The 991555-nt window shown below is 40.6% G+C and overlaps 3 protein-coding genes, 5 long non-coding RNA genes, 2 other non-coding genes and 1 pseudogene across 32 annotated transcripts; 5 read left to right on the forward strand and 6 right to left on the reverse strand.

Moving 5' to 3' along the window:
• The first annotated feature begins 8459 nt into the window (after window positions 1-8459).
• Window positions 8460-9980, forward strand: LOC108584549. Its single transcript, XR_001899750.1, has 2 exons — window positions 8460-8511; window positions 9872-9980. It is a non-coding gene; the product is annotated as an uncharacterized LOC108584549 (long non-coding RNA).
• On the reverse strand, window positions 8485-332078 carry LOC108584546. 13 transcript variants are annotated; one of them, XR_004181938.1, is made up of 9 exons: window positions 331587-332078; window positions 217100-217363; window positions 207051-207107; window positions 56797-57108; window positions 54748-54955; window positions 39644-40824; window positions 23758-26244; window positions 13838-13941; window positions 8485-9917 (listed from the first exon to the last, which is right to left on the reverse strand). XR_004181938.1 is itself a non-coding variant. In XM_031662787.1 (5 exons), the coding sequence occupies exons 2-5, from the start codon at window positions 217127-217129 to the stop codon at window positions 57028-57030; spliced, it is 414 nt and encodes a 137-aa protein (XP_031518647.1). In that variant the 5' UTR covers window positions 217130-217363; window positions 331587-332078; the 3' UTR covers window positions 55495-57027. The 13 variants fall into 13 exon arrangements, 4 of the variants coding, with proteins under 4 accessions (XP_031518647.1, XP_017810812.1, XP_017810811.1 ...); XR_002519895.2 differs by having other exon boundaries at window positions 23758-23797; window positions 39837-40824; window positions 207051-212393; XR_002519890.2 differs by having other exon boundaries at window positions 23758-23797; window positions 207051-212393.
• ADAMTS9 (ADAM metallopeptidase with thrombospondin type 1 motif 9) lies at window positions 328887-503487 on the forward strand. 3 transcript variants are annotated; one of them, XM_003894219.5, is made up of 40 exons: window positions 328888-329383; window positions 329959-330359; window positions 335501-335663; window positions 358554-358843; window positions 361428-361511; window positions 361613-361728; window positions 362846-362886; window positions 362995-363100; window positions 366313-366459; window positions 367703-367844; window positions 369451-369555; window positions 375432-375577; window positions 383278-383459; window positions 383549-383685; window positions 385526-385643; window positions 385900-385995; window positions 394910-395076; window positions 395169-395298; window positions 396243-396369; window positions 401304-401514; window positions 401994-402158; window positions 403973-404137; window positions 410506-410625; window positions 413598-413702; window positions 413840-414007; window positions 415982-416251; window positions 421224-421385; window positions 423749-423925; window positions 449626-449793; window positions 456426-456599; window positions 466994-467164; window positions 471123-471317; window positions 476065-476197; window positions 476415-476509; window positions 476621-476715; window positions 476807-476940; window positions 478702-478793; window positions 485964-486068; window positions 496881-496975; window positions 502023-503487. In XM_003894219.5, the coding sequence occupies exons 1-39, from the start codon at window positions 329269-329271 to the stop codon at window positions 496968-496970; spliced, it is 5808 nt and encodes a 1935-aa protein (XP_003894268.1). In that variant the 5' UTR covers window positions 328888-329268; the 3' UTR covers window positions 496971-496975; window positions 502023-503487. The 3 variants fall into 3 exon arrangements, with proteins under 3 accessions (XP_009198652.1, XP_003894268.1, XP_003894269.1); XM_003894220.5 differs by lacking the exon at window positions 361428-361511; XM_009200388.3 differs by lacking the exons at window positions 485964-486068; window positions 496881-496975; window positions 502023-503487 and adding an exon at window positions 479926-480832 and having other exon boundaries at window positions 328887-329383.
• LOC103882006 lies at window positions 418774-422105 on the reverse strand. Its single transcript, XR_643670.4, has 3 exons — window positions 421639-422105; window positions 421235-421300; window positions 418774-419289 (listed from the first exon to the last, which is right to left on the reverse strand). It is a non-coding gene; the product is annotated as an uncharacterized LOC103882006 (long non-coding RNA).
• Window positions 427673-456541, reverse strand: LOC103882005. Of its 4 annotated transcripts, XR_001899746.3 has the most exons (6): window positions 456409-456445; window positions 452588-452744; window positions 449091-449502; window positions 440723-440830; window positions 434689-434927; window positions 427673-431339 (listed from the first exon to the last, which is right to left on the reverse strand). It is a non-coding gene; the product is annotated as an uncharacterized LOC103882005 (long non-coding RNA). The 4 variants fall into 4 exon arrangements; XR_643667.3 differs by lacking the exon at window positions 452588-452744 and having other exon boundaries at window positions 456409-456541; XR_002519959.2 differs by lacking the exon at window positions 452588-452744 and having other exon boundaries at window positions 449103-449502; window positions 456409-456495.
• A 3786-nt stretch (window positions 503488-507273) lies between the features above and the next one.
• Window positions 507274-507380, reverse strand: LOC116273940. Its single transcript, XR_004182440.1, has one exon. It is a non-coding gene; the product is annotated as a U6 spliceosomal RNA (small nuclear RNA).
• Window positions 507381-520611: 13231 nt separating this feature from the next.
• On the forward strand, window positions 520612-559502 carry LOC110742554. Of its 2 annotated transcripts, none has more exons than XR_004182144.1 (6): window positions 520612-529082; window positions 531186-531315; window positions 542294-542411; window positions 550397-550587; window positions 553278-555750; window positions 557831-559502. It is a non-coding gene; the product is annotated as an uncharacterized LOC110742554 (long non-coding RNA). The 2 variants fall into 2 exon arrangements; XR_002520354.2 differs by having other exon boundaries at window positions 553278-553392.
• Window positions 559503-567438: 7936 nt separating this feature from the next.
• PRICKLE2 (prickle planar cell polarity protein 2) lies at window positions 567439-921739 on the forward strand. Of its 5 annotated transcripts, none has more exons than XM_031663211.1 (9): window positions 567439-567687; window positions 568337-568422; window positions 816667-816850; window positions 852840-852953; window positions 855870-856007; window positions 858586-858789; window positions 862559-862745; window positions 868224-869096; window positions 915671-921739. In XM_031663211.1, exons 1-9 carry the CDS (start codon window positions 567538-567540, stop codon window positions 916543-916545), a joined length of 2811 nt encoding a protein of 936 aa, XP_031519071.1. In that variant the 5' UTR covers window positions 567439-567537; the 3' UTR covers window positions 916546-921739. The 5 variants fall into 5 exon arrangements, with proteins under 5 accessions (XP_031519071.1, XP_031519072.1, XP_017810817.1 ...); XM_031663212.1 differs by having other exon boundaries at window positions 567478-567579; XM_017955328.3 differs by lacking the exons at window positions 567439-567687; window positions 568337-568422 and adding an exon at window positions 745003-747017.
• On the reverse strand, window positions 591326-606665 carry LOC103882007. The gene is made up of 4 exons (XR_001899751.3): window positions 606615-606665; window positions 604954-605063; window positions 593152-593270; window positions 591326-591413 (listed from the first exon to the last, which is right to left on the reverse strand). It is a non-coding gene; the product is annotated as an uncharacterized LOC103882007 (long non-coding RNA).
• Window positions 840540-841291, reverse strand: LOC108583933 (annotated as a pseudogene).
• Window positions 921740-943030: 21291 nt separating the features above from the next.
• Window positions 943031-943243, forward strand: LOC116274080. The gene has a single exon (XR_004182551.1). It is a non-coding gene; the product is annotated as a small nucleolar RNA U3 (small nucleolar RNA).
• Window positions 943244-991555: the final 48312 nt, after the last annotated feature.

Genomic DNA, 991555 nt, shown 5'->3' on the forward strand with positions numbered 1-991555 from the left:
ATCTGTTAAAAAAAAAAAAAAAAAAAAAAAAAGGAGACATAATTCCTAACCTTATCTACCATGTCATGCCACATGTAAATTACTGAGCTCTCTTCCTGCTAAGCAAACATCCACTCTGCCCCTACTCCAGAATAATAGACCAGAAAATCTATCTTCTTTAGCAAGCCACAGTCTTACATTGTTCGTGATTTTTAAAAGTTGCTTTTTGGTGGAGAACAGTAAGCAATAAGTGATACTGCCAGAAAACAATTCTGAAATTTCCTTCTTTTCTGTCAAACAGTACACTGCCCTACATTTGGCTTTTGTTCCTTCTTTAACAGAAATTCATGTAGACTAACCATAGAAAAGATCTTTTCAGTTCTATAGTTGGACATTGAAAAATACTGACCCTACCTATCAGTTGCTTAGGTTTTTGCTGTTTCAATCTGAAATTTTTTGGCAGAAGGGCATTCTCTGGGTGGGACTTCATGGACCCACTCCTATCGTATTCCCTTTGCATCTATGGGGTATCACTTTATGCAAAACTCAAAGCCCTGCTTCATTACTTCCTAAACTCTGTGATCTTGGACAAGTTATTCTTTGTGCTTTGGTTTCTTCAATTGCAAAATAGAAATAACCAATGAGTAAGATTATTCAGAAAATTCAGTGGGTTACACGTAAAGGACTTAGAATAGTGATTTGAACAGAGACAACAGTAGATTTTCTTCCTTTTTTTTTCACATTTTGGATGCAGAGGGTACATGTGCTTCTTTGTTACATGAGTATATTGCATATTGTTGGGGATTGGGCTTCTGGTGTATCCATTACCCAAATAGTGAATATTGTACCTGGTAGGTAATTTTTCAACCCTCACCCCTAACTCTTCTCACTTTTGGAGTCTCCAGTGTTTATTATTTCCATCTTTATGTCCATATATACCCATTGTTTAGCTCCTATTTATAAGTGAGAACGTGGTATTTGGTTTTCTGTTTCTGAGTTAGTTCAGTTAGGATAATGGCCTCCAGCACCATCTATGATGCTGCAAAGAGCATGATTTCATTCTTTTTTATGGTTGAATAGTATTCTCTCTCTCTCTCTCTCCCTCCCCTCCTTTCTCTCTCTCTCTATATATATATGTATATATATAAAATATAAAATAGGATGTGTGTGTGTATATATATATACACACACATATATACACACATACATACACATACACCCTATTTTCTTTAGTCAACCATTGATGAGCACATAGGTTGTTTGCTATTATGAATAATGCTGTGATGAACATACCAGTACAGGTGTCTTTTTGATATAATTTATTTACCTTTGGGTAGATACTCAGCAGTGGGATTGCTGCATCAAATGGTAGTTCTATTTTTAGTTCTTTGAGAAATCTCCATACTGTTTTCCATAGAGGTTGAACTAATTTACATTCCCACCAGCAATGTATATGTGTGACTTTTTCTCCATATCCATGTCAACATTGACAACAACAAATAAATGTTAGTTGTAGTTGTGGTTGCTATTATTATTGAGACAAATGTAGGCAGTTAACAAGAGTTGGTGTCATGGAAAGAGCTAGCGTGCACAGCACAGTATTCAAACTCCTAGTCTTCCCAAGTCAAAAAAGTCACTGCTAAAAATGTCATCCTCTTTCATAAAAGTCATTTTTAGTTTCATTTAGTTTTAATACAATGTTCTATTTGCAGTTTCTGAATATGACAGTGAAAAGTGAGAAAGACTTCTGTGAAATACTACTGTTACTTTTACAGGCAGGTCCAATTGCATTTAGACCAAAATTAATCACTGACTTCAAGTTGATACACTCTTGAGGGAATAACAGCAGAAAGTTATAAAAAGTTAGATTTATTTACTATCACTTTTTAAATGAATATTTTGAACAGCAGTATGCAAGGTTTGAGGATATAAACCTGTCTCCTGCTGACTTGAGCATCTAAGTTGCCCACAATTACCTGATTGTTTTGTCACTTTGATGGTACCTTCTATTTTTGGTGAGCCCTTTGCTTGTTTTTAGATAGGTTTTACTAGTGTAAAACATAAACATCCTAAACACCCCCAAATTTTCTGAAGCCAAAAGATATACATTAAATTGTGACAGGAGAGCTAATACAGATTTGTAGGAGGCTGTGAAAGGAGTTTTAAATGCAAAATGTTAAGAAGGATCACTCTTCTTGGAGTGCAGCCTTTCACCTCCTAATCTTTTAAGCAAACTGATCAGTACTAAATGAAAAGATGTGGTGGGATGAATTGCTTCGGAATAGAAAAAGCACTTTAAATGATTAGGCTTCCTACACATCTTAAAATACAATTACTCTGAAATTCCCATTAGATCCCATTGAATTCACAGGGCAATATGGTCTCCTTGTTTTGTTTAACAGCTATACATTCCCAAGGGTGTTAACGACTCATTGTGCTGGAGTTGAGCTCTAATATTCTTCTTCTCTGAGGCCTTATCACTTACCTAGTCTGTTGATTAACTATATATAACAATATACCATTGTCCAATTGAGTAGGCTGTATTATAAGCATCTCAATAATACCATAAAATCTAAGCAGAGAAAGAGAGGGTGCACTGATAAGTGTAAGTGCGTGCACTGAATTTCTGAAAAGTATCTTCTCATTCTGCACTTTCAGTGCCACAGTTTAAACACCCAAATGTTCTTTCTGTGCATTTATGAATGTATAATTCTTTACATTCGGGATGCTTTTCATAAACTTTGGTCCATTTTTGTAGAAAATTGAAGAAATCATTCTAATTCCACATTTTGGACACTTTATAATTAACCTGAAATTTTTTCATCTGGTTTAAATATTCTGCCAACTCCTCTTGCACCTTACTTCCTGGTCAGTTCCCACATAAATTTCTGCAGCTGTAAAATGTCAGGCTGCTATTGATTCTCTGTCTCCTTGCTAAAGGTTACTAACTTCATCAACAGTAATGCTATAAATTACATCTGTTAAGATTCTCTTATTCCTTGCTGCTAGTTCACAACATACCTTCAGTTTCTGGCTGCTTAATGTTGCTGACATTCATTTTGCCCATCATTCTACAAAGACTATAGAACTGAATTATTCTTGGATACTATTACCAAGTTGACACACTTTCAGCTTCTGGATCATGAGCTGAAACCAAAAATCTGACGTTTTTGGCAACAAAACCCACAGTGTATTATCTTTGGTCCAAAAAGGCTTTCAAATAATGAAAGCATGACTACAGCTGTTGAATCTTATTCCAAGTTTCTTTCTGCCTTCCTTCACCCATGCACCCATAACATTCGGATGCATAGACCTGGAATAACATTCTCAGTTTTTATTCAGAAGAAAAAAATAGAGTTGTTAGAGATCTGTGTAAGCAAAAATTAATGGAGCATCATGGCATTAATGCGAGCTAGAAGATTATAGATTCATAGATCTCAATTCATATGCTACAAACTTTTCACAGGTTTGCCACCTAATTGGGAACAGTCTGTGCAGTTTTCGTTTTGTACCACTGAAGTTATTCACTATCATGACAACTGTAACTAATTATGTTTGTCTGAGCTGGTCATGAAGCATGGTGGTGGTGGTGGGGCTGAAACTAGGAGTAGGAAAGGAAAGACAGCACAACACAAATCTGAAAAGAAAAATTGAAAAGATGCGTGACATGAAAGATGTGTGGGTGGGAAGCCTGTAGTGTCTTTTCCCTAGGAGAGTATAAATATGCACACATTATTGACCTTATTGAAGTATAATTTACATGGGAAAAAATCAGTGTACCTATTTTAAGTGTCCAGTTTAAGTTTTGATATGTGCATACATATGTGTAATGATCACAAAAATCAAGACACATAAAATTCCCAATTCACTAAAATAATATCTTCTGTTTCTGCCCAGGCAACCTCCCACTCTAACCCCAACTGCCATTATACTTTCTATCAATAAAGACTAGACTTACCTGTTTTAGATCTTCAAGCAAATTGAGTCATGTGATGTGTACTTTTTGGGGATTAGGCACTTCCCAGCAAAATATTTTTGAGATTCATTCATATTGTGTTCAACAAGTGTTCATACATAAGTAGACAAGCAGTCTGTGTAGCAGACATATGTTTTTATTTTTCTTGGACTAATACCTAGAAAGGGGGTTGATTAGTTATATGATAAGCATATCTGTAACTTTATAAGAAACTACCAAATTGTGTTCTAAGATGTTTATACCATTTTACACTCTCCCTACCCATGTATGACATTTCCAGTACTCCTAAATCCTCTCCAAATCTTGTTAATATCTGTCTTTTTCATTTTAGCTATTTTAGTGGGTGTGTAGTGGTATCTCATTGTGGTTTAAAATTGTGTTTCTATGGTGACTATGATGTTGAGTATCTTTCAGTGTTTACTGACCCTTATATTCTTCTGTGAAGTATATGTTCAAATCTCAAATCTTTTGCTCCTCTTAAAAATTTGGTTGTCTTTTTATTGAGTTATAAAAATTATTCTTATAGTCCAGATACAACTCTATGATGTGTATTGTGAATATTTTCTTTCAATCTTTGACTTGACATCTTATTTTTTAATGATGGTTTGTCAGTAGCAAAAGTTTTTGCTTTTGAGGAAGCCTTATCAATTTGGTCTTTTTTGGTTAGTACTTTTATGGTCTAAGAAATCCATTATGGCTAGGTCATAAAATTTTATTATTTTAGGTTTTACATTTAGTTCCACGATCTGTGTCTAGTTTACTTTTTGCCTGTGGTAAGGGGTAGGAACAAAAGTTAGTCTTTTTCAATACAGTCTGATTGTTACAGCACTAATGGTTGAAAAGACTACACTTTCCTCTCTGTTCTATTCAAGCTTACTGACCTTTATCTTCTACAATATCAAACGGTTACTGCAACTATCTCGTGAATTTTTTCACTTCAGATATTATATTTTTCTGCTTTAGAAGTTTCACTAGGTTCTTTTTTACAGTACCCATTTCTCTCATTGCATTTATGTTTTTATACACATACTTGGAACTGCTGATAGCTGTTTTAAGGTCCTTGTCCACTAATTTCATCATCTCTCTCACTTCTGGGTCTCTTTCTGTTGATGCATTTTTCTCCCGGTTATGGAAAGGAGATTTTCTCTTAATTTCTTGTGTGTCTAGTAATTTTTTTATTGGATGTTGCTGAACATTGTGTTACAGTATTGTATGGATTTAGTTTTGCTCCTTTAAAGAGCACTGTGCTTTGTTCTAGTAAGCATTTAAATTTCATGTAGATTAGCTTAATCTTTTTGAGATTTCTAAAAAGTTTTATTAGAACGAGTATGGAGTACAGTAGCCCCCCCGCCCCCTTATCTGTGGGGAATACTTTCCAAGACCCCCTATGGATGCCTGAAACTGAGGACAGTACTTCCCCACACCTGATTACTATTGATTGGAATGCCTCTCTGTTCATGTCTTGCACCCACAAATGTAACTCTTTTCCATCTTAACTAAGCACTTTGCATGAACCGTGGTGGTAACTTTTGCAGTTTGAGGTGGGACAGCAAAACTAGCAAATATCTTTTTCCTTCTTCAAAATTCCACGGATAGAATATGTGTTCTTACTGTAGATCTCAGCCACCTCAGCATATGACTTTTTTTTTCCTTAAGAACTTTCACATTTTTTATTTAAAGGAAGTACTTTGTGGCTTCTCTTTGGCTTATCCAAATTTCTAGCATTGCTATTCTTGCATGTGGGGGTTGTTATTAAACAAAAAAAGGGTTACTTGTGTATAAGCACTGCAATACTGCCTCAGTCATTCTGATAAGCTAAGTGACCAATGGGAGGGTAGCATATACTGGACAGAGGGATGATTCATGTTCTGGGTGGGACAGAGTGGGATGGCTTGAAATTTCATTATGCTACTCAGAACAGTGTACAATTTAAAATTTATGAATTGCTTATTTCTGAGATTTTCCATTGAAAATTTTTGGACTGAAGTTGACTGTGGGTGACTGAAGCTGCAGGAAGTTAGACTGTGGATAAGGGGGAGCTACTCTAGGTTTTATTGTAGGGACAATTTTGCATTACTACTGAGGCATGAATATTTTGGGGTCTCTACTAAATGACACATAAATTCAATGGTGTGTCTCGACTTTGGCTGGAACTTGAATACATTTCAGTTCAGGAGGAGCTCTGGTAGTTTTTCAGTTTATAGTTCGTCAATAATTGTCTTTCCAAGTAGCTGTTCTTTCACTTGTGGTGTCTTACACTATATAGTTTCATAATCAGCCAAAAACTCAAGAACATCCTTGTGCATATTTTGTTTTTATTTTTATTTTTGAGACAGAGTCTCACTTTGTCGCTCAGGCTGGAAATGCAGTGGTACGATCTTTGCTCACTGTGACTTCTGCCTCCTGGGTTCAAGCGATTCTTGTGCCTCAGCCTCCGAGTAGCTGGGATTATAGGCGCCTGCCACCATGCCTGGCTAATTTATTTATTTATTTATTTTTGAGATGGAGTTTCACTCTCTCAGGTTGGAGTGTAGTGGAACAGTCTTGGCTCACTGCAACCTCCGCCTCCTGGGTTCAAGCGATTCTCCTGCCTCAGCCTCCTGAGTAGCTAGGATTATAGGCATGCACCACCATGCCCAGCTAATTTTTGTATTGTTAATGGAAAAAGGGTTTCACCATGTTGGTCAGGCTGGTCTCGAGCTCCTGATTTGTGATCTGCCCACTTCGGCCTCCCAAAGTGCTGGGATTACAGATGTGAGCCACTGCACCCGCCCTTTGTGCGTATTTCTTGAGCTCTTTCACTACATAGCTCCTTCCTTCCCCATACTCTGCCCTACAAATTCCAGTCATTTCAGCTTTCTCAATGTTGATCCCTGTCTCCTCTACTCGGTGAGGCCCCATGTTTCACCTGGGTTTTCCTTTCCAGAGTAGCAGTTCGGACAGTATCTCTAGGCAAAAAATCAGGGCAATTGTAGGCATCACCTCATTTCCTTCCTTTTTCTCAGGGATCATAGTTTTGTGCTGCCTATTGTCCAAAAACAGTGACTTCGTATATTCCATCCAGTTTTCTAATTGTTCCTGATAGATGGTCTCTTTAATGGCAGTTAGCCCATTATGGTCAGAAGCAGAAAAAGTATATTTTTTAAAAGTTCAAGTAAGGCAATTATTTTACCATAAACAGGAATAAAGGGCCCTCAGCTAAATGGTATGGTCACTTGAATTGTGACTTAGTCCCTTTGAGAGTACTAGTGAAAGTCGGGCTTTAAGATACATGCCATGAGTACTGATGAAAAGGCCTATTTCTCAAATAGCAATTGTTTGTGTCCTACCATTGTGGTTTGTGCTACATCTGTGTAGAACTTGCATTGTAATTTACTTAAAATATTTTCTTTAAGTTGACTTCCTTGTACCTTAAATTTATGTGAATAATAAACTATAATATGACTATAAATGGAATTGAGAAACTAATTCTGTTTTTATAATATACATTAAACTAAGCAAATGACTCTTTACGGGGTGGGGGGAGGGAGAGTCCCTGGACTACTGAAGTCATCTCATATCAGTTAGTACTTTCCTACACCTGGTTGGTTGTACTCAGACCACATAGGCACTGAAAGAAGATGTGAGATGGGTGATGGAGATGAAAAAGGAATGGACATTTTCATTTATCATTTCTGATAGAAACAGACAATTTTTAAAACTAGAATAAGCTTAGAAAACATCTAATCTAACCGACTCATCTCACAGATGAGAAAACAGTCTTACAGATGGACTAGCTGCTTTCCAAAGTCTCACCACTGGTTGATTAATTCAACAGTCACTTACCAACAGATACTAAGTGCTGGACACTCTTCTAGGAGCTGGGAATACAGTAGTAAATGAAGAGACAAAATCCTTATCTTCTTAGAGTTTACATTCTAGCAATGAGTAGAACCCCTTTTCTTGGGTCTGTGTTCAGTTGTGTATTAATAGGCTACAGGCTACAAAGGACAGCACCTGGACACCTTAATAACTGTCCCCATCTTGTCCTTCAACACCCTTAGGAATCAGGTTCTTCTCCATGTAAAATCAGCCCAATTTTGTAATGATCTCAGTCTAACCTACCTGGAATATACCAGCTCACTTCATATTTCCTAATGGAGCTACATCCCATGCTTTCAAGCTTTATCCCTGTAAGAAAAAAATATCGATCGTTTTTACGAGAAAGTGCCCATGACCAATTACATCATTTAGAATTTTCTTGAGTGTAGTTGGCCTCTGGTTGCAACAAAGATCAGCCTGTAGACAGGGTCTCTTGGCTTCTTATCTCATGTAGCTTTACGATTGTGTTCCTGCCCCGTTTTGGTCTCTCTTGGTGTATCACTTACACAAGGTGTTTGTGCTGTTTATGTGTACAACCTCCTATATCCCAGTCCTGTCTTTGTTTAGATCTGGAAACTCTTCTGGTCTGAGGAAAAGAAGACTCTACTTTGACCTTCCAGTCTTGAAAGCCGACTGTGTTCCTGACAGCTTCAATGTTTTTCACAGGCATAACCACCCCCAGAGAGACAGAAAAGGTAGGATGGAAGAAATCATCAGAAATGAGTTTGGGCATGCAGTTGACCCTCCTTTTTGTCTTTAGATCAGTGGAATTAGTGAATACTGCTATGAACTCATGGAATTTTCAGCCTTCAGAATTCCCAGACGTCCTCAAGTTGTCTTTGAAGGATTCTTATTTTACAATGTGTGTTTTTCCTGAGAAAAGGAGAAAAACAGAGTGTGTCTTGTTAGTGGGATAGCTAAGATTTGAGGATAACTCCCTTTTATTACGGGATTGCTATGTCTCAGGCATGATGCTGTGTACTTTATCATTTTCACCTTCACAACAATCCAGTGATACATGAATTATATGCGACCTCATGCTACAAATAAGGAAGTAGAATCTTGGAGAGGCCACTTAGTTTCACTAACATCAAATAACCAGTATGTGATTGGGGCAAGATCCAGTTCCATTTGTTACCAATGAAAGCCTTCTACAATATAGCTCGTTAATATCAGTGTTGGGGTAAAAGTTATAAATACACAAATATGTGTAAAACATTAAATGTAGGTTTTTTCCTCATACAATCATCTATAACTGAACAAACTGAGTCAGAATCTGAAATTGTCTCAAAATCACTAAGTAAAGTGGTGATCTGAATGAGAATGCTAGTCTTTCGAATTTTGTCCAAGCTTCTTTGTAACACAGCATTTTAATTCCAGGAAAAAAACAATTCAAATTGAATTGGCTGGAATTGTTCGGTTAAAACTCAGTGTTTTTACAGTTGAAACCTAGAAGTTTTTTTTAAGTGCCAGTATTATAACTCTGCTCTTAAATCCTCTAAACTCAACAGATATTTACTCAATTATTGAGTGACGTTCAAATATTTGAATGTCTCTTATTGATCATACTATGTTTTTTATTGCTACCTGTATATCCCAAATAAACTATTCTATTGCCAGACCAAAATAAAAGATAAAATATATATTTTTTCAAATTCAAAGAAGTTGTCTTTGGTCTATCTAGACTATCCATTATCCTGAAAGATTTGTAGATGCTTAATAGGTGAGAATAAAATAGAAAATGCCTTTTTCCTCAAAGTATTCTGTTGGGATGTGCCATTTGAAAGAAAAAAAATCAGTTTAAGGAGACACATAATCATTAAACAATCTTGTTTCAGTCACTATCACTGCAAATGCAATTAGGGCCAATTCTCCTGAGTCTATGCTAATGGAAGGAGGGTGTAACATGCATGGTTGACAGGCTCAGATAATCTGAATAACTGATTTTCAACATTTCCCCCTACTAAACCTATTTACCAGAGTTGCTAGCAAGTAATGGAAACTGCCGATTCTCGTTTCCTTCCTCTCCTCCCCACACCCGGCGCCCCAACACAGTCACCCTTTGATGGAGATGTTAGTGAGCAGTGAATTGGCCAAAAAGCTGTGGGAAGAAGAAGAAAGAAGGAAAGTCGATCAATCTTTGAATAAATAAAAGCTATTTTTATGTGATGCTTCTGCAATGGAAGGTCCTGCCACATGTAGAATATTGTCTGGGTTAATATTCTTATACATACTGGTACAATAAACCCACCTCAAATAATAGTCTTATTAAATTCATATAGGTAAGCAAAATAGCAATTCATTTTATTTGTTCAATAATATTAAAAGTTACAGATACAGTTGAAGTTTCTTTTGACATTTACCCTCAATCTCTCAGACCTGCCTCCTTACTCAAAAGGAGCCACATCTCTCTGATATGTACTTATTATTATACAAAATGTCCAGCTTTTCATCCAAGTTTTTTCTATGAATTTAGTCAGAGAAAATAAGCATGTTTTTTGTTTTTACAGTAATAATAGCCTACCTATATAGTTTAGCTATGTGGGGTGACACTGTTATGCATTGCCCAAATCCCCCTTCAATGAAGGACTCATTGCCTCATCAGGGAGCACTTTCAGCAGACTGTCTGCATCTCTCAGCCCCTTCTTGAACCACCTCTGCTGCAACAGCCCCCTCACCCTCAGGCTCACCCCTGCCGAGACAGGCAATGGTCAGTGTCTGATCCAGTTCCATTTGGTACCAAGGTACTAGTTCCCATGCAAGCTCATTGTAAGACTACAAATGTCTTGCCATATTGGCACAGACTGGGGCAACTCAGAAAGATCTTCCTAGCCTCAGAGCTGCCTGTGGGGTGGCTGAGGCTGCTGTGGAGTCCACATCATAGCTCAACTTCTGTCTTCGCCCAATCCTGCTTCCTTAGATGCTGATGCGAAGAAGTTTCCTAATAAACTTCCAGAACAGTAACTTCCATCTCATAGTCTGCTTCCCAGGAAACCACCCGATGACATGCCGCTTGCTTAGTTTTTCACAGAATATGTCCTGGAAGCCCCATTTGCTAGTAAACATAGACCTATCTCATTATTTTAATCTTGTATTTGTGTCAGAACTGAGATGTTGTTCATCAAAGCCCTGGTTCCCTACATTTCTGAACCTGCATCTAGACTACATCATGATTAACTATGACTAAATTAGTGTGTTCTAGCCAATGGACTGTGGAGAGAAGTGATATATGGCACTCCCAGGTCCAATCTGTTGACACTTCATGAAATTTTCCACATCCTTTCTCATCCTCCATGTGCTAACTAGATGCAAAGGATCTAGCAGAAGTTTCCAAGGTCCTAGGGACAGCAGAGTCACAGAAAGCTGGGTCACTGAATCACCACAATGAAGGCTACCCGTAAACCTCCACCTCAAATTGTTAACCTGTTCAAATATGTAGGGGCATTTCTTACAGGAATTAGTCTCTCCTCCTTAAAAGTAAAGAACTCTTTGGCTGTTTCCAGTCTCTCACTATTACAAAACACATTGCTCTGAGTATTTTGTACATGTCTCCTTGGGTGCAAGTGTTTCTCTGGTATAAATAGTAAAAACAGAAGCGGACTTGCTAGGTCTTGAAATACACAAGCTTTAAAATTCAGTATTTTTGTACCATTTCCCAAAGTGGTTATACCAATTTGTATTCCTACTAGGAGTGCATGGAAAGACCTCTTTCTCATAGCTTTCAAATGTGGGACTGTGCCAGGCACTCTACTAAGTATTTTACCTGCCTTAAAATATTTGAGCCTCAAAGTAACTCTGAAGTGTACTTTTCTATTCCTTAGCTCTGCTTTTCAGATGAGAAAACTGAGGTCAATAATTTACAGCTGAAAGAGCTAAGATCTAAACTTAAGGTTGTCTGACTCCAGATTTAGAGATAGATTTCTTTTCTCTTACATTATATTGCTTGTATACAATTCTCATTCAAAGTTAGAAGTTGTCAGGTAAATTATTTAATTAAAGGTTATACTTTATTGGGGAGAATTAAGGACTGTAGTGGTCTTTGTGTATGGGGATTAATTGGTCATGAGGAGGTATCATTCATAAAGGTCAAGGGTTTATTTTCATGGGTCAAACAGTATGCAGGAGGGTTAAGCCTTCCTTCTCAGCTTTGAAAAAAAAAAAAGCATAAATGTATATAGATCTGTCAGTCATTTAAAAGGCTTTTCTAAAAATAAGTAAAACAAAAGCTAATAAAATCTGCATTCCGGGTGGCTGCTTGCAAAGTGGCTGTAATTACTTGGCCAAATCACATCTTGCTCAGTGTTCCTCCCTGAACTTCCTTTGTCCTTGAATTGAACATAATGCAGAGGAGGTCTGTGTGGGTCTGGGACAAGATGGAATTTGGACCAGCTGTTTTCAAAGGTTACATTAGAAACTCAAAGGCTAAAGGCAGTTACTGTGAAAACTGCCTTCTAAAGTGGGAATCTCCCCATTGTATCACGTGCCTGTACCAAGAACTGTGGCAGGGGTGAAACTGGAAACACAAATCTTCACAAGATGAACAAAATGTTAGACCCTATAGACAAGGCACAGGGACACATTTGAATTCCCAAATTCCTTCCATTTTTGTGGTTTTTGAGGTTACAATAGAATTTAAGTCTCTCTGGGTTCATGTTCATCTAGTTTTGACAAAATATGACTTCCTGTGTCAGTGAAAGAAGGTTTTGATTTACAAAAAAAAAAAAAAAATGACGCAATTAGATGAAATAGTTTCACTAACTGTAAATTAATCAAAGTTAGATTTTTCTTAAAATATGCAGGGGTCAAAAATCTGGGCATGAAACAAGCACTGGACTGATTTGGGGTTTCCCTGGGTCTTACCATGTTGAAAATCCCTGAGTTCCTATAAATACCAAATTTGTTAAGGGGGCAAGAGGGCAGAGCAGAAAAAGATAAAGAGGGCTAATTGGGTATATATAATTGCTGGGCAGAAAGCTTAAATTTGGACTCTTCTGAGGCAAATGTGTCCCTTTAATGCTGTTACCTCTTTCTATGATGATATACATTCATTCATTTAGCCAACATCTATTGTGCTTACTACATGTCAGGCACAGTTACACACTTGTTCTACAGTGGGGGATGAAATAAACACAGACTTACAGTCTTCGAGTGGAGAGAAGATGAAATATATAAGTCAATACAACTATTCCTAAGTAAGTATTTAGGAAAACTGAGACAGTTGCTATGAAAAAAGTAATTGGGGTACATCAATGAAGAATGAAAGCAGAGACCTATGTAGATAAAGTCCTCAAGGAAGACGTGTCCACAGAGGCACAGTTTGAATGCAGACAGATGCAGAATGAGTCAGGGGTGAAATTTCTTAGGCTGGGAGGCTGCTCACATGAAGACTCTAGGACAGGGAAGAGCTTGGGATAACTGGAGGCTAGAACATACTGGGACAGTGGCTCAAGCAGGAGGTGGAGAGGGAAGCAGGGGCCAGGGAGTTCCAGAGAGTGGAATGATCCTGGAGAGTCTTAAGCAGAGAGATGACACAGTCAAATTCACATTTTAAAAATATCACTCCAACTGCAGTGCTCACACTCTATTCGAAGGAAAAGATGGTTGAGAAAGTAAGATGGAGGTAGGGAACTGACATAATGGGTGACTGCAATAGTTGAAGTACTGCAAGGCAGAGGAGCAAAAGTGAGATGTATTTATGTATCTGTTCCTTTGTCATTGGATGTACTCATTTGGACCTCTATCAAAGATGCCATGAAAGTGAAAATACTGTATGAATCTGACTGTATAGCATGAATCCCATTAAGCTTTCTCAGGAAAGTATACTCAGGCAAGCTGGAAGGCCATTACTTTGGTTTCAAGCTCTGACAATTGTCAGAAACAGAGTATCCAAAGTGCCCAGATCTCTGATTATAGCAACATGCAGAACTTCTGAGATTTTGCAAGTGTTCCCATGTGACATGTGGTGCATGAGGTTGCCATGGCAGTGAACTCCTCTAACAAGATATTAGGAGGTATACTTACCTGAGTCTCTTTTCCATTTCCTTGACATGAGATTGAATGGAGAAGGCAGAGAGTAACAAGTGTAATGAGATTCAGTTTTGTCTATGTTTATGCTCATGGAATATCTGAAAAGAAAAGAAGGTATGACATCTATTTTTTCAAATGGCAGTGTGTGGGGGCATAGGAGCTGTTCATTTTGAAACTTCAGTGGAGATTTTTGACTGGCTTTTACATATCCCACTGTTTGTGGATATGCTCCATCACAAGCAGACGTTTTAAATGCTGTAGTGGGCCAAATTTTGTTTTATTTTAGTATTTGTCCACCAAAGATTTCTGTGAAATTTCTAATGTTCATTTTTGAACTGTTTTGGAGAAACTAGGGAATTGGAAGTCCTGAGCAGTGGAATTGCCAGGCACTGGGTGAACATGTATTTGAGATCTCTAGCCATGAATTTAAAGTGATGCCAATCAGCACTTTTGCTTTTAAATAGCTACAATGTCTTCTAAGGCAAATAATATCTCCAATAGGAAATTGATTTATTGTCCGTGGTATCTGTGGTTTGGGGTTTTCTTTCATTGAGTGATAAATATTTTTTGAGCATCTATTTTGAGCCAAACACTGTATGGACAAAATAAGCTAAGGGGAGCAGAATGAGGAAATAAAAAGGACAGAAGATAGAACTTAGGGATAAAAATAACTCAGGAAAAGGAACTTTAAAATCCCCTTGGTGTTCACTTCCCAGTCTTTCATTTTCCATCTACATCACCTTAGATGAGTCACTTAATCTATGCTTTTGTTGATCACTTTAAATTTGAAGGCTTAACTAAACTACAGTCTTCAGTGGCCTTTAAGGGAAAGATGTAATCAAAATGCTAGGCATGACACATATATTTTACATATCTCTGAAACAGATAATCTCCAAAGATCTTGGTATCATTTAATAGGTAGACACAGCAAATAACTTGGATAAAGTTCTCCCTAGAGGTTGAGAAGTTGGTGAGGTTTTTTGTTTCCAAAAGAAAAAAAAAAAGAAATTGCTGTCTGGTGGGCTTATTTGCTCTGAATTTTTGCTGTCTCACCTAGAAAATGAGCATAGAAACTTGGGAACTTGAGAGAGAGAGAGGGCGAGAGAGAGAAAGAGAGAGAGAGAGAGAGAGAGTGTGTGTGTGTGTGTGTGTGTGTATGTGTGTGTGATGTTGAGTTAAATGTGGGCAATGTTAGCCATCTGTCTTTTTTTACATCAAAATTAACAAGCACTTAGAACACAGAACTCAAAGCCCTACTTCACTGGCTTTTACTTTCTGAGTTCCCATGCTGACATAATCCCAAATGCTAATTTAGTCAAGTATGGCTAATCCTCTAGAAGCCTCAGCAGTAAACCACGTAATTTAGTGCCACTTTACAGAACTCTCAATTTAATTTTTCAGATTTGTCAAGGAGAAGGATAAAAGTGTGTTCACCCTATAAAGTAGAAACCACACTGAAGGAACTGCAATAATGCAGAACTTCCTATCATCCATGATGATGCACCAGCCTTTCCAACTCTATTATCTAGAGCTGTGGTTCTCCATCAGAGGCAACTTTGTCTCTCAGGGGACATACACAATGTCTAGACACATTTTGATTTCCATGATTGGGAGGCAGAGGTAGGTAGAGGCCAGGGATGCTGCTAAACCTCCAAAAATGCACAGGAGAGTTTCTCACAACAAAATTCTCTGAACCAAAATGTCAATAGTGTTAGTGCTGAAGTTGAGAAACTCATGTCTGAATTTCTCCTTAACCCCATAATTAAATATGTCTGATTTTTGGGATTGTAAGCATGCTAAAAGAAAAAGCTGGCTGCGTGTGGTGGCTCATGCCTGTAATCCCAGCCCTTTGGGAGGCTGAAGTGGGCAGATCGCTTGATCCCAGGAGTTCAAGACCAGTCTGGGAAACATGGCAAAACCCTGTCTCTATTAAAAATACAAAATATTAGCTAGGCCTGGTGGCATGCACCTGTGGTCCCAGCTACTTGGGAGGCTGAGGCGGGAGGATTTCCTGAGCCTGGGAGGCAGAGGTTGTGGTGAGCCCAGATCACACTACTACACTCTAGCATGGGCAATAGAGAGAGACTCTGTCTCAAAGGAAAAAAAAAAAAAAAAAAAACCTAAAACCTTAATTTAGATTTTAACAGGGTATACCAATAGTTTTCTAAAGCAAAGTGCTTTTTAGTTTGTAAAATCAAATGTAAAACATGGTCCATTTACAATACAAATGATATCTTTTATACATAGAAGGTATTTTATAGTATGCAAAAACAGAGTCACATATCAGTCAGGTCAACCTGTAAATTTGTTGTGGCTCCATCACATTGAAATTTCTACTGCTTTTTTTCTTTTTTAATCTTTTATTTTGAGATAGAGTCTCGCTTTGTCACCCAGGTTGGAGTGCAATGGTGAGATCTTGGCTCACTGCAACCTCCACCTCTTGAGTCTAAGCAGCTCTCCTGCCTCAGCCTCCTGAGTAGCTGGGATTACAGGCGTGCATCACCATGCCTGACGAATTTTGTGTTTTTAGTAGAGATGGGGTTTCACCATGTTGGCCAGGCTGGTCTCAAATTCCTGACCTCAAGCAATTCGCCCACCTCAGCCTCCCAAAATGCTGGGATTACAGGTGTGAGCCACCACCCCTGCTTCTACTTCATTTTTGATTTACATTATCAGTAATAATTGGAAAGGTTTTAGGATATTTTAAGGTAACCACATATATTTTTGTACACCTTGAAAAATTACATCTATTTTCTCAACAAAAATCTTTCCTTGTGAAGTGACTTCTTTTGCTACTAGCAATTTTTAAACATTGCCGTTGTCATGGTAATGTCTAATTATTATTACAAGTAAATTCTCCAGATCTAAATTTGGGAACATGCAAGATATTCTCCAAGAAAGAAAAATCAGTGGTAAAAAGTCTTAGCCATTCTTTCTTTTGTTGCATAGTTGCATTCAGGTCATTTAATTCTGCCCATGGCATCAAGAATGCCTATTTTTATGAAAAGCTGGTTTTACAGCAGGAAAATTGGTCCACCTCTCGGTTATGATGCCTAATGATTCATGGTTGTTAGATAACTTTCAGAACACAACAGATTTGATTCACTGATGGAGTTTGCATTCCACAGCATCTCTTAGGATCTTTATGGGGGTCACGGATTTAGATCTTTTGTTGTGTTTAAACTCCAAGGTGTTCAGTCCTACTTTCTGCAGTCGTTGAGGGCAGCTGTAGAACTGGCAAATAAGCAACAGTGTGAGTTGAGGCAAGGTGGTGCTACCCATGAAAAGAACCAGGGGCCACAGGGGGTCTCAGCTCTTAATAATAGAGGCAGAGATTGCCCCTGAGAAGGGAAAGAAGCACATGCCATAGAGAAAGGTGGCTATAATAGGGACAACCAAAATGTAAATAGAATGACTTAAACTTTCTTTTTTAAATTATACTTTAAGCTCTAGGGTACATGTGCACAACGTGCAGGTTTGTTACATATGTATACATGTGCCATGTTGGTGTGCTGCACTCGTTAACTCATCATTTACACTAGGTATATCTCCTAATGCTATCCCTCCTCCCTTCCCCCACCCCATGACAGGCCCCAGTGTGTGATGTTCCCCACCCTGTGTTTAAGTGTTCTCATTGTTCAATTCCCACCTATGAGTGAGAACACGTGGTGTTTGGTTTTCTGTCCTTGCGATAGCGTGCTCAGAATGATGGTTTCCAGCTGCATCCATGTCCCTACAAAGGACACAAACTCATCCTTTTTTATGGCTGCATAGTATTCCATGGTGTATATGTGCCACATTTTCTTAATCTAGTCTATCATTGATGGACATTTGGGTTGGTTCTAAGTCTTTGCTATTGTGAATAGTGCCGCAATAAACATACATGTGCATATATCTTTATAGTAGCAATGATTTATAATCCTTTGGGTATATACCGAGTAATGGGATGGCTGAGTCAAATGATATTTCTAGTTCTAGATCCTTGAGGAATCGCCACATTGTCTTCCACAATGGTTGAACTAGTTTACGGTCCCACCAACAGTGTAAAAAGTGTTCCTATTTCTCCACATCCTCTCCAGCACCTGTTGTTCCTTGACTTTTTAATGATTGCCAGAATGGCTTAAACTTTCTAAAATCATATACGCATATTCTCCAAGTCTGTTCTTGGATAGCCAAGGTTTCCTGACCTTAGGGGCGTCTCAGTGAGGGCTGCTAGAAAATTCTTTCCCACACACAACTCACCGAGTTCCTGATTCTTTCATTTAGATCTGTGCCTAAGGGCTAGTTTTTGGTCATTGTAAGGCAGATCACATTTTAACAAACTGATCCTGTGCATCTGCTACATTCCTTATTTCCCGAGTTCTACAGACACCATTCATCAAACTAAAGTGCAGAGAAAACACTGAACTAGGAATACGTTGTAAGATGGATCCCCAGTTCAGAAACTTAAAAATGTTGGGGAAAAATGTTTATCTTATGATAAGGTACTTGTGGACTACTGGAGACAGTTACATTAAGGATATGGCTTTAAATTCGACTGCCTTGGGTTTACATGCTGGCTCTGCCATGGATGGATGAACTTGAATAAGTTATTTAACCTCCCTATGCTTCAGATTTCTCGTCTTTAAATCAGGATGATAGGAATTCCTTCCCAATTTTTTTAAGAGACTCAAAATAATGTTCATCAAGCATTAATATTATCGTCATTGTTCTAGATCTGGGCTAGAGATTCAAAATACGGCAGTTGTCAATACACAGGAACTAGGTACAGAAGTAAGCATGGTGATTAAGAATTTGGAACTTGATACCTGGGTTTCAATTTCAGCTCTGCTACTTCCTGGCTGTGTGACCTTGGGCTTACTTAACCTCTAAGGGCCTCAGTTTCCTTATTGGTAATGACAATACCACAGACATCAAAGAGTTTTAAAAATCTTTAAATTAATTTAAGCATTAAATTAACTTAAATGAGTTTAATATTTGGTTTATGATAAATAATACAATTAAGTTTAAGCATAATTTTAAAATTTTTTTCTTAGAAAATAAAAAAGTTATTGTGGAACCATATACATAAAACTTACTATTTAACCATTTTTAAGTATACAGTTCAGTGGCATAGTACATTTGCATAGTTATACAACTATCCCCACTATCTATCTCCAGAATTCTTACATTCATTATCCCAAACTGAACTCTGTACCCATTAGTAATAACTCTCCCTTTCCCCTTCCCCACATCTCAGCTCCTGGTAACCACTTTCTATGTCTATGAATTTGCCTATTCTAAGTACCACCTTTAAGTGGAATCCTGCAATATTAGTTTTTTTGTGGCTGGCTTATTTCCCTTGGCATAATATTTCCAAGTTTCTTCCATTCTGTAGCATGTGTACAATTTCATTCAAGGCTGAACAATACTCCATTGGATGAATATACCACATTTTGTATATCCGTTCACTTGTTGATGGACATCTGGGTTGTCTCCACCTTTTGGCTATTGTGAATGGGCTGCTATGAACATTGATGTATATTATCTTTAATAAAGTACACACACAGAGTGTGAGAGAGAGGGAGCCCCAACATTGAATGGGCAGGCGAAGGAAGATGCTCTTTTAGAAAAGTGAGAGACTTTGAAGGCTTGTAAGTAGAGGTAGGGTTTGATTACATTCACAGGAGGTTTGTAAAACTTGTTAGGGGTCTGATTGAGGACAGTGGCATTGGGCTCAGGGAAGAGTGAATATATATGTACACTGAAGAAGTATCACAAAAAGAGATCATACCAGCAAGAAGGGCCATAAATCAGAACTTCACAGCCCCTTTGAGAAGGATTTCAGATTCCATGCTAAGCCTGTTACATCACACCTTTAATCTTCATTGCTGCCCCAAGAAGTATCATCTCTACTTAGCAGGTGAGGGAGCAGCAGCATTCTGTAACTTCAACAATTTCCAATAACTAGCAAGCGGTCAAACTGACATTTTATCCCAAGCCTGCCTCCTCCTAAAGCCAGGGTTCAAAAAGTAATGTGTTCAATGCCAGTCCTGAATGAGACAAGAACTCATTTCACATTCAGCAAAGACTCTTCTGAAGTCATGTCTCTGGACTGATTCTCTCTCAGTGATTTCTGCCCTTACGACATTTCAAGAATCAAAGGGAGCCCTTTGAGTGTCTAATGAACTTGACACGTTTATATTCATATATGTTTAGTTTGCCAAGGGGACCTGAACAACAGCTCAGCATCTGATTTCCCTGATCTTTTCTTACTAAATTTTCAAGTTATGCTCTATGGATCATAGCACAGTAAGAGCCATACAAAGAATAGATCAGAGGCTGGGAATTTTCATGACCATCACCCCTTCAGTACCAGTTTCTATAAAACAAGGTAATTCAGGAAAGAAAATCACTTCTAATTCATTCTTTGCCCTTCAAAAATATGGATGTTTATAAATCAGGCATGTGGCACAATTGTGACACATACCATATAATTTACCACTTGCAAGTCAGTCCCTGAAATTTCATTTCCTCCTGGGAAAGTTCACTAATTCACTCATGACCAGTGAGAGACACACGTGTAGCCTACACCCTGCCTTTATTTCCTTCTAGAATACTTGACACATGACAGATTTGTTAGTGACTCCTCAATAATTAAGGTGTTACAACAGTTGAAAAGCCATTTCAAGGGGTGCAATACATAAAAATAATTTTCTTTCTATAAAATGGTTATGATGCCAAGTATAGTTCTTTAATGTGATTGAAGTGATGTTTAAATGTGATATGTGACTGTTTTTGCATACTATAAAATACCTTCTATGTATAAAAGATATCATTTGTATTATAAATGGACCATATTTTACATTTGATATTACAAACTAAAAAGCACTTTGCTTTAGAAAGCTATTTTTTTCTTTTTTTTTTTGAGACAGAGTCTCTCTCTATTGCCCACGCTGGAATGTAGTGGCGTGATCTTGACTCATCACAACCTCTGCCTCCCAGACTCAGGAAATCCTCCCGCCTCAGCCTCCCAAGTAGCTGGGACCACAGGTGCATGCCACCAGGCCTAGCTAATGTTTTGTATTTTTAATAGAGACAGGGTCTTGCCACGTTTCCCAGACTGGTCTTGAACTCCTGGGATCAAGTGATCTGCCCACTTCAGCCTCCCAAAGTGCTGGGATTACAGGCATGAGCCACCACACGCAGCCAGCTTTTTCTTTTAGCATGCTTACAATCCCAAAAATCAGACATATTTAATTATGGGGTTAAGGAGCAATTCAGACATGAGTTTCTCAACTTCAGCACTAACACTATTGACATTTTGGTTCAGAGAATTTTGTTGTGAGAAACTCTCCTGTGCATTTTTGGAGGTTTAGCAGCATCCCTGGCCTCTACCTACCTCTGCCTCCCAATCATGGAAATCAGAATGTGTCTAGACATTGTGTATGTCCCCTGAGAGACAAAGTTGCCTCTGATGGAGAACCACAGCTCTAGATAATGGAGTTGGAAAGGCTGGTGCATCATCATGGATGATAGGAAGTTCTGCATTATTGCAGTTCCTTCAGTGTGGTTTCTACTTGGAAAGAAGAGGTATGAGCTTCTGTTTACAGAGGGCCTTGAATTACTCTAATCATCAAATATTTATGTTACAAAAACTCCACAAAATGCAAGTTTCTAAATAAATATCAAGAGTTTAGATGGCATTCAGTGAATGATTCCAAGAGGAGTACAGTGTTTCTTTAATTAAAAGCAAGCAAGAATGATAACTAATTAAATGTCATGATGCAACAGGGAAATGTGGGAAAGAAAGAGCTCTGTAGGAAACCATACCAGAGAATTGGAATCTGAATTTGAGGATAGAAGCCTACATGGAAAGTTAAGGGCAACTTCCACTGCTGCAGAGCCAGGTTCAAACAATACCAAATAGTAAAACACTAGTAAAAATGCATCCATAGAAGGGGAGCTTTAGTGTCCTTTTAAAGGGAAGGAAACCATAGTAAATGTAGTTGCCAACATATGTTGCTATTATTAAAAATAATAATAGCTAGCAATGCATGAGTGCCTCCTCTGTGCCAGGGAGTTTGCTAAGCACTTTACTGAATACTATCTCACTGAATTAAGCTTGTGTGGAGGGCACTAGCAAAGCACACAAAATCCTTTTTCTTTTTTTTTTTTTCCCCCAAGAAATTGGTAGTTTGCATTTCTAAAAAAACATTCAATGAGTCTCAGAGGAAAACTTGGAATGTTGCTGAATCGGTATTGTTTTTATCTTATATTATGTAACGGGAAAGAGTAGGCAGCACCACAATTTTTTCGTTACTCAAAAGCTCTGAGGCTTTGGCCCTAGCCACTAGGTCTCCACTGCCATTCCTTTTTTAAATAGCGGCCATGAGATAATTCCATGAGGAGGTGCAAATGAAGGCATATAAGTTTAAGCGAGATTGGACACAGGTCTCCCTCCTATCCTGAACTTGCTCTGAACTACTTGACTGGAACATCTCCTGTCCATCCTGGGTGCACTGCCCATTGCAAATCTCCCTTGTTGTTTTGATCTGAACTTTGTGTCTGATTCCATATCATCACTCCCTGGGATATTTCTACCCAGGTTGAAAACACACATCCCACTTCCAGGCATCTGCTTCATGTTTCCTGGATGGTCCAGTAATGTGTTTGTTTAGCTCACTTCTAGTTAGGCTATAGATTTTGCTGGTGGCCTTTTAAACACCGCCTCAGAATGTTTGTTTTTTTAAGTTTTTGTCTTATCTCACTTCCTCTGAAAAGGCCTCACTTTTCACAGCTTGGCTGAAGCCTGAATAAGCAGCTTTTCTGTGAACCCTGCCTAGACGTCTTGCCAAAATGTGAGGCTAAACTATTTGCAGTTTGAAAATCACAATCATTCTACATTGTAGTATTTCATCAAATGGCCAAGAGAGCAATCCAAGAATGTGGACAAGAGTACAGTAAACTGCCTTAGCAGTGGTCTGTCTCCCCTACATCCCTGTCTTACAAGTGCATAGCTGTGTGGAGTGCACTGATTCTCAAATGCATGGGAAGCACCTGGGGAACTTGTTGAACTGCAAATTCCCAGTCCACATCCTCAGAGATTCAGACTCAAAACAGCTGCGGAGGGCGGCCTGGAACTCTTTTTAACAAACACTTCCCCATATCATTTTGATGAAGTAGTTTGTAGATGTGAACATGAAGAAAACCCCAGTAAAGTGGTTAAAATCAGACACTTGAATGTCTTAGATCTGGCTTTGATTCCTTGCTAGGCCACTGCCTAGTTGAGTAAAACTTCTGAACTCCAGTTTCTCTCAAAAGTTGATAAAATGAAAACATTTGTGAGAATTCAATGGGCTTGACACAATGTGAACGTTTAATAAAAGGTAGCTTTTATTTTAAAATCATTGTTTCCTAAAGAAACACAAAAGAAAGGACCATAGCTACAAACTTATTAATAGTCTTCTAGGAGGGGAAATTGGTCTTTAATTTGTAAATCTAAAGGCAAAACTTGAACGAAAGCATGAAGGATAGAAAGCAAACGTCTAGCTCTGTTATTCCGATGATATGCAGCACATACCTGGAGAGTGTGGTACCCTCTCCAGCCCCATCTCCACTCAGTATCCTTCTGGAGGTATCTTGATTTCCTTTCCTCAGGGAAGTGGCCCTCCTGACCCCTATGTTAAATACACAGCGCCAGTTCCTTCTTCCTGATGCCTTCATTATGTGTTATCGTTAATTACTAGTTGATGGCTATCTTCCTGCTAGTCTGAGCTCCACCAAAGGATGGGGTCTTGTTGCCTATACATAGCCTTATATCCAAGGTTCATAGTATGAGACTGATATATATATTTTGTGAGAACAAATAATCGTAAGAAATTTAAAAAAAAATTCAGTTATGGAATGGAAAGTCTTGGGGGATACTGTCTTACCTGTCACAGCAGATCCATTCAAAGGGACCACTTGGATATCCTGCCAAGGAAATCAGTGAACTTAGTGACTCTTAAGTTTTTTTTTCCCCCAAACTGGCAAAATAGTTTTCTGCAGCACCTGAAGGAAATCTTGGGTAGTTTCTTGAAGGACAAAGTCCTAATGAAGAGAGCTCTGTTTTGCAATTTGCATGGAGCTAGACAAATTGCACAAGGAAACACCAGATGACATCAATTTTAATTAGGTCTCAGTGAAACACCTGAAGGTACTATTTAAATGATGTACTGCTTCAGCCCACAGGACCTCCAAATGGTGAAAGGGAGAATTAATGGGGTACGGACAGAATGGTTTTATTTATCAGTCTAGTCCCAACTCTGCTGTATTCACATGTTTTTTTCCTTATTCATATGGAGAAATTTTAACTTGACATTAATATCCCCACAAAGGAAAGGTGATTCGCCAGCTGAAAGAATTAAGCATTCTACCAGACCTAGTCTCAAAAGTTGGAGAAACTACAAAAATCACACATTATTTCAAGTCTGGAAAAGCTGAGCTAATATTTTTTTTCTCCATTGTCTTTCCTTTTCTGGTTCTGGCCCCAAACAGAAAGCCCCTTTTATAACCTTTTAAATGTGTTTCTTGCGGGGAAAGGATACTTTCCAAGTGGAAGTAGAAACAGAAAATAAATGCAAAATTCTGTTTCTTTTGGCATGCAGACTTCATATGCGTTCTGTTCAGATGGCTGGAGTTCCCATTTCTGCAAAATAAAGGGCTACCTGGAAGCTTAGAAAAAGTGAGGTTAAGAGGCTACATGATTCTTAGCCCTATGTTCTTAATCAATTTAGTTCTTATTACAACTTAACTGGACTTCATCAACAGAACAGTCCCTCTGATTGAATATTTATATTCCATTTTCAAAGAAAATCAGCAAAGTAACAAGAAATCACAGTTATATGTAAAGCGAGTATACGTGTCTAAAATTTATCTTCATTTATTTGGCAGAGTCATGGCGATGCCATTTTAAAGAGAGTTCTGCACGTTCCTCTATTCATTTACTTGAGACTATTAGTTTTCTTTCTTCTGAGAAACGAAAAATACACTGAAAACGAAGACAAACTATTTCCTGGCAAAGTGCTAACTGCTCCAGCAACAGACTGCCTCTGAGCTCCGGGAAGTCATTTTGCAAAGGCTTTGGACTCAGGTGGATGAAAGCCCCTGAGTAGCCCATTAGTAGTTTCAGCTTTATCAGGCCAATGACTTGCCATAAGTAAAAGAAAAAAGCCAGTGTGGGGACAATCGTCATCAGGTGGGAGAGGATCAAAATCCGTTCTATATCACACATTCAGTGAAGCGTGGGTGCAGCAGTGAGAGATTACTGTAGCAATTTGCAAAGCATATTCCTCAGGTGATATTCTATGGTCGAAAAGCTTTGGCCCAATAATTCTATGCTATTTCTACTTCTGGAAAGTCACAATATATTTTTGTCAGTTACAGGCCCTAGGAATTCCTGAAATGACATATACCTTTTAAAAACCTTGGTTTTCCCCAAATTCATCTGACTCCTCTTTATTTTATAGCACACCTATTAACAGTAACTGGCCTTTTATTGAAAAATAGTACGTTGACCTATAAGCCACTCTCCAACTCCCACCCCCTGGCCCTTCTTTTTTTCTTTTTTTTTCTTTTTCTTTTTTTGTACTTTATTTAATGAGGGGATGACCTATGGTAGTTCTAATGCTTCCCAGGTCTTTATATGTCATGACACACATGGAAAAGGATAATAAAAATCATAGTAGTTGCATGCTAATGGCTATTAACATCCGTTTTCCACTTAATGTTTTCTTACTTTCTTTACCTGCTATAGAAGTATTCTGTGAATTCCTCTATTTCACTAATTTATGAAGTGCCTGCTGTCAGAACTGCTGGCCCGGAGGTGAGGCCATTACCTCTAGGGCTGATGGGATCAGTAGCATAGGGAAAACCAGCGTGCCATGGCTCAGCAGCTGGGAAATTCCACCCTAAGGAGCTAACAGGTATGCAGTGGTTAAACCCACCTGGCTGTTGGGAATGTGAGTGCGCTGACTCTGGAGTCCTCCCCACTCTCCATCGTTTGGGGTCTTTAGATACCTACTTTTTCCCAGTGTGAGATCAGATCTGAGCACTATGATTGGTGCCTTTTGTTTCACTGCCCACCTTGCCCAAAACACTTTCCAGGGTTCTGATACTGTATCATTCAAATGACTACCCTCATTTCCTGTGTTAGGTACATTTCATTTTTCCTGTCTTGGTTTCTATAAGAGGCAGCAGAACAGATGGAGGAGAACTGGGGGATCATCTACCAGTTCTCCCTGCAACATGTGGAGGATTTTCACTTCCTTTCAATTAGGAGCAGGCTGTTCTCAGAGGATCCCTTCACCTTCCCCCACCCCACTGCCCTACTTACTTCCAAAGCAGACAGCCAGAATTTGATTTCACTATCAGAGCTACACCTGCTGGGAAAGGAGAACCAAGTGGGTGGCCACTCGTAGGGAAAAGTTATATTCAAATGGGCTCATCGCAGCTGGTAGGATTCCAGGTGTTTTCCAAATACACATATTAACGAATACCACATTTCTTATTTCCATTTTGAGATCTCTAGGCTCTTTTTTCATTATTGTTTCCCAATAGAATATATTGTCTCCTTTTATTTCCTTCAAAAGTAATCCATATTCATTGCTCAAAATTAAAACTATACAAATGAGCAAAACAAAGAAAACAAAAATTGCTCATAAAGTCACCACCCAAATAGAATCATAGTTAACATTATAATGTGTTTCTCCCAATTGTTTTTCATGTATTAGCATTCAAAGTTTGTTTTAAAACATTGAAATATCTGTGCATAATGTATGATAAACATCATCTCCCACCTAAATATATATCTCAATTATCTTTAGAAGCCATGAAATATTCTATAATTTCTAGAGGCTGTGTAAACTCTCTTCTGTGTGCAGTGATGTATTTGATTCATTCTTTTATATAATCCAAAGCAGTGATTCAAAGTTTGGAGTTTCCCCCTATAGTAGACATAGTTATAGTTAATACTTTATAACTAAATATTTGTGTACACACCCTTGATTTTGTACTATTTTTGTTTCATTTATTATAAAATACAACAAACACACAGGAAAAGTACATATACATACATTTTTTAGTTAGTGGAAATAATTATAAAAATAAATACCAATATAATGGCCAGCAGTCCATGAGCTTCTCTCCATCAAAACTCCCTCCTGTTCTTCTGGAGGGACTATCATTGTGATTTCCTTGTTTCCTTTTTAACTTTACCGCTTATAAATGAATCCCCCACAATGCTCATTTTTTAACTTTTATGGATATGGATTCATATTTTTGTGTCTGGCTTATTTGGTTCAATATATGTTTGTTAAACTTATCTATGTAGCTTGTTCATTTTCATTATTGCATAGCATACCATTGTATGAATATGCCATAGTTTTTCCATTCTATGCAGGATGGGTATCCCAGATTTGCACAATTACAGGCTACAATAATCCTGGGGCATGTGTGTACCCATTTTTTTAAAGTATATCCCCGAGATTGCAATCATGGAGGATAAGTTGTCTTCAGCTTGAGTAGATAACAAAAAAAGTAACATTTACACCAGCTGTGTATGAGGGTTCCCAATATTTTGCGTTCTCTCCACATTTGGTATTTTCAATTGAAAGTGATTTGTCAACTATTAGATAAGCAAGAGTATTTCATATTTGTTTTCATATACATATTCCAGATTCATAATGAGGTTGAGCACCTTTTCACATACAGCATGTATTGGTCATTTGAGTTTCCTCTTTTATAGAGGAAGATACTGGAGTCTGTTGCAGACATTTTTCTATTGTGTTGTCCCTCTTGTGAGTTAGAAGAGTTCTTCATATCTTCTCAAAAGGAGCCCTTTGTTGGTTTTACAGGTTTCAGATATCTTCTCCCAATCGATGGCTCATCTTTTCAATCTTTTAATAGTATCTTTCTGGTGAGCAGTTTTTTAAAAATGTAGTAAAATCTGTAAACTTTTCCTTAGAGTCAACATTTTTGGGTTTTAGGACATTCTTCACTACTTTTCACTCATGAAAATGTTTCTCTATATTACTTTCTAAGTTCTATATCCTCTCCTATTATCCTCTCCTATTCTAAACAAGTTGGATTATTTTGTATATTGTGTGAAACAGGTGTAATTTTTTTCTCATCTTTTGAAAAATAAAATTGGTGAAAATCTTTTTTTATATTGTGTAAAATAGATGTGTGATTCTTTCTCTTTTAAAAAGTACATGAATACTGAATTTTCCTGGCAATATTTATTAAAGTCTGTCCTTTCCCTACCAAACTGCCATGTAACTGCTGCCATACAGCAAATGGCTATAACACAGGTCTGTTTCTGAACTGGCAATGTTCCACTGACATTTTGGACTATCTCTGACCGCAGTTAATTCTAACTTAATAGTCACTCTTGATACCTGGTAGGAGATGTCCCCTCATGGTATTCTCGCCTCTTATTTATCCTTTGAAACTCCATATACGTTTTAGAATCAGCTTATTGGGTGCAAAAAAATTGGGGAATTTCATTGTGATTTCTTCAGACGACAATTTATATATTTATGATATTGAGGCTCCCAATCTATGATCATTTATCTAGGTATTCTTTAATACCTATTAATAACATTTTATAATTTTACTCAAGTCTTGCAACTCTTTTGTTAGACTTATTCTTACATATTTTTGATACTATTATGAATGCTGTCTTTTTAATTGTTTATTTTCTGGTTTCTAGTATATAGTACTATAACTGATTTTTGTGTATTGATTTTCTATCCAGATTTTATATCTTAATCAAAATAATGTATCTGAGGTTTCTTTGGGATTTCATACATATAAAATAATATTTTAATATGACAATTCTGGTTTTTCCTTTCTAATCTTTATGCTTTTTATTTTCTTTGCCTCACTGTACTGACTGGAAACTGCAGTATAATTCTGATAAAAAAGTGGTAATAGTGGGCATTTTTGTCTTTATCTGAAAATGGGGATTTGCTATCAAGTATAATGGGTATTGTGAATTTTTTGTAGATTCCTTTTATCAGATTAAGGAAATTAACTCTCTGATCCCAAGTTTTGCTTCAGAATTTTTTAAAATCATGAATAAACGTAGATTTTTTTCCAAATGGGTTATCTGTTCTCTGTAAGCTTAAAGATAACCTATTACATTTTTTTCTTTTAATATGTTATCATTGTCCATTGTTTTACAACAAACTATGCAAGTAGCGAGTGGATTGAAATAACTGCTGGTGTAATGAAATGAGTGAGGCTGTCCTTTCCTTGTAGTCTCAGGCCTCATTCTCTCTATGTGGTCTCTACGGGGTCTTCCCAGTTGGATAGGTGAACTTCTTACATGGTGGCTAAGGGATCCCAAAGTGCAAAAGTAAGACTGCCAAGCCTTCTTGAGGCATGTTTCTGGAATAGGCACAGCTTCTCTTCTGCCATGTTCAATTGGTTACAGAAGTCACAGGCCAGCCCATATTCCGTGAGGGAGGAACTTCTAGGGATGTGATGCCAAAGGTCACCTTTAGAGACTATTACAGTATATTAATGTGGTGAATTATAACAATTAGATTTTCTAATGTCTATTAACCTGACATACTTGGGACAAACCCAACTTGGTCATCACAAAGAATTATCTTTAAGTCTAATATATTACTTGCTTAGCTTGGCTCATTTTGCTTTTTTTCTCATAATACATTTCAAGAAAAATAGTGGATCATCTTTGCCCTAAAAAGAATCCAGTATAATACTTGATATGGTCTGGCTCTGTGTCCCCACCCAACTCTCATCTTGAATTGCGATCTGAGTTGCAATCCCCATGTCTTGGGGGAGGGACTTTGTGGGAGTTGATTAGATCTTGGGGGTGGTTCCCACCTGCTGTTCTCATGATAATGAATTCTCAGGAGATCTGATAATTTTACAAAGGATTTTCCCCCACTTCACTCTGCACTACTATCTCCTGCTGCCATGGGAAGAGGGACATGTTTGCTTCCCCTTCTGCCATGATTGTAAATTTCCTGAGGCCTCCCTAGCCATGCAGAACTGTTAGTCAATTAAGCCTCATTCCATCATAAATTGCCCAGTTTCAGGCAGTTCTTCACAGCAGCGTGAAAAGGGACTAATACAATACTCTTATATGATGAAAGTAGTAGAAACAGCAAGTTCTCTCCTCTCCGAATATATGTCCTGAGACTAAACTTCCTTGATTTCTCCATAGAGGGGATAGGACCCTGGGCCAATCTCATTGCTCCCAGCCCAGCAGGCATCAGAACCTTAGAAGCTATGATTTCACTCAGTGACTCACTGTCACATTGGCACATCCTGTTTCCTGTTGGTGCCACCTTTTACACAAAAGCACTCAGCACATCCTGCATTGGCAATGAGATGGGTCTCCCTGCCTGCCCCTTCTTCTATGTGACCTCACGATGATTGCATTGGAAGGATTATGACAGCAACTTCCTACAGTCCCATGGTGCCCAACAAATTGAGAGTGACTCAGTGCCTCAGGCAAGGAGGTAAATGTTTCTTTTCAATGATTACAATCGTCACTCTTTCCTGTCCCCTCCTCCCCACAGTTGCTGATACTATATTCCATTATGTTTATAAAAATATTAAGGGACATTAGTATAAGGTAATTAGGATAATATTTAGTTACTATTGTAATAGATTCTGTTTGAAATACTGTAACTTAAGATGTGCCAGACATTGCACCGTAGGCTTTATACATTGTGGCGGACAAAACATGGCCAGAAATTTATCAACATTTGTGCCATTGAGAGATGAGTCTCTGACCTTTCCCCTTGCAGCCAGTTGAGCACTGTAACAGCAGTGAGCAGGAGGATATGGAGGAAGTGATGCTGTGACTGTTTCCAGGGCTTAACAGACTAGCAGCTTCTACTTCGTGTCTCTTGGAACACTCATTCAGAGAAAAGCCAGCTGCCATGTGAGAAGTCAGCAACCTTGAACCCACCATTCTGTGAGGAAGCCCAAGGTAGCCACAAGAGAATAGAGAAAACTAACTAGACACCATCAACTATTCTAGCTATCCCAGCCCAGGCAGCAGACATAAGTGAAGTGAAGAAGCAAACAGATGATCTAGTCTTAAATGCCAACTGCCTGCAACCACGTAAAGGGACTCTAAGGGAGAACTATCTAGCTGAGCCTATCAACTCCCAGAACCATACAAGATAGTATCAATTGTTTTAAGCCACTAAATGTTGGGGTAATTTTTATGCCTCAATAGAAAACAGGAATATTTGTTATTTCATTTTCATTAAATCTCTGTGAGACAGGGGCTATCACTATGCTTATTTTACAGATGAGGAAACAGAGACTAAGCGATTCCCTCCAGTCCAATTAAATCATAATAGAGCTGAGATTTGAACTCCAGCCTATGTGATTCCAAGGCCTGCAGGTGCTTAGCAGGCATGGCGCAGTAATTTTGATCCTTCTTTTTAACAGATACAAAAGCAGTATTGGTTTGTGCTCATAGGATATTTGCAGCCTGCTAAGATAAAAATGACAATAATGACAGCAAAGGAGGGAATATTTGGTGAATTCGATTGATTTTACAAAGATAAACTATGTTCCTATTCTAAGACTGAATGTAGTGAGGGAGACTTTTGTGAAAATTTAGAAAGTGTGAGGAAGGCGATAAGGGAGAGTTCATATACCATGCTAGTTTGTCTCCTAAGCCCCATGTGCCTTTTCTTATCAATCAAAGTGCTCCCATCAGTCAATGGGGATTTTAATACTTAAGGTAATATCAACAATCTGGATCTTTCTTTAGACCAAGAATTTTAGGGCTATCTTTAGTGACTAGCATTGTTTGGTAGCTCTAGATTTAGAGTGTCACTGAATTCAATTAAGAAAGAAGATGCAAGAGGCCCAGGAAAAAGATTACTTCAGGTTTAGTAACAACTAATAAGTGGGTCTTAACTGGGATGCACATGATAATCAACTGGGGAGCTCTGAAAAATCATGATGCCTTGACCACACCCCAACAAATTGCATGGGAATATCTGGGAGTGGGACCCAGGCATCAATATTTATTTCAAGGTCCCTAGGTGATTCCAATGTGCTGCTGAGGTTGAAGGCCAATGCCCAGTGGACTAGATCTGGGAGCACTGAAAATGCAGTCCTGTAAGACACATGTTTGCCAGCCCTCCTCCTTCCTATCTTAGTCTCCTCTCTCTTGGGTCCAGAAGTTGATTCATTTGTTCATGTGACAGTTATGTAGTGAACATCCACTACTTGCTAATTTGGAGTCATATTGATACCAACATAGAAGATTATAGGAGGAGAAACTAGCCATTTTATGGATAAAGATAAGTTGAGTTTTGGTCTTGTTGTGTTTGAGGTGCTGTGGGACCTCCTGGTAGAGAGATTCAGACAGTACAGATGTCTAAAGCTTAGAGTGAATGAAGTGGACTGCAGTTTAGGGTGAATGAAAATCCTAAGCATGAATATGGTTGGTTTTGGATGCCAGTGAATATCTCCCACTCCTGTGAGGAATAGCTCAATATGGGTAGCGGTCCCACCACTAGGGCAGTGTGAAAAAAAAATCACGTCTATGGGGAAGATGGGTGATGTGGGTGCCATACAACCTGAAAAAACTCCTCTTCCAGGCAATTCTCATATGTGTCCCCAAGAACAGTACCAACTGCTCCTCCCCCTCCAAAAACTCAAGTGAAATGTAACTGAAAACCATTGCATTAGAATATAGGCCATGATTCATGTGACTGGTACGGTCTTTCAGTAGATATTTTCCCACTGTTAAAGTTATTTGAGACATTATCACTTCCACTGTCTTTTTGATGGTCTGTAAAGACCTATGCAATCTGGTTCTCAGCTACCACAGGATGTCATTTCCTTCTGTGCTTTACTCCTCACTCATTCCCTTTGCTCCAGCCACCCTGACCTTTCTATCTGTCCTTTGACTATACAAGGCTCATTTCTATTTGGGGACATTTGCACTTATTACTCTTACTGTTTAAGATTTTGCTCCCCCAGATCTTCCCGTAGCTCCTCCTGTCTTAGAATTTGGGTGTCAACTCCAAACCCAGATACCACCTTCTTAGAGAGGCTATGTCTGCATACTATACTGACAGCCCTGTTGTGCCTTCCTTATAGCTACAATTTTTTTTTTTTTTTTTTTTTTTTTGAGATGGAGTCTTGCTCTGTCGCCCAGGCTGGAGTGCAGTGGTGTGATCTTGGCTCACTGCAAGCTCCACCTCCTGGGTTCACGCCATTCTCCTGCCTCAGTCTCCCAAGTAGCTGGGACTGCAGGTGCCCGCCACCATGCCTAGCTAATTTTTTTTTTTTTTTTTTTAGTAGAGACGGGGTTTCATCACATTAACCAGGATGGTCTCGATCTCCTGACCTTGTGATCCGCACGCTTCAGCCTCCCTAAGTGCTGGGATTACAGGCGTGAACCACCGCACCCAGCCTATATACTTTTTTTTTTTTTTGAGATGGAGTCTCGCTCTGTCCCCCAGGCTGGAGTACAGTGATGCGATCTCGGCTCACTGCAAGCTCCGCCTCCCGGGTTCACGGGTTCACGCCATTCTTCTGCCTCAGCCTCCTGAGTAGCTGGGACTACAGGTGCCTGCCACTGCGCCTGGCTAACTTTTTGTAGTTTTAGTAGAGACGGGGTTTCACCGTGGTCTCGATCTCCTGACCATGTGATCCGCCCACTTCGGCCTCCCAAAGTGCTGGGATTACAAGCGTGAGCCACCGCGCCCGGCCTAGCTATACTTTTTTATACCTAAAACCTTTTTAAAAATTATCATTTTGTTTGTAGTATTTTTAGTTCCACAAGGACAAGACTTCTGAATTTCTAATTCCTAGTCCCAAATTGGGACGTAGCAGATGACTATTAAGTAACTGTTGAGTGAATGAATGTATGAGTGAGTGAATAAATAAATGGTCCCCTGATGCAGGAGAGAGGGGACCAAGACAGGAAGGAGGAGGACTGGTGAGCATGTGTCTTGCAGGACTCAATTTCCAGTGCTTCCAAATCTAGTCTACTGGGCAATGGCTCTCAATCTCATTTACACATTGGAATCATCTAGAGACCTTGAAATAAAGTGCTGATACCTGGATCCTACTCCCAAGATTCCAGTGGGTCTCTTGCACTTTCTCACTTAGGTTAATGCCGAGCCTCTAAATCTAGATGCACCAAGCAATACTAATCCCTGAAGATATCCCCAAAACACTTGGTTTAAAAAGAAAGATCCAGACTACTGCTTTTTACCTTAAATATCAAAGTTCCAATGACTGGTGGGAACTTTTTGGTTTATAAGAAAAGATATATGGAACTTTTGTTAGGGGACAAACTAGGAATGGTAAATGAGGCAAATTCAGAATTTTCCACATTAGCGTCTGCCTTGGTCATTGAACATTAAAATAGAATAGGGAGAGTAACTTAACAGTCCTCCTGGGAACAGGAGTGGGTTTTGACATTTTGAAGGTCACATCTCTGTCCCCAAGGGAAGCACAGAGGAAAAGGGAATCAGGTTCATTCCCTAAGCCCATCTCTTGGCTTATATGGGAAAGGTACCAATGGCATTGATGGAGCCTGTGGAGCACCATGCTGATTGAGAAAAATGTTAAAGCAGCAAAACTCTCTTTTCAAAGGGAATCAAACTGTAATCCCAATTTCTAAAACTGATCAAAGTGGAGCAGTTCTGTTTGAAGTAGAGTTTGTAGCCTGGAGGCCAGCTCAGTCCAGGCTGCCTCACACAATCCCTATCCCCAGGTGGCCCTGCAAGACTGAAGCCTAAGGCTCTGCCAAATGTAATTTGAAAAACACTGTTCCAGACCATGCTTTCAAGAGGAGCAGTTGCACATTTCTCCTGGTTCAAAAAGCCTCCCATCAGAAAAGCTAAACTAACGACTAAAAGATAAGGAGTAGTATAGTTTCTTTGGTATCAGTGTTGATCATGGTATTGAAATTGACCAGGTTGGGACCTTTCTAAGGACATTTCAGTGCACATGAGCATCGTTCCCATAGAGTGTCCTCAGCAGCCCTGGGCACATACACTACCAGCTTAGCATCCATACAGAAAGTAAAATGCAGATTCTGATTCAGTGGATCTGGGACAGGACCTCAGCTCTGCATTTCTGATAAGGTCCCTTGTGCTGTCATTGCTTTGAATACTAGGGTTTCAAACCAGAATTGGTGCATCGGAATCTCTTGCAAGACTTACTAAAAATGCAGGTTTTTGGCCCCATCCCACAGTTTCTGGATCCAGCTCTCTGGTTATGGGTCTGGAGGTTTTTGTTTTTAACAGGCTCCCAGGTTTTTCTGATATTTACTATGTTTGACAACTATACTCTAGTATGTATTGACCTACATAACTTACTCTTGAAGAACCCAGGAAGAGAATCTGAGACTCAACAAATTGCATTGCTGGAGGGGGGTTTGGAGATCATCTAGCTTACCCTGGTTGATTAGAAAATGGAGGTCCCAAAGGGCAAACAATTCTGCCAAGTGTCTGTCACCAAGTGGCTTTACAGCAAGCAGATACCAGAATGAAAGCATCTGACTTTCTAATCCTCGGTTTCCCCTAGAATACAATTGGCCTGTGTTTGTCATTGCTTCTCTATCTGTGCTGCTTATGAGGTCAGACACCTTGTTTTCTGCTGTATTCCCAAAGCCCAGCACAGTGCCAGGCACAGGGAAGGCACTAAGTAAGTATTATGTTATGTACTCCTGCTATGCTTGGGCCTAATCAGTTACTTCCAAAATTTCTTATTAAAAGTTCTCGTTATAAAAATAAAAATTCTACAGCTCAGGAAAAGCAGGGAAATTTTTTTTTGATGTGAAAAATATATGTTCCAAAGTAAAAATAGCAAATTTCTTTTAAGAGTCTGAACATACAGTAGGAAACATTAAGAACGTGATCTATGGGAGGAAAAGGGGATGACTCTAGAATATAGCTCTGGCTCCAATATTTGTTAGTGTGTAAATTTTGCTCAGCTACTCTGAGTCTTGGTTTCCTCAGGTGTAAATTGGAGACGTCAGTAGATTCTATGTCATGGGGTGTTATGAATATTTAACTGGTAAATGTAAAATGTTTAGCATGGTGCCTGGTACATAGTAAGTGCTTAATCCAGCAATTGTCCTGTTGATTACAAAAGCAAGATAATGGCCAGGCATGGTGGCTCATGCCTGTAATCTCAGCACTTTGGGAGGCTGAGGCGAATTGATCGCCTGAGGTCAGGAGTTCAAGAACAACCTGGCCAACATGGTGAAACCCTGTCTCTACTAAAAATACAAAAATTAGCCAGGTGTGGTGGTGGGCACCTGTAATCCCAGCTTCTTGGGAGGCTCAGGCTGGAGAATCACTTGAACCCAGGAGGCAGAGGTTGCAGTGAGCCGAGATCATGCCACTTTATTCCAGCCTGGGCAACTGAGCAAGGCTCTATCTCCAAAATAATAATAATAATAATAATGATTCCATCAGTTATACCAGAAGCTAAAGTATTATGCTCCCCTTGCCAACTGCCTACCCATAAGAAGTGAAGATGGATCATCTCTGAAGTGGTCATGTACAATATATAGACCACAGGATGGCAGTGAACAAATGTGGCTTTGCGCTGCTTACGAGTACCTTTCTAAGGCATAGCAAGGCACAGAGTGTCACCTCTACAGGGTCAAGTGATTATTGAGATTCTGAGGAACCAAGTTACTGAGCTGAGTCACTCCTAAATAGCCAAGATGGCAAGAGGGCTGAATTGTACACCTGCGACTCTTTGCAGGGTCCAAACATTGGCTAGCTAGCTTAGAGGTGGGGCAAGGGCTCCTTGAGCAATGTGTTTCACTCTGTAGCCAGAGAGTATCAGCAAGATATTTTTAGCCCAATTACTAAATGGAGAAATGTGAGTTTGAAATGCATGCCTCAGGAGTTCACTCGGGTAATGAGACTGTGTGATTATGACTCTCAGGATGTGTGTTTCCTTCACATGTCCCGGATTTTCAGAATAGTTATGATTTTCAAACATTCTGTTCCATCATTCTATTAGTAAAATTCTGTTCGAGCAGATATTCTGATTCTATAGGGAAATGGTTGGGAAAATATGGTCGCTGTAGACCAAGACAGAGATCCCATTAAAGACTTGGTTGAGGAAAAATTGTCACATCCTATAAATAGCTATGTCTTCCCCTTTACCTCAGTGATGAGTCAGATTATGTTTCACTTGCAAGTGACAGAAACTAACTTCAACTGGGTTTGCCAAAAAGGGAATTTACCAGCCTTGTGACTGAAAAGTCCAGGGGATGCATGGCTGGCTGGATGCAGACTCCTGAACACTGATCCAACCAACCTGCCTCTTTTCATCTCTTCACTCCTTCCTCTGCATTGGTTTCATTCTCAAGCAGATTCCTTTTGGGATGTCCCCAGCAGCCCTGGGGTCATATCCTGCCAGCTTAGCTTCCACAGAGAATGAAAGTGACTTTCTAAATTATTTCAGCAAAAGCTCCAAAAATTCCCTCTGGCTGGACCCGGGTCATTTGTCCCTCCCACCCCCACCAGTCGAGGGAACGGTTTCTGCAACACCTTAAACATATAACCTAGAAGATTCCCCAAAGGACACCGAAGTTTCGCTATCAAAACAGGGACAGCATGAACACTGGGTAGGCAAATGTAATAAATGGTCTTACATCCTTTTCCCCTGAGTTGGGATTCTGCTTCCCACTATTTCTTTATGCTTAGTTGTTCTAGAATAAAGTTCCTCCACACACCATTGTCATCTACCTGCAAGAGATCTACCTCTTGCCCACAAATGATGTTCATTTGGCTTCCCTTAAATTTTTCTGTCTGTGCCACCGGAACCTCAGTGAGGGCTTGGTTCTGCCTGTTGACTGTCTCTCCCCTCGTGTAAGATGTTCTTTTGCACTGGCTTCCTTTCACCTCCCCAGTCTCCATAAAAGTTTGTTACTAAACCCCCACAATCCTCTTCTAACTGTGGAAGGAAGGAAGATGCCCGTAGCTGCAGCCATCTGGGAAGAGATGCTTTTAGGATTTCACAGGGGAAGAAACAGATACAATTTTGCTACCGTATGCAGTATCTCTGGCAAACTGCAGAATGGGCCTACTGTTCCTCTTAGCTCACCAGAGCAAGTGCTCCCCAAATGATTTGCCCGGATCCAACTTGCAAATTGTATTGAGAGAGCTAATTAGGTCTGAGCTGGCAAATGAGAACTCTGCTACCTTTGTGTGGAACCATTTGCTTTATTACATGAGAGGTGATGTGTATATGTTATATACTTAGCACGTTAAGATTCACAGTTACACAGATGGTGGAAAAACTCCAAGACTGCCCCAGTGCTTAACATGTAGCTGAATGTCAAAAGGTTTCAACAGGGTTTCAGAGAGCAAAACAGGGACATTTTTATAAAATATACTTTTCTACCCAGCATAGCACATCAGAGCTTCCTGTGGGATGGATTAAAAAGAGCCAACCTTTATGGACTACTTGTTGTGTCAGATATTAGGCAGAACCCACTCACTTCTCTAAAGCCACCATAGGGAAGGTACTATTATTATTCTTGTTTTTCAATTAAGGAAACTGAGGTGCTGTGAGGTTAACTGAAAGTTGGACTGTGAGGAAGATTTAGGCCATCAGACTCTGGACCCCAAGCTCTAACATACTATGTAGGTCTGATACAATGATCATCTCTATTTAGACATGATCCATGGTTATCTACTGTTTTTTTAATTTGATTTTTATTAAATATTTATTGTATGCCTTCTCTAAGATAGATATTAGATGTGTTCAATGTTCTGAAAATTTTTGAGAGGTAAGTCCCAGGTAGCACTTGAGATGAAAAGCAATAACTAAAATCTATTGAATACTTACTAAGTATCATGCTTGTGGTAAGCACTTTACAGGTTTTCATTCTCTCATGTATTCAATCCTCCTACAACCTTTCTTACACACTCCCCCCATTTTAGATTAAGGAAACCAAGGCTCAGAGAGGAGAGAAAACTTGCTGAAGGCACCCAGTGAGTAAATGGCAGAGCTGGGAATTGAACCCAAGTATTTTGGCACCATAGCCTTTGCTTTTGACTTCTGTTCCACTCCACACCAACCACATCCTACTGGCCATTGACAAGACCAATGATGCCTTGTAGAAACCAATCAGTTTTCTGCTCACTATTCCTCAATCATCACACAAGAGTATTTTTCCTTTTTTTCTATTTTATTTATTTATTTATTTTTTTGGTAAGCCATCACCTAGCAAAACTTTAAGTGGTAGGTGGTAGGTATTTCATTTTTAAATTCAGTTGCAAAAGGAAAATTTTTCAAAGAATGAGACTTTTGTCGCTGAGGAAAGTGACAGAATGCTACACTATCAGTTCATTTAACAAATTTCCCAAGAGGTTGCCAGTGCCAGGCTCTGTGCCAGGCGTTGGGATACATGTTAAGACACAGGCAGTACTACAAGAATAAATACAGTTTGGTGTTGAGTTTTAAAGCATAGAAGAGGGCCAAGGTGCCTTAGAGGGCTGTTCTGAGCTACCCACGACAGCTAGAAAACTGGGTCACCTGTAGCAGGTAATGGAAGGCTTGTTATTTTGTCAAAGGGATCACATTTTTCAAAGTTGTATGCTTAGACTACGAATAACTGTGGTTGCGAAATTTTAAAAATATAGCCTATCAGAGATTTAAACAAGTAATGGGTTAACTAGGCAGTCGACAGCATTGGTTCAGTCGCTCCACAATATCACCAGGTCCCTTCCATCCTGTCTACTCTAAATTCAGCTGTTGGTTTTTCATAGTGATGTGTTTTACCTCATTATCTCAAGATGGGCACTGTAGCTCCAAATAACATCAAGGCAGGAAGTGGGCAACAGAGTGGTATTGAAAAAGATCTTTTCCTGTAGAGGCATTCTCCTTTTTATTAACAAAGATAAAAGCTTTTTCCATCCCAGAAGACTTCCTTCCCATCTCATTGGGCAGAACTGAGTCACGCAGTGATGCTTACCTGCAAAGGAGGATGGGAAAGAAGCAAGTGTCCAGCTTTGTCCAGCTTTTTTCCAGTCTCTTTTGTGCAGAGTGGACAAGGAAGATACATATGGCTAAGTTATTTAACCAGTAGTTTCTGCCACAATGTGAAAGAATGTGATATATCTGAAGCATCTTTAACCATGTAGTTACAAGTTCTGTGATCACAAAAACATTTAATTGGTCAGTTTATTGGAGTTAATAAGGTAGAAGTAGGTCACATGTTGGAGGCTGGGAAATTCTTGCATTATTGCTCAGGAGTTTTGAAGACTCTCACCAGGGACATCATAGGCTGAATATTGGGGGCTTAGCTCTTCCTGCTAGAGTTGTAAAAGGGCAAAACATTTTTTCATAACTTAGGGCTGAACAACATCTTCCAAAATTAGCTTCTAGGACTTTCCTTCAGACTGGGCAGCAATTTCAGCTAAACTCTATGCATTTTAAAGCTTTGTATTAATTATAGCTTAGGTACTATGGATAGCACTGACTGTATTTGTGAAGCCCAGTGCAAAATAAAAACATGGGACCTCTTGTTTAAAAATTATTAAGTATTTAAAGATAGCAAAAACAAAGTACTAAACCAAACGTGGGATGCTGTGCAACTGTAGAGATTGCACATCCATGGAGCTGGGGTGGCAGAGGGCGGCTAGTTCATAGGTGAAGCCTTGACTTGCAGGAGTGACAAATTCCAGTGCTTGGTTACAAGTGTGGGGTCTGCTCCTGAAATGTATGGCATGGTGGTTAATAGTTGATGCTTTCAAACAGGCCCACTCTGTATTCTAATTCTAATTCTGCTACTTAATTGTGCAATGATTTTAGAGACTTGTTTAGTCTTTCAACAATTTTATTTCCTGGCTGGGTACAATGGCTCATACCTGTAATTCCAGCACTGTGGAGGCCAGGGCAGGGGGAATCACTTGAGGCCAGGAGTTTCAGACCAGCCTAGGCAACATAGTGAGATCGCAGGTCTACAAAAAATAATTAAAAATTAGCTGGGTGTGGTGGCACACACCTGTAGTTCTTAGCTACTCAGGAGGCTGAGGTGGGAGGATCACTTGAACCCAGGAGTTTGAGGCTGCAGTGAGCTATGATTATGCCACTTCTCTCCAGCCTGGGTGACAGACCAAGACCCTGTCTCTTAAAAAATATTCCATTTCCTCTGTTTTAAAATGATGACACTAATATCTCCATCGTATATTATTAAGAAGAGTAAATTAAATGGTAGACACTTTGTTTTTTATCATAGCACACCCCTAGTAGATACTATACTGCACCCTCAAGGAGGGGTTGCTGTGACCTTGAATTTTGCTGATTCAAAAACTCGTTTTACCATGTTAGACAGGGACAGATTCTCATACACTAAATTCACAAGAGAGTAATTTATGAATTGAAATATTCATTTATTCGTATGTAAGGAGTTGTCTTGACTTTGGAAATATTGTTTAGATTAGTAGGTTGCTGTCTGAATACAGAATCATTATTTTCCTCAGATGCATGTGTCCTGAGGTTTCCAAGGCCAAATAAGATGAAAGCCTTTGGATTTAGTCGAGGTGCTTTTTCTTTTTGCAGGACTTGTCAGAGCCTTAGGCATGTTTATGGTTATTGGAATTCCCAAGAGGATTTCCAGACTTACCTAAGACTGTGTTATAGGATCAATGTGGTGATTAAATTTAATTAGCATTTAATATAAACAGGATAGCGTTTTGCATATGGACACATGCATGTGTAAAGTACCATTAGCCTACCCAGTAGGTAAATGTAGACAACATTTGCAGCATCCTTAGCAAGAATCTAACTGCAAAGGTAGTTATTCAGACATTTTGAATATCACCATTATAATCGAGACCATAGATTTTGTTAATTTGCACAAGGAAAATTAGAAATGCTTTTTTATTGTTCAAATGGATGATGGCTAATTATCTTGTAGGCTAGAATAATTGCAGAGCACCCCCTGCCCCCCATTTTTACAAACAAAGTGTGTAAATCAGAAAAGCCTAATCTCTTTATTCAAAGTCCTGCATTCCCACTTCATGGAAGGCTTTATCACTTGACATAGTCCAGCCACCAGAGTCATGGTCTCTGTCTTAGGCAAGTGAACATTTTCTGCAGGGGTTTATGCAAGATCCCAAAGACAATGTGGGACTTCCCTGAGCTTACAAGAATGTATATGCATTACTGTTTTATTGTGCTTAATGGCTGTTAAATATATGTGCATGAGCTAGAATTTTGATCCGAGACATGCTTGCATTATGACTTCTTATCTGGCAGGAGGATTGAGATGTGGAGGGTACATCTGAAGGCTGAAAATGTTTATGAAAACAACCCAACCGTTTTTACACAAGCAAATGGGCTTACGGAATTCACCATGGAATGCTTTCTTTGTGTTACAACCCATGGAGCTAGTGTTCTCAGGAACACACTTTGGGAAAGTGTGGCGGTAACACACAAGCAGGGAGTTAATGTCTTAGGAGCTATTTTCTTCAGTCTAGAGTAGACTGGAACAGTTGATCTAGTTCTTTGCTGTTTGGGTTTTCTTTTTCTTTCTAATCTGTGATGTAATGTATAAGGAAAGTCTTAGGCATCAAAGTGAAATCTCATCTGATTTTTGCACGTAAGAAGCTACTTTTATTGAAAGGAGTAAACTTGAGGAAGTTTGGAGAAACAAAGACGCAGTCGCTCTACCTGTGCACTGATAATATATCTGTATGAAAAATGAAGCACTTAAACACTTAGACATCAGCTAGGTGTTGCTATGTGTTTAAATGCTTCTTATAGAGTGACGTTTAGATAACTGCCTAAAAATTTCACTTTCAAAGGTATGATGCTATAAGACTCATCCTAAGATAGAAAGTCCTTTGTGGTTAAAAAAAAAAAAAAAAAAAAAATCACTGCTTTTCTGTGGCTAGCACACATTGAGTAATCAAATGGAGAACTGCATGGAATAAATACAGTAGTTGACTTCTGCTAAAAACATTTTGAAAAGAGGAAGTGGGGGCCTTTCTGCTCTTTGACATACAAAGCACATTGCTTTCTAATGGATTCCACAGCAAAAGCAAAATCCAAACAAAGCAGCATCTTTTTTCTCTAACCTACATGCAATGTAAGTGAGATTCCAAGTATGCAAATGGTGGGAGGAAAGAAATGCATTTTCACCACCCCAATTATTGCATATGGTTGAGAATATGAATAGTAATTGCCCCTGAATTGGAGGATTAACATGCACTACTTTTTTTCTTCTTTTTAAATATTCAAGTCAGTCTGATTTTTATTTACTATTTCTTTGATTCTTTTTCTGTAAAAAGTTATGTGGCCTTTGGAGTAAAATATAAGCTCCCTCTATCCAGGCCAGTTGTCTCTTTCTATATGTCAGTAAGACTGTCTCATGTCTGTCATAAGCTCAGTTTTTAAAGTAAGCTATGTTTCATTTATTCTTTTAGTCCAAGTATGAGTAAAATTGGTGCCATTTTACAGCAATTTCTGCAAAGTGGGCATTCCAGACCCCCAGTTTTGAATTCTGAGGCTACAGACCTGGACACCCAGCCCTCCCCCAACACCATCCTTTTGACTGAGCCCTTACGATGAGTTAGTGTGTAAGTCTAACTCCCCCACTTCACCGTTAGACAGATACCTTGTCTTATTTGTCTTTGTGTCTCCCTCCACTCCTCCCCAGGACCTGAGCCAGTGTTCCATCCCAAGTAGACACTAGATGTTTGTTGACTACTTCAGTACTTCTGGAGGGACTGTTTAGGGCACTGTTGAAAGAGTAGGGAAAATCACTTTGGAGCCACATGTGAGAAAGGAGGCTTGATTCTACAGGCTGGAATGAAGTAAAGTGGGAGGATAACGGATGTTTGAAGAACAGTGGGGAGAGGACACTAGGGAAAAAAATGCAGAGGACAATTCTGTGGTCAGTCTTTGGAGTTCAATTTATCAAGACTGTCTGTCAACCTTAAGGCATCAACAGTGATACCATCTCAAAAATCTTAGATTGCACTGTCTACTACAGTTGTCAGTAGCCACAATGTGGCAATTTAAATTAATTAAAATTAAACAAAATAAAAAATTCATTTTCTGAGTCATACTAGCTGCATCCCAAGTGCTCATAGCCATGTGTGTCTAGTGACTGCTGTATAGGATAGCACAGATGTAGAACATTTCCATCATCTCAGAAAGCTCTGCTGAACAACACTGCTCTCAGGGATGATAACATCTCCATTTTGTTTCACCCCTTGTTTATTTATTCTACAAATAGTAACTGAGTACCTACCTTGTTCCTGTTACTGTACTGAGAAGCGGCTGAAATGCTTAAAACCATAGACCCTAGAGCAACCTGGGTTAACAGCTCACTCACTGTGTGACGTTGGGATGGGTCACCCATCCTCCCAGTGCTCTAGTTTAATCAGCTGTTAAATGAAGATAATAAAATTATCTACCTCATAGGGCTGTTGTGAAGATTAAATTAGTGTGGTTTTTTGCATGCATATGCACATGTGTGTATATATAAATGTATATACATGTGTATATGTGTATATATTTGTGTAAATAAGTGTATGCATATACATATATATTCATATGTATTTTAGAACATCTCTGGCACGTACTTAGTGCTTGGTAAGTGGGAGCTCTTATTATTTGTGTTTATTTCAGGGTTCTTAACAAAACAACTATGAGGTTCTTGCTGTCCTGGAGTTTGCCATCTAGTAGGAGCAGCAGAGAATAAATCTTTAAACAAATTAATAATTACAAACCATGTCAAGAATTACAAAGGAAATGAATGGGCTGAAACAACAGAGAATAACAGAGGAGGCCACCTAGAAAGCATCTTAGAGGAGGTGACATTTAAGCTAAAACAAGAAGAGAAGAGGAGGAATACCAGCCATGCAAAGGGAGGAGGACAGTGTTCCAGGCAAAGAAAAGCAGGCCAGCAAAGAGGACCATGTGACTATAATACAGAGGTCAAGGGAGGGGCTTCAGATGAGATTGGAAGGAGAGGTAAAGAGCAGCCATTTGCTACAGGGCTGAAGCCAGGGTTAAAGCATACGTGCAGGGGAAATACACATACAGTGATCACTCGGGGTTGTGTGAGGCACAGATTGGAGGGGCAGTGAGAGTGAAAGCAGAGAGCCCATTAGAAGTCTATTTTAATAGATCAAGTGAAGGGGAATGATTCAGAGTCAGTAGTCATGGAACTGGAGAGAAATGAGCAGTTTCTAGACCTGTTTGAGAGACCCAATGACACTTTCTAATGGATTACATGTGGTTGACAAGAGGGAGGCATTGAGGCTGATGCTCAGGTTTCTGAGTTGGTTAACCGGGTAGATGGTGGTTTCAGTTACTGAGATAAAGAGGGCCTGAAGAGAACATTTTTGAGGAAGAAAAACCAAAACTACTTGATGACAAGTAGTCTTCTAGATATGGAAGTCTGGTGTCCAGGTGAAAGGCTAGGCTAGAGACAGGCACATGGGCATCATGAGCTCATAGATGACGTTTAAAAGATAGGACAGAAGACCAACTTCTGGCATGATGGAAGGGGGAGACCTGCAGACTTTCTCCCCAGTTAAGTAACCATTTAATTAAAGAAAATTATAGTTTTAAAAAATCATTTAAAGCTTCTGGAAATTGTCCTAGGGTCATACAATAATTGGAGATATATTCACTCAAGTATATTTACTAAATCTCAATAAGAATAGTGATTGTCTGTGACATTTGAGACATGACACTTCTCTGCCAGGTCCATCTTATGGAATCATCTGGGAAGGAGTGGACTGCTAACGTTTTCCATCCTCCCCCACAAGTTCCACATTGCAGAAGCTCTATTCAGAGAGGACTGGTGCTCCTTCCACCTAGCCCCTACTTTCAGGACAGAAGTTATAGACCAGACGTTGCAGGCCAAGAATTTTGCACTCTAATCATTCTTGATCAACTTGCTGGTAGCACAAGAGTCCCATATTAGGAGGATCAAGCTAGAAAAACCACAGACCGCTGCCATTTCCTAATGTCTGCTCATAGAGTAGGTTTGTCACTCTAGCAGTAGGCTTCTCTTCCCACCCTGAGCTCTTGAGCAGTGGCATAGAGTTTTAGCCCAGGGGGAAAAGCAGGTTACTGTAGTTCTGCCTGAGGGCACTGACTTCATTTGGAGCACAGCATGGAGAATTTCATGTCTAGAGTGTTGTCAAAAACAGGGAAATCTTGGTAGAGAGCAATTAAGAGGGTGCTCATAGCTCCATAATACAAGCACAACAACAGAGCAATTAGAAGTTTAATAGACTAATTCATGGGAAGAAACAACCAGGAAGAGTCCTCCTGGGAGCAGTCAGCCTTGGGGGTTGGAAAGGCTGTACATAAGTGATTGGTTGTACCTACTTGGCAGCGTCAGAATAGGAAATGAGGCAAATCTGAAAAATTTCCCATGCTGCACACAGATCCATCACCAAAAAAAAAAAAAAAACCCAAGCAAAACAAAAACGCAAGCCGGCACTGGCACTATGGCTTAAAGATAACCTCCGACTCAACACTGGCTGAATAGTAACCTACTCTAACCCAGAAGCAACTCCTAAGAGCTATGTTTAAAAATAAAACCATATGTATCCCTAACAATCTGGAAGATTGTGTGTATGCCCAAAGTTGCACCCTCCTAGGAGTGAATGGAGGGGGGAAAACAAAGCAACTAGTTCCTGGGTAGACAGGAAGCAAAAGTGTAAACTTCTTCACCTGTCAGAGCAACCTCCAAGTTACTTATACATCCAGGGGTAAAGGGCAAAAATTTAATTGCCAAGGGGGTAACTTTTGATCAATAAGTGGCTTACATGACAATTCATGAATGATCCTAAATCACTCAGCAAAAAGTTTTTTAAAAAGTAAATAATATGAGGAAGGACATCAGAGGCTGCACATTAGAGGGAAAAATACTTCATAGGATTAGTTAACTAAGTCGTTAAACAAATAAATCAATGACATGGAAAATAGCAGCAATATAAACCCCTTAGGTGCAGAGGGGTGGGGGATGGACAGGAGCTGGAAGCAATATCCAGAGTTGCTACAATGTATTATCTAATATGTCCAGTTTTCAACAAAAAATGTATAAGACATTTAATGAAGGAGAAAAGTGTGACTCATGTTAAAAGAAAAAAAGCAGTCAAAAGTAACTGTTTTAAAGAAACTTAGATGTTGGAATTAGCAGACAAAAACTTCAAAGCAGCCACTATAAATATGTTCACAGAACTATAGGAGAACATGTTTAAAGAATTAAAGGAAGGTATGAGGACAATGTCTTACCCAATAAAGAATATCAATAAAGAGACAGAACTTATTTTTTTTTTTAAAAAGACCAAAATAAAATTCTGGAGTTAAGTATAACAAAATTTTAAAAAACACTACATGGGCTCAGAAGTAGATTTTAGCTGGCAGAAGAAAGAATCAGCAAATTGAACATAATACAGATTACCCAATATAAAAAATAATACTAATAATAAAATGAGCATGATATCAGAGAAATGTGGGACACAATTAAACACATCAACATACAAGTAATAGAAGTACCAGAAGAAAAGCAGAGAGGATAGAAAAACCCAAAAAAATAATGACTGAAAACTTCCCACATTTGATGAAAAAAAAAAACTTATCCAAGAAACTCAACAAATTCCAATTTTAATAAATACAAATGGACCACACTCAGACATATAATACTAAAATATGTGAAACTCAAAGAGAAAGAGAATGTCTTGAAAGTAATAAAAGGCAAATCACTCATCACAAACAAAAAAAAAACTCCAATGGGATAGATGGCTGACTTATAGGCCAGACGTTGCAGATCAAGAATTTTGCACTCCAATCATTCTTGATCAGTTTGCTGGTAGGACAAGAGTCCCATATTAGGAGGGTCAAGCTAGAAAAACCGCAGAGCACTACCATTTCCTAATGTCTGCTCATAGAGTAGGTTTGTCACTCTAGCAGTAGGCTTCTCTTCCCACCCTGAGCTCTTGGGCAGTGGCATAGAGTTTTAGCCCGGGGGAGAAAGCAGGTTACTGTAGCTCTGCCTGAGGGCACTGACTTCATTTGGAGCACAGCACGGAGAATTTCATGTCTAGAGTGTTGTCAAAAACAGGGAAATCTTGGTAGAGAGCAATTAAGAGGCCAGAAGGCAATAAAATGATATATTTAAAATGCTGAAGGGAAAAAAACCTGTCAACCAAGAATCAGCCAAATTATATTTTAAAATGAAAGACAAAATACACACTTTCCTACACAAACAAAATCTGAGGGAATTTGTTGTTAGAAGACCTGCCTTACAAGAAATGCTACAAGAATTTTCGTAGGCTGAAAACCAAGTGACATCAGTCAATAATTTGAATCCACACAAAAAACCAAGGAACCAGCAGTAAAGGTGTAAAAGACAATGTAGAGGGGTGTCATTGTGTAGGTGGCAAAGTAGGAAGCTCCAAAAATCAGTCCCTCCACTGAGGGGAAAAAAAAAAAAACCACCTATTGAGAAAGAGTTAATTGTCAGAATTAACTATTTTTAAAATCTAGAGCCAGGTTAAACACTTGCACTGTCCAGGGGAGTGCTTGAAGAAGTAATATATTTTGGTAAAGTTTAGCATTTGATGGAGCAGCTACCATCTCTTGTTCCCTGGGGCAACTGGTATCCGTGTGGATGACAGTTCGTGTTCCTGGTGCGGCTTCTATTTCCAGGTTGGAGATAAGAACTATGTGCAATTTTCCAGGTTGGAGATAAGAACTATGTTGCAATTTTTTTAAGGGTCATATGTTTTGATCTGCCTGGTGGATCACTGAGGGACTAATGCAGGATTTAGCCATTGTTTCAGCTCCCTTGGACTGAAATGGCCTTCCAGGCAACATCTGTCAGGGGGAATTTAAAAGAACAAAACACCTTATTTACTCTTTCTTTATTGAGTTAAAATATCCAAGAAAGTGTCTGCCAGGCCATTGGTTGACTGCTGAGATAACAGAATAGAGACATCAGTGCCACACCTGACAAGGGATATAGTCTTTGCAACACAGTTTAGGAAAGTCACTAAACAAACATGACTACACTTCTCAACAAACAGCATCAGCAATTTCTGGAAAAGGAAGATAATCTGACTCCAAGAGTTACCCCATCACGATGTTCAAAATGTCCAGTTTTCAACCAAAAAGAACAAAGCATACAAGGAATCAGAAATGCATGGCTCACAGAGAAGAAAAAATGAGAGGAAACATCCATGAGGAAACCCAAACATTGAACATACCAGAAAAAGACTGTAAATTAGCTGCATTAATATTTTCAAAGAGCTGAAAGAATCCGGGGATAAAGAACTAACAGATATCAGGAGAATAAAATCTGAGCAAGTAGTGGTATACATACTTAATACAGAAAAATCACTTGTGTTTCTATATGCTGGAAATGAACAATTTAAAAAGGAAACAAAATCCTTTTGACAATAGTGTGCAAAACTATAAAATACTCAGGAATACATTTATCCAAGGAGATGAAAGACTTATATACATAAAACTACAAAACATTGCTGAAAAAAAATTAAAGAAGACCTGATTAAATGGAAAGATGTTCCATGTTAATGGATTGGAAGATTCAATGTTGTTAAGATACCAATATTTTCCAAAGTCACCTACAGATTCAATGCATCCCTATCAGAATTCCAGTGGTCTTCTTGGAGGAATGGAAATGCCAATCCTCAATTTCATATGGAAATGTGAGGAGCCCCAAGTAGAAAAAACAGTATTTTAAAAGTTGAAGAACTCACATGTACTGATTTCAAAACTTACTACAGAGCTACAGTAATCAAAACACTATCGTATCAGCAGGACAACAAACGTATGGGCCAATGGAAAAAAACTAAGTGTTCAGAAATAAACCCAAACATCTATGGTCAATTGATTTTCAACAAAGGTACCAAGACCATCCAACGGGGTAAGAATAGTCTCTTCAACAAATGGTGCTAGGACAACTGAATACATGTAAAAGAATGAAATTGGGCCCCATCTCACTATATATGAAAATTAACAATGGATCAACAAACTAATTATAAGAACTAAGAATATAAAGCTACTAGAGTTGTAAAGCTTAGGGACACATCTTCATGAACTCATTTGGCAGCAGCGGATTCTCAGATTTGACATCAATAGCATGATGGACAAAGAAAATATAGAAAAATGTGACTTCAGAAAAATTAGAAACTTTGGGGCACCAAAGGACATTACCAACAAAGTGAAAAGACAATCTACAAAGTGGAAGAATATGTTTGCAAATCATACACCTGATAAGGGTCTATTTAGTAATTAGAATACATAAAGAACCCTTACAACTCAAAAACAAAAAGACAATCCAATTCAAAAATGAGCCAAGGGCTGGGTGCAGTGGCTCACACTGTAGTCTTAGCAATTTGGGAGGCCGAGGTGGGAGGATCACTTGAGCCTGGGAGTTAGAGACCAGTCTGGGCAACATAATGAGACCCCATCTCTACAAAATAAAAAATAGAAACATTAGCCAAGCATGGTGGCTTGTGCTTGTAGTCCCAGCAACTCTGGAGGCTGAGGTGGGAGGTTTGCTTAAGCCCAGAATATTGAGCCTGCACAGCAGTAATCCATGGTCATGTCACAGAACTCCAGCCTGGGTGACACAGTGAGACCCGATCTCAGAAGAAAAAATAATGGGCAAAGGACTTGAATAAATATTTCTCTAAAGAAGATATACCAATAAACAAACACACATGAGAAGATATTAAACCTCATTGGTCATTAAACAAATGTAAATAAAAACCACAATGAGAATACCACTTTATATCCACTAGGTTGGCTATAAAAGAGAAACAGAAAATAATGTTGGTAGGATGTGGAGAATTAGGAACCCTTGTATATTGCTGGTCAAAATGTAAAATGGTCCAGCTACTAGGGAAAAGAGTTTGGTGGTTTCTTAAAAAGCCAAACATAGAATTACCATATGACCCACAAATCTATTGCTAGGTATACATCCAAAAAATGAAAATACTGATCTGCACAGAAACTTGTACACAAATGTTTACAACAGCAGTATTCATTATGGCCAAAAGATATTATAGAAATGTAAACAATGCAAATGTCCAATAGGTAAATGCATAAACAAATTATGGTACATGCATACAATGAGTATACATTCAGCCATAAAAAGGAAAGAAGTACTGCCATGTGCTAAAGCACAAATGAACCATGCCAATATTATGCTAATGAAATAAACCAGACAAAGGTCATATATTATATATTCCTTTTATATGAAAAATCCAGAATAGATAAATCTATAGAGACAGCAGTTTAGTGATCACTAGGGGATGGGAGAAGATGAGTATGGGAAGTGATTACTTAATGAGTACAAACCATAATGATGAAAATTTTTAAAAATATATTTTAATTTTTTTGTACAGATGGGGTCTCACTAAGTTTCTCAGGCTGCTCTCGAACTCGTGAGCTCAGGCAATCCTCCCACCTTGGCTTCCAAAGTGCTGGAATTACAGGGGTATGCCACTGCACCCAGCCCCAGCCAAAATAGTGTTTTTGTTTTTGTTTGTTTTTGAGACAGAGTCTTGCTTTGTCACCCAGGCTGGAGTGCAGTGGCACTCTCTTGGCTCACTGCAACCTCCGTCTCCCAGGTTCAAGCGGTTTTCCTGCCTCAGCCTCCCAAGTAGCTGGGATTACAGGTGCATGCCACCACGTCTGGCTAACATTTCTATTTCGTGGTTTTGTAGAGACGGGCTTTCCCCATGTGGGCCCAAAAAAGTTTTAAAACTAAAGAAGACGGTGGATGCATAATATTGTGAATGCACTAAATGATATTGAATTCTACACTTTGATATGTTTAACTTTATGTTATATGAACTTCACCTCACGCATACAAAAAAAAAATAATTAAAAAGTCAATGTAGGCTGGGTGTGGTGTCTCACACTTGTAATCCTAGCACTTTGGGAGGCCTAGGCAGGCAGATCACTTGAGGTCAGGAGTTCAAGAGCAGCCTGGCCCACATGGTGAAACCCCATCTCTACTAAAAATGAAAAAATAAAAAATTAGCCGAGTATGGTGGCTGATGACTGTAATCCCAGTTACTCAGGAGGCTGAAGAAGGAGAATCACTTGAACCCAGCAGGTTGAGGTTGCAATGAGCTGAGATCATGCCACTGTACTCCAGCCTGGGTGACAGAGACCCTGTCTCAAAAAAAAAAAAAAAAAGAATAGTAAATAACTGCACATTCCTTCTCCCTTTTTCTCTTAACTGATTTCAGAAGAAATGTGTTTATAGAAAACAATGTGCATATAACTGTACTGTTGAACTTACAGTATATAAAAATGCAATACATCTGAAAACAACAACACAAAGGACGTAGGTGTAAGCAAAGCAGCTTTGGGAAATAACACCAGCTGATGACTTGAGTCCATAGGAAGAAATGAAGTGAATTACAAATGGTTAAGATCTACATAATAAACTCGATAAATATGTACTTGATCTCCTCCTTCTACGTTCTGTAAAATACATAAGATTATATAAAGTAATAATTATTATAATGCTCCATTGGGTTTATAGCATATAGATTGAATATATTGAACAATAATATTATAAAATGGAGAGAAAATAGAGCTATATAATAGGAGTAAAGTTTCTATGTTTCACTGGAATTAAGTCAGTATAAATATGAAGTAGATTTCGATAAGATGTATATTATAAGCCCAAGAGCAAACACTAAGAAAATAATTCTTTATGAAAAATTATTAAATAAATTAAAATGTTGTACTAGAAAATATTGATCAATCATAAAGGAAAGCATTAAAGGAGAAACGGAAACAAAAAAGAATTGAGGCATAGAAAGCCAAAAGCAAAGTGGCAGAGGTAAATCTAGCCTTAACAATAATGCCATTAAACATAAATAATTACAAAATCCATTTGAAAGTTGGAGATAATTGGATTGAATTAAAAAAACAAAACAAGGTCCAACTCTATGCTGTCTACAGAAAACACACTTGAGATTCAAAGATACAAATAGGATGCAAGCAAAAGGATGGAAAAAGATATCATGCAAACAGCAACCATAAGCAAGATGGAGTAGCTATATTAATATCAGACAAGAAACGTTAAAACAAGAACCAAGAAAGAGTGAGATCACCCACAGAGAAAGCAGTGCTAGAGAAGAGCAGAAGGTTTGGGGTGGAACTCTGGGAATTCTCAAATTTAAAGGTAGGATGGAGAGGTAGGATCTTGAAAAGGAGACCCCCAAACTACATTTTCCCAGGCTATGATGTAAGCACATAGGTTAGAATCCTTCAGTGTTAGCCCTAAGAATGTAGCAGTTGAACCACTCTGCTCACACATTTACCCACCTTTTTTTTTTTTTTTGAGACGGAGTTTCGCTCTGTCGCCCAGGCTGGAGTGCAGTGGCGCGATCTCAGCTCACTGAAAACTCTACCTCTGCGGTTCACGCCATTCTCCTGCCTCCGCCTCCTGAGTAGTTGGGACTACCGGCCCCCCCACCAAGCCTGGCTAATTTTTTGTATTTTTAGTAGAGACGAGGTTTCACTGTGTTAGCCAGGATGGTGCCGATCTCCTGACCTCGTGATCCTCCCACCTCAGCCTCCCAAAGTGCTGGGATTACAGGCATGAGCCACCGCGCATGGATTACCCACTCTTATTTGACTAAAGAGTCAATGAAAGATGTGAACAACGACTTCTCAAAGCCAGAGAAATGTAGTAACAGAGCTGAAACTAGAAACTACGATTTCTTCTCCTACATCACACACGCTCATACATGGCAATGATACAGATGCACTGTCTTACGTTTCCTTCTCTCATAGTCACCAAATCTGCATCACTGTTTTGGGAGACTCCCAAACGTTAGACATGTAGAGGTACAGCCTGCCTAGGACCCTGGTAGAAAGGTTCAAATCAATTGAATTAGCTAGGTTGACCATACATTAGGTGTGTCATTGTGGATGACTGGTTAAATTTCCTGAATCTTAGTTTCCGTTTCTGTGACGTGGAAAGACCCACACTGTGAGGGAGGTATGACTATGAAGAATGAATGAAGAGCACAGGATCCCTTAGAGTTCAGCCTACATTTCAGGAGCCAAAAAGATTTGAAAACCAGTCACTCTCTCCAACCCTTTAAGGCTCCACAGTGACAACTTATTTCCATAAATACAAAGAAATAATTTGGAAGATTCCAGTGAAAATACTGTGCTGTGTTTCAGATGCCAAAGACGAGCGGCCACGAAATTCCCGCTGTTTCTGACAGCTAACCATAATGCAGGATTTATTAATACCTACTATAGAATGAATGCACAACTAATCTTGCCATGAAAATGCCAGAAAAAGTGATTTTTGGCATTTAAGTGTGTTATAACCTAAATGGCTAAAGACATTTAATAAATGCCCTTGTGTGTTTTATGTTTGGGTAAACCATCTATACAGTCAGGGTGTCTCATCCTCAGAAGCAATGAGAGTTCCAATAGAGATAAGCCCAGCTTTTATCCTTCATAACTCATTTGCCCCTTGCTGTTCGCTATGATAAGAATTCTACCCCAGTGCAATTGTAGATTCTACTGCAGCAGAATCAGATTGGTTTGTTAACAACAACAAAAACCAAAACAATAATTGTTTTTAGAATAACAAATCAATAGCGTCATAAACACAAATTAAGCCAGCTCTCCTGAGAACATGAGCAATGATATGGGAAGAGATTAGACAGTTTGGGAATCATAGGACCCCCATAGAGTATACCATAGAGTCTGATGCAACCTGGAAATGCAGAATGACTGCAACTTGGGCCAATTTTCAGCTTAAGGAGTTTTCATTGGTAACATCCTATTGCCAGATACCATAGAAGATTGAGCTAAACATTGTGTTACTTGCAACCTACCATATGTTGTGCCGTTGGCCTGGGTTCCAGAGTTAAACCATATATTTTAGTCTGTTCCAATTCTAGGCAAATTGGGAGCAATCACAGTCAGAAGGATTCTGCTGCTCACTGGAAGACAGATTTGGGTGATGCCAAGTACTTTTTAAATAGTATCACTGCCAGTAGAAGGAAGAAAATTGCAGATAGAGTAGAAGTTTCTGCTTTCCTGCTGAAAAAAACAGAACATTAAGATACGAACAAGTCTAGAATAGTTGGATGCTAAATAGAGTGATCTTGACTCATTATTTGATACTACTGTCTATAGGACTTTACAAGTGAAGTAAATTGGAGTTCTGAATGAACTTTCTTGGAAGAAATTGTCTCCTCTTGGTTTTAGATGCCTGATGGGGGAGTAAGGAGCATCATTTATTTAGAAGAAACTGGGAGGGAGGAGAAAGAATAGAAAGCAAAGGTAATCATAATGCATTTCACTGCTATTATTCATAAAATTGCTCTTTTAGGTGGTGGGTTTTTTGTTTTTGTTTATTTATTTATTTTTTGAGATGGAGTCTCACTCTGTCACCCAGGCTGTAGTGCAGTGGTACGATCTTGGCTCACTGAAACCTCCGCCCCCCAGGGTTCAAGCAATTCTCTGCCTCAGCCTCCTGAGAAGCTGGGATCACAGGCACCCACCATCATGCCTGACTAATTTTTGTATTTTTAGTAAAGACAGGGTTTCACCATCTTGGCCAGACTGGTCTTGAACTCCTGACCTCGTGATCCACCAGCCTTGGCCTCCCAAAGTACTGGGATTATAGGCGTGAGCCACCATGCCTGGCCTTTAGGTAGGTTTTTTAATGGCATTAATCAACGCTTCAATTAAATAACAGGTACTATTTAAAAAGGGAAAATGAATTTGACATAGGAAAATTTTTTTCTCTTCCTAGCAAGAATAGATGCTCTATTCTTGCCTGTATATGAGTTTTTTCTTTCTTGTAAGTTGATATTTGCAATTTATGGCTATTTTATTAAAATACGTTAAAAATATAATGTCCATTCTTTTTTCTGAACAGTAGGAATCAGCTTAGCACAATGCATTCCTTTTTGGTATAAATAAGGGGAAAAGTTGAATTTATGAAAATCAATCTAAAAACACAATTTGTTTTGATTACAGCTGAATCTTTTCATGAGTTTTCCTTATTACAATGTAAGTCCTTTATCCTTTAAATCTCTATTTGTTAATGCATGAAGCCAAAAATCATTAAGAGTACTGCTTCATTGTAAATTACTGGGACTAGCTTTCTATGCTGGAGTTTTATACTGACAATAGCTTCTAGGATTATAACATTTTCTTTAACTGTTCATGTTAACTGGCCAGCATTACATCATTGTTGACAAGTCTCCAAATCAGAGTGACTGCTGACTGTGTCCATTCAACAAAAATATCATTGCATATTGTTTTGAAGAATAGCCTTAAGAGCAGAAGTGTATCTCTCATCTTTCCAAATGCTTTCCCCATCATTAAGTAGTTATTCTTTCTAATAACCTCATAACAGAGTCCACTGTTAAGATGCCCACTTAAAGAAAGGAAGAAGAAAGAGGAAACATTCTACAGAAAGAACTGTGTCAGAGGTTGCATGTTGCCAGTGTCGTGTTCTGATGGGAACAGCTGCCTTTCAATGCTTTGCCTCGTCAATTAAGTTCCAGAATGGCTGATCAGATCAATAATAGTTCTTAAATTGCTGAGGAATCTGAGGCTGGGTTGACAGTTAAGAACAACATCCTCTCCTCCTCATTTCAGTCAAATCAATCAGCCACAGGCCTCCTACAAGGTAACAAAATTGGCAGGGCTGTGGGGTCTGATATTCCAATTGTCCTTCCAGGGAGGAAAATCATCCCTGGAGTCTCAGAGTCACAGACTCTTATAGTTTAAAAGAAATATCCAGTGGTTCTTAACTGTATCTTGGATCATGGACTGCTGTGAATCCAACACAAGCCATGTATGGCATCTCTTTCCCCAAAAATACACATAACATCTTCCTGTAATTAAAGCTCATTCATGAAACTCACCTTTGCTTTTTCAGGTGATGAAATACAGACTCAAAAAGGTGAAGTTACATGCCCAAGTTCACATAACTTCCAACCAGGGCCCCTATCAAATTCTCTATTGATACCTCTTGAGAGGTCTGAGGTAATCAGATCATCTTCCTCTGTCCTAGGAAACAGTACTGTGGTTTTATATAGTTCAGCTTCATTCATGCATTTAGCAATATGTGTTGAGTCCTAGAGTCAGGCACTGTGCTAGTTCATTCTTATCTTCCATAGCGCTGGTCCCACAAACCAAAGAAGAAGCAAAATGGCAGTCTTACATGTCGATTTTACCTGTTGAAAAAGTTACAGAGAATGCTGTTTTGCTGATTCTTTTTGTCAGATGAGGAAAATAGACCTCTAAAACAGATCTAACTTGCCTTAGAATCCTTAATGTTCCTCTGGTACTTTTAGAATCAAACCAAATTATTTGCCTGCTGTCGAAGACCTATTCATACATGTAAAATTTTATGTTTTGTCTCATCTTTCCAGATTCCTGTACTGAAAACCACTTTGCTTAAGGCACACATTCTACTCTGTACCAAATCATTAAAAAAAAAAAAAAAAAAAAATCAGTACTATTCTTCATTCAAGTGATTCCCACCCAGAAATTACTATAACTCTATCCCTCCTTCAAGGCCTGAGTCCGATCACCATTTCTCTCTGAATCCTATCCTGATCACCTGACTTACAATCTCCACCTCCCCTTTTCCTCATAATTCCTATAGCTCATATGACTATGTCCACTTGGAGGCTAATGGTTGAGAGTCCTGTTTTATTTCTTCATGCATATATGACTTAGCACCACTAAGAATGTCTATTGTTCATTATATACCCAACTTCCCTTGATAGACTGGTTCAAATGAAGTCTAGTAAAAAATGGCCTCCCTTCAAAGGAGTCCCAAATTATTTCTATTTTTAGTAATTGATGATTAACGGAAAACCCAGTCTATCCACATGTTGAAATCCTGGAGTCTGCCTTGAATGTGGATCCCTTGGCCAAGAATACGCTTTTCATTTTTATTTTCTTTCAGAGCCCAGAAAACCTTGGAAAGCTGCCTTAAGGGGTGATGGAATGAAAAACCAGACCAAACCAAGCAGACATGGGTTCTCCTCTAAATGAACATTCCATGAGCCCAACACAGAGCATCTTCCATTTCACTGCTCAGTCCCCAAATGCCTCCTAGTTATATTTAAGTACTTCAAAGTTTTCCAAACACCCTTTTGGAAATCACGGTCCCAAATACAAAATAATGTTCAATCAGATGTAAATCATTTCACAGCAGGGCAGGAGAGGCATGGAAAGTGGTCATCTGCACTTGGACTAATCAGCAAGTCTAGTCCCTTGATGAGGATTTTCATTTTCTCATTTGTCATTCTAGCCACTGAATTCTCAAGTGGCCAATTTGTTCCCTATTGGTAATCAGCTAGTTATTTTTCTTCTCATTTCTCTCTCTGGGACTGTCGCTCTGTTTGGAGCAATTCATCACCCATTTGGGACTAATCCTTCTGTGGAGGGAAGTAGGGGAGGGAAGTAGGGGAGGGAAGCTATTATCCTGGAGAAGATAAAGTAGAAGACTATTTCCCCATTTATATTTGGTTGTTAAACAATGATTTCCCCAATGAGGTAAGTAAAATAATGACATAACTGCCTAAGAGTGAAACAATGAAAGCTTTAGGGGTAGATGCCTTATGCAATGGAAATTATCCCCGGCTGTGAAGTTTGTTACTCCAAAATGACTTGTTCTTAGATTGTCTTTACAACCCCCAAGGGAGCATCATCTTACATTCATTGCTTAAGTTTGGAGGAAGCTGCATCTATGAAAATTATAAATGCAGAAAGGAGAGTTTTAAATATGTATAATGCATTGGTGGAAGCAATTTCACCCCATCAAATAGGAAAAAAGGTAGCCTTTGAAGGTTGTTTTGTCTGCAACAAGGAAGTTTGAATGTTCTTCATTTGTTCTCGCCAAGTCTTCTCGATTACAGCATCTCACTTTGGTTTGCTTTTTGTTCTCTCTTCCTCACTCCAGCAGTTGCTGTCTCTCTCTGTCTCCGATAAAATCATTTCCAAACGTGTTTTCAGCGATTCCATTTTTCTGAGTTCACGTCAGGTGCCATGGAAAGGTTGACCCCACCACTCATTGCAAACGAGTCTCTGGTGTCGGCGCATTTTCTAATTAGTGGGTGTCTAAGTTGATCTCTCAGATTTCCTTCGGTCCTTCTGAAGAACCTAATTTCAAACCCTCAAGGCTGACTGTGTTCACCGGAGCCAAAGGTTCACATTTCCGAAGTCCACGTTCAGCCTTAAGAAAGATGTTAGTGTGACACAAATTGGCATTTTCTTGGCATGTTTTTTTTGCTCACAGCAAACTCTTTATTCCTTGGAAGGAAGCTGAGAGTTGAAAACCCCTTCTAGCTATTTCCTTAGAGACACACTGAATTCGGGCAGCAACATGATCTGAATCTTGAAATGTTTATCTTCCTCCACCGTTTTTCATTTCTTGAATCCTTTCTTGTGTCCTTTATTCTTCATATAAACATCCACATATGTAACTTCACTTTTAGGTGTGTCTAGCTATGAGGAAAATCAAAGGAGACAGAGAAAGCACGTTTACACGCCCCATATCGAGTGTTCTTGCTTTTCATCTGCCAATTCCCTCCACGCATGACTGTTTTCACAATGGGTGATATCACCCAACAGCTGTCTTGGACTGGAAACTAAAATGCTTGTAGAATTTCAGTTTTTTGTCTTACCTACTTACATTTGTCCCTTTTCCAAAAATACTAAAAAAATAAAAATAAAAGAATAGTTGCCTTCAGTGGGAGATTATTCCTATAACTTAAAATAAATTGTTTCATAACTTACTCTCCTAAGGTTTTGTTGTAATTGCCCCTAATTCTAAATTTGCTTTCCAGAATCATTAACTGTGATTATATGGACATGAGCTTTTATATTTGGTATTTGATAAAACAAGAAAATTGATTTTGTAAAAATCTGTTTTCCATCTGCAATTTGTGGGCAGGAAATGGGTGGAAAGAAGTAATGCGTTACCTGCCTGATGTTCTCAGCCTGACCTAAACCAGAACTTCAATATCTCATGTACTGCCTATTGGTTGTTTAGCCTATGGATTTGCCGAACACAATGAGCAGAGATCTCTGTCCCTCATTCTAGGTAATTAATCTGGTTATTTACTGATGTCCCTCAACCTCACTCCTCTGAAAACAGGAAGTTCCTTCATTATCACCAAAAATTGCTTCCTCACTAAAGTCTTGATTTCTGAGATTCTTATTAGGTTGGTGCAAAAGTAACCGTGGTTTTTGCCATTACTTTTAATACTTTTCTACCTGTTCTTCCATTGTCTTATCTTGGGTCCCATCCTCATTACAGTATCTGTCCCCTGATCCTCTCCCCTACTTTGAACACTGTGTTATTCCCAAACAAGTGTACTCATGAGAGAGTATGAAGATCTCCAATGAGTACTGCTCCTGAAATCCACAGACTACCACCCTTTCACGATGGGTACCTACAGACATTGCTTACCGCTCCACAGATTTTTGCAAGCTAAACAAATCTATTTAATCAGCACCTAGATCAAGGAGAATTTCTGGATTTTTATAGCCGCTGGACAGAATAATGTCTGTTGAAACTAATTTAAAAAATGCGGTTTATATTTTGTCTCTTTATTCCATTTGTAATCATTCAATTTTCTTGAAATAAAAAAAAAAAATGTATTGGCCTGTGAATGGTTACAAATAAATAACCAAACTAAATGAAACAAAACTGGTCCTTCGCCTCTGATCATTTGAGAAGAACTGATCTAAATGACCTGAGAACCCCTATCAGATTTTGTGTCTGGTTATTTTCAACTGCTAATTTGAGCTTTCCTCTGAGAACCAACCCTTCACATAAGGACCAGTTCTCTAAACAGTCAGGATAACACCCCTACTCATCGGAGGCTGCTTCACTCACCCAAGAGTCCATGTCTGTGGGCTTAAATTGAGTTAACACAGTGGGTCTGTTCAGGGCCTTGAGTTGATTTATTTGGGGTCCCTGCCTTGCAAATATCAGTGGGGCTTGGATACAACTAGGAAAAGAGTCCCTGGCTGACGGCCCACCTCGAGCGTAATGATTATATCATAGTATACACTATAGAAATTATCTTCCTGGTTCTTATATAGAAGTTGACAGGCAGTACTGGACTTTTCCTCCTTGCATGCCAAGATTATCTGCGGATGTCAAACTTTCCTGTTGTGAATGGGTACAAGTTGTGATATTGCCATTCAAGGACTTCCAGTAGCAGTAAGAGGAAAATTACAAACCAGCTCCCCTCAGAGAGGAAGTGCTTTTGCAAACAGGTCGTCAGTCATGAGCATAGTGGCTGCCTCCTTCCTACCAGGAACAGCTCTGCCTCCTAAATTGCTGACTCTCCCCTCACAGTCTGTTTGTATTGGCATGACCATAGGATGTGTGATAGAAGCAGCATTTGGCGTATTCCCACTTATCCCACAAGCACTTTGGGGAAGAATTAACTATGTGTATTTTCCTGGAAAGACATAATTTCCGTTGCTCATTGATTGTGTCTTTGTAACAAAATGCTTTGAAAATGGGCACATGTGACCTGATAAGCCTTCTACAAGCCTCATTCTCTAGGTTTTTTAATTCCTTTAGGAATGAATTATTGGAATGGAAGAGGTGAGACTCAGAGCCACACATTTGGAAGAGCCCTTCCTGATCAGCTAACAAATTTCTCTCCCATTTTTTGGATGGTAAAACTAAAGCCCAGAGAAGGCATGTGACTTGACAAAGATGAGTTTCCAAAACACAAAGTGGATTTCAGGGCTTTTTTTTTTTTTGTAAACTTGTGATGCAAGTAGAATATACCTACAAAAAAGTTACAAGTAGCAACTGTAAAACTCAACACAACTCATAAACACATCCAGGCAACCAGCACCCAGATCAGGAAGCAGAACAATCTTGGTCCTGACAAAGCCTTCATAATGCACCCAAGCTACTGCTTCTTCCTAAGGGTAACAACTATTCCACCTTCAAGTATCATGTGTTATTTTTGCCTTTTTTTGAACTCTCAATAAATGGAATTAGAGTGCGTTATGTTTGAGTCAGTCTTCCTTCATTCACCACTGTCAATGAGATTCATCTATTGTTATATTTCATTTTAATGCATTGCTTTTCATTGCTATATGTCATTCTTTTGTGTGAATATAGTAGACAATTCATCTTTTCAACCACCGATGGACATTTAGGTAGTTTTCAGTTTAGGCCTCTTAATAGTGCCGCTAAGATTATTCCTGTACATATCGTTTGTGAATATATGTATAATTGGATTGGGTTTTACTCCTACTTTGTGTCTAATGTTGCTCCCCAAAAATGTTAATAGAAGCAACTATCAAAATTGTGTGCAGGTGTTTGAGGTGTGTGAGATTGTTCCTGCATGCATTCTTGTCTGTGCCAACTGTCCAAAGGGGACCATTTGAGGAATTACAGTAGCCTCATGACAGCCACCAATACAACATTTGTGGTTGGGACTATTTGCAAGTACTCTCAAAATCCAAAATAATCAGCTGACTTTTTTTTTTAATCTCAAATTGTGAGTGATTTCATTATTAGCTTTTATTTTTATTTATTTTTAATTACAAGTAATATATAAATTCCTTCTTGTTCCATACACATGCTTAACAGTAATACTAATGCTAGAATATTGGTGTCGTGATTCCAAGGATTTTGGTCTGTTCATCACAGGGTAGCATCAGTGCCTGGCAGAGAAGGTGCTAAATAATATTTGTTGAATGATGGGTGGTTCTCTTGACTGTTGCTCTCCATCCCTAGAACTTCCCCAGAAGTAGTCTCCTCTTTGAGTCTTTTGTGTACCTCTGCACTCTTTTTTCTATACACTGGTGCGTGTGTGTGTGTGTGTGCATAATTGGATGATGCCGTGCTGTATGGGTTTTCTAAATTAACAGTATGTCTTATGCATTTTATTTGTTGTCAGTCATAGAAATTTACCTTTTCATGAGCTGTGTAATACTCCATGGTATGGACATATTACATTTCTATGATTTTCAGCTTTTGGCCCCATAAATTATGCTGCAGTGAACACTTTTTTGAATATAAGTGTTTCCTGGTGGTAGATGGCAAGAACTAGAATTGCTGGCTCACAGTTGGTATACATTTTTAATGGTTTCAAATCACCTTCCAAAATAGCCATTCCAATTCATCCTTTCATTGGCAATCTATGGAAGTACCTGCTTCTCCTCACATTCGCTATGATCGATATTATCAAAACTCAGAAGTTTTTGCCAAAATGATATGGAAAACACATCATTTAATTTTAATTCCCTTCCATAATACTGATGTTGGCCATCTTTTTGTATATTTGTGAATGAAGGGCAAGTTTGACTTAAGCTTGCTGCAAAGATCAAATGCGTAGGGAGTAGGTGAAGCCTGCCATTCCCTATCAGGGTACCTCTTTATGGCCATGTTCTTTATCCTGATTGTCACGGCTGTTAAGAATCCTAGATAATCCCTAGATTTTTCTCCACCCAAATGCTACGAGTATACAAAAGTAATTTAAACATTTCTTCAGAATCCCAGGGGACAGACAGAAGGGCATCTTGACCTATCCAATTTAGCCTTGGTACAATGCAAAACATTTGGAGAATGAATTTTCCAGTTAATTATTCTAGCGCTTTCTCTTCGTACCAGGAAATAGAAGAAGAAAAAATGTTGTACTATGAGGTTTAAGTATCTGCCACCATAAGGAGTCTCAAACTGCAACAAGACCTGCAATGAGCACTTTGATTATATTCCTGAATGTTGGATTCATTACCTAACCAACATTAAGGGCAGAGGTTCCAGAGGCTAACTGCCCAGCCTTTAATCCTGGTCTTTGCTGGTTTGCAAGCTCGGGCATGTTGAATGAAGTTTGGGAGCTTCTGTTTCTTTCATTTTCGATCAGATAGAGCAAATAATAAAACCCACTTGATGAAATCATTGAGAAGACTAATTGGTCAATATAAATGAAAGGTGCTTAGCACTAAGCCTGGTACATATTCAGTATTCAATACAGGTTGTTATTGGTAAGGTTCGTTTTGATTGGATCTTTGATCAAGGTTTGAATTGGAACTTAGAAAATGTTCAGTTCTTTTCTGCTCTTACGCTGGGAAAGAAGATCACTCTGGTGTGCCCTCCACAGTTCATCTATCAGTTTATCCTTACTTGGGATAGAACAGGCCACGCTGGCCTTTGTTGTTGATTTTATACACAGCTCCTTGCAGGTTTTTAGTTTAGGACATGGAAATTAATATATAACAAATGAACCTGCCAGGATGCTGAATCTCATAGGAATTTTTACCCGGAGCATAAATTGACACAAGTTTCTCAGGACTTGACTTCATAAGCCCTTGGCTGATATTTTCGGTGGCAATCTAACACCTTGCCAGAAAGTGTCTTCAGTTTGAATAAAATGAAAAAAGATGGGCTTAATTCCAATAACAGACCCAGCAAGGCCAGAAGTTGGTTCCAATTTTTAGTGTCTCATAAGAACCCCACCTTCTAGGCCCTGACCCAGAACTTCTCCATATCTGCCTTGCGTTCAGGATAGAATAACCAGAGGCTCACAGGGAGGGAATCCTGAGAGTATGAAGTCAGGCCCCAGCTGCCTTCTCAGCTTCCCCAAAGTTCCTGTTCCTTGAGGTCCAACCACTGTTGGTTTTGGTGATGGGGCTGAGTTAATACCCAAGGGGCTGCACGGTGCCATTTGAGAAACACTGAGAAAATACTCTCATCCCATCTCATAACCACTCATTCCAGAACAGGCTGTTCATGTGGAATTCCTTCCCTGTGAAAATCCTAAAGAGGTTAAGACGCATCTTCACTGAGAACCTTGGAAAATATGAGTGTTTCTGAGAAGAGTGACGTGTGAAATTATTGTTACTCCATCAATACTTCACGTATTCATTCATACAGTTATTCCCCCTCTCTTTGGAGGGCTTACCCAGTGACTGACATGACCAAGGGGACAGCAGTTAACAAGGCACACATAGTTCTTTCCCTATGTAGCTCCATCTAATGGGGAGACTGACATTGGATAAGCAAATATATCAAAGTGTGATGAGTGTAAAGGAGGAACCAGGAAAGGCCCCAAAAGTCTGGGGGTTTGGCCTTGACTCTAAGCAACCTGGATCATCTCTCCCACTGTGTGAGTCTACACCATCATGGATGCTATCATACATGCTGCCCCAAGTGAGGACTTGATCTGCTGTAGGGCACCGGAGCATGCAGCCAGCTCTGGACTCCAGAGCAATTTATTAAGGTCTCAATACAAGGTCACTCTTGGGGTCCCTATCACAGGATCACCTTGTAGGTGAAATAATCATATAATGAGGCTTTTCTGCACATTCATCTTGGAGTAAACTTAAATCCAAGGTGAGACAGAGAAAAAGAAGGTGAGAGAGAGGAAAGAGGACAATAGAGACATAGGTACGAGAGAGAGACAGAGGTAGGGTAGGGTGTGATCATCCTATACCTATAAATGAATCTGGTATCAAGCACCCTTTCCTTGTCAGGGAAAACACATTAGAGCTTGACTCTGGACACTTGGACATGAATCATACTCTCATCATTCACTGGCTTTGACCTTGGACAAGTTACTGAGCTGCTGTGGTCTCTGATTCCTCGTTTGAAAAATAGGGATTTAAATCACCACATCCCATTAACTAGGTTGTTTTGATGCTTGACTGAGATTAAATAAATTAATGGCCATGAACAGTGCCTTCAAAACATGAAAATATTTTAATAAATACAAGCTGTCCTCATACTATATAAGTATTTAATATATGTATGTACAGTGGGTGCAAGGAACAGAATCTATGCCTTTGGGGTTGCCTTGGGGTCATAGGGTGGACTGAGGCTGTGAAACTCCAGGCTACCCAGAGAGGATTCTACCATCTTTCTCCCAGCTGCTGCTGCTTCATTATTTCCAAAGTATATTTCTGTGGTGCTCCTAACTTTCAAAGCACTCATGTCATTTCACATTCATGCCTAAATGTCTTGGTAGAATTTTATATTGAACGACCAAATTCACTCAAGCAACCCACTTCTTTTCCTTGCAGACTTCTAAGTGGATGTCATTTACTTACAATATTTATATTGTATTATATTTATATTTTCATGAGTTTACCACTCATGAAGCTGGAGGGAGACAGAATACAAGTATAGGCTGGGTAGAATTGCCTTCAGCAAGTCCCCTTAGATGACGTGCTCCTAATGTCCACAAGAAGGAGGGACTGCAGCATGAGGGAATGAGGTCAGACTCGGGGAAGACCATTGATGAGAGCCACATTTGCCAAGTCAAGAATGAGACTCCAACAAGTTTATGAACAGTTCCTTCAAAAGCATGCTAGGAAGATGATTAGCCTCTAGCACCCGAGGTTCCACCATTCCTTGGTGAAAGAGCAATGCTCTTAAGGAGCTGAGGGCAATGAACTTCCAGAAACCTTGCATTTTTCTGACATTTGCAAATGGTATAGCTCTTAGGAACTGCGTCTCCACATCTGTCTGCTATCACCACTAAAGAAAGAAATGTCAAAACCATGTAAAAGAAAATTGAGGATGTGTAAGAGAGAATGCAACACAGGGAGCACTGAGCAGGTCAACCAGGCCGCCTACAGGTGTGAGCACCCAGACTCAGCATCCTTGTCTCACGGAGCGGTGCAGGACGACTTCTTCAAGTCAGGGCTGGCTGGCTTTGTGCAAAGGTGAAAGGAATATAATCTATGCCTTTGAGGTTGGCTTGGGGGCTGTGCATCTCCACTCAGCAGCCCTCAGCCTCCCCATGCTCTTTGTCAGTCCAAGAAAGAATGGAAGCATTGTGGTAGTCAAAAGAGCAGGGGCTGTGGAGCTGGAGGAATGGAGTTTAAATCCCGGTCCCATCACTTACTAGCTGATCTTGAACAATCTCAGTTTTTTAAAAAATTATTTTTATAGACACACAGTCTCCCTCTGTCACCCAGGCTTGGGTGCAGTGGCAGAGTCATAGCCCACCATAACCTCAAACTGCTGGGCTCAAGCAATTGCCCTGCCTCAGCCTCCAGGGTAGCTGGGACTATAGGTGCGTGCCATCATGCTTGGCTAATATTTTAATTTTTTGTAGAGATGGGGGTCTTGCTATGTTACCCAGGCTTGTCTCAAACTCCTGGCTTCAAATTATACCCCTGCCTTAACCTTCCAAAGTGTCTGGATTACAGGCATGAGCCACTGTGCCCAACTTGGATAATCTTTTTTATTCTTGCTGAGTCTCGATTTCCTTATCTGAAAAAATGAAGATTACATTATTCTTATAGGGTTCAATTAGAAATTATGGATAAAGTGTTTAGCACAGCCTGAGACATAGTAGATGCTTAATCAATAGTAGTTTTATTCACTCACTCATCCATCCAATCATTTTAAGGAGGCAGCCCAAACGTGGCATAACATAGCATAAAGACCTCTTACAAGTCTTCCCTTCTTTCTGCAAATGTGACTTGATAATCAAGGCCTGTTCAGACCACTTTGTTTAAATTGGAAACTTGCATCACAGATGCCATGTGCACAGCCTCCCACCCACTCCCCATCCTTTTTGCACTGCCCGTTTTTTTCCCCATAGCACTACCTTTTTTTTTTTTTTTTTTTTTTTTTTTTTTGAGACTAAGTTTTGCTCTTGTTGCCCAGGCTGGAGTGCAATGGTGCCACCTTGGCTCACTGCAACCTCCACCTCTTGGGGTCAAGCGATTCCCCTGCCTCAGCCTCCCAAGTAGCTGGGATTACAAGCATGCGCCACCACGCCCAGCTAATTTTGTATTTTTAGTAGAGACGGGGTTTCTCCATGTTGGTCAGGCTGGTCTCGAACTCCCGACCTCAGATGATCCGCCCGGCTTGGCCTCCCAAAGTGCTGGGATTACAGGCATGAGCCACCATACCTGGCCTAGCACTATCACTTTCTAACAGATCACAGAACTTAGATTTGGCCTGTCTCCTCCTGAGAGAATCTAAGTTCCACAAGAACATGTGTCTTTGTCTGTAATACAGTCCTTGCAATAAGAACAAAACAAAACAAAACATGGTACATACAAGGTGCCCATTAAATATTGGTTGACTGTGCTAAGGAAGGCTCTGAAATCATTGATTAAACCTGGTTCCAATGCTGGTCTTGCCTCATACAGATGTTTGTAACATTTGGCGTATTACTCTTAGCTTCACTTTTCTCCCCTGATGATACTGATGATGATGATTTCAATCCCTTGGAGTCCAAAGAACTAAATGAGATAATGTCTGTAAAGTACTAGAAACAGCATCTGGGGCCTAATAACCGCTAACTAAATGAAAGCTATTAAAATGAAAACTTTCATATTTCTTGATTTTCATGCTAGTGTAGACACACAAGCACTCATCCAGTCATTCCCAAAAACATTCACCCGTAGTCTTATTCTGAACTCCTTTCCCCAATGTGTGTTAAGCAACCAATAATGTGAATTCCACCTCCCTCTGTGCCCCTCCAGTCACCCATTTCCTGAGAATCACAGACAGCATGATGGCCAATGAGGAAATCCAGAGATTATCACAGTTATTTGGCCCCATCATGTTTGACTAGTGCTGGGATCCAGACCGTGTTACTGCTCACAAGTTTATCATCAGTAAATCACAGGACTCCCGTGGATCTGTCTTGCAGTGGATAGATCATGCAAAACCATGGTGACTGCTTTCAAGGAGTTTATCAACCAAAATTTTCTCAAGAGTAGAACAAGGCCAACAGAGCCATCTTAGTCTGCAAGTGTGTGTGTGTGTGTGTGTGTGTGTGTGCATGCGTGTGTGTGGATTACATCCGTGGAGACTGAGGGCATATAAGAGACAGACAGGTCTCCAGCTCATTCTAGCTGACAGAGACAGCCTGCCATTTCTTCCTAGATCCTGTCCCCCTAATATGAAAACTTTAAGGCAGAAAAATACAATGAATTATAAACAAGTCCTGTAGACTAAGTTCAAATCTCAGCTCTGTTGTGCGTCTTTGGTTAAAACACCTGGCCTCTCTGAAGATGAATTAATAAGAGACGGGGTCTCACTCTGTTACCCAGGCTAGAGTGCACTGGCATGATCATAGTTCACTGCATCCTCAAACTCCTGGGCTTAAGCAATCCTCTCACCTCAGCCTCTTGAGTAGTTGGGGCTACAGGCATGGACCACCAAAGCCTGGATAATTTTATTTTTATTATTTTTTATTTTCTAGAGATGGAGCCTTACTCTGTTGGCAAGGCTGGTATTGAACTTCTGGCCTTAAGTGATCCTCCCACCTTAGCCTCCAGAGTGGCTGGGATTACAGGCATCAGTCACAGCACCTGGCCTGAAAATAATTATAACAGGCAACATGTGTTACATACTTACTGTATGCCAGATGCTTTACATATATTGGTCATTTGTTCAGCCATTTGTTTAACCAATGTTTATGGAGTGCCAGCTTCACACCAGGTGCTGTGGATACTGCAGTGAACAGGACAGCCCAACTTCCTATCTTATTGAGCTTTGGTAGTGGAGACAGAAAGCAAGTAATCCATTGCACATCTCTTTAATCGTAATTAGATATTTATTCATTAAAGAACGTGTATTAAGCCTCAAACTACTTGATCAATGAATTGTGATCATTGTCACAAAGCAGGAGTGTATGAAGTGTTCTCTGAAAATGTGTCCTCGGAGGATGGGTGGCTGGACTGGTCTGAAAGCTCAGTCAAACCTTTTTAGGAAAAATGACATTTTAATTATAAAACTGAAGGATGAAGAGGGTTAGCTGTGTAGTCTCATTTTGCAGATGAAGAAACTGAAGGTTAGAGAAGTTATATTACTTGTTCAAAAAACCACAGTTAGCATTTGATGGATTTCAAATTTGGAGCCTGGTTTTTCTGATTCAAATCTGTGGTTCTTTCTATCGGGCGAGTGTTCTTAGACTAAAGTATATGTCAAAATTAACACGAAGGACTTTTGCAAAATCTGCGTGCTAGGGTTCCTTCAAGAGATTCTGATTCAGGTTGAGGGTAATGGCTCTTGCCTATAATTCCAGTACTTTGAGAGACTGAAGTGGGAGGATCATTTGAGGCTAGGAGTTTGAGATCAGCCTGGGCAACATAGCAAGACCCTATCTCTACAACTTTTTTTTTTTTTTTTTAAATAGCAGGGCATGGTGGCACACACCTGTAATCCCAGCTACTCAGGAAGTGGGGACAGGAAGATTACTTGAGCTCAGGAGTTGGAGGCTGCAGTGAACTATGTGCATGCCACTGCACTCCAGCCTGGGCAACACAGTGAGATCTTGTCTCTATTTAAAAAGAGAGAGATTCTGACTCAGTAGGTCCAGGGAAACAAGGAAAGTGAAGGCAGATTTAAAAGAGCTTCCCAAGTGATTGGGATGCAAAACTCTAATAACACTACTGTCTAGGTCTTTCTGCCTCTCTACCCCAGGACTTACTGACAGCATAACATTTTGCAAGAAAACACCACTGGCAATGAAGGCTCCACCCTATCACTAATGGTCTGTGTGATCTAAAGGAAGTTTCACATTCTCTGGTCCTCAGTCTCTCCATGAGAATATGAGTCCATTCAGTACTTCCCAGTCCTGACTATACATTAGAATCAACTGGAAAGCTTAAAAAAAAAAAAAAAAATTCCTGTGCCCTACTTCCAAACAACTGCTCCAGAATCTCTGGGGAAAGGACCCAGGCAGAGATATTTACTAGAAGTTTCCATTTGATTTAGCACTAAATGATCTCAGAGGTCCCCTCTGACTTGGAAATCCTCTGCGTCTACAAAATCCTTCATCCCCTCCTGCCTGGAGAATCGAGAATGAGGGAGACCTGACGGAAGCTCAGCTTAGGGGGCGGGGAATCGGGGAGCAATGCATTGCCAAGACCTGCTGCTCCACGCTGGCAGTGTCTTTGTGAAAGTAGTAACCTTTTTTTTCTGACTGATTTATGTGACAGTTGGAAAGCAGTCCCCAGAACAGCCTGTTCCTCCCCTCAGCGCTATTAACATAAATATGTGCATGGGGCCTTCAGCTCTTGCTTCTCTCTGTGTACAGGAGGCTTAAGGGGCCTTGAAAGCCGGAGGCCGAAGAGAAATCAGAGGAGAGGAAGTGTTGTTAGAGGCACAAGAATGAAAAGGGGAAAAGGACAGGACGTTGCTAAGAGACAATGTCAAGCTGGGCCATGGGATTAACAGTCAGTATCAAAGCAAGTACTTAATGGTATGTTCTTCTAGTAGGGCCTTTTCCAAGCACGAGCGAAGGGTGAGATTATCAAAGTAATTCCATTCCAAATCGGGCGTAAAAGGCCCCTTTCCTTCTTGGGTAGGACCAAAATGTTAAGTGAAAATTAAGAGATTTGTTTAAAAAATTATATCTTCCAGCTTGGGGTAAACTGGATTCTTCACTGTGGAATTTCTCTGGGTCTTTAATATGCTAATAAGCATTGAGAGTCACTGAGAGTAAGTCGGAATTTGTACACATGCTGAAATAATTTGCAACCTTTTTATTTAGAGGGCTCAAGTATTTTCCAAGACATATTTGGACAACCCAGGTATAAAAAACAACTAATATGATATTTAATATTACTGTGCTAATTGACATGAATTATTTCATTTAATCTAAATGACAACCCTATGAGTGAGGTTCTTTTGTTTCCTTCTTTGCACAGATGGAGAAATTAAGGCATTGAAAGGTTAAGTAACTTGCCCCGGATGACACAGCAAATGGACAATCGAGGAAATGTGGGCCCTGGAGTTGAATCAGGATCTACATTCAAATCTTGGTCCTGCCATTTGCAGGAGGGACATGTTTAGGCAAGTTAACTAACCGCTCTGAGCCTCGGTTTCCTAACTGCAAAGTGGAGAGAATAAAATGTACCTCGGAGAGGTGCTGCAATTAGCAATAGTGTATATAAAGCATATAGTAAATATCCCATAAACAGTTATAGATATCATCGTCATCTTTTATTTAATGTTCAAAAGGGGAGTTTATAGTGGTATCCAGAAAAGAATGCATATTTTGGTTAAATAATGAAAAAAAAAATCAGCAGTAGAATTAGATATGTATCACTCTTGCTATTTCGGGCGCCAAACCTGCTTCTTCTCAATCACCCGCAGGCATTGAAACATCCTCTTTGGGGCATATAAAGGGAGATGTGGCAGGCTTGGGGGTCTCGTGGGGTGGAGTTGTGATTGGGACCAGGGGTTTGGGGAGAAATTGTTAGCTCCTATCTGGCTGACCATCAGAGTCCTTGAGGAGCTTGTTAAAACATATTCCTAAGCCCTGGCCCTGGTGCTTCTGAGTCCACGGGTCTGTGTCAGCTCCTGGGAATACGTAGCTTGTGAGAACCTCCAGCTGATTCTGAATATTGGCCTGCTTTTAAAATCACTGGACCTGATGAAGACTTGGAAAACCTTCCTGCTCAGTTACCCAGAGAGGACTCAGAGGAGCCTGCTATGGTTATTTTCAGAGTCCAGTGAGTCTGCGGCCTTTCTTTAAGCAAGAATCCAATATCATGGCAATTGAGGAACAAATTTTCTCTATGCTTTGTGGTCAGTACAGTGGCCTGGGTAGGTGAGACAAAGGACTGTGTGAGAGGTGGTTCATTAATGATAATAGCATAGTCTTGGGCACCAGACAGGCCTGGGTTCAAATCCCAGCTCTGAGTAAGGGAGGGAGATATGCCACTATTCAGTTGGGACAGTGGCAATAGCGTAAGGAACATGGTGGGTGTGTGCCCACCCTGGAAAGCCATGATATTATGAATTGTTACTGTCTGTGCTGTCACCTTCATGATACAAGTGAGAAGCCCAACAATATCTTGAATTGCATTTTAGTAATTGTTTTCAAGACAACAGGAAATAAAAACATTTCTGTATTCTTATATATTGACGTATTTTCTTTTCTTGAATAAAATGCAAGTGAGTAGTATATTAGTGGCTGGCTTTAAATTTTTTTTTCTCCTTTTATACCAGAGAGTTATTTTCTTTTTTTTAATTATTATTATACTTTAAGTTCTAGAGTACATGTGCACAACGTGCAGGTTTGTTACATATATACATGTGCCATGTTGGTGTGCTGCACCCATTAACTCATTTACATTAGGTATATCTCCTAATACTATCCCTCCCCGCTAACCCCTCCCCACAATAGGACCTGGTGTGTGATGCTCCCCTTCCTGTGTCTAAGTGATCTCATTGTTCAATTCCCACCTATGAGTGAGAACATGTGGTATTTGGTTTTCTGTTCTTGCTATAATTTGTGGGGAATAATGGTTTCCAGCTGCATCTATGTCCCTACAAAGGACACGAACTCATCCTTTTTTATGGCTGCATAGTATTCCATGGTGTATATGTGCCACATTCTCTTAGTCCAGTCTGTCACTGATGGACATTTGGGTTGATTCCAAGTCTTTGCTATTGTGAATAGTATTGCAATAAACATACATGTGCATGTGTCTTTATAGCAGCATGATTTATAATCCTTTGGGTACATCCCCAGTAATGGGATGGCTAGGTCAAATGGTATTTCTAGTTCTAGATCTTTGAGGAATCGCCATACTGTTTTCCACAATGGTTGAACTAGTTTACAGTCCCACCAACAGTGTAAAAGTGTTCCTATTTCTCCAAATCCTCTCCAGCATCTGTTGTTTCCTGATTTTTTAATGATTGCCATTCTAACTGGTGTGAGATGGTATCTCATTGTGGTTTTGATTTGCATTTCTCTGATGGCCAGTGATGACGAGCATTTTTTCATGTGTCTGTTGGCTGTATGAATGTCTTCTTTTGAGAAGTGTCTATTCATATCCTTTGCCCACTTTTTGATGGGGTTGTTTGTTTTTTTCTTGTAAATTTGATTGAATTCTTTATAGGTTCTGGATATTAGCCTTTTGTCAGATGAGTAGATTGCAAAAATTTTCTCCCATTCTGTAGGTTGCCTGTTCACTCTGATAGTAGTTTCTTTTGCTGTGCAGAAGCTCTTTAGTTTAATTAGACCCCATTTGTCAAGTTTGGCTTTTGTTGCCGTTGCTTTTGGTGTTTTAGACATGAAGTCCTTGCCCATGCCTATGTCCTGAATGGTATTCCCTAGGTTTTCTTCTAGGGTTTTTATGGTTTTAGGTCTAACATTTAAGTCTCTAATCCATCTTGAATTAATTTTCGTATAAGGAGTAAGGAAAGGATCCAGTTTCAGCTTTCTACTTATGGCTAGCCAAGTTTCCCAGCACCATTTATTAAATAGGGAATCCTTTCCCCATTTCTTGTTTTTGTCAGGTTTATCAAAGATCAGATGGCTGTAGATGTGTGGTGTTATTTCTGAGGGCTCTGTTCTGTTCCATTGGTCTATATCTCTGTTTTAGTACCAGCACCATGCTGTTTTGGTTACTGTAGCCTTGTAGTATAGTTTAAAGTCAGGTAGCTTGATGCCTCCAGCTTTGTTCTTTTGGCTTAGGATTGTCTTGGCAATGCAGGGTCTTTTTTGGTTCCATATGAACTTTAAAGCAGTTTTTTCCAATTCTGTGAAGAAACTCATTGGTAGCTTAATGAGGATGGCATTGAATCTATAAATAACCTTGGGCAGTATGGCCATTTTCACAATATTGATTCTTCCTATCCATGAGCATGGTATGTTCTTGCATTTGTTTGGGTCCTCTTTTATTTCATTGAGCAGTGGTTTGTAGTTCTCCTTGAAGAGGTCCTTTATATCCCTTGTAAGTTGGATTCCTAGGTATTTTATTCTCTTTGAAGCTATTGTGAATGGGAGTTCATTCATGGTTTGGCTCTCTGTCTGTTACTGGTGTATAAGAATGCTTATGATTTTTGCACATTAATTTTGTATCCTGAGACTTTGCTGAAGTTGCTTATCAACTTAACGAGATTTTGGGCTGAGACAATGGGTTTTTCTAAGTATACAATCATGTCATCTGCAAAGAGGGACAATTTGACTTCTTCTTTTCCTAACTGAATACCCTTGATTTCTTTCTCTTGCCTGAATGCCCTAGCCAGAACTTCCAACACTGTGTTGAATAGGAGTAGTGAGAGAGGGCATCCCTGTCTTGGTCTGGTTTTCAAAGGGAATGCTTCCAGTTTTTGTCCATTCAGTATGATATTGACTGTGGGTTTGTCATAAATAGCTCTTATTATTTTGAGATATGTTCCATCAATACCGAATTTATTGAGCGTTTTTTAAGCATGAAGGGCTGTTGAATTTTGTCAAAGGCCTTTTCTGCATCTATTGAGATAATCATGTGGTTTTTGTCTTTGGTTCTGTTTATATGCTGGATTACATTTATTGATTTGCGTATGTTGAACCAGCCTTGCATCCCACGGATGAAGCCCATTTGATCATGGTGAATAAACTTTTTGATGTGCTGCTGGATTCGGTTTGCCAGTATTTTGTTGAGGATTTTTGCAACGATGTTCATCAGGGATATTGGTCTAGAATTCTCTTTTTTGGTTGTATCTCTGTCAGGCTTTAGTATCAGGATGATGTTGGCCTTGTGCAATGAGTTAGGGAGGATTCCCTCTTTTTCTATTGATTGGAATACTTTCAGAAGGAATGGTATCAAGTCCTCCTTGTACCTCTGGTAGAATTCGGCTGTGAATCTGTCTGGCCCTGGACTTTTTTTGGTTGGTAGGCTATTAATTATTGCCTCAATTTCAGAGCCTGCTATTGGTCTATTCAGGTATTCAACTTCTTCCTGGTTTAGTCGGGAGAGTGTAAGTGTCCAGGAAATTATCCATTTCTTCTAGGTTTTCTAGTTTATTTGCGTAGAGGTGTTTATAGTATTCTCTGATGGTAGTTTGTATTTCTGTGGGGTCGGTGGTGATACCCCCTTTATCATTTTTTATTGCGTCTATTTGATTCTTCTCCCTTTTCTTCTTTATTAGTCTTGCTAGCAGTCTATCAATTTTGTTGATCTTTTCAAAAAACCAGCTCCTGAATTCGTTGATTTTTTGGAGGGTTTTTTATGTCTCTATCTCCTTCAGTTCTGCTCTGATCTTAGTTATTTCTTGCCTTCTGCTAGCTTTTGAATGTGTTTGCTCTTGCTTCTCTAGTTCTTTTAATTGTGATGTTAGGGTGTCAGTTTTAGATCTTTCCAGCTTTTGCTTGTGGGCATTTGCTGCTATAAATTTCCCTCTACATACTGCTTTAAATGTGTACCAGAGATTCTGGTATGTTGTGTCTTCATTCTCACTGGTTTCAAAGAACATCTTTATTTCTGCCTTCATTTTGTTATGTACCCAGTAGTCATTCAGGAGCAGGTTGTTCAGTTTCCATGTAGTTGAGTGGTTTGATTGAGTTTCTTAGTACTGAGTTCTAGTTTGATTGCACTGTGGTCTGAGAGACAGTTTGTTATGATTTCTGTTCTTTTACATTTGCTGAGGAGTGCTTTACTTCCAACTATGTGGTCAATTTTGGAATAAGTGCGATGTGGTGCTGAGAAAGATGTAAATTTATCTTGATTTCACTATCGAACAGACCGAAAATTCACTAAGATATTTCATTTTTTTCTTAAAGTGATGATTTCAAGCCTCCTAAATATTTATACAGCCTTTTCTTCTTAGGGAGAAAGAGAGAGGGCTAACTTTGGTCACTGTTGTCAGCTTATAGTTTTAACATACTCCTTAAAATATTTCATACTTGAAAATTAAATTCTTCTTTAAAATATCGCTATAATAAAGTATGTTCAGGGAAAAAAATTAGTCTCAGCACTTCCTCTTGCTAGCTGTGCTGTCAGAGACAATATTCTTAAACGCTCTGAACCTTAGTTTCTTCATCTTTAACTCAAGAATAGCTCTGTTCCCAATTTTAATAGGTTTCTAGAAGGATTAAGTAAGAGAACTCAAATCAAGTACTGGTAAAAGCCCTGGCACATAATAAAGGCTTAGTAAACCATTGCAGTCATTATCATTTTGTCCAAATTCAGTTTACTTATAATCTGTATGTCTGTGGACAAATCACTGTGTCCTCATGTGTGTCAGTTTCCTCATTTGGGACATAGGAATAATGATACCTAACCACAGTGTTGTTGTAAACATTAAATGAGGTTACTACATGTAAAACACCTAGCACCACACTTGATGTGCCAAAAGTATTTAACAAATGCTGGCTGATGTTATTTTTAAGACTGACAGGTGTTCTTTTTAGTTCGGTCTCTTAAGTTATTCATTCATTTGAAAACACATGTCAGGAACCTCCAATATGAAAGAAAGCACTTGATATAAATTCTTCTTCATGCATTTGGCCACCCTAAAATCACAGTGCTTAAACGTATGATGTTACCGCTTTCTGCTGGTAGGACAGCATCCCAGGAGAAAGCAGAGTCCAGGAAGCAGACGTCTGGAAGCAAATCCTGAACTCATCAAGTCCCATAGTCCCTTTATCTATGGACCTTCTGCCAACATCTTCTGTAAGGTACGTTCTTTTACCCATGGTCGAGTACCACTGTGCACCATCCTAGCTACTAAGGACAGAGTGATAAACTAACAGGCATGATCTCTGCCCTCATGGAGGTTCTAGGTAAGAGAAAGGACTCCCCTTTTCTTGGAGTGCAGAGGCTGAAAGTTAAGGGGTATACTCAGCAGAGGTCCGACAGGTGAGTGAAAATGACATGTTTAAAGAACTGACAGAAAGTAAGTATGGTGAAACTTGACAGGAGAGACAGGTGAAGAGATTGGAGAGGTAAATGTAGGTTCCGTATGCAGGGTCTTCAAAGCAAAGGACATTGAGAACCCATTGCAAGGTTTGGAGCAGAAGGTGGCATAATCAGATTTGGGTTTTAGAAAGACTACTCTGGCTGCCTTGTGGGGAAGAAAAAAAAAGTATGTATGGAGTGGGATAGAGGAGGCATACTTAAGTTTTCTTATGTCTGGTGGCACAATAATTGCTCCATCATCTGGGGTTGAACTCAAGGGAAGTTGGGGAGGTTCCTACCTAAGAAGGAGAATGTAATGTCAAATATGGCCATCACTTACTTGCATTGAGAAATATGAGGTATGGTACTCAGTAGATATTACATGTGTTTTCTGTGGAGGGCCAACAGTCCCCACCTCCCGCTAGTCACACTCATATAATCCACTCTTCTTGAGGGTGGACTGGATCTAGTGACTTCCTTCTAGTGAGCAGAATACAGCAAACATAATGAGATGTCGCTTCCATATTTATGTTAAAAAAAGACTGTGGCTTCCACCTTGTGGCATTCTCTCTGTTGCTGTCACTTACTTGGTCTGATGAAGCTCTCTATAGAGAGGCCCACATAGCAAGGAATTGAGGGCATCCTCCAGTGATCAGCCAGTGACTACTGAAGGTTTCAGTCCAACAACCTATGAGGAACTGAATCCTTCCAGCAATCAATGACTGGGTCAGGAAATGGATCCAGCCCCAGTTGAGAGGACTACGGCTCTAGCTGGCACCTTCCCTGTAGCCTGGGCAAGACCCTGAAACTGGATCCAGGTAAGCTGTGCCTGGCTTCCTGACCCACAGAAACTGAGAGATACGAAATATGTGTTGTTTTAGGATGCTAAGTTTTAGGGTAATTTGTTGCACAGCAACATAGAACTAAGACACATTATATTCTGATATCACAGAAAGCAAGAGAAGTACAGTATTGAGAAAAGGAAGTGACTAGCATTGTCAAATGTGGCAGGGAGATCGAAGATTACCCAGGATCATAAGGAATGAGAAAGCATTGAGTCTGACAAGTAGGCAGGTAGCACGATTTGCAAGGAAACAGTGAGAGTACACTGGGTGGGCTGGCGTAGAAAAGGTAGGAGGCAAGTCATCCATGGGTTTATGTTTAGATCTTACGTGATGCAACCCAATTTAAAGCACCATTACTGCTGCAGGTGGAAGTATGATCTTGTGAGGATGAATAATGTGATCTGTTTTGCTTTCTATTTCTTGTTCAAATTCTTGCTTCAATCTTATGATCCTGAGCTTCTAAAAACTCTCCAAAAGGCATCTATTAATGAATTTAGCATCTGGCTTTGCAGTGCTGATCCAACTTCTTCATTCTGTTTCTCTGGATTCTGTTCCCAGTGATACACTTCCTGTGCCCCCGAAGTGCGTCTTTTCTACACATGATCTGGTGTCTTTGCAGCCAACTTGGGAACAATGTGGAAAATCTATCCATGGTGACCTGGGAGTGTGAAGTCTTGGTAGAGAATCAAGTTCAAGTTGCTTGAATTTTTACCTAGGAAAAACTTAATGGACTGTCACATGACACCCCAGGTATCTCCCCTCTCTCTAGCCTTAACTGTTCCCATTTAGCTCAGAGCAGGGGATTTGGAGACAACACTTAATTGATGTGTGGCTTTGAGGAAATGACTTTACCTTTCTGAGCATCAGTTTCCTCTACTGCAAAATGTTGGTAGTAATATATCTTTCTCTTGGGGTTGTTTTGAGGAGAATGAAAGGAGCTGACATGTATAAGTAGCTGAGCAAGAGCTTAACACAAACCCTTTTCTGAACCCCTTGCTGCCATGATACAGCAGCTAACCTCGAGTTTGCTTACCTGTATGGCCAACTCAGAAGCATTCTAGAGGCTGCCAGGCCAGCTGCCTGAAACATGTCATAAACAGCCAGGGGAGGCAATTTGCTTTCAAAGAGAAACAGACAGAAGGAGTCAAAACAAGACTGTGAGCAGTGGGTCCACCCCCGAGCCAGGACAAATTTGGCACTTGGCAGTAGCAACAGCAAGATGTGCACCGCCCAGAGAGTATGCCTCTGCAGGACCTCACAAGTTCAGGACCGTCCTGAAACCTGTATTCTTCACATGCTTGTGGAAAAGATCTGTCAGGGTTACCCACAGTACCTGGACTGACCTATTTTTAAAACTAGAGTAGCTTGGAATTACCTTGCTGTAATTTGTTTTTTTTTTTTTTAATGCCATAAAGGCCTACACCTCCTTCTGTCAACAGAGTTTGTTTTCTCTCTTTCATTCTCTCTTTAGAGGTGTGGAACAGATGCAAGGGCTGCCTGAGAAAAGTATGTGGGACACTAAACAGCTGTCACCAGCACTTCACGGCACTAAAACTCAAAAAATGACTTGATGCTGGCTGCTGGCATATGAGTTGCCACGCAGGAGTCTTCCCTAGGATACTTATTTTTGTGTTTTCTTTCTTAGAGATAGTTATTTAGTTCCTGGAACATAGATCCTGGCCTCCTACCCTGGATTATAATGTGGCTGGCTCCATTTCATTGCTGAGTTTGCGGGTACCTAACTGATTGCCTCTTCAGAGAGGCTCTCCCTGTTAGTCCTATCTAAGCTCTTATTCCAATCCCCTTCATGGTTACTCGCTCTCTCAATAACCTGTTATATTGTTGTCTTAGTACTATCTGACATCATTTGTTTATACTTATAGCAGTAAGTTGTCCATTGCTCCCCCTAGAATATAGCTCAGTGTAGGCAGCAATTTCATCCAACCCACTTGTCTCTATATCCTCACCTACCCTATGGTAAAGGAATGATTATTATTATCTCCATTTTACAGATGAGGAAACTCAGGCTCAAATAAATCAGATAGGTTTCCCAAGTTCATAGAACTAGTGAGTGGTAGAACCAGGATTAAGATCAGGAAATATGGCTGCACTGTCCAGTATAGTAGCCACTAGCCACATATGACTACTGAGCACTTGAACTGTAGCTAGTCCAAATTGAGATGTGATATATACTGGATTCAGTATGGAATACATACTGGATTTTGAAGACTCAGTATAAGAAATTTTTAAAAATATCTCATTAATTTTTATATTAAATGATGAAATGATAATTTTTTATATACTGAATTAAACAGAATATTAAGATTAATCTCAATTATTTCTTTTTACTTTCTAAAATGTGGTTACTAGAAGTCTTAAAATTACATATGTGGCTCAAGTTGTATTTCCACTGGACAGCATTGGTCTGTACCTTTAATCACTTCACAGAGTATGACCTGAAATGTCAGTAGACCTGAAATAGTGTCTCTATTAGTGCTAATGGTAACAGTAAAATTCAGACAGTCATCCAATTTTGAATTCCCTTTTCTGCCTTCTAAAGTTCACCTGTTAAAAAATAAAAGCAGTTGTTCTTTAACCCACATACATTAGGTATCTACTCTAGGCAGACCACTGTGCAAGGTGCTTCTTAATGCAGTTAGAACCCGAATTAATCAGGAAGGGACAGAAACCTAACCTGAACTACCTTTAGTAAAAGAATAAAATGGGATGCTTAATTGAAAGAGTCTTGGGGTAGCTCATATATTTCAAGGATGAGCTGAATGTACAATACCAGAGATGGGACTCATAATCCACTCTCTCCCTCTCTCAGTTCTACCTCTTTCTGAGTGTTGGCTCCATTTCCTTATGTCACCTTTTTCCCATGGCCAGAGTCAGGATTGATGGCAGCTTCCAGGCTCACGTCTTCCCGGTTTCATCACCAGAGTCAAAGGGGTACCTCTGGTGTCAACTTCAGCCAGGACTCACATTGGCCTATGTTGATCACGTGTGGTCTCTTGGGCCAATCCTCCATGGGGCATGATGACTGGCCCAGTTGGGTCACATCCTCACCCATGTAAACAGGGGTGTGTTAAACTGATAGGCAACTCCCATTAAAACCAAAGGATTGAAGTCAGGGAAAGAATATTTCCCAACTCAAAGGGGATTCTTTCTTGATGAGAGGAGATAGGCTGAATATACAGAATGATGGATTCTCAAAGTCTTTCTTGATGTCATTGTCTTCTTTGTGGGAATGAATTTGAGAAATTATGAAAGTCTTGGTTAAAAGTAAAAATAAAGACATCAGTGCTCAGGCTCCTAAGATATTAGAGAAATTCATTAGAAAAAATACAAAGAGCATAGAAGTCCTTTTGTTGAGGGCATACAGAAATAAATAAGCATCTCAAGCATGAAGATCCCTGTAAAGGTGCCTGCCTTGGCTGGCAGCGGTAGGTCAAACCTGTAATCCCAGCACTTTGAGAGGCCAAGGCGGAAGGACTGCTTGAGGCCAGGAGTTAAAGACTGGCCTAGGCAACATAGTGAGACTTCCTCTCTACAAAAAAAATAAAAACATTAGCCAGGCATGGTGGCAGGCACCTGTAGTTCCAGCTAATTGGGCTGAGGTGGAAAGGTGGCTTGAACTCAGAAGGTTGAGGCTGAAGCAGCCACGATCACCTCATTTCACTATGGGAAGGAAAGGGAAGAAAACACACACTAGCCTAAGCGACAGAGCGAGACCCTGTCTCTAAAAAAGAAAGCGCCTGGATGCCTTTGTCCGTTATGACTATGTTCAAGACGGCAACTACTAAATGCAAATAATGGAACAATGAATGTACTTGACTTCTTATCATTGTTGGAATATTGCTGCTAACAATTTATTGAGTATTAACAGTGCAGAACATAGTATTAAGAACAGTTCTGGTCTAGTAGATGAACAATCTTATATAGGTAATATTTTCTGTTGAACAACGTGCCCCTGAAAAATCCCTTTAGAGGAACTAAAAACTCCCACTCACAGTCAAAATGTCTTCCTTTTTCTCAGAAAGGAGACTTGTTGGTTTTTGTCCTCCTTCTGGATTCAAATCCCCCATTTTCAGCCTCGTGATGTAAAGCTGTCAGCCTTATTGTCATCTAATCACCAACTCCAAAGTCCAGGAGCTTATCTTTCCTTTTTTACTTAGTCGTGGGAGTGACATTTGGACACATTTCATTAAAACTGAGAAAAAGCGGGCTTCAGAACTTGAAACATAATTCAGGTTGAATATGCAGCCACTAAAGAGATCTTGGAATAATTTATAAGACAATCCATCCATGCCTGGGGAACCCAATGGGTATCTTGAAATACATTTATATCTACATCTATGTGAGCTTCATAGAGATATTTTTAAAAGTGTGTGCTCATATTCATTATCTTTTTCTTTATTTCTGGAAGATATAGTATGAGTTTACCCTCTTATTTTCTTTCTGGTTGGCTACTCAGTCGCACAAAGACCAAGATGTGAAACTCTAACTTTTCAGTCCAGATGATAAGGTCTTGCCTAAACTGGAGAGGCGGAAAGAGCTGCTCTTTTGCTGTGCATGCCTGAAGCATTATAAAAATAAGAGTCAGGTTTCTTGTCTGGAAAGATCTCATTTGGGGGGGAAAAGGGCAGGGAGGGGAGTTGTCTTAGGAGGTAACTTGGGGCTGCTGTGCATTGTACCTAATCATCATCTTTGCAGGAGTCTCTGAGTCCATATTTCCACTACCTCACCTTCTCTGTGCTTCCTGGAAGCCAAGGACAGGTGGGCACAAGAGATAGCCTTTATAGAAATAGGGTGAAATGAGTTTCCTTTAGAAGTGTGCTGTGGTCAGAGAAAACTTGGGAGTTTTGTTTGTATCAGTACTCATTACAGTTTTTCTGGGTGATTTGTGACAAATGAATGCTTTATACAAATCATTAAAAATTAGTTATCTGATGTATGTAACATCTTTGGAATGAAGATCAATAGATACATTTTTTAAAGTGGAGGATGGTGGTTGGGAGATGTGTTTTCCTCCCTGCAAACTTTCATGTTTAATTGAATCTGTAAATTAAACTTTTTTACCCTTCTCATTTTAAATCCTGGCTAACTGGTACCTGGGCTTTCTGGCACAAGATGCGAATCTACATGTCTAGCTTTGCAGGTAGTGGTGACTCATTGTTATAACTGAATGGGAGGGAAGAAAAAACACACAAAAAAGTTCTCCATCTTACTGAAGAACACAGAATGTCATTTTTGGAACAGTCAGCAATTTCTAGTTAAACACTGCCAAGTTTATCTTAAAGGGACCACTACATAATCTTGTTTGTGTTCATTTATAATTTTTGTATCTGAGGTTATTTCAGATGATAAGAAAGGAATGGAATTGATTGTTCATACAAATAGCTGACTGTCCCTTGTAATTATTTGTTTGCCTGCATAAGATGACATCTATGATGCCAATGGTCGTAAGAGAGGAATACCCACTTCACAATATTCCTTGAACCATTCACTTTAATTTTGGACACTGAAAGAAACCAGAGCTGTTAGCAATAACATTATCTGTTAAACTTTCTCTGTTCTATTTCAGATGTTTTTCCTATGCTATCAGATATAAGAGAAGGTTTTTCTAAGATGTGCCCCATAACTATGCCTTGATGTTCTGGAAATCTGGAAAATGAATAATGTACTTGTCTTTATCCAGAACTGAAAGAAGAAATAATTTGGTATTAAATGACTAAGACTTTTCTTCTAATAATAAGCACTGAGCCATGTGGATCTCAGTTATCAGTAACTCCCAAATTATAGGGCAGGCAGTTCAGGATTCAGAGTACCCCATATTCCCACCTCATGGTCTTTGCACATGCTGTTCCCTCTTACCTACAACTCCCTCCCCACTCTCATTTCTTCGAACATCTCCTACTCATCACTTCTCAATTTAATATCACTTCCCTGACATTGACTAGTCCTCACAGCATACTATAATTTTTCTTATGAAAATTTATAATTCATTAATAAGCTAAGTATTTATAGGAGAAAACTGCTTTCTCTTCATTCTGGATTCACATCCCCCATTTTCAGCCTCATGATATAAAGCTGTCAGCCTTTTTGTCATCTTATCACCACCTCCAATATCCAAGAACTTATCTTTCCTTTGTCACTTCATTGGGATTACTACTAGGACAGTCACTATTCATTGGGACAGTTGAATATTGGGATAGTCACTATTAAGCAGAGGTAGCTACAGTGCCAAGTACTGTGCCTCACACATAGTAGGTACTCTATAAACATTTTATTGATGGAATGAATCAATTCACTGATGTTCCATTTAGTTCTGGGGCAAAGGATCTCAAGCTTAGGAATAACTTGGGAGTAGATCCAAGCTAGATCCCAGACACCCCTTAGAGGTCAAATTGTCCGTCCTTTTCCTCCAGACAAGGTTGTAGCTCATCTTGTGATTATTCAAAACTTCCAACTCACAATCCAGGCTTTGATAGCTTCTACCAAGAGTACCATCTCTGCCCAACACTGCTCCCAATGCAAGCTCTGAAAACTGTCAGCATACATTGGTGCCTAAGGGAACCAACCTTCAAGATGGCCTCCAATAACCCTCACCTCCTCTCAGTTACTCCTTTGTACATTTCCCTCCCAATGATTTAAGGCTGGCCTATGCTGACTTCTGAAGCTATTACATGACTTCACGGCTAGGTAATAAAAGAAGGAATTGCAGCTCCTGCCTCAGTCTCTTAGATAAGCAGCTTTGCCAACATCTAGTCACTATGCTGAAAGACACATGAGCAGCCCTGTGGAAAGTCCCGTGTGGAAAGAAACTGAGGCTTCCACCAGCACCATCTTGCAGCCATGTGAGCAAGCCACCTAGGAAGTGGATCCTCCAGCCCCAGAGTTACCTAAGAACACTAAGCTCATAGTTTCATTGACCCAGGTAGAAATAGAAATACAATGGAGATGGTTTCAGATGCTTCGTATCTTGTCAATATCCTCTTCAGAAGATAGAAAGGCAAGAAAGTTATTTTTGCTCATCATATGTTGGTAGAGAAATCATACGATGAATATTCATTACAACCAGAATGACGCAATAAATTTCCTATTCCCTCTCTATTCATTTAAAACCAGCTTCTTGGGTTAATTATAGGTTCAAAAGCTTTAATCCATTCAGCAAGCTTTTCTTTATATGTTTCACAATTATTTTCTAATACTCAGAACACTTCAGTCAAAAATGGCCCTATAAATTCTTCTTCACTTGGCAAATAGACTCTATATTGTCTTTCAAGAGAAATTTATGTTTTCTCAAACTTCAGTCACCTAAACTACAGGCCAGACACAGCCGCGGACAGAGGAATAAACGTGATCTTTGTGAACGCCAACACAAAGTACCTTATTCCATTAAAAATGGTGGAAGGTGGGTCTTATCTACTTTTGGCATGAAAAATATTGGGTGTTGTGTGGATGCCTCATGCACTGTGCATTTGGTCCCATTTTGTATTACTAAACACTTCTGCCTTCTTTTTATTTTCATTTTTCATTCTTTCTCGCAAGAAGTCTTATTTTCCTTTCTATCCTTTAGGCTTGCCTTGGCAGGGAACACCTGTTTATTTGTCAAGGATGTCCTGGCCAGCCTGTCCTCCTAGAGACCCCACATTATGCCCCATGCTTCAGGGTCAGTAGTCATTTGATTTGTTCCTTTTATAGTTGTATCTTTATTTTCTTATTATAATAATACCTGCTTATTATAAAGATAAATACCAAACAATACAGAAAGATATAAGGCAGAAAAAAATCACTTCTATTCCTTATGGTTAATAGTTTGAGTTTAGGTTTTTATGGTGTTAGAAATAAATTTTCGATGCTGCAAAGAAATAGCACTCGAACATAAATTTAATTTCTCAGCAAGGCAATTTTACTTCTATAAAAGGGTGGGTCTCACAGATTGAGCAATGGTGAGAACACACCTGAACAAGGGAGGGGAAGGGGTTCTTATCCTAATGCAGCTAATCTCTACTGCTGTGTCTTTCACCTATTGGCTAGGGTTGGACCACACAATCTAAGCTAATTCCGACTGGCTGTTTTAAAGACAGCATGGGTACGAGCCAGAGAGGTGGGGTGAGTAGTTTGGCAGGAAGGACAGTTACAGAACAGGTGACTAAAGGTGACTCAGGTCAGAGCAGGTGACTAGGGCTGACTCAGGACAGAGCAGGTGACTGGGGGGACTCAGAATGGAGGTAGGTGATAGAGGCTAGGAGGGGGTTGTTTACTGAAGCTAGGGGCAAAGAGATGTAAAGAATGAGGAAGTTAAACTTTAAAATGAAGAACAAAGAACAGGGGAGCTGAACATACTGATACATTGGTTCTTTGGAGAGGGTCTCAGAACTCATCGTACTTAACAATCTATGGGCTAAAACCTTTGAAGAGGAATTTATTATATCCTACAATGTTTTTTTCTTTTGTGAGTATTTATTTATGTATAAAGAAACTGTTTCCATAAATGGAATCATTTAATCATATTCTGTAACTTACACATCTTTTAGCAATATATTGGGGACATATTCACATAATAGCAACGTCATACTTTATTGCCTTATTTAGGTGCTAGACAAGTTCTCAAAAGAGCACCATGAGACAGTTACTATTAATGATCCCATTTTATAAATGAAGCAATTGAGTCTTAGAGAACTTAAGTGACTTGCCTGATGCCACAAAACTCACAGGAGGGAGCTGGAATTCAGCCTCCAGATGTAAGGGTCTAAATTCTTAGCTGCTACACATGTCAGTGTTTAGAAATGCAGCTCTTGCTCTTGAGAGTAGTACATACCACTAATGCCTTTCACATGTGCCATGTACCTTCACTGGCCCTCTGCTCTAGACCCTTGACTTGTTTCCCTTTCCTCTCCTGTGTACCCCTCCAATTTACTGTTCCTTTTGTCTACTTTCCCAAGCTTGTTACATTTTTGCTTTATTTGTTCACTCTGAATAGCATTTCCCTTCTCTCGGGGTGTGTTTTGATCTTAATGATCTGGTGTTAGGCTGGTTTTGACAATGACGGGGAGAAGTTAAGGACTTTATACAATTTGGGAGTCCTATTCAAGACTCCTACAAACCCTATTATCTTAGGAATCAGTAGATTTAATGAATAATGTTTCCTTTTTTCCCTCCTACTCTAATTTTGATTCTGCTCATTCCTAACCCAGGTCACTGTCTCCTCCTGAACTTTTACTAACAATGCCTTGGGTGTGTCCATGAAGCTCTTAAATCCTCTTCCCAAGAAAGAGAAGGAAGAAAAGCATCATTATGTGTGGGCTAGAGTGTGTCAGGGGGGATGGTAGGGGAACCGGGGGCACAAAGAGGTGAACCCACTGGGCTTGGTTTAAGGACTAGGAAGCCAGGGCAACGGCCCTCCTAAATCTGTACTGTGTCATGATCCAAGGGCACTCCCAGCCTCAACCCAGTCGTTTGGCCTATGAGAACACTGTCTGAGAATGAAACCTAAACCCTCAAAGAAAAGGCAGGACTTAAGGCCTCATTGCTGGCACACAGCAGTGTGCAGTTTTCCTCCTGTGGGAAGCAACAGACCATCACAGCAACCACAAGATGTTGGAAATGGTGGCTTCACAACTGGCTTGGTGGCAGAGAGTTTCAGGCTCCTCACAGTGCACCCTCTTTTTTTATAAGTGGCAGTTAGGCTGCAGCAGGCTGCAGCCTCTGAACCATCACATCTCAGATGGATTCCATTTCTGGGAGTTACCAAATGGTCCTTATAGAGTAGCATTAATCACACAGCAGTCAGACTTGACTATTTTTTCAGTGTAGCTGTAAAGATAAAGGTATTGAGCAGGAGGAGATGATCATAAGTAGCTACTAGGTATGGCATTGAATGTTAGCGACAGTTGACCAATAGTGGCTGCCCAAAGTAATGTGTATATATAAGGATTCTGCAGTCACTTCCAGACTCAAAGGGAAACAGCTCCATAATCAACTAGTAATGTCTGCAATAGCCATGGGTAAAGAGCATGGCAGCATGTGTGTGTTATGTGTTTGTCATAAGAATAGGTTATGGAATGGTAAAGATCTTTCCAGGGTGTCTGGAACATTAAAACTTTGCAGTAAATGGGAATTATGCAGACATATCACCAAGGGTTATAGCACCATAAAATATTACCGGGGCCAAGGGAAAAACAAGTATGTTGATAATCCTATTGCTAAATGTAATAGTGATTTTGAAGATGCCTTTTTCTTTTCTTGATACTGACTGGTTTTATTATTCTAGGTGACTGTGCCTTAAGTTTTAGAATGTGTCCTGCCATTAACAGAAGTTGAGGCTAGGCTCCAAACTCCTACCTTGACAAACATGTTCTGTGTTATAAAACCTGGTATGCAATAACATGGCTCACATACTCACTACAGGTGAAGATGTGAAGATCCACTTTATTTTAGTTGTTCGCCCTTTGGGCAAATTGTGTAAGGGCCCTGAGGCTCAGTTTTCTCATTAATTAAATGAGCATATTTAATTTACAGGATTGTCATGAGATGACATTTAAATAATCTAATCTTCATGAAAAAGCTGCAGAGATACTATTCTACGGTATTAACATTTTCATAATTGTTATTCTATTTATGCATATAACTTCTGAATTTTCTTGGGCTAGAGGAACAACTGAAAACAAATGTCCAGACCTGAAAATAACAATAGTGGTAGGAGTTACCACTTACTCATTTACTAAGGCCCACTCAGGACTGGGAACTAGATTAGTTCCTACCTTATCATTTAAGGGCAGGGTTGCCAGGAAAAATACAAGATGTCCAGTTAGTTTTAATTTTAATTTCAGATAAATAATCATTGGGACATATTTATATTTTTAAAACTATTTGTCATTTATTTGAAAATCAAACTCAACTAGGCATCCTTTTAAAAATAAAAACAACAATGACGAAGCAGTAGCTATAATCTAGTATAATCTAGGGCTTATGAGAGTAATTTTTTTTTTTTTTGAGATGGAGTCTTGCTCTGTTGCCCAGGATGGAGTGCAGTGGCACGATCTCGGCTCACTGCAAGCTCCAGTTCCTGGGTTCACACCATTCTCTTGCCTCAGCCTCCCAAGTAGCTGGGACTACAGGTGCTGGTTCACTGCAAGCTCCGGTTCCCACTTCACACCATTCTCCTGCCTCAGCCTCCCAAGTAGTTGGGACTACCGGTGCTTGCCACTACCTCTGGCTAATTTTTTCTTTTTGTTTTTTGTTTTTTGTTTTTTTTTTTAGTAGAGACGGGGTTTCACCATGTTAGCCAGGATGGTCTCAAAATCCTGACCTCATGATCCGCCCTCCTTGGCCTCCCAAAGTACTGAGATTACAGGTGTGAGCCACCGTGCCTGGCCGCCTTGTGAGAGTATTAAGAGTTTGTGAACATAAATTACTTAGAAGAGTGACACTCGCGTAGTAAGCATGTTATCAATGTTAGCAATTAGAGAGATGACCCCATATCAAGGTTACAAGCAGAGGCTCTGGAGCCAGATAGCCTGCACCAAATCCCAGCTGGGCCACTTATTAGCCGGGTGACCTAGGGCAGATACTTTACCCCTCCATGCTTGAGTTTCCTCATCTAGAAGATGGGGAGAATGACAGTCCCTTCCTCATAGGGCTGTTGTGAGTGCCACTGAGTTAATATGTGTGAAGGTTTTAGAAAAGCACCCAAGACAGTGAAAGGCTCCAAAAATGATAGCTCTTACGATACTACTGTCATTGCTGTTCTTATCTGTTTAACTGGCCCTAAGATTTGAGTATTTGTGCTTACTGTAATAAAAGAATCCATACCTGCTGTCTGCCAGAAAGGTTTGGGACAACTAGGAAAGTGTTACCTCATCCCCAATTCACACAGGACATAAATAAGACCATAGAGGCTACTAACTTGCCTAAGGTCACATGGCCAAAGCTGGGGTTCAGATCCCTGACTGTCTGACTCTAAAACTGAATCTCTTTCCACTCCTCTGAGGAGCTGAGATCTATGATCTATGAGCTGGCAATAACACCATCTATTAGATGTGTGAGCATTTCGTAAATTCTGGAGAATGCTATCTGAATATTAGCATAATATTATAGTTCATTATGTTTATTTATAAAAAAGTCAAAATGCTCTAAAGCATTTTATCACCGTTGTTCTTGTTGTTGCCTGAGGTGAACAGAGCAGGGATTATTGTCACCCCTAGGCGGCAGGTGGGGAGTCAGAATCCAGGCAGGTGAAGTGACTTGTTCCGAGTCACCCAGCAGAATAAGGAGGAGCGGGAATGACCAGCATCCTTGGTTTCAAAGTCCATGTTTGTTTTCCGACCTGTGTCATTTCCTTCATTTTAAACACATTCCTCTGTTAGAGCTTCCAGCATGGTCTACTTTGGTTGTTATTAAGTATGTCATCCACATCCAAAGACAGCTCGAGTGTTCTGTCTTAGAAAAGTTCCCCCATGTTGGATTCTTTTCCCAGTTTATCTTCAAAATAATAAAAACAAAGAATTCACAAATCCAGGGGAAGGATTAGCAAAACAAACTTTGCTGTTATTTTTGAGCTATAAGGAGAGCAAGTAAGCACCATAATTATTAGCAAATGTTCTATAGCCTGCATTATCTGATCGTGCTAATTATAAAGCAAAAGCCACTTCACCTCCGATTTTCTTTAGAAATTACAGGTATAGGCCGGGCGCAGTGGCTCACGCCTGTAATCCCAGTACTTTGGGAGGTAGAGGTGGGCGGATCACCTGAGGTCAGGAGTTTGAGACCAGCCTGACCAACATGGAGAAATCCCATCTCTACTAAAAATACAAAACTAGCCGGTCATAGTGGTGCATGCCTGTAATCCCAGCTACTTGGGAGGCTGAAGCAGGAGAATCACTTGAACCCAGGAGGCAGAGGCTGTGGTGAGCCAAGATCGTGCCATTGCACTCCAGCCTGGGCAACAAGAGGGAAACTCCATCTCAAAAAATAAAGAAAAGAAAAGAAATCACAGGTATAATTCCTACCATGTTCTTACAGCATCTTAAATGTTCAATCATGCTCCAAATGGTCATTTCGCAGCTGAACATATTCTGTGAATCTGTTTTTGGATTCCTGAAACTATTGTCCATGCAGTGTGTCTCTAGATCACTATTAATATATTATATGCCCATCCTTAAATTTCTTTTCACTTAAGAAAAAGGTAGTAAGATGTTTATGGAAAAAGCTGATTTTAGAGACTTTAAGAGGAAAGGGCTATGAAAGACCAGGCAGGAGTCCAAGCTGACCTAAGACCAAAGTCTATCAAAGCTGAGCGTCTCCAGCCCGGCAGCATGGCGCTGAGCAGGAAAGGAGTTGGCAATTGGTAAATGTCACAGGATAGTTTCTTGCCCTGTGAAATTCTTCCTGCGGGGCAGAGGACGGTAGGGGGCAGGGGCGGGGCGCGGTGGTGGGAGGCAGCAGAAATTCTCTATCCTCTCTCAGAAACACTTGGAAGGTAATCATAGGCAGTAAATTTTATAACAGAATCAGGAAGGAAAAAAGTGTTAAAATTTGTAGATCAGGGCCCCTTTTTATTGTTTAAAAAAAAAAAACTATGTATGCAAGAAAATAAGAGGAAAGAAAGACTGAAAGGATGTATACACAAATGGAAGGGGCGTTCCTTCTGGAAGGCTTGCTAAAATTGCTTTACTTGCAAATAATAGAATGTCAACTGGAACTAGCTTGAGCAGAAATAAAATAAGAGAAAGTACATTCACTTATATAATTTTTTGGCTCATATACAGAGGCTACTAATTTCACATATGACTAGATCCAGGTCTTCTGTCTTTGGGGATCTCTCACTCCTCACCCTTCTTTGTCTCCATCCAGAAAGCTGTTCTCTATTCTTCACCATCGGAAGCTTCAAACTTGTTAATGATATGTCTTCCTGGTTCCAAAAGAAAAGATCATCTTTCAGTAGCTCCAACAAAAGTCCCAGAGGAGAGTCTGGTCCATTGGTCCACGCCTGCATCTGGGTCATCTTCACGAAAACCATATGGATCAAGCAGGATTGCTACGTAATCAGAATTGGTTCCCAAAAGGGAGGAATGCAGGCACATAAAAATCATACATCCTCTACTCTGTGATTTTCATCTGCTTTTTGCTAGACTATTTTAATATAATTTTAATGAATCTATATTATTTTATAAGGTTTAAACATTTTAAAATTTATTTTGAAAGATACTGTGATGTAGAATAAAGGATCTAGGAGATTCTAAGTGCCCAGGAGATACTATACTTCTAATGTCTACAAATGCCTTTCAAGAAAATGGACACTAGTTTACCTACAGCATAAACCATCAGAGTTTGCCCAAGACAGCCTGCTACCCTGGCTACAGTTAGTGGGAGGGGAGATAATCACCATAATCTAATGAAAATAGCACTGTCCTGTCTACTTGTGTTAACTCATTTAAATTTCTCATAAAATCCATCACTGGTAGGTACCACTGATATACACCTTTTACAGATTAGGAAACTGAGGCCCACAGAGATGAAGCAATCTGCCCAAGGTAAGTATAAGTAAGAGATGATGCTCACACTCAAATAGAGCTTCTGTCTAGGGGGTTGTTGAAAACAAGATACCAAGGAAAGGACCCAGAATTAAAGGGAACAGTCAAAGGCAAAGGTAGTAAAGACAGGAGAATGAAACTTCTTTGGAGGGGATGTCAAAACACCCAGCCCTCAGAACTGTTATTGTAGCCTGAGGGACAAGGGCCCATTGTTTTAGCGCCTCATGAGCTGTTTTCCTGTCCTGTTCACTTCCCTGTTCCTCTTCATAATACTCCATCATCTGACATAGTGTGGTCTCTTCCTCGCAGCCTGAAAAAGCCCATTTCATGAGTGTGACAAGGGACACATGTAGTCCTACATGCCTTTAGTTGGCCTAACTAACTGCCATCAAGTGAGAGAAAGCCAATGAGCCTTTTCATTTCTCTTCCCTTGCTCTCCTGAAGTTTCTTGTTTGAACATCTCTTTTGACACAGATTTCATTCCGCCTGGTATTACCAGGTGGTCAGATGTTTCCTTCTGCCAGATATCATCTTTAGAATAGGACCTGTGCTTAACTCATTCCTGTATGAGTTCAGTTCTCAACACCTACCAGGGGCCTAATAACCTCTTGTGACATAAAACTGAGGTTTCTCTAGGTCCCCAATGGTGATCCCATGGATGACAGATCTCTGCAAGAATGTCTGTCTCTCCAGAGACCAAGAGTTGCCCTCTTCTTCCTTCTTTTCTCCTGGCCTTGACCTTGCCAGATAGTAAAGAATCAGCCTTCTTTTCCATATAGAACTAATTGCACTCCCAACACAGATCCTTTAATATTGTCCTCAGGGGCCAGGCCCCGGTGAAGCTTTGTGGCTGCACCACTGGGAATCCGGCCTCCAGAACCACTGACTAGTGGTCCACAAGAGAACTGCCTGGAGGATGCCTTCAGGGCTGGATAGAGGCCACCCACTGGCAAGCTCAGATTTTGTACACTCCTTCCAATAAGAAGTAGCCCCCAGCAAGACTGTTCCCTGTTTCTTTAAACTACTGCCTTTTGGCACTGGGACACAGGGCCTTTGAAGGGCAGGTTGACATTCAGCTTTTAGAGACTGGTTGTAATTTGTGAGGCCACTGGAGATCTTGGTGGAAGATGCCAAAGAACAAGATGAGACCATTGGCATGGCCATATGGAGGAAGACCTTGATGAATTTCCTTCTGAGGGTTCCTCTGACATCTAGGAATGCAGGAGCATCATTGGGTGTTCACCAAATGTTCTTAGATACTTCTTAAAGCTGTTTATTAAGATCAAGGAAATGGAAGACAAAACACGTCAAATTTCCACCCAATAATTTCTGGCTGCAGCCTTCCTTGCTAATCTTTTCTAACCTTACCCTGCCCTTCACTTATAATACTGCAGGTTCTTCTTTTCATTCCTCAAATATTCTAGTCTTGTTCTCATCACAGGGCCTTTGCACTTGCTGTTTCCTCCTCCTGAGATGCCTTTCATTCTGACCCATTGCATCAAGGAAGTGCCAGCTCATATTTCACCTTCTCAGAGATGCCATTCTGGATCACTCAACCTAAAGTAATTCTCTCCCAGCTGCATTCTCCCTCATTATCCTGTTCATAATCCCACCAGCTACAATGATTTTCTCTGTTGGTTTGTTGACATTATCTGACTTCACTAACATGTAAGTTCCTTAAGAGCAGGATCCTAGTAGCTCGATGTCAATGTCACCATCCATAAGGCTCAGTTACTATGCCATTCTCTCTGCCTCTGGCTGTGGGAAAGATGACTTTCCTCTTTCACAGACAGATCAAGTTAGAGCCTGGATCTTACTTTGGAGCCTTAGAAGCCTTTTTGATGTAGCATCCCACAAGCTATGATTTTCCAGGGCTATTTCTACTGAGCCTTGAGATTTATTTGTTTGTCATTTGGTGGCATTTACAGGAATTCCTTTTGGAGTTTGACCAGCTATAGCGTAATGTTGGCTGTGTGTGTCTAACTAAATGATAGCTTCTTGAAATTCATAGAACTGCTCAGATGTCTTGGGCATTCTGTTTTCCAAATTATGTTCCTCAAGTACTAGTTCCTCAGGTATTACTGGGTGTCCCCCATGAAAAACAAAAAGGCAGAGGGGGACATCTGTGCAACAGACATTGTCCCATTAGTCTCTCCTCAACACTCACAGTTCCTGTGCATGATGACTCAAGTGCTCTGTTGGAAGCAACTGCTAGTCTCAGCTTAAAGTTGTTCTTGGGGTGCCAGGCAGGGCAGACTGAAAGTGCCAGTGAGTTAGCACCCCTGGAAGCAGCCCTCAGTTTATGACTGATGAAGGCTGTTAGATACTTGGCATCCTCACTCCTCCCGTAAACACCTCTGAGGCGTGTTCTTCCTAGCCATCCCTAGCAAAATTGAGTACCAGCTGTCCACAGAGGTAAAACTTTTTCTTAATATACCCTAGGTCAGTGTCCTGCCCTTTCCAATTTCACTTTCTGTCTCCCCTTATAATACTTCCTACAAATTGACCTCCCAAATAAAACTCCTTCCACTTAAATCTTTATTTCAGGATCTGCTTCTGGCACATTCTAGCGTAAGACAGCATTCTACAGCCAAACATGGCCAAATACACTTAGAAAGAATCGAGCAAAGTCACATTTTTTTCTTCTTTTTTTTTTTTTTCTTTTTTCCCCTGCAGGACCTCTCTGCTTCTCTAATGTGCTAATATGCATTGTGAAATTCCATTTCCTTTATTTGGCTGTGGAGTTCCAGGGGATAGTGTCCTTTTTCACAAGGAAGTGTGCAGAATCAGTGAGCCTTAGAGAAACACACTTTAGGAAGCATTTATTCTGCTCCTCCACCAAAATATATATTTGGGGACAGTTCTGTGGACTTGAAGCTTCATGTTGTCAAAGAAGTAGTTCGAGTGCAATAGCACACTACCTCCAGAGCCCTTCACAGCTTCTCTTGGCAAAAATGGCATGTGCAGATCCAAGCTTCTGTTCTGAAAGGAACACAGAACGGACGAGGCTTTCAAAGACCTTTCCTTCCTAAAGTTACAGTTTAACTGAGAAATTTCACTCATCTCTTCTTCTTCCCCGTTGGTCATGCTGAAGGCCACAGAATTAGAACTGAGCTGATGGGAATGGACCATATTAATGGTTAAAGAATTGAGAAGGATATTTACTAATAAGTCAGTCATCCACACTGTGGAGGGGGGATATGGATGTGAGGGAATCATGTTGTCTCCCTCCAGCAAGGAGAGGTGGGTGTTGAACTCATAGTTACAAAATGAACTAATCCCCGTCTAAAAACTGCTCTAAATGAAAGTGCAGGTTGCCAAGAGAATATATGTCAAGAGCACTAAGAAGGCTTCCTGAAGCAAGTGGCATTTAGAAGAAGGAGTGAGTGTTGTGAGGCAGCGCTAAGGCTGGGGATGCTAAGGACTCAGACTTTCAGGGAAGTGATCAACGGGACCTGACTTCCAAAGGCTAGTTGAAAAGTGTGGAACCTCAGTCTGGTGATGTGGGCATGGCCAGATCAAGTGCATGTACTTACTCTGTGAGCTGAGGTATTAAACATTCCTTAGTCTCTGTTCATACCCTCATCCGCAAAGTAGGAATAACAATGGTACCAGCCTCATAGGGTTATAAGGATTAAGTGAAGTTAATACACGAAAGGCCCTTAGCAAATTTCCTGCTACGTAGCAGATGCTCAATGAATGTTACTGTATTATTAATTTATATATTGTTCATGCTTATTCAGTGGGAGAACCAGGATTTAAACTCAGGTCTTTCTAACTTGCGTCTCCACTATTAACTGCCATGATACGTATCCTGGGTTGATTTTATGAAATTTCACAAAGAAGATTTTGTGGATTATTACGTGACCCTTGAACAGCCTAAGTTTTTAAAAATATTTAGGCATTAAGTATATACAAAAATGGTCACAAGAGTTTTAGTAACAAAATGCATTCTGCAAAAGTTTATGCACCATGAATCACAATTTTATTTTAAAAAATATTTAAGACTAGATTTAAAAAAAATTATTGTTAGATCATGGAATTGTGGGTGATTTTCAAAAAATAATCTTTAATAAAGCTCTTATGAGCACCCAAAAGGTGAAAAGCCTACTGAAGTTCCAGGTTTTCTTCTTGGCCCATTACTTAGGAATTACTCATTTCCCCATTTTTGGAGAAAAAAAAAAAATGTATGTATGTAGGACCCACTTCCTACCAGGAATTGATTTTAAAAAACTATGAATCAAGCTTGAAAAAGAATTAAAGCTAGTTGACTGTGCTTCCGGGTCTATTTTAAAAGGAAAGGGATGCTTTTCCACTTTTAAGGGAATTCAGTGAAAAAGTACAGGAGTGGTCCATTTCCAGTCCTGGCAAGCAGATCAATGCTCAGAGCATCTGTGGATCAACTGGCTGGCACAAAAACAGAGCGGCTAGATTAGCTTCATCACCTGACTCAGTGGCTTAGCTCAAATGCTTCGGGCATTTTTCAGAGCACATTGGACCCCGGACTGGGCTTGGATAACATCTTAGAATTATTAAAGAAATCATATATGCACCTTGGTTTTTGTCCCAGAGAGAAAACATGAGCACCAAGGCCCTGTGTCCCCTTTGCAAGGTGTTAGCCACAAACATGCCACCAGCAGACTGTGGGTTAGACCAAACATAAAGCATTCCTCAGGCTTTTTAAGGAACACAATAGCACATGATCCCTTTGGGATTTGAAGTCCATCTTCAAGCATCCATCCATTCTTCTTCTACCCACATACATCATCAGATCAAAATGTGCCCCAGACTGAGAGCTGAAAAATGTTTGGTAAGGAAACTGCAGAGGTATTGAGTCAGAATGTCGAGGCAGCACATGCAGCTTTAATTTGGATTAGGATGACCCAGATAAAAAAAAAAAAAAATTGTGTAGTCTTGCCAGATCCGCCCTCCTCCCCATCCACAGAAAGGTGTAGCTGCAATTTCCCAACTCTTGTTCCCCAACAGGTAACTTTTTTAGCATCCTAAAGAGCATCCCAACAGACAGTCTTTTATTACATGTCTACTATGTGTCATTTATTGCAAAGGTGTGCCACAAAGGGGGAGAAACTAGTAATTTTTCTAGCAAGCAGACTCTTGGCAAATGTTTCTGAGGTAAATCAGGATTTATTTGAAGCTTAAGACAGAGGATGTGGGCTCCAGATGGTACTTGTATGAGTGCAAACTTTCAAGTAAAACAGCGCTGACCTCAGAGTGTAAGGAGCACGTTTTTGCAGATTATTAGACCATCCGTCACTTGAGGACATTTGAATAATGTCTTTCATAGGAAATGTGGGGATATTATGTGCCTCTTTTTGAAGGTTTCAGTTCTGAAAGAATATGCTCATGAGGCATTCATTGATTTCAAAAGGTGGACCCTCAGGGTATGTAAAAGGTGTGCTGAAATCCTTAAAAATGCATGATCCCCCTCAACAACCATGATCAATCACTGCATTAAAATAATAAATAAATGAAATACTATTTCCATGTGTTGGTGTAGAAAGCATATGTACAATGGCAGGCTCCAGAGATTCAGGGCAGATCTACTGAAGTTCTGCTTGGAAGATCCCAAAGCATTTTGAGAGACAGATAAAAGGTATATCTTGGGACTTTGAAATCAACAGTCACATCCCTGGAATGCCTGGATTTAGACTCAAAAGCACAATGTTTTTAGTGGTTTAAACATCCTTCTTTCCCTTCCCTCCTGGATGAATCTTTTTCACTCTTTAAGATTCTCTTGGACAAAGCCTCATTCACCCGAGATGTCACCTGCTTTTCTCCATGACAACCCCACTGTCATTATATGACTGCCTCCCCACATGCCTGTGAGTACCCTGATGTCAGGGAATAAATCTTATTCCTCTCTGTACCACATAGCACCTCTCACAGAGGCCACACAGAACGCAGCCTAAGGTGGTTGTGGCCAAAATAAACTAGAAAGGGAGAGAGACTTCTCCAGGACATTAATCATAAATTCAACTCTCTCTCTTTTTTTTGTAGACCCAAAGACACACAATGAGAGACACTTGATGATTACCTGGGAAAGTTTTGGAATAAAGCTCAGGGGTCAGTCACCTGGCAAAGTTCTTGAAAGCTAGTATTAGGCAGTAGTGCAGTCATATGGATGTATGGCATTTGGTAGTCAAACAGGTTTAAACTGAAAGTACTTACATTTGATCCAACAAAACTTTTACTAGGTGCCCATTGTGTTACATAGTAGACTGTGTACAGGGTGCTGGATTGAGGAAAATGAATGGGCCTGCCACTGGAGTCTCACAGTCTCACAGCCAAAACTAAAAGGGAGGTAAATAACTAAAATATGTCCTATGTGCTGTTAATAGAGTCATAAACAAGGTACTATAGCAGAGATGTCAATTAGATGTTGGCTGTTAACTATAGTCAATTTGTTGAGACTGACTGCTTTGGAATGCTGTGTTGAAGATTCTCCTGTCCCTGAGTTTCATTGAAAAGGGGAGCTGTGATCAATTAGTAATGTCTGCCAGAAATGGAAAGTGAGGGGATTTGTGGCTCAACTGCCATGTGTTAATCATCAGAACTTTACCTGCAGAAGAAAGGATAACAGAGAAGACATCCAAGAGGAGTAGGCATTTGCATTCTATAGCATACCATATTCTTAAATTGAGCTAAAGAGTATTAAGAGGGTAAACTCAGGCACAATATAATTTTTAAAGAGTTTATATGAATAAATAGTGATTCATCAACCCAGGAACTCCAAACCAAAAGTAGTTCAGAAACTCCACCAAGGGATCACAAGGGGGAAGAAGCTTTTATAGGATGAACATGGAAGTAGCGCAGAGAAAATATTTCACTGGTTACAGTTACACAGTTGCCTTATTTGATCAATCCCCTGGAAAGTCTGTAGTTATATAATCATAAGTTTGTTTGCTGCTTCTTACTGGTTGAGCTTAAGTTCTATTTTTCTCTAATACAGGCGTTTTTAAGAAATAGTTCAAATTAAGTTTCACTTATGTTTGCAAATCAAGCAAGGCTGAGCCCTAACTGGCTTTGTCCACTCAGGGATTCTTCAGACCTGGTCCCCATTTTAAATTTGCTTTAACAAAGGTCATATCAAAAAAGCAGACAGTCTTAAGTTTAAATCCAGACTTTGCTTTCCGCAAGTTACTAAGCATTTCTAAACCTCATTGGCCACCAAAGTGAAGTGGAGGCAATAATACATCCTTATTGTGTGGCTTAAATGGGAAAACACCTAGCAAAAAGCCCAGCCCTCAGAAGATGCTTAACAAATGATAGTAATTATTGCTATAATGATTATGGACTTCCTAAACTTCCTTGGTATGTTGACATCTCAGCTTTGCTTTCTGCTCACTCAAATGAAAGACTCATCTGCATTTGAAAGTGCAAGAAAATGTTTAAATTTTTATCTCATTAAAACCACAAGCTCAATGGACAAGACAGGAAGAGATAAGAGAACGAACTGCTTTCTTTCTGGCACAGTTTAGTAACACAAAAATAATCTCATTCCCAAAGACTACCTTTTAAAGTACATCTTGTCTTTTTAGCAGGTAAACTCTGTGAAAGCAGGAATTATGTCTTACATGGGTTTTGTAGATCCTTAGCCGCACATTGCAGGTGCTTAGTAAGTGATAAAGATCAAAATAGCCCAAGAAAATAGGATGAGTATTAAAATTGTTTCATTTAGGGAATAGGAGTTGTGAAAACACAAAAGTTCAAATATTTAATGTTGGCATATTACCCAACAATTTTTTCCACTATATAATTATTCTTCTTAAATATCATAGATAATAGGACAAACTCATATATTTGGCACTAATATCAACCACTGAGAAATAATTCATTTTATATGCCATGCAAATAAACCCTATATTACATAGTGGTTAGATACTGGGAGATATAGATATTGAAGGCTTACCATGTGTTTGATTTCACCGAAAACTAGAACTGCATTAGGTCATGCAATACTTGGTCATGAGCCTTTGTCATAGGTACTGTTATCTTCTAAAGGTTACAGATAACAAAACTGAGGTTTAAATTAACTTCAAGGATTTGACGCTAGGTGCTTCTGATTCCAAAGCCCATGCCCCTTATACTTGGGATTCACAGTCCTCCAAATATATGTGTATAATTTGAATGTTTGCATTTAATGTTCCATTAAATGGAAAATATCTTAAGGTTTATTATTTTAATAATTCAACAGTGTATCTTTGTGTAAGTCTCACTATATCCATTCTCTTAATTCAGACTTTTACTTAGAAGGTTTGGATAAAGTACACCTAGGATGACTACCAAATTATGAATACGAGGGCATCTAGTTAAATGATGACACATTATCTACACTTAATAAATGACTTTCAGAATGAATAGTCAATTGAATAAAAACATTTTGTTCAGTACATATTACTATGCAAATATCTACATTATCATTTCCAATAACTCTGATGTTTTCTGATGTTCTTAACCACCAAATTATTTCACAACTGTTTCTGGAATTTAGCTTATCTTTATCAGCACATTGTCAGCTCTGTGAATTTGAGCACATACTGTGTCTAAAGTCATCACTGGCCCTCTAATGATATTTTTAGAGGTGTGGGTCACTTCCTTTTTGGTTAAATGGACACTACTTTGGGAAATTAGTTGATTCATATAAATGGACATACTTTTCGGCAATATAGCATTAATTACTTAATTTCAAAATCTACTGTCTACCAGAGAAAGTAAACTTGAGACTGTTCTTGTGAATATCAGTGATTCCACAAAAATACAACCCACAGCTACTTTATCAAGTTGGATGCTTAGAACATTACAGTCTGAAAACATGGAGGCAATATACATTGCCCAATTCAACACTTATGTGACTGAGTCTATAATGTGAGTTAATAGATGTTTACACTTTTCATGAAGAAAAAATTCAGTCATTATTCCCAATTCATTCCTGATTCGAGGACAGGCATTGAAATCCCTTTGTGTATGTTCTCAATGTGAAAAGTAGCTCTGTTCCATTGTATCTAAGTAAGTGAATGTGACTATAATGGATATTTGGCATGCTCAGGAAATATGGTATTCTAGTTAATCCAATCTAAAGTTTCTGTACATACTATTTGTGGATGATCACGTGCCATAGAGGTTGAATGCAATACGACACCCTGAAAAACTGTTTCCTGAGGCCTCTGATTCTAGTTAAGATGGAATAAACATATTTCACGCAGTTTCTCCCATTGATTGCAACCAAAAACTCTGGACAAGATGCATAGAACTTTGGAGAACTCTGAAAAGTAAGTAGTAGCAAATAGATTGCAGAAGGAAACCAGAATTCTCACAATTGAGATCATAAATCTCCTGGGTATTTTCCTCCCATGTCTCCCAGCCTGTGCTCAAAGGCAACGTGAATCCTGAAATAGAGTTCTCAGAAGTGCTAATAGGTGATCCCTGGCTAAGTAATGTCTGCTCATTAGCATAACAGGAGCTGTCAGGGCCTAACTTCCTCACATATTCTCACTAGGAAACGATGTCCTTTTGGCTTTATGGAGGAAACGCTGTTTTGGGGAGATTGCCCTCCTCACCCCCTCAGTTATGCTGTGTTGAATGTCAGAAACAAAACAACTCTGGTCCATATTCAATTTATTAAGGGCTTATGATGTTCTTGCGACTGTAGTGGGAGTTTTATCTAATTTAATGCCCCTGGCAAACCTCTTCTATCAGTGTTATTAGCCAGAAAAAGAGAAGCTCAGAGAAGTAAAGAAACATATTCGCAATCAACAGCTAGTAAATAGTAGAAGAAAATTGAAATCTGGTGCTGTGTGCCTCCTAACAAGTCCGTGGTTGTAGTTCTCTACATTATCATGGCTGGAAGGAATTCACCTATGGGCTAGTTTCTCAGCTGCTTCAGTCCTGAATGTCCATTCTAAGCTTAAACAGCCAAACAGAAACAAGATCAATTCCCTGTCCAGCCGGCTGGAATGAAGCACCAGCATAGAATCGCTACCTGATTCTCTGTGCACTTCACACTGGAGAGTGAACTTTGAGTTCACTCATTATTTATTTCATAAAGTGATTAAGGACAGCTGTGTTATTCCTGTCCTTAGGCAGATGGAGTCTTGTTCTATTACTAAAGATGCTTCTTCGTCACAGGGCAGAGGTCTGACGGTGCCACGCCCCTGTCCAGGAGCCCTTAGAGGCTTCATGCTGAAGGCCATGTGCTCCACTCCCACACTCTGAGATTCTGCACAGCCTCCAAGGCTTTGGGAGTCTGGAAAGGTCCCATCCTCCTCCTAAGCCTTGGTCAGTGCATGGCACAGAGCAACCACTCAACCAATGCAGGTTAGTTTGAAGAGATGTTAGTTTTCTTCCCTGCCTGCCCCTACCTCCCCCAGGACAAATATAAAACTATCCCACCTTCTCAAAGCAAGTATTTTTCATGTAAAGTAATGAAGTAGTTGGGGAAGGATACACCAACAGTGAATGCATTTGGGGAGGCAAGAGAAGAGTTATGAATACGTGGTGAGGCACAGCCTGAATTCATAAGAGCCAGGGAAATGGAAGTGTGGTAACAACCTCCAGCCGGTAAGGGTGTTCCAGGAAGGCTTCCTGGAAGGACTTGCATGTGAACTCCCTAACCTGGTGTTCTTCAGACTGTGGGTTGTGACCCTAGGGTGAGGAAATCATTTTGGTGAGTCATAACCAGAGTTTTCTTCTGAATGAAACTGAATAAATAGAATGGAGGCTGAGTATATTACTAGCTCACAGCATAAAATGTATTTCTTTCTGAGGGTTGTGGTCCACAAAAGTAAGAAACATATTGCCCTATCTTTTGTCTTCCGAGAAGTTGCTCTACTCCTATGATTTTAAATTCACTAGCCCCTGCTGACCATGATCTTTCATTCGGCTCAAAAGTGGAGATATGGTACCACTGTCTCGTCTTCAAAAAATCACCACTCTTCATGTTTCTGTTGTGTCCAATCCTACTGGAGGGTGTTTTATTGATGAAGATAAGGGATAACACATATGTAGACCAGTACTAGGCAATTTATACGCATGACCCACCTGTAATCCTCATGTCATCTTTTTCTAACCCTGTTAATAACCTTGCAAAGCATGGTTCATCCTTTCCATTGCACTCATGAGAACACTGAGGGACAGGATGAAGGTTATTGCTGATCACTTGCTAGGGGGTGAGTGAGCTGAGATTTGAACTCCATTCTGTCTGACTCTGATGCTAGTGTAAAGCCCCAATAATTATTAAGCTAAATTTATGATGCAGCAGTATGGATTTATAAAATCCATTACTATTGCCCAGTAAGACTGAATAACCTTCTGTTTTCTGTCTTTGGAGGCCTGTAAATTCCAAGTTATTTCTGAGAAGAATGAAACTATGCGTTTTCTAAAATGTTGGTATCTCATCTCAGTTCAATATCTCAGATCCAACATCTACTTCTCTTTACCTTCAGTGCCCATAACCCCGGTCCATGCCACCACCAATCTCCTGATAGCCTTACAGCCTCCCAACTGGTCTTTTCAGTCTAGTCTCTTCTGAACTTTTTGAGGTACAAACTCTGTCAATCTACTGCTTATGGTATTTCAGTGGCTTCTCTTTGCTCTTGCCATAAAGACCATATTTGCTAGGTGGCTGTGTGTCTCCTTGGTCTGACCTCCCTTTCCTTACCAGCCTCCTTTTGTATCAGGCTCTTTGCTTTTATAATCAAGCAGGACTTCTTTCAGTTGCTCTGTCATGCTTGTTCCCTTCTGCCACAGGACCTTCATATATGCTATTCCTTCTGTTGACATCATTCTTCAAACCAGTCCCTTGCTCCCTTCATCTGCATAACTCCTGCCCATTCACCAGATCCCATTATTTTACCATGTCCTGATAGAAGAGTTCCCTGTCTTGCCTGTAGACAAATAACGTATGACATGATCTCAAGGCACTCCTGAGTCTTTGCTTCATTGCACTGTTCATTGTAATTTTACATTCATTCATGTGATTCTTTAGTTGACGTCTATCTCCCCTACTGAACTGTGAGCTCCATAAGGGCAAAAATTGTGCGTGTCTACCTTTTACTCCCAGGGCCTAGAATTGTTCAGCTCATAGAGCAAAGAGTAAGGCATTCAACATTGAACTTATCTGACCTCTGTAGAAGCTCCAGGTGCTCAGGTTTGGCCATAAGCAAATCAGAGCAAGGAGATCAGTGGCAAATCTCTGAGGCATTAAACAGCCAGATTTTGTAGTAGGAAGAGCCTTCTGAGTATAAATGTTGATGTCTTGGAGCCCTCTTATTTATGGTTTGTCCTCTATTTGGTTTGGACACAAGATATTCCTCTATCTCCTTCGAGTACTCTCATTTCCTTATTTAGGAGTTTAACGAAGTCTACACCTAAAATGCTACAAATAGCTGGGGGTAGAAGGGTATCTGGTTTATGGCACTAAGAGAAATGTTCACTGTGTACAGATTGATGTGGCCACAAAATTTTCTGTGTGTATGACTCCAAGGTGAATTTGCATGGGGCTCCGTTAGCCTAGTCTCAAATTTTAAGCTGCTCCCTTGGTTATGTATCTCCTAAGGGAATCTAAGGAGAGGAAGCAGAAAAATACAGAGATAAGCCTTGTCTCCCCTCCATGAGCAAAGAAAGACATCTTTTCCAGGCAAGACTCTTACCCCAGCCACCAGTAGACCCTGTTGAGAAAATACTATTAATAATAATTAGTAGTCTTCATAATCATTATTATAACAATAGCCTTCATTGGAGTTTGTTTGTTTATTTGTTTTTTTAATGTGCTAAGTGTTTTGCCTGAATTTTCTTATTTAATATTCACAACCATCCTAGGAAGGGCTGGGGCTACATGTACTCAGGAGTAGACTAAATCTTAGAGAAGCCAAGCTCTTTCCTCAAGACCACACAGGAAGCAACAGGTGGTAAGGGATTTGAAATTAGGCGAATCATCTTTCTGTCCCCTTGCTCTTGACCACTGTTTTTACTGCCCTCTTTCAGTCTTTAATGATTCCTTTAATAAATCTTTTCTTTGTTGGCATTTATTGTGTGACAGGTACTGGGGATTTGACGGAAAGTAATTTATAGATGGGTCCTTCCCTGGGGAAGTTTACCACCCCTTGGGGACAGATCACCAAAATCCTCTTCCTTGCTGACACCCATTGAGCACTTCCTGTGAACCAGGCTCTGTGCTAAGCCCTGTGCCTGGGATATCTTATTTAAGCCTCAGAATTCTTATCTCCAGGTAGATGCTAATATCACACCCTTTTTCAAGATAAGAAAATGGAGGCCTCAGGTAAAATAACTTACCCAAGGGCCAAGAACGAGGAAGCAGTTGGCTAGGATGGAGCCCCAAGTTTATCTGGCTTTGTCAGATGCCTGTACTTTCTACCACCACACTAACTTGCAGAAATGTGGAGAATGCACAAACAGAGCAACCTCCAATGCACTTTGAAAGTACAGGGCAGGACAAGCTCAACTCTGTCTGAAAGAGCCAGAAAAGCCTTCCTATGTAGATGTTTGGGGTAAGTTTGGCCTCTACCTTCCTGTTTAAATACACGTCACAGCTGGCAAGAGGTGGAAGTGTAAGAAAATAAAAGCCAATGTGCAGATATTCCTAGAAGACATATTTGTGTTCAACATTAGAACTTTCTGATAATTACTGTAGAGTAAAAATAGAAGGGGCTGTTTGGGAAGTAGTGAGTTCTCCACCATTAGAGGTATGAAGAGGGAAACTGAGCTGTCATGCTGAGGATACTTGAGAGACTGAGGTACAGGGTTGGCAGTTGGATTAGATCAGAGGTAACCAGTTTAGCTGTGCATATGAATGGGTGGGTGATTTGGTTAAATACCAGTTCCTAGGCATTCCCACTAGACATTCTGGGTCAGTAGGTCAGGACAGGATCCCAGGAATCTGCATTTGTAACAAGCTCTCCAGGTGATTCTTAAGGACACTGTATTAGTCCTTTTTCATACTGCTGATAAAGACATACCTGAGACTGGGTAATTTATAAAGAAAAAGAGGTATACGGACTCACAGTTCCACATGGCTGGGGAAGGCCCCACAATCATGGCAGAAGGCTAAAGGCACATCTTACATGGTGGCAGACAAGAGAGAATGAGAACCAAATGAAAGGGTTTTGTATAAAACCATCAGATCTTGTGAGATTTATTTACTACCATGAGAACAGTATGGGGAAAACTGCCCCATGATTCAATTATCTCCCACTTGGTTCTTCTCCACAATACATGGGGATTATGGGAGCTACAATTCAAGATGAGATTTGGGTGGGGACAAAACCAAACCATATCATAACATGGTCGTTGTGAAGTCACACAGCTACAGAGGGCTAGATGACCTTTAAAATCCTTTTCAATATTGCGGTTCTCTAAACACATGTTTCCTAGTGTGTATTCCATGGAATACTCTGCCTCTAACAAGAGAGATAATTTTTTTTTTTTTTTTTTTTTTTTTTTGAGATGGAGTCTTGTTGTGTCACCCAGGCTGGAGTGCAATGGTGTGATCCCGACTCACTGCAACCTCTGCCTTCTGGGTTCAAGTGATTCTCCTGCCTCAGCCTACCAAGTAGCTGCGACTACAGGTGCCTGCCACCATGCCTGGCTAATTTTTGTATTTTTAGTAAAGACAGGGTTTCACCATGTTGACCAGTCTCCTGACCTCAGGTGATCCGCCCGCCTCGGCCTCCCAAAGTGCTGGGATTACAGGCATAAGCCGCTGCGCCCGGCCAAATTTCTTCTTTTAAAAGCCAAATAGTGAAGACTTTAGGCTTTGTGGGGTTTCTGTAAAAACCACTCAACTTACCATTGTATTAATAGCATGAAAACAACCATAGACAATACGTAAATGAGTGGACATGGTTGTGTTCCAGTAAAATTTTGTTTATAAAAATAGACAGTAGACCAGATTTGGGCCATAGATCATAGTTTGCTGGCCCTTGGCCTGTGAAAATAAGTTTGTAAAAAGCTAAAAATCATATTCCTTCATGAATATTCACAGTATATGTGAGCATCTTCAAGGTTCTGAGAAGACCTGAGAAGTAGAGAGACTTGTTTAATTTTAATTAACCCAGAATTTCTCAAATGTATTTAATCACAAAACTCTCTTAGTACATAACACATCCTAACACACTTTGGGAATGACTCATTTATGTCTTATAAGTGGGCAGTATACAAACCATTTGCATGGACTGTTTTCTGAGAGGTTAGGAAGGAAATGTCTCTAAAATACATGCCTCACCCAGGACAGTGGTGCCTAAACTTAACTCAGATGGTGTCTGTGGCTTAAGGTGATGTGCCCATATTAAAATGAAAACACTCACAATGTAAATGCACTTGGCAGGTTTGTTCTGCAGAGGTGGTTTTGAATGCAACTGATGAAACAGAGGGCATAAGAGTCATTTGGAAATGGATGACACCATGTGGGTAAGGAAGAGCAAAAAGGAAAGTGAAAAATAAAAAGACTTACTAAGCATTTGATGCATGCCTACCACTGGACTAAGGCCTTTATCTAGATCCATCGTTTTGAACTGGGGGGCAATTTTTCTTCCCAGGAGACACTTGGCAATGTCTGGAGACATTTCTGATTGTCATAATTGAGAGTGTAGTGTACATACAGTGCTAGGATGTAGCAAGTAGAATCCAGGGCTGTCGTTCAACATCCTACCATGCACAAGTTGCCAGCCTCCTCCAATAAATTACCCAGTCCCCAATATCAATAGTGCCACTGTTGGAAACCTTTGATCTAGATATTCTGATTATCTAGAAATGCTGAGAATAGGGCAAAGAGAAATTTAATCTTTTCTCCAGCCTTCCCATAGTTAGTGATGGTTTGAGCCACACTCTTAAAAATTCACATTCAATTAAGCTTGGCAAAGATAAATTTCACTTCCTTAGTCATTGATAGCCCATGGCTCTAAGCGGTCCTATCCACAGCTCCTTCATATCACCATCTCCTCTTGCCACTCTATCCCTTACCTTCTGAGGCTCCTGATACATTAGGTACCTACCATCCAATCTTATCCATGTCTTCAAAATTTATCTCCAATGACCACTAAAATACTACTTACTTAAGCCTTGAACTCCATCTACTGCCAACCTGACCAGTTACGTTCAATTACATTTGTGACACCAGGCAAATGACTTTAACCTAAGGGTCTTGATTTCACCATCTGTAAATGGAAATGATGACAACATGTGCCCTTTCTACCTCAATTCAATTCCACCCAAATGTAAACCATAGGCTCAGTACTAAGCTTGGGGAGTTGGGGGATGCAAAGAATGTGAAACCTCCCAGGGAGAGTATGCTGAGGGGAGGGGATGGGATCTTTAAGGAGGCGGCAAATTCCTAGTTTTTATAAGCCAGCCCAGCTCCAGTTTTCCAGCAGCCTCCAAGAATGCTGCAGAGTGTGTGAGTGGACTGAAGAGGGTCTGGACAACATCACCAAAGGGCAGTCATTAGCCCTGGTATTTGGCCTGGGGTTAGATGGAGCTAAGAAGTCCATGTGTGGCAGCACATTACGAAGTTAAAAATTTCTACTAGAACTGGCTCTCCAAGGGGCAATCAGTAATAAACGTGATTTGGGCTTGTTAGGAGATATCATCAGGACCTGCCTTGGCCCCCAGAACTCCAAGCTATTCTCCTTTCTGGTAATTATGGAACATGAAGCACTTGTACTTTATTTTTATCACAGCTAAATTGAGCAATCAATTTCAGACAGTCCATGAATAAGGAGGTTGCTTCTGGGAAGATGATCCCCATAGATTAGCATTAAGCACTGAAACTGATGCTTAGAAAATAAAGCAACACAATGGCAGGAATGTTTAAAATGATCCCACATGGAAGACTCATCTTTCCCCTCCCCTTCTAATCTTCTGCCTGCTTTTGAGCCTGTCAGCTCTTTTTTCTGTCTTTCCATCCACACTGACTCTGGCTGTTCAACTATTTCACAGTGAGAGGAGCAACTCCTGGAACTGGAAATGACAAAAGAGAACCCACGACGATGATGGGACTTTCTTTTCAGAACCTCAGATCCTCATGGAAATGGGTGATTGCTGAGCTTTGCACTCTTGGTGCTCACAAATACTAGGAATTAAATCATTGAAAATGCATGGCCCACTAATGGCTGTTTCCCCTCTTCCCAACAATTAACAAGATAATAAATATAAATATGGTGCTAGTGTGGGTGGAGGGCGTCTGACTGGGGAACACATAGGGGACACTGAGGCGCATGCCCAAGGAGACTCATGGAGACTGATTGGCACGTGTGAATTCGGACATGAGTTTGGTCAGTTATCTCATAGCAAAAGATGTGTCATATGTTATGGATCTGTGTGATAAGTTGTGTTTCCCTTGACTGCTGTGCTGAGTCCCACTGCTTCTTGCTTTTCCTAAGTCTTTTCTATAGTTTCTAGAAACACAATAAGGGGAATGGAAAGACATATAGTTTGAAACAGGTAAAACTTGGGGTTCATATCTTGGCTGGGCCACTTATTAACTAGGTCTTAGTTTTCTTAACTGTTCAGCAAGGAAGCGTTAGCTCATTGGATTCTTGTGAGAAATAAAAGAAATTATGTATGTTAAGTGCCTAGATTATACTAGGCACTCAAAAATGGTCATTGTTATTTTTTGGTCGATAAAAGTGAAATGATATTGATGCTCTAGAGAAATCTCTCTATTAAAGATACCTAACCATATACCCCATAAAGGAGAGCTGGTCCTTATTATACCTGGTAATAAGTAACAAACAGAATTGATTATAATTTCAACTTGTCACTTTTTCTAGGTGGAGCCTCTGACCATTCAAACTTGTCGAGATGCAGTACAAAAAAGAAGGCAGGAATACCTTAGTACATGGAGTTACAGGAATTCAGATTTAATTGTAGATAAATAATTTTTGAAAGAATGCTTGTAAACACAGGGTTAACAGCCCTCAGGAGTGCAGTTGATGATCTGTTCCATGTTATCATTTCTTGGTTTCTTAAAACCAGTGACTCAAACTGGGCTGCCCTTTTAGCCTGGGAAATCCCTAAAGCGGAAACAGAGGGGAAAAAAGGCCCTTTGTGATTTTTCAAAATGAATCACCAGTGATTAGGGCTAATTTCAATGCTGGATTCATTCAAGTATGTTACCTTGAGAAGTGGAAGCACCCTTGCCTTTCCCTTTTCCTTTCTTTGTTCGCCTCCCAGGCAGGACTCACTCACTTCCACCCACCCCTCACCTCTCACACAAAGACATTCAGAGTTGGGAAGTTTCAGCAACCTCCCTAGGGAAGAGCCCAGCGGAACCTGCTCACTCCAGCCCCACCCTCTAGTCTTTTCTGGCAGGTGTTAGTTGGCTAAGTTTTCCCTCTGTGCAATTTTGATGTTTTGCTTTTCCTCTCTTTCCGTAACCCCCACTCCTCCACCATTAGCTAGGTAATCATCATTGTTCTGTGACATTAGCAAATGCTTGGGTGGGTGAAACCTGCCTTTGTGGTGAAGAGGCTCTGAGAATCCTTGGCTAATTGTGTTAAAGTCAAAGAAAGCTCTTTACACATCCATAAGTAGGCTTTAGAGCTGGATAGAAAAATGAGGAAGAAGACATAATCAAACAATGGCATCCAGTGGGGTTCAATTAGGATAGGCTTCTGTAGTGGTCTGTCTGGACCACTCGGAGATGTGTTGAGAAGCAGAGCTGTGATTTTCCTTCCCATCTTCCTGCTTTCCCTCTGTTCCAGGGATTAGCCACAATAGTGCTTTGAGGAGGGAAAGCTAATGTTGAGACAGAATTTTTAAATTCAATACAGTATGACTCAATTCAGCCAACCATCCCTGAGCACCAGTTCTAGGAATTACAGGGCTGGTTCAGACCCTGTCCCTGCAATCCTAGGGCTGCCTCCTAGGAAGGGAGAAGGACATGAAGACATTTATGTTAACAACACATCTGCCTGTTAATGGCCAGCCTGGTGCTCAGAAAATATGAACATTCACCGCACCTGCACAAATTCTGCTATAAAACCATAGCAAGCGAACTATTATTTACTTACTATTTTTCTTTAACCTATGATCTCAATTTCAAATGTAGACTCATCCTAATCAATATTCTCTGGGAAATAATGCGCAGGATATATGGTTACAATGTTACAAATGCACATTAAAATAAATGAATAATCTAGTAAACCTGTTCTTCTGTACTCAATGTACCTTATGTATTCTTAGCAATGTCACAGGGAATCATTGTCATGTGATGTGCTACACATAGGTACCTGGTACCTGACAGAGGTCTTCCAGAATCTCATGGGATGGAACCAGGGAGCAGAGAGGAGGCAGAGAGAGGAAGAAAGTAGAAGATGGAGGAATTCCCTGAGAGCTCTGAACTTTCATCCCCAGGACACCCATGGGAGTTTCCAACGGATTTCTGGTAGAGAAAGGTGCTCCAGACAAAAGCGATAGAGAACACTAAGCTTAAAGTGCCAGGGGAAGGAGTAAGGAAAGGAGTAGAAGATTCATCTATTCAATCCATAATATCTTATGGGAACCTACTTTATAACCACATGTCTGCCCGTCTGTTAGTTCTCTACATGATACTGGGGGGATATACCAGGAAGTATGATAAATGGTCTTGCTCTCAAGTTAGACAGGTGGTAACATTGCTTGCAGTCAAGTTAGACAGGTGGTAACATTCTCTCTCTCTCTCTCTCTCTCTCTCTCTCTCTCTCTCAGACATCCAGAGATAAGCATTCAAAGAGAATGTATGCTTAAGGACCAAAATAGCAACACTGAGAGTTACTGTGAGTTCAGAGGAAAAACTTCTGTAGACAGCACAGGCTGAGAAAGGCCTCCCTAAAGCAGGGGTCTTTAAAGAATGGAGCAGAATTTGGAGAGTAGAAGTAGTTCAGGCTGGAGAAACACATCAGAAGCAACAGCTGCATGTGTAACCTGTATCCCCCTCACTGCAATCTTGGCTTCTGGATTGGACCAATCACAGCTTCTAATTCCAGTTTTCAACCCAGTGTCCTGAATGGATACTAAGGGGTCTGTGAATTCATAGACAGGCAAACGTTTTGTGAATTTACATATGTATTTTTTCTTGGGAGAGTATTTCTAGTTTTCATCAGATCCTCCATAGAGCAACTCAAAATCACTTAAGAGTTTTTGCGAGTCTATTCCAATTTATGTCTTTATTATCACAAGCATCCATTTTGTTGTTTCTTTACATCGTACTTTTTTTCCATTACAAGGTGAATCCAGTTTTCACAAACCTGAAGGGAAACAAAATTTCTCACAATGATTAGATTAGTGCCCAAGGCCACTTAGTGAACCCAGGCCTCCCTGGTGAGGTCAAGCTCTAACGCTCACCCATGCTCATAACCACGGATTCTCTGCTTAGTCAAGTTTCCTACGGAGAGAATCAACATACGTCCTGACTCAGTCTCATCTCCTCTGTTAGGGCTTCTTATATTCTCAGCTTGGTGAAACTCCACTCCAAGTATTTGTCTTGTCACTGACCATGACTTGAATGTTAATTTTTTCCCTTTGACAACAGCCTTTGCTAAACATCACGCTCTACTCAGCATAGTCCATCCTTTGGAACCTGAAGAAAGTAAGCATGTTTTAAATACTTTCAGCCCAGCCCATGTTTTTAGCATGATATTTCATTACAGTGGCAACACACAAACCCTACATTCAAAAATGGCATCTCTATTTTAAAATCAGTATTTATATGAACCTGTTTGCAAATCCACTGCTTGTACATGATTTTTAAATGGACTACTCTTCTTTTTCCATTTATTATTCAAAAGTAGGGAGAAGATGATAACCAAGCCTCATGTTTTCATTTCCTAATTTCATTCAACTCATGGCCAATCTTGTTTCCTATTAGCACCTCCCACATACTGTCCAAATCCAGATTATTTTGAAGCAAATGTTACATATATAATTTGCCCTTAACTATTTCAGCATTATATAAGATTTTAAGTAGACTTTGTTATTAATAGTATGGGCCACTTGCCAGGTCATGGAAAAGTCTTGTGACAGTGGCATGTGAAAGAGTTTGTATAAACAGGGCCCTACTTATTTCCCTAAAATATTTCAGTTTGGTAATTTCTATGGGTTAAAACTCTCTTTGCTAATAATGTCTGCCATACTTTTAGGAATCACTGGTGCTATAAATTACAATTTTAGCCAAGTCCATTCAGTGCAATTAAGTATGTAAAGTCAGTTCTGCTATAAGGCTTGTTTTGAAATCATGAATTTGTTCCAATGGCATTAATATATTAGGGAACAATTTGAACATAACTGGATTTCACGTTTGCTTATACACAATTTCATCCCCCAGAAACACTAGATGAATGCAGAAAACTGCACCCAGCTGAACTGCACCTAATAGGAATACACAAAATGCATACACCTCCACCATCTGTCATCTATCTCAGTCCACCATGTTGTCATGAGCCACACCATGCACATCCAGTGCTGCAACTTTCTCTCTGATTCTAGATAACCCCCTCCCACCACTTCACAATAGCTCAAAAGCAGCAACCCTTCCCACCTTCACTTTCATAGGCAGACGCCAGGTCTTTGACAAGGAAAAGTGCAATATTTATTGTATCTATGCATTTCTTAACCATTTAACATGGGTTAAACAGTGTCACCATTTGTTGTTGTTGTTGTTAATTCCTGTTTGGTTTGTTTTTTAATGTGTCATTGACAAGTTTTTGAGTTTTGCGCCCTCAAACCTAGGGTTTCTCAACTTCAGCAATGCTGATACTTTGGGCTGGATAATTCTTTGCTGGGGGAGTGGGGTGGGGCTGTCCTGTGCATTGTAGGATATTTAGCAACCACCCTGGCCAGCATCTACCTACTAGATGCCAGTAGCCCTGATTCCCCTACTCCCCAGTGTAGTGACCTAAAATGATTATAGACATTGCCAAATATAGCCTGGGGAGAGGGAGAAAATCATGGAGGATTGTGAGTGGTTGAGAACCACTGCCGTACCCCATCTCCCATGATATATGTGGTGTTTATTGCACTGCTTTGCCTAGCATGATGATTTTTACAAATGCATATATCTTGTTATAGCAGAGCTAGTTATACGTATTATATGAGTGCCTCTGCATGAGTCTTCATATTAATATTATTTACAGTGTACTGTCAGATTCCATGCACTTTGCCTTGAGCTCAAAATGTAAATCCCTGAATTAAGGGACTCATTGACCTCCAACAACATCTTTACTTTCAAAGTACATAAACCTTGAACCATGTAAGAACTTATAACAAAAATAATATTAGTAACAATGGCTATTATTTATTGGGTCCTTCCTAAGAGCCAAGCACTATGCTGCAAGCATCTGTATTCAGTGTTGCACTTCACCTTTACAAGAGTCCGTTCTGGAAGCCACTATCTGTCACCCCCACCCCTTAACAGGAGAGAATTCCCAAAAGGAAAACTGTGTCCCTGAAGAGTGGAGTGACTTGCCTGAGGTCAGCCATCTAGCATGAGAACAAGAGGCATCAGGGCAGAGTGTCTCTACTTGTGAAGTCTACATTCTCATGCCTCTGGAGCCTCCTTACTTAAGGATATCAACAACTATTTACTGAACGCCTACTTCTTTTATCAAAGTAGTAACTATAATACTAATAATACAGCTCGTAGCCAAAAAGCCAAAATGCTCAACCAAAGGGGCTGAGCTCAGTAAAAATTATCTCACATTACTACACTGAAATCGTATGCTAACATTAAAAATATTGTTGTAGAAAAAAAGAGCTAATTATATGGAAATATGTTCATGCTTTATTTATCCAACAGCCTGTGTATCTATTTTTACAAAGAAAAATGCTAGAAGGTTTTATCTCAAATCAGGAAGCACTATTATCTCAGCATGCTAGGATTACTGATGATTTTCTACCTCTTCATTTTGCTTAACCATATTTTTGAAATTTTTAGCCATGAATATGTACTACTTATATATATATATATATATTTTAAAGAAACATGTTTTTAAAGAGAGAATTAAAGCTCAAGATAGCACAAGAGATAATAAAAGAGGAACTAGACATTTAATGAATTCAAGTTGGATTGGATTCTAGAATACAGAAAGAACTTGCAGATGTGATTACAAAACCACTGTCAGCAATCTTAGAGAAATCAGAGACTGGGAGCAAGGCCAGGGAATTGGAGACAGGAATATGTTATTCCAGTTTTCAAAAATGAGAAAAATGTGGATTCTAAAAACTATAAGGCAATGTATCTAGCAATCAGAATCTTATTATTATATACATTTTATGAACATTTAGGAAAATGAGTTCAGCCAGAGACGGCTGGGAGCATGCAGAGGTTCAAGTCATCCTGGGATAACTTTATTTCCTCTTTTAATGGTTTATTTTTGATAGATCAATAAAATATTCCAGACAGCATGCACTTTAATTTCAGCAAGGGCATTTGATAAACAGATGTGTGCTTTTTGTGTTGGAAAGCATGGGCTAGATGATAATTTGATGAGTTGGATTCACAGCTAACTGAATTATTAATAATTACCTCCAATGACTGCAAACTGCCTGAGTCAGGTACTGCACTAAGCCTTTTGCATACAATACACCACCTTGCCAGATAGGTGCCATTGTTATTCCCACCTTTGTAGATGGATAAATGGAGGCTTGAAGAGGCTAAGTCATATTCTTGAAGACCCAAAGCTTGTAAATAAAAGAGTTAGGATTCTTGCGTTTAACTATACTACCCTCTTTGCCTTTCTAATAAATAAATAGGGATTGAACTGAGGGCTCTAATTGCAGGCCACAGGTCTTCATCCCATGCAATATATTGATCAATGCCTTGGAAGAGAATGTAGAACTGATGTTTGTCAGATTGGCAGATGACATACAGCTAGGAGTTGGGCTGTCCCTCTCTTGAATTCCACTCCGTTTCCTTTGATTGAAGGAATAAACTTCCGAACTGGAGGAGCTGGGTCAGAGTGCTGGAAAGAGGCCTGGTCGGGGCAGGGGTAGAAAACAAACTCCAATCTTTTTCTTCCAAAAATATAATCTCTAAGGTCACCACGAGGTTTGGCCTTTTCAGTACTTTCCATGGACATTTTGCCTGAATAAGAAAGAGGCCTTTGGTCCATTTATTTCACTAGTTCTTTCAGCTGCAAACAAATCTTTGGCCAAAGGAAAAAAAAAAATCTTTCTGGCTCTAAAAATAAAGGATTTCTCTCTTTTTAGAACTTTCCCCCAAAATTATTTGTTATGGAAGGTGGAAGAGGAATAAGAGAGGAAAAGAGAGAGAAAAGAAGAGGAAGGGGTTAAAAAAAAAAACAAAAGCAAGGGAGTCAGGGAGAGAATGAGGAAAAGAAAAAAAAGTCAAAGGGAAGAAAGAAGGAGAGGGAAAGAATGAGAAAAAGAAACTTCTTCCTTATGTGGTATAATCAAATTCCTCTTTAAGGCAGCAGAGCAAAATTAAAGAGGTTACAGTTTCCCCAGCTGTTTGGTCTGGGATGCAGTGTAAACAAGTCCGCCCCTCATCTGGCCCCCAGGAGGCTGGAACCTCAGCAGAGCCTGAACCCCAGGCTGCCAAACCACCATGAATTCTCTGGGGCAGTCTCCTGCTTGCTGAATCAGCAGAAACAAGGAGGGCAACTTGACTGCTTCCCATTTTAATTCTTCTGAGGACCAATAGCATAGTATGTAGGTGAAGGGTGATGTCCTAGAACAATCAAGGTCAGCTCCAATCTGGAAATTGGAACACAGCTCTCAGATCCTTCCTGACTCTGCAGAGCTTGAGTTTGCAGCAAGATTATTCTTAGCTGGTGTTATGAAATATGCACAATGAGGATTTGGCCAAGCTCATAACCCAGGACGTGTGCTCTATTGGACTTAACTTTATTTTCTTCTTTGTCAATAATGTATCCTGGCATATTTGCATCAATGGAATGCTCTACAGTTATTTTTAAACAATGATAGAGACTACAGAGCATTATTACTGGGGATGAAAAGATGCCTGCAATATACTGGTTTCAGGAGCACACGTGTAATATGACACAGGTAACATCAGTCATCTCTGGTTGGGAAAATTATAGGTGGTTTTTAAATTTTATGTTTTTCTGTATTGTTTGTACTATTTTTTAAAAAACTAATCATAGCTAACGTGTACAGAGGGCTTTCTGTGTGCTGGGTGTCATGCCAAGTATTTCATATGAATCATGCCATCGGATCCTTGCAAGAGACATATCAAGTAGGTATTACTATCATCCTCCTTTTACTGATGAGGCAACATACTGAAGTCCCTTGCTCAAAGTTATGCAGCCTGAAAATGCCAGGAGGTAAGACTCAAACCCAAAACCCACACCAAAGCCACCACATGAGGCTTTTCCCCCCAAAAACAATAAATGGTTTAAAGGTAAGTGTATCCTGATAATTGTTTAAACTAGTTTTCAAACAAAATGCAGCTATTTAAAATGAGCTTGTTGACTCATAGTTAATGATATGCAAAATGTTCCTGGTACTTGATTATGTAGAAAAGTAGGCTACGGGGATCATTCTGTTGTATGTGTCTGTGTGCCTGTGTGTGCCTCTAAGCATAAAAGTATGAATTCTAATATGTTAAGAACTACTCTTTCAATGTTGGAATAAAGATAATTTTAGACTCTTCTTCTGATTTATAGTGTTTGCGAAATCTCTATAATAGTGAGTGCTACATTTAGAGTAAGGAAGCAAAAAGGACAGAAGGCAGTCCACCTGTCTTTCTGACACCCCAGTGTAGCTACTAAGACCCCCCTTTCAAGAGAGCTTCTTGAATAATAGCTTGCCCTTTCCTTTTCTCTCCCTTGGGACCTGCCACTCCATGGGCTTTAGCCTTCTTTGGCAAGAACTTGAGCAGGTGCCTTAGAGACAAGGAACAGAATCGATGACATGCAGGGAGTTGGCAGAGCCCTAAAAGATAAGCCTGCCTCCAAAGTTTCACATCTCCCTTTTGTTTGTCCGCACTTTGTGGTGGTTCACAGAGGCCAAGGCCTGGCTTCTCGAATAGGGCTTGTTAGAGATAAAGACTCTTGAATCCCAGGGCTTCAGATAGAGGGTGTGGCCACTGGATTCTTTCCAGTTTCAACTGGAAATTAAAAAATCATGTCGTAATTTCTGCAAAGGCCTCCATGAATAGCAGCTGAATAATTTCTCTAACATCTGAAGAAGAGGCCATGTACCAGGGAAGGGGACTTAATGTGAACCAAGTGACCTGTACTTACATAGGCTGTGCCCTTTGGTGGAAATGCATTCATTCATTTGAGAAATATTTACTGAATGCCTACTATATGTAGAATACTGTTCCAGGTGCTTGGGAGGCAGCAGACAACAAAACTCACTCACTGGGATACTTACATTATAGCCCTTCTACCATCCTGCCTCCTTAAAGGACACCTACTCATGCTTTGAGACCCAGAATTTAGATCTAACCTGGAGACTTCCATGATCACCTGAAGGAAAAGGGTTAGGCACACTTTTCTTAGATTCCATGGTTTTGTTTGGAGATATATATATATATTTGACTTTTGTTCATAGTAATATAACCATTTGCTTATGTGTCTTTTTCCCCAAGACCATGGGCTTGACACATGGTTTGAAATCCAGTTTTCAACACTCAACTAGCTCTGTAACACTGGGTCAGTTATTTAACTTCCATGGGACCCAATATTTTCATCTGTATTATAGAGATATGAATATCTACCTCACAAGAATGTTGTGAGATTTACAAGACAAATGAATACCTGCTCATACCAAAACAGCAATGTGAATATTTAAAGCACCTTATTCCTAAGAATACCAAATCAAAGCCAAATGTCTTTCATCGCATGAATGAACTATCAAACTGTGCTATATCCATTCTACAGATACTACTCAACAATAAAAAAAAATTGACACATTCAACAACGTGGATGAACATCAATATATTATGTTAAGTGAAAAAGCTAGAAGAATCAAAAGTCTACATATAGTGGGATTCCATTTTATGTGATATTCCTACACAGGTACAACATAGGTACAGAAGAGAGACCAATGGTCATTTATGTGGCTAATAATGAGCAAAAAGGAATTTTTTGAGATGATGGAGCTTTTCCTTATCTTAATTATGATGGTGGTTACATAATTGTATGCATTTTTCCTTACTCATAGAATTGTACATTAAAGAACTGTGTTGGATATGTTGGGTGGATGAATAGAAGGAAGAAAGCAAGGAAGAAAAGATGTGCAGCTTGAAACTTCAGGGGATTTAATGTCTCTGAACCTTTTACCAATAGGAAATGAAAACCAATGAATAGATTCTCCAACCATATACATGGCCTCTCAGAAGACATGGTCCCGCAAGAACAATTGATCTCACTTGATACCAAGAGTTGGTTAACTCAGTAATGCACCCTCCTGTTTGATCTAGTTCCTTCCTTGCACATTGAATTTTTTACTCACTTCTGCTTCTTGGCATGGTATTCCCTAACAGCACAAAAGCATTTGCCCCATGCTTTGCTTTGCAAGGAACTTAGAAAAAGGCCCTCTGCATGGCTATGTAACTGGGTTCTTGCCAGTAGAAATGGGAGCAGAAATTATATGTGTGGCTTTGGATTCTGGGCCTTCAACCTGTGGGCATGCTGTCCTTCATACTTCCTCTCTCCCTTCATGTGAGCTGTAACCGAATCTATGATCCAGACTTAAACATGCAGACAGACCGAGCCACTTAAGAGATGGTGGGATAACAGTATGGAGGGAACTTTGGCTCCTGGAGGATCCTGTGGAAAAGAAACCCTGCCAACTTGGATGACAGTTCATCTCAGGACTCTACATAAGAAATAAATATCCGTATTATTTAAACCACTGTTTTTAGGGGTCTCTTTATTCTGGCAACGTAACTTTACCTAAACTGAAACATTGTGATCTTATACTTTATCGTTGATATTGCAACAATTTTAGGGATGAAAGAGGTTCTATTAATAATAATGCTGGTAAAGAAAAGGTAAATATGGTAGACATCCTAATTACCCTAATGCAATCTTTACACATTACATGAATATACAAAACATCACATGTATCCCCCAAATATATACACCTATTAGGTATAAAAAAATGCAAATGCTAAAAAGAAATAATGCTGAAGCAATAGGAATAAATTAGTCTCCCTACCTAAAAGCAATCTCAAACTTCTTCTAAGAAGATATTTTACCTGGTTTTGTACTCTTATTACCAGAATTGGGAGGAAGGATGGAGAGTAACACTAACATTAATAGCAGCTAATGAAGTGGGGTTGTTGGCCAGAAAGTTATTAGTGTTTGTATACAGAGTGTTTATAGGAATTTCCATTCCCAGGAGATATGCATGTGGCAATTGGTAGCCCTGAAGATCCATGTACACTGGAATCCTAGATAAGCCTAAGAGGATTTCTAACATGTCTGGGAAAATGTAAGAGTAAGAGGAGCCAAGGATACCTTCATTTGGATTTGGGTGGAGAGGAACCTGTAAAGTAGATCTTGAGACAACATTCACAGGTAGACAGATATGAGGCAGCCATGGTCCAGTATCACACCTTGGAGTTGAAGTCTAGAGCCCATTTCAGACCATCTCTGAGATATGGTGACCCCAGAGTGCTGTGTTAGGGCCCAGTTGACAAAGTGCTACATTGAACTTGAAAGATAGGTATGTTCCTACAGCTAGAAATTGACTAAATGAAAATGGCAGAACATCTAGAAAACCCTAGTGCCCCATTGGTAACTGCAGAGATGGCAGTTTGGTGAACCTCAGAGTTCAGTTCTACATCAGTTTCTCCTCTTTCCTTCCCTTCTCCCTAGATGATCACACACATGCCCATCATAAATGCACATTACTAAGTTAATGAAACAAGTTTTCTCTTTAAAGATGCTAAACATGCCACCAGAAAATCAAGCCATTAGATAAACATTGAAAAATAGTAATAATTAAGAATATATTTTTTAAAAATTTTCACAGCTCTGTGCCTGTGAAATTATTTCCATTAGTTAAAAATAGTGGAATGGCTTTTCAGTCTTCTTTACGAGGACTAAACCCTTATCCACACAAGTTTCCTTCCATTGCAAACCCTGCTGGTGAGAAAATTAGGACTATCATCAAACCCACATGCTCAATTTGACCTCAAATCTATTAATAGTATTTTTGTTCTGTTTTCCACTATCTTCCCAACTTCTATCCCATCTCATCACTACATGATACAATGTAGTCTGAGATAGGCCCATATCAAGCAAGTTAAATTTTAGATAGACTAGTAGCTACAGAAAAGTCTATCTATAGGGCCACATGATTAAAGTTACTAAGCAGTTAGTTGGAGAAAGGAAATGTTAGCATTCAGATGCAAGAAATTTTAAAATCATACTTTGCCAAATAAAACTGTTTCCTTGGAGCTAAATAAATATTCTCCCAAGGACAGACCTGAGGACTCAGACAGCTGCATCTATTTATGGTTTCCCCTGTGTTTCCCTCTCTCCTCCAAATCCAATCAGCTGTACAGAAAGCAATGAGGGTTCCTTTATTAAGCCTCCCTATTCCCAGCAAGGGACAGAAGTAGTGAAACAGAGAGCCAGCTGCCATTGAAATGTTCCAGCCATCTGCTTCTTCCTTATTTTTCCCCTTCTCTGTACACATTTAAATGTTCTTCCTTGTTTATCTATTTGTAGGGAGCAGATGGAATCATCATTATCACTATATTACATTTACTGAACACCTACCATGTCCTAAGTACCATGTTAGTAACTTCCTATAAATTATCTCATGTAATCCTCACAAAATTAATAATGTATTATTGCCCCATTTTACTGATGGTAAAACTGAGGCTTAGGAATGTTAAGAGACTTGACAAAGGCTACACAACTGTAAGTGGGATCTTCTAACCTTAAGCCTCTCTCTTTTGAAAGAAATTAAGGCTACAGTGATAAATCTTCACAAAAATTATAAAGTAGGTAAAAGTATTTTTAGCAGTCTTTCAATACCCTCTTTTCAAGCCATGTTATCACTCTACTGCCCTCTACCACCTTTCCCCAAACTGCCAAGGATCCAACAGTTCCAAAAGTGTGCTTTCTTAGTGCTGTTTGCATTTGAATATGAGTTTCTTAAAAAACAAAGTTGAAAGATCCAAATAAACTATCTCTAAAGACTGAGTTTCAGCCCATGCCGACAGGTGACAGGGAGGGTCTTTGTAGGTTGTTGGACCTCCCCAAGGCTTCTTTGGCAACTCCAGGTAGATAGCTGCTATTCTCAAAATTTTAACAACCCTGCACCCTTAGCAATGTCAAGTTTACATACAAGATTTCTGAAAATAGGCTACACATCAAACTTTCCAGTTCATCAAAACCAGAACAACAATGCACATTCTTTAAGACCACTGCCATGATTCCATAGTATTTTGAGGGGAGTGGCAAGGGCAGTTGTTTGTTTGTTTGTTTTTTTCAGTAGAGTAGAAAGATTCAGATCCCTGACTTTGTTATGATTAAATGAACAAGGTGGTTGTTTTCTAGCAAATAAAAATGTATTCTTTGGAAACTCTTCTTCCTCGGGTCCCTAGGACATGCCCTCAATCTGCTGTTGAAAATCTAAAGCATTCCAGTTGGCAGAACAATAGACTTTTCTCTTGGTGGACTACTGTGAGTTGAGTTTGGACAACGATTGTTCTGTTTCCAGAAAGTCACTGGGGAGTGGGGAAGGGGGGACTTGGAAACTCAGCCAGGTGTTAGACACCTCCTCAGGGGGTCCTTTTCTGCCAGGACCCGAAATCCCAGTCCTGAAACAGACCCTGCTGACTTTTCCCAAAGTTTTGACTTTATTAAAGAGCCAGAGGCAAGGGATTATTTTCCATGCACAGTCCTTCAGCTCTAGAATTCTGGATCTGACCTCCAGGTTTGAGAGAACTTGAATACGTCAACCTCTAAGACATGGTGTAGCAATAAAGTGCTCGATTGTTTTTCTTTCCATAGCCTTTTCTCATTTCCAGAGAGAGAGGTTGAATAAGAGGGGTATTTGGGATGTTATTGGGCTTACAAGCAGGTTTGTGGAAAACAATGTCACCCTAGGGGTTTTTCTATGATAGGTAAATTTTTCTACTTCACTAAATGAATAATTAATGTTGTTTTAATATGGAACTGGCCCTTAATGCAGACAATTTATATGCATGAGTGCCCCCTTTTTATCTCAAACTAGCTGGATTTTAAATTATTTTTTTGAAACCCACTAGGAGGATGGTATAAAATATGTAAACATTTGGGTGGTCTGTTGATATTCACAGAGCACATTTGAAATTAACTAATTTGCCTTCTATGAGAAACAGACTTTAATGCTATTCAAAAAGCTGGAACTTTGAAATTAAGTAGCTCAAGTTGCCTTAGCCTATCCTCCAACTTGCTTAGGTTGTTGTTTTAATGGCAGCATTTACTAACGAAGGGAAGAAGGTTGCCAGAACTCAGAACCATGACGGGCCTCCTATATAAAGAGAATTTCAACCACCAGGAGTGAATAGGCAATTAACCATATATTTGATTCCAGGTTTTAAAAACATAGTTATTCTCTCTCTCTCTCTCTCTTCCCCTAGAGTAATGGTTCACCTATCTCTTGTCCTAGGAGGCTGACACCTATAGACTGCATCCCAGGCTCTCCTTGACCAGCTAGCTTCAAGTTGAGTTCAGCTAGAAAACGACCCTGACAAGGAAGTGAGAGGGTGAGAGAGACAAGTCGGAGGATTTCTGCCTTCCTCCCTCAAATTCTGAAACAATACTTCCTCCTCTATCTTCAGCCAAGGGATGGTCATGACTGCTTCGGTTTGTCAGTCTCTGGGTGCCTTGCTACCTCCTGTGTGTTTCCTAAGCCATACCCTTACCTCCATTCATTAACAAATTACCACTTCAACCAACTTAGGGAGTAGTGATGCATCCTGTTGACTGCCGGGATCCAATAAAACACTCAACTGGCTTTTCTCCAGGAATCCTAGGCAATACTAGGAATTGGCCTCTTTATGATGACCCCAGAGTTGGATCAGTAATAATAGCACTGGGAATTAACAGTTACTGAGTGCCTTCCATGTTCCCACGCAGTATGCTAAGCAATGTATGGGAAGAATCTCAGGAAGTAGAGGCTGAACAAGTTTCTTAAAATAATGGGCTATAGGGAGCAGAAACCATTTAAAGGGCACTGACAGCCAAAGCCTGTCTATGCCCAAAGGAAGGACTCTTTAGTAATATGGTAATACTCTTTTGAGTAATGTAGTATAGAGACTAATAAAATAAAAGTAATACTAAAGGATCCCTTAAGGGCACTGGGTAAAGGTGAAGAAGAGGACTATTTTAGCAAAAATTATTTCACTTAATACTTGCTACGAATTTACCATCAGCTCTCATTCCATCTAGTGGTAATGCCAGCACTATTCAGCCTCACCACTTCACTTGGTGAAGACGTTAGTGTTGGAGCAATGGTATTTTTATTTTATTGAGACGAAATATAATTTACATGCCATAAAATTTACCCTTTTAAATACAGGTTCAGTGGTTTTTAGAATATTCAGCGAATTGTGCAACTGTCACCACTACTGAATTGCAGAACGTTTTCATCATCCCAAAAAGCAACTCCGTACCCATTAACCATTACTCTTCTTTCCCTCTCCTCGCAGCCCCTCGCAATCACTATTTCCTGTTTCTATGGATTAGCCTCGTCTAACATTTCATATAAATAGACAAAGAATATGTAGCCTTTTGTGACTGGCTTCTTTCACATAGCATAATGTTTTCAAGGTTCACCCATATTATAGATTTAGTACTTCATTCCTTTTAGTGGTTGAACAATATTCCATTGTATAAATATGCCGTAATTTGTTTATTCATCAATTCATGGACATTTGCATTGTTTTACCTTTCGGCTATTGTGACTAATGCTGTTAGGTACATTAATACATAATAGTTTTTTCTATTCTCTTGAGAACCAAGACTGCCCAGCATCTTTTAGGAGCACAGTTCCTCCTTCATACTGTGGAAATCATGGTCAGTCCCTTTGGTTCAGACGTGCTTGATTTCAACTATTGGCCCCAGGGGTGGTCATGTGACCCAGACTAGCCAATGAAAGTATTTGATTCCCATGATTGTGGTGATTGGCTCATTGTTAGGGATGTGTTTCAAGGTGAGTCAATCGGTGTCCTTTGCTGGACGGATGTGGCTGCATAGACATAGGTAGAGGGTGAGCTCTTTCTGTGTAGTAGCTAACTATGTCCAGTGCAAGCATTCCCTGCCAGGAAGAGGGCCTGCGCAAAAGATGGAGAGCACTTATGTCATCGTGTGAATGCCAGAGTCCAGAGAGAACAAGGTACAGCACTTACGACATTTGAATGCCAGAGTCCAGCTGGGACTCGTCAGACCTGTTGAGCTTGGATTTCTTTCTGAGTAATGGGAGTCGGTGACAAGTATATGGGACTAAAAGATATACTATTTGTCTGTTTCTCCTCCTCTAACTTCTTGAGAAATCGACAGGCACACATAATGGTGCCTCTACACTACCATCGGCAAAGCAGCAGAACCTTGGTTATGTGTCCCTTGGGAGCTGGGCCTGGGAGAGGGATTCTCCTAGAGAGTCTGTCAGGGCTACTTTGGGTTCTTTGGAGAGGCATTTGCTTATGAACCTCCCTTCTCTGGGATCTTCTATATACTAACAGGCAAATTGCTTTAAATTATGTATTCTAGAAGGCAGAGGAAACAAATCCTCTGCCCCCATCCTAGCCTCTTTCACTTTCTCTTGAAATCCTTTTTCTTTCTTTCTTTGCCTTTACCAGCAATAATTTTTCAAAATGGCAAATTCTGGTGAGTTTTGGGTAGTGTTTGGTCATTGGGTGGTGGTGGTGGTGGTGGTACTGGTACTGGTATGTATATGTTTCTGTGTATCTTATTTGATGTTCTTGATTCTTCACAGTCAACTAAAATAAGTTTCATTTCAGAAAAACTGAACCCATAACCTAACATCTATCACGGATGCCATGCTTTCCTGTCTAGGGTATGTGTACTTCTGATGATACCCTGAGCTTACCAAGAAGAGGCAAAGTCAATATAAATATGGCACATCTTTACTGGATATATTTGGGAGGAAATTATGTACAAATTAAAATGAAATAAAGCATGGAGGAGAATGCATAATTCTTAAGAATTTTCAAGATCAGATGGGAGACATTAGATGTTGCCTTTTCGATAAATTACTTTATGGAATTCTAGGTTCCCTGAAGTGATGACAAGAAGAACTAGTATTGATCCAGTCCATACTATGTGCCAGACATTATCTAATTTCATCATCACAACTGCTGTATAATCTAGTTGATATGATTTTTATTTTATAGATGAGGAAACTGAGGTTCAAAGAAATCAGACAACTTATCCAAGATTCCACAGCTAGTAAGTGGTAGAGTGTTGACTTTAATCGTGTTATGTGTGGTGTCAAAATCTTCTTAGTCACAATACTAAGTTGCCTCCCTGTATATGCAACTTTTATTTTTACTTTATGTATTTCTGTGGGCTCATTACTTTAAAAAATGAAGCTATATAGTATTATACAAAATAGAGAAAGGTGCTGGGTGTGCTGGCTCACGCCTATAATCCCAGCACTTTGGGAGGCCGAGGCGGGCAGATCACCTGAGGTCAGGAGTTCGAGACCAGCCTGACCAACATGGAGAAACCCCGTCTCTACTAAAAATACAAAATTAGCTGGGCATGGTGGTGCATGCCTGTAATCCTAGCTACTTGGGAGGCTGAGGCAGGAGAATCACTTGAACCCGGGAGGCAGAGGTTGCAGTGAGCTGAGATCGCACCTTTGCACTCCAGCTCCAGCCTGGGCAATAAGAGTGAAACTCTCTCAAAAAAAACAAAAAAGAAAAGAAAAGAAAAAAGTTTCTACCCTCCCCTACTCTTTCTCTTTTAGTTTGTTTCTACTACTTTCTTGTGTATCATCTTGACAGTAGCCTCTGTGGACCTTGACCCAGCTCTTCAAAGTCTGGACTCAGTCTCTGTGCCATACTACTGAGTTGTTGAAAAAGCCAAGAAACACTTACATAAATTTTGTCAAGAGAACAATCTGCCCAATATTGAATTTAGAACCTATTTAAATCAAATTCCTACAGGGTGCATCTGTTCAATCCCTTTGTCAGAGTATAGTTTTTAAAAAGTTAGAAACATGATACTCTCACATATATGGTGAGCACATGTCAAGGATTTCTTTAACTCAGTAGCAAGGAACAGAGGACACAGCAGGATGACAAAGCTGGTTTAAAGGAGGATATAAGAAACTGGTATATATTTAGTCAGTTAAAAATGCCAGAACAAGATTGCAAAGTTAGATACAAAACTGGTTAATTTCCTTTAAGGCAAAAAAAGAAAAAGAGTAACCTGTAGGGCTATCTTTCCTTCTGGATAAAAGTGATTTGCATCTCTAGAGAACAAAAGTCATTTGCAATTAACAGTCTTCTACCAGTTAAAGTCTAACTTTACAGAGTCTGAGCTGTAATTAATAGTCAATTTTAAGGGAACCTTCCCTTCCCTTAGAGCAGCTGTCCAACAGAACTTTCTGCAATGATGGAAATGTTCTCTAGCTGTGCTTCCTAATATGATAGCCACTAGCTTCATGTAGCCATTGAGTCCTTGATGTGTGGCTAGAGTGACTGCAGAACTCAATTAATTTTATTTAATTTTAATTACTTCATGTTTAAAGAGCCACAAATGACTAGTGGCTACCATAATGAACAGTGCAGCCTGAGAGCATCATATGACCCTTACGTGGCTTGTTAGAATAGTTAGTATGACTTTGAAAGGCTCACAGTAATCTTTCTGCCTGATTTCCTAGTTTAGGGGCCTTTTCCTGACATCTTTTGCTCTCCTACAGTTTCTTTCATCAACTCTTATTTTTCTTTGCTGTGAGGACAAGGAAGGAACCAGTCTATTTACAAACTGTTGCCCGCTGGTGGCTCCTTGCCAGCTCTTAGATAACACTGATGGTCCCTCTGAGGGCTGAGGATGCATTCCCCGGGCACTGCAATCAGAGCGGACGCATGTGCAGCTGTGGATGGAGGGAACTGACGTGTCCTCTCTGGGAGCAGAGGAGCAAATGTCACGAGAAAAGCCCTTGAAAATGGTTCTCATCCCCTTTCTCCATCGCAGACAACCCAGAATAAACTGTTCTGAAATGTTGATGTTTAATAATATTAATATTAGTAATGGCTGGGAAGGGCTTCTGGTAAGGAGATTCCAGGATAAATAGGTCACTAGGTTTTCACTGCTTATCAATGAAGTTCCCAAAAAGATCTTTTTAAAGGAAATAGGCTCATGTAGACTTTTTTTTTCTTTTTTTTTAAGGAAGGAAATACATTATCTTTATAATAAGGCAATGCAAGAGGGATTTTTGCTGATTTTTTTTTAAGAACTATTTATAAAATAATGAAGATTTAAAAAAACAAAAAAGGCTGGGCATGGTGGTTTACGAATGTAATCCCAGTACTTTGAGAGGCCAAGGCAGGAGAATCGCTTGAGCCCAGAAGTTCAAGATCAGACTAGGCAACATAGTGAGACCTTGTCTCTAGGAAAAATAAAAAAAATTAGCCAGGCATGGTGGCACATGCCTGTGGTCCCACCTACTTGGGAGACTGAGGTGGGAGAATCGCTTGAACCCAGAAGTTGGGGCTGCAGTGAGCCTATGATTGCACAACTACACTCCAGCCTGGGTGACAGAGCAAGACCCAGTCTCAAAAAAATAAAAATAAAAATAATTTTAAAAGAAAACAAAATTGAGAATCCTCTGCTGGTCTCTGTTATGTCTTACTCAGAAAGTGACATAAGTGAATTTTATCTTAGGAAAATGTACTGCTATTGTGTTTCCAGCTGTATCAGTGCATTCTTACCTTCCCTAAATTAAAAGCCCATCACTGCTAGCTCCTAAGGACTCCTTTCAATGCCCCCTTTTCAATGCCACTTGAGCATCACTATTCTAGCAGTTAAGTTTGGCTTGCTTTGCACTGAAACTTGCTGCAAATAGCTCGGTGGTCTGCCCTGGATTTGCCAGTAGCCTGTCTCTTGAAAGGGGCTTAAGGTGCAAGGTTGCTGAGTTTGGAATCACTTTGCCAACCCTGGCAGCCTCTGTGACTCTATGATTTCTTTAATGTTCCCGTCTTTCTCATTCCCCTAAATAAACTGAAGCCTTTACTGGAAGGTCAAGTAAATGTTACTGTGAATCACTACTAGTAGAGGCTCCAGAAAAGGGAATCCTGGTTGCTCTCAAATAATCTTGAAATTTCACTCTTTTAATTATTTTTAAGCCCCTGTACTTAAAAAAAATAAAAAAATAAAAAACTATAGAAACATGTAATATATAAACCAGAATGTCCACTGATTTTCAGGCTAACTGAAGACTAACTAGAAGCAAGTTTATTACCCCAATGCTGTTGTTCAGAAGCTTTCTGATATGTTCATTCACTTTCCTGCCTTATTAATCAGAGTAAACGTGATTAACTATATGTTTCTATGTAACATCATATACCATACTAATTTTCACTTGAGTTCTCAATATAATTTATCTTTTTGGGAATTGGACATTGAACTACATTAAGTAGTTTCAGTATCTCCCCTTGAATGTGTTGAGGGAATCTTTTGAAATCAACTTTGTACTGTCATTTCATTTTCTTTTCCTATACAGCTAAGATTTATTGAGTGCTTACTGTGAGCCAGACAATGTGTTAAGTGTTTTAAATGAATGATCTATTTTAATGCTTTTCAAAAATCAACATTGACTTAGTAACAGTGTTTTCCCTTTATTAAAGATGAGGAAACTGAGTTCAGAAAAGTGAAGTGACTTACCACGCTTACTCAACCAGTAAGTGTTGAAATCATAACTAAACTCTAGCTGTGTTTGAACATACAGCATTGCTCACAACTCACAAAAGACTTGCGTTCCATTCCCAGCTTTGAACTTTATAGACCAAGTAATTCTTGACCTCCCCAGGCATCTACATCCTTATTTATAAAATGAGGGTAATAGTACCTCCCTTCCAAAGTTGGGGCACTAAGACTTGTGAGAAATTATTTCCAAACGCTAAAGTGCTAAATACATGTAATGTGTTATTGCTTTTACATCTTTATTAGCTAGCAATGTCTTTAGTTAATTACATTCTAATTAATATGTTATGCTTAGATTATAGGTGGGAAGCCTCACTATTAGCTAGCGATGTCTTTAGTTAATTGTATTCTAACTAATTGATACATTATGCTTAGATTATAGGTGGGAAGCCTCATTGTCTACCATAGGACAGAAATTGGTACAAGACCTCCTGGCTTTGGACTTGATCCAATGTGGCCTAGTTATTGAATTACCAGAAGAAACTCAATTAAAGGTGGTCTGGCTAATGAAACAGGCAACTCACAGCTTCTAGTACTGGTCCCAGTTTTGACTGTTTCTCTATTAATATTTACAAAGTATGTGAATATTCAGTAACCCAAATAATTTTTTCATTAGCCTTTGAGATTTTTCTCTCTTACTTGTATTACAAAGTATGTAGATATTCAGTAATCCAAATAATTTTTTCATTAGCCTTTCAGATTGTCTATTATAGTGTTTGTTTTGTATCTGTTTGGGTGGGATAATTAGAATAGTTAGTAGTATCACTTTGAAGGGGCTCACAGTAATCTTTTTGCTTTATATCCAAGTTTGGGATAATTTTTCTTAATATCTTTGCCCCTCCTACGTTGTTATTTTTATCCCAATTATTGGAATGGTCTTCCTAATTTTGAATGGGATTCTTTTATGACCTACTATTCTCTTTTCCAACAAAGAAAAAAGAAGAGCAAAATGGACTTAATGCAAATCAATCCTGCATGGGCCCTGCATTCTTTGGAAACTCTAATGCAATGTTCCTGAAAGCAGAGAGATGCCACTAACAAATAATCTTGTTTTCTAAAGGTGGCCTTGGTAGGGTGAAAATTTTTAAAGAACATTACAATTCAACGTGTCAAGGGATTGTTTCACAGAGTATTGATATTTAACTTTTAATTTTTTTTATATTTAGAAAAACAAATGCCTTCCTAGTTCAAACAATGGTTTCTTTAAGGAAAACTGCAGAGAAAGTGATTAAGTCACTTGGAGCTGAACTTCCAGGCAGCACTGCTGAATATTCATGATGTTTAATTTTTAAATCTCTCTCAAATGTAATTCCACAGAGACATCAGACTTCATCATCTAACATCATCATCATTAATCAGTCAAACATATCCACAGACATTATCAGAGAATACGATTCATACCATGTGCATTCCCTAGTCAGCCACTTTTGAAGATATGGTGATAGAGTCTGCACCATCAAATAACTTACAATGAGCAAGAGGATACTGATAGTTGCTACCTATATAAAAATTTGTAGAAACAAAAATGAGAGATGCCTGTGACTGTTTGGGTTGAGGGGAACCATTACAAGCCAAGTCATATTCTCTACTTTCTCAACAGACTTGGCTCCTTTTGCTTTCTTTGTATAAAGTACTTTCAAGTAGGTGAAACAAGAGGTTTAACAAAGCCTCAACACTGGCTGTACTCTAAGGGCAAGAATAAAAACTCTATTTGGTTCTTATATTCAATCACCTGACCTCCATGTCTGAGACATACTAGCAGTAAACTAACAGAAAACAATGGTTAAACAAAAACCAGAAACCAGCAACATTTAGCTTGGACTGTACATCAGAGAGAGGTTAAACAAAATATATGGTAAAAGAAGTATTTATCCAGTAAATCCTACTCGCCACCATTACAAACTTGATATTAAAAATCCCACCCACAACTGTAAACTAGTTCAACCACTGTGGAGGACAGTGTGGTGATTCCTCAAGGATCTAGAAGTAGAAATCCCATTTGACCCAGCAATCCCACTACTGGGTGTATACCCAAAGGATTATAAATCATGCTGCTATAAAGACACATGCAAGCGTATGTTTATTGAGGCATTATTCACAATAGCAAAGACTTGGAACCAACCCAAATAGCCATCAATGATATACCGGATTAAGAAAATGTGGCGCTTATACACTGTGGAATACTATGCAGCCATAAAAAAGGATGAGTTCCTGTCCTTTGCAGGGACATGGATGAATCTGGAAGCCATCATTCTGAGCAAACTATCGCAAGGACAGAAAACCAAACACCACATGTTCTCACTGATAGGTGGGAATTGAACAATGAGAACACTTGGACACAGGGTGGGGAACATCACACACTGGGGCCTGTTGTGGGGTGGGGAAGCGGAGAGGAATAGCATACCTAATGTAAATGATGAGTTAACGGGTGCAGCAAACCAACATGGTACATGTATACATATGTAACAAACCTGCACATTGTACACATGTACCCTAGAACTTAAAGTATAATAAAAAATAATAAGAGTAAGAGAAATGGTGGTATGTACATGTGTGCATTTTTTAAATACATATTTTTAATTCTTTTAATAAATTATTGAAAGGTTAAAAAAAAATCCCACCCACGTGTTTAGGAAACAATGATAGAGCCAAGTGAAGATAAACAAAACTGCCCATCTGTTTTTATTTAAAAAGATATTCAACTTTCCTTATTAAATACTGTAGGTCTCTTTAGAATGTAACTAACACATGCCTCTTTGGAAAAAGAAATCCAGAAGAGAAAATGTAAGCCCTTTAAAATGACAACATACCGTGTAAAGAAGATAAACCATTAGAAATTTGATTACACTGACTTTTTTTTTTTCTTTTCTGAAAGGGGAAGAATGTCTTGATTGTTTTTGCTGACTATAGAAGCAAGACCTACTTCTAATCATGTTTCTTACTGATGAAGCCTCAGAGGACAGTGGAGGAGATCGATCTTATCATGATATAACTTCCTTTTTTATTTGATTGATACAGAAAAGCTGCAGCCTGTTGGAGGCTTAAAACAGCCTTCAGAATATACATCAAACATCTCTTTGGCCCATATGGTGCCTCTGAGTTGCAGGCTTTGAGGATTTCTTTAAACGCTTCTCCTCCTTTTCTGTGTCCACATCAGAATACTCTGCATCCCCATCAGAACGTTGTGTACCATGGAGAAACAATATAAATAAATCATGTAATAAAATGACCTTTCCCAAATCACGTTTTGGCGAGAAGATGCTTTTCACAGCTGTCTCTTTGCTCTCACTGCAGATGCCAACAACAGTGGGACTTTTACAAGTCCTACTAGAAGTTTGACATCCAGTTGAATTCAATTCTGGGGGAAGCTAAATTCAGCATGCTTCCTTTTCACATTTTTGGCAGATTGAAAATATATACTGCCAATGAACCAGAATGTGTACAAATAACATCTTCAGCCTTAGAGTTTGCTTGTGAAGAGAAGACAGTTCTGGGAGAAAGACCTTGAGGAGGGAATATAGAGAGAGATTTTTTATTTACTGGACTTGTTTATTGGCTTGGTCAAGATAGCTGATGATGTCCTGGGAATTGTTGACCACAGTGACATGTAAATAAGGAAACGACTTGAAAAGTGATATGTAAGACCTCTGATACATATGAGAAATGATGGAAAGTGATATGAGACAGTCCCATGTATGCCAGGAGCTGAGACGCAGTCACTGAGGGGTTTATTTTCTACAGGTGGCGGTGTTTTGTGGAACATCTGACAGACCACGCTATTTGTCAACACAGCCTAATCCACATGTCAAACAACATTTCAAATATGTTTTCAGAATACGGCCTATTCATGTTGATTACCAGAAAGGTCAAAATTCACAGAAACCCAGCAATACCCAAAGGGTAGGCTGTAAAGGATGAGAAAGGGATTCCAGAGAATGCCTGTCGCTTTTTTTTTTTTTTTTTAACTCTAAATTTGCTAATTCAGGTTGTCTGGGCCACTGTATGGCACTGGAAGAAGAACAAGAAAAAGAAGTTAAAGCCATAAACTCTCTCTCAAAGCAGTTCTAGAATGTTCCTGCTCCTTTGCTGTCCTAGTCACTGTAAGTTCTTTTGGAAGGAGGTGAAGAATAAAGTCATGATTAAAGAGACAACATTTACTTCCTTTCTTTTTTGTTATAGTGGCCAAGCTAGTGATCATGGATTAGAAACCATGAGTGCTCTCTTCCTTCTCATCCTCCTCCTCCTCTTCCATTTGTTTTCCCTCTACAATTCTCTTCACTTCTTTCCCTCTTTCTCCCCCAGTTCTTCTTCTGTTTCCAATTCCTCTTCTCAAAGTTCTCTGAATGTTCTCACTTCTTCTAATTCTCCTCCATTTCCTTCTAATTCTCCTAATTCTTCTCCTCCTCCTCCTCCTTCCTTCTCTCCCTCCCTTTAACCCTCAGCCTCCATGTCTAGTTTACTCGTTTGCTAGGTTAAAAATGGAATCTGCTATAGATTTCCACAGTATCTCAGAGTAGACCTAGCAAAACTAGACCTAAACAGAAGAGTCCATGCCCCATCGCTCTTTCTACTCCTGCCTCCATGACTTTCTCCGTGATCACTAAGCTAGAGTTTCTTATTTTGGAGGCCATTTCCACTAGAAATTGTTACTAACTCTACAAGGAAAAAGTGGAAAGAGAAAGCAGAGTCTTAAAACTGCAAGTGGGCTGACTGTATTTATTAATGAACAACCTTTCTTTCAAACAGAAAAATAATAACTTTCTGTTTTTCAGACTAATTCATTATAGACACCTATTCTTGTGTTGTCACTTTCAAATTCAGTTATACCTAGAATTTAGAAGATGGTAAAGAATAATCAGTGGCAACTATTTAATAAATGTCCTAAAACAGATAAAAATGTGATTTATATGCAGTTCACATAAAGGTGATAATTATAGGTTAACAGCTAAACTTTTGAATTGCAAGAGGAGAATCAAAGCCCTAACCCAAAGACATACGATTCTAACAGCTATATGTGAAGATGGAGATGGTATTTTATGGGATTATATACTGTTGAAGCTAGATTCAACCCTAAATACCATTTTATACAAACCCTTCATTTTAAAAATGATCAAATGCAAAACTAGATACACCACGAGTGTTAGGACCAGACTCTCATAGAGTGGATGATGGTGCAAGTTTCATTGCTACTTCACTTTCATTAACTCTATTCCACACACCCTGTGCCTATTTTCTAGTCCTTTTTTCTTCCTCACCACAAATTGCAGATTCTACCTCTATTCAGAAGGAGTGGGAGGAAGGAGGAATAGGAGAAAATGGAGCCATTTTCCCTGGCTCTGTAATAAACACTTTTCATTCCAGGACAGCAAACTAAACACAAGCTACAACCTCTTCCACCAACCTCAAATCTTCCAGAAATGCTAGCAAACATATTTTAAATGAGTTTGTACACAGGTGTGCTACAAAACTAGAAAGAAACTCTCTGTGGGCCATAAACAGTGAGGAATCCCTAAAAGGTAGAAATTAGGTAACATCAGATTGAGAAGTAAAACTACAGCCCAACACATGTCTGGGACAGTCCATTTATACTCTACCAAATTCCATCTCTCCTTCTTCATCCAGAGCTAAATCTGACTCCCAGTCCTTCCCTCCTCAAAGCCTTCCCTGCCTTAGAACTCCTTTACTGGCTTGTTCTGTACCAGTTTTTATCCATCTTCTTTTCATCATCACATCCAAGAGTAAGGACTTTTTGCCCCCCTGAGCCAATTGTTGCCCCTTAGGGATGGTATTTCTTCTCTTGAGAATGTCTTATACCCCAAGGATCATCACAGAGCTTCTTTTAGAAGATGCTCTGAAAGGAGAGGTTCTCTGACTCTTCTCAAATTATACCATGGAACTGACCAATATTTCTGCCCCTCTGGATGGCCAACTCTGGGTGAATAGTTGTTATATATGTGAATAAAGTATTTTTCCTTAAATGGCTTAGGGGGAAAATTCACAGGGGAAAAAATCCAAGCACCAAAACATGGTTTAGAAACGTTTACTCTTTGTTTTAATTTTCCTCTGGTGTCCCCAGGACATGCTTTGCAGAGATGACTACTTCTGGATAATCTATAGCATGTAGCTATCGGCATATAAAAAAAACTCATTGGTGGTAGGCAGCCTCTAAGATATCCTCAGTGATTTTTTTTCCTTTCGGCATTCGTGACCTTGTTTAATCCTTTCCTTCTCCTTGCGTGTGGGCCAGACTTACTGCCTGGCTTCTAACACACAATTTTGCAGAACTGATGGTGGTATGTTTGGGCTCTGTGTCCCCACCCAAATCTCATATCCAGTGCTGGAGTTGGGGCCTGGTGGGAGATAACTAGATCACTGGGGTGGTTTCTCATGGTTAGCACCATCCCCCTTGGTGCTGCCATGGTGACAGTGAATTCTTACGAGATCTGGTTTTTATGAGTGTGTAAGTATCTCTGACCTCTCTTTCTTCCTCCTGCTCTGGCTGTGTGAAGATGCCTGCTCCCACATTGCCTTCTGCCCTGAGTAAAATCTCCTTGAGCCATGCTTCCTGTACAACTGTGCTTCCTGCAGAACCATGAGCCAATTAAGCCTCTAAATCTCCTTGAGCCATGCTTCCTGTATAACTGCGCTTCCTGCAGTACCACAAGCTAATTAAAGAGTTTTTCTTTAAAACTTACCCAGTCTCAGGCATTTCTTTATAGCAGTGTTAGAACAGACTTATACAGATGGGATGTAACTTCCCAAATTAGGTTATAAAAAGACTGTGGCATCCATCTTGGATTCTCCTTGTCCCTCTTCCTCTCCCTCTGTTTCTTAAATCACACACTCTTGGGGAAGCCAGCTGCTGTGTTATGAATAGTGCCCTGGATGCCCACATGGTGTCTAACTGAAGCCTCAGACCAACAGTCCTGTGAATGAGCTTTGAAGCAGCTTCTTCTGCCTGTGTCATGCCTTGTATGACTGTTCTCTGGCTGATACCTTGATTGCAGCCTCATGAGGAGACCCTGAGCCAGAAACACCAAACTAAGTCCTTTCAGATCCCTGACCCACATAAAGTGTGAGATAGTTTGTGTGTGTTCTTTTAAGCCCCTAAGATTTATCAACAGTGGATATCTAACACATTCAAATTAATTTCCATGTTTTTTTTTCTTTCCTCCAAGATTATTTACTATTCATTAGCTAGTGATATGGTTTCGCTGTGTCCCCACCCAAATCTCATCTTGAATTCCAGTTCCCATAATCCCCATTTATTGTAGGAGGGACCAGTTGGAGATCATTGAATCATGGGGGCTGTTTCCCCCATCCTGTTCTCATGATAGTGAGTTCTCTTTAGATCTGATGGTTTCATAAGGGGCTTCCCCCTTTGCTGGGCACTCATTCTTCCCCTTCCTGCCACTGTGTGAAAAAGGACATGTTTGCTTCCCTTTCTGCCTTGACTGCAAGTTTCCTGAGGCCTCCCCAGCCATGCTGAACTGAGTCAATTAAACCTCTTTATAAATTACCCAGTCTCAGGCATGTCTTTATTAGCAGTGTGAGAACGGACTAATAAAGCTAGTATGCCTGTTTTGTATTAGTTAGATGTCTATTTCTTTTAGACAGACATTGGAGATAGGACTAAATGCTTTACCAAGGCAAAAATAAATACCAGCACATCAAATTAGAATTTAGTTTCCCATGTTATTAGTAAGAGAAAAGTGATCAATCTGGTGGAACAAAATGTGACTAGTTCAAATAGAAGTAACCATACTTGGTTGTCCTTTATAAAGTTATATTTTATTATTATTTCAATAGTTTTTGGGGAACAGGTAGTGTTTGGTTACATGGCTGAGTTCTTTAGTGATGATTTCTGAGATTTTGGTGTACCTATCACCCAAACAGTGACTATGCACCCAATGTATAGTCTTTTATCCCCCACACCACTCCCACCCTTCCCCCAAGTCCCCAGAGTCCATTATGTCATTCTTACATGTACGCATCCTCACAGCTTAGCTCTCACTTACAAAAATGAGCATATGATGTTTGGGATTCCATTCCTGAGTTACTTCACTTAGAATAATGGTCTCCAAATTGCTTGAACCCATAAGGTGAAGACTGCAGTGAGCTGAGATTGCACCACTGCACTCCAACCTGGGTGACAGAGTAAGACCCGTCTCAAAATAATAATAATAATAATAATGGTCTCCAGTTCCATCCAGGTTGCTGCAAATGCCATTATTTCATTCCTCTTTGTGGCTGAGTAGTATTCCATAGTATATACGTACATATGACATGTATGTCTATATATGTCCGCATATGTCCACATTTTCTTTATCCACTCATAGATTGATGGGCATTTAGACTAGTTTCATATTTTTGCAATTGTGAATTGTGCTGCTATAAACATTTGACTTTATAAGAGGACTTTATGAATTCCAGTCCCAACAATTCAACATTTCTTATTATTTGGTAGAGTCTGGGGAGTTCATTACCTTTGCATCTTAAAGAGTTAGTTAAGAAAAGTACAGCTTAAAAAGATTGCAAGGGGAATGTCCATCACCTTATAGGAACAGCTTTTTCCCCAAAAACTATAGTAGCCCCTTGGCCTGTAAGTAAATTAAAAACTATATTCAAAAAGCCCTCATCTGTTCATCAAACTAGGCCCAATGTGTTCTCCACATGGTTCTATTTTTGCTCAGTTGATATCATTTTATACTTTCCACACTTGTTTGATTGATTCATTCATTCATCAAGTATCAAAAAGATAATGACTTTCTATTTTTAACTCATATTTTAATTAAAATATTTTATTAATTCAGAATTATCTCTCCCTTCAGTCACTCTAAATTAGTGAATTCTTTCTTTGAGACCATTTTGAATATTTTTCTTTTCTTGTGGCTGGTGGTGTTGGACTGGTTTGATTTACTTGCATAGAACCTGTTTCCTTTTTTAAAATGGCTACTCAGAATTTTTCTCTGATAAACAAGTAACCTAGAAAATATTTATCCAGAGATACTGACTGACTCGTCATACTAAAAATATATATTTTGTGTAGCAAGGCTGTGAAGAATGACTCATTCATAATCTGGCTTAATGAATGAACAAGGCCAAAGTACACAGATAACATTTACTATGTCCCTTGCTCAAATGCAGCAAGCAGAGATACTGGAGTGGAGGAGAGCTAGGCGTGGATTTACATGTCAGAAGAAATATCTTCTTCACCACTGATCTGTAGCTTACCTGCATCTGGGCAGGTGATCAAAAGCTTTGACATTTTGCAGACCTGAGTCTGAAACTTGGCTGTACCCCTTTAGCAGGTTATCCAAACTCTCAGCCTGTTTTTGCATCTTCAAAATGAAAGGAAATAATTCCCCTTCATACTGTTATGAAGTTTAGATGAGATGAATGACATAATACTTAATTCTTTACCTGGGGCCTGATACATTGTAAATGCATGGTGAATGACCAGGTTATTACGTAAATGGTGAACTTGAACTCTGTTTCTAATAGACAGGTGACTTCTCAGGTATCAATCATTGAAACATAAATTGAAGAAATAAACTACTTTACTTCTCTGCTCAATGCATTAGTTTTAAATCTTATGGAATTTCCTTTATAATCGGTAAAAAACATGGTCAAAGGTTAGTTCACGTAGTCAAATCTACTGATAATTTTGTACTCAGAAAGTTCCATTCAACTCAATCCTACAAACCGTGGAAAATATCAAGGATAAGAATAAGTTGATTATGGTTTCCCTTGTAAGCCCAACAAGCCACTATATTTGCTTTTTTTAGAGCAAGGATGGGTACCAACTTTAAAACTACTAATTTACTTATCTTTCTAGCTTACTAACATGGTAATCTGAATGTATTAGGGCCAAATGCCTATTTAGACAGTTGAGATAGAAATGTCCAATAGTTTACTGACAAATTAATGTGTTTGAATTATTTTCATTATAATTGATCTAAGTTTTTGATCCTATTTTTATAGAGACATTTAAAATCCTCCCTTATTAATTGCTTGCCTCATCATTGCATACATTCTCAAGGCCACTCCGACAAAACCTGGGCAATGAAGCAGAATGATGATTTTCTGTATTAACTTAGAATCTTGTTTGTTTCTAAAGAGTTTCTAAGTCCCCAGGGTTTGTTGTCTTAAAAGTCAAAGTTGTCGTGGTCTCCAGAGTCTGAGCTATCTAAACATGGAAAACCAAGTTCATAGATATAGTAATAGAAGAGCAAGCAGAAATCTTGATTTCCAGGCTTCCAGTTGACACATCAGCTAATCTAGACATCGGTTAAGGGCAGACTAAGGACATTTGAGTCCAAAAATTACTTTAATCCACTTTTATTATCTACTGAATTCCTAACCTACAGTATTTAACCCTCACAAAATTTCATGAAAATATATTCTATTTTTTTTAAGCTTCTTTTACCAATGGGAAAAGTTGAAGTATTTAAAGCACCTTCCTGGAGTTCCCACTCAGCTCATAACCCCTAGGCTGAGTCTACAACATTGGTTCTCAGGCCAGGGATGATTTTGCTCCCTCTTTCTAGGGGACACTTGGCACTGTCTGGAGACATGTTTGGTTGCCACAGGTGGAGGAAGTTTGCTGCTGGTGACCATGAGTAGTAGCTGCTAAATACCCTACAAGGAATGCACAGGATAAGTCCCTGTAGCAAACAGCCAGCCCAAAATGTCTAGTGCCAGAGCTGAGAAACTAGAGTTCTGGTAGACGGAGCACTGTCTACCAGAACTTTCTGTGATGGTGGAAATGTCCTACTAGACACTTGAAATGTAGCTAGTGTGACTGAAGAACTATAATTTTATTTAATTTTAAATAAGTTAAATTTAAATAGCCCCATGTATCCAGTGGGTATTCTGGTGGACAATAAAAGTCTTACTTGATATATTATTACTTCCTCACCTATACAATGTTATAATCATAACAATTTTATTAGGTTGTTCTAAGAACTGAGATTACTAGATATGCAATAAGTTATTAGCTGCTATTTTAAAATTTGAATCAGTCCATGTATGCATACTAATTATGCTGTTACATATTTATATTCTGTGTACATACACACATGAATGAAACAATTTCCAGAGAATGGTCTCAAATAATAACTGCATGCTTTGGTATTCCACAGACTATTAAAATGCACCAACCCAAGGTCTCCAGTCCTGCTGAGTCCCCCTGTGTCACCTCCTGCAACTGCCACAGTTGTCAGGAGCTCAAATACTAGAGACCTTCTTCACTAGGTCAATGACTAAACTTTAACAAATAAATTAAAGGGTAATTATTAGCTTGCCCCCCATCCCACCAAGGCCAGGTTTCCTTAAAAGTCAATACCTTGGTAAATATAAATATGGTTTGATTTTAAAAAGTGACATTTGTGTGAGCTTTTTGGAAGTCCACCTTTTTTTTTTTTTTTTTTTTTTTTTTTTTTTTTTTGAGATGGAGTCTTGCTCTGTTGCCAGGCTGGAGTACAGTGGCACAATCTCATCTTCCTGTAACCTCTGCCCCCCGGGTTCAAGCAACTCCCCCTGCCTCAGCCTCCCGAGTAACTGTGACTACAGGTGTGCACCACCACTCCTGGCTAATTTTTTGTATTTTAGTAGAGACGGGGTTTCACTATGATGGCCAGGATGGTCTCGAACTCCTGACCTCGTGATCTGCCTGCCTCAGTCTCCCAAAGTGCTGGGATTACAGGCGTAAGCCACCGTGCCAGGCCTGTAAGCACACCTTTCAATGGCTTCTAGCCTGAAGGCCTAGCCCACTTCTGCAGTTTGAAGATGTCTCTGGAAGACAGATAGAATGGCCCACCAACACTGTTTGCACAAGGGCGAAAGGATCTTGGTGAGCATACCAATGACTGAGCACTTTGAGGCTGGCAGTTCGGGCTGGACTCAGATCTCTGCTGCTGGGGAATAAGGTCAATCCTTGCATCTCAAGACTTACATTTGTCAGGGAAGGGGCTCAGCCTATAATGAGTGTGGGCGTACAAACTTGATATGGGAATAAGGACCAGTTAGATTCTTCTGGCATCAATGTTCTAATGCTCTTTGAGCATAATTTCCTTTGGAACACAGGGTTTGAACTCAAAAGAAGGTTGGGGCCAAAGAAGAAATCAGAATAAAAATAAATAGGATCATGGTCTTTCTTTTCTTCTCTTCGAGTTTCAGCTTAACTATCACCCCTCTAGAGACTTCAACCTTACCCTCTGCCCTTTTGTTATTTTATCTCATTATTAGTTTCCTTCACAGCACTTTTGAGAATTAGTAATTATATATTTGTAGAGTTATGTACTTGGTTTCTCTCTGTCTCTCTTACTGGAGTATAAGCTCTGTGAGGGATAAGACTATGTTTTATTCACCATGGTGTCTTCATAATTCAGCACAGTGCCTGGAACACACTAAGATGAGTGGACAAATAAATGTTGGATGAGTGGATAAATGAAAACAAAATTAATTTGGGTATAAATGCCACTGATGACTCTTCTGATTGGAATAAGCCATAAAAAGCCGTCCAAATATTAATACATCTTTCCATATTCCTGGAAAATAATGCTCCCAACTTGTGTTCATTTTTCCTAAATCTCAGAGAACTTTGATTCAGAAGTATTTACCAAATTGTATTTGTCCCTAATTCCAGGATCCTGGCACAAGGTCTCTGGGGATGAGGCCACCATAGAAAGAATTATTTGAGCAATTATATGAGACATGTAAAGATCAAGCCCAAAGTCCACACAGCCCTTGGTTCCTAAGGATTTCATGTCTGCCAAGAGCAAAAGAGAATGTGGGCGTTGCCAATCATTATGTTGCCTCCCACCAAAGTCCCTATTTGGGTTCCCTTAGATATATAGTTGCTGAGACTTTCTTTCTTTACACGAACACTCACAATGAGCCTAGCATGCACATTGTGTCAGGAGTCGGGGCTGAGTTACAAAAAATACCCAGTAATACAGGTTAAGCTTAAGCTTTTAAATCCTACAGATCTGGGTTGAATTCCAAACCTGGGCACTCACTGGGGACCTTGGATAAGTTACACATACCCCCATCCCTGTGATCCCTTGTCTGTAAACTGGGATGATCATAGCACATATTTCCTACTGTTGCGATGAGCTTTCAGTGAGTATCTTTGGTTAAGCATCTAGCACAGTGCCCAGCACATAGGAAGCACTCCATACATGCTAATCATATGTGATAATTTTAAAACTTGGCTCCAGACTCTTTGGTGTTCTTCCCATTGAAAAGTGGAGCTATGTCTCCTCCTTTTGAATCTGGAAGTTCTTATGAGTGCTTTAACAACAGCCTGTGGTGGAGATGACACTGTGTCTTCCAAAGCTAGGTCAAAAAGACATCAGCCTCCACCCTGCGTTAGAAGCACTGATCAACCTTGGAAGAAGTTCCACTTCCCCAGTGCCACCACGCTGAGGAGGGCACATGGAGGACCTCTGGCCAAGACTCCCATCTTAGTCCAGTCTTCCAATCATTGCCACCAGGATGCTAGGCCATGCTGCTTGTAAGTGGGCACTCCAATGCCAATTCTTCATTGCCCCATCTAGTCAAGTTAATACCAGCTGAGGCCCCAGACACTGAGAAGCAGACTCAATCCACCCAAACTTTGTAGTCAGAATTTCTTATCCATAAATTCCAAGAGTATAATAAAAAATTGTTTTATGCCACTAGGTTTTGGAATAATTTATTACCCAGCAATAGGCTGTGGAACACTACAATCACTATTCACTCAATATTATAAACAGTTGTGATAATTATTAAGAATAGTCCCAATTATACCATAATCACTAATAATTATTGTCAATAATTGAGTAGATTGTTATTCTTGCCACCTTGTATCCTTTCACCCTTCTCCTGAGAGAAGTCTAGAGATGCCTGGAACTATTTTATCTTTGCTCCTCCTGCAACGCCCTTCCCACCTGCCAATCTTTTTCCGACTTACCCTTAGTCATCCTTTAAGATCTCAGATCTGGCATCACCACCTCCAGAGAGCCCACTCCCCATTCTGGGTCAGTCCTCCTCTGTGATCCTGCAGTGACCTGCGAGTTTCTCTTTGCACATTGCACACTGCACTGGCTCTATTATATTAAGAATTTCTGTGAGTTTCCTGAGGCAAGGAAGCTTGCCTTGTTAATAATATTATTTTCCAAGGGCCTTCCATTTGCACAGGGAAGACAGGATGAGGTAGAGGCAGAGGTTGAGAGCACAGGCTGTGGATCCAGACTGCCTGGGTTCGAAGTTTGGCTCTGCTACCTACCAGCTGTGTGATCTTCCATCTGCTTTAAACTGTGTATGTGTCCCATGTGAAGGAAGCTTCACTCATAAAGTTTCTTATACTTCAAAGATTAAAAGCTTGAAGGAATAGAGAGCATTTGGATCAGTACTGGATACATAAGAAGTCTTCAATTAATTACCCTTTATTGATTACAAAATTGTACCTATTGGTTTGGCTCTAGACAAAGGGGCAGGCCTTCCATCTCATTTTTCTTGTTCTGTCTGCAGTTTTCTCCTCTAGGTATTTGATCTGCTGTATTTTTGTTTGTTTAGCCTGGGATCTACCAGTAATTCCCAAATCTAGCTGTATACTCTAATCTCATCTGGGGAATTGGTTGGAAAAGCTCAGGCACTGCTTCCAGTGTTTCTGCACAAAGTGATACCAGGGAACCCACAGCGTTAACAAGTTCACTTAGCAGTACTGGGGATGTGGCCCAGGGATAGGGCCAGCATTTGGGAACATTGACCTAGAATTTCTATCCTATTTAAATGTTATTGCTTTATCTTGCTCACACTTTCAAGCGGGCATCCCATACACACAATTTCCCCTTCATACGGCAAACGGAAGTCTGTTTAAAACAAACATCCAATTGCCATTTCAATCTATTTTCACAAGATATCCCTTTTCTTATCTCATTTTGTCCCCTTCACTGGTAGTTAGTAGCTGACCCTGTTCTTGTTCACTAAAAGAACTGACCATTTGTGGTCGGTGGACAAACAGCTGGTGGCCTCTTTTTTTTCTGGGCGGGGGAGGGGTTGGTGGGAGGGAAGTAAAATTGCAAATAAGGGTGTTAAGACTGTTTTCTAAAAGAGCCACTCTCTTGACACATTTTGTGCTTCTCTCTACCAGAGGAGGAGAAAACTGGGGCTTATTCATAAGGGAATGAATAAGTGGTCAGACTCATTGCAGAGTCAGATGCTAATCCTCTTTTCAAGTGGGAAATGCTTTTTTCTATTTCCTGTTCGTTTATGAATTTCACAGCATATATTCCTAAAACACCATTCCTTGAGGGAGATGACCTGTAATTTTGTCAGAATTATATTACCCTATCACCTTAAGTCAGTATACATTTTAGATAGAAGAGAGATAGCAGAAAACCAATCCTTAGAGCACACCTGTGAGACCCTTTGAATAGCACTTTGTGAATGAATTGGCCTTTATCTCTCTCCCCAGTGATGCTATCACAGCTTAACTGGCATGAACACAGCTGTTCACAGCTGCACACAAGATGTTAGCAAGAGCACAATGTCAACCATTTGTCCTCGTGTGGGGCAGCTTAATTTATTTCCTTTGAGGATGAAGTCTGATATTGTGTTCTAGCAAGAATCCAATCAGCAAATCTAAAAGACATTCAGAGGTCAGATTTAAGGGATGAGATGAGATTCTGTGTCTGATTCTTCTCGTGGCTATCTCCCCCTGCTCCTCAAAACCTACGAAGTTGAGAACTAATCTTGATGATGAGTTTGTTTTTAATAGACCCTGAGCAGGAAGTGAACTGAGGTGGAAAAAAATGTTATTATTTGACGGAGAACTATAGCCACTCTTCACCTCTCAGCTGGGTCAGCTGATGCCAGAATGCTCTTCACATACCAATTCAGTGCAATGTGAGATAGACAGATAGATAGATAGATAGATAGATAGACAGACAGACAGACAGACAGACAGACAGACAGACAGATGATAGGTAGGTAGATATAGAGCACCTACTGCATGCCAAGCAAATGTGCAGGACCAAAAAGGGCAATAAAAAGATTTGATTTTCATTGGAATTTAAGTTTCATGTCTTGCTCCTGAGTGCCTTTAACATGCCTGGCACAGTTTAGATGTTCAATAAATGTTGAATAAATGAATAAATAATGCACTCTGTAAATCAATCTCGTAAGCCAACCCACATAGATTGGTAGCAGCTGCCCAGAGGGCTGTATCAAGAAAAATCCTGAGGCTATATTTAAGCTCAGTGGGAAATGTGACCTGATTGATTAGCAGTGTCTGTCAAGGGCAGAAGAGGGGTGAAAACAAGTGTGTGATATATTTGCCTTTTGGGGGCTAAACATAAGTAATATAGCTACTTTTACCCTCCCTCTCACCATCTTTAAAACAAACAAAAAAAAAATTTCTTTTCCTTCAATTTCTGAAACAAGCTAGGTAGCTGTCAGGGTCTAATCAGAAATAAATATCTTCTGCATTTATGGCCCCTATCTATTCTGAATCCATCATTCTTTCTCCACTCAAGAGGGAAGAGCAAATACATCGGGGTTTGAGTCATTCAAAGAGACTGCTGAGGGAAATTCTATTTCACTACTATCGCAGTGTTCACTGCATCTTGTTAAACAGAAAAACATTAAAACGTAAAAATTTAAATCTCATCCTCAATTAACTCAGCTTCCCTATTACAATTCACTTCATCAAAGGCAGAGGAGCAAGTTTTGGCACTACTTACTGGGAGAAGATGTTGAAAAACAACATATATTTTAGATGTTGTCTCGAAATTCATAAAATCGTCTATCCAACTGACCCAGAGCTCTAGGGGAGTGCCACTGTGCCAGTAATTTGGCAAAAAAGGTTCACTAACAGCTAACCTCTAGTTACGGAAGCCATGCCAATTTGCCTGATCTTTAGGCAATTAGATCCAAAGATGTGGCAACAAAACACAGCCAACTTTTTTCTTTATACACTTTGGTTTGAATTTGTGATAACAAGTATGTGTTACTTTATAAATGGTAAAAAAAAGAATTCGTATGGATATAAATAAAATACATATGGATATATTTAAAAAGGCAGTGTTTCTAAAAGATATCTTTCTCTGAGGTTAGTACAAAATGAACCAAAATATTCAAAAGTGGATGTTTTTAAATAGAATTGCAAGTACTTCTATTCTTCTTTAAAATTAAGCAAGAAAAATGATAGAAAATGTGTATTAGAATATGAAAGCAAGAGGAAGTAAAGAATGAGGTTAATATCCACATTGTATAACAAGTTATGACTATAAATTAATGTGGCATAATATTTGATTTGATAAGATTCTACCTTTTCCTGTTTTTGTTTCTAAAAGTATTTGCTAAGAAAGTAAATAAGGGTGAAGAAAGATCAGCTTCAAGTATATCTAAATCCAGAAGCTGATATATTCTAGGGATTTTTGACTCTGAAGAGTCAAAAAGGTAGAGATTCATATCATGGGACAGATACAACACTGGAGACTATAAACAGGAGTAAGCCAAATTTGGTATTCTGAATATTTCCTTTTGAAGATTTGACAACCAAATGAATGTACAACAAATATATAATTGGCTATCAAGCACATTAAGAAAAATGCTACATAATTCATTAGATACAGTAGTAGATATTGGAAATGTGTCAAAATTTATTCTGAAGTGCCAACATTTTCACTTACATAAAAGAAATCACTGCATAAGAACTGTTGCCCATAGCCCAGACCAATAGAAATATAAAATCCCTTAGCTACAAACTAGAGATGATGAAAAAAGGAACCTACACAATGTGGCAGACTAGAAAAAGACTAAACTTTGCACAAAGCATCAATCTCAAGACCTAATTAGTGCCCCTTGGAAACTAGTTTTCCAATTAGAGATTTGAATCAATGCCAGAGACATGAGAATGAATTTGCAAAATGTGCTTCCACCCACCTTTTTTAGCTTGAGGATTTCAGTTACAAGAAATTGTACCAAGAAAATAAAAATATATGACAGAAGAGAGAATCCTTGACAGATCGATGAAGATAAGAAGGAAATCTTTTGTGTTCCAAAACTTATGAAGGAAATCTTAAAGACTTAAGTAGACAATGGTTAAAGGAGAAAATAAACCTATCTATGTGTAAACTCCAAGCTATTCAGAGCGGGCCTCTTCAAACCTTCTAGGTATTGATTTGGCCGCAGGATTATCATAGGGGATGATTAAATATCATTGTTGATGGGGCAGGATGGTACTTTGGAAACTTGCTTTGGGTCCTCCTTGAGTTTTCCTACTATTAACAAAGGTAGGCAGGCCTCTGTGTTCTCTTCCTTCATGGGGTTTGAGTTGTATGGCAGAAAACAGAATTAGCCTCAAGAGAACCCTTGCTGCCTGTTTTCCTTTTTTTTTTTTTTTTTCTCTTTTTTTCAAAAGTCTGTTTATTGATTAGGCCACTATTCTTTTGGGTCTCTATTACTTGTAATTGAACCTAATTCCATTAATAAATGAGATTGAAATTACTATCAACCTGAATAGGTGGTAGTTCAAAGTAAATTTAGTTTGGTTTTAGATAAATGGTGTTAAATTATTTTTGCACAGCAGAGCTTGGGATATTAATACCTGTTCTTGTTGTAATAAATTTGGAAAAAGGTACACTTATCCTGGAGATGGTCCCAGTATAACCAAAACTTTAGTATGCATAAGAATCACCTGAAAAGCTTGTTAAAATACAGATTGCTGGGTCCTAGCTCAGAATTTCTAATGCAGAAGGTCTTGGTAGGGATGAGAATTGCATTTCTAACCAGTTCCCAGGTGATTCTGATACTGCTGGCCCAGGACATAGTTTCGAGAACCGTTTTTCTAGATCAATTATCAAACTCTTTGAAATAAAGAACAAGTTTTATTTTGTTTTTCAATATGACCTGAACTGATGCTTTCGTAAAATATAAGAAAAATAAATGACTAGAAAAGTGAAATAATGTGTAAAGGTAATACAAATACAAGCCCCAGTTTTAAAATTATCATTTGGATCTAACAGACATAAAATTACTCTGCAAATTACTATGAAGGTTTCCAAAAGCTGACTCTCAATGTCTATGTTAACCTGATCTTGGACTGGTTTCAGAAAGTAGACAGATGGGCCCCAGATCCCTGGCCCACTATAGCACACCCAGCCTGATTGAGAAGTACTGGTTTAGAGGCTCTTCTGATTCTTCCTGTCTTGGAATTTCTGGAGTAGAATCCAAAGACCTCAAGCCTGGGCCAAAATCTTCTACTCTGACAAGTAATCATTAGCAGTCTTTTTTTCTTGATGACACTGATATAAAGGAGGAGATGGTGATTCCTTTGAGGGCTGGTTCAATAATACAGAGAGCTTCCTTTTCTCTAAGAGCATTCTAGGGCACCCTCCACTGACAAACCTTCAAAGGAAGTTCTCAGCGAACAAGCAATTGTCATCCGATCTCTGTCCCTACCATGGGATTTTCACTTTTAAAGTACTACTGACCAATAATTGGCAACATATTTTGAGCAATCGCTATGTGCCAGGAACAATAATAAATTGCTTATAATTAATGTGTGTGCTTTACAGGCATTTTCTCTTATAAGTTCTCAACACCTTCACAAGGCAAGTGTAATCATCGTATTCATTTGCAGAGGGGAAAAAAAGGAGACCCCAGAAAATGAAATAACTGGCATGAGATCATACAGTGGGAAGTGGGCACTTACACCCAAGTCCCATGTGTCTTCGGGGATCATGTTTTTAACCTGCAGGCTTTACTTCTCATTTCACCCAAGATTCTTTCCTGCAGAAATCCAGGACAGAGCAAACTGTGTAATTTGTACAAAGCATCCTGGATAGGAAGCAGGAGATGCAAGCTTATGTCAGGACTCTGCCCACTACTAGCTAAGAGCCTAGAAGTCATTCTTCTCTTTGGGCATCATTGAGTCCTCATCCATAATTTTCTTCAAGAACTAATGTTCCTTGAAGGGTTACAAGATATTCTAGAACAAATGCGCTCTGTGGTCAAATAAATTTAGGAAAGACTGAATAGAGTATCACTCTCTGTGAGATTCATATTGTCTGCATGTTAAAGGATCTTGACAAGGCTCAGCGCACAATACCCGAAAAGATGGTACCTTGGCATACAAGAAGTTTAAGCTGAAGGAAACTGGAAAAAAAACTGCAGAAGCAGGAAGGTCTCTCTGACCTTCTCTCCAAGTTCCTCCCCTCCCTTCCAAGCAGGCCATAAACTTGAATTCCTGATGCTCTTATTACCTGAAGCAGGCCATAAAACCAAGGAAGGTTACTCTCTGGCCCTCTTTCTCCCTTCTCCCCTAAAGGCTCTGTGACAGTGTCCTGTCATATACCCAGGGGAAAGGGAAGTCACATGGATGCCAAAAAGAAATCTGAACAAACAGGCCTTGCCGAGATCCTCCTACCCCATTTATTACCATCAGAACACACCTTTTTGTCCTCCAATCATACTTTGGCATGACTGTCCGTAAATATACATTGGTTTTCCCCTGTTTCTTTGCATCTTCATTTCTGAAGGCTCCTGGGTCACATAAAATTTATATTGAATAAATCTGTATTTATAGTAATACAAATATGAATGTGTTTATGTTAAATACATGACATTAAATACATTTGCTTTTCTTTTGTTAATCTGTCTTTTGTCATATGGGTCTTGGCCAAGAGCCTAGTGATGTACAAGGAAAAAATAATTCTTTTCCTGAACCCTTGCCCTCTAAAAGACCCTATGGTAAAAACGGTTTTGATTTTATTAAACCTACCATTTCCCAAAAGTTATTGATCAGAGAAACCCTTTTTCATACAACAAATATCTTAAATAACAGTGGATGTTCATGGACCACATTTCTGGAAGCAATACCCAAAAGTTCTGAAATTCTGTGAGTCTATTCCTGGTGTTCCTGCTCACATAGAATGCGGTGTGGCAGGACGGGGGGAGCCAAAAATAATAACAAAAACAATAATAACAGCTAGACCTTATGGTATGTGCTATCATTAACTATGTGCTGGACTAGAAACCCAGACACTATTCTAAATGTTTTACATTTACTAACTTAATCCTTATAACCATCCTATTATAATAATTATAGACATTATTATCCCCCTTTTGCAACTAAGGAAATTAAAGAGAGGCCCCAAAAAGAGCAATTATATGTTCCTTAAACTGAATCCTTTCATTGAGACTTAGGTTTTCCCACATGCGGTAAGAGTGTCAAGAACTGAAATAGAAGCAAGCCGTTTATATGTTATTTTGTTGCCCAGTGTGCTTTATTTGCATACCAAAAGCATGCTGATGTGACTGTAATCTGCACTGTTGAATGTTTCTGACTTCCTTTTACTCTCCCTCCCTTTAGCATGGTTCATAGTCATTACTCTCTTGATCAAGTTACAGACAAAAGCAGACTCCAAATTAGGCCTATTAAGATTTGTTTTTAATGAGGAGATAATTTTTCTAACAACACAGGCCAGATTCGTGTGGGTATGATTACAATATCAGGCCATATTGCAGAAAGGAAAAGCAGATTTTTGCCTGGTCTTCAAATAATTTCAGCCAGCCTTGATTAACTTGATGACACTTAAAAGCACAAAGCAAATATAGGATCTGGGACTTCGGAGTGATGAAGCAATCACATGGCCTCTGCTCTGCTATGACAGTGGGAAAGTTTCTGTATCCGGGATTAGAACTTCTTAGAAGGCAAATGCTCAGATTTAAAATATTAGAAATCACAGAGGAAAAGATAAATGCATTCTTTCTACCACTGTGAGCTTTAGAAAGAAAGTTGTCTCACTTCCCTTAAGTTCATTTGCCAGTCCTTTTTGTCTTTCAGGAAGAAATGCCCTGCCCTGTGTGACTGAGAAAAAGTATTTGATAATTAACCCCAAGATTTTGGGGTCTCTCTGCATGTGTTTTATTTTCATTTTAGTTATAATAATAATGTAAAAATACTCTTCTTCATACTTACTTTCTAAAATATTCTTTGCCCAAATCATTTCTACATACATTTGTAGCCCCTGCATACTCATTTTGTAAGTATTGGCTTAAGAAGTCTTTATCTGGTTGGGTGCAATGGCTCATACGCCTGTAATCCCAGCATTTTGGGAGGCCAAGGTGGGAGAATCACATGAGCCCAGCAGTTTGAGACCAACCTGGGCAATGTAGTAAAACTCTGTCTCTACAAAAAATACAAAAAAATTAGCTGGGTGCGGTGGTGTGCACCTGTAGTCCCAGCTACTCAGGAGGCTGAGGTGGAAGAATTACCTAAGCCTGGGGAGGTTGAAACTGCGATGAGCTGTGATTGTGCCACTGTACTCCAGCCTCAGTGACAAAGTGAGACCCTGTCTCAAAAAATAAAAAATAAAAAATCTTTACCTGTACCATAATAAATATATAAATTATCCCTTTATATTTAAAATCTACCTAAAGTATTCATTCATCTGACATTCTTTTACAATAATATATACAAGGAGAATTGATTTGGGCCATCATGCCCCAATTTTGGTCCAAAGTCTCTTTCATCTCTCATTGTAGCACCACAATGAAGAGAGTGACAAGCCTTATTAAATATTTAAAGTTGTTGCGCAATTTCAACTTGTTAGAGTTGTTTGTGCAAAACCGAATTTAGCCTGAATGTCAAGGAATAGCTCTTAACCACAGGCGGGAGATGGAAAAGAAACCGTTAGGAAGAACATGGTTAGAACACAATACACGACTCTACATGTAGAACCGGACACAGCCAAATGGCTTATTTGTTCTGTATTAACATGGCAGAAACCATCATGTAGCATTTGGGGGCTGAGTGAATGAATCACAGGAGGAAAAAAAGGCCGAAAACAGAAGGCCAAGTCTAACTGGTCCTTGAACAGCATCTCACCCCCTACACTCCATCCTGGCACACTCACAACCACACACTCTCACACTCACAGATGACTCAGCATGATCACTTGTACAAGGCAAATGTTCAATACATGTAGTCTCATTTCACTTCCGTAAATATCCCCATTTCTTTCCGGATGTAGTCCTTTCACACAGTATTTTGGATTTCTAGAACTCTCTTTACCCAAACATTATATGGTTCACTTTTTCTCTGTCTTTATTTTTCAGCTCAACTCAATCAGAGCAGCTTTTCCTGAGCATGCTTCCTAAAAAGCATCTACCCAAACCCTGTTATTCTCCATCTCCTCTCCTTGTTTATCTTCAAACATAACACTTACTTGATTTATTCTTTTATTATTTTTGAACCTGTACCCCTTATTCCAGTGTATGATCTTTGAGGGTAGAGAAAATATCCATCTTACCCACTGCTGTATCTCCTCCCCATAATGTGATAAAAGAGACACTTTGTTTTCTTTACTTGGAAGACTGTATTTTCTTGCTCGTCTCTCATTGGCCATTTTGATTTTCATTTCCTATTGTAAATTGGCCTCACTGGAGACAAAAGTTGAGTTTTATGTGGATCCCAACCATCCTTTAATAAATGCCTGTAACCTCCTTCCCCATATATTTTGAGTGTGATTTTACCCACTCTCAATGAGTGTAGTAGGTAAAGATGTTGGAGAACTCTGTCCTTAGAGACGTCACTTAATATTTCTCTCAGATGAACTTACTGCCTCACAAAAGGACTCTTTGTCTTTTGAATTTAACCGGCTCTTTGTCTAGGCTGGCATCCAGCACCACAGGAGTAAAATGTCAATGCTCTCTATTTAATCAATGTTTTATTCTTGGCTTGTATTTCAATAGGGGGGGATGAAACAGCAATTCAAATGTCATTGCAGATATATTTTTTGTCCCTTTTTCATTCCGGGTCTATGTTGTGTGAATCTCAATAATTTAGAATTTATTTTCAATCTGTACAAATCCCTTGGAGAAATGTGCTATTCATTTGCTAAAAGACACAACAGCTGTGTTGACCTGACACCAAAACCAGGACTGTCTTTCCCCCAACCAAAGACGTCATTTTATTACATTCAGCTTTTTTTTTTTTTTCAGTCAAAATTGCCAGACTATATTGCTTGCAGACCAGTGGTCCCCTAGGTTCATTTTGTGGAAGACTAATCTATAGTGATAGTTTGGTAAAAATTGTTTCAATGAGCCAAAGAGTTTGAGAAACCGAGAATTTGTATATTAAAGTTCTGAGAAGACCTGATAGAAAATCATGTAGCTTAATTTTGCTTAACTTTTAGGAGTTTCTTCATTTATTTGACTAGCAATGGTTCACAAACTGTGATCTCCATACCACCTGGGAACTTGTTAGCATTGCAACAAGATTCTCCAGACTTACAGAATCCAAAACCCTACAAGGAAAGGGAGACTTTGCGATCTGTTTTCAGAACTCTTTCAAGTGATTTTGATATATGCTTAAGTTTGAGAATTATTGGAATGTGTGCTCCTTGTATTGGGACCAGCTTTTCAGATGTCAGAACCATTGTATTCAAATCATCTCGGGAACTATTCAGTCGGTCTAGGGTATGGCCTGAGATTCTGCACTTCTCCCAAGTTCCCAGGTGATGTTGATGCTGCAGGATGGTGGAGCACACTGTGAGTAACATGGCCTGAAGACACTTCCAAGCCAGCACAGACATGGCTGACATACATGGGGATGAATACTCAAGACAGGTTCTTACCATAGAAACTATGGGCCAACTGTCTCCTATGGCCCATCGGACCAGCCCTTCTTCACCTCTCTGTGTATGTTTGATGAAAGATGAGTGGAAATGGCAACTGGATGCTCCTCACCTGGCCACACCAGGTATTCAAACACAGACACATGGGAAAAGAAGTGGTAAGGCCAGACATTCTTGAGTATGGGAATTTTTCTTACACTTACAAGTAAAAATTAGTAGCTATGTGGTCTTGGGCAGCTTATATAACTCTTGAGAAACTCCAGCTCCTCATCTGTCAATTGCAACTATTAATGGCACCTGTGTTAGTAGTTGTATTGAAAGTTACCTATGTCATTCTTGTAAAATGCCTATACTGTGGTACATAGTAAATACTTAAATGATAATGATGATGATTCCATTAAACTGAAATATCTCAAGTCAGCCTCATAATTCAATGGAAAAAAGGTTGTTGGCCAGGCGCAGTGGCTCATGCCTGTAATTCCAGCACTTCGTGAGGCCAAAGCAGGAGGATCACTTGAACCCAGGAGTTTGAGACCAGCCTGGCCAACATGGCAAGACCTTGTCTCTACAAAAGTTAAAAAATTAGCCAGGTGTGATGGTGTGTGCTTGTAGTCCCAGCTACTCTGGAGGCTGAGTGGAGAGGCTTGCTTGAGCTCAAGAGGTCGAGGCTGCAGAGAGCCATGTATATGTACTCCAGCCTGGGCAACACAGCGAGTCCTTGTCTCAAAAAAAAAAAAGGAATTTGGAAGTAAAGGTCAAATTATCGTATTTTTCCTTCATTCCTGGGGAATGCAAACTACCTACTTTCACCTTGATACCCTTCTTACAGCTCCATGTGCTGAAACGACCTACCTAGGTATCTACTAAATTGTTAATCATGTGGTTTGTTAGTAGAATTGCCACTGATTCTTATTTTCTTCTTTAAAGTATGACTGTGATAAAAATTAGTCTTATGTAAAGGTTGACAACTTGCCTCATCTCAGAACATTCCAAGGGAGATTCCAGGCCTTTTCTTGTGTGGATCTAAGTAATGGGTAAGTCAGCCACATAGAAGAGGTTACAAGGATCTAGCTGGAAAGGCCAGAAGAAACGAGTTGACAGGTACTAAAGCATAGACATGGAGAGGAGACAGGACAGCTAGGAGGGGTCGGAATGTGGGGTCAAGTTTGGGGGAGAAGAGAGATTGTGAAAGAGTAACTGTTGTCTGCTGTGATGAAAGCAATTAATAGATAGCGAAGAGGGAATTTAGGGCGTTTCGGTGGTCATGAACAACATTTCCTGTCTCCATATCTCTTAGGGAGATTTTGGTGGAAAGTTAAGTTTATTTTCATTGATTTTTGGATGTCAGACTTGTGCTTTTGTTGAGTGTGACAACATGTGGAGACTGACCTTTCAGTCATTTTCAATAATACCAAATTGCAAAGTAATACCTTGGCATTTTGGTATTATTTCAGTAATATGTTTCCATATTTTAAAAATATAAGTATTTATTACATTTATGATCAGAAAAAACCCATACTTTTAATAAAAGAGTTATCCCATTACATTTTAAACATCTAAACTTGTCTAAATGAGTGAATCTCAACTCATACTATTTCACCTTACCAAGGGACACCTGGCAAGGTCTAGAGACAGTTTTGGTTGTTTCAACGAGGGGTGTGTTAGTGGCTTCTGGCAGATAGACACTAGGAATGCTGTTAAACATCCTATAATCACAGGACAGCCCCCATAACAAAGAATTGTCTGGTCCCAAAGGTCAATAATGCTGAGTTTGAGAACCCTGGTCTAAATTATTAGAAATGTTCTCTCCTTGATTCCAACTCCAGTGTGTGATCTGAATAATTCCTCTGGATATAATTTATGCACTTTCAATAATCATAATTAAAAGGGGAAAATATTCTATATATCAGATAAGAAACATTAAGCATTCTTAGGCAACTTTTTCTTCCACTTTTTCTACTATAGTAAGTACTGTGAGTAAACTACCAATTTTATCTGGAGACTCCTACTATGATAATAAAATAACCAATGAATAAAATGTCCAATTCTACAATATCAATTAGTTTGGAAATTTTCTTGCCAGTAACAAAATTCAGTTCAGAAATTTTCTTGTCAGTTACAAAATTCATGCTGACCTTCATCTGATTTGCATGGCCAGTGTTTTCCATGAAATTGCCATCTGAAGGAGATGCGGCCAAACATTTGAAGAGGCAGTGAGGTCAACTGAGTAGAGCCTTGTCTAGACCTGAGCTTGTTTCTAGGCCCAGCTCTACCACCAGTGAGCTTGTGTCCTTGGGCAAGTCACATTACCTCTCTGAAGCTCAACTGCCTCATCTGCTAAATTAACAGGAATTGGATTATGTTCACCCTAAGGTTCCTTCTGGTTCACTCTAAACTTTAGTTGAGTGCCTTTTCCATGAGGAATAATGCCTCTCAGTTGGCCTTTGAAAGGGCATCAAATAAAGTTCAGGTCAGCCTCAAGTTCAAGGAAGTGTTTGTGCTTTTTCTGAAAAAATAAGAAATGGACAACAGTATGGCAACTTGCCACTGGGAAAGCAAACATATCTAAATGGAAATTTAGCATTTTCCTCTGCTAAGACAAATCTGCATCCAAGTAGAATTTGAAAAATAGTAAAATGTAGATTCCTGCTGAAAACAGTGAATCAGCACCAACATCTGTTGGACTTCTTTTTTTTTTTTTTTTTAAGGTCAGGCCACACCATATTACAAACCATAGTCAGTACTTGTTCACTCCCCTTATTATCCCCCTTCCAAAAACAAGTAAAATAACAAATTTTTTAAAAACAACATAAAAACAATTTGCATTGACTTCATTGTAACAGAATGTAAACCAAAACACATCTTTGAAGTTTCCTGCACAGATGGCTTGTCCCTGCTCTCCCATGGTAAATGCTAAGCAAAAAAGTGACTGAACCACAGGAAGTTGAGGAGACCACAAATATCTAACACCACATAGATGGCCCAGAACTGCCATTGACAAATATGAAATACATTAAACCAATGCATCTTTTCATAGCAGTCCATTTCTGGGTCGTTTGAGGCAAATCTTTTTAATTTGAACTTGTTGGTAGGTTCTTCAGTATCAGCAATAGGGCCTGCTCTCTTGAGCCCATTTTTCTAGTGAGAGAGATGGATTTGTGCTGCTTTGTTGATGGCTGGCACCTGGTTCCCATGGTGACTTGTAGCAGGCATTTGTAAGGCTTCCTGAGGTCTGGAGTCATGCTGAGCAAACTTCTTTGACCTCCACATATAGAAATACATTTGAAGTCATTACCCAGGAAAACTGCATACACAACCACACAAGCTCACACAGTAATCTACATACTCACAGTAATCTACATAAGACTTTCATGAACCAATACCCTTACATGTGCAATGTGCTCTAATATTTATGTTCTTTTATTTTTTTCTTCTTCCTTTTTTTAAGTACTGGCCATGCTCCAGTACATTAATTTCATGAAGAAAATGTTTGAAGAAAATGCTGTCGATTTTTTAATACAATTTTTAGTAATACTAATGATGATTAGTCCAAGGTCTTATCTCACCTCTCTGTCCCCAAACCAAACCATACTCTGTCTAGTCTTCAGAGTGATGTTTTCAAAGTGTAAAATGTATCATGTATTTCTTCTACTTATAACTCTTTACTGGTTCTTCCTTGTCCTTAGGATACATGCCTTAAGGCTCATTGGTACATAGTTACCAGTCAGTCTTTCCAGTTTTAACTCTTCTACCCCATCTCTGCCCTTGCCTTTATCATAACACATACCCACATACAGAGTTCCCCAAAGCATCACATCCTCTTGAATCTCTCTTGGATTTCTTTTGGATTTATTCTTTATGCCAGTTCCTTCTGTCCAGATAATTGTCTCTACCCTACTCTCCTATTGCCCTCTCATCCCTCAGGCTGAAATACCTGCCCTTCTTAATTGGGTCTCATGTCTTTGATCCTTCATAACAATAACACGGGCTGCATAAACACATACAGAAAAGGCGAATCAACCATGCAAGAACTGACTCTTGAACAGTCTGACTTACAACATCATAGAATTTTAAAGCCAAAAGTGACCATAAAAATTACTAAGAGAAGTGGTTGCCAACTTATGCTGTTTATATTTCAGGGGCCAATGATGGCCCCAATGAGAGTCTGAGTACTGTGGTTCAATATTTTAGAAAGTCCAGAGGAAAAGTGTTCACTAAGATATTATAAGACTGAGCAGGGAACCCAACCTAAGATGGTGAAGAATATTCCTTCCCATGAAGGAATGATTCTAACGTGAGTCATACACGTTTCCCTCATTGTACTTGGTACTCCCCAAAATTATTGTTATTTGTCTGCTATATATTATCCACCTCCCCTAATTGCAATGTATGTTAAATGGGACTTGGACTATTTCATTGGTCTCTATAGTCCCCTGGCCTTGTGGCAGAGTTTGGCAAACTATGGCCAACCAGCCAAATCTGACCCACTACCTGTTTTTTTTGTAAATAAAGTTTTATTGGAACACTTCCAGACCCATTGGTTTACATATTGTTCGTGGCTGCCTATGTGATAAAACAGTGAAGCTAAGTAGTTGTGTCAGACACTGTGTGGCCCTCACAGCCTACACCTTTTATTGTCTGGCTCATTATGGAAAATATTTGCCCGTCCCTGGCCTAAACCATTGACTGACAAATATAAAGTGTTTAATAAACACTGATAGAATGAAGGAGTGGAAGAAGAAATGAATACACATGGATACAGAGTGTAAGAAAATGTAGATAAATCAAAACTGTGAAGGGGATAGGACTGTGCTTAGATTTTTCTTTCTTTTTAATCCTGTTATATTTTGTTAACAATATAGGTAGAGCATCCCTAATCTGAAAATCCAAAATCTGAAATGCTGTAAAATCTGAAACGTTGTGAGCACCAGCATGATGCTCAAAGGCAATGCTCATTGGAGCATTTTGGATTTCAGATTTTCAGATTAGGGATGCTCAACCCATAAGTATAATGCAAATATTCCAAAATCCAAAACTCTTTGAAATCCAAAACATTCCTGGCTCTGAGGTGGAGATTTGCATGGGGAGGGCATGGGGGTGAGGGGAGGAATTCTCTTGAGATGAAATTCAATGGGAGGTTGCAGGAAGGAGAACTGGGCAGAAGGAGATACTGAATTATAATGCAGTCACAACACAGACTTCAGTTGCTCCCAAGGGACGCTCTGAAACTAGAATGGTCCCTCAGGTCATCTGACATCAGGGGACTGGGTCTTTATACACCTCTCCTCGCCCTTCCACTCCATGACATTTTGACAAGTTACTGGATTGTGAGCTCTAGAGAGTGCACATCGTCTGGGACAAGCCACCATTTGGCTGAGGACAACTCCTAGAGAGAGAGACTCCAGTAACCAAGACTCTGAGCTTCCAGCAGTTGGAGGTCAGAGGAACCCCAGTCCTTTAGGAGGAATCCAAGCAGCATACAGTGGCATCTATTACTCTTACCATCTCTTCATCCTTAAACATTTATGAGGTTGATATTTTTACCCCATATCACATGCAGCTGATAATTGTGTTTGTGTGTAGTTTTGTTGGTTATTAGAAAAGGGTGGCATATTTGCATACAGAAAGGGCATGTGTTGACAAGAAATAGATCTATTGCTTTAAATTCATCTTGCAAGTGGTTTTCATTGAAATAGCAGGAAACTAATGTCCTTTTAAAACTTTATTAAAATCATCTGGATATACTCAACCTAATAAAAGCACAGTGCACGGCTGCTGGACTTCCTGTAGCTTTAGATATGGAGCAAAAAGAGGCTTAAGTGATATTGTACATGTGAAATTATATAGAAAGATGTTATTAGCTTAAAAAATATGTCTTTTACGAAGTAGATTCACAAATAGCATTTCTGCTCCATTTCTGGTGGCATGACTTTTGCGTCTGTTGGCATTTTGTTGCAGTTCGCCTCTTTCTTTTCTATGTGTTCATATACGTCAGTGCCATTTTGTCAGGGCTGCTGCCTCATCTTGTTCAGTCCAAGACATTTAATCTCTTCGCTCAAGAAAGATCAATTATGAAGTGAACCTTACAAAGAGCTGTATCATTCTGAGCTTCAGAATAATTTTATTTCCTCTCCCAAATAAAAGAGCAAGTTGCACCTTCATCATAAGTGGATGCTACTTAACCTAGCCATGTTAAGCTAACTGCAGAAAATGGGAGTTCTGGGAGGGACAGGGTAACCATATTTAATGAGGTCACTCAAGTGGCCATGTCTCTTTCTAGGGTATTTCATCTAGTTTACCAACTTCTGGTTAAAACAAAGAAAAGTCAGATTTTCCACCCTGTTTTGAGTCGCTTTAGAAAAATACCACCACTTTAATATTCATTAAAGATATAAATGCATGTAAATTCATACACGTGCCCCCAAAATCCAGCATGCAACCTCAATTGCATTTGATTCCAGGGCTTTGAAATGCAAAGAAAAACACCAAACACAGTGGGGTAAAAGTCTTTTGCAACAGGGAACTAGGAGGAAGTCTTGAATAGCACTACTGTGGCCAACATACACAAGCTTAACATTACTTTTTGAACCTATGGCCGTATGCATTAAGGTGAATATTTTGCCTGTGAAAAGTTAATGTCCCAGAGCTCTTACAACCATTGTTTCTTTGTGAAATGGAGTAGGCAAAATGACTTTTTTAAATGCACCCTCTTTGGCGAATAGATTGATTCTCCTCTTCTGGCTTATGCTACTAGTTGGAGAGGCCCCAAAGGACCATTAAGCAAATGAACAAATAGGTACAAAAGAGCCAACCAGATTCACAGGAGCATAAAGATGGATGAAGCCAGTGAGTGAGACCAATTTTTGTCCTTGTGTGAAACAAATAAAATGTCTCTTCTGTTTTCTTTCTTTCTTTTTTTTTTTTTTTTGATCTTTTAAAAATGTAAAGGCTCATTAATCTTTTCTTGGCTAATAGATGGAGTTTTATATAAAGAAGGCTTATTAAGAAGGCTAAAGTAAGAAAAGCTAAGCTAAGGAGGATGGAGCTGGTCTGGAAGCTCTGTGAGTTATCAGATAGATGTTATGTCTAGAGGCGAGACTAAGATAACCAAGCCTCATGGGGCCGCATATCAATTTAATTTTGATGAATGACCAGGTCAGTGAATATTATTTACATTACTATACAAGTTGGGTCTGTTCCATTCATGCATGGACAACCCACATAGTCTGCTGTAAAATAGCTTTGCAAGTAATCCCCATGGGCTTGCTTTCCCCACTGTTAACTCACAATTAGAAGGGTAATTAGTGATGAGGGCACTTTGCTTTTGAACTAAAAACAAAAACATGAGCAAACCACTCAGTAATCTAGAGTTGCAGCAATTCTTGAACCACAAGACCTCCAAATTATATTCTCAGTAATTTACATAGGTGGTAGTATTACTTTTCAAATTTTGTTTCTGCTTTTTAAAATAAAAATATATATAGTTTGAGTATCCCTTATCCAAAATGCTTGGGACCAGAAGTGTTTCGGATTTTGAATATTTTTGGACATTGGCATTATACTTACGGGTTAAGCATCCCTAATCTGAAAATCTGAAATCCAAAATGCTCCAATGAGTGGTGCTCACAACGTTTCAGATTTTGCAACATTTCAGACTTTGAAATTTTAGATTAGGGATACTCAACCTATATTGTTAAACAAAATATAACAGGATTTAAAAAGAAAAAAATTTCTAAGCACAGTCCTATCCCTTTCACAGTTTTGATTTATCTGCATTTTCTAACACTCTGTATCCATGTGTATTCATTTCTTCTTCTACTCATTCATTCTATGACTGTTTACTAAGCACTTAATATTTGTCATTCAGTGGTTTAGGCCAGGGATGAGCAAATATTTTCCTTAATGGACCTGATAGTAAAAGGTATAGGCCTTTTTTTTTTACCTGTGAGGGCCACACAGTGTCTGATACAACTACTTAGCTTCACTGTTTTATCACATAGGCAGCCACAAACAATACATAAACCAATGGGTCTGGAAGTGTTCCAATAAAACTTTATTTACAAAAAACAGGTAGTGGGTCAGATTTGGCTGCTTGGCCATAGTTTGCTAAACTCTGCCACAAGGCCAGGGGGCTATAGAGACCAACAAAATAGCCCAAGTCCGATAGAGACCAACAAAATAGCCCAAGTCCCATTTAACACACATTGTAATTGGGGATGTGGATAATATATAGCAGACAAATAACAATAATTTTGAGGAGCAACATGTGTAATGAGGTAAACGTGTATGACTTATGTTAGGATCATACTGTTACTATAGTTCAGTGCTAGGCTTTACTCAATATGATTTTGTGAATGCTGTCTGTGCAGCTACTCAATCTTCTATTTCTGATGTCCATGACCTCCTAATATCCTGCCCAGTTGCTATCCCATATTTAACTAAATCCTTCCACTATATTGCACATTTAATTAAACCTAACTTATGAGCATACATGTACAGGAACAAATAAATCAATGTATAATGTGTTCATCTGATAATAAGTTTTTTCTCAATTACTTGTTTCTACTTCTGCCAGAAGAAGCCCAACATTCTAGATCAGGAAAAAGGCACAAGTGAGGAACGCCAATGTAGAAAGTGTTTGCCCTGCACTAAGAAAGTTTTAGTTAGCTTCCGGTTTCCTACAATTTCAGGGTGTAAATCAGGATGCAGATGGCTAGGGGGCCCAGAGAAAGGGGGCAGACCAAGGGGACCTCATTCACACTTCCCATTCAGGGCCAGTATATTGCTACCGGGCAGCAGCCCCTCACTATTAATCCAATAAGAATGCAATATCTCAGAAAAAGATGCTCATCTTCAAACCCATCAAGCACTGCTTGAGTGCCAACTGGAGGCAGAGCCCAGTGTGTGGCCCTACAGGATGGAAGGATATATTGATGAATATGACAAAGCTCTTTCCAGGTAGAGACAGGGACCTGCAGAGGTCAGGTTGTTGGAGGCCAACTATGTCAAATAATAGAATATGGGGAAAGTAAACCTTTCCTTCCCTCTGCTCAATGTTCAGCAGAGAGGGAGGGCTTCATACCCCACTCCTCAGGAAGGAGAAGTATGGGAGCAATGCTTCTCTTCCAGCCGTCTCATTGGCTCTTCCCCTGGGGAGAGGAATAACCTCTCTGTTAGGGGTTTTGAAGAAGCATGTGTGGAGCAGTGCTTTCTGAATTCTCCTCATAAATATTGATAATGACAAACATATATTGGAGATTCTATGTGCCAGAGATCAATATTTGCACTCATTCAATCCTCACACTTGTCCTAGCAGGTAGTACGACTATCATTCCCATTTTACAGATGAGGAAACTGAGTCACAGAAACACTGAGACTTGCATTACTGCTTGGCTGATGAATGGCACAGCCAGGATGACTCACAAAGTCTAGCTTCAGGATTCAGGCTTTCAACTTCTCTGTTCTGTGATTCACCTGAGGAAGGAGCGTGTTCTCCTCAGTTTTTCCATGATGTAAGTAAACCTGGGTGAGGACCAGCGTTCATGTCTTGCTCATACCCTTTCTGAGGGAGGCAAGGGAGAAATTATGATGTACAGATATACAGGTTTCATTGAGTTATCTGTACCAATCACTAGATTTGGCAGAAAAGCCAATCCACATTCCTGAAGTTAGCAATATCAGCAATAAAGCTAATTATTTCATCTCTCTTGGTTTGACACCTGTATCTGTTTACTCAAATTTTGGTACCCAACTTAGAGGGAAAAGGATGTAATTAAATCTCATCCTAAACCCCAACATAATATAGGTATGAGTAATAGCAGTAGTAAAAAGTAATTAATAATAAGTATGATCTTACAGGCATTGTGCAAAATACTTTAGATGCATTCTCTCTTTGCATCTTCACCACAGTCCCATAGAGGTGAGTACTACATGTTATGGACAACAACAGAGGGCTTAAATTTGAGGTTGACAAAAGGGCTTTTGATACATAAAAGGGCAATGACTGTTTTATTGGCTATGTAATATATTAATAGCCAAATGCAATACTTGCTTTCAGTGGTCTTTGATGTTTACTCACACAATTCTGCCTTTCACAGAGTCACTCACAATAGTTGATAATTAATATTGCCTGAGAGCACTCAAAGGTCAAAATAACTCAGATCTACTGGCCAATAAATAACAAAGAGTGAGATTAGGGCACGACATTCCATTTGAAAATCTCTCTGATCTGTCTACTTATCATATTCTTTGGCATTGCCTCAGAGCAAGCCACCACTACCTCTCACTTGTGTTGCTGCAACTGCCCCCATCTTGTCAACTATATATGTTCTTGTCCATATCAAATGCCTTCTCCATAACGCGGATAGTGCAATATAGCAAAGGTCACTCTCTTGCATAGGACATCCAATGTCTTGCAATTTTTCTTAGGATGAAGACCAAAATTGTCAACACATTCTCCAAAACCCTGAAAGGTCTAGCACCTAACTGTCTTTCTAGCCCCATCTCCTCCCTCTCCCATTTCTGCACCCCAGCAGAATTCCTTGGCTATCCTGTGCTCTGGCCTGAACTGCTTGCTGTTCTCTCTTTCTGAAACATTCTCCCCAGTGCCAGTATTCACATAATATAAATATACTTACTCTTCAGGCTTCAACTTAAATACTGCTTCCTTAGAATTTCTTCCCCGCCAGTCCAGAACCGTAGGTCTCACTGTCAGAGGTCCATAGACTATCCTGTCCCTATACTTCATAGCACTTATTTAAATTCATATTTATGTGATTTTTGTAATTATTCATTTTTTTGTAGGCCCTTATCTAAAATAAATCTCCTTGAGGGCAAGATCAAGTCTGTCTTGCTCACTGCTCTATTCTCAATGCCTAGCCTGGAACAGCACCTGGAACACACTCATCCAGTAAATATTGTTTAGTTAAGGCCACTGAATGTAGTTGTGCAGGCTGTGTACTGCTAAGCTCCAGGGGCTCCATCCACATAGACAATGATATGAACAGTGCTGCCTGGAGATGCACAACACAGCAGTCCTGTATTGAGTGAAGGAATGAATACATGAATATTTCAATGGATAAGTGAATGAAACCATTGGTCATTGGTACAGAATTGTCTCATTGGGGAAAACCAAATTTGATGTCCAGTATTTCCTAAAAACTACAAAATCCTATGCAGTTGTATATACCATCATGTATGTCTCACAGAAGCAATTATTTTGGTATTTTATGTGTTCTGAATGAGATCTCTTTTACCGCCATTTGAATTCCACGTATACTTTTTCATAAACTAGAACTTGGGTTCACAATCCTCCAGGCACCAGTAAAAAGTCCCACTTTGGCTTTTTAATTGTACAAGTACCTCATTTTAGACTTGCAGGTGAAAAAGCTGAAGCTGCGCTCCATTTGTGAGCCAAAATACATTTGTAATGTGGTATTTTTATTCAATAGGACCCACGAGTAATATCTGCATTGTATTATAATGCGCTGGTAAATTACATACAATCACCAGAGGGGGAAAATGTGACATCCAGAAGAAAGTAATGGATCATGGTACAAGACCTGGATTAGCTAAGGCAGGGGATTTCAGATGACTCTGTGGCTATTGGTAACAACAAATTTTGGCCATGACACCGGTCTCCAAGTTTTGCCACAGAGCTACATTCTGTTTCTGACTCCAGGCTTCCATCCAGCAGAAATTGAGCCATGATTGTTACTAATACCATTTATTAGTAAGCTTATAAGGGGCAATGGCTTAAAAAATAAAATGAGAATTCTGTATGCATTTGAGTTCGCTGAACCATGGTTTCTTAGGACCAGGAATCACTGTATCATCCCAATACTGTCACTTTTCATTTTACCTTATAACTCATATTCCTGAATTCTCCCAAAATGCTATAAGCTCTCTGAGGACAAGACTCATGCCTTGAATTTTTGTATCTAACTCACACAGACAACAGTATCTTACATATAGAGGGTTTGCAGGTCTTGATATTCATAAGATGATTGAATGAAGCTATTAAAACAAATGACTTAATTAAACCGACTGAAACTTTCACACTGCTTCAAAACATTACTACATTAATTTTTTGAAACTGGGAACAGAGCATTGACTTGAGCAAGTTTCTCTTCTAGACTTTACCTATGAGATGGTAGACATGCCATACCACCAAGAAACCCCTGCAGGAATGAAGGGCTTCCTCTCCCAGTTACTGGGAGTGTTGTCAGAAGCCAACACTTGGTTGTTGACCCTCTTTGCAAAAAGATTCTGCTGAAGAGAGCGCCTTGCCCTTCTTGGGGTAGCCTCAGCCAAAAACTAGTTAATACCAGTGTATAAAGGCCAGACTCCCTCTCTCCAACTCTGGACAATTCTGAAGGGCCACCCCAGCTCTAGAGCTTCCAATGGGATCAACTGAGGCCTTTGTTGAGACTGTAACACAACCCAGCTTCTCCCTCTGCCATCCCACCTCTCTCCCACTCCAATCCACAAGTATTGATCCCTAGAGCACTCCCTAAGAAGTTTCCTGAATGCTAATATTTGTCCTAAAGTTCGCTTCCCCATAAACACAACCTACAACCCATGCCTCTGTGCTTCAAGAGAATCAAACAAAAAAGAATCAATTAAAGGAATATTTTTCCCCATTAGAACAATCTAGAAACAACCAACATTATAATTGGAGAAAGCAAGTGATCTTGGTAGCAGCTGCAGTTGAGGGCTGGAGTCACACTCTTCGTGTAACACAATGCAACAGCTCTTTCAGAGCCAGGAGTACCAGGCAGCGTTTTCCTACCATGCATGAGAACACTGCTCTCAAGACCACATTAGGAATTTAGGAAATTATGGTGGTAGACAAAAGCACACCCTTAATTATGGGCAGTGTCAGGGTTCTTGTGTTTCTTAACCTCTGGAAAACCATTCTTTAATGCTTGGTTGTTGTCTTTTTGTATCGAATTCCCCAAGATTGGCACGAACAAGATAACTCTTCAACAAGTCTCCACAACACAAAGGATTAAAAAGTAATTATAACTATTATAATGAAATATAACCACTGATAACACTAGTATAATTATGTTTAATAAACTATTAATATTATAACAACTGATGATGCTCTTGTATAGAAGTCAGCAAACTACAGGCCAAGGGAGAAATTCAGGCCACTGTGGGCAGAATCCAGCCACACCCAATCATTTACAGATTGTCTATGGCTGCTTTCATGCTAAAATGGCAGAATCCTGTAGTTGTGACAGAGACTATATGGCCCACAAAGCCTAAAATCCTTACAGTTTGGCCCTTCACAGAAAAAATGTGCTGACTTTACTCTAATACAATAACATTTAGTGATCCTGATAAGAGTATTAAATGAAATAAGAAAATTTTGTTGAAGGAAAAGTAACACATTATGTATACATGCAAAAAAAAAAAAAAAAAAAGGAAGCAAAACAGAAGAATTATCATCTCTGGGCATTGAGATTAGAGGCAAATCTTTGCATTTTTTTCTTTTTGCGTTTTTGTATTTTCAATGAGAAATATACATTGCTTTTATAATAAGAAAACCAATAAATACTACTTGTATTTAAAAAAAAAAAAAAAAAAGAGGCTGAGCATGGTGACTTGTGCCTGTAATCCCAGCACTTTGGGAGGTGGACCACCTAAGCCTAGGATTGCTTGAGCCTAGGAGATCAAGACCAGCCTGGACAACATGGTAAGACCCTGTCTATAAAAAACAAAAACATACAAAATTTAGTTGGATGCTGTGGCATGTGCCTATGGTCCCACGTACTCAGGAGGCTGAGATGGGGGGATGGCTTATTGAGCCCAGGAGGTAGAGGTTGCGGAGGGCCAAGATCTCACCATTGCATTCCAGCTTGGGTGACAGAGGGGGTCCTTGTCCCGCCACCCCCGAAAAAAAAATGTGTGTGAGAGTGTGTGTGTGTGTGTGTGTGTGTGTGTGTATATATATAAAAATAACTCATGTTGAGTGTTTTTTCTTCTCCACCATTTAGGATTTTGCTATTGGCTAGCTGGGTGTAGAGAAACTCTGAATTTGAGAATGCTAAAGGATTTGTTTCCCAACACTGCCTCGTGTCTAAGGAAAATATGTAAACAATGCAATGTAGAGAAGTTGGCCAGCTACTGGATTAAGCAGCCAGTTGGTCATCAGAAGTTTAGAAAAAACAATAGCAACCCTAGGTTGTTTTTGCGACAGCTGGCTGCATTTGGTAAGCTTATACACACTATGATAGGAAATATGAGTTATTCAGCCTCTGGTTTGTAATGCTTTTTAAATTTCCCAGTAGAAAAACAGCCTCCATTTTCCAAAGCCAGGACATTTCTTGACTATAAAAATAACACAATGGTCATACTAATACAGTTAACTATTTTTGAGGAATTTTCTCTTTTTTTTAATTTTTAAAATGTTATTTTCATTATTATTTGTTGAGACAGGGTCTTGCCACATTGCCCAAGCTAATCTTGAACTCCTGGCCTCAAGCTGTCCTCCTACTTCAGCCACCTGAGGTGCTAGGATCACAAGCATGAACCACTGTGCCCACCCTTGAGCAATTTTTTTAATAAACAGCAAGCCCCAAGCTAGGTACTTTCTACCAACATCCTCTCAACAAAATGATAAGAAAGATTCCATCAGCCTATTTTTTACAGCTTAGGATATCAAGCTTCAGGCAAGTTGAGAAGGTGGCCAAAGGGCCACCAGCTAAGATGTGGCTCAGCCAGAAGTCAAGCCATCTCTCTCTGAGTCCTCACTCATTAGCTGCCCTGCCTCCTGACCATTTGCATGTTCCACAGCATAGTTATAACCCTAACACACATCTTGGTGGAAAGAGATAGTCAGCACTCAAAAAATATTTGCATAATAACCAAAAGACTGTGCTTCTTTAACCCATTAAATAACGACTAGCACAAGGAAGTGGGAGCTGCGGCCGTAAGAAGTGTTGGGAGATAATGATTTTCACGTATCAAATTACTTTGGGACAGTATTTTTTTAAGTTATGTAAAAACACTAGCAGACTCATTCTATATGATACCAAAACACTTATTTTAAATAACAGTTTCAAGAAACTTCTTGATATAAACATGATTTCTTTACTCAATTAAATATTAAATTTTATGTAGTATTACATAGAAGTCATATTTGCTGATTCCCATGCTTAATTTGACATTACATATTATCGTCATATAGAAAAATATCAGAATATGACTTATATTTCCATTTTCTTCCATTCTCTCAGGCATTTTAGAGTGATGTGTTTTTGCCTACTGGGAACAGGGTTTTTGTTTTTGTTTTACTATTTGAATTAAAGTAAATATCATCGTATTTCCAATTTAGAAACCATGGATGTGTGTACATGCCATTAAATGTATATGTTAAGTATTGATCTTTCCCTAGTAACAGAATGGGTTTTTCACATTTTGAATTTAATATTACTTAGTCATGCTAAATGAAAAGTTTTCAAATCCTTCGATCTTATAGATAGAATTATTTATTTTATAATCTCCTATTATGCATTAATTTAAAGAGAAAATAAAATTTTGGTTTGGAATGGAAATGGAGATGTTTATAGTTTCCCCTCAAAACATGACAATAGGCATTTCCATTTAAAGTACACTAATATTAATAGATTAATAAAAATAGAAAATATGTTTAAAACTTCACAACTACCAGGCTTGCCAAAATGCCAACAAGGAAGATGCTTTATCACTATTTTCATTTTCTAGAAGAGATGCCTGAGGCTCAGAGAGATCAAGAAACTCTGCCGAGATCACACAGCCACTAAGGAGCAAACCTAGAAGTAAATTCAAGTATATCAGATTCTAGGGCAGGGTTTTTCTCAGCCTCAGCACTACTGACATTTGGACTGGATAATCTTGTGGTTTTCTGAGGGGGTGCTATGCATTCATTGTAGGATATTTAGCAACATCCCTCACCCCTACTCATTCGATGCCAATAACACCTTCTCCTCTTACCCCAAGCTGTAACAACCAAAAATGTCTCTAGACATTACCAAATTCCCCTGGAGGACAAAATCACCCCTGGCTTAGAACCACTGCCTTAGAGATCCTGTCTTAAGCACTGTTTTTCTGCTTGCCTTTCAATACAGGTCAAGGTCACCCTTGCAGAATGGACCCCTGGCAAGCTTGTCATAGTCTATGCACATCTGAGCCTCAGCCAATTTAGTTTCTACCTCATTTTACCTAGAAAGGAAATGCCAGGTGCCCACAGTCTCGGGTGGTTTGGGATATGAACTCAAAGCTAGGGTTAATTAAAAAAAATGAATTGCCTTGCTCTTATTACCAGAAATCTGAACTAGAACAGAATCCATGTGCTTGGGGATGAGATTGTTAAGGAGTGAGGGGAGTGGGAAGACTCATTTGAGTTCAGAGTACTTACTATTTCACATAGCATTAATCTGATGAAGAAATAGAATAAGAATTGCAAAGTCATCAAAGATGATGGCTTTTCTTTATGACCCTTGGCACCAGAACAAAGAGCCTATTTTTTGTGGGTTTTTTGGATTTCCAGAATAAAGGGAATAAAAATGTTTAGGTAATGTTTGGATGGTTTAAAGACTGTGCGTACATTAGTGATAGGTCAATTAATATCCGAAGAGTTCAAAGAAGCAATTATTTTAATTTATAAATCACTTCAGAGGTAGAGCGCTGCCATCCATTAATGTGGTTTTTACAAATAAGAGAGCTCATGGTTGTGTGTGTTTGTGTGTGTACTTCTCCCCATGTCATTCTATCTGGCCTGAATTTTCCAACCAGATTGCATACCTCCATGATTAATGTATTTGTCTCTAGAGCGCTGCCAAACACATAAAGCATCGAATCTGCAATTTGACCCTTGGCTGAGACCACCCTATTTTTTGAGTTTTTGCTGGGCTGAAAGGTACCACCACAGACAATGTTGCTTCCAGAAATGACCTTCTTATGTTACACTCTAAATGGCAAAAGGTCTGTGAGCTAAGACTCCCCAGAGGGTTACAATGCCTCCTGGTAATCATGCAACAAGGAAAGGGGGCCAAAGTGACTTCTGGGCATGGTGGGCCTAGCAGACACTCGACAGCTGGTGAAAAGTCTCCAAGTTGAAACTTAGAGATTTCCTAAACAAAGCATCTCTTTATTTTATTCTATTTTTTAATTACTGAGGCTGTGCGTGGTAGCTCACACCTGTAATTCCAGCACTTTGGGAGGCCAAGTGGGGAGGATCACTTGAGCCCAGAAGTTTGAGACCAGACTGGGCAACATAGCAAGACTCTATCTCTACAAAAAAAAATTAAAATAAAAAAGGTATCCAGATGTGGTGGCGCATAACTGTAGTCCTAGCTATTCAGGATGCTGAGGCGGGAGAATCGCTTGAGCCCAGGAGTTTGAAGTTGCAATGAGCCATGATCATGCCACTGCACCCCAGCCTGGGTGACACAGGGAGACCCTCTCTCTTAAAAAACAAACACTGAGTGACAACTAAGTGCCAAGATCCATGCTCAACACTAGAGGTATACAAGACAAATGCAACCTAATGAGAGAGGCAAGCTAGGGAGCTGGAAATGACTGTGTAGTCTGAGTGCTATAGTGGGTAAAGGTGCAGGAGGAGCCCAGACTGGAGACAGGGTGATGGCTGGGGAAGTTTCCAGAAGGAAGTGACCTCTGCTTCAAAGCCGAAACATGAATTGGTGTCTGTGTGTTGAATTGAGGGTATGGGTGGGAATGGCGGTGTTCCAGGCAGAAGGAAGAGCATGTGCAAAGGCCCAGAAGCAAGAAAGAACATGGTGACTTCAGGAAGTGGAAGGAAAAGTGGCTGGAGCCTGGGGAGGAAGAGAATAGTGAAGCTAGAGCTGTGAGCACAGGCAGGATTGCAAACGATTCTCCAAGTCGTGGTAAAGTTTGACTTTATCTTAAAGGCACTGGCATGTGATGAAACTGGGGAATGACATGGTCAGGTTGGTGAAAACCAATAGGAAGAAGGCAAAGCAGCTGTGGGGGAAGAGGTGACGGGATTGGAGCAGGGAGGGTGGTACATGGCTTCCATCAGTGAGTTCAAGAACTAGAAAGAAGGCGCTTGTAGATGATGTGTAATGGAAATAAGAGAATTTAGTTGAGACTAAAAGAGATTGAGCTAAAAATAAATTCACTAATAACCTTTCCCATTATAAAAGTTCCTTTCCCTTTTATCTTGGGTACTTCTATTGTAAAAACACCCCCGTGTCCCCCCACCCCCAAAAGACAGTGATATAATCTGCATTTCTGTCCTTGGTTTCATTGCTTTAAACTTCCAAGTATTTATTGAGCATCTACTACATGTCTGGTGCTGTTCTAGGTGCTGATCAGAGACCATTCTTGCTTTCTAGGAGGTTTCCTTTTAGTCATGGAGACAGTGCTATATGTCACAGGGAAACAAAGCACAGGTATTCAGACAGCAATCAGTTCTGTAAAGATGAGAAATCATAAGGTCAACTGGGAGCGGTGGCTCACACCTGTAATCCTAGCATTTTGGGAGGCCAAAGCAAGTGGATCACTTGAGCCCAGGAGCTTAAAACCAGCCTGGACAACATGATGAAACTTCATCTCTACAAAAAATACAAAAAAAAAAAAATTTTAGCTGGTATGATGGCACATGCCTGTAGTCCCAGCTACTCAGGAGTCTGAGGTGGGAGGATCACTTGAGCCTGGGAGGTTGAGGCTGCAGTGAGCTGCGAGCATGCCACTGCACTCCAGGTGGGGTAAGAGAGCAAGACACTGTCAAAAAAAAAAAAAAAAAAGGAAGAATAGGAAGAAGAGAAGAAGAAGAAAGAAGAAGAAGAAGAAGGAAGAGGAAGAGGAGGAAGAAGAAGAGGAAGAGGAGGAAGAAGAAGGAGAAGGAGAAGAAGAAGAAGGAGAAGGAAGAAGAAGAAAGAAGAAGAAAAAGAAGAGAAAAGAAGAAAAGAAATTATAAGGTCATGTGAAAGGTCATGCCCAGCACAGAGGAAAGACTCTGAAAAAGTGACATTTTAGCTGAAATAGAATCAAAGATGACCAACCCTGAGGAGATCGTGGGGAGAGTATTATTCTAGTGGAGGGGACAACAAAGGCCTTGAGATGGGAATGATCATGACCTTTCGGAGGAGAAGAGAACTGATGGGCACACCATGGAAGGCCTTTTGGGCCATGGTAAGGCATTCAGATACTATTCTGAGGGTAGTTTTAAATCTTGGAGTCAGTGCCTTTTTATGATTAGACATTATCAAACCCATTCCAATGGCTGGAAAAAATAAAGCTCTTTGAGCTGTGACACATCCTGGTATTCAATAACAAAAATGTTTTATTATGGGATTTCTGCTTTCTACCTCCAGAAGATAAAAGTTTTGGTGCAACGCATTTCATGGGGAAAGAAGGCTAGACGGTCTGATTTACAGCTCTTAATTGGGGTAATGATCATTTGTAACCAAAGCTCAGGCTGCTGGGCACTGGCCAATTGTCCCGGCCATTTCTCTTAGGAAAAGTAAAACCATGCTCCACAGTCCATCCAACTCTCCGCTTAGAGGGAACATACCCAATCCGAGTGGGACTTTTCTATGTGCTGGCCAGCTGCCTCGTCAGTAATTAATTCAGTTCTGTAATCATACCCAAAATGTTTAGGCAACTGAAGTAATGAGGAAGAGATCACCCACAGGAATGTGTATGTTTCAAGGACCCCCTTGTGTTTTGCCAACTCTCCTGCCCCAGCATGGAATGACGGCAAGAGCGTGTATTTACAGGCAGACCGATGTGGGTGTCATCTGGGTTCCACTCCCCACTGGTTGTGTGGCCTCAGGAACAAAACTTAACATCTCTCAGCTCAGCTTCCTCAGTCTATACAATGGAGATAATAACACTAATACAACTATGATGAGAGAAAACCCAGGAAACTATGATCACACCCTCCATAGAGTGTATTTTCTCATACTCACATAGTAGCTTTGCTTCATTGGGTTCCATTTTTTCAGCAGAATATTGGGCTCGACAATCTCCAAATAAAACACTGATATTTCTTGTACAGCCACTGTCCTCAAGGGGAAATGAGAGTGGAATGCTATTAACTCTGCTTCATTTGATCATCACCAAAGGGTGGTGGTTCATCAAAGCACTGTTTATAAAGGGAACCTTGAGATTCTCTTTCTGATGAAAGACTTACCTAAAGGCTATTGTTTGTTGCTGAAGTCCTATCAGTGTCTAGAAAAATTTAAAAATATAAAACCAGGAGGAGGTTGAGAGGAAGAATTCTCAGAGAAGTTCAATTATATCTGACTCATCTCTAACAAGTTACATCGTACTGTTATGAAAACATCATGGTATTACAAAATGTTTGTGAATGTACTATTAAAATTGTTTTTTGTATTCCAATGGCATTATTTCATCACATGAAAATCAAGAACTTTGGCTACAGTGGCAAATAAGTTAATAGCTTTCTGCTTGGAAATTCAAATAGTTGGTTTTTCAGGGGTAGGGTAAACTTCAGTATTAATACCTTCTACCTTTTCCTTCTAAAGTTACATTTCGACAAGACAGGGTGGCTCACGCCTATAATCCCAGCACTCTGGGAGGCAGATCACAGTGGGTGGATCATGAGCTCAGGAGTTTGAGACCAGCCTGGCCGACATGGTGAAACTTCGTCTCTACTAAAAATACAAAAATTAGCCAGGCGTGGTGGCGGGCGCCTGTAATCCCAGCTACTCAGGAAGCTGAGGTAGCAGAATTGCTTGAACCCAGGAGGCAGAGGTTGCAGTGAGCTGAGATCGTGCCGTTGCACTCCAGCCTGGGCAACAGAGTGAGACTCCATCTCAAAAAAATAAATAAAAAATAAAGTTACATTTCTTGGTAGCTAATCTCAGTAAACAGGGCAGTGGGATGGTGTATGACATTGGAAGAAATATAGATGGGAACCTGTTTTGCAATTAACTGCTAATGCTTCACACGATTTGGAAGTAGAGCTGCATAGTTTGACATCTTGGGCTCTGGAATTAGAAAGACTACAGTCCAAACCCCAAATCCACCCCTTCCCAGCCCTTTGACCTTAGGACAAATTACTTACTATTGCTAAGCCTCAGTTTTCTTATCTGTACAATGAGTAGAATAACAATAATAGGGTAATCGTATTTACCTTAAACATTATGATTAAATTTAAAAATTATAAGGCTCAACAATACTTAGAATAGAACCTGAGGCTGTGGCACAGTGCCTTTTGCCTATAACCCCAGGACTTTGGGAGGTTGAAGCAGGCGGATCCCTTGGGGTCAGAAGTTCGAGACCAGTGTGACCAACATGGTGAAACCCTGTCTCTACTAAAAACACAAAAAATTAACCAGGCTTGGTGACACATGCCTGTAATCCCAGCTGCTCCAGAGGTTGAGGTAGGAGAATCGCTTGAACCTGGGAAGCGGAGGTTACACTGAACCGAGATTGTGCCACGGCATTCCAGCCTGGGGGACAGAGCGAGAAAAAAACCAAAAACACCAAAACACAAACAAACAAAAACCAAAGAAAAGTTAGACTAGCACCTGGTACATAATAAGTGTTCAAAAAAGCATTAACTTTTGTTCACATCAATTCACTGTGTTACTTTTAGCAGATTACTTTATCCACCTGGACTTTAAATTCCTCATTTGTAAAGTAGAAGATTGGGACTAGAATTGGTTTCCCAAATGTAATCTTTCTTACACAGCCTTCAGAATTTTTGCCATTTTGGGGGGAAAATATTCCCTCAATATAGCATTGAAAGGAATAAAGTCATACACACAGATATTCAGTATACCTGTGTAAATCTGTAAATTTAAAATCAATCTAATTTAACATAGGTGGATTGGCTTTACTTTAGTAGGATAAAACATTATACTCCCCATTCTGAAGATCTTGTTACTGGAGGATTGACCAATTCGTGGGCCTACCTGGGCACCATGCCTGTATCAAAGAGATTATCAGTACCCTGCATACCTTAGGCTTATCTGAAGCAATCATAGCTAGTTATCTTTTTGCTTCAGATAGACATTAATATAAACACATGTGAAACCAATAGTAAGCGTAGGAGCTGAGAGCACAGGTTGTGGAGTCAATCAGCCTGCCTCCAAATCCCAGTTCTGGCACTTGCTAGCTTTGTGATGATGGGCAAGGCATTTAACACCTCTGTGCCTCAGTTTCCTCATCTGCAACATCCAGACAATGTGACTATCTACTCAGAGTGTTATTGTGAGATTTTACAGGAGTTAACAGATGTAAAGTGCTTAGAACAGTGCCTGGTCCCAGCACCTAGTAAGCAAGATATGCCTATCCACATAGGGAAATATATCACAATTTCATACCATCTTGGATCATATCCATATTCCGTTTTGGATATGGAGTCTTTAAGGAGTTAAGGCAGAGATCTAGGTCCTAATTCTGTATACATGGAGTAGACATTTGATATGCCTGGCTTAGATTTTTCCTCCTATAAAATTACTATAATACTGTCTCCCTCTAGGTACTTCCTAAGTGTGATAATGCCCCTTATGGGTCTGTATTTGAACAGCTTTCACCCCCACAACACATGACAGTAGATGATCTTATTGTTAACTTATGGCCTCGTGACTGTTTATCCTGAGCAGAGGATCAACGTGAGAACCAAATGCTGGGTTGGTGACTCTCCACTACTTAAGCAAAACCATAGGGAAAAGAAAGCCATTTCTCTTGCTATGGCTTTTCCGCCAAGAACACTGAAGAAAATCAGACATAATGTGAATTCCATATGTCCAAATATGTTACTACCCCATTCAGTCATAAAAAATCTAGTCTCTCTGACCTACCATATTTGAAACCAAATCACATATATCCGAGACTTAGATCCTTTCTCTAAATCTTCACAGACCTGCATCATGTTGACATCCAAAATAAGCATGATTCATTGAAACAGGTGAGATTTCTGACCAAAAGTAAGCTCCACGAGGATAAGGGAACCAATGTGCCTGGAGATTGGAAGTAAAACATGCAGACAAGGTGGTATGGCAAATAGATTCCAGCTTAGTATGTATTGGGAGAAATTCAAGGGACAAATCAAGTATTTAAATTATTCAAGGACAATTACTACATGCTTAATTATTATGTCTCACATGAGAAAGTTTTTGTAAAACACAGTGAACTAGTAATTACACTCTCAGACACCCTGCAGCAAGTTTTAATAGACCACTGAGCCCCTATACCTCTCAGCCTGATTGTGGTCATGTTTCGTTCTGGGGAATACATGAGTTCCTGTGTCAGAACTGTAAGCGAGTGGACAAATCCAATCTAAGGCGGCAAAAAGGGATGATGCAGAATGGAGCCAAGTGCTGGGCATACTGTCTTAATCCAACGTTGCTTTTTTCAGCTTGAAAAGAGATGCTCCAAAGTTGAGAGAATGTGTGTCATTGAGTTTCACTTCATCTGTTACCCAGCTGACTATGTTTGAGACAATGATTCCCTCATCAGAGATTACCTGATTCTTCAGAATCCACTTACTTGTTTTCCACAACCACAGTTGGGGTTGTAGACTGCCCGTTTCTCACGAAATGTGGTAATTTTTTAGATAGGGAAATTATAGTATATAGATAATATATAGTATATATATAGACATTATAATTTATATATAATATATAATATACATATAATTTATATGTAATATATAATTTATGATTTAGTATATAATACATATTATATACTAAATTAAAACCTATCCAACTGAAATTGCCATCATCTTTGGTCATGGCTGGTAGAATTTGGAGTGTATAGCACCCTCTTCCAATAACTTCATTTTGAAACTAAATCTACCTTACTCACCGTATTCCATAACTAGTGAATAATATTCATCATTAACCTGAAGATAATAGTGAATTAACTAGAATGAGTTCATCTCTCAGTTCCACTGCAGCATCTTTTCAGCATTTTCCTCTCTGAGACGATCTCCTTTGCTCTTTGTACCTGCCTTGGCCCAGGCAGGTGAGACCGTGAGGTGTTCTTGGCAGGCATAAGATTCTTGAATGTTCCTCAGAGAACTTAGTTCTATTGTTCTAGACCAGAGCTGCCTGCCCCACCCTTCTAATGAAATCACATTTTGCTTAAATCAGTCAAAATCAATATCTGTCTCTTGCACTCAACCCCATCTCATATTAAAAAATTAAGCAAAATGTCGTATATACATTGCATATATAATATATAACCACATATTATGCGTACATATATTATTTAATGAGAATATATCATGCTAAGCACTATTCTAAGCTCTTAGCATGTAGTTATTCTTTTATGCTTACAAGTTTATGGTGATACCCTTCTCTGCACACATTTCAGCACTTCCATTTTGATTCCCTGTTTTTCAATGCATTGATCTCTTTCCAACATACTTTATCATTTTCTTACTAGGTGTATTACTTGTCTGTTTCCTTCCACTGGAATGGGAGCTCACTGATACATCTTAAATGCCTAGGATAGTCTCTGACACATGGCAGGGGCTCAGTAAATAAGTCTAATTAATTGCCTAATTATTGAGCTACATACTATTATTTAATTCATTACAAATATTTCTTTAAATCCACAAGGTTCTCTGACTCACCTTGCAGGACATGCTTACATAAAATGTTTGTTCCTCTCTTTAAAGCTTTTAAAGTATGAGCTAGATTTTCACATCTGTGCCCTTTCCCGGCAACAGGGGGCTAGATCAAATGACCTCCTGAGAGCTGTCTGGCCCTTGGCATTCTATTTCAATTCTACACAAATGTCCTAAAAGTAATTTGTGGAGAAATACTTTTCTTCCTCCTCTCCCTGATTGCAGTGTACATTTATCTAATTATTTCCTTGGTAGATTGACCTAGCTTTTAAGAAGCACCATGTTGGCTCTTATGCATTTTCTCTGAGCACTCACTTTATAAAACTAAGAGACTAAAGACTCAGCTCTCTAGGGAATTAAATTGCGTTCAAATAAGATTAAGGATTTTTGACTCACAAAAGCAAGGACAGAGGCTGAGAACTGTTCATTTGTTCAGTTGTTCAGCAAACTAATCCAGACATGTTATTCACAAAAGGGACTCAGAATTGGTCAGGGAAGAAAAATGGCTGTGGAGGGATGAGCGGGCTGGATTGAGTTAGGGGAGGCTTCTTCCTTGCAGGGCTGAAACCCTGTCCCTTACTTCTAGATGGTGGATGCTTCGTTTCTAAATAGAGTTGGTTGGGCCCCATGTCTTTTCACTGAACTCAGTGCAAGCTTTAGATCAGATTTTCCAAGCCAGGCAAGTGGTTAGTTCCTCTGAAGAAGCATTAGATTGGCGAAGTGGCATCAGGTGGAGAAACAGTGTTAATGTGTATCTAAGGAGGTTAGTCTGTTGCCCCTTGGTTTGGAGCAAGATTTCTTAACCTCTTATGGGCCATGGATGCCTCAGAATAATACTTTAAATTGCATAAAATAGGTAGCATAAGATTGCCAAGAAACTAATTAGACTGAAATATATTTGTAAAAATATATTTAAAAAACAGGTCAGTATACATGTATTTATCAATACATTAAATATCAAGGGCTAGTAGTAGAACTGATAAACACTATAATTTTAAAGTGTGGATGAGTTTAAATGATAGTTTGAAGTATCTCAACAATTGGAATGTGATATGAAAATATCTACAAATTACAGAAGTGCTAAAGTCACAGGTACAGCTAATACTACTGTGGTTTGTTGCCTGCATTCATCATTGAAAGAAATGCTAAATCTCAGACATGAATAAAAATAATGATGTAATTTTTCTTCCCATTCAAGTTCATGGACATCCTCCAACTTCTTCCCCAGATTAAGAACTCCTGCTGTAGAGGTTGGAGTGACAGAGTCCATGAAGCCTCTGCTCTAAGCAGCACACCCAGCTTCACTGTGAGATGCCTGTGCTTGCCAACATTTGTTCTAACTATTCCTAGTCCAGTAAGAAAATCTTCTTGCTGGCTTAGGTCAACCATGAGAAAGCCTGAAAAGTTGGAAAACTATCAGTACCTGCCATGTCTGTTTTATGCTTAATGAAAAGGCCTCTTTAGACTGGCAGGCAAAGGACCCCAAATTGTCGTAATTGAATAAGGAAGAGTTTTGGCACTGGAGTGACCAACTTGTCCTGATTTGCCCAGGACCATCCCTGTTTTAAACAGGAAGCCACATGCTCCAGGAACCCCTCAGTTGCCAGTAAACCTGGATGACTGGTGGGTGCTTTGGAGTCAGAAATAACCGTGCGATCTTGGTCAATTTACCTATCTCTCTGAACCTCAGCATCTTAATCTCAAAATGGGAACAAGAAGACCTAACCCACAAGACTCTAATAAGGGTTAAATGAGGTTAAATTTACAAAATGCTCAGCACAGAGTTCGTCACATTATAAGCATTCAAGAGACAGTGGCTATTGGTATCATTGCTGCTGCTGTTACCCTATTAACTTCCTTCTCTCTGCTGGAGTCCATCCCCTGGGAACAGCCTTACCTTCCTTTATGCCCATGTAAATTGCATGCAGTCTTGAAGATCCCCTGAAAGTCCACTTTTTCATAAGAACTTGCTAATGTCGTGTGCATTGATGAAACAATGTATTAGGTTGAATCATAAGAAACCGACAGTATCGTAGGACAAAAAGAGTCAAATACTGATAATATCACACATTTCAACCAATTCTTTCCAATTAAGATAATTTGTTAAATGCTTAAGTAGAATTATTTTTAATGTGTCATAAATTGCATTTAAAAATTCACAAATCAGAGAAACTATAATTTTGCAACTGTATTTGCTCAAGAGACAGTAGCCATTGTGTATCCCTTGCTTTCTGGCAATGAATACCATACCACTTTGTATTATTCTTATGCGCATATATCTTGGGCATCATCTCAGCCATGTAATATTCTCCTATAACTTTTATAATATCCAGTGTTACAAAGAAACATATTGTGGATTATTGAAAAGGGGACTTTAAATGTCACAGAGACTAAATGGAGAATGTATATAGCTGATGTTTGGGGCTGAAAGGAACATTATTAAGAAGCCCAACTCACCCCACCCCCCAGGCAGGTGTGGTGGCTCCCACCTCTAATCCTAGCACTTTGGGAGGCTGAGGCAGGAGGGTTGCCTAAGACCAGGAGTTAGAGACCAGCCTGGGCAACAAAGTAAGAGAAGTCCTACTACAGAAAATCAGAAAACTAGCTGGGCATGTGGAGGCATGCCTGTAGTCCCAGCTACTCAGGAGGATGAATTGGGAGGATTGCTTGAGCTCAGGAGGTTGAAGTTGCAGTGAGCCATGAGCCATGAGCATGCCACTGCACTCCAGCCTGAGCAACAAAGCAAGACCCTGTCTCAAACAAACAAACAAACAAAGAAGGCCCCCCAACTAAATTTCTGGAGTGGCACTGCCCAGAATAAGAGTCCTAGCTTCGGGTGGTTTTTTAGCACCTGAAAAGCAGTTAGTCTGAATGAAGATGTGCTATAGTGTAAAATACACACTTAGTAGTAAATAAAGGATATAAAATGCATCATTAATAATTTTTATAGCGATAACTTCTTGAAATAATTTTGACACATTGCACTAAATATATCCAATATCATTATAAATCTAGAATGTATCCAAAATATAGAAAAATATTGATTAAACTTCACCTTTTTCTTTTGGCTTTGTTTAATGTGGCTACTACAATATTTAAAAATTCATTTGTGAGATAACACAAATATCCATCAACAGATGAACAAATAGACAATGTAGAACATACATGCAAGGGAATGTTAGCCTAAAAAGGAATGACATTCTGATATACTTTACAATATGGATCACCTCTCAAAAAGATTAAGCTAAGTAAAGTAAGTCAGATGCAAAAGCACAAATATTGTATGATTCCATGATGTGCAGTGCCTAGAACAGGCAAATCCATAGAGAAAGAACAGATGTGCCCAGTGTGCTGGGGAAGAAGGGAATCGAGAATTATTGTTTAATGTGTACAGAGTTTCTGTTTGGGGTAATGAACAAGTTCTGGAAATGAATAGTGGAGATGTTAGTACTACATTGTAAAGTGTACTTAATGCCATTGAATCATATGCTTAGAAATAGTTAAAAAGGTAAATTTCATGTCATGCATATTTTATCACAATTTTTAAAAATTCATATGTGGCTCACGTGTGTGGCTTACATTATATTTCTATTGGATAAATAGCTGCTCCAGAGTTTAACAAAGGGCCAGGCAAATGTGCCCTTCCATCTGAGATACTGGTGGTGGTTAGGAGGTCAGCCTCTGGAGTCAGAAGAGCTTAGGGTTTGAGTTCTGATGGCTAAAAAACCTTAGTCAATCCAAGAGCCTCTGACAACCTCAGTTTCCTCATCTGCAAAATGGGGATTATAAAAACATACCTCATCATTTTAAGTGTAGAGTTATTGTAAGGGTTGTTCTTTTCAGCGTAAGTTTAGAGTTGTGATAAAAGAATGTATATAGAGTGAGGAGAAGAAACACAGAAGGTGCTACTGAACAGATGCACTCATTGCCACTGTAGATGAAAGTGGGGCCTTCCATTTTGATCGAGACCTAGCTATTCTGCAAATGCCTGGGAAACAACCCAAAAGGCTCAATAGCATTCCACTTACCTGAAACCTTCATCAGTAAATGTGTCCCCCTTTCTGGAGACTGTGGAGAATGAGTTCAGGTCTTCCCCATATCAATAGTGCTCATTTCAGAACTTCCCTTTCCTGTTGTCCACAGGCATATCACCTCATAATGTGATATATGCTTTCCTAAAAATCCTCTGTTGGACAAAAGTAAGCCCTAACAATAACCAAGATCATGTTTTATAAAGTTAGGGACAGACCACTAAAAACTTACCCACCTTTGTAACCAGAACATTAACAGAAACAGTTGGTCTGTGGGGACCAACCCAGGCAGGAAACTTAGCAAGGCTGCAGTCTGCTGCGATGGATCTTAAAAATGTACTCACATACATGCACACACTCACAAATAAAGTGGGAATTCTGGCAGTGCCTTGGCTACAGCAGCGCTGGCAGGTGCAAATGGAAGTGGAGCTCTAAGTAGTGGGGCTGCCATTGAGGTGGGCATGGGAGGAAGTACAACCTGTCATGAGTTGAGAGCTGAGCAAGGCTTGGGGTGCCCATCTTTGGAGAAGGAGCCCCAGGTGTGGGGACGTGTGTTAAAATATTCTTTAAAAACAACTGAAAGGTCTCCTGCTGTCAATACAGAAGGCCAAGGTGAGGACATTTTCCTGTTTTGCTGAAGCTTTCAACTGGACTCCTGCTAGTCCAATTCCCCTTGCCTAGGAGAAAAACATCACATATGAACCAATGTCTTCTGCATTACGTGAAGGACATTCCCCTGTTATAGTAACAGATGGCCTAATTCATATTACAGAACCACACATGTCTGTATTTTCTTCATGCCAAGGGCAGCGCTATATATATTATTCTACTTAATAGTCACAATATCTCTAATAACTTGTGCTACTATATGCCCATTTTAAAGTTGATTACTATGTTCAAGGATCCCACAGTAGCTTTGGGATTCACATTCATTCAACTTATCTTAAAAACCATCCTCTTAACTACCACACTATATTTTCTGTCATTTTAGCCATTTGGGTTATGACCAATGTGACCAGATTCCTTGGCAGATTTTAGAGTAAACCTTGCCTAAGCTCACCCCTCAACAGATTTCCCTTCCCGTTTCTGAATTCACTGTTAATCATATAGTGTTAGTGGAGGTAGATGAAATGATCCAAGCATATATATACATTTTTTTTTTCTCTAAAGTACTTGGGGGAGGTGGAAGCTGTGTGTTGTTATCTAAGATCTCTAACTCTGAGGCTATGATTGAATTTATCTCTTGTCATGTATGAACATGAAAATCATCAGGTTATAAGTTATCTGTGTGCTACTGAGATTTCAAATGATGAGCTAAAGAGAAATATGTCCAAGTAGAACTGGGTGTATGCCCCGACTACCCAATCAGTTACTATTATTATTCATAATATGCAAGTATGGTGAATACAGCCATACTTAACCAGTATGGCCATACATATGGTTAAGTATGGCTGTATTCTTAAATTTAAATATTTCTTTAGTAGTGGGTAAACAGCCACTGCCCAAGCCCTCCAAACTATCCCCTCTACGACCTTAGCTTCCCTGGCCCCTTCTCTGTGTCCCCCAGACCTTCACATATTTCAGAAACAAAGTGCCTTGCTTCCTAAGGGGGGTCCAGTTCTTCAGCTAGCGTCTATTCTCAGTGGCCAATTTCTCTACCATACTGCCTATTAAATATTTTAAATATTTCCCCTCCCTGATTCTCATTCTATAGCTATAGAACATGCCTGAGATCTCAGTGGCCCATTTTTATATTGACAGATTAGGGAAAATAGAGGGAAGTGAAGAATTGGAAAATAACCTGACCCTGCCCAACAATTAATCTATTATTGGAGTATAGGGGTATATGTTTAAAATGGTTTAAATTCATTTATATAAAAGTCTTTTAATCCAGGGTTAAAGAGTCACATGAACTAGGCAAATTTAGCCTGAAGATGAGTTTCTTGAGTGGCCAGGAGAGTGCACAAATATCGAATTCACTCATGAAGCCAAAAGAAATGCATTTATCACTACTTCTCTCTACTCTTTTATCTTGTCCTAATCCTCACCTGGACATTTGGAATCCCAGCTTGTCTATGGTTTGAAACCCTTGTTATAAATACACATAATGCTATATCCGTTCTGGTAGTGTTCACTCATCCATGCAGGCTGACACCCAGCATACCGTCCATGACTTGCACTGTGATACTTCTATTTAGTGTTAAGAAATGGATGTGCAAGGCTACGTGCAGAGGTAGCCAATTAAGATTAATTAACCATTTCACCAGACTTATACAGGTCTAATTAGATTTGATTCATCTCTAATTTTATTACCAATGAGCATATTTTGATGATTACTTTAAGTCTTGTTAACTTCAGGGCAGACAAATTCTTATCTCTTCCCTTGGACTGCTTTTCACTTCCCTCATTTCAGGGATGAGATGATGGCTCATCTCAAAGACTCTATGTACCCCCTAAGTCTTCATGCCATGAAATGAAGCCCATTTGAGAGTGGGGGATGGGATCTTGGTCACTGGGGTAGCTTCTGGCTTCGGGCCACCTCCCTGGATTATTCAAGTGGAGCCAGAGTTGGTGAACGTCCAGCCACAGACATCCAGAACCAAGGCCAAGGGGGAGACGCTGGTTTGAAATAATTGCAGAAACCACCACTGGCGCCACTGACTTGGAAGCCCCAAGTGGAACCACATGACTTCGGTTCAGGCCCAGGTGCCCCTTGACCCACTAGACAGCACTCTTGTGTTAACTATCAAAGGAGCTCCGAGGAGCCAGAACTAGTGTAAACCTGGTCCTTTGAGTCACTCCTCTCAGCCACCCTGCAAGAGTTTTTAGAAAGCTTTGGGATTTTCAGAATAAACAGCAATCCCCAACCTCTAATTTTCCCTTTGCTGCACTCTTGTAATTATCCTATTAGCGTTAAGCTGATTGTATGTTTTTGGTATATTTACTGAGTACCTATTATGCGCAAAGCACTATGACAATCCTGGTAGGGGGATACAAAGGTGAACAGGACACAGATCCTGATCTTTGAGCATGGTAAGTTTCATTTGGAGCCGACCTGATAGTGAAGGCTGGAAGGAAATCTTCAGAAGAGTTGTAAGGCATCAATGAGAATCAGTGGGAGAGAATGCTGAGATCATGTCATGACGTGTACTCTGGCACAGCAAGGGCGGGTGGCAGAGTATCCTCCCTGACCAACAGTCTAATAAGGGAGACCGTACTCTTAAAATCCCCCACACACCTATAATCACATACAAAATGGAGAAAATAATCACTACAATTTACTTTATACCAAATACATGCAAGATGTTAGGTTGGTGCTTAATAAGCGTTTACTCTCATCTCAAGAATACTCGGCATTGTCTCATCTTGGTCACTAATAACTATTTTTATACCCTGAATTTGACGTGCGTGATCTTCATGGTTATCCCAGCTCTGGATGCAAAGATACAGACTCATGTTTTTATAGTGTGGCATAGAAAGAGTCCACTAGCAGTTAGAAGACTCAGATGCTCATAAGCCATTTGACATTTATAGCCCCCGACTTCCAAAATGTAAAATGTTAGGGGCAACCTGATGATTTCTCAAGTCCCTTTCAGCTCTGCAAGTCCTATCTCATTTCATTAATGTGTGGATGGACTAACAAAAGTGGCTGATATAAAATGACCAAAACCATATGCATTTCTCCTCTCCAAAAATATCCAAGAACGCTAATTGTTTGCTGTCATCCTGAGAAAGAAAAGGGATGTTGCTGAAGTGACCCCACACAATTCATCTGGGTAGGTTTTGGAGTCTCCTAGGTCTGGAGAAGATACAGTCAGGAAAGTTGCCTAGGGTACAATGACCTTAATACACAGAGTAAAATGAGAGAGTTATTTGTCTCTAGTAGTTGTGACCAGGTCACTGAAGGCATGTGGGGAGAATATGTTCTGATAAAGGCTACAAAATTCTTAACACTTTTAATTATGTTTGAGGCACACAGCATTATAGAACCAGCTGAGTCGCATTATTGAAAACCTTGTCAGCTGCCAGTCAGTGACCCAGCCAGCCAAGGAAACTCTTGGGAAAGTTTGCTCATTTCTTTATTCAGGCTGTTTGTCCATCCATGTAATTTTAGGAGTGTCTTTCGAGCAATCCAACAGCCGTTAATCCTAACAAACAATAGCTTTTTAATTCCAGATTTTCCTTCATCACATAAGAGTTAGGCTAGAAGATAGCAAGGGACTCTTCTAGTTCCATTTTTCTATCCTTTCCAGAATACTGTTTTAAACAAATACAAGGGCATTTGGTATGTGGCAGCAGGAGGGTATATTCCTTTTCTTAGACGAACATCTTAGATATTATTCCTTAGTTAAACTGTGTTGGAAAACACATTGAAACTTAAAGATCTAGAGGATGTCATTTTATTTTATTGATTTGATATGATTTTGATGCATAATTACATTTGAGCTGAAACAGTAGTTCTTAGGTTAAAGAAAAAAGGTTTTAAAAGCTGTAACTTTCTAAGCTTAGTATTAAATTTTGTAGGTTAGAGGGAAGGAATTTGCATTACTTCGTGGGTAACTACTTACCTTCTAGTTGAAGTGAGAAAAACCCCAAAACTTGCACTGGTAAAGCCACACATTGATACTTGTGCCAAGGACAGCAGTTCATGTTTCAGAATGTCAAGTGTATGAAACAGGCCAGCCTATGAGGATATTAATGTCATGCCTCAGAACACAATAGCATTCCATTAAAAGATAGTCCCTTGGTGTTTAAGTGTGTCGATCAGACATAAGGTTTTGTTCCCTCAAGAAACATTTTGGCTAGGTGTAGTGGCTCATATCTGTAATGGGAGACTGACATGGAAGGATCATTTAAGGCCAGCAGTTCAAGACCAACCTGGTCAACACAGCAAGACCTTGTCTCAAAAAAAAAAAAAAAAAAAAAAAAAAATTAGCAAGGCATGGTGGCACATGCCTGTAGTCCCAGCTACTTGGAAGGCTGAAGTGGGAGGATCCCTGGAGCCCATGATTTTGAGGCTACAGTGAGCTATAATTGTGCCACTGCACGGGCAACAAAGCAAGACCCTGTCTATAAAAACAAAGAAAGAAAGACAGAAATAGGAAGGAAGGAAGGAAGGAAGGAAGGAAGGAAGGAAGGAAGGAAGGAAGGAAGGAAGGAAGGAAGGAAGGAAGGAGGGAGGGAGGGAGGACTTTTGAAAAAAAATGTTTGAGACAGAGCAGCAAGTTTTATTTCCTTAATCTTAACATTCTGTTCTGCTACTCAGTCAAGGAGAGCCCAGCATAGCCATCCAAAAAAAAAAACCCAAAAAACAAAAAACAGAAAAGCTGAACAGAGAATAGAATGATCTGAGAAAGGGAAAACCATCTCTTTCTTTTGTGCTCTCTTACCTTTTTCTTCCTTCATCCATGTGCCCTGTCTTTTCATCTCTTAGCCCCTCATGGTGTATAGGGAGAAGTCAGCCGCATGAATATATTAGGTGAACAGCCAGCACTCATGGAATTTGTCAATCTCTACCAAGTCAAGATAGGTGTCTCAGTTATCTATTGCTGCATCCAAAGCTTCTGAGCTTAAAGCAGGCATTTTATTTGCTCATGATTTTGGGTCAATACTTTGGGCTGGGGTCAGTTGGGTGGTTCTTCCAGCCTCAAACATAAAACTACAGTTATCTAGCTTAGGCTAGATGGCCCATGGTGACCTCACTCATGTGTGTGGTGTTTGATGCTGGCTGTAACTTGGTTCACATACCTCCAGAGAGATACTTTTGCTTCTTCATATGGTGACAGCATTTTGAAAGACAAGCTCCAATGCATAAGCCTCTGCTTGCATTACATGTTTTGATGTCCCAGTGGCCAAAGCTCAGTGTGAGAGATGACTGCACAAGGGCATGGAGACAGAAAGGCATGTATCACTGGGGGCCATAACTGAATAACCTGCCACAATAGGCAAGAGTAGATGGCAGAAACAAACTTTTTATAATTGAACTATGTAGCATGGGTAATGGAATAGAGGAAGCAGACTCCAAGACTTGGGATACTGCTTTTGCTTTTGGCTTCTGAAAATACAAAGGAGAATGATGCTAGCATTTTTTCTGAGTCCAGGCTCTATTTTCCTTAAATGTTCATTTTTGATGGGTCTGAATTAGTTTCCAGATATTTCCAAAAGCACCTGTTATGCATAGTGAAACAAAACAGAACTTCCTTTTTTCTTGAGTGAGGTCATGAAGTGCTATTGCTGTGAGTAGAAAAACATAAGTCTAATGTTTTAGGAGTCAATTATTTAAAAAGCTAACAGTGGCATCAGTGACCCACTCCTGGGAGATCAAAATGGGGAAATTTCCTTGGTATGCCCACTAACCTGAGCATTCCAGCTATGTAATGGACATTCTAAAACATACTTGCTTTAGAGAGATTTGTCAAAGGGACCATGTGTAAGATCAGAGAATTGCAAAGTTGAGAAGAATTTCAGCAGTTTCCTCTTTGGTAGTCAACTTGTGGTCTAAGTTATTCAAGACAGATGGACCCTCATCCCATTTTAAGGTCTTAAACTGATGTTTGCCTATTGCCAAATTCCTCTCCCCCACCACACATCCTTTTGTTATGATATAAAAGAAATAGTAATCTCTGGCTGCTTGATCTGTTTATAAGCCTACACAACATAAATGGAACCTGGAAATGTTTTAGAATTTGGCCAAATCCATACAGGACTTGTCATAAAAGACAGAGAGACAGAGAGAAAGAGAGAGAGAGAGAGTGATCCATTCATATGTAACGTATCTTCCATAATCAAACTAGCATTTAATTTAAGATGCATGTGCCTCTACTAAAAATTTCCTCATGTATATAATAACAGGAGCAACAAGTAACATTTATTGTGTGCTTATTGTGTATCAGGAAGTGGAAAGAGTGCCTTGGAATTTGGGATTTCAGCATAGAAATTGTGTGTCAGGCTAGGTTCATACTGAACAGTAAGCTCACCAACAGATAAGGGAGATATTAACAGAGAAATACAAGTCAATAAAGCAGCCATTAGGGACTGGGGAAATATCAGTCCCATCATTTTACAGCAAAATAGAAAGCCACGGGCCAGGAAGGAGATTTGTAGTAATTCTTATATTGTGAAAGTTTCTTTCCCAAAAAATATCTGAACATACTCACAAAACTTTGCACACAATTTCCAGTGTTCTTGCAGAGAATGAAACCTAATCATGGGCACCTTGGACTCCTAGATTAAGAAAAAGAGAGAAGGAAAGAGAGGGAGCCTGATTCTTACAAGGAGCCTTCTGTGTGGCAGGCACATGACATACCTATCAACACACCTTCACAGCGGCTTTAAAAGACAGAGCTGTGGTCCCCATTTGGCAGATAAGGAAACTGAAATTCCCTGAGAAGTTAAACATCTACAGAGATCATACAGCTGACAGGTAATAGGTAGGGATTCAAAACCGCTTCTTCCTGTTTTCAGTCTTAGCATTTCAATCTACCATGAAAGATCAAAGAGAGATTGAAAGACTAAAATACAACGGGGACAGGCATTTTTATAAGAGACAATTTATATTAGAAGCTACCTAATTATCCAACAATAGTTACCATTAAATATATCATGACTCATCCATACAAAGGAATATTGTACAGCATTAAAAGTCATATGTTCACACAGCATTTAATGATATGGAGAAATGTTCCCAATAGTTAGATCACAGGGTAATATTTACATATTAATATTAAGCATAATCTGAACAGTCATGTATTACTTAACAATGGGGATACATTCTGAGAAATGTGAGAAATGCAACATTGTGGGAACATCATAGAATGTCCTTCCATAAACCCAGATGGAATAGCCTACTACTACACACTTAGGCTATATGGAATAGCCTGTTGCTCCCAGGCTGCAAACTTGTACAGCATGTTTGTACTGTAGGGAATACTGCAGGCAACTGTAATACAATGGTAAGTATCTATGTGTCTAAACATATCTAAACGTGGAAAAGGTAATGTGTTGTGCTACAATGTTATGATGGCTACTGTATCACTAGGTAATAGGAATTTTTCAGCTCCATTATAACCTTATGAAATCATCATCATATATGCAGTCCCTCTTTAACCAAAGTGTCATGTGGTGCATAACTGTATATGTAATGTGTGTTTATACCCACACACACACTTACGGAGAAAACTTTAACAATGGAAAAGAAGTTACTTTTGTTTTCTTATTCATTCATCCTTGTATTACAATGACCACTTATTATTTTTATAATCAGAGAATAGTCCACCTTTTTTAAGTTGAAGTATAATACTTAGATGTTCAAACTATTTTCTGAAGGAAGCTGGAAAGGACTATAGCGCTATCCCTTTTCAGTGACGGGAAAACTAAGGCCCAAGCAAGTGACCTAAATTTCAACAAGGGCTTGCATAAAATTGCTTGCAATGTTGTAATGTATAGCATAGTTTTCCATTTTTCCTTTTTATGGCTCTTATGGAAGAATACAACCTTATCTGGAAAACAAAATATTCTTGAACTGAAGCGCTGTTCTGAATCTTTGTGGTTACCATGTGTATATGAAAACTAATGTAGGAATGTAATTAGAAAGACAGATTGCCCAGGCCCCTGCAAACTCTGTCTATTGTCCTTCCCTTCTGTAGTCCTTCAGTGCATCTCACCAAGGGGTTGGGGGCAAGGGGCATCCAGTTTCACCCCATCCAAGATTTGAAACCATGAGAGCAAGGAATCCAGCTTCCATTTTGGAAGGCAATTTATTGAAAGGGGCTCCTTTGTAAGAATCTCCTTCCTATACACCCCTTCTACAGCCTGAGGCAGCTTAACAGCAAAACACCCAAGGGGCACAACTTCCTGAGAAGAACCCACCAAAGAGACTCTTTCTGACAAATGTTACAATGGATAGATTTCATCTTCTGGAGAATATACAAATATGTGTACATTTGTTTCCCTAATTGTCACAAATATTTACATTGTCCTTATCAGTAGATTATATTACATATGTATTTAGAACTATCATGTACAGTGCTCTCCCCTAATTGGGAAATGAACCAGCTGTTTGGCACTTAAAAGAATATGTCATGTCCTCTTTGAGTGATCACTTAAAGAGGACAGGGATTATAAGTATTTACTTGAGGATTTCTAAAATAGAGCTGACCAGTTCTAGGCAGAAAGAAAATGATTTCTTAGGAATCTTCTGCTACAGTAGATTATAGAGACACATGGGAACCGTGATGAATGAAAGAGCAGTTATTTGGGATTAAATGGCATTTGTCACCAATTTAAATGGGACTGAGCAATTGTATAGCTGGTGTTTGAGTTTGAATTGCGCTATTTACTTGGTCACAATCCTTCCTGTTGGGTGTGTAATAGTGTTTATGCAACTCCATGGGGTCACTTCTTGATTTACTAACTAGTTTGCCTCTTAGCAGCTCAAGGGACTTTCTTCAAAATTGATTGTTTATTTCAAAGGGAAAAAAAAGCTCTTTTAAGTTATTTTTGTCATTAATTCAAATTATAAAAACATAAAAAATAAAATGTCTGAAGTTTTTTAAATGGCTAATTTCCATTATTTAACGATATTGTATATAAGTGGGGAAAATACTTAAAACCAAGTTTGCTTTTTAATTAAACTAGATGGAAAGCCAACACTTCTGCTAATACTTATCTACAGGAACTGTAAAATACATGGTGAATATTGGCTTTGTCTGCCCCTGCCCACATAAAAATGTATTGCTCATATAAGAAAAACTGACTATAGTTTGGGGAAAAAGAACTAAAAGTGAGTTCACGCTCAGTGTAGCTGTGTTAATATAAGAGGAAATAGTTGGTTTACTAATGTCATATCTAGTTAATAGAGTGTGAAATTTAATTGAAAAATCTTATATGAATAGTTTATTGTATACAAAATGTGTTTCCTTAAAAAAATTTAAGCATAGCAAATTTAAACAATTTGTATCACCACTGCCTTCCAATCCACCATCATTATCAAATTGTTTCAGATTATCTTTAAGGGGAAATGGTTTTGCACCCAGTGGTAAACATAGTTTAGTACTCCACTTTCAAGGGTTGTGGGGGTTGTGTGTGAAGTGCGGAAATAACTCACCACTTTAGTTCATGGTATTAGACATTTTTGAATAATAGCCAAAGAGTTCTTGTCAGTTTCAGGAATTTACTGAGTACATACTTTCACTTTTCAGAAGTGGGCTTGGAATCAATCTCTTAATAGAATGAGATCTAAAGTCTGTGTCATAGACTCCAGAAATGGCTTGAGGGCTCTTTTAAAAATTTCCACACACTGGGAATGTTCAAAAGAGTCAATAAAACTAAACTTTGGAGCCAAGCAGTCATGGTGGGAAAATGACCACTTAAAGATTGCCAACAGAAAGGACGGGCATGTTAAACTTCAAACAGTGACGGAGAAAACAGACATGAGGTATGGCATAGTAGTTACCAATGGGACTTCCAAATCAGCAGTCCTGGATCAAAAGTCAGACTCTTCTTAATTTAGGTTGTGACCTGGGACAAATTACAAAATTTCTCTCAAAATGATTTATCTCTCCTCTGCAACCAGTTTAATAGCACCACGTAGCTCCTGCTGGTAGGCAGTATTTAATGCAGTTGTAAATGTTACATTTGCTTCTGTGGCTCTTTGCTTAATATTTGCCTCCTCTTTTAGACATTATGTTACTTTGAGTCAAGGCCCCTGTTCATCTTTATATTCCGCAGCACCATTACATGCGTGGCGCTCAGTAGGTATTTGGTGATGATTTGTTGAATAACACCTGGTTTCGCTGGAAAATTGTGGACAGCAAATGAAACAATTAATGTAGAGTGTTTATCTTTATGGCTACACAGAGTAAGTCTTCAATGCATGTGAAATACCATTATTATTATTATATAAGTGTCTATTAAATAAATTAATAAATGTCAGGACCTTTCAGAATAAGGCTCACCATGCAATTCAAATTTGGAGGACTAAGGAACTACACTTTATTAATTCAATTTGTAGTGGTCAGGTCTAAAGAAATCACTAAAGTCTGGTTTCTGAGCCAGAAGGGCAATTCGTCAATTTACGACAAAAGATATTTTTTTTCTAGGGGTCAGGACTTCCTGAAATCAAGGTACTTGAAGCACGGAATTAACACTCAGAAGGTTGCTTGCGATCTCTGAAGGTTCTTGCAGGATGTATGACACAGGCCAGAGACTTACCCTGATTCCACTATCATTTTTACTTTTCTGGTGGTTGAAAAGTTTGTAGCCACCAAATCCAGAACTTTCTGTCTGTCTCTCCTTAGAGAATGAAAGATAAATATTTCAGATCTGTCTTATTTATGCCTAATATAATTTTGAAACAAAAAACTTAGGGATATCATCTGTCTCCTTATACCTAATATTCATTTTATAGATAATGAAAATGGGTCTCAAATAATTGACTTTCCCAAGGAAACCTAGACAAATTCCAGGACTTGAGCCTGGTTTCCTAACTTCTAGTCCTTCCAGCTCACTATTCTGCTTTATCTAACATTCCCCATTGTAGTAGTCTTAAAAATGCACCACCCCACAACATTAATCATGTACAAATCCCTGGAATTTACAAATGGTGCCCTACATGGGAAAAGTCTCTTTGCAGATGTGATTAAAACTACATTGCCTGAGATGGGAAGATTATCCTGTATTATCAAAGTGGACCTTAAATGCAGTCATATGTATCTTTATAAAAGGTAGGCAAAGGGAGATCAGAAACACATAGAGGAAAGGGTGACATGAAGATGAAGTAGAGAGAGATTTGACAATGCTGGCACTGAAGACTTACATGACATGGCCACCTTCAAAGAATGCAATGCAGGAGCCACCAGAAGTTAAAAGAGGCAAGGAATAGATTCTTCCCTAGAGTGTCTAGGGGAAGGAGGGCCTGCCAACACAGCAATTTCAACTCTGGTTTCAGACTTTTGTCCTCAAGAACTATGAGAGGATACATTTCTTGCTGTTTTAAGCCACCAAATTTGTGGCAATCTGTTATATCAGCCACAGGAAACTAATACACCTATAAAAACGGAAGTTATATTTTCCTATTTAAAAAATCATAGATGCCAGGTGCAATGACTCACACCTGTAATCCCAGTACTTTGGGAGGCTAAGGTGGGAGGATCACTTGAGGCCAGCAGTTCAAGACAAGCCTAGGCAACATAGTGAGACCCCGTTTCTACAATTTTTGTTTAATTAGTCGAGCATGGTGGCATGTACTTGTAGTCCCAATTACTCAGGAAGCTGAGACAAGAGGATGGCTTGAGCCCAGGAGTTCAGAGCTGCAGGAGCTGTGATAGTGCCACTGCACTCCAGAATGGGTTAAAAAATGAAACTGTCTCTAAGTAGATCAATAGAAATCGATAGAAATAAAATAAAATGAAAAGGAAAAATCTTAGGCACATGATATAACTACAGGGCAAAAAAAAATTCATATACAGACAGTCCTGGAAATTTCACACAATTCTCTGTATAAAAATCACCTTTTGTGGCATAATATTTCAGTTAAGTGGGCTATATTTTGTATTGCACAAATATTTAGAAGGGATTCTTGCTGATGAGTTTTTTTTTTTTAGATGCCTTTAGGGGACACACTTGTCTTACAAGCAATGCATACATAGATTATTATTTAGTATGTTCCTTTTGCAAAGAACTAATCTCATGACATGTTGACATTAGTAGTTTTAGTTTCAGAGAATAATTTTTTAAAACCTTTCTCTAAAACCTGGGCTTACTCCCTTTGGAGGAACCACACCCCAAATAATCCCCATAGCAAGAGTCTCTCATCATTCTTCCCATGCACAGATTCAAATGCATTGCATAATCTTGGCTTGTATGTAATTGGATGATTTTTTTTTTTACCTTAAGAAAAATACCTCTTTTGAAGCTTAAATCTTAAACATATGCAACCCAGCATTGTGAAGAATGTGGTAGTATTGGTTGAATATTAGTAAGCTACCTCTTGTTTTATAAAAAAGCACAGTTATTTCAAGTAAATGTCAGAATAAAAGGGTATTTATTGCTAAAACTAGATGTGTTTTAAAATAACTTTAAACTGAGAATAGTATTTTTAAATAGCCAACAGGGTATTGGAGCAAAGGCTTTGTGATTATTAATAGTTCACATACTTCTAGGCATTAGCTTTCAGTGGCAATCAGATTTTATCGTCTGGAGTTATATTGATTTGTTTGTGTTCGTCGAAAGTACCATATGGAAAATATAGGAAACAAAGTTAATACAACTTATACAGTTAATTCACAAATAAAAAACTAAATATTGTGACAAAGTTTGTCTACTCATCTGTCAGATATTTCATCAGAGGAACCATCAGAGAAAATTCTAGCATCCACCCACTAACGTAAGGAGAAAATACTCACAAGAAACGGGCAGGAAATGAAAGTTATGTTCTCTTAAAGCACATCAAGAATCATCTGTTATTTGAACCTAGGAAATTGTCATTTTGTAGGTCAAAAAATGGTAGAATATTAGCAATTCCCTGTGATTCAGTTTAGTAGTCTGCTTGAAATACAATGGCTTTGGATGGTATAAAAGTGATCTTATTCAAAGTTATGCCATGGACACTTGAATCATTACGATTTGTTTCTCCACTTTGACCCTTTGAACCAATGTACCTTTTATTTACAAGTAACAGAGTTTTTCTTATAGGATTTGGTGTCAATATTTAAAGAGAAGAGTGGAGGGTTATTTGTTGGATATTATTTATCCAAAAAGATGGGTTTTTTGGCTTTTGAAGTGGATAACCTACATGGAACAATTTTGAGACTCAAAAATGATCAAAAGCCCATTCCCCCCGCCCCCAACCCAACCCAGGGGGAAAAAATCCTCAACTGTTTCTTATACTGGGCTCATTATCAGGTCATTTATAATCTGTGAAACCCAAATGAAGGACACACCACCATGCTCCAGAAGAAAGTAGAGGTCTTCTTAAGAAGGTAATTATTTTAAACATTAGCTACATTTAAACAAAATGTCTCCATTCAATCTGGGGAATTTCCCCCTTTATCTATAGAATGATGAGTTCATTTATCTCAGCTGATTTTTTGAGGGGCCCTCATCAAATGAATGATGACATCATGTTTATCCTTGGTGTCAGAGCTAGTCGGGGCCCCAATAGGGAAACAATGGTAAAGTCAAATTGGGTAATTTGAGGAGAAATTACTAAAGGAGTAATTAGCAAAGGTGAGGGCAGGGGGTAGGGACAGCACAAGGGTTAGTGCCGTGCTGTGATGCTAGTAATGATCAGGGTGCTGTGTGTGTCTCTAAGCCTGAAGGAACAATGGAAGGAAGTGGTTATCAGGAGAGAGAAGGGGAGAGAAGAAAAGAACGGGAGGTAGGTGGAGAAGGCTGTCTGACAATAACTCTCATAACTTTACAGGAAGGGAATTTTTGGAATATGAACTCCAAATTGACTCTATTTCCTCCCTGCATCTCTTGTTGGCTTCCTATTTCTTTGAACCTACTGTTAGGTAGAGGGCATGGGAATTAGTTACTGCAATCCTAAAAGGCCAGCCTCCCAGGGTGCTGGGCAAAGAAGAGAATAGTTACACAGAGCCCAATCAGAGCTTCGAATGCTGTGGTCAACAAGTGGTCACTATGTGTGTAATTAAACAAATCAATTTCATGCTCTTATTAGAAACAGTGTGGGTGTATACAAAGGAACAGCAGGGAGAGAGAAAGTAACTAGTATTTAGTGAGTATCTGTTATATCCCAGACACCATTTTGGGTAACTCAGTTAATTCTCACAAAGACAACATGCAGTAGATAGGTCACCCTCCTACAGATAAAAACATGAAGGCTAAAATACTTAAATTACTTCTCTATGGTCATACAGCCAGTAGGTGGCTGAGCTGGGATTCATACCAGGTTGGACTGAATTCAAAGTCCCTGCTGATTTCACCATTGCATGTAATGTGTCCATGCTTGTATATAATTTCAGAGCTGAAGGCTTATGTATGTGAATATTCAGTAAATGCATATATATCATCAATGACAGGGAAACATTTCAGGCCTCAAAGGTCAGAAATGTCTTATTTGTATCAAACTACAAGTCCTCATATTTGTACATTGCTCCCTCTGCCTAGAACACCCTGTCCCAGCCTCCCCACTTATCCTTCAAGGCCCAACACAGATGTTGTCTTTTCTAAAAACCCTCATTGATGTCTAGATTTTCATAATTAATGGCTTTTCATCTGTGTTTTCCAAATACCTCACTTGAAACACCTAGCACCATTAGGTTTTTATGAGAGTAGGTAGTGTATGTTTCTCCTTCCTTAGCCTGGGTAGTAGACATTTATGGATTCTGCCTTCACAGCTTCTATTCCCCCTTCTTTGGGTGTCAGTATCCTGGGTTTCCTTTGGAGAATACCCCTCCCCCCACACCCCATCCCTGTGGTTAGGTTAGAGCTGCCTCTACTCCAACTCCAGGACTGGGCACAGATCCAAGCTTAGCCAGTCAGAGCAACACCTCATCCTGGACTCAGGGATTGGCTCAGGACCGGGACCATGACACAATCAGTCAGTCAAGGAGAACCCTGGACTTCTACTGGAATGACCTAGAGAAAGGAGCTGGGGGAGGGGGCAGGGGAGTCTTTTCCTTTTCTTTTTAAAAAATGTCAACTAGAAGATATAAAATCTGGAGCCACCACATAGAGAAAGCCTGTGTAGAAGTGAAGCAGACACAGAGGATAGAGGAGTAAAAAGACTGGAAGAGGCCAAATACTGATGACATTTGCTTGAACCATTTGGTTTGGCTAGCACTACCCCAAATTTTCTGAGTACATGAGCTGATACATTTCAATCTTCAGATACTTAAAACCAAAACATCCTAACTATAACTACCTAACAGAGCATCTGTTGTACTGGACATGCTCAGAAAATGTTCCTTAAAGTGATTACACAGAATCCTTGCAGACTGACATCTGTCCATGCGTCAAGGTCCAAAAACTAAAATCAAGTGGATTATCAGGTTTACCCTCTTCCATTTGGTTTTCAGACAGACAGTACTTGAAACATGTTTGCTAAAGACAGACAGAACTTCACATTCTCCTCCAGCACATGACACAGTCAGAGGGAGATGCCTTGTGCTTAAATAATGCATGAGGTAGCAAGGGCCAAGCCTGGTGTATCAAGGTGTTGAAAACTGATGATGAGCCTGCTGCTTTTTTCAACCCATCTGCTAAGTTGCTCCCATGGATTATTTGTCAGTTTCTGTGGAGGAAAATGTTTGGGATACTTACTCTGTAGGAAAAATACAATTGGGATTTTCCTTTCTAGTGTCCTGTTACTGTCCCTTACCCAAATTCATCTGTCCCTGGGCATTCTCCCCCAACAATAGTAGATAACTTTTTGGTGAATCTGAACAGCTCACAATTATTCCCTTTGTTTTCACCTAATCCAAAGCAAGGAACTAACAGAAGCTACGCTTGGAAATTTCGCAGCCCACTGGACCAAGGGTGGAAGCCTGAAGTGAGCTGGGTTATTTTTCCCCAGGAATTTGAAATAAGAGCAGAGATAGAGAACAGAATGGATTCCATCATTCCATGTGGTTGAAGCTCTAACAGATGGCCTGGGGAGCTGTGGGTAGGCATCCTTCCCCACCATGCGGGATGAGGAGCAGAGATTGTGAGTCTGCTGAGACAAAGAAATAAAGCAGATGTGCAGACAGAAGCAGAGATGAAGAGCCTGTACTCCCTGTTCCTGCCATCCCTCGAGTTGCCTATTCTAGCATTTCCTGAGCCCTCGCTGTATTTCTGCTTACACTTCCATTGCAACGTCTCTGCATCTTTACACTAGATCTTCATTTTGTGAGTAAGCTAGATCCTCATTTTGTGAGTAATACAAGTTGATGTCTGTTCTAGGCAATCAAGAAAAAAAAAAAAAAAAAAACATTAGCCAAAAAATTCTTAAGATGGGAAATCACCCAGGTGAGAAGAAATATCCCAGTTAAGAGAAACAAAACAAAAATTTTCAAGAAGAGTTGGCAACAGTCATTCCAAAACCATTAAAGAGACGTCACTCAGCTCTAAGGAGAGAAAAATAAAGCTTCACAGTCGGCCAGCTGTGCAGAACTGAAATAGCATGGACCTACTCCATGAATTCACAGAGTTGCTGAAAGTGAATTCCTTCCTGCAGTCTTCAGCCTTGCAGCTGAGCCATGAAATATATTCCCAGTTTAAAATTCCTTTCCAAGTACTATCCCATGACTTCACAAAGTTGTCTGCACACAAGAGCAACTCTCAAGCTGAGAGATATCATGTTTGCATCATCGCTGACATGTAGGCAAGTATTCAGATGGCCCATTAAGTAAATGCCCCTTACAATTATGGGGCACATCTGGTGGTTTGACAGCCTTTCTCTGCCTCTGTAAGTTGGAAATCCCCAGCCTGGCTCATTAAGGAGAAACAGGCACGATTATTGTGTCAAAACACATTAGCGTATTTTATTCTGCCATTGCAGTTGCTTATTGGCATTTGATGAAGCTAAAGAGATTTCAGGTTATGAAACCTGTGTTTCCTGCTTGTCTTTGTTTCGAAATTATATGTGGGATGATGTGGAAGAGGAACGTCAGTTAAGCTTCTGGACAATCTCCCCAACCCACAAATGAATTGACATTCTTATCAAAAAATCTGTCCTTGCTCCCTTTTTCTTGTGTTTGCTGAGCAAATGAGGTATTGGAAACAACAGAAAACATGTCCCCTTTTCTCCTCCAAAAAAAAGATGACCTCTCCCTTACTTTAATTGTAAGATGATTATCTGTATTATTTGACATCCTTTTGAAATATCTGGATAAAAGTGCAAACAACACATTAATGAATTCTACAGATGATACAAAATTAGGAAATGCTGTTTTTCTTATTAATGACAACAATATATCAGGCAGCCATACCCAACAATAGCATCTGTGAGAGGGAAGGATGGAGTAGAGAAAGTCACATTTGTGACAAAGGCAAAAAGAGCCATGCAAAATTAAAATTAAAATATAAAACCCAGATGTGATGTGAGTAGTGGACAGGTGAGCCTTGAAATCTTGTCAAACTAATGTGGCCATGTAGTGGATAGACACTTAGAGAGCTGCGTGCCCTGGGGACTGAGAGCTGAACTATTTTTAGTTCCACAAGTAGAGGCATTGTGTCTCAGAACAGATAGTCTTTTCTTCCAGAACTTTAATAAGACCGCACCTGGCATAGGGTGTTCAGTTCTGGAATAGCACCACATGATGTACAAAAAAAAAAAAAAAAAAAAAAAAAAGTCTCATATGTAAGATTTCAGGCTTTCTTTTTCTAGAAAGTAATGTAGCCACCTTTTTTTTGTTTTTTAGTAATTCCTAGCAGTATATTGGCTGTTTTTATTAATTTGGTTCATCCTTGAGAGTATGAATAAAATGGAAAAACTGGATGCCTAATAAGCACCCCAAAATGAACACATTTAAATCTAAGCTCTGGTCACCTCTCTGATACCTCCACTGAAACCTGCCCTTTCCTCAGTCTTCCTGGCCTTGGTTCTTGGATTCCATCCCTCCAGTTACCCAGGCTTTAGAATAATCCTAGACTTCATTGTTTTTCTCAAACCCCAAATCCCATATATCAGCAAATCTTGGTGGTTCTAGTTTCAAAACAGATCCAGAATCTAACCATGTCTCACAATCTCCACTGCTACCACACTGATCACCAGGATCCCTCTGATCACGTCACTTCTCAAAAGTCTCCAGTGGCTTCCAAATCAGGGTGTCCAGGCCAATACGATGCAGTGTGGCACTTCATACCTCTTAGATCACATCTTCTACACTTGCCTTGCCCACTCAACTCAACCATACTAACACGCCAGGCAGAATCTGGTTATGTCTTTATAGATGTGATTCCCTGTTCTTAGAATTCTCTCACCCAGATATCCACATTGTTCACTCCCTCAGGTCTTTACTCCAAAATCATCTCTGTAGTGAGGCATTTCCTGACTGGGAAGGGAAACTGCAGCCCACATTCACGCCCCGGGCCTTCTCCCCTCTTCCCTGCTTTATCTTTCTTCATTGTCCTTCTTATCAGCCAACACACTATATATTTTGCTTATTTATTCATTGTTTGTCTCTCCCATGATATACACAACCAGAATATGCATTCCTGTTGTTTGCCTTTGTCTGTTTCATTCCCACACCTAGAACCGTGCCAATTGCACAGAAGGGGCTCTGTAAATATTTGCTTGGAAAGCTGAATGCAACTGGATGCCTGTTGTTAACGTTCATAATCAAAATACTTGATCAGAGTGAGCAAATTCTAAAAAGTAAGTTCAAATCCAAAGGGCAAATCTATGGCAGAACTAGGAATAATTTCAAAGTAACTTCCTTTGTCCATACAATGCAAGTACACTCCTTTCAGAGGCTAAATAGAGTTTTCTATACTGGCATCACCTCTAGCTAGAATATTGATGTGAAATTTGTTTAATCAGAGGGAATATATTTACAGAAGCATGTAATAGCTAAGGTAAATAGGCTTTTAAAAATCTCAGAAATGGGTCAGACACAGTGGCTCACACCTGTAATCCCAGCAGTTTGGGAGGCTGAGGCAGGTGGATCACCTGAGGTCAGGAAGTTGAGACCAGCCTGGCCAATGTGGTGAAACCCCATCACTACTAAAAATACAAAAATCAACTGGGCGTGATGGTGCATGCCTGTAACCCCAGCTATTTGGGACGCTGAGGCAGGAGAATCACTTGAACCCGGGAGTCGGAGGTTGCGGTAAGCCAAGATTGTGTCACTGCACTCCAGCCTGGGCTGGAATCTCAAAAAAACAAAACAAAACAAAAAAACCTCAGAAATATGGACAGCAAAGCTTGGAAAAGTGAATCTAGTGGAAAGAACACTCACTCACAAATTAGACAAGAGCTGACTGATCTGTGCCCACTTGTTCATCATTCGTAATACCCCTAGAATGTAGGAACTATTGTTTCTATATTCCTTATACAACCAGTGCAGACAAAGTGGGAATAATGTGCCCAAGGTCCAACATCTCTTCCTATATGCCCATCAATGACAGAGTGGATAAAGAAAATATGGTACACATACACCATGGACTACTATGCAGAGATAAAGAAAAATGAGATCATGTCTTTTGCAGGAACATGGGATGGATGGAGCTGGAGGTCATTATCCTTATCAAACTAACCCAGGAACAGAAAACCAAATACGCATGTTCTCACTTATAAGTGGGAGCTAAATGATGAGAACTCGTGAATAGAAAGAAGGAAACAACAGACACTGGGCCTACTTGCGGGTGGAGGGTGGGCGGAGGTAGAGGAGCAAAAAAAATAACCACTGGGTAATAGGCTTAGTACCTGGGTAACAAAATAGTCTGTACAACAAATCCCCATCACATGAGTTTATTATCTACATAACAAACCTGCACATGTTCCACTAAATGTGAAATAAAAGTAAAAAAAACCCAAACCCACAGATAATAGGATATACCCCGGCAGGCCTGGCTCCAAAGCCCATGTTCTCATGCACTAGGTAGGATCCTCAAACTTTGTGCTCTCAGAAACCCCTTACACTCCTAAAAAGTATTGAGGACCCCAAAGAGCTTTATATGTAATATACCTCTTTTTTTATTATTATTATTATACTTTAAGTTCTAGGGTACATGTGCATAACGTGCAGGTTTGTTACATATGTATACTTGTGCCATGTTGCTGTGCTGCACCCATCAACTCGTCAGCACCTATCAACTCGTCATTTACATCAGGTATAACTCCCAATGCATATTTACTGTATTCAAACTTAAAACTAAGAAGTTTAAAAATATTTATTCACTCAAAAATAACAATAAACTCCTATGTTAACATAAATAGCACATTTTTAAGAGAAATAATTATATTCTCCAAAATAAGGCATTTGGTATACAGAGTAGTGCTGTTTTACATTTAACATCTGTATTACTAGAAGACAGCTTGATGATCGTATCTGCTCTGCCTTCAATCTGTTGTGATACATGGTTTTGATTGAAGTAGATGAAGAAGATCCAACTTCACATAGAGACATAATTGGAACAGAGGGGAACTGTTTAGTAGCTTTTTTAGATCAATGTAGCTGTTCTTCTTTAATAGTACACAAAACTTGAAAAGTGGTATTTCATAAAGATTAGTTGTAATGTGGAATCTAAAACCATGTCAATGAACTTTCCATACCCAAAATCCATGGGTCCATTTTGTATTTTCAGCAGTTCTTTTACCCATGCATGATTTTTAAACATTATACAATGGACATTTGGAGGCTCTTGGTTCACTGAGCTTTACGAATCTTCAACCCTCCCAACCAATTTTTTTTTAAACCAGTCTGTTAACGTCAACACTACTCTCATTTCAAAAGGGCATCAAGAACTAGGAAGCTGACAAGCTCATAGCAGCAGATCCAAGTTTTCCAAAATTCTAATTTTGGAAAAGCTTGAAAAGCTCTCATGATATTATTGGCAACAATTACTTCTGGGGTATCATCCTAGAGGCCTTTATGATAATTGATCTATCATATATTTCCAGGCATTAGTTTCCAGTTGCAGTTATCTTTTTATTTTCTGAAACTTTATCTGTGTGAGTGTTTTTATGAGAAATCCTTGGCTGGGCCTTGCGGCTCATACCTGTAATCTCAGCACTCTGGGAGACCGAGGCTAAAGGATCACTGGAGCCCAGGAGTTAGAGATCAACCTAGGCAACATGGAGAAACCCTGTCTCTACAAAAAAAAATGCAAAAGCAAATTAGCCAGATGTAGTGGTGCACACCTATAGTCCCAGCTACTTGGTAATCTGAGAGGTGGGAGGATCACCTGAGCCTGGGAGGTGGCGGTTGCAGTGAGCCAGGATTGCACCACTGTACTCTAACCTGGGTGACACAGTGAGACCCTGCCTCAAAAAAAAAAAATCATATATCTAGGGAAAAAGCTAGTTCGACTTACACAGTTAACATCACTAATAAAACATTATTTTGCTAAAGCACTGACAGCTTTACTCACCATTGCTTTTGAGTCATCATTACAAATGTCAACACAATTTTAAAAAAGTAAATAACATCTTAGTGTTAGTATGAGAATAGTTTTGACGACCTGTCCCCTGAAAAGGCCTGCAGACTACACTTCAAGAACTGTTGCACTACGCTAAACGACCTCTCAAATCCATGCCCTATCTCTTACAAATTTTGCCGCTTTACCTTCTCCAAGTTTCATTGCCCCACCAGTAAAATGCAGATATTAATATATAACTCTGATCTTGCAAAATAATCATTTGTTAAGCCTTAGCAAAGTATGTAGCAGACAGAAAGTGCTTGAAAAGTGGTCACTGTCATGACCACTGTCCAAACCCCTGACAAGTTACTGGCAAAGCTAGGGCCCAAAGTCATGTTTCCTTATTCCTGCCCAGAGCCTTTGCTGCTACATCACACCAGCAGGAGCAGAACAGTTCCCAATATGGCTGCTGTTAAAACAAGGAGCTAAGAAGCTGATACAGTTGATTCAACAGTCTTTCTGGTTAAAGTCCTGGATGATAACTTGAAACAGTTAAGTGGTTCTGTGTTTGGGTCATGAATTTGCCATGTGCTAGCTGTGTGACCTTGTGCAAGCTCTCTGAGCCTCAGGTCTCTCCACTATAACACTGGATATTAGGAGGTTGCTGTGAGAATTAAATGAGATAATGGACAGACATATACCTAGTACTGGCCCAGAGGAAATGTTCAAATCATGGCTAGCTGCTCACTATGATGATAATAATGACTACTGTTATTATCTTCATAGCCAATACCTTTCCTCAGGGAAACCTTTTCCAGCCATCTAATGAAGGCACCTATTTTAAGATCGCATAGCACCTGTACCCCTTCTTCATTAGATTTACTACAGCTGAAAAATTGTAATATATGATTATTTGATTAAAGTTTGTCATACATACTAGGCTCCAAGCTCAATAAAGACAGGCACAAGGTCTGTCTGCTCACCATTTTATCCCCGACATCTGGCATATTGCCCAGCACAAAGCAGGTTTCAATAAATACCTATTAAAGGAAAAAATAAAATAATTAATTTACTAGATTGGCAAAGCATAGCTTTACTCCACTATATAATTTATCTGAACTTCCTCCAGCACTTGTCACTCAAAGTGATCTGTGGACCAGTAACAGTACCCTAACCCGGAAGCTTGTTGGAAATGCAGAATATACAGACCAACAGAGTCAAAGTGTGCATTTTAACAAAATCCCAGGTAATTCATATGCTCATTAGAGTTTCCGAAGTACTAACCCTTGACTGCTCTTCACTAATGTTAAGAGAATGAAAGAGAGGGAGAAAGGAAAAGAAAGAAAGAGAAAGAAAGAAAGAAAACCATCAAATTTTCTGAGTAAAACAGCACTCACTTCCAAAATTCCAGGTCTCATTCTATTCCTAATACAAATACTAGTACAAACATTACCATTTCTAAAAACCAGCTGCATTTTTTTCTCAGCCCCGGCCAGGCTGCTCTTATTTTCTATTCACATATGATTATTTTCCAGAGACTATTTTGGCCTCAGTTGAATATTTATTTCAGAAACTTTACATCCAAAAATATTCTCTGGAGGAGACAGAAACACCATCTGTGCCTCATCCTAGAAAAACAGCCCCAAACCATGAAGTAGGGGTGTCATTTTAGAGTTGCAAAATTTGAATTCCTGTTTGTCCACCACAACCTCAGAAAGAAGACAGAAAAATACAGCAAAACCCCTTCTCCTATTATAACACCAAACCAGTGCTCCAACAGCCCAAAGAGATTTATAAAAATATGCATGTTATCCATTTGACCCTTGGAAAAATTATAGTCTAGCTTTCTAATGAAAAAGTTATTATTTTTAGGATTTATTCCCATGTGTGAATGGTAAAGCACATCTATCATTGGATAATAATATACAAGAACTTCAAGGGTTCTGAAGAATGGTTCATTTTCCTGTGTTCTATCTTACATAATCTGTGGGGCCTGACTTCAAAATTCCCTTTGCTGCAGTGTCCTCTCCTCCAAAGGGTAGAAAGGTGCCTGGCCAGAAGCAAAACACTTCACTGGATCCGGTACTCCCTCCCATCACTGCATTGGCCTGGTAAGACCTGAGTCGGAGAGTTGATGATGAGCAAATGGCACTTGAATTTATTGCTGCACATTCTCCCACAGCTTCTTGCTTGCCTGGGACTCTTGTTTCTCCGACTCTCTTCCTTCTATCTCCTACAGATGTGGGAAATACCTGCTTTGAGAAATAAAGAAGCTGCTGAATCTATAGAATTAGTTTCCATAGAGTCAACTCCTATGTGGGTGTCCCCTGTGGTCATGGAGCTCCCACCCATAACTTTTTACGTGTGTTCTCATTCTCCCAGGGTCACAGGCATAGACATTTGTTGAGAAGATCATGATGGAAGTTAGGATACAAGATAGAGACCCAAACTGAAATCAGAGCTGTCCTGATGGTCTAGTCTAAGCAGGTGAGCCAAGGGGCCCAAGGGGCCTTTTCTCCATCTGTAGACACATCAAACAGAGTATCACTGATTGGTTGGAAGAGGGCAGTTACCAGCCACCTCATTGTAATGTAAAGAAATTGGACTTTGGAATCACATACCTCAGAATTTGAATCCTGGCTCTCATGCTTGCTAGCTATGCTTCCTTAGCAAAATTGTATTTTATAATCTGAGCCAGGTTTTCCTCATTAAAAAAAAAAAAAATAGGTATATAATATCCCTTCATGGGGTTTTGTATGGATTAAAGGAGATTCTGTGACATAATGCATGCGGCATGCAGGCAACTCTCAAGAAGGGTTGGTTGTCCTTCCTCTCCCCTTTTCCCTTCTCTGCTGAGGGTACCATGATATATTTTCCTGGCCCCTGAAAATGCTGATTGGAAAAGAAAAGAAGAAATGGGGGAGGAGCACAGGAAAAGCAGAAAAGGAAAAGAAGAAACTTCGAGCTAGTGCTTATCTGCAAGCACGACTTAAAAAAACTTGACTGTCAAAGTAGCTATTGTCCTTGAAGTAGTGTTTAAAGAGAATGTTCTTTTCAACATAAAATCTACCATAGGCTTGTTTATTATTTAATGTTTTCCTCATTATCTCCCCAATAATTTGAGCATTATTCACATTTTAAAAGCCAGGGTTGCCTCTCCTACATAATTCGATTGAAATAAACTCTCTTTTCTGGTAGCCAGACGTGTCATTATTGGTCCTAACCAGAGTTCAAGAAGAGGATGACCGTAGCTCACAGTCAAAGCTTTGAGTCTTGCTTCAGTGGCACTGGGGCCCGTCCCAGTAAGCCACCTTCTTGCCATCACACTCAGGCTGCTTTATCAGAGAAACAAGGTCAAGAAGAGGGAAACACTTGGAAAGATTGATGGGGAGCCAGAAAAGGAGGCTTAATCCATGGAGTTCTTGGCGCCAGTCATCACAGACAATCTCTAAATTGTAGCCAAGAGAGAATACCAGTCTCAAGATGTCTGTCGGCCTTGCTTCTACAGAGAGTGGTGTTTCAGAAACTAAAAGTCTAAGCTGACAGGAAGGGAATCCTCCTACAGTCCTTTGGTGCACTGTTGATGAATGAAGTTGGTTTGCCTGGTGAGGGCAAGAGGGGTGAGCTATGTAGACTGAAAAACAAAATGGAAAGTTAAGTGTAGTTTAGCAGCTACAAGAATCATCCACAGGCTATTATAGATGCTTGCTGACTTTGGCATCATTCTATTCCAGAAGTCCTAACCATCTGGAATGTTACGCTAGTTAAAACATTTCTGTGAACACTTCAGTTGTTTTAGTATGATCACACCACCGCCAGCAGGCTCATCATACTTTAATTTTATTGAAAATAGCAAGACCTGTTGATTTACATAACTTTTCATCCTGAGCCACAGTTTAGTCTCCTTCTAGGTTTTCTAACCCGGTGGCTTAAACCTATGGCTGGACATTGGAATCACCTGGGGATCCCATGCCCAAGCCATTACTCATGTTAATTATTAATGTATCTGACTCTTTTGGGGCAAGACACGGGCATCAGGATTTGTTTTTAAAGCTTCCCAGGTGATTCTCATGTGAAACCAAGTTTGCAAACCAGAGTCATAGTTTAAAGATGTTGAGAGTGGATGGGGGAGTGAACAGACCTAATACAACCAAGAAATAGGCAGCGTTCTCAATATTGATCACCCTCTTACTGGGCAAATTAGGGAGGCAATACAAAAGTTCTCTGCACCTTTTTGCATGTTTTATGAAACATTTTATGTAAAGTCACATTTGCTTAGGGTGAGTGACAAGTTCTACAAGAAGTACAGTATATCTGTCCAGAACTCTGATCTTTTTAAAAAAACTTTTATACTTATGCCCACGTTCTCTGTATCAGGCACAATACAAGTTGCTAAGGATGCGATGATGATGATGATGATGAAACATGGAGCTAAATATTATTAGCATTTCCCTGCAATGTGTGAGATTTGAAGAGGTTCAATAATTTGCCCAAGGTTACACAGCTAGTATATGTCAGTGGGGGAGGCTTTAAGCCAGGGATTTGAAATCTCACTTAGCATGTAATGATGACTTAGGCAAATATGGCACTGTCCCACTTTTTAATCAGAGTTTATTATTCTATTTTGGCATCACCAGAATTAATCCAATGGTAGGCCTGTGATATTTTGTATAAAATATTTGCTGAATTAGATATTTTCTCACCCTCTCAGCCTAGTGTGGAAAACAGATACATACATGATGATTATAACATAATGTATCAATGGATGCCCAAAGTATTATCAGAGGAGAAATAAAGGGGCAGTTAATTCTGCTTAAGCAGAGAGGATGGTGTCAGAGGAGGCTTACAAATAGGAGCGTGGTTTTTGAAAGGCTTTAAAGACTGAATAGGAGTCGGCCAGATACAGAAGGAGGAAGGATGCTGAATGGAAAGAACAGAAAGACCAAATACACAAGAAAGTGAGAGGCACACTGGAGAAATGATCAGCCTGTATCAGTCGTAAACTAAGTGTACATTGGAATCGCTTGGAGGCTTGTTATAAACACAGGTTGCTAGGCCAAATCTCTGAGGCTTCAGATTTAGTAGGGCTGTGTGAGACTGAGAATTTGCATTTCTAATGAATTTTCAGGTGCAGCTGATGCTTCTTGTCCAGGGACCCACTTTGTTGGGAGCCTCTGGTGTATATGAGCATCATCTGGAAAGCCCCACAGCTTTTGTGTGTATGAGAGGCATGCCAACGTCAGCAAGACTTGCACCAAAAGCAAATTCCCCGAAGAGATGAGGATCTCCTTTTCCTGCAAGGAGTGGAGGTTAAATTTTACTGTTGGTTTTGGGAGCAATTCATACTGAAGCTGTCCAGTGGGAGGAAACGGAAAAACCACAACTTGGGACTGAAACAAGGGAAACTGGGATTTTATCGCATCTCTGCCCCATCAGTGCCCCTATTCACAGGCTAGTGGGGCCTGAGGCTAAGGAGCTGAAACACACTAGCTCTTTGTTGAACCACTGAGTGTTTGTGGCACTTTTTGCAGGGAAGATGGCATTTTTCACAGCTCTTCCTCCATTTTTGGCCCGGTGGGTGCTGACCACAGGTGAGTTCCTGTGTTAATCACCAAAGTGATCTGTTGACCATCAGTGTCCAGCCATGAGGGAGGAGGGGATGTGTCGAGAATGTTTTCATGCAGAGAATGAAGAGGGTAGAGGAATGTCAGGCTAAGTTGGGTGGGACTGGGACAGATGACACCCTTGTGAAATTCTTTTTTCCCCCGCTTCTAACTCAATTACCATGCTTTGCTTCTCTCATTTTCCAGGATAGAAAAACCTAGGATGCATCTGCCATTGTTTTCCAAACCCTTTAAATGGGATGAGCAACTTGGAAAGGTCAGCCTCCAAGAATGCTATCTATTTCTCTCTCTCCACCCCACCCACCTAGGACAGACGAAACCAGATCTGGAGGTCATATTTGTCCAATAATTGAGAAGCAAGTGGCATCTAGCTTCAATACTCTCTGTCTTCACTGGGTTGCTTTGCCAGCTGATAGCCATCAGCTGTGTGTGTTACATTCCAGACAGGGACCCCTCTAAGCCCCACTATAACTGCCAGGGAGTAACATAGGAGAGTGGGAATCGCCTACCAGAGGCAGGGAAAGGAAACAAAATCATGAAGTTTGGATTCTGTGTTCCAGCTTTGTTTTCTTCATAATGCAGTTCCCTATGACTCCATTGCAATCTTCTGGAATACTTCTAGAAACCCACTTAGTAGTCTGCGGAGTTACTTGGCCAATATGGTCCTGAAGATAGTCACATTTCAAGGTTTTACTTTTCCTCCTGTTGAGCAGGAAGCAGGGAGACAGAATCATCACCCAAAAGGCAAATATTCCCTAACACAGGGTGAGCATGGTACTGGGGTTTGCACTGGAGGCCTGTGCTCCATTTCTCTGGAGGATGGGATCTTTACTATCAGGATTATTGATGAGACTCTGGCTTCCTTTCCAGAGATGAAGTATTTTTGTCATCATGTCTATTATTCCTCACAAGAACCCAATTAGAAGAGATTGCCTCAACAGAGGAGGGTGATTAAATTCACAGATTTATTGCAATACCACTTTGGGAGTTGTGGAAAATCAGTTTCACTGCTAAGCTGCCTTCCTCTAAAAAAAAATCAAGCTGTGAGCCTGCACCTTTAATTATCCATCTATAACAGAACACAAAATACCCATAACCTTGCAAGCAGCTTACTCTTCCCCCAGAGAGGCTCAGAATGCTTCTTCCAGGCTCATAGTACCTCCCCAAGGGGCAGGTGATGGATTCTATGTTCATGGGACACAAGGGGAAATTTTGACCCAGCAGTAGGGTAGAGAAGACAGAGGCCTGCTGCCTGTTGACTAAAGAAAAAAGTCAAGCTTTTAAAGAATTAGAGTTAGTTACATTCAGAAGTCTTATAAGGACTATAGACTGACCCTGGGTATTAATTCATTTCATAATAGGGCAATATTTCAATTCATAGTTTACATATAGGTGGTGAATATTCAGTATGTGCAAAATCGCAGCAAGGTTTGGGTGTGAGAGGACATCTGGGTAGAGATTACAGAAGCATAATTACTGACTTGGCTGGATGTTATCTTGAGTGTAAAAAAAGGCAAGGACTAGGGCCCTTTACCTCTTAAAGAGTATAGTGACTCAGGCAAAAGACATTGCGGGTGTGTGGGTTTTGTCTTCAGAGCATCCCTCCGGAGAGCTGCATGTTGTCAGAGTTAAGGCTTTATGAAATTATGCTGGAAAGCAGAAATGACCAAACATAGATTCTTACATTTGCTATTTTGTCTCACACCTGGAGACGGGTCAAAAAAGAAGACTTTCCTTTGCAAAGTTTGCAACCAACTTGGGCAAGGAGTCTTTGTTTTAGTTGGGTCCCAGAAAAGCTGCTGTCAAGTAGCAATGATATAAATGTAATCTGATTCTCCATAGAAATGAGGACGGTACTGATGCTGCAATCAATCCTGTCCCCAAACCTCATGCTCCAAAGTTACAGGAGCAGCCACAAGCACCACTTTCAAACTTCTAATTTTCTATTCAAGATAGTTCCTTTTCCCCCAAAGTCTTCTGTTTCTTTAAAGCAGCATTTCCCACACTGTTTTTAGCAGAATCTTAACCTCCCAGGGTGTTCTGGAGGAAAAAACAAGGTTTCATGGAGATAAATTTTGCATAGTACTGTATGCTCTATACCCCTTTGTTCAAGATCCTTACTAACACACTAAAGATAAGAGCTAACTCTCAATGAAAATCTACCTGAAGCCAAACACTAAGTACTTTTTATATGTTTTATGTCATTATATCTTCAAAAAATAATACTCTGAGAAACGTATTAATTTATCCCATTTTACACATGTGGAAATTGAGGTTTGGCGTGGTTAACTGAGTTGTCCAGTTAAAAGTACAAAGGCAAAAGGTGGAGCCAGGTTTGAAATCTACTCTCATTCCCAAGTCTGTGCTCTTAATCTCTAAGCTTTATCTTCTTCCCACTAACTATACAGACACTTTCTTATATTGCTGTTAATGTCTTTTTCATTACTGCTTCTTTACACACAAATGAGTCCATTCCTAACTGTAGCAGTTAGTCATCTTTTGTTTATCTTTTATTTATTTATTTTTCATGTCATTACATGGGCCAGCTCAGTATCATTTTAGGTAGTATCTTCTCTTAACATCAGGTGTATCCATTCCTATCTTATTTGGCCTTCGTGTAACCGCTTCAAGCATGCTTTAGTGGATTTTTGTCTGTATCTTTGACAGTTTATGGATAAACAGAGATGTAAGGAAGACAGGATATGACTGAGTTTATTTACCCTGCCTTTGGCAAAGGAGGCTTTGTTCAGTAAATGAAAGTCAGTAAAAAGTAAAAGTAGGATAAAAAGTGATGCCAAGGGTATATAGCTAGTTCTCCATGTTATGTAGCATATGGATTTCTTCCACTACTGAGGTCTTTGTAATTAGTAGATAAGTCATTTTATTGGAAGTGAGAGGTAGGATAAAGAGAGAGAGAGAGAGAAAGTGATTTTGTAACCTTCAGTTTTATCTGAAAGTAATTGTTCACTAAACTTGGAAACCGTGTTGACCACTAATGACCTTACCAAAGCATATACTTGCTCAGGAAATGGGCTGTTTGAGAGGGGATAAGAGAAGAACGTGAGTTATTAGCAGTAGCCCTGTCTCAGCAGGGGCAGGGCCAAAAGGAAAAGGTACTAGAAGTGCTATCTTTGGTTCCATTAGATTGCACACGGTTCCTAATCTCCCCCATCATGCTTGACCCTAACTAAGTCAGCTTCCTTCTACAGCTCTGTGTTCTTTGTGTTCTTTGAGAGCCCACATATGATAAGATTGACCCTCTCCTTCCCCCCTTGATCAGTCGGGACTAATTTAATGAGCATCTACACTGTCCTTCATATGCAGGCCAAATGTCTTGTGTGGCTTGCATCATGTTTGAGGAAGTGTTTTGTGGCTGAGACTATGCTTAATGCTCTCTAGGGATGACTGATCTCCTTCCATCTTCCCGACGGTCTTATCACATAGAGCCTGTTAATAGCTGTGCTTTAGGAAAGAGTCCACTGAGTCTGAGAGAGGAGAAATGACCTGAAGGACACTCAGCTAGTAGGTAGGGCGTAAGCAGGGACACCAACCTCACTCCTTTGATTCTGAAGCCTGCACCCTTTATGACTATCGCATATCCCTGCCTCCCACATTACACGATACGTGAGTGGAAGCTCCTCCACTGCCATCCCATTCTTCCTGCAGGGTATTCTGTTTTGGAAATGTTAAAAAAAAAAAAAAAAAAAAAAAGGAAAAAAAAATGTTTGACTCATGTATTAAGAGCAAATGTTATTACTAACTAGGTAAGTGGGACCTCCAGTGCTGCTAGGAAAAAACTAAATCAATCAGGAAATCATTAATTTTGGAGGAAACACTAATTATAGGAATATAAATTCTGGGTAAAATTGCCAAGAACACCAATGTTGCCTGCAGCCCGAGTAGACTTTCTCGAGTTTTAGGCTGTGATTGAGATACTAGAATTCACTTTTATTTCTCTAGCTTTGCAAAAGGTACTTGGAACTGGTCTGAAATGTCATTTAATTCTCTCAGTGCATACAGTAAGCCACCTTTTAAAACACAGGTAACCTCTCATAATCAGGAAAATACCCATAAAGGAGGGGATGAGGGGTGGGGACAACTATACTGCCGGTTTTTTTGTTTGTTTGTTTGTTCGTTTGTTTTGTTTTGTTTTGTTTTTCTAAGGCAGGATCTCACTCTCACTGATCTCACTCAGTCACCCAGGCTGGAGTGCAGTGGCACAATCATGGCTCACTACAGGCTCTAGCTCCTAGGCTCAAGCAATCCTCCCACCGCAGCCTCCTGAGTAGCTGGGACTACAGGCACACACTACCATTTCCAGCTAATTTTTGTATTTTTTAAGGAGACAGGGTTTTGCCATGTTACCCAGGCTGGTCTCAAACTCCTGGGCTCAAGTGATCCACCTGCCTCGGCCTCCCAAAATGCTGGGACTACAGGCATTGAGCCACTGCACCTGGACTATACCACTTTCTTACATTAAACACTTTGAAAATTAAGCAGGAGCTAAGCAGCAACAGAAAGAAATGAACTATTGAGACACACAAAGTCATGGAGGAAAGTTCAATGTATATTGCTATGTGAAAGACATCCATCTAAAAAGGCTATGTGCTGTATGACCCATCTACCTCACATGCTGAAAAAGGCAACACTAGAGAGAGTAAAAAGATCAGTGGTTCCCCGGGGGGTAGGAGGGAGGGATGAACAGGAGGAACACAGGAGATTTTTAGGGTGGTGAGATTCTTCTGTATTGTACTATAATGGAGGATACAGGTTATCATATATTTGACAAAACCCATAGAATGTACAAGCAAAGAGTGAACCCTAATATAAACTGTGCACTTTAGTTAATATCATATAGCTGTTGGCTCATCAGTTGTAGCAAATGTATGGAAACAGAGTTGAAAGGGTTGAGAGCGAAGATGGGAACTCTCTGTACTTTCCCTTCAATTTTTCTCTGAACCTGTAACTGCTCAAAAAATAAAAGTCTTAGTTTAAAAAAAAAAAAAGGCCGAAGAGAAGCACATTATTTCTCAGCATCATAGCATCTCTCTAGATGATAGTCTCCTTGTTGTGGGGGAAAGATCCTCTCAACACATTATAACAACTCATTGCTCTGATTGTGACAACCAAGGAATATACGAAAGGCCAATTTAAACATGTCAGCGGGTTCGAAGGACAAAGCGACTTTGTGTCACAATAGAATTCATCCCTTGGAACGTGGAGATGGCAGGAGATAAAACAATACTCTTTATCACCGGCAGATTAACCGGCAAGGACATGTTCTTTCTGTTTATCCTATAGGCTCCAAAGGACAATGAGCCTTTTGTCTTTACACCTGTTGCAGGGAAGGAGCCTAGGACAGAGGTGTGGTGGGGTTTATGTGAGGCCATGCAGTTCAGGTTTCTTACCTGCATCTCTGATGGTACACCCTGTTTCATAAAGGAACTTGGAGACTGAGGGAAAGGAGCAGGTCCAGGTGTTGCTTGAGGAGAAAGTGAAAATATACAAATCCTTGTTGGAGAGAAATATAGCAAAGCTGCGTCATGCTTCGGCTTTCAGCCAGACATCAGAGTTTTTTGGGGGTCTTGCTCTTCCTTATCCTCAGCTTCTCACTCAGCACATGGTAAAGGCTGGACAGAGGCTTGCTGAATGAATGAACCTCGAGGACTTTGCTGTAAGAAAAAGAGTGCAGAAAAGTGATTTGTCAAAAGTGACACTAGGTTTATCCGGCTGTTTCACTAAAGTTTCCAAATACCCATTTTTTGGGACTGTGTGCATTGATGGCTTCCTTCATTCTAAACCCTTGCTTGTAATGGAATCTGTTGGTTTTAACTGGCTTCTTCAGGAACAAACCCTCCAATTTCCTTTGGGGTAGCCAGCCTTTCCCCTATTCTTAGTATGGGAAGTTGGAACTTAATAATTCCTTTTAACACTTCCTTTTTTCCCTGGAGAGCTGCTTGATTTGCATCTGTTCAGCTGTATCATCCCAAGGGGATACGGTCTGTGGCCTCAGCTCAGCCAGTCAGAGCACTGTTTCCCTTTGCTGTCAGTAGGATCAGAGAAGGACACATATCTCAAGTTAGACCCATGAGAATTCCACCTGAGATTTTGCTGGACTGATGTGAAATGTTATTTTTTGGCTGGAATTAATAAATTGGTAAAACACAAGCCTAGAGTTCTGAAACCAGCCAAGCCTAAAGTCAACACATTTCCTGGACCCTTGAACAATATCAGCCACTAAATTCCTAGGACTTCAATTGCCTTACAACAAATTATAATTTACCAATGTGTCCATTTATTCTCCCTTTTATTGAAATTCTAAGTCTCCACTGTTCTTTTACATGCTGATGTCCTTCAGATTAGAATTTAGGAAGAAAATTCTGACTGGGAGGTGGTCTGTCTAGAGCCCCAACCACTCTCTGGTCTAATTGCACCTCCAAATGGATAAAGAGAACATCTGAAATGGAGAGCCCTAGAAATACCACTTCCAAATTCCAATAAAAGGCAGAAGTATTTGCTGAACATCTCACTACACCATGAATTCAAAAAAAAATTGTGGCTTAGACAAAGTTGGCATGGGGTAGAGTCCTGCTGAATAGATTGAGACATCAGAGAATGGGCCCTTGGGCCACGCCTGGCACACGCTCCGAGGACATGGCCTGATGCCATGGCTCCCCCTCTGTCTCAATGCTCCATTAACACCTGGAGTGGAACTCAGGAGCTAGGGCAGCTTGCACTTGAAAAATAACCTCAGCATCATGGATGGGCTTGAAAAAGGAAGAGCAATGTTCTGCATCTCTTGATCCCACTCTAGCCATTAAATCTAGTAAGAACTAACACCTATTGTGTGTTGCTGGACCAAGCAAGGTACTGAGTACTCTTCTGGCATCAGCCCCTCTAACCCCCCTCACAACCCTGTGTGGTATAAGTCAAATGGGGCCTAGAAAACTTACAGAGCTTGCCCTGGATCACTCAGCAGGGCTCAGACCAAGTAGAATGACTCAGGTGCTCAATCACAATATTGACTGTTCTTTGTAGCAAAGAATAAGAACGGTGCCTGGATCATGGCTTTAAAATTGTGAAAATTAATGTTACAACCGGGAAGAAGCCTCAACATCACTTAGCATGATGGAAAAGCTGAGGTACAGGGAATGACATGACTTCCCCAAAGTCAGCAAGTGAAAGCACGGGGTGATGAAATTTGGTCCTGGTCCACCAATTCTTTCTCAGAAAACACCCTGTTGTTTTAGGATATATGCACACTGTACCACATACAGGCATCACCAGTATAGATGCACAGATATCAAAGTTCTAAAATATTTCCAGACCAGTTAGCAACCTGCACTGTCCAGAGACTATCTCCCTCTCCCTTCAGGATTCCTGACCTCCCCACAATTAATCAATTAAAGGGTTAAGGTTTAGCATCACAGGGGGCCCCCAGGACCCTGCTCCATCCCAATGACCAGCATCCATTCTGAGTAGTCAACACCTCTGCTGTTTCAATTAAGTGTTTTTAATATGAGTCCTTTACTAATACAAAAGCCAGCACAGATTATGGGAACGTCATGGGTGAATTGCAGGACACATCTCAGTCATTAACATTGTTATCTCAAATATAACAGGTAGACAAAAGCTGATCATGCTAACCATGCCCAAGACAACAGGGAGAGGCCAGAATGGGGAAAGTTCATCTCTGGCATTCAGGGACTCTGGAAGCCTTTCCCTCCTCTTCCAGGCAGCATTCAAGGGTTCTAGGTTAAGAGATGCCCTCCCTGCAGAGAGGAAAAGTTCAGGGTGTCTGAATTGTCTATGGGAGGCAAGATAGGTCTTGCCTCTCTCACCTTCCCTGTTTCTTTCTGGATGGCAGCCTCAAGCCATGGGAGCTAAACTGACAACTGGGAAATACAAGGACAGGAAAGCTTGCCAGACACAGGGACAGGCAGGCCAAGGCTCCTTTCAAAGTCAGCGGGAAGTAGAAACACATCAGCTCTGCCAGTGACTAGAGACCAAAAAAGACCAGTGGAGCCACACTTTCTGACTCTTCTCAGCGTCAGAGATGGATAAATGAATTGCTTATGGAAGAGAGGCCCTAATGCATATCTTGCCCACCATGAGTCAAGTGTGCCCTGCTAGTCAGTCTGAAACCACCTAGATCCTAATGGTCTGCCTTCATAAGATGATGGTATATTGGTCAGTTTTCACAGTGCTATAAAGAACTACCTGAGACTGAGTAACTTATGAAGAAAAGAGATTTAATTGACTCATAGTACTACAGGCTTAACAGGAAGCATGACTAGAAGGTCTCAGGAAACTTACAATCATGGCAGAGGGCAAAGGGGAAGGAAATGCATCTTAACATCCTACCATAGCAGCAGAAGAGAGAGTGAAGGGGGAAGTGCCACACACTTTTAAAGCATCAGATCTTGTGAGAACTCACTATCATGAGAACAGCAAAGGGGAAATCCACCCCCGTGGTCCAATCATCTCCCACCAGGCCTCTCCTCCAACATTGAGAATTACAATTCAACATGAGATTTGGGTGGAGACACAGAGTCAAAACATATGAGACAGTTTGCAGAGGCCTGACTGAGATTATTGCTGTCTTAAGACCCTGAGTATTGTGGTGTTACAATGGATAATATTACAAAGCAATGGATAAGGTGACACCTTTATTTGCATTTAGCTTTATGATTGCATTGGAACTACACTGTATTTATTACAGGATAATGAGAATAGAATCAAGGCAGACTTAATAAATGTACATCATACAAGGGATAAAGTTTTCTAGTGGTTTAAATAGAGAAACGTGATAGGAAAATGGCTCATCACACCCAACTCAGTGTTTCAGATGGGCTGATCTCAAATGAATCTATTTTTTCTAAGTGAGCATCTATATTTTTTAAATTGACACATGGTATTTGTACATGTTTATGGGCTACATGTGATATTTTGTTACAGGTATATAGTGTGTAGTGATCAAATCAGGGTATTTAGCACTATCCATCACCTCAAGTAGTTACCATTTCTTTGCACTGGGAATATTTCAAGTCCTCTCTTCTAGGTATTTATTTTGAAATATACAATAGATTGTTATTAACTATAGTTACCCTATTCTGCTATTGAACATTAGGCCATATTCCCTCTATCAAACTGTATATTTGTACCCATTAACCAGTCTCTCTTCATCCCTCCCTCGACCCCCACACCCTTCCCAGCCTCTGGTATTTGTCACGGTAGTCTCTTCCTTTAAAGGAACTTTTGTTCAGTCAAAACCATGCTCATAGCCTGGCACAGTGGCTCACGCCTGTAATCCCAGCACTTTGGGAGGCCGAGACAGCTGGATCACTTGAGGTCACGAGTTTGATACCAGCCTGGCCAACACGTAAAACTCTGTCTCTACTAAAAATACAAAAATTAGCCAGGCATGGTGATATGTACCTGTAATCCCAGCTACTGGGGAGGCTGAGGCAGGAGAATCACTTGAACCTGGGATGTGGAGGTTCCAGTGAGCCAAGATCATGCCAGTGCACTCCAGTCTGGGCAACAAAGCAAGGCTTCGTCTCAAAAACAACAACAACAACAACAACAAAACCACCATGCTCATGCAGCAAACAGCTACTATGTTTCAGCAAAACAACTTTGCAACTACATTTAACAAATACAGTCATTTTTTATTTTATTGGTTTTGTGTTGCTTTAATTTTTCCTCTGATTCAATTTGACCTTTATAATTGTTTACATCTAGTTTTATATGTATACATTTAAGTAACATAAAATGATTCAAGTCAACACCAGAGACCTACAATTATTTTTTCTTTAAATGAAATCTTAACTTTAAGAATCAGTAAGGGAAGCTCTTAAGAAAGGCATAGGCATCTGTAACATACTGGCATCTCATTAACCACTGTTAAATGAAGCACTATTCATCCTAGAACATTCTTCATAATTGCCTAAATATGAAGCAGTTCAATTGTACATCTTGGGGTTAGTGTATGCGCATTTAAGTCTCCCAGTTTAAGCCTTGTTTGAAATCCCTGTTAATGACAATGGTTTTCTAAGAATGTTAGTACATAGAGCTCTACTTTTTTGATTGACAGTAATTTATTCCTCCTGTTTACCAGTTGCTGGTTTATTACCATAATAACAATACAGGTTAAGCATCCCTAATCTAAAAACCCAAAATCTGAAATGCTCCCAAATCCAAAGTTTTTTGAGCATCATGATGACACCACAAATGGAAAATTCCATACCTGACCTCATGTGATGGGTCCCAGTCAAAACAAGGTGAAAGCATTCTTTCATGCACAAAAATATTTAAAGTATTACATAAAATTACCTGCTACACGTATAGGACATACATGAAATATAAATTCAAATATGAACTTATATATGCCAATATTCCAAAATCAAAACCCACAACACTTCTGTTCCCAAGCATTTGGATAAGGGATACTCAGCCTGTAATACCAATCATTTATTGTAGTATTGAAATACTTCACAAATATGGTGTTAAACATTTTATTTATGTTATTTCGTTTAACCCATACAATTTACTCAATGACTTAAGTAAAACTGTCATTTTACAGAGACTTAGAAGGATTGTCATTTGTCCAAAGTTAACATAAGGAGCTGAGATTGAACCCAGATATGTCTTCCTTTATCAACTCAGTTTTTTAACTTCTTTAAATTCTCTTGATTGTCCTTACTTTCTGGGCTTACCATATTTCCATAAAGCTAAGTTGTCATCAGTTGTAAGACAGTCCATTGTGTATGTGCCAATACAATGAGCACAGGCTGACAAACTATAACACTGAGCTTTATCACTAGAATTTTTATTTCATATTGATCAAAAGTGCTCTATTTAATAAATAGTCCTAGTGATATATATACATATATATATGTGTGTGTATATATATTTATCTAACATTACTTCTGTGCACATGAAAAAAATAAAAACAGAGGAGTCCAGCTTTTCTTAATCATTTTTTAGATCAAGTTCACCAGTGTCTGTCTTTTCATAGTGTCATTCTCCATGTCAGCAAGGGCATTGATGGTGTAGTGTTTCTTAAAAGAATGTTCCATTATTGGATCTAAAGTTTTCTTCCAATCTGCTGCCATTCTTTGCACAGGTTTTGATATGTATGTGCAGGCAAAGTCAACACTTCTCATTTGAATATACAAAATACACATCTTGGAGTCAATGAAATATGATATTATTATGCTTACTGTAGACTATGTTAAAAAATCAACCATCCACAAATGTAAGGAGTATTTTACAATGTTTTGGTTACACTGGGCACCTAGATCTAATATCATATTTTAGCCTGCTAAGAATCATTAGAATGTATTTATGTTCCTTTACTTACATTATCTCCATTTATTGAATGCTTATGATATATTGGTCTAGAGTCTTTGCACGTATTTACTCATTAAACTGAAGGAAGAGCTACATTGTCCCATTGAAGAAAATAAGGTCAGAGAGTTTAGATAACATGTTTAAAATCACATTGCTTCTTAAGCGGCAAAGCTACAATTTGACTTCAATCTCTCTAACACCAAACTCCATTCTACTAACTACCACGTGACACTACAATCCACATAAACACACACATTATTAGTGTCAGAATTGGCAGCTGATATTAATGGTCCTTATTATGTGCTATGTAATAAGCTACTTCTATTTCCCTTAGCCTTCCTTCTGCCTGCATGTGAGTATATAAAGTATTATGAACATGAATTCTTATTGACTCCTGTCCCCAAGGCCAAATATGAACAGTAACCCTCAGGGACTGATCTGGAGGTAATGGGCCAGTATTTCCTGCATCCTGGCAATGTATCACTCCCTTGACCATCTTGCTTTAAAGGTTTCTCGGAATTATCTGTAAAAATGGCCATAGTCCTGGCTGTTTTATAGTACTCTTACAGAAGATAGATCCATGCATTCCCTTTTTAAAACAAACGATCAGAAAATTTCATTTTGGCAATCATTTTATAGGAAATTCACATTGGTTTATTTACATGTTTATGACCCATAATATGAAAAGAAAATGTGCGGTTGTTTTATGTTGAACCCAAAGCAAAAGATTTCATTACTTAGCTGCCGTGCAATATAGCCATACTTAGGTCATTATTTTGCCTTTAAAATAAGAAAAATAATTTCAGAGGAACCCTGACCTCATTTTATAGTCTGGAAGTCAATGGCACAAATAGTTAGCAATACTCCTAAACTTTTTTCTATGGAAATAATGAATCTAGGAACTACTTTGAAAGTCAAGTGAAACAGCTTTTATAATGTGAGCTCATGGATTTGGGAGACCTTTATTTAAAGGCTCCTCACATGGTAGCTGTGAGGAGTGTCTCTTAATAATTCAGTCCAGGTGTTTAGAAACAAGAACAGGATATCTGTCATTTCTAGAGCCTGTAAATCAGACGTGGTTGGAGAGATGTCAGCTTCATCTGTGAAGGCTTTGAGATACTATGAACAAATGTCTAGCCAAATGGGATGCGTCATTTAGGAAGATTTGCATGTTCTTTCTTCCAAGTGCCCAAGTCTCAGTGTCTGTCACTACTATCTCCTTAGCTGCCCATATAGAAAATTATTCTCGATATTCCCCTCTTATTTGATCCCTATATCCAATTGATCTTTGAGTCTTACCAATTCCACCTCCTCGATAACTCCCTAATCTGCCTACATCTCTCCATCCTGACTGTCAATACTCACAGTCACCACCATGGCTCACCTGGACAACTGACCCAGCTTCTACCTCATCTAACTGATGCTTTCTGCCTCTGGTCCTGCTTTTTGTGAAGGGAAAAATCTAATTATATCACTCCCTGGCTTAAACTCTTCAATGACTTCCTGCAGCTCTCAAAATAAGGCCCAAAGAGTATCATATATTGTCCAAGGCTCCTAATGATGAGGCCCCTGTCAAATTCCCAAGCCGCATTTCTCTCCTTTTTCACTCCCATGTTTCCCTGCTCCAGTGAAATGGAACAACTTTTAGCAACTCAAATATTCTACCTTCAAGTTCTTATGCATGGGGTTTCCCTGCCTAAAATATCTGTCTGTTTGAAGCGCAGGGTTAGCTTTTACATCCTCTTAGGATGACTTCGGCCATTCCCAGGCTGGTTTCATGCCCCCTGCCATGTGCTCTTACTTCTTTATGATTATCCTATCACTTCGTGGATTCTACTATAATTACCCACATTTGTGCCTCCCCTACCAGCCATAAATTTCTTGAGAGAAGAAGCAGTCTTCTACTCACTGTCATATGACAGGGCAGTGATTTCCATACCGTGTATAGCACTGATGGTACAGAGAATGATTTCACAGATGCTCTCTTTAAAGCTTTTTAAAATTGTTCTACTTTTTGAAATACATACTTTCTCTTTATAACAAGCTTGTTTTCTTCAAGAACCTCAGATGCACAGATTTGGATTAACTACAACACTTATTCCATGACACAGCCGTTATTGGTCCTTGCATCACCCACTTGTATTTATTTTGCTAGTTATTTTATACCATAATCAGTAGCCCTAAACTCACCATGCAAGAGAAAAGCTAAGATCTTCACAGTCGTGGACATTATTCATCTATCAATACCACACCTGTTCTGTCCTTTTGCATCCCTCTATCTGACCCTGTGTGCCATGCTCACCATTCTCCTGCCTTCTTTTTAAATTTTTTAATTTCCTCTATATTGATCTCTAAGCTTTTTTTCCTTATGTTTGGTTGTTTTAAACTTTATAAAAAGGGTATCATGCTTACACAATATTTAGGAACTTTTTTCACTTAATATATTGCTGATAGTATCCATATTGTTGATGTTGCTGCAGGTCATTTGGTTTGATTGCCATATTTCATTCCATTTATGAATATACCACAGTTTACGCACCCACTCACCAATCGATGAGCACCTGGGTTATCTACAGGCTTTTGCCGCTGTGAGCAGCAGTGCTCTGAACACTCGTGTGCATCTCTCCTGAGTGTGTGCAAGCTTTTCAATGGGGTAGAACTGCTGGGTCAGAGAGTATGGGAATAATGGATAATGGATATGGAGATGGGATAATGGGTATGGATAATGCCAAACTCGAATCCAATGGGATGGCACCAACTTATACTCCTACCAGTAACAAATATGAAATCCTGTGGTTCTACATCCTTTTCCATACGTGGCACTGTCAGCATTTTACATTTGGGCCTCTCAAGTATCTATAAAATGGTATCTCATCTAATCTAGATTTGTATTTTCCTCATCACTAACAATACTAAAAATTTATTCATGCATCTATTGCATACATGTGTTTATCTCTTCTGTGAAAGGCCTATTTCTGTTTTGTGCCCATTTTTCTTTTGACTTGTTTGTGCTACTCTTACTGATATTTAGTCACTTTAACATATTTTGATTCTAATTATTTGTAGATTGTGTGTACCTATTGCAGATTATCTTGTTGCAGTCTGAAATTTACCTCTCAGTATCTTTAAGTTTTCATAATGAATAAAAGTTCTTACTATACACATTTATCAATGTTTTCTCTTATAGTTAACTGTTCTTTGTGTCTCCCTAAAGAAATATTTCCCAATTAGTATTGGTTTTCTTTTTATAAGAGTAATATAGCATTTGCTTTAAAACTACATTTGAGTAAAAATGAGGCATTTTAAAGAAAAACTAAAATGCTCCAAATTATACACAGTATATAGCACAATTCATAATAGTGATGTGTAAATAATTGAAGTTTGGGAGACATTAACCATGTTCTCAAAATAGCATAAATTTATACTGAATAAATGAGCTCAGTTATACATGCAGTAATTCAATTAACATATGTTTCAAATGATTCTCTCAGAGTTTCCATGTTTGAGACCTCCAGCTGGATCCTCTAGAAATGTTTGCTAAAACTATTTGAAGACACTCATCTAAGAGGTGTGTGTGTGTGTGTGTGTGTGTGTGTGTGTGTGTGAGTGTGTGTGTGAGTGAACTGTGTGTATGTATAGAAGATACAAAAGTAATAGAAGAGAAGCAAAGAGTATATGAGAGCTAGGTGAAACCTTAAGGATGCTCGCTTTATGGTACATATGTGAAAACCAAACCTAGGCTTGTCCAAGTTCAGGAACAGGTTGCACCAGAATGGGATTAGAGTATTGCTTAGTCATTGGCTCCCAGCACCTCCCCTGGTGAACTTCAGCCATAAGGATATGCTTCTCAGAGTGAGCAGGAAGTCTTTGCATTTATCAGCACTGACGGCTTAGTTTGCATGTTTTTCCCCCTCTCTTTCCAAATCAAAAAATATGCAATTCCTAGTCCTTTGCATTAAACTCCATACCTCACATATGACATTCAACAATACCAAAGTAGACTTTTTCATAATATGGCAGTGAGTGAAATTTCGCAGCTGCTTAACTCATGAAGTAGGTTGTGGTGGAGGTTTCTGTATTTGAGCTGCTTTTGAACTAGAACCTACTGCTGTCCACACATCTTTAAGGTGCTAGGCACATCATAGGCATTCAGCCAGAACTTGCTGGAATAAACTAAAATACTCTGTGGAAACAGGCAAACTAATAAGAACGTTCACCCTCCAAGTTGTTTAAACAGACGGTTTATTTTTGAAAGACAAAAAAAAAATGTGTAAAAGAAACTAAAATTAGGGTTGATCTCAGTTGATCCTCATGGTGCTAGGGAAATGGATTTTTGGGCCAGCTGTCATGTGATTAGAGTGGGCCATTTTTCTCCTTTTTCTAAGATTATATTTTGAGGACATCTTGGTACTGGCATTTCTTTACTGACTCATTTGAAAGAGACTTATACATATATTGTAAACTCTATGTCTGGAGCTAAAGAAAGGAAAGAAATAGAATAAAATGCTTCTCTATCTTAAAAGCTATCCATGACCTCAAGTCCACCCCAAATGGACCTGCCCATCCGTTTCTTTTTCTCTCTTTAGCTCTTATGCAGAACAAGGCAGGACATAGCAACATGGTCATTTTGATGTAAAATTGTAATTTAAAATGATATTTTTAAATCAACTTTTTACCTAAAATATGAGAATAACCAAACTCTCTGAGGCTCATTTTGTGACTCACCAACCCTATACCCATTGCTCCTACCCTCTTCCTATGAGGGCAAATGTAAAGACCCAAGGCAGAGGCAACAGGAAGTTGGGTCTGAGGGATGGAGTGAGGATGTCTGTTTTTTTCCTCACTTTGGTAATATGTTCAATATGGAAGTTCAACAATGTATTTTTTAATTTTAAAATTTATAACATTTTATGGCTGAGTACAGTGGCTCATGCCTGTAATCCTAGCACTTTGGGGGCTGAGATTGGAGGGTTGCTTGAGCTCAGGAGTTTGAGACCAACCTGGGCAACATGGTGAAACCTTGTCTCTGCAAAACATATACAAAAAATTAGCCAGGTGTGGTAGTGCACACCTGTAGATCCAGCTACTCAGGAGGCTGAGGTGGGAGGATCACCTGAGCCCAGGGAGGTCAAGACTGCAGTGAGCCAGAATTGCACCACTGCACTCCAGCCTGGGTGACAGAGAAAGCCCCTGTTTTCAAAAAAAAAAAAAAAAAAAAATTATAACATTTAATAATACAAAAGTCTATATACTCACATCCATGTAGTATACAGAATATTGTTACATACACCCTGCGTACCCATCATCCAGTTCAAGTAATAAAACCTTTCCAGCCCTACTGCAACTGCCCATATCAATCCCCCTTTCCTCTTATTTATTTCTTCAAAAGTGTTTATTTAAGTGACTGTTACATGTCAAGTAATGTTCTAGGCACTGGAAAACAGTACAATTAAAAATAAAACAGACAAGAAGACCCGAACTCATGGAGCTTTTATGAAAGGAAACTATTCTTCTGAATTTTGGGTTCATCATTCTCTTTTTCTTCCTCATACTTTTTCTATGTGTATAAGACTTTCTAAACAATTTGTGTAACTTCACTATCATACTGCATGAATTCTTCTAAGTTTTGTTTCTTTCACTTAATATTTTTGTGCATGAAGTTTGAATTCATTAATGTTCAGTTTTCATGGTCTTACATTAAGTGAATATTTCACAGTTTATCCATTTTCCTGTTTATGGATATTTAAAGTATCTTTAGTTTTGCTATTGCAAACAATGCTCCTATGAAATGGTATCAACCATTTGAATACAGGAAGCCCTTGACCAACACAGGAGTCAGTGGGGCCACCCCCATCGCAGTAAAAAATCCAGGCATAACTTTCGATTTCTGTAAAACTTCACTACTAATAGCCTGAGGTTGGCCAGAAGAAGCCTTACCAATATCATAAACAGTCAATTAACATATAAATACACTAGTATCTACAAATATTTTGTACATTCAGGACATACCTTTTCTTAATTTTTGCAACATTTCTAGGCTACATGGTTTGTCTTGTGAGTTTTTTCAAATTGTTGCAAATCTCCAAAAAATTTTCCAGTATATGTATTGAAGAAATGTGCATAAAAATGGACCCACGCAGTTTAAGCCTATATTGCTAAAGGATCAACTGTATACCAGTTGTGTTTCTCCATTCTGCTATTGATAGACATATGGGTGGTTCTCATTTGTTGCCTGTTATGAATAAAACTGCTGTGAACATTAGTCTTTCAGTAGGTATATGTTTTCACTTCTTGTTAAATGCCTAGGAGTGAAATTGCAGTGTCATATGGGAAATGCATGTTTGACTTCATAAAAAAACTGCCAAAATGTTTTCCAAAAAAAAAAAAAAAAAAGCTATACCATTTTACACACCTAGTTGCAATGTATGGGGGTCCCAGTTGTTCCACATCCATGCCAACACTATTATTAGTCATTTTCACTCTAGCCATTCTAGTACTGTGAAATGGCATCTTGTTGTTGTTCAGTGTGCGTTTTCCAGAAGACTAGTGGCATTAGGTATCTTTTCATGTGTTTATTAACTTTATATCTTCTTTCATAAAGTGCCTTTTCAAGTCTTTGGCCTGTTTTTTGTTGTTGTTCTTGTTGTTCTTGTTGTTCTTGTTCTTGTTCTTGTTTGTCATTTATTATTGAGTTTGGGAGTTCTTTGTATATTCTGAATCATATATTCCAGATACAAGTCCCCTGTCAGAGTCATGTATTAAGAATATTTTACCCCAGTCTGTAGCTTGCCTTTTGACTTTCCTAAAGGTATCCTTTCAAGAGTAGAAAGTTTTTATTTTGATAAAGTCTAATTAATTTTTTCATTTATTTAAGAATCTTTGCCTACTCTAAAGTTAAAAATAAATCTTTTATTCTACAAATATTATAGTTTTGGCTTTTATATTTAGACCTAAAATCCATTTTGAATTAATTTTGGTTTATGGCATGAAGAAAACATCAAAATTAATTTTTTAATATGAATGTCCAGTTGTTCCCACATCACTTATTATGAGAAAAAAACTTTACCTTTTCAGTGTAATTACTTTAAAATCTTTTCAAAAAATCAATTGTGGGCTGGTGGGTCTATTTCTGAACTTTCTTCTGTTCCATTGATCTATATGTCATTTGTATTTCAAGACCACATTGTCATGATGAGCAGAGCTTTATAATAAGCCTGAAAATTAGGTAATGTAAGTCTCCCACCTTTGTTCTTTTTGAAAATTGTTTTGGCTATTCTTGGTCATTTATGTTTCTGTATAAATTATAAAATAAACTTGTTAGTTTCTACATAAACATTTTCTGATATTTTAACTAGGATAGCACTAAATCTGTAAACAAATTTGATACAACTAACATCTAAACAATACTCAGTGTACCAATCCATGAACATAGTATGTCTCATTATTTATCTAAGCCTTTTTCAATTTCACTCAGCATGCTTAATGATTTTCAGTGTGGACATCTTGAACATGTTTCATTCGGTTTCTTCCTAGATACTGGCATTTTTTTATGCTTTTGGTTTACCTTTAAGATAACCTTTTAATTTGGGAATATTTTCAGATTTACAAAAAATTGTGAGGCTAGCACAGAGAACTCCCATATACTCTAGGGGAACCAATATATAACCCCTGTTATTAATGTCTTACCTTTTGTGGTATATTTGTCACAATTAATTAACCAAGATTGATAAATTATTATAAACTAAAGTCTATACTTTATTTAGACTTCCTTAGTTTTTACCTAGCATCCTTTCTCTGTTCCAGGATCTCATCCAAGGTACCATATTACATTTAGTTCTTATGTATTCTTAGGCTCCTCTTGTCTGTGACAATATCAATTTACTTTTTATTATCTTCACAATATTACAATTTTTCTCCAAAATGGTAGGGATACTGAATACCCACATGTAAAAGAGTAAAGTTGGACCCTAACCTCACACAATAACAAAAATTAACATTAAATGTATCAATGACCTAAATATGAAAGCTAAAACCATAACAACTCTTAGAAAAAAGGACTAAATCTTCATGACCTTGGATTTGGCCATGGGTTCTTAGATAAGATACAGCAACAAAATAAAAAATAGATAAACTAGACTTCACCAAAATAAAAACATTTTTGTAATTTCAAAGGCCATTACCAAGAAAGTGAAAAGACAGCCTATAAAATACAATAGAAAATTTTGTAAATCATATATCTGATAAGGATCTAGCATGGAGAGTATATAAAGAGCTCTTACAACACAACAATAAAAAACAAACCAATTTAAAAGTACACGAATGCCTTAAATAGACATTTCTCCAAAGAAGATATATCCAACCAAGAAATGGCCAACAAGTACATGAAAAGACATTTGACATCACTAAGCATAAGGAAAATGTAAACCAAATACACAATGATAGCTACTTCATACCTACTATGATGACTACAATCAAAAAATGAAAATAAAGGTACTGGTGGAGAAACTAAAACTCACATACATTTTTGGTATGAATGTAAAGGCTCAGACACCATGGAAAACAATTTGACAGTTCTTCAAACTGTTAAACACAGAATTGCCATGTGATCCAGCAATTCTATTGCTAGGTATAAACCTACAAGAATTGAAAAAGGTACTCAAAGAAGTACATGTACACGCATGTTCATAACAGCACTATTCATAATAGCCAAAAGGTGGAAGCAACCCACATGTCCATCAACAGAGGTAAAGATAAGCAAACTGTGGTATATCCATACAGTGGAACATTATTCAGCCTTAAAAAGAATGAAGTTTTGATACATGCCACAATATAGATGAACCGTGAAAATATTGTTCTACGTGAAAAAAGCCAGACACAAAAGGTCACAGATTATATTATTCCATTTATAGGAAAATCCTATAGAGATAGAACATAAATTGTGGTTACCAGGGGTCAGATTTGGGGAGTAGAGGGTGACTGCTTCCCAGGCACATGCTTTCATTTTGGAGTATGAAAATGTTTTGGAACTAGATAGAGGTGGTGGTTGCACAACATTGTTAATGTACTAAATGCCACTGAATTATTCACTTTTAAATGACTAATTTTATACTACGTAAATTTTACCTCAATAAAAAAAATACTTAAAAAATGGTAGGGATGTTTGTCTATTTGATCACTGCTGTATCTCTAGCTACTTTAAGAGTACCTGACATGCAGAAGGCCCTCGATAAATATCACTGAATGAATGCAATACAGCACGTGTTTTTTAAGCTTAGGAATTGTATTGCATAGTTGTAGCTAAAAAAAAAAAGAAAAGTCTAAATTTACCGCTATAAAACATTTCTAAACTCAGACGTGAGTTGTAGCGAAAATTCAGCAGCCACAATTTCCCAGAAAGATAGAAGATAGGCCCAGATGCTAGAAAACAACATTTGCATCCACTGTCATTCCTGTTTCCTTTTGCTTTTCTTTTATTAAAACATTTTATTTTATTTGTCCTGCTTTCTTTTTCTAGAAAGCTGAAATTGCAGACCATGGCTAAGACTACTGACATTCCACTATCTTCCTACCAAGTATACCCCAACAAGTATAAACTTTATTTGCTATATTTACTATAAACGAAACACTATGTGCTTGTCTTAGCTCAGGCTATCGTAACAGAATATCATAGAATGAGTGGGTTAAACAACAGGAATTTATTTATTACAGTTCTGGAAGCTGGGAAGTTCAAGATCAAGGTGTTGGCTGACTTGGCTTCCCAGGGAAGGTGCTCTTCCTGACATGCAGATGGCGGCCTTCTCTTTGTATACTCATATACTGGGAAGAGATGAGGAGTGGGGAAGCTCTTTAGGGTATCTTTTTATAAGGGCACTAATCTCATCATGAAGTACCCATCCTTATGACATCATCTAAATCTAATTATCTCCCAAAGGCACTATCTCCAAATACCATCACACTGGGGGTTAGGGCTTCAACATGTGACTTTGGGGGAAACAAGTTTCAGTCCATTGTAGTACAGCGAAGCTGAGCTATTATATAAGCTATTATGAGTACTGTGCATTAGCTTTGCCAAGAACTACATAAATAAAACAAGGCAGAACACAGAGCAAGGCAGTTATTCAAAATATATAGAGATAAATACAGCAGGAGTCTTATTCAGCCTCTATTTTAGTTTTTAGCATTTATGATGTATCAGACACTCAAAGTGGTATTTTTTTTTTTTTAATTATTCTTTAAGTTCTGGGATAAATGTGTAGAACATGTAGGTTTTTTACATAGGTATACATGTGCCATGGTGGTTTGCTGCACCCATCAAACCCGCATCTACATTAGGTGTTTCTCCTAATGCTATCTTTCCCCTTGTCCCCTACACCCCAACAGGCCCTGGTGTGCGATGTTCCCTTCCCTGTGCCCATTTGTTCTCATTGTTCAACTCCCACTTATGAGTCAGAACATGCAGTGTTTGGTTTTCTGTTCCTGTGTTAGTTTGCTGAGAATGATGGTTTCCATCTTCATCCACGTCCCTGCAAAGGGCATGAACTCATCCTTTTTTATTGCTGCATAGTATTCCATGGTGTATATATGCCACATTTTCTTTATCCAGTCTAACATTGATGCACATTTGAGTTGGTTCCAAGTCTTTGCTATTGTGAACAGTGCCACAATAAACATATGTTTGCATGTGTCTTTATAGTAGAATGATTTATAATCCTTTGGGTATATACCCAGTAATGGGATTGCTGGGTCAAATGGTATTCTAGTTCTAGATCCTTGAGGAATCACCACACTGTCTTCCACATTGGTTGAACTAATTTACACCCCCACCAGCAGTGTAAAAGCATTCCTATTTCTCCATATCCTCTCCGGTATCTGTTCTTTCCTGACTTTTTAATGATCGCCATTCTAACTGGTGTGAGATGGTATCTCATTGTGGTTTTGATTTGCATTTCTTCAATGACAGTGATGATGAGGTTTTTTTCATGTTTATTGGCTGCATAAATGTCTTCTTTTGAAAAGTGTCTGTTCATATCCTTCACTCACTTTTTGATGGGGTTGTTATTTTCTTGTAAATTTGTTTAAGTTCCTTGTAGATTCTGGATATTAGCCCTTTGTCAGATGGACAAATCTTTAATCTATCTTGAGTTGACTTTTGTATAAGGTGTAGGGAAGGGATCCAGTTTCAGTTTTCTGCATACAGCTAGCAAGTTTTTCCAACACCATTTACTAAATAGGGAATCCTTTCCCCATTGTTTGTTTTTGTCAGGTTTATCGAAGATCAGATGGTTGTAGATGTGTGACATTATTTCTGAGGCCTCTATTCTGTTGCATTGGCATACATATATATATATAGACACCAGTACCATGCTGTTTTGGTTACTGCAGCCTTGTAGTATAGTCTGAAGTCAGGTAGCATGATGCCTTCAGCTTTGTTCTTTTTGCTTAGGATTGTCTTGGCTATATGGGCTCTTTTTTGGTTCCATATGAAATTTAAAGTAGTTTTTTCCAATTCTGTGAAGAAAGTCAATGGTAGCTTGATGGGAATAGCATAAATCTATAAATTACTTTGGGCAGTATGGCCATTTTCACAACATTAATTCTTCCTATCCATGAGCATTGAATGTTTTTCAATTTGTTTGTGTCCTTTCTTATTTCCTTGAGCAGTGGTTTGTATTTCTCCTTGAAGAGGTCCTTCACATCCCTTGTAAGTGTATTCCTAGGTATTTTATTCTCTTCATAGCAATTGTGAATGGGAGTTAACTCATGATTTGGCTCTCTGTTTGTCTATTATTGGTGTATAGGAATGTTTGTGATTTTTGCACATTGATTTTGTATCCTGAGACTTTGCTGAAGTTGCTTCTCAGCTTAAGGAGTTTGAGGGCTTTTTTTGGATGGGGTTTTCTAAATATACGATCATGTCATATGCTAGCAGAGATAATTTGACTTCCTCTCTTCTATCTGAATACCCTTTCTTTCTTTCTCTAGCTCGATTGCCGTGGCCAAAACTTCGAATATTACGTTGAATAGGAGCGGTGAGAGAGGGCATCCTTGACTTGTGCCAGTTTTCAAAAGGAATGCTTCCAGCTTTTGCCTATTTAGTATAATATTGGTGGTGCATTTGTCATAAATAGCTCTTAATATTTTGAGATATGTTCCATCAAAGTTTATTGAGTGTTTTTAGCATGAAGGGATGTTGAATTTTATTGAAGGCCTTTCTGCATCTATTGAGATATTATGTGGTTTTTGTCACTGGTTCCATTTATGTGATGGATTATGTTTATTCATTTGCATATGTTGAACCAGCCTTGCATGCCAAGGATGAAGCTGATTTGATCGTGGTGGATAAGCTTTTTGATGTGCTACTGGATTCGGTTTGCCAGTGTTTTATTGATAATTTTTGCACTGATGTTAATCAGAGATATTGGCCTGAAATTTTCTTTTTCTGTTGTGTCTCTCCAGGTTTTGGTATCAGGATGATGCTGGCCTCATAAAATTAGTTAGGGAGGAGTCTCTCTTTTTCTATTGTTTGGAATAGTTTCAGAAGGAATGGTACCAGCTCCTTTTTGCACCTTTGGTAGAATTTGACTGTGAATCTGTCTGGTCCTGGGCTTTTTGTGGTTCGTAGGCTATTAATTACTGTCTCAATTTCAGAACTTCTTATTCATCTATTCTTATTCGACTTCTTCCTGGTTTAGTTTTGGAGAGGGTGTGTGTGTCCAGGAATTTATCCATTTCTTCTAGATTTTCTAGAGTATTTGCGTAGAGGTGTTTATAGTATTCTCTGATGGTAGTTTGTGCTTCTGTGGGATTAGTGGTGATATCCCCTTTAAAATTTTTTATTGTGTCTATTTGATCCTTCTCTCTTTTCTTCTTTATTAATCTGGCTTGTGGTCTATCTACTTTGTTAATCTTTTCAAAAACCAGCTCCTGGATTCATTGAATTTTTTGAAGGGCTTTTTGTGTCTCCATATCCTTCAGTTCTGCTCTCATCTTAGTTATTTCTTGTCTTCTGCTAGCTTTTGAATATGTTTGCTCTTGTTTCCCTCGTTGTTTTAATTGTGATGTTAGCATGTTGATTTTAGATCTTTCCCACTTTCTCCTGTGGGCGTTTAGTGCTATAAATTTCCCTCTAAACACTGCTTTAAGCTGTGTCCCAGAGATTCTGGTACATTGTGTCTTTGTTCTCATTGGTTTCAAAAAACTTATTTATTTCTGCCTTAATTTAGTTATTTACCCAGTAATCATTCAGGTGCAGGTTGTTCAGTTTCCATGTAGTTGCGTGGTTTTGAGTGAGTTTCTTAATCCTGAGTTCTAATTTGATTGCACTTTGAAACCAACAAGAACAAACACACAATGTACCAGTATCTCTGGGACACAGCTAAAGAGACTCTTTGTTATGATTTCCATTCTTTTGTATTTGCTGAAAAATGTTTTACTTCCAATTATGTGGTCAATTTTAGAGTAAGTGTAAAGTGGTGTTGAGAAGAATGTATATTCTGTTGATTTGGGGTGGAGAGTTCTGTAGATGTCTATTAGGTCTGCTTGGTCCAGAGCTGAGTTCAAGTCCTGAATATCCTTGTTAATTTTCTGTCTCATTGATCTGTCCAATAATGACAGTGGGGTATTAAAGTCTCCCACTATCATTGTGTGGGAGTCTAAGTCTCTTTGTAGGTCTCTAAGAACTTGCTTTATGAATCTGGGTGCTCCTGTATTGGATATATATAGATATATATTTAGGATAGTTAGCTTTTCTTGTTGCACTGATCTCTTTACCATTATGTAATGCCCTTCTTTGCCCTTCTTTGCCCTTCTTTGTCTATTTTGATCTCTGTTGGTTTAAAGTGTGTTTTATCAGAGACTAGGATTGTGACACCTGCTTTTTGTTGTTTGTTTTGTTTGTTTTATTTCGTTTGTTTGTTTTTTGTTTGTTTTCCACTTTCCATTTGCTTGGTAAATCCTCCTCCATCCCTTTATTTCGAGTCTGTGTTTGTCTTTGCATGTGAGATGGGTCTCCTGAATACAGCACACCACTAGGTCTTGACTCTTTATCCAATTTGCCAGTCTGTGCCTTTTAATTGGGGCATTTAACCCATTTATGTTTAAGGTTAATATTGTTATGTGTGAACTTGATCCTGTCATTATGATGCCAGCTGGTTATTTTGCCCATTAGTTGATGCAATTTCTTCATAGTGTCAATGGTCTTTATATTTTGGTTTATTTTTGCAGTACCAGTTTTTCCCTTCTATATTTAGTGTTTCCTTCAGGAGCTCTTGTAAGGCAGGCCTGGTGGTGACAAAATCTCTCAGCATTTGCTTGTCTGTAAAGGATTTTACTTCTCCTTCACTTATGAAACTTAATTTGGCTAGATATGAAATTCTGGGTTGAAAATTCTTTTCTTTAAGAATGTTGAATATTGTCCCCCCGCCCCTCTTCTGGCTTGTAGGGTTTCTGTTGAGAGATCTGCTGTTAGTCTGATGGGCTTCCCTTTGTGGGTAACCTGACCTTCTCTCTGGCTGCCCTTAACATTTTTTCCTTCATTTCAACCTTGGTGAATCTGATGATTTTATGTCTTAGGGTTGCTCTTCTTGAGGAGTATCTTTGTGGTGTTCTCTGTATTTCCTGAATTTGAATGTTGGCTTGTCTTGCTAGGTTGGGGAAGTTCTCCTGGATAATATCCTGAAGTGTATTTTCCAGCTTGGTTCCATTCTCCCTGTCACTTTCAAGTATACCAATCAAATGTAGGTTTGGTCTTTTAACATAGTCCCATATTTCTTGGAGGCTTTGTTCATTCCTTTTCATTCTTTTTTCTCTAATCTTGTCTTCATGCTTTATTTCATTAAGTTGATCTTCAACCTCTGATATTCTTTTTTCCAATTGATCGGTCCAGCTATTGATACTTGTGTATGCTCCATCAAGTTCTTGTGCTGTTTTTCAGCTCCATCAGGTCATTTATGTTCTTCTCTAAACTGGTTATTCTAGTTAGCAGTTCCTGTAACTTTTTATCAAGGTTCTTAGCTTCCTTGCATTGGGATGGAACATGCTCCTTTAGCTTGGAGGAGTTTGTTATTACCCACTTTCTGAAGCCTACCTCTGTCAATTTGTCAAACTCATTCTCCACCCAGTTTTGTTCCCTTGGTGGTGAGGAGTTGTGATCCTTTGGAGGAGAAGAGACATTCCAGTTTTTGGAATTTTCATCCTTTTTGTGCTGTTTTTTTTCTCATCTTCATGGATTTATCTACCTTTGGTTGTTGCTGTTGCTGACCTTCAGATGGAGTTTTTGTGCGGTTGCCTTTTTTGTTGATGTTGATGCTATTGCTTTCTATTTGTTAGTTTTCTTCTAACAGTCAGGGCCCTTTTCTACAGGTCTGCTGGAGTTTGCTGGGGGTCCACTCCAAACCCTGTTTGCCTAGGTATCACCAGCAGAAACTGCAGAACAGCAAAGATTGCTGCCTGCTCCTACCTCTGGAAGCTTCCTCCCAGAGGGGCACCTGCCAGATGACAGCCGGAGTTCTCCTGTATGAGGTGTCTGTCGGCCCTTGCTGGGAGGTGTCTCCCCATCAGGAGGCATGGTGGTCAGGGACCCACTTGAGGAGGCAGTCTGTCCCTTAGCAGCGCTTGAGCACTGTGCTGGGAGATCTACTGCTCTCTTCAGAGCTGGCAGGCAGGAACATTTAAGTCTGCCAAAGCTGAGCTCAGAGCCGCCCCTTCCCCCAGGTGCTCTGTCCCAGGGAGATGGGAGTTTCATCTATAAACCCCTGACTGGGGCTGCTGCCTGTCTTTCAGAGATGCCCTGCCCAGAGAGGAGGAATCTAGAGTGGCAGTCTGACTACAGCGGCTTTGTGAGGCTGCAGTGGGCTCCACCCAATCTGAATTTCCCAGCAGCTTTGTTTATGCTTTGAGTGGAAAACCGTCTACTCAAGCCTCAGTAATAGTGGACGCCCCTCCCCCAACCAAGCTCAAGCATTCCAGGTTGACTTCAGACTGCTGCACTAGCAGTGAGAATTTCAAGCTAGTGGATCTTCGCTTGCTGGGCTCCGTGGGGGAGGGATCCGCTGAGCAAGACCACTTGGCTCCCTGGTTGCAGCCCCCTTTCCAGGGCAGTGAAGGGTTCTGTCTTGCTGGTGTTCTAGGCACCACCGGGGTATGAAAAAAAAAATTCCTGTGGCTAGCTCAGTGTCTGTCCAAATGGCTGCCCAGTTTTGTGCTTGAAACCCAGAGCCCTGGTAGTGTAGGCACACAAGGGAATCTCCTGGTCTGTGGGTTGTGAAGACCATGGGAAAAGCATAGTGTCTGGGCCAGAATGCACTATTCCTCATGGCATGGTCCCTCACAGCTTCCCTTGTCTAGGGCAGGGAGTTCCCTGACCCCTTGCACTTCCCGGATGAGGCAACGCCCCACCCTGCTTCTGCTCACCCTCCGTAGACCGTACCTGCTGTCTAACCAGTTCGAGAGAGATGCACTGGGTATCTCAGTTGGAAATGCAGAAATCACCCACCTTCTGCATTGGTCTCGCTGGGAGCCACAGTCCAGAGCTGTTACTATTTGGCCATCTTGCCCAGGAATCTCAAAGTGGTATTTTTAATACACAAAATAACTTACCTTTCATCTTGGTATTCCTATTTCTAGATGAAGAAACTAAAATTCATAGAAGTGATGTAAGTACCCTAGGGTCACACAGGAAGAGGCAGTACAAACATTTGAACTTAGGACACTCAAACCCTGAATGTTGGCTTCATTCTATTTTTTGTCACAGTGCTTCTTCACAAAGTGGAGTTTGTAGTAACCAGCAGCCCTAATTCTTATATCAAGGTCCCTTGATCAGAATAAAAAAGACTTCAAGTTCCAACAAATCTTAGGAGAGGTCTCTGATTGGACTTGTGGGGGTCACATACCAACCTCCAGGCCAAAGGTCAGAGCACTATCATGCTATACTCTCTTAAAAGAAAGCGAAGACTGTTTGAGACATCTAAAACAAAAACATTCCCACACCCATGTTTGTGTCAGGCAATGGTTTAAAAGACATCTACCAAGCAACACTGTTCATTAAAAACATAATACAATTGTTGGTCAATGCTAGTGTGATGAGGAGGGCTCCAGTCTATTGGCTGACAACATGACAGAACAGACTGGAGGTCAGGCTGCGCTGGCTCAGCCTCTCTCTCTCTCTCTCTCTCTCTCTCTCTCTGCATCCTCAGGTAAGCCCAGTCTAAGGCTTGGTTTTCTACCTATAAATGCAGCAATCGTCATAAATAGTTCCTAAAGGCTTTCTAGGTCTAATCTTAAATTTTGGAGAAAAACTCCAAATAGCCATGCATGGGAAAAGAGCAGCATTTTACTGCTGTTTTCAGCCCAAATACCCCTTTTCCAATCTTTCTTTGGCCTTGCAGTGCTGATTTTGCTTGTAGGACCATGAATCTTCTAGTTTTAAGGCCTGGTTTTCACAGCCATAGCAGGGAATGTATATATTCCATGCAATGCCCAGCTTAATCTAGCCAGAACTTCACAGAGGGAAATGAAAAACTAAGTCATTGCTGAGTGAATTGAATCCATATAATGGAAACTGGAATAAAAATACAACTTTTAGCTTTTGCTGGGTCAACATAACTTTCAACTAACAGAAACTGGGTTATAATTTAGTTCATTTGATCAGTGTAGATGGAACTTTCTTAGCCTTTTGCAACACATGCTTTTTTGGGGATAAGCCTAAATATCTCATACCAACCTTCAGCATTTCTGAAATATACCCCTTGCAGGGAGGGGCTCACCTCTTCCCTCTTCCTCCATTAAGTCACTGTAACTCTGAATAGAAACTCCTCTTCTATATACCACTACATTGTAAGATTTGATAACCTTTACTTTCCCTCAATTATATTATAAAAACTGTAAGTTGTTTTAAAATTTCCAACTATTAAACTACAATATTGATGATGCTCTTACAACCTCCCTGTTCACTCCATATCCCACCCATGGAGAGGAGGGTCTGACATGCCCCTCTAGGAGAAAGGATCCCTTCACTGAGGGTCACAGGTCGAACCTGCTTGTTAATAATACTTGCTGATTGTAGACTCTACTTTTCCCCTGATACATTACCTTTTTGTAAACTTCCTCAAGGTAATTTCTGAACCTCAGTTCCTTCCATGTAAAAGATACACAGCAAAACTTGAAGAGGTTGTTATGAAAATTCCTGAGATTATCTGTGGAAAGTGCTTGGCACGGGGTCTGCAATATAGTACGTGTTCAATGAACATCAGATAATAGTGATCAGGGCTGCTGGGTACAGTTGTATGAGCTGTACTACACAGCTCCAGGGGTTGCGAATTTAACTACAATGTGAAGGCTGGCCCCTGGAATTGGGATAGGTAGGAAATGACAGTTAGATGGATAGACAGATAAATAAAAATATCTATGTACAGTCATCCCTTGGTGTTGGCAGGGGATTGGTTCCAGGATCCTTGCAGATATACCAGAATCTTCACATACTCCAGTCCTGAATTCAACCCTGCAGAATCCACATATATGAAGTCAGCCCTCTGTATCTGCAGGTTTCACATTCTGCAATTACTGTATTTTTGAGCTGCATTGGACTACAGATATGAAACCCAAGGATACAGAGAGCTGACTGTATTTATTGAAAAAAAAATCCATGTATAAGTGAACCAGGGCAGTACAAATCCGTGTTGTTCAAAAGCCAATTGTATATGGATTACATAATACTATGGTCCCTGCTTATCTGCAGAGACTGAGGTATGGTTTCAGTTACCTGCTATCAACCACAGTCTGAAAATAGGAGAGTACAATACAATAAGATATTCTGAGAGAGAAAGAGCACATTGACATAAGTATCTTGTTATAATTGTTCTATTATTGATGTTAATCTCTTACTGTAACTAATTTATAAATTAAACTTTGTCATAGGTATTGTATGTATAGGAAAATCATCGTATATATAGTCTTTTGAAGTATCTGTGGTTTCAGGTATCCGCTAGTGGTCTGGGAACATGTTCACTGAATAATGGGGAACTGCATATTAAAAATACATCATACATAATTAATATATAATATTAATATATAATTATATAATTGTATATAATTAATATATATCATATATTTTGTACAGTGAACCTTATAAATTGCCAAAGAACAGGGTGACTGATTTATTAAGACTCATTCTCTGTTCCTGCTGTATAGTATCATCATTAGAGCCAGGAAGTTCCAGCCAGCCAAGTATGCAGTATCAGGCCAGCAGGATCAAATCCAAATGATCTCCCAAGCCAGTGCTTGAAAAGCAACAGCATTTGTGACCCAAAATGATAGTGGGTATAGAACTGAAGCATTCAAAAGGGGCCATGTGAGGCTCCCACACTTTCAGTCTCCCAAAAAAAAGGTTTAAGTCATTTTAAATATTGGTTGTTTAGATTGGGATGATACTGAGAGCAACATGCTGCTATTATTGCAAAGACCGCTGCCCAGAGGAGAGCAGCTCTATCTGCCTGGGCTAGAAGCAAGTGCCTGCCCTTCAGCCTGTGGGCTGTGAGTGTTTCGTAACTGGGGGATGCTTTCGTTCACGCTGGAGACGTGTGACATGAAAATAATTTGAAAAGATGGGACAAGTCAAGGAAGGAGAGTCTGGAGAACATTCAATTTGCCGCAGGCTTCCTAGCCATGTGTTTTATGGCATGAGACACTCCAAGCAGAATGTGGCATTTAGGGAAGTAAAGGGAGTCTGTGACCAAATAATATTAGTGTGGAAGATTCTAATTGGGCTTCCTACTTGGAGACGATCAAATACTTCCAACTAGTGGGAAGTGAATTTCCCAGATTAACTACACATGAAATGATACTGCTGCTCACTTCTCCTTCCTGCTCACCTAATTTGCTGTTACTCAAATATTGCCAAGGTTGGCCTTTCTCAGCAGGAAATACCTAAGCCATTCAATTCCATTTCAAAGAACATTTATCGCTTACCTATTATGTGCTAGGTGGAAATAGGACAAAAATAAGAAGAAGTAGATCCTCCTTCAAGGAGCATGCTATCCATTCAGACAATCAACAGAAAAAGAAATGCTTGCAAAATGGCAAGTATGGACTTTAATAGCAATGCTAACATAGTTCTTCCAGAGTGATGGGCAGCAAAAAAATAAAAATAAAACATGGATTCCCAATTTATTGTTGTATTAAAGTTAGAAAGAAACTGATGCACAAAGAAACTGTGGACCAAAGCAGAACCCTATTTGTTCAGGGAAGAGATATTTGAGGCATTTCCATGAAAGATGTTCATCAGTTGTTTTGAAAGAATTGTGTTTTTACTTACAAAACTGCATTTTTATATCTACGTGGTAAAATCACTTTGCCTTAGCCATTGCATCCATGATTAATTAGTTGATGAATAAGAAAATCATGCTTTAGTGGTATCTAATTTCTTTAGTGAGCTCAATTTATTTGGGAGGAAATGTGTCCAGATAGAGTGTTTTAAAAAATCTTTTTCTGCAATCTTATTTTCCAATCATCCAATCCTTTGATCCTTCAAAAGTAATCACCGCTTTCAAATAAGAATGGCAAAAATGGCTGAGTTCAGACCTGGGTAAATGAAAGGTTATCCTCTCAGTTTAATATGCCTGACATTTTAAAGAAATGATCCAGTGGAAAAGACAGGATTGGACATTTTAAAATACATCTACCAATTCCAAGGTTAGACAAGCAACTCAAAACAAAGGTCTGTCGTGTCTATCCCAGGAATTTTATTGATTTGGCCTGTTTTGTGGAAAACGTGTTGCCCTCAGTTATGGCCCCCAAATTAGTATATCTGCATAATCTCAGACCTTGCCTCCTGTTGTCTGGACATATCAGAACCCAGTTCCTTCCCTATGAACAAAATGTTATACTTTGTGATCTGAAGAGATCATAGCAAAACTCAGGAAATCAAACCATCAGCTGAGTATTTTCAATAAGAATGATTACCATTTATCAAGTATCTACTATAAGCCAGGTGTGGTGTTTAGATACTCTATTTAAATAATTTAGGCCAGGTGCCGCGGCTCACGCTTGTAATCCCAGCACTTTGGGAGGCCAAAGTGGGCGGATCACTTGAGGTCAGGAGTTTGAGACCAGCCTGGCCAACACAGTGAAACTTTGTCTCTACTAAAAATGCAAAAATTAACCAGGCTTGTTGATGCACGCCTGTAATCCCAGCTACTCGGGTGACTGAGGTATGACAATTGCTTGAATCTGGGAGGCAAAGGTTGCAGTGAGCTAAGATCACGTCACTGTACTCTAACCTAGGTGACAGAGTGAGACTTCGTTTCAAAAATAAAAAATAAATAAATATAATTTTTACATTTAGAGTGCTCAGAGTAAAGCACATTTTAGAGTTTAAGACACAATTTTATGTTGTGTCTTGTACAAAGTCAGATGGCCAATAAATGGCAGAGTTGAATTAAAAACCATGTCTGCCAACTTCATGGAATCATGGTCAACTAGATGAAAGCAGGGCAGGTGCAGTGGCTCACATCTATAATCTCAGCACTTTGGGAGGCCAAGACAAGAAGATCGCTTGAGCCTGGAGTTTGAGACCAGCCTGGGCAACATGGTGAGACCTCATCTTTACAAAAAATTTGAACATTAGCCAGGTAAAATTACCTGGCTCATGGCTGTATTCTCAGCTAATTGGGAAGCTGAGGTGGGAGGATCACTGCAAGCCCAGGAGTTTGAGGGTGCAATGAGTTATGATCATGCCACTGCACTCCAGCCTAGGTGACAGAGTGTGATCCTTACCCTGTCTCAAAAGTAAATAAAATAAAGCAAAAGTAGGTAAAAGCAACAGGATATATATCTACGTATTTTTACCCAAAGTTTGGCCCTGAAGTAAATAAACATCTCAACTACACTGACTCCCCACTGAGATGCTACTTAATATAAAACATGTGCCTAGAACAAGACTCTTCTGTTATAGGGTAGCAAGACTCTATACTAACATCTAGAGCATCCATTATATACAAGGTAATGGATGGGAAACTATGATGGGAAATACAGGACACAGAGATGGGGGCTCTATGGCTTATCACCTAATTAAAGAATAAATTATCATAGACCAGTGACAGGATATCTACATACACACACACCAGGGGTGGGGTATATTCATTATTTCATTTATTCAACAAATATTCCTTGGGTGCTACTTCTTCAGCATTTGAGCCTGTGTTTACTCACCTGAAAAATAAGGACAGTAGTTTCCTTGCCTGCTTTCACAGGCTGCTGTAAGGATCTAATGAAGTAATATGTGCAAAATCATTTGGATGACTCTAAACTGTCCCACTGCCACACACTTAGTATTACTGTAAGGCCATCTGCACAGGGTAAGAACTTGCAGTTTTGGAACAACCACACCAGAGTTTGAATTCCACTTAGTCCCTAGGTGACTTAGGGAAATGTGTGCCCTTGCTATAAACCCCCATCTCATAAGGTCATCTGTGAAATGTTTGTTCCTTAACAACAAAAGTACCTGATAAACACTACCATTATGAGGTGGATGGGCTCTAGACACAAATATGGCACCAAAAGTATCACTCCAAAGATAGGAGCTGCCCAATGTATCAGGAAAAGAGCATGTATTTGGGATTCACAAAGACTAAATCTTGGCTCTGCCACTTACTGGCATGAGACCTTGGACATGTCATTTAAACTATTTAAACCTTCATTTCTTCACCTATTAAATGGAGGAATTAATATCAGTCTCATAAAGTTTCAGAACACTCACATGACAATATGGATATAGAGCGCTGGTGTAATTAGAACTGCTGGATAAATGGCATAAGTCATACGTTGGATGAGCATGGCTCCTGATATTAATAAATATGATCTATTTCTGGTTTCCTCATCTCTTTCAACTTGAATCAGTGAAAGTAGTCTTGGGAAAGCTGGAGAGAATGGACAGAGCACGGCTGCCTCTCAATATCTCTTACCTTCCCTATTACCTTCTCTGTGTTAACTGCTATCTGGATAGAAAGGTTTGTACATGGCTGGGCAACTACTGGGCTAGCAGGAAAGCAAAGCATCAGTTATTCCAGGTAATCCCTGTGACCCCTTTCTCAACCTCTAGATCTTTAGTGGGAACCTCTTCTTGATGAGGACCCCTCCGGGGAACCAAGAAAAGCCCATACCAACCTTCTCTCACCTGTCATATCTGATCCTTGGAAAACGCTCATGCATCCCTTTCCCAGCATATACTGGAAATGCAGCCTGTGCCAACATTCTCCCCATGATAGCATCAGAGGAGCTGGTCAACCCTTCTTTAGCCTTTAATTTCCTGAAAGGAGGAGGTCCCTGGGCCACAGTTCTTTTAGGCAGACTTTTCAGGCCTGAGTCAGACACCAGTCATGTAAGTCTTCTAAGCACAGAGGGTACAATTCAAAGCTCTCCAGGGGACCCTTAAAGATAGATGATATATTCATAAATGAGTGTAGCTATATGGAATCACATTGTATTTACAGATGCTGAAATTTGAATTAAAGTTAATTTTCACATCATAAAATATTTTTTGATTCCCCACACCTGACTCCAACCATTTGAAAATGTAAAAATCATTCTAAGCTCAGAATACAAAACAAGGCCATGGGCTGGAGTTGACCTGCCTACTGTAGTTTCCTGAGCCTGGGTCACATGATAGTATTTGTACCCCTCTCCCAAAAAGCAAAATGAAGGATAACACAGCACTTACTTGCTTGCACACAAAAAATTGCTTTGTCAATCTGTTTACACAATCCTACTCTCCATAATTTGGTTTCTTTTGATATCTTCAAAGGTGGGTCTTGAATGCTGTTTTTCAAAGGTGGTGCTATTTTTCAGATTAGAATCAGTATTTTTAGATTCAAAGAGACCTTAGGAGGGTAGGGAGTGGAGGTGAAGGGTGGTCTGTCAAGAGTACTGGATCAGTTTATTGTAAATTTTATTTAAAACTCTATCTGGATTTGTCTTACTCGCCTAGTAATTTTGAATTTGTCATACTGACACACCTCAGCTGAAATTCAGGCAGCGTTCCATTCCAAAATCACGTAGCAATAGCCATGGCTACCACTCTCATCACTGCTATCTAGAATCTACGGGTAAGAGGTCAAGAAAGATCAAGTGGGGCAAGTGATGGCACTCTCCATTTTCTTCCATTTCCTTGCTTTAGGTAGATGTCGCTGAAGATGTTGATGAATCAAAGTGACCAGGAAGAAGCAAAATTATTCTATTTACCTATCCTGGTGTATCTTCTCTTCTATCACGGAAGTCTGTCCAGTGTGAGATTTGAGGGCACTTTGTCCCCCTGTTTTTGATACAGTCATCCTTGGGAATGTTGACTTTGGGGAATAATGTGACATCTTCCAAGTTGTGACATCATTCCCCAGAACAGGCTCTGGCACTAGGATCAGTTGTCATCACTCTTTACAGGACCAAGATATTTCTGTTCTATGTGGACTCATTTTTGTGTATTTTCAACAGCAGGTTGGTTTTAAGCATATTTAAGTAGCAAACATATATCTACCCCTGTGGAGGCCATTTTTGCCAAGTGGACTACTCCAACACCAAGCTTCTTTCTGCTCTATGTTTTTAATCTTGGTGGAGACCATGTGATTTACACTAAGGAAAGACAAAGCTCAACTTAAAAGGAAAATGATGGAGTCTGGATTTTTTTAACCCATTTCTTTTTCCTTCTGGAAGCATTACTGTGTTACAATAAAGCTGTAGTACATCAAATGGATATTAATGTGATTCGTATCACAATGATATGAAGCAATTTCTAGGCCACATTTTTATCTGAATACTCATACTTTAGCATCACATAAGATCTGTCTTCTCACAAGTTCAAAGGACTGTAGAAACATGACTTCATTAATTTGCTCCACATCTCAGAGAGTTAGGAGGGGACAGAAATCATTTTTCTTCCATTTTGCAGGTGATGAAGCTGAGGCCCAGAGAGGTTTTGACTGAAATAGGGGCACACAGCCAGTGAGCAAGAAGCTTTCAACATAACTTCATTTACCAGCCTATGCACCCTTTCGTTTTATGTTATGATGAATGCTACTCAAAACACAACCATAGAATAACTTCACATAAACAAATGGACTTAATGAAAAATTTTTTTTTAAAAAAAAGTGTATCAACATTCCAAACCTGTGAAACTGTTGTTTTTCAGATTAAAATCAGAATTTTCAGGTTCAAAGAGACCTTAGAGATTAAAAAAAAAACTTATTGCTCTTTTATTTTATACTGGGGAAAATGAGACCCAGAGGGAATAAAAGATGTTCCCATGTTGTCCAGCTAATTGGAGGCAAAGAGACCAGTTCTCCTGACATGCTGTGACCTTTCTACTAGATTCAGGATGGCAAATACACCTTCCCATTCTGTGCCTTAGCAGACATCAATAATTGATCACCCGATACGTTTCTGTAGAGCCCCGTCAGGCAGTCATAATGAATTACTCAGAGTTGACACTAGAAATGAAACCTATTTGCCATTCATGATATTAAAATGCTGAACACGATTTTTAAAGCTGCTGATTTTTGATGGGCATATAGTATATGCCAGACATGGTACATGTAGTGTTTGATTGCAGTCTCACAACATCTCAATGAGGTTGGCACTATTATAGATTTGGAAACTAAAATTAAGAGAGATTCTATAACTTAAGATCACACAGCTAGTATGTAGTAGATTAAAGATCTGAATCTAGGTCTTAAAAGTTCACATATATATGCACATGCACATACCTACACATACACATGTATATGTACACATACACGTATACACACATACACATGAATTTCACTTAAACATTCTCTATTTATTTTGAATACTCCCTTTTGAATACAATTTTCAGATCATCTTCATCCTATTTTTTCCCCTTCACTTATCTTAACTTTGGATACGTGAGTTTCTTTTTCCTTGCTGAATTTAACAATGAGATGAGATGCTCCAAGTTCACTGAATTTGAAATTCAAAGCAATTCTCTATTTTTCAGTCTCCACTCAGTTGTGATTTGCTATAGGTCAGAAACGGCCTCTTCCTGAAAGGCAGATTTGGTAGCACAAATAAACAATCTTTTGTTGGAGATTTGTTGTATGGCCTTCTCCATACCCTACTCCCTCACCCCATCCATTTCCAAATGCCTTACACAACTTCCTCTACTTCCCTATCCTCAAAGGAACATGCACAAACTCAGCCCTGCTGTGTATGGCATTTTAAATGGAGCTGAGGCCAGGCCAAAATAAAGTATTCCAGCATTTTCTAAAAATTCACCAACAGAAAGACTGAGAAGGATTTACAGCAATGTTCAGTTATATGTAAATATCACCAGAGTAGCTTAAGAGATGAGACATGAATCCTAGACCCTTTTCTTTTTATCTTGCTCTATCAAAAGGGAAAAATAAAAACAAAGACCTAGGAGAAGTGAAAGTTACACTACCTAAAAGGATTTCTAGCTGTCTCTAAATTAGTTAACAGTCCACCCAAGTCTGCAGGGAAAATTTCAGGGAAGATCACAACAAAATGCCCTTTTCTGGACCCAGAAATAAATCCACAGCGATGATCTTTCTTAAGTAAATGTGGCCAGTTTCTGGTGACCCAGCTTGGCTCCTGGACTAGAACTTGGGAATTCCCATTAATGCCTCACAACATTAGCACATGGCATTAGGCCTGCTTACTAACAAAAGGACCCAGCTTTTAACAGAGAGGCTCCCTCTCTGTTGCTTCTATTTGAAGTTAAAGGAAATAAATGGCCCCAAATGATCCTCTTCTAAGAGTAAACTACATTTATCTTCCTGGTAAAGAGGTGAAAACAAACATCCTTAGTGTTTGCATATTGAGAGCCGAGATTCTAGTTTCTCTGGTGGAAACCGAGCACTTGGTTTGTTTCTAGACTGTATTTAAACAGCTTCAGATGCCTGGTTTTACCTGGTTTCTTAGAAAGATAAACTGACTCCAGGCCCCCAAGGGTGTTGACTGTAACAGCCTGCTTTGCCAATGTAAAACATAAGCTACTGCGAAGAGTTCACCCTATCTGAAGGCTAACGCATCATCAGCAAACAGTTTATTCTGCATCTTGTTAATACTGAGAGGTATTTAATGTAAACTCTGAATTATTAAAACCCCATGTGGCTTTTAGAAACACAGCTGCACCTCCCGGTGTCTAGTTGAAGTTCCCTTGTTTGGTCTCTATCAAAATCATGTAGCAGTAATGTGTTGGGAAGAAAAGGTAAATAGTTCTTGATTTCCTAATTTTTTTACAGCTGTGTTTGTAAACATGTGGTTGTTTGGTTTGGTAGGTGAATGCCATTTGAGATGCTTTGGTTCAGTTATACAGCTGCCATCACTCAGGAAGCACTGAGTCCGCGCAGACAGAGTGCAAGGAAAAGCTAATCAATATAGACAGCCAATCTAAGTAATTGAACAGAAATACATATATACAGATATACATATAACCTATACAGATAACATATTAACACTTAGGGAAGAGAAAGAGAGAGACAGAGAAAGAGCGAAAGATTGAGATTCCTCCTGTGACCCTTTGATCATGTGGAAAGACTCCTCAGGGGATGTAGCATTGAGGGTAGATATTGTGTGGTATTTCACCAGACACAGATGAGAGAGAGGACATACATGTACCTACAACATGATTTTTAAAGAAAAGGTTTGGATGTCTGTGTGTAATTTATACGCCTGCTTCTCTATCTGTGCCCTTCCTAGTTTTGTTCTGGCTTCTCTTTTGATACCCTAATATCCTTTCTACACTTTCATATTTTTCCCAGACTCTAGTTACAGGAGTTCTGTCCTTGTGGGCAGGGATCATATTTGTATCCTCTATAACTCTGTACACAAGATCGTTATGCCCTGGAGTATGATACGAGTTTAGTAAACATTTATTGAGTTAAAATTGTCCACAGTCTACTTCTCTTCGCTTCCTTTCCATCAGCACTCTAACTGCTGTCACTTACTCATGGTTTGGATATAAGATGTGATCCACAAACATTCGATAAAAACATGGATGGAGCAACTTGGTGACAGTGATATTAGGAAACAGTGCCCACAGCTCTGTAAACATGACCACCTTGTTATATCAAGTAGTGTGTGAGATGTTTGGATCTTGGAACAGAATTCTAATACCCAGGCATAGGCTGAACCTTTGCTGTTTGGAATCTGATTAAGTAATCTCAACAACACTATGAAGTCAGAGACATCCTCTTGGCATTGTAGGTGACAAAAATAAGTCTGTAAGAGGGGAAATTGCTTGCTCAAGTTCTCTAAGATCATACACAAGGGAGTCACAAAGGTACAACTCCTTCTCCACATCTCACTTCAGGTCCAGAGTTCTTGTCTGTTCAACAATAAAGCCATTATTTCAAGATTCTGTTTTATTCCATAGCAAACAAAGTACTAACTAGACCTCTCCTTAAAGAACCCCTGATCCCTATGTAGTGTATAAGAAGAACAGAAGCAGAAGAAGGAAGATTGTCTTAGTCCATTTGGGCTGCTATAACAAAAATGCTATATATAAACTTGGTTATTTACAGGCAATAGAAACTTATTGCTCACAGTTCTAAAGGCTGTGCGAAGTTCAAGATCAAAATGCCAACAGATTTGGTGTCAGGTGAGGGCCTGTTCCTCACAGGCAGCACCTTCTATGTGTGTCTTCACATGGTGGAAGGGTAAAGGGCTCCCTCAAGTGCCTTTATAAGGGCACTAATGTCTTTCGTGAGGGAACAACCCTCACCATCTAATCAGCTCCCAAAGGCCCCAGCTCTTTTTTTTTTTTTTTTTTTTTTTATACGGAGTATCGCTCTGTCGCCCAGACTGGAGTGCAGTGGCCAGATCTCGGCTCACTGCTAGCTCTGCCTCCCGGGTTTATGCCATTCTCCTGCCTCAGCCTCCTGAGTAGCTGGGACTACAGGCTCCCGTCACCTCGCCCGGCTAGTTTTTTGTATTTTTTAGTAGAGATGGGGTTTCACCGTGTTAGCCAGGATGGTCTCGATCTCCTGACCTCATGATCCACTCGTCTCAGCCTCTCAAAGTGCTGGGATTACACCCAACTCTTAATATCATCATTTGGGGGTTAGGTTTCAACTTATGAATTTTAGGGAAACACAGACATTCAGACCATAGCAAAGGTAGAAGGAGAGAGGGGGGATAGAGTATCAGCCTCAGTCAAGTGCCTGAGCTGGCTCACATATGCATACATTTTCTCTAGTTTTGTTCCCATATGAGTTGCTTCCATACACTTCCAGCTGCTTAGTGAATAAAATAGTGCAGAAAATTAAAGTTTATCAAGCGAAATCTAAGTGGGAAGGCAAAAGGTGCTGGAGGATGTATTACAGAGTCATCTCCATGCAACAACCACATGCAGCACATCGCCATTTGTGGATGTACTGCGTGTGATTTTTCCTGCCACTGTTGTGATTTCTGAGTGCATAACTGAGAGCTGTCTGTAAAACAGTTTGGATATCTGTCCCTGCCCAAATCTCATGCTGAACTGTAATCTCCGTTGCTGGAGGTGGGGCCTGGTGGGAGGGGTTTGAGTGTGGGGGGTGGCTCCCTCATGGTTTGATGTTGTCCTAGAGATAGTGAGTTCTCACAAGATCTGGTTATAAAGTGTGGCTCCCTCCCACTTCCCCTACACTGTCTCTTTCTCCCTCTTGCTCCTGCTTTTGCCATGTGAAGTGCAAGCTCCTGCTTTGCCTTCTGCCATGAGTAAAATTTCCCTCAGGCTTCCCCAGAAGCAGAGCAGATGCTTGTGCCAAGTTTCCTGTACCACCTATAGAACCGTGAGCCAATTAAATCTCTTTTCTTTATAAACTGTCCAGCCTCAGGTATTTCTTTATAACAGTGCAAGAATGGCCTAATATACCTTCCTTCTCTCAGCTTCTGATAGGGCAGTGGTACTCCCAACAGCACTGTGAAAAACAAGGTTTGGCTTCAAGTGTCAGCCAGGTATACAGCTGTCTATGAAACTTTATTGTAGAGAAATCTTTGCTTCCTCCATCCACTCTGAACACCCATTTCTTGCAAGTTGGACCATCTTCTATCCTTCAGACAAGGTTCAAATCCAATCAGCTAATACCTTAGTTATCATTGAACGCTTGACAGGGATTATCAGAACCCTGTCTATTATTCAGCTGAATAGAAGGCCTGGCTTATGACCGAGAAGGACAAAGGAGGCATGGGAAAGTGCTACATACCTGCCTGCACCAGGCTTTGCTGCAACAGCCTGCCTGTTATTAAAAGCTCCAGCTTTTGAGGTTCCTGTCTGAGGAGATAAGAATGTTAAAAGTCTCAAAGAAGTAACTTTCATGAATTTAAGTTGGAAACATTTTAGCAAGTTTTACATTTAGTAACTTTAAGTGAAGGAACCAAAAATATGCCTCTAGCAAGAAAGTTTTGTTCCTTTAAATAAAGAAGCAAAACTAAAGCCCCAAATACATTGAACATAGGGGATAGCTATTAATTATTTCGTAAAGGTATACAATAGTTCACATCCAGAAATACAAAATATATTGTTTCCCTTTTGCCTCTTCCTTAACTTCGCCTACTGCAGGTGTGATCTGTCTCTATCCTTTTCCATGTTCCTTTCATAGTATGACTATTAAACTCTCTTCTTAAAATCTGATCCCTTGCCAGGCAAAATCAATCCATTGTATTTCTCTGCATCCCCATTGGCCCTGCTATATTATGCGTTGAAAGGAAAGTCACTTTGAGAAAAGGGCAATGAGATTCCTTGCACAGGGCCCAGTTCTTCTGTTACTATTAAATTAAACTGTTTATCCCATTACTGCCACTCAAATTTCTGTCTGGAGGCTGAAGGGGCTGCAAGTGTCAAGTGGAGAAATTGGATCCTAAGCCCCCACTCCCCCTGCTCCTACATTATGCATAGGACTAGGCGGCCCTCAGTGGGGAAGGACCAGACCGTGGCAGAGTGGCAGGCCACAAGGTCATGCGGGTATCCCCAGGCCACCAGGGCAAGGTCAGATAGTTTTGGACACTTACACTGGCCTGATTCCAAGAGGCTAAATATTTTGAGAGGTGGAGGAGGGGGAATGGGAGGGAAAGGAAGCAGTCTACTTTCAACCTATCCTTTGCTCACTGTACTCCACTGCAGAGTGAACTTTGAAGAAAGCAAACTTGATCAGCCCTGCCTCTGCTTAAAACTTTCAAGGATCCTCTTGACTTTTGAAGAATCATAACATGGCCACAGCCCACATCTCTGGTCTGGCCATTCCTGCAGTTCCGAGGACTCACTGCGCTCTCTTTTATCTCCCCGTTTTGGTACAGGCAGTCCACTCTGTCTTGGCCTCCCCTGACTTCTCAGCTTTGTTTGGTTAATTCCCGTGCATCCTTCGTGTCTCAGCTTTGGTATTGCCTCCTCTGGGATACCTCCTCAGATTCCACCACCATCTTCCTATTCTGGGATATGCACTATGGTCCGTATCAGGAATTGGAAAACTTTCTCTAAAGATCCAGATAGTAAATATTTTAGGTTTTGCCTTGCGACTACTCACTTCTGCCATTAAAGTACAAGAGCCTGTGCAAATGAGTATATTCATGTTTTATTAGAACTTTATTGACAAAAACAGATGGTAAGTTGAATTTGGTCCATGGGCTGTAGTATGCCAATCCCTACTTTATATGTTCATAGTTTCTTAAGATTTAATCTATTAAGACCTTAATCAGAGAGCAGGAGCATCTTGGGGACAAGGACTAAGTAAGTCATCTCTGCACTCCCAGATGACCCAAGGCACACATGATGTCCGATGGCAATTGGGTGCACACATGTGTGGATGAAGAAACTGGGAAGCTTCGGTCAATCAGTCAATTGATCTTCTGTGACTACTTCCCTCTTTCACAATCAGTCCTCTCTCTTAGTATTTTCTAAAATACTAAAATTGTCTTTGGATTTGGGGTAGAGAAGAGGGAGGTGGAGTAGTTAGCAAGAAGCTTGTCCTTTTGTGTTCTCTGAAGGGGAAACAAGGACACAGGAAATTTCTTCCTTTCAAATATCCAGGCCCTGAATAACTGGCTCTTCAAAAGATTCCAGATTATACTTGGTAGGCCTTCCAGCTCCCAGATTGCTGGCAGCATCTGGTCAGCATCATTCCTTGGGTCTACACATCAGGGCTGTCAATGATCTGACCCCTCCAATATCTTGTTGAGGCACATTTTTGTCCATTGATCCTGTTGAATTTCCAGAAAACCTGGGTAGCTTCTGGGCAAGCATTTCTGGCTGTTTCTTTACAGCAGTGAGAACTAGCTATGGTATCTCCAGGGACCTTACAGGGAGTAGAGGATTTCCATCTGTACTCCAATAGCTCACGACCAAATGAATTTTAAAATGCTCTCATTCTATAGCAACCACCACTACCACTATCATAACAGAAACCACCTCCTAAAGCTCTTTGGAGAGGTAGAGGGAAAGAGAAGAAGGAACGGCAAAAGGATGGTGAATTTTTGCTCTTTTTCCCTGCCCAATTCATGTCCCCTTTTATCTGGTGTAAGTACCTTTGTTTTCATACGGGAAATCATTCCTTTACTCCTTTCTCTCTCTCAGTTCATATGGTCTGTAGAAGATAAGACATAGCACTATGATCCAGGGGTGGGTGCATGATTCAGGCCTCACCAGTCTATATGTTCTATCTCCCTGGCTAGAGAGGCTATTTCAGAGGGATTGGCCTGTGGCCCACGTCAGGCTCATCAGAACCATTTTTGGTACTTTTGGTGGAACTACTGGGAAAACTTAGGTGAACGAATGGGATACTATATAAGTTAAGAGTAACCAGCAGCCAGTTAGTCAAAATAGGTGGATGTAGCATTGAGAGACAAAGAGAGTCAGAGTTCTAATGGAATCTGAGCCCCTGATCCAGCCTTACCTGAACCTTGACATCCCCCCTGAACTTTTCAGGATTGTGAGCCAATAAACTACCATCTTTGCTTCAGTTAGTTAGAGTCAGGTTTCCGGCACTTGTGGCTAAAAGAATCTTTACTACTAGAAGGAGTGTTTATATACTCAAAGTACTTAAGACAGAACGTTCTAAAGTACAAAAGCTTGGGATTCCCCATTCTAAGAATAGAATTTTCTGCCATCAGGTTGGCTAGTACTTCATTTTGACACCTCCTCCTGTGATAAGCAAAGATGTAAGTGGTGACCCACTTTCTTGCATGGGACCTTTGTTAGAGCCAGAGATAGACTGGAGATAATTTGGGTCCATGAAATTAAATGTATTAGGAGCCAGATGCAGTGATGTGCAGTTGTGATCCTAGCTACTTAGGAGGATGAGGTAGGAGGATCACTTGAGCCCAGGAGTTTGAGACCAGCTTGGGGAACATAGTAAGACCGCATGTCAAAACAAAAAATAAAAAATAAATGTGGCAGAAATGGCCTCTACTGATCAATCATGGGTATTTCCCTTTAGGGTCATTGGATAGTAAAGCTGAAAGACCTCAGACTATCTGGTCTGGCCTCCTCATTTGACAGAGAAGGAAACTTACAACCCTAGAAAGAATGTTTACTGAAGCTGCATATATACTTTAGTGGCCAAGCCAGCATTAGAATTTAGGTATCGAGACTCATCCCTTGACAAAGAGGTGCCACAGGAGGTGAAAAGGAAGCTGCATTTGGAGTCAGAAAAGTTATGCATGACCTTTGACAAGTCACTTGATCCTTTGAAGACCCAGTTCCTTATTGGGAAGATAAGGGATGGAATTAGCTCTTTGCATCTCACAGGGATGTTGTGATGAACAAGTGGTAAGTTATAGATAAAAGTGCTTTATAAACTTGAAAGTATGATTTTCGCATTCAGCCAAAAAATGATTGGAGGTCTACTCTTGTGCTTGATACACATATAAGGTTCAACAACGCATGAAGTCATGTTCATATGAAGCTTATATTTTAGCACAGGGAGACAGAATAGACAAAACAGAAAAACGTTAAGTCAGGATGTGTTATGAAGAAAAATAAAGCAAAGAAGAGGTACAAAGGTTACAGACATAACTAGGCTGGGCAGGGAAGCCTCACTGAGAAGATGACAGTGGAGCATCACCTACCTAAGGAAGGAGAGAGAACCAATCCTGCAAATGGAAGAAGCTGCTTTGTAAAACATACCTTCCTTGGCCGGGCGCAGTGGCTCAAGCCTGTAATCCCAGCACTTTGGGAGGCCGAGGCGGGTGGATAACGAGGTCAGGAGATCGAGACCATCCTGGCTAACACGTTGAAACCCCGTCTCTACTAAAAAAAAATACAAAAAACTAGCCGGGTGACGTGGCGGGCGCCTGTAGTCCCAGCTACTCGGGAGGCTGAGGCAGGAGAATGGCGTAAACCCGGGCGGAGGTGGCTGTAGGCTGAGACCATCCGGCTACACCCCACCATGGGGGGTGACAGGGCGAGACTCCGTCAAAAAAAAAAAAAAAAAATACCTTCCTTCTGTGAAGTCATAGTTTCTTAATGAATTCCAAACTCTCATATCTACTTGGTCAAATAGCAGTAAGCTGTGCTCAAATATATGTCTGGTTGTACTTACCAAAGTGGCAATAATAATAATAATAAGTAGAGGAGAATAAAATAATAGGTAGAGGTTTGGAGTACGGGAGAGTATAAATTGGCATATTCTTTCTTGAGGGGAAATTTAGCAATAGATCATTTCTATTCTTCCACCCAGAATTTCTCCTTCTAGGCAGTTGGACTAAGAAAATAACATAATTACATGTTACATGATTTTTTGTAAAAGTAATTACTTTAAAATGGCCCCAGAGAGTCCACGGTTCTTTCAAAAATGTGTGCAATTACTTGGCTATAAAAATATTCATTATCTCAGCATTATTTATAACAGTACAACACTTGAAACATCTTAAACATCCATCTCTTTGGAACTGGCAATCAAATATGGTATTTTCACCAGAAATTCCAGGAATGGCTCAGTTTGGGCTGACTTGGCTTATGGTCCCATCCCTAAACCAGTCTTTATGACCAGGAAAACAGAAATTACTGCTTGGTAAGAAGCAGTTCTATGCAGCCATTAGAAATGATATTGTAGACATTTGTCTGTATTTGTGTAAACATTATTCACTTAAAATGGGTGCATTTTGCCATCTGTGCATTTTATGCTCAGTAGAGCTTATCAAAACAAAAAAAAGTGAAACTATAGGAGTATTTATTGATTTTATTATTTGTTCATTTATTTAATAAATTATTCATTTAATTCATTTAACCACTCTTTCTATGAATGAACAGTTTTAACTCTTGTGCACATCTCAAATGTTGTCATTATCTTTCCTTAATATGACTCTTTTGACACATATGTAAATATTTCTCAATGACAGGATGCCCAAAAATTAAATTGCTAGGTCATAGGATATACACATTATTAGCTTCGTTTCACATTCCTATATTTCATACATGCTACAGTTACATGTTGTATGACACATTTTTCAAAAAGTGACCATTTGGTCAACAAAGTTTATCCAAAATGAACAAAAAAAGATGAAATGATAGGAGTACTTGTTTACATGAGAGATTTTTATTTGGGGAAAGCATAAATCACAAAATGGATGCACTATATTACCTAATATATGTCACGTATAGGTTAAAGCAAAGTCTAGAAGGATATACTCCAAAATATTAAAAAATGTTCTGACTAGTGGGCTTACAGATGATTTTTATTGTCTTTTGTATTAAGTGATTTTTTACTAGAAAAATTAGATCATGCTCCTGGTTTCAAAAAAAATCATAATACAAATGAGTACAAAATAAAACAACTCTAGCTCTTTCAAATAACCATTTTGTTTACAGTTTCTCAGGTATTCCAATTTTTTTCTATGCATATACAAGCAGGTATGTGGGCATCTCGGGCTTTCTTGATATAAGTAAGCCTCCTGCCGTTCACAAATAGAAGCAAACTAAATACAGTATTCTACAACTTGATTCTTTTTCTTAATGCATCTTAACTATCATTAAATATCAGCACTTATAAATAAATCTGAGTCATCTTCAAATGACTGCAAATTAGTTCATTGTAGGGATGTCTTGTAATTCATTTAACCAATCTTTTTTCATTCATAAAAGACAGTTTTAACTCTTTTGCAAATCTCAAACATTGTCATTATCTCTCTTTAATACGCCTCTTTTGGCACATGTATAAATATTTCTCAATGATGGATACCTAAAAATTGTAATTGCTAGGTCATAAGATATATGGATTATTAGCTTTGTTTTACATTCCTATATTTCATATGTGCTACAGTTACATGTTATATGACACTTTTTTAAAAAAAAAGTTACTTTAAAATGACATTGAAGAAAATAACACAGTTCTTTCAAAAATCCTCACTTAGCTAAATGATTGTTCCTTTAACCCTGTGAGAGAAGGGCTCATGTGCTGGACTTGTAGAACCATGCCCAAAGGACACATTCTTATTGGGTTGCCAAATGTGAGAGGATGGCGGCTGGAAGCTGAAACAACAGCCTCAATATATAGTCCATCTTATCATGCCAGAAAATCTCAGGGCTCCTTAGCAGGATGTACACCCATTTAATAAAGCAGCCAGGAAAGACAAGCTCTTGGCTGGGGTAAATGGGAAGGCACTGCTGATATCTTTGGCACCAAATTGCCCTGAGAGAGGCAAAATGGTCAAAAACGCATAACACTTTCACAGCCTATTAAGAGTGGCATGGCAGGCCTGGCAGAGGCTAAGAAAAGAAGAGATAAACTTGCCTGAAAATGAAAAAAATGGTTGGACTGAAATGCCATAGACCTTCATTTGTTCAGGCAGAACAGCTTAAAGTTATCGAATCTGATTGCCAAGCAATGTAAATGAGCCAGGGTTGAGGCAACACACAAGTGACAGACAGACAATTCTCATTGCAGCTGGGATCTTAGCAGAAATCTGTTAATTGTGTGTTCAGGGATAACATCAGAAAAGGGCATTAAAACAACTGTCTAAACAGGATGAAATGAAAGCATATTTGGCATGTTCCCTCAAAAGACAGGAGGGCAAATGTTGGCAACTTTCTTCAAATGGCGAGAGGAGTTTGCTCAGAACAGCCAGACACGGGATTAAAATAACGTGATCCAACTAATTATTTTCCACTCCTTGGTATGCTTCTTAGGCCGATAATCGTTTTCAGCCTGTTTAAAAATATATTGTTTGCTTTGTGATTCCACCTCTAAAAATTGTTTGGTTTGCAGTATGTTTACACCGATACCAGAAACTAATCTGAGAAGATTAAGTTACATGAGGAAATAACTCAGATATTAGATTAAATACACTGAGAAGTCAGAGTGGGAGAGCAGTAGAGGATTTTCAAAATAACTGATAGAATGAAAAGCTTCTGATATGGTAGACATTTTCTGTGCTGCCCATTATAGGAGCCACTAGTTACACATGGCTGTTTATCAAGTAATCAAAATTAAATTAAAAATTCAGTTCCTGCATCACACAACTCACATTACAAGTGCTCAACAGCTATATGTGGCTACTGGCTATTGAACAGTGCAGATCTAGAACATTCTTCTCTTCATAGCAAGTCCTACTGGACAGCATTGGATCAGACTTTGGAAATAATTCTCGAAAACTCTTGTTTGGCCTGCTCAATTTCCACAGATTCCACCCGTATTTTCTGAATACCACCACTAGTTGCCCCCATCTTATTTTCTTGCCTTGCACATCACCTGGAGAAAGAATATGAACAGCAATCACTTGACTAACTGGAAGTTCTTGGAGGGCAGAGATGATGTCCCATCTACCATGCCTAACACAATGCATAGAACATAATCAGCTTTCACTGAACGTTTATTGACTGATTTACCGATCTAATAAGGAAGAAATAAAAAAGAGAGAAAGGATCTCATGTCAGAATTCAATTTATTATTCTAGACAAAGTATCATCTTATTAAAGGATAGATATCAAATGATAAGTCAGAGTTTAAGCAATGGTAATTGGACATTAGAGACAGCATTGCTCTCAGACCCTAGTACAGCCTTTTTAATAATACTTCTATAGTCCAAAATATTTTCCATCTAAAAATTGGATTATTCTTTCCCCAAGGGAAATATCAACACAGAATTCCACTCTGAGCCTCCTTAAAAGAAAATCATTCTCCTATTTAATTTTATGCTTAATCACCAGTCTTCCTCATTTCAGTGCACTTTCAGAAGATAATATAATTTCCCCAAATTCCAGAACCTAGAGGGCCTACTTCATAGTACCATCTATGGAACACTGAATTGTATCAGAAAATGCTGTCTGAATCATCTCATTGAACAGGTTGCATTTACAATGGTGTTCTATCAACAGATAATCCCATGCATGATCTGTGGGCTCTCCTGCCAGAGAAGAAGCTGGTGGCTATGGGAAGAACATAGGCCTTGCACTCTTCAGATATGGGTTTGAATTTTGGCTGTCACTACCATCTGTGCAAGTTATTTAACTTATAGATGTCTCGGTTTCTTCTTTCGTGCAACTTACTTTGGAGTACTTTTGTTAAAATTCAAAAGAATGCCAGCAGGGCACTGACACCTTCAAAAGTGACTGACCCATAGTAGGCCCTTAATAAATTATAGCTGCTCTTAGAATTATGATTGGTAAATAACTTGGATCAAAGAGCATGGTTTTCCTCAAATGAACATCTTTTTTTGAACCTTGTCCCTGCATTTAAAATTCCAACTCCCTTTTGAATTCTTCCGTCAGCTACAAACGAACAACCTACCAACAGTTTATCTTTTACTTGCTGTTTCACCTTAGGTTGCATAACAGGATGTGATGGGCAAAATTCTAAGATGACCTCACGATGCTCACCCCTTGGTGTTACTCCTGTGGTTACATGGTAAAAGGAATTTTGCAGATGTCATTGAGGTTCCTAATCAGTTGACTTTGAAATAGGGAGATTGTCTGGGTGGACCTAATTCAATCACATAAATTCTTTCAAAGCAGAGAGTTTTCTCCAGCTGGTTGCAGAAGTTAGAGAGATTCACAGAGTGAGAAGAATTTGATGCAAGAGAGAGATCCCATTGCCTGCTCTGAAGTTGCAGGAGGTCTTGTGGGGAGGATCTGGAGCAGCCCCCAGGATCTGAGAGGAAATCACCAGCAGGCAACCAGCAAGAAAAAGGTGACCTCCATCCCACAGCTGCAAGGAACTGGATTCTGTAAAATTAGAATGAGCTTGGAAGTGGATTCTTCACACAGCCTCCAGGTAAAACTCCAGTCAGGATGGTGCCTTGATTCCAGCCCTGTGAGACCCTGAGTAGAGAACTTCTCCAGGCAGCCACCAAGACTTCTGACTTACAAGACTGTGTGCTAACAAATGAGTGTTATTTTAAGATGCTAAATTTGTAACATTTTCTTTCAAAACAATAGCACGCTAATACACAGGAGGTGGAGGTGGGATGTAGAGAGAAAGAATTTAGAGTGAAAGAAGACTGGAGCAGCTCAGAAGACAGTGAAGAGAGAATTATGCCAGAGATTGAGACAAGGCAAAATAAATGAAAATGGAGCTGGGCTGGGTGCGGTGGCTCATGCCTGTAATCCCAGCAATTTGGGAGGCTGAGACAGGAGGATCACTTGAGGTCAGGGGTTTCAGACCAGCCTGGGCAACACAGTGAGACCCCTGTCTTTATTTAAAAAAAAAAAAATAACCAGGTGTAGTAGTATGTGCCTGTAGTCCCAATAACTCAGGAAGCTCAAGCTGGAGGATCCCTTGGGCCCAGGAATTCGAGGCTGCAGTGAGCTCTATGATCATACCACTGCACTCCAGTCCAGTAACAGAGTGAGACCATGTCTTTTAAAAAGTTAAAAATAATAAATACATAAAAATAAATTAATGATGCTGTAAAAATATCTCCTTTCATAGTAAGTGTAAGATTGTACGATGTGCAAAAATCACTAGCATTCCTATACACCAAGAGACTGGCCAAGAGCCAAATTAGGAACAAATTCCCATTCACAATTGCCACAAAAAGAATAAAATACCTAGGAATATAGCTAATAGGAAGGAAAAATATCTCTACAAGGAAGCTCTACAAACCACTGCTCAAAGAAATCCTATTAAACTACCATTGATATTCTTCACAGAACTAGAAAAAACTATTTTAAAATTTATATGGAACCAAAAAAGAGCCCAAATAGCCAAGGCAATCCTAACCAAAAAGAACAAAGCTGGAAGCATCACTCTACTTGACTTCAAACTGTACTACAGGTGTACAGTAACCAAAACAGCATGGTACTGGTACAAAAACAGACACATAGACCAATGGAAGAGAATAGAGAATCCAGAAATAAGACCATACACCTATAACTATCTAATCTTTGACAAACCTGACAAAAACAAGCAATGGAGAAATGATTCCCTGTTCAATAAATAGTGCTAACTGGCTAGCCACATGCAGAAGATTGAAACTGGAACCCTTCCTTCCACCATATAAAGAAACTAACTCCAGGCTGGGTGCGGTGGCTTACTCCTGTAATCCCAGCACGTTGGGAGGCCGAGGCAGGTGGATCACAAGGTCAGGAGATTGAGACCATCCTGGCTAACACTGTGAAACCCCGTCTCTACTAAAAATACAAAAAAATTAGCCGAGTGTGGTGGGGGGCGCCTGTAGTCCCAGCTACTTGGGAGGCTGACGCAGGAGAATGGCGTGAACCCGGGAGGCGGAGCTTGCAGTGAGATGAGATCGTGCAACTGCACTCCAGCCTGGGCAACAGAGCGAGTCAAAACAAAACAAAACAAAACAAAACTCCAGATAGATTAAAGACTTACATGTAAAACCCAAAACTATAAAAACCCTGGAAGACAACCTAGGTAATACCATTCAGGACACAGGCACAGGCAAAGATTTCATGATGAAGATGCCAAAAGCAATTGTAACAAAATCGAAAACTGACAAATGGGATCTAATTAAACTAAAGAGCTTCTGCACAGGAAAAGAAACCATCAGCAGAGTAAACAGACAACCTAGAGAATGGGAGAAAACTTCTGCAAACTATGTATCTGACAAAAGTCTAATATCTTGCATCTATAAGGAACATAAACAAATTTACAAGGAACAAAAAACCTCATAAAAAAGTGGGCAAAGGACATGAAAAGACACTTCTCAAAATAAGATATATATGTGGCCAAAAATCATATGAAAAAAACTCAACATTAGTGATCATTAGAGAAATGTAAATCAAAACCACAATGAGATACTATCTCACGCCAGTCAGGATGGCTATTATTAAAAAGGCAAAAAATAACAGATGCTGGTGAGATTGTGGAGAAAAAGGAATGCTTATACACTCTTGGTGGGAGTGTAAATTTGTTCAGTCATTGTGGAAGACAGTGTAGTGATTCCTCAAAGACCTAAAGACAGAAATACCATTTGACCCAGCAATCCTGTTACTGGGTATATAACCAAAAGAATATATATCATTCTATGATGAAGACATATGCATTTGTTATGTTCACTGCAGCACTATTAACAATAGCAAAGACAAAGAGTCAACTTAAATGCCCATCAATGATAGACTGGATAAATAAAAGGTGATACATATACACCATGGAATACTACGCAGCCATAAAGGAGAATGAGATCATGTCCTTCGTAGGAACATGGGTGGAGCTAGAGGCCATTATCCTTATCAAACTAACACAGGAAGAGAAAACCAAACATTGCATGTTCGCACTTTTAAGTGGGAGCTAAATGATGAGAACACATGGACACAGAGGGGAACAACAGACACTGAGGTCTTTTGGAGGGTGGAGGGTGGGAGGAGGGAGAGGATTAGGAAAAATAACTAATGGGTACTAGGCTTAACACGTGGGTGATGAAATAATCTGTACAACAAACCCCTATGGCACAAGTTTACCTATGTAATAAACTTGCACTTGTACCCCTGAACTTAAAATGAAGCTTTAAAAAAAAGTTACTTGGAAAAAGTTAGTCCTCAAATAGTCAAGTTACAGTTATAAAAATAAAAATGAATTACACATTCCCCAAAAATAAAACTAAAATAAATGAGGGATTGTGAAAGTGCAGAGAGGCAAACTTTGGGTTTGCCTAGAGACAGAAGAGTAATTTTCCTTATTTCATAACAGAGGGAAGATGATGTGAAGACAGCAGGGAGAACACCACACGAGCTTGAAGACCCTCTATAAGTCAAGGAAAGAGGTCTGGAACAGAACCTTCTCTTACAGCCCTCAGAAGGAACCAACCCCGCTAATATGTTGATCTCAGACTTTGAGTCTACAGAACTATGAGACAATGAATGCTGTTGTTTAAGCCACCCAGTCTGTGAAGGTTTTCTTTTATGGTATCCCTAGGAAATTAACATGAAAATCTGTTTCAGTTTGCTAGGGCTGCCATAATGAAGTACTTCTGGATGCCAGAAGTCTGGGATCAAGGTGCCAGCAGGGCTGGTTCCTTCTAAGGGCTGTGAGGAAAGGATCTATTCTAGGTCTTTCTCTTGGCTCATAGATGGCCATCTTCTCCCTGTGACTCTTCACACTATCTTCCCTCTCTGCTAGTCTCTTTGCCCAAATTTCCTGTTTTTACAAGGACACCAGTCATACATACTGGATTAGGGTCTACCCCAATGACCTTATTTGAACACAATTACCTTTGTAAAGACCTATCTCCAAATAAGGTCATATTCTGAGATACTAGGGGTTGTATGAGGTAATGTGAATTTTAAGGGTAATATATTTAAAATATATTAAAAATACTTGCGGCGATAAAGGAAGTTTGTGGTAAGCAGAACCTCATGTTGAGCGGGCGTGACCTGAAGCCCATCTCAGTCCTGCTGACTCTGTGACCTTGGGCAAGTCACATCACCTCTCTGTACCTATTTCCTCATCATTAAAATGTTATCCTTTCTAACACTCAACTTTGTTATTGTATTTTATCATATTCTATCATGCTGTGCTTATTAAGGTACTTAGTGTTATGCAGAATCACAGAGTGAAATGAGACCATTTAATTCAGCAATCACTTAATCCATACCTTCTATAAGCCAAGCACCATGCTAAGTGATGACACAGAAATGGGCCTAGAGCAGCACTTGACCTAAACAAGCTCTCAATCTGGGCTGAGTACAGTAGGTCATCCCTATAATCCTAGCACTTTGGGAGGCCAGGGCAGGAGGATCACTTGAGTCCAGGAGTTCAAGACCAGCCTGGGTGATATCATGAGTCCCTGTCTCTACAAAAAATTTAAAAATTAGCCTAGAGAGAGAGCCCTTGTCTCAAAACAACAACAACAAAAACAAAAACAAAATAGGGTGGACTCTAGGTATCAGATTTTTAAATTGACAAATGAAAGAAAGTCAGCACATTAATTGTGAGAACTGGCTATATAATAACTCTCCTTTTCACTCTAAAGTTATTTTGCACAAATTTGAAGGATTCTAAACCTTCTATGATCAGAAGAATGAACACTGTGAAAATGGTGTTACTGAGCAAATTGTGTTCACTGCCCAATGTGCACAGAAGCCAACACTGTGGCACCAGCTTTTGAGAAAAGAAAGGGTGTATTGCAAAGCCAATTGCCAAGGAGACAGGAAGCACAGCTCAAATCTATCCTCCACAATGTTTTAAGGAGTTGGAGGACAAGAGAAAGGGCTTAGAAATGTTGGCATGGCAGGGTCTTCAAATTTGGAGGGCTTCAAATTTGATCATCTACAGTAAGGTATGTTGAGGCAGGTTTTAGCCCTGGGTCTTCTGGGCCAATGGACCCCTCACTTTTGAAAGAGTTCCAGAGTTCAGGTGCCAGTTATGCTGATTCTATGAGGTGTTCTTGGTTCCATGAGGAGAATCGGAGAAGGTCTTCTTGGTTCTAGGAGGAGAGTCCTCAGTTCTGGGTATTGTTAGAGGCCAAAGCTTTTTCTATTGCATATGCCCTGGCTACATGACTTACAGGCTTGGTTCTTATACCTGCAAGGTACCTTATCATTCTGTTATCAATAGAGTAGGGCCAGTATGGGCTGGTCCTGCAGTTACAGGGTCACAGTGGGAAGGGAACTAAAATGTATTGATGACTGATTATATATCAGATAGTTTACATCCATCCTTTTCTAATACCCATAATCATTCCAGGTAGAATTTGTCTAAGAAAAGCAAAATCCGAGAGCTGAAGTCAAGGGAAAAAAATCAATTCCTACAGCAGTAGTATTTTGGGAAATTTCTGTTAATTTTATTTTTACCTTATATCTAAGCATAGTAGAACCACTGGAAAAAAAAATATTTTTAAAGCACCATCCATGAGCATAAAAGCTACATGCAACCTAAATGCATATAAACACGAATTGCAGCTTTACAGTCTATGAGTCAAAGTTTAATGGCCAATCTTAAACAGACAAATAGGAGCAGGGTAACCGTTGGAAAACATCAAGATTGGATTTAGAGCTGGAAGAGCTGAAATCTGCCCTAGACATTTCTAATGACTGCTGCACAGAAGATAAGTGATCTGTGTCTTAGTTACAGACTTGAAGGTAAATTGGACCCATTAAAGGATAATTTGGGAAGCAACAGTGATGATGATAATGCTAATGCAGCAATAATAGCATTCCACTCTGACCTTGGCTGGGTTGTGGTTCCAGCCAGCTTCCTGCAAGCCCAACCAGTTAGCTTGCACTAGCTTTCAACTGCTAATCCTCATGGCATCTACGTTCATCCCCAGAGGAGCTGTGGGGCAACCTCCTACCTCTGAAATGAGTAAATAAACATGACAGTGAGACCCTCAATGAATGCCCACCCATGGTTATTGTGAAGGTTTTGGGTCAGTCTGTTCAGGACAGATTTAAGGGGCCTTTGCCATTTACTGAAAATCCATGTTGAACAGGAAGACTTATTGGAGCCAGTGATTCTAAAACAATAAATACAAAGGACACGGAGTCAAGTCCAAACGCACACAAAACCGCCTGGCAGGTTGCAGAGCAAATCTAAACACACAACCTTCTCCAGGAGCAAACGTAGAGAAAAACCACCATGCTCTTGTCTTTCCATCCCAACTATTTATAAACACTCTTTTAGCCAAACTTCAGTTTTAGCTAACTTTCATGCAGGATTTCTACAGTTATCTGGAATTAAAAACAAAAGATTACCTTTATCAATGCATTCAGACAAACCTAGGGTTGTTTTTTCACTTTTTTGTTTCACCCAGTAACAAACCTGGGGTCAGAAGTTTGGAAATAAATTGAGGAGCAGTCATTTTGTGGACTAGAAATATGGTGAAATAATGGATTTCTCTGATAAGAAGAAAAATACAACACTCACTCCTTATCATCTTCTTTCTCCATTCCTGATCTTCTTCATTTTTCCCCTTGTAAGACTTTTTATTTTTGGTTGCATTTTCAAACAGATAACTGCTTACTGTCATATGCTATTTATCCTCAGTGAAAGGTTGAAAAAGGTACAAAACACACCCACAACTGTACTTGCCAATAATTTCTGGATCTGTTTGTGGCTGATCTCATCCTTATCCTCCCTCCAGCACCCATCAAAATAATGGATGGTATAACTTCTCACTAGCAATGCCGGTATGAATAGTAACGTGCTGTGGTAGAGATTTTTTGCTTTTCTCTGATTAATAGGTATTCAGGAATTAATAGGTATTCACTGTTTTCTTTAGATTAGGAGGAAAGCTGGGTGCATAGGGTTGGAGTCTGAGGAGGAAAGGGGAGTTTTTTGGATCATGATGGAAGGAGTCACTGTAGTTTACTTTCCTCTTGCAATTTCACCTGATAGAGAGTACAACTGGGCTATGGAGAACATGGACTTGAGATCAGACTGACCTGTGTGGAGTTCTTGCTCAGCAAAGAGCCATATAACCTCTTTTCAGCCTCAGTTTTTCCTCTGGGAGGTAGGCAATTAGTCCCTACCTCAAAAAAATGGTGAGAGGTCTAAATGCCATAATGCCAGAAAGCTATTAGTAAAGTGCCTGCTGCCTATACATCTCTGTGCCCTTCAGAATCCCTGGGAGCCTGGTCAGTTCCTAAAGTGAGCTCTTCAGTCCAGCTGTGGTTAACTAGATGCTGAAAGGAGGGCAAAGAAGAGCTGCCAATTGCTGAAGGAAGGAGGGGGAAATTTTAGGTTTTAATACAGTGAACAATTAAGAGAAAACTTGGGTACTGATATGGTTTGGCTGTGTCCCCACCCAAATCTCACCTTGAATTGTAATAATCCCCACGTGTCAAGGGCGGGGCCAGTTGGAGATAATTGAATCATGGGGGTGGTTTTCCCCATACTGTTCCCATGGTAGTGAATAAACCTCATGAGATCTGTTGGTTTTATAAATGGGGGTTCCCCTGCACATGCTCTCTTACCTGCTGCCATGTAAGATATGACTTTGCTCCTCATGTGCCTTCCACCATGATTGTGAGGCCTCCCCAGCCATGTGGAACTGTGAGTCAATTAAACCTCTTTCCTTACAAATTACCCAGCCTTGGGTATGTCTTTATTAGCAGCATGAGAACAGATTAATACAGGTGCATAGGCACTAAAAGTGATAATGGAGTTACTTTCCTGGATTGAACTGAAAATGATGTTGTTGCCCTTATATAATGAGATTCAGAAAATATAATTAGTATAGAGTTTATTTCAACCCCAATGGAAGATGACTATCCCAGAGCATAGACTCAAGTTGCCTTGAATATACTCTGATTAGCAACAGTTATAAGTGGCTTTTTAAGGAAAAAGTGAAGAGGCAGTTCCTAAGATGTTTACCAAGAATTTACATTAAAATAGCATAAGCTATTGATTGGCTATATGCATTGTTCTCTGCATCACAAACTCCAGAAACAAGAAGATAATGGATAAGGCAACTATTAAATAGGAACAAAATGCCTGTAAACAATTGCTCCTGGGGCTGGGCCCGGTGGCTCAAGCCTGTAATCCCAGCACTTTGGGAGGCCGAGGTGGGCGGATCACGAGGTCAGGAGATCGAGACCATCCTGGCTAACACATTGAAACCCCGTCTCTACTAAAAAATACGAAAAACTAGCCAGGTGAGGTGGCAGGTACCTGTAGTCCCAGCTACTTGGGAGGCTGAGGCAGGAGAATGGCGTAAACCCGGGAGGCGGAGCTTGCAGTGAGCTGAGATCCGGCCACTGCACTCCAGCCTGGGCGGCAGAGCAAGACTCTGTCTCAAAAAAAAAAAAAAAAAAAAAAATTGTTCCTGAGCATGTGTGTGGGAGGGGGTCATGAATGAAGTCCCATATTCATGTCTCTCTGAGACTGATAAATTTTGCATAGCTCACGTAACTCAGACTCCTCTGAGTTATTTTTCTTTTCTCAATGTTTACAAATTTGTAGTCAGATTTTCAAAAACAAGCATGATAAACTATGGACAAATTCTATTCTCATCCCCAAATTGTCAAACAGGATCATTATGGCTCAGTGGTTCTCAAAGTTCAGCCCTTGCAGAAGCAGCACCAAGAGGCTTGTCAGAAATACAAATTCCTAAGCCTGACCCCTGACCTAAGAAATCAGAAGTTATGCATGTGGAACCCCAAAATCTTTGTGTTAACAAAACCCTCCAGGTAAATGCAATGAACCTTAGAGAAACACGCACCTTTTCTTTTCCTCTTTCACTAAATTCCTAACTTAAGAAAAAAATCCTCACTTTTCTAATCTGACAGCTGGTAGAAGGAGGTCGAGCCATCCTTGAAAGAAAGTTTTTAGAATAGGTGTAAGCAAGCAGAGTTTTATATGTCTGTGTGCCAGAGTGATTGGTTTTTCTGTGGAGCAATTAAATCTAAATAATCAGACCTCTTGTGAAAGGCTTTCTACATATGGGTGCTAAATGCAGTTCAACCAACTTAATAGTATGTTTATTCATTCTATGTTATACTTTGTTTATTAGAGATTAGCACTAGGAATTAGTAGAGAGTAGGCTTTAAATCCATGAAAGCACTGTCACCAAGAGTAAAAGATGAAGAGGGGGCAAAGTGTTAATCTCCCGATGGGTACCAGCCGTAGAGTCAGATTTGCATCATGCCTAACTCCAAGGATGGGCCCCAATGAACTAAATGTAGGGTAATCCTCTCTCCTTTACCATAGTGATTGGCCAGGAAACCCAGCCTGGCCAATTAAGACAGGTATTCCTGTAGCCAACAGATCAGAGTAGTCCAAGGTGGGGGTGGCAGTAGGGGGCTATTGCTAGAATTAGGATACAGAACCTCCATGTTAACAGTGTGTGGAGGTGGGGAGCTGTCCAGCCCCCAGGCAGGATGGCTACCTGCTGACAAAGTTGGCATGGCATCCTAAATGTTAGTTGCTAACTATTATCAATATCCTTCCTCTCCTCACCTACCCAATTCTTGTAGAGAATAAGATATCTATGAGAGCTTATGAGCAGGGCAACCTAAGAGAAAAAAATAGTAATAACTTGCCACAGAGACGAGAGAAAGAAATACTCAAGAATTTCTAGAAAAAGAATCAAGAAGAAAAATGATTGGAAAAATGTCTATTAACCTGGTTGGTAGTACAAATTCTAACTATAAAAAATCTTGAGATATTAATTAAAACATAACTGTCCCACCTTACCCATGGGAGGGATGGGAGTGGTTAGGCAAACTCTCAGGAGGAGGTGAAGCTCTTGAGGTGAAATCTGAATAATAAGGCAGAATGCAAGGAAAGACCCTCCTAGCAGGCAGAGATCCTGAAGCAAATGAAAACATGCTAAGTTAATGACGGGAACATTACAAAAAAGCCAGAGGGTCTAGAACAGAGCGAGTGAGAAGCATAGTACAGGACACTTGGCACATAGATATGAAAAATGATTATGGAATTGATCTCCCCTATTGAAGTGATAATTGTTCGAGAGATGGTCAAGGGCTAGATCACACAGGCCTAGGTCATGTTTTGGTCTTTATCCTAAGAGCAACAAGAAGCTACAAATTGAAGGGTAGGTGTAGTATTATGATCAGTTTTGGAGGGAGACAAGTCAGATGCCTAGTTCTCATCACTCAATCACAGACTGTTGGAAATGGTGTGAAGACTTTAACACTCTTAGCAAGAGTCCAAAGGGTTTCTGCAATGGCTATGATGATTCTTCAGGTTGACTACACATTTGAGGAAAATAGAGACAAGTTAGTTTTCAGATACAGGAAGCCCCAAACAGACAAACCACCCCAAAATTTGATACTAGTCCTCCTTGGCACCAGACCCTGCCATAGCAATGAGTTGCCCCCCATCTAATGAAAAAGACATTCCCAGCTGAAATTTTCCTGCTGGGGCTCTAGTCCACAGACCTGCAGCTAGCTAACCAAACCAAGGTTGTGTCATCTGACAATACCAAAGTAATTTACTCCCTCCAATAACTCTTTTACTCCATTTTTGTTTTTCTTTACATATTCATGTCTCTGAAACTAACGTGGGACTTAGAATCATTATATACATTTAATTAAAGATTTTCCTTTACCTGATGTTAAGTAAAGAATGTCTTATAATTTATGATATCTTAAGGAAATGCCACAGAGTTAATGACGTTGATTGTTTAACTCTCTCTTCTCATTTTAATAACGTGTTATACTGCACATTTTTCTCACTGATCTGCCTCTTTAATTCTTTTCTTTTCCACTGAGCAGTGAGCTGCTTTAAGGACAGAAACAGTGTTATTCATTTTGGTGTATTTCCTGTCCCCTCCAACAAATAGTACTGACTATGACCTGACACATAGTAGGTGTCAAATATTTTTTGAGTAAACGGGTAAACCAATAAGCGATAAATACAATCATAAATGTGATTCAAGAATATCCTTGAAAATCTCTTGAAAAAATATAGATTTCTTTTTTCTCTGAAATATGGGCTGAATCTGTAATACCCAGCCTTTTTTAGTAGTTCCAATAAAACAAGCACTGTGCTAAGTGCTGTGTATGCAACGTCTCATTTAATTTGCAAATGAATCCTCAACTGACAGTATCATTTTTTTTCACTTACTAGCATATATATGGAGATCAGTGATTATTTGTCCAAAAATAACCAGCTGTAAATAGAAATGCCATTTCTCAACTTGGGCCTAGCTGACTCTGCAGCCTATCCTCTTAGTCACTGTGCTGAAATATTTAAAATGCACCCATTTCAGACATAAGCTTTGAAAGAAAAAAAAAAACAAAAACACAGATTCCTCTGAAAGTCCAGTCTTTGCACCTTTTTCCATTCTTCTGGTAGTACAGTGATGATAGGATCTGGTTGCTGAGTCAGGAACACTCCACGGTGAGGCATAGATTACCTCCAGTTCCTTTGTTGTATAAAGACACAGCTCAGGAAAAGATACACATGGTAATAGAACTGTTTGCATATTTCCCTCTATCCAGGGGATTTTCTTTTATCCTATTCCAAGTGGGTGAGGTTTATCTTCACATTTCAACTTTGAATGCAGAAATGCATTCTTGCCAAATCAGACACCCCTTTTCCTTTGGAAAGAAAAGTGGAAAGAATTACAAGGCACCATAATGAGATGATGGTACAAAATATGCAGCCTAGATTAAATTTAATGGGGAGATACCAATATGTATTTAGATTATATGCCAAATCACATTCCCTGAAATATGCTGCTAGGAACTGCTAGTTGTTCCCTAATACTTCCTCTGTAGTCAGAGACATCTGATTTTTAGCTGGATTCCTGACCACCCAAAACAAAAACTATACTTCTCAGGGTTGGGGGCCACATGGTTGGGGCCAGGTATCTGAAGTCTAGCCAACAATCTGTAAGTGAAAGCATCATGCAGCAGTTCTAACAGCCTTTCTGAAAGGTCTGCGGCAGTGCTTGTTTTGCACCAACTCTTCATCTCTTCTGATGACTGGAATTTTAATGAGACAGCAGGAAGTAAAGCAGCCATCCTGGACCACGAGGTCAGCTTGAGAATGGAGGCTAGACACAGTGAAAAGAAACAGAAAAGGTCTGGGTACCTGAGGTCTTTATGAAACAGAATTTTTATAACAATTCCAGTCTACCCCCCAGATTTTGACATGAGAGAGAAATAAACCTCTTTTTTTTTTTGAGACAGAGTCTCCCTGTGTTGCCCAGGCTGGAGTACAGTGGCCGGATCTCAGCTCACTGCGAGCTCTGCCTCCCGGGTTCACACCATTCTGCCTCAGTCTCCTGAGTAGCTGGGACTACAGGCGCCCGCCACCTTGCCCCGCTAGTTTTTTTGTATATTTTAGTAGAGACGGGGTTTCACAGCGTTAGCCAGGATGGTCTCGATCTCCTGACCTCGTGATCCGCCCGTCTCGGCCTCCCAAAGTGCTGGGATTACAGGCCTGAGCCACTGCGTCCGGCCTATTTTTTGTAAACTATTATTAGCAGTTTAAAAGCTTAAGCCAAACCTAATCCTAAATGACACACATGCCAACAGCATTCAGAAAGCCCTTCGTGGTAAAGCGGTAGTAATACCAAGTTAGTAATAACGGCCTGCCTACAAATATAAGTGTCAAACTTTTACCACCCTTATAATGAAGTCGTGTTATCTTTCTTTTAAGATAAAGATATTTTATATAATTGCTACTTGGAATTATGATGGAAATAGTGGTCATTTATTGAGGGGCTAGGAAGTTATAGAATCAATAGAAAGATAAATAAATGAACACCAAAAGAAAAATCAGTAGTTCAGCTGCTGAGTAAAAGGCAAGAAGGAGAGTCACCTAGGAATTAGGGAAAAAAACAAACACATAAAAAACTATGTTAGTCCAACCAAAAGTGGAATTTGGGGCTGGGTGCAGTGGCTCACACCTGTAATCCCAGCACTTTCTTTGGAAGGTCAAGGTGGGAGGACTGCTTCAGCCCAGGAGTTGTAGACCAGCTTGGACAACATAGCAGGACCCTGTCTCTACAAAAAATTTAAAATTTAGCTGGGCATGGTGGTGCATGCCTGTGGTCCGAGATACTCAGGAGGCTGAGATGGGGCAATCACTTGAGCCCAGGAGTTCGAGGGTACAGCAAGCCAAGCTCGGGTCAGCCCATTGAGATCTGTCTAGAAATCTGTCTAGAACTATCCACTTTCTACACCTGAGAAAAGAGTTAAGGGTGGGGGCTTGTAAAGCTGTTTTTCCTCATCTGACCCCATCCATTCTCTACAAGAGCAGTTCTCAAACTGGGGATTCTATTAAAAATGCAGATGCTGCTTCAGGCAACCTGAGTGCATCCCAAAAGTCTGCCTTTCTGAAAAGCTCAGAGATGATGCTCATGCTGCCAGTCCATCTACACACCAGGCTTTGAGTAGAAAGGCTACACAACTGCCAGTAAGATTTCTTTGAAAACTAAATCAGATCATGTCATGCGCTGCTTAAAAGCCTCTATTGGCTTCCACTGCAATTAGAGTAAAACCCACACTCTTTTCTGTACCCCAGGAGACCCACCAAGACCTGGACCTGGCACTAGCCCAAATCACTGACCACATTTCTACCCACTCCCTGCCTTGTCCACACTCCTTCAGCTATACTGGATTTTCTTCTTGCTCTAAACATGCCATCCTTATCTCAGGGCCTTGTTTCATTTTTTTAAGGGCACTTACCAATATCTGGGATTCTAACTTACTCTAAACCTGTAGAATATAAACTCCTGGAATTTAGCCTATAGTGTGTAGCATTGTATTCTCAATATGTAGCCCAGTGCCAGCTAGAATAGGACATTCAATACAAATGAATGTCAGAAGCTAAAGTTTGGATCACAAAAATAGTGAAAGTAATTGATCCTAGGGCACAAAAATTTAGTGGAAAAAGCTTGAAGACTGAATGATAATGCCCTTATCTGCAACACACACACACACACACACACACACACACACACACACCCACACCCACACACCCCACAGTGTCCTAGAAGAATTGACTCCAATTTAAGTCAATCCCTACAGCAAAGAGCATCAGAACCAAACTCCCAAACTCACAGTAGATGATTCATCCCCAGCAATGTGTGACACAACAAAAGTCCATGACAACAAATGCAGCTGAACACTGCCATACTGTTTGTTGTAAGTGCTGGCCTTTGAGCCCCAGGGAATGCTTTTGTGATACTGACAATTTCTGTGGCAGAGGAGATTGAGCACAGGGTCATCCCAACTGAGATGAATCTCTGAATGTGGCACCATTTCCCAACAAAGCCCTCCTGAAGAGAGTGCACCCAACTCTTTCTTCCTGCCTCCTTACTTGTAATGCTCTAAAATCCAAACAAACATGCACAGTCCAGAAAGGTTAGCCAGCTCGTGCCGTGGAAAATGGCCATCACATGTTTTCTTTAGACTCACCCCCCATTCCCTCCCCAAGGGTGGAAATAAAACATTTTGAAGTTCTGAGAACATTCAAAACAAGCCATCATTTAGAAGTAACGACTGCTCATGCTATGCACATAAATAAAAATCCATACTAAGCTTAAACACATTTATAAGGTCTTTGTAAAGACTTTGCCGTTTCTCTATAAATGTCCAGAAAGATTAATTAGGAGCAGGATGGCTCATCCATCTAGATTGATTAAACATATATTTAAGGGTCAGACTGGAAACAATGCCTAGATACATTAACATACAATTTGCCCACAGTCATTAGTCTATTTATTTTACTGGCTGACAATATTTCTGGAATTAAGTCATTGTTAATCTATGTCTGGAAGGAGCGACAGGACCACCCAACTCCCCATCCAAGAAACCATCTTCTCTCACTTTCCAATACTAGCATTCTTCCCCCAAATTTTCAGGCTCCCTGAAGCTTGAGAAGGAATCAAGATATCACAGTATACGGAGAATGTGCTGCATTCCACTCTCAACCCACTGCCTCTCCTATTAGTCCTCTGCACAAGGTCTCTGCCCTCTCAGAATTTATGTCTCCCGTTTTCACACTGTCTCTTTTCATCAGGGCACATTTTCCAAAAACCAGTTGGGAAGTAATGTACCCTTTCCAAAAACAAAGCATTGGGGACATGCTGATGTCTACACCTAAAGAATAACGGCTAACCATGTGCGGCTTAGCATGTTATATCCCTCATGTCCTTTATCTCAATTAATATTCACAATATGTCTGCAAGGAGTCTGGAATGTAAGTATTCATATCCCCATCTCACGGGTAAGGGAAAAGGGGGTTCAGAGAAATGGAAAATACTGACTCTTTTCACCCAGCTAGAAGGGAGGGAAGCAGGCCTCCCACCTGAGTTGAAGCGTCGAGCCGATGCTCTTGACTCCGGGGCCGTGTTTTCTCACAAATGCCATATTGAGTCTGAGTCAGTTCTGCTTTCCGAGGTAGGCCTCTGGGGCTCCAGGGTGAGCAGTGGAGGACTAGGAATACTCTCTTCCCATCTGTGCCCCTAGTAGGGGCGCATGCACATTCATCATGCATCCAGACGCATTTGTTGATTCTTAGAACACACATTATGTTGGTAATTTTCCTTTGGCTGGTCTTTGGTTATGGTGGCCAACTCTCAAACTTTATCTGAGCCATGTTTATTAACATAACTTTTAGGAGGTTTTTTAAAGAGCCGATCATACTTCCAGACTGACCACACAGTTCTAAAACAAGTCTACCAACACAGCTCTAAAGAAAACAAGACACTCTGAGTAGAAAGTAAAAAGAACCAGGATCTAATCTTCCTCGTGAAGGTAATGCAAGGCTGGATTTGAGGGGAAGGCTTCGATTCAGGTCCCCAACCCACCACTGTCCTGGAGTGAGTTAGTTACCTTCTTTGAGCCTCAATTCCTTTATCTGTAAAAAGAGATGGCTAACTTATAAGGTAGTTGAGAATATTAAATGAGATAATGAAGGCAAGGCAAGAAGTACCATGACTATCACATAGTACATGCTCAATCAATGAGAACTATTATTATTATTGATCCCTGCATTCAGTTCCATGTAACATAAATAATAAATGGTGATCGTGGCTGGCCATCTATTGAAAGTTAACTATGTGCCAGGTGTTGTTCTAAGTACCTTACTACCTTAACATGTATTGCTCAAAATAGCTCTGTGAGGAAGTGCTAGTATTCCGCTTTTACAGACGGATATACTAAACTCCAGAGAAGTTAACTTACTTGCCCAAGGCTACATTGCCAGTCTTTCTCAGTGCCTCCTTTGGAAACAGGCACTTTAGCTTCAGGATGTGCTCTCTTAACCATAATGCTACGTAGAAAGTAGTTACATAGCCATAAATCCAATGGATAAATTACTAAAATAGAAGAGGCAAGATGCCTTAAGATAGGCCCATATGTCTCCGTTCTTGCTCTTCCTCCCCTCCCCTACCCGACTATTTGATTTTTTTAGCCAACATATAGGTAAAGAGAAAATGGAGGGGAGGTTTGCTCCAGAGCTTATTCTCAAAAGTGGAGCCTCTTCAACAGTTTTTAGGATAGTATGATGATATCATGGTTGCCAAGACAACAATGAAAAACCATAGAGAAGCATGATGAAAGTGAAAATCCTACAAACAAGGAACAGTGGCGTAGGCCCTGCATTTCTCCAGTTTAGCTCATCTCCCAGGCTCACTCTCCCCATGAGAGACCTGCTATACCTCTGTCCCTACCTCCTCCTCACCTCCAACCACCAACTTTCCCCAAGCCTCAAGTTTCACACAGCTGATTCCTACTCACTCACCAGATTTCAGCTTAGACTTCGCTTCCTCCAGAAAGCCTTCCTGGACCACCCATGCACACTCCACTCTGTCAAGATTAAGTGGCTTCTCCTGTGCTCCTGCAGCATCCATCATAGTTTTGTCAGTTCCTATTGCCCTTTCTGGGTCTTTTAATGGTCTATAAGCTCCATGACTGCAGGTTCTACATCCAGCAGGCACTCTTCTATATCCCCAGAGTCTAACCCTGTGCCTGACACATAATTAGACACTTCAGGTAATATACGTTGAATGGTACCTTTGCCAACTACAAAGCATGTCTCTTTTTTAAGGTTCAGAACTGTGTAATAAAATTATTAAAGATCAAGTTTTTTCATGATCTGAAAGAGATATAGACAGTTGCAGAAAAGTAGCAGCAGCCAGTCTGTTTTTTTAGGTCACTGACTAATATAATGAGGGTTTAACAGCATTTGTTTCTGGAACATTTTTCTCCAAAAAGACCCCCAAAATTCATTCTTCCATTAGTTAAAATTATTCTACTTCATTTGGTTCCCTGTGAAGATAACGTTCAGGGACTTAATTGTGACACTTGTCGTTAACTTTCTCTCCTCTGGATTTAATAACACCAGTTTCTTAAACTTTCCCTTATAAAAAATTATTGATAATTTTCATCGCTTCCCCACTTCTCCATATTATTCATCTCTTAACACTTACTGTTAAACGTTATTTAAAAAAAAACAAGTTTGAAGTTCATATTCTAAAATTTGTTTTTTGGAGTCTTAAAGACAAAAAATAAAAACAAAAAGTAAAAGTCCTCATCTGTTTATTTACAAGGTGAGGAGTAAGATAAGGGTTCAGTTAATGGTCATTTCTCTCAGTCTACCCAATTTTGTTTTCCTATTTGAGGCTCATATTTTGAAACATGCTCTACTTTCTACAAAGTTCTAGAAGGCAAAGATGACTTTCTATTGAGATATTAGAAATCAATATTAGATATTAGAAATCATTCTATATTCTTCAGAATGGCTGTATTTCAAATATTCTGTTTTTCCATGAGTGGACTCAAAAGCATCATATCTATTTCCTAATGTGAGGCTCAAAAAAATATTCTCAGCCTACACATAGCATACAGTCTCTAGGTAATGACATTAATCTCAATAGGAAACAGTGACTGCAGCCTCTGTCTATGGCTGATGCTATGTTAGCCATTCCATAGGCATTATTTTAATAATCAACATTTTTAGGAGACAGAGATAGATGCTACTTGTGTCCCCCATTTACAGATGAGAAAATCAAGGCTCAGAAAAACTTACACAGAATCACCCATCAGTAAATAGCAGGACAGGGATCCAACAAGTCTGTCTTAGTGTGGACTCTAAGCTCTAGGCACTCTGTTTAAGGCTCCGGAAGCATTCATTTGGGGGTTTTCTTTGTCTGTTTTTTGTAAGTGACCTAATCTGGCATCATGCTAACAGGAGATTCATTATAATTGTTTGATTCTGACATGAGAAAGCAGAACTTTCTCTTTATTTCTTTTTTTTTTTTTAAATAGAGGGAAGTTCTCACCATATTGCCCAGGCTGGTCTCAAACTCCTGACCTCAAGTGATTCTCCCACCTCAGTCTCCCAAAGTGCTAGAATTACAGGTGTGAGCCACCACGGAACTTTCAAACTTCATTGGTAACGCTATAAAATGGGTCAGCCACATTGGCAATCATGTTGGCAATATCTAGGAGTCCTGGGGACATGAATATCATGCAGTTCAGCCATTATTCCCTGGGTAGTATGGCAGATACAACTGGTCAACTGACCCAGCTTTCTTGTACACCATTCTGCCTTCTAGAAAGTTTCCCAGAATTGGCTGAGGGATGAACCATGTGACACTGTGCTGGCCAATGGGGTGTAAGTAAATATCATTCTGCCTCACTGAGTGGGATTTCTAAGAAAACTTGCTTGGGAGGACAATATGACTAATTGCTCTATTGGCCTTTTGTTCCTTTCCCTTATTCCTGACTAGAACATGGACATGATGCCTGGAGGTGCTGGAATTATTTTGTGACCATGAGAAAAACCAAACCTGATGATTAACATGCACCTGATAAAGATGGCACCAGAGAAGGAATAAACCTGGATCCCTCTGGCATCACTCAAGTGCTGTGATAGTCCTGAGATACTTATTGCTATGTTAGGAAGCATATGTGCCATTAATCCACTCATAGTCAGAGTTCTTTTCATGCATGGGCACAAGGTGACATACACAAATGTTTATGATATGAAAACTTGGAGACAAGCTTAAACTTAATTCATCAATAGGGAAATGGATACATAAATTGTGGCGTATTCATACAATGAAACACCACATAACAACTAAACAGAATTTGACTTGGCAGGGCACGGTAGCTCATCCCTATAATCCCAACACTTTGGGAGGCCAGGGAGGGCAAATCACCCAAAGTCAGGAGTTTGAGACCAGCCTGGACAACATAGTGAAACCCCATCTCTACTAAAAATACAAAAATTAGTTGGGCATGGTGGTGCATGCGGGTAATCCCAGCTATTCTGGTGGCCGAGGCAGGAGAATTGCTTCAACCTGGGAGATGGAGGTTGCAGTGATCCAAAATTGCACCAGTGCACTGCAACCTGGGTGACAGAGTGAGAGCCTGTCTCAAAAAAGAAATAAAAAATTTAAAAAGAGTGAATTCGATCTACATAGATAATTCTTGAAACAATAATGTAAAGTGGAAAAGGGAAATTGTGGAATGACATGTGTTTGGTACAATACCACCTAAAAATATATATATATTTAAATTATTATACTTTAAGTTCTAGGGTACATTTGCACAACGTGCAGGTTGGTTCCATATGTATACATCTGCCATGTTGGTGTGCTGCACTCGTTAACTCGCCATTTACATTAGGTATATATCCTAATGCTATCCCTCCCCTTCCCCCAACCCCATGACAGACCCTGGTGTATGATGTTCCCCTTCCTGTGTCCAAGTGTTCTCATTGTTCAATTCCCACCTATGAGTGAGAACATGCAGTGTTTGGTTTTCTGTCCTTGAGATAGTTTGCTCAGAATTACGGTTTCCAGCTTCATTGATGTCCCTACAAAGGACATGAACTCATCCTTTTCTATGGCTGCACAATATTCCATGATATATATGTGCCACATTTTCTTAATCCAGTCTATCATTGATGGACATTTAGGTTGATTCCAAGTCTTTGCTATTGTGAATAGTGGCACAATAAACATACGTGTGCATGTGTCTTTATAGCAGCATGATTTATAATCCTTTGGGTATATACCCAGTAATGGGATGCCTGGGTCAAATGGTACTTCTAGTTCTAGATCCTTAAGGAATCGCCACACTGTCTTCCACCTAAGAATATTTTTAAAACACATAGAACAACATGGATATGTGCACATAGGCTGAAAGTATAAAAACAATGATATGGAGGAAACATACCAACTTTAGAGAATGAGGAAGGGGACGAAATTGGGAAGTGACATAGAAGTCACTTCAATTGAACCTGTAGTATTTTATTTCATAAGAGTAATCTGAGTCTAATATGTCAAAAATCTTAACATTTGTTAAATTTGGGTGGTGGCTATGTTAATATTTGCTAAGTAATTGTCTGCATTTTACTATTTAAAATGCCTTACAATTTTAAAAAATTAAATGAAAAAAGAAACAGACTATTTCAAAAGCCAGTTGGCTATTTATGAAAATGTACTTTGCCAAATGTAAGGTGACCTGGAAAGCAGTATATTTTATTATTGACCGTTATTGGTATTTTGGTATATGACATTACCATTGACCAAGAAGGCTGCATTGAGGAGTAGACTTCCCTTGGACCATGAAGAAAAAGGAGAATGAGAACATGGCTAGGCAATAGTTTCGGGGGATGTTATGAACTAAACTGTGACTTCTCAAAATGCATATGTTGAACTCCTAACCCCCAATGTTACGGTGTTTGGAGATAGGGCATTTAAGGAAGTAATTAGGATTAAACAAGGTCCTAAGGGTGGGCTCCTCATTCAACAGGACTGGTGTCCTTGTAAGAAGAGAAAAAGACGCCAGGAGCACGTGCACACAGAGAAAAGACCATGTGGGGATGGAGCAAGAAGGTGGCCATCTGCAAGCAAAGGGGAGAGGTCACAAAAGAAACCGAATGTCAGGCCAGGCGCAGTGGCTCACACCTGTAATCCCAGCACTTTGGAAGGCCGAGGCGGGCGGATCATGAGCTCAGGAAATCGAGACCATCCTGGATAACATGGTGAAAACCCGTCTCTACTAAAAATACAAAAAATTAGCTGGGCGTGGTGGCGGGCGCCTGTAGTCCCAGCTACTCATGAGGCTGAGGCAGGAGAATGGCGTGAACCTGGGAGGCAGAGCTTGCAGTGAGCCAAGATCGTGCCACTGCATTCCAGCCTGGGCGGCAGAGCAAGGTTCCATCTAAAAAAAAAAAAAAAAAAGAAGAAGAAACCAAAACTCCAACACCTTGATCTTGGACTTCCAGCCTCCAGAGCTGTGAGAATATAAATTTCTGTTGTTTAAGCCACCCAGTCTGTGGTATTCGGTATGGCAGCCCTAGCAGGCTAATCCAGGGGTCATGTCTAGGACTGTGCTTCTCAACAGATGTTACTGCGCAATGAGAGAAGCATTAATAAATTGGGGGTGGAGGTATTTTTTGGTGGCACAGAGACTGGGAGCAGAAGAGCCATTTAATGTGCAGGGACCAAGGAGGCAAAACCTCTGTCAGTGCCCAGTTTAGTCCTTGCAACAAAAAATAATTCTGTATCCCAAATGCCTTGAAAATATCACATAGGACACTCATACAGGTGGAAAACCTGATTATAATTGTCTAAAGCTAATTAAAAATAGGCTAGGTGATATACATCAAATTTTCCAGAAAAGTAACTACTCTGTAGATTGAGAGGATTTCACTTTGCTTTCTTCAGAACTTTGCCAAAAGGTACCACCATTTTGAAAAATCATATCACTGACAGTAATAGCCTTAATGATATTTGAATTGTCCACATAACATATCCTTATCAGTCTTCATCTCTAACTATTGTATACAGTAGGAGTCAGCAAACTATGGTGAGCTGGCCAAATATAGCCTACCATCTGTTTTTGTAAATAAAGTTTTATTGGAACGCAACCATGATCACTTGTTTACATATTACCTATGGCTGATTTCACACTACAACAGCAGAACTGAGTATGGCCCACAAAGCCTAAAATATTTACTATCTGATCCTTTGCAGAAATGTCTGCCTACCTCTGGTATAAACAATGATTCTACATATAGTACTAACATCCAATTACTCCTGTACCTAATCTAGTTGAATCTTAGAAAATTTACCTATTAAAATATGCATGATTCTACTAAAAGTTACTTCTCCTTTAAGTTATCCTTTTTGTTACAGCTAGTACATTATGAGCGGTTTTTTTTGTTTTTGTTTTTTCTTGCAATTGTGTAGATTTCTATGTATCTGTGAAATTCATCTCAGGACAGTGAAGGCGGGGTGGGGAGAGTGTTTCTAAATATTCTCAGTGAGTTAAGAACAACTCTTCTAGACCTAGTAAACAAAGACCATAAAGGACAAAATAAGAGTCATATGATTAATGAAGAAAATTGAAAACAGATGTCATGCTGGAAATGAACTGACTATAATCTCCAGGAGGGAAGCTACTAGGTTAATTTGTACCTCTCCTAAATCAGGGCCTCGTACACAGGAGGTGCTCAATAAATACTTGCTGAATGACTCAATGAATGGAGGGATGGTTGAGACATATGGGTGACTGAAGGGAAAAAGACTGGAATAGTGAGATTCTGTCCAATGCATTCATCAAGCAGATTCTTGATGGTCATTTGCTGGGCAATTGGTAGAGCGATCTCCTTCCTACAAGAGGTAACTGACTAGACTAGAAAATTCTCTAGGTCCTTGAAGCTCCATTTCTTTTCTTTTCTTTTTTTAAATTATACTTTAAGTTCTGGGGTACGTGTGCAGAATGTGCAGTTTTGTTACATAAGTATACACGTGCCATGGTGGTTTGCTGCACCCATCAACCTGTCACCTACATTAGGTATTTCTCCTAATGCTATCCCTCCCAAAGCCTCCTACCCCCCGACAGGCCCTGGTATGTGATGTTCCCATCCCAGTGTCCATGTGTTCTCATTGTTCAACTCCTACTTATGAGTGAAAAGAGCAGTGTCTGGTTTTCTGTTCTTGTGATAGTTTGCTGAGAATGATGGTTTCCAGCTTCATCCATGTCCCTGCAGAGGACATGAACTCATCCTTTTTTATGGATGCATAGTATTCCCTGGTATATATATGCCACATTTTCTTTATCCAGTCTATCATTGATGGACATTTGGGTTGGTTCCAAGTCTTTGCTACTGTGAATAGTGCTGCAATAAACATACGCGTGCATGTGTCTTTATAGTAGAATGATTTATAATCCTTTGGGTATATACCCAGTAATGGGTGTGTGTGTGTGTGTGTGTGTGTGTGTGTGTGTGTGTGTGTGTATAATGCCAGTTAGAAGCTCCATTTCTAAGGTTGAGATTTAACACATCACAGATGCAAGGTTCATTACCGGGAGCAGCAAGAAAGAACCTTGTTTAAATTCTGGACTGAATATGATCGAAAGCAGGCAGGATCTGCTGGGCTTCCTGAACTCATCCCTCAACCAGTTACATGAGGCAAAATAAAGAGGGAGGAGCATGTGGTAGTTAAATATAGAGACTCTGGAATCCAAAACAAACCTGGGTTGCAAGGTAGATTATTGGTAAAGATGGATACAAATATTTCTCATATTCTTGAATGCACATCCCTTTGCAGTGATGTTGCAGAGCTTTCTATCAGGTGGCAAAGTCTACTGCCCCACCTTTGGATCTGGGCTGGTGGGGTGACTTGCTTTGACCAACAGAATGCTGTCTGATTTCTGATTCTAGGCTTTAAGAGGTCTTGTAGCCTCTGCCTTGACTCTCTCTGAATGTGCAGCCTTGTGTGATAAAGTTTGGTCTAGCTCAGGGATCAGCAGAATATGGCCCATGGGCCCAATCTGGCATGCCTCCTGTCTGTAAATAAAGTTTTGTTGGAACCCAGCCATGCTCATTTGTTTCTGCATTTTCTATGATTTATTGTATGCTACAACAGCAGGGTTGAGTAGTCACATCAGAGACTGAATGCCCTGCAAGGCTGAAAATACTATCTGACACTTTACAGGAAAAAGTTTGCTGACCCCTGGTCTAGCTGCTGGAGGATGATACCCCACGAACAGAGAAGCTGTCCTAGCTGAGGTCTCCTAAGAATAAGTAGCTCCCAGTTAAGCTACCAGATGAGTACAGTCCCATGAGTGACCCCAAGTGAGACCAGCAGAAGAACAGTCCAGCTGAACTCAGCCCAAATTGCACACCCATAGACTCGTGAATAAATATAATGTTTGTTTTAAGCCACTAAGTTTTGGGTTGGGTTATTCCGTGATAAGAGGTCACCAAGAGTGTTGTGGCCTTGGCTTTTCCATTATGTGTATGTAGCAGAAAGTGTTGGTTCTTAACAAATTCTTTGATGCTCACTACTTCGGTGTAGGCTGGCTGGCTTCCAACTACCAGTATCTGGATCTCTCAGGCTGGGGGCTGCCCAGGAATCCCTGGTAGGAGCTTTGTCCAAGCTGAAGAATGAACACACCATTTCCACATCACCCACCCTTAACCAAGGACTGGCAGAGGCTGGTGTAAAAATATACTCCAGATTCCTCATCCTTTGGAAGGGGTGACCCTGGGGTATCTGTTCTCACACTGTTTTCCAGAGTTTCCCTGTGAGTTGACACTCTGGTTTCTCACTATATTAGCAAACTTCTCTTCCATGTCTAATTTTCCCATGGCCTTACTGCTACTTCTGAACATCCCAAATAAGCTCTTTTCACTTGATCCTTGTCATGAGTTCTGCTTCAAGGCAGAATATAAACCAAGATACTGTGTAACCTGAGACAAGTTTCTTTATCTCTATGAACCTTAGCTTCCTTATCTATAAAATGGGAATAATGGGAACAATTATATTATGGGAAGTGGCAGTGAGGATTTATTTGAGATAATGCCAGTAAAGCATTATCTCAAGCACTGCTTACAGTAGTGATGATGTACAGAATGAAAACCCCTAATCTGAAATTCAAGATCCAAAATGCTCTAAAATCTGAACATTTTTGAGCACCAATATGATGCCACAAGTGGAAAATTCTACACCTGACCTCATGTGACAGATCTCAGTCAAAATATAGTCAAAATTTTATTTGATGCACAAAACAATGAAAAATATTGTATAAAATTACCTTCAGGCAATGAGTGTAAGGTGCATGTAAAACATAAAAAATCATGTTTAGACTTGGCTACCATCCCCAAGAGATCCCATTATGTATATTCACATATTCCAAAATCTGAAATTAGCAACAGTTCTGGTCCCAAGTATTTTGAATAAGGAACACTCAACCTGTACATCATCGCTACCATGAGCAGTGCTGGCTGCTTTAATATCATTATCTCAAATAATTCCTCACAACCATTTCCCATGATATAATTATTCCCATTATTGCCATTTTGCAGATAAGGAAACTAAGGTTCTGGGAGATAAAGCTCAGCCTCCTCTCTCTGCATGGACTCATGGCCAAGCCCCCTCTAAAGATCCAGAATACTATTTAAAGATAATCAAGTACAGTCATGCATCACATAATGATGTTTCAGCCACAATGGACTACATATATGATGGTGATCTCTCAAGATTATACCATCAAATTTTTACTGTACCTCTTCTATGATTAGATACATTTAGATACAGAGATAACTATCATAGTGTTACAATTGCCTACTGTATCCAGGAGAGTACCATGTTGTACAGGTTTGTAGCCTAGCAACATTAGGCTATACTATTAGGATAGTAGGCTATCCCATCCAGGTTTGTTAAGTACTCTTTGATGTTGGCACAAACTCAAAATCACCTAATGACACATTTCTCAGAATGTGTCCCTGTCATTAAGAGCCATGTGACTGTACCATTGTAGGGCGACAGAGAGGCAGAGGACTCCGTGAATTCAGCCACGGTTTCTGTCTCCCCAGTCACGTCCCAGTTTAGAAGTCTGAGTCCCGCGCAACAGATCAATGTCTGAGGGACACCGTGGCTCCTGACTTCTGAGTTGGCACGCTGGGCTGGAGCCTGCTGCGTGCCTGACCACAGGAACCTGTCTCTTACAGGAAGAAGGAATACAGTCAAGGAAGTGTGGCAGACCTGACTCCAGACAATTAAAAAAACATCACCGTGCCTCACAGTGGAAGGTGAATATGACTTCAACTGTGGTCTTAAAAAGAAATGGGGGGAAGGCAGGGGAAATGTTTTTTTCTTTCCCTTTCAATAGAGAAGTTTATCTACCTAAAACCCTGTACTCCTTCTAACAGCCTATAAATACACACCCAAACCTGGAGAAAAAATTAACACACTTCTGCTTAACATAGCATGTTCCATTTGCTCTGGTTCCTTCTGTTCTTGTTTAAAGGTTGACTCCTTAACTCTCTTTGTTCATGACTTGCCCCAAGACATTCAGAGAAGTCTAGGGGAGAGCTGGTCTGTAGAACCTACTCAGAATGCTCAGCTGGTCCCCACATCTGGATGAAAGGGCTCTATCAGACCCAAGACAAAGAAGCAGCAGGTAATGAGAGCAGAGTCGTGGATCACAGCCAGGCCAAGAATAATGGAAAAGCTATAATTACCCTGTAAGACTTTGGATGGAAGTGACTGTTTTAGAACCTGACAACATTTCAATGACATGTTGGAGTCACATTCGGGAAAGCCCCTTCTTGCCACTGTTGTCTTCTTGTCATGCAATAGGATGTCAGTGTCGGGGACATTTCCTACCAGAAAACCATCAAGGGCTCTGTACGGCACTTGGAGAAGCTTAAAAGGGTGCCATGGTGTATAAGCCTTGGTTCCAGCTGAAAATGTTGTTATTTCTTCCTTTCAGGAGAAAATATTTTCATTCTGTTGTTCATCAAGTCAACACGATTATGACAGTTTGTCATATTCTCCAATCTCCATAATCTCCAAGGGCCATGGGCTCTCCAATCACAGAACGTAAAGTCTTTACCATGTATCTTGGTATGGCCACACAACTATTTCAAGGCCTTATAACTGTTAGTTGCTTGGGGAATATCTGTGGTGGAAAATAGAATGTCTTTGGGTTATGCAGCCAGAGAGCTCCTTGGAAACTTTAGATAATCCAGCCTCTTAGAGCCTCTCAGAGCCTCCGTTCCCTCATCTGTTAACACGATGAATGCCTTTCCTCCCCGCCTAGGACTTTTAGAAATGTAAAAGAGGAATTTTTGTGTCCGTAAATAAAGTTTTATGGGAACATTAAAAAAAAAAAAAAGAAGAAGAAGAAGTGTAAAGGGAGAAAGAGGAGGAAAAAAATTCCCAGCACATACTATGTGCCCAAGGAATGTGAGTTCCTATCATTGGAGCATCCCTTGTGGTTCTTCAACTTGTAGGAAAAAGAATATGGAGCGGGTGGGGAAATGGCAAAGCAAACATAGACTATTGGCTGAGCACAGACTCTGAAGTTAGACTACTTGGGTTCAAATACTAGATTTGCTATATCTTATTCATATTTTCAACGGCAGTTTACTTCATCTTTTCTGACCTCACTTTTCTCAACTATGAGGCAGTACAAGGACTCAACTTAAAGATTGCTATAGAAAATCACATAAGTGCCACACAAAGTCTAGATAGAGTAGCCACCAGTAGAGGATAGCTGCTCCCATTAGTATCATAATGATTATTTTAAAATTATTATTATTGAAGACCAGTCTTTTTTCATGCCTAGGAACTTGAGCTGTCAATCACAAAGCAGGTACTTGGCAGCCATACAAAAGGACACCGGGCAGTCGGTAGCAATCAGGTGACTGTCCCAGACCAGTACACCTGTGTGAACATAGTGTCACTACAACCCTGGCGGCTCCCAATCAGCTGTGTAAAGATCAGCAAAACAAATGTGTTACAAATTTTACTTAAGGCATCAATGTATATAAAGGTTTCTGTTGGAAAGAATAAATTGGGCCAGAAACAAGTTATTCAGACCAACCACACTTTCACTTCTTTGCATTGTGAATCATTGTTTTTTGAGTAGGAGACAATGGAGTGGATTGCAGCTAGCCATGCCTGAAATTTCCCAAGACCTTGTGCTAATGATAATGATACGCAATGATGATATGATTGCAGATAATCTTCACTGACTACTTATGCCATATGCATTATTACTGCATTTAAGTACCTAGTTTTTTTTTTTAATCTGATACTCATCAGCTTTCCCTGCATTATCTCACCTGATACAAGGAGGGAGAATATTCTTATTGTCATTATTTTATAGATAAGATGACTAAAGCTCAATGAGGTGAATAACATGCTCATGGTCACACACTGGTATGTGACATCTGGGGATCTGAACTCAGCCCTGCAAGAAATAGGAGTCTCAAGTTTTATCTGTGCCAAAGCCCATATTTTGGGTATGCCCCGACTGGCAGGGCATGGAGTGAAGAGACAGATTTGTAAAGAGTGGACCTCATTCATGGTTTCCTTCCTTTCCCAGAAAACTTCTAAAGAAGCTGGGAAGTGCTGAGAAGTCAGTAGATTAGAAAGTCAATTTCTTGATCCATCACAACCAAGAAGCAGTTTAATGGGCAGAAGGATACTGTATATCTAGAATGAAATAGCAATTTAAAACTCTCACATTTGCATAGGGATTTGCACTTTGCAAAGAGCTTTATCTGTGTCCTCTCACTGATCCCTTCAAAAATGAACATAAAACCACTGGAGACACGAGAAGAACTGGCAAGGAAGAAAGCAGCTTAGAAACTCTAATATGCAGAAGTTACATATGAGTGATTATTCAACCTAGGGCTTTGCAAATGTGATAAACACATGTTGATTTACCGAATAGCACAGTTACACTTACTGTATTCTATTTTTTAAGAAGAAATGATTTTAAAGGACCTTGATTGCCCATTAATTGTATGCCTGTAACAGATTGTGGAAAGTTAGCCAGAAGAAACACTTCATTTCAAAGAAGTCACTGGGTTTCTTGCACATTGCTGCCACTCTCTTGGTGTGTACCAAGGACATCCAAAAAACATCACTTGTAACTTAGGAAACTCAAGTTGAGAAACCTGCTGGGCCTGAGGAATTATGAGGTATAATACATTCCAAAATCATCTATCTAGCAGCAATGTTTTTAAAATACCCACTTTAAAAAATAACATTGTTACCCAAACAGACATTTGTTCAACACCAATTACTCTGCCTACTAGCACAGATGGTTTTGGAATTTGTAGGATCAATAGGAGGAGGAGGAGAAGTGGAGGCAGAATCAGGGAGCCAGGAAGGAGATCTTGTGTGTTAGGCCAATCCTTCCAATCCTTTTCAAGATACTGACCAAGAGGGCAAAAGCCATACAGCAAAGGAACTGAGCTGTGTAAAGCCTGCTACATTTAGTCACTAGCCAGGGTTGGGTGTGCATGGAGGGGAGGTAAGAGACAGCAAACAGCCCTTTTGGCCATACTAAGGCGAGCTTAGGTATTGTCCTGTAAGCTCTAAAGAGTCAGCGAAGAGATTTCAAAACAGAAGAGGCAGGATCAAGATTTGCTTTCAAAAGATTGCTCTGGCAGTGGCGTAGCAGTCAAAGAGAGAGAAGGCCGTCTTACCGCTGCGTTTGAAGACCATGGTCCCAGCACTTTTGGCAGCCACAAAGAGCTTTTTAGAGCTGGGGACTTCTTCCATTGAATGCAGATCAGGAATAACTAAGCCTGGCATTTGCATAGGCCCTTTTACTTCTAAAACTCTCTCTTTCAGTTCACCAAACAACAATTTGGGGAGGTGGGCCAAGTGGAATTGTCCGCCATTCACAGATGGGGAAGCATCTGTAAGTAGCTACAGAACCACAGAACAATTTCCAGTTAGGTAATTGCGTGCTAGCTCTGCCCCATTTAAGACTGGAATTTGATTTGTGTGGCTAGAAAATAAAGCATGTTTAAAACTCTGGGGGAAAAAATGAACCCTCAGTGTCCATAAGTAGAAATCAATACTAAATAATAACCTTAAAAACATTGGTTTCAAAAAAGAAAGAACAAGTAACTATCTCAAAGACACACACATCATACCTGAAAATCAAAAGGCTGCTAACTAGGGATCTGTTTTGCAAATTTAAAAACATTTGATGGAAAGTATTATAATTTTGTGCGTCTAATATGCATAGCTTTTTAAAATATGTTCAAATATAGACCTTAAGCTTGCCTAATTGTGCACGTTATACCTCTTAATCAAATTCTGCTTAGACTTAGCTTAAAAACCATTCCAAAATGAATTACAAGTGAAAGCCAGTGGTATAATTCAGTTTGTTTGAAAATCTGAGCCCCAGGGGAGCTGATGGTATAAGTCCCAGTCCAGAGATGCGAAAACCAAGAATGCCAACATCCAAAGACAGGAGAAGATGGATGTCCCAGCTCAGACAGAGATCAAATTTTCCCTTCCTGAACCTTTTTGTTCTATTTGGGCCCTCAGTAGATTTGATGATACTCACCTATATTGGTGAGAGTGCTCTTCTGTACTCAGTCTACTGATTCAAATGATAACCTCTTACCAGAAACACCCTCACAGACACATCCAGAAATAGTATTTTACCAACACTCTGGTCATCCCTTAGCCCAGTCAAGTTGACACATTAAAATTAATCATCACAACAGAAGAATGTCCTTCAGCTTTAGCTCACCACCTCTTTCTGCACTTCCCCCAAAGCATATCTATCTATATAGTCACAACTTAGAAAAGAGACAATGAAATATCTTTAACATACAGTATAATTAACATGTTGAACTTTTGGTTTCAGCAGATGAACCAGAAAAAGATTGGGCCAGGTTTGTAACATGGATCTATATAGTCAACAGAAATTCCAGATTGAAGTAAACCAGAAAGGCTCCTAGTGCTCTTAAGCAGCTTCCAGAGTGGAAGAGCAGTGTGTTTAGATTAGGCTTGGTCACTTATTTTCTCTAGGCCTGAGTTCCTACATTATAACATGGCCCTCAAGGCCCTAACTAATCTGGCCCCTTGCTGTATCTCCAACCTTTGCTCTTACCATCCTTTCCCTTACTCACTCATCCTCTGTCACGAGGGAGATCTAAATGTCTCCTGGACATGCCAAACACACTCCAAACTCAGGGCCTTTGCACTTGCTGTCTTCACTGCTTAGAAATAGCTGTTCCCTCAAGTATTTGTAGGCTTACTCTCTCACTTCCGTCAAGTTTCTGCTCAAATGGCCTTTCTGCAAAAAGCCTTCCCTTGGTCCCTAAGAAGCATCTGCTACCCCTTAACTGTCTATCTGACCTTCCATGTCTGTTTTTCTTCACAGCATTTATCTCTACCCGACCTTATTTATTTTCCTGTTTATTGTCCACTCCCACTAGAACGTAAAATCTGTGAGTGCCAGAACTTTGTTCTTGTCCCAATTCCCCAGATCTTCAAAGAGTGCCAGTAAACAAGTGGAAGCTCAATAAATAATTGTAGAAGGGAAGAAGGGAGGGAGGAAGGGAAGGAAATATCATTGCTCCATTTTATTTTTCATCTAAATTTCCAAACTGGAACCATAGTTCTAAATTATTTCCATTGACTGGTCTATACGGGGCAATTAATTGATTAAAATAAGTAATAATAATTACCTTCTTTTAAAATTTTTTAAATTTTTGTTTGTGGTAACATATACATACCATAGAATTTACCATCTTAACAGTTTTAAAGAGTACAGTTTAGTAACATCAAGTATGCTCACATTGTTGTGCAACCATCAGCATCGTCTTTCTCCAGAACTTTTTCATCTTGCAAAACTGAAACTTTAAAGCCCATTAAAGGATAACTCCCCCATTCCCCACTTCTCAGCCCCTGGCAACCACCATCCTACTTTCTGTCTCTATAAATTTGACTACTCTAGATATCTCATATAAGTGGAATCATATAATTTTTGTTTATTTGTGACTGGCTTATTTCACTTAGCATAATCTCTTCCAGGCTCATCCATGTTGCAGCACATGTCAGAATTTTCTTCCTTTTCAAGCCCAAATAATATTCCATTTTATGTCTCTTCCACACATTGTTTATTCATCTGTCGATGGACACTTGGGTTGCTAATCATTATCTCTTTCACTTATAATGTGCTTTTTGAGTTACAGAATTTCCAAAAAGTACGTCATTCTGGTCACATTCAATCACCACAGGAATTCCATAGAGCATCTCAGAAGTCAAAAAGGGCCCGGGTCATTTTCTTTTTTTTGAGGTCTCTAGTATTTTTTAATGAAGAAATGCCCAATATGGATGAGACACATACCTGCAGCCAGGGTGGAAGTCAATAGCTTTAATTCATTTGGCCTCTACCAGTGTGCCCAAAGCCCCTCCAAGTAAATTATGATACAAGTAAAAACAGCAAGCTTCTGCATAAATGCTGCCTGAAGGGGACACCCCAGCCCAGGCTTCCCATTGCACTGCTTCTCAATCAGTTAAAGAGATTCTAGAGCTGCCTCAGTCCAAAAAATTAAGCTACATACTTAAATATTACATTAAGCAGATTAATGCTTTTAACAGAAGAAGGGAAGTGCAATGCACCATACTTGTGCTAAAGCAAGACAATTACAGAATTTATAAAACATACATATATATATTTGTAATATACCATAAATTAATAGTGTGGTCCAGCAATGGAACAAAAATCTAAAGCAATATAATTAACTTCTTTCCATCTTGTTAATTTTTCTAAGGAACATTAAATGAAACTTCATTTGCTGATTATGTCAAACATCTATATTTGAGACTCTTTACAAACATGAGACTTGTTCAATGACCCTTCTGATACCACTGTGCTGGGTCAAGAGATCTATCCCTGATTTACGGATGGGGAAACCAAGCCTCAGGAAGGTTATCACTTGTTCAAGGTCAACACAGGGAGGATCCAAACTGTCACTTACACTTAGGTCTTCCAATAGCAAGTTCTTAGACTCTCCACTATACAAGCCTGCAAAACAACATTCCTGAATGTAACCGGCTAATTTTTCCAACTACTTTTACTGGCTGCTTTGCTATTCAAAGTCATTCTATACTGAAATTTCGTCCTTAAGGCTCATTTAAAAGGGTAATTGTTTTGTTTTTGTTATTGTTTTAACCCAAGCCATGAATATTTTGATGTTAGCTTCTGAGAAATAAACACCTCTCCCCACAAAGTGGCCCTACATACCACCTGGAAGCTCAGACCTCATTTTAGTAAATACAATTTAATTTAATGGGGTCCAAGGAGGCGGGTTTGGGATGCATCCAGCATTTTCGTATAAAGTTTCTGACCAGATGGTATTCACTTGCTCCTGAACTTATCCTTCTATTATTGCAAGACTGTTTTTTTCTATTACTATAGCAATAACCAAAGAAGTGAAGGTGATGGTTTTGATCCATGTAGGGGGCAGTTCCCTTTACTCAAGCTCTAAGATGGTATTGCTATGATTGGCCCCACTCCATGGGCAGCCCCATTTCAAGTAACAGAGTGGAATTGGGTGGATGGATCAGTGCAAATCCATTACCAGGGAGCAAAAAGCAAATAGTCAAATCAGGTCAAATCTTTACTCTTTCAGTCAAAGGCCATTCTAGAAATTTCCAGTGGAAATTTATTTTATTTCCATTGGAATATATGAAATGTATTTGAGTATATGGTGGGCGTCTAATGCACTGCAGGATAGAGTGAATGGTTACAAAGCAAGTTTAGTCCAAACTCAATGTTAATCAACTATTAATAATGAGTCCCTACTATATTCTTGGCACTGTGCTGGGTACTATGTATATAGCAAGAATCAAAGAAGACATTACCTGTGGAGATCATAAACTAGAAACTATAGTAAGTCTGCTGCTATAGTAATAAGTCAATATCATCTGATAAGTAGTTATTATATACAAAGGACTACAGGAGCTATGCGGATGAAATATCATTGCTGCCCTTAGACTCCCCACATATAAAATTAAAAATGATAAACTAAAAATTATATCCTATACATGTGTTCATAAAACATTTAAATCATTGACTGATATTCTCCTAAGAGCATGGATAAATGCTCAATAATGTTAGCTACTGTTATTATGAAGCACACCTTCACAGTGTCCCTGAAATAGAGCCACTGAATCTTCACCTCCCTCCTTACATGCAAAAATAAGGGACATAGTCTTAGAAAAATAATTCCGGCTGGGCGTGGTAGCTCATACCTGTAATCCCAGGACTTTGGGAGGCCAAGGTAGGTAGATCACTTGAGTTCAGAATTCAAGACCAGCCTGGGCAACATGGGGAAACCCCATCTCTACTAAAAACACAAAAAGTAGCCAAGCATGATGGTGCATGGCTGTAGTCCCAGCTACTCGTGAGGCTGAGGTGGAAGGATTGCTTGAGCATGGGAGGCAGAGGTTGCAGTGAATGGAGATTATGCCACTGCACTCCAGCCCGGGCAACGGAGTGAGACCGTGTCTCAAACTAAAAAAAAAAGAAAAGAAAGAAAAAAGAACAGAAAAGAGAAAAGAAAAAAAATCCCTAACGACTTAGGATTTTTGGTTTTTCTTGTAGAAAGGCAGAATTTATCTCTATGGCATTGCTGAGTGTCAGATGTCTAAGAGATGACTTTCACTTCATTTGTACCTGGACATAGACTGAGTACTGTGTACTCTTTAGGGGAATTGAGAAACATGTTTCATAATGTATTTTTTAAGGGTAAGTATCAGTTATAAGCTAACTTGGAGAATCTAGGTCATGAGAAATTGGGTCACTGTAAGTTTCCCCTCGAAAGAGTTTTAAACTTTAAAGTTTAAAACTTTCCCCCAATAAAGATTTTGTTAGAAAAAAGATAACTCAATCTTTGGACACACAGATAGCATAGAACAGAAGCTGGCAGGCCCATCACTCTGAGGTTAGCATATGCATGTAGGTGTTCAGATCACGAACTTGGGCATCAGAGAGACCTGGCTTTGAATCCTCACTCTGAAATTTACTAACTGGGTGTTCTTGCATGAGTTGGACAGTCGATCAGATCAATGGTTTTGTTGACTATAAGATGGGGATAATTAAGCCTACCCGAATAAATAATTAGGAAGATTACATTAAATAATGTCATCTAGTGCCTGGCTCATAATAAGAACATTAGAGCAGTGATGATGTTGATGATATCGATGATGATGGTGATGATAATGATGATGGAAAAGACAACCAAGATGACATATTGATGAGCATATTAATAAGCTGATTCTCCTTCTCTCCCACCCAACCCCTACCTCAAACTATTAAGTTGGTACAAACGTAATTGTAGTTTTATACTTAATGGAAAGAACCGCAATTACTTTTGCACCAACCTAATGTGTGATGCTATTCTGAAGTCTGGTTTCATATATATGCATAGAAAGAAAGACAAAGATATACAGACATATATTGCCTTGAAAAATAATAGAACCCTATCATTACAGGACAAAACTCTTGAATAGTATGTTTTGACTGCTACAGACAACTTGAAATTGTTTCTCTAGAGTCCTTAGGTCAGGCAGGCCTTTGAACAAGAGCTTTTGCTTGTAAGATGGTTATTTGCTTCCACAAAACTGACAGGCCCAAAGAGGGCTACAACTTGGATAATACGGTGCTTTCCTAGTATCATCTCATACCCAACTGAGCTAACTAGTCTGACATGAAGGATGAATGACATCCCAAACTAGTTCCTGGGTCATTTTCTTTGGTTCCACCATAGAAGTGACTGCCAAAAATATTTTTATTATTTGGGTCCTTTTTTTGTCTTCAGTAAACTTTCCTTTTGAACATTTTTCTTCCAATTATAATGGCTCCCTGGGCAAAGGCTTGAGAAGGTGGTAACATACCTTCTTGGGACTTAAGAATAAACACTGCATTTCATTATGATGATCTAATGGCCACAAAAATATAAATGTCACAGAAAAATAAAGAAGTCAGGACAATTTGAATATCCAAAGGGAGAGCAGCAAATGGTAAATAACTATTCCACTTTGTAACTATAACTTCTTTGCAGTGTGAAAAATAATCTCTTACTCCATACATAAGAAATGGTTATCTTCAAGACACCCTTTATTTTTCATATACTACTTCATCTAGGAGGTTTTAATGTCCTTAGATGGTAGAAGTTCAGCATACTGGATGAAGTGAAGGCTGTAAATAGCTTTCAGCTTGAAATATGCTGAAAAGAATCAAAGCAACATGTTAGCTTTTGACACCACTGCTCAAGACTTGGCTTCTATCTTGGCAAAAGGACACACTGAACCTGTAGCTATTCCAAATTAGTGAAATGTGCCATAATATCTTCATAGTAATAGGGCTTTTAAGAAACCCTAATAAATTTAAATGGAGTCGGGACAATTTTCAGATAAGTATCTCATTATAAGACATTTTTATTTAGGAATTAGAACATCAAAGATTAACTTAAAGTCAATCTAATATTTTCATTAAATACTTTATTCTTCCAATCTTAGTTATTGTATTTTGTACGTGATCACATTTTGGTAAGGGTCAGAAGTTATATGTTTCAGTGCAAATAATGAAAACCCTGGGCAATGCAAATGGAGTCATTCAAGGGAAATGTAAGTTAGTAGCACTTCTCAGCTTTAAACTACTTCCTCTAACCATTTGGGTGAGAAGGCTGATGTAAACTGAATTTTTCAATCATAATTTAATAGATTAAGAATTAGCATTTAGTATTCCTAACTGCCTGACACTGTTGTACTAAGCACTTCGCAGGCATATTTCATTTAATTAGCACAACTCTTTGAACTTGGTAGCTACCAGGGAATGAGAAGAACTATTTGCTGAGCTACTAAGTTTAAATGGCATCTTGGGAAAGGAACATCCAAGCCTCCCAAATAATGTTAAAATCTTTTTTTAAAAGTATTATTTATTTCATTTGGCACCCCCTAGTGCAAGAAATGGGGAAAGCAATTACCAACCAAAACTACTTTTATGTTTCATTCATTCGTCACTCATTCATTCTACAAATATGCATTGAGTCTCTGTTATGTGTAAGACACTTGATGGGTACTGGTATTGAATAAGGGATAAAAGAGATTTGCTCCTGCCTTTAAGGAACTTATAGTCTCATGTGGGACAACAAAACTAAGGTTTAAAATGTGCAACTGAAAATTGTGATGAGGGCATTGTTGGAAACAACCAGAGTCTTTTGATAAAAAGTAATTGGAGGTTCCTAGGTGAATGAGTGCTGAGTCAGACTGCAGAGCACTCTGTGCAGCGAGCAGCACATACGAAGGTGCTGAAGTGCACAGATGCTTGGTATAGGTTGGAAGAATTCCACCATGGCTGGAGCACAGTGAGGCAGGTGCACAAAACCAGGCTGGAAAAAGGACCAGGACTCCATGAAGATGAACGCAGTGGAAAGTATTTTTCCTATCTACAAGGGGAGGCAGGTAAAATGTTCAGACTGAGAGATGAACTGATGAAATTCACATGTTATAAAGACCTCGCTGCTACTCTTACTCTGTGGAGAAAGGCTTTAAGGAGTATAAGGACGGGTCTTATTCTTACTGGGGAGAGACCAGTCAGAAAGCTCTGTAGGAGCTGAAGGAGAAGATGATAGTAATTTGTATTGGATCAGAGGTTTCCAACTGGGAGAGATTTTGCCCTCATAGGACATTTGGCAAATATTTTTGGCGGGGAGGAATTCTATTGGCATCCAGTGGGGAGAGAACGAATTCTGGTAACCATCCTACAATGTCCAGGACAGACTCTCACAGCAAAGAACTGTCTGGCTTCAAAATGTCAGTAGTACAGAGGTTGACAGCCCTGGGCTAGAGGTTTGGCAATAGGCATAGAGATCAGTAGATAAATTCTGTATTTTTTGAACTATGAAATGAAGAGGGCTCAACAGAGTGGCTCAAGCCTGTAATCCCAGCACTTTGAGAGGCCGAGGTGGAAGCATCATTTGAGGACAGGAGTTTGAGACCAACCTGGACAACATAGCAAGATCTCATCTCTATTATACTTTTTAAAAAAGAAATGAAGAGGACTTAGTGATAGATGAATATAGTCTTGAGAGAGAGAAAGGTATTAGGAATGACACGCCAGGTTTCTAGCTTGAATAATATGGGATATTATTTACTAAGATGAAGAGGGCTTTGGGAAGAGCCAGATTTGCAACAGAGAATAAATAACTCAACTTTGAATGTGTAAAGTTTGAAATACCTGTGAGAGAGCCAAGTTGAGACATCAAATAAGAAACCAACTTTCTGTTTCTAGAGCTCACTTACAATAGCAATTAAATTTACTGAACAGTTATAATGAGCCAGGCATCATTCTAAGAATTTTTGTACATTATAATATTAACTTTATGGACATTAAAGATCAGCATTCATTCTTTGAATCCTCTCATTGCACACTGAAGTTTCCAAGTTATGGAGCAAAGGCTATCATTTCAGTTTTCAAAAATTTTCCTTCCACACAGGAATACATTGCTGAAAGTTAATAGTAAATATTATGCCTTCCCTAATAAAACAGAATATGTCAGTAAGAAAAAACATCATAACCACCATGCCATCAAAATATTTAAAATCAAATTTACCATTGTGCAAAAAGCTTTCATCGTTTTTATTTTAGACACTATCCTGAAATTATGCATGTTCTTTATTGTTTCTGGTTTGGATAAAAAATAGCAAAATTTTGCCCCAAAGAGGACACTAAGAAATATAAGCATGAACTCCAGAAACAATGAAGTACTCCAAGAGAGGCTTCTGCCATTTAATATTCTTTCAAAGCCATCTGGCCCTCCATTTTCTTGGCCAAATGATACAATATCTTCAAAACACATTTGTAGCATTAACAGATGCCGCTAACTAAATTCAGGAAGCCTGAAGGAATCGAACGACCCAGTTCGAAGTTATATGATATGCAAGTCGGTCTGTGATACTCATGATGGATGTCTGGGAGCAGTTTTGCTTATTTAGTCTGAGAGAAAGAATCTTAAATAGCAGGGCTATGAAAGCTCATATTGTTATAGTGAGTCCTCCTGCGGTTGTAAGGTTCAGCTAGACCTTAGTCAAATGGGACTCCAGTTAGGAATTTGTGAACAAGGCCAAGTCCTAGTAGGGTATATTTGTAACTTGGCCAGGGCCGAAAGTTTCAGGTCAACTCACACTAAAGTGGAAAATAAAGTACTTTGTTCAGTTAAGAATCCAGCTCAGAATTTAGGAACACAAAGATTCGTGATCCTCCAATGTCTCAGGGCAAAACTATCAGAGATTTTTCTTGTTGCTCATTTCTCCACTCCATGGAGAACCTGATAGAATTATGTCAGGTAAGAAACAACACTGACAGTCTGGGCATGGTGGCTCATGCCTGTAATCCCAGCACTTGGGAAGACAAGGTGGGAGGATCGCTTGAGGCCAGGAGTTCGAGACTAGCCTGGCCAACATAGGGAGACCCCCGTCTACAAAATTTAAAAATTAGCTGGGTGTGGTGGTGTGTACCTATTGTTCCAGCTACTGGGGGACTGAACTGGGAGGATGGCTTGAGCTCAGAAAGTTGAGGCTGCAGTGAGCCATGATCACACCTTTGTACTACAGCCTAGGTGACTGAGACCCTATCTAAAAACAAACAAAAACAAAAACAACAACAAAAAAAAGAGAAACAACCCTGACAAGCATGAGTCCTTCCTCATCATCACTGAAGCTACTCATCCATCTGCAGGAATGACAAGACTTCAAATTGCATAGTGCCATATATTTTATGTTTTTCTAAGTTCTAGGCCTGTCAGTATTTCAGAAAAAGAAAAAAAAATCTAGAATTTCTAAATTTTACAGTTGGTTAGATCATATTGAAAACGCCTTCCTTAGAGTTAACAGCCTTTCCTTCCCATCGTTACACAACTTCCTTAGCTGTTCTAAAAGTGACTTAAGGATTTTTCCCCACTAGGGAAGGAGGAGGATCAGGAAACAGGGTTGCAAGATAAAAAACACTGAAACTGGCCCTAGTTTCAATCTCACTACCAAAATTAGCCACATGTGCTGAACAAGTCCATAGCACCTAGATATTCTTCCAGTGTTTTGTGTCAACTTACAAGGGCAGCCTGATCCAAGAAACAACTCTCTTACTTATCTCAGTGGTTCCAAACATATTTTACACCAAGACTCTACAATGCCTTTATATTTTTATTTATTTATTTATTCATTTATTTATTTATTTTTAAGACAAGATCTGACTCTGTCACTCAGGCTGGAGTGCAGTGGCATTATCTTGGCTCACTGCAACCTCTGCCTCCTGGGTTCAAGTGATTCTCCTGCCTCAGCCTCCACAGTAGCTGGGATTACAGGTGCCTGCCACCACATCTGGCTAATTTTTGTATTTTTAGTAGAAACTGGGTTGGGTTTCACCATGTTGGCCATGCTGGTCTTGAACTCCTGACCTCAAGTGATCCACCTGCCTCAGCCTCCCAAAGTGCTGGGATACAGGCATGAGCCACTGCGCCCAGCCTAGAATCCTTTTTGATTGAAACTTCAAGGTTGTATACTATTCTAACTTGCAACATATTATTTACTTTTCTACCCATCTTTCCAGAGGAGAGTATGTTTCTGGGGGAAGGGGTGCATTCATGGCATTTGCAATTCCACAAAAATATACAATTGATAAATTTCTAATAAATATGCCAGTCTACCATTGAGGAATACAAAATATATATTCACTAAAAAGATTGAATTCTACTAATTTTAAAACCTACATACCCTCTCCTTCTACCTCCTAACCCAAATTTTAAAATTGTATTGACTCTCGGTTTTGTGTCTCTGGTAGTACAATCATTAGCTAACCCTGGGACACCTATATCCTGCTGTATGGTTGGAAACCAATCTGAACTACACATAAAGAAGGAATTCGTCTTGAGTGAGTTCATACTCTGGAGTCAGCTTTAGGTCAGGTGTTTATACCTGGTGGTCAGCTCATTTATTTAGTAATGTATAAAGAACTCACAGATATTTTCATACTGGTGGTAGATAATTTTCTTTAATTATAAAAGTAATACATGGTTATTAAAGAAATGAAAGCAAAGATGAAAATGAGCTGGTGGGAAGAGGGCAGTTATAATCCCATTCCCCAAAAGTAATCACTGCTCAGTATATTTGCTTACATTAATTTTTCTATGATTAGGCTTTTTTAAAACCCAACTGTACAATTACATATACTCTACATACAGTTATGCATAATTGCAATAATATACACACAATGATTTTAAATTATTTCTTCAATTAACACTAAAAATGCTTTAAAAATGCATCATTGATTAGAAGGCATAAAAATGCTTTTGATATGATATTGTTACTTTAAAAAACTGAATTTTATTCCATCTATGGCTGTATTAGTCTTAATCACTCTGGGGTTGAGCCTGGAAATTTTAGGCAACTTACACAGTTCAGGGAAAAATAAAACAAACAAACAAACAAACAAACAAAACCCTGTCTTTTTAAGTTAAAAACAAACAAACAAGTTAGGACATAGAACAAAGAAGTCAAAACCTTTTAAAAATATATTAATATTAATTTTTAAATTATCCTATAGGCTCTGCATGATTGAGAATTTTATTAAGCATATTAAAATGCATTCAAATTAATAAATATGACTGACAACATTTTTGCTTCCCTTCCCACCGAAAAATAACTCTACTGAAACCTGAATTCCTCGAGTTCTCTATGCACTTTTAGATGATAGCTAAGAAAGTACAAGAGCTATGGAAGGCAAGCTGCTGTTCTCTCCTCAAAGAGTGACCATGGCCCATTGGCAATATCCTTTGGTGAAAAGAGTGATCTGACTTAGTATATTAGATTGTAAGAGCTTCCATAACAAAGTATTACAGACTGGATGGCTTAAACAACAGGACTGTATTTTGTCACAGATCTGGAGGCTAGAAGTCTAAGATTAAGGTGTCGGCAGGTTTGGTTTCTTCTGTGTCCTCTCTCTTTGGCTTACGGGTGGCTGCCTTCTTGTTGTGTCCTCATATGGTCTTTCCTCTGTGTATGTACATGTCTGTGTCTAAATTTCCTCTTCTTTTAAGAATACTGGTCATATTGGATGAAGGCCCACCCATTTGACCTCATTTTACCTTAATAAGTTCTTCAAAGGTCCTATGTCCAAATACAATTACATTCTGAGGTTCTACGGGTTAGGACAAATTTTGAAGGAACACAGTTCAGCCATACTACTTCTGCAATATTACAATGACAAGATCTCTCCTTTTTTCTTTCCTGCTAGGATGTTTAACAAGGAATCATCCTTTAAAAAAAAAAAAAAAAAAAGAAAGAAAGAAAGAGAGGATAAAAACAGATGTGCCTTCTCTCTAACACTCCCCCAGCCTACACCACCAAGAAAAATGTTTTTTTGAAGTTATTTTCTTCATTTGAAGTATCAGATCACATCTGCATTGGGCACATTTTCAAATCTTGGGCAAGATCTCAGAGTAGCAAGGGGCACAACTTTTGCACTAAATTATTTTAAGAAATAGCCACAGACTTGTTGCAATCTCAAAAAAGAAAGAAAAAAGAAGAAATTGAAAGAAAATTCTAATAAAAATGGTGCTGCTGACATACTCGAGGCCGTTCTTTTAAACCAGCCCCCTGGTATTTGCTGCCACCTTGACAGTCTCCTAATTGCCTGACCCAGTGGGGCCCCAGACCAAAATTAACCACTGTTTCCTTCTTGGGACCTAATCACAGCATTTCCTACCAAATCTAAACATCCAAAAATCCTCCATGAATGTATCCTAAATAGAAAACAGAAAGTAAAATAAAATACCTAACTTTGTAAAGATTTTCTTAAACAAGCAGCCACCTAAACTTCAATGTAAGAAAGCAGTCGCTTTTAAGTAGAAACAGTGCAGCGAAGGCTCTTCTATTTTTGCAGGAAACACGGTGAGAGATTTTGTATCCCTTTCCACATCTTTTTGTGAAATCTAATCCTGTTTTGCTAGAGGTTGCCTTCTCTGTTCAGTTTAATTTGCGATGCCAGTGGGGGTGAAAAGTTGCGTTTAACCCAGCATAGAGCTCTCTCTAAGTTATTATAATAACATGGTGCCACTGAAGAAAGTCAGTCTCCCTGAGACTGCCTTGGTTCCCAGGTGAAATATCCTCTTTCCCTATGATATGTTATCGTAAATATAATACCAAAAGATTATTATATTTTGGACGAGGTGACTGATTCTGAATTTCCTGGCATTGCTGAAATGAAAATAATAGATGATTCGATCCTGTAATGGAAACACATTTGGAAAGCCCATTTTTCCTTTCTTGCAGTTGGTGATAGAAAGGGTTAGAATGTAAGACTTTTGGGTTTTTCCACATTTTGTTACTCTGGGCAGGCAAAGGCAGACCTGGTTCACCTGCATGGGTCATGAATGGCCTCCCCTTGGGTCAAGAGCCTACTATGAATCAGTTGTGAGAAAGGGAATAGGACAACCCTGTATTCCTTCAGTCTTCGGCTCATTGTGTTAAAACATTAAAAAAGAAACCCCAATCACCAGACCAAATGTGGTCATTTCAGGCCAATTGGCTTTCTCCTCTCCTTTGGCCAACAGCTGTACTATAAAGCCCAAGGTGTCCACTTTGGAAGAAAAGATGATCACGATCACAAGTGGAAACATTTGAGAATGAACAGATTTAGGGAAATCCCTAAAAAATTGACTGATGACTGATTGCCTGCCACTACCATCAAATCTATTTAGTATAATGGCAAACTGAATTATTTGTAAGATAACTATTTATTGAATGTGTTCTATTCTGAATTGTAAGCTCTATGAGGGAAGAGATGAGTGAATGAACAAAGAATTGGATGAAAGAATGAATAAGAGCACACGGGAAAAGTACAGGATTTGGATATTTAAGGCTTACCTGTGACTCTTAAAGGCTTAATTCTGCAGCCAGCACAGTGATGTGTGCTGGCTAATCCTAGCTACTTGGAAGGCTAAAGCAGGAGGATGGCTTGAGCCCAGGAGTTTGAGACCAGCCTGGGCAACATAGCGAGACCCCATCTCAAAAAAACAGGTTTAATTCTTTCACCATAAAAGGTGGTTTTTAAAATGTGTTCCTCACATCATGCTAAGTATTTTCATCTTCACTTTTCTCCTCTGAAATAAAAATAGCTAATACTTTCTGAGAGAGTTGTCTGAGTTCATGACTCGTGGCTGACCAACCATCCTAGTTTGCCTGGGATTGAGAGTTCCTAAAATGTGGGATTCAGGGCACTAAAACTGGGAAAGCTCCAGGAAAACTAGGATGAGTTGGTCATGCTGCAACACTGAACTAAATGCTTTTTCATCCTTTTTATTTCATCTAATCCTCACCAAAGCCCTATTAGCTATTTGACACTTTTATTATCCCATTTTACAGATGAGGTTATGGAGGCTCAGACATGTTAGAAAAGAAAAACTCAGGATCATCTTGTTGGAGAAGCCAAGGGCCAGTCATCATGGCCTCTTGCATTGCTGGCAACCATAGCAATGCATTTCATGGCTATTGAGATAATGATGGTAAACTCACAGGTAGCATTTTACTATCTGCAAAACCTTTCCTCATTTAAGCCAACAGTGAAGGGCGGCCACTAAAGCCAAGTTAAAGTCAACCTCAGTTGACCTCCATTGGGAATTTCGTGGCCCATTACTCTGGACTCTGGTCAACCATTTTCTTGCTTTTGAGAGAAGACACACATAAAATAGGAGAGGAAAAGAGGGGAAAATCAATCTTAATCAGCAAGTTATTTCCTCCAAAGGGACTTTTTAATCATTATTATAACGAAACACATTTCTTTTTTCCAAAGTCTGTGCTAAGGTTGAGAGAACAACTTTAACTGAAGAATAAATGAGTGCCTTGAAGTGGTGAGTTGTAAATTGCCCATCAGGTCTAAGGATTCATGGTTGGCTGCATTCTTTTTATTTATCTCTGAGAGTTCCCTGGTCCTCCACCTGGGATTGCCCATACTAATATGTATTTTTCAGTTTAGCCAAACCCTGAAGTTACAGGCAAGAGGAAATTCAATCAACTGATGGAGATAGATGCATTCAACAAATGTAATAAAACTTTTCTCAGTAGTAGGTTACACAAGCTTATATACTTTAATTGAAAATAAATGCCTTCTAAATGAAGAATAACTACATACTAGACCCTGAATAAAATAAATGAATTTATTTTAAATTCTACTTGATGATGTATTGTATTTTCAATGTGTGATGATATTTCTGGACACCCCTTTAACTCCCTATTGTTTTTAAAATTGGGCACAGACACCTTACCATGACTCTTAACACTTTCTACAGCACATTTCCAGCTTGATTTTTCTCTTTTCCCCAGTATTCATGCCCATCTGAACTTCCTGTACCAGCATATCTCCAGGCCTCCACTCAGGCTGTTGCTTTCACTTGGAACTCCTTCCTCATTCTTCAGCGCCACCTGTAAAACTTGTAATGGACATCTGTTGTTCCATTTCTCACCTTTTTCTGTTTTATAGCGCCCTTTTGTTCTTTTGGAAAACCACTCCTCCCCAAGCTCAATCCATGGATTTGATATAGCTGGGCCTGTCTTTGACAAAGTGGGTGTGAGATCCAGACCTGGCCGAATGGGAGCACTGTTTGTATATGTTGCTGGATTTATCAGGAGAAAGGCACTGTTGGTTTGCTTGTTTGTTTGTTTGCTTGTTTTTTGCTGTAGTAATGAAGCTGCTAACAAGGTGAGCCTGGGAGAATTGGTATCCATTCTTTCCTCCACCACGAACAAGGCTGTCTAAAAACAAAACCAACCCAGGGTAATAAAGCCAAGAGATGGGTAGGGACCTCTCTTTAATGGAGTCATTAGCTATCCTGGATCCAACTGTGCCTGAAGCAGGATACCCCTTTTTCAATTAGCTAGGCCAACACATTTTTCTATTTTTGCTTAAACTAATTTGAGTTACGATTCTGTCACTAAAAACTAGAAACTAAAAATCTTGATTATGTAAAACCCTACCCATAATTATGGATTCATCTTAAAGGTCACTGAATTTCTAAAGCTTTCCTGGCCTCAATAAAAAGGGTGGCTTTGATAACCCAAGAATAGCTTTCATATTGTTTAGAAGTCAGAAAAATATTAAGTCAGGAAAGTTAGAAAAGATATAATTTTAGACACTTATTTGTATATCTTCAACAATGTGAATATTGTGATTTATAATGTGTATAAAAATCTTACCATATAGTCAGCAAGGTAGAGGTTTGAAAATTAGGTTCCTACAAAGGTGAGATATAAGAAAAAATATATTTGGACTTTGTCTGTGATTCCTGGTACAGAGCTCCTAAAACGCTTGGAATTTCCTGAGCAACAGGAGTGTCTGTTATTATTCCTAAGGAGCCCCAGGTAATCACACCTGATTTTATGCTAATGAGGTGATTTAAGATAGTCTCAGGATGGGACTGATCACCACAAAGACCAAGTGATTAGAGTATTAGAACTTTCATGTCCACCTACAGACCTCTGGGAAGGGAAGGGAGGGTTTAGATAAAGCTTTATAAAAACTCTCGAACCATCAGACCAGAATGAAGGGTTAAAAAGAAAAAGAAAAAAAAAACTCTTGAACAAGAAAATCTGATAAGCTTCCAGGTTGGTGATGACATCAACCAGGTGCTAGGAGGGTGGTACATCTGAAGAGGGTAGAGAAAGTCTGTGCCCCTTCCCCGATACCTTGTCCTGTGCATCTCTTCCACTTGGCTGTTATAATAAACCTGTAAGGGTAAAAAGACTGTTTTCCTGAGTTCTGTGAGTCATTCTAGCAAATTGCCAAACCCATGGAGGGGGTTGAGGGAACTCCCAATGCATAGCTCGTCTGTCCTTACTAAGGGAGGTTTGGCACTTGTAAGTGTCATCTGAAGTGGGGATGGTCTTATAGGACTGACCCTTTAACTTACTGGATCTAACTAACTCCAAGTCCAGTGTCATAATTAAACTGAATTGTAGCACACCCAGTTGGTAACCATTGAATCAGAGCATTGCTTGTTGGCATTAGAAAACATTCCAGAAAAGGACTATAAATTCTTCTGGAAAAGAACAGTGAGAAAACATTGACTTTGCAATCAGACACCTGGATTTCATCTGGACTTCCCTGTTGTGTGAAGCTCTGGAGTGAATTCCTTAATATATGCAATCCTCCAATTTCTTAATTTCTAAAATAACTAGCACTAAAGGACGGAATAAGAAGACAAATACTGTGTATGAGTTAGGAAACAGGTCCTGCTGCTGTCACAGAGATCCATAATACTGATGGTTTAAATAAGAAATAATTTCTTTTTCTCTCCCATATAATGAATAAGGCACAGTAGTCTGGGGCTGGTGTGGTGGTTCCATACTGTCATGGACCCAGGCTCCTTCTATCTTCTCTTCTGCCATCCACCCTCGGTTGTTCTCATCTTTAATTGTACAAGATGTTTTCCCACCATGCTCTCATTCCAACCAACAGAAACAGGAAAGGCAAAGTGAAAAGCATGCTCCTTTCTTTTAAAGGCATGAAGCATTTTCCATATTGATGGTTCCCATTTTACCAGACAGAATGTAATCACATGTCTAATATGTAACCATATCTAGCTATGGAAGAAGTTAAGAAATACAGTTTTCTTTCTCAGCAGCAATGACTCAAATAATGTTATACATTTTTAAAGTATAATTATTACTAGAGATGAAGAAGAAAGTGCATATTAGTGGACAACATAGGATTTATTTAAATTACCAGGCAGATTTCCTGGCACAATGGCATTACCTCTTTCTGTCTCCTTTTTAGTTACAGATATATTGAAAATTCTGAGTGGCATTTGCTCATTGCTGGTAACTTTGTTAATTGGCAAAATCCTCTAGACAGCAGCATACAAATGCTTAGGAGTTATTATAATGTAACTCTTAGGGATTTATCCAAATGAAATAACACAAAAGGAGAAGCTGTTCATTGCAGTGTTACCTGGGAGAGCACAATTGTAAAGTCTCTGTATTTTACAGTAGACCATAAGCCATCGCTTCCACTTCTAAGAACAGCTTGCTGGACCATGGGAGAATGAGCACCTCAATCTTGAAGTGGGGATCTGGGCTGTGCAGTACTGTGGCCCTACAGGGGTACACACCAATCCATGATGAGCCAGTAAGATACTGTTGTATAAGAGCTTGAAATGAGAGATGAAGAAACCAGAAGTGAGGGGGCAAGTTTACTGCAGTGTTTCAAGCAGCCTACAAACTCGTGCAATCCTTAAAGCCACTTCGTTCCTATTCTTCCTAATGCCTGGTAGTTAAATTATTCCTTAAATTTAATTGATTTTTTACCAAATTAATCTTAAATAATTTGCCAACAATCCAGGAATGACTAGGAATATGACAGAATGGTATGCAGCCATTAAAATAATAATAACATGTAGAAACACAAAGATGTGTCCAAGATACAATTTTAGCTGAAATTAGAACAGAAAATAAGAATATTTCTCTATATAAATATGAGTAACAAGTACATCAAAGGACATTTCCAAGAAACTAAAGACAACCTATAGAACCTTTTTCTCCCTGGAGATGAGAGAAAGTATTTGCAAATCATATAGCTGATAAGGGTCTAATATCCAGAATATAAAAAGAATTCCTACAACTCAACAACAAAAAGACAACCCATTTAAAAAATGAGGAAAAAACTTGAATATCCCTTTCTCTAAAGATATACAAATGGCCAATAAGCCATTAGACTCAATGTCATTGGTCCTTTAGAAAAATGCATATCAAAACCAAAGTGAGGTACCTTTTCATACCCACTAGGATTGCTATTTTTTTGAAAATGGAAAATAAGAAGTGTTGGAGAGAATGTAGAGATACTGGAACCCTTGAACATTTCTGGTGGGAATTTAAAATATATATCAGCCATGTGGAAACCAGTTTGGTAGTTCCTTAAACAGTTAAACTTACAATTACCATGTCACCCAGTAATTCCACTCCTCGACACATACACAAAAGAATTGAAATCAGGGAGTCAAAACAGATATGTGTACACAAATGTTCATTGCAGCACTATTCACAATAGCCAAAAATAATAGCCCAAGTGTCCACCTGGAAAGAATGGATAAACAAATTGTGACATAACACACAATGGAATATTATTCAGCCATCAAAAGGAATAAAATACTGGTACATGCTACAATATAAATCAACCTTGAAAGCATGGTATGTGAAAGAAGCTAGACACAAAAGGCCACATATTGTATGATCCCATGTCTATGGAATGTCCAGAATAGGTAAGTCCATAGAGGCAGAATGCAGATTGGTGTTTGCCAGGGGCTGGGGAAAGAGAGAAATGGGAAGCAACTGCTTAATGTGTGCAGGGTTTCCTTTTGGGAGAATTAAAGTGTTTTGGAACTAGGTAGAGGTGGTGGTTATATAACGTTGTGAATCTGCTAAATGCTAATGATTCACTTAAAAATGGTTCACCTAAAACTGGTTAATTTTATGCTAAGGGAATCTCATCTTGATAAAAAAGTAATAAAAAAGAAAAAATAATATGATTTTCGGGGGTATTTTGTGGGAGTAATTTGATTAGAAGTAGTTTTTAAAAGCATTATATCACCATTTATATATGTGTGTGTTATATATGTATTATGTGTATTGTTTTTGATTTGAGGTAAATATTTACATGCTTCCTTAAAAGAATAAAAATAGTTCAGTCTGAAAGTAACAATTCTCAAAAAGTGTCAACACGTTCCATATGGAGACAGTGCCCATGATAACGCATCCCTTGACAATACCACTTTGGATATAAAGTGATTGACAACTGGCTCTTGTCCATCTCAGAAGTCTCAATTCTGTCGTTTCATCAACCTCAGTTTAATGCAGCGCTGCTTTTTATGCAGCTGAATTTTCAGCACCACACTTATGATGGTGGGATTTACTTGTAGTACCTTTAGAAAACATCCTCATTAATTCTTTTTTTTTTTTTTTTTTTTGAGACAGAGTCTCACTCTGTTGCCCAGGCTGGAGTGCAATGGCACAATGTTGGCTCAATACAACCTCTACCACCTGGGTTCAAGCAATTCTCCTGCCTCAGCCTCCCGAGTATCTGGGACTACAGGCACACACCACCATGCCTGGCTAATTTTTGTATTTTTAATAGAAACAGGGTTTCACCATGTCGGCCAGGCTGGTCTCAAACTCCTGACCTCAGGTGATCCACCTACCTTGGCCTTCCAAAGTGCTGGGATTACAGATGTGAGCCACCACTCCTGGCCTAACTCTTTTATTATAAAATTTCTAGCATAAAACATAAGCCTAGTATAATTCCTTTTGGAAATCCATATAAGAATGAAAATTAAAATACAAAATCCATTATTCTATTACCTAGAATAAAAGTGTAAATTTCGGTTTTATACACGGGTGAGCATACCTACACAAACAGTTATATAGATGCATTTTTGGCAACAAACATTAGGATGTACATGCTGTATACTTTTCACTTAATATTATGAACAATTTCCTCTGTCATTAAAGATACCAAAATTGCTTTTTTAATATATAGCTGTACCATAATTTATGCAGAACCTCTACTTTAGTTTTTTAATTTTTAATTTTTAAATTTAATTTAATTTTCATTTTAAGTTCCAGGATACATGTGCAGGATATGCAGGTTTGTTAGATAGGTAAACATGTGTCATGGTGGTTTGCTGCACCTATCAACCCATCACCTAGGCATTAAGCCCCACACACATTACCTATTTTTCCTGACACTCTCCCTCCCACCACCGACCCCCAACAGGCTCCAGTGTGTGTTGTTCCCCTCCCTGTGTCAATGTGTTCTCATTGTGGAACTTCTATTTTATATGTCTAGTTTTTTGTGTATTTGTTTGTTTGTTTGTTCGTTTGTTTTTGAGACGGAGTCTTACTCTGTCGCCAGGCTGGAGTTCAGTGGCACAATATCGGCTCACTGCAACCTCCACCTCCCAGGTTCAAGCGATTCTCCTGCCTCAGCCTCCTGAGCAGCTGGGACTACAGGCACGCACCACCACAACCAGCAATTTTTGTATTTTTAGTAGAGACGGCGTTTCACCATGCCGGCCAGGATGGTCTCGATCTCTTGACCTCATGATCCGCCCGCTTCGGCCTTATATTTGTAGTTTTTCCCAATATTTCTGCAGTCCAGGCCTTCAGTGTGCTCCATTATAGCCATACATTCACTGTAAGGTTACATTCTTTTTTTTTTTTTTTTTTTTTTTTTGAGACGGAGTCTCGCTCTGTTGCCCAGGCTGGAGTGCAGTGGTGTGACCTCAGCTCACTGCAAGCTCCGCCTCCCAGGTTCAGGCCATTCTCCTGCCTCAGCCTCCCGAATAGCTGGGACTACAGGCACCCGCCACCACGCCCAGCTAATTTTTTGTATTTTTAGTAGAGATGGGGTTTCACCCTGTGAGCCAGGATGGTCTCGATCTCCTGACCTCGTGATCCACCCGCATGGGCCTCCCAACGTGCTGCGATTACAGGCATGAGCCACCGTGCCTGGCCGCAAGGTTACATTCTTAAAAATAAATTCTTAGGACCAGAAATATGTATTCAAAAGGAAACTCTGGAAGCTTTTGACATGCTTTGACAAACTACCTTCTTGTTGTGTTGTCTGAATTTACCCTTCCAATAGTACTTTGTGAGTTTATACCATCATTCCACATCCTTGGCAAAATTGGGGGTTTCTTGCCAAAGTATTATTTTATATACACTTAAAATTTTATTTTTGATGTGACAATACATAATATGGTTCAAATATCAAAGGAACCACTGGGTATACGGGAGAAAGTCTCTCCTGCCCATGTATACCATCCCCCTCTGGGGACAAACAAATACTCAGTTCCTTGTATAATTTATGCATTCATAAGTACAGTAGTCTAAACATACTGCTCTGAACCTGATATTTTCCACTTATCTAAGATATATTCCACTTATCTACATATCTTGAACGCAGACAGCTTCTTCATTGTTTTTTATAGATGCACACTTTTCTATTGGTAAATGTCATATACTTAACCAGTCCCCTTTTCACTGGTTAAGGCATTTAGGTTGCCTTTAACCTATTGCCATTCATACACTGTAGCTGTGAAATACCTTGTAAATATATCACTTTGTACATGGACAAATGTGTGTGTGTGTGTGCACGCACGCACGCCTGTGTACATGCGCACGTGTCTATGTTGAATTTCTGAGTTACTAGGTTCAAGGATTTTTTAAATGTTTTTGTTCATTTTATCAAAAAGGGAATGAAGGAGAGAAAGGAGACAGAAAACATTAGAAAATTTAGTGAGGCTGGTAGTATTAAATGGTGGGAAATGTCACATATTTTTCCTAAATTGCCCAGTTTCTGGTTTTCTCTCACTATTCTCTCTTGTCTGTTTAAGTGTTTGGAAATTTCAAAAGATTAGGGACAAGAAAAAGGATGGGTGCTAAAAACCAAATAGCAGAGCTGCCTCCAATCCTACAAGAGCTGTTTTACCATTAGCTGAATTCTGATAAGAAAGAGCAAAGGCCTCAGAACAGAGAGAGCTAAGCCTTTAAGCCCTGGAGGTGAGTTTACACACTATATCTTCAGAAATGTGAAATGAAAATATGTTTAGAGATGGAAAATAATTTTCCAAAGATAGGATCATCCACAACATAAAGGATCAAAATTTCAAAACCTCAGTTACTTGCCTTTATCTGACAGTGATTTTTTTTCTGGGAAAAGTTGATTTATGCTAAATAAATCTTTAAAACAACATGCAAAGTGCACAAATCACAATTGTATAGCTTAATGATTTTTCACAAAGTGAACACATACATGCAACCAAAACTCCAATTAAGTAACAGAACATGACCAACATCCCATTAGCCTCCATTATTCCCTCCCAAACACCACTCCCTAAAAGTAACCATTTTCTATCACTATCAATTAATTCTGTCTGTTTTATAACATTACATAAAGGGAAAATGTAGGATGTATTTTTCTGTTTGATTTATTTTGCTCAACATTATACAGAATTCATTCATGATTTTATTTTTCTCTTTCTGTTGTATGACTGCATTCATTCCACAAATATTTACTGATATTTACCTATTTGCCAGGTGCTGTGCTAGCCACTGGAGACACAATGCCAATGATGCAGATAAGGTCCTTGCTCATCTACAACTTACACATGGGGAGATTGTCTTCCCACTCTGAAAATGAATATTTGAGAATTTAAAAGGCATTGCTTTCCAGGGAGACAACTGAGGTTTCTCAATACAGATAGCTCAAAGGTATTCATCTTTCTAAAAAGTCAAAAGTATGTTCAGACTAAAACGAGCTTCAGTGAATTTCTTTATCCTTACTTACAGAATCTTCCAGCATCATTTACCTGCTGTTTAAAGGCAGAGGCCTGCAACATATAAATCTTGGTTACATTTTCAGAGCTGTATTCAGTGCAGCCCCCTGACTAAATAACTAATATGTCTGCCAGTCAAGACTCTGGGGAAAGGATGATATCTGTATCATTGAAATGCTATTTTAAACACACTTTTTTTTGCAGACAAATTCACAGAAGAGTAATGGCTAAGCAATGTTTTCATTTTTTTCTTCTTTCTTTAAATTATAGGTTTTGTCCTATTTCAGTTTAGGAAAAGGATTGGGAGATACATTCCATCTGGTCAGTGACGATTTTGAATTGACCCAGAAATCAGAAGAGGATATAAATAGCATTATTTCAGAACCCCACACAAAGTCAAAAATTCTAGTGTCTACATACATTAACTTTAGAGTTGATAGGTATTATTGACATTTGTAAGCAATGTTTAAAAGTTTAAATTAGTAAAACATTGAGGTAGTTCAACATGTGCATGAATCCTAAAGGCTTAACAATTTTAAGAGCATTACCAAAAAATCTAAAGTGCTTGTACCTATCCTCCACAAACTTGTCCCCTCTTCCGTTCACCAGATAAGAATTTGGAGTAAATCCTTCTAGACCTTTTTTATATCTTTATATACAAACGCATGTATGTGTAAGTTGTTTTTCCTATAAACGATACATACATCATAGCGCAACTTGGTTTTTTTCCCTTTGACACTATTTTTTGAGATCTTGGAAGCTGATGTCTACCTGGTTCACTCTTTTGAACTGCCGTATAGTGTTCCACTATATGAACATACCATTTCATAAAATGTAGCCATTCTTTGACTGAGGACAAGTAGTCTCCAGATTTTCACTCTTACAAGCAATGCTGCTATGAACATCCTTCAGCATATGAGAAAGTATCCCTCTAGGACACACATCAAGACTGATTATGCCATCACTTCTTTATAAGAGCATCTCGGCCCTTAACACTAAGGAAGCTCCTGAAGGCTGCGTAGGTCTTATTTGTATCTGTGTCACCAGAACCCAGTGTATATGGGTGGGAGTTAATGACTGCCTTCCATGACACCAGAGTATAGGTCCCGGGTGTTCCAATATCTCTCCACTTCTCAATCTCTTGGTTGTTCCTTTTTGCCTACTAGTCATTTAGAAGGCAGACATCCTAAAGCCTTTGTTCTTGGCCTTCTCTCATTCCTCTAGCATCTTTTCCTAGGTCTGAAGCTCTCAGCTCAAGCTGCATATCAGAATTAATGGGAGAGCTTCTGTATATTACTAGTGCCCAGGTCCGCTCTCCAGAGGTTCTTACTTAGCTGGTCTGCAGTGGAGTAGGTCCCATATAATCACATTTTTTTTTTTCCTTAAGACTCTCCATGTCATATAAATGTGAGGCTAGAATGGAGAATCATTGCCCTAGGCTGTTGGTTCTCCTAGTGGGGCCCCCAGTCAGCATTATCCGTATCCCCTGGGAATTGTTAGAATTGCAGACTCTTGGGCCCTACTCCAGACTAACTGAATCAGATATTCTGGAGGATGGGGCTGTACAACCTATGTTATGACAAGCCCTTCAGATAATTCTGATGCATGCCAAATAAAGTTTGAGAACCACTGCCTAGAGTGATCTGATGCATTCCCCCTGACTTTGTAGCCATGCAGAAAACTCCTTTTTTCTCACCTCCACCCTCACCCCTCTCCTGGACACCAACTGCCTCACTGACATTCTACAGCAGTGTCTCCCCAGTATCTCCACCCTATTCCCACCTTATCAGGGTTTTTTTTTTCCTCAGTCTTCTCCAACCCAGTGAATGGCACCATCCTCCAAGTTGCTGGAAGCAGAAACTTGGAGTTCATTTTTAAGATATTTTAAAATAGGTAATGCATTTAGGAAGCTTAAAATCAAGAAGGTACAAAGAGGTGAACAATGACAGTCTCCCTCCTACCCTTATCCCCTGCTATGGACTGAATTGTGTTTCCCACAGAATTCATATGTTGGAATAAATTCTAACCCCCTAACTCCCAACATGACTGCATGTGGAGATAGGGCCTTTAAAGAGGTAATGAGATTAAATTAGATCATAAGAGTGGGGCCTAAATCCAATATTAGTGTCCTTATAAGAAGATGAAGAGCTAGAGAGGAAAGGCCATGTGAGGGCACCTAAAAAGGTGGCGGTCTGCAAGCCAAAGAGAGAGGCCTCAAAAGAAATCAACTCTGCCAGTACTTTGATAGTAAATTTGGCTTCCAGAACTGTGAGAAAATAAATTTCTGTTGCTTAAGCACTTAGTCAGTGCTATTTTGTTATGGTAGCCTGTGATGGTTAATTTTAATGTGTCAACTTGACTGGGCCATAAGGTGCCCAGATATTTGCTCAAACATTGTCATGGGTGTTTCTGTAAAATTATTTTTGGATGAAATTAACATTTAAATAAGTAGATTGAATAAATCAGATTGCACTCCTTAATGCGGATGGGCCTCACCTAATGAGGCCTGAATAGAACAAAAAGGCTAAGCCTTCTGCAAGTAAGAGAATTATTCCCACCTAACAGCTTTCAAACTGAAATATTGGCTTTTTCTTACTTTGGGACTCAACTGAAACATCATTTCTTCCTGGGTCTCCAGCCTGCCAGCCTTCAGATGGGAACTACATCTTTAGCTCTCCTGGATCTCAGGCCTTTGGATCCAAAATGGTGCTATACAATCAGCTCTCCTGATCTCTAGCTTGCCAATTCACCCAGCAGGTTTAGGGACTTTCCATCCTTCATAATCATGTGAGTCAATTGCTTACAATAAATCATATGTACATATACACACATACACACACATACATATATGCATATATATATGTGTGTGTACACACATATACTCTGTTGGCTCTGTTTCTTTGGAGAAACCTGACTAATCCATAATGTACAACTGTAGCAAATTAATGCATACCCCATCTTCCCAATTCCCCATCATCCTCACACAGTAACCACTGTCCTTAGTTTCTTACACATTCTTTCAGCATTCTTTAGAATATATACACAAATAAAATTATGAAATACTATTTTTCTCCAGTTTATATATATATACACATTCTTTTTGCAGATGCATTATATTTCATTGTCTGCATATATCTAGATTTGTTAAATCAGTCTGCTATAGTTTAGGTTTTCATTGTTTTTGACATTATAAATGATACTGCAGTAAAGAAGCTTGTGAATGCCATTTTCCACACATGCAAATATACCTGATATATAAAATGTAGGCTGCTGGTTCAAAGGGTCTATGATTTTGCAGTTTTGATAAATTTCAAATTGCCTCCTTAGAAGTTATATCAACTTACTCAACAATGCGTAAGAGTTGTAATATATCCCCCAAAGCCTCAGTAATTGACTGTGTGTATCAAACTTAATAGTTTGCATATCTGATTACTGAAAAGCTCACATTGGTATAGTTTTATGAGCACCTTTTCACAAGTTTGTACTGTTTATATTTCCTTTCTTGTAAGCTATCAATTGGTATCTCTTGCAGGTTCTTATTGTATATCGAAGGAAAAATCTCTCTTTGTGCTATGAGCTGAAAATATTTTTTTCTCAGCTTGTCATTTAACTTTCAATTTTGATTATGATGTGCTATGGTTGGAATGTGTACATCAAAAAGCATAGGTTGGAAACTAATTCCTAATGCAAAAGCACTGGGAGGTGGGGCCTAATGAAAGGGGATTAGGTCATGAGGACAGAGAGAATCAATTATTGCTGCTACCAAGGGAGTGGGTTCATTATAAAAGAGAGCAGTTTAATCTCCCTTCTCTTTCTCTTTCTCTCTCTTTCCCTCTCTTGCCCTTCTGCCATGTGATGACACAGCAAGCAGGCCCTCTCAAGATGCTGGTACCTTAATGTTGGACTTACCAGCCTCCAGAACTATAAGCCAATAAATTCCCATTCACAATACATTACCCATTCTGTGGTATTATATTATAGCAACACAAAATGGGCCAAGACATAATGTTTCTTATCATGCAGAATTTGTTTGTTTTATAATGCAGTTAAATATTTCCTTATTTTTTTTCTTTTATGGCTTGTGGATTTTGAGTCATAGTTAGAAGGCCTTCCTTATGTCACAGATATAAGGTAATTATTCCTTCCTATTTCCTTCTAAATCAGTTTCTGGTTAAATTTTTTACATTTATTTATTGATCCATTTGATATGGATCAAGTATGTACTTAAAGTATGAAGTATAGATTCAACTTTATGATTATTTGTGTGAGTGTGTGTTTTACCAGATGACTACCAAATTATTTCTGGCAGTGTATATTGGGTAGCTTAGACTTTCCCAATCAGTTTGAGAAGCCATGTCTATCAGAAACTAAATTCTCACAGTTACATCTCTTTCTGGATTTTCTACTTTCTTCCATTGGGTTTTCTGTCCATTTACAATCCAGTATCACCTTATTTATTTATTGTTGCTCTAAATTCTCTATTAACATCTGGCATTAATACTAGATTTTCCATATTGCTCTTCATTTTCAAAGTTTTTTGAGATGTTTTTGTTTGTTTATCTTCCCAAATAAAATTTTGGATTAATTAGTCTCATTCAAACAAAACGAAATAACAGAAATAAATTATTGGTATTTTTATTTCTAGTCATTTTATAAACTATCTTAGAAAGAACAGGCATCTTTGTGATATCCAGTCATCCTAAGAATACAGTGTCTTTCAATTTAGTCACATCTCCTCTGAGGTCTTCATTAGTGTTGTAAAACATAATTCATATAGGCCATGCAGGTTTCTTGTCATTTCCATTCCCAGTGATTTTGTTGCTGTTGTTTATGGAAATTTTATTATTTTATATTCTTTATGTGGGTGTTATTTGTATATAGGAGAGAGCAATATCTGCAGTATAATTTTGGAACTCATTATTGATACCCTTATTCTCATCCCCATCATAATATCCTTCATCATGTCCTATTAATCCTACCTTTAAAATATACTTTACATGTATCCGATTCTTGCCACCCCTACTAACAAACACCACCCTCACTTTAAGTCACTTCGATTTCTCATCTGGATAGCAGAATAGCCTTCTCGACTCTGTTCTCCACATAGCAGCTAGAGTGATCTTTTAAAAATAACAAAAAGGGCATATTGCCATGCCCCTGCCTAAAATATTTCCATGGCCACTCCTTCTATTCTAAATGAAATCAGATTCCTCACCTTAAAGGCCCTATATCAGCTGGCCGCTGGCTCTCTCTCAATTCCATTCTTTTGTCCATTTCTTTACTTTGTAAATTTAAAAGCATTTTTTAATTTTTAATTTTTATGGATACATAACAGTTGTACGTATTTATGGGGTACGTGTGATGTTTTGAGACAAGCATACACTATAATGATTAAATCATGGTAATTGGAATAGCTATGACCTCAAACATTTATCATTTCTTTGTGTTAGGAACATTCCAATTCCACTCGTTTAGTTATTTCGAAGTATACCCCAACCCCATTCTAAATCATCTTCTCCTCAATCATAGAACCCTAGGTGCAATGGCTTCTTGGGTTATGAAAACCTCCACCTTCTTTCCTAGCTCAGACCTGGCCTTACTGTTCTCTGCCAGGAATATTTTTCCTGCTGTTCTTTTAGGGCCTGGCTCCTTCTTATTCTCCTTCTTATTCTCTAGGATGCAATTTGCTTATCACTTCTCAAAGAGGTTTTCTCTGTTCATCTGATCTACGCTATCTCTCTTTTCATCTCTTTTACAATACTTAGAACAATATTTAATTATATGCTTGTTCATGTATTAGCTTATTTTCTGCTTCTCTTCCCCACTAGCTGTGAACGCTTCTGCTATCTGCAAAGTGCATAGCAGATGGTAGGTGTTTGAATAATGTATTTATTGAATGAATAAACAAATATCTTTCTTGTTTACTAGTCAAGGGCTGGGAAAGCTTATGTTTTTTTCCTGTTATTCAGCTATTATTCTCCATTCATGTCTTAAATCCAGGGTTACCGTATATCCAATACTTGTATTTCTAAGTCACAAGTTTCCCTCAAAAGCCTGACTCAACCATCATAAATCTCTTCCTTGTATTTGTTCTCATATATGCAAAATATGTAAGGTTATTTTCAAATAATAAAACACATTTTGAATATTACAGAAAAAGCTAGGGCTATACATAATTTATGAGAAAAGTTTTCCCTAAGGGTGGTGATACTATCATATATATTTTTTATATATTACCTGTATATTTACAAATAAAAACATCACTTTTCTCATTAAAAATATACTATATTTTTGTTGTGAAAATAATCAAACGGTATAAAAATGGGTATCACTGACATGTACAAAGTGTAAAATATCTCCACAATTCTTACTCCAGAGAGAACCACTGGTGACAGCTGAATGTATATCCACCTTTCTAGACATTTTTTCTTTGCATATCATATTTTAAGCACAGGCTGAGATTTTGTTGTAGCTGTTTTATTTCATTTTTACTACAGTAGAACCCAATTAGACTAACAACACTATGAGATTTGCTTGCTGAATAATGCATTTTGGACATAGTTATATGCTAAACATATGGTTCTTCCCTCCTTTTTTTTTTAACAAGTGCCTAATATTTCATTTATTTACTGTCTCTAGATGGTTCCTTTCCCTTTTCACCTCGTCAGTGTGGAGGAGAGGGTCTTGAATTTTGTCAGGTTTCTTTTTTTTGAGAGCTCTGCCACTCCTCAATGCAGGGACCAAAGTCACCAGTCAGAGAACAAATCATTTCTCTACCTCAGCCACCATTTTGTTCGAAAAGGTAACACAGAACAAATGTTAAGTTTTCCAAAGTCCAGATTTATGATCAGAGTTAATGAGCCGAATAATCAGCTGTAAGAAACACTGATTAAAAACATTTATATGAGTTAATTTGTATTACTGACTATAACCAGAATTTAGGCACCCTCATCAACATGGTGAGGGTGCCTAAAAGAAAACCGTACTGCCAAACTCTTGCTTTAGTAACTGTACTGCTTACAAAGAGCCCAACAGTAGCTGAAGTTTATTACAGTTATGTTGCTGTGAATGCCACCAATGTGTACTGTCAGACCTATTTTGAGTGAAAAAACTGCAAAACCAATTATTTTGCCAACATTGATAGGGACTGACAAAGCACTGATTGCTAGGTTTACATTTCAGGAAACAACTTATTTTATATTATAGGTGCCAACTAATCCAAAGGCAGTACATGGCAAATACACCATTTATAACTAGCATTGATTTGATGCCCCAAAACTCTCATTACCAGGTCGAGTTGTCACATGCGGCACATCTACATTTTTGTACATTTCAAACGTATGCAAATTAGTTTGGATAATGAAGGTATTATTTCCTGCTCCCAGCCCCTTGCCATTGTGTTCCGTAGTCACAGTAGTTGAGATTATTTGAAAAGTTTTCTGAAAATCTTCTTTGTAGTGGACCCCCAAATTAGCTTATCATGGGGAATTTAAATCCTACACCACTTTTGCAACTACAAGACAGGCCTCTTCACCATATGCTATTTTTAGAGCAGGGCCCACAGCACAGTCTGAACAGTACAAAGACTTGGGCTGAGCTGAGGGCAATGAGAGTTTGTGAGACTGGTTGTGGCAATGAGACCAACGAAGAAGAATAGTGCTCCCAAGGGCCAGTCTAATCGTTAGGCGAATGAGTGGTTTGGGATGCTGGGAAGACATTCTCCTCATCTCCAGTTGGCCTGATATCCTGAATCCCACATCTGTGAATGACTCCCTAAACCATACCCTCTTTTGGCCTCCTGGTCCCCAACTGTCCGGATATCTGAATTTCTACTAATGTCTGAATTTCCACTCTTTGACACTGCATTCCTAAGCATGACAATTTATCCTATATTAAGCTTGATAAAACATAAATACATATGAGAATCAGTACCATGTGGCAATTTAAGAGGGCAGGTTCTGAAATCCAACAGCCTAGCACTGAACTCCCACTCAGCTACATACTGGCTGTGCAACCTCAGGCAAGTTACTACTTATCTTCTCTGTACCTTCATTTCCTCCAGAAAGTGGGACTAATGACATTACCTGTTTCATAGGGTTGTCAGGGGGACTGAATATGGTATTATCCACTGTTCCTGAAAGTTAAGCATTAAGATAAATACCATTAGGACAGACTTATTAAGCATCATTTGGCAGAAGTGCTTACTTTTGAAAATTACTTTTTTGCATGTGTAAAAATTATTTGTCATATGAAAATCATTTTTTGTTGTTGTTGTTTTTTTAATATTCAGAGGGAAAATTATGTTTTGGCTATTTGAAAAATTCTGCCAGAAAGAAAAGCCCAGTACTTGAGAACGTGCTAAATTAAATCTATATAAACTACTAATCCAAGCAGACTGTAGGGAGTAAATCTGTTTGAAACATTAAAAATTTCATAGAGGGATGAAGGGCTAAGAGTAAAGATGAGTATGAAAAAATGCATACCCATTTGCACACAAATGGCTGTTTTGTTTTGTTTTGTTTCTTTTCTAGGGGAGAAAGGCCCATAAATTGGTTATGGAGCGGGGTGAGGGGGAGGTTAACTGAGAACGAAAAGCTAGCCTGCTAGTGGCTCTCTGGGTCAGGAATCAGGAACCACTCTTCCTTGACTAGTAGGTGGGTGCAAGTAAGCTCGCTGATTTGGACATGCTTACTTCCTCTATGTCAGGCACTAAGCTAACACTTTCATTGATCAAGTCATTTTCATAACATCCCTATGAGGCAGGAAACCATTATTACCTCCTCTTTAGGACATGCAAAGGATACCGAAACTGCCCACAGCATAGGCGTAACTCTTACTTACTGTGCTGAGCAATTAAGGGAGGCCCTGTGCCTTGTTACTCATGATCCTGAAGTACCCACTGGGGAAAGCCTAGCTCTGGAAATGTCTCGTTCCAGAAAAAACGAATCATGATGATTCTGATTAAAGCAGGACTTGCCTCCCAAGAGTAATAATAATACAGTAAGAAACAGAAATTACTTCAATCATTCCGGGGGGAGGGGGGTGTGTGTGCATGTGTAAAAACAAAAACCTGGCTCTGAAACTAGAACCAAATTAGTGGCAATAGTAAGCTCACTCATTTAAGGCATATTTGTGAAGTGCCTACTATGTAACCATGGAGGAAATAGATTTGTCCTTTGCCCTTGTGTACCTTAAAGACTAACAAAGGACACCAAAACACAACAACATGTGTGAACCAAACTAGGACAGGGAAAATTCTGGACTCAGGGAGCATAAAGTGCTCTGGCACGACTCAAAATACTCCTAGGGTTATCAGATACCCTGCTAGTTAAAGATGCCATATATTTAACAATTGTCGACATCAAATATGCACTTTTAGAGAATAATAAAATTGTGCTTGCACACATTGTGTTGCTAATTTGGCTGCAGGTTAGAAGTAGTTTGGATCAAAGCTAGAAGTCTAGCACTTCTGAATTCCATTTGTAGTTATGATGTTGAACCCCAGGTGTGAAGCTCTCATTTCAAGGATAGTAGAGGGAGGAGAAAAAGGATTTGAAGCCCTAAGAATACAGTCAAAGGAAAGATTAGTGGGATTCATATGGGGCTTTAAAGCCTCAGCAATAATGTGAGTATGGTCTTCCAGGATGACAAGTAAACAAAGAGCTCCTGGTGAGTGAACAGGCTGAAGATGGGATCACCTTCGTAGAACTGCTATAAGCTGGTCATGAGCTATACAGAGCCACCTCCAAAATGGAACTATGACTTTCAGAGTAGGGTCAAGAAAAGCTAGTTAGAACTTTAGATTTAGCATTAGAAGAAAAAATGATATTCTTACAGATGGTATTCATCAGGCCAAATATAAATGCTGAATGATCAAGATCAATTAGGTGAAAATCTTTATGTTACTAGACTGCTCTGATTAATGGCGATCACAAGCTTTGGAGGTAACTGGACCCCAGTGTAAATCCCAACTGCACATTCTGACTCTGTAATGCCAGGCAGAGTCACTTAATTTTGCTGGGTCTTATTTTCATCATAAATGAGGAGGGTAAAACCCAGAAGGCAGGATAGCTATGAGGATTAAAAAGTTAGCACAAAGAACTCAATGAAGGGAATCTACTGTTATTATCAATAATGACACAAACCACTTTCTCTACACTACCTGTTGCTTGAAGTCAGTAGTTAGAAGACTTTTAAAAAATACACTAAGGTCATTCGCTCACAGGGCAAGGAAAGACAACACAGTTTCTACCCACCACGGTCTGCAAATAGGAAATTGGATCAGAGAGGACATAGTACACATGGCCTGGTACATAGTAAGTAGTCAAGAAAAGATTCTCATTATTATTATTCAGACAAAAGATTGGAACCCAAATTATTTAGTTAGCACAATTGTCCTTTTCATTTCTTGTGACGTAAAACACATCTCCCTAAGATTCTTTAGGCCCAAGGTCACAGAGCTGAGCCACCACCAGGTCCCAGGTTGGTGATTCACTCACCAGAATGCAGTGCTACCAAGTACTAGGGGCTTATCTGTTCCCCAAATCACCTGACGCTGCTGACCACTCAGGAAACTATTCACTTGAATTCTGGCTCCTGGGCCCTCCCTACCATTTGGGTGTGGGTTTCCCCTTTCTGTGGAAATTGATGGCTTTGCTTCAAGTCTCCTTCCTGCCGTTTCCAGTGGCATTAGGCAAACAGAGTCATTGGTGATGTCATCACTTTCATTTCCATTGGCCAGATTATCTCTCCCTAGTGACTAGTATCAATCATCACTCCTCTGGGATCTAATTTTCATGAAGAATCAGCCAATGAAGACTTCCACTTAACCTACAATACCATTCAATTCCAGTAAAGTCCCAAAACAAAATGGCCTAAAAACTGTCCCTCCATTAACTCCAGGTGACCTTGAAAAGGTTTGCTTCTTTCAGAGCAAATTTTTATGAGGGACCAATTTATTTTATTTTATTTTATTTTATTATTTCTTTTCTCTTTTTTTGTAGAGACAACGGGTTGCTATGTTGCCAAGGCTGGTCTTGAACCGCTGATCTGACCTCATGCACTCCTCCCACCTCAGCCTTCCAAAGCACTAGGATTATAGGCATGAGCCACTATGCCTAGTCTTAGTAAATATTTCTTGAATACCTACTATGTGCCAGATCTCTTCTAACTGCTGAGGAAAAAGTTGTGAAATATCAGTGAAATAGCTGACACGATTATCATTAAATACTTAGCATTAGAAGAAAAAGAGAGCGCTAAAGAAAAGTTATACATAGAATAAAAGCTTGAAGCAATTCTCTGAATGATTTCAGTCATTTTCCCACAAAGCAACCCTCCAAAAATCTAGCAATGCTTCTGATTAATCAGTTATTCATGACATATGATAATAGTTATGAACTTGGATTGAACGACTGAAGCGGAGTTTTAATCTTGTTTCTCAGTTACTGGATTGAGGGGTTCAAATTATTTCACTTATTCAGAACTCAGTATCCTTATCGGTAAAATGAGATTACTGACACTGCCTTCCTAAAAGAGCTGTTTTGAGAATTAAATTAAATGCTGTATGTTACCTCATGGTAAGTACTGAGTAAGAGTACTTATTTAGACAAAGAGTAATTATTCAGACAAAAGATTTTTGCCTGAATTGTTTAGTTAGCTCAACTGTCCTTTTCATGTCTCACGATTTAAAAGACTTTTCCTAAGATTCTTTAAGACTTTTTTGCAGATGTAAATGCAGAAGCCAGCTAATACATTGAAGAAGAGATGAGCAGCCTCACTAAGGATGAGAAATTCAGAAACCTAGGCTCTTGGTCATCTCAGGAGGTCACCAAGAGATATTTTGTATCTTCCTGGCCTATCAGTTCTTGTGGATCAATTTTTTAAAACTGTAGCCAAAGTTCATTCTTCAAGCAAAGTCCTAAAAAGAAAGCAAAGGAGAGAGAGTACACAAAGGAGGCTTCTGTCCCTACATATCATCATTTCTATACTGTTAGTTAACTTCTGTTTGCCAGGAGGGATTTGAACTGAAAGAGAAAGAAAATATTTAATGGAAAATACTGAAAAGTGCTATACTTTTGAGTAATTTTACAATGGAAGTACTGGAATATTTTCCACAGGAATCAGCCAATAAGATTGATTTCTTGATATTTTTCTGTTCCTTACTAAATTCTCAGCAACTCCCAGACACCGTGATTGTGGGGAATTTTATTACAATAAAAAGAAATACTGTGTATTAGAAGAAATGTATTTTAGTGAATTAATTTGGAAGTTCAAGGTTTAAATGCCATTCTCTAAAAATCTCTAATTGTGCACAATACAGGTGTTATTTTTCCATTCTTACATTTTACATACCCATTATGAAATTCTAGTAATAAGACAGTGGTAACATCATCAATTTGGGTTAACAATTATTTAGCAAATTCGTCTTGCCAAGTCATTTTTACCCTTCACCGGAAGAAATATTTGTATTACTATCTCAAGAACAGTTGACATTGCTAGCATATTGTGATTTGGTTCCTAGTGTTGGCTATCTTTGGTATTTCTAGTCCTGAGTGCTAACCTACCACGCAACAGAACCTCAACCCCGGTTATAGGATACTTGGGCAAATATATATTTATTAGTCATATATTTATATATTTTTACCGATATTGTCATGTCTTTTATCTTGAAATTAACACTTTCTATCTTCCTGAGGGCTGGTTAAAGAAAAAACGCCACTGAACCACCTAGGATTGAACAATTCTCTCTCACACACACACACACACACACACACACACACACACACACACACGAAGGTGTAGCTTGAAGCGTCTGCTTTCAGTCTTTCCAAGCATCTCTCAGGCTGAAAGCAAGCGGAAGTGATTGAGAAATCCCTCCAGGGACTGGTGCTTCCCACAGGGATCTACAACTTTACACTCCATCCCCCCTTCCCCTCCCATCTCTAAACCCCCGGGTAGTAAGCAGCGCCAGAGTCCCCGCCCCTTCTCGTTGCCAAAACGCCTTCTTAACCTTTTTTTGGGCCGGGGACCTAGAGAATGCTATGGACCCTCCACGAATGGTGACAGAGATTGGTGGAAAGCACAGCTTAAACATTTTGCGAAATTTTCAAGAGACCACGTATTCGAAACTCACTCCGAGCTGCAGGATTAATAACCCCATTTCTAAAACTCTTGACTTGGGGCGATTAAATCGAGAGCGGAGCTCAGGTGCCAAATCTCCTCCCGAGTGAAAAACTATAGGAAGGGAAGGAGCTCCTGCGCTGGGCCACTTTCACTTGTAAGAAACCAAAAGAAGGGGACTGGTGGCAAGAGATAGGGACGGGAGAGAAAGGAAAGGAAAAGGAGAAATGTGAGAAACAGAGAGGGACACGGTAGGGCGGGGAGAAGACGGACATCACAGGGAAAAATGAGGAGAGGGGACAGAGTCTGAGAGGCACAGCAACAGGGAGACAAGGGGGAGGAGAAAAAAGAGACTCGGTAGGGAGGAGAGAGAGGAGAGGAGAGGAAAAAGACGAGAGGGGAAGTGGCTGCACGCGCGCCAGGAAAGGGAGAGAACTTTCCCTGCTTTCCCTCCCCGGGGCAGGGAATCTCAGAAAACCCCACTTCAGCGAGGTGGCGAGGACCACGACCAGCTGCCCCGGCGCTGGTGACGCCTCTGGCCTCCGCCTCTTGCAGCCGGCAGGGCCTCCGGCTGAGAGTCCCGCACGGGCCGGCCGAGGAGGGGACATGGTCTGGAAGGAGGCGGTCCCCGTTCGTCTCGCTTTCTCCTCCCCTCTCCTCCTCTTGGAGGCGTGCACCGGGGGCATTTGAGAGGCTGTGGACCCGCGGCCCCCCCGCCTCCGCCCCCCCAGCCCCCCATTCAAGAAGCCGCTCAGCTATCCCGGCCAGCACAGGGCGCCCGGCGCGCCTCGGAGCGCAAGTTCCTCGCCTTCTCCTGCCCGCTCGCTGGGCATTATGCGGCCAAGCAGCCGAGCCCCAGTCCTCCTCCTCCTCCTGCTCCTCCGGCTCCTCCTGCGGCCCGAGCGGCTCAGCTCTCGGCAGGCGGCGGCGTTGCTCAGCCGAGCGCAGACGGGACCCTCGCAGCGAGACCTCAGCGACTCCTAAAGTCAAAAGTTGGCGGCGGGCGCCGGGCTCCGCGCGCTCTCCACGGCCGCTGCCTCGCGTCGCCGCCGCAGCCAAGGAGGGCAGGAGGGAGGGGGGTGGGGGCAGCGGAGGGAGGGGTGGGAAGCACCATGCAGTTTGTATCCTGGGCCACACTGCTAACGCTCCTGGTGCGGGACCTGGCCGAGATGGGGATCCCAGACGCCGCGGCGGCCGTGCGCAAGGACAGGCTGCACCCGAGGCAAGGTAACCAGGCTCCGGCCCCCGGGACCCCGCCGGCCCCGACGCCGCCTCCCGGTCCTCGCTCCCGGGCAGGGGCACCCCACAGCGGAGGCCTCTCTCCTTTTCCTAGAAAGAATTATCTCCCGCTTTGCAGCCTCTCCCTTCTTTGGGTCATCCCCAATCAATTGCTAGGGAGGGACACTGTGGAAACGAATTTAGGCAACCCCCCCCACCTTGCTATTAGCCGGATATATCCCCCATCCCCACTCCCACGCTGCAAACTAAAGTAATTTAGTAATTGGGGGCACCAGATAGCGTCATGTTTTATTTTATTCAGGTTATTTATCAATATCTTAAATCATATATATTTTGACTTGTTAATTGTCTGGCTCGGAATAGTGTATCCTTAGCACCTAGCACAGGTCCTGTTACTGGCACACAGTAGGTGCTTAGCAAATATTTGTCCGCTGATTAAGGGTGAAGGGATTGGCTCGAATGGGCTGGAAAATAAAGTCAGAACAAAGTCCCCACCTTCGTTTTAAATTAAAGCTTGAGGAAAAATGAATTATTGGTTCATATACCTCTGCTTCTCTCCGCAGTGAAATTATTAGAGACCCTGAGTGAATACGAAATCGTGTCTCCCATCCGAGTGAACGCTCTCGGAGAACCCTTTCCCACGAATGTCCACTTCAAAAGAAGGCGACGGAGCATTAACTCTGCCACTGACCCCTGGCCTGCCTTCGCCTCCTCCTCTTCCTCCTCTACCTCCTCCCAGGCGCATTACCGCCTCTCCGCCTTCGGCCAGCAGTTTCTATTTAATCTCACCGCCAATGCCGGATTTATCGCTCCACTGTTCACTGTCACCCTCCTCGGGACGCCCGGGGTGAACCAGACCAAGTTTTATTCCGAAGAGGAAGCGGAACTGAAGCACTGTTTCTACAAAGGCTATGTCAATACCAAGTCCGAGCACACGGCCGTCATCAGCCTCTGCTCGGGAATGGTAAGTGGGCGCGCGCCACCTCCTCTCCCCTTCCGCCTCCTCGCCCGCCTCTGGAAGACTTAATTGCCCTCTAAGCCGAGAGACCCTCACTGTGGCGAGGCTCCCCTCCTCTCCGGCGTTAAATATCAGCTAGAAACTCGTAGGGTTTGGGTAGCTAGCTCTGTGCGTGCGCGTACACTGGCGTGGAGCGCACACACCCGCCCCCAGGGGCTTCTGGATGTTTCAGAGCTTTCTGGAGTTTGGACTCGGTTCAGCGGCGCATTGCCCAACGCTGCGAGGCGGCCTGGAAGTCAGTTTCCAAACTCGGAGAAAGTTGCTGGAGTTGCGGTTCCCTGCAGCAAACTTGGCCACCCGGGAGCCGAGCAGCTGAGCGCAGGGCGGACCAGACTCCTCATTGGTGCGCCTTGCATCGGGGATGTGGGGCTGAGGATCCGCTGCCCAAGGCACTGGGAGTTCCTTGCGTGTGTGTTGTGGAGGGCGGTACGTAATCCAGAGTCCCCGCTTTCTCTCAGGGCCTTTATTCACGCGCCAGGAACCCTGAGGCTGAACTGGATTGACAGGGAGCAGGTCCCGTCCCAAGAACGGAAGGGTGGGCCGAGGGCTCTGGGGGCGGAGGAGAAGGCGGAGCCTACCCCGGACGCTTTGAACTGGGGTGGAACCGAGAGTGGGGGTGCAGCGCAGTCCAACTCTGCACCCTACTGGTGGGGTGGCCGGGAGAAACAGGATAGTGGGAGACAGCCTGGAGAGGCTGTCCGGACGTGATTTCGGTTCCTCTGGGGTTTCTACTACTTAGGGGTTCCAGGGAGTGGAGAGAGGGAGCCTGCGGCGCACGTTTCCCTAGGGACTGAGGCAGGGCGGGGAGACCGCCTTCTTGCGCTTCCAAATACGCATTTAGCAGGGAATCCACGTTGGTTCCCCGACTCTCTGCCGACCCCTGCACGTGCCCTCCAGTGGATCTTACAAGGCATCTGCCCCCGACTTCTCGACATTTGAGGAGTCGCTGCTGTACGGTTCTGGTCCGAGCAAGGGTGGTCCTTGACTTTCCTAAGCGACGTGCGTTTCTGCCACGCGCGTGTGACGCAGAAACTTACCCGGGTCAGTCTCTCCCAGCGCATGGCGCTGTACGCGCAATGGGGTCGTAGGCAGTGTGCCCGGTGATGCCTTTACTCTTCCCGAAGCACCCACAGCCCCTCCCTCCCTTTTCTAAGTGGGGCCTTGGATACTCACCCCCGGACACTGGGCTGCTCCATCAGTGCGCTGTCGTTCGCGGCTCTCAGAGTTCCCAAGCGCATCCTTCCTTCTCTGCCTCGCATTGGAAGGATCGGGTGGGGAGCATGGCAAGCCTGAAGCCTGGGAGGGGGTAGTTCTAGCCTGCTGGGATTCAAGGAAAGGGATAAACCCCTTTAGCCCCCAGCAGAGCGCCCGGAGCCATGGCTCCCGAAATGCGCTGTCGAGATTGTTTGGGGGTGGGCGGAGACGGCAGCTTGGCGAAGTGGGAGGGGGTGCTGCGGTGAGTCATCGCTGCCCCAGGACTTAGGGCAAGAGCTCCGGAATCCTTCCCGTCTTTGAAAGGTTAAGGCTCGGATAGGCAGAAGTCAGCCGTCTGAGCCCAGAGCCTGGAGTGCCCCCAGATTCCAAGATAGTAACCCCCAATTCCAGGACCGTAGGGATAGGACTGCGTGTGTACGTCGTTTGTAAACAGTCTTTACTCCTCCTCTCTCCCCGCCTCCACACCCGCTGAAGCCGAGTGGCCCCAGCAGTTGTATAAATATTTTACTGCGCAGCACCTTCATTTTCATTGGCAGTTTTAGGTGGTAATGGGCACGTGGTTTCTTTGGGAACTGAGGACTGGGGCTTCAGAAACGACTACCTGTACTGTAATAACCTCATTTATATTGCGTTTAATTCGCAGTCTGCCTCTTTTGGGGAAAAGGGCCCTCATACATCTTAAGGATATGCGCTCTGGCTCTTTGTATCTTCAGTCATTAATCTAGCTCCAAAACTCCTGCCCCTCTGTCTTCCTTCTGGAAGTTATCTCCTCCCAAGACTTACCCTTACCACATATGTAGCAGTGGCGTCATGATGTTGCTAGTTCTTCGCCTAGGAGTCTTCCAGGAAACTCTTGGGAGTCTACCAGATTTTGGAGTGGGCCGTGCCATCCTGCCACCCCTAGTCACTTGTCAGTTTTTCTGAATTTCATCTGAGATGGGTCGCTCACCTCTCCTGAACATCTCTACCCTAAATCTATACCCCTTCACTTTTCTCCCCCTCTCTCCTTAGGACTGATGTCTAAGAAATATTACACTGGGCTTCTTCTCCAGTCTTTCTCCTCGATCGCTAACTCCATTTGGCATTTGAGACTATTTACAGTGCAGTCAGACTATTTACACTGCTTTCTCTGCACCCCACTCTCAATCCTAGTCTTCATTGCCTTTGTGCCTTTGAATTTACTTGGTCTTCTCACTCATCTTCACATACTCAAATCCTACCCTTCTTTGGAGGTGTATATGATTTATATCTCTTCTTTCCCAGAAGACCTTTTCATAGTTCCCCAAGTTGATGTCATCTCTCCCCCTCCACCTTCATAGACACTTCTGAGAGTCTCTCTTATGATGCTTAGTATGTTCTCCCTTACATCAAGGTTCTTGGTACACATGTTTTATCCATTTCTCCTTGGCAACAGGGTCAGCATCAACTCATTTTTCTTCTATATTGGAGCTTTGTATGTTGTGCTTAGTATGTACTTAGTATGTACTACGTATGTATACTTAGTATACATGTTTGAATAAATAGTCACCTTAACCAAGAAAAGATAACTCTTAGGCCCACCTTTGTGAATCAACAGCACGATTAATTTTGTCATCATATTGATACGATTTATTGAGCTCTTATTATCGTCTGCCTGGCTATTATAAATAGTTTACATATGTATTATCTCATCCAAATCCTCCAATAACCCAATCCTCAAAACAACGCATTTTACTGACAAGAAAAAAAAAATCTGAGACTTTGAGAGCCAGAGACTTGCCCAAGGTCTCACAGCTCATAAGTGGCAGGGTTGGGATTTCAACCGGGTCTTTCTGATCCTTGGCACTTAACCATAGACCAGAGACTGATCCTGTTCTCCTGAAGAGATTTCAGGGTTCTTTTCTAAAAAGGCACAGGACTAAAGTCAGGTTAGACAGCACTAGCACTGTCCAGCTGCTTCTGTACCATCGAAGGGGAACTTGGGCCCAATCACTTGCTCCTTCTGTGTCTTGGTTTTCCCATTTACCAATCAAAGGTGGCAAATCGTCACCAGCTGAGCTCCCTGGCTCTTTCCCAGGACTCGTGTCTCTGATGGGTTTCACATGTTATGATATGCGCTCTGATTTGTGCTGGGAGAACACCAGAGTTGTGTATTGAAAACAGGCAGAAAGTAAATTTATTAAATCACTTCTCTGGCAACTAGCTACTCTGTCTCTTAGTCTGACCACACCTGAGCTGCCCTTTTCTTAAACCAGGGGCTCATAAATCATGTGGAGAGCTTTTAAAACAAAAAACATTCTAGATCCATCCCTAGAAATTCTGAATCTGTGAGTAGTGGGTAATGCCCCAAATCTAATTGAAAAACAAAAACAAAAAATCTTCCCAGGCAATTTTGAAGCTAGCTGTTTTGGGGAACCAATGGCTTAGCCTAGTGCTGCTCATACTTTAGCATGCATAAGAATACCCTGGGAGCTCATTAACATTTCAATTCTTGGACCCTGCCCCTAGAGATTTTGATGCAATAGATCAGATTTGAGGTGGAGCACAATTATTTGAATTTCTAATAAGCTCCTGGATGACGCTGATGGCAGATGCAGTTGCTGATGTTCAGGGAGTCATTTTTCCTGTGTCAATGGAAGGATGCAAGGCATCAGATTTTTTTTCCAGCATGGGAAATGGGAAAGTGGAAGAGAAGAGAGGAGCTTGATTTCTCCTCTTAAATACCACTCAGCAACGTGGCATAGGGAATTTTTCAGCATTCTTGTAATTTTTAGTTTGGGTGGTTCAATCTTGAGGTATCATTTATCATTTGCAAAAACTGGATATGTGGGGTGAAAAGGAGCAAAAGTGACTGGCAAGGTCCTTAGAATGATTAGGAAGAGCAAATTTTATCCTAATGGTTAGAGGCTAACGCTGGCAACACCAAAAACCGTTCATGAGTCCTAAGTCTTTGCAAGGTGTCAGGCATTTTGCTAAGCACTTAATTATCATTATCTCCTTTAATCTGCACAGTAACTCATTACATTAAGTATCTATCCCCAGGTGACAAACAAGGAAGCTTAAGCTCAGAGTGGTTAAGGAACTTGCCCAAGGTGAATGGGTAGGTGGTGGTGCTGAAACTGGAACCTAGAGCAATCTGGCTTCAAAGCCTTGCAGGACATCACTCCCCTATTTTGCAAAGGAAAGGGCTGGTGAGAGGATCATGTGCCAGCATTACAGGTGGTACCACCTTGAATGCATTGTGGCCAAAATATGCTTCTTGAATTTGAATCAATGGGAAGACTTCAATAGGACAGCTTTTCCTGCTGCAATGCATGCTTGTCCCTAAGTTTCCAGGCTCTTTAAGTTTCCAAGACTCTTTCAACAGCCTGTAGTAATGATTGGAACTTGAGCCCTAAGGAAGTATTTCTTAGAGACAGATTTGGATAGCAGATACAATCAACTGGAGTCAAACCAAGAATCAGTTACTGATATGACACTTTGGAAGGCTGAGCCAGGAGTTGAAGACCAGCCTGGGCAACATATTGAGACCCCCATCTCTACAAAAAGTAAAAAATTTAGCTGGGCATGATGGCATCCTATAATCCCAGCTACTCAGGAGGCTGAGGGGGATCGCTTGAGCCCAGGAGTTCAAGGCTGAGTGAGAGGGCGAGACCGTATATCTAAAATAATAAGAATAGTAAATAATAATTTTTAGAAAATGTACTGATATGACAGAGAGTGAAAATAAACCACTTCTCCACATATGTTGCAGCATTTTCAGTTGAAACAACCCTTCTGAAAAAGAATTTGGGTAAAATGACACCATCTTTACTTGAAAATGTTCTTTTGTTTTTCTTCCTCCCAATGACTGAGTTATGTTAAATCAACCTTCCATCTCTCTTCATTTGCAGCTGGGCACATTCCGGTCTTATGATGGGGATTATTTTATTGAACCACTACAGTCCATGGATGAACAAGAAGATGAAGAGGAACAAAACAAACCCCACATCATTTATAGGCGCAGCACCCCCCAGAGAGAGCCCTCAACGGGAAGGCATGCATGTGACACCTCAGGTATTTGCTTCTTGCTTACGCAGAGAGCCCAGCTCTTTGAGATGGGTAAATTGCTCTACTACAGAAATATAGCTCTCTTTCAGTCTACAAAGTGCTACCATATGCATTATTGTTTATTCAGTCCTCAAATGAGGTAGGGATACATACCCCACTGTACAGATGTGGAGACTAAGGAGAGGTTTAGTACCTTTTCAAAGGTGCACAGCTAAGAAGTTATAAAGTCAGGATTTGAACTCAAAGTAGTGACTCCATGCCCTCTATGGGCAGAGCTGCCTTTTTGGTTGAAGTTGCTGATTTTTAGGGTTCAGCTTGAGTAATATTCAGGTCGTGATAGTAGCACCCTCAGTCACCAAATGCTTGTATTTTTTTGGCATCTTCTGTTCATTTGGGTGTTTTTTGTTTGTTTGTTTCACCATGTACGGTTACAGAAATGTCTTATAAATGGAAGTCACAAAAACGTATATGTGTTTGTTGAATGTTTCCTATAAACTTCAGGTTTGCTCATGTTCTGTGACTTAAGGAACTGTAGGCAGGTACCTGTATGTTACGCCATGAGGTACCAATCAACCAGTCAAATCCTATGTGCCCACTGCTAGTCTCCTTCCATCCTGGCCAGATTCTTTGAGGTTTTGTGCTGATGTGTTTGGCGATTGTCAGGGATACATCATTCTGGGCACCCTGGAAAGCTTCTGTCTGTGTTTCTCCATCTGCAGTCTTGTAGCAACACTCCACTGCCTCAGAAGCCTGGTTACTTTCTGCCTGATGATAAGTTATCCTATGAAATAATTCCTCAATTTGGTCCTGCATCTTAGGTTGTTCATGAAAATACTTTAAAAAAATTCTTGGACTTCCTGTCTCTAAAACTTTTATCTTTCTTTCTATTCTTTATTTTTAAAATTGCTTCTCCAAATTAAATAGCATCTCAGGGTTTTTCTGGTATCTCCAAACAAGGCCAAAATTCAAGACCACCAGGGAGTTTCCTCAAATGCTCCCCAGAGGATCACTTACTTCATCTTATACCTGTACCAGGTTGTTCAGTGGGATAGCATGTGCTATCCTATTCTCTCCTGGAATTATTATTTCTAAAGTGAATCCTTTAATAAAAGATAACATTGACCATTTATAACCTACAAGTAGCCAAATTTAAGGGTGTAGCATTGTAGGTCTTTTGGCTTTATCGCATCCAGTTCTGTGTTCTTACCACCACAACAAGATGGAATATAACTGAAGCATTCTGTCAGACTCGAAAGAACCAAAGGATACGAGGAGTAGAGGGGCAAGTATACTTAGATAGATCAAAAACAATAGTTGCAGCAGCAGGCACAGAGTCAAGACTGCCAGACACCAGCAAGTTTAATGGACAGGACATTTATCACATTTTTGACTGTGCTAATAAGACCATTAGCACATTGTACCATAACTTCTTGACTTCCCAAATCTGTATTAGCAAGTACACATTTTAGACATGTGTATAAATGTAAATATAACATGAAATGTATATGTAACATACAGAAATGAAATTTGCAATTTCCCTCCTTCCATCTTATTTGTATATATTCAGAAGACACTGAAATATTTTTTTCACTAATGAATTTATTGACCAATGACACTTTAGGGGAGTGTCACTGGTCATGACCAATTTATTGACATGACCAGTGACACTCCCCTAAAGTGGCTACAGGTCAACATTTTTAAAAATGACTATTTATTATTGTTTTATTCTGTACATGCATTATGCAAAGCACTGTACCTGCACTACCTTGCTTAATCCTTATCACAAACCTATGAGGTAGGTACCATTCCTAACTCCATTGTATAATACCTGGAAAAGGAGCTGAGATTTATGAAGTAGTTTGCCCAAGATCTCACAGCTAGTCCACAATGATGACCCATGTTTGTCTGTCTTATTCCGTGACCCATTTTCTCTGTGCAGGAGTCTGTGTGGAAAAGAGAGAGGGGGCAGAAAGAGAAAGTCTTAATTAATATTGTGATTCAAAAAAATCTTCAAGGTTCATTTTAAAATATTAATTATGCAAGTTAATGGACATTTGATTTCCTGGGCTGGAGGAAATGTCATTGTCAAACCCTGTTAAAAACACAAAGAAGAGTGAATCTTAAAAATGTCAAGTTCGAGAACAATGAAGATGCCTTAGTTAAAAAAAAAACAACAGTATTTGGGTTCCAGTCATTATTAAGGTTGGTGCCTTTAAGTACCACCTTCCAAATCACCAATGCCAGTATTTTTAGTTTTCCTCCTAGTGTGTGCTTTCTCCTGACCAATATGGCGTGCCATTCCTTCATCCCATGTGATGAACCAGGAGCCCAGCAGTTTTGATCAGCTCTTCCAAAGATTGCTGCTGGGCTGTGCCACTCTGGTCTCTCTCTTCCAGCTACTCTGCACCTCTTCTTTGAATTCAGATGCAATTTCTCAGGACAGTTTAGAATATGGCACGATTCACCAGCAGACATTAGAGGAATGGACCAACACGTCAAGGACACCTCTGAAATCAGGTAGCCTTTGCACAGGGAGTGAAAGTAGGTTGGGGTGGGAGTAGTCCCTCTTGCCAGAGAGAAAAGGGGCTGCCTAGCAATAGCAATCCATTCAGATTCAGTGATACACCTTCCTTCCCAACCACCAATCAAGAGCAGTGGTTGGTAACCAAAAGTAACCTTTAGAAGTACTCTGGGAGCCTCATACAAATTGCAGATTCTTTAAAACAAAACAAAACAAACCCCTCTCCCAGGCAAACGTGATGAAGCAAGAATCAGTGGTTTTAATAGTGCTCCAAGTGATTCAGATGTTTAGCTAAATTTGAGAGTCACTGCTAAAGTTGGGTTTAAGGCAGTAGTCATTATCTGTCACTTGCTGTTGGCATTGCTGTGAACTTGACTTTCTACATCAGGGCTTTCCACGTCTCCTCTTCTCATAGAATGATAGAATATTGGAACTGGAGGAGTCCTTAGCAGTCTGGTCTAGGCCAACACTCTAATTCTGTGCAGATAAGGAAACTGAAGTTGCAGGATGTTAAGATGCTTCCTCCCAGGAGTGATACCCTATATATTCAACACCAACTCATCCAAACTTTCCCTAGCCTTGGGAGAGAGATCCTGCTGAGCTAGGTGTAACCCTTTAGTTACCAAATCATGGGAGCTGGAGCAGGGCAAGACACAATGGCTGTGACACTTTCACATGCAGATGGAATATATCTTGGTCATTTCTGAGTCTTGAAGTATGCCTAATTTTCAAAAAAGGATTCTGAGATAAGTTAGAAAGGGAAGCATAGAAGGAGTCTTCTGCAATGAAAGCTTTATGGGTTTAGAAAGGAGTCTGCAACTCTGTTTCTTCATTCATGTGTCCATTCATTCAGTTAGCCATCAAGTCTTTATTGACCAACTCCTCTGTGCCAGGAGGAGAAAACCAGTAACCGTCCGTATTCCTGGTGAGTTGTATGACTTTAAGCACACTTTATAATATAAAGTAAGAATAACATGTACCTTTCAAGATTGAAGTTAGAGCTAAATGAGTATGAAATAATGAAAGCTGCCAGGACAGTGTTTATTTAGCAGGTGGTAGACAATCACAGAATGGTAAGATTTTTTTTTAAGGGTTCATGAAAATAGGAAACAAAACACCACAATAAGGAAAGGAAAACTCAAAATACGAAAATTCATAGCTAATAGCCTAGTGCTTCTGGGTAATCATGAAGGGTTTAGGGAACTTGCCCAAGGTCACCCTGCCAGCTAGTAGCAAGGCTGAGGGTGCTTTCTGTCCCCTTGTTTCCTCTGTACCCAATGCAGCATTTAAACATTTTCTTTTTTGCAAGTTTCTCTTGGCCCAGTGGCTGCCCTTCCCGATTGTATCTGTTTTGTCGTCACTGGTTATGTCTATGTGTATACATTTGGGTCATTTGAGTGTCTCTGCATTTGTCTGTCTTTTCATCCTATTTGTGAGTTCCTTAGGGTTCAGGATGGGAAGTGGGGTGTCTTCTCTCCTTATGACATGCCCTTGTGACTGCAGTGTCCTCTACACACTGGGTCCTCAGTAAAATTCACTGTGCTTACTGCCTGCCAGCCCCACACACCAGGGGGACAAGCGAAAGGCCTATGGGAACCCTTCGGAGAGTGGCTTGCTTTTATAAGCCACTTCCTGCGGATCCTTCCTATTGCTTGTTTCCGGATGAAATCCCAAGTTCTGTTTCACAGACACTCTCTGTTTGACCCTGAGTTTTGTACAAGAGGATTTAGTGGTTCTTATCAGTGCTTCCTGGTAGGTGGGTGAGAGAAAGGCAGGGAAGAAGGCTGTTTTGTTTGCCTGGGCCTGGAAGACAAGTGTTTTTTCTCTAACTCAAACTTCTCCCTCACCTTCCCATCTCAGCAAGGCCAGGTGATTTTTGTTTCTTAAGGCATTTAAGAACTGTCTACTCTGTGACCCATCAATGCTGTGCCTAAAGAAATAATTGGACAATTGTGTAAAGCTGTTTATGAACGAGATCCAGTACAGTGTTATTTATTATAGCAAAAGACTGGAAACAGCCTAAGTCCTCTTTGGGAGGAAGATAGATCAATACATTATGACGCAGGCATATAATGGATTCCTATGCATCTGTTAAAAATGATGGCCTGAATTTATGTTACCAAACACAGAAATATATATTCAGTGAACAAGCAGGTGATAAACTAGTATGTTTGGTAGGTTTTTTTTTTTTTTTTAATGATAAACTGTATTTGTGTACATGTGTGTAAACAGAAAATCTGAAGTAAAGACATGAAAATATTAACAGTGATTATTTATGGTTACTAGGAACATAGGCAGTCTTTACTTTTGAAATTTTATATTCTTATATTTTGTGACTCCTTTGCTATGTTTCTATAACTGTTTCATAATCAGAAAATACCGATAAAATGAAATGGGGACAGTGGCATGGATTTATTTTGCTAGACCCATTGAACTTGTCACTGGAGACCAATAGCAGCCAAGCCACATTTTGGTCTCTTAGGATCTTAGGACCTTAGAAGTGGAGATTATCAGTCCTTTATTTTCTTGCAATGAGGCAGTCTCAATAACCAGACAGATAAAAATCCTGCCTCATGTCTACTTCTTTGGGACATCTGTGGCTGGTTAAAGTTGAATCTCCCATTCAACCCAGCTAAATTGCCTTGTGCCTGTTGGACTGACCCTAGTATTATTAAGATTTCATCTCCATTAGGCACTGGTGACTCTGTTTGTCACTCCCATGAGACGGTACCATCACTTCCTGATTGGGATTTCCAGGCTGCCGTTACAAAGGCTGGAAAACATAAGATGATAATTAAAGACATCATCTGTTAGGCTCTTATGTGCATATGGGATCACTATGCTACACACTTTGCACACATTATCATATGTAATACATTCATCAACATTGTAGGTTAGGTATTATTACCCCTGTTTTACAGTTGAGAAAATTAGCTCAAAGAGGTTGAGAAACTTGTCCAGAAGGTCACGCAGCCAGGAAGAAGACAGTCTGAGCCGTAACCCAATCTGATTCCAATGTGCTATACTGTGGGTCGAATTGCGTTGAAAACACAAATGGAAACTGCTATCTAGAAACCCCTTTTTTGGTTTGTTTGGCTTTTTGAGGCAGAATCTCACTCTGTTGCCCAGGCTAGAGTTCAGTGGCACGATCATAGCTTATTATAGCCTTCATTTCCAGGGCTCCAGGGATCCTTACACTTCAGCCTTCCAAGCAGCTAAAACTAGAGACATATGCCACCACGCTTGGTTCATTAAAACAAACCAAAAAACATTGCAGAGACAGGATCTCCCTGGGATTACAGAACCGAGCCATCATGCATGGCCTACAAACCGCTTTTTAACTTCAGGTTTTGGAGCATCTTCTTTGACTACCATCTAATTTCCATTCTCTAGATGATACTAATAAGAATTGACATTTGCTGAGCATATATCATGTGGTAGGCTCCGTTCCAAGCACTTTACATGGATTACATATTTCAATGCTTACCGCAAACTCCATTTTGCAGATTGGAAAACTGAGACACAGAGAAGTTCATAATGTTGACTTGCCCAAGGTTATAAAGCTCATAAACATACCATTTTCTTCAGCCCTTATGTCCTGGTCTAGTTAGGGGATATTTTTTGGCCTCGGCATTGATTTGACTGCCTTCATATATAAACTATTTCTGCTGGCAGGAATTTTTAAATGCCTGTCTGGAATTTGATTTGATTTGAGGAAGGCTGCCTGGTGCCTGAAATTCCCACCAAGACTCTAATGACTCACAGAGGCCTTGTGTCTGTCTCCAGCAGGCCCCTGATGGAGTGTATACTTGTTACACATTAACCTCTTGGATCCCATTAATAATTTAGCATAGATTAGCTGATTAGATTAGCTGCCCTTCGAGTGGTGCCCAAATGGAGTGAGAGACAGAGCTGGGGAGCAGACCCCGGAGGGGGCTTTTGGTAAAACATTCTGGGGCAGCCTGTGGGTTCCAGGCAGTGACAAAAGCTTCGGCTGACTTCAGAATCCTGCCTGGGCCCCAAGCAGGTCAGTGGTTGGTGGCTAATTAGTGACTTATGCTAGGAACTGGTCTGCCTGCACTTTCTCCACACACTTTCTGCATTCTTAGACCCTTTCAGCCTTGTAGAGATCAAGAGCAGGCAGCATTTAAGGAACTGTGTACTTGGCAATGTGAAAGCACATTATGATTATTTCATTTACTCCTGCAACAGTTCGTGGGAGGAAGATGCTCTGATTATTCCCATCTTACAAATGAGAAAGCTGAACTCAGAGAGGTGAACAAACTTGTCCATAACGTGCAGAAGAGAGGTGAACAAACTTGTCCACAGTGTGCAGGAAGGGAAAAAGCTGGCACTGCAACTCAAGACTGATTATGAATTTTTAAAGACAGTTATTGTCATTTGGTATTTATAGTTTGAGCCTGATTTCCTTTCATTTTCCCCTTTTTGTTCTTCATCGGAGTTTATACAGTTTTTCTCTTTTTTATAGTCTTCAGTGACTTTCTGTCAAATAAACAGTCAGTATAAGCAATGACCTCTAAAATCCTTGGTAAATTATTAGAAAATCACTGTTTTAAATACATTAATTCTGTATTTCTTCAACTTGATCTACTGAATGGTACTTATAAAAATTCTGCTTTCCTTTTTTTAAAAAAAAAACTTTGGTATTAATAGGGCAGTACTCCAATAAAGTCATTAAGAAATAGTAAAAAAGAAACTTCTAATACAGGAATTGTACCTTCTTTCATCTGTTCCCATTTATTCATTAATTTTTTTAAAAAAATCATTTTGTTTTTAAAAACCATTTTATTATGAACATCTTCAAGCATACATAAAGGTAGAGACAATAATAAAATGAACCACTATAAACACCATGAATCTTAATAATGACTAAGATTTTTCTACATTTGCTTATTTTTCTTTATGCTGAGTATATTAAAGCAAACCCAAGATACCATCTCTAAATATTTCATGATAAATCTTTGAAAAGTGGAGATCTTTTTGTATGTAACTATAATAGTATTAATATTTGATATATAATATGTGTCAAGTAATATTATAAATAATGTTTCAGCAAAATTAACAATGATTCCTTCATATCACCTACACAGTACCTATATTCAAATTTTTCTCATTGTCTCCAAAATGCCTTTTTACAATCATTGGTTAGATTGTGATCTAAACAAGGTCCACACATTGCAACTCATTGTTGTCTCTGAAGCTACTTTTCACTTTGTTGTCCTTATTGCTATTGTTAAAATTGCTATTTTTGTTCTAGTTTTAGTTTTGCTGCATATAGCCCCTTTTTCCCTTCCATTGCTCTTAGTCTTTGCTTCATCTTTATCATCATAAGGTCAGGCTGCAGTTGCAAGGATTTGAAAAGCAAGGCCAGCCTCCAAGGCCAGAGCAGGTACCCAGAGCAAAGCCCCTGGGCCATTAAACCACTTCTCAGAGTGATTTAATTGAAGGGAAAAGGCAGTATCTTTGGGAGGTGTTTTGACTCCTTGTCTGAAGTGCCTTGATAGCTCTCATTGTGATGTTCCTATCAATAGAAAGATCCTCAATTTACAGTGTCATCATGCATAGGGTGTGTGTGACCCATGCATTCTTGTTAGGTAATTTTGTGAACATCACAGAGTGCACTGACACAAACCTAGATAGCATAGCCTACCACACACCTAGGCTAGGTGGTACATAGCCTATTGCTCCTAGGCTACAGACCTGTACAGTATGTGACTGTACTGAATACTGCAGGCAATTATAACATGATGTTAAGTATCTATGTATCTAAACATAGAAAAGGTAGAGTCAAAATTTAGTATTACGATCTTAGGAGACCACTGTCATACCTGCATTCCATCATTGACTGAAATGTTAAACTACCTTTTCTATCCTTAAAGGATCTCCCTCACCTGTGTTTTGAAGCCCAGAAGGGCCAGTTTGCAATTAGGAATGTAAGGTGGCAAGTTAGGTTTGTACCTGAGATTAGGACTCATTTACATACAAAATACGCTTATTCCCCAAAACCTTTTTTGGGTTGTTGTTGGAGAGTCTTGCTCTGTTGCCCAGGCTGGAGTGCAGTGGTGCAATCTTGGCCCACTGCAACCACCACCTTCCAGGTTCAAGCTATTCTTGTGCCTCAGCCTCCCAAGTAGCTGAGATTACAGTGGTGCACCACCACACCCAGCTAATTTGTATATTTTTAGTAGAGACAGGGTTTTGCCATGTTGGCCAGGCTTGTCTCAAACTCCTAGCCTCAAGTGGTTCATCTGCTGTGGCCTCCCAAAATGCTGGGATTACAGGTGTGAGCTACCACGCTTGGCCCCCAAAACTTTTTAATTAAGCTTCTGGATCCAAACACAGCCATAAGAGCTGCCTGCTTTACACCTTCTGTGGCATCTCAGGACCTTTCCCTGTTTCTTGCTAATCATATTTTAGGAATTCCTGACACTTTGCTTCAGAAACCCATTCCCTGCTGAAGAAAAGGGGTGCTACAAGGATGAATACTTGATAATATGTTCACCTTCACAGGAACCACCTGAAACTGGTTAAGATGCACATCGTTCTTTAGAAGGGACTTCAGAATCAGTAGAAGGCTCTGACAGAGGGCCATCTAGCTGACAGAGGCAGGAAGATTTTGGTGTTGACCTGAGAACCCTCCAGATCTTTCACTTGAGTGGGCTTTCTTTTTAAAGTAAGACATGGCAAAATTTCTTGAGTTTCTTCATATGAGGGGATAATCCCACTTTGGTTAATAAAGTGCTATTTTATCATGCATTGAGGTTTAACATTTGCACCTTTGTATCTGCCAAAGATGGTTTCTTTATGATAATTGTATCATTAAAGAGACTTTATTATAGCCATTTATGGCTGTGTTTTCTCATTTGACTTTTTACCTCTGGACCAGATATTTGCATGGATGTTCTGTGCAACTGAAAATCATTAATAAATAATCTGAATATCACAAAAAGAGCATGGGTGAATGCAAGATCTGATATGGTGTGCACATGTGACTGAATAGTGGGCTTTGAGAAGGAGCAAAGTCAAACATGGGGCAAATGTTGGCACAAGTCTTCCTTTTTATTGATTCTCAATTCTTATGTGACGTTAGAATTAGAATGAGTATTAAAAATGCAGTTGCTGTGTGGAAAAAAGTTCAAGTTAATGTGATTGGCTTGAGAATTTTTCTGCTAATTTTTTTTTAATTTTTGATAAATCTTTTTATTTTCCATTAGTGTTTCCTAGTGTTTTCCTTCCATTTCTCTATTAATGTATAATTTACATACCATAACATTTAACCTTTCTAATGTATAGCTCTGCAGGTTTTAGCAAATGTATAGTCATAGAACCATCATGATAATCACGTTACAGAGCAGTTTTTGGTGTCCTTTGTAATCAGCCCCTCTCCCCACTCCTGTTTTCTGTCTCTATAGTTTTGTCTTTTGCAGAATATAGAAATAATCACTAGGCACAGTGTGTTTGAGGTTTATCCACATTGTTGCCTGTATCAGTAATTCATCCTTTTTTATTGGTGAGCAGTATTCCATTGAATGGATATGCCACCATTTCTTTAACCATTACGTACTTGAGCAACAGTTTTTGACCATTACAAATAAAGCCACTATAAATATTTGCATACAGATTTTTGTGTGAATATAAGTTTCCACTTCATTTGGATAAATACCTAGGCATAAGATTACCGGCTCAGGTGGTTAATGTATGTTTCACTCTATTAGAAACTGCCAATATATTTTTCAAAGTGGTTGTGCCATTTTGTAGCCCCACCTGCAGGGTATGAAAGTTCCAGTTCCTCTGCATCCTCTCCAGCACTTGGTATTGTCAACATTTTGTTGTTCTGCTTTTGTTTTTTGAAGTTTAGCTATTCTAATAGGTGTTTAGTGGAATTTCATTGCAGTTTTCATTTGCATTTACCTAAAGACTAATGATATTGGGTATTTCTTCATGTGCATATTTGCTGTCCAAGTATCTTCTTTGGTGAAGTATCTGTTCAAATCTTTCAGCAATTTTTTAAAACTTAGAATATTTGTTTTCTTATTACTGAAGTCTGAAAGTTCTTTATTCTGTATATAAGTCCTTTGTCAGATATAGTTTGCAAATATTGTGTCCCAGATTGTGGCTTGTCTTTCAAAAAGTCTCTTAATTTGTAAATGCTTATTTCATACATAGCTTCTTTATTTTATTGCCAGTACTTCATGCACCATAGATTTCATGCAGTCCCAGAACTACATAGCAAGAAAGTGTAGTGGAGCATGCAGTATAGAGCTTGTCCAAAAAATGGAATAGGAGAGGCTTATTTAGGATTTATTATTCAAAGCCATGGTCTAGGCCAAGAGAAGAGGCAGTTGTTATTTTTATTGCTCATCTGTATCCAGAAACACAACTCTCCATGTCCAACCAGTATACTTTGTGATGGCAATGTGTTGTCTTAGCTCATGGGTGAAAACAGGTCCAGAGGAGCCTCTTCATAGGTAAGAATGCAACTGTGTTGTATTGCATGTATGTTACATGTGTGTATGTGCATGCAGACAGCTCGAGAGAAAGAGAGAGTCAGAGGGACAATGAGACAGAGACAGAGGTAAAAGAGTTTGGTGTTAATAGTATGAGATTCAGCCCTTACGACCACATGCCCTGCTGCTGAAGAGGGATAGAAGATGTAACTCCATAAATCCTGAAAATTTCCATCCTGTGCTTTGTGGACAATTTAAATGCTTTTCCAGAGATATCTTTGATTGTATACTTTTTTGTTTCTTTCAAGCCAGTTTCCTAATTCTCACATTTGATGTTATTTCATTGTAACACGTCAGATTAGAGAAAATAGAAGTGGTTTTTCAGAAACTATTATCTGTTTCAGCAGGTCCGAAATAAAATTTTCCCAATGAGTAATGGAGATGTGTAGACTGTACTCCCCTTAATATAATTTAACATCAGCAAAAGTCCACTTCTTTTGTGTTGGTCTCTCTCTTTTGGAGTTATTCTGTCTTCTTCTTCCCTGCCACCCTGCTGACTGTTTCATCCATACCCTTTCTGAGAGTGACAGTGGCTCAGAGGGAATCTCTGTTGGGTTTTGCCCCTTTGGAAACTGAGGACTTCATTTTTAATCATCATTCACTTTTATCTTATAAAATACAAGAATTCATAAATTTTTAATACTGGGGGAAACTTTAGCGAGAACTTCTATTCCAGGCCTTCTCTTTATGGATAAGAAGATCAAGGCCCAGAACTTCGAAGGGACTCCTAATATTGGAGCTAGAATGAATGGCAAAATTGAACACAGGCTTCTTACTTCCCAGTCCTGTGTTCTTTCCAGGCTGTAACACAGGAAAAAGCTGCAGATGGTGCCTGGAAAGGGGATGTTCAAAAGTATGACTCAAATGAGCTTTGGGAAGTGCCATTGTATTTATTTTAAGTGTGGGAATAATTAAGAATGAACTGTTGAGACTGTTCAAGAAGTTGTCTCAAGCTTATAGAGAAAGATAGAAAGGTTTCAATTCATTTAAGGGATTAAGTTGTCACATCGAGAGCTGAGTATACAGCAACCAAATATGATTTTAAAATAAATAAATCCATCAAGCCTTTTCTGAGCTGGACCAGGGTATTGGGGAAGGTGGCCTGTGGCTGGGGAGGAAGACCAGTGAGGTCCACCAGTCACTGGAGTACAGCATGCCCCTGTGGTCACTCACTTCCATGGTCATGGAACATGGACATTGGGACGAGAAAGGGTTTCAGTTGCAGGCCCTATAAACCAGTCCTCAGTGCCTATAAACTAGGAGACCTGTGTATCAAAAGAATGTGGGAGATACACTCCCTACGAGTGGCTTACATGCCTTTTCAAAGAGCTCCAGCCCAACTGCGCTTTAATCTCTGATATGAGAATGATACCTAGACCCACCACAGGCACCACATTCAGCGTCAGGGCCACCCACAAACTGCAGTGAAATGTCAGATAGCAGGCAGATCCCAGCAGCAGGCCTGGGAGCCACTTCATTCCAGCAGCCTTAACCTCCTGCTCATTCTAAGTAATGAGAGTTAGCACAGCCCGTGCCTCCAGAGTACTTCCTACCCACCAGGCCCCATTCTAACACTTTATGTAGACTAAGTTATTTCACCCTCCCTACTGCCCTATTAGGCACGAACTGTCATTATCCCCTTTTCACAGATGAGGAAACTGAGGCACAGAGGGCTGAAGTGACTCAGCAGAGGTCACAAAGATTGAATGCAGAGCAGCTGGGATTTACACACAGGTCTCTCTGATTCCTGAGCTCACACTCTTATCTCCCACAACACGCTGTCTCCTGTATCCACTCTGCAAACACTTCCTGCCTAGAATGCACCATCCTATACGGTCACCAGGAGGCCCTTGAGATGTGGCTAGTGTCACATGTTGAAATAATATTTTGCATAATTGGGTTCAATAGAATCTATTATTAAAATTAATTTAATCTGTTCCTTTTGACATTAAAAAAATGTGGCTACTAGAAATTCTTAACTTCCACGTGTGGCTTGCATTTTATTTCTACTGGAGAGTGCAAGCCTGGGAGATGCCAAGCCGTGGCACAAAGCAGCCTGAGAAGCGGCCATGGCAAGCGAGCTGCAGCCAGGACAGGGTGGCTGTGGGCAGCTGGCACCCTGCCAGGCAGAAAGATCACTCTCCCACTATTGCTAAGAGATAGAGTGAGTCAAAACCAACATTTCCCAAATAGTACTTCACAGGATATTGATAGCAAAACTAAATGTCTCTTAGTAAAATACAGGCCCTAGAATGTTCAGCGTCTTATACTACTTCAAATAGATACTTTAAGTATTTTCACAAGTTATTTCAAGTGTCCCTCAGTTTCCTCATTTATGAAATGAAGGTAATAGTTCCTACCTTATCGGGTTGCTTTGAGGAATAATCAAGTGCTTAGAAGAGTGCCTGACAATGCGGGGTCTTTTTTTTTCCATATGAACTTTAAAGCAGTTTTTTCCAATTCTGTGAAGAAAGTCATTGGTAGCTTAATGGGGATGGCATTGAATCTATAAATCACCTTGGGCAGTATGGCCGTTGTCACAATATTGATTCTTCCTATCCATGAGCATGGTATGTTCTTCCATTTGTTTGTGTCCTCTTTTGGAAACCATCATTCTCAGCAAACTATCGCAAGAACAGAAAACCAAATACCACATGTTCTCACTCATAGGTGGGAATTGAACGATGAGATCTCCCACTCGGACACAGGAAGGGGAACATCACACACAGGGTCCTATTGTGGGGAGTGGGGGAGAGGGGAGGGATAGCATTAGGAGATATACCTAATGTAAATGACAAGTTAATGGGCGCAGCACACCAACATGGCTCATGTATACATATGTAACAAACCTGCACGTTGTGCACCTGTACCCTAGAACTTTAAGTATAATTAAAAAAAAGAGTCCCTGACACAGAGAAAAGCACTCAACAAACGTTGGCCAGTATGATTATGGCCTGTAGTCATTGTTGTTATCATACTTAGTTGAAGGAGTTATAGAATGGAGAATGAAAAGGACACAGAAGGGCTTTTGTGGCTAGTGTACCCAAATCTCAAGCCCAAGTCAGCAAATTTAACTCCCCAGGTAGCTGAAGACACCCACCCCCTTAAAAGGTAGTGAGGGGACCCTCAGACACCTCCCACTGCCCACCACTGCTCCTTGAAAGCCAAGAAGCTTCTCAGTTGTTGCCTTCCACTCGCACGCCCTTCTCTCCCTGAGAGGGAAGCCCATCCACACATCCCACCTGCGTTTTGTTATAGTGCCAGTGATGGTGCTGTCCCCGTCACTTGCCTCTTAACTTGGCAAAGATCCCGTAAGTTTGGCAATCATGCGATTCAACAAATGTAAACTGGTTTCTTTCCTGCAAGACTTCTCAGGGCTCTTAAAATGCTAATATGCATGGAGAAAGTTCCAGATGTGCAAGCTGTGTTAAGTGTTTTGCAAAGTTAATTGATTTGTTTTTGAAACTATCTTATGGGACTAATGTTCCATAAACCACTCTCATGGAAACATTGTTTATAAAGGTTCAGGCCAGCCCAAAATGAGTCTTAGCCACAATCCCTTCTGCCATCACTCTTTGTATTTATTTACTGTCAGCACTGTGCATGTGGCGCTACTTGACACTGGGCACATCACTTAAAAAATAATAATAAAACAAACAAAAAGAAAAAAACAGCTCACACTGTTGTTTGTTTTGTTGATTTTTGTAGAGATAGGGTCTCCCTATGTTGCCCATGCTGGTCTTGAACTCCTGGCCTCAAGCATTCCTCCTGCCTTCGCCTCCTAAATTTCTGGGATTACACGAGGAGCCACTGTGCCCCATAAAATATTATTTCTAAAACAGAATTGTTTTGTTTGAGAATGTCAATATCCTAATTTATAAAGAGCAGATGTTTTGCATTCTTCAAGTAAAACAATACCACTAATAATTATTATTACGTTAAATGTGTAATGGACCTGTCTTCTGTGCCATGCCCTGCTTTAAGGGCATTTTATGTATTATCTCTTTCAATCTCCACAGTTACTCTTTGCAGTATGCTGTTACCATCATCATTTTACAGATAAGGAAACTGAGGCTTTAAAGCAGGAAATGACACAAGAAAGGGCAACTAGAATAGCTTTAGGGCAGGAATGGGAACCAGGGTTGGCCTGGCTCCAGAATCCAAGTGGAAAACCACAGATGATTCCTGTGCAGATTTGCTTCTCTCTGTCAAGCTTGGGTGGAACAGAAAGGGGTCTCGCCTTGCTCCTGAATCCTCCCTTTGGTCCTGTGCTGTGTGAAGTCACAAGGTAGCCCAGCGCCTGCAGGAAATTCAGTTAAATTTTGATAAACCTTACAAAATAGAGAGCAATAATTAACTTCCCAACTGTTAATGTTAACATTCAGATCTCCTAGGCCCAACCCCATTTGGTGGGAAACACTTCAGTGAGTTAACCACTGAATAACAAGGCCTGGCTGGTATTTGCTGAAATAATCCCAGTTATTTAGTAACATACTGTGCATTTTATTGTACTAAAATGTGAAATGAAGCTCATTTAAAACATTTTTACCAATAAATCAGCAGATGTTAAAAGTTTTTCGCTGTGAGATTTTTTAAAAATAAGTATACTATCTTAAATTTTTATAATCTTTTTTTTAAAAAGATTGGACCCACATTTTATTCTTGTTTTGTCATTGCTGTTGTTTATTTCAACTTATCTAGCCCAGTACTTGGCACAAAATCGATGTTCAAGGAGTGAATTTTTAAAAAATTTAACTCACAATTTATGAGAAATTCTCTATATGATTTCTTATTTAATTCTCAAAATAGCCGTAAGATGGAAGCAAGTATTTATACACCCATTTAAAGGTCAGGAAACTGAGGCCCAGAGAAGTGACTCAGAAAAGATCCTTCAGATGGGATAGTAGGGTGAAGACCAGCCCTCAGCACTTCTGGTCTTGTAGTTCCTCCTCTTTTCACAGTATCATAAAGCTGGATGTCAGAAATGCAATCAGGCACACTCTGTGCTGATTTTCCCCACTAGGAGTATACAGCTCATGTCCTTGAAATTGTTATTGTAAGCCAGAAAATTGTTTTTAAGCACACTTAGTCTCTCTACCTCAAATGGTTCCTTTTACTTCTAACTCACTTTATGACTTTATGACTGGCAAAAAAAAAAAAAAAATAGAAAAATATGGTAACGATATTTATTCATTCCTTCCTATGCACTAGGCACTGTGCTAGCACTTTGCATGCATGATCTCCAATTATTCCTCAAAGCCACTCTATGAAATAAGTACTGTTTTTAACTCCACGTTATAAGCAGGTGTCAGTTGTTTGCCCAAGGTCAAATAGGACTTAAATCAGGCTGCCCTTCCTTCGCTGCACGAGTTCTTCAAACATTGGCTGTTTGTGGCAGTGTAAGCATGACTACTTCCCTTTTGTGAGCATCAACACCAAAGTAGTTGCAAAAGCCGATATTAACTCATGTCCTTGTAATAAAATGTTAGAACTGTAATACCTATGATGTGGTGATAGGAAACATACAATTGCCAGTTAGAGCTTTTTTAAACGTCTAAAATTATTTACATGCATATATGAGGATTCAGATTGCTAAGTATTACACTTTTCTTCTAATGCAAACATGCGCTTACTAATTGGAGGCATCAATATGCTATTTTAGGATTTGAGCTAGGCCAAGTTTTTCATTAAGCTATTTAATTAAGTAAACATGATTAACTTTCGAGGAATCCTCAAAGAAGAAGAAACATGAAAAAATGATGTCCTGTTTCCAGGTGTCTTATTTGAACTTCAAGAGGAAGCAAGAAAATGGTGTAGCCACTTTGGAAAACAATTTGGCAGTTCCTCAAAATGTTATACGTAGAGTTACCGTATGACCTGGCAACTCTACTGCTATGTATATATACAACAAAAACAAAAATATATTCACCCAAAACCTTGTACATGAATGTTCATAGCAGCAATGTTCTTATTCAGTTGGGTTGAATGTCCACCCAAATGTCCACCAACTGATGAATGGATAAACATTATGTGGTATATCCATACAGTGGAATATTTAACAGTAACAAGTAATGGAATACTGATGCATGCTACAACATAGAAGAAACTTGAAAACATTGTGCTAAGTGAAAGAAGCCAGTCACAGAAGGCCACATATTGTATGACTCTACTTAAATGACATGTCAGAATAGGCAAATTCGTAAATACAACAATATAGGTTAGTGATTGCCAGGGGCTGAGGAAAGGGGAGAATGTAATGACTGCTATGAGGTATGGGATTTCTCCTTGGGAGTATGAAATTATTCTAAGGTTAGATGGTGGCCTTGATTGTGGAACTCTGCGAATATCCTGAAAACTATTGATCTTTATACTTTGAAAATTGTACTTTATACAAATAATCTTAAACTATTATTGAAAAGTTATCATAAATGTAAAACTATATATGAGGAAAAAAAGAAGAGCAAGAATACACAGACCATTTTTACAGTGCTTTCCAGGGCAGTGAAATTTTATTATGTAGCCTATTCTGATTAAACTGTAAGCAAAGTGACTTTGCAAATTCCTGAAACACGAGCCTCTATTCCTCCTTTAGCATTATACTAAAAGCTCACAAAAGAGAAATGTGGATGACTTTCTGTTTATCCTAACAGTGTGTACTCTGTGAGTGAAAACTATTCTGTTATTACAATTCTATTCAGAAGCAAGAGAGTTGAGTGGGTATATAAGATATAGTGTCTATTTTTAATGCTATTTTTAATGAGAAATTCAAAGTTGCTTGCTAAAATGGTTAATGTGATAGAAATTAGTTGGACTAATTAGGTCAATAAATATGATTCTAACTCATTAGGAGAAAAGGTCAGATTGATAAAAGACTGAAGAGCATTCTGTTTTAGAAGAAATTGCTTTTGATCCTGAAGAAATAATTTGGGTTTTGCATTTTCATGCCATCTAAAGTATGCTGAATTATTTCTTTGATACACAGATTACTTGTGGGTGAAATATCCTCTAGAAATATTACAATTACATGAGTTGTTTGCTAGTAGAAATTGTAGCCTTTTTCTGATTAATGCCTTCATTTCTTTGATTATATTTATAAGTATACTTTGTTTCCAATTATGGCCTTGATTCATCTGTAGGTTTTCTTGTGCCCAAGTCCCCTCTGATGATTCTGATAGTACATTTGTTTTTCCCCTTAGTGGTCAAAAAAAAAAAAAAAAAAATTCCATACAACATTTCCTGAGTGCTGTTCTCACTCAGTAGTTTTCTCTAAGTAAATCCAATAAATAAAATTGTAATATTTACAGAAAACATTAAATAAGGATTATTTACTTTTCACAAACTTAGTGATATAGTTTCTCTTTTTTAAACAGCTTTATTGAAGTATAAGTCTCATACGTACTATTCACCCATTTAAACTATACGATTTAATGATTTTTTGGTACATCCACAGGTATGTATAATCATCATTTCAGTCAATTTTAGGATATTTTTATCACTTGAGGGAAGAATCTGTACTTTTTAGCTAACCACACTTCCATCTCCCCACTCCATCTCTATCCAAAATACTTCAGACTAGAAGTCTTTCAGATTTTGGATTTTTTGGATTTTAGAATGTTTGCATATACTACACATAGTGAGACATCTTGAGCATAGGACCCCAGTCTAATCACATATCTTTCATATACACTTCATACACATAGGCTGAAGGCAATTTTATTCAACAGTTTTATTAATTGTGTGCATGAAATAAAGTTTGTGTTAAATACTTATGTGTGGAATTTTTCACTTGGTAGTGTCATGTCAGCATTTAAAGTTTTGAATTTTGGAGTATTTTGGATTTGGAGTTTTCAGATTAGGGATGCCCAACTTGTACTACTCTACTTTCTGTCTCTGTAGATTTCCCGGTTTTAGACATTTCCTATGACTGGAGTCCTTTGATGTGTGGTCTTTTGTGACTGGCTTCTTTCACTTTCCTGGTAGAATAAAGTCCATCAAAGTGTTTTATAATGATAACAAAGTCAATATATCAGGAAGATATAATAATTATAAGCATGTATGCACCTGATAATGGAACACCAAAATACATGAAGCAAAAACTGACCAGAAATGGAAGGAGAAATAGACAATTCAGCAACAATAATTGGAAACTTCAGCACCCCACTTTCAATAATGGATAGAGCAGCCAGGCAGAAGATTGACAAGGAAGTAGAAAAGTTGCCCAACACTATAAACCAACTACTAACAGATATCTATAGGACACGTTACCCCACAAACAGCAGAGTATTCTGAAGTGAACATGAAACATTCTCCAGCACACACCAGATACAAGAACATAAAACAAATTTCAATACATTTAAAAGAATAAAAGTAATACAAGACATCTTTGCTGATCACAATGTAACAAAATTAGAAATCAATTACAGACAAAAAATGAGAAGCGCAAATGTGTAAATTAAACAGCACCCTTCTAAATGAACAATGATTCAAAGGAGAAATCAGAAAATTTTTTGAGATGAATGAAAATGAAGACTCAATATACCAAAACATGGGATGCTGCTAAAGCAGGGCTTAGAAGAAAATTTATAGTTGTAAATACTTCTGTGAAGAAAGAAGGTCTCAAATCAATAACCTAACCTTCTACTTTAAGACAACAGAAAGAAAAGAGCAAGCTAAAACTAAAGCAAGCAGAAGAAAAGAAATCGAGATTAGAGCAGAAATCAACAAATGAGAAATAGAAAACCAATAGAGACTTTAAATCTTCTAAAATGTCTAACACTTTACTTACTATAATAAATCAAATTATAATAATTACAGAAGACATTAAGCAAGGATTATTTTTCCCAGTGTAAGTGACATACTTTCTTAATGTATTAAAAAATTTAATTTTCAACATAGCTTCCATACACCTGTTGTAAAAAACAAAAATCTTCGTGAAAATATCCACCAGGCACTGTCTTTTTCTCAACTCATATTTATTTTGGGAGCTGTTCACCATATCATGAGCTCATTTCAAACCGTAGCTGTTGAGAAAGCTCACCTCATAGAGCACGGTTTAGGGAATTGAGCAAATCTACGACTGATTCCTTGTACCTCCACTTCCTGCAATGTGACTTTGAATACGTTGCTAATTTCTTTGAGACTTATTTTCCTCATTAGAAAAATAGAAGTAATTTTCTCACTTTGAAGAGAGTAAGATAGCATACATAGAAGAGCCTAATTCAATGCCTGGTACATAATAGGTGTGTAATTAATATCTCATCTATATTCATTTGATGATTTAACAATTGATTTGGCCTTGGTATGCATATACTGAAAACTCATATATGTATACCAATGTCAGTTGGTAGACATGCAATAGCCATTGGCATTGGTAGACATATATGAGTGTTCTTGAAAGAAAAACTAGAAGAAGAAGAATGTAATGTTACATCTTATGTACCAGGTTTTAGGCTAGTGATGTTATCTATAACTGGACTGCATATAACTTGTTTGACAGTTTGGACAGATTTTACTATAGTAGTCCTCCCTTATCCTTGGGGGATATGTTCCAAGACCACCAGTGGATGCCTAAAACCACAGATAGTACCAAACGTGATTGCCATTGGCCAGAAAGTTTCTGTTTCTGTCTTCCAACCACAAATTTAATGCCTCTCCATCTTAAATAAACTGATTGTGCACTGTATCCGTAACTTTTGCAGTTTGAGGTGCGACGGCAAAACTAGCACTAGTTTCTTTCCATTCTTCATAGTTTTACAGAGGGAAGATCTGTTCTTACCATAGACTTTAACAACCTCGGCATGCAGAGTTTTTTTTTTTTTTTTCCTTTCCTTATTAAGTTGAGAGTTTTCACCTTTTCACTTAAAGTTAGCACTTTACAGCTTCTCTTTGTCTTAACCCAAATTACCAGCATCACTACTCTTGCACTGTGAGGCCATCATTAAGTAAAATAAGGATTCCTTAAACACAGCACTGCAATACCTCGACAGTCAATCTGATCACCGGAATGGCTACTAGGTGACTAGGTGGGGCGTGTATACAGGGTAGATAGCTAGCCTAAAGGATGATTTCCAACCCCAGGCAGGATGGGGCAGGATGGTGCCAGAGTCCATCACACTGCTCAGAATGGTGTGCAATTTAAAGGTTATGAATTGTTTATTTCTGGAATTTTCCATTTAATATTTTAGGACTGAGGTGACTGCAGGTAACTGAAACCAAGGGAACCGAAACCATGAAAAAGGGGGGGACCACTGTATTTTAAGAATGACTAAAACACTCAACTTGGGTAAAATGCACATCCTGGCCTAAACTGATTTTCTTAGCAGTTGGTTATAATGGTCAAATATTTAGTCCTTTCAAATATGAAATCACTTACAATCTAACTGTTTTTAATTTTTATTTTTACCTTTGGTATTGATGTGACAAATTCTATCCCTTATGGTTAGGTAAGCATACTTCTTCATTGTAGAATTCTGTTGCCTATTTTAGACCACAAGCTGGTGGCATTAAAGCATTAAAGCACATTTATGATCTGACTGTCAAGTTAACTGATTAAATTCTGTTTTTACTCAAAGTGTATTTTGGCAGGCATTTTAATGCTTATTCTGTTTATTGCATAGTTGATGATGCAAAAATTCAGTATTTTCATCAGCAATATAAACTTCAAGCCAAGTTGGAAACTAGTGATTCTCAAAATGTCAGTGTTAATATCAGTCACCTGGGGATCTAGTTAAGCGTAGATTCAAGCCTGGGGTGGGGCCAAAGAATCTGCTTTTTAACAAGCTTCTAGTTGTTGTCAATTTTGCTGGTCCACGGACCCTGCTTTGAGTAGCAAGACTGTGGAGAACCCAAGAAGAGGCCTAGGCATGAGTTGGAAATCAGTAGAGCTAATCTGACATTGTAAATCATGGTCCCAGCTGCCTGCCCAGACTCTCAGAGTTTATTTCCTTAACTGAGCCCTGGAGTAAGTTAATTAAAAATTCAAAGACATTGAATTGCTGTGATTCTATTCTTATATTTTAAGTACTGAAATGATATAATAAGGTAATAAAATACCTGGTTGTGCATTTTCTACAGTTCCTTTGTATCGTCTGTTAGCCTGTCCACCTCTCAGACCTCTTTGTATTAGAACTAATTGAATAGCATCAGTGGAACTTTTTTTTTTTTTTTTTTTTGAGACAGAGTCTCCCTTTGTCTCACCCAGGCTGGAGTGCAGTAACGTGATCTAAGCTCACTGCAGGCTCTGCCTCCCAGGTTCAAGCACTTCTCGTGCCTCAGCCTCCTAAGTAGCTGGGATTATAGACGTGCACCACTATGCCTGGCTAATTTTTGTATTTTTGTTAGAGACAGGGTTTTACCACGTTGACCAGTCTAGTCTCAAACTCTTGGCCTCATGAGATTCAACTGCCTTGACTCCCCAAAGTACTGGGATTACAGGCATGAGCCACTGCGCCCAGCCTCCATTTAAGTTTTTTAGAGCTCTGTAGCTACATATTGGCCCTTACTATACCTTTGGCAAGAGTGGGATTCCTGGAATCAGTCTCAGCAAGGCTTTTGTTACCAAATGAAAAGAATAAGAATCACATGCCTTGTTTCCCTCAACCTCAGGCTTGATTTTCTAATACCATAAGTGAGCAAGTGTGAAAGCTTCCCAGGGAAGCAAACCTCAAATCCTTAGTCACTTAGGTGGGAGTACAGATTGAGGTGCATCTATAGAGTCCACGGTATGCAGGACTTGTTTTTGTATGTAATCTGACCACAGAGGCATCAATTTACAATGTGTCAAATTAAATTCTTAATATAAAATAGCTGTGGCTTGAAATGTAATGCGTTCCATCTGATTTGTTACAGAACACAAAAATAGGCACAGTAAAGACAAGAAGAAAACCAGAGCAAGAAAATGGGGAGAAAGGATTAACCTGGCTGATGACGTGGCAGCATTAAACAGCGGCTTAGCAACAGAGGCATTTTCTGCCTATGGTAATAAGACGGACAACACAAGAGAAAAGAGGACCCACAGAAGGACAAAACGTTTTTTATCCTATCCACGGTTTGTAGAAGTCTTGGTGGTGGCAGACAACAGAATGGTTTCATACCACGGAGAAAACCTTCAACACTATATTTTAACTTTAATGTCAATTGTAAGTACAATCAAACAAAGGTGATTTATGAGGTCTCTAAATGTGCCTTTGGGGAATGGGTTTCCACTCAGTGCTTTGGAGAACCATTCAGAACTGACATTTCAGCCATTCAGGCAAGTGACTGAACAGAACATAAGATTATTTGTTGGTTGCCTTTTTAAACTGACAACAGTGGTTATCAATATGGAGTATTTATTCTGCGTTAGACAATGTGCTTCTTACTTAAAAGGTATAATTTTGAATCCTGGCAACCCTGCCGGGTGAGATTATCAATCATGCCCATTTTATAGATAAGAAAACTGAGTCTCAGAGGAGTTAGGTCACTTGCCCATGGTCAGGTAAAGTTAATAAATCACTTGGACACTGCCTGTGACCTTTAGCTTGTCCAGTTCCCAAAACCAGTGCTTTTTGCCTCACTTAGGAACTTTGCACAGCCAGTTGTGGATATTCAGTAATTCTTAGGGAGGCTGGTTGTGAACCATAGTCACCTGTGGAACTTCTAAAAATAGCCTCTTCCCCGGGATTCTAATTAAGTAGCCTGGGGAGTGACACCTAGGAGGCTTTCATTCTATTTTTCTACTCCCATTTTGAATTAAAACCACAATATATTTGCATGGTTTTTAAAAAATCAGACAGAACAAAGACTATTGTTAAAAAATAAGTACCATTCTCTATGCAGACTGCCAGGCCCCTTCCCAGAGGCAGCCACTGTTGAAAGTTTTCTTACATGTTTCTAACAAGCACTGCCCAATAGAAATATAATGCAAACCACATATTTAATTTCAAATGTATTTAAATTTTTTAAAAAGTTTTTTTTCCTAATTTTAAATTTTCAAGTAGCCACATTAAAAAAAAAAGTTTTTAAGAAAATGGCCAGGTACAGTCACTCATGCCTGTAATCCCAACATTTTAGGAGGCTGAGGTGGAACAATCTCTTGGGGCCCGGAGTTTAAGACCAGCCTGGGCATTATAGCAAGACCTGGTCTCTATTAAAAAAAAAAAAGAAAAATTAGCCAGGTGTGATGGCATATACCTGGCTCATATATAGTAGACTGAGGTCCTTGGGAGCTGAGGTGAGAGAATCTCTTGAGCCCAGGAGGCTGCAGTGAGCCTTGATTGTGCCACTGCGCATCAGCCTTGGCAACAGAGTGAGACCCTGTCTCAAAAAAAAAAGTAAAATATAAACAGGTAAAATTAATTTTAGCAATATATTTTATATCAAATATTATTTTAAAAATTATTGAGGTATTTTACTTTTTTTAATACTAAGCCTTCAAAATCCAGTGTTTTACACTCTCAGTATAACCCGATTTGAGCTAGCCACATACCAGTACTCACTAGCCACATGTGATGAGTGGCCACTGTTGGGCAGTGCAACTCTAGGTATTTCTTATGCAAACACGTTTGCATATACAACTTCTTTTCAAACAGGAGGCATTTTCGCATACTGTATTACACATTGCTATTTTATTGAACGATTCGAGATGGTTCCAGAAAAGCCCATATAGACCTCCTCTTACTCCTTTTCAGCTGTAGCATAACTTTTCTTTCAATAGATGAGCCCTAATTTACCTGAACTAAAACTTATTTTTAATAAATCCCCCAGATGGATATGAAAAGCAATCCTGTTTGGGCATAGCTTTAGGGTTTCTTCTTCCCCCCATGTGGGCTGTGGTACTCCTTGCCTTTTTGTTCACTGCTGTGACCCATTCCCCTCTGCCCTCCGTCAACCCCGCCTGGCCTTCATGCTCCTCTCGCCCCCACATGCTGCTCAGTCCCAGATACCCCAGCCCTCTCATGCCCAGGAGGGAAGGGAACATCTAATCTGGCCCTGCACATATGCATAACCTCATTTTCACTTCTTAATTTCAGATCTCTCATAAGAATTTTTATTATGAACATGGACTTTGGGTCAAACTGCCCTAGGTTGAGAGTTCTGGCTCTGCTATTCACCAGTGTGTTGCCTCAGACAAGTGACTTAATTTCTCTGAGTGACTTAGTTTCCTCATTTGTTGAACAGAGATTTTAATAGTACCCAGACCAGAGTTTTGCTGTATAGAGACTAAATGCATGTGTGTATGTAGTTTTCAGCCAGTTCTCAAGCATTTAGTAAATGTTAGCTCCTATAATTAATTATAATACTACAAAAATAAAAACCCCACCAGGTTAACAAAGTTGTCAAGGACACAAATTGGTGGTAAACATTAAAGAACAGCAGTGTTGGCTAACATGCACCCAATGTGAGATTCTATAAGGTGGCAATCTAGGACTTCAGAAGAGAAGAAAGAGCTTAATGGAAAATTAATATCCAGTGTTCTGGTACAGAGAACTGTTAAGTCACGTGGCAATGCAATTTCAGAGGAATTTAAACTTGTTTGAATTCACTGTTACCTAAAACTGTGATCTATGAATTTTACGAAGAGACTTTACAAAAAGGATTGTTGAGTGAATGAAAAATTCACAACCACAAAATGCATATGTTGCAAGAAACGTAAAAAAGAGGTGGAGCCCAACGTAAGACGTGACTTGCTTATTGCTTACACGGAGTTCACAATTAACTTTGAAAAATTTATCTCGGTTGCAGGTAGCCTCTATCTATAAAGACCCAAGTATTGGAAATTTAATTAATATTGTTATTGTGAACTTAATTGTGATTCATAATGAACAGGTAATAAAGTTTTTTTTCTTTTTTCTTCTATCTGTATCCGAAATGGCATATCTAATTGGTACTGGTACAACAGATTAACCATAATTCTTCTCTGTATTTAGGATGGGCCTTCCATATCTTTTAATGCTCAGACAACATTAAAAAACTTTTGCCAGTGGCAGCATTCGAAGAACAGTCCAGGTGGAATCCATCATGATACTGCTGTTCTCTTAACAAGGTATATGGATTTCTTATTCCTCAGATCTTTCAGTCTCAGGTCAAGTTGATGGGATGTAGTCACGCATTCCTGATAGTCAGCTGCTGGTGGAGGGTTTCTCAGCTTAGGCACTGTTGACATTTTGGGCTGGATAATTCTTTCTGTGCATTGCAAGATGTTTAGCAGCATCCCTGGCCTCTGCTCACTACGTATCAGGAGCACTCCCTCCCCTCAGTTGGGACAACCAGCAATGTCTCCAGACATTGCCACAGCCCTCCGTGGGAAGGGCAGAATCACCTTGGTTGAGAACCACTAACTTATAGATGCCAAGTGAGGAATAAATGTGTTAGGCAGACCTGAAAATGAATGCCTTATATAACAGGCAAGGGCAGCTGCTATTCAGATGGACCTGGCATTGCCATGTAGTATATGAGTTCAGTGTTGCCAGCTTTTATGATTTTGCAAAAGCCAGAAAAATGAATTTTTTTAAACTGTGAAACCTCCCAATTTTTCTATGGTAGCTACTATCTCAAAATGTTAAAACACTCTAGCAACACAGAGGCATGCTGGCTTAATTGTGCCTCCCACCTCCTGCCATCTCTATTGTGGTCATGAGCATGTCCTCTTTTTTTTTTTTTTTTTTATTATACTTTAGGTTCTAGGGTACATGTGCACAATGTGCAGGTTTGTTACATATGTATACGTGTGCCATGTTGGTGTGCTGCACCCATCAACTCGTCAGCACCCATCAACTCGTCATTTACATCAGGTATAACTCCGAGCATGTCCTCTTAAATGAAAGTAAAAGGTATCTTGCACCTTCTCAGGAATGTTCTCAAAGAGTCTTTACAAAACTAGAAACCAGGGTATTGGGAAAATCCTGGTTGGAGAGATTTTTTACTGCTCTGTGACCACCCTGACCACAGAAAAAGACTTCTTAATGTAGTAGTTTATAATTCTTAAATCAACAATTCCAAAATTTTTTTCAGTTTTGAAACTCTGGTCTTATGAATTTACTTTTTGTAACCCCCACCCCAAAGTGTGTGCTGTTGTGAATGCCTAGACAACCCTAAAGTGTTTACTTATATTGACACTTACTCTTTGATGTCATCAAGGCCTAAGTCTGCTTTGCTTTCAGACAGGATATCTGCAGAGCTCACGACAAATGTGATACCTTAGGTGAGTTCTCTGTGCGTATCTTCTATGGCTAAAACAGTTTACTGCATGTTTTTATTTCAAGCCACAGTTGCTTTTTAGAGTAAACCTTGTTGTTTTTCCTTCTAATAGGCCTGGCTGAACTGGGAACCATTTGTGATCCTTACAGAAGCTGTTCTATTAGTGAAGATAGTGGATTGAGTACAGCTTTTACGATTGCCCATGAGCTGGGTCATGTGTGAGTTTCCTTTCAGTAATTTCATTTAATTCAGAGTGACCTAAACCTTTTATTCCTTCGCGTCAGTGAGCATTTACTTGACTTTCAAGTGTGTAAGACACTTCCCGAGTCATAGTAGAGTTTGCAGGGTGGAAGAGCTTTGAACCTAATTGGGTGAAATGACTTTGACTTCCGATAGTTGAGTAAACGCAGTGCACTCTCTTCAGCCATAGCTTGTGTGTATCTTTGGTTTAACTGCTCAAGTTCAACACATAAGGTCTAATAGTCTCCTTTCCTACTGGGAACTGGAGAAATGGGGTCTTTCCATTCCTTCTACTAAAGCAGAGGATATATTAGCCTAGAGAACTTTCCTGATTTAACACCTTTGTCCAGGAGGGTCCCCCACCATTACTGTGGCCCCCAAGATTTTTACAAAGCCAGACCATTCCTGATTCTAGTTATACACAGTTCTAATTCTGATATTTAGCATCTGGGAACAGTAATATCCCTTTTTTCAGGAAAGAGAATGAACAAAGATAGAAAGAAGGAATCATTTCCTAATTATGATCACTAAGTGGCTATTATGAAATGGCTTTTCCCTTTTGCTTTTTAGAAATAGAGCATGGTTAGAACATGGGGCAAAACACTGCAAATTTACTAGAAATTATTCTGAGTTTTGATCTGCATTATTTTCTTTCTAGGATGATTAAATTACTTATACTATCTATTTTGAAATAATTTTCTGAAAAGATATTAATATAGCTGCAGATCAATTTGTGTGGCAGATGATAACTTTACTTAGAGCTAACATCATTTATAAAACAAGCTTTTCATTCATACATTTAAGGTCCTCTATGTGCAGTGTAGTGTATGAGGCACAGAACAAGATGCATATATACACAGGTGTCTCCAATTTAGCTCAATCGATAACAGGTATATTTTTAAACTAGTACTTTTCAAATGTATTTTAAGAGCACACCCCTTTTCTTTTCTCCAGAGGAAATATAGTCAAATGCCCCCTATTTAGAACATAAAAGAGGTATGGCTTTCCATTAAGCATTTGTGGCAGGCCCAACCTGCTTAGTCAACATCTTCTCTATCCTTGTGTTTTCTGAAGCACCTTTGTGAAACTCAGGGAAGCCTTGAAGAGAATTCCCATTCCAGCTTCCCGAGCTTAGTGGCTGTGGGATTTGATCAAGTAATTAAAGCTCTCTATGGCTCAGCTTTCTCATCTGCAAAATGCAGATAATAACAGTACAGATGTAGAATTCCTTATCCAAAATGCTTGGGACCAGAAATGTTTTGGATTTTGGATTGTCTCAGATTTTTGCAATATTTTCATATACATAATGAGATATCTTGGGGATGGGACTCAAGTTTAAGCAAGAAATTTATGTTTTGTATATACCTTATGCACATAGCCTAGAGGTAATTGTATATGATATTTTAAATAATTTTATGCATTAAACAAAGTTTGTGTTACACATTTATGTGTGGAATTTTCCACTGGTGTCATGTTGGCACTCAAAAAGTTTTGGATTTTGGAGGATTTTGGATTTGGGGTTTTGAGATTAGGAATGCTCAACCTGTACTATTCATTGGGTAAAATAAGTGATTAAATGAAATAAAGCATCTCAAGCATTTAGCACATTTTCTGGTGTGTTGTGAATACTGAAAAGTCATGGTTATTGTTGTTCGTACGTGTCCAATAAGTATTTATTACTATTTAACTCCTTCAGTGAGCAAATGTGAGTAACATTTGAATGAAAATAAATTTTCAGCTTATTTACATGCTGAAATAAACTTGACTGTATCAAGTAATTGTGAGAGTGGGGAATAAACATCATCTGGGGATGGGAAATAAACACCACTATAGAGAAACTGCTAAGATTTGAATGCCTTGCTTGTTTTAAGTTTGTTGATGCAGGTATTACATTGATTATGCATCAGGGAACTGGAAACCAAGGCATTTATTCTTTTAAGAAAATAGATTCTTAAGCATAAGAGTCTCACGTTTTAAGAACTATTTCTAAATTCAACTAAGATCGAGTTTTTCTGTCTCTATTGGTGAGTATTAAGAGGCATAAACTTTAAAGAAAAAGGGAAAATGTGATAAATTAATGGAATAGACTCCATAGGCTTTTATTCCAACTTTTATATGATGCAAATCTACATGCTTCTGTCTGACTCACTTATTTCTGTAATCAAGATGAACTAGTGAAGGGAATTTCTCCCTCAATGCTACATTAATTACATGCGTCAATTTTGTGATTGGGGATAGTCATCCAGACAGAGGGAAGGTGACCCTTCTGAGGTTGTCACCCAGTGGATAATTGCCTGAGCTGAGAATGGCATGTGGGTCACAGAATTGGTGTTTCTGGATTTAGGAAATACTTCCTACTTTTTTCCACTCCTTCTGGCTAAGCCAAGAATGGCAAGTATGTGTTCATGCTGCTGCATTCCCTTCCAGGCCCATAAGGATGTTGGCAGTCCTTCACAGCCTTCTCACAGGCGGAACCTGGATTAATTTAAGAATCCTTTTGTGCCTGGCTTTTCAGGAAGCCAGTACCAATCAATTGGTGTTGGCATGAAGCATGAAACTATTTGCCATCTCTGAGTTACGCCAGTAGAATTGGCATGCCTCTGGTTTCCATGCATACCACTACCTTTCATGGGTTTTATTGTGCACAAACTTTGCATGCCTTTAGAATGATATACCTACACAGGTATATAATTTGTCACCCTGATCCAAAAAGGGGAAGATGCCAAGACCCATAGTGAGCCTCTTATTAGAAAGCTCTTGGCTTCAGTTTTTGACACTTCCCTGACTCTTTATATTCACATTATCATAAGTTGCCAAATTCTTGACTCTATAAATTGCCCTTTAACAGCTTATTAGGAATTCCAACTACTGTATTCTAGCACCAACTACAGCATATTCAGAGCCTCTGCAATTCCAAAAAGTACACTTAAACCAAATACATGGGCCAACCCACATCTTTTAAAATGCATTTTATGCATTTACACTTCGTATTAAGTTGGGTGAGAATTATATTTTAATCTACAATCTATCTCGAATTGTCTTATATTTTGTTCTACTTACCAGAGTTCAGGTTCTTATCCAAAATGCAGTTAAATTTTTTTCTCTTAGACAGATGCATTCCTGAAGCAATTAGAACAGCATGATCCCTTGGTATTTATTGACATTCTCATCATTGTCTCATTGGCTTTAGGTTTAACATGCCTCATGATGACAACAACAAATGTAAAGAAGAAGGAGTTAAGAGTCCCCAGCATGTCATGGCTCCAACACTGAACTTCTACACCAACCCCTGGATGTGGTCAAAGTGTAGTCGAAAATATATCACTGAGTTTTTAGAGTAAGACTTGAACATTCTTTTAGCACAAACTTCTAGTGCCTGGTCTACATGTAGTGAACGAATTGTGGGAAAGACAATACAAAGTCAAACATTCCTTTTCTGTTATTTTTGTTGACATTCCTTGGAGAAGGCAAAACAAACAAACAAACAAACAAAATACTCTCTGACATCTGTGTAGTTCATATCCTTGCCAGAGTTTAGAAGGTTACAGACTGAGCTAAAGAAAAGGTTGGAATCTTAAAGAGGATGTGGAAATGTTGCTTCATTTTGGGTAAAGTTTTGAGATTTTTTCAGACATGGGGAGAGGGACTATGAATCTGATTTCTTGATGAAGGCCGCAAGTATTTATGCACTTCTAATTTAGTAATTTTGGCCTGAAAAGGGGTGGGGTAGTGAGATGATCCCAAAGCAGAGTCTGTGGATGAGTGGAAATTATAGTAGCTCCCACACTGTTGAATTGAGGACCTTCTCTCTCTGCCTGACTCTTCCTCTCCCCCTCTTCCTCCCCCTTTTCTCTTTTTTCCCATTTTCTTTCTTTTCTTGTTTTGTTTTTTAAGCTTCCTGCTAGGCTGCTCAAAGATCCAATTACATTATACAATGCCCCTGTGTCACAGATTTATTGCTCTTCTCTCTCAGAAGTATGAAAGGTTAAGTGATTGTCCCAGAGTCACTGGGTGTGTATTTCTGCAACCACAGGGAAGAGGAGGCTTTATTAATCAGAACTCAACGGGTGTGAATTTTCCAGGAGAGGTGTTTGCTGAAAACGGAAAGAACCGGAGGGTTGCTGTTTTTCTTTTTAACCAGATGTGTAAAGTGTTTTCTTTCTATGAGTCATTGATTTGCTTATGCATCCCTTCAGCAAACATTTACTAAGCACCTGTTGTCATGGACAGGGCCCTATGCTTCGATGAAAAAGACACTATCTTTGCCCTTAAGAAGCTTACAGTCTATTGGGAAAGATAGTCAAACACAAACAGATAATTGCTGTGAAGTGTGATCAACCATTGTAGCAGATGTATATTTCCTACTGGCTATGTTGTATTCATTGTGTGTGGTTCTACAACGTAAAGAGCAAAAATGTAACTTCAGCATCTGGATTTAATCTTGGCTGTAAAGAATAGAGCACATGTTAAAAAGTAACTGTCCTCTCTACCATTACAATGGTGGGGTGGCCTTTACCATTATCTGGAGCTCTTGACAGCCACCGTTCTCACCATCTGTGTGTTTCTGTGTATTTCCATAGCACTGGTTATGGCGAGTGTTTGCTTAATGAACCTGAATCCAGACCCTACCCTTTGCCTGTCCAACTGCCAGGCATCCTTTACAACGTGAATAAACAATGTGAATTGATTTTTGGACCAGGTTCTCAGGTGTGCCCATATATGGTAAGTGTAGGAGGACCACTTCTGCCCTCATCTACTGATTCTGCTCTTCTTTTTATTCATAGTTTTCTATTGGATTCTAACTCGAATATAAACTACCCAAGGAAAAGCTGAGAGTAAAATTGTATATTAGTGATCATAATAATTATGAAGATGACACAACAGTACTATTGCTCAGTGTTAAATAATGCTTTACCTGCACTTTCTCATGTCATCCTCATGGCAGCCCAAAAGGGAAATGCCATCATCACTTTCATTTTACAAGTGAAAGTGAGGCTCAGAGGCAGCAAGGTTACAGAGTTGGGAATTACAGAGCTCAGCTTTTTTCTCTCCTTGTCGCCTTTAATGCCCTTCGACTTGTCCAGGTGACCTAAATTATAGGGACTCTTCAAGATTCAGAAGAGGTAACTCATGAGACAAACGTGTCTCTGTGTTTTAGCTTGGGAAGGTAACATCCTGTGACCAACTGGGGCTTGAAATCATTTCTGCTGGGGCCTCAGCTGGGATGGCTGTGTGATATAGCCTGATGCATGTGTTGTGGAGGTTTGGGCCAGTGACATCATCTAGCAGTTATCAGGTTGCAGATGAGTAGAACTGTGCTTCTATGGGGTGGCCCATTCTGTCTCTTTGGGGTGGCATGTGTGTGTTTCTTTTGCTGGGAGTGTCTTCAGAGATTGCCTGGTGAATTGAGAAGTACAGTAGTATTCCATGGAAATAATAACAAAATTTTGAGTAAACTTGATTCATGGCAATATTTGTTTTTATGTTATTTATGATAGGAAAAATTAGGAGTCATTGAACTGCCAAGCAAAAGAAAAGTTAAGCAAATTATAGTGTCTCCCTTTTGTAGCAATTGAAAACGATCTGCATCTGGGAACATGCTCCTGATATAATTTTAAGTTAAGATAACAAGATAAACAATTTTATAAAGTATGATCTCAACCCTAAAAGGGGAGAAAAAGCTACAGAAAAGATGGAGTAGTTTGAAACCTTTTCTATTTAAAAAAATAAACTTTTAATACTTGTGCAACTTTTCTACTGTAAGTGTGGTTTATTTTAATAATTAGGAAAAATTAAAAAATCTTTTAAAAGTGTGCCCTGAAATAGAGTTAAATATAGCAAATGGAATAAATCTAAAAAACAGAGCATTTAGAGGAGGAAGAAAGCAAGTTGTAGGATATGTCAGTATGGTGCAGTTGTAAAGCTTACATGCTGTCTATTACTGGAGATTTATTAACATTTGTAGTAAAAATGTTGGGAATGATGAAGTGATGAACACTACTCAGGACTGTGGTCACTTCTGGTAAGAAAGGGAAGGGAAAGGGACCTAGGATGAGTACATAGGGCCTTCAGCTGTGCCTGTGAAGTTTTCTTTCCTTAGCTTGGTGGTGGGTACATGGGTATCCATTACCAGGCATAGAAATGTGTTTTAAGGGCTGCTGTCTATATCTCTTTTAATATTTTAGCATTTATCATGCCAAGAAAAGAATTTCCTTTCCAACTTACCCTATATCATTAGCGAAACATTAGTTGAAAGCAAGCTTTGCCTTGTTTGATACTGTCAAATAAATCATTTGTCACTCAATTGCCATTTCATTGAATTGAGCAGATGCAGTGTAGACGGCTCTGGTGCAATAACGTCAATGGAGTACACAAAGGCTGCCGGACTCAGCACACACCCTGGGCCGATGGGACGGAGTGCGAGCCTGGAAAGGCAAGTAATGCCCTGTTCTGTCCTTCTGTCTTAGGGCAGAAATGTGCACAATTTTGGCTGTATAATCAGACACCAATGTTTAGAATATAAAACAATGCAGTCTGTTTTAGCATGCGTAATATTTTTTAGAGGACAGATGTTTAGCTTACTATTAAAAATTGTGAAACTTAGATTGTATAATGCTGATACCAGAGAATATACCTATCATTATTGCTTCAATATTAAGATATTCTCTCAACTTAAGACTTTCTCTCATTTAAACATGTCTAAAATTCCAGTGTGCCTATGGGAACATTTAATGTGAGATTGTATTTCTTTTTCTTCTCTTTTGGGGTGACACTGGAAAGCTATTGGTAAGTTGATGGAACAGTTTAGAATCAAGGAAATATAGAAATATAGTACATCTATTGCAGGTACTACTATGATACCAGGCTTTTGCCAACCGGCATTATTCCCTTTAAGGAGCTGTAATGTCATCTAGGATATATCCAAATCCAGGTTCTCATGCGCTGGTTATAATTGTTTCTACTGATTTGTTAATAGCTAAACAGAATCTGCTACTTTTGTGGCCCAGTGGTAACAGTGTCTCATGCACCTAGGAGTATGATTAACTTAACCTTCTGTACCTAGTGTGCATTTAAAAAAAATGGTGGCATGTCAGTGATACCACCATCAGCTCAAAAATTTGGTTACAAAAAGTTTTAGATATAAATCCCAATTTAAAAAGAAATACACATGGAAAATGGCATTCTATCTGTAACTTACCAAGGATACAATTCCTGAATGATATTTCTGAGTGGTTTGCTATCCTTCTATATGTTTTTCCCTTTTTTCTCTCCTCTTTGCATTGTCCACTTTACTTACTTTTAATAATTCTCATCTCATTTCGCTTTCCTCCGCTTTACCTTATAGACTCAGTAGCACCCAGAATGTTTCTGTGGAAGAGGTCCTAAGAGATGATGGAACTTCAGTACCTGTTCCCTGATCTTACAGAGAAGAAACTTCTCAGTTTCTTGTCTCACAATGAGTGATTTGTCCAAGGTCACTCAGATCATTTGGCACAGCCCCTCCTCTGAAGGGGCAGCAGGTCCTACTGGAGTGGCCCTAACTCAGGCTCACTGAGCTCCTCCAGTTTGTGATGGTCAAAGAGGAAGACTAGTGGATTTTTCAGTGTTAAATGATCCTGAGGATATGAAAGTTTAAAAATATAAAGACCAATGCAAAAATAAAAAATTATAATGAAGATGCTTTTGTCTTTGACTTAAATTGGAAACAGAGTCAGCTCATGTGCTAATTTCTCTGTGGCTGGGACCTCATCAATTGAGAATATAGCTTTCCTCAATGACAGCCTAACAAAAAGTGTATACGGATACAAGCGTGTAATAGCTTCTAGAGCTTTCATTGGTGTAAAGGGAAATATATCTCTTTGACCAAAGAGTGAATCTTTGCAAGACGTAAAACTTAGTGGATTGGAGGCTACAAAATCATAGTTTTGTCTGAGAGTCCATGGCAGCCATTAAAAATTGAATATGGCACTCATTCTTACAAAATCAAGATGTAGCCTCAGAGTCCTTCTAAACACAAAGATCCAAACAACTGCTACCAGTTGGTAGGAGATAACAATAAACTTAACACCTATTTGACAACTTGGTTAGTTGGCTTGAGTTAGAACCAGCCCGTTATATTACTTAAATTGAATCTGTTTGATCTCAGCAAAATCACTGGTATTTAGTTGTGGTTCTTAACCTGATAGACCCACCCACTGTGTCTATTTCTGACACATGTTATTGCTGCAAAAGAAACACAACAAAGAAAAATTTTCAATTACGTGATGAAATGACTTGTATTTAGTAAAATTGTCATGAACGTGCTATCAAGCTCCATATAGCAGTATGGTTACCCAACCAGTTCTAGAATGCAGAATAACTTGGAGGATGTCAATTGTGTCTTTTCCCAATCTTCTGTTTTTGCAGAAGAGGAGGGATAGTAGGGTAATCTATCTTCTGAGGGATGGGGAGCTTTGGGAGAGCTTTCAGCAGACCCTGCTCCTGCTAAACACAAGCAAGTGGGTGTGCTTGTAGCAAGAGCAGGAGCCTTCAAGGCATTCCCAAGGTAGGCTCAGGATGCTTTTGGAGAAGAACTGTGCAGAGAAAATGATAGGTCCAGTTTTAGTTGTTTTAGAAAAGTGGCCATGTCTAGCAGCTTTTATTAAAGATGTGGATATATATAAATACCCTGAAGAGTATTTACACATTCTAGAAATGCCAAAGAAGGTGAATATGTTGGCATAGAAATTCTTTGAGTTTTTTGCTTTGTTTCTTTTTCATAGAATTGCCAGTATGTGTGTTTTCTCTATATGCTAGCACATTCTGCCTCCCTTGGCCGCTGGGTTAATGTTTTTTCTTTCTTTCCCTTCTTTCTGTTCTGCTCCTGCAGCAGTAATCTGTCTTGGGCTGCTGACACAATGTTATTTTGATGAATGACTCACTAATGTCTCTTTATTTTCTCCACTCTCTTAAGTCCCTTAGCATTTTCATTTTAACCTTATTTGTGAGTGTGAGGTTTGAAACCCCTTTGTTTCAAGTTTCCTTTGGACAAAATCAACCTCTAAGTCCCCATTCCAACCTCTTAAAAAGATACATTTGTATAAAATACTATTTAAATGGTTTTGGACATTTTAAATAAAGGCTGACTCTATTTCAGCTCTTATTTCACCAGCCACTTAATGCTTTGCTATGATGTAATAGTAATTTTGCTCTGTGATTATTATTTGTAGAATTTGCCAGGTAAAATAGATGATCTTGGCGCATGTTTCCCAAACAGCCCCCATTCCCAGCATCTGTCATGTCAGACACTTTTCATATTCCTCTGAAGTTCTTCCTCTCTTTTGGACACCTGTCAATGGTCATATCACTAAGAAATATTTAATTTCCATATCAGTTTTGAATTAGAAGTTTTCTTTTAAAAAGCAACTGTGAGGACATTTGAGTGCAGTGCTAAATGGTAGCGCTCTGATAAACCTACCTCCTTGTTTTGTTCTGAGGTTTATAGTAATGCTTAATGAGAAGAATGGTCATTTGGAATTTGCTCTCTTGTGGAAATAAAATCTGTAAAATAAAGAGATCCAGAAACTGAAGTCTAAAGTGCTAAGAGGGAAAAAATATATTTCCAGAAAACTCCTTAATTTTGTCCTCAAGGTACAAAATGGCTGTGTTAGCTCCAGCCAAGGAGTCTGACTTCCCCGCGGAATGAAGCCAAAGAGTTCAGAGGGCCTCTTGAGTAATCCTACCCAGTGAATTCTGCTAACTTCCCTTTGACCACCGCTATCCATAGGGAAACTTTGGAAAATATAGGTTCTATTGCCAAGATAAAGGGGAGGATGGATATTGAGTGAATAAGCTGGAGACTCAGCCTCACCTAGGCATCTCATTAATCTTACTTTTGGTGAAAACTTCAGTCCTTTATTTAGATGTCAGAAATTGTCCCCTTTGCTCACAGTTAAGAGGCAGTATGTGTCCCAGTTAAGAGTATGCACTGTTAAGTCTTGTCTATGTTTCAGTACCATTCCTGCCTCTTACTTATGTTTGGCATCAACCCCTCTGTCCCTTCATTTTCTTTTCTGTAAAAATGGAAGTTATAATAGTACCTACTTCGCAGTGTGTTGTGAGGACTAAGTTTGTATATATAATGCTTAGAACAGTGCCTGACAAATATTAAGTGCAGTGTACACATTTACCATTATCATTGCCACTGTTATTTAAGTGGGGTCCCGTATGTGCTAAGTTATATACTAAGTATGTTACATACTTTGTCCCATGTTAAACTCCAAATAATTTTGGCCAGTAGGTCCCCATTTTTTGGTTGTGGAAACAGACTTTAAGGACTCACCCAAGGCCACAGAATTATTTTGTAAAAGAGTTACCAGTCCTAGTGAGACCGGTTATATTCTGTTAAGTTTTGTCTGTCTAGACCTGCTGTGTCCAGTATGGTGGCCACTAGCCACATGTGGCTATGTTAAAATGTCAACATGAACTGAGATGTGCTTAGGTATAAAATACACCCCAGGATTTGAAGACTTAGTGTGAAAAAAAAAGAGCATTAAAAAACTCATTAGTAGGCCAGGTGTGGTGGCTCAGTCCTGTAATCGCAGCACTTTGGGAAGCCAAGGAGGGCAGATTTCTTGAGCCTAGGAGTTTGAGATTAGCCTGGGCAACATGCTAAGATCCCCCACCCCCAACTGTCTCTATAAAAAATAAGAAAATTTAGCTGAGCATGGTGGTATACGCCTGTGGTCCCAGCTACTCGGGAGGCTGAGGTGGGAGGATCACTTGAGCCTGGGAGGTTGAGGCTGCAGTGAGCCATGATTGCACTACTGCACTCCAGCCTGGGTGACAGAGGAAGACCCTGTCTCAAAAAAATAAAGAAATAAATAAAATAAAAAATATCTTGAGTAATGTTATATAGATTACATGTAGAAATAACAATGTTTTAAATAGATTGGGCTAAATAAAATAAATTAAGTTTTTTATGTGACTTTAGAAATTCTTAAATTATATATGTGGTTCATGTTCTGTGTCTGCGGGACAGAGGTACTCTAGACAAAGCTGTCTGTCTGTTCATTTATTTTTATATGTATATTTTCTAAGAAATGTTCACAGCCACTGTAAAGACAAATATGAAGTGATTTCCAGAGAGTGACGTAGTCCCCACTGCTTTGGTGCGCATTTCATGTGTCCTGAGTCACCCGGGGTTCAGATGCAGAACGTCTTAAGCCTCAGCCAAACAGCCCAGGGAAAGGGACGTGTCCTCAGATACTGTAAGAGGATAATTACAAGGGAGGAGGCCAGGCAGACTGGAGAAAGCTTAATTGCACTGTTTAAATAATTGTTTACCAAGTATTGTGTGGGGGTGGGGCCTGCTATTCCCACTGAGACCTTCACCTACCTCTTATTTTTCCACTTTCCCTGCATACTGCCCCACCCCCTGGTCTTCAAACTTCTCTGCCTCTCCCCTCTTGGCGGCTGTGTCCTCCCTGGGGATAAATCATGACAGCCACCACCAGCTCTGCTTCAGAGATCTGAGCGAGCCGCGGGGTGTCACCCTCCTGTGGCCACTGCCGCCACTGTTCCTTTGTCCATTGCTCAGTGACCTCGGCTTTGTGTCAGGGCTTCACACCCCAACAATGGCAGAGGGTTGGAATGGCTTCTCTCCTCCCTTGTCCTGCTGAGGAGTTTTATTTTGTTTTATTATTATTTTTTAAACATCATGGCCTTCTTCCTGCTCCAGGCTGGAGAATCTGAAACCATTAGTAACAAACAAGTAATAAAGTTTAGGGCTCTCTGTAGTGTGTCCATTTTGCTTTCGTCTCATCCTGACAGGTTTCCTGGAGTGTGTTTATAGGAATCATGTAACTCGCTTTTTTTTCCCCTCTCCAATATAATTAAAATTGGGAGCAATAAAGCATTATAGTTTACCAGACTTGTAACTTCTCTAGGCCTTATTGATGGAAATTCACTATGCAAATCTTAGAACTCATTTTGGCCCTGTCTATAACCACCCTTCCCATTTCCACTCCTGGTTTTTCCAAGTAAACTAATTGAGCCGTTTGAAGCTTGCCATTGGAGTTACCATGTCAGCCTGGAGCCAGTCACTGGCCAGTTTTATTCAAGCAAGCTATAAAGGAAGACCCAGCCTAAAATCACTAAGTGTGAGATTAAAATCCCTATAGTTTCTAGTATTCATATAGATGATGAATCTGCAGCATTTCAAACCCACACATGGAAAATAATTAAAGTATGGTGTGTTTAAAAGGACAGCCAGTCCTGTAACAACTCATAGCGCCAAGTCTCCCTCACTATTCCCCTTATTAAATACAGCACTGCAAGTATGGATTTTGTGTTCCCAAAGAAATGGATGTCCCTGTGACAGATGGATCCTGGGGAAGTTGGAGTCCCTTTGGAACCTGCTCCAGAACATGTGGAGGGGGCATCAAAACAGCCATTCGAGAGTGCAACAGACCAGAGTAAGTCCTAGAATGTATAACTGTTATTATTGGTATGTCAGGAACAAGAGATTCCTAAAGGGAATAATTTTGGTGGATGAAGAGCACGTTCCAAATTAGAGAGCTAGAAAGAACATAAACTTCAAGGGCTGCTTAGACCCACGGTACCCAAAGTCTATTCCCAGGCACTTCTCCCTGTATTATTGTTTTTCTCTCAAGATCCTTTGTTATTCACAGTTTTATCTACCAAACAGATGATGGTTTTGGGGTTGGTCTGTTTCCCAGTGTTGACAATCAGGCAGGTCTCACTCTCCCCGCTACACTCAGAGCTTAAGATAGCACACTAATGGAGTGACTAGATAGATTTTCACATGGAAACAAAAACATTGGGCATTTTCATCCAGTTTGTAGACTAATATACTCCCTCTAGTTAGACCTCAAGGGACCTGGGACCCCAAATCAAGAATTACTTTTTATTTTATTTTTTTCTTTTCTTTTTCCACCAATAATGTGTTCTGTGATAAGAAATTACTTTTTTAATCAATCTAGTTGTATTACAGGTGAGACAGCTGAACTCCCCATCCTACAACCTGACATTTTACAGATTGAGAGTCTCTTGCCTTTCAGAATAATTCTCATTGTGTGACTATGGCAACTTCTACCAGCCTAACCTTGTCAGGACTGACATATTTAAATAAAGTCCATGGACATTTTCCCCCAGCATTTGTCATAGCAGACATGGGTAGGGTGGGGTGGGTTGGAGGGTTGGGGAAGCCTGTTTATGCATAATAAATTGCTATCTTCATTTTGAAAAATGGCATCCAATTTTACATAGATCTAAGACATATAGTTGAACAGGAATAGAAAATAATAGGTAAGTAAAAGTAAGTAATAGTTTGTATGGCACTTTCTCAGACTTGCCATGGAACCTATTTAGGCTGGGGAACCAAGAAATCTATAGGGATAGTTTTTCAATGTAAAAACCCACAACCACTTTGAAGACCCTAGCTGCTTTGGGATTTTGTAAAATGATTTCCTCTAGCAGTCTCATTTATTTTTAATAGCTTAGATCATGGATAGCAAACTCTATTGTACTGAGAAGCAAATAGGTGAAGTAAAGGAACTAAGTAGGCTAGGGTAATACAATAGTTGTATTGTAGAGATCAAATGCAGGGCACTACTCAGGTCTGGCTGATTGTTCAGAGGTAAGAAAAGAGTCTAATATTGGCACAGCTTCCAAATCTTTTCTATGAAAAATCTGAATTGTGTGAATCAAAAAGAACATAGCTGTAGGCAACTGGTTTGCAAGCCCTGGTCTAAATACTCTGTACTACAAATCTCAGATGATGATTAATTTACTTTAACTCATTTTTGTTCGTAACCCAACCTTATTTCATGTCCATGTAGTGGTCAACAAGGAAGATAACTAAAGGGCTATGAGATATAGACTCTGTTCCATAAAACTAATACTGTAGCTATGAATAAAAATGAATAAGCCTTAGATTTTCGATATAGCCTATATTTTGAATTAGTTTTTAAAATATTAGTATAAATATAGATCATGGTTAAAAAGATTCAGACACAAACATATAGAATATTTTAGAAGTTGTCACACTATTCCTACTTCCTGCTTATTCCCCATGAGAAATAATCACTAAAAAAAATTGGGTGTGTGTCATTTCAGACTTTTAGAAAAGATTGTGGATGTAAATATGTATTATATGAAATAAGTACCATATAATATAAAATAAGTATATATAATATAAAAGAAGCTTCATACTGCTTTTTAAACTCAGCTATACATCCTTGTTGCTGGTGTTGTTGAAGCTTTAAAAGAAAATCTTGTAACAACTAATATGATGAATTTTTACATATTAAAAACTATTTGTTGGCTACGTTGAGCAAAGTTATTAGTTTATAGTAAATGCTATCATGAGGGTATGAACTTGCAAACAGTGACCACTTTATAAGCACTTAAAACATTTTTGACTCAATAATATTCCATTCAAAATAAGTATTTGGCCTTTTTTTAAATACTACTTTTTTAAGTCTTGAGCAATTCTAGAAGTAATGTGAAAAGTGGAGAGAGATAAATCACTCCATAATTGGAATGGGCTAGACAAAGAAAATCACCCAGTGTAAAGATCTCAGCAGAAAAGGATCTTGAGCTTCAAAGTGCAACAAAGATCCTCACATTCAGAAGTTAAGAACCAATCATTAAAGACCTCAATTAGAGGTCCTTGTCCCTGCTGTTTGCTATGGGAGTTTTTTTTTTTTTAAAAAAAAAAACACCTAGTTGAGTGTCAGCACTGACATCATTTCATTAAAACTCCTCCAAGTTATTTGCACTTTAGGATGTCCCTGTTAATTGAGGAAGGAGACTGCCTCTGAATACAGAGGTTACAATGGCTCTGGGGGAGTCAATTTGAAAAGAGAAAGGAACACAGAAAAGGGAAAATCAGATCCAAATCTCAGTTTAAAAGCTTGTTCAGAGAAATTCACAGAGCAGATGGTTCATTATGTAGAACGTAGAAGTGGTTGCTGTCACGCTTCTCAGGGAGTTTGAGGGGAACAGCTGCCCCCCTCACCGGGAATATGCCTTTTGTCAGTTTGACGAGCCCTTACAATATAATGGAGTACTCTGTTTTTAGAACCCAAGGTACAAGGTATGTCTCTATTAAGGACACTGGATTGTTTTGTCTTTTTTCACAGTATTTATCTGATTCAAGAGTGTATTTATTTAGCATCCAGAGACTTTATAGTATATTCTTAGGAGTTTTTTCCCCCCTGAAAGCATAAAAGCCAAAAAAGATGGGATTATGCTCTACTCCACGAACAAGCTGTAGAGACCATATGCTTTCTAATTTTGGTCACAAGATATTTTGGTCTCAAGTGGTATATATGGTGCTACAGGTGGGGCCCTTATATTTTGTCTTTAGGTGCTTTATTTTTTTAATCTCAATTTTGATCCATGCCCTACAGATAAGATGATCATAGTTCTGGTTTGCAACAACAGTCTCTCGTTCTATCTGTTGCCCTGGAGGAGTTATTAATAGCTCCCGTTTTCACTCTCAGAACGTTCTTGATTGGGCAATTAATTATATGGTCTCCTGGCCTATAAGAAGTGTATAATAGAGTAAAATTTAAAATCAGAACCACCAAAATATAACTTACAGTACCAAAACCAGACTGAGCTTTGGAACTAGAAGATGTATTTTCAGACTTTTGGGCCCTATACTTGTTTTGTGCTCACAATTTGGCTCAGAGCTTCCTTGTGGCTGAAACAAAATGGTACGTAGAATTGTTACAGTCTATCAAAAACAAAAATCATACCAGTTCCTCAGGAAAGGCACAGCATTTTATTTTTCCAATGCTTCTATTTTGCTTTTAAATTAGGAGATAGGTTAAAATTTGAAAATAATAAACTCAAAAATTTGAGAAAAAAAGATTGTGAACTAGATATTTCCCCCTTAGGCTCTCTCCATAGCAACTGCTTATGAAATCTTACTTTAAAAACATATTCAAGACATATGTCTATTTCATCCAGAAAATGAATTTCTCATTTGGCTGTAAGGAATTACAGCAAGACTTTTTTTGAGGCACTCAGTTTGGATGAACTTGTTTCGAAATGTTGAGAATTGGTTACTGTGGAAGAGCGATTAACTAATGAACACATAAAAGAATCCAGTTTCATAGACTGCCCCATTTGGAAAGATCATTAAAGATGGGCTGGTACAGCTCCCGCCCCATCCCATCTAATTTTGAATAGCCTTTCAGCATTCTCCATAATTGGCCATCAGGCCCCTTCTTAAAAACCTCCAAGCACAGGAATCACACTACCTTCTGGGGCTGCCTGTTATATCTTTAGAAATGTCTTGTGCCAACCCTAAATCTGCCTACCCTAATTCATTGTACATAAACGTAGAAGTTGAGATTTCTGTTCAAACCCTTTTCAGACCAAAGTTTAGCTTTCCTTGAGAATAGACTGTATCTGTGATGACCTCTGCAAAAATTTCATTATAGTTTTGGTCATGCATCATCTTGAATTTCCTTTCTATGTATCAACAGGCATGGCTGTGTAATATGTGCTTGAAAGAAAGATCCAATTTGGCTGTGCATAATAGGAATTACTCTAGCAATTTCCTTAAACCCTTCCCATCCCTATTTGACATTCAATATTTTAAAAGGATCTTAATAGTTGGGAAATGTGGTTACTATTTTTTAAAGCTATATTTCCTATTATTTTCAATATTTGCCTACCTGGAAAAATACTCCTATTCCGCTAAATAATGAAATTATAAAATGATTTTTTTTTCCTTGCTGAAAGATGAGTTTGGTTGGCTAAAGTTTTCTCTATTATATAGTCCATGTAAATCAGGCAACAGTCACATTGCCTAGGAGAGAGGAAACATATATAGTTTAGAAGGCCAATTTATATTTGTTAAAGTCATGTCCATAATTAAGGAAAAAATTGTAACCTGCCTTTACATAAAAGCAAATCAACTTGCAGACCAAGTTTTGATATGGAAAGAGGCCTGTCTCAAGGGAGACAGCCTGAAAGAGAGGCCAGGTCTTGAGCTTCTGGTCAGGGAGAGTTGGATTGGGCTCCCGTCTCAGTACAGTCAGTGACAGAATTTGGAACGTAGCGCAGTGACACAAGAATAGTCCAGGGATCAGGAAACCTTTTCCATCAGGGCCAAATAGTAAATATTTTAGACTTTGCACTTTATGTGGTCTCCATCACAATTACTCAACCTTACTGATACACGGAGAAACAAACATAGACAATGTGGGTGTGGCTATGTTCCAATAAAACTTTATTTATGGACACTGAAATTTGAATTTCCCATAGTTCACATGTGTCCCAAAATCTTCTACTTTTAAGATTTTTTTTTCAATTACTTTAAAATGTAAAACTTATTCTTAGCTAACAAGCCATGCAAAAATAAGTGGCGGGCTGGATTTGGCCCACAGGATGGTAGTTTGCCAAATCTTGTAATACCTAAACTTTTATTAATCACTTACTGTAAGCCACACTTTGTTCAAGTGCTTTGAATGTATTAATCTAGTTAACCCTCACCACAGCTTTATGAAGTAGATATTAGTACCATCTCCCTTTTACAGACAAGCAAACAGAGGCTTGGCAAGATTAAGCAACTCACCTAAGATTGCATCATTATTAAGAGGTATGGCTGGGATTCAAACCCTTTGTTTCCAGAGTCCATGTTTCTAACCATCAGGAGTATTGCCTCTCACATATAGTATTTTTTGTGTGTTTATAAAAAATGTTTTTTATAAAAATAAATCCCAAAATACTACTTGCCATGTTATAGTGGTCAAAGCAAGCAAAGGTGGAAACTGTTACCATCTGAAGGGAAGCCACCTATAAGTCATAACTATTTGCAGTCCGAAGAACTACTGCATTTGATAAAGTTCAAGAATCAGCTAAGACTTGTTATATGAGAGAACAAAAAAATCAATTTTAAAAACTTTATGTTCAAAGTGAAAGAAATATGAGTTACTTTCAGGCAATAAATAAATGATTGATCCACCATAGTCAGCTGGGACATTTAAAAGATTCCATAATGATAGTTTCAACTGGAGGAAAAATTGAAGGGGGTCTTCCTTGTAGTACATTTAAAACAAGTTTCACCTGAGCAGGTATACAGTCCTGCTCTATTATTCATGCATAATCTGTGATATTTTATGCATGAGACTGGGGTGCCTTGTTACTGAGAAATGGGCTTGGATCTAGGAAACCCATTCTGCATCTCTAAATGGCACCGAAAAAGAAAACAAACAAAAAAAAGACTCTGAACCACAGCACACAGATAATGTAGCAGACTTGCACAGAGAAGATTCTGGGAGACTTAGATTCCAGTCCTGACTCTCCTCGTTTGTTAGCTGTGCGACCTTTGGGCAAAGTACTTCTCTAAACATCCTGTTACTTGGTATGAAAGCACCTCATCTTCCCTAGTCTTGGACAAGATATGAAGGAGCTTCTCCAGGTTGAATGAATAGTGCAGATATACAGTATATGAGCTTAATTGTGCTTAATGCAGAAACAGACAGACATAGACACGACTGTCTTATGTGCCATTTTGCATCCCTAGATGCAGTCTTCCGTATGATAAATAATGGTGAATGTTGATCAGACTTCTTGCTAAGTTTATCAGAGTCACAACAAGCCTTTTAGGTACACAGCATCATCTCTGTTTTACATGTGAAGATAGAGCCCAAGGAGGTGAGACAGCTTATACAAAGTCATCCCTCCAACTTGTAACCACAAAGCCGGTGCTCTTACTTTATGTTGCAAATCTTTGATCGAATGAGTACATTTATAACAATATTAGGACAAGCTTCCCTAGGAGGGCCTTTTTGGGACCTGGGCATGCTGCAGGAGCACTGAGTCCTGCCTCAGTGCTCAGAGTGGGTGCTGAAGCCAACTGCAGAATCAGATCAGATTAGATTGGGCAGTGCTGACATGTACTATCATAGTAGCTAACATTTTCTGGCATCTACTATGTACACTCATTTTAGAGAAGGGGAAAATTGAAGCTCAGGAAGACTGAGAACTTTGTCTAGGGCCACACAGATAGGGCCAGATTGGAACCGAGATCCGGATAGGATAGAGATAGAGGATAGGGCCAGATTGGAACCGAGATCCAACTCCAGAGCTCCTTCTACCTCTCATTCTATATTTCGTGAGCAGGGATATATTTCTCATTCCCCAAAACTCCTGTTTGAAACAAACCAGCCAAAACCCCATTTTTTATAGTCCGATTACTCTGAAAGATTCATTCTAAAGGAAAAAAGGTAAAAAATGTCCTTTCAGTTTCAGGGTGTTCTAGGGCAGTTGTGAAACCCGAGCTGTTTGAGCCCTGGCTGGGTGAGCCCCAGCTTCCTATGATTCTGTGATCTTCCCATTTCCATGATGAATTTGGCATGCTGGTGACTGCTGGTAGATGTGTTGTATAATTTACTCTCTGGATCACATCTGGAATATACATGCACAGGGTTGCATGCCGAGATTAAATTTGCACTGTGATGCTTTGCAAGGCGTACGCCATACACTCGTCACACAAAAACTAATGAAACCAGTCTGCTCTTTCCTGCTTCTCCTCTTAAGTTAGTCAAAATGTGAACACATTCCCATTATTCCATTTTATTTGTGAAACAAAACAAAAACAATGGTTGTCTGGAGAGAGGGTGTAGAGGGACAGAATGAATGGAGGTGTGAGGGAACAAGTTTTTCATGGTCTCCTGTGAATATGTCGAGGTACAAAAGGAAGATAGGGAGCATTCCAAACCACTGTTGGGTACCTTTCACCTTCTACAGTTTTAACACTGAAGCACCGTGAATGTCGGGAAGAAAAGGAACAAAAAGTGGCCTAATAGATTCAGATTCAAGCTTTGTATCTCATACTTTAAGCTATACATTCTAACATTTATCCTCACAACTGCCTACAAGGTAGCTACATTCAATTTTGCAAATATAAGGGAGGCTTGCGGAGGTCAAGTGACTTACCCAAGGTTATACGCATCATGGTATTGACAGCAGGAATGCAAAACCAGGATTCAGGGCTCTTGCCCATTCCTCTGTCATTTGCCACCCTAGATTTACTTCTCTAGAAGACAGGAAGTCACGAATGAGGGAATGATGTTCAGAGGAATACATGATAATACAGTGTGTGTGCTCTTCACTTTTTTTTTTTTTTCAGGCCAAAAAATGGTGGAAAATACTGTGTAGGACGTAGAATGAAATTTAAGTCCTGCAACACGGAGCCATGTCTCAAGCAGAAGCGAGACTTCCGAGATGAACAGTGTGCTCACTTTGACGGGAAGCATTTTAATATCAACGGTCTGCTTCCCAATGTGCGCTGGGTCCCTAAGTATAGTGGAAGTAAGTGTGTCTGGTGTATGTATCCGCCATTGGCCGGCCGGCACCGAGGCCAAGCACGAAAGTCAAGTTGTATCCTTTCTCCTCTCCAGTTCTGATGAAGGACCGGTGCAAGTTGTTCTGCAGAGTAGCAGGGAACACGGCCTACTATCAGCTTCGAGACAGAGTGATAGACGGAACTCCTTGTGGCCAGGACACAAATGATATCTGTGTCCAGGGTCTTTGCCGGGTAAGTCCCAGGTGGTGTTTTCTTCACTGTGTTTTCCCGCTGCCAAGCTGTGGTTTGTGGCTTCCTAGGTAGAATAGCAACTGCTAATATCTGTGCACTATTGCCAGGGCAGTGGTTCTCAAAGTGTGCCCCAGGATCAGCAACATCATCAGTATCACTTTTTTTTTTTTTTTTTTTTTGAGACGGAGTCTCGCTCTGTCGCCCAGGCTGGAGTGCAGTGGCGCGATCTCGGCTCACTGCAAGCTCCGCCTCCTGGGCTCACACCATTCTCCTGCCTCAGCCTCCCGAGTAGCTGGGACTACAGGCGCCTGCCACCGCGCCCGGCTAATTTTTTGTATTTTTAGTGGAGACGGGGTTTCACCATGGTCTCGATCTCCTGACCTTGTGATCTGCCCGCCTCGGCCTCCCAAAGTGATGGGATTACAGGCGTGAGCCACCGCGCCCGGCCTAGTATCATTTTTTCTAATGCACGTTGTGCCAAAGTTTGGAAACCATTGCCCTTGATTTTTCTTGACATTTTCAGTCTCTGTGAGGGTCTTCCACAAAACCTCTCCTTAAAAATTTATTATAACAGTTTGCACACACACTCCTTTGCTATAACCTCAATGCTTAAGCAAATGCTTCCTGACAGCAAATTTTTTAGATTGAATAGCTGAGGTCGAGAAATATGTCAGGAAGAATAGCTGGCCTCACTCTAGTTTCTCTTTGCATTTTTAACCGTCATCATTTCTACCTGAGACATGCCTGTTAATTAATTATTCTTGAAAGGGAAATTGGGAAACTTCTGGGAAACAGCAAAACATCAGAGTAGTGATTTCTCAGGGGCTAGATACCATTTCACTGTTCTCGTTAGTCAAAAATTATTTCTGATCTGGTTGGGCTCTGAGATGATGCCTCTGGGTTTTTTTGTTTGTTTGTTTGTTTGTGTTTTTGTTTTTGTTTTGCCTGTGGTCCAAAAGCACATTGGAGTTCCTGGTTGGAAGGATTTGATTGAAAGAACCCCTAAGGGTATCACCCACTGACTAATAGCTTATACTGCAGATTTCCTTATCTATCCATTTCACAGCAACACATTGAGTTTTTCCTCAAAGATTAGTTCACACAAATGAACAAAATGGACAAGAATGTGGACTGTGTTCTCCTGGTCTTCTGGTCATTGTCAGTGTATGTTTCAGAGTTCAGTGTACGTGGCTGCATTGTGTTAATATGGGGAGAAATTCCGGAGGCCTCTCGATGGAGCCTCAGGCTTGAAACTGGCGGCCCATGGTGATACTTTGGCTGGCATTCATAGCCAATATTTAAACGTATGGGATTTTACATAAAATCAATTTTTCCAGCTTCTTTGGAAAATTGGGAAAAAATGTCAACACAGGGCTCCCATCCCTAATGGCAGCAATAGTCTGGAGTGGACAGCAGCAACTCCCTTATGATGGGGCATGAGCTCTTTAATTAGATACAGTCCTCACCTATGCCCTTTTTTTTCATTCCTAAGCAATTTTTTAAAAAATTACTGTGCTTACTTACAGACTAGTGCTTTTCAAACTTTTATCTGTAGATGAAGCACCTGAGGAATCCTATTAAAATGCCAACTCTGATCCAATAGATCTGGGTGGGTCCTGAAATTCTGCATTCCTGACCACATCAAAGGTGCCCATGGCTGCTGGTCCAAGGACCACATTTTAAATAGCAAGGCAGTATATAATTTCAGTTTTCAACCTTTGCAAGTTTAAAGGGACTTGACTTTCTTGTCATTTTGAGTGCACAAAAAAGAAACACATTATTTGGCATTTTATAATCTCTATAATACTTACATTTATTTCAAATCTTTTCTTTTTAAAAGCAAGCTGGATGCGATCATGTTTTAAACTCAAAAGCCCGGAGAGATAAATGTGGGGTTTGTGGTGGCGATAATTCTTCATGCAAAACAGTGGCAGGAACATTTAATACAGTACATTATGGTAAGAATCTGCTCCTAAGAACCGTGAGAAGGAATATGGTCAAAGTTTGAAAATTGTTAACCACATGTAATACTGAAAAGTATTAATGTTGAGCATAAAAATCAGTCTTGTTATGGTGGATTATCCATCAACGAGGAGGCACCTAATAGAATTATATGAGAATACATTCTATTCTTTTGTTGTCCACTTTTTATTCCATACTTAGAGAAAGTGAACCATTTTGTGGAGTACTGAATTTCTGCTAAATTCTTTTCAGGTTACAACACTGTGGTCCGAATTCCAGCAGGTGCTACCAATATTGATGTGCGGCAGCACAGTTTCTCAGGGGAAACAGACGACGACAACTACTTAGGTGAGACGGGATGCCCTGCCACTTGTGAGTTCTGGTTCTATGGAGCAGTGGCCAGATACTACTTCCTTCCTGCTCTGGCATGCAGAGGGAGAGCTTTCAGATGTCATGGATTTGCATAAAATAAGTGCATCTCAAAATTCATCATTGTTTCTCCCTCATACGTACACCCTCGGAGTATTGATTGAAAAGTTATGTAGCTGCATTATTTGATATCAAGGGATTTACTCTGGATCTTAAAAAATACAAAGGCCCCAAGTCAAATTTTGAAAGTACTTATCTTCTAATTTTAGCATAAAATCCTTGCTCTCATTGGGTCTTTTCAAAAAGCTGTCCTGTGGGGAACTGACTTGCAAATGTTTTATTAGAAGCATTACTTGACTTCATTTTTATATTATCAGCTCTAACCAGTAGCAGACCACTGGTAGACTTATTCAGTATTTCATTATGCCTGTTCATTGCAAAAGGTTCTATGGTGACATGTATTTTTCTTAAGTCATTACTAGAATAACAGTACTATACAGATTTTTTATCCTTTTCTCACTGAACCTAGGTGCATGATTAATTAATATATATTCCTTATATTTAAACCACACGTACCAAAATGACACTGTGTTGATTTTCAACAGTTTGCTCAGCCCAGTCCCATCTTATTTTATTATTTATTTATTTCTTAATTTAAAGTTCTGGGGTACATGAGCAAGACTGTAGGTTTGTTACATAAGTAAACGTGTGCCATGGTGATTTGCTGTACCCGTCAACCCATCATCTAGGTATTAAGCCCAGCATGCATTAGCTATATTTCCTGATGCTCTCCCTTGCCCACACATCCTGCATCCCGCAAGCCCCTATGTGTGTTATTCCCTTCCCTGTATTTTTGAGATAGGATCTCACTCTGTCACCCAGGCTGGAGTGCAGTGGTGTGATCACAGCTCACTGCAGCTTCAACCTCCCAGGCTCAAGTGATCCTACCACCTCAGCCTGAGTAGCTGGGACTATAGGCACTCACCACAATGCACAGCTAGTAGTTTTTTATTTATTTTTATTTCTTATTTATAGAGATGATGTCTCACTATTTTGCCCAGGCTGTGCTTGAACTCCTGGCCTCAAGCAATCTTCCTGCCTTGCCTCCCAAAGTGCTGAGATTACAGGCATGAGCCACCATGCCTAGCCCAGTCTCACTTTAATTTATTTTTATGTAAATTTCTGTAAGTGATTGTGAAATTTGCCTAACTGCCATTTGAAAGAAAGGGGACATGGAGAGTAGAGTCATGACCGAAAGGGATTTAACTGGTCACCTTACACAAAACTCTTCCCAGCCATGAAGAGCAGCATGGCTTACACTCAGATCTAGAATAAATTAGAGCAGTCTTGCTGGGCAGTCAATCTTTAAAAGAAATGAATGTACTTTCTTTCTTATAATATCCAGGCAGGAACTCTATTTATTCATCTGAATTCAACCAGTATAGAGGCCCTTAATATAAGCATTTAGACATATTGAGCCAGAAAGTGAGTATTTGTTGAATTGAATTAAAGCCTATATCTCTATTTTGGAATGTCTACACGAAGCTGCATAGATAGACAGTGAGCCTTTAGCTAAGCATGCTAATCAAGTATGATATTTATACATGACTCCATTATGGCATTTGCTATCACCATTCATTCACTCACTCACTTATTTAATATGTGCCAGGCATGCAATGTTCTAGGCACAATGAACAAAACAGATAAAAAAATTTGTGTCTTCTTGGACATTACTTTTTAGTGGGACAATAAACAATAGGCAATAAACAGTAACCTGACAGATAAGAAAACTCCATACTATTACAGGTGATAAGTGCTGCTAGAAATCAGAGCAGGCTGAGGGAAATTGGGATACCAAGTGTGAGATGTGGACAGTAGAGTTGAAATGTTTGAATCACAGAGCAAGATAGCAAGCTATTTAGAGGAAGAGCATTCCAGGTAGAGGGAATAGCCATTGCAAAGTCCTTGAAATAGGGAAGAACAGAGGGAGGCAGTGTGGCTGTTGCTGAGTGAACACAGAGGACACTCCTAGATAAGGTTAAACAGGACTAGGTCATAGACAACCACATAACCATTATAAGAACTTTGGCTTGGACTCAGAGACATCAGGAGCCACTGGAGATTTTGAGCTGAGGAATGAGATCTTACTGCATTTATGTTTTTAAAGGAGCACTCTGGCTGGCACATTGAGAAGACGTGGTGGGGGAAGTGTACAGGACAGAAGCAGTGACATTGATTAGGAAATCATTGCAGTAATTCAGGAGAGAGATGCTGGTGGCTTGGCCCCAATGGGAGCAGTATGTGGTTAGATTCTGGATATCTTTTGAAGTTGGAACCAATATGATTTGCTGATGGATTGAACATAGTGTGTGAGAGAAATAAAGGAGTTAAAGGTACAAAGGAATCTCAAAACTCCAAGGTCAAAACCTGAGCAATGGGAAGGATGGAGTTGTCATTAACTGAGATGACAAGACGACTAGTTACATATTTATTATACTACCACTAGTGTTTTAAAGTTAGGGCAGGGTCTTTATGTCTTCAGCTACTGACATGAAGCCTACATATGATAGGTACGAAGCAAATGATTGCTGAATTGTTGAACAGCCATTGTCCATGCTGTCTTTAATGAATACCTACTGTGCGCTTAATGGAGAATGAGGTTACCTTGGAAATGTACATTGACCTCTTCTTTCAAGGACCGTAAAGCCTTGCTTGGAATTAATTACTCTATGATGACATCAGCTTTTCACTACCCCAAATATCCAAATGAGTGGCAACTTTATAAGACAATTAACAAAGTTCTCGGGGAACTGTTTTCAAATTATTTTGCGGGGGGAATCCTTCATTTCTCCTTGAACAGCTGCAGAATGGGGCAAGTATTTTTCTTTGTACACTTGGTTATAAATTTGAGCATGTGATTGCTGTGTCCTTACTACTTCCTAATTAAATCAAACAGCATTGCATACAGCCTGCTTTATAAATTAATTTCCTGAGAACTGAAGGCCATGTTGAGTTGCTCCTTTTTTCTCTTCGAAAGAGAGAAGGATTCTCTGCTATTCTTCTCTTTCTTGGAAAAATAATCTCCCGTCAAGTGGTGGCCTCAATTCAGTTCAACTTAATGAGTGCACATCAAGCACCTGAATTCAGGAGGGCCTCCTGATAACCTTTTATTATTCACTGGAGATTTCTTAATCTCCTTGTAAAGAATGAAAACAAAATTAAAGATTTGTCATCTGGGACAGGCAGTCTGAACCACTTATGGCTCTTTAATGGAATAGAATAGGAAAGTCACCTGTTGGCATAAGGAAATCTCTCTAGAAGCAAATGAAAAGTGTGCAAGCCTACATTGCAAGTCACAGTCCACTGAGTGTGAAAGTCGAGACCTCAGAGCCTTTGAACCTCACAGTGGTTACTCAACAAGTTAGGAAGAATTTGATGTTGTCATCAAGTCTGGCGTGTGTAAATATTTACTCTTGGCTTGAGGGAAGATGCAACAAATGCACTGAGAAGGTTTTACAACCTACACTGGGTCTCGCGTTGAGTCCAGTCACAGATGCCCCATTGCTAAGCAAAGCAATCTTCATCCTTATCCCTTATGTGTGTGGTGTTTTTTTTCTTTTTTTTTTTTTTTTTTTTTCCAGTGTGAGCCAAGCCATACTTTTCCGTGTATTCTGGGAGGGAGAGATTTCCAGGAGAGAGGGCCTTTTGTAGCAACCCAGCTCTGATGGGTGCAATGGGAGGGAAACCAACCCAGGAAATTAGCTCCCTTAATCGCATTAGTGGGAGGTTGGGCATTAGGCTCTTGTTTTCAGGAAACTATTTGTTTCACAAAGTACCAAAGCAGAAAGCCTCCCTGTCAAAGGTCATCCTTTCACGTGGACCCCTTCCTCCTGTTCAGCTAAAGCCAAGTTGTACCCAGGGACACCATGTTCATATCCCTTTAGAAGAAAAAGTAACCATTTCTGTGATACTTATTTGTCTCCAGTGCACTTAGCTCTTGATTAATTGTGGCAATGGGAAGATGGGAATCCGTGCGGTGCAAGATAAAATAGGAATTTTTTTTTCATCTGATGATTTTAAGGATGTCTGGGGCCAAACCGTTTATCAGGGCAGATCGTAAGAGGAATCCTTTATCATTTGTGCTCCTCTCTTTCACCCCACTCACATCTACTGGAATAAAGAATATGCAGTGAAGGGTGAAATACCCTGAGTCAGCAAAGCATGAAAGGAAGCCTGGAGACATTGGAAAAGCCCCCCAAATTAACCCAGAACAGACTATCACTCTTTACATATGACCACACTGGATTATCACCTGATTTACAGAACCAGCATGGGACATTTTACTTCCCCCTTTTTAGCAAGACATCAGCTGGGTAACTAGCATGCAACTTCATTTGAAAGAATTGGGTGATTTTGTTGACAGCTCATCGTACTGTCACCATTTGAATGACCCGCATTAGGGAGCAGCCTCAGGATACCCGAGGTGCCACGGAAACAACCTAAACAACCTCAGCTTCAGTGACCCATTGAAACTCCTGCCTCTTTCATGGCTGGTGGATCTCACGCTGCAGGAGCTACAGGCAAGACAAGGTTGTCAGAGGTTTACACTGACTGAAAAAGAGTCATTTGGCTGGAAGCACTCTATCCTCCTTGTCATGAGTGTCAGACTCCATCAATCACTTAATCTTTCAGCATCATCGATTGAGCACCTACTATGGGTTGGGATCTCTCTTGGGCTTATAAAAGTAAATTTTTATTTTTATTTTATCATTTTATTTATTTAAGGGGTAGGACTACAGGTTTCTTACATTCATATATTGGGTAGTGCTGAAGTCTGAGCTTTTAGTGTACCCATTACCCAAATAATGAACACTGTACCCAATAGGTAATTTTTCAACCCCTATCCTCCTTTTACCCTCCCACCTTTGGTAGTTTCCAATGTCTATTAGTCTAAAAAGTGGATTTTTAAATGGCTGCTTTGCTCAAGGGCTCATGCAGTCTAACAAAATGAACAATTTACATTTAAGAAAATCTACAACACAAACATACTTAGTTTCTATTTGTATACAAGAGAACGAATGCATGAACTCATTTACTCATTTAACAAACATTTGTTGACCCCCTTCTTGGAAAATTTTAGTAGTTTATAGACTCTGGAGATGGATTTCCATGATTAGGAGCCACCTGGCCTTGGGAAATTAACTATTTTAAGTTATGCTTTTCTCACCCATAAATTAGGCTTCTATAATAGACCCTACCTTAGAGAGGTGTGATAAGGGGACAGAACATACAAAGGCATTTTGATCTGCCAGGAACTAAAGCTCATATGGGTTCTTATTTAATCCATATAACAATCCTATAAGAAACTCATTATACAGAGGAAGAAGCTGAGGCTTAGAGAGATTAAGTAATTTATCCAAGTTGTTACAAATAGAAAATGGGAAAGATTGGTATCCTTATTGGTCTGACTTCAGATGCTACACACTTAACCACTTCACTTTACTGCCACCATGTAGAATGATATATGGCTGACCTGGAAATATACAGGACTTGAAATTTAGGTTTATTGGTGGGAGTGAACGGTGAGACTAGGAAGATAGGTGAAGATAAGATTTGTAAAGTTACAGGGAGGTTATGCTAAGGAGGTTGAACTATCTTATAGGTAGCGGTGACTACCAAAGGATTTTGAGCCAAGAAGTTGGAGGGTATTTTATCCTTTTAAAAGCTAATCTTGACTTTTCCCTGTGTCACCACATTCTTTCCAGTCATTTCAAATGAAGGCACCTTAGTCTTCTCTAGGGACCAAATACTGTTTACATGGGTGAGAATTCTGGTAAATGAAGTGCTGGATTAGGAACAGAATTCAGTGCAGTTAAGTCCTAATCCTGAAACGAGTAGCCCTGCATCAGTAGTGTCCAATTGCATGAACTCTGTGAGGTTCCCATGTCTACGAAAATAAGGATCCTACTGCTGCTGAACCACAAATATTCAGAGCTTCATCTCAGGCCTCTTTAATATCCACATAAGGGTATAATATTTACTTAACCTAAATCCTTGAAACCTCTTTTATGTACACATTGCTTCTCTCCTGAGTGGTGAAAGATAATGTGTCACCTACATTGGTGAGATAACCTATATCAATGAAAGATGAGTTAGGATCTGGCTAATACCTCAGTCATCTTAGCCACTCCTCATTCCACAACCAAGACAGATATCATCAATATGATGCTAAGACATGATGCTATCGGTGACTCATGTTCAGCATGGTTTCTTGGGCAGCTGGTACCAAATGATTGACATTGGCACTGGGGATGAAAATTATTTGCCATCTGTATGTTAAATGTCCTTGTTCCTTTTATTCACCTAAGTATATGGCCTGTACCTTTCAAGGGCATCCTTACTACTAAAATTTGCTACTCTTGCACAAATTACAGATGGTAAGGGGACCTTTCTCTAGTGTTTGTTCAGAGCCCACATTTTAAGTAGCTCTGATTTTATTAAATACCTGCTTCATGTCAAGCCCAATACTCAGGAGGATGTATTCAAGGAGCAGTGGTACCAGGAGAGAAAAAAGCAGTGCTATCAAAATTTTGTATTAAATACTAAAAGGAAAAGATATTATTGAGATTTTATCTTGAGAAATTAATCCAAAATTGTGAAAATAAATTTATTTGTATTTGACCTTCAACAAAATTACATCTTCTTTTCAATCATGTCAAGGTTTTGAAAAGAATAAAGCAATTGATAAATATTTTTGCATACATTGTTCATATCAAGTCATAATAGCAAAGTAGTATATTCTTGACTGAAAGTCTGAATTTAACAGTAAAATCTGAAAGGGAGTCAATTTTTGAAAAGCTTTCTAGAGATTTATTTACTTTCCCAGTAAGCTCTCTTGACCTTTTAATAAATAAATAATTTCTTCTGAAGCAGCTGTTGTCTCATCCTCCTTGTCAATTTTCTTTCCTGTTTCTTTTTTCAGCTTCATCGAGGGATACTTGACAAATAAAAATTGCATATATTTAAGGTGTTCAACTTAAGTTTTTTTAATACTCCTATACACTACTCTGTGAAATAATCACCAAAACCAATCTAACGTATCTGTCACCCACATAGTTACTATTTCCTTTTGTTTTCTTTTTTCTTTCCTTTCCTCCTTCCTTCCTCTTTCCTTTTCTTTCTTTCTGTCTCTCTTTCCTTTCTTTCTTCTTTCTCTCTCCCACTCTCTTTGTTTCTTTCAACACTTATAATGTTGAAAGAAACATTATACCCTTTAAGCAAATTTCAAGTATGCAATACAGTAAGGTTAACTATAGTCACATTGCTGTATGCTAGATCTCCAGAATGAATTCATCTTGCATAACTGAATCTTTGTATCTTTGACCAGCATCTCCCCATCCCCTCCTCCTTCCTGCCCCTGTCATTTACCACTGTAATCTCTGCTTCTATGGGTTTGACTATTTTAGGTTCTATAACTGGTCTAACTCTGCCAGGTTCTCATTTGGCCAACATTTTGGCACTGGATTCAAGCAGTTCTCCAATATCACTTTTTCAGCATCACTGATTTTTTTCATCTTTTGCAAGATCCAGAGTAGATTTATTCATTCTTCCCCAAAGATACATATTTACTAAGCACCTGCCATGTGCTCTTTCAGAAACTGGGATATAGTAGTGAATAAAACGATCCCAACATTTCTTACTATCATAGGTCTTACATTCTTGTTTGGGAAGAGAGAGTATAAACAAAGTGCCATGGAGAAAAATGCAGGTGAGAAAGGGGATAGAAAGTATGTAATCTGTGCTAACAATGGGAGGCAGTTGCAGGTTTAGAAATAATGGTCTGTGTAGGTGTATTAATCTTTTACGTGTAACAAATCATCTCAGGACATAGTGGCTTAGAACAACAAATATATCCTATCTCTCAGTTTCTCTTGTAAGGAATTTGGGAGCAGCATATATGGGTGTTTCTGGCTTGAAGTCTCTCATGAGGTTGCAGTCAAGATGGCAGTTAGGAATATGGTATTATCTGAAGGCTCAACTAGGGCTGGAGAACCACTTCCCAGATTACTCACTCAGAGGCTGTTGGCAGAAGGAATCAGTACTTCCCTGCTACTTGCAGGCCTCTCTGTGGGTTCTTTAGTATCCTTAAAAGATGGCAGCTGGCTTCTTCCAGAATCAGAGGTTCAAGGAAGAGCAAAGCAGAGCCACAGTGCCTTTGGCCTTGCCTCAGAAGTCAGGTTCTATTGTTCCTGCATCATCCTAGTGATTGCAGTCATTCCTATTGAATGTGGGAGGGGATGACACATAGTGTGAATACCATGCAGCAAGGCTCATTGGGGCCGTATTTGAGGCTGACTACCACAGTGAGCTACACTGAAAAGGAGACCTTTGAGCGTCATATTAACCATGGATTTTCAAATTTCAACATCTGTCCAACAAAGAAGACTTAACAAAGATTCATCAGGCTTGACTAATTCTAATATATATAGATTTGTGTAGGAATCAATTTTATAAGGGTTCAGTTCACTAATACATATTTTCAAATCATATCAACACTTTTGCTTCCATCTATAATTCTGTAACTGTCACTCTCATATAACAAGCTCAAGGTTTATTAGGACACTAGGTTACATTTTATTTTTCACAGATACCACAAGGGAGTAGGTGCTTTTATCTCCACTTTAGAGATAAAGAAATGGAGATGGATGGAAAATGATTCCCAAGGCCACACAGCTGGCAAGTGGCAAACTTAGTACTTGAAGCCATGCCTGTCTGGCTCAAAAGTCCCCACTCTGTGCACAGCGACTCTCTGCCTATCCAGATGTTACTTCATATTTCAAACAGCTAGTCATTGACAGCAGATCAATGTATTATTCTCTTTCCTCACCTACAGCTTTATCAAGCAGTAAAGGTGAATTCTTGCTAAATGGAAACTTTGTTGTCACAATGGCCAAAAGGGAAATCCGCATTGGGAATGCTGTGGTAGAGTACAGTGGATCCGAGACTGCCGTAGAAAGAATTAACTCAACAGATCGCATTGAGCAAGAACTTTTGCTTCAGGTGAAAACTTGTCCATGAGCCCACCACACTTTTCTTCTGCTTGGCATCACCAAGCCCACCCACTTCCTTTCTGTTTTGTCCACACATTCTAGGTTTTGTCGGTGGGAAAGTTATACAACCCCGATGTACGCTATTCTTTCAATATTCCAATTGAAGATAAACCTCAGCAGTTTTACTGGAACAGTCATGGGCCGTGGCAAGCATGCAGTAAACCCTGCCAAGGTATCTGCTTTGAATTTGAGTTCTGGGGATTTGAGAAGTTTTTTTATCTTTTTTTTTTTTTTTTTTTTTTAATAACAGCCAAATACATGCAAACTGAAAACTCTTCTATTTGCATACATTCTCTAATCTCTTTTCTTTGAATGTGTCTGATTATTTTTGACTGGGAAATTGAACTTTTTAAGAGATTCAGGAAATTTTAGTTTCTTAATCCTAAGAAATTTTTGTACACGTGTAAAACCAAGCAAAAATCACCTCTGCCATTGTAATTTTCCAGAGGCATGGTTTTAGTAGTCATAGCATATGTTATTTATTTTGTTTTCTTTTGTCTAAATGAGGAGTCAGCAAACCACAGCCCGTAGGCCAAATCCAGCCCACCGCCTACTTTTTTTTTCTTTTTTTTCTTTTCTTTTTTTTTTTTTTTTTGAGATGGAGTCTTGCTGTGTCACCCAGGCTGGAGTTCAGTGGCATAATCTCAGCTCACTGCAACCTCCGCCTCCCGAGTTCAAGCAATTCTCATGCCTCTGTCTCCCAAGTAGCTGGGATTACAGGTACATGCCACCATGCCTGGCTAATTTTTGTATTTTTAGTAGAGAATGGGTTTCACCATGTTAGCCAGGCTGTTCTTGAACACCTGACCTCAGATGATCCATCCACCTCAGCCTCCCAAAGTGCTGGGATTACAGGCGTGAGCCACTGCGCCCGGGCTACCTACTTTTACAAATAAAGTTTTATTGGAACACAGCCATGCCAATTTTGTTTATGTATTGACTTTGAGTGGCTGCTTTTGCCCTGTAAGGTCAGGGTTGAATAGTGTAACGGAGATCATATGCTCTGAAGATATTTACTATCTAGCTCTTTAGAGAAAATGCTTGCCAATCCAGGGTCTAAATAGTTTATGGAATAGATTGTTTTCCCTGAATAATTTTTTTTCCCTCTCTGCTTAGGGGAACGGAAACGAAAACTTGTTTGCACCAGGGAATCTGATCAGCTTACTGTTTCTGATCAAAGATGCGATCGGCTGCCCCAGCCTGGACCCATTACTGAACCCTGCGGCACAGACTGTGACCTGAGGTGGGTCACTGTTTTCTCAAGACCTTTATTACTGAATTGTGAGAGTCTTGCAGGAGGTCCCAGCAGGAGAAGCAAAAGGAGGGGATGCTGGTCTTTAGTTCCCCTTTCTTGTGTTTCAGTGAAATAAGCCTTAACCAGTTCTCCATCCCTCTGGAACTGATTATCCAAGACATACATGTGCAGATTTCTTATTCATTTAAGAATTAAAAATAGCTAATAGAGTATGGCACTTGCCAAAAAAAACATTCTCAGTTGATCCTCACAACTTGTTGGGTAGGTATTAGCATTATGATTGAGTCACATTGTATGTGAAAACTAGTTTTGAAAGTCAAAAGAAAAGGAGGAGAACCTCGTCCCTCAAAGTACCCATAATGACCTATATCTACCTAGAGTGTATACCTCCTAGTAGAAGAACTCCTACACACATGACAGTTGCAGTGCACTAAGGTAGCATCATGGAAGAAACAAGAAGAAAATGTATATACAGATGTCTGAGATATTCAAACAATTCTGCGTTTAAGAAAAGTGTAAAATCCAAGGCAGGAAATATTGGGTGGGTAGAGCATTCTGAAGCTTTTCTGTTTGCCTGCAAGGTTGACTGCGTCATATTGAAATATTAAGTAGTCGGTGCTTGCATTGTATAGTCTGTATGACAGTTAAATGCAGTTAAGGTGAGTTGCTGTTTTATCCTCCTTTTAAGAAGGGAAATTCAGTGGAGAGTAGTATGGGAATGTGTTAAGGTCTCGCCATTTGTAAGCCGAAAAGTAAATGCTTAAGCATTTTGAAGGTTCCATATTACAATGCCAAATCCAATCAAAGGGTATTGGCTGCCTGTAGTGCTTTAGGGCAGATTATAAGGCCTACTTGAGGCTCTGAGAAAACAGAGGAGTTCTGAGATTGACTACTAATGTCTGCCATGGGAGTGAGAGGAGCTATGGTATGAAAGTCATATTTTTGCCAGTTCTGACTGGAGGCTCTGACTTCAAAGCCCAGGATCTGTCTAGCCTCTACCCAGTGTCACTGACTTTCTAGCTCATTGCCCTACTGAAATTGACTTGCCAAAATATATTGACAAAAGTCATTGTGAAAAAAAAAACCAAGAAGACATTAAAAGGCAGACATTTATACTAGGCAATATTCTTGTTGTAGATAGCGTCCATATAAACCCATTGTTTCAGGCAATTGAGTTAAGTTAAAGTCTATTCAGGAAAAAATAATTAGTTAATTAACTGCTAAACTGAATTAATCACTAAAGTTTGGGGGGAAAATGAATTGTTGGATAGATTCCTTGAGGCATAACCTTAATAAATTGAGAATGGTGACATTTTCTGAGTAGCCTTATATCAAATTATCACTATATTCCCCAGTACTCTGTAATGGTTATGGTAATAGAGTCAACCATTTACTAAGAACTATTTTTTAACAGTTATATATTATCCTATTAATATTCTTTTACTAACAGGATAGTTCTTATATTATCTATTTTCCTGTTAATATAATTAATACGCTACCAATTCTTCAAACATTACGACGTTATATATTATTATTATGACCATTTTACAAATAAGGAAAATAGAGGCTGAGAGTCATTAAGCAAATTGCCCAAGCTCACACAACTAGTTAGTGGAGTGATGGAAATCTAAATGTGGTTAGTCTGCACCTAGATCCTGTGCTTAAACCCTAGGAGAAAGTTGTTTTTATTCTTAATTCAGTTATAATGATGAGTGGTACTCATGGATTCTATTCTGGGTAGCTTCTCTTCCTTTGTGAAAAGAAATAATTCCCATGAGTTTTTTTGCCCCATCCCTGTTCCCTACCTTGCTTGGAACCCCTTACCTGTTTTTTCTCCACTGATTGAATGAGAACGGGACTGGTTGAGTCTCCGATGATAACTATAGATACAGCAGAACTCCTGCCTGCAGTGCTAAGTGTGCTCCTATGATCACAAAGATGGTGAATTTATACATAGCACTGTGAATAATTGAATGCGATCATAAAAATAAATAATTATTTAAGAACCCTCTTTTTAAGTTTACCCATGGAGCACCAATTTGAGGGTGGAGATAATGTTTGAGCTGTTATTTTGAAAAAATATTTTTCACTTTGAGCAGATTCCAAAGTGAGCCACTATTTAATTTGGGATGATGCTGGCTTATGTGATGTTCTCCAAAATTTCTCCTGCATTGGAAGCCTTTAGACATAAAATGTAAACAGTGCTTACAAAGCTAATACATTAAAAGATACCCTTGAAACCATGAGTTTTTGTGTAAAATGATGCAAAAGATCTCAAATAGATTTCTGCTCATTGATTTATGTGGAATTACCTGATACTTAAAACTTGGTTGGAGAATGAAACACCAAGGATAATGATAATAATAATAATAAATTATAACAGGAATAGCTACTTTTCTTGAATGTCTGCCTTATGTGTGAAATGCTACACATGCCTTGCTTCACTCAATCCCCCAAATATCCCAGTGAAATAGATTCTGTTTCCCTCTGTTTCACAGATGAGGAAACTGAGGCTTAGTGAAGTTAAGTGACTCAACTAGGGTCACTTAATTGACACTCACATCCAGGTCTTTCTGATTCCATAGTTCATCCTCTGGATTTTTATTAAAAATAACACTACAATACCTAGGTGTAAGCAGGGCTTCAGTTCTTTTTATTTCATATAGTAGGTATGCTAGCATACTAAGCTATTCTAAATTCTAAATTTCCCATTTGGAGAAAGTCACTATTTTTTTAACACTTACCTTTTATATATACTCTACTCAGACTAAACAAGGACAGTAGGTCAGATTATAGGCTCCAATGGTAATAATAGCACCTCTAATTAAAGAAAAGGCGAAGGGATTATGTCCAGGTCTTTTGGTAGATGTAAAGATCATAGGGTTAGGAATTTTAAAATGCAAAGAAAACCCATGAGTTTAGGATTAGACAGGTGCTTGCTCATTCCTAAAATTACCCAAAAGCTCATGCCTATTTGTCAGCATTGAGATGCGTATCTTACTGGCCTGTATAGATTGTGGGGAAAATAAAATTGTTCACTGAAAAATACACAGACACAAACCAAGCCTATAAATAAGATGTTCTATCTTGCATCTATCAAAGTGACAGTCAATATAACCTTGATTTATAGTAATTATTGTCAAGTAGCTGTGTCCAAAACTGAAAGACTGAAGAGAGGATTGTTACTGATTGGTCAAACTCTGAAATAGCTTTTCAAAAAACATGGTTGTAGATCACTCATTTTGAAAGACAATCCATGACACACCAGTATGTCTGAGAAGCCTTACCAAGAATCTCCTTCCCCATGTGGAGATTAATAATGCTGATCAACATTTTGAAGGCCTTGAGAAGTTATATAATACATAAAACCTTTTGAATTCAGTAGTTCTCAAAATTATTTAATCCCACAACTGCCCCTGCAACAAAAACACACAGGGTTACTCTTTTTGTTCTCAGTTTCTACTTATTAACAACACTTTGGAATATGGTTTTCTGAAATATAGCAATAAAATATAATTGTATTTTATGTCCCTTGAAATGAACTAAATGAACATGAAACATTGAAGACCACCATCCAGGGAGAGACTAAGAAGCAGGGGGTAGCATTTTGAGAACTTTTCTAAGGCAGTGCTATGCCCTTTCCATAGACTCTTCAAGATTCTCTGCTCAGATTCTGGGGATGATGTTACTATCAGGGGCACTTGAGCCATTCTGCCATGCTAAGCTGCTGGCGTGTTGTCTTGTGGAGGCAGGACACCTTCCTTCTTCATCCAGGATGGAAAATAACCTTTCCACAAGGAAATGGTGACAAAGGCAAAGAGAAGGTAGCCAAGAATCAAAGAGCAGATGAAAGTTCCAGATGCTTCTGTTGAATTGGGCCACATTTTTGCCACACTTCCTGAAGGAAGTGAGAGTTTGCCCCACTAGACTGTGACAGGATGAGATAAAGCATTGTTTTACAATTCCTCATTGAACATGTTCCGGGTTGGAACAAAATCCCCCAAATACGGTGTCACTCTATCGGAAAATCTCCATAGCCCACTTTACTTGCCAGATGGTCAACTCTGACCTACTTTTGGACATTCATGAGAAATTCCAAGATAAGCATGAGGCCAGAACTCTTTTTATTTCCCCTGAGTTCTACCCTGGACAGGTACACATGGAAGTAGTCTCAGGACATTGGCAACCAACAAACCACCCAATTTCTGAGCAGTAAAGAGTGAACAGTCAAGAGTGAAATCCAATGAAGAGTACAAAGAAATCACCCTTTTTGGATTTCTAAATCTAATCAACAAAATACATTTTAAGGTATTTTAAATACATTTATTTAGAATATACTATTTAATTTAAGAATATTATTTATTTTCTTTTTAAATTTAAGCACTGCTGATCATGATCCTAGGGTATTAAAGAACCAGATGATTGGCCAGCACATATGGAATACCTGTGTCCCCCCATAATCTCATTATAGGTGGTACAGATACAAAGGTGACAGAGATTTATAGATTCAAATCTAATTTTAAAGTGTAAAATTGAATTGTATAAAATATAGTCCATGTCTTCAAGGAATTTAAGAGCCTTTATTTACAGATAATAATGTACACAGGTTTTAATACACTTGAATTTTTTTTTTTTCCTTTTGGTAGCTTGAATTTCAGATTGACTGTATCGGGGTAAAATCATCACAAAGATAGCACCTCTGGCTGTCATTCTGTGACTTGTATGTACATTGGCAACCATGAAAAATACGCGGATATGTTGGTTTAAAATTAGATTTTAGTAACTGACTGTGGCTTTGGGCTTCATGGTATTTGAGTTAAGAAAGAAAAAAGAACTCAACTCTTCTATGAATACCAGTTGACTATAGATAAGGCATATATTTTTAACAGAAATGTTGGTTTTGCCCCATTATTTTTGCATAGGTGGCATGTGGCCAGCAGGAGTGAATGTAGTGCCCAGTGTGGTTTGGGTTACCGCACATTAGACATCTACTGTGCCAAATATAGCAGGCTGGATGGGAAGACCGAGAAGGTTGATGATGGTTTCTGCAGTAGTCATCCCAAACCAAGCAACCGTGAAAAATGCTCAGGGGAATGTAACACAGGTGGCTGGCGCTATTCTGCCTGGACTGAAGTAAGTTGGCTCTCACTCAAAGAGTCTTCTTGGATGCTGTCTGATTAGTTGATGGTGGCTCCTTGCAGGTGTGTAAGCCCCATTTAGGCTGTGTGGAAGAGATGACCATGATTGATTTGTAATGCCTGACCCCATTCAAGCTTTCCAGAATAGAGTAGCATGATTGATTTGTAATATCTCATGTGGGCATGACGTGTGGAAAATTGAAAGAAGTGGAACAGCTCAACTGATTTATTTTGCATACTCTACAAGCGATTTCCAATTTTACTTTTGTATGTCAATAAGCTAATATTGACTTTAATTATAAACCTGGTAAGCAAACTGATAACATGAAAAGATCTCCACCAAAATAACAACTAGTGTTGGCCAGCTTGTGTGTTTGTTTCTTAAGAGCTGGAAGAGACAACATAGCCAAGATCTTGAGCATACTTTATAAGAAACTTAGCAACAGTTTTATTTATTTATTTTTGTCCCTACAGTGTTCTAAAAGCTGTGATGGTGGGACCCAGAGGAGAAGGGCCATTTGTGTCAATACCCGAAATGATGTGCTGGATGACAGCAAATGCACACATCAAGAGAAGGTTACCATTCAGAGGTGCAGTGAGTTCCCTTGTCCACAGTGGAAATCTGGAGACTGGTCAGAGGTAATATGGGAGGGCTGTTATTTCCCCTAGGTCATCTCTCATATTCTAGTTCTGGTGCTCTCTATCTGTTTAAGGCGAGCCCTTGTGCACCTTTCTCCTACCTCTCCCTTTCTCCCTTGTCTCCCTTGAGAAAACAACTCCAGTTCTCTGCCTGCACCATGACTGTAGTACTGGATGTAACGAGTCTACCAGTGACCTCAGAGGCACTTTGGGCTTGGCTGGATCACTCACTGTGGTAGCTTCTGTTGTGATTTTGAAGTTGCAGTCCATCACCTTCCCTCCTCTTTGAGCCCTAGCTAAGTCACTGAAAGGAAATCATGGATTTATTAATCATAAAGCTATACTAGCTCACATCTGAAGTCAACATGAGGTTTCCTACTTCCTTGACTTTGAAATAAGAGAATTAGACCCCAGGGAGTGACCTCTCTGACTTACCCATCCAACTGCAAGGAAAAAAAAAAAAAAAAAACTCGGAAAAAAAAAAAAAAAGAAATGGACCAGACTGAATATTCCAGATTTATGCCTTTTTCATCCTTTACTTTATGAAGCACAAGGCAAACCCTCCAGTGCTTAGCACAGATGGTCCCAGGACAACAAGAGAAAGAAGATGCAGCCTCTTTCTTGCTTTTATGGTATAGTATTAGCACGCACTACTAACATAGCCCACTGTTAACACAGCCCAAGGAGATTCTTACCAAGCAGGGACTCACTCCGCCTTCCTTAAAGGGAAGAAGGGAAATGAGAAATACAAAACAGAAGTTTCCTTTTTTATGGGCCAAATCAGGAATATGGGGAAAGAAAAAGTTTCCCTGCTACAGCTCTTACATCCATGCTCTTATCCCATCCTTACAAGTGCAGTATTAACTGTTTATTTTCATCATCAAATAAATCTGAAAAGGATACTATTAATGCCCCTGAAATGGTACAATTAACAGTGTATTTGATTAACAGTATCTGATTCCTGGACAAATGAACTGCAAACCTAGTGCTTTAGTTCTAGGTTAACAAATTACTTTTGCTTAAAAATCTCTACTACTTGGTTAAAAAAGAGAAAATAAGTAGTGGGTTTAAATTTTACTTAGATAGCTAACATCATAGTATAATTTCAAACTAAGTAACAAACCTTTGCAACAATATGTGATAAAATGCGGGTTGGGAGATCAAACTGTAAATTCACTATAATCCAAAGTTGCTGAGAAAGACTGGAAAGAAAATAATAAAATACTGATAATGGTTATCCTTGGGTAGTGAGATTTGGGATCATTATAATTTTTTCTTTTATGTTTTTCTATAGTTTTCAAATTTTCTACGATAAGTATGGATAAAATGATGATTATGTTCAACATTTATTAAATGAACATTGTGCCAAGAGCTTTAGTTGGATTTGTTTCATTTAGTCTTCGCAACCCTTTGCAGTAGACACTAATTCTCATTTTACAGATAAGAAAATTGAGGTTCAGAGAGATCTTGTGACCTGGTTATGTAAGTGATAAAACCTAGGTTGATCTGATTTATAATTACCCACTCTTAACTCCTATGCTAGAAAATTATGGATGTTGTTTTTCAAATTTTATAGCATGGTGCTATGTTGAGTTTATTTTGTGCTTGAAACTGGCCCAGAGACTATAATTATAGAATGAATGAATAAATGAACGAAAACGAAAAAAATGAGGCTTAGTATATTTACAAATTGCTATGGGAGAGGGATTGCTGTGGGAAAAGGACACACCTGTTCCTACTCATCAATAAATCACCCCAGAAACCACAACACATTGATCAGAAATGACCCTGACTGGCTCCGCTTTTCATTACAGTGCTTGGTCACCTGTGGAAAAGGGCATAAGCACCGCCAGGTCTGGTGTCAGTTTGGTGAAGATCGATTAAATGATAGAATGTGTGACCCTGAGACCAAGCCAACATCTATGCAGACTTGTCAGCAGCCGGAATGTGCATCCTGGCAGGCGGGTCCCTGGGGACAGGTATTTTGAACGATAAGATTCTTAACTACTACATTCTTTCCTTCTTATCTGAAGAGGGCTTGCAAAGGAGCATTCCAGTGGTGGAGATTTAACCGGTGTGCCGGGTGGCATGCAGGACACCACCATGGCACTGGATCAAGCACATGTAACTCTGCAACCGTTTTGCCCCCCTTCCAAGCATTGCTGCCTGCCCTCCTGGAGCTGATTACCCCTTTTACAGACCCGCATGCCTATCTTTGCCCTTTAGCTTGAGCACACGAGCGTTTGAACAAATTCACAACAGATTTCATGTCTGGCTGATGTTATCTTCTAGGGTGCCTCTGTGGGTCTGTTACAGAAGGTGATCTAGCATCAGAGTCTCTGGCAGGAAGATCTGGAATGAGATTTGGAAAAGATATTTTGGCTCCCAACATCACAATTACAAAGCTCACCTCTCATAAATAAACCAGACTCTTCAAACATAATTAATTAGATCAAAAGTTGCAAAACCCTCACGCTTGGAAATAATCTTCTCCGAGTCCTCTGGTCTGTAGGTTCCGCAGTCTTAACTTGAGCTATTCTTAAAGGAGGGAGTGAAAGTCTCCCTTACGCTTGCATCTGAAAAGCCACTACTCTCGGTATTAAGTCCTTCCTAATATAGAAGCAAAAGCATTCAGGGTACTATTTAAGTAGCACTCTGAGTTCCCATTAGAAGTAGAACAGCTGTCTGCTGTCACTTACGTAATCTCTTGAAGAATGACCCTCCCTTCACCCTGACCAGCCACAGCCACTTCAGTCTTTTAGCCTCTATCTTCATTTCCAAATATGCATGCAACAAGTGGAAGCAGCTTTATTATGGCACCCTTACAATTTCTCTCACTGATATGGACACTCTTCTGAATCTTCCCCATTTCATAGCATCCACAGTCCAAATAGCCAATCATATCTGAATTAATAGGGAGAGTTCACTTATACTTCTAATCTCATCTTTTTCTCTATGTCTGTATAACTTTTAGGGAATAATAAGAGGAGGAGAACACAGCTTAGGGTTACTGTCAAGATCTGAATATAACATCTATTAGAATTGACATGCCTGTTTTTTGTCTGTCTCCACACCAGGCCATTCCTAGCACAGCTTATAATCAGAGACCCCTTTTTCCTTTAACTGAACATGCAGTTCAGGGGAACAGATTTTTGAAGATGTTATTTAAGAGTCATAAATATTCATAAGAGAAATTTTTCAAAATGTAGTTCAGCAAAAAGAAAACCAAACCCAGTTCTACCTCTACACTGAAGAAATTTGTTTTTGCTAACATGTTTATGATTTTCTTCTAATATTTTTTAAATTAATATTATGGCTGTATTCTGACAATTGTTTAATAGAAGTGAAACTCACATAATACAAAATGAACCATTTTAAAGTGAACAAATCAGTGGCATTTAGTATATTCTTAATGTTTTGCAACTACCACCTTTTTTATCTGGTTACAAAACTTCCTCACCCCAAAAGGAAACCCTGTATACGTTAAGCCAGGGGTCCCCAACTCCTGGGTCATGGGCCATGAGCCGTGGCCTGTAAGGAACCAGGCTGCATAGCAACAGGTGAGGGTGGATAAGCATTACTGCCTGAGCTCCACCTCCTGTCAGATCAGCGGCAGCATTGGATTCTCATAGGAGTGCAAACCCTATTGTGAACTGTACATGCGTGGATCTAGGTTGTGCACTCCTTATGGGAATCTAATGTCTGATGATCTGAGGTGGAACAGTTTCATCCTGAAACCACCCCCACCCACCCCATCTGTGGAAAGTGTCTTCCGTGGAACTGGTCCTGGGTGCCAAAAAGGTTGGGGACCACGGAATTAAGCAATCGTTTCCCACCCCACTCTTCCCTCAGTCCCTGGCAACCACCAATCTGCATTGTCTTTATGGATTTACCTTTTCTGGACATTTCATACAAATGGAATCATGGAATTTGTGGCCTTTTGTGTCTAACTTCTTTCACATACCGTAATGTTTTGTAGATTCATCTATATTATAGCATGTATCAGTACTTGGCCGAATAATATTCCATTGTATGGATGTACCAACATGTGTTTATCCATTTATCCCTCAATGGACATTTGGGTTGTTTCTACCTTTGGCTATTGTGACTAGTGCTGCTATGAATATTTATTTCAGGCATTTATTTCAGTACCTGATTTCACTTCTTTTGGATGTGTATCTAGGATTGGAGTTGCTGAATCATATAGTAATTCTGAGTTTAACTTTTTTTTTTTTTTTTTTTTTTTTGAGACAGAATCTCACTCTGTTGCCCAGACTGGAGTGCAGTAGCGCAATCTTGGCTCACGGCAACCTCTGCCTCCTAGGTTCAAGCGATTCTTCTGCCTCAGCCTCCCGAGTAGCTGGGATTACAGGCGTGTGTCACCACGCCCAGCTAATTTTTTGTATTTTTAGTAGAGATGGGGTTTCACCATGTTAGCCAAGGTGGTCTCAATCTCCTGACCTCATGATCTGCCCACTTTAGCCTCCCAAAGTGCTAGGATTACAGGCCTGAGCCACTGCGCCCAGCTCCGGGTTTAACTTTTTAACTACCAAATGATGTTCTATAGCAACTTCATAATTTTTCATTTTTATTATAATATACAAGGGTTCCATTTTCTCCATATCCTTGCCAAAATTGTTATTTTCCCTTTTTAAAATTCCAAGTAAGATAAATTTATCTTACCATGGTTTTGATTTGTATTTCCCTAATAACAAAAGGTATTGAGCATCTTTCCATGTGCTTGTTGGTCATTTGAATATATCTTTCTTGGAGAAGTGTCTATTAAGTTCTTTGCCAATTTTTTAAAAAATATGAATTGTGTTAATAGCAAAATAAACTCATCATATAATTTATCTTAACCATTTTAAATGTATAGTTCAGTAATATTCCTTTTCTCATTTTTTGATCTATTTGTTTTTCTTGTTATTGAGTTGTAGATTCTAGATGTCAATTCCTTATCAGAGATATGATTTGCAAATATTGCTCCTATCCCCTGTGTTGCCTTTTTACTTTGTTGATAGTGTCCTTTAATGCACAAGGTTTTAAATTATGATGTCGTCCAATTTGTCTATTTTCTGTTGCCCTTGTTTGTGATGTCAGACAAAGAAGTCATTGCCGAATCCAATGTCATGAAGCTTTTCTACCATTTTTTAAAAAAGAGTTTTCTAGTTTTAGCTCTTATGTTTAGGCCACTGATCCATTTTGAGTTAATTATTGTATATAGAGTGGGGCAAGATTCCAACATCATGCTTTTGCATGCAGGCATCCAGTTGTCTCAGCACCACTTGCTGAAGAGACTGTTTTCTCTCCATTGAGTGGGCTTGGCACTCTTGTTGAAAGTCACTTGGCCATACATATATGGGTTTATTTCTGGACTTTGAATTTTATGTCAGTAGTCTATACATCTATTCTTATACCAGTAGACTGTTTTGATCACTATAGTACATTTTGAAATTGTGAAATATGATTCCCCCAGCTTTGTTCTTTTTCAATATCGTTTTGGCTGTTTGGGGTCTCTTGTCATTCTATATAAATTTGAGAATCCGCTTTTTCATTTCTGCAAAAACGTTATTAGGATTTTGTTTGGAATTTCACTGAATCTGTGGATTAATTTGGGGAATACTGTCACCTTAGCAATACTAAATCTTTTAATCCATAGACATGTAATATCTTTTTATTTATTTAGGTCTTTAATTTCTCAAGCAAAGTTTTATAGTTTTTAGCATAGAAAGCCTTTTACCTCCTTGTTTAAACTTGTTCCTAGGTATTTCATTCTTTTGGATGTTGCTGTAAGTGGAATTTTTTTTAATTTCCCTTTGGGATTGTTCAGTGCTGATGTATAGAAACACAATGGGCTTTTGTTTATCTTGTATCCTTCAATGTTGCTAAATTTGTTTATTAGCTCTAGTAATAGTTTTAATGGATTCTTGGGATTCCAATGTACAGTATGATGACATCTGCAAATAAAATTAGTTGTACTTCTTCCTTCCCACTTTCTTTGCCTGTCTTTTGTTAATATTTCTTTTTCTTTCCTAATTTATCTGGCTAGAACTTCCAGTACAATGATGAACAGCAGTGGTGAAAGTAGGCATCCTTGTCACGTTTCTGATCTTGTGAGGGAAAGTTTTTACTCTCTACTATTGAGTATGGTGTTAGCTGTGGGGTTTTTTTTTCCTAAGTGCCCTTTATGATGTTGAATAAGTTCTCTTTTATTGCTAGCGTTCTAAATGTTTTCATCATGAAAAGATGTTGAATTTTGTCAAATGCTTTTCTTTAATTGAGATAATCATGGTTTTTTTTCCATTGCTCTATTAATGTAATGTATTGCATTGATTGACTTTCTTATGTTGGGCCAGCCTTATGTTCCTGGACTAAATCCCACTTGGCCATGATGTATTATCCTTTTAGTATGCTTTTGGATTCAATTTGTTAGTACTTTGTTGAGGATTTTTACATCTCTATAAGCAATATTAGTCTGGTGTGTGTGTGTGTGTGTGTGTGTGTGTGTGTGTGTGTGTGTGTGTTGTCTTTGGCTTTGGTGTTAGGGTAATACTGGTCTCATGGAATAAGTTAGGAAGTGTTCTCCTATTTTTTGATTTTTTTTTTTTCTGGAAGCATTTGAAAGGGATTGGTATTAATGTTTATTTAAATGGTTGATAAAATTCATGAGTGAACTGGTGAAAACTATTCTTTTTGAGGAAGGCTTTGATTAATGATTCAGTCATTTTACTTCTTATACATCTGTTAATATTTTTTATTTCTTCTTGAGTCAGTTTTTGTGATTTGTCTGTTTCTAGGCAATTTGTGTAAGTTTGCATGTTTTAGCTAGATTCTCTAATATATTTGCATGCAATTGTTCATAGTACTCTATTATAACCTTTTTTATTGCTGTAAGGTCAGTAGACATGTTCCCTCCTTCATTTCTAATATTTAGTAATTGGAGTCTTTTCTCATTTTTTCTTAGTCATTCTAGCTAAAGGTTTATCAATTTTGTTGATCTTTTCAAAAAATCAATTTCTGGTTCTGTTGATTTTTTTCTGTTGTTCTTCTACTCTCTATTTTATTTATCTCCATTCTAATCTTTATTATTTCTTTCCTTTTCTTGTTTTTGTTTGTTTGTTTGTTTTAGTTTGCTCTTATTTTTCTAGTTCCTTAGGAAGTAAAGTTAGGTTGTGGATTTGAGATCTTTCTTCATTTATTTTTTTTCTTTATTAGCTGTAGGTATTTGCAGCTATAGATTTCCTGTGAACATTGCTTTCATTGCATCTCATAAATTTTCTTATATTCTGCTTTCATTTTAATTTATCTCAAAGTATTTTCTAATATCCCTTATGATTTCTGTTTTGACCTATTGGTTAAGAGTATGTAGTTCAGTTTTCACATATTTGTGAAATTTCTAGTTTTTCTTCTGTTACTGATTTCTTGCCTCACTCCACTGTGGTTGTGCGATCTCATTCTTTTAAAGCATATTGAGACTTGTTTTGTAGTCTAACATATGGTCCCTCTTAAAAAAAAGATCCCTGTACATTTGAGAGGAATATGTAGTGTGGTAGGTGGGTAATCAGAAATGCCATGACACTTTCTCACCAAAATTGAGTGGCTTCTTTTTTTTCTTAAGCATTCACCTAGTTTCTGCAAGGTTTTGTTTAAATTCCAGAGTTCCAAAAAGTTGGTTCCAGTTTTTGCCAGCTTAACAGTTGCTTCAGTGGAGGGACCAATTCTTGAAGCTCCCTAGTCTGCCATTTCTGTGTTATCACTCCCTCTACTTATTGTTTTTAGACTGCTTTTTATAATCTAACAATTGGCCTTTTAGTGGCTACATTATTTTCCTAATTACTTGTATGCTGTGATATTCAACTTTTGGTTGTTGCATACTTTGGTGGTGTCCAGTTTTTTTTTCTCTTATAAATAATATTGCAAAGGCCATTCTGTATAAAAATATTGATGCAAACTCCAGTTATTTCTTCAGGATAATTTCCTAGGAGTCAAATAAAGTCACAGAGCTCTATTAAGTACCTATTTTAGCCACAGCACTCTGCTATGTAGTGTGAAAGATGTAAGAATGATGGAGATACTATGAACTTCTTCTAGGAGTTCACAGTTAATGAGTTGAACCCCTATAAATATAATTTCAATGGGAGGCAGAAATAATTCCAAGGGTCATCATAATAATGAATCAGTATAATTTGTACAGAGCAGGATTGCCTACTTCGACCTAATTTATTTGAGTGCCCGCCCTCTGGCCTACCATGATGGAAATATTTCTCTCTTGCAGAATATTATGGGGAAAGTAAGGGAAAGAGAAGATTTACTGAATTGTATATACCTTTTGTCCTCCTTCTTCCAGTGCAGTGTCACTTGTGGACAGGGATACCAGCTAAGAGCAGTGAAATGCATCATTGGGACTTACATGTCAGTGGTAGATGACAATGACTGTAATGCAGCAACTAGACCAACTGATACCCAGGTAAATTTCCTTTGTCCAACTCAGTTATTGACTTTGGGGACCAAGATACCAAACTGCCCAGCTGTTCAGACAAAATTGAAACCCTTTCATAGATACATATGTCGATAGAGCAACCAGTAGATTAACTTGTCCAGATTTACCTATATGTTACATTTATAATCAAATATCTTGATGTGTCAGTTTTGTTCTTCTCTAGTTATTTGAAGTATATGTAGGTTTGCTTTTAATTCTTATTGGATGATGAATGTTGGGTTTTGGGCTCATTTTCTTAAACTCGTGTTTCTAAAATGATTTCAGTGTAGTATTCAGTAACTAGTGTCATATGTTCAGGCAGTGATTTGCTGGAGCTAACTTGTACCAGCTCACAAGAGCCAATCGATAAATTTTGCAGGAGTTTTGCAAACTGATTTTTAAGTATAACCATTACTAAAAACTGAAAATATAAACCTATAATTAAATATGTGGTATTAAAAACAAAGTTTATAAACACTCAGAACTTACATGACATACGTATGTGTCTGTATGGTGGATGTACTATGTAAGGGTGGGCTACCACATATCTCTCCCCAGCTCTGTGTTCATTGACATCAAGTTCATAGCTTGAAATTGGCCATGATGAGAGTATTTACACCACAAGAATCAGCAAGTGCTGCAATTCAGGGCTTAATTTATTATTTGGTTGATTGGTTAGACTTAAGAAAGTAATGGAGAAAATGTTAATGATGCAGATTAAATGTAAAAGAGTCTTGTGTCTGTAGCAGTTACATTGTGAATAGAACAAAAGGATGTGGAGATATTCTTCTAATATCTGAAAAGTATCTGATTCAGCAAAGACATCTTCCACATCATTGGTCAGTGAGTCAAGTTCTGGCATACATCTTCATCATTCCACTTTCATCCTACCCTTAAACATAAAGAATATATCAACTAACATTCATGCCTGAACTATACTCATTTGGCAGTTACAAATATAGGTGGGCAACAGGTTCAAAAGTTCAGCAAAAATCAACAAATGTATTCTGTGAGAATCAGTTGATTGTATGGAATTTAAAATAAATAATTGTATATTTTATTATTTCAAAATTGCTATACATCCTTTATATCAGTAAAATTTACAATAAATAAGCATATGTATACATATGTATGTGTATGTACATCCATGTAATATGTGTGTGTTTGTGTACACACAATGTCTATAAACACACACACACACATCTTTTTTTCGCAAGAAGCTGGTGGATAACCTCTCACTAGCATACTATTCTATACAGACCTTGATTTTGGCATCATGTATGTAAAGAGAATGTATAAAGAGAACACTTGGGTTTGCATAGCAGCTTTGCTAATTGCTGAAGATGGCATTTGAACCCAGACTATTCCCAGAACTCACATTCTGAGTGAAGCCCCATGTGGCTGATGTACTGTCTCCATCCTGAGCACCCTCAATCTGCTGCCTTTCAGAGTGGGTTGTTGATGGAAAAAGAGTGTTAAAAAAATAAATTAATATGGCAGTGCTGTTCATGTTGTCATCATCGATCAATTAACCACCCAACACATGTGACTTATAATAAAAAATATGTTATTGTATTGAAATGTTCCAAACCACAGTATGATGAATGCCTGGAAAATGTTAGCTATGGCATCTCAAGCAATCAAGAACTGAGCATCAGCAAGCATCAGCAGCTTGCTTTCAGATTCAAAATATATTTCCCTTTAAGTTATTCTATTATATCCATTTGACTATGGGATGGCTCCTACCATTGCAGTATGTGGATAATTTCTTCACTTTGCAAAAAGTTCCCTGTGCCTTTCTTTGGACCAAAAACAGAGGAATAGGCAAAGTCTGGAGCCAAATAACAAAATTTCACATTCCACACGTAGATTTTCTAAGGCAAAGATGTCTCAGTTATATTTGACACCAAGCCCCAGCACTTTTGCACTGTGCCTCAGTACTTTTTCACTGTGCACAGCACACTTAGGCATTTGAGGAATATGTATTAAATCATAGGGTAGTTGCTAACCACTGAGGCTGAGAGTGAATCCGAGCAGGTGTGTACTTTTGTTCCTGTTTGCATATCTTGGAATATTACCTGTACACAGATGACCTTAGTTCATAACAAGGACTTCGTCTGAATGATTGAGGGGTGTTATATAAATTCCAGGCATTGGCCAATTGAATACACCTTTTATATCTACATTTGACATTCTGGGATTCTAATGTTATCTTTAGGCAAACTGGGAAAGCAAGTTCATGATTAGTAAATTCTGATTAAGAAATTAATTGAAATGTGAGAACATCATTTGGACTTCAGAATTGTAAAACGTTAACAACTAATGATTTTAAAATGATAGCCAGGCCGGGTGCAGTGGCTTAAGCCTGTAATCCCAGCACTTTGGGAGACCGAGACGGGCAGATCACGAGGTCGGGAGATCCAGACCATCCTGGCTAACCCGGTGAAACCCCGTCTCTACTAAAAATTACAAAAAACTAGCCGGGCGAGGTGGCGGGCGCCTGTAGTCCCAGCTACACGGGAGGCTGAGGCAGGAGAATGGCGTGAACCCCGGAGGCGGAACTTGCAGTGAGCTGAGATCCGGCCACTGCACTCCAGCCTGGGAGACAGAGCGAGACTCCGTCTCAAAAACAAAAAATGATAGCCTTCTATGTCATGACTTACATGTCCTTTTACAATATTTTTTCTCTTTTTACACAAATGGATGAATAAATGTGGCTTTAAAAATCATCACGCTGACCCCTGCCCTTTATTAAGGCACCCACAAACGGACTAAGATTACATCTCATTTTGCAATTGAAGACATTGGGACTGAGAGATGTCATGTGACTTGCCCAGATTCACACAGAAATCTGAAGCTTTAGAATTCTTAGCCTTTACATTTGTATCCACCGTGACCATTAACTTGAAAGTGCATTGACTTGAAAGTGACTTTGGTTTTTTTTCCCCCATCACATTTAGGACTGTGAATTACCATCTTGTCATCCTCCCCCAGCTGCCCCGGAAACGAGGAGAAGCACATACAGTGCACCAAGAACCCAGTGGCGATTTGGGTCTTGGACCCCAGTAAGAAATAGACTGGGAGAAGTGGGGAGGGCAGGATGGGGGCTAATGTTCTCTGGCATGACTATAGAAAGTGGACTACTGTCCAGTAAACAGCCATTCCAAGTAACATAACTGCATGATTTTACTCCAACACCCAGTGCTCAGCCACTTGTGGGAAAGGTACCCGGATGAGATACGTCAGCTGCCGAGATGAGAATGGCTCTGTGGCTGACGAGAGTGCCTGTGCTACCCTGCCTAGACCAGTGGCAAAGGAAGAATGTTCTGTGACACCCTGTGGGCAATGGAAGGCCTTGGACTGGAGCTCTGTAAGCCAGTGGATTATTTGGAATTGGGGGAATGGGGGGAACACTGAGGGGTATGAGGAGTCAGCGGAGGGGGCCGCCACTTGGAAATGTCAATGGGTAATATGTCAGAGCTGGCTTTGTTTTATGATTTAAATTGTTCTGCTCCACTTATGTGTTGTTGGCCAAGTGTGCAAGGATTCTTAGCTAAGTGTTTAAGGAATGCACATTTTCAAAAAATGAATAAATCAGTTTACAGTCTGCTTGAGTGCCTGTCCTGTTGGGTTGATCAGAAATCCCAGTCTTCACTGAGTCATATTAGTATGCAGTAGGTTTGTAGAGGACCAAAAATGTCAGGAGAGTGAGGGGAGAGGCTCTTACTCTGAGTCTGGATTCCTCCTGCATCCTGTGGTCCCTAAAAGTCAAGAGGCTCTTGGTTTCCCCTGCCAAGAATGGGAAGTGGGAATCCTCATCCAGTGCTGTGAACCTGCCTGCTGTACACCAAGCACCATCTATGGGTTTTTATAAAAGTAGAACTTTTATCTTTAGGCAGCTTCTGTTTTCTGCCCTGCAAAAAGCCCAGGGTTCAGGAAATAGATTAGGATAAGTGAGGAGGCGGGCGGATCACAAGGTCAGGAGATCGAGACCACGGTGAAACACCGTCTCTACTAAAAATACAAAAAATTAGCCGGGCGCGGTAGTGGGCGCCTGTAGTCCCAGCCCCAGCTACTCAGGAGGCTGAGGCAGGAGAATGGCGTGAATCCGGGAGGTGGAGCTTGCAGTGAGCCGAGATCGCGCCACTGCACTCCAGCCTGGGGGACACAGCAAGACTCCGTCTCAAAAAAAAAAAAAAAAAAAAAAAGGATAAGTGAGGAGAGGTCATAGGGAGAATGGAGATTAATATCTCAATAAATATCAATATGGAGAGAGAAATTTGAGAGGTGCAATAAAATAGAGCTGCGTAAAAACCCAGACCTTGGCATTTACTTGTTGCATGGCCTTGAGCAATCTGGTTTAAGTCCATGAGTCTCAGTTTGCTCTGCTCTTAAAGAAGACGGAAAAGAATACTACTTTACAGGGCTGTTGTGAGGATTATTTGAGATTATGTATGTTAAATGCTTAACAGAAAGTACTACTCAATAAATAGTAGATAATCTCACTCTCACATCTTGAGCTTCCAAACACTGATCCATGTGTCCATCCATCCATTTGTCCATCCATCTGTCAGTTCATCTTCTCTAAGATCCATCTGCCTACTCACCAGATATTGGTGAAAGCTTGCTAGAGAAAGAGCAGTGAAGAATGAATAATAAAGCCTCTACCTTCATGGAGATTATTCCAATGGATGATCCAGTCAATGAACAAATAAGGAAGTAATGTAATGTAGCAACAGGTACTGATAAGTCCTAGAAAGAAGTCAAGACGAGAAATGGAATAGAGAATGATGGGATGTGTTTTTAGAGAGGGTGGTCAAAAAAGGCCTGACATTGAGCAGGACCTGAGTGAAGTGAGGGAATGACCCACATGGGTATCTAAGTGGTATGGCAAAAGGTGCAGTAGGTATGAAGTCCCTCAGATGGAAGTGTTACTTGGCTTGTTCGAGAAGCATCAGTAAGGCCAGCATAGCTGGAGTGCGGTGAGTGGCGAATGGTAGATGGGTCAAAGAGGTAGTCAGTGGCCACATCATAAAGGGTCTAGTAGATCAGTGTAAGGATTTTGGATATTATTCAGATGAATTGGAAAATCACTGGAAGGAAGGATAGGATTTGATTTTTGTTGTAAAGGGTTATATTTTGTGATTTTGAATACTGAGCTCACAGATTTCTCACTGAAATGTATATGGGGTGGGAAAACAAGAGAGGAGACAAGGGTGATTCCAAGGTTTTTGGCCTGAGAAATTTGGGAAAGTGGTGGGTCATTTACAGAAATACACATTCAGGAATTGTCAACCCCTCCACCAAATGACTAACCCTTTCTCTTTCTGAACATTCAACCTAGTGCTCTGTAACCTGTGGGCAAGGTAGGGCAACCCGGCAAGTGGTGTGTGTCAACTATAGTGACCATGTGATCGATCGGAGTGAGTGCGACCAGGATTATATCCCAGAAACCGACCAGGACTGTTCCATGTCACCATGCCCTCAAAGGACCCCAGACAGTGGCTTAGCTCAGCACCCCTTCCAAAATGAGGACTATCGTCCCCGGAGCGCCAGCCCTAGCCGCACCCACGTACTCGGTGGAAACCAGTGGAGAACTGGCCCCTGGGGAGCAGTGAGTATTCCCTGAAGTCTTTCTTTAGTTTGCTTGCTTCTCTTTCACTTGAGGTTGGTTTGGGGGAAAAGAGACTAGAAACACCTTTAGAGCATTTTTTTTCTTTACAAGGGATTGACATTGTGCATTTTCATTTGCTTTGAGTAACTTGTAATGGGTTAATTACAGCCCTTGATGATACCGATACTGCCTGCATGCACCTATAAGCTGCCTCGATTGGGTGGAGAAAGGGGATATCGTGACTAGGTGATATGATCACATGACCTCCTGGAAGGTACCAAGAATACCATCATGATTCATCCTGGAGGCCACAGGCAGCTCATACCTGTAGGGGAGTTAAGAAGACAGAGAAACTTTTCTGAAAGGGAATTCTTAATGAAAGTCACTTTCCTTTCTACTATTTTCCAGAAGGATGCCGTCTCAAAGTGGCATGGTTGTTGTGTAATTTGTAGTAGTAGGTCATTGTCTTGGATTAAGGGGAAGTACTAGTCTAGGCAAGATTTGTGCTTAGGAGAAAAGTGCCCCAACCTAAAGGTTACCAGCACAATCGCTGAGGGAAGATGCCTTGGTTTGATCCAAAGACTTACACTTTTAAATTTGGGGACCTTCTGCAGGTCCCTTCTCCTCTTTGAGCCTCAGTTTTCTTATCTGTAAAATGAGGATAACAATAATTCCTGCTTTCTTGGGTTGCTGTAAGAATTAAATGAGATGATGCAAATAAAGTGCTTTGTGCCCTGCCTGCCAGAGTGAGAACTTAATATATGTTGACAAGTTATCTTTATTACTATCATTATCATTGTCCTTCAAATTAGGAAGGCCTTGACAGATATCTGATATCAAAAGAAAAGTATGCTTTGGAATGTTTTAAACTTTTTACTAAATAAAAAAATATATGCTGTGCAATACCAGACATGTTAAATGGAACTGCAGGAGCGGGGTGGGGGTTTAAGGGATCCTGGATAGGGACATAGTTAGGTGTTTACTAATTATTCAGGGGTCTTCTTTTTAATTGTTTACTATTAGTTTCCTTCTAGTACTGCTAATTCTGTTTAATTGTTTCTGGGCTAAAAAGAATTAGAAGGAAGCTGTCTGTTTCCCACCATGGTTATGTTTCAGTAAATTAGATGTACTTTCTGATGAATACTAATTAGCCACTGAGCATTTGCGCACCCACTGTCTGCTGGTTGTGTGCAGAACAGCTGCCAAGTTGCCCAAGACCCTCACTATCCCATCCCCCTCTCTTGCTTTCCACTGTTGGGCTTCCTTTGCCCTAGATTAGAAGAGATTTCAGTTCAGACAAAGTAAAAGGTGATCCAGGGAAGTAATCGCTGAGTGTCTCATGGTTTTTCCTTGTTGACATAATTCAAAACTCACACATGTGTAGTCTAATGATAGCGCTAGGATTTAAAGAAAGCTTTTTAGTGCTATACTTATTTAGGACTACATTTGGGGATGATGCATTCCTTTAAGATTGAATGATTCTGCCCTTGGGCAGAGCTCCCAATTAGGGAGGATTAGGTAAGCTTTTTGTGGCGATGGGTAATACCATTCTTTTCCTCATTGTGCCTGTTTTTTGTTTGGATATTTTTTTCTCCTAAGTTAAGTGAGGCTGAAGCTGGACAATGTGATTTTTCAGCCCTAGCTTGACGTGTCTGACCCACTCCCAGGAAGATGAAGGATGTACGTCATCTTTGCACTGCATTGCATGGTACACAAACTGTACATGGTCTTTCTGCCTTCCATGGCAGAAAAGGCAGCAAAGTGTTATAAACACTGGAGAATGGGAATCAAGTTTTTCAGTGGTTTCTGGAGTAAGAACTTCATTTTATGATAGATTCCTGTATACACTTGAGCAAGGTGTGTTACCAATTAGGAGTTTTGCAAACAAAAGAAAGGAAACTGACTCTTTCAAGTGAAAGAAAAACAAACAATGCTGTTCATTTAGCCCCAGTAGGGACAGGGACCAGAGCATCTTCAGGGCTGTATCTCAGGGGCTGGCAAGTTTTGTCTGCAGAGGGCCAGATAGTAAATCTTTTCAGCTGTGTGAACCATACAGTCTCTGTCACAGCTAATCAGCTGTGTGTTGCAGCACAAAAGCAGGCATAGACAATATGTAAATAAGTGGGCACAGCCCTGTTCCAATAAAACCTTGTTTCTAAAAACAGGTGGCAGCACACATTTGGTCTTTGGGCTGTGGCTTGCCAACCCTTGATCTAGATAGAGGAGTAACTAAGGGATAATTTCTTTAGAGAGTTTCTGTCTGAATGAATCGCTTTTAAGCCTATGCCACCCTTGAGTAATTCTGCTGAGGATTCAAATTCCCAGGAAAGTCCAGTTGTCCACCTCTGACCACGATAGGGCAGAGTGTCTTAATTGATAGACCAAGATGGCATCTGCTGTGGGGAGGAATGTTTTCTTAAAGGAAATTGGGCTGCCAGATGTAAGGAAAAGGATGTTGATTTGAGCAGGTAGAAAAAAACAAATGTCTATCACCCTTTGCTTCTCTAAAGGCCATTCTCCTTTATTTTGTCCATTGTGGATGACAAATTTCAAGTGCGTTTCACTAATAGATACAAAGTTTATTCAAAAAAATGTTTACCTAAGAAAATGTTGTCATTTAAAGAGGACAGGGGACTTTGTTAACAGAAGTCCAGACTGAAAGTCTGCAACACGGAGGGATGGAACTAAGAATCCCTGTTAATCAAATAATGGCAAAATTAGACCTGGAGAAAGGTTATATACAATACTTCATCTGTCTGTGGGAGTATAAAGACCCAAGCAGGCTCAGTGTTCAGACAGCTCAAGAATGTGCAGTGCAACTGCTTGACCCAAGTTGAGAGCTGTCACCAGCACTTTAGTTGGATTCTCAGTAGGAAGCATCCAGTTGCTCCCTGGGTGGCCAGTGAATTGGTTGGCTGTGGATCAGGTGTTCATCCTTATACCCATCAGCTGTATTGGAGAGAGAATACCATGGAGTTTCTAGAGCTGTTCCTTCCAGAATCTTTAACTGGACCAGGTAGTATATCCTGTGACCAGCACTATGGGACATAATAGGGACACAAGTTATAACACTGAGCCTTTCCTCAAGGAGCCTGATATTTTACTCGGGCAATAAAGCTGACAGGTGACATAATAAAGGAATGATACAAGATTATATTATCAAGGAGAAAACCCAAGGACCAAGATATAGATGACAAATCTATTTATACCGTGAAAGGCCCTTCCTAACATTTTAAATTCTGGTCCCCAAACAAAGCTAATTAAAATAATAGTTCTCTGTTTTTTATTATGTACTAAGCTGTTTAAAAGTAGGAAGGTAGGAAGTAAGGCCAAGCATGGTGGCTCACTCCTGTAATCCCAGCGTTTTGGGAGGCTAAGACAGGAGGATTGCTTGAGGCCAGGAGTTCGAGACCAGTTGGGGCAACATAGTGAGACCTTGTTTCTACGAAAAATTTAAAAATTTTAACCAGGTGTGGTAGTGTACACTGACGGTCTCCAGCTATGCAGGAGACTGAGGTGGGAAGATTGCTTGAGCTGAGAGGTGGAGGCCATAGTAAGCTGTGATCATACCACTGTGTTCCAACCTGGATGACAGAGCAAAACCCCACCTAAAAAAAAAAAAAAAAAAAAAAGTAGGAAATGAATATTTTCAGATTTAGAGTAAGTATACCAGAATCCTCAAAGAATAAAGGTAACATTTTTATAACTTGAAAAGTACCTAAATATTTTCTCAAGAGGAACTAATAAATCTATTATCTGGCTGTAAATTTAAAAATTAAACCCAATATAAAATGAAAGTGCAGGTACTGATTTAAAAACACTTATAATTTGACCATCATGGGCAGGGAAATTAACAGTGGTCCAGTTCAATAAGCAACAAAATGTATTCACATCTTGATACGGAAGAAGTTGACCAGCAAGAAGCAATGTTTGATCGAGCCTATTTTGAAATAACACTGATATGAGCTACAATTTGCTGGAAAACAAAAATCAGCCTTCAGAACCTGGAAGTAACAACATGCTTGCAAATGCAGTTTGAGTCTTGATAAATTGTGAGAAATACATTGCTTTGAGGACCAGATGGTTATTTTATAGGCAAACTGATTTTACAAGGGTCAGAGTAAAGGACACTAGCAAACATTTTGGGTTTAAAAAGATAAGGAAATTATGGAAAGAAGAAAACACTTCAGGTGTAAATAAATAAGTGAGCTATGAGAAGCTCATGTGGGAAATGAAATGAAATACACACAACACCATAACAAACCATGAAAGAGAGGGTGTTAGGCTGAAAGTGCGGCCAAAGAGAGGTTTGTCGTGATGAAATTCAATTAAGTTCATTGAGGAAGTAAAATATAAAATATTTTATAAAACAAGTCTTGCTACCATTAGCCACCGAAGTTCAGGCTGTTGTAAACAGAGAGAAAGGAACATTTTATCTGCTAGGAAGTGATGTCTAAATGACATTCCATGATGTTTTCCTGGAGTAATTGAATGAGTTCATACAGAAGCTTAATTTCAACAACTGGCAATTCATTAAGCATGTAATTTGACCTCTGTGTTGAAAGGGAAATCAAATATTGGTTCTAAATAGGCACTTGAAGTTTTGAAAAGAATTTTCAAATAAACTGTGGTGTCCATCGACACCTCTGTGCCTCTTAGAGATGCAGAGGGGAAAAAGACAGTAAGTGCCCTGCTTTGGAAGTCACATTAGGCATTTATGGAACCCCTGTGGAGGGCCTAAGGCATGCCAGAAGAGAAGACACATTTCTGCCCTCCAGGTGTGTCTATAGGATATGTACATGAAACAACCCCACAATGGGGAAGTTGTCAGGTTTTCCTGATTGCTTTTTGTCCTTCGTGGATGACCTGAAAATGCTTTTCAGCACGTTTGTCTTAACCTTTCAACCAGCTGCTTTTGTGTCCCTAAGATGGAGATTGAGGTAAGAATTAACTTGTCAACTGATGTGTTTAGTGTTCCAGTACCTGTTCTGGCGGATCCCAGCGGCGTGTTGTTGTATGTCAGGACGAAAATGGATACACCGCAAACGACTGTGTGGAGAGAATAAAACCTGATGAGCAAAGAGCTTGTGAATCCGGCCCTTGTCCTCAGTGGGCTTATGGCAACTGGGGAGAGGTGAGAGTGAACTATCTATCTATAAACACAGAGGAATTGTGTTAACCAAACTGTATTTATCATTCAGATTTTATTTTAAGGAAGAAGAACTAGCTCTAATAGAAGCTTCTGGAGTGGCGATTAATTAGGAAACCTGTCTTCTTAAATTCTGGACTATTTTTAAGTGTTCCTATTACCACTAAGAGTTTGGGTACATAGGTGAGCAAAATTAGAAGAGAATACAGATAAATACTGGTTTAAGTTGTTTGTTCACCTCTGATGAATAAAAAGTAGATGCTTTTAAAGTGATTGAAAATATGTGTTAAACCGGTCCATGGAAGTCTTGCCCTCTTTCTTCTTCATAGTTTTGGGGTGTTTGTGTTATGCCCTGTTCCCATGGCATAATGTCTCCCAACCTTCCAAGTTCTTAATGAAGCCAGATTGAATAGGTGTTATAATTCTCATGAAAGATGATATGTTTTTATTGCGGAAGTGAGTAGTTAGCTGTGTATTCTTGGAATTCTTTAGCTACTACCTTTTCAGAGTTGCCTGTGATGACTGATAAGGGGAAGCTGAGGAAACCATGTCCTGTTCCCAGCTCTGGCTCTTAAAAGTTTTGTGACCTCAGCAAATAATGTAGTATCTTTGCCAAATATTTATATCCTCATCTGTGAATAAGGATAATAATAGCACCAACCTCTTAGTATTTATGACCATTATATGAGGTAGTATCTATCAAATGCCTAGCACATAGCCTTTAATCAACTGATACTATAATAATAATTAATGTTAAGAATAATTATTAATAATACTGTGATTAAGTGGGGGTTTGAGCCCATATTATACATAGGGCCTAGATGCTTATTGCTTTGTGTTTAATTAACTAAGAATATATCTCTCTATTCTTGAATCCACAGGGAGAGCACATATTTAAAGTTTGTTGAGTTGTTCTGTCTTGACTATACCATTTATCAAATAAAACATGAGAAATAACACTTGGGAGGTGCCAGTGCCACGAGGGGGAAAAAGACAAATGAGATCGATGGGCATGTTAGTCCACACGCTTGGCTAAATGAAATCACGTGTCCACAGTTCATGGTTTCAGCCACATAACCTAGTAGTCATAGGCAGTCATAACGGGATTATTGTTGACTTTCATTGACAGTTATGTCATTCTGGAGAGCTTTGTTGAAGAGAAAGAAAAGGGAAGGAGGCTTTGTGACTCATGTATTATGGATTTCCCAAAACCTCCTCGAAAAGTTATGTCCTGTGGGGCCTGTGATTAAGCTTCTGTAATTGGATTCAAGCCAGGAGAGTACACGAACTTGCTGGGATGCTTTGCTGTCAGCACAGACCAGATCATTCCAAATTCTGTGGGAGATCTGGCCTTGACACAGCAGGGAAACCAAATGTCAGTGTTGCTGGATTTGAGCGCGGCAACACTGTCCAAGAAACACAACGTGTTCCTGCCTCAGAAGTTTAGATTTAGCCAGGAGTCAGAACCTTATCCAGTGTTCCCACCACACTGTTTATTCATCCAAGGGGAAAGTCATAGTTGTCCTCAGATTCAGAGATACAGTAAAATAGGTTAGCGTCATAAAGGGCTATGGAGACTGGAGTCAGAGAAGAGTCAAGGATTGGTGACAGCTTCTTGGAAGTTACCAGAAAATAGAACCGGTTAAGTCACTATCTCCTTTGTTTGGTATTGGGTAGTTTTTGTTTGTTTATTTTTGTTTTGGTTTGGTTTGGTATTTCTCAAAGAATCTTTGTTGGGAGGCCGGGGTGGGAGGAATCACGAGGTCAGGAGACCGAGACCATCCTGGCTGACACGGTGAAACCTTGTCTCTACTAAAAATACAAAAACTTAGCCGAGTGCGATGGCAGACGCCTGTAGTCCCAGCTACTTGTGAGGCTGAGACAGGAGAATCGCTTGAACCTGGGAGACGGAGGTTGCAGTGAGCCGAGATCATGCCACTGCACTCCAGCCTGGGTAACAGCAAGACTACGTCTCAAAAAAAAAAAAAAAAAGAATCTTTGTTACTTGCTAACAGATTGGCCTTGATCGAGTTAATTAACCTCCTTTCACCTTACTTGCTTCATATATAAGATGGGACAAATAATTATATTCCTCTTGATTGGATAATATATGCAAAAGCCCTCAGTGCAAGTGAAGAGAAAGCACTTAATAACTAATACCTGCCATTAGGGGAGGAGAGCCTTGGTCTGTTTAACGTATCTCTATTGTAATTCACCTTGGTTCCATCTGTCAGAGGCTTACCTTGCCCAATGCCATAATTGAGTTTGGCTATGAAATTAGAGAGAAAGAAACTTTGTCATTGGCCTTTCAGACAAAATAACTGCAGCCTTCCTTTTCCTTCTTCCAGTGCACTAAGCTATGTGGTGGAGGCATAAGAACAAGACTGGTGGTCTGTCAGCGGTCCAACGGTGAACGGTTTCCAGATCTGAGCTGTGAAATTCTTGATAAACCTCCCGATCGTGAGCAGTGTAACACACATGCTTGTCCACACGACGCTGCATGGAGTACTGGCCCTTGGAGCTCGGTACGGCCCTAACTATTCATGTTTGTTAACCAAACTATCTAATTTCAAGGTATTCTGGGGCACTCCTCTGCGGCAGATAATTGTCACACTTACAAGGGCATCCCGGAAACTCTGCTATAAATAGTCTATTATTTTCTCCATATTGGCGCATAATAGAATTAACTTTTTATGATACTGCCAAAGTGACTTTACAGAATATGTGTACCTCATATAGGACCTGGTGCCAAGAAGTAGCTGCCTTTTCTTAGCCTAAATACACACACACACACACACACACACACACACAGTGATTTTAACAGACAACTCAATAGCACACATTCTTTCCTTTTCTAAGCTATAGTAGTTTTGACTTTTTGGGAAAGATACCTGCTTATTGAGGCCAAAGCAATTTTTCTTCAGTGACTGTAATTTGCCTGTGTGACTCAGGTACAGCTCTGAACATAATTTTTACAAAGGCTGTGCCCACAAAATAGACTAAAATCGTTTTGAAAATGCAAAAGACCAAAAATGGAACAAGTGACCTGGTGCCTTTCAGGGTGTCAGAAATGTTCTCTCTCTTGCAGAGAGACAGGAAGCCCATTTGGGACCATTTTTTGCTTTGGTCCTAGTCTTCCTTTGCTATCTGCTTAGCCAGCAGCTGACATGGTGAAACAGGTTTGCCACTGTAAATATGATGCAAACTTCAGGGGCAGCTCTTGGCAAACAGAAGGATCAGCTGTGTCAAAACTATACTTTGGCTGAGTTGTGCCCATAAGCTGTGGAGCTAGCTGTTAGGGCTGCTTCATGTAAATAGAGTAAAAATGGTCCTGTAAATACATTAATTGCACTGAAGCTGAATTAAGTATTATATTAAGTCATATCCAGAATGTTTTTTACCCAATATGGTTCTGAGAAGTCTTAACCATCCCTGAAACCAGCTAAAGAGCAGATTAAGTGAAGTGACATGGTTAATACCTGTTGACATTTCTAAGAGTCAAGGGTTCCAATGGCAGGGGTCATGTCTGCAGGTATAACACTAACTATATAATCAACATACTTCCTATTAAGTAGAAATCTAGAAGAATTTGGAGCATTATCTCCACTGGTACTATTTAGCTGGACTGTAAGTATTTTCTTCCAGAACTTAAGAAATGCCCCCTCTGAGTCAGAGAGCTCTGATCTGTTGTTACTCTAGTCAGTTCACTAGGAGCATTTTCCCTACAATAATGGCACCTTCCCCAGATGAACATTTCTGAAGATCAGAAATAACCTTAGAATGTCAGGAACATCTTCTGACATTCCCAACTTCCCTCATCTCCTATTATATATTATTTTTCATGAAATTCCCTCTTGAGCTCATTATATTTTCACCAGTTCACTCAACCAACAGCAATACCAGTGCCAGAGTTATGTTTTAGAAAGTCTACTAGCTCTCCAAAAAGTAGTAGTTCATTAATTTTGACCAAAAAAAAAATCTCTTAACCTTTAGGAAGAAACACACAAGCCTATTTATCGTATGTTCTTGTGGTTTGGTGAAAAAAAGAAATCTGCATTTCCCTTCCCAGACTCAATTCCATTGATCATCTCAGTTCCATTGATTATTCTATATTTACCTCTCCAGGAAGAATTATTTGGGAAAATGGGGAAAAACATAACTCTTAGAGAACTGTAAATTAATTTCCATGGTATTCTCTTCCTTAAACACTTTCTAAATACGCTAATTTGTTTTTTACACAGGATCACTACCCTCTCCTGCAGACATTTTAAGAGCATAAATATTTAAATTTTAAAACAGGAACTGCTAATTATTGTAACTGAAAACATAGGTTTATTTCATGTAGTTGTTCTCCTTGGGCCTGCACACAGTTTTCTGAAACAGAGGAAGAAAGAGAGAGAAAGAAATTATAATACTCTAGTATGCACAGAAGCAAGTGCATGCATTTTTAAATTCATTTTGCCACCTATATGATTTCAATGGTTTCTTTATAAAGTTATCATTATTCAAATATGTGTTTAAAAGCCTCTATAGTCTAAGAGCAAGGCCACTTCTGCAAGGCTTTTAATTGTGATTTTAAAAAATTAAATCAAAATCATTTTCTTTAAATAGATATCTTTGTCATATATTACTTTTCTTAAATATACGAGTGAGAGGGCAGTCTTTCAGATTCTTACTGTAGAATTTTGATTTTGTTGTAAGTTTATTTCTGTGGATGCTTTGGTGTAATATCTTAGTAATTCCAAATGTAAGCATACCTCAGTAATTGTGTTAATAGCCATAAGCCACTTCCATGGTGCTTCATCATTGTAACTGACGGTGAAACTAACAACAACAAAAAGTATGTTGGAGGTGCTAACATGTTGCTTTCAACAGCAAGCAACTTAGATTTATCAGAGACCAAGGGTAGCAATTAGTCCTTCTGCCTGGTTGCTTTCTCTCTCCAAGTACTCCCATGCAGTAGACGATGTCAATAAGCAACTACTGCTGTGTGAATTAGCCTTCTCCAAGGTCAAAATGGAGATAGCCTACTTCAACGCTTGTTACTAAAGAGCAGTATTTAGAAAAGAAACCCCAAATCACTATTAATATAGCTTCCAGCATCCCTAAAATGAAGCTTCTGTGAACCTAGGGTTTAAGTCCCCATCTTAGATCAGCCATTGGTTCTGGCTCAAGTCATTGCGGATTTAAGAATCATGATGGTGAGAAACATCCTCCAGAAATTCAACCTTTTCTATCCTCTTTAAAATGGGCCTTTGGACTCTTTTTTTTTTTTTTTTTTTTTGGTAATGTTTGTTTTTGAAATAAGGTTCTTTTTTTGAGACGGAGTCTTGCTCTGTTGCCCAGGCTGGAGTGCAGTGGTGTGATCTCGGCTCACTGCAACCTCCTCCTCCCAGGTTCAAGCGATTCTCATGCCTCAGCCTCCCAAGTAACCAGGATTATAGGTGCCTACCACCACACCTGGCTAATTTTTGTATTTTTAGTAGAGACGGGGTTTCGCCATGTTGGCCAAGCTGGTTTCAAAGTCCTGACTTCAGGTGGTCTGTCGCCTTGGCCTCACAAAGTTCTAAGATTACAGACACGAGCCACCATGCCCAGCCTGAAATAAGGTTCTTAAACTCACATGCCTTTCAGTCGACTCCTGCAGTCAGTCCCAGGACATTAAGGAGACAATGCATATGTCCTATGACTAGAGGAGTAAATTGTAAAGAGAGCTCTATACCATCAAACCACAGCAGAAAGTAGGCTAAAAATCCAGAGCATTCTAGAGAAAGCTAACTCATATAGATAATCACAGATTAAAAGTCCTCTAGGTGATACCATATATCCAAGATGGGTCTTCAGCATTCCTTTGTGCGTTGTCCTGTCAACCTGCTTGCTGATCACCTTGGAAACTGTGCTTTTCCTTAGGAGAAATTGCTTGTTTGGGGTTTTCATGACAAACCTAAAAATGTTCTCTGAGCCTTGCTTTAGGTGCATTGGAATAATGCTTGTCGACCCAAATAATGAGAATTTATGAGCTCACGAAGGAATTGTGCTTTTGTTTCTGCCTGGCTAACTTATGAATTTGTGTCTACCTCATTTTCGTATTAAAGTTTGCAGCTTCTGTAGGTAGGAAGAGAAAATGTTTGATATCAGTATTTTATAACCTCACTGTTTCTCTCCCTAGAAGAAATAAAGATTGTAAATATCACTACCATATTTTCTAAACACAGTTTTAAGCAGCCACACCTAGAATTTTCTGAATATTTTGAGCAGTACAGATTTCTATGTGTTATATAATAAAGCATATTTATTTTTTCATGTTATTTAATTTTATATACAATGTTTAAAAAATCAGTGTTTATCAGCAGACTGTAAAGGCAAGTAGGCTCTGTGGGTTAGAAATGAATGTATATGTTTCTTTTGGTTTTAAAAAGATACATTTTAATTTTGTAAATTCCCTCCAACCTGTACAACCCCTCCCTCAAATCTGAGTAGCCAAGTATCTAGCTTTGTGTAATTAGACAGATTCAAGTATGTATTTTAAAGGGATACTTTAAAAACGTATTTCTGAGTTGGAAATGATGCTTAGATTTATAAACAAAAATATATGAGGCTTAACATTTTGTTGGGTATTTTTTCTTTTCTAATACTGTTGTCCTGAGTTATTGAGTCTCAACTATGAAATATGCATGCTCCATTTATTGAATTTGTAGATAATGACAAAATATAGCCAGAAGACAAAAAAAGGTGATTGGAAGAAATGGTTCTGAACACATAAGAGACAGCTAGGTACAGGAAAAAGCAAACCTAATGTGCATAAATTTGATTACACTTTATTCTGTGTGTTCAGATAACTGTAAAAAGCTTACAGCATTTGTCAATTTTGTTATTTGTTCACTGCAATACATTTCAGAAAGCATTCCTTATTAAAGGAAAATAAAATATGACAGCAACTACCTTGGAAGTTTCAAGAGAGCCTACCCTTTTCAAAAAAATCTAAATCATAGAAATGACCCGGAGGCCTATTGAACCTCATCCCCCTCCTGAGCCACCTTTTTGCAGTATAGGTTATTATGGCATTCATGGGTGAAAGGACCAAGGTAAGGAGGGTCCCTATATGAGTTAGACTTTATTTTTAATAAGGTGAGAAATAAGGTAACTTCTCCAAAGGAAACGAAGATAACAATGGCTAACGTTTGCTGTAACAAGCCAAATTAAGCAAATACACATCACATTAACCTGGTTTTAATCTATGAGGGAGGTGCTGTTAGAAACCCATTTGACTAGCAGATAATCTACTTCAGTGATAGGATCTCGTTGATAGGGTACTGACTATTAATCTTGTTTTGGCAGAAAGAAACAACCTGTGTTCAGAATGAACTTTTAGGCTCCTGTTTATATTCTATAAAGGATATGCCTAAAACTCAAACTTCATTTAGCCTCAACATTATTTAACTAATTGTGACATTGTCCATTTTATTCTGGCAAAAGAAAATCCAAATTCATTCCTGTTATTGGTAAATTCCCATAACCAGGAATTACAAAAGCTTCAAACAACTGTTGTTTAGGGAATGGCAAAATATTCCTTTCTTTCATTTTACGGATACATTTTTAGCCAGATTAGGAGGATGACATCAAGATTTTGACTATAAGGAATATCACATTAAATGCATATGAATTTTTTATAAAATATGATATTTTTATTACAATGAAGACATGTTTAAACATATTGCTAGCATCTTTAAAACACAAGAGCCACATTATTTGGCTGTATCAGTATGGAGTATAAAAAATAAGATCGATTTTTGTGGAACAAAGTGTTACGACATATGAATTTACAAAGTTTACCTTAGTTCTGTGTAGCACTCATCTCTAATGTGTTCAGAACAATCAAAATACTTGCCTGCATCTATTTCACTGGAGACAAAACTTAGGCTTTTAATAATCTTTTTCCAGTATTTACAGAGATTATATGCCTATGAAAGACTGATCCTGCCTTCTGATGCTATTTCGTGGTAGCTTGACAGATTCTATTTTCATGGATTTAAAAAGTCCATGGGTCGGGGGAGCAGGGTTAGGAGGGTTATTGGACTCTGAGGAGGAGTCCAGGTCCTCTCCCTCACTCCTGTTGTGGAGTTGCCCTTCTGGAATGGAAAGAAATAGAAACTTTGGAATGTGGAGTGGGAGGTAGAGGTTCAGTCCAAGCATAATTGGCTAGGAGGGAATCCTGGTGATTAGTGATGGCAGTTGAGGAAGATTTATTTTAATACCAGGGGTAGGTGGTTGGGGGAGGATAAAAAAAAAAACTCTGGTCATTTCTTTAAAAAATAAAATAAAATAAAACAGGCATTCAATTTTCAACAAATGCTTTCTAAGTGCCTACTGTAGGCCAGGGACTGTTCTAGGTGCTAAGGATACAGCAGTGAACAAGTTAGAGCTCTTTGTTCTAAGGGAGCAAGAGAAATTTTAGTATTAAGTGAATACTAAACACATGTAATTAAAGAACTGATACTTTGGTTTTCCTGGCAGCTTCACCATCACCATTAAAATAAAACTACAACTTGTTATTAGGGTAGGTACCTTCATGGATACTGATGACATTTATTCAGTAAGTATAAATTAGCAATTTTATCTTTGCTTTTAAATGTGCAACTGGCCAGTCATTTTAAGTGACAGATGCTGCCTGGCTGATGGCATGGAACTTTTAAAAACCTCCTATCAGAGAATATGCTTCCAATCACCATTCCATTAGAACCCAAATGTGAGTTCAGTGGTCTAAGAGCCAGGATGAGTGGAGAACCTAACCTTCAGCCTTCTCCCTACTGGGTTCTTGGCCTCCACACAAGGTGGAGAGTTGTGGTCTGAGGGTACTTTTTCCCTTTGTTATTTAATGGGTACCAATTAAAAGATGTGGAATGTGTGGATCTCCACACCATCTTCTTTGCTTGTTGCTGTTGTTTTCTCTAAAGTGGGATCATTGTCATGAATCGTTTTAATGACCATAACCTCTCTTTCCTGAAATTTATAAAATAGAAAATTGGCAGCCAAGGAAAGCATGTCCAGGGGTGGTATGGAAGATGACTCATGTAGGCTGAACCCAGAAATCCATCACTCTTAGCAAGATCTGCATCCCCTTTCTTCTATGAGAAAGAGCTTATGCCTTGGCCAAAAGAATCTAGTAGCTTTCTGCAGCGATGTAAATGTTCTCTATTTTTGCCTTCCTTTAATGGAAGCCACTAGCCACATGTGGTTAAATACTGAGCACTTGAAACATGGTTAAGTGACAAGGAAACTGTATTTTTAATGTAATTTTAATTACTCTAAATAGCTACCTGTTGCTGGTGGCTACCATATTGGACAGGGCAACCTCAGGCAACAGGACATCTCTAACAATTAATAATAAACTAGCAAAGAGATCAATAAATTTATAAAAATAAATTGGGGAGAAAAACCCTATTCCACATGTAAGGGGTCCCCCCATAAGATGCCCATGTATCCAGTGATTAGCATTCTCTTGCCTTTCTTGTGTTTCATGCCTTTGTTTTGGAAAACTTCAGTGGGTGTTCCCTGACAGCTGGGCATTCGAAAATGCAGAGGACAGTGAAAAGACGGCCTATCAGAACCAGGGGTCTTGAGAGTAGTAACTCCAGGGCTTCATTGTAAAAGCAGCTGTTAAAACAAACGCTCCTCTTGTGCATCTCAGAGTTCAAGTTCATCGTGGTCATAAGTTCAGTTAAGGAGAAAGCATGTTTATGTGTTCAGTGGGTTGAAAGGGCAAGGCTTGATTGATGCTTTTTAGGAGAAGGCAAAAGTGGAAAACACCAGGTAGCCACCTTGTAGAAGCTTGAATTCCAAGAGATCATTCCCTCTTTGAAGCAAAAGTTTCAGGAAGGCAGCTTTTCATATTCATTGAACCCAGTAGGTGAAGGTTGAGCAGATTAGCTTTGCAGGGCTCTGTTTCAAAGACATATCAGAAGAAACCAAGTTGAGGCAATGTTTCTCCTCCATGACTGTAAATGTAGTCAATTAGTTTTGCAAAACTTAATGTCCACAGTGTTAAAAAAAAAAAAAAACAAACTCTTGTTCATTCACATTTTTACTCTACACTGAGGGCCCCAAGAAATTTAAATTTATGCAACAACATTGACTGCAAATTGACTGATAATTATCAGTTCTCTTTCTCAGTGGCCAGATAGAATGTTTTCCCCACCTTTAGGGCAACATCCTGAATTAAACTATAATCTGACAGATGGTCTGTTTTCAGAAGCACTGATTAATCTGTTATGTTCATTCTCAGGTTGTCTATGCATTAAAATGAGAAATAGTTCAGATGATTCTCCCTAAGCCATTTTCTTCTGAAATATCTCAGAAAGTGAATGAATTGATATCTTCAGTTATCCACAAAAGAGCAGATTTTTTTCCCACTTAATTTTTTACACAATGTATTTCCTCCCATAATTATAGGGAGGACTTTAATATTATTATTATTATTATTATTATTATTATTATTATTATTATAACAGCCACTTACATTTTGGAACATTTACTTTGAGCTTGGAATTATGCGAAACAATTCACCCACATTTGTCTAACTTAATCCTCTCTACTTGATGAAGTCAGCACCATCAGAGAAGTTGCTTAGTTGATCTCACTGCTCAGTAGTGGTCTCTGGGTCTCACTGCTGGGAAGTGGCTGAACTAGGATTTGAACTTAGGATTTTATGAATTTTAAGCTACTGGTTTAAGCCAAGATATAATCCCCTCATCTCATTGTTTAGTTGATGAAATGGTAAAATGTAACCTGAGTGGAAAGGGTATGTCTACAATGTAAGATTTTATGTTATCCCAGAGTGTAATTACTAATATTTGAAATGTTCCGAAATGAATTTGAGCCATTTACAAGTTTTGCTTTAGGGGATAAGCAAAGAAAATCGGGAATGAATATAAGAAAATTGTCTTAAACCAAGTAAAAGAGCAAGATTTGGGGTTTTCAGAAGATTTTAAGAAAAAAGCAACAACCAGTATTAAGCACATATTGGGTGCTATCTCTGGCATTTTTAATATAAATGGAATAACTTGAGGTAATAAATCTAAGTATTTAGTAGGTATATAGATAGTCAGGATGATACATTTTGTTAGAGCCAGTTAGGAGACTTTATAGATGTTCATGGTGATGAGTTTCCTTGCAGAAAGTAAGATGCTATAGCACTTACAAGTGAATTATGAAAAATGATAAAATTTACTAAAATGTAATCTCACTATAATAACTCTCTGGTTGAAATAAAGCATATTCAATGCATTGGAATGTCTTCCAAACTATTTATTGAGCTAAAACTAAGCTACAGGGACTGAACTCTTCTTTTAGCAATGCTGAGTATTGTTCATTCCCATTGGTAGGACAGTCAACCACCTTGAACCCTGTTCTTGCATCCTCTTCCTCTCATCACTCCTCATTCTCACAACTACCTCTGTATTCCTTAGTCCATGTGGCAGGTGAATAAAACAGTTATGTTTTGGGAACTTGGTAAAATGAACAGAGGGAAATATAACAGGGAAAAAGCAGACTGTGTTTGCTTCTTTTTTCTTTGCTAGGACAGAGGAAGAAATATAGACAGAGCCAACACATTTTAAGTGAAAAACCTGTCTCCCCAGTCATTTATTTAATTGCCCCATACCTTAATTTCCTTCTGCCTAATGAAACCCACAGTTCAAACTGGGTGCCTTTCTCAAACTAGGCATACTATAAACAATGTTGAAATGAATGAATGAGCTCAGCTACTCAGGTGCTGAACTCCTTATCACATTAGCCCAGAAATATGGAAGTAAAGAGCTAACTGGTAGAAGGGAATCATTAAAAAGAAAGACATAGGATTATTTAGTGCTGTTGTATTAATAATGATGATATCCTGACTTAGAGAGTCGTATGGTATTTATGTAAAAGAGTGTCCTCGATTTGAGGAAACAGAGTTTTAGAGATGATGGGATGTTATGTCTCTAAATTACTCTCAAATTGTTCAGGGAAAGACAAAATGATAATAGCATATAGAAAGAGATGGGAGGAGGAAATGTGGTGAAACGTTGGCAATTGGGGACTCAGGATGAGGAGATAAGGGAGATCTTTATGATGTTCTTGCAATCTTTCTGTAAGTTGGAAAATTTTCAACATAAGTTAATTTATAAAATTTCTTAACATAAATATATTCAGAGTGTGTATTTTCCTTCACGAGGAAATAAAGAGTAGATCTGGATTTATTTCACAACTTTAAAAATTCTAACACATTCTAGGAAGCTGTTTTTAATCTCAGATCTGCACTGTAATGTGATAAAAAAAAAAAAAGGGAGCGGGGTGTGGCAGTCAGAGCTCAGCAGAAATAGAATCTTTCCTACTTTTTTATTGGCTTTTTCCCATGATTTCTCTTTCCTAAGCCTTCTCTCCTCCTCCCTCCTCCCTCCTCCCCATCCCACCCATGCAGCTAAACTGAAAGGCTTCTGGGAGTAGTGCATGTTTTTGCTTCCCTTTTCCCAGGGGAATCTAGACTTTCATTGCATCTCTTCCTAGTAAATTCCAGTAAATATCTGGCCATATGCAGACTCCCCCTTGTTTTTAATCGACTGCTACCCAGTCCACATCCAGATTCCTTTGAAAATGAAAGCATTTTCCCAAAAATGTGTGCTGTTTGTTTTCCTTGAGATTAATAAAAGTCCCGCCTAGCCCACTCACCTATTCCTGCCTTGGTATGTGTCCTTTCTTGGTGAAATCATTATTTCCTTCTTTTTGGTTGTCTTTGAATCAGACATAACATATCTGAGACCCCTGCAGGGTGCAGGGTCATGGACATGATGTCAGGGAGGAAGTGCTGTTCAGAAGAACGTGTTTGTTCATTGTAATTGGGATCTTCATTGTTGTGCATGGGAATTGATTTCACGTTGTACACGGCACGTTTTCTATAGATGGGGGCTTCCCAACCCTTTTAGCTGTAGCCCCTGACTTTGTTGAGTGGATGTTCAGCAGGCCCTTTACAACCCCCTTCCACAAAGAATCTCTGTGTGCCCTGACCTCACCAAGTCAATTTGAATCAATTCAGAACTTGCTGAAAGACTTTCTGAGAACTTTAGTATAATTCAATAGTTCTCAACTGGGAGGTGATTTTAGCCTCCAGTGGACATTTGGCAATGTCTGGAGACAGTTTTGGTTGTTACGATGGGTATGCAGGTGCTATGCGCATCTAGTGGGTAGAGGCCAGGAATGCTGCTTAATAGTCTACAATGCACAGCACAACCCCAACAACAAAGAATTGGCTTACCCCAAATCTGGAAATAGTGCCACCATTGAGACATTTGGAGCCTCATTCAAGAGTGAAAGTTGAAAGTCATAGTTGCAAGTCCCATAGCTATCTGAAAGCTCTTCTCTCTGGAAAGTTGAATTTCCCATAAAATGTAGGTGAGATTCCAGGGAGCCAACAAGGTCTGTCAAATCCAAGCAGGATTTTCAAGGATGAGCTGAAAATACGAGGTCTCAAACTTGTCTCACCAGACCATGAATCTGCAAATCAACAAGCAGCATCACTCATTTTGAGGGGTGGGGGTGAGGGTTAAAAGAAGTGGCAGATATTGTAAGTGTTTACAGATGTGCCCAGCTGATCAATAGACATTCTGCATGGTAACTTTGACAAGAGTAATAAACTTCAAAAGAACAGCATAAATGTGGATGGGCATTTCTAAGAAACAAGGGTTATATCCTTATCATGTTCATTATGTTAGTATTATGTGATAGCACTGATAGTTCATATATAGAGATTCCTTTTTAGGTTTATGCTTCGAACAGAGCTTCCCATATCAGTGATATAATTTGAATATATGAATATGCCAGCAGTATCTAGGAATTGGTCCAACTTGAGCGTCAGAGTTGAGTATATAGTTTCTCTTTAAGGAACTCTTCTAGAAGTAGGATTAATTCTAGTGAGCATTCTACCTGAGAATTTCTGATTAGGGACTAAGACAGCAGTACATAAAGTGTTCCATGGAATGTGAATAGGTATGAAGCAGGATTTCCCAACCTTGGCACTATTGTCATTTGGGGCCAGATAATTTTTTGTTGTAGGGACTGTTTGGGACATTGTAGATGCTTATCAGCATCCTTGGCCGCTACCTACTGGATGCCAATAGCATACCCCCTCGGTTGTGACAGTGAAAAATGTCTTCAGACATTGCCAAATGTTCCCTGGGAGGCAATATCACTCTTCCTTTTCTGCCAGGTAGTTCTATGAATTTGTCACAACAGAATTTCTCTTTCCATATTCCTATGGGCATTAGATGGGTAGAATCGTCAGCATTTCCCAGACATATTTGATACCAAGTCCCTATTTGTTAAGTCAGAGAAGTCTGAGGTTATAAAATCATTCCCTTCCTCCTCTCAGGGAAGTGAAATCCTTATGTTGTAGAGATCACCAGGTTTTCACAGTCAGACGTTTCCACTTTATCTGGGTTTTTAAAAATCCCATCAGAGAAAACTATACTAGGGGATCGCCTTTTCCAAATATGTGGCATTAACTTGACTTTCCTATACATGAACTTCTGGGGAAGCAATTTTCTACAGTTCTACCTCCTCGTACCTCCTCTTTTCCACTCTGCAAATCTTTGCTTCTCTAGCAGATGGCAAATGCTATATATTTCCCAACCCCAACCCCCATGCCACACAAACACACTCAAAATGGCAGGCACAACTCTGAGACCAGAGGGTCAGAAAACATTTTAGATGATATGTTTTGGTCCCAGAAGGAAAATCAATCTCAATTCTTTTCCTTTAAAAAGGTCATTAACAATGGCCATAAACACTAGTAGTGACTCCAAAGCTTTGAGACTGGAGATGAAATCTACTGATAGAGGAAAGGCAAAGAAAATAAACCCAAGACACTGTCATCAACCTCAGAAATTTTATGGTGGAACCTACATTCTAATGAAACATTGGATTTTCCCTGCAATGTTCAAACTTTATTTGATGGAAGACTACAGAAATGTTTATTAAAGAACAGACTTATGCACTGGTGCCCAATGTGGAGGAGATCTTGGTTTTCCATAAGGAAAGTGGATGCTGCCTTTCAGAATTAATTGGAACCTTAAATTACCAATTGACTATGTGAAAAGCCCTTTAAAATTAGAAATTGAATTTTGACTTTTACCTAACTATAATCTTACCAGTAATTCTAGGCTATAAATTGAGCACATGCAAATGTTTTGCCTAGGAAAGAATCCCTAAAAAAATGAGAAATCTCGGCCAGGCGTGGTGACTCATGCCTGTAATTCCAGCACTTTGGGAAGCCCAAGGCGGGTGGTTGCTTGAGCCCAGGAGTTCAAGACCAGCCTTGACAACATGGTGAAATCCCATCTCTACCAAAAATACAAAAATTAGCCAGTCTCATAACCTGGTCTCTAAATAAATAAATAGATTAATATTTTAAATAAAATTAAATTTTTTTAAAAAAACAGAAATTGCCCCTAAACAAAGACAGACCACCACCACCAAAAAGCTCACTGCTCTGAATGAATGACTTTCTCCACTTCAGTAGTTATCAACTGATGGACAATTAATTGTCTTACATTTCCTGATGTGACACATAAATGCACCCATTTGCAATTGGCCAAATGGATTTGACTAGAAGTGGAAAAAAATAACAAAGGCCCTCATTTATTAAACATTTGATAGAGCCATGGCCTTGACCAGGCCCTTTGCATACATTATTGCCAATCCTCTTATAATCCTTGCAGAATAGGTCTTATGATGTCCATTGTGCAGATAGGACTTCTCTGAGATTCAGAGAAGTTAAGAAAGGTTCCCAATAATTATGCAATCAGTAATTATTGAATCCAGACCTGATGGACTCCAAAGCCCCATGTTTTTCCACCGCCTGTCTTGGGGAGCTTTCAAAACTTCTAGAAACATGAATTTTGGTTTGTGATGCATAAAAGAAACAAGCCTGAGTAGAAACCAGTTCAGCCTTCTTTTGCTTTGTAAAAGTCCCTGGGACTGAGTCCTTGGGATCTGAATGTTTCCCAAGAGTTTTCAGCCAGATTCCTGATTTTGTTTGTTTTACTTATCACAAGTCAGAGATAGCTGAATATTTGCATTTCTGAATAGGACCTTTTTTACATTTCACTTGGTTTTGAATGGCTTTCAAAGAAACTCAAAAATTGGACTGGGTCACCCAGCAACCTCAGGCCAGAGCTTTGAAATAGATCAGTTTCCCCGGACTTTCACAGCATCCTAAAATGATGAGAATTAGTACATTTGTAAGGAAAGGTCCTACTGAGTTAAAAAAATTTGGTCTTTCTGGACATGGCCTGATCCTAATATTTGGGTAAAAAGTACTCTACATAATAGGTAGACTTGGTGGGAACTGGCTGTAGAGAGTTTGCAGGAGAGTGACTATGATTTCATTCTATCAAATTCACTCTACAAAATCTTGGGCTCAGTGTTGGTTTTAGAGTCCTGAATATCCTATACTTTGAAAGCAAGCCTTTTTCTAAATGGAAGAAAACTTATAAAAAATTGATCAGGATCACTGAGAAGCATTGTTTTAGATCAGAAGAGTGAATCTTCAGTTTTATGCTTTTAGATGTTTCCAGCCAGAAGAAAGAAAATACCTGGCCTGGATAAAACCCATTTTTACGTATTGCATTTCATTGTATTCTGTTTTTCCTCTCTCTATATATATATGTATATATATACATTTTTCCACCCATCTGACAAAAATGTCGCTCTAAGATGACATCTTCAGGGAGGGGAAACAACATTGTATGACGCTCAGGGTATGTGGTGGGATCAGTGGCTAAGAATGCACTGTCAATGTTTCTTGCATTTGCAGGGCAGTGTAGTATTCTGAGTTCCTAGCTTCTGCTTGTTTTACATGATATTCTCAGATAATTTTCCCTTTGGATGTCCCCTGTGCATTTAGTTCTGTAGATATGAGTTGAATATTAAACCACAGGAATATGTGGCTAGTTTTGGACTGAATGGATATAAGAAACAAGAGGCAACAATCGTTATTTATTTGGTTCTACTAATAAACTGAGCATTGCGCAGAATGTTTACTTAATCTTTATTCTTGTGAGATAAGTGGTTCTAGGTTCTATTAGATATTATTTATTCACTTGTTTCATGAATTCATTTGTACATTCCATAAATGTTTGAGTGTTTTTTATAAACCAGGTACCATTCTAGGCATTTCAGATATAGGAGTGAAAAAAAACCAAAAAAAACCTGTGAACTCATTATGCTTACATTCTAGTGGGGGAGGGGAGACAAGCTACAAATCACAAACAAAACAAAAAAGTCAAATATATATTATGAAAAAGGATGGCAATTGCCATAGATAAAAATAAATTAGGGAAGGGGGATAGGAGGTAGTATGGGAGAGTAGGTGGGAATTAGATTAAATTAAATTAGAACTTAATTAAATTAATTTAAAGGCAGTTTAGGGAAGTCTCCATTACGAAAGTGACATTTGAGCAAAGATAGGGGAAAATACAAAAGCAAGCCATGTGAGTATCTGGGAGAGTATTACAGGTTAAGGCCTGAAAGCAAGAATACACCAGGCATCTCTTAGTGATAGCAAAGAAACTAGTGTGGCTAGAAGAGAGGGTGTGAATGATAGGATAGAAAATTACAGATAAAACTGAGGGAGACGAACATGAAGGCAGACTGTTGGGCAAGGAGAGGAAGGAGGGTTAGCCTATTGGAAGAAGTTTTTGTTTTCACTTTGAGTGAGATAGGACGGGACTGGCAGTGAAAGGGTGGGTGGAGGCACTAAGTAGGAACATGAATTTGCTTTTAAAGGTTGACTCTGGCTTCTGAATTTAGCAGAGGGTACAGGAGGAACACAGATGGAAGTGGTAAGACCATTGTAGTAACTCAGATGAGAGAAAGCATTGCTCAGATGACAGTGGTCACAAGGGAAGTGGTAAGAAGTGGTAGGATTCAGAAGAATTTTTGAGATAGTGTCAAAGGATTAGCTGAGAGTTTGACTATGGGGTGCAAGAGTCAGAAAGGGGTCAAAATGACTCCCAAGTTTTATGGACTGGACAGGTGAAAGGATGGAGTTGCCACCAGTTAAAATGGGGAAGAACAGATTTGTGTTCTGTTCTACAGGAAGAACAGATTTGTGGAGGAAGATCAGGACTTCCATTTTGAACATGTTAAGTTTGAGATGTGTAGGCATCATCATTTCATATCTCTGTTAAACAGAATTGAATATAGATGCTTGCAGTGGTTAAGTATCTTGCAAAAAATAATAAAAAAAGATATCTCCAGTCAGACCAGGTCTGACTGTCCTAACACTGTGTTCATAGCTACTACACCCTTCTGCCTCGATCTTTCGATTTCCATCTGAATACATCTCAGAGTAGTGTAGTAGTCATTTGAATTTGCAGAAAACCATCGAACATAATTTTAGCCTTTGAAAATGCCAAGTCTTCCGTGTTGTGAGCCATTTACATTTTCTCTGGTTATTTCTTCTCATCCCATCCTTTCATAGTGGTACTTTTGAGCCTTTTTTTTTTTTTTTTTTTTTTTAACCAAAAGGAAGGCAGGAAAAGGAGACAAGAAAAGCCACAAAGGATTTGAATAATGCATATTGAGAGTGACTGTGTGCTATCCAAACTCCCGATAGAGCAATGCTAAATTGGAGGATGAGCATCTAATTCGATAATGGTTAAAATGACCTTTATCCCTGCTGCTGAGATACATTTCTCTGGATACAGGCTCAGACACATGTGCACATCTTAGTTCTGCAGTTGGCATTAATATCCACCCACAAGTAAATTAATTACATAAGCTGCTCCCCAAAAAAATGTTATAAAATTTTCAGGATAGTCTACCTGACATGCTGGCCTGTAAAGATGTTCCTTTCACATCGAGCTAACATAGGAAGAGCTAGACAGTCAGAGAAAGCAAGACTGGAGGAAGCAATGGAATGAACTGTGTCCCCGGTGTCTTTTAAATGACTTGTTGACACATAAATAGTTCTTTGGGATGAGGACAAGATCCAGGGGGCAGACATTGGTTAGGTACATGGACCGCTTCTCTACAGAAGCATTTCAGAGGGTGGCTGAAGCTTTCCAGCTCTGTCCCCTGACTGCTTTTGACAGTAGCATAAGTCATGTCAAGTGGGTCTGCCCCAGCACTGTCATCTCCTAGCAGACCGACATCTCCAGGTAGCCTTGAACTCTCCAGTCCAGGCCTTCAATCACAGTCCACCTTGAGAGTACCAAGAAACTTTGGTCACTCTTTCTACCAGTCATAGCTTTCCCACCAATTACTTAATCAGACACAACTTCACTCACCTCTGGAACAAATCTCTCACCCACTGCCCTCCCTGTCTTCCAGACGGCTTTCATAAATAATCCCATGGCAGGCACAGAGTGGGTCCTTGTATTATCTTCACCTCTTTCCTGAAAAATGTGAACATCATTATTCTGCTGATGTCAGGTTACAAATAATCATTTGCAGGGCAGTGTAGTAAACCTTAAAAAGGAAAAGAAGTCCTACAAAAACAGGCAATGTGTTTGGGAATGAGGAATCAACTGGGTAATGGAGCCCTGTTACCCCCATGTGGGGTAACACTGCCTGGTGATTATTGTCTTCAGTTCTCCAGGGTATCCCTGGATATAGCCACGATAGAATTCGCCAGGTGCTACATTTGTGGATTTCCTTGGTTTTTGTTCCTTTCTTGATGGGGAAACCAACTGTAAAATATTTCCACTCTTGCACAACAAAAAGAGCCCTAACTTGGGTTTCATAGCTTGCATAACTAATTTCATATACTGCTATATTTAATGTTGAAATTTATTTTCCCTTCTAATATGAAGTTGTTACATTGTGAGATCAAAAGCTGGGGAACTGGAGAGCCCTATCCCCCATATTCCTGGGGGTGATGGGGTGGGAGTAGAAGGTGTGAGCCCCTCGCTGTCTCCCTTTATTTGCCTGGCCCTGCCATCTCCCTTACAAAGCATATGCAGGGCCACCTACTTGGTTCTCATATTGACAGCAGCCTTCGACTGTGCTCCAAGAGTTGACATGTGAATCTTGGTTCCTTTTCTTAGACCTTTGTAGCATTGCAAAGGCTGGAGTGTTGGGGGGCAGTGGGGACGGGAGGATGGCCTAATGCCCCATCTGGCTGGGATGACCGTGACTCCCACATCCGCTTTCTTCCTTGGTGTTCCCTGCCAATCTCAGGCGCTCTCAGCTCCTTTTCATGGTAATAAGTGCCAGGGTGGTCCCAGACATAAACAGCCATCAGGCAGGCCTTGTCAACACTGGCTTTACGCCCTGAAGTCACAGCCCTTGTTTCCTGGTAAAGCTTTCTCTCCCTTCTTCCTCAATATTTTGGTTGTCGCTGCCACTGTTCAGAGCCATTCTCGTTTTGTGAGAAGCCTGTAAAACCTCCCCTAAGTGGGTTCATTGCCAATAAGGAGATACGTTTTTTGACAAAGGACTGTGACAACTCTCACAGCAGAGCAGGGCGTGGCAGGGAAGTGAGTGACTGTGGATTCCGTAATGGTTATCATTGACGCTGCTTCTGTGACTCAGGACATTTAAAGAAATGGCATAACAAAAGACAAGGGAGAAACGCAGGAGTTCTTGAGAAAAAATAAGTGTAAGCAGGGAATGATGGAGGAGAAAAGGGATGTGGCATTCAGATATAGCATCTTTCTTCTCCTTACTCTGGTGAGAAGAGACAATATTGATAAGTAATAGTCTCTAAGAGAGAAAGGGGCACCATGGAAGGAATCTTCAACATGTATGACTGCTCTGTGTATTTATTTCTCTGGGACCTTTGGAGAGAAAAGCACTTTGCCCATTTACGGGGATGAGATCTTGCCAAAGTCCTACCTTTACCTATCCATGCCTCTGTTAGAATGTTAGACTCCATTAGTTAACACATATTTTTTTAAAAACTCACCTTTTAAACTTGGTGTTAAGAGATATTCTAAGAGTCCACTGAATAGAAATAATAGTAGTGATGATGCCAAAAAAAATGTACCATTTTTATGCCGTCTGGCTGAAACACAAAGAGCTTTGCGTGCATTATCTCATTTAATTGTAGCACAATGACATTGGGTACAGATACTACTATTCTTCCATCTTACAGAGAACAAATCTGAGCTGAGAGAGGTGAAGTCACTTGCCCCTAGTGGCACCTTGGTAAAATGACAGGTAGGATTGCGGCCCAGGTCTGTCTGACTCTCAAACCTTTGCAACATTTTAGAGCAAAATGAAGACATGCACCCTCCCCACCACCCCAGCTGCCATTTCCTGTGTTGGCAGCACCCAAGCACAGCCACCACTTGGAATTTGCTCTTCACTGGTTGCTTTGGAGCAAGAGGTTGTTACACTCTTGCTTGGGAATGAGAAAGAATCAGAGTGCGTGGTTAGCTCTGGTTTTTGAACAGTACCAGAACCTAGCCCCAGGCCTCCATTGCAACTGAAACCAAATAGCGTTCTGTACTAGGGACAGAAGCTTCTTCAGCCTGCATTTTCTCCTTCCCTGCTGTGTGACCTTGAGCACAACGTGTCTCCTTTTCTCTAGTCTTGAATTTGTAAAATAAATAGATGGACAGGATAATCTTTGAGATGCCCTGCAGATTGAACATTTGAGAGATTTTTCCTTGGTGAATTGCCAGGGGGCCAAAATTTACAACCTGCAGCCTTTGCTTCTTGACCATGTAAAGAGCATTCACCCGTCAATGGAAACAGTAATTTACTATGTGGCATCTGGCAGGCCTCAAAGAGTTAATAAACCCTGAAAAATGGCCAAGAGAAAAGTAGTGTCACTTCAGCCAAGGGGAAATGTGGCCCTTTATTTATGGGATTGTATGTTTGCTTTTTGTAGTGTCTTTCTTCACAGGCACTAAAGGTGTTGTGAGAAAAGGTATTAAAGTCAGAACTATTAACATTGCATAGCTACTCTCTTCCTGGGAGACTGAGGAATCAGGCAACTCTAAAATAGTCTTAAGATACATTTCTTGAGGTCCTTGCTTTCTGTTGTTGCCATGGGTGTAAGTAGAGGTGAGCAACTGGTTGTCTTAACCAGGCCATTTTTCCAGTGTAGCTTAAGGATTAAAGTGGTTGGGGTGTGTGTGTGTGTGTGTGTGTGTGTGTGTGTGTGTGTGTGTGTGTGTTTCTTGCCCTGTCAACCAGGTTGGAGTGCAGTAGCACAGTCATAGCTCACTAACCCCAAACTCCTAGGCTAAATCAATGTTCCTACCTCAGTCACCCAAGCAGTTGGAACAATAGCCATGCACGATGCCCAGCTAATTTTTCTTTCTCTTTTTTTTTTTTGTTTTTTGTTTTTTGTTTTTTGTTTTCTGTAGAGATGGGGTCTTGTCATATTGCCCAGGCTGGTCTCAAACTCCTGAGTTCAAGTGATCCTCCCACCTCTGCCTCCCAAAATTCTGGGATTAAAGTCATGAACCAGAGTGACCAGCCCATGCTGTATTTAAAGCCTAACTCTCCTCCTTCCTGGTGCTGTGACCCTGGGCAAGTGACATCACCTCTTTGACCCTCAGTCTCCTTATCGATATAAAAAAAATCCTAATAGCGCCTGAGCCACCAGACTGCTGCTGGAATTAAATGAGAGAAGTCAATGTTCTTTAGCCCAGTATCCTGCACTTAATAAGAACACAATGAAAGGTAGCTAGTATGATTTTCAGGAGTTCTGCTCAAACTGAAAGAGAGTGCCCTTGGGGTGGCCTTTTTGAATCTAAATAACTTGTGCCAAATGAGTTCGGCGTTAGCACCGTGAGTCGGATTCCAGGTGGTTCTTTCTTTCCGACCTTTACAAAAACATGACTTTTGCTTTATAGTACACCTCTGTGATGGCTATAGCTTTCATATGTTCGTTCATTTCCATAAATATTTGCTGACTGACTACAGTGTGGAAAGCAGCAAGTAAACATATGTGAGTTGCAGCTACTATCTTTTTTCCATGTGGTAAGCCCCACATGGTTTTCCAGGCCTTCCACTGAGCAACGTTTGAAACTTAGATCACTAAATCTATATCCTTGTGCTCATGGTCTTTCTTCAGTGGAACAATAGGTACAGGCTGGCATCTCCTTTGCTTCCTCCAACAGTGTGACGCCCAGGCAGTATTCACTTCATTTGTCACTATAATTGGCAAAGGCAGTCCTGAACCTTGGGCATACGCGTTGCATCCTTTCTGATGACATACTTTCCAGATGAGCTGTGATTTTATGTTTTGTTAAAGTTAAAATGAGAGTAGAATCAAGAAGAGCTTGTTGTTGTACGAAAAGATACAACTGAACATTTTTTAAATGAAGTGATTTAAATGTTACTCTCATAGTCTGTAGACTCACAAAGGAAAGACCTTGAATAGTAATTCAGTCTCCTGTCTCAAAACACCTATCTGAGTGATGGTTAGCCATCTGTTGTCAAAAATCCGTAGATCAGAAGAGCCTTGACAACTTGGTAATAGGTTCTAGTATATGACATTTCTCTTGGCCTTTCAGTGCTTGTTATTTCTCACCTGCTGTCAGCCAGTCCTGTGGTTGGAAATATGGACTAGTTGGTCAGTACCCCCATTTCATATTTCATGTATACAGATTTTCTCATCGATAAAGAACAATTGGAGATGGGAATCACCTAGATACATAGAACTGTGCCCAGACACTGTGCTAGGGCTGTCCCCCTGGCCCATCCATTAGTCCTTGCATAGCGGGCATCTGCCATAACTCAGGCAGTCCTGGTCCTCATTCAATCGCCTTCTAGTGGTTTTTCTAAGCCCTTGCTTTTTCTTTTTTCTTTTCCTTTTTTTTTTTTTTTTTTAGATGGAGTCTCGCTCACACTGTCACCAGGCTGGAGTGCAGTGGAGGATCTCGGCTCACTGCAACCTCCACCTCCCAGTTTCAAGCGATTCTCCTTCCTCAGCCTCCTGAGTAGATAAAACTACAGGTGCATGCCACCATGCCCAGCTAATTTTTGTATTTTTAGTAGAGAAAGGGTTTCACCATGTTGGCTAGGATGGTCCTGATCTCTTGACCTTGTGATCCACCTGCCTCAGCCTCCCAAAGTGCTGGGATTACAGGCGTGAGCCACTGCACCCGGCTGCCCCTGCTTTTTCTAAGCCCCAGCATCTTCCACCCCCACCCAGAAGCCTCCTTCTGGCCAGATCCTGTGTACATCTCTGACCTCTACCTTCCCCTTCTTATTCCTTCTTGGTTCCTTATGGTATCTTTAGCAGCTCTGTGTAGAAATCCATCTTCTTTTGGATGTCCAGGTTCTTGGCAGCCTTGGCAACCCCAGGGATCCCATTCTCTTTAGTTATCCAGCCCTTCTCATTCAGGTAGACGCACCAGGGCTGTTTTCTGGCTTCTCAATAACTAAGAAACCATGTTCCTCGGTATAGGTGAAAGGACCAATGTGGGGCACCCCTAAAACCAGAGACAGCACACCAAACCCAAATTCGTCTGCACCATATCCAGTGCTACTGCTTGAGAGAGAGCCCTCGATAGAGGTTAAGAACAGATGGCCCATGTCTTAAGTTTCCTTTCCACCAGATAAATTGAAATGCAAGGATTTCAAGCACTTAGACCTTAATTAGTGAAAAGTTTTATCACAACATCTGAACAAAATGCCACATTTCAACATCCCCTTCAAACCACCTCACAGAAACAAAAGCCTGAATACCCAAGCACTTGAGATGCTGACCTTGGTACTGCTAAGTAACAAGCGGAGATTACATTGTCTGGGAGTCTTGCTCAAAGTTGCGAGGAAAATCATTCTGTTACACAAAGTTGGGTTGTTTCCCAAGAAAAAAAAGTGAGAGTCCTATTGGCAAAGTAGGAGGCTTTTTGGCTGTGAATTTGAGGAACTAAATATTCCCTAGAGCAAGAACTTGTCAGATGTGTAACCAATAAACAGCATGTACTAGGTGACGCACTAAATTTGACCATTATGTCTCAGTGACACATGGTGATGTAAAAGTCAGTGCCTGAGAAAGGACTGGAAATGATCAGATGGAAATGTCCCTCAGAATGTAAGAGCTGAAACTTGTGTTTATTTGATGATCAAAATGACAGCCCCTCTATCAAAGCATAGTAGACCCATTAATAAACCTGTTAGATTTGAACATTTCCATGAGCAGCTGCTTTTCTTCATTGGTAAGTTAGAAAGCATTAAAAGAAGAGTGTTTGCTATCAGATTAGATACCTTGAGAATTTCCTAATTGCCTTTAGATCTTAACAATATTAGGCAAATAATATGTGTGGCAAGTGCTTCATTGTTTTTTCCAAGTCAATTCCAGTCAAGTCCCCAAATTTAAAAACAAAAACAAAACACTGGAATGGGTAGGTTGCAGCTAGTCCAGACAGTAAAAAGATAAGGCATTGTATGTAGAAACTACTTCATTCATCTTCATTCCATGAGCAATAGATGTCAGTTATACCTCAGATAAATTTTTATCAGTAAGTTTGGTGATAATTTAACTATTTTTCATTGTGCTGTTATTGTTTCCAACAGAAATGTATTGATTTGTGTTGAAGTCATGTGGGAAGCACTATATAAAGCATTGCAGTTATGCCATTCTGAAAACACCAATGGTCTCCACTAATAGTACCTACCTCTATTACTGAGTTTCACTGGATTATTGGGATGATTAAATTAGATGATGCATATAAAGTCTTAGGGTAATGCCTGGCTCATAAATGTGAGAGAGTTGTACCTTTTCCAATTATTCTTCTACAGATTGTTGCCAACTTTTAGGCTGTACCTTCTGATGACCACAGTAGATTGCTAAATTAATATTTCTAACAACTCTCTTTTCCCTTATATATTAAGAGACAGCTTGTTTGGACTATTTGTATATTGAAATGAGTATCCCTACAGATAGACTTGTGTTAAGGTCACCCATGTTCGTTTCTTTACCCTAGTCAAGCAAATTTTATCACCCATAATTCTATATCCTTTAAGTTTAACTCATTTCCTAGAAATAAATGTATCTTTGATTCCCAATGCTGTATCTCCCAGTTTTCCCCCATCTCTGTAAGTGTTATCACTGTCTACCCAGTGGCCCAAACCAGAAACCTGAAGGTTATCCCTGATACTGCCCTTTCCTCTCCACCCTAGAGTAGATCCATCATTTCTACTTCAAAAAAAAAAAAAAATACATCTTAAATCCACCAACTTCCCCTATCCAAGCATTCCTGAGTCAGTTTCTCATTTCCACTCACACTGTATTCCCATTTGGGCTCTACTCAACAAAGTAAATGTTTTGAAACAAAAATCAGACCATGTCTTACTCTGACTTGAAACTCTTCAGTGATCTTTCATCTTGTGCAGAATAAAATCCAAACTCATAATTGTAGTTCATAGCTTTGCTGCCTGACCCCAGGAAGCCCCTCAGTGAGCCCTCTTCCAACCACTCCAGCCTGTTTGTTTCCTAGTACTTATCTCAATGAATAACCATATATTTATTTTTGTCATCACTTAAGTGATATCAGTTTCCCTCACTGGTCTGTAAGCTCCATGAAGGTAGGGACTTGTCAGTTTTGTTTATCCCTGTATTTCTAGTACTTTGCATAATTTCTGGAACATAGTAGGTGCTCTATAAATGTTTGTCGCATAAATAAATGAATTCATTCCGAATTCAATTGAACCCTTATATTATTTTCTTTTTGGAGAAACATTTTAAAATATTAAAATTGGTCACTATTAATAGGGATTATCTGTGTGCAAGTCATCAGTCCACCTTTAGAGTTTGTGGAGATACTTCTAGGAACTTCATTCTAAAAGCCTTTTAGAATTATATCGCAAAGTCTTTATATAGATCAAACACTATAGGCTGAATGATCAATATTTTTGTTTTGGTATAGATATTTCAAGTTGGGTGCCTTCCTTCCATCCTGTGTACTCTATTAAGATTTTCAGAATGACTACTCCAAATCATAATATTCTTAAAATTAGAGCCCAAATGAAAACAGCAATATTTTTACCTCCTAAAGTTAAAAAAATTAAAGCCAAATGTATTAATATGCATACTTTACATTTCTCTATGAGCAACTATTGAAAATTTTATAGTGGTTTGTGTTTACTAGAAAAACATGTCTGGTACATTTATGAATGGATAACTGTGAGCATGCTTGGTAATAGTGGCTGAATTAATGTGAGGCTACATGTTTCACATGGTGCTATTTATTAGGCATAAAAGGGCATGTTGGTAATTTAACAAAATCACAAAGTTAGTGGGGGAAATAAGAAATATTGAATGGAAGGAAGTGACACTTAAAATCTGTTTTCATTGCATTTTCACATTTTGTTCTTCATTCTTAAACTCATTTCCCTCTAAAAAGCAAGACCATTATATTGGGAAATAATGTGTCTTGAAAACCTGAGCCAGCAGCTTATGATCCGAGTGGTAATGACTTCTGTAATCACTAATGAGGCAATGGACATTGCATATCTCAGCACACTCACTGGGGCCGGCCTCTTGCCTGTTTTACAAAAAGCTGTCATATCAAATTTTTGTCCCGACTCCATGGGCACTTTGATTCCTAAACCTTTCTGAGAAACCTAATCTGAAATCAAAGTCAAGTTTCTCAGATGTGGTCAGACAAGGTCACATTTAAAACAGTCCAGTGAATCTGCAGATCAAAGTTGAAAGGTAATGCCTCCCTCCCAAAATTGGCACAGACTTACCTGCTAGCTTACCTTTCAGTTTCTAACATGCCTTTTTCACCTCTTCCCAATGGACTGGGAAAATGAGAGCTTATCTTCTGGAAAACGGTTGAAGAGTTTTATTCTTAAATCATTTAATGAAGAAATTGAACATAGTTGTGTTTTGGAAATGCACCTTTATCCCAATCAGTGAATCACAAGGCATTTTGTTGAAGAAATATCTCACTATTTCATAGTAGGACTTCTTAAAATCAGAATTTCATGGTAATTTCAGGTTCATGAGCTTTATTTTTGGCTCCAATGATCAGGATTTACCCACACTCTTGAGTGAGCCAAAATGCCACACAGGATTGCTGCTGTAATGCTATGGACATTTTTTTTTCAATGCCACCTTCCTTCCCTATTGAGCCTTGAGATATTATCCAAACTGGCGCTGTAAAAGAGGGGAATGGTAACTCTTGTTAGGCATTCTCTTAACATCTCACAACGCAGGTTTTTTCTCAAACTCCATGTGATTAAAAAACAACAACAACCTTGCCATTGCTTTATATTGCAGTGTTCTGTCTCTTGTGGTCGAGGGCATAAACAACGAAATGTTTACTGCATGGCAAAAGATGGAAGCCATTTAGAAAGTGATTACTGTAAACACCTGGCTAAGCCACATGGGCACAGAAAGTGCCGAGGAGGAAGATGCCCCAAATGGAAAGCTGGCGCTTGGAGTCAGGTGAGCAATGCTTCTCCTCTACTGACTGCTTCCTTACTTTTGGCCACGTGGCTGACACCAGTGTGTTCACTTGTGTTTCTATGCACGGTTTTGGTTTTACTGAGGGGAGCTCGGGGACTGGGAGGGGAGAATCATTACCTAGATAGTCAGGATACTTACTAGCTGTGTGACATTGGGCTTCAGCCTCTGGAGCTTTGGATGATACCTATAATTAGGGGTGGCTGTGAGGGTGAATTCTAAGTGGAAATAGGAGTCAGATGGAGCACAGAGCAGTCCTTTAATACTTCACTGATGGCATTGCATTATCACCACATAGAAAACTACTAATTCAGACTGCACTGAAGCTGACTATGGTCACCTGGCAGAAATTGAGTCTTGGTTTACCTTGGTGGTTCTTGAAGAAAGGGCTATCAACAGAAAGTATTAGAAAATACCTCTGCCCGTTTGCTTATTTACAAAAGGTGAAGGACAGGAGGGAGAGTTCTCTATTATTTTCCAGCTATATGACCTTGGGTAATTTAGTTTTCCTGAGCCTACTACACCTGGCTCTTATGACGACTTAATGCAATCATGAATGCCCCGTGCTTTGCAGGGGTCTTGAATCTAGTAGGCTTTCAAGAGTAATATTTTATTTGGGCAAGTGTGATGTGTGTATGGGATGGAGAAGGGGGTGAGTGCCCAAGACACTGATTACAGTTAGACTCCACTAATTCTAAACATTTCATAAGCTAGTCAGGAACTGGGTGTGAGTTTCCCTGTTGAACTTGAAACAGGAACTTTAGAAGCTTCTGTTTAATCTATAAACACTGGATATGTGAACTAAAGCCATTCATATCAAATCTTTAGAATAGATCTGGTAACTCTACACTTGCACATTTTCTTAGTTTGGTTGAAGGTGCTAACTTAAAAGTAATAAGGCTCAATTTCTTTTAAAATATTCTGTATTTAATGCTGCTCCTTCTCTCCACTAATCTGAATCAATGAGGTTTTACTGTATTTCTGGTGCTTCCATGCAGTGGAGAATCATTCAGATGACTCCAGATAATCGATGGGAATCTAGGTTCAAGGTTGGCAGGCTCTAGAATGGATTCTTCCAGAGCCTAGAATCTTGATTCTTAAGGCCCCAAAATAGCTTTGGTCATAGCTACATTAACATGGGGAGGATTTGAGAATCCTCCATTTCAATATGACTAATGGAAAATTCCTTCAGAAACCTGAATGTATTTTCAGTGCCCTGATCTGGCATCAGTGCCCTCCATATCTTCCATCATCAATCCCCAGGACAGTGGCCTCATCCCTCTCAAGGCCTTGATCGTAATGAAACACGGGAGTTTTGTTTGTTTTAATTTAACAATAAGAAAATAAATCTGTACCCAGCCAGAGCTAGTTCCTCCTCTGCCTTCCTTCAGGGAGCATATTCAAGGCAGTATTTCATACCAATCATCCTTCTTAATGTTTTTCTAAGTGATCCTTGTCATCTGTTAACTTCCATCCCTTTTATTTTTTGGAGCTATTTGATTCACGTAAAAGCTCGCAGCTAGCATTACTTAAGATACCATGCTAATTAGCGTGTCCTCTTGTGGACTTTCATGATCTGTTACTTTTGTATGTTCCTTGGCCTCTACTTATCTATTTGTATTTACCTCTGAATATTAAGTTCAGAGCACGTAAGTGATGCTCATGTTAAAAGCCAATATTCACAAAGGATAATTAAAAGAATATTTTGGTCTTTATTGGTAAACACAGAGTGAGTTTTAATCCAGCATCGTGTGATCTTGATGGGAAGCCTAAAATTGCTTACAAAGCTGAAATGATTAGGTTTAAACCCTGGGGGTTTTTGCCAACATAAGGTAATAGGATTATCAGAATGCCTCCCCAGAAAAAACTGCACCTGTTCAAAATGATTGCTTGGAAAAATCAAGTCACCTTTGTAGAAAATGCAAGTAAACACAGTTATATAATGGTCTGTGGCCAGCCTTATAATGTCCTGATTTGATTTGTAGAAATGAATTATAAAAGCAGGCAAGACAAAGTACTGCATGGGTAAAATTCAATTTGGGTAATTTAGAAGTGTACCTGAAAATAATCAGACCCAGTGGTTAATGGAGAAAGACGGTCTGCATGATTAAGGATTATTGGCTTCCTAATGATCCAGTGGTAAACAAGAATATCCCTAAGGCTGTGATATTAAGCAAGAGTAATGATTGTCCACTTGCAGCAATATTTAGAAGATTTTATATCTGGCCTTTCTGTTTTCTGCCAGTAGTTACAGCCTAGTCATCCTGTCTTCAAGGTAGGAAAAATAACTGGTTTAATTTCTCATCACATCCAAAGGTCTGATGATAATATGATACATAGAATATTGGGATAGAAACTATGATAGCCATGGTAATCCTTACAGTCTCTCCCCCAGTATTGATGTTTTGAGATTTAAAGTGGATATTTCATTTCTGTGTCTTCTGAATCTTGAATTTGTAAAGAAAATCAGCTTTTCTTGAAGGGGGCGGAATTATCCTTACTAGGGCCTCAAAGGGTTTTTCTCTCTCTGAAAAGGTTACATTTAATTTGTTTGGATATTTTTAATCAAGAGCTAAGGAATGCCTATGAATTTTTAAGACAAAAATTAGCATCAAGTTCTTGATTCAGACTGACAAATGTGAAGACTCTATATTCCCATAATGCAAAAGCGTTTCACAGTAAAACTTTTTTAACGTATACTATCTCTATAGAGTTTTTAAAATAAAGATCAAAAATAAAAAGAATAAATTATCAGATTATAATGAAAGTAACACACCAACACATTCATCACTTATGAGTTCATTCAATGAAGTCATTCATCAGTCCTGAGACGCAGGTCGTTTTCACAGTTCAACACATTTGTGGTCAGGATGGGCTTCACAAACTATGGAATGTCATGATTTCCTTAACAGCCCTTGTTATCTTTCTTAGTGCTACAAAATATAATGATGTGTCTTGCAATCAGTGTTGTCTTACATTCAATGAAGCATTAAGTTTTAAAAGATCTTCAGTGCTAATGCTGAAATAGAAACTGGCGAATTACATTAGGAATATACCATACCATCCATTCTTGATTAAGACTTTTCTTATAATTACAGTTAGAGCAGCTGGGTTGTGGTATCATTCTGAAGTGTCCTTCAAGTGTTTAATAGAGAAATGTGGCAAATGTGTGGCTTGTGTTATTTGAGAAATTAAGGAAGCCATATGCATGTGGTCAGTGAGGAGAACCAGAGTTGCTTTAGTATTTTGTGCTTTTCATTTATTTTGTTTTTATTTGACGCATGAGCATTGATATTGAATTGTCTGAAGACAGGCCTCTCACCCACACCCTCACTGACCTAGTATAAAAGACTGCATCATATTAGCACCAATTTAAAAACTGGGATCACAAATGCACATTCACAGTAGCTATGCTACCTTGTCTAAGACAAATTTTACTTTGTGTTTTTGGTTTTGTTTTCACTTGAGTTAGGGTGATTATCTCTGTTTTTTGTTTTATTTGTTTATGGAGTATCTGCCTAAAAGGTTTATTGGGAAGTATCAGAGGTATTTTATGTAAAATGCTTAGCCTAGAGCTAAGCTTTGAACTGGGGGTGATTTTGTACCCCACGGGACATTTGGGACTGTCTAGAGACAGTTTTGTTTGTCACAACTTTGGGGGGAATGAGGAGGAATGCAACTAGCATCTGGTGGGTACAAACCAGGGATGCTGCTAAACTTTCTACAATGCACAGGACAACCCCCACACAAAAAAAGAATTATTTAATTGAGAAACCTCAGTATACTAGCATATACTGTATGCTAGTATAGAAAGCCTAGCATATAGTAAATGCTTAGTAAAAGTTTGTATTATTGTTATTATTATTGCTTATAAAAGTTGGTTTATATAGTTATTTTTCAAACTAATCGCTGCTTTAATGTCATCACCATAATTTCAGCAGTAATCCTGGAAGAAAGTACTTTAAAACTCTTTCTAGGTTTTCAAGTATGTATTATGATTCCCTAAACATCAAAAGTTCCATGGAGATTCTTTCTCTCTATGGAAATAAGCATCAAGTTCCCCTTTTAAGTTGGTGAGTTCTGCATACTAGCATTGCACAGTGGGGAGTAGAGGGAGATGAAACATAGCTCCCAGCTCAGTAGTTCAGAACGAAAAACATCTACTTTCAAACCTGCACGAATAGACTGTGGTGGTGGGATGATGGCTGTGGAGGGAGCACATTAATAGAGGCCCTTCAGAGTTCATTTTCATCTGCAAACAAACTAAAAGGTGTACTGAACAGAACAAGAAAACTTGGATTTACACACACACACACACATACCACCACCATCACTGCCTCCAGGGTCACACAGAGGTCTTTCTGATGCTGTTTTATTCATGGGGGTGCCTGCACAAATCTCTCAGAATTCCAAGCAAGCCTGGCTGGCTCTGTATGCAAACTGTTGCCTCCCTTGAGACAGCACAGGAAGAAAAGTGGAACACAGAAAACTAACTCCGATGGAGTGCACCTCATTTTGAGCAAAGATTACTGTGAATGCGTTATTCAGAAAGGCAGGCTTGTACCTTGCTGTGAGCACTTAAGTCATGTAGAAACTTTTGAATGTGGTATTTCAAAGCTGGCTTTGACATCATGAAAATCAGAAGCCAGAATGACATATTGTATAATTGAACCTTCCTGTGTCTTAATTTGTCTTTTGAAAAATTATCAAACACTGTAGGAAGTGATTTTTTAAATGTTGGATACTTATGGCTCTTAGTACCGTGCCTTCATTGAACCATAAGTAATTTTTTCAATTACAATAGCATCAAAAAGAGGTTTGATTTATCTAGTAGCCTGAATAGTCTTATACATTCTAAAAGTCTTTAAATATGTTTTCATTTTTCTTTAGGTTGTTAAAACATTATGGGATTCTGCATATATTTAAGCCCTATGCCAAACTCAAATTTGTTTACAATATTCTTTCAGTATTTCTATTTGGATATATTGTTCCAGAAATGTGCTCTTTTATATTTAAGACCTCAAATTGAAATAGTCAAAAAAGACTTTTTGCTTGTTGTTTATTGATGATGATAATGTTTGAACATTTCTGTCATTTATGGGGTAACTCTACCATGTTACAGTACATTCTTTTCCAATGTAATCAATAGGAAATATTATTCATGTAGCTCTAATAAGCATTAAATGGCCATTCTCTATAGATAGGGTTATCACTTGTGTTCGGGAACCCTCCCATTACACCCAGGACATAATGACTTTAAAAGTCTGGTTTCTTGTGGGTCACATACTCATTCAATCCAATTAATACAATTGAACCCAAACAATAGTAGCTACGTTGATCCAAAATATTTTCTTCTGTTCAGCTAGCTTTGGTGTGAACATATGGTTCTCCTCTCTGGCATAGATTTATCTGAAACAATATGCTTTCCCAAGTTACCTTCTAAATATAATTACCTGTTTTCTTAAAATCTGAAATGGAGAGAAAATTAACATTCAGCAGAATCCATTTGGGTGTGATTCTTGATAGAAAATTTCCATTAATAGCCTCGGAGAAAGTTGAATGATGCTACAGGTTAATTGGAAAATAAGTTTTTCAAGTTTGAAAGAGCATGATTCTATTCTTTAAGAAGACTTCCTCCTAGAAATATGGCTTTAATGTATGTTAAGCTTGTTTTCTCAACACCAGACCAATAAATGGGGACGGAGCTATCACAGAATTTGGAACTAATTTTTAATAGCTAAGTGTAATAATATGCCATTCTTTCCAAATGTTGCCTTTAGTTTCTGGCTGTCAAAACCTTAATCAAGACAATAATTCTTGGCCTGGCCATAAGTGAGATTATGAAACCCAGCAATGAGGAAACTATTAAAAAATTAATTTAGAGGAAAGTTAATTGCAGATTTAATATGGTGTTTTGCAACTTGGTCAACAAAATGTTTCAACATGATTAACAATATTTTTCAAGGGCTGAAAACATTAAGCCCGAGGAAATGGTTTTTCCTGTCAGCTTTTATTCTTCATATATTCATCTGAGGTTGTAAATAGACACAAATTCTTTAGTGAATTCTGTGGTTAAAAAAATATTCCCTTATCTCCATGAATAGGAGCAAGGAAAGGAAGAGACTGAAGAAAATAATTCTACTTATAAGGTCCTAAAATCTTCAGTGGTTTACTCTCCTTGGGTTATATTTTTAATCTGCCAAGAAATTCTTCTTGTACAACACTGTCTCTCCAGTTTTCATGAATCTCAAATCCTCCAGGATAGAAATCATTTCAAGTTTTCATTTCTCATGGCAGCACTATTTCTAGGTTGTGCTAAATGCTTCATAATGATTTCTATCAACCTCTTCAATCCTTCAAGAATTTCATTAACTTGAGGGATTCCTCCAAACTTGAGCACCTTCCTCACTCTCCAGCATGGATAAGATAAGCAGTCAGTTTCCCAGTTTAAGACATGATCTGGGATTCCTTTCATTGCAAATTAGAAAGCGATGTGATAGCTATGAAAGTCATTGGATTAGGAGTGCATTCCCCTCCTCTGTGACCCTCGACACCCCCCGCCCCCCCAAAAATAAATGAGCCGAAGCTCCCACTTACCTCCTCTGTCTTCTTAGTGCTCTGTGTCCTGTGGCCGAGGCGTGCAGCAGAGGCATGTGGGCTGTCAGATCGGAACACATAAAATAGCCAGAGAGACCGAGTGCAACCCGTACACCAGACCGGAGTCGGAACGTGACTGCCAAGGCCCACGGTGTCCCCTCTACACTTGGAGGGCAGAGGAATGGCAAGAAGTAAGTAGAGCCACGAAGGGGCACCTGCCAGGCATTTCACATGTGTGCCCCTTGCTATCATCATATCTGTTCCCTATAAAGCCAGAGAAGTCATCGAGCACAGTTACAATGCTGGCTCTTTCCCAAAAGGTTCAATGTTAGACTCCCGCGTTCGCTCCAACAAGGGTGGGAGAACTTGTTTTTAAGCAATGTCTGTCTGCGTTCCTGAGTGTTCCAAGTCTGGCCGCCTCAAAAAAAAAAAAAAAAGTAACAGGCCATGGGCCAGATGCATTCAGATATCTTTCACAGAAGGAGGGGGAGATAGAAGGAATATTTTAAATATGTCATTTTTGTCCAGATTTGGTCATTCTGTATTTGTTTAAATAGCCACAGGGCAAACTTTAGGTAGAACCCACTCTGTATTTTTCCTCTTTCTATGACTTCGGCTGTCGGGTAGAAGATGGGCATTCATGTGAAACCTTGATTAATTAGTGAAAGATTTCTAACATTAAAAAAAAAAAAAAAAAAAGGAATAGTATCTGAAGAAACTGCTCCGTTGATGGTCCATGCAGAAGTGGACAAGACTTGCTTTTTCCCTGGCTTCAAGTTAATGTTTGGTTAAAGAAAACATTGTGTCCATGGGGAAGAGTTCAGCCAGGGAAGTTTTGTAGGAGGTAACCTCTGTTTCCAGAACAGAAGATTAAATTGTAGAAAAGGTGGGGAAGAATTAGAAAGCAAAACCACATCCACTGATGTTTACATAAAAAACAAAATGCATGCCATTTGAGGTGCAGAGATAATGAGAGATAAGACAGGAAATCCCCCACCACGAAGAGCTTTTCAGAACACAAAGAAAGGGTATGGTTTGGAGAACAGTTAGACTGTACCCCTGGCACTGTGCTGGATACTTTTTGTTCATTGCTTCACTTAATCTTTTTAACCACCAGACAAGGTGAGTATTATTATTATCATCATCCCATTTTGCAGGTGAAAAAACTGAGGTTCAGAAAGTCTATGTCATTTGCCCAAGTGTCATATACCTAGCACCTAGCAAGTAGAAGAAGCAAGACTTGATGCTAAGTTTGTTCTGTTAAACCAGTATGAAATACTAGAACTGCATTCTTTAGCCCATTGAGATTCAGCCACCCATCCCTGTCTTCCCCTTCCCTCGCTTCCTCATGGATTACTTCCATTATTTGCAGTAATTTCTTTTCTTTGGGAAACTCACCCTCTCCATCTACTCAGTCTTTTTGCTGTTTTCCTTCTTTACTTTTATATTCCCACCAGACAGTGGCAGGGAGGAATTCCTAAAGCAGTTACATTTCAGATTTACAGCTCTTGAACCACATGAGTTATTTGGAACCCTAGAGATCATAAAATTCTACAGACTTGGTTCATATCCCAGCGCTGCCACACATTAGCCAAGGGACTTGGAGCAAGGATTTTTGATTTCTCTGAGCCTTGGATTATCCATCTGTAGAATGGGGATAAAATAACTTTGCAGAGTTGTTCTGAGAAAACTGGAGATAATAGTGTTATCTATTACCAATTACGGTTTGGGGATTGGCAATGTCAGATATAGAAGGAAGAGGAGACTCCCTCATCTGTCTCTCTCTCCCCCTCAGTATGACCTCTTGATTCTCTTTGTTTCAGACCTACCATGGCCTACTCTCTCCATCTCCCTCTTTGTGTCATGCTAAACCCGACCCTGCTCCAAGGAGCAGAAAGTAAGAGAGTGTTCAGAAATGAGTCTAAGCTGACTGTTCGTGCTTTAGCCAGTTTTTGAAAATGCTAGAGACAATCATGAAAATGCAGACTCTGTTTACAATTCCTTTTGCATCCCAAAGAATAGAAAAACCTTGCCACATGTGCACTGAAGAAATTCTTCTCTGATCATGCAAAATATGCCTAAAATTTACTTCTTTGCATGTGTCGTACAGATGGATTTTTTTAAAACCTTACTCAAATATTGCTGTTAAACTCTGTGGAAGAATACAAGGCCTCAGGAGACAGCCTGGCCTGGGCCTCTATATCAGATATAGAGATATAAAGATACTCTATATCATAGGAGTATCTCCTATGATATTCCTATGGTGTCCTATAGGAGGCCTGTCATTGGCAAAGTGATGCCCAGGGCAGCTGGAGGTGGGGAGAAACCTCACCAAAAGTTTTCATGTTTCCCATATATGCAAGGCCTGCTGACAGCCTGCTCAGAAGGTCTCTGCAGCAGCAAGAATGAGAGTGAAGGATGACAGTAACTGGGCAATTACCTTAATTGATCAAATCAGGAAAAGGGTGGCCACGCCTCCTGTTTGCCTGGGGTAGTCCTCGTGTAATTATTAATTGTTCCTACTTTTATGATCAAAAGCGCGCTTGTTCAACAGTAAGTTGGGTGGTCACTTGGTAAGACAGCACCCTTCGGGCTCCCCTAAATCACAGCCCTCACCTCCTTTCTTGCTCCCACCTCGTCTCACATCCATTCATTCAGCTACCGTTTTACCTGATATCCACTGATGCAGGCACAGGTTTCCACTTTTCTCCCACACCTAGTGTCGTCTTGACCTGAGGTCAGAGAGTGTGCCACAGGGGCAGCCTCTCAGCCCACTGAATGGGATGTGTAGGAGCCCCCCATTACAGGATACCCCTTCTTTCTTAGCAGTCCTTGGTCACCACCTCAGAACTCTTGTTTGCTTGAGTGTGCACTTTGCCTTTTGCTTCCCCTTTTAATAGTCCCCTATGTGAACTACTAAAACCCACCAGTTTGTTGGCAAGGTGTATTTCCTGCTAGGTCTGTGGGATATGGCACCATCCTCTTTTTGAGAAATAATCCAGGCATCTGCCTAGAGAAGCACAGTTTCTGCACCCTCACCATGGCGTGGTCATCAGGGATGTTCTGTACAACCACACAGGTTGTACACTGCACAACTTTGAGGGGTGCCTTTTTTATCAGCTACAATGTGAGGAGCATCCCCTAGACTTGTATAGTACAATGGCCCTAATACTGATGATAATAAAAATAATAAAGCTTGTTGTTTACTAAGCTACAAACCAGGCACTATGTTGAGTATTTTCACATGAAGTACTTCTTTTAATCCCTTTCCATAACTCTCTGATGTAGAATTTATATTTTTATCCTCATTTAATAGGGGCAACTTGGGGCTTAGGTAGTATGGCTGGAATTGGAAGCCTAGAAGCTTGTCCTCTGACACCTACACGCTGAATCATTATCTTCACTAATCCCATGCCAACATATACCTAAAGTGAATTATTTTATTTTCCTCTCAGTGACTTGCCACGCCTCTTACTGGAGAGTTGCTATCCAAGTGTATTCCCTTTACTGGGTTATAATACCTACCCCTTCTAAAAAGGAGATTCTTGATCTAGTTGGCTATCAGACTTTAAGCCATGTCACCGGGTGAGTCTTGATGATGTTGGAGCCCCTCAGTGGACTTGCCCTGTTCATTGTGAGGCCCATTGGTTGTTCAGGGGCAAGGGGCATCAGGATGCCTTCTTGATACCATGAGAGTAGAGCCCAGACTTTCAGATATAGGGCAAAATAATTGGACAAGAGAAAAATGCGGTATCCACACATCCACATCTCATTTTGTTTACACCCTAGAAACAACATGTTGTAAGCAAAATTCTATTCAATGTGTGGCTCTGAAAAGTTGACTCTGAATTTCTAGACTTCACTTAGCTCATCTGCAAAATGGGAATTATATGGCAGACTTAGCTCAAGGGTCACAGTGAGGATTTGGTGAGATGACATGATTCGACATGGTGACTAGCACATTTTAAGTCTTCCCAAAGTAGACCTCTTTTTAGTACAGTGGCCTTCCGATGGAGGTTTCTGGTGATGACAGCAGTTTGGCTCAGCCTACACCTTATGATGTTGGGCTTCTAAATATCACCTGCCAGCTTCAGGTGAATAATTTGTCCTCACAGTGGTCAGTTTTAGCCACTTTAGAATTATAATGCTCATGAGGCTGTTTGGGAGAAAAAAGTTTAAAAAGACTTTTTAATTCTTTTGAGAATTATTATCACAAAGGATTAACTTGTTAGTAATATTACACTCTGACATATAAATTCACTTAGAGCAGCAGAGGTCCTTCTGATCAAATTTGAATTGTGATTGTATAGGGCTATACATCTGCAGCATTGAGGAATAGATCTCACAGGTCCTGCACATGTTCTTTCTCCCTTTTATCTGGAATACTCTCTTCCCTTGTGGTACCTCTTCATCATAAGACCACCTTGCTCTGACCTTCACCTCAGTCACCCTTTCTCATCCTTCAGGCCTCAACCTAGGTGTCACTTCCTCTCAGAAGCTTTGCCAACCACACCACCCCACTAAATCTGAGTCAGATACTCCTCCACTCAGCTCTCACAGCATCCTCAAATTACTGTATTCTGGCAGTTAGCACCCAGAATTTTCATTGCCTGTTTTCCTCATCTATGTTATCAGTTATTTAAGGTCAGGAAGCTTGTTCACCAGAATCTTCTGTATGGCACCTACAGCATCAAAGACACCTGTTGAATGAATGAATCTGCGAATGAATGGAGGAACAAAATAATGGATGGCTGGAAGGAAAGAAGAAAGGAAGGGAGGGAGAAAGGAAGGAGGGAAAGATGGAAGCAAAGAAGGAATGTGGAAGGGAGGGAGGGAGGGAGGGAGGAGGGAAAGAAGGAAGGAAGGAAGGAAGGAAGGAAGGAAGGAAGGAAGGGAGGAAGGGATAATAACATAGAACAGTGCCTGCTAATTGATGGACTTTCATCTTTCACTCTATAGAATAAAGGCATTTTAAAATGACTTTTAGAACATGAAGCAGGCTGGACACAGTGGCTCATGCCTGTAATCCCAGCACTTTGGGAGGCCAAGGAGGGAGGATCATTGAGCCCCGGAGTTTGAGACCAGTCTAGGCAACATAGTGAGACTCCATATCTACAAGAAAATAGAAAAAATTAGCCGAGTATGGTGGCATGGACCTGTAGTTCCAGCTACTTGCGAGGCTGAGGTGAGAGGATTGCTTAAGCTCAGAAGGTCAAGGCTGCAGTGAGCTGTGATCGGGCCACTGCACTACAGCCTGGGTGACAGAGCAAGACCTTGTCTCAAAAAAATTAAAAATTAAAAAAAAGCACAAACTCTGTTTTTCCTGTAAGAACAGCTGTTTTATTTTTTGTCACAATGCTACAGACAAGCTGTGGCTCAGATATGTCTGACCGTTGCAGAACTACTCACCTCATTGCTGTTTGGTGCAGTATGGGGACTTGGGCAACTCTGATACATACTTGGATTCTGAGGACTTTTAGTAAGATCAGCTGTAGAATGATTCCCAAGTTCATCTCATTAACACAGAAAAGTTAGAAATGAGCAGCAGGTCCTTGGTCAGTTGATTTCAAAGATTTTCCTGAAGTTAACAGTAGGGAATGGCCAGGTTTTGATGTGCGCACAGAGCCAGATACGAACTCTTTATTGCTGATTTTATTAATTTGTTGAACAAACATTTATCAATCACTTGTGAAGTTCCAGGTGTTAGGCATTAGGGATGCTCTAAAAATCTCAAACCACACATAATCTGCTCTGAAAACCCCAAAATGCTGTGGTCATTCTCCTCCCCACCTTCACCACCCGTGCCATTTCTCACTTCCAGCCACCATGCATGCTGAGCCCCTCCTGAGAATGTCCTCTTCCCCTCCTTGCCTGGTGAACTGATGTCCTCCGTCATTCCTCCTGCTCATCTGCTGCTACCTGGGCCCCACTTTGCAGCCTCATGGGAATTGCCCTGTTGTTTTTCCTCTTCTCTCCTTGGTGGCTTCTTACTCAGTTACACACTCTGTTACGAAACCCATATCTGCTTACACAACTGCACAAGGTAGCCCTAGGTGTTAAACCCCAAGGGTCACCAGGTAGCCAGCTGAGCTAACACCTGAGACCCCAAGCTGGGAATAGCCGCCACCCTGGGTGTTCTAACAGGGAAAGAGGCAGAGTAGGAAGCCATGGGGGCTGCCTCCCGGGCCCCAGCATAGACCTTGGCTCATTATAAAATCGTGATTGAACTACTGAATGACTTTAAAGTTACAAAGTGTCTCCATAGTGTTATTTCTGCCTCCTTCTCCCCACTCCACCCCCTAGCAAATATATACTATTTGGGAGCAAAAATGTCTAAATTCTATATACCTGACTTTAAAATGAGCTTTGAAGTAAGGACTGCTTTTTTTGTTGTTGCCATTTAAAGCAACGCTAGATAAACCGATTTTTCATTGCTGCTTCTCATAACATAAAAACCCAGGAACCCTGTGGTTCTGTGAGTTGCCATCCATACACTGTGCAACAATGGTAACCCGGCACTAGAGAATACAAGGTCTTTCATCCATGGAGAAAATCAACAACCTTAAAAGGTAGAGCCTGTGAATATCTAGTGGTTTTCTTCCCCCCATGGTTAGGGAATTGCACCAAAAGATATATTTGAAAGTGTAAAGCAACTTGATTATAATCTTTAAGCAAAGAAAATTTCTACCCGTTGCATTAAATGATCCTTTATAGACCATCACTCTGTGGCCAACCTACCTGGCTGAATAAAATACCACCTTCAGGGTTTACTTTAGGTCTTCCTCACCTGCAAATTTGGAAAAGTTCTTTTCCCCCTGTTAATTTCAGCACACTGAAAGGCAGATGTAGCTTGCAGAACAATGGGCGAGCTGCCCGATTTAGTCCAGCACTGTGATTATTTTCTTTCCGAATTATAGTGTGTAATGAAATGCAAGGAGGCTGGTGGCGTTGCTCATGCTAGCGATTTTTCTAAAAGTCATACTGAAATTAGAGAAAACCTTTGGAAATTAAAATGAGGCTAATTTAACTTTCCAACTGTTTTTCAGAACTTCTAGATCATATTCCAGGACAGGGAAAAGAGTCATAAATCCTAGAGGGTTGAGAGGGAAGCCATATTATAAAAAGTTGATAAAACCTGATAGCAAGGGCTGGATTTGTTTTCTGATTACCCAGCCCCCATACCCTAGTTAGGATTTAAGATTCCAGGAGAAAACCCTTGCCATGTGATTTTCAGATCTGCTGTTGACTAATTAGGAAACCCTGGGCAGGTCACTTATTAGTTTAATTTTTAATTTTTAATTTCGTAAAAGTTATATTCAAGGTAAATTTTTCCAGCTCCCTTTTTCACCATTGGCAAAATAGTTTTTATGGTAGTTAACCATTCTTTAAGACTGAGAGAGAAATGCTTAACAAGCATAAAGTATTTAGGAATCATTGTATTTCTGCTCTGAACTGTTACTTATTGACGCAGATTAAAGCTTTGTGGATTAGTGAAAACAAAAGAGGATACTGGAAGATTTAGTCCAGGTTTAGCTGTGCAATAATTAGGATCTTCTCAGAGTCACCTAAGTCCTAATTTTCTAAGGAATTACTTTTTCTATGGGTAGTTAAGTATTTGCATATATCTACACATCACGAATTAACTTTTTCTTCTTTTTTAACATTCAGTGGCCCTCTATCTCACTTTTTTAATGAAGAAAAAAATGTTATCACTTTGCAGTAGTTCCCAGTATACTCTAGGGGAATAGAAAAACCCCAAAACCACTGAGCTAGGGATGAGCTAGGGAACTGGGCTCAGCCGGCCTCCTGCACTAATTTGAAGTGATTCTGCTCCTCCATGTTCACCTCACAGTGGTTTCAAGTTATGTTTATGCTCCAGAAAAATGAGGAGTGACTCCATATTCTAGATATTGAGGTTTACTCCCAAGCAGCAGAAATTTTGAGTTAAGTTTGCAAGTGACAAGGGGCTACCAGGAAATGCCAGCATATCCCTTCTCCTTCCTAAAGGATCAGGATAGCTCACGAAAGACACAGGTCATACTATATGACCCAGCAATTGCATTCCCAAGTATATATACCCAAAAGAATGGAAAATAGGTGTTTAAATGTGTACATGAATGTTCATAGCGGCACTATTTACAATAGCCAAATGAGAAACAACCCATATATCATCAACTGAGGAATGGATAAACAAAATGTGGTATATTCATACAATAGAATATTATTCAGCCTTAAAAAGGGATGAAGTATTAATACATGCTGCAGTATGGAAGAACCCTGAAAACATTAAGGGAGAGAAGTCAGGGAGAGAAGAGGCCACATATTGGATGATTCCATATATGTGAAATACCCAGAATAGGCAAATCTACAGAGACAAAAAGCAGATTGGGGGTTGCTAGGGGCTGCAGGAAGGAAAGAATGGGGAGTGACTGCTTAATGGGCACAGGGCTTCCTTTTGCAGTGATGAAATATTCTGGAACTAGATGGGGTGATGGTTGCACCATATTGCAGATGTACTAAATGCCACTGAATTGTACACCTGTGATAGTTAAAATGGTGCATCTTATATTTTGTGTATTTTATCACCAAAAAACAAAAAAAAAAAAGGCATGGGGCATATCATAGAAGACATTTCTGAATGAAGCTGAGTTCCAAACACAAGTGCCTTTGAGGCAAGGCAGGTGCTAAAAGGAAAGGCTGCCCATTAGATGAAAAAGAGAGGTGGGGTCTGTGGTTCTCCGTAAAGATACTAAAATTAGACATTTAAAAAGACAGTGTGCTAGCTGGGCATGATGGCTCACGCCTGTAATCCCAGCACTTTGGGAGGCCAAGGCAGGAGGATCCCTTGAACCCAGGAGTTCAAGACCAACCTGGGCAACGTAGTGAGACTCATCCTACAAAATATTAAAAAATTAGCTGGGCATGGTGGCTCATGCCTGTAGTCTCAGCTACTTGGGACTAAAATGTGGGAGGATGGGTTGAGCCAGGGAAGTTGAGGCTATAGCAAACTGTGATCACACCACTGCACTCCAACCTGGACAACAGAGGGAGACTTTGTCCCAAAGAAAAAAAAAAGAAAAGAAAGAAAAGAAAAGACAACATTCTAACCACACAACAAAAATCACAGTTGTTAGATAAGCCCTTTGCCAACAAGATATTCAATCCCTGGCCTAAAAGAAACTGCAGCAGTCTTTGGTACAGTTTTCAGTTAGCTCACTGGGGCTTCCCAGTGTAGTCAAGAGTCTTGAAATGTTGGGGTGACACAGAAGCTTTAGATACAATAGGCCTTCAGTGACCTTTAGAACACAGGGCACTAAGGATAAACTTCAGGGGTAGGGTTTGCTGTTGGTTAAAGCAAAACAAATAAGAATCTGTGGATGCAATGGAGATTATCCTAGAATGAAACATACCACTTGCTCTGTAATCATCCCTTGACTTATGGGAATAAACATAGCTGTCCCATCTACCTCACAAAGAGATGTGTGACCTGGGGCAAGTAACTTAGGCTCTCAAAGTCCCATTTTCTTCATGTGGAAAATGGAATTACAGTAATTGTTAACTCTCGCTACCTATCTTCTTTGTTGTCTGCCTTTGCTACTAACATATAAGCTCCTCTCTGAAAACAGGGAATGTGCCATTTGTGTGCACTCTTGTTCACCCAGGAGCTGTCACAGGGCCTGACACCTAGTAGGAACTTAGTGAATATTTGCAGAATGATGTGGGATGAGAGCAGTTCCTCTGGAGAAGAAAAGGCACTTGGGGCCACAGGAAAGCCCTCTTCAAATAGCTGGAGGAGATTACTTGTGAGAGCTGAAACTTTCCTTTACGCTTCCCTGGAATAGAAAACCAGGACAAGGGCCTGGAACATACAAAGAGATTTGTTTGATTCCATGTTATGAAATGAGACGGCTACCTGGGCAGGTACTGATGTCCCTGACCCTGGAGGTATTTAGACACCATTTTGGTAAACATTTGGCCATAAGTGTTAAAGCAAGTCACTTGTGAGTAGGGGTTCCAGGTAAATAGAATTTAAGGTCCTTTCTAAACTGAGATTGACTCATTTATACTTTCGTTCCTTCCTTTAGACAGCCCGGTGGTGAATGCCAGGAACAGAGTTGTTAGGTAACTGGAGTAAAATGAAGAGTTCTCGGCCAGGCGCGGTGGCTCACGCTTGTAATCCCAGCACTTTGGGAGGCCGAGGCAGGCAGATCACGAGGTCAGGAGATTGAGACCATCCTGGCTAACACGGTGAAACCCCGTCTCTACTAAAAATACAAAAAAATTAGCCTGGCATGGTGGTGGGCACCTGTAGTCCCAGCTACTTGGGAGGATGAGGCAAGAGAATGGCGTGAACCCGGGAGGCAGAGCTTGCAGTGAGCCGAGATCGCGACACTGCACTCCAGCCTGGGTGACAGAGCGAGACTTCATCTCAAAAAAAAAAAAAAAAAAAAGAGGAGTTCTCTGGCAATCCCTGCCCTCAGGGCTCTTATGATCTTAAAGGCTATACAGACAGGTAAACACATAATTACAGTCATAGGATATAAAGAACTATGGTTTATTCTTCCCTTTTGTTTGTCTTTAACAGTGCACCAAAACCTGCGGCGAAGGCTCCAGGTACCGCAAGGTGGTGTGTGTGGATGACAGCAAAAATGAGGTGCATGGTGCACGCTGTGACGTGAGCAAGCGGCCGGCGGACCACGAAAGCTGTAGTTTGCAACCCTGCGAGTATGTCTGGATCACAGGAGAATGGTCAGAGGTACCGTCCTGGGGACTGTAACTGTGGTCGGCTCAGCCATGGCCTAAGAGCAGCAGAGGGATGAGTGCAGGAATGTGGGAGACTTGAGGCTACCTGCCCGATCTGCCACTGTGAACTGTGTGTTTTCTGACAAGTCCTCAGCCTTCCCAAACTGGAATTCCTTGTATGCAAAGTGGGAGAGATGTATGAGATGGTCTCTGAGTCCCTTCAGGTCACATTCTGTGATTTACCTTGATGTCCTATTGGCATAAAGAAGAAATTATTGCAGGGGCTGCAAACTCATAGGATGCTTTGAGGTGCCTGAAGACAGTTAAGTATAAGAAAATATTGTAGTGCCAGGGATACAAAAGGGAGAGGTGGTGACTGTGACAAACTAGCATATGCTGTGTGAAGGAAGCAGAATCTCTTTCACTCCAGCTGTGGCCATGCAGAAATGTGGTCTAGCGTTACCAGACCTGATTTCTCAAAAGAGGCTAAAAATCTGGACTAGTATGTGAGATTTCCTAACTTGAAAATGGGGGCTCAAATTTTTGGTTTTAAAATGTTGTAAGGGGCAAACAAACCCTTTCATGAACCAGATGTGTTTTGCCTGTTTAACAAACAGCTTCAGAGGAACAAAATAATTTTCTATAATATCCAAAGTATCTCAAGTACCATTTTTTTCATATATCCTCCTGCACACAATGCTTATCTAGATCCTTTTTATTGGTAATAAACTAATAGTAATTATAGCATGATTATATTATTTTCAAACATCATAATATGTTCATGTCTATATGAGAGATCTATAGCGTTCAAACCAGTTGTCATTTGCACAAAAGTATTTAGAGCTTTGAAAGGGAGGCATCTGGACTCACAGTAAAGGTACTGAAAATTGTTAGGTAATATGATTGCTGCCACTGGGTCTCTTCAAAGTTTGACAGGGCAGCAATTTCACATGTTAATGAGATGAATATTTGCATTTAGATGATGTATGTGTTGGGTGTTGAATTGCTTCCTGCACTAAAGCTGATCCCCAAGTCTTTTCTAATTATCTCTTCCTATCCTTTATTCCTGTGAATTTTGTCCTTCGAGGGGGCATTTGGCAGTGTCTGGAGACAGTTTGGTTGTGACAACTGGGGAAAGGGGACCCTACTGGCCAGGGTTGGAAGGTGAAGGCCAGGGATAGGGCTAAACATCCGATAGTGCACAGCGCAGCCCTCACAACACAGAATTATCTGGCCCAAATGTCAGTGGTGCTGAGGCTGGGAAACCCTGCTTGACCCCAACCTTGCATCTTCTTGGTATGCCCTGAATAGTACCGTATGCCCTTAGAGAGTGAAGAGGAGACATGGTTCTGATCTTTAGGAAATTGATTTGCTCTTGGCCAGCCAGGAACATGTGGAATCCAAATGAGTGTTCAGAATAGTTCTTGACATTGGGTTTGAGGCATAGGTTCCAACCCATCCAGATCCCAACGCAGGGGGATCTCACCTTTCACCTGGCCAAGACTGACCTCTTAATCTTATCTCCTGTGTAGTACTTTTGTTACGCTGAAAGAGTTTTGATCTCTTTCTAAGACTTGAGTCAAATTACTCCTATAGCTTTAATATAACCGTAACCCCCAAAAGATGAGACAGGGAGAAGATTGAAAACAAAAAAGGAAGCCTTCCACATTTCTGTAAATTCGCAGGTGTATCATGAATTGAAAAGTCTGAAAATTTATGGGCAACAACTAGAGGGCTGGAAACAGTATTTAGTACAGATACAAGGACCATAGGGAAAGAAGCCTGCAACGAGGGGAGAGGGGCCGAAAGGGACTGGCACCAGCTTTCTCTCTAGAAAAGAAGACATACCTTCTCTCTGGGACCTCTATTACCTGGAGGCCTCTTTGTATGTTTTTCTCTGAGCTCTGCTCCACCTGAATTGGAGGAGGCCCGAGCTAGACTCGCAAAGAAGAGCTCTGTCAGTCCTGATTGACACATGCATTTTCTAGTGGGGACTGAAGTGTACAGCTCATGCAGGGAGCTCACACTCTTACTGTTTTGCTTTGCTGTTATTTTCAATTTAGAAAAGTAATACATGCTCATGTGGAACCAAGCACATACATCAAGGCATGCAGAGTCTACAGTATGAGCTTCTGTCTGAAATGGTTTGAGGAAACCAGCAGCAGTCAACATTTTCACAATGCTGATATCAGCTGGCTGAGAGCATCTCTTCTTGCCAGCTTCTTTACAGAGATGTGGAGGCCTCTACATTTAGCCTGACCATATTTGGGGCTCAATTTCATCAGCAAATGCCTGTCACCCACTGGGCTCCCCCTCCACGTAGATAGCTAGGGGACTGCTTTTGCTCCTGGTTTGTAGGGGTCAAGAGTCTCATTCCTTGCCTCTCTCAAACACACAACTTTGTTTAAGTTAGTATGGACTGATGTCAATGCATGCAAGCACTGGGTTAGACACTAAGATTACCCACAGCTTGGACAGAGTTTGTTAGCCATCTGCATGAAACACCCCGGGCTGGCCTTACACTTTCCTGGCCTGGTGTCAACTTGGCCTTCAAACATTTGAACAGCAGCAGCCAAAGAAGGAAGAAATGTACACAGAGCATTTCTATGTCTCGAGCCAACTGGAAGGGAAGGCCCAGGGATGCTCTGCATGCCTCTAGCCGGACTTGTTCTCTCCTGCCTCTGGGATTTCTTCAAGGAGAGCCTTTTCCCTGGAAAAGTTGCAGGAGAAGAAAGCCATGTGACTAAAAGCAGGAGGAGACATTAGGGCAGAGCAGACACTGTGGCTTCTAACTGCCCTTGAGAATTGATGAAAGCTGTGGTCCCTTACCCCAGAAAAAGCATAATACACCACATGTAGTATACTGTTTTGGGGTGTTTATCCCACCCTCAGCCAAGAACCTTAAGTCTAGAGAATACTGGCATTCTACCCCAAGTTTATGAAGCACGTTTACAAAAGATGACCAGTTATTTGATGCCATTGTCTAAAAATATCATCAAATATCATCAAAACTAAATTAATTGTAACTTAGTTTTATTTTTTAAATACAAAACAATAAAAAAAAATTTAACTAAGGAGGTTGAATGTTGGGACACTATAACAATGTGTATTTCTTCTCCATTTCTGTATTGATTGAGTATGTTTAAATGCCATCGAGTTAGGATAGAAGAGTACAGATGAGGGCATGATATAGAGCAAGAGGTAGAAAAGCAGAAAGGTAACATGCCAGTCAACATCTATAGCCTAGCCGGGTGTGGTGGCGTGCACCTGTAATCCCAACTACTTGGGAGGCTGAGGCATGAGAATCACTTGAACCTGGCAGGCAGAGGTTGCAGTGAGCAGAGATCATATCACTGCACTCCAGCCTGGACAACAGAGTGAGATGCAATCTCAAAAAAAAAAAAAAAAAAAAAAAATCTATAGCCAAGGAGAGAGAGGGGAGAAGGAAATTAAATGGAGAGCAGGTAGGAAAGCAAACAGCACCAAGGAGGGAAGGAAAACAGTCCCAGAGTCCCCTTTGGCTCAGTGCTTGGATTTCACACTCAAAATGCCAACTCACGGGTCAGCTGCTGTCTCCTCTTCCCTCCCAATTTGGTGGTCATCATAGATTTAGAAAAGAGCAGTTTGCCAACCTGTGCAGTTGGGCTGAAGATGCAAACCAAATGAATGACAGCTGGAGCACCTCCCCCTCCTCCTCCCCTCAAAACCTCCAGAAGGGGCTTGAGGGATCCCCACCTGCAGTGGAGGCTGAGAAGATGCCAGTGGAAGCACCAGATCCCCGAGGCACCCTGTAGGGTTGCCTGTCTCCTGTGTGCTCAGGGCCTGCCGCTTGAAATGAATAAATAAGCTAATGAAGTGGGAGCTTTCTGCAGCATAGTCACACGGTCAGCGCTCGGTGTGGAGGTCAGGGGCCTATTGTGGGCTGCCCCAGGAACTGCTCGAACCTCTCCTCTCAACCCCTGTCTTTGCAGTGCTCAGTGACCTGTGGAAAAGGCTACAAACAAAGGCTTGTCTCATGCAGCGAGATTTACACCGGGAAGGAGAATTATGAATACAGCTACCAAACCACTGTCAACTGCCCGGGCACGCAGCCCCCCAGTGTTCACCCCTGTTACCTGAGGGAGTGCCCTGTCTCGGCCACCTGGAGAGTTGGCAACTGGGGAAGTGTAAGTAGAAGACTGAGCGCTCAAATCTGAAAACCCTTGGATCTCAACCCCGTATTAAATATGTCCTGCCTAACCCACTCTCCTTAGTAACTCTACTTCCGGGAGAGACTCTGGAGTTAGCAACTTGAAATGGGCTGACAGGGATCAAAGGGACTTCTTTCTGTTTACCAAGGTGGCTTGGTGCTTAGAACATGGGCTCTGAAGCCAGACAGTCTGGATCTGAACCCTGGTTCTGCCACTTCCCAGGTGAACAACCTTGGGCAAGTTGCAAAACTTTTGTGTCTCAGTTTTCTCATCTGCAAAACTGGTAGTTGTGAAGATGAAATGAGTTTACACAGGTTGAGCATCCCTAGTCCAGAAATCCAAAATGCTGGAAAATCCAAACGTGTTTTAGTGCCAATATGACACTGTAATGAAATGCTCCTTGGAGCATCTTGAGTTTCAGATGTTCAGATTAGGGATATCCAACTAGTAATACTGCAAATATTCCAAAATCTGAAAAAAAAAAAAAAAATCTGAAATGCAAAATACTTCTGGTCCCCAGCACTTCCAATAGACCTGTATATATAAAGCATTTAGGTTATAATGGCAAATATTTTGTGTATATTTTACAGCAAATTTTTTTTAAAAAAAAGCACTTAAAATCTGATACTGATAAGAGTTACGGAAGGAGTAGTTACTGTTGCTTATGTTGTTAAGAAGTCTGTATGTTCTAGTGCTTCTGTGTAAGAAATACTTCATTGCATTGGGGTACAACAAGGCAGAATATTTTAAATTGGGACTGCCCTGGAAGACTGTCACAGCCCCCCTGGCTCTGCACCAGGCAGCTCTTAGTCTGGAAAACTGGTCAGGCAGCCAGGCACGATAGCTCACGCCTGTAATCCCAGCACTTCGAGAGGCCGAGGTGGGCGGACCATGAGATCAGCAGATCGAGACCAGCCTGGCCATCATGGTGAAATCCTGTCTCTACTTAAAATACAAAATTTTTAAAATTATTATTATACTTTAAGTTCTAGGGTACATGTGTACAGCGTGCAGGTTTGTTACATATGTATACATGTGCCATGTTGGTGTGCTACACCCATTAACTCATCATTTACATTAGGTATATCTCCTAATGCTATCCCTCCCACCTCCCCCCAGCCCACGATAGGCCCCAGTGTGTGATGTTCCCCACTCTGTATCCAAGTGTTCTCATTGTTCAGTTCCCACCTATGAGTGAGAACATTTGATGTTTGGTTTTCTGTCCTTGCGATAGTTTGCTCAGAATGATGGTTTCTAGCTTCATCCATGTCCCTACAAAGGACATGAACTCATCCTTTTTTATGGCTACATAGTATTCCATGGTGTAAATGTGCCACATTTTCTTAATCTGGTCTATCATTGATGGACATTTGAGTTGGTTCCAAGTCTTTGCTATTGTGAATGGTGCCGCAATAAACATACGTGTGCATGTGTCTTTATAGCAGCGTGATTTATAATCCTTTGAGTATATACCCAGTAATGGAATGGCTGGGTCAAATGGTATTTCTAGTTCTAGATCCTTGAGGAATCACCACACAGTCTTCCACAATGGTTGAACTAGTTTATAGTCCCACCAACAGTGTAAAACTGTTCCTATTTCTCCACATTCTCTCCAGCACCTGTTGTTTCCTGACTTCTTAGTGATCGCCATTCTAGCTGGTGTGAGATGGTATCTCATTGTGGTTTTGATTTTGCATTTCTCTGATGGCTCGTGATGATGAGCATTTTTTCATGTGTCTGTTGGCTGCATAAATGTCTTCTTTTGAGAAGTGTCTGTTCCTATCCTTCACCAACTTTTGGGGTTGTTTATTTCTTGTGAATTTGTTTGAGTTCTTTGTAGATTCTGGATATTAGCCCTTTGTCAGATGGGTAGATTGAAAAAATTTTCTCCCATTCTGTAGGTTGCCTGTTCACTCTGATGGTAGTTTCTTTTGCTGTGCAGAAGCTCTTTAGTTTAATTAGATCCCATTTGTCAATTTTGACTTTTGTTGCCATTGCTTTTGGTGTTTTAGTCATGAAGTCCTTGCCCATGCCTATGTCCTGAATGGTATTGCCTAGGTTTTCTTCTAGGGTTTTTATGGTTTTAGGTTTGACATTTAAGTCTTTAATCCATCTTGAATTAATTTTTGTATAAGGTGTAAGGAAGGGATCCAGTTTCAGCTTTCTACATATGGCTAGCCAGTTTTCCCAGCACCATTTATTAAATAGGGACTCCTTCCCCATTGCTTGTTTTTGTCAGGTTTGTCAAAGATCAGATGGGTGTAGATGTGTAGTATTATTTCTGAGGGCTCTGTTCTGTTCCATTGCTCTATATCTCTGTTTTGGTACCAGTACCATGCTGTTTTGGTTACTGTAGGCTTGTAGTACAGTTTGAAGTCAGGTAGCGTGATGCCTCCAGCTTTATTCTTTTTGCTTAGGATTGTCTTGGCAATGCGGGCTCTTTTTTGGTTCCATGTGAACTTTAAAGTAGTTTTTTCCAATTCTGTCAAGAAAGTCATTGGTAGCTTGATGGGGATGGCATTGAATCTAAAAATTGCCTTGAGCAGTATGGCCATTTTCACGATATTGATTCTTCCTATTCATGAGCATGGAATGTTCTTCCGTTTGTTTGTGTCCTCTTTTATTTCATTGAGCAGTGGTTTGTAGTTATCCTTGAAGAGGTCCTTTACATCCCTTGTAAGTTGGATTCCTAGGTATTTTATTCTCTTTGAAGCAATTGTGAATGGGAGTTCACTCATGATTTGGCTCTCTGTTTGTCTGTTATTGGTATATAGGAATGCTTGTGATTTTTGCACATTGATTTTGTATCCTGAGATTTCACTGAAGTTGCTTATCAGCTTAAAGAGATTTTAGGGTGAGACATACAATCATGTCATCTGCAAACCGGGACAATTTGACTTCCTCTTTTCCTAATTGAATACCCTTTATTTCTTTCTCCTGCCTGATTGTCCTGGCCAGAACTTCCAACACTATGTTGAATAGGAGTGGTAAGAGAGGGCATCCCAGTCTTATGCCAGTTTTCAAAGGGAATGCCTCCAGTTTTTGCTCATTCAGTATGATATTGGCTGTGGGTTTGTCATAAATAGCTCTTACTGAGATATGTCCCATCAATACCTAGTTTATTGAGAGTTTTTAGCATGAAGGACTGTTGAATTTTGTTGAAGGCCTTTTCTGCATGTATTGAGATAATCATGTGGTTTTTGTCTTTGGCTGTGTTTATCTGATGGATTATGTTTATTGATTTGTGTATGTTGAACCAGCCTTGCATCCCAGGGATGAAGCCAACTTGATCGTGGTGGATACGCTTTTTGATGTGCTGCTGGATTCGGTTTGCCAGTATTTTATTGAGGATTTTCGCATCGAGGTTCATCAGGGATATTGGTCTAAAATTATCTTTTTTTGTTGTGTCTCTGCCAGGCTTTGATATCAGGATGATGCTGGCCTCATAAAATGAGTTAGGGTGGATTCCCTCTTTCTCCATTGATTGGAATAGTTTCAGAAGGAATGGTCCCAGCTCCTCTTTGTACCTATGGTACAATTCAGCCATGAATCCATCTGGTCCTGGACTTTTTTTGTTTGGTAGGCTATTAATTGTCTCAATTTCAGAGCCTGTTATTGGTGTATTAAGTGATTTAGCTTCTTCCTGGTTCTTGGGAGGGTGTATGTGTCCAGGAATTTATCCATTTCTTCTAGATTTTCTAGTTTATTTGCATAGAGGTGTTTACAGTATTCTCTGATGGTAGTTTGTATTTCTTTGGGATCGGTGGTGATATCCCCTATATCATTTTTTTATTGCGCCTATTTGATTCTTCTCTCTTTTTTTTATTAGTCTTGCTAGCAGTCTATCAATTTTGTTGATCTTTTTAAAATATCACCTCCTGGATTCATTGATTTTTTAAAGGGTTTTTTTGTGTCTCTATCTCCTTCGGTTCTGCTCTGATCTTAGTTATTTCTTGCCTTCTGCTAGCTTTTGAATGTGTTTGCTATTACTTCTCTAGTTCTTTTAATTGTGATGTTAGGGTGTCAATTTTAGATCTTTCCTGCTTTCTCTCCTGGGCATTTAGTGCTATAAATTTCCCTCTTCACACTGCTTTAATAAAATACAAAAAGTAGCTGGGCGAGATGGTGCACACCTGTAGTCCCAGCTACTAGGGAGGCTGAGACAGGAGAATCGCTTGAACCTGGGAGGTGGAGGTTGCAGTGAGCCGAGATCATGCCATTGCACTCTGACCTGGACAAGAAGAACAAAACTCCATATCAAAAAACAAAAAAAGAAAAAGAAAGAATTGAAAAGTGATCAGGCAAAAGTGTATGATGAGTTGGAAGCAGTTAGGGTATGACCTTGAACAAATTCCTTAATATTTGAGCCCCAATCTCACCTGTAAAAATAAGATAATGGTAATACTATCTCATAGGGGTACAGTGAAGCTTAAATGAAAAAATTATGTGTGTGTGTGTGTGTAAAATTACACAAATTTTATACATACGTATAAGTGTTTTATACATATATATGTTTTTATAAATACATGAATATGAATCTGTAATGCTTAGCACAGAGACTGGCCCATAGTGCTCAATAAATGTCAGCTTTTTGTATTCAGTGGCACAGAGTCTGAAGTGACACCCTGTACAGGACGACATCAGGGCTCTGAGCTCCACACCACCGGAAGCCTATGCCTCCCACATTCCATAGCCACACCGCTGACTCCCGTTTGTCTTACAGTGCTCAGTGTCTTGTGGTGTTGGAGTGATGCAGAGATCTGTGCAATGTTTAACCAATGAGGACCAACCCAGCCACTTATGCCACACTGATTTGAAGCCAGAAGAACGAAAAACCTGCCGCAATATCTATAACTGTAAGTTGGCCAACTGAAATTATCTTTCTTTAGCATGAAGAACAGGATTATCATTTTTCATTTGATTGCCTGCCCTTTTTAGAAATATGAATTTTTTCTTAAAGAAATCATTCCCTTTGCTAAAAAGTTTTAGTGTGAACAATGTCATTCATTCTATAGGCAGATAATTCACATCTCGGAGCATCACACCCTATTTTTTGTGGTTTGTGTTTTCTAGGTGAGTTACCCCAGAATTGCAAGGAAGTAAAAAGACTCAAAGGTGCCAGTGAAGATGGTGAATATTTCCTGATGATTAGAGGAAAGCTTCTGAAGGTGAATGTCAGATACCAGTCATTATTTCAAGAATATTTTTAGAGTAAGTGAACACTGCTCTCATTACCTCATTTCTGAGCCTCTCTTCCTGGGTTATTTATGGTCTTTCAGATATTCTGTGCGGGGATGCACTCTGACCACCCCAAAGAGTACGTGACACTGGTGCATGGAGACTCAGAGAATTTCTCCGAGGTTTATGGACACAGGTAGGAGAGCCAGGCTCAGAAGATCCCAGAGGCCTGGAGATCCCTAGAAATGCTTTCCCATCCTTACCAGAACATTCTCTGTATAATTTAGGTTACACAACCCAACGGAATGTCCCTATAACGGGAGCCGGCGTGATGATTGCCAATGTCGGAAGGATTACACGGCGGCTGGGTTTTCCAGTTTTCAGAAAATCAGAATAGACCTGACCAGCATGCAGATAATAAGTAAGTTGGTGAGGTGTCCTGTGGGAACGTGTGCGTTCTTCTTTCCATTCAGACAGCAAGCATTTCTTGCATATTGGCTAGCAGGGAGGTGCTGAGGGTATGGAGAGGAAGAACACTGGAGGCTTACAGTGCAGCGAGGACAGTCCTGCAGGCAGAGTTTTGTCTTTTTTGTTCACTGCTGTATCCCCAGTGCCTGGAAAGTGGTTCGCACAAGGCAGGTGCTCTCTCCAATTCGTGATGAATGAATTGAATGAATGAAGTAGATGAAAGCACATGAAAGAAGCACCATTGAAATGTGGGAGGTCAGGGCAGCATTCCAGAAAATATGATATTGAAATGGAGACCCTAAGGTCAAGTTAAGGTTAGCCAGGCACAGAGGTCAGTGTGGGGGAGGCAGAGGTGGTAGCAGAAGTATTCAAGGTAGAATAAACAGCAGATACAAAACCCCAAAGCTAAGAAATTCATGGGCAACATTCACCCCCCACCCCAGCTTTCACCAGCACAGGGTACATGCTTACACGGACATAAAACTAATTTTATTCAGTTGTCAATTTGCAGAAGAAAAGTGGAACACAGAATTACCTTTTCTAAACTAGCCTGTGTGGGGGCTGATTTCATACTCTCGCCAACACTGCATCTCTGTTGGGGACATTAATCATAGAAGTGGTTAAGGACAGCTAAAATACCTCAACATGTTCCCTTGCATAAAGGAAAAACAGAAATAATGAATAATTAATTTTTCCTTATTAACATTATACCCATAACATTGCATTGCTTTTCTCTTGAGATAGATTAAACGTGATTTGGACGAAGATACTTTAAATTTCCTTCAGCTAGACTAATGAGGGCTAAAGGCAGAGGGTCTGCAGTTTCTCCACTTAGGAAGAGACCCCAGCTAAGACCCAAGGGTTCTACATGCTGAAGCAGGCAAGGGCCGCTTTCCTTTCACAATGGAGCACTGGGATTTCCCTCTCACCAAAGTGTGGTGAACTGTAGAAAGATTAAGACCATTCCCGAAAGACAAGGCGGAAAGATGGAAACTGCCTCTGGCCTCCAGTCTCTCTGGCAGATAGCTTTTGCAGGATTCTCAGGTTAACTCCTCCCTTTTCATGTGCAGAGCTCATCTCAGGAGCTATAATAGGGGTTAACAACACGCACTTTGGGTTGGCCTTGTATTTATTGACTCTTTAAAAAATAAAAAATTACAAGCTAGCCCCAAACTGGAGAAACTGCCATTAATAATTTCAGGATGGGGGTTCTAATTGCTCCACATTTTGGCAATAATAGTGCCTAGGCCACAGGAGGACAGAGGAAACCTCAGGGAATCACTCCTAAGTAGCTGGAAATGCTTTCTTTCTGGCATATTTCCCCCTGGCCTGAAGCCCGTGACGCAGGATAACAGGAGGTTCTCAACCAGCCAATTACGCTACATTTAAGTGAGGTGATTCACATATTTATTTATGTAGGAATCAATTCCAAAGTCGTTTGAAACCCCCTTTTTGGCTTCCATACTGTGGGAAGACAGACCTTCGGGGCTGATGAAGCCCGGGGAATGAAGCTCCCAGAACCACAAATATAATGAGGAAAAAGCTAGTGAGCATCTGGATCCATTTGCCCACTAATAGTTCACATTGCTTCTTTCTCTCCCATTGCCTCTTATTCTTCTTCTTCCCTTCTGTCTCCTTGTTAATGTCCCATTCCTTCCTTGCCTTTCTCCCACTCTTAACTTCCCCTGCCTTTAACCCCTTCTCCACCCCACAGCCACTGACTTACAGTTTGCAAGGACAAGCGAAGGACATCCCGTCCCTTTTGCCACAGCCGGGGATTGCTACAGCGCTGCCAAGTGCCCACAGGTATGTCCTTGGTGACTTCCCCCTTGCGAGGGATTTACTTCCCACTTTCCCGGGGACACCCTCAGTTGCATCTGTTCCTGGGAATGTGATTAGAACAGTTGCTCTGGAGGGCAGTTTGGCCACATGTATCAAGACCCTCACAAATGCTCTGGAGTCTAATCTCGTAATTCAGCTCCTGAAAGTGGGCCCTAAGGAAATGATCATAGCTACATGCCTAACTTCTGCATTCAACAAAACATGTCAGCTTAGAAACAAATTAGATGTTGGGTAGCAAGGGCTTGGTTAAACAAATTATTGTGGTTAATAAAATGAATATTGTACAGTCAGCAGAGTGCTAGTAAATGTTTAATGACTGACTCTTCCAAAAAAAAAAAAAAAAAAAGGTCCTGCTTTGTAACATTTGTCAGTTGCCATGGTATAAATATTCTCCCCATAATTGATTTCATCAACATTATGTCATCAACATTATGTCACTAAATGGAGGGCTAGGAAGAAGGCAGACAGTTGACTCTCGAAAGTCAGTTCAAGCGAGTGCCAACACACCACCGTCAGCCTTCATGAATCTGAATATTGCATGATATAGAAAAACACTTTACACGGATTAGACAGAAAACACAAGATGCAAAACAGTACATGCAGTATGATCCTATCTGTATTTTCTTTTAATGTATAAACAGAGAAAAAGTTTGGAAGAACTTTTTCAAAATATTAATTGGGTATATTGGTAAGTTTTTGGGTTTTTTTATGATTAACTTTGCTGGATTTCCTAAATTTTTCAAAATAAGCATGAAACCAATTTTTTTTTTAAATAAATAAAGGTTGGACCTGGAGATCTCAGAATTTTCAAGACTTATCTGGGTTTCCTTTGGTTCCTGAACAGTACTCAGAAGTGGCTCTAGAATAGTCTTAGCAACAAATCAGCTGACCTTTCTTGAGTGCTCACTTTGTGCCAGGCACCATCCTTTTTACTGGAGACCCATAAACATTCATCCCTTGAGAAATTTAAAGCCTATTAGAGAGGATGACAGGTTAACGAAGACCCATGAGATAATAATATATTCTAGAAGTCCTCCAGGACCAAGGTTTGGGGCTCTGCGGATGTCATTGACTCAACCTGTTACCCCTACTTCAGTTCTACAGAGTTTGCAGTGTTCAGACAAGAAGTACAAATTCATCATCTTCTGCTGGATGACTTTTCAGCAGAGCCACTCAGCAGCAATCTTTCTGCCCATTCTGTGGTTCTACACTTTCTTGCCTGAGAAAGGCGTGGCAAGTTTTAGCTTGTCTTTTGAAACATGCTGTCATAATCAGCTCCGGCTTATTTTGCAAAGCAGGCATTGGTCTTTGCAAAGCCGGCATTTGGTCTGCCCTTGGAAGGCGGGACAAACCATGAATTCAGTGATTCTGGACAGGAGAACTTGGCCACAGTTTTCTCTTCGGTTTGAAGGAGGTCTGCACAAATCTGTTGTTAAACTCTGTCAAGAGTTTTTCACTTTGCCTGTGCACCTTCAAAAGTCTGAAGATTGGGACTCCGTGATGCACTCAGAATCCCAAGCCCTGTCTCCATAGGATGGATTTACCCCCAACTACAGAGAATGTCCGAAGACAAACACATCTGAACATTCTTTTAACGAAGTGTTTTTTCAGCCTCATGCTTTAGAAGAATGTTGCTAAACATTTTAGAGAAGGGAGAGGAAGCTCTCAGGGGAGAAAGAAAATAAACAAAGGACATAATGGTGAAAAGACTTTCTTCCATTACCCAGGAATCGAAAACTTTTGAAGTGCGGTGTTTTTTAGGGCAATTGATGGCTTCAAAAACCCCATTGGTATCTGTTGCATTTTAGTGGCTAATATATTGACCCTGTCCTGCTTTCTTCAAATGTCTCAGGATTTTCTCGTTTCTCTATGCACATCCTTTGGGAAGCTTAAGTAAATGAAAAGTAATTTGCATTCATTTATTTTAATAATTCACAGACAAATGAACTGATTGATTTGCTAAATCCTGACAATGAAGCAATTCCTAAATGGGAAAACCCAAAGCTTGTGAGAGGCTAATTTGTTTTTTCCCAGCTCATTCTTCAAACCATATTGGGTACTTTAAGAATTCAATTCCTTAAACATGTATATTTAACACCAGCTATACTGATGCAAGATGTGAGTTTTTCCAATCAGTTTTCCAGGAAAAGGTTTGTAGAAAGCACGATTGTGGAGGCTGCTTCAGAGTGGATGCTTCAGCCTTTGACCTAGTGATTGCCCAGAAATTGAAGCAGAATGATGTTGTGTTTGAGAATTTGTTTCTTCTACCTCATTGACCACTATTGCTTTGTGGATGTATTTATTAATAAGAGTGGGTTCCCCGATAGCCCTCATCTTGAAACATAACCAGAATTTTTTTATCCTGACAGTAGATGTGACACTGTTATTATTGATGGTATTAATAGCTAGCATTTATTATGCATCTATGCTTTAGTCACTGTACTCAGTATTGTCTACTCCATGTAGCATTTAAATCACCAGAGTATTCTATGAAAATGCCTCCTTTCTAAAGAGGAAGAGGGTAAGGAGTAGAAATTGGGAGGATTTGCCCAAACCTACACAGCTGCTGCTCTGTAGAGTCTGGATTTGATCCTAAGTGTGTCTGAATTCCTATCCATGATAGTAGATGTGTCTTTTGATTCTGTTTTCAGGCAACATTTCTGCAACATTTGCTCTTGTACAACAGAAAACAGGATTATCCTTTGGTCTAAGCACATCTTTTGCAAACCTTTAGGGACCATCTAGTAAACGTACAACTCTTAATCACTCTTCTTTAGAATAGGCAACAGAAGGTAGTGTTTACAACTCATGTGCCCTTTAGACCTTGAAGATAAGACTCTTAAGGGCAAAGATGTTCCAGAGCAGAGGCAGAAAGAACATTAGGTCTTCCCTGGTGGAACTCAACTTTCAGAGTGCTAACAATCAGCTAGGACATTTGCTGAAATGCAGATCCCTAAACTGGAAAGGGCAGAAGGAAAATGAGGACGATGATCTCCTGTTGCATCTGGGTTCCTCAACCCCTCTGGGAAGACAAACCTAGTAGACGTATATATTGAGCATGTTCAGACACTGGACACCCAGGTCGGCTGGGGGCATTGTCCAGAAAGAAGCTGGATCAGCAACCTGGACCTCCCGAAAACTTCAGTGCCAAAGCAGATCAAGTCTCCTTTCTCTTGCAGTACAGGTGGGACAGGCAGTCTGAGTGGAAAGCAGAATTGAAGGAGAAAAGAGGGACATTCTTGGCACTAGGATGGCCTAGGTACTTTGAATTATGTGGACCCACTCCTGGGGACAGAAATTGTAGTAAGATAAGAAAATTTGGGGGAAGGGGGTGGCAGGCCTAGTGGCTCAGGCCTGTAATCCCAGCACATTGGGAGGCTGAGGGAGGTGGATCACTTGAGGTCAAGACCAGCCTGGCCAACATGGTGAAACTCCATCTTTACCAAAGAAAAACTTAGCTAGGCCTGGTGGTGCACACCTATAGTCCCAGCTACTGGGAAGGCTGAGGTATGAGAATCACTTGAACCCGGGAGGCAGAGGTTGCAGTGAGCCAAAATCACACCACTGCACTCCAGCCTGGGTGACAGTGAGACCCTGTCTCAAATAAACTAAAAGAAAACAAACAAAATGGCCAATTGAATAATGCAACATACAAAACCCAGTGTCTGAGGAGGCTTCAGTGCAGCTACAAGTAGGAACACCTGAGCACGGCCTCCATGCCACCACACAAGAACCACGAACCTCTGTAGCATATTGTCATAAAAATTTTGACACAGAGCCATACTCTGTTGCCCATGCTGGAGTGCATTTGCATAATCTTGGCTCACTGCAACCTCCACCTCTCAGTCTCCTGAGTAGCTAGGATTACAGGCACGCACCACCATGCCCAGCTAATTTTTGTGTCCAGAATTGGTGGGTTTTTGGTCTCACTGACTTCAGGAATGAAGGTGTGGACCCTCACGGTGAGTGTTACAGCTCTTAAAGATGGCGTGTCCCGAGTTTATTCCTTCTGATGTTCAGACTTGTCCAGAGTTTCTTCCGTCTGGTGGGTTCATGGTCTCTCTGCCTTCAGGAGTCAAGCTGCAGACCTTCAGTGTTACAGCTCTTAAAAGCAGCACAAACCCAAAGAGTGAGCAGCAACAAGATTTACTGTGAAGAACAAAAGAACAAAGCATCCACAGCATGGAAAGAGCAGTTTCCCACTGGCCTCCCGCAGCCTGCTTTTATTCCCTTATCTGACCCCACCCACATCCTGCTGATTGGTCCATTTTACAGAGAGCTGATTGGTCCGTTTTGACAGGGTGCTGATTGGTATGTTTACAAACCTTGAGCTAGACACAGAGCACTGATTAGTGCATTTACAATCCTTTAGCTAGACAGAAAGGTTCTCTAAGTCCCCACCAGATTAGCTAGATATAGAGTGCTGATTGGTGCATCCACAAACCCCGAGCTAGATACAAAGTGCTGATTGGTGCATATATAATTCTCCAGCTAGACATAAAAGTTCTCCAAGTCCCCGTCTGACTCAGGAGCCCAGCTGGCTTCACCTAATGGATCTCCGTGGGGGGCCACAGGCAGAGCTGCCTGCCAGTCCCCACTCCTCAGTCCTTGGACTTTGGATGGAACCGGGTGCCATGGAGCAGGGGGCGGCACCAGTTGGGGAGGCTCAGGCTGCCTGGGAGCCCACTGCTGGGGAGGGGGAGTGGGCGGAGGGGGGGCCGGAGGGTGCGGGGAGGGGGTGTTGGGCATGGCAGGCTGCAGGTCCGGAGACCTGCCCGCGGGGAGGCAGCTGAGGCCCGGCAAGAATTCGAACGCAGCGTGGGCGGGCTGGCAGTGCTGGGGGACCTGGCGCACCCTTCGCAGCTGCTGGCTGGCGTGCTAAGCACCTTGCTGCCCACGGGCAGCGGTCCCGGCCGGCCGCTCTGAGTGCGGGGCCTGCCTAGCCCATGCCCAACCTGAGCTCGCGCTGGCCGGCGAGAGCGCAGCGTGCAGCCCTGGTTCCCGCCAGCGCCTCTCCCTTCACACCTCCCCATAAGCAGAGGGAGCCACCTCCAGCCTTGGCCAGCCCAGAGAGGGGCTCCCATAGTGCAGCAGCAGGCTGAAGGGCTCCTCAAGCACGGCCAGAGTGGACGCTGAGGTCGAGGAGGCACCGAGATCAAGCGAGGGCTGCTAGCACGTTGTCATCTCTCAATTTTAGTAGAGATGGGGTTTCACCACGTTGGGCCAGGCTGGTCTTGAACTCCCAACCTCATATGATCCACACGCCTCAGCCTCCCAAAGTGCTAGGATTACAGGCATGAGCCACCACACTCAGCCCAAAAATATTTTTTAAATATTACCTACTGTCTGCCAGGTAATGAGTGACATGCATTATGCCTTCTAGCTAATCACCTCCTATTCACAGGCTAAGTCTTACTAATCTATTTTACAGATGGGCTCTTTGCCTGAGGTCACATGCAAGTAAAGAAGGGAGCAACATTCTAGGGTAAATCTACCCTTTGTACCAGGTTTTCAATCAGCCTCAGCACTGTTGACATTTCAGGCTGGAGAATTTTCCGTTGTGGGCTGTCCTGTGCATCACAGCAGCATCCTTGGTCTCTACCCACCAGATGCCAGTAGCAGCACCACTCCCTGCCCCCCACAGTGTGACAAACAAAAATGTTTTCAGATACTGCCAAATTTCCCCTGGGGTCAAAATCGTCCCCTGTTGAGAACCACTGATTTAGTCCAAACTAAGTCCTCTGGTCACCTCTATCTTGTGGAATCTAGCACTCCAGAAATGTTTATAAACTTTTGTTAGTCAATATTTATGGAACTGGCATTGAGAGACCTCTAAGCTACACCTAGTCCTGGAAATCTTAATTGAGGAGCTAGGATATAATATTTAAGTGGCTAGTCATATGTTACAAACCATAGCTGATTCAATAAACAAAGCAATAGTAAGGCCCTGCTCTCAATAAGCTTCCTGTTCATATTGAAGAGATCAGACGAACACTTACAAAGCAACTAGAAAATGTAAGACAGATGCCATCTTTTTGCATATCTAAGTGCCAGCCTTAGCTGATTTCATTTAGTCCTCTGTACAGTGCTCAGAAGGAAGAGAGTTTTAGTACCTTCCATTTTACAGATGAATAAACTGAGGTTCCAAGAGGTGAGAAAAGAGCTGTCCAGGATCTAATCACAGGTGAAAGAACTTTATTTACACGTGGGTCTGATCAGCTGTGAGCTCCTCCTTGCCTCTCTTCTTGTTTATAAGAGATTGTTTTGACAAAGGGCTGGCTTGTCAGGTTTAGAAAGAAAACAATCAGGAGTGTTCTTGTGGAATATTTTTAGCTCTGAAACTGCTCATTGTGGAGTAGGAAGCCTCAAGAAGAAAGTATTTCAGATGCCTTTGCGAGTCGTTTTTGAAAGAGAGAGTTAGACAATTGGAGAAAGCAGTGAGAGGGTCTTTCTGCTGCACCGTCTCTTTAGAAATCAATATAGAGGCACCAGAGGCCATATTCTGAAAGGCACCCTCGGTGGGGTTTGGGAGATGTCCCTTACCAGACGGAGCCTGGAAGCCGCATCCTCCAGGCCCAGGTGGTCTTGAGCAGGCCAACCCTGCCCTCTGCTGACCGTCCTGGGGAAAGCGCCTCTTTGAAGTCCCGCCCTGCTGTGCTTAGTACGCGGTGTGCTAATCGCCCCAGGGAGCTGGAAGCCCAGGAAGCTTGGCACCAAGATCTTGTTAGAAAAATTACACTGTGACATTTTGTTCCTGAAGGAATCTGATAATTGTGAGCAACATCAGGACTGCTGTGTTAGGGAGGCCGAATGGAGCAAGGACTTTGAAGTCAGGAGGATGTGAGTTGGACTCTTACCGTATCCTGAAGAAGTTAATCACCTCCGTTACGCCTCAGTTTCCCCATCTGTAAAGAAAACCTCCTTCATAGAGCTCTTTCGAGGATGATTAAGATGATGCATGAAGAATGGCTGGTCCTGGGCAAACAAAACTAAATACCATCAATAATTAGTAGCTATCACAATTAATCAACATCCTTCCCTTTTCCAAAGTACCTTTTATTGTATCACCTTTGCCTTTGCTTTTGTTGGGGACATCACGTGGACTGAAAATCTCTTGTTGGTCGTGTATTCCAGGGTCGTTTTAGCATCAACCTTTATGGAACCGGCCTTTCTTTAACTGAATCTGCCAGATGGATATCACAAGGGAATTACGCTGTCTCTGACATCAAGAAGTCTCCGGTAAGGTTCTACAGATGGGTTGAGAGATGAATTTTGATTTCTTTCTCTCGTTCTTGTCTTCATAACTGTGGTAGTGGTGCTGAGGGAACAAACGAATGTGCTTTCCCACTTAAGCCATTTTGCAGTGTCAGGAAGACCATTTAGGAAATAAACCTAGGGTGCAGTGTTTACATGTGATTAAAGTCTGAGAGCCCTGTTCACTTCTGGTGAATTCTTCCTCGAGAGGTGAACATAGAACCATCCAAGTAATTAGAAAAACCACCTAACCAGGAAGGTAAAAGCAGGAAGAAGCCTCTGTCGAGGGTGTGGCTCAGACATCTTTCAGTTAGGCAGCTTGCAGTTCATTCTGTGAACCAAGGGGAAATGACCTCTTCTTTTATTTAGAATAATTGAAATACAGATGGAGCTAGAAGACAGATAACTTATTAAGTGATATATCTGGAGAGCTAGCGATACACACACAGGGTCTATAATAATAAGTTTTTCACCCTCTAAAATCTGGCTGGTCAAGGTGTGGTCTACGCAGTGCATCAGTGTCACCTGGGGTGTGTTGGAAATGCAGGTTCTATGGCCCAGACCCTAGTGAGTCAGAGTGTACAGCTGAACAAGGTCTTAGGTGGTGATGGGCACATGCAGCTTGAGAAGCACTGTGCTGTGCAGGCGGTTCCCGACTTACGACGGTTCCACTTGATTTTTCAACTTCACCATGGTTCAAAAGCAAATCACACAGTAGAAACCCTACTTCGGGTACCCATACAACCGTTCTGTTTTTCACTCAGTACAGTGTTCAATCAATTACACGAAATATTCAACACTTTGTTATAAAATAGACTTTGTGTTAGATGATTTTGCCCCACTATAAGCTAATGAAAGTGTTTCGAGTACATTTAAGGTAGGCTAGGCTAGGCTGTAATGTTCAGAAGGTTAGAGATATTAAATGCATTTTTGACTTAATGGTATTTTTGACTTGAGATGTGTTTATTGAGACATAACCCCATTGTAAATCGAGGAGCATGTCAACTATGTACTGTTTCTCACCTTGGGTGTATAGTGGAATCACCTGAGGAATTTTAAAATGCACCTGCCCAGGTCCTTCCCACACAGATGAACTGAATCAGAATCTCTGAGGGTGGGGGAGCCCTGGCAGGAGTAGAATGTAAAGCTGCCCAAATGATTCAGATGTACAGCCAGGTCAGAAACCGCTGCCACTTACAGCCTTCCCTCTGAAGTCCTAAGAGTGTGGGGCAGAAACCCGGCTCATGAAAAAATATGTTTAAGTTTACCCAAGCATGGCCCATTTCTCCAATCCCACCTCAGCCAGGAGCCCTGCCTGGGGTTGCCTCAGAAATGTGGGTAGGGGAAGACAAAGAAGAGGGCTGGGAAAGTAGGGTATTATTACAAGGCAGAACTGCCAGATAAAATACAGGACACCCAGTTAAATTAGAATTTCAAACACACATTGAGGATCGCTTGATCCTAAGAGTTCGAGACCAGCCTGGGCAAGGTAGTGAGACCCTGGTTTTGCAAAACCTTTAAAAATCAGCTGGACGTGGTGGTGCATGCCTGCAGTCCCAGCTACTTGGAGGTTGAGGTTGGAGGATCCCTTGAGCCCAGGATGTTGAGGGGGCAGTGAGCCATGATTGCGCCACTGCATTCCAGGCTGGCCTGCAAAGTGAGACACCATCTCTCTTTTTTTTTTTTTCAAGTACACAATGAACATTGTTTACAATAAGTATACTGTTATCATTACATGGGACATAGTTATACTAAACATGTATATGTTGTTTATCTGAAATTCAAATTTAGCCAAGCATCCTGTATTTTTATTTTCTAAATCTGAAAACTCTATTGCAAACACTTCTACCTAATCAAAATAAGAATGTAAAAAAGCAGCTCAACCTGCCTCCCTCACCTAAGAGGAGAAATGTCCAATTGTGACATTCCAGGAAAATCTGTTTCTGATCTCTTTTTCTAGCTGCCATGATTAAGTTTGTGTCTGTGAAAAAAGCTATCTCACTCTCTCTCTTCTCCATCTAAGCCAATCAGTGACCTCAAATCTGATTAAATAGCCATATTGATTACTTGTAAATTAGTCATTAAATATTTTTCCTTGCACTGAAAGGAGTAAAGATAGAGAGAGAGAGCATGAGCTTTAGAATGTGCCCTGAAATTATGTTCTTCCCCCATTTCTTCCCTCCAAAATCTATATATTATGTTTCTTATCTATTGACAAATAAAAATTGTGTATTTTTATTGTGTACAACATGATGTTTTGAAATACACTGTATGTTTCAGTGACCCAGAACCAAAAAATTTGCCTGTCTAGTGCCGCTGCACTGCAGCCTGGGTGATAGAGTGAGACTCTGTTAAAAAAAATAAGTAAATAAATAAATAAAAATGTGATTGTAGGAAACCCATGTAGATAAACTGTAACATAAATTATATTTGTTAGCTGGTTACTACTGTTTCAGTCAGAAACTAAAAATAATTAAAGCCAGGAGCACCACCTTATGGAAAGAATGATCACTACATGGGCTGTTCCCCAAGGCTTTTGGGAGATGCCCAGGCTGGAGGGAGCTGGGTATAACAATTGCCTGTCGGCATTTCTTTTTTTTTTTTTTTTTTTTTTTCTTATTCTTGGTGTTCTTTGGCAGCTCAGAGAGTCTGAACTCAAAATTAATCTCCAGGGCCTGTCGAGTACTCCTTATGAGTATCTGGCAGCTGGGACTGAGCCCTCTCTAGCCGCCGGCTGTCAGGAGAAATGCTGCCTGACTTCCCCTGTGTGGTCCAGAGAAACATCTCCTAGCGATGCTTCCTGAAAATACGCTTCCACCGCCCAACACATTTGGGAGAAAATGCTAGTATATTGTATTTCATTCCTGAAGAGTCACAGTAAGCATTAGCATGTGAGATGGGACCAAATTATACAGGAAATAAACCTGTGTAACTTTAGCCAGCATTCCACTAAAGCAGTGATTCTCAAACTCACGAGTGCATCACCATCACCTGCAGGGCTTGTTAAAACACAAGCAGGTGGCCAGACGTGGTGGCTTGTGCCCATAATCCCAGCACTTCAGAAGGCTGAGGCAGGAGGATTGCTTGATCTCAGGAATTCAAGACCAGCTTGGGCAACACAGGGAGACCCAATCTCTACCAAAAAAAAAAAAAAAAAAATAGCTGGGTGTGGTGGTGTGCACCTGTAGTCTTAGCTACTCAGGAGGCAGAGGTGAGGAGGAGCCTGGGTGGTCAAGGCTGAAATGAGCCATGATTGCACCACTGCACTCTAGCCTGGGCAACAGAGTGAGACCCCATCTCAAAACAAAACAAAACAATACCCACCACATGATCAGTCTGAGGAAAGGCCAGAAATTGACATCTGTAACCATTTCCCAGATGATGCTGATGCCCCTGATCTGGAGTCACATTTTGAGAACCACTAACCTAAATGAAGCCAACCACAAAACCTTCTTTTCAAAGTTACAGCTTTTAATTTCCCCCAAATAACCAGGGTCCCATGAAACACACTTCAGGAATTGTGCCATATCCTGTTCCCACTCGATACCTACTACGGTCTGGCCCCCCAGGGCCTGTGGCCCAATCTTCTCTGGGATGCTCACACCCTGGCCAGTTATAACACTCTCTTTTCCAAATAGCCCTGTTTCAGCTCTGAAATAATCATTCCTCACTTTCTTTTGCTTTTCTGCCGGGAGCTACAGGGTCGGGGGTTGGGTGGAAAAGAAAACTTCAATTTTCCAAATCTCCTTGGCAATAAAATGTTTTCCCCAAGCAAAACTAAAGGAGAGCTGTAGTCCTTCAGGGTAAAACTAGATATCTGGTACCACTTGGAGAACAGCAACGCTGTCTCACTTCCAAGGGCAAAACTGGTCAAAATCAGTCTCAATATCAAGTTCACTGTTGTGAACAATGGAGAGGACTCTTTCTCTGGTTTACCCTAATTATAGTTAAAATAGCTACTATTTATTGGGCAGCTTACATACATTAAATCTGCATCTTCCTCCCAGCTGTGCCGTCACTGGGAGATTGGAACAACAAGGTGAGAATAAGGTCAAATTCTTGGGATGTTAAGTTGAGCTGGTGGTGGGATCAGCCCCTCTAGCCTGTAGCAGCTCAGCCCTCGGTGCCACAATGAAAACCATCAGTGGCTGCAGAGCCCAGAGGTCAAGTATGTGGCCTCTGAAATCTGACCGCCGGAGTCTGTGCCCACTGGCTCTGCCATCTTGGGAAAGTTATTTAACTTCCGGGAAAATGGGGGTGGGGAGAGGGGGAACTCAGTTTGTTCATCTATAAAATAGGGACTGTAGTGGCCTCTTTCTCATTGACTTCTTGTGAAGCATCAATGAAATAAAAATGTAAAGCTGTTGGTATCCTACTGGGTAAATAGCAGGAGCACAAGTATTAGCTATTAATGTTATAACGTTTTCATAGCCCTGAGGCTTGCCACATTGTTTCAGAAGTTGGCCAAGGTGACTAAGGAAGGGAGCTGGCTTGAGACAGCTGGTGGGAAGGACATCCAAATGCAGTGTAAGCCCAGGCTGGGCCTGTCCACATGGCTGCCACCTGACCCCAGGAATAAGTTGTGTGAAACACCCCTTGGTTGGGGGTGAACTTCTGGGCAAATGCTTTAGCTGCACCAGCTCAGCCAGGGGTCTAGTAAGTTTCTCCTCACTCTGCTTAGATCTCTGCATGAGACACACACAGACAGAAAGGAGACCATGGGCCAGAGACAAGGGCTGAAAGAAAATGTCAGAATTTCAAGCTCCTCTGTCAGCGATGCGGTATACCCTCAACTCTCCAATGTGCCAGAATGTGAAAGTGCCCTTCAGCCCCACCCAGAATTCCACCACAGCTCCCCATGCCCATTCTCAGAGCTGCCCATTTTGGTCTCCTTCAGGTAGAAGATTCTGGAACAGGCCTTCAGAGACAGGCAGCATGAAAGGATGATCACGTCTTGGCTGGGTGTGAGAGGCGCTTACAGGGCTTTTTGTCTTCCTTGTGTGCCAGGGGAATTTGCAGGGTCAGGGAAGAACTCGGGTCACTGTTCTAAGGGATATATTCTAACAGACATTCCTGTGCTAGAGCATGGGCTGTAAATCAAAGAACTGCTTTGAAATTAAAAAATAACGAAAGTTATATTACCATAGAGGGGATGGATTCAGTTCCTATCCTTCAGTTCACTTGCAAACAGTGGAGTTCAGGCACCTGAAATAAACACACGTGTGTACACACACACATGCTCAGTGCCGTCCACTCTCATGTATCGACCTGGGCTACCTCTGAACTTGCTGTCAACTTATGAAAGTCCAACTATCCACCAAGTGTAAAAATCATACCACAGACCAGTAGAGTAAAATGCTGTACATGTACATTTTAGGTAGTCTAATTTTTATTCTATATAGTCCTATACAAATTAGACATTTATACATATATTCATATATAGGTAAGTGTCCAGGGCTATATTCAGGGAAAAAAAAAAAAAACCTATATGCTGTATTTCATGGGCAATTTCAGGGACATTCAAGGGTAAATTTCATTGCACGTAACCTTGACCTTAACAGGCAGATTTTAACCCCTATGATCATTATAATCTCTGTTCATTACTATCTGTATGGATTTTCTTAGCAAAATCCCCACCTCCACCCCCAACTCAGCTTGCTTCTACCCCCAGCACCCTCTGACGACTTTAAATAAGTCTTTAAATAAGCACATTCCAGTCAAAGACATGCTGGTCTTCCCAAATCAAAGAAGCCAATCTGCCCTCCTCATACAGATTGAAAAAAATAGAAGAATTAGTGAAAAGTGTGAAATACAAACTATTCTTAATGGAACAGAGATTCATTCACTTAATTATATGTAATAGCTTAAACCAGGCTAGCAAAATAGTCATCGAAAAGAGATTTTTAGAAGGCCTGCTTTAATGAAGAAATAAAAATTAGTGTTTTAAGGAATGAGAGTGGGTGCTTCTAATATATTTGTTTTCTGAAATAGACACTGTCTGCTTGACAATTGGGTTTTTGGTATTTACTTGCTCAGTGTGACTGTTTTTATTCTTTAGGATAAATAAGTTTTAGCTCAGCCTTTATCTCAATTAAATAACAGAATCCCAGTTAAGGAGATAGCAGTAATGGTGTAAACCTAGTATTGGATTTATTTTTTTAATTTTATAATTTTATAATTACCCAGACTTTTACTCATTTCCCTGAAAACAGGCTATAATGGATATTTACACATTAAAAATGCCTTTATGATAATAGCAGTTCATATTTATTGAGCACATATATTAGGCCAAGTACTATGCTAAGCACATTACATGCATTATCTCATTTACAGCAAACCTGTGGGGTGGCACTATTATTATCCCTATTTTACAGATGTACCAGGAACTGAGGCATAAAGAGGTTGTTCAAGATGCGGTACAAGCTCCAGGCAGTCTGATTCAGGTTCGCTCCTCTGCTGGGTCAGGAGAGTTTGAGTAAAGCATAAGTTTTGATGATACAGAAGGCATTCTTTGCCTGCCTGTATCGTGAAGGCCCCTGGCCCTATACTTAAGCCTGGTGAGAAAGTTCCTCATGGAAGACCAGTTAGTCTGGCCTCAAATCCAGTCGCTGGTGGCATGGGCCAGCTCCAGAACTACCACAGGCCCCAAAAACCAAGACCAGGTGGGAGGATAGAAATAACTCTCCCAACTCAGTTCCATTCATCATCAAATGCATGCAAATTTTTAAAAATTAAAAGAAATTATTTTGTGCTATTTTATTATTAAACTGGCACTGTTTTTCTTTTGTCTTTCTTTTGTATTTTTATTGGTATATCGTAGTCATACATATTTTTGGTTATACAAGTAATGATTTGTGTATACAACATGTAATGATCAAATCAGGGTAATTGGGATACCCAACACCTCAAACATTTATCTTTTCCTTGAGGTAGGAACATTACAATTCTTCTAGCTATTTTGACATATGTAATTATTGTTAACTAACTATAGTAAATATATTTATATTAATTAATATATATTATACTATATTATATTGTTTTATTGTAATGTATAGTATATATCACACATAAGATTATCATAATACATTATATTTTTTATATAAATATATAAAGGTATGTATAATTTTATACGTAAATTTTATATAAATATTTATTATATTTACATATTATATTGTTAAATATAATTTTTCTACTGTACTATCAAATGCTATAACTTGGCTGGGCACGGTGGCTTATGCCTGTAATCTCACACTTTGGGAGGCTGAGACAGGCAGATCAGTTGAGGTCAGGAGTTTGAGACCAGCCTGGCCAACATGGTAAAACCCTGTCTCTACTAAAAATACAAAAATTAGCTAGATGTGGTGGCACACACCTGTGATCCCAGCTACTCAGGAGGCTGAGTCAGGAGAATCACTTGAACCCTAGAGGCGGAGGTTGCAAAGAGCCGAGATCGTGCCATTGCACTCCAGCCTGAGTGACAAGAGTAAGACTCCGTCTCAAAAAAAGAAAAAAATAAAATACTATAACTTATTTCTTCTGATTATATTTTTGTATTCATCTTTCTTTTTTTCAAGTGAGATTATCCATTGTTTTCAAGAGGCTTTCTTAGTTTGGCTGTGTGAAGCACATCTTCATGACTTTTGACCTAGTTCTGAGAATGTAACCCTAAAAAATCCTAAAATGTAGGCACAAATACATTCATCATAGTGTTATTTCCAGAAGTGGAAAATATGAAATATTGTGCAGGCGCAGAGGGTGGAGGGGTGGAATTATGTGACATGGTAGTTATACAAAATGGAATATGAGGCCACAATTAAACAAGGACTTTTTCATAGCATGGTAACGCATAAGGGGACCTGATTAGCAGGGCATTCTTAACTGCAGTTCCAAAAGAAGAATTCAGCTTCAGCCTTTCATTCATTCATTCATTTAACAACTGTATATTTCATATCATTATGAGCCACACATTGTGGTAGGTTCTGGATACTCCCAGATTTTAACAAGATATTGGTCTTGTCATAATGGAGCTGACATTCCAGTAGGAAGACAGATGTTAAAGAAAGAATTACCCAATTACAGGGTGCTTTGCAGCAGATAACCAGATCAGGAAGGTTTCTCAGAGGAAATGGGCTTTGAACTGAGTTCTGAAGAATTTACCAGGCCAAAGTTGAGGTGGTACAGTATGCACAGAGAGGGAGAGGAGAGCTCCAATCAGAGAGATTGGCATATGCAAAGGCCTGGTAATGTAAGGGACATATCAGAACAACAACTAAAAGAAATGCATGTGTTGAGTAGAGAATGGTACCAGATGAATCTGCAGAGGCAAAGACAGACTCTAAGGATTGCAGGTCTTTAGGAGTTGGCATACTTTGTCTACAAAGTGCCAGATAGTAAAGATTTTAGTCTTGAAGGGCCAAGAGGCAAAATCAATGATACTATGTATGTATTTGTATGTCAAGAGAGAAAATAAATTTACACAAAATTTTTTTATTGGTTAAATTCAAAATACAATTATAATAACTGAGTATAGTTTTTTCTAATACAGATCACCTGAGGAGATGAATGGGATATTGGGGGAGGAAAATATTTTGCTCAATTAGTGTTCTTTATTATCAAAAGAGATTGTAAATGTTTATCTGTTAATGCTGACCTGAAATGAGATATTATATATTTCAATCTTTCTAAATGCCTTTCAGCATGCATTGATATTGCCAAACACTGATATCTGTCCATAACCATATAATGTTAATTAAACATATTCATGACTTGGCAGGCATGTATAGAATTCTATTAGAGTTTTCTCTTGATATTTGCCTTTTAGCATGTCACTACATTGCATATTAATCACTTGCAATTAAACATGAGATAGAAGCTCCTCAATTGTTAGTTAAATGGATTTTGACATATAAAGATTTACTTTGCATTTATATCAAAGTCTGAAAAACAGTGCTGGAACTGCAGTTTAAGTTCAAAAAATATATAATAGAGAAGTCATTTCCTGTTTTAACTTTTGACAGCATGGAAAGTGTATAAAACAGTCTATGATCCAAACAGTGTTGTCAATGAAATTACTTTATCACAGTGTAAGTTTTGCCTGTAAGAACAGTGCCTTGTAATTTTAGGTACAATCCATTAAGAAACATGATCAACTCTGAAGCAAAAGCTAATATTCAGAGCCATTAAGTGTTGAATTACAGTGATTGAGAACAGTTCTAGTTCAAAAAATTTTAATCTTGACCCTGAGCTCAAAAATCAAAATAAAACTTTACCCCACTGCTAAACCATCAAATTGCTGTGTAGTAGGACAAGTCAAGGTGTTGAGCTTTCAGTTCTGACAAAAAAAATTACAAAATGGATGATGGGTAAGTCCGTGATAGAAAATAAAGTTTACTATTGACACTACTAGTTCTATAGCACTTGATAGATCAAATATTTTCCACAAAATACCAGGTAATGAATAGTACAGTGAATAACCATAGGCTTTAAGCACCTAACAGTTTCATAAGCTTTGTACATTTGTCCAAATAAAACTTTTTATGTCCCACACATATTTTTACTACCATCAGTTGTCAACACATCTTAGCAGATTCCACTTCAGTTGTTTTGCAGTTCTTTCCCAACCTTTTTGAAATATTCTCACCTGTACTTGTTCCACAAACTATTCCACTAGTTCCACTAGACTCTTCTCCTCAAAGAAATGATAACACCTGAATAACATCAGTAATATGTGTGGACCCATCAAGAGCCAGTGAAAACCACTCAAAATAATCTGCTTTGTTTTTTTTAATTGACTGTTGATGTGGTTCCCACTGTTACTAGCTTTTCAAGCAATAGTTGTTGCCAAAAGGGTAGTTAAGTTTATTTTCTCTGGACACGTTTCTTCAAATGTTGCAGTTAAACAGGATTTAATGAACTTACCATTGGTAAATTGTTTTCTTTGCTTGGCTAACAAATGAGCAACTTGGAAACTTACTCATTTTCTTTTTTTTTTTTTTATTTTTTGTGGAGGGATTATGCTATGCTGGGATATTCCATTTTAAATTTTCTAAATTTTTGACCATTGTTTTTCTGTGAATTGGGAATATTGTGATGAGTATTTAGTTTGGTGATGGTATATATTGTATTCTTTTAGCACAGCTATAGTGTCATTTCATAATAATCATAATGCTTTGTCATCTAAATTTGATAACCAAATAATCCACATGCCATTGTACCTTAAAAGGGCAACATTCAAAGTCTACTTCCTCTTCTTTTCTTATTTGTCATAATGGTATACTCTGGTAATAAGCACATAAAGTGTAATGATCTAGCAATACACACATCACTCAAAACACTCTCAAGTTAAAATAATGTCACTGTGATTTGTTGTGCACCAAGAAGTAGTATGAAGCTGAGACTCAATTCTGTTTTTGCATCGTGAAAGCAGCTATAGACATCAGGTAAATTAATGAATGTGGCTGTGTTCCAATAAAACTTTATTAATAGACACTGAAATTTGAATTTCATATGATTTTATGTGTCAAGAAATATTAGTTTGGGTTTACTTTTTCTCAATTATTTAAAAATATAAAAATCATCCTTAGCTTGCAAGCCATATAGAAACAGGTGGTAGGGTGGATTTGGCTCACAGGCTGAAGTTTGCCAGCCCCTGCTTTAGACCATGGTGAGTATGTTGGGCTTCACGTCAGTTCAGAAGGCCTGCTCACTGTGTGTATAAGAACGTTTTTCCAAAAAGCCAGTGCAGGCCCTGAAAACATTAACCAAGCAGGTAGCCTAAGATGATGCATCTCCTTGCAGGATGGTACCCGAGTCATAGGGAAATGCGGTGGTTACTGTGGGAAATGCACTCCATCCTCTGGTACTGGCCTGGAGGTGCGAGTTTTATAGCTAAGGTAAGTAGTCCTATGTCTGTCTGTCTGTCTTTTATTTTTTTCTGTAGCCTATATGAGCAAATGTGGGAGGATCGGGCAGAGTTACAGTTAAGCATCTTGAAGCTGACCTAATACTGTTCTGCCTTTTTATCTCCTGCTTCTCTGTCCTCACGTGACTGAAGCCATCAGTTCTCTACTGTCTAACATGGGTTCCCCTCTACAGAGCTGGCCTATTTATTTATTTGCTTTTAGATTTTAGATTCAGGAGGTACATGTGCAAGTTTATTAGGCTGATACAATGTGTTGAGATGTAGGCTTCGTTTGAACCCATCACCCAAATGGTGAACGTGGTATCCAATAGGTAGTTTTCCCTTTCCTTCCTCCTCCCTTTTGGAGTCACCAGTGTCCATTATTTCAATCTTTATGTCCATGTGTACCCAATGTTCTACTCCCACTTAATAAGCAAGAGCATGTGGTATTTGGTTTTTTGTTTCTATGTTAATTCACTTAGGAAAATGGCCTCCAGCTGCATCCATATTGCTGCAAAGGACATGATTTCATTCTTTTTTATGGCTGCATAGTATTCCATCATGTATACAGACCACAGTTTTTAAATCCAATTCACCATTAATGGGCACCTAGGTTGATTATACGTTTGCTATTGTGAATAGTGCTGCAATAAACATGTGAGTGTAGGTGTCTTTTTGGTCGAATGATTTATTTTCTTTTAGATATATACCCAGTAATGGATTGCTGGGTCTATTTTAGGTTGTTCTATTTTAGTTCTTTAAGAAATCTCCAAACTTCTTTTCACAGAGGTTGAACTAATTTACGATCCCATCCACAGTGTATTCCATTTTTTCCTGCAATCTCACCAATATTTGTTATCTTTTTACTTTTTAAGAATAACCATTCTGATTGGCATGAGATGTTATCTCTCTGTTGTTTTGACTTGCATTTCTCTGATGATTAGTGATGTTCAGCATTTTTTCATGTATTTGTTGACTGCTTGTGTGTCTTCTTTGAGAGGTGTCTGTCCGTGTCCTTTGCCCACTTTTTAATAGGGTCGTTTGTTTTTTTCTTGTTGATTTGCTTAAGTTTCTTATAGATTCTGGATATTATTCCTTTGTCAAATGTTTAGGTTAAAAATGTTTTCTCCTATTCTGTAGGTTTTCTGTTTATTCTGTTGATAGTTTCTTTTGATGTGCAGAAGCTCTTTAGTTTAGTTAGGTCTCCGTTATCAATTTTTGTTTTGTTGCATTTGCTTTTGAGGACTTAGTCATAATTTCTTTGCCTAGGCCAATGTTCAGAAGAGTATTTCCTGGGTTTTCTTCTAGAATTTTTATGGTTTGAAGTCTTACATTTAAGTATTTAATGTATCCTGAGTTATTTTTTGTATATGGTGAGAGGTAGGGGTTCAATTTGATTCTCCTGTGTATGGTTAGCCAGTTTTTCCAGCATCATTTATTATAGGGTGTGCTTTCCCCATTATTTATTTTTGTTGACTGTGTTGAAGTCCAGTTGGTTATAGATGTATAGCTTTATTTCTGGGTTCCTTATTCTGTTCCATTAATTTATGTGTCTATAGTAGTACCAGTACCATGCTGTTTTGGTTACCTTTGGTTTGCTGCCTTAGAGTACCGTTTGAAGTCCGGTAATATGATACCTCTGGCTTCATTCTTTTTGCTTAGGATTGCTTTTGCTTTTAGACTCTGCTTTGGTTCCATATCAATTTTAGAATAGTTCTTCTTCTAACACTATGAAGAATAACATTGGTAATTTGATAGGAATTTTGTTGAATCTGTAGATTTCTTTGAGCAGTATGGACATTTTAATGCTCTTGATTCTTCCAGTAGATAAGCATGGAACGTTTTCTATTTGTGTCATCTATGATTTCCTTAAGCAATGTTTATAGTTCTCCTTGTAGAGCTCTTTTACCTGCTTGGTTAGATGTATTCCTAGGTATTTTATTCCTTTTGTGGTGATTATAAATTGGATTGCATTCTTTATTTGGTTCTCAGCTTGAATGTTATTTATGTATAGAAATGCTCCTGATTTTTGTAGATTTATTTTGCATCCTGAAAATTTACCGAAGTCATTTATCAGGTCTAGGAATCTTTTGGTGAAATCTTCAGGGTTTTCTCTGTATAGAATCATATTGTCAGTGAAGGAAGGTAATTTGACTTCCTCTTTTCCTGTTTTGATGCCTTTTCTTTCTTTCTCTTGCCTGATTGCTGTGGCTAAGATTTCTAATACTATGTTGAATAGGAGTGGTGAGAGTACACATTCTTGTCTTGTTCCGATTCTTAGGAGGAATGCTTCCAACTTTTGCCTATTAAGTATGATATTGGCTGTGGGTTTATTAGAGATGGCTTTTATTATTTTGAGGTATGTTCTTTTGATGTCTTATTCCTTGTAGGTTTTTATCATGAAGGAATGTTGGATTTGATCAAATGCTTTTTCTGCATCTGTTGATATGATCATATGTTTTTGTTTTTAATTGTGTGGTGAATCACATTTATTGATTTGCATATGTTGAATGATCCCTGCCTCCCAAGAATAAAGTCCACTTGATCATGGTAGATTATCTTTTTGGTATGTTGCTGGATACAGTTTGCTAGTATTTTGTTGAGGATTTTCATGTCAGTGTTCATCAGGGATATTAGTCTTTAGTTTTCTTTTTTTGTTGTGTCTTTGCCAGGTATTGGTATCGGGATGATACAGGTTTCATAGAATGAGTTAGGAAGGAATATCTCTTCTTCGATTTTTTAAAAATTGTTTCGATAGGATTGGTACCAGCTCTTTGCAGAGTTTATTTAAAATGCTGTTTATTGGGCTTGATCTCTAGGGGTCCTGCTTCATTAGGTCTCTAGTGGATTCAGGGATCTGTAATTTTGATAAAGGGAATTCTAATGCAAGTGAATCACAGCTCATCCTTTGAGAAATACTTCCCAAGAATGTAATAGTAAAACCACAATGGCATTTGTTGAGCAATATTTCATTGAATCCGCACAACAAAACTGTGTGGAGGAGCTGCTATTTTACATATGAGGAAGCTGAGGCCCACAACAATTAAGTAACTTGCTTAAGATCATGATGAGGCTGGGCATGGTGGCTCATGCCTATAATTCCAGCACTTTGGGAAGCTGTGGCAGGCAGATCACTTGAGGTCAGGAGTTTGAGACCAGCCTGGCCAACATGGTAAAACCCCATCCCTACTATAAATTCAAAATTTAGCTGGGTGTGTTGGCACATGCCTGTAGTCCTAGCTACTTGGGAGCCTGAGGCAGGAGAATCACTTTAACCTGGGAGGCAGAGGTTGCAGTCAGCCTAGATCACGCCACTGCACTCCAGCGTGGGTGACAGAGTAAGACTCTGTCTCAAAATAAAAAATAAAAAAAATAAACAAATAAAAGGTGATGATGAATTCCCTCGGCAGAACTCAGAGTGTCCTACACTAAAGCCAGTGCTCTTAATCACTCCACTGTGCCACACCCCTGTTAACTCATAGTGTGGTCCAAGAACCAGCATGATCAGTTTTACCTAGGAACTTGTTAGAAATGCTCAATGTCAGGCCTCACCCTATACCTGTGAAATCAGAATCTGCATTTTAACAAAGTCCACAGGAGTCATGCATGTTAAAGTCTGGCAATCCCTGACCTAAGTACATTATGCCAGAAAGTGATTCTTCTGCTGAATATAAGACAGAATTGGTCACTCTTTTTATCATCCCAGTGACTTCAGCTACAAGGGATGAACTCAACCAATTCATGTGACCCTCCTGCATCTTCTCTCAAGCTTCCAGTAGCCTATTACCATGTAAGGCTCTTGAAGATCCTGATGCAACAGTGCCTATTTGACATTTAGGATTATTTCTGTTGCAAGGAGCTAACGAAATGAAGGAAATTTATTATCTTAAGTAACTGAGATATCCAAGAAGTATGCTAGCGTCAGGCATGGCTAGATCCAGAAGTTCAGTCATCAGTACTCTTTCTTTCCTCATCAATCAGCAATTATTGCCTCTTAAATGGCTTCATTCTCAGACAGATTATCGCCCCCACACCATGGTCCTGGGCAGCTCTAGGATTACCTCATTCTTACAACTCATGATTCAAGTAAACACTCATCCCCTAGCATACGTTCTGCAAAATAACTCTGTTTAGCCCTGGTTAGGTCACATGGTCACTTTTGAACCAATTACAGCATCCAAGGATCTGAGATCATATACCTACCTAGAGTCAGGTGATCGACAGCTTCAGTTGGAAGAGGGATGGTTCCCAAAGGACAAGAAGGTATTTTGTTATCAGAAAGGGGGAGATGGGATGGAGGCGTGCAAAAGTCAGCAAGTATCCACTAGAGATCACCATTATATATGTACTTTATATATTTTATATATAAGAAGATAAACTTTGTATGTATGTTATATGTAGTAAATTTTATGCATAAGTACAGATATACAATATTTACATATATAAACATATATTTATAGAAAAAAGACTAGAAGGAAATACCAAAATACCAATATATGAAGAGCAGTTATCTCAGGTAAGGGGATTTCAGGCTAGTGGGTTTTCAAATTTTATTGTTTATTACTTCCCTGAAACTTCCATGTTTCTTACAGCAAACAAACATTACTTTTAAAATCTAGGGCCAGCTGTGGTGGTTCATGCCTATAATCTCAGCACTTTGGGAGGCTGAGGCAGGAGGATTACTTGAGTCCAGGATTTTGAGACCAGCCTGGGCAACATAGTGAGACCCCCATTTCTGCAAAAAAATAAAAAATAAAATTAATTAGCTGGGCATGATGGTACACACCTGTAGACCCAGCTACTTGGGAGGCTGACATGGGAAGATTGCCTGCCCAGGAGGTCAGGGCTGCAGTGAGCCATGATCATGCCATTGCACTCCAGCCTCAGTGACAGAGTGAGACTGTGACTCAGAAAAAATAAAAATAAAATCTAGACAAAATAATAGGTGTTAATTTTAAATTATATATATATAAATGTATCAGTTGCCTATTATAGCATTTGAGGCAGAAGGTTTATATTTTCTGGTTTGTTTATTTCAGGTGCTTTGAAGAGGAAGCCATTATGGGATGGATGAAGGATAGTAATGCAATACCTCCACCTTAATTTGGGTGCATGTGTGTATGTGTGTGTGTGTGTGCATGTGACTTGTATGCTTGTGTGTGTGTAAATGTGTGTACATATACATATATACACATACATATATACACATATATGTGTGTATGTATATATGTGGACTATCCTAATGATGTAAAGTTTAATATTTATGTTTGAAATTATTTATTGTGATGTAATATTTTTGTACGTAAAATGATTCTATTATGACTGCCTTTGCATGTAGTAATATGACAAAGTGATCCTTCATTATCACGGTACACTATTGTTTACTTTTCATCTGTAAATGTTTTATTGTTACTTTTTTAAAATGGATTTTTTTTAAAACAACCTAGCCGTCATCAAGGTGCTATAAGAGTTGTATAAAAGGTATTTCTGGCATTTCTAGGCAAGTATCAGCCAACAAGTATGTTAGTGATATCACAGATTGTACCAACTATTAACTATGTTAAATATGTATTCAGTTTCATGTGATCTCTGGGAAAAAAAATATGCTGCCTTGGTGCTAATATTGTATGTATTTAAATGATAATCTGACTCAGAAATATAAACACTTTCAATGAAAGGGAGGAACAGAAGGACAATTTCCAGTGCACAGAATCACTTGGATGAAATAAGACCAGCTCTTACCCTTATTTTTGGACATGCCTTTTTTGGAAGAGACTTGGACTTTATCCTTATTGTTGTTAGTGTTGTTAATATTCTTTGCTTCAGCCCATGGTGCCTTGGTCTCTCTACAATCAAATGGAGGATCCTCCACGCAGCTTCATTACAGAGTGATATTGGGAAAGTGAGATCATCTCACCATTTTGACAAGATACTCTAAAATTACATCCAAGTTTACCAGTAGAAAGACAGAGGATGCACAGAATGGGTGTGACCTTCAGCTTACCAGCACACCTGGAGAAGTTCAGAACCAGGTTCTGAATCATCAGGATTGCCTTTTGCATGAAAACATTGGCTGGTGACATGACTTCTCTTCAGGCCATGAGCCTAACACCCTGCCAGTTTTCATGGCCGCTGCAGTAATGGACGTTTGTGTGAAGAAATGAACTGTGGAATACAAAATGCTTTGAGTCTTTCCAATTGTTCATTAATTCACTTTTTGTTACTTCTTTCCAAAATGGAAGTGCTGAAGCCATGGTCTTTCTGCCCTTCCAAACTGATGAAGAGAAGTCTTTGCCAATGGTCCATGGAAGACAGTTGGTTTGAGAAATCCTGCCCACTTCCAAAGACCAAAGAGATTAGGAAAAGCCTGGCAGTATTCTCCAACTCCAAGCAAGCTCTAGAGTGCTCCAGGAAAAGTTATACTCGGTATATGAATAAGTGTTATTCTCCATTATTAATATGTTCTGAAAATATATTATGAATAAATACATCACCACACCCAAACCATTTGTGTTTCGCATAGTTTCTGGACTCTTGATTCGAGTTGGAGTAAGAACGTCTCTAGTTTCCAGATTGAGAAGAAGTGAAGATTTTACTGATTTCATTTATTATAATTGCAATTCTAAAGACAGATAGGGATGAGGATTGTCCATAAGATCTGTCTTTTCATCATGGAAGTCAATTAAAGTGGTTCTTCTGGAAACTGGGAATTTTCCCCTCTTGGGAAACAAATGAGCAAACAAAACAAAATATTTATGTGCACTTTGGGTGCTCAATTGTTCATTTTGTGTGTAGTTCCTACCCTGTATGGTGTCCAAGGAAAAATGAGAGCTTTCTAAACATGTCTACTAGAAGCAAATGATAATCAAACAGCCACCATATGCCAGGCCTTTTACTTGTATTGTTTCACCTCATCCTCACAACCACAAAATACACCAAGGAGACAGAGCCTTAGAGTTGCAAATAGGCTCAAGTTCACACACAGTGAATAAGTAGTCATCTCCCAAAGAAGAACTCTGTTTGGCTCTGATTGGGTCACATGACCACTTCTGGACCAATCACAATATCAAGGGACCTGGGATCCTGTGCTAGTCTAGAGTCAGGTGATCAACAGCTTCAACTGAAAAAGAGATGGTTTCCAGAAGAGAAAAGGGGAGATGGGATGGAGACATGAAAAAAGAAGCAGGCATCCACTCAAATTCCCATTGTGTGTGTGTGTGTGTGTGTGAACACATGCATGTGCCTGTGTACAAACTCCAAACCCCAGAGCTTACACCAAAGTCCCACCCCTTGCCATCACTCAGCATCATTTGAGGCTTCAGTTCTCGTCCTTTCTCTGGTGTTTACTAACTGTATGATCTTGAGCCTTAGTTTTTTTCATGTGTAAAATGAGGCTATTGATAGTCTTCCCACTTACTTTCCAGGATAAAGTGTTTTCTCATATCCTTTTCAGCCCTGCATCAGTGCTAGCAAAATAGCTGCCCTCAAAATGTGCATCAGCAAGCTTAAGCTGACAGCAGTGAAGGCATGGGCTCCGTAATCAGTTAGGAATTGTGTTCAGCAGCTAATTACAGAGATCTGACTGCAATGGCTCACATATTTAAAAGTGTATTTCAGGCCGGGCGTGGTGGCTCACGCCTGTAATCCCAGCACTTTGGGAGGCCGAGGCGGGTGGATCACGAGGTCAGGAGATCGAGACCATCCTGGCTAACACAGTGAAACCCCGTCTCTACTAAAAATACAAAAAAAAATACAAAAAATTAGCCGGGCATGGTGGCGGGCGCCTGTAGTCTCAGCTACTTGGGAGGGTGAGGCAGGAGAATGGCATAAACCTGGGAGGTGGAGCTTGCAATGAGCTGAGATCGTACCACTGCACTCCAGCCTGGGCGACAGAGCGAGACTCTGTCTCAAAAAAAAAAAAAAGAAAAAAAGTGTATTTCATTGTTATGTAAAAGTATATTTCATTGTTATGTAGGAGGTAGGCAGTCCAGAACTAGCATGGCAGCTCCACGACTTCATCAGGGACAGAGTTCATTTCTCTTTCTCCTTCTCTCTTCATTCTTCCATATTTCAGTATGACTGTTGGAGCTCCAGCAATCACTCCCAAATTTCCAGGCGACAGGAAAAAAAAAAAAAAAACTAGGAGTAGGGGGAAGGGTAGAAAGTGGCATATTTTCAGTTCTCTATTGTTCTTTTAAAGAAGTTTTTCAGAAACCTTACCTAACATATTTTACTTATATCTCCTTAGTCAGAATTTAGTCATGTGGTTGTAGGAGTAGTGGAGAAATGGGGTTGTTTCACACGGTACATTGCCATAGAAAATAAAATGAGGGATCTGTTCCTAGGAAAGAAAGCAAAATGAATTTGAAAGAGGCAATTAAAAGTCTCTGCAATAGATCAAGTACAGAGATTGAAGAGAGAAAGTTTTGGAAGCATTTATAGAGTACGTAAGAGATAAATGAGACCTGGAGTGGTGATCATTGTAATGGTAGGAAAAAGAAACAACTATGGAGAGATATAGGTGGTAAAATTAACAGGAGCTGACAACTGATAGATTTGGGATGGGCTGTGGGAGTGAAGGAACCAGTAAGAGCTTAAAGATGAGACTTTATTTTCGTTGTAAACACAACCAAGGTGACAAAAAGATGAATGGGTGGGTGGATAAATAGACAGATGTACAATTATGAGAGTCCAGTAATCATTTATATTTGTGTAGCACTGCCAAAATTAAATATTGCCTTTGCATTTTATTTATTTAACCAAGTAATGTTTATTGCATATCTACTAATTTTTAGGCACTCATCTAAGGCTTGGGTGCAGCAGTTTCAGTTAAGGTCAAGGCTAAGACAGCATGAGTTTGATACCACAAATAGGGTGGTATCAACAACAGAAATTTATTCTCTCACAATTCTGGAGGCTGGAAGTCCAAGACCAAGGTGTTGTCAGGGTTGGTTTCTGGGGAGGCCTTTCTTTCTGGCTTGTAAACAGGCCTCTTTTCCCTGCGTTCTCACATTGCCTCTTCTCTGTGTGTATGCGCAGAGAAAAAGAGACAGAGATTTCTGGTGTCTCTTCCTCCTCTTAGCAAGATCACCATTTCTATCAGATTAGAGCCCTGCCCTTCTGACCTCACTTAACCTTCATTACCTTCTTATAGGTATCTCCAAATACAGTCACATTAGGGTTAGGGCTTCAATATAGGAATTCGGGGGGTAAGGACTGGGGACAAAATTCAGTCCATAAGAGAGACTGTAACAAAGAGACTCCAAAGTAAGGTAGACTTTAATTTCTCTTACTTGCTGTCCAGAGGTAGCAGGTACCCTGGGACTGGTAGGTGACTCTCCTCCCTAACATCAGAGGACTAAGATCCTTCTTTTTGTATCTTGGCCATTCTCAAAGCTGTTGTCCTCATATGGTTCCTCCTCGCAAGGTCTGCCTCCAGCCTGCAGGAAGGCAGCAATTGTTTGAAGGCAAGACAGGGAAGGTAAAGCATAATTGTTATTTACAACGTATTGGCAATATTTTATTGGCATAGCCACACCTAGCTGCAAGTGAGGCTGGGAAATGTAGTTTCCAGCTGGCAACCACATGCCCAGCTCATACTAAGTGGAGGTGGGCGGTCTGTTACTATAAGGAAGAAGGAGAGAATTGTTTGTTACTGAGGAAATTAGTTGCTTCTGCCACAGACAGTGAACAAAAGCTACAAAAATCTCTCTCCCTTTGGAGCTTACATTTTGGCAGTGACAGAAGAGAGAGAAAACAAGCAAATCAACAACTAAACCACCCTGCAATTATTTTCTAGTCATAAATCTGACCATATTGTCCATCATGGCCACCCATCTACCATCATGGCCTGGGATGGCATTCCCTGAGCACCAAGAACTTTCATACCCCCAGAGTGCGCAAAGATGCCATGGTTCCCTTTGCCTTGGCATGCTGATTTTAATTTATGCCCTGATTGGTACAGAAGTGAAAAATAGCAAGCGAAACCTAGTGTGTCGGAAGGTGAGAAGTATCAGAGAGAGAAATAAAACAGGGAAAAGGAATTGGGAATGCCAGATGCCATGGGGTGAGCATGTTGCTGTTTTAAATAGGATGGTCAGACATTTCTTCTTTACAAACTTCATAGCTGTGAGCAAAGCTGTGGGTCCCCATCAAAGTCTGCCACTAACCTCAGTGAGCATGGGAAACCACCTATCACCAACAGATGGCGGGAGAGGTCTTGCTCTATTATGTCTGGGCCATTGCACTGATTATCTGCTTATTTTATTTTATTTTATTTTATTATTATTTTTTAATATGGAACACTTCACGAATTTGTGTGTCATCCTTGCACGGGGACCACACTAATCTTCCCTGTACAACTCCAGTTTTAGTATATGTGCTGCCCAAGCAAGCGCTCTGCTCATTTTAGAGGTGATTTTGCAAAGCAGCTTATGATCCTTAGAAGTCCTAAGCCCTAAGAAGATGATACTACTTCCCTTGAATGTGTACCTCAAAATGAAAAATAACTCCAAGATGCATCTCAAGATGCAGTGGCTCAGGCGTATAATCCCAGGTAGGAGGATTGCTTGTGGCCAGGAGTTTGAGACCAACCTGGGCAAGACAGAAAGACCCTGTCTCTAAAAATAAGTTAAAAAATTAGCCAGGTGTGGTGGCACATGCCTGTAGTCCTAGCTACTTGGGAGGCTAAACTGGGAGGATTTCTTGAGCTCAGGATTTAGTGGCTATAGTGAGCCATGATTGTGCCACTGTACTCCAGCCTGGATGACATAACGAGGCCCCATCTTTTAAAGAAGAACTCCAGACCAGGAAGTTAGTGTTTTTCCATGAATATTACTTTTCCTTTTAAATATCAAATACTGATTTCTCCAAAAAAAAATTTGAAGGCAATTTTTGCTTTAGCTCTAGGCGCATGTTTTGTCTGCCAGGTAGGCGATCAACTGGTTTTACAACATTATTCACCCCAGTGATTTCCAGTAGGGACAAAAGGAACAAATATTCAAAGTGCTAATAAGAAGGGCATCCAATTACAATGGGAAAGAAAAAGTGACTTTGCACAGAAATGTACATCTTCATATGTGGCTTGCATCCTGCCACTTGGTTTGGACTTAGGATCAAATGCCTTATAGGCCACTGATAATGAGATGTCACAGCTTGGTCAAGGATGGTGCTGGGTGTAAAAAAGAATTGATATTCAGTTTTTTACATTTACAAGTTCAGAAGCCTAGTTGTTCCTTAAGCTTTTGAGTCAACCTTACAAATTCTATCATTTTATTTATTTACTAGCCTAGTTTTATTCAATTACTTTTTAAAAAACCGTTTGACTAATGTGTGTCTCATTTGTGACTTAATTAAAAGGCTTGAAATATTTTATATCACATTTGTACATTTAACAGATTGTATTTATGTCTTAGGTCCTTCAGTTATCTCATTCAGCAAACCTTTCTGAAGACTTAAATGATTTAGGCCAGGCGCAGTGGCTCACACTTGTAATCCCAGCACTTTGGGAGGCTGAGGAGGGCGGATCACCTGAGGTCAGGAGTTGGAGACCAGCCTGGCCAACATGGTGAAACCCTGTCTCTACTAAAAATACAAAATTAGCTGGGTATGGTGGTAGGCACCTATAATCCCAGCTACTTGGGAGGCTGAGGCAGGAGAATTGCTTGAACCATATATATGTGTGTGTACATATATATGTGTACACACATATATATAGAATGTGAATATTATGTAAATCAATGGACTTAAACTTATTTAAAATATTCCAAAATAGAAAATCAGTGTACTATAGTTTTGACTTAATATCACAAATCTAAATCAAGTACTCAATGACATGTTTTAAATTGGCATTATAAACTGCCGCTCTAAAAGTTCAAATTTTTAACACCATGACAATATAAACAACTAAGTAAGTTTTAACATATTCTTCAACACAAAAATCTTAATGTTTCTGATGTATTTGAAGATTTTTATGTCTCAGATCTCATTCTTGGTATAAATAAAAGTTGTGTGCTCATATACCTATTGTAGAGCCAGAGGTTCCTTTGGGCACAGGTCTGGAGTGGAAGACAACCAGGGCAATTATTTTTACTCCAATTAAGGAAACTATGAGATCATCCCACATAAATCTGAGGGAAGCCTTCTATATTGGTTTCCTATGTTGCTGCAGCAGATTACTTCAAACCTATGTGACTTTAAACAACACCCATTTATTATCTTACAGTTTTGGAGGCCAGATATTTAAAATGGGTCAGCAGGGCTGCATTCTCTCTGGAGGCTCTAGGTGGAGAATCCGTTTTCTTGCCCTTCCCAGCTTCTAAAGTCTGCCTGCATTCTTTGACTAATGACCCCTTCCTCTATCTGCAAAGCCAGGAGTATAGTATCTTCAAATCTCCCTCTCTCTCTGACCTCTGTTTCCATCATCATATCACCTTTTTCTGGCTTTAACTCATTTGTCTTTCTCTTGTAAGGACCCTTGTTATTCCACTGGGCCTGCTGGGTACCCTAGGATCATCTTCCCATCTCAAGATCCTTAACTTAATCATATCTGCAAAGTCTCTTTTTCCATGTAAGGTAATATAAAGGCATGTATACAGGTTTTGGAGATTAGGACATGGACATCCTTGGGAGGCTGTTATTCTGTCTACTCCCTCTTCTGCAAACACCAGATGCTGGTCTGTCCAAATCCCCAACAAGCCACACTGGACTTTATGTCAGTGACCCTTAACTTCAAGTGAGGGATGTTCCCATAGCCCACGTTCCTGGATTCATATTCCATGTATTGCCTAATTTTTCTGTCTACGTTCCAAAGTCTGCAGCCATTTTATTGCTTGATTGATTTTGTATGTGGCTGTTATATACAAATCTCATTCTGCTTTGATCCAAAGACTTTTGAACTTGACAAGAATCCTACATTCTTACACATACTTCCTAGGACATAGAATTCTTATAGTGCTAGGTGATGGCACACTGAATTCTGGATGTCTCTCGTGGCTTTGTCAAGGCTCATAAGACCTCTCTTATGACAGACATTTAGTACATGGGCCATTATTAGGTACAGAAACTTCCATTGGCATACTTGGTAGCAATGCTGTCTTCATCTTTCTTGGTGAGCCAGGATACTTCTTCAGTGCTTATTGCTCAGCTTCACAATACCACAGAATGGATGCACCTCTGTGAGCCTTCTGAGCCCCAGCATGACCACGGCAAAAGCAGGAGACTTAGTGGGATCCTGGGTGGATCCTGGACATACCCCAGCCTTACTCAGTCAGTCTCTCTAGGGGTGGGACCTGAGAATCCGCCTTTTTAACAGGCTCTCCAAAAGACCTTTATGCACGCTAGGGAGACCCACCTTTAGAGTGTCCTTGCCATACAGCAGTGGAGTCTCTAGGCAGTGGCAATGTCCCTTATCCCATTACTTTAGCTCTACAATTTTTTGCATGGTGGACATGTGGTCAGGACCTACAGGCTCTAGAACAGGACACAGCGGCTTATGTGGGTCTCCCTGCTCCCCAGTTGTATGACCTTGAACAAGATCCCTACACTCTCTGGCCTCACCTTCCTCATCAATGAGATGGAACATATTATTGGCACCAGCACCCACATCATATGGTTGCTGTGAAGCTCATTGTGTTAATACATTTAAAACACTCAGAACACTGGCTGGTACATAGTAAGTACTCAATATCTCTTAGCTATTTGAAGTTTATGTAATACATAAATGCTACATATAATCTGTGTTTTAGTTTGGGAAAGGTTATCATGGAGAAGGTGTTGGCCCAACTTTCATCTCAACTCCACAACCAAGTGTTGAGAAAACTGGATTTTCCTGTTTATATATCCTTCTAAGATTTCATTTGCTTGCACAATACTGCAGTTTTTTCTGTTTCCTTTCCCTAAATGCAGATGCATGTTGTTCAACAGAAAATATCAAGACTAAAAGAGGCCTGAAAGGGCATATAGATAGATCAACAACAACAGAAATAATAACTATATCATAAGAAAAATATTAACTACATTTGTTGACCATGCCTTAGTCTGTTCAGGCTACTATAACAAGATAGGGTGGCTTATAAACAATAGGAATTGGCCAGCTGTGGTGGTTCATGCCTGTAATCCCAATACTTTGAGAGGCCGAGACGGGTGGATCACAAGGTCAGGAGTTCAAGACCAGCCTGACCAACATGGTGAAACCCTGTCTCTACTAAAAATATAAAAATTATCCAGGCGTGGTGGTGGGTACCTGTAATCCCAGCTACTCAGGAGGCTGAGGCAGCAGAATTGCTTGAACCTGGGAGGCAGGGGTTGCAGCAGGCCAAGATCAGGCCACTGCACTCTAGCCTGGGCGACAGAGCAAGACTCTATCTAAAAACAAAAAAAGAATTTATTTCTCACAGTTCTGGAGGCTGGAAAGTTCACGATCAATGTGTCAGCAAACTCAATGTCAGGTGAGGGCCCGCTTTCTCATAGATAGCTGTCTTCTCATTCTAACCTCACATGACAGAAGGAGTGAGAAGTCTCTTTCAGGCATCATTCATAAGGGCATTAATCCCATTCATGATGGCTCTACCCCTGTGACTTAATCACCTTCCAAAAACCCATTTTCTAACCCCATCACCTCAGGGAGTAAGTATTTCAACATACAAATTTGGGGGAGACATGAACATTTAGACCATAGAAGACCATTTACTATGTGTGATGGTTAATTTTATGTGTCAACTTGATTAGGCCATAGTATACAGTTTTGGGTCAAACACCAGTCTAGAGGTTGCTGTGAAGGCGTTATTTAGATGTGATTAACATTTGAATCAGTACTCTTTGAGGAAAGCATATTACCTTCCATCATATGGGTGGGCCTCGTCCAGTCAATTGAAGGTCTTAAGAGAAAAAGATGGATGTCCCCCAAGAAAGAAGGAATTCTGTCTTCAGACTGCTTTTAGACTCTAGCTGCAATGCCAGTTCTTCCCTGGTGTACCAGCTTGCTCATCTGCCATGCAGATTTCGGACTTGTCAGCCCTCGCATTCACATGAGCCAATTCTTTAAAGTGTCTCTTTTTCTCTGTCTCTCCATAGATATAATAGAGAGACAGATAGAGATTTAGATAGATGATAGATAGATAGATAGATAGATAGATAGATAGATAGATAGATAGATAGAGATAGACAGATCTAGAGATAGATCTATCTCCATTTCTATCTATTCTATCGGTTCTGTTTCTCTGGAGAACCCTGACCTAGACCAAAGCAGTATGTGACAGGCCAGAACTGATACTTCACACAACTCTGGAGGGCACCATTCACCCTAAGCTGAAACATGCCAGGAGTTTTGTAAATGCTTTGCACATGGCCTCTCATGGAACCCTCACGATAGCTCTTTGAGGGACCTGCTATTTTTATTCCCATTTTAAAGATAAGGGAATCAAAGGGTAAGAGAGTCAACTCTCAAACCCAGGGTCTTAACAGCTTAGTGTGGGTGTGACTGAAAGCAGCTGTGTCCAGTACATTAAAGTAGTTAAAGCGCAGTGCCGAGGCTGGAGCCAACACCTCCTCATTCTTACCACACTGCCTTTTCACACCAGCAAGCTTCCTCACAGAAAGAAGAGAAAATTTAGAACCTTGCTTCACAAGAGCAAGCGGAGAAAGAAAGAAAATTAGTCCCGACTGGAACATTTCTGGTGAGTGCTCAACTATATTTCGTATTAGCTGCCACTGGTTAAGAGTCATAGGCCCCTGAGAACTCAAGATAAAGCAATTTTCCAGTTAGTGACTTCAACTTGCCTCCTATTCTCTTGCTCTTTGTATCTCAACTTTCAATATGACTTCGAGGCATGTAGAAATGCCTGCCTGGGTGTCCTTCTGGGCTTTCTGCATGAGCTTTTCAACAAGGAAAGGTCAGGCAAGAAGTGCTGGGCTTATTTGCATCCCCTCAATCTTGAGACTGAAATGAAAATATCTTTGTCCAAGAAAAGAGCCTAGCTCTTCTCTCAATGGTTGTCTGAGGCAGACAGACCTGCAGCTTTTAAGAAGCCCTATGTTGCCTTTCTGAAGTGAGGTTTGTTTTCTATCTCCCCACCAGGTATTAGTCCATTTAGGAAATAGTGTTAAAAGCAATTGCTTGACCAGTTCGGGCTAACCCAGGGGTTGCCAAATCCATGCTTCTTGCGCAATTTACAAAATATTTTCTTTGTAGTTGTCCTTGAAGCCCAAGAGGAACTAATGGCTTTAACTACCAGCCTACATGTTTCAAAGTGATTTCCACATCAGGAAGCCATTGTCGGCTTCCCCAAACACTTAATTGGTATAGGATGTGAGCAATTCTGAAAGGCCACGCTTCTTATTCCAGCCCCAATTCACCGCTCAGATAAGAGCTGGTTTTCAGCAACGATTTCCATTTCTGCCTCCTTGTGTGTGCTAAATCATTTATGGCTCCATTTTTCTATGGACTAAAAGTCTTCTTTGGTCATGAAAAAGCATTATAATTACCCCTGGCACCCAAGAAATGGAGTTGGCTTTGCGGTCACAAAGACCAAAGTGATCTGTGTTGGCATAAAACCAAAGAGGAATGGCATTAAAAACAGCCTTTGCAAGTGCATGGTGGTAAAGAGCACAGCCTCTAAAATCTAGACAAGTTAACTTACTTCTCTCTAGACCTCAGTTTCCTCATTTGACAGTTGGGGTTATAATGATACTTCCCTTATAGGGTAATTCAGGGAGTAAGTGAAATACGCACAAAGTTCATAGAACAGTAACTGGCACATAACATATTATACAAAGCAAGCATTTATCATCCTCCTCTCTTCCTCCCTCTGGCATCACCAACATCATTCTCATTGGCAGCATCTTTGAGTAAGAACATCTTTTTAGAAATTATGCAAAACTCAGAAGTCATAAGGAAGAAAAGTTAAAAGTTTAACCATATAAAAATAAAAAATATATATATGAAAAAATAAAGAAATCCATAAACAAAGTCCAAAGATAAATTCTAAACTAGGAGAAAAATGTTCTCCACACATTTGCCAGATTAAGGCATTATTTCCATTTACAAAGATAAGCAACCTGCTTTTAAAACAAGTGTTTGCTGAAGAAATATAAAAGAACAGTCAAAATAAAGAAGAAAGAAAGAGAAAGAATGAGAATAAAAGGAAAAAGAAAGAAATATGGTGAAAAGACACAGGCAGTTTTTAGAACATTTAAAGGAAATGACAAGCAAATGAATTACACCCAATTTATTTCATAATCAATGGAATATGCATTAAAAGATCAATGAGAATTTTTTTCATCTATCAAATGATGAAAAAATTGGTAGTACTCAGTATTTGCAAAAGTGTTCTCCACCTCTGAGGCCACGTTTGGTGGCTCATACCTGTAATCACTTTGGGAGGCCGAGGCAGGCATATCACTTGAGGCTAGGAGTTCAAGACCAGCCTGGCCAATGCGGCAAAACCCCGTCTCTACTAAAAATACAAAAATTAGCCGGGCATGGTGGTGCGTGCCTGTAATCCCAGCTACTCAGGAGGCTGAGGCAGGAGAATGACTTGAATCTGGGAGGCGAAGTTTGCAGTGAGCCAAGATAGTGCCACTGCACTCCAGCCTGGGTGATAGAGAGGGAGACTCCATCTCAAAAAAGAAAGTGTTCACCTCTGCAATGGGCAATTTGGTAATTCTCAAAATCATACATTTTTAAGTGTAACTTAAAAATAATTTCCTTAAAATATAACAGGACTAATAGAAGTGTATTGTAGCATTCTTTTCTATAGCAAAGTATTAGAAATAACCTAATGCCCCTTAATAGTAGATTAGTTAAATGAACTACCTATATAATGGTATATTAGTTATCTATTGCTGCATAGCAAATCACCCTGAAACTTAGCAGCTTACAACAACACACATTTACTATCTCATAGTATCTGTGGATCAGGAATCCAGGTATGGTTTAGAGACCCTGAAAGGTCACAGACTATGTAGACTACAATCAGTCGTTGGCCAGCATTGTAGTCATTTCTAGGCTGACTGGAGAGGGATCTGCTTCCAAGCTCACCCCATGGTTGTTGGCAGAATTCGGGGCTCCTGGCCAGGAAGCTGCCCTCAGTCCCTTGGATCTCTACATAGGGCAGTTCATGGCATGGCAACTTGCTTCCTCAGAGTGAGCAAGTGGAAAGAGCCTGAAAGAAAATGACAGCAAGATGGAAGTCACAGACTTTTATAACCTAATCTCAGAGGTGACTGTATTAGTCTGTTCTCACACTGCTAATAAAGACACACCTGAGACTGGGTAATTTATAAATGAAAGAAGTTTAATTGATTTATAGTTCCATATGGATGAGGAAGCCTCATAATCATGGCAGAAGGTGAATGAGGAGCAAAGTCACGTCTTACGTGGTAGCAGGCAAGAGGGCTCGTGCAGGGGAACTCCCATTTATAAACCATCAAATCTTGTGAGACTTATTCACTACCACAAGAACAATATGGAAGAAACCACCCCCATGGTTCAATTTTCTCCACCTTGCTTCATCCTTGACATGTAGAGATTATTACAATTCAAGGTGAGATTTGGGTAGGGACACAGCCAAACCATAACAGTGACATTCCTCGCCTTTTGCTATATTCTATTCATTAGAAGCAAATCATTAAGAAATTCAAACATCATGAATTTTCACTCCTAACTTCTTCAGTATTCATCTTTAAAAAATAAGAACATTCTTCTCCTTAACCACAATGCCATTGTGACATCTGACATAATCAAAATAATTCCTAAGGCCTTGTTTCCATCTTAAAATGTTTCCAGTTGTCCCAAAATGTCCCTTACAGATGGTGTATTGGAACCACGTGCCAATTAAGATCCATATGTTGCATACATCTGAATGTTAATATCTCTTACCTCTCTTCTAATCCTAAACACCTCCTTGTTTTCATGCTACGAATTTGGTGAAAAGGAGGCAGTGATCCCATCTTCTGGATTTTTCAGTGTACTTTCTCGTGATGTACTTTAACTTGTTCCACTAACTCCTGTATTTCTTATAAACTAGATGCTAGATCTAAAGCCTTAATTGCATTCAGCAAGACTATTTCATAAGTGACACTGTGTCCTCCAAATTCTAAGAGGCACATAATGGCTGGTTGTGCCACTACTGATGATATATAAATTGATCAGAATGATCTTTTTAACTATTCATATCACTCCCCTGCTTAAAACCCTGTAAACTCCATCACAAAATAGAATAAAACCTTAGTTGCTTACCATAGTCTTGCCCTTGTTTACTTCTTTCCCCATTGGTCACTACACGTCAACCACACTGTTACTATCCCTCAAATTTGCCAAGCTCTCTCTCAGCTTAGGCTCTTTCCACTTACTGCTTGGGACACTCTCCCCCTAGAACTTTTCGTGGCTGGCTACTTCTCAGCCCTTTCCAAAAGCCCTTCTTCCCAAGCCACTCTCTGACTCATAGTCCTGTTTTATTTTCTTTGGCATTTATCGCAACTTGAAGCCATGAAGCAATTTTGTCTTTTTTTTTTTTTTTTTTGCTTGTGTATATCTTTAAGTGTTTATGAGTCTGCCTTCCCACACTGGAATATAAACTCCTCAAGGGCAGGCTGCTCACTACTGTACCCTAAAAATTTGAAACACGCCCTGGCACTTAGTAGATTTTCAATAAATATTTGTTGAGCAAATAAATGAATCTTACCAGCAATTTTTCAAGGTGGTTTATGTAAAGATACAGTTTCTAAGACACCTAACTTGATGAGAATAAAAAAGCACTAGCCACTATCTGTATTTTGGGGAGGGGATTGTTTGTTTGTACTTCTTTCTTCACTGCTTTTTTTGGAGGTACATATAATGCTTTCATACCAGAGAATGTTGCTATTCAAACTGTGGTCCACAGACCAGCAGCATCAACATCACCTGGGAGCTTGTTAGAAATGCAAAATGTTAGACCCTAGCACAGACCTATGAATCAGAAGCTGTGCTTAACAAGATCCCCAGGTGATTTGAATACATTTTAAAACTTAAGAAGTACTGATCTAAAATCCTGGTCTATTCTACTTCTCCTTCCCACCCTACTCTCCAACTGCACTGAACCTCCCCATTGTTAAGCCTTACTGGCCCATCCCAGGAAGCAGCTTCTGGTGCCTCTTGAACTATTTACCTAAAGGCTTATCTTCTCAGGCTTCTTTCCTCCGGATTTTGTTCTGTTTATAAATACTGAGGCTGAAATGTAAACCATATTGAAGCTCTCCTCTAAAAGGCCTGCGTGTCCTGGTAAGCCTTCACATCTGCAGGTATCTATTGACATATCTTAAGCAAACAATTTTAAATTATTCCACTGGTGCCCTGCGTTTAGCTTTTCCCTTTATCTTGCCTGGTAAGCAGATTGAGGTTAATGTTTATTTTTAAAGCATGCAATACTCACAATATTTCTTAAACATGGGTTGAAGTCACATACCACCAGCCTTGGAATTGGGGTTTGAGCTCATTCTGTCTGATTCTAAAGCCTGGGCCGTTAATCTCTATGGAGTAACAGGCACAAAAGTATGCTTTACGAAAGCACCATTTGTTTGTCCATTAGTTCATTCACTCATTCAAAAGGCATGTGAGAGTGTTGGGTGATAAAGAAATGTAGAACTCTTCAGCCTACCGCACAAAAGTAACCTTACAATGTTGAGTCATGTAAATGGTGAACATACTCTGGGTATAGTGGAGGACTTCATGGAGGAGGTAGCAGGCATAGGTGCCTTTGAGGAGCAGAAGGCCCAGTAAATCAGTGTCCTAGGACTGTCCCCAAACCCTTGGATCTAACTTGATTCAGGATCTTGGGTGTCTTCTAGGCAATCACTGGGCTTTAGTCTCTTTAGGATGTGCCCAGCAATCCTGTAGGACTCAGGGCAAAGGGCATTTGCCTTCATGCAACAAAATTTTCCTAAGCACCTACTACATGCTAGGCACAGCCCTAGGAACTGGGAGTCCAATGATAAATTAGGCAAAATACCCATTCTTGTGGGGCTTATTTTCTAATGAGGCATCAAAGAGATAAATAAATAATGTTTGAAATCCTCGATGGTTTTGGTGCACAGAAAAGACCATTTCAAAATGTATCTTGGTTTTAGAAATTGATGATTAATTTATTTAAGGCACATGTTTTTAAAAGGCAAGGGTTTAAGCTCAGCTTATATGTCTACTTGTATCAAAAAATGTGAGCTGCCATTTTTAAAGATCATTTGAGTGTTTGAGTCCATTTGCAAACTCAATTAATTCCAACATTATCAAACATTTTAAGCTACATTTATAAATTCTGTGTATTCAGTTTCACTTTTTAGTAGCTCATTTGTGTTATTGATAAATCTTCCTAGGTGCCTAAGTAATTTACATAAATCTGTTAAATTAAGAGAATAAATGTAATTTTTAAAGTGTCTTAAATATTCTAACAATATATATAAACTTAATAAGATCTCAAATTAAAATTCTAAGCCAAGATCAATTATTACTCAATTACATATCTGAAATGAGTATTAGTAGGCTGATCTGTTCATGCTAATAGACTAAATTCTTGTAAATATAATAAGCACATAAAATATACATTTTAACATGAAATATTTATATACATATTAATATTATGACTTGATTATCTTAAATATTTTAGTAATCATAAATTTCCCCAGGGTTGAAATATGCTTAATCTTAAAGGAAGCAATGATACTGGCACTTTCAGATTTGGGGTTTGCTGAGTTTAATACCTAAGGTGTGGCTAGATCTTGGGGTGTCTAATTGGTCAGCTGAATTCCTTCTTAAGAGAAGCCTGAAGAAGTGGTGGCTTCACCTACATTCTTTATATTCGTGTAACTCATGACTTCTCACCCACACACTGTTGGTTTTTGCATTTCTTTCACTCTGTAGATAAAGGTGTATGATGGTTAATATTGGGTGTCAACTTGATAGGCATGAAGGATACAAAGTACTGTTCCTGGGTGTGTCTGTGAGGGTGTTGCCAAAGGAGATCAACATTGGAGTCAGTGGACTGGGAGAGGCTGACCCACCCTCAGTCTGAGTGGGCACCATCTAATCAGCTGCCAGCATGGCTAAGATTAAAGCAGGCAGAGAGACGTGGAAAAACTGTACTGTCTAAGTCTCCCAGCCTCCCTCTTTCTCCTGTACTGGATGCTTCCTGCTCTCAAACGTCAGACTCCAAGTTCTTCAGCTTTTGGTCTCTTAGACTTTCACGAGTAGTTTGCCAGGAGCTGTCAGGCCTTCGGCCACAGACTGAAGGCTGCACTGTCAGCTTCCCTACTTTTGGGGTTTTGGGACTAGGACTGGCTTCCTTGCTCCTCAGCTTGCAGACGGCCTATTGTGGGACTTCACCTTGTGATCGTGTGAGTCAATAGTCCTTAATAAACTCCCTTTCATATGTACATCTATCCTATTAGTCCTGTCCCTCTAGAGAACCCTGACTAATACAGAACACATGAACTTCACCAGAATCTGACTTTTTCTCCCCCTTCAGAATCTAAAGGCCACACAACTCTTACAGATTTCAGATTAAATTGCGGCTATCCGTCAGGAAACTGTGGAATTTTTAAGCCTAATGTCCAAGGTCATTCTGTGGACAAGCCATGCAATATGAAAAGAAGAAAACTAAAGCAGAGGGATCAGAAAGTGACAGGAAAGGCACTGTTATATAGGGTGCTCAAGGGTGGCCATGGGGTTAGATCCTGAATGATGGAAGTGATGGGCCTATGCTGGTATCTGGGGTAATAGTGTTCCGGGTAGAGGGAACAGGAGATGCAAAGGCCTTGTGGAAGGAGTGTGCTTGGCTTTTTTTTTTTTTTTTTTTTTTTTTGACAGAGTCTTGCTGTGTTGCCCAGGCTGGAGTACAGTGGTGTAATCTTGGCTTATTGCAGTGTCCACCTCCTGGGCTCAAGCGATCCTCCTGCCTCAGCCTCTTGGGAAGCTGGGATCACAGGCGCCAGCCACCATGCCCAGCTAATTTTTGTATTTTTAGTAGAGACAGAGTTTTGCCATGTTGGCCAGGCTGGTCTCAAACTACTGACCTCAAGTGATTCACTTGCCTTGGCCTCCCAAATTGCTGGGATTACAGGCATGAGCCATCTTGCCAGCCCCACACTTGGCATTTTAAAGGAACAGCAAGGAGGCCAGGGGACTTGAGTTATGAGTGAGGGGAGAGTAGTAAAAGATGAAAACAGAGGAGAATGGGGCAGGATATTGGGATGGGGGCAGTTGACACATTTCCTTAGGAACCAGGATCAGGAGCCTGAACTCCTTTCTGAATGAGGTAGGAAGCCATTTGAATTGACTTGGGTTTTAAAAAGCTTTCTCTGGCTGCCTATTGGTGAATAGAATGTCATTGGGCTGGGAGAAAAGCAGAAAAACTAGTTAGGAAAAAGCTCTTAAAATAGACCAGTCCAAGCTGGGTGCAGTGGCTCACACCTGTAATCCCAGCACTTTGGGAGGGAGCACAAGACAGGTGGATCACCTGAGGCCAGGAGTTCGAGACCAGCCTGGCCAACACGGTAAACCTAATCTCTACTAAAAATACAAAAAATAGCCAGGTGTGGTGGCACATGCCTGTAATCTCAGCTACTCAGGAGGCTGAGGCATGAAAATCGCTTGAACCTGGGAGGTGGAGGTTGCAGTAGCTGAGATGACACCACTGCACTTCAGCCTGAGTGACAGAACGAGACTCTGTCTCAAGAAAAAAAAGAAAGGGACGGGGAGATCCAGAAGTCACAGTGATTCACAGATCCACAGTCACCAGTGGAAACTGTGCCAAGTGACTGGATTCTAGATGTCTTCTTAAGGCAGTACCAACATGATTGGCTGAGGGATGTGAGACCAAGGGAGGAATCCAAGAGAACAGTGTAACTGGAAGAATTGTTTCTGAGATGGAAGACACTGGCGAAGTAACAAATAGGGTCGGGGGATCAGGGGTTCAGTCGGACACATGCCAGGTGAGAGACATCCGGGGGGAGAGTCAAGGAGCAGCTGGACACATGCACCTGGATCTCAGGCTGGAGGCGGGAGCCATGCTGTGGGCTGACTCTGATCCACCCTGAGCTCTAGATTGAATGTCCAGCTGCTCTTTGGTGCCCCCATCAGGTGTCTAGGTGGCATCTCTGATGCTCAGCAAGAAGCGGTTACTATCTATTAGCACTATCTGCCATGGGTGGCTAGTCCGGGTCAGGCTAGAGGAAGTACCTGGTGTATTCTTCCAGGAAAATAAGTAGTGTCATCTGAGTGGCTTATTAGAATTTCTGGCTCCTTTTACAATGGAATTTCCAAGGTTAATGTACTATACCCCAAATTTCTAGATCATAGTTAAGCCAGCTTGGATAACATGCTTTGGGTGTACAGTAGAGTTTAAGGATTTGATATCAAAACATGAGTCCAAATCCCTTCACTTGACTACTTCCAGTGTTGAAGCATTAAGTTCCAGTGTTAAGCATGAGTGCCTCCTGTGTGCTGGTGTGTTCATTTACTAGGGCTACTGCAACAAATGATCACAAACTGGGTGGCTTGAAACAACAGAAATGTATTCTCTCACAGTGGTGGAGGCCAGAAGTTGGAGCGGAAGTCAGTCCAAGTGCGCAGGACCATGCTGCCTCTGGAGGCCCTAAAGGAGAATCCCTCCTTTTGCTCTTCCAGATTCTGGTGGCTCCAGCTGTTCCTGTGGCTACATCACTCCAATCTCTGCCTCCATCTTTGCATGGCCTTCTCCTCTGTGTCTGTGTCTTTGCCTCTGTCTCTCATAAGGACCCACTGGATTTGGGTCCCACCCAGATAATCCAGGAGATCCTTACATTAATCACATCTACAAAGACCATTTTTCCAAATAAGGTCACATTCACAGGTTCTAGGGGTTAGGATGTGAATGTATTTGGGGATGGAGTGGGGACTATTCAACCCACTACTGCTGGTTAGTGCCAGTTACAGGAAAGATGTAACCCCTTCCCACACTCCTGTGTTAACTCAATAAACATTTATTGAGTACATACTTTATGTAAGACCTCATATTTGGCATTGCAGACACCAAGATGAAGATAATAGGCAAAGGCCTTACAAAGACCTCACAGTTTTATTGGGGCAATGGGATCAAAAAGGCTCAGCTCACCTAGGTATGCTGAGCCTTTCTGATCCCATTCCACTAATAAAACGTATTAAAAATAATATGGTATTCTCATATTATTTAAATCCCCCAACTCTGGAAGGTAGCTATTAGTGTTCTCATTTATGAATGCATATGCTGTGGTTCAGAGAAGTGAAGTGACTTTCAGAGGGTGATGATTAGTAGTGGTATAGCCAGGATTTAAACCTGGGTCTGCCCAACTGCAGCATACCCTGTTCTGTGCACTTCAACGTCAACTCCCCAATTATACCCACTGGGATATCACACGTGCACATAATTAAATGCTGACTTCTGTGACACAGAGTTCAAAATGGGTGTACATGGATTTTAAAAATTGATTCTCATTTAAATATGCAAGGGAAATATTCTTGGAATCTTCTGCTCAGCCCTTTTAGGGAAGCACTCACTTTTATATTCCGCAAATCTACACGTGCCGGTCTTAGGTTTACTTAAAATATGGTAGTCTCAGAGGCCTCGATCCTATTAAAGAACAAGAGAATGATAAAACTTGTCTTTGCCCGGGCTTTGGCAACCCAGGCTCTGTATTTTGTCCAACAGAGATACTCTCAAATATGTTGTATCAAAAAAACTACTATTAATTATAATCAATACTGTTTTTGTAATTGATTATAATTGGATTGGACACAGACTCACCAACCAGTACCCTGGAAAAGTGCCCCTTGTATAAAGACCAAGTAATCAGAAACATGGGTTTCATGTACAATTCTTACCTGGTAAAGAAGTGAGGTTTCATTTTCTTTTCTTTTTCTAGTGTGGCCCAGCAAACAGGAGACCTGCGTATACTCTTAGCAATGACCTGAGCCCAGTGATGCAGGGCACATTGCTTTCAACCTCTGAGCCTCAAGCTTCTAATCACTAAGGTGAATGTTTGTACTAGGTGGTCCCTTTTGGCTCAGAAGTATATTAACTGTGTGGCTAAATGTTTAGTGCTAATTATATTTGCTGGGATATGTGTTCTTTATGGCTAGGCTTAGTTTACATTTTTTATGAGACAGATGAATGAGGTTAATAAGAATAGTTAATTAAAAAAGATATTGAATTCCCAGAAGGTATTTTATTATGAATTTAATTATGAAAAGTGCTAATTGCTTCACTCCAAGACTTGAAATTTGTCCAATTGCTCGGTGCACAAAGTAAGGGACAGTTTTTTCTCAAGCCTGCCTCATCTCTGTACTAATACCAGTGATGCAAGAACATCTCGCTTTAAAAAACATTTCTTTTAGAGATGGAGACTCACCACATTGCCCAGACTGGACTCGCACTCCTGGGCGCAAGTAATGCTCCTGCCTCAGCCTCCTGACTAGCTGGGATTACAAGTGCCAACCACTGCACCCAGCTTCAATTTCTAACTATAGAAAGAAAGAGTGCAGGAGAGCTAGTCGGTTTGCATAATGGGTATCTTATCTTATCTTCAATGTCTTCACAAGAGACAAAAAATGTACATGTTAAAATGTAGCTCCATTACTATCAGCCTACTGTGTGTTCTGACTATAGGGTTGCCACTAGCCTGTGTGGCACCTTTATTGCAAATTAGCAAAAATAACCCTTTTTCAAAGAGCATAGCTCTGCACAAAAACAGCTTGGGAAGCAGATGGCTCTGCACCAGAGTGTGGTTTGACAAGTGGAGCTTGGGATGTGTTGCAGTTCCTACTTGTTTCCTTAGCTGAGCGTGTCTGTGCAGTGCGTATACTACCCCAGTGGACAAGGTGGTCCTGCCTGGCTCAATCACTTACGTTCTTTCTGCTTTTCCAGGGAAGTGGCTGGTCTTTACTTTGAAAAAGCCCTTGATCACTGCTTTAAAAATAGCCTTGTCTGAGGTTGCAAGCAGAGGGTCTGGAACACTTAAGGGCCTTGAAATTAGGAGGGGGAATGGTATCTTTGAGAAATGGAGAGATAAAACATTGTTGCTGAAATTAGCAAACAAGATGAAGTTAGGAGACAGGCTGTAGAGATGCACCAGGGTCATGTTTGTTTCATCTCTAGCCCATTGGTGAAGGGCATTTTCCTAAGAACAATGGGACTTAGTAGATTGGTTTTAAGCATGGAATGGTTTAAATAGGCCAAACTGGCTTCTCTGTTGAGTGAGAATTGCAGGAAGCCTTATTCAGAGGTAAGAGATGCCAGTGGTTTGGGCAAGGGTGCTGTTGGAGAAAGGTAGGTGGATTTTAGAGTAAAATTATCTCATGAATTTAAATTATCTAGAAATGATGATGGATTTGGTTAAGGAATGAGGGGAAGGTAAGGACTAATTTCAAAAGTAATAAATAGCTAATATGGTGCCAGGCATCATTCTAACTGCCTTACATATATTAGTTTATTTAATCCATGAAGTAGAAACTATGATTTTCCTCACTTTATAAAGGAGTAACTTTAGGCACAAAAAGTTTAAGTACCTTGTCCAGGGTTCCATAGCACACAGTCTGAGTTGAGATGTGAACACACAGCCTGAAGTTCAAGTCTGTTTTCTAAACCAGTGATTCTCAAAGGAAACATTTTTGGTTGTCACAGCTGGGGCTGGAGTGCTACTGATATCTAGGGATAGAGGCCAGAGATGCTGCTATATATCCTACAATGCACAGGACAGTCCCCACGACAAGAAATTACCCAGCCCAAAATGTCAGCAGTGCCCAGGTTGAGAGACCCTGTTGTAAATTGCTACAATACTACCTACTGAGGGTAGCCACTAGGCTTCTTAGACAACTGGTTTACCAGTACTAGGGGAAGACCAGTTTGAGGGAGACTGAGTTGCTTTCTGGACACATCCTGTTGCGGTCCTTTAAGACACCCAGCAAGATAGGGCAAGTAAACTGCTGGATGCTTGCTTGGCTCTGTAATTCAGAGACGCCTGGCACTGCTTGGAGTAGGTTTCTATTCCTAGCAACTGGATATACCCAAATATCTCCTGTATTTTTATCGTGTATTTGTTTGTTTGTTTATACCCCCACCCTCTTCCAGAAAGGATGCAAAGCTGCTTGGGAGGATAAGGAACACACAATAGTCTGATGTAAGTTAAAAGTAGGACAAAGGAACACATTCGCATAAAGGTGGAGACATAGGATGGAGCCAGCAACGAGGCTAAAAGGATCCCTAATCCCATTCCTGGCAGCGCAGGGCTCTTCTTACAATCTTACTGAACTCCTTTATCCCTGTCTCTGCTGAGCTCTCTGCCTCCTCTCCAGGAGATGAACCCCAGTCCTCACCTCTTGGCTGCCCTGCAGCTGAGATGAAAACTGAATGTGCTTACTGTCTTTTAGGTTCCTGGCACCTAGTGGGAGACCAATATGTAGTTGTAGAGAAAAACTCCAGGGATGGGGTTGTGAACGAGACACAAAGCCTCCCCCATAGAATTTCCTTTTGAATGGGGGAGACAAACCAAAAAGGTGAGCAACCATTGATGCGAGCATTCATGCTTCGTTGTGCTTATCAGATATTTTAATAGCTAGTTCCAAGGTGTCTTTCATGCTATAAAGAAACAAAGAAAGGACCCAAGAAAAAATGACGAGAAGTATGGTGGTTGGGGAAGCCTCTGTGAGAAGGTGATACACAAGCTGAGACCTAGAAGAGGAGAAGGGATAGACTCATAGAGTGGGGTGAAGGCGTTCCAACCAGGAAACAGTGTGGACAGATAGCCCCGGATGGGAAACAACTATGGTCTTTGAGAAACCGGGAAGAGGCCAGCAGGCCTGAAGCAGGATGAGGGAAGAGAGAGGGTGGGAAAACAGCCAGGACCTTGCAGGCATAGGAAAGAGTTTCGGTTTTATTTCAAGTGCAGTAGGGAGCTATGGAAGGACTATGTGGCAAAGATCAACAGTTGTCCACAAGTATCTGTTGTCCACAAGTATCTATTCTCCCCTTTGTCCTCATTCATAAAATCCACAAAGTTGAACTGGGCGTGTGGCTGCCTGGAATAAGAACAACTTTTCCCAGCCTCTTTTGCAGATGTGGTCATGTGACTTAAGCTCTGGCTGCTAGAATCTAAGCTGGGGTGGTGTATGCAACTTTTGACTAGTATCTTTGAAAGGGGGATGTGTGTCCCCACCCCTCCTTGCTACTATATTGGGGTATAGATTAAATGACTGGAACCCCAGCACCATCTCAGACTCTGAGGTGATGCTGTAAATGAAAGCCAGGATTGGAGGTGCCACAATGTAGACAGAGCCTGGATTCCTGAACCTGTTGAACCGCCATAGTCTCAGGTAGCCAGCTGCCAGATGCTTCTGGGAGGGAGAGAAAAGCATCTATCTTGCTGAAGCCACTGTTAGTGTGCATTTTCTGTCACAGCTAAACCTAATTCTAACTGACAAAGGCTTTCGGGAGGAACGACATGGTTCTGTTTATCACATCAGAAGCTCCCTTAGGCCCTTGTGAGGAGCAGAAGATTGAAAGGGAGTGAGTACAGAGCAGGGAGATGGGGGCAGAGGCTGCTGCAACCATCCAGGTAAATGAATGAACGAATGAATGAATGGATTGTAACCAGACCCAGGTTCAGCTGCTCTCTGCTTGAAAGCCAAAACTCAAGAAATGAGACTTGGTGGGAGGAAAAGCAGGTTTTTCAGAAAGCCAGCAAACCAAGAAGATGGTAGACTAGTGTCCTAAAATGCCATCTTAAGTCAGTACAAATTTCAGGCTCTTTTTTATGTTAAGGGCGGGGGAATAAAAGGGAGTTGGGATCAAGACGTAACTGATGACTGCAGACATCTGGGTGCCAGCGAGGGCCTGAAGAGGTTGGGAACTTCTTTGTCCTTGGTCAGGTCACAATGCTCCTATAAATCTTTAAATAAAACATAGTTGTTTACATACTTTCCCTTTAACCCCGGAGTTATTTTTTAAAACTACATAATTGCTGTTTTTGTGTATTATCTATATGGATCTTTAACAAAACATAATTGTTTACATACTTTCCCTATAACCCCAGAGTTAGCTTTTAAAACTACATGATTGCTGTTTTTTGTGTATTATCTCAGTGCTCTAAAATTATCCTAGCCTACATGCGGGGATGGGTAAAAGCCCCTTACACAAAAACGGTGAGTGTTACATTCTTTTGCTGTTTCACTGTTGCTGAATGAATGAGTGAATGAAAGCATCTCCCAAGGCTGCCTGCTTGCTTACCTTCTCACGTGATGCTTCTTTGCCTCTCTGTTCCTTAACGAGTTTTCCCTCCCTTCTTTCTTGTCTCACAGTCCCCAAGCTCACCAGTGTGGGCAGAAGGAGAAAAGGAATGTTCTATCCAGCCCCATACCCCAGCACCCAGTGGACAACTTTGTCTTTCCTTCTGCAAAAGAAAAGAAGTCCCCTCAAACACAGGAGGGGATAGGAAAAGGCATCTCTCTAAGCAGTAACCCTGGCAGGGCCCTTCGGGATTCCCAAATTCTCAATTTTTAGGCAGGGAAACTGATGCCCAGAGAAGGGAAGGGACTTGCCCATGTCCACACAGCTGGTGGGACACATCATGAAACATAAAAGCATGAAGAGGGTCTAGAAACCATCTAGCCCTACCCCCTCATTTAGAGAAAGGAAAACCGAGGCCCGGAGAGGGAGAGTTAGTGACAGAGCCACGACAACAACTCAGAACAGGGTCGGCTGGTGCGCAACCAGCTCAGTGACACAAAAGCCTGTGCTAGGGATTTAATGTTCTACTGTCGTGTCTTGAAATTCTTCATAATCTTATCTTTAAATATGTAGTTTGTAAATGAAGTCTGTGGGATAACACAGCAGGCACCCAGGCTAAGAGCCTCAGTTCAAGTGCAGTCTGGCCCCTCCCTCACCAGGTGGGTTCTCAGTTCCAGCTTCCCCAACCCCCTGCTATCCCCTCCTCACATCCCTTCTTCTCTCTCTTCCCCCTAACAGCTGCCACTCTGCTCTCTGCAGGGCACTGGCACGGGAGGCTGAGCATGCACATCCCACAGCATTTGGGTAGGACATGACTGCAGCCATGCCTGCCCCAAAGGTTGATGACATCGTGGTGCCTTCAGGGAGGCAACTGGCAGGGCAAGCCTTTCCCCTGTGCTAGAGCCTCTGACAAGGAGGTTGCAAGATGTGAGGGTACCTGTCCACCATGGATTGGGGTGAAGGGCCCGTGGGAAAGGAAGATGCCTGGCTTCCCTTCCCCGGTTCCTCTTGCCTCAGTGTAGGGGACCTGGCAGCAGATGGGCACTGGTGGGCCACACTGCAGGGGAAGACTCCTGGGTGCCTGTGAGGGCCTACATGCTCCTCTCCAGTAGCTCCGTGCCCAAGGGAGCATAGCATTAAATAGCAAATACACAGCACAAGAGGGGCCACAGAAGTGGGGTGGGGCTTTATGTTTGGGTACCTGTCTCCTGCCTGTGGAACAACAAGCATGTGTTTGCATTGTGCCCTGGGCTGTCACATTAGGTAGCCATCCTGACTCAGGATTTCTGTTACTCTGGCCACCAGCCCCCAGCCCCTCTGGGCAACACTGGTATATTCATGTCCAGTCTAGTGCGTTCCCGTCCCTGAGCTGGGCCCCTTTTCTCTGTTTTCTTGTTTGCAGCCTTGTCACAACTGAGTGAGGTCTGCACTATTATTAGACTAATTTTACAGGTGAGGAAAGACAGGTGCCCACAGGCTGAGTTAACTTGTCCACATCCTCCACCTGGGAAGCAAGAGCCAGGCTCCCCACCCAGGTGGCCTGGTACTCCTGTCCTGGCCCGACATGCGGGCAGTCGGGCTGTCGGGGAAGGAAAGTGCAATGTATAGCAGCTGCTTCTCACTGCCTCTCCTCCCCTCCCTGCCTTCCCTTTGCCCCTTCCCTGCACTCCTGCTCTTTGCCGGCCCTGGGCCACTCCGAAGGGAGAAGACCACGTGACCCAGGCCACCGGTAACCAGGCAACCGTTCCAAGACGCTGCTTTTCATCCACTCTGGCTTCTGCCTTATTCAATATCTGCCAGGCGGGCAAGGCTCCTGGGAGCATCCCTGAAGTAATCGTAAGAAATAAGGCTTGCTGGGGAGGCCTGCGGGGACATCTAATATTCCCTCTCTCTCTGAACTCTGTGCCCCGAAGTCCTGAACCTGCCCGTTGGGGATTCTGAGTGAATGGTGGAAATCCAGATTCGTTGGGAGCCAGTTTGCCCTGCATATGATGGAGTGTGGGGTATGGGCAGAGGTGGCAAGGGAGGCTTTGTGAAACGTTACACTCTGCCTCCTCAACTGCAGGCCATTTCTCTGAGCCAGGAGCCAGCCATTCCCAAAATGGCCACCATACCTCAGGATGGAGGTTGACACCCTGTGCGCTCAGAAGCAGCTCAGAGCTCAGAGCTCAGAGGCAGATCTCTATTCATACAATTCTGCCTTCTGTGCATGCAATGGATTGCTGCCATCTCCAATCAGGTGGAACATTAATGAGGTGACCAAGATTTATTAAGACCCTATTATCTTCCCTGTGCCAGACACTAGGGAGAGAAAAATTAGCAAATCCAACCTAATTCCAATTTCATAGATGGGAAAATGGAGGCTCAGATAGGCAGAAAGAGTTTCCCTGAATCTGGCTTTTAAAAACATCAGTCCTTCCCATTTGCCATGCTGCTTTTACAGAGGAAGAAAGGAACTTCAAGTGCATCTTGGCCAGCTTCCTTACTTTGCAGAAGAGGAAACTGAAGAATAGGGAGACAAAGTGTCTCCTCCTCCAGGGTCACACAGCTTGCTTGGCTTCAAAGTCACTTTTTAAATTACACAGGGCACTCTTAACCCCAGTTACGACCTGTTCTTGGATTCGGTAACTGTTTTTTGTTTTGTTTGAGACAGGGTCTTGCTCTGTTGCCCAGGCTGAACGGCAGTGGCACAATCATAGTTCATTGCAACATTGCACTCCTGGGCTCAAGGAATCCTCCCTCCTCAGCCACCCAAGGAGCTAGGACTACATGCATGTGCCATCATGCCTGGCTAATTTAAAAAAAAAAAAAAATCGTAAAGATACGGTTTCACTATGTTGCCCAGGCTGGTCTTGAACTCCTGGCCTCAATCAGTCCTCCCACCTCGGTTTCTCGAAGTGTTGGGATTATAGGCATGAGACACTGCACCCAGCCCAGTAACTGTTTAGAACTCTAAACCTCCTTCTATTTTCCAAAGCCAATTGAATTATGCCTCTCTCTATGTGCAGATAGCACTGTAATTTCATAATACAGGCAGTGTCATGTTGTTAAAAATCATTCTTTTCTCTTCTTGGGAGCAATTGAGATTTTGGACAGCTATTTCATCTCTTTAGTTTTGTTTCCTCTTCTGTAAAATGGGGGTAATAATAGTATTTACCTCATAGAATTATTGGGAAGATTCAATGAGATAATTTATATCAAGTGTTGAATACAGTCCTGGATATATTATAATTGTGTCAAATTTTTATTACTGGTGTCTTCAAAATCTCAACCAGATAAAGAATAGAGCTGACCTCACCTCATATTCATTCATCCCTTTATTTGATATCCCAAAGAACTATCCCTAGGACTATATCTCCTATCTTTTGGATGCTCAATAAATGTTTGCTTAATTGGTGAAATTCTAAAATATCTAGAATTGAACTCAAGGTAGACTTTGTTAACAACACCAAAATGGTGGACAGAGACATCTTCCTTCCTTAGCCAGGTCTGGACTTGAGCAAATTGTACATTTAACCTCTTCTTTCCCCTGCCCTTCTCTAAACCTTCAGCCTCCTCGGCAGGAACATTGGAGACCTGTCATTACCTCTGTATGATCTGAATTTAAGATCAAGGTGGCCCTTCTCCTGGTTGCATTTGAAGTCTTCTCTATAATTATAATTATGATAATTCTTTTATCAGTGAGAGGAGATGTCTGGCGGGCGGTGGGGGGCGGGGGGTGGGACACAGAAACTCATCAGACTCTTAGGAAATGAGACTAGTTAGCTGTGAGATAACTTTGGCAACTAATGCTCTATTTCCAAGCTTTTTTTTTTTTTTTTTTTTTTTTGCGGTTAAGTATGACCATGTCGCTGAGTTCTGGCCAGTGCATGTGAATGGAAATGACATGCACCACTACCAGGCCTGGCCCATCTCATGCTCCTCCTTCCCCTTCCCTAGCCACAATGGGAGGCCACCTGCTAGACATGGAAGAGCCACCAGATGGAAGAAGCCTGGGTCTCTGAAATACCGCTTGGAGGAGACAACTCTGCCTGCAGACTGGGAGCACTGATTTTGGACTTTTTGGGAGGTGAAAGAGAAATTTTTATTACATGAAGCCATTGGGTTTGGGAAAGAGACTGGTTATCTGCGACAGCATCTAGAATGTTACCTTAACCAGCACAGTAAGGAGGTGGGCCACTACAAAAGAACGTTGAATGAGATACTGTCTGTGCTGTGTGCGAAAGCTTGGGCAGGCTGTGCAGGAAGTTGGGCTGGGTTCAGATCCTGCCTTGCCATTTCCTGCCTGTGCTATTCTTCCAAAGGCTCTGAGCCAGCTATTTTAAAAGTCTTAAAAGTTGAGACACCCATCATTGCCTGATCACTCTCTTCTGAAGAGATTCTGGGAGAATCTGAGACCTGGAAAGTAGGGCAAGGGTTCTTTGATTTCAGCTCTATTTTAATATTTTTACCTTGGATACGAGTTTAGAGCAAAATAAAAACTGCCCTGCGGGAACAGCTTTTCCAGTTCTTTTGCTGCCTCTTTTTTCCTTCCTTCCATATCTTAGGATGAATGTGGATAGGGGCAGCCTGGATTCACGGCCCACTCTGCCACTTTTAGCTGTGTGATCTCAGCCTAGTGTCCCTGCCTTTCTAGGTCTCCATTTCCACATGTGTAAATTGAAGAGAATATGACCTTACCTTGCCCGGTTGTGTGAATTAAAGATGTAATATTAAAAGATGAGCACACAGGAAGCCCTCGGGGGACATAACAGAAGCAGGACAGGGCTCCCGCTTCCGTTAATACTATTCCTTCTAACCTTTATGCTCCCTGATTCGTGCTTCTCTTCAACCCTTCATTCAGTAATCATTTATTGGGCACCTACTATGTGCCAGGTAGTGAACAAGAAGGCAAAGTTTCTGCCCTCTTAAAGCTTGCATTCTGGCAGAGAGGTAAATGTATTTTAAGTGAACAGACATAAAATACTTGCAAATTGTAACAGATGCTATAAAGGAAATAAACAGTTTGCTGAGATAGGGAACAGGGGGTGAGGGGAAGGTGAGGAACATGTTGAATGTGACATTCAGGGAAGCTCTCCCTGAGGCAGTGACATTTCTATGAGCCCTGAAGACTGAGAGACAATCAGACAACAGAAGAGCTAAAGGGGGTGCCATCTGAGCAGAGAGAGAGGCTCTTGCAAAGGTCTTCAGGTGACTACCTGCGGTGTTCAAGAGGCAGATAGGAGGCCAGTGAGTGGTTAGCAGAGAGTGTGAGAGGCCAGGAGCTAGGAACCCAACAGGACTTTTAGATTGATAGGTCTCACCCTGCCTGACAGGCCATGGTACAGAAGGTGAATTTTTAAAATGTACATATATAAGTGTAATAAGTCATTTAAACAGGAGTTTCATGGTCCACCTTATATTTTTACAACAGTAGTTCTCAAAGTGTGATCCTCAGCCCAGGAGCATCACCTGGGAATTTGTGAGGCATGGAAATTCGCAGGTCCACTTCTGGCCTGGTGAATCACAGGCTCTGGGAGTGAAACTCACGGTCTGTATTTTAATAGGCCCTCCAGGAGATGCTGCTACTGGTCTGGACTGGAAGCTCAGTGATTCTCAATCCTGGCCGCACAAAAGAATCATCTAACTTTGGGAGGCCAAAGCAGGTAGATCACTTGAGATCAGGAGTTTGAGACCAGCCTGAGCAACATGGTGAAACCCCATCTCTACTAAATATACAAAAAATTGGCTGGGTGCTGTGGCACACACATAGTCCCAGCCACTCGGGAGGCTGAGGCCGGAGAATCGCTAGAACCTGGGAGGCTGAGGTTGCAGTGCGCCGAGATGGCACCACTACACTCCAACTTGGGTGACAGAGCAAGCTCTGTCTCGAAAAATAAAAATAGAAAGAATCATCCAAGAGCTTTCATGAGCTATGAATGTTGAGAGACCTTCTACCCACTATGCCTAGATTCTGATTTAATTAGTCAGAGTTTGGCCCCTGGGCGTTGGTAGGTCTTGAATGTTCCCCAAGGCATTCCATAGCTACAGCAGGTAGGACCACAGCTCTAGCTGCTGCGTGGAGAATGGACAGCACGGGGAAGGGAGGAGATGCAAGAAGATCGGGAGGCTAATGCAGTGGTCCAGGTGAGAGATGATGGTGGCAGAGAATACAAAGGGGCTTAGACAGATTGTAAATATATATTTCGGAGAGAAAAACCCAACAGGACTTTTAGATTGATAGGATATGGGGTGGGGAGGTGGGACTTATGTTCAGCATCAGATCGAAGGGAATGCCAGCCATAATAGTAAAGACCCTGTGCTTGTAGATAGCCTGCAGCTAGAAGACCCTGGCAACATAGAATAACGTTGAGCACAGAGTCCCAGAGAAGTCCATCTTCTCTATCTACCTGGCAACAAAGAAGATTTCAGCAAACTTAGCAAGATCTAAGCTTACCCTAAATTCTCAGAGGAGCCACAATGTAAAAGGGACTTTACAAAAAAATATCTGAATACTCAGATAGGATGTTCCTGTTTTACAGCCCAGCCTTCTGGGAACACTCTGGGCACTGGCCCTTCTGGGGAGAACAGGGGGCTGGATGATGTATCCAGGAGGGACCAGCAGGTGGCATGCCAGACTCAGAAATGTGTATTGCAGGGAGAAAGGCAACACTTGTTGTTTGCTGCTTAAGCAGAAGAAAAGGATTCACTCCGGAAGTAATACTCATGTGTGCATGTACTAACTGGCTACTGTGTGCCAGATACTGTGCCAAGTGCTTGTGTGTATATTCTCATTTAATCCTCATAGTTCTACAAGTTGAGCTCTACCACTTTACATATATTCAGAGATCTAAGTGACTTAGGCAATATCACTGACAGGGTCATTGGCAGAACCAACCTTGGTCCTCTAGCCTGTCTGACCCCAAGGCCACTTTTCCTGTCAAAAGGGCCAGGATCCCCAGCAGCTCTTTCTTGTCCACAGTGGTGCTTTCACTCACGCTTGGGGGCAATGCCCTTGGAAGGTGGGGCCATCAGAATGAGCAAAGCCTTTAAAGTCAAACCCCCTGGGCTTTGCTGCTCACTTGCTGTGTGATGGTGAGAAACCTACTTGGCTTCTCTATCCTCAGGTTTCCTCATCTCTAAAATGGGGTGAGGCTGGGCTCAGTGGCTTACTCTTATAATCCCAGCACTTTGGCAGGCTGAGGCAGAAGGATTGCTCGAAGCCAGGAGTTCGAGACTAGCCTGGGCAACAAAGTGAGACCACAGCTTTACAATAAATAAATAAATAAATAAATAAATAAATAAATAAAATGGGTTGAGACGTGAGGCAGCAAGCTGTGGTGAGATGATCTTATGTAACTGACCCAGAATCTTGCTTGCTTGGCCCAGAGGAGTGCTCAATGAATAGCAGCTTTTCTGCTTAAAATGACTTCACAGGAGGTAGAGACAACTCTGAAAGGTCTAAAACTGCTATCCAATGGTGCTTTGTGCAGTGATAGAAACGCTCTATATCTGTGCTGTCCAGCAGCATTGTCATAACCACATGTGGCCATTGAGTGCTTGATACATAGCTAGTGTAACTGAGAGATTGAATTTTAAATTTTACTTAATTAAGATAAATTTAAATTTCAATAATCATATGTGGCCAGTGGCTACCGTATTGGACAGTGCAAGTCTAAAATGTGTCTGCGCTCATAGTCTGTGAGTCCTTGACAGCCCCTTGGATGTGAAACAAAATAAGCTATGTTCATCATTGGAGCCTGGCATATAGCAGGCACCCAGTAAATTGGAGTTTGTCAGAAATGGAAGAGAAAGGAAAATCAATAAGCGAAGCCAAAGCAATGTTTTACGTTTAACAAATTGTTTAAAATGGTAGGACTGGACTCTCAGACTTCTCCAACAAAATCTTCCAGAGTTCAATACCCATGGGGGACTGACTGGGGCAGGTTGTTAGATTTTTACCCTTTCAAGCCAGAATTCTCTAAATATTCCTTCAACCTGTATTCAGTGGGGACAGAGAACAAACGTGCTCAAGTTAATGGCTAAATGGCTAACGACGAAACGGCTACCGTGTGCCAAAGTGTGTGTTCAGAACAAATTCCTTTCATCTAGTTGCTGACTAAAGAACTCTTCCTCCTTTTCTGTGCCCCGTCTTCAAAATTTTTTTTTGCAATTTCACAAATCAGACAACTTCTTAGAAAGTTTATTCTCTCTCTCTCTTTTTTTTTTTTTTTTTTGGTTTTTGTTTTGTTTTGTTTTGCTTTGTTTTGTATGTTTGTTTTTGAGACAGGGTCTCACTCTGTTGCCTAGGCTGGAGTGCAATGGTGAGATCTCAGCTCACTGCAGCCTCAACTTCCTGGCGCTCAGATGATCCTCCCACCTCAGCCTCCCAAGTATCTGGGACTACAGGCATGTAGCACCATGCCCAGCCTATTTTTGTGTTTTTTGTAGAGACAAGGTTTCAGATGTTGCCCAGGTAGGTCTCAAGCTTCTGGGCCCAAGTTGTCTGCTTGTCTTGGCCTCCCAAAGTGCTGGGATTACGGATATGAGCCACCATGCCGCGCCAAAAGATTTTAAAGGTTCAAAGTGTAAATAACAAAACAACAGGCCCCCAGGAAGCAGCACTATATCACGCATTTCTCACTCCCAAAATTTTATCTATCCAGATTTTGTTTTTAAGTGATGGTCAGTTGGCAATTCTTGCATTTTCCATAGTTGAATCTTGCAGTTTATAAAAGCTAGTGGCAAAAATTTTCTCCAGGGGTAGGTCTGCATTGGCTGACACTGTCATTTGCTTCTACCTGAAGATAATTTCTATGCTGTCAATATTGGGACCCATTTGCATTCCACCCGTGGTTTAAGAAAAATCTGAGTTAATGGGCATCTTATTTCCAAAGTATCCCAGTGATGTGTAGTGGTCCTTGTGGACTGGCCTCCTGGGCTGCTGGTCCATTTCCTCACCTGGCTCTGACCCAATTAAGACCAAGCCCCCCTCTCATCCGGAGCATCCTGTTCTGGCCACAGGGCAGATGTTCTTACCTACACCAGGCAGAACCTTTCTTACCTGTACCGGGCAGAGCCATTCTTCGCTCCTCACCATCCTGAAGACTTGCACTTTCTCTGGGTGCCCCAGCTACCAACTTGATGTAGCGATGATCACATCTCCTTGAACAAGACTTATGGCTCCGACAACAAACAGCCCCATGAATGGAGCTGCTTTTGCTTTTTGTATTTTTAACTTTTCCCTTCACTATACCTCAAAACCCTCTAGAAACATAGAGAATCCTCTGCCGGAATGACATGTTCTTCTGTCTTTTATGGCTCTTTGTTTCTTAACATAGCTCATTCCCAACTCTGTCATCAAAGGCCCTTGGGAATAGGGTCCAGATATGAATAAAGGGGTTCCCTCCAGGATTCTGCCTTTGAGTGACGAGTAAAGGGACCACTGGATCTGACGCCTTATCCATCGCTCCTCTCACCTCTGTATATCCTCCCAGGTCCCAAAATGGTTGGGCATCCTTTTCCCAAATAGTCATTTGCCAGTATTCTAGCAACCCAGGTAACTGTTAGTACACTCCCATAAGGCACTGTGTGACATGGTATCAACTAGGTAAACATCTGCACGACTCAGAGAAGCTTCACCCAGGTGATAGCTAACCCACTATTAAAACAGCAGTTCCCACCCAGTGACTGAATGTGTTTTCACATTACATTATCACTTGTTAATATTAGAGCCAAAGTGCAACCTCAACTCTCTTCTTCCCCTCCTTCAGTCTTTATCTACTCAATCTACTTCACACCTGTCTCCAGCTGACAGCTCTGCCCTCATCTTCTGGGCTGGGTATCTTGAGATTCCCCTCCAGATCCCCTCCTCTGCCCCTAGTGGCTGACCATCTAGTCTAGGGAACCCTTGCTCTCTGGCACTTAGCTGGGTTCAGCTAATGCAGAACCCCCACGGGAGATTGCAAGACGGGAGAAGAAAGGATGGGTGCCCTTACTTCCAAGGTCTCAGCCAGCCTGTGTGTCCCCAGACTAAGGTCTCTGTTCCTCTCAAGCTCCACAGCTCCCTAAGATTCTGCTAACAGCTTCCTTCCCTCGTCTCTTAGGCTTGAAGATGGTGGGCACTTGCAAGGTTACTTTGCTTGCCTTCGTGTTCTCCTGCACATGCACCACTCTAAATGCCCCCTTTCTAAATAAATCTTCCTGCATTTCTCCTAACTCAAGTGTAACAGCTGTTTCTATTGGATCCCTAATTGACATACTTTCCTTTGGCATATGGATGCATTCTGGTTTTGCTATATTTCTATTCCCGGTTGCTCTGTGAACCTCATGACTAAGATTTACCTCCCCTTCCAAACATCACTTGGATTCAAGGTATTCGCTGTTCTTAAAACTGAATTTCTCAATTTCACTCTCTTTGAACTAAACATCCACCTGTTCTTTTTCTTTCCTTCCCTCTTTTTCTTCTTGCTTCCTTCCCTCCCTACCTCCCTTCTTGCTGGGTAGTGATGCATGAGAGTACTAGCATTAGTCTGCTTGAGTTAAATTCTCAGCTCCTTATGCGATCTCACCCCCTTAAGCTTAAGTTTCCTCATCTGGCAAATAGGGACAATGATTTCATTGTCATGAAGATTAAACAAGATCTTAAGATGGTGTCTGGGCCTGGAATGGTGGCTCACACCAGTAATCTCAGCACTTTGGGAGGCCGAGGAAGGCAGATCGCTTGAGACCAAGAGTTTGAGACCAGCCTGGCCAACATGGCAAAACCCCGTCTCTACTAAAAATACAAAAATTAGACGAGGGTGGTGGTGGGGGCCTGTATTCCCAACTATTCAGGAGGCTGAGGCAGGAGAATCACTTGAACCTGGGAGGCAGAGGTTGCGGTGAGCCGAGGTCACACCACTGCACTCCAGCCTGGGCAATGGAGTGAGACACTGTCTCAAAAAAAAAAAAGAATTGTGTCTGCACAGCCTGAGGTTCCTCAACATTTGTGGAATGATTATTTCTGTGTGTCAAGCTACTCTCAAATCTCCAATATCATAATCTAAATTTCCAAAGATTCTGTTTCTTGCGCCTCTAGCTGGAGGATGGCTTCTTCTCGCAATACTTCTCATGGTCCCGAAGTGACCTTTTGAACCCTGGATTTTAAAGGCATCCTTAATTTCCATGGGCCCAGTACAATCAGAGAGCAAATTCTTAACCTAATTCTTATACTTTAGTTTGCTTCCCTCCTGCCCCCACAGTTACTGGTAAAGAAAAAGAAAAGGAGTTTTAAATTGGCTTATTATTTTTAGCATCTCCTACGAAGTACTAGATATTCAGAATGCCATAGAGAAAGGCAGGAAGAGGAATTTTTTTCTTATGGAAGTGATGGGCATAGCAGGAGGGAGAATTTGACACCATTTCTAACAGGCACAGGGGAAAGAAAAGTACAGAATGCTTTGCACGTGGAGACTATGGAAGTATTTGTGGTTTTACAGTGGATTTGATCAAGATTATAGAGGAAGTAATTGAGACCAAAGGTTAGCTTGAAGATTTAGGAAGATCTGTGCCTATAAATTCTCCATTACATGTCTGTTCCATTAATCATTTTAAAAAGTGTTGATTATATGATTTTTCACTTCTAAACTCCTGAGAATTATAGGAAAGGGACTAGGAAGGAGGGGTGTGTGTGTGTGTGTGTGTGTGTGTGTGTGTGTGTGTGTGCAATTCACAGAGAAAGAGTTGAGGATGCAGTTACATCCACAGCTGAACGAATTTTCTTGATGCTCCATTTATTTCATATTTTTCTCAAGAGTCCCCCAAGACAGCAATTTATACACATTTGTCTTGCCATGTAATTTTGCTTAAACAATAGTTAGGAAAACACAACCAGATTTTTTTTTTTTTAATATATAAACAGGCTTCTACATGTTGACATCAACATCAAAATTAGCCCTCAGTCTCCAGAAAGTCACTTTTTTCAGTTCAATTAATAATTAAGTTGGAAAGCTCACCTCTTAAGTTCTGGGGCAACATAGCAGGGGTTGGAACACTGACCTGGCCTTGGGAAAATCAACCAGCGAAGCAGCTTTTTCTTGTAGTTCCCTGGACAACCATTCCCTGAACAAGGGTCCCTATTTAACAATTAAATTTTAATTACCTAAGCAAGAGATAAATGCATTCTCTTTTTTAAAACTTAATGTAGCACAGATGAAGCTAAAGTGCCCTTGGACCACTATTTCTAATCATGATCTTCTTTACTGAAGGTTACAAGTTTGGGGTGTATCTTTATAGAACTCTTACTTCTCATTTTCCTAAATCTATATACATGTCCACATAGCAAGTGAGTAGCATTACTGCATGCCCATTTTTTTCCTTTGGTTTCTTACAATCTATGGCAGCTTCTCCTGGACCCCTGATCTTGAAGAACACCAAAGACTAAACTGAAAAATCCAATGGGCTTATTGCATCTCATTCTTCCCTTGGGAGTAGGGAGTTGACTTAAACCCATTGTCTATGTATGATAAATAATTGATAATAACTTAATACGTGGTTGGGAATACTTTATTTTCATTTCTATTTTATAATTTGTTGATTGTTAAGAGAAAATAAGGGGAAATCCCTCTAACACCATATTCACAGAATTTGTGTGCTGGAAAGATCTTAGGCAGTATCTATTGAACACATCAAAAAACGGGTTCCAGAGGGGAAATGGAGCATTTGCAAATGCAGCAGGCGTGGGTCCCCTCTATTTAAATAAGCAGCAACAGGAGGAGGAGGTCAGACTCTGCCCTATATTCACCTTCAGATTGTAATGAAACATTATTTTCCATGTGCGTCCTTTCTCTTTACCCCATTCCACTCCTCCTAGCCAGTCTTTCTTAGCGACATTCTCCTTTGCAAATCCATCTCAGCTATTTTGTGACTTTCTGCTTCGGATTGCTTAATAGCAAAAGCTGACTGCTAATGTTGACTGTGCTTATTCTGCAAAGGATTATATTGTCTGCTTTCGATACATTTTCCACTTTATCCTCACAGAGCACTATTTGAGGTTGGCACTCTTATTATCCTCACACGAGAAAACTGAGGCTCAGAGGGGATAGGACACTTGGCCAACATCTCTAAGCAGGAAGTGACAAAAAGAAGGTTGAACTCTACAGGCTTCTTGACTCTGCAGCTTGCACTCTTGAGTCCATGCTATACTGCCACATGTTTAGTTGTCTTTTACAACAAACAAGAGGAAATATTCAGAGTAGAATGGGGAGAAGCAGGTTACAGACTCTCAGTAGGTTTTAGCTAACTGCCCCGTAAGCTGTAGAAACTCAATGAATGTTTGACACCCGAATAAAACACTCTGAAGACTAAATGAGTTCACATGCACAAAGGACCTAGAACAGTGTCTGGCACCTACTAAGGTCTAAGTGAGTATTAGGTATTATTAATTTGTGTGCCTAATTGTGTCATCACTTTATGCTGTGCAAATACCACAGAAGGTAAGACATTACTTGTCCAGACTCACAGGTCATGGGAGTCAATGGTACTGTTGAGAAAATTTTAAAAGACCTTTCTGAAATATCACCTCCAAGCAGTTGGAGGAGTTGGGTTTGCTAACAAAACCTTCTGGGACATTCTAGCAATTAGAACAATCACAGCCAGGACTCATGGGAGAGAAGGTTTCAAACTCTTCCTTATTATTGAAGTTTGGAATTTGGGACCAACTCCTTCACTCCATTGTATTTTCTTTTGCCATCTTTCTTACTGACCAAACCTATCATTATTTCTTCCTTTCCAGGGACTTCTATGCCGTCTGTAGTTTGCCCCTTCCTCTTATTTTTTCATGTATGTGAATGTTTTTTGCCTGTATTTGAAATGCCAGCCATCATTTGCAATGTCTTCTAGGGGCAACCTACGTTTAACCCAGGTAAGTAGGCAGCAAATCACATGATCCATGCCTATACCTTCCCCAGCCATGATAAATCAGTTATGGTGAGCGCTTGATCTTTGAGGTCATCGTGTAGTATTAGGACTGGCTGCCATTTTGGGTCAAGTGCAAGGTAAGAAAGTGGACAGACAAGCCTGAGTGAGACAGTGAAGTGGCCTCTACTTTTGGTTTTCTAGTTCTAGTGCCTATGTTTTCTACTTCTTAAATTCTATATCCTTTTTCTTTGTTTTCCTTACTTGAGTTAAATTGAGTGAGTTTCTGTTACATGGATCCAGAGGGGATTTCACTAGATACTCCCTAACCAGGCAATTAAACTCTTTGAGGACATAGTCCCTGTGTGCCTCTCAGTGTGTAACATACTGCCTGGTACGTGGTAGGTATTCAATAAATATTTCTTGTTGATGCATATTTTATGGAGTGAGAATTATCTTGTTCTGTGAATTTTGATTATAGTTTGTTTTTGTGAGTGAGAGAGGCTGTATACCAACAATAATAATCATTCATTTGTTTATGCAAAGGCATTTATTCTGGATAAAATTGAGAGGTAAAATAAAGCCCAGTTTCTTATGTTAGATTCCCTCTCTAGCAGGGGAGATAGTACAACAGATAAATTATCACTTGATTGGCCCAGTACCTTTGATTGGCAGGTACTGACTGGATCTACTTTATTTTCCACTGTTCCCAGGACCTAGCCTGATGAATACCACATGGTTAATACTCAAAAACTATATTACATTTATGAATCCATCATTCAGTCATTCATAATAATTAAGTGAAAGCATTCATCAGTGATAGAACCTTGGACCTTCCCCACTGAGGATGAGTATTTGAATTGGGGTACAGAAGGGATGGCATCAAGGATGTCACCTGGTTCACCCTATAAGGGAGAACAAAAGGCTGGGGAAGGTATAGGGGTGGATCATATGATTTGCTGCCTACTTACCTGGGCTTAATGCAGATTGTCCCTAGAAGACATGGCAAATGATGGCTGGCATTTCAAATACAGGCAAAAAACATTCACATACATGAAAAAAATAAGGCCTAGTTTCTTACATTATGTTCCCTCTCTAGCAGGGGAGATGTACAACAGATAAATTACCACTTGATTGACAAGTATAACCCAAACAAAATGTTCTCTCCCTAGCTCTGCTGTGCTTGTTCCTTTTCACAAACCACAGTGACTCTGGAAAAACTGGCTGTAAACACCAGCACTGCCACCAGCTAAGGATCTGTGATCAGGAGTGCTATCTCACAGTGACAGAGTAAGTGTCCCTTCCCCCATTTAATTCTAATTGGAATTCCTTCCATTCTGTATTACTGTTGTTCACTTCAAACTAATCAGCAACACGTCTCGTTCATTCTGGGCTGTTGGTCGTGTCTGAAGTTCAGTAGTCGATGTTCGCATATGCAGGATTTTTAATGAAATGCCGGTGTACCTTTCAGTCACCTTTTCCAGACTTCACAATGAGTTGGACTCTGTTCAGAGTCAAAGGATTTTTCCCTCCTTTTGTTCCCCTTTATAGGGTGAACGAGGTGACATCCTTGATGCCATCCCTTCTGTACCTCAATTCAAATACTCATCCCCAGTGGGCAAGGTCCAAGCCTCTATCACTGATGAATGCTTTCACTTAATTATTATGAATGACTGAATGATGGATTCATAAATATAATATATATTTTGAGTATTAACCATGTGGTATTCATCAGGCTAGGTCCTGGGGACAGTGGAAAATAAAGTAGACCCAGTGAGTACCTGCCATCCTGAAGCTTGGAGTCCAGTGGGGGACAATGGATGCTCCATAGGCAGTTCACATAGAACAGTAAGACTTCAAATGCGATACACGCTGTGAAGAAAAATTGCCAAGTGATATGAGTGCATGTAACAGAAGGGTTGATGGATGTGGAGTGTCTGAAAAGTTATCATAAAGTCATATTGGAGCTCAGCACTCTGCAGGGGTGAAGCAGGTGAAGAAAAGAGGGGAGAATGTTTGGGTTCAGGGAAGAACATTTCCAAAGGCCCCAAGCAGAGAAAAATAGCTGAAATAACTCAGGAATAACACCTTGAAGCTTTGGGAAATGAGGAGAATAAACTACTCATCAAATTGCTGCCTTTCAGAAAACACATGCTCTTCTGTTTTAACCAAAATAACTGGCTGGTGGGTGAGAAACCCATGATCAAAACAAGTGCCCCAGTTGTCCCAGGATTCGAAGGGGTTCTCCTATCTCAGCCTCCTGAGTAGCTGGGACTACAGGTGTGCGCCATCACACCCAGCTAATTGTTGTAGTTTCAGTAGAGACGGAGTTTCACCATGTTGGCCAGGATGGTCTCCATCTCTTGATCTTGTGATCCACCCACCTCAGCCTCCCAAAGTGCTGGGATTACAGGCATGAGCCACCGTGCCCGGCTATGCATGGCAATTCTAACATCATACCTTCTTCCTTCCCTCCCCTCTTCCTCCTCCCCAGTCATCAGAACTCTAGACAACCCGGGGATCACAGAGCATCTTTTCAGGAGGAGTGATAGAGCCACTGAGGCGTGGAGTTTCCTGTTTTACCTTTGTGAACTTTTGGCTTCTCTGTCTTGGGGGAGACAATAACAACGAAAAACTTGAAGGGCAAGATTTGAGGGGAAACAAGCAGCTTTGGCAGTCAAGTCCAAAATCTGGCACGAAAGCCGCGGGCTGCTCTTTCTGTTCCCTTTGGTTTGTGCTTTGGCTTCTTAGCAGTCGTGGTCAATGTCATCCTAGTAGTAGCACTAGCAATTAATATTTACTAGTCATTACCTTGTGGCCAGGCATTATGGTCAGAACTGCCTGTGTATCATCTCATTTAATGCCCACAAAATTATATAAGGTGAGCCCTGTTAGGGTGATGTGAAATTGTCAATATTCAACAACTTTTTTGATCTATAAAAATGTCCATTTCATAAGATTGAAGCTAATATTATTTCCCAGGGGCCCAGGGGTTTACAAAAATTGTCCATTTGTCCATGCTTTTATAATTGAGGAGTGGCTGAGCCGAGCTTCATGCCCAGGTGTGTATCGTACCACAGTGGCTGTGTTCTTTTGCATGATGCATGAAAGGAAGAGAAGGAGGAAGAAAATTACACCATAAAGATTTTTCCTTTTCTCTTTCCATGCCCTCGTTTACTGCTTAGTGTGTCTCATGGGTTAGAAGAGGAGAGAAAAGCCAGAAGATGCTGAAGTCTGAAGATATTCGAACAATTGTCACTCTTTTTACTCTGTGCCCTGCCCCGGTCCTGACTCCATTTAAAACTAATCTTCGGCTGGGCAGTGGCTCACGCCTGTAATCCTGGCACTTTGGGAGTCTGAGGCAGGCGGATTACGAGGTCAGGAATTCGAGACCAGCCTGGCCAGCATAGTGAAATCCCATCTCTACTAAAAATAAAAAAATATAAAAATTAGCCAGGAGTGCTGGCGGGTGCCTGTAATCCCAGCTACTTGGGAGGCTGAGGCAAGGAGAATCACTTGAACCTGGGTTCGTGCCACTGCACTCCAGCCCGGGCGACAGTGTGAGAGTCCGTCTCAAAAGAAAAAAAAAAAAAACGAATAGAAAAAAAGAAAAAAAAAACCAAACACCTGATCTTCCTGAAAAGTCCAGGGGAGTGGTGACCATAGGCACAGCCAGGCCCAGGCTTTTACACAATGCTAAGACAAATCTGTCTCTGGACTCATCAGATCTTCCTTCTACTAAGAGGTCCAACCCCATATCCCACAGCACGGCACCCCCACCAGAGAGAAGAAGAGAGAGAACCACTTTCTCAGTAGTCCCAACAAAATCCTAGCAAAGATTCCCATTGAATCTTTGCCATATGCCCAGGTGAAGAGACTGAGGCACAGAAATAAGGTGAGCAGCTGGGGACACAAGGCCCCACCCCACCACACTGTGCCTGTCTGAGGTCATGGACTGCGCTAATCAGCAACTATGGCCCAGATGCCTACCCCTGGCGGGAAAAGCAGGGGAATCAGCTCTACAGGGTCGGTCCCACATCAGTCACCTAGACTGCAGGTCGGGGGAAGTGATTGTTCAAAGGAAACCTGGTTGCTTTTACCAGAAGAAGGGAGATTGGGTGCCAGGCAGGGGAAGTCACAACTGCTCTCTACAATGAGACTGTAGAAAAGTTTTTGACAGAGAGGATATTTTTCTCTCCAGTCTGATGCTGGGCCCAAATTTCAAAGAACAGAAGGCTATTAAAAGGGCAAAGGAAGGAAGTACTAATTAAAAGGTCCCTGCCAAGCTCTAGGGTCAGAGAGAACAAAGAATCATCCATTAGGGAGGCTCCTGGCCTGGTGTTAACTGCAAGGGCTTTGGGCAGGACAGAGGTTCAGCTCAGGGCCCTTAGATGCATGAAACCTCCCGGACTTCATTTTTCTCATTTGTAAAATGGACATAAAATACCTACTTCTGTGGTTTATTGGCAGGATTGGATGCTTTAATATATGACAAATCTTTAGGCTGGTGCTTGGTACACGGCTTGTTCTCAATACATGGTAACGGCTGCAGTGAATGTTGTTGCTAAGGCTACTCAAATGTTTGAGTCCTAGAGATTCTTCCTCTTAGGCCAAAAGTCTCCTCGGCTCGTCTGAAATCTTTGGTTCTTTATTTTTATTTATATATTTAGGGACAAGGTCTCATTCTAGAGTGCAGTGGTATTATCATATCTCACTGCAGACTCCAACTCGTAGACTCAAGCAATTCTCACAACTCAGGCTCCTGAGTAGCTAGGACTACAGGTGCACACAACCATGCCAAGCTTCATTTTTTAAATATGTAATTTTGTAGAGACGGGGTCTCACTATGTTCCCAGGCTGGTCTCGAACTCCTGAGCTCATGATCCTCCTGCCTCGGCCTCCCAAAATGCTGATTTTACAGGCATAAGCCAACCACATCCAACTCTGGTTCTTTTCTTTTCAAGACAGAGTCTTGCTCTGTCACCCAGGCTGGAGTGCAGTGGTGCAGAGCTGGCTCACTGCAACCTCCACCACCCAGGTTCAAGCAGTTCTCCTGCCTCAGCCTCCTGTGTAGCTGGAACTACAGGCATGTGCCTCCTTGCCTGGCTAATTTTTTTTTTTTTTTTTTTTTTTTTTGTATTTTTAGTAGAGACAGTGTTTCTCCACGTTGGCCAGGATGGTCTCGAACTCCTGACCTCTAGTGATCCACCCACCTCGGCCTCTCGAAGTGCTGGGATTACAGGCATGAGCCACTGTGCCCAGCCTCTGGTTCTTTTTTAATAATCCCAAGATCAAGGACTTATTCTAGAACTTACGTTCCTAGAAGTCCTTTGACACTTTTCCAGAACTTTTACTCTGACTTTGGGGTTATGCAATATGGGCCACGTCAGTATGGACTACACTGGTGTTGTTGGGTATCTATTAGATGCCGGAGAAACAAGAGCCCCTATATTTCTTTGATCTGGAGTATTCAAATGACTCAGTATCTTTTCCGTATTTCCTTCATGTCGACTGGCTTTCCAAGGGCACCCTGCACAGCTACATTCCATAACCCATGTCCAGTTGCCTCTGGCCACCTTTCTAGGCTCTTCCTGCAGGACCCACTTCTCTATCTTGCCTTCCCTTCGAATCCTATCTTGCCTTCCCTTTGAGTCACAGGTTTCAGACTTGACACTCTAGACCTTCCTTGTTTCCTGACTGATACAGTCGGGTCAGGTGTCTTTTTGTAGCAAATCACAGACACCAGTTGAAACAGACTTAATTATTTAATCAAAAAGTCAGAACATAGCAGGATTCAAGGACTCGAACAATATTATCAAGTCTCAGTCTCCATCTCTTGCCTCTGTTTTCCTTCCTGCTGGCTTCATTCAGGGAGACTTTTCCCATCTCATAGCAAAATGGCTACCAACAAAGGCAGCTTACACTGTGGGGGTGACTGCATGATTTTTCCCAACTCCTCACCCATCCTGCATGCCTGCCTTTTGCCAGCGACTTTGTAGTCTCTTCTACCAGTAGAGTGCATTTGCCATCTCACTGATGTTGGGTGTAGCCATGTACTCTATTTTGGCCAAAGAAGTGTGGTTGTAAATGACAGTGTGCCAGTTCTGAGCCTAGGTGTTAAGAGGAACTGCCTGTTTCCATATGCTTTCTCTTGTGCTTATAGAATTACCATGAGGATATGCTGCAGGTAGTCTCTTTAAAAAAAAAAAAAAAAAGACATTTAGAGAGAAGCTGCCTCAGTTGAATGCAGGCTTGCAGCTGGAAGCAGAGGCATGCCAGCTAATCTGAGGAATTGTTAGCATGATAATAAACACTTTCTGATATGTGGGGCTGAGCTATATGAGGGCTCTTTATATAGCATTGTTGTGGTCATTGTTGAGTGATGCATGAACTATTTCCATTGCCACCAAAAGAGATTTCTTTCCTTCCTGATGGTTTCAGTAAAAATCCTAAAATCCATTTCAATGCACCAAACTTAGTTATAGGGCCGAAAGTGAAGAAGAGATGGCTCCCCACAGGAATTCGTGGTGCTCTTACCAGAAGATGGTATAAAGAATGTTGAGAAGTCAAAAAGACAGGTTCTCATTGCATCATCCTTAAATGGGCTGCGGGTACCTATGTCCCATATTAAGCCAGGAACCAGCCTTTTCACATCTATACCCAACTGTATAGGGCAGAGCTCAACCAGAGCTAGAACCAGTTACCAGCTGGCCTGCTAGGGATGCCCAATACATAGCCATTGGTGCTCCACCAAAATCAGAAAGACCTAACCTCTAACTTCTCTCCCTTTCCAGGCCAGAATGGGTAAGGTGGGCTTGTGCAGCTGGCAAGCTGCTATTTGGTAACTCACTGCCCTCCTCTGCAAGGCCAGTTCAACTCAGAAAAGTCATGGGCAGAATGGTTGCTGGGTCCTGATTTAGAGCAGTCCTTTCTTTGCCAGCTCTGGTCTTCAGCTGTACTCCAGGGTTTTCATCTCTAGTGGGGTGGGTGCCCCACCAAGTCTGTGTTCTTGAGAAAGAACAGACCTGCACTGAAAGCATGATGTGTCATAAATGGGACCCCTTTGCCCTGCTTTATAGGGTCTATTTAAGTCTAGTAAGCTTCCTGGTAAATACCATTGAAAATTAAGCTGATTTTTAAAACTGCAGTGGCTCTATTTTGCTTTCTTCCCCCAAATCCCACCTTTCTACTTTGAAGTTTTTCCTGCTGTTTGGCAGCTGCTGTCTTTAAGGAATGCCACTTGGCTCCAAGATATTCATGGGGCATTTTTGATGGGCATTGCTTAGGGAAAGGGCATGATTCTGCCTCTTTCTGACAGTATCATCTTCTAAAGCTGCATGACAACTCATCCTTTGGCAGGGCATTCATCGTGTAGAAGCATTTGGAGCTATGAAGAGAAGGTTCTGTTTCCTCTACTCCCCAGGGGTCACCCATCAGTCTTGTGGTACTACACACCCTCCCCCTCCGTTGAATGCCAAACCTCTTCATGGAGCTGGGAGAAAATGGTGGGAGAAGGCTGGAGAGAGGGAAAGCAAACACTGGTCAGTGTGTTCGCTCTGATTACACCGTTGTGGGTGAGACAATAGCTACAGTGAATACAAGCAGGCAGGGTTCAATGCCGCTTTCTTCCCCTCCTCAATGCAATTTTGATCCAGCCAGGGCTACCCTGCAATTTTAATCCAGCTCAGTCTAACTGGGGCAGCCCAACCTGGAAACCAAGCCTCCCTCTGTGGGGGGTGGCTCCTCTCATCATTTGGGAGGTTATTGGGACCATGCTTGGAACGTCCCGTGAACATGGGCCACTCCAAACTCACCAGAGCCTCCATGAACCAGCCTAATTGTTATTGAGATACATCTTTGATATAGACGTGATTGCAAGTACCAATTACTAAGCTACTGTCCCTCACCCTAGGTCCACCAACCACTGTTTTGTGATGCAGTGGTTGGGGCTGCCATTTCTCCCCATCAGCTGGTGCCACATTTGGTTCTGCCACTAGGAGGCACCAGAGGGAGATGGCAAAGTTGGAGGATTTAAGAGGGCCTCTCACCTTCTAGTTCCCATCAGTTTCATCCTGCCAATAGCAGTTTGTTTCAGTCTCTAGCTTTCTCAACACCCTCAGTACCAGCCTCTTAATCATTACTCTACTCCATAATTTACAAAATGTTCCTACTTTAAAAAGCCAGCCAAATGCAATGGCTCAGTGTGTAATCCCAATACTTTGGGAGGCAGAGGCAACAGGATTGCTTGAGGCTAGGAGTTTAAGACCGGCCTGGGCAGTATAGTAAGACCCCATCCCTACAAAAAGTTTGCAAGTTAGCCAGGTGTGGTGGTGCACACTTCTAGTCCCAGCTGTTTAGGAGGCTGAGGTGGGAGGATCACTTGAGCCCAGGAGTTTTAGGCTGCAGTGAGCTATAATTATGCCACTGCACACCAACCTGGGCAACAGAGTGAGACCTGCCTCAAAACAACACAACAAAAACCACCTCTGGTGTTTGTGTGTGTGTTTTCGTTGTTGTTGTTGTTGTTTTTGTTTTTTTTTAAATCTCAGTTCTGTGTGTACAATTTCACTCACAACAAAGAAGAGAAGCATCAATAGCTGGTACAATAGGGAGCAGGGTCGCCTCCTTCCTAAAGATCCAATTTCATCCCGGGTGGTGGATAAGGCTAAGAAGATAAAAAATGACCTTTCACCTCCGGGGACAGTAATGTAAAATTAATTTGAGGCTTTGAAACTAATGAGCTGGCCCGTCCTGGTGCGTACCCCATGAATAACACAGTATGTGCACAGCCAGGAACCCAGCGATCTTTCTTCCTCAGATGGGGCTTGGGATGGGAGGGGGGATGAGAAAGAAACTCATTTTGAAAAATAATCCTCAGAGGAGAGAGGTCTGCTAGGTCTCCATAAACCCAGTATTAGAGGGAGGAAGGGGGGGAGGGGAGGAAGAGAGAGAGAGAGAGGGAAAGAGAGAGAGAATTATGTGCTTTTAATCTGCTTAGCTTTTCACTGCTTAATAGCTAAAGGGCTCAGACAGGCAAGAGTATTGTGAGGTGGTTAAGTCCATGAACTTGGAGTTAGACCCCTTGGGGTCTAGCTTTGATTTGTGACTTTTTAGCTGTGTGATCTCCAGCATGTTTTTAAACTTGTGTTTTTGGGATGTTTGGATTAGACAGTACATGGAAAGTACTTGTGTTTAGGCTAAGAATCTGGTTATTTTTGCATTTTTTGACGGTGATTGAGGAAGGCGGGAACAATTCGAGGGTGATTTATCCACAGAATATGAAGTCTGAGGTTTCTGCTCTGACAAGAGGAAATGTCTAACAGCAGAAGACAAAGGTGAAACCGGGCTGATACCAATCACTGGGAAACTAGCTTTGGCACCTCCAGAGAATGAACCATTTCACAGCCTAGCGGACCAGCCATGGAAATGGCTGCCTGGAGAGGCAGTGATCAGCCCATCCCCGCAGGTATGCAAACAGAAGCTCTCTCCACTGTATGAAAGGATGTGTTCACTTATTTCTTTTCTTTTTTTTTTTTTTTTTTTGGTAGAGACAGGGTTTCACCATGTTGGTCACCATGTTGGTCATGTTTTGATCTCTCAACCTCGTGATCCGCCCGCCTCGGCCTCCCAAAGTGTTGGGAGTACGGGGCGTGAGCCATCACGCCTGGACTGTGTTCACTTATCTCTAAGGATCTTTCTCCCATTCAAATGCTGGCTCTTCCACTTGCTAATTGTGTTGCCTAGGTCACCCAATCTCTTGGAGGCTGGGCTGCTTTATCTGTGGAATCAGGCCAACGGTGCTATTGGCCTCCCTCTTATGATCTCCCTCCCTTTCCCTTTTACTCCCTCCCTGCCACAAACTAATGCTCATGATGTGCTGGGTACTGTGCTAGGCTTGGGAGATACTCAGAGGAAGAAGATGGTATAAGCACTCCCTGGGAAAATACTCAAACATTTAGTTTTAGGTTTAGAAGAAGACAGACAGATGAACAGATAGTTATAAAGCAATTCCACAGATGCACAGATGAGATATGCATTGAGTATTCTGGAAGCACAGGGGAATGCATCTAACTCTTCAGGTGTGAGGCAGAGATGCAGTCAGAGAATGCTTTGGTATTGGGCATCGGTATAATAATTAAATGGCGGGGTATCTCCGGTAGAGGAAGCCATATGAACAAAGACCCAGGGACAAGAAGACAGCGTGGTGTGCAGGGAACTATATAAAAGGCAGCACAGCCAAGATGCAAAATGTGAGGGAAGAGTGACAGGCAATGAGGCTGAAGAGGCAGACAGGGGCTAGATCACAAAGGCCCTTGTCTTCCATGTTACAAATGTGAACCATGAAACATCGATGGCTGATTTTAAGTAGGAGACTGGCATGGTTAGGTTTCCATTTGGAAAGACCTCTCTCGAGACTGTGTAGAGGATGAGTTAGGAGGAGACAAGGCCAGACCACCAGCTAGCAGTGTTGAAGTCAGGAAGTCATCTAAGCTAGAATGATGATGCCATGAACCATGCTTCTTACGGGGTTGTGGTGAGAATCTGATGATGGAATGCCCCGGGAAGCTTGTAATAAAACATGAACTGCTTCCCACAAGCCAAGGGTCATTATAATTATGATCACTCTACAAAATATTGGTTTGGATGCCCATCATATAAACTGAGTCTCCCCAACACTTACCCAAACAGTGGCAACAAAATCCATACATTTAGTCAAAACCAGTATAAATGGTTGTTGTGCTTAACAAGAACCATTTAAAAAGTGATGAAACCACTGGGTTGAGAAATAATTTTGCAGATGCTTCTGGGATACAAAGGACTAAATTTTGGTGCTGCTGGAAAGAATGGGGGAGAGAAGCACAATATTAAATTTTGGGCAAACTTGAAATGCACAATTAAATGCAGGCAAACTGGGAGGGCAGATGATACTCTTTGAATAAAACTTATAATAGATTTGGCACAAGAGGGTACTGGAGATGGGCCCAAATGTCTCAAATTTGCTGAACTGTTTTTGCAGACAGCTGGGAATTTACCAGCATTATCCTTTTTTTTTTTTTTTAACCAGAATATTTTGGATTTTGTAGACATGCCCTGGAATGCCCCATCTCAGGGAAGGCTAGAGGAATGTCTCAGTGCAAGTGTGGTGTCTGCTTCTAGTGATGTTTATGGCAGAGCTGAACATTGTCTTTAAAATTAACAATAGATGTGCATAAATCTTCCTCAGTTACCTAGCAACTGATACAAGACAACACTGAGGTTCACAGGGCTCGGTGGAGGTAAACCTGTTTTAGGAAATACCTGCGAGCATTTTAGTAATGCCTGGAGATTGCTTGGAGGGAAAGGAAGACAAATTAACATGACTAATTAAACGTTTAAATTCCTTTGTTTTTTGTTTTTGTTCCTGGGTTTTGTTGTTGTTGTTGTTGTTGTTTGTAAAAATTGAATCAAATAACAAAAACCTTTCCTAAATCTCTGAGGTTTCTAGCAACAACGAGGGTTTCACAAACACTAGCTAATTTCTGAGGCCCCTTTCAAGGCTAAAACTTTTGGCCACATATTAGCTGTATTGCCTCATGAGTAAAATGAGAGGTTAGACTAGGGGAATTGTAGTTTCATCCACATTTCTAGGGTGTGTGGTGCAATAGGGCTTTTAGACCAGTTTTGTTGAATCAGACACCAAAGGCATGAATCTGGAATCAAAGTGAATTTTTTTAAAAAGAAAAGATGTTGAAATAATGAAGCGAAGAGACATAGGACTTAAGGAATACATACACACACACACACACACATTTACTCTCCATGTGTATGTATGTACGTATTTATATATATATATAATCAGTTTATATATTAGATCTAGGTTACACATTCAATGCTGCATGGCCCAGCAGGTGACACAGCCACATCCCTTGCCAAGGAACCACAGTGAGCCAGAGAATGCGTCCTAGGTCTTCCAGATCTGTTGATTTTTCAAATAGCCAGAAATCCAGAATTTGTGGAGAATCTCCTATTGTTAAAATATTGACAACTGATTTGAAGTGTTTTTAAAAAGCACTCTGTGGGCTAAACAAAGTGAATCTGCCTTAAAGCAAAAGTTCCAAATGTGTAATTATCTTTTTACATATTATATGGTTAATTAAGACTCACTTTATTTGACAGGGTGAAGATAAGCTTGTGTAGGCCACTGGCTAACACAGTTCATCCCATGCCTCCTACATACCAAGCACTGTGCCAGGCGCTTTTCATGTCTGGCATCCTCAGAATCCTCCAAAAGGTGGGTGATATGGTTTGGCTGGGTCCCCACCCAAATCTCATCTTGAATTGTAGCTCCCATAATCCCCACATGTTGTGGGAAGGACTTAGTGGGAGATAATTGAATCATGGGGGCAGTTTCTCACATACTATTCTCATGATAGTGAATAAGTCTCATGAGATCTGATGTTTTCATAAGGGGTTTCTGGTGTGGCTTGGCTCTCATTGTCTCTTGCTGATGCCATGTACAAAGTGCCTTTGGCCTTCCACCATGATTGTGAGGCCTCCCCAGATATGTGGAACTGTGAGTCCATTAAACCTCTTTTTCTTCCTAGCCAGTCTCAGGTATCTCGTTATCAGCAGCTTGAAAATTGACTAATACAGTGGGTGTTATTTATCACAGAAGTTTGATCTCTAGTATAAAGATGAGGATGCTGAAGCTGGGAACCCCAGAGGCATGCTGAAGATCAGGTAGCTCCTGAGTCCTAGACCCTCCATTTCAAGTCCCATCTCTCTGACTCTTAACTCTCCAGCTGCCTGCTCTTAGGACTGTGACTCACCTGCAACATTTCTCTGAAGATGTGTTAGGAAACTGTCTTAGTTTGCTAGGGCTGTCATAACCAAGAACCACAGACTGGGTGGCTTAAACAACGGACATTTATTTTCTCCTAATTCTGCAGGCTAGAAGTCCAAGATCAAGGCTGGTTTCTTCTGAGGCCTCTCCCCTTGGCTTGCAGATGGCTGTCTTCTCCCCGTGTCTTCATATGGTCTTCCCTGTGTGTATGTGTGTGTGTGTGTGTGTGCACGCGCGTGTGTGTCTGTGTCCTGAACTTTTCTTACAAGGACACCAGTTATACTGGGTAAGGAGCCACCTGAATGACCTATTTTTACCTTACTTCCCCCTTTAAAGATTCTATTTCCAGATATAGTCACATTCTGAGATATCAGGGATTAGGACTTTAACATATGAATTTGCGGGGGTTGGGGGGAGGCATAATTCAACCTGAAACAGAAGCCATCAAATTTTTCCCCTCATTTCTTTCCCTTGAATATTACTATTGGAAGGACAGAGAGCGATTTCTTGAGCCCAGGGAATTGGAGCACCTGAGGGGCGGTGCTTATCTCCTGACCCCCACCCCACTAGGCGACCTAGCTGCCGCAGCTCAGTCCCAGAAGAAGGTGATACATTTTTGCACACTGGAGCCACAGTTAACCAGTTCCCAAACCACAGCTTCAATGTTTTAGAATGCATAAAACATGAGATCACATTTAGCAATGGCACTGTTTTATTTGGCATCACTGGGTATATCTGCGTGTCTTCATCTAAAATAATACTGATGCAGATGAGAAGCATTATTTATCATGTCAAAAATTAGAAACAACCTCAATGTCCAACAATGGGGTTTAATAGGATAGAATTTTATGCAGCCTTTGGAAACTGCTGTGGAAAAGTATTTGTGGTGTGAGAAAATAATCATGACAGATGAAGTGGGGGGAAAAAGCAAGTTGCAAAGAAATAGGTATAGTTGGATCCCAATTTTTTGAAACAGGTTTATTACATATACATATTTATATGTATATATGTGTGTGTATATATGTGTTCATCTGGAAGGGTATACTCCAAAATATTTAAAATTGTTTTCTTGCAGTGATGGAATTATGTGTACTTTAAGTTTTTTTCTTCTGTTTTTCTAAGTGTGTGTCACATATTTTCTAAAATAGACATATTACTTTTGCAATTCAGGGGAAAATCTTAAAGATGAAAATCTTGATATCCACTCGGTTTATAGAAAGTTTCCTCTCACTTAGCCTTTTTCGTAAGGAGCTGCCTCACAGCTTTCCACGTAGGGCTGCATTTACAAAAATATAATTTACTCACCATTTTCCAGATACAGCTCTCAGCCACAATTACCTGGATTCTAGAATAATTTTTGTGACTGGCCTGAGAACCTCTTCTCTGTTTTTGTTTTTTCACCTGGCACTATTTTCTCATTAAAGGGTTTTAGGAGTGAATGCAGAGAAAGAGTGGAGCCCCACAGACCTGGAAAAAAAAAAAGCTCTTAAAATAAATAAATCAGTGGACTAGTTTAATGTGTCTAAAATATCATCCAAGGAGACACAAAAAGAAGCAGGATGTAACTTCACAGTGACTTTGTTCCTTCTATTTCTCTTTACTTATTTGAGAGATCCTTTAAGCACACTTCCCTTTTAACAGAATGTACTTTGGCTAAATACTCCTATGATGTTATGCTTTTACAAAGGAGAGGTTTGTGGAGGATAATGCTGTCAGGCTTGGAAGCGGCAGTAGAGATCACATTGCCCAGCTCTTGGCATCATTGGTTCCCAAAGCTCTGAATCCCCTGGAGAGCTTTTGTAAAAGGTCAGTGCTCCACAACATGGCAGAAATAGAAGGGGCCTGGGTCTGTGGGTTGTGAAAGCTGTGATTCTTTTGATTTTTAGCCAGGTTGAGGAACCCACTTCCCTATGGCTCCTGCATTCCCTCCTCAATATCACAATAGGTGGTTACCTGAACACTTGTAGATATGAAAAATTTTCTACCTCAAGAGCTAGCCTTTTCCATTCTTGTACTGCTGTGCCTATTGCAATTCTTTTTTTTTTTTTTCATATAATCTGGATTCCTCCAATTCAGGAAGCAAAAAATGGAGACATTTTGCTGGTGTAACCCAAATAAATTCCAAGGCCCCATGTGGTCCAATCTCTGCATACAGTCACATCTTCCAAAGCAAAAACAATTACAATGGAAACTTTACCTGCAATACCCACAGAATGTTATAAGGGGCCCAGCTGATAACCCATGGTAGCATTTCTCAAAATCCTCTTCTCTTTCTTTCTTGATTTTCTCAGTTATACCAGAGCTTCTCATTCACCACCCCAACCCCAAACATCTCCAAGAGCAGCCCACTTGCCCTTTCAGGCTCTCTGTCTTTGACCTCTGTTCTCTCTCAGCAATACAGTATTTAGATTGATTTTGCCTCTCTGTCTGCCTTCATCCCTCTCTCTGCCTTGCCCATTACCCAGACTTTTCACAACAAAGGAGAGCCCACGAAATATCTAGTAAACAAAAATCTTTCCCCTTTCTTCCGTTCTACCTGGGCCTGTTTCTTTTTGCCCAACATCCTGATTTTGAATTTTTTTTAAAGCCAGAAACTGGGGAAAGGAGAAGCAAACATCAAAGACAAAATTCCCTTTATTGAAAATGACAGGAGACGGTTACAATTGGGCACTGTTGCACATTAATAAGCCTTGTGTTCATCACAATAATGACTTCCCATCTGTTCATTGCAAGACCACAGACTCCTACATGGTTTACACATTTCCTCCTCATTCTTCTTGCCATCTCCCCACCCCTAACAGGTGTCATAGGTGTTCACAAACAAATCCCATTAACTACCAACTCAGGTATGTATTTTTTTTCCCCATGCCCTACTCTAGTTCCCTCCCTCTGATAATGTCTATGGCTGAGTTCTTCCCTGATTACCATGTTGGGGGATATTAAACAATACTGCTTCATGCACCAGTGACTTATAGTGAATTATAGCATCACACTTAGAATCATAGTCTCTTCATGAGCTAAGCCTGATGACTTAATCTCTCTCTGTGTCAGTTTCCTCGTCTGTAAATGGGTTGTGAGAATTAAATTAACTTGCTTAGCACTGCAAAATGTTGGCTCTCTACATATGTCAACATTTCCATTTTTCTTTTTACCATTCTTTTTTGGAGGGGACAGGAAGAAGAGAAAGGTGAGTCTGCTAGGAAGTGAAGAGGACCTGGTAAAGACTTAGAGCAGGAGCCAGCAAACTATGCTGGACCAAACTGGACCTACCGCCTGCTTTTGTCAATAAAGCTTTATTGAAACACTGTCATGCTCCTTCATCTATGGCACTTTTGTACTATAATTGCAGAGTTGAGTTGTTGCGATAAAGACTGTATGACCCACAAAGCCTTAAATATTTCCTGTCTGACCCTGTACAGAAAAAATTGCCAACTCCCGATTTAGAATATAAAAATAGAATCACTTTTTCATACACTTTGCCATTGATGAGATGAATGTCATATGAGGCTTTCTCTTTCAAGTGAAGTGGTTAACTGTTGTCAGAGTTTCTGCATCTGAGTCAACTCTTACAAACAGCAAGAGTTAACATCTCTGAGGCCTAATCCAAAATAAGGTTATGTTCTTTAGAAGCCTGGCCAGTTCTCCTAGGAATACAAGGAATGTAGTGTGAGATAGTATTGCAATTCTGATAAGGACACTGGGACAGGGATGCCCAAGGGCTCATGCATGTCCATGCTTCTCCTCTTCTTAGGCACAAAGCTAGCTGATGCTTCCCAGTTCTCTTGCAGTAAAGGAGGCCATGTCTCAAGCTTGTGCCAATGAAATTTGGGGAAAATATGTCCACCACTCCTCGCTGACTCTTCACCTTCTCTTTTCTTGTCTGCAGGTCAGATTCAGACAATCCAGTGGAGCACTCTGAAATTGAGAGGAAGTGGTCCAATAGAATTTTCCGGAATTATGGAAATCTTCTATTTTGTGCATACTTAGTATAGTAGAATCTAGTCACATGTGGCTATTGAGAACTGGAAATATGGCTAATGCAACTGAGAAAGTGAATTTTTACTTTTGATTCATTTAAGTGTAAATGGTCACATATGATATCACTGCCATATTGGACATTGCAGTTTGGAAGATGGCAGATGCAGCCTTAGAAGAATCATTGGCCTGAATGTCTAGGCGGAGCAGAGCACCACCTTCCCACTCACTCTTTCCCTCCTCTCGCCCCCTCCCCTGCCTCACTTGCATCAGACTGTGATGTGAGCAAAAGCATGAAATAGCTCTTTTGATAGGCCTGTGAGACTTGCTGTTCATTGGACTAGCTAGACTGCTCTGACTCATACAGACCCAAATCCTGGCAACCACTTTTATGAAGAAATGACAATTCAGTCTACTACTTGTCCATTGTTACATGCCCAAGGAATGTGAGGGGCCTCTGCTTGGATCTAGTTTTCAACCTAGTCTATGGCATTGATTATCCTGTTCAAAAGACAAAAGAGGTGACTTGATGGGCACTTAACATCTTGGCCATACTGGCCCCATCTGCATGCTATGTAGGAAGTTTTAGTTCATTTAAACTGAAGTTCTAATGTTTTTGTTTTGTTTTGTTTTGTTTACAACCATTTAAAATTGTACATGTCCCATACATGACAGAGAAAGGGTTGTCTGGTTGGACGATTTTTGGCTTGCAAAAAGAGAACACAAAAGAAAAGCGTACATTTTAATACTGAAGAGACCAAATTCTCTGCTGAAGAGGAAATGAACTACATATTCAGAAGGGTCCTGCCAAGAGGCCAAACAGACTGTGCTCTCTTGGGGGTGTTCTCAGTGGTGATGAGAACACCACTTTTTTTTTTAAAGTCATTTTCAAGGTGAGATATTGACTTGCTGCTAGAGCAGGACAACTGGTCTCTCTTTCATTGCTAGCAGCAGAGTAAGGGTCTTGCAAGTTTGAGGCAGCAGCAGAAAAAGGGTCTTCAAGTTTCAGTCCAAAGCAAGAAGAGCTAGAATTTCACCAGCTATCTCACCTACTCTGTGCCCACCTGTTTCTGGATGAAGCACTGTGACATCTGTTTTATTGTAAAGAGAACCAACTTTGGAATCAAATGGAACCTGTGTTGAAATCCCGAATCTGTCACTAGCTTGGACAAGTCACTTCACTTCTCTCAACCTTGTTTTATTCCAGTTAGGAATAATAGTAAGCCTATCCCACAGAGCTGTAGCAAGGTTAAAATGAATGATGGTCTATAGAAGCATTTAAAATAGGGCTTCATACAGAGCTGGTACCTGGGGAGACTGAGGGTTTGAACCACATAGTTCCACTCTGGCAAATCACAGAGGGGCTGTAGGATGGTCCTTTAAGGAGGATGTGTTATGGGCTAATTGGAACAGTGCTTCTTAAACTCCAGTGTGCATTCATATTGCTTAGGGTTTTTGTTTAAATGCAGATTCTGAGTTACTAGGATTATGCAATTTGAATAAGCTTGCAGATAATTTCATGGCTGCTGGTTTCCGACATCACCTTTGAGAAGCAAAGAATTAAAGGTCTTGTCCTGATCGGTCTCCTTCTCCTGTTATCTATGCAAAAGAGATACACTGTTTACTTTGCATAGTGAGAGGGCAGGTACAAAAGTAGGATGAGGATAATGTAGCATGAGCACAGAGAAGGAAAATCTAGGATGATGAGTAAAGAAATTGTGGGAAAAGAGATGGATTCAAGGCTTTCAATCCTGACTAGACTTTAAATTCACCTGGAGAGCTTTAAAAAAAAACTAGCCATTGCCTAGTCCCAGGAATACTGATTTAATTGATTAGGATGGGGCCAGACATGACATATTAAAGAAAATGACTCCCCAGATTATTCTAGTGTGTAGCCAGGGTTAAGAACTGCTGGGCTAGACAAATGAGACAACTTTCCCAGATGGAAAGAATCAGGAAGGGGTCTTATCAAGATATTATGTCAGGTTTGGTTTTCAGAGGGCTGATAGGAAAGAAAAAGAAATGCTTCATGGAAATTGCAGGTAAGACAGGCCAGCTGGTTGAAACCTTGAAAAATCAGATCATTTGATCAAATTGTTCCCAAAACATGAAATCTCTGCCTCAACCGAAATAATCACTTAGCTCTGGGCTTTTAAAGAAATCTGTTGGTCTGTTGGGAAGCTAGGGTAAATGGGAGAAGTGAAATCCATGCCGTTGTTTGGAACTGGAGACTTTTTAACAATTCATTAACATTGTCGGTTTGGTTGTCCTCTGTGATCAGAAGCTGTTGAATGATGTTCATCTGAGCACAGAAGCCAGCCTTTTCTGCAGCATTAACCAGGCCTCAGTCCAGTGGGTCTCTAACAGGGTGCCATGAGCCCAGCACAAGTGCTCCAACACATTCTGACCAATGAGCATAATTAATTTGTTGTAATTGACTTTACACTCTTGAAGCCCAGGTGTAGACTTCTTGTTACCAGAAGCCAGCTCAGACATGGCCCTTTGCCAGCCTCAACACAAAGCTCAGCCCTCTTCCAGGATTCCCTAAGAGCTAGGCATGTCAAGCATCTGAACATAATATGGTTTTACAGAAGATTTCTTACATCTGCGGTGGGGCCAGCTGAGGCACTGAACGTTTTGTTCGAGCAATCCCCATTGGACACATCTCTCCCCTGAATCCCTGTCTACACAGCCAATAAGGTGATTCTCCTCTGTCAGCCTCCCTAGCCCTCAACCATTCTTTTATTCCTTTACAAGACAGCTGAGTTTAGCCCTGTCCTAAGTGCTCCACACTCGGCTGCCTGCACCCAGGCATAGCAAACACAAAGCCCTTCAGAACCCCAGGCCCACCCTCTTTAGATATGTTATAAACTGTTACTGTTGATGAGGTCATTCCAGTGGGTGTCAAGCTGGACACAGCTTCTGGTAAGAAGAAGAAAGCATAGCAGATTCAAATCTCAGCCAAAGAACCTGGCCGTGAAAAGCCTTTGCCTAAAAGGTCATGCAGTCCACAGTTCTACTGTACAGCTGCAGCCTGGAATCACATGTGGAGTTCTTAAAATGCTGATGGCTGGGCTGTACCCCCTGAGATTCTGCTTTAATTGGTCTGGGGTGTGGCCTGGGCATTAGAATTTTCTTAAAGTTCCCAAGTCATTCCTGATACGCAGCCAAATTTAAGAGACATTGTTCTAAAGAGGCTTAGTGCTAAAGGCCAAGTGAAAAGGGCAACCAGTCCTACATTATAGTTGCAATTGCTTTGTCCTCATTACTGACCTGTTTGGTCTTGTTTTGAGTCTTTTAATCCCTTCAGTTGAACTCTCCAAAATTCTACCATTGGACAGTATAAGCACAGAAAGGTTGGGAACCACTCAGTAATTCGGAATCTCAGTGAGACAGAGGCCATTAAATGTCTCTCTCTCTCTCATTCTCTCTCTCTCTGTGTGTGTGTGTGTATGTGTGTCAGACAGAGGGAGAGAATTTATTTTTGAGTTAGAATTGAGGAGAAAAATGAGCTCTGTGTGGCAAACCAATAACCTTGGTTTCTTGATGACACTCACGCATAGACTAGGGAACTAGGGGAAATAGTGTGTGTGGAAACTGCCTCTCCTCCCCTTTTCATGGTTTCTATTCAATTGATGGAAGCTATGCCAAATTCAGCCAATGCAGAAAAATAATACAAAGGCTGCAGGAGAGCTCAGGGAAAGGAGCAGCTTTGCCAGGTGAGCTGGAGAGAGTGGTCGGGGATTACGGGGAAACAAATGCAGTCAAGGGGAAAACAGCAAGAGAAAGTCCACTCAACTCCCCCAAAATATGCTGTTACCTCAGACCCATGTGGGTCCTTCAAATGCCTTTTTGTGTGAAGGGGCACTGGGTGCGCCCAGAAGGTGCACAGCAGGGCAATCTTGTGTGGGTTTGCTTGTGTGTCTATGTGACAGAGAGAGAGAACATCTTAATAGAAAGCTATCCCCAAAGACGGGAAGGGATCATGAAAACTTGGGACAACAAACCTAGGCTTCGTTCCTTCTGAAACCCCCTTCTCTTACCAGCATACTTGTCGGGGAAGTCACACAGCTACAGCGAGTGTTTGTTTCCTTTTCTGACCTCACTGTGAGTCTTGGAGTCCCAATGTAATAGTTTTGAATGTACTCTGCAAACAGTAGACTGGGACACAAGTGAAAGGGATTATCCAAAAGTCAGCTTTGCATATTTGTGCTTGTTTAGGGCTATTGGGAAAACAGGGAGCACAGTACTCAAAAGTCTTCAAATCCCTGGTTAAAGGGAGTGACAGAAGAGCTGCACCAAAAATACACTTTTTTAAAAATTATTATTACAAAAGACACATATGTTCATGGGGAAAACAACTCTAGAAAATTGCAAAGAAATAAAATTTGAATTTTTTTCCTTCTAAAGAAAAGTAGTATTTTTTGTACATGATAATTATGAATATTTGAAACCCATTTATATTTCCAAAGTGTTTCTTAATTCAAAACAATACTTCCTTCCTATAGAAATTAAGAATATATAGATAAGAAAAAGTAACAAAAGCCCCCTATATTTTATCATCTAAAGATAACTCTTAGTCTTCAAGAACTTTAAAAAGTCAAGTAATTAGCTGGGTGCGGTGGCTCACACCTGTAATCCCAGCACTTTGGGAGTGTGAGGCGGGTAGAGCATGAGGTCAGGAGATCGAGACCATCCTGGCTAACACGGTGAAACCCTGTCTCTACTAAAAAAAAAATACAAAAAAATTAGCCGTGTGTGGTGGCGGGCACCTGTAGTCCCAGCTACTCGGGAGGCTGAGGCAGGAGAATGGCATGAACCTGAGAGGCAGAGCTTGCAGTGAGCCGAGACTGTGCCACTGCACTCCAGCCTGGGCACAGAGCGAGACTCCATCTTAAAAAAAAAAAAAAAGTCAAGTAATTATTTTATATTTTCACTTTTAATTAGTATAAAAGGAAAACACATTCATTTTTTAAAAATTAGATAAGCAAAAGAGAAACTATGAAATCACTTAAAATTCAATCCCTAAAACAATCCTAACTAGTAACATTTTTTGTTGTAGTTGGTGGACTTCTTTATTTCCAAATATGTGTGTATTTTTGAAAGTATAAGAGGTACCCCAAATCTTCTGCAAATGTAAATTCATATTGTTATGTTGTAGCCTGATTTTAGACTGGAACAATATTCACACAAATTTTCTCATATCCTACATCATTTTTAACATCTGGGCAGAGTGCCATTGGAAGGATATACCATTATTTATTTTTACTTAATGGATCCTAATGTTAGATATTCAGATCATGTGTGATTTTTCTTCTCATCTTAGAAACAACACTGTTGTGACTGTCCCTCCAACTACAGTTTTCTTTTTTTTGTAATTTACTTTTCAGGATAAGCTGAGCCCATGGCACCACAAAATTCCAAGGCTTCTCAAAGAAAAAGCTATATGCTGTTTAGTGTAGTACTTTATATCTTTTCAGATATTTTTGCTTTAAATATATTAGGATATACTTATACATTCAAGATTATTTAAATCCTGTGAAATAGCCCACCTGCACTGCTCTCTGTATTCCAGTTATCTCCTGATTTCTTTCTGATGACATATGTCTGATTCATGCCTAGACAAGAAAATGTATAGACTACAGAAGAGTGCTCATTGGGAAGGAGGAGGAAAGCCCCTCTATAATCCCACCACTAAGAAAAAAAATCATCTTTCCAGTCATCCTGAACTCCCCCACCACCCATGGCTTTAAATACTCTTTTTAAAATTACCATTTGCAGACTTCTGACTCAGAAGACGCTTTGATAGAGCTGCTAAGTGTTGGCTACTATTCAGGGAGATTTTACCCCTTTTGCCACATTCAGAATTGTTTCTGGTAGGTTACGGAAATAAGTGTGCACATGTGTGAAGCTGCTCTGAGCTATTGTATTCCTTCCTAGTTTAGAAAGTACTTTTTGGACACATTGCTGAGGTTTCCCGCAGGTATGTGAGAACAGCGGGCCAGAAGCTTTGCCTGGCTTAAAAGTCACAGATTTATACAAAAAAAATAGAAAAGCCAAACTACACAAGACAGGAACCTATATATAGGTCAAGAGAAGGGGAGACACAGAGCTTCTCACTGCAGCTGATCCAGATTTGATGTAAGAAGACCTCAGGCAACAAGGGCACAGTTCTCAATTTAGATAAATACTTTTACATTTCTGGTTATGAAATGAACACGTTCATTATAGGAAATAGATTTAAGAGGCAGAAAGGAAACAAAACTTTATAATTTCACGATCAATACATTTTAATGTGTTGTGTATTTCTTTCCAGTTTCTTGATGCATATTTTAGGAGCAATTACAGGCAAACAGTCTATTCGGGTTTTGTTTTTCCACCTTACATTATAGCAAAGGCGTCTTCCCATGTTGACAATTGTGTATGAGGATCTCTTCAAGTTCCTTTAGTAACTGTATTGCCTTGAGAGATGAAGAAAGAACATACATCAAAGATGTCTATGAACAGCAAATGCAGTGATAAAGCTAAAGGAAATTGTCTACTATTCACCTGCAGCTGACAGCAAGAATGTATTTTCCTTCCTGGGTTACTAAACTTTGTCTTCCTAAGCAAGATAAAGTGGTTGTTGAATAGATAAAGAAGATACTACCTCTCATACATGAATCTCAGGTGTAAATAAGCCCATAGAATACTGGCTCAAACTCAGAGGAGACTCAGAAGAAATAGAGCAGTGGGGACTGGGCTTAGGAAGGGGTTCTTTTTATGGCAAGCATCAGGAGAAACCCTTGGAGCATTGTTTGTGGGTTGGGATTGGGCCACATGCACATGGCTTATTCATACAACATTTAAAGTCCACTCACATCTTCTTGGCATCTCCTCTTTGATCACACAACAAAAGTTAAAGGCCAGAAACACTCCACCCATGCTCCCAATGATGTTATCATTGCACCCTCCACCAGCCACATCTGAGGCAAGACACCTGCTCCTAGCTCTTGTAGCTCCACTGAGGGAATGTGAATAAGGCAACACTTCCTCAAGATATTCACCCTCCATCTGTTGGAAACTTGTAATGCACTAATTTTGTTACTGACTTTTGCTAAAACTTTTCATAATTAAAATACTAATAGGTGATATCCACAATCACAATGTGAGCACTTCCCTAACCTCCTGGCCTTTTCCTCTAGATACAAGGCCGCAGAGCTGGGTGTGTGGTGCTCTGCTGAGAAAGCCAGGTGAGCATCCGGCCCTGTTACTGACTCTAATCTCCGGCTGTGATTGCTAACATCTCTTCCCCCTCCCCCTACCTAATCTACTGCCTTAGATTTAGTTATTTAACAAATGTTTGTTGAACATTTGAAATGAGTCAGATGCTGTGCTAAGCCTGGGCTAATGAATAGATAAAAAAGCCAGGGCATTTACCCTCTGTGGGTATATCATCTAATGGTGATAATGGGTGGTGAGTAACTTAGATAAAGCAATATAAGGAAATCTATCCTTAATGTCCCTGAGTTTTGGAACATTTTTACCAGGGCCACGATTAAGATGAGGTGAGTGAGGCAGGGTTATATAAGTAAAGGGTAGAATCCTGTCTTTATTTAAAATGATATTCTGTTTATCATGGAGGTTTTTTTTGGTGTTAACTTTGATTCTTTAGAATATTGAATAAAAACATGGTTTATTTCGGTTACTGAGTTTCTTAGCACCCCAGCACATGTTGCTCCCAAAGTAAAGGCCTTCTTTGCCTCATCCTAATTGTGGCCTACAAACAAAACCAAACTTGACTGTCTAGGCAGTGAAGACAATCAGCTGACACTGATCCACTGGGTATGTCTGAGTTGTGGCCCCTATTCTTTTGAATTTGGTGTGTAGGTGGTTTGGCCTTGCCACTCATTTGCTGTGCCACTCCAGGCAAACACCTTTTCTTATCAAAGTTCAGTGTCTCATCTGTAAAACACTAAGTTTGGACAGTTTTCTTTTTTGACAATGAGAAGAATGTCTTCTTTCAAGAAATATTTATAGACAACCTACTAGAGGCAGGCATTGTTACAGGTTCTAGGGCGACTGAAGCCAAGAAGACAACATCCTTTCTGTTGTGCAACTTAGGTTTGGGTGAGGACAAATAAATAAGCAAACAAGATCATTTCAATGTATGCTACACGTCGTATTAGTGTGTGCGAGATCATATTAGTGTGAGAGATGTTACAGCGGGGGCCAGGAAAGTTCTCTCAGGGAAGGTGATATTTGAGTAGAAACATCAATGATAAGCCAGCACGTGACCTGAATCTCTCAGACTTACTAAGTTTTTCCCTCTTTGACAGTTAATCTTTGTTTTTATTTATTTTATAAGGACAGGGTCTTGTTCTAACACCTAGGCTGGAGTGCAGTGGGGCCATCATAGCTCATTGTAACTTCAAACTCCTGAGCTCCAGTGATCCTCCTGCCTCAGCTTACCAAGTAGCTAGGACTACAAGTGCACACTACCATGACTGGCTAATTTTTTACTTTTTATAGAGATGGGATCTTGTCAGATTGCCCAAGGTGGTCTGGAGCTCCTGGCCTCAAGAGATTGTCCTGCCTCCCCCTCTGAAAGTGTTGGGATTACAGGCGGGAGTCATGCCTGGCCATGACAGCTAATCTTTAATGAGCCTTAGTCTGTGCCTGTTATAATAACTATATATGTCCCAACTCAGCTCTCTCAACAATGGTGTGAGATAAGGACTCTTGTTACATCATTTAAAAAATTATTATTGATAAGGAGACAGAGGCACAAAGAGGTTAATTTGGGGAGATCACCAGCTAATAAGTGTTGGAAAAGGTAATGGGAGAAAAGGCACTAAAGGCGTGATGGTTTTAAAGCTTGAATACAATGATTCAACAGTTACTTAATGAGCATCTACTATATTCTAGGCACTGTACAATTACATAGGGGCGTGATTCCTCCTCCTCCTCCACTTCCTCTTCCTCTCCCAACACCTAATGAACACTAGATTCCAGGCACAGTACAAACTTTTAAAATAATCAATTTTCGAGGGTGAGAGGGCTGCTCTATAGCTTAATTGTGGTGGTGGTTACAGGTCTGTACGAATTTGTCAAAACTGGCAGAACTGTGCACTAAAAAAGGGTGAATTTACTGTACGTGGATTATACCTTAAAAAAACTCAATCCTCATCCTTCCATCTCCACTCCCCTACCCCAGCTACAGCGGCAGGGGGGCGTGAAACGGTCCCTGCCCCTAGGCTGGGGACAAGGGTGAGGGACGAGCCTTCGGGGGCGGGACCAGGTGAGCGCCGGGAGTTGTGCCCAGTGGGCCTGGAAGCCAGGAAAAGGGAGAAAGTGGCCCCAGCTGGGTGCGGGGGAGGGATGGGAAGAGCCGGTGGACCGCGGGGCGAACCCGGGAGGGCGGGGGGATGCCGGGAGAGAGGGAGGGACCTGCGGGCGGGGAGGGAGAGGCAGAGGAAAGGGAGGAGGGGTAGGCGTGAGCTCCGGAGAGAGCCGGGGGCTGCAAGGCGGAGACAGCCAGGCCAGCGGCCGCCGAGGGTGCCCGCCCAGGCGACCCGCCCTCCCGGCCGCGGTGCGGACGGACCGACGGACGGCGCTGCGAGCAGGAGGCGTCCGGCCATGTTCAGCCGGAGCTCCCGGAAAAGACTCTCCAGCCGCTCGGTGAGTGTCCCCCGCTCGAGCGGGGCCGATCGCCGGGCACCTCCAGCCGGCCGCGAGCGCCCGCGCGCAGCCCCACTGCGCCCCGCGGCTGCGCACCTGTGGCCCCAGGTAAGCCAGCCCCGCGGGCGGGGCGCGTCCAGGGCGCGAGAGAGCGCTCGAAGGCGCGGGAGGGGTTAGGTTCCGACCCCCGACTGGGCGACAGTGAGACCCGAACCGTGGCCCTCAGGGTCACAGTCTGGGGGATCCCTGGAAAGCCCCCTCCCTCCAGGCAAATCGGAATCCCAGCACTAAAGCTCCAGCGTCCAGCCACTTGGAGCTCTAGCGGGGACTTGGACTTTGAGGCTGTCTTTTGGGGTGTCCTCTGCTGCCCCCTTTCCGGGAGCACCAGCCCAGTCCAGCGATGCTCGCTTCTTGCGGACTCCAGGGAACTGAAGGGTCTTGCTTTTGTTTCTTAGAAACCCGTGACCAAGGTGTCTGGGGGAGACAAAGCCCCAGCCGTGGCCATTTCTAGGTGGTGTGGTGCCCACGCCGGAGGCAGCCTGCCTGGGTCCGCGCACCCTTCCCCAGGCAGACGGGAGACCACCCCTGGGGCACTGGCAGCGCCCCGCCCCGTGCCCCCCATACAGAAGAGGAACAGTTGACTCAAATCACAGGAGGTGGGGTGGGAGGGGCAGGCCATCCTGCCTGGGACACGAGTGGGGCTGTGGAGGGAGCCCCCGTGGTGGAGACATGCGTGTGTTTTCTTTTTGTTTTGAAGTTGACCGGACTGGGGCGGATAGAGCGAGGCCAGCCATGTAACGCCTGTGGTGACCAGTGCCCTGGGTTCGCCTTGCATAAATGGAGGTAGGAAGCCTTAAATGCACAACACTACAGCAAGAAAAAATATGCAATATGTAATATATATATATATATTCCCCCCGCGCCTTAAATCTCACTTGTAAGTCACATGGAAAGAATGCAAAGGCTGTTTCTTTAAGAGCGGAGCTACATCTGCTACAAATATTGGAGGTGGAAGTGGTGGCCAGACACTGGGGGATGCAGGAGAGCCGGGCTCAGGCTGCGTTTCCCTGATGTGAAAACTGTGGATCCCTAGCACTGGCACTATGTGTCTAGGTAACTCACTCCAAAACAATTCACCCTGGGCATGACAGTGTTGCCAAGTGCCACAGTGCTGTGTGTGTAGGATTCCCTGGACTAGCTGGTGTTTTCCAATTGTGTTTTTAATTCAGCGCCTGTAACTCTGGGTCCTAACCACAGACCCATTGCTGCCCGCCTGCGCCGTGTCAACCCTCTTCGGTGGCCAGATGTTTCTTATTAAATGTGCCTTGAGTGTTGACTTCCAGGCAGCCCCAGCTTGGATTGGAATGATTATGTTTGGGAGACAAGGGAGCTGGGTGCCCTCCCAATGCATCTGGCTGCTGGGGCTCTGGTTGGAAAAAGTTGGGGTGCAGGCTTACAAGCTGTCAGTTTGCTGATTTCAAGCAAGAGGTGAATCCTCCCTGGCGTCTTCATGAAAAGGAAAAACTGGTGACAGGAGAAAATTGTGCAATATCATAACACATTCTCTCTTGGATTAGTGCATCTTTCCCCCTTTCTCCACCACTCAAGCTGCTTATGAAGAGGGCTTTTTCTGGATGCTAGGCAGAAAAGCCTGCTTTGATTCCACGCCCCCACCCCATTAGTGCATCTCTACTTTTCCCCATTTGTAATGTGTGCTGGGCACCCAGTTATAAGAAAACTCCCAACCAGCTCCTTCAGAAATTAAATGCTTTTGTTCCTGCTTCAGATGGGTCTGGCAGCCTCTTTGCCTTTGTTTCAGGGCACTGAGCGCAACCCTTATGGCTCCCGAGCATTTAATAACTTCTGTGTCAGAGTCAAGGCAGACGACCTTATAAATATGTAATTGGCAGACATAGACATTCATCAGTGGTACCGATGTGGTAGCCCAAATCGGTGTGCTGTAGGCCAGACCCTTGTGTGTCCCAAATATGAATATGGGTGAAAAAATGAGAATAGGTGTAGAAGTCTTATTTTGTTAAACCAAATCCAGCATAACAAAACTACTGAGTGCTTCCTTTTTGATGCATCTTGTGCTCTAATGGGGGTGGGAGAGGCAGGGTAATGAACAGCAGAGTAAGTGATTTCCAACTTTCCTTTCCTCACCTACTCTGCAGCCCTTGGGTCAACTTCTGAACAGGGGCTTTGTGGGGCAGTGGCGCAGGGTGGGTGTGTAGCCTGACTTCTCTCCTTCACTGTGTGATCCCTGATCACCTGTCTGTCACTACTTTCCCTAGTTCCCAGTTTCCCTACTGTTAAGTGGGCATAATAATGGCATTTAATGCAGAGCGTGATTGTAGGGATTAAATAGATCTGAAAAACACATGCTTTGTCCAGTCCCAGGCATATCATAAATACTTGCTAATTTTGTTCATGATTTTTAGCATCCCTTCAACCACTGCTCAGGAGGAGACATAACTAGTGTATCTGGGGATGCTAGGGGTCCAGGGCCACTCTAGACCTTCATGATCACAGCTTTTTGAAGAATTTTAAGCTGTTTTCATCTGGCTGATTTTGCAAAGGGAAAACAAGTGTTTTGTTTTCAGCCCAATTATGGAACTATTCTTTTGGAAAGAGACCCTTTCAACAGGCTTTGACAGATTTTCATGCTGAAGCAATTGCCCTACCCCAGCAGAAAGACCACTTCGGCTTCATGCATAGGGTTTTTATGGCACTTCCACCCATTGCTGGAAAAGAAGCGGCTCCTTGCTCTTATCCCCTCCTTTTCCTATTGGCATACTTTTGGGTGACCTTTTGGAGAAGAGAGATAACTATTTCTGGGTTACACAGCACGGTCTTCTTTTTGGCAGTTTGAAACCCACTTTACATCCGTCTCACTGGGGCAAGCATGAGCCCGTTGGAGAGAGAGTTGGGCCTGGGTAGGAAGAAAAGGTAGGCCTGACACAGAGGCCGAATGCTGCCTTTGATCTGACTCAGGGAGAATGGAACTGTCCTCACCCCAAATGCCAAAGAACCCTAAGATGATCACTTGTTTCCTTTGTTCACTGCATCATCCCCTTCACTGGTCTCTCTGCTTCCACCCTGGTCCCCTTCCAGTACTTTGTCCACACAGCAGGCATCTCTTAAAAACAGGATAGAATTGTGTTACTGCCTCCCGGCATGACAGCACTAAAGTTCTAGGGAGGAAGGGTGTTGTAAACAAACTTTGCTTCCCTCTGATATGGTGGAGCTTTGAAGTCCAGACAGAGCAGGGCTGGCATTTGCAATGGCTTCAGCAAGCTGTGTGACCTTGGGCAAATGACTTAGGTTCCCTGAGTTCCATTTTCCTCACCTGTCAAATTGGCAGCTCTCTAAGGAACAAATATTTGAGGGCTTGCTCTGCACCTGGTACTCTGGTGACACAGCAAAGAACAAAACAATATTCCTGCCCTTATTCCACTAATCACATTTTAGATAAAGTAGTGAGGAAAGGATTCTCTGAGAAGGTGACATCTGAACAGAGACCTAAATGAAGCAAGGGAAGAGGATCGTGCTCATTCGCACCTGACGCAGGTACTAACAACATCATCATCTCGTGGGAGATTGTTAGAAATGCAAAATCTGTGGCCCGCCCCAGACCTCCTCAATCCAAACCTGAGCTTGAACAAGATCCCTGGCTGCTGCTTGTATGCATTAAAGATTGAGAAGCACTGAGTTAAAACACCCAGCATTGTGTATGGCAAATTGCTTTTCCTACGTCGAGGCTTCCTCGGTGCCAGGAAAGATGCCCACGGTCCTGTTGAAGTCATGTATATTTTATGGGGATTTTCCTGAGTGATCATACACTGTTTCCATTTTTGTTGTCACCCACACCTTTAGGTAGCAAATGTGGGTTTTTTTTTTTTTTTTTTTAGAATTTCTAAAAAGAACAAAAACAGAAAAACAAAAACCTCCAAGACAGGTATTTATGGGTCTTAGAGTACAAAGGTCTCACAATTGTCAGCAGGACCTCTCTCCTCCACCTGATGGAAGGCAGCTGGGGAGCAAAGGTGGCTATTGCAGGGTGCTCCCCGCAGATGACCTATCCTGGAAGAAACATCACTCCGGGGTGGCCTAGGGGAGACTCTGCTGGGCTGGGCTGCTGAGGGAATTTTCATTAAGGAAGATTAGGGCATCTTCATGGACTGCAGCCAGAACAAAATCATTAATAACTAAGCACTTAGCTTACCCTGCTACAGGATAGCTTTCTGAGTGGGGGTTAATTGGCCTTGCTTGTTTGCAACCAGTTTGAACAGGGAGAGAAAAATAGCCATTTTTACAGTGAAGATTTGCTTATCTACATGCCAAGAACTGATGAATAATAATAGTAATAATTACGGTAATACCAAAACAGCATCAGCAATAAGAACGAGTGCTTGCTTTGTCCGGGATCGTGCTTCCGTGTTTTACATACATTTTAATTTCATCCTCACTAAATCCTATAAAAATAGATGTGATTATTTTCCTGGTGAGAAAACTGAGGCTGAGGGTTGTTAAGTAACTTAACCCAAGGTCACCTGGCTAGGGAGAATGCTGCTGGGATTTGGCTCCAAAACCAAATTTGGCTTATTTTCTTGTGATTCTTGTTACTTGTTCTAAAGTAGTGCTCCCAAACTGAAAGCCCTTGAGTCAAATCCAGCTTGCAGATAGGTTTTGTTTGATCCATACAACATATTAAATAAGGAGGCTTTTTCTAACATAAGCCCAGGTTTCCGGCTTCTGTTGAAAAATCCAAAGATCAGGTAACATCAGGAATACTTTCCTGCATTTCTGACAGTGTCTGACAGGAGCTGAGGAGTTGCCCTTTAGATGGGCGTGACCGCAGCTCACCATACTCTCCAGCAATCTAGTTGAGTTCAGGGAACTCTTCAAATATTTAGGTTACCTGTCAGGGATTGGAAGTGATTGAAGCTTGCAAATCCTGAATGAGCAATCTCATCTCCCCCAAAGAGAAAGTAAGCTTTCTCTATCAGCTACCATTTTAAAGCTTGACAATGCCAGGAAAGTGTTTTACATCTTTTCTACCTTATCATTCATGACAGCCCTAGAAGGTAAGTGCAGTTATTTACATCCATTTTAATGGGTAAGGAAACTGAGTCTCAGAGGAGTTAAGTAATTTGCCTATGGTTACACAGCCAACTGCTTAATGGGATTGTGTCCCCATCTGACTTCAAAAGTCTGTGTTCTGGGCCAGGACTTCTCAAACTTGCATACAAATTACTGGGGGCTCTTGTTCAAAATTCAGATTCTGATTCTATAGATTTGAGGTGGGGCCTGAGATTTTCCATTTCTACCAAGCTTTAAGATGATGCCGTGAAGCTGGTTGGGGGACCAACACTTCAAATAGCAAAGGTTTAGTTTAGATTGGCATCAGTAAAATACAGCCTGCTGGCCAAATGTGACCCTTTTCCTGTTTTGTATGGCTCATGAGTTACATTTTTAGATGGTTGGGGAAAAAAATCAAAAGAAGAATATTTCACAACATATGAAAATTACATGAAATTCAGATTTTGGCACCCAGAAAAAAGTGTTATCTGAATAAAGTCATACTCATTTACTTACATCTTATCTATGGCTCAAATATGTAGGTTACCTGTCAGGGACTGGAAGTGATTGGAGCTTGCAAATCCTGAATGAACAGGTTTTTGTGCTACAGTGGCAGACTTGAGTAGCTGCAGCTGAGATTGTATGGCCCAGAAAACCTAAAATACTTAGTATCTGGATCTTTATAGAAAATATTTGCTGACCCCTGGTCTATACCACTATCTAGGGCAACATGCAAATAGCTTATTTTAGTTTAGAATAAAGGGATCTGAGAATCTTTTGGAATCAGGGCTAGAGGAAACACCCCCTCCAACCTAGATGAGAATGGTGGTAAAATCAAAGGCAACCAAAGAGCTAGGGAACAGACCAAAGCATTTTCTAAAGGGCATGTGGAGATGAGGCTTGCAAGACAAGATCAATGAACCTCCAGTGGATTCTAAGCCCCTTGTAATCCCTTTAACGTTTCAGCTTTACTGATAAATGTAGATTCAACTTGAGCATTAAAAGACGGACTTTCCTAACAAGCCTCCTGGAGTCCCACTTTCATGGGCAACTGACACGGAATGCCCAGTGCAGGGGGAGTGTTGTGAGATCGTTATAATTATGCAGAGCTGTTTGTCTCCAGACAACGGCTGCCTTTCCAGCCGGGATGCTTTGGCCAGGATGCAGTTGCTCCAGAGGCAGCGCTTGCTGGGCTAGCCAAGACTGTGCCTTGAAAAGTCTCCCTCCTTAGTTGCCTGGGTGATTGTGTTGATTGATGACTGAGGCAGCAATTCGGGGTGATGCCGGCCTGGTTTCCTTTAATGGATTGTAATTTGGCTAAGAAATGGGTTCCCACTGATTATTTTGCTTGGAGAGAAAAAACACTCTGCCTCAGTCACTGACATGCCAAAAAATGGGAAAACAAGGAGAGGCGTTTTGGGGGGGGGGGGTGGGGGAAAGCGTAGATTGAGTTATGCCTAACATCAAGGCAGGGAAAGATACTTAGCTGATAAGAAGGTGGCAGGTTGGCTCACTTAATGTCATTGGCATTTAATAATACACCTGATAGAAGTTGAAATCCCTTACAGGGTTTTTTTCTCTGCAGGAACTATATCAGTTTATGCCAGTATATCTGTATTATTACCTGTTTTTGGAAATAGACATAACTATTTTAAAGATATTAAACTATCTCACACGTTTGCACATATGAAGAATACATATCATAGAGGGGAAACCCCTTCTTTTTCATACCTTCTAGACCAGGGGTTGGCAAGCTGCAGCCTGTGGGACAAAATTAGCCTGCTACCTGTTTGGTATGGCCTACTAGCTAAGAATGGTTTTCACATTTTTAAATCCCTGAAAAAAAAATCAAAAGAAGAGTAACATTTTTGTAGCATGTAAAAATGATACAAAATTTCAATTTCAGAGTCCATAAATAAAGTTTCATTGGAACACTGCCGTGCCTGTTCATCTAGTAACATCTGAGGCTGCTTTTGCAGTAGCAGAGTAGTTGAGACGGCCCTTATGGCCTGCAAAACTGAAAGTATTTACTATCTGGCTCTATACAGAATCAGTTTGCTCACCCCTAAGCTACAGATATATGTTGTTTATAGTCTGGTATTTATTTCCTTAGGTTCATTCAGATTATTTATTAATATTGCTTTAACAGAAAATACACATCCTACATGTTATCTTTTATAGCTTACTTTTTTCATACTTAGAAATACTTTCTGGACATTTTTCCATGTCAGTATATAAAAGCCAAAAGCATCTAATATATTTATTAGTTTTCAGAATCCATTGTATGGATTATGATTAAGTCAAAATTTCTCCCTTCATGACCACTCTGTTTTCCATTGTTCCCAATTATATATCATATAATGATAGCTTTTCTCATGCTACAACATGCCTGTGTAGTTTTACCCAATTTTATGTTTCTGTGGTATAATTGGAATTACTAGGTGAGAGGAGGTAACATTTAAAATTTTAAGTGCTCTTGCCAAATTGTCCTCCGAAAAGATGGTGCCAATTTGCACCCCCATTCTTTTAAAAATTTGAGTACATTTATGTGCTCTTTGGGCTGAAACTTTGAAACATCTCAACTTGTATAGCAACCTGGTAATTAATCCTTGTTTAATCACCCTGAGTGACAATTTGTGCCTGATGACTACTGAGAAAATACAGAGCATTGATGTCAATCGTCTTTTGTTCAAAATAAATTTTATTTGTTTTTAACCATGAAAGCGATACCCACATTCTGTTGAAAGGTTGTCATTCCTCCTGATGCCTCTGTAGTTTAAGGTTGTTGGGATGAGGGAGAGCCTAATAAATTTGTTATTTTGTGGTCTCTTGGTTCAAAAAACTCAAAGGTCACCCTTTAACCATGTGATTAATGAGTACCCCAGAGGGATTTCCCTATGGAGAGAGGAAGCATTCCCTAATGGGAATGACTTCCAGATCTTGAGCTTTTTGAGATCAAAGGGATTGAACCTGCCTGTGTATGGGAGAGTCATAGGGGTATGATCTCTGCGGGAAATGTATATTTCTAGCCAGTGTCACAAAAACTTCTATGAAGCTTGTAAGGGTTTATATGAAAGGATTATAGCTGAGTGGTTAAAGGGACTGGCTTTGAAGACATTGTTGGAATTGTAAATTTGGCTTTGTCTCTTACTAGCTGAATAGCCTTGGGCAAGTGACTTAATATTTTTGAGCCTTGATTTTTCTCATCAGAAAAATGGGGATACTACTACTTGTCTCATGAGGTTGTGGTGGGGGAATGCATGTAATGTGCCTGCCACTTTTCATGACCTGTAACCTGGGGTTGATATATGTTTGTGGTTTCAAGAGGGTTTAATAAAGACAGGGCGCATGTGGAGGAAGAATATCTGGGTTCAAGGTCCTGGAAATTGTAGGTTATGTACTCGATAACAAGTTACTTCCCCACTGTATTAGTCCATTTTTACACTGCTAATAAAGACATACACCAGACTAGGCAATTGACAAAAGAAAGAAGTTTAATGGACTTACAGTTCTGTGTGACTGGGGAAGCCTCACAATCATGGCAGAAGGTGAAAGTCACGTCTCACATGGTGGCAGACAAGAGAAGAGAGCTTGTGCAGGGAAACTTCCCTTTTTAAACCATCCGATCTTGTGAGACTTATTCACTATTATGAGAACAGAGGTGGCTTACGCCTGTAATCCCAGCACTTTGGGAGGCCGCGGCAAGTATATCACGAGGTCAGGAGTTCGAGACCAGCCTCACCAACATGGTGGAACCCCGTTTCTACTAAAAATACAAAAATGAGCCAGGCATGTTGGCCCACACCTGTAATCCCAGCTACTCAGAAGGCTGAGGCAGGAGAACAGCTTGAACCCAGGAGGTGGAGGTTGCAGTGAGCTGAGATCGTGCCATTGCACTCCAGCCTGGGCAACAGAGTGAGACTCCATCTCAAAAAAATAATAATAATGATGATAATAATAAAGAGAACAGCATGGGAAAGACCTGCCACCATGATTCAATTACCTCCCGCTGAGTCCCTTCCACAATACATGGGAATTCAAGATGGGATTTGGGTGGGGACACAGCCAAACCATATCATTCCACCCCAACCCCTCCCAAATCTCATGTCCTCACGTTTCAGAACCAATCATGCCTTCCCAACAGTTCTCCAAAGTCTAAACTCATTTCAGCATTAACTAAAAAGTCCACAGTCCAAAGTCTCATCCAAGACAAGGCAAATCCCTTCCACCTATGAACCTGTAGAATCAAAAGCAAGTTAGTTACTTCCTAGATACAATGGGGGTACAGGCATTGGGTAAATACAGCCATTCCAAATGGGAGAAATTGGCCAAAAACAAAGGGGCTGTAGGCCCCATGCAAGTCCCAAATCCAGTAGGGCAGTAAAATTTTAAAGCTTCCAAATGGTCTCCTTTGACTTTATATCCCGCATCCGGATCATGCTGATGCAAGACGTAGGCTCCCATGGCCTTGGGCAGCTCCACCCTTGTAGCTTTGCAGGGTATAGCCCCGCTCCTGGCTGCTTTCACAGACTAGTGTTCAGTGTCTACACCTTTTCCAGGTGCACAGTGCAAGCTATCAGTGGATCTACCATTCTGGGGTCTGGAGAAAGGTGGGCCTCTTCTCACAATTCCAGTAGGCAGTGCCCCAGTAGAGACTCTATGTGGGGGCTCCAACCCCACATTTTCTTTTTGCATTGCCCCAGCAGGGGTTCTCCATGAGAGCCCTGTCCCTGAAGCAAACTTCTGCCCTGGCATCCAGGTATTTCCATTACATCCTCTGAAATCTAGGCGGAGGTTCCCAAACCTCAGCTCTTGACTTCTGTGCACCCTCAGGCTCAACACCACATGAAAGCTGCCAAGGCTTGGGGCTTCCACCCTTTGAAGCCACAGCCCAGGCTGTACCTTAGCCCCTTTTAGTCATGGCTGGAGCGGCTGGGACGAAGGGCACCAAGTTCCTAGACTGCACACAATATGGAAACTCTGGGCCCAGCCCGCAAACCCATTTTTTCCTCCAAAACCTCCTGACCTGTAATGGGAGGGGCTGCTGCAAAGTTCTCTGGAGACATTTTCCCCTTCGTCTTGGTGATTAACATTCAGCTCCTTCTTACTTATGCAAATTTCTGCAGCCGGCTTGAATTTCCCCTCAGAAAATGGGATTTTCTTTTTTAGTGCATTGTCAGGCTGCAAATTTTCCTTTTATGCTCCATTTCCCTTTTGAAACGGAATGCCTTTAATAGCACCCAAGTCGCCTCTTGAATGTTTTGCTACTTAGAAATTTCTTCTTCCAGATACCCTCAATCATCTCTCTCAAGTTGAAAGTTCCACAGATCTCTAGGGCAGAGGCAAAATGCCTTCAGTCTCTTTGCTAAAACATAACAAGAGTCACCTTTGCTCCAGTTCCCAACAAGTTCCTCATTTCCATCTGAGACCACCTCAGCCTGGACCTTATTGTCCATATCGCTGTCAGCATTTTAGGCAAAGCCATTCAACAAATTGCTGACTTTCCCACATTTTCCTGTCTTCCTCCAAACTGTTCCAACCTCTGCCTGTTACCAAGTTCCAAAGTTGCTTCCACATTTTCAGGTATCTTTTCAGCAGTGTCCCACTGTACTGGTACCAATTTACTGCATTAGTCTGTTTTCATACTGCTGATATAGACATACCCAAGAGTGGGCAATTTTTTGTTGTTTTTTGACTGAGTTGTGCTCTATCACCCAGGCTGGAGTGCAGTGGTGTGATCTTGGCTCACTGCAGCCTCTGCCTCCTGGGTTCAAGTGATTCTCCTGCCTCAGTCTCCCAAGTAGCTGGGATTACAGGTGTGTGCCACCATGCCCAGCTAATTTTTGTATTTTTAGTAGAGATGGGGTTTCACCATCTTGGCCAGGCTGGTGTCAAACTCCTGACCTCAAGTGATCCACCTGCCTTGGCCTCCCAAAGTGCTGGGATTACAGATGTGAGCCACTGCACCAGGACTGAGACTGGGCAAGTTACAAAAGAAAGAGGTTTAATTGACTTATAGTTCCACATGACTGGGGAAGACTCACAATCATGGCAGAAGGTAAAAGTCATGTCTTACATGGCAGCAGACAAGAGAAGAGAGCTTGTGCAGGGAAACTTCCCTTTTTAAACCATCAGATCTCATGAGACTTATTCATTATCATCCGAACAGCATGGGAAGGACCTGCCCCCATGATTTAATGACCTTCCACTAGAGCCCTCCCACAACATGTGGGAATTCACGATGAGATTTGGTTGGGAACAAAGCCAAACCATATCACCCATCATGAGTAAAAGCCTTTCGTTTGGTGAACGGGAGTGATGATTCTTGTCTCATGGACTAAACTTAGAAGAAATAGAATGGAGGGCCTCCTTGTATAGGACTTTAGGTTCCAAAGGAATGAGACTTCTGATGGAATAATAGATTCATATTACATGTTACACACTCACTTCGGGTGAAATGGAGTTTGATAGAATTGGACCCTACAACCTCACAATCGTTTTGCCTAAGTGAATTATGCACATGATATTTATAAAAACAGTTTGCAAACTATAACAGAAAGATAACTTTCAAACTCTGCCCCTGGGGTCAGTACATAAAAACGGGCCTTTCTTAGACCCTGCAACCCACCAACTGGACAATGGAAATTCATGTCCGTGATGAAAACATGTCATCAAGGCAATTCTTAATCAGTTTCCCCCAGCCTGCTTAATAAGTATGAATTGTTTTTGGCTCCTGTTGTGCCACATTAAACATTTCCATTTACATGATCACAAGTCCCTAAGTAGAAGCTCCCTCTTCTGAAGCATGAGAAACATGGATATTTATATAAAATTTGAACCTGGGATCTCTGGAAACTCCTGAGATTAGATCTGGCCTGTAGGTATATTTTGTTAGCATTGCACAGGATTTAAATTTTAAACCAGTTGCTAACATTTAAGATATTGTGTAAAAATTCAGATTTGGGCTTTCTCTGGAAAGATGACAATATCTGGCAAAACTAGTCTAATATTCTTTTCCTTTAAGATGAAACATGTTCAACTTTTTCACAGTTTCCACCATTCCCTATTGTCTTACACCTGGCCTGCCTTGCTGATTTACATTACTGGTTGGCCACTACAGACATCAGATTTTGTGACTACCGATTTGAAAGAAACCAGTGAGTGAGTGTCATGACTGGAAGGATGAAATGAATGGTGGGGTGGCATAAAGTCACTACCTGGCAGGGGCAGCTGCCCTAAGCAAGTCCTCTTAGCAGCTAAGCCCTCCCTTTCTGGGAGATGCAGTAGAGGAGGAGCAGACACTATTGAGGGCCTGCTGTGTGCTTGGTTTCTTTCAGGAATCACTTCATTTCCTACTCAAAACAGTTTCCTGAGGCATGTCTTTTATCTTCCACTTTTTAAATATGGGGCTGCAGGGAGGTTAGGTAGCATGCACTCATTCACATTGGTCAATAAGTAATGGAATCAGGATTTGAAGTCAGATCTTCGAGGCTGCAGATTACAAGCTCTTGAACCCAGAGAGTGTTTAGCTCTGGCATTTGATTCTTCTGGTCTAAATATAAACCTGTACCTTTGGGAAAACAGTTTTATATTCTCTATGGCCTGGGGATGAGATCTGACTAGTGTCTAAAATAGAACAAAATGTCTGAAGAACCCTGGACTAGTTGGTTTATTTGGGGCAAGATTCTTAAAAGGGAAACTCCTTCAAATTAGAGGTTGTGGGGTTGAGCTTACTGGGGTGTCCAAAAGGTGCCACCTTGAGAAAAATGGAATCGAGTGCAACGTGACTTCCCGTTCCTTAGGAGGCCACTTGCAGTTTTCTAATCAGATCTGACTACATTAAATTGGGCTCCATTCAGCTTGTTAAAAACTTTGGTGTAAATTGGGCTGCCTGGGAGAGCTTGTGTGGGGGGAGGGCAGCTTTAAAAATGTCATTTGCATAATGATTCCTGGAGGAAAACTCTACAAAAGGGATCAGTCAAGGGAGGGAATGTACAGTACCTCCTTTCAGCAGCCAACTACACGTCAACAAGCCTAAAAATAAACAAGATGTTTGTTATCCAGCCTTTGAACCTAGGCTTTTGAATATATGTAGCGACCTTTGGTGTCACATTGGCAAAACAGACACAAGCACATTTGACTGGTGGAAGGCATTTAATGAGCGCATTTTTTGATTTTATGTTTGGTACACTACTTGGTGATGCAGAAACTGCTTTCACAATTCTTAAAAACTGGCTCATTATATGTACCTCTAACACCCAGAGTGGGTTCTCCTACTTTGAGTGCTGAGGAATGAGGCCTCCAGGGGACTTATTAAAAGAATGCAGGTGTTTGCTTTCCTCAACAACGCTATGAAATTACCCCGATAATATAATTTCCCAAAGTCTTTTGTTCCACAATCAGGGACCCAGGGATACTCCCTGTTATTTGCATCCTTGGTGACTCGGCCTTTGAAACTCCTCCAGCAACTTACTGAGTTGTTTGGAAATCACAATGACAAGTTCCTCTCATCTTTATGAAGCCAAAAGTTTGGAGACAATAGATAACTGAGGAAAGTGTTCTTCATTTTTGGGTGCATGTTTGTCGCCACAGAGAAGGACACATTACATATGTTTTCCTGGGTTCTGGGAGGTGGAACTTTTTTTTTTCCTGTTTTTGGTAAAATTTTGGTGGTAACAGCATTTTTTTTTTTCCTGCAAGACTTCCATGTATTTTTAAATTGTTTTTGAGCTTTGAGTTGGTAGGAGGTGCTCCTTACAACCTTTGATTTGCAAACATTTATTCCTTGGTTTAACCCATCCTTGGTTTAACTCATTATGACCGCCATCACTCAACTGACTCGCCACAAACTGGGTAAATACTTACCATACTTACCTTTCTTTAATTATCTTTTTTTTTTTTTAAATCTTTTTTATTAACCTTTCTTAAATGTATGCATAGCTTCCGTTTTATTTCAATGTTTAATGTTAGAAGTATTTTGGGTCTTTATTTAAAAGTTTGGGTTTTTTCCCCCAAAAAATTCAACTTTTCTTTTAGATTCAAGGGGTATATGTGCAGATTTGTTACATGGATATATTGCATGATGCTGAAGTTTGGGGTACGCATGATCCCATCATCCCGGTAGTGGGCATGTACCCAATAGGTAGTTTTTCAGCCCTTGCCCTCCTTTTTCTCCTCTACCCTCTAGTAGTCCTCAGGGTCTCCTTGATAAAAACTTTTTTAAGGCAGGTTTGTTTCTTATTCTAAATTAATTTTGATCAAATTGTTGGATGATAAATATGCAGTTTAGACAGGAAAATGCAGCAAAGTCAAGTGATTTATGAAAAAAACAAGCACAACTTTGTAATCCAATCACCAGTACATTTAGCACTAGTCTGTGATTTCCTTCTAGTCTGTTTTTCTGGAGACTAGAAGTCCAAAATCAAGGTGTCATCAGGGTTGGTTCCCTCTGGCTCTGAGGGAGACGGTTCTGTGCCTCTCTCCGAGCCTCCAGTGGCTGCTGGCAATCCTTGGTGTTCTTGGCTTGTGGATGCATCACTTCTGTGTCTGCCTCCATCATCACATGCCATTCTGCCTGTGTATTCCGTTTCCCTTCCCTTCTCTTATAAGGACCTATCATTGGATTTAGGCCTACCCTAGCCCAGGATGATCTCATCTTAAGATTCTTAATTACATCTGCAAAGATCCTTTTTCCAAATAAGGTCACATTTAGAGGTAGACATATCTTTTGAGAGGGCACCATTTAATCCACCATAATAGTTTTCATAATAAAGCATATGCAGTTTTATATTATTTTTTAAAACTTGTTATACTTTAAGTTCTGGAATACAGGTATAGAATGTGCAGGTTTGTTACCTAGGTATACATGTGCCATGATGGTTTGCTGCACCCATCAACCTTTCATTTAGGTTTGAAGCCCCGCATGCATTAGGCATTTGTGTTCTAAATGTGTTATTTGTAAAACCACTGTGGCAAGAAAGGGCTGACCTTGACTTTGGGGCAACTTAATGAGAAATATGCTGTACTTGACTTTTCGAGGCACAGTTGGATGCTTGCAACAGGAAAGGTTTGTACTGGTTGGTGCAAAAGTAATTACAGCTTTTTGCCATTAAAAGTAATGGCAAAAGCCACAGTTACTTTTTTACCAACCAAATACATGCTACTAATAGTGGATGGAATTCTGTGATGGAATTTGCTGTCTGTATTGATGAGTTCAGCTCCCTGAATCAGTTGACCCTTGGGTCACCCTACAAAGTCCATCCATCTTCTTTTAGCTTTTGCTGGGCCTTGCCAGGGGAGTGTAAAGGAAATGAACTAATAGTGTGTGGACAGTTATTTGTGGGAAGAGCTTTTGACCCTGGGGCCTTTTAATTATTGTCTATGTTATATAATTCATTTTCAAAGGAAAAAATAGGCATCCTTAGAAAAGGAAATTCTTAGCAATTTTAGGAATGGGTCCCAACTCCACAAAATCCTGCCAGAGATTGCTGTCTCTACCCCTTTATTCTCTGTCAACAAAACCAGAAAAAATATGTTAATTGTGCTACCCTACTCTCTGATTTCTTTTAGATCCAATGTGAAAGGATCCACATTAGCAGAGTAAATTATCTGAAACAAAAATAACTTCTGAGTTTATTATCATCATATTGACTAAACATTAAACATTTACAATGTGCCAGGAATATTATATTCTAAGTAATTATTAAAACTGTTTATGAGATGGACACCAATATTCACATTGTTCTCATGAGGAAGGGGATGTTGCAAATTTAAGTGACAGGCATACCTCAGAGATGTTGAGGGTTTGGTTTCAAACCACTGCAGTAAAGGCAATGTTGCAATAAAGCGAGTCACACACATATTTTGGTTTTCCAGTATGGATAAAAGTTATGTTTACACTATGCTGTAGTCTATTAAGTGTGCAATAGCATTATGTCTTAAAAAAACAATGTGCATACCTCAATTTAAAAATATGGCTCGATGCAGTGACTCATGCCTGTAATCCCAGCATTTTGGGAGGCTGAGGCAGGAGGATTACTTGAGCTCAGGAGTTTGAGACCAGCCTGGAAACATGGCAAAACCCTATCTCTACAAAAATACACACACACACACGCACACACACACGAAATTAGCCAGGCGTGATGGCATGCACCTGTAGTCCCAGCTAGTGGGGAGGCTGAGATGGGAAAATCACTGGAGCCTGGGCGGAGGTTGCAGTGAGCCAAGATGGCACCACCCCACTCTAGCCTGGGTAACCAAGTGAGACCCTATCTCCAAGAAATAAAATAAAATAAAAATGTTACTGCTAAAAATGTTAATGATCATTTGTACCTTCAGCAGATTGTAACCTTTTTGCTGGTGGAGGGTCTTGCTTGGGTATTGGTGGCTGCTGACTGATCTGTGTGGTAGTTGCTGAAGGTTGGGGTAGCTGTGACAATTTCTAAAAATAAGACAACAATGAAGTTTGCCACATCAGTTGACTTTTCCTTTTGCAACAGTTTTCCCTGTAGCATGCAATGCTGTTTGATAGCATTTAACCTACAGAATTTCTTTCAAAATTAGAGTCAGTCATCTCTAACCATGCTGCTGCTTTATCAACGGCATTTATGTAATATTCTAAATCCTTTGTTGTCAGTGCAACAATGTTCACAACATCTTCTTTTTTTATTTTTTTATTTTTTTTGAGACGGAGTCTCGCTCTGTCGCCCAGGCTGGAGTGCAGTGGCCAGATCTCAGCTCACTGCAAGCTCCGCCTCCCAGGTTCACGCCATTCTCCTGCCTCAGCCTCCCGCGTAGCTGGGACTACAGGCGCCTGCCACCGCGCCCGGCTAATTTTTTGTATTTTTTAGTAGAGACGGGGTTTCACTGGGTTAGCCAGGATGGTCTCGATCTCCTGACCTCATGATCCGCCCGTCTCGGCCTCCCAAAGTGCTGGGATTACAGGCTTGAGCCACCGTGCCCGGCCACAACATCTTCACAAAGAGTACATTCCATCTCAAGAAACCATTTTTGTTTTTCTTATCTATAATAAGCAAATCCTCATCCATCAAGTTTGATCATGAGATTGCAGCAAATCAGTCACATCTTTAGGTTCCCCTTCTAATTCTATTTCTCTTGGTATTTCTACCACATCTGCAGTTCCTTCCTCCACTGAAGTTTTGAACCCCTCAAAGTCATCTGTGGTTGGAATTAGTTCTTCCAAATTCCTGCTGATGTTGATATTTTGACCTTCTCCCATGAATCACAAATGTTCTTAATGGCATCTAGAATGGTGAATCTTTTCCAGAGGATTTTTAATTCACCTTGCCCAGATCCTTCAGAAGAATCACTATAGCAGCTGTAGTCTTATGAGATATAGTTCTTAAGTAATAGACTTGAAAGTCAAAATGACTCCTTGATCCATGGGCTGCAGAATGCATGCTGTGTTAACAGGCATGGAAACACATTCATCTCCTTGTACATCTTCATCAGAGCTCTTGGGTGACCAGGTGCATTGTCAATAAGCAGTAATATTTTGAAAGGAATCTTTTTTCTTAGCAATTGTTCTCAACAGTGGGCTTAAAATATTCAGTCAACCATGCTGTAAACAGATGTGCTGTCATTCAGGCTTTGTTGTTCTATTTATAGAGCACAGGTAGAATAGCATTCTTTAGAGCCCTAAGATTTTTGGAATGGTCAGTGAGAGTTGGACTCAAAGTCATCAGCTGCATTAGCACCTAACAAGAGAGTCAGCTGGTCCTTTGAAGCTTTGAAGTCAGGCATTGATGTCTCCTCTCCAGTTAGGAAAGTCTTAGATGGCATCTTCTTCCAATAGAAGGCTGTTTCATTTACATTGAAAATCTGTTGTTTTGTGTAGCCACCTTCTTCAATGATCATAGCTAGACCTTCTGGATAATTCGCTGCAGCTTCTCCATCAGGATTTGCTGCTTCACCTTACACTTTAATGTTATAGAGATGGCTTCTTTCTGTAAGCCTTGTGAAGCAACCTCTGCTAGCTTCAAACTTTTCTTCTGCAGCTCTTTCACCTCTCTCAGCCTTCACAGATTTGAAGAGAGTTGGGGCCTTGCCCTGGATTAGGCTTTGGCTTAAAGGAATGTTGTGGCTGGTTTGCTCTTCTATCCAGACCACTCAGCGCTTTCTCTATATCAGCCATAAAGCCGTTTGGCTTTCTCGTCATTTGTGTGTTCCCTGGAGTAGCATTTTAAATTTCTTTTAAGGACTTTTCCGTTGCATTCAAAACTTAGCTCTTTGGCATAAGAGGCCTACTTTTGGTCTATCACGACTTTTGACATTCCTTCCTCACTAAGCTTAATCATTTCTAGCTTTTAATTTAAAGTAAGAGAAGTGCAACCTTCCTTTCACTTGAACACATGGAGGCCACTGGAGGGTTTTTAACTGGCTTAATTTTGATCTTGTTGTGTCTCAGGGAATAGGGAGACCTGAGGAGATGGGAGCGAGATGGGGAATGGCTGGTCTGTGGAGCAGTCAAAACACACACATTTACTAATTATATTTGCCATCTTATATGGGCAGAGTTTGTGGCTCCCCAAAACAACTACAATAGTAACATCAAAGATTACTGGTCACAAATCACCATAACAGATATAATATTAATGAAAAGGTCTGAAAGAGTTCAAGAATTAACAAAATGTGACACAGAGACATGAAGTGAACACATCCTGTTGGAAAAACAGCACTGATAGACTTACTTGACAAAGGGTTGCCCCATAACCTTCAATTTGTGAAAAATGCAGTATTTGCAAAGTGCATAAAGGAAAGTGTGATAAGCTGTGGCATGCCTGTACTTCCCTGTGTCATCTTGGTCACACAGCTAGTTGGTGTTGAAACTAACATTAGATCTTAGGACTCTGACCACAGACTTCCAGCTCATGTAATACACCTGGGTCTGGATGGGTAGTATAGACCCGAAATCAGTGGTTTTTTAACACCTTATTATACACTAGAAGCACTTGGAGGGTTTCTCTCCATCTTCAGAGTTTCCCATTTATTAATTCTTAGTTGGGGCTTAGAATTTGCATTTCCATAAGTTCCCAGGTGTTGCTGCTGGTCCAGGACCACAGTTTGAGAACCACTGGTCCAAACCCGAGCCCAGCCCTCCAAGACTTAACAGTCACATCGGAGAGACCAAATAAACAGATAAACATATATGGCTTAAATGATTAAATGACTGTTCAGTTCAGCAGTCCACAAGCTTTCTTATCACAAAGTCATTTAGATTACAGTTAAACAATAGGTACGTGTTGAAGGCTAGGAGTTTGGGGTGGAAGGAGAGTTTGTCTTGAGCTTTAGTATGTTCTTCACCTCCTCTTCTTCACTATTACTTAGAAACTATGGAGTTTAATAAATGATCTTTAGGATCTTTCATCAGATGGAAAATATAATAGAACCAGCAAAAGTATATGAAAATGACTGAAGATTTATGAGAGATTAATTGTAAAATACAGGGTGAGCCTACAGAAATCAAAATAGTATGGTACTGCATCAGGAATAGAGAGATCCCTGTGACAGCCTAGAGCATCTTCAAAACTAGATCCAAGTCATTATGGGACAATGGTAGATGAGATAGATGATGTTTAAAAGCCCTGGGGAGATGGAAATATAATAATAGACACAGGGGAGTCCTAAAAGGGGGAGGGCTGGATGGCGGAGGATTGAAGAAATATCTGTTGGGTATAATGTTCACTATTCAGGTGACGGACACCTTAGAAGCCCAAACCTCACCGTTGTGCAATATATGCATGTAACAGACCTGCATGTGTGCCTCCTAAACCTATTTTTAAAAAAAAGCCCTGGGGAAAAGGTACAATAAATGGTTGAAGTAATTAAGAGATGAATCAAAAACTTTTAAATAAAAAAAATTGAAACTGTATTATGGATGAATGCCTTTACAAATTTAGTAAGTAAAAGGCATGTCTAAATTTAGATATTTTCTCTTACTTTTTCTTCCCCTTACTCCCTATCCTCTGACCACGCGACCACCTTGCTGTGCCCCAGACAGAATATGTGTAGAATGATGAACTCTGTGTTCTGTGAATGACAGCATCTCTTTTCCTAGAAATTATTTATTTGTTTGTAAAATGGGGTCTTGCTATGTTGCCCAGGCTGGTCTTGAACTCCTGGGCTCAAGCAGTCCTCCCACCTCAGCTGCTCAAAGTGCTGGGATTACAGGCGTGAGCCACTTCGCCTGGCCTTTTCCTAGAAATTATTAAAATAGTAAGCATACTCTCATGTTTTGGTTGAGCTTGTTTCACTTCTGTCAAGAAGATGAAAAGACTTCTTAAGTTTCCTTAGGATTTGGAATTGCCCTTGGGTGTAAACAAGATTGACAGCTGTGATAGTGTAACCCCAAAGAACACAGGAAAATAACTATAAAACAACAACATCTACAACATCAAAAAATCACTTCTATATCTAGAGACCTGGGCATTTGGACACTCAGAGGTACATTTCTGTTTTTCATGTTACAATGACATGAGAGTGGTACTACTGGCAGGTGGTGGGCTGGGTAGTGATAGTAAACATTCTATAATCTGAGACAGAGCCACCAAATAAAGGTAGTCCTGCCTAAATGCCAATGGCAACCTCCCATTCATGGAGATGCATCAGACACTCTTGCCAGCAGCAAATCCCTTTGGGAAGTGCACAGTACACTTCTGGTAGTGGAAACCTACTTAACTTCTGTAGACCTCAGTTTTCCTCATCCATAAATTGAGGGAGATAGACTGTAGAATCAGGAAAGGCCCCATCATCATTAGTACATAGTGATAGTATTGCTGGGCTTTATTGTTGAGATAGCCAACCAAGAAGAAATTGAAGAGAACAGAACTTCTTTACTCAACTCCCTCGATTTCCTGGAGAAACCAGAAAATCTCTGTTCCCTTTGTAAAACATGCAGTTAGTAGGTCCTTCTCCAAAGCTCTCCCTCTTTTGATCCCTCTAGTTGTGTTGTAGAGCTGTATATTTACCAAGGGTGAGTTGTGTTTGTTTTTAAATAGGTGTATGCTGTTATACCTGCTGTTGTAATTACGTAAGTTATCTTTGTAAACCCATGAAATATGAATGTGAAAAGAATTGTTGTTTCTCTGGAAACTCAGCTGAATGCTTGGAAATGTCCCAAAAATGTATGCTAAACAAACAAACAGTTGAATTAGATTTTGAGAAAAACAACTATAAAAGATTAGGGATGAGGCAGAAATTATAAAAGGACCTAGATTTAAAGAGAAAAGAAACAAAACAGTGCCTTTAAGTTCTGAACTGCTCTTTTAAGAGCAATCTTTTAGACTTGGAAATTGAAGAGAATGCATTATATGTGTGTCTTATGCATGAAATGTAAGGTACTCTAATCTGTAAACTCATGGGCAAAAGCTCTTCCCCCACTATAAAATGAATGTATGGTGATATATCTCAGGAAATACATTTAAAATTTAGCATATATATGTATTTTGTGAGTCTTTAATGTGACAGATCTGCTAGTTGTCGCGACATTTGTTGTTTATTTCTTCCTTAGAAATATAACCTTCAAATTATTGTCTGGCACATAACCCGAGAATTAAGACAATATTTCCCAGCCCTCATTGCTCCTAGGGGTTGCCGTTTGACTAGGTTCTAGTCAAAGGAATATAAATGTGAGTGGTATGTACAACTTCTGGGAAGTGCTCTTCGACGGAAACCATGCACCTTTCTTTCCCTGCTTCCTGCCCACAAGAACGTGGATGTGATCATTGGAAGCCCTGTGTTGAGGAAAGCAGAAAAAGATAGGCAGTGCCTGGGTCTCTGATGACCACAGAGGTACCATAATAGCCCTAAACTGCATAACTCCAGACTGTATTTACATGGGAGGGAAGTTAATTTCTATCTTGTATAAGCTGCTATTATTTTCAGTTTTCAATTGTTCACAGCTGAATTTCATCCTAAGTGGATTTTTTTTTTAATTACTGAATACAGATGTTGCTTATATTAGATAAGAAGCTCTATCATACCAGGTACTGCCCAAGGGTCGAGAATTAATTTTGACTACTTCAAAAGATTTGCTAGAACAGTCATTTCTAACAATAGGATACACACTATGTTCTCAATGGTTGAAAATCCAAAATCATTCTTTTCATTTTCAGAGCACTTGCTAAGGGCAAGTGTGCTATTGCAGAATATACTGTTTTGAAGCAGGATGACTTCATTTGAAAAACTTTGACTTTTCATAAGCTACTAGATATAACAGATATTAAAAGGAAGAATTTTTTTCCTACTCAACTTCTTCGTAAATTTGTGTCATTATCTATCGAGGAATAACCTGGAACATTTCAAGAATGTCACCATGTGACGCTGATTTCACCATCTGAGAAAGCACATATGCTGTTTTGGAATGCATTTAGAACTGCTTATTTTAGGATTAAAGGGTATAAAATGAAGGAATATGATTAATCCCTTTGATAGCCCCTATCATTTTACCGGCAGACTAAGCAGAGAGATTGAGTTCACATTACATCTGTGAAGAAGTATGCCACAGTGCTACTGTATGTGAGCGTGGGTGAGGGCTGAAACCCTATAGCCTTTGTACAAACACAAAACGGCATGTGCCTTTTTAACCTCTTAATTAAATCATCATCATCCAAAAAATTTTCTTGCTAGAAAGTCGATCTTGTTGGTTGTGTCCCAGGATAGTTTTGTGTGAAAGTCTTTAAGCTGGAATTATCTTTCTGATGGTTATTACTGACAGCTTTCTCTGATTATCTGAAGAGTGTTAAACTGGTAATAAAAAATGTCTGAGAGAAGTTCGGATGACATTTTGGGGTCAAGTTTTCACAAGTAAGAAGAACACACTGGGAAACTGATTTACAAGAAGTTTAGAGGGAATTGATTCATTCAAGAAAATTTGTTTGCCTACTATGGCCTCATATGCCATGAAATACTGTAATATGGATATCATAAATTTATATATCTAAAGTTAGATGGTCTTTCTTGACATGTATATGTAGTATATATATGTACATATATATTATATATACATATAATATACACTTATGCATACATCTAATATACATTTATATATACATATAATATACACTACTACTTATGCCGGTATAAATATATATGTATGTATGTATGCATATATGTATTAACACATATGCTTTGTTTTTTAAACACAAATGGTGGTACAACCAAATAACTACCCCTCTTTTTGATCTTTAACAATAGATCTTGGAGAGATTTCAATATCAGTATATATAATTTTTTTTTTTCTTTTTGAGACAGAGTCTGCCTCTGTTGCCCAGGCTGGAGTACAGTGGCACAACCTTGGCTCACTGCAACCTTTGCCTCCAGGGTTCAAGCAATTCTTGTGTCTCAGCCTCCAGACTAGCTGGGATTACAGGCATGCACCACCATGTCTGGCTAATTTTTGTATTTTTTGTAAAGACGGAGTTTCACCATGTTAGCCAGGCTGGTCTCAAACTCCTGGCCTCCAGTGATCTGCCTGCCTTGGCCTCCCTATGTATTGGGATTACAGATGTGAGCCACCACACCTGGCCAACATAACTGTTCTTAATTAAAAATTTAAAACATCCATATAATATCCCTTTATATAGCTTTATTATAATTTATTTTTACTGGTTCTCCACTGATGAACATTTAAGATGCTTTAAGGTTTCTGGTGATCACAAATGGGGCTTCAGTATACATTCTTGTCGGTACATCATCATTGCCTCTATGTGTGAAAATATCTGTAGGATAAATTCCTAGAAGTAGAATTATGGAATCAAAGGGTATATGCATTTTAATTAGGTGAATATTACTAAATAGAAAAAAATTGGTTTTCAAAAATGTATAGACCTATCAATTTGGATTACAGTACATGACTGGCTAATTTAAAATGACTAAGCACTTAACTTCAACTAACTTTTTGGAATCTCATTTTGAAATGTTTGTTTTTCTTTTCTTTTTTTTTTAATTGTGAAATTTACATAACTGGAACACTATTTTTTTCATTATTTTCATTTGCCAACTTCACGTTCTTGCAAAACCACTAAATTGGATTTCATCCCTTGTACTTAAGATAGAAACTATTAAATAATTTTATCCTGATAGAGTCTCTATGGAAATAAGACCTAGCATCCTTATCATAGATAGGGACCAATATGCTGTCAATATGTAGCTCTTGGTAATGCCATCAGCTATTGAATTTTGGTGTTAGCAGACTGTGAATCTGTGTTCAATGTGAGTTTGTGTTCTGCCACAAGGTCAGGTGGAATGAGGCAGAAGGCTGGGTGTTAAGGATTTAGGTACTGGTCTGTTTTGCCCCCTCATTTTCTCAACCATCATTGGGTCTTGATTTACACATCTGTAAAAGTCAAGGGGTTAAGTGGATTAGGGAATAAGACTCTTCTCCGTCACTTTTCCCATCACAACCTCCAGAAATGTTTCTTTAAATTAAACCTTGAACCCAGTTTGGAAATCACAGGATAACTGTGCCTGGAAGCATCTGGTTCTCTCCACTCCCACCACAACACTGCTGTAGTCCAAACCTCCACTACTACTTACCTAAACAATTGCCCTCCCCTCCTAAATAGTTCTCTCCACTTCTGCCTTTCTCTTCCTCTAATCCATCCCCCACAAAGCAGTCAGATACAAAGAAATGGTTCTTATGAAATATTGAGCAGATACAAAAATGTTGATAAAATATGTATAAGGCATAAACAATAGTGATATAATGGACACCTCTGAGCCTACCACCTGGCTTTAGGAAAAAGAACCTTGTTATTATCTTTTCTGATTCCATTCTCTTCCCACCTCCCCACCCTCTACAGGAGGTGTACCACTCTCTTGAGTTACACATTTATTGTGTCCTTGCTTTGCTTCATAGCTTTGCCAAAAGTATGTCTCCCTAACGGTATTTTGTTTGGTTCTGCATGTGTTCTTTTGGGACATACATGCACGAGCTTCTCTGGAGCACGTACCTAGGAGTGGATTTGCCAGGCTATGGTGTGTGTACATGTAACTTTACTAGATAAGGATGCATTGTTTTCCAGAAGGTTTATGTTAGTTTATAGTCCCATCGGCAGGGAAGATTCTCTTTGCCTCTCATCCTCACCTGCACTTAATTTTGTCAAATCTCCCTTCAATCCTTTTTATGCATGGTTTTTTTTCTGCCTGGAATGTCCTTTCCCTGTTGATTCCCAGCGCTGGCTGTTTCTCTTCTCATCCTCCAGGTTTCAGATTAAATGCCACTTTCTTGGAACATTTCTCTGACCCATGTCCTCCTTGCCCCAAGACTGTAAGCTCCAGGAGGGCACAGCCCATGTCTGTCTGGTCCACCATTGTATTCCCCAGGGCCTAGAGCTGCACCAGGCACCTGATAGATGCTCAAGACGTAATTGGTGAAATGAGTAAGTGACTGTGAGTCAAGTGCTTTCCAGTATGAAGTCCCCCCGTCCAGTGAAAGGAAAGAAGGAGAAGAGAAAGTTAAAGCAAACTTACTCCATGTTTGCTTCTGGCTTCAAGGCAGTTTCATAATGGAGCTGATATCTGAAGGCATCTTTGAAGGAGTGTAGGTGCTAAGCTACTTTGATGGAACAGATCACTTCCAATGCTGGATACTAATAGTAATGTTTGGATGAAATAAATGAATAAATAGAGCATAAATAAACAGGAGTTGTCGACTTGATTGTCTTCAAAGAAAGAAGGTGAGTGACAATGCTTTTAGGGCATAGAATTAACTTATATTTCAGGCGTCATAATGTGGAAAAACATATGTTGAACCTAGATGGGAGGCCTGGGGACATTTTACTCAAGAGCCCATATTCCCATTGTGGACATCCAAATTTGCTTATGGGTGTTTTTATTTTCCAGCCTGTGCTGGTGGGAAGTGGATTCTTTCAGTCCTTGGCAGGAGCACAATGGCATATTTGAAGCTGGGCAGTACAACTGCAGTATTCGACAGACTGCATGGGGATGCCATACCAGTGTTTGAGGTACCCAGATTTGAGGCAAGGAGGTACCCAGACTGCTGTCATAAAGAATGAAATGTGTTACATAGCCTTTCACAGCAGGCAATTGCGGGATTTGCTCATATATAATTTTATCAAATTGGATGTGGGAGAAAATCGACTGGTACCCAATTTTCCTGTGAAATTCCAGCAACAGTGATGCCATACAGAGGGTATGTAACAGGCTCAGGCTGGAATCTGTTTGCTCATTCACTAGCTCTGTAAACTTGAGCAAGTCACTTAGCTTCTCTGTGCCTCAGTTTTCTCATCTGTAAAATGGGAGTATCAAAACTGAACAGGTTTCTTGTTGGGAAATGGTGGTATAATGAAAGTGAAACACTGACCATAGTATCTAGCACATGAGAAGTTCTCAAATCTTTTTTTTTTTTTTTTTTTTTTTTAAAAGAACTGTTATCCTTATTTAATACATGAGTGGGTAAAGGTTGACTTATCCTTATTTTATACATGAGGAGGTTGACTTACCGGAGTTATATATTTGAAACTGGGCCCAGAACCCAGATAATAAGGACTTATTGCCAGTGTTCTTTCAACCCATTACTTCCCACTGTGAGAATAACTCAGATATCTTAAGCCTCTCTTAATTAAACTCTTTGTGAAGGAGCAGCTCTTTAAAAAGTTGTACAAGTGTTTTTTTGTTGTTTTGTTACATTCTTTAATCACTTATGATTTAAAATGGGGGGATTAAAACTGAGCAATTGGTAGCAGCCTGTAGGTACAGATGATTTTGAAGATGTGATGAAAAGGAAGCAAGAGGTAACAAAAGGTCAGTAGAGCTGTCTGAGCATTAGCCACCAGTCTGCAAGCCGGCGGGGAGAGAGGCTTCTGGGGGCTTTCCGTGGCTTTGCTTGCCCTGCTGACCTGGGTAGAGCCTCTCTAAGCCTTGGCCAGGAGGAAGTGCCTTTTTGTGAAAAATCAGCTTAGTGTGAAAGGACGGGCAGGCTGCCTTGTAATTAGTGACCCAATGAAGCAAAAAAAATCCTTTCTCAGGCTTCTTACCCCCACAGCCAATACACCTCCCCCTTCAGCCCTGATCTTTTCTTGGCATTTTTCTAAAACAGGGTTTCTGAATCTGAGAGTCTACAGATAAAACGCAGAGCACCCCTGAACTCAGATGAGAAACAAAAAATTGTATCTTTGTTTCTACTAATCCCTGTTTAAGCTGTAGCATTTCCCTCAGATATTAAAGAAGACAACAAATCACAGTAATTGCATTAGCAATACCTGTGGTTTTGTCACCAACAAAAACCCTGAATGTTTTTCTATCACACAGAAAAGTTATCTTGAAATATTGTTGGCTGGGCGCGGTGGCTCACGCCTGTAATCCCAGCACTTTGGGAGGCTGAGGCGGGCAGATCATGAGGTCAGGAGATCGAGACCATCCTGGTGAACATGATGAAACCCCATCTCTACTAAAAATACAAAACAAAAAAAATTAGCCGGGTGTGGTGGTGGGCGCCTGTAGTCCCAGCTGCTTGGGAGGCTGAGGCAGGAGAATGGCGTGAGCCTGGGAAGCAGAGGTCGCAGTGAGCCGAGATCGCGCCACTGCACTCCAGCCTGGGTGACAGCGCGAGACTCTGTCTCAAAAAAAGAAAAAAAAGAAATATTGTTTATGCCCATTACCACTTGGAAATTATGGTAGTTATTAGACTTGTGGCTAGATCTTTGTATATCATGTGTTCATAAAATATAACCATGTATACTAAGTTGTATGTATTACCTACATATATGCTGAGTTATATGTTATATGATGTTTTATAATACATATAACTGATATACTACATAACATATACTATATACTAAGTTATAGAGTGTATGTGTATATCCATTTACCCTATATACTAATGTATAAGAAGGACATATATTACTACAACCTATGTTAATTTTTAAAAATAACTTCAACTTTTATTTTAGATTCAGAAGGTGCATGTGCAGGTTTCTTACATGGGTATATTGCCTGATGCTAATATTTGAGGTATGAATGATCCTGTCACCCAGATATTAAGCATGGTACCTAATAAGTAGTTTTTTAGCCCCTGCCTTCCTCCCTTTCTCCCCCTTCCAGTAATCCCCAGTGTCTATTTCTGCCATATTTATGTCCATGAGTACCCAGTATTTAGCTCCCTCTTACAAGTGAGAAGATGCAGTATTTGTTCTTGTTACTGTGTTAATTCACTTAGGATAATGGCCTCCAGCTGCATCTACATTACTGAGAAGGATATGATTTCATTCTTTTTTATGGCTGTGCAGTATTCCATGGTGTATATGTACCACATTTTCCTTATTCAATCCACCATTGATGGGCACCTAGGTGGATTCCAGGTCTTTGCTATTGTGAATAATGTTGCACTGAACATGTGGGTGCAGGTGTCTTGTTGGTAGAATGATTTATTTTCTATGGCATTTAATTGCTGGGTCAAATGGTAGTTCTGTTTTAATTTCTTTGAGAATTCTGCAGACTGCTTTCCACATGGCTGAACTAATTTACATCCCACCAACAGTGTATGTGCACTCCCTTTTCTTCACAGCCTCACCAGCATGTGTTGTTTTTGATTTTTTAAGAATAGCCATTCTGACTGGTGTGAGATGATATCTCATTGTGTTTTTGATTTGCATTTCTCTAATGATTAGTGATGTTGAGTATTTTTTCGTGTATTTGTTGGCTACTAGTATGTCTTCTTTTCAGAAGTGTCTGTTCATGTCTTTTGTCCACTTTTTAATGGGGTTATTTGTTTTTTGCTTGTTGAATTAAGTGTTTGTAGATTCTGGGTATTAGTCCTTTGTTGGATGCATAGTTTAGAATATTTTCTCCCATTCTATAGATTGTCTGTTTACCTTTTGATAGTTTGTTTTGCTGTGCAGAAGCTCTTTAGTTTAATTAAGTCCCACTTGTCAAATTTTGTTTCTGTTGCAATTGCTTTTGAGGACATAGTCATAAATTCTTTCCCAAGGCTGACGTCCAGATGGTGTTTCCTTAGTTTTCTTCTAGGATTATTATAGTTTGAGGTCTTACATTTAAGGTTTTAATCCATCTTGAGTTAAGTTTTCTATATGGTGAAAGGTAAGGGTCCAATTTCATTCTTCTGCATATGGCTAGCCAACGATCCTTACACCATTTATTGATAGGGAGTCCTTTCCCCAATTCCTTATTTTTGTCAGCTTTGTTCAAGATCAGATGGCTGTAGGTGTGTGGCTTTATTTCTGGGTTCTCTATTCTATCTCATTGGTCTATGTGTCTATTTTTGTACCAGTACCGTGCTCTTTGGGTTACTGTAGTCTTTATAGTATACTTTGAAGCTGGGTAATGTGATGCCTCCTGCTTTGTCCTTTTTGCTTAGGATTGCTTTGGCTATTTGACCTCTTTTTTTGGTTCCGTGTGAATTTTAGAATAGTTTTTTTCTAATTCTGTGAAAAATGACGTTGATAGCTTGGTAAGAATAGCATTGATTCTGTAGATTACTCTGGGCAGTATGGCCATTTTAAAGATATTGATTCTTTAAAAAATTCGCCGGGCGTGGTGGTGGGTGCCTGTAGTCTCAGCTATTCGGGAGGCTGAGGCAGGAGAATGGCGTGAACCCGCGAGGCGGAGCTTGCAGTAAGCCAAGATTGCGCCACTGCACTCCAGCCTAGGCGACGAGTGAGACTCCGTCTCAAAAAAAAAAAAAGATATTGATTCTTCTAATCCACGAGCATAGAATGTTTTCCCATTTGTTTATGTCATCTGTAATTTCTTTCAGCAGTATTTTATAGTTCTCCTTGTAGAGATCTTTCACCTGCTTGGTTAGATGTATTCCTAGTTTTGTTTGTGTGTGTGTGTGTGTGTGCATGTGTGTGTGTGTCTGTGTCTGTTGTAAATGAGATTACATTATTTTTTTTGAGACAGAATTTCGTTCTTGTTGCCCAAGCTGGAGTGCAATGGTACGGTCTTGGCTCACTGCAACCTCTGTCTCCTGGGTTCAAATGATTCTCCTGCCTCAGCCTCCCAAGTGACTGGGATTACAGGTGCCCACCACCATGCCTGGCTAATTTTTTTTTGTATTTTTAGTATAGATGGGGTTTCACCATGTTGGCCAGGCCGGGAGTTCGGGATTGCATTCTTGATTGGGCTCTCAGCTTGAACGTTACTGGTGTAGAAATGCTACTGATTTTTGTACCTTGATTTTGTATCCTGAAGCTTCACTGAAATCATTTTTCAGTTCCAGGAGCCTTTTGGTGGAGTCTTTAGGATTTTCTAGGTGTAGAATCATCATCAGTGAAGAGAGATAGATTGACTTCTTTTCTCATTTGGATGCCTTTTATTTCTTTCTTTTCCCTGATTGCTCCAGCCAGGACTTCCGCTACATCAAATTTTTTAAAAAATTGAATAACCATATTTTAATGTAATTGGTTTTCCTTATAATCTGATAATATTTTAATCACTCATTTTACTTTGAGAAAATGTTCCCAGGCTTTACCAGGTGCCCAAAGGCATCTAAGGCTCGGAAAAGATGAAAACACTGAGAGGAGTTCAAGGGTGGGAGGGGGAAGTGGAAGGATGTGGCCTCGGATATTTTTCTTGTTGCCTCTCCTTAGAATTCTGTGAACACAGCTGAACTGATGGTTTTGGGATAGTTTTGGCTTTTCTTTTACATATGTTTTTTATTTTTGTTATTTGTTTTTCATACTTGGCTTTCCACGATTTCTTTTTTTAATTATTTTTATTTTTTTGAGATAGGATCTCACTCTATCAGACAGGCTGGAGTGCAATGGTGCTATCTCGGCTCACTGCAGCCTTGACCTTCCGGGCTCAATCCATCCTCCTGCCTCAGCCTTCCATACTAAAATGCCCAGCTAATTTGTGTATTTTTAGTGGAGACGGGGTTTCACCATGTTATCCAAACTGGTCTTGAACTCCTGAGCTGAAGTGATCTGCCTGCCTTGACCTCCCAAAGTGCTGGGATTACAGGCAGGTTTTGGCTTTTCTCAACCACACTACTGAGTCGTCTTTATTTTTAAATCAAACTTTGCTTTTTACAAAGAAAAGCATTTTGCTAGTCAGAGACTTGTCCTCCTTACTCAAGTGTTTTGTGAAGCGTCTGTTTCTTTTATTGTTTTAGTACAGTCAAAATGAGAATGTCCAGAGGTGAGTTGGAGCTTCTCAAAGGACATTCATGTGTTTCCACCTTTTCCAATAACCAACCCATTCCTCTCGTTCCCTAACCACCACGTAATACACACACGCATGCCCTAAGGATTCCCTTCCTCTTCTGTTCACTGCGTAATGAGCATTTTCTTGCCAATCCTCCTCCTAACCAGTGTTTGAAGACGGGGAGAAGGCAAAACCAGGACATCACCGGAACCCTCCACGAACACCTTCCTCATTAAAACTATTATGTGCCATTTGGAAAGGGGCCAGGCCTGGCATCTCCATTTTTTCCTCCCAGACTGTATAGCTTAGAGCATTTCTTCCCAAGCCCAGTCACTCACGGTCCCCTCCATACCTCTGGCCATGTCTAAGGACCTTTCCTATTGCAGAGAGGAGCTTCTGTGTTATGCTTCTGTTAAGAACTCTGGCTCGGAGCTCAGACTGCATAGGTTTCTAGCCCAGATCTGTTCCTGAGCCCCTGTGTGTTTTGGGGCAAGTTGTTTCACCTCACCAGGCCTCAGCATCAGTTTCCTTATCTACAAAGCAGGAATTGGAATAGTACCTCCCTCAGGTGGTTGCTAGAAAGACTGAGTGAGTCAATACACGAACCATGTTGAGAGCAGTGTGTGGCACATAATAAGCACTCAGCAAGCATTGGCTATCAAAATTAGTGATTGTTGACTTAGCATTTTCTTTAAAACTAGCTGTTAAAATTTTATCAAGATGAGCTTAATTTAGAAAGGAAACTAGTGGATAACAGGAGGGAAAAAAAGACGAGTGTAAGATTAGGCAGGACCATGGTTTCAGGCAGAAAGGGTTGAACTCCAAGGGCAGGAAGTGGGAATTCCTGAGTCAGCTAGAAAAGCTGGGCCTGGGCATAGTGCCTGTGGTGAGAGAGGTGATGGGAGCAAGGAGGGCTGGCAGGGCCTGAGGTGTCTGACTCTACATGGAGATCCGGGATTCGAGGCTGGGGAAAGACAAGCTGGATGAAAGATTAGAGGGGGTAGGGGCAGAAGTTGAGAAACACAGGTTCTATAACTGGGGTGAGGTGCCGAGATAAAGGGTCATGGGAAGAAGAAGACGTAAGTTGAAGCCTAAAGGCAAGCTCTAAGAAAGGACCTGAAGGAATGGGAGGCTGGAAGAGGCAGGGGTGGAGGCTGGAAGAGGCAGGGGTTGAGGTTGAGGGCAGGTGGTGCTTTAAGGCATAGTATTAATATTTGATTAGAGTGTGAGACCTAATGGCATATAATGAAGACTCTTCCAAGGAATGTGCAAGCATGGACATCCTTTTAACCAACTTTGTATTGAAATATAACATAAATAGATAAAAGTACACAAATCATAAGAGTACAAGATGAAAATTTTTCCCCAGATTGAACACTCAGGGCCTGGACCAAGAAACAGCCTCACTACATGGTGTTCCCAACATCGATATGTGTGCCACACGTTGGAAGACACTCAGAAAAATAGATTGGGCAGGCATAATTCCCTTAGTAGGGACTTTGTTTTTATGCTGGAGTCATGAAATTTGGGTGCACATTGTAGCAATGAGGAGGGTTGAATAGCTCTTTCCTCAGTAGTGCCTAGCAATGAGTAAGGACAACTGGCCAAGTGTATGCCCAACATTTCCCCATTAGGCAAAGAAAGAAATAAAAAAACCAAACATAAAAGAAAGGGACGAGAATGAACGTTTGCTGGACCCCTACTTTGTGGCCCCTACTATGGTAGGTGCTTATTAATATGCCTTCCCTTCAGTGCTAACAACAGCTTTATGAGGTAGGTTGCCATTTTACAGAGGGTGAAACTGAGTCTCAGAGTCCCAGTATTGGCTTCACTCACACTGCTGATAAATTACAGAACCTGCATTCAAACCCAGGTCTGTCTGGTCCTTAAAATCTGGGACAAGTTGCTTAACTTTGCTGATCCTTATTGCTTCTCCTGTACATGAAGACAAGGATACCTTCCTCAAAAACATTGTTACGGGATCTAATGCAGAAGGAATGCTATGAGGTTCATGAAGTTTTACAAGGAGTAAATGAGATGATACACATTAATAAGCTTAGAAAAGTATCTGGCACATATTAAACTTTCCCAGAAATGCTGATTACAACACCTGACAAATAGAGGTATTTAATAAATGTTAACTTTTGTTGTCAAGCCCGTAGGCTCAGAGCTTTTTGTTCAATCTCATTATTGAGTGTGTGTCTTTAATGCTATTTGTTAATGGCCACTCCTTGGGGCTAAAACATCTAATTGCACAGGGAATGTTTTTTAATGATGATGCTTGATAAGAATGGAACCTCTTTTTACCCATCGACTCTTTCACCGAACAATTAGTTCACTTTCAGTTTTTGGTTTTTGCCACAGTAGGTATGGATTCCATGAAAAGAGCCCTGCATATTTTGTTTTTTAAAAGTTGTGTGTTTTTTTTCTTGTCTTGATGCTCACAGCTGTCCTAGTTACTTAAAATTAAAAGAAAAAAATGGTATTTGAGAAAGCCATTTTAACATCATCTGTGTAGAAAATGAAAAACTCACAGTAAGATATTCAATTTAAAATACTATGAAAGATTAGCCCTGAAAAATGAAATGTATTCGTCTAAAAAAATTTAAAGGCATATTACTTTCACTTAAACTGAAATAGCAGCAGTGATTTTTAATTAGATTTTTTTTAACACCCAAAGTTCCCAAGCTAGAATAGAAAAAGTCAGGACAGTTTTTGGAGAAAAAGTGATCTAAGTTATATTTTTCTATTTTCTAATCATATTCTTGTTTTTTTTTTTCTCTCTCTCTCTTTCTGCAGTAGCCAACATTCTAAAAATAATCCTGTGTTGGTTTGTAAGCTTCCTCAGTCTGGCCTAGGATGAAATTTTTTTTTTAAGATGTTATCATCGCATTTGGTTTCCAGAGATAATTTACATGGACTTAGAAGAATTCCCCAAGCAAAATCTTGTGAGGTCAACCAGGGCAAATGTTTAACATTTCGGCAACTTGTCTCCATGTTTATTTAGCATTTCTTAGCCTTTGAAGTTTCACATAAATAGTCATGAAGTTATCACAGAGGAAATCAGTGGAGATGGATTGATGTTATTCCCAAATGCAAGTCTAGTACCAGACGCTGGTTGGTATTTTTGAAAGATGGCAGCAGGAGCAGTATTATCTGCATGGTGGAAAGTCCCTCTTCATTGCCTGATGAACTGTGCCGTTAGTGGTTCTCTTGATGGCTAACCTTACTGGACCTTTGATAAACCTTTTGAATTTTTATTTCATCCTGGTGGGATAAAGTATGAATTGAGGCTGGGCACAGTGGCTCACACCTGTAATCCTAGCACTTTGGGAGGCTGAGGCAGGTGGATCAATTGAGGTCAGGAGTTCGAGACCAGCCTGGCCAACATGGTGAAACCCTGTCTCTACTAAAAATACAAAAATTATCTGGGCGTGGTGGTGCACACTTGTAATCCCAGCTACTTGGGAGTCTGAGATGGGAGGATAGCTTAAACTCGGGAGGTGGAGGTTGCAGTGAGCCGATATCATGCCATTTCACTCCAACCTGGGAGACAAAGTGAGTGAGATTCCAGCTAAAAAAAAAAAAAGTATGAATTGAGAAACAGAAAAATTGTATTTCAAACTATACCATTAATTTACCAGTTATGAGTTCCAATGGTTGTGGAGGGGAGGATGTAAGTACCTCCAAAATACTCCCTAAAATACATGGCCATGCCTCAAGGCCACCATCAAGTACCCAAGGAATTCAGAATAGAAAAATATATCAGACTCAATGGACTGGGTAATTGTACTAATTACCTACTTTGCTGTGATGGTAGAGGTTGAATGTTGTGAAACATGTTGTGAGGCAGTTGTATTGCTCTTTATTGAAAGTCATGCCTCAGGCACCAATGTCAGCTCCAGAAAATGATGATCCTGGAGCTCTTGGTGGAAAATACAGCATTGTGAAGGCCTTTGTTGGAATCTGCCCTTTCCCCTGACCCCTTGCCCCCTCTTATAGCCCAGTCTGGAGCAGTGTGAGGCTTGAATCTGTGAGCCGCTTCAGGATAAGAATCCTGGAAATTCAGTGACTGATTCAAGTTTGAAAGATTGAAAGAGAGGAAAAGGTTCTACATTGGGAAGCTGAATGATGCTGAATACCTGAAACAGGAAAGCTAGGAAGAGGAGGAGAGCAGATGTGGGGAGGGGAGAAAGAGTCTAATTTGAATAAGATGGGGTTGACTGGCTTGTAGACATTCTGACTGAGATATTCTGGAGGCATGTCTTAGATTCGTTTAAGAATATGACTAGGGCCTGGGATAAAAATATCAGAGTCCTTAGTGTTTAGGTAGTTGCTATGGTTTGAATGTGTGTCCTGAAAAGCCTGTGTTGGAAACTTAATCCCCAATGCAACAGTGTTGGGAGGTGAGGCCTAACGAGAGGTGATTTGGTCATGAGGGCTCTGCCCTCATGTATGGACTAACGTCATCTCTCAGGAAAGCGTTCTTTGTAAAAGGACAGTTTGGGCCCCCTGTTGCTCATGTGTGCTCCCTCTCCCTCTCTTTCTCCCTGTCTCTTCCTCACCAGATGCCAGTACCTTCATCTTAGACTTCCAAACCTCCAGAGCTGTAAAGAATTAAATTTCTGTCCTTTATCATTACCACCTCAGGTATTCCGTTATTGCACCAAAAACCAGACTAAGACAACAGTTGAGGATTGGTTGTTGAAGCCATGAGAAAAACATTTCCAGGAAAGGGTATAGACACTATACTATAAAATAAAAAGAGTAGTTATTGGCTACAGTGACACAGACCCTTATCTCCTCAAAACAAAGGACAGCTTAAATGACAATTAGTTGTGTGTGTGTGTGTGTGTGTATGTGTTTGTTTTTGAAACAGGGTCTCACCCTGTCACTCAGGCTAGAGTGCAGTGGTGTGACTGCAGCCTCAACTTCCTGGACTCAGGTGATCCTCCCACCTCAGCCTTCCAAGTATGGATAGCTGGGACTACAGGCGTGCACCACCACACCAGGCTAATTTTTGTATTTTTTTGTAGAGACAAGATTTGGCGGTATTGCCCAGGCTGGTCTTGAACTCCTGGGCTCAAGTGATCTACCAGCCTCAGCCTCCCAAAGTGCTAGGATTGCAGGTATGAACCACCTCACCCAGCCAGTTGAGCATTCAGGAGTTGTATGCCAGCTTGATGCCTCCGCTGGAACCCATGCTTCTCTCTCTGCTCATCCATCCTCAGTGTGTCCTCTCATTCTCAAGGGGACAAGATGGTTTCTTTCTGCCCAGCCCCCATTCCCCTAGCCTGCACAATCACTATACTGTGTTTGAGGCAGAGAGAAAGGAGAAAGGAAAGGGAAAAGCAGTGTTTCAATTGAGTCATCTTCCTTTCACGGAGATCCACCCATGACTTCTATATATACCTCACTGGCCAGAATGTGGTCACATGACCATCTGTGTGGGATATTAGGAAATGAAGTTGAGCTAGATTTATTGCCATCCTGAGTATAAAATTAGGGTTCTGTTTAAGGCATTTGGGTCAAAGCAATGAATAAATGAATGAGTGAAACATTAAGCACATGCTTATTGAATGCCACCTGTGTGCACAATATATAGGTGTTCTTCCTCGAGCAGCTTTCTTTTCTTTATTTTGAAGTCTTCTTTCAACTGGATCATGGCCAGCCCTGAATAAAATTATAAACTCTTCATTGAATACTATGGGTCAAGAACTGATCTGTATTACTGCATTATTGCATTTGATCTTCACCTACAACCTTCGGAGGCCGGCACTGCTATATCCATTTTATAGGTGGGGAAACTGAGACACAGAGAGGTTAAGTCACTGGCCTTGTGTCACACAGCTAGTGATACCTATTGTCAATACTCTTTACTTCTTTTTTGGCCCCATATACCCAACCCAACCTCCCACCTTCTACAAAGTCCCTCATTTTTGGTGCCCAATTTTCTTATACCAATTCATTTCCTGAGTTAAAAGAAACTCCTCTCTACTTAAAGGTAAGGTGCTACTCACCCTTTTTATAATAAAAATTACTGCAGATTTATATTTCCTAAGAAAATTTGCATTTTAAGAGGCTCATTTTATATGAGAAATGGTGGATCCAAAGGAGTGCATCTCTAATAGTGGAATTTTCACTTACGTGAAAGTGGGAAGCATTTAGGGGATGTGGATAGAGGGAACCCAGTGAAGAGAAAGCTGGCTCTTTTGGCAAGATTGTGACAGGAGAATTCCCATTGAATCAACCCATCCCTGTGGGAAAGACAGTGAGCGAGAATTAGTAATTTAGATATGTGTTGACACTTTTGTCTGGCATTCTACTCAAGGTGCCTAGCCCCAGTGTGAGCAGGACAGAAAGGACATGACTTTCCACGTTCTAGCTGGTTTCAGTTTTTTAATGCCTCTGGTGGTGTGGGCTTCTTGCCATGCTAAGTGAGATGTTAGTGTTTAAAGATACATATTTTTTTTCATGCACTGTGGCCCTTTAGTGCAAGCCAGCAACTTTCTCTAGTTTTCAACTGAAGCAGTAGTATCTGTTTCAACATTGGAGAAAAACCTGCTGGGATAGACCAGGAGAGGTGGTTATCACTCTCCATAAATGGATCACTCTGGCATAAATGGATCATGAGGAGTATTGATAAAATCAGTTCTGAAATGGATCGTTAAGGGGAATGTTCACTCTACACCAGAGTTTCTGAACCTCAGCACTGTTGACACTTTGAGTCAGATAATTCTTATTGTGGAAGCATTCCTGTGCATTGTAGAACATTTAGCAGCTTCCTGGATCTCTACCCACTAGATGCTGGTTGTGACAACCAAAAATATCTTCAGATGTTGCCACATGTCCCTTGGGGGCAAATTGCCCCTGGTTGATCACTCTGTACTTGATCTTACATTGTGTGCTAACTTTAAAACCTAAGCCCTACCTAAGCTATAGCTCTAGTCCGTATTTATGAGACTCCTGTAAAGCTGCCATAGATGTGGTGATTGGGGCTTACAGAAATACCATGCCTTGACACTGGGGAGGAAGAGACAGGTAGAATCTACCTGTGACATTCCCTTAAAGCATTCATTCATTAAATATTTACTGAGTGCATGTGCAAGGCACTGAACGAAGGACTGGGTGCAGCAGGGGAAGGTGGAGATTTAGTCCCTGCCCTCATGAAGCTTCTACTCCACTTCTTTGTGCTCATGAAGCATCTAATTATAGATTAAATAAATTGCAGCAGGTGCTATAGGGAAGGTCAAGATGGCCTGAGCAAGCTGGTGGGGGAGGGGGGGGCAGAGAAAGGGGGAGTGGGGGGGGGGGGTGAAGGGTGAGCGGGTGGGGGGGGGGGGGGGGGGGGGCATGAGTGTCCCTGGCAGAGGCGACAGCAGGTGCAAAGGCCCTGAAGCAGGAAACCTCTTACCACATTTGATGGGCCAAAAACCAGGGTGGCTGCCTCGTAGGAAACAAGGCAGAGAAAGAGATGAGGTGGAGCAGGATGCCCCCGGACCAGACTGTCATGGATATTAAGGATTTTATCCTAAGAACAGTGGGAAGCTGTTGAATGCTTTTACACAGGGGAGTGACATGATTCGATTTGTGCTTTAGAAAGATCCATCTGTCCCCGTCTAGGTCCAGAAAGTGCAGGTTTCTCTCCAGGCCATGAGAGATTGATTTTGTCCCCTGCTGGGCAACTCTGATATGGAGTCTTTTGAGGTTACCACTACCATTAGTGCCTGTACCCATCCTCCAACCATCCCAATTTTGGAACCTTTTAAAACTTTAAATAAAAGAAGCAATTTCAGTCCGTGTTCTACCTTTGTTCTCCTTCTTTAAACCGTGATTGAAGCTGGGCTTGGATATCTTTGAAACCCCAGAGAAGAAAATGATTTCCATAGCAGCTGTAACCATGGGAAACCTTCAAAATAGCTTCCGTTCCTATATTCCACTCTGCTCCTTTCCCTTCTCTATTGGTTGACTAGAAATGAGGGCTGGCATTTTTGGTCTTCTTTTTGTCCAAATATGTGTATATGACAGTCTTCTTTTCACTTCCACATCTATCTTATCATAGCTTGAAAATCAAAGGCTGGCATATTTGGGGAGGAAAAGAAAAGAGAAGCTTCTAGGATACCTTCATTTGTTCATAAAATAGAGGAACTCAAGTGGAATGTTGATTTAGAAGATGAGATCTCAGGTTTATTTTCCTGCTGTTTGTTTCTTCCCAGGTCACATGATAGAACCAAGTACATCATCTTTGAGACATATAAAAATCAAAGGGTTTGTTTTGTTTTGTTTTGTTTCTCCGGAGACACTTATAAGTGGTTTTCATCAGTTTCCCTTCCATTCTGCTCTCACATGCTCTTGGTAATGAGCCATAGTCAGGTCAGAGAGATGCTCAGAATTCTTCCAGAAACACATAATTCCCCTTTGGAGAATTTCTGTTGTAAAAATCATCACAATTTGTGAGCTGAATGTCTGATCCAGTGCAAATACCTCTGATGGGTACAGGGCAAAAGTGGGCTACTCAGTGTTTCTCTTGATGGACAGATTTTAATGAACTGAGGGCATGACAAGGAATCTGAAGTTATTGCTATAGAAGTTAATAAAGAGATGGGAACATATGAGGATACTGTTTGCTTCTGGAATTTAGCCAGGCCACTGGGAGAGGCTCAGGAGGAAAACTGAGAAGGGAAATATGAAGTTCAGGCAAGTCTGTTACATGCATTCTCATTTCCACAATGTTTGAGAACCATGTCAAGAAATGCATTGCGTAAGTTAAACCAGCTGCCAGCAGCTTTTGTATTCAGCACTTTCCTGGGTCACCAGATAGCAGGGTAACTTCTCCAAGATCTCTGTGTGTTATAGAAAACTAGAGGAATTTTCTTCATGCCACATCCTTATCCTAACAGGGCAGCATCCTTTTGTCTCCAACTCACTGTATAAAAAGAAGTAACAACTATTGTTGGGTTGTGCTTATCTTCATTGTTGCATGTTTGGGTTTATGTTTTCAAACAAGGGACAGAGGGCCTGGCAATCAGTCAGAATCATGATGCTGGCATTTAAGAGATTCATTCTGGCTCAAGAGCTTGGCCTGGCCTTCCAGAGCTTTCCCATTGACACCCATGTGCCTGATTAGAGTACACTTGTAAAAATTAAATAAGATGACCTATGCAGTGTGCCTCACATATGCTCTATAAACGTCAGTTCACATCTCTTGTTAAACTTTTATAAGGTTGATCTTAAGAGACGACAATTGAGTCTAAGTGAACCATCTGGGGGGTGAGCATGTTGATATATCTTCCACAGCTTTAGTTTTCCATGAAGCACGTAGGATATAGTCAAATCAAGAGACAGGATGGTACTGATAGTTTCTTTAGTCTCTTGCTTGCTTGCAGTTAAGCTAGTTAGCCTGAATGCAGTCCTTCTCTCATAACGGTCTCCAGAGTGACTCTGTTAGACAGCTCACCTGGCTAGCATGCTGTGGCCTCCTTGAGGCCTCTAAAGTTGGCTGTCACCACCTGACATACTGGTGCCTCAAGCTTAGAAAACTCACTTTACCAAAGTCAGCCTTCGTGAACTTGTTATTCCTGGTAGGAAAGTCACTAGTCTTTAAATAACAATTGCCTCTGTTACTTTTAGATTATATTTTGGCTCATTAAATTTTTTTCAGTATGCATCATCTTTCAAGAGTACATTGAGAAATTTCTAGATTTAAGACCTCCTTTCTTCCCAGACCCAGACTATTGCTCAATTCGTGATAAACAAAATATTTTACTTAAATAATTTCAGAGAAAACTACCTTTATTTCTTTGACTTATATAGAATCTTAGATATCAGAATATTCTTGGGAAGTACCTGGTAGATCCAGTAAAGAAAACTGATTTATAGGGAGAATAAGTGACTCTTCCTAAGGAAACATATTTGGTGGCATAGCTGAGACCAGAATCTGGGTCTAATGTGGCATTTTTCAAACTAAGTGTATAAGTCATCTAAAAATTTAAGACATTATTTTAAAACATTAATATTTTAAAAATTATTTTACTAGTTATAAATATAAAACTTTTATAACGGGCAGTTCAGAACTGATAAATGTTTTAATTGCATAAGATTTTGGTTGCCTACATTTCTCTCAAACTAAGCTCTAACCCATAGAGACTGGCAGGTGGTGGTAAGAGGGTTGAGCAGATGAGGGCACTGTGTGAGACCTTTCTCCTTTAGGAGTTTTATTTTTTTCATAAAAATTGATTTTGTGCTTAAGATACCTGATTCCAGATGAACAGAGTTTGATGTTTCAAATCTCTTTGTGGATATTATTTGGGGGAGGTTTTGGTTTTAGACAGGTCTGTGTTTAATTTCTGGTACTTCTGATACCTGTTTGTGAACAAGATACTGAAACTCGTTAAGGCCCCATTTCCCTCTCAGCATGATGAAGTTCATAATACTTACGAGGTTATTGTGAAGATTAAATTATGTATAGTATATGTAAAGGCTTTAGCATAGTGCCTGGCAATAGCTGAAAGTATTATTAGCTGTTATGATCGGTGCCTGATTTCTGCTCTTGAAATCGAGTCCATGCTAACAAAGAAGGCCCTTGCTACTTCCCTGTAATAGGAAGAAGGTTTTCTAACTGACTGAATTTTTTTTTCCTTTTTCCTTTTTTTTTTTTCCTAATCTCTCTTACCCTGACTGAATCAGACTATTCTTACCATAGGAAAATATGATATTTGTTAGTTACATGTTAACTTTTTTCCCTCTAAAGTCTCCTGTGTCCATATTCAGATGAATCCTCTGATTTTAGGCTATTTATTACCAGGGTCCTGATAGACCTAGTGTATCTACATATTTTGTTTCCTGCCCCTTCGTTTATCCTTGGGAATCTGAGTCCCACAGCAGGGATACAAAAGTGCTATTTAAAACTATGTGACGATGAAAAGAACAAGAAATCTAGCAGGAACAATGCAGAGATGTATAATATCTCACCCTTTCTCACACATGGAACTAATTGTGATATTCATCCTAGAGCCCAGTTTCTGCACACAGACCCCAGAGTCCATGCTGCAAAGATGTTTTGGAATCCCACCTCTGCCAATGCCCAGTTGGAGAGCCTGCGACATCAGCTCACAGCTATGCAAAAATAATAAAGTTGAACATTTTTTTGGAAAGATGACCCATATGTTTAATAAATTTCAGTACATGAACCAGAGACAGGTTTGATTACAAGCCACATAAAGGCTTAACTTAGGTGGTGGTTCTTAGTTTTCAGAGTGGGGATTTACTGAGCTCAATTCTCTGTATGGCAGTTGCTCTCCCTGCCACTGTTCGCCCATTCTGTGTGCCCATAAAATGAGGAAACTTTGAATCCTGTATTCACTCTTTTATGTTCTAGGATATAGATTTGTAGACATCATCTCTTCACACCAAAAGAAATGTTAATCATAATATTGAAATAATAGAGCTATATAGTTTTCCACTCTCTTATAATACTCCTTAAATTGCATTTTCACTTTTGATTGGCCAGTTCTTAATAAATGGATCTCATTTAAGTTCATAGGGGTTTTCATAAATAGACTTCAGTAGTATTTATTAAGTGTCCATTATTAAGCACTATTAGTTAAGTTTCACTTATTAAGCACCATTGGCTGGGCATGGTGGCTCACACCTGTAATTCCAGCACTTTGGGAGGCGGAGGCAGGCTGATCGATTGAGCCTATGAGTTTGAGACCAGTCTGGGCAACATGGCAAAACCTGATCTTTACAAAAAATAAAAAATTAGCCAGGTGTAGTGTTACACACCTGTAGTCCCAGCTACTTGGGAGAATGAGGCAGGAGGATCACTTGAGCCTGGGAGGCAGAGGTTGCAGTGAGCCAAGACCACACCATTGCATTCCAGCCTGAGCAACTGAGTGAGATCCTGGCTCGCTCTCTCTCCATATATATAATTTTTTTAAAGCACCATTAAAACAGAAGTGCCCCCTGAACATGTCCATGTGGCCTATCCAGGAATAAGAATAACCTTGTATTTTCTTGGCTGTTTACAGCTTTTAAAATTTTACATATATTATCTTATGATACCAACACCTCTGAATGTTTTGGTTTTGCTTTTTGTTTTTAAAATTACCACTTTCAAAAGATGAAACCAAAGCTCAGAAGGGTGAGTGGCTTGTTCAAGTTAACTGATACGTGGCAGAGCCAGGGTAAGAATCCAGTTCTGACTCTGAAACCCGAGCTCTTGCCCCTGCCCTGACTGACATCTCCATACTGCAACTCAAGTCCATATTGAGAAGCACAGCAACATGGAATTTTCTGGGCACCTTCCATAACCAAGTAATGTATATATTACTTCACTTCATCTTCTCTATCACTCTCTGAAATAAATAAGAGTCCAATTTTGTGGATGAAAGAATGGGCTCAGAGAGGCTGTCTTGCACAAGGTCAAAAGTTACTCAGTTGTAGAGTTTAGATTTATTTCAACAGCCTGTTCCGCATTGCCTTTTAAAACAAAATTATAACTGTGTGCTATATGCTCTGCTTGCTGAGGTATGCAAGGCTATAAAATATCTGGAACAATTACAAGTAAAAATGATTAAAGGTGGATTTCAAAAAGATAATCTGCAAATATTTGAAAAATGCACACATCTAATGGAGTTCAGTGACCAAAATAACTGCATATAAGGACTCAGCTTATTTGTTTTTCTTTGCTTGAGGAGAGGGGACTTAACTTTCTATTAGAGTCAGTGAATAGGCAAAGATCCAGAGAGCTTATATAGAAGCTGGGTGGGAATGAGATGGGGAAAGAAGCCGCACTGCATCTCCTATCACCATCTTCTACTCTGCCCTAATGGCATCAGTTCACCCTCTTCTACTCTAGGAAACTTCTGGAATTTGTTTCCTATACCAGTTAGCTATTGCCACTATAAGGATGTGTAACAACCAATCTCAGAATCTCAGTGGTGTGCAAAACTAACCACTTATTTCTCACTTGTGAGTTTGTGGATTGGCCAAGTGGCTGTGCTTCTCACATCTTTCATCCTCTTCCTGGGACCAGCCTGGGCATGCTTGCCTTCTGGCAGGGACGGAGGCACAAGAGAGCAAGCCAGGAAACATGAGGCCTCCGAAGGCCTATATTTGGAACGGACACATTGTCATTTCCACCCATTAGCCGTTGACCAAAGCAAGTCATGAGGCCAAGTCAAAGGTGAAGAAGGAGTGGAAATTATACTCCATGAATGATAGCCATGATGAGTAAAGGTGTGGATGCTGGGAGATGTGAAAATTGGGGCCAATATTGCAATCTACTACAGGTGCCAATAACATGTATTTTGGAATTCATCCTTTTATATCAGTGGCTTTCCATTTTTGAGTTCATGGGCCCTTTTGTGAACCTGATGGAAGTTCTGCACATGCTCAAGCAAATGTAGTCTACACCTGATTTAGCTTTCAGTTTTCAGGGAGTCTCTTAAGTTAAACCACAAGGCCCAAGTTAAGATATCCTATGGGGGAGTGCTGCCCTGTGTGGTGCACTGTCTTCTCCAGGAGCAGGAAGGTAAGACAACAGGTGCTTTTTCTGCCCCCTTATCAAAACCTTCTGCTCTGCTGATTCCAGATGCTCAAACATATTCAAATGCAAACACTCAGGTTGGATGGGATCTTTTCTTTTCTCCAACATGAAAATAGCTTTATCAACATTTTTGACTATTGAAGAAAGTTTCTGCAAAGGTGATGGATAAGCAAGTGCTGCTCTGTTATAATATTTTCGCTGGATCACTTTATCAAAATGTGAAGATTAAGTGTTGCGAAGTGCATTCAACTTCATTCATTCAGTGTAAAGAATAATGATGCTTGATGCTTGTCTTTGTTTTTTTCCTGTTTTTGTTTGTTTGTTTGTTTTTTGTAGAGTCTCGCTCTGTCATCCAGGCTGGAGTGCAGTGGTGCAATCTTGGCTCACTGCAACCTCTGCCTCCCAGGTTCAAACTATTCTCCTGCCTCAGCATCCCAGGTAGCTGGGATTATAGTCACCCACCACCATATCTGGCTGATTTTGTTTTTGTATTTTTAGTAGAGATGGGGTTTTGCCATGTTGGCCAGACAGGTCTCGAACTCCTGAGCTCAAGTGATCCCCCCAGCTCAGCCTCCCAAAGTCCTAGGATTAAGGCATGAGACACCATGCCTGGCCATTAAATGTGCTTTAAACACTCTCTTCTTCTAAGAAGTCATAGTCATATTAAATAATCATTTTTATAAATGTCTTTAAACCCTATGTAATTTCCAAAAATTATTTTGTATGTTTTTCGGATCTGTGAAGTCTCAAACTCTGAGAACCACTGACGTAGACCAACTCTCCTTCTGGAGCTGGAATCTTGAGATTTCTCTCCATCCCTAAGGAATCATCCAGATTCTGTTTGATTACCTTGAGAGATGGAAGCTCATCATCATTGGTCAGCTGTGACCACTGGATCATTCTTTCTTTTGTCAGTCTGAAATCCTCTCCCGGGTCACTGGTCACTGTACCATAAGAAACATCAGACCAGCACAGTTATCTTTAAGAATTTTCCAACCACTTTTAAACATGGAAAGAGGAGCAGACTTATTTTCATATGCCTATGGCTGTTTCCTTAAGCCCACCACTTTGGTATTTTGTAACAATTTGCTATCTCTCTGAAACTTAGGGATGCTTCAGGGACTGATTAGCCTTTATTCTACTTGTGAGTCCTTAACTGGTCACAAGGTTGAGACAGCAGGGATGTGTGTGTCAGTTTGTAGCAACATCTTCTCAATCTCAGCTGTACCCCTAGAATTCTTCATTTGGTTGAGAACCCTTAGGGTTGCCCTTTTCCATTTCAGTGGGGACAGCGCTGGAAGAACAAGTCAGTGTCCTCCACTGGCACAAGTCCTTCCAGACTCCTGGACTTAGATCCCCTGCCTGCCTCAGGTCTCCAAACCAACACCTACTGCACTAATGAAAATCCACAGTAGAGGGCAGTATCTCATGCATAACAAGGCTTCCTTTGTGGAGATGTGTATTTAATTGAAGAACCGATAGGAAAGTTTCTTTAATTAGGCTGACTTTCATAAAGGAGAGACAAATCCCTTGCCATCCTAGAAGCCATCTTTTGTCTGTAGGAAAGGCCATTTTGTTTTCGAAGGGGAGATTTCCCTCTTCTTATTTCCCCACTGCTGGGTCTCGTTTGTGAAGTTCAAAGATAGAAGGGGGTTAATTTTAGAGTAGCCTTTCTGATTTTTTTAAACCAACTATGCATAGTGGTAGGGACATTTGAATACACTCCAGCAAGACTTGCTGATTTCTCAGACAATCATTTTTTTTGGTGGGGGGGACGGAGTCTCGCCCTGTCGCCCAGGCTGCAGTGCAGTGGCGCGATCTCGGCTCACTGCAAGCTCCGCCTCCCGGGTTCACTCCATTCTCCTGCCTCAGCCTCCCAATTAGCTGGGACTATAGGCGCCCGCCGCCACACCCGGCTAATTTTTTGCATTTTTAGTAGAGACGGGGTTTCACCGTGTTAGCCAGAATGGTCTCGATCTCCTGACCTCGTGATCCACCCGCCTTGGCCTCCCAAAGTGCTGGGATTACAGGCGTGAGCCACCGCGCCCGGCCCTTTTTTTTTTTTTTTTTTTTTTGAGACAGAGTCTCACTCTGTTGCTCTGTTGCCCAGGCTGGAGTGCAGTAGCCTGATCTCAGCTCACTGCAACCTCCTCCCAGGTTCAAGTGATTCTCCTGCCTCAGCCTCCCAAGTAGCTGGGAGTACAGGCACGCACCACTACGCCTAGCTAATTTTTGTATTTTTAGTAGAGATGGGGTTTCACCATGTTGGCCAGGTCAGTCTTGAACTCCTGACCTCAGGTGATCCACCCACCTTGGCCTTCCAAAGTGCTGGGATTACAGGAGTGAACCACTGTGCCTGGCCTTCTTAGACAATCTTAACAACCTCCCTGAATACAAAGGATAAGCCTGGAGAGGATTATTAATGCCAAACATCTGTTTTGCCTTTTTTGTGTCAGGCTTGTGCTGAGTCTGTCTGATACAATATTTATTAGTCACAGAAACCTTACAAGGGAGATCAGCTTGTGGTTGTCATTTACAGATGAGGAGACTGAGATAGTGATATTGAGAAACTTGCTGTGTGACCATGAGCAAGATACTGGACTTCTCTGGGCCTTACTTTGTTTATCTGTAAAACAAAGACATTGAGATTAAATAGCGTCCACCATCCCATTTTCTCTAGGCTTGGGACAAAATAAAACCAAAAACACTAAAGCCAGACTTACCATGGCAAGTGGGATTATCTGGGGGTGGAGGTGTTGATGTTATTGACAAGGAAGCAGGCCTATGCTTTTGTCATTGGTTTAAAATTCCTTGATCTGAGCCTATGGCATGTTGGAAACCCAGCACTGGCTTGGTTTAACATCCATAAATGTTAAGATGCTGAGCCTCGTCCAATTTTAGCAGTAACCTGCTTCAGTTCCCTAGGAATGTTAAAACGGGAACTGCGCTAGTGGCTCTGAAAGCCTGGCCACTGAGCGTATGCTTCTGCTCTTCCATGAAATGCAGAGGCGAATTGTGAATGTACTGAATTATACCAAGGAGATTAATCTCATTTTGTTCTTCCCAATAAAATTCACCAAAATGACCTGACTTGTCCCTTATTCTTAAAAACATTTCCAAAAAGGAAACAAAGAACTTTTGGTGGTCAGTCTTATTAGATGGAAGTTTTATTCTCCCAGGCATGAACCAACTGTCAGAAGACTTATTCTGAGCAGGTTTCTAATCTTTGTATATTCTCTCATACATCCCCAGCCTGGCCCTGGATGCTGGGTGCCGTTTAGCAGAAGTGGGATAATAGAGGTAGGAGTGAGAAAGCCACGTCAAGTGGTTCTGAAATACCAGTGGGTATACCTAGATTGCATCTGAACTGATCACTGATCCACACAGGTTATAACATGGCGGTGGGTGATTATTTATTGATTTGGGGGGTTTACAAATCATATGACCAGAAGGAATCATTTTAAAGAGAGCAAGAAAAATGATATGAGTGAGAGGTTTTTTTATTGGTTGCTATATTAAGCCATACCATATGAAATTGCTCTTTGGTAGGGAAGGTCTGGGCTAGGGAAAATAAATTCAGGAATCATCAGCATATTGATGGTATTTAAATCTGTGAACGAGATCATTTAAGGAGAGAATGGAGCTAGCACTGAAGGCCGGCTGAAAGCCTGAGGCTCTGCAATGTTTAGAGGATTTACAGAGGAGGAGGAATGGCTAAGGAATTAGAGAAGAGGAAAACGTGTCCTTGGTTAAATATTCTGCTGGCGAGGTTTAATACACACATGCACACACACACAACACACGCACACACACAGCTACACACAGTTACAAGTCCTGGTTCCAGCATTTCTTTTTATCAGTGAATCCTCCCCTCTCAGATAACCTTGCCTGGCAAAGATGCTATTTTGTGAGAGGAAGCAGCAGGAGCTGCTAAGCTGAGATGATGATTCATTATCTGTTAATGGTTTCCCCCTGTGGTTTTTCTCTATTCCTCAACCCCCTACCCCTTTTAGTGGAGTTTTCTTTGTGCTAGACAATTCATCTCTGTAAAATCTCCAGAATTCTTAAGTCTTCTGGACTTTTCTTGACCCATGGAACATGGAAACTTCTACACTATTCCACAACCAATGACAGTTAAGCTATGCCTGATTTGGGGCTGCTTGTGATGGTTAATTTTATGTATCATCTTGGCTGGGCCTTGAGGTGCCCAGATATTTGGTCCTGTATTATTGTGGGTGCTCCTGGATGAGATGAACATGTAAATCAGTGGACTTGAGTGAAGCAGATGGCCCTCCACCGTGTACGTAGGCCTCATCCAATCAGTTGAAGGCCTGATTCGAACAAAAAGACTGACCCTCTCCTCGGTAAGAGAGAATTCTGCAGCTGTGACTGCCGTTGGACTTTAGTTGCAATATTGGCTCTTGCTGGCCTTTGATGGGACCATCAGCTCTCCTTGGGTCTCCTGAACCACCTTGCTGATGTTGGATTTACCAGCTTCCATAACTGTGTGAGCTGATTCATTATATTTCTCTGTATATCTCTACCTCTATTTCTATCTCCATCTCTCCAAGTCTCCATAGCCTATTGGTTCTGTTTCTATAGAGGGCCCTGACGAATAGAATGCTTTCTACTGCTCTTCTATACCATCTGGCTTTCTAGTCCCATGAACTTCAAAGGCCTTGTCCCGGTATGCTCTATCTCTTGCACTCAGGAGATCCCCATTTGTCCTGGGACAGCATCAACAGGAGTGGGGGTCTTGGGACTGTCACATCTAGTGAAAATATTCACATTTACTACACAGACCTTTATCCTGGTAGTGGTGCTCTTATTAGATGATGCACGCAGGCCATGAAGGACTATTTTCACCCCATTCTATTAACTACTTGAACTCTGCCTCACATAGTAGTAGTGCGCTAATAAGCTTAGCTCTTTTGATTTATTTTACAAGCCTCACAGATTCTTAAAGATGGGTTCTTACTATGTTGCTTAGGCTGGCCTTGAACTCCTAGGCTCAAGGGATCCTCCCTCCCCAGCCTCCCTACTAGCTGGGATTATAGCTGCACACCACTGCACCAAGGGAGTAATGAAGGACTAACATTTTGAATTTTCTATGCTTTACCAAATGTACATTTGGTGGTTAAAATCATGTTTAAGGTAGTATTTACTGTTTGTTTTAGAAGACATTTTCTCACACATTAGCTCTTTTAAACAACACAGGAATCTATACGGCATGCAAAAACAAGTATTTCTCAGGGTTGAGATTTAGTCACTGGGCCACAGAATAGCTGTACTATGGTTACGCTGTTGATTGACATTGGTACCAAAGTAATGTGGTGGTGAAGACATCCTGGGAGTAGCACCAACAGAGAGGGTGATAGGTCCCTAGGGGCAGCTGAGTGGACTGAGGTGGGGCCAGTGCAGCACCTGCCCGCTGTTCCAGAGTGGCCAGCACTGGGTGGGGCTTCAGAGAAGGAAACAGGGCAGGGGATGGTGGTGCACGTGTCAATAGAGGCCAAGGTTGGGTCCCTGCAATCCAGGTTATGTGGGAAGAGCTGATATGCAGTCACTGGCCAAGATGCAGCAGTAGCATCTGGTCACAACAAAGTGTGCCAGGATCCAGGGTCCTAATGGCTATTGATGGAATGTCCTTGAAAGAACTTAGTGTGGTTCCCTATGCCAGCTATGGTTCAGAAAGGGGCATCACTGACCAGTGACAACTGTTTCAAACAAAAGAATGTGCCAACACATCTCAAAATCTACAAATGATTTGGAAAATCTTAGAATAATTTGATATGGAATATGTGGTATAGCTTATATCAAATAACAATTTCTGGCAACAGCTCACTTTAATGTATACATATATATTACATACAGAATAAAAGAGAATACATTTTACATTCTGGTATGCATTTATGTATCAATTTATATTAAGTTTAATATTTGGGATATAATCAATGAATAGTCTCATTTTACAGAAAAGGAACCAAGGATGTCTGAGGCCAAATGCTGGGCTCTTTTCTCTTCCATTCTGCTCCTTGGAGCTTTGTTGATTTCCTCTCTGCACCATTTATATTCATAGATTGGCAGTAGCCAATCAGACCTCACGTCTTGAGTCTTGTCCTAACTTCTCCCTAGAAACTGTCTTAGTTAATGTACAAATGGAAGAAACACTAAATTAGACTAGTCAGGCATTGGGTAAAATGTAGGCGTTTTTAGACAGAATAGACTTTCTGTCAGTAACTGAAGAGGATTCAGAAGCTCTGGAATTGTCTATAAATAAAGAAAGCAGCATGATAAGCCCATTGAGGCTCATGTGAATACAGAGAGGGATGGTATAGCAGAGTGGTAAAAAGCATGGAACCAGATAGACCTGGGTTCAAGTCTTCACACCTCCTTTCACTGTTTGTGAGTTGTTGGTGCAGTTGTTTAACCACTGGCTTCAGTCTTCTCACTTGTAAAATTGATATAATCATTACATATGAGAGAGAGAGAGTACGCATAAGTAGTTTTATTGTGAAAATTAAGAGGAATAATGGGTAGAACATGCTTAGCACAATGCCCAAGACATAGTAATTGCTGAATAAATGTTTGTAATTATTGTTGCTATTTCTGTTTTTAAGCAGTTATACACAATAAATAAACTCTAACTTTGTAAGAAATGTACAACCTTTGTTTGGAGGTACTTTAATATTTCCATTTATTGGTGACATCCCTCTTAGTTCTCAGTACAGTCCCAGTTTATAAATATAGTCATTCCTTGGTGTCCATGAGGGATTGCTTCCAGGACCCCTAGGGATACCAAAATCTGAGGATTCTAGAGTCCATGGAGTAAAATGGTATAGTATTTGCATATAACCTATGCTCATCCTCCTACGTACTCTAAATCATCTCTGGGGTATTTATAATACCTAATATGATGTCAATGCTATGTAAATAGTTGTTATACTGCATTTTAAAAATTTGTATTTTTTTATTACTGTATTGTTATTTTTATTGCTTTTTTTTTTTTTTTGAGACAAAGTTCCACTTTTGTCATCAAGGCTGGAGTGCAATAGTGCAGTCTCGGTTCACTGCAACCTCTGCCTCCTGGGTTCAAGCAAGTCTCCTGCCTTAGCCTCCAGAGTAGTTGGGATTATAGGCACCTACCACTGTGCCCAGCTAATTTTTATATTTTGAATAGAGATGGGGTTTCACCATGTTGGCCAGGCTGGTCTCAAACTCCTGACTTCAGATGATCTACAGACCTCGGCCTCCCAAAATGCTGGGATTACAGGCATGAGCCACCATGCTGGCCTTTCTTGGGTTTTTAAAAAGATATTTTTGATCCTCAGTTGGTTGAATCCATAGGTGTGGAACCCATGGATACGAACGGCTGACTGTATTTTTCCAAGTGACTCATGTATCAATTGGAATACACCAGCAACACATCTCAGAAATGTCCACCTTTTTGTCATCTAGACTACTCTTCCCAGGATGTGTTTTTCACTTGAAAGAACACAATCCTAGTCCAGCCTACTGTGGGCTTTAGAACATATGGCTACTGTCTCTCTAATTTTCCAGGACCAGCATGGTCTTTTATTACATCAGTCACCCTGATTCTTCCCTGCTCCTCCTATCCATGCTATTTGTGTTGCCCTCCCACTCTGACTCTGAGCTCACCCATGGCCATGGGACTGCTTTGATCAATAGGATATCTACAAACCTCAGGCAAACAGAGGCTTGAGGAAGTACAGACATATTTCTGCTCTCGCTCTTCCACTGCCCAGTCATCACAAGAAAAACGTGCCTAGTGAGCTGACCATTCCAGGGAAAGAATGAGAGGCACACAAAGGAGAGCAGAGTAGACCAGCCAGACTGAGCCTTAGTCAGCCAACCCCCAGGTGTGTGAGGGCGTGCAGCCTAGATAGGCTGAACTCTGTAGATGCATGGAAAATAATTGCTGCAAAGGTCTTGCATTCGGCATGGTTATGACACAGGTAACTCATAAAACCAAGTTTGGAGGTTTGTTTTCTGGTGGTCAGTTTTTCTACAGCGAATGTATTGAATTTTTAAAAAAAACTTTTAAAATTTTTATTTTCCAAATATGTTTAAGCCTTAAAGGGAATGTAGCTGCAAGCTGGCACATTTTCAGGAGTGCCTACCAGATTTTCAGCTCATGGCAGGATGTTGTTAAAGTCTGTAGGGAAATAAAACCTGTGTACTCATTTGAAGCTGCTTGTAAGTGCCACAAACAATCCTCTATAAAAATAAGGAAGGGGACTTTGTTTCTCTGCAGGATTCTACTTATAACTGCTTAGAATAGTGACAGCTTGGGCCCTCAAATCACTACAAAGCAACCTCTTGGAGGTGACAGTGGCTGGTACAGGAGTGATGTGGACTTCCTGTGTACTCTGCTGCTGAGGACACAGGGTACTACCGAAGGGCAAGTCATTCTTGCCCTGAGTATTTTACAAACTGGGAACATTCACCAGAAGACCCCACTGCCAGGGACTTTAGCAGGGGAAGATGCTCATGACCACTGGAATCTACATCCTTTGGGATGCCTGCTCCCTGAGCTGTTTAGGGACCCGAACCTCCACCATTATTGCACCTTCTACTAAGTACTTGTTTGGGGGAAAGTCAAACTCCCACTTGACTATTATTTCTTCGAGGGCAGTGAGTGGGGCTTATTCTTTTGTTTATGAACTGTCTGGCATGTAATGAATGGATGAACCAACAAATGAGCAAACGGATGAATGAATTAGGTACCACTAAGTATTTACAGGTTGCTAGTTTGCTCTCCGTGGACCGTGAAAAGAAAAAGAGATATGTGTGATACCAAACAAGCTACGTAATGTTTTGAAGCTTTGGTTTTCGCATGTGTAAAAGGCAGTAATAATAGTGATTGCTTCATAAGGTTGAAATGAAGATTATTCAACCAGGCCTAAAGGATGTGGCATAGTGCCTGGCACACTGTCCAAGGCTAATACTAAGTCAGCGGTGGTGGTGATGATGCTGATAGCATTTATACTTTGATACTATACATTATGCTTCTAGACATAATTTCCCCCAAAGAGAATCCATCTGCCAGCATTCAGTGGAAACATCACCATGAGAAAGACAAAGTCCCAGTGGGAGTGAGGGTACTGCAGCTGGGAAAGGCGGAGGGGGCCATAAAATGGCACAGAGTGGGCAGAGAAGAAGAAATCTAAGGAGAGACACTAAGGAGTAGGTGGCATTTGAATGGTGGGTGAGATTTTGACAAAATCTAGTTTATGTGACACAGACTTTGGGCCTTCAAGGAATTCTGAGAAGGTACAGATCTGCCTTGGTTTGTGGACCTAGATCTGGAAGAGCTTGGTGAGGAAAGTGGAGCTGCCATTGGCTTTGGGAAAAAAGAAGATAATTCCCCTGGAAGTGAACATAGAGGAGAAAGCCTTGCTTCATTTCTTGTACTCCTTATAATTTTACTTACTTTCCAAACAGGTAGAGTACATTACAGAATACCTCCTTGGTTTCTTTTCCTGATTTCTCCTCCTGTTTCTTTCTCTATTTCTTTCCTTTCTTTTCACCATGCATAAAAGATCACAGACTATATCTGGACTCTAATGTCAGACGCTGCTGCTTATTTGTATTGTGGCTTCAGGAAAGATATTTTGCTCTCTGGGTCTTGACTTTCTCATCCGTGAAATGTGAAAATAATTCCTACTTCAAAAGGTTTTGGGGAAGGTCACTTAAGGTATGTATATAATATAATAAGGGTTAGGTTTAAGTGTTCTTAATGAATTATGGTGACCTTCATCATTCAATTTTTATTTCTTCTACCACTCAAGTAAAAGGGATCCTGTTCACCCTACCTGAGATGCTTTTGATAAATCAGTATAGACCCAAAAGTTCCAAATGACTCAGCTTTATTTTGTGGCTCAGTGACCTCACTCGTCAGCTGAGGGGTCTTCCCATGGGACAGTGAGTTGGTTACCATAATATGCCATCATATGCCCATGGATGTTTCCTTTGAGCATGTGACTTCCCTGAGCCCTTGCCTACCACTGTCAAGTGGCTCCACGTTCCACATCTTGCCTTTTAACCAAAGGGTGCCACTCCTATAGCTGATACCCAGTGTGCAAGAAGAAAGTCTAGTGCTTTAATTTATATAGACCTCCCTTCTGATTTCTTGGTGCTTGTTACTAAATATTTTAATTATCACTCCTGGCTGCCAACTTCACAGGCATAGATTTACAAGAGGAATGATTCAGAGGTAACTAATCTATACCTATCTATGAGGAATATAATTTAGATACTAGAAACACCTAGCCTGTGACCAGATGTTCAGACACAGGTAAAAGAGAGTGAGGAAATTGGAGAGAATTTTCATTAAGAAATTCGTTTTCTAGAAAGGTTAAGTTCATTAGAGAATCGGTGTTTCTGAGGCATCTGAGTTGGATCCATTCTTTGTGATACAGAACTGAATCACACATAGAACACACTTGTCCTTCACTCACTAAATACACATAGTACCAAAAATGCCCCCAAACATTTCCAGATGTTCTTGGTGGAAGGGTGGTAGTGGAGGGGTACACCGTAATGTCCTTGGTGGAGAAGCCATGTGTGATTAGCTAAACAGAAATAGTGAACATTTTATAAATATAAATTTAAAGTACAAAGGGCTACTTAATAAAAATAATTATTGAACATTTAACTTGCCACCCAGCCTAACCTTTGCCTTTCAAGACTGACAGGTAGCAGCCCTGAACAATTTCATTTAGCACAATAATTGCACTGTTGTAGGGACTGGGCTAGGAACTAGGGACATGGCAGGGAATAGGATGTAGTTCTTGCCCTTCGGGAGCAAACATCTCTAGGCAGACCAGGGTGTATAAACACTTCTGCTTCAGAGCACTGGGCAGCAGAGGCCTGGGCAGGGAACTCCCGCTTACCTTTCCATCCCATCCTAAAATAAATGCATCTTTAATTTATCTGGAATCTTATAAAGCAATATTTACCTCTATAAGATCCTAGTTGATGGGTTTATCCTCTTCTTACCCTTGAAGTAAGACGGGGAATGAAAAGGAGACTTGAAGTTATTTCATAGTCAGGTACATATTCAAAATATTTTAATATTCAGGCTATTTAATAAATACTATGGTACAGATACTTGAAATTGCCAACCAATATTGGCCATAGTGCTAGAAATGGATTTTGGAGACCCCTTAATTAACCCTTTGGAGGCCATGAATTAACCCTTTGGTGATGGTGGGGTTGCCTCAGGGAAGGTGCCAGAGAAATGGCTATGTGTCAATAAGTATTTCAGTATTTTAACAACTGGTATGGTTATTCATGCTCACCATGGAAAGACAACCCTGTATATTGGTCCTTGTAACCTTCGCTTTTCAGGGATAAGAAGATTGCCCATTAAATTCTGAGCACTGTTTAAGTCTGTCTGCCAGGTGGCTTGCCATTTTCGGCCCGTCAGTGAGATGGCCTCATTAGGCACTGTTAGTGACACACAGGCTAGATGGAACTGCATTTGGAAAGAATGTGTCCGTGTACCTCAGGACAAACATTACAAACACGTTTAATGAGGACGTAAGGAGTTTTAAGCCAAAACAAAGTGGTTTCTCTCCCATCAAGCACTAGGGCTAGTTTTTCTTGTCTTTCTCTCTCTTTTTTTTTTTTTTTTTTGAGACCGAGTCTCGCTCTGTCGCCAGGCTAGAGTTCAGTGGTGCGATCCTGGCTCACTGCAACCTCCACCTCCCGGGTTCAAGCGATTCTCCTGCCTCAGCCTCTCGAATAGCTGGGACTACAGGCACCGCCACACCCAGCTAATTTTTGTATTTTTAGTAGAGACGGGATTTCACCATATTGGCCGGGATGATCTCGATCTCTTTACCTAGTGATCCATCCACCTCGGTCTCCCAAAGTGCTGGGATTACAGGTGTGAATCACCACGCCTGGCCATCTTTCTTTTTTTGTACAAGATCACATGGTATGTTTTTAAAAGGTGGCTCCGCCCTCCCTGGGACCAGATCACTTGCACACAGCTGGCTGTCTGGGAATCTACTCCCAGTCCTGCTGTTTAGTGTTTTTGTTTCTGTGGTTTCAAGACAAGCCCCTAACATTTGTCCAATGTAGCATTTTGTGGTCTCATACATGCATGCACAGAGCTTATTGAAGTTGATTGGCATTCTTGTTTTACAAATTGCTAGCTTTGAGATTTTCTTTTGGTTTTCTTTGGCATAATAACTTCAGTGTTGAGAATCTTGGCAACATCAGATGTCTGTTTGGCTTTAGTGTATTTAATATTATAATTGCTTTGATATCTGTTCTTCTTACCTGCAACTTGGTAGGAATGTTTTTGCCAGTGCCTTGGGTGTGCAAAAAGGATGCTGTAAATCCATAAATGTGTTTGATTTATGTTCACTGGTTTGTTTTAAGATGGCTTTTTAGTATATCATGGTAGAAATGGATGCCTTTGAATCTATTTGATAATCATCAACAACTCAAATGAGAACCTGAAAAGGAGTACTGATCTCAGTCATAGTCCCTAAATACATATTAGCATTTGAAAGAAAATTGTGCCTGAGATGACAGGACTACAAAATGGACTGTTTAGCAAACATTTGCCGAGTTGTAAGTCATTAAGACATCTTTGTTCATGACTTTGGGGGAAAGAACTTAATTTGTTATGTGCCTTACAGAAAAGAAATTTGTGCCTCTATAGCTTGGTAATTTTAGTCAAATCAAGTCTTTATTGACATGTATTATTGAAACTGTGCCTAGGAATTTTTTTTTTTTTTTGAGGCAGGGTCTTGCTCTCTTACCCAGGCTGGAATGTAGTGGCATGATCTCAGCTCACTGTCACTTCTGCCTCCCAGGTTCAAGCGATTCTTGTGCCTCGGCCTCCGGAGTAGCTGGGACCACAGGCACACACCACTACACCTGGCTAATTTTTGTATTTTTTGTAGAGATGGAGTTTTGCCATGTTGGCCAGGCTGGTGTCGAACTCCTGGCCTCAAGTGATCCGCCCTCCTTGACCTCTCAAAGTGCTGGGATTACAGGTGTGAGCCACCATGCCTGTCCTTGCCCAGGAATAACTTTAAAATAATTATTTAGTCACACATCAAAGTCTCAGTAAAGGAAACATGTCAACTGAGCGTGATGGAGAGTGCTCCCTTTGATAAGTGATATAGCTCAGTGTGCTCCTCTTCTAAAAGTAGGAGAGACGCATTATGGGTCATTTTTTTCCTAATCTCTTGTGGTTCTGAGCCATTTCTTAATTTCTATTCTCAAAGTCCCGATTGAAGGCCTCTAAGCACTAGATAGAACATGGAAAGTAGGGGTCATTGGAGAATTTGAACACAAGAAGTGGTATTGGATGGGAAAGGAGGCATAATTCAGGATGGAGAAGGGAGGACAGAGTGAGAGCTTGGGGAAGGTAAAAAGAGAATGAGGGAGCAGTTCTATACCTGGCAGAATTTGTGTGGCAGCTCTAAACACAGTGTACAACAAGCCTGGCACAATGAGCTTTTTTTGTTATGTTGAATCATGGTAGAAGTTCATAAAAGTAGTAGTAGTAGTAATAGTAGTAGAAATGGCAGCTAACTTATTATTGGGTGCTATCACCCTTTAACATGCTGTGTTTTAATTGGTTTATCTCGTTTAATCCTCATAAGTTGAAGAGAATGAAATTTATTATCCTCATTTTCCTATTGAGAAAACAGAGGCTTAAAGAAAGAGTTAGAAACTCAAAGTTAAAAGAAGTAATCATTAAGTTGGAAAAGGGGATTGGTAATATATACCCTTTTCTTTTTATGTGAGACATCTTTAAGTGCCCATTTGAGACCATCTCCATGAGAAAATTCATCCAGATGTGACAGAGATGTCATGAATGTGAAAGTGGAAGATATCGTGAGGTGGGCTTCCACTATTTGGGAAATATTACATTACACTGAGTCAAAGAGAGGTCAGAATTTATCAATTTGTTTGCTCGCTTTATTTTTTATTACAGGACTTGGAACTTTAAGTATGTTAATTTGTGTCACACATTTTCTAGAAGGGGATCTAATGTGCATTTTTCCAAACTTACTTGGCCATAGAACCACTTTGTTCTTTCCTTTTTTTTTAGGGACTATCTATTGACTTCTCAAAAATAAAAATAGATGAGGCACATTTTGAGAAGCATGGATGAAAGCAAAGAATGTGGGACTAGAAGGGAAACAGCCTGAGGCTCCACCTAGTTTCACTACTGACTCTCGTCGATTCAGGGAAAATTTTCACTTTTCTGTGCCAAACGTTTTCCTCCACAGCTTGGAATGTGCGCATCTCTTGTGCTATGTTAAAGAAACGTGTTATTGTGAATAGTTTAATGAGAATCAGAACATAGTTTCTGGTGGACACTAACTGGTATGAAAGCATTTTGTAAAGAAAAGTGTCCTAAAAATATGTTGTCATTTTAAAATCATAGCCCCATAGAAAAAGGAATTTGAATTTTCTTTCATCACCTAGGAGTTTAATGATCTAAAATATTGAAATCAATTGTTTTTCTTTATGCTTGGGAAGTTGGAAAGAACATTTTTAAAAAGATGATTGAGATGATCAAATCCTGACATGTACGTGCTGTTATGGAATCAGTTGAAACCATCAGATGGAAGGCGATCTTCTTGGAAAAAGAGCCCTCAATTCTGAGGTGGAGTCCTCCGAAACCGTGGTCTGTTCTTCAGATTTAGTGCTTATGGTGATGCTTGAACCCAAGTGAGAAACAGCTACAGAGCAGGCAACTAGACCAAGGGCATTCAAAGAAGAAAAGGTCACACCTCCCCAAATCCCATGGGCCAAAAGAACCTGGACCAAATTCGGCATCCACAGAGCAAGGGAGCCGTCATGCAGGAACTCATCCTTGAGTGTTGCATGGGGTTTTCTTTCTTTTCTTTTGCTGTATCAGATGTGGAGCCAGCAGAAGTCAGACTCTTCCCTAACACTAAACGGGAAAATGTAGTAGAGTCTTCTGAAATGAACTGTAGGAGAAACAGATGTGTGGAAAGAAGAATGCATTTTATCCTCAGCAAGGTTATGTGTTTAGCAGCTCTTTAACTGTACTTGACCTCTAAAGCATAACTGTAGCACGGTTATGTTGTTGAAACGTAAGACTGCACAGAAGGCTAGGGAAGCAAGGCTGCTGTCTCACCGACGGTCAACACTTCAGCTCTGGTTAGAAAAAATGTGAAATATCTTTCCATCCCAACAGTGCCAGGCTGGTGGTGGGTTTTGGGTTTTGCTTTTTCCGTCCTTCTTTCTTTTACAGTTCATTGACAATTCTGCTCATGCTTTAAAATAATCTGGGCCCAAGATGAGGCTTGCGTCTCGCTGATTTTGATTACTCCCACATACTGTATTTATTTGCCATTTAAATCATCGTTGTCTGGAGGAGATTCAGTTTCTGCAGCATCTGATCTCTGCTGTTGTGTACTAAGGAAAGGCGACGGGGAGGCAGGTCCCTTCAGAGGGGACCATTGTGTGAAGAGGCCTCATGGGAAGGGGGCAGATGAAATTCAAAATGAGGAGGAGGGGTTAGCCATGCACTCCAATCTTTGGTGCCTTTCACTCTTCTGGGGGTTGATGGATGGGTGTGCCTTCAGGACTGTTCTTATCATATGAAATACACAGCGCTCATTGTTTCCCTCCCAGCTAGGCCTTTCATTTGGTTCCACAGACTCCTGTCCTGGGGCTCTGTTCTCCTTTGTCACACCTCAGGGTGACATGAGGGACTGGGTGACAAAGAGCTTCCCAGTTTCCCATGAGTGCAAGAATCTGTCCCCGCCCTCCTGGCAGAGGAACAAAATATCAAAGGTTTATATAAATTAAATCAATTTTAAATAAAGACAGGACATTAACAGTGCAGTTCAGTGCCATATCAGAGCCTGAGCCCAAAGCAAATAAGAGTCATATGCTGATTTATTTAGGATTTTTGATATTTTATTCATTGTTGACTTTTTTGGCATTAATTTCAATCTTTAAAAATAGTTCGTGAAAATATTTTTCTTGATCACCAAGGTTTTTGGTGTTTCTTAAATTTTGCACCCAAGATGAGTGTCTCACTTTCTCCCCTCAGGCCCAGGCCTGGTAATAAATTCTACACGAGCGCTTTTCATAAAATTATTATAATTAATAATGTTGCTAATGCCATTTATCTTATATTGAGCTCCTGTGCCAGGTACCATGGGAAACATTTACAAGCCCTGACTCATGAAATCTGCCTGAAGTAGGTACAGTGATTACTCCTACTGTAGAAATGAAGAAATCAAGGCACTTATAACTTATTTACCTAAATTCACTTCTTTACCGGGCTGGAAGGGTAGACACAGGATTCTAGCCTTGGTATGTTTGGCTCTAAATCTCTTCTAATCTAGACTGTCTCTGAAGGACTGAATGTTTTTCACCCGTGGAGGTTAATGCTCTGTTTCATCTGTTCAGCAACTTGAGGTGTTCCTCAAGGAGGAAATGTCTTGTCTTGATTTTTGCCCAGGAGATAATGCATGAAAGTCAAGTGGAACCTGAAATATAAGGTATGACGAAAGTATGTGGAAGTCCTTGATTCTGTTAATCCATAAAGAAAGGGTAGGTGGGTGTTAGCCCAGTTTCCTTCCACTTGTAATGGAGATGGTTTTTATAAAAATGGTTTTTATAGCTCTTTTAAAAATACGTAATAGAAAATATCTGTGTGAGTACTGGCTGGTTCTTCAGCAATATTGCAACATGGTTTCTTTGCCTTCACTGGCTTTTTCCTCTAATACGTTCATCTCAGAATTCTTGTTAGGATGTTTAGGTCTTGACTTGAAATTTTATCACTGCTTTCTATAGATCTACGTTGTCTAATACAGAGGTCACTCGCTTCATTTGGTTATAGAACACTTGAAATGTGGTTTGTTCTAATTGAGCGGTGCTCTATTTGACAAACACTCTGGAGTTAGAAGGCTTTATGTGATCAAGAGAATATAAACTACTTCATTAATAATTGTTCTTATTGATTACATATTGCAATGATATTTTAGATCGACTAGTTTAAATAAAATGTATTGTTGAAATTAATTCCATTTGTTTTTATTTCCCATAAGGCCAGCAGAAATTTAAAATTACATATGTGGCTCACATTTTATTTCTGTTGGACAGCACTGCTGTAAAAGATTGCCTCTCAGATGTTCCATTTGTGAGGCAAAAGGTTGATGTGTTTTGTTTGTAATTGTCACAGAAACAAGTAGAATTTGTCAAAAAACACACAAAAAAGGCCAGGTATAGTGGCTCACACCTGTAATCCCAGCACTTTGGGAAGCCAAGGCAGCAGATCATGAAGTCAGGAGATCAAGACCATCCTGGCCAACATGGTGAAACCCCATCTCTACTAAAAATACAAAAATTAGCTTAGGGTGGTGGCGCATGCCTGTAGTCCCAGCTACTTGGGAGACTGAGGCAGGAGAATCCCTTAAACCAGGAAGTCGGAGGTTGCAGTGAACCAAGATTGCACCACTGTGCTCCAGCCTGGCAACAGAGCGAGATTCCATTTGAAAAAACAAAAAACCACACATACACAATACAAAAAAGAATCTTTTTGGAGCTTAAGACTCTTAGCCAACAGATAATGGTTTGTGCCACCTCTGCAGATACTGAATTCTTTAGGCAGTAGCATTCGCTTATTTGCCAAGAGGTTTGTAAACAGCCCAGTCTGTTTTTCAGATCAGCTGCTTTTAAATGGCTTCATTGGACTCTACATAGTGTTTAGGTGCCCACTTAGGCATGGTATATTGACAGCGCTGCCTGTGTTTGCCAGGTTCAGGACTTTGTTGCCTCTTCTTCAAAGCCAGGAAGCAGAATGATTGTCTGGGCCCTAGGACCTGGCATCTTGGCTCTCATTTAGTCCTCTTGGGCCACTATAGCAAAACACCTTGGACTAAGTAATTTATAAGCAACAGAAATTTATTTCTTGCAGTTCTGGAGGCTGGGAAGTTCAAGAACAAGGCACCAGCAGATTCAAGGTCTTGTGAGGACTTGCTGTCTGCCTTAAAGATAGTGCCTTCCTACTGCATCTTCACATGGTGAAACTCATGCTCCCTCCAATCTCTTTTATAAAGGCATTAATCCCATTTGTGAGGTTGGAGCCCTCATGACTCAATCACTTCCCTAAAGGTCCCACCTATTAATGCCGTCACACTGGAGATTAAGTTTCAACATATGAGTTGGGGGGCAGGGGACATTATCACTACTATAGCGGCTCTCAAACTGTAGTTGGCAAAAGAATCACCTGGTGACCCTGATGAACATGCAGATTCCTAGGGATTGCTCCCTGGAGTAGAACATGCAGATTCCTAGGGATTGCTCCCTGGTTTAGCTTCTCTGCACCAGGCACATTGGCTGTATTAGTTCTCATAATCTCCCTCTACCACCTCTCCTCTCCATTTTGACATCGGTATTCAGGCCTCCCTTTTACTCTGTCTTGGGCATATCTTTGCTCTTTCCAGAAAGCATTCCTCAGTAATCCAATTAGTTTCCCATTCTTTTTTTCCACAGTCTGTAGGGTCTAATTTACTTCCAAATAGATATTGGCAACTCTTAGCTTATACTTGAAAGCTGTTCCTCTAAGTGCATGGAAGGCCGGAGATGGTGGGGAGGGTGTCTTTGTTCTTTTTTCCTCTTAATTATCTATGGATCAGTGAGGTTTATTTAACTTGAAAGATATCTGAAGTCCCCTTTGACGTAGATGAGATAAAATTTTTCAGCAAATGTTCAGCTTTAGTACTTGGCACATAGAAGGTACTCTATAAATATTTATTGAATGAATGAATGTCTTTCCTGTTTGTCTTCCTTGGAAGCTGCATTAACCCCTCCTGGTCACCAGGGGACTGACTCTAGTGCACTAAGGCAGTAATTAAGTATTAAGCAAATGCTATATGTGGAGAAATTGAGTGGAGGCTTTAATGCCACATTGTAGAATGTGCCTTAATGCAGCAAATAAAAAGGACCTTCAGGAGTAACTGAACATGTCCACTACCCTCATGTTTTTCTCCAGCCTCTCTTGGTTCACCACATGTACCCATTCTCCATCTCCCCCTTACAGTGGAACTGTATTTGCTGACTCTATGTTGCAGGTGACAGAATCTCAAAGGAGCTTAAGTAAAACGATGATAATTTTTTTGATTGAGGTTGTTGAGATACCCAGGCAAGGCTGCATCCAAAGTCTCAAGTAGCATTATTAGAACACAGCTCTCTCCTTCACATTAACTCAACACTCAGGCTGTCTGCATGCACCCTTGTAGATCAGATGGCTAGTCACTGTTAAATCTCTTCTCAGCACCCCGAGGAATCAGAAGACCCTGGCTCTCCAGATAGCTCCAGGAAAAATTTCTGGGATTCTGAACCTCTCCTTGAAGTGTGGCCAAGGAGATTAAATGCTCTTATTTGCCGTATCTGGGTCACAGATCCTCCTGGATCAGTATATGAGAGCAGCCTCATCCAAACTGCTTGCATTGAGAAAAGGGAAGGAGAAGGCATCCCAAAACAAATTCAAGGTTGATTTATCACTGAAAGGAAAAGAGGGTGCTGAGTCAGCAGAATATATCAAAGGGTCATTCTAAAAACCTACAAAGGCATCATTTTTCTGTTTCTATTTGAGATTGAATCTTGCCACAGAAACACAGCCCTCCCCCAGCCTCCAAAGCCATTTTGCCCAGAGTTCTGCAATCATCAGTAGGCCAGGATCTCCTTACAGGCAGAGGGCACACCATATTGATTTTTGAACATAGTCTAGTATATTGCACACAGGAGCTTTTAAATAATTGTCCCAATCAATAAAATTTGATTGTGTACCTACTGTGTGTCAGGACTCTTCAATCAATGAAGCATGTTCTTGCAATAATCAGTCAGATTGGTTTTTGCATCATAGCCTACTAAGAGCATGAGCTTTGAGATGATGGAAACACAGCTCCAAATCTGACTCTGCCATTTACTAGCCCTGCAGATTTAGGTGAGTTTTCAGCCCCTCTAGGCCTCACTTTTCTTCATTTATAAAATGAGGCTAATATAGCACCTCCCACATAGAGCAGGTGAGATTATTAAATGGGATGATGTATGTAGGGTGCTCTGCACAGCAGCTGGCTAATAGGGCCGACATATAGCAATTAATATTTTTATTTATATATTTGAAAGAGCAAATATTCATTAACCATTTATGTTCATTCGTTTAGCAGTTTTTAAATTTTTTCTATATGCTAGGCCCCTTAGTAGACATGGCATAAAGATGAGTAAGATAAACTTCCTGTATTAAAAAAAATTGTGGTTTCTTGGTAGAGACAGTCATAGAAACAGACAATCAAAGATAATGGTTATAATCCCAAGTGGTCCATGGGATTATATGGTCCCCAGAGCTGTGTACAGCCAAAAGTAATTTCAAACTAGTTCACTTTTCTAGGATACCATGAAGGAGAAGCATATGTTCTACCAATACTCACCATCTTCTCTTTTGTTCTCTCATCAGCTATCCTTAGCCCACTCAGACAAGCAAGTCACTTTGTGTCATGGGCCTTGCTGGACTCTTCTGGCCCACCCCAGCCATTCCCTCCTGACAAGACTCCCTGAAGTTGCCATTCTGTTTCTTACCTCAAGTTCTCTATAGCCATTTTTTCTCTGCCCGGAAGGCTCTCTTTATCTCACTGTAACCTGACTAACATCTACTTTTCTTTTAAGGCTGAGCTGAAGTGTCAGCTTCTATGATAGGCCTTGCTGGTCCTGTTGGATACCTCTCATCTCCTCCTCATTCCCCCAGCACCCAGCGCAGGCCACCATGACATTGTTTAACCCTCTGGTGATGTAATTGTCAGCATCCCCCAAAGCCTTCTTGACTATTGTGTGTGGATTACAAGTTGATCCTCCCAAGAGGACATCATGATTTCCTGTATTCCTTGGCACCCTAGCACCATATAGAATGAGGGGAGGAAAGAAGGAAAGTGGCCCAGAAGCCATGCAAGGAGTCCTCTAAATTTGGCAGTCATCTGTGGGGCATTTCTAATGTGGTCGCCACCTGTAACCTGTAAATGGTGATTTCTGGTCTAGGTTATATAGTGACAGTAAAAGCAGAATAGTTTAGTCCAACCACTACACAGCATAGGCGTCACCATCAGTTAGAACTGGAATGGACTTTTAGCTTCTACTGGCAATGAGCAATTTACTTAACCTTTTAAACCTCATCACTAAAATGGACCTGTCATAGGTTGCTGTGAGCATTTTATGAGGTGATGCAGGGAGAGCCCTTGACAGAGTACTTAACACCTAATAAAACCCCCAGTAAGAAAGGATGCTATTATTGTAAATGCAGAAATATATTTTGGAGATCACCAATGCTTTTTCAAGATGAACCACCAATAGTTTTCTTCAAGGAAGCGGCTTGATTTTTTAAAAATGATAATTAGGAAGAAAAAATAAACAGCATATTGGTTGCAGAGAAGGAAAATTATTTTGTTTTGGTTGTTTTTTGCTTTTGTTTTTCACACCTGTTTTCTCAGAGGAATGGGACTTAGTGTCTCGCCAAAACTTGACAACAAGTAAAATATGTGGTTTTAAGTCCTCAACAGTCCTAGCAAATGTGAAATCAAATCTCTCATTTGCTTTGGAGCATCCGGACGGCAAGGACAGCTGGAGTGTTGCTATTTTTTATTTCAAATAAAAGAGTCAGCTCCTCGTTACCATAGAAACCACCAACCTAATTATAAGGAGTTTTGTTCACTGGATAAAAGTCATCATTTCTCTTTCCTCCCCACACTCAGACAGGTCCCCAAAATATTGGCATGGATTTGATCATGGATGAAGGGATTTGCTGTCTTTCTTAAAATGATTGCAGTGCTCTGACCACTAGCATAGGAAAGAAAGCGAATGGCACTGACCAGAGACTGGGAGAAATATTGTCTGCAGCTTGTCCTCTACTTTGAAAAGAAGTCGTGAGCATTTCGTGAGAACAAGTTAATGTTTTAAAAATACAGTGCAAAGGAAGATACTCTTGATCTATCCTACCACTAGGTAGACATACCCCTTTTTGTCTGGGGATAAAAGGATGGACTCTATTCCATCTTAATGTCCATTCTAGCTCTGGGATCCTTCTGTTCTAGGATTTTATACTGGGACTCTAAGGTTAATCATATTATATAACATTGCAGTGTTTGCAGAGGAAATGCTAAACCATGGGTTTCTAAGAGCTCACAGGCAGTCTGATGTATGTTTGGGGCTTGCTAGAATAGTAAATAGTTGTATCTCACCATCAAGGCTCAATCCAAAAAATGTGGAGGTTTCTTGTGCATGCTTCTCTCTTACTTTGGTTGGGGGAGGGATTCATTTTATAGAATGTCCCTGCTGTAGGTTAATGCCGTTGCTGGGCATATTGCTTCAGTTTTGTAGATACTGAAATACTCATTTGAGACTTGAATGTTCTGTACATACATGCCAGGAGTTTGGGAAGATGCATCAGGCTATTTGGGATTGAGGGATGGAGGGACATGTTTTAGAGAGGGGTTGGACTAGGGTGTGGCCAGGTAAAAGTCTGTGAAGACAGGGGTCCCTGAAGAGATTGTAAACATGAAAAGAAGGTTACATGAACATGTGTGGAGAATGAGTTGGAGAAAGAGTGGTGGAAGAAATGAATTAGGCCCTGTAACTTGGGTAACATCCCATGATAGGTCAGCATTTCACTTTATGCATGTCCAGAGCAGATTCCTTGATTTGGATGCAGATTTCCTTTACCTGTACTTGTTTCTTCCTCCTCTCCTTGCCTCACCTTGCCTCACCCCACCCCGCTCCCCTCCCCTCCCCTCCCCTCTCCTCCTCTCCTCTCCCTTCCCCTCTTCTTTCATTGTTTGGTAACAGGGTCTTGCTCTGTCACCCAGGCTGGAGTGCAGTGGTGTAACACAACTCACTGTAACCTCAGCCCCCTGGCCTCAAGCAATCCTCCTGCCCCAGCAGGAGTTTGTGGCTGGGGTCACAAACTCATGTCACAATGCCTGGCTAGTTTTTACATTTTTTGTATAGACAAGGTCTTGCTGTGTTGCCCAGGCTGGTCTTGAACTAGGTTCAAGTAATCATCGCACCTTGGCCTCCCAAAGTGCTGAGATTACAGGCATGAGCCATCACACCCTGCCTTGTACTTATTTCTTCTGTGGTTCTCTCTCCTCTTCCCGCCCCTTCTCCCCTGGTCTGTCTATATATATATATATATATGTATGTGTGTGTATATCAATATAATAAATTGATTGGGTGATTGAGACAGGGTCTCACTATGTTACCCCGACTTCTCTTTTTTTTTTTAAAAAAATTCATTTTGTTTTTAATTGACAAACAATAACTGTATATATTCATGGGGTACAATATGATGTCTTGATCCATGTGTAGATTGTGCAATGATCAAATCAGGCAAATTAACATATCTGTCACCTCAAACATTTATTTTGTTGTTGTTGTAAGAACATTTGAAATTCTCTTAAATATTTTGAAATAATATTATATTGCATTATTATTAACTACAGTCACCATGCTGTGCAATAGACCACTAAAGTTATTCCTGTAAAAGTGAAACTGTATACCCTTTGACCAATACCTCCCCCTTTCTCTGTCTGCTTCCGTCTGCCCCCAGCCTCTGATAACCACCATTCCACTCTCTACTTCTGGAAGTTTGACTTTTTGAATTCCACATGTAAGTGAGACCATACATTATTTGTCTCTTTGTGCCTGGCTTATTTCACTTAGCCTAATGTCCTTTAGGTTCATCTGTGTTGTCATAAATGACAGAATTTCCTGCTTTTTAAAGACTAAATATTATTTCCTTGTGCATGTGTATATATTACATTTTAAAAATCCATTTGTCCATTGGTGGATGCTTTGATTGCTTCCATATCTTGGTTATTGTGAATAGTGCTACAGTGAACATGGGAGTGCAGACATCTCTTTGACATTTCAATTTCAGTTCCTTTGGATGTACACCTAGAAGTGGGATTGCTGGATCATATAGGAATTCTATTTTTAGTATTTTTGAAGAACCTGCATACTGTTTCCAAAATGGCTAATTTACAATACTACCAACAGTGTATAAGAGTTCCCTTTTTTCATATACTCATCAACACTTGATAGCTTTCATCTTTTTGATAAAAGCCAATTTAATAGGTGTGAGGTGATAGATCATTGTGATTTTAATCTATATTTTTCTGATGATATTGAGGATTTTTTTCATATATCTGTTAGTCATTTGTATATCTTCTTTGAGAAATGTCTATTCAGGTCCTTTGCCCATTTTTGGATAGGGTTATTTGTTTTCTTGTTATTGAGTAGTTTGAGCACCTTGTTATGTATTTTGGGTATTAGCCCATTATCCAATGTATGATTTGGCAAATACTTTATCCTAGTCTGTGGGTTGTTTCTTCACTCTGTCGTTTCCTTTACTGTGCAGAAGCTTTTTAGTTTGATGCAATCCCATTTGTCTATTTTGCTTTTGTTGTCTGTGCCTTTGGAGTCATATGTAAGAAATCACTGCCCAGAGCAATGTCATGGAGCTGTTCCCCTATGTTTTCTTCTAATAGTTTTACAGTTTCAGGTTTTACTTTTAAGTCTTTGATCTATTTTGAGTTAATTTTATCTAAGTGGTGAGATAAGGATCCATTTTTATTTTTCTGCATGTGAATATCCAGTTTAATCAACACTTATTCCTTTCCCCATTGTCTGATGTTCTTGGCATCTTTGTTGAAAATTAATTGACTATAAATTCGTTGGTTTATTTCTGAGCTATCCATCCTATCCCATTGGTTGATGTACCTTCTTATATGAGTACCATCCTGTTTTGATTACTATAGCTTTGAAATCTGGTAATATGATGCCTCCAGCTTTGTTTATTCATGATCTTTTGTGGTTCTATATGAATTTTGGGATTGTTTTTTCTATTCTGTGAAGAATGGCATTGACATTTTTGGCATGGATTACATTGAATCTGTAGATTGCTTTGGGTAGTATGTATGTTTTAACAATATTAATTCTTCCAATTTATGAACACAGGATATACTCCTATTTATTTGTGTCGTCTTTAATTTTTTCCATCGAGGTTTAATAGTTTTCAGTATACAGACCTTTCACCTCCTTGGTTAAATGTACTCCTAAGTATTGTTTGATGCTATTATAAATAGAATTGTTTTCTTAATTTATTTTTCAAATAGTCTATTATTAGTGTATAGAAATGTTACTAAGTTTTGTAAGTTGGTTTTGTATCCTGTAACTTTACTGAGTTCTTTTATCAGTTCTAATAGTTTTTTGGTGGTGTCTTTAGACTTTCTATATATAAGATCATGTCATCAGCAGAAAGAGACAATTTCACTTCTTCTTTTCCTGTTTGGAAGTTTTCTATTTCTTTCTCTTGCCTAATTGCTCTGGCTAGGACTTTCCAGTACTATGCTGTCTTTTTGCTTTTGATAGTGGTGGTGATGATAGTGATTGTCATGATGGTGGTAGCTGTAATGAGGGCGGAGGTAGGATGGAGGAAGTTGTAATAATAATGGTAGTTATAATGATGTTGGTAATAGTGATGGTGGCAGAATGGTGGTTAATATTTTTTTAGCACTTTCTCAGTTCCAGACCTTACTCTAAGCAGTTGTATCTGATGTCTAGTCCTTTGCTTTGGGCAGAAACCCAAGATTCTTCCTGGATTGTTCCTTTTTCTCACACATTCCGTAAGACTCTCAGCAAGCTTGGATCAGCTCTGCTTTCAAAACCCAGCTCTATCTTACCTCTGTGGACATGTTCTTTGCTATCACCATAGGTCCAACTACCTCCCTCTTTCACTTTCTTTCTGACAGGGACCTTCTCCCTGGCCTCCCTGCTTCCAGTCTGGCCTCTTATAATCCATTCACACCACAGGCAGTGTGATCTTCTAAAATTATATATCCCCCTCTACTCAGAACCTTCTTAATGACTTCCCTTCAAGCTAACAATAAAATCTAAGACCTTATGACCATGGCCTTTAGTCCCCACATTCTCATTTTACCAGCCTCATGTCCTTCCACTCTCCCCTTTGTGTGTTCTGCTCTTGTCAGACCTGATCCTTGAGTACACCACATCCTCCAGTCTTGGCTCCTGCTATTCACATCTTAGCATGGCATGTTCCCTTGTTTCATTTAGGCTCTCCTCAAATTTGACTTCCTCAAAGAGGACTTCCCTGATCACCCTCTATTAAATAACAGTCTGCCCTCCCTTATCCCTCACCTTCTATCTATCCCATTTACCCCATTAATAATTTCTTCACAGCACTTAACACTCAGTCATCATATTGTAAAGTTTAATAATATATTAGATCTAGCAAAAAACGTTTCCTTTCTAGAATATAAACTTTGTAAGGACAGGGACCTCTCTGAATTATTCATCTTGGTATAATTTTGGTTTAGAACAGTGTCTGGCTCATGTTATGGCCTTCCATCATAAGTATTGGTGGAAGGAATTAACAAATGGGAGCTTATATAATACAAAATAACTCTAAGAGTTACAGTTTCCTTTTACAGATGAGGAAACTGAAGCTTAGAAAGATAAATTATGCCCTAGACTTCTGAGAAAAAAGCTAAGCACTTCAATTTTTCTGAGAAGCTGATTGTATAGAATCTTGGGTTTATAACTCATTTGATCTTCTCATTCAGAGCTCCAACCCTGGCAGGCCTAATATAATGTTTGCCCAACTATTAAATATATAATCCTTGGCATTTGTTGTGTACCAAATATTTTAGATAATTAATTGATGAGACATTTCTTAGTATGTTTTTTGCTTCAATAACAGAATAGCAGAAGCTGGGTAATTTATAATGAACAGAAATTTATTGGCTCCCATTTCTGGAGTTGGGAAGTTCAAGATCAAGTAAGCAGTGCCTGGCAAGGGCCTTCTTTCTTTGTTATTCCATGATGGAAAGTGGAATGGCAGGAGAGTACTAAAGGAGAGAGACAGAGAAAGAAAGAGATAAAGGGGGCCAAACTCCTCCTTTTATAATGAACCCACTACAATATTGGCATTAATTATTCACTTCACCACCATGGCCTAATCACCTCTCATTAGGCCCTATACCCCAACAGTGTCACATTGAGGATTAATTTTCCAGTGCATATTTTTGGGGTGTATATTCAAATTATAGTAATTAGTATTCTTTATTTTTTTATTTGTTGTAGAGATGAAGTCTAGAACTTCTGGCCTCAAGTGATCCTTCTACTTTGGCCTCCCAGAGTGCTGGGATTACATGTGTGAGCCACTGTGTGCAGTACAGCAATTACTATTAAGTCACGGTGAATTTACTGGGATGGTTTTTTTTTTTTGGCAATGGCATGTTTTAAGTTTTCATTATATTTTTAACCACTTTGTTGAGATGTAATTCATGTCATACAGTTTACCAATTTAAATTATATAATTCAGTGTTTTTTTTAGTATATTCACACAGTTGTGCAACTGTCACTACAATTTTAGAACAATTTTATTACCGCCGAAAGAAACCTCCTCATACACAGTAGCAGCTGCTTTCCATTTCACCCTAACTCAAAGCACTGTCCTAGACAACTTCTAATCTACTTTCTGTCTCTTATAGGTTTGCTTTTTCTGATCATTTCTTACAAATGGATATATACAATGTATGTTTTTTGTGTCTGATTACTTTTCCTTTAGCAAAATATTTTCAGGATTCTTCTATGTTGTGGCATGTATCAGTACTCCATTCCTATTTATGGTTGAATAATACTCCATTGTATACATATACCACATTTTGTTTATTCATTCATCATTTGATGGAGGTTTAGATTGTTTTCACTTTTTGGCTGTTATGAGTAATGTTGTTATGAATATTTGTGTACATATTTTTACGTTGACATGTTTTCAATTCTCTTAGGTATAGACCTAGGAGTAGAGTTGCTGGATCTGGCCAGACGCAGTGGCTCACACCTGTAATCCCAGCACTTTGGGAGGCCAAGGCAGGCAGATCACTTGAGGTCAGAAGTTCAAGATCAGCCTGGCAAACGTGGTGAAAACCTGTCTCTACCAAAAATAGAAAAATTAGCCAGGCATGGTGGCATATGCCTCTAGTCCAAGCTACCCAGGAGGCTGAGACACAAGAATGGCTTGGACCTGGGATATGGAGGTTCCTATGAGCCAAGAGTATGCCACTGTACCCTAGCCTGGGCAGCAGAGCAAGACTCTGTCTGGAAAAAAAAAAAAAGAAGAATCGCTGGATCATATGATAATTCTATCCTTAAGACAGAGGAAGCACCAAACTGTTTTCCAAAGTTGCTGCACCATTTTATATTCTCATCAGCAATGTAATGAGGATTGCAGTTTCTCCACATCCTTTTCAACACTTGTTATTATCTTTTTTTTTTTTTTTTCTGTATCCCTTTGAGTGTGTGTGAAAGTGAGTTCATTTTTACATTTCCTTTTTTAACAGAGAAGGTGGGCCCTCAAAGCTGTCAGTGGAGAGATTGTAGGGTTTAAGGAGAATTTTCACTTTTATTGTATCTTTTTTTTTTTTTTTTTTTTTAAATAACAAGTCACTTTCCTGTTACTTTGCCATTTTAAATTAAGGGCATTAACTTTTTTAAAATAGTTTCTTTGAGGTGTAATTTACTTTCTACACAATTCATTCATTTAAAGTGTATAATTCAACGCGTTTAATATATTCAGAGTTATATATCCCTCATGGCAATTCTCAAGTATTTTTGTTACCTCAAGAGGAAACCCTGTAACCTTTAACCATCATCTCCCCAATCCCTGTCCCCCATAGCCCTAGGCAGCCACTAATCTACTTTCTATCTATAGATTTGCCTGTTCTGGACATTTCATGTAGTTTTTGTAAATGGTCATTTTCCATTTATAACAATGTATATTATTTTTTCTATGGGAATATAAAGTTTCCTTTTAAAATAAATGTATTATGCTGGGCACGGTGGCTCACCCCTGTAATCCCAGCACTTTGGGAGGCCGAGATAGGCAGATCACGAGGTCAGGAGTTTGAGACTAGCCTGGTCAACATGATGAAACTTCCTCTCTACTGAAAATACAAGAACTAGCCAGTTGTGGTGGCAGGTGCCTGTAATCCCAGCTACTCTGGAGGCTGAGGCAGGAGAATTGCCTGAACCTGGGAGGCAGAGGTTGCAGTGAGCCGAGATAGTGCCACTGCACTCCAGTCTAAGCAATAGAGCAAGACTCCATCTTGAAAAAAAAAATAAATAGATGTGGTACAATAAAATTTAATAAGCTTAAACAATAATAAATAAAAATAATAAAGGTGATGTGTATAGAAAAGGTTGAAATTGCTACAGTGATTGATGGTGGGCTACAAGCAGAGAAGATTGCCTCATGGTTGAATGCAAATGGCCAGGATTTGAGAAACGGTAGTTGATAGATATCCTTGGTCTAGACTGGTCAAGAAAAAGACTTCATCTTCAGACTAGAATGGAGGGCGCCTTGAGTGCCTACTAGGCCCACACATCCTCATTGCCAAAGAACATCTGCCTCTCAGGAGCTGTGTGACTTTATACATCAATGTTTCAGTTTGCCGATCTAGTCAAATGGGGATGGATAATGGCAAGATCTACTTCATAGAGCTGTCATGAGGAATTGGTGATTGACATGTGAAGAGCATTTAGCATACTGCCTGACACAAACCAAGTGCTCATTGAGTGTTAGCTGCTAGCCAGTTTCAATCACAGCCAAGAGGAAGCTCAGATCCCTCCCCATGTTTCATCCCGTCCCAATTTGATCTCGCAGTCCTGTCTTCTCTCTGCTCATGCTGCTCACCTTTCCAAAACAGAGTTCTGCTAGAAAAGTACCCCCTTCTGAGAGAGAGGAAAAGCTTTCTTCAGTGGAGAGTATTTGAATAGCTGCATTGTCCTGCTGAAACATGCCACGCAGCTTTCAAGCTGGAAACACATTGCCCTTAACCAAGTTTACAAAACCACAGGTTACCTCTTTATGTTTTGGCAAACTGCATCAAATCAAACCCTGAAAGACAAATTCCATGGGGGAAGAGCGCCTTCGTTATCAGTTTGCCAAGGAACTCTTGGACAATTACACGTGTCCGTGTACGCCAGCATTTGGAACACATCAGTAGGCCAGACACATGATAAATGTTTCTTACAAAACCATTCTACAAGCAAATCGGGATTTAAAAAATGCATTTGTAAAGTGTTTTTCTTCAGTTGGATCAACCATATGTTAAAGTAAGCTTCACCTATGGCAACAGTTTTCATCTGAGGCTTATTTTAGCTTAATAAAAGAGTGTGTGGGTGGTAAGCAGAACCTTGTGCAGAGCTGCTAGAAAATTGGGACTAATGGCTTTTGTCTTTCTGTCTTGTTGATCTAAGATGGCTTGCTTTTTGCCTGGGTTGTGGATGGGTGAAGCCAAGTCACCATGTCTGCAGGACTTAAACTAGGCTCTGGAGAAGCACTCCTTCAGGCACATGCAGAATGCCCTTGGATATCGGTCCGTCTAATTGCATGTAATTGCCACATTGGCCTCTTCTCTGTTTCTGGAGCACCAAGCTTGTTCCAGCCTCAGAGCCCTTGCACTTGCTGACTCTGTTGCCCAGCCGACCATTCCTCTGGCCCTTCACTTGGCAGCGGTTTTTAAACCTTCAGGTCTCCTGCTAATACCTCTACCCCACCTCAAGTGTTCTGCCATCTCACTGTTTCCTTTATTGCAGTTGCCACAACGTGAAATTACCTTGCCCATTTATTTGTTTCCATGTGTGTTGTCCATCTCCCCCATTAGAATGGAAGCTCCATGAAGTCAGGGTCTTCATCTGTCTTATGTGAGGTCATATGGGCAGCACTCAGCTCAGTACCTAGTACACAGTAGGCACTCCTTAAATATGTGCTGAATTTCAATGTATAACTTGGAATTCAAATACAAAGTTTCATAAGTAATGAGATAGGACATGAAGCTTTAAAATAAGTCTTGAGCTAGAACGGCTGCTTAAATACTTTAAACACTGTGCTGAACTTTTCAGTGTTACCTCTTCCCCAGCTCTCCCCTTGATACAACTTGACACCATAAAAAGTCAGGCAGGGAGGGTGACAGTGACTATTGATGAAAGCAATTAGAATAGGCTTAAAGGCTATCAAAGGGTCTGGCTTTCATGCTAAAATACAGGAAGGCATATTTCACCTTGGGCAAAATGCAGATGAGGCGACGGAACGTGTTGTCGTCTTTTTGGCTAGTTAGTAGATATTTCAAGGGAGCCATTAGAATGCTTATAATGAAAATTTTATAGTGCCTCAAATGACAGACATTTAAGGGGGAAGAATGTTCTTTGGGGGCGTGATTGTCATAAGATCTGTGGTGTTCCATTTCTAGTTTCCCCAGATCATTAGAGATGGAGATAAGGAAGTAAACTAATAAATATACATATTATTAATTGCTTATTTTAATAAATGCCATGGAGGGAAAGTACAGCAAAACTATGGTTTCTGGAACAGAACTAATTATTTGAGAAGACCCACTTTAGGTTAAGTGATCAAAATAAATGAATGAATTCCTTGGAGAAAGTCAGTATGGTTTCCTGACTGTAATGAGGTGTAAGGGCCTGACAACTAGCCCTTATACCAGATTTCTTCTTCTCCATTGTTGGCACAGGGCAGAGGGAACAGCACCAATTCTTTAAGCACTGAGTTAATTTCTGTCCTTTTCAGGCTCACAGTGGAAGCTCATTTCTCTCCTTGCTCCAGTTTTCCTCTCCCTCCCTGCCACCCTCCCCGGCTGATAGGAATGGCCTTTTATGAGGTCCAAAGCCACACAAGAGACTTGGATCTGCTGGCCAGCCAGCTGCTGGGGTCCATTCATGAGAAACCATATTCTGTTGGGAAGGAGTGAAGACAGTGGTGGCTTCTGGGTCATGTGTTTGGCAGGGCACAAGCTTACATGCGGTGTTTCAGATGCCTCCAGAGCAGATCCTAGTGCAGTTTGGAATCGCACAGATGTTTTGGCAAGTGGCTATCACTTCTTCCATCTCATTCACCCCACCCAGCTGGGGCTGTCTTACTGTTCAGATGTTGGAGAGCAACCTGTGCACATATGTTCTGGCAATGTCGTCCGAAAGAACATTGTGTAAATACTGTTTACTGATATCCTTTTGCTTCCTTAAACCTGCTTCTGTTTAAAAGTTATCGATTTTTTGGAGGGCTGTGAGTCAGCATCTGGGTTAAGCACTTAATGTGTGTTGGCTCACGTCAACCTCACAACAGTGCTATGAGAAAAGCATGATTTTGAGACTTGATTCCTTTTTCAAATGGGGAGATTGATGACTGGAGGAGATTATTTTTCCCAGGGTCACATTGATAGGAAGTAGCTGAGTCTAGAACTGCACAGCACAGCCCTTTCTCTTCATCACAGTGTTCTCTCTTCCCTGACCAGCATCACATTTTCACTGTAAATAACTAGAAACTAGGGACGGGGAAAAGAAATTTAAAAATATACCTGTAGATCACTCATAATTCTACTACCTACCACCTACCCACTCATAATTCTAACCGCTGGTAAATTTTCAGTTTCTAAACTCTGTGTGGGTGTGTATATTTATATGTGTATATACATACATTTCTGCTTATATAAAATATCTGATGCATGTACCTTTATATAAACATGTTATTATAACTTGCCACTTTTTAAATAAATAGCAAATAATAACTCCTAAGATAAATATATATCCACATTGCTGTTTCAATAACAGCCCAATACTCTATGCATGATTTACTGTGATTTATTTCACCACATCCCTCGTACTGGACACTCACTCTTTCTTTCCACTGAGATGACAGGAATAAGCATCCTGTGGTACCCTTGTTTACTATTTGAAACAACTGCAATGGGTTCCTTTTTACATGTGCCTTTTTGAACTTTTCTTGTTACTCCTATAGGCTAATTCCTAGCATAGTCACTTACCACAAAAAAAAAAAAAAAAAAAATCAGAATAATTACGTGGCCACAGACAATCATACTTTGGAAGAATACAGTTGTGATTATCATTTAACCTGTCTCTCTGCTTCCAAGATTAGTAAATGCTGGTTGGCTGGCTGCTTCCAAGGAGCCATCAGGGTACAAAGAGCCTGAAGCATGGTGTTATGTGATATGGTAGGTTCAACAATAGAAATATGCTCAGTATATGGAACAGAGAGAAGTTGCAGAATACTTAATACAGAAGTTGCATACTTAACTCCATGCAAACCTCAGGTGCTCCTATGGAGTTAGCCAGGTGAAGAGGTGATAAGCAGTTTATGCTTATTAAGTGAGGTGTCCTAGGCACAAAGTGGCCAGAGATGGGTCTAGAGAATATCAGAGCGATAGCTGATCAGAGAAGGCCTGCCTGGTGTATATTATTGAGAGTAATAGGACCTACCTCTGGATTTGGTACCACAGGTGATGAGGGGATCTGGACAGGCTCTGAGTGAAGGATGATTTGTATTTTAGAAGATCCCTTCTGACCAGTGGATGGAGGATGGTTGGGTGGAAGAAAATGTTGGAGACAGAGACACATTGGAAGGAGGGTGCAGTTGTCCAGGTGTGAGATGATGGAGGTCTAGACACATGCAGTAGTCAAATAGATAGAATAGAAGGGCTGGATGGAAGGATGTTTAAATTTGGAGCTTCAACCTAGATCTGGAGCCAAGCTTACAGGAGTACACCCCTAAAACTCCATCTAAAATTATGCACATATGCAAGATATTATTCCAAGTTTTTACAATGGTAATACTTGGATGCTGGGCGTAAACAATCTATTTTGTTAAAACCATAGGATTGACCTTTTTGTTAGAGCCAGAATAAGATTTTCAAAAGGATCTGCATACATGAGTGATCTTTCTGGAATGGTAACAGTCTTTTAAAATTGAACTATGGTGATGGCTGTACAACTCCGTCAACTTACTAAAATCATCAATTTATACACTTAAAATGGGTGAATTTTGTCCCTGTAGTCCAAAGATTAAAAGCCACTAAAGTGTATGTGTTTAATTAAGGTATGATGGTTAATTTAACGTGTCAACTCAGCTAAGCTATGATATCCAGTGGTTTCAGTTGTCAAAGACTGGTCTAGGTGTAGCTATGAAGGAATTTTTTAGATATGATTGACATTTGCAGTCAGTTCACTTTAAGTAATGCCTATTACCTTCTATAATGTGGGTGTGCCTCATCCAATCAGTTGGAGGCTTTAAGAGGAAAGACCGAGGTTCCTTGAGAAAGAAGAAATTACCTCCACACTACAACCTGGAATCCCTGCCTGAGTTTCCAGGATGCTGGGCTGCCCTACAGATTTCAGACTTGCCAGCCCTGACATGAGCCAATTCCTTAAAATCAATCTCTCTCTCTCTCTTTCTGTGTGTGTATGTGTATGTTAACATAATATATATATATATTAAATATAATGTATATTTTATATATCATATATATAATACATAGACTTGCCAGCCCTGACATGAGCCAATTCCTTAAAATCAATCTGTATGTGTGTGTATGTTAACGTAATATATATAATATTATATTTTATATATTGTGTATATATATATATATTATACATATATATAATATTTCTATATCATATTGGTTCTGTTACCCTGAAGAACAGTAGCTGATACATAGAGTGAATTGAAATATTTTGGTTGTTTTGTTAAGGTCCTCAAAACTATAGGAAGCATATTCCAACCTACTGTTCCCAGGTGTGTCATATGTAGCCATTTGCACCTTGGGCAGCCCCTTTCTGGGCCTGGTTATTGAGGTGAGTTTGGCAGAAACTTTGAGGTTCTGGATCTGCTCCATGCCATGTAGAGTTTCAGCTCCAATGTACTGTGGGAAGGTGGGCATGCTATGTAGCCTGACGTTCATAGGGACAGGGTCTTGCTATGTTGCCAGGCTTATGGAAAGCAGGCGGAAGGCAGGCCAGCGCACTGACTGCTTCTTTTGTGGCAAAGTACCCAACTGAATCATGGGGGAAGACAGTTCTCATGTGCCTGTGGCTTTCAGAAACCTAGCCACCCTCCTTGGCCTTCTGTCAGTGTGTGTTTTGAAAGAAGACAACCCAGTGGTGGCCAGCTATGCACTGGGTTTTATTAAGGGCTAGCCAGAAACCACATGAAAATGACAGCCAGTCCCAGAGGAGCTCTGCTTCTTGTCCAAGCTGTTGTCCATGACTCACTTTGTGTCCATTTTACAGCTTTGCACTAGAGAAGCTAATGGTTCCTTTCTCCTGGTTCAGTTTTTGCTATGGCCTTGAGGAATGGCCCCCTGCCCTGGCTGAGGGATGGCAGGAAGAAAATCTAAGCAGTCATTTCTGGACAAAACTCTTAGAAGGGTGGAGACTTATTATATAGGACAGACTAGGATCTAAGTCCACATTGGACTTGAAAGATTCGATCTTTATTGAATGCCTACTCTGTGCCAGGAATTGTGCTGGGATTGGGGTCTGCTGGTCCACACTTTTGATGTGCTTGCTGTCTTGCTACCAGAAGGAACAAAGGAAGAAAGCATATCTTTAATATCCAAATTGGCCCCAGATTTTATTTTATTTTATTTATTTTAGAGACAAGGTCTCATGCTGTGCTCAGGCTGGAGTGCAGAGATGAGAACTCACTGTAACCTCTAATGCCTGGGCTCAGATGATCCTCCCGCCTCAGCCTCCTAAGTAGCTAGGACCACAGGTACACCACTACATGCAGCTAATTTTGTAAAAACATTTTTTGTAAAGACAAGGTCTTGCTATGTTGCTCAGGCTTGTCTTGAACTCTTGGCTTCAGGTAATTCTCCCACCTCAGCCACCCAAAGAGCTGGGATAACAGTCATGAGCCACCATGCGAAGCCCCCAAGTTCCATTTTAAAACAAAGAAGGGGAACAGACTTTTAACCACCTATCTGATTAACCTATAAATAATTGCCCAGCTATGGTGTCTGAGAAAGTCTTGGATAGAGACCCTGCTGGGTTCTACATGGTGTTTAGTACTATCCAGGTTCTAGGAATATTTGTAGAGGGTCACAAAATGGTTTACTGGAAAGGTAATGTTGAAGTGTATGTAGTCTCTGGTATTTCCTGGCTCTTTGGCCTTTTCCAAGTCCTTGCTCTTTTTGAATCCTTATTCCCTCATCTATAAAATCCTTTTCCTCACAGTATTTTGGAAAGGAACTGATGCATTTATGGCCATAAAAAGAACTTGCATGGAGGTACTGTGTGCTGAACACTAAGAGCCATGTTTTAATGGTTCAAGAAATGCTCCCTGAACTTAGTAAAATTACATTGCAATGAAGGCAATGCATTTTGGTCTGTGTGTGTATTTGGTGCATGTATGTCAGAAACCAGTGTATTTAAGAGAGGTTTTGTGATCAAAGAAGCACATTTGACAACTGAAGGTAACTGCAAGATAATATCCATCCTTTCTTGCTCTTCTCAAACTTAATGAAGGGATACTCAGAAACAGTTCTTTACAAACCCTATTTTCCCCACCTATCCACTTCCCCTACCCATTGTTGGTTCCTATCTATCTTTCTCTTGCAAGTGCCTCAGAAAATACTCTTCCTTCAGCCCTAGCCCTCACATCTGTCCAGTTTCTCCTGCTTCACTTTCTCTCCATTCAACTTTTCAGAGACCTAAACAAAGTCCTCTGGAAAATGCAGCTCCTGCTCAGTCCTCAGACTTCATCATCAGGGTACAGGGAGGGTATTAGGTGGAGACGAAGACACCAGCTAGGCAAATCCAGGACTTGCACCCATAGGGTGAGGAAGGGTGGGAACATTTGCGCATCAATATTTGTCTCATCACATGGTCACCTGTACCTAATGTTGCAGTATGACCTTACGAGATGCTATGGGATTTCATAGTAATGGCCACGAACTCCATCTGGAGAAGTCCTGGGAAACCTCCCACTGGAGGTCTTGGGCTTGGAACTTGGAGTTGAGAGCCAGTGCATTACTGTGACCGCATGAATCAGTGCACTGTGAATTAGGGAAGAGAAAGGCATCTTGGGTGACTGGAATGTCAGAGACTTGGGAAGAAAAAGATAAATGAGGCGAGACAGGGTTTTGCGGGGGCTGTATACGGTATGAGCTGGCTCAACACAGAAAATCTCTACTCCTTTGTTTCAGATGGCTCCTTAAACCTGCTAGTTGCAAATGATACTTACCTCCCATGACCCTAAGGTGAGGTGTGTGAGATGATGTGCGTCATCCTGGGCAGCCAGGCCTGCCCCCGCAAAAACTACAGATGTATGCTGGTAGCATCTTCCGTGTTCACAGAAGGTAGTGTTTAATGTTTATTTCCCTGGTTTCACAGTCAGATCACTTTAGGTCACAAGGGACAGAAACCTAACTTAAAGTGACTGATGCAAAAAAGAATATTAGCCCATTTAACTGAGCAGTCAGTGGCTGGGGAGGCGGGTGGGGGTAGCACTGGCTTTAGGCCTGCGCAGAGGTGGTATGATGATTTCAGTAAAGCTCTCCTCACCCATGAGGTTTTCTCTCCTCTCTCTCTCCTGCTCTCCCTGGTCTTACCTTCTCTTCGGATAGGCCCCCTTCTTGTGCTTGCAGGAGAGCCCTCAGCAGCCCTAAGCTTATATCCTGTTAACATAGTACCCCAGGAAAAGAGAGATTTCCATTTCCAGACACTCCTGCACGCCTCATGAGATTTCCTTGCTCTGTGGTGAAGCACATACTCATCCCTGAACTTTCTGACTATAGGAGGATGGATGGACTATGCTGATCGACCAGTTCTGGCTTAATTTATATTGCCATGGGAGCTACCCATTCTACACAAATCTCTGTGGACTGAGAGCAAAAGGCAGGCGGACCCCCAGAGGAAAACCTAGGTACTATTACCAGCGGGGGAATGGATCTTGAAGAGACTTAAACAACAGATGGTCCTAACATACAGCTTCCTTTTCATCTCATATTATTGTACGGATGAGCAGTGAGAAAAATGACCCCACTAGAGATCATGAATGTCGCAATCATTAGGGCTTTTTATGGAGGGGAGAGATAGAGTGACTGCAAGGAAGTAAGTACAGCAGGAAAAGATTTGCAAAGCAGTCCAGCCACTTATTGTATTATTATTATTTTTTTAAGTATCTTCTTTGCTGAGGATTCTTAAGCAAGAAGAGAACTTGATTGCATCTAATTGCTTGTAAAAGCGTTCAAAAGACATTTTATCACACAATTTAGATGGGTGAACACCTGGGAGGTGAACACTATGCATCCAAAGTGACAAACAGGGTGGGAAAGCCTTTCTTCATATTACAGTTATTTAGGCTTTAGCCATTGCAGCCTGAGTTCATTGCTTAAACTAGGAGGAGTTGTGTTAACTCAGGACAGATGGTGCTTGGTACTGACCACACATGAAGACTGGTGGCCCCAGGCTCCAAGGTCAGACAGAAGGTAAGACAGATTTGCTTCCATATGGGATGGGTACCATTAGATGCTAGGATGCTGTAGCTTAGAGTGAAACTATAGTATTATTTTGGCTACGTGGATATTATTGTTACTCTTGGTAATTTTAACAACCTTGTCATAGCAGAGCTCTCCCAATTTACCTAATGCTTTCAGACATCTCTGTTCACTTTACCCTCACAATAGTCATGTGCAATAAAGTTTGTTTGTCTCCATTTCCATAGATACTGAGTGACTGACTCAAGATCTCAAAGCTTTATTGTGTTGGGGCCAACACTTGAGGATTTGTATCCATGGCTTTGACTCAAAATCCAGGATTGTTTCTTCCATTTCATAATCACTTGCCCAATAGCCCTCCTCAGTTATTAAAGCAATGCATTTCTTTATGTGCCAAGCTCCATAATTAGACTGTCCACATTCAAGGCTCGGCTCACCTTTCTATCCATAGGAGACTTAGTAATCTTCCCCAGCCATCCTTGACCCCATTCTTTCAACTCTAATGCACATACATCCAATGATTCAATGCAGAGGGAAGAAAATATTAAATCTTTTATTCACATTTATTTTTAGATAACTAAACTTCAGTAACTGTAAATACTTTTATTTTGAAATAATTTTCAGAAAGTTGCAAAGAGCCCCATACACCCTTCTCCCTGCTTCCCCTAGGGTTAATATCTTACAAAATCATGTACAATATCAAAACTAGGAAATTAACATTAATGCAGTGCTTTTAGCAAAGCTATAGACCTTATTCAAAATTCAGCAGCTTTCCCATGCATGTTGTTTTTTCCTGGTCCTGGATCCTAGCCAGGATCTCACATTGCATTTAGTTGTCCTGTCTCCTCTAGTCTCGTCCTCCAGTCTGCCTCAGTTCCTGTCATTGTCTTTCCTAGAGTGTCCTTCCATCTGAGTTTTTCTGATATGTTTGCATGATTAAACTGAGGTTGGCTTTTTTAAAATTTTTGAGACAGGGTCTCCCTCTGTTGCCCAGGCTGGGGTGTAGTGGTGCGATCTTGGCTCACTGCAACCTCCGCCTCCCTGGTTCAAGTGATTCTCCTGCCTCAGCCTCCCAAATAGCCGGGATTACAGACGTGTGCCACCATGCATGGCTAATCATTGTATTTCTAGTGGAGATGGGGTTTCACCATGTTGGCCAGGCTGGTCTCAAACTCCTGACCTCAAATGATCCACCCACCTCAGTCTCTCAAAGTGCTGGGATTACAGGCATGAGCCACCACGCCTGGCCTGAGGTTGGCTTTTTTGACAAGACCACAGAGCGATGCTGTGCCCTTCTCAGTGCAGCATGTCGGGGGTAGGTGACATGGTGACATTACTGGTGATGCTCACTTTGATCACTGGTTTAAGGTACTGTCTACTAGGCTCCTCCACCGCAAAACTCTTTTTCTCTTTGTAATGTGTATCTTATGGGGAGACACTTTTAAGACTTGGCAAATACCGTGTTTCTCATCATACTTCTGACCACCCAATTTAGCCTCCATTAATGATTTTTGCTTGCAATACCTATTACTGTGCTGTTTGATTAATGACCTTGACTATTTTAATACATAAATTCTCTTTAGTGCTTTTACTCAGATGTCATGTTACATGGTCATATGCCAAATATATTTCTTCCATTTTCTTTTCCTGTTTCTCTTCACACATGTGCATATTTCTTACCCATTTACAGTAATAGTTCATAGACAAGTTTATAAATACCTCACTCCTTAAAAAAAAAAAAAAAAAAGAAACACACAAAATTTTCGGGAAGCCTATCACTGACTTATATAATTGACAGGCGGCTGTTTCCTCAGGCCACTGAGTTCCTGAGTGCTGTGTTTGCATTCTGTTTCATGAGCGGCTTCCTGAGGCTTCTTGCTCAGTGGGCAAATCAGCATGGTGGGGGCCAGCGTCTGGCAGCACTAGTCTCCATGTATCTTGGGAAGCAGATTAGGGGAAGTGATGGATGCTGAGATCGGTTTTGACAGATCTCTAATTTTCTCTCTAATTGAAAGCTGTTGTTGGAGGTGGTTCTCCGTGGTGTCTCTTGTGGGTATTGAGTTTCCGTCGCCTTCTGAGCCCTTGCAGCTTTCTTCTCCTGCTGGACTCTGTGGACTCTGGGTACTAAGGGATGAGAAGGATGCCAGGGCAGAGGATGAGCAGTCCAGCAATAATTGTACTCTAACTTGGGAAGGAAGCGCCAAGTCTGTCTTCCATAGGTGGGAGTGGATTATCTGGTATTAAAGTTCACTTGTTAGAGCTAGGTTAGCAGTAAAAAGATGAAGTTAAAAAAAAATTTACAGATTAAAAGGTGGGAGCAGAACCTATTCTCTTTTTCATAAATGGTGGTTGTTTGCTTTCAAAGTGCCTTCCAGATGGGCAAAGGACATAAACAGAAAGACAATGTAGAGAAGCTGAGTCCACATATAAATAGGGATATGAAAAGTCCAGCTCTCGAGCAATAAGTGCAGTGCAAATTCAAGGAAGAGTGAGATGCTGTTTCACCTATTAAGTCAGCAAAGTCTTTTGTAGGGAGGGAGATTTGTTTGTTTTTGATTTGCTAACCATAATGCTCAGTGCCAATGAGGTGCAGGCAGTGGACAATTTCATACATTTGATGCTGGGTGTATATATATTGGTTCAAAATTTCTGGAAAGGCTTCATAAAAAACATGAAAAATATTCATGCCCTTTGACTCCACATTGTCATTTCCAGGAATTCTTGATAAGGAAATAATACCAAAAGAGGAAAAAGAGAAAAAGAAAAAAACTGTATCACTCAGGTATTTATGGCAATGTTATTTTTTCATAGTTATGAATTGGAAACAACAAAAATATTTAGCAGTGAGGTTATGAAATAGTCTAGCAGTAGGGGACTGGAGTATTAATCAAAATAATATAGCAATTAACAATGATGTTTACAAAGAGTTTTATGAAATGGGGAAAGTTTATGATATATTGATAAATGAAAATTGTATATTTGTTCCCGTTATTTTAAAAACATTTAGAAAAACACAGGAAGAAAATATGCCAAAATTCTAATGATGTTTGTGTCTGGGTGGTAGAAATTCTCCCCACCCCCACCTTTTTGTTAAGTTTCTGTGCATACTTAGTTTAATTCTGCCCTGTTCAGCAGTTTTTCAAAAATTAATATTGATTAAATGCCAATGATGTATCGGCATTGATTTATTATAGCTCTATTTGTGTTACGAGTATTTTAGTTTTTTGTATGTTCATAAATTGATTACAGCGCTGAGAGTTGCTTCCTCATGACTGCTCAGTGGAGTGTGTTTCAGCTGATGAGGACTAATGTATCCTTGTTTTGAATGGAACTCTGGGTTTCTGAATCGACTTAGCTGGTAGCGACCAGCAGCCTGGACAAAAGCACACCCGCAGGAGATCCACCTGCATGGGTCCCTGTAGGTGGCCTCACTGTCGGGGTGGGGCGCGGGGGTCTGATTGCTGCACTATCTTCAATGCACTTCAATGACACTATCGCAATGTGAAAGTTTAAGAGGTTTTATCACTTACAGACCCTGGGGGCATACAGCAAGCCTGGAGGCCACACACAGGGAGTTCAGGGAGCCCAGGCTGGGGGAGGGAAGAGAATGTGGCAACCATCTATTCATATTTGGGAATAGATATGGGTTACTTTAAGTTCACAGGCACATGCCTGAATGGTCCATGTAAAGGAAACTGCAGGGAAAGCTGGGAGCCCAGTCTGCTAGGTGGGCTAAGTTCTTATCTCTGCTAAATTCTTACCTCTGGCTACTGGCTTGAGCCATTTGGGTGTGGTATAGAACTGGAAACTGTCAAAAGTGACACTGAGCTCTGTCTCTGGCACGAGAGAGTTAAACTTATATTTAGAATGGATGCCAAGGCAACATAAAATTATAAGCATTCAGTACAGCCCTTCTATGCTTTCCACAGTACGAATATGCTGTCAGTCTGTGACTTCTCCATCCTCCTCCCCTGCCATTACTGCATGGTCTCATGACACTATGGCCCAGTGATATCAGGAAAGGGCCTGCAAAAAATGGTGCTAAAGGTGCCATGAAGATGCCAAGGAAATCTGTAAACAGTAGATGTCAAAAATGCAAAATTCACAGGAAACTGCTCTTTAGGAAGTGGCCAGGGAAACAGCATGAAAATCAACTGGTGATAGGGCTGTGGTGAGAGTCACTTAGCATCCTGCGGGCACCACAAACATCACAGCTGGAAGAATGAACTAACCATTGTGTAGAAAAGTGAGTAGAGGGTATGACAAAATATAGCTAGAGAAATGGCATGGCTTTGAGGGCTTGGAATACACAGAATACACAGGGTTCTGTGTATTCCAACCTTGGAATACACAGGGTTGCCAGTGTGCTGATGCAGAACTTTATCTCCATAAGTCCTGGGCTATAAGGATCCTGTATAAGTGGCTTAGTTAGCCCTTCTATTTCTAGGAATGCATTTTCCAAACATGGTGAGTATACACACACACACACACACACACACACACCCCAAATTGGCTAAAACTGGCTATGCACATGACTTTTATATTGGGGAGTGGGGTCACATATTTTTAAAACAAGGGAAGAACAGAGGAAGGAAGGATGGAAGGGAAGGAGAGAGAGGGCAGGAGACAAGCAGAGACAGAGAGAAAGAAGGGTTGGGAGGAAAGAGAGAGGAAGACAGTGAAGGAAATGGGCAGACAAAAGGAAGAAAGTGCTTTTCCAGTGAACTGTCAATGTCACACCCTGGTTTCAGGTGGTTGCTTTGGACCTGCTGGACAAGTATGGTTTTGAAACTGAAAGTTAGGTGAGTTCACGATTTTTCGAGAGTTAAGTGAGTTCATGATTTTGTAGATTGTAGATGTCAGCTGGCTGGGACCTGGGGAAATCACTGTGTCACATGAAAAGAGCTTGCTTCTGTGAATGTGCATTTGGGGTGTGGGCCTTGTTCTAACCTTGGGTGACCCTCAGCTGTTTTGGCCTCAATTTTCTCATCCATAATGTAAGGGGTTTGGAAAGTGATCTTTGAGCTTCTTCCAGTGATTTTGTGGCCCAATATGAGTTATCTGGAGATCTTCTCAACTTTCCAAGAGAAGGAACTAAGCCTTATTCTGCCAGTAGCCCTTGAGTTAACATGTTTCTCCTGGTATAAGTAAGACTTCCACAAACGGTGGTTGGGTGCCTGAATAAGCAGAGTCACCTCATGAGGACCTTTTTTTAGATGTCGCAAGAGGTTTTAGTAGCTCCACAAATAGTTGGAGGTCAAAATAAGGATATTTACAACATGCACTATGGTAAATTAAATGCCATGCCTTGTTACTATTCATCCTCACAGAGGTCCTGGGAGGTGGGTATATCATTATACCCATCTTATGGAGCTCTAAAGAGGTGAAGAAGTCTTGGAAAGTCACATCACTAGTAAGTGTTAGAGCCAAGAGAAGAGTCCAGCTCTAGTGAACTCTAAGATCTGTGTATTGAATCGTCATCTATATTCTTTCTTTCTACTGTTTTCCTACCAGAATCAATGAAATTCACAAAATACCCAAGCCTCGGTTAACTCAAGCAATGGTATCAAAATGGCAGTCACAGACAACAATACTCCTGCAAGTGTGTTTGTTTGACCCATGGAAATTTTCTTAAAGAATGGAGTCAGTTGCTAATGTTTAGAAATTGGCAGTTTCACATTGGCCATGGCACTGCAAGGCTGGTAGAGCTCAGTAGCTGTTGCCTCCGACTTGCCTCCCTTATTTATGTTAGTTCTCAGTTTGAAAGAAAAATTCAACCTTTTGGATAATGAAAAAAATGGGACAGTCAGTTCCCAAATGATTATAATGCAACCACAGCGACAATAGAATTGAAAGTGCTATACATGTAAATAACTCCTCCTTTCACCCATTCCCCCTTTAAAACTAACTGAATACCGTGTCTGAAAATAAAAAATGTGCAAAACATTTTCAGGTACACACTGTGCAAAAGGATTCTCATATTTTCGAAAGGCTTTACCAGAATATCCCTAAAATGATGAGCTCGTTTAAGTTATTATTCTTTTATGAAGACTTTGAATTTAGTGCAACTTCTTAGAAATGTCTCTAATACACAGACTGTGGTCTTCCTGTATTTAAATAGTTTCTATTGCTCAAGAGACCCATGATTAGTATGGCAATGCTGGGAAGGGTGAAGTAGTAGCAGTGTATGCAGGTGTTAGAATTGCTTAATGTTTTTGGAGCCTGAGAAGCCTGAGTTCAAACCCTGACTCTTACATGTACTACCTGTGCATTTTTGGGATACCTGCACAACCTCTCTGGGCCTCAGTTTTTTGTTTTGTTTTGTTTTGTTTCTGGTAAAATGGAGTTGTGTGAGTAGGAAAGTATATTTGAGCAGAAAAGTATACATACACATATATGTACGCATTAATGTATATGTTTATATAATGATTATCTGTGTTACTTTAACATGGTGCCTGGCATGTTGAAATAACACACCTTATTATAACTATTGTTTTTCTCTTTATGGGATTCCCCAAGAAACCCTTTTTGAAATTTTTCTCAATCCTGACCTGATCACCTCCTAATATTCTTTGAAAAGCTTTTGAACATTTGAGAAAATAGTGCTCTACGGTAGGTGACTTTTCCCTTCTATTGAAAGTAAGAGCAGGAATAACTGCCTGTGCTTAGAAAGAAGGAATCACTTGTGATCTATGTTATAGTGATGGCGTTTGGAAATAAGGCCAGCAACCCAGTGAATTGGCTTGGGGCTGAAATCCTGTGCAGAGCCTGGGATAGCACTAGGCCCAGTTCAGCTCTGGCTGCTCTGAGTGAGAGCCCCTCCCCTCCACCTTCAGAAGGGATTACTTCCTCCTAAGTCATCATCCTGTTAACTCTGCACATCCCACTTCTGTGCAGGAGATTGGTGCCCAGTGTTGTTACTTGGAAGTAGGAGGACAAACAGTGGAACTCCGTTCTGTCCCTTCTCTTGTGACTTGCACACCTTTTACTCTGCAGTCCTTTGAGTATTCCCTGTCACTTTTACTATTTCTTTCCTCTTTGTGCCCTGGGCTGCTGGAAAGGAGAAGGCACTGAGCAAGAGAAAGTAGTAGAACTAATTCTCTTTTTGCCTGTCATGATACGGCCTTGAGGACCTTATTTCTTACCCCACTGTGGCACACACTGGTTATCTTTTTCCCATATCTTTTCTTCCTGTCTTCTTTTATGCTGAAATTTGGGAGGGCACAGGATAAAGACTATATTTCCCAGCCTCCCTTGTAGCTAGGCAGGCTTTGTTCTCAAGGGTGGGTGACTGAAGTTACTAGATCCTGCACTCAGAAGGAGAAGAAAGTCCCCCCGACCCCCGCCTCCTTTCTCTCCCTTTTCCCAGCAGCTGGAATGTGGCTATGGTGCTAGGGAGCTACCATTGACCTGTGGATGATGGTAACTGGTGTGGTGCACTGGGGATGAAGGAGGCTGGGTTCCTGAAACTGCACAATTTCCAAATCAGCCCTGGTCTGCATATACTCAGACTGGTACACAAGAAAGAAATTAACTTTCTCTTCTTTAAGCCACTGTTACTTTTGTCTTTGTGATGACTAAAGATCTAGAAACTTAGACACACACAAAGATAATGCCAATCCTTTGTGATTAAAGGTTTTGTTTGGATCTATAACTCATGTGGCCAGATGTTGCTGCTGATGTATCATGGGAGCTTTTGGCCAGATGTGGCTTGATTCCAAAGGCGCTGTAAAAAGACAGACTTTGCAATTAGAGAAAACTGGATTCGAGTTTTGGCTCTGCTACTTATTAGCTGTGTGACCTTGAGCAAATTAATTAACATTTCCAAGCCTCAGTTTTCCCATCAGTAAAATGGAATAGTAATGCCTAACTCACAGAGTTGTGAGCATTTTTGTAAAGCACTTGGCCAGTTGCCTAGCATATGTGAATGATCAATAAATGGGTAGATACATGTATCTGATGCGACTATCCTTAGTGAAGAATGCAGAGGTGGTCTCTGCACGACTGAACAAAAATTTCGGATGGCTATAGGGTTTTGAGTGTTGGGCGTTCTTTGATTCTTTGATTGTTGTGATAGACAGAGGCATGAAGCACCCAGCCACAGGTCTGGAGGAACTCTACAAACGGCTGTCTGTGTTCTTCCTTCTTTCATCCCATGTTTGCTTCATGTGGACATCTCCCCAAAGTCATTCATTAAATTATGAATTCCTTTACATATTCCTCTGGTCATGCCAAAGCTCTTCTGTTGTGCTGGAAGTTAGGGCAGTACTTTAAAAAACAAACAAACAAACAAAACAGAATAACCCCAAACATATTTGAATTCTATCTCATGGATTTTGTTTTATAAAATTGTGATTTTCCAAGTCTTACTTATTTGGGTCAGTTAAATATTTTTACTTTCAGGAAGGAGCCTATCTCTCTGACACATCCTTCAATGTGTTATAGGCATATGTCTGGGTATAGCTTAGATAATCTTTGATGTTTGACTTATTAGGATTATAGTTCCATTATTTTGGTCAGTATGGAGGTAGTAATAAATACCTATTCATAGGTGACTTTCAGATTATACATCTGTGCAGTGTTTGTAGAAAGCAGGAGAGGCTAGGGATTTGAATATAAATTCTGTAGTTAGGCTATCTGGGGTCACATTTCAGCTCTATACTTATTAACTTTGTAACATCAGCAAGTTTCTTAACCTTCTGAGCCTCAGTTTCTACATCTGTAAAATGAGGAAAATAATTTAAGTCTCAAGGGATTGTTATAAGGATAAAATTAGTGTTTTAGCCTCTTTGCAAATGTATGCCAACCCCAATTGTAACACAATGGTGTTTGTGCATTAAACATAGAAAAAGTACAGTAAAAACATGGTATTATAATCTCATGAACCACCGTTGAACATGTGAACTGTCATCCGAAGTGGTGTTATGCAGCTCACAACTGTAGTTTGCAACAGATATTGTGCAGCTTGCAAAGCCTAAAACATTTTCTTCCTGGCCCTTTACCAGAAAGGGCTGATTCTGGTTGTTGGTAAATTAAAGGTAAGGGTTTGACATGGGAGCATGAGTCTGGTCTTAACTCTGCCACCAAACTCACTTATTTCCTTAGCCAGTTTACTTTACACTTGGTTTCAGTTTTCGAATCTGTATATACCATAGGATTACTTCAAGAACCTAAAGAAACTATGACAAGACACTGAAAAGAATCTGAGTTTATGATACGTTGCCAAGTGTGGAAAACCTAGCCTATACAACAGTAAGTGCCATTTGAAACCATTCTTTGTTTTAACATGTTTCTGGAAAAATTAATAGAAAAATATATGAACTAAAATCTTAAGACAGGTGTGATGCAGGGGTAGTGGGATTATGGATGATTTTTCTGTTATATAATTCTGTGTCTTTGGGATTTTTTCCAGAGTTTTATGCATTGACATATAATTAGAGAAGTTATTTTAGAGTAATAAAAGGATAAGAACATGATATAAAGATAGAGGGAATAGAAAGAACATAATTTAACAATGTCTTAGGCCTCTTTAGCCCCGGTTCTATGTTGTGCTGAAAAGAAAGATTCCATGTCAGAGAGTGTCTCATGCAAACCACATCCCAGTGTTTCATGTGCCACCTGGAAACAGATATACCATTCTTTTCATAATTTTTCAGTCTTGGCACTTGAGCCTGGCATCACCTACGTGGCCTTGGAGATTGTGCTGAGTATTTATGACTTCCTTAGAACCCCACAGAGCTCTCAGATGTTGTAGGACCTCTGTGCTCAGCAGTGAGCAAGAGACACACCCGTTCCCACTTGTAAAACTGCTCCCTGACAGTTCCACTTTTTAAGAATATCCATCTAGGACTTATGAACAGGATTGCCAGGTCCCCAAAACCATTGGCTTTGAATATTAGATGTCCCTCCATAGGGGTGTTGCATAGAGAGCTGAAAGCAGAGGTGGAGTGGGCTGGCGTAACCGAGACTCCCCACTGGTGGGCATGCCTGATCTTGGAGAGAAGGAATTCCAGTTACGGCAGACACCTCACTCAGTCTTGGACTTATCACTCCCATGCAGGCAGCCTGCTCAGTCTGTCAGGAGCCACCCTTTGTATGAGCGTGTTGTTTTGGAGCCTCCAAGATGAATGTGGTTTATACAATTCCTCCTTTGTTCTCCAGGGTCTGGGCAGACCAAATGCTCTCCAGAAGGCATCTCAGCAGGTGTCCTTGGATGTGTGTGCTTTATTTAGGCTTCCTCAAGTTATAGGACTTAGTGGACAGCCTAGCTAGAAAATACAGCAGCCAAGAAAGAAAATTCAAGAACAGTGAGTGTTGTTCAACTCCATTAGAGGGAAGCTCATTCGCCATCATGTATCCTCAGCTCACACTGTGTTTTTGTTCCCAGGATGAAAGATAGTCAGAGGCAATATAACTCAGTGGTTAAGCACTCAGACCAGAGTCAAGTGCACTGGACTTTTAGTCCTGGTCCTGTCATAAACTGGCTGAGTGCCCCTGGGCATGGTCCTTGGCGTTGGTAAGCTTTTATTTCCTCATTGGTAACAGGAAGATATTTAAAAGTACCTACTTCATGACACTGGAACAGTAATGAGGTGTTGTGATGTGATGCTTGGCATAGTGTGTGGCACACAGTAATCAGGAGTTCAGTGTTCATCTGTTAGGACATCTTTGGCACATTTAGCCCTTAGAACAGTTGCAAAGGTTGCATGTATCAGTCATCCGTCTGAACGTTGTATGCTTTCTAAGTTTGAAAAATTGTCGTGCCCAAGGTTGAACTTGGGTATGACTTACAGTTTTTTAATTTCTGTTTACCAGTAAAATCTTTCTCAAACCCAAAAGTTCCTGCCATTCTCCGATTTTTATCAATAGAACAACAATGATAATATCAACAGCAGCAGCAAATACTTAAAATCATGCATTGTGCTAAGTACTGTACTCATTTGATGATCACATTAACCCTATGAAGTTCAAACTTTTATCTCCATTTGGTAGATTAAGGAAATGAGGTAAAAAGAGTTTAGGTAACTTGCCCAAGGTTATACAGCTAATAAAGGACAGAGTCAGAATTGAAACCCAGGCTGTCTGGTTCTGGACCCCTGGCTCTTAACCACAAGGTGAAGAATTTCCCACATAGCTATCTTTGTATCATTTCCACAGTTGAATCTAGCCTGCGCCTTTAAGAAGATGGAGACAGTAATAGTCGAGCATATTCAAAGCAAGGTTTCACTCTGGCGTTGGAAGGAAGTGAATCATGCTTATTCCTTGGATGCTTTTTTTTTTTTTTTTTTTTTTTTTTTTAAAGATAGAGTTTCACTCTTGTTGCCCAGGCTGGAGTGCAAAGGTGCAGTCTCGCCTCACTGCAACCTCCACCTCCTGAATTCAAGCAATTTTCCTGCCTCAGCCTCCCAAGTAGCTGGATTACAGGCATGCGCCACCATGCCCGCCTAATTTTGTATTTTTAGTAGAGATGGGGTTTCTCCATGTTGGTCAGGCTGGTCTTGAACTCCTGATCTCAGGTGATCTGCACACCTCGACCTCCCAAAGTGCTGGAATTATAGGCATGAGCCACCACGCCCGGCTTTTTTTTCTTTTCTTCCCTCCCCGCCGCCTTCCTTTTTTTTTATTTTTTTTTATTTTTTTTAAGTTTCACTAGCTCTGTGAAATGCCAAACAAAATGAATCAGATAGATCCTTTGGTAGGAAGGTAAACTGTCTCTAGGTAACTCAAGAAAATAATTCATTGAGTTATTAAGTTGAGAAGAATAAATATCTTTCTGTACCTAAATCTTTGTGCTTCTATTTCTTGGTCTATCAATAATGAAAGCTTCCAGTGGAGAATTTCCTAAGGCAAGGTTCCTCAGTCTCAGCACTTTTGACCCTTTGGACTGGAGAATTCCTTGTTGTGGCGCCCCCTCCTGTACATTTCAGGATGTTTAGCAGCATCCCTGGCTTCTAACCTGTAGGAGCCAGTAGCACCAGCCACTTCCCTCATGCAACAACCAAAAATAGCTTCAGATATCCCTAAATGTCCCCTGGGGTGCGAAACTGCCCCTGGTTGAGAACCACCATATTAACGTCCCACTAGTTCTCTTTTGGAACTTGGGTCCTGTCACTTCCATAGCAGGCCATTGTGACCTTGGGCATCTCATAACCCCTCTCGGCTTTGGTTTCCTCATCTGTGTTCAGAAGGTCATGCTAGTCCCTCCCTGTAGGATGGCTGAGAGAATGAAATGAGAAAGCCTAATTAAATTACAGTGGATGTTACAGATAAGTGTAGATATTTTACAGTTCACTTCCTTCCAGCTCCAAAATTCAACAATTCTGATCATAATTATAGTTCTTAGTTTCACTCCAGATGCTAACATATGTATGTGATAAATCAGTTTCTGTTTCTATAGAACACAACTCCTGGGAATGAAATTGAGAATAATTTTTCTCCTTTTTCTTTTTTTGCTGAATTTATATATTCCTTTCTTTTTCTTCTAATGACTACAGAAAAGTCTTTCCTATTATTTAGTATGAAGGATTTCTTCAAAGATCAAGGCTAACTCCTTTGAATATCCACTAGCAGTCGAGGAGGAAATGAGTTTAAATAACAGCCCCTGGGATTTAAGTTAGATCTAAGAAGGAACTTTCACACAAAGCTATCAAACAGTGAGAGTGCATTGTCAGGGCAGATGAGAGAATCACCTCTCTTGGAGACTGGTGAAACCTAGAAAGCCGTTCGTCTGGAACGGTCTGGAGTAAGATTTCTAAATTTGGGAAGCATTCTAAACCTTGCCCTTTTACCCTGGAATAATCTGTGAAGCTCCAATCCCTCTCAGCTTCTAAGAAAGATTCTGGAACAATTTGATGAGTGTGTTTTGTTCTTCCTCGGTGGTTTTACCCCTCCTCCCCCTCCCCTCATCACATGCTAAAAGCAGAATCTGAGAAACAGTTGGCTGAATTTTAGCACCTAAGACCTCGACAAAGGCAAAAACTAAAGCAAGAAATAAGGATTCCTTAGTTGTCACCAATTAAGTGTATTTTGAATGAAATTTTTTAATTACTGGAGATCTGGCCAGGCAGATTCATGATTCTTCAACAGCCAGAGCACACCTGAATCACCCCTGCAACTTCTTAAAAAAGGATGAGTACTTGGGCCCTAACTCTAGATTTTGAATTCAGGAAGTCTGAGGAGGTACCAGGTAACTGTACCAAACACACACACACAGGCATACACACACACACACACACACACACCCCATTCTCATCTCAGACCTGATACTTAAAAGCATGGACTTTGGAGCTTTGTGATGTTGTACGCTTCAGATCTGTGTCTCTCCCCATCTGTAAAATGATGATAATAATAGTACCGACCACACAGAGCTGTTGAGATGGTGGCATAATTCAAACCTCGTGCTTAGCACAGAGCCCAGCGTAGATGCGGCTTCAGTTTCCATTGGCTGATGTTGCCATTTTCATTGTCACCACCTCTGTCCTAGGAACTTTGGGCTGTTCTTGACTCCTCGTTTGGTCTATTTCTTAATTATCCAATCTACTGGCCAAATCCAGATGATTTAACATTGTCTTCAGTTTTTCCATTGCCTACCCCCTCCTTTTTTCTATTCTCACCTCTCTGGCTCATGCCGCTATCCTTCTTGCCTGGACAACAATCAGCCTCTTCACTGATCTTGTTGCTTCTCCCCTTCCTGACTTTTCTCCGAGGTACAGCCAGAGTGATTTTTTTAATTGTATTTTATTTTTTTGAGACAGAGTCTCACTCTGTCACCCAGGCTGGAGTGCAGTGGTATGATCTCAGCTCACTGCAACCTCCGCTTCCCGGGTTTAAGTGATTCTTCTGCCTTAGCCTCCCGAATAGCTGGGACTACAGGCACGCACCACCATGCCTGACTAATTTTTGGATTTTTAGTAGAGACGGGGTTTCACCATATTGGCCAGGCTGGTCTTGAAATGCTGACCTCGTGATCCACCCACCTCGGCCTGCCAAAGTGCTGGGATTACAGGCGTGAGCCACCGCACCCAGCCCAGGGTGAACTTTCAAATGTACATTGGGTGCTACTCCCTGGCTTAAAATGCTTTATTGCATTTAGGGTAAAACGAACTTCTTCCCATGGTGGCCCTGTCTGCTGTGATCCTATAGATGTCACCTCATGCCACTTTCTTCCCTGACCACTCTGTTTGAGCCACAGTGATCTCTGGGCATATTGGGCTGTACTTCAATTAGGCTGGGTTCTTTTCTGCCTCAAGACCTTTGCACAGGGCTCCTTCTGAAAATCCCTAGCTCTTTATGTAGGCAACTTCTTCTTACTTCAGGTCTCAAGCATTATTACCTCTTAAGAGAGGCCTTACCTGACCACACCCATCTGAGTCTGTATATTACCTCTAATCGATATCTTATTCTTTCATAGCACAATGTGCTTTGTAATTATTTTGTTGGCTTACTTGTGTTTTGTCTCACTCTCTTGCCATAATGTAAAAAACATGCAGGCAGCGACCATCTTTGTTTTATTCACCAACCTGTCTCCAGCAGCTAGTTCAGTGCCTAACACCATAGCTTATGCTTAGGAAATATTTATGGGATGAGAATGAATGAATGACAAATGAATGGGTGACTGAGTTTATGTTTTTTATTATCCATTCACTTATCCACAGACATTTGTTGAATAGCTCCTGTAGACAGGACATAAGCTGGGAACCCAAAGAGGAGAAGGGATGATGTTATTTAGGATGCATGGGAGTGTTTTAATTTTCCCAGAGCACTTGGACTGATTTTACTTTTTGGACACAGCAAGTTGTATAATTGTATAATTTTTCCTTTTCCACATTGGCTGCTACAAACTTAGAACCAAATTTGTGGCCCATACGTCTTCTTGGTATGCAATTTAGCCTCATTCTTGGACCCATTTCATGTTCCCGTCCTCATTTTTCTTTTCCTTTTGTTCCTATTTTTAATTTATGCCATCTTGTATTTTTTTATATCCTTATAAGCTGCCTTAAATTCTCCCTGAAACAAGACAAAGTATCAATCAATCAATATATTAAAACGTGAAGAGAAGAGCTTTATGAGAGGTATAAATAAAGTGCTTCTTACATGAAAGAGGAAGATCTTTCCCACGGCTTCTGTAACCCTAGGGAGCAGGGAGGAGAGGTGAGAGCCTTCTCCAGGGGAGACCCAAACACTTAGCAGGCACAGGAAATATGAATTCAATTGATAATTTAATTCTAGCAACTGGTTATTTTGCCTGTTTTGACTGCACACTGGAGCTCTAGACTTCATGCTGTTTTTTCCCATTATCTTCTTTCCCTAGAAGTACCATATAATTTTCAAAATAATCGGGAGTCATCCACTCTACTTTCTCAGAAAAGCTCACACAAGCTTTCACATAACTCTGTATCTTAACTGAATTCTCAGCTGACCAAGGCTGTGATTGATGTGTGCCAGAGTTTGCTGGTTCTCCTCTTCTGCTGTTGTTGCATTTGTTGAAGGGGCATTCTGATTCAGAAGTGGATAGTGAGGAGAATCCAAAACCTTTTCTGGATTTGGAGGGCTTTGTAGACAAAATGCCTGTTACCATGGTGAGCTCACCTGTCTCATGGCTCTAAATCCTCCATGTGGCCCCAACTCCCAGATTTGTACCTCCCTGAACTCAGACTTGCATAGTCAGTGGCTGCCTCATTGTCTCCTCTTGGTTGGCTACCAGATATCTCAAGCTTAACAGGGCCAAAATTGGACTCCTGGTCTTCTCCCCAAATCCCATCCCAACCATAGAAATTGAAGACAATTCCATTTATCTCATTTTTCTCAGGCCAAAAACTTTGGGGTCACTTTTGACTCTTCTCTTGCTCCTACACCTCATACTCAGTTCACCAGGAAGTGATGTTGTCTCTACCCTTAAAATATACACAGACCCTGACCATCTCCCACCACTTCCATTGCTACCACCCTGATTGTAGTCACTGTCATCTCTTGCCTGGATTCCAGCAACATCGTGGGAGCCAGCCCCCAATATTTCAACATAGGTTCTTTTCTATTTTCCCTAAGTGTCGGCCAGTCTGAGAAATAAAGAGAAAGAGTACAAAAGAGAAATTTTACAGCTGGGCCTCTGGGGGTGACATCACAACACAGCAACAGCATTCCTTCTATCCCAGCCCCTAGAGGGGTCCTTGGAAAGCATGTCAGGTCTCTAATCAAAACGCTCCAGTGGCTCCCCCATCTTCCTCAGTCATCATGTGATCAACAGCTCCCTTCTCCACCCCCAGTTTCTTTCATTTCTCATCTAGTACTGTACTCTCGCAGGCCCACTGTGCTCCAGCCACACTGGGCTGTTGGTAGTTCCTGGAGCATGCCCCTGCCACAGGACCTGTGCACCAGCTATTCCTTTTGCCTAGAATGCCTTCACTTCCTTCAAGTCGTTCCTTGGTCTACTTTGACAATCTATTTAAAATTTAACACTCCTCCCGTGGCATGCTCAATTTCCCCAGTGTACTGCTTTTCTTTATTCAAAGTACTTACTACTTTCTAATATATTGTAGCATTTACTTAGTTATTTTTTGTTTGTGTGCCCCTGCTCAATGTAGTCACTCCCTCCCTCACTAAATGCAAGGTCAGGAATCTTTTTGTATTCACTGATGTATCCCAAGGACCTAGAACAGTGTCTGGCACATAGTGGGTTCTCAGTAATCCTTGTTGAATTAATGAGTGAAGCATCATGTCTTCTCACATGAGAGTGATTTTAATCTCTTACTCTCATTTAACCTGGTGCCTTATCCTGCTTTGGGAAGTACTCTATAAGGTTTTAATTACATTGATGAGGATGGGGCAAATTCCTACTAAATAAATTGTGACTTAACAGCACCTTCATATGAACCTTGCATAAGTCTTTAGTAACTTCTCTTCTTGAGCCTCCTGGATCCATCTGGAAATCATTCCAACAAACATCCATCCTATATAATAGATCGCTATTTTCCTTTTTAATATGACTTTGGCTCCCCAGAGCCTGCAGTCAGCGTCAAGATGGATTTCTTATCTCTGTTGCTTCATTAAGAGTGTACATATTTGGTTGCCAATGCTACGGTCCTCCACAGTGCAGTTTGTTGCAACAAAAGAAAGTGTTTGCCAAATGATTTGTCAGCATATGTTATAAAGCCACACAGACACTCTTTATGTAACTGGAAAATACTGATCCCAATTAGTGACAGATGAAAGACCAAGAAGGAAAGGCTGTGTTGCTTTATTCAAAGGAACTTAAGGGCTTGATGCAAAGGTGTAGGGGTGGGGTGGAGAGGAAGAGGGAAAGAGAGGCAGAGAATAGAAAAGGAGCAGATTGTGGGTGATGGAATAACATTCTGGAACCGAGGAAATGGGGATTTAGCATCATAGGTGCCAGTTATCTATCTTCTTGACTCACAGCATTCTTCAAGGTAATAACCTTTCCAGGCCAACTGGTCTTATGCATTAGCTCTTTGGAAGAGAAACATTCATGGGCTTTCTGAAATGGCAGTGATTGGAGCTGAGCTCCCCAGGAGCAGGAGCCCTGCCTTTGTGCCATGCTGAGCCCCCAGGTGGGTTGGTAAGCTGCGATGCGTGCACAGTTGGGGAAGGAGGCCCTAACTCCTGAGGCTGGCAGCCATTTGTGAACTCAGCAGCTTGTAATCCTTCCTGCCTTTGGAAGTGACTCACCTACACATCGGGAGAGCATGTTAGGCGAGCCTGGCCTCTTCTCCGAGAATAAATATTTGACCTGTTGATGTTCTCCAGGCGTCTTCCTAATTAGGAAACTCAGACAGATCTCTAAGAACAAAACCAAACATGGCTTCCCATTGCAGGGCAAAGCCCCTTTCACTTGTGTTAAATACCAAAGCCTGCAGCATGGAGATCGTGGGTGTCTCAAAGGCATCTTTTAGGCTCATCTCCTGTGAAAAAATGTAATAGTGGCATTTTTATTTGCTTCCACTGGAAAATGAGAACTCCCCTTATCAAGACCAAATATTTATTGGGTAAAAAGTTTCCTTTGTTTACCATTCTTTGGTCAGTGTCTGCCTGTAGTTGTAGATGCTTGCAGGACAGACAAATATACCTTTTCAGGTGGTGAGGTAGCTGACCTCTAAATTAATTGACCCATGAGGGATGATGCTTTTTTTCTAATACTTTGCATGCCTGGGGGTGCCATGAAAATAGCCTCTTGTTCACACTGAAGTTCCCTGGAAGATTTTTAAATTGAGTGAACTCAAGAATTTGCAATGGTTAGGTCATGGAGGGATTTTTTAATTGTGTGATGTAGCTGAGAAGATATCTGTAAGAGGAACTCAGACGTCTGAATCACAGACTAAATGGGACACTCAGTGTGCTCATCTTGTCATGTGTGGTTTGGGGTTCAGACTCCTCTACTTCAAGTTACTGTTCTTTAGCTAACAGTTTCCTCTGGATGAAAACCAGCCTTTCCCCCACTCTCCCTCTCATGTCAACAGGAAGATATTTTACGTTAAGAAAAGATTCCTGGGAAATGAAGAAAGAGAGCTGGGAGTTGGACTGAAAAACTGCAAACGGTTCTTGAATCAAGTGATTTTTGTCTTTCTGTCTGGTTGGCAAGGTGAATTCACCCACATCCCACTCACACGTTCTTCCAAGAGTAAGTCCAAGCTAAGGATGCAAAAGGCAGTCTGTGGCAACACGTTCCATAGAACAGCTATAATGAACATTAAACATGCTTAATTATCAGCCCAGATGTATATCCTGTGTGTTGGATAGCACAAATCTAGCAGAGGAGGGATGAGAAACAGGTTCTTCTCCGTGGTTAATAATGTCATATCTATCTTTGGGTAGCATCTGATTACAACCGTGTCTATTATTTAAAAGGTTCTTTAAAAAAACATGACCACAGGGGAAAATGGAGTGGCTGTTCTCTTCCTGCCGTCTGCAGATTATGTTTTAATCATGCCGCATCTAAAGATGCAGTGTTTTCTGATGAAATTTGTCAAAACTAATAAGGCAATTTTCTAACCTATGGTAACCCCACTTAAGTAATTTATGTAATTACTTAGGACAACCCAGGCCTGCTCTAGGTTTTTAGGCCATGTTATTCTTTTTCTTTATTCCCTTCAAGACCTACTTGAGATGAACCAATACCCCTAGGTTAATCACTTCCACTTGAATCTTGTAAATGTATGTGCAGCTGCGTTTTCAAGGGATGAAAACATTACTGTTTAGACAGTTAGGTTCATTTATATAGAAGGAGATTTTAATGAGAACAGCTTGGAGGGCATGATACTTTTAGGGTCTGGGGAGAGAGTTAAATGAGAGAGAAGCAAGACCTCCTTGAAGCTGCCATGGTCCTAGAAATCTAGACTACTAAGCTATGAAGGTATTTAGCCAAGCCTGGGGTAGTGGAGGGGCCCGGTGGGGGGGGCGGGGGGGGGTGATGTTGTGGGGGAAGCTTGCAGGGAAGAAAGCATTCTTGTCAGACTGCACTCTGTGGAAGCCTGGGGCCCTACATGTTTCCTGAATGGGTAATGACTCATGGTGACATACCAAAACTCAAAGCAAGGGTCAGCAAACTGTAGCCCCTGTTTTTGTAAATAAAGTTTTATTGGAACATAGCCATGTGATTTGTTTCATTATCATATGTGGCAGCTATTGTGTTACAGTGGCAGGGCTGAGTAGTTGTGATAGAGACCATATGACCTCCAGAGTTAAAAATATTTACTATCTGATCCTGAAAGAAAGAGTTTGGGAACGCTTGAACTAAAAGGCTGGATTTTTAACTTATAGGCCACAATTTCCCAAGGGCACCCATTGATGGGCATCAGTGTAATGAAATGCCCTGAAGTTATATGCAGAATATTTTATATCTGCACATGCCCACATAGGATTTTCTGGCAAGAGAGTGCATGGATTATAATAGGGTTTCCAATGTGTCTATGATCCTAAGATGAAGATCCTTAACTTGAAAGGATATGCAAATTTTACCCCAGTTTACACTCTTGACTTCTGCTTTCCCTTGTATTCTTTTTTTATCCTAAACTCTTTAGGATCCTGCTAAGTAATTGGTCTGAAAAATAAATTATATCTGAAGTCTAACAGGAAAGTATTTTATTCCATAAGAATAGTTTCACTTTAACCAGAGTCTTTCATGCTAGAACCTTAAGGTATATGTTATAGGGGCAGCAGGAGAAACTAGATCACGGATGGGGTGGGAGAGGGGGCTGCATGGCCAGGAAACTGCTGGCTGGAGGGGTGTGGAAGTTTGCACCCTGCCTAAGGAGACAGTAAGGGCAATTATCTTTCTAGCCAAATAAGGACATAAAACCATAACAGTAGCTTCTCTTTAACAATGTTTAAGGCAATATGCTGAGCATGTTATATGAAATATTTGACTTCATGCTCAACATCCCAGCAAATGGATGTTTATAATATTAGAACAGTGGCCAGCACAAAGTATGCACAATGTAATTGTTAGTGATCACTATTTATCATCCTCAGCCTCACCATTCCCATTTATCATTTGAAGACATTGAGGCTCAGACTTGTTCAAGATTTCCCAGCACCTAAATAACAAAGGAGAAGCTGGAAGTTGAGTCTGTCAGTTTCAGAGAAACTGGAAGCCAAGTCTGTTCAGTTCCAAAGTTTTCACCTTTTTAAAAACCCTATTCTGACCAACTCCACAGACCCCAGGATGTGGGTCCTTTTTCAAAAGGCACCCAGAAAGGCTCCTATGATATTGGTGTTAAGAGACACGTCTTCTCCCACATTTCCACCTTATCTCACTTCCTTGGGAACCTTACCTTGAGTATCTTGGTTCCAAACCAGTGGATCTCAAGCCTCACTGTTCATCAGTGCCACCTAGGACAGATTCTCAGTTACCATGCCAGGACCTTCTGCATCAAAACCTCTGGGGGCGGGCCCTGGAAATCTGTGTATTTCATAAACCTCAGTAGGTAGTTATGTTCTGGCCAGCCAAGCATTGGTCCATTAGCAGCCACTTGGACACCCCTATTCTAGATGCCACCCAGACTCTGGCCATGTAAGGCCATCGGGGTGAGGGCGGGGGTGTATAACATGCTGCTAAGAGCTGACTGCTTGAACCAAGGTGACTCACCCCCCCTTTTGGAAATAGGCAAGATGTTCCCTCTTTGCAGTTGGGTCCTCCTGTCCAAACAGAGCCAGCAGTCTGTGGGTGGTCCCAGGCAGGCAGGAGGGCTCCCTTCTGGCAGAGCCAAGAGAGAACAGGCTGAGATGCAGTTGGTTCTTAGGAAAGGAATAGAGAAAGGTGGGGGTGGTTGGCCCAGAAACAGCAGGATTAGGAAGTCATTCGGAACTCCAACTGGAGCTGGAGGAGGAAGAATTTTTTTTTTTCCTTTAGGCCTCATTTTAAGGTCTTTACTATATCTTCGTTTAATTCATAAGAGCCACGGAAGTTTAGAACTGTCCTGAAAAAAAAAAAAGAGAGAGAAAGTAAAGAAACGCACATTATAACAGATTAGAGCCCTGCAGTTTAAATCCACGCAGGTCTAAATTACGTACTGACTGAAAAAATGAGAGGGGAAGTCTACGGGGTTGGAAATGGCTATGGAACACAGCAGGCGAGCTTGCCAGATTCTCCATGAGAAATCTGCACCCCTCAAAACAATTAGAGCAAGGTGCTTTGTGTGTGTGTGTTTGTGTATGTACATATTTGCTAGTCTGCACTGGTCTTTTGCGGGGGTCGGAGCAATTAACCTTGTTTTTCCTTTTAGCTAGAGGTTTGGAAAGAACTTGCAGCATTTAAAGTTTGGAAAGTACACAGGGAACAGACGTATTTATGTTAAACTCGATATTTGAGAGTCTTCTTTCCTCTGAAGCAACATGAGTAACTACCAGTGGGAATTGAGTACTTTGAGTCATGCATGTAGATTTCTGTCTGACTTTTCCTGGTGAGCTGATGTCCTTGGAATCTCAGGGGTATATGAAAACGTCATTCCTAGCATTTTGCTAACGCACTCTTCCCCTACGTTAACTCATGCAGGGGGGGATGTCATCAGTGAAATGTAAATTGCCCATAATATCTCGGCTAATTGAATTATTAATTAGACAAGTAAGATCCTTTCGCAGTCTAACTTCTCTAAATTATTTGCTGCTCAAACCCATCTGGATAGAAAGTTTGGATTGGGATGCAATCTCATGTTCTGTTAGTATATGGATTTAAGAAGAGATGGCGGATGGAGTCAGCCTAATTAAAATGAAAATCTCGTTAGATGAGGAGAAAGAGAGAAATTCAGTGTCACAGTTGTACCACATTAACAATCACTTCTCTCCCAACCATCTTCTTTTGGCTTAATTGTTCTTATATGTTCTTAGAGACCAAGACACAAGCTCAGTTCCCTTGCTGGCTTCTCTGTCCCCTTGGGGAAGGGGGACTAGAAGCTTGAGTCTTCCATAGCGAGTATTGGAAAATGCCAGAGAGAACTGGCTTCTGAGCTGGTGGCTGTGTTAATTATAGCCCAGGGCCTGGAGGGACTTCATTGCCTGGCCACTCATCATTATGTTCATTATTCCTCAAGAATAAAAGTATTTCTGTTTTGAACAGCAGGCGGGTACAGAAGTGGGGCTGGGCTAGGCTTAAGGGGAGCCACTGAGCTCCAGCCTCTGACGTGAATCATTAGAAATGTCTTTAGGATGGGCAAATAATGGAAGCAGCCTTAGGCCCTTATTTTTATCCAACAGCCTTATTGAGATATCATATATTTCATGTACCATACAACTCACCCATATAAAGTATACAACTCAGCGTTTTTTTGGTGTATTCACATGGTTGTTCAACTGTCACCATTAACTCCAAAACATTTTTATCACCCAGTGATTAGCATTCATGGCCAGGCACAGTGGCTCACACCTGTAATCCCAACACTTTGGGAGGCCATGGTGGGAGGATCACCCAAGGTCAGGAGTTGGAGACCAGCCTGACTAACATAGTAAAACCCCCCCTCTACTAAAAAATACAAAAATTAGCCAGGTGTGGTGGCAGGTGCCTGTAATCCCAGCTACTCAGGAGGCCGAGGCAGGAGTATTGCTTGAATCCGAGAGCCAGAGGTTTCAGTGAGCCAAGATAATGCCACTGCACTCCAGTCTGGGTGACAGAGCATGACTCCATCTCAAAGGAAAAAAAAAAAAAAAAGATTAGCATTCACTTTTTCTTCCACCTCTCTCCCTCTCTGAGCCCTAGGCAGTCCATAATCTACTTGCTTTCTCTATGGATTTGCCTATTCTGGGCATTTTGTATAAATTGAATCATACAATATTCAGTCTTTTGTGACTGGCTTCTTTCATTTAGCATAGTTCTCAAGGTTCAACCATGTTGGAACCTATATCAATATGTCATTCCTTTTTACTGCTGAATAGTATTTCATTGGATGGATATACCACATTTTGTTTGTTCAAGTGTTGGTGGGCATTTGGGTTGTTTCTGCTTTTTAGCTATGATGAATAATGCTGCCATAAACATTCATGTATAGCTGTTTGCATAAACATATGTTTTCTTTTCTCTTGGGTATGTTTCCTGGAGTAAAACTCCTGGGTCATATAGTAACTTCATTTTATAACATCTTGGGGTCAAACTGTTCCAAAGTGGATGTACCATTTTACATTCCCATCTGCAGTTTATGAAGGTTACCAGTTCTCTGTATCATCACTAATACTTGTTATGTTCTGTCTTTCGATTATAACCATCCTAATGGGTGTGAAGTCACATCTCATTGTGGTTTTGATTTGTATTTCCATGACAGCTAATGATATTGAGCATCTTTTTTTGTACTTATTGGCCATTATATATCTTATTTTTCTGAGAAATGTCTGTTCAGATTATTTGTCCATTTTTAATTGCGTCATTTTTCTTTTTATTGTGAAGTTTTATTCGTATATTCTACATTCAAGTCCCATATGAGATATATGCTTTGCAAATATGTTATCCCCTTCTATGGATTATCTTTTCACTTTCTTGATGGCATCCTTTGAAGGACAGATGTTTTTAATTATTATGAAACCCAAGTGATCTATATTTTTTTGTCACTTGTGATTTAGGGTCATATCTAAGGAACCATTGGCAATCCCAAGGTTATAAAGATTTACTCCTTTATTTTCTTCTAGAAATTTTATAGTTTTAGCTCTTATATTTAGGTCTGTAATCCATTTTGAGTCCATTTTTATGTATGCTGTGAGAAAGGGGTTCAACTTCTTTATTTTGCATGTGGATGTCCAGTTGTCTCAAAACCATTTGCTGAAGAGATTATTATTTCTGCCATTGCATTATCTAGGTACCTTTTCCAAAAATCAATGGACAACAGATACATGGGTTCATTTCTGTTATCTCAATTCTATTCTATTGATCCATATGTCCTTATGTCAGTACCACACTGTCTGTATTATTATCGGTTTGTAGTAAGTTTTGCAATAGAGAAATGTGACTCTTCCCGTCTTGCTCTTCTATTTCAAGATTGTTTTGGCTACTCTGGGTCCCTTGAATGTCCATATGAATTTTCTCAATTTCTGCCAAAAAAAATCAATTTATATTTTCACCTATGCTCCAAATTTAAGATGGTCCCAAATTTGTTTTCTGATGTGGGAACTCGGGTAGGTGGTTCAGAGAGAGCCTAAAGAAAATGGGATTTGTCAAAGATCAGATGGCTGTAGATGTGTGGTATTATTTCTGAGGACTCTGTTCTGTTCCATTGGTCTATATCTCTGTTTTGGTACCAGTACCATGCTGTTTTGGTTACTGTAGCCTTGTAGTATAGTTTGAAGTCAGGTAGTGTGATGCCTCCAGCTTTGTTCTTTTGACTTAGGATTGTCTTGGAGATGCGGGGTCTTTTTTGGTTCCATATGAACTTTAAAGCAGTTCTTTCCAATTCTGTGAAGAAACTCATTGGTAGCTTGATGGGGATGGCATTGAATCTATAAATAACCTTGGGCAGTATGGCCATTTTCACGATATTGATTCTTCCTATCCATGAGCATAGTATGTTCTTCCACTTGTTTGTGTCCTCTTTAATTTCACTGAGCAGTGGTTTGTAGTTCTCCTTGAAGAGGTCCTTTACATCCCTTGTAAGTTGGATTCCTAGGTATTTTATTCTCTTTGAAGCAATTGTGAATGGAAGTTCATTCATGATTTGGCTCTCTGTTTGTCTGTTACTGGTGTATAAGAATGCTTGTGATTTTTGCACATTAATTTTGTATCCTGAGACTTTGCTGAAGTTGCTTATCAGCTTAAGGAGATTTTGGGCTGAGACGATGGGGTTTTCTAAATATACAATCATGTCATCTGCAAAGAGGGACAATTTGACTTCTTCTTTTCCTAATTGAATACCCTTGATTTCTTTCTCTTGCCTGATTGCCCTAGCCAGAACTTCCAACACTATGTTGAATAGGAGTGGTGAGAGAGGGCATCCCTGTCTTGTGCCAGTTTTCAAAGGGAATTTTTCCAGTTTTTGCCCATTCAGTATGATATTGGCTGTGGGTTTGTCATAAATAGCTCTTATTATTTTGAGGTACGTTCCATCAATACCGAATTTATTGAGCGTTTTTAGCATGAAGGGCTGTTGAATTTTGTCAAAAGCCTTTTCTGCATCTGTTGAGATAATCATGTGGTTCTTGTCTTTGGTTCTGTTTATATGCTGGATTATGTTTATTGATTTGCGAATGTTGAACCAGCCTTGCATCCCAGGTCCTCAAGGATCTAGAACTAGATGTACCATATGACCCAGCCATCCCATTACTGGGTATATACCCAAAGGATTATAAATCATGCTGCTATAAAGACACATGCACACGTATGTTCATTGCGGCACTATTCACAATAGCAAAGACTTGGAATCAACCCAAATGTCCATCAGTGACAGACTGGATTAAGAAAGTGTGGCACATATACACCATGGAATACTATGCAGCCATAAAAAAGGATGAGTTTGTGTCCTTTGTAGGGACATGGATGCAGCTGGAAACTATCATTCTTAGCAAACTATCACAAGAACAGAAAACCAAACACCGCATGTTCTCACTCATAGGTGGGAACTGAACAATGAGATCACTTGGGCTCGGGAAGGGGGACATCACACACTGGGGCCTATTATGGAGAGGGGGGAGGGGGGAGGGATTGCATTGGGAGTTATAGCTGATGTAAATGACAAGTAGTTGGGTGCTGACGAGTTGATGGGTGCAGCACAGCAACATGGCACAAGTATACATATGTAACAAACCTGCACGTTATGCACATGTACCCTAGAACTTAAAGTATAATAATAATAAAAAAAAGAAAAAAGAAAAAAGAAAATGGGAGATGCAAGATAAGCAGCTGGCTTTTCTTGCTAAGATTAATGCTTGTACATGCATACACATGTGCACACACATATGCACACATACCTCTCAGCCTCCTTCATGCAGGTAGATCCAAATTTTCATTTACCTTCACTGTCACCTGGGTGACACCATGAGCACACCACCTGCTATTGTGTATGTGTTGGGAGAAATATCATTGTTCCCATTTTACAGACCATGTGAGTCTCAAGTGAGATAACGTCAATAGTTTATCACACTGTCTGGCATACAGTGAGCACTTGATACATGTTTGTCGTTGCTGTTGTTATTGTTTTCATGAGTGGTATCAGTCTCTGAGAAGCAGCAAGTCGTTATACAAAATATGGACTTCAGTAGATAGTCTTTCGCTATATGATATAGGAAATCCTTCTCTTTGCCTGCTCTTAAATTTTCCCCTTAAGCTCAGACATTAATAAATCTAGAGCAGCGCATCTCAAATTTTAGAGTATAAGAATAGCTTGGGGAACTTATTAAAATGAAGATGCTGGAGTAGGGACTAAGATCCTATATCTCTAACAAGCTGCTGGGTGATGCCAGTCTGAGGACCATCCTTTGAGCAGTAAGGTGGCAGAGGTCCTGGTGGCACACCCAAGTAAGATGTGTTCCAGGTGGTCTCTGCCACTGGGGCAGACTGGAGACCAGGAGGAAAGACTTGAGTCAAATGGAAGGTGAGAAAGCAACACCTTCAGACTAGAATTATCCAGTTCCTTGTGACTAAGATAGTTTTCCTTTCGCCATCCTGCATTTTTTGATAAGCATTGCCTGAGTCAGTGGTCTCCAAACTCTTTAAATTGTACTCTCTCTCTCCGTAGAAAATGTTTGAACATAGGCTACCAATCCATGTATATTTACTTATTCATAAATTTTAATTTTTATATATATATATGTATACATATATTCCCATTATTAGCTAAAATAAGCACTACTTGCTTTGCATGGCAGTATGGAAACAAAAATAACCTTGCAAGCCAAAACTTTGCAAAAAAAAAAAAAAAAAAAAAAAAACTTAATAAGCAGTGGGAAAAATTAAATTTGTACTGTGACCTTTAAATTTTTTTTCAGACCATTAAAACTTTCTTACTGTTGGTTATACATGCATAGTGAAATAAGAAAAATAGTAAAATGAATATTTAGTATACTGCAGTTTAAAATTAGTAACATTGAAAATTAAAATGTTTTATTTATTTGTAAAAAATGTATCAAGAGTAGTTGAATAGTGCTTATCTTTCTTTTTGTCATATATCTGTGATACAGAGGAGGCATGTTTTCTATAACTTGGCAAATTGTCTTACTTCTTTTTAAGTTGGGATTAGCTTCCAACATTTTATGTTTTGTAGTTTAAATATCTTGAAATTTCTCTGAGATTTTACCAGAGGGAATGACACTGACCAAAAACTCTACATTAAAGAAACTCCCAGAACTAGAAATACCATTTGACCCAGCCATCCCATTACTGGATATATACCCAAAGGATTATAAATCATGCCGCTATAAAGACACATGCACACGTATGTTTATTGCAGCACTATTCACAATAGCAAAGACTTGGAATCAACCCAAATGTCCATCAGTGACAGACTGGATTAAGAAAATGTGGCACATATACACCATGGAATACTATGCAGCCATAAAAAAGGATGAGTTCGTGTCCTTTGTAGGGACATGGATGCAGCTGGAAACCATCATTCTCAGCAAACTATTGCAAGAACAGAAAACCAAACACCGCATGTTCTCACTCATAGGTGGGAACTGAACAATGAGATCACTTGGACACAGGAAGGGGAACATCACACACTGGGGCCTATTGTGGGGAGGGGAGAGGGGTAGCATTAGGAGATATACCTAATGTAAATGACGAGTTAATGGGTGCAGCACACCAACATGGCACATGTGTACATATGTAACAAACCTGCACATTGTGCACATGTACCCTAGAACTTAAAGTATAGTAATAATAATAAAAAGATACAATTTAAAAAAAAAAGAAACTCTCAGAGAAATTTCAAGATATTGAAATGTGACTTCTTGTCACAATCACTTTCCTATTTACATCGGTAAGTTTGCCTTATTACATACCTCTGGCTGCATAGTCAAACCCCGTTGACTAGTAATGTAATGAAGATATAACATCTATTATGTTCTATTTAAATAGAATAGTTATTAAATAGTCTTTAGAATAGTTGTATTCTATTTAGAAGATACATAGAATTCTATAATTCTATTTTCTATTTGAATCTCACTCTCAGCATGATCACTTTTTGGTTTTTGCCTGCACTTTAAATTTTGGTGGACGATTCACTTACTTTTGAAAAATGTCGCATAGGTGTATCACTGGGAGACAAGGAGGCAGCACAGCTACATGCTTTGCTGTCAGAGAGTGAACCGAATAACAGATATGCAGTGACCAATCACTGACAGACTTTGAAAAAAGGAAATGTGACTGGTCACTGATCACAATACACATTTGTTATTTTTATTTTTTTGAGATGGAGTCTTGCTCTTTCCCAGGCTAGAGTGCAGTTGGATGATCTTGGCTCACTGCAAACTCCGCCTCCTGGGCTCAAGCAATTCTCCTGCCTCAGCCTCCTGAGCAGCTGGGATTACAGGTGCCCACCACCACACCCAGCTAAGTTTTGTATTTTAAGTAGAGACGGGGTTTCGCCATGTTGGCCAGGCTAGTCTTGAACTCCTGGCCTCATGATTCGCTCACCTTGGTCTCCCAAAGTGCTGGAATTACAGGCATGAGCCACCATGCCCAGCCCCATTTGTTATTTACATAGCAATTTGTGGACTGAAGCAGTGAAGCTTGTACTTTATGCAAATTACTCACAGTTAAAATACCATGGAAACTGAAATTGGAATCATGCTGGGAGACTGGTGTTATTTAACTAAACTAGGGTAACTAAAATTTGTGCATATAGGAACTGTGCACAGTGAGGACTGTCTCTATTCCAAAACATGACATAATACTAAGTCAAGGTTCACAGTCAATAATAGTATGTAAAATATATACTTTAAGAGCCATCTTGAAAATTTTGAGTTTTTTTCTTTTTACCAAATTATGGTTACTACTTCTTGGTATTGTTTTTACTTCATAATATATCATTCAAAGAGCTTATATTAGGAGTAAAAAATGCATCAACTCAACCCCTCTCTGATTTTCTTGTGCTTACATTATTACAATTATACCCTATCTAAAGATTTTTTTGTAACAATCTGTTTAGGTCATTTGTAAATGTTAGTTCAGTAATATCAGATAGCTACAAATGCATAAATCCAGTTAACTTGGCAAACTCAACAGTATGTCACAGGGTACTAAAATCTAATCCTCAGTGTCCCCACTATTGCCTATCCCATGATGTGGCACTCCCAACCTTTTTTCAAGGCATGCCACATGACCCTCTGGCAGCAAAATCAAGTGAAGACCTCAGTGTCAAGCCATGTATTAAATCAGTAAAGTCTAATCCTTTTAAGTTTTAGGTAAAAATTAATTTAAAGATAAACTCTAATGTTGTCACTTAGTCCCCCATCCTAAACATTTGAGTTATAGTTGAGTTGTGCTCCAGCTAATGGAAGGATCCTTTGCTAGAAGGAGGAAGGGCTGTGTGCCTCTCTAATGCTGGCATGATGATTGGCACTTGAAGGTCTTTGAAGGTTCACATTCTTGCATAATAGATTCACCTGGGGAACTTTTTAAAAGTACCGATACTGAAACTGCCCAGACCCTTTAAATAAAAATCTCTGGGCATGGGGCCCAAGAACGTATTTGTATTTTTAAAGCCCACAGTTGGTTCTAATGCACAGATAGGGTTGGGAAACACAGCCCCATGGGGAAGAAGTTCAGTCTCTAGCAAAATCTTCCCGTACTGCCAATTTTGAAGGACCCTAGTTATTATTTGTTGGGGCATCCCCGTCTAACAAGCAGGTTTTGTACTGCCTCCTTATTGATATATATTTGTCAGGGAGAGTGGCTCTTGCAGCCACTTAAACACTAGTAGAAGAAAGTTAGCTAAATGTGCAGTCATTTCTGGTGGCTCTGCCCTTCAAGGATGGCTTCGATGATAGTAAAACCATGCAAATGCTGGAATGGGCCTAGTCCTCCTTACAGTGTTAAGCTTTAGTCTTTTATCTGAAGTTTGTTCTGCAATTAAAATCTAAAGCACAGGGCAATCCCAGTGAGTAAGAGTTGCTACAATGACCATACAACAAAAGATAGTGTTATCCATCAAGAAGTTCTGAAGCAAAATGAAGTACAGTCAATTTCCCCAAAATGGGGGCCACGGATACCCAAGAAAGGCAGAGTTGCTTTCTGTAAATAAACATTTGAAGAGTTTGGTGGAGTTGTCTAAGGCCTCAAATGTGCTGCAAAGCTAGACTTTTGATTCCCAATTCCCTGCCTATTCTCCTGGACACGTTTAATGGAGAATATGGCCTGAGACCCACCTGCATCTGAATAACCAGGGAGTTTGTTCACACTGACTCTTGGGCTCTGCTCTAAGCATGTTGAATCAAAATGGGGTGCTAGGGAGGTTAGGAGTCCATTTTTAACAGACTTCCCAGGTATATGCTCATTAAAGCAAGCTAGAGTTGGATAATTATGGTCCTGTCTTAGCTGCCACTATGCATTATCATTCCACCCCTGCATACATCTCCCCAGTCAAGTTCTAGAATTTGAAGAATGAATAGGAAAGGTTTCTTACATTCTTATAGGCTTAAAAATTGGACATATATTTTGAATACTAGAGCAAAAGAATTACCATGTCTATTTGGCAAGAGGAATACTTTCTTTTTCTAATTTTGTTATTATTTTTAGATGTAAGGTTTTGTTATGTTGCCCAGGCTGGTCTTGAACTCCTGGGCTCAAGTCATCCTCCTACCTCAACCTCTCAAATAGTTGGGATTATAGGCATGTGCCACCATGCCCAGCAAGAGGAATATTTTTGTAAAAATACTTATAGAAATAACTAAGTTTTTCATAATACATACAAGTAAGTTGAAAAGTTACTTAAACTATAATGGACACTTATATTCAAAGCCATGACAGTCAACCAACCAAGCTTTGCATGACTTAGAGGGAAATGGGGGAGCTTTGGATTTGGTCAAATTTTACCTCTGCTACTTATTAGTTGTGAAAACTTGGACAAGTTATTTAAACTCTCTGAGTCTTGGTTTCCTCATCCAAAAATGGGGCTAGTTATATCCATCTTGAGGGACTACTGTGGATATTAGGTTGGAAAATAAATGCAAAGATCTCAATAAAAGGGATGCTATTTCTATTCTGGAACTGAAATGCTTCTTTTCTATTTATTGAGCAATCAGATAATATTTTAAATGTATTGTCTGGGTTGACTAAAGAAAACCTTATGTGAACTCTTGTGTAGAGGGACAAAGATTTTTACAAATTGACAACACCCACAAAGCCTCTACTCTGTTTGACATTATGTGGTTACAATGTGGTAAGAGGTACAAAGAAATATAAGATGACGTCTTCTTTTTACACAAGTAGCTCATAAGTCCAGCTGGGGAGAAGACCATGATAATAACAGCCTTTCTTTAGTTTGTCTTAAGAATTGTCACTGCCTAGTTTCCAGTGTGGTATGATATGTTATCCTCCTGGCAGCCTGAAGAGAGTAGACAGGGCAGTTGTGATTCTCATTATCACTTCCATTCCATAGGTAAAGAGACTGCGACACTGAGGGCTTCTACCTTGACCAGTGCAGCTAATACCCAAATCTTAATTTATCCCCATGCTGCCTTTATCCACCCCAAAACAATCAGAGAACACAAAGCCGTGTTGCTAATGGCCAGGTGTGCACCTTGCATTTTGATGGATTGCATCTCTTACACCCAGTACCCTGGCATGCTTTGTTTCCAGGTGCAAAGTTTGACCTGTGCTGATTTCTGAAATGGACCATGATGTAGTAGAAAGCTCTGGAATTTACTTATTGACATTCTTTTTTAAAAGAACTCTCTCTGCCTTGGCATTTTCATTCCATTCAACGTCAAGTTTGTAAAAGCACATACCACTGGCTACAACTCATCTCCTTAGTACTGACTTGAAAATAATTAAAGCACATGTAAAATCAGTGTATCTGTCTTCCAAGTATTTAAAAAAAAAAGGTGGGGGGAGGGGTTTTCTTGAAATTGAATTACCTGCTGGAATCAAGAATGCAGTAATTATTTTAAGAAATTCACATAGACTTTTTTGAATCTGTTTAAATAGGCCTATGACTGCTTACCTACCTCAGACTAGAATGCTGTGGCTTTAATTAGGGAATATTTGGTAAGTTGTAGACATGGTCAGCAAGAGCACCATCATCATCACCGTCATCATCCTCTTCATTTTCATGATTATCATCACATACAGCTCCTTTACATCATGACCGAACCTCAAGGACACAGAAACGTTTTCCTTTAATAAGCTCCAAACTTGTTTTTTCTCTTCCTCCCAACTACCTTTCCATTTTTGTTGCTCTGGGATTTGGCAACCCAGTTTAATTTATGATGAGAAGACACTTTGGAAAATTAAAATGAGATAACATGACTTGATTGGGGGAAGAAAATAACTTCATCTTAACTCTTGAAGCAGAAGACATCAGGTTCTCTAATTCCTTCCTTTCGTCCTTGAAAATAGAACATCAGCCATAGAGCACACCTGTGCTGAATTCGAAAATGAATCTGTGGCAGCCATTGCCAGCGTAGCAATTAGACAATTAAAGCTAAATTTCACCTGCAGAGGCAGACTGCAAAACACCAGCAGTTTGACCTTCCACACTTGGGGATGAGGTAAATAATCGACGGGCGGTGGAATGATGTCATAGAATTGGTATTAGCGGGTAAATCAGGCAGCAGCGTTGTTCTGACCTCCACTGCCTGGGGGACTTTGGCTGTGGTGCATAATTCAACTCCTATTTGTCTACTTTTCCTCAGTGACAGACGCATGTTACACTTTCCCTTCCTCCTCCTAGAGCTGTAAATAACCAAGGAAGTCACCCAGCCTATTACTCTGTCGTTTGTTTTTTAGAGAGCTTACCATAGCTGGAAAGATCTCCTTGATTTGTTTAGCGATTTTTTTTTTTTTGTTCTCCATGCTCCTCCACTTCCTCATCCCAGATGTAACCTCCACAAAAAGAGATGTTCTCATCTGTCTTGTTCTCATTCTGTATGCCCAGCTCCCAGTATGTCCCCCTGGCATGTAGCACGTGCTCAATAAACATTTGTTGCATAAATGTGTTAAAAATACTTCTGACACACAAAGCAGAAATCACAAACCAACAGTCTAGAGGCCAAATTTGGCTTGCTAACTTCTTTTCTCTCTCTCTCTCTCTCTCTCTCTCTCTCTCTCTCTCTGTGTGTGTGTGTGTGTGTGTGTGTTTTGGCTTGCGTAGTATTGGCCAGTATTTAAATATAGTGAGCCCTCATACAAAAGACCGCATGTCTGGCTCCTCTTGTAATTCAGTCGGAAGATCTAGAATACTGGACCAGTCTTACAAGAGGAAGAATAGCCTGGAATGGTGATTCTCAGAGTGTCCCTGGATCACCTGGGAACTTTTTAAAGATGCATATTCTCAGTCCTTCCTCCTCTACTGACTTACTGAATTGGCCCTGACCATTTTTATTTTAACAAGCCCTTCCACACTAAAATTTTATTTTAACAACCACTTCAGAATCACTTGAAGTGATTCTGAGGCACCCTAAAGCTTAAGAACCACTCATTGCCCTTAGTGGATAAAGAAGGCTGATTGGCTTTGGAAATAGAATGTCAGGCTTTCAATTCTGGTTTTGCCGCTTCCTAGCTGTGTGGGGTTAGACAAACTACTTAATCTTATTGTGACTCTGTTTGCTCATTTATAACCTGGGGATGATAATAGGACCTTCCTGCTAGGGTTATGAGGATTAAATGAGTTCATATGTTTAAAGTCCTTAGACCCTTAGAGTGATAACATAACAAAGGTTACTTGCTGTTAATGTCAGCTGAGGCTTAGCAAGCAGGTGCCTGTTTAAGATTGAACCTTCGCTGGATTGCCACTTTATTAGGACGCCATCCAGCACACTTCCCTTTTTCATATGACCTGCCTTGTCTCTGTGGGCTTTCAGGTTGTCATGCCTGATGACGTGAGATGGCATGCCCAGTTGTCAGCAGTGATTCCCATGCCCACCCATTGCAGAGTAGTGACATATATTGTGTGCCTACTGTGTACCAAACACTACACGAGGCCCTTAGCATACTTTATTCATTTCTATTCCCCAACAGCTCAACAAGGTTAATATTGTTATGCTCACTTCACAGATGAAGAACTGAAGACTCAGAGAGGTTAAATAATTTGTTTAAACACACACAGCTGGTAAGTGGCAGCACAAGACTCAAATCCAGGTATCAAACTCTGTTTCGTTTTCTTTTCATACCTGTTTCCAAAATATGGAACACATGCCACAATAGCTTCCAGATGATTTTATATGGCATTGAGATGGTTTTAGATGGTGAAGAAGGTGGTTTTAGTTGGTATAAAAATTCTGCATTAAATTAAACAAAGTACATAGCAAAAAGTTTATACACTTTTAAGTTCTCCCACAAACCTGAGAGGAAAGTCTGAGTTGGTGCTGATAAGTTTTTTTTTTCCTTTTACATAAATTCCAGTGCAATAATAATATTTAAGATTGTCCATTTTAGTTACATTAATTGAAGGTGTCTTTTTAAGAGACTGGCATAAACAAACTAGGAAAAGAAATTCTATATTTAAATTGGCACTTAGGAGCATCTAGAAAGGTTTTCCTTTATTTTGAAACATAATTGAATTAAATGCCAAATATTTTTATTTAACCATTTCTGATGGAACTTTTACTAAAATAGTTTGTCAACAGTAACCTGCACAGGGTATGGCATAAAGTATGTGTTCAGTAGAGGTTTTCCTGAGCGAAAGTGATTCATATACTCTTGAGCCTTTTCAAATGACATATCTTTTAGTTTGATCTTGATTTGGAATTACAAGATTGTTAACAACTCTCTATTACTTGTAATCTCCTTTAAAAAAGAAAACAAACAAATGAGAACCAAAGGCCCAAAGCCTTTGATAAACAGGTGTGTCTTGAAAAATTGAATAAGTTGTCAAAATTTAATGTTTACAAGTTATATTTATGGCAAGTAAAAATGGTTTTCATATATAATAATTTATTACATAAAACTTTCTATTGAAGTAGTTTTTAAATAAAACCGGAAGCCAGTTAAAACTATGCTCAATAAATAATATTAAGGGTGGTCTGCAGATATGGCATATGTCATGAAGATGGGATGGCAATGCCAGATGTGTGGAAACTGCTGCTGCTGTCATAAGAAGGAAGGATAGCAATGGCTAGCATTCCACCAAAAGAGAGTCCTGTAGGCCTCTGCATAAACCTCAGAGGGAGCTGTCCTCAATAGCTTGCCACTATGTAACAGCCAATTCCTGGTAAAAAGTCAAGTCCTGACGGAGGAAGGGTAGAGAAGGTGTGAGTCTATCAACTGAACACAGTGAGCTAGATCAGCATTTGGACATTGGAGCTCAGATCCTACTCTCCAGGGGCAGAAACCATGGCCTTTTGATTCAGTGGCTCGCTGTAGAAAAGCAGTACCCACAAGTAAATGTTTAAATTGACAAATGGATCCTGACGGGGAAGCAGTGCTGGGGGAAAGGGGCAGATGGTGTAGAGTATCAGTCTGTGGTCTCACTTCTTATAACTTTACATCTGCTGCCCCAACTCTTTGTAAAAGAAAAGAGCATCGTCAGGAATTTTCTCCCAGAAAATGAGCTACTTGCCTTTTGGTTGAGGTCTTTGGGTTGGATCAAGGGAGGCCTGAATTGGCTTCCTGGGTCTCTCAGTTACCAGCATTTTGACCTTGAGCAAGTCACTTAATCTCTTGTTGATCTGTAAAATGGGAATGGTATATTAGATGTGAAATAGGCTGATGTAAGAAAGCAAAAGATGTTGCACAGAACCTGTGTACAGTGGGTATGACTGCTATTGAAGATGGGGGTAAAGTTGGGGAAAGGAAAGCAAACATTGTGTTCTTCCTACCTAAAACTCTGAAATCCCACAAATCGTCTTGGGATCACCATTCGATTGTGTATTAGTGGGGGTTGTTCAGAGAAACAAGACCAACAGGATATGTATACATACATAAATATATAGAGAAAGATATTTATTTTAAGGAATTGGCTCATGTGATTATGGAGGCTGGCAAGTCCAAAATCTGCAGAATTAGCCAGCAGGCTCGAGACCACGGAAGAGTTGTAGTTTGAGTCTGAAAGTAGTCTGCTGGCAGAATTCCCTCTTCTTAGGAGGAGGTCAGCCTTTCTCTTTTTAAGGTTTTCAATTGGTTGGATGAGGCCGATACACATTATGGAAAATAGTGTGCTTTACTCAAAGTCCACCTATATAAATGTTAACTTATCTAAAAAAAATACCTTCACAGAGACATGTAGCATAATATTTGACCAAATATCTGGGTACTGTGGTCTAGGCAGGTTGACACATAAAATTAACCATCACAGACTGTGTTGCTGTCACTGGGTGACCATTAAGGGAAGCACTGGTGGAACTCTTATTGATTGCCTTCCATGTTAAGCAGAATTCTTTATATTGCAAGGGGCAGAACACTAATACAAAGTGGTTTAAGCCGGGGGGAAGGACAGAGGAGGCACAGGAGGAGTTACGAACAAAGTAGCTCAAACTCTCAGGGATTCTAGCTTCTAGACCCAGGGTCCCATATGATACCATGCAATAAAACCTCCTCTTTTATCTGCATTATCAGGCAAGTACTTTTTTGTGCTAGCTAGATTGCTGACAGCTGCTCTTGGCTAAAATCTTCACAGATTCTCCTTCTTCGTGGAACTTCCAACAGAAATCCTGAGCCTGAATCTCATTGGCCCAGTTGGGTCATGTGCTCACCCCTGAGCTAATCACGGTGTGAAAGAAAATGAATGCACTGATTGGCTGAGACCAGGGTCATGGGCCCTCCCTTGACGCTGAGCTTCAGCCCCACCCAAGCCAAGTGGACTGACACACAGGAAAGAGCCTTTTCCCTTGTAAAATCAGAGAGCTATTCCAAGGAATAGGACAGGATGGTGGACAGGCTAAATCATCATGTGACTACTCCTGCCTCCTGTACACGTCTCTTTTCTCCTCCCTGCCTGTTCCATTCCTCTCCTTTTTCTCTTTTTTCCTCCTTTCGTCTCAGCAGACATAAACCACTTTCTAGCCCTTTAAAAACCTGGTTTCGTCTTTCCTCATTTGAAACTCCCAGTTCGTCTAAGAAAGCAGATGCTTCAGAGGCAAGCTGCCTCTGAGAGCAGTTTCGAGCCTGATTCTGTACGTGTGATCATTGCCCAGGGACAATTTGGTCCTGGCTGATCAGTCAGTGCCTTGTGCTTATGTTCCCAGCGTGGGAGGAAGGAACTCAGAGTGACTTGATACTAACTGATGCTGGGAGGAAGGAGAGTGATGCTTCTTGTCTCCTTTCTTTGTCTATCTACTAAGCCAGAGGTCTAGAGTAGAAAGTTTAGATGGGAAAATGGAGACTTATCTCTGAGTTGCAGCAAACAAAGAAATCTCATGCTAGAAAGATTAAAAATTAGGGGAAAAGCTTCCTGCAAACAGTTTAGACATAATTGTATACATGTGCGCGCACACACACACATTCACTTGACCGTTGAAAAACACGGGTTTGAACTGTGCAGGTTACAGGAAGATTTTCTTCTGCCTCCTCTACCCCTCAGACAAGAATAACCCCTCCTCTTCCTCCTCCTCCTCAGACTACTCAACAGTGAAGACAAGGAGAATAAAGACCTTTAGGATGATCCATTTCCATTTAATGAATAGTAAATATATGTTCTCTCCGTTATGATTTTCTAATAACAATTTTTTCTCTAGCTTTCTTTTTGTAAGAATATAGTATATAATACACGTAACTATAAAATGTGTGCTAATCGACTGTTTTTGTTCCCTATAAACTTTCCAGTCAACAATAGGCTATTGGTAGTTAAATTTTTGAGGAGTCAAAAATTACAGATAGGTTTTTTTACTGTCCAGGGGTCAGCACCCCTAACTCCTGCGATATTCAAGGGTCAACTATATGTGCTTTTTAAGGCAGCTTTACTTAGATACAATTCATTTATACAATTTACACATTTAAAGTATACAATTCTGTTTTTTAAGCGTCTTCACAGGGTTGTAAATAACATCACTACAAATCTAATTTTAGAATATTCTCATCACCCAAAAAAGAAACTTCATACCTATTAACAGTCTCCTTTTCCTCCAAGCTCTTGACAACTGCTAATTTACTTTCCATCTTCATAGATTTGTGTGTTATGGACATTTCATGTAAGTGGAATTACACAATCTGTAGTCTTTTACGATTTGCTTCTTGCACTTAGCATAATGTTCTCAAGATTCATCCATGTTGTAGTATTGTATTAGTTCATTTTCACGCTGCTGATAAAGACATACCCAAGACTGAGTAATTTACAAAAGAAAGAGGTTTAATTGGACTTACAGTTCCAAGTGGCTAGGGAAGCCTCCCAATCATGGTGGAAGGCAAGGAGGAACAAGTCACATCTTATGTGGATGGTGGCAGGCAAAAAATGAGAGAGCTTGTGCAGGGAAACTCTGCCTTATAAAGCCATCAGATCTCATGAGACCTATTCACTATCACAAGAAGAGTGCAGGAAATACCCGCCCCCATAATTTCATCACTTCCCACTGGGTCCCTCCCACAATACATGGGAATTCAAGATGAAACTTGGGTGGGGACACAGCCAAATCATAACAAGTATGTATCAATATGTCATTCCTTTTTACTACCTAAGCCAAATAATCTTGTGTTGGATGGATATGCCACAGCCAATAGACGTTTGGATTGCTTCCACTGTTTCACTATTAGGAAGAAATGCCACTGTGACCATGGATGTGCAAGTTTTTGTGTTTACATCTGTTTTCACTTCTCTTGGGTATTTTTTTAGGAGTGGAATTGCTGGGTTATATGGTAACTTTATGCTTAACTTTTGAGAAACTGCCCAACTGTTTTCCAAAGCAGCTACACCATTTCACATTCCCATTATGTATGAATGAGGGTTCCATTTTCTCCATATCCTCATCAGTCCTAGTTATTATCTTTTTAATTACAGCCATTCTAGTGTATGGAAAATCGTCTTTCTCATGGTTTCGATTGGCATTCCCCTAGTGGCTATAATGATATTGAACATTTATTAATGTGTTTATTGGCCATTTGTATATCTTCTTTTGAGAAATGTCTTTGCCAATTAAAAAAAATGACATTGCTTGTCTTTTTATTATTGAGTTTTACATGTTCTCTGTATATTCTGGATACAAACATTTTTGACATAGGTACTTGGAATTTTACTAGGCCTTGATAGCTTCTAATGAGAATATCCTTATTAAAGTCTGAGGGAAGACCAAAGGATAGGCTAAGCTACAAATTGACAATATGGACAGCAACTTGGTTGTGTTAAAGATTTCTCTGAACTTGATTCGTTATTTTTCCCCAACTTTTAATTTTGAGAAACTGTCAAAATTATTTAAATGAAACAGTAGCGCAAGAATACCCTTATACCCTTCCCCTACATTCACTAATCATTAACATTTTGCTGTATTTGCTTTCTTGTTCTCTCTCTCCGTGTGTGTGTGTGTGTACTCTTTTTCAGAGCTCAATCATTTAAAAGTAATTTGCAGACATTTTGACTCATTAACCTGAAGAATTTTAGGATGTATAAGCTCTGAACCAGGATATTCTCCTATGTAACCACAATACCTTTTTCACACCCAGGAAATACTATGTTAATTCAATAATATCTAATATAGAGTCAATATTCAAATCTCCCCAGTAGTCCTCCAAATGTCCTTTCACGCCTTAAAAGAAAAAAAAAACCCCTCAGGATTCATTCAAGGTTTACATATTACATGTAGTAGTCATGTTCTAATCTCTTATAAAGGAGAAAAATGTTCCCTGTTTTTTGTCTTTTGTGACATTGACACTTTTTAAAGAGTCTAGGCTAGTTACCTTATAGAATGACTTGCATTCTGGATTTGTCTGACTGTTTCCTTATGATTCTAATCAGGATAAACATTTTTAGGCAAGAATATTGCATGGGTGATGCTGTGTACTTCCCTTACATTGTTGCTGGAAGTACATAGTGTCTGTTTGTCCTGTAATTGGTAATGTTTAGTTTGATCACTTGATTAAGGGGATGTCTGCCAGATCTCTCCATTGCAGAGGTAACTTTTATCAATTAGAGTTAACAAATAATCTGTGTAAAAAATATCTCGTTCTCTAAAAACTTTCCATCCAATTTTTGTAGCATCCATTGATAATTCTTGCTTAAATGAATTATTACATTAGGACTTGCAAAATGATAATTTTCTAAAAATCATGAATATGAATTTATTCTGTATTTCTTAACTGATATTTTTATGTTGAAAGGAGTGTCACCATTTATTTTCTCATATTTTTGTCTACCTATGTTTTTGCCTTTTTCTTTTTATTCTTTTCTATTATGTTTTATGGACTCAATAATTATTTTAGCCATTGTTGTTTCCTAATTTTAAAAAAAGGCAGGTTATTCACTCAACAGGCCTTTTCTGAGTACCTTCTATGCACTAGGCATTTTGATTTAAAAAATTAAGTTACATGATCTTTAAGGTTTCTTTCAGGCCTATTTTGTGATGCTATAACCAGTAATTCACATCATCGTATCTACCTTTTTCCATTGCATCTCTTTCTTCACATTGTGTGTTTAATTCCATTCAGAATTTTCTCTTTGCATTTTGTCAAAATATTTTCATAGAGTTGTATGTGTTTTTTATTCAGGGTGCAAAAGCAAGCAAAGAATTTTAGAATAATCTGTATGTCTTAGTGTTCAAGGCCTACAGGAAGTCTAACTTTGTGAAGATCTCATGAAGTTTCCAGTGTTATGCAAACTGGTGGTAGCTTACCTAATTGTAGCCAAGTCTCCTTGATAAAGTAAATTGCTTCTTAAGATCACAGGCATTATGTTACTCTTTTAACTTGAATTATCTAGATACTTGGCCACTCACCTGCCTCCCAAAATAAAAATAACACAATACTACAGGCGATTCTGCCCACCATTCTATGTCTCACATTGGATGTGAGACAAGAGATGTGCATCTAGTCTTATGGAACCCATTTGCTTCTCAAAGTGATTTCATGTGTTTCGGATTCTGTCTTATGTAAGTAACAACAATGTAAAATTACACTCTGCATATGTACTCCTAAATACATTGTATATTTTAGTCTATGTAATACTATTGTTATAATAATATATCCCTGTATGGAATCATCAGTTTTATTGTACCTTTAGAGATTCAAGAGATGGTGTAAGTTAATTTTAAGTCTACATTATTTTTGCTTTATATTCGGACTTCGGAACTTAATCCTTGACTAAGATGTCTCTATTATGTGACACTTGCAAATCCATATCTATATAGTTCTGACATACATCTCTTTCTTTCAAACTGTTCCTTTCTTGTATGCTGATAAAAACCCACAAGCTTAGCTTAATTAATCCCGCTAGAGTCCTAGTCTATCAGTTACATCTGTGCCCTTCTGCTTCCCTCTCATCTCCACTGTTCCCCAGTAACTGGCAGAAAGAATGAGAATTATTAACCCTCAGATAGCCTAAGTACCAATTTTCCTGCTGTCTTGAAAATAGCTCCTCGCCTGCCATAAATAATAGTGCACACCTGGTAAATACAGTCATGCTCATTTTATTCCTTTTCTGAACTGATATGCTGTCCTTGGAAAGGCTAGATTTAGAGCTTATATCATTTTGGATTCTTTGACTGCAAACGACAAAACTGATTCTGCTACCTTCAGTAAAGAGGAAAGACATAGAGTGCCTCACAGTTTCAAAGACAAAGCAGAAAAAGCAGACTTCAGAAGAACAGGGCCTAAGGATCAAGGAAGTAGGAACTAATATTTGTTGGTGCAACTTCTTCTATCTGTGCCTCTACCTAAAATTCTTAATCACACAAGAAAGAACTAAATGGGCTTCACTGGGGCCATGTGCCTGGTTGCAAGGAGGGATGGAAGTCGACTGACATTCGCACCAAAACTGGGGAAGGAGGATGTTCCTAAGGGAAACTTTGGCTGCTCTTTCTGGAAGAGGTAAAGGAGGTTGGACAGGCATAAGTAGTATTGTTCTTCATTTAGCACCACCTTGCACCTTTGTAAATTATTGTTTGTGATGCTCAATAATTTGGATAGCAAGGCATTCTGCCATTTTCCCTCCATAGCCACCCATCTTACAACAAGCCTCATCTGTTACACCATTTCCCTACCCCTTTCCATCTGCCCTCCGCCACCCTGATTGGTCCCTTAGAAGAAACCCTGGTAGCCAATTATAGCTCTATAGGCCAGAAAGAAAAAGTGGAAGGTAAGAGAAACACAAAGAACAAAGGAAAATGAGAATGGGTTAAAATGATTAATTTTCCTCTGGAAACTTTCACTTGTCAAATATTTATTCCTGAAGACCCACACCTTTCTCATTAGAAATTCACCAGCTTGGTCACTGCTGCCTGAAGCTGTGGCTACGTAAATGTCAGCTCTCTCACTGGCAAGTTGGTGGAATTTGCTGATGACACAAATCTGTGTTGGTTTGGGAGAAGGCAGGAATCTGAAAAGCTCCAGATGCATCACTGCAAACTGTGAGTCACTCAGACGGGTCAACGGAGAGTATGCTTGTTGGTGGCAGTGGGTAGGGAGAAAAAGAGGAATTAGTATATTTAGCACCAGAAGGAAAGAAGTCAAACTTGAGGGCAACAGTGTTATTAAATGGCCTTCTACGAAATCGTCTCAAGTTTTTTCTTGGATCTGTGTACTAAATTTGACACTTCCTATGTCAGAAAGAAAGAGAGAGAAAAAAGGAAAAAATAGAGCTGTGCATCTGTGAGCAAGGCTCCGAGAGAAAGTCCCACGCCCAGAAACTATTTTTATTGATAGAAATGTTGTTGATAATAATAATGGTTAACCGTTTATTGATTACTTGCTAGGTACTGGGCGCTGTTATACAGCATTTTATATGTATCACTAATCTGCTTAGTAATTACATGAGGAGCAAGCTAATTGTCCAAAGTGCCACAGCTAGTTAAGTGGTGAGGTAAGGAAAATGTAATAATAAAGACCTTAACACTTCTGCCACATCAATAGCAGGTGCCTGATTTCTTAATGCCTCCTACTACATTAGCGAGATTATTCTGTTGGAACCTGGGAAGCCTGTAATGAAGACCCCCATATCAAAGCCCCACACCTAAGATTTAAGTATCTTTTAATATTTTCATTTAACAAGTGTTCAATTTGTTCACACTGAACAAACAGCTCATTTAAAGTGAGCCATTCCTCCGTGCTGGAGAGATACTCTAATAGCCAGGGGGGGTCGCACTAGAAAAACCAACGTTTTTTTGAGACAGGGTCTTGCTTTGTTGCCCAGGCTGGAGTGCAGTGTCACAGTCATGAATCACTGCAGCCTCAATCTCTCATGCTCAAGCAATTCTCCCGACTCAGCTCCCTGAGTAGCTAGGACAACAGGTGTGCACCACCATGCCCGGCTAATTTTTAATTTTTTTTGTGTGTGTGTGTGTGTGTAGAGACAGGGCTCTTACTGTGTTGTTCAGACTGGTCTCAAGCTCCTAGACCCAAGCAATCCTCCCACCTTGGCTTCCCAAAGTGCCGAGATTAGAGGTGTGAGCCCCCGTACCTACACAAAACCAACTTTTTAATTCCAACTTTTGCACCCAGTGGCCAGCAGCTTTAAGATGTTTTTCCCACTTGGGGGCTTCTTTGAGCCTCTCACACCCTTATTTAACCGTTTGATTAAACTGTAGGGTGTGCATGGAATACTATGCAGCCATAAAAAGGAACGAGATCATGTCCTTTGCAGAAACATGGGTAGAGTTGGAAGCCATCATTCTCACCCACCTAACACCTGAACAGAAAAACAAACACCTCATGTTCTCACTTATAAGTAGGAGCTGAATGATGAGAACACATGGACATATTGGAGGGAACAACACACACTGGGACCTGTTGGGGAGGTGCTGGGGAAGGTAGAGCATCAGGAAGAATAGCTAATGGATGCTGGTCTTAATACGTCGGTGATGGGATGATCTTTGCAGCAAACCACCATGGCACACATTTACCTATGTAACAAACCTTGGCATTTTGCACATATACCCCTGAACTTAAGAGGTCAAGAAAAAAACTTGCAGGGTGTGACAGATTCTCTGCGTCGATCCTCCTCTCCCCATTTATAACTGTAACCTGAGTTGGGTTTCATGTATTCTTTTAAGAGCAGGGCTAGGAAAAATAGAAAGGAGGTTATAATAAGAGGGGGAGGGATCTGGCATTTAATAGCAAGCATGCACTATAAAGCAACTAGGAAAACAAAACTGACAATTTTGGAGCACCTGCTAGATTCCAGAACATATTACCATATTTAATTCTTACAAAAACCCATGAGGTCTATGTGAATGCCCTATTTTATTTTACCACCCAATAAACTAAGTATGGAAAGTTCTAATGGTTTGCCCAAAGATACGTAGCTTACAGATCCTGAAGTCAGAATTTAAAACAGGTCTTACTGACTCCAAAATCCTTTGTGCTTTTGTTTTGTCATTCTGTTATCCTATGGGTGTCACCTTTAAAATATATTCAGAATGTGACCACTTTAGGTTAGCCCCTCTGTTACCCACCCTGATCTGAGCCACCATCATTTCTTGTCTGAATTATTCCCACAACCCCGTAACTGCTCTCTCAGCTACTACCCTCGCCTGCTACAGTCTCATGTCAGCATGGTAGCCAGAGTGATGCTACCAATTGTAATTCAGAATACGGTCACACAGAGGCTCCCATTTTTCTCAGATTTAAAGCTGAAGTTTCTTACTTTGTCCTGCAAGGCCCTAGTAGGGCCTGTGTGATTCAGAACCCCAGTGGATTCAGAACCTCAGTGACATTGTCTCCTACTGCCCACTGCCTCACTCACTTGTGCCCCAGACACCTGGTCTCCTTGCTGTTCCTCAAGCATGGTAGCTGAGTTCCTGCCTCAGGACTTTGCTCTTGCAGCTCCCTCTCCCTGGAATGCCCTTCTCCCAGACCCCCATGTCACTTTTTTGCTTGTGTCCTTCAAGCCATTGCTCTCATGTCACTTTGAGAGTAGCCCCGCTTTTAAGTAAACACATAAAACCCAACTCAGTGAGGTTGGCTGTGTCCAAACTATTTAAACTTGTAGCTATAAAAAAGGCCTACGCTCAGGGTGATACAGTAGGCAGAATGTTAAGTGGTTTCCGTGACCTTCATCCCTGGTGTTAGTCCCATGATTGTGTTATGTTATGTTGCAAAAAGCACAAGGGAGATCATCCAGGTTGGCCTGATCCAATCATGAAAGCAAAGAGTAACCAGCAAAGAGATTTCTCTGCTTGGCAGGACAAGGGGAAGTCAGAAAGTGTCAAAGCACAAGAAGAAGTTGACATGCCGTTGCTGGCTTTGTAAATGGAGGGGCCACACGCAGCAACCTGAGAGTGGCCTGTAGGGGCTGAGAGTGACCCCTGACTGACAACCAGCAAGAAAATGGGGACTTACTCCTACAACTCCAAAGAAGTCAATTCAGCCAACAGCCTCAAAGCTTGGAAGCAGACTCTTCCCCAGAGCCTCTAGATAAGAGGCCAGCTTGCCAGTGCTTGGTTTGTCCTGTGAGACCCTAAGCAGAGAGTTCAGTCAAGCCCCTTGGACTTCTGACCCACAGAACTGTGAAGCAATAAATGGGTATTAGCTTAGGCAGCTAAATTTGTGATAATTTGTTATATAGCAATTAAAAGCTAATAGAGATGGCAATCATAATTCATCTCTCATGGCAGATTTGATCATTCTGGAGTGCCTACCCATAGAGCTGTGTTGAGAAGGATTCTGACTGCATGCAGGCTCTCTGATTGTTCAGCCACATCTGGAGCAACTTCATGTTTTCCACAACATATGCATGTTATTGTTGGTCTGGGCTCTTTCTACTGAGCTGGGATTGTGAGGTTAGATGGAGTTAGATTAAGTTGTTAGGCTGGGGTCAGAAACAGACCATAGGCTCATCAAAGAAAACCAGTCAGCAATATAAGCATAAATTGGGGCATGAAATTTTGCTTGTTTTGATCACTGCTTTATCATCAATGCTAGAACAGTTCCTGGCATATAGTAGGTACAATAGAAATTCTTGCTTTGAAGACCTAGATAACAAGGGATTGGAGTTAGAAGATGAACTAGTAGTTAATTGAGTGTGCTTTTGTACTACAGGACCCTGAAGTCAAATTCCATTTCAACCATGTAACAGTTTTCTCATCTCAGATACAGACAAGAATGGTTTCTTTGCAGTGTGGTTGTGAGAATTAATTAAGGTACCATGCATGAGATGCCAAGCCCATTGCCCGGCATGTGGTCAGCATTCATCCAGTGTTAGCTGTTTTAAGGTGGTTATCAGTCAATGTTCTTAGCTGCAAGCAATAGTACAGTCACGAAGTTAGACTCATTTAAGCAGTAAGATAATTATTCAAAGGATATCGTGAAGCTCACTGAATCTTAGGCTGGGGAACCAGGCTCTGAGTGAAGACTGATTTAAAAAATCACCCTACTGAGTCAGACAGCCAGAATCATGCCCAAGAATGGGTCCACATGGATGCAGCGCCACTGCACAATGGTGGAGGCTTCAGCTCACTACCTTGGTGTGCTGTCCTGGACTCCGCCCTGTTGACCCTGGGAGCCCATGTGATGGTCAGTTAAAAGAACCACTTCATCACCCCCATCCCTGATCTCTTGTACTATTAGACCCAGATTCTAGACTCTGCAAATTCATCTGATTGTTCATGCCTATGCCCCAGCTACCAGGAGAGTTCACAAGTGAGGTTGTGAGTTTTCACTTTCTCTGGTGTGAAATAGGCTGTATTTTCCCCTCATAAAGCAGAATTCTTTAAATAAAAGGAATTCAGATGCCAGACAGCACCCAACTCCTCCCTGCCAAAAGAAAATCACCTACATTCATCATTAGGTTGCTAGTCCAGGGTCAGAAATACTCCCTTTTTAGAGGGCAGAGCAAGTTCTAGGGTTCAGTCTCAGGACTATTCTAGACAGGAGGGTCTTAAATACTCCAATATATGGGAGAGTGTCTTGTTTTGTATCTGATCCTGGCTTTCAACTTGACTCCTTCTGATTGATCCTGCACAGGGGTCATGCATAATTAAAAGGTCACTTTAGTTTCAGAATGCAGTTAGTCCGGGGAGGTACCTGTAGGCTTGAGCTTTCTTTGAATCTGATAAGAGAGCTCTTTGGCCTTCATGCTCCAGTAGGATCTGCAGAGGCCTGTGAAGTGTCCAGTGATGAGTCACTCCATGGGTATACAGTCAAGCCCTGACTGTTGTTCTTTATCATAGTTTTTATGCCTGAGAATACCTTCTGAAAATAATCACATGATAATAGGTAACATATACGCCTGTAATCCCAACACTTTGGGAGGCCAAGGAGGGTGGATCGCTTGAGCCCAGGAATTTGAGACCAGCCTGGGCAATATGGTGAAAACCCATCTTTACAAAAAAATACAAAAATTAGCTGGGCATGGTGGCACACACTTGCAATCCCACATACTCGGGAGGCGGAGGTTGCAGTGAGCCAAAATTGCACGACTGCACTCCAGCCTGGGCACCAGAGTGAGACTCTGTCTCAATAAAAAAAAAAGAAAAGAAAATGATAATAGGTAACATTTATCTAATGCTTATTTTTTAGGAAAAAACTCTCTTAAACCAAGTTTTCCTCTACTCTCATACCACCACCACAAAAATCATCAACCCAGAAGAAGACTTCTGTGACCAAATGTGGGGCTGCTTTTCCCTGGACACCAAGCAGCAGACACCAGCTAGGTGTCCTCCCGTTTAATTCTGACACTACCTAGAGATAGTATCGGGTCCCAAAGGTTGAGGCTCAGTCCCCAAGACTGCCTTTCACTCCTAGACATCAGTTGCAAGCCTGGGCCTCTGGAACCTCTGACTGCAGGGCTTCAAATTGGGGTTCTCACAACCCCCACTTTGGGTTCACTTAATTTGCTGAAGCAGCTCACAGAACTTCAGGAAACAGCTACGTTTACCAGTTTATTATAAAGGATATAACAAAGAATACAGATGGAGAGATGTATAGGGCGAGGCATGGGGGGAGGGGTGTAGAGTTTCCATGCCCTCTCTGGGCACACCACCCTCCAGGAACCTCTGTGTGTTCAGCTATCCAGAAGCTCTCCAAACCCTGTCTTTTTGGGTTTTTACAGAGACTTCATTACGTAGGCATGATTGACAAGTGTAGAGATGTGATTGGGCAAAAAGCACATGATCTAAACCCAGCAAGGCCTGTTTGTTCAGACTGGTCTTGGCCTCCTCTCTGTGTAGCATTCCTTCTTCTAGGGTATGGGGCGGGATGCTTTCTGGAATGAGGGTCTTTTGACTCACAGTCAGAGTCCTGCCTTGGACAGGTGAAAGGAGGACAAGAAAAGGCGAGAGAGAGGGATTCTGGTTCCTGAGGCCTGCTTCTGATGCTTAAAGTGCTCCAACATTAAAACAAAAGACTAATAAGAGTCATGAGAGCTGTGAGCTAGAAGCCATGAATGAAAACCAATATATATACATTAGTTTTATATAATATGTATAATATATATTATAAACATATTAAATATGTAATATATGTATTTATAAAATATAAATATATTTTATATATTATATATAATATATGAAATGTATATTTAAGCATATAATATATTTTATTGGTTTTATATTATATATAAAATATAAACTTATTTTAAATAATATATGTATTTATAAAATATATTTTTTACATATTATATAAAATCATAATCACATAGTTATTTTGTGGTCACAGGCTAAAAGCTTTATGTTTTAGCCCATCTCATTTAATCCTTAACTCTGTGAGGCTTGGTAAAATTTTCCCATTTTATAAATCAGGAAACTGAGGCTTAGGGAGCAGGTCAATCAGGTTGTAGATGGTAGAACTTGAACTCAAACCAAAGCCTGTCTGACACCAAAGCTTGTGGTGTTAACCACAAATTTATATGAAACTGATAGACTGTGAGCAGTTAACTCATTAAGCATGATGAAATGTCAATGACGGATACAAGTTCAGCATAAAGACTATAAAACATCCACAGAAACCCTTTTAAATTTGGGATGGGAATCCTGCAGTTTTTGGATCTCCAGGTCCTCAAGGTTTTGTCTGCAGATGAAGTTTCTTTTAAATAGTAGTAGCAGTATGATAAGAACATGTAATTTTTTTATGTAATCAAGATAATGAACTGAGTTGCCGATATTTATTTCCATTAGCACAGTGATTACATATAATTAAAACTAAAGCATCATCAGAAAAGGTCAGATAACAAAAACTGTAAGAAAGAAAAGACGAATTATCTTTTCACAGAAGAGACTTGGTACAGGCCCACTAAATAGGAATGGCTGTATCTGTATTTCTTCTGATGCCAATCCTTAATACTTTGTTCTACTGTTTCCTTTTCCATTGCACTTCGTTTGTCACATACCGTCTACTTTGTTATTATTTACTGCCATCCCCTCCTTTTAAAATGTGAGCTTTCTCAGGGCAGAGGCCTTTGACTCATTGTATAATAGATCTCAAATGCCAAGAAAATTGTGCTGCACAGTAGGTACTCAATGAATATGTGTGAATGACTTGATGAATGTAATGAACAGTAGAAGTGGAATAAGATGCGGGGAAATTCTCTATTCAATGGCGTATATTTGCGTGATTGTTTCTGTTATCTATTGTTGTGAAACAAACCTCCTCAAAATGTAATGACTTAGAACAACAACTGACCCATTGCTTACTCTCAGAAACTGGGGCAAGGCTCAGCTCCATGTGCTGTTGGTTGGAGCAGCTGCTCTGGTTCTGGAGAATCCAAGGTGGCCTCACTCACATGACTGGGTTCCTGTTGCTGGCTGGTGGCTGAGGTACTTTTGTTTTCCTCCACGTGGCCTCTCATCCTGCGAGGGCCTTTCTCTCCGTGTGGCCTCTCTATCCAGCCAGCTTGGCTGGGCTTTTTTACATGGTGTATGGGTTCCCAGGGTGCAAACAGAAGCTCCAAGCCCTCTTAAGACCTCAACTCCCACATCCCAGAATGTCACTTTCAACACATTCTGTGAGTCAAAGCCAGTCCCAGAGCCAATCTGGATCTGAGGGCAGGGGAGATGGACTCTGCCTCTTAGGTTCAGCAATGTCACATTGCAGAAAGCGCCCCAGTGCAAGGGAAGGGGCAGAGGGGACTGTTGTTTTTCTTTTCCAGTTTACTTTTTCATTTTGGTAAAACATATGTAAAAAAATGTACCGTTTTACCATTTCTTGTTCGTTCATTTGTTTGAGATAGGGTCTCGCTCTGTCGCCCAGACTGAAGTGCAGTGGCATGATCACAGCTCACTGCAGCCTCAACTTCCCAGGCTCAGGTGATCCTCCAACCTCAACCTCCCAAGTAGCTGGGACAACAGGCATGCACCACCATGCCCAGCTAATTTTAAAAATTATTTGTAGAGATGGGGTCTCCCTATGTTGCCCAGGCTCAAACTCCTGGCCTCAAGGGATCCTCTCCCCTAGGTCTCTGATATGGTTTAGCTGTGTCCCCACCCAAAATCTCATCTTTAATTGAAGTAATCCCAACGCGTCAAGGGCAGGACCAGTTGGAGATAATTGAATCATGGAGGTGGTTTCCCTTATGCTGTTCTCGTGATCGTGAGTGAGTTCTCACTAGATCTGATGGTTTTATAAGGGGCTTTTCCCTTCGCTGGGCACTCATTCTCTTTCCTGCTGCTAAGTTTCCTGAGGCCTCCTCAGCCATGCAGAACTGTGAGTCAATTAAACCTCTTTTCTTTATAAATTGCCCAGTCTTGGGTATTTCTTCATAGCAGTGTGAGAACAGACCAATACAGCCTCCCCAAAGTGGTGGGATTACAGGTGTGAGCCACCACACCCAGCCTAACAATTTTTAAGTGTACAGTTTGGTGGCATTACGTGTATTTACATCATTGTAAAACCACCACCACCCATCTCCAGACCTCGTTTCTTCTTCTGAAACTGAAACTCGATCCTTATTGAACAAGGTCTCCCCATTCTCCTCTCCCATACACCTAGTCCCTGGCGACCATCATTATATTTTCTGTCTCTATGAATTTGACTGCTATCAGTATAACCTATCTAGGCACCTTATCAAAGTGGAATAATGCAGTGTTTGTCTTTTTGTGACTGGATGATTTCACTTAGCATAATGTTTCCAAGGTTTATCCATGTCGTAGCATATGTTAGCATTTCCTTCCTTTTTAAGATTGAATAATATTCCATTGTGTATATATATAGATTACATTTTGTGTATCCATTCATCTGCCTGTGTACTCTTGGACAACTTTGTCCTTTGGCTATTATGAATAATGCTACTATGAATGTGGGTATTCAAATAGCTCTTCATGTTCCGCTTTCAATTCTATGAGTATACCCAGAAGTGGAATTGCTGGATTACATGGTAATTCTATGTTTAATATTTTAAGGAACTGCCGTACTGTTTTCCACAGCAGCTGTACCATTTTATAGAGAGGGAGCTCTTTTTAACAATCCGTAATACTACAATATAGCCTGTGTTTACCACTTTTATGGGATTTTTTTTTTTCTTCTGAAACGTATTCTAATGCACATTTTCTTTCTTTCCTTTCTTTTAAAAGGTTTCTTTCTTTCTGTTTCTATGTGCATTTACTGTCCTCGAGAATTTAATTTGTGTCAGGTTTTTCATCATTGCTATTGCTAGGGAAACTCCTCCCTATAGTGCAGAGAAAGTCAGCTCCAGATGCAGCTAAATGGCAAGGGTCAGTAACCCAAGGTCTCTGCTCTGTGCCTCACTTCAACTCTGCTGCTCGCACAGATTTCTAGGCTAGGGTGGCATCATTTTCCCTGAAAAGCTTTGGAGCATTGCCCCAGAAGACGGCTCTGAAATACCTTCAACTTCTCAGCATTTGCCAGCCCTCTATGACTAATCTGAAAATGAATCTTTTGAGAAAAAGGAGGAGGAAAAATGCGAAAAGCCACCCTCCCAAGACAAACAATGAGAAATTGCTAAAAATAATAGATGCTTTATTGTTTCTCTTTCTAAAGGCCATATTTTTGGCTAGCTTTAGCTATTATTTATTCCCATGGGGCACATTTCATTTTCTCTGAAAGATTGTATAGTAAGGGGAAACAGCTTATAATTTGGGCTACAAATTGCGTGTGACATTTCCGAATCTTATTTGGTGCTTTTCTCTATTGTTATCTAAGAAGAGCGTTTTCTTTCATAGGCATTGTTTGAAGCAGGTAAAGTCCCTCCCGAACAGGCATGTCCCTCCTACTATAAAGAGATATAATATGGCTCATTTCTGTGTTTTATTTTTTTGAAGAATGGATTACTGGCCTTACATCTCACATTTACAGTACTGTTCTGTAGCCCACACCATAGCAGGAACAGTTATATTCTTCATGTCCCTATAGCCTCCAATATTGAGAGGAGATCTATAAGGGTGAGTATATTGGGATTTCTCCAGGCCTTTTTGAACTGAGAACATATGTCAATTTTCCTTTGAATCTTTTATTCAAACTCTAATTTTAAAAATATTTATTTAGGTTGGGTGCGGTGGCTCAGACCTGTAATCCTAGCATTTTGGGAGGCCAAGGTAGGCAGATCACGAGGTCAGGAGTTCGAGACCAGCCTGGCCAATATGATGAAACCCCATTTCTACTAAAAAATACAAAAATTAGCCAGGCATGGTGGCACATACCTGTAGTCCCAGCTACTCAGGAGGCTGAAGCAGGAGAATCGCCTGAATCAGGGAGGTGGAGGTTGCAGTGAGCTGAGATTGTGCCACTGTATTCCAGCCTGGGTGACAGAGTAAGACTCCATCCCAAATATATATAAAATATATAATATATAAAAATAAGAAACTCATTACTTGTTAACACACATCTTTTCCAAGACAAAAAAAAAAAATAGTGTGAACAGTGACATTGTCTGTCTTTTTTTTCTTTCCTTCCTTCCTTCCTTCCTTTCTTTTTTTTTTTTTGAGATAGAGTCTCGCTCTGTCGCCCAGGCTGGAGAGCAATGGAGCTATCTCAGCTCACTGCAACCTCCACCTCCCGAGTAGCTGGGATTACAGGCACGCACCACTATGCCCAGCAAATTTTTGTATTTTTGTAGAGATAAGGTTTCACCATGTTGGCCAGGCTGGTCTCGAACTCCTGACCTCAAGTGATTCACCCACCTCGACCTCCCAAAGTGCTGGGATTGCAGACTGTTTCAAATATTGATGTTTAGCTTAATAAAAGACAGGCTAATCATATCTGCTTGTGCATTAAATTTGTTCTGATATTGCAAGTTTTAGCCTCTAGAAAACTCCACTGAACATTTATTAGAGAATGAGTGAAAATGGGCCAGGCATGGTGGCTCATGCCTGTAATCCCAGCACTTTGAGAGGCTGAGGTGGGCAGATCAGGAGGTCAAGAGATCGAGACCATCCTGGCCAACATGGTGAAACCCCCGTCTCTCCTAAAAATACAAAAATTATCTGGGAGTGGTGGCGTGCGCCTGTAGTCCCAGCTACTTGGGAGACTGAGGCAGGAACATCGCTTGAACCTGGGAGGCAGAGGTTGCAGTGAGCTCAGATCGTGCCACTGCACTCCAGCCTGGGCAACAATAATGAACTCGGTCTCAAAACAAACAAACAAACAAAAAAGTATGAGTGAAAATGACAAATACCATCTTGGTTTTATCGTAAAAATATTTTTTACATCATGGACCCCCTGGAAGGATTTTGGGGGTTCCCAGCACTCTCCAGACCATACTTTGAGGACCACTGTCTTCTCTGTCCTGCTTTTCTAGTAAGAAGTTTATGATCTAGTTAGAGCAGAGAAGGGAGGGGGTATGAGGAGCTATTTCTAAGCCACCAAGTGAAATACGGAAGTGGCTGGTACAGTCAAATTTCAGCTACTGTTTTTAATTTAGTTTACCTAATTGACTCAGGGGATAAATATTTTTATATCCATTTTATAGTTAAGAACAATGAGACTAAAAGGTTAAGCCTTGCTCAAAGACACCCAATAGAGCTAAGATTTGAACCCATATCATCTGAGTCCACAGTTGCCTGCTCCTCCTGCCATTTCCTAATAAGTAGTTGATGTACTACATCGTTATGTAGACCACTATGAGAGTGGGCCCTGTATTAATTGAGACTTTGGGTTGTAAGTGACAGCACTCCAATGTAAGCTTGTTTAAACCAAAAAAAAAAAAAGGACATTTGCCAGCAAAAGCAAATGGTAGATTAGCTTCAGGCACAACTAGATCTATGGGCTCAACTAACTAATTCAGAGCTCAGATTTTCTCTCTTTATCCCTTGAGCTTGACTTCCCTTTCAGTTGGCATTATTCTCAGGCAGGATTTGACACTAGCAATTCTAGGCTTTATCTAACCAGTTTGGGAACCCCTGTGTCTGAGTTTGTTCTGCTATAACAAAATACCTGAGACTGGGTACTTTATAAAGAACAGAAATGTATTTATCGCAATCTGGGGCTGTGAGTTCAAGATCAAGGTGCCGGCAGGTTTAGTGTCTGGTGAGGGCTACTCTCTGCTTTCAAGTGCTTTCAAGATGGGATCATGTTGCTGCATACTCCAGAGGGGAGGAAAGCTGTGTCCTCACATGATGGGATACAGAAGGACAAGAGAACTGAATGCTGTGTGAAGCTTCATTTAAAAAGGCCTTCATCAAGCCGGGCGCGGTGGCTCAAGCCTGTAATCCCAGCACTTTGGGAGTCCGAGACGGGCGGATCACGAGGTCAGGAGATCGAGACCATCCTGGCTAACACGGTGAAACCTCGTCTCTACTAAAAAATACAAAAAACTAGCCGGGCGAGGTGGCAGGCGCCTGTAGTCCCGGCTACTCCGGAGGCTGCGGCAGGAGAATGGCGTGAACCCGGGAGGCGGAGCTTGCAGTGAGCTGAGATCCGGCCACTACACTCCAGCCTGGGCGACAGAGCGAGACACCGTCTCAAAAAAAAAAAAAAAAAAAAAGGCCTTCATCAGATTCCAGAGAGAGGAGCCCTCCTGACTTAATTATCTCTTAAGGCCCCACCTCTTATCACATTGGACATTAAGTTCCAACACCAGAATTTTAGAGTCATACCATAACAGGCTATAAAAAGAGAATCTGTTGTTTCCAAATAATCCTGGGGAAGACTGTCATTGGGCCACTTGGGGTGTGAGTCTGTCTTGGACCAATTCCTGAGCCAAAGAGGTTGAGGGCTACAACTGGCCAGGTTTAGGACCAGGGGCCAATCCTTGGAGCCTGAAGGAGTAGTAGGATGAAATCCACCTACTCCTATGTTAGACACAATTATCTCATTTAAGAGTGGTAAAGGGGGTAGTTCCCAAATGAAAACTAGGATACTCATCACAGAAAAATAGAGCAAGGGATTTTCAGCAGGCAAAACCCCATAAATGTCCACAGTGGGTCTTATTTTTCTCATGCCTATTGTTTAAGCTCATACCATAAATGGAATTTGTTGATTTTTTTCTCATTCTGCAGGGTTATTATATAGAATGCTGTGGTCATATCAGAATGTCAGAATGTTCTTTGTTCCCCTGCTGTAAAGGAATTTATAGTTTGTTGTTGTTGTTGTTTTGTTCGTTTTTTTGGGGGGGGGGGTTGTGTTTTTTGCTTTTTTTGTTTTTTTTTTTTTTGAGACAGAATTTCACTCTTGTTGCCCAGGCTGGAGTGCAGTGGTGCAATCTTAGCTCACTGCAACCTCCACCTCCCGGGTTCAAGTGATTCTCTTGCCTCAGCCTCCAGAGTAGCTGGGGTTACAGGCACCTGCCACCATGCCCACCTAATTTTTTCTGATTTTTTTAGTAGAGATGGGGTTTCATCATGTTGGCCAGGCTGGTCTCGAACTCCTGACCTCCCAACCTGAGGTGATCCACCCACCTCGGCCTCCCAAAGTGCTGGGATTACAGGTGTGAGCCACTGTGCCAGGCCTGTGGTATTCTTTTGAAGACAAATCAGACATGCACACGGAATGCTCTAAAAATAAGTACCAAGTGATTAGCAGATGGAAATGAAGTCATAGCACAGGTTAAATGTCTGTCAGCCAAGTGATTGTGTAGAGGGTCACAACAGACAGACATTAGGGACAGAGAAGCATCTCTGATGTATAAATTACATGGTAACAGATACACTTTGGTCTGTCTTTTGCAAAATAGCATTCTGAAGTCTTTTTTACTCTTCCTGGGAGATAATGTGTTGAAGTTGATAGAATATGAGTTGGCAGTCAGAAACTCAACAAAAGTGATCACTTCCTTTCTCCCACATCACCTAGTGCTGCTGTTGTTGACTTTCTAGACAGAGTTTCCAGGTCCAAAGAGAACCAGAGAAGCATGCCATTCCTGTTCTTTCCCTTTTTCTGCCCTCACACATGGAGTATGTACCTATCTCAGCAACTGATATCCAGGTATCTATTCACACATTGCCCCTTGATGAATAGGCAAAGGGAATAACTTGTGGTAGTGTTTGTTTTCACTGGAAAGAGGTATAATCCTGAAGAGTGTATGGTTGATCGTGGCTGGAATCAGGGAACTCAGCAATGCTTACACTGATAAACTGCCACAGGCTCGAATTTGTGACTAGATGCAGGTAGATTGCAAGAAAAGCAATATTAAATAAAACTCTTATTAATCCAAGATGTTATTTAACAATGTATTTCTTTTTAAAGGGTATTTTAAAAGTATTTCAAGCATTTCATATGTTGTGACCTAGAATTATTAACTGCTGGGATGCATTTGCTTTAAGGAGGGTAGGAAAAATGGATAGCTTGTGTTTATTGAAACCTGTTCAGCTGTTAACCGAGCTTCAGGAATTCAGATATCATTACATTTATTTCAAGAGTCAAAAACAGCTCATTCTGAATTAGTCTTTACTTAAAGATTCTGCTTTGAAATTTTCAGGGGTTGTTTTCTCCAAAGCTCCCTTTTCCAACCCAAACATGCACAGATCGAAATTTCTTGCTTAACAATTGTAATACTTGCTCCAGTGCAAACAAGAGAGGAAATTGGCATTTCTACAACCAGTTGGAAGCTTTTATCTCCAGGTTTTCGGTCTGGTGCTTAACAACTGTGCCACATGCATTGGCCTGAGCTCCACTTTCACTCTGAGTCCTGAATGAGGTCAGCAAAAATAACTGAGTTAGACTTTTCATTCACAACTTGCCTCCTGATGGCACATGGCAGGAGCCTTTCTCCCCCAGCTTCTATCACCCCCTGCCCCCAACTCCACCACCACCAATTTTGATCGAGTAAAAGTCTCCACACTGTAGCTGGTAGAACTCCACCTGATAAAATGGAGACCCATTTTCCTCATGCTTAGAAAGTACTTTCAATATCATTATATTAGTCAGCTTGGGCTGCCATGAGAAAATACTACAGAATTGGTGACTTCAACAACAGAGATTTACTTTTTCACAGCTCTGAAGACCAGAAGTCCCAAATCAAGGGGCCAGCAGTGTTGGTTTCCAGTGAGGGCTCTTTTCCTGGTTTGTTGTCACCTTCTTGCTGGGTCCTCCTCTGCCCATGCACACACACAGAGGGGGAGCTTGGTTGTCTCTTTTTTATAAAGACACTAGTCCTATTGGATTAAGGCCCGACCCCTGTGCCCTCACTTAACCTTTACTACCTTCTTATAGGCCCTATCTCCAAATACAATTACATTAGGGGTTAGGGCTTCAACATATGAAATTGGAGGCAACACAGTTTAGTCCACAACAATTACGTATGTTTTTTCTTTCAATAAGGCTAAGATAAAAGTCTTTCTGTGCTTCCAATACATGTGGTGTTCTTGTCTACCACGATCTCTGCTAGGAGAACTCAGCAAGCATGCTGTGGGTGGAAAAAGGATACAGTAAACTATTTCAGCTGGTGAGAATGACATGCAAGATTAAAAACATGAAAAAAAAAATGGAATATCATCTCTTCTTGTTCTCCTTTCCTGTAAATGTAGCCTGTCCTATTTGTAACTGCCTGTTTATTTCATAGCCCTCTTCTGATAGATGCCTATTATTAAAGTAGATTGGGCCCTGAAGTGGTAATAGCAGAGGCGACTTCCCAGGGTAGGAAGTTTGCTTAGTGTGGAGGTTAGCCTTGTGTTCAGTAATCTAGTCCTTATCTAGAAACTGGGAAGAAAAGACCACAAGTAGGACTTCTAGCTTGCTTCCAGCATTATTTTTTACCATTGAATTAAGCATGTCAAGGCATTTTCCTACATAATTAATGGCTTTGGCCTCTAATTCTATATATTCCTGTATATGCCTACTTGTTTAGGCATTTGTAATAGAATGGTGTTAGGGACCTGCCAGAAGTTATCTCCTGTTGTTCTATAATTTGGGCCAGCTCCCAAAGTAGAAACAGAGGGCACAAGTATCCCATTCTAACTTCAGAATTTGGGACCATCCAGGGCTTACCAAACTGTTCTATTTCAGGAGAATGGTCCCTTCCATCCTCACCCCTAACCCAAGTTGATATAAGAGCCAAACTGGGGAAAGAGAAAGGTAGTCTTTTTAGAGAGAAGAGTGTTTACCGAAAGCTCTTATCTCCCTTCCCCTCCTGTAAGAGAGGTGAGTGGGATGCCCACTTGCTGTGAGCTGACCAAAGCCAATCTGATCCCATCCCTCTTAGATTCTTTTGGAAGCTACTGAAGAAGTTAGAGTTGGTGAGTGTTCACTGTTCTTCTCTAACCTTGCTCCAATTTTAATGAAAGCAGGCCTCAGACCAAATTCTCCCACACATACAGACATTTACTAAATGAATATTCATTAGCAGATCAGGCTCAAAACAGCTCATAAGCCCACTCTGCAAGCCTGATGCCATCCCAGCTCACTGTCCCGTAGAGTAGTGATGCTCATCCCTGGCTGCACGCTGGAATCATCAGGGGAGCTTTAAAAAGACACCGATACTGGTCCCACTTTGAGAGATTCCCACGTCACCTGTCTGGATGAGGCCTGGCTATTCATCTAAAAGCTCTGCATGCCATGGTCATATTCAGCCAAGGTTGAGAACGAGTGTTTTAGAGGCTGCAACCACACCCTGTAGGAAGGGTTCATTTAAGGCCAGCCCAGCAACATCACAGTCCTCTACTCAGGACTCTTCAGTCAGAGAACCTCCTAAACCAACTGGTTTTAGCTGGACATAGTGTTGGGGATTAAGTCATGGGTGTCATCATAAGGGGTGCAAGGTTCTGGCTCATGTAGATTCTTATTTCCTATTCATGCAAGGGTGGGAGGTGTCTCCAAACTATTTGAGCTGCTTCACACATCCTAAATACCTTGCAATTCACCAGAGAGACCCTGTCTCTAACATCCATCATGCTAATTAAGAAGTCAGTTTCACCAATAAGAACCTGTTTTAGCGTCCCCGATGCTAATTAACAACAGCTGGTCATTGATGAAGCTAGGTTAAGAGAAGTGTGCATATGGTAGCTGTCCCTAGATTGTAGCCCTTACCAGTGGGATGCTAACTGACCTTGCCAGGTCTGTGTATTCTTGGTAACATGTTAGCTGACAACCTCTAAAATCAAGGCTAACCTAACTGGCATATACATGATATCATAATGATTATGCAGATATATTTTTAAGTAAATTACAGTCATAATAACACCGCATCTTCCCAAAGCCGAAGGAGGAGTGTTGTTTGTAAGGAGGGTTCTTGGTAAAGTCTGAACATGTCCCAACTGTCGATCATTCCTCTCCACCCCCAGTCAAGTCAGGGCCTGAGGATTTCAACCTGATGGAACCATAGCAAAAAGATGTGTCAACACGGCAGATGATAGCTGAGCAGTGGATGGCCAGGCACAAATGGGGCCAGGGTGCTCTCTGGTTCTGGAGAATATAGACTTTGCCGCTTCTGCTTATAGGCACTGGAGTTGGAAAACAGAGCAAGTAGATGAGGTAGAGGCCATAGACTTGTTGGGGAATGCTGCATAGGGCAGGATGCACATGCATTAGAGGAATGGCCCATGACCACCAGCTGGGCATCAGCCAGGAGATGTGGCAGACATCTCTCAAGAAGACCACCAATGACTAGGGCAGCTGGGTGCCATCTATTCACACCAAATGCACAGAAAAGAACCATGTTAGCTATCCCTGTTTTAAGTGTAATTCGAATGTGGGTTAGCTTTTTCTATAATAATACTGCATAAAAGTCCACTCCTAAGTGGCCTGTGATGATGATCCTTTCTTCCTTTTCATGTCAGCTTCTCTAGGATGGATTGGCTGAGGGGCTCTGTCTTAAGGTGTGAATTGAGCTATGCTTGTTCATGTGGGTTGGCCTCTGATTCGCTCCTATGTGTTTAATCTGATACCCAGGTTGCAAGGGCAGCAACTACCTGGGGAAATTTTTCCTCACAGCAGGGAATGAAGTACAAGAGAGCAAGCTGCACTGCTGATGTGTGCTCTAGGACTCGGCTGCTATCAGGGCTACTAACATCCTGTTAGCCAAAATGAATCACATGTCCAAGCCCAACATCAGTGAGGTAGAGGGTAATCTTCTGAAGGAGGTGTCTTGCAGAGAGCAAACATTCTTTTTTTTTTTTTAAGACAGAATCTCGCTCTGTCACCCAGGCTGGAGTGCAGTGGTGCGATCTCGGCTCATTGCAACCTCTGCTTCGTGGGTTCAAGTGGTTCTCTCGGTCCTCAGCCTCCTGAGTAGCTGGGATTACACGCACGTGCCACCACACCCAGCTAATTTTTGTATTTTTAGTAAAGATGGGGTTTCACCATGTTGGCTAGGCTGGTCTTGGACTCCTGGTCTCAAGTGATCCGACCACCTCAGTCTCCCAAACTGCTGGGATTACAGGCATGAGTCAACATGCCTGGCCAAGAATGTATATTCTTGAGCAATTGTCTAATCTGCCACAGGGGCCAAAAAAGAGGCACATCTTGTCTTTCCTGTCATCTTCCTTGTCCCCAATAGCAGAGCAGGAAGCAGGAATTTCAGGGGTATGCATGAAGGAAGACCAGACTCTACTCCAAGCTTTTGGGACATCCATAATGGTGGGATGGGGGAAATAATGTTGATCAAAGTACAAAACAGAAGTTTTACAAAGATCAGGGCTTAGCTTTGAAAAACCAGAATGAGCTACTTCCAATAATTGGAAGTTACTAAAACATTATAGACTTGAATTAAGATGTTTGTTGAGACAGCCGTCCACCCAACAGGAGAGGGGAGTTTGACACAGCACAGTTGAATGCTGAGATTGGTGAAAATGATGCCATTCTATGTTTATATCTCTGTGTACCCAAGACCCCTTGGTAATCTGTTACATAGGCTTGCTTTGATGTCAATGAAGGAAATGCTGTTGTAGATCTTTAGTCTGGTGGGTAGTTGTAAGTACATTTCATGTGAGTTGTGCCTGGGGAAATTCACTGAGTTGGCAGAACAAAAAGGATCAAAACTGGATATCTTTATGAAGTTTTTCCCTTACTCTACTGTAAGAAGTAGCCTCTCCTCTTTGTGATTCTGGTTGCCAATCTGTTCATGATAGATAAAGATGCCTTTACACAGAGTAATATTCCTCAAAGTATGTTTCACAGGCCTCCAGTTTTGAATCATGTTGTAAAAGGCTCTCTGGGAGAGAAGATTCTATGGTGAAATGAATTTGGGGAAGAAATATAATAGTTATCCTCACTGCAGGTCTTTTCAGAGCCTTTAATATGCTAATGCTCGCTGTAGATATCTAAAAAGGTAAATAGTTTGTACTGATTTTTAAAATATAATTTTTACTATAAATTTTTTTTTTTTCAAGGAATACCAAATCTGCAGCAAATGCTGATGATGCAGCAAATGTTGCCCTAGGGAATATATGGGATAAATTGTATTAAATTACTTTGGGTTTGGGGCAAAAATGCTAAATACGTTCATGGGGTATTTTTTCATTTTTACTGAAGACTTCTCTGTAATAAGATCTGTTTAAAACAGATCACCTCCACTAAAATCTACATCCCCTTGTGAGCCTGGCAATAAAATCAGTTTCCAACAGGAAAATCTGCCAGTGGTAGGATCGGGGAGAAAATGTTGAAAGGAATAAAATCAGTGAAACAATTAACACATATCATGGTTGATTTTTCTCATTTCCAGGCTAAAGAATTGTAGTTTTTTCCTACTGTGTAGCTAAGTTTTGTTTCAGATTAACCATCTCTTATGAGAAATTTAATGGAATTGTCTGATTCTTGGCTCCATTAACACAGTTTTCCTCTCTTCTCAGCTGCAACTCCGTTGCCAATCCCTCAGTGACATTTCTGGGCATATTCATTTTCTCTCACTCCATTTTTCTTTGCCCACAGCCCCAATCAATCAACAGCCCTGGAAAAGTCCTGCCATCTGTTTTATGCTATTGATCCTGTGTTACCATGTTTTCTAAGGGAAGACTCTCAGCCATGTGGACGACATTCCTACACATATGTGGTTTCCTATTTTAGCTGGTCCTCTCTTCTACTTGTCAGCTTTGCCATGCCGAGTCTTCAAATGGGCCCTTCTTTCCCACTCCATTCCTTCCCTCAGCATAAAAAATTAGAGGCACTCATGGGTGATATCCTCAGCTTCATTCTCTTCTAACTCTAGACATACCTGCTTCATCATTTTCCCCCCTTGCTTCTTTCTCATAAGGTCAGAGAAAGCCTGAAAACAACCCCCATAATAGAAAAAATAGCTAATTGATTTAATATTCACAACTCCTTAAAGTAGGTACTATCATTATGTCTATTTTACAGATGAGGAAACTGAGGCACAAAGCAGTTAAATAATTTGCAAAGGCCACACAGTTAACTACACAGTGGTTAAATAATTTACAAAGGTCACAAGCTGGGATTTAATCCGTAGTCTGGCTGCAGGATCTAGGCAATCTGGGCTTTTCTCCCCCCATTTCTACCAGCTTTTTAATTTTTTTTCCAAAAAGCTTTGTTGAGCTTTGATTCACATGGCATAAAATTCTCCCTTTTAAAATGTACAATTTAGTGGCTTCTAGTATAGTCACAGAGTTGCGTGACCAACACCAGTATCCAATTCCAAAATATTTTCATCACCTCAGAAGAAACTTTGTGTCTAATAACAGTCATTCCCCCATTGTCCCATGCCTCCAACCCCTGCTAACCACTAACCCACTTCCTGACTCTGGATTTACCTATTCTGGGCATTTCATATAAATGGAATGGTACAACATGTGTCTCTTTGTGGCTGCCTTCTTTTCCTTAGCATAATGTTTTAGAGGATCATCCTTGTTGTAGCAGGTATCAGTATTTCATTTCTTTTTATTGCTGAAAAATATTCTCTTGTATGGATATACAACATTTTGTTTATCCATTTATCAGCTGATGGGCATTAGGATTGCTTTTACTTTTTGGCTATTATGAAGATGCTGCTGTTAATATCATGTCCAAGTTTGTGTGTATGTATATTTTCATTTCTCTTGGGTATATGCCTAGTAAGGAAATTGCTGTGTCACATGGTAACTACAGATTTAACATTTTGAGGACCTGTCAAATGGTTTCCAAAGCAGTTGTACCATTTTACAATTCCACCAAGAATGTCTGAGGGTTCAAATTTTTCCATATCCTTAACACCTCTTGTCTTTTCATTATTGCAGGCTAGTATGTGTGAAGTGGTATCTCATGGATTTTATTTATGCTTCCCTAATGACTAATGATGTTGGACATCTTTTCATATGTTTATTGGCCAATTGTATATCTTGTTTGCAGAAATACTTGTTAAAATCCTTTGCCTTTTTTTTTTTTTTTTTTTTTTGAGAAGGAGTCCCGCTCTATCTGTCGCCCAGGCTGGAGTACAGTGGGACAATCTTGGTTCACTGCAACCTCTGCCTCCTGGGTTCAAGCAATTCTCCTGCCGCAGCCTCCTGAGTAGCTCGGACTACAGGCTCATGCCACTACCCCTGGCTAATTTTTTGTATTTTTAGTAGACACAAGGTTTTACCATGTTAGCCAGGATGGTCTCGATCTCCTGACCTCATGATCTGCCCACCTTGGCCTCCCAAAGTGTGGGATTAAAGGTGTGAGCTACCATATGTGGCCATCTTTTGCCATTTTTAATTGGATTATTTTTCTTTTTGTTGTTTAGTTGTAAGACTTCTTTTTATATTCTGGATACAAGTATGTCCCTTATCGAATATATGATTTACAAATATTTTTCTCCCATTCTTTTGTTGTCTTTTTTACTTTCTTGAAGTACAAAAGTTTTTTAACTTTGATGAAGTCCAATTTGTCTATTTTTTTCTTTTGTTGTTTATGATTTTGATTTTATATCTAAGAAACAGTTGTCTAATGTGAGGTCATGAGGACTCACTCCTATGTTTTCTTCTAAGTTTTATAGTTTCAGCTCTTACATTTAGGTCTCTAATTCATTTTGAGTGAATTTTTTATATAGTATAAGGAAAGAATTCAACTTCATTCTTTTGCATGTCAATTTCAGTACATCTTGTAGGGCATATCTGCTAGCAATAAATTATGTCAATATTGGTTTATCTGGTGATGTGCTAATTTCTTCTTTGTTTATAAGGATAGTTTTGCTGGATTCTTGGTTGACAGTCTATTCCTTCAGCACTTTGAAAATGCCATGCCACTACTTTCTGGCTTTCATGACATCTAGTAAGAGATAAACTCTTCATATTATAGAGGATCCCTTGCATATGATGAGTCCCTCTTTTCTTGCTGCTTTCACTTTTCCCTCCTTGTCTTTGCCTTTTGACAGTTTATGTTGTGCCTAGAAGTAGATACTTTTTAATCTATTCCATTTGGATTTTGTTGAGCTACTTGGATGTGTAGATTAATTAATGTTCCTCATTAAATTTGGGAAGTTCTTGGCTATTACTTCTTCATGTATTCTTTCTGCTCCTTTCTTTCTCACCTTTCCTTCTGGGATTCCCCTTATGTATGTGTTGATATACTAGTGTCCTGCATGTCTCTGAGGCTTTGTTCATTTTTCTATATATATTTTTTTCTTCTTCTTATTCCTTAGACTAGATCATCTCAATTGGTCTGTCTCCAGCTTGCCAGCTCATATTTGTTCTTCAGCCCTCTGGTATAATTTTTCTTTCTGTTATGCTTTTCAACTCAAGACTTTTAATTTATTTGGGATTTTTTGCTTGTTTTGTTTTTTACACTTTTTATCTTTTATATTCTCCATCTGATTATTCATGAAAAAAATGAGTTCATGAGAAGTTTAGTTCTTTAGATGTCGTTTTCTTAATTCTTTGAGCGTATTTATAGTAGTTGATTTATAGTCTTTGTCCTGTACATGTGGCCAAACAATCATATGAAAAAAACCAAACATCACTTATCATTAGAGAAATGCAAATCAAAACCACGATGAGATACCTTCTAACACCAGTCAGAATGGCTATTATTGAAAGGTCAAAAAATAATAGATGCTGGCAAGGTTGTTGTGAAAAAGAAACACTTATACACTGTTGGTGGGAGTGTAAATTAGTTCAACCATTGTGGAAGACAATGTAGTGATTCCTCAAAAATCTAAAGGCAGAAATATTGTTGGACCCAGGAATCCCATTACTGGGTATATACTCAAAGGAATATAAATCATTCTATCATAAAGACACATGCATGTGCATGTTCATTGCAGCACTATTCATAACAGCAAAGACATGGAACCAACCTAAATGCCCATCAATGATAGACTAGATAAAGAAAACATGGTACATATATACTATGGAATACTAAGCAGTCATTAAAAAGGAACAAGATCATGTGCTTTACAGGGACGTGAATGGAGCTAGAGGCCATTATCCTCAGCAAACTAGTGCAGGAACAGAAAACCAAATACCACATGTTCCCACTTATCAGTGGAAACTAAATGATGAGAACACATGGACACATATAAGGGAATGACAAACACTGGGTCCTACCTGAGGGTAAATGGTACGAGGAGGGAGAAGATAAGGAAGGATAACTAATGGATACTAGCCTTAATACCTAGGTGACAAAATAATCTGTTCAGCAAACCTCCATAACACAAGTTTACCAGTGTAACAAACCTACACATGTAACCCTGAATTTAAAAGTTAAAAAAACTAAAATAAAGACTTGGTCTTATAAATCCAACATTTGTGCTTCCTCGGGTACACTTTATATTGAATGCTTTTTTTCCTTGTGTATTGGCCATACTTTTCTATTTGTTTTCCTGTCTAATTATTTGGAATGAAACCTAAATGTTGGAAAAAATATAATATTACAACCCTGGAAACCATATCTACTCCCCACCCAAGGGTTTGTTGTGCTTTTGTTGTCTGTTTGCTTAGTGACTTTCTTGGATGAATTCTATTATGTGTGTATTCTTTATCATATATGTCCACTGAGGTCTCTGATCAGTTGCCTTAGTGGTCAGCTAATAATTGGACAGATATAGTCTTATATACATAAGACAAGTAGGTCTTCCTTTTGCCAGTGGGGTTTGCGTGTGTGTGTGTTGGTGCACATCTTCAGTACTCACCTCAGACAGTTTACACTCTGCGTTGGCTTTCACTTCCTGCTTGTGCAGGTCAGATAGAGGTGAGTGATTGAACCTTAAGTCTTTTGGTAGGCATGTGCACCGTCTTTCACATACTCATGACTTTCTAAGTCCCCAGGAGTATATTGGAACTTTACAAAGCTCTCTATACTCATCTCATTCTCTAGACTTTTAAGTTCTTTTTTTTTTTTTTTAAATTTGGCCAGCCTCATGTTTTCCCCCAAATGGTATTGTTGCCTCAGGTACCTGCAATGTTAAACAACTGCTGCTAATTGTTTTCAACAAACACCTGGGGATAGAGCTTTTCCTGCTGAGCTGCTCTGATTCAGGTCAACTGAAATAAGCCCTGTTCATGGGGCATTTCCAGGGAACTGCCAAACTAGTCTAATAGTGACAATTATCTGGGGATGGGACTCTCTGGAATCTGTAAGCCCATTCTGTCCCCTTCCAGGGTTGCTAGACTACTGTTTTTTTGTTTTTTTTTTTGTTTTTTTTTTTCTTTTCTATTCCTTTTTTTACAGCTACCATTCCTGCCAGACTGCTGGTTTTCAGGGCTGTTGCAGAGCTGAGGAGAGGAGGATGAAAATAGTGCAAGTTAAAATGCCACAAAGCTTGCTATTCTTGCTAAGATTCAGCTGTTTTTCTCAAATAAATGATCCTCTGCTTGTTGCAAGCCTTTAATTTCCCAAGTTCTGAAAAAGTTAATTTTGACAATTTTGCCAGTGTTCCTGTTGCTTTTATAGAGGAATGCATTTTGGGAGATATTCACTCTGCCATTCTGGAATTGCTTCCTCAGGCAATCCAATTTTAAGTTATGAGCACAGATTTTAGTAAATCCTTAATAAGTACTCTGAAGACCTAGTTTTGAATGAAGGCAGAGGCTATAGGATTGTAAGTAATTTATGCAAAAGAACTCTAAGTAGTGTTTTAATATTTTCCCTAATGGTTCAAGATCATCAAGAGGTCATTTGTAGCCAGTATGTGCTTACCACTTCAAGTAAAATTTTTCTGTGAGTTAATTTTTCATGAATATGTAGTGTTCCTTTTGTCTGGAAAAATCCTGATTTATTGTTGATGAATATTAAGGTTTTTTCCCCCAAGCTTTCACTGCTCCCAGTAGTGGTCAAGGACTTATTACTGGACACAGTAATGGGGCCATTAAATCTACTGAAGTATACTTACTAGCTCAAAAGGTAGTAAGCTACCTTGATAGCTAGCATGGTGTATTTATTTTTAAACATTGAGAGCTTATATATTCTTTCTCATCCTAGTGTTGGAAGTATTTTTCCTTATGGTTTATTATTTGTCCTTCTTTATTGTAAAAGGGCCTAAATATGTAAAGAGTGTCTGAATAGTTGGGAAACAAGTTAAACTAATGTTAAAACTGTGTGTTAATTATATTTTAAAATATGTTTTTCTGTACCATCCTGACATCTTTTTAGATGAAGTAACCAACCCTAAATTGAAAGCAGTGAGGCCAATTTTTGGTCTGAAAAGAGGATGATGAATATGCTATTCCCCCACCACCCTGCTGAAGTATCTAAACTTTTTGGATAGCCTGTGGGTTAGAAAGCAGTTTTATGTCATTTGACACATAACATCTATACCAGGTATCAACTTGAATGGCTAAAGCCTTTCTTTGCATTTGAAATCCAAGTTTTTCAACTGCTCCTTTTGAATATTTTTCTCTTTCCAATGAGTTGTAGCAGGATGACTCACCTTTCTGGATTTGCTAGCCAAAGGACTTGGCATGCTAAACTATAGCATGCATCCTCCTTAACTGGGTTAGATCAGAGCGTGATGGAAGTCATGCTGTACAAGGAGAATCTGAGTGCTTGTAGTGGTTTTTTAAAAGAAGCGTTTTGAGGCTGGGCACCGTGGCTTACGCCTGTAATCCCACCACTTTGGGAGGCCGAGGCGGGCAGATCATGAGGTCAGGAGATAGAGACCATCCTGGCTAACATGGTGAAACCCTGTCTCTACTAAAAATGCAAAAAATTAGCCGGGTGTGGTGGTGGGAACCTGTAGTCCCAGCCACTCTGGAGGTTGAGGCAGGGGAATGGCCTAAACCTGGCAGGAGGAGCTTGCAGTGAGCCGAGATCGCACCACTGCACTCCAGCCTGGGCAACAGAGCAAGACTCCATCTCAAAAACAAACAAACAATAAAAGAAGTATTTTGAGTTGTGATCTACTCTTTCTCATTACATAAAGGGAGAATAAAAATGACCTCTTGTCAGCAACCTTACTCCCCGTTACCTTAATGTTTATCTTGCCATCTTTTGATATTTTATTACTTATCCTACCTTCTGAGAAGTAAAGCAGTAAAATGTGTTTTAGAAGGACCCTGTTGAGGTATTAATTGCCTCATTAGGAGAAAGCCAGTTCTTACACCAGTACCCTCTGGCACCAGGATTCACAAAATAAAAGTGTCCATTTGCTAATTTCCAGTTAAGTTATAGGCTAAATCCCATTACAACAAATCCTAACACAATAGAATCTTTACATGACAACAGGGTTTCCAAATCTCAGCCAAACAATGGTCTGCTCATTGCAGGCAACAAAATCTTATGCCTACATATGCATCAGAAGTTTTTCATAATGGAATTTGACCTACAGTTATATTTGGAATCCGAAATTATGCTTTGAGAATGGTGATTCTGCACATGAATGCAAGGAGTAAAAGGCCTTGAGTTTCTCTGCAATATGCTTTCAGCGAACCGGAGGAGCCCTATAATAACATGATGAATCCTTGTAAGTATATAGGAGATTAGTAAAAGCCACTCATCAAAATGTGATCAATGGCTCAGGCTCCTATAATAAATGGTAGCTGCCAATCTCTGCCCCTGGCACCAGAGTTGCATTTTGGAAATATCTGTTGAATGAAGAAGAGACTAAAAACAACTTTGACTTGCGTTTCCATAGTTTCCGAATGGAAAAGGTCCACAGAATAGATCTGACTTTCCAAGGAGGCTGGATTTTAATCAGCATTGCAAACAAGCCTAATCTTTTATTAGTCTACTGGCAAAAGTTCTGATACTCCCTTAGCACCTTCCACTCTGCTCCAGAGGTGCACAGCTGATGGAGCAGGACTATTGTCATGAACTCAGGAGTTGATTCTATGGAACTTGATCAAGGGACCGTTTGTAAAGCTGCTTTCAGCCCTATACGGACCTTAAGGATGACATGGGAGTCTGTAGAATGTGAAAATGGATCTCCTCCCACAGGACTTAGAAGAAATCAATTGTGTCTGCTGTTATCACCTGTGCTGAGATCAGAAAAAAATGACCCCATTACCTTACCCATCATGCATAAATAAAAATATTACTAGTAATAATAACAATAATAATAGCAGCAAATTCTTGTGTAGCACTTTTCATGTCCCAAGCATGGAATGAAGACTATCATTTTCATATACTTAGTAGACAGGGATACCAGGAGAGTAGATACTGTTTTTCTCATTTTACAAGTGAGGAAACTGAGGGACAGGGAGGGTAAGTGTTTTATCCAAGGTCTCACAGCTATTAAGTACCAGAGCTGGAATTGAACCCAAGCAGTTTAATTCCAGAATTCGTATACTTAGCCATTTTCCTTCAGGGCACCTTATTGGCAAAACCTCTATATTGTGAGAGGGTATCTCTCGGTTAAGTTACTGATTATGCATGTGTATTCAATAAACATTCATTGAGTACTCACCAGGGGCCAGGCACTGAAATTACAATAGTGAAGAAAAGTAGACAGGGTGGCTTCTTTCTTTTATGATAAATGGTCATGTTGAGGAAGGCTAGGAAAGAATGAAACTTGGTTCCGTGGGGACCTTGAACAAAGGAACCTGCTTTAGACCAGGAAGAAGCAACACCTATGCTGAGGTCCATAGGCAGGACAGGGAAATGGAGGGAAAATGGCATTCCACACATGTGGAACAACATATGCAAAGGCCAAAGGGCAGTGCATCTGGGCCCTTCAAGGAACTGTAGTACAGGTAGTGAGAGGATGAGGCTGCAGAGATTGGCAGACCATTTAGGGCTCCATAGGTCATGTCGAGAAGTCTTGTCTGACAAGCAATGGAAAACCATTGGAAAGCCTTAAGGAGGATAGTAGAATGAATAGATTGGGCTTTGAAAACTTCTCTCTTGTCTCTCGGCAGAACAGATGGAAGGGTCACCAGGGAGAGTACTGGGAAATCAGTCAGGAGGCTCCTCTGCTAGTCCAGACGAAAGACGAAGGCGGCTGGCACTAGAACGGTGGCAGTGATGATGCACATGATAGAGCTGAGAGCTATTCTGGGGATAAAGTACGAAGGAGTACTGTGTGCCATCTCCTTTGTTAGGTGGTAAAGAAACAATGACATAGACAGATATCCTGTCCTCAAAGGTTATAGCAGTGATTCCAACCAGGGGCAATTTTGCCTCTACCATGCCCCCCCCCCACCCAGTGCTGGGAACATTTGGCAAATGTCTGGAGATACATTTGGTTGTTACAACTAGAGGGTGGTGGGGTGGACAGAGGGTTTCTGCTGGCATCTACTGGGAAGAGGCCAGGGAGGCTGCTAAACATCCTGCAATGCACAAGACAGCCCCCTTCAACAAAGCATGTTCTGGCCCCAAAGGTTCATCATGCACAGGTGGAGGTGCCGTAGTTTATCCATTTGATAGCAAGCAGAAGAGTAGGCAGTGCAGTGTAGAAGAAGGCATGCTGAGGTCAAGTGTCTTCTGGGAGCGAGGGGCACTTAACCCTACCTTGGTTGGGGCAGAAGGGGAAACTGGAGGCTTCTGCCCTTAGCATAGGTTGGAGAGGGCACTGCAAAACTACTGAACAATACTTAAGTTCTGTTTAATGCAGATTAAGTTAGGTTCTGAGGTCCAAGGGTTCAAATCCATGCACTGTCTCCACTAGCTCTGTGACCTTTGATCTCACTGTGCCTCAGTTTCTTCCTCTCTATATTAGTTCTCCTTCATAACACATGTAGAAATGTGGGGAGATGAAGGTAGATACTCCTCGTGAAGACTTGAGCACATGGCACCTTGCATATGGTAGTCACTCAATGAATGCCCATAATAAGCACCATTTTCCTCAGTTGCTTGGTTTGCCTTGTTTTTATTTTCTTCAAATTCTCCTGAATAAGTAGAGGACATGAAACTGCTTGGCTACAGCACCTTCACAAAACAACTTCTTCAACCTCTTTTGCTGAGTTCCCTGCCAATTGTGAGAAGCCCCTTTCCTGCTCATAATAGGAAAAGTGAAAGAGAAGAAAATAATGCAATTCCTGTTGGTTTAATTCCTGTATTCAGATTTTTTGTGGGAACATCTGATGGAAAAGTTGAGATTTTGCAATGGGATGCACGGCCTTTACTCAGAGTTGAGCAATAAATGTGGTGCTCCCTAATGCGAGACTGGGCTCATCTGTGGAGCAAAACAGTCCAGTTACAGAATGGCTGTGCAGCATATTTAATCATCATGTAGGAATTGGCTCAGAAGTTCTTGAGAATTTGAGGCATCCTGGTCTGTTAATGTGCTAAAGCCAGTTGCATTTATGCAATTGTGTTTACTGAAAAACAAGGCCAATTCTTTTTAACTCCCCAAAGATCTTACTGCATTTAAATCGTTTACATTTGATTTCTTTATATCAAAAGGATTTTTCTTTTTTGGGGGGGTTGGGGGGTGAATTTCCACTGTCCCCTTCAATATTGGGCCCACCATTTAAAAATGATGTTAACATTGAGACATAATCTTCTGACCTCAAGAAAAAAAAAAGTGTTGGATGAGGTTGGCAAATGGTATTACTGTGAATCTGCTGCTTGCTACCAATGAAAGAGCAGTTGGCTGGGTTTGCCTTCCAAGGTGGAGAAGGTATTCAGTTTTCTTCTAGCAAATCAGAAAACATATCCATCTCAGTGGTGTGGCCACTGTACACCAGACCATGGGTTGGCAAACTGTGTGGCCCATGGGCCAAATCTGGTCCTCAGCCTATTATTGTAAAAATGATTCTCTGAAACACAGCCATGCTTAGCCATTTGTGTGTTGTCCATGCCTGTTTCCGTGGCAAAGTTGAGTGGTTGCAACAGAGACCACATGGCCCTCAAAGCCCAACATGCTTTTGCTTTTTGACCTTACAGAAAAAGTTTGCCAATCCCCGCTCCAGAAGACTGCTTCTCAGACTCTAATGTGCCCACGAATCACCTGCAGACCCTCTTCAGCAGGGCCGAGGATCTGCATTTCTAAAAGCTCCCCAGCAATGCCAATTCTGATGGTTCCCTGGACCACACTTTGAGTAGCAAGATTCTAGGAATTCACTGGACTGATGGGATATTTTTCTTATAGGATGCAAATGGGTAGTGGTTGAGAGCACTGGGTTCAAGTCCCATTCCTCTTATCGTGGCAGGTTACCTAATGTCCCTAAGCTTTGGATTGCTGCTCTATAAAACAAAGAGGTGCTGTCTACAAAGTGTTTAGCATAGGGCCTGGCCTATAGCATGAATTTCGTACTTGTTGGTAGCTGATATACTGGGCCTACCCTGAGACATGTTACATTACCACATATTAATCAGCCCCGATCCCTACTGTGGCCTTCACATCAGCCCTTGGAGGCCACCTTACAAGCAGAGGTTTTTATGAGTTTTCTGAACCCCTGGAGGGCAGTTTTTGTTTAAAGGAAAGATTATTTACAGATGGCTTTGGTTTTAAAAATTAACATTCAATTAATTAACCAATTCTTCCTCAAGTTCAGCGTTCAGTCTTATTATTCTATCACGTTTATAAACCTTCAGTCTGTGTTTACAAACATAAATAACTTTATATTTTGAGATGCGTTCATAAACACAAAGTAATTGGTTTCTTTTTAAATCATCTGGCTTGGCTCCTTCCTTCCCCAAGGAAAACACCTTTTCCTGTCTCTTTTAATAATTATTGTAATTCTCATAAATCAAACTTAAAATGTGGTGAACATTGACCTAAATATCCTAAAACTATATGTAAATTTCATGAGGTTTTTTTTTTTTTTTTTTTAGTTTCAAATAAGCTTGTACTCCTTACTCAAGTAATTGGAGTAACAAGATGTTTTAAATTGAAATAACAAGAACAACCAGTAATTTCGATGGGCCAAATTCTCTTAAATGTTAAAATGATTAAAGTGCAAAATATTTATGGATTTCTTAACACAAACAGTATAAAGTTTTGTAATACGTTTGTTTCCCTTCAACATGTCTGTACCTCATTGTAAATCTGTCCAAGGTCAAAAGGTGCTTACTCACTAAGGAAACACTTGTCTTCTAAGGATACCATGTCAGCTGGTTGAGATTGCACGATGATTGAAAACTTCAGGTGCGACGCAAACTGGATTCTTGTCCTTAATGCTGTTAGGATACCTGGAGTCCTGTTTATACTTACTATGTCATTGACTTCATAGATTAATAAAGTGAGTGGTCAGATAGATAGCCTGTGACCCTTAGATTTAAGCTAGATGTTATAGAAGTCTGGAACACTCCAGGCTGCTCCATATTTCCTGCGTGGGGTTTGCATTTTTTTGTCTCTTAAAGTATCTAAATGTTATGCCAGCTAACTCTAATGACCTTTGAGACTGTTGGAAAAAGGCACCTTTTCAAAAACTTTCTCTCTTAGGGCTACACATTTTCTAGATATTATTTCTAGATATTAAAGTGAGAACCTGTTTAACTTTGGATATCTTGACTTACACGTGGTCACAACTTCCAAGATTTTTCTGCCAGTGGGGTTGACTCCCAGTGGGGTTGTTAAACTCCTTTGGTGTTGAAGGCTATCACCATAGTTCAATATTATTCATGTGGTGCTTTTCTCTAACCTAACTATATAGTGGAAAAGTATTCTAGTTACAGTTGTTTGAAACTGTCTAGATTGTGCCGTTAACTCTTTCATTTTAAAGAAGACCAAAGACAGATGTTCACCATTCAAGTTCAAAGTCAGGCAGAAAAGACCTAAGATATGCCTGGATTTGTGTTAGATGAAGTGGTTGAGTCTTTGTTTGGGAGACTAATGCTATCCACAACCTCCTTTTTTCATATCCTAATTTTCTATAGGTAGTTGTCATAATTTCTATGAGAGCGATGATGCAAGGTATTTATTTAAATTTTGCCTACATTTTATTATTTGAAAATGTGAGCATGTCTTAGATTATATTGCCATAATTCATTTGAAAGATATTCATGTAAAAGATACTATTACTCCAGTTTTGGCCATTTGAAAAATGTCTGGATTGGGTACCTGATTTAGATGTTACCACTGAAAACTGCTTCTCTGGAATTGAGTTGAACTTCAGGTGCACACTGTAACATTTATTCATTTCTGTTACAAAACTGTACTTCACTGATATATAATTTTATGAGCTAAGGCTTTCCAAGAAAAGAGTACTTTGTATCTTGCCATTATATTTACCTAAGGAGGGCCCATCTCTGCAACCAAAAGCAAGTCCAATTTTGTGTGGAATTCACACTTAAGTATCTCTTGCCTAACAGAGTTTTCTCTGTTGGGTATGGATTTATTTTGTAGTTAAGAGTAAAAGAAAGTTTTTAGGCATTTATATTTGGTGGTTCCAGAAGATAACCCTGTCAATGTTGTTATGGGTAATAAATGCAACCCTGTTTCCTTGAAAGAATAAAGAAAGGAAGCCATTACCTTCTGTTCACGGTTACTATTAAAACTGCTGTGGCGTGGTCAATCTCTTTATCTTTTTTTGCAACATGTTTATCCACTATTGACAATTTTAAACAATGAAAGATTCTTCAAATGATATAGACACAGTTGTGTTGCACATGTAAATTTTTGTAGAATGCCAAGACACTTGACTTTCTCCCTTTCTCAGGAATCCATCTACCTTGCATTTGAATTTCACACTACCCTACCTGAGTTCTCGCTTGGGCCTCAGTGTTGTTGTTGTTGTTCACACTGAAGCACTTGAGAATAAAATCAACCTTTAAAATTTTCATTAAGGTTCTAGATATAGTCATTGCTGCTCAGAGTATTTGAGTGTTGTATAGTTCTGGGAGCTTTAAAAAACTATTGAAGTGCAGTTGAAAAAAAAATAGAGCTGATTTAGTAAATCTTAAAAAGAGGTCGACCTTTTCATTTTGACTTGAGTTCCAAATTTAAGTTCCCAAGTTAGCATTTGGTACTTAAAAGCACAATGGTGATAATTAGGATCTGACTCTAGTTCTTACATCCCGGACTAGGAACAACTTTCTGATTAGCTAGAGTCTCTTAGAATCCTCTCTGATCTACTTGCTCCTATCTCTCTTCTATGCCATGTCATCAATGCCATCCTTATAGGCAATAACAGTAAATCTGTATTTATCTGAGTAAGTTCCCATTCTGAGTGCAACTTTCCTAAGAACAGTGTCAGGCAGGGAAGACTTTCCCTCTGCCCTCTGAGGGTTCAATAATTGAGTTTATGAAATAAACTGACAATAGGCAGATTAACAAGAATAAAGATATCCATGTGCATGAGGGCACCACGTGAAAGAAGAGTGAATATCCCAAGCCTAGTGATATTTGGAAGCTCATATACCTTTCCTTAGGGAAGCAGATAGGAGGAGGTGGGCAAAGTAGGAGAGAGTAAGTGATTCCTGGGAAAGATGAGTAGGCCTTCTGAAGAACAGGCTGTGACAAAAATCTGTCTGGGTGTGGTATCACCTGGAGGTCTCTTCTCCTGTAAGCCGAAGTTCCCTGGTTGGTGAGATTCTCTGGGAAGGGATTCATGACAATTAACTCCCTTTTGCAGTATCTGTCTTCAGACAACTAAGAGGAGCCCAGAGAAAGCCCCTTCTTATATCCACTGTCTCCCAAGTGCCCTCAGTTTGAAATCATCAGCATACCAAAATGACATATTTGCAGTAGTATCTCCTGAACTCCTTCAGCAGTAACTGTTTCTTAGCTTAGTTTTATCCACTAATTTCATCTCTGTTCATTCAATGAATCAATAAATATTTGAGTACCTTCTATGTTCCAGGTGCTATGCTGGATCTGGGGTTGAAGTGATGGATAAGTGTGGGCCCTGCTATCATGTGGTTTTATATTCTAGAAGGGAAGACCAATGTGGAACAGATAACCATGGGATCATTTAGCCACAGCTATGATGAGCAAATACCATATTGTGCTTAGTACAATGACATTCACTTGCAGACCATATGATTAAGAATTATTGGTAACCATTGGAGAGGAACTTCTGAGATCCACTTAGTTCAATTTAGACTTTCCTGCATTGTTGGCTAATGGGTTTTTAGAGCAGTTTCCTAGGTGTTTGTCACTTATGCCAAGGTTCAGTCCTGGAAAGTTTTTAAAAGTTAAGATTTAAACACTATCAGCCAACAAACACAAATACTATGAGTTCTCCCTCTTTGTTCTTACTATTCTCACAAAATTAATATGTCTGTGTGTGGCATGATCGTATGTATATGTTACTATGCATATTCCCTAAACTCCATTTTTTTGGCTCAGGTTTAAGCATTTATTCCTTGTCAATGATTTATTTTTTTTAAAAACTGTTCTCTCTACCTCATACCACTGACTCTATGAAAATGCTGTTTTGGTCTAACAATTCAGCAATGACTAAGATAGATTCAAGCCCTAGAAAGGCTCATAAATATGGCCCTAGTAAAGAAAAGTAATGATGAACAAAATGTATGGTGGCAGGCATAAACACAAGAAACTGATCTGATTTTCTTTTTTACAAGCCCTAATTCTGGTCCTACCACTGTAATAATAGATCTTGCTCATCATAGGAAATGACAGATGCATCAGAAGTATCAGAGAATAAGTGATTTCTGGTATACTTTTCATCAATTGATGCTAAAACTTTTATCAGTCCATTTCACTTTGTCTCTTAATATGTGGATAGCAGGGATGTCTCATGAGGGCGTCTGGCAATTGTAGAAGCCTGAACCACGAAGCGGAACATTTCTATCTGGTCCAAATGAAGAGACATCATTCAGATGCAAAAATAGCCAAGTGCCAGCGTGCAGATTAATATTCCGCAATGAAAAGATGTGCACTCTGTCTGCCAGCGCCCACTCACACATTTGCTGACAAATACATTCTCCTCAGGTGGAGTCCTGCCCCCACCTCTGGCCAAGACTTGTGTTTGAGAAGTGTTTCCAGATGCATTCAGTTGCTGACATATTAAAGAATGAGAGTGGGCTCTTAGGATCCAGCTGTGCAATCTCACTGTCCACACAGGTCCTTCCATAAATGCTGTTATCCCCTTAGTGGGGTCTCCTGAAATGCCACCTTGGAGCAGTTCAGGCACTTGCCAAGCCAAATGAATTTGGCAACAGAGAGCTGTGCTGTTTCCATACAAAGCTATGGGTGCATTCTTAGTATAAATAAATGGTGCCAATTCCTGCCAGGTGAGCAGACTACTTCTGGAAGCATGTTGGGTGGTTTGGTGGGTTGTTAACAGCTTCCGGCTGCTAGAACCTGAGTTACAAATGCAGATACCTAAGGGGGTGGAAGGCATGTAGAGTGAAGTCAGGGGAGGTAAGAGCTCCCATGAAAGTAGAAGGAACTGGAGAAACCAAAGATCACAGGTCTCCTCCCCTGTTTCTGGCTTACTACCACCTTGTGAAAATTTAGGGCCCAGTTTGTCTGATCTTAAATTTCTCAAAAGAAGCTGGAAATTCTGCTTTTTACATAAAATGTCCTAATTTTAAAAAGTCAGCAGCTAATAGAGATGTTTTGGAACACTGCATGGGCCAAACACAACACATCTGTTAGCCAGAGGGTTGTTTTGTGCTGGAGCCTGGCTGCTCCAAGTGTGGTCCTCAGCCTCATCGTCACCTGGTTACTACTTGAAAATGCAGAATCTCAGGTCTCACCCAGGACGTACAGGGTCAGAATCTGCATTTTAACCAGATCCCAGGGAGTTCCTGTGCACATTAAAATTTGAGAATTACTGTGCTGGAGGTCTTCCGCAGGTACTTGCTCACTCAATGTAAGAAGCAACTTTTTTTTTTTTTTTAATCATTGGCTAGAAATATTTTTAATGGAGTTCCATTTTAAAGTCCAAAAATAACTTCAGGTTTAAAGTATTAGCTTAGATGTACCTTATTTGGGGAGAGCTCCTCCCTAAAACCAGGTTATATGTTCTTCTGCTGTGACTCTGTACCACCATGCTCTTATTCATGTTCATCTGCTGACTTGAGGACCCTATGAAGGCAAAGACCATGTCTTATTCTTTTAGTATTTCCAGCACTGTCAGAATGCCCAGCACATAGGAATGTACAATGAATGAATGAATTCTGAGAAATCCCATAGTTGCAATTATTAAACATTTCATATTAACTTGAAGAGTCTAATTAGACTTGTTAGTAGGAAAATTCCTTCTGTAGCTCCACTGCAGCTGTACCGTCTTCTTCTTGTCCATTCCTTTGGGGTATATCGTCTGTTCCACTGCATGTCCCCCTCACTCTTACATTCCTAGGACTTGCCCCGTGACCTGGCATATAGCAGATGCTCAGTAAGATCCATCTGATGTTGAATGGATGAACTAGAAAAAACAAAGAGCTCAGTGGTGGCTCCTGCGTTAAATTAGTGCTTCTCTCATCATGATCCTTTAATTACCTATCCAAGTTAGAGACTCGTGGCTTAATAATGGACTTAGAAAAAAAACTATGGTATATATCATATATATGTACATATACTCTAACAGCGTGCTCACTAGCTCTACCCTGAATTTTAATGGGACTCTAGTGCCCTTAAAGATGGAATGTGTATTTCATTATGGAAAGATTGGGTTGCATCACTTTCATGTTTATCTTATTCAAATAGAACGGTCAGGAGACCTCTCTTTCTTAGGTGTTCTTATGAAATCTGAATTGAATCTTCACTATCCCCACTGATCACATTCTTTATCCACAGATTCTTTGAAATAGCATGTTATTTAAGAAGAAGGAAAATGGAGCCAAGCAGATACAAAGATAACATTTCCTATGTTAGTGTTGACTTTTTATATATTCCTTAGAAGGGCTATGATATGGCTTGGCTGTGTCCCCACGCAAATATCATCTTGAATTGTAGCTCCCATAATTCCAACATGTTGTGGGAGGGACCTGGTGAGATAATGGAATCATGGAGGCAATTTCCTCCATACTGTTCTCATGGTAGTGAATAAGTCTCATGAGATCTGATGGTTTTATAAGGGTTTCCTCTTTCACTTGGCTCTCATTCTCTCTTGCCTGCTGCCATGTAAGATGTGCCTTTCGCCTTCTGCCATGATTGTGAGGCCTCCCTAGCCACGTGGAGCTGTGAGTCCATTAAACCTCTTTTTCTTTATAAATTACCCAGTCTCAATTATGTCTTTATCAGCAGTGTAAAAATGGACTAATATGGACTACTTGTCAGTGGGGTAAAACCTTTTGATCCAAATACAAATAAGTTGGGTTTTTAAAAAATTACAATGGGATATTTTGGGATGCTGTTATTTGATATAAGTTGACAACTCATAGTTCTTATCTACATGCAATATACACTGACACTCTTGTCTTCTAAGAGAATTTATTCCAGTCAGCTACATTCTCTTGTCCCAAAGTGAAATAGTCTCCCATTTTTGTATTTGTGCATGTGCTGGGTTTTCTGTGGTTGTTCGTTTGTGATTTCAATGACTTGTTTTGGATCTCCAGGGCTGCCTTCTAGCATGGCCATTCTGAGAATCAGACTTCAGTTTTGAAAGGCATAGTAATGACTTTCGGTTAAGAATTTTGTTTTAGACCAAACAGAGCAGAAAACTGGCTTTTTGTTTGTGTTGTGAAAGCTAACCTTTCTGTTGATTACATAAAGTGAAAGAATAATTGTTACTTTTGAGAATTAAAATACAGTTAATAAAGATATTTGATTATAATGAACTAAGGCTTTTATAAAATTTCTTTGAATGACAAGGTTGTTAAGTATGCTCTTGAGTTTGTAGCCAACTGTTTTTTTTTTTTCTTATTTTCAATGTTAAAGAACAGTAACTTGGTAGGCCTTTAATAAGTGTTTGCATAATTAGAGGAAAAGTGTAGAAAGATACACATTAAATTATTAATAGTTTGTTACATTAGCAAGGTGAAGTTGAAGGGTAAGAGAAGAAGAGGGAATCATTATTACTTTATATACTTTAGACTTTGAATTTAAAAAGCTTGTATTGTTTTGTAATTTAATTGACTGAAATAAAATGTATGAAGAATTGAGGAAGTGTATGACCTAAAAAACTTAAATTAATAAAGTCTGATTGAACCTTACTCACATTATGTTTTTGAAGTTAATTCTGAAAGTCATAGGTATCAGTGAGAATCTTTTAATGAAATTTGGTGTGTGGATGGGTGGACACACTTTTGGTCCACTGTGTTCAAGGTCCAAAATGTATTCCTGTGAGATTTCCTTAGGGCACAATAGGATTTTGTGGTGTTGATTATTGACATAACTACTGACATTGATAAATTTTTTATAACTATTGTATAAAATAAATATTTCTATGGGAGAAAAATGAATATGTTAAGAGTCAGTGTTGTATAGTTTAGGAGCCAGACTGACTGGGTTCAAATTCTGGCTGTCACATTCTAATTGTGTGTGACCTTGGTCAAAGTTACCAGATCTGTGTGCTTTAATTCCTTCATCTGTGAAATAAATAACAGTACTGCCCCCAAAGGTTTGTTGTAGAGAGATGAATTACTTTGTTTAAAGCCCTTTGAGGAATGCCTTGTATGACATAAATACTGTTATGAGTTAGCTTATGCTGTATAACAAAACATCCTAACATTTAGTAGCTTAAAAAAGCATACATCTATTATTTCTCATGATTTTGGATTGTCTGGGCAGTTCTTCTCATCTGGGCTGCCTTGACTGAGGCTGGATAGTCCAGCATGGCTTCACTTACATGGTTAGTATAATGGCAGGTGGGCTAATAGCAACTGAGCTTGTTCCCATGTCTGTGGTCATAGGGTTCTCAATAGCAGCAAAATTCCATTGGTTAAAGCAAGTTACATAGCCCAACCCAGAGTCAGTATAGGAGGGGACTACTCGAGCACATGTACAGGTGAGGGACTTAGACAATTTTTGCAGATAATCTACTTCAAACACATTAGAAGCATTAGCTGCTATTATTATTATTATTACTATTACTATTATTATCACCTTTCCAAACATAAAGCTACTGAAATTAACTGCTCTTGACTAAGTCTTTAGTCATTAGCATTTGCTATTTCCAAATATTATGGGAGCCTCAAAAATTAATACTTGCAACAAGAGAGTTTTTAAGAGGAGCTTATTCTGCAGGGCTGAAATTATTATTTTTGTTACAAACTGTAGCTGTCCCTACTGGTCTCCCTGGGAGCATTTTGCAGGTTATAAAATACAGCGATTACTATGGTAATCATATTGCAAGTATAAAATGGCTTTGACCTACTTGTTAAAATGCAGTGTGTATTAAAATAAAGACTGTGAGCTTAAAGCTAAATGAACTCAGAATAAAAACAGAATAGCAAGTCCAAAGTGCTGGGGAGATCTTCAAAGGAAAGGAGGGCATTTGATAAAGAGGATGCATTTTCCCTTATTCTCTTCATTTTCCCCTTGGTGTGATGACTGCTGAAAAATGACACCAGTCTCAGAGAGTGCTTCTGCTCCCAGCCTGACTCTAAGGCAGAATTTTTTTTTAAATAATAAGAGCTACCATTTGCAGAGCCATTTACTGTGAACCAGGCAGTGTGCTGGGTCTTTCTACACACTCAGTTCCTCATCATGACATGTCCCTGAAACAGAAATTACTTTTCTGCTTTTATAAATGAAGAAACTGAGGCACAGAAAGACTAAATGACTTGCCCCAAGCACAGGAATTATTTCCCTCAAAGGCTTAGATCACTGAGGACCCATGAATCAGAATTGTGAGACCAAAAATAAGTTGGCCACAATTACATGAGTTGATTCCGTTTCCACAAGGCTCTATTTTGGGGACATTTTCATTGCTTTTGTCAATTGAATTATTCATTTATTCAACAGATATTCATTATATGCCTATTGTTTGCCAGACAGCATGCTAATTGCTGTGTTAGTCCACAGACAGGGCCCCTGAAGGGCTTTCCTGTGGTCAAAGAAGGCTTCCCACATGTCTAAGGTGGGACTTGGCATTTAAGAAGACATTATTAAAGGATAAGAACCTATCTGTTTCAGGAAGCAGTCATAGTAACAGCAAGAACCCAAGAGGACCTGAAAACAGCTCAGTTTAGCAAGAATGTGGAGACCAGGATCTGCGGGAAAGTTATGATAAAGAAAATTGCCATCGTAAGCAAGAGTCACATCTCAAAGGGCTTTGTGAGTTGGGTTTCTTCATCTGAGAGCACAAGGGAGTCACAGAAGAGTCTGAGCGGGGAATGACATGATCAGATGGGTCATTTAGCAAGATGACTGCAGCCACAGTATATAAAATAGAATTGAGACGGGGGTGAAGGGAGGAGAGGCAAGATCTCTGCCTGACAGTCCAGTTAGTAAGACCGATTCAGCAGTGTCGGAGAGAGATGGTAGTGCCTGGAGCGGGCCATTGCATCAAGAATAGAGAAGGGGCAATAGAGAAGCAAAGAGCATTGGGGATACATGGAAGCTGTTTGGATGTGGAGAGAATGAGAGAGGTTGAGGATGGCATTTGGTGTCTGACATGGAGTCTTGGTAGATGGTTCCCCTGATGAGAGGAACTTAGAAGGAAGAAGATGATACATCAGTTGTGGACAAGTTGACTTCGCACCTGTGGGGCTTCCAGGCAGACACACCTAGAAGATAATTAGGACATATGAGTCTGGACCTTAGGAGAGATTTCTGGGCTGGAGATGAAATTTGAGATTAGCAGCACTCTCTCCTCTAGCACTTCTTTGCCTTCCCCAACATCTCTGTCCTCTCATTGAGCTTCATTTTACTGTTGGTACTTATCTTATTTGCTTATTGTCTTTCTGCACCACAGTAGAATTTAAGTTCCATGCAAGCAAGGAATTCACTGGTTCACAGCCACACCCTCAACACTTAGAACAGCGCCTGCCTGGCACTTAAAAGAGCTCATCAGCAGACAGAACCTGATAGATGTCACTGGAAAGAAGGAGCCAAAATGAGCTTGCCTTTGGAGAGTGCAGGCTCTGAGAAGAGACAGGGCCCATGGCAGAACCTTCTTTGAAAAGGAAGGGCAGAGAAAGAGGAACCATCAAATAAAACTGAGAAGAAGCCTCCTCTCTTTGCTCTGAGAGAATCTTCAGAGCAAGCGGGGAGGTTGAATGACAAAACATTCAGAACTTTCAGGGATCCAAAACAGAGTGGCTGTTGGGGACGTAATGATTTCTAAAAACAGTGGGCAGGACAGAATTAAGTATATACATGTTCTTCAGGGTTTTTTTGTTCTGTTTTCTCTCTCTTTTTTCCCCCCCCCCCCCACATTTAAAATTTTTTTCAGCCAAATGCAAGGGTGGCTTTAGAGCACAGGAAAAGTGTGATGACTGTTACCACATTTAATTCAGCAGGAGGCAAATGGAGTTCATCGTGCAGGCCAGTTGGAATCAATTAATAAGGGCTTTATTTATTTATTTATTTATTTAGAGACAGGGCCTTGTTCCATTGCCCCAACTGAAGTGCAGTGGCCCAGTCAGGGTTCACCGCAGCCTCAACCTCCTGGGCTCAAGAAATCCTCCCACCTCAGCCACACAAGTAGCTGGGATTACAGGTGCATGCACACCACTATACATGGCTAATTTATTATGTTTTTTGTAGACATGGGTTCTCCCTATGTTGCCCAGGCTGGTCTCGAACTCCTGTACCCAAGTGATCTGTCTGCCTCAGTCTTCCAAAGTGCTGGGATTGCAGGCTTGAGCCACTGCACCCGTCCCAAATAAGGGCTTCCTTTATAGGAGAGTGGTGTTGAGAATCATTCTGAGGCTGGTTCCAGGCCCAGCTGGAAAGAGTTCTGTGATCATGTAGTGGTATTTGCTGTGGAAGCTGGACCTGGGTGGTGTCATAACTGACAGGCCTTTGCCACCCTCATCAAGAAAATGAGTTGCTGTGAGTAACAATCTTCCAGAAACACATATACTCCGTCTCTTACAGTATATGTTTGGCAGATGTGAATTCTGCCTTCCCAAGGCTCTGGTACTCTGGTTGGTAACTTGTGGACCTCTGTTTGGTCTCATTGGCATAACTCATTAGGGAGTTAAATCAGGACAGACTGAAGGTTGACTTTTTACAGGCTGGTAATTTTTATGCCACCCCAGGAAAGCTGTGACTCCATAGCTTTCAATTTTGTTCAGGCTTTCAATTTTGAACATAATTATTTATTCTTTAGAATAGGTAATTCTGAGAAATAATCAACCCCACACATTGCAATTATCAGTCATATAAATTGACCTGCTGATAATCACAGAAATGAAAGGAAATTGTACATAAGCTGGTAAATTCAGGTTTTACAAGTACCAATTCTAGAATTCATCTTGGAAAATGAATCTGAAGGTGAAAGCTTCGTATTATAAATAGATTTTTTTAAAGTGTTCAATTATGAATTTTCAATTCCGTGGTAAAGAGCAATCGGGTCAGTAGGGATAAATGATGTCTTTGGATTTAACTTATTTTAGTTAATAGTTGCTCTGCATTCCTCTACCTCTGCTGATCATTCTAGGAAAGGCAAATTCTTGAAATTCTTTTGTTGCTCTTCCAGAGGAGGGCAGAGTGTTACATGGGCAATAGAAATGAAAGGCCTTCTTTTGGAAACCTCCCAAATTCCATCACCTAACTAGGAGTTCAGTAACTGGAGGCCTCAAACTTTATATCCAGAGGGGAGCAGCAGCAAAGAGACTAAAATGCAAAGAGCATAAAATGCAAAGAGCATTGAGACTTTATGATTGGCAGCGTATGGTAATTGTTCATCACTTGACCCTGAGAGAGAGTACTCTCTGCTGTAAGTAAGTACTGATATATTAATAGTTCTTTGAATGCGAGCAAGTTGCTCCAAGTCTTTCAATCTGAAAGTGAATTTTGGCAGTAGCATGCAATACCTCTTCTCCCCTTATTCAGGGTGGTAAGTAGGGACTCTATTGCCGTCAATTAATAAAGATTGAGTAAGTGTCTACAGTTGGTTTAGCGTTGTTACAAGCATTGTGAGAAATTCTAGAGAGCCTTGAAGATGTGACCTTTATCTTCCCAGTGCTGCTTTTTGCAGGGGGAGGGGAGGAGAGGAACAGATCAAAAAAAGAAAACAAAAAGCTCCCCAAAACAAAAAGTCATGCAACCATTCAGGAGATAGTCAATGGTAGACAGGATAGTAGCTTATCAACATGAGATATCACATAAAGGAGAGTGTTTGGGCCACAGGTTCAGAGAGAGAAAATGAGAGAAAGACAGAGAGTGCACACAAAAGAGAGCCAGTGGATTCCCGTCAGCATGGCCAGATGTGGTGCACACCTCCAAAGTAATGTGCCTAAAAACAGAGGACCAAAAACTCTTTCCACAACTACCAAGAAAAGAGGCATCAAGATTTAGACCCAGAAAATGCAAATACTGACACCTAGATTCCCTATACATACAAGTTACCTCTTCTAGAAATGTTCTAAGAGCTTGAGAGGCATCTGTTTCCCCTCTGTCCTGGAATGTTTGCTTTTTCAATTTAGGGGCAGTCAAATTTAGATAATATAAATAGTTCAATTTCCTCCCTCTTTCCCTCCCTCAAATGTAGTCAAGAGATTCTATTCAGTCTTTAGAATTCATTATCAATTTACTAACCTACTTGATGATAGAGTGGAGAAATAATAAATATATTAGTTGGGTTTTGAGAAAGCTTTAAAAATACAATTTCTAGATCCTGTTCCAAACATAATAAATTTGAATTTCCAAGAGTGAGACCCAGAAATTTATGAAATTGTCAAATTCCCAGCGTGGTTCTTATGTCGACAGTCATAGTCAAACATTTAGAAATGGATAGAATGGATGGTACATGGCAGTAAGAAGCAGACTGCAAATCTCTAATATCTGCACAAGTAGGGATGATCTAGGTACTTGCCCTTGGTACTGATTTGTTTATTGAAAGGCTGAATGAAAAATTTAAAAATAAATAGAACTACACTTGAAGTCAGATGCCCAATTACCCAGCTGTAGAATAGACAGTGTAGTGAGAGATGTGTAGAGGAAGAAGAAAACACACACACACACAAATTAAAAGAAAAACAACTGATCTTAAACAGGTTTTGGTCAACAGTTTAGTGTTTATCAAATTAATATGATGTTGAAATCATGTTTTAGGAGTGAAGAGGGCATAAACCCACTCCATCCTGCCCTGGACAAATCATGCTTGAACGTTTTTTATTACTAAGACCATTTTCAAACATAATAAAAAATCAAAAGAACAGTACAGGCCAGGTGCAGTGGCTCACAGCTGTAATCATAGAGCTTTAGGAGGCTAAGATGGAGGGTTATTTAAGGCCAGGAGTTTGAGACTGGCCTGGGCAACATAGCGAGACCACATCTCTACAAAAAATTTAAAAAATTTGCCAGACATGGTGGCATGTGCCTGTGGTCCGAGCTACTTCAGAGGCTGAGGTGGGAAGATGGCTTGAGCCCAGAAGTTCGAGGTTGCAGTGAGCTATCATTATGCCACTGCACTCCAGCCTGGGTGACAGAGTGACCCCCTGTCTCTAAAATAAATTAAAAAGAGAGACCTGTACAATGCATCTCCACATAACAGATCTAACAAGTATTGAAGTCTGGCTACATTTTCTTCCCATGTCCCAATTTCCTGTTGCTTGACCTCCCTCCCTTTATCCCACCTTCCTGCTTCCTTCCTAAATGTTTTAAAGCACATCTCAGATGTTGTGTTATTTTAGCTTTACATATTGAAACATGTTTCTCTGGAAAGCGTGGATGTGTTCTTACCTAACTACATCTCACCTGACAATATTGACAATAATTCCTTGTTCTTGTTTAATTGGATGTCACATTTTGAGTGGCTGGGGTGGTAAAAAGGTTTGAAACAATGTCCCACAAGCAGCAGTTAACAGAACTTGAGTTGCTAGAAGACAAGGCTCAGGTTTGGAAGGATGTTGAGTGGAAGAGGGGCTGGACTTGCTCTCTGTGATCTGAAGTGGAGGACCGCTGGCTTGTGATGAACTGTACTGCCTCAGGAGTTTTCTCACCTGGAGGGTGGAGTGTGAGACTCTGCAGAGAGGTTTCACATGCTCGTTTTATGGATATTTATCAAGTGCCTGCTATGTTAGATCCTGAGGATGATGTGAACAATAAGACAGGTACAATCTCTTCCCTCATGGAGTTTTGAATCTATAGCACTGTTTCCCAAAGGATGAGATGGGTGAGGGTGATGCCGGGTCAATTCAAGAACTAACATTGAGTTCCATGTAGTTACAAACATTCTCTTTTCAGTCTTCCAAACCTTGTAAGGCATCAAGGAGGAGGTCTCATTTGAGGATTAGGGTTGACACACCTCTACAATTTCATCATTTTCTTTTCTAATGAAGCAAGAGCAACTTCAGATTCACAGTTTTTAGCAGGCAACAGTACCTCATGAACTATTTTTTGAGCAATTCACTAAACATATTTATAAGAGCAAGTAAGATAATGGGCAAATATTTAATACAGGAATAATTAAAACCAAAATGTTACGAGGGATGGTTTTAAGTTTTGGGGTTGTGTCTGTTTTTGTTTTCCACTTTTTATATTTGCATACAATAAAATTAATTCTTAGGTTTATACTTGCATGAGTTTTTGCAAATGCATATAGTAATATACAGTATGCTTAGAGTAATACACTGTCATATAACCATTCCTGCACTCAGAATACAAGTCAGTTCTATCACCTTCCAAGATTTTCTCATGCTACCTGTGTGTTTATAGAAATTTCTGCACCCCCCCGCCCCAGTGCATTTTAAATTCTCAACTATCCTCACCTCCCATCCCCAACTCTTGGCAACTACTGATCTGCTTTCTGTTTCTATAATTGTGCCTTTTCTGGAATGTCACATAGTGCAGTCATATAGTATATAGCCATTTCAGTCTATCTCATTTCACATAGAATAATATATTTGAAATTCATCTATCTTATTGCATCTATTCATTTGCTTTTTTTTTTTTTTTTTTTCTTTTTTGAGACAGAGTCTCACTCTGTCTGTCACCCAGGCTGGAATGCAATGGCGAGATCTCAGCCCTCTGCAAACTCCACCTCCCAGGTTCAAGCGATTGTTTTGCTTCAGCCTCCTGAGTAGCTGGGATTACAAGCACGTACCACCACGCCTGGCTAATTTTTTTGCATTTTTAGTAGAGACGGTGTTTCGTCATGTTGGCCAAGCTGATCTCAAACTCCTTACCTCAGGTGGTCCACCTGTCTTGGCCTCTCAAAGTGTTGGGATTGCTGGCGTGAGCCACCACGCCCAGCTTTATTCATTTCCTTCTAACTGCTGAGTACTATTTCATTGTGTGGATGTATCACAATTTATTTATTCATCATAAATAACATAAGGTATATTCAATATGACAAATGACAAACATGGTACTTAGTGAAAGCAGATTAACAGATACACTGAAGGTGATATGTCAATGACTGAATTTTGGAGGGGATAAAAACTAGTCTAACAAATGTATGTATTACAAAGTTGTTTGAGTAGGCCATCTTTTAATTTCTTATCCATACCTTCATCAGTGCATTTAATTGAAATATAAATATGGTTCCGGTTGTCTTAAGTCAGAAAATACCTTTTGGCTTTTTTTTTTTTTTTTTTCTTTTTGAGACAGAGTCTCACTCTGTTGCCCGGGCTGGAGTGCAGTGGCATGATCTCGAATCACCGCAACCTCCGCCTCCCGGGTTCAAGCGATTCTCCTGCCTCAGCCTCCTGAGTAGTTGGGATTACAGGCGCCCACCACCACACCCAGCTAATTTATTGTGTTTTTAGTAGAGACAGGGTTTCACCCTGTTGGCCAGACTGTTCTCAAACTCCTGACCTCGTGATTCACCCCCCTCAGCCTCACAAAGTGCTGGGATTACAGGCATGAGCCACTGCGTCCAACCTTGGTTCTTAAAGTAACCCAGGATCTCCAGAGCATCCTTTTCATAATCTCCTCACTTATTTTCATTCATTCCCTCCTTCCTTGCTTCGTTCCTTCTCCCCTTCCTTCCTAGCCTCCTTCTCACTCTCTCCTGTCTATTCCCCCTAATATTTTACTGGAGTTTATATAACTGAATTAATTAGACCTATTTCTCAAGGAGTTGGTTTTCCAGAAAATTCACTTTGCAGTTGGCATGACAGAAGAGCTGGCATATTAATCAAATGCTACAATTTGTTCTTTGTATCTGAATGAGGCTGAGGTTGGACTTACTGCTTATCTGTTGTCCGTTTGTACCATTCTGTCCTTTGCAGCCAAGGAGCCTGGATTGGATTCTTTGTGATTGGACTGGGTGATGGTTGTAAGTGTTAATAGATTGGGCAGAGACCTACTGAATGGGCACAAACCCTATCTCCTTAGTTACTGTTACAGAGTCCCCAGGATATAAAGTGTCTGCATGAAAATAAATAAGAGCTTTTCTTTTCCTTTGTTTGACTGATGATATCTATACCATTTAATAGAATAAAATGATAAAAATCTTTGTCCTTTCTTAAATAACATGTTAATTGCTGTTTTATGCATTTATTCATTTTGTGTTTCTGAAATATATTCAGTTTATAGACATTTCTATCCCTCAATGCATTTTAAATTCTCAAGCATCCTCAAATTATGTATATTTAATATAATCTTGTATATGTGGAGGGGGATACACTTTGTAGCTAATGGGGAGATCAAAGTTACTAGCTTTCTCCATTTAGTCAGCTTGTTGCAGAATACAAAGGCTGCTCAAGGATTTGAGTTCATATCTTAAAAGCTCATCAGAAATATTCTAAGCTATAGATTTTTTTCTCTCTCAGCAACATTTCAGATATGGAGGTTCTCCTCGGTTGCCCTTGCTAGTGTTGCTGAATTTAAATGCCACAGGAAAAAAAGATCTGTTCTGTTTTTTCATCTGTGGAATGAGGGGGTTGGACTAGATGGAAGATGTCAAATTTGTAGCATTAGTGCTGTCACTCCTTATCCATCCACATGACAGACATCACTAACCAATCATAGCGTGCTTTCCTGCCAACACAGCATGACTTCTTGTCAAGTCAGAACTCCAGGAAGCCACTACTAATCAACTGATGCTAGCCCAAGACGTGAGATCTATTTCCATTGTGAAACAAGTGGTGTTTACTCCCAGGAGTGTACTCAAGATGGTTACAAAAGTTAGGTACTCATTGGACAGTAGAAGGAAGAATGTCAGAGTGCCTTGTTTCAAGTAAAGAAGATCTCAAATTACTACATTTTATGCTCCTGAAGTCAGGGATTGTGTTTTAGTCTTGTTTTTCCATGTATACCCAGCCTACGTGGTTAAACTATATCTCATAGTAGATACTATATGTTTGTTAAGTAGTGCACGAAGGAATTAATGGAAGAGCATGCCCTTGCTCAATTCTTTTCTCTCTAAAACTTTACAGTTCAGTGCTTCTTCCAAAGGGCAGGCACAACCTTTGCCATGACTGAATTTCATTCCCTTTAGTTCAAGCCATTCCTCCAGGTTGGCTAGATAGCTTTGTGTTCTTCTCCACCAAGCATTGGCACAGCCCAGCAATGACTGGCTGGACTTTCCAAGTTTCCTCTCCATCTATTATCCCCATCATTCACAAACCTATTGAGTAATGCTGAGGAGGGTTCATTTAATCCTTCTCCTGCTTGATCCTGAATTCTTTCAACTTGATGTGTAATTGGGAATCTGAAAGTTTAATGATATGAACAAGAATTTTGTCACAGATTCAAGCTTTAACACTGGAGATAATCATTTATTTGATACTTACCATAGGTAGCCCTTATTAGTTGTAGTTTGGGAAGTAGGTTTGAAATTCTTTTATGGAAAAGACCAGGTCTGATAACTCTGTATTTTGATGATGACATGTCTTTCATATGGCAGATACTCAGTAAACAATTTCTATTTCTCAGGGTAGTTTCATGAAAGTAGACTGAAGTCTCTGTCTTTAACTGTTAGAAGAGGATCATCTTTGAAAACAGAAGGGTTTATTTTTTTTTTCTACTCAGGCACTGGATTTTATCTAATCATAATATTGGATACCTATTTAGTAGAAATTAATTATGGGCTAAACACTCTGCTACATGCTTAATATATATTCTCCAAACAGCCCCAAGACTAGTGATAAGATTCCATTACAGATGAGATAAATGAAGCTTGGAGAAGTTACACAACCTTACCAAAGTTACAAGATAACAAGTGGCAGTACTGAGGTTTAAAGGCAGGTCTGATTCTAATCTTTTCCCCTAAAGATACCAGGTCCCTCATGGCAGATGTGACTTACTGCAAGAAGCCTTCCCTGAGCCACCACCTCTCCCTGCAATGCTAGTTGAGACATTCTTCCTCTGAGTTTCCATAGCAGTTTGTATTCCCTTATTATGATGTTCTCCATTGCGTGATAGCTGCTTCTACCACCAGAGTAAGATCCCTGAGGGCAGGGACTTGGGGCTTTTTGTTTTGTTTTGTTTTCTGTTGTTTGCTGCTTTTGTTTGGTGGCTGAATAAATGCATCTTTTCCAGGAGATCTCTGCCACTTTGCCCTGGGCACCTGGACACCATAGAAAATATACAGCTAAGTCTTCAAGAACGTGCTATTGTTTTGTATTCCTTATATTTGGGGATGAAAAATTCAAGAAAATAGAGTCCAGCTTCAAATGTGGGATGGCAGAAGTTGCCTCTCTTCTGGATTACAAAGTGCCATCTGCTACTTACCGCTGTCAAAGAATTATCACAGTGCTTTATTTTTCCCCACTTCTGTTTTTTATTAACTGTTGTTTTTTGAATAATTAATACTTACAAGTGTTCTGTGTTTATCCTGGTTGAGATGGCTTTTGCTTCTTGAATGGGAGGATTCATGATGTTTAAAAATTTCAGAAAATTCTCAGCCATTATATGTTCAGTTATCGGCTCTTCCTGATTTCTCTGGTCTCTTCCTATGGGAGTCCTATTACACGTACGTTGGGCCTTCTCATTCTATTCTCCATATCTCTTTATCTCTCAGATATTTTTCAACTCTTTATCCTTTTGTTCTTTATTTGTGTAGTGTCATGAGATCTACATTTCTCTCTTAGTAGTGTCTATTTAACCTATCCATTGAGTTTTTAATTTTAGTGGATCTATGGAGAGGAATAGTCATCATGTCTTGTTCTTTTTTAGGGTTTCAATTCTAGCTTCAGTGTTTTAAATCCTTATAAACTTATTCCATGTTCCTTTTCAGAATTTCAGTTGTTTTATGACCTGTAATTCTTGAGCCTCTTATTCTTTTATTCATTGACTTGTAACATCAGTTTCTTGGATGTTGTATAATTTACTGTTGGGATCTCATGCTTGTGGGATTGGTTGTAGCATGGGTTGTAGAAGTGGCCAGAGAAACCTTCATTTGTTTCTATAAGGCATTCCTGGCATGTCACAAACAGAACTAATTTTAATATTAATTTTTTTAGTCAAAGCTTCCTGATTTTGACTTTTGTTATTCCTAGAATCTCAAGAAAGACACAGGCCTAGGATTTCTCATTCTCAGCTAAAACATTTCCCTCTCACCCAGAATACAGGTAGAGACAGACAAGTTTTGCCTAACTGGTTGCCAATTTTTCCAGTCTATTTGTTCACTTAAGCTGCAGCCCTCAGTGAATATTCTTGGCTTTCTACAAAGGTCTTGTAACAGCTTCCTGCTTCTCTTTGTCCCAAGACCCAGTCTGTCTCCTATGTGGGCATTACAATCCTAGCCCCTAGGGACCCAAGACAACCCTTTTGTCTGCCACCAACCGCTCTTCCCTCTCTCTCATAGCCGCAGCATAACTTTGCATGCTTCTTACTCTTGTTTTTAATTACCTGTTTATTTCTTGGTATTTTCCTGTTTTTTGTTTGTTTGTTTGTTTTTTAAATAACGTCTCATGCTGTCACCCAGGTTGAAGTACATTGGTGCTGTCATGGCTCAATGCGGCCCTGAATTCCTGGGTTAAACCAACCACCTCAGTCTCCCAAGTAGCTGGGACTACAGGTGCACACCACTGCACCCAGTTAATTTTTTATCTTGTGTAGAGATGGTGTCTTGCTATGTTGCCAAGGCTGATATTGAACTCATGGCCTCAAGTGATCCTCCTGGTGTGGCTTCCCAAAGTGTTGGGATTACAGGCGTAAGCCATAGTGCCCAGCCTTCCTTTCTTTATTGTGAGTCAGCTAGGCATTAAAAATAATTTGTGTTATATTTTATCTAGCATGTCTAGGTATTTGAAGGGTTGGAGTTTTCAGGTGGTCATCATTTGTCATTTTTCCAGAACCAGGACCTTAGTACAAGCTCATGGTAAAAGGTTCAAATAATATACAAGGACATATGATGAAACATTAGTGTCCTTATCCTCTTAGATCTGCCTAGACCTCAAATCACCTTGTCCATAATAATAACCTTTACAATTTTCTTAGGCGTAGTTCTGGAAGTACTTTTTGCATATACAGCATATGTATGTGCACATAATACATGATGATGTTTTGTGCAAGCAGAAATATGTTTTACTATCTGCACTGTACTTAGCAATGGAGCTCAGTGCTTATTGATGCACTTAGTTCTCCTTCTTCTTTCTCATGATTGTATAGTATTCTATTATATGGATGTATCATAATTTACTAACCTTGTCCCCTATTATTGGATAATTATGTTTTCAGTTATTTTGATATTATAAACTATCCTACAATAAACATTCCTTTACATATGTCTTTGCTTGTTTATCATTTAGCATAATTCACTTTGTCTATTTCCTTCTCTCCCCTTCTTCCCCCGCCACAACTGTGGGTTCCTTGTGGTCAATGACTTTATCTTTCATTGATGATCCTAGTACCTGGCATGGGGCCTGGCATTGAGTTGGCACTTAATTCACATTTGTTTCATTAATAACTGTGCTCACTACAAAGTCAAATCAACAGTCAGACTCAGTTCAAATTTCCAGCAAATGTATTTTAATTGCAGTAATAACAACAGCTATTGACTATTCAGTTGTCCGGGGTTACTGACTGAGCATCTCCTCTAGACTAAACATGAGCTCATGTAATCTTTACTACAACACTATGGATGGTAAATTTCATGATCATGCTTTAGAGACAAACTAAAATGCAGGAAACTACCTGTAAGAGGCAGAGTCCATATATGAACACAGTTTTGTGTGAAATTAATGCCTGACCTTTTGACTACTCTCTTAATTAACAGTTGTACTGACCAACATGGGACATATTTCCATTGTTCATTCTTTCGTGTATTCATTCATTCAATCAATCAACAAACGTTTACTGAGAGCTCACCACGTTCCCGTAGGGAGTGATATGTCTTGATAAAAACATCCCTACCTTGGTAGAATTTACAATGTAAAGGGAGTGACAGATTAAGCAAAAAAGTGAAAATGTGATGAGTGGCTGAAAAGAGACATAAGCAAAGGCTTTAGGAGCACCAAGAGCAGAGAGCCACGAAGGCCTCCAGTGTCTATGATAAACTGGATGAGCCTTGAAGGACTGCAGTGGGTTGGGGAGGACCACAGGAGGGGTGAAGCCTAGGAGTCCAGCATGCCCCCTGTTCCTTGTGTGCGCGGCACAGTCTAATCTTTCTCTTCCAGCCACTGCCAGCTCTCAGGACCTCTGGTCTGAGGGCCAGGGAGCCTGTGTCCTTCTGCTTTTGAAAGGTGGCTCAGCACTCCGTTAGCCCTTTCTAATTTTAAAGTAGTAGCTCCCTTGATTGAAATCTCAATTTGGGAACAGGCCTAGGATTGGCCTGTGGCTCGAGATTTTCACCAATAAGCGGAGTGGGAGGTGGGGAGGCGTCCCTTTAAGCAGCCGGGAGGCAGCCCAGAGAGCTTGGAGCTCCTCTCCCCAGGACCTGAGCGATTTTCCTGGATCCGGAGCTGCGCACAGAGCAGCTGCCGCCCCGGAATGTTACCCGCCTTGTGCGGAGCCCCTGCAGGGCCCCCTCCGGCTCCGGGCAGTTGGCTGCCGACGCCCCGCTGGGTTCCTTAGCTGCAGCCGCTACCCCTGCCCCTGCCCGTGGGTCTCCAACCCCCGTTCCCCGCCTCCCCCCAGTTTCCCGGGCCGGCGGAGGCGCCGCAGCGTCGGAGCAATGCAAGGCTAAGCCGGGTAAGTGGCCCCCCCATAGCTGGGGAGCACGGAGTGGGGCGCAGGGACATGTTTGCTCTTGGTTTCGGGAGCTCCCCTGAAAAAGGGGCCTTGCAGCTGGAAACTGAGCTCTGGGAGAGATGCGCTTTGCCACCCAGACGCTGGGAAGTCAGGAGCCCCGCGGTGGGGACCTGGTGAACTGAGGGTCTGAGTGTCATCCACCTTTCGTGCAGCCACTGTATTAACCAACAATGGTAATCATAATATCACGAGGGGATGGTGGTGTTATTGTATTAGTACTACTTAAAGGGGAACATGAAAACATCCCTGGACTTGCTTTTTAAATATCCTTTATTCCCTTAGAATTCATTTTTCCCTAAATATTTCAAAGGTATTTACTGTTAATGACCTAGTTATTTTCTATTCAAAATATTTCTTAACATCTCCAGGAAGATCTACTTTAAAACATGACTTACTTCTTCCCACATACCTTTATATTTTGAGCTTATATCCCCGAAAAGAGAAAAGTTGTTTATTTTCCCAGAACTTTAAAAATTCATTTCTTTGCTTCTTGGTGGACTTCGGTAATGAAGCAACTCTGGATTTGTTAATATGTTCTTTCTAAATTGGGGTAGGTGGACAGGGCCCCTCTCCTGGCCCTTTCTAGCTCTACATGGGGGAGTGTATAATTTGGAGATGAGAGAGTTAATTCTTACTCTCCAAGTTACCAAATGCACCCTCTTAGATGCTGCAAGAGTCAGGACTTGGTGAAGGCTGGGATTACAAATCTGGGGTTCCTGGGCAGCCATGCCCTGGGAAATTTTAAAACCAAAATAATCAGGAAAGATTGTGGGTAGGTGCTGGGTAAGATTTAAAAGATGCGGTTTTAGCTCCCCCCACCCATCTGTTCACTTGTGTGTACCTAAGCAAGAGGTTGAGAATCGAATGCAGAGGGTCAGAGTTTACTTTTTTTTTTTTTTTTTTTTAAGATGAGGCAGCTGGAAGACATGCCTTCCAAAATTGGAGCAGAGTCTGATGTGTGGATTGCCAAATTCCATTTCCGCCCATATTAAATTATTTTGGCTTCTAGAAGCCCTTATTTTGCTGGGCTGGCCTTTATTTGCAGTTGTTTAGGTGGTGTGAATCATTTGTATACTTTGAGTTCCCTGCTTTCTGTATACAAATGTTTTTATCTGTGCAGCTAGTTGAGTAATTAGAGACATGGACATGGCCCTGTCTGTACAGACAGAACAAATACCACTTGGGGAAGATCTGGGCCTTTCCTTTTCAAATCATCAATTGCCAAATCTTCCCAGCCTGTTGGGCAATTCAGATAAAGGTGTCAAGTGAGCTGGGCAGTGAAGAATTTATATGTGCAGCTAATTCTGCTCATCCTACAATAAAGCATCTTCCCATGGGGCCAAAAAGTGGGGGTTAGGGAGGCATATAAAAATGATCCTGTGTTCTTAGTCACTGATTACCCAGCTCTCCCTGGATTTCTGAGAACCTGCCAGGAGAAACTGTTGACTGGATGGAAGTTTCAAGAAATGCAGAACAGAAATCAGGACAAGCCCTCCTTGAGCAACTTTTATTTCTGTTTGGAGGAAAGGAACACTTTGTTAGAATAACAAATCGTGGCTGCTTTTCAAGACCAGAAAACGGTTCTTGTTCTGAAGGCAGGTTCGTTTTAAGAGTGTGAATCATTTGGTTTAGCTTTTTTTTTTTTTTTTTTTTTTTTTTTTTGCGGTGGAGGCTTGGAGATGATTAAACGTCCTGTCTGCAGGAAATTACCAGGAGATTTGAGTATTTTCCTGAATCAGCCTCAGATGGTACACAGCTTTGGGTGTAATACAAGAAAGCTCTGTTACAAGGCAGTCTTTCCTCAGTGATACCCTCAATCTCACACAGGCTTTCAAGCCTCTCCATCAGCAAGCCTTTTGTTTTTTATTTTTGGGGTTGTACTTCCATTTAAGAAACTGAAATAACTCGCTCATTCCCTCTGTGAGCTTAAGATGGAACTTATTTTTGAGACAGTTTTATCGAGCCCACTTCCCCACCGGCCTCCTCCCACTTAGCTTCAACAGGAAAAACTCTTGGCTCCTTTTCCCAAGACTTCTTTTAAGCCAGAATTGTTATCCTTAGGGACACAGATGTCTTGAGGAATGAGAGAGATGCAAAGGTTTGAACTAGCACTCACCAATTTGGTGGTGACATTTATGGTCTTTGTAGAGCTGTTTGCAGAGCAGGCTAGGCGGTTCTGTGTGGGGTTTGCCCTGAAGTGAATCAACAATACAGAAAATGGGCAATGAAAAGGTGGTAAGGGGGGACTGAGGGACACGCGTACTGCTTTGTGTAGTTGTGTATGCAGAGATCTGTAGGTTTTAAAAAATAATTTAGAAAACCAAATCTCAGAGATGCTGTGCTCCCGAAGCTATTTTTCTTAATCTTTCCTGAAAAGTACTCGGTCACATTAAGCACTTCCTCTAACTGTCATAAAATAGGAGAGCGCTGGGTGAATATAAACTCGGTGTGATATTCTGATGTCAATGAGAGGAAGCAGAGGGAATCATTTTTTTTTAGCTACTAAAACACAGAATGGTAATCCTAGTTGAATATAATGAGACTTTATGGAAATTGTATTGAGGGTTTAAATATGATGTTCCAAAAAAGTTTCTTTGATATTTTTTATTTTCTCAAAATCTGAATGGCGAGGGATTCTTTTCTGGGATACTTAGTATTTGATTACCATTCTGGTTTTTGGGTTTTGTTTTTTTGTTTTTTTGGTTTTTTTGCTTTTTGCTTTGTTTCGTTTTGTTGGTAATGTTTTTTCATATCCTGCTTCTCTGTGTGACCAGCAAAGGAAGGCTCATTTTTGCGAAGATTGTAATCTGGATAACTTCCAGAAGAATGGAAGATGTAGGGGTAGCAAAGGGAACAGACGCAGGTACTGTGGGACTCAATGTCTGGGAAAACTCATGAATGATCTCCCTGTAAGATTAGCCCAGAGGCCTTTGAGAATTGCTTCACATTTGACTTTTAACAGCCAGCCTGTGTAGAGAAATCCTTGTACCTATCACTAGAGTCTCCCTCTTCACAAAGCACCTTCCCAGGCAAGATGGCCAATCCACAGGGAGTGTGTACATGACATTGCTTTTATCACATCTTTCAAAGTTTGCTTCATTCTACTTTTTGTTTAAAACAACTACTACTTGATCTCTTGGGAACATTTGCAAAAGGTTACTCTGCATTCACCCAGGCTGCTGTAATTAGTCACTGGCTTTATTTTATATTTTCTGATGATTGAGGCTTTGTTCAGGCTTCTGGGGATAAGCAAACATCTGTTGAGTTGGATGTTAGATAAATTCTAATTTTGAACACTAAGTTGTCCAGGCTGGAGAAGAGGTCTCATCTTGGCATATTATAAATGATAACAGCAATAAACAGAATGATGCCTGTTAACTTACTGAGCTTTTGCCAAGCACAGACTTAATGTCTTACCAATCTTTCTCAGATTTTACAGTACATGGGGATATCCTTCAGGGAGTCTATTTCATAGGTCTGCAGTATGACCTAAGAAATATCCAAGTGGAACCCTGGACTTTATCTTGAGAAGCACTTTGCTGTTTGTTCTTTATTACTGAAAAATCCTTACAACAGCCCTATGAGGGTTTGGTGCCATCAGCTAGCCTATTTCACAGATGAGGAAGGATAAGCTCAAAGAGGTTCGGTAACTCCCCTGAGACACAAGGCTACCAAGTGGCCATGCGGGGTACCTGGACCTACAACTGTCTAATTCCAATCATCTACCTGGGATGCTTCTTAAATGCAGTCCGTGCTCTCAAGTATTTGCTCTTGGTGGATTGTTGGGAGGTGGGGGGCGGTGGGTGGTCTTCTCTTTATAATTTGTACCCAGTAACCACCCTGCTGCCACTCTGCCAAAGACTGCTTCTCTAGGATGCTGGCATTTTGTAGACAGCAGTCCATGAGGTCCCCATTTAGACAATCCACCGTGATGGAATTGAGGGAGACCAGATGGGGCGGAGGCCCTCGTGGCAACAACTTGAGGAGTGTCCAGCTGATTTGTCTTGGGTTCTCTAAGTTCTGAACCAAGATGACCCACGATAAGACTGATTGACTGTGAAGTGTTTTTAATTCCCCCAGCTTTTGGAATTCTTAAGACAGTTCTGTTTCCATCAAGGGCCCTTTCCACCTGGATGTAGGTGTCACTTTCTTTCCTCCAATCCATAATGCCTCCCACAGGATCCTTTCACAAGACCTCACCCTACACAGCCCAAGAAAGTTGAAGCCATTTCCTAATGCTCATAGCCTGAGCTCACTTGCAGCCCTTCCTCCATTCTCTGTATGTCCCCCCAATCTGAGTGTAATCCTGTGGAAAGTGAACTCAAAGGGAATATTGTAAAGAGGAGAGGCAGAGACTGAACGAAGCCTCATTTAAGCTTCTTGCCTGATTCTCCCTTGGCCTGACCTGATTTCTCTTACTCTTTGGGGCACATGGGCCAGGAATGATTTTTCTTGCTTAATTGCTGCAGGATTGTGGATACAGGACAGACCACTTAACCTCATGAGCTTCAGCTTCATTATCTGTAAAATGGTATGTTCATGTCGACCCTTTCTCCTTCGGGTACAAGTGATGTAATGTCCAAGAAGGCGCTTTGGACTTTGTTTAAACACATTTTGAAAACTTGCTCATGTTGCCTTCTAGCAGTGGTTCTCTTACTGTGATCTTGGGAACACCTCTTTGGTGAATTGCTCTTCTAAAACAGAAAACAAAAAAAAGGTACCGTGTGTGTGGAACCATGTGTGTGAGATGATATGTAAAATATCATCCTTCTTGAGCAATTGCAATTCAAAGGCTATGAGAAGGCCTGGAGTAGAGAAACCTGTTTAGCCTTGATGTTGCATGTACTGTGCTAATGTGACCCTGGAACCACCTTGCAGCCTCACTTCTTAATGTGCCACAGAACACACCTGGGGAAAATTGTTAAACATTAAAATGGTGGCTCCACCACTTATTAGCAATGTGACAAGTCATTTACCTCTCTGAACCTCAGTTTCCTTGTCTGTAAGATGGAAATAATTGGGACATCTACCCTACAGAGTTTTAGGGAGGGTTAAATATGTTAAGAGATGTGAAGGTCGCCCTCTGCCTGTCAGCAGGGTTTGTCCCAGTGGATCATTTCCTCCTTTTGCTTCGTTCTATAACTTTCTGTCTCCTTCTTGCTTTATCTTCCTCCTACCTCCCAATTTCCTCTGCTGCTCTTTCTCCTCTTCTAATTTTTTATTTTTTATGTCAGCCGCTCCTGCCTCCTTCCTGCTTGCTCATGTCTTTTTCATCTTTATTGCTCCCTTTTTGACGCCATCCAGCCAGTGGCTTCATGTTACACTGTACTCTTGACTAGTGAAGTCACATTTCCAGCCTGGACCTCTCTCCTGAGCTCCAGACTCAGATACACATCTCATCTCAGCATCTTCATTAGATGTCCAATCGGCTTCTCAGACTTGCTGTGTCAAAACACAGAGCCACCTTTTTTCCTTTCCTCAAGCCTTTACTGTGTCAACAAATGGTACCTCCAGCTACCAGTTGCTTGAGCTAAAAACTCTTTGGCACCTTTGATTTTTCTCTTTCTCTTTCTCTTACCCTCCCATATCCGATCCAATGAGAATGAGTCTTTTCAGTTCTACTTCAAAAACATACCCCAAATTGTAGCAGGTGAGGGTGAGAGGGAGGGAGGACTGACTAGAAAGGAGCTTGAGGTAACTTCCTGAGGTGCTGAAAATGTTTGATATCTTGATAGAGTGTGCGTTACATGGATATAGGCATTTTTCAAAATTGATGAGACTCTACATATAAGGTCAATGGATTTTGTTGTATGTAAATTATACTTCTATAAAAAATATGATAGAAAAGATATATATCTCAAACCTCCACAGGTCCAACTTTAGTCCATACTGCCATCATTTTTCACCTTGATTACTTGACAACCTTCCCAAACAGCTAGTGGTTCTGAAGCTTAAATCACATCATAACACGACCCTGTTTAACACCTTCAGACAGCTTCTCATTGCAATAAGGACAAAACCAAACACTTTACCATGACCTGTGAGACTCTCCCACCTTAGCAAGTTCTAGCCTGTGCCTATCTCTCAAGGGCATCTTCCTACCTGGCTACTAGCACCTGTGCTTCAGCCACAGGCCAGCCCTGGTTTCTGCCTACCTCTGGGCCTTTGTGCTTGCTGTTCTTTCTGCTTGGAATGTTCTGCCCCTGGATCTTTGCCTGGCTGGCAGCTTCTCATCATTGAGATCTTAGCTTAAATGTCCTTCTGTCAAGAGGACTTCCTACCTAGCCTCGCTCTATGACTACACTCCACAGCCCACATTTTTCTTGGCCACATTATCTTACCAACTTTTCTCCAAAGCACTTTTCAAGATCCAAAATATTTTATTTTCAGTATAACAAGCCTGCCCCTGTCCCTCCTTGTCCCTTAAAGACAAGGATTGCATCATTTAAATCCCATCTTCAGTGACAGTACCTTCCTTCTAGGAGGGCTCCCTAAATAAATTCTGACTGACTGATTAACTGGTACCTGGGCCAGTGTCTAACAAACACTGCAAGAAAATTGTTAGGAAATTAAAATTTTTTAAATTATTTCTATTACTCTCCTCCTTTCCTCATCTCCTTCTTACTTCCTGGGGGATGTAGAGATTAATATGCTTCCCAACACTGTTAAGTCCATACACTTCACATTTCTGTGCCTTCTTTTTTATTAATTGTAAACCAGATCAATGATAGTTGCCCCTTGTGGAGGTTTGTAAACCCCTTGGAGTGAGGCGTTATTTCAGCACTCAGTACAAATGAGGCATGAGTGTCTCGTCACCTTTTAAAAATTGCAACCCCAGCTAATGTTGTTTTCTGAAGAACCCAAGCTTCTGAACTCTCCTGACTAGGAAGTCTGATCAGACAGACGCAGCTGTCCTGGGAATTGATTTGGGATCCAGAAGTTTTTAAGATCCACTACAACTCCCACAAATGGCTTTGGAACTCAGAAGGCAGTAAACATATATATTTTTTAATCTGTCAGAGTGAATCTTTCCCAGGGAACAAAGGTTGAACTGTATGTTTAGTGCCCCAAACTTGCTCTTCTCTCTGGGCCCGAAAGCCACAACCTCTTACTGAATGTTATTGGTGGAGTACTAATTTAAAAATCAGAGCAAAGGGTTGCATATTCTAAAAGTGGAGAAAAACATCAACAGATATTGGTGGGGAAGAGGATGTCCTTCCCCGGGCAAGAAGAGAATAATATAGGCATTTCTGAAAACCCACAAGCCATGGTTTATTTATTTGGACTGTTCATTGAGTTACTAAGACAGGAATAGTACAGAGGTTTTATTTGCCTGCAGCTCTGTTTAAAAAAAATTAAAGGGCCTCTTCAGGGCTTAGGGAAATGGTGCTGCGATTGATTAGCAGTGTCTACCATGGACAAGAACTGTTGTTGTACATAAAGAATTAGAGAATGTTAGATTTGGAATGGACCATGGAGATTATCTGGTGCAACTGTTGCCCTCATAGCTACTGCACTGTGGTAGAGGCCTTTAGAAGGATAATCATGAGCTTCGCAAAGTGATAACTCTTAACTTTTCAGGCCTTTGTTCCCTCTTGGGTCCGGTCAGTGTGTTCAGTGTGGTGTACTGCAGGACTTCCTGAGAATGTGCCAGGGACAAGACAGTTCTGAGGCCGGTCAAGTTTGGAAAAGTCTATGGTACCATATCTCCTCGACGATTCATAAGGGACAATAAGCATGACATAGGGCCTGAGAAGTCCAATCATAAAGAAACCCACTTAACATTGTTTTCCAAACCTGGTGATTCTGGCGTGTTTTTCAAGGACACCTGTTGCCATTTTGTAGCACACTCTCTTTAGATGCTGCTGTGTTATGTTTAGGGAGAGTGTTCATTTCCTAGGGCTGCTGTACCAAATTACCACAATCTTGGTGGCTTAAAACCACAGAAATTTATTCTCTTACTGTTCTGGAAGCCAGAAGTTTGAAAGTCAGGGTGTTGGCTGTCTCTGGGAGAGTGTCTGTCCCGGCTTCTTGTGGCTGCCAACAATCCATCCTTGGCATTCCATGGTTACAGCCTCATCACTCCAGTATCTGCCTCCATCTTCACATTGCTTTCTCCTCTGTGCATGTGTCAAATTTCCCTCTGCCTCTCTAAGGATACTTGAGGTGACATCTAGGGCCCACTTGTATAATCCACATAATCTCTTCATTTCAAAATCCTCAATTTAATTACGTCTGCAAGGGCTTCTTCCTCAAATATGTTACGATTTTCAGGTTCTGGGGATTAGGACATAGACATGTCTTTGGGAGGCCATTTTGCAGCCTACCACGGAGGCATATTGACTTAAGCATTAGGAGACTTGGATCAAGTTCTCACTTAGCCACGAGCTCCTTGGTCCCATGAAGAGGCAGAAGGGGTGTTTAAATCAGGAGTCAGGTCTATTTCCTCACCCCTCAGAACTTCAGTGTCCTCAGCCATTAAATGGGATATACCTGTATATTTCATAGGGGTATTATAAAGTTAAATGAGATAAAATTTGTGGTGTGCTTAGCACAAGTGAATATTGAGTAAATATTGGCTTATTGTTGTATGTTTTTACTACTGCTGTGTTGCTGCCACTGTTATCATGTTCCTTCTCTTTGAGTCTTATTGTCAAATGAAGTGATTAAGGCTTACTCTGGCCCAGGAATAGTCAGGGATCCTTTCAAAATTAGCATACTGTGGGTTCCAGATCTCCCAAAGGCCATATTATATCTTCTAGATCTTTTCATGGAAGTATAATATATCCGTATAGGACAGTGAACATATTATAGGTGTTCAGCTCAATGAAATTTCATAAGCTAGATATACCAATGTTACCAGCACACAGAATCAAGAAATAAAATAGTACCAGTGTCCCACAAGCCCTTTTTGCACCCCTATTTAATTCTAACCACTCTCTTGATTTCTTTTTTTGGTGACAGAGTTCGGCTTGTTGCCCAGGCTAGAGTGCAGTGGCATGACTGCTCACTGCAAGCTCCGCCTCCTGGGTTCACACTATTCTCCTGCCTCAGCCTCCTGAGTAGCTGGGACTACAGGTGCCTGCCACCATGCCTGGCTAATTTTTTGTATTTTTTTTTTTTTTTTTTTTTTTTTTTTTTTTTAGTAGAGATTTGGTTAGCTAGTATATTCAAATGTGTTAGCCAGTATGATCTCGACCTCCTGACCTCATGATCCACCTGCCTCAGCCTCCCAAAGTGCTGGGATTACAGGCATGAGCCACCGCACCTGGCCTCTGATTTCTAACATCATAGATTTTACCAGTTTTTATATCTTACATAAAGGGAATTATACAATATGTACTCTTATGTACCTGGCTTCTTTCACTCGACATTCTGTTTGTGAGATCTGATTATTTTCTTGTGTATGGTTGTAGATCCTTGATTTTAGTTGTTTTATAGGGTTCCATTGTTAAATAGATCAAAATGTATTCATTCAATTGTTGCTGGGAGTTTCCTTAGTTTCTGGTTAGAGACTGTTACAAAAAGTGCTGTTCTGGACATTCTAGTATATATCCTTTGGGAGTGCATGCAATGCTGGGACAAAACCCACAATACTTTCATCCAAGATGTCTTCCCACCCCCACCTACTAATTGCTTGCTTGAGATGCTTTGCAACATGAGAGCTTCTTCTAACCAAGGGTATCTTAGTCTGTTTGGGCTGCTGTGAGAAAATACCATAAACTAGCTAGCTTATAAACCACAGATTTTTTTTTTTTTTAATGTTCTGGAACTTGAAGATCCAAGATCAAGTGCCTGCAGGTTCGGTGTTTGATGAGGGTTTGCTTTCTGGTTCATAGATGGTGCCTTCTTGCTGTGTCTTCACACAGTGGAAGGGAAGAGCTAGTACTTTGGGGTCTCTTTTTTAAGGGCACTAATCCCATTTATTAGGGCTCTGTCTTCATGACCTAATCACCTCCCAAAAGCCCCATCTTCTAATACTATCACTTTAGGTGTTAGGATTTAAACCTATGAATTTGAGGGAGAAGGATACAAGCATTCAAACCATGGCAAAGGATAATAGCTGATTAGTAGGAATGATTCTCATCCTCTGTCCCACCCACTGCCCTCCCAAGCCATTGGCCATGTCTACATTCTCTTGATGTGTTGAAATCTTTTGTGCCACCACGCTTTCCATAAGACCTTCCAGTGGGCTGGGACTGGATGTGGTAATTTTGAAGGAGTAAACAAACTAAAGACACAACTCCACCTTTCTGCATCCCACTCAGGGCCACCTCATTCATTTGCTCACACCTCCACTGCCAGTGCCAAGTCAGCCTTTTCTTCCCTGGCTGCCTTAAGGAGAGACATGATGGGCCACACATACCCCTTTTCTTCTCCCAACAGGCCTCCACTGAACTGGTCCTACACTCCCCTTTCATACTCCCAACCCCGGTATTTGGAACAGCTCAGACTGTCTTACAGATTAGAGCATGCCCAACTGAGGGTTGGGAACAGAAGGGTGGAGGGAGGAGTTGGCACAGACTGACAGAGTGATGTGAACATGAGCCATAAGCTTGGCACCATTGCCCAAAAAGGTTGGGAACCACTGGTTTAACTCAGCCAAATAATTTTTCTTCTATGGGGGAAGGCTGAAACTCATGCTTCAACTGCTCCTCATGATACATGTGTGAGAGACTTTTCCTGGATCCCAAATGAATGGGTGAAGCGTTACTATGATGTACTGAATGGTAGAATCATGTATGTGGCTTTGCCTAGGGTTCCATTAATTGGCACCAGATTGGCAACTTACGCATGTCAATTCTGGAATTATTGGGGAAATCTCTGATGGATATTAGGCTCAGTTACCAAACCATTCCAGAAAAATGTAAATGAAATTAGACTCAGTGCCAAAAACCCCTTTATCATATCCATTTTGTCCCTTTGTGGTAGGTGGCCTTAAAAATGCATACATGACCGATGGGGTAGGGAGGGAGACATGGGAGACAGTGCATTCTAAGTGTCTTTGTTATGCTGTCATGTTTGTTTTTTCTTGCCTGATGACCAAGAAGTAGGAAAGAAGGTGGAGATGCTTGGAAGGGGTGAGGTTGACTCTGGAAATTTTTAATCTATTTAAGTCAACAAAGAGTTAAGCCATACTTTTCTATAGGATTATAATATCTCATAAAAATGAATAAATAGTTGAGTAACTTTGTGCCAGGCTCTTTTGGAGATTTAATTATAGTAGCAGGTGTCATTTATTGAGTATTTTCTTTATGATCGCAACATGTTGGAGACTTTTCTACATCATGGGTCAACAAACTTTTTCTGTGTAGAGCCAAATAGTAAATGTTTTAGGTTATGCAAGTCAAGAGGCGAAATCAAGACTAGTATGTAGGTACTCATATAATGAGAAAACAAATTTCCACAGATTTTTTTTGACAAAATTCAAAATATAATGATAATAATTGAGTATAACCTTTCTGAAATACAGATTTCCTAATGAGAAGAATGGAATTCATTGTTGAGGAAGTGAGGTTTAGAGTTACTGTCTCCTATTACCAATTTGATTGCAAATATTTATCTATAAAAATCACTCTTAGCTCATGGGCCATATAGAAACAGGCTGTGGGGCTGGACTTGGCTTGCAGGTCATAGTTTTATTTACATTCTGGCTGAGCCTTATATGTAAGTAATGATCAAGTTGGACTGCACAAAACAGTGAAAACCTCCATGGTGGCATAAATGAGTCAAGTCTTTATTTGTCTCTCCTTAAAGAAGTTTAAAGGTGTCTGCCTAGGGCTAGTCTAGCAGCTTCACTATGTCACAGAGACCCAGCTTGCTTTTTTCCTGCCCTGCCAACCTCGGCATATGGCTCCCTTCCTCAGAGTCGCTCCGTAGTTCAGCTGCTGCCACCATGTCTGCATTCCAGGCAGCAAGAAGAAAAAAAGCAGGGAAGCAGTATACAGATGCTTTCTTTTGAGGAGACTTCCCCTTGTCCCACCCAATGCTACTACCATCTCCTTGGCTAGAACTTTGACATATGACCACACATCTTTGCAAAAGAGGCTGAGAAATACAGTTGTTTACTCAAGTTGTGAGTGTGCTTAGATAAAAACTGGAATCCTGCTAGGAGGAAGAGGAGATGCTGAGATAAGTAACTAGAGTTCTCTGTCATATTCAACAAGGTAGAGGATGAGCGCTAGAGAGATTTCCATCTCCCCTGAGGCCTTCTGGCAGCAGACTGGGATTTGAACTGAGGCCTGCTTAACTCCAAACTCTCCTCTCCCTCTCCCTGCATCTGCCCTCAAGCACTGTGAGGAGGTCCACATGCATCATGCTAGGAGTGAGGTGGGGGCTTGATTTGTATAAACACTTGCTCCCTCCAAAGATGCTCCCAAGGAACCTGTAAGGAAGGATGACAACATTCCCCTTTAGTGGAGGGTCCTGTAAAAGCTGGATCAGGGCACATGGCTGAGGTTGAAGCCTACATAGGGCCTCCTGATCACTCCTAAACATAAATGCAAATCTTGAGATTCTACCAAACTTTTTCTCTAGTCACATGGAACAAGAAGTAATTTCAGTGACTAGTAAGCTCAGGCATGCACACACAGCGTAAACTTGTCCATGGAGGGAAGACATGGGACATTGAATGAAAGCAGTAACTGGGCATGTGATCTTTTAAAGTGACCCTACTCACTACTATGGCTTGGAATTTGGCCAACATGGCTCACAGGTTTTTTTTTTTATCCTAAATGGGAAGATGCGGGAGGTAGATAGGAGCTTTCAGGTTCCTTCAACATACATATGGGCATGTATGTATCTAGCTGTTAGGGAGAATATCTAAATGCTTGCTAGGTACTGAAACGTTTATCTCAGGTGATCTCACAACAGTCCTGTAGGGGCATCATCATTCCATTTTTAAAGATAAGTAAATATGGTGTTGAGAGGTTAAGTAACATGCCTAAGACTATACAACTGGTAAGTGGTAAACCCAGGTAGTCGGACTCAAGTCTTCATTTTCAACTGTACTATTTCTGACTGTAATACTAAAGGCAATCTGTGAGAGAAAAGCTATGATAACCTTATCAACAAAACATGTAGGTTTACAACAGAAGGAATGATTAGTTTTGACTTGAGAGGAGGGATCAAGAAGGCTTCCAAGAGGTGATGACATTTGAGCTGGGCTCAAAGAATGACTAGGACTGTGTGGGCGGAAGAACACAAATCCATGAAGCGAAATTATTGTTGGTCAAATGTATAATATACTCTAACAATAAATAGTCCTGGCCTGTTAGGAAGTGAGAAATAGATTGAGGGTTCCTGTCTTTTTGCTCACCTTCCAAATATCACCATCAGCATGAAAACAGCTGATCTGTATTCCTGGGGCTGCTTCTCCTCTAGGTGTTTTCTTGTCTAGCTCCGTTTCAGTCTTGTCTGTCGCCTTGGGAGACGGGAGCAATACCTCTTGCCAGAAGCCTGAGTTGCACTGAGTTTTGATGGTCTGGTATTGAGCTGTTGGTTCCTCTTTCCACTGTATTCCTGACTTCAATTTGTCTAAACCTGGCTGTGTGTTAGTGTAAAGGAATCAAGCTCATAAATAAAATAGGAGGTGAAAGTAGGTTTTAGTAATGAAGCCCCGGCTTAATCGCATCCGCAAGCTAAGGAAAGAGCCATTAAATATTTATCAAATTGTTGCATTAACATTTTCACTGTGCTTGCTGTGGACATTAGAACTCTCTGGAGAATGCAGCTGTCTACCACCGAGCGAGAGGAAGGGAGTTGTGGCTATGCCGAAACATATACCTGTATTATGACAAACCTCCATCCGTCTGAAGGCCCCAAAGAGACTGCATTAGTAATCACCCATCTTGCAAGGAGACTTTGTTGAGGTTTCGGAGAGTGCAACAGTGCACAGGCGTTGATGGAGCTCCAGCAGGCGCCTCACCTTGAAACGCCTCTCATGACACTGGCCAGCGAATCTCATGCACATTCCACGCTACCCTTTGATTTTTTTCCAAGGTCACTGTTTCTTGAGAGCTTTGTTTATGATTAGTTTAACTGTGATAAACCGTGGTAAGAAGTAAGTCCTTGAATTTTTCCCCCTTCTTCTTAGTTTAAAGAATTCTTTAAATAGGGCTGTGTTTGCCTGGATGAGAGATTGCAGATTCCATCAGCAGATCCAGCACTTGTCTCATGGTTGCCTTCCAAATAAGGCATGTCGAAGGTATTCTACCAGCATAAGGTCTTGAGCCGGTCAAAGAACCAGTTATTATGCTTTAAAAAGCAATTCATCATCTAGAGTAGTGAACTTGGGTGTTATTTTTAGGCCAACCTTTTAATGTATGTGACATGCAAGAATAGGGTTTCTCATGTGAACTTCTTGAGGGTTCATGAGAGAGTAACTGGGGAAGTGGGTAGGGTGACCGGCAGAGGTGGGTTTCTGAACAGCCGTGTGGTGGTCCCATAATTTAGTACTTTTGAACAAGGACTCAGGAGTCAGACATCAGTTCCAGTTTTAGCTCTGCTACTTACCAGTTATATGATGTAGAATGGATCACTTAGACTACTGAAGTCTCAGCTTCTTCACCTATAAAATAGATTAAGTATGGTATCTACCTCAACAGATTGCCCTGAGAATGAAATGAGATAAAGCACATTAAAGTCATTAGCATAATAGTTGGTACACAGCAATCACTTAATAAATGATAGCTGTTATTATTTCCAGAGCTTTTAATTTTAACCTAGGGCTTCTAGTCTTTAAGATTTTCTGTAAGGTCAGGTGGGAGGTGAATCTTATACAACCAAGTTATGGAAAATCGGAACTGGAAGGTACTCATAGATCGTCTAATCCAATGGTATGCAAATTATGACTCTCTGGCTGAATCCAGCCTGCATCCTGTTTTTGTTAACTTTTATTGGAACATATCCATGCCCATTTACTTTTGTCTTGTCTTCAGTTGTCACACTGCAAGGGCAGAGTTGAATAGTCATGACAGAGACTATATGGCCCACAAAGCCTAAAATATTTAGTCTGACCCTTAATAGGAGAAAGTTTGTTGACCCCCGATCTAATCCAGTGAGGTTTTACCCCTGAGGAAATCAAGATCCAGAGAAAGGAAATGACTTGCCAAAATACATAACTAAGTCTTTCACAAAAGGTTCCTAACTCCCATGCCTCTTCCCCCCATCGTGCATCCTGGGTCCTGGTTTAGTGGGGAAGGGTTATATGAAGCGCAGGGGAAAGCTCATGCTGCTTGTGTATTGAAAACCATGGCAAAGGTGCTATCGACCATAAACAACCAATTTTGCCATGGAGAAAACCACTTTCTAGAGGTAAAGAATTGATGTTGGGATGTTGCTAGCTCATGCCCACCACTCTGTTACTGCATCTGCTGAGAGTTTCTAATTTTATGTTCAGTTTTCTCCAACAGTTCACCCAAGGGATGTAGAGGAGCTATGCTTCCAGCTGGCCCCTGTAGCATGTGGTTGACCTGAGTGGGCATAGTCAGTGGTGACCAAGTTTGAACTTTCCTGGGAGAAAGGAGAGTTGGTATAGGAGCCCTTATGGGGGTGCAGGGTGATTTGAATAAACGTTTTTTTACCTCAGAGTATCTAATCATGGTGATTGCCTCAAATTTTTCATTTTTAGTTTCCTATTTGAAGCACTTCATTTAATCTTCCCAACAACCTTATCAGGTAGGAACCTATGGGTGTAGATTATGCCTATTACTTACTTTTTTTAGACCATGTTGGGTTGATTGAAATGCATTCTTTTTTTTTTTTTTTTTTTTTTTTTTTTGTGTCTCGCTCTGCCGCCCAGGCTGGAGTGCAGTGGCCGGATCTCAGCTCACTGCAAGCTCCGCCTCCCGGGTTCCCGCCATTCTCCTGCCTCAGCCTCCCGAAATGCATTCTTAATCACTTTGCCATGTCTCCAGTGTGTTCCATTAAAATGTAAATTCACCCATAGGAAGGTCTGACCAGATAGGCAGTAAATGATGTCTATGTGCAAAGTGGCAGAGACCCCCATCCTTAGGTGGTACATCAGAGCATTTATCTCCCATGTGCATTGATGTGTTCCCAAAGCCTAGAACAGAGCCTGGGATGTAGTAGGAGCTTAGTAAATATTTGTTGAGTATTTGATGAACCAGATTTCATGATGTGTAATGTTCTTAGCTTAAGTCACCAAATATAACTAGATTGCTCTGCAGCAAGGGAAAACCCAGTCTGGATGAAGGGGCCCAGATGCAGATTCAGAAATGGAAAACTTGAGACTTGCAAATCAAGATGAAAGGCACTGAATGAGAGATACCCAGGTGTGAGTTAGCTCCAGACTCTAATGTCTATCCATGCCCTGTATGCAAAATGAACTCTCTGCTTCTTGACCATGTGAAGGGGAATCTCATGGCTGGCTCTCTCCCACCACACTGAAATTTCCCCTTTTTGGTCAAAGTCGGCTGTATCAGGATTTGTCATCTTATGCATTCTGATTAGGTGTAACATGATTGCTTGGTGGGCACTTGGATTTCTTGCCCCACTGACAAAGAACCAGTAAGGAGCCTACTGTGGTGGGAGAGTGGGAGGGGACGTGCAGAAATGGTGGCAGAGCGGGAACTGCCAGCTCCTGGTATTGTTTTTAACACTCAGATGCTCTCCTGATTCAAAGTGGACTGTGATCCTTTTGTGTTTGCCTGGAGCAGGTACTACCTGGAGCAGGGATGGTTTTGACTCATCTTTAAATGTTTCAAATTGCTAAGCCTTATACTGCTAAGCCTTATATTCATGGAAATGAAGATAACCAGCCTCCCACAGACTGGACACCACATATTGGATTGATTGATTCGTTCATTTAATCAAAATATCTTTATTGAGCACCTATTTGCATACCCACCATGTGCACAATAGAGACAAAGTCCCTGCCCTCATCTGATATGTCTAATGGGTGAAGATACACAACAAGGAAATATATAGTGTGTCAGATGGTGACTACTATGTTGCTGAGGGTGGGCTGAGGGTGCTTCTGCAAAGAGAATGTCAGGGAGGGCCATACTGAGTTTAGAACTGGAGGAAGTGAGGTGTGCTAGTATTGGGGGAGTATCTCTGGCAGAGGGACCAGCACCTATATTAGCACAATGCAGGAAATGCCAGTGTATATAAGACCATGCTGATCTGGAAAAGGACTTGAGCTTTCACTCTGTGCTAGGAAGGGAAGCCCATATCGGACTTCATGCACTACAGTGATACAGTGGATAGTTTAATCAGGCCTTTCTGGGTTGCAAGGTTCAACATCCCAAGTCAAACCAGTATAAACCAAACTACAAAGTGCCATGATCTCATGAGTGAGGCTTTCTCACTCTTTTAATGTTCTTATCAATGCCCTCTTCACCAAAAACACCTACTGATTGGCCCTGCCTTGATAACATACACTCATGGACTAATCAGGGATGGGGGAAGAGTGTGGGATGCTCCAGTTGTCAATTTGGGTTGTATGCCCACGCCCATGCTAGGTAAACCTGGCCTCTGCAACAGCCCAGTAGTTCCTAGCTGGTTTGAACTCCCCACTTGCCCAACTCCCCTAGACATTTGGTAATGTCTGGAGACATTTTTTATCATCACAATTTGAGAGATGAGGCCACTACTTGAACCTAATAGGTAAAAGTTAGAGATGCTGCTAAATATCCTATAACACACAAGACGGCCCCCTCCAACAAAGAATTATCCATGGAAAATGTCAGGAATATTGAGGTTGAGAAAGCCAGATCTAACTCCATGAGGATATTGCTCCACAGGAGAGCGTGTGGTGCAGGCCTGATAACAGGCAGACTCTCATAGCCTTCCGTGAAACTTGCTGATCGGTGATGCTGTGGTTGAGAGGTAAGACCAGTGCTTGCTTTGGTGGTAAAGGGAAGGGAAGTGAATGTGAATGTGGCATTTGAAGTCCTAGGTTCAGTTCTACCTCTGCTCCACAAGAGTTTTCAGGCTTTGAGCAAGTCATTAAGCTTCTGTCAAACCATCTACCAAGTCTCTGGGAGGGTTGAATTAGAAATGCCGTGTGAAAGCAATATTGATACGCTACACAATGCATGTTCTCTATTAAGAAACGTATTATGTGCAGGGCACTATACTAGGCACTGTTTATTCCACAAAAGAGAGTCTCCGCCTCGAGGAGCATTTATTATAGTCTGGGAGATAGGAACATACTTGAACTACAAGACGGCAAGTAGAAAAGTAGTTCTTAAAAGGTGGGAGGGATTCAGACCTGGATGACAGAACATTCTGGAAGTAGAACAGAATAGATGCCCAGTAGGGTTCAAGGAAAAGGGCTGTGGAGTCTTCACATCATTTATTTTGTTAACTTTCTTCCACTTGGGGTTGAGCAATGTGGCAACAAATGATTGGCTGTGTGGTTCACTCATTGGCGCATATTAATCTTTTGTACTGAGCCTCCATTTGACAAGACAATGAGTCTTACTATCTTGCAAGTCTACTACAGTTACTGTAGCAGCTATCACCCACATTGGATTGTGATATGGTTTCTGTGTCCCCACTCAAATCTCATATCGAATTGTAATTCCCCCATGTTGGGGGCTTGGTAGGAGGTGATTGGATCATGGGGGCATGTATTCTTGCTGTTCTTCTGATAGTGAGTGAGTTCTCATGAGATATGATGGTTTAAAAGTGTGTGGCAGCTCCCCCTTCACTCTCTTTCTTTCCTCCTCTGCCATGGTAAGAGATGCTTGGTTCTCCTTCATCTACTATGGTTGTGAGTTTCCGGAGGCTTCCCAGTTATGCTTCCTGTTAAGCCTGCAGAACTATGAGTCAATTAAACCTCTTTTCTTCATAAATTACCCAGTCTCAGGTAGTTCTTTATAGCAATGTGAGAACAGACTAATACAGATTGTTAATGTATTTATTTTCCTTTATGTAATAGGAAAAGATTGTCAGAGTTTTAAAAGTAGTAAATACTAGTGAAAATAACTTAATAAATCAAAAGTATTTAAATCGCAGCCTTAAATTACAGCTTTGGGTAAGGAATTTTAAAAGAATTTCCCTTACGAGTTAAATTCTCAACTCATTTTCAGCTTCATTTCAGCCCATTACTAGCACAGGTAGTATGTTATCATGGTTTCTATAGAGTCTTGTATTATTTGATTTGGTTTCCAAAGAAAGTTCATTAGGATCAAAGATTTGCCACATTTTGCAATATGGAATGGGATGGGGACAGAAGTAAGGGTTTTTTTTTTTTTTTTTGGTGGGGGGGTTTGTTTGGTTTGGTTTGGTGTTGTTTAAATGGGTGATATCAAATGAAGGGACAAAGTTTTTCCAGCTGAGTTTGTCTTACTGGCTTCACTTCTTACTCCTTTGATGTGAATGGTGATTGATCTGTGGTTCAAGTCACCACCTTCTTGACAGCTAGAAAGGTTGACCTTTTTTGGTTTACGAGGTGGACTTTAATCGTTAGCCTCCAACTTACTGCATGTGTGGGTGTCCCGGCAGCTGCAGGTTGTTTACACATTAATTAACTCTCTGATCATTTCTCATTGGAAACTTATTGGGGAAAGGAGTCAATTTCCCTTTGGAGTTGACTAGCAGGTTTTTGGTTTTTTTGCGTAATTATTTGCCATTTACCCATTATTAAATGCTTTCCTTGAAATGAATAAGGAGCATTGAAGAGGAGTTTAGATGAAACCATTTGCTGCCAAGACAGATCATTAGCAAGAAGTTAGTGAGAATGACTCACAAAAATTAACTAATGTTGAGTGAATTATTTCTAATATGCATTTACATTTTCATCTGGTGAGATAGTGGGCTGCCTTTTTAAAACTGAAATGTGTTCAACTTACTCCTGCAAAAATGTTCAGTGAGTAAAGTTTCAGTTACATAAGTTTTATAGCGGGTGGTTGGGTTTTAACGTTTTATGGATTGATGTGCCCAGCATGGGGAAGATGTTAGTTTTTCTGACCCATCTAAGGAATAAATGGCTGATTTCTTAGTTGGTAACAAGCTGGCAAAAACCAGTCTAGACCCAAAGTCACTTTGATCTCAAAATGACTTTTTACAACCACTTGTGTTTGAGGCCCATTAGAAAATGAAATTCCATCCTGTAACTCCTAATTAAATTAATTTCTTTTTTAAGAAGCAGTTTAAGTTGTCATGAAGTCTTTGAATCTCAGTGCATTGCTAAAGAAACTTTGGCGGGGTATGGGGGGAATTAACTTTCTCATACGTCATAGTCATAGCCCAGGTTGTTTAAGTTATGATCTACAGTACTTCAATCTTTACACTCCTTCTTTTAAAATAATGTCTTATTAAGTATAAGGAAGGAACTTTTTGCCTTGCTCCTAATTGCTGAAAAATTTTGCATAGCTAAACGATGAATTCAAAAGAATCCACCTACAATTAAAGCCTGATTCAGTAAGATACAGGAGATTATCTATGATGCAAGACAAAAAGATTACAAAATGAAATGTCTTTATCCCCTGAGAATAATAGTCATTTAGAGTGTTGGTTACTCTTTTAAGATCAGAATACTTAAGGGTAATCTGTAGCCTATAAATACATGGAAAGGTAGTATAAATAGGATGGTGATGCTTTAAAAAAAAAAACAACTCACTGATATATTTTGTGCACATTAAAATGCATGCATAGTAATAGTTGCTATTATCAAACTATATTTTAGAAGTCTTCTATTCAAATGGGGAAAAAGATGATACAGATAATTAAAATGTGTCATCTGATCAGGGAGCCTGGCCTGCTAGAGGATGTTTTACTAGAAGGTGACCAGGCAAGAAGCCTGCATTCTAGAGGTGGCTTGGCCAGTTGCTACCAGCATTGTGGCTTTGGACAAGTCACATGACCTGTTTTGGTTTCAGGATTTTCATCTACAAAATGAGATGCTTAAATATGTGATTTTTACACAATGGACTTCGATTGAATCATGAAGGCTGTATTTTGGAGCTTCCTGTGAATAAGTATTGATGAGCCCTGGAATGAATGAATGTGGCTACATCATGCCCCCTCCTCTGGGATTCCTCAGTGTATTAGAAGGCAGGGTAGTCCAGGGGAACCAGAGAACTTTATGAGGGTACTTTCTACCAATAATTTTTGAAATTAAGGCAGACGTGTAGCATAGGAAAGTAAAACCTTTGGCTGTGAACTGGACAAAAGTCTTTAAACGTATCTTAACCTTTCATGCTCAAGCATCTAATTTCATGTTCCTCAAAGTGTGATCCACATATCAGCAACATCAGTTTTACCAGCACCTGGAAAGTCGTTAGAAATGCAAAGTGTCAGCTCCACCCACATCAGACCCACCGAAAAATCCACTGGGGTTTGGGCCAGGGGCCCAGCAGTCTGTATTTAACAAGCCTTCCAGATGATTCTGTTGCAAATTAAAGTTTTAGAAACTTCTAAAATTTTAGAAACACTCATCTAACTGAACTCAGACCACAGGCATGATCAAATGGAGAAATACGAAGATCAAAAAGAAAGAAACGAGAATTTTATTCTTATGTTGGAAGGTAGGGGTATGAGGGTGCTGTAGGTTGGGTCAGGGTTATCTGAGAAGATCACTGAAGTTTTTTCCAACTTCAGGGCTATGTTTTTGATAGCATCATCAAGATCCCTTGGACAGCGTTTTCTAAAGATATCTATAGCAATGAGGTTTTCCAAGGAAGAGAGGTGTACATAGGAGGGCCTTTTGTTGTTGTTGTTTTTTTCTGGGCTTTTTTTTTTTTTTGGGTGAGACGGAGTCTTGCTTTGTCACCAAGGCTGGAGTACAGTAGAATGATCTCAGCTCACTGCAACCTCTGCTTCCCAGGTTCAAGCAATTCTCCTGCTTCAGCCTCTTGAGTAGCTGGGACTACAGGCATGCACCACCACACTGGACTAATTTTTGTATTTTTTGCAGAGATGGGGTTTTGCCATGTTGGCCAGACTGGTCTCGAACTCCTGGCCTCAAGTGATCCACCTGCCTTGGCCTCCCGAAGTGCTGGGATTACAAGTGTGAGCCACCACGCCCAGTGATTTTTAAATGATATTCAGGAGAGCTCATACTGATAGGAAAAGTCTCAGTGAATTATCATTTAATGAGAACCCCATATTTGCAGAAATAACTAGGTTATTGGCAAATTGAGAGCACACATGGTTATTCAGATACCTGGTCCTTTCAGTCTTGCCTTCTTTTAAACCTAAAAGCTCTGAGACTAAATGTAGATTTCAAACCCTGGATCTTCAGCTGAACAATGCTTAGCTGCCCATTCTATTGGATTTAAAACTTTCTCCGGAATCATCCATTGGTAGCAAAAGAGGAATCCTCCCCCACGCCTCTCTGGATTTGAATGGTTGGCCCAGACAGGAATACTTACATTGCCTGGTCAGAAGCCCCAGAACTGCTCAGTGCAACCTCCTAAAAGTCTGTGCAACACATGTCACCTCTTCAAGGTTATCATTTTCCTTTAAGATCTTCTGTTGTTATGAGGATGGACACTGATTTCAAACAGAAGCAGCAATCTACATGTAGAATATGTGTTTCAGAGTACTCTGAATACTCTGTCTAAAAGTGGAAAGATGAGACTGAGAGGTGAGGGCCACTAGCATTGAGATAGACATGACTATAAAAAAGATTTCGAATCCAGTATTTCCTAGGTTTCCTAGCCTGGGAAACCCCATAATTCTCACAGAGATAGCTTTCCCATCCTTCCTCATCTAAACCGTCTAACCTTTTTTATTGTAGAACACTTCCAAACACTAGAATTTTTGGCAGGACATTTTAAGGGATTGGAGTTGAGCTTTATTTTTTCTTTTTAAATCAAGTTTTGGAAAAATTAAAAAAAAAATTCTAGCGTTATCCAGTGAACACACATTTTTTCTCTTAGAAAAGTTGGCTTGAAATTTTCTGTGCTTCTTGCCTCTTATTAGTAATAATTTACCTTATTGACAAGTGGCTAAATAACTTAATGCCACATTCTTTAGATTGCTAGCAATGTTATAGTACGCACCTATGATTGAAAAAATAATTTACACACCTGGATCAAAACTTGGCAGCCTGATTTTGAAAGATTCAGGATATATTCGTGTGTGCTATGACATACTGGTTGAGAACCATTGGTCTACCCGTAACTGCAGTAGAATCATACCTGTGTATTACATATGTAATGATACTGTTCTTTTTTGAGCCATGAGCCGCTTGACCCAACTACTGTGCTATATTTCTACTCTATCTTGGTGACCAAATGAAGCGTAGATCATGCTAAGTTGTGTTTTGTGGCATTTATGAATATATCCATTCCCATTTTTTCTTTCTTTCTGTCTCTTTCTCATTCTCCCTCTCTCTATCACACACACACACACACGCACACACACACACCAGTCATTCACTTTTTCTTCTCTAGGTTTATCATAGTTTCCCCTTTTATCATCATCATCACCTAGTGGCCAACATCAGAATGTTTAGCATATGTCCACTAAATCCAGGGTAATTGAACATCAGCCCTGGCCAGGGAGAGCTCCTTCCTAAATATGGCTTGGTAATTATCTCCGACATTTTCAACTGAGAGACTAATTATTGCATCAGTTACTACATAATTCCCTCTGCCAGTTAGCTCATCTTATATCCTCCCTGAAAATGACAAGACACAAATAAGTATACAAATTGGAGCGTGTTAAGATGGTGTTTTTGCATTTGAACTGAGATTCCAGGATGTCCAGCCTTGGTTACCAGTGGCAGCACAAACATTTTCACTGAGCAAAATTAAACATATAAGGTGTTCCAGGACTGTGATTGATTTCAGCAGAATATCAAGACCAAAATACTGTAACTTCCCAAATGCTATAAGGGTAGCTCTGAGCCACTGCTTTGATTCCATGCAAGTTAACATTTCTGTTCATCCTGTTAGTTTTTATATTGTCTTTAATTCGTCATGGCATCAAATGGGTGATGGGTCTTCCCTGAAAGATGCAACTTTTCCCATTCCATAATTTGGCCACCACAAATTGGAATACTAACAATTATGACATGAAAGAGCATGGGTAGTATAGAAATAACATACTAGGAGGTTCAAAGGTACCATTTTATTGCAGTAAAATGAGACAGGGCATTGAGAACAGTGATCAAATATGTATATTTCTTGGAGAAGTAGATTGGGTCCTAACCAAAATTAGTCTTCTTGTTTCTGAGCCTCAGTTTACTCATCTCTGAGATGAAGTGATTAAATCTGACACCTTCTAACGTCTGTTTTTCTTAATAATCATAACTGACATTATTATAGCACTATTACTGTGTGTCAGGCACTCTGCTAAGGGCTTCATCTGCATAATCTCCTTTAATCCTCAGAATACTATTATCTGTCCCCGTTTTACACTGAAAGACTCAAAGAGGTTGAATAATTCACACAGCTAGTAAGTGACAGCGCTGAGATTTCTACCCAGGTATGATTGATACCAGAATCTGTGTTCTCATCCTCTACCTTACATGAACCCCAAAGTAACATGTGACAAGATGGGATTTCTAAAATGATTCTAGACCACTGATTCCCAAGGGGGGCAATTTTGTCTGTCGAGATTATTTGGCAATTTCTGGAGACATATTTGGTTTTCACGACTGGGGAGAGGGTGACTAGTAGCATCTCATGTATGTAGGTCATGGGTACTGCTGAACACAATACAATACATGGCACAGCCTCCAACATCAGAGAAATTGGCATGAATTGTCCATAATGTCAAAGTTGAGAAATGCTGCTCTAGGCCCAGTAAAAAAAATGGATACATCATTGAAACTTTCTGTTTTCTACTGTCCACAATTTTTTAAAAAGCTGCCTTCAAGGGATGAAGTTCCTGTTTTTAGAGTTTTTGCACACATGCACATCATATTCCCATTCTCAGTACATGGTTGTATTTAAAAGCCACAGGTTTTGGTATTAGACAGACCTAAGTCCGAATCCCTGCTCTCTCACTTTCTGTTTTTCTTCCGGGCCATCACTTAAACTCTTAAGCCTCCTGTTTCTCATCTCTCAAATAGAAATTATTATTCCCTATCTTGGGATGAGTAGGTTATAGTAAGTGCTCAATAAATGGTTATCTTCTTTCAGTAGTGCCTCTCTTTCCTTTTGTAAGTATCTCAGTCAGACTGTGCTCCTCTTACAGATGACCAGGTGCGCTCTTGGCCTCATCGTTAATGCTGGCAAGGTGCACAGATTGTCATTCATAGACTGATGCTCAGTGTCTTCGAACACAGGAGCTGGAGTGGGTGAAGTGTACCCAAAGAGAAGCACTGTAAAGCAATGATGGTCCAATGTGAGTGTAGGGGGAGGAAGCAAAAGTAGAAGCAAAAGAATCTGGGAATCTTGGCCCCTGGCCAAGGCATCCACTGAAGTGGACTCTGAGGGTTGGCTAGTTTTATTGTAGAATAAATTGTTGCTCTGTAATGTAAATGGAAAATTAAGTAACCAATCAAACAATCTTTGTGATTCTTTGTGGAGTATACAACCCAGATAAGCTGAAGATTTATGTATTTTCTTTTAAAATACCTTTTCTAGGGTAGACAGGGTGGGAAAGAGGGTATAAGTTGAAGAAAGGGGGTTGGGAACTGATTAGGTGGAGGAATTTCCTTCATGGAAAGACTCCTAAGGAAAATGTACAGTTGGATATGCTGCACTTAGTTAATGAAACATAGGTTAAAATGCGAGGTTCTAGCTAGACTGCTAAGAAGGTGACATTAAATATGCCCTTTTCCTTCTTTGAGAAAAAGATCATTATTATTATATGCACATTATTTATTTATTTGGGTTAGTGTGGGGACAGAAGAAGAGGAAAGAAAAACTGGATGAAGGTGGAAGGTTCCAAATAAGACCTCTGATCCCTTAAGCTGCTTGCAGAAAAGAGAAAAGATAATTAGACACCTGGCATCCCAAGCTTCCCAAAGAACCCTACAGCTAATCTGAGCAAAATAATATACATGGAGCGATTTCTCCCCACGATCTCTCATTTGCAGGGTATGAGGTGGAGAATGTGAGGACTGATGTGGTAGACTATTATCCATTTTAATTTCAGGACATGTTTAGATACCTGGTGTAGGGAAACAAAACGTTTTCCCTTGCTTTGGCCAGTGCTGAAGGCGTGACTGGGGCTGCCAACAATCAGGCCCTTTTGTGTTGCTTTCCCAGACAGTACTGCTGACGTGCTGTCACAGCAATCCTGTGAAGGAAGCAGAAGAGAGATTATTTCTGCAGCTGGACACAGGAAGAAACAGCCTCTGAGATGGTCATGGTCTTGCTCAAGTTGCAAAGTCAAGGACAGATCAAGAGCTGTGGCCCTCATCCCTGAATTCTAAACCGGGCTTCATACCATGGTAGTATTACTGCACTTTAGAGACAATTGAGATGAGGGGGTGGGGATCCATATAATATAAAATACTGAAAAGCTGGTAGGTCTTAAAATATACATGCATGCACACATAAGTACATAAGCGTGTTACATACATATATACATGTATGTGTATGCACACATGCATTTATGTCAATATAAGTAGATGAATAAGCGAAACGGGCAGGATAATAACTGTGAGCTGACTCTCTGCTCTGGTGTTTCAGAGAGAAGGACAGAGGACTGTGGAAAAGCATAGAATGTGTCCCCACTAAAAGGGCTGTGTCAGTCAGCTCCAGCTGGTGGCTGCCTCCTAGGAGCTTGAGCTCAGTGTATCCAGATATTGTTGTTGTTCAGAAGAGTCATTGTATAGGTAGAGAGTTGGGAAACGACAACTTGTAGGTGCCTGTTTTGATAAAGTTTTATTGGAATATAGCCATGCCCATTTGTTTGTGTACTTCTGTGACAGCTTTCACACTATGACAACAGAGTTGAGTAGTTGTGACAGGGACTGAATGGCCTTCAGAACCTAACATATATGCCACTTGGTCCTTTACAAAGTTTCTCGACCTCTGGTGTAGACCCAATAGTATGCATATGTGGGCCAAATTCCAGCTCCAGGCCACCAACTGGCCATCCTGGACCCTCAGAGGCTCCTCTAGCCTCTGCCGTTGCTCACCGCTTCCTCCTCTTGGCCCTAAAAAGCAGTTGTTGCGGATTATTTAGATCATTGGTTCTCCAAATGAAACCTGTGTGCCTAATCCCCTGGAGAGTTGGTGGAAACTCAAATGACCAGACTCCATGCTCAGAGTTACAGATTCTGTAGGTCTGGGTAGGGCCTGAGAATCTGCACTTTAAACAAGTTCCCTGGTGATACTGAGGCTGCTGGTCCAGGATCATGTTGTGAGAACCACTGGCTCAGACACTCCATGCTGTGGAGGAGATCTCAAAGCACCTGGCCTACCAAGCAAGTGACTATGTTGTCCAGAGGAGAAGAATTAATTCTGTAGGTCCCCTGGGACCGATTCACTGAGGCATTTCATAGCCCACACAGGGACTTTAAGCAAAGAATTCTGTGGATCCTTGGAGTCCTACAGAGTTCCTATATTTCCTCAATTTGAAGAATATCCCTTGGGCTCCATTCAGGCCCAACTCCATTTGACCTGCAAAGAGATGTTAGCTGTATATAAAATACTCAGTATTTCCCATCATTGGTGGTGCTATGCAGAGGGGCTGTAGCTCGTTTAATCCTTCATTCACTGACAAGCACAAGAAACTTGATTAGACCTGGAGTACCTGTTCTTCCAGCTGTTTTCCTTGGCCTGGTCAATCTTTTGGTGACTTCATGGCCTCCCCATGTAACTGGTCAAACCCAGATGTCCCTTATATCAGATTCGACTCAAACCTAAGATGGAATGGAAAGAACAGATTCAGCAGGCTAAATGAAAATTTTATTTATTTTTTGAGACAGGCTCTTTGTCACACAGGCAGGAGTGCCATGGTGTGAACACAGCTCCCTGCAGCCTTGACCTCCCAGGCTCCAGTGATCCTCCTGTCTCAGCCCCCGAAGTAGGTGAGACTATTGGCACATGCCGGGCTAATTTTTTTTTTTTTTTTTTTTTTTTTTTTTTTTTTTATAGCGATGGGGTTTTGTCTTGTTGCCCAGGCTGGTCTCAAACTCCTGGGCTCAAGCAATCTACCTGCCTTGGCCTCCCAATGTACTGGGATTACAGACATGAGCCACAGCACCAAGCCCTACGTGGAAAATTTAAGAACAGTAATAAATAAAAGAAAAAGGAAATCGATTCAGAAATTAGATGGATGCTTACACTTAATTATTTTTATTTCTCCGAGCCTCAGTTTTCTGATCTATGAGAAGGAACTATATAGTTATAACCTTGAAGGGTTGCTGTGAGGGTTGAATTGGATTTGTGTATGCAGTAAATGTCACCTACAAATCTGGCTTATAAATCACCTCCCCTCCCCTGTCCCTGTGGCTGGGAGTGCCTGATAGCAATTATCTTAGTTAGATATTCCCAAAGGATTACAGGATTATGGGCTTTTGGAGTGTCTGTGGATAGCACCTGGTGGCTCAGATTTGGCTCTGCCAAAGGATCCCTCCAGGAAGCATCTCCATATTCCCTGGGCAGCTATCTCTGGCCACTGGCTGATTGTAACTTTCTTTCATTCCTGGTGTTTCTTATTGCAGAATATGTCTCCCCTCATCCCAGCTAGCTGAACTTCCTCTGTGTATCTTCATTTTGGCCATGCTCCTAACAGCCCTTCCTTCCACAGCTGCCCCAGCTGTGATGAGTTGAGCAGAGAGGCCGCTGCCAGCCCCCCACCCCCAGCAGGGCTCTGTGTGCTCCATTTAAGGGAAGAGGAATGTGGTGCCTGGCGGATGAGTCAGAGGCTGCTACCTCGCTGTGTGGTGTGTGGAGCCGGCTGTGAGGTGCGTGCCTGGCCCCCTCAGAGGAGGGGTGCTAAATAATTCACCAAGGCAGTCTGCTCTGACATCCATCTGGGCCTGTCCCCTGGTGACCCTGAGGATGCGCCAGCGGGGCTCTTGCTTGCTGTGGCATCTTGGTGAGCTAGAAGAATAAACAGGCAGCCTGAAAACTGCCCTGGCTGTCATGGATTCCATGGGCTTGGGTTGGGTGGACTGATTGGTGTCTGCTGATGGCCACTCAAATCAGAGGGCTTCAGATGCCCTCCCTGTACAGAGCAAGATTGATGGTGTGTTTACACTCAGTCTTGATAAACATTTATTAAACACCTGCTGTATGCTTGGCAATTTTACCTGCATTACCTCATATAATTCAGAAAACCCATGTAGCAGAGATTCTTAGATGAGACTCAAAGAAGGAAGGTGGCTTGTCACAATTCACACAGCTAATAAGAAGGGGTAGGGACAGAACTTGCCTTAGCCCACCTCCTGCCTGATACAGTGCCTGTCATCCAGAGGTCCCTGGCAACAGGGGACCTTTTCTCCCTCTTCTAGACACTGGCTGTCTTGGTGATTCAGACCCCTACATGTTAGTCCTAATACTACCAAGTTTTCTTTCTTTTTCTTTTTTCTTTTTTTTGAGATGGAGTCTCGCTCTGTCACCAGGCTGGAGTGCAGTAGCGCGATCTCAGCTCACTGCAACCTCCACCTCCCAGGTTCAAGCAATTCTTCTACCTCAGCCTCCCGAGTAGCTGGGACTATAGGCAGGCGCCACCATGCTCAGCTAATTTTTGTAATTTTAGTAGAGACGGGGTTTCACCATGTTGGCCAGGCCGGTCTCGGTCTCTTGGCCTCGTGACCTGCCCACCTTGGCCTCCCAAAGTGCTGAGATTACAGGCATGAGCCACTGTGCCCAGCCAATACTACCAAGTTTTCTAAAAGGAAGCACATTATGGTGTATAACTAAACTTCTTCTGTTCATTTCAACTGTTTCAGGTTCTAATACCTGCTTCTTATAGTTTGGGCTCTGCTTTGGTCTGGTCCTCCCCTGATCAAGATGCTGGCTGCGAGGCCATTTTCAAAATGATGGCCTTGTCCACTGAACTTCTTGCCCTCAGGGAAGGTGACAGTCTTCAGACAGAATTCCCAGCAACCTCCTGGGATTGAGTTATTCTAGGGGTGAAAGAGTGAAAGACAGACTTGGAGGAGGAGAATGATGGACAAATAAACAAGAAAGGGGCTTTTTCTCAACCTGGCAAGCCAGGATGAGTTAGTTCTGCAGTTCTAGGAAGGTAATTTTTGCACAATACATCACACCGAATTTACCTTCATGGCCACTGTCTCCTTGTGATATGGACAGGAAGCAGGGAAATACTACAGAAAAGGGTGGGGTCCCCCGGTGAAGCCCTACCCTCAAGCTTGGATGTGTGGCCCAAAGTGAGAGCATGCATTCCTGTTTTCCTGCCCAAATGTTGCCTTTTCCAAAACTAACCTGGCTTGGCCCGCCTCCCATCCTGTACCCATAAAAACCCCAGGCTCCCCTGGCAGAGGAGCAGGACAGAGAGGCAGAGTGGCAGGAAAGGAGAGAAGAGAAGGAGCTGAATGTCCAAGAGAAGCGACTTGATTTCAGAGGGATGGCTTGGCAGCAGGACCTCAGAGAAGAGTTCGGCCGGAGATGGCCAAACTCCAGGGGAAGACTACCTTCCCACTCAATCCCCTTTCCAGCTCCCCATCCCACTGAGAGCCACTTTCATTGGCAATAAAATCCTCCACATTTATTTTCAATTCATTTATGCAACCTGATTCCTCCTGGACGCCAGACAAGGACCCGGGTGCAAGTGCAAGAGGCTGTCACACTGAGCTAACACTTAAGCTATCCACAGATGCCAAAACTAAAAGAGCACACATTGTAACATACGCCCTCTGGAGCTCTGGGGTTCATAGACAATCCCTAGACACTGCTGCGGGCTTGCACAGAGTTCTGCTCCTGCCAATTGCCCAGAAGTGCTTGTCCTGGCGTCTGAACCTGCTCACCTGTGTGCTCCCCATCCTGTGAGGGGTTGAGAGCTGTGGGCTGAGTAAATGAGCCAACCCCTTCATGAGTCCCGCAAAAGGGTTAAGGGAACTATCCCATGTCACTTAGATGCAGAGATCACCCCAGCATGATAAGTGGGAAGATCTATGATTACCGTTTGACAGATAATAATAGTACCTTACACTTACTGAGCACTCCTGGTGTATTTGACACCATACAAAGTGCTTTGTGAAGATATTACAATTGTCACCGTCATTCACATTTTTCAGAGGAGGCTTCTGAAGAGCAGAGAAGTTAAATAACTTATCCAACATCACACAGACGGCAAGAGCCATAGCCAAGGATCAAACACAGACTTCTTAATTCTAATACCAGGGTGAGTTCCATTATAGCAGGACTTTCTTTCAAACCAAGATAAATTAGATGTCCTTTATTTATTTATAGCAAGTTATTTATAAGTCTTATGGAATATTTAAGATTAGAAAGAACAGAGCTAGGATCCAATTCAATGGTTTGAGGGATATGTAAGCTGTAGCTACATTCCTCATTCTCTTTTTTTCATCAGTCATCTGGCTGATGATATTCACAGATGTGACAGTGTCCCTGTGCTGTGATTAGCTTGAGTTACTAATTGTCATAACCATAGATAAAGAACATCAGCTGTGGCAGTTTATGGTTGGCTATGGCATACATAGGATAGGCTGTGGGTCATGGGCATTTCTTCTTTCATTTCTCTATTCAACTCACGTTTATTGAGGGCCTACTATGTGCCAGGCATTTTTCTGAGCCCTGGGGATAGAAGGCTGAATAAAACTGACATGAAGCAGCATAAACAAGTAAAACATTTTGTGATCTAAGTATGCTAAGTGTTGGGCATCAACTTCCAGTATGGCAGTGTGAGGAGCATGGTAGACTTTAATCAACAAAACAATCATTTGCTGAAAATTATTTTAAAATATAAGAAACCATTTAAAGTTTCTGGAAATTGTCCCAAGGGTATACAACGAATGGAAAAACACAGGAAATCTAAATCTTGGTAAGAACAGTGAAAGTCTATGGCATTTTAACCAAGATACTCTCTTCTCCAGGTATCCCTGCCATGTACTGCCCCTCCCCCCTCCCAAACACACACACAGCGCAAATCAGTGTGATGGAAACTCTACTCTGGGTGTGTTCAGCCAAGCAGATGGGGCTCTTTCTCCACCTAGCTCCTAGTCTAGGGCTATGCTTTCACACTGGGAGGGGCAGCCTCAAAGAGTGGCAACATCCTTCCCTTGCAAAGGAACCCAGCTTTCATCAGATCAGACTGTGGAACAATTTATGCCAAAAGGAATTGTCAAAACAATAGAACAGTCAGCTAAGGATTAGTGGAGGTTAACAGTTGGGTGTAATATCAATAGGAAAACTGGGCTGAGGCCCTCCAAGGAGGGACATCAGAAGCTGCACACTACCAGGGAAACAGGCTTCATTCAACTTGTCTACCCAGCCGCTAGACAAATAAGCAAACAACAACAAAAAGCTCCAGAAGCGGGGCAGGGTGGTGGTGCACAGTCAATATCCAGAATTGCTACAATATAGTATCTACAGTGTCCATTTTTCAACAAAATATTTTGAGACATGCAAAGAAACAGAAAAGTGTGACCATATACAGGAAGAAAACAAAAGTAACTGCCTGTGAGAAGGTCCAAATGTTGGAGCTAGCAGGCAAAGACTTCAAAGCAACAATTATAAATATGTTCAAAGAACTACATGCAACTTTCTAAACAATTAAAGGAAGGCATGATGACAGTGTCTTACTTTCTAAACAATTAAAGGAAGGCATGATGACTGTCTTATCAAGTAGAGAATATCAATGAAGAGAAATTGTTAGAAAGGAATTATAAAAATGAAAAATTTGAGTTAAAAAGTATAATAACTGGGATGAAAAATTCACTAGAGGGGTTCAAGAGTAGATTTAATCTGGTAGAAGAAAAATTAGCAAATTTGAAGGTATGTCAATAAAGATTGTGTACTCTGAAGAGTAGAGAAAAGAGAGTGAAAATAAACAGAGCTCCTAAGAAATGTGGGATACCATCAAGCACACCTACATATGCTTACTGGGACAAGTAGAAGAGGAGGGAGAAAAAGCTGAAAAAATATATGAAGAAATAATGGTAGAAGACTTCCCAAATCTCATGAAAAATGTTAGTCTACACATCCAGGAAGCCAAAGTACTCCAAGTAGGTAAGCTCAAAGAGATTCACACTCAAACACTTCATAATAAAAATGTTGAAAGACAAAAAGAAAATCTTGAAAACAGCAAGAGAAAACAACTCACCACATACAAAGGAACCACAGCTGACTTTGTAGTTCTGGCAGAGACCTAGAAGAATGCTCTTAAAAAGCAGAACTGAAGTACAAGAGAAAAAAGAAAAAATAGATACATGAACTTTATCAAAATTAAAAACCTTTATGCCTCAAAGACACTATCAAGAAAAAGAATATACCCCACATGATGGGAGAAAACATTTATAAATCATATATCTAATAAGGGACATATTCCCAGAATATACAAGGAACTTTTATAACTTACTAATTTGGAAACACGTATGCCCAATTTTAAACTGAGCAAAAAATTTGAATATACATTTCTCCAAAGAAGGTATGCAAATAGCCAACACACATATGAAAAGATGTTTAACATGATTAGCCATTAAGCAAATGCAAATCAAAACCACTATGAGGTACTACTTCATACCCACTGGGATGACTATAATAAAAAAGACAATAACAAGTTTTGGTCAAGATATGAAGAAATGGGAAGCTTCAGGTATCTCTAGTGAGAATGTGAAATTGGGGTAGCACTTTGAAAAACTGTTTGGTGGTTCTATGAAGTGTTAAACCTAAAGTTATATAACCCAGCAACCCCACTATTGATATGTATCCAAGGAAAATAAAAAACATGCACCCCCACAAAAACTTATACATGAATGTTCATAGTAGCATTATTCATAATAATAAAGAGTGGAAACAATCCAAATAGCCATCAGTTGATGAATATGATGTATATCAGTACAATGGAATGTTACTCTGCCATAAAAATAATGAAATTCTGATATAAGCTACAGAATGAGCCAAAAATACACTAAGTAAAAGAAGGCAGGCACAAAGGGCCACATATTATGTGATTCCACTAATATAAAATGTCAAGAATAGGCAACTCTATAGAGACAGAAAGTAGATTAGTGTTTGCCTAGGCCTGGAGCAATGGGGTAAGTGGGGAGTGACTACTACTTACTAGAGGGTTTCTTTTTGGGTTGAAGACAGTTTTAAAGTTAGATTGTGGTGGTGGTTGTACAGCCCTATGAATATACTTAAATGGGTGGACTGTATACTATATTAATTATATCTCAATATAACTCTTCTTAAAACAATCTAAGGAGAAAAATAAAGTAGGGAATGGTTTGGCCATGTTAGGAAGATGCAGGAAGGATGACAATTTCAGATAGGATGGAAAGACTTAGACCTCACCAAGGTGACATTAGACTTGAAATGGTGACAGAGCAAGCCACATGACTTTCTGCAGGAGAAATATTTCAGACAAGTGCAAAGACCAGGAGGCACACATGTGCCTGGCATGTTTGAGGGCCAATGTTCATGTAACAGGAAGGGAGAGAGTAGCAGGAGATAGTGTCGGAGAAGCAATAGGACCTAGATCCCCAGGGACTTATTCTGAGATGAGCTGCATTACCAATGTAGTCTTGAGTAGAAGCATGGTATGCTGTAATGTTTGTTTTCAGAGAATCAAAATGACTGCAGTTTTGTGAATAGACTGAAGGGGAGCAATAATAGACTAGGTAGGAGGCAAGAGTTGATGGTGACTTGGAACTTTATCCAGGAGAGAAATGGCAGTGGCATCAACCAATGTGATAATAGTGAAGGTGGAGGAGAGATGTTGGATCCTGTGTATATTTTGACAGTAGAGCTAACAGGATTTGCCAAGGACTGGAAAATGTTCAGTGTCAAGGACCAGATAGTAAATGTATTAGGTTTTGCAGGCTGTACATTCTCTGTTACAATGACTCAACTCTGCCATTGTAGCATGAGTGCAGCCATAGATAGCACATAATGAATGGTCATGATTGTGTTCCAATAAAACTATTTGCAAAAACCTGAAGCAAATCAGATTTGACCTGTGGGATATAGTTTGCCAACCTCCTCTGGATTAGATGTCAAGGGTGAGGGATGGATCAAAGGTATTTTTTCTCATCCACTGGAAGTGTGGAGTTGCCATTAACTGAGATAGCAAAGACTACAGAAGGAGCAGATTGTGGGGGATATGGTGTGGACTCAATTGGGAATTAAGAGATGGAGATGTGACATAGGCATGTGGTCTTGAGATCATGGAAAAGGTCTGGCCTTGAGTCATCAGCCTAAAGGTGTGTTTAAGACCCTACCCCAGACCAGAGAAGCAAATGTAGATATACAGGAGTCCTAGGACTGAGCTGCAGGTTCTCCAGCATTAAGCTGTCAAGGAGATGAGCATGAGCCAGCAAAAGAGCCTGAGAAGGAGCAGCCAGAGGGTAGGAGGGAAAGCAGGAGAATGTGGCATCCTGGAAACAAAGATAAGAAGTGTTTCAGTGAGTTGAACTCCATCCTTTCCTTTTCCACTCACAAGAGTATGTTGGAATGCAAATGAACAGAGAGATATTCTTACAGGAATAATCCTGAATTTCCTCTAATTTCTAGACTAAAAGAAGCATTGTCAAGCTTTTTATTCAAGAAGTGTTCATTAGCTTTCAGGCCACAAAGCAGTTGAATAGAGTGGTGAGCCACAAAAGGCATGGTCTCTGCTCTTAGGCTGCATAGAGTCTGGTTAGTAAGAGAGAGACGTTAATCACATAATCGTTAACATTGACCAAGGATGGATCATCATAACTAACCAAGGATGTAGAACTGTGAACCAGAATGAGAGTTCTAAGGGAAAGGACACACATCTAAGACAGCAACACTATGTACTCTTCCCTTGTACAAAGGAATTGATCTAATCTGATGGCCCAGGGAAACTTCTGTATTTTTCTGCTTTTAGTAATACATTATTTCCCACACTTCACACCCTAATGGGAACACACCTGTTTTTTTGTTTGTTTGTTTGTTTTTGTTTTTTTTGTTTTGTTTTGTTTTTAGAGGAAATTTGTGATCCTCTGAATTAAAGGAAGGAATATGGGTTTTGTCATCAGACCCAAGACCAAACTTCAGCTGTGGACCCCTGCATTATTCTTTTATCCTCTTTGGACCTCTGTGTCTTCATCTGTATGATAGGGGATAATAAATGCTACATTTTTGGTTTATGGTGAGGACTAAATCAGATAAAGTATGCAAGATGTCTGGTATGTCCAGTCCTCATCCCTTTAGAAAAACAATGTGTCAGTTTGTACATCTGTGACATTTTGTAATAATAATTTTTATTGAGCAGATGTTTGGTGCCAGTTTGCTACCTTAGGAGGCAGAGAGTTTTTAGCCTTTTTCTAGGATATCGTTCATTATGCCAATGTTCTCTTCCAAGAGAAATGTGTAGGAACCTGCGTGTCCGTATTTAGGGAATATTGAAAAACCAGAGCATCCCTGTACAGTTCTTTGTTGTTATCCTTGTCCTTTACATAAAGAAAATTCAGATTTCAATTCAGCTGTTTAATGAAAATTAGTAGTTCCCAAAACCTGCCATAATAAGTGCAGTTTTCTTTGTCTAAGAAAAAACCATTTGCTAGCACATCATGTCAGTTTAACAACATTTTCATGGAAATGTGCAGTGGTATGCCTGGTGAAATCATTGATGCAATCTTTAATCTTTTTGCGGAGAGGGAGCAAAATCTTTAGCACTCTTTCATTTTGATGTGCACAGTCTAGCCTGTCCATATTTCTCATTTTAATTAATGTAATTAAAAGAGGATGAAAGGCTGTGTTAAAATGTTGTGTGTTAGATTATTGGGATCAAGAATAATTAAAATGTATGAAATGTGACAGATTCCTAAGATGATAGGGAAAAAGGAAGGCCCCTTTTCTGAATTTAAAGTGTACCAAATTATTTTTCACAAGATTTAGAAATGTCCATGGATAAGAAGCATTTATGACATGGAATCTTCACAAATGGACAAGACAGAAGGCTTGAGGGGGTGCTTGTCCTTATGTTATCATGAACAATTTTATCATTTATGTTTGCAGCTCTCCTTCCTGTTGCCTTCTTTGGAAACGAAGTGGAGAATAATATTGATTTAACACCTACTACATGCTAGATACTCTACAAAGTACTTTATATGCCTCAGTTCATCTAACCTTACTGAAGCCTTTGATAAAGAGATGTCTCCATTTTATAGATGGTGAAACAGAGGCTTAGAGGTGAGGTAGCTGTCATCTGCTAGGTCATGCTGCTAGGAGGTAATAGAGCCAGATTTGAATTCAGGTCTTTTTTGTTGGACTTTTTCAATGATAATACTCTGCCTGTTGCAGGAGGCAGATTATAAGTATGGATTAGAAATTGGCTAGAAACTGTTGAGGATAACTCTTATGAGCATTTCTTTTTTATGAATGTAGCTCCACCTTTGTGAGTGCCTCATGCATCTTTACCTATATTATAGAAGCTTCACATGTTTCAAATATTTCTTTCTTTATGGTCACATGGGTTGCCTGTTGTTGCTTGAAAGTTAATTAAAATTTACAGTATTTTCTTTTTCTATCTTCTGAGGTAAAACAGATGCAACTTTGATCTCTAATACTCATTTAGGACTATCATAGTTCTTTAAATGTTAAACATTCCTTTGTTTAAAGACATTATGGGTTTAATAGATTATATTTTGTTTAATGTCTTTACATAGCACAAATTAAAATGGACAGCTATGGCAGACATTACTGGGGTCCTCCATTGTCTATTTTCCTTGTTCTTTGTGAGCATACAGTTCCCAGCCTCCTTGCAGCTGGGTGAGGTCATGGGACTAGTTTGACCACTAGAAGTGATATCATTCATCTCCAGGCACCTAAAATCCTCTTCAGTTCACTCTTCTGCTGTTGTTGTAACTTGGAAATTATTCACTGAGATCACAGAGGCACAAGAAGGAAGCAGAGTAGATCCCTGAGTCACTAGTTAGAATGGAGTACCTGGAAAGCCTCTGGACCTCCAACTTTGCCTGAGAGAGAAATCAAACTTTCTTGTGTTAAGCCACTGACATCTGGAATCGTATGTTACTGCATCATCACCTATGCTAGGCCAACTTACATGACAATTCTTCATCAGCCTCTTCTCCCACATTTACTTTATTAGACTTTGAAATCTAAATGTCAGGATTTCTCTTGAGTAAAATATTTAAAAGCATGCACACACACAAATGCACACATTTGAAAAAGGAAACCTTATTAGATGAGTGGTTTGAAACTTTGATAATATCCCTTACAACAATTAGAATGTCCCAATAGAAGGGCCAGAAGGTAGTAATCTAAATGAGCTAGGATGAGTGATGTCTATCTTTTTAAAGTTCTTCAAAAACTGAAACACTGTCATTTCCCTGAGTGACCCATGTCAGTTCTTATCTCAATATTCAGAAGTCTTCCTTAGGTCCAAGAAAGATTTTAAATGACCTAAAGTGGAATTGAGGACCCTCTTCAGGTCATTTAAAATCCATTCCTTCTTATTTTATACCCATAGAAACAGAAGTTTAAAACTTGTTCATTGCAGCCTTCGTCATTACAGCTCTTCATCTAGGAGGCCACCACCCTTGCTGTCACTTACCGCTTCCCTTCTGTAACCTGACCAGTACCGATGTACTTGACCTTTCCCTGTAATCCTCTAACAAGATGCTGCCTAAAGCTGGCTAGAATGGAAAGATGATTTGATTTTCCAGCATGTGTGGAGCTGCCTCTTTGTTATTACCTGGCAATGTCATGTTTGTGCTGCTTTGCTGTCTTGTGTCCATGCAGACATCTCTTAATTCTGCATTTGTGTTCATAATTTTCCTTCCTACTCATGTTCTTCTTCCTGCCTGGAACACCTTCTCCAGCAGAAGGTGAATTTGACTAAGGTCAAATTTTTGCAGCCTTTTTATACTCTGGATTTTGTGTCATGCTTAGTAAGGCCTTCCCCCACTATAAAATTGTGTTTTAATTCTAAAAATGTCAAAGCAGTTTTGACCTTGAGCTTGACCCAGATCATACTTTTCCTGATTCCTGATCACTGCTGCCACAATTAATTTTGTCTTCCTTGTCCTTTCTCCTATATACTGTAATCAATTATGGTCATTTGTATAAATATCCCATCATTCCACCTAAACAGAAAGTTCTGAAGGTCGACAGTTGCATCCTTGTCTCCTAACAAGACTGTCCTCCACAAATCCCTAATAAACATTTGGTTGAGTTTCTCATATGTATTACCTGTTCTTCCCTGCCTTTACTCGCAGGAAGTTTGCAGTCATGAATGTGGAACTTCACTGTTTTTTAGAAAAACAATATGAGTTTTGTTCCTATTTACCAGGTCTCTGAAATTTTTTAAGTAGTTTTTTCTCACTTTGTCTAATATCTACCAGTATAATTTCTAAAAATCGTCATTAGAATGGTCTCCAGGATGAAAATAATGACCACAGGGAATTAATGATCTATGGATTTTGTAATTTTAATATTCTGCATAAGTGTGATGCATAGATATCCAGCTTCCTCATCACCAACTGAGCTCACAGAGCATGTGCTACCAGAAGGACTTGGGCAGCGTGCTTTTGTGCCATCCCTGTCTTGAATGCAATTAGGCCTTTGAGGACTCTGCATGCCTCCTACCATAACACACACCCCATTCTACTCTAATTGCCTACTTAATTGTCTTCTCTCTCATTGCCAAGCTCTTTTAAGGCAGGATCCATGTGTATCTTGGTCACCATGTTGTCCCCAAACCCTAGCACAGTGACTGGCAAATAGTAGGAGCTTATTTAATGAGTGAATGGATATATGAATGAATGGATGAAGCATGTATTCATCTCAAAAATATAGTTGTCTTGTCCTGGTGTATAGTTTCAGAAGAGGGGCCCCACCTCTTGGTCATTTTTACTCCTTTCTTTCCTAGATTCATAGCAATTCAAAGCATTTGTATTGTGTCATATGGAAAATGGCATATCAGTGACTCACCCACATTAGATGGAACTTTGAGATGTGCTCTTAGGAGTAAAGATTTTATAGTCTTCCCTTTACTGCTTTCTCCCCACCTTTTGAATTTTAACTGGTCAGTTAACTACTTTGTGCTGAAGTCAATGGTGGAAGCATGATTGCTTCTATTAATATTACTAATAGCTAACATTTGTTGAGTGTTTGCTATGTACTAGGCTCAGTGTTAAATGTTTCACATTAATTCTCATTGGATTCCCCCAACGGCCCCATGAAGGTAGGCACTATCATTATGCCCTAGGTTACAGGTAAGGACCTCAGGCCTCAAGTCATAGAGCTAGCAAGTGTCAGAGCCAGAGTCTGACCCCATTTTAGACTCCATGTTACGTTGTTAATTCTTATGAAATTGGTAGTCACATGTCACATCTGTTCCAGGTAAAGATTAATCTCTTGCTGTGTTTCAGCTGTCTTTATTTCATTATTGATCAGCTGTGAATTGCCTCATATATGACCATGCTGATCATGGGTAGATGAGAGAATAGTGTACCCATTTTTAAGAAACTGAGGCATGGAAAATTGAAGTGACCTGTTCATGGCCACACTGGGTTAGAATATCACTGCTTCCACTTGGCTATTGGGGACCCCAAACTGTTAGATTTGTTAATTGACTTTTTGAAGGATATTGAGGTCTAGGGAGACCATCTGCCTCCCCACACACTCTGAGTTCTGTGTGATGGAAACTGAAGGCTGAGTGTTATTCATTTGATTGTATTTTATTTCTCTTACTGAGAAGTTATTCCAGGTCTCATGATTTTCACCATGAAAAGTCTTCTGGGAACTAGAGAGAAGCATTCTGAAAGAAGTTATTAAGCATTATTAATACAATTACATACAACAAAAGACATAATTTAACTTCCCCACATCCAACAAAGAAATTCATTTGAAGCTTCAGGAACTCCAGCTGGAAGGGCAGAGCCCATCAGAGTGGGTTCCCCAGGCGGGGGAGTGTGGGCAAGGAGCCATGCTAGCTGCTTTGTCCTTGGGGACACTTCTGTGCATGATGGAATATTCCTCTCTCCCAGCCTCCCCAACCTTTCCCTCACCCTTCACTTTCGCTCACAGTGCTTCCTTATCACAGGCACAGAGTCTAGAATATTGCCTGGCTCTTGCCTCTCTCCTGGCCCGGGATACTGCACAGGCAGCATTGAAGGAATATATGATTTTAAACAATTAAAGATGACCATGGAAATACTCAGATGCTAGGAACAATGATCCGCCTAGTAGATAGTATGCCTAGGTGAATTTTTCTGACTTCATTCAAAATATCAGAAATAGCTATTGAGTATGTGATATTGTGTTAATCTTCACCATGGTTCTATTCAATATTTTACTTTCTTTAATTGCAGTAGCCCATAAGGTCCTTGAAAGCAGAGACTGTGTTTATACCCAGTCTTTAGAGCTGTGCATGGTATACAGTATGTGCTCAGTAAATATTTATTGAATGAGTGAATGGTACAAATCAGGTTATTGAAGATCCCACAACTTAAGTTACTTGCCTTACATTGCTAGCAGGAAGGAAAGGCAAGGTTTGAACACAGGGCTCTCCAAATGTATAGATTCCTTTCTTCCAGATTGCTAAGTTAGGCCTACTAGTGGTGTAGAAAAATGGAGATTGGAGACCCCAAAGGTTTTCAACAAAAGCTCCATCTGAGGTCTAGGAAATGCGGGTTCTGATCCATCCTTGCTGAAATCCTCGTGTGAGTTTAGAAAAGTTATTTCTCCAGTTGTCTCCATTTTCTAATCTGTAAAATGAGGAGATGGAAGCAATGTTCTCTAAGGGCCTCAGGGTCTTCAGATGCCCCTGGGAAGGTTTATGCTTTGTCTTCTTCTGCATGCACTTGGAATTGGGGTAAGGGGTTAGAGGGCAGCTGACTAACTCACCATCCAAGCACGTGAGGAAAGGAGTCACTTGTGCTTTATTTCAAGGTGCACAAAAACTCAAAGGCGACGTAGTCTCAGGCCAAAAAACAAGCAACACCCCAAAATGAAAGTTGAAGAGAGAAGAGAAAGAAAAAAATTAGAAAGGAGAGGCATTTGAAGGCTTGACACAGCATTTAATTGAAAAAAAGAGTGCTCTGATTCCACTCCTAGGTTGCTGTAGCATATAATCTGAAACAGGCGCTCAGGTTGATAATTGTGCCCAGATCTGATCCTTGGCACATAAGAGCATAGCTTTTAAGAAGAAAAAATATAGGCATGTGTCTTTAAAGCCTCTCTTCTTATATGTGATTTTTTCGTGCTCATTTGGAGGTTGCGTAGCTGGGCCTTTGCATCCAGCAAAGGCTTCCTTCCCCTCTCCCTGGCTTGGGGATTATTGATTTGGAAGGCAAGGCTAATTTACATGTAAATAAATCTCAGCACTGGGCAGCGGGATGGGACGTCCAGATGCCGTGACTGACTTGCTGACATCACAGCTTCATTAGCATGCGGAGGATGCAAGCACTGCAACAGCGACTTCTCAGGCACCACCAGCAGCGCCACCGACAGTTATTATTATTTTTTGACCGAGCAGCACATTTCCTGGTTCAGTGGCTTGAGCTCTGTGAGCAGCTGACTAGTCGCCCCGGGTCTGGCACAGGATCAGCTGGTGACGCTGAGGCTGGAGTCTGGAACTTCTTCCTTCAGATTGTCATGAAGAAGGGGAGTTAAGAGGAAACTGGGGGTCCTCGGGAAGGCGATCTGAGCACTCAGGCTGATCCAGAGGAAGAGTAGAAGTCATACTTTTTTTTTCCCTGCTTGGTGAATTCCCCAGCAGAGTCTGGATCCAGCAGTGCTGTTTTCCCCGAGGGAATGTGGAACAGCTCGGCTTGAGTCTGCTGCCAGCTTCAGGAAGGGTTCAGACTGTAAAGGGGGTTTGAGGAGAAGATGCTTTGGCTGCCTGAGGTCCTGCTTGCATTCTTAGAAGTCAGACCCAGGGAGAAAGTGAACTGGGACAATTGACAAGCTCCAAGGGTCTGGCAGAAGCTTCCTCCGAGACTGGGCATTTCATCCTCCCTGGAGGTGGGTAAGAAATTTGCTCTAATTCACAAATTAAACAGCAGCGTATTTTCTAAGGAGGATGAGAAAAGCCAGATCTAGGGCCTTTGCATTGGTGGGGGGGATACTGGGCTTCATTTTCTTGGCCAGGTAGCATTTTTGGTGGCCCTCTGACCCCTTTTGCCTTTTCTATGCTTATTAGAAAGCTCGATTGCAAAGTGTTATGTCACAGCTCTAGGGAGTCCTGAAAAAAATGCTTAAATCTTGGTGCTTAAGAAGAAGCAGCGTTTCTCTAAAAGTCTAGCTTTCTTTAAATAACAATAATAATATGGGGAAGGGGGCTAACAGACCAAATACCTGATAGTGTTCATGCACAGTAGTCTTTTCAACATATGATGTCAGAAACCATTAGGGGATCTGAGGAACAAGGACTTAGCTGAGACTTCCAGGTAAAGAAATGGCTTTCAAATTATTTAGGTTTAATTTTAGACACTGCTTTCAGATTAGAAATGGTGACAGAGCTTCAGAATATGACTGCATAGCCTGGCTAAAACACATGATTCGGTTTGCCCTCTACGCTGGGTTTCTTGAGGGAGTGATCATAGTTAGTTCTCCTCACTCTTGGCTTCTTGAAAACCAATCATAGCATTACTAATTTGCCATGGAGGTCTTGTGATGAAATACAGATTTTTAATCCCATGGTTTTTTGTTATGCGGTCTTGGACTATGCTGGGGTCCAGTGGGACTTCTATGAATCATAAATAATCCAGGCTGGGCCAAATCGCACCGAGGTTAGTGATCCATGCCAGATGCGATGCCATCCGCTGGTCCAAATGTGGCTCTTGTCTAACTTAGGCACATAGATTATTTCCCCAGTGAGAGAGTTCTGCTTCCCATATCAATGCATGTATGAGCACAGTCAGGGGAGGGCTCCAGTGTGCCATGAATATGTAGACATAGACTGCCGTGTACTGAATCTGCAGCTGGTAAGGCTGTGATTTGCTTCGCCTGCACATCTCTTCCCAAAGAGTGTTTTAAACCATCTCAGTGAGACTTAAACTAAACGAAGCTGCCTTGCCTCTTTGCTAGAGGCCAAATTGGCTGCTGTAATCCTGCTCCTCAGAAGGCTTACTGCCTGCTGATGGCTTTCACAGATGGGTCGGGATGAGTGTCCCCAAGGGCTCCAGAGTAAGTCACAACTTTGACATAATTACCGTATTTTGGAAATTTGGATTTTAATGCCTCCTTGAGTGCTTATAAAGGTTTTGCCTTTCCATCAAATGCTCCTTCCCCTTGGGAATTCTGTTTTTAATGTGAAAATTAAAACATACTGGCTCCATTGGGCATCTCAGTCTATAAAGATTCACGGGGCAGCCGGAAATAGTAAAATAGCATTGTTTGAAATGGTGTGTTTATAAAGATTTACCCATGCAATGTGAGGGAAAAAATAGAAATAGAGGAAGAAAGATGCATTTATGGAAGCTTAAAGAATGAGAAGGGAACTTAGAGGTTAAACAGCATGAGATGATATTTATCCAGGGCTCAGACTTTGGAGTTGGAAAGAGCTGAAGATACTTAGAGCTACCTATTTTTTCCAGTAAAGTGGAGAGAGCAATGGAATCTATAGGTAGGGTGATAGGTGGAAGGATTTACTGAGATGACCTTTGAAAAGCACAGTGGCAACCACGTAGTAAATACTCGGTAAATATTAGCTGCTATTGTTGTTTTGTTGTTGTTGTTCCCATTTTGTCATTATCATTGTAAATATTGTTGCTAAAAAACATGATAGTATTGAAAAGGCAACATATTCACATCCGTTTGCCTGCAGAGGGGTTTTGCTAGCAGAAAAGATGCCATCTCTGGTACTGTTACAGCCAAACGATTCCCACTCAAAGAAACTTTCCACCCTATTGATTGAGTTGACAGAATAAAGTATATTATCCAGAACTACTGTATTTTGCAGAACTGAAAGTGACCAGCTGGTATAATGAAAATCATTTAGAACTAGCTGGGGCTTAGGCAGCCTTAAAGAAGGCATTCTGTTTTGGCAGCTGACAAGTTACATGTAGAAAGCTGTGGGGTCCCGGTTGGAATCAATGCATTTCTAGATTTCTCTTCTGCTTCAACTATGCATGTGAGAGACAGTCCTTTTCTTTCTTCGTTCTTTTCAGTGCAGACATTGAGCATTTTCTTCTCCATCCAGGGAGGCCATTGGATACGTGCTTAACCTGCTGGTTGGCTCCTCAGAAGTTCCAAGGCTGAATTTTTGCCACCATCTGGGTGCCTTCAGCTTGTGGGTTGGCTACTAAGGGAAAGGAATAGGCCTCCCCTGCCTGCCTGCCCACCCATGGCCCAGTCTGTCTGCTCTTGTTTTGTGTCACTGCCATGGTACAATTTTGCCAGGCTTGTGGTCTGCCTCCTTCATGCCAGTGGGCCTATTTCTATCACACAATTGGACTACTGTTTCTCTCCCTTTCCTCCCAAGATCTTTCTTTCTAATTTAGGGGAACTCGAACTCTGACACAGGGATCTGAAAGACAAAGGTGGATTAGAAGAGTCAGAGGAGTCTGCCGTAACATTCTTTCTCAAGAAACTCAGAACTGGGTGTTGGTCATTCCTGGTTGCTACTGATCTTTAGTAGAGTTGTGTTTTGCGCGGAGAATAATATTTATACCTTGACCATAGCCCACCTCCCTTACCTCCTGATGGGATGTGTGATCTCAGGAGAGTTACCTGACCTCTCTGAACTTTGGCTTCCTCATATGAATATTGGAAATAAAGTCCCCTGAATGCATGGGATTGCTGTGAAGATAGCGGCTATAATGCCCTTGCCCAATTCCTGGTACTGACCGGATGTAGAGCATATTTCCCAGTTAATCCCAATCTATGAACAACAGGGGGCAGTAATTTTAATATTTATTTAACAGAGAAACTGAAGGCCAATAGAATTAAATTAGAAATCAATAACAACAAGGTATTTGGGAAATCCAAATAAAATGACATAGCAGATGACAAACCTTGGTACCCTGTCTAGTGCTTCTTTTAATAAACATCAATTCCAAACCTTCTGAGTTTGAATAGGGCTCAATGATCCAACTGCACTGCCTGCCTCGAATTAGCAGAAACCTCTTTATTTAGTAGCCCCGAAGCTGTGGTCCTTTCTTCTCTGCTGTCTGTAAAAACACACAAGAGTCAAAAGGCTGTGTCCCTCAGATAGGAATTCTGGGTGGCATTGGGATAAAGACTTTCTTTTGTGCTTAAAGACCCACTGAAACCTTTCTCTGTTCATTCCCTCCATGATTGTGGTGCTTATAAACAGGGAACTGCTGGTGACCATGAGCTATTTGCAAACTAAGAAGCTTGAGGATGAGGTATTGACGAAATCTGTTTTCTTTGTTGATGCTTTTGATTGACATTTGCCCCTTTGCTCTGTCTTAACCTGTAAACATTTAAAATGAAATGTTCTGGTTTTTATGCCGTGTGTGTGTGTATGTATGTATGTTTGAATCAAGCAGGGGTGAAGATCTCTTTTGGGAATTGAGTCAGTTGAGTTTGGAGACTTGATTTTCTTTTTTCTTTGGCCTATTGTCTGAGCAGTTTATTATTTGGCGTCTGAAAACCATAAGCTTGCTTGTTGTGTTATTTCCCTGGGGATAAGGCAGAGGAGAAAAAAAGCAAGGCTGGAGAGAGGGGAGAGAGTGTGTGAGTTTGGATGGAGCTTTAAGAGGAGGGGAGGGAAAGGAAGACAGAATGGAGAAGCAGCTGGGAGAATATCAGAGCAATTGCCAATCCACCATGAAAGTGCAAAGCTGAAGGTTCCCTTTGGGCGAAGTTGCAACTCAGAAGGCAACTCTGTTCTCCTTTAGCTAAAAACTCCTCTCCCCATCTGTCCTACAAAACTCACAGCGAAGCCATTTTAAATCCGAAAACCCTCCTTATGACTAAGCACAGCACATGTTTTCCACTAGAGCACCATGGACCATTTCTAAAAGTACATTAATTAAAAGGAGCATATTTTCAAGTACAATATGAACCTGCCTTTCCCTGGTGAGTGTAGGGGGTAAACTTCAGTGCATGTTTGGCCATGAAGTCTGTAAAGATCAAATTGACTAAACCAAGCACTCAGATACGAGTGTTGACTTGGAAGATGAAACCTAACACTCCAGAGGGCACAGAATCCAGAGATGTCGCTGGTTGGAACTGGAGGCATGAAGAAAATCAGGGCTGGCCTCATTTGACAAAGCACTGCCAGAGTCATGCTCACTCAGAACAGCAGAGTGAACCCACAGGAGGAAGCAATAGTGGGCGGTGGGGGGGGCCATCTCTGATAGCTCCCTTCTTCCTGGTGCTAGTGTTTGAGCTGCTGTATGTGTTTGAGCTGCTGTTTGTAAGTGTTTGGAGCACTGAAGGCAGCACAGGAGCCCTTTCTTTATCTCTTCGGACATGGAGAAAGATCCACTTCTGGTTGGTATGTTTTCCAACCCAGCATCCAGCCTGCTTCAGGTGATGGGAGACTGACTTGAGTTGCCTCCATTCCTCTCACACTGGGACTGCTGTTGGCTTCAAGTCACCCTCCTCTCTTTGACTCCTTAAAATGAAACCTTGTAAATATTTTCCAGCCCCATCCAGGGTTAAGGGTAGCCAGGGCAGAAATTCTTAGCATTTCATTTCAACTGGGCAAGATGCCAATTTTTCCAGCTCTTTTCTTGGCATCCATTCATCAGTTATGAGTCCTTAGAGATGCCTGCTCATGAAAGTTCCAAGACTTAACTGAGAAACAGCCATATTTTCTATGGTCACAAAATCTGGTAAGGTTTTAAGGTAACTGTTAATATAGAAGGCAATGTATGTTTTGGGTGTCTATGTATCTGTTATAGTCTGTGGTTAATGTTGATGTGGATGTATGATAACTGTCATAGACTGAGCGCCTACTGAGTGCTTGCTATGAAAGATGCTTTATGTAAACTTGCCTTGTTAATTCTTACAGCAATCATGCAGCTAGATATTATTGGTTCTATTTAGTAATTGAGAAATCAGGACTCCTGGAAGTTAAGTAACTTGTTCAAGCTTACACAAACAGTAAAGAGTAATGGTGGGATTCGAACCCAGGGTAATCAGAGTCCAAAGCCTGTCCACCATTCTAGGCTTCTTTATACTTTTCATTATAATGTCTCCTGGGGATGTTGTTTATTTCTCTTATATAGTTCCTTTATGAATCCCTCATTTGAGAAACACCTCATTGTTTAGCCATTGAATTAAAATCTCATTGGTTGATCTTTGGTAAAGTTGGAAACACCCAAGAGAATATGTCAGACTTGAAACAGAACATAGTGGTGTCTTCACCTTCTGCTTTTAATGTGACTTTTGGAATGAAAGTGTGAGATTGCTTGGAAAGTCAAAAGACACCCTGAGATGAAAAGTAAAAACTGCAGGCAAGTGGAAGAAGTCCTTTGCTGGACTACAGAGAACACAGGGAATTCTTCTGGTCTAAACTTGTGGCTATGGGGAGACAGACCAATGGGAGTTTGGAGAGAGGGAAACCAAGCTTGTTGCTCTTGGTCGCCAGTTGTGTGCACATCAGGTTCTAACTAAAATGTATGTTTCCCTTTTCCAAGCCTCAGTTCTTTCATCTTGAACATGAAGGTCCTAAATCAGGTGATCTACACGTTGTCTTCCAGCCATGACCTTGATGAGTGCGAACTTTCAGAATGAATTCAGCCTCATCAGGGAAGGAGTGTAATTTGCACTGTCGGCCGCTTTTGGCGGGGAACTAAAAGGTCAGGTTTTAGATCAGGACCTGACTTCTCTGTGTTGTGAATATGTGCTGGAATATGAGAAGTGGTAGCCCCCCGGAGAATGACGGGAAGCTTCCTGGAAGAACGTCTGACCTTTGGATGCTTTGCACTAGTGGAAAGGGGGTGGCAGTGGGCAGTGTGTCGGTGCTACTCGTTCACTTTCAGAAGCTCTCCGGGGCTTTGTTATGTATGCAAGCATCCTACAGAGTGCTAGAGACCAAGGCTTCTCAAATTTAATGTGCATCTACCTGGGGGCGTTGCTGAAATGCAGATTCTGAATTTTTAACAAGCTCCCCTGGGATGCTGATGCTACTCCTTCTAAACTACCTTTATAAAAGGCATAGAGGAAAGAAAATTTGACTAAATTCAAGAGGTCCAGAGTCTAGTTCCAATTGTTGCTTATTTGAGTAAACCTCAAATAAATCACTCAGCTGCACCATGACTCAGTTTCTCCATCTGCAGATAAAATAATATCTACTATTTAATGATTACTGTGTGTCAGGCACTGTGTTCACTAGGTGTTCACTGTTTTATGTGCTGTGTTTTACTTGATCCTTACGTTAGGAGGCAGGCTTTGTTACCATCTGCATTCTGCAGTAACTCAGCCCAGAGAGGTTGACTAACTTGACCGAGGTCACGTAGCTAGTTAGTGGCCAACTTGGGATTGGAATTCATATCACCTGACTCTGGAACCTTCACAACTTATAGACATAATAGATGTGAAATATCTTGGGACTTACTGTGTGAATGTGTATGTAATTATATGATATGTACAATTACCAATATTTCAGGTACTTGAGATTGTAAGAAGTAGATGTTTCCCAGATGAGGTTGTATTGTGTTTAAGTAAAAAATGTTCTGATTTATAGAAATTAAAGTAAAAGGCATTGTGAAGTTTCAAAAAGCGCAGGTGTTTGCTCCGTTGTCACCTGGGGTGGGGAGGAAGTGGTACATGAAAGGAGTATTCTGAGGAATGGGGGGTTTTGGTTAACTGAGGTTTTATTTTAAATTAAATCCCAGTTCATTATCCGTCTTGGTTTTGTAAATTTGGACAGTATGACAGATACCTTTTCTGCCTTAATAGGAAAAGCAGGGTTAGCCCAACTGAGTATGTCTTGTGATTCAGGCTATGGCAGCCATGCAAATTATTGTCCTGAAAATGAATCCCAGTGATCCTATTTTGTAAGGAAGCCAGAAGAGGTTGATTGTGAACATTATCAGAGCTTGATATTTGTCACCTCACTAGACACCAGGCTGTTTGGACTTCACTCTTATAGATGTCCTGACCATATGATTAGTATGTCAAATACCTGGCACCTATATCACCATACTCCAGTCTCCTTTGTTCACTTCAGACCTCACAAATAATCGACACATTTTTTCTGTCCAGCCCCAGTGCATCCTCAGAGTCCTTCTCAACACAGCACTGGAGGCAGCCTATACCCATGAGTTACAGTTGGCCCAGGAGATTTACCCTACATGCGAACTCAACCCTTGGATACCCCCGGAAGTTGGTTCTCTTTTCAGTTTAGTAAGTACGTATTGAACACCTACCAACAGCCTAAGCGTGCTGAAATGAAACCCTATTTTCCATTCACTCTGTATTTTATTTGTTCTCATGAATGTGAATGTTCTGCAGGCTTACTGAAAGGTTTAGTTAATTACTTAATGGGTACACTGTACACTATTCACATGATGGAAATACTAAAAGCCCAGACTTCACCACTACGCAGTATATCCATGTATCAAAACTGCACTTGTACCACCTAAATTTATACAAATTAAAAGGAAAGTTTAATTTTTGGTAAATTAAGGTTTTAATATTCTTTTTTTCTTTCTTTCTCTGTAATATACATCCTGTTGTTCTGAGTAATACCTCAGGACTCCTGTCCCTTTTCATTACCAGTGATGTAGGTCTTTCTCCAGGTCTCCTGCTGTGATTCTGTCAGAGGAATACCTCCTTTACAAGGGGCTGTTTTCTGTAGGCATCCTCCGGGCAGTCCAGCCATTGGTTAGGTAGTCAGGGGATATGAAGCGCGTGCTCCTGGCTCAGCAACTGCATAGCCCTCAGCTAAAGCTCTCCCCTTCCCCTGACGGCTTATCCATCAAGAGTCAGAACTTCATTTAAATCGCTGCCTGAGTCGATTACTCACTTTTGAGTTCATCATCTCAGAAGTTGCCAGGAAAGCCTGTCAAGACTAGAAGCTTGCCGCTGACTGGAAAGATGACACCCCCCCACCCTTGTGTCCTGTGCAGGTTGGGCCACTCCGAAGGGCCTGCCTTATTAGAAAAGAGGGTGAAAATGCACAGCAAAGAATTCACGTGCTCCTCTCTCAACAGGAGTGTTGATTCTTGCTAGACTGGCTTCTGAAAGGGGAATAAGTAGAAAGCAGCATCATCACGGGGCCTGATTGATCGGAAAGCTTGAACCTGCCTTCTTTTCACTGTGTCAGTTTGGCTGCCTAACCAGCTGCCTAAACACTCATGTTGTTTGCCCTTGTAATGCTTAAAAATGATTTTAAACCCTGCACCACTGAATTGCTAAGATGCAGCATCCTAAATGGTAACTATGATATCATGTGCTATTTTGAATTTTTAAAAGAATGTTACAGAGAGTGAGAAATAGCAGTTGAGCATCTGCGAGATGTAAGGCGCTGACTTTGGCCCTGTGGGTAGTTTAAAATATCACAGCCGGTCTTTTGCACTTAACCAGTTTTCCAAACAGGTGTTTTTAGCTTAGGATCCCTGGACAGCAAAGGACCAGACATAATTGATGAACTCTGAAATTTAACGCAAAATTTTCTGTGAATGTGTATATGTCCATTTTTTAAGGGAGAGGATCCCAGCTTTCATCAGATTCTTAAGGGCATCAAGTCACCCAAAAGGTTAAGAACTGCTAAGTTGGGTGGTAGGTTGTTGCAAACTCATCCAGAGAATTCTCTACAGGTTAATGTGAGACTGGAAAAAAGAAATGTTCTTCTGCCCCAGAGAAATGCAACATTTTTCTACATGATTACCCAGGAGCTAATGTTAAACCCTGTGGAGCTAGAAGGAGAGAGTTACCTGATTTTCTTCCATTTTATAGATGAGTAAATTGAGGGTCGTGGTCTCAGATGCCAAAGCCACAGGAGTTCTTGTTGCTTCTCTCTCTCACTTTTTATTGTTCACTCAACAGTTTAACAACTTTTTGAACATTTGCTGTGTACTAGGCCAGAGTTTTTCAGTATTTCTGTACTTGAGGCATTCTTTCAAATACTTGACATTTTGCAGTACAGTAACAGAATTAAATTACTACACTATAGTTATGGTACATTCTCAGCAATAATACATTTTTCTCTACCTCATCTTAAGTTTTTGCAAACTTTCATTTAATTGAGGACAAAGGCAGTCTTTCTTTAATGTGATCTTGGCCAAACACTACTCATCGTGTAGTTGAATCACACTCTACATTTTTGACATCATTGTAGCAATATACATTTTCAGTTACTGTAAAAAAAAATAAATATGAAAAATAAAATTTACACTTTGGTTATATCTTGTTTGTAGCCCACTGGTTGCAGCTAGATTTCGGACTAAGTATTAGAAAGTCAAAATTTCAAAGAGCTACTTATTGAATACTTATTATTGTTATTCTAGATATAGGATTTTTAAAATTTACATTACAATGGGAAAAGGTATTATAGACATACCAATAAAAAAAATGGCTTCTGATGTTAAGGAAAAAAAAATTTAAAGGATACTAAAATGGGGAGAGTATATGAGAAAGGGAGGTGGGCTGTTTTTTATATGGTCCTTGGTGGAGACGTCTTTGGTTGATGATGGGAACAGTGAAAAGCAGGCCAGCTCCTGAAGTACTGAGGGAAGGGTCTTTTGGGCTGAGGAGCAGCTACTGCAAAGATCCTAAGAGAGGGACAACCTTGGCAAATTCAAAGGACAAATAAAGGCTGCTGAGGCTGGAGCAAGATGGGGAATAGAGTAGAACAAAATAAATTTGGAGAGAGAGGAACAGACCAGGTTATATAAGGTCTTGTAGGCTATGGTTAAAGAGTTTGTGCTTCATTCTCATTGTTGTGAGAAGTTAATGGCACATTTTAAGCAGGAGAGCTGAGTGTTATCATCATTGTTTAAAAAGCAAACAGTGGTGGAAATTAGATTCTAGAAGGGCAGGCATGGAGGCAGGAAATTAAGAAGTAAGCTATTGTAGTAGCCCAAGCAGGAGGTAATGGTGAATTGGACTAGGATAGTAAAGACAGAGTTGGTAAAAAGAGATAATGAATAAATGACTAAGACTCATCCTGTGCACCAAGGAAGTCCACGGTCCCGGCTCCTTGTTGTTCGTTTCATCAACTATGCTCAAAGTGTGTGGGCGTTGCTACATCTAACAGGCTTGGGATACAGTGTGGGGGCTGGGATGGAGGAGGAATACATCCTTCAACCAGCACCTTGTCAAATCGGAGTATAACAAATTTTTTAATATTTTCAAAACCTTACTCCTGTAGACCATGTGAATCCAATTCATCAAGGGCTTCTTTCCAAAAAATCATGAAACCAGGAAATGTTGTTTTCTTTCTGTGTACCTCCCTCCTTCCTTTCACTGCTGCAAGAATGAGGAAGCAAGTTGTAACTCAGAACAAAACCACAAAATCCTTTCCATAGATCCAGCTCGAATCAGGGAAATCAGCATCTCACTTTTGCTGCCTGTCCCTCCTGTAGAAAACCCTGAGAATTTTGTTTGTTTGGTGTCTTTCTTTGGACTTGACTAAAGCCAGGTCTCTCCTGAAAATAATGTCTTTCCCTGTTGTGTCTAACTCAATCTGAATTGAGGGGCTTTACATCCAGCATTGGTGTCTGGTAAACCTCCAGTCGCTCGATTCTCTTGTTTCGCAAGTCCACTGGGGTCGTCCGGAGCCTCTGGCCTCGTTTGCTGAGCGACATGGATTTCTGGGAAGTTTTTGCCTCCAGCCCTTCAGCACAGATATTAAAGGGCCCCTGTCAAGTTTCGAAGGGTGTGACCATTGCCAGAATCCCCACAAGCCAAGCCCCTGAGGGATTCCACTGCCAGCTGGCTCACGTCCATACCAGAGATGGCTGAATTTCTGTGGTTCTCTGTGCATGGAGCTGGCCCAGTTCCCCTGGATGAAAGGCGGCCTAATATAAACTGAAAATGTTATTAATAAGCAGCCACTTAAGAATTTCCTATGACTTGCCAGTGATTCGGGGGCCTCTATGTGAACACGGAAAAAAGCACAACTTGTTTTACATGGATTAAGGGACCAGGGCAGCCAATCCGGAGGGGCTGCCAAAAGGTATTCAGGTGTTTGGTGAAGGGCTTTGGGTAAGTTCCACAAACTTTGAGGCTTGGTTGTCCTGTCTGTAAAATGAGAAGGATAACCATAATTTTCTTCTCATAGTGTGGTTTGAGGATTAACTAAGAAAAGCATGGAAACTGTTTGACACAGAGCTTGGCACATACTCAGAAAATGTTTTCTGAAAAAAAGTGGAGAAATCACACCCCAAAAATGAAGCCAAACTGACCTTATGCCCCTGAGCTCAGGGGAAAATAAGTAAACTTAAAGTTCCAGATACCTCTAGCATTCAGTAGTAACCACAGTACTTGGCTTCTCTGAACTTCACTTTCTTCATCTATAAAGAACCCCTGCTCTTCTGACTAACCTTGTAGAGATTATTGGCGATTCAAAAGTTACATGAAATGAAAGGGCTTGGTAACTCTATAGTCCTTGATTCATCCAACAGGTCATTAATTTACTGTCTAACCTGTCTGCCTTATTGCATCTTGGTATGAAAAGAAAGTCATGGCCGGGTATGGTGGCTCACGCCTTTAATCCTAACACTTTGGGAGGCCAAGGCGGGTGGATTACCTGAGGTCAGGAGTTCGAGACCAGCCGGGCCAACATGGTGAAACCACGTCTCTACAAAATACAGAAAATTAGCTGCGCATGGTGGGGCATGCCTGTAATCTCAGCTAGTTGGTGGAAGGCTGAGGCAGGAGAATTGCTTGAACCCGGGAGGCGGAGGGTGCAGTGAGCCAAGATTGCGCCATTGCACTCCAGCCTGGGCAACAAAAGAAAAACTCCATCTCAAATAAAAACAAACAACAACAACAACAACAAAATAGTCATTAGTATGACCTTGAAGAATTAAAAACTTGGTCAAGGATACATAATCCTTTGATAGGGATAACAATAAAATTACCTTGCTCAGTTCAGCACACCTTTAAGTTTACATTAAGGATTTGGTAAGACTTATCAAAATGAATTGTTCACCACCCATCTGTTTTCCATTGATCTCTTTCCATCCTAACTGGAATAGATTAGTAGGGTCTAGATTGACTTCTAGAGAACAAGAACCCTAACTACTTTTGTTTGTTTGTTTGTTTGTTTGACTTTGTATCTGTAGACATAGGGTAGGATCTAGCACACGGGCACATTGTCAAGTTTCATTATACCATGAATGTTGTATATATTAAGTTGTTAAATCCTAATGGCAACTCACCGAAGTTAGGATTTGAACCCAAGTTATTGTAACCACAGAATCTAAGATCCTAACCCACTGCGGTATACTGCCTTTAAGTCCTTAGGGAATATTTTATGCCTCAGATCTTGTCTATATAAGTTTAGCCAACTTCATCCACAAAGAAGGTAGAGACTAAACAAGTACTTCAGCAGGTGGCATGGAAGAGAAAAGCAAACAAAGAGGTGTTTTGTGGAGTCTTCTGATCCTTGCCTTGAAGTTTGGGGGTGAGGTGTGTTAGAATTCAGTTTTCATCCATTTCCTCAGAAACTGTTCCCCCAAAGGATTTACAAGGAAAGGAAGGGGTCTTAGAACTTGCTCTGATAAATGTCCAATGAAGCAAAAATGTGCATGCCATAAAATCACAGGTGGCATGTAGACAAAGTGAAGTGGAGAAACATATCTAGAAGGAGTCACCAACTCTATCTACCTTGGTTTATTCTTTGCAGAGCAGCAGGTCTGACAGCCAGCTGAGGAAATCAGAGCTTTTCTAGATACCCCACAGCCTTGCACAGGGATACAGTGATGTGGGGATGCAGGTAGTAGTGTTGCCATGGAGACACCATCAGTGGCCAAGCTCTTCTCCTTTGAGGGCTCACTCCGTCTACTCATCACGAAGTTGAATTAGCTCTCTATGTGCTTGGTAGGCGATCCCTCACTGGCTTGTGAATGCTTTTAAAATAAAGCTAAAACTCCCTCCCAGCTACCACCTTGTTACCGTCCTAGACTGCTGTCAGCATCTCAGTGACACCATGTTCTGTCCCCTTCCCATGACTTTATTTGCCTGTTAGGAATCCTCTTTCATTATCTTTTTGCCTAGAAACTTCTCCTACTCAGCAACCTTTGGCTCCAGCTTCCTCAAGGAGGCCTTGCCTGATTTTTCATTAACCAGGAATCTTCTGTAACACAGTGGCTGACACATTAATGATGGCCTAACAACGGAGATGCAGTACCAACCACTTTCTTTGTTTTAAAACTTTTTATTTTGTAAAATTGCAAGGTCAGTTAGATCAAAGTTACAAGAATAGTATAACAAACTCCCAAAACACCCTTCTAGATTTTTCTGTTAACATGTTGCCACATTTGTGCTGCTTGTTCTCTCCCTCTTTTCCTCTCTCTCTCCACACACACCGTCATATACACATAATATTTTTGTTGAACCATATGAGAATAAATTGCAAACATCATCCCTTATCTGTATGTATTTCAGCATCTTTCTCTTCAAAACAAGAACATTCTTTTAAATATCTTTTTCACAAGAACTCTCCACTTTGAAATTTATGGTCTAGATATTTCTGGCTATGTTGTTGTGTCAGATAGAAATTCCTTTTTATTTTTTAACCCCTTGCAACACCTACCACAACGCATGGTACATAGTAAATGTTCAGTGAATTATTGTTTAATAAATGAAGTTGACTGCCACAAGTATTTCAGCATTGCCTCTGTTCTGCCTTTTGGACTCATGGTTCCTACTGCTGTAGAAACTCTACCTTGTTGCTTGAGCCTACTTGTCTGGCCTGTGGGAGAGGGCAGAGAGCCCCAAGGAGTGGTCTTCAACCTATGGCTGTTGATAACTGGTGGATAAGTAGCCCTACTTCCTTGACTCCCAAGGGGAATGTATCTGAGAAATGTTCTGTACTTCTCCCATAGGTCCTCAGCTGAAATGAGTTCTGGTTGCTCAAAGCTGCTACCTGTTCATTAACTTACCCTCTATTTGCATCCTACCCTTCCCCACTTTCATTCTTCTGTTCCCTGTCAGGCCTTTTTGGGATCATCTCCCGCAAGATTCAGATATCTTCCAAGAGTCTGATTCTGGGGAAACCCAATCTAAGATACTGCCCCTCGATGACTGAGACATCATTCCTGCAAATCACAGTACAGTAAGAGATCTTTAAATTATCTGTTTCCAAGCAAAGTCACCCAGGAGGCTTATTTTTAAAAGGGAAGGCATTTCTGCTGCTCAAAAGTTACAAGATAAATTAGTCTAAAGTAGGACACTGCATGTAATTCTTCATTGAAGCATGAATTGGCATATTAAGAAGAGGAAACTACTGCCCCTGAAAATTACCCTGTACCAACTTCAGTAACCCCTGGGAGAGAGAAGCACTTCTTAGTGCAGATGGCCAGAGCCGCTGGAGCCCAGCCGGAAGGGAAGGAGTTGGATAGGACCAGGCAGCGTGGTCTTGGCACTCAGCACACACCAGCCTCATACCCAGCTGGCCCCGTCACAGTCTCCGCCCTTGAGCTTCTGTGTTTATTAGGAAACCATTTTTCCTTTCTCACAGAGATAGAAATCTTGCTCCCAGACATGGCAAGTGTCAAGGTTCATGCCTGGGTCCCTCATTCAGATGGAGTGTTTGCCAAAAAAGGGGAAAAACAAAGTATTGTGACTAGGGGGAGGGAGTTAAGGAGCCAGTAAGGCTGCAAATAACAGGATATGCTGACGTCTGGGTATCAAGGCAGAGGGATATAGAAATTCCAAGGAGAAACGGGTTAGGGAGGATGGGAGAACTTTCCTACACCCACTAAAATGGCACCGTCCCCTGAATTTCACATCTGTGCTTGGGCTTTGGGACAGGCAGTTGCCCAGCCAGTTTGGTCACTGTCATTAATCCAGACAGTGGTGGGGGAAGAGGGAGGCCACAATATCACCTTCCGAGAATGACTCACCCAGTGCTCTTCCCCACCTCAGGACCTGTGTGCTCACTTCTCTGCCTGGAAAACTCGTACTCTGATTTTTCTCATATCTGCCTCATAGTCAGTCTTCTCATCACAACTCAAATGTCACTTCAGGGGGAGGTCTGTCCTCACCCATCCTTAGTTCCTCTCTTTCTGATTTCCCTATTTCTGTCATAACACTTATCACAATCTGTAAATGGCAGGTTTATCTGTTTGTTTACTTAACTGTTGACTGTCTTTTTCATTTGGTTCAAAGCTCCACGCAGGCAGGCATGTTATCTGTCTTAATGACTGTTATGTGCCCAGCATCTTAGTGCAGTGCCTAACACACAGTAGCTGCTCAGTCAATTTTGGTGGGCGGGTGAGTGCCTAACACACAGTAGCTGCTCAGTCAATTTTGGAAGGCTGAGGCAGGAGGGTTGCTTGAGCCCAGGAGTTCGAGACCAGCCTGGGTAACATGGTGAAATCTTGTAGGTGGGCAGTTGGTTGGTTGGTAGGTTGCTTGGCTGGATGGATAGATATGGATGGATGGATGGATATGAATGGATGGATAGATGGGTGGATGGATGGATAGATGTGGATGTATTTATAGATATGAATGGATGGCTAGATGGATGGATAGATATAGATGTATGTATGGATATGAATGGATGGATGGGTAGATATGGATGTGTGTATGGATATGAATGGATGGATAGATGGGTGGATGGATGAATACATATGAATGTATTTACAGATATGAATGGATGGATAGATGGGTAGATGGATAGATATGGATGTATTTATGGATATGAATGAGTGGATAGATGGGTGGATGGATAGATATGGATGTATGTATGGGTATAAATGAATGGATAGATGGGTAAATGGATGGATAGATATAGATGTATTTATGGGAAGTATATATGGATATGAATGCATGGATAGATGGGTAGATATGTGGATAGATATGTATGGATGGATGGATATGAATGAATAGATAGATGGGTGGATGGATGGATAGATACGGATGTATTTATGGATATTAATGAATGGATAGATGGGTGGATGGATAGATAGATATGGATGTATGAATGGTTATGAATGGATGGATAGATATGTATGTATTTATGGATATGAATGAATGGATAGATGGGTGGATGGATGGATAGATATGGATGTATATTACAGATATGAATGGAAGGATAGATGGGTGGATGGATGGACAGGTAGATGGATGGATATGGGTGGAATAAAAGAAGGAATATTTTGACATTGTACCTAAAACAAGGTAGGAGAAAACACTGGTTTCAGATGATATAGTTCCTTAACTTCAGTCAAGTTACTTGTGAGTTTATCACCTAAATTTTTGTATCTGTGAAATGGATAAAAATGCCAACTTTATAGGACTGCTGAGAGAGAGATGAGATAAATTAAGTGAAAATTATTGAATATTATAAACCTTCATAAGTCTGAGCAATTATGTTAACAGTAGAACATAGCTGCTGTGTTCACCCCTCACCTGCCATCCTCAGTCAAAGCACAGGTTGGGCTAGAGCAACAGGAGTCAGGGCCTGTAGGTCACACCTGCCATCTGGAGCTCTGGATCTTTTGGAGCAGATTTTTACCTCTTGGAATATTCCCATTTGATTTCAGGCCAGCCTCTACAAATATATTTTCTTCCTTCCTTCATTTCTGGCATTCTGACTCTCCACTTACCCCTTTTGCAAGGGATGTATAAGTAGGAGCTGAAGCCCTGTGTGGGGGTCACATGATCCATACAGTTTTTGAGGAGGGTCGCCTTTTTCTTTGTGATAGCTCGGTTTTAACAACTCTGACCTGTTCAAGGCAGGATTATCTCAGCAATGTCTTAGGGCAGGCACACCTTGCTTCCAGTTCTTACAGACTCGGGGAAACACTACAGGGGAATGCCTTTCTTGCTGACAACAGCCACTGTCCTTTCATTTGCTTACCTTTTCTAGGCAGCCTGCAGTCTAGAAAAAACTCTTTACCCAAACACCTAATTGCCTCCTAAAACCTGAGGGAGGTGATACTAAAGGGCAGTGCACTTGAAAAGAATGTTTGGTTCATTTTAGGCTGGTGTCATATATGCATGTGAAGAGTTGATGCTTTCGTTGGGAACTCAGGGAAAATGGGCTACAGAGCAGATGGAGTAAGTCGGGCCACTGCCCAGCTCCTCCTGCGTCAGCATTTCCCAGAGATCTATTATATGGTTTGAAGTGATGTATGTTATCACAGCATTGGAGGTTATATGACTAGTGTACAAAGATACAATTCAAAGCAAGTCTTAGTGGTTTTAAATTATCCATGCCCCATCTTTCTCCACTTGCACAGAAAATTGCAAGTTGATAGCTAGTGAAATCTGGTTGTCAGATTTTTTTTTTTTTTTTTAATTGAAGGGACCTAACTTTTAGCTCTGTGATACCCGTAAGTATATGTTATATGTAATTCCCACGTTGGAGGTATCTTTTACATTACATAAGTGGATTCTTGATCCTGCTACAGGGCACCAGTTCAGAACAGACCCACTTATCTGGATTGAATAATGCACATCTATTTGCTGAGAGTGTTATGTGTGCATGTGTGGGTGGCTCTGGCTCATGTCTTGTCATAACCGGCCAGTCTTATCCCCTGGCTCTGGCTGATGGGGAACACATAGAATGAAGTCTGGTCTCCAGTTTCTTAACACTAAGGGAAAAGAGGACCAGCAGCTGTTTCTGTTTAATGGCGATTATCTTTGGGATTGTGAGTGTTTTGAAAATTTTTTACTCTTACTGCTTATCTGTAGTTTCTGATTTTTTTCTACATTAGTTGTATATTGCTTTTTAAGGATAAGGAAGTAATAACTTTATAATAAGTATAATAAGGAGGAAAATGCTTTTCTCTTTTTTTTTCTTATTAAGAATAAAAAGAGAGCTGGGCACGGTGACTCATGCCTGTAATCCCAGCACTTTGGAAGGCTGAGGCAGGGGGATTGCTTGAGTCCAGGAGTTTGAGACCAGCCTGGGTAACATAGTGAAACCTCGTATCTACAACAAATACAAAAATTAGCTGGGCATTGTGGCATGTGCCTTTAGCTTCTCAGGAGGCTGAGATGAGAGGACTGCTTGAGCCCAGGAGGTCGAGGCTGCAGTGAGCCATAATCGCACCACTGCACTCTAGCCTGGGTGACAGAGAGAGACCTTGTCTCAAAAAAAAAAATTGTTCTTTTGCCTTTAGTGAGCCAAAGGCATGGAAGAATTTAAATACCTAGGATACATCTGTTATTTAGCAAAAAGCAATGGAGAGCTTTGGGTTATTTTAGCCCTTTTCTTTGTTTTTGTTTTTGTTTGTTTTTATTTTCAAAGTGAAAGCAAGTTTATTTAGAAAGTAAAGGAATAAAAGAATGGCTGCTCCATAGACAGAACAGCCTAGCCCTTTGTTTTTAACAAAAGTGTGTTTTCCTACCTCTGGCCTTGCCTGCCTTGGGCGAAGCCATGTTGAATCCCATGTTGTTTATTCCTTGTCAGTCACTTGGTTTGTACGGGGACTGAACCACTCTTTAAGCTGTCTGCCCCTTGTCCCTGTGCATGAAAGTGGCCTGAGCCTGATCTAGCCATGGACTTGGGACAGAGGAGTCCACACCACGAGGGAGGTGGAAGTCAAGACAGATGGCAGGGCTGGCAACAAGAGACACTATTCTCATGTCTGATGTAGTCTTGCCTTTCACCAGTGCCTTTCACACCCTACTGGGTACCCAGCTGAGTGGCAGGAGGGCCTAGTGATGCAAGAGGTTAAGACATGGTAGCAAGGAAGGGCTGGCATAGATTCTTTGGGACCGTTTGAAAATGTACATTGCCCAGAGTTTCTGAGACCATCGAGTATATTGGTAAAATCCACACCTGTTTTTAAACCATGCCCTGAGGCACTCCTTTCTAACTAGGAGGCTACTACAGAAGAGTGGCCTTGAGCTGTGCTTGGAGGACCAGCTGCATCACATTTACCAGGCACACTGGTGAAAATGCACATTCCTGAGCCTGCCTCAGACCTATCCAATTAGAGTCACTGGGACATCCTACTATTCCCCATGCATCTCCCTGTAATGTCTTGGCAACCAGATATACAGTTTCTCACGACTAGAATTATTATTTATATAAGAGTTTCATGATTAGGAATTATTTATTTCTTAAAAGCCATTAACAGCCTCTATATTTTTTCTTCTTTTCATCTAGCAAATTACCAAGCACCTACTTCATATTTTGGTACATGCTAGAAATGACTTCATGGAGTCTAGGAACTTTGGTGGTGTTTAGCCTTGTGGCTTTGGAACCTTGAGGACTTCAAGGCCATGAATGTGCCTGGAGTTTGGGGAGGAGGTTGAGCTTTGAAGAAGTTGGGCTCATAGTCGTCTTCTCCACATCAACTTGGGCAGCCCTATTTTCTATTTTGAGTTGCCACATATGAGTTCTTTTACAAAATATATTTTCCTCTCATTAAAAAAGGTGGGGGGGACACTGGGCACAGTGGCTCATGCCTGTAATCCCAGCACTTTGGGAGGCTGAGACGGGCGGATCACGAGGTCAGGAGATTGAGACCATCCTGGCTAACACGGTGAAACCCTGTCTCTACTAAAAATACAAAAAATTAGCCGGGTGTGGTGGTGGGCACCTGTAGTCCCAGCTACTCGGGAGGCTGAGGCAGGAGAATGGCGTGAACCTGGGAGGCGGAGCTTGCAGTGAGCCAAAATGGCATCACTGCACTCCAGCCTGGGGGACACAGCAAGACTCCGTCTCAAAAAAAAAAGGGCGGGGGAGGGGGAGTAAAAGAGACAGGGAAGGAAAGTAAAAAACAGGCTTAATGATGTTTGCAATCCCATTAGAGTCTCAATTTCTACAATTTGCTACTTGAAGTTGTCAAAAATCATGTTCTAAAGGAAAATCCCTTTTTTGCCTTCATCCTATCACTTCTCACATAAAACAAGACCTTGTGGTTCAGGGTTCGTTGTTGTAAATAACCTGTCAAAATCTCAAGGATAAGTATTCCCCCTACAAACCCTGCCCCCAATCTACTCATGATGAATCCTTTCATGTAATGGCAGGCAAGTTAATTGGTATAGATTGTTAGTCATTTTCCAAATGATAATGGTCACTGGTGCAGATAACCAAGCTACTTGGAGATAGTTAAAGAGAGGTCCTCCACCTGGCAATACTGTGTATGCCTTCGAAGGGCCGATTATGGTTTCTGAGATATGGAAGCCATGATTTAATGCTGCGACTTGGAGGTGGAGGATTTGCAGAGGTTGTTTTGGGGTAGAGGAGAATGCAGAATCTCCCCTCTCTGAATCATGGCTTATTCCTTGGAAACCTGTCATTCACAAACCCAATTATGTGCAGGTAGAATGTCAACTCTGACAGAATGAAACCAATGCACCCTTTGTGTGTGTGTGTGTGTGTATGTGTGTGTGTGTGTGTTTTTAATGAAATCCTGCTTTACTAGCAGGTTCTATTTTCATAAATGTCTATTTTAAAAAAAGCCAAATCATATATTTCCCCACACACTTCTGAATATGTTTCATTCAGGTGAGAAGCCTTAATCAGTGTGTTGAAAGAGAGCTGTTGGGTGTTGCTGTGTGCATTTTGCCAAAGTGGGAGAGATGCAGGAATGAAGAGAAATCCTCTTAGCATTACTTCTGACCCTCTGCCCGCTTCTGAGAGTCTGGGCCTTGGGTTCCCAGTTTATAGATGGAGGTTATTAAATTAGCCATTATCAAAGACTGTCATGGAATCACTCAAAGGTTGAAAATTCTTTACAAAGAAAAATGTCGTGCCACGGGAGTGCCAGTTAATTATAAATGAGAAGTGGAAGGCAGGCAGCTAGCATGGAAAACAGATAAGGTCCTTGTGGCTTTGAGTTACTATTTAGGGTTTTGGGTTTTTTTTCCTTTTCTTCCCCTCTCCTTGGTTTTCCTTTTGTGTGGGTGTGAGGTTTTGTTGTTGTTGTTGTTCAGAAGTAAAAGGGTATTCTGTGGTTGGAATCAGATTTTCTGTAAGTAACTTTTTGGTTCAGTGGTCAGATAGAGCCTACTTTGAGTCCCTGTTCTGCTCACTATTTAGGGTTGATTAACTGCTCTGAATAGTTCAGTTGCTTAACTGCTTACAAACCACTTAACTACTCTGGGCCTTTGTTTTCTTCTGTGGGAAGTGGAGATAATATTTCCTTTCCTGGAGGACTGATGGAGATAATATTTCCTTTCCTGGAGGACTGATGGAAGAATCTGGGGTCATGTATATAAGGTATAAAGCAACTCAAATGCTGGGCATACAGCTCGGTATGTGCCCCCTCCCCATCCTGACCACCTGTATCCTGCTTCTTTCTGGTTTTCAGTAGCACTTGCTGCCTTTAATATACTTTGTGATTGAATGACTTGTTATGTGTATGGTATGTTTCTCCCCTCTGAGAACACAGGCCAAGAGGTCAGGGATCTTTGTCTTGGTTAGGTATCCAAGTACCTAGAGCAGGCCTTGGTACATGGTAAGTGCTTGTTAGTTATTTGGGGCTTGTTGTTGTTGTCGTTGTTGTTTTGTTTTTGTTTTGGGGTGTGCGTGTGTGTGTGTGTGTGTGTGTATGTGTGTGTTGAGACAGCTTCTCACTCTGTCACCCAGGCTGGAGTGCAGTGGTGTGATCTGGGCTCACTGCAACCTTCACCTCCTGGGTTCAAGTGATTCTTGTGCCTCCACCTCCCGAGTAGCTGGGACTATGGGTGCCCGCCACCATGCCCAGCTGATTTTTTTTTTTTTTTTTTTTTGTATTTTTAGTGGAGACATGGTTTCACCATTTGGCCAGGCTGGTCTCGAACTTCTAGCCTCAAGTTATCCATCCACCTCGAGTTATTTGTTGAATGACCACATAGGGCCTCAGCCCTCCCCATCTTCTCTTTTCTGTTTATCCTTCTACTTGTTGATGCTTATTCTGGATCTGATTCTGCACTCCTCGTCTGTTTTCTTCTTGTCTTTATTCCTTCTCCTGGAGCCTCAGTTCGTTAAATCATGTCCATCCGGCATTAGTGTGCTCTTCCCTGCATAATCAGTACCTGAATAAATGAATTTCATTGGTGGATATTTTGGGACTGAATTTGGTAAAAGTTTTCTACATTTCAGTGTTCAAGTATGACTTTCTAGTAAAAAGCATTAGTCACCAAACAGCTTACTCAGTTTACTTAAACACACTGAAACTTGTTTTTCCTTAAGTCATAAACTGGAAAAAAAATTATTGGAGAAATAAACTGACTGCTTCCCAACAGACCTGACCATTGTGCAGTAGCTGATTAATTAAAGAGTTACTGTTCAAATGAGCTCTATTTTTAAAAGCAACAACCAGGGTTTGGATGGAACTTCTTTGAGTTTGGAGATGCAAACCAGATCCAAGGTGTGCATTCTGTCTGTGTATCTTTCTGATCCGATGAAAGTGGGAAATGGGGGAATCTGACAAGCCAAAATCAGTTTGGTTAGACTAAACTGATTTTGTTTCTTCGAGTGCATTTTTATGTCGAAATTCGGGTACAACACATCAATAGAATAAAGATATAAAACAACTAATCATCTTGATAGATACAGAAAATGCGTTTGACAAACTCCAACACCCTTTTGTGGTAAAAACAACAAACTAGCATAGAAGAGAACTTCCTCTACCTGATGAAGAGCATCTACAGATAACTCATGGCTAACATGATACTTAATGCTGAAAGACTGGTGCTTTCCCTTAAGATCAAGAACACAACAAAGATGTCCACTCTTGCTACTTCTGTTGAACATTGTACTGGAGGTTCTAATCAGGGCAATAAGACATGATAAAGAAATAAAAGACATGAGATTGAAAAGGAAAAAGTAAAACTCTCTATTTGCACGTGATATAGTCTTATATAGAGAAAATTCTAAAGAACACATACACACACACACACACACACACACACACACACAGAGGCACACAAGTACCTAAACTAATATAACTAATAAATGATTTTAGCAAGATTGTATGATTTAACATCAGTATAAAAATCATTTATGTTTCTATACAATAACAATCTGAAAATGAAATTAGGAACAATTCTAATTACAATAGCATCAAAAAAAATAAAATACTTAAGAATAAACTTAGAAGAAGTACAAGCCTGTGCCTAAAAACCACAAAATATCATTGAAAGAAATTAGATTGAATTAAATGGAAAAGTAGCCAGTGTTCAACTCTTCAAATTGATAAATTGATCTACAAAGTCAGTGTATGTCTATCAAAACTGTAGCTGGCTTTTTTTCTTTTTGCACAAATTGACAAACTAATCCTAAAATTCATATTTTCTGAATGCAAATGCAAGGAACGAAGAAGAGCCAAAACAGTTTTTTAAGAGAAGAACAAAATTGCATGACTCATATATACTTCATGATTTTAAAACTTACTGCAGAACTGCAGTCATCAAGACAGTGTGGTACTGGCACAAAGATGGACATACAGACCACTGGAATAGAGCTGAGCATCCAGAATAAACTCTTAACAGCTATGGTCAGTTGATTTTTTGACAGTGGTACCAAGGCAATTCAATGGGGAAAGATTATTCTTTTCAATAAATGGTACTGAAAGAACTGGATAGCCACATGAGAATGAAGGTGGTCTCCTACTTAGTGCCATATACAAAAATTAACTCAAAATGGATCATAGACGTAAATGTAAGAGCCAAAACCGTACATCTCTTAAATTAAAATGTAAGAATACATCTTTATGACCATGAGTTATGCAATGGCTTCTTAGAAATGATTAAAAACAACAACAAATTAGACTTCATCAAAATTAAAAACTGTTGTGCTCAGCAGATGTCATCAAGAAAGTGAAAAGACAGCCCACAAAATGGAAGAAAAAATGTTCCTATCATATATCTGATAAAGGACTTGTATCCAGAAAGTATGTGAAGAACACTTATAACTCAACAATTAGAACACAACCCCATGAAAAAAGATGGACTAAGGATTGGTATAGACATTTCTCTATTCTAAGAAGATATCTAATAAGCACATAAAAAGATATTCAACATCATTAGCCATTCGGGAAATGCAAATCAAAACCACAATTAAATACTGCTTTATACCCACTCTAGTAGCTACGATAAAAGACAGACAGTAACAAATGTGACAAGAATGTGGAGAAAATGGAACACTCATTCATCAATGGTGGGAATGTACAAAGGTGCAGATATTTTGGAAAACAATTTGGGAGTTCCTCAAAATTTTAAATCTAAAGTTGCCACATGACCTAGCAATTTCATTTCTAGAGATATATCCAAAAGAATTAAAAACATTGGCTGGGCATGGTGGCTCACACCTGCAATCCCAGCACTTTGGGAGGCCAAGGCAGGCGAATGACGAGGTCAGGAGATTGAGACCATCCTGGCTAACATGGTGAAACCCCGTCTCTACTAAAAATACAAAAAAAATTAGCCAAGTGTGGTGGTGGGCGCCTGTAGTCCCAGCTGCTTGGGAGGCTGAGGCATGAGAATGGCATGAACCTGGGAGGTGGAGCTTGCAGTGAGCCGAGATCACGCCACTGCACTCCAGTCTGGGCGACAGAGTGAGACTCCGTCACAAAAAAAAAAAAAAAAGAAAGAAAGAAAAATTAAAAACATACATCCAACTGAGAGCAGTGGCTCATGCCTGTAATCCCAGCACTTTGGGAGGCCGAGGCAGGTGAATCACAAGGTCAGGAGTTCAAGACCAGCCTGGCCAACATGGTGAAACTCCGTCTCTACTAGAAATACAAAAATTAGCCAGGTGTGGTGGCGCATGTCTGTAGTCCCAGCTACTCAGGAGGCTGAGGCAGGAGAATTGTTTGAACCTGGGAGGCCAGAGGTTGCAGTGAGCCAAGAGGGCACCACTGCACTCCAGCCTGGGAGACAGAGCGATACTCTGTCTCAAAAAAAAAGAAAAAAAAAAATTAGCCAGGCATGGTGGCATGCACCTGTGTGGTCCCAGCTGCTTGGGAGGCTAAGACAGGAGGATCACTTGAACCCAGGAGGTCAAGGCTGCAGTGAGCCATGATTGCATCACTGCACTCCATCCTGGGAAACAATGAGAACCTGTCTCAAAAAACAAAACAAAACAAATATCCACACAAAAAATTGTACATAAGTAATCAGAGCATCATTATTCATAAAAGCCGTAGGTGAAAATAGTCCAAATGTCCACAACTGATCAGTGAAAATGTGGTATGTATATACAATGGCATATTATTCAGCAATATAAGGGAATGAAGGATTGATACATGCTATAACTTGGATTAACCTTGAAAAATCATTCTGTATGAAAGAAGCCAACTTCAGAAGACCACGTATTGTATGATTGCATTTATATGAAATGTCCAAAATAGGCAAAACCATAGAGACAGAAAATAGATTAGTGGTTGTCAGAGCCTAGGGGGCAGGGGGATATGGGAAGTAACTGCCAGTGCTCCTGGGGTTTCTTTTTGGGGGGGATGAAAATGCTATAAAATTAGATAGTGATGACTCACAATTCTGAATGTATTAAGAGTCCATGAATTGTACACTTTGAAATGGCAAGTTTTATCTTATGTACATTGTATCTTCACAAAGCTGTTATCAAAACATCAGGCACATCTGGGGATTAAAATTCTGGGCTCTTTTATCACCTTTATAAGGTGCTACTGAAACTAATAATTTTAAAAAGAGTGAACATGAAATAACTTATTTCCTTAAAATTTTCCTCCTCTATTCTTTTTTTTTTTCTCTTTTTATTTTATTGGTGGAAGCTAGAAATGCTTTTGTGTTGCTGACATCAACATATTTATTGCTTCATCATTTCTGTAGCTATGGATAAGAGAACAGATGGTAACCTTAAAAGAGAAATGTTCAGTTTGGGAGATTTTTATCTTTGGCTGCTACCTTTTGAAATAATTCACATGCATGATCTTCTTGTATATAAAAAAACCCACAAACATAGGGAAAATTTGGGTTTCTAATTAGAATTCCAAAGCTACAGGGATCTTTAATGGAGGTGAAATTGTCTTTCCTGTGAGATCTTAGGGCCAGACATGTTTCGTGAGAAAGAAATATGTATGTTTGCTCTTCTTCTTAAAGAAAATTTTACCTGCATTTTTTAAACCATTTTCTCCATTTTCCAGGGCTTAGGAACCTTTCATAAAAGCAGTATGTTGTCAGTATTTGTTATCTACAAGTAACATTTCTGGTCAGCATATGTATTATGTATATGTAATTGCTATTACAGTTAAGGAAATTGTGGTCATGGGCCATATCCAGTGGTCTACTTAGTAAAATAAAAACTACATTACCATTCCTCTTGGGGTATTGATTTAGAAGAGAAAGCTGGGGTCCACATGTAAAGACCCTTAGCATGCTTACCTCGTGGCCTCTGACCTTTCATGCTGTTTTCACATGTGTGTACCACGCCTTCTGCAAAGACAGGCATGTTCTGGAACACTGCTCGTGATGCCTTTGCCTGATGCCCATTGCCAAGGAATGTGTTTATGGTTTGGGATCCAAGGGCTGGTGACTGGCAGGCTCTTGAAAAAAAAAATGGTTTTTTCTTCTTTCTCACCTGCTCCCTTTACTGCCTGCAGGAAGATCTGCCTGCACTGCAAGTGTCCCCAAGAGGAGCACATGGTGACAGTGATGCCGCTGGAGATGGAGAAGACCATCAGCAAACTCATGTTTGACTTTCAGAGGAACTCGACCTCAGATGATGACTCAGGCTGTGCCTTGGAAGAGTATGCCTGGGTCCCACCGGGTCTGAAGCCTGAACAGGTACCATTCTGGGTGGGAGCATGCTGGTTTGGGTGTTTCACTTTGTCTTACTGGTACTTCCTCATTCCAGTTCTGTAGGAAAAGTAGACTTTGCTGATTCAGAGAAGCGGTAGGGCTAAATAGGTTGAAGATGCCAGGGGCCCCAGTGGAAAATGAGGAAAGGAAATGAAATTGAGCCAGGAGTGATCCATTGCTAATTCATTCCGTATTATAATTATTAACCATTACCAGGACTGTCTAGAAATGTCTCAGAAACATTGGTTTTAAAACATTAAGAGAGTGAAACTTGGTTTTGGGGGTGGAGAAGAAGAGTTCTACATTGGCTCTGAGTCTTTACAGTAAGACTCTTCAGATAAAAGAGTGAGGAAGTGTGAATTTTCCTTACTCTTCCCAGTGATTATGCTGTGTTCAGACATTAAGTTTGTAGTGTTACTTTACAAAGAAAGACACTGGCATTTCCTGAAATGTCTTGGCACCACCCAAAGGCTGTAAACATCATTGGCTTGATGAAAAGGTCTTCGTGGCAAATGAAATTAGGCACACAGGTAGGTTTTGTTTAACCAGCAAGGTATTATTTAAAAATTTAATTAGCTGCTAATACTTTTAAATTAGGGATTTTTCATGTAAAGGTGTACCACATTTTTCTCAGTGACATACAGCCTCTTGTATTTCTTGGTACTTAAAATTTTCTCCTCCACCAGCCCCTGTTGTTTAAGAAGCTCTTTTATAAGCTGGATATTTTCATGATGTTTCCTGTGAAAATCTGAAGTCCCAGAATCTGAAGTGTTTGACCACTGTTGACTTCCTCTGACACGTAAAATTTCTTTCTCAGGACATCTCTATGTCCGACAAAAACATTTTAAAGTTTAAACAGCCGTTGAAATTTTAACTCGGGAACTTTAGGTGTGATAATGCTTTTAGGGAAAATTCTTTTTAAGTTTTTTTTTTTTAACTTTATTTTCAGTTCATGGGTACATGTGCAAGTTTGTCACACTGGTGTCATGGGAGTTTGTTGTACAGATCATTTCATCACCCAGATATTAAGCCTATTACCCATTAGTTATTTTTCCTGACTCTCTCCCTCCTCCCAGCCTTCACTCTCTGATAGGGCCCAGTGTGTGTTGTTCCCCACTATGTGTCCATGTGTTCTCATCATTTAGCTCCCACTACATGAGACATGCAGTATTTGGTTTTGTGTCTCCGTTAGTTTGCTAAGCGTAATGGCCTCCAACTCTATGCATGTTCCTCCAAAGGACATGATCTTGTACTTTTTATGGCTGCACAGTATTCCATTGTGTATATGAGTCTAATATCTAGACTCTATAAGGAACTTAAACAAATTTACAAGAAAAACCAAACAACCCCATTAAAAAGTGGGCAAAGGACATGAACAGATAATTTTCAAAAGAAGACATGCATGAGGCCAACAAGCGTATGAAAAACAGCTCAACATCACTGATCATAAGAGAAATGCAAATCAAAACCACAATGAGATACCATCCCACACCCATCAGAATGGCTATTATTAAAAAGTCAAAAAAACCAAAAACCAAAACAGATGCTAGCGAGGTTGTGGAGACAAAGGAATGTTTGTACATTGTTGGTGAGAGCATAAATGAGTTCAGCCATTGTGGAAGACAGTGTGACAATTCCTCAAAGACCTAAAAACATTAATACCATTTGCCCCAGCAATCCCATTGCTGGTTATATACCCAAAGGAATATAAATCTTTCTATTATAGAGACACATGCACACATATGTTCATTGTGGCACTCTTCATAATAGTAAAGACATGGCATGAACCTAAATGCCCATGGATGACAGACTGAGATAGAGAAAATTCTTTATAATAAAGGAGAACCCAAGAATTCACCCATAACTTAATAGTAGTGATACTAATATAATCTCATAGATTAGCCATTGCTCATTTTCTTCTAATTTTGAAGTTGCAAATTGACAGATGAAATCAGGGAGACAGGTAGGATTTGTTTAGCCAGCAAGGTATTGTTTTAAAATTTAATTAGCTACTAATACCTCAAAATTAGAGATTTGCTTCATGTAAAAGTTTATATTTATGTCTTGAAAATTTGAAGATCTGGTATCTCATCCCTGTAAGGATATAATTGTCTGGAGTTGAGTGATGGCCATTCCTTTTAGACAAAGCTTGATTATACCAAATCATCCCAGTCTCTACAAAGTCCATTTTATTCTTTCATGTTACCTTCCAGAACCCTACAGGCACTTTCGTTTTGTGATCTCTGTTCTAATTCCCACTGCAGGGGAGAAAATGTCTTAGAATAGAAACACTCCCAGAAAATAATCTCCATGAGAATTGAAGGTAATTCTCTGTTGGGTTATTAACAGGAAGAAATGAGTGCTTTCTCCCAGTTTGTGAGTGGAGGTTATATCTTCTGTTTTAGTAAAGATTTTATTATTAAATAATTAGTTTAAGAAGAATGAGAGTGTTTGATTGAGTTTGTTTAGACACTCAGAGAGGTAGTGGCTGACTGCATAACTTTGTTTGACATTGCCATTCTACCACCAGTACTTGAACAGTGCGTTTTCATACCTAGATACACCTGTGAGCTTGTTTCATTTTCTTGCTAACCTCATTTCCAACAGCTTCGAAGCAGCCCATCTTTCTTTTGTTCACCTGAAGGACATTGCTTCTTGCTAAATTGGACTCTGAATTTTCCAAAGTCAAGCTTTTGTCAGTTTCCTGCTTAAAATGAGTTTTCTCTAAAACCATTAAACATCATTCTATGAAATGCAGATTCAGAGAAAACTTTCTACTCATATTGACCCAAGCAAACAGACAATTTCAGAAGCTAGGGTTTTGATTAAATTTATGATTTCAAAAGTGAGTACTAATGGTATTTTTGGAGGTCCCTTGACTCATCCAAAATGAATGTCTTTGGGAAGCATAAATCTGAAATTTCTTTGATTTGTTTTGAAAGAAAATGATTAGTGCCATTAAACAAGTGGTTTGAATTATGTCAAATGAAAGGATAGTCGCATCTCTAATAATTCTGTTGTTCTTTGGATGGTTTTCCCTATTTCCTACACTTACTCAAATCTTTTTGACACAGATGATTAGAAAAGGAAATAGCTCTGCAGAGAGAGAAAACCCTCTCAAGTTATTTTAAGAATTCTATAGCACCTAATAAAATATGCATCTATATTAATGGTGTTTGAAGGGGTCATATTGCATGTAAGAAATGAGCTTCAAATTTTTAAATTAGAAGATCTTCTAAAGTCTATTACATACAGCACTGTTTATGAATTTAAAGGGTTTTTTCTAGAAAGCTGTATAGTATGCTGTAAGAAAAAATTGAGTTCCTAAATGCCCTTCACTAATAAAAATTCTGATGTTTAATATATTAACTGTCTGAGAAAGTCTATTTTTCTATCAAGAGAAATTACAGGGAATGTAAAAATGCTTTGTCCTGGAGGCAAAATATTAAAGACTAGTTAGGGTTAAGAGTAATGTACTTTCATTTTTGTTAGAAACCTTTCATTTCACTCCCAGGTCGTAGGTTGGTAATACACCTTCAGGTGATACTCTTTATTATTTTCTTTCTCCTGAGAAATGCCTTCAATTGAATATAATGCAAACAAAAGCCCCCTCCCTTTTAGGGAAGTGTTCTTGAATATAGGCATTTAATTTCATAAAAATTCACTAGCTGTAAAACTCAACCTTTTAAAAATAGTGGGGAAGTAATAAATATAACAAATGATGCCAGAAAGGAAAGGCATTTATCTCATGATCTCTAATGACTGAGCTGAAAACTAATCAGAGAAGTTGTTCAGATCCTTTGCCTCTGCTCACTCCAAATAAGGTGTTTAATGGTAACAGAACAGAGGGCTGGAATCTGCCCCTAGTTGACCATCTGAAGTCTTTTTTTATTTTTTTTATTTTTATTTTTTAAGAGACAGAGTTTTGCTGCCACACAGGCTGGAGTGCAGTGGTATGATCATAGCTCACTGCAACCTTGAACTCCTGGGCTCAAGGGAATCCTCTTGCCTCAGTCCTAAGTAGCTGGGACTGCAGGCACATGCCGCCACACCCAGCTAATTTTTGTATTTTTTGTACAGAAGGGGGGGGGGTCTCACTTGTTGCCCAGGATGGTCTTGAACTCGTGACCTCAAGCAGTTCTTCCAAAGTACTGAGATTACAGGCATGGGCCACCATACCTGGTCTGAAGACATTCTTAAGGCATCAATTTCATTTCAAACTCAAACAGTGAATAGTGTATACCCTATCCCTTTCAGGTGCTAATATGATACATTTACAGTACATAATATTAAAATAAGAACTTAGAAAATAATTAACAAGCTCTAAGAAGGGCAAATAGTGAAGAGGATTTCTCAGCCTCAGCACTATTGACACTTCGGACAGATAATTCTTTTCTGTGGTGACTGTCCTCTGCATTGTGTAGAATGCTTAGCAGCATCCCTGGCCTCTACCCACTAGATACCAAAAGCACTTCCCATTTGAGGTAACCAAACATGTCTCCAGACATTACTCAATGCTCCTGGGGAATAGGAAAACCACTGGGTAAAAGTGATGTTAAAAACTGGAGGATATCTCAGCAGAATTCTGGCCCAATCAAAACAAAAAAGGATGACTCAATTTAGCAAGTATTTATTGAGCACCTACCATGCTCTAGTTCCAGCTTAGAACAGTTGCTGCCTTGTACCATGGGTATTCAGCAGAATGAAAAAGTGGGGATCCCACACTGCTTGAGCAGAGGCTGGTGCTCCCTGAGGCAGATCCTGCCATCTTTGCTAAATCAAAATGAGAATTGGAGCTGCATGACCAGTTGGCCGTGGAGGGTCACCTTTTTGTTCTTCAAACCAAAAATAACTTTTTCCTCTTTTATAAAAAGAAGACTTGTTCATTAAAAAAGAAAAGAAAAATGTGAGACATCCAGGAAAGCAACTAAAACTCACTCATAATTCCACCAACCAAGGAAAATTGTGTTTCAACCTTTTTGCCTGTGTTTTAGTCTGTTTTCACACTGCTGATAAAGACATACCCAAGACTGGGCAATTTACAAAAGAAAGAGGTTTAACTGAACTTGCAGTTCCACATGGCTGGGGAAGCCTCACAATGATGGCAGAAAGCAAGGAGGAGCAAGTCATGTCTTACATGGATGGCAGCACGCAAAGAGAGCTAGTGCGGGAAAACTCCCCCTTATAATAACCATCAGATTTCATGAGACTTACTATCACGAGGCCATCATGGGAAAGACCTGCCCCAATGATTCAATTACCTCCCACTGGGTACCTCTCACAACACATGGTAATTCAAGATGAGATTTGGGTGGGGACACAGTCAAACCATATCAGCCTGTATATTCAGGTTTCTATGTGTGTAGGAGTACATTTCTGCTTTGATTTGGACAAAAATGTGATGATGCTCTCCACTTATCCTGAGCTGTCTTTTCTAGGCCATATATTGTGAATATTTTTCTGCATCAGTATATTTCAATCTGGATTATCCTTTGTAATGGTTCGATAGTTTTGTGTTGGTAGGTTCTAACCTGGAGCGGTACCACTACCTCTAGAGGGCATTTGGAAATGTATGTTTGGGAGAGGGCAATTACTATCTAAATGACTGGGGGACTCCACTAGCCTATGGATGGTGCCTTGAGATGCTAAGCATCCCAAAAAGTACTAGATGATCCTGCGCAAAGGAGAATGGACCCATCCCAAATGCCAAGAGTACCATCATTGAGCACCATGGAGCTGAGGGTTTAGTTTTGACCACTTGCATTGATTGGCGACTTTCCTCTATATTACAAGACAGCAGCAACTAACCTTATGCATTTTATACATGTGCCTGCTCCTCTCCATAAGCATAATTTCTGGAGGTGTAGTGGTCATGTATAAGCTTCTCTGAGGTTTTAGATTCATGATGCTACACCACCCTCCAGGAAGGTCGTAACTGGTATGTCTTGTGGGTGGATAGCTTTCATTGGGTGCATATGGGTTTTCTATTAGTTCTCCTCCTTGCTCCTCCTTGAAATTCTGAAGAGGCCATCAGATTGCTTCTTCTGAGTGGATGTCTTTTTCATTGATGTTTTGGATACTCCCAAGTATTCATGGAGGGTTCTCAAATATGAATATCTCCAAAGGTTAGTAATTTGACCTTGACCGTAACTGTGTTTTAGCACAGAATAAGTTGCAATTAGATTCATCATCCAGAACACTCAACTTTCACTTCAAACTGTCACAGGAAGGATGAAGAATAGATACTAAGTGTGATTGCCTAGTTTTTGGCTTTCCGAACCTTTTTCTTATAAGTAGTAAAATAGGACAGCCAGTACTACCCAGAGACAGGGGTGAATTAGTTGGATTTGAGCCCTGTGAAGCTCTAAAATATCTCTTTTGGGAGTGTATAAAATTATTTATTTGGCTTTTATTTTAGTGACTATTACTCATCCATCAGGTGTCAGATTAAATGTATCTCCTCAAATAACTACTTTGGCTAGCCCCAATACAAGATTAGGTCCTCAGTTACATGCTTTGTAGCAAACCCTGCAATTTTTGTTATTAACACTTATAAAACTTATAATTAGATACTTATTGGTATAAGTATTTGTTTAATGTTTGGCTTCCCTGCTTTCCTTTAAGATCCAGGAGGGCAGGAACGTTGCATACTTTGTTGTTTAGGAATCCTCCCAGCACCTAGCACAGTGTCTGACACATGTCCAGCACCCAGCAAACATTTGTTAAGAGATAGACCGACGACAGGGGTCCTCTGCAGAACCAGAAATGTTCAGGTCGCATCACACTGAAGAGATAATAGCCTGTGGCATTATTTTCTACATAAAGAATTATTCCATATCAATTATTTCTGTTCCCTCGGCTGCTCCTAAAGATTTGTATTCTAAGCAGATTCCCCTAGCCATCCCAACTGCTTCAGAGTTTTCTTAGGTTGCAAAAAGGTCAGAGAGGGTGACATCTTGCCAAGGGCTGCACTAAGCAAACCTGAGGCAGCTCCACCAGCTCCAAGTCCCTGGGTGTGGAGCAGGGTTGGAGGAGCAGTGGGTCTGGCAGAAGCCCACTGTGTATTCAAACTTAGACACCATTTATGTCCCAATCTGAATCTGGGGAGCCCAGTGAGAGCCATGGCATGAGGAGAAAACAGCATGGCCCAGTGGGAAGAGCCTTGCTTCTGGTATCAGGCAAATCTCTCTGCTACTCCATCACTTTCTGACCACAGTAAAGTTGTTCAGTCTCTGAGACCCTCAGTTTCCTCTTGATGAAGATGACAATGATGATGGAAAAATTAGTAAACTTTCACTGAACCCTTGCTATGGGCCCACCATCCTTTTTAACACTTTGCATGCATTATCCCATTTAATTCTCAACCTACTTTATTTGGTAATTACTCTTCCTGTCTCCACTGTAGGGTGAGTAAAGCAAGGCTCAGAGAAGTTAAATAACTTGCCCAAGATCACACAGCTAATGAATAGCAGAGACAGATATAATCTCAGACAACCTAACTTTGGGGCCAGTACTACTAGACCTGGAGATCACAGTGCTGATCTGGCCATGGATGAGAGAGTGCTTATAATGCTCCTGGCCCTCTGTCTGCACATAGAAGTTGCTCAATGAGTCAGTTGTTTCCTTCCCACCTTTCTTGTGAAATAGTAGTATGTGACTAACTAATTACTATTGCCCTGAGCCAACACAAAGAAGAACAGAAGGAACATTTGGCTTCCGGGAAAGAGGGAGGTTAGGTGGAGATGGAGAAGGCAGGTTAAGCATAGGGTTTATAGGAATCCTAGAGTCCTTCTCGGCCTTCTCAAAAGGTTTTCATAAAGTAATTTTGAATTCTGCCAGTATGGAAAGCTTTCTGTTTCCCAGGCCTTCTGCTGCGGGATTGTTACAAAGATACAAATTTGTCCCAGTGAAGTTCTCTGGCTCTATGGAGCCTGAGGAAGTTTTTCAGGGCCCCAGATGCAGCCTCTTGATTCTGAATTCTCTAATGCCCCAAGCAGGCTTTGGGGCTATCTGCTGAAGTACTGAGCTCTGCCACCCACCTTCCTTGGTGCCTGAGATCTCCTGCAACATCACAGTCCTCAGACCTGCGAGGAATGAGTCCTTGGGGAGTTTTCTATAGGCTTCTCAGAGTGCAAAGGGAGTCTTCCCACAAAGAAGAATATTCTATGCATCTCCCTTGGGGGATCAACAGGTCAGCAGAGGCTCCTTGATTTGGCCTCTGTGCCAGTTGGAACCTTGTTAGTACCTGTCTCCAATGCTCGGCTATGGGCTTCTTGGCAGCATTCCACTTGATTTTCCCCATGAGAGTCCAAGGAATGAATCAGAGAGCATGCTAGAAAATTGGGTGAAAAGGAAATGGCCGTTGGGCTTTTCTTGTTTCCTCATTCACCTGTTTAAGGATGTTTATTTTATACCTGCTATGTGTCAGGCAGTGTTCTGGGCACTGGGGACAAAACAATAAACAAGAGACTTAAGGTTTCTGCTGCACTATAGTTATGTGAAGAGTAAAGACAATTAGAAAACAAATAATTTCAGGTTGTGATTTTTTTAAAGAAAACCTAGTGATTAAAAAAACCTTAAGAATAGAGATGTAAATATTTAGAAAACTCTTACGTGTGTCAGACATTTTCCTGGGTGCTTTAGAAGTTTCTTCTCACTTAATCTATCTTATATATATTTAAAAAAAAGAAAAAAAAAAACAGCTTCTGAGATCATGGATGTGGACGGGGATGCTGGGGGGATTGGCTAATTTAGCCGGATGGGTCAGATCCAGCGTCTCTGGGGAGGCAGTATTTGAGCTGCTACTGAAGATGCCTGCTATGCAGAGATCTCATTTGTTACAGAAGGTAATGTATTCATTTGAGTGAAACTCAGAAGTGAAATGAAATCAGTACCAACTTTGTGCACAAAGAATTTGGGGAGAGTATTGGAAAACTGTTTGGAGGGGAATGAATGGAGGCCATGCAGTGCTCAGTGCTTGCTAAGGCATCCCTGGACATGAAGGTGGGCCAGTCCCACTACTTTGCTTGCCCCTGGGAAATTGGAGGCGCCTGATCATCCATCCCCTTGATGTTTCTGCCCCAAGTGCAGATAGGGCAACAGAGAGCCCCCATTTGACTACAGAGGTAACATCTTCCATATGTTAAATTCATAGCAAGTACTCTACTTACATTTATTTATGTCCATACTACCTTCCAAAATGTGAGTCTGTTAGAGACGGACATTGTCTTATTCACCACTCTATGCTCAGTACCAAAAATAATGCTGGCACATACTAGCCATTTAATAAACAGGGTTTGCGTGAATAAACAATCTCATTTAATCCTTGGTACAAAATCCTCTATTTTTCCATTGAAATCATCGAGGCTCACAGGATCAGAAACTTGACTAAGATGCCACAGTCAGCGAGGGACAGAGACAGGACTTACACCGGCCATCTGTCTGACTCCAGTGTCCGTGTGGGCTCTTCCTCCTCCACCCCTTCCTCATGCACAGTGAAGAGCATGCACGTTGCTGCACTCAGGGAATCAGATCCAAGAAAGCAGACGTGGTGTCAGTTGGAGGAGGGGAGCCGCATGAGTCACACAGGCTCTTTCATTCTTAGGGATGGGAAATTTCTCCTAATCTGAAGTTGACCTTGGTGACTAAGGAATTCATCTTTTCCCCACCTCCAGTTTCCCCACCACTGCAGGAAGCAGCATGGCCCTGCTTCAAAGATTTATTGCCCTATCGACAATCTCTGTTTATCCTTATCTCTTCTCACTCTCTTACCCTGGCTTTACTGTACTTCCTCCAGGGGCTCTCATGTTCCTGGTACAGATAGCATCACGTACCTGGGCACTCAATAGTGACATTCATTCAGCAAATATTTATTGAGTGCCAGCTATATGCCAAGCACTTTCCTAGGCACTAGGGTACAGCGGTGAAAGGCAAACAGGTACCCCTGCCCTTGTGGAGCTGACAGTTTAGTGAAGGATGCGGGACAACTTAACAGCTGAATAAGAAGACACATTCAGAGACCGATGTCAATTAGCAAAGCAATAAAAAAGGGTGATGCAATCTAGAGGAAGGAGTTGACAGGCTTTGTCTGTAAAGATCTAGCTAGTAAATATAGGCTTCATGGATTATGCAGTCTCAGTGGCAAATCCCCAACTCTGATGTTGTAATGCGAAAGCAGTCATGGACAAGAGGTGAACAAATGGGCATGGCCATGTGACAATAAAACTTTACTTACAAAAACAGGAAGGGGGCCTGATTTGAAACACAGACCCCTGATTTAGAGAATCTATCTACTTTAGATTGGATGGCTAAGAAAAGCCTCTCTGCAGGAGTGACATTTGAGCTGAGTCGTTACATGGAATGATGGCTTGATTACCCAGATTTGGTCTGTCTCTTCCGGTGAGTTTCAAAATGAGGCTCCCATACCAGTAGTACTAGTATCACCTGGGAACATGTTAAATGTAGACTCTTAGGACTTGCCCCAGACCTAATAAACCAGAACTCTGAAGATGGAGCCCAGGAATCTGCTTCAACAAAGCTTTTAGGTGTTTCTTATGCATGACAAAGTTTGAGAGCCATTACTCTTGGCTAATGGAAAAGCCACATTGCTAGGAACAGATGAGGCCACATCTTGACTCTGTCGCTTATTAACTCTGTAACCTTGGGCATCTCAAGCATCAGTTTTCTCAGCTGTAACACGGAGATGCTTCTGCCCAGTCTAAAGTAGCTAACAGAGAAGAAGTGAATTCATCTCTGTAAGGATCCTAGGAGAAGGCAGACACAAAATAGGTCCTCAGCAAATGGTAGCTGCTGAACTCATCAGAATCATTATTTGAATCTCCAAGATGCTGAAGCAGATTTGCGTGCAGATACCAATGAATGGTGTGCCCCAGAAGCTACCCCATCCCATTCCTGGCTTTTTGCCTTTGACTGGCATGCCCTGGATATCACCCAAATACAAGGCTGATTGTTAAAGGAAACTCAGGATGCTTTTAAAAGTCTTTCACTGGCCCTGTTTCTTCAGCTCCCTTTCTGGCCTGTTAACCTAGAGCATGCGCTGATCCCTTTTACTGCAGGACCATGAATTATACAGCTGTGACTCACCACCATCCGGCTGGGGCCACAGTGCCAGGCGTCCAGCTTTACCGTTAGCTTTCAGGCTACTGACAGTTTGCTCTTTTATATGAGAAGCTATTTATACCAGGAGGGACAAAGGCTGGCAGATGCTGGGGGAAGGGAGAGAAGAATGACAAAATGGTTCATCTCTCAAGGTCTGCTGGGTGGTTTTGGCTTATAGGAAAGGAATGCACAATCTAATAGCCCTTCTAAAACCCCCATAAAAACCATCATTAGACTCACCAGCCATTTGCAGAGTGTTGTCTTTATTTCATTACTCCATCAGCACATGCTGAGATCAAAATGGAATTTCATGGTGCAGGGAGATGCATGTCTCTCCAACTGAATTGGATTAAATTCCCCCTAAGCTGCATCTCCTAGTTAGCCTTCACTGTCACTCACCTCAGTATTTTCAATGCAGTTCCAGAGATGAGTTGGAAAGGGAGGGAAGAAGGGGGCAGAAGGAAGCTTCAAAGCAGTCCACCTCACTGTTCTCGGGAAGCCAGTCACATGAACAATGCTGTGTTTATCTTGGCTTCAGAAATACACTGATGTCATTGGATGGCAATGGGAAATATGCCTGTGTGTGCAACTTTCAATAAAACTGCCTGTTAATAAACTTGTTTTCAATGGAGCTGTCAGAGTTGGGACTAGAACCTGGGTTCCCAGGCTTTAGGGCCTCTGCCAGTTGAAGTCAGCAGCAACTTGGCCAGATTCCACCAGCAGGGACTTGTCAACGCTTGCATGCAGATTATAAGGCCTGGAGAGGCCAAGGCTCATTTGCAAATGCAGGAAGAGAGACCTACAATAGGAGTTCTAGCTTTCAAGATAGATGTCTCCAACCTTTACAGTAAATTCACTCTAGGGTCCTAAAGATTGGGACTTGGCCTCTGACTTAGACTTCCCGCGTAAGTTCACAGCTGCACACCCTTTCTTGTGACTGGGCAGTCTACACTGTAGCCTGGTGTGAGAATTGATGTAGTATCAAGATGATCTCCTCTGCCTTATGATGCAGGAGATATTTTGAGTAATTTCATGGGATGATTGGATTAATCCACCACCAAATCAACAAGTAACTAACTTCCTTCCTCAATCTATTTACCTGCCTGTGCATTCATTTTTTCATTCATTTGTACATTCAGCCATTTATTCATTCAACAGTTGTTTATTAAGTACCCATATGTGCAAGCTGTTAGTATATGTGTGATTTCAGTATGGCAGTTTTCCAAGTCCAATCAAAACCTGGAGCTTTCCACCACCAGTCTTTATATGTTGCTTTAGGTGGCCTGGAGCCATACACAGGTAGATGCAGAAAGTGTCTCATGGAAGACCCATGCAGACATCAGGCTTTGTGCTGGCCTCCGATGACTTCTGTGTTTTGAGTACCTATCTTTATGGGTTCATAAGTGTCTGAGAGTCTGTGCTGTTTTCCAACATTGGCCAAGTTAATTCACCTTCCCAAGCTTTCATCTCATCTTCTGAAAATTAAGAATGTCAATACTTAACTACAGCATAGTTGTGAGAATTAAATGAAACAATGCTTTAAGCATTTGGGGTTTTAAAAGTGGCTACTCTTAGTTTTCTTTTCCATAGTTAAAAATTGGAAATAACTCAAAAGTCTGTCAACAGGTAGATGGATAAACATATTGTATTGTATCCATGTAGTATACTACTACTTTACAATAAAAGTGAATGAACTGTTAGTCTATGCAACATGAATCAGAATCTCAGAATCATTATTCCAAATGAAAGAAGCCAGGCAAAAGAGTACCCACTATGTGATCTCATTTATATAAAACTCTAGAAAATGCAAACTAATCTATAGTGACAGAAAGCAACCAGTAGTTACTTGGGGATGGGGAAATGAGAGGGAGAAACGACAAAAGGATCGAGGAGAGTTCTGGGGGTGATAGGTACATTTGCTATCTTGTTTATGTTGATGCTTTCATGGGTATATACATATGTTGAAACGTACCAAATTGTATGCTTTACATGTGATTTATTATATGTGGATACCTCGATAAAGTGGTGGAATAAATGAATGAATGAAGTTGTTCTTTAGCAAACAGGAAGGCAAGCTTCCTCCCATGCCAATGGTGGAGGCTTCCTATGGTTTCATCAATTGCCTCAGGGAGTAGCTAAGTCTTTTGCCAAGCCTTTTGCCAGAAAGAACTGCTCAGTATTAATCATGCACAATGAAAGGGAGATTTGGGGTAGAAATTCATCAACATCCAGATGGATGGCACAAGAAAATGAGTTCCACAGACTGTCTCATTTCACAATCTCTAAGCTCCCAAGGACAGTGCCTAACACGTAGTTGGCACTCAGTAAATAGTGGTGGTAGTTGTTATTGCTATGGCAATTTTTAGTGGTACAAAAGTAATTGCTGTTTTTTCCATTACTTTTATCAGATAATCTAGCTTGGGGACTGACTTTTTCTAATTCTTAGTTTGGAGGCTGTCTTTTCCTAACTTACTGAAAGATACCAAAAATTCTAGCAGCAACCTAAGGGGTTCTGTAAACATTCCTACAATCCTGGAGTCCTGAGAAACCTTTCTGACTCTTGCCAAAGGGCGTTAGGAAAAAAGAGGTGGTGTCTCCATCCTCAGTGGATCTGGTGTTTGGTGAGAGGGTAATTATTTCCTCAGGGTGGATAATCAAAATTGTGAACACTTAATCTCTGTAAGTTCCCAAGGACAATACCTAATATGTAGGCCCTAACATTTGGACCTTTTTTATAGTCTCCTTTCTCTTCCATCATTCTGTAAATTATTGCAAGAATCATAGCTTTAGAGAGTCAACCAGGGAAAAAAGCTACAGTGCCAACCAACTAAGTTTGCCAACCACTTGGCAACTCTATGTGTGTTGAGAGAGAAGGTCAAATGACGTGGATAAATTTGAGGTTGGGCTTGAACATAGTTTTGAAACATCCATCTTCTTTTGTGCCCCATTGCTGTGTGGATAGTCAAGAATTCATCTAGATGGTGAATATGCCATTAGAAACAGCTCTTCTGGACTGGAACAGTGGTTCATACCCATAATCCAAGCTACTTGGAGCCTGAGACAGGAGGATAGCTTGAGTGATCGCTTGAGTCTAGGAGTTTGAAACCAGCCTGGGCAGCATAGCAAGGTTCCATCTCAATTTTTTTTTAAAAATCAGTCAGTCAGTGATGTGGGCCTGTAGCCCCAGCCATTCAGGAGGCTGAAGCATGCACATTGCTCAGGAGTTCAAGGTTGCAGTGAGCTGTAATAGCATCATTGCATTCCAGCTGGATGACAGAGCAAGGCCCCGTGTCTTAAAAAAATAAAATTAAAATAACTAAACATAAGTAAAAGACAAAGTTCTGCTGAAATATGGTCAGTGGGACCATTTACTGTGGTCTTTCTTGAGCACAGTAATTAAGAGCCATGGCTGTGATATCAGACGCAGCTGGGACCTGATCCAGCTCTGCCACTGTCCAGCTATATTTATGATGGGAGCAAGTTGTTTTACCTTGTTGAGGTCATTCTTTCTCATCTATAAAATGAAGACAGTAATATTTCCTGCCTTGCAGAGGACTTAATCAGTACCTGGCATTTCAAGAAATGTGTATGTTTCCAGACTAGAATGGCCAATTGTTTTGAAAACACTTTTCTTGGTAAGGCCTGTCTGGGGAAACAAGACTGAGATCTGAGTCTGAAGTTCTTGTCCATAGATGTTGGGGGCAAGAATTACAGCATCCTAAGATATAAGCATAAGCAAAACAAGACAGAGCAGAAATTCTTAAGCCCAAACCTTGGATTTAATATTTAAGAAAACAGTCTCAGAGAGCATACATGACTTGCTCATTGTCGCATAGGGCCAGTGCTTATGGAGCAGTTAATATTCCACTCTTCTCCTGTGACATCAGGGGGAAATACCTAAGGAATGTAGACTGGGAAGATACACAGAAAAGACAACATTCAAGTGCAGAAAGACTCATGAATCAGAAAAGTTTGTTTTCAGACAGCGATCAAGTGGCCTTGACCAAGTTTCTTTGCATCTTCTAGCTTCTATTTCCCATTTGGAATGTAAAGATATGAAATATTTTTTTCCATTATAAAGTAAAAATAAACATGGCAATGTTTCCAAATTGTTAGAAGAAAGATGATAGAGTTCATGAACAATAATTACTGTTGCTATGATATACTCTATAGCTTTCATGTTTGCCTTTTTGGTCTATCAATGCCAAATGAAGGCAACTTAAAATCTTTCTCTGTAATTATAGATTCATTTTTCCTTTTATTTCTGTTTTTGCTTTATGTATTTGAGGCTATGTTTTTTGGTGCCTACAAGTTATGGTATATAATATGTAACATAACCTATGGTTATACTATAGTTTTGATAGATTATTATTTTGTAACATTCGTTATAAATAAATGTGTTATTTATTTTTTATTTTAACATGAAATTACTTTTTAAAAGTTTATGAAAAGCTACATAATATTTTTCAGAAATAGAAGTTGTGAACTGGTGGCCATTATAAAAGTGGTCAATAAACTGTATCACCAATAATTTTGAAATGAGCAAGGATCTATTAATTATAATATCCCTTATATCCCACCTAATTTTATTTGTTCAAATTCTGGTTTTATAATACTAACATTGCATACTAACTTTCTTTTGGTGAGTAACTGCAAGACTATGCTTTTCTATTCTTTTATTTTAAGTCTCTTCTTATGGTTTTAAGTGGGGCTCTGCAAGCAGCACATGATGGATATTGCATTCCTATTATTCCAAACTGATAATTCATCTTTTAATTGATGGGTGTGATACATTCAAATTTATTATTATGATAACTTACATAATCATTCTTACCACTTTATTTTCTATTTGCTATCTTTTTTCCTCTGCTTTTTTCTGTTTTCTTGGGTTCTAGTTTTTTAAATGAAGCCTTTCCAGTTTTCTTCATTTTCCTTTGCTTGGTGGAAAGCTATAGAGTATATTTCTATTCTTAGAGTGGTTATCCACCATTTCTTAACATCCAGCCACACTGGATCCTTGTCTTAGTCTGTTAGCCACTTGTCTTAGTCTGTTTTGTGCTGCTATAACAGAATACCTAAGACAGGGTAATTTATAAAGAACAGAAATTTATCCTCTCACAATTCCAGAGGCTGAAATGTTCAGGATCAAGGCACCAGCATCTGGTGAGGGCTTTCTTGCTGCATCCTCAGGTGGTGAAAGGCGAAAGGGCAAAAGGGGGAATGTGTCCCCACATGGCAGAAGAGCAGAAGAGATGAACCCACTCCAGCAAGTCCTTCCCCCCCCCCCCCCCCCCCGCCGAGACAAAGTTTTACTCTGTCACCCAGGCCAGAGTGCAGTGGTGCATTCACAGCTCACTGTAGCTTCAACCTCCCTGCACTCAGCTGATCCTCCATCCTCCCACCTCAGCCTCCCAGGTAAGTGGGACTACAGATGCACACAACCATTCCCAGCTAATTTTTATATTTTTTGTAAAGACAGTTTCACCATGTTGCCCAGGCTGGTCTCTAACACCCAGACTCAAAGGATCTTCCACTTTGTCCTCCCAGAGTGCTGAGATTATAGGTGTGAGGGACCACCACCACGACTGGCCACAAGTCCTCTTTATGGCAGCATTAATCTATTCCAAACAACTTCCAAAAGGTCCCATCTCCCAACACTGTTGCATTGGTGAATCAGTTTCCAACACATGAATTTGGGGGGACGCATTCAGACCATAGGACCACTCTTCAAGTACCCAAGCTTCCTCCCACCTCATGCCTTTGCACTTGTTGTGCTTTCCTCCTTTGTTCACTTTTAACAAAGCTTCAGTTATTCAGTGTTTTTGTCTTCCTTGTTAATATGATAGTGATCTTCTGTGACATACTTTTTAGTACCGCATCTTAGATTACCCATGAAAGATTTTTCTTCCCATCTTGATTAGCCTGCATCTCAATATACTTCTGAACCAATTCACCAGACCTTGGGTTCATATTCACTCAAGCCAAAGTAAAATATAATTTTGGGTAGTTTCTCTTTAAAACAAAAATCATGTGAATACTGAGAATGTTAAGATCATTTTATGCCTGTTATTTTTCACACATCTTTGCTCCCTTCACTTAACACATAACAACGGATTCTGAAACTCCCATTTTCAAAGGTTACTTCCTAAACATGTGGTAGAAAAGTTAAGGTTGATGTTTTTCTTTTCAATTCATTTTCTGCCTAGTTTCAAAAAGGGTCTAGAAGAGCTGTCAGTATAATAACTAAAACAAGGTGAAAGCATGCTATAGGCAACAAAGAGAAACGAGATAATTATAATAGATAACAAAACTAAAGGGCACTAGTAGAGTGGAGCACTGTTGTTAGCTAACCACTTAACAATATCTCCCGTTTTGGATGAAGACTGTGATAGCATGAGGATGAGCATTGTTTTAGACTGGATGTCGGGACTGTCGGGATGTGGAAAGGTGCCTGCCAGAACTGTTTTTTTAGGTCTGAGCCTCATTGATACTCAGTGCTTGTCTCTCACAATTGTTAGCTAATACCTTTCGTTGCTTCTCGTGCCACTTCTAGAGCAATCAGAAGACCGTCGTGAGCCAGGAAGAGGTACTATATAAAGTGAATTCTATAATCTGTAAAATACAATAAAGTGAATGGCCTGAGACTAATAATTCAGAAGCTATAACTTGCCCAATTATCAGTGGTGATTTATTTCCTAGGTCTTCTCAATGAAAATGCTACACACAGCTGAGTTCCCAGATCATTTCATTTGTTATAGATTCTAATGGCTGGGGCCAGCATCTTCCCTGTGATCCTCAATTGTCTTATTAAAAACAGAAGGAAAGTTGCTTATGAAAGGACTTAAATGTAAATGTAGATACATTGTCTGACTCATTTTCTCCCCATTGATTTTCACCATAATTTCAGAGAAGTTTACCACAGAAAAACATTTGTTCCCAACACGTAATAAAAATCACTCTCGGCTGGGCAGTGGCTCATGCCTGTAGTCCTGGCATTTTGGGAGGCCAAGGTGGGCGGATCACCTGAGGGCAGGAATTTGAGACCAGCCTGGCCAACACGGTGAAACCCCAACTCTACTAAAATTATAAAAATTAGTCGGATGTGATGGCACTTGCCTGTAATCCCAGCTACTCAGTAGGCTGAGGCAGGAGAATCGCTTGGACCCAGGAGGTGGAGGTTGCAGTGAGGAGAGATAGTGCCACTGTACTCCAGCCTAGGTGACAGAGTAAGACTCTATCTAAAAAAACAAACAAACAAACAAAAATAGCTCTCAAATTGTCAAATTCGTAGGTACTGAAAGGAAAATGGTGGTTTCCAAGGGCTTAAGTGGGAGGAGAATGGGAAGTGAGTGGTTAATGAGTACAGAGTTTCAGTATGGGAAGATAAAAGAAGTTCTGGAGATGGATAGTGGTAGTGGTTGCACAACAATGTGAATGTATTTAATGCCGCTAAAAAATGGTAAAAAATGCTAAATTTTATATTCTGTATATTTTACCACAAAATAAACAAACACATACATACATAAAATAACTCTCAGGAGTTGGAGCAGTCCCTTCAAGGACCACATGGCCTTTGTTGGGGACCAACCTGGGCACATTAACTTCTCTTGCACAGACCAAAGGGAAAACAAATTCACCAAGCCTGAGTTAGTTCCCATAATCCTCATTGTGTAACATACACACATAACATTCAAAGTATGCACATTACTCAATAATGCAGTTGATTTCTGCCTTCTTTGGAGTTTAAACTGATCCATGTGGCTTTCATGATTAAGCAGCCACTCTGGCCTGTTTAGTATTTAAGGTTTTAGCAGGAATTGCAAGCTTGAAGAATGAACTACACTGTTCATTGATTCATCAAATACATAGGACAGAGTGTAATCCTTTGACTAGTTTGTGGAGACAGTGGGGTGAAATGGATAGAGAATGAGCTTTGAAGTCAGACCTAAATTTAAATCCTGGCTCAGCCCTTTACTCCTTGATGATCAAATGGTTTATACTTTTGTTGATCCACATTTTTCATGATTCTCTATTTGCAAATGTGCCCACTTTCCAAAATTTATTTGTAACCCCAAAATCAATACTTGCAGCAGCACTTTCATGGTCATTTGCGGACTTTACTTGTAACCTCAAAATCAATACTTGCAGCACTCTCATGGTCATTAACAGGCATACACAGAGGGATAAAAAATTTGAATTGCCCAATGTATACATGGCCAGCTGGGGTAGAACAGCTAATTCTATGCTTTCTTATTCCAGCTCACAGACTGGATAAACAAATGGTCTATTTAGGGCCACTTTTTTGCATCTTATGCTTTTTGTTGATTTCACTGTTTAAAATAGCCCCAAGCATAGTGAAGTGCCATCTAGTGTTTCTAAAAGCAAGAAGGCTGTGATGTGCTTGATGGAGAAAATATGTATGTTAGGCCAGGCACGGTGGCTCACACCTGTAATCCCAGCACTTTGGGAGGCCAAGGCAGGGGGATCACCTGACGTTGGGAGTTCGAGTCCAGCCTGACAAACATGGAGAAACCCATCTCTACTAAAAATACAAAATTAGCCAGGCATGGTGGTACACGCCTGTAATCCCAGCTACTCGGGAGGCTGAGGCAGGAGAATCGCCTGAACCTGGGAGGCGAAGGTTGTGGTGAGTCAAGATCGTGCCATTGTACTCCAGCCTGGCTGACAAGAGCAAAACTCAGTCTCAAAAAAAAAAAAAAAAAAAAAAAAAAGAAAGAAAGAAAGAAAATATGTATGTTAGATAATCTTCAGTCGAGCATGAGTTATAGTGCTGTTGGGCATGAGTTATAGTGCTGTTGGCCATAAGTTAAATGTTAATGAATCAACAATACATATTAAGTAAGTTGCCCTTAAACAGAAACACACATGAAACAAGGATTAATTGGTTAACAAAAATGTTGGCACCAGAGGCTCACAGGAACCTAACCCCATATTTCTCCTAGGAGGAATGTTTAGTGTACAGAAATTCAGTGTTTGCTGTGATTTTATAGCACATAACTGCCACAAATAAAGAGAATCACTTGTGTTTACCTTTGCAAAAGGTAATATCCTGCTTACATAGTACTCCATTCTTTGCGTGCTGTGGCAGGGATTAAGGCTATTTACAAATGGTTGGTTCCCTCTTCTTCCAGGCACAAAGGGGGAATGTACTTTCTCAGTCCCTTTAAAGTTAGGCATGTCCATGAGACTTGCTTTCACCAATGAAACGTGAACAGAAGTCACATGTATTATATCTGGGAAAAAGCTTTTCACTGCTAGTGTTCAGTTCCAACCATCCTTTTCTCTGCTCCCAGCCTCATGGAGGCATATCTCCATACAGAGCCCCCATCACCTGGGTCTCTGCCTACCTATAGGAGGATACAGTGTGAGACAGAAATAAAATCATGGTATAGATAAGGGTTTAAGATGCAGAATATATAAAGAACAACTACAGTTCAACAAGAAGACAACTCAGTTAGAAGGTGACTGAAGGACTTCAATCAACATCTCTCCAAAGACGATATACAATTGGCTGATAAGCACATGGAAAGATGTCCAACATCATTAGTCATTAATATAATGCAAATCAAAACCACAATGAGATACTGCTTCACACCTACTAAGATGGTTATAATTTCAAAAACTGGAAAATAAATGTTGGTAAGGATGTGGAGAAACTGGAATTTCTGTGCATTGCTGGTGGAAATGTCAAATGGTGCAGCTACTTTGGAGCGCTGTTTGGCAGTTTCTCTAAAAGCTAAACAGAATTACCGTATCATCCAGCAATTCCACTGCTAAGTATATATGCAACATAATTGAAAGCAGAGATTCAAACATAATTGTACACCAATGTTCACTGAAGCATTATTCACAGTAGTCAAAAGGTAAAAACAACTCAAGTTCTGTCAACAGATAAAATGGATAAACAAAATGTGGTATATACATGCAGTGAAGTAATAGCCACAAGCAAAGCTCTGATACATGCTACAACAGAAATTAGCCTTGGAAACATTATACTAGGTGAAATAAGCAGACACAAAGGACAAACATTGCATGATTCCACTTATATGAAGTATCTAGACTAGGCAAATTCATAGAGATAGATAGTAAATTAGAGGTTACCAGGGGCCGAGGGGAGGAGAAATGGAGTATTATTATTATTTGGTATAGAGTTTCTGTTTAATATGATGAAAAAGTTTTGTGATGAGATAGTGGTGATGATTGCATGACATTGTGAATGTACCCAGTGCCACTGAATTGTACACTTAAAAAAAATGGTTAAAATGAGGCCAGGGTGGCTCATGCCTATAATCCCAACACTTTGGGAGGCTGAGACGAGTGGATCACCGGAGGTCAGGAGTTCGAGACCAGCCTGGCCAACATGGCGAGACCCTGTGTCTACTAAAAATACAAAAAACTAGCCGGGTGTGGTGGTGAGGGCCTGTAATCCCAGCTACTTGGGAGGCTGAGGCAGGAGAATCACTTGAACCCGGGAGACGGAGGTTGCAGTGAGCCGAGATCACGCCGTTGCACTCCAGCCTGGGCAACAAGAGTGAAACTCCATCTCGAAAAGAAAAAAAAGAAGGTTAAAATGGCATATCTTGTGATATGTATGCCACAATAAAATTTTTTAATTAAAAAACACTGCAGTATGAAACTAGTGATATTTTGGTGGTGGTTGACATATTGTGGCATACTCTAGCTCATCCAAACCAAACCTTCTTTCCTGTCTGTTTCTCTAAAGTGGCGTAATATAGGCCCTCTGAGATTTTATGGCTATATGCAAACTGTAACCTGCAGGCCAAGGTCTTGCCTTCACTGATCTTTTGACATTTTGGAACAGGAAAGACCGAATTCTCACAATTGTTTTTATGATTCATTTGAAACTTAGTGGGCAAGGCAAGTTACTCAGACTGAAAGTAGCCATGGTAGTGAGAAATATATCCTTTATAATGTATAAGTGATTTCCTTGGTTTTCATATTTTCTGGTTGTTTCTCAATCATTTATTTAATATGCAGAAATGAAACTGCCTTAAACGAACTGACTTGAAACAAAGTTACCTGTATTTTAAAATGGGTTTCCAGCAATGTCCTGTGATCAGCAAGCTCCAGTCTCTTACAAAAAGAATTCTTTCTTTGGATTATAGCATGTCATTATGAATCACCTTGGACACTTGAAAACTTGAGTTGGTCCTAGAATTTCTTCTGTCTTTGCTTTCTAAACTTTATTCAAACTGGCTTTGTATAACCCTGTGAAACTAATAATAATAATAGAGGGGGGTAATGGACTGATTATGTTATATGTGGAGGGCAGAATCAAAAACAATGATTTAAAATGCACAGAAAAGATACCATGTAGGACACTCCTAAGGACTCCACATAAGAAAGAGATAACTCAAAATTCAGATATTCTTTGGACACAGATTTCTTGGTGTCACCCAGTATTAGCATCTCCTCCTTTCCTACTAACGGAACCTGATTGTATTCTGGGCAGCAGTATGCCCTACTAAGGACCATGTTTCTTGGCTTCCCTTGCAGCTAGTCCTATCCAAGGGATTCTAAATAGGAGGTTAGTACTTCTAGTAAAACTCTTTAAATGTTGTTCATCCAGCTGCCTCTTACCCTTACCCACCTTCTTACCTGGAAAGTGAATGTGATGGTTGAGACTCCAGTAGGCATTTTGCAATCTTGAGCACAGAGGTCACTAACATATGGGATGGTGGGTGCAGAAAGACAGGAAGAGCCTAGATGCTTCATGGTTTTTATAAAATGCCAAACCAGTCCTAGACCTCTATTCTTAGGTCATGATTACTAGCAACCCAAAGCAATTCTAACTTCTAGTTTTGTTGTTATTTTTAATAATAATAAAACTGATCTGACAATTATGTACATCCTTATAGTTCACAGTGTATTTTCATCCTTTTGTCACTTTATTTTAAAATGTGTTTATTTTTATTATATTTTATATTGAACACCAACAAAGAAAATAATTGTAATAATTTCAAAATGCAATACCTGGATATAATAAATATCCTGTATAAACAATGACACCAGTCAGTATCTAGAAATGTATGTAGATGTAATGAACAAAATGACTAAACTATAAATCTAAGATAACTTAAAGCTATGATCTTTGTTAATTTAAAAAAATTCAGTTTCATATGAAGAAATTCAGGAAGAAAATTTCAGGACCCTTGATCAGAAGCTTTCGGTGCTCATTATACTACTTTGGTGTAGACAAATATTCAAATAAGGCTAAAAAAGAAGAGTGTTTCCGTTGAGGACATGATCTAAGAATAAGTGAACTAGTGTTCTGTAGAAACTAACTAGCTAGCCATCAGGATATTTCCACTAAAGGACTCCTTATACTAGCAACTAACCATGTTGAAAAAACCTTAGCCAGTATTACAAAAACAAAACATTTAGAGTAGTATTTATGAACACAAACATAATAGGTTCCTTGCCTTCTACAAATAATCATCTTTGAAATGCTAAAAGCAGGTTCCAACTGGGGTTTCTATCTGCCGTGAGAAGGTGCAGTTACACATGGGGTGATCTACTGATTGACTTTCTCGAAGTATTCTTTGGAAACAGTTTGATTTTACTTAATTTTAGGAGGCTCTAGTGTCCAGTTTGCTGGGCAGACTTCTCCATGGGTTTTTTACAAACTGGAATACCTTTACCAAGCAGAGGGTCTCTTCTATGCTTTAGCCCACTGGGAGGTCATTGACACTCAAATGCTTGATGACTTCATGGGGGTCAATTATGAAGACTCCTCTTAGTGCAAACCAGGACCTTGTACCAGCACACTGTAATCTCAGGAAATGTGTTTAGTTAAATCTGACAAAAGTGTGATGCTCATGTGGCCCAAACCACCATTCTTTCTTGGTATATTTATCCAAACAAGATGGCTAAAGTGGGAATCCACTGAGACTGCAACAACTTCACAGTTCACATTGTAAAATTCATTGTCTTTATCACTAAAAGCAAGAAATTGTTGTGAACACACAAAAGTGAAATCCAAAGGATAGAAGAAAAGCACCAAACATTTCCCGTTATTATCATCAAGGCTGAGATCTTTGAACTCTCCATTGACAAAGGCTGTACCTTTAAAATAGAGTGACAGAAAGGGCATGGTATGAGGAAACTTGTGCCAAAGGCAAATTCTGCTCGACCAGAATCAGACCACAGTATGTTTGTCAAGCATGTTTTCCCCAGAAGCCACAGGCCTAAGGACTACAGAGACAGGATGGTGCGCACATGTCGGGCAACCAAAGCCAGGAACAGCCTTCCCACAGCAGCCACCATCTTTAGTGCATGCAGGAGCCATCTTTTCATCACTTTAAATCCTCACAATAACTCTATGAGATGAATACAATTATTCTAGTCCTAGAGATAAGGACACTGAAGTCCAGAGAAGGTAGTTAACTTGGCCAAAGTTGCCCACTTAGAATTTGTCATGGTTAGGACTCAAACATTCAACGTCTAATGCAGTTTCTTTCTCCTACACTGTAAGTAAATATTAACTAAGTTGATACTGGAGTAGCTATTCCCAAAGTGGAGAATCTTTTTTTTCCCTCTATTAAGTATAAGAATCACTGACTTACTAGAACACAGTTTGATAACAACATGCTAGCATAAAAAAGGAGTTTCATTAAGGTTTGGGCGGGGGTTTCGTTGTTGTTTTTCTTCTTCATGGGGAACTACACTGTGTTTAACTTATCCTCTTTACTTTGAGAAAACAGAACACCCACCAATACATAAATAATTGTGAGTGTTCATCAGTTCTTATTATTCCTGGGAGTTTAGAAAGAAAACAGGGAGAAAAGAAAAGGGTACTGTAGAGAAAGGGCAAAATTCTGGGGATTTGGAAAAGACTGGGAGACAGAAGAGCTGTGACTACTCTGAAGTATGTGTCAGCTGAAATAGACAACTTGACTTAATGTGTGATTTGCTGGGACTGTTGAAGACAGAGTTGGGCAACAGATAAGTTGTCATCATACTCTTTGAAGTGCTCTTTAGCTGTTTAATCTCCTTTATAGCTCTTCTACTGCTCTTTTTACTTTTTGAAAGAGAATTTGCTAAGGATATTGACCATTTAAGCTTCTGACAGTGATAAGCTAGAGCCGGCCTCATACTGCCTTGCAAGAGCCAATTGGTCAGTTTTCAGGAATTTTGTAAATCAGTTGTTAAATACAGCCATTATGAAAATTTAATGATATAAACTTATAATTAAATAAATTACATTTTTTAAAGATGATAAATACTTGAAATTCGTCACTTCCTAATTCTTTTATCCTGTTCCACTGTTATCTATATTCTTGAGACTGTTTTGCCTGTTACATGTGTATGGCGGGAGTGCTGTGTGATGCTATGTGTATCTCTTCCCAATTCCACATCCAGTGACGTCACATTGGTGGCTTGAATGTGGGGTTCATAGTGGGATCACATACCCCATGGAAATTGGCAAATGCTACAAATCAGTGCCTAACTTATTTTTTATTGAATCTTTGTACTGTTTTTGTCTACCTCTTATGGTTTTTGCATTATTTTAACTTTGTATTGTAGTCATTTGTCTACTTGTCTTATACCCTCTGCCGAATGTAACCTCTTTCCACCTGGGGGTGGTTTCTCATTCGTGTGTGTGTTCTTTCTCCACAAGCACTCAACAATTCCTTACACTTGTGTATCACAGATAACATAACAGAATAGCATAGACTGAGTGGCTTAAACAACAGAAATTTATTTTCTCACAGTGCTGGAGTCCAAAAGTCAAGGTCAGGGTGTCAGCAGGGTTGATTTCTGGTGAGGCTTTTCTTCCTGGCTTGCAGATGCTCTTCTCTGTGCACGCTCCTGGTTATCTCTTCCTCTTCTTACAAGGACTCCAATCTTATTGAATAGGGTCCCAGCCTTATGACCTCATTTAACCTTAATTACCTCCTTAAAGGCCCTATCTGCAAATACAGTCACATATAGGGGTTAGGGGTTTGATATGTGAATCATAGGGGGTACACAATTCTGTTTATAACATAGACATTTATGAATTATGCATTAGAGTGCTTCAAAGCCAAGAAATATAGAGCCTTCAGCCTGTTGCTCTCTCTTTGTTAGTTACACGATATCATTTCAGCCTCTTATTAATGCTTCAAGGTAGATATTATTGTCCCCATTTTACAGATGGAGATATTAACTTTCTATAAGAGATAAAATAACATGCCCAACTACATGCAGATGGTAAGTGTTACATCCAGTATTGGAACCCAAACAATCTGACTCCAGAGTCCAAACATGTAACCCCTATAAGAAAATGCCGTCCTGTTTTTTTCATACTTGTATATGTGTGTATTTTATCTAAAGGCAGTATTGAAACTGTTGTGAAATAAAGTTGGCAACTGTTGGGGAATTTTTAGTAGGGCATATATGCAAATGTGTAAACAATTTGCAAAGGGTGTTTTGGTAAAATTGGGATAAGGGAGTCTATTTAAGTGTAACTTAAGTAGAAAATGTTCAAACCCCAAGTTCTTCCATTTCTGCAACCTTTTCTATAAGACAAGATAAAATAAATGTCAGATAATAAATGTCAGATAATGCTCCAAACTAAATGGAAAGTATTTTCTAACAAAACATTGACATTGAATATTCTAAATAAAATAATAAACTAACAGTGTTAGAAAGAGTGGGCATGTGAGAGCTAACAGGCATAGGAGCAAAGCAACTCATGTGATTTTGAATTGTAGTACCAGCTTAGGGCATAACATAATTATTTTCCTTAATTTATTCAAACAAAGTTAACTCAACTTGAAAGAAACTCTCTGGCTTCAAATACAAATGGGTGTCACTTTTGTTGCTTCTTCTGAAATAAACAGTACATTGACAGTTATTCCATGCATCCTTTACTTAGCATCTCCTCCACCCACCCCACAGCACTAATCTTTGGTGAAAAAGCAAATGCTTTGATGGAATGAAAGAGAAGCTTAATGAGTTTTACGCGGGTTCCTCTTGAAACCTCACTTGTGTATTCTGTTGCTGTATGTGTCTGTCTAGATCCTCTAATAACCCAGACAGCTAGAAAGGTAAGGTTTGAATACAGAATGCATCCATTCAAAAAACACTTATTGAGTATCTAGTACATGCCAGACCCTCTTCTGGGGGTATATAGCAAACACAGTCCTAAGTACTCACATTCTAGAGGGAAGAGAAAGACAATAAACAAATACATCATTTGTCAGCAACTGATAAGTTCTTTGACAAAAAGCAGACTAAGAGTTTATCAGTTTCAGCACTGTTGGCATTTTGATGGGGATCATTTGCTGTGGGGGCTGACCCACGCGTTGTAGGAAGTTTGGCAGCATCCCTGGCCTCTACCCACTATATATGCCAATAGTGGCTCCCTCTCCAAGTTGCAATAACAGAAAATGTCTGTAGACGTTGTCAAATATCTCTTGGAGGATATTGTTACCCCCAGTTGAGAAGCACTGGGTTGGAGGATAGGGGATAGAGGTGCTAATTTATTAGGATAGTCAGGGAAGACAGCTAAGGTAGCCATTGAGCAAAGACTGGAAGAAAGGAGGATGACAACATGCAAATATCTGGGGAAAGAACCTTTCAGGCAGAGGGAATGGCTGGTGTAAAGGCCATGAGGTGAAATGAACAGCAAGGAGGTCATTGTGAGCAAAAGACCTGAACAAAAGGAATATGGTAAGAGACACAGTCTGCCAGGTTGTAAGGAGGCGGGGTCATGGTGCTATATTGAAGACTTTGGCTTTGCATCATAGAGGCATGAGAGATAATCCAGGGTTGTTGTTTTGGGGGGGTTTGAGGTTTGTTTGTTTGTTTGTTTGTTTGTTTTGAGATAGAATCTCACTCTGTCACCCAGGCTGGAGTGCAGTGGCACATTCGCCACTCACTGCAGCCTCAACCTCCCAGGCTCAAGCGATCCTCCCAGCTCAGCCTCGAGAGTAGTGGGGACCACAGGTGTACACCACCACAGCCTGGCTGGTTTTTTTTTAATGTTTGTAGAGGCATGGTCTACCTTTGTTTCCCAGGCCAGTCTTGAACTCCTGGGCTCAAGCAATCATCCTGCCTTAGCCTCCCAAAGTTCTGGGGTTAGTTATGAGCCACTGCACCCAGACCATCCAGGGTTTTGAGCAGAGCAGTGACACACCCTGGTTTATATTCCAATAGAGTTGTTATTGCTGCTGAATAGAGACTCAACTGCAGAGGCACAAAGGTGAAAGCCAGGTCCAGAGGCAGCCATAGCAATAGTTCAGGTGAGCACTTAGTCATAGCTAGACTGGTCCTGCAGGGGTGGTGGAAAATGACTGGATTCTGGATATGTTTTGAACCTACATTCAACAAGAATCCCTGTTGAATTAGACATCAAGTGTGAACAAAAGAAAAGAGTCTTTGAAAGATTCTTCTTTGAAAATACTGCAAATGAGCTTTTATTTCTGATTTTGATCCTAATCCTAGGGGAGTTTAACATGATGGAGACATTGTTTAGGCATTAGGCATTAGACTGTTGTTTCCTAAATTGCTTCCTGAGTAAACCAATTAAAATTATAATGTGGGCCTCCAGGAGAAAAGGGAAGGAGCCAAACTTGGTACAATTTCACCTCTTAAATGCCACTTAATAGCACTTTTCTCCTATTGCTTGGGTAATGAAATTCTGGCAAATAGGGGCAAAATGAACACAGGGGCCCTCACGAGCAGCCCATCCCTATTTGCTCACAGCTGTAATGCTACCTGATGATCCTCTAGGTTCCCATTTGGGAACCACTGTGTACTTTTTTAAAGACCACCACGTGCAGCAGATTCAGGCAGCATCTTTCCCTTCTCTGTACAACCTGCCTTCTGAGATGCTCAGGTGCATTTTAGATATTACCTCCCCAAATTGAGGTAGATTAAACAAGGTTCCAAGCTTCTCAAACTGCAGGTGAGGGGAAACATGAAATAAAGGCTCAGCGTTTGAATTAGTCCCTGGGTTAAGTTGGATTTTATAAAACCTTCCGAATGTATCAGCTCATATCTGAGATTACACTTCAGGAGGGTTGGCCTTGACCTTGTGGTTGTGTTTGGCTTTTCCTTAAACTAGTGTTTCTCCTGGTATGGTCTGAGGTGTTTGTTAAGAGTGCACAGTTCTGGCCTCCTTTTCAGACCCAGAGGGATGAAAATGGCAATCATCTTTAATAAAGGTCTCAGATGATTCTAAAGTATGCTACTGTTTGAAAACCACTGCTGTATCATTTAGGAATTGCATTCACTTCCTAGCAACAGAGACTGTAAATAAAGAAATAGTTTATTTCTCTCACTCAGAAGTTCAGAGAAAGGCAATTCAGGGTTGGTCTGGTGGCTCCATGGTATAAAAATTTTTTTAAAAATTTTTAAGTCCAGGCTCATAACTTTCTGTCCTACTATCCTCAGGTTACAGCTTCCATTCCCATTTGTGAAGTTACTTCATGGCACAAGATGGCTGCTGGAGCTCTAGCCATTGCGTTTACATTCCAGACAGGAAGCAGGAAGAAGGGGGAATGGGCAAAAAAAGGTCTTGGCTAACAACTGCCTAGCCTCCTTTAAAAGAGTCTCCCAGAAGTCACACCCTTCCATGTCATTGGCCAGAATATATAAGGCCACATGTAGCTACTAAGGAGCTGCAGAAATATTTATTCTTAGCTGAGTATATTGATGCTCTCAGTAAAATGGGGATGTTGTTAAGGAAGAAAAAAATGGATATGGGTGGGAAAACTCTGCCACAACTCCCTTATACCACCATGCCATGGTGTTGTGGAAAGACTGTGTAATTTGGAGATTTTTCACATACTGTCTGTTCATTTTGGCTTTATTTGGGAGCTGTGTGTTGGTTATGTTCTGGAGAATACTGAAGGAAAATGTGTTCATTGTTTCTGTGGTCAGCCAGGCAGACCTATGGAAAATCTACTGTATCTGGGTATGGTTTGGTTTTTTCTTCCTTCTTTCCCATCCATCTGCCAGTCTCTTCAGTCTCTTTTTTTCTTGATAAAGGAGAACAGAAGGAGAAGATGGGGAAGTCAAGCTCAAAAATGGCTCTGTCACTTTATAACTATGTGACATTCAATCTGATGAGTATGAAATACCCACCTCCAGGGTGTGCAGAAGTTTTATGAAATACTGTGTATAAAAACACTTCAAGCCCTAGGGTCACTCAGTAAGTCAATAGTTCAATGACCGCTTCCTTCATTCAGATCAGGCTTTTCCAACCTGTGGTCCACAGGCTGCATACAGTCCAGGATGGCTTTGAATGTGGCCCAACACAAATTCATAAACTTTCTTAAAATATTATGAGATATTTTTGCCATTTTTAAGCTCATCAGCTATCATTAGTGTTAGTGGGGTTTTTTTGTTTGTTTTTTGGTTTTTTGTTTGTTTGTTTTGTTTTTTGAGACAGAGTCTCGCTCTGTCACCCAGGCTGGAGGGTGGTGACATGATCTCAGCTCACTGCAAGCTCTACCTCCCGGGTTCATGCCCTTCTCCTGCCTCAGCTTCCTGAGTAGGTGGGACTACAGGCACCCGCCGCTATGCCTGGCTAATTTTTTGTATATTTAGTAGAGATGGGGTTTCACCATGTTAGCCAGGATGGTCTCGATCTCCTGACCTTGTGATCCGTCCGCCTTGGCCTCCCAAAGTGCTGGGTTTACAGGCGTGAATGTTAGTGTATTTTATGTGTGGCTCAAGACAATTCTTCTTCCAATGTGGCACAGGGAAGCCAAAAGATTGGGCCCCTCCCCATCTAGATGGTTAAGAACAATTGATTCTGCAATCGGCCAAGAAAGTCTAACTTCTCCTTTGTGGGTTACTGCTTTAAGAAAATAAGGATACTTTTGATAAGGAAAATGTTGCCACCCAAAAATGTGAGCACTTTGCCCTTAGGATTTCTTGTTCTTGCCAGAGCTGGTGGAATCCCCTGCTGAATCATATATCTAGATGTAGAAGGAGACACCTGAAAAGTTGGCTGAGATTCAACAAGTTCTCTTCCCTTTTCTGGGCCTTCTAGATCTCTTGAAGAAAATGGGAATCCTACCATTTGCCTGACAACTGCGTAAGGTTGGTTGGTGAGGGAAAACAGTAGAAAGCACTAAAACTCACAAAGTGTGGTCCCTGGACTAACAGCAGGACCTGAAGAGGAGTCAGAAATGCAAATGTCCCCACCCCAGGCCTACTAAATTAGAAAGCTGTGTTTTAACAAGCCTTCCAGGTGATTCTGATGCAAGCTATAGTTTGAGAACCAGTGCTCTAAATAAAGTGCTTTGCACACTTCTTAAAAAAAAAAAAAATCAGCTTACTTTTAGTACACTTTTCTCCCAAATGCAGAGTCGTTGCTTCTCCAGCCTCCATCTTTCTGCCCAGGCAGAAATGCTATCAAACGTGCAGTTCCTTCCAACAAACCTCATCTTTCCAGCTGGGCGAGGCTTTGCTTTGTAGACTTTATTTGTGCACTAACTAAAGCACTTGCGATCTGTCTGACACACACTGAAGTTGCTGCCAAACCTTTCCTGTTGCAGAGTCACACCTTAAATAAAGGCCTTCAGCTATTTCATTTTCATAAGCCAGTGTATTGTGTTCAAAATGCTTTTGTTTAGGGGAAAGTTACCTAGTATGATTTCACCGAGGGTGGAATCACAGGACACCTTTATCTGGGAATGTCTCAATGGAGCAAAGTCTCTAACACAGTCAACAGATGTGCTTTTGAATAAATATGCTCAGTATACACAGAATGAAAAATACAGTTATCAGCATAATGGGTAATAGCTTGGTAATGATCATCATTGACAAAATTCTATTGGATTTGCTTATTTACTCCAAAAAATGAACAAGTGAAACATGTTTGGACTAAAATGAACAATCTGCAGGATTTTCAGGGATTGTGCCAAATTTTGTTTTTGTAGTGCCAGAAAGTATACTCAGTATTTTCCCATTACCCTGGGTTCACTTGATGTTTGTTTTGGGCTATACAGTAGTTTTATTGTGGAGGATGCCAGAGGAAAATGCAGGCAGCATTCCTGTATCCAGCCAGATAATTCAGGAGAGCTGTTTCTCCCTCCCTCCTATCCATCTGTTAATCCCCTTTGCTCGATGAAAAATTTGGGAAGTCCAGCATCTAAACACCAGGAGGCGACACAAAGCTAACATTAGAGGGATGCGTTTTTCACCTGGGCTTCAATGGACTTTGAAGAGGATTGGAGGTCCTGAAAGGACTAACTTATTCTCCTTCCTCAGAGCAAGCCACATCACCTACCATGTGATATGGGAGTGATTTGGGAGGTTGTTAATTTATTAACTGATTTATTTTAGAAATGGGGCATCTTGCTATCTGGGTGAGTTCTTAAGTCATCTATCAAATTATTAGTTGCCTTGTGAGAAGATATTCTAGCATATTCTATATTTGAGGAATTACTGGAATAATTTTGAGTGGTTATCAGTAGGCTTGAATTATAAAAGGTGACAAAAGATGTCCAGGAAAGATAGAGCTGTGTTCCTAAAGAGTAGTCACTGCCTCTGTTGACTTCAGAATTCAGTCTTGAGGATGGATCTCAGCACACCAAGGGACTTATTTACTCCTAAGTTTCTCCAGAGTCCTCCGTCACTGCTGACTGCACCTTCACTCAGTCATGTCATGTTGGGATTCATTTATTCTCCAGTCTTCAAAGTATCGAATGTTTTTAATCTCATTTCTGGGTGTGGACGCTGCCCAAGACGGGGTAGTCAGAGTCCTCCTCTGGGGAATTTGGAATTGAGAAAAGTGAGTCACTCTAGGACAGGCTCTTGAACTGATACTGTGCAAACTCAAGTGCCATGGGAAATCTGAACCTTTGAGAAGATGAGAAGCAGATCCGCAGGAAGAGAAGAGAGCAAAGGTAAGAGGACACTGGGCTCAGAGAGAACAGAAACTTGGTACAGTCACCTTCCGGTGGCATATTCTGTTTCCTCATGAGACCCTTTTATATACGTGGCTAAATTTCTGAAAAAACACACACATACACACACACACACACACACACCCCTTTATAACACTTTGCCATTTTTCCCCTGAAGTCAAACTAGTTTTAATACCATTGTATCCCTTGCAACCTATTTTTCTTGCTTTTATTAATGTAAGTGGCTTCAGGGTTTGGTCTCACTCTATAAGCCAGCAGTGTTGCTGCACATTCCAAAGCTGGCCTGATGCAGTGGCTCACACCTGTAATCCCAGCACTTTGGAAGGCCAACGCAGGAGAATAGCTTGAGCCCAGGAGTTCAAGACCAGCCTGGTCAACATAGCAAGACCCTGTCTCTACAAAAAATTTTAAAAATTAGCCAGGCATGGTGGCATGCGCTAGTAGTTCCTGCTACTCTGAGGTGGGAAGAGTGCTTAAGCCCAGGAGGTCAAGGTTACAGTGACCATGATCACGCCACTGCACTCCAGCCTGGGTGGCAGAGTAAGACCTAGTCCAGGAAGCATCTGGATTGTTCCATTTAGAGTAGGCCAGGCTTGATAGTATAACTATCATCATGTATTCATGTTATTTATTTTTATTGAGAGCCACATGCTTGTGCCTACACTCTCATTTAATCATCTCAGTCTTATGATGGGTATTTTGAACAGTCACATAACTTGCTCAGGAACCCAGAGATGGGAAACAACAGATCCTTGACTCGGGTCCGGATCTACCGGCTATGCCCTAGAGGATGCAGGGAAGATTCCAACTTGGGCCAGCCTTAGACAGTATCAGAAAGGGCTTGGTTCAAAGTACCAATTCAGAAGGGCTCTCAGGCCTGACTGTGCTCTAGGCAATGGACAGGGGGTGTGTGAGTAATTAGAGGTGATTAAAAGGAGGGTCAATGGAACCGCAACTAGACTCTGCATTTTCAAGCATCCATAGTAATTCATCTCATATTAGCAATTGTCCCTAATGTTCCATAACGACAATGGGAGTTGTGTGAATGACAAAGTAATGATGGAACAAGGCCTTTCTACAAGCAATCTTCTGATTTGGGAGTCAAAGCCCATTCCCCAAGACATGAGACTGGGCCTGCTTTTTTATACCTGGCCTTTGTCTGATGAGGCATATGGCACAGGGACTCTTCTGAGGATGGAACGCTGTACAAGTCTCTAATAGGCAAATTGCCAGCTTCTAATCCCAAACTAGTGATCTGGGTTTTTACTTTTTCTCAGAGTACTGGTCAACAGTGAGCTGTCTTCAGAACCCAGCGCCATTCATTCCTGTCCCTGGGCATAGCTCTCTGCCAGCTGCCTATAGGAAGGGACTTATACAGACCCTGCCTTTGGAAATCTAGCTAGTCTGGGACAAGAATTCTTTTTGTAATTGCCTCTGGGATTTGATTAAAAGGATGATAGGCACATGATAGTGAATGGTTACCATCATTAGTTATGAAAATAAAGATAGCTTTCACATTTTTTAAGGCCTTGTCATTACAAAGCCTTTTCACCCCCTCTTCTAACATTTATGACTTAGTTTCTAGAGATCAAAGTAGACAGAGCTTTCGCAACTCTTCACCCCAGCATTCCCAAAACATGTGTTCATACCCACAGCTCCCTCAATGCAAAGGAATTAGACCAAGTTTAGACCAAGTTTGTAGAATGTAACAAAAAAAAAAAAATTTTTTTTTTTGAGACAGAGTCTTGCTCTGTCACCCAGGCTATGGCGTGTTCAAGCAATTCTCCTGCCTTAGTCTCCTGAGTAACTGGGATTACCGGCATGCGCCACCAGACCGGGCTAATTTTTGTACTTTTAGTAGAGACGGGGTTTCACCGTGTTGGTCAGGCTGGTCTCAAACTCCTGACCTCAGGTGAACCGCCCGCCTCAGCCTCCCAAGGTGCTGGGATTACAGGTGTGAGCCACCATGGCCGGCCAAATGATGACTTTCAGAGCCCCCAGTCTTCCATCTTGTCCGTTTGTTGAATGAATGCCTTGTTTCGCAAGAGGTGGTCATGCTGTTAAATAAGAGATACTTGAGAGTATTTTCCATGATGTCATCTGAGCTTGTGGGATTTTTTTTTTTTTTTTTTTTTTTTGCCTCTCCTATATAATAACATGCCTTCTATATTAGCCAGTTTTTTCTTTCTCTAGTTTTGCATGTGGCTGAATGGTGAAATGTCTATTTTCTTTTCTCAGGCAAAATTAGCTGCTTGGTGCTTTCCCCAGTTGTTGTTAGGGTTGAATGAGCCTCATAAAGTACAAGAATATGTCCTAACAGTCGTAAACAAGAATGTTCTAGGATGTGCAAAAATCCTCATGTTAATGACAATTTTTAATTACACGCTCTGCATCCCAGATTTAGTGAGTCTATTTCTGATGGATGTCAGCTGCTGCCTGCCTTACACAAGTCTCGAAACCTGGAGGGCTTTAAATGTAGGTGGAGGCTGAGGTACCTAGGGGTTTGCCAAGTGCCAAAGACTGGCTTTAACTCCATTGCTGAGGCAGGTGCTGACATATCCCTTTGGCTAGGGAGGCACGTCACATGCTGGAGACTAACAGAGAAAATGGTAAAGCCAGCTCTCAGGGGAGTCTGCCGAGAAAGCCTTACCCTCTGGTTCACCAGCATGTCTGCTGAATTCTCTGTTTCTAGGAAAATTTAATGGCTTTGTTTTTCCCTCACAGAGAGAGGGGAAAATCCCAGATATGGATGATTTGCCTGACTCTTGCTTTAAGGATGAATTTCTCTGCTTACCATAGGAAACTCGTCTGTTGTTGACTTTCATAAAGGTTCAGGACTGTGGAAGTCAGTTACATCCTGCTGGGGGAATCATCTTCCCAGTAAGTGGGAATAGGCATGTGGTTTGAGTAACCGGCAAGTCATCTATATGCTTTCTGTCCTTCAGGTACACCAGTACTATAGCTGTCTCCCAGAAGAGAAAGTCCCTTATGTCAACAGTCCTGGAGAGAAACTGCGAATCAAGCAGCTACTACACCAGCTGCCGCCACATGACAATGAGGTAAGGGGCTAGAGGGGGCTTATGCAGAATTTTCTTAGTTCCTTCTGTGAATTGTTACCTTTTTCATAATCTGCCACCAATGAGATAGCCAAAGAAGAACTCTGGCCATTTATTTTAGGTTTTAGCTTCCTTAATTACAGCCAAAATAAACTGGCCAACAATTTACTTCTACAGAGTATTACTAAAAAAGGAGAAACTCATTATAAACTGGATTGGCCTCTATGCCTGGCACTACTAGCTATTTGGGGGTAACCTGGGAGCACCAAAATTCAAAAGCTATGATTCCAAGTTTTCTTACTTGAAGAATATGCCCCGTGGGTTGCCTGTGTATGTTGGAGAGATGATTGAGATCCTCTGGACCACTTCAAGCCCTGCAAAAACTTTGTGACTCTCTTGAATTTTTAGCATCATTTCATATTAAATGAGTGTGCAAATTTTCCACACTACACTGCAGGAGAAGTTATGTGTCCAGAATTGTAGTTCTGAACATCTGTGTTTTTGTCATGGTGAAGTCTGACTTGCCGAGGTTGTTCTTTGTACTCTTGAAAGTGTGGACTAGCAGACTGTCCTTTTTTCTGAACCCAGAAACATGGCACTGTAAATGGGCATCTCTTATCCTTGAAATCTGATTGCTCATAAAGAGAAATTTGTAGACATGATTTTAAAAGATCATTATGCTGGAAGGGAAATCAGTTTACATACTAGAAATTCATTTTTAGGTATCTGGTTTTTAAAAATAGTAGTCCTATGGAACTGAACTGTCTGCTTGACTCTGACTGCATTTAAAACAAAAATGTAATTTTAAATGGATAGGAGAACTAACCCCTTTAGAGAGCTGGACACCAGCTTTCTACCAGCCCTCCCACCCATGAGCTGGATCCCAGCAGCTCCGTCCCAGAGGAAATGAGTGCTCTTCAGTCTTATTTCCCCACATTAGAATGAAAGGGGGTAATTTGAGAGCCTCAAAAATAAATTTGAGTAAGCAGGACAAAAACTTTAAAACTGAAGCAGTTCCCTAGAAAGAGAGCTATAATCCTCTTTACTGCTGCTTATTTCAGACATCATAAAACAAATATAAATAATGCTTTCTCCTTTAAAGTTGAGAGCAAGCCTTGTAACCTGATGCCTACTTAACTAATTTGGAAGTGAAAAATGCGGGTTTTTACAAGCAGGAAGGGTGTGCCTTCCTTTGAAAGCATGGCCCTAAAATGTCAGTGGTGTAACCATATATTCTGGGCTGTTCAGGTCACTGCAGTTCTCTCTGGGACATTTACATGAAGGTTTTTTTTTTTAACACTTTTTATTTGATAGAGGGAAGCGATTGGCTCTTCTCTGATTGTAGTGGTTTGTTGTGTTTATGGTTAACTGTGCTTTTATGAAAAAAGACACCATTCAAATTACAATGTCCTGTTGGTGGGAATTGTGTGTGTGTCACCCAGTGGGCAGATTTAGCCTATTTGAAATGGCCCTTTTGAAGACAAAGGGTGATTGTGATTCTAAAGTAAATATTTGACCATTTTCTTTTTTGCACAGATAAGACAATTTTGATATACACAGCTGTCCTGGTTTTCAAATTAGGATGTGAGAGTCCTAGTACAAAGGTTTCCCTCTAACCATCTGTATAACAAATCATCCGAGCAATTCACTTAACCTTTCTGATGTCCAGATTACTCCGAAGTATGACAGGAGACGGGATTAGGACCATGTTTCCCAAAGTGTGGTATATATATATATGTGACCCTGAGTGTTATGTGGACATGGCAGTAAATGAAATGAAACTGCCTATTGAGTTACTGTCTTTTAAATTGTATTGTATTCCTTGTGATAGAGTAGTTGAATAATCAAGGAAGAAATTTCAATTTAGGTGCTAGCAGATGTCTCATATCTCTCTAACTCACACTGGCCTCCGCTTTTAAGTAGGAGCATCAGGGATCTCTGTTTTAGGATTTCCTACAAGCAAAGTAACCAGATAGAATGTAACAACATGGTTCTGTTCCCATTCTATTTAGTTTCTTCTGTTGTTTGTTTGTTTGTTTTGTTTTGTTTTGTTTTTACAGGTGATATTGGTTTTCCATTTATAGTCATAATATACTTTCTTTTGAAATAAATGCATCCAAGTTTCCAAAAAAATTGAGTCAGTATTAAAAACAGCATTCAGTAAATAACAGCACAAGAATATAGCATAGCACAATTCCCAAGGTGTGCATAAATAAGGGGAGATACTGAATTCAAATTATATTTAATGTTCCTCCCTTAATTCTGGGAGTTTCTATATTTAACAAGAAGGAAAATGTCTCTTGCAAGTCGACTCAACTGGAGCCTAGCAGGCAGCTTGTTCCCCACTCTACAGAGCTAAACATGCAAAGACTTTTGTGCAGCACCACAGATGCCTGGACCAACTCCTCAGACTCACACCTTTGTTCCCTATTTTTCCAAAATGAGATGGGAGAACAGAAGCTGTGAGCACATGGATACTTGCTCTGGCTCACCGACTTAGAGTCATTCTTGATGTCAAGGATCACTTGCATGGGCACATGGAGATGAAAGTATCAGTTTCCTGCAGTTTGAAAGAAGGAGAACTTCTCAGCTCTTTCCTGGCAGCTGAGCCACCCCAGATGATTTGATCTTAATATGGTGAGCAGAGTGAGGCAGCCACGATAAGGAGCAGTCACAGAACCTTTAGCCTGCCCAAGGCTGGGGATCCAGAATTCAGAGCCTTTGGTAAACTCTTTCGGCTGTCAGCAATCTTAGCAGAGACTCACCTTAAATCTCTCCAAGGCTGTTGTGGTTAAAGTTCAGGCGAGGGCTATAAAACCAAATGAGAGTGTGTTTAACGAGAAAACTCAGAGTCATGGGCTTCGGGAATCTTAAGGAGCAAGGGTGACTTCTTCCATGCTACTGTCTGTGTCTGTTCAGGTTCGATACTGTAACTCCCTGGATGAGGAAGAGAAGAGGGAGCTGAAGCTTTTCAGCAGCCAGAGGAAACGTGAAAACTTGGGCCGTGGGAATGTCAGGCCTTTCCCAGTCACCATGACAGGAGCTATTTGTGAACAGGTAAGCATGGATTCAGCGGAGTGAAGAGGCATTGTTCTGGCATCTTTTCACCCATTCATTCATCCAACAATTGTTTTATTGAGTGCCTACTATGTGCCTGAGATAACAGTACTGAACAAAAGACAGGAAAGTTTCATCTTGCCCTTCTAAGGAGTTGGATTCTAGCGGAGGAAGTCAGACAATAAATGTAATCAACAAAATAGAAAAAAGTACAGCAAGAAAGGAGACTTGGATGTGCTGGACAGGTGGGGAGGCTGCGGTTTTAAGGAAGGTTGGTGGGGAAGACCCCACTTAGAAGATCTGAACAAAGATGTGCACAGATGTGCAAGAGGGAGTGAGTCGTGCAGATTTTAGGGCAGAGGGAATGCTAAGGCAGAAGGAATGACCGGCTCAGAGGCCCTGAGACGGGAGGGTGTCTGTTATGTTCAAGGAACAGTGAGTTGGCCAGTGGGCTGGGGCAGAGGGAGTGAAGGGAGAGAATTCAGATAAAGTCAGAGTTCTGGGTGAGCCATTGGAAGGACCGAGCAGAGCAATGACATGATGGATTTATATTTTAAAAAGAGACCTTTAGGAAATGGAGTTGGCTCGGGCCATGGGTCAGCCTCCCTCGCAGGATCATCCCAGAACCAGAGCCATTTAAAGAGGAGGTAAATGATCTTCTCCTGAGATTTGAGAGTTCCTTACTGAAGTGCATGAAGCCCTTCCCAGTCATGTTGACAGGAGCTATTTGTGAACAGGTGAGAGTGGGTTCAGGGGAGTGAAGAGGCATTCTCCCTGGGACCTCACTGAGTTCAAGATTCTGGATTTCCTTGTCTCCTCTGCTCCTGTTGAGCGCTCAGGGTGTGGTGAAGAAGAGTTTTAGAGACTGCAGGGTGGGAATACACCTTGCCCCACCTGTCAGCTGCCACAGGCTTTCCAGTGCTGATTGTCATTCTTGGTACTTCTCTAAGTCCTACAGCTTTTTGAACATTCCTATCTAACTCCTTAAGCTCTGCATAGACCCCTTGAGAGCTGAAGATATGTTAACTGGATCAATGAAGAGGAGGTAGGATGCTGCCCAAGGGAAGCAGATGTCATTTGAGGCCCGTGTTTGAGATTTCAGAGGGATAGAGTGAGAAGGTTCAGTTATATGGGAAGGGAGAGCTAATTGACCAGAGCTTTGGCAATGGGTTCTTTATTCTTGTAAAGTATATCTGGGACCCACCCTTAAGGTACAGGTGGTCAGTGGTTGTAATCTGAGATTCACTGTGTTCAATCCAGGCAAGCTGGAGAATCCTTGCTACTCTAAGATCAGTCTCCTGGAACCAGGCAAGCTGAGTTTGCCTAAGGGAGAAGGAAGGTTGGGCATTTTGTGGGCAGGTGCCAAGAATCATGTAGAATAGTGCCAAGAGTGTGGAGGCAGAAAGAGCTTTCGTAAGTTTGACTCATGTTTCTTCCAGATGACCTTGACCATGTTACTTTTCCTTGGTTTTGTCATCTATAGAAAGAATGAATGATGACTCATGTGAGGGTTATATAGGATTATGTCTGCATGCTTTAACTCTGCTAACATTGTCACAGAAGGTAAGGATAACATGATGCCTTTCTTTTGTCCAGTTACACATGGATGAGCTCCCAGAGACTATTTTTGAGGTCTTCACTTCATTTTCTAAGATGCATTTCAACCCATAGCATGGGAAAGATTTGAAGGTAGCTTCTCTGCTCTTTAGACATTGTCCCCTTAGCTCAGCCACTCTTGTAGGACTCTAGTATTAGACTCAACCTGTGAACCTCATGGCCCATGCCATGGTCAGCAAGAGCACCTCCCTAGACCCACTTTCCATACTTTATTCTTCCCTCAGAGACCTTCAAATCATATTCTTTTTGTCCCAACCCCAACTATAAGCATAGGTGGCCAGTGATTCTGCCTTGTTTCTTTCAGGATCAAGAGGCAACTTGAGAAAATGAGTGAGAAGGTAGGGAAGGGATAGGAAGAAATCCTTTCCATAGTTTGACCTTAGAAGTGGTGCCATGTCAATCAAGACTATGTAGAAAGATGTTAGAGGAAGCAAGCTAAATGCATGTCTGAAAGGCACACAGAGAAGATAGTTAAGGGTGAGCGTGCTATTAAGTACCCACCCTCCCTCCCATCTAAAAGTATAGGCCCACCTCCTCCAAGCCCGTCCTGCCACCCACCCCCCTCCCCAGCCACTCCTCCTGGTGTTAAACCTGGCTGTGTCTCTGCATGGAGTTTAAAGTATCTGAAAGATAATGAGGCTTTCCTCTGTGCCAGTTTGCCTCCTGCCTGCAGAACCCCTGTACATTATTGTGCTAAAAGAGCTTTTCTTTCTTTCTCATCTTTGTGATTCCTCATTCTCCCAGTGACTTTATCTCTACATTATTTGTAAGCCTTAGGAAAGGAGAGTTCAGGGAGGACAAGAAAAACCTGCCCTGCTGCCTATGTAAAGCAGGAAGCATAGTGACTGCTTTGAACATAAGCACTCAGTAGCCAGCTAATGGTGGTTGTCCTTTATCGTTTATGCACAGCACTGGGAGATGGGGGCTGGTGTGACTACTGACGTTTCTGTTTGCCTCGCAGTGTGGAGGCCAGATCAATGGTGGAGATATCGCTGTGTTTGCGTCACGCGCTGGCCATGGCGTTTGCTGGCACCCGCCGTGCTTCGTATGCACTGTCTGCAATGAACTCCTGGTGGATCTGATCTACTTTTACCAAGATGGGAAGATATACTGTGGCAGGCACCATGCTGAGTGCCTGAAGCCGCGCTGTGCAGCCTGCGATGAGGTTAGAGCAAACTCCAGCAGGTTTACCTGCCCATCACCCCTTCATTGCACCATAGCCAACACATGGTCTTCTGGCTTTCTGCACTGAAGAAAGCCATAGGCAACTTCATTCTTTTGCATTAACCCTTTTGGGAGAGAAGCCCCACCCATCCCCGGTTACTGGAATGTCTGGGATTCTGGCCTGCTTTACTGAGTGTGGAGGTCTCATGGCCTCCTGTTGGGAAGGCAGTTTGTATATCCGTGAAGATCCCCAAGTGACATATAACTGGCCCTAAGTAAATTCAGAACTCTAAAAACAAAACAAAACAAAATTGCATTGTGCATCTTTAGATATTAACCCTAATCTCATGGAATAATCAGTAATGGAGTTCCATTTTCCAAGATCCAGTGCTGCAAAATGATTAGAAAAGAAAAGAAAATGGGTAGCATTATTTGATTTTTCTACAGTTTATAAAAGTTCTGAATGAAAATTCAGGAGGCAGGTGGATACTTCATTTGGATATCTCTGCTCCATGCTCTAAGAAGTACCCTATTTAAGAAAGCAGGATAGAACGCAAGACCTCTGCCTTGCCTTCTTCCCCTACTAGAAGCACACACTACCGTGTAAGCTGACAGAATGGAAAACCTGGTTTAGCTTTTTAAGTTGGGAGCAGAAATAAGAATGTTCTAAATCTGACCACTTTTATGGGAATAATTTGGATAAAAGTCCTAGACAGAGGATTCCTCCTGTGCAAAGGATTTTTTTTCATCTATCTTTCCCTGTAAATAGCAGTGTGGGAGGTGAGTAACACTCCCCTTTTTCAGCCAGAGAACCTAGTGTTACATGGGCATTTCTTTCTTAGAAACTACCTACAGGGGACTCACTTTCTAGGAGGAAGCTGATCAGACTTAACTAATTTGGATTCTAACACTAATGGTGATGTTCTAGAGAGACCTTCTAGAAAGATAGCTGAAAAACTAAATTCAGGTCCAACTCTGTGGTTCTAGGACACCTTTTTACCTTCATGCCTCAGTTTCCACATCTGAAAATTGGTGCTCAGAATACAACTTTGTGTTGTCTAATGACAATTAGAATATGATTGAAGCACACACTTTGAAATTTGTTTATTGAGATATAGTTTGCATAGCATTAAGGACCCTTTTAAAGTAAGTAATTCTGTAGATTTTAGTGTATTCACAAAGCTGTGCAACCATCACTGCTGATTCCAGACCATTTTCGTCAACCAAAGAGAAACTCTGTGTCCATTAGCAGTCACTCCTCATTTCCCCTTTCCCTAGCCCCTGGCAACTATTAATGTATCTCTGTCTCTGTGGATTTACATGTTCTGGACATTTCATGTAAGTGAAATTATATGTGACCTTTCAAGTCTGGTTTCTTTCATTTAGCATGTTTCCAATGTTAATCCATATTGTAGTATATGTAAGTACTTCATTCCTTTTCATGGCTGAATAATATTCAATTATATGAATATATCACATTTTGTCTAGCCATGTATCAATTGATGGACATTTAAGTTGTTTCCACTTTCTGGCTACTCTAAACAATGCTACTATGAACATTTATGTACAAGTTTTTTGTGTACATATATTTTTAGTTCTCTTGAGTGTATATCCAGGAATGGAATTGCTGGGTCATATGATAATTCTAAGTTTAATCTTTTGAAAGAATGCCAAATTGTCTTCCAAAACAAGTATAACATTTTACATTCCTGCTATCAATAAATGAGGATTCCAGTTTGTCCACTTTCCCACTAATACTTGTTATTATCTGTTTTTTTTTTCATTATAGCTATCATAATGGGTATGAAGTAGTATCACATTGAGATTTTGATTCAATTCACATTTCCCCAACAGCTAATAATGTTGAGCATCTTTTCTTGTGTTTATTAGGTATGTGTGTATCTTCTTTTTCAGAGAAATGTCTGAAAAATTAATTTAAATTTTTTTGACAACCTTTTCAATTGGGTTATTTTTCTCTCTCTCTCTTTTTTTTTTTTAAAGACAGAGTCTCACTCTGTCACCCAGGCTGGAGTGCAGTGACATGATCTTGGCTCATTGCAGCCTCCACCTCCCAGGTTCAAGTGATTCTCCTGACTGAACCTCCTGAGTAGCTGGGATTAAAGGCATGCACCACCATGCCTAACTAATTTTTGTATTTTTAGTAGAGATGGCATTTCACCATGTTGGCGAGGCTGGTCTCAAACTTCTGGCCTCATGTAATCCACCCACCTCAGCCTCTCAAAGCACTGGGATTGCAGGTGTGAGCCACTGTACCCGGCCTATTTTTCTCTTTATTATTGAGTTGTAAGAGTGATTTGCATATATTCTGTATACTAGTCCCTTATCAGATGATTGGCAAATATTTTCTCCCATTCTATAGCTGTATTTTCACTTACTCAATGATGTCCTTTGAAGCATAAAGTTTTTAATTTTGATGAAGTCTACTTTATTTTTTGTTGTTTATGCTTTTAGCATCATACCTAAGAAACCATTGCCTTTCAGGGTCATAAAAATTTACACCTGTGTCTTCTTCTAAGCATTTTATTGTTTTTCTGCCCCTAGCTCTTTAATCCCTTTTGAGTTAATTTTTCTGTTTTTCTTTGAGATGGAGTTTTACTCTGTCACCCAGGCTGGAGTGCAGTGGTGCGATCTCGGCTCACTGCAAGCTCCACCTCCTGGGTTCACACCATTCTCCTGTGTCAGCCTCCCAAGTAGCTGGGACTACAGGCACCTGCCACCACACCCGGCTATTTTTTTGTATTTTTAATAGAGACAGGGTTTCACCATGTTAGCCAGGATGGTCTCGATCTCCTGACCTCGTGATCCACCTGCCTCAGCCTCCCAAAATGCTGACCAAGGCATGAGTCACCACACCCAGCCTTGAGTTAATTTTTATGTATGATGTGAGGTAGGGGTTTGAATTCATTATTTTACATGAGGCTCTCCTGTTGTCCCAGCTCCGTTTGTTGAGAAGACTATTCTTTTCCCCATGGAATGGTCTTGGCCCCCTTTTCAACAATTAATTGACCATATATGTATGAGTTTAAATCTGGATACCTGTTCATCTATATGCCCAGCCTTATGCCAGTGCCATGCTGGCCTGATTACTGTAGCTTTATAGTAAATTTTGAAATCTGTGCTTTGAAATGTTAAAAACTCTATATTGGGGGAAAATGCAAATGCTTGTGAGGGCCTGGCAGGTGTTGTAAATGAAGGTGACTTATTTAAGGCAATAGGGAAGGGTGAAGAATATGACAAACTGGAGAACTTGCCACTCATTAGAAAGCAGCAGCCTCTTTTCTTAGCTCTAGTTTATTATTGCCATGTAGGAATGTGCACTGAGCATTGCAAACGTTGTGTTTTCAAAAGAGAAACCAGGATTCCAAGTGTTAATATGATATTTTCTATTTAAAAAAATAATGTGTCCAGACTAATGAAGCAGATATGTATGTCCAATGTGCCTGTGAGCTGTCAGTTTTTGATCCTGCCTTATGTTCTCCAGGGTGGAACATTCCTTCTCTTATTAAATGTGGTCAAGTTAATTACCGGCTAGGCCAGAAATCATGTTTAATTATGCTTTAGGTAAATCCATATATAGGAACTGATATACATACAGAATAAACATATACATATGGATTTTTATTTAATTATTTGTGAGTGGTATCTGCTTTCTTACCCTTCTAGTTCAGGGTCCCCATAGCTTTCTTCCTTTAAAGTGTGTCCTTCTGGATGGGTCTCACATACTGACCATTTGGCTTCCCCGTCTCCAGATCATCTTTGCAGATGAATGCACGGAAGCCGAGGGGCGACACTGGCACATGAAACACTTTTGCTGCTTCGAGTGTGAGACAGTGCTGGGCGGCCAGCGCTACATCATGAAGGAGGGAAGACCCTACTGTTGCCACTGCTTCGAGTCCTTGTATGCAGAATATTGTGACACCTGTGCCCAACATATAGGTGAGGCAATACTTGGCAGTTGGCTTTGTCCTTCTGTGATGAGGTCACCTTTGTTTTGGGTGTAGTTAAAATATCTTTGATTGCAAGTGATAGAAACCCAACTCATGCTAACTTAACTGAAAAAGGGAATTTCTTGATTCACAACACTAGAAAGGCCAAAGAGTATACTGGCTTCAGGTAGGGGTGGATCAAGGGTTCAGACAAAACCGATTTTTTTCTCTGTATCTCAGCTTAATTTGCTTTCTGTTAACATCATTTGAGAGAAGCTATCTTCACCTAATGGTCAAGATGACTCACTAGTGATACTAGACTTAGTATTTGCATTCTCAAAAGGAGAAGAACTATGTCGCTGCCAGCTTGCAGGTCAGTTCTTCCAAATAAGAATCTTATCAGCCTTGCTTTGGTCAAGGGCCCACCTCCAAGTTGGGACTGTGTGCCATACAGTCCCACAACTGAGGGTCAGGGCAGTGGGGGAAGCTCAGAAGGAAAATCTAAACAGATGTCTTCCATAGCCTCCTTGGGACAAGATGGGGATTTGCAGAAGGAGGAACCAACGTGGTCCTCTTGGTAGGGAGGGATAGTCAAGGAAACCCAGTGGCTTCTGGCAAGTAAGTCTTAAAATAAATAAACAAATAAAAGCTATTCCAGCCAAATGCAAAGCAAATGAACCTCAAATAGTCCATAAACTATTAACTCCCCCAACAAGTGGCAGATCTGAGATGGTGAAAATCATTTTCCCTCTTCAAATAACCAATTTGTTCAACCCTTCAAGGCTATTCCAGATCGTACTGCATTGTGGCTTATTCATTCAAGTTGCCTTTTCTGGCACCTTGGGAAGGAGCCAACATTGGGGAGAAATAAAACATTGGCAGTGGCTGAATGTCTGTGAGATCACAGCCAGATCGTCCAGTGGTTTGTACAGTCCCAAGAAGTCTGTTTAGAAGCTGCCAGTTTCTTACCTAGAGTGAGGAGACATAGAGATAATCCATTTTGGAGCCCATTTTGCCCCACTTAAAAGGTTTTATTAGGACCACAAAAAGTGGCTTTGTCTTCCTGGCTCATAAGAAGTGATATATTCAAATAGAAAATTAGCTAGTATTTGGAGAGTTCTGTGTACTGATAAAAACCCTGACTTTGTGGACAAGCCACCTACCGTGTGCTCAACAGTGCTTTGTCATTGGGCATTCTTGTCCCATATACTCAGGCCCAGGCTTAAGCTCTGCTGTGAAGACCTTTGTCAGTAGCATTTCCTTCTGGGGGTTTGGGTGATGGCAAATTCCCCATCCCCTAACCCCTAAAATCCTCACCCCTCTCACAGCCTGTTGCCTGGACTCAGTACCCAGGAGCTTTCATGTCTCACAAGATCAAAGTGGTCAAACACATAAACCTTCTTTTTACTAAGAGTTAGGAAATGCAAAGATCAATGGTGACAAGTGGCAAGACGTGTGAAGAAGAGGACAGGTGGGACAGTATCATGGAAAACGGTGCAATGTCTTGACCCAGTATTGCCCAACCGAGAATTCAAGTCTGCAAGTGCACACTTGCTCAGGTGTGAGGGGCCATGTGTGCAGAATACCAGTCCATGACAACAGTACCCCTTCCCATCCATATTTCTGGTTTTTTTCTGTTTCTGTTCTTGGAGGCTAAGAGCCTCTCCAGAAACTGCCGCTTAGAATTTTTGCTCAGTACTTGGCAGAGAGAAAAATCTCTCTGTTGCTGCAGCATGTGCACCTCCGATGGCCCCTCGGTTTTCTTCTCTTACTGTCTGCCTTTGGCTGCCCAGCACATTTACTGGAGTTCCCTCCTCCTTTCCTATTAAATCCATAAAAAGGTGTCAGTGTTTTGTCAGAAAAGGAGACCATGGTGGCCTGCAGTATTACTGCTGCTATAGTTAAAATGCTGTCCCTAATGTTTGTTTTAAATCCACTTTTCTATCAAACATAATTTTCCTGTGACCGCGAAAGAGCACACTCTCTACAGCACGCATACCTCAGTCACTGGGTGCTTTACCTCTGACCATACCGTACAAATATTCCGTATTTATACAGCCACTCAGAGCAGGCCCTGTGTCAGGCAGCCGTTGCTAGGGCAACGGTACTTTTGCCTGTGCACAGCAGAGTAAACAGTCCTATAAACAGACCGAGGCTGTGGCAGCAGTAGACACACACACCCTCCAAGAAGTTCTTAAAGGGCTTAGAGAAGGAATAAAAAAGGAACGCTTAGATGCTGAACAGCAGAGCCCTTTTCCAGATGCTTAGAGTTCAGGAGCAGTTCAGAGGACCATCTGACATCGATGTTTATCGGGGACCACGTTCTGCTGCCTGCCAGGCCGCTTTATGATATACCTCCCCTCCAGTCTCCCAACCCAAGCCCATCCTTCCATGAGGCCCCCATCCCCAGGAACTAGGCCCTTGCTGCTGCATCTGAGCATGTCTCCTTGCCAAAGCGTGGAGAAGCAGCTGGTGGCAGACGGGCCAGAGGGACTGGACTTCCTGTGTACCTCTAACAGGGAGTGGGGATCGCTGCAGCTGCTCTGGATGCTGTGCTGATTAGAGCTCACCAGAGGACCCAGGGATGCCATCATGAGCTCTCTGCACTCTAGGCATTTGAGAAAGGGAGTGAGAAGGAGGAGAAAAAGGAGGGTGGGAGAGGGGAGGAGAGACAGAGCAGCCTCATCGTTCTTTCTTGGACTGCATCTGGGCAGTGACCCTCAGCAAAGAGAGACACAGGCTTTCAGTCCTAATGCAAATAAAAGAAGATTGGTCAGTAGGCCCAGTTCTCAGCACTCCGTGCGTATTCACTCAGTTACCAACTACTAGGATTATCCCCATTGTACTGAAGGGGAGACAAAAACAGAGAGATGAAGCCATTTGCCTAGGGTCGCACAGCTGGAATGCAGTAGACTCAAGATTTGAACCCCAGCAGATGGCCTTCAGCATCTTTACAACCAGCTGCAATGGGATGGAGCTGGGATTTGAACCTGTGTTTGTCAGGGTCCTGGAGCCTTATGCTTAACTACTACAGAGTCCTATGTCCCTGTGATGTCTGCCTCGGCTTTCTCCCAAGGGCCTGGGGAGGAAGTGTCCACAGAGCTTGAGGTTGTCTGTTTCTAGCCCCGCCCCAGCTGGTTCTTTCTCACGCTACCGGGGAGCACTGGCCCTGTAAGAGATGGAGTTGATCTGTCTCAAAAAAAGAGAGAGATGGAGTTGATTCACTTGATTTACACAGTTCCCTCTCTCCCACTTGGGGTGACCCTTGTGGCTGCTCCTATCCCTGTAAAAAAAAAAAAAAAAATCCCCTCTTAGTCTCTAAGGCCAGGTTCCAAAATGAAAAGAGAACCCTGTAGTTTGGGAAAGAGCTAATAAGAGAAGAATTGCCCTCATGCCTCTCTCCCTGGGCTCCATAGACACAAAAGTGAGGGGATAGACAGCGGAGGAGAAAGACAGGCTGCTTGGGCCGGTGGCCTTTTGTTCTTGCGATTCTCTTCTTCTCCCTAATTTCGTGTTTGCCACCTCTTTAGACAAGTCTCCAGAAGTTCTTCCTTGAAAGTCCAGGCTCAGGAACTCTCAGCCACTGAAGACGAAGGTCACATTAGTCCTTGTTTCTGGGAAGCCGTGTATCATTATGTATCAGGAGACTGCAAGGGTCCTGGTCCACCCTACAGTCATAGCTTGAGGCTGTGTTCCCAGCAGGCTGTCCCCACAGGAAGGGGCCCCAGCAGTGATCAGCTTCCATTCTGCCAGTTTAACAACTGCTATAAAAAACGCCTGCTGTGTGACTGCCTTAGCAAAAGTCCTGCCTTAGAAAAAGCAATGATAGGTGTTGGCTTAGTGCAGGTCCCTTGCCCACCCCTGAATCAGTCCCTGGGTGCCAGGAGAGCAGATTTTTTTTTGCTGGCCTATGTTGGGCCCCAGGTCAGCTTTTGCCCCACCCAAAGCTCACGGCCTGAAGATGGCAGGAAATGGTGTCCCACAGGGAGATGAAGTCCTATAGCCAGAAGAGGGCAGAGATGATGAGAAGGCAGAACGCCCAGGGCTGTGGGAGGCTCCCTTAGTAAGCAGTGTGACCAGGCTGTATAAACCTGACACAGTCCTGTCACAGGGAGGAACTGTACCTCTTCCTTTCCTGATGAAATTAAGCAAAGGGTACGCATGCTCCCACAGGGGCAATAGCTTTGGCAGTACCATGTCTAGGTTTTTCTTCACCAAAAGCAGATTTTTCCTTAACAAGAGTTGAAATCCACATTTTTATTTCCCACTAAGTCCATTGAGACTGCTTTAACAGAAGAGCACAGACTGGGTGGCTCCTGAGTAACAGAAATGCATTGCTGACAGTCCTGAAGGCTGGGAAGTTCAAACTCAAGGCACCAGCAAATGCGGTGTCTGCTGAGGGCCTGTTTTCTGTTTCCTGAATGATGCCTTCTGGCAGAGTCCTCATATGGGGGAAGGGGCAAACGAGCTCCCTTGGGCCTCTTTTATAAGGGCACTAATCTCATTCATGAGGTCTCCACTCTCATGACCTAGTGACCTCCCAAAAAGCCCCATCTCCTAAAGCCATCACTTTAGGATTTAGGATTTCAACTTAAGAGTATTGGAGAAAACATTCACCATAGCATCCACTGAGTTGCTGCTGTGACTTACCCATCGGAATAGCATATGCTAGTAATGGGATTCACTCAATCTATCTATACACAAAGAGCCCTGTCATACACCAGCCATGTTCCAGGTCCTGGAGATGCTGTTGAAACTTAATGAGTCTGTCCTCATAGAGCTTCACTTTTAGCAGGGGAGAGAAATAATAAACAGATGCATATATAGACTGTTGCAATGTAAAGCGGTATTAATGCTATCAAGAAAACTCCAGCAGGTAAGTATGGAGAGCAATGGAAAATCACTATTAGTGTGGACAGGAAGACTTCTCAGAGGAGTTGGCTTTTGAGCAGATGCCTACCTAGAGTGAAGGAGACAGTATCAATATCATGGTTGAGAATAAAACTTCCTGGGTACAGATCTTGTCTCTGGTTCCTAGTTATGTTACCCTACGCAAGTTACTTAGCCTCATCTGCCTCTATTTTCTCATGTGAAAACTGCAAATAATATTAGAAAGCTAGCTCAAGGAGTTGAGTGATTAAATGAGTTTACATATATAAAGCTGTTAAAGCAGGGCATGATCATATGTTAGTATTACTATCGCTATTTGTCAGGGAGAAATGTGTCCCAGGCAGAAGGATCCATAGACAAGTCATTTTAACCTCGAGTCTTTGTGCTTGGAGCAAATGAGTTAAGGTGCACACTGGTACAACAAGGAGTTCTCATAATAGCACATGAATACCATTTACATAGGAGTCTGATTGTTGATTTATTAATTTATTCTGCCGCACCTGGAATCCTGAGACAAACCAAGGTGCAGTGTGTTTCATGTCCCAGTGCAGGGCTCTGAGCAGCTCATCAGCCTCTCCAATGTCTCTCATTATTTTAGGTATCGACCAAGGTCAAATGACCTACGACGGTCAACATTGGCATGCCACCGAGACCTGTTTCTGCTGTGCTCACTGCAAGAAATCCCTCCTGGGGCGGCCATTCCTTCCGAAGCAGGGCCAGATATTCTGCTCACGGGCCTGCAGTGCTGGGGAAGACCCCAATGGTTCTGACTCCTCCGATTCCGCCTTCCAGAACGCCAGGGCCAAGGAGTCCCGGCGCAGTGCCAAAATTGGCAAGAACAAGGGCAAGACGGAGGAGCCCATGCTGAACCAGCACAGCCAGCTGCAAGTGAGTTCCAACCGGCTGTCAGCCGATGTAGATCCCCTGTCACTGCAAATGGACATGCTCAGCCTGTCCAGCCAGACGCCCAGTCTCAACCGGGACCCCATCTGGAGGAGCCGGGAAGAGCCCTACCATTATGGGAACAAGATGGAGCAGAACCAGTCCCAGAGCCCTCTGCAGCTCCTCAGCCAGTGCAACATCAGAACTTCCTACAGTCCAGGAGGGCAAGGGGCTGGGGCCCAGCCCGAAATGTGGGGCAAGCACTTCAGCAACCCCAAAAGGAGCTCGTCACTGGCCATGACAGGACATGCTGGCAGCTTCATCAAAGAATGCCGAGAAGACTATTACCCAGGGAGGCTGAGATCTCAGGAGAGCTACAGTGATATGTCTAGTCAGAGTTTCAGTGAGACCCGAGGCAGCATCCAAGTCCCCAAATATGAGGAGGAAGAGGAGGAGGAAGGGGGCATGTCCACTCAGCAGTGTCGGACCCGTCATCCAATCAGTTCCCTGAAATACACAGAGGACATGACGCCCACAGAGCAGACCCCTCGTGGCTCCATGGAATCCCTGGCTCTGTCTAATGCAACAGGTAGGTTCTGTTCACCTCGAAAACAGATAGCAAGGGTTAATCTCTGGGTGACTGGATGCTGGTCCTCAGAATTTTTTTTTTTTTTTTTTTTTGAAATGGAATCTCACTCTGTTGCTCAGGCTGGAGTGCAGTGGTGCAATCTTGGCTCACTGTAAGCTCCGCCTCCTGCGTTCATGCCATTCTCCTTCCTCAGCCTCCCAAGTAGCTGGGACTACTACAGGCTCCCGCCACCATGCCTGGCTAATTTTTTGCATTTTTAGTAGACTTGGGGTTTCACCATGTTAGCCAGGATGGTCTCGATCTCCTGACCTCATGATCCACCCGCCTCAGCCTCCCAAAGTGCTGGGATAACAGGCATGAGCCACCATGCCCAGCCTGGTCCTCAGGATTTTAATGTTGTTTCTGCCATGTGCCCTCTTCCAATCGGCTGCTGAGGAAGGTAAACCCAAGTTTGGGATGGCTTCTGTCTTTGATGGGCTTCCCTGTAAACAAAACCTGAGACGGGTCCAGATGCCTGTGATGTATTGAGGGAGTGCTCCCAGCAGAAGGAGGGTGAGAGGTGGAGGACAGGGCACGGGGAGGAGCCAAGTGAGAAATGGTGTCTCCACTGGGGTCTGGCTTCTGCCTGATCCCACAGGGGACTCTGATAGATGAGTTGCACTATAGAGCCAATTGCTTCTTGTGACAAAGGGGCTGATGTTTTGTACCATCATGTCAGTTGGTCATCAGCTTTGGGCTGCTGAGGAGTAACAAGGGGATGAGACTGTGGATGTGGGCTTGGGGCAAGGCAGCTCCTGTTGGCCAAAGGCAGCATTAAAGAAAGAGAATGCTAGGGTTTGAATGTTTTCCCCAAAATTCCTAAGTTAAGATCCTAAATCCCAAGGTGATGGCATTAGGAGATGGGGCCTTTTGGGAGACGACTATGTCGTGAAAGTGGAGACCTCATACATGGGATTAATGCCCTTATAAAAGAGGCCCAAGGGAACTTGTTTGCCCCTCATACCATGTGAAGGTGGAGAAGGTGTAGCTGTGAGCTGATGGTAGTACGCAGAGCACCTGGAGCCCAGTTGCCCCAACCTGGTGCTGCTTGGGGCACCAAAGCATCCATGACAGCTTCTGAGACTGTTCTGAACCTATTGCATATATATTACATATATGCAATACATATATTACATATATGCAATATATAATTAATATATACAATAAAATATACACAAGTATATTTTTTATATATATATAAAAATTAGCTGGACTTGGTGGCACATGATCATAGTCCCAGCTACTTAGGAGACTAAAGCAGGAGGATCACTTGAGCCCAGGAGATTGAGGCTGCACTAAGCAATGATCCCACCTCTGCACTCCAGCCTGGGCAGCAGAGTGACAACCTGGCTCTAAAAAAAATTTTTTTAATATTATTTATTTAATATTTTACATATTATTTTAAAAATATTTTTAAATGTGGGAAAAAATAGTACTGTAGATTTTCTCTGTGATGGTGCTACTTAAAGCAGAATCTGAGGATAACACTCGCTGAGAACTATCACCCATCAGCAGCGAGATTAGTACTGAAACTAAAAGTGTTTAGAAACTCTTACAGCAGTTCGATGTTGCGGTGACATCCAAGTGCGTGTTCAGCAGGCTTGTCTTATTGATGAGGGTATAGACCAATCAGGGTGTTATAGAACTCACACACTGAGCTCTTTGTGCTTTGTGCTGTGTCTCAGACATGCTCATCAGGGCCATATGTCAGTCCACAAGGGATTGAAAATAAAAAGAAACTGGTCCTTCACCACTGACAGCTTGAGAAGAGTAGTGCTCCAAGATGCTCTAAGTATATCTGCCCCTTTGTGGGCAAGGTACCAGAGGAGGGAGACATACGTTTGCCCCTTACAGCAAGGATTCCGTAGTCGATGGTGTCTGGATAGAGACTGTGATAATGTTAACCCCATTTGAAGGGGACGACCACTGCTCAGCTCCAGCTGCTTGTTGCCATGTGCTGGGATATTTATGTATCCACCTAACCCTTATATAGCTCTTGCAATGTGTCAAACATTGTTCTCAGCACGTTATAAATATTAGCTTGCTTAATTACATTGTCATAACACTGTGAGGGAGGAATATTGTTATGATTCTCATTTCAGAGTTGAAGAAACTGAGAAATGGAGAGATTGAGGGACTCATCCAAAGTCACTCAGCTTGTAGAGTGGTAGAGCAGGGATTTGAACCTGTGCATATGATTCCAGAACCTTGCTCTTAAGCACACCAGGCTGCCAATCTAATATGAGCCCCATCCTGTCAGATCTTCCAATTTTTCCTGAGAAGTTAAAATGTGGACTTTTTAAAATATGAAATCTATTTCAACTCTGCTGGACAAACAAAACGAGGTTCTGAATTGTAGCTTGTCCATGCAGTGGGTTTTACTTTCTATCCTCCTCAAATATGTCCACATCTGTGTTCCTATTTGTCCCAGAACAAAGAGTAGATATCCTCATCCCCATGTTTCAGATGAAAAAAAAAAAAAAAAATGAGGCCTTGGTGACTAAGCGCCTTGCCTCATGTCTTAGAAGTGAGCAATTAGCGCAGAGTGATGACTGCCTGGCTTCCAGCCCAGGTTATGTTATTCTCGAAAGATTTATGTGCTATAATTATTTAAGAGGACAGCAGATAAATATATACTTCAGCCTCTGAAGCAGTTTCTGAAAGCTAGACCACCTGCCTTAGAATCATGGGGGTGCTTGATTCAAACATAGGCTCCTGGGCCTCCCCCTAACTCCTTGCATCAGAACTCTACAGAGGTGGGGCCCAGGAATCTGCATGTTAAGCAGATCCCTGCTGAGGCTGATGTGCACCATTGTCTGAGGGTAGATGTGCCTGGGTTTGTCTGCTCTGACTGTATCATCCTCACCTTGTGGCTCATGAGGAAATCAGTAGGGCTAGAGGTTGAAGAATGTTGGAAAGAGCAAGTGAGGAAGACACTCAGTTTCCATTCCTAAGGAGGGAGTGGACGCGGTTTCCATTCCTAAAGAAGACATCAAGGGAGATTAACTCTCGTGATTTTCTAGGATCCTTGGGCAAAGCAACTAATGCCTGTTTGCCTCAGATTTTTAGGAAGCAACCCTGACCATATCTGATAAAACTGAGGGAAAAAAACTCCTGAGATCAACACTGTCTAATATGGCAGCCATATGGGGCTGTGGAAATTTAAATGAATTAAATGAAATTAAAATTTCAGGCCATTAGTTGCACTAGAAACATTTTAAGTACTCAACAGCAATGGCCTGAAGTTTAAATTTTATTTAATTTTAATTCATTTAAATTTCAGTAGCCTCCTGTGGCTAGTGGTGACCCTGCTAGAAGGTGCAGATGACAGGGTGAACTGATAAGATGGGCACGATATTAAACCATCATTAGTCTCTGAAGTTCTTACAGGAGCCCTAATTTTTTGTCTTTCTAATTAATTAATGGTTAGGATTACCAGTTCTGGAGTCACACTTGCTGGGATGAGATCAAACCTTCATCATTTAGGAGTTGTGTGGCCTTGAACAAGTCACTTAAACTCTGCAAAACTCAATTTCCTCATCCATGGAATTTTGTGAACAAATGGATAAAGGTGTTCGGATAGTACTTCCTTTGTATAGCTTTGGTGAGCGTTAAATGATAAATGCATTTAAAATCATTAATATAGTCTTTGACACATATGACCTTCTATAATGGTTACCTGCTACTTTTTATTAATTCTTTCTCCTCCCAAACACACTGATTCATAGTTTTGGCCCCTAAGCCTGTTGTGGCTACTAACTTCTCCCACCATCCACCAGCTGTGCAGGTTTGCATTTTAGATTTGAAAATACTCCTGCATGGGCGAGGCGTAGTGGCTCACACCTGTAATCCCAACACTTTGGGAGGCCAAGGCAGGCGGATCACTTGAGGCCAGAAGTTAAAGACCAGCCTCGCCAACATGGCAAAACCCCGTCTCTACTAAAAATACAAAAATTAGCCAGGCATGGTGGTGGATGTTTGTAGTTGTAGTTCCAGCTTCTTGGGAGGCTGAGGCACAAGAATCACTTGAACCCAGGAGGCGGAAGTTTCAGTGAGCCAGGATCACACCACTGCACTCCAGCCTTTTGACAGAGCAAGAATTTGTCAAAAAAAAATAAAGGAAAATACTCCTGCAGGCTTATTTTTTTCCTAACCAGCTTGAGAAAACCATGAAAAACAGGGAATTAAAGAAAGTGTGTTCTGTGGTTCTATCAGATACGACAGTGTTGAAGAAAGATGGTGGCTAATATTCTAAGCACAGCTTCATCATTCCTCATTGGAGCAGACCCTAAATAGCCTTTCACATCCTACACTGCACACACATACACCAAGGAATAGACTTGGAAAGTTGGTGTTTTTGCTGCTGTCCCTCGCTGTTAACATTTGAATTTTGCTAGAAAATTCAGTAGTTTTTTTTTTTTTAATAGCATTCTAAACTATCTGCATATATTTAAATCCTAGAATCACAGTCTGAATACCAGGTACGTGCCATAAAAGGCTTAGTGAAAGCACTTTGATCTTTCAGATAAAGCTAGATTTCAAGATGATGGATTCTTTTTTCTTCCATGGTCAGTAACTTATATTATTGAATAAGTCTGTAGTGTTTAATCTGGCATGAAGTGTGATCTTTCTGTGGGCAGCATTTTTCCCCAGAACAGATCTGAAAAAACGGATAGCTCCAGTGGCTTGTCAGCCTCAGATCTGGGCTTTGGCCCCTCCCAATGTGTCTAGAACTGGGAGTGTACAGTCCCTTCTCCTTGGAAAACACAATTCATCCCTTATGCTCACACAGAGTGAGTCAGGCAGGCACAGCCACCATTTATACCACCGCAATGCAGGAGCCTTGCAGAAGCGCTTTAACTTTGCCAGTCCCTAAACATGCCTCTAAAGCAGCTTGCAGCCTGCATAATCATAGCATTGAAGTAGAAATAATAACAACATCAAGAACAACTAACATTGAGTGTTTATATGGACTGGAATTTTTCTAAGCACTTTCCATAAACTAAACTCACTCAATCCTCACAAGAACCCTATGAGGCAGACACAGTTGTTACTCCATTTTACAAATGGTATACATAAGACACTGAGAGGCTGAGTAGCCCAAGGCCACATTGCTTAGAAGTAGAAGAGCAAGATTTAAACTTGGGCCTTCTAGCTCCAGAGCTTGTGCCCTTCAACACTATGCTACGGCCGATGTGAATGACCATGGTAAATGTACTGCTGCTGCTGATGTTGATTGTAACCAATGATAATCATAATAGACCAGTGGCTATGACCTGACATGCTAATGGCTTCATGTAGAATGCCTCTTTAAATGCTGTAAGATAAATCTGATCATTATACCTATTTTATAGATGGGTACACTAAGGTTCATAGAAGTAACCTTTTTATAGTCACCACAGATGGCCAGGACTTGATGGCCAGGACTTGATCCCAGGTGTGATCTACTGCAAAGCCATGCACTTAACTTGCCTGATATTCCTCACAAGAAGGGTCATAATCACAGTCAGAAGATTTACACAGTGGCTCTAGCTGAAGGGATAGGCATATTCTCTCCTGTGGCAGCTGGCTTGTTGATTTGTCTGTTTGACTCTGACAATGCTAAAGAGAAGCATGAGAGCACAGCTGTGAATGACAGAAGTCAGAGGTGGCAGTCCAAGATGATGTACCAAGGTCAGAGGTAGGAAAGACAAGGCAGACAAGCAGAGATGGTCCAGGGGCTGCTGCCTGGGCAAGAGACACGAAGGGCAGAGCTGGGGACAAAGGCATTCGTTGCAAATTAGAGGTCAGGGCTCAAGTCACACACTGAGACCAGGTGTATACTAGAGCTGGAATTGGAACTGGCTGCCTTAGACGGAGGCCACACCACAGGACAACCGGAAACTGTGAGCTGGTCCCTGGTGAAGGATGCTGGTGTGGAATGACGAGGCTGGGAACTTGACCATTCCTTGAGGATCAGCCACATTCTGTCAGGGGTGGTTGGTCATAGAGAGCTGGGTCCTATAGGAAGTACCTCCACGTAAGGATGGGAGTGAGGGAAGGGGAAAGAACATTTCTGTTTGCTTTTTGATTCATTCAGCAAATATGATATGAGTACCTACCCTGTGAGTTACAGCAGAATAGTATGAGAGTATGGGCTGTAGACCAATATGCCAGAGCTGGAAACTGGACTTCTAGTTTAATAGCTCTGTGACCTTGGGCAACTGATTGATCTATTCTGCACCTCACTATCCTCATCTTTGAAATGGAATGACCCTACTTTTCAGGGTTGTAATGTGAATTAAATGAGTGAGTTCACATTAAGAATTTAGAACAGTGTCTAACACCCTATAAGTGCTCATTGAATACTGGTTGTATTAGTATTTGTAGGGGCTACCTATGCAAGGTGCTGGGAATGCAGCGCTGAGCTGAATTGGACATGGTCTTTGCCCTCTTGTACCTCACAGTCTAGTGAAGTTGATAGACAGTAACCATCCAATTTTATGATATAAGTAAGTGTGAGGCTGCAAGGGCTTACAAAGAGGGATGTGGCTGAGTCAAAAGACATCCTGAAAAAGTGGTGCTTCAGGGATAAGGGAAGGGGCATTCCAGGTAGCAGGAGCAGCATGTGCAAAGGCCCTGTGGTAGGAATATATGAAGAGTTGACAGAAGGTCCCATGGCTGGGTGAGCACATAGAGTAATAAGACTGGGAAGGAAAGCAAGGGCCAGATGGTGCAGAGCCATTTAGGGTTATATTAAGGGTATAGGCCTTTCTAATAAGGGCAATGGAAAGCCCTTAAAATGTCAGGCCCTGCAGTGAGGGAGGTGACATGATCCAATTTGCATTTTGAAAAGATGGCTTCAGCTGCTCTGTGGGGAATTGATTGGAAAAGGGCAACTGCTGATGCAGAGAGACCTGTTAGGAGGCAATTTGGGGCTTTGTAGCCCAGGCTAGAGGTGAAGGTTAATGGCAAAGTCCAAAATAAGAGGATGGATAGACAGTGACTTAGGAGAGGAAATTGGCAGAGGTTTACAGTGTCCCAAGGGGAGTGGGTCCTGGGAGACAGAAGAAAATAGATATGAAAAAATTAGCAATAGATAAAGGTTTGCCTACTCTGTGATTTTTTACTCAGGCCAGCATCAACTACAAGCACATGTGTTATTGGCCTGAATAATTGGAGACACGGAGCAGGAATCTGAAAGGGCTTCCTGCCTTCTTTGATCAGTGTTGCATTGTTGTGTCAAGGCCATGCCATTTACACACCTCATCTACACACCTTGGCAAGGGAACCTTAGTTGTGCAATACCACAAGGTAACAAGGTAATTTTTCACCGTTGCTGGTAAACTGAGAAAGAACCAGAAAACAACAACATGAGGATATAAAGCAACAACTGGAACCACTGAGTTTACCAAGAATGTCTGAAATGTTTTTCAATCCTTGTAATGCAAAACGTTTCTATATTTAATTTAAGGAAGGGACAGGTCTACTATTCTTCTGCATAACTTGGATAACCATCTTCTAACCCAATTTCTTTATTTAAATAATTGAGTAAAACCTCCTAACCGGCCGGCACCCATTACTTGATGGGCCACACCTCAGATGTGCTCATGAATTGTGTGGCCCAGATCTTTTTGTTCATTCCCGTCATTGGGGAAGATGTGTGGTCCAATCTGGAATCACGGATTTTAAAACCTAGAGCTCACCTGGAGTCCTATCCATTGACTGGAGGGCCAGCCTAGGATACACTTGGGAAATGCATAGAGATTGCCTTTGTTCATTGGTATTGCAGAACTCTTTTGTTTGGAAGTGTCAGAATTCTAACTCCAATGGGTGTAAACAAACATTTTTTGATCAAGTAACTTCAAACTTCACAGATCTTTAGTTCCAGGAGCCCAAATGATGTCATCAGGACTTGGTTTCTTTCTGTCTCTCAGTTCTTTTTCCCTGTACACTGGTTTCATTCTCAGGCAGCCTCTTCCCAGGGATAGCCAGGATGGCTGTCAGTCACTGCAGGCCAACGTCCATCAGCATCAGGTGAAGGGGAAAAAGAATTGATCTTCCCTAGTAGTGTCACCAAGAGTACTAGAATTGAGTCTCATTTACCTGACTTTGGGCATCCAACAATTCTTAAACAAACCACTGTGGCCAGGAGAATGATAGCTCCGACAGGTCAGGCCTGAGTCTTGTCCCATCCCAGGAATGAGGCAATGAGGTCAAACCCATCAAAACTTCAGGACTGACAATGGAGAAGGAAGATGTTCAAAGGGAAATCAAGGTCATGTTTTCAAAGGAAGAGGGATTACACTGCAAGGAGGTGAAACCACAGGCATCTGTTCCTGCACCATAGGTATCCCATCCATCCAGGACTGACATTTTTATCTGATCCCTTCCTCTAAAAGCCCCACCATATTTGAATTTAACATCAAACACCCATTATGTATGTTAGCTATGGTTTTCTGGAGACAAAGCTCTGGTCTTTGGGGTGTGGCCTGTGGTGATTTTAATATAGGGGTTTCAGGCTATGAGGAGATATTTTGAAGGGAGAGATTGGATGGAGCCCAGCCTTCTCACTCAATGTTTAGTACATCCTAAGGAGCACCTTCTGACTGGTCCCATGGATTCCCAAGGAAGCTGTGCCCTGTTGTTGGCATTTCATCTGAACATCACCCCTAGCTCACAGACCAGGGGCCAGAAGAAAACCAGCAAAGTGAAAGTCCCAGGAGAATCTGTCACTCCTTTCTTTTTTCGCTTTGCTTTTCTGGCATGTGGGAAGCCGAGGACAATGTCAGAGCAAGGTGGGAGAACAGGGGATCAGTGGGCAGTTGGAAGAGAGCTCAGCCCAGAGCAGGCCATATAGCCCTGCTACAATGTTGTAGTCTCACTGACATTTTCTGGGCCCAGAGAAATTTTTCCAGTGTCCTGGTTTTTGATAACTGTTTGAAAGGCTTATTTATAACCTCCTTGGGCTTAAGCAGTCATCTATACCCAAGTCAGTAACCATGGCTGCTGACAGGCAGAAAAGATTGCTGATTTTATTCACTTTATTACTGAAAAAGCAACACTGGAAAATAGGTCCAGGGTGGAGGCCAGCAGTGATGGGGTTGGGGCATGGTGTGTCGTGATGGGTTCCTCAGACTGGTGCAAGATTTTATACAGTGAATTTCTTTAAGAATGTATGAACATTTCTCTTGGAACTTTTGAATTTATTAATCTCATAAAGGGAAATGAGAAAGCTCTATCCACTTGGAAATGGCTTTAAAACTCAAGCCATTTATTTTTTAAAATATGGAGAGTAAGGAAAACACAGAAAAGAAAAATTCTGGAAAAAGGTAGAAATAGAGAAAATATCCCCCAAATCTCACCACTTGACCAGTGTTCATATTTTCATGAATTTTCAAGTTTCTTCCCTATGTATTAGTTCATTATTTTTCTCTAACTTGGTTGTAAACATAGTGAATAGTTTGTGGCCTGCATTTCTTCATTTGCATTCTGTCTTTAGCTTATTTTGTGGCTTTTGGAACCATCATTTTTAATGACTGCCTTAATATTCAATTGAATGGGTGTTACCACACCTCCAGAATTGGACATATAGGCAGTTTTTTTTAAATGATCTGTATTTAAATCCTGATTTCCTTTGTCTGCCATCAACAATCTTTTTTTATAAACATAACCCTTCTAAATATCTTGTCTCACGGCTAGATCCTTGACCTTCCTACCTGGCCACTTGGCAAAACTTCTTTAGCATCTCCCTCCCACAGTGTTCTAGTGGTCATATGAGAGTTAGGAGCGATTCTGCACCGACCATCACCTCCCCTCCTCTGTCTGTAAGTAAAGTGCCTCCCAGAGCAGCGGAAAACTAACGTAACTAAAACCCCACTTCCTAGTACAAGCAGCCTGAAGCTAGCTTTGGGGAGTCTTATTTCTCCATGTAAGCAGTAAACTATCCACTCCATCAATCTGAGTATTCCAGGGATCACCGTTCATCCAGGATGCTTGTCAATCATGCACATTCTTGGGCCACATTCCACACCCACAAACAGAATCTCTCAGGGCTCAGACTTAGCAATCAACATTTCAAACGCATGTCCCCAGGAAACTCATAGGTTCACTAAGTTTGAGGACCCCTAAGCTAAGGAAACCCAGACTCCTCATCTTATATCTGGGTGAGGTACCATACTCATGAGCTCTCCTGTAGTTAGAACTTGTATCTGTCCTACACTGCCTCTTCTCAGCCCTGAGTCTAGCCTCCTGCTGAGACAAAAGAAAAAGTAGATTATATCTCCTCTGAAAATTTGTGAAGATATCCCTGACATCAAATCACTCTTGGTATAGCAAATAGCACCTTAGTGAGTTAAGAGCACATTATCTGAAGCATATGGATGATACGTGTCTTAATTGCATAGTATGAATTAAGTAGGAAAGAGGGTATTACTTGCCAAGAGCATTTGGTGGTTTTGGAATCATCACTGAATGCATCAGAAAAGGTGGACAACAAAACACTCTAATCTTGAAATAGGACCTGTTTCCACTCTGGAATCAATGTGAAAATCAAAAGGTCATGAGCCCAAAGTTGCATAAAATTTCAACGTAGCTTGGTTTGTTGTGTGTTTGATTGTTTAACCTAGAATAGTTTCCACCAATAAGTTTCACTCTCCCCAGTTTTCTACCAGCATTACCTTGAACACCCAGATAGCTCTGTGTGTGTGTGTGTATATATGTGTGTGTTTGTGTGTGTGTGTGATCTGTGATCATTCCCGGTCCTGTTCTGCCAGGAATCTCCTTCAGCCTGCCCACCCCAAATCAAAATCAGACCATGACACATCTCTGAGAGGCAGCTATCACAAATCAGGCTGAGCAAACAGTCAGGGCACCATTTAGAAGATAAAGTCTGGGTCTTCCACTTCAAAGTCACTAAGAAAACACCTAGTGTTTTCCTTGGTGCAAAAACTTTTAATGGCTTAAAAATGTCATCCAGAATTCCCCCATCCATTTAGCTCAAGCAGGCATATTTCTCCCATTCTTTCTCTCCTAGAAAATTGCCTTTCTCAACTCTTTGTTACCCAAGGATTATAGTGCTCTGCTTTGCAGATTATTCAGACCCTGTCTCCTCTTTTCTCTCTTATTTTTCCTATGCACAAGGAATAGAGGAAAATACTCATTCGTTTTGCTTCTTGCCCAGCAGAGTAGAGACTGTACCTCTGTGCATTTCTGTTCTCTGGGCCTTTACTTGGAATAAATCCTTGACTCTCATCTGTGCTAAGTCTGAGGGATTCTTGTGTATTCTTGCTTCTTCAAGTCATTTATCCAACCCACTCAAATCTGTCCCCCTGCCCCGAGGGTGTTATCAGTCCAAGGACACCTGCAGGGATTTGTTTCTGATTCTGACATTGTGCTTTTGGTGACAGCATCCCTGGCAGTGACTCTACTGCCTAGCAGTGAGCAGCTCATACCTTGCTAGGGTTTCTCATCCTGGCAGCAGCAGACTTCCCAATGGCTGCCTTTGAAATCAAATGTGCCAATTTTAAAAGGCAGAAAAGTCCAGTTCAGTCTTTACTTTGGGGAGCAGATTGAGCTCATAGCTGGAAATGAGAGAGGAGAGGAAACAGACTAGAATAACTCACCCTTTTTCTTTCTTTATGCTTGAATAATGGATGCTAGGTAAAAAGATGAGGGGGGAAATTCCCTTTGCCTAAAGTACACACACATACACAAACACTACTCCAGGGGAAACAGAGTAGTCTATCTAGATAGATGATTCTCAAAAGAGATGGGTGGGGGTGGTTACTAGGGGTGGTGATTTTTCCCACCCAGGGAACACTTCGAAGTTTGGAGACATTTTTGGTTGTAATAACTGGGGGGCAGGACACTGCAGGCTTCTAGTAGGTAGAGATCAGGGTGCCACTAAACCTCCTACAGTGCACAAAACGTCATCCCCCTACACTCAGTCAACAAAGAATTATCCAGCTCCATAAGCCAGCAGTGCCAAGACTGAGAAAGCCTGGCTTAGACACAGGGAATTCCACTGGAAATCATTAGTCCCAATCGAAGTCATTCTGCACCACATCTGAGGAAAGTATGATGTTACAGGAAGGGACCTCCTCAGCTAGGTGCTTCGGAAGCCACACCTGCAGCTGAAAGAGGTTTTTTTGCTTCTTGCTCTGACCCTAGCTGCAACACACATTCATGCTTAGTGCCTAAGGGCCCAGTTGACCTGGTTGAAATCGTACCACCTCTCTAGCTGTGTGACTCAGGCAAGTGGCTTAAATCTCTCAATCCCTCAGCTTCCTGAGTAAATGTAATGGCTGCTGCAGTGGGGCTGCTGGGTGGTGTGGGGTGACATGCGTGGAGCACTTCACCGCCTGCCCAGGATGTGGAAAATTCATTATTTGAGAGTAACTATTACTTGTATTATTTGGTACCATGACCTCCTGCCATCTTCCTCTTAACTCTGTCTCGGCCCATTGCTCACTTAACAGGGAGAAGGAAGATTGACCAAAACTCAGGAATCATTCTAATAGAAGGGTATAGAAGGCAAAAACCAGCCTCAATGGATGAGTGTGAGATTTGGCAATTCTGTACATGTTAATGATCCAGACTCACATTGACACCCATAACTGGGGAGCACTTTGCTTGCATTTCTAGGAATGCTTGCAGCCAGAAAGATGAGCCTTGTCTCCTTGAATCTGATTTCCAGCCTTGTCTGAGTCAAAAGAGGCTACGAGAATCTGTGGCCTAATTATGCCCATGTAACACCTATTAATGCTAATAGAGCCCAGCCTTCACATGTGAGAAAGTAGACTGTCAGCTCACAGAGCTCAGCCTTCCTGCAGGATCCCCCTGGCCCCCCACCCCAGTATCAATTAACTTCACAGAGAATTCCCATTTGCCACAGCTTAAAGGAGTTAATTTGTTCTTTGAGTCTGTGGATGAGAAACAGGCCCAGCTTTGGTCCCTAAGTGAGGAAGACAATGAGGAGAGTACAACAGTGGAAGTTTTCCACTGAGATCATTATCAGCTCCTGGAACAAGCCCAGCCAGGCCCTTGGCTGCAGATCTGTTTCAAACTCTGGCTCCCCTCCCAGGAAAAAAATTCGAACCTGGCCTGAGCTTCCCATCAAGCTCCCCTTTATACAACCCAAGGCTCAGCATCCCTGAGTGAACCATGAGCCGTACATGTCCAGGTCCTCTGTCACCCATTGTGCCTCTCTTTCTACTCAGGAGTTAGGACTACCTAAGAAGCAGGTGGCTTCCTCTGTCACTTTCTGCCTTATGAAGCTGTTTAATATAGGGGCACGTTAGGGTAGGGGAATCTGGATGACACACCTTTATCTGGCAATACTGGATGAAGCACATCAAATCAGAGGACATCTTTTATTCCAGCTTCCTCTGAGCCCAGGGACTGCTGCAAAAGAAGAATTTCAAATCCTCTTAGTGAGTTCATAAAGCACCATTTCCATTCCCACTCCTACCCCTATTATCTTCCAGAGATGAACTCAAAGTCTTCCTGGAAACATACAGTTGTAAACATCATTTAGTCTGAACTCAGCCCCTAATATTGTGTACCTCAATTACTGAAACTGCGTAAGATGCCACATCCTCCCACACGGCATCTGTCCAAAATATATCTCTAATGTACTGGGTTTCTAGAGTAGCAATTTAGGAAGGAGCCGTGCTGGTGGGCTACTCCATCTACCCTCAACCCCAGCCACATTGTTTTATCTATTCTCTATACCAGAGTTTGATCGAGATCTTTTTGGAAACAAAAAGAATGGAGAAGAGAAAGATGTTTTAAATTTTTGATTCTGAGTTGTTTTATATTCATGTGTTCAACAAATATTTATTGAGCGTCTACCATGTACCAGGCACTCTGCTAGTTTCCGGGTGTACATTGGTGAATAAATCAGACTAGTCCTTCTGTGGGTCAGGCCCCAGCAGGAAACAGATGGCATATTCAAGGGGTAATTAAAGAAAACCTAATGAAGGAGATAGATAGAAACTGAGGCCTTGGCTGCAGCCTAGCAGGAGGGAGCCAGGACAATAAATACGTTGACCTCTCTCTCTTTCTGCCCTCTGATCTTTCCCCATTGGTCAAACCCAACTAGCAGCGAGAGGGCAAGAGAGCCATTCAGGGCAGAGCAGGGTGGAGAATGGCTTATAATCTAGGAGGAGACATACAAACACACAGAGAAGGACAGATTGTGATAAGTTGCAAAGAAAAAAATGAGCAAAGAAAAGAGCGAATATTGAGGGTTAACTGCATTGAAAGGATGGTCAAGGAAGCTCTCTGAAGTGATGTGTGAGCTAAGACTTGGATGAGAAGGACTTGGCCTTGCAAAGGAAAGAATTGGCAAAGGAAGAAGGTTATCTTATATGCAAAGGCCCTGAGGCAAGAGGGAACTTGTCCAGTTCTAGGAGCTTAAAGGAGGCCAGTGTGTTGAGAGTATAGTTGTTGAGAGGAAAGAGCTATATTTGGAGTGGTAAAGCACTCATATTTTATTGCTGGCTCAAATTCCACCTCCTGGTATCCCTCTGAGAACACTGCCCTGGTCCCCTTTTTCAGTGGGATGTCTTAAAGTAGAAAAAGTCAGATGATTTACATAGGGGATTGAGAAAGCAAATGCAAGACTACAAAGAGGCAGTAGGTCGGAAATATCATGTGCATTGAGAAGTACAGGGTGGAGAACTTTCCATTTATAACAGAAAGAAGAAAACATATCTGTAAACTCTTTCTACTGTTCTTTCTATTGCTGTAGCTTGTTTTTCCTTTCAGGGCTGATTTCTCTCTTGGTTATATCCTGGATTTCATATACACAGTACATTTGAATTTTACCCCAGGTATCCTGGCTTAGCCAAGTAACTAATATACAGATCTGATTAAAGTACAAAATCTTTCCTTAAGTAAACAGTAAGCCTTGAAAACATATGGTTAAACAGAAGTTGATTCACAAATCCCCTTATTTTTCTTCTTCTCTTGCACCAATTAACCAGTATTAGCCATGGCAGATTGTTATCAGGGCTCTTTAGATATATCCATTGGTCCTTAAGAAGAAAGATTTTGAGCGGTTGTCATTTTTCCCAGGTGGGTGTTGCCATAGTTACAGAAGGCTTTCACCTGTCTCTGAAAGATCTGGATCCTTCCATCCTACCTCAAAAATCCCTTTCTAAGGCTGAGGTCTAGGAGTTCAGCAAGAAGAGTTTCCATTATTGGGGGGAAATCATTTGGAATATTGTCCTCCTACAATCTTATCGCTTGTGATGAAACAGCAGATGAGACCAAATAGGCTCACAATTTGGGGCAAATTCAGTAACTGGGACCAAGGCTCAGCCTTACAAATCTCAAGAGCCATCTCAGGTTTGAGGCCTTTCACCACACTCAGCTTTGCTCTGCTTAACATGGAAAAGGGAGTATCTCATTGGAACTCCAACCTCAACCTCAACAGGTTTAGAGTGAATACTTCACACTTACTCTAAACAGTCAACAGGCCTTCTCCATCTCTTGTAAGGGAGAATTAGATTGGGTACCCACTGGAAAGATGTAAGACAGAGGCTACAATACTCAGGACCTGCTTCTCAACTTTGGCCACACTTGGAGTCATCTGGGGAGCTTTAAAAAAATACTGATACCTGGACCCCACCCCCAAGATTCCAATTTAACTAGTCTGATATTTGGCCTAGGTGAGGGACTGTTTTAAAATTGTCCAAAAATTCTACCAGTCAGACAATATTGAGAACCATAGTATTAAGGCCAAACCAAATTCTTCATCAAGTGCCTGTGTTTCCAGCTTCTGGAATAATTTGTGGGTGGTTCTGCTCCTAGTGCCCTAGTTTGGTTCTGTGTGTACACGTGTGAGAGAGAATTAGTACTCATCCTAAGAGAAAGAGAGCTCATATATGAGCACACAAAATGCTCTCCTCTAGTAACCTTTGCTCTACCAAAATCTACCCAAAACACCTAGACATTGCAGAAGGTGCAGCATTACCTTGCCACTCTCAAGAGGATGTTGACAGTTAGATAGACTCTCAGGATCTATCTTATTCACTCTTGGCGCTGTCCATTACCAGCTCTGTGGCCGTGGGCAAGTTATCTAAACTCTGAACCTGAATTTCCACACCTATAAAAACTATTGCATGGGATTAAGTGAGAAAACACTTAACACAACACATAGATCACAGTAAACACTCAAAAATATTTGCCATTATTATCATCAACAGAGATGTGGAATACTCTCAGGACATCCAGATGTTAATATTGTGATAGCTCAGGGCTGAAGTGGAAAAGTCAAGTGAACTACAATAAACGTCAACCACATTAATAGTGATTATCCCCATCTTGGAGATGAGGGAACGAAGGATCAGAGTTTAAGGCCACACAGCTAGTGAATGGATGAGTGAGGATTCAAGCAGTTTGCCAGTGTGTAGTTTGAACCACTACTCCACGTTTCTCTCCATAAAATAAAAATGCTTGGTGACATCAGCCCTTAATCTTGGCTGATAAAAGGGGCTTGACACAAAGCTCAAGTCTTTCTGATGGGAAGGGGTTTCCCAGAAAGGGATCAGCAGATAAAGCCAAAATGAGCTGGGTTCACTGACTGCCACAGACACCTCAAAAATCGTCTTCCCTCCCTTTCACTGTTTGTTTCCTTTCCTCACACCTCTCCAGCCCCTGTGGCACCCCCCAGCAGCCAGGACACAGCCCTTGACTAATACATAAATCTGATTATACATTAAAACCAAGGCTCAGTCCAAACAACCTCAGTAGCTGCCAGTGCAAGATTAAACTCCTAGGCTCAATGGATCTCTCCTCTCCTTGTTTCTTCTGTCACTCTAAGTAGAAGCAAGGTCCTCTGCAATTGTGCTTTCAGCAGCCGTGGTTTGACCAATGTTTCTCAAGTCTTTTTTTTAATGCCCCCTTTTCAACTAAATATGAGACTCCCACCCCACAACACTCCCGAATTTTTTATTCTTTGCATTCCCAATCTCTTGTCCAGAGACTATCCTCTTTTCATCTCCAAGGTGACAAAGATCTACTATCATACATAGAACTAACAGCTATGAAGCCTTCCAAGTGGGACACTGTGTTAACTACGAATATATTGTTATCTTGGTTAATCTTTACATTAATGCTGTGAAGCATATACATGATATCGTCTCCATTTTATAGATAAGAAAACCAAGACTGGGTGAGCATAAGTAACATATTCAGGATCGCAGACTACCAAGTGGTTAAACCAGGCATCTCAACACTTGAGTCCTGTATTTTTAACCATGATCTCATGGTTCTGAACCTGGGTGATTTTACCGCCCGACCCTTGCCCCAAGGGACATTTGACAATATCTGTAGACATTGTTGGTTGTCACAAGAGAGAATTGGATGCTATTGGCTTGTGATCTGGTGAGTAGAGGCCAAGGATGCTGCTAAATATCCCACAATGAACAGGACAGCCTCCACGGCAAGGAATTATCCTGCCCCAAATATCAACAGGGTCGAGGTTAAAAAAAAAAAAAAAAAAAAAAAAATCCCTACCATAGCCCGAAACTACTAAGTCTTTTTTTTTTTTTTTTTTTTTTGGTGGAGGGTAGAGGGAGGGTATATTGTATTGTGAAAATAGCACTTATTTTTTTTTCTTTTAAAATGTAATATGGTATCATAACATTGAATATGCTTTTTTTTTTTTTTTTTTTTTTGAGACAGAGTCTTACGCTGTCCCCCGGGGCTGGAGTGTAATGGCGAGATCTTGGCTCACTACAACCTCTGCCTCCCGGGTTCACATGATTCTCCTTCCTCAGCCTCTGAGTAGCTGGGATTACAGGTGCATACCACCACACCTGGCTAATTTTGTGTATTTTTAGTAGAGACGAGGTTTCACTGTGTTGGCCAGACTGGTCTCAAACTCCTGACCTTGTGATCTGCTCGCCGTGGCCTCCCAAAGTGTTGGGATTACAGGCGTTAGCCGCCGCTCTTGGCCGAATAAATGCCCATACCCCTCCCCTTGCTCTGCAGTTCTCTTCTAGGCAGGGAAGCATTAGCCATTCCACTCCCCACTTTGAGAATCTCTGGCTTTGGCTTTGTCAAAATCACTACATCCTGTTAACAGCTAAAGTTGAAGCTGTTTTCAGAAATTTCTTTTTGCTTGCAGAGACATTGATTGCTATGCTGTCCCAGCTCCAATAATTCAGTTGTTCCAGGTGTGGAGAAAGCGATGGGTGCCTGTCGCCCTCTGAATCCACTGTAGGCACTCTCAAACCAGGCCAGCCCTTCCTGCCCACACTGTGACTCCTCCTGCCACCTCTAATGCCCACCAACGCCGCCTCCTCTCTTTAAGCGTGGGAGCTCCTTCCATGGGAGCAACCCCCAACTGCTGCAAAGGGCAGTGAAAAGAAGTGGAACTTTTTGGATCATATAAAATATGAGGAAATCCTCTGGTTGCTTGACCTCAGCTGTTCAATAAATCTACCCTGCTCAAGTCCCACTCTCTTGTCAAGGGTTCTGGTTTAATCAGTGCCTGCTGCCCTCTTCCTGTAGGGGAAAACGTTCAAGATAGGCAGTTGAGTCTCTTTGATTGGGAGATCCAGAATCACAAAATGGGACCAAAGAGAGAGAAAACAAGTCAGGATTCCAAGTTTGCCTTTACAGGTTGTCTTGAGCATCAGAGCCTAGCATAGCTCACCAAGCAGGAGGTGGCACGGGGGGGCACCGTGGGCTGATGGTTCAGGTCCTCAGTAAGGGCTGAGGCTGCCCTGAGCTGGACGCTGGGTACAGTCTTGCTTCTGCACCTGGGAGGCAGAAGAGCTCCCCAGCTCGGAGCTTAAGCCTTCAGTCAGGCTCACCAGGATTTGAATGTTCCCTGTGTGATCAGGGCAGCCCCCAACCTCTTTGAGTCTCAGATTCCTCTTTTGAAAAAATGAGAATAATGATACCTGCTCTTAGGGGGTTCATGAGAGTCAGATGAGGTTGGATATGTAAAATTGCCCAGCACCATGCCTTGCCCATGGAAGATACTCACAATAGTACCTCTCATTAAATACCAATAGAGGAAAACTTACAGAGGACCAGCCTTGGCTGCAGGAGGGAGAGTGCCCGTGGACAAACATGGTAGTAATAGTAGTGGTGGTAGTCATGGCATGAGTCATAGAGTAGTGACGACGGGATGGGGGCTCTCCCTAGAGCATTATGTTGCACATTATCTTATTGGATAAGGCTGGGTTTGTATTGCCTGGATGTAGTCCTCCATGAACTGCACTTCTTATTCCTTTCCTGCCTTATTTTCTCTATAACACTCAGCACCATTTGACATAGTGTATGTTTATTTTACCTGTTTGTCCTATTTGTTGCCCATCTCCCCTACTGGAATGAGTGTTGCTTAAGGGCAGGAACTTTTTATCTGATTTTATTTTGCTGCTGTTGCCCCAGCAGCTGGAGCACTGCCTGATGCATAGTAGGCATTTGATAAACCTGACAGATAAGTGGGCATTCATGAACTATTTGCGAATGAATGAGCCTCCATTTTACAGAGGACAAAACAGAGGCTTAGAGAGGTTAAGAAACCTGCCCACAAGGCCAGGCACGGTGGCTCACGCCTGTAATCTCAACACTTTGGGAGGCCAAGGTGGGCAGATCACAATGTCAGGAGTTTGAGACCAGTCTGGCCAACGTGGTAAAACCCCGTCTCTACTAAAAATACAAAAATTAGCCGGGCGCAGTGGTGCGTGCCTGTAGTTCCAGCTACTCGAGAGGCTGAGGCAGGAGAATAGTTTATATCCAGGAGGCAGAGATTGCAGTGAGTCGAGATCATGCCACTGCACTCCAGCCTGGGCAACAGAGCAAGACTCCGTCTAAAAAAAGAAAAATAAACCTGTCCACAGCCACATGGCTAATGAGAGGCAGCCTGACTCCAGAGCCTTTAACCATCATGCGGTGTTGTTTGGTCAGTCTTGATGACCATTTAAAACCAGCTGCAGAGGCGGTGGATCCTTTCTTTGGGTTTTGAGGTTTGAGGTAGAGGTGTTGAGTTGAGATGGGGTGGTTTAACATGCCTGCGAGATCTGAAACTACCTGCCATGGTTTCTCGTACCTCCATGACTTCTAGATTTTCAGTTGTAAAACAGCTCTGAATAACTTAGCACAAGATTTGGGGAGGAATTTTTCTTTGCTGCATCTCCTAGTGTTTCAGAAATGATAAACATTGGGTTAAACATTCTTGTCCCAGACTGTTTCAGCCCCAGAAAAAGCTTCAGATTCTCTTGGGAGATAGGCCAAGATGGAAAAGGGTAGGCCCCCCAATTTTTTCATGAAATTTTATTGTTTAATTACAAACAAAAATAGCTTTCAAAAAATTACAAACTACAGAAATATATAATGTATAAATTGAAATCATCCACAATTACTCTCCCCCCATCAACTATTCCTTTGGTATTTGTTGTGAGACATATGCTGACAGGTATATAACTAAAAACAAACAAACAAAAAGACTCATGATAATGTTTTGCAACTTGTTTTTTCACTTAACATTATACAGGTCAGGAATCCTTTATCTGAAATGCTAGAGGCCAGAAGTCTTTTGTATTTCAGATTTTTTGTCAGATTTTGGAATACACACATACCTCAGAGATATTGCAGGTTCAGTTCTAAACCACCTATCTAAAGCAGATATCAAAATAAAATGAGTCATGCAAATGTTTTGGTTTCCCAATGCATATAAAAGTTTTGTTTACATTATACTGTAGTCTATTAAGTGTGCAATAGCATTCTGTCTAAAACGTGTACATTAATTTAAAAATGTTTTATTACTAGAAAGTGTTGATGATCCTCTGAGCCTTCAGTGAATAATGTTTTTGCTGGTGGAGAGGATTGCCTCCATAGTGATGGCTGCTGACTAATCAGGGTAGTGGTTGCTGAAGACTGGCATGGTTGTGGCAGTTTCCAAAGATAAGACAACAGTGAAGTTTGACACATTGATTGACTCTTCCTTTCACAAAAGATTTCTCTGTAGTAAGTGATGCTGCTTGATAGCATTTTACCCACAGTAGAACTTATTTCAAAATTGGACTCAATCCTCTTCAACCCTGCCACTGCTTTATCCACTAAGTTTATGTAATATTCTACATCTTTTGTTGTCATTTCAACAATGTTCATAGCATCTTCACCAGTAGATTCTCTGTCAAGAAACCACTTTCTTTCCTCATCCATAAAAAGCAACAATTCATCCATTCAAGTTCGATCATGAGATGGCCCCAGTGCAGTCACATCTTCAGGCTCCACTCTTAATTCTAGTTTTCTTGCTATTTCCACTATACTTGCAGTCTTGAACCCCTCAAAGGGATTAGAATCCCCCATGAGGGTTAGAATCAACCCCCATGAGGGTTAGAATCAACTATGTCCAAACTCCTATTATTATGTATATTTTAACTTCCTCTCATGAATCACAAATGTTCTTAATGGCATCTAGAATGGTGAATTCTTTCCAGGAAATTTTCAGTTTATTTTGCCCAGATCCATCGGAGGAATCACTATTGATGCAGCCTTATGAGATTTATTTCTTAGTAAGACTTGAAAGTTGAAATCATTCCTTGATCCGTAGGCTAAAGAAGGGATGCTGTGTTAGCAGGCATGAAAACAACATTCATATCCTTGTACATCTCCATCAGACCTCTTGGGTGACCAGGTGCATTGTCAGTAAGTGGTAACATTTTGAAATGAATTTTTTTTTTCCTGAACACTGGGTCTCAACAGTGGGCTTGTAATATTCAGTAAACCATGCTATAAGCTTATTTGCTGTCATCCAGGCTTTGTTGTTCCATATATACAGCACAATCAGAGTGGACTTAGCATTCTTATTAAGGACCCTAAGATTTTTGAAGTGGTCAATGAGCTGTAGCTTCAACTTAAAGTCACCAGCTGCATTAGCCCCTAACTAAAGAGTCAGCCTGTCCTTTGAAGGTTTGAAGTCAGGCATTGAGTTCTCCTCTAGCTAGTAAGGTGCTAGACGGTGTCTTCTCCATAAAGACTGTTTCATCTACACTGAAAATCTGTTTAGTGTAGCTATCGTCATCAGTGATCTTATGTAGACCTTATGGATAACTTGCTGCAGCTTTTCCATTAGCACTTGCTGCTTCACCTTGCACTTTTATGTTATAGAGATGGCTTCTTTCCTTAAACCTCATGAACCAACCTCTGTTAGTTTCTAATTTTTCTTCTGCAATTTCCTCACCTCACTGAACCTTCATAGACTTGAAGAGTTAGGGCCTTGCTCTAGATTAGGCTTTGACTTAAAGGAATGTTGTAGCTGGTTTGATCTTCTATCCAGCCCACGAAAACTTTCTCTGTGTCAGCAGTAAGGCTAGGTCACTTTATTTTCATGCATGTGTTGGAGTATCCCTTTAAATTCCTTCAAGAACTTTTTATTTGCATTCACAATTTGACTAACTGGTGCAAGAGGCCTAGCTTTTGGCCTGTCTTGACTTTCAATATGTCTTCCTCACTAAGCTTAGTCATCTCCAGCCTTTGATCTAAAGTGAGAGGTGCACAACTCTTCCTTTCGCTTGAACACTTAGAAGACATTATAGGGTTATTAACTGGCCTAATCTCAATATCATTTTGTCTCAGGAAATAGGCCTGAGAACAGGGAAAAAAGATAGGGGAATGGTGGGTCGGTGGAGCAGTTAGAACACACGCACATACAACATTTTTTTTTTTTTTTTGCACATACAACATTTAATGATATTATTTACCATCTTATATGGGTGCAATGCATGATACCCCAAAACAATTACAATAGTAATAGCAAAGCTTACTGATCATAGATGACCATAATAGATATAATAATAATGAAAAAGTTTGAAATATTGTGAGAATTACCACAATGTGACAGAGATACAAAGTGAGCACAGGCTGTTGGAAAAATGGTGCTAATTGGGTCTTACCCAATGCAGGATTGCTATAAACCTTCCATTCGTAAGCATCACAGTATCTGCAAGATGCAATAAAGTGATGCTCAATAAAACATGGTATCTATATTTGCATATGACTTACCAGTTGAGCATCACTAATCCAAAAATCCAAAACCTGAAATGCTCCAATGAGCATTTGAGTATCATTGTCACCCAAAAGGTTTCAGATTTTGGAACATTCTGGATTTTCAGATTAGAGGTACTCAACTTGTACCTTGTTCATCCTTCACTGTTGGTCCATATAGCTCAAAGTCATCTGAAGTTGTGCTTTATTCCATTGTATCCTATTTATTTTAACCCACCTCTTCTTGTTGGATGTTTTGATTTTTCCATAGCATAAATTCCTAGAAATAAGACTGTTGGATCAAGGAGTGTGCACATTATAAATTTGTACAGATAATAGCAAATGGTCCTCCTAAAGGCTGGATCAGTTGCACTTCCATCAAAAGGGTAGAAGCTCTGAGTTGGGTGCTTGACAGAACCACAGATCCTGCTGAGGACAGGATCCACACAGCATTCCCAGAGTGTTCACACACCTGCTCTGATATTTTGGGGTTGTAACTGCTCATAGAGCAGAGAACAGCTCTGATGGCCAAGAGTTGGAGGCAAACCAAGCAAAGTTCCTCCCTCTCTTCCAGGTCTCTAGCATCCTGTTGGGTTTCTCAGGTGCCGACCATCTGAACAGTTTCCAGGGGAGCTGGGTCACCATCTACCCTGGCTGGGTTGGCACGGAGACCACATTTAGTGACAGGAGCAGGGAATTAAGTCATCAGTCCTCACCAGCCAGGATTTGGCGGGAGGAGTAACACAAATTGTCCTGGAAAGCCTGCGTCTGACAGTGGCCCGGGGCTTTGGCAGGTCACAGAATCCTCACACCTTGCTTGGCACTGACAAGGCAGAGTTACCTAACAGGCAGTTTTTCAGAGTCTGAATTCTAAGGTCACCCACAAGTGAGGGCAGCCAGTGCTGGGAAACCTGATCATTTGTTCACACCCACATGACTTCAAAGCAGTGATTTTGGATCTTTAAAGGCATCAAAATCAACTGACGAACTGGTTGAAAATGCAGATTCTTGGGCCTCACTCCCAGAAGTTCTGGTTCACTAGGTCTGGGACAGGACTGAGGAACTTGTATTTGAATAAGAACCCCAGGTGATTCTGTGATTCTGACACAGCCGTGGTTCCCAGACGACACCCTGAAGTGAGCCTTGGCCGTTGGGTTATGAATTTTTGGGGGCAAAGGGTGAGCTAGCGGGGACACCTACTTGAGACCTGGTGGCAGATTTTGACTAGTGACAGATGATGAGGTAGACAAACCATGGGTTTAGGTTTCCCTTTCTCTCATTTACTTTCCTTTCTGTCAACAAACTACCCCCTGGCTGTCTAGGAACCTCCTAAGTGTTTTCAGTTCTGACCTCTCTGGCAGCATTCCATAGCTCTTCTTTCCCTCCCTTTTACTCCCTGTGTGAAAACTTACTTTGCCAGATAACATTCCCTTTGCAAAGATACTCTGCAGATATTCCTCAACCATAATCCAGACTGATCTGATAATGGGTGGTATCTGGAATCAAAATCACAGACTCTCAGCTGGGAGGAGCTTGGAGCGTTGCTGTAGAGGTTCAGAAGAAAGCCAAGGTTCAGAGGAGAGAAGTGATTTATTCAGGATCTCGCTGGTATTTATGGCAGTGTGCTCTACTTTCCAAACCAGTCTTTTTTTTTTTCTGCTACCCTAGAAAGCACAGTTTATAGCAAATATACAACACATGGAACTTCACAAATGAAAATCAAAGATTTGACTAAGGTGTAAGGGAAGTGGCCCATCTGACCAGCATGGGACAAGGTGGAGGCAAGCAACAGCCTCCCCCATGGCTACATAATTTAAAGGGGTGCCGAAAAACTTAGCCATCAAGATAAGGAACGTTTTAAGCATTAAAATTCATACAAAGAATTGTGGCTAACAAAAAAATACAATTTGTAAATACAGGATCTGTTTTACTGATTTTTTTTTTCTTTTGCCTTAGGCTCCAGTTTGGCTGAACACAGCTGAGTTACAGTAACTGAGACAGAAATTATAAGCAGATATGTTTGGATTTTAACAGGAATCAATGTTGGTAAACCAACTATTTCTCAAAACATGTTTTTGAGTCAGGGTGGGGCTGGGTAGAGAAGGAGTTCTGTTTCCAAAGTATGGAAAACAATGCATTTTCTATCTTCTTTCTGAAAATTCCTACTGCACTGAAGCCGGTTTTTGAGAAGTGCTGTAGAAATTCCCAAACCTAATTGCCAACCCAATCGTTTTTTGCATAATCCAGAGAGGATAGTTTGGAAAGACTTCCTTAGCTCACGAGCTGGATCGATACAAAGATTTGCAAGGTGGGAGGAAATAGATTTGAGGGCCCTGGAGGACTCTCCAGGTCCTCAGCTCCTACCAGGTAAGCAGCTGCTTATTCCATCTGTGCAGAGGGGGAGCCCAGCCAAACCCACGTTGCCTCAGGAAGCCAGACGAAGGGCACAGGCTGGCTGAGACAGAAACCGGAGACCAAGAGCAGGAAAAGGAGTTTTCATGGCCCTGTTCAAGGTCTTTATGCTCTCTAAGAATCCAGTCCTGGCTTTGTTGTTTGTTGGCAGAGACAGGATAATGGGTTGGTGGCAGCTTCACTTTTGCTGAAGAGAGAAGTAGGACACGGCATAGTGTAAGGCCATGCTTTCTCTTCCTACTCCTGAGGTTCCCTAGCTCCCTGGCCAGAAGCCTGGGAGTGTGGCATGCTCAGGTACACCCCCTGGTTGGTCTCTATGATACATGCCTTCCTGGATATGTTATAAGAAACAAGGGGAGCGAGGCTTTCTTTCCACACTCGTGAGATAAAGGAAAGCACCCCAGACCCTTTGCTGTTCCAAATGTGGTCTGTGGACCAGTAATATTAGCATCTCCTGGAAGCTTGTCAGAGATTCAGAATCCCACACTTAGTGGATTCAGATTTTCATTTTAAGAAGATCCCTGGGTGATTTGCATGCCTTCTGAAGCTTGAGAAGAGCTTGCCTTAGAATCTGGAGACCTGGTTTGATTCTTGCCTCCATCACTGATTCCTACCCTCACCCATGACCTTGGGCAAGGTGCTCATCTTTTTTCTGTTTTCACTTCCTCATCTGCCAAACGAAGATCCATCTGCTGTCTTTCCAGATTTCCGGAAGCACCAATGCATTTTATGCTCTTAAAAAGTATAAAGAGTTCTATAAATGCAAGTCAATAATAGAAACAGTAATGATCATCTGAAACTTAATTCTCACCTAAGACCTTTATTCCATAGCTTCTATTTTATTAGAGGTTGACTTTTTCTTTAATTTCAACTTTTATTTTAGATTCAGGGGGTACACGTGCAGGTTACCTGGGTATAGTACATGATGCTGAGGTTTGGGGTATGATTCCTCCTGTCACCCAGGTACTGAGCCTCGTACCCAATAGTTAGTTTTTCAAACCTTGCTTCCTTCCCTCCTTCCCTTCTAGTAGCCCACATGTCTCTTGTTGCCATCTTTACATCCATGAGTACCCAATGTTTACCTCCCACTTATAAGTGAGAACATGTGGTAATTGGTTTTTTGTTCCCACCTTAATTCACTTGGGAAAATGGCCTCCAGCTGTATCGATGCTGCCACAAAGGACATGATCTCATACTTTTTAATGGCTGCATCATATTCCGTGATGTACATGCTCCACATTTTCTTTATCCAATCCACCATTAATGAGCATCTAGGTTGATTCAATGTCTTTGCTATTGTGAATAGTGCTGTGATGAACATAAGTGCGTGTGTCTTTTTGGCAGAATGCTTTATTTTCTTTTGGATATATACCCAGTAATGTGATTGCTGGGTCGAATGGTAGTTTGATTTAAGTTCTTTGAGAAATCTCCAAGCTGCTTTGCACAGTGGCTGAACTCATTTACGTTCCTACCAATCAATCATACATAAGCGTTCTCTTTTCTCCACAGCCTCGCCAGCATCTGTTGTTTTTTGACTTTTTAATAGTAGCCATTCTGACTGGTCTGAGATGGTATCTCATTGTGCTTTTGACTTGCATTTCTGTGATGATTAGTGATGGTGAGCATTTTTTCCTATGTATGTTGGCGGCTCATATGTGTTCGTTTGAGAAGTGTCTTTCATGTGTTTTGCCCATTTCTTTTAACTTTTATTTTAAGTTCACAAGGTTACATGCAAACATTTGTTATGTAGGTAAACTTGTGTTATAGGGGTTTGTTGTACAGATTATTTCATCACCCAGCTATTAAGCCTAGTACTCATTAGTTATTTTTCCTGATCTTCTTCTTCCTTCTACCCTCCTCCCTCCAATAGATCCCAGTGTGTGTTGTTCCCCTCCATGTGTCCATGTGTTCTCATCATTTAGCTCCCACTTATAAGAAAGAACATGTAGTATTTGGTTTCCTGTTTCTGCCTTAGTTTGCTAAGGATAATGGCCTCCAGCTCCATCCATGTCTCTGTAAGGGACATGATCTCATTCTTTTTTATGACTGCATAGTATTCTGTGGTATATATGTACTACATTTTCTTTTTCCAGTCTATCATTGATGGTTATTCAGGTTGATTCCATGTCTTTGCTAGTGTGAATAGTGCTCAATAAACATAAACACCTGCATCTTTCTTTATAATAGAACAATGTATATTTCTTTGGGTGTATACCCAGTAATGGGGTTGCTGAGTTGAATGGTATTTCTGTTATTAGGTCTCCGAGAAATTGCCACACTGTCTTCTACAATGATGGAACTAATTTACACCCTCACCAACAGTGCATAAGCATTTTCTTTCCTCTGCAACCATAATCTGTATTTTTTTTTTTTTTGCCTTTTTAATAATAGCCAGCTTGCATAATTTTTTGCCTTTTTAGTAATAGCCATTCTGATGGGTCTGAGATAGTATCTCATTGTGGTTTTGATTTGCATTTCTCTAGTTATCAGTGATGTTGAGTTTTTTGCATGATTACTGGCCACATATATGTCTTCTTTTGAAAAGTATCTGTTCATGTTGTTTGCCCACTTTTTAATGGGGTGGTTTGGTTTTTTTCTTGCAAATTTGTTTAAGTTCCTTATAGATGTTGGATATTAGACCTTTGTCAGATGTTTAGTTTGCAGAAATTTTCTCCCATTCTGTCGGTTGTCTGTTTACTGTGTTGATAGTGTATTTTTGCTGTGCAGAAGCTCTTTAGTTCAATTAGATCCCATTTGTCAATTTTTGCTTTTGTCGCAATTGCTTTTGGTGTCTTCATCATGAAATCTTTGCCCGTGCCCATGTCCTGAATGATATTGCCTGGGTTTTCTTCAAGGTTTTTATAGTTTGGGTTTTTTACATTTAGGTCTTTAATCCATCTTGAGTTAATTTTTGTGTAAGGAAGGGATCCAGTTTCAATTTTCAGCATATGGCTAGCCAGTTATCCCAGCACCATTTGTTTAGTAGGCAGTCCTTTCCCCATTATGTGTTTTTGTCAGGTTTGTCTAAGATCAGATAGTTATAGGTGTGTGGCCTTATTTCTGTGTTTTCGATTCTGTTCCATTGGTCAATGTGTCTGTTTTTCTACCAGTACCATCCTGCTTTGGTTACTGTAGCACTGTAATATAGTTTGAAGTTGGGGAGCGTGATGCCTTCAGCTTTGTTATTTTTACTTAGGATTGCCTTGGCTATTTGGGCTCTTTTTTGTTTCCATATGAATTTTCAAATAGTATTTTCTAGTTGTGTGAAGAATCTCAGTGGTAGTTTAATAGAAATAGCATTGAGTCTATAAATTACTTTGGGCAGTATGGCCATTTTCATGATGTTGATTCTTCCTATCAATGAGCATGGAATGTGTTTTCATTTGTTTGTGTCATCTCTAATTTATTTGAACAGTAGTTTGAAGTTCTCCTTGTAGAGATCTTTCACCTCCCTAGTTAGCTGTATTCCTAGGTAATGTATTCTTTTTGTGGCAATTGTCAATGGGAGTTCATTCCCGATTTGGCTTTTGCCTTGACTATTGTTGGTGTATGGGATTGCTAGTGATTTTTGCATATTGATTTTTTGATCCTGAGACTTTGCTGAAGTTGTTTATCAATTTAAGAAGCTTGTGGGCTGAGACTGTGGGGTTTTTTCAAATATAGGATCATGTCATCTGCAAACCGGAATGATTTGACTTCCCCTCTTTCTATTTGGAGTGCCTTTTATTTCTTTCTCTTGCCTGATTGCCCTGGCCAGGACTTCTAATACTATGTTGAATAGGAGTGGGGAGAGAGGGCATACTTGTATTATGCTGGTTTTCAAGGGGAATGCTTCCAGCTTCTGCCCATTCAGTATGGTGGTGGCTATGGGTTTGTCATGGATGGCTGTTACTATTTTGAGGTATGTTCCTTAAGTACCTAGCTTATTGAAAGTTTTTTACATGAAAAGATGTTGAATTTTATCAAAATCTTTTTCCACATCTATTGAGATAATCATATGGTTTTTGTCTTTAGTTCTGTTTATGTGAGGCATCACATTTATTGATTTGCATATGATGAACCAAACTTACTTCCCATGGATAAATAAAGCCTACTTGATTGTAGTGGATACACTTTTTGATGTGCTGCTGGATTTGGTTTGCCAGTAATTTGTTAAGAATTTTTGCATCAATGTTCATCAAGGATATTGGCCTGAAGTTTGTTGTTGTTGTTGTTGTTGTTGTTGTTGTGTCTCTACCAGGTTTTGGTATCAGGATGATGCTGGCCTCATAGAATGAGTTAGGGAGGAGTCACTCCTTCTCAATGTTTTGGAATAGTTTCAGTAGGAATGATAGCAGCTCTTCTTTGGATACCTAATAGAATTCAACTGTGAATCCATCTGATCCTGGGCTTTTTTTGGTTGGTAGGCTATTTATTACTGCCTCAGTTTCAGAGCTCATTATTGATCTGTTCAGGGATTCAATTTCTTCCTGGTTCAGTCTTGGAAGGGTATATGTGTCCAGGAATTTATTCATTTCTCCTAGATTTTTCTAGTTTATATACATAGAGGTGTTCATAATATTCTCTGATGGTGGTTTGTATTTCTGTAGGGTAAGTGATAATATTCTCGTCATTTCTGATTGTGTTTATTTTAATCTTCTCTCTTTTCTTTTTTACTAGTCTAGCTAGTGGTCTATCTATTTTATTGATTTTTTTCAAGAAAACCAGCTCCTGGATTCATTGATCTTTTGAATGGTTTTTTGTGTCTCAGTCTCCTTCAGTTCAGCCCTAATTTTGGTTATTTTGTGTCTTCTGCTAGCTTTGGGATTTCTTTGCACTTGATTCTCTAGTTCTGTTAGTTTTTATGTTAAGTTGTTAACTTGAGATCTTTCTAACTTTTTGATATGAACATTTCAGTGCTGTAAGTTTCCTGCTTAACACTGCCTTAGCTGCGTCCCAAAGATTCTGGTATGTTATATCTTTGTTGTCATTACTTTCAAAGTACTTCTCAATTTCTGCCTTAATTTCATTATTTACCCAAAAGTCATTCAGCAGCAGGTTATCCAATTTCCATGTAATTGTATAGTTTTGAGTGAATTTCTTATTCTTGATTTCTAATTTGATTGTGCTGTGGTCTGAGAGATTGTTATGATTTCAGTTCTTTTGCATTTGATGAGGAGCATTTTACTTCTGATTACGTGATCTATTTTAGAATATATGCCATGTGGTGATGAGAAGAATGTGTATTCTATTGTTTTTGGGTGGAGAGTTCTGTAGATATCTATCAGGTCTGCGTGATCCAGAGCTGAGTTCAGGTCCTGAATATCTTTGTTAATTTTTTCTTGATGATTTGTCTAATATTGTCAGTGGGGCTGTAAATTCTGCCACTATTATTGTGTGAGAGTCTAAATCTCTTTGAAGGTTTCTAAGAACTTGCTTTTTGAATCTGGGTGCTCCTATGTTGGGAACATACATATTTAGGATAGTGAGATCTTCTTACTGAATTGCACCCTTTACCATTATGTAATGCCCTTCTTTGTCTTTTTTGATCTTTGTTGGCTTAAACTCTGTTTTGTCTGAAAGTAGGATTGCAACTCCTGCTTTTTTCTGTTTTCCATTTGCTTGGTAGGTTTTTGTCTATCTCTTTATTTTGAGCCTGTGTGTGTCATTGAATGTGAGATGGGTCTCTTGACATCAGCATACTATAATGGCTCTTGGTTCTTCATCCAGCCTGCCACTCTGTGTCTTTTAATTGGGTCATTCAGCCCATTTACATTTAAGGTTAGTATTGATATGTGTAGATTTAATCCTGTCATCATTATGTTAGCTGGTTATTTTGCAAACTTGTTTATGTAGTTTCTTTATAGTGACACTGGTCTGTGTACTTCGGTGTGTTTTTACAGAGGCGGGTAAAGGTCTTTCCTTTACATATTAAGTACTTCCTTCAGGAGCTCTTTTAAGGCAGATCTAGTGGTAACAAATTCCCTCAGCATTTGCTTATCTGAAAAGGATCTTATTTCTCCTTTGCTTATGAATCTTAGTTTGGCCGGATATGAAATTCTGAGTTGGAATTTATTTAAGAATGTTGAATATTGGCCCGCATTCTTTTCTGGCTTAGAGGGTTTCAGCTGAGAAGTCTGCTGTCAGTTTGTTGGGCTTCCTTTTGCAGATGACTTGATCTTTCCCTCTAGCTGCCTTTAACATGTTTTTCTTTTATTTTGACCTCAGAAAATCTGATGATTATGTGTCTTGTGGATAATCTTCTTTTGAAGTATCTTATGAATGTTGGCCTCTCTAGCTAGGTTGGGGAAGTTCTCATGAATGATATCTTGAAGTATGTTTTCTAAGTTGGTTCCATTCTCCCCATCTCTTTCAAGGACGCCAATCAGTCATAGATTTGGTCCTTTTACATAATTACATATTTCTCAGAGGTTTTGTTCATTCCTTTTCATTCTTTTTTTTTTTTTCTATTCTTGTCTGCCTGTCTTATTTCAAAAAGCCAATCTTCAAGCTCTGAGATTCTTTTCTCCACTTACTCTATTCTATTAATACTTGTGATTGCGTTGTGAAACTCTTGTAATGGCTTTATTTAACTCTATAAGGTCAGTTATATTTTTCTCTATATTGGCTATTTTGTCTGTCGGCTTCTGCATTGTTTTATCATTATTTTTAGCTTCCTTGCATTGGGTTTCAGTGTACTCCTGAGCTCAGTGATCTTCGTTCCTATCCATATTCTGAATTTCATTTCTGTCATTTTAGCTATGTTAGCTTCAGCCTGGTTATGAACCCTTGCTGGAAAGGTGATGCGGTTGTTTGGAGGAAAGAAGGCACTCTGGCTTTTGGTATTTTCAGCATTCTTTCCCTGATTCTTTCTCATGTTTGTGGGCTTATCTACCTTCAATCTTTGAGGTTGCTGACCTTTGGATGGGTGTGTTTGTTTTTTGTTTTTTTTTCTTAATCCTATTTGATGACTTTGAGGGTTTGATTTTGGTATAAGATGGATTCAACTGACTGGCTTCATTTTGGGGAGATTTTAGGGGGCCAACACCCAGCTCCCAACTCTTAGACTGTACTCTTACTCTGGGGAACTTATATTAGGCCCCAGCTTTGTTATTGGGCCCCAGCTTTGTTATCTGGCTCCGCAAGGTTTGGGAGTCCACTGCACGGGGAGTGCCAAGGTGTGGCAGCTGTAACAGAGTGCTAGCAGATGAAGGGGTTCCTACATCCCTGTGGGTGTTCACCACAGTGACAGTGGCAGCACAGCTGGATGGAGTGGGGGGCCCCTGCTGGAGATTATGCATGTGGTTGTACTGGATGTGGTATTGGCTTGGGGAAGGGTGCTGGCTGGGGCAGGTTTGGGTGCCTTCTCTGTGCCCTGCAAGCAGGAGCAATCACTGAGGATGTGGGGTATCTGCTATTCTCTGTGTAGTATTAGTATAAGGGCAGGGTGCTGGCAGGAGTGGGGCTCGCTGGCTCGGTACCCACCAAAGCTCCATCTGCAATGGTGGCTGGGGGCTGGGTAGGTGCAGACTGCACTCCAGTGTGCTGGCGGGGCAAGGAAAGCAAAACCTATCTGTGCAGACATGTGCCAGCCCATGTGCCATGGGCCCTGAGAAAGCTGCAGTATGGGGAGGAAGCATGTGCATGGCTGTATAGGCCACACCTCACTGGAATTCTCTACCAGTCAGGCAAGGTTCACTGGCACAGAAGCTATGCTGTGGGCCCCCAAGGTACCCAAGACTGCCCTCTAAGCAGGTGTGGCCAGGCTGGGGCCCTGGGAGAGGCCAACAGACTAAGGGGTGCTCAGGTCAGACCAGCCCCATCTGATGTGCAAGACCATCCTGCAGCGATCAGATCCAACAATTCTCCTAGGGCTAAAGTCTCTTATGGGAGCAAGTCGAGTACAGGGGGATGGCCATCCTTGGCCGTGCTACATTAAAGACACCCCCACACCAAACCCTCTGGGCTCCACATCAGCTGGCTTGTTGTCCCACCACTTCTCTAAACAGCTCTACCTGCTACCTCAAGGGTCCATGGTGGTCAAGGGGTCCCCTCCTTCTAGGGTTCCCAAGGTCTGTGATGATAGCAGGTTGCTTCTTGCCAGTTCAACTCACCCATTTCACCTGAGCTGTTGTTGTTCAAAAGTGAGTCCTGCTGCAGGGTAACCCATGCAGGGTTCCCAGCTTTCTCCCCTTTCAGCCCAGCTTCTGTGTCTTGCCTCCGTCCATTCTTAGTTCCCTCCTTCTGAAGATCTGTTAAAAGCATGCCAGTCATCTCAGTCCCTCCATGGGAGCTGTTCCACTTGTCTTTGTCTAGTTGAAGACAACTTGCCTTCTTGCCTTCTCCCTCTTTGCTCATTTTTTGATGGAGTTGTTTTTTGCTTATTCAGTTAAGTTCTTTATAGATTCTGTATATGTCAGATGCATAACTTGAAAATATTTCCTCCCATCCTGTGGGTTGTCTGTTTACTCTGTTGGTAGTTTATTTTGCTGTGCAGAAGCTCTTTAATTAGGTCCCACTTGGAGATTAACTTTTTTTGAGAGCCAAAAACTTTGTCTCTCCTGTACCTACATCACTGTTGCACCCATTGATTGATTAATTCAGTTATCCTTACATTTATTTATCCCCACCCTTTATTACCCTTCACACTATACACCCGTCCATTTACAAATTATTCCATCTTCTTGTCCATTGTACCCATTCATCCATCTGTCAGCCAGTCTAGTAACTGATTCTGTTGTACATGAGGTCATGAACTGCTATCCCACGAATGGCACTTTGTCAACCCCCAGCTATAGAGAAGGGAGATCTTGAGAAGCAAAGATCCCAAGCCTAAAAGAGTACATTGTATTTTGCCTCTTAAATCCATAAACCACTTTTATCCAAACATCTAACCCACCTCATCAAGTTGGCTGACACCAGTGGGAAATGCATATGTCTAATGGGGAAAGGAGGGATGTGGACAAGCAGGTATAATAAATGCTAAATGTGGCCAGGAGTAAGAGCATAGGTGATAAAGGTTCTGGTGTATCCCAACTTAAAAAGGCAAAAGGAAATTTAACCCTTGAGATTAAATAAAGCTTAGTGTATTGGCCACCAGTTGGAACCATGTGTTCTAGCCATACAAGTCTAGTGTACGAGACATGCTGTTGAGGAAGTGTGTGTGTGTTAGGGTAGGGGTAGTGAGTTCTGCATATTTACCTTTTACATTGTCATGAGTGCATTCTTGCCTCTCAGTGATAATTTCTCTTAAACATTATATAGCTGTATAACAAATACAAATATGCAAAAATCATAAGTGACAGCTCAGTGAATTATTACATTCATGGTACCATCTCCCAAGTCAAGCAATAGACAATGACCAGCACCTTGGAAGCTCCCTCATGCCCCCTCCCAGCTGCTGCTCTTCCCTTCTCTCCAAAGTAAGCACTATTCTGACATCTAACAGCATAGATGATTTGGGGTGGGTTTTAACTTTATATAAATGGGATATACTGTACATGTTCTTTTATATCACGGCATCTTTTACTTTATATTTATGAGATTCATCCATGTTGTTGCATGTAATTCATATTTATACAATAGAAAACTATACATCAATAAAAAGGATTTTTTTCATTGCAGCTGCTGGTTAGAAGCTGGGAAGTGTCACTGTATCTGTACTTCTCTCTCTGTCTCCTGCCCTCAAATCTCTGACTGCTAGCACTCTGGCCACATTCCTTTTACTTTTTATATTCACAATAATAAAAGGCAGGAGGTGGGAGAAGAGTTCTCAGGTAGCTTCTGTATGACCTTGGGCAAATTATCCCAACTCCCCTTTCCCACTTAGATTGCATAACAATGCCCAGCAATTTCACATATGACAACATGCATAAAAATGCTTTAAAAGTGACAGATAAATATGGAGTAAAGGACAGTAAGAAGATTGAATATTTCATTTGGTGCGCCCGCCCTAGCACTGTTCTAAGTACTTTGTGTTTTAACTCATTTAATACCTTCTCCCTTGGGTTGTGTGATTATTCCCATTTCACAGATGAGGGAACTGAGCATAAAACAGTCCAAGTCTGCCTGAGAAGGCACAGCTTCAAGGGACAGAGCTGGAAGGCGAACTCCAAAGCCAATGCTTTCACCAGTCCCCTGTGCTGCCTCTCAGTTACTTTTTTAAATTTTGCCAGCATCATATGAAAGACACTTTCAAAACCCAGAGTGGCCTAGGAAGAACCTTCGTGTGGCTCCTGTTCACCTTCTGAGCCTGATTCCTGCTGCTGTCCTTGCTCACAACGCTCCAGTGTCGTTGCCCTTTGCCCTTCTGCTACATCTTAGAGCATGTGGCACCTTCTCTAGTACAAAATATTCTTGCTCCCTCTGCCTGGAACACTTTTCCCTGCCCTTGGCTCGGTGGGCTCCTTCTCATCCTTTAGGTCTCCCCATAGTCATCACCAACACAGACTTCTTTTCTAGCACTCAAAGTAGGTCCAGTCTTTATTCTCTGCCATAGCATCCCCTTTATTTCTTTCCTAGTGATTATTATCTATAATGGTCACCTTGCTATGCTGACTTGGTTATCTGTTTTCTCTGCACTAGGTCATATCCTTCTACGATGTCCTCTTAAAGGGCCTTCTTCACAGTTGTGCTCACAGTGCCTGGCAATAGCAGGGCTTTGTCAGAGATCTTTGAAGCAACTCAGTGGGTCCCCAGGTTCTTGGCTGCCCACTCTGTACCACTTGGGAGCCATTTCGCTTTTGTCCTCGTGTAGTCAAGTGTTTCCCAAGTAAATACAGCATGGTCTGCTTGTTGACCCAGACTAATGGGTTCTAGAAAGCAGCATGGGGTCAGTGTAAACCCAGAGCAAACTCTGGCAAACAGTCTTCAACTGGTCTGAATTTGTTGTGCATCCTTTCAATTAGCAAATGCTTTGTGGCAATACAACCAGAATCCCCCATGGAGCTGAGTGGTAGTTGTTAAAGCTGACTCCACATGATTCTGGAAGATGTCCCTTCCTGGTTTCCTCCTTCACTTTTACAAGTGGTATGAGTTAAAATTGATTCCATCTTTGTTGGGGTCACTGGTTTATCAGAAAGTTAATAGGATGAGCAAGTAAAGAGAGAGAATGTAAGAAACCTCCAGTCCACACTCAAGTTTTTATCCAACTTGTCCTTGTAACTGTACTGGGTCTGTAAGAGAAGTGATTCTAGTCCCATTATAATGCTTGTCACTCCCCAACCTCCAGTTCAAAGGCAAGTCCCTAGAATGAATGCTGCTAAAAAAACAAAGCTGCTATTGTTGGGAAAACCAAAATCAGTCCATGACCCTCTTTGGAAGCAGCTGGTTGTAAAGAGGCTGTTCTTTAGTTTGGGCCTAAACAGCCTGTCCCTGAGAGAGAAGGCAGGCCAAGCCTGGGGGGTGGGAGTGTGAAGTAAGAAGTTATGCATACTACCCCCCTCCCCCACCCCTGCCCCAGGGCTTGGCCTCCCCCTTCCCTCCCGGTTCCTCAGTGCAGCTGGCAGAGGAAATTGTTCCCTAGACTACCAGCACTGCTCCTGGTAGCACCAGAGCAGATGGCAGATGTGTAACTGATTGCGAGCCAACTTGTGATCTGCTGGTCACAACCTGAGACCTGCTAGATAGGTCAGTGACTGGAGTAAGGAAGTAAAAAAGATGCATCAAAAACTCAGGATTTCAAAAGCTTCAAATCTGCCAGGAAAATGAGACAGCAAAGGCCTTAACTGGGGAATTCTTGATAACCACTGAGAGAAAGGAATGTGAATTTTCTAAGAAGAGTTTAGAGAGAAAATACCTTTTAAAGTTCCCCGGTTTTAGGGACATACCACACCCAACCAGGCAGAGCCCTGATAATCCTTCTTTAGAAAGAAGGGGCGACAACCCCCAATGTGACGAGGCTCCTGTCAGCAGGGTGGGGTAGAGCAGGTTTAACTCACTGCAACACTTGGGTGGACAGGCACAGAGCTCCCCTTGGGCTATTGTCAAGCAGCAGGTCGAGGACAGGATATGTTAGAGCAGTGGTCCTCAGTTGGGGGCGATTTTGCCCTCCAGGGACATTTGGCACTGTTTGGAGACATTTCAGGGCTGTCACAACCAGAGGGATGTGCGACTGGCATCTAGTAGGTAGAGACCAGGGATACTGCTGAACATCCTGAAGTGCACAGGACAGCCCACCAAACAAAGAATTATCCAGCCCGAAATGTCAGCAGTACTGAGGTTGGGAAACCCTGAATTAGAGTCTCTGAGGCTATGAGGGTCTTGTTTCCTTGAGTAGAAGCACCCTTGTGTTGCAAAGAAAATCGTCCTTGAAACTCCCAGCATCTTGGTGTTCCTCTAACTCTCATGAACGCAGGAATCACCAGGGATCTTGTTCAATGTGGATTTGAATTCTGCAAGTCTGGTGAGGGCTTGACAGTCTGCAGTTTCAACCAGCTCCCAAGGGACGGCATTGTGGCTCGTCCACAGATCACACTTTTGAGTGCATTCATATTGTCCCACTCTCTGTCCCCACCCCCAGCCTTCTTTGTCATACTCTGTTTGAGCCATTCCATGCCCTGTCACCAAGAAACATGTGGTGGCGTTTAAGCTCCGCTGCCCAGATGACAGTATCTCTCCAGCTGTTGCCAATTTGAAGTTCAGGGTGTTGATGAAATCGATTGACTTAGTTGGAAAAAGGATCCCAAGGGACCTGATCAAGCTACCGCCACACATGCTTCAAACAAACAAACATGTACCTCGGGACACTTTTTGCATGGTCTGAGAGGCTTAAACTGTGTAGCGCCCATAACTTCGGGGCTGTTCAGGCTTGCTGCAGCATGCTAAACCAGAGGTTGGCAACCTGTGTCTGTAAAGGGCCAGAAAGTAAATGTTTGAGGCTTTGCAGATCATACATTCTGTCACAGCTCCCCAAATCTGGAAAGCAACCACCAGCAACATGCAAATGAATAGGCGTAGTTGTGTTCAAACACAACTTTATTTACAAAAACAGGCAGTAAGCTGGATTTGGCCCATTGCCACTGTAGTTTGCAACCCCCCCCTGTTCTAAACAATTCCATTTTCTTCATGTTTCTATCTCAGCAAAAAAGAAAATGAAAATCATATAGGAAAGACCCTAATGAAAGGGAGCTGTATCATCAATATGAGTTGTAAATGTCTGGAGGGCATGGTTGAATAGATACTATTTCGTTTACTGCACAGAAATGTGAAATGTGAATGCTTTAAAAATATTATTTTTTGAAAGGCTCTGGAGTGCAGTGGTGTCATCATAGCTCACTGTAACCATGATCCTACTGCCTCAGCCTCCCCAGTAGCTAGGACTACAGGTGTACACCACTACGCCTGGCTAACTTTTTGTTTTTTGTTTTTTGTAGATAGGGGGTCTTAGTAGGTTTCCAGGGCTGGTCTCATACTCCTGGGCTCAGGAGCTCCTCCCACCTCAGCTTCCCAAAGTGCTGGGCTTATAGGAGTGAGCCACCTTGCCTGGTAATATATCTTTGAAGTTGGCAGAAACACAGCACTCTGTCTTCTTGTGCAGAGTGGGATGAGACAGGACAGTAAATAAGGAATGGAGAGATGTGCCTAAGGTCTGCCATTCAATCTTAGTCTGCTTTTTCTTCTTTCTGGACTTGCATGCATACCTTCTGCCCCCAAAGACATGGGGGAGGGGAGCCAGCAAAGATTTTCTTTCTGTTCCATCAGACCTTGAGCATTCTTTGAAGGACATTGATTTTCTTGCAGACGCCGGTTTGTGTGAGACCTCCTATTTGTAGAGAGGGAAACATTACTCAGACAGAAATGCCAGTGTACCATAGAATGCCCCAACTACACCTTCGTGTTGGCAGTTAAACCACGGAGAACAGCAGGCTGAACTGGATACTGACCTCTCTTTGTAGAAGCACAGCCATGGATCTTGTGGGAACCTGCACCCCTGTGGTGCGTGGACGTTTGCAGAGCTCCCAGTCATACTGACCCTTGGGATATGGATAAATCACTGCATTTAACTCTGTCATCACCCTGAGCACCTCTCATTAAACCTGCATTATTTGGCAGGGGAAAATTCCTTTCCGTTAATTAAGAAAACAGAGCTCTGCTTGAGAGGGAAATGACCTGGCGTTTGTGTCTCCTTGCCATCAGGTGGGATTCTTCTGCCAGATCCTCCAGAGGATGTGGGGGCCTTCATACTGCCCTAGACTATGTGCTGCAGCCGGAGTTCTCTGGCAAATTTAGCTTGCAGCTCCCACCTCCCTATCACACGTGTGCTTGAGCACGCACACACACGCGCGCACACACACACACACACACACCCCGTGGCTTGAGCAACAAGAAAAGAAAAATGTGTTTATTACAGGAGAGTAAGGGCATGTTAGAGCCCCATTAGGTTGGACTCTATTGATTTGCAATATTTTGACACTGGGTCTTGTTCAGCACAGACAAATGGAATGAAGAGTTGAACTTCATCTGTGTGGAGGAGGAATCCCAGCCATGGTTTAGAGGCACAGATAATTTACAACAGTGACTGGTGTTCAAGTGAATATCACTGCATCAGGCCCTGTTTCTCAAATTCATTAATCCATACAATCATGCAGTCAATGAGTATTTGTTTGCCTGTAACATATTTGAGTCTTTGCAGGTCATACAGTCTGTCACAACTCCCAACTCCGGAAAGCAGCCCTCGACAATTTGCAAATGAATAGTTGTGGTTGTGTTCCAATACAACTTTATTTACAAAAACAGGAGGGGAGCAGTGAGCTGGATTTGGTTCATTGGCCATTGTAGTTTGCAAACCCCTGTTCTAAACAATTCCATTTTCTTCATGTCTCTGCCCCAGCACATAAATAATAGATAAATAATATAGGAAAGACCCTACTGAAAGGGAGCTAAATCATCAGTATGAGTTGTAAATGTCTGGAGGGCATTTACAGTCTTGAGGCATGCTTTCTTTCCTTGGGGAATTTTAGGCCTTACTAAACCTTCTTCCTGCATACTGAATACCAGGTACTGAGGTCAGGGCTAGCAAACAGGAACACAGTTTCTGCCCTCATGGAGCTGCTGATCTATCAAGAAGACAGAGACAAAACAAAAACTACACAGATGCATCATAGTCGTGATGAACCTTAAAAAGGAAAGATATGTTTTCCTCATCTAATCATCACTACAGCTTTAGTACTCATATCCTGTCATTATGCCCATCTTACTGATGCATCTCAAGAGGTTTAAAAATTTCCCCAAGTCACCCAGCCAGAAAGTAGGTCTCCAGTTCTGTTCGCAGTTAGAGGGCAAAGGAGTGTTTCTCAAGTTGGAGTGTGACCTGTGACAGTACAGTTCCATCTTGGAGACAGTATCAGCTGCTAATTTAAACACATCACCAGAGCTGTGATTAATAAGGAGAAAACATTTCTGCAGTGCAGGGAGCTCATTATAAATCACGTGTACTTTGAGTTTAAAATTGGAGAAACCCCAGATGGTGGACTATATAATGAATCGCCAGAGACGGAGATTGACAGGTGTGATCATGGTATTTTGTTCCTGATGTTTGGAACCCCACCCATGTGGATCACAGCACTGACCCACTCCAGGTCAGAGGGTGATTGCTTTTTTCCAAGCTGTGGGTAACATGAGTAATCCATTTATGTTTATTCCGTGAGTATGTATTGAGCACCAAAGGGTGCTGGGCACGGCTAGCTCTGCAAGAATACAGTGAAGAGTGGGGAGAAGATCCCTGCTCCCAGGGGATTCATTCAGCTACAAACTTACATACGACCTTAATAAGTCAGGGTGGGTAGTTTAAAAAAGGGTCAAGTGCAATAGTGAGTGGTTGGCCAGAAGACAACTAACTTTGCTGCTTTAGAAGGAGTGTTCAGGATAGACACTGCTGAGGAGGTGATATCTACACAAGGACTTTAACGAACAGAAGAAGTCAGGCATAAAAAGGGGAGAGCTTTCTAAGGCCTGCTGGAATGAGCTTGTTGTGTTTGGGGAGAGGGGGAGGAATATAAGCACAGCTGAAGCAGAGTTAAGAGAGGAGGAGTGTTTAGTTGATGATCTTGGAGACAGAGAAGGGAGCCAAGTCACGTAGGGCCTTAAGGTCTGCATAAGGACTTTGGATTTTGCCAGTAATGAAAGTAACCACAGAACTCCCCTTTTTAGAGGCAAGTACACAATCATTGTGCATCTTTGGTCAACATTGGCCTTTCTGTTCATGCCCTGCATGCAAGAAGACCCTGGAGGAAAATCTGGGTTAATGAATCAGAAAAGAGGCATTTCTCCTCTTTAGAGTGAGCAGGTAGTATTTCCAGTCCCACCCACACATACTCCAGGGGAATGAATAGCTTACATTTAGGTAAAACTGATAGTAGATGCTGGGCTTGTGCAACAGGGCCCTCCTGCTCTGATCAAGCTCTTTTCTTTTTCAAGGGGGTGCCTCAGGGTATCCCGAGCTTTCCCAGGATGCAGAAGCCTGATACCAGAAGGCAGTACACCTCCCAGCAGAATAGAAGCTGCTCCTCTTGGAGGTCACCTCCTCACGGAAATAGGAATCTGTTCACAAGCAGGATGCTCTCAAAAACACTGCACTTCTGGGCTTACGAAAGACAGGTTCGGGAGAACAGCATGCCGGCGAATTAATAGTATTTGCTAAGTTATTTATGCTGACCCTAATTCTACTCAAGAGCTAGGGTAGAAAACCCTGCGAAGATCATTGTGTCCACCTTTTGTTTCTAGACGTGAGTTTGAAGATGTTTTCTTTCCTTACTAGAGTTCATCCACTCAAACCACTCATTCATCATCTTAGGTTGTTATCCTCTCCTCTCTGCTTTCATAGTGGGGAGGCTCTGGAAGTGATTAAGCTATTGTAAATCAGCTTTTGTGATTTGTATGTCAGAGATAAGCAGCAGAGTAAGCAAGCGATTGGAGGGCCCAACTGCTATTGCCCTGACAGTTATCCCAGGAATAAAATTGAAACAGAAAATTACTGGAGTTTATGATATTTGGCAGATTAATTTCTTTATAGGAATATCCAATGTTAAAATTTGACCCTTTAACAAACATTGCTTTATTTTTATTTATTTATTTACTTGTTTATTTTTTTGGAGACAGGGGCTCGCTCTGTTGCCCAGGCTGTAGTACAGATGCACGATCTCGGCTCACTGCAGCCTCGACCTCCTGGGCTCAGGTGATACTCCCACCTCAGTCTTCTGAGTAGCTGGGACTGCAGGCATGCACCACCACGCCCAGCTAATTTTTGTATTTCTAGTGGAGATAGGGTTTCACCATGTTGCCCAGGTTTTTCTCCAACTCCTGAGCTCAAAACAAACCGTCCTCCTTGGCCTCCCAAAGTGCTGGGATTACAGGCATGAGCCACCACACCTGGCCAGACATTGCTTTACTTTTACTCCATTTTATTGAGATATAACTTACACAAAATAAAGCAAACAAATATTAAAACTACACCTCAGTGAATTTTTACACATATGTATTGTTTTACAATCACCATCCAGATTTAGCTATAGTACAATTGCAGTGCCCTAGCAGCCTTCTTCATACCCCCTCCTACTGCCCTGACCTGTATCACTATAGATAGCCTCAGCCTGTTCTTGAACTTCATATAACGGAATCATACAGCACATATTCTTTTTGCATGTCCAAGCATTTTCTACGAGATACATCCATGTTCTTGGGTGTAGTTATTCGTTCTCATTATTGTGTAATATTCCATCATATCAGGGTTTCTCAATTGTGAGACTGTTGACTGTTTGGTTTGGAAAATTCTGTATGGGGGCAGGGAAGCCATCCTGCACATTGTAGGATGTTTAGCAACATCTCCAGCCTCTACCTACTAGATGCCAGTAGAATCCCATCCTAATAGTGATAACCAAAAATGTGTCCAGATGTTTCCAAATTTCCTTCAGAATTAAAAACCATCATATCACATGAATATATTCCAATGTTAAAGAAACTTTTTATTTGGAAATAATTTCAGACTTATAAAAAAGTTACAAAAATAGAACAAACAACACCTATAATGTACTCTGTACGTAGATTGATCCATTATTAACCTTTTGCCACATTTGTTCTTTCATGTTCACATGCATGCACACACGCACACATACATGCACACATTTATAAACCATTTGAGAGCAAATTGCATCCATCTGGGCCATTTACCTTCCATACATATTTCCCAAGAATAAAGATCTTCTCCCACATTATCACCATTATTCATTGACCACAGTAAACTTAGCATAATACTTCTATCTATTGCCCATGTTCCTTTTTTATTTTCAGCTGACCAAAAATTATCCTTTATAGCAGCAGTCCCCAACCTTTTTGGCACCAGGGACCAGTTTTGTGGAAGACAATTTTTCTACAGACTGGGGTCAGGGGGTGGGGATGGCTTTGGGATGGTTCAAGTGTATTATATTTATTGTGTACTTTATTTCTATTATTATTACATTGTAATATATAATGAAATAATTACACAACTCACTATAATGTAGAATCAGTGGGAAACCTGGGGCTTGTTTTCCTGCAACTGGACGTTCCCGTCTAGCAGTGATGGGAGACAGTTATGGATCATCAGGCATGAGATTCTCATAAGGAGCACACAACCTAGATCCTGCATGAGCAGTTCACAGTAGGGTTTACGCTCCTATGAGAATCTAATGCTGCTGCTGATCTGTCAGGAGGCAGAGGTCAGGCGGTAATTGGAGCAATGGGGAGTGGCTGTACATACAGATGAAGCTTCCCTTACCGACCACTCACCTCCTGCTGTGTGGCCTGGTTCCTAACCGGTCTATAGCCTGGGGTCTGGGAACCCCTGCTTTACAGCATTTATTTTCCCTACTGAGCAGGTTCCAGTCCAGGATCAGGTATTATATGTAATTGCCATGTTTCCTTTGTACCCTTTAATCTAGAACATTCTCAGCCTTGGCTGGTCTTAAGACTACAGTCCCTTTTTTCATAACAAATGTCCCTCCTTTTTGGGATCTGTCTAATGTTTCCTCCTGAATACATTCAGGAAACGCATTCTTGACTGGAATACTACATAAACGATAGTGTGCCCTTTTCAGTACATCTCAACTGGAGGCATACAGGGTGCAGTTGCATCTCACCAGGGATGTTAAGTTTGAACTTCAGGTCAAGGTGTTGTCTGATTTTACTGCTGTTTAGTTACTAATTCTTCCCTTGCAACTAATAAGCAATGTGTAGGGAAACACTTTAAAACAATGCTCTCTCCCATCAAATTTTACCCCCTAAATGTAGCACACTTTTTGATTCTTGTGTGAAGCACTCTACCGCCAATGGTTATAAAATGATTTTCCAAATCTAGCACTCCCTTCCTCCTTGTGAACTTACTCTACTGACAGCGGTTGGCATTCCACCATACATAGAGCCTTCTCTTTTCCCCCATTTATTTATTTATTTATTTATTTATTTATTTATTTATTTATGTTTTTATTTATCTGTTATCAGTATGGACTTGTGAATTCCTATTTGTTTCAGTGGTTTATAAATCATTACTTCCCTTAAATATTTTAATGCTCATATTGTTCAGATTTGGCCAGTGGGGGCCCCTTCAAGATAGGCCCTGTGTTCTTCTGACAAACCCCCACCATATCTTATTTTTAATACTTTCCTACTTTATGGCATAACAAGATCCTGCTTCTTTTAATTTCCTTGCCTTTATCCTGGTATTGGCCATTTTTCTGAAGAGACTGGATTCCTTTTAGTGGGGAATGGTAGAAAAGACCACAATATATTTATCCATTTTCCTGATAATTGACATTTGAGTTGTTTCCATTTCTGGGCTATTACAAGAAAGCTTCTCTGAATACCCTTGTCCATTTCTTGGACCTTCTTACTAACTTCTGTTTACTCTATAACCAAGAGTGAAGACGGAGAATTGGGGAGTTTCTACTCTTGGTCATACACCCAACAGAAATTCATAAGTCCACAAAAAATGGGCAAGGATATTCAGAGCAGCTTTATTCATAATTCATATATGTGTATGTGTATTTAGCTTTAGTAAATATTGCCAAGTAATTTTGCAAAGTGCTCATAACACTGTTTTAGGTTTTGTCACAGAAGAGGAAGCTGGAGGCCTCGGTAGAAGACAGGAATAATCAGTGGCAGGGGCGATAATGGGCCATTGCAATCCAAAGGCATGTTGTCTATGACCAGAAATGGCTGATCCTTGCAACATATAATGAGTGGAAAATGCTGAGACTTTGCCACCTGGCCCATTCTTAAACATCTCCTGAGAGAGCTCTGCTTGAAGATGAGCAAAATGGAAGTTACTGGAGTCAGTATCTCCCACCACCTTCAAAATGGTTTTCATCTGAGGGATGCCAGGAGCTCATTTGACAGCACTTAGGAAATGGAGGTCCATTGCTGGGGCACCTGCTGTTAGAGAGCATCAGACCCACTGCTTTACTTTTAAAAGTCCCTACCCATGCAACAGAGAGGTCCCCTGGGGTCCCACCCACATCTTCTGGCTGCTAGGGACCCATTTACAACCTTGGAGCATTCACTGAATGGTCTGAGAGAGTAAATATTTCTCTATCTATACCTAGGGAGTCACTTAGTGTCCAAGACACTTTTGATAGGGAGCCACCTGCCACTAAGGGCAGCAGGCAAAGCAGGAAACTGCTGCAGGCCAACAGAGAAGTGAACTGGCCCAGTATTGTGGAACCAGTGTTCAGTGTTGCCAGAAACAGCTTGGGCATGATCCAGCTTCTATAGCTTAAAGTTTCCTTATCCAAAATATCTGTCCTACAGAGCTTATAGTGCATCATTAGATTCAAAAATGTAATTAAAGTACTTTGCAAAGTGAAACTTCATATAGAGGAAGCATCATGCATAAGATACACAGTGGGCTCTTAGTAACTTTGATGAGCCTTTGGAATAACTAGCAACTGGTAAAATACATCTCTGGATGCATTTTAAGCAAGTGCCCCGTCTAAGTAGATAGTGACCTGCTGTGAAGTGGGGAGAACCGTCTCACGGGGCACATGTGCCCCCTGAGAGGGTCTTTGTGCAGTACACAAGTGCACAATGGTATGTAATGACCCTATATAGATGACCAGCGGTGACAGTGATCTTATCGCTGCACATCTGTATTAATCTCTGTGGTCCCCTCTTCTCTCCCCCAGGCCTCTCTGCTGATGGTGGTGCCAAGCGCCAGGAGCACCTATCCCGATTTTCCATGCCTGACCTCAGCAAAGACTCTGGAATGAATGTGTCTGAGAAGCTGAGCAACATGGGCACTCTTAACTCGTCCATGCAGTTCCGGAGCGCAGAGTCGGTTCGCAGCCTGCTCTCCGCCCAGCAGTACCAGGAGATGGAGGGAAACCTCCACCAGCTCAGCAACCCCATTGGCTACAGAGACCTGCAGTCCCACGGAAGGATGCATCAGAGCTTTGATTTTGATGGAGGGATGGCGGGCAGCAAGCTGCCAGGGCAGGAGGGCGTGAGGATCCAGCCCATGAGCGAACGCACCCGGAGAAGAGCTACTTCGCGTGACGACAACCGCCGCTTCCGACCTCACAGGTCCAGGCGTTCCCGACGCTCTCGCTCCGACAACGCCCTCCACCTGGCCAGCGAACGCGAGGCCATCTCTCGGTTAAAAGATAGGCCCCCTCTGAGAGCCAGGGAGGACTATGACCAATTCATGCGCCAGCGGAGCTTCCAGGAGAGCATGGGGCATGGGTCCCGGAGGGACCTGTACGGCCAGTGCCCTAGGACTGTGTCGGACCTGGCTTTGCAGAATGCCTTTGGGGACCGATGGGGACCCTACTTCGCGGAGTATGATTGGTGTTCCACCTGCTCCTCCTCTTCAGAGTCTGACAACGAGGGCTATTTCCTAGGAGAACCCATCCCCCAGCCAGCGCGCCTGCGATACGTCACGAGCGATGAGCTACTGCACAAATACAGCTCCTACGGCCTCCCCAAATCTTCCACCTTAGGTGGCAGAGGACAGTTGCACAGCAGGAAAAGACAGAAGAGCAAAAACTGTATCATTTCTTAATATGATTAGGATCAGGGAATGGGAGAAGATGGGAGCTAAGAATGTAAATTCAGAAACTTGCACTGTTTTAAATGTTAAAGCGCTTTTAGGGGTGGCTTATGGGGGAGAAAAGGGAAAATGCTGTCAGTAGATGGAGGCAAGGTTACAGATTGACTCAATAGGTAGTCACAGTTCTTGGCATGTTGAATATTATTTGCACATTTCACTTTGGAAACACAGTAGACTCTATTGAGGCCAGGGTTGGTCACTTCCTTCCCATCAGTTCTGTGTTGAGTTGCCATCTCGCAAGATGGCAAATTGTTTCCTGCTCGCTTTTATCCTCTCTGGTTCTCTTACTTTTAGGACCCTTTTTTCAGTAAGTAATTTGTTTATTAGCCAGGACCCAAGACTAAGTTATTTACATGTCCATTGTAAATGCAATGTAAATGAGAGTTCTGATAAAATATTTTTGTATTTTGTAATATCAAAGGAATTTCTATATCGTAGGACTCAGTGGGGACTTGCATGCACATCCACCATTGTCTTTGAGTAGTATTAAAAGGTGGCCCGGTACCACCTTTTTTTTTTTTTTTTTTTTTCTATACAAATTTGTTACATGTCAGTGAGACCTTTTTCAAAGGAATATATTCAATTTGGCTTTTTGTGGCTGAAAAAAAATAACTATTAGACCCAAAGCATTTTATGCTCCATTCCATCTTAAGGAGCCATCCTTAAGTCTGCTCCCACCCTCAGTAGAATTTATTTTCTACAAAGTGGTAGTAATTTTTTTTAAATTGCAAATGTAATTTTTGCCAATTAGAGAAACCAACCAGTGTCAGTAAAATTCTGTGAGAAATGCCATCCCTGCTGGGAATGTTGAAGTTACTTAATGTTGATGTATCCCTTGGGGAAAGTGAAAGTGACTGTGAGTGGTGCTGTTGTGTGATGTCAGCATGACGTTGTTTTGAATGTGGCATTATGTTCTGGTGCTCATGTTTCCTGGATTGTATTATCTGCTTTCCTTTACCAAGGCAGACAGAGCTGCTGCCTTAGCCTGACAACCGGTTGTCCTCAAAGCAAATGAACTTAAGCATTTGGGATTGAGGGACAGAAGGATTCTGAGGGGGCTCTGGGAGGGACGGTGTGTGACATGTCATGCCTGGAGAAGGAACAAGGCTATTTGAAAACAGAAAGCAGGTCAAGGGTAGAAGTTAAAGGAGAATCTGAAGGCAGGTCAGGGAAAAGAAGAACTGGAAATGAAACAGAGGACAGGTGACAACCACGTCTCGAAGAGCTCCCAGAGATTGTAGAAAGAATCCAGTGTAACCAGCTCAGTAACCAGAGTATCTGGGTTACTCAGGAAGGTTGGGCTACTGAGATTTCAGTGGTGCAGTGACTTTGAAAAACAGGCTTTGTCGGGAGGGGATTTCCATTTTGAACTTTGAGGACCGTTGGTCAGAAATTGGGCTCAAAAGTGAGTTTGCTTAATGAAGACATTTAACGGTTGTGCTGTTTATAGTAAAATAAAACTCCCTACCTTGCTTCAGTTAAAAATGAAGCACTTGGTTTCTTCCATCCTCCTCCTCCCCTTAATGGATTGTGGCAGTTGAAATAATCCATCGGAGGACCCACCTGTAGTGAGATGTACTGTCAGTGTAGTGCCCGGTGTATCACAGTGGCCATCTGCCATGGTGAGGTGAGCGTGATCTCTTTTCAGTATAGTAGTAAACATTTTCTAGTATTTTTTATGGAGAGAATGTCAAAAGCAGTATTTCAGACCCCGTCCCAGATGGGTCTGAGGAAAGGAAGGCTGTAAAGGACATGGTAATGGCACTCCATTCGGGATGTATTAAAATAATTTGCTTTTCAGGTATTAATATGACATTTGTCATTGTCACTGATTTTTTTAAAAAAGCAATGCACATGTTGGTTGTGGCTGTTTTCCGCATGCTATCTTCATATCTAAATGCTTCATTAATTATCCGAGCCTCCGGAGAATTAACTCTATTACGTTTGTATAGTAAGTTTGTAAACTGCTTGGCAAACTGATTAAGAAATAATTTGCAACACCGTGCTACTAAAGTGGCAGGTTTCTGGTAGAAATTGTGCGGGTCCAATTTGGAGTTTTAAGTTCCTTGATTGATGAAACTAAAAAGGCAATTTTGGAAAAAGAAAAGAGAAGGGGAAAAGTAGATCACTTATCTTAGCAAACAGTTGAAAATATGTCTGTCCTCTGTGGCCCCAAATCCAGTGAAAGAAATTCTCCCAGTAAAAGTTGCTTCCTAACTCTGTTTTTCTCAGAATACCTCTTACATTTCTCAAAGAAAGCTTCAACTACCATCAGCAGAAAGAAGGTGGCCTAAAAACTGACACATGGCCAGTGCCCAGAGGGGTCTAGAGGCATAAGTCTAGATGCCCAGAGAGCATCCAGGGACTGAACTGCTCAAAGCTTGAGATGAAATGACATACAAGCTTCAGGGTAAAACTGTCTACTAGCAAGATTACCTCCCTCTATTCTACCATTGCAGATTTCTTCTTACCCCAAATGCAACCTTACAGAGAATGCTGAATGCGGAAGGCCAGTTCCTTGCGATGATGGCAGAACCTCCAAGTGAATGCCCTGTTGAGGAAAAGGACATCATTGTATTTGGAATTCCACCTGCTAGTGATAGCTCACACATCACATCCCAGAATCCCATTCCCAATGCATTCTTCCCTGAGGCAAGAACTTAAGGTCCTCACCTAATTCCTCCATCAAAACCATTAACTCTTATTGGACAAGCTCCTCCTGTGAGTGGGGCCTGTACTCATTTCCTCTTAGATCATAATTCCATCTTCAACAGACTGGTTTCCAGAAGAGTAATCTTTTTCCAGTGTTCTGTCTTCTCCAATGCCCTGGTGGTTACTTTTCCACCTCTCCTAATATTGATCTTCTTGTCTTTCGGTTAGAACTGCAGCTTCGGAGTTCAGTTCATTTCCTATTGCTGCTCAATTCAGTAGCAACATAGCTGGCTTGTTCCCAGGCCCAGGAAATATAAGTCATTGACAGTTTCCTGAGAGGCTCTGCCCATCCATACCACCCTTGGTACTGTGAAAAGACTTCTTAGCAGCCAGGTGGCATTGAGGATGGTATTCAGGGCACTTTCCATCTGTCATATAGTTGTGAGATCTCTACCAAGTGTGAAGGTGAATGAGGTAAGGGAGATCAGAACCATGCTTGCTGGTTTTTCATACGTCCAAGGGAGAAGTCCTGGTGTGGGTTGTTTGACCCCTTCTTTCCACTTTCACCTTTTATTTTTTATTCCTTTCTTTCTACCCCCAACCAGCTGAGCAATTTTGTGTTTCTAACACAGGACCTGGGAGTAGTGCTTTCTAATCCTCATTTCCTGTAGGATGCTCCTGCACTATAACAGGATTATGTTTTCTTCCTTCTTCAGCAGCTTTCTGCTTCTTGGGTACTACTAGCTATTGTTGAGTTCAGATGGGGCCTGTGATGACATATATGTGGCATGTGCTCTGCGCTCCCTGCAAGCTAAGCAGATACAACCAATGCATCACTGTATACTCTCGCTGAGAATGTGGATGCAGCCTCACAGATCTTTGCAACACTCCAACCAGCCAGGACCAGTTGATCAGAACTGATCTTATTAGTCTGCTAACAAATCTTATTTGTGAACTGATTCGTATCTGTCTTTCCACCCTTGGTTCTCTTGCCATAGAACAAAAACAGTTTAGGAAGCATAGTTAGGAACATTTAGGAACCAATATTTATAAGTAATACGGAGACTCCAGTTCACCCTCCCCTCCCCACCCCAGGTTGTGGAGGCTCAAGGAAGCTGACTTCTTAGGCTAAAGGATAAAAAATCTCTTTCACCTCCTTTGCTATTTTCATGTTCTCTGCCAATTACTATAGGCAGCCTTCATTTTGCAGAGGTGAGGTAGGACTTCATCTTATTCTTCATCTAATCCCACCTTCTAACAAAAAAACAATAATAATAACATATTTAAATTCCAAGGAGAAGTGTTCTTTGTGTATTTCTAACAGAAAACAGACGCTTAAGCCTAAGAAGGAAGATCCGTCCATGACAAAGGAAAGTGGAAAACTGAACCAGTTATCTGAATACTTCATGCCAGGACAGTTGCTATTAGCAACTGTTTTGCACCTTCAGGGCTTTAAAATGGGCTCTGCAGACAGCATTTGCATATGCAGGACTCAGTAGCCAAGCCTCCACTGCCAGCTGTTGAAGGCAGTTTCAGATCGCCACCTTTTGAGGTACATTTCTTTAAGCACAAGAGAAGTGGAAATGGCCTTTGCCTTGTCTCCAGTGGTTTGTCCCTCTGGTGCCTCAGCAGATACCAGAGCTTATTCTTATGACCATTTAGAAATAGTCCTCAAAGTTAAGATCAAGAAAAAATTGGATTCTTTTTCCATTTTCTCATAATAGTAGCCTAGTCAACACAAGACTCCCATAAAATATGACTCACTATTGGGAGCCATACTATTTTATAAGCTTACTTCCTGCTGACAAAACTAGCTTTCCTCAAGGAAATATAAAGGAGGGGAAAGTCACGTAGTGTTAGGAAAACATTTCTGTGTTTTGAATATGATGAATCCATAGGATAGAGAAAAATCTTCTTGTTCTATTCTGAGAGTTCTCTGAGATATCCCTTCACTCTGCTCCGCATTTGGCCATTGATGTTCAACAGGTCACTGACCAAGCTTTTCTAAATTTTTCAGAGGGAGTTACTTACCAATCAGGTCTGTTCTCAAACCTACCTAGCTGATTTTCATATCTTTCCATAAAGGGTCATGATTTGATCATGGACCCTGACTTAACATTCTAAGGACTATGAGTCCTCCATTTTTTTTAATTCTTTTTTTTTTTTTTTTTAGCAAATTAGGACTTCGGCAGGTTTTCCTCTCCTAAACTCATTCTTTCCTCCACAGGATTGCTTTGCCCATCTCCTGCTTTCGTTTCAAGTGCATAAACAAAACCTCAAAGGGCCTGGGAAGGTGAGGCAGGCCAGAGTCTGTGTTCTGTGTTGAGTGTCAAGCTATTTGTTAAGAAGGTCTGCAACAGGCCTTTGGTGTGGGCTCTGCCAGAGACTGTTCTGAACACTTTGCTTGAGATCCGTGCCCTGTAAAATGGATATGATGTTTTACTGATGTCTGTAATACATTTGTAAACTTCCAATAAAATTTGAATAAAAGAAATGGTGCCATTCTTCTCCGTCCTCCCTCACTTTCCAGATCTTAGGGGTGGTCTCTGCCTTTGAGCGTTTCAACAAAGTAAAGAAGGGACACAGGTATGGAGGGATGAGTTTTACTGTGAAAGATTAACCTGATTGTTTAAATCGGGATTTCTAAACCTCAACAGTATTGACATCTTGTGCTGGTTAATTCTCGGTTGCAGAGGGCTGTCCCGTGCATTGTAGGATGTTTAGCAACATCGCTGACCTCTACTCACTAGATGTCAGTAGCAGCCCCCAGGAACTGTGACAACTAAAAATGTCTCCCATCACAAGCATTAGGATGGCAACTATTAACAATAATAACAATTGTGGGTGAGGATGTGGAGCAATTGGAACCCTTGTACACTGTTGGTGGGAATGTAAAATGATGCAGTGCTGTGGAAAACAGGCAGTTCTTCAAAAAATTTAAAAACAGAATTACTACCATATGCTACTTCTGGGCTACACCCAAAAGAATTGACAGCAGGGTCTCCAAAGAGGTATTTGTACACCCATATTCATAGCAGCAGCATTCACAATATCCAAAAAGTGGGAGCAACACAAATGTCCCCAAGATGAATGTGTAAACAAGGTGTGGTGTATACATAAAATGGAATATTATTCAGCCTTAAAAAGGAAGGAAATTCTGACACATGCTACAATGTGGTTGAACCTTGAGGACATTTTGCTAAGTGAGATAAGCCAGTCACAAAAAGACAAGTGTATGATTCCATTTATCTAAGGCACCTAGAGTCAAATTCATAGAGACAGAACGTAGAAGAGTGATTGGTTGTCAGGGACTGAAGGGAGAAGGGAATGGGGAGTTATTATTTAATGGGTATAGAGTTTCATTTTGGCAAGATGAAAAGAGTTCTGGAGACGGGTTGCAGAACAATGCAGATGAACTTGATACTACTGAACTGTACACTTAAAAGTGGTTAAGGTGGTAAATGTTATATTATGTTTATTTAACCACAATTAAAAATGTCTCCACACATTGCCAATGTCTCCTGAGGGCAAAATTGCCCCTTGTTGAGAACCACTGGTTTCAGTGCATTGCCTTCATAGAACCTTTGTTCCTTGAGGATTCTTGAAACCGATTCCTACCCAGGCCACACACTTAATTTTCAGTTATTAGCAAGAATTGAAACCAGGAGATGACCCAAAAATATTTGTGTTTGCTTTTAAGCAAATAATAAGTGGTCTGTCTGGAGAATTACATCCACGTCTGTGTTCTGGTTAGGGTGGCATTAACGTTGACTGGGAGCCAGGACCAAGGCAGCATGTAAATTCAATTTCCCAGTGTCTCATCCATAACATTAGGGAGTTGCTAGATGCTACAATATCATCTATGCATTCATTCAACAAATATTTATGAAAGACTTCCTCTATGCCAGGAACTGTTCTAGGTGTTTAGAATATAACAACGTGTAAAACAAACAAAAATCTCTACCTTAAAGGAGCTTGCAAACTTTACTTTCAACAAGGCAAGACATCGGGAACAGTTGTCTTACCCACGGTAACTAATCACGAGGTCTTGGGAGTGGCAGACAATAAGAGTTGTTTCATTCTAAGACATTCTAAGAGCTTTTGAACAAAAACTTGAGCTGGAAATGGCAATTGTGCCTGTTCTGCTTACAGACCTCTGTAGAGCATGGCCTGCAGGCAACCATGGTTTTTAACATAGAGCCTCCCTCTTTCTCCTCTTCAGCCAAAATGATTGTAGTCAAGTATAGCACCTAACCAGCAATCCTATAAGCATGATAAACCGGACTAATCAGATTCCCTCTCTCAAGAATATAGGCCAGGCACAGTGGTTCATGTCTATAATCCCAGTACTTTTGGGAGGCTGAGGTGGGAGGATCACTTGAGGCCAGGAGTTCAAGACCAGCCTGGGCAACACAGCAAGACCCCCTCCACCGCCGTCTCTATGGGAAAAAAATGAAAACAAAAACCAGTAGCTGGGCATAGTGGTGCAAATCTTTAGTCCCAGGTGCTAAGGAGGCTGAGGCAGGAAGATCACTTGAGGCTGCAATGACTTATGACTGTGCCACTGCACTCCAGTTTGGGTGACACAGCGAGAGACCTTGTCTCTGATAAGATTAAATAAGATTATAAACTAAGAAATTCTGAGAGAATGAGGCAGCTGACAGTGGCAGTGGAAGCTCAGAGAATGTATGAGGAGGAACCAGAAGGTGGAGTCAGGCCTAGGAGCAACAGGGTAAGAGGAAGGATGAGGAAGCAGAAGCAACAGGTAAGCAAAAGTCTAGGCTGAGAGCAGATCCAAGAGCAAAGACAAGAGACCAGAATGGACCCAGAGGAGCTGGTCTTCAGGACTTCCTCACCTCCAAACAGATCCTAGTTCCTGCCCTGGAGGTACCCTTCTAGGGTTACCATTTGATTTTGGTCCCTCACACACCCCTCTCCATTGTGCTTATGTATTGTGACAACACATACCTATGTAACCTCTTCTTCGGGCTCAAGTGTTCCTTGCAATCCCAATGAAAACATATGAAGGATCCCATATGCACTAAATGCCAGTTGTGCACCTTTTATTTTGGCCCCATGTTCCTGTAACATTTTAAATCTCATCTCAACCACTTGCTAGTTGTTGATCTTGGGAAATGTCCATATCCTCCTTGAGCCTCAGTTCTTAATCTATTAAATGAGATCATAACAGAAGAGTCATTATTGGGTTATTGTATGGATGTCCTGGAACAATACTTGTAAAACTCTTAGTGCTACCTGTCATTATAAGAGCTCAAAACACATTAGCTATTGTTATTACTATCATTAGTATTTCTAGTCTACCCAAAGAGAGAGGCTGGCAAGAACTAGATACCAGTGGTATCCAGTCTAATAATGCTCTTATCTTTTTTTTATTATACATATTAAATAGGATTTAGAGACATTCAAGGAAGGCCTGAATCTTCACTGTGTGTAAAAAATGCCCACTGAACTTACTGAAAACTCCTTATCCTCCTGAAAGACGTTCTGGTTTGGTGGATCTGAGGTAGAGCCCCAGAATCTGCTTTTATAACAAGGCCCTTTATATCTTTATGATCTAGGTGGTTTGAGAATCACAGCTCAAGAAATTCTGTCTTGGCATTTCTCGTTTTCTTCCAAGTCTCTGAAGCAAATAAACAAACGATTGAGTGTTTTTGCTCCACAGCTTAGGCCTGGGTTCTTGTCTCCACCAGGAAGGATTAGGTACACACACACTCGAAGAGTGAGTTAGGCAAGAAGTTTGAGTGATGCAACGGCTGTTGGCAGGGAGGGAGGGGATGCAGCAGTGGTCCCCTGAAGGCAGTGGTCCCCTGAACTCACCTGAAGGCAGGAGAGTTCCCAATATGACTGAGCCATATCTAGTCTAAGAATGCTCTTATCTTTTTTTAACGTAAGCATTAAATAGGATTTAGAGACATTTGAAGAAGGCCTGAATCTTTACTACGTGTAAAAAATGCCCACAGAACTTAATGAAAACTCCTCGTCCTCCTCAAAGAGGTTCTGGTTCAGTGGATCTCAGGTTTTTTATGGGCTCAGAATAAGCAGTGCATCCTGATTGGTTTGCGAGTATGCAAAAAAGGTTAAAGCAAAGACACCACTCAAAGGTGGGCATGATAGTGTAGAAAACCAATTAGGAAAGCGTAGATATATGTAAATAAGTGAAGGGTGGGGATCAATCAGAGGAAAGTGGCCAGGCACAGTGACTCAAGCCTATAATCCCAGCACTTTGGGAGGCGGAGGCAGGCAGATCACCTGAGGTCAGGAGTTTGAGAACAGCCTGGCCAATATGGCAAAACCTCATCTCTACTAAAAATACAAAAATTAGCCAGGTGTGGCGGCACATGCCTGTAATCCCAGCTACTCGGGAGGCTGAGACAAGAGCCTGAGACAACCCGGGAGGCAGAGATTGGAGTGAACCAAGATTGCACCAGTGCACTCCAACCTGGGTGACAGAGCGAGATTCCATCTCAAGAAAAAGAAAAAAAAATCAGAGGAAAATGTGCCAAGTGCAAAGGCACGTTCTCAATCCAGTTCGAGGATTTACCCGGGACTATTTCCGGCCAGGAAGGTGGGGTTTTGCTGGAGACTCACCCCTGTCTGCATAGACATTTGTCTGCCTCCTGCCCCTACCACAAACAAGCAAACAAAAACACATCCGCTAGTCCCTGATGCTTCAAGAGAACCTAACAATCTTACTGGTCTGAATATAGAGACTTGAGCCAGTAGCTTCTAGTCCAATTTTAGAGGAGCTGGAGTGGGTTCACTTTTTTTCAGGAATGGCAGTCATCAAAAAAGGAATGTACTTCAACTGGCTTTAATTTTTATGATAGATGTATACCACTGCTGCACTGAAGAAGAGAGTGAGCTTATTGTAAAACACAATCTAACAATTATGTTTGGATTTGAGAATTGCTACTTGGGCTCAGAGCCAATGGTTTTCACACATCAAAATTAACTGGGTAGATTACGGAAAATTCAGGATCCCTAGCCCCATCCCTAGAGAGTCTGATTCATCAGGGCCCCGGGTCATCACATTTTTCATAAACATTTGGCGATCTAGGGCCACCCCTTTCATCACGGGAAAGCCTTTATTTTCTGTGAGCCCTTGTGTGCTAAGGGCTCAGTCCAGTTTGTGTTACAGAGCTTTGGGGTTGAAGGGTCTGCTTCTCAAATACTCATCTGCCCTATGTGTAAAGTAGATACTGGTTTTACTTTTAGATTAGAACAAGAAACATCAGCCCCTTTGGAAAACCCATCCCAGCCTAAATTCTAAATATAGCTAATTTTGACTGAGACAGACATCCAGTCATGAACCTAAGAAGGAAAGCTCATTAGAAGATGCAATAGATTAATAAAAGCAAACACAGGCTGAAGTTTAGGGGGAAATGGTTAAGCTATTAAATGACACAATTATACCCAGCAGGAGATGAGATGATTTAAGAACTTTCTCAGCAAAATACTAGCACATACTTGTTTCCCCTGCTCGGCTGGCTGATTCTGAAGATAAAACAGGTCATCAGGGCTGATGGACGGCCTTGTGTCCTTAACACCCAAGAAGTTCGCAAACAGATGGATCTAGAAATACTAGAATGTAAACTGAATGACCTAAGGAATTTGGGCCATAAAGGGCAATTTTTTAAGGCTAAGTTCTTTGGATTTTAAGTAATCAAAACTTACTTCGAACTAACTTGGGCCACAAAAAAAAAAAAAAAAAAAAAAGAAAATTTGTTTGAAAGATACTGCATATCTTGCAAGAAGCTAAGGGAAACAGCTTCATGAGGGCCTGGAGCCTGAAATAGAAAAGCCACCAAGGGATCAGAAAGTTTCTACCCTAAATTTTAAGCTCAGCTTCTCTTCCATAGTCTGCTTAATCTTTTTCCTTTGTTATTTTGCTTTTTCAGCTTTGGGAAATTCATGGACATATGTGGTTCTCCACAGCTCCCAAGTTGCCATCTTCTTCATTTAATATTTTAGTCTCAAAAAATACTCTGATTGGCCCAGTTTGGGTCAGGTACTCATTCCTGGTCTGATCAACCAGTGGTGGAACAGGGATGAAGTGCTAGGTGCTAGCATGCTGGCAGAGTGCTAGTTCTTTTTTTTTTGAGACGGAGTGTTTTGCTCTTGTTGCGCAGGCTGGAGTGCAATGGCGCCATCTCGGCTCACCACAACCTCTGCCTCCCGGGTTCAAGCAATTATCCTGCCTCAGGCTCCTGAGTAGTTAGGATTATAGGCATGCGCCATCATGCCCGGCTAATTTTGTATTTTTGGTAGAGATGGGGTTTCTCCATGTTGGTCAGGCTGGTCTCAAACTCCCAATGTGATCTGCCCACCTCAGCCTCCCAAAGTGCTAGGATTACAGGTGTGAGCCACCATGCCTGGCCAGAGTGCTAGTTCTTTTGGATAAATTATCATGTATCACCTTTAGGAACTATCCTAGTAATAACCCAAGAGGAAGAACTGAGATTATCTATTGGCTATATTTCTAAACAGTCGTCTGCACTCTGTTTAGCAAGTTGGTGCTACAGTCACATGAGAAGGTTTCTACAACCCTGCGAGTCCCAGGTTTGGACCAATTGGTCCAGTCTCAGCCAAGCACTGCATTCAAAGAAATACAAATACAACCAGAAAGTATTATAAGTCCATATTCAGCATCTCAAATCTGTCCCGTCTATCAAGGAAACACTAAAGGAGGAGGTAAATTTCTTAATGCATAGCAGACATTTAACAAGTCTCTCTCACCATTGCTGCCCCTGTCACTACCCTGCATGTGAATGCCAGCTTGTCTCTTGAGTTGTCTCTTTCCTATTCTCAACTTCCACCCCCAAACACATTCAGTGCCCAGGTCTTTTCTGTCACACTTGCCAGTCTTCCTTGCCTGCTCTTATTAGGTAAATCAAATTTGCCACTCTGTCCTGTTTTGTTTTCATCTCTACTTCACTCAGTACCCAGACTCCCTCAGGACTGTGTTGCTTCTGACCCTGAATTAGTTCTTTTCTCCCAGGCTACAGGGACCACAGAGGTCTTCTTCCTATTACTTCATGGACTGTATGAATTCCATCCAGCTGGTGACATCATGGCAGGTAAGAGGATAGCTGTGGGAAAGTTGTGTCTGTTGTCATAGTCAAGACCCAAAACCCTCTAGGATCCTTTATGGTAGACAAGGTCACAGGCCTGGCACCTTCTCTGTCTTGTTACCCTCTCAAACAAACCACAACCGCTGGAAAGCATTGCATAATGTGCATACAATGAATAAATGCCATGAATGTCTGGCCAAATCGATCTTTCAGTTTCTCATCATGATCTCTCCCTTGCACCCAGACCTTTGGACGTGCTGTTCCATCCGCTTAAAGTACTCACACTTCTACTTTCCCCTTTCCACCTATTGATCACTTGGTTAACTACTTCTCATTCTTCAGGTCTCAACGTAGATATGCGTCTAGGATGAGAAGTCTGGTCTCAGCAAGTTAGAAATAGGATCTCTGCCTTGGGCTCCCATGGGATTCTGCATATCTGCCAGTAACCTCTTGTAATTCTGAGTTTCCTTTTCCCCCTCGTTAGAACCAGTACTCCATGGGGGTAAGGAGCCCAGCTGTCTTTTCTTCTGGGGCCTAACACATAGTAGATGCTCAAAAAATTTTAAAACAGTGTCAAACGAAAAATTCCTAAAAATTCTGGTTCAGTAAATTAAAAGGAAGAAGAGGTAGTATGGCTTTAACCTTACACACCTTTGAGTGTGAAACACTAAAAAAAAAAAAAAAAAGTTTCAGCCTTCCTTCCAAGGAGAAGTCTTTTTCTCTCTGGATAAGTTGCTGCAAGGCAAAATTTCACTCAAAGTTCCTATTAGTGGTTACGTCTGAGATCAAGTTTGCATTACTGAATTTCCCCCAAATTGGTTTCTTTTCTAATAAACTCCAGTTAGGCAATAGCATTTTCCAATTTCAAAGAGTAATAGTGCCTTTGGATTCCATAATGAAGCTACCAACATTTCAAGTACTATCAACTACAAGTTTAAAAAAAAAAAAAAAAAACGAAGTCAAGAGTTTGTGCCACTGAATTATAATCAGATAATTTATAATATAATGAAAGAACCATCACTAGGAAGTGAAGATTTAAGAATAATCAAATCCATGTGGCTCTGGAAAATGCTACCAAGGAATAAACTTATATTAGCAAATGGAATAAATTATCATATTTCAACATATTTCTTTCATGGGTCTAGGGCTAATTACAGGACTATAGTTTATTGGAGAATGTGCCTGAGCAAGCAAGGACACAATCAAGGCACACTTAGGCAGAAATCTGCAGCTGAATTAGAAATAAATAAGATGCTACGACACTTAATTTAATAAAAGCCCCAATGGCAGAAGAAACACAAAGAAACAAGTTGATGCTTTCTGTCCAGTAACAAAAAGTGAATCTAGAAAAAGCAAATGTTATTCTAACATTTCAGACACAATCCACTAAATATTTATTATAAATAGGAGTCCAGTAGACAAAGGGTTGCAAAGGAAACACTCAGAAGATAGGTAATGCTACTACCGTAGAGTTTTGAGAGATATTAAAACAAATTTACAATCTAGAGTGTTATCTCTTTTTACCAGGATGAAAAAATAAACCTTACCACCTGAAAATATGCAGCATAAGATGAAGTTTTCCTGGCCTAGGAAAGAAATCAAAGAATGATGGATGTACAACAAAGTCAGTAGTGAATTCCTCTGACCTAGAAAGAGGAATAGCTAACTATATTCCTTTAATTTCAAAATTAGTCTCAGATAAAGAGCTAGAAAAGAAATTGACTCATATATTTGAAAAATCTATTCTCTAAATCTCATCTATTGTTTCAAGGTTGTTTCTCAATTCTTCAGAATGATGATTCAGGGGGAGTTTTGTGTAAAGAATGAGTGTGGCTGAGACATTTACCGCTCATTAAATATCCATGTGTTCCCACCCACCTCCCAGCCCCCTCCCAGTTGCATGTGGTCATGTGACTAGTGCTAGCCAAAGAACTGTGAGGGGAAGTGGAGGTGTCACTTCCAGACTAAGACAGTGGACAGCCTCTAGGCATTTGCCTACAATCTTTGATCTCAAGTCATGGTGACATTGATGTCACTTATTTAGATGCCGAATCATTAGATAGAAGCAGATGAGATCTCTGAGTCAAGGTGTGGAAGCAGCCATCCGTAAGGAGCTTTGCTTAAACAAGAAATATACCTTTGTTGTCTTAAATTGAAGAGATTTCAGGGTTAATTTTTGACTGCAGCATAACCCAGCCTATTGTGACTAATCATAAGGGCCAGTCTAAAATGTTCTCTCAAGGTTCTTTCTAACCTAGAGGATTGAGTCATGTGTATCATCTGATGTTCATGAGAAGTTCTGAAGTTCGAAGGGGCCAGTGCTTTGGATGTAGTTCTTTTGTTTGTTGGTTTGGTAGGTTACTTTGGCTTGGCTAAACTGATCAGTCAATTAAAACCTGGAATCCTAATAATGATCTCAGAGAACTACAGCCTATGAGACTGCATGGTGCACACAGTCTATTCTGCTTACCATTGTATTCACATATGCTAAGCTTAGTATCTGTACAGTATAGGTAACTGTTCAATAAATATTTGCTGAAATAAAATAACTAAACAATTAAAATGACCCATACAAAGATTATGTAGATTGCATAGAGCCCTTCGTCACCCCAAGCGCTCCCTTTGAAAGATGGGGGAGACTTTCCCCTTTCATACAAAAACAGGCTGTAGAAGAAAGTCACTACACTGAATGCATTGGACAGCCTGCTCATTCCTCAGATATTTATGGAGCACTCACTGCGTGCATTATTCTAAGTTTGAGGATAAAACAATAAGTCAGGCAAATATCCTGTCTTCATGGAGATCTGATTTCCTTTTCTTAAGTATCTTTTTTTAAAAACCAGAGTTTGGCCTGTAAAAGGAAATTTCCCAGGTATCTAGTTACCTGGTATAAAAGTTAAAGCATGGCAGAAGGTCCATAGTGCAGCAACGTGTAGCCTCAACAAATTCCACTTCCCCAGAGGCCTTGATGACTCACCTGCCTGCCTTGCTTTATCCTTCTGCTGCTTCCCCTTGGACATTCCCACCCCCCTAGTTCTTGTTTGAGCAGATGGTTCCTACCCTCCTGCCTTGCCCAACCTCATTCTTAAGAAATGAGCATTTGTGCTGCTTCCTTCTGAGAGCTTTTCGTGATCTCTTCCTAGGTCCACTCCCTGCTGTTTTCTATCATGGGTGGTTTGGAGATGAACTGCTAACCTGCCCTGTGTTAAACGTCCTCAGCCAGGAGCTCAGAACTTTTGAGTATTTTCAAAAGGTTCACCGCGTCTCTAGAGAAATGCTCCCAACAGTCCTAACTGAAGTCAGCACTGAATTGGCCAAAGGACTCAAGAAAAAAGTTTCCTTCCTCCTCGATCTGTTGCTCAGAGCACTGCATGAGACCACACAGAGCAGTATCCAAGCATTGAGCAACACTCAGAAGGGCAGCAGGACAAATGCACAGCTGCTAATGACCCATCTCCTGGCCATGCTTTCCTCCCTCAGCCCCCTCTAGGGTCACCAAACAGCTGTAAATACAAGCTGACCACCCTTAAGGAGCTGGGATGGAGGGAGATTTTCTCCAGTCTCCAGTCCTGCCTTTGCACCTCTGTGGCCTCTCAAATGCTCAGCCAGTATTTTGAGTACACCCAACCTCACCCAGGAGATACATGTCACCCAGAAACATGCGCTCTCCAGAGAGAAGTCTTCCTGACGTCATCGGGGCAGTCCTCCTCCACCTCCTCCTCTTCCCAGCTCTTTGTTCTGCAAATTAATGCCATCCAAACAATCCTGTAAGTGAATTGTTTTTTAAAAGGCTGAGGCTGAGAGCTGGGCATCATAACCCAGGGCACACCAACCCAGGGCACAAAAAAGATTTCAGCTTTGCAAGCTGCAAATAAAATCCTTAGAGTGGGGAGTAGAGTGCCCTGTAAAGAACAAACTGTAGAAGCCTGGAAAGAAATAGGATCCCAAGGAGCAGGGATGTGGGGGATCTCCAGGTCTTCCTTTGCTCTCTTCCTGGGGCCTCTTCCTCTTCTTGCTGCCTCCTCCCCTGCCTTGAACATGTGCCCATGACCCACAAGGGACAGCAAAGGCTTCTTTCTGTCTGCTAGGTCATCCAGGTAAATAACAGGTATAATAATGAGTGAAAACACTTCAAAATGTTGACAGTGCTTTGGAAAAGGAGGCTTTGTGTTACCTTCAGCAAGGCAAGCATGCAGAACATTCTGAACGCAGATTTCAGCTGAGAGTGTGAGTCAGCTACAGGGAAGAGGGAAAAGAAAGAAGAGGGAGGACACAGGCTCCTCCAGTTCCCAACACTGATAGGTCTACAAGTTTGAAATCTGGATAGGACATATCTCCCTGCCTTCTCCAAATGGGTCTTTGTCAACAATTATGACTGCAGCAAGGGAAAAGCCCATTTCTAGTTTGGGCCTAGAATATTCTATAACCTTCTCAAATGATTGCACTAAGGAGCAGACTTCTAAGCAGTAGGTGTTTATTAATTTTTGTATAGATCATGTTCAATGGAGTGAAATTAAGGGAATCATCTATATTTTGTGTAGGCAGATCAATTCCATTTTACTATTTCTATTGAATATTTAATTTTGCTCCTCTTACTCTCTTCTCTGAGGCAATATCATGAGAAAGAAAAGTTGGTTGTAAATAGACCTTCTCTCTCTTGCATCCATCATTTGCCGTCACAAAGGAGAGTAGTTTAACAATTAAGTAGCCAAGGATGACACCTGTGTGGTAGAGGTTCTACATTCAGCTGCACCTGGATCCTGGGAACATAATTGGACCCACAACCTGCCCCATTGTACACCAAAGAATGTTAATAACACACCTGCATGCATGCATGTGTGCGCACACACGATACACTTGCTACACATTTGTAAGGATCTGTTTTTTTCAGGAATTATATGTATCTACCAAAGCAGATAGATTTAATGTATTGTTATAAGTCCACCAACAACATTTTTGGTTTAAGGGCTTGTTATGTGAAAGTTTTATAAAAATTTCACTTTTTTACTATTTCTGGGTTTTTTGTTTTTTGTTTGTTTGTTGTTTGTTTTTGGTTTATTGTTGTTGTTTGTTTGCTTTTTGAGACAGGGCCTGGCTCTGTCACCCCTGCTGGAGTGCAGTGGTGCTATCTGCCACTGGCCCACTGCCACTTCTGCCTCCTGGCTTTAGTGATTCTCCCGCCTCAGCCTCTGGAGAAGCTGGGACTACAGATGTACACCACCACACCTGGCTAATTTTTTTGTACTTTTTGTACAGATGGGGTTTTGCCATTATTGTCTAGGCTGGTCTCACACTCCTGGGCTTAAGCAATCCACTCAACTCGACCTCCCAAAGTGCTGGGATTACAGGCATGAACCACTGAACCCAGTCTCACTTACCTATTTCTTAGAAACAAGCTTGTGGCTAGAATGAGGCATATGTGACTGGAAAAACATGCATGTATTACCACTAATACATATCTTAGGTGCTGTGAGTAAATTATAAAAAGTGAGAATTCTGTGATATAAGAGAGGACATTCCTCATTTTGCCCCAAAGAGCATCCTTAGAGTGTTGGTTATTAAATTTCTATGCCTTTGGGGCCTAGCAGGGAGCCTGACCCATAGTAGGTCCTCAGTAAAATTTTCTTAATAAAATCTCATGAAGAGCCTATTGTGTGCCAGCGATTGCACTGGGCAGCAGACATATTTAAAAGGATATAGCTCTAGTCTTGATCAGTCAATCTAACAAGAGAAATAGACATAATGATTTCTTGAAGTATTCAACTTTCTTTTGAAGGATGTGTAAGAGTTCAGCAGGCAGAGATGGAGTGAAAAGACAGTTCAGTGGCATAAAACGCTGTGATGTGTTCAGAAAAGACTGTGACTTGAGTGTGGCTTGGATCCCAGGTTCTAGGAGACAAGATTGAGGAGATAGATGAGTAGATAGCAAAAGGTCTTGGGTGTCATGCAAAGGAGCTCGAGCTTCATTTTCTGGGCAGTGAGGAGCCTCAAAGCTTCTTATGCAGGAGCACAGATGGATTCAATGTGTTTTGCAGAAAGCTTACCCTGGCAGCAATATGCAGTATAATTTTGGTGTAGGAAAAAAAAAAAAAAAAAAAAAAAACCTGAATCCTGAGGTCAGAGAAACTGGCTTCAATCTGAGCAAGGGAAGTTGAGATCCTGAAGTGTTCCATGTGTTTGCCCAGGACATTCGGCATCAGATGGGAAGATGTGGGAAGAAAAGCTGGAAAGAGTGGTGAAAAGAGGCAGGGTGGTGAAACTATTGAAGATGGGCAATGGGAAGAACAACCTGGAACCAACCAGGAGGGAGAGTATTTTGCTGGCATTCAATGGGATGTCTCTTTCAGTAGCTGTGGCCTTCTGGGAGCCCGGGATCATTTTCCAGGGGACCATGCCACAGATTCCGACTGTTCACATTGTAGATCTTAGCTCCGCCCCTTGACAACTGTGTGCACGTGAGCACTTTGTTGCTCTCTTTAGGCCCCAGATAGAAAAAGGTATGACACCTGAGAGGCAAAGAGAAGCGCTCCTTTACTAAGAGGTGAGTGGGTACAAATGAAGCTCTAGTAGGCCTAGCTAAGGCAAGAAATAAAATGGGCCGGTGTGGTTGATTCTGATTACTACTCCTTCCTGCCCTCACTCCTAGTCAGCTTCTTTATTTTCAGGTGACATTCATCACCCGCCTCTACACCTGGGAGCCAGCTCTGCTGGGGCTAGTTTAGAAGTGTGGTGGGAGAAGAGGAGGTCTTTTTTGAAACTCTGGTTGCACTGCAGACAGACAAGCCTCCATTTATTTTCCAGTGGAACACCATATTGTTTCCTCTCACTCTCTTCCAGCGAGAACTGTCTAGGAAAGGACGAGGACCAAATTACCAAGCCTTTGGATCTAATCCATGTGGCATCCCATCTGTGGGCCCCTGGGAGATTCAAAGTCGGCCGGTGCTGGAGGCCAATCATATTTATACCATTTCCATATGGCACCTTTTGATTGAGACTTGGCAAGCACGTAAGTTTACTTTCCTTTTTTAAAAAGCTATATTTGTTCCCAACACTGTAATGTCTACAAATGTCTTTTAATTATTATACTTGTAACAAGGATGATAAGATTGGGCAAGCTTGAATAGCATTTAGTTTGGGATCTCTTAGAATGTCAGAGCTTTTGGGAATTGTCTTCCTGGGGTGGAGCTTTCCCTGAAGGGAACGGATGACCCCATTACTGGTGAACTTGGACTATAAGTCACTCTTGGGGGATGAGAGAACTTTCTTCACAGTCAGGCTGGAGGTGAGTCAAGCCAAGAGGCATTAAGGGGTTCCATGGGAGGAATCAGTTTCCTGGCTATGTCAGAGCTGTAGTTGTGTATGGTGTGTGAGGGCACCATTCTCAGAGAATATGATGTGAATGGTGCCCCTTGGAATTGTACCAGCTGGGTGGCCCTGTGCCACACAGAAATACGGAATTGGCTCAGTGGGAGGACCTGGAGTATGTCTGGGCTTATGCATAAGTTGAGAGAGCCTGTAGCCATGCTTCGGTAATGTGGGAGAAAAGACCCTCACCCACATCCCCACTCCCTCCTCTACCCCTGCCAACCCCACTGCAGTCAGACTGGAAGAAGACAGAGAGCAAGACACTGGAACAAGCAGCAGGAGTGGAGCCTGGGACGCAAGGTCAGCACATAGCAAGCCCTTGCTTTGGAGCAGAGGCGGCCGGTTTCCAGGGCAGTGAGTATTTGAAGCAGTAGTTGTGACCTTCAGCTTCACTGGGGCAAGCATCACCTGTAAGCAACCAGGCATTGGGTGTGATTAATTAATATGTTTCTTTAGCATATGGGGTGAGGGAGGGACAGGGGCTAATTTGAGCAGTCAGGGACAAGGAGTCAACATCAGTGTGGAGTGGTAATGTTTGTACACCAAGCTGGTAGATAGACATCCTAGTTACATATGATTCTGTTGGTGTTGCCTACAGAGGAGAAAAAAGTGATCAAGTGGTTGTGGATTTTATGTTTGCTTATCTGTTTTTTTAAAAAAGGCTAATAATGAATTTTATCAAGATGTTGGATTCCTGCATGTTAGACATTGTAGTGGGTTGAATTTTGATCCCCAAAAAGATATGTCCTAAGTCTTAACCTCACAGTAGCTGTGAATGTGACCTTATATAGAGCCTTTGCAGATGTGTTAAGTTAAGCATCTCCAGATGAGCTCATTCTGGATTCAGTGTGGACCCTAAATCCAATGACTGGTGGTATAAGAGAAAGGAGAGAGATACAGACACAGAGACACACAGAGGGGAAGGCCATGAGAAGACGAGGCAGCTTTGGAGTTACGCAGCCACAGTCATGGGATGCCAGAAGCCCTGGAGGAGTCAAGGAAGGATGCTCCCCTAGAACCCTGGAAGGGACGGTGGCCCTGGTGACACTTTCTGGACATCTGGTCTCCAAAACTGAGTGAGAATAAATTTCTGTTGTTTTAAGCCACCCGATTTATGATCATCTGTTCTGGCAGTCCTAGGAATGTAATACAAGCATATTTAGTGTTTGCTGATATAAAAGTGAAGATTGATTTGTTATTTCATGCCCATGTTTCTAATTCAAAGTCCTAAAAACCTGGCTGAGAGCACGTGATGGATTTAGTGTTCTAGGCAGCAATTCTCAAACTTGAGTATGCATCAGAATCACCTGGGGGGCTCATTAAACTAGATTACCAGGCCCCACCCCGCCGAGTTTCTGATTCAAAGAGTCTAGAGTAGGGTCTGATAATGTCAATTTCTGAGAAGTTCCCAGGTGATGATGCTGTTAGTTTGGGACCACACTTTGAGAACCATTGAGCTAAATTTGCAACCACCTCGAGCAAATGAGTGCTTCTAATTTTAGAAACTAAGCAGAAATTCTGGGAAAGGAATCCCTTCTGGGATAAGTGGATAATGAAAAGAATAAAATTTATTTTTGTTTAATTTGCTGTGGTTTGCAGGAGTTGAAGTTATAAATGAAACAAGTAAAAATTACCCTCTTACGAGCAGTATTGCCTCTTCTCCCCATCAAACCCCTGTTTTTTCCCCCTGACTGTAGACATGTCTATACACTGGTCTGGAGCTTCGTGGGCAGCCCTTTGGAGGTCCCTGGGAAGACCCTGGATCCATGCAGTAGTCTCACACTTGCTTAGAATTGCAGGATTATTTCTTACTACACTGCACCCCTCTTGTATACCACTTCACATCACCTTGGCCCTACCTCTTACTGCACCTGCTAATATGCCCCTGAGGTCAACCCAGCCTTCAGTTTCATGTAGGTGCAGCCTGACAATGCATTCTCTTGGGTCTTGGCCCGGGACTACTTGCCTCTTGCTTCCTGTCCTGGGTCAGCTCTGACTCCTTGCACACTCAAGCCAAAGCATGGAATGCCCATGAGGCCATTCCTACCAGTAGGGAACTGAGCTGATACACCTTCAATTCCTGGATGAATTGTTCTGGATTCTCAGCTATATGCTTCTCAAAATGTTCTATGGGGTTATTTATTGCCCATCGATGTGTCCAACTAGGTAACAACTCTTAGTATACCTAGTCTTTTCTTCTTCCCTGTGAAGCTCATCCCCATCCCCATCCCCGACTCCTCCTCCCCAGAATCACTTCCCAAATAAACCTACTGGCACTCAAGCCTTTGTCTCATGCTCTGCTTCTTAGAGAACTCAGGGTAGGACACTGAATACACTGAGCTGCACCCAGTTCTTCCTTTCCCACTTTTGGGAGATTGGTGCAAATCTGAAGATTCAAGGTGCCTATGTGCATATGAAATTTGGAGTATCTACTGAAGGGAATGCTGGCGTGTGTTGGCTTCTATCTGACCCTAAGAAATGAAATTACCCATAAGTGATCCATGGAAGCGGGCAACAGGAGCTGAAATACACCCCCATCTGCCACCTGTCCTGGAGAAAGACCTTGGATTTCACTAACTGTTTTTTATCAGAGGGAAGCCCCTTACTCAGGCAGATATCAAAAAGGTTTGGAGCTTATCTGTGCTCACAGGTAGCTAGCTATAATCCTACAGCGTCTTTTTGTTTAAGAGGCAGATATTTACACAACACAGCTCAGGGTCTTTCTGGTTGACAGTGATGGTGACATCATCTGCACCTGCCTTTGCCCTATGCAGGAGAAACCATATGACTGCTTTGGTTTTTTTAGCCTGTGAAACATCTAGAACTGTAAGCTCTATAAGTTAGTCCAGAGGTTCCCCAAAACTGCCCTATGGGAATAGATATTTCTCAAAAGAAGGCATACAAATGGCAAACAGGTATACGACAAGGCGCTCAACATCACTGATCATCAGAGAAATATAAATCAAAACTACAATGAGATATCATCTCACCCCTGTTAAAATGACTTTTATTCAAAAGTCAGGTAACAAAAAATGCTGATGAAAATGTGAAGAAACATGAACCCTCATACACTGTTGGTGGGAATGTAAAGTGATACAACCACCATGGAGAACAGTTTGGAGGTTCCTCAAAATCAAAAACAGAGCTGCCATGTGATTCGGCATTCCTGCTGCTGGGTATATGCCCAAAAGAAAGAAAATCAACATATCAAGAAGCTACATGCACTCCCATGTTTATTGCAGCACTGTTCACAATAGCCAAGAATTGAAAGCAACTGAAGTGTCCAACAGATAAATGGATAAAGAAAATGTGGTACATATACACAACAGAGCATGATTCAGCCATAAAAAAATGAGATTGTCATTTGTAACAACATGGATGGAACTGGAGGTCATTATATTATGTTAAATAATCCAGGTAAGGAAAGACAAACATCACATATTCTCACTTATTTGTGGGATCTAAAAATGGAAGCAATTAAATTCATGGAGATAGAGAATAGAAAGTTGGTTACCAGAGGCTGGGAAGGGTAGGGGGAGGGAGGTGGGGATGGTTAATGGGCGCAAAAAAAAAAAAAAAAAAAAATAGACTGAATAAGACCTAGTATTTGATAGCACAACAGGGGGACTATAGTCAATAATAATTTAATTGTACATTATAAAATAAAAGTACAATTGGATTGTTTGTTACACAAAAGATAAATGCTTGAGGATGGGTACCCCATTCTCTATGATGTGATTATTTTACATTGCATACCTGTACTAAAATGTCTTCTGTACTCCATAAATATATATACCTATGTACCCACAAAAATCAAAAATTAAAAAAAATTGTTTAACTGCTCTGTGGACTGACTACTTTAAAATCAGAGGGCTTTTTGTCTTTTTAAAAAAAATTGTGGTCAAATATACATAACATAAAATTTACCATTTTAACCATTATTAAGTGTGCCTGCCATTTAGTGGCATTAAGTACTTTCACATTGTTGTATCACCACTGTCTATTTCCAAACCTATTTCTCACCCCAACAGAAGCTCTGTAACCATTAAGCAATAACTCCCTATTCCCCACCCCGGCCCCTGGTGACCTCTAATCCATTTTCTGTTGCCTTTTCTAGATACTGCATATAAGTGGAATCATATAGTAGTTGTCCTTTTGTGTCTTTGTTTCATTTAACAGAGTGTCTGCAAGGTTCATCTATGTCATAGCACATATCAGAACTTCATTCCTTTTTATGTCTGAATCATTCTCCATTGTATGGCTATATCACCAGATTGGTTATCTATATTCATCTACTGATGGAATCGGGTTTTTTCCCCCTTTTGGGTGTGTGAATAATGCTGCTACAAACATGGATGTGCAAATATGTTTGAATCTTCGCTTTCAATACCTTTGGGTATATACCTAGAAATGGAATGGCTGAAACATTTGGTAATTCTATGTTTCACTTTTGTGGAACTACCACACAGCTTCCACAGCAGCAATACCATGTTGCATGTCTATCAGCAATGCACAAAGGTTTCAGTTTCTCCACATCCTCACCAATATTTGTGGTTTTCCCTTTAAAAAAAAAAAAATAACCATCTTAATGGCTTCTCCCACCTAATGGTAGTGAACTGGTATCTTACCGTGGTTTTGATTTGCCTGATGACTAACTTGGAAGCTTTTAAACAAATGCACATTTCTGAACTCTACCTCTGGAAATTTGGCTTGGCTCTGAGGTTGGCACTATGGAGCTGGCTGGTATGGCCTCCCACCCAGGACAAAAATCTCTCTTTATAATTTCCCAAACTGCTAATCTGGTCTCTGCATACCTCTAATAATATTGGAACTTGGGGTTTTCTCAGGAAGCCCATGCTATTTTTACACAGTTTTAGTTATTTGTCTTCTAATCAGAACTTGTGTAATTTATAGCCACTGATACAGTCTTGTGTGGCATGTTTCATGTCTTAAGGGTTCCATTTCCTCACCTCTACTTCAGCCCCTTCAGCCTATATCTGTTCCTCCTCAAGCTTTCTCAGCCATTCCCATAGCAAGACTGCATCTGGCGAGCTTCCTCTATACTCCCATAGCATCTTAAGCTTTCTCCATCATGGTGTTTCCACGTGTGTCGTAATTTCCTGTTTACTTCTCTGCCTCCCCTATGACACTGTGAGCTCCTTGAAAGCTCACAGCTGTCTATGACACTGTTCACTGACGTTTCCTCACTGCCCAGTGCATAAAGTGGGCCCTCAACAAATGGTGGTTGATGCATTTGTTGAAAAACACAAGTTCTGCACTAAATACATAAGAAAACACGTTGGATATTCTTCAGTATGTAATAAATTATACTGTTAACATTAGGAGCTCCTCAATCAGCAAGAAAGAAAGAGCATTTACTAAAGCACAGTTTTCAAATTGGATGATAGAATCCTCAACCATTAAGAAATTGCATCTGTAAGCAGAGGGAGCTGAAAAGGCTGCCTACATCCTTTCTCTCTCCACTCTTCTCTACAACAGACTTCTTGCGAGCACATGCAATATTTGTTCAACCTGGGCTTTCTGTGTACTAAAGAAAAAGTACCTTAGGGTGTATTTAAAGAACCACAGAGTTACATTTTTACTTGTGCATTTTACCTACAGCATTGGAAAAAGTAATTTTGCCTCAATTAGAGTAGGTCTTTTCAACTGCTGACATATGTTTACAGAGCATCTGGATATAATCTGATTAGCATCTGGTGTAAGTCTGTGAGATACTATCTATCTCCTGAGGTCTCCCTTGGAGAAGGAAAGGCATAAATGTGCACTCAGCTGGACCATCCCAGTGTTGACATCTGCTGTTGGGTCACACATCTGGGCCTCCCAGCCTCCATCACTTTGCCAAAGTTCATCTGGACAAAGAGTATCACCCCCACACTCTCAAGGTCCCACTTTAATTGGAGCAGAAAACCAGCATCAGCACTCTGGCCAGTGAGAAAATCTTAACATTCTTCTCTCTTCTTTTCCCCTGCATATGTTAGAGCCAGCATGGAATGAATCACACACATCTAGAGAAGGAAAAGTATCAATAATTGATATGCCTCTCCCTGCTCAAGCTGCAAACATTGCCAGCTCTTTAGTTTATGTATTCTCCATTCACCTTCAGTTTGCATCCTCAGATAAAGTTACATGATAACATCTCTTGAGAATTCCCTTCCCATTTTTTTTTTCCTGCATTTTGGGGGCAAAGATTTAAAGGAAAATATTTTAATGAGGTTGTATTTGTTTATTTTTGTTTTTTAGAGCAATAGAGCTACATCCCAAGATGTAAACAAATGGGTACCCTCTCCCCCACCCAATGCTCAATTATTTATGCTTAATTAATGCACATAACTGAATTGAGGATAAAGGAGCAGGCACCTCACATTCATCACCCAGCATAGAACAGCTGAACTAGGAAAGCCTAGAAAGTTCATTCTGTATAAGAATAAAGGAGGAAAAAAAGGCAGGGGTGACTTTAGGTATTGATAAGTGGTTAGTTGTGCAGGATCTGATACAATCCTAGATTCGTAAGTTTTTGTGCTGTGTTTGGGGAGAGAGGGCGTCTCCCCAGACCCAGCACAAAAACTTATGAATCTAGGATTATATCAGATCCTGCACAACTAGGGATTTATATCCTCAGTTTAACTGAGTCTCATATACCCTTTACCTATTTAAGTACCATAGCACCAAACATACTACTTATTTTAGAGATTCAGGCAATAGGTATTCATTGAGTGCCTCTAATTTGTCAGGTACTAGATTGCATGCCAGGCATACCAAACAGTGCATCTGTCCTTACCCTAGATGGAGTCGAGTGAGGAAGACTGGCCACCAGAAGTGATCATACACATCAACGCAGTGTCCTGAACTGTTGTTAGTGAGAATGTAGAGCCCAAGAAGGATTGGGGGAGGAGGTGCTCTGACTGAAATGGTGAGGAAGGGCCTCTCTGAGGATATGACATTTCAGATGACACCTGGCAGCATTTCAGCTAACACTTGGCAGTATCAGTCAGTTGGGGGCGGAGAGTTTAAGACAGAGGGAACAGCCTGTGCAAAGGACAAAAAGAACCTGACGTATTCAAAGAATTGAAGTAATGCCAGTGTAGGTGAAGCTAAGAACGAGAGCAAGAGGGATGGGACTTGGAGGAGGAAGGAGGTTGACAGTGCTAAGTCGCACAGGCATTCTAGGTCTTACTAAAATTTGTAGCCTCATCATAAAGACAATAAGAGCCATTAAAGATGTTTAAATTGGGAAACACAGCATAATTGATTTAGAAACAATGGTTGTTTGTAGAATGAATTGCAGGGGACAACAGTAAAAGCAGGGAAAGATTATACTTTCAGGAATCATTTCTATAGTTTGTTACTAGAGAAGTTTCTCTGAATGTGTAAAGCATGAAAAACCATGAGGAGACACAGTGTCTGCTCCTGACTGAAAAGCCAGCTCTTGGTGTTGCTCTGCTGCAACTGCTATTTGCCATTGATAACCATTCTTCTCTTCCTCTGGGAGAGTAAGAGGGAAAGACTGCAGTCTGAGTGGTTCCCGTATTTGTAAAAAAATAAAAACAGGAAAACAAGTCATGGAAGAGAATGCTAATTGCCCACCTAATAACCTTTCTCCCCTCTACACAGATCTCTGATTTTACTTCAGTTAATGATGTGATTATGTATCCCAAACTCCCTTGCAGCAAGGACTGGACAATGATATATAAGTAAGTGAAGTTCTTGGGTACAGCTTCTGAAAGTCATCTGAGAGGGACTGCCTCATCTGGAAGGAGGCCCTTTCGCACTTCTCTTCCTTCCCCTAACCTGCTCCTTGGAGTGCAGATGTGATGGCTGGAGCTCTAGCAGCTGTCTTGTCTTATGCCATAATCAGAAGATATTATGATGGCTTGGACCACAGAGGTGGCAGATGGGATGGAATGATGAAGGAGTGGGAAGAGGAGGGTATGTCTAGAAAGGCTTTTAGTAAGAGGTTGTGCTTATATTGCATTTTGAAGGACCAGAATGATTTGATCAAGTAAATAAACATTGGGGCCCAGTGCAGTGGCTCACACCTTTAATCCTAGCCCTTTGGGAGGCTGAGGTGGGTGAATGATGAGGTCAGGAGTTCAAGACCAGCCTGGTCAAGATGGTGAAACCCCACATCTCTACTAAAAATACAAAAATTAGCCAGGCATGGTGGTTGGTGCCTGTAATCCCAGCTACGCAGGAGGCTGAGGCAGAGAATTTCTTGAACCCAGGAGGCAGAGGTCTCAGTGAGCTGAGATTGTACCACTGCACTCCAGCCTGGGCAACAGAGCAAGTCTCCATCAAAAAAAGAAAACACACACACACACGTGCACACATTGGAACAACTATTAATAGTTCTTGCTGTTTTTATGTATTTCTCTAGTTGTGTTTTTATTTCAACATATATGATAAATAAAACCAGATGTTGAAAATGATAACTCACAGTCATATCCAGCCCTGTGACATACTTTATTTGGACACCAGTTGGTTCTAAATTTTTTGAAATCCTTAAAATTTAAAATCAAGAAAGTTTACAAAAGTCTAGGACAGAGAAAATTCTGAAAACAGCAAGAGAAAAATATCAAGTCACACATAAGGGAACTTCCATCAGAATAACAGTGGATTTCTCAGCAGAAACCTACAGATCAGGAGAGAATGTGATGAAAGAAAGAATGTGAGAAAGTGCTAAAAGAAAAAAAAAAACTGTCAGCCAAAAATAATATATGCAGCCAATCTATCCTTTAAAAATAAAGGAGAAATAAAATCTTTCCTAGACAAGCTAAACCTGAGGAGATTCATTACTAGACTGGCCCTAAAAAAAAAAGTGCTTATTAAGGAAGCAAAAGAGCAATATCCACCATCATGAAGATACACAAAAATATAAACTCACTGCTAGAGCAGACATAGAAAGAGAAAGGATCCAAATGTTACCACTACCAAAAAAATAAATAAATAAATAAAATCCCACCACAAGCAATGGCAAAGACGAGAGAAAGAGAGGAACAAAGGTTATACAAAACAACCAAAAAGCAATTTTTTTAATGACAGGAATGAGTCCTCACCTGTCATAAATAACCTGGAATGTAAACAGATTAAATTCTCCACTTAAATAATACAGACAGGTTTAATGGATTTTTTTAAATGTCCCAATTATATTCTGCTTACAAGAAACTCACTTCACCTCTAAAAACACATGGGATGAAAAAGATATTCCATGCAAATGAAAATCAAAAGGGAACAGATACTGGATAAAACAGACTTTAAATCAAAAATGAAAAAAAGAGACAAAGTCATTATATAATGATGAAGGGATAAATTCAACAGGAAGATATACCAATTATATATATGCACCCAGCACTAGGGTTCCCACATATATAGAGCAAATATTATTTGATCTAAAGGGAGAGAGAGACTCCAACACAATAGTTGGGAACTTTGATACCCCCTTCTCTGCACTGGACAGATCAGACAGAATATCAACAAAGAAACATTGAATTTAAATTGTCCTTTAGACCAAATGGATCTAACAGATAATTATAGAACATTTTATCCAACAGCTACAGATTATACATTCTTCTCATCAGCATATGGAACATTCTCCGGGATAGATCATACATTAGACCACAAAACAAGTCTCAACAAATTTTAAAAACTCAAAATCATATCAAGTATCTTCCCAGACCACAATGGAATAAAACTAGAAATCAATACCAAGAGGAATTGTGAAAACTGCACACATACATGGAAATTAAATAACATGCTCCTAAATAACCACTGGGTCAATGAAGAAATTAAGAAAGAGAAAAAATATATAGAAACAAATAAAAATGGAAACACAGCATACCAAAACCTATGTGAGACAGCCAAAGCAGTGTTAAGGGGGAAGTTTATAGCAATAAATGCCTCCGTCAAGAAGGTAGAAACATTTCAAATAAACAACCTAATAATGCACCTCATGGAACTACAAAAGGAAGAATAAACAAAAACCAAAATTAGTAGAAAGAATAATAAAGATCAGAGCAGAACTAAAAGAAATAGAGACTAAAAATAAAATATGAAGGATCAACAAAATGAAAAGGTGGCTTTTTGAAAAGATAAACAATATCTATAAAGCACTAGCTAGACTAACCAAGAAAAAAGACCCAAATGAACAAAATTGGAAATGGAAAAGGAGACGTTACAACTGATACTACGGAAATACAAAAGATAAGAAACTATAATGAACAACTATTACTAACAAATTGGAAAACCTAGAGGAAACATAAATTCCTGGACATGTACGATCTACTAAGAATGAACCAGAAAGAAATATAAAAACCTGAACAAACCCATAATGAGTACAGAGATTGACTCAGTATTAAAAAGTCTCCTAACAAAGAAAAACCCGGGACTGCATGGCTTCACTGCCAACTTCTACCAAACTTTCAAAGAAGGACTCACACCAATTCTCCTCAAACTATTAAAAAAAATAGGAACATGTTCCTAAGACCAAAGCCCAAGTGAGTTTTCCCCAAGACCCAAGTTGCAGGACAAAAGCTGAAAATCTGATATATTTCAGTAATAAATTAGCAATCAAAAAGAAATACATATTTTAAAAATTGATATGATGAAACAGTCCCATTCCATCATCCTGAAACCTACTTTTCTTCCTTTGTACTCTATTAAATCAAATGTCACTGCAATCATCTTGATGGCTTTCATGTATCTTTTGCTTGATTGTCTATGCATAATGCTTTGTTAAAATCCTCCCTTTGGTTTTCTCTTCTTCCCTCTCCCCTCTCTGCTTCTCTTTTTTTTTTTCTTTCATTCCCAGTGAGCAGAGATGTACACCCAAATATCTAAGTTTCTCTGAAATTCCTTATGTACCCATTGAAGCTACCAATCCATCATAGTTCTATGTTACTGGCCCCATGTCTTTCTCACCCCTCAGAAGCCCACACAGATCTAGGGCTCAGTGAGTTGGGGCACACCTTCAGAGGTCACTCAGGATGTCTGGGCTAGCTGAGTCAGGCAAGAGCATTGGAACCACCCAGGCAGCTCTGAACTCCAGGGAGAGTCATCCTGCAGCTGCCCTCAGCAGTCTGTTCCAAGATCTGTCCGCACCAACAGTCAGGAAGTTTTCTTAACAACTCACCTAAGACATACCATCCAGATTTGGCAAGGACAGTGGCCATTCATGCTGGCCTCTCCCAGTCTTCTTTTCCAGATATGAAAAGCTTGGACTGCCCCATGCACACACACCCTCCACTCTGCTCCTCCAGGGAGTGAGAAATTTGGCTCAGGAATTAACTCAGGACTCCCAGCTTCAGCGGGCCATCTGGAGTGACTGCTGCCTCCAAATTATGTTCACGTCCACGGATAACCAAATGGATTATCTCCAGGAATCATCTTCTCAGTGAGAAGAGAGGAGGCGGAGAAAATATCACGTTCATTTCTTGCCTAGAAAAGACCGCTGACATCAGCTATTTGCCCTTTTTGGCAATAATATTTGGTTGCTGCTCCATAATACAAAGTCCAAATCAGGCTTATTAGTGTCAAATTAAAAGGCCCTGAAGGGCAGCCAGGTTTTCCAGAACTGGCACTCGTTGCAGCCTGGCACAGTGATAGAGCGGACAGGCCCTAGCTTGGGAGAAGTCAGCAAGGGTTTAGAGTACCCGGAATGCCTCACTGGCCCATTAACCACTGCAGGTGTAATTAAGACGCATGTCCCTCCATTTCTGGATGCCATCCCTTTGTTGACAAGTTGCTCAGAGAATGAAAGCTAATGTTTACCAATTAGCCCAAGCAAAACATTGTCAGGGAGGCAAATCTGGGACAAACACAATGTCTTGCTGGTCTCCCTTAGTACATCATAAAATCGATGTCAGTACATACAGCTGGTAAGAATCTCTGTCCATAAACTCAGGACACAACCCTTCTTTACGTTTCCTTTAATCAGTGGTTCTCAGTCAAGTGCAGTTTTACCATGGGACATTTGTCAATGTCTGGAGACATTTTTGGTTGTCACAACTGGGAAGGGGATGCTACTAGCATCTAGTGAGCAGAGGCCAGGGATGCTGCTAAGCATCCTACAGTGCACAAGCCAGCCCACCAAACAAAGAGTTATCCAAAATGTCCATAGTGCCAAGGTTGAGAAACCCTGCCTTAAATCAATATAGTTTCTACTTCTAGCCTCCCATTCTTCTGGCAAATTGATTAATGTCAGTTATTATCGCTGTTTTTTGAACCAGAGCTGTACCACAGTCTGTAGTCTTTAGGGCTGAGCCAAGGTTAGATGAGGGGTACCATACTTAGGAAACATGGAATCTTAGCCAGATATGGTGGCTCATGCCTGTAATCCCAGCGCTTTGGGAGACTGAGGCGGGCAGATCACTTGAGGTCAGGAGTTCAAGACCACCCTAGCCAACATGTTGAAACCCTATCTCTACTAAAAATACAAAAATTGGCTGGGCATGGTGATGCATGCCTGTAATTATAGCTACTCAGGAGGGTGAGGCAGGAGAATCACTTGAACCCAGGAGGCAAAGGTTGCAGTGAGCTGAGATGGTGCCGCTCCAGCCTGGGTGATAGAGTGAGACTCTGTCTCAAAAAAAAGAAAAGAAAAGAAAAAAAGAAAACATGGAATCTTCTGGGAGGTTGTCAAGGCCCCATCTGCCTGAGACCCTTTGTCCTTCCTTCTCCATTCGGCAGTTCAGTGACATCCAGAGTTCCATAGCACTTTCTCCTCTTCTGCCCCTAGCATGGGTGAATCCCTTTATCTAGTCTCTTTTCCCTGCTCTTTCTGCCACTCTACCTCTTCTCGCCCTCTTCTTCCTCTCAGTACTTAGGAAATTTCCTGAGAAAAGAAATTTCTCCGGCTACCTCTACCTTCATCTTTGGCATATACCTGCCCTGACAGCCTCGTTTGACTAAAGAAGAGGGAAAACAGGACAGAGTGGGGAGAAAAAAAAACATATAAATTAATATTTAAAATATTATCCAGCAGTTACAAAGGCAACAGTGAAGTCTGGTTAAGGAGCTTGTGTCATCCTTGCCCTGCGCCATTCAGGAGTCCCCAAGCCTTCTTCCCACAGCTCTGCCTTTCATGCCTGTGGGTGGTGGGAAGTTATTAACATTGGTTATCAGATAGGTTAACCTAAGTCATCATCACACTCAAATGAGAAAGATTTTAAGGTCTCAGCCCTGGAAAAGGTTTTATGTCAGCATTTCCACATTGACATAAAAATAAAAACTTTCAGCCGGGCACGGTGGCTCATGCCTGTAATCCCAGCACTTTGGGAGGCCGAGGTGGGTGGATCACCTGAGGTCAGGAGTTCGAGACTAGCCTGGCCAACATGGTGAAACCCCATCTCTACTGAAAATACAAAAATTAGCCCACATGATGGCGGGCACCTGTAATCCCAGCAACTATGAAGCTGAGGCAGGATAATCGCTTGAACCAGGGAGGTAGAGGTTGCAGTGAGTCAAAATTGCACCATTGCATTCCAGCCTGGGTGACAAGAGCAAAACTCCACCTCAAAAAAAAAAAAAAAAAAAAGGAATGAAAAGTTGTATATTTGTAGTCTTAATAATTAGAGCTGGCCCATCTGTGTCAGAGTCACCCTAACAACAATAAAAACTCCTTTCAGAAGTAATCCTACAGCATCATTAAAATTACAAAGAACCATTCTGCTGAACCCCCAAATCTCTTTTTCTTAGATTCTATGCAGTGGAAATAAAAAGTGTTTTATAACTGAGCATTGTTTATAGAAGAAAAAAACACAGGGAAAAACCCTAAAAGTTCATTAATGGAGAAATGAATTGGGAAATGAATGAATTGGGGTATGTCCCTACTATGTATGACAGTTAACATTATGTATCAACTTGACAGGACCACATGTCTAGATATTTGGTCAAACATTATTCTGGCTGTTTCTGTAAAGGTGTTTTTAGATGAGATTAATATTTAAATTCATAGACTCTGAGAACAGCAGATTACCCTCCGTGATGTCTGTGGGCCTCATTCAATCACAGGAAGGCCTTAATAGAACAAAGACTCTTTCCCTTGAGCCAGAAGAAATTCTGCCAGCCAATTGTCTTCGGGCTCTGACTGCAACTCTTCCCTGGGTCTCTAGCCTGTGGCCAGTCCTGTAAGTTTTAGACTTAACCAAGCCTTCACAATTGCATGAGTCAATTCCTTGATAAATCCATCTCTCTTTCTATCTATTTATCTGCACTTTCTGTTCTGTTTCTGTGGAGAACCTGGACTAATACCCCATGGATTATTATGCACCTATGAGTTGGCTCTACACCTAGGAACCTGGAGGGATTTTTATGATGCATTATTAAGTGGAAAAAGCAAGATGTGGAGATATGTGTTGTAAGAGAAGCAGTGGCCAAAAATGTGCTTGTTTCTATTGGCTAGAGAAAGATAGGAAAGAAAACATGATAATTTTTTTTTTTTTTTGAGACGGAGTCTCGCTCTGTCGCCCAGGCTGGAGTGCAGTGGCGCAATCTTGGCTCACTGCAAGCTCCGCTTCCCGGGTTCACACCATTCTCCTGCCTCAGCCTCCCAAGTAGCTGGCACTACAGGCGCCCACCACCTCGCCCAGCTAATTTTTTGTATTTTTAGTAGAGACGGGGTTTCACCGTGTTAGCCAGGATGGTCTCGATCTCCTGACCTCGTGATCTGCTCATCTCGGCCTCCCAAAGTGCTGGGATTACAGGAGTGAGCCACCGTGCCTGGCCGACAAGTTTTAATAGTAGTTATCTGAAAGGGGTGTAGGGAGGTAAAAAGAAATAATTGAAACATGAAAATATTCATCAGATAATGTTGACAAAAATTGTAGAATATTAAATCCTCCAATATCATTAAAAGTAGGAAAGTACTAAATATGCCTATAGGCTGGGATTAGAAGTTAAAAATTGAAAAAATTTTAAATTGATATGTTTTGGGATTGGGATTTGGGGACACTCTTTTTCTTGGATATCTGATACTTCAATATTATAATAATTAAAAAATATATATTCCTGGGTATGAGCCCCAACAATTCAGATTTTGTAAGGTAAGCAGGGGTCTGGGAGTGTGAGAATCAGTACTTTGTAAATAAAGACCCCCAGAGTAATTCTTGATGCATCACTGAGTTTGGGGACTACTGCTGCTAATTCAATAATTATTCTTTCAAGCTAGGATACACTTGATTTTTCCCTGTAAACAGTTAGTGAAAGAGGGCCATCAGTGTGAACAGGAGAGAAGTCCCGGAGCCTTGCTTAGCCTCATAGCTGAGTGGCCTGCCCCTGAGTCCCCCCTGTACCCCCTAAGAAGGTCTGATGATCTGGCCTTCCTGAGGGACAGGGAAACAGGGGTGGTCAGACTGGAGGTGCAGGCCATTCTCTGCTCCCACAGCTCCACAGTCATATCCACTCACTTGCCATTGTTCTTTCAACTGCCAACTTTTGTTTCAGAAATGCAGACATTTATATGGCACTGTAGAGTGACTTTCTGTATCTTATCTCATTGGATCCTCCCTCGTTCCTGACAAGGTAGATAGAGACCTGTTGTTGCTATTGTCTCTGTCTACAGATGGTGACAATGAGTCTTGGAAACTAGTTAGATGACCTCTTGCAACCCAACTGCTTCATAGAAGAGATGGAACCTTGAACCCCAAGTCTGCCTTTTAAATTTCTTTTTTCCCATTCCACCCACCACACAGCCTTCTCACCTTATTTAAATTGTTTATTGAAGGGCATCCTTCTTTGCATTCCTTAAATATCCAGCCTTTAATCCTCGATGATTACACGTGAAAAACATTTTCTTATGATTGACATAGGATTTGACACATGCTGTTTTATCTTTGTGTTTGCTTTCCTTGTTCGCTGTTTTGCATCTGCTTTTGTTAGTCATTCCATGTGGGGGTTTAACTTTATACTGTATGCATCACAGATTATTCAGGGTAGAGTTTTACAAACATGTTTGGGACAATGCAAACTGAAATTGGCAAGATGTACTTTCCCCCTAAGTAGAAACTATTGTTCCCTTGACAGGATGGTTCGTCTTTTTCATTCCAAGGACATTTGAACAATGAGTTTGAAAGTGGCTTCCCAGGAGGCAGAACAAACAACACCACACCTGAGAATTAAAGCAGAAAAGCATCCTGAAATTTGTGATAAGAGTGTAGTCCTCCAGTTTAGGAAAACTTTCCTGGTTTAAAAAAATATACAACATGGAGTAGAGCCAGGTCCACAGGCAGCAGCAGGAGCATATCATCACTGCTAGCAGAATGCTCTGGTAACTGGATTTTTGTTCCTGACAAAATGAGAAGGTCTGTTTTTTGATCATGGAAACATTTTCCCAAAAGAAACTCAAATATATTTTCAAAGTGTTTCCCAAGTATCAGCATCTATTAAGTAGAAAACACTCATTAGTCAACAGAGTAGAGGAAAAAAGGGGCTTCGAGTTAGGGCACTTACTTGGTCAATTTTGAAGATCCACAATGTTTTGATTAAGAGCCAGTGAATTATGTAATAAGTTTTATTATCCAAGGTAGAACAAAGAAGTTGAAAAATTCTTGAATGAACTGTGAGGACAACTGATTTAGTGAGCAATCTGTCTGAGAACCAAATTCTTTCCGCTCAGCTCAAAGTGCACTTGACTCTGACCTTTAGTTCATGGAGGGTGGTTGTGGAGTCTGATGCTGAGTTCATTAATGCATCAGTCTCAGCTAGTCTTAGTAAATATCCTTTCTTATCATCCTGGAACTTCAACATCCTGGTTGGATGTGTTTTCTTAGTAACTTGGGGAACTAGAGCCACCCCACTTCCTTTCCTCTCTCCAAAAAATCAAAGACCTTGATTTTGCGTCTTGATCTCTTTTTTTAGTGCCACATCCAAGAAAAAAATTGAAGAAAACATCAGCATGGCATTTGCAAAAGAGCTGGTGACCTAGAGATAGAGCTGTAGGCCATTCTAGAGGCGAAGTCAAGCCTATCTTGGTGTCAAGAGGATGGAATAGCCTTGTCTTAATAAGAAGTGAGATGTCACAGTATTGTATGAGAGAGAGAGAGAGCACAGAAAGGGCTTTTATTCATCTGACCCGTAGTGATTGTTCCTTTAGCCTCTTATCTTCTCACTACTTACTGGCATCAACCACTTTAATTAAGTAATCCAGATGCCCAGCCAGTCCACATTTTTGAAGGGCACTGAAGAAGATCCCAGCTTCATTTCTGTATTATCTTCATAAGGCAGACAGGGAGATACCCTCTTGCCGTTTCCTTTAGATTAGTAAAAAGAGCCCTCTGAATCCAACGGTTTCTGCCCAAGTGAACAATGAACCACCCTAAAAAGGAGGGAAGTGAAGGTCTTTGGAGTTATATAAAAATAGAACTGACTAAAATTAAAATTCCAAGGCAAACAGTTTTGCTATCAAACAAGTTGTCATAAATGTTTCATCACTGACTTTCCCAAAGCTCTGTCATTAAACATTAATGCACAAACAGCTGAAATGTGCCCGCTTTTAGCATGGGCTCTAGTCTTCCTCTTTCCTCCTCCAATCAGGAGTAAATAAAAGGCAGCATTAGGTTTTGCTTTATAGTTTGTCAAATGCTTTGAAATATGTGATAATGCTGTAGCAACACCATGGGTGGCAATGGTATCCTTTTGCCCATTATGCAGATGAAGTTAGTGAGCCTCAAAGAGTCTTAAAGTATTTGCTCACAGTTGCTCCAACAGCACGCAAAGAACTGGCATTTGCACCTCTTCCTTTTCTCAGACTGGTCAGTTACATTATGGTTCATTCCAAATTTTGGGAAACTGTTGCAGCTGTTTTTTAAAAACGAGATGCCTCCATGGTGCACTAATGCAAGGAAATTACCACAATACTGAGCAAATATTGTGAAACCACAGGTATGTGTGTTCATGTACATGTGATGAATAGAAAGAGTTCTGGAACTGTGCACACACAATTGGTGACAGTGTTTACTTCCATGGTGGTGTGTATGATGGGGGTAGAGTGCCTTCATTATTTACTTCATATACTCATGTGTTGCTTAACTTTTTAATGACAAGGATATGCTGTATTTGTCATAAACTTTCCCTTTACTCAAGATAGATAACTGAAACATCCTTCCTATCTCAAATCTTTTTTGCTGTCTCCAATTCTGCAGATCTGCAATAAGCAAAAATAATATTGTTATTCTATTTTTTGTTGTAATATTCTATTTTTGGTTGTAATATTGTTGTTTTCTGTTGCTTATTGTCATGTTATTATCCATGACAATAAACACTGATGCACATAACCAGTGCCCCATAATATACCAACCACACTTGCTGTCATGAGAGGCAGTCCATGAACAAGGAACTAACAAACACTGCCTCCTTTGTAGGTGCAAGACACTTTCCCATGTTGGCCAATTTGAGTCACTCACTACCTATGCAGAGTAGGCATACTTAACTCTGGATCTATAGATGATAAATCCAGAACTCAGAGTAACAGTAACATGCCCATGTTCACACACAAATACATGGCAGAGCTGCATAGTGCCTGTTCCATACCATGATGCCTCCTGGAAGCCACCGTGGTAAAATTATTCAATTTATATTCAATCTTATATTTCAGTGAAACATAAGATTCAGGATAATGATTTTTGGGGTTTTTATTTCTGTTTTTATGAGACCATTGAGTTTCATTCCTCTTGGCAATAATCTATATGACCCTAGTTTATCACAATAAAGAAGTCCCATGGGAGGAAAAGAGGGGCCATTGGTTAGTGTGATTTTGTTCAATATAAATTTTATGAGCTAAATATGATTTTTGGTAGCAGAGACATTTTGAGTTAGAGTTGATGATTGAGGCTTTCACAGCATCTCAAGCTACCTCTTAACCCCAAAATGTCCATTCATACATTGTTGTCTCCCATAGTCTTTTCCCTTGGCCCAGCCCACCTCTCAATGCAGGGACATGAAGGCTTCCATCTTGGGAGGATCAGATAGGTTGCAACTCATGAAGCATGTTTGTTCCCAGATAGTACTGTACTTTCCCTCCACCCTCAAGGGTCACAATAAAAAACGTCAACTGGAAAAAGAAATCCACTTAGTTTTTATTAAGCTACTTGACTTTTCCAAGGGTCTTTAACTTCCATCTTGGTTAAATGGTAATTGGACACTCAAGAAATGGCCTCAGCTCTCTCAAGTAAGTCTACAGGTTTGTTAAGGACCAGAAAAAATTAAAAATCCCAGAAGGGAAGGTCACCAAAATATTAACAGTGCTTCTGTGAAGTGACAAGATTGGAGTGCTATTTTTAGTTCTTGCTTTACACTTTTCTGGTTTTTTCCAGATTTTCTACAACAAACATATATTCACTTTTTAATCACAATAAAATGTTATTTTTTTTAATTCTGAAAAGCACGATGCAAGAAGCTTTACATGCAGTATTATCCTAGTTCTGTAACCATGTGCTTACAAAATTACTGGGGAGAAATAAGTCAAAATGTTTACAATGTCTGTTCCTAAGTACAGGCATTATGGTTTATTTTTTTCTTTATATTTTTATGTGTGTTTCAAATTCTCTCTAAAGAGCCTACAGAGGATTTATAACCTTAAATAACGAACGTATTTTTAAAGGCTTGAAATTTGAGGAGGAATATGAGAAGGGGAGATTCTATGAAATTCCACAATGTTGTTACTATTCCTGTAGTAATGACATATACCCTTAATTCCTGGAATAGTTGAGATTTCTCCAAAATGCCTAATTTATACTTGGAGAATAATATATCCATCTTTTAGGATCTGGGCCCCAAATGGTCTAATTTCTCCTAAATTGACAAGTTATTTCAAAATATCTAATGAGCTTCTAATTATCTAATGAGCCTCGCAAAGTATCTCATGAGGATCTACACTGTGCCAGGTATCCTGCTTGGGGCTGCTTGAAGCATGCTGTCGTCTTCAGGTCATCTCTTTTTCCTGGTGCCCCCAGGTACTCTCACTTCCCCCAGGTAATCTCACTTCCCGTGCGCATGCTTGTCTCGGGGGCAGTTCACTAAAGGGATCCAGACAGACATCACAACTCTTTGTGCTCTTTCCTTTAATTTTTTTTTTCCTTTCTTTCACTAGGATCCAGAGGTAGAGTTATTTTTACTGGGTCAGTCCCTATTATCACAAATGAGATTTCACATCTGAGACAACATGATGGTCTTTTGACTTGGCAAGTCACCATCGAACTCCGTTGTAAGATAGCATCAAATGCAGTAGTTGGAGATGAAAGAGGAGACCTAATAAAGGAATTGGAATACAGGCATTAGCTTTCTGATTCTGTTAGTCATCTGTTTTGTTCATCATCAAAATTATGACTGAATCTTATACAGTAGCCATTGCTTAAAAAGAATATTCCTCTGGCCAGCTGCGTCTAATTTCAGACATTGTTACACTAAATACAGTAAAGGTCTTTGGCAAAACTATGAATTAATCAATTATGCCAGATCAGTGTTTTAGACATATAAAGAGTTCTGAACTTAGGACTTGGTTTAAAACTGGAATTTTTTGCCTTAAATGAAAACTTTAAAAAAGGGAGAGGGCTATCTTTTCTAGGAGGTGAAAACCATGTCTAGAAATTGCAGATGTAAATCAGAGCAGTTAAACAGCATCAAAAAAAAAGAAATCTGTTTGTGGAGTTAAAAATTCCTCCGTTGCCACAATACAGTAAATCCAATATGGTGACACAAACCATTGAAGTAAATACCAGCTCTAATAATAACTGTGTATCAATTGGAAAGTATTTTTATCATGTGTATGCTAGCTCCCCAGCCATAGCTTTTTAAAAGCAGAACAAAATGTGTAATCACTCTGTCCCCGTTTCAGAGAAAGAAATGATTGATTGTTTGATCCCGGGAAACATCAGTGCTGCCTAATGGGTCCTTAGTGCTAAGAATAATGGAGAAAAAAACTCTGCGTGTCATTTGATAACCTCCATGGCTAAGGAGAAGAGTTTGGGAGGGAAATAGAATAAGAAAAGAGGAAACTTAATTTCCCAATTAATCTCACTCTGCTTCTGACATAATTCTGGATGGCATCGAATATTAAAAATTGGCATGTCCCACATTTATATTCTTCCGCTCCATGCTGCCTCCTATCCATCTCTGTCAGATTTTCTCTGCAGAACAGGAATAGGACTCCCCAAGGACTTGTGGAGAGCGAGAGGAAAAGAGTAGGAGTCCTTCCTAAACTTTCCAATACTTGATTCAGTTTTCATCTGAAGTTCAAAACCATTCCACCTGAGGTGGGTCCGAAGAGATTAAAGGTGTTCTCACAGTGATGGTTTAAGCAGGCCCACGCTCCTTGACATTCCCTTTCAAACTTGGAGCCTAATTCCCATTGCCTTAGCTGTGAGTTGGATGTATGGACTCACTTCTAACTAATAAAATATGGCAGAAATGACCATGTGAGACTTCTGAAACTAAGCCATAAAAGGCATTATGGTTTCCTCCTTGCTCTTTCTTGGATAGCTCAATCTCAGGGAAGCCACCTGCCATGTTGTGAGGACTCTCAAGCAGTTTTGTGAACAAGCCTATGTGACTAGCAACTGCCAATAGCCAGCCAGGAACTGAGGCCTCCTGCCAACAGCCACATGAATGAGCTGTCTTGGGAGCATGTCCTCTAGCCCCAATCAATCTTAGTCCTCATAGTAGGTCATCAGTTGGCAGTAGGCGAATGTCCTGTTATACAGAAATGTTCATTGTAACTATGGGCCTTCCTGAGGCAACGTTTTCACCTCTTAACCTCAAAGGTGAAATACAGGTTGGAGAGAGGTGCCAGCGGAAAGGTAATATGAGGACTGTCTTAAATATTATGGTTGGTTAGTTTGTTTTGTAAAGTCCACTGGAACCTTCTTGGGCAAACTGGGGGCAGCTTTTATGGTGTGTGTAGGTGTCATGAATTCCTAAAAGAAAATATTGTGATAGGGTAAGACAAATTCAAACCCTCTTATTTTCTATGTGGTTAATGGGATCTCCTGGGGGCCCAAGTTGAAATCCTCAGTTACTCCTGACATCGAGCCCAATCAGCAGCTTGCCTGCATCCTTAAAGACTGAGCTAAAGCCACTCAGCTCAGCCACTCCCAGCTTCCCAACTATACAAAACTCTGTGACCTAATACATGTTCATTGATCTAACTATTACATTTTTAGGTAATGTATTATACACAGTGATAGACAACATATTCACCTTTCCTCTTGAGCACCTTGATAACTAACATTTAAATCTTGAACTTGTGTTCTGAGCTAGCATTATATTCCCTAACTGCTTTCAGACAGATTTAATGAGTTTTACATCTTTCAACTATGTGGTTGCCATGTACAGTTTGGCAGTTGAAATCATCTTGTTCATCTCCTCATTCTTTGGATCTAAAGTGGCCTAGGTGTGCCCATAGTCAGTGGCAGAGATGCCAGTGTTCCGATTAGGATGGATATTTTTAATAATTTAAATGTGGCAGAGTTTTAAAATATATTAGTAGCAGAGACCAGAATTCCTCTTAGGAAGACACAACTGTCTCTGGAAAAACACCTTAATGAGATTCTAAGGAACAAGATAAGGTCATAAGAGCATAGATTTGGCAGAGGGTCGTGTATTAGAAATAATTCCATTACAACAGTGGAAGTGGTGGTAGGAAGAAGTGAGAGGAGGACCAGGTGACTAAGAGGGAAATGGCTGGGGGTGTTTAAGGAACAGAAATTTTCAGCATTAAATTTTGAGCAGTTTGCATTTCTGCAACAGAACTTCCAAGACTTTCAGGAAAATGCTCTGCTTGTGTGAGTCATTCACTTAATGGAAATTGAGAAGAAAGGGCTGGCAAGGTATGGGAACTGAGACCACAGAGGAGTTATTTGACAGAACAAGGAGCTCGGGGCCATGGGTGATTCACAAACACCTAAAGCCCCCAAGGAATTTAAAGAAGTCTTGGAGACAACATTAGGCTTCTCAAAATCTATGAACAGCAGGTCTGGGTCAAGCAAGGTGACCCAGCTGACATCTGAATTATGTGTATTGCTCCTTTGTTTGTATGTTCAGAGTTCTCTCTCTCCAGATTATGATGTTACTTAGACTTTACCTTTTTTCTATTTCTCCAGACTGTGATGTTACCTAGACTTCATCTCAACATATGGTGACACATGTCATCATAGATGACTTCCTGGTTGTGTGGCGTGTGTGTGTGTGTGCGCACGCGCGTGTGTGTGTGTGTATGTATGTGTATGTGTTTCTTGGATTTTTCTAAAGTGTTAAAACCTTTAGTATGTATAACAACTCAGTGAGGTAGACAGTATGTTTTAATTAGTTCCAGCCGCTATATCAGAATACCATAGACTGAGTGGCTTAAACAACATTTATTTCTCACAGTTCTGGAGGCTGGAAGTGTGAGATCAGTGTGCCAGCATGGCCAGGTTCTTGGTGAAAACCCCATTCCTGGTTTACAGATAGCCATCTCCTCACTTAGTGGAGAGGAGAGAGAGGAAGCAAACTGTCTCATGTCTCTTCTAAAAATGGCAGTAAGCTCAGCATGAGTGCTCCACACCCATAACCTAATTACATCCCAAAGGCCCCTTCTCCAAGTACCGTCACATTGGAAATTTCAACATATGAATTTTGGAGGGACACAAACATGCAGTCATAACATACTACTACTAATACCATTATTACAGAGGAAGAAACCAAGACTTAGCTGTGTGTCTTGAGACATTTATGTAACTAGCAAATAGAGGGGGTCAGGATTCAAACTGGGCTTGTTCAGCTGAACAGCCAAAACTGTTAAGCATTGTGCCATGCCATGTTCCTACCGAAAAGGGGGGAAATGTTGCAAAGGAACCCAAGGGGAGAAAAAGGGTCATGAAAATAAAGCAGTGGGCTGCGAGTCTAACAAGATCACAAGAGGAAAAAACAATCCAAATAGGCAAGATGTGATGTAAATGCATGAGCAGAAGAAATCATTGTCACTGGGGGGCGTCTGGGAAGCCTTCTGTGAGTATGTGAGACTTGACACACATGCTGAAGAATAGATAGGACTGAGGGAGGCAGAAAACATTCTAATCAGGTAAACACTGGGGGTGATTATGACCAGAGGATAGGAATGATCTGGCATGTTTGCAGAGAAAACCAGGATGAATAGGGAGGAAGAGAGAGGAAGAACAGGATGGATGAAGGTGGGTAGAAGAGGGCAAGTTACGGAGGATTCTGAATGTGAGTTGAAGAGCAATGAGGAGCTTTAAACTCTTGAACCGGGCTATGGTTGGTGCAGAGCACCCTGCATTGGGTCTGCCCTTGCTCCTGAAATGCTGTCACTACATACTGCATGTTTCTGTTTCCTTTTAAGGGCAGGGATCATTTCCTATTCTTCCTGATATCCGCCTTCATTCTTAGAACAGTACCTAGCATACAAAAGGCATTCATTCAAAGATGAATTAGTAAATGAATAAATGAATGATCAGGAAATGAGGGGCGAGAAAGTGAGGCAGTCTAGAGCGGTGGTAGAGTCAGACCCTCATGACTGTCTACTCACTTTCCACTTATGGTCTGGGTGTCTTCAGACATGTGTCTCCCTAAGCCTCAGTCTCCTTATCCAGCAAATAGAATTAATAATAGTGTCAGCCTTCTTGGGCTGTTGTGAGGGTTAAATGAAACAATACATGTAATACATTTACCATAATACTGCCCATAAAATAAGCATAGAATACGTTACATCTCTATAGAATGGATAGAATATATCAGGGTCACAGATCAACTTCAGTAAGCTAGACCAAGAGAACATAAACCCTAGGAATTAAGAAAAATTGTTGAGAGATTCTTAGACCTTCCTCAGAATTCAAGAGTGAGCTAAATTTTGGTTAAGTCTCAAAGGGCATGCTAACCTCAGCTGGCCTCAGGATTTTAATGGGAGAAATCCCTGGGAATGTGATTATGGCCTTGAAAGCTCTGCCGGGGTGGGGCAGGGTCGGGGGTGCGGGTATTGACTGAAACAGTGACAAAACTACAACTGTTTTAGAAAGATCTTTCTGGTGGTCATGTGGGTGGTGGCCTAGGGAACAGTGGGACTGGAGAGTGTCACTGAGAGGCTACTGAAGTAACCCTAGTAAAGATGGTGAGGGCTTAAATTAATGCTGAGACTGTGAGGATGTAGGAAAGAGCTTAGATTTAAGAGGCTACAAGAAGGCACTGCGTTGGATTTAGAGATTGTTGGGAGCAAGTGAAAAGACAAAGACATGGGTAAATGAGGATGTCAGCTTGTGCCCCAGGAGATACCATTAACCAAATGCAAACTCGGAGGGGTTGAATTTGTCTTACCACATCACAATGTCGCCTTTTAGGAATTCATGACACCTAGACACACAATAAAGGCTGCTCCTGACTTGCCCAAGAAGGTTCCAACAGACTTTACCAAAAAAAAAAAAAAAAAAAACCCAAAGAAAAAAATTCTTAAGACAGTCCTCATATTTACCTTTCCCCTGGCACCTCTCTCCAACCTATGTTTCACCTTTGGTCTTGAGAAGGGAAAACTTTGCCTCAGGAAGCCCCATAGTTACAATGAACATTTCTGTATAACAGGATGTTCTCCTACTTCTAACTGATGACCGACTTATGAGGACTAAGATTTCAAATAAGTAAATATGGGCATCAAATTCCCACCCAACAAAAGAATCAGAATGAGATTTGACTTGTACGTGCATGTGTGTGTGTGTGTGTGTGTGTGTGTGTGTGTTACCCCTAGCGTGCACACATACAGGAATACACGTTTATGGAACACACTGCCTCAGAGAACTCCCTTTAATCGGTCTTGGTATCACCATGGTAACGTGAACAGAAGCAGTACTCCTAATCATGGAGGGAAAACCTGCAGCTTTGTGATACACACCCCTGGGGAGAATTTCAGCCACCATGTGTACCACAGCAGCATAGATGCTCAGAATAAGCCCATGGGTTCTGTTTATCTTTGGCTGCTTCTAATCTTCCTCCTATCTGCTGTTTCAATCAGCCTTCCCTCAGGATCGCAGAGCTCCAGTTCTCATCCCTGTCCTTGCTGCTGAAAAATGCTTCCCCACAAGCTTCCTTTGGTTATTGTGAGAGGGGACTTTCCCTACTTAGGCGACATGGTGCAGAAATAAACAATTCTGCCCTACCTTAAAGTTATTTGAAATTATATGCTATTTTTAAAATAATAATAAAAACCAGATTTCAACATGCCAGCATCATCTATTTCGCAGGATACTTATATAAGCATGCAATGAAAATGACGTATCTATGACCTACAGATTCAAAATACCAAGTCAGAGGTCAGCTACCTGTGAGTGAGGTTTAAGAAATGCCTACTCAGTCTCTCCAAGGGAAAATCAATCTGGCCTTTATTATTTTTCTTAAGGGAATTGGCAGTAGCACTCATTAGAGAAATCCACTTGCCTCCAACTCCATGGGGATTTAGAATTTTCCAATTGTACTTAAGTATTATATCTCTGGTACCAGTTGTCCTAAGAGAGAGCTCTTTTTTCTGTGTAATATTCAAGTAATCTTCAAAGGGTTTTTATCTGCTAAAACTGATATGAAAATGGCATTTTATTTACCAACTCATCTCTAAGTATCAAATCATTACTTTTCTGTTTTGTGTACAGTATCATCTGCAAATGTTCTGAACATTTGAACAGTCAATAACTTTTTTATTCTGTGTTTCAGTTGGAACAGAACTTTACATCATAAAGAATTTACCAGTTTTAGCATGTTTTAAAGATACGTGGCTATGTGCATTCACAGAAACATATATGCATATATACTTATATGAGTGTGTATATATGTGCACATATATGTGTGTGAGGTTACATATTATACGGTATAGAGATTGGGAGTTTGGGTTCTGGAGTCAAACTATTATGATGTGAATTCTCCCTTCTGTAAGACCTTGTGTGAGCTACTTAACCTCTCTTTCAGCTTCATCTGTAAAATGGGAACAATAATAATAACCACTTCATAGAGCTGTGATGACGAAATGAATTAATACATATTTGGTGCTTGAAACAGAGCTTGGCAGGTAGTAAGTGCTCAGCTTAGCAAATATTAGCTATTTTATTAGAAATAGTCCAAGTAACCCATATTTTTAAAAACTCAGTTACCTGTGAACAAGAAACTTCTAAGTTATTGGTGTGTTTTATATGTGTTTTACACAGTTAGCAATGGTAATAGCATTATTGCTCCTGTTTGCTCTTCTTGAAGACAGTGAATTCTTGGTGGCACTCTGCTGCCACACTCTCAGCTTTTCTAACTCTCTGGGCAAGTTCCAGGTCCAAGGCTTTCTCCAGCAGAGTTAGTCATGCAGGTGGACTCTCCATCCTGTGAAGGCTTCAGCTTGTCCGACAGCAAATTAAACTGATGCGGAGAAAGCTGTTGCAGATGTGTTGTTTCTTGATATGGTTGGTGGTGGCAGTGTTTCACTCAATTTTGAGAATTTTTCTCTTTATTGTTGTTAGTGTTGCTGGAGTGAAAGAATGTGCAGCTTCTAGGATGAGGACACATATTCGAGCAGGAGGAAAAAATAAGGGTGGCTCCTCCGCATTGAGCTCTCCGTCTGGCCGGGGACTGCACTCTGCTCTGTGGACCATCCCCACACCCACCCTCACCAGTGAGGAGAGGCCCAGACTAGGCCTGAATTCAGTAGCCTGAAGTCCAGTCCACATGTGTACATTTGCGCATTCAGACAGCACCAAGAAAACAACCACATTTAGGACGCTCTTAACCTCATTTTTAATAGACTTAGAATAGTTGTCGATTCACAGAAAAATCAAAGAGATAGTATAGAGGGTTCTAATATACCCAATTCCAAGTTTCCCTGATGTTAATATCCTACATTTGTATGGTACATGAGTTATCATCAATGAACCAATATTGATAAATTGTTATTCACTAGAGTCTGTACTTTATTCTGATAGCCTTAGTTTTTACCTGCTGTCCCTTTTCTGTTCCAGGATTCTATCCAGGCTACCAGGTTACAGTGAGTTGGTCATGCCTCCTTTGCTCTTTTTGGCTGTGATAGTTTCTCAGACTTTCCTTGTTTCTAATGACTTGGACAGTTTAGAAGAATATTGGATACCTGTTTCGTAGGTCGCCCTACTATTAAAATGCTGTCTGGTGTTTTTGTCATAAGACTGGTGTTTTGGGCTACTGGGGGGTGGGGCAGGGGGAAGGCCACAGAGGTAAAGTGTCATTTTCATCACATCTTTTCAGGAGTACATAACATCAACGTGATTTATAGCTGTTGACGTTGGCTTTGATCACCTGGATGATATTGTTGTCATGTTGCTCCACTGTAAAGGTACTTTTATTTTTTGTTCCTCCTTTTATGCCACACTCCTTGGAAGGAAGTCACTATGCATAGCCCACATTGAAGGAGTAGGAATGTATGTTCCCCCTCCTTGAAGACAGAGTATCTACATAAATTATTTGGAATTTTGGAATTGCTGTGGGAGATTCGTGTAGTCATTTTTCAAGTGAGACTATATAAAAGGAAATAGACCAAAGAGAAAATTATGGTCAACAGATGTGTAGAGTTGAAGAGAAAATCTTGAAAACAACAAAGGAGAAAGTCAGAAGTAACATTTCTCATCTGTTTTTGAGAATTACCTGTATAGTCAGACAAGTACTCAGAACTAATGTTCAAAAATATTTAGTGCTATATTACATCATGTGAAATACTTAAAAAAAGAAAGCAAGTAAAATATTCAAACAAATCATGGGACATTCATGTAACTGTTAGGTCAAAAATGTATATATACATCATTTTTATATGTGTGTGTATGTATATGTATATATATGTATGTATAATTATTTTTAAGAGATGGGGTCTTGCTATATTGCCCAGGCTGGACACAAACTCCTGAGCTTAAGGAATCCTCCAGCCTCAACCTCCCAAGAAACTGAGACTACAGGCTCATGCTACTGTGCCCAACTCTCTCTCTATAAAGTTACTGGCGTGGAAATACAGTAATGGTATGCTATGAATGAATTAAAGCAGGTTATACAGCCATATGTCTGGTTATGATTGTTTCATTATAAAACAAGTGTATTATATAAACACACATGTGTGTGTTTATACAACATTTATAATGTCTGACAGGTTAGTTAATACCAAAAAAATACTTTTATTATGACCAGCTGGTAGGATTACATGTAATTTAGAATATTCCTTTTTAATACCTAAAATTTCTGTTTTCTTTAATAACTTTCTACTTATCTAATAAAACAAAAATTAAAAGAAAATGACCTAAAGCAAAAGATTTACTGACAAATATAACACTACCATGTTGTGTTAGTAATCCAAGTTGTTAGAAATCCACTATATGCCAGCTTTTTAAATGCCTCTAGTAGGACTTGAAATAGAGAATAAGGCAAGATCTTTAGTGGTTGTTTTTAATACTGTTTCCTATAACACCATTAATCCAAATTACAGGTACTTCTTTATCCATGATGGAACTGGACACCAAGAACCCTCTGAACCCAAAGGCCATGTTGTTCCAGTCTCATTCCCATCTTCTCTGTTGCCCACAGTGGGCCTCAGCTCAGCCCTTCCCAATCTCAGTAAACCCCCACCAACCTCTTTTCTGGCATCCCACCTCCCGGGCTGCTCCCTCCTGCCCATCCTAATCTCTTGAGTTTGCTCACCTCCTCCCCTCTACTTACGAGTCTTCCACAAAGCTCAGCCTATGCACTCGCTCCCTGAGCATCACAATAGGAGAGGCTTTGTCATTGGCCTCAACCTTTTTAATGTCAACCTACTCCTTCACTCAAATCAAAAAAGGATCAATAGAGCCAAACTGTAAACATGCCAGTCTTCCTATGTTGCCTTTCTTCTCTACTTTTCATCTCCTAGAAATGCCCTCCCCTCAGCTGCCCATTTTCTAGCCCTCTCTTTCCTTTAAAGTACAAGTTAATCACCTCCCTACCCTCAAATTTTCCAGCTCCCCTAAAGCGTATGATTTTTTTCTCTCTTATTTTTGCAAGCATCTGTTGTCTCTGCAACTGGTTCTCGGTGGAAGCTATGCTGGTCTGTTATATTTTCATTGTATCCCCCAAGTAGGACTCATTTGCTCATAGTCAGGTACTCCGGGTGCCTAGGATAATGAAATGCATACATTTGGCCTCAGTAAATGTTTGTCATTGCTCATGACTATGTGGCCGTCACAGTGAGAAAGAACTAAAGATGTAGCAAGTGAATTTGAGGTAAGAGTAAGTACAATGTTAGGAACCCTGCCTCTGGAGCCAAACTGCCTCTAAGCTCTGTTGCCCACAGGCTGAGTCATCTCCTGCTTCTTACTCACCCTCTCTGAGCCTTTCCTCACGCGTAAAATAGGAATAATGATGGCATCTACCACTTAGAACTGGGATGAGGATGAAATGAGTTGAGTCATGTGAAGTACTCATTGTTTGCAAGTTGTCAAGCCAAGTTAGTTGTTATCATCATTAACTGGTTTGTGAATTCCACCTTCAGAATCACACAGGCTGTAAGGAAAAAGTCTGTCTCACAGACCACTGCTCACACAAACACAATTTAGAAATGCATACACCACTGAGGATCCAAAATGATGTTTTGTAGCTGTTTTACAATGTGCCTGGGACTTGTTTGAATCAGGTGGGGCAACATGACAGGCATGGAGACAACTGCATTTGAAAGAAGAGTTTGTTACAGTTCCAAGAGGAGGGGGCACACAGTGCCATGCAGGGGCCACAAGAACAGCCAGAGTGAGTCAAGAGTCAGAAGGAACAATGAGAAGGCATGGGCAGTGGCCTTTATTCCTATAGTGGCAGCAAGTTTTTGGGTGAGGACATCCTTTACAGGGTAGGATGCAAAACACAGATGTTGGAGTTTGTGGCCAGAGGATTTGTAATACCAATTCCAAGTGCTTGCAAAAAAACACAGGGAAATATGAATGCAAAGAACTTCGGCCGTTAGTTTGGCCCATGATTTCAAGATGCCAAATCATCAATTACATAGTATCAAGAACAATTATTACACTAGCCCAAGCCAATTCCTCACCACAACTACTCTTGCCTGCAGTTTTCAATGGCCACCATCCTTTCCAGTGATGTTTGTAATTTTTGTTGACTTCTTGAAGTGGCCTCACTGAGCCCTGGGTTTTATTTAAATCTCCTATTGTTTGGCTCATTTTGGTTGATCTCTCTCCTCCTCTTTGACTCAGCTTTGATTACACCTGAAGAAGGGTTTGCTCCATTTTGCACTCTTTCTTCTGTGTACAAGGGTTGCTCCTTTTCACAGACAAGAAGAGAAACTTGGAAAACAGATGGAAGCTGAGGCTGTATTGTTAGGTCAACCAAGGACCAAGGTGGAGCCAACCTTTCAGCATTACATGCTAACCTTTCTGCTTTATGGACCGGTAGGGTCCTGGAAAACTGTTTCCCCCATCCAAAAGCCTTTTGCCAATTACTGAGAATACCTAAACTTCTAATTCTGAGACCAGTCTGTGCTGTGGCTTGGGTGAGCTGCTGACTGTGGTCTGCTGAAATTATCCCACTGTCAAGACAGGACCCAGCTATGGCCCAGCACCCTTCTCTTCTTCTTCTTTTTCTAAAGAGAAGTCCCACTTATATCCATGCCAGCCACATGACTGGATAATTACAGGAAACCATGGCTCCACTCAGCTGAAAAGAAAGAATTTTTGAAGAAGAATTTCAGTCTCTTTTACAATTTCCCCCTTTTTACAGTCTGGCTCTGTGCCGTCATCCTGTCGCTTTCTTTTCTCCATGCTATTTCTGCGATGCTTTCCTCCCCCCCGCAACCCCTTACCACACCATCCTCTATTTGAATAAATGTGAGGTCTCTCATACTCAACCTTCCACTCTGAATTAGCTCAACTTTTTTCCTCTCTCTTTTTCTTTAGGCAGAAAAAAATACCTATTTCACTCTATAGCCCTTGCTTAACTATTGCATTTTTTACTATCATTTTTAAGGTGAAATATACTATGGGTATGTAGCAATCTGTCTGGTTTTGATTTCTACTCCTATTTACAGAGGCTGCCACGTGATTATACCCTTTAATGATGGTGGTAAACAAACAGGAGGGGACTCAGACAGAATTCTAAGAGGGACTGCTTGATTTAAGTATGTATTTATGGGAATAAAGGCAGATTCCACAGGAGCCCTGGAATTTACTTCACAGTGATTGTCTTTCTTTGACTCTGGCTCTTACTGTCCCAAATTGAGCATCCTGGTATCTGCATGTCTCTTTTGCTTGGAATGTCACGCTGCAGGTCTTAGGGGCTAGGACAGAACAGAGCACGCCACAAGTGCACTTGAAGGAGAGCTCAGAATCATCCAACCAAATCCCTCCAAGTTCCGATGGCAGCACAGATTCCAGACTGAAACGCCACTGCACCTTGCTTCATTTGACTGAAGCAAATGCAATCGGTTTGCATTTGACATTTATTCTTTTAGGGAGAGGCTGCCAGGGGAAGGGGCATTAACCACAAATATGACAAGGTTAAAGAACAAGGGGTCTGGTCTGAAGCATTGTATTTAGATGGTTGACATCCTGGGCTCATCAATCAATATTATTGACTTGGCCAAGCTTCGGGTTGGAGTAATTTCTATAATGAGATTTAGCCTGCACCACAAAATGGTGTGTTGGGGATAAAATGTCTGAAGCCAATCTTTTATGAGATACATTTTAGGAAATGTTCTTAATCTTAAAAATAGAACTTGTAGTGTTTGCAGCCAGGAAGATGCTTAATTAGATTCACATAGGAGTCACCAGCTGTTCACAAGACAAACAGAAATGTCTGAGGTCTCCCTGGTTCTATAAAGACAGGGGAAACGGCTCCCTCTTCTCGTGCCAAGTCTGAGAGGCCCTTCAGCTAAAAGCCCTCCAGCCTGAGTGGCCAGGCTTGGCACACAGCGGCTCACTTTTTCCTTTTCCTCTGTCCTCTTGTTCTGATCTTTAAACCTGAGGAGTTTTAGTCACAAGAGTAAAGTGGCCACAAAGCCAAACTGCCATGTGAAAGGCAATGCCCGACCAGCCATCTCTCTGCCTGCTCCCGCCCTGGGCATCTCCTCTCCCCACTCTCAGAGGTAAATGCTCTCTTTGCTGGATGAGTTTCTCGACCTGGGTGATGTCGTGACAGAGAGGGGAACACGGAGAGAAGACATATGAAGGAAACTGAGAGGCAGGAGGGTAGGATGGAAAGGCATTTCCAGAAAGGCTTGGTTCAACCTATATAACCAAGAATTGGGAGAAAGCATCAAGAGTATGTGGAGGGAAAATTGTGCAGCTAGGACTGAGAGAGTTTCGTGGTTTGAGTGGAAGGGAGAAAGGAGACTGGAAGAAATGTGGTTACGAGTTGTGAGTTATGAACCTTAAAAGTATAAAGACAATTTGAATTAAGTTACCAGGCTCACAGGGTCAGAGGAGAAAGAGGTCTTAGAAGTCATATGGCTCAGCCTCCCAGTCAGTGCAGGAAGCCCTTTTAAGGCATTCCTATCAAAGGGCCACCCAACCTTTACTTGGATGCCTTCAGTAACAGTACATGTGCTAGTCCACTGGCAGTATAGAAGGGTAGTTATGAACACAAATGCTAGAGCCAGACTGCCGAGGTTCAAATCCAGGAGCCACCAGCTACTGATTGCACCTCGGACATGTTACCTGATACCTTGGTTTCTGTACCTATAAATTGGGAATAGTAGTAGCAGAGTGCCACTGTGAGTATTAATTGTATATTTATATATACAGACATGTATAAAAATTATATAAAGTAAACATATTTATTCATAAAGTGCATGTATCACTTAGTACTTGGCATATAAGAAGTGGCATATATGTACTTGCTAGTATTATCATCACTATTATTCAGGTTGTTCCATGGATAAGAAAGTTCTTTTTCAGACTGAGTAAATTTGGCCTCTCTTATTCCTGCCTGTTTATCCCATTTCTCAGCCCTGAAGTAACACAGATCAAGCCTTAACTGCCTTGCATGTGTGTCCCGAGTATTGGAAGCTAATCATTGTGACCCTTTGTCTTTCTGCCTTGTATTCTAGAGAAGAGTTCTTGTAAATGCTGTTTCTTCTGCTTGCAACACCTTTCCTTCCCATATTCTTCATGTTCTAACTTAGACTCCATCTCCTTCAATACACCTTCTATCTGAGTACTTAACACATTACTTGCCTATTGTGTTAGGCAGTTCTTGCATTGCTATAAAGAAATATCTGACACTGGGTAGCTGACAAAGAAAGGAGGTTCAACTGGCTCACCATTCTGGAGGCTATATAGGAACTATGGCACCACCATCTGCTTGGTTTCTGGGGAGGCCTCAGGGAGCTTTCACTCATGGCAGAGGGCGAAGAGGGGGCAGACACTCACATGGCCAGAGAGGGGGAAAGAGAGTGTGGGAAGTGCCACACACTTTTATACAACCAGATATCATGTGAACTCGCTCACCACCAAGGGCATGGCACTAAGCTATTCATGAGTGATCTGCCCCTATGATCCAGAAACTCTCACCCCACCCAGCCCCACACCCAACAATGGGAATTACATTTGAACATGAGATTAGTGACCCACACCACATCACCCATATTCCCTGAGCATAATTATAAAATAAAGGACATAGTGTCGGCTCTCAAGGCCATTTGTGTATGTGTCACCATTTTGGCATATTACTTATACTTCTTGTAAACCAGGCTTCATATGAGGTCCAGCATAGTCCTGTGTTTCCAAAATATGTGTTGAATGAATTAGGTGGAATACAGGAGAAGATGGGTGGGCATAAAGCAAAGGCCTTCTTGAAAGGCATGTAGCATTTCCCTTGGAGAATAGGGTCTTTGGAACAAGGAGGTGGGTGGGAAGAAAGCTGGCTTTTTCACACACACACACACACAAAAGCAAAGAATCAAAAATTATAGGCATGCTTGTAGGAAACAGGTAAACCTATAATCCCATTAGCTGATCATATTTGTCCCTGTTAATGCCATGAAAAAATGAAAGTTTCTTGGGTTTTTACTTTTTGATTGCTTGGTCAGCTCTTAGACTTTGCTTTGTTGCTTAGAATCCTGGTAATAGAAGAAATGAAAAGCAAAAGACAAAGAAGCAGGCAAGGGTGAATCGATTCATAGAATAAAGAACAAGGAAGGGAGTGAAGATGAGGACAGAGATGGAAGGGCCCTCTGGGTCTGGATATAGGCAGAAGGTCTTTGAAGAGTAGAGAGAGAAGATAGTGTTTTGGTAGAAGTCACTCTTAGGAGTGTGAAAGAGTTTGAAAGTGGAGAGTCACCTTGGGAGGCTTTGTAAAGGAAATTTACTTTGCACTAAAAATGATCTCTTCTTTATAGGGTTTTCTTGTGAGATGGAGTAAAGATTTAAGCGGCTTTTGATGTTCATTTTCTATCAGACTGCTATTTCTTTGAACGTGGCATAGCCCCGAGCTCCAGCCATGTGGGACCCCAGTTGTATATGGGTCATGTTCTGCTTCAGCTGGTGGATTGCGTGATAAAATCCATGGATGCTCTTGTTCCACAGGATGGTGAGTGAGGTATTGTCATAGCCACATAGCCCTAAGTAAGAGCATAGATGTTACATAGAGGCAATGTCTATAAATATGTGAAATAAGCATGGGTGCAAGTCAAAGAAGCCCATAGGTCTCTTAAAACTTCCTTTTTGGATAAACACAGACTATTTTGTCCTAGCCTCCCAAACTTAACCAATGCTTAGTCACAATCTCTATCTAGATACTGATCCAAAGAGCAAATTATTCTAGGGTAGAACCAGAGGAACAGTATTCCTTGCCTTTATTTTTTTCTATAGACCAATGGTAGAAATGTTACCCTGGATATAAAATTTATATAAAATACCAGTGTTCTTTTCCAGACTGGATTAATGATTCCCATTAAAAAAGATATTTGATTTGCAAACTATGCATCCAACAAAGGACTAATATCCAGAATCTACAAGTAACTCAAACAAATCAGTAAGAAAAAAACAAATAACCCCATCAAAAGTAGGCAAAGGACATGAATAGACAATTCTCAAAAGATGATATACAAATGACTAACAAACCTATGAAAAAATGCTCAACCTCAGTAATTATCAGGGAAATGCAAGTTAAAACCACAATGAGATACCACCTTACTCCTGCAAGAATGGTCATAATTAAAAAGTAAAAAAATGATAGATGTTGGTGTGGATGTGATGTAAAGGGAACATTTTTACACTGCTGGTGGGAATGTAAACTAGTACAACAACTATGGAAAATAGTGTGGAGATTCCTTAAAGAACTAAAAATAGAACTACCATTCAATCCAGCAATCCCACTACTGGGTATCTACCCAGAGGAAAAGAAGTCATTTTATGAAGAAGACACTTGCACACACATCTTTATAGCAGCACAATTTGCAATTGCAAAAATATTACCAATCTAAATATCTATCAACCAATGAGTGGATAAAGCAAATGTGGTATACATACACCATGGAATACTACTCAGCCATAAAACAGAATGAAATAACGACCTTTGCAGCAACTTGGATGGAGCTAGAGGCCATTAATCTAAGTAAAGTAACTCAGGAATGGAAAACTAAATATCAAATGTTCTCACTTAGAAGTGGGGGCTAAGCTAAGAGGATGTAAAGGCATAAGAATAATATAATGGACTTTGTGAACTACAAAAAATAAAAAAATTAATTCCCTAGTGGGCCATTTTTTAGAGGACACAAATTTCTGCTTCTGATGTACAAATCCAGTCTTCTTGCAGGTTTCTGAGCTTGTTGCTCTTTTGTGGCTAAACTTTTCACTTTTGTTAAAAAAACACTTACCACACATACCATAATTAGGTATGGGAGGAGGGTGAGGGATAAAATACTACATATTGGGTACACTGCCCGGGTGACAAGTGCACCAAAATCTCAGAAATCACCATTAAAGAACTTATCCATGTAACCAGAAACCAACTGTACCCCCCAAATTACTGAAATTCAAATTATTTTTAAAAAGATATTTGGGTAAAGGATGTTGTCAGAGAACCTCTGCTGAAACCTTTACCTACCCTTGAAAAAGCCCCCAAGTTGTAAAGAAATATATATCATGCTCCTGCTCCTCCAAATGTAAAAAAAAATCAGCCATTTCTATCTAATTTTGACCACGTGTTCATATTTTCAAGTTGTTGTTTTAATTGTAGCAAGGAAGAAAACTTGACATTCTCTAGTTTTTCAAAGGAAAGGTGATGTATACATGCTTCCCAATAGGAGATCATAACCACTCGTAAAAACACATCAGCCAAATATACGGAAGAAATTGCTTTATGGTAATACAAGGAAGAAGGATCTTTAAAAACAATTCCTGGCCGGGCACGGTGGCTCACACCTGTAATCCCAGCACTTTGGGAGGCCGAGGCAGGTGGATCACGAGGTCAGGAGATCGAGACCATTCTGGCTAACAGGTGAAACCCTGTCTCTACTAAAAATACAAAAAAAACTAGCTCGGCATAATGAGGGACACCTGTAGTCCCAGCTACTCAGAAGGCTGAGGCAGGAGAATGGCATGAACCCAGGAGGCGGAGCTTACAGTGAGCCAAGATCACACCACTGAACTCCAGCCTAGGCGACAGAGTGAGACTCTGCCCCAAAAAAATTTAAAAAATAAAATTAAATTAAAATTAAAAAAATAATAATTCCCTAGTGGGTCATTTTTTAGAGGACACAAATTCTTGCTTCTGATGTACAAATCCAGTCTTCTTGAGGGTTTCTGAGCTTGTTGCTCTTTTGTGGCTAAACGTTTCACTTTTGTTAAAAAACACCACACATGCCATAATTAGAAGTTTGGAGTTGTGTATTTGGGGTAATCTCAGACAGATCCATTAGACTGGCCTCAGCTTTTCAGGAAAAAGTTTGAGTTAATTTATTATTGGACATTGAGGCTATTTCAATTTGCTACCAAATCCTGACTTCACTTTACCGTTAAATGTGACTGTTAAAATGTGCAGAAAGCATTTACCATGTTTTCTCTGTTTATAAGAGACGAGGTGGCTATACATGATGTTAACAATAATTATATCGGAGAAGTAGAATTACAGATCATTTTAATTGTCTCACCTTGTACAATAGCAAGAAGTCTAATAGGAAAAAAGTTAAATGTTATTTTTAAAGTATTTATTTAATAAAGAATAAAAATAAACCATTTTCTTAGTATTCCTAGGCTTTCAGAGGAGGTGGAGTGCATATTTCTCTGGCATCAATTACATATGTTCTAGATTGTTTATTAAACGATTAGAAGAGAAAATTCAACAAAAAGAGAAAAGAATGAGGATGAAAAGAAATTGTGTATGGAGGCTGGGCACAGTGGCTCACATCTGTAATCCCAGCACTTTGGGAGACTGAGATGGGCAGAGCACTTGAGGTTAGGAGTTCGAGACCAGCATGGTCAACATGGTGAAACCCTGTCTCTACTAAAAATACAAAAATTAGCTGAGTGTGGTGACACACACCTGTAAGTCTAGCTACTCAGGAGGCTGAGGCAGGAGAATCGCTTGAATCCAGGAGGCGGAGGTTGCAGTGAGCTGAGATTGCGTCACTGCACTCCAGCCTGGGTGACAGAGTGAGTCTCCATTTCAAAAAAATAAAATTGTGTATGGAGACATATAAAAACTGAATATATAAGCAGGTCTGAAAATATTGAGAGCGTCTTAAGCTGGACTTATACAATTATTTGAACAATTCAGGTCGAAAGCCACACTTAAAAATAAAAGCAACACCTGTCAATTCAAAGCAAAAGTATTTTATTTGTATCAGTTTCTACTCCCTGTAAATGTAAAATTAGCCCAAAGGGTTAGAAAAAATAAAAAAGCAGAAGTGTTCTTATTCTCTCAGTCTCTTGCTCACAATGTGAACACAACAGAGATTAAAATAACACAGAATATGGTTGGAGTTTCAATAGGCATTATCCTGAGAAATCAAGGGAAGGCTGAGAGTGGGTGGTCGGTGAATAGATATTAAGAATAAAATCTCCTCTTCTTGGGTGCATGACTTGTGTGTGGAACTATGCCCACCCTTTGCTTTGCTTTGCTTTGCTTTGGCAGGGAAGCGGAGTTCTGACTTGGCTCTGTGACACTCCATGATATATGCCTCAAAGCTGTGAGACACCGCAGGGAAAATGTCATCGTGTAAGGGCAGTCTGTCTCAGGGCAAGGCAACATGGCCATCTGAGGCACTGCTTGGTGGTCAAATGATTCATCAGAATACAGACACTGAACACTATTGATTTGAGGACAAGACATGGCAGAGATCAGTGAGATTCTGAGCAAGAATGGGGAATTACAGGGCATACTCAGATGACAAAGGAAAATCTAGGACAGCAGTCTATATGTGCAGGCAACAGAGGTGAGGACAATGTGCTGATAGCAATATTTTGTTAATATCTGGCAGTTGTTAATAAAGGGTGCTTCCTGGAGCAACCAGAACAAGTACCTGCCTAAATGGAGTCAACTAATATGCTTACTAAAAGGTTTTCGAGCTAAATGGCAAATTGCTTCAGAGCAGGCAAAATGCTCCATTTAAGATTCATAATTGGAAGGCACTTTATCTACCTAATGATCAGAAGGATGCTGATCATTAGAAATGCCTGCATTAAAGACAGGGAAGTACATTTGCATTCAGCTCAGAGTAGGGGTACAGGGAAAATAATAAGAATTCTCTTAAGATACAGATCTTAAATTCTTTACTGCATTTGTGTTAATGCCTCTCCTGGAGTCCAGCCTCACATAAAGTGAGTGGAAAGTAATAACCCCAGATGTGTGCTGGACACTGCATCCTACTGCACAGAGAACCAAATGATTCCAGCAGCAGCAGCAGACCGTCACATGCGAGCCTTCTCTCACCAGCAAACCCACACACATGCAAACAGCCAGCACAGCAGCACAGCCAACTGTTCTAGCCACAGCGCCACTGTGGAGGGTTTGCAAATCAGGATGGGAGAGATTAAAAGAGAGCCACTGTAGAGATTTTATATCTGTAGGAAAACAAAAACAAGATGAATGTTTCGTCAAGCTCATGATAGTCTCTGAACAGAAGAATAACGTGAGATACTGAAATAGAAAAGGAAAACCAAACCTTGTGCTATTCAAAGTGAAGAATTAAGGGACACTCCAAGCCACACCCTCGCCCCTTAGTTTCCCTTCAATTATCCATACCTTTGGATGAAGAAGAGGAGGTAAGGAAGAAGTGAGGCTGGTATTTGGGATCTGAATTATTGAGCTATCACTTTACTTTCTCTAATTCATTCTGAATCCGTATACTTAGTCTTATTTTCTAAAATAACTAAAAATAGCAGCTTTCAATACTCTTAATAGCACATGTCAAGAGGAGCTTTTTTTTTTTTAATTTGAACAGAACCGTGGGCATTATTACTTCACACACAGTGGATACTCAGCAACACTTACTGTGTGTCTCCAACTTCCATCCTTGCCATGATTATACTTTCCTTAGACACTGAGACTTGAGGTAGGAAGACCAGGTAGGAGTCCCCTGTACAATTGTCCAGCAGGCAGTAATAAAGGGTTTACAGTAGAGTGTTGAGAAATGTGTGTTGACCAGATACATTTCAGAGTGAATTAGCAGCATTTGGTGACCAACTAAATTTTAGGAGGAAAGAGAAGTAGCCGAAGAGGAGGCTGATTTCTCTAGGCCGGCCGGCCAAGTGGATGGAGGGACCATTACTGACTGGGGATGCAGGTCATCCTGAAGAACATCAATCAAGTTCCTGGCAGGGAGGCCCTTGGGGGGAACTGGACCACGTGGGACTGTTTGCTCTGCTTTTTAATTTTCTCTCTTCTTCCTTAGCTGTCAAGCTGTCAGCTGTCACTTCTTGCTACTGTCAGTGTGCCTGCTTCTAAGCACCTTCCTTCTTTACTTCCTAATTTGCTGCTTCTGGAAAGCCTGAGAGGCAAGGCTGCTAGAAATGTATGTAAAGCAACAGTCTATGGAGGCTAAGTAATAGTCCAAGGACCATTGACTATTATAAAGTACAAGGCTTCATGATTACTGTTTCAACTGCTCAATTTAAATGGATTAGGTCTTCAGAGATCTGGCACTCAGATAGCTAGGGAGGTATTGATTTCTATTTGTGTAGCAACTTTGAGAATAAAATTGTTCTTCAAGTCATCCAATGATTCTTAATTTTTAAGGTAAGGTTTTAATTTGGCTGCTACATAATAAATCATAGCTAGTGCTTACTGGGCACTTAGTAGTTGTCAGACCCTGTTCTAAGAACTTTACATGTAATATCACTTGTAACCAACCAGAAGCCCTAAGGATTGGGCAGAATTATAATTACCCATTTTATAGATAGAAAATCTGGGGCATAGAAAGGTTAATTTTTCTAAGACCACAGAGTGGCCGTAAGCAGCAGAGCCAGATTCAAAAGCACGGCCGGGCGTGGTGGCTCACGCCTATAATCCCAGTACTTTGGGAGGCTAAGGAGGGCGGATCATTTCTGGTCAGGAGTTCAAGACCAGCCTGGCCAATATGGTGAAACCCTGTCTCAACTAAGAACACAAAAATTAGCCGGGCATGGTGGTGCACACCTGTCGTCCCAGCTACTTGGCAGGCTGAGGCAGAAGAACTGCTTGAACCTGGGAGGTGGAGGTTGCAGTGAGCCAAGATCATGCCACCGCACTCCAGCTTGGGCGGCAGAGTCTGAAAAATAAATAAATAAATAAATAAATAAATAAATAAATAAATAACTCTGTCTCAAAATAAATAAATAAATGGGCAATTATGGTGAAATGGAGTCATATGGACTGGCACTGTTCCAATATGACTGGTGTCCTTATAAGAAGAAGAGATTACGACACAGACAAACATAGAAGGGGACCCTCTAAAACCAGAGGGAAAAGGTGGCCATCTGCAAGCCAAGGAGAGAGGCCTCAGAAGAAAACCCTGCTGATACCTTGATCTTGGACTTCCAGTCTTCAGAACTGGGAAGAAATGTATTTCTGTTGTCTAAGCCACTTAGCCTGTGGTATTTTGTTATGGCAGCCTGAGCAGACTCGTACACACTGACCAAAGAGGTTGGTATTCAGAGCTTTATGTAGAAGCCCCCTGAAAACAACCTCCCTCCTTGACTTTTCTCCCAAATCTTAAGTTCATTGAAGGGATTAGCTCAGGGAGAGGAAAGGAAGTTTGGTTTCTTAGAGGATGGGAGGAGGCCAAAATGAAAAAGGCAGAGGAGTGGAGAAGATTCTTCAAGACCAGAAGGGCTCATGGGGCTCAGTGAGTGCAGGCTTCTCATGGCATCCTCTCAGTGCTCTGGAAGAGAGTGCTGTTCCAGGCACAGTTCCAGGACATGGGGCTCCAGCCTTGTCACCTCCCAACCCCTGGGTGCAATAATGACTCAGCTGAGTTTCTGCCAGATCAATAAGATGGAGATTCAGAGAAAGATATTTTATAATTTGACTAGTATTAATTCAAAAAATGTGGATTAATAATACTTTAATACTGCTTTCCCACCCAAGCTTGTTAAATGGAACTCAAGTAGGATCACACCCTCTAAGGAAGAATTAATCACCCAGTTGTGCAAAGACTCCAAGCAGAACACTGACAGCGGTGATCACAGCCGTTCTTCCCTGGCCAGCATCACCCCTTCTTTTTCTGGCCACACACCCTGATACCTTTAGAAGCAATGACCTTCCTCCCTAAAGTGCATGCTCCTGGAGGATTGTCAGTCAGGGGGCTTGCCTTGCCAAGGACAAGCATGGGACCCAAATGGACCAATTGGATTCTCTCTCCCGACTCTGAATCTTGAAGGGGGTGGTATAAGGTAGAACAAATGCTAGAATTAATTCATCTCGACTTTGGCTCCCTAAAGTAAGTGGCCAAATTGCTGGAGTTCCTTGGAGATACCATAATAAAACTGGTTCTCCAGGCTTGACTTGCATCCTGTAGGCATCTATATCTCCCTTGAATAAATTTCCTTTTGCCTTCAGTCTGCCAGAGTCTATTTCTGTGGCTTTCAACCACAAAAGAGCCCTAGGTAATATAATGCCTGCGGAAGCAGACTCTGAAAACTAAGATGGAAGCAGCAAATATGGTACATTGGTTCTCACTCTTTTGGAAAGGTGTGTGTGCCTGTTGTGTGTTGAGATTTTGAGCCACCCATTTTGATATCCGCTTGTTCCAGTACCATTTATTGAAAAGTGACTCATGTCCTTCATACGTAGCCTTTTCACCCTTGTCAAAAACCAGTTGCCTATATCTGGTTTCTTTCTGGACTCTCCAGTCAGCTTCATTGAACACTTTGTCTTTACACTAATATTACGCTATTTTGATCACTATAGTTTTATAATGATATTGTTATATTTGGGTGTGTGTGTGTGGATATGTGGGTGTCGGGGAGAAGAAAGTTGCAGTCATCAGGACATTTCTTCCTTAAACGCTTTAGTATGCAAGTTTTAAGAATAAGGGCTTTGTCATACTTAACTTGTCACAGCAAAGAAAATTAGTAATAATCCCCAAATATCATTTAACATACAGTCCATATTCAAATATCTCTAATGTCTCCAAAAACATCTATGGCTGTTTTTAAAAAAATATATGATAGATCTTTTATTAATATCTCTAGTTTGTCTTTGATGATTTAGAATTTTAAACTTTTTTCCTTGGGTCAATTTTCATAATTTATAATATTACTAGGAATTAATCCTTCCAAGTTTTGAAAACTGTTATATAGAGTTGCTTATCATAGTCTCTTAAATGATTTTAATCACTTCTATATCTATGGTTATTTCTCCTTTCACATTTCTAATCTAGCCTGTTTTTGTTCACACTTACTGTCTTTATCTCTTTTGCTCACTCTTTCCTTAACCAGGATTTGAAGCGACTTATCTGTAGATGTCACTGGTCTTTGCCAAGAAGCAATATTTGAGTTTATTTTTCCTCTTTGTAGATATGCTATTTTATTACCTTTGTATTTTATTTTTATTTCATCCCTCTTCTTAGTTCCTTTGGGTTTAGTATGTTGTTCTTTCTAAAAAACTATAGAAGTGAGTCTTTAGCACCTCTTTGGTTGTTCTTTGGCAGTGAAGGCATTTAAGGCTGTAAACTCTCGCCCAGGCTGGGTCTCATTATGTCTGACGGACTTTGTATGTTGTGCACACCTTTTCATTGCTTTCTAGAAAGCTGGTGATTTTTCTTTTGATTTTCTTTTTAATCCAAAGGTTATCAACAGCTACCTTTTAGTTTCCAAATGGGTAAAATGTTTGGCCATTTAAAAATTGCTTATGTCTTATTTTGTTAGACTGTGTATTGGAAAATCATGTCTTATAAAATCTCAATGTTTTTGAATTTTTAAGGTTTTATTTGTGGATTTACATCACTTCTTATGATCACTTTTTATAGATATTCCTGGACATTTGAAATAATGGAGAAATATACTGCTATTCAATGGATGTAAGGTTCTATAGTACAAGTTACATTTAGTTTACTGATTATATTTTTAAATCCTCTATGTTCTTGCTTACTTTTTTTTCTGCTGCATGTGCTAAGGGAACTATATAGCAGCCCCTGATTACAATAGTACTTTCATCAAGTTATCCTTGGATTTATAATAGTTTTGCTTGAGGCATTGGGCTTCTACAGTTTGGTACATAAATGTTTTGTTGGTTGCATTGTTTTAATAAATGTCAGTATTGTGGTTCCACAATGGCCCTCTACATCCTGTTGAGTGATTTTACCTCTTCTGTTCATCTTCTTCCATCTTCAGATGCCTCTTCTGGTTCACCTGTGGTTGGTTTTCAGTCTTAATTATTTCCTTGGAAAGGGGTTTTGGAGTGCTATAGTTTCTATTTGCTTATCTTCAAATGTCTTTCAGCCTGACAGATGGAAGATATCTTGGCTGGGTATAGGATTTCTAGGTTGCTGTCCTTCTCCCTTTGATGTGACTCCATCACGTTTTAGCTGTCAGTATTGCAGTTGAGAAGTCTTAGGTCACTCCCATGAGTTTTTTGCTGTATGTATATGTCTGTTGCGGATGAGAGGAGTGGTTTGAAGGATGGGAAAACAATGTCAACCAGGTGTCACTACACACAATTTCAGGAGGCACCATCCACATCAACTTTCATCATGAGTCGTGGATGACTGCAGGTCAAATTCTTTCCAGCATCTTCCACTGTCTTGTGCTCATCCTAGGCTATTGGAAGCCTGGTCTCCAGGTACTTCCCCAGCCTATAGGGAAAAAATACTTCCACCAGTTTTCTCCACCTGGGCTTCCAGAGAGTTAAAGGTCTCCCCTGAACCTCACTTCCCTTAGGCCTCAGTAGAAAGACTTCATGAGATGCAGAGGCAGAACTGAGCATGGAGGTAAAGAGGGTTGCTTTCGGGCAGCCATGGCCCCAGAATGCCCCTCATCCCTCTCTTAGAGCGGAATTCTTTAAGCAAGTCTTGCTTATAACTGTTCCTCTAGAGACGTGAGCTCTTCAAATTGAGATCTCTCTCAGTGACAACGAAGTGGCTATACAATAACTATAACATCATTTTAAACAGATTAGGCACTAAATTAGGCCAGGCACCATGGCTCACACCTGTAATCCCAGCATTTTGGGAGGCTGAGATGGGTGGATCACTTGAGGTCAGGCATTCTAGACCAACGTTGTGAACTCTGTCTCTACTAAAAATACAAAAATTAGCCAGGCATGGTGGCATGTGCCTGTAATCCCCACTACTCAGGAGGCTGAGACAGGAGAATGGCTTGAACCCGGGAGGCAGAGGCTGCAATGAGCCAAGATCGCACCACTGCCTGGGCCACAGAGCAAGACTCTGTCTCTAAATCAATAAATAAAATAAAAATAACGGGTTAGGTGCTAAATTATTTCTTCCTAAAATGAAGCTGAATGTGTGGGAATCAGTGTTCTTTATTAATAAAAAAGAAGAATATTAAACATTTTAAACAAAAATTTGGCTTGTACAAGGTTTAGGAAACCTACCAGGCAGACTGCTTTTGAAAAGAAGATAAGGCTTCACAGCACATGGTGTGACAACCATTTATGACCTCCCCAGAGACAACATTCCACAAGAGACCATCTGATTAGAAAGCAGAGTCCATGAAATAGACTTGTCTTTCTATTTCTGTGTGCTTTTAGGAAGCCTATGCTCACTGAAAAGAAAGAAAAGAATGTTCCTATAAACTTGCGATGGAAAAGCAATAAAAGTCACCAGAGATATTCTGAAATTTTTATTCTGATATTTCACTGACCAGAAGGAAGAAGCAGGAAGCCTTGCAAGGTTCGAGAAATAGTTGTCAGCAATAAGGAGAGACCATATTTTCCTGCCTCATATAAAGCTTAAAAAGCAGGGGAATGGGGTTCAGAGAGAATAGAGCAATTGATCTAATTGGGCTAGAATAAAGTATACTTTTTAAACTTTTTATTATGGTAAAAATGCACAAAATTTGGCATTTTAACCATTTTCTTATTTCTTATTTTTTACAGACAGGGTGTTGCTCTGTCACCCAGGCTGGAGTACTGTGGTACAATCATGGCTCACTGCAGTCTCAACTTTCTGGGTTCAAGCCATTCTCCTCCCTTGGCCTCCAGTGTAGCTAGGACTACAGGTGCAAGCTACCACGCCTGGCTAATTTTATTTTTACCATTTTCAAGCATATAATTCACAGGGATTAATTGCAACCATCACTACTATCTTTCTGCAAAACATTCTCATCACTCCCCACAGAAACTCTGTACCCGTTAAGCACTAACTCCTTGTTCTCCTTTCCCCAGCCGCTGGTAACCTCTGTTCTACTTTTGTGTGTGTGTCTTTATGAATTTACCTATAGAAGGAAGTATTTTTGTGTACCAGGGAGCAGTAAAACTAAGTCAGTGAAAAGACTACCTCTTAATTGATTCAGTACTGAATTCCATAGACAAGCGAAGCCATGCAAGGTTTCAGAGCATAAAATACAACCCGGCCGCAGCACTGCTTTCAGAAACTTCATCTGGCAGTGGTTTGTGGGATGGATCGGGGTCTGGAGAACAGTTGAGAGGTTGTTATAAAAGCCCAGGCTGGGGGTAAGAAGCACTTGGAGTCACTACTGAAATAGGAAAGAAGATTTAGGAGACATTTTAGGGAATATACAGGATGAAGCAGCCACAGGACCTGGAAAAATTACCTCGGGGAAAAAAGGGAGGGAGGATGACAGATGTTTTGAGTCTGGGTGACTTGGGTGATTAATTTTTAAACTATGCATTTTTAATTAGGCTTCTATAAAAAGTCACAAAGTAGTCATTTAAATTATCAACAAAGGGTTCCAAAAAAAGATCAGAATCGAGTGTGATGTTCCTTGAGGAAAAAGACTTGAATCAAACAAAAGAATTCTATCTTCTAAATGTCAAGGTTCATGTGACACGGCATGGCATTTCATAGGAAAGGAGGGAGGTAGGGAGGACCAGGGTAATCAATCAATCTAGAATGCTCGAAAGTAGGAATTCAAGGGAGGGAGAAGGAACTGACTCTATACGGAAGGCCATTATTCGTGGAGAGCATGTTGTGGCTAATATTTAATAATAAGAATACAATATCATGGCTAGAAACATGAAGTCTGAATCCAGACTTTTTGAGTTCAAATCCTACTCTGTCATGAACTAGCTGTGTGACCTTGGTCAAATTGCTTAACCTCTCTGAACCTCTGTAATATGGGGTAATATAATATCTATCTGATCCAGTTGTTAAATTTATTAAATGACTTAATATACAGGGAATGCTTAAGTACCTAGCACATAGCAAGTGCTATACAAGATTTTGGCACCATTATTATTATTAGGCTAATTTAGAAGAGCAAAGTAAAATTTAAAAAGTTTCCCTGTAAGGTTGAATAACTTACTAAGGAAATCGGAAATAAAGAAATCACAAAGTCCTACATACAGCCACAGTCGAAATATGTTTTCTGTGATTTAAAAACATTGCCTTCTTAGGCCAATGCTAATTATTCACCTGCTTATTAAACATTATTTTAAAAATATCTAAATTGGTATGATACTAACTCACTTTTTAAAACTCATTGACTTGGAATTTTTCAAACCAAGTGTAAATTTATTTGTTTCAATGGTCGGGGTCCATTCGCTTTTTTTGCCCACGACAAGGGATGCTGAGTTGAGCAGGAAGTAGGGGTTAAATCAATAGGTAGTTGACTAAATGAAGGAAATAATGATTTGTATGTTTTCCAAGGCGATCGTCGAGGTCAAGGTCTAAATTTAGGAACATAGATCATTAAGGATTTTTTGCTTCATTTGTAACTAAAATCAGGGCAGGAGTTCAAAGGATAGACTCAGCTTTTACACTAGTGATTTTTCTCCTGTGAGATTTAGAAAATACTGTGCTTACCATCCAGTGCCTCTGTCGTGCGCCCCTGTCCTTTGCTAGGGCTGCATGTCCCCACACCCACCTGGCCTAGAATTCCCGAAGCCCGGTGGGCCGGGAAGACAATCTACACCAGCACGTCGTGCTCTGCGGGAAGCGGTGGATACTGCTGCCCTCTGCTGGTCACCACTTAAAACACTTCTCTTGGGCTTTTCCGAGGAAAGGGGCTGTGAATAAGCAAAAATCGCAGCGCGAGAAGAGGGATGGATTCCAAACCTCTGTAACCCGAAACCCTCCGCTCACCCACCCACCAACCTCCTGTGCGCCTTGCCAAAAAAAAAAAAAAAAAAAAAAAAAAATTCAAAATAAAAACAGGCCAGGCGCAGTGGCTCACACCTATAATCCCAGAACTTTGTGGGGCAGAGGCAGGTGGGTTGCTTGAGCCTGGGAGTTCCAGACCGGCCTAGGCAATATAGCGAGACCTCGTCTTTACAAAAACTACCCAAAAAAGCCAGGTGTGGTGGCAAACCCCGTAATCCCAGTTACTAGGGAGCTGACGTGGAAGAATAATTTGATCCCAGGAGGTCGAGGCTGCAGTGAGTTGAGATTGCCCCGCTGCACTCCAGCCTGGGCGACAGAGGAAAACCCTGTCTCCAAAAAAGTATTAATTAATTAGTTAAAATAAAAACAGTACTAAGTAGTACAGATGAGTGATAGGAAGTCCAATACGGTTCTGATTCGTCCCATGATTAGACCACACCTCTTGGTGAAATGTTTACTAGTTCATTCTTTCCCAATGTTCACTTTCTTGTTCCTATGCTTTGCTGCATCAGCGGGTGGTTGAGACAGCGCTGTTTCAATGCATGCAGGGTAGTTTCTTCAAGTTTATCTTAAGAAATTGCAATGTACTTACTGCGTGTGTTACCATAGCGCTCTGTGGTTGTGTCGTAGTTTCACTTGTTTACTTACACAAATCAGAGACTCACTCTTCTTTCTTGTTTTTCTTTCAATATTCCATATTCCAGTGGTTACTTTTGAATTTACGCTTTTTATAGTGTCTCTCCTCTAGTCCTCTTTATCATTTTTTGTTGTTAAATAATTGCATTTGATTTCTGGAAATTGCTCCATATCAGCTCATAAAGATTTTCTTTCTTTCTTTCTTTCTTTTTTTTTTTTAACAGCTGCATAATACCCCATCGTGTGTTAAGTACCATCGTCTATACAAACATTTTCCTATATTTGGGCATTTACATTGCTTCCAATATTTTACAATTTTAAACAATGCTGCAATGAATAACTTTGTGCATGTGTATTTTTGAATTTTTGGAGGTGAAGCTTCAGGATAAGTTACCAGAAGCAGGATTGCTGGGTCAAAGGGTGAATGCATGGGTACTGTTGTTAAATTGCAGAAAATTGTTCTTCTTAGGAGCAGAGACCCCCTATGAGACTGTAAGTGACTAGTATTTATTGTGAGTATAATTTAACAAGTGCTTAAAAATACTGGAATATTAGTACTCAAGAAAATACGGTGGTCAGCGAAGGCAAGAGGTATAAACTGAAAGCATTGGGAAGAGCAGGAATAGGAGCATGGATTGGTGTTGTAAAGATGGTTTCGCTGCTGGATTTGCACGTAAGGTTGACTTAAGTTCTTTTGCCACATAGGCTGATGATGATCCACCCGGGTTTGCCATCATTTTCTGTGGCTAGGCTCTTTTCTGTCTGTCTGCTTCTCCTCAGATCCCCTCTGGGCTCCCTTTGCTCAGTAAGGCGTACCTCTGTTTCTCCTGCCCCTCCTTGCCCATGATTTCAGCCTGCTATTCCATCTCTGACATATCCCGGGCTGCTCTCCTCCAACATCTTCCCCTCTATTTCACGACCCTATGGTGTCTACACCCACTACTAACTGGTGATTCTAGCCACAGTTTCTAATTCAAATTCTGAAAAGTAAAAGTCTGAGTGTCCCCGATCTTCCCTTTGGAACAACACTTCTCATGCCAAGACCCTTCGTAGGCTTCAGGTAGATGGTTACTTGCAGTTCAAACTGCTTCCCTGGGTGTCATGTGTCTACCCAGGACGAGCCCTACAGATGGGCTGTGGGTGGAACTAGAGGTATGACAGGTTAACATGATTGATATGTACATTTTAGGCAATTTACCAGAAATGGGAGGATGGCCGCTTCTCAATGGCTGCCCTGGTTCAGCTGCAAGTTCCTGATTTTTCACATCATGTTCCCAGGATCATTGTATCCTTAGCACCCTGCAGATGACTGTGTGCTGATTTTCAAACCACAAAGAGGAAAACGAGCTAGAAAAACCTCTTCATCACCACTTATTTTATACACAAAGTGGGGTAATTATTAAACGAACTAAGGAAATTGGCACAAAGTAACTGTCTTTAAAAATGACCCTAACCCAAGCCCATCATTTTCATCTAATCTCAAATACCACCTCATTTAAAAAAAAAAAAAAAAAAAACCTTTCCTATTCCATTCATGCGTTCATGTCTTCACTAATTTTGCCACTAACTGAATAATTTAGTTAATGGTGTATTGCTTCTCTGTCTTTTTCTACCCTTTCCCCACCAGAATGTGAACCCCATAAATTTTGTGACCACTGCTCTGTCTGGTACCCCCAGCACGTAGTAAGAGGTCTACGCTGATGGTGGGGTTGCATGAAGTGTGTCATCCTGGGGGACACATTTCACTCTCCCTGCCTTGTGCAACTGTCTTCTCATCATGGAAAAAGAAAACTGATACTGCTTACAGCAATTACCCAGACTGCTCCAGAAACAACAGTGTTCGTAAGCACTCTTTTTCCTTCAAAATACTCTTTTGGAAAGGAGTAATTTAGTGAGGAAGAAATGAGCGTGCTACATCAATTGATCATTATGCTACAATCACCCTGAAATTTCTGTGCATTCCAAGCAGATGCTCTATGGAAAGTTTCCATCCAGTGTGGTGTGATCAATAACTGCCTAACAGGAAGGATGCTGGCAGCAGCAGAGATAACTCTGCCTGCACAAACCCATCTTGGACATATACAGGGAAGCTATCATCAGGGCCGGGCACATAAAGTATTTGAAATTCAATGAAAAAGCTGAAAGTGCATGTAATTAAAAGTGAGCAAAGCAGATAAAGTTAATTATACACTCAGAGGAACATTTTTTTTATGCAGTGGGCATGGTAGTCATCACAATCAACAGCCCGTGGGGCTTGTACAGAGAGCTGACGACGCTCTGCTCACAATGAAGGAATCCAGTGCCCTAAATCAGAGCAGCCTTTTCAGAGCCATATAATCTCACATAAAGGAAAAGTACAAAGGCTGAAAAGGAGGAGGGCCCTGCTTGGTGAGATCTCAAAATAAAACCAGGTTCTAATAGCAAAGGGCTTGTAACACAGATTTTAAAAAATGAGGAAAAAGTGATTTTTAAAATAAACCCTAGAACCAGAGCAAAAAAGAAAACTATGTCCTTAGCTCACGATAGCCTGTTTCCATTAAACATTTTAATTTCCATGGGGCAGGATATATATCTACCAAGAAGATACATATTTGTTTTTCCTCCCTGAGATTACAAAAACCTCAGATTTCAAGCTATAAGAAGGGTCTTTGTAAAACTAGTTAATCCAGTCAAATTGAGTTAATGGCTACAAAGAGATTGATGGAATGGGCATTTTACTGTTCAATAATGAGTTGTCAATATGGGGCAAAGAGCTGCTTTGATCAGCTGGGCAATCAAATCACAGCAACAGTTCAGGGTTCGATTGATGCCTCAGCAATTAATGGTTACGATAGTAAAAAGAGAAGAAGAAGACAGATCTGACCGGGAACTTGTCTCCTCTGTGCTGAGTGGAGGGACCGACAGCAGGGCATTGTGCGCCTTGAAGCTCATTTGCACCTGGAATAATGATGAGTCACAGAATCCCCTGCAATTGAGGTCTTCTGGCAATTGCAACCTTAATTTGATGATGCATCTATACTAGGACGAACTGGAAACCAGAACATACCAGTCACATACACTTTAAACTACGAGACTACTTTTACAGGTTTCCCCCTAAACTTCAACATGAGTTTTGGATCATATATCCAACTCTTGTCACAAATATTAACAGGCTGATACATTTAACTATTTAAACATTGTAAGCTTTTATGTTGAAGAAAAACCCCTAAAAATGTAGAAAAATAAATGAGGGAGGAAGCTGTGATACTTAACAAAGTTAATTTCCTTAAAATATGAAGATTGCTTACTAGTCAGTGAGGAAAGATTACATAGAGAATTGACAAAGCCAAACGAGAATTTCATAAAACAGGAAATATATCTGGTCAGTAAAATGTGAAAAAAAAAAATTAACCTCACTAATCATAAAAGGAATGCAAAGGAAAAGCAACTGTTAGCAAAGCTTAAAATGGTCGATGAAAGTACACTGGGAGACAGGTCTGATGGGGTTCAGGACACGCAACCTCAAAATATCACACCTTGTGCTTTGAGGAAGTGGTAGAAGCAGGAAGGTCACTCTCACCTTCTCTGGGCCCTTCTCGCTTGAAGCCAGTTATAAAAGAATTCCCTGAACTTCCTATAAGGTAGGTCGTAAGACTCTCATTCCGAAGATATTATCCCTATGCCCAAAGGAAAGAAATACCCTTATTTATGAAGATACAGGGACACAGAGAAGAATCCGAAAAAACAGACCTTACTAAGTCCCCCTAATTTATTACCATCACATCACACTCCCTTTGACCAATCATACTTCTACACAACTGTCCACTCTTCATCAAACTTACCTTACAAATATACAGATGTCTTCATTTCTTTGGGTCTTCATTTCCAAAGGCTCTCATGTCACCTAAAATTTATATTAAATATATTTGTGTGCTTTTCTCCTGTTATTTTATTTTTATTTATTTGTTTTTTTTGAGACAAAGTCTTGCTGCACTTGCACCCAGGCTGGAGTGCAGTGGTGCAGTCTCAGCTCACTGCAACCTCCTCCTGCTGGGTTCAAGCAATTCTCCTGCCTCAGCCTCCTAAGTAACTGGGATTACAGGTGTGCGCCACCATGCCTGGCTAATGGGGTTTCACCATGCTGGCCAGGCTGGTCTCAAATTCCTGACCTGGTGATCTGCCTGCCTCAGCCTCCTAAAATGCTGGGATTACAGGTGTGAGACACCTCTCCTCGCCCTGTTATTCTGTCTTTTATTATAGGTGCCTCAGCCATGAACCTTGCAATAGGTGAGGAAAAGATACTACTTTTTCTCCCCTGCAGGCTCTCTGTTCACTATTAGTGGGAAAGTAAATTGATTTATCATTTGTGGAAAATAATTCATAAAATCCTTACAGAATATATCAAAATATAAAATATTAATGCCCTCTTATTCAGCATTTGCACGTCTAGAGATTTAGATTGAGAAATAACTATGTAAGTGTGAAAATATATATGCACACAGATAACTGACACTGTAATATTAATAAGAGTGAAAAAAACAAAAATAACCCAAATCAGTTAGCAGTTAAGGATTCATGAGGAAAAAGTTGGTATATAAATACAATGGACTGGGTGTGGTGGCTCACACTGTAATCTCAGCATTTTGGGAGGCTGAGGCAGGCAGATCTCCTGAGGTCAGGAGTTTGAGACTAGCCTGGCCAACATGGTGAAACCCCATCTCTACTAAAAATACAAAAATTAGCCAGGCTTGGTGGCACATGCCTGTAATCCCAGCTACTAAGGAGGCCAACGCAGGAGAATCGCTTGAACCCGGGAGGCGGAGGTTGCAGTGAGCCAAGATCACCCCACTGCACTCCAGCCTGGGTAATAGAGTAAGATCTGTCTCAAAAATAACAAACAAACAAACAAATAAATATAATGGAATCCTATATGGTCAATCCATTGTCATCCAAGATATCCACAATACATGGTAGAATGAACAAAACACAGTTTAAAATGCGAGTATAGGCTGGGCGCGGTGGCTCACACCTGTAATCCCAGCACTTTGGGAGGCTGAGGCGGCCGGATCACAAAGTCAGGAGCTCAAGACCAGCCTGGCCAATATGGTGAAACCCCGTCTCTACTAAACATGCAAAAATTAGCTGGGTGTGGTGGCGGGCGCCTGTAGTCCCAGCTACTTGGGAGGTTGAGGCAGGAGAATTGCTTGAACCCAGGAGGCAGAGGCTGCAGTGAGCCAAGATCACACCACTGCACTCCAGCCTGGGTGACAGAGGGAGACTCCATCTCAAAAAAAAAAATAAATAAAATAAAATGTGCGAGTATAGAATTATCATGTTAATATACTCAGGTGAGTTTTAAAGAAGCTATGCTTCTCTAGAATGTAAGTTCCAAAGACAGGGCTTTGTGCTCTTCACTGCTGAGTCCTTGAGGCCTAAGACAGTGCCTGGTACTTTGTAACCATGCAACCATGTTTGTTGAATGACTAAATGAAAGATGTTTAGAAAGTTTTTCACCAAAAGTTTAGCAGTGGTGGAGAGCTATTTAATAGTAATTTTTTTTACTCTTCATATATTCTCTATCATTTGAGTTGTCTTCAAAATGCTTGTTTCATTTTTATAGAAACAAATAATACATTTAAATCATGTGATGATGCCTGCTGCCTTTGAGATGTGGCAGTCTCACCTGTTTCGGCGGCTATGTAAACTGGTTCAGCTCTTTTGGAAAACCATTTAACATTAAATATCCCCAAGTCACAAAATCCTTCTTTCCTTAGTCCATTATTCCTTCTTGGGAATTTATGTTAAGGAAAAAGATGCAAAACATGAAGTGATCTAGACATCCAAAGTCTTCATCTAAGTTTTTATATTACGTAAGTAAAAACTCTGGTCAACCTAAAGATACCTCTAAGAGAGGGAAGAGTGAAAGTAAATTACGGTAAATCCATTAGATGGAATTTAGGCCAGGCAGGGTGGCTCACACCTGTAACCCCAGCACTTTGGGAGGCTGAGGCGGGCGGATCATTTAAGGTCAGAAGGTCAAGACCAGCCTGGCCAACATGGTGAAACCCCGTCTCTATTAAAAATACAAAAATTAGCCAGGCGTGGTGGTGCTGGCAGGCAGCACCTCGATTGAAGCTGGGAGGCAGAGGTTGCAGTGAGCCAAGATTGTGCCACTGCACTCCAGCCTGGGTGACAGAGCAAGACTCCGTTTCAAAAAAACAAAAAAAAAACAAAACGGAATTTAATGTAACCATGACCAACTCTGAAGATCTACAGCAATATAAACAAAAGGAGGCTGAAAATGCAGGCATGTAATGATTTGATTTAATTTATATGTAAACAAAACGACCATGCTGTTGTACTATGACGCAGAATCCTGGGTGCAGTTTTTTTCTTCTAAAAACTGCAGAAAGAATGTGGATTTTAGAGTTCTAGATAGGGGTTTTCATTTAGGCCTTGCAACACGGCTGTTACATGACCTTGGTTGATCAGTTTCCCTAACCTCTTTGTGCCTCAGTTGTCTTACCTACTAAATAGGCTAATAGTACTACCTCGCAGCATGAAGATGATTTTA

The sequence above is a fragment of the Papio anubis genome, chromosome 2 (genome assembly GCF_008728515.1).
Source record: "Papio anubis isolate 15944 chromosome 2, Panubis1.0, whole genome shotgun sequence".
Classification (NCBI taxonomy): domain Eukaryota; kingdom Metazoa; phylum Chordata; class Mammalia; order Primates; family Cercopithecidae; genus Papio; species Papio anubis.

Excerpts from the sequence above, each read along its gene's own strand:
- LOC108584546 (XM_017955322.3), bottom strand. The coding sequence starts at position 217,129 with ATGAAACAGGGTGTACCATCAGAGATGCAG. Across the intron at positions 208,323-217,099 it reads GTGTACCATCAGAGATGCAG|CAGGTATTTCCCACATCTGT; the intron begins GTAAGAAACCTG and ends TATTTCTCAAAG. Across the intron at positions 92,405-207,050 it reads CAGATGTCGGGGATAAAATG|CAATCCTGCTTGATCCATAT; the intron begins GTGAGCAGACAG and ends CTGATTACGTAG.
- ADAMTS9 (XM_003894219.5), top strand. The coding sequence starts at position 329,269 with ATGCAGTTTGTATCCTGGGCCACACTGCTAACGCTCCTGGTGCGGGAC. Across the intron at positions 330,360-335,500 it reads TCAGCCTCTGCTCGGGAATG|CTGGGCACATTCCGGTCTTA; the intron begins GTAAGTGGGCGC and ends CTTCATTTGCAG. Across the intron at positions 476,941-478,701 it reads GACCAGCATGCAGATAATAA|CCACTGACTTACAGTTTGCA; the intron begins GTAAGTTGGTGA and ends TCCACCCCACAG.
- PRICKLE2 (XM_031663211.1), top strand. The coding sequence starts at position 567,538 with ATGTTCAGCCGGAGCTCCCGGAAAAGACTCTCCAGCCGCTCGGTGAGT. Across the intron at positions 567,688-568,336 it reads CTGCGCACCTGTGGCCCCAG|TTGACCGGACTGGGGCGGAT; the intron begins GTAAGCCAGCCC and ends TTTGTTTTGAAG. Across the intron at positions 568,423-816,666 it reads TTCGCCTTGCATAAATGGAG|GAAGATCTGCCTGCACTGCA; the intron begins GTAGGAAGCCTT and ends TACTGCCTGCAG.